General features: G+C 45.9%; 1 protein-coding gene across 2 annotated transcripts; it reads left to right on the top strand.

Annotated features, from left to right (window-relative positions):
* Positions 1-185,051: 185,051 nt before the first annotated feature.
* MAN2C1 (mannosidase alpha class 2C member 1) lies at positions 185,052-1,117,909 on the top strand. Of its 2 annotated transcripts, none has more exons than XM_069624550.1 (26): positions 185,052-185,367; positions 272,063-272,188; positions 296,112-296,235; positions 357,868-357,938; positions 365,188-365,365; positions 368,648-368,837; positions 540,111-540,217; positions 579,186-579,296; positions 579,662-579,754; positions 642,876-642,992; positions 654,909-655,004; positions 686,764-686,909; positions 688,171-688,294; positions 707,829-707,950; positions 722,266-722,351; positions 779,834-780,004; positions 791,085-791,167; positions 795,831-795,925; positions 864,316-864,420; positions 977,681-977,837; positions 977,975-978,118; positions 985,238-985,347; positions 1,053,987-1,054,066; positions 1,067,393-1,067,538; positions 1,074,318-1,074,437; positions 1,116,597-1,116,659. In XM_069624550.1, the coding sequence occupies exons 1-25, from the start codon at positions 185,258-185,260 to the stop codon at positions 1,074,423-1,074,425; spliced, it is 3,000 nt and encodes a 999-aa protein (XP_069480651.1). In that variant the 5' UTR covers positions 185,052-185,257; the 3' UTR covers positions 1,074,426-1,074,437; positions 1,116,597-1,116,659. The 2 variants fall into 2 exon arrangements, with proteins under 2 accessions (XP_069480651.1, XP_069480650.1); XM_069624549.1 differs by having other exon boundaries at positions 185,054-185,367; positions 1,074,318-1,074,421; positions 1,116,597-1,117,909.
* The last annotated feature ends 35,524 nt before the right edge of the window (positions 1,117,910-1,153,433 follow it).

The raw sequence follows: 1,153,433 nt of genomic DNA, 5'->3' as shown, positions 1-1,153,433 counted from the left end.
GCCATTGCAAGGTGCAAGTGTTCTCGCATTTTATGATTAAAGAAGCTAGAGCACTAGTGCCTCCACCTTTTTCCAAGATCTTCAAGCATTTGTCAGATTACGTGATTGAGCTGAGATTTTGGAAAGTGAGAGCCCCCAAAGATTTACTAAGGTGACTGAAAAGTGAAGAAACATTGTAACTGAACCTAATTTACTTGGTGTGGGAAATATGGTGTCAAGCAATGTCATTTACACAGCTCACCCTTTTCAAGTCCCTCTCTCTTGTCTGGAGATATTCCTCCTAAAGCGCCTGTGTTGGAGCTGAAACAGAATCAGCTTTAATTTTGTATTGGTTGTTTTAATTTATTTTGCAATGTTCTGCAGCATGTGCAGGAAGCGCCTGCTGCTGCAAGCAACACTCAATTCATTGCAAGGTACTATAAAATTAAGTTGAAGGGATTTGTTACCAGTTTGCAATTCACATCTATGACTCAAAAGCACCTGTTCAGAAAAGGATTTATCGAGATGTTAGATCAACTAGAGAACACACCTTCTGTTTACAAGGCCTTGGCTGCCTTGCACATTACCAAAACATCTTTTGACGCCACACAAGATTGCTTTGTATGGTGCCAATATGCCTCTACTTCAGCTCTGATCAGTGCATACGACTGATGTATGGGGATGATTAGGCTCAGTCCGACTTAAAGCAATAGGGAGTAAAGTAAATGGACAACATTGAGTTAGTAAATTAAATGGTTTTTATTTTCTAGTATTTAAATAACATGATTGATTATCTTTAGAAGTTAAGAATTTTAATTTCAACAGATTTATGTGTGCATGCATTGGGTCTCATGTAAAAGTAAACGGTTTCTCTATGAAGGTGAAAGCTTTTTCCAATGTTTTCTTTTTCGTGTGTTCAAATGTTGCAGCAAAAAAGTCTCAACAGCGAGGCATTGTCTTGCTGAAACAAAATCTTAAATCGAAATTACATTTGTTGCCCTGTCTGCTTCTGAAGACAGGACGTTTGGAATGCAGTCAAAACAAGTAGGTATTGGCTGCATTCTAAACATTCTGATTGACTAGCAGGTCAATTATCATTTCCATGTGCTAATCATTTCTGTTGAGCTGTCAATTAACTCCCTTCAGATGTTCTTTTAATTCTGTAAAGGAAAGGAGGCTACTTTACATTAGTGCCAGATTATCCAGGACCTGACAAATCTTAGACTCGGAGCAATGATCGCTGATGTTTGTATACATACACATGAATGTGGCTATGAGCATCACTATATTCCAGAAGAACTCAGCAACTAATGTCCCAGTCAATTGTAAAAACTGAAATTCATCAACTTCTGCTACCAAGTATGAGCCTTACTAAGCTTACAAGATTTATAATGGAAGATAATTGTCCAAACGCGGCTCTCGATTTATCTATGCGACCAAGCTCAGAAGCCCAATATCGGTAGTTTTGCCCAGATAAAGTGGAATGAAAGTCTTCTGGAATGGGGCACCTTGTCCAAGTCATCTTTAGCTTTTTGTTAGAAATCCCTTGTTCTGTGTTCCATTCCTTACAAACTGGTTGTTATATGCCTGCATTTCCAGATAGGCACAGAAGCAGTTCTAAAAAATATGCTGACATGCACAAGCTTTCAGGATGGGCTCTGAGGACCATATCCCTTGCAGGCATTCATTCCTTGAGTAAGTAAAATAGTATCCAACTGTCCCCTTGTGTTCCTGTTTTGTCTGCCTAATGCTCGATCAGGAAGCATTTTGTAGCTGTAGTCTTTCCTTTAGGGGCTTTACATGACTGAAAGTTCTTTGTGTTATCAGTAGCGGCAAATCATTTCAAAGGGTGTTACATACTGACATCTTTTAAGCAGGTTGTGCTATATTTGCTGTGTTTAGTTCGGTCACATTGGTTGGATGCCTGATCTGTGTGCTTATTTGCATAAATGATGTTTGTTTTCAAGTGTGTTGACTATTCATACACTTGCACAAAACATTCACGCAATTCACTCTAGGCAAGTAAGAAATGCTGTGCCATGTGCATATGGACGCAGGGAGACCACCAACCAGCCTTCTTCACTCAGAGTGTCAGAGGTACTCTTGTGTGCCCTTCTTACCAGAACAAAACAAATGGATCTGGGTATAAAAGGATTATGGGTCAAAAGATCATTTGTGAATTGGAAGATAAGTAATGTCATTAAACTGGTTGTGTCCATGCAATCTTATATACGTACATAAGACATGAGCTAACCAGTAAAGAGACCTGCTAGAAAACAAGACTTAATAACAAAAGCCCCCTGGAATTGACCATCTTATGGAAAAAGAACACAACAAAATAGGATTCAAATCCACCTCCCAACCCGTTCCACACTACTTCCTGGATATCGTGAGCAAGTGTTTAACATGCTGTTAAAGAATGTTTTCTTTTTGTAGTGTCGCCACCATTGAGTTCGATTTGCTGCCCAGGTATTTTTGCTCCAGAATCTTGCGATATTTGGGGTAAGTCAAGCCTTCTTACTTCACTTACCCGCTCAACTCATTTGTGTTTGGGGCACTGTAAGGCTGCCATTGCAAGGAGATTTTCTCACTTCATCTTTTCCTGTATTTTTGTTTGTAATACACACCACAGTAAGTGGTGTGTTACAGGAGTACTCTGTATCCCCATTTCCCCTTTTTGTCTGGCAACATTTGTGTTTGCCTTTATGATCTCCTAGGTCGGACTAGTGGCAGTGAACTGTTTAGCATCTTTTTATGGCCTTCTTTCATGCACCATCATTATTTACCGCATAATGCCATTTTGAGAAATATATACTCAAAATGGCCATTCCATGTTGTCATGACCTTTGGCCATATTGCTTCTTGCCAGTCCATATAAGTGCATACATTTTTTTCAGGGTCCTGCTCAGGACTACTGGGGAAGTGTGTTGTGTGATTGATGCCCAGTTTGGGAATGTCAAGCCGCAATCCACTCTTCCAGGATGTCTGCTGCTGTGCAGATTAGCGCTAGATGGTGGTCCATGATGAGAGTGTAGGATGGCTGAGAAGGAAAATCGTTAGTTCAATTCATGGTGATTCTGGTTTTATTAGTTGTGACGAAGTTACAGTGCCAGCATCACATCTAGTTCTGGGTCTGCCTGATAGCAGAACTGGCAGTACCAGCTTTGTACAATCCCCAAACCGCCTAAGAGAGCAACTAGTTTGAAACTGACAAGTACCAAAGAAACCAGATATACAGGACTGAATCTTCCAAGATCCATTGGATTTAGAGATCCAAAACCCAGAGCGGATTCTTGAGTATCTTTCAGGGATTCATGAAAACATGCTACATGGAAACTCTAGGACATTCAGAGAGAAACCTTTATCAGCTGGTGTGGATGTTCAAAGTGAAAACCCTTGCTTATGCCAACCTACCCAACCACTGCCTGAGAAGCAGTACATGGGAAGAACTTTTCTTGATACCCTGCAGCTGCAACATTTAAGAAGCAAAATACTGTCTTCCTTTTTTCCATAAGGAAAATGATTTTTGCACAGGTGGGACATTATGAGAGTTTCCTGTCCCTTGAGAAGGCATTTTAACTACTAGCAGCCCACTAAATGAACATCTAGCCAATTGTCCTCCACAGTTTCCTCATCTTTGTTATACCAGTATTCTGCTTGCTGCTTCGGAAACTTTTCTACAGCACAGGGCACCGTGTCTCACCGAGTCATGGTCCCTCAGCTTCCAACCCCACACTGACTTATTGGCACTGGTAAAAATAGCGCATGCCATACTTGTTGCGTCTGTTCTGTATGGGGACAGTGATTCGAAACTTTTGATCACAGAATTTGCCTCTGTGGTCTTGTTGTGGAGCATAAGGTTGACGATTGTGGGTCATGTCAATCCATGACCATCAGGGCCTTAAAGGAGAGGAAGACAAAACTCACCTTAGTTTGGTCGGCTTCTAAATCTTCCACGTCTACTCCTTCCAAAAGGATGTTGTCCAAAGAGAGTAGTCTTAAAGGTGATTCCCCACAGAGACCTAAAACGCTTGAAACTTAATAAGCGCTCAAGATTTTGGAACGCTTCAAGACACACTTCATCATAGTCTTGCGAGAAATCAAAGAAGAGGTGTCGTCACTCTTCATCTTTGGAATTTTCACCTAACAAGAAGAAGGTAACCGTTTCCTCATTAATCTGCTTCTAAAGCAGAGTGGGAAGAGTTCTGACTCCAAATGTTGTAGGTGTTTTTGAAGGCGACTCCTCCCAGCCCCTCGGAAAAGCCAAAGAAGGCTTCTGACCCCATTGCACCTCAGACAGCTGACAAGGAGTCCTAAAAAGGCTACCCCTCGCGTCCTTAAGGGCCCGGGCCTAAAGCCAGAAGAACTTCGGGAGGCGGTGACCTTGTCTGCATCTCGAGAAAAGACAGAGCCTCTGACTCCCTCTTCCTCAACGGTTTTGACGTGGGGCCTTCGACGTCATCGACTTCTACCTCCGACCCTTCGAAGGCTTTTAAGCCCTTAACTAAAAATGTTTTTTTGGTTCTGCATATAGCACGCCAAATGTACTCCTACGTCCTGTCCCCTTTCCTCCATACTGCATGGGCGTCCCTCGCTAGGGACGGGAGACAGAACCGTTTTCACCAGAAAAAAAACCTTCTTCACCTTTAAATTTAGAGCCGCGCGGGAGCATGTGCTCTCCTGACTCTGCCCACCTGTACCACTCCTCAGTCCCCTTTTCCACGTCGACAGGAACAGGCCAATGTCACCAGTGCTCATGGGTTTGGCTTTAGCCTTGTCATACCACGCGCCCTTCCCCGGATACTTTCTTCTGTCTTTCAATCAGGTACTCTGTCCTCTGGCACCACGTTCCTCCCCGGCGCATGTCGACCAACGGGCTTGAGCAGGTGTCCAGCCTGCGAGGGCTCTTCCCTATGTCCAATCCCCACGCTCTTTTCCTCCACTGCCTTGGCCCCGACCACGGCTGGGAGGTTTGTACCGTGTGCGTCGCGCTTACACTTCGGGCTCTGAAGAACAGTTCCCTACTCCAATCGTTAGCTCGGTGCAGGGAACTCTTCGAGAAATCTCCTACAGAGGACTTGAAGGACTTCGTCAGACATAAATCGAGGGCCAAAGGAGGGCTGCTTTTTTCCATCGCAACCCGCAAGGGCGACTCCTTCCCAAACACCCGCCCGAACGGGAGGCAACTTTCAGGTTCTCACATCCGCACTGGTACCGAGGCTATATCAGTTACCGGCCCCCAGGCCGAGGGGTAATTGGATCCTTCCAGAGACAGTGCTGAGGGACCGCAAGGTTGTTTTACTGGGTGTGCACCCGAGGGGCTACGCCCTAATACCAACCAGATGTCCGAGGGGCGCCTGCACGCAGCACTACCGGCGATACTGCCGAGGGCAACACACCTACCAGGCCTCGTCCTGGAGTGCAGAGTAGGTCTCATGCTCCACCGCCAAGAGTCCTGTAGGAGGCCGGGCCCAGTGAGCCAAGCACCACGACGGTCGCGTGCATCTCGACAAGATGGCCGCTTCACCAGACAAAATGGCTGCTTGTCTGATACCGCCCCTTGGAATAGAGCAGGTGGGAGAACGAGTTACAAGGTGGGACTGGTGTCAACCAGGTACGTTGCCTACAGCTTATCCATCAGCATTGCAGGGCAGGTTTACCCCGCAGCCAGCCCGACAGAGTACGCACCGTCACCAGCAGCCTCCCGCTACCCCGTCAACATCACCTGCATCCGCAGCGGCCTGTGAGGACAGGTTCTTTGAAAACTTCCTGACTCGCATAAGATCTCAGAAGGGGGCCATCCTCTGGTATGTGATCAGGGACATGCTCCCTCCGGCCCCTCCGCCTGTGCCTATAGTCATTCCTCCTATGGCTCCAGCGCCGCAGGCCCCTGCTGCCTTTGCCGGCTCTTTCAATTCCGGCTCCCCTGCCTCCCACAGTTCAGGCGGTTCCACACCAGCCTCCACTGCAGCTTCTGGCTGTGGTCTCCACATGCAGCCCTCAGTGCCCAGCACTCCTCCACCTGCTCTGGACCAGTCGGATATGCTGGTGGACACTGATGAGGAAGAAGACCCCGACACAAAGCCATCAGCCAAGGCCATTCACGAACAGCTCGCAAGTTTGGCAGAGTACTTGGGGCTTCCTCAACCAGAGGTCGCACAACTGGAGGCAGGGGTCCTGGCCCTCACTCTATGCCCCAAGGCTAGAACAGGGATCCCTATGCAGAAGGACGTTGTCACCTTGGCCAAAAAGGGGTGGCTTAAGCCCCACTCGGGCCAGCAAGTCAAACGGCGCGTCAACACCAAGTAAAGGCAAATGGAGGGGGGATACACTCTTGCTGTCAGCACACCCTCAACCTCACTTTCGCTGCGGCGTCACTCTACTCAAAGCCTCAGTCGTCCTAGGCCACCTTGTCCTTGCCACTGCTAGACAAGGAGGAGAAGCTCTTTGCGGCTTACGGAACAAAGCTTCATTCCAACGCCTCACTGCACCTTCGTCAATCCAATGCAGATGCCATGCTGGCAGGCGTTAACCAGAGGCTTTGGTGGGGAAATAGCTGACTTCCTTCCAGAACTTCCAGTGCAGAACCAGGCACGTTTCAAGGCGGTATTGGCAGAGGCTAAACTGGTGGCACAAGACATCCACTGTGGCCCAAATCGACACCGCTGGTCGGGCCATATGCATCGCCATGGACACGAGTACTGACTGGCTTCGGGCTACTAAATTCAACCCAGACGTCCAGGAACGCATATTAGACCTTCCATTCGAGGGTGGTGACCTCTTTCACTCCAGGAATGCAGGATATAGGTGGGCACTACGTTAGTAGTTCAATTTCATTTACTCTATTGGTGTAATGTGATTCAAATTAATGTGGTTACTTTGACCTGGAGCTACCAGTCAAAAAAGGTTCTATGGTATAAGGACCTAAAATTTATGAGGAAAATCAAAATAAGGTGAATCCACCCTATTAAACTGGAGCTCTCAGTTGGCCCCTGTCTGGGCTGCACAAGTAGGTAATATGATACTTGTACAGTTTCCAAAATCATTAACTTCCAAAATTAAAGTCGTTGGAATTTTCAGAAAGGAATTGTTTATTCACATTCCTCTATATTGCTTTCATAAAATATTGTTTCATATTCCATGAGGCCAGGCAAACATAATGGTTAATATTTCATGTACATATGCCAATGCATTTCGGTTGATAACCTTCTTCAGGGCTGTACATCATGTGTAAATTCTGTTATGCCCAACATGCACAATCATTGCCAAATTCAATTACAAATAAACAACAGAATGACAGTTAATTCAATTCATGAACAGAAACAGTAAATTACATACCAATAGTGTTAGCATCCATCAATGCGTCCCAATGCGTAGATTTTAAGAAAATAGAAAGCTTAATGTCAGCAAGGTTGTTTAAAATAAATTTGCATGGTATGCAGTCTAAAGCGTTTAGGTAAAAAGGCTGTACCTTTTGTGTCATATATATATATATATATATATATATATATATATATATATATATATATATATATATATATATATATATACACTACCAACGTGTGTGACACACGTACGATCGCAGCTCCTGCCAAGAAGAATAGGAGCTTAAGTAAAAGCGGTAGGGTCTGCAGTAGTATGCTATTCTGCGAAAAGCTGGGGCGCTTACCTTACTCTTCAGTGATGTAGTCCCAGAGTAAGACGCACTCGTGAAAACGCGAGCGCGAATGACTCCGGGAGCATTTATAGGTTGCCATGGAGACGGGGCGAAGCGCTGCAGCGAGGTCGCTGCACGTACGCCTCGGGCCCCACTCATCCGTGTGAACACGGGTGGGCGGGGCTGTCTCCATGGCAGCCACAGTAGCAAAAGGGAATTCTTGTGTCTCGCGCACCGCTCGGGAGAGATGCAAGGTGCAGATAGACGTATGCTCTGTGTTGAAGGTGCCAACCATGACCAATGAAGTTTGCGGAATGATGCTTTCATGAAAGTTACACACCACCACTGCTGCTCGCTCCTGCGGGTAGGCGGGCCGGTGCCGAGTGGGATACTCGAGGCGCCTGACTAAATAAACACAACACCAGTAATAAGTACAAAACTCGATACAGTCTTTAAACTTAACTGTCCACTATGAATGACAGATGATCATAATGTAACATACCCGGTCAAGTGGCACAGCGAGTAGAGCGCTCGCTTTGGCATCCATGCAGAGCCTGTTAACGCAGGTTCGAATCCCGGCGGGGCCAAACTCAGCCTTTCATCCTTCCGAGGTCGATAAATGAGTACCACACACCGTGGGTAATAATAAGCAGCGCTCAGATACCTGAGGGTTCGTAGCGCTATATAAATGCCTAATTATTATTATTATTAATTATTATTGGGATACCTGTGAATGCGGAAGGAAAGGAAATCGTGCAAAATAGGTAGTGCTGACAGGTGTCTAGTAGAACCAAGATCGCAGTGTGAACAGGAATCGGAAAATGTAAATCAAAATTCTACTAATATTATGATGAAGTCCATACAATGAATACTCAAATAGAGAAGTTTGAGCTCAGTAGAGCTTTTCGTACCTTGACAAGTCTATTTCACTGTCCGCTCCAAGGAGTAGCAATTTCGGGTCACTGGGGATCGTCTTGTGTAGCACTCTAGTAAGGATGTCACAGCATTGCCGCCAATAATCGCGGATGTTTGGGCATTCCCACAGTGTGTGAAAGAAAGTTCCTTCTCTTTGGCAGCGTAGGCAGTTGGGTTCCGCTATCTTACCCCAGCGGTATAAGGCTACCCTCGGGTAATAGATTCTACGTAATATTTTTAGCTTTACCAATCGCAGTCTGGTCGATATGGCCACCTCCCGGGGGAACATTAATATCTGAACCCAGTCTTCCGGTAATATCTCCCCAACTTCGGCTTCCCATTTTGTCTTGAGCCGCACCAGCTCCGTTGTAGCGAAGGAGGTGATGACGTTGTACATTACTGTGGTGACTTTAGCCTGAATGCAGTCTGTTATTATATTGCGTTCTATTGGCGTGGTATCTGGCATGTCAGCTAGTGTAGGGAGATGCTGCTGAAGTGTGTGTGTCGGAGCTGTGTGTAATGGTACCTTTCTGTCTCTGGGAGGTTAAAGGATATAGCCAGTTCTTCATAGGATCTGATTGCGCCATTTGTTACGATGTCGCCCACCTTCTCTATACCACACCCCGTCCATACTGGCCATCTCGGTAATTTGGTTACCTCGTAGAGGTTTCCATTATTCCATAATGGTTGGATTGGCGTGACTCTGTCTCCCCATCCCATGAAGGTATGTGATTCTGCCCAAATACGGGGCGTCTGTGCCGCTATGTTTCGGGGGGTCGCTCTGTGCATTGCCTTGTACAGTTCCAGGGGGGGCGATGCCCGTACATGTGGCAGTGTTGGGTCTGCATGCATTGCATCGTTTACTACCGACATCTGACTGGCCCAGTAGTATGTCTGTAGCCTTGGTAGGCCAATTCCACCCTCCCATATTGACCTTTGTAGTGTTCATAGGGCAATTCTCGGGCATCCACCCCCCCATAAGAGCTTTCTGAGTATATTGTCTATGTTCTGGAATTCTTTCACAGGTATGTGTAGGGGGGCGTTTTGGAGCACACACAGGTAGCGGGGAGTGTCAGCATTTTGAACAGTGCGGCTCGGCCTAACAGGGTCAACGGAAGGGTCATCCAGTGCTGCACATCCCCTGTGAATCGCTCCGTAATGGGTTGTAAATTGTTCAGTATGTAATCATCTAGATTCCTCCTGATCTTAATTCCTAGATATTGGAAGTGATCAGGGGCTATTCTGTATGGGCAGGGCTCGGGAACCCCACTACCTAGAGCATTTAGTGCAAATAACGTGGATTTGGACCAGTTTACTTTCAGGCCGCTAAAAGCACCATATTTCTGAAGCAACTGTGTCACCACCGGGCATGTCGTCTTGGGATCCCTCAAATATAGCAATAGGTCGTCTGCATATAATGAGACTCTGCCTTCCCATTCTGAACCCCCCGGGATGCCACTCGATGTGGGTGCCTCTCAGCAACTGGGCCAGTGGTTCCATGGCCAGCGCAAAGAGTAGAGCTGATAGTGGGCAGCCTTGTCGGGTCCCTTTTCCCAATGCAAAGGAGCGTGAGGTCCAGCCGTTCACTCGGACTTCAGCCATTGGTGCCTCATATAGGAGTTGGACCCAGGAGAGAAACTTTTCCTGAAACCCCATTTTTCGCATGATAGCCCATAGAGCCTCCCACCGGATGGAGTCAAACGCCTTTTCAAAATCTATTGCAACTACACCCAGGGGGATGTTGAGGGCCTGGGCCCACTCAATGGCCAAGTGTATTCTTCGTATGTTCATTCGCGTGGATCTGCCTGGCATAAAGCCACATTGGTCCGGGTGGACTAGGGATGTTATGACTTGATGTCGGCATATCGCTAGGAATTTGGCCAGAATCTTGGTTTCACCGTTAATGAGGGAGATGGGCCTATATGAACTGCATTGATCCGGGGGGCTTATTCACTTTGGGTATAACAATTATTGTAGCTTTCCTCAGGTCCGCCGGGAGGCGTCCTGTAGTTCGGGCTTGTTGGAACAGGTTGAGTAAATGGGGAGCTAGGTTGTTACAGCCTATCTTCTTCCAGGTTTCTATAGGAAAGCCGTTCGGTCCAGTGGTCTTCCCAGACTGAAGCTGCATCATGCCATTGCAATTTCTTCTTCCATGATGTCTCCTTATAGACCAGCAATCTGGGTCTCATTGAGAGTCGGGAGGGTGATACCATCTAATATAGAGGTACCAGGGGGAGTTGTAGGTGCCTTATATAGTGTCTCGTAAAACTTTGTGAATTCCTCAGCTATGTCCTGGTCCGTGAGCCAGGGTTCCAAGTTTTGGGACACAATTGCTCTCACATGGCTGTGCCCTTGGTGTCTCCGTTCAAGCCAGGTTAGGACCTTCCCCGCTTTGTCCCCAGTATCATATATTCTGGCTCGCATAGCACTATGTGCCTGCTTGGCATTGTCCAATGCGATGTTTTGAAGTTTCTTTTGGGCTAGCATCAGTGCTCTGTTAGTATCTGGACAGTTGTTGATAAGATGTGTTTCTTCTGCTTGTTTTGCCTCTCTCAGTGATTCCGAATGTATTTTCTTTTGGGCCGTCGTCCAGGAGATGATTTCTCCTCGTAGCACTGGTTTGTATGCCTCCCAGAGTATAGAGGGACTTTCTACTGATCCTTCATTGGTCTCGAAGTACTCTGTAGTGACCTTTTGTATGCGTTCATTCAGCTCAGGGGAACCTAGGTAGTAGTTATTCAATCTCTACACCGGTGGAGGAGCTGGTTTGCACGTCATGAGTGATATGAGTAGAGGGGAGTGATCTGAGATGCCCCGTGGAAGGTATTCGGCTTGCGTTACTGTGTGTGTTAATGTCGCGGGCATGAAGAAATAATCCAAGCGTGATAGCGATGCGTGTACTCCAGAGTGGAAGGAATACCCCTTTTCTTCCGGGTGCAGGTCTCGCCACACATCCTTAATATCAAACGCTTCCGCAAATGTAGCCAGGTTGGTTCGACGGTTAGGGTCTCTGTTACGTAGATGCATACGGTCTTCTACATTGTTCATGATGTCATTGAAATCTCCTCCTAGGACCAAAATATCTGAGGTGTCGCTGGTTAGCAAGGGCGTTACATCGTCCATAAGTCTGGATTGGAGAGCCGGTGGAGCATAGATCGCCATAAGGGATATCGTTTTGTTCCAGAGCGTGCCCGTGGCATATGTGAATCTGCCCCCAGTGTCCTGTATTGTTTTGGTGAGGGTAAGCGGTAGTCTTTTGTGGATCAATATCAATACTCCTCTGGCTCCCATCGTGAAACCAGCTTGTATTGTTTTGCGATAGTTTGAGCGCTTAAATAGTGCGTTGGATGTACCCGCCAGATGGGTCTTTGTTAGGAAGACTATTTCTCCAGCATTGGATCTTTCATGGATTCACATGCTTTGAATATTCCCCGTCGTCAGGCTGGGAATCCCCGGTACATTATATAGACCCTTTCCCGTAGGAAAACTTTTTCGACGCTTATGCGTCCCATCCACCTCGTTTTGTATCATGCGTGCCCGTACCGTCAGGACGTCATGATATAAATACAGGCCCCGCCCCCGCGCTCCCTCAGATTTCAACCGTCTTTCAAAGTAGTGGGATCCTCGTGTTTACTACTAGTGAAAACTAGGTTGTTTTGTCTGTTTCGCTTCGGCGAAGTTCAAATTCTGGAGAATTATGTCTGGAAAGGCGTTATTTCGCCCGTGTGCAACCTGTGGCCTCAAAAAGGTTTATGAAGGAGACGGCCACATGGACTGTATCTACTGTCTCCACCCGCACCACACGGCGGATACATGTGAGATATGCAAGGGTTTCTCCCAAAAAACCCTTAAGGACCGTAAAAGAAGGCTGGTCGACTGGCTTAATGACGGAGCGGGTGCCTACCCGGCTTCGGAAGTTGGCTCCACGGCCTCCAGGTGCAAGTCGGAGCCTCCATCGAAGAAGGTACGGCCAGCAGAAATTCGCGCTGAGGACAAGCATAAGGGGAAACATGCTGGATCCTCCTCATCACATAAAAAGCCCTCCTCCTCCTCATCATCTAAGACGGAGAGGCTAGCGCTGTCAAAATCCTCCTCAGGGGACCGTCCCAGGTCTTCCATGAGTCGAGAAGCTTCAGCCGGGAAGTCGGCATCGAAATCGACGACGAAGTCTAAGGGCTCGACGACGACGACTGGCTCGTCGACCTCGGTGTCATTGACGATGCCTATTACCGTTCAAGCAGCAGCGGTTGGGATTCCTTCGTCGACGGAGACTCAGTCTATGGCTTGGCTGCCTGAGGTCTATGACCCGATCCCCCCTGAGGTCTTACTGCAGCCAGACACGGCCTGCTCGACGGAAGGGGAAGGTGACATGGTTCTGCAGCCATCGGATCTAGGCTTACGGCCTTCCACGTCGACGACGACGGCGACGAGTGCGAGCGGGGGTATGGTACCTATATCATCCACGTTACTGACCCCCCAGACGGTTTTGTCTTTGGATGTGCTTAATACTCTTCAGAAGCTCCTGCAGCGGCTGGATACGCAGTTCCCTCAACCTGGGACGTCATCGTCACTTTTGTCTGTACCTTCCGTCGACGAGCAAATGTGTACGGCTCGCTCGACGGCGAAACACCCACCGGCTCCCCAGGCGGTGAAAGATCGTCCTCGAGCTCAGGAGGAGGGTGAATTGTCGGAGTCCGACTCTATACTGAATGACTCGGGGTCGGACATCTCCCTGTCACCGTCGAGGGACCCAACATGGAATTCGGATGTAGAGTTGGAGTCTACGAGGAGCCAGACACAGCCATCTCCCCCTGATGATGAGAGCCTTCCATGCAATGATGGGAAAAGCTTGTTCCGAATTCGGCTTGATTCCTGAGGAGCAGAAGAAAGACTGTTTCCTTTTTGACCATATGGGTCAAAGGAGAAAATCGGTATTTGCCATCCCAAACCTTGACCACGTGGGGCAAGAAGGTCTCAAAACGATGCGCCATCCGTTCTCTGAGCCAGCCATAAAGGGACGGATCGAGAAAAAGTTTAAAGCTCCGGAGTCCACTCCAAAATGTCTAACATCACAGCCTCTGTCTGACTGGGTGGTGTCGGCGGCAGCGGCAGCGGCTAGGAAGGCCAGGGTCCAGCAAAAATGTTCAATGCCACCGGAAAGCGAGGCTAGGGGGCAGGACGCCTTTGGAAAGAAGGTGCTCTCGGTCGGAGCGACGACAGTAAGAGCAGCCAATTCCTTAGCGATCGTGTCACGATATGATAGGGAAATGTGGCACAAACTAGCCCCTATCCTAGAACACCTGCCAGACGAACACCGGAAAGCAGCTATGTTACTGGTGCGGGATGGCGAAGAGGCCTCGAACCACGCTATTAATATCGCAGTTGACCTAGCAGAGTCTGGTTTCAAACAAATCAACCATGGAGTAGTGCTTCGTCGACAAGCGTGGCTCAAATGTACTACTTTCCGTCCTGAAGTACAGTACAAAGTCCTGGACATGCCATGCGAAGGGGAACACCTGTTTGGCGAAAAGGTTGATGAAGCGCTGAAAGGGATGAAAGAAGACACGGATACTGCTAGGTCCCTCGGCGCCCTTCAAACGGGTAGAAATTTTCGCTCTTTTCGCCCCTTCAGGGGTGCTTCTGGAAACTCCCGCTTTGGAGCCTCGAGGGACCGTGGATTTAACAGGCCCTCGTACTCTTCACAAGGGTTTAGACGAGCGTCCCAGTCGGCACGTAGAAGCAGGGACTATCAGGCCTCCAGGCGGCGAGGCTCAGGTCCGTCGTCAACGAAGAACAAGCAAACCAGCAACCAATGACGGCCTTCGGAACGTCCTGGGGGGTCGAGTCTCTCATCACTTCGACCGTTGGAAATGCATCACCACAGATCGATGAGTCCTAGACACGATTCGCATGGGTCATGCGCTGCAATTCAAAGACAAGCCTCCGCGTCTTCCTCCTTTATTCTCGACACAGCCCCACCTCCGAATCCTACGACAGGAGGCGGCGCTTATGTTGCGAAAAGGGGCGGTAGAGAGAGTTCCTGTGGCACAGGAAGGACAAGGAGTTTATTCCAGGTTCTTTGTTGTCAAAAAGCCAAACGGCAAATGGAGGCCCATTCTCGACCTGAGGGTACTCAACAAGTGGCTAAAGAGCCTAAAATTCAAAATGCTAAAGTTCCAAGAGGTTATCAGGTCGGTGCAACCCATGGATTATCTATCATCACTAGACCTTCAAGATGCTTATTTTCACATCCCAATACGCCCACGACACAGGAGATATTTAAGATTCGTCGTCGGGAGAAAGCATTTTCAGTTCAAGGTCCTCCCGTTCGGGCTCAAGTCCTCCCCCAGGACGTTCACCAAGTGTTTGGCCCCTATAGCGGCCCATTTAAGGAAGGATGGTCATCATGTCTATCCATATCTAGACGACTGGCTGGTCAGAGGTTCATCCAAGGAACAAACACGAGACAGTCTACGAGCCACAATGTCCATCTTACAGGAACTGGGCTTCGCAATAAACTTCAAGAAGTCCTCCGTAGAGCCTTCGAGGACCTTGGTCTTTCTAGGAGCGGAGTTTCATACACACACAAGCCTGGTGAAACCATCCAGCGAAAGAATTCAGAAACTTCAAAACAAGGCGTCGGAATGGAGAGGCGGTACCAAGGTCTCAGTGCGCAAGTACATGTCCCTGCTAGGGACCATGTCGTCCTGCATTCCGTTGATAAACAACTGCCGTCTGTTTATGAGGCCTTGCCAGGAATTTCTAGCGGACCGTTGGGCGCAGAGCAGAGGTCGCTGGTCCGACAGACTGGTCGTCGACGAACAACTAGTTCAAGCACTCGGCTGGTGGAGAGTGTCTACTCATCTAACGAAAGGGATGCCTCTACTGGAACCAGAGTTCCAAAAGACGGTGGTGACGGATGCATCGCTGAGCGGATGGGGAGCTCATCTGGATACGTTACAGGTACAAGGCCAGTGGTCTTTGCAGGAGTCCTCCCTGCATATCAACCTGCTAGAACTGAGAGCAGTGCGATGGGCTCTGAAGTCTTTTCTTCCTCAACTGAGGGACTCAGTGGTGCGTGTCATGACGGACAACACCACTACGATGTTCTACTTGAGGAAACAAGGAGGGACACGTTCCAGGTCCCTATCGACGGAGGCACAGAAAATCTGGCATTGGGCCCTGCAACACAACATGCAAATCTTAGCGTTCCACCTGCCAGGAGTGAGAAACGTGGAAGCCGATGCCCTCAGCAGAGAAATGAACGAAGTTCACGAATGGGTGCTGAACGACCAACAACTCCAGCAAGTATTCAAGGAATGGGGACACCCTTCCATAGACCTGTTTGCAACGAAGAACAACAAAAAATGCCATCAGTACGCAAGCAGATGGCCTCAGCAGGGCTCACTGGGGGATGCGTTCTCATTCCCATGGACGAACAAATTCCTGTACGCATTCCCTCCATTTCCCCTTGTCCGGAGGACGTTGCAATGGATCCTCAGGTACCCATGTCGGGTAATTCTGGTGGCCCCATACTGGGCCAGACAGGTGTGGTTTTCAGACCTACTACACTTAGCGGCGGCGGAACCGATGAGATTCCAGAAGACCCCCGACCTTCTGTCTCGACAGGAGGGTGCCGTTTGGCATCACGACCCGGACAGCCTCAAGTTGACGGCCTGGCTCCTGACTTCGCCGAATTTGGTCGGCTAACGATTCCGGAGGACTGTCGGCGTATCCTGCAAGCGGCAAGAGCACCTTCCACAAACGCCTCATACGCGTACAAATGGAAAAGTTTCTGTCAATGGTGTGAGGATCAACCAGGTTTGGCCCCGCAATCGATTAAGCCGGAACAGCTCCTTCCATACTTGCTGTTCTTAGCTCAAAAGGGCCTGTCGTCAATAAAGGTACACCTAGCAGCCATTTCCAGGTTTACTCGTCGACGGCACTCGGCACCATTGTTCAGCGACCGCCTGATTAAGCACTTCCTTAAAGGCCTCTTTCGGAGTTTCCCTCCAGAGAAGAAATTTCCGCCGGAGTGCAGCCTCAATCTGGTCTTAACGTCTCTTATGAAGCCTCCTTTTGAGCCAATGTCATCATCGTCTCTAAAGTTTCTGTCGTGGAAATTGGCCTTCCTGGTGGCCATCACTTCAGCCCGACGTATTTCAGAAGTTCAGGCTCTAATGGTAGACCCACCATACTTACGATTTTTTAAAAAACCAAGGTAGTCCTAGCCACTAACCCACAGTTCATACCAAAAGCTCCTTCGGTGTTCCATAAACACTCCTCTATTGTGTTGCCTACGTTTTTTCCGGAGCCATGCTCGGGAGCGGAGCGCATGCTACACACATTGGATGTAAAAAGGGCTCTCAAGTTTTATCTTCATCGTACGCAACCGTTCAGAGAAACGAGACAGCTGTTCGTGGCCTATGGTTTGGGGGCTAGAGGAAATGCCATTTCAAAGCAAGGACTATCAAGATGGGTGTCATCTACCATTTCGTACTGCCATTCCAGGGCAGGGAAGCCTCTTCTACGACGGCCAAGAGCTCATTCAACTAGAGCAACGGCATCGTCGACGGCACTGTGGGCCGGAGTCCCTCTAGGGGACATCTGCATGGCGGCTACCTGGGCGGCTACACACACCTTTACCCGCCATTACTGCCTGTCGCAGCAACATGCCGAAGACACCCGGATGGGACAGGCGGTGCTTCGACACCTATTCCAATAAGGTAAGCCCCGGCTGCGGGGTTGCATCCTGTGGAATTTATGACTGTATGTGGTTCGTTTTTCCTATGTTAACTATTACTGATGTATACATGATCATAGGGAACGGCCTTTGCGAAGAAAGTATATGGGTTTGCATGCACGCCTCCTCTTGGGGGTGGTACTGCTATGTAATCTATTCAAAGCATGTGAATCCATGAAAGATCCAATGCTGGAGAAGGGAATAGTTTCTTACCTGTAACTCCATTTCTCCAGCATTGGTATCTTTCATGGATTCACATGCGCCCTCCTGCCTCCCCTGAACATGCAAACCGGTTCCCCCACTACTTTGGGGGCCGAAATCTGAGGGAGCGCGGGGGCGGGGCCTGTATTTATATCATGACGTCCTGACGGTATGTGCACGCATGATACAAAACGAGGTGGATGGGACGCATAAGCGTCGAAAAAGCTTTCCTACGGGAAAGGGTCTATATAATGTACCGGGGATTCCCAGCCTGACGACGGGGAATATTCAAAGCATGTGAATCCATGAAAGATACCAATGCTGGAGAAATGGAGTTACAGGTAAGAAACTATTCCCATCCGGACTATGCCTGTTCAGGAACTGTCTCACCGGCCTCCTTTTCAGGCTGTTTCCTAGGCCATTTACGTTCCAGGTGAGTAGTTTTAAAGTTTTGTTCTTATTTTATTGTAGATTTGCGTTCATGTGTATGGTTCCAACTGGCAATGGAGCCTCCTATAGTGGGGGCGTTGGACGTGTGTGACTCGCAGCAGGGAACAGTAATTGCTAGTCGATTAATCACTGTTTTATGTAATACGTAGTGCTTCATTGAGTATTTCCAACTTGTAAACTTTTGCCAAACTCCCCCCTCCCCATACTTCATCCCCAACCGAAGCATCTGTCGCCCCTTAACAGTTCAAACTTTACTTAGTATATCTAAGCAGTCTAGAGCTCTGTCTATCGTTGTACGTTCATTTCTTGCTAAAAGAGGGGGGCGGGAGGGTTCCAGTCGTCAGCCGTTACTTACTTTCTGCCATGTGAATCTCGTTTTTAGCTGGTTTCATTTCTCTTTCGTGTTTCGTGGTTTCACTTGCCTTTTCTGTTGCCGTTTCCGTCATGCATTTTCTTGTTGTGGCGCATCTTCCTGCCGCTGTGGTGGATTGTTGTCCGGTGGTCTGGATGTGGTCTATTACGTTTGTTTCCAACCTTCTTCTTTCCGTTCCAATCGCCAATGTGCCTTTCTGCCCAATTCCATGCTTCTCTGGGATCCGTAAAGTGTACTGTTGTGCCCTTGTAGTATATTTTGAGTTGAGCAGGGAAAATCAGACCATATTTGATTCCAAGCGATTGGAGGCGGTTTTTAAGTGGATCAAAGGATTGGTGCTCTTTGGACTTCTCTAGTGAAGTCAGGGAAGAAGGAGATTTTCGAGCCGTTATAGGTGATGGACCCTTTCGTTCTTGCCATTTGTAGTATGGCATCCCTGTCTCCATAGTTCAGAAGTCTTGCTATGACTGCACGTGGTGGCGCACCAGGGGTGGTCCTGCCCGTTGGGATGCGGTGGGCTCTTTCGATAGAAAAGAATTTGGAGAAGGATTCAGTATCATATATGTCCAATAGCCATCTTTCAAGGAACAGTTCTATGCATTCTCCCTCTGCTTTTTTGGGAAGGCCTAGGATGCGGACGTTATTGCGCCTTGATCGACCTTCACTTTCGTCCACTCTTCCCTCTAGGGATTTCACTCGTTGTAGCATGCCAGTTATCTGGCGGTTGATACCTTGTAGATTGTCCTCGGTCACCGATATGCGTGCTTCCGCCTCTCCAGTGCGTGCGGTCAGCTCCTGCAAGTCATGTCTCAGCAGGGATACTCCGCTCCAGTGGCATCCATTTTCTTTTCCATTGATGTCCTGGAGCTGGCAATGGCGCCTATCACATCCCTGAGGGAGAAGTCCTCCTCCATGATGTCAGGTTCGGTCGATGCTGACCTCTCTGGTGATCTAGACAGTGGAGTGGTTGCATACTGATCTATCCTGCTTTGGGTGGAGGTTTTTCTAGGCTTGTCCTTCCCCATATTGCGAAGCAAGCCTTGTGTTTTCTTGGGCTCTTGATCAATAGGTGATAATCAGCAGTTATTCTAATTTGGTAGGCCACCACTCTTCGCCCTGTTCACCCAGCGCTCACTGCCTTCATCCACGCAGGGACAAGAACTCGAGCAGTGGAGGTTTGTTAGGCTGCACTTCTCAGGTCGCTATGGGTTGGTAGAAACTGTTGCCGGGGGTCCGTGTCTGCATTTATGCGCCAGTATTTCAGAGCCTGCGCTGGGAAAGCAAACTGATCTCAGTTCAGCTCCTGGGTCGCGGAGCACTCGCACGGCAGTCTCTCGGGGTGTTACTCTACCCCCGGCGGGGGGCCCGCTTGCACTGAGATGGGATCACGGGAACTCCTCTCCCACAGCGCGTTCCAGGCAGGCAGATAGATTTCAGGGCCCACTCCCTCCTCTCCTTACCGGGTCTCGTGGATTCCTCCTCCCGGTGCACACCGCAGGCCGGCAGAGCAGCAGGTAAGCAGCAGGCTGGCGGGCGCTCAACTATGTACGGAGCGCCTGCGTCCGCTCGGGAGGCCGGGGGGGGGCAGGAATTCCGGTGCGGATCCCCACACGTAGCCGGTCCCCCCTCTCCGACAATATGTTGGTCCGCGTAGGGGGTGGGGTGAGGCAGTCCCCTCCCTCTGAAACAGCGACCGTCTCTGCGCAGCCACTCTTCCACGGGTACCAGGATTTGCAGCGTCGCTGGGTTTGCGCTCAGCAGCGCCCGGCGGCCATTTTGGAAACTTCCCAAATGTCGTCACTCCAACTTTTACCAGCTTATTTCTCTGAAACTGGCAGCCGATTTCACACTTGGACCACCGGACATGAGAAACGTTATGTTCCGATACCCGAAAACACCTTTTACTTCACTTAGGCAGTCGTTTTTCTAGCAGGATATTGCAGGATACGGCTGACAGCCTCAGGAGCACCGAGAGCTCACGTCTTCATGCCGCGTCCGTTGGCCACGCCCCCGTCAATGGAATTCTTGAATCTATGCTGTTGAGGAAGTTGAAAAATTCTAAAAGTTTAAATTCCGTGCTTGTCCAAACACCAAAAATATCATTGATGTATCTGATCCATATGGCTAGATCTTTATGCCACATGTGGTTTTGGAGTACGTGTTCAGTCTCAAACTTGTGCATAATGGCATTTGCGTTTGAAGGGGCCATGGTGGCCCCCATTGCTGTGCCTGCAACTTGTAAGTAGTATGAGTTTTTATATTGAAAATATGAATTGTTACCAATGAATTCTAGGAGTGCCATGATGAATTCCTTCTGTGCTGGTATATCTTCTTCTCGTAAAAGTAACCATTCCACTGCCTCTCTGCCCAGATCGTGCGGGATAGAAGTGTAGAGACTCTTGACGTCTATAGTAAAACAGATGATGTTGGAATTGAATGGTATTGCTCTCAAGTGTTGTAGGAAATGTGTTGAATCTTTGATATAGGTGCTAGTTTTTTGGATGAGAGGTTGCAAGAAATAGTCGATGTATTTCCCTAATGGTTCCAAAATGCTATTCATCCCTGCCACTATTGGTCGTCCTGGTGGCTTAAGCAGGTCTTTGTGTACTTTCGGTAGAGTGTAAAAATGTGGTATCCGTGGATGTAAGTTCATTAAGAATTTCTTGGTATTGTGATTGATCCATTTTAGATCTTCCGCTCTCTCTAACAGCTTCTCTAAGTTGCATTTAATCTCCTCCATTGGATCGGTATCAAGTAGGGCATAGGTGTTAATATCATTGATTTGTCTAACACACTCCTGATCATAACCATTGCTGTTTAGTAGCACAAGGCTTCCTCCATTGTCAGCGGATCGAATGCTTATTGATTCGTCCCCATATAGATTCTTAATCAGTTTGAGTTCATGGTGTTTCATATTGTGGTTTCTAGGATGTTTGAATTTGATTTTCTCAAGATCTCTTGTTACCTGTTTTTGAAATATCTCAACTGATGGTACCGATATTGGTGGGTAAAAGTTGTTCTTTTCTCCCCCTAAATTCTTTAAGATCTAGGGTGTCCTTATCGCCAGGATGTTCTTGTTCAAGCTCGCTGAAAACCCCTTTAGTTTCATCTTACGAATTAGCTTGTACTATTCAATTTTGGAGTCAAATAGAGTACTGTCGTAGGTAGGAACAAAGCTAAGGCCCTTCTGTAAAGTCTGTGTTTCTTTGGATGTTAAAACTCTTGAAGACAAATTGATTACTATGTTCTCTTCTGTTGTAATCTCGTGTTTGGTTTTACCTTTTGTTTTTCTTTGCCCCCTTCTTGTTCTCTTCTTCCTTTTTCTAAAAAAAGGGACTCTACTCCTATTTGGTGTTTCTGTCAAGCCTGTTGCTCCCGAGGTACCTGGAGTTGATTCTTCTTCTTGGTTAGTAGCTTCCCTTTCTGTATCCGTCCCTGAACTTGATGTTTCACTAGTATGATTTGTCTTTGGTTTTCTTAAAGGAGGTCCATATTTGTCCATCCAACTGTACACTTCGTCTTTCAAGTAGTCGTACGTATCCCATTTAAACTTTCAAATCTTTTTAGTTTCTAATTCTGTCTTGTACCCAGATAATTGGTTGTTGATGTCTTCTAGGATAGCATCTACTTCTTCTCTATTCAAAGTGGCCACTAGTTCTTTCTCTATCTCCTGAATTTCTTGTCCCTGATCTTTTAGATTGTTGGCCAATTCTTGTATCGTCAGTAGAATAAGATCTAAAGAACACTTATTCAATATTGCCTCCCATCTTTTTTACGAACTCTTTACTTTCCTTGCATAGGGTAGGGCGTAATTGGATCTGTAGGCCCCTTGGCATCCTTTGACTTTTATAGTATCTGCCAAGCGTGATCGCATGTAGTTTGCAGTTGATTTCCTTCTGAATCAGGTATTCCAGTTGTTTTATTTGACGTGTAGTGTCTTCTTTGTTAGTGCTAGTTGTACTAATCCAGTGTCTTTGATGAGACCAAGTATTTTGTCTGCCTCTGCGGCTGTTAAGCCTAATATTTCGGCTCTATTAGTTGTTAAGCCTTCTATATCGGCGAATGACATACTTTACTTTATAGTTTTTTTTAAACTTACATTCAGTGTGCCTCCACCTTGGTTCTGCCGAGACAAAGTTCAAGGAATGCAGGATATAGGTGGGAACTACGTTAGTAGTTCAATTTCATTCACTCTATTGGTGTAATGTGATTCAAATTACTGTGGTTACTTTGACCTGGAGCTACCAGTCGAAAAAGGTCCTATGTCATAAGGACCTAAAATGTATGAGGAAAATGAAAATAAGATGAATCCACCCTATTAAAACTGGTGCTCTCAGTTGGCCCCTGTCTGGGCTGCACAAGTGGGTAATATGATACTTGTATGGTTTCCAAAATCATTAACTTCCAAAATTAAAGTCGTTGGAATTTTCAGAAAGGAATTGTTTATTCACATTCCTCTATATTGCTTTCATAAAATATTATTGTTTCATATTCCATGAGGCCAGGCAAACATAATGGTTAATATTTCATGTACATATGCCAATGCATTTCAGTTGATAACCTTCTTCAGGGCTGTACATTATGTGTAAATTATGTTATGCCCAACATGCACTATCATTGCCAAATTCAATTACAAATAAACAACAGAATGACAGTTAATTCAATTCATGAATAGAAACAGTAAATTACATACCAATAGTGTTAGCATCCATCAATGCGTCCCAATGCGTAGATTTTAAGAAAAAAGAAAGCTTTTTGTCAGCAAGGTTGTTTAAAATAAATTTGCATGGTATGCAGTCTAAAGCGTTTAGGTGAAAAGGCTGTACCTTTTGTGTCATACAAGTCTTCTACCAACGTGTGTGACACATGTACGATCGCAGCTCCTGCCAAGAAGAATAGGAGCTTAAGTAAAAGCGGTAGGGTCTGCAGTAGTATGCTATTCTCACCTTATTTTCATTGACCTCTTTCACTCCACCACCGATGAGGAGCTAGATAAAAAGAAAAACAGTTTGCAAACTGTGAAGTTTTTATCCTTATGAAGGCCACGCCCAAGTTGTACACCCAGTAGCATCAACGCTCCGATAGGTTCTGGGGCTTCCAAGAACGGAGGTCTAGGCAGCCTGACCGTTTTCCAAGTCGACACCGACCCAAACAACAAAAGGGGAGTTGGGGGGGGGGGGATCAAGGGCTTATTTCAGTCCCCCTCCTCCGCAACAGCCTCAGAGGGAAAGAAGGCATGACATGCCCCTTTGGGTCCATGTGTCTCTGGTGGGGGGCAGGCTTGCCCTTCACAAGTTTTGGTGTCAGAAGTTTGCGAACCTCTGGACCTTATCTGTAGTGGCTAAGGGATACTGCCTACTGATTCTGCCCTCTTCCCCCACAGATTGGGATGCAACTCTGTTGGCGAAAATTCGGTCGCTCGTTGAGAGACAGGCAGTGGAAGAAGCCCCAGCCTCCCAGCGAGGCTTGGGCTTCTATTCCATGATTTACACCATACAAAAGAACCAGGCTGGCCTGAGTGTTGTAGGACCTCTCCACACTCAACCTCTCCCTCCCTCTTCAAAAATTCGAGATGGTTATGCCAGCACTTATGGCGGAGACACTGTGCAGGGGAGACTGGATGTACTCCCTGGATCTGAAGGACGCTTATCTACACGTCCCTATTTGGCAGCCTCATTGATCTTTTCTGCGGTTTAGGATCCTGGGCTCCAATTTCCAATGCAAAGTTCTACCCTTTGGCCTCAACTCAGCCCCCAGAGTGTTTACCAGACTAATGAATGCAGTGTCAGCCCTCCTCAGGGCCACCACATCTACCCATACCTGGACGACTGGCTCGTCAGGGCCAGATCTCCGGAGGCAGTGCATCTCACTTTTGCCGCTCTTATGATCACTCTTCATGAGCTGGGATTCTCTATCAACCTCATGAAGTCTCAGCTGCAGCCTACTCAGTTTTCCCCTCGGAGCACAAGATCATGGCCCTCAAGAGGGCCATAAGTCACTTCCTCAGCCGAGAGGTGACCTCGGCCTGGTGGTACCAGCATTTACTGGGGATCATGGCGGCGGTCACAGCTGCACTATGCAGCCTCATAGAATGGGGAGAGTGGCTCCCAGGCGGTGCTGGTCAGCATTCCTCCTTTCCACCCGGACCTCACCTGGTAGTCCAGGGAATGCAACATGCAGATTGATAGGCCACCATCACCACAGATTCCTCCCTGGAAGGCTGGGGAGCTATGCTGGATAACCACAGTGTCCATGGAGCCTGGTCCTTACAGGAGCAGGAATCTGATATCAACTGGCTGGAGCTGAAGGACATGTGGCTAACTCTCAAGGCTTTCTTTCCGCTCATTGGGGGCAAGGTCGTCCTCATCCAGACGGACAACTCCAACAGCATGTATTATGTCAACAAGCAGGGTGGCACCCGGTCCCCTCTGCTGTGCAGCATAGCGGTCAGCATGTGGGATTGGGCCCTGGAGAACAACATCTACCTGACTGCAAACCACCTTCTGGGGGAGTCCATCCCAGAAGCAGACCGGCTCAGCAGACTGGGAGCAGACAATTACGAATGGCGATTGAACAATCAGGTCCTGCTTGGGGTCTTCAGCAGATGGGGGCATCCGCAGGTGGACCTCAGTTCCTCCAAGTGCCAGCAGTTTGCATCCTGGCAGGGGCAGGGCCCCGGCTCCCTGGGTGACGCACTCCAGATACAGTGGAATGGCATGACAGCATATGCATTCCCTCCCACACCCCTGGGTGACCTGCAGAATAAGAGAATCATGTCACCTCTACATCATTCTGATAGCTCTGTGGTGGCTGGCAAGACTGTGGTTCTATGATCTCCTCAGCCTCTCAGACAGGGCACCCATTCGCCTGCCGCTGGGCCCAGCTCCCCTCCTCTTGCAGCAAGGGGGCAGGGTCATCCACCCCGCTCCACAGAAATTAGACCTCGCAGCTTGGTTTCTGAACAGGTCACACTGAAGCATCTGAGCCTGTCGCAGGCCAACCTGAACATCATTCAGGGTGCTAGAAGCAAGGCTACTAGGAGCAAGTACAAGAGTAAATGGTTCTGTCACTGAAGGAGATCGACCCCCTTACCTGCACATTGGACGATGTGCTCTCATTCTCGGCACACCTAGCTCACTCTGGGGTGTCAATCGACACCTGTCGCACCTACCTGGCAGCCATATGAGCCTACAGGAGTTCCAAGGAGGAGGTCTTTTCCTCCTCCAACCCGGTGGTAAGACGACATCTTGTAGGCCTCACCATGCTCTACCTGCCCATTAAGAAGCCACACCCTGTGTGGGACCTCAATGTAGTGTTCGGCGCCCTGGCGCACACACCTTTCAAACCAATGGCATCTGTGGACATCAGATTGGTCACAATTGAAAAAGCCTTGTTGGTTGGTCTCACCTCTGCTCGTAGAGTCAGCGAGATGCAGGCTTTGGTAGCATCAGAACCCTGTACTACTTTTCACAAGGATAAGGTCGTACTGAAAATGCACCCTGTGTTCCTACCTAAGCTAGTCACCGCTTTCCATTTAAACAAGAAGATCGCCTTACCTACGTTTTTGGATGATGCTAGAGGGTCTTGCACTGTCTGGATGTCACAGGTGCTCTGAATACTATGTGGACAGCACCAATAGCTTCTGAAAGTTGGACGCTCCATTTGTCACCTTTGGAGGGGGGGGGGTGTCAGCCAATGCCATGTTATCAGGCATCCAAGGCCTCTATAGCAAGATGGATGGTTTCGGCCATCAAGGAGGCCTCATAAGGGTAGCACAAACCACTTCCAGCTAACATGCACGGCCACGCTGTCAGAGCCAAGGCCACAGCCGTTGCCTTCCAGTGGCAGGTTATCAGCGGGGCGGCCACCTGGGCCACCCCTACGGCTTTCTGTAAGTGCTACTGTTTGGACGACGGCTCTAAATCGGATGCGGCTTTCAGACAGGCAGTTCTAAGGAACTTGTTCACTTAAGGACTGTGTCTTCTCCACCCTGGGGCTACATTCAGTTGTAATTGCCCATGCAGTATGGAGGAAAGGGGACACGGCATAGGAATGATTAATAGTTACTCACCATAATGACTAACGTACTCCTAGTCCATAGTCTCTTTTCCTCCATATGTCCCACCAATTCCCCCCCACCCCATAATACTGGTGTAATTAGGCAATGTTAATATTGTTGACGCGTCAATGGGGACTGTGGAGTGGTGCTGGTGGGTGGGTTCAGGGGAGTGCATTCTCCTGAGGCCACGCCCCCTCTAAATTTAAAGGGGAAGGTGGTTTTTTCTGGTGAAAAGGGTTCTGTCTCACGTTCCTAGCGAGGGCTGGCCATGCAGTATGGAGGAAAGGGCATTATACACTAGGAGTACATTAGTCACTACGGTGAGTAACTGTTACTTTCCTGAGGAGCTTATACCTGAAGACTCCAGATTGGAAGATTTGTCTGCGTGTTTAAAAGAGGCTTGTGGGCTTGACACTTTCCCAGAAGTGGATTTTGCCACCTCAGATCCTGCTGCCCACTCTAGTGGGGCTTATAGGACTGTAATAAATAAGGTTGCATAATACTTGAGATGGGGTTGTCTTGCCAAGGACATTGTGCAGGATGATCTTACTGGCATCATAGACTAGGCACCCACTAAGGAACCTGTTTTACCATTTCACTCAGCCTTGAAAAACAGAATTCTTGAGAACTGGCATTAACCAGATACCATGCCTGCTGTATACAAGGATCTGGTTAAAAAGTATAGACCCTCTTCAATTGACCCGTAATTCCTTTCCAGGCATCCTGCCCCTGAGAGCTTGGTAGGGCGAGCTGCTACCTCTACATCAAAAGAAGCAGTCTACCCTACAATTCCCCATGACGGATGACACTTTTGGGGGAAAAAAAAATTCTGCTGGGAGCATGGCACTCAGAGTCATAAATACTTCTTGTGCTTTAGCATTGAGATGTTGTAGCACAGGCAGCGGAAAATAACCCTGAAGGTGAAATTAGTAGGTTTTCTCAACATCATTCAGGATGGCAAAGGGGCAGCGTGCTAGTATTTACAATCAAGGTTGGATGCATCTTAATGTGTTGGTCGTTCTATGGCGGCCAGCACAGTACAAGACATTCTCCAGCATTGGATCTTTCATAAATTCACATGCTGTGAATATTCCCTGTCATCAGGCTGAGAATCCTTGGTAACATAGAGCAGTTTAAACTGAAACTCTGTTACTTTTGTGCTCGAGTATAGTCATTTTGGCTCATACTGCCCACAGCCAGTAAGAACATCTCCCTTAACTCCTCCCCTGTCGGCCATCTTCAAATTATTTTCTGCATGTTTGTGTTGAGAGTCCTCAAATGTTCCCTCGTCAAATAATCTTCATTAAAATATTTACTTTTTTTACATTTACAATGAAAAATTCTACTTTTTCGACGACTCATTGACCAGTGCTGACCATGATGCTGCAGAGTCTGTAGACCATTACCGCCGCAGGTAATCTTTAACGTTCGTCTGCGTAGTCTGTGCCTACTTCATGGCTGAGTCCCTGTTTAAGGCTTCTTCCTGCTATGGGCTGAAAAATGTCTACATTGAACACCATTGTGACAACTGTCTTCATCCGCATCACGTAATACAGGACTGCAAGATCTGCCTGTCCTTCTCCCAACAAAATGCTGCGTGATAGTCACTAGCGTCTGGTCGTGTGGCTTGAGGATGCTGGTGGGGCATCTGACTCTGCTTCTGTATGGAGCCATGCCTCTCTATGGCAGGTCAAGGCTGCCCAGCGAACCATCTCAGTAAGAGGTCTAGGTTGCATGTAGTCCACGCCAGCAGCAGGAAGAAATACAGGGAGGCTTCTGACGACGAGCCGTAATCGTTGCACATGGACCAGTCATCGCCAAAGTTCAGTGCCCGGGGGGTGTCTAAGGAAAAGAACAGTCATGGCCTTTCCCCCACTCGACTGAATCGACCCAGTCAACCAAATCCACTTCAAAGTCTAGTGGACACTCTTCGTTGTCGATGGTCAAATCTACCCCATCAACGTAGTCAGCGCCAGGTAAGTCCTTGTCGACGCCCAAGTCTGCCTCCTGATCGTCCACCAAAGCCATTGACACCGTTCACGAGTCCTCTGCCGATGAAACTGTCGACTACAAGCAAGCAGGCTACTTTGTCAACGACTGTGGTACACCCATCAACTGCGAAAAATTAATCTTTTTGCATGATTATGACCACTGCCCCATTGATTCCGACAGCCATTTCTGCCATCCCCACCAACACTGTCAGCGCTAGCTGCGTTACCGCGACCATTGTACCAAAACCTCTTAGTGTGGGTGCTCCCAGAGGAGACCATCATAGTGGAGCCAAGCCTCTCTTATTCTGAAGATGTGGAAGAACGGGATGTGGGGGCTATCATGTTGGCTCCCTCTTCCCCACAATACAGGACACCACCTCCTAGGAAGCAGCCTAGTTTTTATTTATAGTTTATTTACACAGTGCTTATATATACACACAGGTGAAATGCTTCAAAGAGGGAAGGGAACTAGGGAACACAGTAATCATTCTTAGGCCTTGAAGATTCCGAATGATCAAAAGAGAAAGAAAACTAGGCCTACCAACATTTCTCTGAGTGTAAGTGCATGAAGTGTTATAGTTGCGACCAAGCTCAGGAAGGGTAGATGAGAAAAGGTGGGGGAGGTGGGGGGGGATTACAGAACAGACAATTAACTGGTCCTGGAACATTTAGGTAATGCATACGTACATACAGGGCAGGGGGGACAAAATGTGTGGTCCAGCAGGGCCCTGGGTTAAGGTGCGTAAGCTGAAAGTGCAGTAATGCTGAAAAAGGTACAGCGGCCCGGAGGCAATTGCAAAACACTGGCGGGGGAGCCTGGGACCTTTTAGGCTCTGGAGGTGAACCAGGCAACCAGTCAGCAAAAACTGAAAACAGGAGGGAGGAGAGAAAGGAGAGGTTAGCAAGGGAGAGAGGGGGGGGAGAGAAAGGGAAGGTCCTGAGGAGTTTTCAAAACTTCAGGTGTTCCGGCTCAAGACTGAGCAAGGCAGGGAGACTGTTCCAGAGGGAGGCACCTTCAGAGGATAAAGATCTATCCCCCAAATCTCTGTTTGTGAAAAGAGGATCACCCGCAGAGAGCTGGAGGCTGGGCAGAGGGCTCTAGAGGGAGAGTATTTAGGAAGAGAGCGGTGTAGATAGTGCAGGCCCCAGAAATCCTTGTGGATTATGCAGAGGATTTTGAACTTGATACTTGCAGCCACGGGGAGCCGGTGGAGGGATTTCAGTACCGGAGAGATGCGGTCCCAGGGCTTGAGGCCAAGGATAAGTCTTGGGGTTCTGTTCTGGATGAGTTGTAGAGGACGGAGAGTAGAAGTAGGAAGATTGAGAAAGAGGCTGTTGCAATAGTACAAGCCTAGATAGAACCAGGGCTCTTGAGGTGATGAGCTTCTGAGGAAAAGTGAGAAAACGTAGAATACCTCTGAGGTGGTGCAGTTGGTAGTTGGACTTTTTGGAGATGTCTGAGATGTGAGAAGAGAAGGAGAAAGTGGAGTCGAAGATGACCCCAAGATTTTTTGCCTCATTGGTAGGCGAGGGCGCAGGACCAAGAGAGGCAGGCCAGTGAGAGAGTGGGAAAGTGGGAGCAGGAGTCCCAATGAGTATGATTTCTGTCTTAATAGCATTCAGGCAGAGATTTTTAGCAGCACACCAAGCCTGAATTGGGGATAGACAATCTGGATAAGCGAGGAGGAGGCCGACGGTCACCTGAAAGAGAGGTGCGTGTCATCCGTGTAACACTGAAAGTTGGAGGTAAAGGTAGAGATCCTGGGGGCCATGTAGATGTTCAAAAACCAGGGGGAAAGGTTAGATCCCTGGGGGAACACCACAAGTAGAGAGGGTGGTAGAGGAGGAAGAAAAGGCTTGAGTTCCAGCTGAGAGGGCTGGTTGGAGAGGCAAGTCAAGAAAGATAGAGAAGAATGAGGATAGAGGGAGAGTTAGTGTCAAGATTTGAGAGCAGGTCTTCACGCGTGTTCAGAAGAGCAGTTTCCGTGCCTCTGGATCCTCTAAGCCAGACTGATGGTCATGAAGACAACCAACAGATTCAATATGGAGGGTAAGTTCAGTGATAGGCAGCTTCTCCAGGAGTTTTCCCAGGAAAGGGGTGATGGAGATCGGGCGATAGTTAATGATGCATAAAGTTTGCCTAGACGGGTTGGCAGAGGGTTTTTTGAGTGGAGGGTACCCAAGAGTGCTTGAGAGGGAACAACTCCAGTGGCGAAAGAGGTTGCAGAGGTCGGCCAAGGACCGAGAGTGTCAATATTGTCCTTGATAGTTTTGGAGAGGCAGGGGTCCACCTTTTTGGAAGGGGCTTGCCTAGACCAGACTTGTCTAGCAACCTCATCAGGTGTGACTGGGAAGGGTAGGGGTGGGGCTGGCCGAAGGGAGCCCAAGAGATGTTGGTGTAGGAGAGGGAGCGGAAGAGAGTGAGAACTGGATGTCCTGGTGGTGAAATGTGCGGCCAGGGCTGAGCAAAGGACCTGGCTGAGTGCAGTAGAAGATGCGGCTGCAGTAGGGTTGGCCAGATTCCTGCAGGCTTTAAAAAGTTTGGCTGTGTTATTAGATGCTGCAGAGATGCAGGCTTGAATGTAGACTCTTTTCTTGGAGCGGATGCAGAGTCTATATTGCCTTTGAAGAAGGCAGCAGGCCAGTTTGTCAGAGGGTGTACCTGAAGATCCCCATTTCTGTTCTGCTGCTCTGCACCTGCATTTAAGGGCAGCCAGATCGGAGTTTTTTGGCAGGCTTCAGTCGGACCCTCATGATAGAGGCAACTAGAATGTCAAGAGTGTTGGTGATGGAACAGTGAAAATTAGAGAGGGCTGTATCAGGATGGGAGTCAGCCGCAGGAGTAGGAAGAGAGTAGGTGGAGGCAAAGGCAGCCACTGACTCTCTTCATGGGTCAGATGACTTTGAAGGCAGGTGGTGGTGTAGGATGTGCCATTGCAATAAGAGAAAAGAGCATCAAGAGAGAAGAGAATGATCAGCCCATGAGAGTGGGATTCTGAGAGGAATAGAGAGTGGGAGGAGTGTGCGTTGGACCAGAGGGTAGAATGGAAAGAGCAAGGGAGTCACACAGGTTGTGGAAAGGTCCTGAGGAGTCCAGAAAGTCAAGATAGATGTTAAGATCCCCCAGAAGGAGGAGATGGGACGAGGAGAGAAGAGGCCAGGTCAGCCCATTCCGAGAGGAAGAGGGTGGACTGGCCCGGCGGCCGATAGAAGGTGGCCAGAGTAAGAAACACTTGTGTATAGGAGCGTTACAAATGCCATATCATATCATATCAAGAGAGGATGCAGGTAAGAGAGCCTGCAGATCAGGCCTCAAAGGAGGAGTAGACCTGAGTGGTGATAATGGAAACAGGGATCCACTCAGGAAAGATCAGTTCTATTCCACCTCCTGGCCTGTTGGGCCTGGGTGCGCAGAGGATCTTGCAGCCTTCTGGTAGAAGTGTGTCAAAACATGTGACAGAGCTGTCCTTAAACCCTGTCTCAGTAAGAGCAAGAACATCAAGGTCCAGCATTTCAAGGAAGTGGCAGATGTCAGAGGAGTGCTTGACAGCAGAGCGAGAGTGTAGTGTGGCAACATGAAGCAGGTTGCCACTTTTGAAGGACTTTCGTGGGGCAGGGGGTGCAGGGGACAGAGGTCCCCCTGTAAGTGGCAAGAGTGCCTGAGAGATAGAGGTAGGGGGAGGCAGAGGAGACCAGTATAACAATGGTGTCAATAAGGAGGGTGCAGGCAAGGGAGCCAGTATGGGAGGGCCTGTAGGGGGCAAGAGGGCTCCAGATGTGGCAGCAGTGGGTGACCAGGGCAGGTTGTCAGTGTAATGAGAGTAGGCAAGGGAGGCTGTACAGTTGAAAGTGACAAGGGGGTGTTGTGAGGGATGTGGTGAGGAAAGTAGGTGGCAAGGAAGCCAAGGTCGGCATAGTTGGCAGGGGACCCTGGGTGGTCATAGAAGTAGGTGGCAAGGGAGCCAGTGAGGAGGAAAAAGACAAGTTGATAAGGCAAGGAAGGAGCCTATTAAGAAAGTAAGAGGTTGGGTTGAGGCCCTTGTACCAAGATGGTACCATTTCGATAGACATTTATGAAGGCCCTGGAGTTGAAAAAGGGGGCCAGAAGGGCCTTTTAGCGGGGGCCACCCATGTGGAGAGTCCATAGGTCGGGAGAAGGAACAACGAAGAGGATGTCAGTGAGAGTCTCTCTGGTGGAAGCACTGACATAGGTGTCGGCGATAGGAAGGCCTGGGTTGGAGGCCAGCATGTTCCTCTTGTGTTTCTTCCAGCCAGACATAGTGAGAGGTGAAGGATAGGAGATGGAGAAGCAATTAGAATAGATGGGGGAGATAGAAAGTGCCACAGTGAGGGGCACAGAGTGTGTTTCACTTAACCAGGTAGTGCAGTTGAGGTACGTGGGAAGAGGTAGGCAAGGAGGGAGCAAGCGCACAGGGAGACACAAACAGGATAGGGAAGAAACAATGGGAGATGACAAGGGTATGGGAACAGATAACAGACCAGACAGATTGGGTAACCTGTTGTCACATCCCCATGGAAAGCAGGATGTGCACACAGCTAAAAACGATTTTAAGCAGCAGCAAAACAATCAGGGTGTGCACAGAGCTAAATTCGAGTTTAAACAGCAGTAAAACAATCACGTTCTCCACCTGGTAAGGCAAGCCTCATAAGACTACCAGTATTGCCACACTTGCCCCAATCCCCTGTCGGGGATGAATTGCTTCCAGTGCAGCCAGCTCCACCACTGCCTCCAAAGAGGGGTGTCACTGGACATTTTATACACCCTGACTATGCTGGTGGTTACATTGCAACAAAGGCTACCAGCACCAACCCTGGTTCTGCCTCAACGGCCTCATGCAGGTGTCCCTGGTCTGCGACCACCTAAGAGGGTTGAACACCAGTTAAGACCCCAGCAACTGTCAGAAACAGGGACAGTCACAGATCCAGACCACCTGGACGATGTGGTGTCAACGCATACATCTGAAACTGACTAGTTTGAAGATTTCATCATGGCCAATGGGGAACCTAATTAGATCCCCTTTAGAGACACCCCCTCGATTGATGGGGGGTGCTTTCCATGCACTCATGTCAGATCGGGCAAAATGTTCAGCCTCACCCGGAGGCGCAGCGCAAGCACAGTGTCTTGTACCAGCGGGGAGAGAGCAGCGAAGGAAATCAGTCATGTCCATTCTGCTCTTGGCGGATGTCTTGGAGGTTGGTCTAGTCACCCTGGCACATCCCCCAATGGCTCCTGCAAAAAAGGACCGTGCTGGTCTCTGCACTCAACCTACACTAGACTCCGTTGTCCCTGCAGCTGCCAGGAAGAGGTCAACTAACCCACCGTCTTCCTGCTCCGGTCATCCGGACAAGGAGGGGAAAATGCCTGGATGCCTTGGGCAAGAAAATCATTACCACTGCAGCCATGGCTATCAGGGCTGCTAACTAACACAATGGCTATTCTCACAAGATATGATCACGAGTTATGGTATAAACTGGGCCCCATCCTAGAGTTTCTGCCTGATGACAAGAAACAAGAGGCAATGGACATTTTCCACCAGGGTGAATTGGCATCAGACCATGCCATCATGGTATCGGTGTATATTGCTGACACCTGGATTCCGCCAGCTTGGTAATGGGGTGGTCCTTCAGAGACAAGGGTGGCTCAAGGCCACAGATTTTCAGCCCAAGTCGTAGACATACCTTTCGACGGCAAAGACCTACTCTGAAAGAAGGTGGATGAGGCGTTGCAATCTATCAGAACAAACGCGGAGACTGCTTGCTCCCTGGGCACGCTGCAGCAAATGCACCAGTCCGTTTGCTCTGGAAAATACAGTTACAGTTAGAGTTACAGTAGAACTTTGCAGGACAACCACTCTGCATACCATTCATGTTCATCGTACAATTAACTGTACTCCTCGGGTGACCAATACAGGAATAAGTCCCAGTTCTACAGATATTCTCAGTGCCGCTGTGGCTTCTCCCAAACCAGGGGCCAGTCCGGCAAGCAACCATGACCAGGCCACGGCCCAGTCCTCCCACTTCAGCACCCCCGTGGGAGGACTGTCACGATTGGTCGAGGAATAGAGAAACATCACATCTGACGAATGGGTGCTATCCCTTCTCCAGCAGGGCCACTCGCTGGAGCTCATACACTTTCCACCCACACACAAGCCATAGAAATTGCTTTAGCACCTTCTACAAGAAGTTTGCGCACTATTAGCAAAAGGGGGTGATGGACAAGGTGCCAAAGGACGAATTGGCTACAGGAGCCTCCTCCTGCTACTTCCTGTTAAGAAAAAAGGTACTGCACAGCACATCAGGGGATTGGAGGACCATATTAGATCTAAGGGTGCTAAACAAATTCCTAAAGGTGCAAATGTTCCGTATGGTGACACTGCAGCAGGTCCTGTTCCAGCTGCAACAAGGAGATTTCTTGGCATCCCTCGACTTCGAGGGTGTTTATTTTCACATCCCTATTTGCCGCTCAGACCAGCACTACCTTCGCTTCGTGGTGGCAAGAGTGCACTATCAATTCAGTGCCCTACACTTTGGCCTGCATTCAGCTCCCTGGGTGTTTACCAAGTGCCTCGCACCACTAGTGGCACACCTATGGTGGAGGGGCATCCATGTATACCCATGCTTAGACTGGTTGGTGAGAGCCCCCTCCCACCCGCTGCCGGGAATTAGCGCTGCGTCCATCATCCGGTGTCTGCAGCAGCTCCGGTTCTCCATAAACTTTGCAAAGTCATCCCTTGTGCCATCAAGACAGGCACTCTACCTTGGAGCAGAAATGGACACTCAAACCTGCATCACCAGGCCCTCGGAAGAGAGGGTGGCAGTGCTTCTTTCTGGCAAAGGTACACTGGCTCTGCAGTGCCCAGACGACCCCAGTTCGCAATTACAAGTTATTGCTGGGATTATGTCATTGTGCATCCCTTTGATTACACATTGCTGGCTGCACATGCCCTTGGTGCAAGAATTCCTGGATGCCCGATGGATACAGGCCTCAGGGTCCTGGGATGATTGCATCATTCTGAGACAATCCTTCAAACATGCTAGTCAGTGAGGGAATATCTGGTGAAGGGTGCCCCATTCAGCCTGCCAAACCATCAGGCCACCATCACGATGCATACACGTTCCTCAATCCACACTTTAAGGAAAGCTCAGGGGTAACATGCTCGCCTTTGAAGCAAAACGACGTGGAGCAACACAGGTTCGATTCCCTGGTCCGCACTTATAAACCTCTGGGTATTAAGCATGTTATAAATAACCAATTAGATTTACGGTGAGCCGACCAATGAGGGGGGCTCCCTCTACGAAAAAATCCTTGACTCCATCAAAACTTAGCTTGACATTGGCAGATAAGGCATCGGAGGAAAGATCAAAAGGGGGCCCTTTGCTGCCCCCATCAGTGGGAAACCATCGGCGGGTCAGCCAGCCAGAATGGTGTCCATGTTGACAGCCATCACTTCTTCATCAAAGGGGGCAGCTTGCCACGACTGTCTTGTCCATGGTCACAACAGCTACTCCTCGAGTGTTGCTGCCCCCAAGGTGTGAGGCAGCTGCTACGTCACCTGCGGAGACCATGGAATGGGGACAGCTCCCTTGGCCACTGCGCCCTAGAAGTCTCTGGAAAGAGGAAGGGGTAAGGCTCCTGCCGACCCTAAGAAGGGGTACAGGCCCATGGGCTGTCCCGGAGAAGCCGGTTCAGATTTATACCAGTTCGGACGAGGGTGAGAATGATCTGCCCGAAGATTATTATTCTGACCACAAAGGGGGCCATGGACCGGTCTCCCCCACCGAGGGAGCCTGGTTCACCACTTTGCCGACGAAGATGCATCAGTCCTGAACCTCCACCACCCGTTCCTTTCACTCAACCGAGGGACATGTCCTTGGAGATATTGACAATGCTGCACACGCTGGTCTCGGAAATCCAGCAGAGACTGCCTCCCACACCGGGCTCTGCACCATCTAGGAACCCTCCAAGACTGCAGCCCGAGAGTCCACCCCGGCGCAAGGCAAAGGACCTACTGCGCCCAATGCGCCAACCGATGCCTCCACCCCCACCTCGGGATTTGATGCCGACTGGGGATCAGACAACGGGCATGGATACGGCAGCTAAGGACACTGACAAGGCAGATGACTTCGTACCAACAGACAGGGAGCTGTTGGGCACGGATTAACCCCCACAGGGCCTTCCCACCGGATGAGGTTGGCTCATTTCACACTATGATGTCCAGGGCCTCTGAGCTGTTTCATCTGATACCTGAGGAGACTAAAGGAAGGTTTCCTTTATCAATGACGTGAGTCCAGACGAAAGACTATAATGTCCGTACCCCTGCTGGGCGATATCTGTGAGGTGGGCTCGGCCCTGATGAAGACTCCGAGCGCTGCCCAAGCGGGATAGGCTTAAGAAGAAATACAGGGTCCTGGACTCAGCCCCCAAGTGCCTGAGGTCCCAGCCTTCACCCAACTCTGTGGTCTCAGCTGCGGGCAGAAAACGATTGGTGAACCAGTCTTCGTCCATGGTGCCCCCGAACCAGGAGGGGAGAAACTGGACGCAATGGGGAAAAGGATCATATACACTGCTGCCAGCACCATTAAAGCAGCTAACGCCCTGGCCATTTTGTCCCTCTATGACCAGGAACTATGGTATAAACTGGGCCCTATATTGGACTTTTTAACTGACGATAAAGTGGAAGCCCTGGCGCTGTTCCCGGAAGGGGAGGTGTCATCGGACCAGGCCACTACAGTGGTAGTGGCCATCGCAGACAGAGATTTCTGGCAAAGGGGCCACAGAGTGTCTCTTTGGTGGCAGGGATAGCTCAAAGCCACCAACTTCAGAACAGACTTTGAGTCCAAAGTGTTGGACATGCCATTTGATGGTGAGAACGTTTTTGGCTAGACCGTCAAGACTCTCTGCAAGTGATCAAGACTGAAACTGTGACAGTACGTTCACTAGGTGCCTGCAGCAACATCGGTCCTCCTTTCGTTCCTCGAGAGGAAAGTCTGGCAGGTCCTCCAAGGGATAAAATCCCCCTTATCGACAAGCTTCCCGCTGCACGACGCAAGAGGCATACAGAGGTCACTCACAGCCATATGGTAGAGCAGGACAGCGTTGGCTCTGGCTGCAGGGCCCCAATACCGAAACAGGCTTGAACCGGTCGTGGACTCAGGCCCCCACTTGTGCAACACAGTGGGAATGCGGCTGGCAAGGTTCATCTGTGCATGTAAGACCATCACTACCCACAGATGGGTGCTGGACGCTCTCGGACATGGGCACACCTTGGAGTTCAAACGCAGGTGTCCTCCTATTGCCCCTGTCGTTCAACAAGAATGGCACGTGGCACAGCTGCTGCAGGAAGTGCATTCCATGTTATAAAAGGCGACGATAGAGCCCGTCCCCCACTGGCTCCGGAGTGTACTCCAGATACTTTCTGGTCTGAAAGAAGAGAGGAGGGTGGAGGCTGATCCTGGACTGGACACGCTGTCATGGTCATGAAGTCAGGGGCACAGGCATACAGGGGCCGCATGCACAGGAGACCTGGGTGGACACTGTCCTGGCGCCTTTGGCGCCATACTCATGAACAAAAGTAAACAAGGACATCCATTTAACACCAAAAAGCTTTTATTATGGACTTAGCACTTCAGATGCATTAACCTTGAACATTCTCTCCATTAAGCAGGATGCATTAACCTTGAACATTCCATCCATTAAGCAGCCCCAAGTGTATTCTTGGGCGTGGCTGCGAACGGATTGCCTTCGCTCGTGCTCACTCTCTAGGAGTGGCAGGGTGTGGCTGGTAAGCCGGCCCTAATGGGCGTTCCCACGATCTCAGCTATATAAGCTGCCCCGATCCTCAAGACAGAAGGTTTGCGTTATTCTGCACTTGCAAGCAGCATAACGCTCGCTGTCGCCTGAGGTGAGACTTAACTTTGAAGATCCTGCTTCCTGGACATCCTGCTTCCTGCCAGCATACTTACCAACTGGGGGAAGCTGTTCTTACCTGTACATCTCTTCGGCGAACCAAGTATTCATCTTTACACTTTCCGGAACGCCGGAATCTTCATCTTGGCACCGCAGCACGACACGCTCCATCGTCGACAGCAGGATCTGCAAGGAAAAATATAAGACAAGGTTAGCCATCGAAAAAAACAGTCAGTTTAAGGTTGAGCTTCGCCATACTTCGTGCTTTTCCCTCCATCTGGCCGCGTCTCACTGAGAGAGGCCGCATTGAGGCCGCATTTCCATCTAAGGGAAGAAAACAGAAGAGGGACATTATTGCGGGCATAAATAGGAGCAACATATAAAGACATTAAACAGAACGAACAGCATCACAACAGCTCAAGAAACATTTACCAATCATGAGGAGAAGCATAGTCGCAGCTGGACTGGAGTAATCCTTATCAGGGATCAGTGAAGGAACTAGATCCCATTCGACGCGCCGTAGCCAGAAGTAACAGGACTGAGAGCTTATCTTCCATAATTCACAGGTGAGCTTTATGGGCCGCGTATGCTCACAGAAACCGTACTTTGGGGTGAAGGGTTCGAGAGGTACAACAATCACAGATTGGCGCACTCACACACACTTATCTCCACGCAGGAACAGTATCACCACATACCACCGCTCACAGCTTTTCTACTGAGGCAGAGGCCTGAAGGGGGTGATTCAAGTTCAGGGAGGCTGCAACCGTGCCCCAACACCTCCGCAGAGACCAGGTGAGCGTAACACACACCTCAACAAGTACTTGAAAGTTTCAGAGGTTCAGGATGGCCAGCTGGAACAAGGCAGCTTCCTGGTGTCACTGGATCTGGAGGACGCCTACTTCCACATCCACCAGAAACACTGCAAATTGCTGCGGATCATGGTACAGGGATGACACAATCAATTCAAGGTGCTCCTCTTTGGACTGAAGTCTGCTGCAAGGGTCTTTACAAAATGTTTGGCTCCAGTGGCGGTGCACCTTTGTCTGGAGGTCATCCACGTCTACACTTATCTGGACGATTGGCTCGTCCTATCCCGCTCCCACGCGTTGGCGAGCGAACACATGACGAGGACTGTCAATCTGCTGATGGATCTGGGACTTTCCATAAATGATCCGAAGTCCTGCTTGGAGCCATCCCAGAAGGCTCTGTTTCTGGGAGCCCGACTCAACACAGTAACGTATCTGGTGTCACCCCCGGAAGAGAGTGTGGTAGCCATCTTGGGGAAAGTACAGCACCTGTCAGTGGCACGGTCGGCTACAGTGCAGGCTGTCAAGTTGCTGCTGGGCATGATGTACTCCTGCATCAACGTTGTCCACCTTTGCAGACTGAAAATGAGACCCCTCCAGTAGTTTCTGGATGCAAGGTGGCTGCAGATCTCAGAATCCTGAACAGACAAGATATCCCTCAACAAGGATTTCCGTCAGGCGATACAGTGGTGGGGCAAGAGCCCTCACCTTTCAGAAGAGGCTCCATCCCAAGTCCCCCCATACCAGGAAACAGTCACCACAGATGCTTCTGGGCCCTCAAGTCATTCCTGCCGTCACTAAATGGCAAGGTGGTGAGGATCTTCACGGACAAGACCACTACCATGTTCTACATCCGGAAGTGAGGCGGGACGCGCCCTACGGCTCTCTCCAACGAGGCCCAGTAGATGTGGCACTGGGCCATTTGTCAGGACATGTTCCTCATGCCTTTGCACCTGGCGAGCCCCAGATTGACCTTCATGAAAGCGACAAACTCCCAAGTAGAGATTCGCCAGCAGGTTGCTGCAACTGAAAAGCATGGTGGATGCTTTCCCGTTCCCACCTTTTCTCTGTTCCCACTCCTGCTACGAATCATCAACACACTCAGTGTGACTGCAGGATGATACTTGTTGCTCTGATGTGGCCGCGACAGATATGGTATCTGGACCTGCTACACCTGTCAACGGCGCCATCCATCAGGCTGCTGCTACTTCCCGACCTTCTCGCCAGAGAAGGAGTGATCCTACACCATGTCCCAGTGTCACGGAAGCTCAGGGCCTGGCTCCTGCAGCCCTAGAATGTGGACATTATTCTTTGCCAATGGATTGCAAGGACATTCTGGCCAAAGCCAGAGCATCTTCCACATTACTGCTACAGCTATAAATGGAAGTGATTCTCTGTATGGTGCTGGGCCAGAAGATCACTCCCCTGCATGTCACATCCCCGCAGCTCCTACCATACCTGCTTTCCTTGACCACTGCTGGACTGGCTCACGCCTCCATCAAGGTGCACTCGGCCGCCACATCCTGTTACACGAGGAAACCGGATAGGCCTTCCCTATGGTTTCTCAGACTCGTCAAGGAGTTCATCAGGGGCCTCTTCAGGACTTTTCCTCCGGTAAAAAGGCTCCGGCTCCAGCTTGGGAACTCAATGTGGAATTGACTAAACTCATGGGGGCACCCTTTGAGCTAATATATCTGGCCCCCTGAAGTTCTTCTCATGGCGATCACCTCGGCCAGGCTGCTCGGGGAGATCGAGGCCCTGTCCTGCAAACAGCCATGCTTATCCTTCCATGCTACAAAGGTGCTATTGCGTACGCACACCCCCTTTATGCCGAAAGTACTGTCGGAGTTCCACTTCAACAAGCATTTGGTGTTGCCTGTCTTCTTCACAAATCCGTCATCGCCATCGGAAAGGGTGTTGCATTCGCTGGACATTGCTCGAATTTTATGTGGCACGCAATAAGAGTTTTCTGAAAACATTTCAGTTGTTCATCAATTTTGGACCTGTGAATCACGGAAAGGCCTTGTCGAATGCTTCCATCTCCAGGTGGCTCTCTGGCTGCATCATTCTCTTCTGGTCCGCCTGAGAGCCCACTCCACCAGAGCCATAGTAACAACAACAGCGTTTCTCTCCCGTGTGCCCCTGCTCGACATATGCAGGGCTGCTACGTACACCTTTACAAGGTTCTACTGTGTCGACAGGGATTCCAGGGAGGAGTCCCGGGTCGGGCAAGCAGTGTCACGCAACCTGTTCACTTGAGGGGAGTCTATTCCAGGGTTGAGTGTTTATTCTGCTGGGCCATGCCACTTCCCTTGGTTTTGTATATGTACTGCTGTGTAATCATTATTCATGAGCATGTGAAACCTTGCCAGACACCATGCTGGAGAAGGTTTAAGTTACTTACCTGTAACTATTGTTCTCCAGTGTGGGTCTGGCATGGGTTCACATGCAAACCCTGCCCCCTTTCCCCTCTGTGGCTTTTCTTGGTTCATACTGCCACTTGACGTGCTTACCAAATCTGAAGATGGCCACCAGGGATGGAGTTTAGGGAGAGGACGGTCATTGGATGGGGTCAGTATGACCCAGAGAACAGTGATTGGTTTAGAGGAGAAATACAGTTTTCAAGCTAAAGTGAAACCGTTTTTTCTTTTACTGAGAATTCCCAGCCTGACGACAGGGAATATTCATGAGCATGTGAATCTATGCCAGATCCATGCTGGAGAACAAGAGTTACAGGCAAATAACTTAAACCTTACCAGTAACTCTGGTTCTCCAGCATTGATATCTTTCATAGATTCACATGCGACCCTCCCTCCTACCCTGCATGGCTCATTCGTTTGGCTCTTACTGCCACTCATGTTTGCTTGCCAAATCTGAAGATGGCTGACAGGGGAGAAGTTAAGGGAGATGTTCCTCTTGGCTATGGGCACTATGACCCAAAACGACTTTGCTAGAGCACAAATGTGACTGAAAGTTTAAGTTTAAACTGCCCTATGTTACCGAGGATTGGCAGCCTAACGACTGGCAATATTAACAGCAGGCAAATCTATGAAAGATATCAATGCTGGAGAACTGGAAGTTACAGGTAATTAACATAGAACATTTCCATGGCTGTGTAAGTTGTGCTTTCCTCTGGATGTGCTGTCGAGGTTGCTAGACATGCCTTTTGATGGATCACACCTTCCTGGCACTAAAGCTGACTAAAGTCTAGAAAAGCTTAATGCTTCTAAAGCAGCTGCTAAAAGGTCTAGGTGTAGCTATTCACCAGCCCCAACAGACTATGTTAACCTCTCAAAGTTGGCGAGTTTGCTCCTGTCTTTTTTTTTTTTTAGGTCAAATTTCCCCAAGAAGTTAAAGACTTCCACGCGGAGCACATGGATGTGGAGGTAGAACTGCCCAGACAGTTAATACCTCTCACCTCTGCTGTAGCCACAACCTCAAAACCTCTTTAGGTCCTCGTCACACAAGACCCTGGTGGGAGGCAGACTAACCCAGCACTACAAAGAGAGGTTAATCATTACTTAGGATGTTTTGGCACTGCAGACAGTGGCCCAGAGTTACTGCCATCCATTTTTTAATGTTCCTCCAGACTGTCCCCTGAGCAAACAATCTCCTTGGGAACCAGACCCGCTCCTCCTGCAGGACATTCAATCCACGCTAGAGAATGTTACTGTACCTATAGTGGAGCATTTTGAGGTTGGAACTCTGCCTATTTTCTGGTTCTCGAGAAACACTGGGGACTGCAACCCATCTTGGTCCTGAAATGCTTCAACAAGTTCCTCAAGAAGGAAGAATTCAAGAATGTCCCTCTTGCAAATCCTCGAGGCCCTTCAGTCCCAGGTTTGGATGGTGTCACTCAATCTTCAGGATGCTTACTTTTATGTGGTTATACATTCCAAGCACAGGAAGTACCTGAGATTCGCCATTGGCAGTTCTCACTTTCAGTTTCCGGTTCTGCCTTTCAGACTCACCTCTGCCCCAAGCGTCTACACCAATTTGATGGCGGTGGTGCCAGCAAATTTAAGTATGGGAGGGATTCACATCTTTCCCTACCTAGATGATCGACTGATGAGCGCTTGTTCTCCTGAACAAGTTCTGGAACATCTCAGCAGCACCTGCCACTCTCTCCACAAACTGGGCTTCTCCAGCATGGGGTCGTAAATGGATTGACATGCTCTTGAATATTTCACAAAGGATGAGTTTATTCAAATAAAATAATATCCATACACTGATACACACCATAAAAAATATACAATAATAAAACATTTAAAATCTTATAGGCGTAAAAACAGTGTGGTTAAAAAGAAACTTTTCACATTAAAAAGTAACCACTCTACTAACACATTTACACCAGAGCTTCCACAATGCTGTTTCTTAGATTAAATCCTTGTTGCAACACGACTCCACCCCGGCCAGGCCGCTGGGACGAAGAAAATGGCGGCTGCGAGTGGAGCCCAGATCAAGTGAAGTCAGGCAGGCTTCACGGAAAACGGATTATCAGCAAAGGCCCCGCAGGACCAGCGATCGGAGCAGCCCCACACCATATCCCGTGGGAGAAATGCAGTGAAAAGTGCCAGCCAAGACCCGCTGTTGACGGCAGCCCAGTGCCCCGCTTGCCGCCATCCGCTACCAGCAAGAGGTGAGTGCCGTAGCCAGTATCCTGAGGCAGAGGTAAGCAGGCAGGGATTATTCTGCAATTCCCCAGCCCATCGGGGAGCCCAGCAGAGCATGTAACGAGCCATGCCCCAAACACTAGGAGGCCCCAGTGGAGGGAGCATCTCACCCTACCCGGCAATTCCAATCGCGGAAGACCCGCACTCTAGCCGGGACTCGGCGGTATCGCCACAGCCGTAGCTTGGCTGCATTAGCCCCCCCAGAGGCCCGAGGTGGTGGGAGAGACCTCTGGGAATCTTCTCTCCGAAGAGCACCGCAGCGGGTTCGCAGGGCCCTCACAAGTGCACGTAATAGTGCAAAATAAAAACAGTTTGGGTTGGAAATAAAGCGCAGGAGGAGAAGAGAAAGCGGGGACACTCAATCCAGCCCACATTTCTACCATAAAGTCAAGAGCACAACAACCAAGCGGGCCCCTCCAAACGCGCAGCCCAACCCACATCATCTGCACTTGCCAAGGGAGTAATAGCCTAAGGACAGAGGGAAATACACAGACAGTCTCTGACTGCTCCTTCTCCCTTTTAGCGTCTGAAGCAGTCACAAAGCACCCCAAGGGGTCAATACATCCTCAAAAGAACCCGTAACACACCACGTCCTAGCCGCTACCTCAGCACCTGTCTCGAAGCCTTTGCGAGATCCTGCACGCAGGCAGGGAGGCCCTGTATGAGCCTAACCCTATCGGCACTCGGGGTGCCCTCTCCAGAGAACGAACACACTTTAATGAGACCCACTGGGGGCCTCCCCAGGGGTAGCGAGATGAAAAGGGGGTGAAGACTCCAAGTGTCATCCTCACACCAAAAGGGCAAAAAGGATCAAGTGGGAAGCTGCACCAGGGAATAAAACCAAGCCTTGCCCCAACGGAAATACACCTGTGAAAGGCAGACTTGTCCTCGTCATTCTTCTCGGAGGGCAGGTCCATTAGCCATAGACTTGGAGAGCCCCCCGAGCCAGGCACGCTTGACTCTTGTGAACTGGTGGTGTAGAGGTGCACTCTAAATAGACAATTCAAAACTGTAATTTAAGTTATTTTGATTCTTAAATAATAATTCAGGTGCTCCCGTTTCGGTCTCGGCCACAAGACCTATATAACAGTGGGATGGTCCACCCTAGAAAAAGGTGGGCTAACGCGGGGCACACTTTTGTCTGACTAACGTCAGTTTGTAATCATTCACTAATTGTCCTCAAGGTTAGTTTGATCGTGATTAGATTAACTTAAGAATGCCACAAAGGACTCACTTAGAATCAGTTTACAAATATATTTTTTCATATATTTTCTCAAAAAGCGTGTTCATTTAACATTGAACTAAAATTGTGTCACTGAATTAAACATACATCATACATTAAACACTTTGCAAATAAACAATTTCAGCCTGTAATTCTGATTATTTGTACAAGGAAAATTGAACTTTCATTTCATTTTCAATGTAAACCAGTGTCTTCTAAATCATATACTTGTACAACGCGTTTCGGGACTAGCCCTTCATCAGGTCCATTTTTAGTTAAATTCTGTGAATAAATAAAATATATCAGTGTCAGTTTGGATTCTATTAACTTCTTATGTGTTTTGGTAAATTAATTTAATTTCGAACAACAATAGACTGACCTGTGACCTGTGTCCTTTCAGTGTCCATTCATTGGAAAAAATTCAAAGGAAAGTAACCGTCTATATGGTAATCCAAAGTTCGACAGTTTGTTGCATTCACACCTGAATAAAATATATGTAATGTATCGTCATTTAATGACTTCATTTTTGTAGAACCGTGAGTGGGACCTAGTCTCACTCCACGGTGAACTCTCCCAGATTTTGAGTAAAGACTTCTGTTTACTCACCGTCTCCACTGTGATTCTGGACTCGGTGATGTTTATTTTGAAAGTGCACTCGTAGTTGGTTGGTTGGTGCTGTCTTGAGTTCTTTTTCAAATAATGCCACTTTTAAATTACTGTCTCTGTGTTATTTCCCATCTGTGGAGAATAATTAGCTATTTTTCCACTTAGTGCCTTATTTAAGTGTCCTCATCTATTGGCGTTACTTTTTCAGTGTGCCTCTAACTGATCGGGCATTCCATTCCATGTGCACTTACATTTTGAGGCTGTTTACCTTCCTCCCGTCCGTGGTAGCACTCGACGTGCTGGCCTAGCGCTTTCCTCTGCTTTACAATCCGGTTTTTGTTCCTGCAGTTAGTGGAGTCGGGTAACCGCTTCCATTCATGCTACAAATCGGGCACGAATGTTCGCTGTCTTTGTTGTTCTTGTCGTAGTTTCCTAGGAAACCGTGATGGTTTCTGGGAAGTAAACACTGTCTTTCATGTCCTATTTCTTACGGGCGCCATCTTAGAGTGATGTTTTTTGTAACAACATTCATTGGGATCGCGGGACTCTTTTTTTTATTATATGGTCGGTGAGGTTTTGTGGTTTCATTTAGCCATATTAAATTTAGATGTTTAGACCATCTCGACCTGAATTTTCAATTTGAGAGTTCCGTGTTGGTATCTGATTCCAGGTACTTAAGTTGCGGTCTTTAGGAATCACATTTCTTTTGTCCTTTAAGTAGGGCATATCTTAGCAAGATGCGTGAAAAGGCATCTTTGTTTTAGAGTCCAATGTGCATTAGCCATACTGATCACGTGTGGTTTCCTTTGGTTAAGGTTGTGGCAAATCAGTGTTCAATCCCAAGACTCATTGTTATGTTCATTATATGAGTACCATTTCTCAGAAGAATTTACCTTGTGACTGTTTGAAGGATGGTAGAATATACCTTATGTTCATTCAAAGGTGGCAGCTCATATCCCAGTCTACGTTCATTCCTGTTGGGTGCATGGAGTGTCATGAACCGCCATTCGCGTCCCTTCTGGACTTCGTGGTCCCTGACCCATAGGGGACTGAACTCAGTAGTACTCCCAACATGGCTGCTGAACACGGAACGCTGTTTGCTAGTCTCTGCGTTGTACGCTCTACGTTCTACAAAGCAGACACACCCCTTCGGCTCTGCGCGTCTCAACGCTACCGCTTGCAGTAGTCGGACGTGTGTTGCCAGAGCTCGTTCAGCACTTACTTTTGATTCCTGGTTCCCGGTCCCCTGAATTCCTCTTCTTTCTTCCTTCCCCTTATCCTTTGCATATCCTGGATTTCCATCGCATTAGGGACTCCGAGTGCGATCCTCATTATTTCCTGGTCATCGTCCCGGACATCTGAGCTTATCCTGGAGCCGGGTCACAAACCACACGCTGGAATCCGAGGACCCACGCACGGGGTTATATAAATCCCGAACAGTGCGAAAGAAGACATCTCCGAAGATCACGAGCAAACAATACAGACAGGTGAGAAGGGGGGAGACTTGTGACAGATTGAGATGCCAACAAATTGATACAGTTACAGAAATGGAGGCCGCAGTTCAAGACCTCATGCGAGGCATGCAGGAGTTAACAACAGAAGTCCAAAATCTTAAAGCCGAAAACGCTGCATTGAAACAGCTTGTCTTGTCACATGACACCGTAACCAAGGAAAGAGTGTTGTTGAGAGGAGTAGTGGATAAATATGATGGCTCTTCAAAGACCCTTTGTGCCTTCCTCGATTCATGTTTAGTGCACTTCACCTTCAAGCCCTACTACTTCTCCACTCCCAGGGCAAAGGTGGGCTTTATGATCTCACATCTCACTGGGAATGCCTTGACCTGGGCAACTCCCTTAGTTAATTCGGGCGACACCCTCCTGGATGACTATGATGGCTTCGTGCAGGCGCTAAAGACTGTTTGATCGTCCAGAGCAGGTTTACAGTGCTCAAGAACGTTTACTGGACTTTCAACAAGGATCCCAGGATATGCTTACCTATGTGACCCGCTTTAAACAACTTGCCAAGGAAGCAGACTGGTCTCCAGAGGCCTGTTTCACCCTCTTTCGAAGAGAATTGAATGAAGTGATAAAGGATGAGCTAGCCATGGTAGCTCGCCCAAGTTTCTTCCAGGCTCTCATGGATCTTTCCTTGCAAATCGACTTTCGTATCCAGGAAAGAAATGCGGAAAAGAAGAAAATTAAATCACCCTTCCAAAAGGCCTCTACAGACCATCCTTCCAGACCTGAGCCTGCAGCTTCTCCGACCACGGACGCAGAACCCATGCAACTTGGGGCCTTCCGCGGACCCATAACCCTGCAAGAAAGGATGCGACGGATTCACACTGGTCTGTGCATGTATTGTGCCTCTGATAAACATCTTGTGAGAGAGTGTCTTATTGCCCCTCCACGGCGTTCGGGAAACGCCAGCTCCCGATCCTAGATGGAGCACAGTTTCGGGAGAGAGATGTTTGTTTCACATCTATTCCATCCTTGAACTCTCCTGGACAGAACAACCTTGTGATTCTGCAGGCCATTCTATCGCCTTCCAAGAAAGAATCTTATCCTATTCTGGCATCAGTGGATTGCAGGGCCATGGTGATATTCATAGATCATGATTGGGTCACTACCCATAACATTCCATATGAAACTCGAGACATCATGCAACCATTAGAGGCTATTGATGGAAGACCCCTCTCTTCAGGACCCATAACCCTTCAAAGCAAAGAGATCCTGCTTTCTATAAACCACCATCAAGGGAGAACCAAATTCGACATCATAAGATCTGCCCGTTACCCAATGGTTCTGGGCATGCCCTGGTTACAGAAGCATAACCCCTACATCAACTGGGCAGCAGGATCCTTGTTTCTTGGTTCAGAACATTGTATTTCCCACTGTTTATCCCTAGATTCCTCGTCAGGAACCTCTGAAGACTCGCAAGCGAACCAGCAAGGTCCACGGACTGTCTCTAATATCATCCAGATTCCCAGGGCCTACCAGGCTTATCCAGATGTATTTTCGATCGCCATAGTTCAAGCTCTTCCCCCTCACAGACCTGAGGACTGCGCCATTGATACTGAACCCTCAGCGGTGATTCCTTTTGGGAGGATGTTCATTCTATCAGAACCTGAGAAAAGAGCCCTCAGAGAATACTTGGATACTAACTTGGAAAATGGTCCCATACAACCATCCAAGTCCCCGGCAGGAGCTTCGTTGTTTTTCGTTCCCAAGAAAGATACCAAGGAGCTTAGGCCCTGTCTAGATTACCGTGGCCTTATTCAATGCACCCTCAAGGACCGCTACCCGTTGCCCCTCATCTCGGATATCTTGGAAGCGGTAAGAGGAGCTGTAGTGTTCACAAAATTAGATCTCAGAGGTGCCTACCATCTCATCCGTATAAAAGAAGGTGATGAATGGAAAACAGCCTTTAGAACACCCTTTGGTCATTTTGAATACTTTGTTATGCCCTTCGGACTTGCCAATGCCCCAGCAGTCTTCCAACGTTTTATGGACCGGGTGTTCTCCGATATGCTGTTCCTCTTCGTCATTGTATATCTGGATGACATAATGATATACTCTAATGAGCATCTGAATCATGAAGAAGATGTTAAGGCAGTTTTACAACGTCTACGTGGACATAAGCTCCTGGCTAAACCCGAGAATGCCTTTTCCATGTGTCTACTGTGCACTATCTTGGATTCGTCCTTAGCCCAAAAGGAATTGGAATGGACGCCTCGAAAGTAGATTCCATTCTATCCTGGCCTGTTCCAACTACTGTAAAACAAATTCAATCCTTCCTGGGGCTTGCTAACTTCTACCGGAAATGTATACCCTCTTTTTCAGAGATTGTACATCCGATCATTACATTGTTAAAAAAAGATACCCCCTTTCACTGGACAGCAGCCCAAGATGAGGCGTTTCAACGGTTAAAGTCGGAGTTCACACAAGCCCCCATCTTAGCCCAACCTGGCATTGATCGACCCTTTCTTGTGGAAACTGATGCCTCCAACTACTCCATCCGGGCGATAACAAGCTAGAATACCCCATCGCCTATCTTTCTCGCACTTTGACTCCTAGCGAAACCCACTATTCTGTTTTAGAAAAAGAATTGTTAGCCATCCGTCAAGCCTTCACAGATCGGCATCATCTACTCCTGGGAGCGAAACACCCTGTTCAGGTCCGCACGGACCATCGGAATCTTCAAGTCCTGCAATCCCTGGAATGTAGGAACAGTCGTCAAGCCCGTTGGGCCTTCTTTTTTGCTCAATACCAGTTTCAAATCCATCATGTTCCTGGAACACACAACATAATAGCCGATGCCTTATCCCGACGTCCTGACTACGAAATCCTTGAAAATCAATCCTTCCCAAAGATGTTTCCCCACACAATATTTGTTGCCCAAGCAATCAACCTCCTGGAGGATATTCGGATTCAAACTCAGTCCTCTGAAACCTGGAAGGAGTTTAATGGTAATAATCGGTGGAATCTCAAAACGAAGGACGGATATTTATTCAAGGACAATTGCCTGGTCATTCCCACTCAGAGACTACAACAATAGATCACAAGCCTATGTCATGATACCCTTCATTCAGGACACTGTGGCATCACCAACACCCTCCATCTAATACAAAGACAGTTTTGGTGGCCGAAGATGACGGATGATGTCCAGCTTTATATCCAAACATGTGTAGTCTGCAATCAAAACAAGCATGATAACAAGAAACCGGCAGGTCTCCTGCTCCAACCAGCACTGCCAACAAGACCTTGGGAATTCATCGCCACAGACTTTATCGTGGAACTACCGCCTTCTAGGGGCCACACAACTATCATGGTTACCATTGATTTGTTCACTCACATGGCTCATTTTACACCTTTATATAAATTGCCATCTTCATCTGAACTTGCCGGAATCTTCCTGGAACACATATTCCGACTCCACGGGCTACCCTCCAAGATCATTTCTGACAGAGGACCCCAGTACATATCCCAGTTCTGGAAACAATTATGTCGTATACTGGTAATCCAACGTGCCTTATCCTCAGGTTATCACCCACAGACCAATGGAGCTACTGAACGCGTAAACCAAACTCTGGAAGAATATCTTTGCTGTTTTTCCACCAAGGTCCAGGACGATTGGTTACTCTTAATACCTGTGGCTGAATTCGCCTACAACAATTCGGATCACTCAGCTATCAAAACCAGTCTCTTCTTCTGTAGTCAAGGATTCTACCCTTCGGTTCTACCATCCATTCTCCCACATCCTACCCCAGTGCCTACGGTTGACTCCTGGATTGAAACCCTTATCAACGTACACAAAGAAGCAAAAGAACACCTAGAAAAGGCCTGAGGAGACGTTAAACATCATGCTGACTCCAAAAGAAGACCAAGGCCTTCATACTCAATAGGTGATGAGGTCTGGTTGTCTTTGAAACTTCTACCTTGACACCTACGACCAAATAAATTGGCTCCCAGGTATTACAGCCCTTTTTCCATAAAGGAAGTCATTAACCCAGTGGCCTTTCGACTACCAGAATCTTGGAAAAGGATCCACCCGGTCTTTCACACTTCTCTGTTGAAACCATACGTCCAGTCCTCTCGAACTGCTCCAAGATCTACCCCTGTGATTGTCAATGATCAGCTAGAATATAAGGTTTCAAGAATATGTGACTCCAGGTACAGACGTGGTCAGCTACAGTATCTGGTCGAGTGGAAAGGGTACCCTCCCAGTGAACGCACCTGGGAACCCGTCTCAAACATGAATGCCCCCAGACTGCTCCGAAGATACCACCTTATACATCCGGGTAAACCCAGAGGAGCTGGGTTTCAGAGGAGGCATGCTGTCATGAACCGCCTTTCACGTCCCTTCTGGACTTCGTGGTCCCTGACCCATAGGGGACTGAACTCAGTAGTACTCCCAACATGGCCGCTAAACGCGGAACGCTGTTTGCCAGTCTCTGCTTTGTACGCTCTACGTTCTACAAAGCAGACACGCCCCCGTGGCTCTGCGCGTCTCAAGGCTACCGCTTGCAGTAGTCGGACGTGTGTTGCCGGAGCTCGTTCAGCGCTTACTTTTGATTCCTGGTTCCCAGTCCCCTGAATTCCTCTTCTTTCTTCCTTCCCCTTATCCTTACCTTTGCATATCCTGGATTTCCATCGCATTCGGGTCTCCGAGTGCGATCCTCATTATTTCCTGGTCATCGTCCCGGACATCTGAGCGTATCCTGGAGCCGGGTCACGAACCACACGCTGGAATCTGAGGACCCACGCACGGGGTTATATAAATCCCAAACAGTGCGAAAGAAGACATCCCCGAAGATCACGAGCAAACAATCCAGACAGGTGAGAAGGGGGGAGACTTGTAACATGGATTTTAGTCAGTCTATCCAAAATAGTTCACGTTGTAGCAACAACTTTGCCATATATCCTCCTAATCTTGGTAGTGTCACATGTTCTAAGATGATAAATCTGATTTGAGCAATAGTGTGTGTTTCCTTTAAGAAGTGCTGTGCTACAGGTGATCGGTCGTTCTTTAATCTAATATTCGATTTATGCTCCGTCCAACGATTCTTGAAATCAGATCAATCAAATCCAGTCTCACAGAAACCGTCTCCGACCTGCAAACGAAGATGGCCAAAGTTGAAGACCGCCTAGAAGCAGTTGAAAGCAATCAGCAGTCGAGCGATATCACAACGATGCAATATGAGGCACGGCTCACGGACTTGGAACAAAAAGAGCGAGACATTGAGGCAAAGCTTGACGACTTAGAAAACCGTGAGCGGCGATCCAACATTCGTATCACCGGCTTGGAGGAAGAGCAAGGGGAAACCACGATGGGTCTCGAAAGTAAGGTCAAAGACCTGATTCTATCCCTCTATAACAAAACCAACCTCCCCAAGCTGGAATTTTGATAGGGCGCACAGAACAGGCAGACCACCAAAGGGGCCCCGGTCAGTTCTTATAAAATGCCACTTCTATGCACAGAGGCAGGACGTACTACAAAAGGCAAGAGAAAAGGACACTATAGAATTTAGGGGCTCAAGAGTGAAACTGTACCAGGACTTGTCTGTGATGACCCTTACTAAAAGGAGGGGATGTCACCCCTTAACAACCTGGCTGCAGGAGAAGGATATCCGGTACCGCTGGGGTCATCCTTTTTCCCTGTCATTCGAACACAGCGGCGAAGAGTTTAGAATCACCTCGGTGGAAGAAGCAGAGCAAGCCCTCCGACACCTCCAAGGCCCCGCTGCGGGCTCTGACTCAGATGCACGCAGGGAACCCTCAGGACCAAATCGCTACCAGGAACCAAAGCCTCCAAGACGAGGAAGAGCACAGTTGAAATGGAAGTATAAGCGCCTAAACACTCCATGAGACAATGAGTTTCAAAAGTTCTCTCTCTGAAACACCCTATCAGAGCACTCTCGAGCTCCCGATTTTTATTCCAGATGGACACACAGCAATGGGAGCAAGTTAAGATCAGTTTGATACCACACCGAGTTATAAGCAGTAACCAATCACGGTGTGCAGTTATAATGTCGACTGCAAAAAGTCGAATGACAAAAATGTAAAAAAAAATGGCCGAATTTTTTTTGTTGAATATGTTATTTTTTATTTTACATGGTTTTTTTTTGCTTTCATGCTTTTCGGGTTTTAAAACAAAAAAAGGGGGTTGGGGGAACTCCCCCATTTCGAACAGAAAATTTAAAAAAAGGACATTCGAAATCTTTTTTTCAGACATTTTTTTTCCACATTTTGGCTTTCGACATTTTGTATTCGACATTATCACTATAATCCACCAATCACTGCATCTAATGCAGGTAACTCCTTCTTTGCATAAGCATTAACAGATTTCATTAACGCCCGGAGAGAGGTTCCACTAGTGTGGCCCTTCTATGTTTAGGGCGTCTCACTTCACCCGGAGGAGATTGCGCCCAAATGCATCTCAGGGGAAGGGGAGGCGGGAGATGGGGGGAGGGAAGGGTCACTCAGCCTCACAATCCGACAGAGCATATTCACTGCTCTAAGCTACATGTATGCACAGCCCTAATCCAACACATTAAAGGGATACTAGATATGGAGAGAAAAAAACCCTCGGCTGGCCTTAAAGGGTGGAGGAGACTCAATCAATCAATGAGGAGCAGGTATGGCCAGTTCCAATAGTATAGTCTTTGGGTCCCTAAATGTAAAAGGCCTCAACTCTCCACAAAAGAGATTCATGTTGGCACAACAATTTGCGCAATCCAAGTTAGACATATTGTTAGTACAAGAAACAAAATACACCCGGGGGGGGAGCGAGATTATTGGGAAAGGGATTGGTGACACAGTGTGGGCCTCTGGTTCCCAAAAGAAGGGTGGTGTAGGAGTACTGGGCCCCAGATCGCACAAATACACAGGGATCAATGTAGATACGTAATGCTTAAAGGGTGGTTAAGGACACGTACCATCACACTGTGCTCTGCATATGCTCCCAACCAGGGCCAGTCCACTTTTTTTGAGCCATTGTTCGACCTTTTAGAGGGCTGGATGGAGGGCACGCTAATTTGTGGGGGGTGATTTTAATGTAGTGGCTGATCGTGACTTGGACTGGCATCCGGTAAGGCGGGGTACCCACCCACCAAACACCCTGCAAGGGAACAGATTCCTAAGCCAGTTGAGGGAACATCACTTAATAGATACATGGCGCACAGCACATCCAGAGGGAAAGCCTTCTCTTTTTTCTCCCCCTCCCCACCAAACCTTCTCAAGCATTGACTACCTCCTACTGGGGGCTGAAAGCGAATGTGAGGTGTGCGGCTCTGAGATAGAAGTAGTGGCCTGGACATATCACGACCTTTGTACATTTGAACTGGACTTGGGTCCTTTACCCAAAACAGATCGAAGATGGGTTTGCAATGACTTTTTGAACCGAGACCCAGTGTTTAAGGAAACGCTCTCCGAAGCCATCACAAATTACTTTGAGACAAATGACGTAGGGGGGATGCCCTTGAACACGGTGTGGGAAGCTGCAAAGGGCACCCTAAGAGGTATCTTAATAGCTGAGGGAGCAGCCAAAAAAAGACATAGACAAGTTAGGGAAAGGGAACTAAGGGCAGACATTTCCTGCCTTGAACGCAACGTTAGGAACTGCCCCAACCACGAGGAAGACACAATGAGTCAAATTAAGGGACTAAGGGCAGAGTTAAAAGATATATGGAATGGTAAGGCCTTAATGCAATTAAAGTACCTTAAGTAGACATTTTTTGAGAAAGGGGACAAGGCTCACACAATGCTGGCAAACCGACTGCGGAAGCAAAGAGCAGACAGAGCCGTATACAAAATTAATGATGAACATGACACCCTCATTACCTCTCCACAAGATATTGTAAACCGCTTTTCGAGATATTACTCGGAACTATACTCAGCGGAAGGCGAAAGCACCTCCTCAGACTTTGAGAAATACATGGCTGCCCTCCCACAGCCACCCATTAGCTATGAACATCTCGACATGCTGAATGCCCCCATTACTACCCTAGAAGTAAAGAGCGGTATTTCCAACCTTAAGGCGGGCTCCACAACAGGGGAGGATGGCTACACACCAGCCTTTTACAAGTCAAATTTCAACTCCCTCTCCCCCTTCCTAACCAAACTCTTCAACTCCATCCTGGAATCAGGGCAGACCCCTAGATCATTTACTGAATCCATAATCATTGTGATCCTGAAAGAAGGCAAGGACCCTCTGAAATGCGCATCATACCGCCCAATCTCCCTCATCAACGTGATTGCGAAGATTTTTTCCAGCATCCTGGCTGCCCGCCTATCAATAGTCCTTCTGCAACAGGTCCACACCGATCAAGTGGGGTATGTGAAAGGAAGGCAAGGGGCCGATAACATAAGGAAACCCTGGATCTTATGGCTACTCTACGAGAAGCCGGTGACAGTCCCACCCTCCTATCAATAGACGCTGAAAAGGCGTTCGACTGCGTGGAGTGGCCGTTCCTACGAGCGGTACTGAAATGGTCAGGACTGGGAATGACATGGATTCAGGGAGCAAAGGCACTGTACCATAGGGCCAGGGCTAAAGTTTCCATCAATGGCACCTCATCAGGACCCTTCTCACTAACACGGGGTACGAGGCAAGGCTGCCCGCTCTCCCCTCTAATATACGCTGTAGTAATTGAACCCTTCGCACAAGCAATTCGGTCCAACCCCCTGATTCATGGCATCCCCAGAGGAGGCAAGGAATACAAATTAGCCATGTTTGCTGATGACATTTTGCTTAACCTCACCCAACCATTAGAATCCATTCCCGCCCTATTCCAGGAAATAACAAGCTATGGTCCTCTCGGGCTCCAAAAAACTATTGCAGTCCCGCTAAAACCAAAATTAGAACCACTGAGAACTGAGACAGCTACAGGCAGACTGGGGCTTTCAGATACAACCCATTCGGTCAAACACTTGGGGGTTAACATCACAGTCGCCCTGTCAGACCTCTTTGAAGCAAAGTATACCCCCTTATGGGCTACTATTCAAGAAGACGTAAACAGATGATCCAAGCTGCCCCTGTCTTGGGCGGCTCGCTTCACCTCTATAAAAATGAATATATTGCCCCATTTTTTGTTCCTGTTCCAATCTCTCCCAATCATTATTCCCAAACAATTCCTGACAGAAGTAAAACACACCTTTTTAAGGTATTTATGGGCCAGGAAAAAGCAGAGAACACCATATTCTACTCTCATCCAGCCCAAGGATCAGGGGGGTATGGGATACCCTGATTTAGAGGAATACTACAGGGCGTCCCAGCTCCGAGTATTACCAGACCACTTGTGGGAAAACCCTGAAAGGCAATGGGTTGCGATGGAGAATGACATCTTCTCACCAGTTACACTAGGGGAATGGTTGTAGGTCCCCTCATCTGCAATGACGAGACAAATAAAAGAGCACCCCGTCTTGAAGGTTCTATGGTCACTGTGGCATCCATCTCAAGCCATGTGGGGTGTCACAACATGGCCCTCCCCCCTCAGTTGCATCTGGTCCCCTCCCATCCAGGATCTCATACACAATGTCCACACTTACCAATCCTGATATGAAGCGGGGCGTATAAGAGCGGGGCAGATGTGGAGGAAAGGATCTTTCATATCCTTAGAGGACTTTAACGAAGCTCTGCAAGGCTCTGAAATTTCCCCCTTGCAATTTCTCAAGCTGAGAAGCGTCTTGAACGATACCTGTTGGGGCGATTTGTTGAAGCGACCCTCTTACCCCATTCCAGCAAATACTGAGTGCTCCCCAGATAATAAAGGGTCTTATTGCACAGATGTACAGGTCCTTGCTCTCTAGGGGTCACCTTAAATGCCCATCGTCTGAAATCAGGTGGGAAATGGAACTGGGACTAGAAAACAAACCGGAGGTCTGGAAGGCAATACATAGAGCGGTTTGGACATCATCAATCTCCATGCAATACAAAAGCCGCTGCTTGTACATACATACAGAACTCTCGCATCCAGAGCCATCCACTCACACAGTTGCCGAGGATTGACCCTGCCTATCTCATGCTCTCTAGCTAAGTACTAAGATAAGCTAGCTTAACTCTTCAACACCACTTTTACCAATTGTACCATCTATCCTCCTATTGCCAACTGTAGTCCTATGTGCTCTTGCATCTGTGCCCTACCCATCCTGGATCATTCATACTCATGAATTAGTACTTGTTGAAACCAATAAATATATGCATCTATGCCTACTGTGCACCTAGATGTATTCAGGCCCCCTATGCAAAATCGATTCTGCCCACTGTTGTATTTTAGGCCCCATGTACTAGTCGAATCTGCCTACTGTTGCTTTTTAGGCCCCCTATGCAAAATTGAATCTGCCTACTGTTGTTTTTTTAGGCCCCATGTACTAGTCGAATCTGCCTACTGTTGCTTTTTAGGCCCCCTACAAAATCAAATCTGCCTCCTGTTGTTTTTTAGGCCCATGCACTAGTCAAATCTGCCTACTATTGTTTCTTAGGCCCCATGTAGTAGTTGAATCTGCCTACTGTTACTTTTTAAGTCCCCTATGCAAAATCGAATCTGCCTACTGTTGTTTCTTAGGCCCCATGTACTATTTGAATCTGCCTACGGTTGTTTTTTAGGCCCCATGTACTAGTCAAATCTGCCTACTGTTGTTTGTAAGGCACCCTGCACACAATGATGCCCATAGCCATCAGTAAGCTCCCCGCCTCTCCTACCACACTGCTCACCCTCCTCAGCATACACTCTGCTCTCTTACCTTTCACTACACTCACACATCCTAATCAAACTCTGCTAAACTCTACCACCACTCCCACTCAACCCATGGCCATGGATACTGCACTACATACACACCCATCATGAGCAGACACTCTTATTGCCCCACCATGCAACACAACTTCCTGAATACTGGAGAAATCGGAAAGACTTAGAGCTCGTACACTGACTGCAAATCACAGCACTCAACTCATTCCCACAGCACTCAGACATATTAGACTAGGCTCCCGCTCTACTCATAAACTCACCCCGCGATTCAAACATGCTAACACATCCAAACAGCCATCCACCAACTACATCAGGCCCCACATCACCACTATGCAAGACACACCAGACAGAACCCACACCACCAAAAAAACTCACACACGCCCTACATCAAATGTGCCCTCATCAGTGTAAGCTCACTCCCAGCACATGCATCTGAGATTATGACCTTATATCCGACAACAACATCGATCTATTAGCCATCACAGAAACTTGGCTACATGAAGCCTCTGGCCCCGCTGTCGCACTTGCACTAGCCCCAGGCTTCTCCATTCTCAGACAAGATAGATTAGCACAACTGGGGGGCGGAGTAGCTCTCATCTACAAAGAGTGTCTCCACCTTCGACTTATCAGTCACCCTTGGACCAGCAACTCTGATCTTCTATCTGCTAAACTGACACTGTCACCAAACAGCACCATCAACATTCACGTACTGTACCGCCCCCAATCCTCCACCTAGACTCTCAGGAACACCTCATCCACATACTCAGCAATAATGTCAAAAGCTCCACTAAGACCCTCCTATTAGGAGACCTCAACTGGGGTTTTTAAGGATGAGAAAGACAAACCGACTGGCACCTTCACCAAGGAACTCAATGACTTAGGTTTCACCCAAAAAGTATTAAATCCCACACACTCAAAAATACAAAAAAGGTAGCAGGCGCCCCTCTCTCGGAAGAACAAGGCATGATAGCCTGTTCAGTGGTTATTAACCACACTGAGAGTTCGCAGCCATCTGCTTTTTGCTCACTGTACCTTTCACAGATGGGAAATATCCATTTGCATATCAGTCTTTGTCCCGCCCACAAGGGCAGTCCAGCACCGAAATGCTATGCCAATTCCTCTCTGAACAAGAGTACCATCAGCAACCCCATACACGTGTTTCAGCCTTTTTGGGCATCATCAGGGAGGTGAAGCTGAGCCTCTCTAAGCACAGTGAGCAGGGAGTCCACGTCTGGTTGCCCCCAGGTAACCTACGGTGACCAACCCCAAGTTCCTTTCAAAAATACAAAAAAGGTAGCAGGCGCCCCTCTCTCGGAAGAACAAGGCATGACACACACTCAAAAGGCTGCATCCTAGATTGGATTGCAGACCATAAATGCCTCGCTACTATCACCTCGAACAGCACCTTACCATGGACCGATCACAATTGCATCGAGTTCACTATACCCATCGCTAGGAGCCACAAAACTCTCACCCCTGCTAGTGCTGCGCAAGTGAGAAGCTCTAAGAAGCTCAACGAGGAAAACTTGCGCCCCTACCTCAACAGCCCCGAACTAGCACCCCCCCTTCACCAACAACCCCAACACCGTAGCAGAAACCTACAAGGCCATTATCACTAATGCCATTAACGAAATAGCACCACTCGAATGGAAAAAAGATAAGAAATCCCTACACTCCAACTCTTAGTTCACTGACAAACTTCAGTCTTTGCGCTCATGTAAAAGAGTAGCCCTGAAAAATTGGCAAACCAACCCCAGTGACAGTGCCAAAAACGAGTTCAACCTAATCCCCTACCAATACAAAGCAGCTGTCACCTCAGCTAAAGCCAACGCCTTCAACACTAGCATCTCTGCACTCTAAATAAATCTTCTCCATTTTCAATGAGCTAATCTCCCCACCCAATACACCTGATGAAATAGTCAAAGACGAAGCATGGTGCGCTAGTATCCAAGCTGCCATGCTACACAAAATTGACCTCCTCCAAAAGAAAATTAAGGACCACTGCAAAGCCCTACCACCGCAAACTGGGTCCACCCTACCAATTCTACTCCTGCCTCAACCAACTCCACCAAACCTGAGTTCTCCTTCAGGGACGTCACTGAACAAGAAGTTATTAACTTACTCAAAAAGCTCAAACCCTCCCACTGCAAAGGGGACATATGCCCACCTAAACTCATAAAGGACTGCGCAGACTGTCTAGCTCAGCTTTTCACAGCTTTCATCAATGCGTCTTTTAAATCAGGCATTATCTCACCCACCCACAAAGAGGCCTGGCTCCGCACACTCCTAAAAAACGACTCTCGACCCTCTACAACCAAACATCTACAGACCGATAACCACAGTGCCATTCTTCCTGAAATTACTGGACAAAGCCGCTCATAGCCAAATGCAACACTTCCTGGAAACCCACTCCATGTTAGGGACCAAGCAATCAGGGTTCCGGAAATGTCAAAGCACTGAAACAGCTCTGGTGGATCTAAAGAACCAGATCACCCAAATTATGGACAAAGGCAAGCTAGCCTTACTGCTTCTCCTAGATCTCTCAGCCACTTTCGATCTGCTTGACCACAAGACTCTCACATCACACCTTACACTCTCTGCTTACTTCTCAAAAGAAGCAGCGCGATGTATCACTTCCTTCCTCGAAGGAAGAGCCATGAAAGTTTTCTCAGACATAGCAAATGCTACACCCACGACAATCAACTGCGGAGTCCCTCAGGGATCTTGCACAGCTCCCACACTATACAACTTGTTCAAAAAGCCCCTCTTCGACAAGCTGGACTCACTTGGCATTGCGTATACTAATTACGCTGATGATACACAAGTACTAATATCCTTCTCAGGCTCATACTACGAAAACGCCAAGGCACTCCATAAAATCTACTCCACAATCCAGCCTTGGATGGCGGTAAATGGCCTCTGCCTCAATGGGGACAAGACAGAAATCATGATACTAGGCCTTAAGAACACCTAACCAGACTTGATAAATTATACGCCAACTTTTCCATTGACGACTCTATTATCCCAGTATCTACAGCCGTTAAGACACTGGGAGTATACCTAGACTTCTCATTAACCATCACCAGACAAGTTTCGCAATCACGTCCTCCTCCGCGCACACCACCAAATTAATTAACGCCATAAAACCATACCTATCCAAACCCAACTGCCTATCAATAGCTAGAGCAACCATTGGAGCCAAACTAGACTATTGCAATGCCTCCTGGCAGGCACATCAGCAAAAAACCTAAACAGGCTACAAGTCACTCAGAACAATGCTCTCCGGGCCACCCTAAGCATCCCTAGAAGAGAGCATATCTCCCAGGCAAGACAATTAGCTCAGTGCCTCCTGGTCAAGGAGTGTATCACCCTCAAAATCCTTACCCTGATTCACAAATGCCTCACTTTCTCTGCACCTTCATACCTATCTGAAACTATCTCCAAATCCTCATCTTCATGCCCCATCAGGACACAATACACCAACCAACTCCACATCCCACGGATCAATAGAGCTAAAGCTGGTGGCCTAGGCTTCCCATACATTGCTGCCAAATCCTGGAATGCATTACCCTCAGACATCAGAGCAGAGCTCTCACTCCTTGCACAGTAAAATGTAACTATACTCGAAACTGTCCTGTAAATATGTACATTATCGCCTTACCTGTAACATTCCTGTACAACCTTGTATATGTAACTGAGATATGTATGTAACAAGCGCCACGATGCCCCTGGGCTGCTGCGCGCTTTACAAATCCGAATAAATAAATGCATAATGCGCGCCTGCTGGTCAGATGGCTCTACACCCCCTTGAGATTGTCAAAAATGTTCCCAGGAGTGTCCCCCAATTGCTGGAGAAGGTGTGGGGAGAGGAGTGATTATTGTCACCAATGGTGGCAATGCCGAGAGGTCCAAACGTGCTGGAAGGAGGTTCTGGGGTGGATTCAGGCCATAGACGCTGTATCCAGGGTACTAACGCCTGTACTGATCCTGTTTGGGGTCTAGGCTGACGATGAAGACTCTTTTGAATCACTAACGCACTTGCCCCGAAACCTGCTCCTAGCTGCGAGAGTGTGTCTTACTGTGAAATGGAAGTCCGCCTCCCTCCCCACAAAAAGGGAATGGCTGATCAAAGCACACACCATTTATGAAATGGAAAGGCTAACGGCAGCAATCCAGGAATCTCGCAAGAACATAGACATGATATGGCTGCCTTTTCTCGAATTTTACAAAGCATACTGGGACTCCGTAAGATCTGCTGTACATTAGGCATAAACTTTAATAGCGTCCTTTCCACTCAAAGACTTTCTCTCCAATGTCGAAAACATGTTACGCGCCTCAGGAGCTATACACTATAGACATAGAGCAGAGCAGTGTTCAATCCTATCATATGTTCATTGATTACAAATACTATTACGTTGAGTGAGGGAGGGGTAGGTAGGAGGGAAGGAAGGGATGGGGGTTTCATGTAGCAAGTTCAGCTTTTTATCTTCTTTACTTTCACACAGAAGCAGTAATCTCAACTTTTTGCTGATTCATACTGTGAAGTTAACATGTATGTCATCAAACTTGTTTAAAAAAACTCAATTAAAACTATTTGAAGGAAAAAAAAGCACCAAGCAACCAGGCATGTTTCAGCATGTAATAGAAAAATAAGGTCCGGTTGACATTGAGTAAATTTAGCTTGTTTCAATAGTGGCATAATTGTCTGCTTTCTGATTTCCTTGTAGCATGGACAGAATAAAACAAAATGCAAAAGGTCTTCAACTACTGCACTACAACATGGGCTAACTGACTTCTGAACATAGCCCTGCCAATTCATAGTGTTTGCTTGCAACATCCGTAAATTAATTAAAACATGCTCTTGTCAGGGTCCAGCGGTCTACTGGGTTGTCACTAAAATTCAAATAGGGCTGCAGAGTATTCAGTTTAGTTATAATGGGATCTTTCCTGTTTGAATCCAGTGACAACCCTATTGATTCTCGTCTTGCTCTAATGAGATGGCAAGAATTCCTTTTATAGATTTTACCCCCCACCCTCCACAACCAGTTCACATGACACAATAGATTTTAAGCATTCAGCTGGTTTAAATTGTCACGGATAAACCTCAACCACAGGATCTTGCTCCAGAAAACTCAGCGCATCAAGGCTCTAATTATTTCTTGGGTTACCAGGGTTCTGGGGTTTCACCAGATGCTAAACCGGTGCATATTTGGGCCCTTGTACCAATCATCAGCAATATGCTTAGAACCAAGGACTGCATAATTCGGGGCAGAGCATGGTAATCCCAACAATTTCTTAAAAAATGTGTTTTCACTGGTCTCAAGCACAGATACATTTTCAAATCCCCACAGTGAGGCACCATAGTTCGTTTCTGGCTTTGTGTGCAGTACACTTCCATGATCAGCCTCGGACTGGCCCACAGGGCAATAGGCCCATGGCCGAACCAAAAACACAAAAGGCTGGTGTGGGCCAGTTTTTTGGGTCAAAATGGGCCACTTTTTTGCCAATTTGGGCCAGTTTGATGTGTTAATTCACTCTCCGGTTATTAGTTTTGACCACTGTTGCTGAATAAATATTCTTTAAAATGCACAATTTGCATCACACTTTATGAAAAATCTCCCCATTGGTGACTATTCAAACAGTGTAACAAAAGGAATGAATAGCCGTTTGCAACTGTGGCCCACTTTTTCATTGGTGCCCGAGACAATTTTATAGCCCAGTCTGACCCTGTCAATGATCATTCCAAGCGGTTGCCCTTGACACATCTTCATAAAGCGTAGTGCACCCCCCAGTGCCTGACTAATTTTGGTACTTTGTCTGTACACGTTTGCCAGTCCATTCCAATTCTCAGTAAAACGAATCCCCAAATACCCCGTGGGATTTCCGAGCCATCACTAAACATGGCATGCATCCTCAACTTTTTCGCTCTCGCAGAGGTGCATTACATAACTGCTGATTTAGTCGTGTTTATTTTTAAGTCTAAGTTTGTCATAAAATCAGTATAACTGTTAATGCATTTCTTAAGGGCATTAGATGTTGGAGCAATGATGACCATGTTGATAGCAGAATATGCTAAAAGCGGAAACGGTTTGTTGGCAACCCGGGGGAAGTCTGCACTTGAATCAAGAATGGCCTTATACAGACCATTAATGTATAAAGTAAATAAAACCGGGGCCACAACACAACCTTGGCAAGCTCCTGATGCCACCTCAAAATATCTGGGGCATTGTCCTTGTTCACCAAAACTGAAACATGCCCTTGTATCCTCATGGACCAATTGCAAGATCCTCAATAGTTCCACTGTGCAGCCCAAGGACCCAGGCACTTTTCACAGTTTTGCTCTGCAGTAATTGGGTCGAAGAAGGCCAAATAAATCTGTTCACCCCCAACAAAAACCGAATTTGCTCCCACCAAATACAGATTAAGGACTTGTTCTCGAGTCCCCAAACCTGGCCTAAAATCATATTGCACATCAGTTAGTACTGCATCAATTAAAATCCATTCTTCAACATACCCCAATAAAATATGACCAACATTTTTAAAAGAATCATCTAAAATTGATATTGGTCTATAGGCTAAAGGGCTCCCGCAATCCCCTTTTTTAAAAATGGGATAAATAATAGCACTTTTCCAAGATTGCGGGAAAACCCTTATTTGAAGAAATTAGTTAAAACTAATTGTCAACGAAGGAGCCCACAGATCCACCTCTCTTTTATAGAGGTCTGTGGATACCGCATCTGGACCTGGCACCTGTTTTTGTGCCTGTTGGTTGATCGCAACCTCTTTACGGCAGCTGCAACAAAAAATCCTGTTCTTGTAGGGCCCTCGTATAAGGAGAAGTGATACACCCATGCTTTAGCTTCAATGTGGTTTTCCCTAAGTGTCTGTGCTCTTTTGCTAGAGGCGCCACCTGCCACAACCTCCCAAAATCTTTTTGAATCTTTAGAGGAAACCGCAATCAGAAGAGCATCCCAGGCTTCATTTTCCAGATTCTTTTTTTCTAGATTTTACAACCTATTTATATTCGGCCTTAGCTTTAATAACCTCTCCCCTGAGTCTGACTGGTTCTTTCAAGACCCTCAAAAGATTCATTTTTGCAGTCCTACAGGCCTCATCAAACCAGCTTGTCTTCCCACTTTGCCTAAATTTAAAGTCATGCTGGAGAAGATTGGTTATGAACCCCACTAAATCCCGAAACGGAATTATAACCTGGTTTGGATGTGTGGTGTGTTTCAAAATTGAGAAAATAGAATACACATTTGATGACATAACTTCCTGTTGAAAGATCTTGAGATCACGTTTTGCCCATTTCAATCTGCGTTTACAGTGGGGATTGACCTCACACAAATCTAACTGAGGGAGGACGGATGGAATCACATGGGAACATTTGCACCTGAGGGGTTTGATGTTATAATCGCCCTACTTTCACTGAGATATTCCTGCCCGTTTACACCATTGCCAATCCTGATGTAGGTATTGGCCTCCCGTTTACCCTCTTCCCAACAACCATTCAGGACTCTAGATCTATCAGATTCTAAATTCAGGGGCACACCAGAATGTCCCAAAGCTGGTTCAATTGAGGAAAAAAGGGACAATGGAGCACATTTGCATGCCTGGCTATTTGTATGGTAGCATCTGGGGTCAAGCTCTGCCACCAGGTAATTCAATGTGGAGGACACTGTCACAATATCGCAGGCACCCTTCACAGTTTTCTTTCATTTGACCAACCCATGAGAGGATGCTATGCGGATTGATTTTTGGACTAACTAGACTAGTATTAATCCAGTGGCCTGTTTTATTTATTATTGAAGCAGTGGTTTCTTCAACCCCTGCTCACCAGAGACGGAATATCAATAATCACTCCAACCAGTGAAGCTGCCGCTGGAGGAAAATCAAACACTACCTGGCTCGCAAAGACATTTAAAATCTCAGAAGGATAGCTCAGGGGCAACGAGCTTGCCTTGGAAGCAAGACGACATGGAGCAACACAGGTTCGATCCCTGGGCCCAATGATAGGTTATCATAAATAACTTGAGTGCAGGGTTACTGTTTTTGTGGTTAGCTGCTCCACCCCATTGCACAGATATACGTCTACCTTGACATTAGAGTGCCTTAACGTGGGTAGATAGGTTGTTCCCTTGTCTGCCCCCTCCATTATCCTGTTGCACCCCTGTAGAGTGGCCTGTTTTCGAGCAACAGAGCCTAGACCAGAATCAACCTGTTTTAATTCAGGGAAATCATTTTTTAGCCCTCTAGTGCGACCATCCAAGATGGCGATCGAAATATTAAATGGCTTTTTGAGCTGGAAAATGACTTCTGTAGCTGGACCAAGTTTCTTATCCAGGACCTCCTCCAGAACCTTCATATCACGTAACGTCCGCACGTGGATGTAAAGAACCACTGCTGTCAGCTGCCACCTCTGTTTCCCTCCTCTTGCTGGTCTTTGTTCAGCGTAAGGAGTCAGCCAATTGATTCATGTTCACATTTGATAAAGAGGCACTTGTGTTGCTATTAGAGGCCAACTCTTGTGGGTTAAATGCTTGCATTGGGGAGAGAATAGATGTATCTACAAGGGAAACAATCCTATCTGTAGAGTTTGAGGCTGCTTCAATGGCCTTCTCAGTGTTTAAAATACATTATTCTAATTTCCCCGCCATCTGTTCCCCGCAATTTTGGCTCCCCCTTTTCACTTCACAATGTTGTTCCAGTCAAACAGTAAAACATATTTTTTTAATTAAAAAAAAAAAAGCCAAAAAGGATATCACTTCCATATTTGAGTGGGTTACAAAAAGAACCAAGCTTCAGACAATACCAACATCAAGGCTATGCTAAACTCAGTTGTGCAAATTACAATTTGCATAAAAAAGTGCAAAGCAACGTATCAAAATATCAAATCCGCATATCATCACTTCATATATAATCAAACCCTTATATCTTAAAATTCATAAAACTTTTCTTTGATTCTTTGCCATTTGAAAAACGGTTCAGTGTCCAGTGTTTCAATGAAGGAGTTGAGAAGGTTTTCCCTTGGGCCGTTCTAAATATAACATTCTAAATAGAAGTTAGCTTGATTTAGGTTAGTCTAGTTTGATTTGGGAGGGAAACACAGAGAAACAGTGGATCGCCTTGGGCACGCCGGACAAGCTTGATGGGCTGCCCTAGTCTGTCCCGCCACCCCCCTGCAATTCCACTGTAACCTAATTGCCACAAACTCGCAAGTTCACTTCACCTGGTTCAGTGATGGGTTGCTCCACTATCCCAAGTAAGCCCAGTTTTCCGGCAAAGTTATTAATAATTGCACTCTTACTTGTATGCCAGCTGCCTCTGTCCACTGCTTGCACTCACCACCCGCAAACGACTTATCCCTCCACTTCATCTCTGTGCAGCGCTCCGTGCATGAATGGAGGTTTTGTAAGGTTTGCACAAGATGCCTCACAGGTAACTCCTCCTCCAGTAAATGGGCAGTGTGGAAAGACTCGGGACCATTGCAAACCACTTATTCCTCCACTTCACCTCTGCGTGGCGCTCCGCCTGTGAATGGAGGTTTTGTAAGGTTTGCACAAGATGCCCCACAGGTAATTCCTCCGCAAGCACATAGACTTGGGACCACTGCAAACCCTTTATCCCTCCACTTCACCACCCCGTCAGGCTGGGAAGCCTCAATATATTAAAGTAGCTTCCCTATAAAGCTAAAAACTGATCATTGCTTCCATAGTATATTGCTGTCACTTTGGGTCGTACTGTCCCAGCCAATGACATTCGTCGTCCTAAGCTCCACCCCTGGTGGCAATCTTCAGATTTTTACCACACGTTTTCATGTTGGGAGTCTTCATGTTTCGCTTCTCGAAATATTGATAACTTTTTTCCTATTTTTATCAGAAATCATCTACAATTCATCCTTTCAGTCACCATTGTGACTGCCGGCGGGGGGACCCGTTGCTTTCCATCGTTGGATCTCCCCACTGTGTGAGGCTGCAGGCCCAATCTTGAGCCGTCTATACACCAACCATGGCGGATACCAGAAGGAAAAGCCTCTTCATGCCCTGCTCGAAATTCTGCCTGAAAAACATCTTTGTTGAAGATCGGCATCTCAAATGCATCTATTGTTTGCAGATGGATGTTCCATCTGCCAGGCCTTCTCTTCAAAGATGTAGAAAGACCGCCATAGAAAGTTAGTGGCGAGGATTTGAAGAGGGGAGGGCCTCTGACTCAGCCTCAAGCACAGTCATGCCTTTACCAAGGTCAGTATGCCCATAGAGCGTAATTCCCTCTGGCAAGAGGTCGAGATACTGAGAGGACACTTTCCGGGGGAAGATACCAAAAAAGGCCAAGAGTAGCACACCAACTTGATTGACAAGCACTGAGACTGCAGAGTCCCCGTCGGATAAACAACAGTTGCCGTTGCCCACCACGCTGACTTGAGTCTACCATCGAGCAGACAGGTACCATCTGCAAGTAAATTGTTGGCACCAACTGCGAATCACAAGGCTTTGTCATCACGGACCTTGTCGTGGGACCCGTCGGCGTCTTCACCTTAGACAACCTCTTCGTCACCATGTGCAACGTCTAGGGAACCGTTGGCGGCTACGCTGTCAGCAACCTCGTCCACTAAAGCTGTTACCCCATTGATGACTTTGTCCACAAAGACTGGAAATCTGTCGACGGCTTCGTCCAGGAAGACAAGTGCCTCGGCCACCACAGTCACCATTGCCACGACGACTACAACCACTCCCAGAGTGGCCCTACGCCTCAGTCAGCGGCAGAACCTGCACCACAGGCCCCAGTGATTGTCTTGTTTCGTAAGGGCGCTAGTTTGGAGAGAGCTGCACCCAGCTCTCCAATTCCTGCAAAGACCCACCAAGGCCACACTGCTCTTCACAATGGCTCTGTTAAATCCACCCAGGGTATCCTCCCTAGTGATCCAGTCTTCCGGTGCTTCTGAAGAGGACCTATCAGGGGGATTCTGCTGTGAGAAAGAAGGCAGTCAGGTTGCACCTGATACCATTATGTCAGTGCCTCAACAAGGGGCTCAACCATCTTGGCCGACTAGCCCTTGGCCTTATAACCCGGTGCGGGCTCCTGCAGCACCAAGAGATGTATCAATGGCCATTTTAACCACTGTCCACACACAATCCAGCAGTATTTTTTGACTGCACTCATACTTGCTCCAACAGGGTGTCCTCCAAGGCCTTTTCGGGGCTGGAAGGGGACACTGGAGCCAATGTCTGTCTGTTCTGCACAGATCTATAATTAAGCAAGTCAAACCTCCCTGCTCAAGACTTTTCAGTAACTCTAATGTGGCTCCGCTATCCATTTCATACAAGATGGCCACTCATTACTTTTGTGTTTGTATGTTTCTCCAGCATGTGGTCTGGTATGGATTCACATGCTCATGAATATTCCCTGTCGTCAGGCTGGCAATCCTCGGTAAAAAGAAAAACAGTTACACTTTCACTTACAAACTGTATTTCTCCTCTAAACCAATCACTGCCCTCTGGGTCATACTGCCCCAATCCAATGACAGCTCTCTCCCTAAACTCCTCCTCGGGCAGCCACCTTCAGAGGCACCACAGGTCTGGGTCCACCGGCAGACAGGGCTCTATCGACATTACCTTCCGCCTCCATTGCCAGCCATCAATCTAGCTCCTCCTCAAAGAAAAAATTCGTCCAACCCAGGTAAGCTGTGGGAGAAGCCAAGAAGGCACGGACGGAGGAGAAGAAGGCCCAGCTGCCCAAGAAGGCCCAGGCAGCACAGGATACGTTTTCGTTGACAATAGAGCTTGTGGCGCCCTACTCTCCCGAAAGCTAAAGGGGCTCACCCTGAGAAGGTTACCCCCACAGCTCTGAAGGTATCCCTCTGAGGCACAAGGCTGCTGTGGTGACTTTAACCAGGTCTTCCGGCACACCAGAGAAAAGGACACCTCCTCAGAACCCAGTTCAGCCCGTCAGGGAGGAAAAAATGCTGGGGCAAGGATCAGTCCCAGGCCGTGGCCCAAGCCAGGGACATTTTGTCAGTGGAAGACAAGGATGACGACACAGGGCCTAGTGTTTTCCGATCACGCCAGTTCCGCAGAGGGATGTGTCTCGACATCCTATCAACCCTCCACACCTTGGTGTTGGAGATCCAGAAGAGTATGCCACAAGGGCCTGTTCCAACGGTCCCTTGGGCCCCAGGCCAACTACTGACGAAGAAAAGGAAGCACCATCCAACGCCCCCATTTCAGTTTACACATCCATATCGGGCCCCCTCTGCCCCAGCAGATACTAGTACAGGGACGGATATGGCCACAACGACAATATTGTTGGAGCGGGCAGCAGGTCCCTGCAGCCTAGGGTGGCCCCACTGGACGAGCTAGGGTCTTTCCATTCCATAATCGCCAGATCCTCCAAGCTGTTCCAGCTTGTGCCCGAAGAAACCAGAAAGGATAGTTTCCTGTACCAGAGGTGTGAGGCCAAGAGGAAGACAATCATGGAGGTGCCCCTCCTGGACGACGTATGGGACGAGGGACTGCCCCTCTTGAAGAACACTTGCACGGCTCCAGCCAAGCAGAATAGGCTGGAGAAGTAGTACCGGGTGCCGGAATCCACACCCAAGTTCCTGAGGCTGCAACCATCGCCAGATTCTGTGGTTTCAGCAGCCGCGAGGAAACTGTCATCCAACCCATCCTCGTCGTCTTCAGTCCCTCCGGACAGTGAGGGTAAGAAGATATTTACACTGCAGCGTTCACCATCAAGGTGGCCAACGCACTGGCGATCCTAGCCAGCTATGACAGGGAGCTGTGGTACAAGCCGGGTCCTATTTTGGAATTCCTCCCAGATGACAAGAGGAGGGAGGCGATCACCCCCTTCCAGTAGGGAGAAGTAGCGTTTGATCATGCCATCAAAGTGCCGACTCGGGGTTCCGACAGATGGGGAATGGTGTCTGCCTTCATCGCCAAGGCTGGATGAAAGCCATGAATTTCCACAAGGAGGTCCAAAGGAAGGTATTGGACATGCCTGTCGATGGAGATAACCTTTTCGGGAAGGTCGTCAACGAGTCCCTACAGGCCATCAAGGCGGTGACGGCCCATTCCCTGGGCACCCTCCACCAGCACTGCTCTTCCTTTCGCTGCTCCAGAGGTAAGTCTGGCCGGTCTTCAAAAGGTTTCTCCTCCCTGTATTGTCAGCCTTCCAGATGCATGACCCAGGAAGCCCAGAGGATGACAGTGTCGCCAGTAGGGCAGGGTGCCGAAGCAAGCCTGAACCGACCAAGAGGTCGAACACCCACCCGTGTACCCCGGTGGGAGGCCGGCTGATGAGGTTCGTCAGTGAGTGAGAAAAGATCACCAGTGACAGCAGATGAGTGCTGGACCCTCTCACCCAAGGACATATCCTGGAATTTCAGCACTGGTGTCCGCGTAACCCTCCGGTGGCCGTCAGGAGCAGCAAGTCCTTCGGCTCTTTGGGGAGATACGGGCCATGCTATGAAAGGGGCAATAAAGCTAGTTCCCCCGCAACCCCGGGGCTCCAGAATCTATTCCGGATACTTCTTGGTAAGAAAGATGATGGGGGCTGAAGGCCCATTCTGGACCTGCAACGTCTGAACAAGTACCTCAAGTCTCAGAAATTCATGATGGTCACGTTGCAGCACGTGCTCGGCCTACTGTAAAGAGGGGATTTCTTGACATCACTGGTCCTGGAGGACGCCTACTTCCATTCACAGGAAACACACAAGGTTTCTACGCTTTGTAGAGTAGGGACAGCACTACCAGTTCAAGGCCCTACCCTTTGGCTTGAAGTCGCCTCCCAGAGTGTTCAGAAAGTGCCTGGCACCAGTGGCGGCCCATCTGCGTCTACAGGGGATTCACGTATACCCGTACCTTGACGACTTGCTCATCTGGGCCCGCTCGCGAGAGCTGGCCATCAGACACACGGAGGCGGCCGTCAAGCTGCTGACGGATCTGGGATTCTGCATCAAAGTCCTGCTTAACACCATCGCACAATGCGCTGTTCCTGGGGGCCAGACTCAATTCAGTGTCCTGCATAGCATCACCTTCAGAGGAGAGGGTAGCGGCCATTCAGGGGAAGGTACAGTGGCTTTTGTCGATTAAGATAGGAACAGTGAGGTCCATCAAGTCATTGCTTGGCATGATGTTGCCCTGCATCTACCTCATCTGGGACTGCAGATTACAGATGCGACCTCTTCAGGAGTACCTGGATGCTTGCTGGTCACCACTGACACTTCTCTGGAAGGCTGGGGAGCCCACACCGGAGGTCTGCACGTCAGAGGAGAAGGATCTCCGTATCTCCATATCAACATCCTGGAGCTACAGGTAGTGTTCTGGGCCCTCAAGTCATTGCTTCCATCTCTGAAGGGCAGGTTGGTGAGGAACTCTATGGGCCACACCACCACAATGTTCTACCTCAGGAGGAAACAAGGGGGCACTCGATCCCCGGCACTCTCCAGGGAAGTGCAGGACTTATGTTGCTGGGCTGTTGGACAAGAAATGTTCTTCATCCCTCTTCACCTAGCTCCTGCCACGAGTGGGAACTTCGACAGGACCAGGTGGACCACATCTTTGCCAAGTGGGGCAGGCCCATGATTGATCTGTTTGCGATGGCAGCAAACTCCAAATGCCAGAGGTTTGCCAGCTGATTCCACCAACGGAAGAGCCTGGAGGGGACACAGTCTCCTTCCCATGGGAAAGGATGTTTCTGTACACGTTTCCTCCGTTGCCACTCCTGCTACGAGTCGTGAATATACTCACACAGTGTCGGGCAGATTTGGTATCCGGCCCTTCTCAGCCTGTCAGCGTCGCCTGCGATCAAGCTATCAGTGGTCCCAGATCTTCTCACCAGAGAAGGAGGGGCAATCATGCATCACGACCCAGGATCGTTCAGCCTGAGGGCTTGGCTCCTGCAGCCCTAGCGTTTGGTGGATATGAGTTGCCTGCAGACTGCAGGGAGGTCCTCGCCAAGGGCAGGGCGTTGTTGACTTTGAAGTGCTACGGTCACAAGTGGAAGCGTTTTGCTACGCGGTCGCAGAAGATTACTCCTCTGGGGGCACGGCCCTGCAAATTCTTCCATAATTGCTATCCTTGGCCAAGGCGGTACTGGTGCACGCCTCGATCAAGGTACATCTGGCGACGATCTCCTGCTACACCTGGTCTCCAGGAAGGTCTTCACTTTGGTCTCATCGACTCGTCAGGGAATTCCTCAAAGGACTTTTTCATTCTTTCCCGCCGGTGGAGGCTCCTGCCCCAGCATGGGAACTCAACGTGGTGCTGACGAGGCTCATGGGGCCCCCCTACAAGCCTATACATCAGGCCCCTCTCATGTCCCTCTCATGGAAAACAGCTTTCTTGGTGGTCATCAGCTCCGCCAAGCGGGTGGGTGAGATACATGCCCTATTCTGCAACAAAGCCATACCTGACTTTCCACGTTTCGAGGGTGGTGCTAGGGACGCACTCCTCTTTCATGCTGAAGTTTCTCGGAATTCCACCTCAACAAACCTTTGATGTGTCCCGTTTGTTTTCCGAAACCTTTGTCACCAGCTGAAAGAGCCCTGTACTCGATGGACAGTGCTAGTGCACTGAAGTTCTACGTGGCACGCACAAAGAGTTTTCGAAAGACTTCACAGCTGTTTGTGAACTTTGGACCTGTGAATCATGGGAAGGCCTTGTCCAAGGCTTCCATCTCAAGGTGGCTCTCCGGCTGCATCATGCACTGTCATCGGTTGGTGAACTGACCACTGCCCGGCCGTCCAAGAGCCCACTCCACCAGAGCAATCGCTGTGACGATGGCGTTCCTAGCTGGTGTGCCCCTGCTGGACATTTGCAAGGCTGCTAATTGGAAGTCCACGCACACCTTCACAAGGTTCTACTGCTTCGAAAGGGATTCCAGTCAGGAGTCTGGAGTCGGCCAAGCAGTGCTATGCTACCTGTTCGCTTGAGGTGAGTCTGTTCCAGAGGTAAGAGTTCATTGCTTCTGTTGAGCCTTGCCACCTCCCGTGTTTGTGTAATGTTGTACTGCTGTGTATTCGTTATTCATGAGCATGTGAATCCATGCCAGACCCCAGAGGACAGTGATTAGGTTAGAAGAGAAATACAGTTTGTAAGTGAAAGTGAAATTGTTTTCCCTTTTACCGAGGATTCCCAGCCTGACGTCCGGGAATATTCATGAGCATGTGAATCCATGCCAGACCCATGCTGGAGAACAATAGTTACACGTAAGTAACTTGTTCCTTATCAAGCTATATGTGCACATTGTTCATTTTGTATTTCAGCGTATGCATTGGTTATGTTATATTTTACATGTCTATATGGTGCAAGCAATATTCTTTGGGCCTCATTACGACCCTGGCGGTAAGTACCGAACATTACCGCCATGGCGTAATTAACGTTTACGCCATGGCCGGATGCCGTAAAATGCGGCTCATTCCGACCCATCGCGCACAAGCATTACGCCATGGCAGTAATGTCAAGAACGCGATGGCGTAAAAGACCCCAAAACGGCCCCTACCGGCATCGTACGCTGCGCAAGGTGCACTACCGCCACCCATCTTAGCGGTCACCGCAATTAGCGGTGACCGCAAATAGCGGTGACCGCAATTAGCGGTCCCCGGAAATAAGCGGAAGCGGAAGTAGCGTCATCGCGGCGGAACGGGAAAGAGCACGGCGGCCATCTTTAAAAACACAATCCATTGCCATCCTCCCCAACCATACCACATCTGACCCTGAGACCCATCCAAACCCATCACACACCCAAATACCTACCTAAAAATGCCCAAAGACGTGAAGAAGGCATGCGATCGGCAGCGCCAGGACGCTTCTCCCGTGAGGAACTAAGCATGCTGGCGGAGACACTCCAGGACAATGCGGCGGTGGTGTTCTCCACCGAAATGACCAGGGCGGCGATTGCAAAAAAAGAAAGCCATATGGGCCATGGTGGCACAGCGGGTCAGCGCGGTGGGGACCGTACCCCGCAACCCACAGCAGTGCAGGAAGCGGTGGGATGACCTGAGGCTCTGCATCCGAAGCATCATCTCCGCCAATCGCAACCTGGCCCAGGCTACCGGGGGAGGATCTGACTCCCCAATAAAACTCCAACCATGGGAGGAAATATGTGCCAGCACACTAGGCATGGAAAGCATCGAAGGTGTAGGAGGGATGGAAAGAGGAGCGCCCACATCAGGCGATGAAGGTAGGTGCCCCAAATCAAGACATGCTATAGTCACTGACGTCCATTAATGTGTAGCACAATGTTGCCCTAGAGTGTAAATGCAACACATCAGCTGGACACTGCCCACCCTAACTGCAGACACCCACATACCTCCATCCGTCATCCACACAGAAAGGAGACAACCTGCATGCCCCTGCCTCAAATGTGCTTCATCTAGTAGCCAGAATCTGGAGAATCATTGCCATTCCAATGTCTGCAGACCCATCAATAACGCTATCCCTCCTTTGCCCCTCCACAAGCTCCGAATCCAACCACGAGGATGAGGGCACCCCTGCCTCAAAAGCAGCCAAGAGGGCCAGGACCACCATGCATAGACCCTCCACCTCAGCTGCAGTGAGGAAGACATCGCAGCAGGCAGAATCATCTGCCAGCACACAGGACGGGCCACCGACAGGCACCCCAGCAGGCAGCATACCAGCACCTGCAGCACCACACGTCCCCACAATCTTGGCCACTGAAGGCACCGTTTCTGCAGGGAGCAGCAGCATAGGGGAAACTGCTGCCATAGCAGCAAGCTCATACACTGACACTGATGAGCCCGGTGTCGGATGCCCCACTGAGCAGCTTCATTCCCCCTGTCTGTCCCGGGGCAGCCCCCATGAGGATCCCACACAGGGGCATCCAGGAGAAGAGGACTGGCCTCCCACCCCATGCCCTGCAGAAAGTCTGCAGGAGGTGAGCAGCCCCTTCGCGACACCATCTGGAATGGGCATGGCCCAGCAGAGTGAACATTCCCTTGAGGAGATTGTTTTATGTCAGCAACAACTGTCCACGCTCCTCAATGAGCATGCTGCGGAATGTGGGGGGGCTAGGGCAGCCATAGAACAATCTACGGAGACCCTAAGGGCCGAAATAGAGCGCAGTACAGAGACCCTGAGGGCTGCAATGGAGTCCACCTCAAGGGACATTTGCGGGGAACTTGCCGCCATGCGCCGTGTGCTCACAGAGCTGTCCCACACCCTTCAGGACATGTGTGCCCGTGAGCAGCCAGGGACATCCTCCGCTGCAAGTTCTGCCCAGAGCAGCCCTGTCCGACGATCAGGACGGAACCTGTGCTCCACAGGCATGGGTGCCCCGGGGGCCGGGAGAGGGGGCATGCAATAGCGTGTGCCCACTGTCACAGGCATCTTTAGCCACTCACAGGGTGTGTGTTGGGGTGTTCAGGGGGGAGGATGGAGGGGGCGTGTTGGGGTGTTCAGGGGGGAGGGGGTGTGTTGGGGTGTTTAAGGGGGAGGGGGGAGGGGGTGTGTTGGGGTGTTCAGAGGGGAAGGGGGAGGGGGTGTTGCACAACAATTTACAATTGAAATACACATTTTCCTTTTTCCCAAATCAAATGTGTGGACAATTTAATTGTATGTGTGCTTTATTGGTGTACAGTCCACAGTGTGCATTTCCCAGAGACACACAGTGCCCCAAGTGCCGTCTCCATGTGATGCACACCAGCTGTGTGTGCTAGACGCATTGGTTGATGATATCTTGACACATTTCACGCCCCTCCTGTGCATCGCCTCCTCCATGAGGTGCGGCCCCATCTGCACCCTCCTCATCCTCATCGTCAGGTGGTTGCATTTCTACGTCAGGGGGCAGGGGCACATTTCATCTGACGCACATATTGTGTAGCATGACACATAATAAACTTAAGAGAGACTAGAGGTAATATTTCCTATGACCGATAGTGAACAGCCCTCTATAAACAGAACTCTTAAACAATACACAATGTTCACTCGGTCCCTTGCTTCCCCAAGTCCATATTTGGTTGAACCTTACTGTATGAGGTTAATAGCCATTAAATTCTCATACTACACCACATTTTATCAAAAAATAGTATTTTATTTTTCATATTTCAACAGTAAAAAACTTTTATTTCTTTTATCTTTTCTTCATCACAGTTCCAATTTTTTAATCTTTTTTAAAAAGGAGTATTTCTGATAGTATGCAAATCACAATATCTGCACCATTACCATGCAATATCGTTGTGTACATTTAATCTCATGTAACAGTTGACCATTTAACAATTAACAAAAATTAATCTCTTAACCTGGATCTACAAGTTGCTCACCCCTATCGTCGAGACAAGCAACCCAGTCCGTAAAAACCTTTCACTTATTCTTCCTAAAAATCATGCTTACTTTCATACCACATCCATACCATACCCGACATGTTTCATTCCTTACACACTTACACACTATTGACAAGGAAATTCTTCAGGGGTAAAATTTACACAACATTCAATTAAATGCACAATCGTATCTGTCTTCTTGTAGACTTAATTTCTTGCGGGGTCAGCTTTCAATGAGATCCCATCGCACTTTTCTATAGGGTCCAACCTTCAAAACGAATACACTGTGGGAAGCAAGTGTGGGATAATCGAAAATTTAGTATTTGAGATAATATCCCGGTCGACATTTATATTATGCACAACCTGCTATGTGTCAATCATCAGCGGAAGGGTGTCATTACTTGGACCATCACCTTCTTTACATCTGTTATATCTTCACACCTCCACCCCTATCTGCAACTAGGTCCTTCAAGACCAAACCCATGCTGTTATCACTTCAGGTCTAATCTTTAACTACGACACTGAGTATTTCACAACTTTATAATCAATTAACCCAATCATGCGGTACAGTTAAGTTGTCCGAGTATGTCTATGAATTTGCTTTACCTTCTACAGGCTGACTTCTTCTTATGTGTCTTCTTGGGGGGTCCCCCTCGATTTACAATCCTCTTCCTAATTAAAGTCTGTCTGATGTTGGGGTGTGCTTGGCTCTCAACTGGATACCACTATCTGCGATCACTGGGAGGCATTCCTATTTAAGACAAAGTCACAGGTGAACCAATTGGCGTAGCCTGGCTTGATGTTTATTCTATTTGTCAATTCATCGTGCTCAAAACTACCCTGCATATCTTTATACTGACCTAGCGTGATTACTTTGTGGATTCCTGTTCTATTTAATAGTTGACTTTGACCATCTTTGCCACCTTCTCATGGCGGTACAGGAGTGCACCACCAGACCTGCTGAGGCAGCGAAACCGTGCCTTCAATAGGCCGAATGCCTGCTCAATGACCACACGGGTACGTGTATGTGCACGGTTGAAGTCCTCCTCGTGCTGGTTCTGTGGGTTCCGGACTGGTGTAAGGAGCCACCTCTTCAGGGGATAGCCTGCATCACCTGTATGTGGGCGAGAATGTATGTGTCAGTCATGACGTCTAATTCAGAACATGATGTGCCACCATGGCTTGCATCCAAATATTACTTTGAACCACTTCTAAATGCACTAATTGATTCACACTATGCGACCCGTATATGCTCATGGCTCTCATGGCCTGTTTTGCATGCCATCAACCAATGTATGCAGAGGGCTCGAGTGCCTTGTGAGTGCCCATCCACTGTTTTCGTTCATGCCATTTGTTTTGGTGGCCTGGCACGTGTCCTGTGATGTCAATGCTCACATCATTGCAACATTGCTGTCGGCCTCATCATGACCCCAGTGAGCAATACTGATGTTAATAGGGACATTTTGGGCGCCCTGCTGCCTGTGTAATGGTGTGTTGATGTTTCTGTCGGTCATGTGCCTCCTTCGTGCGCAGTTATGGTGGACAGGCCTTTCGGTTGATGGTGTTTGTTGACGTGCATGTAGGTGCATTTCGTTGAAATCAATGTGGTCTGAATTGGTACAATGCACTTGCAGATGGTTGTGTCATGGTTGGGACACAACCTCATTCACATGGTAGGGCTGCATACATCAGGTATTGGTTTTACTGGTGTTGGGTGTAGTTTGGGTTGCTTTAGGGTATGATCTGGCTCCGTTGTCTCTGCTACTCACAGCCAGGTGGAGTATGCATCATTCCCCCCCCCTTTCAGCCAGGTGGAGTATGCATCATTCCCCCCCCTTTCAGCCAGGTGGAGTATGCATCATCCCCCCCCCTTTCAGCCAGGTGGAGTATGCATCATCCCCCCCCCCTTTCAGCCAGGTGGAGTATGCATCATCCCCCCCCTTTCAGCCAGGTGGAGTATGCATTGGTACGTTGTTTCTCCTACCCACTTCACATTTCCATGGTCATGACATTAGACTCACAGAGTAGCCAGGATCTTGGACTGCATGTTGCTCCATGTAGCGTGGTATTGTGGAGTTCCTCAGGACCATTGAATCATGGGTTGCTCCGGGGAATCGGGCACAACAATGTGTGATGATCTTGTTGGAGTCACAGACCATTTGCACGTTGATTGAGTGGAATTGTTTCCGGTTGTGGTACGGTACCTCCATGGCACGTGGAACCACCAATTCAACATGGGTGCAGTCGATGGCACCAATGCAACCAGGTATGCCGGCTAGTGCATGGAAACACACTTTGGTGTTTGCAATCTCCTGGGCAGTCCGTGGTAATGAGATGTGGTCGTCTGTGTGCTTGAGGAGGGCATCGAGCACTTGGATAAGCGTACGTGAGAATAATGGTTGTGAAATGCCATGCAAGTGCCCCACTGTGTGCTTGTAGGTGCCTGTGGCCAGGAAGTGGAGTACAGACACTACCTTCAGTAGGGGTGGGATGGCGGTTGGTGTTTCTATCATACTGACGATGTCGTTGTGTGTCATGTCTATTATGGCGGTGATGGTGTCCCGGTCCAAACGGTACAGGGTGTGGATCTGCTCACCAGTGAGGTTGAATGGACTGGCTCTGATGCGTGGGATTGGGGGCTGCCTGCGTGGTGGCACTGGCTGTGCTTGTGGGGCCTGCTGGCCCTGCCTTGCCCTCCTTCTCCTCCTGCGTCTCCTCTGTGCTGCCTGTTGTTGTTGTTGTTGTAGCACTTGCATTGCTATCAGGTCCTCCTGCCCCAACATTGCTAGTCCTATTGGTATCATTGTGGAGTGTGACTGGGTGTGGGAAGGGGTGGGGTGTGCTCTTTTTGTACTTCCTGAGTCTGTATTGCCTCCACCTGTGCTGTTCCTGTGCACCTGTGGCAGCTGGATTCACTTTACATGGCCATTTACGATTGGTTCGCGATGGCGTAATTAGCACCATGGCGGTAAGGAGCTTAACGTGCTGGGTGATGGCGATAGGTGCATGTCCGCTTGGGTCGGCATTCGCGTGCCTTTCCGCCATGCCGGTAATTACGGTGTGGAAGGTCGCGTGCGCGCGTCCTTGGAGCAGTTAGCGGCAGCGTTAACTACGATGCCGCTAATGGCATCGTAGTTAACGGTGACGGTTCAGAATCGGATCTGGCAGAAAATGATGGCGGTAATCATTTACCGCCATCGTTTTTCACTTAGCGCCAGGGTCGTAATGAGGCCATTTGTGTCTAAATGCACGTTTGACCTAGTGTTGGTGTTTCTTTGAGGTGAGTGGATATCTGCTTTGTGTCTGTTGGCAGTGAGGTCACTTGCTCTTGTCATCTTTAATTACATCATTTCTTCTTGTATGTTCTGAGATTAGGCTGATATGGTTGCCTTAGTGCACAGCGTTTCTCACCTTTACAGTATTGGAGTGTGGAGGGGCAGTCGCCATGAATGACGTATTCATCTGTCTCTCTACACCAGTGTCATTGAGCTCGAGCAGCCAGAACGCAGATGCTAAAACGAGCCGGACCCTGGTCCAGGGCCAGTGCCCTCACTTCAGCACCCCAGTGGGAGGCAGGTTGTCGCAGTTTGCCAACGAATGGTGCAACATCTTAACAGACAAAGGGGTGCTCAATAACATCCAACAGGGTCACACCCTGGAATTGCAAGGAAATGCCCTTGTATTTCTCCCATCTCCAGAGAAGGGCAGCAAGGAGGTTTCATGCCATGCAACAAAAAAAGGGCAATAAATCCAGTTCCTCTGTGCCTCCGGGGCTCTGGAGTATACTCCAGCTACTTGATTGTCCGAAACAAGTCAGGAGGATGGAGACCCATTCTGGACTTAAGACACCTTAGCAAATTCCTCCAATCCCAAAAGTTCAGGATTATCACGTTGCAGCATGTGCTCAGCCAGCTGGAAAAAGGAGATTTCCTGGTGACCCTTGACTTAGAGAATGGTTACTTCCCCATCCCCATTCACCGCAAGCACTGGAGGTTCCTGCATTTTGTCATTCAGGGAAGACCTTACCAGTTCAAGGCCCTGCCATTTGGCCTAAAATCGGCCCCAAGAGTGTTGACCAAGTGCTCGGCTCCGGTGACAGCGCAACTTCGGCACAGGGGAATCTACATCTATCCCAACCTAGATGACTGGCTGATCCGATCTTGTTCTCAGACACTGACAGAACAGCACACTGCGGACACCATCCAGGTCCTACCTTCTCTGGGATTCTCGATAAACTATCATCAAAAATCCTGCATACTTCCATCTCAGAATTCAGAATGCATTATTCCTGGGGGCCCGCCTCAACACACTGTTGTGTCTAGTGACACCTTCAGAAGCCAGAAAAAAAGCCATCTTTGGGAAGGTTCAACGGTTATTGGCAGTTCATGTTGCAATAGTCTGATCCATCAAGTCCCTGCTGGGAATGATGTCCTTGTGTATCCATCTGGTGCCTTTTTGCAGACAACAGAGGAGACCCCTTCAGGAGTTCCTGGATTCCAGATGGAAACAAATCATGGGCTCATGGACCGACTAGACCAACCTCAATCCGGCTTTCCTTCAATCCCTACATTGGTGGTCCATATGCCCTCCTCTCTCGCATGGAGCTCCTTTTCAGGCTCCTGCTCATTAGGCCACAGTCACTACCAACACCTCTCTGGAAGGTTGGGGCCCCCACACAGGTCAGCTGAAACGCAGGAGGTCTCAGGCTTCTAGAGGAGGAGGAGGAGTTGCATATCAACATCCTACAACTGTGGGCATTCTTCTGGGCCCTGAAGCCCTTCAAGCCTCTGCTGCAGGGGATGGTGGTCCATCTCTTCACCAACAACACACCACACCACCATGTTTTACATCAGGACCAGGGCGGGACTCGCTCTCCCCCCATCTCGCGGGAGGAGCAGAACCTATGGCACTGGGCTGCAACTCAACATATGTTCCTCATTCTGTTTCACCTGGCAGGCGTTTACAACACCATTTCAGACTCACTCAGCAGGGAACTATGGTGCTGGCACAAGTGGGAGCTCCAACAAACCTAGGTATCTCTTCAGCAAGTGGGATCATCCAGCAGTTCAACCTTTTTGCCACGGCAGCCAACTCCAAATGCTTGCAGTTTACCAGTAGGTATCTTCGAGCAAAGAGTCTAGGAAATGCATTTTTGTTCCCTTCAGAGGGCCTATTCCTGTACGCATTCCAACCAGTTCCCCTGCTGCTACGTGTGATCAATAAACTAAGACAATTACACTGCAGGATGATATTCAATGCACCGCGTGGCTTAGGCAGATCTGGTGCCCAGACCTTCTCCGTCTGTCGGTGGCTCCAAGGAAGAGGGTCAATCCTGCACCACGACCTGAGTCACTGAGCCTCGTGGCCTGGCTCCTGCAAGCCTAGAATTTGGACTCTACTCCATACCTTTGGAATGCAAGAACATTCTGGCCACAGCCAGAGCTCCGTTGATGCTTGCTTGCTATAAGCACAAGTGGAAACGCTTTACAGTGTGATGTCACTCAGAGAGAATTTCTCCACTGCAAGTCACAGCCCCACAGCTTCTACCTTATCTGCTTCTGCTTGCTAAGTTTAGTTTAGTTTATTTATTTGTATAGCGCAGCCTAACCCTGGGTTATCTGGGCGCATTAAGCTTGGAACATAAGTTATACATACAAAGCACAAGGTGAAAAAGTGGTTACAAATGATGAGTATAAATACATTATGAAGTCCAGGTTACCGAGTGGTCATAGCAAAAGTCATATAAAAGTGGTCATAGCAAAAGTCAGCAAAAATGTTACAGATACAGTAATTGGAGCAGGCAGGCTATTCTTAGTCTGGCTACATACATGCCGAGTCTGAGATGCAAAGGATTAACATTGCTGGGTGAAGAGCAAATCCTTCACTTTGGCCCTAAAAAGCCAAAAAGAAGATTCAGCTCTAATGTCTGTTGGGAGTGAGTTCCAGCACTTTGCTGCTAGCACAGGGAAGCTCGCTCCACCAGCTGTTTTCAGGTTAAACTTGGGAATGTTCAGTTGGTGTAAATATGGGGCTTTGGTAGGTCTGGTGGAGCACTGTCTTGAGAATTTGTCAGATAGGTATTGGGGTGCTGTCAGGGATAGGCATTTGTGAGTGATGACAAGGGTAAGCAGTTTAATTCTGTCACGTATTGGAAGCCATCAAGCGTCATTTCTGAAGGTGGAGATGTGGGCGGTACGTGGTAGGTTTAGGGCGCATCTAAGGACGCCGGTCAGGAGAACTTGTAATCTGTTCAGGTTGTGATTAGTGGAGCTGAGAAATAACGTATTACAGTAATCCAGTTTGGACAGATTCAAAGCCCTCGCTAGGGTGAGGCAGCTGTTAGTGTACAAAAATGGTTTGCATGCATTGATAAGTTTATTAGTGTAGGCAGTAGTGAAAACTGTAGAGTTTATTTGCTTTTTGAGCAAGAGAGTGGATTCAAGATAGACACCCAGGGTTTTCACTTCTTTGGTGACGTTTATGATGTTGCATAGTGAATGACTGGTAATGGGGGTCGAGCTTGTTAAGACAGGCCTGGGGCGGGGGGCGTGGCCAACGGAAGAGCAAGGGGGACGTGAGTCCCTGAAGCTCCCGCGGCTGCCGAATACATCCTGGGAATATCCTGGTATTCTGTGGCAAAATCGCATAGGAAATACCTCTGCCGTGAGAGAAGCACATGGGGAATAACTGAGCGAAATATGGGCTTTGAAACTAACCTCCCGAACGAGTAGTAGGTGGCGGAGTGAAACCCGCGTGAGCGAGGAGGGGAATATCCAGGATGGCCGCAAGCTAGGTGATGAGTTTGGTGGGCCGAACACAGTGATGAGGCGCCATCTGGGAACCGAAGCCCATCTAATTGGTGCCGGCTGATGATCGGCACGCCAGTGCCTAAAAACAGACAGCCTGACTGCCGTCTGCTGAGGTGAAGCTCTGTGCTGCGTGGCGGTGCTGCCTCCACTGACTGCGTGGACAGCTGCCTGTGGGTAGTGAAGGGGAGAGTACTCTGGTGCTGTGGCGACCCGGAGCGAGCTCTGCCTGTCTGGGGCAGACGAACACGCACAGTCACCCTGCCCAACCTCTAAACCTGACTGTGGGGGCGCTGATGCCCAGACACCCCCTGGATCGTTCCCAAGACAGCTGCTGCGGACTATTGGGCTTGGAGAATGCTGACCCCACTCCAGACCACCTGCAGCGGAAACTGTTGTGGAACAACAAGTATACCCAACCTGGAATTGGCGTAGACAGGAGTGACAGGTCCTTCTCTGATCCAGGAGTGACAAGCACTGCATGGGGTCTTCTCCGATCCAACCGCAACCCCGCGGGAGCTGGCTGTCTGACCTGCCCGATCTGAAGGAGTGGTGCGGTCTGCGACAGCGTTTTGTAGGTGGAGCCCCACAAAACTGACGAGGCAAGGCACTGGGGTGCATTGTTCTCTGCACCAACCCGCACAGGAGGCTTTAGAACCCTGACATCGGGGCCCAATCTAACGGCCCTGACCGCCTTCACCCGCAAGAATCTACACGGACGTCATCAGATTGTGGTCAGCCGCCCGCCCCACCATGGATCCGCCAGAACCCTGCAAACCCTGATGGACAACATGACCAAAATATGCTGCACAAAGCAGAGGGAAGCAAAACACTTGAAGGATTGAAAGCGCAGAGAAAAGCGGAACTGGTGAGTGCCTATATCATGCACTTGTTGTCCCGTGCCACTAAGGCCCCAGAGACCAAAATCGGAATCCTTCCTGGGAGTGGCTGCCGGATAGGGGCAGTGGCTGAGACGTACCTTCCTCTGCGCTCTCCTCCATGGGAGGGCTGGGACCTTTGTCTGCCACGTCCTCCAAGGTCCACGGCGGGGGGTAAGACCTGTGCTCTCTGGCAGCTGGGAGCATACCTGACACCACACTTGGGTGCTGTGCAGGTGCAGATACCTAGCCGACCTAACTGAAACAACCTGACCTCATCGCTACGAATCCAGGCCAAACGACTGGGCCCCTGAGGTACGTGCACAAGGGGGTACGGGGACTGCGCAGTCACCTCACTGGAAACCGGAGCATGGCACTCTGACTGCTTTTGACTGTGGCCCTCCTCCGAGCCAGAATTAACCTAACAGCAGAAAAGATGAACCAAATGAATGGGATCTACGTGGACTGAGAGAGCGGACAGCTGACAGTGGTAGGTGTGAAATATTGAATCAAGTGCCTGGGCGAGACAGAAAGGCCCCCCTGCACCCACCTCTCTCCACTACTGGCAACCCATAATCACCTTGGGCACACCACACAACTGAGCCCGAATCCACGTGTGCAGGAGGGGCCCCAGACGAAGTGACCATAGATAGCCACACTTTTATGTGCCCCAGTAGCACTGGCCCCTGGAGCCCATTACAAACTGCAAACCCCTATCATTGAGTGGAAACAACAGAATTGTTGCTGCAGTCAGCGCGGAAGATTAATTAACAGTGTGGAAATAGACCCACACTGACGAAAGAACACACGATCACTCCCCTATATCCCCAAACCACAGTACAAACGCGATAACACAAACCGCTGCCAAGCGGAACTAGCATGGGCAAGGACAGAATCAAGAAAACAGGCACCCAATGTAAAATTGATCATTTACCACATCCTCGTCAAACGCACTGCTAAAACAAGTGCACCCAGAAACAATGACTAAACCAGAGAACACACTGTCCCTGAAAGACGCAATGGCTGCAATGGCAGATTCACGCGCCTCTATGGAACAAAAAATGGACGGGATCAGCATGGACGTCTCGCTCCTGCGCCATAACCTACAGAAATTGACATCCTTTACCGGGGAGGCTGAACAGTACATCTCTGGCACAGAGGATGGGTTGAGAAACCTAGAGCAACAACTAAACAGAGTCTCAACACATCTGAAACTGATGGAAGGGAAAGTGGATGAAGGCGAGGGAAGGTCAAGACGGAACAATATCTGTGTCTTGGGACTGCCGGGAAAAAACAGAGGGACCAAGCATGGAGTTACTCCTGGAACAATGGCTTGCAGATATGTTTGATGCAAAGAAATTCTCTATATTCTTCTCGATAGAAAGAGCGCATCAAATGCCCGCAGAACGCCTGATACCTGGTGCCCCACCGCACACCGTAATAGCAACATTTCTGAATTACAAGGACTGGGATGCCTTACTTCAAATGGCACGCGCAAAAGGCACAATAACCTTCAACGGCTCGAGGATCACTGGGGGAAAAGCACAGACCCCAACTTCTTACGATGTCTGCATGAGGAGGGAACCTTTTTCCACATTATATGGGATTGTCCACTGATACAGCAATACTGGCAAGAATGCTCTAATGTGCTCACAAACGTTTTGGGGCGGGTAATACCAAGAGAACCGAAATTGTTATTACTGGGAATTGATAGCGATTGTGAGATGACACGGTATGAAAGAGTGCTCTTTTCAACCACAACCACCTTGATTAAGAGAAACATTACGAAATTATGGGGCTCAGGAGTGGTACTGCAGGTTGGACAATGGATTACGGATGTAGCTGTCTGTATAGCTACGGAACAGAGGGTGTACAGGGCCAGAGGCTGTCCCAGGAAAGCTGCGAAGATCTGTCAAAAATGGGAAGATGCTAATTGAGGTGATGTACTACTGATTGTAATTAATGCAGAGATAAGTATGCAGAAATGTTGCACACAAGGACAAATGCAAATTATATACTGCATAGACGGCACAGATCTAATCCTAGTGGCTATCATCTCAGCCAGGCGAGTTGGGCAAATTCAATTGTCTCATGTAAACTGCTGTACATGTCAATCCATCCTTCCAAGGTGGTTTTGCAGACTCATCCATCTTTTATGCCTATAGTTCCATCAGACTTTCACTTGAACAAACCGTTGGTCTAGTCTTGCCAGTTTTCTTCGCTAACCCATCTTCACCGGCAGAAAGGCATTGCATTCACTGGATGTTTTGCATGCCTTGAAGTACTATGTGGCACACACCACATTGTTACGAAAGACTCCTCGGCTCCCTCTGGTGGCCCATCAGAAGCAGCACGTCCCTCGGCTCTTTGGGAGATACGGGCCATGCTATGAAAGGGGCGATAAAGCTGGTTCCCCAGCAACTCCGGGGCTCCAGAATCTATTCCAGATACTTCTTGGTAAGAAAGAAGATGGGGGCTGAAGGCCCATTCTAGACCTGCAACGTCTGAACAAGTACCTTAAGTCTCAGAAATTCATGATGGTCACGTTGCAGCATGTGCTCGGCCAACTGTAAAGAGGGGATTTCTTGACATCGCTGGTCCTGGAGGACGCCTACTTTCATTCACAGGAAACACACAAGGTTTCTACGCTTCGCAGTGTAGGGACAGCACTTCCAGTTCAAGGCCCTACCCTTCGGCTTGAAGTCGCCTCCCAGAGTGTTCACAAAGGGCCTGGCACCAGTGGCGGCCCATCTGCGTCTACAGGGGATTCACGTATACCCGTACCTTGACGACTTGCTCATCTGGGCCCGGTCGCGAGAGCTGGCCAACAGACACACGGAGGCGGCCGTCAAGCTGCTGACGGATCTGGGATTCTGCATCAAAGTCCTGCTTAACACCATCGCACAATGCGCTGTTCCTGGGGGCCAGACTCAATTCAGTGTCCTGCATAGCATCACCCTCAGAGGAGAGGGAAGCGGCCATTCAGGGGAAGGTACAGTGGCTGTTGCCGATTAAGACAGGAACAGTGAGGTCCATCAAGTCGTTGCTCGGCATGATGTCGTCTTGCATCTACCTCATCTGGCACTGCAGATTACAGATGCGACCTCTTCAGGAGTACCTGGATGCTTGCTGGTCACCACTGACACTTCTCTGGAAGGCTGGGGAGCCCACACCGGAGGTCTGCACGTCAGAGGAGAAGGATCTCTATATCTCCATATCAACATCCTGGAGCTACAGGTAGTGTTCTGGGCCCTCAAGTCATTACTTCCATCTCTGAAGGGCAGGTTGGTGAGGAACTCTATGGGCCACACCACCACAATGTTCTACATCAGGAGGAAACACGGGGGCACTCGATCCCCGGCACTCTCCAGGGAAGTGCAGGACTTATGTTGCTGGGCTGTTGGACAAGAAATGTTCTTCATCCCTCTTCACCTAGCTCCTGCCACGAGTGGGAACTTCGACAGGGCCAGGTGGACCACATCTTTGCCAAGTGGGGCAGGCCCATGATTGATCTGTTTACGATGGCGGCGAACTCCAAATGTGTCATGGGCGCTACTCCCGAGGGGCCAGGACTGGCCCAGCGCCCTCGGAAGCAGACCCGTCTTCCACTACTCCGGACCCAGCAGACCCCTACAGGGGCCCTTTGGACCGTGTCCTGGCGCCTTTGGCGCCAGGCTCATGAAGGGTTTCAGTGCCGGCGCCATAGGCGCCGGGCTCATATTGATAAACAGTGTAATAATGCTTGGGTGGACTTACCTGAGGCAGACCATGCTGCATATTTACCCAGAACAATCCAGTCTGGTTGAAGTCCCCAGCCATCAGGGCTGGGAGGAACTATTCCCTCCATTCAGGAACTCTTTTCTTACCTGGGTGGAACCGGTGGAAGAACACACACTGGAAGCACTTCTCTACTATTTAAACCACGCCCGATGGAAAACATGTGCTTCGCGTTATTCTGCAGCAGCAGCAGGACGCTCACCGAGTCGGCTCCTGCATTCCAGGTCCAGAGTCATCTTCAGCTTCCGCGCAGCAACCTGTGGATGAAGAAAGACACAGAACAATACTTACCAGATCCCGGAATCCAGTCACTGGCAAAACCTGCAAAGAATAAACATAAGGTTAGAAAAGTGCAACTCGCTCGCAGCCGCGCCCGCTTACCTAATCCATCTGTGATTGCAACGGAGCTAACCGCGGCCTTCTCTTCGGCAGCTTCTCTGCACCTGAAAGGCAAAGGACATAATTAAAAAGGGGTTCGGGTGAAGGCAGTCGCATTCATCTTAACTTACCAGTTTTTGCACGCGCAGAAGCGGCCGCATCAACTGCAGCATCCCGGCACCTGAAAACTAGAAAAAGGACATTATTAGAGGTGCCATTAAAAGCGGCCAACGATCATTATACTTACGTGCATCGGCACGTGCGGTGGCAACGGATATAAAGCCCGCAGCATCCCGGCACCTGAAAACTAGAAAAAGGACATTATTAGAGGTGCCATTAAAAGCAGCCAACGAACATTATACTTACGTGCATCGCACGTGCAGCGGCAACGCAAAACTACGCCCACAGCATCCCGAGGCCTGAAACAAAGGAAAAGGGACATTATTGAGGTGCCCATCTTTTAAAGCCTAAAGACTACAGTATACTTACAGGCATCCGCTCGTGCAGTAACGGCGGCATCGCTCTTCGGCATCCCAGCACAAGTGCCACAACTAAGGCCGCAAAAGACTTGAGCCTCAACACTGAACTCATCCAGTGACGTAACTGGAATCCACGCACCCCTGCACCAGACGCAGGATGGAGAGCTCAGCATTTATACGCCTAAGGTGAGAGCTCGCCGAGACAAGTAGAAAGCTAGGCTGTGGGAGAAACTGGCGATTGGTGGGAGAAGGAATCCCATCAAACAGTGATTAACCCTTTTTCTTCCACCTGCAGAAAACTTACCCTGCAAGTCAGACATTCGATAAGAGGAAGCCCAGTCCTGAGAGTCGTCCGAGCGCTACGCTTCTCAATTGAAGAAACGATAGCAGCCCAGCCGGGATCAGCGCCTCCGTGGGAATCAGGTGAGCGTTACAGAACGCGAAGCCCACCAATAACCTCCTACCCAGGCGCTATGGAAACTTCCGACACAGACCAACTGGCCCAGTTATTAGGGGAATTAAGAGCTGAAGTTCATGCTGCCCGCCAGGAAACGAATGCCCTTAGGAGGGAATTGATAATATCAAAAGAACGAACTGATGATCTCGCCAGACAGTTATTACAGACACAAGCGGGGCAAACCCCGCTACCTAATTCAGGAGGGAGCTATATCCCAGCGGCTTCAGCCAATCCTGTTCAAATCAACCTACCCGGAAATGTGCCCTTGGCACCGCCTGAACGCTTCTCTGGTGACCCTAAAAGGTTTGCGGTGTTTATAAATCAATGCCGATTGCACTTTCTTTGTAGACCTGCAGCCTTTCCGACTGACCAGACTAAGGTAGCCTTTGTGCTTTCGTATCTTAGCGGCAGTGCCGCTGATTGGTCGATCCCTCTGGTTACACAGGATGACCCGATCCTTTGTGATTTCCCGACCTTCCAGGCAAATATGGAAATACTTTTTGCAAGGCATTCCCAGGGGCAGGCCCTGGACAACGAACTCCTTTCCCTACGACAGGGCATTCAAGATCTTTTGGCCTACATTGCATCATTCAATAGGCTAATCGTGGAAACCAGATGGCCTGAGGACAAAAGAATCACGCTTTTTCACAGGGGTTTGCGTGGCGAACTCAAAGACGTCCTTGCCCAGGTAGTGAATCCTCCTCAGGATTGTTCAGAGTACATTGATTTGGTGGTCCAATTGGATCACAGACTACAAAACAGAAAGGCGGATCGATCCAGGTTTGAAACACGAGTGTTCCCTAAGCCTCAAAGTCACACCAAAGGAGTTGAAGCCGTCGAACCTATGCAAATTGGGGTTGTAAAGGGTCCCCTAACCCAGAAAGAACGCGACAGGAGACGACAAATGCAACTATGTCTCTATTGTGGAAATTCAGGACATTTTCTTCGAGATTGCCCGGTGAAACCACCTAAGAAGACAGTGGGAGCTTCTGATAAGAGTTCTGAAAAGCCTGAGCCGGGAAACGACCTCGCCCGACAAGTGTAGAGGTCCGCTTGCCGAGCGTAAAAACCAGTTCTTTGACCTCGCACTTCATAATGCCAATGGTCCTCGTAAACCCAGAGCAACCGGATCGTTTGCATGCAATTAAGGCATACATTGATAGCGGAGCAGTTGGAAATTATGTGGACCGCGAATTGGCTTCCAGGATGAACTTACCTCTTTGTCCAAAGGTGGTTAAAGACGTCATTACCACGGTGGATGGGACGGAAATCGCCTTCGGACCAGTGACCCATACCACTACTGAAGTGACGATACTAGGCCAAGACGGGCATCAGGAGGTAATTGTGTTCGACGTGATCAAGGCTCCTCAATTCCAAGTAATTCTAGGGATTCCTTGGTTGGAGAAACACAATCTTCAGATTGATTGGCGAGCAAAGACGATAAAGTTCCCAGAGTGCACACCAACTTGTTATCCACGACCCAACATTGGCCTAGTGTCAGTAACGGCTGACGGTACACAATTACCTCTAGAGTATCAAGAGTTCCAAGATGTTTTTCAAAAGGAACAGGCTAACACCTTGCCACCCCACAGATCATACGATTGTCAGATAGATTTGCTACCCGGTGCAACTCCCCCTTGCAGTAGGATTTACGCCCTTACCGAGCCTGAGAACCTTCATCTGCGACAGTATTTAGACCAGTACCTGGCCAATGGCTTTATCCGTCCGTGGAAGTCCCCTGCATCCTCGGCTCTGTTCTTCGTACCAAAAAAAGAAGGTGACCTCAGAACCTGTATAGATTATCGTGCTCTGAACCAGATAACAGTAAAAAACCGGTACCCCTTACCTCTGATCCCGGAACTCCTTGACCAGGTAAAAAACGCCTGTATTTATACTGAGCTTGATCTCCGGGGAGCTTATCACTTGGTACGGGTCAAGGAAGGAGAGGAATGGAAGACGGCCTTTCGCACTAAGTATGGGCTATTTGAATACCAAGTGATGCCCTTTGGACTATGCAATGCACCGGCCGCCTTCCAATATTTTATGAATGATGTCCTCAGAGAACTCATTGATGTCTGCGTTGTCGTCTACATAGATGACATTCTTGTGTACTCATCTTCAGAAGCTGACCATCGAAATCATGTTAGGGCGGTCCTTGAAAAACTTTGCCAACATAAACTTTTTGCCAAGCTCGAAAAATGTGTTTTTCATGTCACTGAGGTCGAATTTTTGGTATTTATTCTGACACCCAAAGGAGTCCACATGGACTCGAGAAAAGTAGACGCTATCCTCAAATGGCCGTCTCCTACTTCCGTGAAAGGCGTTCAAAGCATGCTAGGCTTTGCCAATTTTTACCGTAGATTTATTCCAGAGTTTTCACGAGTGGTACAACCCATCACCGCCCTCTTAAGAAAAAATAAACGCTTTGAATGGTCCGCAGAAGCAGAACAAGCCTTCCAAGAGCTAAAGGCTAAATTCACCTCGGCGCCAATACTGAAACACCCACGCCCGGACCTCCCTTACATCGTTGAAACCGACGCCTCCAGCTTAGCAATGGGAGCAGTCCTATCACAAAGAGATCCAGAGACTAACCAACTGCATCCTGTGGCATTCTGGTCTCGGAGGTTCTCGGCGCCTGAGATCAACTACACCATCACAGACAAAGAGCTTCTAGCGATTAAATCAGCCTTTAAGCCATGGCGGCATTATCTCCTCGGGGCCAGACACACCGTCACAGTGATCACCGATCATCGAAATCTATTCTGCAGTATCTGAAAACCACCAAGGCTCAATCCTCCAGACAGCTTCGCTGGGCTCTATTCTTTGCTGAATTTGACTTCGTGATCACTTATCGCCCCGGCAACAAGAACGGCAAAGCGGATGCTCTTTCCCGAATTGGAATGGGAGATAACGTTGCCAATCCAGAACCTGTACCAATAATTCCTGAACAAAGGATCGTGGGTCTGATTTCTTCACAATCCATTGAGGATATTGAAGAAAAAACTAAACAACTTGTAACCTCACCAGACTTACTGAACTGGTTACAAAAAGGAAAAGATTTCACCGTAAACAATGACTTGCCTTATTTCCAAAGACGATTGTTCCTACCACACGCCGATTTACAAAGACAGGTAATCTCCTGCTATCATGATTCATTAATTGAGGGTCACCCTGGCATTGCCAAAACCACAGAAAAGGTGAAGAGACACTTCTGGTGGCCTTCGTGGAGAAAAGACATAAAGGAATTCGTGATGTCGTGCGGTGTGTGCGCTCAAAACAAGGGTCAGAAGAAGAGGCCGGCTGGTCTTCTGCAACCATTAGACATCCCACCGTGTCCCTGGCATACCCTTTCCATGGACTTCATCACAGACTTACCCTCCTGTTCTGGGTACAACACCATTCTTGTTATTGTGGACCTGTTTTCTAAAATGGCCCACTTCATTCCGCTAAAAGGCTTACCTTCAGCATCAGTCCTAGCCAAAGTATTTCTTGAAAACATCGTCCGGCTACACAGCTTCCCGTCAGTACTAATCTCAGATAGGGGGAGCCAGTTTATTTCCCACTTTTGGCGTAGCTGTTGTCGATTAGCTCAAATCGATGTAAGACTTTCGACCAGCCATCATCCCCAGACCGATGGGCAAACCGAGAGAACAAACCAGACTCTCGAGCAATATTTACGATGCATGCTACAACAGTCGGAGAGTAACTGGAAGGACATCCTTTGGATAGCTGAATATGCTTACAACAATTCAGTTCATTCGGGTACCGGGAAGAGTCCCTTCTACATCTTGTATGGGATTCATCCTCGAACCTCCAACCTTGATCCACCTCAAGATCTTGGAACACCCGCCGTGGATCAATTGCACACCGTTATTACCCAAGCTTTTAAGGAAGCGACTGCACATCTACAACAAGCTAAAGAGAGGTACAAAAAAGGAGCAGATCAACACCGAAGCAAAGCCCCTCAATACCAGGTTGGGGATCAAGTCTGGCTGTCCACCAAACATTTATCGCTTAAAGGACCTCGCACCTTCAACTGCAAATACCTGGGACCATATCCAATTACGGCCATAATTAATCCAGTGGCCGTTAAATTAGAATTGCCAACCCATATGAGAATACATCCTGTATTTCACGTATCTCTTTTGAAACCCATGCAACCTGGAACCAGATTGACCAATCCTCCAGAGCCCATTCAAGTGAATGGGGAGCCCGAATTTGAAGTAAAAGACATTTTGGACTCTAAAATCATCAGATCGAAGCTATTCTACCTAATCGACTGGAAAGGCTACGGACCTCAGGAAAGGTCATGGGAACCCTATGACCACGTCCATGCTCCTCGTCTAGTTCAGAAATTTCACCGAACCTTTCCCGATAAACCAAAACCCCCGGGGAGGACAAGTTTGGGAGGGGCCTTGAGGGGGGGGTGCTGTCATGGGTGCTACTCCCGAGGGGCCAGGACTGGCCCAGCGCCCTCGGAAGCAGACCCGTCTTCCACTACTCCGGACCCAGCAGACCCCTACAGGGGCCCTTTGGACCGTGTCCTGGCGCCTTTGGCGCCAGGCTCATGAAGGGTTTCAGTCCCGGCGCCATAGGCGCCGGGCTCATATTGATAAACAGTGTAATAATGCTTGGGTGGACTTACCTGAGGCAGACCATGCTGCATATTTACCCAGAACAATCCAGTCTGGTTGAAGTCCCCAGCCATCAGGGCTGGGAGGAACTATTCCCTCCATTCAGGAACTCTTTTCTTACCTGGGTGGAACCGGTGGAAGAACACACACTGGAAGCACTTCTCTGCTATTTAAACCACGCCCGATGGAAAACACGTGCTTCGCGTTATTCTGCAGCTGCAGCAGGACGCTCACCGAGTCGGCTCCTGCATTCCAGGTTCAGAGTCATCTTCAGCTTCCGCGCAGCAACCTGTGGATGAAGAAAGACACAGAGCAATACTTACCAGATCCCGGAATCCAGTCACCGGCAAAACCTGCAAAGAATAAACATAAGGTTAGAAAAGTGCAACTCGCTCGCAGCCGCGCCCGCTTACCTGATCCATCCGTGATTCCAACGGAGCTAACCGCGGCCTTCTCTTCGGCAGCTTCTCTGCACCTGAAAGGCAAAGGACATAATTAAAAAGGGGTTCGGGTGAAGGCAGTCGCATTCATCTTAACTTACCAGTTTTTGCACGCGCAGAAGCGGCCGCATCAACCGCAGCATCCCGGCACCTGAAAACTAGAAAAAGGACATTATTAGAGGTGCCATTAAAAGCGGCCAACGATCATTATACTTACGTGCATCGGCACGTGCAGTGGCAACGGATATAAAGCCCGCAGCATCCCGGCACCTGAAAACTAGAAAAAGGACATTATTAGAGGTGCCATTAAAAACAGCCAACGATCATTATACTTACGTGCATCGGCACGTGCAGCGGCAACGGAAAACTACGCCCACAGCATCCCGAGGCCTGAAACAAAGGAAAAGGGACATTATTGAGGTGCCCATCTTTTAAAGCCTAAAGACTACAGTATACTTACAGGCATCCGCTCGTGCAGGAACGGCGGCATCGCTCTTCGGCATCCCAGCACCAGTGCCACAACTAAGGCCGCAAAAGACTTGAGCCTCAACACTGAACTCATCCAGTGACGTAACTGGAATCCACGCACCCCTGCATCAGACGCAGGATGGAGAGCTCAGCATTTATACGCCTAAGGTGAGAGCTCGCCGAGACAAGTAGAAAGCTAGGCTGTGGGAGAAACTGGTGATTGGTGAGAGAAGGAATCCCATCAAACGGTGATTAACCCTTTTTCTTCCACCTGCAGAAAACTTACCCTGCAAGTCAGACATTCGATAAGAGGAAGCCCAGTCCTGAGAGTCGTCCGAGCTCTACGCTTCTCAATTGAAGAAACGATAGCAGCCCAGCCGGGATCAGCGCCTCCGTGGGAATCAGGTGAGCGTTACAAAATGCCAGAGGTTTGCCAGCTGATTCCACCAACGGAAGAGCCTGGGGGGGGACACAGTCTCCTTCCCATGGGAAAGGATGTTTCTGTACACTTTTCCTCCGTTGCCACTCCTGCTACGAGTCGTGAATATACTCACACAGTGTCAGGCAGATTTGGTATCCAGCCCTTCTCAGCCTGTCAGCGTCGCCTGCGATCAAGCTATCAGTGGTCCCAGATCTTCTCACCAGAGAAGGAGGGGCAATCATGCATAACGACCCAGCATCGTTAAGCCTGAGGGCTTGGCTCCTGCAGCCCTAGCGTTTGGTAGATATGAGTTGCCTGCAGACTGCAGGGAGGTCCTTGCCAAGGGCAGGGCGTTGTTGACTTTGAAGTGCTACGGTCACAGTGGAAGCGTTTTGCTACGCGGTCGCAGAAGATTACCCCTCTGAGGGGCACGGCCCTGCAAATTCTTCCATAATTGCTATCCTTGGCCAAGGCGGTACTGGCGCACGCCTCGATCAAGGTACATCTGGCGACGATCTCCTGCTACACCTGGTCTCCAGGAAGGTCTTCACTTTGGTCTCATCGACTCATCAGGGAATTCCTCAAAGGACTTTTTCGTTCTTTCCCGCCGGTGGAGGCTCCTGTCCCAGCATGGGAACTCAACATGGTGCTGACGAGGCTCATGGGGCCCCCCTTCAAGCCTATACATCAGGCCCCTCTCATGTCCCTCTCATGGAAAACAGCTTTCTTGGTGGTCATCAGCTCCGCCAAGAGGGTGGGTGAGATACATGCCCTATCCTGCAAGCAGCCATACCTGACTTTCCACGATTCGAGGGTGGTGCTAGGGACGCACTCCTCTTTCATGCTGAAGTTTGTCGGAATTCCACCTCAACGAACCTTTGATGTGTCCCGTTTGTTTTCCGAAACCTTTGTCACCAGCAGAAAGAGCCCTGTACTCGCTGGACAGTGCTAGTGCACTGAAGTTCTACGTGGCACGCACAAAGAGTTTTCGAAAGACTTCACAGCTGGTTGTGAACTTTGGTCCTGTGAACCATGGGAAGGCCTTGTCCAAGGCTTCCATCTGAAGGTGGCTCTCCAGCTGCATCATGCACTGTCATCGGTTGGCGAACTGACCACTGCCCGGCCGTCCAAGTGCCCACTCCACCAGAGCAATCGCTGTGACGATGGCGTTCCTAGCTGGTGTGCCCCTGCTGGACATCTGCAAGGCTGCTAATTGGAAGTCCACGCACACCTTCACAAGGTTCTACTGCTTCGACAGGGATTCCAGTGAGGAGTCTGGAGTCGGCCAAGCAGTGCTATGCCACCTGTTCGCTTGAGGTGAGTCTGTTCCACAGGTAAGAGTTAATTGCTTCTGTTGAGCCTTGCCACCTCCCGTGTTTGTGTAATGTTGTACTGCTGTGTATTCGTTATTCATGAGCATGTGAATCCATGCCAGACCCCAGAGGACAGTGATTGGGTTAGAAGAGAAATACAGTTTGTAAGTGAATGTGAAATTGTTTTTCCTTTTACTGAGGATTCCCAGCCTGACGTCCGGGAATATTCATGAGCATGTGAATCCATGCCAGACCCATGCTGGAGAACAATAGTTACAGGTAAGTAACTTGTTCCTTATCAAGCTATATGTGCACATTGTTCATTTTGTATTTCAACTAATGCATTGGTTATGTTATATTCTACATGTCCATATGGTGCAAGAAATATTCTTTGTGTCTAAATGCACGTTTGACCTAGTGTTGGTGTTTCTTTGAGGTGAGTGGATATCTGCTTTGTGTTTGTTGGCAGTGAGGTCGCTTGCTCTTGTCATCTTTAGTTACATCATTTCTTCTTGTATGTTCTGAGATTAGGCTGATATGGTTGCCTTAGTGCACAGCGTTTCTCACCTTTACAGTATTGGGGTGTGGAGGGGCAGTCGCCATGAATGACGTATTCATCTGTCTCTCTACACCAGTGTCATTGAGCTCGAGCAGTCAGAATGCAGATGCTAAAACGAGCCGGACCCTGGTCCAGGGCCAGTGCCCTCACTTCAGCACCCCAGTGGGAGGCAGGTTGTCGCAGTTTGCCAACAAATGGTGCAACATCTTAACAGACAAAGGGGTGCTCAATAACATCCAACAGGGTCACACCCTGGAATTGCAAGGAAATGCCCTTGTATTTCTCCCATCTCCAGAGAAGGGCAGCAAGGAGGTTTCATGCCATGCAACAAAAAAAGTGCAATAAATCCAGTTCCTCTGTGCCTCCGGGGCTCTGGGGTATACTCCAGCTACTTGATTGTCCGAAACAAGTCAGGAGGATGGAGACCCATTCTGGATTTAAGACACCTCAGCAAATTCCTCCAATCCCAAAAGTTCAGGATTGTCACGTTGCAGCATGTGCTCAGCCAGCTGGAAAAAGGAGATTTCCTGGTGACCCTTGACTTAGAGAATGCTTACTTCCCCATCCCCATTCATCGCAAGCACTGGAGGTTCCTGCATTTTGTCATTCAGGGAAGACCTTACCAGTTCAAGGCCCTGCCATTTGGCCTAAAATCGGCCCCAATAGTGTTGACCAAGTGCTTGATTCCGGTGACAGCGCAACTTCGGCACAGGGGAATCTACATCTATCCCGACCTAGATGACTGGCTGATCCGATCTTGTTCTCAGACACTGACAGAACAGCACACCGCGGACACCATCCAGGTCCTACCTTCTTTGGGATTCTCGATAAACTATCCAAAAAATCCTGCATACTTCCATCTCAGAATTCAGAATGCATTATTCCTGGGGGCCCGCCTCAACACACTGTTGTGTCTAGCGACACCTTCAGAAGCCAGAAAAAAAGCCATCTTTGGGAAGGTTCAACGGTTATAGGCCGTTCATGTTGCAATAGTCTGATCTATCAAGTCCCTGCTGGGAATGATGTCCTTGTATTTCCATCTGGTGCCTTTTTTGCAGACAACAGAGGAGACCCCTTCAGGAGATCCTGGATTCCAGATGGAAACAAATCATGGGCTCATGGACCGACTAGACCAACCTCAATCCGGCTTTCCTTCAATCCCTACATTGGTGGTCCATTCGCCCTCCTCTCTCGCATGGAGCTCCTTTTCAGGCACCTGCTCATTAGGCCACATCACTACCAACACCTCTCTGGAAGGTTGGGGCCCCCATACAGGTCAGCTGAAACGCCAGAGGTCTCAGGCTTCTAGAGGAGGAGGAGGAGTTGCATATCAACATCCTACAACTGTGGGCATTCTTCTGGGCCCTGAAGTCCTTCAAGCCTCTGCTGCAGGGGATGGTGATCCATCTCTTCACCAACAACACACCACACCACCATGTTTTACATCAGGACCAGGGCGGGACTCGCTCTCCCCCCATCTCGCGGGAGGTGCAGAACCTATGGCACTGGGCTGCAACTCAACATATGTTCCTCATTCTGTTTCACCTGGCAGGCGTTTACAACACCATTTCAGACTCACTCAGCAGGGAACTATGGTGCTGGCACAAGTGGGAGCTCCAACAAACCTAGGTATTTCTTCAGCAAGTGGGGCCATCAAGCAGTTCAACCTTTTTGCCACGGCAGCCAACTCCAAATGCTTGAGGTTTACCAGTAGGTATCCTCGAGCCAAGAGTCTAGGAAATGCATTTTCGTTCCCTTCGGAGGGCCTACTCCTGTACGCATTCCAACCAATTCCCCTGCTGCTACGTGTGATCAATAAACTAAGACAATTACACTGCAGGATGATATTCATTGCACCGCGTGGCCTAGGCAGATCTGGTGCCCAGACCTTCTCCGTCTGTCGGTGGCTCCAAGGAAGAGGGTCAATCCTGCACCACGACCTTAGTCACTGAGCCTCGTGGCCTGGCTCCTGCAACCCTAGAATTTGGACTCTACTCCATACCTTTGGAATGCAAGAACATTCTGGCCACAGACAGAGCTCCGTTGATGCTGGCTTGCTATAAGCACAAGTGGAAACGCTTTACAGTGTGATGCCACTCAGAGAGAATTTCTCCACTGCGAGTCACAGCCCCACAGCTTCTACCTTATCTGCTCCTGCTTGCTAAGTTTAGTTTAGTTTATTTATTTGTATAGCGCAACCTAACCCTGGGTTATCTGGGCGCATTAAGCTTGGAACATAAGATATACATACAAAGCACAAGGTGAAAAAGTGGTTACAAATGATGAGTATAAATATATTATGAAGTCCAGGTTACCGAGTGTTCATAGCAAAAGTCAGCAAAAATGTTACAGATACAGTAATTGGAGCAGGCAGGCTATTCTTAGTCTGGCTACATAGATGCCGAGTCTGAGATGCAAAGGATTAACATTGCTGGGTGAAGAGCAAATCCTTCACTTTGGCCCTAAAAAGCCAAAAGGAAGATTCAGCTCTAATGTCTGTTGGGAGCAAGTTCCAGCACTTTGCTGCTAGCACAGGGAAGCTCGCTCCACCAGCTGTTTTCAGGTTAAACTTGGGAATGTTCAGTTGGTGTAAATATGGGGCTTTGGTAGGTCTGGTGGAGCACTGTCTTGAGAATTTGTCAGATATGTATTGGGGTGCTGTCAGGGATAGGCATTTGTGAGTGATGACAAGGGTAAGTAGTTTAATTCTGTCACGTATTGGAAGCCATTAAGCATCATTTCTGAAGGTGGAGATGTGGGTGGTATGTGGTAGGTTTAGGGCGCATCTAAGGGCGCCGGTCAGGAGAACTTGTAATCTGTTCAGGTTGTGATTAGTGGAGCTGAGAAATAACGTATTACAGTAATCCAGTTTGGACAGATTCAAAGCCCTCGCTAGGTTGAGGCAGCTGTTAGTGGACAAAAAGGGTTTGCATGCATTGATAAGTTTATTAGTGTAGGCAGTAGTGAAAACTGTAGAGTTTATTTGCTTTTTGAGCAAGAGAGTGGAGTCGAGATAGACACCCAGGGTTTTGACTTCTTTGGTGACTTTTATGATGTTGCTGTCAATAGTGAATGACTGGTAACGGGGGTCAAGCTTGTTAAGACAGGCCTGGGGCGGGGGCGTGGCCAACGGAAGAGCAAGGGGGACGTGAGTCTCTGAAGCTCCCGCGGCTGCCGAATACATCCTGGGAATATCCTGGTATTCTGTGCCAAAATCGCATAGGAAATACCTCTGCCGTGAGAGAACCACATGGGGAATAACTGAGCGAAATATGGGCTTTGAAACTAACCTTCTGAACGAGTAGTAGGTGGTGGAGTGAAAGCCGCGTGAGCGAGGAGGGGAATATCCAAGATGGCCACAAGTTAGGTGATGAGTTTAGCGGGCCGAATACAGTGATGAGGCGCCATCTGGAAACCGAAGCCTAACCGAAGCTCATCTAATTGGTGCCGGCTGCTGATCGGCACGCCAATGCCTAAAAACAGACAGCCTGACTGCATTCTGCTGAGGTGAACATCGGTGCTGCGTGGCGGTGCTGCCTCCACTGACTGCGCGGACAGCTGCCCGTGGGTAGTGAAGGGGAGAGTACTCTGGTGCTTTGGCGACCCGGAGCGAGCTCTGCCTGTCTGGGGCAGATGAACACGCATAGTCACCCTGCCCAGCCTCTAAACCTGACTGTGGGGGCGCCGATGCCCAGACACCCCCTGGATCGTTCCCAAGACAGCTGCTGCGGACTATCGGGCTTGGAGAATGCTGACCCCGCTCCAGACCACCTGCAGCGGAAACTGTTGTGGAACAACAAGTATACCCAACCTGGAATTGGCGTAGACAGGAGTGACAGGTCCTTCTCCTATCCAGGAGTGACAAGCACTGTATGGGGTCTTCTCCGATCCAACTGCAACCCCGCGGGAGCTGGCTGTCTGACCTGCCCGATCTGAAGAAGTGGTGTGGTCTGCGACAGCGTTTCGTAGGTGGAGCCCCACAAAACTGACCAGGCAGGGCACTGGGGTGCATTGTTCTCTGCACCAACCCACACAGGAGGCTTTAGAACCCTGACATCGAGGCCCTGACCGCCTTCACCCGCAAGAATCTACACGGACGTCATGAGATTGTGGTCAGCCGCCCGCCCCACCATGGATCTGCCAGAACCCTGCAAACCCTGATGGGCAACATGACCAAAACATGCTGCACAAAGCAGAGGGGAAGCAAAACACTTGAAGGATTGAAAGTGCAGAGAAAAGCAGAACTGGTGAGTGCCTATATCATGCACTTATTGTCCCCGTGCCACTAAGGCCCCAGAGACCAAAATCGGAATCCTGCCTGGGAGTGGCTGCCGGATAGGGGCAGTGTCTGAGACGTTCCTTCCTCCCCGCTCTCCTCCATGGGAGGGCTGGGACCTTTGTCTGCCACGTCCTCCAAGGTCCACGGCGGGGGGTAAGACCAGTGCTCTCTGGCAGCTGGGAGCATACCTGACACCACACTTGGTTGCTGTGCAGGTGCAGATACCTAGCCGACCTAACTGAAACAACCTGACCTCATTGCTACTAATCCAGGCCAAACGACTGGGCCCCTGAGGTACGTGCACAAGGGGGTACGGGGACTGCGCAGTCACCTCACTGGACACCGGAGCATGGCGCTCTGACTGCTTTTGACTGTGGCCCTACTCCGAGCCAGAATGAACCTAAGAGCAGAAAAGATTAACCAAATGAATGGGATCTACGTGGACTGAGAGAGCGGACAGCTGACAGTGGTAGGTGTGAAATATTGAATCAAGTGCCTGGGCGAGACAGAAAGGCCCCCCTGCACCCACCTCTCTCCACTACTAACAACCCATAATCACCTTGGGCACACCACACAACTGAGCCCAAATCCACGTGTGCAGGAGGGGCCCCAGCCGAAGTGACCATAGATAGCAACACTGATATGTGCCCCAGTAGCACTGGCCTCTGGAGCCCATTACAAACTGCAAACCCCTATCATTGAGTGGAAACAACAGAATTGTTGCTGCAGTCAGCGCAGAAGATTAATTAACAGTGTGGAAATAGACCCACACTGACGGAAGAACACACAATCCCTCCCCTATATCCCCAAACCACAGTACAAAAGCGATAACACAAACCGCTGCCAACCGGAACTAGCAGGGGCAAGGACAGAATCAAGAAAACAGGCACCCAATGTAAAATTGATCATTTACCACATCCTCATCAAACGCACTGCTAAAACAAGTGCACCCAGAAACAATGACAGAACCAGAGAACACACTGTCCCTGAAAGACGCAATGGCTGCAATGGCAGATTTACGCGCCTCTATGGAACAAAAAATCAGCATGGACGTCTCGCTCCTGCGCCATAACCTACAGAAATTGACATCCTGTACCGGGGAGGCGGAACAGTACATCTCTGGCACAGAGGATGGGTTGATAAACCTAGAGCAACAACTAAACCGAATCTCAACACATCTGAAACTGATGGAAGGGAAAGTGGATGAAGGCGAGGGAAGGTCAAGACAGAACAATATCTGTGTCTTGGGACTGCCGGAAAAAACAGAGGGACCAAGCATGGAGTTACTCCTGGACCAATGGCTTGCAGATATGTTTGATGCAAAGAAATTCTCTAAATTCTTCTCGATAGAAAGAGCGCATCAAATGCCCGCAGGACGCCCGATACCTGGTGCCCCACCGCACACCGTAATAGCAACATTTCTGAATTACAAGGACTGGTATGCCTTACTTCAAATGGCACGCGCAAAAGGCACAATAACCTTCAACGGCTCGAGAATCGCATTTTTTCCGGACTACACCAGAGAAGTGCAGAAAGCGAGGCGGTCGTTTGACCAACTTAAAAAACACCTATACTCGCTCAATGTAAAATACAGTGTGGTGTCTCCGGGACAGCTGAAGATCTACCATATAGGCACGACAGTCCACTTTACGGATCCGAAGGAAGCATGGCAATGGGTGGAGCAACACATTGAAGGAGACTGGAGTACGGCTCGGAACAATGGCTGTCCTAACCCTAGAGAATTGCCGGAGCGAAGACCCCCCGTTGGACTACCACCGGGACAAGACCAAGACCCACCGGCATAAACGGTAGAAGAACAACATGAAATTGAACCATATGTTCCAACTACCATGCGACTCGTGGGAAAGAACGTTCTCTCACAGGGGAAATAGATAAATTAAGGCAAGGACAAGCATGGATGAATACAAAAGAAAGATGGCCGGCTTGTACGGCAGTCACCCACGCCCCCACCAAGATTTGTTGTGGGAGTTGTAATTGTGTGCTTTTCGACCAGGAGTAAGTTTGGTTAACTCAGGGTCGATGTTCGGGCGACAGATACTTCGATATGGGGTGGAGTATGGGGTGGGGGGTGGGTGTAGCAAGAAAGTTGGGTTAGATTTTTGGCTAAGTTGTTGTTTAAAGATGTTATTGTTGAGTTGGAATGACCCATGGGATATGGTCAGTCAGATAGAGACCTGTGTGCCTTCTTGTAGAAGTCCTCCCAAACACACATTATGTCAGAGCTGTAATACCACAATGACAATCACACTACATGCCAGAACACACCCCTGAATCAACTACGCTCGGACTGAGCTTGCCCATTATAAAAGAGCGCACTCTCAAATTCTTGACATGGAATGTCAATGGGCTAAGTAACTGCCTCAAAAGGCGATTAGTCACACAATTCCTAAACAAACATACACCAAACTTTGAATTTCTTACCGAAACCCACTTAGCAGGTACAACCTGTAATCTATTCAAGCGTACCAATTATTGCACTGCACTACATGCAGGTTTCACTATGGGCTCAAGAGGTGTACTCATACTAATGCATAAGGCCTTACCTTTAACCCTCACTAAAATAATCCGGGACACAAGTGGCAGATTTGTGTACGCTGCAGGAACATTATGGAACCAAACAATCACTTTACTAGCAATCTACTCACCCCCCACTTTGCTGACAGCTCTGCTAGAGGACATTGCGCCACTGATTGCCAATGACACGTTGGATACGCTAGTCCTGGGTGGAGATTTCAGTGAAGTGATGAGTGTTGAGATGGATCGTACACACCTACGAGGAAGTAACCCCAGAATTCACACTAAGCTGGCCACCTTTGCCACCGCAATGGGACTGAGGGATGTGTGGCGCAACATGCAGCCTGATGCTAGAGAATACTCATACCACTCTGGGGTACATGCCTCGTTATCCAGACTCAACTACTTTTTCCTACCCACAACGACCATTTATAGGGTGATAGTAGCAAAACTCCTCCTGAGAGGCATATCGGACCACTCCCCCCTATTAATGGAGCTAGAGACCTCGGGACCACTGCCCCCAATGACATGGCGCCTTAATAGCTACTACCTGGGTTCCCCAGAGCTTATAGAATGTATACAAACTGTAACCAAATCATATTTTGAGATGAATGAGGGATCAGTGGATAGCCCACAGATGCTGTGGAAAGCATACAAGCCAGTGCTCCGTGGGGAAATTCTCTCCTGGATCGCGGCTACCAAAAAGAAATATGCAGAGAAACTGGTGTCAGCTGAATTAAAAGTCAAACAGGGGGAAGAGGCCCATATAACCCAAGACCAACCCGAGACAAATAGGTCACTTCTCGTGGCACAAAAACAGCTACAGAATATAGCATTAGATAACGCCAAACAAGCTCACAGAGCAATGTGAGCTAGGATTTATGAAATTGGGGACAGAGCAGGTAAAATTCTGGCATGGCTTGAGCGTAGAGACGAGGGACATAGTCAGATAAGGATGATTGAACAAACAAACGAACGGGAACTCACTGTTTACAGATAAAGAGATTGCAAAGCAATTCACAACATACTATACTGAACTGTATGGGCCCCCCAACAACCCAGTAGATACCTCCATATCAGATAGGATATCCCTACCATCCCTGAATGCCAAACACAAATGCCTCCTGGAAAGAGATATTATGGAAGATGAACTGATTATAGCAATGTCGCAACTCCAATTGGGTAAAACCCCGGGCCTGAATGGCTTCCCAATTGAAATCTGGAAGAACAAAGGTCCAAGCGAACTGGCCCCACATTTGCTGAAGATGTATAAGCACTCGAAAGAGCAGGGCCAGCTAACGGCTGACCTAAGAAAAGCTACCATAATAGTAATCCCCAAAGCAGGCAAACCACTGGAGCAATGTAGCTCATATAGACTAATCTCCCTCATAAATAGCGAAACGAAGCTACTAGCCAAAATATTAGCCATTAGACTGCAAGGAGTTATAACATCACTGGTGCATCCAGACCAATGTGGGTTCATGCCGGGCAGGTCAACACACATGAATTTGCAGAGATTGCATCTAGCACTTCAAAGATCGTAGGAATCCTAACACCCCCTAGAACTTTTACCAATAGACTTTGAGAAAGCGTTTGATTCAGTGTACTGGGAGGCCCTCTGGGAAATAATGCGCAGAATGGGCTTTGGTGTAGAGTTCATGGGCTGGGTGCAACTGCTTTAAAGCTCCCCAGAGGCGGAAACGAAGGTCAATGGTTGGCCGTCCCCAACTTTCAAACTGGGCAAGGGTACAAGACAAGGCTGTCCCCTGTCGGTGCTGCTCTTTGCACTAGCAATTGAGCCACTGGCGAGGCTACTGAGAGAATCACAGACCTGGAGGAGCTTCCAGGGGTCAGCGGATTGGGAGGACAAGGTTTCCCTCTATGCAGACGACCTGTTGATATACCTGCGAGACCCAATCAGCTCCTGCCCCATAGTAACAGATCTGCTGCAACAATATGGTGCCTTCAGTGGTCTAAAGGTGAATTGGACCGAATCTGTACTATTTCGAGTTAAAGGGGGCGACAATGTAATCCCAGAGAATTGCCCATGCAAAATTGAAATAACACATTTTCGATACCTGTGGATACTGATTACCAAAGACCCAAATGAATATATAGATAGAAACCTGCATCCGATTGTGGAAAGATTTAAAGAAGATGTACACCACTGGTCTTCCTTGCTGCTGACCCTCTTGGGAAAAGCAGCATTGTTTAAAATGATGGCATTACTCCGCTTCTTATATATTCTTCAGAATGCCCCGCTGCATGTCCCATCGAAAACGTTCTGCAAAATTGATTGCATACTTAGGAAACTATTATGGGGAGGCGGAAAACCGAGGACAGCGCTGGGTACGCTCCAAAGATTGATTTGGGAGGGAGGTATTGGACTGCCCCGCCTACAGACCTATTACTAGGCGAGCTAGATGGCAACGGTGAACTATATGCTCCATGGGGACCAAACAGTACCACACATAAGGGTCGAGTTGGACTTGAGACATAGGCTAAACCCAATGAAAGGGCTCTATCGGGCAGCAGGTGCGATAGCCCCCTGTACAATAGCGGCACAGACCACACTACTTTTGGCAGAAGTACATAAATTCATAGACTGGGATAAGAAGGTAACTCCAGTCGAACCACTATGGGATAATAGGAACTTATCTGAGGTGAACAAGTTAACAAGATGGCCATGCTGGGTAGCGAAGGGAATAACAACAGTGGGTGATGTGATTGATGAGGGGAAATTATTGACTTTTGACAATATGCGGGAAAAGTTTAACCTCCCGGAAAATGAAAGATATCAACACACACAGCTAAAGCATGCAATACATAAACATCTTCCAGTGATATCTAACATGCCAGATTGTACTCCCATAGAGAGAAACGTGGTAGTAGAGAGAATAAATAACAACATTACCTCTACAATGTACGGTATTATAACCTCCTTTGCTTCCCCGAAACTGATAGGTCTGAAATCCAAATGGGAGAAAGAGGTGGGGGATATTTTACCAGAGGACTTGGTCGATGTACCCACGCGAAACGGCCATCTCATCCAGACTCTGACTTATTCAGCTTAAGATATTACACAGAGTGTACTACCCGAGGGTGGCGCTCTATCACTGGGGGAAAAGCACAGACCCCAACTGCTTACGATCTCTGCATGAGGAGGGAACCTTTTTCCACATTTTATGGGATTGTCCACTGATACAGCAATACTGGCAAGAATGCTCTAATGTGCTCACAAACGTTTTGGGGCGGGTAATACCAAGAAATTGTTATTACTGGGAATTGATAGCGATTGTGAGATGACACGGTATGAAAGAGTGCTCTTTTCAACCACAACCACCTTGATTAAGAGAAACATTACGAAATTATGGGGCTCAGGAGTAGTACCGCAGGTTGGACAATGGATTGCGGATGTAGCTGTCTGTATAGCTACGGAACAGAGGGTGTACAGGGCCAGAGGCTGTCCCAGGAAAGCTGCGAAGATCTGTCAAAAATGGGAAGATGCTAATTGAGGTGATGTACTACTGATTGTAATTAATGCAGAGATAAGTATGCAGAAATGTTGCACACAAGGACAAATGCAAATTATATACTGCATAGACGGCACAGATCTAATCCTAGTGGCTATCATCTCAGCCAGGCGAGTTGGGCAAATTCAAGTGTCTCATGTAAACTGCTGTACATGTCAATCCATCCTTCCAAGGTGGTTTTGCAGACTCATCCATCTTTTATGCCTAAAGTTCCATCAGACTCTCACTTGAACAAACCGTTGGTCTAGTCTTGCCAGTTTTCTTCGCTAACCCATCTTCACTGGCAGAAAGGCATTGCGTTCACTGGATGTTTTGCATGCCTTGAAGTACTATGTGGCACACACCAAATCGTTACGAAAGACTCCTCAGCTCTTCATTGCTTTCAGACCTATTGGACATGGGAAGGACCAATCTAAGGCTTCCATCTCCTTGTGGCTCTCTGGATGTATCACATATTGCCATTGTCTGGCTAACAGACCGCTACCAGGCCAGCTGAGAGCCCATTCCAGCAGAGCCATCTCAGCAACTACAGCGTTCCTCTCTGGGTTCCTTTGCTCAACATCTGCAGGGCTGCTACGTGGAGGTCTACCCACAGCTTCACAAGATTCTACTGTTTCGACAGGATTCCGGGTCGGCCAAGCAGTGCTTTGCTGCCTGTTTGCATGAGGTGAGTCTGTTCCAGGGGTAAGTGTATTGCTTCTGTGGAGCCTTGCCACCTCCTGTGGTTGTGTATGTGTACTGCTGTGTAATCGTATTCATGAGCATGTGAATACATGCAAGATCCATGCTTATATGGATTCACATGCAAACCTCCCCTTCTTACCCTCTTTGGCTCTTCTTGGTTCTTACTGCCACTGCACATGCGTGGCCAAATCTCAAGATGCCCACCAGCGGTGGGGCTTAGGAGGACGATTGTCATTGCCTGGGGCAGTATGACCCAATGTGACAGCAAAAGGTTACCAAAGCGACAAGCAGTTTGTAGCTTTAAAGCAAAACTGCTTTAATTTCACCAAGGAGTCCCAGCCTTGCGACAGGGAATATTCATGAGCATGTGAATCCATGTAAGACCCATGCTGGAGAACCGGACTTACAGTAAGTAACTTTTTGCTTTTCTCCTGCATATTCCTCATCTTGATAGATATCCCCTTAACATGTATTACACTTATGTGCATACCAATGTAAAAGACAGAATTCTACAGTTTCTGTAAACTATTTAATAATGGTATTGATCACAGCCAATGCGTGTTTCGACCCTCAGTCGTTCTCAAGGCTGTTTCTATACATTGCAGCATAAAGGAAAGTGAATTCATATTTATTTGAAATAACATTGTCACAGACAAAAGAAACTGTATGCAATGTGGATTAAAATAACACAGTGTGCATAACATGATAAATGTTACATACCCATAATTTATTAGTGTCAGAAGGAAGGGCCAAGGATAAAACAAACCAGAAAATAGAAATCAATTACATGCAATCAATCAAACAGAATTGTGTATATATCTCATATTTGAACCAGTTAGAGTTGGAACATGAAGTGCATCAAGTCACTACATCTTGGATGTTGTTCTTAAAATCTATTGGTTATCATATCCTTAAAATTATCCGCATGGTACCCCATAAATGATCAGCCAGACCATATATTTGTGAGATGTGCCTATATGATTATTGTACCAGCTCCAGTCCGTTCATAAGGTGATTGATTGCTTATTAGTTAAGGTGTCTACACCTAAGAAATAAACGTGCTGAAGTGGCTATTGCATTCATTAACGTGCCTAGTTATCATGTGTCCAATAATCAAATTAGAAAACGTAACTTCTTCTGTAAGTTGGTATCTAGCAGTATAATACAGAGTCGTGTTAGAACCTCCACTAAATTGTACTGGGGTCCTCTCAAGTACATCAGGGGAATCACTTACCCCTATTGAAGCCTGTGCTTCGAAATTAACATATGAAAATTAATCTTAAATTAGCCCTGAAATCGTGATGGTTGCAATATTGGCATACTAGAATGTACATGTACATACGGGTTGTTTGTGACCCGGGCTTACCTAGGTATCTCGCTCAATTCGTGCTAGCTCCATGAATTTACATACAAGTAATCCTCTTGGTGATTACTTGCTTGTATTCTCACAGAGACTTCACTACTTAGTCCTAACAAGATTACATTTGCAATATTGGTATTTTAGAACATAAATGCGGGTAGCTTTTGAGACCCGGCCTTGCCAAAAGATCTAGTTCTGCTCCTTCTGTCTTTAGAGAATAAGTTCTGATTTGTTTTAGTGTTTTAGATGGCCGCCTGAAGTGGAACTCCGTAATCCTGTGATTAAAATCCTCACTGCTTGACCTGGTGTGCCGCCTGCCCCGCTCCCCCCCATCGTCGGTGGCACACCAGGTCAAGCAGGGAGAGCCGTGGTGGAGGAGCCTGAGGCACAGAACGTACGTGCCCTAAGTACGACAGGGCCTCCCACAGCCACCCAAGACAAGGATTCCCCAGCGCCCAATACACCCACACGGGGGCCGCCCATTACGCAGCCTTCCCAGCACTGTTCCGCGGAGGCTGCGGCCCCGGCGCAAATCTCCCCGGTCAGACCCAGCCCCCAACACCACCCCCGAGCACCAGAACACCCAAAACGGAATCCGGGCTGCCCTCCACTGGGAGACACCTGGGGACCGCAAACTGAACCTGCAACACCATACCAACATTTGGAGGAAACATGGAAATGGGTTGCATACACTCTGGACTGCACTGAGCGAGGAGCTGCACCGAGACACGTAGCACGCTGTAAAACCAACGCCCCCAGGCAAGCCCGCAGGGCCCTCAGGCCGAAACTCCAAACAATTGGCGCAGCTACGCGGGAGCGGGCCCAGCATACAAACCACTTAGCTGGGCCAAACAGAAGAGTTGCACGGGCATCGGGATTCACGCCAAGCATCCCTGAGCCAGAATTGTTGAGTTACTGGGGGTTGTACCTGGGGGAACCAGAGGAAGGACAAGAAAAGAATGACAATGTTTTTATTGTTATCAGCCAAGCGTAGATTGGCAATTTAGTGGAAATGTCCCAAAGGTCCCAGCTGATGCATTAAGATGGGTGGCGGCAGAACAGTGTATTGTGCAGGAGTTGGGGAGGAAGGAGGGGACTATGGACACAGGGCTTGCATGCAACATCTTAGTGCATGATTGATTTACAAGCATCCCCAGATGACCTTCCTCTATGAGGCAGGACAGCGCCCAGCCCTGGGTCGGCCTAAGTACTGTTTGAGGGACGGATTGTTACTTGATCATGACCGGCACTTCCGACAGTGCACAAACATGAAGGGGAGCATAGGACTAAGCATGCAGGGACAGGACTGGAATGGGGAGGGGCCATCAGTGGGGTGCTGTTTTGTTGTTGCTCTTGTTCTATGTTTTGGAAACTCAAACAGATTTAAAAAAAAAAAAAAGAACAAGAGACAGTACGGGTCACCTGGCGCTACCTATTAACCTCCCAATCTGGATGCCTGGGTTAGGGAGGTGGGGAAGACCGGGGACGTTGAGAGAGGGATGACCCTAGCCCATAATTCAACAATAGCCACTTAGCCCTGAGACCTACCCGAGAATCCCTGGCCTAAAGTAATTGTAAAGTCCCTATAAACACCCTTGCACTTAACATTTGAGTCAGTATGGTTCTTTGTGGAGGGCCACCCGTCACACTGTGAACCACAACGCTCTATCGCCTTTGAGTAAAGCCTGGGCTGCTCTACCATGACTACGCCCTGGAGCACCTGGTGAGCTTCAGGGAATCACTAGTAGTACCAGAGTCAGGAAGATATACTGGAGGTCTCAGATCACAGGACCTTAAGGAAAAACTCCCTAATACCCCCATATCACTAACAATAGTTCAATTATTTTACTCCCTTTTCTGTGCAAGTCTGCATCTTCAAATCTTTCCTCCGTGTCTCTGTACAGTGTGTTCTGCCTGGGTGAATGTTACAGAGAGTGTGTTGGCAAGCTCACTACTCAATCTTTAAATTCCGTTGCTGCTTCCAGATCTGTAACGAAGTCTGGTTCCCTTTTCATACCATACTGCACATTGATCTGCTGCAGCTCCTCACACTATTAAACTGAAACTTGTTGACCTGCCAGTGTCAATTCAGGATAAAAACAGATTTGACTGCTGTCATAATGCAGGCTTCTGGCTACCCTAGCTGCCCTCAGTATGGCATCCTGATTGTGGCAATTTAGAATCTGGGTGATTATGGGTTTAGGATTAGCTCCTAGTGTAGGGGTCTTGTTCCAAACTCTCTGTGAGCCTATTCAACTATGACTACTTTGGGCAGTTCTAGTTCTGGGAATAGTTACAGGGTTAGATTCTAAACAAACCTTGTCAGTTGCAATGCAGCTCCGGACTCTAAGATCTCAAGAATTAGGAAGTTGTTGCGCTGTGACATCCCCTCTTGGTCTTCAAGTCAGGCTATCGCAGATTTAAGTTCATTTTAGAATGGAGACAGTCTCTTCCACTTTTGTTGTAGTGTCTTCCAGGGACTGTAGTCTATTTTCTAACTCCTTTGTTCTGTTCACTATTCAGTCCAGTCTTTGCTGAAAGAGGTCTTTTTTTGCAGCCACTGCATCAATCCTATTTGACATCTCTTCATACATCTTGGTCTTAGCATGCAGGACCTTGGGAAGCTCTGACGCCTCAGAGCAGGCTGCATTATTTGTGCTCATTTCTCTGCATGTGTTGATTTCATCTTGGGATGCTGTAGTATAATTTAGCGTGTTTTGGAGTGCAGCGCCACTGCATGGGATCACAGTATTGCTGTAATGTGGTACAGAAAGCCATGTGTTGCCAGGGTATCATTTGGACAGGTATATGAAGACAGGATATTTATGTTAAAGCACACCATTTTTTTTTCTCTCACCTGAAATGCCTCAATTACAGGAGAAACATTAGATAATTAATTAACTTGATTAACAAATACTAACATGATTTTAACTCCTTAACATTATAATGTGTTCTCCATGTGCAAAATGAGGCAGGCTAAGATTCATTTTAAACGTGTGTTCAGATTTTTTTTTTCTCTCTCTCTTTGCTCTGTTCACGGTCTTTGCAGGAAGAAAAATTCGAATAGCAGGAAATCAGTTAGATACACTTGCTTACTGTAAAAGTGAGCCATTGTTGAGGAACGAGGGTAGACTATTGTGTTTTTTGATTGGTGACACATCACCTTAGGGGCTGTAACAGATGTTTCTTGAAGCAGCTCGGGGAGAAGGAGAGGGAGAAGACATTTTGCGGAGTTGCAGTGAGGTCGCCTTCGTTCTGCTGCAGTGAGGAGCTGGACCACTGACCTTCAGAGACTGGGGTTTCCTAGTCACTTGGCACCGGCTTGAGAACTGCATGTTCTCGCTGGGAGCTTTAAAGAAAGAAAATAAAAGAGCCCTGGGTCACTGCTCAAAGATGACAAGCCAGGAGACTTTGCGTGCTGAAAAGCAACAAATAGCTGGTAAATATACAAATGGAGTAAGATTGCTGTGACTGCCGGACGAATGATCTACTATTAGACAGGCAGTGTAGCGATAGGGATTTCTCCTGTGTTTAAATGCTACTTTATAATGTTGCCATCTAAATGACAGTTCTTTTTATTGTTGCAAAGATAAAGTGAAATGCCTTGTATTTTTGCACTTGTTTCGCTTCTGTTAATTCTAGAAAAGACTGCCTCGCAAAGCTGGTAATGTATTATTTTGAAATTAAACTGCTATAAATCACAGCCTGTGTAAAGGTTTCTTTTTTTTGCTTCTGTCTTTCCCTCGTGCATTTAGCCCATATCACATAATAAAAGGGGAGGTTATTAGGTAATATATGTGCCAAACTTCCTATGCAGATGAAGTAATGTTATGAGCAATTATAAATAGCTGTGTGCGTGATTCCTCTCAGGGTATGTGTGTGTGGCTTCTGAGTGGAATATAATGCAATAGTCTGCTGAGCGTATATGAATCAGCAGAGAGAGGCCTATGGAAACATAGTCTCACTAATGTAAATAAATTAGTGATAATACCACATGTTATTGTGAATACTCCATGGAAACATAATTTCACTAATGTAATTACATTAGTGATAATACCACAGGGGTTGGTGAATGCTATATGTGAAAATTGTGGTATCCATAAAATGTAGGCCCAAGGTCTCTCTAGTGATCACACGAACAGACCAAGCAAGAAAAAGGGGGTTTTGTATATTGGGGACCACCAGTAGAACAGAAACTCATGCTCATCACTATACCACAATGAAATGTATACCAACCAAATGTATCTGTGTAGTGAAATAATGCATGGCCACTATACCATTATAATACCAAACCCAATCTAAATGCAAGGAGTGATTATTGCTAAATTATTTTTGTTTTTGGACGTAAGAAAATACCGCTGGGCCCTAAATCTACACAAAATACCCTACATATTTATGGTGCGTTGCAGGCCGGGAAAGTGATCATAGAGCACCTACTTGGCGTGGCAAGTGTGTCTCACACTGCCATCTGTACATTAAAGGGAACCTATTTCATAATAGCAGTGTGTCACTAAAAAGGAATTTCAGAATGTCTCAAATGGAAGCCACATTCCCAGAGCTAGTGCAATATTTAGAGGCAAAATTATTTGCACATGGGACCTGGTCATCGAATAGTACCTCAGAATGGCATGATCGCATTCATGGTGAGGTGCAGAAAGAAAAACTAGACAATATTTTTGCAGAAGGCAGCATAATTCAGGTCTGCCTTCTAAGGTTATTAAATGCAGCTGATAAACATGCAGAGAAAGATTTTTTGATACGTCTATGCGCCAAGATCTGGTTTATTTTGAATAGGTCCCTGCGAATGCAGGAAAATGATACCCAGCTAATTAACAGGTTAAAGACTGACTTAGATGGGGCAAGTAAGAAAGCGGAAATGTTAAGAGCAGAATTAGAAGGATGTCAGAAATATATGCAGTTAAAGTGCAGAGATTTTGATATTCAATTGTCCAAAAGCAAGAAACAGTTTGAAGACAGTGAACAAGAATTGGTACACTTAAAAGCATTGGTGGACCACATTAGACAAGATAAAGATGAGATGATTTCAGAAATGCAAATTTTACAAAAAGAACATTTTGAAAAAGAAAGTGATCTCCAAAATGCAGAACAAGAAATGGTTAAAATGCTTCAAGAAAGAGACAAGAGAAATAAAGAATTTAATAAATGCCAAACGCAAATGTGCAACATGCAGGAGGTAATTAATAAAATGGTTGATGAAAACAACTATTTGCAAAACGAAGCAGACAGGCTCCTTAAAAAGTGTAAGGAATTGGAACAGCAAATGTGCATTCCCAGGTCCCAGGAGAGGTGGCAGGGCACCACATTCAATGGAGTTGAGGTGAATTCTATTTCTACCCAAAGAGCTAGTGCCCCAGTGACTGGGCCGGTGACTGAACTTGGTTACAGCGCCCTTGGGGGATTTGATACTCCCATTGGGGGCCGCCACCAATCCCATACACCTGGAACCAGGGTTGAGTCACCAAGTAGTGTAATTGCATGCATTGCAACAAGTAACCCCATAAAGATAATGAAATCCATTAAAGCGCTGATCAAACCATTTAAAAAGGGAGGGGAATGCTGCATAGAGGATCACTTAGAAGCGGTTCATGACATTTTTAAAGCCCTCCAGATACCTAAGGAACAGTACAGGCAGTATTTTCATTTAACTTTAGATGCTCCGACAGCCAGTATCATAAGAGGATTGAATGAACAGCAGAATATGACATGGGCAGAGTTTGAAAAAGAGATTAGGCGTCATTTTTCTCCTTTCCAGTCATTGCAGGAGGCAAAGAAAGTCGCTTACACAATCACTGCTGGGCCTTATACAATCCCCTCGCCAGTTTTTACAATACTTAAAAAGAGCATTTTCTCGCTTCGATGTATCTTTTGACCCCAAATCCAATGGGTTTAAAACTGCCTACTTCTATGGGCTACAGAAAGACATCATATCCCAATTCGTCCGTGAATTTGACCGTGACAAGTCCCTTGAATGGATTGTACACCAAAGCACAAAACTATATGAAGTGCTCTATTGTCAGGGTAGAGAAAGTGATAAAATGAAAGACACTAGACCTAAATCTAAAGAACCCTCAGCAACAGTGGTGGAAATCAGGTCAGCCAAAATGTCCCTTGAGTCTGCTCAAAGTCCAAGTAAAAATAATTTGGCACCTGAACAAAGGGGTAATCAACAAAAGTCATCACACCCTTCACCAATGTTTCAATCACATGATCGTAGTAATAGGGAGAGCTACATCAGCCCCAGGTACTTAGGAGATAGGCCCCGGGCAGGCTATCGACCTGATATGTCAGGTAAGAACAATAACCAGAGACAAAATCAGAATCAAAGAAATGATGGTCCTTATCAGACATTGGGGACACAAAGCAGATTTGATCCCAATACCATGATATATGGTAATTAGGATAGACCCAGATATGTGGATCGATTTTCTGATAATGGGATTCAACATAGAGGCCAGTACCCACAACATGAGAGACAGGACATGAGGCAGAACATAAACTACACTCCACGTCAGTACAATGATTCCCCACCAGGGGACTACAACCAAAGGATGGGTGCACCCTACTCCCCTCCACAAAAGAATCAAGAGTTCAGGAACCGTCCCAATATAAACCATTCCCCTGAGAGGTATCAGAATAGATCCAATCAGGGAGAAAACAACCAATATCGATCTAGGCCTCAGAGAAAGGATTCTAGAGAAATGGAAAGATTCCAGTGTCTTGAAGCCCAAGTGAAAATGTTAGCTGAGCAAATAGGAAAGCTCTGAACAGCACAAAAACAGTCATCAAAGGAGGGGGCAGAAGGCCATAGCCGTGACCGGGGGGCTTCTGAAAAGTGACTAAGTACTTATGATACCTGCAGTGCCAAAAAGACAGTTTGCTCTGATGTCATTTTGCATAATGACTCTGAGATGCCTAATGATTTAAAAGTGAAAATTCCAGTAAATGAACATGTAACAGAAAATGCAAATACTTCTAAAAGAGAGGTACGGTTTAACCTAGAACTAAATCAAACATTGGAGATTTGTACAAATGAAATAGGAGAAGGGAGATCCCCGCAGAATCAGGTCACAGTGAAGGAAAGTCAAGGTCCAGTGCATAATTTTAATGGGGAGGAGGTGCCTGTTATAGGCGTCACCGAGGTTGACATAAAGATAGGTAAACACAGAATGAAACAGGAGGTATTGATCACATCCATTTGTGAAATTATTTTTTTGATGGGAACAGATTGCCTGAAAAGATTATCTCCTCTCATAAATGGGGTGAATGGAGTACTGTGGTCCTTAACCAAAAAACATTGAGACCTAAAAAACTTAAATCACAAAACAGCAATATAATGAATAAATAAATGAATTTGCCAAAACAAATGATGCAGTGGAGGTATATCTCCAGAATAGTTGCATACCTAGTGTCACTGTTATATTAATGTGTCAAGATAAAATACAGAGTGAAGATGAGAAACAATCTGTACAGATATACTTGGACCCAAGGAAAAGATGGCAAACTGCCATAGATGAGCACACATTACGCTTTTATTTAAAAGAGAAAACATGCAAACAGAATATTGCTCCTAAAGCAGATTCAGAAAAACACATCACCACTCTTGCTGAAATACACATGGAAGATGAGTGACCATGGGTTCACATTGGTATAAATGACTATTCTCAAACAACAAAAGCCACTTTAGCACTTGAACAGGAAAGGAGTTTCATTAATGAGAAATTATTGCAAAAAATAATGGAGAGGGAGGAGATCCCAAAATTTAGAATTAAAAACCAATATGTCTCTGGTTTGGACAGTCCAGACTTTGAAAACCGAATTGCAGGAAGATGAATGCTAAAAATTAGCATTGGGCAGAAAACAATTTACCATAATGTATGGATAGTGAGTGGAACACAAAATGACTTTTACATGGGCAATGATATCATGCACAGAATGTGTATGGTGTTAAATTTCCTTAATCAAAAGATATGGTTACGCCTAGGTGGGCCGGCCCCTGAATTTGAAGACAAAAGAAGGGCTTATCATTGCGCACAGCTGGTCCCATATGCAATTGAATTACAACTGAGGAAGGATACTATTATCCCTGCATTCACCAAACAGGTTGCAATAACACTGAAATGCAAAAATGGACAGCGGTTGAAAGATTCTGAAGCATTTGTCTGCTTGAATGAATCCATAAAACAGCAAGGCCTGGATTATGAATACATTCCAACGGTAGATATTGGTGAAGGGTCTGTAAAAATTATGGTGAATAATAAAGGTTGTCAAGATATTCATTTAGAGGAAAACTCCCCATTAGGGATGGCCATACAAAAATCACATTATACTGCAGATCTGAATAACATGGTGATTGGAAATATACCTGAAAAGTATGTAGATGCCAAGGGTGAGTTGCCAGAACACCTGAATTCCCAGCCCAAAGGAATATTTAAAATTAATTATGTGTATCCTTATGATTCAAATGAGACAGTGTGCTGTCATCAAGAGGAGTGCATAACATTTAACTTAAATGAAAATGAAATAGAAAATCAGCCCATTAAAGTGGAAGCTGATATGCCAAAACATTTAAAAGTGGCGGCTTTACAGAGAGACACAGCCACACAGTTAGAGGAAAGCGCCGAGACTCCCCTTCCAGAACAGTTTCCAGAATTCTCCAAAATGGTAGAAGAGTAGATTTTATCAGTGGATGCATGTGACAACGATGAGGATAGAAATGAACTGAGGAAGATATTTATGGAGTTTAAAGATGTATTTGCAAAAGATGCTTATGATTGCGGCCTAACTAATTTACATGTGGCCACGCTACCAGAGGGGTGTAGCAGAAGCCCAGTATTTGTGCGCCAGTATAGATTACCATTGGCATGTTTAGAGTCATTGGCAGAGATTATTAAAAATTTGGAGTCGCAGGGAATCATCGGGCCCATTCAATAATAAACAAACAAACAAACAATAGCACATCCAACACACCTATTTTAGGTGTGTTAAAGCCAAATGGTCAATGGCGGCTATGTACAGATTTGAGGGAGTTAAATAAAAGATTGCCAGTATCCAGATGGCCACTGCCATTCATTGTTCAGGGCCTAGCTCAGGTACATGGTTCAAAAGTGTTTACCACGTTAGATCTCACCTCTGGATATTGGTGCGTGCCATTGGCAGAGTAGATACAAAATTTATTAATTTATTTTCATTTTCATTTGATAAGACTCAATACGCATGGGTTAGAGTTCCATTTGGGTATGTCAATAGTGGGAGTGAATTTGGAATATTTTTGAGAAAGGCCATGCCTGATGCAGCGGAAAGAGGTACCATAGTTTATGTGGATGATGTACTGATAAAAAATTAAAGCTTGAAAAACCATTTTGATGAAATAAGACATGGTCTTGGCCAATTGCAGAAAGCAGGCGCCAAAGTATCTTTACAAAAGGCATTGTGCAAGAAAAGGGTGAATTTTCGAGACCATGAAGGCACTGAACATGGATTAAACCCACAAAAGAAGAAAGTAGAGGCTATACAAAAACTAAAAGACCCTAAAAATGTGAAAGGGGTAAAAAGTTTATTAGGAATGACGAAGCTCATTGAAAATTGTGCTGAAATTACTCAACCATTAACTAAGCTGTTAAAGCTGAATACACCCTGGAAATGGGAAAAAGAGCAGTCTGAGGCAAAAGCTAAATTAAAGGAATGTCTTGGAAAGGCACCATGTTTAGCATATCCCATAAAGGATAGGGATTTCTTTATAGAAATAGGTTTCTCTGAACAGTGTATGTCAGCAGTGCTATCACAAAAACATGATTTGAACCACAAAACCATTGCCTATGCAAGTAAGGCGTTTTCCCAAGTTGAAATTAAATTCAGTGAATGTGAAAAGGCCCTTTTGACCACTGTGTGGGTGCTACAGCATTTCCGCCCCATTGTTCAGGGAGAAAAGGTAATTATTGAGACCAATCATCAACCATTGCAGTTTTTAGAGAGTAAAAGAATCAGGTCAGGTAACCTAGCAGAGTCCAGAATCACTTCATGGACGCTAGCATTACAAGGTTTTCCTGTAGAAGTGAGATATGGCCAAAATAAAAAAAAACCCAGTTGCTCAAGGTTTAGCAGATTTACATGACTGTGCAGCTGAACAAGTATCAAACGAAATGGAAGTGGAACCTAATTTACAGGAATTTGAACAATCACCACACAAAGCTTTTGATGAAAAGACATGCAAGGATTTGCCAACTGTATATGTTGATGGTTGTGCTTTTCACATTGAAAATGACAGTAATAAACAATTAGTGTCAGGAATAGGAAATGTTTGGTTGAAATGTGAAGGCGTCCCCAGTATAGGGATGAGAATTGGAGCTAGGAGCAGTCAAGTAGCGGAATTGGCAGCCATTTATAAAGCAATTGCTACTGCAGTTGATAATAAATTCAGTGAAATTGTCCTTGTGACTGATTCTGACTATGCATGAAATAGCTTTGTGGAATATTTACCTGGCTGGAAAGCGAGAGGCATGATTACATACAACAAAAAGCCACTTAAACATGGAAAAATGATACAAGCCATAGACAAATTGGTGTCAGAGAATGACTTAACAATATACTGGAGGAAAATTCGTGGGCATTTAAAAACTCCAGGAGAGGATAAGGTGGGGAATGATAAGGCAGATCACCTGGCTAAAATTGGGGCTGTGATGGGAGAATTACTACCTATTGAACATTTGCTTGGTGAAATACAAATTGATGCAGTAACACGTTCTAAAGCACCAAAGGAGATAGATCAGCCAGTGGTACAGTGGAGTTATGATATACCATACCAAGATCTGATTGAGGCACAAAAGGATGATCGAATTTTGGGAATCTATTATAATCACTTGATAGATCCTGAACAAAACCCTTTAACAGAAAATGATTGTATGGGAAAAGAAGAGTTGAAGGTGCTATTAAAGAATAAAAAACGAATTAGACTACAGGATGGACTCATGATTAGAGGGTCAATAACAGGACAGATACAGTGGGTGGTACCCCTTTCATTAAGAGTGCTAATGATGCAATAACTGCAGGCCACAGAGGTTCACAAAAAACATTGGAAATACTGAAAGATTATGCTTACTGGCCACATATGTCCCAAGATGTGGAATTATATACTAGAGGATGTCTAGTATGTGCACATTTTAAACCTGCTTCACCAATGAATAGAGCTCCATTAATGAAAAGAGGCTTAACTCTTCCATGGTCAGATTTGCAAATAGACTATTTAGGGCCTGTAAAGAGGTCGAGCAGGGGGAACCGTTATATTTTGAGTGTGGTATGTTTGATGTCGAAATGGATTGAGTGTATTCCTGTACCAGATTGTAGTGCGCAAACAGCAGCTACATTACTGGTGAATCATGTGTTTTCAAGGTTTGGATTACCACAAAGAATCGAATCAGACAGAGGAAGTCATTTTACAAGTGCTCTAATGAGTAAGGTATGGCAGATACTGGGTGGGAAATGAAAATTACATATTGCATATCGGGCGGCTTCCTCAGGGGGAGCTGAAAGCTGTAATAGATCTGTTGTGGACATATTAAAGAAATTTGTAGCAGAAGCAGGTTCCAGCTGGGATTTACGTTTACCTTTGGTTTTAATGGCAATCAGATCAACTCCTGCCAAAGCAACAGGTGTTAGCCCCCATGAGGTTTTGACAGGTAGGAAAATGGTGTTACAACACCTGCTATACAGAACACATGAGCAGACACTTGTGAGCGCATCCACAGTTCATGAATACATTGATGAACTGAGGAAGCATTTACAACATGCATTTGCTTTTGTACAGCGAAATCTAGAAAGAGCTGCTGACAGTGCAAAGTCATATTATGATAAAAAGACATCAGTGAAAGAATATTGTGTGGGCGATCAGGTATATAAATTTCATTTTGGAAAAGGTAAACAGAAAAATTCAAAATTTCTAGCAGCCTGGCAGGGGCCATTTCGAAATTATAGATAAGATCTCTCCCGTAGTGTACAAAATTTTGAAGACTGAAGGTGAAACAGCAACAGAACAGTTTGTTCATGTAAATCAAATTAAACCCTGGCACCCCAGACACGAGATTAGAAGACTTGAGCGTGTAGAAACAGATAAAGCCCCTTAAATACATAAAAAGAGATACATGGGTCTATTCATAGAACAATGACAGAAAGGTAAAAGTAGACGTGATTATGATAATAGAATGTATATTTAAATATATATATGTGTATATATAAAAGAAAAAAAAAACGATATGTGGTGATCATTGAAAGAGGGTTGAAGCTGGTATTATTCTACACAGTTAATATTGGAAATGATCAATGCTGTATGTATGTTTGTTTTTCTTTAACATGTACTTAATTTCAGAAGGCGAGAGAAAAAGGGCGAAATGGTTTGCAAAGCATGTTTTATTTTTGGCAAAAGGGTGAGGTTAGTATTGTCATGATGCCTACCCGCGGAGCACCAGGCCAGGCCCAGCACCCCCGGAAGCAGGCATCATGCCCTCGGGTAAAAGCCCAGCGGCCCCTTATAGGGGCTCTTTGGACTCAGTCCTGGCGCCTTTGGCGCCAGGCTCATGTTGGACATCAGTCCTGGCGCCATAGGCGCCAGGCTCATAAAGGGAGGTGTTTTGTGCACTTACCTGATGCAGACCATGCTGCACGCTTCAGGCCTCCCTGAGACCTGAAAGGGACTATTTTTTCATAGGGACTATTTTTTTCACTCAGGCGTGGCCAGGGAAGGATACATACCTAGTTGGGGAAGGATACATACCTGGGACTTCTTTGGAGGCTATTTAAGCCACGCCCAGACAGAAGCTCATGCTTCGCGTTGTTCTGCTTCCTGCAGCTTAACCCTCACCGTGTCTGCTCCTGCTCCTGGACTCCAGCCACGCCCGCCTCGAACCTGGAAGACCTGCAAGGAAGGAAGAGAAGATAAAGGTGAAAACCAAGGACTATTTCAAACTTCTTACCTGCATCCGGAATCTTCTCACCAGCATCCCTGAAGAAAGACTTCCATTTAAAAGCATCGCGTTGCTCGCTGCAGCGCCACGCTTCACTCACCTGTCCTCGAGACATCTCCCGGCTCCATCGCGGCTGTCAGCATCGGACGCCACATCTCTGCACGTAGGGGAGAGAGGAAGAAACAAAAGGTGAGCAGAAGGAACACAGAAGGAAAGCCTGATTAACAGCCATAATACTTACCGGCTTTTCTTCCACATTTCGGGTCGGCGCCGCCCAGTTGGCAGGTACCGTACCCCGGCCCCTATGGGGAAAGGACAAGAGACAGTTCTGGGGAATGATAAGGACATTTAGAGGGATCGCCCTCATCACTACTCACCTCGGCAGTTTAACCCCTCGACGCATCGCCTTCATTCTGCACCTGAAATAAAGGACAGATCACAGGTTAGAAAGACAACATAAAGGGGGCCTCACTTGAACTTTGAACTTTCATACTTACGGCGCATCGCTCAGGAAAGTCAAGTGGATTTTGCCAGCGCCATTCTGAAAACCAGTGAAGTAACTGGACGAACACGCGCCCCTGCACCAGAAGCAGGATGGAGAGTTCATCCTTCCAAACCATAAGGTGAGCTTAAACCGGGGTTTGGAGGAAGTTAGAGAGGAACAAAGGGGGAAGGGGGAAAGGGGTGAGCTAGCACACTATTCTGCAGACTGTTAATCCCCTTTCTCATCCGCAGAAGGATATTTCTACGGGCCAGGCAAGCACGATTTGGAGGTCCTGTCCAATCGGTGTTCCGGGTCCTGCGCATCACGCTAGAAGAGGCCACAGCAATCCAGACTAGACCAGCGCCCCCGTGGGAACCAGGTGAGCGTTACAGAACGCAAAGCCTTCCTACAAATTCCCACCCAGGCGCTATGGAAACTTCCGAAACTGACCAGTTGGCCCAATTACTGGGGGAATTACGGGCCGAAGTACACGCCGCTCATCAAGAGGCTAGTGCCCTCAGGAGGGAAGTGATTGTAATAAAGGATAGAGCTGATGACCTGGCTAGACAGCTTTTGCAAGGTCAAGCTGGACAAACTCCTTTACCCGGTTCCGGGGGGAACCCCGCTCCTGTGGTTTCCAGTAACCCGGTACAGATTAATCTACCTGGAAACATGCCGCTGGCCCCACCTGAACGCTTTGCTGGGGACCCCAAACGATTCGCTGTATTCATGAATCAGTGTTGTTTGCACTTCCTATGCAGACCTGGGGCCTTCCCTAATGATCAGAGCAAGGTAGCCTTTGTGTTGTCATATCTCAGCGGCTGTGCTGCCGATTGGTCAGTCCCACTGATAACTCAAGATGACCCAATTCTTCGTGATTTTCAAGGATTTCAAACAAGCATGCAAAGGTTATTTGCTCAACACTCCCAGGGACAGGCTCTGGATGACGAACTTCTATCTCTGCGACAGGGCAATCAAGACCTTCTATCCTACATTGCAACCTTCAATAGACTAATTGTGGAAACTGGTTGGCCAGAGGATAAAAGAATCACGTTATTCTATCGAGGTCTACGCGGAGAACTTAAAGATGTCCTGGCACAAGTTGTAAATCTGCCCCAAGAATGCACTGAATATATAGACTTAGTGGTCCAATTGGATCACAGGCTGCAAAACAGAAAAGCAGATCGGTCCAAGTTTGAAACCCGGGTGTTGGCCAAGACCCACGCTAACCCCAAGGGGGCTGATGCCTCGGAGCCTATGCAAATCGGAGGTGTTAAAGGACCCCTAACTCAAAAAGAACGGGAAAGAAGACGACAGATGCAATTATGCCTTTATTGTGGGTCCTCTGTACACTTTCTACGAGATTGCCCGGTTAAGCCGCCCAAGAAGGTGGTAGGAGCCGCTGATAAAATCCATGGAAACTCTGTATCGGGAAACGACCACGCCTGGCAAGCGTAGGGGTCCGCTTGCCGAGCTTGAAAACTAACTCTCAGACCTCGCATTTCATTGTGCCAATGGTCCTCGTAGATCCGGAACAGCTTAAACAGTTGCATGCTATAAAGGCATACATCGATAGCGGGGCTATAGGAAACTATGTGGATCGAGAATTGGTCTCTAGGATAAACCTCCCTCTGCGTCCTAAAACCAACAAAGATGTCATCACAACAGTAGATGGAACCGAAATTGCCTCTGGACCGGTAACACATTCCACAGCTGAGGTGACACTTGTAGGTCCGGATGGCCATCGGGAGGCAGTTGTGTTTGATGTAATCAAGGCTCCACAGTTTCATCTTATTCTCGGAATCCCTTGGTTAGAGACACATAATCCTCGAATTGATTGGCGAGCGAAGAGAATAACCTTCCCGGATTGTGCACAAACCTGCTACCCAGAAAATCCAAAGATTAATCTAGCATCAGTAACCTCTGTCCCCTTGCAACTACCTCCAGAGTACCAAGACTTTCAGGACGTCTTCCAAAAGGAACAGGCCAACACGTTACCTCCCCACAGATCGTACGATTGCCAAATCGATCTGGTGCCCGGTGCACAACCCCCTTGTAGCAGGATTTACGCCCTTACTGAACCAGAGAATCTGCATTTGAGACAATATTTAGATCAATACCTCGCCAATGGTTTCATTCGCCCGTCAAAGTCCCCGGCATCCTCAGCTTTGTTCTTCGTGCCTAAAAAAGAAGGCGACCTTAGAACTTGTATCGATTACCGCGCATTGAACCAGATAACTGTTAAAAATCATTACCCTCTGCCTCTGATCCCTGAACTCCTTGACCAGGTGAAGGACGCTTGCGTATACACCAAGTTTGATCTCCGGGGGGCTTATTATCTGGTACGAGTAAAAGAAGGCGACGAATGGAAAACGGCCTTCCGTACAAAATATGGACTATTCGAATACCAGGTAATGCCTTTCGGGTTGTGCAACACACCTGCAGCCTTCCAATTCTTCATGAACGATGTCCTTCGGGAACTCATCGATGTCTGTGTTGTCGTGTATATCGATGACATTCTTGTGTACTCCTCTTCGGAATCTGATCACAGATTGCATGTCAGGGCCGTCCTAGAGAAACTGCGCCAGCACAAACTGTTTGCCAAGCTGGAAAAATGTGTTTTCCATACCACCGAGGTTGAGTTTTTCGGATTCATCCTGACACCTAAAGGGGTCCGAATGGATTCACGGAAAGTGGATGCCATCCTCAAATGGCCATCACCTAGTTCGGTGAAAGGTGTCCAAAGCATGCTTGGTTTTGCCAACTTTTATCGCAGGTTTATCCCGGAGTTTTCATGTGTGGTGCAATCCATCACTGCACTCTTGCGAAAAAATAAACGTTTTGAATGGACCGAGGAAGCCGAACAGGCCTTTCAGGAGTTGAAAGCTAAGTTCACGTCCGCACCTATTTTGAAGCACCCGCGTCCCGATCTCCCATATATAGTCGAAACCGACGCGTCCAGCTTAGCCATGGGAGCTGTCCTGTCTCAGAGAGACCCTGAAACCAACCAACTGCACCCCGTAGCATTTTGGTCCAGAAAGTTCTCGCCGCCGGAGATAAATTATGCGATCACTGATAAGGAACTATTAGCCATTAAGTCCGCCTTCAAGGCTTGGCGGCATTATCTCCTCGGTGCCCGGCATACCATCACCGTGATCACTGATCACCGAAATTTACAATATTTAAAAACTGCCAAGGCTCAATCGTCTCGACAGCTCCGATGGGCTTTGTTCTTTGCTGAGTTCGATTTTGTAATCACCTACCGCCCCGGCTATAAGAATGGTAAGGCGGACGCTCTATCCCGAATTGGAATGGAAGAAATAGACACAAACTCAGAACCTGTGCCGAAAATTCCCGAACAAAGAATTTTGGGGATAACCACTTTACAAACCCTTGAAGACATTCAAGCACGAGTGAAACAATTCCTGGACTCTTCAGCCTTGCAGGATTGGATCAAAAGGGGTCTAACTTTTCAGTCAAGGATGGCTTACCTTACTTCCAAGGACGCTTATTTTTGCCAGAAAAGGAATTGCAAGAACTGGTTATTTCCCGTCATCATGATACCCTGATGGAAGGACATCCTGGCATTGCCAAAACAGAGGAAAAGGTTAAACGACAATTCTGGTGGCCTTCCTTGCGAAAGGATATTAAATCTTTCGTGATCTCCTGTGGAGTTTGTGCCCAAAACAAAGGTCAAAAGACAAGACCGCCGGTCTTCTTCAGCCCTTAGACATTCCACCAGCACCTTGGCACACCCTGTCACTAGATTTTATCACAGACCTGCCCTCTTGTAATGGTTACAATACTATTCTGGTCGTGGTGGATTTATTTTTCAAAATGGCCCACTTTATTCCATTGAAAGGATTACCTTCAGCCTTTGTTCTTGCCAAAGAATTCCTCAAAAATATCATCCGTTTGCATGGATTCCCGTCCATACTAGTCTCCGATCGGGGAAGCCAGTTTATTTCTCATTTTTGGAAAAAGTGTTGTCAACTGGCACAAATTGACGTAAGACTCTCGACCAGCCACCACCCACAGACCGATGGTCAGACGGAGAGAACGAACCAGACCCTTGAACAATATCTACGATGTATGTTGCACCAATCGGAGGGTAATTGGAAGGACATTTTATGGGTGGCAGAATATGCATACAATAACTCGATACACTCTGGAACTGGTCAGAGCCCCTTTTATACCCTATATGGACATCACCCTCGTACTTCAGACTTGGACTCGCCTCTGAGCCTTGAAATGCCCGCAGTGGACCATTTGCATTCTACGATTACTCAAGCCTTCAAGGATGCAACTGCACATTTGCAACATGCGAAAGGGAAATACAAAAAGAATGCGGATCTGCATCGAAGAGAGGCGCCTCCATACCAAATAGGGGATCAAGTATGGTTGGCTACCAAACACCTATCACTCAAGGGGCCTCGAACTTTTAATCCAAGGTATTTAGGCCCTTACTCGATCAAAGCTATAATCAACCCAGTGGCAGTCAAGCTCGATCTACCAGCTAACATGCGGATTCACCCGGTTTTTCATGTGTCACTTTTGAAACCAGTGCACCCAGGAACCAGATTAACAAAGCCACCAGAACCGATTCAGATAGATGGGGAGCCTGAATTCGAGGTGAAGAACATTTTGGATTCTAAGATCTCAAAATCAAAACTTTTCTATCTAATTGATTGGAAAGGGTACGGGCCTCAGGAAAGGTCTTGGGAACCCAGTGCTCACGTACATGCACCTCGGCTGGTAAAAAGGTTCCATCGGAATTTCCCAAACAAACCGAAACCTCCAGAAGGAACGACCTTGGGAGGGGCCTTGGGTGGGAGTGCTGTCATGATGCCTACCCCCGGAGCACCAGGCCAGGCCCAGCACCCCTGGAAGCAGGCATCATGCCCTCGGGTAAAAGCCCAGCGGCCTCTTATAGGGGCTCTTAGGACTCAGTCCTGGCACCTTTGGCGCCAGGCTCATGTTGGACATCAGTCCTGCCGCCACAGGCGCCAGGCTCATAAAGGGAGGTGTTTTGTGCACTTACCTGATGCAGACCATGCTGCACGCTTCAGGCCTCCCTGAGACCTGAAAGGGACTATTTTTTCATAGGGACTATTTTTTCACTTGGGCGTGGCCAGGGAAGGATACATACTAGTTGGGGAAGGATACATACCTGGGACTTCTTTGGAGGCTATTTAAGCCACGCCCAGACAGCAGTTCATGCTTCGCGTTGTTCTGCTTCCTGCAGCTTAACGCTCACCGTGTCTGCTCCTGCTCCTGGACTCCAGCCACGCCCGCCTCGAACCTGGAAGACCTGCAAGGAAGGAAGAGAAGAGAAAGGTGAAAACCAAGGACTATTTCAAACTTCTTACCTGCATCCGGAATCTTCTCGCCAGCATCCCTGAAGAAAGACTTCCATTTAAAAGCATTGCGTTGCTCGCTGCAGCGCCACGCTTCACTCACCTGTCCTCAAGACATCTCCCGGCTCCATCGCGGCTGTCAGCATCGGACGCCACATCTCTGCACCTAGGGGAGAGAGGAAGAAACAAAAGGTGAGCAGAAGGAACACAGAAGGAAAGCCTGATTAACAGCCATAATACTTACCGGCTTTTCTTCCACATTTCGGGTCGGCGCCGCCCCGTTGGCAGGTACCGTACCCCGGCCCCTATGGGGAAAGGACAAGAGACATTTCTGGGGAATGATAAGGACATTTAGAGGGATCGCCCTCATCACTACTCACCTCGGCAGTTTAACCCCTCGACGCATCGCCTTCATTCTGCACCTGAAATAAAGGACAGATCAAAGGTTAGAAAGACAACATAAAGGGGGCCTCACTTGAACTTTGAACTTTCATACTTACGGCGCATCGCTCAGGAAAGTCAAGTGGATTTTGCCAGCGCCATTCTGAAAACCAGAGAAGTAACTGGACGAACACGCGCCCCTGCACCAGAAGCAGGATGTAGACTTCATCCTTCCAAACCATAAGGTGAGCTTAAACCGGGGTTTGGAGGAAGTTAGAGAGGAACGAAGGGGGAAGGGCGGAAGGGGGGAGCTAGCACACTATTCTGCAGACTGTTAATCCCCTTTCTCATCTGCAGAAGGATTTTCCTACGGGCCAGGCAAGCACGATTTGGAGGTCCTGTCCAATCGGTGTTCCGGGTCCTGCGCATTACGCTAGAAGAGGCCACAGCAATCCAGACTAGACCAGCGCCCCCGTGGGAACCAGGTGAGCGTTACAAGTATTATGCTATGTACTTAATTTGTTTCTTTTCTATTTGATTTAGACTATTGATTAACACATTTTGGTTTGGAGGTCACGGGACCAGAGGACACGGGAGATGATGGAGTCCTGGAGTCCACGCGGATGGATTCTGGAAAAGCCCCGGAAGGGGGTGAAGGCCAAGGCTACAAAGCAAGCAGCATTGATGATGACGCCAACAATATGGATAGTTATGATGACATTCGGAGGGAACTTCAAAACTGTAGAAGCACAGGTTGTTATTGAGCCTGGACCAGCATCTGGTATTGCAGTAGAAGAAGCACCAGGATTCATCATGAGTGATAGAAGGATGATCTTCCAGAACATTTACATACCATTGAATCCTGATACTCTGATAGAAAAACATTTTAACAATACTGGAATTAAAGCTGAGCAGACTAAAGAGTGGCTGGAACTAAGAAAAGAGGACGCTAAGCAGTCAATAAGAGATATGTTAATGCAATTGGAGAAAACATTTGTGAATTCAGCAGACATTAAGAAGAGGAGAGGAAAAAGAGGAGCAGTGATGCTTGCAGTCTCATTGGTAATGTCTATAATTGGAGCCATAATAGGTACCACGATGTCAACAGCCAATGCCATTTCAGTAGGGACGCTGAGTACTAAAGCACAACAATTGAGCGTTGACCTGGAGATAATACAAAAAACCTTAGATGGAATTAGAGGGGGATTAGATGAACAAGTAAGGTTCATAAATGAAACTGCAATCATATTGAATGAACAAGCGGATGTAATGCAACTTGTGACTAAATTGATTATTAAGCATGACAGAACACTGAGTGAAATCTTGAATATAATGAGTCCTGTTGATAGACTGTTAACTAATTACATGAGATAAGTTCAAACTGCAATTTTACAACTGATTCAAGTACATATACCATTGTACTTCGTTTCACAGGATATTATTCATCAAATGATAGAAAGGTTGACCAGGAGGGAGATTGATGTGGTACAGGTAAACATTACATTTGAAATGGGTAATGCAATGCCATTATATGTGGACTTGGAAAGATTGGAAATAGGGTTTTTACTATGTATCCGTATGTAGCCCCTGAACTCATTTATCAAACCAAGTGGGTACACAATGTGGGATTTTGGCAAGAGGACAAATTTATTAAGATTAAGACTCCAGAAGTGGTGGCATTTCAGTCATGGGAGCCTGAGGTTTACTTGATACCAAATTTGGAAACTTGTGTGAAATTTAAAGAACAAAATTATATGTGCCGAGGTAAACCGTTTATTCCTGATGCTACAGACGCTATTTGTGGTTTGAAATCCGACCCAAGTATATCAGAAGGATGTGACGTAATTATTAGCAATATGGGGGGTGAAGAATTAGCACAAGCTAAGATGGTCAAAGGTAAATGGTTGGTCAGCACCTGTATAAAAAACTTTATAGTAGTTCATTTGAATCATGGAACATTTGTGGTCAAACAGGTGAAATATAATGTATTTTACTTACAGGTTCCAAAGGACACAATTGTGTCGATTGGAGTTTTAACACTATTTCATGTTACGAATGAGATTTGGGAAAGCCAAGTAGAAAATATTGAATTTTTTCAAAGGGATGCATTTCCAATAGACCCGGATGTGGAGTTCTTATTGAATCATAAAGAGAAGCATGTGGTGAAGATGAATCTGAGAAAGAATAATATTACAATTAGTATACTGGGTATAATAGAAGTGGAAAGGTTTAATTTGGGAACCTGGAGGGAACGCTCTATAGTGGGTTTAGCTGTCCTGGTGCTAATAATGGGAGGATGGTTGATTGTTTTGTCAGTGAAAATGAAGATGTTGCTCATGTTAGTAGATACAACGGGGAGAGAAAGATATCCCGATATGCATACATTTTAAAAGAAGAAAGGGAGCAAGTTGGGTTTCTTCCAATTGTGGCTTGGACCATGGCCAAATTCTCAGAAAAAGGAGGGTATGTAGTATAATTTAGCGTGTTTTGGAGTGCAGCGCAACTGCATGGGATCACAGTATGGCTGTAATGTGGTACAGCAAGCCATGTGTTGCCAGGGTAACATATGGACAGGTATATGAAGACAGGATATTTATGTTAAAGCACACCATTTTTCTCAATACTTAGTTTAAAAGCACACCATTTTTTTTTCTCTCACCTGAAATGCCTCAATTACAGGAGAAACATTAGATACTTAATTAATTAACTTGATTAACAAATACTAACACAATTTTAACTCCTTAACATTATAATGTGTTCTCCATGTGCAAAATGAGGCAGGCTGAGATTCATTTTAAACGTGTGTTCAGATTTTTTTTTTCTCTCTCTCTTTGCTCTGTTCACGGTCTTTGCAGGAAGAAAAATTTGAATAGCAGGAAATCAGTTAGATACAGTTGCTTACTGTAAAAGTGAGCCATTGTTGAGGAACGAGGGTAGACTATTGTGTATTTTGATTGGTGACATGTCACCTTAGGGGCTGTAACAGATGTTTCTTGAAGCAGCTCGGGGAGAAGGAGAGGGAGAAGACATTTTGCGGGGTTGCAGTGAGGTCGCCTTCGTTCTGCTGCTGTGAGGAGCTGGACCACTGACCTTCAGAGACTGGGGTTTTCTAGTCACTTGGCGCCGGCTTGAAAACTGCATGTTCTCGCTGGGTGCTTTAAAGAAAGAAAAAAAAGAGCCCTGGGTCACTGCTCAAAGACGACAAGCCAGGAGACTTTGCGTGCTGAAAAGCTACAAATAGCTGGTAAATATACAAATGGAGTGAGATTGCTGTGACTGCCGGACGAATTATCTACTATTAGACAGGCAGTGTAGCGATAGGGAATTCTCCTGTGTTTAAATGCCACTTTATAATGTTGCCATCTAAATGACTGTTCTTTTTATTGTTGCAAAGATAAAATGAAATGCCTTGTATTTTTGCACTTGTTTCGCTTCTATTTATTCTAGAAAAGACTGCCTCTCAAAGCTGGTAATGTATTATTTTTAAATGAAACTGTTATAAATCACAGCCTGTGTAAAGGTTTCTTTTTTTTGCTTCTGTCTTTCTCTGGTGCATTTAGCCCATATCACATAATAAAAGGGGAGGTTATTAGGTAATATATGTGCCAAACTTCCTATGCAGATGAAGTAATGTTATGAGCAATTATAAATAGCTGTGTGCGTGATTCCACTCAGGGTATGTGTGTGTGGCTTCTGAGTGGAATGTAATGCAATAGTCTGCTGAGTGTATATGAATCAGCAGAGAGAGATCTATGGAAACATAGTCTCACTAATGTAAATAAATTAGTGATAATACCACATGTTATTGTGAATACTCCATGGAAACATAGTCTCACTAATGTAAATAAATTAGTGATAATACCACAGGGGTTGGTGAATGCTATATGTGAAAATTGTGGTATCCATAAAATGTAGGCCCAAGGTCTCTCTAGTGATCACACGAACAGACCAAGCAAGAACAAGGGTTTTTTGTATATTGGGGACCACCAGTAGAACAGAAAATCATGCTCATCACTATACCACAACGAAAGGTATACCAACCAAATGTATCTGTGTACTGAAATAATACATAGCCACTATACCATGATAATACCAAACCCAATCTAAATGCAAGGAGTGATTATTGCTAAATTATTTTTGTTTTTGGCGGTAAGAAAATAAAACTGGGCCCTAAATCTACACAAAATACCCTACATCAGCCAACCGTGTCTCAGAAATTTCTCTTGCGTTCTGCGCTGATATTTCTGGTTTTTTTCTTGATATGTGTACAGAAGCAGTCCTGCTTTTTGATTTTGGTGCTTAGTTTGTTCAAAAATCTATTGGGTCAACAATTTTCCTAGCTGTTTAGAGCCGAGGCATCGGAGCTCCCACAAACTGCTATCAGCGCTACTGCATCACATGACTCCATGCTTTCAGTATGTTCTTTTTTCCAAACTAATTATGGGCCTGCGACTCCTGACAAGCAAACAGCTACTAGCCTGGTGAAGGAGCTAGACTACCTTTCCCCTTCACACCCACACATCCTCTCTTACACCCAACCTCAAAACCCACTGTATTCAAAGATTTCATTATAGAAAGGAAAAATGGGTTTTGCCAAGTGCCCCCACCTGATACAAAGAAGTTGATGCACTTACTATACAAAATATAAATAAAACATGTCTTGATGCTCTATAGTGTGCTGCTGAGACTCGGCCTCATTACAAGCTTGGTGATGCAGGAAAAAAGTGGTGGTTATTTCGTTACCACCACTTTGCTTGGCGGTAATGGAATGATCACAATTTTTTCCCACACTGCCAAATTATTGGCTTCGGTGGACTTACTGCCAACGGTATAACTGTGTGGTATAACCGTGCAGTAAATCCACCGATTTTTCAGAGGAAAAGTGTCGGATTCACCTCCAGCTTGTTGCTGGAGGTAAAACCTCTACTTTTACTCTAAACATCTGTGGATTTACCGTGCGGTAATACAGCTGATGTTAAAACTCACCAAAAATCCCCATGGAGTCCAACGGACTCCAAAAATGGCCAATTACACCACCCTACCGCCACTTGCAATCCTGTGGTAACCCCCTTGGGACCAAGTGGCAGTAACAGTAAAAGTTGTTGGCAACAATTCAGCGTAATTACCACCAAATGACTGCCAAACTTGAAATGAGGCCCTCTGTGCCTGCTACTTGACCATTGTTAAAAACGAGTTGAAGAATTATTCCTGTAATGCATTCATTGTTGACTGTAATACATAGCTATAGTTCTTTTTTTCTAAAGCACAACCTGTGTAGCATGTTTACGTTTGTTTGTGGAATATATTGATCACGTGCAAGCAAAGTTGAAGTGCACATGATTAAGCTTGAGTGGCACAATGGTTCAGACAATAGCTCAGTGAGTCAGTGGGTACGCACGTGTTTCAGAGATCTGGGCTGCTATGCTAAATCACAGTTCCAAACCCTGATCTGAGGTTAATAATCTTGAGCATTTACACTTTGCTCATAGTAACACCTAGAACACTACTGTGTAACTAAACAACATACCTGAACCAGAAAATGCTAGTTATAAAAAACAGCATAGCGTCTGTCTGGTGCGAGTCTTCAGCTCAGTCCCTCCAAACACAGGTTGTAAAAAACTAAGCAGCCACACCCAAAGAAGATTATCATGTGTTACCAAATTCAAGACAGCAGAGCCAAGTTGTCATAGCTTTACCACCCCACATTACTCTGATGCTGGACAAATCATTTTATCTCACTGTCTATTTGGTATTGGTATTCTTGTACATGTACACTTCACTTTAAACGTTCGCATAACGCTGTTCTATACAGATTTTTTTAAAAAATATTGCTGTGTTGGTGTATAATTAGAATTGTTCTTTTACAATGCGCTTAATACCAGTGAGTGCTTTCTAAGCACGGGATTGGTACTCGAACCTGTGTTACTTTGCCTTGTCCTGCTTCCAAGACAAACACGTTGCCCCTAGGCTATCCTTCCTCCCCAATGATGTAGTGTCTACTTTTTATTAACTAAACTGGTCTATATTGCTAGCGAAGAAAGGAGCTTTTTCAAACTAAAATTCATTTAATAGAGGGCTTTAAGTGGGATGAAAAATCAAGGGCCGGGGCTCTAACAAGGGGCATCGCCTACTTGGTGGTCATAACCTAAAGAATTATGTGCCTGGCCTACGGCAGGCAACATGTGACTTAGGCACTTGCTGTCTGCTCCAAACAATAAATCACGAGACTCTCAAAATATATATTTTGGGTCACTCAGCATGGTCTCAGGTGGTTATATTTACATCTATCCTGCAAAGTGTAAAAATCTCTCACTCTGGTTTGGTTTGCAAATAAATCACTGTCTCGGTCAGTATAAACAATTCAACTTATTCTGTAAACAAATCGCCTGTGAGATAGGGGGCAGCAATGGACAAGTGATGATGAATCCAGATGTAAAGACTGGATCCAGGGGATGATACCTTTTAGCAGCAAGAGGGAAAGTTTATTTTGTTAACCAGCAATCTATGGATGATTATACGTCAATTTGGGGCCCTTTGAATGATCTGTTTATTTGATGTCTGCATGAACTAATTACTGCTGTGTTTGCTAAAACATGGTTCCATTTGTCTCTCTGTGTTGCCTGCGCATTATCCACCTCGTTCCTCTCACCTTATTGTGTGTACTGTGAAGAATTCTATGGATCCCTCACTGAAACTCTGCCTAAAGTCTTCTCGTAGGTGGCCAGGGAAGGGTGGACGCTTCCTGACCTTGTGGGTGGTGTACTGCGGGAGGATCACCTGGGAGGAGACAGGGCCCAGGGTGGTGAGGAGATTCCATGGGATGAGACACAATATTTGTCCTCTGAAAGGAGGAACCTTTCTAAGTTACCAAAATAGGTAATGGCTTATTGCCGTTATAATGGTTCTGACCCACATGTAAGATCTGGGATTTTGGGTGCAAGTATCATACAATCTGAACAAGCCTTACCAATGGAAAGACCTTTCAGGGTATTTCAAGCTAAACACCCTCCTTACTGAAAAAGGTATAATGTGAAGGAATCTGGAAATGTTGCCTTGAATAAATTGTCTTCCTCTGTAACATCAAATTCTATAGGTTCAATTTTAAAAGACTTTAAGGGAAGCAATGCTATCCTTAAAGTCAAGCAAATACCTAAAAGAATTAACTTTGTTATTGGGGACTACAAGTCCCATAATCCCATGAGTACTGGGATGAGGAAGACGGATGAAGAGGCATGCTGTGGCAGTAGTCAGGCAATTAAGCATAACATCCCACACCTAAAGGAACCTAGGAGGCTTAAACGGCGCCCTCAGGTGCAGGCAAGGAGAGGCAGCTGGAACTGTGGTTGGAGTGAGTGTTGTAGTAGCATAGGCAGAAGGAAGAAGACACAGAGCTGGCAGATCAAGAAGAAGTGGGCGAACCCGAGGGATGCTGGAACGCGACTGCAGCAGATTACACATGCTTGTTCTGAGAGGGTCAAGGTTTCCCAAACTCTGAAATGCAGACGCTGCGCAGCGGAAGATGTGCAGGGAGGCTGTCTTTCCGCATGCAAGCCTGATTGCCATGATTGCTGTGCAGGAGCCGTGTTGGAGACCGAAGCAAGGAGCTGTGGGCGAGTCACGTGTCTCGGGAGCGAGAGGGGCATCCAAAATCGAATGGCTGGACCGAAGACACCTTCAGCGAGGAAGGGTGTGGGTTCCTGAGAAGCCAGAAGCCAGAAGCAGTAGAAGTTGTGCCTGAAGACATTGAAGTTGGGCAATCCAAAGAACAAGGTCGCAAAAGCCGGTGAGTCAAAGCTGGTGTTCTGACTCCTTGCGCAAGCATTGCTGGCAACAGTATCAAGTCCAAATATTCACTTGCGTATAGGTTAAAGCAAGCTGAAGTATTTGTTGAACTCATTTGCATGTGATCAAGTAATTCACATTTCACTTGCGTGAAGAGCCAAAGTTACAGAGACCATTGTTAAATCCTTAAAGCTCATAAACTTTATTGAGAGTTGGTTGCATCTCTTCCATTGTGCAGAACAAATTTTGCAAAAGACATTGTTGAACCTCTAACCTTTGTGAAAACCATTAAGTGGTCGCTTGTGCCTAATTTTGATTTCTAAAGGAATACTGAATTCTAACTCTTTATTCCCACGTACAATTACAACTCATATAAGAAGTTGAATGATTAAATATTGTATCCTTGCATACGCGGTTGAAGAGAAAAAAGCAAGCATTGCCCAAGCCAAGTCTTTCCCTATAGACACTGAGAGCAGCCTCAGAGCCAGAACACACTTTTATCAATACTGTGAGGCCAATAAAAGTTCTATCTTGCGTAAGACATCCATGTGCAAGCATTGCCTGAAGCTAAGAAAGTGGCACCAAGGCTTTTGGGTAATTGCTTGGCTAACTGTTTGCAGGAAAAGTAAAGGCAAAGGTGGGGAAGGGGCACGTGCTTCTTATAAGGATTGTTGACTTTGACACAACCTATATTGCCAAAGACTGTGGGAGAGAAGTGGGTCCAAAAGGCAAACTTGGGTTGTTACTGTAGCAGACAGACAGGCGAGGCAGAGAGGCTGCCCCTTTTGAAGAGAGTCATTCAGAGGAAGAGTGGAGAACAAGAGGGGGGGCTCCAACCACATATACATTTCTTGGCATCATGTTACTGTTAGAATGCCCATGGTATTTAGTTAATCCAATTATCAAGTTTCAAGTGCTTCTAATAGTAAGCCAAAGTATCCTAATACAGAAAAAGATTTTACTGCTGAGTCAATCCGATGTCTCAAGTTACTGCTTTAATGTATTAGCAGGTATTTTGTTGAATTTTTGGTTTTTTCTCTTTATATATTATAATCAACAACATCAGTGGTACGAAAGTAGGTACAGTACAGAGAGTAACATCCAATTGCAAAATCATTGGTGGGTTAGTACTGTCTGTGTGCTGAAAAAGTAATATCATAAACGTAAAACTGTAGATCAAAAGTATGAACACATGAAAAAACAGCAAAAGAAAAACATGAATTGCCTTACAATTTAAACCATCAACCAATTATTTTGCAATTGGATGTTACTCTCTGTACTGTATTGAAGCAATGTGGGGGTGTGAGGGAGAGTAAACAGGGTATGGCTCTTACTCTAAACTAGTTTTAACACAAAAATAGGGCAAACACCACTGTGAGAAAGTTGGTTATAGCTCATCAAAATGTTAAGATGGGTATCACGTGAGTGAAGCGTACCTGAAGACTTGGAGGAAGGTCTTGACGTAGCAGCCAGACTGACGACTATCTTCCGATGAGTAAATGTCGCGGGGAACCGGCCTCTCCGCCACCCAAGATTGAAACAGGGTGGAAGATGGACCGACTCCCAACGCCACGGGACGCACTCTCCTGATTTGCGTGGTGTCAGGACAGTGCAAGCACAGACAGGAGAGGCAGATGTCGAATGTCCTTAGACTGTAGAGTCCGAAGTTGGTGGTAGAGCCAGACACCCGCAACCACCGGAGAAACAAGGACAGCAGGCAGGTGGAAGGTCCGACTGGGAAGCAGCTGGTAGACTCAAAATCCAAAAGGAAACAGGTAACAGCTCAGGCAGGGTGTGGGAACCAGACCCAGGAACTGGACAGTGAAACCAACCCCAGGAACCAGACTGGGAGATAATCCAGGAGCAGGACTGGGAAACCAACCCAGGAACAGGACTGGGAAACCAACCCAGGAACAGGACTGGGAAAGGACAGAGCACGGGAACCAAGGGGAGAAACGAAACTGAACCCCAAAGATGGAACCCCCGGGACCCAAAAGGACCTCCAACACCCCAAGGAGAGAAGGACCAGAGCCAAAGCAGGGGCAGGAACCCTAGAAAGGATTCAGGCAGGAGCGGGAGAAAGAGCAGGGCTGGAACAGGCAAGCAACAAAAACGAGCGAAGAACACGATCAGGGCGTAACCGCGTTGAGACGCGACTTGCCCCTGATCGAGGCTCGTTTTATAGGATGGCCGGCACCCGAGAGGCTTGAAACGCAAGCCGTCTCGTGACTGGGTGCCGGCACATCCAAAGCGAGGCTCGGAACGCAAGCTCTCGCCGTGGAGAGGGCCCAATCTACTGCGCATGCGCGGAACCGAGACCGTGGTCTCCCGCGCATGCGCAGAGGACTCCCGACGGGAACCCCAGAAGCTCTCCCCATGGCGGATCCCCGCAAGCGAAAGCGCGGGTAGATCCGCCAAGAGGGAGGAGAGCGAGCAGGTGCAGAGGACCCCGGTCTCCAGGTAAGTGGCGTGACACTATGACCCCTCCCAGGAAGACCCGGGGCCCCAGGCTTCCAAGGGAACTTCTCGTAAAAAGCACGCACAAGATGAGGTGCGTGTACATGCTGTTGTGGTTCCCAAGTGCGATCACAAGCTGAGTATCCCTTCCAATCCACTAAAAAGTGTAGCACCCCTCTACGATAGCGGGCATCACAGATCTCCTGAACCTCAAATTCGGGGACACCCTGAACCATAACTGGGGCCGGGCGAAGAGGGGAACGACCAAAGGTGTCATTGACGTGAGGTTTCAAAAGGGAGACATGAAAGACTGGGTGAATATGCCAAGAACGTGGGAGCTCAAGGCGAAAAGCCACGGAGGACAGGCGCTTGGTTATCTTAAATGGGCCAAAATATCGTGGAGCCAGCTTAACCGGCAAATTGTGAAGTGGCAAATTCTTAGATGATAACCAAACCTTATCCCCCACCTGGAGATCTGGTTCCTGTAACGCTCACCTGATTCCCACGGAGGCGCGGGTCTTGGCAGGAAGCTGTCTGTGACTCGAAAAGTGATGTGCAGGACTCGATTGGCTTCTGGGGTCGAACCTCTTTGCACCGTGTGTCGGACTCGAAGAGTGAGGTTTCTGCAGGTGAAAAAATATGGGGGTTAATGGTCTGGGTAGTTGAATGTCCCTCTCTCCCTCTCTCTTCCCAGCTTTTCGTAGAGCCCCCAGGTCAACGTGCCCACCTTATATAGGTGAATGCTGGGCTCTCCATCTGCGTCTGGTGCAGGGTGCCGTTGCCAGTTCCTTCACTGGTGAAACATAGGCCTCTTAAATTCAGAGGATGGTCACCGTCGTTGTCTGCACGAGCGGTGAGTTTCTGGACACCTTTTGTCTTTATAGTCTTTAAATGCGTGGCACGTTTATATGCAGACTCTAAATAATGCTTTTCCCTTATGTACTGCAGGGCTCTTGAGATGGAAGATGAAGTAAAGCGCCTGGAAGTTTGTAAGTATGGCAAGCGCTCTAATTGTCTCTTTCCTTGCAGCTTAGTTCGTGTTTAAGAGACGCCGGAGTATTTGCAGGCGTTTTATTGCGACGAGCGGGATGGACGTAAGTAAATACCTGCTTAATGTCTTTTCTTTTGCCTTTCAGATGTTGGTTTGCAGCGCCGGAGTCCGCGGAATGCCAGTAAGTTGTTAGCTATGCTTTGTCTTTACAGGCGGCGATGCAGAACGAAGAAATCCGGAATCCACAGCGTGCCGGTAAGTATGGCAATACTTTTGCCTTTGCAGGTGGAGATGCGGCGTGACGAAGCGGCCGCAGCCGATGGATCAGGTGAGTAAGTGCTGCGTGTAAAGTTCGCCTTGCTAACCTGTTGTTTCTGTTCTTTGCAGGTGCTGATGATGTCTGGATACTGAAATGGTAAGTAGGATTCTTGCAGGTCCAGGATCAGAAGAAGAAAAGCCGGAGCAGACTCGGTGAGCGTTCTGCTGCAGATGCAGAATAACGCGAAGCACGCTTCATCTATCGGGTGTGGTTTAAATAGCCTTGGGGTGATGAGGCGTCTTCTTCCACGGCCCCGCCTAGGTAAGAAAAGAGTTCCAGTTTCCAGAAGAGTTCCAGTACTGTATCCAGGGAGTGGAGCTGCCCCACCCAGGTAAGAAAGTAGTCCCTGTTCTTAGATAGCTTCTAAGTGACTGGTAAGTAAGCAGCATGGTCTGCTGCAGGTAAGTCCACCCAAGCATCCTTACACCTATTATGAGCCCGGCGCTTCCAGTGCCGGGACCAATGGTTTTGATGAGCCTGGTGCCATCGGCGCCAGGACAAGGTCCAAAAGGTCCCAGTGGGGACCGGCTGGTGCCTAGGATTAGGGTTAGGGGCCTGCTTCCAAGGACGTTGGGCTGGTCCTGGCTCCTTGGAAGCAGTGATCATGACAGTACCCCCCCTCAAGGCCCCTCCTAAGCGTGTCTTCTCCGGGGGTTTCGGCTTGTCGGGGTGATTCAGATGGAATTTTTTGACCAGACGAGGTGCGTGGACGTATTCTGAAGGTTCCCAAGACCTTTCCTGGGGGCCGTAACCTTTCCAATCAACCAGATAATATAACTTAGATTTGGAGATTTTGGAGTCTAGGATGTTCTTTACTTCGAATTCAAGTTCTCCATCTACTAAAACCGGTTCTGGGAGTTCAGTCAATCGGGTTTCTGGTTGCACAGGTTTTAATAAAGAAACATGGAATACTGGGTGTATTTTCATATGCGTAGGTAACTCCAATTTGACAGCCACCGGATTAATTATGGCAGATATGAGATAGGGTCCAAGGTATCTTGGGATGAAGGTGCGGGGTCCCTTTAGAGGCAGGTGCTTAGTGGATAGCCAGACTTGATCTCCTACAGCGTAATGAGGAGCCTCTTTACGGTGTCGATCTGCTCCTCTTTTGAATTGAGCTTTAGCTCTTTGCAGATGGGCCGAGGCTTCCTTAAAAGCACGGGTGATCTCTGAGTGCAAGTGATCCACAGCAGGTGCTTCGACTTCTTGGGGAGGATCCAGGTTAGAGGTTCTAGGATGGTGTCCGTATAGTAAGAAGAAGGGAGTCTTCCCTGTTCCAGAATGAATCGAATTATTGTAAGCGTATTCAGCGATCCAAAGAATATCCTTCCAGGGGTTTTCAGTTTGTTGGAGCATGCAATGTAGATATTGCTCTAGAGTTTGATTTGTCCTTTCGGTTTGTCCGTCAGTTTGGGGATGGTGACTAGTTGAAAGTCTTACATCAATTTGGGCTAGACGACAGCAACTGCGCCAGAAGTGAGAGATGAATTGACTTCCCCTATCGGAGACTAAAACCGAGGGAAAACCGTGTAGCCGAACGATGTTTTCTAAGAATTCTCGGGCCAATACTGAGGCTGATGGTAGACCCTTTAGGGGAATGAAGTGAGCCATCTTGGAGAATAGGTCCACGACTACTAAAATGGTAGTATACCCCGAGCATGGAGGTAAGTCCGTGATGAAATCCATGGACAGGGTATGCCATGGACAGGGAGGGATGTCTAGTGGCTGTAGTAGGCCGGCTGGTTTTTCCTTCTGACTTTTATTCTGGGCACACACACCGCAGGAGATTACAAAGTCTCTAATATCCTTTTTCCATGACGGCCACCAGAAATGTCTTTTAATCTTTTCCATGGTTTTGGTAATGCCAGGGTGACCCTCCATTAGAGAGTCGTGATAACAGGAGATTACTTGTTTTTGTATTTTCTCACAGGGTAAATGCAATCGTCCTCGGAAATATGGTAGGTCTTGATCCACTGAAAATTCTTTCCCCTTTAATTGCCAATCTTGTAAATCGCCCGGAGTTAGGAGTGATTTAACCATGGTCTTGATGTCTTCAAAAGATTGAGCGCTGACCAAACCCAAAATTCTTTGTTCTGGAATTATGGGTATTGGTTCTGGATTGGTCAAGTGTTCATCTACCCCCATCCGGGAGAGGGCATCTGCTTTTCCGTTCTTACTGCCTGGTCGATAAGTAATTATAAAGTCAAATTCGGCTAGAAACAGAGCCCAGCGAAGCTGTCTGGAAGATTGAGCTTTGGCTGTCTTTAGATATTGTAAATTGCGGTGGTCAGTCATTACGGTGACTGTGTGTCTGGCTCCTAGAAGGTAATGCCGCCAGGCTTTAAAGGCCGATCTGATGGCCAAAAGTTCCTTGTCTGTAATTGAATAGTTGATCTCGGGAGGCGAAAACTTGCGGGACCAAAAGGCAACAGGATGTAGTTGGTGTGTGACCGGATCTCTTTGTGATAACACTGCCCCCATAGCAAGACTAGAAGCATCCGTTTCCACGATGTAAGGAAGTTCTGGGCGAGGATGTTTTAAAATAGGTGCAGAAATGAATTTAGCTTTTAAGTCTTGAAAAGCTTGTTCTGCTTCAGAAGACCACTCAAAACGTTTGTTCTTTTTCAACAGAGCGGTGATGGGCTGGACTATCCGAGAAAATTCAGGAATGAATCTGCGGTAAAAGTTAGCGAATCCTAACATGCTTTGAACTCCTTTTACAGAGGTTGGTGATGGCCACTTGATAATTGCATCAACTTTCTTTGAATCCATATGGACTCCGTTAGGCGACAATATGAATCCCAGGAACTCGACTTCCGTTACGTTGAAAACGCATTTCTCAAGCTTAGCAAAAAGATTATGTTGACGCAATCTTTCGAGAACCTTTTTAACGTGTCTTTGATGTTCTTCTTCAGATGATGAATAGACGAGGATGTCGTCAATGTAGACAACAACACACACGTCTATGAGTTCTCTAAGGACATTGTTCATAAAATATTGGAAAGCAGCAGGAGCATTACACAGTCCAAAGGGCATCACTTGATATTCGAATAGCCCGTACTTGGTGCGGAAGGCCGTTTTCCATTCATCGCCCTCTTTTATCCGTAGCAAGTGGTAGGCTCCTCTGAGATCCAGCTTTGTGTATATACATGCATCTTTGACTTGGTCCAGGAGTTCAGGGATCAAAGGTAACGGGTATCTGTTTTTAACGGTGATCTGATTCAGGGCGCGGTAATCTATGCAAGTCCTAAGGTCTCCTTCCTTTTTCGGAACGAAGAACAAAGCCGATGAAGCTGGAGATTTTGAAGGACGGATAAACCCGTTAGCTAGGTATTGGTCCAGGTACTGTCTGAGATGAAGGTTCTCTGGCTCGGTGAGGGCATAAATCCTGCTGCAAGGAGGAGTTGTTCCAGGTATCAGATCTATTTGACAGTCGTAAGACCTATGAGGAGGCAGGGTGTTAGCTTGATCCTTCCGGAAGACGTCTTGGAATTCCTGGTATTCGGGAGGTAATTTGGGAACCTCCTCAGAAGAGATTGCCGCCAGTGAAACATCAGACCGAGGATAACAAGTGGTAAAACACTCTGGAAACTGAACCGTCTTTGCTCGCCAATCGATCTGAGGATTGTGCTTCTCTAACCAAGGGATTCCCAGAATGATCTGGAACTGAGGGGCCTTGATTACATCGAACACGATTCTCTCCCGGTGTCCATCTTGACTCACTAGCGTCACTTCTTGGGTGGCATGCGTCACTGGTCTGGAGGCTATCTCCGTGCCATCCACAGTAGTGATGACGTCTTTTACTGCCTTAGGGACAAGGGGTAGATTCATCCTTGATACCATTTCACGGTCCACATAGTTACCGATTGCTCCGCTGTCAATGTAAGCTTCAATTGCATGCAAATGATCCGGACGTTCAGGACTAATGAGGACCATGGGTATCACGAAATGCGAGGTCACGGGACAGATCTTAACGCTCGGCAAGAGGACCTCTACTCTTGTCGGGCGAGGTCGTTTCCCTGCTCTGACTTTGTGGTACAGGTATCCGCGGCTCCTACAGTCTTCTTAGCTGGTTTCACTGGACAGTCCCGAAGAAAGTGTCCTGAATTTCCGCAATAGAGGCATAATTGCAGCTGCCTTCTTCTTTCCCGCTCTTTCTGGGTTAAAGGTCCTTTCATGCCCCCTATTTGCATGGGTTCCACAGTGTCAGCTCCCTTATTCGAGGTCTGTGGTTTAGAAAACACTCGGGTATCAAATCTGGAACGATCTGCCTTCCTGTTCTGTAGTCTATGGTCTAATTGGACAACTAAGTCAATATAATCAGAACATTCTTGTGGAGGATTCACAACTTGCGCTAACACATCCTTGAGCTCTCCACGCAGGCCTCTATAGAAAAGCGTTATTCTCTTGTCCTCGGGCCATTGTGTTTCCACTATGAGTCTATTGAAGGAGGCTATATAAGTCAAGAGGTCTTGATTACCCTGTCGTAATGAGAGAAGTTCATTGTCCAAGGCCTGCCCTTGTGCATGTCTTGCGAACAGTTTCTCCATGCTGGACTGGAAGGCCTGAAAATCATATAAAACCGGATCATCCTGGGTGACTAACGGGATCGACCAATCTGCAGCGCTGCCACTGAGATAAGAAAGCACGAAAGCCACCTTGGTCTGGTCTGTTGGGAATGCAGCTGGTCGACTTAAGAAGTGTAGGCGGCACTGGTTGATGAACACTGCGAATTTCTTTGGATCACCAGAAAGCGTTCGGGCGGAGCCAAGGGCACATTACCGGGCAGATTGATTTGCACTGGATTTGAAGCTGATGCAGAAGGATAACTCCCTCCTGGAACAGGCAAAGGTGTCTGTCCTGCCTGCGTTTGTAACAACTGCCTAGCCAGGTCCTCTGTTCGCTCCTTGGAAATTATCAGTTCTCTTCTTAGAGAGTTCGTTTCCTGACGAGCTGCATGTACTTCTGCTCTTAATTCCCCGAGCAACTGGGCTAGTCGATCAGTGTCTGAGGTTTCCATTGCGCCTGGGTAGGAGTTTTGTGGTGGTGGGCTTCGCGTTCTGTAACGCTCACCTGATTCCCACGGAGGCGCGGGTCTTGGCAGGAAGCTGTCTGTGACTCGAAAAGTGATGTGCAGGACTCGATTAGCTTCTGGGGTCGAACCTCTTCGCACCGTGTGTCGGACTCGAAGAGTGAGATTTCTGCAGGTGAAAGAATATGGGGGTTAATGGTCTGGGTAGTTGAATGTCCCTCTTTCCCTCTCTCTTCCCAGCTTTTCGTAGAGCCCCCAGGTCAACGTGCTCACCTTATATAGGTGAATGCTGGGCTCTCCATCTGCGTCTGGTGCAGGGTGCCGTTGCCAGTTCCTTCACTGGTGAAACATAGGCCTCTTGAATTCAGAGGATGGTCACCGTCGTTGTCTGCACGAGCGGTGAGTTTCTGGACACCTTTTGTCTTTATAGTCTTTAAATGCGTGGCACGTTTATATGCAGACTCTAAATAATGCTTTTCCCTTATGTACTGCAGGGCTCTTGAGATGGAAGATGAAGTAAAGCGCCTGGAAGTTTGTAAGTATGGCAAGCGCTCTAATTGTCTCTTTCCTTGCAGCTTAGTTCGTGTTTAAGAGACGCCGGAGTATTTGCAGGCATTTTATTGCGACGAGCGGGATGGACGTAAGTAAATACCTGCTTAATTTCTTTTCTTTTGCCTTTCAGATGTTGGTTTGCAGCGCCGGAGTCCGCGGAATGCCAGTAAGTTGTTAACGATGCTTTGTCTTTACAGGCGGCGATGCAGAACGAAGAAATCCGGAATCCACAGTGTGCCGGTAAGTATGGCAATACTTTTGCCTTTGCAGGTGGAGATGCGGCGTGACGAAGCGGCCGCAGCCGATGGATCAGGTGAGTAAGTGCTGCGTGTAAAGTTCGCCTTGCTAACCTGTTGTTTCTGTTCTTTGCAGGTGCTGATGATGTCTGGATACTGAAATGGTAAGTAGGATTCTTGCAGGTCCAGGATCAGAAGAAGAAAAGCCGGAGCAGACTCGGTGAGCGTTCTGCTGCAGATGCAGAATAACGCGAAGCACGCTTCATCTATCGGGTGTGGTTTAAATAGCCTTGGGGTGATGAGGCGTCTTCTTCCACGGCCCCGCCTAGGTAAGAAAAGAGTTCCAGTTTCCAGAAGAGTTCCAGTACTGTATCCAGGGAGTGGAGCTGCCCCACCCAGGTAAGAAAGTAGTCCCTGTTCTTAGATAGCTTCTAAGTGACTGGTAAGTAAGCAGCATGGTCTGCTGCAGGTAAATCCACCCAAGCATCCTTAGACCTATTATGAGCCCGGCGCTTCCAGTGCCGGGACCAATGGTTTTGATGAGCCTGGTGCCACCGGCGCCAGGACAAGGTCCAAAAGGTCCCAGTGGGGACTGGCTGGTGCCTAGGATTAGGGTTAGGGGCCTGCTTCCAAGGACGTTGGGCTGGTCCTGGCTCCTTGGAAGCAGTGATCATGACAGTACCCCCCCGCAAGGCCCCTCCTAAGCGTGTCTTCTCCGGGGGTTTCGGCTTGTCGGGGTGATTCAGATGGAATTTTTTGACCAGACGAGGTGCGTGGACGTATTCTGAAGGTTCCCAAGACCTTTCCTGGGGGCCGTAACCTTTCCAATCAACCAGATAATATAACTTAGATTTGGAGATTTTGGAGTCTAGGATGTTCTTTACTTCGAATTCAAGTTCTCCATCTACTAAAACCGGTTCTGGGAGTTCAGTCAATCGGGTTTCTGGTTGCACAGGTTTTAATAAAGAAACATGGAATACTGGGTGTATTTTCATATGCGTAGGTAACTCCAATTTGACAGCCACCGGATTAATTATGGCAGATATGAGATAGGGTCCAAGGTATCTTGGGATGAAGGTGCGGGGTCCCTTTAGAGGCAGGTGCTTAGTGGATAGCCAGACTTGATCTCCTACAGCGTAATGAGGAGCCTCTTTACGGTGTCGATCTGCTCCTCTTTTGAATTGAGCTTTAGCTCTTTGCAGATGGGCCGAGGCTTCCTTAAAAGCACGGGTGATCTCTGAGTGCAAGTGATCCACAGCAGGTGCTTCGACTTCTTGGGGAGGATCCAGGTTAGAGGTTCTAGGATGGTGTCCGTATAGTAAGAAGAAGGGAGCCTTCCCTGTTCCAGAATGAATCGAATTATTGTAAGCGTATTCAGCGATCCAAAGAATATCCTTCCAGGGGTTTTCAGTTTGTTGGAGCATGCAACGTAGATATTGCTCTAGAGTTTGATTTGTCCTTTCGGTTTGTCCGTCAGTTTGGGGATGGTGACTAGTTGAAAGTCTTACATCAATTTGGGCTAGACGACAGCAACTGCGCTAGAAGTGAGAGATGAATTGACTTTCCCTATCGGAGACTAAAACCGAGGGAAAACCGTGTAGCCAAACGATGTTTTCTAAGAATTCTCGGGCCAATACTGAGGCTGATGGTAGACCCTTTAGGGGAATGAAGTGAGCCATCTTGGAGAATAGGTCCACGACTACTAAAATGGTAGTATACCCCGAGCATGGAGGTAAGTCCGTGATGAAATCCATGGATAGGGTATGCCATGGACAGGGAGGGATGTTTAGTGGCTGTAGTAGGCCGGCTGGTTTTTCCTTCTGACTTTTATTCTGGGCACACACACCGCAGGAGATTACAAAGTCTCTAATATCCTTTTTCCATGACGGCCACCAGAAATGTCTATTAATCTTTTCCATGGTTTTGGTAATGCCAGGGTGACCCTCCATTAGAGAGTCGTGATAACAGGAGATTACTTGTTTTTGTATTTTCTCACAGGGTAAATGCAATCGTCCTCGGAAATATGGTAGGTCTTGATCCACTGAAAATTCTTTCCCCTTTAATTGCCAATCTTGTAAATCGCCCGGAGTTAGGAGTGATTTAACCATGGTCTTGATGTCTTCAAAAGATTGAGCGCTGACCAAACCCAAAATTCTTTGTTCTGGAATTATGGGTATTGGTTCTGGATTGGTCAAGTGTTCATCTACCCCCATCCGGGAGAGGGCATTTGCTTTTCCGTTCTTACTGCCTGGTCGATAAGTAATTATAAAGTCAAATTCGGCTAGAAACAGAGCCCAGCGAAGCTGTCTGGAAGATTGAGCTTTGGCTGTCTTTAGATATTGTAAATTGCGGTGGTCAGTCATTACGGTGACTGTGTGTCTGGCTCCTAGAAGGTAATGCCGCCAGGCTTTAAAGGCCGATCTGATGGCCAAAAGTTCTTGTCTGTAATTGAATAGTTGATCTCGGGAGGCGAAAACTTGCGGGACCAAAAGGCAACAGGATGTAGTTGGTGTGTGACCGGATCTCTTTGTGATAACACTGCCCCCATAGCAAGACTAGAAGCATCCGTTTCCATGATGTAAGGAAGTTCTGGGCGAGGATGTTTTAAAATAGGTGCAGAAATGAATTTAGCTTTTAAGTCTTGAAAAGCTTGTTCTGCTTCAGAAGACCACTCAAAACGTTTGTTCTTTTTCAACAGAGCGGTGATGGGCTGGACTATCCGAGAAAATTCAGGAATGAATCTGCGGTAAAAGTTAGCGAATCCTAACATGCTTTGAACTCCTTTTACAGAGGTTGGTGATGGCCACTTGATAATTGCATCAACTTTCTTTGAATCCATATGGACTCTGTTAGGCGACAATATGAATCCCAGGAACTCGACTTCCGTTACGTTGAAAACGCATTTCTCAAGCTTAGCAAAAAGATTATGTTGACGCAATCTTTCGAGAACCTTTTTAACATGTCTTTGATGTTCTTCTTCAGATGATGAATAGACGAGGATGTCGTCAATGTAGACAACAACACACACGTCTATGAGTTCTCTAAGGACATCGTTCATAAAATATTGGAAAGCAGCAGGAGCATTACACAGTCCAAAGGGCATCACTTGATATTCGAATAGCCCGTACTTGGTGCGGAAGGCCGTTTTCCATTCATCACCCTCTTTTATCCGTAGCAAGTGGTAGGCTCCTCTGAGATCCAGCTTTGTGTATATACATGCATCTTTGACTTGGTCCAGGAGTTCAGGGATCAAAGGTAACGGGTATCTGTTTTTAACGGTGATCTGATTCAGGGCGCGGTAATCTATGCAAGTCCTAAGGTCTCCTTCCTTTTTCGGAACGAAGAACAAAGCCGATGAAGCTGGAGATTTTGAAGGACGGATAAACCCGTTAGCTAGGTATTGGTCCAGGTACTGTCTGAGATGAAGGTTCTCTGGCTCGGTGAGGGCATAAATCCTGCTGCAAGGAGGTGTTGTTCCAGGTATCAGATCTATTTGACAGTCGTAAGACCTATGAGGAGGCAGGGTGTAAGCTTGATCCTTCCGGAAGACGTCTTGGAATTCCTGGTATTCGGGAGGTAATTTGGGAACCTCCTCAGAAGAGATTGCCGCCAGTGAAACATCAGACCGAGGATAACAAGTGGTAAAACACTCTGGAAACTGAACCGTCTTTGCTCGCCAATCGATCTGAGGATTGTGCTTCTCTAACCAAGGGATTCCCAGAATGATCTGGAACTGAGGGGCCTTGATTACATCGAACACGATTCTCTCCCGGTGTCCATCTTGACTCACTAGCGTCACTTCTTGGGTGGCATGCGTTACTGGTCCGGAGGCTATCTCCGTGCCATCCACAGTAGTGATGACGTCTTTTACTGCCTTAGGGACAAGGGGTAGATTCATCCTTGATACCATTTCACGGTCCACATAGTTACCGATTGCTCCGCTGTCAATGTAAGCTTCAATTGCATGCAAATGATCCGGACGTTCAGGACTAATGAGGACCATGGGTATCACGAAATGCGAGGTCCCGGGACAGATCTTAACGCTCGGCAAGAGGACCTCTACTCTTGTCGGGCGAGGTCGTTTCCCTGCTCTGACTTTGTGGTACAGGTATCCGCGGCTCCTACAGTCTTCTTAGCTGGTTTCACTGGACAGTCCCGAAGAAAGTGTCCTGAATTTCCTCAATAGAGGCATAATTGCAGCTGCCTTCTTCTTTCCCGCTCTTTCTGGGTTAAAGGTCCTTTCATGCCCCCTATTTGCATGGGTTCCACAGTGTCAGCTCCCTTATTCGAGGTCTGTGGTTTAGAAAACACTCGGGTATCAAATCTGGAACAATCTGCCTTCCTGTTCTGTAGTCTATGGTCTAATTGGACAACTAAGTCAATATAATCAGAACATTCTTGTGGAGGATTCACAACTTGCGCTAACACATCCTTGAGCTCTCCACGCAGGCCTCTATAGAAAAGCGTTATTCTCTTGTCCTCGGGCCATTGTGTTTCCACTATGAGTCTATTGAAGGAGGCTATATAAGTCAAGAGGTCTTGATTACCCTGTCGTAATGAGAGAAGTTCATTGTCCAAGGCCTGCCCTTGTGCATGTCTTGCGAACAGTTTCTCCATGCTGGACTGGAAGGCCTGAAAATCATATAAAACCGGATCATCCTGGGTGACTAACGGGATCGACCAATCTGCAGCGCTGCCACTGAGATAAGAAAGCACGAAAGCCACCTTGGTCTGGTCTGTTGGGAATGCAGCTGGTCGACATAAGAAGTGTAGGCGGCACTGGTTGATGAACACTGCGAATTTCTTTGGATCACCAGAAAAGCGTTCGGGCGGAGCCAAGGGCACATTACCGGGCAGATTGATTTGCACTGGATTTGAAGCTGATGCAGAAGGATAACTCCCTCCTGGAACGGGCAAAGGTGTCTGTCCTGCCTGCGTTTGTAACAACTGCCTAGCAAGGTCCTCTCTTCGCTCCTTGGAAATTATCAGTTCTCTTCTTAGAGAGTTTGTTTCCTGGCGAGCTGCATGTACTTCTGCTCTTAATTCCCCGAGCAACTGGGCTAGTCGATCAGTCTCTGAGGTTTCCATTGCGCCTGGGTAGGAGTTTTGTGGTGGTGGGCTTCGCGTTCTGTAACGCTCACCTGATTCCCACGGAGGCGCGGGTCTTGGCAGGAAGCTGTCTGTGACTCGAAAAGTGATGTGCAGGACTCGATTAGCTTCTGGGGTCGAACCTCTTCGCACCGTGTGTCGGACTTGAAGAGTGAGGTTTCTGCAGGTGAAAGAATATGGGGGTTAATGGTCTGGGTAGTTGAATGTCCCTCTCTCCCTCTCTCTTCCCAGCTTTTCGTAGAGCCCCCAGGTCAACGTGCTCACCTTATATAGGTGAATGCTGGGCTCTCCATCTGCGTCTGGTGCAGGGTGCCGTTGCCAGTTCCTTCACTGGTGAAACATAGGCCTCTTGAATTCAGAGGATGGTCACCGTCGTTGTCTGCACGAGCGGTGAGTTTCTGGACACCTTTTGTCTTTATAGTCTTTAAATGCGTGGCACGTTTATATGCAGACTCTAAATAATGCTTTTCCCTTATGTACTGCAGGGCTCTTGAGATGGAAGATGAAGTAAAGCGCCTGGAAGTTTGTAAGTATGGCAAGCGCTCTAATTGTCTCTTTCCTTGCAGCTTAGTTCGTGTTTAAGAGACGCCGGAGTATTTGCAGGCGTTTTATTGCGACGAGCGGGATGGACGTAAGTAAATACCTGCTTAATGTCTTTTCTTTTGCCTTTCAGATGTTGGTTTGCAGCGCCGGAGTCCGCGGAATGCCAGTAAGTTGTTAACGATGCTTTGTCTTTACAGGCGGCGATGCAGAACGAAGAAATCCGGAATCCACAGCGTGCCGGTAAGTATGGCAATACTTTTGCCTTTGCAGGTGGAGATGCGGCGTGACGAAGCGGCTGCAGCCGATGGATCAGGTGAGTAAGTGCTGCGTCTAAAGTTCGCCTTGCTAACCTGTTGTTTCTGTTCTTTGCAGGTGCTGATGATGTCTGGATACTGAAATGGTAAGTAGGATTCTTGCAGGTCCAGGATCAGAAGAAGAAAAGCCGGAGCAGACTCGGTGAGCGTTCTGCTGCAGATGCAGAATAACGCGAAGCACGCTTCATCTATCGGGTGTGGTTTAAATAGCCTTGGGGTGATGAGGCGTCTTCTTCCACGGCCCCGCCTAGGTAAGAAAAGAGTTCCAGTTTCCAGAAGAGTTCCAGTACTGTATCCAGGGAGTGGAGCTGCCCCACCCAGGTAAGAAAGTAGTCCCTGTTCTTAGATAGCTTCTAAGTGACTGGTAAGTAAGCAGCATGGTCTGCTGCAGGTAAGTCCACCCAAGCATCCTTACACCTATTATGAGCCCGGCGCTTCCAGTGCCGGGACCAATGGTTTTGATGAGCCTGGTGCCACCGGCGCCAGGACAAGGTCCAAAAGGTCCCAGTGGGGACCGGCTGGTGCCTAGGATTAGGGTTAGGGGCCTGCTTCCAAGGACGTTGGGCTGGTCCTGGCTCCTTGGAAGCAGTGATCATGACAGTACCCCCCCGCAAGGCCCCTCCTAAGCGTGTCTTCTCCGGGGGTTTCGGCTTGTCGGGGTGATTCAGATGGAATTTTTTGACCAGACGAGGTGCGTGGACGTATTCTGAAGGTTCCCAAGACCTTTCCTGGGGGCCGTAACCTTTCCAATCAACCAGATAATATAACTTAGATTTGGAGATTTTGGAGTCTAGGATGTTCTTTACTTCGAATTCAAGTTCTCCATCTACTAAAACCGGTTCTGGGAGTTCAGTCAATCGGGTTTCTGGTTGCACAGGTTTTAATAAAGAAACATGGAATACTGGGTGTATTTTCATATGCGTAGGTAACTCCAATTTGACAGCCACCGGATTAATTATGGCAGATATGAGATAGGGTCCAAGGTATCTTGGGATGAAGGTGCGGGGTCCCTTTAGAGGCAGGTGCTTAGTGGATAGCCAGACTTGATCTCCTACAGCGTAATGAGGAGCCTCTTTACGGTGTCGATCTGCTCCTCTTTTGAATTGAGCTTTAGCTCTTTGCAGATGGGCCGAGGCTTCCTTAAAAGCACGGGTGATCTCTGAGTGCAAGTGATCCACAGCAGGTGCTTCGACTTCTTGGGGAGGATCCAGGTTAGAGGTTCTAGGATGGTGTCCGTATAGTAAGAAGAAGGGAGTCTTCCCTGTTCCAGAATGAATCGAATTATTGTAAGCGTATTCAGCGATCCAAAGAATATCCTTCCAGGGGTTTTCAGTTTGTTGGAGCATGCAACGTAGATATTGCTCTAGAGTTTGATTTGTCCTTTCGGTTTGTCCGTCAGTTTGGGGATGGTGACTAGTTGAAAGTCTTACATCAATTTGGGCTAGACGACAGCAACTGCGCCAGAAGTGAGAGATGAATTGACTTCCCCTATCGGAGACTAAAACCGAGGGAAAACCGTGTAGCCGAACAATGTTTTCTAAGAATTCTCGGGCCAATACTGAGGCTGATGGTAGACCCTTTAGGGGAATGAAGTGAGCCATCTTGGAGAATAGGTCCACGACTACTAAAATGGTAGTATACCCCGAGCATGGAGGTAAGTCCGTGATGAAATCCATGGACAGGGTATGCCATGGACAGGGAGGGATGTCTAGTGTCTGTAGTAGGCCGGCTGGTTTTTCCTTCTGACTTTTATTCTGGGCACACACACCGCAGGAGATTACAAAGTCTCTAATATCCTTTTTCCATGACGGCCACCAGAAATGTCTTTTAATCTTTTCCATGGTTTTGGTAATGCCAGGGTGACCCTCCATTAGAGAGTCGTGATAACAGGAGATTACTTGTTTTTGTATTTTCTCACAGGGTAAATGCAATCATCCTCGGAAATATGGTAGGTCTTGATCCACTGAAAATTCTTTCCCCTTTAATTGCCAATCTTGTAAATCGCCCGGAGTTAGGAGTGATTTAACCATGGTCTTGATGTCTTCAAAAGATTGAGCGCTGACCAAACCCAAAATTCTTTGTTCTGGAATTATGGGTATTGGTTCTGGATTGGTCAAGTGTTCATCTACCCCCATCCGGGAGAGGGCATCTGCTTTTCCGTTCTTACTGCCTGGTCGATAAGTAATTATAAAGTCAAATTCGGCTAGAAACAGAGCCCAGCGAAGCTGTCTGGAAGATTGAGCTTTGGCTGTCTTTAGATATTGTAAATTGCGGTGGTCAGTCATTACGGTGACTGTGTGTCTGGCTCCTAGAAGGTAATGCCGCCAGGCTTTAAAGGCCGATCTGATGGCCAAAAGTTCCTTGTCTGTAATTGAATAGTTGATCTCGGGAGGCGAAAACTTGCGGGACCAAAAGGCAACAGGATGTAGTTGGTGTGTGACCAGATCTCTTTGTGATAACACTGCCCCCATAGCAAGACTAGAAGCATCCGTTTCCACGATGTAAGGAAGTTCTGGGCGAGGATGTTTTAAAATAGGTGCAGAAATGAATTTAGCTTTTAAGTCTTGAAAAGCTTGTTCTGCTTCAGAAGACCACTCAAAACGTTTGTTCTTTTTCAACAGAGCGGTGATGGGCTGGACTATCCGAGAAAATTCAGGAATGAATCTGCGGTAAAAGTTAGCGAATCCTAACATGCTTTGAACTCCTTTTACAGAGGTTGGTGATGGCCACTTGATAATTGCATCAACTTTCTTTGAATCCATATGGACTCCGTTAGGCGACAATATGAATCCCAGGAACTCGACTTCCGTTACGTTGAAAACGCATTTCTCAAGCTTAGCAAAAAGATTATGTTGACGCAATCTTTCGAGAACCTTTTTAACGTGTCTTTGATGTTCTTCTTCAGATGATGAATAGACGAGGATGTCGTCAATGTAGACAACAACACACACGTCTATGAGTTCTCTAAGGCCATCGTTCATAAAATATTGGAAAGCAGCAGGAGCATTACACAGTCCAAAGGGCATCACTTGATATTCGAATAGCCCGTACTTGGTGCGGAAGGCCGTTTTCCATTCATCGCCCTCTTTTATCCGTAGCAAGTGGTAGGCTCCTCTGAGATCCAGCTTTGTGTATATACATGCATCTTTGACTTGGTCCAGGAGTTCAGGGATCAAAGGTAACGGGTATCTGTTTTTAACGGTGATCTGATTCAGGGCGCGGTAATCTATGCAAGTCCTAAGGTCTCCTTCCTTTTTCGGAACGAAGAACAAAGCCGATGAAGCTGGAGATTTTGAAGGACGGATAAACCCGTTAGCTAGGTATTGGTCCAGGTACTGTCTGAGATGAAGGTTCTCTGGCTCGGTGAGGGCATAAATCCTGCTGCAAGGAGGAGTTGTTCCAGGTATCAGATCTATTTGACAGTCGTAAGACCTATGAGGAGGCAGGGTGTTAGCTTGATCCTTCCGGAAGACGTCTTGGAATTCCTGGTATTCGGGAGGTAATTTGGGAACCTCCTCAGAAGAGATTGCCGCCAGTGAAACATCAGACCGAGGATAACAAGTGGTAAAACACTCTGGAAACTGAACCGTCTTTGCTCGCCAATCGATCTGAGGATTGTGCTTCTCTAACCAAGGGATTCCCAGAATGATCTGGAACTGAGGGGCCTTGATTACATCGAACACGATTCTCTCCCGGTGTCCATCTTGACTCACTAGCGTCACTTCTTGGGTGGCATGCGTTACTGGTCCGGAGGCTATCTCCGTGCCATCCACAGTAGTGATGACGTCTTTTACTGCCTTAGGGACAAGGGGTAGATTCATCCTTGATACCATTTCACGGTCCACATAGTTACCGATTGCTCCGCTGTCAATGTAAGCTTCAATTGCATGCAAATGATCCGGACGTTCAGGACTAATGAGGACCATGGGTATCACGAAATGCGAGGTCACGGGACAGATCTTAACGCTCGGCAAGAGGACCTCTACTCTTGTCGGGCGAGGTTGTTTCCCTGCTCTGACTTTGTGGTACAGGTATCCGCGGCTCCTACAGTCTTCTTAGCTGGTTTCACTGGACAGTCCCGAAGAAAGTGTCCTGAATTTCCTCAATAGAGGCATAATTGCAGCTGCCTTCTTCTTTCCCGCTCTTTCTGGGTTAAAGGTCCTTTCATGCCCCCTATTTGCATGGGTTCCACAGTGTCAGCTCCCTTATTCGAGGTCTGTGGTTTAGAAAACACTCGGGTATCAAATCTGGAACGATCTGCCTTCCTGTTCTGTAGTCTATGGTCTAATTGGACAACTAAGTCAATATAATCAGAACATTCTTGTGGAGGATTCACAACTTGCGCTAACACATCCTTGAGCTCTCCACGCAGGCCTCTATAGAAAAGCGTTATTCTCTTGTCCTCGGGCCATTGTGTTTCCACTATGAGTCTATTGAAGGAGGCTATATAAGTCAAGAGGTCTTGATTACCCTGTCGTAATGAGAGAAGTTCATTGTCCAAGGCCTGCCCTTGTGCATGTCTTGCGAACAGTTTCTCCATGCTGGACTGGAAGGCCTGAAAATCATATAAAACCGGATCATCCTGGGTGACTAACGGGATCGACCAATCTGCAGCGCTGCCACTGAGATAAGAAAGCACGAAAGCCACCTTGGTCTGGTCTGTTGGGAATGCAGCTGGTCGACATAAGAAGTGTAGGCGGCACTGGTTGATGAACACTGCGAATTACTTTGGATCACCAGAAAAGCGTTCGGGCGGAGCCAAGGGCACATTACCGGGCAGATTGATTTGCACTGGATTTGAAGCTGATGCAGAAGGATAACTCCCTCCTGGAACGGGCAAAGGTGTCTGTCCTGCCTGCGTTTGTAACAACTGCCTAGCAAGGTCCTCTCTTCGCTCCTTGGAAATGATCAGTTCTCTTCTTAGAGAGTTCGTTTCCTGGCGAGCTGCATGTACTTCTGCTCTTAATTCCCCGAGCAACTGGGCTAGTCGATCAGTCTCTGAGGTTTCCATTGCGCCTGGGTAGGAGTTTTGTGGTGGTGGGATTCGCGTTCTGTAACGCTCACCTGATTCCCACGGAGGCGCGGGTCTTGGCAGGAAGCTGTCTGTGACTCGAAAAGTGATGTGCAGGACTCGATTAGCTTCTGGGGTCGAACCTCTTCGCACCGTGTGTCGGACTTGAAGAGTGAGGTTTCTGCAGGTGAAAGAATATGGGGGTTAATGGTCTGGGTAGTTGAATGTCCCTCTCTCCCTCTCTCTTCCCAGCTTTTCGTAGAGCCCCCAGGTCAACGTGCTCACCTTATATAGGTGAATGCTGGGCTCTCCATCTGCGTCTGGTGCAGGGTGCCGTTGCCAGTTCCTTCACTGGTGAAACATAGGCCTCTTGAATTCAGAGGATGGTCACCGTCGTTGTCTGCACGAGCGGTGAGTTTCTGGACACCTTTTGTCTTTATAGTCTTTAAATGCGTGGCACGTTTATATGCAGACTCTAAATAATGCTTTTCCCTTATGTACTGCAGGGCTCTTGAGATGGAAGATGAAGTAAAGCGCCTGGAAGTTTGTAAGTATGGCAAGCGCTCTAATTGTCTCTTTCCTTGCAGCTTAGTTCGTGTTTAAGAGACGCCGGAGTATTTGCAGGCGTTTTATTGCGACGAGCGGGATGGACGTAAGTAAATACCTGCTTAATGTCTTTTCTTTTGCCTTTCAGATGTTGGTTTGCAGCGCCGGAGTCCGCGGAATGCCAGTAAGTTGTTAACAATGCTTTGTCTTTACAGGCGGCGATGCAGAACGAAGAAATCCGGAATCCACAGCGTGCCGGTAAGTATGGCAATACTTTTGCCTTTGCAGGTGGAGATGCGGCGTGACGAAGTGGCCGCAGCCGATGGATCAGGTGAGTAAGTGCTGCGTCTAAAGTTCGCCTTGCTAACCTGTTGTTTCTGTTCTTTGCAGGTGCTGATGATGTCTGGATACTGAAATGGTAAGTAGGAGATTCTTGCAGGTCCAGGATCAGAAGAAGAAAAGCCGGAGCAGACTCGGTGAGCGTTCTGCTGCAGATGCAGAATAACGCGAAGCACGCTTCATCTATCGGGTGTGGTTTAAATAGCCTTGGGGTGATGAGGCGTCTTCTTCCACGGCCCCGCCTAGGTAAGAAAAGAGTTCCAGTTTCCAGAAGAGTTCCAGTACTGTATCCAGGGAGTGGAGCTGCCCCACCCAGGTAAGAAAGTAGTCCCTGTTCTTAGATAGCTTCTAAGTGACTGGTAAGTAAGCAGCATGGTCTGCTGCAGGTAAGTCCACCCAAGCATCCTTACACCTATTATGAGCCCGGCGCTTCCAGTGCCGGGACCAATGGTTTTGATGAGCCTGGTGCCACCGGCGCCAGGACAAGGTCCAAAAGGTCCCAGTGGGGACCGGCTGGTGCCTAGGATTAGGGTTAGGGGCCTGCTTCCAAGGACGTTGGGCTGGTCCTGGCTCCTTGGAAGCAGTGATCATGACAGTACCCCCCCTCAAGGCCCCTCCTAAGCGTGTCTTCTCCGGGGGTTTCGGCTTGTCGGGGTGATTCAGATGGAATTTTTTGACCAGACGAGGTGCGTGGACGTATTCTGAAGGTTCCCAAGACCTTTCCTGGGGGCCGTAACCTTTCCAATCAACCAGATAATATAACTTAGATTTGGAGATTTTGGAGTCTAGGATGTTCTTTACTTCGAATTCAAGTTCTCCATCTACTAAAACCGGTTCTGGGAGTTCAGTCAATCGGGTTTCTGGTTGCACAGGTTTTAATAAAGAAACATGGAATACTGGGTGTATTTTCATATGCGTAGGTAACTCCAATTTGACAGCCACCGGATTAATTATGGCAGATATGAGATAGGGTCCAAGGTATCTTGGGATGAAGGTGCGGGGTCCCTTTAGAGGCAGGTGCTTAGTGGATAGCCAGACTTGATCTCCTACAGCGTAATGAGGAGCCTCTTTACGGTGTCGATCTGCTCCTCTTTTGAATTGAGCTTTAGCTCTTTGCAGATGGGCCGAGGCTTCCTTAAAAGCACGGGTGATCTCTGAGTGCAAGTGATCCACAGCAGGTGCTTCGACTTCTTGGGGAGGATCCAGGTTAGAGGTTCTAGGATGGTGTCCGTATAGTAAGAAGAAGGGAGTCTTCCCTGTTCCAGAATGAATCGAATTACTGTAAGCGTATTCAGCGATCCAAAGAATATCCTTCCAGGGGTTTTCAGTTTGTTGGAGCATGCAACGTAGATATTGCTCTAGAGTTTGATTTGTCCTTTCGGTTTGTCCGTCAGTTTGGGGATGGTGACTAGTTGAAAGTCTTACATCAATTTCGGCTAGACGACAGCAACTGCGCCAGAAGTGAGAGATGAATTGACTTCCCCTATCGGAGACTAAAACCGAGGGAAAACCGTGTAGCCGAACGATGTTTTCTAAGAATTCTCGGGCCAATACTGAGGCTGATGGTAGACCCTTTAGGGGAATGAAGTGAGCCATCTTGGAGAATAGGTCCACGACTACTAAAATGGTAGTATACCCCGAGCATGGAGGTAAGTCCGTGATGAAATCCATGAACAGGGTATGCCATGGACAGGGAGGGATGTCTAGTGGCTGTAGTAGGCCGGCTGGTTTTTCCTTCTGACTTTTATTCTGGGCACACACACCGCAGGAGATTACAAAGTCTCTAATATCCTTTTTCCATGACGGCCACCAGAAATGTCTTTTAATCTTTTCCATGGTTTTGGTAATGCCAGGGTGACCCTCCATTAGAGAGTCGTGATAACAGGAGATTACTTGTTTTTGTATTTTCTCACAGGGTAAATGCAATCGTCCTCGGAAATATGGTAGGTCTTGATCCACTGAAAATTCTTTCCCCTTTAATTGCCAATCTTGTAAATCGCCCGGAGTTAGGAGTGATTTAACCATGGTCTTGATGTCTTCAAAAGATTGAGCGCTGACCAAACCCAAAATTCTTTGTTCTGGAATTATGGGTATTGGTTCTGGATTGGTCAAGTGTTCATCTACCCCCATCCGGGAGAGGGCATCTGCTTTTCCGTTCTTACTGCCTGGTCGATAAGTAATTATAAAGTCAAATTCGGCTAGAAACAGAGCCCAGCGAAGCTGTCTGGAAGATTGAGCTTTGGCTGTCTTTAGATATTGTAAATTGCGGTGGTCAGTCATTACGGTGACTGTGTGTCTGGCTCCTAGAAGGTAATGCCGCCAGGCTTTAAAGGCCGATCTGATGGCCAAAAGTTCCTTGTCTGTAATTGAATAGTTGATCTCGGGAGGCGAAAACTTGCGGGACCAAAAGGCAACAGGATGTAGTTGGTGTGTGACCGGATCTCTTTGTGATAACACTGCCCCCATAGCAAGACTAGAAGCATCCGTTTCCACGATGTAAGGAAGTTCTGGGCGAGGATGTTTTAAAATAGGTGCAGAAATGAATTTAGCTTTTAAGTCTTGAAAAGCTTGTTCTGCTTCAGAAGACCACTCAAAACGTTTGTTCTTTTTCAACAGAGCGGTGATGGGCTGGACTATCCGAGAAAATTCAGGAATGAATCTGCGGTAAAAGTTAGCGAATCCTAACATGCTTTGAACTCCTTTTACAGAGGTTGGTGATGGCCACTTGATAATTGCATCAACTTTCTTTGAATCCATATGGACTCCGTTAGGCGACAATATGAATCCCAGGAACTCGACTTCCGTTACGTTGAAAACGCATTTCTCAAGCTTAGCAAAAAGATTATGTTGACGCAATCTTTCGAGAACCTTTTTAACGTGTCTTTGATGTTCTTCTTCAGATGATGAATAGACGAGGATGTCGTCAATGTAGACAACAACACACACGTCTATGAGTTCTCTAAGGACATCGTTCATAAAATATTGGAAAGCAGCAGGAGCATTACACAGTCCAAAGGGCATCACTTGATATTCGAATAGCCCGTACTTGGTGTGGAAGGCCGTTTTCCATTCATCGCCCTCTTTTATCCGTAGCAAGTGGTAGGCTCCTCTGAGATCCAGCTTTGTGTATATACATGCATCTTTGACTTGGTCCAGGAGTTCAGGGATCAAAGGTAACGGGTATCTGTTTTTAACGGTGATCTGATTCAGGGCGCAGTAATCTATGCAAGTCCTAAGGTCTCCTTCCTTTTTCGGAACGAAGAACAAAGCCGATGAAGCTGGAGATTTTGAAGGACGGATAAACCCGTTAGCTAGGTATTGGTCCAGGTACTGTCTGAGATGAAGGTTCTCTGGCTCGGTGAGGGCATAAATCCTGCTGCAAGGAGGAGTTGTTCCAGGTATCAGATCTATTTGACAGTCGTAAGACCTATGAGGAGGCAGGGTGTTAGCTTGATCCTTCCGGAAGACGTCTTGGAATTCCTGGTATTCGGGAGGTAATTTGGGAACCTCCTCAGAAGAGATTGCCGCCAGTGAAACATCAGACCGAGGTTAACAAGTGGTAAAACACACTGGAAACTGAACCGTCTTTGCTCGCCAATCGATCTGAGGATTGTGCTTCTCTAACCAAGGGATTCCCAGAATGATCTGGAACTGAGGGGCCTTGATTACATCGAACACGATTCTCTCCCGGTGTCCATCTTGACTCACTAGCGTCACTTCTTGGGTGGCATGCGTTACTGGTCCGGAGGCTATCTCCGTGACATCCACAGTAGTGATGACGTCTTTTACTGCCTTAGGGACAAGGGGTAGATTCATCCTTGATACCATTTCACGGTCCACATAGTTACCGATTGCTCCGCTGTCAATGTAAGCTTCAATTGCATGCAAATGATCCGGACGTTCATGACTAATGAGGACCATGGGTATCACGAAATGCGAGGTCACGGGACAGATCTTAACGCTCGGCAAGAGGACCTCTACTCTTGTCGGGCGAGGTCGTTTCCCTGCTCTGACTTTGTGGTACAGGTATCCGCGGCTCCTACAGTCTTCTTAGCTGGTTTCACTGGACAGTCCCGAAGAAAGTGTCCTGAATTTCCGCAATAGAGGCATAATTGCAGCTGCCTTCTTCTTTCCCGCTCTTTCTGGGTTAAAGGTCCTTTCATGCCCCCTATTTGCATGGGTTCCACAGTGTCAGCTCCCTTATTCGAGGTCTGTGGTTTAGAAAACACTCCGGTATCAAATCTGGAACGATCTGCCTTCCTGTTCTGTAGTCTATGGTCTAATTGGACAACTAAGTCAATATAATCAGAACATTCTTGTGGAGGATTCACAACTTGCGCTAACACATCCTTGAGCTCTCCACGCAGGCCTCTATAGAAAAGCGTTATTCTCTTGTCCTCGGGCCATTGTGTTTCCACTATGAGTCTATTGAAGGAGGCTATATAAGTCAAGAGGTCTTGATTACCCTGTCGTAATGAAAGAAGTTCATTGTCCAAGGCCTGCCCTTGTGCATGTCTTGCGAACAGTTTCTCCATGCTGGACTGGAAGGCCTGAAAATCATATAAAACCGGATCATCCTGGGTGACTAACGGGATCGACCAATCTGCAGCGCTGCCACTGAGATAAGAAAGCACGAAAGCCACCTTGGTCTGGTCTGTTGGGAATGCAGCTGGTCGACATAAGAAGTGTAGGCGGCACTGGTTGATGAACACTGCGAATTTCTTTGGATCACCAGAAAAGCGTTCGGGCGAAGCCAAGGGCACATTACCGGGCAGATTGATTTGCACTGGATTTGAAGCTGATGCAGAAGGATAACTCCCGCCTGGAACGGGCAAAGGTGTCTGTCCTGCCTGCGTTTGTAACAACTGCCTAGCAAGGTCCTCTGTTCGCTCCTTGGAAATTATCAGTTCTCTTCTTAGAGAGTTCGTTTCCTGACGAGCTGCATGTACTTCTGCTCTTAATTCCCCGAGCAACTGGGCTAGTCGATCAGTGTCTGAGGTTTCCATTGCGCCTGGGTAGGAGTTTTGTGGTGGTGGGCTTCGCGTTCTGTAACGCTCACCTGATTCCCACGGAGGCGCGGGTCTTGGCAGGAAGCTGTCTGTGACTCGAAAAGTGATGTGCAGGACTCGATTAGCTTCTGGGGTCGAACCTCTTCGCACCGTGTGTCGGACTCGAAGAGTGAGGTTTCTGCAGGTGAAAGAATATGGGGGTTAATGGTCTGGGTAGTTGAATGTCCCTCTCTCCCTCTCTCTTCCCAGCTTTTCGTAGAGCCCCCAGGTCAACGTGCTCACCTTATATAGGTGAATGCTGGGCTCTCCATCTGCGTCTGGTGCAGGGTGCTGTTGCCAGTTCCTTCACTGGTGAAACATAGGCCTCTTGTCTTTATAGTCTTTAAAAGCGTGGCACGTTTATATGCAGACTCTAAATAATGATTTTCCCTTATGTACTGCAGGGCTCTTGAGATGGAAGATGAAGTAAAGCGCCTGGAAGTTTGTAAGTATGGCAAGCGCTCTAATTGTCTCTTTCCTTGCAGCTTAGTTCGTGTTTAAGAGACGCCGGAGTATTTGCAGGCGTTTTATTGCGAGGAGCGGGATGGACGTAAGTAAATACCTGCTTAATGTCTTTTCTTTTGCCTTTCAGATGTTGGTTTGCAGCGCCGGAGTCCGCGGAATGCCAGTAAGTTGTTAACGATGCTTTGTCTTTACATGCGGCGATGCAGAACGAAGAAATCCGGAATCCACAGCGTGCCGGTAAGTATGGCAATACTTTTGCCTTTGCAGGTGGAGATGCGGCGTGACGAAGCGGCCGCAGCCGATGGATCAGGTGAGTAAGTGCTGCGTGTAAAGTTCGCCTTGCTAACCTGTTGTTTCTGTTCTTTGCAGGTGCTGATGATGTCTGGATACTGAAATGGTAAGTAGGATTCTTGCAGGTCCAGGATCAGAAGAAGAAAAGCCGGAGCAGACTCGGTGAGCGTTCTGCTGCAGATGCAGAATAACGCGAAGCACGCTTCATCTATCGGGTGTGGTTTAAGTAGCCTTGGGGTGATGAGGCGTCTTCTTCCACGGCCCCGCCTAGGTAAGAAAAGAGTTCCAGTTTCCAGAAGAGTTTCTGTACTGTATCCAGGGAGTGGAGCTGCCCCACCCAGGTAAGAAAGTAGTCCCTGTTCTTAGATAGCTTCTAAGTGACTGGTAAGTAAGCAGCATGGTCTGCTGCAGGTAAGTCCACCCAAGCATCCTTACACCTATTATGAGCCCGGCGCTTCCAGTGCCGGGACCAATGGTTTTGATGAGCCTGGTGCCACCGGCGCCAGGACAAGGTCCAAAAGGTCCCAGTGGGGACCGGCTGGTGCCTAGGATTAGGGTTAGGGGCCTGCTTCCAAGGACGTTGGGCTGGTCCTGGCTCTTTGGAAGCAGTGATCATGACAGTACCCCCCCTCAAGGCCCCTCCTAAGTGTGTCTTCTCCGGGGGTTTCGACTTGTCGGGGTGATTCAGATGGAATTTTTTGACCAGACGAGGTGCGTGGACGTATTCTGAAGGTTCCCAAGACCTTTCCTGGGGGCCGTAACCTTTCCAATCAACCAGATAATATAACTTAGATTTGGAGATTTTGGAGTCTAGGATGTTCTTTACTTCGAATTCAAGTTCTCCATCTACTAAAACCGGTTCTGGGAGTTCAGTCAATCGGGTTTCTGGTTGCACAGGTTTTAATAAAGAAACATGGAATACTGGGTGTATTTTCATATGCGTAGGTAACTCCAATTTGACAGACACCGGATTAATCATGGCAGATATGAGATAGGGTCCAAGGTATCTTGGGATGAAGGTGCGGGGTCCCTTTAGAGGCAGGTGCTTAGTGGATAGCCAGACTTGATCTCCTACAGCGTAATGAGGAGCCTCTTTACGGTGTCGATCTGCTCCTCTTTTGAATTGAGCTTTAGCTCTTTGCAGATGGGCCGAGGCTTCCTTAAAAGCACGGGTGATCTCTGAGTGCAAGTGATCCACAGCAGGTGCTTCGACTTCTTGGGGAGGATCCAGGTTAGAGGTTCTAGGATGGTGTCCGTATAGTAAGAAGAAGGGGGTCTTCCCTGTTCCAGAATGAATCGAATTATTGTAAGCGTATTCAGCGATCCAAAGAATATCCTTCCAGGGGTTTTCAGTTTGTTGGAGCATGCAACGTAGATATTGCTCTAGAGTTTGATTTGTCCTTTCGGTTTGTCCGTCAGTTTGGGGATGGTGACTAGTTGAAAGTCTTACATCAATTTGGGCTAGATGACAGCAACTGCGCCAGAAGTGAGAGATGAATTGACTTCCCCTATCGGAGACTAAAACCGAGGGAAAACCGTGTAGCCGAACGATGTTTTCTAAGAATTCTCGGGCCAATACTGAGGCTGATGGTAGACCCTTTAGGGGAATGAAGTGAGCCATCTTGGAGAATAGGTCCACGACTACTAAAATGGTAGTATACCCCGAGCATGGAGGTAAGTCCGTGATGAAATCCATGGACAGGGTATGCCATGGACAGGGAGGGATGTCTAGTGGCTGTAGTAGGCCGGCTGGTTTTTCCTTCTGACTTTTATTCTGGGCACACACACCGCAGGAGATTACAAAGTCTCTAATATCCTTTTTCCATGACGGCCACCAGAAATGTCTTTTAATCTTTTCCATGGTTTTGGTAATGCCAGGGTGACCCTCCATTAGAGAGTCGTGATAACAGGAGATTACTTGTTTTTGTATTTTCTCACAGGGTAAATGCAATCGTCCTCGGAAATATGGTAGGTCTTGATCCACTGAAAATTCTTTCCCCTTTAATTGCCAATCTTGTAAATCGCCCGGAGTTAGGAGTGATTTAACCATGGTCTTGATGTCTTCAAAAGATTGAGCGCTGACCAAACCCAAAATTCTTTGTTCTGGAATTATGGGTATTGGTTCTGGATTGGTCAAGTGTTCATCTACCCCCATCCGGGAGAGGGCATCTGCTTTTCCGTTCTTACTGCCTGGTCGATAAGTAATTATAAAGTCAAATTCGGCTAGAAACAGAGCCCAGCGAAGCTGTCTGGAAGATTGAGCTTTGGCTGTCTTTAGATATTGTAAATTGCGGTGGTCAGTCATTACGGTGACTGTGTGTCTGGCTCCTAGAAGGTAATGCCGCCAGGCTTTAAAGGCCGATCTGATGGCCAAAAGTTCCTTGTCTGTAATTGAATAGTTGATCTCGGGAGGCGAAAACTTGCGGGACCAAAAGGCAACAGGATGTAGTTGGTGTGTGACCGGATCTCTTTGTGATAACACTGCCCCCATAGCAAGACTAGAAGCATCCGTTTCCACGATGTAAGGAAGTTCTGGGCGAGGATGTTTTAAAATAGGTGCAGAAATGAATTTAGCTTTTAAGTCTTGAAAAGCTTGTTCTGCTTCAGAAGACCACTCAAAACGTTTGTTCTTTTTCAACAGAGCGGTGATGGGCTGGACTATCCGAGAAAATTCAGGAATGAATCTGCGGTAAAAGTTAGCGAATCCTAACATGCTTTGAACTCCTTTTACAGAGGTTGGTGATGGCCACTTGATAATTGCATCAACTTTCTTTGAATCCATATGGACTCCGTTAGGCGACAATATGAATCCCAGGAACTCGACTTCCGTTACGTTGAAAACGCATTTCTCAAGCTTAGCAAAAAGATTATGTTGACGCAATCTTTCGAGAACCTTTTTAACGTGTCTTTGATGTTCTTCTTCAGATGATGAATAGACGAGGATGTCGTCAATGTAGACAACAACACACACGTCTATGAGTTCTCTAAGGACATCGTTCATAAAATATTGGAAAGCAGCAGGAGCATTACACAGTCCAAAGGGCATCACTTGATATTCGAATAGCCCGTACTTGGTGTGGAAGGCCGTTTTCCATTCATCGCCCTCTTTTATCCGTAGCAAGTGGTAGGCTCCTCTGAGATCCAGCTTTGTGTATATACATGCATCTTTGACTTGGTCCAGGAGTTCAGGGATCAAAGGTAACGGGTATCTGTTTTTAACGGTGATCTGATTCAGGGCGCGGTAATCTATGCAAGTCCTAAGGTCTCCTTCCTTTTTCGGAACGAAGAACAAAGCCGATGAAGCTGGAGATTTTGAAGGACGGATAAACCCGTTAGCTAGGTATTGGTCCAGGTACTGTCTGAGATGAAGGTTCTCTGGCTCGGTGAGGGCATAAATCCTGCTGCAAGGAGGAGTTGTTCCAGGTATCAGATCTATTTGACAGTCGTAAGACCTATGAGGAGGCAGGGTGTTAGCTTGATCCTTCCGGAAGACGTCTTGGAATTCCTGGTATTCGGGAGGTAATTTGGGAACCTCCTCAGAAGAGATTGCTGCCAGTGAAACATCAGACCGAGGATAACAAGTGGTAAAACACTCTGGAAACTGAACCGTCTTTGCTCGCCAATCGATCTGAGGATTGTGCTTCTCTAACCAAGGGATTCCCAGAATGATCTGGAACTGAGGGGCCTTGATTACATCGAACACGATTCTCTCCCGGTGTCCATCTTGACTCACTAGTGTCACTTCTTGGGTGGCATGCGTTACTGGTCCGGAGGCTATCTCCGTGCCATCCACAGTAGTGATGACGTCTTTTACTGCCTTAGGGACAAGGGGTAGATTCATCCTTGATACCATTTCACGGTCCACATAGTTACCGATTGCTCCGCTGTCAATGTAAGCTTCAATTGCATGCAAATGATCCGGACGTTCAGGACTAATGAGGACCATGGGTATCACGAAATGCGAGGTCACGGGACAGATCTTAACGCTCGGCAAGAGGACCTCTACTCTTGTCGGGCGAGGTCGTTTCCCTGCTCTGACTTTGTGGTACAGGTATCCGCGGCTCCTGCAGTCTTCTTAGCTGGTTTCACTGGACAGTCCCGAAGAAAGTGTCCTGAATTTCTGCAATAGAGGCATAATTGCAGCTGCCTTCTTCTTTCCCGCTCTTTCTGGGTTAAAGGTCCTTTCATGCCCCCTATTTGCATGGGTTGCACAGTGTCAGCTCCCTTATTCGAGGTCTGTGGTTTAGAAAACACTCGGGTATCAAATCTGGAACGATCTGCCTTCCTGTTCTGTAGTCTATGGTCTAATTGGACAACTAAGTCAATATAATCAGAACATTCTTGTGGAGGATTCACAACTTGCGCTAACACATCCTTGGGCTCTCCAAGCAGGCCTCTATAGAAAAGCGTTATTCTCTTGTCCTCGGGCCATTGTGTTTCCACTATGAGTCTATTGAAGGAGGCTATATAAGTCAAGAGGTCTTGATTACCCTGTCGTAATGAGAGAAGTTCATTGTCCAAGGCCTGCCCTTGTGCATGTCTTGCGAACAGTTTCTCCATGCTGGACTGGAAGGCCTGAAAATCATATAAAACCGGATCATCCTGGGTGACTAACGGGATCGACCAATCTGCAGCGCTGCCACTGAGATAAGAAAGCACGAAAGCCACCTTGGTCTGGTCTGTTGGGAATGCAGCTGGTCGACATAAGAAGTGTAGGCGGCACTGGTTGATGAACACTGCGAATTTCTTTGGATCACCAGAAAAGCGTTCGGGCGAAGCCAAGGGCACATTACCGGGCAGATTGATTTGCACTGGATTTGAAGCTGATGCAGAAGGATAACTCCCTCCTGGAACGGGCAAAGGTGTCTGTCCTGCCTGCGTTTGTAACAACTGCCTAGCAAGGTCCTCTGTTCGCTCCTTGAAAATTATCAGTTCTCTTCTTAGAGAGTTCGTTTCCTGACGAGCTGCATGTACTTCTGCTCTTAATTCCCCGAGCAACTGGGCTAGTTGATCAGTGTCTGAGGTTTCCATTGCGCCTGGGTAGGAGTTTTGTGGTGGTGGGCTTCGCGTTCTGTAACGCTCACCTGATTCCCACGGAGGCGCGGGTCTTGCAGGAAGCTGTCTGTGACTCGAAAAGTAATGTGCAGGACTCGATTAGCTTCTGGGGTCGAACCTCTTCGCACCGTGTGTCGGACTCGAAGAGTGAGGTTTCTGCAGGTGAAAGAATATGGGGGTTAATGGTCTGGGTAGTTGAATGTCCCTCTCTCCCTCTCTCTTTCCAGCTTTTCGTAGAGCCCCCAGGTCAACGTGCTCACCTTATATAGGTGAATGCTGGGCTCTCCATCTGCGTCTGGTGCAGGGTGCCGTTGCCAGGTCCTTCACTGGTGAAACATAGGCCTCTTGAATTCAGAGGATGGTCACCGTCGTTGTCTGCACGAGCGGTGAGTTTCTGGACACCTTTTGTCTTTATAGTCTTTAAATGCGTGGCACGTTTATATGCAGACTCTAAATAATGCTTTTCCCTTATGTACTGCAGGGCTCTTGAGATGGAAGATGAAGTAAAGCGCCTGGAAGTTTGTAAGTATGGCAAGCGCTCTAATTGTCTCTTTCCTTGCAGCTTAGTTCGTGTTTAAGAGACGGCGGAGTATTTGCAGGCGTTTTATTGCGACGAGCGGGATGGACGTAAGTAAATACCTGCTTAATGTCTTTTCTTTTGCCTTTCAGATGTTGGTTTGCAGCGCCGGAGTCCGCGGAATGCTAGTAAGTTGTTAACGATGCTTTGTCTTTACAGGCGGCGATGCAGAACGAAGAAATCCGGAATCCACAGCGTGCCGGTAAGTATGGCAATACTTTTGCCTTTGCAGGTGGAGATGCGGCGTGACGAAGCGGCCGCAGCCGATGGATCAGGTGAGTAAGTGCTGCGTGTAAAGTTCGCCTTGCTAACCTGTTGTTTCTGTTCTTTGCAGGTGCTGATGATGTCTGGATACTGAAATGGTAAGTAGGATTCTTGCAGGTCCAGGATCAGAAGAAGAAAAGCCGGAGCAGACTCGGTGAGCGTTCTGCTGCAGATGCAGAATAACGCGAAGCACGCTTCATCTATCGGGTGTGGTTTAAATAGCCTTGGGGTGATGAGGCGTCTTCTTCCACGGCCCCGCCTAGGTAAGAAAAGAGTTCCAGTTTCCAGAAGAGTTCCAGTACTGTATCCAGGGAGTGGAGCTGCCCCACCCAGGTAAGAAAGTAGTCCCTGTTCTTAGATAGCTTCTAAGTGACTGGTAAGTAAGCAGCATGGTCTGCTGCAGGTAAGTCCACCCAAGCATCCTTACACCTATTATGAGCCCGGCGCTTCCAGTGCCGGGACCAATGGTTTTGATGAGCCTGGTGCCACCGGCGCCAGGACAAGGTCCAAAAGGTCCCAGTGGGGACCGGCTGGTGCCTAGGATTAGGGTTAGGGGCCTGCTTCCAAGGACGTTGGGCTGGTCCTGGCTCCTTGGAAGCAGTGATCATGACAGTTCCACACATCGCCCTCTGTCAGCCTGAACCTTCATACGATTCCTTGTCAACTCCAAAGTCTCACGTGCCACTTCATGCAGCCTCTGAATGGAAGACACCAGGTCATCAGCAGATGGAACCGTGCTAGTGGGTACAGGATGGAAGGGCATCAGTTTCAGGTGCTGGCCAGAAGAACAGTAGAACGGACTGATTCCCGTAGAGGAATGGATGGAATTATTGTACGAAACTTCAGCAAAGTCCAGACACGCCTTCCAGTTGGACTGAGTAGCGTTGGCAAAGCAGCGAAGATACCCCTCTAAAGTCTGATTAGTCCGTTCGGTGAGGTAGTTGGTCTGTGGATGATAACCAGAGCTCATAGCCCTGTGAATGCCAAGATGGCCACATACCCTACTCCAGAAAGAAGACACAAACTGAGATCCCCGGTCAGAAATAATCTTTTCAGGAAGGCCATGTAACCGATATACTTCATGCAGGAAGGCTGATGCCATCTGAGAAGCCGTGGGTATCTTGCTAAAGGGAATGAAACTTCGTAAAGCAGTCAATTACAACCATTATGCATGTACATCCGTCGGAGGGAAATAAGTCTACAATAAAGTCTGTGGCAATGGTGTGCCACGGGTACGGCGACAGTTCCGTAGGAAGAAGCAATCCTAGAGGTTTTCTTCTCGGTACCTTCGTCTGTGCGCAGACGGGGCAACTCTCCACATACTTCTTGACAGAACTGGCCCACCCCGGCCACCAAAATTGTCGAGACACTAGTTCTTGCGTAGCCTTGATTCCTCGATGTCCCCCAATCAAAGAGTCATGAAAACCATGTAGTATGCCATCACGGATAGGCCCCACCGGAATGTACAACCTCTTCTGGAAAAACAGCAAACCGTCTCGTTCAGACACCGATGATTGCTGCAGAAGGTTCGTTCGTTCAGGATCCATTTGGGTGGCATCAAAAATGGATTGCAGGTGAGGAGACAATGCCAACAAGAAATGGTGTGGGGAAATCAATGGGGAACTCACACCAACCTCTCTCTCCAACTTCTCCAGAGACCGAGATAAAGCATCTGCCTTCAGATTGGCGGTACCAGGGATGTAGGTAACATGGAACTGAAACGGAGAAAAAAAGAAAGCCCATCTAGCCTGGCGAGGCGTACGGCACTGTAAGGAACGTAAATACTGCAAATTCCGGTGATCTGTACGGACCTCTACAGAAAAGCGTGCCCCGAGCAGGAGATGTCTCCATTCTTCAAAAGCCATCTTAATGGCCAGCAATTCCTGCTCAATAACCGCATAGTTCCTTTCACTGGAATAGGCTACTGGATGTTCAACAGAGGTCTTAGGATCACACTGCAGAAGGACCGCTCCAATGGCGAAATCGGAGGCGTCTGCCTCCACAATATAGGGTAATTCGTCCTGAGGGTGACGCAGAATTGGGGCGGTGGTAAAAGCCGTCTTCAAGGTGGTGAAGGCTTGTGAAGCAAGAGAATCCCACTTGAAAACAGTCTTGCTGCTGGTCAACCTGGTAAGTGGCGCTGTAGTTTGGGAAAAGTGGGGAATAAAGCGCCTATAAAAGTTGGAAAAACCCAAAAAGCGCTGCAGAGACTTTACATCATGTGGCTGCTTCCAATCTAGGACGGCTTGAACCTTCTTGGGATCCATCTCAATACCAGTATGATTGATCACATATCCCAGGAATTCGATGCTGTGTTGATGAAAAGAACATTTCTCCGCCTTGGCAAACAACTGGTTAGAGGATAAACGGTGAAGGACTTCACGAACGTGTTTCACATGTTCCTCAAGAGATTTGGAGAAAATCAAAATATCCAAGTAGATCCAAACCGAAATTCCTATTAAATCGCTGAAGATGTTATCCATGAATCTCTGGAAGACAGCTGGGGCATTACACAGGCCGAAAGGCATCACCCTGTACTCAAAGTGTCCAAAGGGGGTCTTAAACGCGGTTTTCCATTCGTCCCCATCCTTAATGCGGACCAAATGGTAGGCTCCGCGTAAGTCAAGCTTAGTGAAGATCCGAGCAGTGTGGAGAGTTTCCAAGATACTACGAATCAAAGGTAAGGGATAGCGGTCCTTTATCGTTAAATCGTTCAGTTGACGATAGTCTACGCAGGGTCTTAAAGCTCCTTCCTTTTTCTTTACAAAAAATAATGGGAAGCCCGCAGGTGACTTCGAAGGGGCTATATATCCCTTACTTAAACAATCCGACAAGTAGTCTTGTAGCACTTGCCTCTCATCCTGGGTTAAGGCATACAGTCTTCCATGAGGAATTTCTACGTCTGGCAACAAATCAATAGAACAATCAAAAGAGCGATGTGGGGGCAATAGTATATTTCCTGGTTCTGAGAACACATGTCCAAAAGCGGCATATTCTTGTGAAACTTGAGATATGGAACAAAGATTTGGACTTCTGCCAAAGGGAGTTGAAGATACAAGAGTCTGGGTTGGCAGGTTACAATTCTGGGAACAGAAGGTGGAAGAGAAGGATAAGGTACGAGTTCCCCAGTTGATGACTGGATTGTGGCATTGCAACCATGGTAATCCCAAAACCAACTTGTAGATGGGAGACTTGATCACGTCCAAGGCCAAAGTCTCCAGGTGATCAGCAATCCTCAGTACCAGCCGCACGGTATGAAGACGGACGGGTCCAGAGGACAGAGGGGAGCCATCGATGACCTCAACCGGTAGGGCTGTTTGTTTAGAGAGCAGAGGTATTCCGTTGATGTTGGCAAACGATTCGTCGATATAATTACCAGAAGCTCCACTATCCAGCAATCCGTAAACTTCCAGAGTCTTATCAGGCAAAGATATCCTGATCTTGAAGGTCAATAAGACAGCTGGTTGCATGGGGTGAGAAGTGAAACAAGACGCGGAAAGGCCTGAGAAAGAAGTAGGACCTGTTGCTGCCCTTCCATTACACAACAGGTCTCCTAGTTTTCCGCCTTCTTTTTCTGAGGGCGTAGGGGGCATGTACCCAAATAATGCCCAGCCGCTCCACAATAAAGACATAGGCGCAGGGTTCTTCTTCTTCTCCTTTCTTCTTCAGACAAAGGACCTCTCATGGCCCCTAATTGCATAGGTTCAGAGCCACACTCCGGAGAACCAAAGGATCCGACTGGTACGTTAGGCATTTTGGAATGAAACTTCTCAGACCGACGTCTCTCTGCCCTCCGCTCCGATAGCCTCTGGTCTATCCAGAGCACTTGTTCGATAAGACGTTGGAGGGTCTCGGGCTCGGGAATATGAAGTAACTCGTCCTTGTATTCATCTCTCAATCCTCGACGAAACAAGGTACTTTGCGTGACTTCTGGTCACTGAGAGTCGGTCGCCAGTTGGCGGAAGCGGCTTATGTAAGTTATTATGTCAGCACTTCCTTGTCTCATGTCCATCAACTGGTTCTGGGCTACGGAAGCCAGGTTTGGTGACTGAAACACCTCCAAGAAAGCCTTTTCAAAACCCATGAAATCATTCAAAATTGGACTATTGGTGGCCACCAATGGAGTGGCCCAAGCGAGAGCGTTTCCAGATAGATTCCCCAGGATATATCCAATCTTGGCCTTGTCGCTGGTGAAATGAGATGGTCTAAAGAGAAAATGAACCCAGCAATGATTGCAGAATTCTGCTACACGTCGGGGGTCTCCATCGAACTTGATCGGAGTTGTGTGTGCCAGTGAACTTTCTCCCTGCGAAGCACTCATAGCCCCCTGAGATACCATTTGACGTAAAGTCTGGTTTTCCTGACGTAATGCCGTCATCTCTGCTCGAAGAGCTTGAAGCTCATTCCGGATGTCTTGACCATCCTCCATCTCCAAATCTGAAGGCAGGCATCTCAATCTGTTAAGATGGGTATCACGTGAGTGAATCGTACCTGAAGACTTGGAGGAAGGTCTTGACGTGGCAGCCAGACTGACGACTATCTTCCGATGAGTAAATGACGCGGGGAACCGGCCTCACCGCCACCCAAGATCGAAACAGGGTGGAAGATGGACTGACTCCCAACGCCACGGGACGCACTCTCCTGATTTGCGTGGCGTCAGGACAGTGCATGCACTGACAGGAGAGGCAGATGTCGAATGTCCTTAGACTGTAGAGTCCGAAGTTGGTGGTAGAGCCAGACACCCGCAACCACCGGAGAAACAAGGACGGCAGGCAGGTGGAAGGTCCGACTGGGAAGCAGCTGGTAGACTCAAAATCCAAAAGGAAACAGGTAACAGCTCAGGCAGAGTGTGGGAACCAGACCCAGGAACTGGACAGTGAAACCAACCCCAGGAACCGGACTGGGAGATAATCCAGGAGCAGGACTGGGAAACCAACCCAGGAACAGGACTGGGAAACCAACCCAGGAACAGGACTGGGAAAGGACAGAGCACGGGAACCCAGGGGAGAAACGAAACTGAACCCCAAAGATGGAACCCCCGGGACCCAAAAGGACCTCCAACACCCCAAGGAGAGAAGGACCAGAGCCAAAGCAGGGGCAGGAACCCTAGAAAGGATTCAGGCAGGAGCGGGAGAAAGAGCAGGGCCGGAACAGGCAAGCAACAAAAACGAGCGAAGAACACGATCAGGGCATAACCGCGTTGAGACGCGACTTGCCCCTGATCGAGGCTCGTTTTATAGGATGGCCGGCACCCGAGAGGCTTGAAACGCAAGCCGTCTCGTTACTGGGTGCCGGCACATCCAAATCGAGGCTCGGAACGCAAACTCTCGCCGTGGAGAGGGCCCAATCTACTGCGCATGCGCGGAACCGAGACCGTGGTCTCCCGCGCATAAGCAGAGGACTCCCGACGGGAACCCCAGAAGCTCTCCCCATGGCAGATCCCCGCAAGCGAAAGTGCGGGTAGATCCGCCAAAAGGGAGGAGAGCGAGCAGGTGCAGAGGACCCCGGTCTCCAGGTAAGTGGCGTGACACAAAAATCCAGAGGCCTATGTGGACCAGAACCAATGTACTAGAACCCAGAGGGAGGGTGCATGTACAAACAAGGCTGTGGTGGAAAGACAGTATAGGGATAGAGTGAATATCTAACAATCCCTGCCTAAGTGCAATGCCTCCACTAGGTTACGGTGCTGAGCCGCTTACAGAGGATAGAAAAAGAGGTAAACTAACCACTTCTAATTAAGTAATGCTTTCAGCCTTGTTGGTCCTATTCCACTCTCTTCCACTATGTGTAGGGGAAGTACTCAATGGTCACTTAAAATGGTACACCAATGGTCAACTGGAGAGGAATCTAGTGGGGTATCTACTAGTTTATTAGCCACGAGTTTGTCTATCTGGCCATGGTGGACTCAGGTCTAAAAACGACACAGACACAATGTCAAACAATGTTCAACATAACATTAAACGAAGAAGACACCAAGTCCCATAATCTGTCATGGAGTAGTGTAGATATGACAGGTAATGGGTAGTTCGTAAGCATACCTTTTACCAACTACCCATTACTAATGAAAAGCATTGTGGTGGGCAATAACTTTGATGCTCTTCTGAGAAAATTGAAAGTCTGTATTTCTCCAGGAAGAAGAACTCTGTTATTGGAACTTTGGTTAACAAGAATTTACCTTGCCACATGAATCTCAAGAACTGAATCAAGATTTTGCTATCTATGTGGATGGTCTTCTTTTTGTTTTGATGACCAGTGGAGCTGAAGTAACTTTGAATCCTGGGGAAGGGAGTTATTTCTGAGCCCCAGAACTTATGGTCTCAGACTCAGTTTGATTAGGATGTACTGTTTTGGCAACTTTAACTGACATTCATATAATAAACACCTCCTTCCCTAATTCCTCCTCCACCTCTGGCACCCTGCAGGGCTACATTCTTTCACCTTAGCTCTTTAAGATCTACTTTACTCTGCTGGCATGCCTTATTTCCTCCTTCTTCCCCAACTTCCAGTGCTATGCTGATGACACACAACTCTTCCGCAAAGTTCTTACAGACGCCCTTGAACCCTCAGCCATCCATACCAGTTGTACTTCTAATGATCTCTGCCTCAATGTCTGCAAAGCAGGGATACTCCCAATTTGGCACCAGACTTCTTCCCTTCACTCTGGCCTTCTTCCATGGGCTCTCCCCCTGCTCCCTCTTCGGAAGCTAGAAACCTCTGAGTCATCTTCGAGTCCTCCCTATCCTTCCTTCCTCCCTCATACTGAGGACATTGCCAAGAAGTGCCACTTTCAGCTTTTCCTTCTGAAAGGAATTCTACCTTTCCTCACCTTCCCCCAGAGACTCAATGTTACCCGGGCTCTTGACTACTGCAATAGCCTCCTCCTTAATCTACCTTTGTCCACTCTGCGACCCCTTCAGCTAATCCAGAATAGGGAAGCAAGACGTATCTTTGGCCCAAGCCCAGGGACCACATCTCTCCTGCCCTTCACTGGCTCCCGATCATAACATGGATTGAATTCAAATCCCTCTGCATCATCCACAAGGCTGTCTGGGGCTGGGGACCACTCTATCTGACCAAATACTCCCCCTCTAGACACCTGCGTTCCTATGGCACCAACTCCTTGCGTGTGAAGCAGTTTGCTCAACAGAGAGCAGAGTGGTTGACTTTCCTCAGCAGGCTCCCTTCTTTGGAATAGCCTCCCTCTTCGTCTCGAGCAGTACCTCCTTAAGTTCCGGAAAAGCTTTAAGACCTTCCTCTTTACCTCCTCCTTCCCTCTCCCTCTCCCCTGCTAATCGCACAGTAGCTTGACTGGTGTGCAAGGCCCTTATGCATCCTCTGGGCCCTGTTCTCCCACACCTTATCATACCAGCTGCTGTCTATCTTCTGCGCTTGCTTCGGCTCACCCTCCACCACTGGAGGCTGCGCTTATTTCTCCATAGCACTTCACCTGCTGCTCTCCATGAGCAACACAGCACCTATCCCATACCCCTCTCCACACGTTCTAAACACTCACAAGGCATAGTAGGTTTGTCTTCCCCTCCCCCATTGTCTCTTCTTATTTTGTGGCACTTAATTATTTAACATTGTTGTAATTACACTGTCTTATCATCCCCTGTCCCTTCCCTGTTGCACTGTGGGCAGTTTGAAACAGTATTTGCTTCCTGTATAAGTGCATAACAGGTGAACAATAGATAAATAAGATAAATATTGAATCGGCGCAAAATTGAAATGATGATTGTGTTTAAAGACACACTTAAACATTTGTCTCATATCAAGACACAACGAGTATGTTATTTTATGTGTATGGTGATTGATATTTGTGAATAGCACATCTGCCGTAGTGACCGAGTACATCCATCAACCACAATAAGCCGTGGGAGTTGCAGCTTTAACCGCTTATATGTTGACAGTGTTAGGGAGAATTCTCAGAAATGTGCTTATTTCTGTTCACCTTAGAGACCCCGAGCAACTTTGCTGGATTTTGAGGACTTGCTTTTTTGCCCCTGGAGAGAGTGTGAGCCTTTTTCCCACTCTCTCAGGTAGTTTGATGTGTGTTTTACTCTTGTGTTCTTTGGTTACAGAGTTTTAGGTAACCCCATAGGCATCATCTTTTTATTGTTGTGTCACACAGCACCTTTAGTGCCATGGCACCTGGGTGTCCTTTGGTCTCCCCAAGGTTTAAATACCTTCTCTGGGATGAACTACTGTTCTCCAGAGAAGGTAAAGTTAAATTGACTTTACCAGTCTTTTTAAATTCAAGACCCAGCACAAACTATCTTCCTATAGAGTGTTGGAGGGGTTACTTAGTATCCCATATGTCTAAACACTCTTGTAGCTGTCAAAAGCTACCCTTTCCTATTGAAATGGCTGGTGGCAGTGGTTTTATGACGAACTACTATGATTTTTCCCGACCGCGAACACCGGTACCTAAAAATCGGGGCTGCCATGTTTTTCAATATGGCGCCCGAGACCCCTCTGTAAAAACAGAATCTGGTCATCTTTTTTCCCTGTTTCTTTGTGGAAAGGTCCTTCTGGTGTTTAACTCTGTGCGCCAAACCAGGTTTGGTCCCTTTGTTTGTGAGCCTTTGGCGGGCTTCAGAACTGAAGTCCGCCCACGGCGTCTAAGTGTCTGGGGTGGGCAGGAAGTGAGGGAGGTGCCCGGAACTCCCTGTGGTTGGTCTCCTAGGGGACCCAAATGCACTCTGGTGTGATTGCCTGGCTGACTGTCCGGCAAGGACAGCCACCCTGCTGGGTGAGCGACAGTTAGGCTGGAATGAATGGGAGAAAACTTAATAAAAGGCGAGTCTCCAGGACTGGAAGGCAGAGTCGACCACTGGAACAAAAGAACCAAAGAGGAGCTGGAAGAGGACGGCTGCTGCAACCACTGGACCGTTGGTTTGCCCAGTGAAGCCCTGCTGCAACCCCGAATTGCCAGATATCCAATCGACAGAGAAGCTCCTTCAAGAATGGCTTCTTCCTTTGAGTTGGTGGGGCCAATCAACTCAGCAAACGCCTGGATACCATTCTCGGAGCTGGTTAAGGTTAACCAGGGAGAAGGACACCAGTTTGTGTTTGGAAGCCACAGCTACTTGAGCTGAAGGGACGCCATTTTGTTTGCTCCGACGACGATACCAGTGCAGTGCAGGAGTCCCCTAACGTCCTCCCTCTTGTCCCTACGACTGAGGCTCAGGAACAGAGAGATCTGCAGGAACTGCCAGGAACCAACGTCTTCAGCTACATCTTTTTGCTCACTTTAAGGTACTGTGATATGATATGATAGGTTATTTATAACGCGCTTAATACCCAGAGGTTAGTAAGCGCAGACCTGGGGATCGAACCTGTGTTGCTTTGTGTCATCCTGCTTCCAAGGCAAACACGTTACCGCTGGGCTATCCTCCCGTGCCATCCAGTTGAGAGATCTTAACTCTTGCGCTGAACGTTCGTGAAACTTTCCCAAACTGCAGGCCTAATCCGCTTGTGACCCAGCATATATTTCTTTATCATCTGAACTACTTCTAAAAACGTTTACAAAGACTTCTCCATTTGTACCAGAACTGTGCTGTCTTATCCAAGAACACTAGACTATTGACTTTGGCCTGGCCTATTGAATTGAACTGACCCTCCTGGTACATTGATCCTTTGCATTATCTAAAAGAAGTGTTTTCTAACCCTTTGTACAAACCTATGCTTTTTTTAATTCCTATTTAAAAAGTACTGAAGTGCCATTTGGCTCCTTTTTTGGGGGAGCTCAAACTGTCTTTATAACTTAGAATTTGATACTGTAGTATATTGGTGTTTATTATTGAGTTGATTTCTACTAGTGAAGGTTTTCTAAATGACTGTGTAAATAAATGTTGAAGTATTTTTACCAAGAACCCTTGAGTGTAAGTGTCTACTTGAACCACTGTGATTGTGATCATTCTGTGTAACTTCTTTTACTGCTCACATTCCCTCTTGAGATAAGCCTGGCTGCTCAGCTCGCTACCAAAAGTGTGTGGTACAGACTTACACCCAAGGTTGGTTTCTACTTACACATGTAGTCCTAATTGTGTGTGGTGTTCCCAGAGGGTACCTACTTCAATTCTGCCTAATAGACAGCATGGGGACCAGCTGTGGGTGGTGGCAACAGTGGGCGGGAATCTGCCATCCTGACTTGTTATGGGCGTGTTAGAAACTATTTGAGTCCTGGCACTTATTATTCTTTTTACAAATTGAGCACTGTTTGTGGGTATGGTGATATATGGCACTTAGCACTTTTGGTTTTTGGAAACTGTTATATTTATGTTATTTAAAGATTCACAATAAACACTTTTTAGAAATAAAAAAAGAAAACAGAGGAGGATAAACAGCACCAATGTGGACTGGCCCAGATTTAGGATTTGCAGGGCCCTGGGTGACAAAACATTGTGGGCCCTTCTCATTCTCATATGTAGGGACATCAGTGACATCACAGAAAATGATGTCACAGAAAGAGTCTGACATGCAAGGGGACCAGTGCGAAGTTACATTAAAAGACATGGCCAGGAATACATCAAGAAACAAACTCTTTGTAATGTCAAATATGTGAATGGTCACTGGGATAATTATATATTTATTTCATTTGTAAAGCGCACGTACAACCCAGAGCCATTGAGGCACTGTTGCAGGTACAAGTCAAGGAGGCACACTTAGTCATAAAATAAAGTATTAGTAGCAAAGACAAGAAGCATAGGTAAAATTACATTGAGACATAGGATGTATATATATATATAGTGGAATATCATGAGTGAGGCTTTTTTGGACTACTAGACAGGGTGACCTAGACCACTTCTGTGGGTAGGACATGAGTGCTGCTAATACGTCCCTCGGTCTCTCCCCTGGGGCGCCGGTTCTTCTCGGACCCATCCTATCGACTCTGTCTATCCCAATGTTCTCTGATTCTTGTGCTTCGATTATATCTCTGATCACCTCATGTATCGCAGTCTTGAGGTCTTTGTCCGTCACCGATTCGGGCACATACTTAATGCAGATGTTGGATCTGCGGGAACGGTTCTCCTGATCTTCGCATTGAATTTCCAGGTTATGAGTGAGCCGAATCAGGTGTTCTTGTGTTTCACTGTTCTGTTTTGCTTCCTCTTCTATGTTTTGTACGATCCTCTCTACGGTGTCCGTCCTTTCCTCCAGCTTGGCCACATCTATTTTCAATTCTTGTACCGCCTGCTTCATCTCGTTCCTCATTGTGGCGAATTGGTCCTGGACTGTGGACATAAACTTGCCCTGGAGCTCCGTGAACCAGGCCCTCATATCGTCCTTTGTCGGGGGGAGAGCACTCTGGTTTGAGAGGTTCGTGTCAATAGAGGGTTCTTCTCCTGGCCTGTCTTTTGGGACTGCCGGAGCGTCCGAGGACCACAATTTTGGAAAACTTGTGTCCTGTTTGTGGGATTGCGGTGTGGGTTGAGAGGGGCCCCCTTTCCCCTTTGCTCGTGACATCTTCCTTGTTTGTGGGGGTGGCTGGTGGCAGTGGTGGAAGGGCTATGTTTAGTCCACCACAAGTCTGCTGGACCTGTCCCTTTTTATCGTGCTCCTGCCGCCGGGGGCTCTGTGGCCTTATACTGTGCGTGGGTCTTTTTGTATCAAGGGGAGTGTTGTTGCCACTCCTATGTCCTCCTTGGGTGTGGGGGTGCCCTGAGTTATACTGGGGTCTTATTCCCCCTCCTGTAGGTCCCCCAACTGCTTTATGTGCTTTATATTATTAGGCAGAGATGGGGGGGGGCCCTCCACTGTTCTTGGGCCAGCGCCTTGTTTGATTACCCCCGCCTGTTCGTGGCCTTATGTGCCGGGGAGATTAAAACAGGGGGGGGCGCTTCTGCGGGTGCGCTCACCTCTGTTTCCTGATCTCCTCTTCTGCACCAGCGATGCCTGCCGTGCCGTGTCTGCGAGTGCACGTATGGTGCCTCGTCCTCCTCTCGTCCTTCTCCCCCGAAGTGCCGGGCCCTGTTTGCCTTGCAGCTGCTGGCCCTCCTGCTTGTGGTGGTATCCCTTTGTCGTGAGTCCGCTGCCCATCTCCCCCTGTCTGCGTTGTGCCTCCCGCCGGCCCTGTCACGGGGGGAGGGCCGCTCGCGCCCCGCGCGGATGATGTTCAGGTGCTCCTGCGGCCGCTCTGCTTCCAGCACTGTAGCTCCGTGTTGGTGCGCAATTTCTTCTTGGTGCAGGACCGGCTCCCGTTTCTCTTCTCCACTAAGTCGGCTGTAGGCGGTTCTCCCCCCGGGACTCCGCTCGGTCGAGGCTCCGCCACTGCACGGTCTCCTCCGCTCGGCTGCCAAGTTCTCCCTCGGTGGGGGAGGGGTGGTCGCTTCTCTCAGCGGCTAACTTCACTGGGGGGGTGTTGTTGGGGCAATCTCAGATCGCCACCATGTCCCCTGTCTCTCGGGTGTTGCGGCGATGGGTCCTGTACATGAACCGTCGGAAATGCGCGTTTGATGTGCTTTTTTGTTTAGGCCCGGCGGGAGCGCGATCTAGACGCGACCTCCACTGCCGGCAGCCATCTTGGAACTGATATGCTCCTAATTTAAAAGTTACATATGAGGATTATTTTGACTGTTACATGAATGTCCAAGCAATGCTTTTGTTTTCAAAAGAACGGATGAACAACATGCATCAAGGGAGGCAAATACAGATACTTTGAAATGTAATGTTGCCATAAATTGTTAGTGTTGCACCGACTTGTGCTTGAAGATAGATTTGTATGTTTTATTTTGTCCGCCAAATGGACTTCTGTGAAGCTAAAATTGGCCTTGTGTATATTGTTTTGGGCATGCAATGGCGAATCACTTCCCTGACCAGTTGTAATTTTCAAGGGTACTGTCTGTTTCATAAGTCGTGGCTGGCGGTAGGTAAAAAAGAGCTGTTCGGCTAGCGGGGTAAAGTTAGAGAAGAGGTGTGACTTCGACCGGGGAAGGGCGTATTGAGGCCAAAGGGGAGCTGTGCTTGGACTGACAGGCGAAATTGCATACTGTGTGAGGCTGAGGCGAAGAGTTGTAGAGAGGGCGTGAATGAGGGAGGAAGGAAAGGCCAGGAAAATCATCTGTCCTCGAACGTATGCCACGGAACCGAAGAGGCTGGAATACGGGGCTTGAGGAGGACCGGTGTGATAGTGCCCTGGGAGATATGCAGATTACAGACCCACTACTGTACTGCTGCATTCAGAAGATATGCAGATTACAGGCCCACTATATGCAGATTACACCCACTACTATACTGCTTCATACAGGCCCACTACTATACTGCTTCATTCAGAAGATATGCAGATTACAGGCCCGCTACTGTACTGCTTCACTCAAGACATGCAGATTACAGGCCCACTATATGCAGATTACATGCCCGCTACTGTACTGCTGTATTCAGAAGATATGCAGATTAGCAGACTGATTTAGGATAGGGTTTGGGGGAAAACACCTGCATTTTCTTCCCTCCATTTGAGACCTTACATCATTATGTACCGTTCTTTTTTCCACAGCCATCGGAATCACAGGAAGTGTTATTGCCAACCAATAAAAGTGGTATGTTTTATTCTTCGTTTCTGTGGTGCGAACCAGATGTGTTTCCAGAAATTGTAACCTGGACGCACTCTCTCAATCTTCGCATATTTAGGTTAAACCACCCCATAAAAACCACCTCTTTGATCCGGAGGGTTCACACGTATAATACTGTATTCCCCCCAACCCCTTTTGTAAATCAATAAATAAATGGATGTCTGCTCCTATGTGTTGGCATCTGATCCACACTTGCGCTCCACCATCAGAGTGGTATAAAAACAATGTTACAGTGCTACACATCAGCACACATTTTTAGCTGTTAAGAAGATACTTAAGAAGATACTTTGCGCCAGTCAAACTTCACAGGTGGCTGCAAGGATGGGCAAGAGTAATCAAAGGCATTCTCCGGCGTGATGGATTACAGGGGACGTTTTATAAGGTTGGTGGTAAGAAACCACCAGCGCCATTCCCTTATGGGATTACTAGTATGACTCAACTTTTAAAGCGATCTTTCTTTTTGCATATGTTTAGGCATTTGGCATTTATGGGCCACCTAGTGGGCTGGTAACAATCCCATCAGTGCCAAATGCCTAAGCATATGCATAATAAAGGGAGCACCCAGAAGCAAGACAAAGGAGAACATGCTAAAGTGCTGCCAGCAGCCCAGTGCAGGACGCTCTGTGCGGCGTGCAATGGGATTAATTGTAATGTAAACAAGCCCAATTACACCCACACAGACTGTCCAACAAGCGGACAAAAACCACGACAAGTGACCTCCAAATATTCAAAAACAAGCCCAAAATCGCTTATAATAAGCGGACCTGTCAACACTCCCGGGGAGTCTTGCCTAGTGGGCGTGGCCGTGCTGCGAGAGGAAGAGGCTGCGTGAGCCAGTGTCGGGGACCGGGGAGGAGTGACTTTGTACCGAGTGGGCGTGGCCGAGCGGAGAGAGGAAGTGGCAGTGTCAAGGACCGGGGAGGTGTGAACGTGTGCCAAGTGGGCGTGGCGGAACTGAGAGAGGAAGAGGCTGCGTGAGCCTGTGTCGGGGACCGGGGAGTAGTGACTTTGTACCGAGTGGGCGTGGCAGAGCGGAGAGCGGAAGTGGCAGTGTCAAGGACCGGGGAGGAGTGAACGTGTGCCAAGTGGGCGTGGCGGAACTGAGAGAGGAAGAGGCTGCGTGAGCCTGTGTCGTGGACCGGGGAGGAGTGACTTTGTACCGAGTGGGCGTGGCCGAGCGGAGAGAGGAAGTGGCAGTGTCAAGGACCGGGGAGGAGTGAACGTGTGCCAAGTGGGCGTGGCCGAGCTGAGAGAGGAGGAGGCTGTGTGATCCAATGACAGGGACCGGGGAGGAGTGAACTTGTGCCGAGTGGGCGTGGCCGAGCTGAGAGGAAGCGGCTGTGTGAGCCAGTCATCACAGAAGAGCGGTGTCAAGGCGGTGGGAGATAAGGAAGTAAGCCCCGGGTTTGGGTTCAGCGGCCAGGCAGGCGGCATGGAGGGTTCCCCGGCTCCTTTGGTTCTGAAGAACCGTCGCACCACCCTAGAAAGAGTGGAAAAGTTCATATCAGAAACGTACTGGACGGACTGCAACCTGCGGGGCAGGTGAGACTCCGATTCAGGGAGGGGGACAATGTAAGAAGAGTCGAAACGTACAATGAATGGTGCATGAGTTGCGGTCAGGGATTGAGTGTAGGACGACGTCTGTGGAAGAGGAAAAACAGTGTAGGACGACGTCTGTGGAAGAGGAAAAATAGAGCGTCGTAAGAGGTACGAAAAGCGAGGGGTGAGCCACAGGCAAGGTAACTGCTCCTGGGAGGAGATTGGTTGCAAGTGGAGCAAAGTCCGAACTAGCCGTTATGGGAGGCGTAACCAAAGGTGATCATCTGAAGAGGTGGCAATGGAATAGGGGGCACGCGCATCCTGCATTGATATTGAGTATCATGAATGAAACTCAAAACAAGGGTAGTTGCAAGGATATTTACTGCCCTCGGTGAAAGGTCATTCTCCTGTCACCATCCCGCCAGATCATGACCATCCTTCTCCAAATGGGTCGGCCCACCCGCCAGACCATGACCATCCTGCTCCAAATGTGTCTCACGTCGTATTGTGCTTGGCCAGGCTACACATACCATATGCTAGACAGTGACATGCCTCATGTTTTTAATTACCTTGTTATAACACTATCAAATTGTTTCCCACTCTTTACATGCAACATCTCTCACACTCGAGCAGGTTCAGAAATAACAAAGGTGCGGGTGCCCCTCTACCAAGAAGGAACAGAGCACAATAACTGGGTAGGTTTCCACTCGGGTGTGTATAAAACAACTTTTTAGCTCACTCTGTAAGAGGAGAAATCCCCATTTGTATATCTGTCTGATCTCACCCAGCACGCAGTTTCTAATGGTACTATTATTGGCAGGAGAATTGCCTAGAGTTTTGGTGCCAGACTGTCCTTGTGGGTGGAACCAAACTGATATGCAAATAAATATTTCTCCTCTGTCAAGCGTGTTGTGAGGTAAAATGTGGTTGTGTGACCTCCTCAGTGGAAATAATTTCGTAGAACAGGTTGTTGGAACCATGCAAGTTCTCTGTGGATAGAGGGTCTCCCGCACTTTTGTAAAGTTCTGAAATAACTCAAAGGAAATTAGAGACCATGATCATATCGGGCAGGATAATAATCAACCAACCAGGCATGCTGTCTCCACAAAGCCTACACACAGTTACTCTCAATATCTGATTTTTAGTCTGATGCAATCTGGCTATGCGTAGTGGCTGACTTGAAAAGTGACGCAAATAGCTGCAGAGTATTTTAAAATATCCATTATTGGCAGTATTAACCTTTTTACCTCTGCTAACAGTGTGGTCTTCTGATTGTCTACTATGATGGTCTCGGGTATGGGACCTATACCCAGAGCATTGCAGCAACTGTCACAATAGTGATTGCCCTTGTCACGCCTCACTTTTAATTCCTTGATGTGGTTGCTAACCATCACAAATTTGACAGGAACTCCCTTGAAGGGCTACAGGACTTCCAGTCTGTTGTGGACAAGAGGTTATGGCATGTAGCACAGTTAATACACCCTAATGCAAAGCAATATATTTCTGGTATGGTAAAACATCTGGCCAAGTTACTTTAAAGGGGAAGTGCGCACAAACATTTTATTGTCCCGAGCGCTCTGGCATGTATTTTTAAGCGTACTGTAATGGACCATAACATTTTTTCCTATGCAGCTTACCTTAGTTTCCCTCACTTTTACACATGCAAAATCAATGGGTTGGGCGCTGCCATCTTGTGCTAATCTTATCCAATGAACCATTGCATTAACTGCAAGGTTGCTCGCAGCAAGAATACAGATCTCCCGCATCTGAAGCTGACATCACTATGCTCCACCTAGTTTCATGACGTTAGGGGGCAGCGTAGCCACACACGTCCAATCATCACCCACGCCATAACGTCACTTAATGCAGAGCCAGGAAGATAAATGCACACATCCTCTCACAGCACGTCCCAAATCGGATTTGAAAACAATACTTTTAAAGAAAACATCATTAGTCTGCAATGTTGCAATTGCTTTTATTTATCAAAGAACGCTCCCAAAACCACTTTAAGTCCACGAAATGAACGATATGTTTTTGCAATAAAAGTTATAGCTAGCGAACATTGCATGTTTTAAATGTTTTTGATTACGTCCTCATGATCCGCTGATTGCGATCCACATCCTGTTGTTGTGTGTTTGTTAAGTTACACCAGCAGAAATTTCAAATGATGCACATGGTGTTCCTTTTGGGAGAAGATGTGGATTTGACGCACTTTCAATCGCAAGGCTTTGGCATCAGCTTTTTGCTACACCATAAACAATGACCGGTTGCTCCTTGTCGCTGGTACCGCCAAAGGGCATATCGATCCCTGTCTGTCGTCCCACACAACGGTAATGCAGAAAGCTCAGTTTAGGCGTATCTGCCATTGTTGATTGAAGAATTCATCCCACGGTAGCTGGAAACTATGGCAGTCGCAGAACCGTACAATATATCTGTGTAGATAACAGAATAAAAATATATTTTAGTAGCCGTTCTTTATCCGACATCCATTTACCCTGTAATTCTGCACCGGATGACACCTAATCATGAATACAAACCACACATAATGAACACACCGCGAGTTACGCACTTGTTTTTTAAAATATGGCGCAGTATAAGTATAATTCAACATAGCACGTTGTGAAATTAATCAAGTCACACTGACGTGTCTTGTCGGGTCCGTTTTATTATTGTGGCACTTTCACAAAATCGAAACCTACCCGTCTCCGACTTGAATCGCTGAAAACAAGCTTCTATTGTTATTTGGCATTGAACGAAAGTCAGCAATCGGTAGGCTAGAAGGACAAGGTGTCGAATACCCACAAAAATAATAACATTTACTATATTGAAAGTGGACATTGGAACATTTAGTTTCAATTTATGCAAACTGTTGTTCGGAGCAGACACTCTGCGTTACACCATGAGAATGAACTCCCAAACATAATGCAAGTTCAACGATACATAATATTTTAGCGATTAAAAACAGCATTTGTGCAAAGAATAACGAATTCCCCCAGGTCTGGCCCACCAGTTGTCGTAAGGTGCTGATGACCTCTCGTGCTCCAGGATCCCATCCTCAAAATTGTTTTCGTGACTTTCTGAACTTCTGGGAGTTCTCTGTTTTGTGATGGTCGTCTTAAATCGGCGGATTGCTATTTTCTTAAGTTGGATGAAAGAGCCTTGGCAATCCAGGCCCACTGTTGTTTCATAGGAGTGGGGGCTGGGCTTTTTCCTTGCTTCCGGGAAATGTAATTTGTAGGTCGTGTACAGCGTTTTTTTCCATTTTTGGCAAGGGACCTCTTTGGAGTCTCCCCAAATCCACTATTTTCGTCAAATGGCACATTTGCAGGTCAATGAATTGTTCAATATGCATACAGCACAAATGCCATTTTTAATCGCTAAAATATTATGTATAGTTGAACTTGCATTATGTTTGGGAGTTCATTCTCATGGTGTAATGCAGAGTGTCTGCTTCGAACAACAGTTCGCATAAATTGAAACTAAATGTTCCAATGTCCACTTTCAATATAGTAAATGTTATCATTTATGTGGGTATTCGACACCTTGTCCTTCTAGCCTACCGATTGCTGACTTTCGTTCAATGCAAATAACAATAGAAGCTTGTTTTCAGTGATTCAAGTCAGAGACGGGTAGGTTTCGATTTTGTGAAAGTGCCACAATAATAAAACGGACCCAACAAGACACGTCAGTGTGACTTGATTAATTTCATCCATTCCCACGAGCATCAGCCTACGACTCGACCATCACTGCATGAAGAAATTAGCCCAGCGGACTAGGGATGTAACGGTATACCGTTAAAGATACCGTGAACCACTTAATTGAACAATAATAACCGTCACATTGTTTATACCGTTTATACCGTTAAGTGTGCTTTTCAATCTGATTTGGAAAGGCTGCAGTAAGCAAGTGCTGCACAGTTTTGGTCTTGCACTGTTGGATGTGCCATCTGCCAAGAAGTTTCAGTTGGAGCAGTTCTTAATGCCATTCCATAAACCACACGTGCCTGACACAAAATCAATATGTTAGCAATAGGAAGAATAGATACAGTGTCAAGAAGGAAAAGGGTTTACTTTGGGTTGGCGGCTTTGGGGTTTATATATTTATAATGGATAATGTTCTCTAAACATATGACAATGGGGGATTTCCCTGGTTCTATCATTAAATTTACATATAATAAGTCACACTGCGAAATTCACTAATCTCTGTGGGTATTCCCTGCTGCCATACCAAAGGGTAACATGTCTGTGATTACTTAACACCTTTTGGCCCGAGCCTAAATTACCACTTAAGAAAAGCAATTCAGTTTGCTTTGCCAGTCGCCACAGGGCCCCCCCCCCTCCTCCTCTCCACACGTGTGTTTGTGTTTGGTGGAAGCAAGGGGTGGCATTTCAGTGGAAAGTATGTTGAAAACCCCAATTCTGTCCCTGGGTGTCTGGTTTTGTTTGTGATGATAAATCTGACAATTTATGACCTTTTAGAAAATATTTGTTAAGGTTAGTCAACTCCACCTGCTATACCGTGATAACCATGATATACCGTCATTTGGCAAGAAGGTTATCGTACCGTCATAAAACTAATACCGTGACACCCCTACAGCGGACCCAGGTGGAATTCGAAATACGCCTGAAAAATAAACAAATTGTTGGCTGGCATTCACCAATGCAGCGCGATCATGAATACTGTCTTACCGATCACTAGTGCGGATTATGACCCTATATGTGATGTCATTCATGATTTTGTGGCCTCTCAAAAGGCAAAAACATTAATTCTGGAGTCTCAACATTCTCGAACAGCAGACACCTTTGCTGATATTTTTTTAATTTGGTACAATTAAACCTTGTTAAATGCTGCAAGCTATCTCTTGGCTTCTTTCCTGAGAGGGTTGTATTCATTATGTAGTGAGCTTAACAGGAGATAGCCTTCAATCGCACGCTGCCTACTATAATTCCTGCATGTGCGTTCATACTATGTATCGCACCTGAGGCAGCCCTGTCTACGTTCATGTGAGACAAGTGACATTGCGTGCCCATACCAAGTAAGTTGCGTTCATGCTCCGACTAGGCCCTGTGCAAATTGGCCGTGTGAGTGCATAGGGTAAGCGATGAGGAACATTAGACACTTTTTCAGAGTCGTTCCCCAACTTTCTAGTGTGGCCCTGAGAAGTGGGTAGCCTTGTGCTCAACATTGTGCACAATCACGCCAGTGAAGCAAAAAGTGGTTCTTCTTCAGAAGGCAATAGCAAGCCAGGAATGGTCCTGGGGGGATGAAGAATTGGTTCCCACTATTCGATTAGGATGTGCCCTTGGCGGCAGATCAGATTTCAAAAGGTGAGAATAGCTGGTGAGCGCTGTTTAACCCAGCCAACATTGAATTCCTTTATGGGATATCCGTGGGTCAAAGGTATCGGTTGTGCCAGCCCGAAACCATCAAGTAATGCAAGGTCTTGATCCATGTAGTGAAATGGAGCCATGGGGTAGATTTTATGTCTGCAAGGACATGTATTTTTACCCCTTTCAATTACCCTTTCATCACACTTATTGTCGACGTGATGCACCGCCACCTCGTACATTTATACAACAGATACCTTGTATTAATTACTTATCGTGTCTGCTACAGGGAGGATGTTGGGACATTTTTTTTTTTATCATTTTACTCGAGCTCTTCGCTCCTCTACCTCCAACACCCTCAGGGTCAGTCCCTTCTCCAAGCAATGAGTTGGTGGTTGATCTTACTTCAGCTGGGGCCTCCCTCTGGAACAACCTCCCTGCCTCTATCATATCATTTCAGTAATACCATGGATAGTAGACCCTATCCGTTGTCCTGTGATGCTCAGCAAGAAATCACATAGTGTAATGAACTGGATAATACATTTTTCTGATACTCATATAATGGGCACGGTATAAACCTATAAATTGTAATCTGGATAACAGTCATTCTAGGGGAGTTGGATCTTGGGGTGTAATATTCAATTACAGTTGCTTTTCGGTTCACAGAGTAGGGGAAGCAATTACTTCAACTTAGTTTTGGATAACAGTTACACTCAAGGTAAGTAAAACCGATATTACAATCTAGTGAAAGGCAGGTGTAACCTACTCGTTGACTCTTTTTATGTCTGTCTAAAACAGACCATGCAAAGCAAAACCCAGTGTTACACCATATGAATGACCCAAAGTTGTCGGCAAAACCTAAGGCAGGCTTTATCTTCACAGGCTAACAGCATGTCAGGGGAAGCAAAACCCAGTTATACAATTATTCTTACAGGAATAATGAAATCAAAACATTACTTTTATGGAAGAGGCACAACCAATTCATAGGTGAGCAAAATAACCTTATATATACTTTCAAGAATAGCATAACATTTCAAAGGTAACTAAACTTGTATATACTTAGCAGAAAGGTGGGAGCATGATTTCATATGATGTGAGGACAGTTTGAATCCTCTAGTCAAGTCTTGGTGGGACTTTCACGTCATTTGAATTGTTCAACAAATTACTCCCACCTGCCATTAATGGTAACTTTGTCCGTGTATCTCTCATTTCGCCGAGGTGTTTGAAAAAATAATACATTACCATAGCAAAGCGTTCTGGAAGTTATGGGGTTGACACAGGTAAGGCGATTTATCATTGATATGAAAATCTTACCCACCATAGGCCATCAACGCCATTGCCATGCACTGCATGTGTGGATGTGGTTTGGGCCTAGCAGAGGGTTTGACAGACACCAAGCCTCAGTGTACCTTTGACTGATGGCAAATATCCATTTGCATATCAGTATTTCTGCCACCCAAATCGGCAGTGCAGCAGCGATGTGCTAGGGCAATTCTAAAATGTAGCACCAATAGCAACAACAGACTTGTGTCTTATCGATTGAGGACCAGTAATATACACGAAGGGAAGGTAAAAGATATACATTAATGAATAATACACCCAATTAAATCTGCATAATTAAATAGAAAGAAACCATCAAGTACTCAAAACAAAAAAGGTCCGAAGAGGTTACAGCTGTACCGGGGGCTAGAGAAACATCAGTCGCGGGAGGGACATACAATTTGGGGAGACTCCAAAGAGGTCCCTTGCCAAAAATGGAAAAAAAACGCTGTACACAACCTACAAATTACATTTCCCGGAAGCAAGGAAAAAGCCCAGCCCCCACTCCTATGAAACAACAGTGGGCCTGGATTGCCAAGGCTCTTTCATCCAACTTAAGAAAATAGCAATCCGCCGACTTAAGACGACCATCACAAAACAGAGAACTCCCAGAAGTTCAGAAAGTCACAAACAATTTTGAGGATGGGATCCTGGAACACGAGAGGTCATCAGCACCTTACGACAACTGGCGGGCCAGACCTGGGGGAATTCGATATTCTTTGCCTGAAGGAAACCTCACTGGTCGAAACACCCACACTCGACGGCTACATCCTAGAAATCTCTCCTGCCCAGTAAGGGTTAAAGGGGCGTCCATAGTCAGGCCTTCTATCCACCGTCCGCTCAGGAAGCGGCATCAACTCTAAGAGACCCTCACTGCGACTTCTTCCCAGCTTGCAATATTGTTAAACTGGGAACACCTTAACATGCAATCAGGAAAAAAGGCTCACATTCCGATAGTTATTATCAACACTTATTGGAACCTGCAAGCCATCACAAATAGAAACTTTTTACTGCTGATGGAACAAACAATTGATGAGGCCTACGTTGAGCAACAAGTGTCGCACATAATCATCTGTGGCGACCTAAATGCGACGTGCAACAACTCCACCATCACTGGTGAAAAGACAAAGTCCGCTTCAGAGGAGCGTGGGGACCTCTGGCTAGAACTAATAGACTCCAGGCACTTTTCTAACATCGACCAGTCATTCCAACAACCAAATCGTATCCCAACGTGGGAAAGAGACAAAACATCAGCAAAAATCGACTACATTTTTATATCGCGTGCAATGCTGCCGCTAATAACCTCGTTTGAGGTGAAGAAGACAAAACCTAGTGATCACAATTTCTTGACAACAACGTGGGCATCTTCGTCATTTCGGAAACCAGTGGCCACGGCACAAATTGAAAGTAACAGCCATGGAAATTGACTTCGACTGAGTGCAAGGATTATTGAGGATCTAACGAGAACATACAGAAAGCTGCCTGAAGCCAAGGGAAAGACGAAAAATCCTCTAACAATTAACTACCAACCGCTGCTCACAGTATATAATGTTGCAGCGAAGAAGCCAAACCACCCATCACACCTGAAAAAACACAACTTTGACAAAACATTGGTGGATAAGAGACTCGTGCTACGACAAATCAAGAGATTGGCATGGCATCTAAATTCAACTCAAAGATCTACAGAACAATGCTTCACGAAACAAAGAAATATAAGTCCTGGCTTAAAGACTACCGCATAAGACTCTACCAACAGGGCTCAGAAGCTGTGCTAAAGCAGGTGAGTGGCCATAACTCCTGCGAATTTTGGACACGGATTAGATCTACAGAAACTGAAACTGAAGGAGCCCTTACAAATAGTATGGGCGAAGCCACCTAGGTGAACTGCTTTAAAATGTTAATCCATTCACCACCTTGTACCTCTTCTTTACTGAAAGGCGACTGCACCTTTTGTAAGACCTATCCAACAGCGACAACACCAAAGAAGTCATACGCAATTTAAAAACATCAAGAGCACAAATATCGACTTAAAGAACCACCCGGTCGAGTGGGCAAATTTCATCATTCTGATATTCAAAAGGTGCAAGGACTCGAAGTCCATTCCGTCATCATGGACATCATCGGTGGTAGTCCCCATCTTCAAGAAAGGTAACAAAGAGGACCCTAGAAACTACAGCCCGATTGCATTACTTGATGCAATCTGGAAGATATTCGGCTCATTACTACTTTCAAGGTTCCAAACGTGGGCCAAGTCTTCGCCAAGTGCCGACCCTTTTCAAGCGGGTTTTAAGAAAAACCTTGGTCACTCGGTCAACATTGTGCTCCTCTGCAAAATCACAGAGCAAAATCACAGAGGGTAGACATAGGGTTTTCCTTGCGTTCATCGATCTGGCGCAAGCTTTTGATCAGGTTGATCGAGAGAGACTATGGACCAAATTTTCAGCTTGGAACTGTCCCCAGGCGATTCTTGACCTGATAAGAGCTCTACACTCTGACACTAAAATGAGTCCATCTAAATCAACAGGGCTGGTTATCGGAAGAAACTCCGACCACAAGAGGCGTCAAACAAGGTTGTCCCTTGGCTCTGGCACTTTTCATTGCATACCTTGGAGACTATAAAGAAACAAAAGCAAGTGTCAGGCTATTTCCACCAAAAATCGGACAACTGCTAGTTTTCCGACTGCTGTACACAAACGATATGATTCTCCTAGACCACACAGCAATCGGTTTGCAAAGACAACTTGACAACCTTTCAGAGTACATACGTCTGAACAACTTGGAAATAAACAAGGAGAAAACAAAGGTCATGCTACTAGAAAAATCAAGTAAGCAAAAGGAAAATCTAAGGTGGTACCTTGAGGGCTCTCAGATTGGGGAAAGTCCATGAATTGAAGTACCTAGAAGTCACGCTAGACAGTTCTAGATCTGAAAACAGAATGCAGCGAGCCCTGTGGGGAAAAAACACAGAAACGTACATCTGAAACCCGAGCGGTGGACAAAAAATGTGCCCGCATTTCCATCCTACCAGCAATAAAGTTCTACAGAGCAAAGTTTGTCCCGTCACTAAATATGGAGCAGATGGGATGCCAAACATCCCCAAAGATACATGGCCGAAACTAGAAGGCTACTTCTGGCGAACGGTACTAAATTTACCAAAGTCTACTCTCATATCATCCATCAGACGGGAGCTAAGTCTACTCTCGTTGAATGCCTCGATCGAGTTTAGTAGCATGCTGCTCTTCAGGAATTCTGATGCCGGAAAGCCCTGCGATGTAAAACTTGATAAATAATAAGATGGAAGGAGGGCGTTGTAAAATGCTGACTAAATGGGCAAATGAAAAGAAGATCCAGCTGGCATCGATCCAATGCACTGAAGACCGGATTTACAACCCGCAAAGGATTAAAAGGAAGATGGAAGAGCGCAACTGTATCGGTACCCAAGAACTTGCAGAGAAAAGCAAACTGACTAGCTTTTTTGTAGTCGGAGGCAGATGACTAAACGAGACCCAGGTATTTATCAAGAAATTTCCAAACAAAGTGCTCAGACACATTTTCTTGAGAGCTCGTCTTAATCTTCTGGCTATGAACGAAATCAGGGCTGTAAGAGATCTTTCCAACTCTAATATATGCAGACTCTGCAAAGACCATACGCAGATCGAGACTATAAAACATTTACTCTTGTCTTGTCCAGAAACTCAACCACTGAGAAATGTATATCTAAAGCCATTAACCTCGCCATTTCTGTTATGCGAGGAAGATCTTTGGTGTGCCCGTCTGATCAGCGGTGAGAAGACCACATGGACAATTGCGGCTTCAAAAATTCTTCAAAACGCATTGGGAAAAATCGAGAAATGCAATACTTCACCATAATACAAGACCTCTCGTTACACTTACAGAGAATGATTGACGTCTACCACTCGTGTTCCTTTGTCACTTGGCGCTATTGAAGACGTAAAGATTAAAGAACGCACAATATCTTTCTTGTAAAAATCAATAGTTGTTTCAAACAAGTAAATAAATAAAATACTTTTTATAGCATTGAAATTGAGTGTAATAGCATTCGATTGTTTATGTACAATGTACAAACATTGGGGAACATATCAAAAATGTTATTGTGAGCAGATTATGAAGACAGCAACAAATCATTTTAAATATGGAAGTCAACCTTTCAACAAGTTCAGTTTTAGGTGGACAATGCTTATTTGCAATGTATTGTGGCATTGTATGTGTCCTAGGAACAAAGTAGGGACCGATTCCATGAGTATGCATGGCCAACACATTCAATGTCAAATCTTTCACAAATTCAAATTCCATTTCCTGGTATATTGGCTTGGCCACCCATTGTTTGCCTCGTTTTGTTCAGGCCATGAGGTAACGAAGCATCCTGAAGTTTCCTGCAATTTTCGCTTGTTCCCTCCCAAAGTTCTCGTTGTGCGCAAGTACAGCTTGTCTTGTTCTGGCCTCCATACCGTCTATGCCGAAATGCAACATTTTGGGTCTGTACTTTAGGCAAATATTATGGAACACCTCCAAATCTCCGGTATGACAGAATTATTTGAGTCCCTTTAGGTCTCTTGAACGCGTTTTATCGTACACAATCTTCTCAAGTGCTTTGTGTGGAGGGGAACATGGCACCAACCACTTCTTCTTGCGTTCCTGCTCCTTCCAAAAAGGTCCATGTGCACATTCGTGAAAATATTGGTTTTCTGTCCATGAGTGTACGTTAGAACATTGGTGCATCACTGAACTCCATTTCTCAAGTAGAATTTCTACAGATCCATCACAAGTTTTGGAGCTCCACCAAAGATGGTTGCTGATAGACTGACACCACTTTAAAATGTTTTCTGAACCCTTTTTTTACCAGTAGCTGTAATTTTCTTATGAACTGATTTGATAACGTGCCATGAATCAAATTGATGTCGAATGTGTGGAAACCGCTCTCCCATGGCCTTGGCTATTGAAACATGCATGTCAGTGGTTATCAGTTCTATTTGCATTCCCCCGGAATGAAGATGTTCGACGGATTTGATGAAACCATGTTTCTCCATGGCCACAGAAGATGTACGTTTTTACACATGCATGATCTCTGAACTCACCATTTTTTTTACTTTCCATGTCTTGAATGTGGTATGTGCAGTGCTTTGTGAAAAATCCAGGACTGTCACACTGTCCGTCGCCAGCTAGCCTGAAACGTTTGCCACAGAATGTACTTTCGATTGACATCTGTTCAATTTTCCAGGCTTGACTAATAGCGGGTAATAAGAATTCCCTTTGATATTTGTAGTACTGGATTTTAGCAAGGAGCTCAACTCCCACAAACTGACAAACTGGAAAACTTTCTGAAAGTCGACCCGCTGAAAAGTAAAGCTGCTGAACATAGTAGATTTCCAGCAGGCACTTTGCCCAGCATCAGTTGAGCGGACCATGAAAATGTAGAATGGAGGTGGACATGGCTGGCTCGGATTTTCAGGTTAGTGTCTTGTAATACACGAGACACATTCACCAATGGCTCCCCGCATATGTTCCCCCTCAATGTATGGACACATTTCAGCATCTGTACAATCTCTAGCAGGCAACTGTCGAATACAATGTATTTTTACTCCTTTAATAGCAATCGTCCGGCATGAATGTGTTTTGTGACTCAACTGTGGTGGACAAATCGCCCATAGTAGGCAAACTAAAGTCGAGAACTTTAGCAAGTTCCTTGGTCAATTGGGTTGAAGCTTCAGTCTCTGTTAGTTCAGGTTGTGATATTTGCACATGAATTGGAGAAACAGTTAACATAAAATGTTTCTTGGGTGGAAAATCTTTAGAGGGTGTAGATTGTGTCAAGTGGTCTGCAAGGAATTGCAATGCATCTTCATTGTATTCAGTTTCATCTTGTCGAGTTGTCACATGGTAGCAAAGGTCCATGGAAACTTTGTACGGTTAGCCGTTGAGATTCCATTGAGTTTCCGGCCACTGGACATGAGCATCACAAGTCTGCTTATTGTCTGGACCACACTGTGCCCCAAATAGTAGTTGCTCCATTGTGAAATCTGTTTGGCAAGCGACATGTTTGTTGTCTGAGACTTTATACTTCTCTACCTTCTGGGCCTCTAAGAGATGTATAGAAAAACATGCTCAATATATAACTCACATACAGCAGATACCATTTTAAAAACAAAAACATTATATGAATAATACATCAGCCTAAAAATGTCTACAAAACAAACGTTTGTTCTTTACCCTTGTTTTCTAATTTTTCTTCAAAACCGTGGGCTTCTCTTTGCCCACCATAGCATCAAGCTGAAAAAAACTGCGTTTTATATGGTTTAAATCAAGCAAATTTCATTTCCACGCAAACAAACATATGTACATATATACAAACACAGATGACTTGAAAACATTACAACATAAAAATGTATTCCAAATGCAATGTGGTGTCCAATGCTATTCAATATTAGGTTATGTTCACCTCTGGTCCATGTTCCTCCTCTTCTAATTCCACACCTTGGGTACATTCCTTGAATAGAATATTCACAAAAAAAAGAAAATGTCAATCGTACTGGATATTAAAATCTTTCATCGCACAGAGCACTTAATCTCAAAGTAGTATGAAATGATTAAGAAGCCTATACTATAAGGTTTGTTGTCGCAACACTAAGAACATTCGTATGAACATACCCTCGCAAGCAGTGTACGTCATTTAGTCATAAAATACATTTAAGATTTCACCTGATAACCTTCCGAGATGACACATGTAATTGATCTGAGATCACTGTGCAAAACATACTGTTTGTAATGTCGCCCTCAAAAGATTTTTAATATATTCTACATTAGGGAGGAAGTGTAACGTTCGAACCGATATCAGAAAAGTTTGGAACGCTGCACGGTTACATGCATTTCAGTCTCAAATAATATCCTTTGTAGGATTTACTTTCATTCTTGCAAGGGAACTGTAAGTATGCATACCTCATACTCTAGACCTGTTGCAAAGGAGGAAGTGATTGTAGTCAGACTCAGCAAACTCCACCCCGACTACACTTCCATAGTGATGGATGGCACCCCTATCACCATATCCCATAAAGTCAAAACACTAGAGTTCACCTCGACTCCAGTCTCAATATGAATAACCACATCAGCGCGCTCGCCTCATCCACGGCATATACAGCCAAACTCATTACACTAAGCAGGCCTCTCTTTTCAGCGGAAAACTGCCTGACACTCGCCAGAGCCCTGATCCTAACAAAGATAGACTACTGCAATGTTCTACTATTAGGAACCTCAAAAAGAAATATAAATAAACTTCAACTCCTCCAAAACAAAGCCCTTAGAGCAGCACAGGGCATCAACAGAAGAGAGCATAGTTCCCACCATAGAAGAGAGGCTCACTGGTTTTCAGTACACGCGAGAATTCTCCTCAAAACTCTCACCATCACCCATAAATGCATCTCTGACAATGCCCCTATCTATCTCAGTCTCAGCATTTCTCTCAAAAATATAACCAGAACACTCAGGTCCAGTGCCAATACAGACCTCCATATCCCACGCTTCACAACTTCAAGAGCAGGTAATGCCAGCTTCCCCATAGCAGCCCCCCGTGTTTGGAACTCACTTCCTACCCACCTCAGTAACGAAGCTCCCTTCCCTAAATTCAAGAAACAACTAAAAACCTGGCTGTTTAACAAATACTAACAGCACTAGAGGTGCATAGCGTGTGCCCTCCATTTTGAATACCGCCAAATCCGCATTTTCCTTGTGCTACTCTTTGTGGAACCCAATGTGCCCCATCTATACCCTGTAACGGATCAATATTCCCAAGACTAATGCAAATCGCTCAAGACGTCTTTGCTGTATGTAACTGCTCAAAAGCCCTAAGATATATGTAACTGCTGAGATGTCCTTGATGTATGTAACCTACGCCGGTTTAGTTTCACAAGATGGAGGCTAATTGCCCAATATGATTATTATGTATGTAACTACTTGAGACTCCTAAGATTTATGTAACTGTTAAGATGCCTAAGATGTATGTAACCTATGCCGTGACACCTAAGGGTTCGGGCGTGTAATCAAATGCAATAAATAAATACAAATATAGTTGAAGTTCCAGCATCCCCCTATAACACAGTTTAATACGAATGAAAACGGTGAAATGAAACTGAGACAATGAGATGCAGACAATGGTACAAATAGAGTCACCCATACATGCCACTTGGTGTAAATAACCGATGGCACATATTAACATTTTCCTTTTTTTTTTTATTTTTTTTATTCCAAGCATAACACATTCTCGTAAAGGACAATTACAATAAAATTATTTGATGGGCGAGTGAGCTTGATGTTGACTCCGGAAAAGTAATTGATGCAGAATCTTGCGCCTTCATTTTCAGTACATTGTCATAAAGTAGTACAAGGGAAAAGTTAAAGTTGTATTAGATATGTGGGCAGATCCAACGCCCGAAAATATCACTTTGTGCTTGTCTGTATGGTTCACCATTGCGATATAGGACGTGTCATTGGTTTGGTCACTTGTGAGGGTCTGTGCTTCCATCACTGTGCTCTACGAAAAAAAGGGACATGTCATGCAACAGATCACAAAAGACATTGGGCCTCATTCCGAGTCTGGCGCTAACCAATGGCGCTATTAGCGCCTTGGTCGGCGCCGGACCCGTACCGGCACCGCCCTGGTGGAATGGGAAATTACCGCCTTATTCCGAGTTGACCAGGGCAGTAATTTCCCATTCCCCAGGGCTCTTCCCCATTCCCAAATGAGCCCTCATAGGGCTCAATGGGAATGGGGAAATTGCAAATAACGGTGACCGTACTTTACGGTCACCGTTATTGGCTTAAAAGCCCCTTTGCGCCCTCGTCCCTAACGTTAAGGACGAGGGCGCAAAGGGAACTCGGAATGTGGCGGTAAGGGATTACCGGCACCGGTCTCGTTAACTGTGACCGGTATCCCTTACCGCCATACTCGGAATGAGGCCCATTATGCGACTTTTAAAGGGCCCTATGGCATGGTTTACTAATGGCCATAATTCCTTGATTCATTAGAGGCTCCAGAAAGCGGGGACAGATGTAGTATAGTAAAAATTCAATAGAATATGGTTACTATGGAAACTTTAGTAAGACAAATTTTAAGTAAATATACACCGAAAGCTCTAGTCATTCATGAAGTTACCTTTTCAATACACTGCCCTAATTAAATCGAGAGATGATAGAGAATACTTATTTATGCAGACCATTGTCCTAAATACTAACAAACATAACTAATTAAAGGAGAGTTCCGGGACTTTTTTTTTATTGTCCCTACGGTTCGGCCATGTGTTTTTAAGCATAACTCGGTAGATCGTGGAAAACTTTCCTATGGACCTTACCCGACTTTTCGTCCATTAACGCACTCGAAATCAGCCGCCATTTTATGATAATCCTATCACTTGCCGCATCGCCCTGGCTCACCTGCTTTTGCGGCACTAAATCAAATCCCCCGCCCCCGAGGCTGACATCAGCAGACGCGTACCGCCCATTTCCCAACGCCAAAGCACGTTTCGTGTCAACAATCGCTGCGCCTCAGCTAATGAAGTGTCGCTATGGAAACGGCAGGACGCCTCTTTCCTCAATAAGTATAAACACACCGTTTCACAACACACAGCAGCAGATTTTCGATTCCATTACTCTCGCTGTGTTACTTTGAGTATTCTGTGACTCGTTTCTGTGCTCTGGTCAAATACCTTCGTTGATTGTAGCCCGTGTGAACAGATACCAGTACCACCGCTATAAATTATTTTACTTTCTTTACCACACAATGGCTACAATAATGCCGTATATGTACGAGCCCGAGTACACCGAGGAAGAACTACTGGAAAGGCAAGCACGCGAAAACGATGGGGATTCGGACGGCAGTTGGGAGGACCAGTCAACGGATGAAGAGCCTGGACCATGTCGCATGGACGGCGTCTCCACCTGGTGCACGTGCAATCGTTGCGAGCTAATGCCAACTGAGGAGGAGAACTGCTGCTGCCGTGAAAATTCCGGGTGCTTGGCCTACATTTCGGAAGGCGAGCCAAGTCCGCAATGCATCACCGAGCTGCCAGAGTTCAGGGAAGCCTGCCTCTCACGGACAGTGTTGAGGATGATGATGGTGCTTATGCACGAACTTTGCGGCACTGTTCGTCCGCGTAATCCGAGTAACGAGTAAGTATACTCTGGTTGTGATGTCAGTGATGCCACTACTATTTCATGGTCGTCTCCCACATATAAAACTACATCTACATATCATTCGAATGCATGTAAATTGGTTCCATGTTGTGCATTTTCTAGATAGAATTTTTTTCAAAGCAGAATGACATTTTTGTACCTGAATCGACAGTGATAAGAAAGTTGTCATTTTAATACAGTTTGCATCTTTCATTTTCACAGGTGGTACAGGCTGGTGGCCTATCGTTGCTTCACTTGGTGGCTTCACGGGAGGCTCGGACACCGCGTTCGGAGAGTAATACCTGCCTGTGCGGTACTTGCCATTAGACAACATTTCCCCAGCGACAGTGGACAATACCGCGGCTTTTCCCGGGATGTGCTGCAACCGCAACTTTACAATGTGTAATGTTTATTATTTATGTTCAATTGAAATTAAGATCTAAAATAAAACCCAACATATATTTTAACAATGGTTGTTTTGATTTTTTAAATGAATCTAGTGTGTCTCCATTGAATAGTCTTCCTGTGCCTTGTCTTGTCACACCACATGTCTCCGGCCAGCATCCTCCCTCACGCTGGCCGCCCACCTTCAATCCACATAACCGTTGAACCCATATGCAGCAGACATACATATGTTATTTTGCGGGTTGGCATCAAGCCTCCCGGCCTTGCCTCCTCCCCCAAAAATACTTACCACACCACTTTGTTCAGGGTCTCCAGGGTGAACTGCACCCATATATTCTCCTGGGAGGCTGAGGTATTTATAAACTCACCCCCCTGCCTTCCATGTACTAGATCCTGCAGCCTGCCTCTTACATGCAGTTAGATGGCCTCTCCTTGGTGAGGCCCTACGGCAAACGAGTCTTGTCTGCACGACCACCGCCCGCACCGGGGTACTTGCGCTGGCAAGTGGAGCTGTCAGGGAGCGATAAAGGCCAAGAGGTGCCAAAGACCATGTACACTTCAAAGTGGTCTATAGAGCATGGGTTGTTGTTCCCATGTCTACCGCCAGACCCCGTGTCTCCTGCCAAGCATCTCCCCTCACGCTGGACGGCCCCCTGCAATCCACATAAGTGTGTCTCCATTCACGAGTCTTCCTGTGTCTTGTCTGCACGACCACCGCCCCAATCCACCCCCCGCCCTATCAAAGGCAGTTCGCACCGGGGTACTTGTGCTGGCAAGTGGAGCTGTCAGGGAGCGATAAAGGCCAAGAGGTGCCAAAGACCATGTACACTTCAAAGTGGTCTATAGAGCATGGGTTGTTGTTCCCATGTCTACCGCCAGACCCCGTGTCTCCTGCCAAGCATCTCCCCTCACGCGGGACGCCCCCCTGCAAACCGCATAATGCCACGACATATACACGTCATTCATTCACAAACACACCCCTGTTTCGAATTCTTTATAACCCACTTCATATTTCTAATGAGAACTTCTTTGCGCTTTGCTAGTCAACCCGTGAAGGTGCTGGTTGTCTGCTCTTCGTCTCTGTGAACTTCCGTGACCACTTTGAGCAAACTCATCAGTTTGCAACCTGTGAACTGCTCCCTGTTCTACGACAAGAAACTACTCTGATCCCTGTATCTAACTGTTTGCTCGTCAAGGTAAGGCCATGTACCATACTCATTTTGCGTCCAATTTCTTTTCGTTCAAGACAGTACATGCAAGGAACTAGTCACATGTTCTGAGTTTAGTGAAATTATTTTTGTATTTTTTTAAAGTTATTCAAATACTTATCCGCATGTGAATAACGTGTATAGTTCCAAGAACCAAAACATACCTTGCATTGAACCTTTTATGTATTTAATTTTTTAACACAATGGTATTCATAGAGAATTGTTGATCTTTACTTTTCAGAACTTTCCACAATGCCTGCCTGTTCCATTGGCGGTTGTCCTTCGAAGACCCATAATAAATTTGAAGGTACTATAATGCATGTTTTCCCTAAGACAATAGATCAGATAAGAGAATGGGTCCGATATTGCGGATATCCACCCTCTGAGCTTGAAAGTAGAGTCCTAGAAGTCTTTGCGGACAAGAGGGGTGATCGATACCGCATCTGCAGCAGACACTTTACCTCTGACATGTACTCCACATCATTGCTAATAAAGAAGAACACACCGCGAGCGAGGCGAAAATTGCTCTCAACCGCTATTCCCACTCTATTCGTCCACATCCCTCCACTGGTGAGTCAAGTTTACGTATTTATCTCTCGGCCTTGCGGTAGTGTGTAGCATTAGCTAACAATAATTTCCCCATTTATGTATCCACTCAATATGAAGGCGGAAGATTCTCCATCCGTGTCGTTATTGCAGTCATCAGCCACTTCAAGCGCCTATCTGGTAATCTTACTTGGCTATTCTGCCACTGACTTGTTTTAGGCATGTAAATCAATAGTTTTAATTTATCGTGTAATTATTTTACCTAATGGTACACCCTTGTACTCGTCCTCTAGTCTTTGCTTTCAGTTATAATTATTGTTATCCAAAATAATTCAAGTACTGTCTTTCAGGGAGATGCTGAGGAGTCCAACGTATTGACGACTACCGTTGATGTCACTCAGATGCTCGAGGTACGTTTCAGGACAGTTCCATCGATGGAGATCATCAGATCTTGCATTCTTGTAGCGTGATTGTTACACACAATGTTTCTATCGTTTTTAGCCATTGATATGTCCTTCTGTCGTCGCCCTCCTATGTGTCTTCTTTTTTCAATATTGTGTTCATTACTAATGAAAGTCCTATGTTTCAGGGAGTCGATGGAGCATTAGTCCAAGAAGAAGGGGGAGCGTGCAGTTACGGGTCGGCGCAACAGCTTGCAGAAGTGTGCACCGCAGTCACATCGTCCCTTGATGTTCTTATGCATTTCGAGGTATGGATACTGACAGCTCGATCAAGCGAGATCATATGACTTGATTACATCCGCTATACTTCCTTCTTTATTAACGCAAGTACTATGTTTCAGGGAGATGACGGAGCTTCTTCTACAAGAACATCACCCCTAGTAGTTGATGCAGATTTCTGGGTGGTGACACTTCCAACGATCGAGCAAATCGAATCATATTTAGATATCCATTATTTATTTTAGACAACTGATCATTTGTGCAGGTCTATTTAGATGAGCCGTTGACGCCTGCACAAACTTTGTTCTTTTTATCAAAATAGAAAACCATACTAATGCAATTACTGTGTTTCAGGGAGTCACTGAAGCATCATCTTCAATAATATCATCAATGGAAGTCTATGAGGAGCCCGAGGTATGGATCTTGACAGTTCCATCTAACTAGATCAACAATGCGTGAATAATTGTCGTTTGAATGTTCTACACAAAGCGTTCATTCGTGTTTTGCTATTGAGATGTACGTGGGTATTGGTCCCCAAGTACATTTTGTGTTTTCGATATTATTATACATATTAATGAAAGTTCTATGTTTCAGGGAGTCGATGGAGCGTCAGTGCGTGATGGATGTGCTTATCAGGAAAACATAGTCGTTGCAGCGCAAGAGGAAGTGGAGACATATACACACGAGTCGGAGCAACAGCGTCCTGATGTTGAAGTTCGAGGCAAGAAAGTTTCAAAGAAAAGAAAGCAAAAGAAGGTTAGTGTCCTGGTCACTATATTATGTTGTTTTTCACTGTTAATAGTTCAATACTGTAAATTGTGTTTAAACTGAACACCCCTTTTCCAATCTGTCCTCTAGTTGCGAGTGGGTGTACGAACTAGATCTACACAGACAGTGAAGCGAACGAGAGATGTTGCTTGTCAAACCTTTTGGCAGGGACTTGAGACTGGAGAAGCATCGTGCCAATGGGAAGAATATGAAGTGATTGACAACGGAGCTATACCACCACCAGCCATTGATAGGGAATGTCCTCCTGGTAGTTCGGATGCAGTCGGAGATCAATTCACAGAATCCACACCCGCAAAAACTAAGACCGCGAGAAAGTTGAAGAAATTGTTTTATTCACCCATCGCCGGAGAAGGAACAGATGTTGCAATGGAAGAGAATGAAGTAGGCGACAATGAAACACCATCAATATCACTGAACATAGCGGAAGACGATATCAGAGATTCTACCTTTCATGTGAGTGACATGTCCTCAACGTTACAGGCCGAACCAGCTGGGATGCAGAGTGACAGTATAAGGAAAGAGGCCAAATTCATTGTATTCGATAGTTGTTTGATTGATATTATTATTCGGATGAAATGTGGGCATTTGGTTGGTGGGGAAGTATGTGGGGAGCCATTGATTAATGTGACTCGTGCAATTCGAGGCACTAACCTTAAAATACATGCCACCTGTACAAAATATCATCCTTTCACATGGTCTGCACAACCTATGCTGGGACAACTGCCAGCAGGCAATCTACTTTGTGCAGCGGCTGCACTTTTTAGTGGTTCAAGTTTTAAAAAATTAGAGTCGTTCTTTCAGTTTGTGGGAATCCATTTCATTGCGAAAACTCAGTTCTACAAATACCAAACCGATTATCTATTTCCAGCCATTAGCGAAGCTTGGAGAATGGAAAAAATGTCTATTGATAGTACATTCGCGGGCAAACGGTTCAGGCTAGCCGGTGATGGACAGTGCGACAGCCCAGGATTTTCAGCCAAGTACTGCACCTACCACTTTCAGGACATGGAAAGTAAGAAAATTGTGAGTTCGGTGGTCGTGCAGGTGTCACAAAGTACATCCTCAGTGGCCATGGAGAAAGTTGGCTTTGTAGCATCATTGCAAGAACTACAATCGCGGGGAATGGTGATCGACCTGATAGCCACGGACAGACACGTTTCAATTGCCAAGACAATGAGAGAACAGTACAAAAATATAAATCACCAATTTGACGTTTGGCATCTTGCAAAATCAATCAATAAAAAATTGTCGGCTGCAGGTAAAAAAAAAGAATTGCAAGGTATTTCACAGTGGTCCAAGTCAATCAGCAACCATCTTTGGTGGAGCTCAAAAACATGTGGAGGGTCGTTGGAAATTCTACTGGAAAAATGGCGGTCAGTAATGCCACACTGTACAAATGTTCACCGATGGAACACGAACCAACATTTCCACAATTGTGAACATGGCCATTTGTCCACAGAGGAGGCACGGAAGAAGAAGTGGTTGATTCCTTCATCACCCACTCACAAAGCCATTGAAAAGATTGTATTTGATAAAACTATAACAAAAGCTTTGAGTGGACTCACGGAATTCTGCCACACAGGAGATTTGGAGGTGTTCCACAATATGTGCCTAAAGTACAGGCCAAAACGATTGCATTTTGGCATGGAGGGCATGATAAATCGGACTCTTTTAGCGGTCTTGGCACATAACCATAATGTTGGCCGTCAACAAAGTAGGACGACCGGAACTTTAGGGACGCTTCGCTACAATAAGGCCTTCACTAAAAGAAGTAAACAATGGGTGATCAAACCAGTGTTTGAGGATATGCAATATGAGTTTATTGAGAAACTTATTGTTGACGTCCTAGATAGGCACATAAATGGAGCGGTGAACGAACCTGTGCAGGGGACAACTGCATTGCCACCCAACATTGCATCTGTTCCATGTCCACCTAAAGAAGAACTCATTGAGAAATACACATCACGGTTTAAATGATTGTAATTTGATTGTCTGTTCTCTCAAGTCTCCTCATGTCGCAGGCCCATTGAATATGTGTATCTATGTATTGTGTAAATAAAAGTGATTGCTCAGTGTACATGCAATGTGTCTCTCCACCCTTGCCCCTCCCTTCACCGTGCAGTAGTGCGAACCACCCGGGTGTCACCTGTGACTTTGCTCTGGAGTCTCCTCATGTCGCAGGCCCATTGAATATGTGTATCTATGTATTGTGTAAATAAAAGTGATTGCTCAGTGTACATGCAATGTGTCTCTCCACCCTTGCCCCTCCCTTCACCGTGCAGTAGTGCGAACCACCCGGGTGTCACCTGTGACTTTGCTCTGGAGTCTCCTCATGTCGCAGGCCCATTGAATATGTGTATCTATGTATTGTGTAAATAAAAGTGATTGCTCAGTGTACATGCAATGTGTCTCTCCACCCTTGTTCATTTGCGCATTAAATTAAACCAAACAGTAATATAAATCATTTTTCAATAAATATAGAATCTCTCCGTATTTATGGTTCTGTGTGGCTGCAAAGCACGCAGACAAAATGCAAAGATGGAGTGTAAATTTCAAGTCCTGTGAGAATGCCTTACACTGAATGTAGCTAACTTGGAATGTGTGCTCGTTCGAAGTGAAGGTCAGCTGCTTTGATTTTTTCTCGGGTGCCAGAATGGCCCACGACTCAGAATAAGGTTCTATTGTATTTTGACCTTGACAGGCCTGGACCACGTAAGAAACGATAATGAATATAATTTCAGAAACGAAAGCCATTTCATGTTCGTTCATTAGAAGAAATAACGTCGGCATAGAAGGAGTGGTATTTCGGGGCTGCCCTACGCACAGACGCAATGGAAAATGCAAATATAATGTAAGTAACTCTTTAGATGAGTTTATACCGCAATTTAATTACTATACAGTTGCTTTAAAGACGGGTTAAGTTGTACTTGTTCGTTCTATGTGGCATGTTGTTTTGTACCGCGCACTATCTTGGGGAGAACCGTCTACTTGGCCCCCTTCCCGCCCCTACCTGCAAGGCTAAAAACCTCGGGGTCATCTTCGACTCCACACTCTCCTTCTCTCCTCATATATCTGACGTCTCTAAGAAGTCACACTACCAGCTGCACCTCCTCAGAGGTATTCTTCCCTTCCTCTCCTTCCCCCAGAAGCTCACTGTCTCCCGAGTCCTGGTTCTCTCTAGGCTGGACTACTGTAACAGCCTCTATCTTAATCTGCCTGCCTCCACTCTCCGCCCTCTGCAACTTATCCAGAACAGAACTGCGAGACTTGTCCTTGGCCTCAAGCGGGCCCTTTTTATTTATTATTTATTATTTATTATTTTATTACGCTACTTACCTTGTACTGCACTTCCCCCCCACCTCCTCTCCTTGCACTATCTCCTTTTCCCCTTACCTCTGCACTTGCGCGATCTGAATGACACCTGGCCTAGTAGGATCGTTTGTCTGTCTTCCCCTTGTTCCCCTCCCTCCCTGCCTCGTCGCGCCTTGAAACACTTGTGTATAGGCGCGTTACAAATACCATATCATATCATATCATACTTTTACGGAAGCACCTCAAAACCTTTGCTTCTGCTTTCTCTCTCCCTCTCCCCTGCTACAACTGGTCCACTGTCTGCGATCTCGGTCCTGGGCCCTTCCACTCTCCACCTGCACTCCCTGTCAACCCCTGCACTGGGGGACTGTCTCAGTATCCTACAGCCCCCCTTGACGTATAAAACCCAGTTGCACTGTCCTAGCTATGAAATAATTTCCAGACCTAATATATAAAATGAATAATTTTAATAAAGATCTGATGGTGAGACTAATTTCCTTTTTTTTATGTTTTTCAAATAGATACATCGTCCATTATTGTCTGTGTCACGAGTACCAGACACCGGCGGATGGGTTTTTTAACCGCCAGTTGCTTCTCCGCGTGAACAACGTTAGCACCCTGACCATTTTGTGGGACGATCGCCAAGTACAAGTATGCCCTTACGCGGTACTAACGGCTAGATGCAACATACAGACCGTTGTGGTGCCCTAGTGCCTCGTTGTTGGAATAGCCATGCGATTATCAGTGCGACCGAAGAGCTTATTTTATCGTAAACCAACACCATGTCTACTGCACACGAACATCGCTTGCCTCAAGACGAAATATTTTGGATCGAGAGCAAATAAAAATTCATTTATCTAAGACCCTGTGTACAGCAAAGGAACATCGTGTGCCTCGAAACGAACTTTTCGGAACGTGAACAAATAAAAATGCAAATCGCTGAATATTCTCAAAACATTTGATGTCCAATAAATGTACTTTGCCAAATGTACAATCTTGCCGTTTGCTTTTAAACCACTGTTTCATATTCCGAATTGTGGCGCTGTATTGTGAGATGATCTAAGACCCTGTGTACAGCAAAGGAACATCGTGTGCCTCGAAACGAACTTTTCGGAACGTGAACAAATAAAAATGCAAATCGCTGAATATTCTCAAAACATTTGATGTCAAATAAATTTACTTTACCAAATTTACAATCTTGCGGTTTAATTTAAAAGTACAGTTTCATATTCCCAATTGTGGCGCGCTGTGTTGTTTGAGCTCATCTGTGTTGATTTCCTGGTTCTGTGTGGAGTCGCGTATAAGACGCCTGGGCGCGTTTGCCTACGCAGCTCAGTCACGTCACGGATAGAGGCGGGGAATATGAATGTTTTGATCAAGTCTGTTTCAGGGGCGGGGGATTTGATTTAGTGCCGCAAAAGCAGGTGAGCCAGGGCGATGCGGCAAGTGATAGGATTATCATAAAATGGCGGCTGATTTCGAGTGCGTTAATGGACGAAAAGTCGGGTAAGGTCCATAGGAAAGTTTTCCACGATCTACCGAGTTATGCTTAAAAACACATGGCCGAACCGTAGGGACAATAAAAAAAGAGTCCCGGAACTCTCCTTTAATCATCCAGGACTCACCTGAGGCAGCGTATGCATTAATTGAGTCGGAATTGCATTCGGGAGCAATTTACGAAGAATTCTGGGTCGACACTTCTTTGTGTACTTCGGTTGTTCGTACATTTTGTCAGTAAAGTGCAGATGTGGAATCGATTTGGCCCTCACGTCGTTAAAGACAGCCTGTGCTCTACTTTCAATCTCGTCCACCGGATAACTGCAATTTTTAATCTATCTTCTTATTAAATCAATATCCTTTGGGAATGTATGCAGGACTGTGCCCAGTCCTTTGGCATGCGTCACAGAAGGGCAACCGAAAACGATACAAGCAGGCCTTCTTGAAAAGTCTGTAAGAGCTGTATAAAAAAAAAAAAATACTGTATGTATATGATTGATGGAATTATATCACAGCTTACTATGGAATTATTTGTTTTAGTCAAAGAACGAAAACCTGTGTAACCTAGTCGAATGAACACGGCCATAACCTTCTTACAGAATTGATTGGTATACCGTAAATCGTAACGTGTTACTCGTCCGTTGAATGTACATTCAAGCATCAAAAGGAAACATGCTTGCAAACATGGACCACAAAAGATTCCATTCTATCCCAATGCACAGTGATGCAATGTGCTATTTATCGAGATCAAAATACTTGAAACATTAGACAATGGTGAAGTCTTTGAGATAAATGAACATTACAATACTGGGTACATTAGGTGGAAATAGATAGAAACTTTGAGATCAGCGAACGATGAATAGAGAGAAGTAAATAGGTGACCTACCCTTATCTGGAGGAACGAATGAGCCGATTCAGCAACCAGGGGAGCAAGTAGCTGGGGAACAGGTAGCACAATGACGAGATACCTTGCAGATCTCAGAGATGTTCTTCTGTTAAATGTCAAGGTGTTTATAAAAGATTAGAAAAGTGGGTGTGAATGTGTGACGTGTTTGTTGTAGGGTCTTGAAGTTGGGAGTCTGGAGACACTGGGTCTGGGGAGGCCATGAGAACAATGGTCACCATGCAGAAGATCCCTTTTGAAGTGTAAATGGTGTTTGGCACCTTGAGCGTTCCCACTCTTCTAGCCACCTTTGCGTGCACATGGCCAAAGGTGCAAAATGTCATTGATAGTGGAGGGGGATGGATTGACATGAGGCGAGCGCAAAAGGCCTGGAACTCTGCTCAAGGGAGACACATTTATGTATATTGCGGGGCCGGGTCTTGAAGAAGGGAGTCTGGAGAAACTGGGTCTGGGGAGGCAATGAGAACAACGGTCACCGTGCAGAAGATCCCTTTTGAAGTGTACATGGTGTTTGGCACTTTGGCCGTTTTCACCCACCCAGTACCGGAGTGCGGTATAATGGAGGGAGGATGGATTGTTGCGGATGAGGTGAGCGTAAAAGCGCACCAACCATTCTTTCATGTCCCTCATAAACGAGTGAGCGTGTTCTTGATGCACTGAAAAATTGAAACCACTATTCGTATAGGCTCATATGTATTTTATTTAGTTTGGTGATGTTGATGGTTAAAAAAAAACTACAAATTGAATACTTGAGGTTGCAGCACAGTGTGTGAAAATCTGTCACTGGGGAATTTGGGGTGGATGGCTCCAACGACACAAACTCGTCGAACGCGGAATCCAAGCCTCCCATAAAGCCACCATGCAAATAAATGGTAGGCCACCAGCCTGTACCACCTGTGGAAGAGAAATATACATACTGTAATTGAATGAACCTGATAAGTGTACAACCCTTACTTGAAAATGAATTCTGAATTCTATGGCATAGTTGGCCGTACAAAAGTAACTTCATGGATAAATTAACTTGGGCTTTGAAGTTTCGACACATTATAAAAGTGAACACCCATTCAATCCATAACGGTTTGGACCACAGAGAAATATTGTTTCTTAGTTGAAAGTGAAAGACACGTAAGCGATGAACACTCTTATTTCCAAAAAGCAAGAGAAATATATTCAATTTGCTGACTACATTCATTTGTCAGTAATCGATCAAAGTTATGACAATGTAGGAAACAAACATGAAATATTAGTCATCTCAGTAGTCAAAATGACATCACATCTAGAGTACGCTTACTTGTTACTTGGATTGCAAGGTCGAACTGTTGCGCGAAGTTCGTGTTTAAGCACCAATATAATCCTCAACAGAGACTTTGCGAGGCAGGATGCCTTGAAGTCATGCAACTCGGTAACGCATAGCGGTTGTACGTCTCCTTCTGATATGTAGACCAAGCATCCAGAGTTTTCTTGGCAGCAGCATTTCTCCAACTTGGTTGGCATGACCTTGCAACGATTGCAGGTACAACAGATTGTCTTTCATGTGACTAGGCTCAGGTTCATGCTCCGATGTTTCATCTTCCCAACTATCGTTTGATTCCCCATCGTTTCCGCATCTTTTATCTTTCAATTACTTGCTCATCGGAATACTCAAGCTCGTATTGGTAGGGCTGTATTGTTGCCATTATACGACACACCTTTAAATAAAACACAAGTAACAATTGAAATCAATAGTTACGCTAGTTTTACTAGTATAAGTATCTGTTTGCAGGGGCTTAGCAGAGCAGAGCAGAAACAAGTCACATGAGATCCCAAAAAAATAAAGTGAAACGTTTGAAAAAGCAACTCTGATGTTCTCTGATGAGAAGCAGTCTGTTTATACTTATTGAGGAAAGAGCTGTCCTGCCATTTCCATGGAGACACCTCAATGGTTTGTGCACAGAGAACCTTGACACGAGACGTGCATTGGTGTTGTGAAATGGGCCGTACGTGTCAAGTGATGTCAGCTTTGGGGCGGGTGATCTGTATTCTTGCCACGATCACCCTTGAAGTTAATGCGATGGCTCAACGGATAAGATTAGCACAAGATGGTCACACCCAGCTCTTTGTTTTTGCATGTGTAAAAGTGAGGGAAATTAAGGTAAGAAGCATAGGATTTTTTTTACGATCAATTACAGTATGCTTAAAAATACATGCCAGAACGCTCCGGACAATAACATTTTTGAGCGCACTTCCCCCTTTAAGTTTTAGCTGCAATAATTGCATTAAACATCAGGTTTTGGGCAACTCTTAAACATTGTTGTATACAGAGGTCCCCCTTTTTAGAGAATCTTTAATATCTGTTGCATCAAACAAATGACAATGCCAGTGTTGCACCACTTTATGATGTTTGTAAGGTAAGTGTTCACATCACCTATAAGTACAAGGGGCACTGCGTACCAGTCACATTACGTTACGGTTTATGTTTTTATGAATTCTTTCTTCTATCTAACTGCCAGCTACTGACTGCACAATCTTCTGAATTTCTAGCAGCCCTTTCTCATTTGCATCGCTGTGCTGCAATTGGGAGAGTACTATATTTAGGCAAAGTATGCATGCAGTACCCTCTGACTACAGGTATCGGAAACCCAGCCTCTGGAAAAAACTTGTACTACACAGTTTTGGTAGCGTGTTGAGCAGCCTGGCTTATCTCAAGAGGGGTCAATGTGCGCTGTAGTGGAGTTACACAGAGATTTACAGTTACACAGATTCAAATAAACTCTTAGACTCAAGGTTCCTTGAAATAAACAATTATTAATTTATGTATCAGTCAGTTAGAATAGGCCTTCAGAAGGGAGCAATATAACAGTAACACTCAAATACACTTCATGAAATACACACTCTTAATATCTCTAAATCAGTAGATGGCCTTTTGGGATGGCCCACAGACACTACCTACACCCTCAGGTGACTTCAATTGCTAGGGTGCTGGGGAAATTAATATATCACTGTTGCATTTAGAATCATATAGTAATAAGTCGAAGGTAAAGATTATTTAGAACAAACAAGAGACCACAAATATTCTTAATCGGGCAAATACTTTCAGATCCCCCAATAAGAGTCATTCAGTGGAAGAGGCTAAGCCAAAGTCAAAGTGTGAGCTGAATCACTTCTTCGTACGTAGAAAGTCTTTGCACAATGTTTTATAACACTTTGAAGGAAAAACAAGAATTAAATGTAGGGCCACAAGCTGATTAGACTTGTGAGTAGTAGAAGATGCAACCAACTCTACAGTAAGAGGTAAGTTCTCTCAGACTTTGTACAGTACCTTTTAAAATGAAGAAAAGATGCAGCAGATGACTCCTGTTCCTGTGCAGCTCTGCAGATCTCACTGTTCCTAGGACTCAGTCGTGGGGACAAGAGGGAGGACGTCGAGGGGACTCCTGCACTGGGATGGTCAAAACTCGGAACCGGCAAACTTCACTTTCAGTGGCTGTTCAGTGTTTCAGCTCCTGGCATCTACCGTAAATGGCAACACTGTGGTTCCTGGCTGTCGAGATGGACTTTCCTTGCTTCTGGGGTCCCGCACTCTGTTGAGGGGGCTCAGACTCAGTCAGTCCTGCTTCCTGGGAGTCCTGAGGATCTTCCTGGAGCTCTTGGCCAGCTTAAAAGCATACACACAATCTGGTGTTCCTCTCCCTGGCTATACGGTTTCCAGCAGCAACTCTTTGTAAATTTAACCAGCCCTGAGATGGATGTCCAGGTGGCTTACTTTAGAAGTTGATTGGTCCCACCAACTCAAAGGGAGAAGTCGTCCTTGCAGGGGCTTCTCTGTCGATGCGAACTTGGCGTTTCGGTACTGCATCAGGGCTTCACCGGGCAAACCAACGGTCCAGGAGTTGCAGCAGGCGTCCTCTTGAAGTTCTTCTTCGGTTCCTTCATCCAGTGGTCGACTCCGCCTTCCAAGCCAAAAGCCTTGCCTTTTATTCAGTTCTCTCCCATTTGTTCCAGCCTAGCTGTCAATCACCCAGCAGGGTGGTTGTCCTTGCCGGACCGTCAGCTGGCCAAACACCACAGAGTGCATTTGGGTCTCCTAGGAGACGAGTTTTGGGCACCTCCATCACTTCCTGCCTACCCCAGACACCCTGGAGCCAGAGGCGGGCTTCACTCGTGAATCCCACCAAAGGCAAAGCGAACAATGGGACCAAACCTGGTTTGGCGCGCAGAGTACATCTCAAGAAGGACCTTGCCACAAAGAAATGCCGAAAAAAGAAGACCTGGCCCATTTTGAAATGCACACCATGGTAGTTAAAACAAACCCACTGCCACCAGCCATTCAGTGAGGAAAGGGTAACATAAAAATGTTACATGAGAAGCTAGACAAAGGGGATACTAGGTAACCCCTCCAGCACCCTATTGTAAGATAGTGTGTGGTGCGTCTAGAAAGTTACACATGTAAGTATAGTCAATTTCACTTTACTGCCTGGGAAACAGTAGTTTATCTCAGAGAAGGTAGTTAAACTTTTGAGAAATCTGAAATACTTCCCTCTGCCACTGCACTGAAGGTGCTGTGTGACACAATGTAAAAGATGATGCCTATGGAGTTTGTCAGACTCCACAACCAAAAGAAACGGTGTACAAAATCACATTAAAATACATGAGAGAGTGGGAAAAAGGGTCTCACTCTCTCCAGATTAAAAACATCAAGTCCTCAAAATCCAGCAAAGTTGCATGAGGTCTCTAAGGTGGAAGGAATTAGCACATTGCTGAGAATTCTCCCTAACAATTATAAAAAACATCTGCCAGACTTAAAATCAGGCCTTAAGTATATCATTAGTTAAATTACTAAACGGACACAGCACTAGCGGTACACATTTATCTCACAAAAAATGCAGCATATGCAGTGGCAGTTCAAACTTTACTCACATACAGGAGAGGTACAGTATATGCTGAAGCAGAGCATCCTTCTCTAATCCTGAGCAGGTGCAACCTAGATGGTAGCAGTGCATGTTTCCCTCGCACACACAATGCAGGGCAGGCACAGTGCAAGCTTCCATTTTCTGCATAAGAGGTACAGCACAGGCTTCCCGTGCATACGCAGAATTGGTAGAGAACAGCAGCAGTGCACAATCTCCTCAACCACTAAATAGGTGGAGGACAGGCAGCAACCATGCAGTCTTTTAGTACTTTAGAACAGGTGACAGGTACAGAATGAACAGTACCAGCATAGGTCCTCGTAAACAAAACCGGTTTACATGTAGCATGGACAGCAGCAGAGCATGTTTCCCTTCGCATTTTGAAAAGCGTACAGCATGGGGAGCAGAATGTATAAGACCTTGTGGATGGGGCTTCACAACGTGTGTCCAGATACCTAGCAGAGGTTTGTGGGCCCATCAAAGACTCCCCACCGCAAAAACAAAACACTTGGCCATGGGGCAAAGTATACTGTTATTATCCAACACAGACAGGGATAATGCAGGACAAATAATTCTCCAGCATTCTCACCTTCTGAGCCTGTGTCACACATGGTTTTATTCACAGGTTAAGTTACAAAAATCAGGTCCACCCCAACAACCTATGTGGTATCCTCATAGGTCAGTTTGGGCTAACTCTGTATATAAACACTATAGCGTAGTCTGTTTATTGGTCCCCCATATCGGGTAGCTCTGCCTGAGACTACCCCTAAAAGTTACAAACTACACTGTTGCAGGGTCGCAGGAAGACCATTGGACCGTGCAACATTTGATACCACCTCACAAATGGAGCTTCTGGATTGTCTACAGTGAGTCTTCCCAGTCCTGGGACTCTTTCTGGTCACAGAGCTCAGTGTATCTTTTCAAGGTGATGGGAAGGAATATGGAGGACTGTGTGTTCTATATTGTTGCCACTGGTCCTAGCCGCAGAGAGTGCCTGCAGGTTTCAGTTTTGGTGGGCAACACTTGTATCATCCCACTCTCTCGCTGGGAACAGCTTCTCTTCCCACCACAAGTAAATTAGCTTTGTCCTGTTCTGCTGGGTCTGCAAAGTGAAGCCCCTCTGTCTGTAATTATGAGGATTTTGTTCTGAATTCTTGCAGGTGGCTTGCTGCCTTGGGAACCAGGAATTTAACACCGGCCTTGTCCTTGGCTGTGAATGTCGGCTTCGCGAACACCAGCTCGGCGCCTCGTGCTGCAGGGATCATTTCTCCCCTTCCATGTATCTGAGGCCTATCTTTCCAACCTGATTCACTTAGTCACCCTATACTGTTCCCTATGTGTCTTCATGGCTTCGTATGGTTAGTTGCCATAAAGAAAATGTAAGCTTGGTCCATTTATGTTTTGAACCTTGCAGTTTTGCTTTGCGAAAGAGAGGAAAGGTTCTTAGCATTATGCAAATGTATCCGTCCTCTACCTACAGGAGTTATAAGCATGTGTTCATGTCTAAAAGCAATAAACAAATGCATGTCTGTGTAGCTTCATGAATGGATGCATATTCGCTTCATGGCTATTGTGGCTATGTCGTGATGTTTCTAATGATGTCATCGATACCTGGCTTTGTTGTCAGTCAATCTGGTCCATTGATGAGACCTGTCTCCTGGAAACCATCAACTGGATACGGTTTGAATGGCTGTCTGAGAGAATATCTCTTGTATCTTTGGCGCAGTCGGTGAATGGCCAAACAGTGAGTTACACATTTCATTCTTCATTCTGCGGGTTGATAGTTGCATAGGGGACATAAGGGCCTTTCCCGGGACCCTCTCTTCAATCCTCCCTCTGTATGACTTGTCGACCACACATTCAGCTTCAGGAGCCAGATCTTTTTCGCTCCCCCTAGGTGTCCATAGAATCTCTCATGATCATCCATTCTCCATGTCCCGTAACTGCAGTCTCCTCCAGGGTTGCACCAAACCCATTTACCCCAGTAGTCTTTGGTGTTGCAGGGATACTTGAACAATACTCCAGCCGGAAACCGAGGACAGTCTGTTATTTTGGCCCTCGGTGTATCTCAAGCATTTATTATCTTGTCATCGTCTACTAACACTTTCATCCCTATACTCTTGTCAGTCATCTTTTGGCATTGTCTGATGCATATTCTGATAACACAGAAAGTCAGTAGTACTAGTGCTGCTAATACCTTCAGTCCGTTGGCCATCCATGTTGGTACCCATGAGAAAATATATGCCGGAAAACCTTCTTTTCCTGCACCGTTCGTTTCTGTCAAACACCCTACGAACCACACCAAGAGAGAGAGTGCTATCACACCCAAGACCTACAAGCCACCAACAGCTACAACACCATGTACCCATGCTCCTATGCCTCCAAAACGTAGAACGGCAACTTCGTTCCTTCACCGATGGCGGTTGCCATGGCGGCGAGTGAAGCCGTTCATTGCAGGCAACTAAGGGCGACTGACGCAAACGTCAACGAGTCACGTGATTCTACGGCACTCCATGGCGCTTCATTCAAGAAAATAGTCTGCCTCTAATGACGCCGCAGTGCTTCTGATTAGGGCATTTGGACTCATATACTTGTTTCTGCTTTTGTCTCTTAGTGATCTTCGACCCGGCTTTGTTACTTGGATTCTGCATACTGCCTTCTCCATGGTCCTGCTACGTGCCCACTTGTTACGACCTTGTTTCTCCACACAGACTGTTTACTCTTAACGTTTTGGATCTTACCTGCCTGCTCGTTACTGACTCTGGACCGCCACACGATATCCCTTGCCTGAAGTCTGGTCTTTGTTCCTTGCCCGCCTGCTACTGGACTGGTTTTTGCTACCTGGACTGCCTGCCTCTCCTTGCTCTGTTTTGAAACCGCTCTTCCCACGCACGGATTCCTTTCCAACGACGCTCATTGTATTTCAAGTATTTCTGGGATTGTGAACTTTCGTGTAACATTCTGGACTAGAGACGCTGTCCTGTATTATTGCTACTACACTAGGCGTCCTCATGCCGTCGGGATAGGTGGTTCTTCCTGGATTTCTACAGCTATGTTGTTGAACTCTGTTGAAACAACTGTCTTGCTCTCCAAGTGGATTCAGTCCCAGCAAGACTGGTATTGGTTTTTGTGGTATGCTGATACTGGCCCCTCCATTAATTCTTTAGCTTATAGTGGGTTTATCTTCCAATTAGATACCATCATTGGGCATACTTCAGGACATCTACCATCTAACCACTACCGTACCAACCCTCTTCCAAGAGCACGCCTCTTCCATAGAGGTGGGTCTGGTTTTGAGTTTTCTGTTTGGGTAATTCAAAATCATATTACTGAAAGTGTTAACATTGTTCTTGTTTTCCACAGCTGGCGTGTCGTGGGTTTGTGTCCTGTCTTCCAGCTACTTGATACTTCTGCTTGTCTAAGTTTGCACAACAAAAGGTTACATTTGTTGGAAGAATGTGTCAGCGACTGTGTTCCGGGTCCGTAGTCAGTCTGGCTATTCTACGGTATGGTGGTCTTGATCCTTGACAGAATCAGAAGCCTACTATTATGGAAACAGCTCATTATCGCCCTCGACAAATTGATGCAATTGGTATCTGAATTGTGTGCTGACATGACCGCCGTGCATGATGCCACGCATCGTCGCATTGATGCCCTGCAGGCTACACAGCCTACTGGGATCCAGACCACTTCCCCTGTGTCCTCGGGTTCCGGTTATTCCTTTCTACGACAAGATCCAGTGGCAGTCCTCATGTCAACGCAATCTCCGTTGGCCGCACCAGAGAGATACAATGGGGACCCTAATAATTCAGAACCTTTATCAATCAGTGCCGGCTGCATTTCTTGTGCCGCCTGCTTCATTCTCAGATTCTACCACGAAAGCCACCTTAGTTTGATCCTATCTGGGCGGTACAGCTGCAGCCTAGGCTAATCCTTTGTTAGAGGAGAATAGCTTCATGTTATACCACAGTGACGCTTTGATAACGGAACTTGTTCATGTATTTGATACCAGATACAAAACCCCGGCCACCGACCTGGAACTGCTTAACCTCCAACAGGGAAATGCCCCGTTATTGACGTATCTGGCCAGATTTAACCATTGGTGGCTGAAACAAAGTGGCCTAAGGACAAAATAAATGCTATTTTCTACAAAGGTTTGTCATACTCTTTGAAGGCCACCTTGGCCACGGTTCCGGTATTACCCACAGCGTTTCCAGCACTCCTTGATCTAGTCTTGCAAATTTATGCTAGAAGGGCAGAAAGGAAAGGAGAAAGAAGGCCGGTGTTTCCTGCTTCTCCGCGCCTCAAGATAGGTGGAGTTACAGATCCCGAACCCATGCAAATAATGGCGGTATGGAGTCCTCTATCTCCAGACGAACGTCATAAGCGAAGAAAAAACATCCTGTGTTTTTACTGCGTGTCCTCTGAACATTACATCAGATCATGTCCCAAGAAACCAAGCAGACCACAGGGAAACACCAAAACTCAACATTAGACAAGGTCCATTTGTCAAGTTCAATGCCAAAGGACCTCAGTCTGTCTGGTGGTTTTTTGCCATTCACGATTACCATGACATTCTCCTTCCTGTCAGGGAAACCTGGAATGGATACGGAGAAGACAGTGGAATTGCCCATGGTTTTGGAATGTGGTCACACCGAGACTATCGTCTTTGATATTATTGCTGCTCCACAGTATAAGGTAATTCTCGGCCTACCGTGGCTGTCTATGCACAATCCGTACATCGTCTGGTAAAAACAAGACATCTGTTTTCTTTCTGATTTCTGTGAATCTTATTGCTTTGACAGAGGGAAATGCCAAACGGACGGGCCTTGTCGTCCTCTACTTGAAGCCACTCACGACACCCTGTCCGTAATTGGTTCAATCACCGCAACGCACCTACCTGAGGAATATGTCAAGAATCAAGACGTGATCGACAAAGGTAGCGCAGAACAACTGCTGCCACATAGGCACATTGTCCTATTGACTTGGTCCCCGGTGCTCCGATTCCTAACGGACGTATATACTCATTTACACCCAAAGAGAACACAGTGCTGAAGGAGTACATTGAGAACGCCTTGCGCACTGGGTTTATTCACTCATGTCGGTCTCCGGCACGTCTCTGTTGTTTTTTGTGCCTAAAAAGAAGGGGACCTGAGACCCTGTATTGACTACAGGGCCCTGAATGCCATCACTATCCGGAACCAGTATCCGGTTCCATTGATATCTGTCCTACTGGATCAGTTGGGTACCTCAGCCTTGTTTACGAAGTTAAACTTACGTGGAGCATATAACCTAGTTCGTATTCGCAAGGGTGACGAATGAAAAACTGCATTCAAAACCAGATTCTGTTTGTATGAATATTGGTAATGCCGTTTGGACTCTGCAATGCTCCAGCCACGTTCCAAAACCTAATCAATTATGTTTTTCATGATCTGCTGTATCGCTATGTGGTGGTATATCTTGACCACCTATACTCGCCCTATCACCAGCAACACGTTTAGCATGTTTCCTCTGTTTTGCAACAATTGCGTGAGAACCTCCTCTATGCTAAGCTAGAAAAATGTATCTTGTCACACTACAGAGGTGGAATTTCTTGATTACGATTTGACCAATAAGGGTGTAGGATTAAACAACTGAGGTATTTTTCGAGAGTGGCATCCGCCCTCTCGGTTTGTCCATCCGTTTGAGGATGGTACCCACTTGAATAGCGTTCATTGATACCGAATGAGGCTGTAAGCGATCTCCAGAAATGGGAGGTTGATTGTGTGCCTCTATCCGACACCACGATAGAAGGAAGACTAAAAAAGAGAAACGCATGCTTCAAAAATAGATCAGCCAAGACCGCGCAGTGGGGCGTCCATGGCATGGTACAAAGAGGGCCATCTTCGTAAAATAGTCGATCACGACCCAAATGGTGGCTGTACCGATGATAGGCCTACTATGAGGTCCATGGACAACATTGTCCAAGGATGCTGAGGTACCGGCAGTGGGCATAGAAGACCAACGGGTTTAGACGGACTGGATTTACATTGGGCACATATAGTACAAGCCGCAGTATAATCTACACTGTCCCGATTCATCGTGGGCCACCAACACCAACGGCGCAGGAGGTACAGCGTCTTCCTTCTCCCATGATGGGCCGAGAACACCGAATCATGGCACCACTGCAATGCCATATGACAAGACCTGGAATCGGGGATGTAGAGCCTACCTTGAATGTAGGGCAACAAATTAACGATGACCAGATTATATTCACTGATTTCCGTAGGTTTACCCTGTACCCATTCCTGAAGGGCAGTTTTGAGGGACGGTTGGGGAGTACAACCGCAAACAACTTGATGTGGCAAAAGAAGAGCGTCACCAGATTCGGTAGCAGGGAGTACCATGGAGACGAGGGAGAGCATCAGCTTTGGAGTGCTGAAGTCCGGGGCAATATGTGATCGTGAACCCAAACCATTGAGAAAAACTTATGACAACGGGCATGCCTGGAAGTGGAGCATTTCACTTACCTCGTGGCAAGCAGATTGCAATGGTCTATATACACCTGAATAGGATGTGAATCACCCATCAAATGGTGTCTCCATTCCCTGAAGGCGTCATGTATTGCCAACATTTCTCTGTCAGTGACAGTGTAATTCCTCTCAAAAGAAGATAACTTCCGTGAATAATAGGCGACTGGATGTAAAACGCCTGTATCTTTACACTGTTGAGACAAAATAGCTCCTATGTCAATACCTGACGCATCTGCCTCCACATGGAATGGACATGCCGGGTCAGGGTGTTGTAATATGGGAGCAGAAGTAAAGGCAGACTGGAGGGCTTTGAAGGAAAATGGAATCCATCTACTTTGATATCCTTCTGGGGTACTACCAGGGCTGGTGTGTTCAGGTGCACCAGTGAGCACGCCCCCGCCCCAGTCGGATGGTAGTTTCACTTATGCTTTTGAACTGCAGGCCCAACAGTGGTTCATCAATACTGTTGTTCCAACCTTCATACCTGGACGATTTACTGTCTGCTTACATTCCTTGTTTTCTCCAACCTGTACTGGACTATCGTTCTGGAATCTTAATACTGCTCCTTTAATTAGTATAATGGGCATGGGCCCAACTTTGTTCTCCACCCAGGTTAGTAACTTTGCACTTGCTTCCCATTCTTTCAGGCATTTGTTGTTTTCCTCTTGTGGTATTAGAACTGGAACTGTTAGGAGCGCATGTGCTTTGCTCCTCACCACTCCTTCTTTCCACCCGTCAGCTGTGTATGCTTTTCCATACACCAACATCTGTGGTCTTTCGCTGCACCCTGGTTCTCCTCCTATCTCCACTGGTCCTCTTTTGAGACATGGTAACTCTTTTTGCATCACTACCCTTGTTTTTCTCTTTTGTGGACCTTCCGTTAAGTATTCTATGACCTCATCTTTCTTCCAGTTATCCATAATTTCCTGAGTCGTTTTATAGTTATCTTCACATGGGAACGTCTTCTTGGACATCCATTTTAAGGTAGCTCTTTTCCCTTGAAATCTTCCTCTTGTGGTGCACAACAATAAATGTATGAGGCATTGTGCCCTTGCTTCTGGGATTTCAGTTGCCACAAACGTTCTGGAGGCACTTGTGACATAGGGGTTGAGCGAGCAGACATAACTGCTCTCTCCAGTGGTTTGTTTACCTACTTTGGTCATGTGCTTATACCAGATGTGGTTTATAGTCATAATGTCGAAACAAAAATGTCGACAAACAAAAATGTCGGAAAAAAAATTTTGAAAACAATAATGTCGACATCCTATACTTATAATGTAAAAAGTCATTTTTTCGAAAAAAAAAGTCGACAAAAAAATGTCCCTTAAAACTATCAACACCTCACCCAACACCCCCCCACGCCCCCACCACCACCCTCCCACCCCTCATACTCAACACATTCTAATTATATATTTATTTATTTATTTTTTCAATAAATAACCAAAAAGAGCATCATTTACTATTGGGGGGGGTCCCCCCCAACCCCCCTCACCCAACACCCCCCTGCCACCCCCCCCACACACCTCCCCCCCACCACCCTCTCACTCCTCATACTCAACACATTCTAATTATATATTTATTTATTTATTTGTTCAATAAATAACCAAAAAGAGTATCATTTACTATTGGGGGGGGGGTCCCCGCCAACCCCCTCTCACCCAAGACCCCCTGCCAGCCCCCCACCCCTCATACTCAACACATCTTAGTTATATATATATTTATTTATTTATTCTTACAATAAATACAAAATTTCGGAAAAATATCGAAAAAATGTCGACATTGTTTGTCGACATTATTTTTTTCGACATTTATTTTTCGAAATTTTGACTGTCGACATTATGACTGCCCACCACCAGATGTTATTAGATACCCGGGTCATCAGTTAGATGTTAATCAACCTGACTTAAATCTAAGTCTGCTCTGTGTCTACTTCTCTTTACTGGTTTGGCAATGCTTATCACCCAACCTGATATGGTGGCCATGCCTGCCTGGATTGGGGTTAGAGCAGTCCAGGAAACACTTAAAGGGAGCGAGCGAGCGTCAGAAGCAGTGAGGGACAAGACAGTGTCCAGGAAACAGTGTCCAGGAAACAGAAGCCAAGAGGTCAAAAAGGCTGGATGAATTTGAGGGGAGCAGGAAACCAGAATCTGCTTGCCAGGCGAGTATAATGTTTAAAGAGCGCTGACTGACAGTTTAACACGGGAGGAAAGGTCACGTGATGCATCACGTGAACGAAGAGAGCTGCGCTTGCTGGGGACTGTAGTCTGCGGCGAATGCCGGAGCGGTTGCTGCCCCAAATGCCATGGCAGACGCCACAGACCTTGCTGCCTGGTGCCCAAGGAGCAGGAATCTCTCAGGAGCGGGCAGGACATGATAGTTACGTTAGTAGGGGTCACAGCTTGTGCATCTAAAAAAATAATCTTCGGATGAGGATGAGGGTAAAGAGTAGAGGCAACACAAGGCACAAAATATCACAATTGCACTTTTAATAATACTTCTCATCGAAAACATGTGGACATGCTGTCCTCCCTCTCCTCCACCCCCACCTTCAAACTTGCTCTAGCTTGCCAGCCTCCCTTGGCTCTCCTACCCCCAAAGCCCCACACTTTCCTCCTTCCTAGACACAATATCGGATGAGGTCTCTAAAGTTGTCTGCTCCATGAAGGTTTCATCCAAACAGGGGCACCCCTGCTCTTCTAGAACCATTAAGGAGAACATCTCCACCCTCGCACCAGATTGCTGATTTATGCAACCACTCCCTTGCCTCCGTCTCTTTCCCTCTTTCCCTTTTATGGCCACTTGCCCAGGATCACAGGAGCGGCACGCTCAAGTGGAGGGAGCAAGGGGCACCATGGTTCGCGCACGTCCCTTTGGGACGTTCATACATGGGGGGCCAGACTGGACTCAGTCCTGCGCCTTTGGCGCCAGGCTCATGGAAAAAACATAAACAAGACACTTTTATTTTGGGCAGGTGTGATTGAAACAGAAGCAGGACTCTTATTATGGGTAGGAATACTTTCAAGAACTTCCACTTGTGTGTAACCAGTCTGGGTGTGGCCTTCTAGCTGCAGCTGCACGTGCAACTTCAAGGAGTGGCAGGGTGTGGCAAGCAGTGTGTCCTGAGCTAGTGGGCGCGGCCTTAAAAGCCCAGCTATAAAAGCCAGCCCAACCCCAAGGCACACGCTTTGCGTTACTCCGCATTTGCATGCAGCGTGACGCTCACCGCCGCCTGGGTTAACTAACACTCATGGGAATCCAGTCTCCTGTTCCTACGCTTACCTCCTGAAGTCAACTTGCACCTGCATCCATCTCCGGTGAGACTGGCATCCATTCTCCATCTTCCGGATCGCAGGGCTTCAGCTCTGGGCACGACATCTTCTTCATCTCCGGCATGCAGAACTCAAGCTCCAGGCGCCACAGCACGATATCTTCTTCATCTCTGGCATGCAGAACTCCAACGCTGGACTCTGCAGCACAACATCTTCTTCTTCCAAGAGGGCGGACCCTGTAAAAGGACAAAAGACAAGGTTAGACATACAAACCTGCAGTCTAAAAGCTGCGATTGCAAAATACTTTGTGCTTGCTCTAAAAAGCACACTTACCAGCTGCCCGACCGCTGCGGAATCCTCCGCTCCCCATCTGGAGCCATTTTGGGCTCTGTTGCTGTGCAGGACTGCAATCGCACCTATGTGGGGAGAAAGATAGACATTGTTACAGAGCTGACCAGAGGCTGAGAACAAGACAATATCAATACTTCATGACAAACAGAAAACAGAAAGACACTTACCAGAAAGGCGTGGAATCGTTGCAGCTGGACTGGACACCACGTATAAAGGACCAGTGAAGGAACTCGGTCCTCATTCTACATGCGCCCCTACCAGAAGTAGCAGGACAGATAGTTCACCCTAAATAATCCACAGGTGAGCCTCCTTAATGGGACAATGCATGCTCACCATACTATGGGAGGAAGGTGTTCAGAGGGAATTCGCTCGCAGGCCAGTAAACTTGCGTCCTCTCATATCTATGCAGGAACAGGGATCCAACTCATCGCAGCAGCCCACAGACTATTTGCCGTGGGAGGAAGCAGATCAGGGGGTCCTACATCCTGGGAGGGCTACAACCATGCCACAGCGCCCCAGCAGAGACCAGGTGAGCGTAACAGAACATGAAGCCACTACGAATCTCTGCCTGGGCGTTATGGATACCTCTGAGACTGACCTATTGGCCCAACTTTTGGGTGACTTACGGGCCGAAGTTCATGCTTCCAGACAGGAAACTAATGCCTTACGAAGGGACCTTATTGTGAACCGAGAGCGCACTTTTGGTTTGGAAAGACATTTACTCCAGGCACAAGCTGGCCAGGTTCCATTGCCGGGACCTACTCCCACACCACAACAATCGCCACCAATCCAGGTGGTTCTTCCAGGAGCAGTTCCTCTGGCCCCACCTGAACATTTCACTGCTGACCCCAACAAGTACGCCATATTTATGAACCAATGCCGCTTAAATTTTTGTGCAGACCTGGGGCCTTTCCCAATGACCAAGCCAGAGTGGCATTCATACTCTCCTATTTGGGAGGCAGTGCAATAGACTGGTCTATACCCTTTGGTAAATCAAGATGATCCTTTGCTTCGAGACCTAGGGGGTTCCCAGCATGAATTTGAGAAATTGTTTGCACCACACACTCAAGGACAGGCCTTGGACAACGAATTACTATCACTAAGACAGGGAAATCAGGATTTGTTAACCTACATTGTATCCTTCAATCGTCTTATAGCTCAAACAAATTGGCCAGAAGGGAAGAGGACCATGCTCTTTTATCGTGGATTGCGTGGCGAACACAAGGACGTTTTAACTCAGTTGGTAAATCCCCCAGAGGGCTGTGCTGAATACATCAACCTATCTGTACAACTCGATCACAGGCTGCAGGTTCGAAAGATGGATCGAACTAGGGCGGAAGGGTGATCGGTCTATGTGCGGCCTCGTGATAATCCACACAAAGCACACGAACAGGCCGAACCCATGCAGCTTGGGGGACTACGGAGTCCTCTAACCAAAGCAGGGTGAGACAAAAGGAGACAACAACAACTCTGCTTGTATTGTGGAAAAGCAGGCCATTTTCTTCGAGAATGCCCGATGAAACCACCCAGGAAAATAGTTGAGCAACCGAAAAAGACGAAGAAGGAGAACAAGACTCAGAAAACTCCAATGCCCGGCAAGCATAGGGGTCCACTTGTCGAGTGGTAAAAAGGAACCTGTAGAGACCTCATATCTAGTTATTCCAGTGTGGTTGGTAAACCACAAACGACCATCAAAAATACATGCTTTGGAAGCATACATTGACAGTGGAGCTGTGGGTAGCTACATCGACCAAGATCTGGCTATCCGAATAGGCCTTCCTCTCCGGCAAAAGCTGAAATCGGAAAACGTCACAGCAGTAGATGGATCTCAACTTTCATCTGGCCCACTTACACATTACACTGAAAAAGTCAAGCTCTTATGTCAGGACAGCCACCAAGAGGACATTACCTTCGATCTCATTTGAGTTCCTCAGTTCCAGATGATATTAGGAATGCCTTGGTTGGAGGCCCATAACCCTAAGATTGACTGGCAGAAACGAGTTCTGACCTTTCCCCAAGACTGTCTTGACGCCTGTTATGCTCGACGGCCCACCATCCCAAAGACTAAGAAAGGAACCATACTGGGTCTCACTGGCTCCTTGTCACCTGAATACCTAGAATATCAGGACGTCTTTCAAAAGGAACAAGCAAATGTCCTTCCTCCACACAGGTCCTACGACTGCCAAATTGATCTCGTACCCGGAGCCCAGATACCCTGCAGTCGGATTTATGCTGTAACTGAGCAGGAAAACCAACACCTAAAGTCTTACCTAGACCAGTACATAGCCAATGGCTTCATCCATCCATCTAAATCCCCTGCCTCCTCAGCGCTCTTTTTCGTGCCTAAAAAATAAAAGGGGGACTTAAGAACGTGCATTGATTATAGGGCACTAAACCAGATCACAGTGAAGAATAGATGCCTATTAGTTACCACTTATCCCAGAACTCTTGGATCAGGTAAACACTCAGATCTACACCAAACCGGACTTACGAGGGGCCTACCACCTTGTAAGGGTCAAAGAAGGAGACGAGTGGAATGCAGCGTTCCGTACTAAATATGGTCTCTATGAATACCAGGTGATGCCCTTTGGGTTATGTAATGCCCCTGCGGCATTCCAGTTCTTTATGAACGACGTGCTCCGTGAATTACTGGACGTGTGTGCACTTGTCTATATTGATGACATTCTCATCTATTCAACTTCCAAAAAAAGAGCATATTGGTCATGTTCAGGCAGTGTTAGAAAAGCTTCAGCAACGTCGACTATTTTCCAAGTTGGAGAAGTGTTTTTTCCATGTAACAGAGGTCAAATTTCTTGGCTTTATTCTCACACCACGAGGCGGTCGCATGGATACACACAAAGTAGACGCTATCTTCCAATGGCCCTCACCGACGTCTACAAAAGGAGTACAAAGTGTGCTTGGATTCGCCAACTTCTATCGTCGGTTCATACACAGATTCTCTCAGATCGTCCATCCTATTACCTCTCTGCTATGAAAAAACAAACAATTCTGCTGGTCTCCAGAGGCTGAGGAAGCCTTTCAGAAACTAAAATGAGCGTTTACCACAGCACCCGCTCTACGACACCCGCAACCAGATTTTCCGTATGTGGTTGAAACTGATGCCTCTAACATAGCAATGGGAGCTGTATTGTCGCAACGGAACCCGGAAACCGGACAATTGCACCCTGTGGCATTCTGGTCCAGTAAGTTTTCTCCTCCCGAATTGACCTATGCAATCACTGACAAAGAATTGCTAGCGATCAAGGCAGCGTTCAAAGCATGGAGACATTATCTTCTCGGAGCCAGACATACAGATACTGTCATCACGGATCATCTGCAACCAACAATACTTAGTCTGCTAAAGCGCAATCATCGCGCCTACTTCGTTGGGCCCTCTTCTTTGCTGAATACAACTTCGTCATTACCTATAGACCAGGAGTTCGTAATGGGAAAGCGGATGCCCTCTCCCGCATGAGCGAGGAAAAGGAAGCTTTCACTACACCGGACCCTGTAGCTATCATTCCTTAAGAGTGGATCCACACTATGATTGTCGCGGCAACCTGTCTGGATGATCTACATTCCAACGTGCGATGCCAGATGAATCAATCTGCCCTACAGGAATGGCTTCAAAAAGGAGACCGATACACCATGAAAGACGATCTACCCTACTTCCAAGGACGACTGTATATTTAGGAGAAGAAAATACAAAACCAGATCATCGCCAACTATCATGATTCCTTGGTGCAAGGTGAAAGCAAGCGTCCCCAAAAGGCATTACCCTCCCCACAATGAGAGGCAGTAAAGGACACACCACAGGAGGAAATGAGACCAAGACCAAGTGCGGGTAAATGCAAAAGGCTTTTTATCTAGTCAAATAGGGCATGCAAAGGACTCTGGAAGCTCCAAGAGCGCTCTGTATGACAATAGCAAAGACAGTCTTATTTATTATAAAACCATGTCATGAATCCTACAGCGTGGTGCCAATGTGGGGTGGATGGGTCAGCTGGGCTCATCGGGGTGGGGCTGCCAGGCCAGGCGCCGTCAGTGTCGTTGATGGATGGCTGCCCTAACATTCTGCCCTTGTGGCCACGCACAAACAAAAACTCATCAGTTAGACAATTCCAGTTGTCCTGCAAATCCTACAATATGTTACTCTAAGAAATAATAAGATACCGGAGGAACAACATGCAATGCAGAGCTTCACCAATATATCAGTGCACTGTTACTTTTGACCTGTTGACCGGGTATCATAAAACTGTGGTGTTTGGTCTGAGGGCACGAGGTGAGCTGCCCTGTCATTCTGCTCTTGTTAGATGTAGTGAAGAATTACTTTATAATATGTTAGTACAGAGTTGAATATCTATTCTCCAAGGCCCATTAATTTTGAGTGAGCTAGAGTACTACTGGATCAGTGAAGTTGCACCTTTGGCCCGTTGAGGTGGTGGGGTTTAGGACCAGGTTGTAAATACTTCATTTGGCCGACCATGGCGGCCTCGGATATGGGGGAGGTGAATACTTGAAGCGGGTCCAACGGAATGAGGGGAGGTGAGACCCTGCTGCCCGCGCACCAGCTAGCCCTGGCGGGAGGAGGGGGAGATGGCCTTGTGTGTGTGTGTGAGCAATTCTCTGTGCCTGGGCTGCACACTACACGGAACGAGGAGACGGTTAATAAAGTTGGTAATATTAGAGTCGTTACACATTTCTAATGTCTATACATTCATGTACTATTGCATATACGACTATGAAAGTTTGGCAGCACTTCGTACATCAATGAACATCAGATAACTATATTTTAGCAATCACACACGATAACAGTTGGATAACGCATGCGGTAGCATTAGGTTTGGTGGTGTACTCAGGAGCATAGAAGCAATACGTTCATCGGTGCTAGTACATTTACATTCTTGTTCAAGCATTTAAACGTGACCCACTGTACGACACACACATATTCTCGGTAATGCCTTTTCCGCCTTCCTTTGTAACTAGCAGCATTTGTTAGTTAGCACTGGGGGGGGCTGTATCAAGCTCATTTATTGAGTCTTCTAGGCACATGGTATCTTACACGGGCTGAGGTCATCCTTACTTTACCAATACTTATGAACTTTTATCCCTTCCCCAACACGGGTGTTCATAATTAACATAGCAACCCAATGAATCGTTAGGCTTTGGTGTGTAGTTGACACTTCATTTGGGGAACATCGACAGGGGTTCATACGAGGAGGGCATTAACACCATATATCTTAAATGTTAGGGGTTTAGATGCTGGGTCAGGGCCTGTTCAATTGAGATGGTGTTTGTTATTTTCCAGGCTTGAACCGCTAGTCAGGTCACTTCGGGGACAGTGATGTACTGCGGAAGGGAAATGATAGTGTTTGTTCTGATACTTGTTCGTGTCTGGTTGCTTGTGAGAACGGGCCTTCAGCGGATCTACCATGGAGTGGATGCGCCGGGGGAGGGCATGGTTCCCTGTGCACAGTGAGTGGGGGCCAAGCTGCAGCATTCGCAGGCAGGCTGTCTCGCTGGGGTTCAGGTCGCTATTATCTAAAATGGAGTCCTGATGCTTCCAAAATGGAGTCCATGGTCTGCTACAGTACAACACGATTGGCCCTGAGTGTCGGTCAGCAGTCACCCCGCCACCTGGCCCCTGACGAGCCACGCACCTCACGTAGGTGGGGCATGTCGGGGAGGGGTTCTTATAGACCTATTTATTACCTATCCTCCCATACATTTCCCCCCTTTCGTTAATTAAGTAACGAATACTGTAACTCGCCCAACCTTTGACGCTCTTTTTCATTTGCAACAGCCTCATCCCATGCCGGTGTACCTTTTATTGGCATCCAGGCTCTACACACTCCCCGAAGGCTCTCCCCCCCTCCTAGCATATTCATCTGGTGTACAGGTCATGTGTATAATTCCCTCATTCCACCCATACTTCTGTATACCACTCCCGTTCTTGGGGCTCCTTTATTGGGGTGTGATATAACCTATCTACTATGTCCCCATCATAGTATAATGGCACCATTCTATACTTTGGTTCAGGGTCCTCGCCTGTTTGTACTTGAGCTTCTTGCATGATCTGTGTGACTCCTCTAGTGTTGCCCATTGTCACCATCATCATTGCGCCATTAGGCACTGCATTTGCGCAACATCGAAGACCCAGCTGGCACACGGAAAAAATCAAAAGTAAAAATACCACGACAGGCATCAGCATTTTGACCGTCAGTCCAAGCCATGATGGTACCCGAGAAGAGGTTGTCAAACCAGGTGCTGGCATCTGCTCCGCCTTCGTTTTTCATTCGTTCCCCCAGGTTGCGCACTGCTGCGATAACATGTGACAGTGTACCATTATCTGCGTCTTCAGAAGGTACGAATGTGCAACATGCGCTCCCGATTTATTTTGGCAAACTCCGCCGTCCATCGCCGTTAACAGGTCTAGGACCTACCTGTTCTGCATGGTCATTAACCGCAGGGCTCTTAGCTCCACCTTGATCACGTTAAACCGTTCTACAGTGTTGTTAGCCAGCTGGATCAGCTCCCAGCGTGTGATTTGGAGCCATTTTGCGTTTTCCCGCGCCTGGATGCTGGGAACGAGTGAGGCGAAGAACGTTTCTGCAGAATTGAACAATCGATACTTGTCTGGAATCTGTGCCAATAATTCTGAGGAGGCTTTGGATATGTAGTTGGATGACCTTCGCCGCCTTGATAACACCTCTTGCACATTTTCGGGAGACGGGGCATACGGTTGTGGCTCTTCTGTTGGCTGGGTGTTTGGGCCACGGTGGGCATTTGGCACTCTTTTTTTCCCCCATTGATATGGCTCTCCGAATCACCATCAATACTGAACGTTGCCAAGGAGCATGCGCCCCTCCAGGATTGGGGGAGGTGCAAATACGCCTGTTTGCCGCAGACCCAGTAAGTGCCCATAAGTGCTGCTGTCCCTTTCTTCATGTCTGGGATAGTGAGTGTCCGGTTGCAGTTCTTATTCACACCCATTTAGTTTTTCCCTTCGCCCTGGAAACGCAGATCATATGATATTTCTTTCTGCAGTTTGAACGGCTTTTCTATGGCGGTCACCCAAGTCAGTTTCATGATGTGCTCCTTCCAAACTGGTGTGCACTTTCCTTCGATCCACTGTAGTTTTTCAGCCGCCAGTCCTCGCAGCCCTTATGCTTTGCATGATATTTTTTCATCTTTCCATTTATTGTCCAAAAACAATGTCTCTTTAATCACGAAAAAAGGTTCTTTCAAACATATCACTCCTTTGGCTCTTGAGTAACAGGTTTTCTCATTTTGCAGCATTTCAAAGGAATCTTTGTGTGCCTGAAAGGTGTTCTTAATTCTGCACAAAGTGAGATGAAGGAGACATTGGGCATCTGCAAGAGGCAATTCTTTAGGCAACAGGACTTTAGGTATACCCTAGGCGTGGGGGATCAGGGAACAGACATAACAACTCTCGTTAGTTGTCTGTTTTGCGGTGGAGCTCATGTCTGCATACCATTTGTTTGACTGGTGTGGATGTCTGGGGTCTTGTATTGTGTCTAGACCCAGGCCATAATATTCGTCATATTTTCTCCTCCCCACCTCCCTCTTTCTCCTACTGCTTCTAAGGTAGCTCCTTGCTTCTCGAGCCATATGTGATATTGCCCCCCCCCCTTTCCCCACACCCCCTTTTCCCATTCATCATATAGAGATAGAAACCTCTCTGTCGTTTCTTCATTCTCTTCCTTTCTGCCTATTGGTGGTCTAGTTTCTGCTGTTGGGGTAACTTCTAGTGAGGGCAGTGTGGCAGTAGTATCATACAACCATGATAAGACAGAGGGGTTACGATTGTTTAGACTGTACACATTTTATTCTGAGACATTTGAGAGTGGAGTTGGGTTTATACTTGTGCTGCTGTTGATATTATTTGAGGGCTGTGCATTGGGCGGGATTGTACCATAGCCCCATACAAGCTTGAATCTATTCCATACTAAGTAATCACCCTCTTTGACCACCTTGGTTCCATTTCCCGTGTTGGTTCCATTCCCTCCCCCCCTCATTCATCTCGACAGAGATGAATGAAAGGAACCAGTAAGTAATAAGTCCAAACATCATTGCAAAGAATAAAACAGCACACACAAACAGCCCACACTCATACGAATATCTATGTAAGTTGAATGCATTATTTCCATTTCTAACTACCCTAATGTTATTCGTTGCGGGCTGCCCGTTCGTTGCCATGGTTACTCCTATTTGTTAAAACATAAAAGTGCATTAAGCATACTTAAACAGTTGAACTCTTCATTTTATTATATAATATATATATATAGAGAGAGAGAGAGCAAGAGATATTTCATAATTGCATTTTATCCTTATTTACATTTTCATTTTTATTTTCTATTTGGCACAAACTATTTTCGTCAATGTATATTTTCTTGCTATTCTTTTACTCTGTACCTGTTTTAATATTAATTGTGTTGCTTTTTATTTTACTGTGAGATCTCTGCTGTTGTCTGTGCTTCTTCTTCTCGTTTCTCTCTGACACTATCATATGCTTTACGTACGTCGGTCAACTGCATCCAATATCTCAGGCCCCTTACCTTCACCGCAGTCGGTGTGCAAAATATCACCTCATAAGGGCCATGAAATCTTGGGCATTCCACCTCCGAACGAAACTTCTGACATAAATCATATCTCCTGGCATTAACTGCCCTTGTGGGCTTTGCTCAACAAATGTTACTGTCTCATTCCCTTCTTCTCGAGTAAATGGTGGTGCAAGCTGTCTTCATATCATGCAGGCTGATCTGGTAAGTTTTGTCAGATAGTCATTAAATTCTTCTCCTAGTATTGTGGCACTTTTGTGTGCATCGGAATGTCTCCGAAGTGGAGAGTGTGCTGTGTGCATGCATCTTCCCATCACGATCTCGTGCAGTGACAAATGGTGGTCCTTGCTAGGCTGATTTCTCAGCTCGAACAAGGCCAGAGGCAAACAATGAACCCAGTTCTTTTTAAGGGAAAAACACAATTTTGACAGCCTACCCTTCAGAAGGCTGTTGATCTTCTCAACCATGCCATTGCTTTGTGGATGATAAATCGAGCAAAGCTTATGCTTAATTCCTAACAGAGCTGTTACTTCTTTAAAAAGTTAATTAACAAAATGTGTGCCATTATCCGAGCGAATCACGTCGCAAATTCCCCAGCGCGGGAATACTTCCCTCACTAAGAATTTTGCAGCGCATTTGGCATCGGGTCCTGCACATGGCCCTGCTTCAACCCATCTGGAGAACGGACAAAGGACCACTATCATGTATCGTGCACCATTACACCTTTCTCTCATATCTGCATAATCAATATGCAGTTCTCTGAAGGGCCCCACTGGTTTTGGTATTGTTCCTCGCAGTGTCCTTAGCGTCATTCCTGAATTGTATATTTGACATGTTGTGCATTCCATTGCTAATTTTGATATATGTTCCTGGAGGCCAGGTACAAACCAGTCCTCTTGAATCTCTGCTGCTATGTGTTGTTTAGCATTGTGGGCTGGGAAGTGTAGTTGCTGGAACGCTATTTCTAAGAGTTTGAGTGGCTATACCACCTTTCCGGTGTTATTCTGACGCCACAAAATATCTGTTGCTGATTGGCTACAACCTCTTTTCCCACAGCCCTTTTTTCTTCCTCCCTTGCCCCTTCTCGTAACTCCAGTATTTGTGACACGGGCATGGTATTGTATCCATCTGGGAGCTCTTCCACTACCTGTTGGTGCATTAGGTACTCACCTCTTAGTTCATTCACTAAGTAGGAGGCTTCCTTGGCTGCAACGACTGCTGCTGCGTTTCCCAAAGAGATAACGACCGTACTGGACGTATGGCCCTGCCACTTACTTCACTATGGCTACCATGGTAGGTTCTTTCAATGCCCCAATAAGTTCTTTCAAGAGCTCTGCATGTTGTACTGGTGACCCATCTGCTCTGTTGAACCCTCTCCGTCCCCACCTTGCCAACCCGCCGTGTACTGTAGTGGTCATGTAAGATGAGTCTGTGGAAATAGTGACTGTGCACCCTTTTGCTGCACTTAATGCTTCAATGAGTGCTATAAGCTCTGCTGCTTGGGTTGAGTAATGGGATGGCAGGCGATGCTGTACTATCACTTCGTACTCACCTTCTAATCTCACAACTGCCACCCCCACATGTTTTCCCCCGTGTTTTGGTTTATTGATGCTGACCCATCTATGAAGAAAACTTCCCCTTCCTCCCCCTTGTAAGTAGTACAGTCGTGTTCCTGCATGTCTTCTAATGTGCATGGTTCCGTAATGAATCTTGCTGGATTTACTGTTTTATATCGGACGATGTGCATGTTTGCACTGGACAAAATTATTTCATAAGTAGTGGCTCTTTGTGTTGTCAGTGTGCTTTTTGATCTTTCCAATGTAGCGAATCAGTGTGCTTTTTGATCTTTCCAATGTAGCGAATAGGGAGTGTTCCACAAATAGTGTCACAGAGCACCCCATCACTATTGTCGCACTTTTCTCAATTGCGAACGCTGCAGCTGCGAGAGATTGTTCGCAAGCAAAATGTCCTTGCATTACTGCGTCTAGTGTGCCACTATAGTAAGCAAGTGGCTTGTGCCCCATGGATGTTTTTTGTGTCAGTACTGCTGTCATGAGTATCCCTTTGCAGTGAGAGAACAGGTAAAACTTGCGTTCATAATCCTTGTTCGCGAGCACTGGCGCGCTCAAGATCAATTCCTTGAGAGAGGTAAATGTCACACATTTCTGCTGACCATTGAATTTCTGTGTTCTCTCGTTGGGCCTCTTTGAGTGCCTGCAATAACAGTCTTGTGTATGCTGCGTAATCTAATACCCATGCTCAGCAGTAGTTACACATGCCTAGAAATGTTTGCATATCCTTCACTGTGTTGTGCCGTTTTACTGCTGTAATGGCAGCTACCCTGTCTCATATTATGTTCTTGCCACCTTGTGAGATTAGCTGTCCCAGGTACAACACTTCTCGTTGGCAGTACTGTCATTTTCCTCTGTCGACTTTGTAGCCTTTGTGGGCCAGCAATGTTAAGAGGGCAATAGAATCTTTTCTACATTCTTCCTCATTCTTTGCGCAGATGAGCAAATCATCTACGTATTGAATGATCGTGCTCTCTGCTTTCATGTTCCCTAGATCTTCATGGAGGATGCGGTTAAATATGTTGGGGCTCTCACAGTATCCCTGGGGTAACCTGCAATGTTTGTACCTCTTTCCCCTCAGTGTGAAGGCTGTTAGATACCTGCTCTCCTCTGCCAGTGGGATCGAGAAGAAGGCATTTTTCAAATCAACTACTGTGAAATGTGATACATTCTTGGGGATGCTGTACAATATGGATGCGGGATTGGGGACCAAAGGGAACTCCTTTTGAATGACCTCATTAAGGGGGCGTACGTCTTGGATCATCCTCCATGCCCCACCTTTTGCTTTTTTGATTGGCTAAATGCAAGTGTTGCATGGCGAATTTGATGGTACTATTATTCCTTGAGCCAGTAATGCACTGATTGTCTCTTTTATGCCTTCTGCTTCTCGGGACAAGGGGTACTGCTTTACCCTTGGCAAAATAGCTCCAGGTTTGAGTTTTATTTTAACTGGTGTCAAACCATGCAATAATCCCACATCATGGGGGCCTGTGGTCCACAAGTTGTTGGGCACTAGTTTCATATCATCAAAGAAGGAAGGTGGTGCCCCCACCACTGCCATCAGCTGTACTGGCACCTGCCTCTCTTGTATCATAATGTCACAAGGTATTGCTATTTCCATTATTATCTTACCGTCACTTTCGGAATCTGAGAAAAGGTCTTCATCTGACCGGTCTCGCAATGCAATGTCGGCATTGATGCACAGCACCGTGCGCCACTCACAGCAGCGTATGTGCATTGCAATTATGGCTATTCTTTTAGCTGACATTTGGACTGCATGCAAATCTAGGGACATCACTGTTCCTGGCACGATCTCCGGGCCTGCTATTGGTCGGAAGATGAACTCTGCGGGCACCCGCCATTCTAACTTTTTCAACTCTGGGACTACCCGTGCCAATGTTTTCAGTCCTTGAATAAACACTTCGGGATATACCGGTATGCCACGCCCTTCTGGTGCTGTTGCTCGCGCATGCACCACCAGCATTACGCGCATGGGACAGATCCCTGGGGTTGAACAAACTATCCCTCTCTCTGTGAAGGAGATAGTCATATTAAGCCTACTTAGAAGGTCCCTTCCAAGCAAGTTAATTGGGGACTGTTTGTAAAACAGTAGGGGTGCCCTCACTGCCTTACCCCGCACGGTGACATCTAAATCTTCTGTGTAAGGAACTTCGACAACAGCCCCAGAGAACCCCTGCGTCTCCAATTTACGATTAGATAGCGGAAACCCTCCTTCACGTAAACATAATGTTTCAGCTCCCAAGTCCACCATAAATATGAACTGTTGATTCCCTATCTGCGCCCCTATCAATGGTTCCTCTGCTGCATTGTAGGTCGTAGATAGAACAGGAGACGCAAGTGCTCCCTGTGGGCTGTCCTATGCAGGGTGCCTCATGTTCCCCCCCCCCCCCAGACTAAAGACATTCCCTGATACCACCGCCACTCCGCCATATGGGGCAGGTGCACCGTTAGCAGTCGTGGCAAAGGGGTTCACTTGTGTGTATTGCATATGATTGCGGCTTTTTGGATGCTGTTGTACATTGTGACGATGTTCTCTTCGCTACTCTACATACCCCTGCTGTGGCTCCCCTTGTGCCCTTCCCATGGGTAATCCATAGGGGCTCCCTGGGTGAGGATGACCACATGGTTGATAGTCTTGATATACATTATTTGGTCTGCTTCTGCATTCTCGTGAAATATGTCCCCACCTCCCACAATTCCAATAGTTCCCTTGTCCCCCCCTAGGACCTTGCCTTCCATACCCGCCATTTCCCCCGTATCCTTGAGCGACCCCTGTGCCCATCTCGCCCCCCACGGGGGGCCCACGCTTGCCACTGTGGACCTCCATATTGCTCCTGCCCATTCCACTGTGGCTGCCCGTTGCCTGCCCAATTTGCTGCCATCCTCCCTTGTATCGCTACCAGCCCCGCCTCCTCATCCCTCTCCCTGTCTTGGGGGAGTGCTGCTACAGCTGCAGTGACCTTCAACAGCTTCGTTTGTACTAACTTGGCCTCATCTGCCAACCTTTTTTGGGCAATTTCTTTTTCTCTCTCCTTTATTCTTTTGCAGTGGTGCACTATTATGCTTTGTATTTCTGGCCATCCCTTTGCCTCGATCCCAGCTATTTTGTTGAGTGTTTTCTGTACCTCTTTTGGGAGCCCTCTCTTTATTAAAAAGTAAAATAAAGATGTTGACTGATACCAGGGCGTGCCCGTTTCGGCTCTCCACATCTCCTGCACCCGAAAAATGTAAATCATAGCATCCTCCCCATCATTCATTGTCCACTGCATTACTGACTGTAAATCTGGTGTGTCTGGGAATGTTTCCCTTAGTGCATCCCATACTCTTGCAAGCACCGTGTTAAAGGACGCTCCATCATGGCGGTCACAATCCAATGTTACTCCCGGGAAACCAGCTTTTGCCCACACTCTGTCTGTCTGGTCACCTACTGTCGATACTAGCGGACTTTTAACATCACCTACCGCTAATGGCACTCCCGCAGTATGTTTTTCAAATGCATATATCCGCTTACTCGCCCCCCCCTGATAGCGGGGGCAATGATTTTAACAAATTGGCTTTATCCATCTAGGCCCAGGGTATGTAATTTGGTCTCCCACCTCCCCTATGTATGAATGGGAGTTGTAATCTGCTCTTTGTCGTTCTGCCAGTACTCACCTTCAACCCTTTCTTTCCTAACTTTGCCATTCTTCCCATTCTATTCCTTAACCTTCCTGTCCATTCCTCTTCCACTGTCTGTCCCAGAGGTGTTTCCTCTCCTCTACCTGATCTTCCTCCCATCGCCACACCCAACCTCCCACTTTCCTGTTCTCCGTCCTCAATATCGCACCACAGTTCTTCCATTCCCCTGGTAGCCATTCCCTCTTCGCCTGTGTTTTCCTCCATCTCCGGTGCCCCTAGTTCTATTTATCGAGTTGGCTCTTCCTGAATCCGGAACAGTATTTCCCCTTTCTTCCATCCTTCTTCAGATGACCTGTCAAGTGCCTGTGCTCTAGGTGTTTGTTCAGTTCCAGCTACGCTTGTTCTGCTCACATATATTTTTTATTCTAGATAACTCCTCTCTTGCCATTGTGAGCCTAGAATCTAGGTCCTCTGTTAACTTTTCGATATCTACTGCGGGGGCGCTTACCTGCCCACGCTGTCTGGGGCACTCATATGGTGGCGGTGCAGTTGGTCGTGGGGTGGCTGCGGGGGCTGCGGTGGGCACATATGTGGGATCACTATAACCTTCTGCCGGCACTAGTTTGTTTAGGAGGGGGTACAATCGTGTTACCTCTATTGATCCTTCTTTTCCTGTGTCCTCCTGTCCAATTTCATGAGCTATTAGGGGAGTGTCAACGGTGGAGGGGAGGTTAAGTACTGACTCTTTCCTTTTGAGTGGGGGCACTTCCTCGCATAACCTCCATAAATCTAATATTTCTCTTCTATTATGAAACTGTTTTCCTTTGTATTTCATGAATATACATGTGACTACCATATCTAGGACACTTTTATCAAACAATCCCCCTTCTGGCCATACTTGGGGTAGTCCTTCTCCCTTTAATTCTGTTACCCACTGATCATGGTATTTCTTTATGCATTCTGCATAACCAGGTAGATTTTTACAAATGTGGGCCAGGGGTGTCTCCGCCCCATATTATACTCCCAGTGTTTGCCTTTCTGTACTAATTTGTGCCTATCACTGTGGCTTATAGGTGTGTGTGACTCTTATCTTAATCAATTCTTGGCCATATACAAAAAAGTACTTGCTCACAATGTTATTACCTTCAAATCTTACCGGGTCACACTTACAATGACCATACCACAGAGCCATACAATGTCATCAATTCAACACCATTTCTTTACAACTCATTGAAACCTATGTTGACTTAACATGTGCAGCATGGGACAAACATTTAACATACTTTTAACATACAACACATAACATTTACCCCTCTCCTTGTCTCTTGCCCTGTACTTCTCTCCCTGATAAGTTCCCCTTAACCTAGGTCATCACTTGCCCCTGAACCTTAAAAAAGTTTTTATCTTTTGTTCACCACTGAGGTACCCCGACTGAAGAAGAAGAAAGAAAATAGCAAGTTCTAATGTATACACCGTGTCTCCCTATTCTCACACCTTTATTTTATTCTCCACTGTTCACTTATTCCCAGTACTAGTTAAGATAGCACTATGCAGCGCCGCCTTCTACCCCCTTGCAGAGCTAGGTTCCCGTCCTTATCTTCTCTTAGTTCACCTTTTTTGTCCTAATGGCCATATGCAGAGAAAGTAAAGTAAATACAAGTAGCATTAATAGTTGAAAGTACCCCTTAAATGACCTTGTGTAATCTGGCTCCCTTCTCCTTTTATAATCACTCGCACTTAATACTCACGTGCCCGTCTTGATTCGAGATTCTCCGGACTGGGTCCGTCCAGGCGGCGCTGCCTCACACTCAGTGGCCGCCCCCCTGCTCCGGCGAGTGGTACTAAAGGGTTTTTTTTTGGAACAGGACCCCGTACCCTTTCTCTATTCCGTGCGCACGTCTAAGCGTAACAGTTGCCGTAGGCGGGCAGCTCTTTTGAGCGGGCGCACCGTGCGTCTCCACTGCAACCCGGAATTTCTCGTGCCAGAGAGGATGATGAAGAGAAACATTTTTTTTTAAAAAAAATGTTATCACGCTTTCGGGGTCACCACTGAAAGCAAGCGTCCCCAAAAGGCATTATCCTCCCCACAATGTGAGGCAGTAAAAGACACACCCCAGGAGGGAATGAGACCAAGACCAAGTGCGGGTAAATGTAAAAGGCTTTTTATCTAGTCAAATAGGGCATGCAAAGAACTCTGCAAGCTCTGAGAGCGCGCTGTCTGACAATAGCAAAGAAAGTATTATTTATTACAAAACCATGTCATGAATCCTACACACTATAGGGGGCACATAGTGTTAGGGATTGGGTGGCGTCGACTAACTATAGGCGCAGCAGTGATGAGCAGCTCCAGGATTGGTGGACATCAGCGTGGTGCCAATGTGGGGTGCATGGGTCAGCTGGGCTCATCGGGCTGGGGCTGCCAGGCCAGGCGCGGTCAGTGTGGTTGATAGATGGCTGCCCTAACATTCTGCCCTTGTGGCCATACGCACACAAACACTCATCCGTTAGACGATTCCAGTTGTCCTGTAAATCCTACAATATGTTACTCTAAGAAATAATAAGATACCGCAGGAACATGCAATGCGGAGCTTCACCAATACATCAGTGCACTGTTACTTTTGACCTGTTGACCGGGTGTCATAAAACTGTGGTGTTTGGTCTGAGGGCACGAGGTGAACTGCCCTGTCATTCTGCTCTTGTTAGATGTAGTGAAGAATTACTTTATAATATGTTAGTACAGAGTTGAATATCTATTCTCCAAGGCCCATTAATTTGGAGTGAGCTAGAGTACTACTGGATCAGTGAAGGTGCACCTTTGGCCCCTTGAGGTGGTGGGGTTTAGGACCAGGTTGTAAATACTTCATTTGGCCGACCATGGCAGCCTCGGATATGGGGGAGGTGAATACTTGAAGCGGGTCCAACGGAATGAGGGGCGGTGAGACCGTGCTGCCCGCGCACCAGCTAGCTCTGACGGACCTTGGTGGGAGGAGGGGGAGATGGTCTTGTGTGTGTGTGTGTGTCAGCAATTCTCTGTGCCTGGGCTGCACACTACGCAGAATGAGGAGACGGTTAATAAAGTTGGTAATATTAGAGTCGTTACACATTTCTAATGTCTATACATTCATGTACTATTTCATATATGACTACGAAAGTTTGGCAGCACTTCGTACATCAATGAACATCGGATAACTATATTTTAGCAATCATACACAGTAACAGTTGGATAACACATGAGGTAGCATTAGGTTTGGTGGTGTACTCAGGAGTATAGAAGCAATACGTTCATCGGTGCTAGTACATTTACATTCTTGTTCAAGCATTTAAACGTGACCCACTGTACGACACACACATATTCTCGGTAATGCCTTTTCCGCCTTCCTTTGTACTTTGCAGCATTCGTTAGTTAGCACTGGGGGGGGCTGTATCAAGCTCTTTCATTGAGTCTTCTAGGCACATGATATCTTACACGGGCTGAGGTCATCCTTACTTTACCAATACTTATGAACTTTTATCCCTTCCCCAACACGGGTGTTCATAATTAACATAGCAACCCTATGAATCGTTAGGCTTTGGTGTGTGGTTGACACTTCATTTGGGGAACATCGACAGGGGTTCATACGAGGAGGGCATTAACACCGTATATCTTAAATGTTAGGGGGTTAGATGCTGGGTCAGGGCATGTTCAATTGAGATGGTGTTTGTTATTTTCTAGGCTTGAACCACTAGCCGGGTCACTTCGGGGACAGTGATGTACTGCGGAAGGTAAATGATGCAGTGTTTGTTCTGATACTTGTTCGTGTCTTGTTGCTTGTGAGAACGGGCCTTCAGCGGATCTACCATGGAGTGGATGCGCCAGGGGAGGGCATGGCTCCCTGTGCACAGTGAGTGGGGGCCAAGCTGCAGCATTCGCAGGCAGGCTCTCGCTGGGGTTCAGGTCACTATTATCTAAAATGGAGTCCTGATGCTTCCAAAATGGAGTCCATGGTCTGCTACAGAACAACACAATTGGCCCTGTGTGTCGGTCAGCAGTCACCCCGCCACCTGAGCCCTGGTGACAGGGGGGCCCCTGACGAGCCACGAACCTCACATAGGTGGGGTATGTCGGCATAGGTGGGGCATGTCGGGGAGGGGCTCTTATAGACCTATCCTCCCATACAAAGGACATCCAGGAATAGCAAAAACTCAAGCTAAAATAAAGAAAGACTATTGGTGGCCCACTTGGAGGAAGGACATTATCCACTTCATTGCAACCTGTGATGTCTGTGCTAAACACAAATCTCAAAAGCAAAACCCTGCTGGTTTACTACGTCCATTGATGGTACCGCCAGCACCTTGGCACACTCTGTCCATGGATTTTATTACAGATCTCCCTTCCTGCAACGGTTACAACACCATCTTGGTCATTGTGGATTTGTTCTCCAAAATGGCTCACTTCATTCCTTTGAAAGGGCTCCCCACCGCTTTGGCTCTCGCGACAGTGTTTCTAGAACAGATTGTGCGACTGCACAGGTTCCCATCGGTATTGATATCGGATCTTGGAACCCAATTAGTGTCAGCATTCTGGAGACAGTGTTGTAAAATTGCCAAAATCGACCTTCGGCTATCCACAAATCACCACCCCCAAACCGATGGTCAGACCGAACAAACCAACCAGACCCTAGAGCAATATTTAAGATGCATGTTACAACAATCTGAAGTCTCCTGGAAAGACATCCTCTGGTTGGCGGAGTACGCATACAACAATTCCATTTACACAAGTACAGGGCAAAGTCCGTTTTATACTGTGCACAGGAGACACCCATGGACATATGATTTTGATCCAATCGACACATTAGAAATGCCAGCAATAGCAAACCTGCACAAAACCGTCACCCAGGTTTTTAAAGAAGCAACCAAGCATCTGACCAGAGCCAAGGAGAGACGGAAAAGATTTGCAGATCGACATCGAAGGGAAGCTCCCAGTTAGCAAATCGGAGACAATGTCTGGTTGGCATCAAAGAACATTCCTCTGAAAGGACCAAGAGCTTTTCGCTCCAGATGCTTGGGGGCCCTACACAATCAAGGCCATAATCAATCCTGCCGCCATGAAATTGGAGTTGCCATCCAACATGCGGATTCATCCGGTATTCCACGTTTCATTTCTAAAACCAATGGAACCGGGTACACGTATCAGCATTCCCAGATCCTGAGATGATTGAGGGGGAGCTGGAGTACGAAGTCAAAAGTATCCTAGACTCTAAGGTAGTCCAATCCAAATTATACTACCTCATAGATTGAAAGGGATATGGGCCTCAAGACCGAACCTGGGAACCCAGCGACTATGTTCATGCCTCCCGATTGGTTAGGCAATTCCATCGCAATAACCCCACCAAACCAGGACCAGGAGGAGAACCACCCTTGAGAGGGGCCTTCAGGGGGAGTGCTGTCATGGCCACTTGCCCAGGATCACAGGAAGCGGCACAATCAAGTGGAGGGAGCAAGGGGCACCATGGTTCATGCACGTCCCTTTGGGACGTTTATACATGGGGTGCCTGGCTGAACTCAGTATATAAACAAGACACTTTTATTTTGGGCAGGTGTGCTTCAAACAGAAGCAGGACTCTTTTATTATGGGCAGGAATACTTTCAAGAACTTCCAATTGTGTGTAACCAGTCCGGGTGTGGCCTTCTATCTGCAGCTACACGTACAACTTCAAGGAGTGGCAGGGTGTGGCAAGCTGGATTGAGATAGTGGGCGTGGCCTTAAGAGCCCAGCTATAAAAGCCAGCCCAACCCCAAGGCACATGCTTCGCGTTACTCTGCATTCGTATGTAGCGTGATGCTCACCGCCGCCTGAGTTAACTAACACTTACCTTGGGAATCCAGTCTCCTGTTCCTACGCTTACCTCCTGGAGTCAGCTTACAACTGCATCCATCTCCGCTGAGCCTGGCATCCATTCTCCATCTTCCGGATCGCAGGACTTCCGCTCTGGGCACGACATCTTCATCTCCGGCACGCAGAACTCCAGCTCCAGGCGCCGCATGACGACATCATCTTCATCTCCTGCACGCAGAACTCCAATGCTGGACTCCGCAGCATGACATCTTCTTCTTCCACGAGGGTGGAACCTGTAAAAGGACAAAAGACAAGGTTAGACATACAAACCTGCCTTCTAAAGGCTGCGCCTGCAAAATACTTTGTGCTTGCTCTAAAACACACACTTACCAGCTGCCGGACCGCCACAGAATCCTCCGCTCCCCATCTGCATCCATTTCGGGCACTGTTTCTCTGCTGGACTGCAATCACAACTATGTGGGGAGAAAGATAGACATTGTTACAGAGCTGTCCACAGGCTGAGAACACGACAATATCAATACTTCATGATAAACAGAAAACAGAAAGACACTTACCAGAAAGGCGTGGAATCGTCGCAGCTGGACTGGACACCACGTATAAAGCACCAGTGAAGGAACTAGGTCCTCATTCTACATGTGCCCCTGCCAGAAGTAGCAGGGCGGAGAGTTCACCCTAAATAATCCACAGGTGAGCCTTAATGGGACGATGCATGCTCACCACACTATGGGAGGAAGGTGTTGAGGGAATTCGCTTGCAGGCCAGTAAACTTACGTCCCCTCATATCTACGCAGGAACAGGGTTCCAACTCGTCGCAGCAGCCCACAGACTATTTGCAGCGGGAGGAAGCAGATCGGAGGGTCCTACATCCTGGGAGGGCTGCAACCGTGCCCCAACATCCCTGCAGAGACTAGGTGAGCGTAACATTCCCTCAAGCACTCCGTTGTGCACCCACTCCTAAGAAAGCCATCTGCTGACCCACCCCTACCCGGCTAACTATCGTTCTATTTCCATTACCCCCTTCCTGTGTAAACTCTTGGAGAAGTTGGTCATTCCCCAACTGAACCTTCACACTGAAATTGTTGGTTGCCTCCATGACTGCTCTCCTAAGCATCTGTGAAGACATGCTCATAAATCTTGACTCCAATTCACCCACTGTTCTCATTCTCTTCGATCTTTCCTCTGCCTTTGACAAGGTCAACCCCTCTATCCTCATAAAACGGCTCTGCGACACCCTCGGCATCCTGGGTCGGGCACTGGATTGGCTGACCTCTTTCCTCACTAACTGCCCTTCCCAGCTGCAACTGGACCCTTCTCCTCCACCACCTCACTCTCTACCTGCAGCTTTCCCCAGGGCTCTATCCTTTTCCCTTGGCTCTTCAACATCTATCTCCCCTCTCCTGCTAACCTGATCTCCTCCTTCTCTTTGCATTTCCACTGTTCTCTTTCCTCTCAATGCCCTCTTCAGCTAATCAAGATTAGGGCTGCAAGATTTATTCTTGGCCTCAAGCCCAGGGACCATATCTCTCCAGCCCTAAAATCTCTCCACTGGCTCCCGGTGGCTGCAAGAACCAAATTCAAGACCCTCTGCATCATCCACAAGGTTTTCTGGGGCCTGGGACCACGTTATCTCCAACAGTCTCTCACTAAATACCTCCCTGCTCGAGCCCTCCACTCCTCTAACTCCAATTCTTTGCTTATCAAACGCTTCTCCGAGCAGAGAACGGGAGGCAGGTCTCTCTCCTCGACTGGTGCCTCTCTCTGGAACAGCCTCCCTAACCCTCTCAGACGTGAGCCAGACCTCCTCAAGTTCCGGAAACCCCTCAAAACTCTGCTTTTGCTTTTCTCTAACTCTTTCCCTAACCTGCTAATTACCCAACTGCTGCTGAGACTGAGGGCCCGGTCCTTCATGAATCTCACAAGTTATCAGGGCCTCTACCCAGTCAACACCAGCTCCTACCCCACACTACCCCGCAGCACTGCCCTTCGATGGCCCATGCCTGGTGGCTGTGCATCCCACCAATAGTATTCTTCTGCCCTCCTTCTGGCACTTCCCTCCCAGGCTCCCACCAGCACTCCTTACCCTGCTCCCCCTTCACACATACCCTCCGCCCATCTCCCGCACTTCTCTTTACTGCACTTGCATGTCCAAATGCCACAAAGCCTAGCAGGACCACAATTATATATTTACTGTTGTTACTACTGTTATTTACTCAGTTGTTCCCTTCCCAATTAGTGGCGCTATATGGGTGATTGTCCTTCTTTTTTGTTGACAGGGGTTGGTCCGATATAGGGATGACATAACGTATATCAAGAGACCTCAACTACCCCTTTCTCAATCCGCTTGGTTCAAGTTAACAGGTGTGGTATTACATCTATTTTATTCTAATCGCAAAAATTGGGATTCCAGAACTGGTTGTAACAATGTTTCATAGTACAAATATTATTCATTAACAAAATCTTTAAGAACGCCTAAAAACAATTTGGCATTTCAATATACTTTACTAAGAACACCCAGTGTTCTCTGTGAGGTTAGTACGTGACAGAACAATGACTGTTATGAATCAACAGATATTATATTAGTTTATGCAAATTATTTCAATATAAAGTCTTCAGATGTGTCGACATATGTGCATAGGTTTCGGCCATTTTCAAAAATAAATTAGATGCCATTTCTAGCATCATTGCATGATGTTTTTGGCCATCTTCAGGACAGAGATTATTTTGATTTTTAGGCTGTCGTCTCAAAATTACTACAAATAAAAAGCAGATAATGCAGTGTTAAAAACTTTTAGATGTATGACAACCATGTCTTATTAGTTAAAAACTCTCTTTGATGGCTACCCACACCTGTAGCCTTAAACACTGTAGTCGGAGTGGAACTTCACCCATCTTCCAAAACAATGGATCTTGTTCTTCCATTTGGCTTCGGATTATCCATTTCTGATTTTTCAAGTAGGGTGTATTATTCACCCGATCTATAAATGATTATTTAAAAAGGCATATTTTTCATGTGTTTCATGTTGTTTCTACTTGGCGGTTAAGTTACGTAATCTCCTTTTTCATTGTTGCTCATTTGAGAAGCTTGATAACATTCACTATTACAGACCTGTTTTCATTGGTCTTCTCTGTTCATTTCATATTTTATCACAGTGAACAATCGTGGCCAGTGTTCTGTTTGATATTTTAACAATGTCTTGAATATATTCTCAGATATTTTTCTGTGGATAGGAAAAACATGGGAACGATTCATTGTATATTTTCCACTAGCGCCCTGTCGTTCTCATTTCACCTGATATCTGTGTGAGCATGTTCCATATTATTGAAATCATTTGTTTCGTGCATCCAAAAGATACATTCTGGCATATTATTCAGTGCTACTTTATTTCCTATGTTTGTGCGCATACTGCACATTTACAGGCACCTTTCATATGTGTTGCTGAGAGAACATCCTTTCTGAAAAATCTCCTGGATTTTCCCACGGATGTCCACTTTAGTTTTTCATTGCATGTTTATTGAAGTGATCTTTTTATCAACAGCTTGTGTCTAATGCCGCTCGTACACAAACCGTTGATACCATTGCTATTAAACACACTGTTCCGCTCCTATTGTAGCTCATCTTTCTTTACATCACACCCGCGTGGTTAATTCTTGTGGAGGTTCACTTACATGATCTGAATTCCTCTGTTTACTCGACTCACGTTTGTACTTCACAGGTTCTCCAAGTCCGTGTGAGAGCATCCGTACTTTCAAATGTTCACAACGTGCTTGCACGTGATTGTTTTTTTCCGGGCTTTTGATTTGCTCGTGCGTTCGTCTCTGTTAGTATTTCGCCTCGATGGCGGCCATTCTTTAGAGGACATAGTGTACCAAAGTCACCACAATTAGCCTTGTGGCACGTTGAAACACTATTAAGGTGTATAGGCGCCTAACAAATGCTCAATAAATAAAATTAAAGTAAAGAAAATGCCACGTCTATCGCTACTTCTGTAATGAAGATTGCCTTTTCTGGAAAATTCATTCATCAATTTTTGTCATTTGTCAATAACAAATGGATGCTTGTGTCTTACACAAATAAACCTTAATATCTGTTGAAACCTATACTGCCCTGTGTACTAACTCTACCACTATTAAAACTTGGCATAGAGAAGTGTTCTTACTCCCTCTTTCTTGACTTGTGCTGGCTGGTGTATGACCCCTCTCCCAAATGTCTCTTAAATGTTCCCCTGTGTTTGCCAGGCCTTGGCCTGCTTGTACAGTCCAAACAAGTTTGTTGATTCTCTGTACCAAAGGGGACTCCTTACCCTCTCACTTAAGTGTTCAACGTAGAAAGTTTATTCCTTAAATGCAACTTGGGTTTGTAAGTCCTTCAACTTTGCAACTATATGCTCTTACTCACCCTTCTGGGGCTTTTCGGTTCCTTTTGAAGCAATGTTTTTTCTTGGAACTTTCTGGCTCTAATGCCAGTCTTGGTTTATCGTGATTACCCACCTTCCTTAAATGGCTTGGTCTGAGCCCGGACTGGGCTCTCTAGTCCTTCACACCTTTTTCTTTGGTGGCTCTTCCCGTCCGGGGGGGGTCTTTGTTTCAGATTGACCTTTCCTGAGTGTTTCTATTTTCTTAGGTATCTGATACTCCCTTGTGGGGTCTTGGTTTCCGGTTCACCCCGCCTGTGTGTTTCTATTTTTCTTCGGTCTTTGGTATCCCCTTGCAGAATCTTGGTTTCAGGTTCATCCCTCCCGGGTGTTTCACCATCTTGTTAGTCTTTGGTAGCCCCACATGGGCCCTGTGGCTCTTTAGCCTGTCTCATATTATCCTGGCCCCTTTCTGGAGTGCCTCAGAGCTCCACTCCCCTCCTCCCTCTCCTCTGCCTTAGCCGAATACCTGCTTTTTTTGCAGCATTCTTCGGGGAGGAAGCTGCTGTGGAACTGCAATTCTCTGTTTGTCAGCTCTCTCGCAGTGGTTCTTTAGGCGTCATGGTTTGTGTACGTCAGTGTGCCATGTCTGCACCGATTCCGTCTCTCTCTTCTGCAGACCTAGGCGCCTTAGGCTCTCCGCCCTCCAGGACTCTGCAACGTCCCGAGGGCTCTGAGATTACTACGCCCACCACGTACTCGTCGCGGTCCTGCCTTCAAGCTGGGATGGTGCAGTGCTACAGAGCAACCTTCTACTGTGTGCGGTGTGGGAGGTCTGAAGAAAGGGAAAAGACCGGTTTCTGGAAGTCCTGACTTTCTTTTGTTAAAATAATAAGTGTAAAAGGCCTCACTAGCCCTAATCTATGGATTTCCCTGCATAAACAAACTAAGGTGCTCATCGTCTGTTGTGAAGCACAAAGTAAACATTCTGTCCTCCATCCAAAACTAAGCTGCTCTGTCCCTACTACCAAGACAAAAATAACAAAAGACCAGAAAAAATGACTCCCTTCTCCTGGATAGGCTTCCTAAACCTTACTAGAGAATTGTGGGGTACTTTTTAGCTGTCTCTTGAATTAACTTATTTAGTTCCTCAAGGGAACTTTTCCAAGACTTTGGCTTCCCTAGTTTTTCTATTTGTAGGTTTCTCCTCTTCAGCGTTGTGGGCTTTGGAAAATCTTGTACAATAACTTTCTTAAGTGTCTCTGAAAATCTCTTTCTCTGAGATTACTAGGAATACTGAATCCCATTTTATGTGGTTCTTATCCTCTGCATTTCTGTAGATCTTTAAATCCTTATGAATAAGACATTTAACATCTTGTTCCTTCTTCTCTGCTTCTTTCTCCTTGAGATATTTATTGCAGACCCCAGTAGTTATTCCTATTCTCTTGTCCAGTACTTATATTACTGAGTGAGACAAGTAAGAGGTTTCATGCCACCCACTGGGACGAGTAGGATGAGGGTACTGTAACGAGTCAGGCGGGAAATGACTACTCTGGAGGCAAGTTACTTGGAACTGAAATCAACTTTATTATCCTTATAGTTCCGGAACTGAGGATTAGTGCATAAATAGGAGGTGCATAGGGCCCCATCCACCAAGCGGGCTATCAAGTATTTTCTTTTTGTTCAAGTCCTTTGCCTTGTGCAACACTGTAACCTTTACTTGCAGGGCGAGCTTCCTGATAAGAGTTTCTTCTCTTCCCTGGTCGAACACCCTTCTCAGAGTTACACACGTCCACAAGACTTATGTATAGCGAGACTGGAGCTGGCCGTCTTCCCCTATCATCTGGATTAATGTCTCATTGCTTTTCTTTATGCCCCTTTTAATAGAACGATTGTTCCTGGCTCATAGGCATCAGCTGTGTTCCAACACGCCTATAGCTGTTCAACTGTTAAACGTTGTTTTGTTTAACCAGTATCATTCATTCCTACTGGCTATGCGAGTGTGTAACTAACGTCTCTCTCTCTCTCTCTCTCACCTTCTAGTCCTTGATCGCCTTTGTGTCTACATATACATCCGCTCTGCCTCCGATGAAGATGTCGTCGGCGTCTGGTTCCGGCAACTGACACCTCGATTGTCGGGTCTGCTGCGTCCCTCCCTTTCCTCCGGGAGCCACGTTTAGACAGCTGTTCACGGAGTCCCTTTCGATCACCGGGCAGACTCCTTCCCCACAAAGGTGGGGCCGGTGCAGTGAGAGTCCTCCGCGGCTCGTCTGCTAAGGCCACACAACACGATCAGCTGTTCACCTCGCTACTCATTAGTTCTGCTCACTGGCTGTTCGTAACAGCGGCAGCCACGTTCACAGGTCGGAACCCTCGTCCGTTGGTTCCGAATACGCCTCAACTTAAAGTCTTTCAGGCCTCTGGTGTCAATTAACTTTTAACATCAAAGCTCAACAGGAGCATAACATGTCGCAGGCGAACTTCCTCTGCTAATAAGCCCACTCGTATACGGGCTCGCCTTCTTGGGAGATTCCCTCTTCTTCCTCATCCTCCAGCGGCTGCTCCCGACACCACAACAGGAAACCAAATGAAAAGAAAACAGAGAGCATTCTATCACTAGAGGGAAGTACCTCATAAGACATTTTTTCATTTCTCATTGGAGCTGGGGCATGTCTTTTCCTCATAAACCCTCCCCTAGAATCATGATGACATCACAATGCCATTCAGTATTCACGGCTGAGTTAACAGTTGTCTAATTGGCTCTGGCTTGTGCTCTGATCCTGTTCTTCTTTCCCCACTTCATCACAGGTACTCTTTATCCCAGACTCCCCACCACCCCCAGGTTTCCCCCAGTTCCTGTTGCCTTTCTTTCTACGGATGGGTATCACCGGCCTGTTCGCAGGATTCGGACTTCCTTCGTAGTCAGGACATCCTCTGTTCTCGGTCTGACTCCTTCTGTTTCTTCTCTGCGGTACCAGTGCTCAAGCAGTCTCTGCATTGTTGCCAGACTCAACAGTCCACTTCTCCTAGTTCACGCCACCGCTCTCGACTCGATTTTTCTCTTGCGGTTTTTGTCCTCCTCTCTCTCCCTCTGACTTTCGGCTTCCTCAGTGGTTCTTGCCCACAGCACCTTGTGGTTTACTCCAGACAGAGGATCTGCCGGTCTTTCTCTGCACTCCCGACTTGGTGGTTTGAAACTCCTGGGGTCCTTCTCCTGGACAGTAGTACATCTTCCTTTTTTATGATTGGCTGCTGGGTCCTCTCCAGTGGAGAATTATAGTCCGTTCTCTCTTTTAGTTGATCACTCTTCATTGTTTGTTCGTTCTTCTTCATCACACTAGTGTTGGTTTCCAACCATTGCGTAATCAATATTACTCGCTCGGCATTCTTCTTCACAGTATTTTTATTACATTGTTCATCAGTGTGGATCTTGGGGTCTTATGTCACAATAACAAACAGTGGCTTGGTTTGATGGATGCCTCTGGAGTTCTGATGTTACTGTTGTTCTAGAACACAAATTCTTGTCCCCCAGAGTGGAGCCAATCCCTGTGAGGTCCCACATGCCGCCATCCCTAGGTGGATCATTGCCTCCCTAGCCTCACAAGGAAGGGTTCCTATGTGGGTTTAAGTGACTGAATCCTGTGATTCGTCACATCAGTTTTGCTCTGGATATTCCTCTTCTAGTGGCTGGGTCCCTCCCAGCGGCTGACTCTTTGCCCGCAGGTAAGGTTCTTGGCTGGTTCATAGTCCTCTCTGCAACGAAAACTTCAAATCCATTGGTTCCATGCTTCTGGCAACAAGGTGGGGTCAGCAGCCAAGCCATGCATATTTAAAGGCCCCTGTATCTTATTAATGTGTTCATCCCCCATGTAGACAACAAACATTTGGGACTCTTGGATTAAGGTAAATATTATGGACTTTTCATCTGGTGATTCCATATGCCCCACGTGAGTGAGGGGTCACCTCCAGTGAGATCCTGCTTGCCCGGTTCGAAGGGAATATATTGCGTAGCGGGCTCTCCTTCCTAGTCCCAATGAGGGTGTTTCCCCCCCTCACCCCCCTTGCGGAGAAGGGACAAATTCCCTGGATTCGTAACACTATCCTATATTAAGCCAAGTCCACCTTTGATGAATGGCAGTCATTCTGGATCCACCTACCTCCAGCAGCACTGTATTGGTTTCCCTCGATTGCACAGGCACCCAGGATGAAGAAAGAGGACATCAGCCCACGAGCTGAGAAGCATTTGCACTTCGCCGCTTATCTGTGAAGCAATAAGGAAGAAAAGACTGGTTAGTCAATGTACACCAGAATCATTTATAACTCCCATATGTCAGCCCAAGGCCATAGAGGGTGCACCCTTAGTTTATGCATGTCATAACTGGAAGATGTAGGAAGACTTGCAAGGAGCGGAACCACGCCATGTCACGCAGTACCATTAGTCACATTTGGGGGAAAAAGTGGGTAGAGAGCAGGGAATTGCAAGAAAACCAGCACTGACCCTTTCCACCTCAACATTGCAGGAACCATATACCAGTGCCATCTGAACCAACAATCCCTAAACCCTGGGCAGTTCACACCTGTGTATCCCCCCCCTTTGTGTTGCTTCCGTCTCTGTAAGCCCCAGGAACAAGTAGGTTGGTTACATTGACACATTTTCTCTTTGTTGCAACCACCTAATGGCGCAACAATGCTTTCTAGTATATTTCCCATGTAATGAGTACTAGTGTTGAGGGCGTTGGGGGCATTTGGGGAAGGGTTTCATTTTTCTGGTAAAAGCTCTTGCTGATCTATGATTTGATATGAAGGGTTTCTAGCAAAGTTGCTCTTAAAAACGTATGCGTGGTGGAGGGGAGGGGGCGAAAAACACTTCTCTGTCATCAGGATCACGTAGGACCAGCATAACCATTGCACAATTTTCTTAACCCCGTGCTTTGGATGTTTGGATATGATGGAAGGAGGTAAGTTGGAATGCTTTTTTGACAGAGAAAATGCAGCTGGTTTTTGGATCTGCCCTATTCGCTTCCACCAGAGCCTGTAATTTCATGCAGTTCTGTCTCGCATATTTATACAGGGTCCCACAGAACACAGATGTTTGCTGCTCTGCTTGCATTTTCAGAACTTTCAAGTTGTTTTTAGTAGTACCATGCCATTACCCATGAAGGATGCCATTACCCATGAAGGCCTCAGTCCTGCACCCTAGTCTTTGTCAGCAAACATGAAACCATGGGATTCCAGCTCTACATTGGTTCTCTGCAACTTCCTCTCTTTACCATATGTCTGTCCCTCCATCGCTTTCAGTTTAGACGCCATTGAAATAATGTTATGCTCCAGCCTTTCTAATGAGCTTTGTTTTTTTAAAAAAAATGTTTTATTGGCATGAAATTGCAATGCACAGTTGGATACATGCAAATGAAGAAACAGAGCATAATCAATAACTGATCCGATATTTGTCTGCAATTAAGCCTTTTGGTATATTTGAATACATGACCCAAAGGAAAAAGGGAGGAAGAGAAGAGAAAGAGAGAAACATAGGCGGTGGAGAAGCTAGTTCAAATCTGCCATCTATTCACTCTCTAAACTGAGTGTCACCTCCCCTCCCTAAATTGAACCCCCACTGATGCCCCCTGTTGGGTCACTGGAAGTGTCTGCACCTTAGTTCTCTTTAGTCTATAACTGTGCACCTTTCTCCTTGTGATTGATCCTGGCAGGGCGCCAGTGGTTGTTTGGGTGTGGGGTTGGCTGTGGCCTTTGTTCCTCCATGTTTACCGTTCGTGTAACCTCTTGCCAAGCCTTCACCCATTGGTTCCTTCTTCCTGAGTGGCTTGGGCGGGGTTGTATTTATCGTCAAAGGGGGCCCATTCCATTGCTGAGGTGGAGGTTTGGTCATGTAGGTGCTCTGTTAGTAACTCCATTTCATAGATGTCTTTTGCCTTCAGAGCCCATTGCTTCTCCGAGGGGAGCTTGGCCCTTTTCCAACTGCCTGCCAGGCATGCTCATGCTGCCAGGAGGAGGAAGTGCACCATGTGCGGCAGTCTGGACACCTTCCCTTCATACATCTCTAACCCAAACAAAATCAACCAGGGGTCGAGGGGCCTCTTTATCTCATTAAGGCTTTTATCCATCCCAGGACTTTCTTCCAGTAGCCTTGCACCTTTTTGCAACTCCACCACATGTGCCAGTAATCCACCCTTATGCCGCAGCCTCGCCAGCATCTAGGGTCTGCATCCTTGTACATTTTGGATAACCTCACTGGATCCCATTGCTACCTCCTATAGTAACTTGATTCCATGCATTTTGTATTGGCAGGCTATAGATGTCCTAAGTGCATTTCTACACAGTGTAGACCACCGCCAAGTGTTCATTTCTGTCCCCATATCCTTTTCCCAGCGCCTCTTGAGCATCTCTGTATAATATCCATTGGCTTCCAGTAGAGCCTGGTAAAGTTTTGCAATCAGGCCCTTCGAAGAGGCTGCAGTACCCAGTATACTTTCTGTTGTTGGCTTGCTCTGTAGGGCCTCTTTCCATTCTAGGGACATCAGGGCTCCCCTGAGTTGGAGATATTTGAACACCGAAAGCGTCCCTAACCCCAGCCCCTCTTCCAACTCCTGTATACCTATGAATCCCTTGGCCTTCACACCTGCCCTACTCTTTCCAATCTCGCCTCAAACCAGTCCTGAACTCTTGAGTGTTCTGGGATGTTTTCTCAGATTGGGGGTGCCCATATATGGCTCATTGGGGAAGGCCACGTTGTTACCTCTCTCATTTCTTCTTGTCCCACCATAGGGCCCATAGTGGGCCCAATACACGGTGCTGGTGCTTCACTTTTGGAATTGCTGTACGGGTGGCCCATAGCTACTCCCCTATGGTGACAGGGCAGAGCAGGTAATTTTCTGTTTGCACCCATTGTTTCTGCTCATCCTGCTGTAGGTGCGAGACCAGGGCGTGAAACTGCGCAGCCTTGTAGTATAGGCGGAGGGCCAGAAGTCCCACTCCTCCCTTGACCTTCAGCTGAATCAGCAACTTGTAGGGTACTCTCTGCTTTTGCCCCAGCCAAACCAATTTATTGAGGCTACGTTTGGTTTCGGCGAAGTGGGTATCTGGCATTGTAATTGGCAACGCCTGGTAAAAATATAATAGTTTGGGTAGGAACATCATCTTTTCAGCATTCAGCCTTCCCATCCAGGATACCATAAGGGTAGACTAGCTCTCTAGGTCTTCAAATAACTGGTCCAGCAGAGGGGGATAATTGGTCACGTACAGGTCATCTAGATCTCTGGTTATTCGCACTCCAATGGCACCTATTGCCCGCCTCATCCTTTCTCCAAACCCCACTTTGCAGAGTACGCCAAAAAGAAAGTTCCGCTCTACTCGGTCAAAGGCCTTTTCGGTGTCCAGGCTGAGCAGTGCATATTCCCCCGGGTTAGCCGACACGTGCTCTATGAGGTCTAGGGTCTTTCTGATGGCGTCAGTACCTTGTCCCCCCGCGATAAACCCTACTTGGTCTGGGTGCATCAGCCGTGGAAGCACAGCTTCTAGGCAGGATGCCAGAATTCACGTGAAGATACTTTTATCCGTGTTAAGCAGGGATATAGGGCGGTAGAAGGAGCACCGCGTCGGGTCCCTACCCTCCTTTGGAAGCACTGTTATGAGCACATTGCTAAAGGAGGCTGGGGCAACTCCGGTTTCCAGAATAGAATTATGCAACCTGGTCATTTGCGTCAGTAGGGTGCCTGCAAATTGATTGTAGAATCCTATTGTATACCCATCCTCCCCGGGGGTCTTGCCATTGGGGAGCCGTTTGATCGCAGCAGATACTTCTTCCCTAGTTATGGGGCTCTCCAGGGATTCAATTTCCAGGTCAGTTCGAGTCTACATTTCGCCACGGGTCGTTGAGCTTGCACCTCCACCGCACTGTAGCGGCACTTCCGTGCGGCGCAGATCACAGGGAGTGGGGACCTGGTCGATGCGCCCTTTGTATATCTCTTCGGTGTAGGCAGCCGCACCCATCGGTTCTTCCTCCATTGCCGAGCGTGGTCCTGCAGCCGCAGATCAGGCCGTGAGGGACACAGCGTCTGAATGTATGCCGCACGGCTTTCCAGCTATAGTTTTCTTTCTGGGTCGGCTAATTTGTGTAGGACCCTTTCCGACACGGTTATGTGCTTTCTTGCGCGGCGGGACTGCCTGGGTCAGCTCTTTCATCTCTGGAGGGTCAGGGAAAGTGGGAACTGGAAATCAAGCCGCCATTTTCCCCTAGTTGGCTTTTTAATGCATCAAATTGCTGTTATGATGTCCTTGAGACCATGAGAAACTTAGCCTTCCACTTCTCTCTCCCCAAAGCACTTCGGAGAGTAGCTCTGTGGCCCAAACCTAGCTTTAGGACATCACCCCTGCTTACCACACCTCCTAGAAATCCTATCAAGTCACCCCAAAGTCCAGGCCCTCAACGCGAATCTTCAGTAGGACAGCATTGTCGGAGGTTCATCTCTGCAGCAAACAAAACCACAGCAGGAGTTCCAGGGGAACAGGTAATCCATGTGGCCCCTATTAGGCTACCCTAGCACGTCTGCGAAACAACAATGGGATCCCTCAACACAGGACTATTTATTCACGTTGCGGGCATCAAAACCACCTTGCCCGAGAGCAGGTGGGCAGCACCATATCGGAGAAAGAGGGCCAGGTGTGAAAGTTTGAGCATGCCACATGTACTACTCCTCGGGATCTACTTTGCAGAGGCACATGCCACCTTAGTTTCCTCTACCACATGGACCTCCAATTCCCCTGGGTAAGCCGTTGGGGGCCGCAAACACCAGAGATGAATTTGGAGCAATAGTACGTGGTGGCCAACTTGAGCACTGTTCAACATTAGCCCCATCCACCTCTGGCATGGTAATTATGTTTTTAATAGTGACCTTAATTTTTGCCATTGTCAGAAAAATGTAACCCCCTGACCCAACCTACTTTCTGTGACCCTTCTTGAATGTATTTTATACGCTTGTGAAAGGGATTCCCCCTTTCCCTCCATAAAAGCTTTATTTGAATTCCCAGTCTGTTTTGGGAGGTTCTGCTTTTCACCACAGGCACCTAAAATATGTGAACCAATGTATTCAAGTGCACAATGCAAATGAAACCTATTTTCATTCTGATTTTCGTGTTTGAACAAATATTACTGTTTTACTATAAGATCTACACAGTTTTTGTTGAGGAGCAGTGAGGAAAGTCTTCTTTGATCTTAAAAGGATTTTGGATAATAAACTGTCTTCATTAGTTCACCCACTGTGATTATTACTAGAGGTTGTGGGGGCTTCCTTAGCCACAATTTCCGTTTTTATTCTATTTTTCATCGATTTTAGTTAACGGGGAATTAATATTTCAATTTTCTGGTTGTTAGTAACTTCTTTTTTAAATTCATTGTTTTACATTTGTGTCCGTTTGTGCTGAATGCTTTAACCTCATGGTGGCATTCACCAACAAAGCATATTGGCAGATGTGTTACACAAAGAACCTCATTTTGTGTACATTGGGGATGGCTTAATGATCAAAAACAAAACTGGCGGACCAGTATATATTAATGATACAATTAAACATCTGAGCACATTTAAATGTAACTGACCTTTGAGTAAGATGTTCCTCTATGAAGAGCTGTGCTAGGTGGATCCTCTCTATTTGTAAGAATGAGGTTTAAGAAATCTGAATGGTGCCTGTGGCGAACCACAAGGAGGACTCGGACTATTGTGTGCCATGTTAAGGTTTTTTTAATATAAAATAAAAGGAAAAGGCCTGTCTAGCCCTACTGCTACAAGAGAAGTTCCCTGCATTCCGTCAGTGTCCAAAAATAAATAGTCCTGAGTTGAAATCCTAGAAGCGAGCTGGCCCTAACACTTAGAAGAAAAAAAACAAAAAGGAGGCTGCCAGAGCAATGGCCTCTGTCTTTGGCTTCTGCCTGACCCAATCACTTGTATCTCTTGTGTTTATTTACAAAGTTCATCAGTGTCCAGAAACACAGTTCATAACCACGCTGTAGATTTCAGTTATCAAAAGTTAATATCTTTCATACGGTTTCCTCTTCCTCAGGAAAATGAGGGTTTTCCTCATACCATTTCTACAGATTCAACTTCCTACTTGAGACCCTTCAGGTTCTCTTTCTCTATTACATTTTATGGTTCTCTGACTCTTCAAAGTTCCCTGGTCCTCTGACAGGCTTATTTTCTCAGTCTCGTGGGGCCTCAGCCCATTCTGGTTTACTCGGTTCCTGCAACACTGCTGCCTCTCTCTGCCACTAATGTTACAGTATCAGCGGTCCTCAAGTCCTCTGGCTTTCTTCTAGCCACGGTGTAATCTGATTTTAATAGGGTGTCTGCACCCTCGAATTTAGCAGACCCTCGTAACCTTGCCGGTATTGCAATCTCTTGGTTTCTCGGGGCTCTCCGAAACCCGATGCCCTCGGTTAGGCTTGTTTTCTTTCTGCTGGGGTTTGTCAGGCTGTAACCTCATCAGTTTCCCCAGCCTTGATTATCAAAGTTCCTCTTAATTGTATTCTCTCCTCTGGAGCGTTCGCTTCCTTGCTGTGCTCGTCTTAGCGGCAAATGTACTTCTCGTGCCGAGCTCGGGGACCTGGACTCCCTTTTGCAGTCTGGTTTCAGCGTCGATTACCAATTTCCATTTCCATCACAACTTCCTTGTGGTCGTGCCACCAGATGTGATGGTTGCTGCTTCGTCTCCGTCTTTCTTAACCTTGGCTTCTCCTTCGGTCACAATGCTAGCGTTCCAGCGTTCGGTAATGATTGGCTCACTCTCCATGCCTCTGCGGTCTGCGCGGTCTAGATTGACTCTGCCTGTCCAGGACATCTCATCAAAGGCTCACCTTTACATAGGAGTCCCCCTCCCCCTGCATAGGACTTTCTCCCCAACTCAAGGCTCCTTGTGTTTTTATAGATACGTTATTACAAACAAAAAACATGGTTTCTTTCTTCTTTGACTGTGGAGTTCAGGCAGGATACAGCATTACCTGAAGCCAAAGTGATGGGAGAAATATCGCTGTTGGGTGGCTTTAAAACAGAAGTAAAAACAGTCTTTCCAGTTCCCATACAGGCAAATCATGTATGCTGGACCGGGAGTTCCTTATCGGAATGGGTGTTCTTGTCCCCGAGAGGGGCGTCATTCCCAGTGATGTCCCATTTGCCCAGACCTCTAGGGAGGATCTTGCTTAGCGGGCTCACCTCCCTAGTCTCAAAGGAGGGGGCTCGCGTCTGGGGAGAAGGGACAACTTGTCCAGATTCATATTTTGCCACTAGTTTATTGAGAGAACATATATGTGGTTTATCTAGCTCTTCTTAGCTCTTTTTAGCTTGGATTTCCTCATAGCACTTGCCCTCAAAGAATAGTTGGCAGTTAAGGAGTACTGTTATAAAACCATTCTTAGAATAAACTTTAAATTATTCACTTATTTTTTTCCTGAAACCATTGACAAGTGTTGGACATACAAGAACGTTTCTTAGGGTTGACTTAGTTAGACATATTCCAAAGGCATGGGTTCAGTGAAAAAACTTTGATTTTGGAGAGCAAAATATCTAGATGTATTGAAGGGTCAAACAAGCATGACATAAGCTGAAATGGTTGCCGAATCGGCAACTTTATTTTCATTAACATTAGGTATGCACTTAAGACACAATTATTCTATTTCTGTGGAATGCTGTTTGGAAAAAATTACATTTGGTCATTTAACTTGACAGTTTCTTAGCAGTGAAGCGGAGAAACTAACTTCCTGCCTATTCTACATTGAGGAGTAGAACACTATTCAGAATGTTTTATTTTTTGTAAACTATGTTTTTCGCAGGGTACAGAAGTTTTATCAACCCTTGAAAATCTTTGTAAAATAGATGTAATTTGTCCTGGAAAATCAAGGAAATTAATTCATAATGTGTTGCTGTCCAAGACCAATGTGCCCTGTGCAAATTAGGATTCTCAGACCATCCTTTATTTATTTTTTAACTTGATTTTTATTAACATTTTACCTAAACAAGAACCACTCAATTAGGAAAACAAAATCAAACAAAACTCATAACCCAACTCTCCCCTGAGCATCCTTTTTTAAATATACTCCTGCAAAGTTTCATGTACATACTGTAAGGTACTCATGAGGGCAACAGTAAAGACAGACACAAGTGATCACAGTTCAAGGGTGTTAATTGAAATATAAATGCAGGGTGAAAAAGAAAAAACGCCTAACCTAAATCTAATATAGGAACAAGCCGGTCAGATAGCACAGCAAGTAGGGCGCTTTCTTTACTATCCGTGCAGAGCCTGTTGATGCAGGTATGAATCCCGGCAAGGCCAAACTCAGCCTTTCATCCTTCTGAGGTCGATAAATGAGCACTTGTGTGGGTAATAATAAGCAGCGCCAAGATGCCTGAGGGTTTGTAGCGCTATATAAATGTCAACATTATTAATAATAATTATCGACCATCAAATGAAGAATAAGGCAGTCCTAATGGCGCTGTGTCAAAATAGAAGGGCCTATGATAGGAAAAACCTATTGCCAAATCCTTACAACTAATTACAGAAAGAGTGGTGGATGGCATTTTCAATAAAGAAAGAAGTGTTCAAAAATAATAAGTCAGGATGTGATTGGCAGGGGTCTACCTTCCCCATGTTTTGAACACGGGACATAGTGGATCTCCTGAGCACAGCAGATGCTCGAGCCTTCTCAGCACCAGCCGACAGCTCTGCATCAGCTATCGGGTTGTTCGATGGCCAAGTCTCTTTTGAACAAAAAGTCTCTTGCCTTTGTGGCCTTATGTATCCAACAAACAAACACAAAGTTCTACTTCACGCATACTTTGGGTGACGGCTTCACCCCTGGCTCCCCCTCTGACAGGCAAAGCCCTTCACAATATCGTATTCAACAATTTGACTAAACAGTTCCTTTTCCAATGAATCTTTGGGTGATAAATCTCCACCCCGGATCTCCCTCTTTTGGGCTTGGACCCCTTTCAGGTGTTAGCCTCCCTCCTTTGGGTTCACTGATGGCTCGTCTTACTTTCACAAACCTCAATGTCCTTTTAAACAGTTCTTTGGGCTTTGGCCCCTTTTGTCAGCTTCCCTCTGCCAGGTTCACTCTCACCAACTTTACAACACACTGCTCAATCATCTGTCGGTCAAAGACTTTCTACGGTACTGAGGATTTTACAAGACCCATGCATGACCACTTTGTCCACTTTTCGCCTCTTCTCAAGGGCTTCTGGTTACAGTAGTATTTCTACCATTGTATAATTGCCCAGAGATTCCTGCCTGAGCACCCACATGGTGCTGGCCTCCGCTATTGCTGGTTTTCCCCCCTCTTTTAGCTTTTCAAAGTTCAATTTTGTCCGTTGGCTATTTATTGTTCAACACAGTTCGGTTTCTTATCTGCTCTTCCCTCGACTCACTGGCTGTGATGAATTGCTTGGCTTTCTTCTCCTTCGGGTCAAGGTTGGTACCACAGAGAAGAGACCTGTGTCAGCATAGGAGGGTTTCATACCGTAGACATCTGCTGCAACACACGCTGGCTATTGTCCGTGGACTTATGTTTCTGTCTGCAGAGGCTTCACAGGCCTTGTTCGGAAATGGCAAGGTCACTTCTCTCCTCGTCACCCTCTCGGTATTCGCTGTCTTTTGCCTCTTCTTGAACTGCCATGCTGAGTTGGCTCTCACGTTGTGCGGTCTGCCTTGCTTCTCCTGTGCTCTCGTGCTCCACCTTTTATCCCTGTGGGGAAGGAAAAGGGCCGTCGGGTGTGTGTGATTCTGGTCAATATCCTGACTTTGCCTGACCATTGTATTGGGACATGTCAGGTAAACGACTCTGGTGTTAGTCCGTTGTCTTCCATGTTGTGCGAAAGTGTTCATGTCGGAAAAAGAGGGAGGAGGGGCAGTGTTTTGGAATATCCTACGTGGTTGGCTGGGGAAAAGGTATTGAAAGAAGGTTATACCGCGTCTCGCACGTTGGTCTCCCACTCCCCAAGGACCCCCCATCCAGGTGATCCTCCATCACTGGTCCACCCCCAGGAACTGAATCCAATAGCGATGGCCATGTCCTGGCCACCTGGATGACAGATCCCCAGGGAGTAGCTAGGAAGACACCTTCTGGTTTCTCACAATACCCAGTCCTCGTTAAGTGACATAGCTTGTAAACAGGGTTTCCCCGAAATACTTTCAATTACCCTCTGGTATATGATTATTTCCTAGAACATTTATCTAAATGCCCAGGCATTATTGTACTCGCTTCTGGCTTGTCTTTCAAAGGACCAGGACAGGCAGGGGCAACTCTGCCAGGCAAGCTCTTCCTTTCACACGTCGACAGCATTTTCCTGTGAATTTGTTTCGACTATTTGGTGACTAATTATTTCATTTGCAAACATGGATCTGGCTGTGCAAGTGGCTTTTGTCTTATCAAAGCAGCTATCCATCTTTTCCGTAAACATCCCTTTTAACATTCTAATTCTTAGAGGTTCGGGGCTACCTACCGGATAGAATCTCTTTAATCTTGATGTTTTCGGTTTCAAATTAAAATGCACTTGTATTATGTGCATGTAATCATTTGCAAGCCAAGTTGCTTGCACTACCAAAATGTAATTTTTTATGTTTTTCCTTTAGGGTTTTTAACCCAAGGTTTGCACCTTTTGGACTTTTCTGTTGGCACGACCTAACATCGTCTAAGGCCCTTATGTTTGGAATGTTTCCAGTTCTATCTACAATTTAGTCCATTGGTGACATGACCAGATTCCGAAACATTCAATACTTTAAGGTTAGTGACAGAAGGAAATTTAGTGATCTACTCCCTGTGGAGACAGGGGATACTGTGCGTTAGCATTTGAAGTTTGAGATAATCTTGTGATATCTCACAAGCTTCATATCTTTGTCTCTCTAGATGTAAATTAATTTTCATCTTCAGTCCTGTTTGGGTGGCGGATTCGAAACAAGTATAATTTTCGGCACCATATGTGGACTAACTTAGGTGAATATATATCTCTAGGTTTTCTTTTAATGGCTAGAGGTGGCGAGAATTAGGAGGCTCTTTCATTTCATGTTTTACTCTAACATATGTTTTTGTGTTTTTTCTTATTTGTTTGATTTAATGTGTTTCACCAAGGGTTAAGGCTTCTAACAGACTTCAAGATCTACAATCAAGTCTTTTGAATTGTCTAAAGTTTCACCTGTGAGAACTACTGTGTTATTGTTAAAAGTTTAGCATTAATATTTACAGTATATAGTGCGCCCTGAAGAAGGTGACTACTGGCTCACTTAATTGAGCCAGATAGGTTGATTTCGCCGAAATTGTAATGACATTTGAAGACCATGTATGTACAGTAGGCACTTAGCACTTTTTTGTACTTAGCACTTTATTCCATTGGCAGCAATTTCCTTTTCAACAGCATCTTTATTATTCGAATGAAATTCAAAAATATGAGACAGTGATGCTTTACCTTGATTAATACTGGGTCATGAATTGTGGTAATTAAATTGCGATTGAATGGTTTAATGTATTAGATTTGACAAGTATTTTATACTAACATTAATTCATCTATTTTATTGTTGTTATGTTTATATATTATGCAATTTTATAATGTTTTGTGATGATTATTAAAATATGAAAATATGAATCTGTTATGATTGGGCCACTATTCTTTTCCACCTCTATTCCTATAATTGGGTACTTAAATTAATATAGTACTCTTCCATGTGAACTCTCCCCCCTGGGTTTTTTTTGTCTTATCCAAGCTCTTCCTTTCAGCCTGCCTTCCTGCTCTCAATAACCCTCTCAGAAAATCTGGTTCTATTTTGGGAAAGGCTTCTGCATTCGGTTCCCTCTGGAAAAGACCTCCGTAAGGAGAGTTTCCATTAGCTCCTTCCAATTGGAACCCAAATCTGCTTTTCTTCTGTCAGGCAGGCTCTCCTCCTTTGCTGCTTTCCAAGAAACTTTAGATGTGTTTGACTTTAATTACCCAGCATACTCTATCCGTGTGCTACATTTAATGTGTTAATTCTGGATTGGACAGACAGTGATAGGTGCCCTTCACTCACACCCACTAGAATCCTTCTCTTTTCTTCGTTTCCTAATGTATTTTAACATGTCCTAAGTTGATGTTTTATTCAGTACAGAAAGGCAATTTTGATCTGCTTCTGCACACTGTATACGTATGTTATGTTATTTGGTATTTATATAACGCTCTATATATCATTGGTATGACCTCAAAGCGCTGGTAGGTTGAACGCCCTCGGGGACTGCAGTCCAGGTCAGTAGAGCGAGTAAGTGTTGTAGTGTGCGTGGGTGCACCAGTTATGTGTGCAGCTGATGTAATTGCCTGATGGTAGCTGCATCCTAGCATTGATTGTGGTGGTGATGATATCAGTTGAATGTGTTCAGTCTGGAGGGTGGACACCCTGACTGGATTCTGGCTGCGTTAGGCCTGTAGGACGCTTATGTGTGCAGGTAGGCTAGTTTGTCATAGGATATGGCTGTGTTTTATTAGAGTGATGAGGTGTTCATGGGGTAGTGTTCGTATGTGAGCAGCTAGGCCGAATTTATCCAGGGGTATAGTGCTCTAATTGTGTGATGGTGTAGAGTAGAGAGTAAGCATAGTGATATGATATGATAAAATAGATCATCCACAAAGCCCTTAAGCATAGTGCGCCTCGAAAGCGATAGGTGACAAGGGGGTAATGAGGGAGAACGCAGAGACACTCTCGCAGGCCAAGCGCAGCGTGAATGTGAAGATTAGCTACAGTACTCGGTCTGGAGAACCCAGACCATGCATGTGCTAAGGCACAGAAAGGAGTACATGGGGACTGGAGGGGCTGGGTACATAGCGATATCGCGGGGGGCTGGGGTAGGGGCAGACAGCAGGTATGAAGGGGCAAGAGGTATAGAGAGACATCACGTGACCAGAGGGGCTGCGGGTATACAGGGACATCAGGGGACCAGAGGGGCTGGGCACACAACGACTACAGAGGGATACTAGAGGGGCATGGGTACACTACAATATTTTAGGGGACCAGGTGGGAAGCGGGGGACGCCTAGCGACACTGCGGGGAGCCAAGGGGCTTGCAGACAGTGGCATCATAGTGGACCGGGGGTTTGGGCACAGTGACGAGATGGTCTGGGCAACAGTGAAACGTGGGGACCTAAGGGGTTGTGGGTACGCGCACCCTTGGGCCAGCAGTCCAGGTCAGAAGTGAGTAAGTGTCGTAGGGTGCGTGGGTGCACCAGTTATGTGTGCAGCTAATGTAATTGCCTGATGGAAGCTGCATCCTCGCATTAGGAGTGATGGTGAAGATATCAGTTGAATGTGTGCAGTCTGGCGGGTAGATATCCAGACCTGGTTTTGGCTGCGTTTGCCCTTTAGGACGCTTATGTGTACAGCTAGGCTGGTCTGACATGGGATATAGCTGCGTTTTATTAGAGTGAGGGTTGAGTTTTGGGGGTACGCAGTGTTACACAGTGGATCGGAGGGGATAATGACATCTGTGAGAAACCTGAGGACGTCCTCACAACTCCCCAGGGATCTTCTGTTCAGGTGGCCAGGGAAGGTCCATCGCTTTTGGATCCTGACCCTGGATGTGGACAAGCGAGGGAGGATCACTGAGTGGAGGGTCCTTGGGGGGGGGGGGGGGGTTGGAGAGTGGGTACCTGAAGGTGAGACATGGCACCCCTTCCCTTCCCTTATACTGACCTACCCTCCCTTCCTTAGCCTTTATGGGCTATTGTCAATCTCATGCTATCATCCCCTGTAAAATTCCTTTAAGTACTCAGAAGAAGAGTCAACAAGGAGCAGTGCAATTCCCTGTTGCCAACACCACTTTTGCACTGTGATGAAGAAGAGGAGTCAGGCATATCACAATAATAGGCTTAAATAAGGTCAGGCAATCGAGAATGTCTTGTTTCACCGGCAACTCATTAGAGTATAGAAGGTGGAAGTCAGGAATGCCTTAAAAGCGGTGTGAGAGGTCCAAATGGCAGGTGGTGCAGTAGCAGAATGAGAACAGAACCAAGTGTTTGCCATCTTGAGGAGCGGGATAGCCGAGACGCTAAGGCACCCGCTGAAGATCCCATGAGTCCTACTGAGCGGACTGAGCAGGACCAGGAACTCTTGTGGAGGAAGGCGGTGAGCAGAAGCCGCTGAGGAGCAGAGCCCAGTACAAGGCCGGCATACCTGAAAGGAGGCAGCCAGTGAACCGCCAAATTGCCTCTGTGCAGGGGGAACCCGCAGCGGAGCAGTAGTAGCAACCCGGTAGGCTCTCAAAGAGACTGGGAACTGCGGGGTGATCCGAGGGGCTGTTGAGCCTGTACAAGTTAAAGCAACCCATTTTGAATGCCGAACTTGATAAAAGGGACTTTTGAGCCTTTACAAGTAAAAGTAACACATATTGAATGCTGAAGCTGGATTTTACAAAGGAACTATGAATGGATGAAATATTTAATGTCAGGTTGACTAGGGCGATGCCTACCCTCCCGAACCTTCTCCTCACCTGAGGATTCTGAAGAGCTGTAGCGATGCTCGGGTGCTTGCCTGGAGGAAGTTCTCTTTGGATCCTGGAGCCTTCTTTCTTTAGGTTTCTTTTCTTTCTTGTGGTGTAAGTAAGTTCTGGCTCCCTCAGAGGCCACCTTGGCAGGATTAGGAACCTGTCCTCGGTGATCCCCGAGGAGCCAAACCTCAAACCAGGGAAAAAGCAGTTGGCACAAAAAACCCTGGGTCGCAGAAGCGTGGTCCTTGGTGTTTGGATTGCCAGAAGTACAAGGCCTCCCTGGTTGGTCTCTGGAGGAGCAGTGCCTTCCGGAAGATGTAGTATCCAACACTGATTCGAGGAGCAGTAGCCTCTGGAAGATGTAGCATCCTGTACCGATTCACAGAGCAGTGGATTCTGGAAGATGTAGTATCCAGTACCGAGAGATGGAAACAGGAGTCTTGAATAGATATGGTGCAGAGCAGACCTCACTTTGGGAAAACAGGGCCGAAAGAAGAAAAGAAGAGGATAGGAGAGTAAGCCCCGGAAGAACAGAGGATCCGAGGCGAAAGGAATAGAATCCTTATGCTACAGAAATGGGCGGCAGCGGCAAGGAAAGGAGGTAAGTAAGATACAGGTAAACAGAAAGAAATTAGACAGAATAAGTACAGAAGTTTAGGGAAAGAATAAAAGGTACGCCAAGAGGGTGTGAAAAGACCACATGAGAAAGAGTAAGAAAGAAACTCACCAATAGTGTCTCAACGTCCCAAAACAAGGAAGCGAATGATAGCTGGCTCACCTGGAAAACAAGAAACGAGCCGAACCACTGGCGCCAAGTCACCTGTGCAAAGAGGTACCTTCCCTGAATAGAGCGAGAGAGAACACAGGAGGTACGGGAACAGGAGCAGGGAAAAGGCACAAGGAGGAACAATACAGTGCTAGCACAGCAGCGTTAGAGTGTCAAAATGACGATACAACACATTGTTCTAAGGGGCGTGGTCTGCATATATAGCTGTGGCGGCAATGTTGGGGGAACACTAGAATGCTAAAACAATTCCTGTGATCTAATGTTTACAACTCTGCCAGAGCTTCCAAGGACGGAGTCTGACAGTTAATCATTTATGAATTTAGGAAAACCTTCTTGTAAAAATTCAAATAAAACAAGTAATAAAACAAAAATTGAATGCCGAACTTGATGAAAGGGGCTTCTGGGCACATGCAAATAAAGCTTACATCTATTGAATACTGAATTTTTTTAAAGACATTATTCGGGCTCAATTATTCGGGCTCACACAACATGAAGCTATATATCTTGAATATTGAACAACAGGAAACATGGTTTGAGTGAAACCAAGTGAATGCTGCAATGCTGGAGATATTAAATGACAAGAAAGTTGCTACTTGAAGAAACTACAAAGTGTTAACAACTACAAAAACAGTCTGGGGAAAATCAACTGTACCATGGTTAGAAAACACTTGTGAAGGCATATGAAAATCCTACAATGAAATGAAAGCATTATCTTTTGACTATTGTGTTTGTTTTGGGGGGAAGGTGTGGTTGCGTGACCCGTGATGGGTGGACTGTGCGGTCTGAGAACTGCGCCTAGACCATAATGATTCCTAGTACAAACATCTCCAACACCAAGACTCAGAACACATGTGGTTGCTGGTTACGTAACCTGTGATGGGTGGACCGTGTAGTCTGACAACTGTGCCTAGACCAAAAACCACTAAAGGCTGAAAAGCAGCAAAGAGGTGAATCATTGGTGAAGTTAACCAAAGGAAGGGTCAAATAGATGCCATGAACCTTTGTGAACTGGTAAGCCGAAGAAACAAGTAAACTGTTGAAAGTAAACCTTGGGGAAGAGAACCCTGAGAACAAAACCCGGAATATATTCATACTAGGGGAGGCAATCCCAAGACCACAGTGTTATGTGAACTTTGTTACCTTTGGAACTTGAGGAAGGGAAATTCGAGACCAGCAAGTGAAGTGAACTGTGATATTTGTGAATCTGCAGAAGGTAACCTCAGATCTTGATCATTCCTTATTGCTACAATACTACATTGGAACGGTGTTGATCTTGCGACAGAGAACTTTAGAATAACTTAAATTGCCAATCATTAAACGTTTATTTTGGAACACTTCTATTTGGCTGAAAGCATTTCCCCACTATTTTTCGTTGTAGTTGTGAGAACAGGCATAGGTTTTTGACACAGACAGACTTTTTGTTTTGACTTGTAGTCACAGATTTTCCTTAGATTACTTTAGGCAGGGAAATCCTGCCATAGCATAGGGTTATTTAGGCGTTACACCATCCTGATTATTAATACAGCTTTGTTTAACTATATCTCTGTCTGTGTGATCTCCCTTGATACCATGCCTATATCATATATCACACAGCCAAGGATGTGGAGCAGGATTTCTGGTAGATTCCTGTCCAGCTCAGACTGGATCCCATCAATGCAGTGGTTTCCTTTGTGGACTATTGTCAAGAGCACGCAAAAGGGGACCCCCTATATGAGCATAAAAGCCATTGGCTTGTGGTAATTGACTCTTGGCGAATAAGAAATGGTGTGCTGTTGTACGTATAGAATTAAGGTGGCAAGTGACTTTTTATGGCTGGCTGATTGCTTGCAACTTGAAAATGTGCACCATGGCTATACCCTACAGACAAATTGAGGAAGAATACCAACAAAGCCAGTGGTTTTGTTGCAGGGCTTAAAGGCTTATTCATTTTGACTGCTACAAACGAGACTACATGAAGGTAAAAAAATTCTGACCCATTAATGCCACCACGAAAATCGTATAGCGAGACTGCCTAGGTGAGGAAGCTCACCCAGATACAAGAAAAAGAGGCGTGTCTACCCTCGTCACCATAGGGACTACAAGGGTCTCCCATATGAAAATGAGTTGCAGTGGTAAGTGAGGTTTAAAAGATATAATCTCATCTCTGGTGCAACATTTGCATGTTTCTGTATGACCAGACTAAACAACATCCAATACTGATGCTAAATATTCTACTGCTTTCTCCTAACTTGGAATTTATTGCTCACAGGTTGTTCGGAGCCACGCGTCCTGTTGATTCTCTCTCCTGCTTCATAACCCAAGACAGGATTTGCTATGAGAAGGCCCTTGAACAGACTTTCACATCTTCCCACGTTGGTGACTCGTTTGGGCCTACGTAAGTGTTCCAGCTGAGGATTGAGTTAATTTACAGGGGGATCTTTGGAATCACTCAATCTTTGCAATTGGGGAAGGAGGATATGAGGAGTTTGGAGGCACACATTGTGGGGGTGGAAGTGTTTAAAAATATGGAAAAAGGTGGAGGCTATTGCATGATAAAGATAACAACGTATGTTTAGTAATAGCCAATTGAGCGTCCCTGTTTGAGTATGAAAATCCATCTTTAGGTACACAGTATCTGATGCACATACCTAGTCAAAGCTATCTAGCACTTCCATTGTACTGTTTGTTCAGTTTCTAACATTTCCCCAAGGCTCATTCATTCACTAATGAAAGAGCAGGTAGGTAAAACAATAGACTTATGTATTGGCCATTTATACTGAACTCATGCAGACACATTTGACTGCTTCAAAGTTTGAGTGGTTGATAAAAAGCAGAGATTTACAATACTACATAGGTAGGGTACGAACATGTTCAGTAGGTAAGGCCTAACATGTTTTTTCAAGATCTATCTAAAGTGAGGATATTGACAGTAAATATCTGTTATTTGTGAATAGCGCCAAGCTGCCCCTCTCGGGGTCAACGTGTGCGCTACAAATACACCGGTTATGTTCATTCTTGTTCAAAGGATGGAGCATAGGGTCTTAAAGGACCAGTGTGAACTGAACATCTGGCGACCTCAAAACCGTTCATTTAAAAATCCTGGTCCATAAAATGCAGGGAGTCGGGCTAGTTTATGTTTCTTGTGGGCGGATAAACTGTGCGACTAATTGTCAGATGGGCCTTTGTTATCAGTTGCTGTGCGTTTGAAAGAGTATCATATATGTGTTTTTTCCCACTTTATTGGACTAACGAGCTGAATAACATTTAGCCTAATTTTATTACATTATTATTATTTTTTTTAACCAAAATACTGATAGATGGTAGACGATAGATGGAAGGTTCCCCCACACCCGCCCCCATCCCATTTGGCATTTGCATTATGCACTTTGGCATAGAAAAATTAACGCAGAAAAATGTGATTCGACCAGTTAAAGTCCAACAAATGTCATAGATCCTTGAATGTTAGTTGACAGGAAGCTTGTGAAGCTGTAGTATGGTTATGTGGCTTCAGGTTGAAGATGAGTCATGCAGTCTTGTTCTGAATCGGTAAAAGAGGAGAGAAGATGATCTTCATATAGGGGATTGGAGAGTTAGTCTACAAAGCACAATGGCCATGAGGAGGCATATTCAAAGAGGGTAGAAATGGGGAAATGTTACGTGACTTTTGGAAGTTGAGTTCCAGGCTTTACAGTTGGGCTGCTGTGGGTTTGAAGAGAAAGTCGGTCAGTGAACTTTCTTTCTAAATTCAATGCAGACTTAGAGTGGGAGAGTAGATCATTCACCCAGTGCAAAGGTAACGAGGATGAGTGGTAATAGGAATATGAGAATAATCTCTGTTTTATCACCTTTTGAGCATTAGTTTGTTCCAAATCTTTGTGTTCTTGATAGATTTTAGGCAGCCTGGAACAATGTTGGAGGTTGTGATGTAGCTGCACACATGCATACTTGCTGGGCATTTTCTGCTCAAGTCTGAAACAATTGATGCATCACCAGCAGCTGCTTGTATTAATTGAAATGCAGGAGGGAGAAGCAGGACATCTGAAGGTACTCAACAATAGTTCCCTGGTCAGGGCACACATCCTCTGCCATTTGACGTTGTTGATCTCTGATCCAGTGTCCCTCTTCCATTTTTCGCAGAGTTTAGGTTGTAGCAGAGTTTCGGTCTGAATTTTAGTGTACAGTCTAGCTAGAAGTCCTTTCCTGTTGTTGTTGTGTATTCCCAATTCCATGCATTCATTGGATTCTGGTTCCTCCTGATAGGATGGCCATTGCTGCCTCACATCGGCTCTCATTTGGTAATTTTGTGGTGTCTTTATAGGGTTATCACCCAGTTTATCCTTGAACTCGTTTATGTTGACAAATTTGCCCTTGGGGGGTGGGGAGGTTGAGGTCTCCTAGGTGTATTGTTCTATTTGGGTCCCATGCGGTCCAGATGTCTGCGTCCATAGTGGGAGGAAGGTCTGGGTTATCCCATATTGGGATGTTTCTATTGTATGGTTTGGTGATTTTGGGTCTAATCATTATGCGCCTCTAGTCGTCTAGTGTAGCCCGTAATGGATCAAACGGGGAGGGGTCAGTCTTATGTGAGCTGATTATTGTGGATTTAATATCGTACGGTGCCTCCAGATCGTTGTTCAATTTCGACATGTGAGTATTTGATTTCAGGTGCAAACCATAGACCAGCATAATGTGCCTGTGCGGCCAGGTAATATAGCTCAAAGTCGAGGGCCGCAAGTCCACCTCGGTGGTATGGTTCCGTGGGGGACACCTACCTCACCCTAGCTGATTTACCTCCCCACACGAACCCACCAGCCATGCTACGGAGTGTGAGGACCTGGACGGATGGCTCCTCGGCATGCTCCGTGATTCCTTACAGCCCCAGGGCCTTTATCCCCCTATCGACGCACCGATAATGCTGCAAAAAAAACCCACACAGCTATGAATATCTCGGGCACCTGAAGAGGTTGCAATCCGGCCGTGATACACAACGAAAGCAAAGTTGCAGGCAAATTTCGTCCGCGTCCCGTTTCGGACCTCGCGCCAAAATGGCAGCCGCCATTGGCTTCATGGAAGCAGAGAAGGTACGCAGCACCCATTAAATTCGAGCAGGGTCTAGGCTATGCAGAAAACAGGAGGAGTGGCACAATAAACACCCACATACGCACAATAAACTCTCCGCATACCTGGGACGCCTTAATTAGACGGCGCCGCGGCAGAGCTGAAGTGGTCCGTGGCCCGCAGCCTGTCTCCCCCCTGACACGCATCACAAGACACCGGCCACAACAGACGGAAGCGGTATGGGTGGAAGGCCATAGCGTGGGCTTCAGGGAAGGCCCACTGAACACTGAGTGGACGAATGAACAATCGGATGTGGCTGGTGGGGAGAACGCCCACAGCATAGTGGATATGTGGTGGACCGGGAAGCGAGTGAAGTGGACACTGGTGAGTGCAGCGACCGCAGCGGGAGTACCCACCTTTGAAACAAAGCCTCAAGAAACGCGGTGAACAGGTACCCTCTGGGGCAGCCACGGTTATGACATCCGACTGTTTGTTTAGCAGGCAGACATGGCTAATCAATCACAAAGCATGAACTGATGCACCGAATTTAGCTTTAATCTATGCAGTGACTACACGTTGCACCGGGCACTGACCTCCATTCCCACTAGCCTTTCGTAGTGAGGCTTGATCTCTGCTACACTCTAGAGGCTCAGGATTCTTATGGATATACCCCTTTTATAACGTTATCTTGGCTATGTGCTGATAGAATCATGTGGACTTGCAGGCAAAAGGCACTTACAGAAGGTGCAATGAGAGTCGTGAAGCAAAATGAGCAGCAGGTCCTGATCGCCCGCTGAATACACAGTTGTGAGCTCCAGGTGTAGAGGACATCTGGGGCATTGTGGCTCACTCCCTGGACCAAGAAACAAGAGAGGGCTACATAGCCACGTATAATTGCATAGTGCAGAGGGGCAGTGCCCATCATTGGAAGCAGGCGTCGGGTAAAAGGAGCTTTGTGGGAGAGAGCGGAAGGGATCCAGGCATGAATACGGGACGGCCCAGAAAAGTGAAAGAAGCTCTCGAATGCCATAGAAACTAAGAGCCTTATACCTACCCAACAGAAGAAAGCAACTTGGATCAAGGAGTGAATTACCCTACAAGGCGTAGTACAAAGCGAATACAGTATCTCAGAAGAAGCTGGACCGATAGCATACGCCCAAACAGGAAGAAAGGGATACAGGGCACCACACTCACAGCAACCAATACGAGAGTAAGGCAGCACGTAAAGCTCCGCACCGTGAAGCTGAAAGGGATCCCATACAGCAATAACGCACTAGGTGTAGAAACTATCCACAAAGCATAAAAGCTGGAAGTGCCCACATACAAGACTTGTATGCTTCGCGTCAATTAGTGAGAACTCCAAAGACAGGAGACCTAGAAGGTCCTGCTATATGTAAGCTCCTGGTGTAAACCGAATTTGACTCTTGCGCTTCCTCACCATCAGACATGTCCAAACAAGGACAGAACAGAAAGGCTCGTCCTCTGGAGATATCAAAGCACTCCTGCAAGCCACAGACACCCAAAAGCGCACCCTACAACAGACAACTGCGCAAGTGTATTCTCCTATCCAAGAAGACAAACGGACACAAGAGGACCCACCGCTGCGCAAATCTAACCTGTCGGAGATGCTACAAGAGCTAAAAAGACATTAGAGATAGTGCCTCCGACCTGGCCAAATCAATAGCTGAGCTCAACAAAGGGATCGCAGCAGTGGAAAAGCGGGTGGATGAAGCAGAAACGACACTAGCAGAGCAAGGACATGAACAGGATGCGCTATCTAGAAGAGTCCAGGAACTGGAGCAACAACTAAACTGTATCCAAGACAAACGAGAAGATGCCGAAAATAGATCAAGGCGTAACAATATACAAATTCGGGGCGTGCCCAAATCAATCCCAGATTCAAATCTTCAACGACCAGTAATCAAAATATTTCGACAAATATTGGGGCCCGACGATGAGAGAGACATCATTCTGGACAGAACCCATAGGGTTTACTCCACCTATCAAATCAACAGAAATTTGACCCCAGTTATGTTAACTAGAGTACACCTGTACCAACTAAAAGATGACATCATGAAGGCAGCTCGTAAGGCAGAACCCATCAGATTCCGGATAACAACCATTCAGCTTTATCAAGCCCTGGCGCAAGCCACATTGCAGAAAAGGAAACGACTGCGAGTGGTGACAGACTGGTTGAGGAACAAGTCAACCCAATACCGCTGGATCTTCCCGTTCATACTCCGCTTTAACTTAGAGGGACAGCGGTACACAATCACAAAAGAAGAGCAATTGGATGAACTATTGAGAAACATGGAAGGGAAGGAAAGCGATACCGAAAGGAGGTCCCCAACGGATCACCCTAAAGATTGCGAGGCTCAAGAGAGAGAACGTTTGAAACCAGCGCAATCTCGCCTACGAGGCTATACAAAAGAACATAAGGAGATAAACTCAGAATGATAAATCCATATAAAAGCAAAGTTCTGCCAACAAGCTTTGAATCCTATGTGCCTATTTACATTTGGAAGAAAGAAGCTGAAGGACAGCTCTACTGAGGCAATACTCGAGAAAAAGGCAGATTGATTTTCACTAATGTATCACCCTAATAAGGGTAAGAAGGTGAGCGCAAAGATGCATGACTAGACTGGAGAAAAGAAAGAGTGAGGGGGGGTGCTTGGGGGAAACACGGAACCCTTAGTTCCAGGGAAAGTTAGTTCCTGGTGAACTGTTTAACTGTGTGACAGCTAATCTTATTTGTTGATGTTATAAAGTTTTTGAAAGTTGGGACACGGGAAGGGGGAAGAATCCCATACAAAACACAAAATGCGTAGAGGATAAAGATACATATATGCGGCTCCCAAGAGTTCTAATGGAAAAGGGGAGGATAAATCACATGATACCTGACCCTGAATATGGCTGACTTGACGTTCGTCATGCTTAACGTGCAAGGGCTAAACTCCCCTATTAAAAGAAGTTCCATCATGAGACGGCTGAGAGAGTTACAAGCTTCAATGGTGTGAGTGCAGGAAACTCTCTTGCTCCCAGAAGATGAGCACAGATTGAGACACAGGGCTTTTCCAACACAATTCCTAGCCTCAAGTGGGATGAAGAAGAGAGGGGTGGAAATTCTTATAACTAGAGGAATCCAATTCGAAAAGCAGTTTGTTAAAAGAGACCCGGTAGGGAGATACCGGATCTTGGGGGGAAAGCTAATGAACCGACCAGTGACGTTGGTGGTGATCTATTCCCCCAACGAAACGCAAGATCGGTTCCTTTTGGAGTTGATCCCAAAAATAGCAGAATGGGGGAGAGGTCAAATCCTCATAGGAGGAGATTTCAACTGTGTTATGGACGCCTCAATGGACAAGACTCTCCCAGCAACACCTAGCGATAATCTAAACAGACGAGCCTTGGCTCAGTTTCTTAAAGATCTACAACTAATAGAAACCTGGCCCTTCTTTCATCCTCAAGAAAAAGACTACACTTTTTATTTAGCAGTACATAAAGGATACTCCCGGATCGACATGATCCTAATCTCTGATACAACCATCCCACAGATCACAGGGTTGGAGATTAGAGTGCGATGTGTATCTGATCATGCACCAGTCTCCATGACCATGGAAATGCCACACTCGAAGTCACAAACTTGCAAACCATGGCGACTAAACAAACTGCTATTGAAAGACCTGGCATTGAGAACGGACATTGAACAAGTATTAAGAAATTATTTCACCGAAAATACTACGCCGGGAATCGATTGGGGGATATTATAGGATGCCAGCAAGGCCGTAGTCCGGGGGGAATTTATTGCACACATGGTAAATCTCGTAAGAAGAAAAGGAGAGGCAAGATCTAGAGACAAAAGTGAAGGCTGCAGAAGCACAATATAAAGATAAAAAATCTCCCAAAGCTTGGCGAGAACTCAAACAAGCCAAAGCTGCACTAGAGGCTCACTATGCGGACGAATCCTCACAAATCCTCCTACAAACAAAACAAACGTATTATATAAAAGGGGATGAAGCCAATCGGCTTCTAGCGGACAAACTGAAAAAACACAAGAACCGTAATCGCATTACCCAATTAGCACATGCGGGGGGGGGGGAGATGGCCAAAGGCGAAAAAGAGATAGCAGAGGTCATGCACGCCTTTTATGTTAAGCACCTATCTAGGGATAATTTAAAAAGGGAGACCCAAAAAGAATTCTTGGCACAAGTGGATCTGCCACAGATTACTGATAATGACAGATTCGAGCTGGAAGCACCTGTATCAGAAGAGGGGGTGCAAGGAGTCATTAATACCCTCAAAGGCAACACATCCCCAGGCCCAGATGGCCTGAGTAATGCCTATTATAAAACTTACCAAAACATATTAGTCGGCCCACTAACACACCTATTCAACCATATAAGGGATACTGGCCAGGTCACGAAGGATATGAGACCAGCCACCACAGTCCTTCTCTTAAAACCAAATAGAGACCCAACGGAATGTGCTAGTTATCGCCTCATCTCCTTAAACATTTACTCCACGGTCTTAGCACAAAGCTTAGCCAAAGTCCTCCCTAAAATAATTAACTCCGATCAGGCAGGCTTTATAAGAGGACGCCACACATATGATAACATTCGCAGAGCAATAAATGTCATAGAATGGGCACGAAAAACTGACCAGCCTATGTCCATAATAGCATTGGACGCTTCAAGAGCTTTTGATAGCTTAGGCTGGAGCTTTCTTCAGCTTGTCTTGGGGAGATTTGGATGTGGCCCAATTTTCTCTCGCATGGTAATGGCCAATTTTATATACCCATCGACAAGATTGGGATGCTCTCAGTCAGCTGACCATTAATCATCAATCTGTAAGGGTACTAGACAGGGGTGCCCACTTTCACCGCTAATTTTCGCTATGGCTATGGAGCCGCTAGCACAGGGAATCCGAGCAGAACAGGACATCCTGGGGGTGGACAGTGGGACTGAAGTCACTCAGAAAATTGCATTATATGCAGACGATATCCTTCTCTTCCTGAAAGACACAGAGCAGTCTCTCCCTCACGCAATTACACTGTTAAATAAATTTGCGGAAGTTTCAGGATTCTATATTAATTACACCAAATCTAGCACACTTAATATCACAGAAAACCCAGTGAGGGTGGCAAGATGGGAGGGAACATACCCACTAAAATGGAGTCAGGGACCCATAGCCTATTTAGGCGTAAACCCAACACCTACCTATAGGAAGCTTTATGGGGCAAACATCGCAGGACTGATGACAACATTGAAAGAAGACCTGAAAAGGTGGCATATGCAGGAGATATCCTTGTCAGCACAGATAGCTGCAGTTAAGATTTCTCTGCTTCCTAGATTATTATATATAGTGAGCGCTCTCCCGGTGAAAATCGCCTCGACCCCAACCTCCCCCCCCCCCCAGCAATCCAAAATCTACAAAAGAAAGTTATGGCCTTCATTTGGAAAGGGAAAAAGCCGAGAATCCCCCCAAAAGTTATCTTCCGAACACAAACCATGGGTGGGTTAGGGGTGCCAGAATTGCGGAGATATCTTTAGGCGGCGCAAGTGACACCAATGTTACAATGGTCTCCGAGGGAAAACCAAAACCAATGGGTACACTTAGAAAGAGAAGCAACAAAAACCTTGTTAGAAATATTGGGATTCTTACACTCGAAACATAGAGGAGGGAGAGGCACGCTTCTGGAAACAACGAAAACTACCCTATGATACTGGGATAAGGCCCTGTGGAGCAAAAAGCTAAAATTAGGGGGAGGCTCACTCACACCAATGGCCAACAACCCAGACTTCTCTCCAGGCACACAACCACAATTCTGGTCCCATTGGGAGGGAAGGGAGAGTCTTGCCCTAAGAGGCCTTTACATAGAAGGGGTATCCTTGACATTCGAAGGTTGTAAAGAAAAGTTCTTGATCCCCGAAACGGAACAATATCATTATATTCAGATAAGACATTGGATCACAAACACAAGGGTGAATGAAGGAGCATCCTGACAACCAATAGGGCTGGAACTTACCATGCGGGAAGGAAAACCCGAAAAAGGCATATCACGGATATACTGCCTGCTCTGCGGAGCAGACCTAGAAGAGACACTCGCATGCATAAAAAAATGGGAGGATGAAGTGGGCAAGCATATTCCTATAGAAACGTGGGGACAAATATGGCACAGAGCAGCGAAGAGCTCCAAATGAGCCTCAATCAAAGGGGCAGCATTTAAACTGTGCCTTAGATGGTATGACTCCACAGCGAATACACTCCATCAAGAATAGTAACTCCCCATTGTGTTGGCGGGGCTGCAGAGGAGTAGGATATATGATCCATATGTGGTGGTCTTGCCCACGAGCACAGACCTACTGGAAGGAAATCCTGAGTCATATCAAAGAAATAACGAAGGTACAGATTCCCATGGATCCGGTGGTAATATTGTTGGGGGCGGCAGTTGAGAACATTTGTGCAAACACTGGGAACAACGCCACGCTCATCACCCACATGTTAAGCGCAGCAAGGATCAACTTGGCACATATGTGGAAAAATAAACAAAGCCCAATAGAAGCTATGTGGTGGGTTAAACTGTGGGGAATCGTGGCCTTGGAAAAGGTAACAGCCCTGGCATACGGCTCATATTCGAAATACTTGAAGACATGGATGCCCCTCCGCGAATTCACCAGAGTCGGAGAACAAATGTACTTTAAACCTAGAATATTACGAAAAGTTTCTATAATATGATCAATGAAACCAGGACGAATCTCCTCGAGGACGGGAACCGCAGAGATGCATGGATGGACACGTTTCATAGCAAACTCAACTGCACTTTATTGTTATTATAAAAACAAGCCAGGGGAGGGGGGGGAACTGTATTTTTTAAAACTAGTTTTATTGTTTTTGTTAACAACACTCTAAGCATCACAAACATTGAGGACATTTGCATATGAGTTTACATCATTATGTTCACTTGTGCGTCACAGTCCCCCCCCCTCATTCCCCCTTAACTCAAGCCCCTGCTTCCATGCCACTAGCTTGCGTATCTCCGTGCTTGTCTTCCTCATTAGCCCCCCTCATATCGTCTTCACTAAGATCGGCCTGGGGGGGGTCCCACCATCGTGGCCACCAGTTGCTTCCACGCTATCAGGGGTCCCGCTTCCTCGTCCCCTCTTCTACTGATTGCTTCATACCTAGCTGCCGTTTCTGCATCTGCCCACTTCAGGAGGTCAGCCCCCCACGTCTCTATTCTAGGTCGTTGGGCTGCCTTCCAGCCCATACCGATTCTCCGTTTGGCCAGGATGTAGGCCAGGTCTTTCATCCTACTAATGTGCTTCAGGTTGCGTGGTCTGGCAAAACCCCCAGCATGCATGCCCAAGCTGACTCCACCTCCAGTGTGATCCCTTTTTCGGCTAGGCATAGCTTGAACTCTGTCCAGAATCTACCCACCTCCGGACAAGCCAAAAACATGTGTATCATCCCTGCTTCCACCTCCCCGCAATGTGGGCATTTCTGTATCACTGATCTTCCAAACCTGGCAATTTTGCTGGGGGTCATATATGCCCTATGAGTAACATATAACTGGATCTGCTGTAGCCTCGCGTTACGGGACACCTTCTTGTGATACCTTTGAGCCCTATCCCATTGTCCATCCAGCATAGGTTCTCCCACCTCCTCCTCCCAGTCTCGCCTCAGTTGGAGCAACTCCTTACCCACCCTAGTCATCAATAGTTTGTATATGCGGAATATTTTGTGCCCACCTTCCGAGATATAAATCGTTTCAATGACCATATCGGGTTGCTCCGCTAGCATTACATCAGGCCACCTTTCCCGCACCCGTTTAATAATTCTTGTACCCCGGTATCCCCCATTAGTCTCTAGAAGTCTAGTGCCATACATCTCTGAGGGTCGCAAGGCCCATCGATTCCCAGTATCTACAGATCCCTTTTATCATTTGCAAGTCCTCCCCACATAGCGCCACTAGCGGCACCTACAGGGAGCATGGGGTCGGGTTTCCCACTACCTGCCATGCTTTGTTCCATATTTCCTTGCCCAGCTCCAACAGTCTCGCCCTTCCTTGCAACTTTGATTTAGGTAACCGTACCACCTCTCTTAGAAAAAAGGGGCCTGGCTTCAGCTGTCTCTACTTCAGACAACCACCTGGCCACATACTGGAGCTGTCCCGCCAGGTAGTATAACTCGGTTCGGTAGGTTTATACCCCCTAGTGTTGCACGGGTTTTGTAACTTCCAAAGGGCCACCCTATTCCTTGAGTTATGCTATATAAAGCCCTGGCATAGACTGTGGAGTTTCGCAAAAAAACGTTTGGGGAGCATGTACGGGATGTTCGTAAAATAATGCAGCAGTCTCGGCAGGACCACCATCTTAATCAAAGCTGCCTTACCCATCATGGTCAGGGGAAGCCTGGACCAAAACCTCATGCTATTTTTAATGCCTTCCACTACCCTCTCTGTATTGTGCTCGTGCTCGTGTTCGTCCTCGGCCGTGTGGTATATGTCTATTCCCAAGAATCGGACCGGTATCGGCAAGACCGGTAGGTTCCTATGCGGGGCCCTCCTGTATCTCCCCAAAGGGAACATGCTTGATTTCTTTGGGTTTACCGCTATGCCCGAGAGGGTGGCATGGCGTTCAATCACCTCCAGGACATTTTGTAGGTTTTCTTCTGCGAAGCGCAGGTATAGCAGAATGTCATCGGCGTACAGTGATATGAGGTGTGATCCTCCCTTTGTGGGGATCCCTATCTCCCCATACTGTTCTGAGGCAGATTGCCAGTGGTTCCAGAGCGAGAATGTACAGCATGGGCGACCAGGGGCAGCCCTGTCTAGTGCCCCTACTAAGTTGCCATTTGTCCGAGATTATTGCACCAGTTTTAACCCTGGCGATTGGGGAGCTATATATCATTTTGACCCACCTCGGGTACCCCGGCCCCATCCCATATTCTTTCAGAGCTGCTAGCAACCACGGCCACCTCACAAAGTCAAAGGCCTTAATGGCGTCCAACGAGACTATTACCATTTCGTCGGGGTCCTCCTCTGTCTGTTCGATAATGTGGTGGAGTCTCCTGCGATTGTCGGTTATATTCCTGCCTGGGACGTAGCCTGTTTGATCGGGGTGTATCAGTTTGCCAATAACTCATTTGAGCCTGTTTGCCAGCGTAGCTGTAAGGATTTTGCTGTCTTGATTGAGCATTGATAGGGGTCTGTATGATCCACAATCTGTGCTTGGCTTGCCCGGTTTTAGGAGCGGAATGACAACCGCCTCCCTCAGGGACTCCGGCAGCCTCCCTCGTTCCAGCGCCTCATTTAGCATGGTAAGCAGCGGGGGGAGTATTTCCTGCTTATATGTCTTGTAAAATTCACTTGGGAGGCCGGCTGACCCCGGAGCCTTGCACGTGGATAGGTGCTGAATCACTGTCTCTAATTGGTCTAATGTGATTGGGGCGTACAGGTCCTCCCGCTCCTGTTCATTTAACTTGGGCAATCCTATGTCTTCCAATGTCTCCTGAATCTCCTGACCGATCTCCTCCCCCTCCCCCATATCCTCGTACAGGTGTTTATAGAATCTGAGGAACCCCTCTTTGACACCCTCTTGGGTGTCCCAAGTCTGGCCTTCTTTCCCCTTTAACTCCCTGACCACTAGGCGTGGCGTTTGATTTTTGTATAACCATGCTAGCAGCCTTCCCGGTTTATCTCACCCCGCATGTTGCCTTTCAATATATTTTTTATAGTTTAGTTTACATAGTCTGTCCCAGTGCTCCCTACTAGTCTGTTGTAATAGATCCGCCCGTTCGTCATCCTCCTGTGAGGTGCTCCCCCTCTGCATTATTTCTTCCAGCTCCTTCTCTGTCTCCTGTAGCTCTTGCTCTATGCCCCCTTGGAGCCCTCTGGATTTGAATATGGCTGCACCCCGTACTACCACTTTGAACGCCTCCCATAAGGTTCTTTCTGACTGCACACTCCCTGTATTAATGTCAAAGTACTCAATAATTGCCTCCTTTAAGTCCTCACGAAATCCCGAGTCCTGCAGGGCTTCGGCTCTAAGCTTCCATGTTGGGATTCTCGCTCTAGGCGGCTGATGCCTCCACTCCAAGACCAGGGGGGAGTGGTCCGAAAGCACTCTGACCTTGTATTCTGAACCTATCATTTCTCCTGCTATCTCTGAAGCCATGTAATCCAGTCTCATGTACAGGTTGTGGGGGGGCGCGTAATGTGAGTACTGCCTGTCTCCCTGGTTCAACTGTCTCCAGATATCTTCTAGCCCAAAGTCCCTCAGCAGGGCCTGTAATGTCCTTGCAGCCGGGGTGGGTCTATCTAGTTTATTGTCTGACCTATCCAATTTGGGGTGTAATGTACAGTTGAAATCCCCTCCCCAGATGATGGCACTGCCCAGTAGGGGGCTAAGTTTACCATATAGGGCCCTAAAATAGGCTGCCGTGTCTTGGTTAGGGGCGTATGAGTTTTTGATACTCACTTCCCTGTTTTCTAGCATCCCCCGCATCACTAACCTTCTACCATCTGGGTCTACCGTAGACTGAAGCGGCTGAAATGGTACATGGGGTGCCACCCACGTGACCACCCCCTAGCGTAAGCCGAGTATGTGGCTCCTGTGGTGGTCCCTTTCCACTTTCTCTTGACCACCTCCAGTTTATCCCTAGTAAGGTGGGTTTCCTGTAGTAATGCTATGTCAACTTTCAGCCTTCTCAGGTACATCATTACTTTATTCCTCTTCAGGTAACTATTGAGGCCTCTCACGTTCCACGTTCCAATTCTCAGGCTACCCGTTGCCATGCGTGGTTTGTCCCTCCTCCCCCCCTTCCCGGGTTTCCTCTCCAGTCTAGTTTGACATGAAATTGGGCTCGTACCCCTCCCTTTCCCAACTTAAACTCCCCAACTAACCCCCCCTTCCCTCCTTGCTCAACTATAATACACTGCACACAACCCCTTCCCTCCCCCCTCCCTGCCCCACCCCAACTGGTGCCCAGCTCCATCCCTGGATCTCAGGCTCCCCCCGCGTTTGGTCCTGCCTCGGAATGCCAAGGTCAGGGTCCCGGCAGGGTGTCACCGGTCTACCAGTGACCTAACTAGTCTATTCGTGGGGGTGTGAGGGCTGGTTCCGTTATGCTCCTACACCGTTCACTAAGTTCCCGTGCTCAAAGATCATACGTGTATAGCCCTAGTCGCTCTACTCCAACAGGCTGTGTCCTGTCCTATATTCTAGTCCCAATGTCTGAGACTGCGACACCCTGGGTGCCACGGTCTCCATGCTACTTATCTGCGCCATCTTCCTTCTGGATGCCGGATTCTTGGGGACAGCTATGCATATCCAGCCATTCTGTGGCGTCCTCCGGGGTATCAAAAAACAGTGTTCTATTTTTGTAGAACACTTTCAGTTTTGCAGGGTAGATCAGCATGTATTTGTAGCCCGCTTCTCGCAATCTTCTCTTTACTGCACCAAAGTTCATGCGTCTGCGCTGTACCTGCAGAGTGTAGTCCGGGTATGCTGTTATGTTTGCCGACGCCCTTTGTATCGTTCCTCCCTTCCGGAAATGCTGAAGGATTTTTTCCTGGTCTCGGTAGTTCAGGATCTTGGCAATCACTGGCCTGGGGGCGGGGGGTTCCCCGGTGGTGGCTTCCTTGTCAGGGCCCGATGCGTCCGTTCCACTGCGAAACCCCTGGGTCAGCACTCCTCCAGTTATCTCAGTTATCTCCTGCAGCAGCATTGATTCGATGTACTCTGTGGGGTTGGGTCCCTCAGCTCCCTCGGGCAATCCCACGATACGTATATTGTTCCTCCAGGCGCGTCACTCCGCCTCCTCCGCCCTGCTTTCCAGGTTGCCCATGCGTTGCTCTAGGGCATGAAGCTCAGATTTATGGGATGCACATGCAGCTGTATTCGGGGCCACTTCCTTCTCCAAGTTGCCTGTACGTTCTGCCAGAGCTCTGACGTCTTGCCAGAGGAGATTCACCTCCTCCTGTACAGCCCCGACTTTGAGCTCCAGAGCCGCTTTCAGTTCCACCATGGCCATTCCCAATTTGGTTTCCCAAGCTACTTTCAGGTCTGCAATTGCTGCAAGGATCTCCTGGTCTTTGCTCGTGGTGGCTATACCCACGGTGCGGGGGGGGGGGTTCTCTCCTTGCTCCTAGCTCCCTCCGCCACTGGGGATGTTTTAGCATATTCATCAATCGTGGGTTGTTTGCCTTTTGTTTTAGGCAGTTTGTTGGCCATCCTGATGTTTCTGGGCTTAAGCGTACGAGCTTCGCAGTGTGTGGTCTCTGGCTTCCGTATACCCGGTTGGCAGGGGGACCCCGGCGGGCTATGTTGGGGGTTCTTTTGTACTGCAGAGTCTGCTCCTGGAGTGGATTGTATCCTCCAACGTAATTGTGCACTGACAATTCTCTTGTCCAGGTCTGTGTGCCCCACCTCGTACTGTTCCAGGTCTATGGCTACTCCCCCAAGTGCTTGGGGCCCTCTTGAGTGTCCCTGCAGGCTCAGCGTGTTTCAACCATCGGCCCGGCCATGTCGCAGGTGCAGCCTACTCACGTGGGCAGTATTCTGCGGCGCTCTCCGCAAGGTGCTCCTCACTCCTCCTCTCCTCCCGCCTCATGCATGGGCCAGGGGGTGTCCCATTCTCCCAGCTCCTATATCCTCCACACACGGCCCTCCGTTGTGGGGGCACGTCCCTGCCAGTCTCTCAATGCCTATCAATTTGCACCCGTGCCCGCGGCCTGATTGCCACACATGGGGCCGTTCCGCAGGCCCCCACCGGCGTCCGTATGCTCGGGGGGGCCCAAGGTCTTCGTTTTGGGCCCGAATATGCCTGCACTCCTCGGGCCTTGTGTGCTGCGCCGGAGCACCAATAAATGTTGCTGTCAGGGGTCCACGGGCCCGTGGCTGCTACGGATGCATGTTCGCGGCTTGCTTGGTTGCATCCGCTTCGTCTTAGGTGCCACTCTCGCCCAGGTATATGCGGCACGGCGTGACAGTGTATCCGCAGCCAGCCTCAGCTGGGCAGGCCGCCTACGTATGCAGTTGTTGGCCCCCGGGGGCCGTTCAGCACCCGACTTTCGTCGGGTGCCTCAGGCGTGTGTCGCAAGTCCGCGCTCGGGTGGGGCATGCACCCGTCCGGGCTCTGTGGGTCACGCCGCCCCGTTCAGCGCTCATGTCCTCCAGCCAGGCCACTCTACCGTGGGCAAGCCCGCCAGGTGCCCCAAATGCGTCCGCCTCCTCTTCGGGCCGCTCCACCACCCTCAAGGGTGCCAGTTGTATGTGGTCCGACGCTGGGGCCGCACAAACCCCGATAGGTTTCCCCCCGCCCAGTGCCCACCTCTGTGCTCGCAGGCAGCCGTGTCCCACTGCAGACGGCCTCGGGCGCAATCCAATTCGGGGACCCACGTGGGTGCGTCCACCATTTTCGCCCCCAGGTGCCGTACAACGGTGCTCCGGCAGGCAATGCAGGAGCTCCAGTGCGCTGGTTCTAACGTTCTGGCTCTGTCCTCACTCTGCCAGCGGGCTCCTTTGTTCGATCCTCCCGTCTGCTATTTTGGATCCCTGCTCGAGGGTGCGCGGCCTCAGCAGTGCCCGCAGCGCCGTCCTCTCACTTCGCCCAGGCACCAGAAGTACAAGAAACCTGTGCACCGCATTCATAAACGGGCGCTCCGATTTTCAGGGCATAAATGCGTGCAAGTATGCACTTTTGCTCAGGATCAGATGCCGGATCACAGGAGCTCTCCCAGAGCTCGACTCCTCACATGGCTCTCGTAGCCACGCCCCTGGGGGGGACACTGTTAACTCTTTGATTGTTCATTGTTAATTAATTATTACGCTCAAGAACTCAACGATATAAGTGACTGCATGAAAACTATAAGAAAACAAGACATCAAATGAATTATATTATGCCTTTATATTTCAACATGTTTGTAACCAGAGCTCTTGAGACAAAATCTAAAATAAAGTTTGTTAAAAAAAAAAAATAATGTAAGCAACTTTAGGGTGACCATCATTTTCAGGACTGCAACTCTGTCAATTTGCATTATGGGAAGTTTACTCCATAAGGTGAGTTTGTGCTCCAGGGTGGACAGATAGTTTGCGTGATTATGTTCGAGCAGGAGTTTGTAGGACCTTCCCACCTGTACACCCAAGTACTTGACCTTTGTGCTTGCCCAGTTCATGCCATGTAGTTGCTTGGGTTCCATTGTTTTATCATTTAGGGGAACCGCCTCAGATTTCGTAGCGTTTATTTTATATCCTGATTGTCGGGTGAATTTATCGATCTCTGCCAATATCGGTTGTATATTTTCCTCAGGGCGTTTCAGGTAAATTGAGGTGTCATCGGCATACAGTGAAATAATTTGTGGGGGACCTTTTATGTGTATGCCTCTATGTCCATGGGATTCCCGGATCCTGCTTGCAAGGGGTTCGATCGTCAATGCGAACAGAATTGGGGAGAAGGGGCATCCCTGTCTGGTTCCTCTGGTAAGTCTAAAGGTGCCTGAGTAGTTTTGGTTAGTACGAACTTTGGCTCCAGGTTCAGTGTATAGTAATTTAACAAATTTGCTAAACTGCCCACTTATACCCATGCGTTGCAATACACCAAATAGGAAATTCCCTGAAACGGAATCAAATGCTTTCTCCGCATCTAAAATCATCGCTGCAACCGGGAGTTTAGGGTTTATTTGTGCGATGGTTCTGAATAGTCGCCTTAAGTTTAGGGCCGTTGATCTACCAGGTATAAATTCTGACTGATCGGGATGTACCAGGTCAGGTATGTGCGGCATCAGTCTATTGGCAAGGGTCTTGACACAAATGTTCATATCCGAGTTTATCAAGGATAAAGGCTGGTATGAGGCCATCTCATTTGCAGGTTTCCCAGGCTTGGTGAGCACCGTTATTACGGACTCTGTAAGGGAGGATGGAAGTTTCCCCACTGCGCATGCCGCCTCCCACACTTTTAAGGAGTCTCAGGGCAAGGATATCTTTATAAGACTTGTAGAATTCTATGCCTATGCTGTCTGGGCCCGGGGCTTTACTTGATGCTAGGGAGGCTATGGCGTCTAGAATTTCTTTGACTGTGATTGAGCTGTTTAATTTCGTGCTGGTGGCTTTGTCCAGCGTGGGGAGATTAGTTTGTGATAAGTACTGATGAACCTCCTCCACCGTAACACTATCGTTGTTAGAGTAAAGTGACTGATAATAGTCCATGAACATGGTGTTTATTTCCTTGTGTTTAATGGTCGTCTGACTGTTAGGCTTGGTAATGCCCCCAATGTGTTGAGAATCCGGCTCCTCTTTAATTATCCCAGCTAGAAGTCACCCAGGGCGGTCAGCTTCACCATATCTCTGTGCTTGTACCTTGCTGTTCATGAAACGGGTTTCACGATCTGCCAAGTCACAGAATATTTGTCTGTTACCCTTAATCCCAATAGCGTTCTATCCTGTTTATCACTATTCGTTTTTTGAGATCTCCTGCAATCTCTTTTAGCTCCGCTCTGGTGGTCTTTAAAATTCCAGATGTAGTAGCAATCATAGTGCCTCAGAGCCACACTTTGAATGTCTCGCAGACTGTGGAGTACTTGGGAACAGAGTTTTCATTGTCAGTGAAGAATATCTCATTGTCTATTCTCAGTGTTTCCACAAGGGAATCATCAAGCAGTGTGGATGGGGGCATCCTCCCACGGGGTTCTCAGAGCGATGAGGCTGTCTTGCTGTATTTCAAGCAGTATAGGTGAATGATCAGACCAGGTCCGTGTTAGGATTGTAGATCTGCATCTACTCTCTGTCCAGGTCTTTGATACTAGCCACATGTCTATCCGAGAATGGGCATCATGTACTGTGGAGTAATATGTGAACTCTTTAGTAGTTGGGTGTTCTGCTCTCTAGATGTCTGTTAGCCTATATTGAGATATGATCTGATTCAGTGTGCAAGCTGTCTTCGTTTCATTCCTCTTGTTTGATGCTTGATCTGTCCATGGAGAGATCCAGGATTGTGTTGAAGTCACCTCCCCATATCATGGGAATGTTCGGGATTTGATCTATCAGGGTAGCTATGTTTGCAAACAAATGTGGGTCGCCTGAGTTGGAGCCGTACGTGTTGATGAGGAGGACCGGTCTGTTATTGAGGGTGCCGGAGACGAGAACATATCTGCCCTCGGTCTATATTCGCAGTGCCTACTTTGAAGTCTATACTTTTATTTATGAGTGTTATCACTCCTCTCGATTGCGAAGAGTAGTCGGTGTAGAATCTGTTCTTTCCCCACTTAAGTGCCATCTGCTTGTTTGTCGATTCCCGGACGTGGGTCTCTTGGAGCATCACGAAATTGGGTGCGTATCGGTCTAGGTATGCCCAGATCTTCTTAGTCTTGATGGGATTGTTCAGTCCTCTCACATTCCATGAGATCACTTTGAGTTGAACAACCATTTCGTAGCGTTTGTTCCGTTGTTCATATCAATCCGTGTTGTTGTTGCTCGAATATGCAGGATTCTGTGATGGACTGCATGCCTGTTGCCACAACCTTTACAAACTTCGTAACCCACAAACTTTGGGCTGGTTCCCGCCCAGACTCCTTGAGTTCTTGCATTTCCCAGGTGCATCCCTCCACCCCTCACCATCTTCCCCAACTTGATGTATCCCATTCAAACTTTTGGATAACCCCAGGGGAGGATATGCCTTCTAGTTAGTTCAAGGGGCTTCATGGTTTGTTCGTCTCTCTCCATTACCATGGAATGGCCGGGTGTCCTGTATAAGTGCATCCGTTTTTAATCATTGTCATCCAGGTTATCTTCTTCATTGTTGCGTGGCTTATTAACACCCGGTTGTGGCTGTCCTATAGAAGGGGATATTCTTGTTTCCACATAGGCGAGCACTTGAGTAGGGTCATCGAAGAAATGGGCCTTCCCTTCATGCTGGATTTGTAGTTTGGCAGGGAATATCAATGAATATGGGAATTTCTGAGCCTGAAGGAGTCGTTTCACATTGTCGTAGGACCTTCTCTGTGTTTGTATGCCTGTCGCAAAGTCAGGGTATATATGGATTCTGTTGGATTTAAACTGTAGCATGCCAGTTTCTCTGGCGAGCCAGAGTCCCTGTCGCAATAATTGAAAAGTCTTGCAATTATTGTCCTAGGGGGAGCCCCGGGGCGCGGAGGAGAGCCAAGTGTGCGGCGTGCTCTCTCCACCAGGAACTGTGGTGAGAACCTAGAGGCGGAAAAAAGTGTCTGAAGTTTCTTGGTGAAAGGTTCACTAGGCCCTTTCATTGTTGCCTCCGGGATCCCGACCAACCGGATGTTATTCCTCTGGGACCTTGACTCCAAGTCCTCAATTATTTGCCTTTTTTTTTTTATTTCCGTTTGTATGGTGTTCAGCGTACGGTCGTGGCGTGTGATGGTGACTTCATTCGTGCTAATGCGCCCGTCAGCCTCGCTAATGTGGCCACTCTCCTTTTCAATTTTCGCTTTCAATTTTCTATCGTGCTCACAATATCGTCCAGCTTCACATTTATGGCTAGGAACCCATTCTGCATCGTTTGTAATAAATGGTCATCCCTCAAGTTTTCCTCTTCACCAGATGCTTGTGAGTTGCTGGGCGGTCCCATGAAGGAATCCATTGGGCCCTTTATTTTGTTAGCGCCTTTGGTCATGTTGGGTATTTGAAGGGTTACTTAGGAGTAGGGTGTGTATTTGTTCCTTCCAATGCATCTTGTAGCTTCTCTTCACAGTTCAGTAACTGGTGTATGGTTTCGGCCTGTTGCGGTAGGTACCTGGTACGGGAACTGTTCTTGGTGTTAATCAAGAGTTACCTTGACCCCACCAGTTTTTGGTGTGATGGTGTAATAGAGAGCGGCCCTTCGCTGGGATCAGGGGTACGACCCTTGTGTGGCCACACCAGACCTGGAGTTGTAATGTGATTACACCTCAGAGGAGACTTTGATGAGTTCTTGTAGCCTGTTGTGAGCTCCGAGTGCACGTACCCATGTGGCCAACGTGTCATTGAGAAGTGTAATTATTGCAAGGCACTGCAAGGCCTTGTTTTTTACCCTGCAGGGGTGTAGCCTTATAGCTATGCAGCTGCTCAAGGGATAGTGTCCAGTACCAGAGTTCGATTACCAGGTATAGATTATTGGGTTGCGTAATGGAGGCCTGCTGCCATTAGATGTCGGGTATTTGAATGGTTCTGGTTCGCAATGCATCTACTGAGTGGGTTCCGGGGGGTCCGGCTCTCCGGTATCAAGGGGGTTAACAAGGTCACTTTTCTTACCTCACCATCTCTCCTGGATTCACCAGTATGGAGCTCCCGGTTCTCGGGTGAGAAGGGAGTGTGTTCCCGGGTCATTGCTGTATCCGCTGCTCAATCTCAAGTGGTGTTGAAGCACTCCAAGGGACAAGGGAAAGTCGATCAGACACAGGCAGGTGGAAGGCGAGTGTTCGGGTGCCTTGCCGTAATAGAAACAGCCCACCTTGTGTTCAGTCTCATGAACCTTCCGTATGCATGGGTATGTCGGGAACCCCGCTGTCCTCTGGTTCCACGTGGTGTCGGCAGGGCCAACATTGATATGTCCAAGTCTCCCCGCGGATCGCAAGAAGGATCTACTACACCACCAGTAGTATACGCTTTCACTATCACTGTGTTTCACGTAATATTGTTAGCCATGTTCCTCGGCTCCCTGTAGAACATATTGGGTCGAGTCAGTGTGTGAAATATCGGTTTATATAGTACCACGATTATTTCTGCAGTAGGGTTGTTCATTCACCTATAGTGGGCGTGAGCCTTGGGATGCAGCTCCTCCTCTGCCCTCGCAGTCCCACGCACCGGGGGATGGAGGGGATGACACGGGCCGGCACCATGCTGTAATGGCATCGCGAGTTGTTCAGTGGAAGTGTGGGCCAGTTCCGAGTTGCCAGGAGTATGCAGAGAGGCGTGCCCCGAGCCGAGATGTTTAGCGGCTAAAATCGGGGCCTGCGTGTTGTTAGCAGGCGGATTATGTTAGTGGGGCGCACGCTGTTAGTCTGTTCAGTGTGACGGTGCGCTGGGGTGTTCGCGCTGGTTGCTGGGCGAGCACTCCACTGGTGATCGCCGCCCCGACCACGCACAGTGATCCCCGCAGTCACCTTCCAGAGCTGGGCTAGGTGCCGGATCAGTGCAGCCCGGCATGGTGTTGTTTCAATTCCCTCTGGGGCCGGTGCGGGGCGGCGCGGCCCTCAGTCGCCGCTGTAGATTTCGGCGGGGTGTCAAAGAATGTATCTGTGATGTGCCGGCTGCGATGCCGGATCTGGGTGCTGGTGACCGCCGGTCCAAGGGTCAGCACTCGGCCCCAGCAGGGTCCCAATTTTGGAGGACAGCAGCCTTTGCACGCAGCACTGGATCAGTGTATGCCCCGGTAGCCACGATTCAGTGGCTCCTCCCACCTGCAGGCCGCTCCGACCGTGCGCCCGCGTCTCTCCTCAGCCCCAGCATCCCTGAAGTCCACAGTGGGTATCTTTTCCCCAGCGAGTCGGGCTGTGTGTGTCGTGTAATATCACTGGCACCACCGCACCTCGCGGCTCGGGAATTCACCAGTCTCGGCACGGGGGCTCCGTTTGGATCTGCTAAGATTATAGGTTCTTTTGTAGTCGAATAGCAGGATGTTTTGCCTTCAGGATTTATCCCTTGAATGGAGCTACTTTTCTAGGCGGCCATTGCTGTGGCTGCTCAACAGCGCCCCTTGCAAGGTCGGAAAGTTAGCACATAGAGAGGATATAATCGTTCACAGAAATGTATGTATCTATGTATGCTTCACAGAAAACCCTTTACGTAGCATGGAGCTGTAAACTGTCTGTCATCTATGACACCACACTTGCAGCAGAACTCATGTAAACTGGAGCACATGAAAGGATGTCATTTACTTTCTGTAAAATGCTCACTTATGCACAGTTATTGCTGGGTAGAACCTGAATATGCTTGAAGCAAATACACTTTTATTGTTTATAACCCTATACATGTCTGTTGGTCTCTTAGCTTGTTTGCCATTGCAGTTTCCAGATTTTGGTTTCACATTCTCATTCTGCCAACCTCTGCCGCCTCAGGAATCCCGTCTTCCTACGTGCACAGGTCGGCTCAGTTATCAAAGGCTGCAGGTGGCCCACAGCCTCAAAGCCTGTATTGGGCGTGCCCCTCTGTCTCAGGCACTACTGAGTGTATGTTTAGGTTGGATGGCAAGGATTGCAGGTCTGCAGTCGTATGCAAGGTGCATTGTGTCGTGGAGCTCAAGAAGAATGAGCCCTTTTGCAGGCTTCTCAACAACATCCCCAATAGCCAGATTTTCCGTGAGCTAAGGTTATAGATGTGCAAAGTGGTCAGGAGAAGACTTTATGAAAAAATAATTGACAATTGTGTGTTTGTCGGGATTAGGTAACACACACTCTTGAAAGTATTTGTTCCTAGTTATAGTGGCTATCAAGCGATGGAAGCTTCAGAAAGCCATGTATATCCATGTGAACAACATTTCTAGCTCAAAGCAATGGAGTGTTGAAAATGGTATGAAAGAGGAAGTGCTGGTGATAAACTTGTCATCTTTCAGGAGGGTTTGCTTGCTATTCGATGGCAAAACATCTTACAGCCGTTTACAATTATGCAATGGCTTAGAACTGTTGGCAGCAGACTGATATTGCAGCAAGGAAAATGATAACCACTCCAATATAGCCAGCTGTTTATAATTTGTGCATTTGATTAGGAAGAGATTGGAATGACCTATGCAGGTCCAGTGCAGAATAGAATGTGGCATGTCTTAAAATGGTAATTTTGGGCGGCAAACAACAATCAATTTTGAGACTTATTTTGTGTCCTTATGTTTTGTTCTGGGTCAAGATTTCTAGAAAAGTAGACTACAAGACCCCTAAATGAAATATCACAGACAATACAAAGCTTATCTTCTATCAATCTAGCTGTGGCAGGCTGGCAAACTAATTAGAAGTGTGACCCAGAAACTTGATGCAACTGTTCGGAGTACAACTGAATATTACTTTAGCATCGGTTACGTTTGTATGGCAGTGCCCCTTAGAACTAGATGTTCAAAGAGATTGTTAAAGCCCACATTGAGCTCCCTTCTTCTAGCACCTTATGAAAAGACGGTCTTAATTTGTTTCTACCATTGTTCATTATTCTGTTGCATTTGTGGGTATTCAAGCAAGAAATATTGCCTTGCCTTGGTGGCACGTTAACATATGGATTCAAGCAGTGATGATTGCACATTAACGGTGTCCTTGCATGTGCATTGTGTTTCAGATGGTGGACCTGTTGGTTTAAGGTGGAGCTGAGCCTTCCCAGTGAGTGGACTGGAAAGGAAGTGCATCTTTTGTGGGAGAGTGATGGAGAGGGACTGGTGTGGCGGGATGGACTGCCAGTGCAGGTAAACCGATCTTACTGCTGAAGAGAATTACTCTAATCTACAGATAGGACTACTGCATTGATAAACTATCTGTTTGACTTCTTAGCAGAGTTCATTGCCAAGCACTCTGATATCATTTAATCTCTCAGTGATGAGAATAGATGTAAGCATCCTCCCCTCTTCAGAAAAGCCTATGCCTGTCTAGACCATGTTTGTAAAATGTGGTGTGTTTTCCCTCCAAAAGTACTCCTTTGCCATGCCAAACTGTGTTAGTGCCCTATGTGAGAAACCTTAAGGTGCCTCCCTTGCTAGTCCCCGGTGGTCTGACATCCAGGTGGCCAGGGCACGGCCATCACTATTGGATCCAGTTCCTGGGGTTGGACCAGTGAGGGAGGATCACCTGGATGGGGGGGTCCTCGGGGAGTGGAAGTGGGACAGCGACTGGTGGGACGCGGTATCCCCCTTCTTTCAACACCTTTTCCCCATCCTATCACGTAGGACATTCAGACCCTCTGCCCCCCCTCCTTTTCCGACACAAACACTTTTGCATGACACACCAGAGAACGAACTAACGCCAGGGCAGTTTACCTGACATGTCCCAATACAAGGGTCAGGCAAAGTCAGGAAATTGATCAGAATCGCACACACCTGACTGCCCTTTCGCTTCCCCACAGCGATAAAAGGTTGAGCAAGAGAGACTCTGAGTACGAGCAAGACAGACTGCACAATGAGACAGCTATCCAGGTCTGGCAGTTCAAGAGGAGGAGAAAGGCAGAGAATATCGAGAGGCTGACTAGGAGAGACACAACCTTGCCCTTTTCGATGCAGACCCTCAAAACCTCTGCAGAGGGAATCATAAGACCGAGGACAAAAGCCCAAGTGTGCTGCAAAATATGTCAATGGTACCTGGAACGTGTCGACTCTGATAAGCGGGCGAGTGGGAAACTCCTGCTACCGTGGTACTGGCCTTGACTCCAGTTATGAGGAACTCCAAGCGGTTCATCACAGCCGGTGAGTCAAGGGGAAACCCGATAAGAGCCGGCGCTGTGGTGAATGAAAGATGCAAAGTGACAAATTGAATTAAGATCAAAGAACTGTACAAGTGTTAAGGGGAGAGCAGCTGCAGAAGGAACCGGCACCATGTGTGTGCTAACTCGAGAGACTGTGGTCAATCCTCGTCTGAGTGAAACTACAGAAACCAGATGGCTGGAGGAGAGCCCCCAATTTAGGTCAAACTGATCATACAGGAGGTCAAGCTAAATCCTGTACAGTCGAAACCCTTTGACCTTCGAACTGTGAGAAAGCAAGAGAAGTGAATCCCGCAAACAATTGCTAATGTGAAGATGTCAAGAGTTAACCCGACCGCGGGATGCTGCCGTGATGGGGGCAAGTCTAAAGCCCCAAGAAACAGTGTGGTGAATCCTTCACCCGAGAAAAGCCAGAGTGAACCTGAGCCATCACCCGAGAAATACGTAAGACAGAACTTTGTGTTTGTTAGTTAGTCTTTCGTATGGTAAACCTATCAGGCCTCTTGGGGCCTGATAGGTTTAGCATATGAAAAGCTAACGTCTGTGCGTCTGTCACAGAAAGTCTTTGCGCATGAAAAATAGGGGATCAGGAAACCATACCAACAGCCTTGACATAGAAAGGAATTGTTTTGGGATTTAAGTCCGGAAGAGGGAGATCGCAAGGCTGAAAAGCAATCACCCAGCACCACGAAAAATGGGGGTCACCGCCCAGAAGAGAGGGATCCAGGGGGTGAAGAATCCTCACCCTAAGTGAGGCAGGAAACAAACTTTCATTTTGTTAAAGGAACTTTTGTTTTTGAGATTTATAGATGTCAGACTCTTGAAGTCAAGAGACTTTCAAGAGAAACAAGACTTTGCCATTGGGGCTCCTGATAAGCTGGAACAGAACTGTCAACTCGTGCTGGAGAAGCTAGTGTGTTTGCTGTGCTCCAAGATCCTACCTTACCCCGTGCTCAAAATGTGGGGAAGGAAGATCCAGGCTACCACATCCTAACATATTATTATTTATGAACACTTCTTTCTTTTCTTTAGAACTATCCCACACCTTTTTTGTGTTAGTTGTCACGTTTGGCAATAGGTTTCTTAGTGTAGGTCCTTTTTATTTTTACACAACGCCACTATGACTGCCTTACTTTCATTTGATGCTTGACGCTTGCTCCCATCTTAGATTTAGGATTAGATTAGGCGTTTTTCCAACCTGCATACAGTTTAATAAACACCCTTGAACTGTGATCAGTTGTGTCTGTTTTTACTGTTGCCACCATGCACTCCTTACACCTATAACAAAAATAAAAAAATGCCCAGACTTTTTAAAATCCTCAGGAGATGTCACTCACTGGCATTTAACGTGACAATGCATGTTGACTGGCATATACCATGGTATTGTGGAGCCCGGAGGTGATCTAAGAAACTGCATTTCCCACTTACTCGAACAGTGTTGACTATCCAATATCTTGGCGTCACCCTCCAAACACGCTGTGACAAGCTGTCCTGGCCCAACCCAGGTGTAAAGCCCACAGGGTTTGCAAGACGGAATGCATCTCAATATGGCTTGTGCCTGAACAGTGTTCTCCTGCCTCTCGTGTTAGTTTGTTCTGGCTTACAGCTCCTGGTTTTGTGTACCCCGACCGGATTGGTGGACTTTGCTTCTGATTTGTCTTTACCCAGATCACTGCCTGGTTTGTGCTGTTGCCCACGACTTACAGGGCTGTCGTTGAATTTTCCATGCACCCTGGCTTCTGCTGAGCCACATTCACTGCTTGGTGTTTGAAAGGTACTTTTCCTTGTTTCCTGGTATACAACCACCAGTGTCCTCAACATTGTGACCCTGTATGTTTGCCCCTTTTGAAATGTTGAATTCTGTAGTGCATTTGGAGTCCCATTTTGTTCAGACTTTCTTGAAACCAAATAGAAGAACTCTCATAGCTCCTCAGTTCAAATCTTTGCCTGAACTGTCTGCCTACGATTTTGTATTTTTATGGAAATATAAATACCTTGGAGCTCTCAATCCTTTAGTACTGTGTCCTTTTGCCACCTGGGTCCGGTCCCTGCACACAATGTTCTTGTTTCTTTTCCTTACGAGATTAAGGATCAAATTACCTGGTATATGAACTGTAGTTTTTGTAAGAGGCGGAAAAGGCTTGTGTAGGATCAGGGCTCTGCAGAATCCTCTCCTAAGGCAGGGTGTTGGGAATCCAGCTTGAGTTTGGGGAGTGTTAAGCGTCTGTAATAAATTAGTAATCTTTCTTGTTGTTTTTTTTTTTTACAACCTGTTAGAGAGCTGTGAGGCATCCCTCCAGAGTTTGCCCAACTCTTCCTGCAACGTTTATCTCACTGTCTGTGTGGTGTGGTTGGACAAAAGATCTATCACCCTCCAAGGTACTGTGATGAATCCGGTGGAGTCATCACTGATCTCCCAGCAGTAACCTCCTCTCATGTGGCCAGGGGACTGCAGTCGCTATCTGATCCTGACCCTGGGGGTAGTAAAATGAGGGAGGAGACAGCCTCCGGGTAGATGTCATGACTCCCCCATTTTTCTCTGAGGATTATCTTCTTATACTCTGGACCCTTTTGGCTTATTGTTATTGATCTACACCTCCCACGTTGAAGCATAGGGAAAATCTTTCCCCACATCAAATGGGACAAACCTCCAACCTTGAGGTATCTTGTAGAAATTACAAGACTGCCATCTACAGGTCCAATTTTCAATCATCCAATAATAAGTTATTATTTACAACTATTGCAAATGATTATTTAAGGTCTAAAAATCAGTTACCAACAGTGGACCTCTTGTCTCATAATTCCTTAAGTACTAGGACGAAGATGAGGGAAAGAGTAACCTAGAACAGGAGAAACCAGAAGCCCAGCAAGTGTTCTATTCTTTCCCTGCAAATGTCTGTGCGCAGATAATTTAAAGGACAGAAACAAGGTTCAAGAGTCTACTGTTGGCGAGAAAACGTTTCACCTGTCCCTGAGGCTCAGAAAACAGGAAAGCAGTATTTAGCATGGTGGAGCCGGCGGCTCACCAGCAGAGAAGAGGGGAGACGCTGACAGTGGGTCATGTGCCGAGACTCAAGGAGAGATGAGAAGCCGAACAGGAAACAACCAGGAAGGGAAACCAAGCGGCGTGCCTTCACAGAACGACCACGAACAACCACGAGAACACCAGCAAGAGCCGGTAAGTCAGCCCAAAGGTAGTGGTGGGCACCCTAGGGCGTATCGACAAACGCGCCAAATACCAATAACAGTCACGAGAAGCAGAGAAAGAGAGAAAATGAAAAAGCTAACTGTAAAAAGACAAAGAGAAGTAAAACCCTTATCAGTGTGTGAGTGTGAGCCAGTGCGGCCAAGCGAGCAGGGGGGTGTTTGACTGACGGCATTGCCTGATTGTCCATGGTGTGAGTGGTTGAGGCTCCACTAAAAAGTACTGTTCCCAGCCCTTCTTGTCTATTCCTGTTGAGCGTGTGCCTCTTCAGTGTCCCTATCATGCATTGACTACGTAGTGGCAAACACTTTCTGGGACAGGAGGTGAAGTTGATGGAGGGGGCTGGCGAGAACTGTGCTGCAGGGTCTGCCTCATGCTTTGAAAGCGCTAATTCTATTGTGACAACAGAGAGTGAGATCACAGGGACAACGCCAGGGTTGTCAACCCTGAGAAAAATCCCAGCACTGTTATTAAACACAAGGGAAGTGTCTGGCCTCAAAACAGTGCTTGCCCACTGTAATACTATGTAAGCAAACGTTGAGAACTTGTCACATGGACCGGAGGACCTGTTGGATTGTGCTTACTCAAATTTTCTCTCTCTCATATCGAGGTTGGCTCCGGGAGTTTCATTGGAACTATCAAAGCGGGTCCCGAACATCTGTCCCTCTGTCTGCCTGTCCGGGGGCTCCTCAGGGTCTCATGGAGGAGGTGGTTCTCCACAAATCTACAGGCTAGGTCATGCGTCCTTTTCACTGTGAAGACTCTGGGCTTTCCCCTAATCAATTGGAAGCCAGGCGGTTTTTAATCATTCAGGGCCTGATTCTTCACAATGTTCATCTGCTTTAAAGATTGCTGGCACTTTGCACAGCCACGACAAGCCGTTTCTGCCACCAAGGTATCCCCATTACCAGCCCTCCTGTCATGAGGAGCCCATAATTTATGCTTTTTTTTTTTGTTGCTAGGCCAGAACAATAAATGTTCGCTAAAGCTCTTACGTTCTGTTAAGGTGCAGATTGAAGTGTTTCCGGAGGAGCATGATTCTTTGGGCTTGCGAGATGAAGACCTACATGTGGCCAACTCCTCTTGGAATCTAAAGTCAGTGTCCCTACAAAAGAGGGAAGTAGGTGTAGCCTCGACCAATACGAATTATTCAAAATGGTCCAAAACGTTAAAATCGGATAACAAGCCCAATGGTTTAATTACAGCCTATTTAAAACCCAAAGATAAAACCATTGCTCAAAACATGGGTAATCTCTCAATGCTTTCCACCTATTCAATTGACTCTGTAGAGTGTGAAAGTGATTTGATCTTGGGTGTGGTACATGAAGCAGCGGTTCTGAGTGAGAGTTCATGTGGAAGCTGTGAGAGGGCTAGTTATCACTCGACATCAGGAAGGGTCCATGTCCCAGTGCTGTTAAAAATAACTGGCCCAAGTTTTGTGCTAGCTGTTCCCACTCCCCAGGTTGATTTGGATGTATCTTTCATCTTCAGTACGATGGAAGAACGGAGGCTTAGACCTACGAAGCGGGTTGTTCCATTTATCCTGTTAATTCAAACTCTGTGGGCTCCTAAAGGCCCAATTAGGCGCTATCCTTTAAGATCCCAGTAAAATGGGAGGCTGACAAGGGAATTTCACACTCAAACCATGCACGAACGGGGGAGGACCTAGCTTATTATGAACCAGCGGTTCTGAGTGAGAGTTCATGTGGAAACTGTGAGAGGGCTAGTTATCACTCGACATCAGGAAGGGTCCATGTCCCAGTGCTGTTAAAAATAACTGGCCCAAGTTTTGTGCTAGCTGTTCCCACTCCCCAGGTTGATTTGGATGTATCTTTCATCTTCAGTACGATGGAAGAACGGAGGCTTAGACCTACGAAGCGGGTTGTTCCATTTATCCAGTTAAATCAAACTCTGTGGGCTCCAAAAGGCCCAATTAGGCACTATCCTTTAAGATCCCAGTAAAATGGGAGGCTGACAAGGGAATTTCACACTCAAACCATGCACGAACGGGGGAGGACCTAGCTTATTATGAACCAGCGGTTCTGAGTGACAGTTCATGTGGAAGCTGTGAGAGGGCTAGTTATCACTCGACATCAGGAAGGGTCCATGTCCCAGTGCTGTTAAAAATAACTGGCCCAAGTTTTGTGCTAGCTGTTCCCACTCCCCAGGTTGATTTGGATGTATCTTTCATCTTCAGTACGATGGAAGAACGGAGGCTTAGACCTACGAAGCGGGTTGTTCCATTTATCCAGTTAAATCAAACTCTGTGGGCTCCCAAAGGCCCAATTAGGCGCTATCCTATAAGATCGCAGTAAAATGGGAGGCTGACAAGGGAATTTCACACTCAAACCATGCACAAACGGGGGAGGACCTAGCTTATCTTTCACTTATCGTATGTTTAAGTTAAATGGGGCATACCCACTGTATCGCCAATATATGCTGGCATTTAAGAAATTCCATCATTACATTCATTGACATCAAGAGATATTGCTAGAATATTTTTTGTGGACTTGAGATGAGTGGATGTGGTAAAAGTGGATTTTCACTCACACCTGAATAAGAAATTGGTGATGGCTGAGCCAGAGTGTTTGTGTAACATGGTTTACCTGCTGTTTGCATTCTGTGAAGACGTGTCGCCTGATCTAGAAAGGGAATCGCGAAGTGTGGAACCCGAGTGTATTCCATGTGAACCCATGCTGATTAATTTTAAAGTGGGTACTACCAGTACCACTGGTGCAGGGTCCACTTCTCAGGTTAAACGATCATCATTGTATGACTGGGCACATGTCATCAACTCATTTGAAGAGCATACATAGGGGCTGATGGGTTCTAATTGAAATATAGGCACTAGATTGCTTTCTTGGAACACACATGGGTTTCACCATCTCCGTTATAATGGTGAGATTTGGGATAGGGCCGATCTGATCTGTCTGCAAGAAACTTTTATGTTAGATACCCCGGTTGTGGATAGCTTTGTTGTTCTACATGAGCCAACACAAAAAGGGCATGGCGGGTGTCTCCGGGTTCAAGGGTGGAAAATATTTTCTTGGGGCGTAGTGAAATCTTGGGCATGAAAATCATTTGGTGGGACGGCATAGACTTTGTCTGGAAGTGGCCGATTTGTGTTAAAAGTTTACCACAGTCCTATTTCAACATGTCTGGTGGACTTCCTGTCAGAAATTATTAAATGTATTGAACCCTATTGTGCCTTTTTTTTTAAAGTGGGAGTTGTCATGGGTGACATCAAGTCAGAATGTCTGGATGCTTCCTGGTATAACCAAGGAATTGGTTGGCAATGCTCGCAGAGTGCCAGAGTTAGGGGGAGATTCAAGTCATGAAATAGGCGCATCGCAATTTGCGATTAAATACTACCGATTTGCATTTCATTTGCTTAATTATGTCGCTCTAACTGATGCATGATTTTTAGAACCAATGCTAGGTTACATTTAACTGTAAAGTGGTTCTATTTGGAGCCCGTAGTGCGCAGAACGTGTAGATGAGGACAAGGCACCCCTTTGGGCTGAAACATTGTTTCCATTCATGTACTCAACCCGGACACCAAACGCACGTTGCTGGCAGTAGAAAGCATTCGCAGAGGAACACGCGAGAGCTGCAGTTTTTGTGCACTTCCTGCCCTATTTTGTGGATATGGTAAGTTCGAGGGCAGGCGACAGGCAGGTACGTTTACTGAGGCACCAGCACTGACGTGCTGCTTTTGTAGCTGCTGAGGCGAGGGTCATTGCTCATGCTGTGTGGGGATAGAGAACTCTCTGTGCACAAAGGACTATAATTATGTATTCAGTCCCATGCCGGTTGTGTGCTAATCGCTCTATAGGCTGAGAGTGTTTTACAAGACATGGGAGACAGGGCTCCCGAGCTCACCATACATTGTAGAGCTTTTGTTAAAACTTGCACTGCAGCAGCCCTGTAATGGGTTTGACATTGGAGCATGGAGTTTACTTTATTACATGTTAGCTGAAGCTATGCCACCCCACAATGAGAATTCTTAGGACTAACACATGCCACACAACGGGTGTGTCAAGTGCAGAAATGAAAGCAGGCATAGAGTCTTGAGTAGGTTCTGCCAGCCGTGAGGCAGGCTAATAAAAAGACCCCCACCCATATCTACTCCAAGTAGCCACTGCAGGGCTGGATCCAGAAGACCCAAGAACTCTATAAAAGTGCTTCAGCATATGGCATGACCCTTGTTAAGTCGCTGAACGTGGAGAGCCAAAGTGAGCTTCCTGCCCCAAGGCGGCAACACCATTAATGGGCTAATTGGTGTTGGTCTCCACCTCCTCTCCAGCTTTCTGAAATTCTTGGGCTGTTGCTAAGAGGGCCTGCTCGCCTTCAGGACCCATGAGCAGGACAACAGCATTTAGGGCTCTGCAGCAAACAAAGGCTTCATGGTTACAATTTCTTTTGTTCTTGGCAGGATTTTTATTATGTGTCAATGACTATACAATGTGGCATTTAATGGGACATTTACAAGTGAAAGACCCTCACAGCACCTATTTCCTACCAAATTGGTCCGCTTACAGCACAATTAAAGTGAGTAACGCAATGAAATTCCCCTTTAAAGATACCTTTATATGTTTAACAGCTTGACATGCAACAAAATGTTCGATTTTTAGTGAAATGTTCTTATCAGCAATCCAACATTTGTGCAAACAGTCTCTATACTTGGGTAACTGTACACAGTTTATTTTAGAGTGTGTTTCGCTTTGATTGCATTCTGGGGCTTGTAGTTTTCCATGCAGGATATGGAAAATAAAGCAACAATGATATTCTTTTGGATGTAGATCTTGCTATTCTGATTTACATATTGTCATGTTGCTATCTTAGCACTTGGCCCCTGTATACTCGCCGTCTATGGGATCAACCTTTAAACCCATTTTTCAGCTTCTACTATGGAAGCCACCCAGCACACAGGACAACGTAGGGACATAGGCATCTGTAGCAAAAAGGAATTACTTCCAAACATATGGAAATTGCTTTAACAAGTCATTTGAACTGCTCCTATTTAAGATGGCTGGACACTTTACATGCAGAGGTCATGGAGGCTGACAAGGACAGAGCAAAGTGCATCATCACTATCCTCTGCTATTGTATGTGGTAAGCCCAGGAATGGGCCGGGAACCAAAAGATGCCCTGGAAATAATTTTCAAAGTGGCCCCAAAATGTCAACCTATTAGCTGAAACTATGTGATTTGAGCGATATTGGCGAAGAAAAGGCCATACAAGAATGTTTCAGTTGAATGTTTGGGTTCGAAGATATGTCTGACAACACTTGCATTATGATTCTCAATGAGAACGTTGATAGTGATGCAGTTGCACCTGTTGAGACCACCTTGCCTCATACAGACACCTACACTATTATTCCTCCTATTCCACAAATACAACACAATACTGTGGCCATGATTCATGCAATTCCTGTGCACAGTAAAGCCAACACAATTAAAATACCACCCATGAGTTCCCATTAAATGAGTCTTCACTGCATGATATTAGTAATGCAAGTACAACCTCTACAGCAATGTTTAGCGCTCTTGAAAATCTTTTAACAACGTTGGTTGATTGATGGGTTTGTCTGGAGAGTAAGTTAGACATGCAATCTGTACTTCTCCATAAATCTATTAACAATGGCAGAACAACCTTTAAAGATCAAGAAGTAGATACTGCAGCTTAACCTAAATTTATATCCATTGGAGTGAATACTGGTGAACCTGCTGAGGCTATAAAAAATGTCACAGCAAATGTCGATGTAGTATATAGAAAAGAAACAAAATCGAGAACCAAAAAAGTTCTCACAAGAATGTATGAATGCAAAACGAACCAAATCTAGAAAGAATGCATGTGTTATCTAAGAAGATTGTACTACCTTAATCGATGTAATGCCTAACAAAGGACCTCCTGTAGCTTTTTCTGATCCACCATTGTCTCATGCTCCATCAACCTTAAGTAATGGTAATCGTGAGCTGCCTTCTGAAACTAGTGGTATTCTGGTAGTACCAATTCAGAGTCACTGTGCTATTTCTAACGGATATGACATTAGGAATTATATTCATGAGCTGGTACATACTGATGAGATTCTCCCTGTGAATTAGACCCCTGTTAGTCAAATAAAAAAGAAGACACAGTCCAAAAAGAGATCTAACAAGAAGGTAGGTGAAGCCAATATTGATACAGCAATAATAGATATCTCAAGCCTGTTTGCAGATGAACGTCAGTCATTGCTAGCTCCCCTCCCCATTGTTCCCACACCATTCTCTACTGCTATAGACTCCAGGACTAGTGTAACTATCCCGAGAATCAAAACAAGTAATCTGCATATCGTCACCATGAACAGGAGGTCGTCTTACCATCCCATCAAGCTTCTGGCATCTGTGAACACTTCTCAGAGCATATGCAAAGGAAAAATCAGGCGCCATGAGGTTTTCTTAGCAGTCTTTATTAGATGAGGTTAAAAGGCACTCTGGAAAAGCACTCAGTCATTCTGCCTTTCCCCTGGTTTTATAGTCTTGTGTACAGTTAGCCCACATTAGTCATAATTGGCATCAACACATTATGTCTGTTGTGCAAAACTGATAAGCTTATTTTAGACCCGGCTGGAAACATTTATGACATTTCTCAACTCCTGCCAAAAACAACCTTATCACATCACTGACAATTCTTTATCTACTTTTCGAGGTCCTGCTAAGTCAGTTAGCCCATTATACTGTGGAGAAATAAATAACCACTATTATATGATACCAAATAATGCAGCTGGTCTCTCAAATTGGTCTACATAAAGTACAGTATGCCTTTCTTATTAATAACATAGATAAATGTATCCAAGTTTCCCTTGCCTTGTCTAACTTAATCTGCAATCTTGTCTGCTTTTTCTGCCAAGTTGCAAGTTTGATCTCTCAGACTCAATTATATTACCTCAAGATGCTGCCAAAGACCATCTCATGTGTCAGCCTCCATTGCTTATCAGCATTAGTCAGGGTTTTCACACCTGGCCTTAACACTAGCCACCTTTTTGTGCTTGAGGTTTGCATTTTGAAATATATCTCTGTCTACCACTGTATTGATCATTCAGGGAGCCATTATTTATTTATTTAAGCATTTCTCACTTTGTATCCCGTATTCATAATCTATCTTTATGTACTCGTGATAGGTGTGTGATTTTTAAAGCACCCTTCACTTCCTGGGCCATTTTAACCCAAATAGGAGCAGTGCCATGTGCCTTTTTTACCTTAAATAAAGGCACTATAATCCTGATTTCTGCAATAATGGAACCATTTGAACAGCCGATCAGATTATCTGTACTCAATTGGGGGGGCAGGGTGTTGGCAGCCCTATGCAATATTCGACCACTGTTTAATATAGGACTACTACACCCAGTGTCCACGCTCCCCCATATACAGTGTACCTACGCATCCTTATCTCAGTCACCCTCTCAGTGTGGTGCTTTATCTCAACATGGGAGGTATCATAAAAGACTTTTCCAAAGAATCAACAGTGACTTCAACCATATTGTATTCTCCTAAATTAAGATATATATGCATATGTATGTAATTCTTTTTTGTCAAAGACCATTGCAGATGTTTCATCCTCTTTTAATCTTTGTGTGTACGTATCCCCAAACAATAACTTTTCTCTTATCTGGACCCCACCCCTGTTACCCAATTAAATATAAAATAACATGCACCACAAGTGATTTCAGCCACCACGAGAATTGGGAGAGATCCTTTTTTGAGGGCACCCACCAGCACATGTTCTACTGTTCCTTCCACGTGCAACATTGTATTGTTCATATACACTTTTTCCTTCCTCCCACCCCACAACACTTCCTTGGTCCCTGCCCTTTCCCCATGCACATTTAATTTTGTCCTCATCTTATTTGTCTTCCAACGGCACATCTTCCACCCAATTCATTCATATATATATATATATATATATATATATATATTTAATTTTTTTTTTTAATTGTAACTGACTATTTTTACAAAAACTAAACATCATGGTGTTATCAGTTGGACGAAGATGATTATCACCCCCATCATCTTTTCCTTTCTCTGTTACTTCATGGAACCTAAGTATAAGGTTTGAATTGAGTCCTTTTGATTCGCAGCGAGTGGTGTATCGGATGCTTGCTTTGCCTTCCAGGTCGAGGTTCTGAAGAATTTTTGCCCTTGCTATAATCAGATGTATCTTCTCGTCACTTATCATCCTGTTCCACCAGGCCTCCTCATCAAAAATGTACGCCGCCTGCCAATGATGTTTCAGGTAGACGGTTCTTGATTCATAATAACAGCAAAAGTTAGTGATTGATTGACCTCGGCTCGCCAGAAACTCTTTTGTTTTGAGGACATTCAGTTGTGCTCTGAGAAATGTTGAGTGTCTGGGAACTCCTTCAGGTATTTCAACACATCATCTACTCTTTGTGTAATCATGGGGAGGTTTGTGGTCAGCTTGTAGTTATTTGACGTATCTAGTGAATTGGTCCAATCCCCGATTTTTAGTTTAGTTTTCACTTTGTCTGGGTTGCGATCCAATTCCTCTTGTGAGCAGGTCCAGATTTTCTATTGAGCCAGGCTGTCAATATCTTATTTTTCCTACCCACCATTTCATTGTGGATAATGTCCAGGATTTTCATGCAGGGGTTTCTCCGAATGTTGCCGAAAAGTAACAAGCTGTTTCTATCCACTGCTGCTTTTAGCGAGGGCAGGCTGAGTTCTCTTCTAATTGAGACTGCTGGGGTTGAAGGAGGTAGTTTCAAAACTTTACGCCAGAATAGGCATTCCAGTTTGTTCCAGATCTTGTCTGGATTTGCGGCATCGCTTCTGTTCCATAAGTGATGTTTGGTGTGGCATTTGCTTTATAAAAGTGAATTACTGGCAGTAAAGAGAATTTTCCAAATTTTCTGTCTAAGACCATTGCTTGTGTGGCTAAGGTGGTGGTCTTGGCATAGAGTGTGTCCTGCATTGCGTTTTCAACTGGGCTCCAGTTAATTCTGACTCCCAGGTAGTTAAAGTTTGTTATCATCCCCAGTTTCTGGGTGTCAAGATGCTAATGTAGATGTTCCACCCTTTTAGATGCCTTTTCTGTAATCATGATTTTGGTTCCGTTTGTGTTTATTTCCAGGTCATTTTTTTGTGTATGTCAGTAGGCTGTTTAGTTGGTTCTGTAGACTGATTGCTGTTGATCTAGAAGATTTATATCGTCCGCGGAGCCTTGTGATCTTCTGTTCTATTGTTGCCGGTGTATGGGAGGATAGGTGCAGGAGACCCCTCCCCCCGACAAGTCCCACCTATGTGAGGTTTGTGGCTCGTCGGGGGCCCCCCTGTCACCAGGGCCCAGGTGACGGGGTGACTACTGATCGACACACAGGACAGATCATGCTGTACTGTAACAGAGCATGAACACCATTTTGGAAAGCATTGTCAGTCTAGAAATCTAATTTGAGACCGCAAACGCATTTTGGTGGCCGTGGGCCAACCATCTCATGCACGATACGACAGAATATAGGTTTTCGAGTTTTCCAATGAACAGCCATTTTGATGTAACAAGAATCGCCATTTTGTTTTCTAACCATTGCTCTTTGCTTTCTGTTCCTATTGCTTTGCAGTATATTTTCCGCTTACAATGCTCGACTGCGGAACATTGTTGTCTGTATATAAAAAGGACAAGGCCACAGGGCCGAGAGGATAACAGTTTCGCTGAAACACAAACGTAGGCAGCGCCAGGAAGAATGCCTGGCTCCCTCCTTAATGTAGCCTTCAAGCAGAGCCGCAGGGCATTTAATCATTTCACAGCTGCCAGCCAGTCTCGTTATATGGTAGAATATGTTAGAATAATACCGCTAAAGGCTTGAATTATGCTTTTCTAACGGCCCCCCTTTGCTGAGCCCGCTAAGAGCATGTCGGCTCCCACGACACAAATAGCACCTGATAGATAGCAAGGTCCGGAATGCAACTCCCCCCTGTATGTAGTTCGCTTCCAAGAACAGAAGCGCTGTGTTCTATTCAATAACCGAAAGATGCCTACGCACTCACAAATTGCAAATTGTTACTAGAATAGATGTTTGAAGGTGTCATAGTGGTCGGAGATGTCCATCATCACACCAAGTTCAAAGAAACCCAATGAAGAGGGGTGTTATAAATGTCATAGCTGATTGTTTGATATGCATTTTGTATATATGTAACTGATGTACGTAATTCACTCTCTTGCGTCCCTCGAGGTCTAGAAATACACGTCGCGGGGCGTGAGACCGAGTTGGCCAACTGAGACTTTTGCTTTGCAATAAAACCCTAGCTTTGGGAATACAACCTCGTGTCTGGCGTCTCTATCGTGTGTGGTGACCCGCCTTGTTTCCATAGACGTCAGGGTAACCTAAACGCCCCTTTCAGCATCAGGTCTCCATTTTAGATACTGACGACCTGAATTCCAACGAGACAGCCTGCCTGTGAATGCTGCAGCTTGGCCCCCACTCAGAGAGCCATGCCCTTCCCCTGGCGCCTCCACTCCATGGCAGATCCGCTGAAGGCCCGTTCTCACGAGAAACCAGACACGAACAAGTATCAGAACAAACACTGTATCATTTACGTTCCGCAGTACATCACTGTCCCCGAAGTGACCTGACTCGCGGTTCAAGTCTGGAAAATAACAGAAAATCATCCTAAAGGAACAGGCCTCGACCCTGCATCTAACCCATAACATGGAAAATATATGATGTCAATACCCTCTTTTGTATGAACCCTTGTTGATGTCCAACCACGCTCCAATGTCTGACGGTTTACAAATATTGCTATATTAAATATAAACATCCATATTTAAGAAAGGGATAAAAATTCATAAGTATTGGTAAAGCAAGCATGGCCTCAGCTGATAAACGATACCATGTGTCTAGAAGACTTAATGAAAAGAAATTGATACAGACCGCCTAGGGCTAACAAATGCTGCTAAGTACAAAGGAAGGCAAACGAAGCATTACTGCAAGCATGTGTGTGTGTGTGCATGGAGGGAGACGTTTAAATGTACAAGCCAGAATGAAAATGTTTTATCGCCTCTGAATGTATTGCTTCTATGCTCCCGAGTACGCCACCAAACCTAATACTACCTCATGTGGTGTTCAGCTACTACCGTGTGACATTGCTAAAATATAGTCGTCCGATGTTTAATGATGTATGAAACGCTGCCAAATTATTGTAGACAACTATAAAATAATATACAAATGTATAGACAGTAGAAATGTGTAAACACTTTAATATTACCAAGTGTATTAATCATTTCCTTGTTTTACATAATGTGCAGCCCAAGCACAGAGAATTGCTCACACACACACACCCAAGGCCATCTCTCCTCCCCTCCCACCAAGGCAGGCCAGGACAAGTTGGTGTGCGAGCAGCACAGCCTCACCTCCCCCATTCTGCTGGACCCGCTTCAAGTATTCGCCTCCCCCGCATGTCCCAGACCGCCATGGTCGGCCAAATTAATTATTTACAACCTGGTCCTAAAACCCCACCGCCCCAAGGGGCCAGAGGTACCCCCTCGCTGATCCAGTGGTACTCCGGTTCACCCTAAGTTAATGGGCCTGGAGAACAGATATTCAACCCTGTACTAACACATCATAAAGTAATTCTTCACTACTTCTAACGAGACCAGAATGACAGTGCAGCTCACCCCATGCCCTCAGACCAGACCCCCAGGTTTATGACACCCGGTCAACTGGTCAGAAGTAACAGTGTCTTGATGTATTGGTAGAGCTTCACATTATATGTATTCCTCCTGTGTCTTATTAACCCTTAGAGTAACCTATTGTAGGATTTACAGGACAACCAGAATTATCTAGATGAATGAATGTTGTGCGTGTGGCCACAAGGGCAGAATGTCAGGCACCCGTCCATCAACGACACTGACCGTGCCTGGCCTGGCAGCCCCACCCCGATGAGCCCAGCTGACCTATCCGCCCCACGTTGACACCACGCTGATGTCCACCAACCACGGAGTGGCTCATCACAACTGCACCTATAGTTAGTCGATGCCACCCAATCCCCAAGATAATGTGCCCCCTATAGAGTATAGGTTTCTATGACGTAATTTTGTAATAAATAAGACTGTCTTTGCTATTGTCAGACAGAACGCTCTCGGAGCTTACAGAGTCCTTTGCATGCCCTATTTGATTAGATAAAGAACCTTTTACTTTTACCCACACTTGGTCTTGGCCTCATTCCCTCTTGGGGTGTGTCCGTTACTGCCTCTCATTTCGGGGAGGGTAATGCCTTTTGTCACCCATGTAGGCATTATATAAGGCTGGCGCCAAGGGGCACCCCTGTTTAACCCCTCGGTTGGTTTTTATGGGGCTGGGCAGGTGGCCTGCACCGTTAAGCCTCACTCGCATGGAAGTGTCAGAGTAAAAGATTTTAATGGGGTCTATGAGAGAAGGTGGGCACTTCCACTTCGTTAGTTTTGACCATAGTTTGTTTCTATTTATTCGGTCCAATGCTTGGACTAAATCTATGAAGGCGACAAATATTCTCGGATGCCCATCCATCACCTTAGCCTTTAGGATGCTGATTAACATAATACTGGCCCTTGTTCCTAGGTTCTTAACGAATCCCGATTGAAATGGATCCGCACAACCAACCTCTTTCACCCAGATTTGCAGTTTATCCAGGAGTAGTGAACCCAATACCTTGCCTACCATGACCAGCAAGGCTATTCGGCGATCATTTTTGGGATCACTTTTAACACCTTTTTTAAAGGTCGGGACGATGTTCGCTGATTTCCATGATTCAGGTATACTTTTCTAGACTGAGTTTCTACCAAAAATGTAATAGATCAGATTTTAGTTGAATGTAATCCCATCAGGATTTTTATTTTTTTCAGGATCGAGGCTTTGTCTCTTTCAATATCTCATTCTGGTTGGTGGGGATTTTGATCAAAGCTTGCACCATCTGCCGTGTGCTGGAACAGCTCTGTGAAATGATTTATCCAAGCTTGTTCACTGACACAATTTCGTAGGGTGTTTTCCGTGGTGGATGTAGTTTCTTTAACTATTGACCAGAAATCTTTAGATTGTCTGTTACAGACAGCGCAGAGCATGGTCTCTGAATCCTTTTGGTAGAGTGTTCTTCGAAACATCAATAGCCAGGTTTTGTAGGAGTTTCTTGCTTTCTTTGCCAATGCGTCATTTTGTGATGACGGGCTAGTTTTTTGTATGTCTGATGGCTCGTCTCATGATGTTCCTCCTTTTCCTTAATTCTGGGTTGTAAGTATGAAGATGATGTTTAAATGGATACCTACTCCGAGTTCATTGGTGTATGGTGTGAGCAGTGGGCAGTAATCCAGATCTGGTAGGGTTGGTTCTCTCACCTTTTGCACATGCTACATTTGTATTCCTTTGTAAAAAGGCAGATGGCTTATTTCGTCAGCTGTAACCATGTGCCTTGGGAGCCAATCTCTACTGAGGTCTTCATCATTTGTGGTTTAGCTTTTGTTGCTGACCACAAGGCTACAAACCTATTGTGGTCACTGTGTAGTGTTTTGATCACTTCAAATGAGTCCATGATTGAAAAAAGTTCTTTAGAGGCATGCATGTGGTCTACAGTGCTCCATTGACCTTCTCTTTCCCAGGTCGGCACTGGCGACTGGTTGTTCTTTATTTGGTGCAAGTTACTTAGGTTGCGGGATTCCATAAGGTCAGACCAAACGGTGCCCCTCTTGATGGAGTCTGTTTTGTGTTGATTTTTGATGTTGGTGGTTGTTTTTTGCTGCTGACTCGAGTCCAATCCCGTGTCGGGTCAAATTGCGTTTAGATCCCTACATACTATTATGTGATTAATGGTGTATGATGTGATGGCTTCTGTGGTGATTGAGTCCACAGTACTCAAGAAAACCTTTGGCGATTGAGCTCTGGTATTCCATAAATGTTCATCAGTAGCACTAATTCTGCATCTCCAATGATTTAAGTCGTTTTGAGGTGGTTCCAAGATACTAGGACGGCTGGATAACGATGGAAGAGACCAAGCCTTGTTCTATGCGTAAGGGGCCACCTGAACGGACCGCTTTTAAGAGGCCCTAGTTGGGTCGACCTTTGAGGCCCTTGAGTGCTGGTGATAAACTGATCTCATATCCGTCTAAACATGGAGATGTTGTTATCCAAGTTTCTTGTAGGCATAATCGATCAAATGAACTGAGGTTAATGTCTCCAGCCAGCGTTAAGTGATTGTAGCCTCTTGCGTTCCATGACCCCAGAATTCGTTTTTGTGTTTAATTGATTCCTGGGCTGTCCTCTGTTTTGTGATTATTCAAGGTGTTTACTGATTGCTATTTGCGGGAGTGCTGTGTCAGGGGTGCTGAAATCCATGCCTATCTTTTAATTTCCTTGTCAGCTATACTTTTCAGCCATGCACTTATGTTAGATGCTTGGTCGTTTCTCGGTTTTCCATGGTTTGCCTTTAGTGTACATATTGGACCCTTTGGTATTTGGTTTCAATCTCTGTTGTCTTCCAGGGTGTCTACCTGAGTTGGGGGCTTGGTCGACGACTCCTTTTTGCTTTGATGGTTCGTGCACTTGTCTGTTTCCAGAGCCCGTCTTTTTGCTTCTCCCGAAGTTTTGCTGTGTCGATGTATGGGAGTTTGGTTTTGAGTCTTAGAGCAAGGTTCATGGACTATCAAGGTTGAGGCTGTCCTGGTTCTTTGGTTTGAATATCGGCTCTGGTGAATTACAGGGCGGGCTTTCTCCTTTTTGTCGGAGGTGTAAAGTTCCAGTCCTCTTTCGTCTGCAGTAGTTTCTCGTAAGTCATAACCCATCTTGTGTAATTTCCCAGCGATGTGGAGTAGTGTCCTCTTAATCGTTGGGGTGGTTATGTGCAGGAAGATACTATCTGTGCACCTTCTTTGGGAGAATTCTATGATTTGTATGTCCTCACTGCAAATCGGGCCATCATTCAGAGTATGTTTAAATAGGCTAATTGTGGTTCTTCTGTTCAAAATAAGGCTATCACCTTTGTCTAGTAGTCTTTCCGGCTTTAGGGTCTGAGTAGATCAGCGTTTGTGTGTAAACAATGCTGAGGCTCCTGTGTGTTGATTTGTTAATGTTGGTGTTGATTTTGAAGAATGTAAGGTGTGCTTTCTAGAGCTATCGCTATGCTTTCTCTTTAGTTTGGGAGTATAATCAGAGTGACCTTTTTCTCCAGTAGTTAGTCTTTTGATCTCCGTCGGATCTTAAAGGCTTGAGATTTAGAGTCTTTGTGTGATGCATCCCTTGGGTGTGGCCCAGCATGCCTTTTTGAGTTCAGAAGGCTATAGCCTCTCCCATCTTCAGAGTGGCTCCAGTGCTGCAGTGATTTATTACGTTTGCCTTGGCGAGTTTGGCCAGGTGATGAATCTTTTCCTGTAGGTGCTGGTTGATTCCTTGAATCCACTGGTGATAGTGTCACGTCAATAAAGGATACTTTTCCTTTTCCGGTCCAGTGGGGCCCATAGATCTGATTCCGAGTTCTCAATGGAGTATTGACTAATATCCATAAGATCGATTGTGTTGTCTTGTAGCACTTTCTGTTCTGGTGCTGATTTGACTTGCACGTGTGGCTTTGGGTCGTTGACTACAAGCAGCCTTTGTGTCGATGTGGCGGTTTTCCTTTGATTAAATATCGATGCTGGCCGATTTGCGTTGCCAGCCGCTGTGGTCTTTTTTGTATTGTCTGTTGATTGATTAGGTGTTGTAAGCTTCGCTTTCTTGAGAGCTGGTGGTCGTGAGGCTTTCTTTGTTTCCTGCAGATACTTAGAACATTTTGCTGGTTGGAAAGGTTTTGTCTCTCTTGGTCTATTGGTTGAGTGTTGTTCCCCCGTCGGCAAACAGCCATCTGGCTTCCTTTGCGCAGCTGGCTTCGAGGTGAGTTGGTCTTTGGTCTCGTGGGGAATTGATGAAGCAAGTTGATCTTTCACCCAAGGGTTTATTGATGTTAAATTGCCATTCTCCCAGGGGGAGTCATCTTTTTTCTTTGTTTGAATTTTTTCATGGTCGTTAGTTTGCTTTCCTATAGTTATGGATCTCTTCTTGAACTGATATATAGTGGTTTGCGACAGGGCGATCGATTTGTCATGGCCCTGGGGATCAATTGTCATTGTTCCCTGATCTCTCGTGTTAGCCTTCCAGGCTTCTGCCTCCATGATGTATCCCTCTAGGTGCATCAATTTAGTATGCATAAGCGCTGTCATTGATGTGTGATCTTTGAGAGTCTCATTCAGGGATTCATAAAGTTTCCCAAAAGGGACTAGGGCAATCGTGACCGCTAACATTATTGCAAAGATGTCTGATTTTTTGTTGGGTGAATTTTTCTTTTTTCTATCCTCTGTGAAGTGTCTCTTTTTGATTGCTTCAAATGATGGCGTTAGAGGATAGAAAGGTTGTGGGAAAGTTGAAGGAGAGTTTATGATTGCGGCACCGCCAGGTTTTAACGGGTTCAATTTTGATTGATGTTTTGCCCTCAAAGGGTTTGCAGGTACTGTATCTTGGTAGCCCTTTGGTTTGTTTGTCCCTGGGGTGTCTATTGTAGTGTCACCTGCGTCTTTATTCTGCTTTGTGGGAGTGTGTGGTTGTATCGCCACTGGTTTCTCTACTGGTAGAGTGTTGATTTGAGTCTTGGGTTCAATGTGGATAAAAAGTGGTTGGGGCCCTGGGTCAAGGTGGCCTGAGTCGGCCCCATGTGCTGCCTCGCAGTTTCCAGCGAAGCTCTGTTTAAATTAGAAACTCCCCAGGTCTTGCATTGACCATAGTGCCATGTAACTGGAGTCGAGGTGTGGCCCTGCGGGTCGATTGCGCGGCTTCTCGGGTCAGTATAGAGCTTACCAATGTTTTGGGCTCTATCCCTTCCAAAATTTCAGCGTCCGACAACTCGCTTGGTTGGGTAAGTGAAGCCTTTCCCAATTTGTTGAAGAATTTTCCAATGGAATTGTTATTGAAGTGCTTTGCAGAGATGGATTCCCTGCTTTTGCTGAATTTCTCTGACTTCAATGATGATGTTATTTATTTATTTAATTTTCTCTTTATCGTTGAAGCTTGGACTGCTGACGCTGGTGTTTCACTGATTACGTTCTATTTTTGCCTTTTCTGAGTGCTTTCAGTGTTTTTTTTGTTGTTGATCCAATCGTGTTTATGCTGGTGCTCATTTGAACTTGTGAACTGAAGAGGTTTTCGCTGAATTTATCTGAGGGAACCTTGTGCGAGTCCTTGTCTGCTAGATCTAGGACCGTTGATAGGTTCACCTCAAGTCTCCCATGATGATCTCCCAGCACATCAGCCTCATCCTGATCTGTATCCAGTCCTCTGCCCTCTATTGTATCAATTGTATAATTGTGGTTCAAGTCGTCCAAGTCAAGCTGACGGGTAAGTAAATCTTCCCTGGCTATAACTGGCTGAATTTCTCTTTGAATATCCGATTGCAGATTCCCCTTCTAGAGATTTGACGCTGATGTTGGCTGCAGTTGGTCATTGCCAATGATTTCTCTCCCCTGGGGCAGAGAAGTGTGATGATCTCTCTCCGTATTTGCTCAGCTTGTATTGACCATGGTGTTTAATGGTGGGCATTTTGTTGGGATCAGTTGTGCAGCCCCATTTCCTTCTGCGTGCTCGCGGACAGGGATGTTTTCTGAGGGCCCACACTCTGCCTCGCACTGTTGCGGGCCCGGCGCCTTCAGGCGTTTACCCGTGCAGGTCGCATTCGCTCCTCCCTCTGCCTCCTCCCCATGCCCGGCTGGCAGCAACGCCAACGACGCGGTACAGGTGCGGGTGTCGATTGGGTTTCCTCCACCCCCTGCTCGCGGCGGAGCTCCAGCTGCGTGAGGAAGGGAGGAGATTTAGCAATGGTAAGGAGCTTGTGGGGGAACCACAGCAGGGTAATCGCGGGAGAAAGGCTAAATTCCAGGGTCGCCCTCTTACCTCTTGGTTCATGATCGATTGCCGAAGTGCTCATCGACCTGTTTCGCCATGTAAGCAGGCAGTTCAGGGCAGAGCTCCGTTGTCGGTTTCATGTGGTTGATGTGCTCCGGGTGGTCTTCTATGTAGTGGCCGCTACAGAGGTGTTTTTCTTCTTCAGCTATAGCAGCCAGACTGCACACCTCTGCAGCAGCTCCGTGGGCCGGGTCAGTATTTGAAAGGTCCGCCTCCAAAAACAATTGAGTGTGTAGGAAGACTAGTGGACTGTTTCCAACAGAGAAACGTGGAGTTCCAGACTGCACCGCTCTGCAGCCGCTCCGCTGTTTTCCTTATTCCAAGTCCAAGGAGCTTCTCAGTTTAGTCCATTTATGTTTGTTTTATTTGTCCTTTGGGCTGCTTTGCAGCAAGTTCAAGGGACCCTTAATTCATAGGCCAGTCTTTTTGGATTCACAGTTTTTCGTGAGCAGAGGACTCAAACTCTCAATCTTCTTTATTCACAAAAAATAGTTGTGGGGATGGGCATTCAATTGTTTCTGGGGAACACAAGGATGGGGAGTCTCAGCTGAAAAAGTCTTCAAGGTTTGTTGCAACTGGGTATCTGGCTGGGTCCCTCAAAACCCTTTTTATGATGGGTTTTTTCTCCCTGCTTGCAGGATCAGTTGCTATCAATCACCTGGTGTGCGGGTATCCCCCATCCATCTTTAATATAAAAACTCAACGATTTCCTTGAAGAATAAATGCATTTTTATCATCAGTACTGCCTCCTCAAACCCAAACCTTAGAATAACCATGTCCTTCCTTTAAACATTTCTATCCCGTAAAATAATTGTTTCTGAATTTTCTTTTTCTAATTTAATAGAATAGCTGCTTCTTTCTCCCTTTCCTGCATATCTTGGTGTCACTTATGCTTCATATATACTGGCTGATCCCGGGGTGTGGCTATGACATGAGACCATAAAGCATATACATATTTGCCTTTTCCTTTCAAGGCCGTATTTTTTCATTCACTTTTATTCAAAAATTATATAGTGTACTTATTAAATAACAAAGGAAAAATGTTCTCTGTGGTTGTCATTTTTCACCCCAATAGAGTGTATGCAGTCTCCTCCTTTAGGATAAAATAATAAAAGACAAAACAGACAACATAACAAATTCAAAAAAAATTTCAAACAAAGGATGCGTCTTCTTCAGTCACTCCCCCTTCTTTCTTCTTGGCGTATCTGTAGGCAATGTGGTTGCTTGCTCCCTGTAGAAGCCAGAATAGAGGCAAAGTCATGACAAGCTGGCAAAGCGATCAGTTACTTCCTTAAAGTAGGCCTTTGTTTTTTCTTTCAACATAATGTTGCTGAGGTCATCTCTTGGCATTCTCAGCCCAATAAAATGTAGGCTTGCTTTTTCTGAAAAATAAAAATGTTGGTGCACTTTTAGTTGAATTGTCATAAATGTAGTAACAGGCCTGTGTTAGTCTCTTCTGCTATGCTGAAAATTGTCTCTGTACTTTGAAGTCCTCCTCTTGATGGCGTGGGAACGCTGTCTCTTCTTTCTTTGCTGTATTTATTCTTTTGAGACACAATTAACATTTTCCGTTGCCCTTCCTACACTAATGTTACCTACCCATGTTATTTGGAAACCAGCACTCATCCCTACTAAGTGCATGCGAGTGTGGCATATAGTCATACATTGTTTTGTCTATCCTTAAAGTTTCATGCATTTGCCAAATGTTCATATTTGGCATTCCTTGTCATCTGAACTACAAAAAGGTTACTCCAGCTTCTATCCAAAAGTCTTCTTTATTTTCTTCATTAGATAGGGCCATACTCGCATATATATGCTACTGTGTGCTCACACCTGTTTAAAACCTTCTTGGGAAAAAGTCTAACTATTCAAAAGGACTGTATCCCTTACTACACTTTTTCTGTACTCACCTGGGTCCTGTTACTCCGAATAATTTCACACACTAACTGTGTCTACCGATACTTAGCCTTTCTAACTCTACCTGTTCACTCAGTACTTACTTTTGTCATAATGTTTCTTCCCATAATATCGCTATACTCCACTAAGGCCATATAGACATTTTTCCTCTGCTCCAAAAATTTGTTTTTTCAACTGTAATACATAAAACAACATCTTCATATAAACCTAAACAATGTTCTTGTTACTTATTCTTATATGTTTTTGTGTGCAATTCTACTAAAAGTTCTCTCATATTGTTAGATCAATCTTGGCAATCCATACTTTTTTGGCCTTTAATTAATCACATTTTATTTTCATCATATATACTACTCTGATCAATTTAAACAAGTACCATACATTATGCTCATTGTTTGAAAATATGGAAATCTTATCCACACCTTCCTCCATCACCCTTGTCTCACAATGTTATTCTTTGTTCCTTTATTTGCACCTTCTATCAACGTGTGATTTTTGCTGCTTTAATATTCATTTATTCATCATCATTTATTTTATTTACTTATTTATTTAGTTCACCCCTGCATTGATGTGAATCTTTTGGATTTGAACTTCTTCTTCAGCGCTTTTAATTTTAACTGTTTATTATTATCTTACATTAATTAGTATAAACGCAACTCAAACTCTCATATTTTACATATATATTGTAATCCCTTACATGTATGCACTTGTATTATGGCCCCCTATTCCTTTCAATAGTCCCACGTCATAAGGGCCTGTGGTCCACAGGAGACTTGGCACCTTCTCCAAGTCTTCCTGAAAATATGCTGGGTGTTTCCACATTATTGCCATACACTGTGAGATTTCCCTCTTCTCTATTTTTATTCAGTATGTGATGCTCATAAAAACAGCACTTCATCGTCTTTTGCGTCTTCTCTAAACACACCATCATCAGTAATATCAGTCAACCTATATCCTTCTTCGGGAGCTATCCTCCATGGTCTACCCATGTCATCTGTTCCTTCAAGCATTGCCATTTCCCTTCATACTATGGCTGCTTTTAATTCTAGAGGGATCGTCTGTCCCCCCTCTTTGTCCATAGGTATCTTTGGTCTGAACAAGAATTCGTCAGGTCATCCACAGCACTCTCCTGTGCTTTCATTTGCAATCTCTACCTCCCCCTTGCTCTCCCAATCATCCTGCGTCCCTTTCTCATTCTCCTCCTGCTGACATACTTCCTTGCCTTCTGTTTCAATTTCTATGAAAATAAACTGTGTGTATCTGCTCTTCCTTTTTGTAGTGCACTGAAACCTCTTAGCAAAGCGCTTTTCTTCTTTTCCTCATGTGTGTGTGATTGGACGATGCATACCGTATGCTATGTTCTTTCAAAATGTCCCATTATCACTAATGAAAATGCCTATTCTGTTTAAAATGAAATTAAGAAATCAGGGGTACTCTAATGTGTGCTTAACAGAGAAAGTATCGAACATTAACTCCAAAAAAAACTATCAAGACCCTAAAATGGGAAGACTTTTAAACAGTGATCTAGCGGGACCACCTTCATTCACAAATGCGCAATATCTGGGGGCATCTTCTAGTGTAAAACAGTAAATTCACAATAGGGTTCAATCAATGCTATCTCATAATGTCATATAATTCAATCCATGCTTCTCTAGCACCTGGCTTCAATAAATATTCACTAATGCCATTAAAATTGCTGTTCTCAAAACCTACTCAATTGTCAATTTCTTCAGCTGATGTTTGTCATACGGACCTACAACTGAGCTTCCCTATTCAAAAACATATGCATTACATGTGTGCATCACAAAAAATCTTAAACGCAAACAGCTTTGTGTAAAAAATATGAATATTTAAAAGAATACACAAATAAACCACTACTTGTTCCCAAAAAAACTTACATATACATCAGCTTTGGCCCTACCCATTGCCACTTGTTTCAATCATATCTTCCTGACTTTTTATTAATTTTTCTGTTTTAATGTTAATACACATACATACATTTTTCTAAATTTCCCATGATTTCGCTAGTGTTTTGTAAAAGATATTGTCAACAGCATATTGGTGTTTTTCTGTGCAAAACTGATACATAGTTGCTTTGACTCGGAGGGCTATCTCATGTTTTCAAAATGCACACAGCCTTGGCTTTCTATAACTATTAATCACCTCCTGACTCTGTGTCAGTCCTTTATCTTTAACTTTGAAAAGAAGCCCTTGAAAGAGAAGCTTTCGCTTGCCGTTTTGAAACATAAATCTCACTGTGCATGCCATTGTGTGGCTTTTACCAGCTACGCACTTTCTGCTTTATCTAAAAATTAACACATTTCTTTCTTCTGTTAATTTTAAAGCATGGCATGTACATAACTGTCTTTATTTGTTCAAACAGAAAAGGAAATTACTGTCAGTTTTTGGCCCACACCCCAGCTTATGGAATTTTTTTCAACTATGCACTTTTTTAGCCAGAAGCAAGGCTGCAAAGTCTCCCACTGTTCATGTTAATTAGTCTTCGTTTATGTTATCTGCTTGTCGGATTTTTGTTGTTCAAAGCATTTCAATCTGTGAAAAGCCTTCTGATGGTTAATTTTAAAGCATGGCATGTACAGAACTGTCTTTATTTGTTCAAACGGAGAAGGAAATTACTGTCGGTTTTTGGCCCACACCCCAGCTTCTGGGATTTTTTTTCACCTATGCACTTTTTTAGCCAGAAGCAAGGCTGCAAAGTCTCCCACTGTTCATGTTAATTAGTCTTCGTTCATGTTATCTGCTTGTCGGATTTTTGTTGTTCAAAGCATTTCAATCTGTGAAAAGCCTTCTGATGGTGCGTATATCATTTCTATTTGTCTTTAACCCTTTACTTGATTTCACTCACTTGTTTAAAAGTGTATAGTAGAGTCACTATTGACTGCATATTTTTACCAGATCTTTTAAACAAAACCTCCAAACATCTAAAAACAACAAATATGAGCGTGCCCCATCAATTGCTTGCTCAATCCTGTAATTTTGATAGCCTATCTAGTCTCTTGATTGGCGCCAATCACTTTGCTATGCTCAATCACTGTTGCTCCTCAAATTACTTCACAATCTTTATCACGCTTTAATATATTTACTTCATCAAACAAAACAGACAAACTAGTCGACTTTACACATTCAATAAAAAAAAACACCTGTGATCACCTTTTCTTCTTTGCCTCTAATGAATTACTCTGTAACAGTTTAAATCGTCTCCTTATATGAACCTGTTCATATGTATTTTTAGTATTTATTTATTTGTATTGCACGCCTTGCACTGGGGCATCTGGGCGCATAATTTGAAGATGTAAACACATACAGTGAAAACAGCTTTCCCAAAAGGAAAGAACAAATCTTAACAATGACAATGCAGTTCTTAAGGCAATACATGTTACAGACTAGTACATCGTTACAGCGGTTACTATAGACATTACTAGAGGTATGGGGGTATACTGCAACGTATACTAGAATACAGAAGATACATAGACGTCACAAGTGGAGAGGAAGGCTAGGAATCTGATGTTAACACATTGCTATAATAGGCCAGTGTGGTTAGGTGGATGAGGCAGATGCATCAAGCTCATAGAGCCAGAGTTTAGTTTTGTTCTTAAAGGAGTGGACAGACAGTTTCGTTCCGAGTTTAGTAGGTATTGTGTTCCATAGTTTGGCCGCAAGGACTGGGAAACTAGATCCCCCAGCTGTCTGAAGCTTGTAGCTGGGTATAGTCAGTGTGTGTACATTGGCTGACCTCAAGGGTCTGATGGCTGTGTGCAGCGTGAAGCGATTGGCCAGGTATGCGCCATATTGTTCTGGGCCTTGTATGTTTGAGCAAGGATTTTGAGCGATATTCGATGAGCAACGGGGAGCCAATGTAGATTGCGTCTTGTGTCAGAGATATGTAATCTCCTCGGGAAGTTAAGGGCAGCCCTGTTAGCGTTATTCTGAGTAACTTGTAACTTATCGATGTTTCTTTGGCTAGTCCCTAAATATAGGGCATTAGAATACAAGTTTTTGACATGAGAGTTCTAGCGAGGATAATGCAGTTGTCGGTCGTCAGGAAGGGTCTGCAGGAGGTGATAGGTTTGCGGGTGTAGGCCGAAGCCGATACAACAGCATTCGTTTGTCTGGTAAGAGATAGTGTCGAGTCTAGGTAAATACCAAGTGTTTTTGTATCGTTGGACACTTTGATAATGTTCCCATCAATGGTAAATGATTTGTAGGCAGGGTCTAGTTTAGTGACTTAGATGTGAGAGGCGAGGACAAGTAACTCCGTTTTTTCATCATTAAGGCAGAGCCCATGATGCGCCATCCAAGCCTGGGTGACTGTGTAGACTTCATTGAGTGCTTTAGAGTCAATTACATAGTCGCTTGTGATGGGCATGAGTATCTGGGTGTCGTCAGCATAGTTGGTGTAGGAGACACCCAGATAGTCAAGTATGTCAAAGAGTGGCTTTGTAAACGCATTGTACAGTGTGGGAGATACACAAGATCCTTGTGGAACTCCACACGGGACAGGTGCTGGTTCAGCAGAGGCAGATGGTGAAAAAGCCCTCATGGTTCTGTTACCCAAGAAGGAGCTTATCCAGAATGTGGCAGCGTCTGAGAAATGAGCAGCTATTTTGAGGTGGTGACCGAGAATTTGATGATCTACCAAATCAAAAGCTGCTGAAAGATCAAGAAGTAGTAGGAGTGCCAACTTGCCCTTGTCTTTTAGGTCCTCAATTTGTGTTTTTAAGTCAATCAAGGCGGTTTCTGTCCCATGTCTGGGTCGGAAACCTGATTGCCTAAGGCCCAGTAGTTTATTTGTTTTAAGGTAGTCCTGAATTTGTAAGTGGGTCGCACGATCCAGGATTTTTAGGAAGTATGGCACAGTAGTAATAGGCCTATAATTGGAAGGATTACTCGGGTCAAGGGTGGATTTTTTGATTAATGGGATGACGCAAGAATCCTTGAGGTTGTCCGGAACAATACCAGATTTAAATGAGGCATTTATGAAGGTGGTGATAAAAGGGGCAAGATCATGCACAGCCTCCTTGATGATAGGAGCAGGCAGTTGAGGGTTTGAGCTTCTTGATAATATTTTCCACTTCCCAGAAAGAGAGAGGTGCGAAACTGAACGGTTTGAAGGCGTGTTTAGGAGTGGGGAGGTTGTGAGACGGGGAGTTAAGTGCAGAGTCTGAGAGGTTGTTCCTTTTAGCGTTAATTTTAGCTTGGAGTGTGGACATTTTATCTAATAGTGCCTTTTGGGTGTTAGTACACCAAGCAGTGTCAGGAGTACAATTATCCAGAGGGGCTACAGGAGACTCTAATTCCTTAAGGATCTTAAAGAGTTCCTTTGTGTTTGGTTGTGCTAGCAATATCCGTTTATTATAAACGTCTTTTTTGGCTGCCAGCTAGGCTTCTTTATAAGTAGTGGAGGCATTGGTTAGAATATATTTGTTAACTAGTGATGGTATACTTTTCCAATGTGCCTCAGCCTTTCTTGTTTCTTTGCGTAGGTCTCTGAGATGTGGGGTAAACCAGGTATTGAGGTGGAGGCAAGGTTTTTGTTCACGCAATTTTAGTAGTGCAATGGTGTTAAGGGCTTTTAGCATGGCATGATTATAAGTATCGACTAGAACTGTGGGGTCGTAGCAGGTGGTTGATGCAGTATTGAGCAGAGGGAGAATAAGAGGTAGAAGTTTCTCCGTCGTGATATCCTACTTATTACGAGTGTGGATGGATGGGGCGAGGTTAGGTTTGGGTGTTTAGGGTTGGCGTTAATGGAGAAGATTATTTTGTGATGATCAGACCAAAAGCAGGGGGTAACTGAGATCAGGTTTAGAGTACAGTTCATGTCAGCAACCCAGTCAAGGGTACGTCCGTTATTGTGGGTAGGCTCTTTGATGTGTTGGGTGAAGCCGAAGTCAGAGTGCTTGCTAGGTCAAGGGCTTTAGTATTGTTCACATCTTGGTACTCTAGATTGAAATCGCCAAGTAGAAGGATTTGTGAGTTAGGTTTAGTATTGGTGGCAAGGATGGATGAAATGTCCTCAATGAACGTGGAAATGGGACCTGGAGGACTACAGATAAGGTGCACTGTAACAGTTTGGTTGGGAGAGATGGGTAGTTTGATGGAAAGTAGTTCAGCGAATGGGATCTGGAGGTTGGGGATAGTTCTAAATTCAAGTGAACTCTTGAAGATAAAGGCTAGTCCTCCACCCTTTGTTTGATTAGTATCCCTATCGCATCTGATGATGGAATAGTTGTCGGGGATCGCCAAGCACAAGGTAGGGCCAGCTGCCGCATGCAACCAAGTTTATGTGATGGCAAGGAAGTCTACATTTTCTGTTATGAGCAAATCAGCAATCTCTAGTGCATGTGCGGGGAGGGATCGAGCATCGATGAATGCGCCTTTGACCTTAATGTCCTTGCCGTTGGTGAAGCTGATGGCCAAGTGAGCTGGGGCATTTTTGCTGGAAGCCAGCACAAGGGCTTGGTTGTTGTTAGGCGCTGGTGATTTGATGTTAGTGTCAGGGTACTGTCGATAGGTCAAGTGGTGGAGTCTAGATGCTAATCTCTGGTTTCTGGCCTGGTTGACACATGGTTGGCTTATGTATGTATGTATAATCTGGTTGGTGGCAATTAATGGAGTAGCCTGATGTGTAAACATTAGGCTGTTAGCAAAAGGGAATGATTTTGAGGTGGTCAGGTGGCGTCTGGTACCTAGTCTCAGATTTCTGGCGTGGATGGCAGGGGGACGATTAGATAAGGGGACTTTACTGTTTATAATAGGGGGCTGGTTGAGAGTTGCATGGCAGTGTCTCGAGACAAGCCTCAAGTTTCTAAGGTAGATTGTGCAGGGTTGATTTGGCGTGGGTTTTGATGCAAGGTGTTGCAGCCAAAGGGCCGGTGCATTCAGATAGGGATTAGAGATTGTCATGTTGACAGAAGTCTTTAGGTCGTGCACGTATGGCGTATGAGTAGCTGGTGAGCGTAAATGTTAGTGCTGTGAGGTAAAGGTGCGAGGTGTGCAGGTGTTGTAAGGTGTCCAGAACAGGACCAAAAAAGAGAGTAGGAGGTGCGTTATGGTGAGTAATGTAGGCCAATGGGTGGGCTGCAATATTTATCTGAATGTGATAGGGAGAGGAAGTGCGGAGAAATCAGAGGTCCAGTGCATTTTAACAGACTAAGCAGGTGTTAATTAGATAAATATGCAGTCTATAAACAACCCACGGTTTCGGTGGAGTGGCAAAATTAACTTATCAAAATGTCAAGTTAGCTTAATAGCTGGACGACCACCATGTTCAGTATATGCCAAAATATGCACATCAATTATACACATAGTAACATCAATTATACACTGAGAGAAAGGTGAGTAACACAATCGTTATAGCAGGAAGCAAACGATATGGGAGAATCATCCAGCACAGAGCCTAATGAGAAAGAGATTCGACTAGCTGGCATCACAAAAATAGCGAATATGATATCAAAGAGTGGAATTAAACATATGATCAGCGCGTGTGGGATCAACTGTGCATATATTTAAACGGGCTGAGTGAGCAGGAATGGATCGCGATAATAGCAGATGACAAATAAGCGGGCTAATCTAAATCGGTTAGAAAGCTATGGCACGGTAGTAGAGTGATATACATGTACCACGGATGCAGGAATTTTACTAGGTTTAACGTGGATACAAACAAAGTAGGTCAGAGAGGCAGTGGTTCATGTTAAAATGGCATCTAGGACATAGATAATGAGCACAAATGTTACAAACAAGCCGCCGGAGCGGTTAAGGGCCTCAAGGAGACATGACTCAGATACTGAAATGTCATGACATTAACCTCAGGATAGTAGGCGCTGTATGCTGAAAACATATAGTCAAAAGTATCATGTTGTCATAGTGTCAGAGGAATCTTGCATGATAAGGTGGGTTGCTGGGAGCACCGGCAACCACTAGCACGGTGTGCGTAGGATTTGGCTGAAGCTTTTCGAGCACCTCAGCTCGGGGAGCTCTCACGATTGAAAACGAACAAAGTACCTTATGTGTGGTCCTCGGATGATGGTGAACAGCAGTCATGCAGGGTTTCTGGCTGATGGCTGGGAAGGCTTGGACAGGATGGGACAGGAAAGCAGCCTTCGTTCGGGCCTTACTGCGTAAGGCTGGCTTACGCTTGCCGGCTTGTGATTGGCCCAGATGAATGCTAGGGTGGCCAATGGGGAGAGCCAGCAGCCTGGGTGGGCCCAGACTAGGGAGGCAGAGTGCCTACAAATGCAGTAGCCTAATGACTCCGACTGGAGTGTGAGACAACTTGTTCTGAAACTCCCTTGAGCAGGACTCGTTAGTCGCTATCGCTATCTCGTCACACAATATTTCACGTTACTTTTAAATTACCACAATCCCCTTAATATGTACATAAACATGTTTCATTTCCTGTTGCCATTGTCCCTCATGAAACATACCATAATTCAGAGATGCCAAGTGTGCCATGCTGACGGTCATGGGGAGACGCCCCTGACAGAAATGAGACCATACTACAATTTTGTCACTCACCTCGTCATCTCTTTTCAGGCATCTGCCCATGTCTGTCAGAACACCAACATGAAGCCTGGGTTCTTGTCCCAGAATCTTATGGAAGACTTTAGGGGCCCATCTGTAGGTGCCAAGTGAACAGAGGGTCATCTTCCCATCCCATCAAGCTTCTGTCATCTGTGAACACTTCTCAGAGGCATAGGCAAAGGAAAAATCAGGCGTCCGGGAGGTTTTCACAGCCGTATTTATTTGATGAGGTTATAAGACACTCTGGAAAAGCACTCCAAGTCATTCTGCCTTTCTCCTGCTTTTATAGTCTTGTGTACAGTAAGCCCACATTAGTCATAATTGGCATCAACACATTGTCTTACGGACAAAACTGATAGGCTTATTTTAGACCCGGCTGGATAATTTAAAAAAAAAAAATCTTTATTCATTTTTACATTGTAACAATACAGTAATGTACATTATAATAATTCCAAATCTATTTCTGTCCTTTACCCCTTAAACTTCCCAACTCCTCCCCTTTACTCCCTGTGTATAGTTCTGCTTGATGTCTACATTACAATTTCACATACAGTGTGTCTTGCGTAGCGACTTTGCCCATATCCTGATTAAACATGTTACCGTAAGGGCAATCCATTGTAGGATATCTGTTCCCAATTCCTGTCTTTGTTCCCCCAGCGCCTTTTCCCATACACCTGTTTCTGCTCTTGCCCAATTTTTCAGATCTTCCCACCATCTTACAATACTTGGTTCCTTAGTGCCCTTCCACCTCATGGCTATGCTGTGTTTAGCTAGTAGATATATCAGGTCCTTGATCTTATTCAATGGTTTATTCTTGGCACTTCTCGGCCAAGCATACATGCTTCCGGGGATTGTATATAAAGGTCAATGCCTCCTTGGCCCGCTTTATTTGCCACTCCAGTCCAAAATATCTGTACATTGGGGCATCACCAAAACATATGTATGAAGCCAGCTTCTCTTCCCTGCACCTTGGTAATCCTTGTCTGCTCACCCCCTTGAATTTTGCTATTGCAGCTGGCGTAAGGTATGCCCTTTGTATAATGTAGAGTTGAATTAATTGTAGTCTGGCATTTCTAGAGACCTTTTTGTGATACAGAACTATTTCACGCCATTCATTGTCTCCAAACGTTATGCCCAATTCTATTTCCCATCTCCTCTTGCACCTTAATTCGTCCCTCGAATTGCGATCTATCAGTACCTCGTAGATTCTAGAAATGGCGTGTCCTCCCTCAGATGGGTTTAGCAGTGTGTCTACTTCCACACTCCCTATTGACTCATCTATGATGCTCGGCCAACTACCCCTTATTACACTTATCACAGTCCTATGTAAGAGGAATTGGCCTTTGTGTATACCCGTAACCTCCTGTAGTTCTGCGAATTCCATCAGCCCCTTTTCATTTCCCAGATCCCCTATTGCCGCTCCCCTTGCCCCAGCTGGACACATTTATGACATTTCTCAACTCCTGCCAAAAACAACCTTATCACATCACTGTCAATTCTTTATCTACTTTTCGAGGTTCTGACAATTCATTTAGCGCTTTATACCGTAGAGAAATAAATAACCTCTGTTATATGATGCCAAATAATGCAGCTGGTCCCTCAAATTGGTCTACCTAAAGTACAGTATGCCATCCTTATCAATAACAGATAAATGTGTCCAAGTTTCCCTTGCCTTGTCTAACTTCATCGTCAATCTTGTCTGCTTTTCCTGCCATGTTCCAAGTTTAACCTCCCAGACTCAAAAATCTTACTGCAAGATGCTGTCAAAGACCATCTCATGTGTCGGCCACTGTTGCTAATTAGCATGAGTCAGGTTTTTCCCACATTGCCTCAACACTAGCCACCATTTTGCGCTTGAGGTATCCATTTTGAAATATATCTCTGTCTGCCACTGTATTAATCCTTCAGGGAACCATATTCATAATATATCTTTATATACTCATGATATGTGCCTGGTATTTAAAGCACCCTTCACTTCCTGGGTCATTTAAACCCAAATATGTGCCATGTGCACGTTTCACCTTAAATAAAGGCACTATAATCCTGATGTCTGCAATAATGGAACCATTTGATCCGCCTAACATGTTATCTGTACTCAGTTGAGGGGGTGAGGAGGGGGCTATACAGCCGACAAAAACTGTACAACTGACAAAGTAACCTTAGACCAGGATGGCAACACTGAAGAGATTAGGGCTCTTCAACTACAGACGGTTTCAGTCTCAAACTACTATCCTCCACTTCATCGTACAGCAGTGTTGCGTATATTGCATACCTTCGTGTTATCACAACTGATGATATTAGAATAGTCGTCCAACTAGTTGACACTGCTCTATCAGTTTCCAATAACTGGTTCACAGATTTAGCTATATTAGACTATATCCTACAGTATGAAACTGAGCTGTTTAGATTAGGCTACTCATGTAAAATTGTACATATACCATCAAGAAAAAACATGAATTGCTAATACATGTGTGAACCTCGTAAGGGTGGGTACCGATCATCGAGAGAGAAATCAGACCACACACAAAATGGCCAATGCACAAGGGCTGATCTTCAAAATCGGTCTGTAGCTGTGAGTTGTCCAAATCTTAGCATGGATGATGTGGACATAGGTGACGGCTATTGGCAATGTCTACCTAAGATATTTAAGAACTATTTCTCTGTGATATCTCGTTGACCAAATATCATGTGCTCTTGGAATACAAGAGGTTTTGGACATCTATCTGTAGTGTGTGTTCTGAAAGAACATATAGACCCATTCTACATTATTGCTCTACAAGAAACTTGGTTCGTAGAAGGGTGTGTTTTTGATAATAGGAGTACTCTACATATGGTTGCTACCAAGGGACCACGTGGCCATCCGAAGGGTGGGTTATTGGTGTAAGTGTGACACCCGTGGTGCATCAAGTCACATGGAGTGCTGTACCCCAATAAGATTACTCATTTGCGTTGCGTTATGTATCTCATCAATATCTATGACCCGCCAAAAGGAGTAGCCACTAAATCCAATGTAACTGCTGCTGCAAAAATTCTTGAAAGAATTAATCCAAAAGTTCCTTTGTGGGTAGTAGGAGATTTCAACTCAGTTTGTAATCGGTAGTGATGATCTTTTCAATACATGTGCATCTGCTACACCAAAGACGTCGGCCTGCCACCATCAGGGCAGTGCGTGGACAGTGTAGTTACGGTCTTATCATCTTATTGAGTTGAATGGTCGATGTCCACAAAAGTGATGGGTGGAAGGTTTTGAATGAATCTGTACCACTTTCATTGCTCTAGGCAACCTTCCACGCTACCGTTTTTTAGCCCATCTGCGCCATTGGAAAAGTGGTCCAGCCATATGCAAATTAGTCGGGTACTGCCACCAATGGTAGCGGCCCAGCCCGAACTGCTAGGCCAGGTCCCCTCTGCACGGAAACCCAAGCAACCCCAGACATGTTTGGCCTTGTTGGGCCTCCTCAGTGAGGCGAAGCTTGGTTCCTTATGGCGCAGCGAGCAAGGGACCCACGTCTGGGCATACCCTCTCTCACATAGTGAGACAAACCATAACCCAAAAGTGGTGGGTGGAAGGTTTTGAATGAATCTGTACCACTTTCATTGCTCTAGGCAACCTTACACGCTACCGTTTTTTAGCCCATCTGCGCCATTGCAAAAAGGGTCCAGCCATATGCAAATTAGTCGGGTACTGCCACCAATGGTAGCGGCCCAGCCCAAACTGCTAGGCCAGGTCCCCTCTGCACGGAAACCCAAAAAAACCCAGACATGTTTGGCCTTGTTGGGCCTCCTCAGTGAGGTGAAGCTTGGTTTCCTGTGGTGCAGCGAGCATGGGACCCACGTCTAAGCATACCCTCTTTCACATAGACAAACTATAACCACAAAAGGGTCTATGACCTGGCGACGCGCATAGGGCCTATACATGTGTGAGTGGTCATAATGCGCCACCACCAATTATGTGTTTACTGTTACAGCATTGTTGGCAATGGTGGAGTATTTGGCTGTCTTCACACATGAGTGACCATATGCCGTTGTGTGTTCTAATAAAAATGGATATTTGCTGTGAGGTTGAAGAAGTGTATGCCCTAAACGGCGATCTATATCTGGATGAGAGACAGAATGGCATATCGTGGAATATAGTTAATCTAGATAAAGCTAATGTTATAGTCCAAACCACATGTCCTGCATTTAGCGCACAATTTCCTAGCAGCAACAATAGTGATAGATCAGGCGTGATACAAGCTTTCTTGAGGGTAATAACAAACATTAAAGAAACTACTCGCAGCAGAGGCAATATAAAAATACACATGAACGCTGGAATAAGGCGAATAGACAAATACATCAGAACTATGACATACAAATCAGTGAGGCTTAAAAACTTAGAGTAGAAATTGTAAATATACTCCTGATCCCAATAACAGGGACAGAGATTACCGTAGCCATAAAAGTTGTAAAAAAATAACTATTGTAAGTGGCTGAGAGACCACAAGTGGCTATGTGAGAAAGAAGTTTGGCATAAACTTGCAAGCCACTCGAGATCCGGTAACACCACGTGTATGTGGTCTGTAATCAGAGGGGGTAATAATAAGGGATTGCCTACTAATGGTGTCTCTGAAGAAGACTGGAGAACACACATTGCAAAAACCCTGGGTGCCACCCCACCGGTGGACCCTGAGATGGAATTACCTAATGCTAAATGGGTTTGTAAAGTGACAGTCATCGAGTTAACCCTTATTATAGAGAAACTTTGTGACTCTCGTGCAGCAGGCCCTGATGGCACTTGCAATAGCCTACTAAAAGCCTACACTAAGCCCTGCAACTATTGTGTATATACACATAGGTGAATGTGAAACACTCCCTACTTATTGGACCAAAGGCCACATCCTTCCGGTCCATAAGAAAGTTTGTTGGACCGACCCTGCTAACTATAGGATGCTGACTATGCTCGACATTACGGCAAGAATATTTGCTAAAGTGCTTTTGGTTGAACTTAACCATTGGATACCATTCTGCCCCCTAACCAAATGGGGAAAAATGCCGAAACGATACATCATTTGTTGATCTTGGTATCGTCAGTTGAGCATGCATGGTATAGAAGAAGAAGAAAGATGTCAGTCTATGCAGTATTTATAGATTTTAGCTCTGCATTTGATACCGTGATGGTTGTAGGGCAAACTACTTTCATGGAACATTCCTTCTGGTCTCCTAAAAATGCCCATGCTTATTCATAAAGGAACAAGTACGTTTAGATGGCCAAGGTAAACTGTCGGAATCTCTTCTTACTTGTAGGGGGGTAAAAGAGGGGTGTATTGTCACTGCCACACTGTTTAACATGTATTTAGCTGATCTGGCAAATGTGTTTGAAAATGTAAGTGTACATCCAGTGAAAGTAGGAACACAGCAGCTAAACTGGCTTGGCTGTGCACAGTGACGTCATTTCACCAAAATGCCAGGGGTAGTGGAAGTGATATCACACGACCCTTGACCTCTGATGACATCACAGGAAGTGATGTAATTTGACCCCACCCCAGAGTGACATCACGGGAAGCAATGGAACACAACATTTCACTCCTCGACAAGGAAGTGGCATCACATAGGATTGTTTTCTAAGTACACTCCAAAAAATATGGTTACAATATCACTGTAAAGTGATATACATTTCATACAAGAATGGATCACCATATGTATCGTTATTATCAGTGCATATAGGCCCATATTACCAAATCATTGTGAATGCAAGCAGACGTCAAAGGTCAAGCGATAATGATGTGCTATTATATAGCACTAATGCTTAAGCGCTTCATATAGAATCTACATACAATATCACCCAACCTGTGTTGGTACTGATTTATCAACCGCAGCAGGATGAAAGACTGAGTTGACCTTGCTGGGAGTCGAACCTGCAACCTGGAGATCACACACACACACATTGCAGCAGCCACTGCTCAACCCACTGAGCTATCTTACCGGCTATAGCTATCAGAAAACCAGCCACACCAGAAAGAAAGAGCCACATGCTGCTTGCCAGAGTCCATGAACGTCAATAAAAAAATATATATATATTTTTATAAGGGTAGCTAGGGACCCCTGGCAAACCCTAAATGGCGTAATGCAGATGACCTGCTCCTATTAGACTACACTCCTACAGGACTTCAAACACTGTTAGATGCTGTTGGCATCTATGCTGAAAATGGTCTACGAGTTAACGTCATGGAAACTAAGGTCGTAGCTTTCACAGGTAAACATACAACTTATGGTAATAAATACAAATGGCAGATTAATAACCAAACTGTTCAATGTATCAAATGCTATAAGTCCCTGGGGGTTACAGTGGATCACAATCTAAGTTGGAAGTACCATTGAGATGAAACAAAAAAGAACTGTATGATGATTGTTCGTTCCATAAGCTCTTTTATTGGAAAAATTGGAGGATGTTCTTTGAAGACCATACTGCTGCTGTACACTGCAAGGATTGAACCTGTATTAATGTATGGGGCTGAAGTATGGGGACAACCCCATTAATGAGGTCAGCAAATTTGAAGAAAAAAATCCTAAGGATTTCATTTTGGATGCTGAAATCACTTGCGGTTGATTACTTAAGACTGGAGTTGGGTCTCCTTGGCTTCCCAGTAGTCTTTATTAAAAAAGAAGTAATTTGTTCTGAGAAAATGATACACCTTGAGAATGGTACCATAATTGTCACCTACATTCCAGCCTATACGAGGTTAGATCACTTTGAGCGCTTGGGCATCTTGGAGAAACTGTATATAGTACACAAGGAACAGGTTGTTGGTTTCGCTGTATCCACAAATAGTCCATCATTAAGTGCACTAAAACACTGGCTAAAATATAACTGGAATGATTATAGCTATGAGATTAATCTTATTTGCCTATCAACAAATATTAACAGTAGTCCTTTCATTCAACATAGAATGGCGCGTAGCAACATTCCTGATTATATGTCTGCATACCCAGACAGCCTAATCATTCGACACTACCGAATGCTAAAGTTCAATATCTGTAATGTTCTTGAAATTAAGGGAGCAAGAACTGGACTAGTCAGAGCCGAGCGCTTCTGTAGCGAAAACGTGATAGAATCCCTGGAACATACCTTAACTCACTGTGAGAGCCTAAATAAGTTTGACGTAAATATGTAAAATCATATAGCAGCATGTTCGACAGCACTGATAGCCAGTATTTTATGGTCAAATTTTATCTTAAATGTATTGAGATTTTAGATTAACTTTTTCATAATGAGTTGGGGCGTGGCTACGAGGGCCATGTAGGAGGACGTGATCTGGAGGAGCTCCCGAGATCCTGAAATGATCCGGGCGTAAAAGTGCGCAACGATGGGCCGACGACTGCTGAAAATACACATGTCGGTGTGTGAATGATTGGACCACGCTTGGTGAACTTTTGGAAGGTGTAGGAAGAACGGCAGCCGAGTTCTGTGCGGAAAAGACAAGGAGCGCCGGAGACAAAAGACGACACAAAATAGCCGACCAATGTCCGGAACAAAGGAAGGAGCAGGCCGCACGGTGATTGAGCGAAAGAGGCGTACTGGGTGCGCATTTGTCACTTGTGCAGAATACGGGTCATGTCTAATAGAACGGTGAGGCCGAAGGCGAAGCAGCCCACCCTGGACGACTTCGCTAAGTCATCCCCTGGTTAAGAAAATACCAAGAGCAAGGATAAGTCGCCTGCAGGCAGCATGACGGCAAGGGGCACTAACCAAGAAGTCCTAGCTGCGATTGCAGACTTAAAGGCGGCCTGGGAAGCCAAACTCGAACTAGCCGTCACTGAACTGAAAACGGCACTGGACCTTAAGGTCGGAGAGGTGCAGGAGGAAGTTAATCTACTCCAGCAGGACGTCAGGGCCTTGGCGGAGCGCACAGAGACCCTAGAGAAGGAAGTGAACCCGAATACCGCGGATTGTGCCTCCCATAAGGCCGAATTGCATGCCCTGATACAGAGAGTGGGCAGCTTGGAGAGCAGAGCGGAGGAGGCGGAAGGACGCGCCCGACGAAACAACATCCGCATTGTGGGCCTGCCGGAGGGATTGGAGGGCCACGATCCCACGGAGTTCATTGAGTCCATGCTACTGTAAGAGATACCTGGAGGAGCCCTATCTCAAGGATTTGCGGTGGAACGGGCACATAGAGCTCTAACAAGGAGGCCGCCGCCAGGAAACCCGCCTAGGCCGGTGATAGCCAAAATTCTTAATTACCGGGACCGGCAGAGGATATTGGAACACTTCTGCAAGGGAGGAACGATTATACGAGGAGCGGCAAACATCACGGCCTACCCGGACTATACCCTGTCTGTGCAGCGTAGCCGCATGAACTTTGGGACGGTAAAGCGGAGACTGAGAGAGGCGGGCCACAAATACATGTTGCTGTATCCGGCAAAATTGAAAGTTATACATAAACACAAAACTTTGTTTTTTGAGACCCCGGAGGATGCCATGGGATGGCTCGATGCGCAGGGATGTCCTCAGGAATCTGAAGTTCGGACGGAGAGAGAGCATGAAAGAGATGAGTAATGCACGAGGAGGGTGCCACAAGATGGCGCGGTACGGACCCATGGCACTTGAATATAGTCATTTGTGCAACCTTAGGTAGAGAAGGTAAGACTGTTACACTAGATATTATGAGCACTGTAATTATTATTGAATTAATGGGAGACTTGCAGAGCGGATCTCTTTACCCCACAGTAATCTTAGTTAAGTGGCCATTAGGGCGACTTCACCCTACTGAGCTCTGGGCATTGTTTGGTGCTTGCAGGGCTAGATGTGGGGGTGCCTGAGTTCCGAGAATGGAGCTGGGCAGCAGTTGGGGTGTGTGGAGTGGGGGAAGGGATGGGTGGAGGGTGGGGAGGAAAGTGGGGAATTTGTTGTGTACATAGTTATGGGTAGTTGGAGCTTGTACAAGAAGCTACAAGTAAAGGTGGAGAGCTGTATCTGTATCACGTGGGCAAAGGGGATTCGCTACACGGAGGGGAAGAGGACACTCATGAGCTATGGGGGACCTTAAAATCGTAACATGGAATGTCAGGGGACTCAACAGTTACTTAAAGAGAAACAAAGTCATGATGTACTTGAAAAGACAGAAGATTGATATTGCGTTGTTGCAAGAAACACATCTGACCCGGCAAAAACTGGAACTGGTGGGGAAGAAGTGGAGAGGTACTGTAGTAGGCTCTCCGTATTCTGCCTACGCTAGGGGAGTGCTGGTCTGGGTGGCACCGCACGTTCCGCTCCAATTTACACAAGAGGTGGTGGACACAGAGGGGAGGTTGGTCATATTAAAGGCTCTGTTGGAAAATAGAGAGGTGTGAATTATAAATACGTATGCCCCTAACCAAAATACTGCGGCATAGTTTAGAACCCTGTGTACTCATCTGGGCGCGTGTATGGGAGGAGCGGTTATTTGGGGAGGGGATTTCAACTGCGTGCTCAACCCTAAGGCAGACAGATCCGATGATAAGATAATAGGCCCACCCCAGCAGCCAGGGTATTGCAGACATTACTCGACGACTTCGGGCTGGCAGATGTTTGGAGGCTGAAACACCCTAATGAAACACAGTACTCGCATTACTAAGCCCCGCAACAACTGCATACGAGACTTGATTATTTTTTTACCATGCCAGATGTGGTGATAGAGACCACCCAAATAGACTACAGAGCGAGGGTCCTGTCGGACCACTCGCCTCTGGTTCTGAGCTGGCAGTACTGCCGCCCAAGGGCGCGGATACCGACGTGGCGCCTCCGGGCGGAGGCGCTCCGGGACCCGGTCTTCAGGGAAGATATCAGGGATGCGATCACACAGTACTTTGAGGAAAACACAGGCAGTGTGGACTCAGCGTGCACGCTCTGGGAAGCCTTTAAGGTGGTGTTGCGGGGTGCTGCTATTGCTAAATCAAAAGGCCTACAGGGTGGGGTCCTAACAGAGTTAGAGAAAGCGGAAGTGAAATTGGAACGGGAAAGCAACAGGGCAGGAGGGGATGCGGAACTTGTACTCGAACTACAGCAGCGGTGTGCAGAGCTTTGGGAAAGGCTCTGCAACCTTAACTATAAGAAGTATGTTGAGAGGCAACATGCACGTGGGGATAAAACTGGCCGCCTGTTGGCGTGGTTATATAAGAGCGAAACCCCTAGGCCCCCGATTAGGACGATAACTAGAGAAGACGGGGAGGTAGTTGACACCCAAGAGGGAGTCAACGAGGCATTCTTAGACTATTATAGGACATTATATGAGGACAGAAGAGGGGACAATCGAGAAGAGATGAGAGAAACTCTAAAAGACATGGAATTACCTAAGATTAGTGCTGAAGAAAGGGAGGAGCTGGACGCACCGATTACCTTAGAGGAATTGGAGGAGGTGGTGAAGCAGCTTCCCACCTGTAAGACCCTGGGCGCAGACGGATTCCCTGGTGAGTTTTATAAAACATATAGAGAGGAAGTACCCCCCCCCTATGCTAGAGATGCTCAATGAGTCTTTTGAGATGGGCCGGCTGCCGGAATCGCTTAGAGAAGCGTTAATTGTGCCGCTTCCTAAGCCCAACAAGCCAGGGCATAGCTGCGGCTCCTATAGGCCTTTGTCAATGTTGAACCAGGATAGCAAGATATTGACGGCGGTCCTGGCCAATAGGCTGCGTAGAGTTATTAGCAAACTGATACACCCGGACCAGACAGGTTATGTCCCCAGCAGAAATATAACCCACAACCATAGGCGACTCCACCGGGTGATTGAAGAGGGGAACAGGAGCGAGGGGGAAATGGCGGTTGTGTCCCTAGATGCAGTCAAAGCTTTTGACTCAGTGAGGTGGCCATGGTTGCTGGAGGCCCTGAGGGAATACAGGATGGGGCCTGGCTATGTTAGGTGGGCACAATTACTATACAGTGAACCACTGGCCAGGGTGCGCACAGGATCAGTGATATCCGAGAGATGGCAACTTAGTAGGGGCACCAGACAAGGGTGCCCTTGGTCCCCGATGTTATACATTCTAGCCCTGGAGACCCTGGCAGTGTACCTCAGACAACAATATGACATGATAGGTATTGAGGTAGGGGGAGATAAACATCTAATATCCTTGTATGCTGACGATTTGCTACTATAGCTGAAATATCCTGAGGAAAATCTTCAATATATTCTAGAGGTTATGGAAAGGTATGCAGAACTGTCCGGCATAGCGGTGAACCCCCAAAAATCGAGTATGTTCCCATTGGGGAGCTACAGAGGAGCCCCTCTGGAGCAGTTGCCAGTGTTGTCTGTACCATGGGCGGTTGATTCCTTCCGCTACCTCGGAATAAATGTGTATCACACGGTAGAGGAGGAACACTTGCATAATACCGAGGTGGCTGTGGGAAAAATCCGAACAAGTATGAAGTTTTGGGAGAAGTTGCCGCTGGCGATGATGGGACGGGGGGGCGATGCTCAAAATGGTAGTCCTGCCCAGGCTGTTGCATTTCTTCAGTAATATACCGTACTTGATACCCAAAAAGTTTTTCGTCAAACTGAATAGCATGTGCAGAGACTTCCTATGGCATGGCACTCGAAATAGAGTGGCGCTATGGAAGCTGCAGAACTTCTATGATAGAGGGGGCATTAAGCTGCCAAATTTTGATGCCTATTATGTAGCTGGTCAGTTACAATATGTAACCAAATGGCTTTCTGATGAGGTAACTCCAGAACTTAGGCTGTTTGGACAGGACTGCACTCAGTTTTACCTAAAGGGGATTATCTGGTTGCCTAGACTTGAAATGAAAGAACGCCCGGGTATGATGTTGCTTGGGTGGAAGATGTGGCGTAGAGTATGCCGACTGATGGAGAACCCGTACCCGTGTTCCCCACAAGTGCCGCTAGTGGCCTTAGCAGGGGAAGACAACCAACTAAGAATGATAATCAGGACCTATTGGGAATCGGTCGGGCTGGTCACATTGGGAGATGTATGGCAAGAGGGGATCATTAAGGATTTCGAAGAACTGGGGGAAGAGGCAGGCTTGCACAGAGGCCAATATGTCACGTATCTTAGGCTAGTGCAGATTATTCGTGAAACCTGGCCAGAGACAGTACTGGCGGAGGAGCCAGACGCCATTATGGGGACAATATATGACACATCAGAAGGAGGGCACGAGATCTCTAGATTGTATGAGATGGTGATGACCCGGGTGGGGAAGGATTTGACGCATTTGAGGCTGGACTGGGAAGCGGAGGTGGGGGCACAGATGACCGATACCACAAGAAGGTGTCCAGAAACGCCAGATTGCAACAAATACAGTTCTACATAACGCGTAGAGCCTACACGACCCCGAAGAGAATATCTAAGTTTGTAAATGCAGGAAGACAAGCATGCCCAAAATGTGATAAAGAAGACGCTGATATGACACACATGTTCTGGTCTTGCCCAGAGATTGAAGGTTTTTGGGGGGAAGTGGCACAAAAACTAGCGGATAAAGGGGTCACGCTCAACATAGATACGGCCTGGGCCTGCCTGTTGGGAGGGTTTCCCAGACCATGGAATACTAAACATGTTGGGAAACTGAGGGACCTGGCATATGTGCTTGCAAAAAGGATTGCCATGGGCTGGAAGCAGTGCCACAAGCCACGGGTTGAGGTATGGTGGCGGGATTTGCAAAAATGGGCGGAGGCCGAAACGGTAGTATGGCAGGAGGCATGTAGCAAGTGCGGGGAAGAAGAAGTGGGTAACCTGATGGCATGGAGAGTGTTAATAACAGGACTGTTTGGCACAATAATGGATTCTGCAGCTTCGGAAGGAAGCGATACCCGGCCACACGCAGCAGATACAGAATGAGAAACGCAAACAAGGTCTTGAGGGGGGAGGGATTGGGAGAGCAGTAGTGTGCATTAATTGATGTTCATGTGTCTGTCGCAAATAACGCTGCTAGTTTGGTTTGAATTGTTTATTTGTTTTTAAAATAATTAAAACTTTAAAAAAGAAACTTTTTCATAATGAGTTTATATTTCAATATTGACAGTGGGGATTTAAGAATATTAATTAATGTTTTAAAGTTTATACCAAATTATTTTATATTTTGTAGTTGTTTGAGCTGTTACCTATCGGTGAAATTGTCTTAATAATGTATTGTGTAATACAAAGCCAGTTTTTGGCCATGCGTATATTAAACAAATCAAGGAAATATTGCACATTTTCAGCAAACCCAACCCTTTTCCTATGAGAACATTTGGAAATAAAATACAAAAGAGGCCCAGTGCGCAGAGGCCTACCAGGGAATCACTAGAGTTCCCTGTGGGCCAGCCCATCCCTGGGTAAGCACCACCTCTTAGGTGACGAAGCACAGAATCTGAGAAGACAAATGTAATTGGATTCCTTTGTGTACCGAAAACAATATAGCCGCATCAGGCCCATGGCCATATAAGAAAAAAGCAAGCTGGCACACTGATCGCACAATTGTCGGCCGCAGATTTCTTTTAAAATGTTTTCACAATTTTTAAAACAACCATTTGCTTCTCACTGCATACGTTAATGCCAAAAGTGGCAAACGTTGTAACTATCTTTGTATTCATATTAAAACTGCACACAAACTGCTGAGTCTTTATTGATGTCTTGTTGGGATGAACACCCTTTCCATTGAAAACATTGATAAATATAATTGCTAGCCATTTAGGGTAGATTGCTAATCAACATTTTTTATGTAACAATTTTGGCTAATCAATTTTGCAAAACTCATTTATGCCTGGGGCATTGGTACACTCTGTAATTGACAAATGTGATTGAAAACCTTTAAATGGCAGAATTGAGGGTGATATTCCACCGAAATATACCTGGTCTAGCGGTACCCATCGTTCAACCCCTGTCTACGTGTTTACCTGGGAGTACATGCTAGCCAGCTTTCATGTCTTGAAGGTGACACGCAGTCAGGAGAATGATCACTTGCAGTTGGTGACGTTATTGGTAGGGATTAATTGGGTGGGGCCCATGATACAGCCTTTGGCCCCTATTGAGGTTAGACACAGAGAGCAGGCTATTTTGTGGCGCCACAAAATTGCAGACCGCTTTAATGTCAAAGTAGAACAAGATTTATTGGAGGGAGCTTTTGTTTATATGCCCCCTGACACTTTTGAACCGCATTTTTGAGACTATATTGGACGGTCTAATACCCCCAAGATGTTAAATCAAAATGTCCCAAATTCACGCACACATACAACATAGCTGTGAGTCAAAGAAAATTAAGACAATCAGAAAAGTCAAAAAGCTGGGGCCTGCAGCATTCATATTAATAAGGAAATGAACTTAAACTTATAGACATTGGCCCTCATTACGACCCAGGCGGTAATGGTTTAACGGTGCCGTAAAAGGCGGCAGCGCCGTTAAACCATTACCGCCTGATTACAAGGTCCCTTTGCGGGACCCGTACTTAACGGCTGGTGTAGACCTATGGGGCAAAATGGGAATGGGGAAGGACAAATGGTGAATGGGGAATTACCGCCCCCGCCAACCTTGTGATGGGGGCGGTAATTCCGCCATCCACCATGGCGGAGACCGGCATGGACCATGGTGCTAATAGCACCATGGTCCAACGCCAGGGTCGTAATGAGGGCCATTGACTAAAAAGCCATAGGTATTTACTATTTCAAAAGGATGCAGAGCGCATGTTATCTGCTCAAGCATCCTTTCAATCACAGCCAATATCGGGAGCCATATGGGAATCCTAATTCAGCAACTTGTACTGCTCTCTGGATGTGGTGATGGACCCTGATTTGGCTTCCCATGTCGCACCAGTGTTTCCCACCTCATGGGCAGATTTGGAAATCGATATGGAGTGGATTTTGTGAGCAATTAAGAGGGCGAAAAAGACTAATGCCCCAGGCCCTGTTGGGCTGACGAATTTTACTCTAAAATCTGCTGCGCTGAAATGGGCGGAGGGGCTATTGCAATTGTTCCGTAATGATTTGGTGAGCCATCAGTTTCCGATGATTTGGAAGGAGGCAATAGTCGCGGTGGTCTTCAAAAAGGGAGAGAGCGGATCCTGCAAATTACCGCCCTATCTCCCTTTTGGATGACTCAAAAAAGATATTTTCAAAATTTTTACTGCGGGCTCTGGAACAGTGGGAGGAGGACTCGGGTAAATTTGACATCAACCAACCAGGTTTTAGAAAGGGTACAAGCACATCCCTCAACTGTTTTCGAATCCGCGTGTTGATCAAACAAGGGCTTCAGCCAAATAGTAGTTTGTATGTGGCCTTTTTGGATATTACAAAGGCATTTGACTGTGTAGATTGCTTGAGTCTATGGAGTATGTTAAGGGACTGGGGTTGACCTGATGTAACGCTCACCTGATTCCCGTAGAGGCGCCGGTCTTGACTGGGCGTATACCGTATCTTCAAAGGTGATGTGTAACACATGGCTGGATCTTTGGGCTGGACCTCTGTGCACTGTATGTCTGACTCGAAGGGTAAGATGTCTGCAGATAGAAAATATGGGATTAAGGAACTGGGTTATTGAATGTCTCTCTCTTCTTCCCTTTCTCTTCTCCTGTAGAACCCCAAAGGTTAACGCTCTCACCTTAGGTAAGTGAACGCCGTGCTCTCCATCTGCCTCGGGGCAGGGTGCTGTAACCAGTTTCTTCAGTGGATAAGGGGAGCAGGCCTCTTGACTTCAGAGGACTGCTGTCCGTCGTTTACTGCACGAACGGTAAGTTTCGAGTAATTCTAATGTCTTTAAAGTCTTTAGTAATGATGTTTCTTGTTTTGCAGGGTTCTGGCGATGGCGGATGACGGGCTGAAGTGAGTTGAAGATGGAGCCCGTGTGATCAATAGAAGCGCCTGGAAGCACGTAAGTAAGCGCTTGTTGCCTGCTTCACGATGCGCTCTAATTGTCTTTTTATTTTGCAGGTACAAGTTCGGAGCGGCTGCAGGGTGCCGGAATACCCACTGGGTTAGATGTGGAAAGGAGTAATGGCACGTGAGTATTAAAGTTCCCCAATGTCTTTAAACGCACCTTGTTTTGTCTTTCAGATGCGGGATGCAGCGCCGAAGGCCTCCGGAGCGTGCAAAGAGTTGGTAAGCTTTTGTCTTTCAGATGCCGGAATGCAGTGTGAAGACCTCCGGAGCGCACGAAGAGTAGGTAAGCCTTTGTCTTTCAGATGCCGGAATGCAGCGCAAGGCGTTGGTGACAGCCGATGGGCCAGGTAAGTGAAGAGCTGTCACTGAAGACCGTAATGCTAACCTGTTCTTTCTTGTCTTAATAGGTGTTGCTGAAGACTGGATTCAGGATGGTAAGCCTTTTTCCTTAGGCCCAGGATCAGATGCAGAAGACACGATGAGCGTTCTGCTGCAGAGGATGCAGAATAACGCAAAGCAAGATTCATCCATCGGGTGTGGTTTAAATAGCCTCCTGTAGTGCTTAGGTGTCTCCTTCCACAGCCACGCCTAGGTAAGAAAAGAGTTCCTGCTTTCCAGAAGAGTTCCAGTGTTCTGAATCTAGGGAGTGGCTCCTGCCCCACCCAACAGGAAAAGTAGTTCCAAACGGAAGAGGATCAGAGGCTCAACTGGCAGGCAAGTAAGCAGCATGGTCTGCTGCAGGTAAGTCCACCCAAGCATTATGAGCCCGGCGCTTCCAGCGCTGGGACTGGGCATATTTATGAGCCTGGTGCCACTGGCGCCAGGACTGGGTCCAAAAGGTCCCAATTGGGACTGGTTGGCACTCGGAACCTGGGTTATGGATCTGCTTCCAAGGGAGTTGGGAAAACCCTGACCTTTTGGAAGCAGAGATCATGACAGTACCCCCCCTCAAGGCCCCTCCCAAACCGGGCTTCTCCGGGGGTTTTGGCTTGTCAGGAAATGTTCGGTGAAATCTTTTGATTAGGCGAGGAGCGTGGACATATTCAGCAGGTTCCCAGGATCTCTCTTGGGGGCCGTAGCCTTTCCAGTCAATTAGGTAAAATAGTTTAGATTTGGAGATCTTGGAATCCAGAATGCTTTTGACTTCAAACTCGAGTTCTCCATCAACTAGGATAGGTTTTGGAGATTTAGTTAGTCGGGTTTGAGGTTGCACGGGTTTTAATAGAGAGACGTGGAAGACCGGATGTATCTTCATGTGCGGGGGCAAGTCCAACTTGACCGCTACTGGGTTTACTATGGTAGTGATGGAATAGGGATCAAGGTATCTTGGGTTGAATGTGCGTGGCCCTTTTAGAGGTAGATACTTGGTGGATAACCAGACTTGATCCCCTACTTGATATTGAGGGGCTTCCTTCCGATGTTGATCTGCTCCTTTCTTGTATTGTTCTTTAGCCCTTTGAAGGTGAGAAACAGCTTCCTTAAAGGCTTGGGTGATTGTAGAATGCAGGTAGTCTACTGCTGGTGTTTCAAGATCTTGGAGGGGATCCAACTCCGAGGTTCGAGGGTGACTGCCGTACAAAAGAAAAAACGGGGTTTTCGCCGTTGCGGAATGGACAGTTTTATTGTAGGCATATTCGGCTATCCAAAGGATGTCTTTCCAAGTTTTTTCAGTTTGTTGCAGCATGCAGCGTAAATACTGTTCCAGAGTTTGATTGGTCCTCTCGGTTTGTCCGTCGGTCTGAGGGTGGTGACTGGTCGATAGTCTCACATCAATTTGAGCCGACCGACAGCAACTTCGCCAAAAATGAGAAATAAATTGACTACCTCGATCCGAAATTAGAACCAAAGGAAAACCGTGAAGTCGGACGATGTTTTCGAGAAATTCTCGGGCCAGAGTTGCTGCTGTTGGCAAGCCTTTGAGCGGAATGAAATGCGCCATCTTGGAGAATAAGTCCACGATTACTAGAATCGTATTGTATCCGGAGCATGGAGGTAGATCGGTGATGAAGTCCATAGAAAGCGTATGCCAAGGGCGAGGTGGGATGTCAATAGGGCGTAAGAGGCCTGCTGGTCTTTCCTTTTGACTTTGTTTTGGGCGCATACTCCACAGGACATTATAAAGTCTCTGATATCTTTTTTCCAAGACGGCCACCAGAAATAGCGCTTGATCTTTTCTGAGGTCTTGGCCATACCGGGATGTCCTTCCATTAAAGAATCGTGATAACAAGAGATTACTTTTTTCTGTAAATCTGTGCTGGGTAGGTATAATCGTTCTTGGAAATACAATAAGTTGTCCTTTACTGCAAAGTCCTTTCCCTGCAGATGCCAATTCTGTATGTCTGCTGGAGTTACAAGTTGCCTGGCTTTATCCTTAACTTCCTCTATGGATTCTGTGGCGATTACACCCAGAATTCTTTGTTCGGGAATGATTGGTACAGGTTTAGGGTTGATCAAGTGTTCTTCCACTCCCATCCGAGAAAGGGCATCAGCTTTACCGTTCTTTGTACCAGGTCGATAGGTAATTATGAAGTCAAACTCGGCAAAGAATAATGCCCAACGGAGTTGTCTAGAGGATTGGGCTTTTGCGGTTTTCAAATATTGCAGGTTTCGGTGATCCGTAATCACAGTAACGGTGTGTCGGGCCCCCAGCAGATAATGCCGCCAAGCCTTAAAGGCAGACTTGATAGCCAGAAGTTCCTTGTCAGTAATCGTGTAATTGATTTCAGGAGGTGAGAATTTGCGGGACCAAAATGCCACGGGATGCAACTGATTGGTTACCGGGTCCTTTTGTGATAGAACTGCCCCCATGGCAAGGCTTGAAGCATCAGTTTCCACGATGTAGGGGAGTTCGGGGCGAGGGTGTTTTAAGATTGGTGCAGTGATAAATTTAGTCTTCAAATCCTGGAAAGCTTGTTCCGCCTCGGTAGACCATTCAAAACGTTTGTTTTTCTTTAACAAGGCAGTGATGGGCTGGACTATTCGAGAGAATTCGGGGATAAACCTGCGGTAAAAGTTAGCGAAGCCTAACATGCTTTGCACACCTTTTACGGAGGATGGTGATGGCCATTTGAGAACTGCATCGACCTTCTTTGAATCCATACGCACTCCGCCAGGTGATAATATGAATCCCAAGAATTCAACTTCAGTCACGTTGAAAACACATTTTTCCAACTTAGCGAAAAGTTTGTGTTGACGCAATCTTTCGAGGACCATTTTCACGTGTTTCCGATGTTCAGATTCCGATGAAGAATAAACGAGGATGTCGTCAATGTAAACAACAACACACACATCTATGAGCTCTCTGAGGACATCGTTCATAAAATATTGAAAGGCGGCCGGGGCATTGCAAAGTCCGAAGGGCATGACCTGATATTCAAATAGCCCATACTTGGTGCGGAAGGCCGTCTTCCATTCATCGCCCTCTTTTACTCGTACCAAGTGGTAAGCTCCTCTAAGATCCAGCTTTGTATATATGCATGCTTTTCTGACTTGGTCCAGGAGTTCAGGGATCAAAGGTAACGGATATCTATTCTTAACGGTGATCTGGTTCAGGGAGCGATAATCTATACAAGTTCTAAGGTCTCCTTCCTTTTTTGGAACGAAGAACAAAGCTGAAGAAGCAGGGGACTTGGAAGGACGAATAAACCCATTTGCCAGGTATTGATCCAGGTATTGTCGAAGGTGAAGGTTCTCAGGCTCGGTGAGGGCATAAATTCTACTACAAGGAGGAGTAGATCCAGGTATCAGGTCTATCTGGCAGTCATAAGACCTATGAGGAGGTAGAGAGTTAGCCAGATCCTTCCGGAAAACATCTTGGTATTCTAGGTATTCGGGAGGTAACTGGGGAGTCTCTGAAGAAATTGCTGCCAGTGCAACACCAGGTGGAGGGTGACAAGTAGAGACACATTCTGGAAACTGGACCGTTCTTGCTCGCCAATCGATCAGAGGATTGTGTTTCTCTAACCAAGGTATTCCTAGAATAATCTGAAACTGAGGGGCCTTGATCACATCGAACACGATCTTCTCATGGTGTCCATCTTGACTTACTAGCGTCACCTCTTGAGTGCTATGCGTTACTGGCCCGGAGGCTATCTCCGTACCATCCACCGTAGTAATGACGTCCTTTACAGCCTTGGGACAAAGAGTTAGAATCATCCTCAAAACCATTTCATGATCCACATAATTGCCGATGGCACCGCTGTCGACGTAAGCTTCAATTGCATGTAATCGATCCGGATTATCAGGGCTAATGAGGACCATAGGTATCACGAAATGCGAGGTCACGGAACTGGTTTTCACGCTCGGCAAGAGGACCTCTATTCTTGTCGGGCGAGGTCGTTTCCCTGCTCAGAGTTTGTAACTTTGGTAACTGCAGCTCCTACTGCCTTCTTGGCAGGTTTCACCGGACAGTCTCGAAGAAAGTGCCCTGAGTTTCCGCAATAGAGGCATAATTGCAACTGTTTTCTCCTTTCCCGCTCCTTTTGTGTTAGAGGACCTTTCAGACCCCCTATTTGCATGGGTTCCCCGGAGTCTACTCCTTTGGAAGGAGTTCGCGGTTTGGAAAATACTCGAGCATCAAACTTGGAACGATCGGCCTTCCTGTTCTGCAGTCTGTGATCTATTTGAACGACTAAGTCTATATAGTCCGAACAATCTTGTGGGGGATTCACTACTTGGGCTAACACATCTTTGAGCTCTCCACGTAGACCTCTATAAAACAGCGTAATCCTTTTGTCCTCAGGCCATTGAGTTTCCACTATCAGTCTGTTGAAAGATGCAATATAAGCCAAAAGGTCTTGATTACCTTGTCGCAACGAAAGAAGCTCATTGTCCAAGGCCTGCCCCTGTGAATGTCTTGCGAACAGTTTTTCCATACTGAGCTGAAAAGCTTGAAAATCATGGAGGACCGGATCATCTTGATTTACTAGAGGGATCGACTAGTCTGCCGCATTGCCACTAAGGTACGAAAGCACGAAAGCTACTTTAGCTTGATCAGTTGGAAAGGCTGCTGGCCGGCATAAGAAATGCAACCGGCACTGATTGATAAATACTGCAAACCTCTTTGGGTCACCAGAAAATCGTTCGGGCGGAGCAAGAGGTACATTCCCAGGTAGGTTGATCTGCACTGGATTCATAGAGGATGTAGAAGGAAGATTTCCCCCAGATGCGGGTAACGGGGTCTGTCCGGCTTGTGACTGTAGCAATTGTCTAGCGAGATCATCTGTTCGCTCCTTGGAAATAATCAGTTACCTTCTTAGAGCGTTCGTTTCCTGACGGGCTGCATGCACTTCTGCCCTTAGTTCCCCAAGTAACTGGGCTAGCTGGTCGGTATCCGAGGTTTCCATAGCGCCTGGACAGGAGTTTTGTGGTAGGCTTTGCGTTCTGTAACGCTCACCTGATTCCCGTAGAGGCGCCGGTCTTGACTGGGCGTATACCGTATCTTCAAAGGTGATGTGTAACACACGGCTGGCTCTTTGGGCTGGACCTCTGTGCACTGTATGTCTGACTCGAAGGGTAAGATGTCTGCAGATAGAAAATATGGGATTAAGGAACTGGGTTATTGAATGTCTCTCTTCTTCCCTTTCTCTTCTCCTGTAGAACCCCAAAGGTTAACGCTCTCACCTTAGGTAAGTGAACGCCGTGCTCTCCATCTGCCTCGGGGCAGGGTGCTGTAACCAGTTTCTTCACTGGATAAGGGGAGCAGGCCTCTTGACTTCAGAGGACTGCTGTCCGTCGTTTACTGCACGAACGGTAAATTTCGAGTAATTCTAATGTCTTTAAAGTCTTTAGTAATGATGTTTCTTGTTTTGCAGGGTTCCGGCGATGGCGGATGACGGGCTGAAGTGAGTTGAAGATGGAGCCCGTGTGACGAATAGAAGCGCCTGGAAGCACGTAAGTAAGCGCTTGTTGCCTGCTTCACGATGCGCTCTAACTGTCTTTTTATTTTGCAGGTACAAGTTCGGAGCGGCTGCAGGGTGCCGGAATACCCACTGGGTTAGATGTGGAAAGGAGTAATGGCACGTGAGTATTAAAGTTCCCCAATGTCTTTAAACGCACCTTGTTTTGTCTTTCAGATGCGGGATGCAGCGCCGAAGGCCTCCGGAGCGTGCGAAGAGTTGGTAAGCTTTTGTCTTTCAGATGCCGGAATGCAGTGTGAAGACCTCCGGAGCGCACGAAGAGTAGGTAAGCCTTTGTCTTTCAGATGCCGGAATGCAGCGCGAGGCGTTGGTGACAGCCGATGGACCAGGTAAGTGAAGAGCTGTCACTGAAGACCGTAATGCTAACCTGTTCTTTCTTGTCTTTATAGGTGTTGCTGAAGACTGGATTCAGGATGGTAAGCCTTTTTCCTTAGGCCCAGGTTCAGATGCAGAAGACACGATGAGCGTTCTGCTGCAGAGGATGCAGAATAACGCAAAGCAAGATTCATCCATCGGGTGTGGTTTAAATAGCCTCCTGTAGTGCTTAGGTGTCTCCTTCCACAGCCACGCCTAGGTAAGAAAAGAGTTCCTGCTTTCCAGAAGAGTTCCAGTGTTCTGAATCTAGGGAGTGGCTCCTGCCCCACCCAACAGGAAAAGTAGTTCCAAACAGAAGAGGATCAGAGGCTCAACTGGCAGGCAAGTAAGCAGCATGGTCTGCTGCAGGTAAGTCCACCCAAGCATTATGAGCCCGGCGCTTCCAGCGCTGGGACTGGGCATATTTATGAGCCTGGTGCCACTGGCGCCAGGACTGGGTCCAAAAGGTCCCAATTGGGACTGGTTGGCACTCGGAACCTGGGTTATGGATCTGCTTCCAAGGGAGTTGGGAAAACCCTGACCTTTTGGAAGCAGAGATCATGACACCTGAACACTTGGTCAGTATCCTGGAGCAGCTACATGCAGATATCCGTTTGAAGGTCAGATTGGACCAAAGAGGGAACTATACTGAATGGATTTATGTGGCACGTAGACTTAGACAGGGTTGTGTGCTAGCATCTTTTCTATTCAATTTGTATATTCTGGGAGTAGGAGTTGCTTTAGGTAGTATTACCGCAAATCCACCGAAATTGGTTCTATTAAATTGCAGTATCTCCTATATGCAGAAAATGTTGTTTTATTAGATTATATTGCAGTGGGTTTGCAAATTTCCTTGACACTGTTGTGTGAATATTTCAAGGACCTTGGCTTGTACATTAATGCTCCCAAATTCAAAGTACTGATTATGAATTAGTGTAAGCATTTGTCTGTGAGAGCACATTTCTGTTAGTATAGATCGACGGCCAAAGAAAGGAGGAGGTCGCTGAATTTAAATACTTGGGTGTAGTGTTTAAAGCCAAGAAATCAGTGGCCTTGGCAAATCGGGGCCTTGAACTAAAGGCCATCTTGGCTGCAACCCAACTTTGAGTTTTTGATATAAAATATGGCTAGTTTTCTGTCACCCCAGTGATTCAAATGTACTATCAAATATTGGTTCCCAGATCATTCTATGGGTCAGATGTACGGGAGGAGGGTTTATTGTGGTCGAAAGTGGAATACATTATTTGGAAACGTGTTTTATCCCTCCCCCTGATCATTCGCTTAGCCGCGATCTGACATATTTTGGGCCTTATTTCATTGGAGGCCATGGTGTCTTGGCGAAGAGTGCAGTTACTAAGAAGTATTTTATTATCCCCAGTGGGCACTTTATTTGAACAGTTAATAAGTCTGTTACTCGAGGTGACTGCGTTACTCTGACTCAATGGATCGATGGTTCTCTGACTATTCTTGATTTTAAAGATGTATCATTGTGCGATCTGGAATACACTCCTACGAAGGTTAAAAAGATTAAGAAAATGATTAGCTTTCGAACAGATCTGGTCTAGAATTGTATAACATCTTTGACCATTTTGTGTTGGACATTAAACCTTATAATAGAGTACAGAAATGTTTGATTAGACATCCTGCAAAGAAATGAAGGGATTTTTGGTTACGCTTGATATTAAATGACGAAGGATGGTTTGGGGACCCGTAACAGATTGTCTAATGTGGATCGTTCATGTTGTTACTGTATGGTGTCGAATGTAAACCTTAAACATGTAATAATTGAATGCACTGCACTTTGTGAACATCGTGAAGCAATGTTTTAATGATATTTTAGAAATGGGCCCTTTTTTACTTATGAACATCTGTGGTGGACTCTTCTCTTAGAACCTAGTGAGCAACTCGTGGTTGCAGTGATGAATTTTGTAAAGGACCTTTTTTTGAACTGATTTATCTTTTTGTTAATGCTGATCAATGAATTAAGTTTTTTACTGCAAAAAATATTTTTAGGTAGCTTGTTAATGTTTTACTATATGGCTCTGAGTGTAATGTTTTACTGGATAAAGCTATATCACACAATGATAAAAATAAATAAAATAAAAATAATAAAGTTGATTTAGCTATGATAATTCTACAACAATTAATCGTGAGCTTTTGATATTCTCGCCATTTCTTCTTCAACACTTTTAGTAATACCACAGTACTTCAAGAGTTCCGCATGGTCTACTCACGGCCCAGGCCTATCTACAAAAGTCACTTGCCTTTGTTTACTCTCCAGCCAGGACATTGTGAACCTCCTCCGATTACTGCTACTACAAGTACTTCTGTGGTACAGCTCTGCTTTGTACAATTTATAAAGTCTTTGACTTTCCACAACCTCAGTGTTAACTACTTCTTCTGGGAAAACATGAGACACATTGGTGCTGTTCGTTCCACACTTTTACTTTCCGCATGCAATGCAGGTTTTGTTCCTCGCCTCCCGAAAACCCTCTGTCAGAAGGGTAGCCTTCCTGCCACTCTTGTTCTTCCACTCTGGTTTTAACCAAATGCTGATACTGGGTTTCTCCCACTCCTGCACTTATTTGGCTTAGGCAATGGTTGTTCAGGTCAGTTCTTTCTATTGCTTCTGCTTTTCATTTACACTAGGGTTCATACACAGCTGGTTGCTTAACTTCCCCCTTTTGGCTTTGGCAATATTCGTTCTTTTCAACTAGATTCCCTAGTGCCCTCATTTGGCTTTGGCAATAGTTGTTGGTTTTGGGTTTTTCAAAATATTTCCCTTGGGTGGTGGTGGCAGTTGTTCTGACCTTTATATTCACAATGGTTTAACCAGACACAGTAAGCACGAATGTGCACACAAAAAATACTGCAAACATTTTGAAAAATGTATCTGCTGTCGCCAGCTTGTTTTGAGGCGCGTATAAAAGTAACAAAAAATCCCCACTGTAAAAGACTAGGGTGATACAAATGTATCCACACTGCACTGTAAGATGCAGTGTGCCCTGTTAAAACAGTTGCCCAAACAGGTAAAAAGGAAAAAGGGAAACCTAGTTTCACAGTACTGATAGTCTGAATGACTGATCAATTTCCCCATAACAAAATGGGCAAAATGCCTGGAGAGTGAAGCTGAATGCTTCACTTCCCTGTATAAAGTCAGGACAGGTTCAAAAACAAAACGTTTGGGGGTCCATAAAAAATGGACGGAAGATGTCCTAAAAGAGAAATCTTTCCTAACACCCAGGAACACCCTATTCTACAATGTAATTTCCAATGAATTGGCCAACAGAAAGGTGCAAATCCTAATCTTAACAAGTCCTAAGCCTCTTGGGTAGTAGCATACGCTCTAACACACCCGTTCCAAAGAGTGGCTAACGCAAGAGTTCACATATCCTAGTATAACACACACAAAATAAATCTCTCCTGGGAACGTTCTTTAATGGCATATTCTCAGTCTAGACCCTTACTTCGTCTTCCTATTTTCATGCTGCCTCTTCAGACCTCCCCCACATTTCAGGCATTTTCAGGTTTTTATTTCTCAAGCATCATCCCAGCCTCATAATCCTCTGTAGTACATTTCCCCAGGACCTTGGGTTTCTCTGTGTTCAGTTAAGGTCTCTTTCTGACTTTCGGTTTCTTGGCCCAGATTAGTGTAAAGGGATGGTTTCTCCTTCAGTATGCTAATCGCGAAATGAGCCGAGATGTTGATCTAACAGCCCTTTGCCTTATCTATGTAAACTTTCTATACTCTAACCAGTTAGTGATTCAGACGGATAGAGCATTGTGCCTTACAGACACACTTTGGTTGATTGTCTTTCCATCAATCTCACTGCCTCCTCTCCTTTTTCTGCACTGTCTTTAACTTTCTTCTCCCAACTCCAATCACTGCCTTTCTCTCTTCCCTCCACTCGCCTGCCTCAATGTCTTTCACTTCTTCTGGGTCTCGCCCCCACCCCTGTTACTACTCTTTTCTTCCCCTTGCTACTCTCCCCTACATGCTATTACTCCCTCCTCCACACTACTGGTCCCTCCTCTGCACTTCTACTCCCTCCTCTGCGCTATTACCCTCTCCTCTGTACTACTACTCCCTCCTCTGCACTATTACTACTGCCCCTCTACCCACCTGATACTCAGTCACACTCCTTTCACCAAGTTACATGGACCCCCAAACGTTTTGTTTTTGAACCTGTCCTGACTTTATACAGGGAAGTGAAGCATTCAATTGCCCCGTTCTTCTTAAGTATGCTCACCACACAAATACACACACACAGCAGTACCACTTTCACTCACAGGCCAATGCCTAATTTTCTCCAGAATTCGACTCAGCGCTCCACTGCTCCTTCCTCCCTACTGCTGGTCTCTTGGTGGTCCAACTCTGACCTCACGCAAATAACCCACAGGTTATGGGCAGGTTAAGCCCTGCCCACTTCTTCCGTGTGGGTCTGCCATGGAATAAAACAAGGCCAGACCTGGAAGGCAAATGTTTGTGTCTGTTCTCGGTGGACCAATTTCTGGTGCCCCTAAGCTAAGCTCTATATTGGAGTAGTTTTAGGACCTCCATCTTAGTTCATGCCGGTCTAGGGAGCTAGCTGGCCACAATGTATGCTCGCTTTTGTTCCTCTGAAACACTTGTGCATGTTCCCGATATAAAATATCATATCATAAAAATATCATAGCACTGTGTGGTCCATCTGTCTGCCATGCATGGACGTTGCAGCTTTTTTCACTCTCCGCTGGTCCCTCACGCGCCACTGCGGAATATTGAACATTGCCTTGCGGCTTTTTGGTGGTCGGGTTTTGGTTTCCTCACCACTAATGCTGGGTGCTGGATAATGGTGCTCATTCTGATGATTCTAGCTGGTTTCTTGCTCAGATGTGTCCCTAGAAAACACACAGAACCAATGGCAAGTATGTTGTATAGGGGGGTCTGGCTTTAGACAACAGTTTATTGATTAGATACATGCTGGCTCTCGGGGTGGTGGGGGGGAATTGTGGCCCTCTCAACTGTCACCTCAGGGATAGGACTGGTTCTAGATGTCTTCCTGGTAGGCCTCCCACCCTGGCTGAGAGGCGTTCCATCTCCTTTTGACAAGGCTAGTGAACTGGCCCTTGTCACACAATATTGCTACCCCCCTGCCTTGGGCTTGACTCGGGGTTCCTGCAGACACACTACCTTCTTGTGGGACGTTCCTCTGATTTATTTTCATCCAGAACAGCAGTTGCACGGTCTTCGGGCCATTGGATGCACTCGAGGCTCTCGTTTCCCTCGGTGGATTTTCAGTTCAGCCAATGAGTCAAATTGCTCTCATCTGTTGGGCCTTCATATACATCTTGCAAATTCGCGGTCATCTTTGAATCCTCTGTGGCAGCGTTCAGGAATTGGCGGCTTCCATTGACTGCAGGAAAGTAGCCTTCTTCCTCCAAGCTTGCGTTTGTCCTCTGCTTTCCAAATGTTGCGCTGCTGTGAAAGGGCCTGCTTTGCACATTGCCTGCCAAGCTATTTCTGTAGGTAATCGGCATCTGTTTGTTCCAGACACCTTCCGGATATCAATCTCACCACTCTCGCAGCTGGGTGTATGAGACTTTTGTTCTGCGGGTTTCTCTGGTGTTACCATGGCGAGTGGTTTTGGGAAAGGGATCTACATCCCCCTTGGGATATAATAGTGCCTTTGGGAGACGCACCGGCTAGCAGCCAGACCTCCCCAGTCCCTGCAGCTTGCCCCTTTCACATATCAAGATGGAGTTCCTTCAACTCACTACATGGCTACATTGATATTGCAAATGATTCTATAGCGCATTAACTGTCAGCGAATGAGGTTTGTCAAAGTATGACAGTTTCCCAAACTAAGTATGAACTCCCAGGAACATTGGGTATATGTGCACATCCACATGAAGACGCCTTGCCATCGAAACAACTGACATCATGCCAACTTGCATATTTACTATAGTTTAGAATTTTTGTGACATTTGGCAAAACACAAAATGTCTCCATGTTTAGGACTGGATCGAAGATCTAACCAAATTTTCCTCAATGGAGAACGGGACCTTAATGATGATAGTGGGTGGACATGTATGAGAAGGAACGGGAAAGCTGCTTAGACTTATATTCACGACTACATATTTGAATCCCGCGTCACCCAGAACACTCAGGCCAGGACACCATGATATGTAGCTAATGATAGTGGTACAGAGTTTTTCTTTTGGTGCATTGGACCCTCTGAGTGATTTAAATAGACAGTCTTCTGTGCTTAGCTGAGCTGAGATCTTGTTATTTGAGAATAGCTTAAATGGATGCAGTTTGACCATTTCCCAACTGAAGAGAAAGACTGTGGCTGAGGAGGCCACATATCCACTGGAGCAAAGATGCACATTCTAAATAAGCTCTGCATTTAAAGGGTAGCGCAGCAGAGCCAATACAGGAAGAGAGCCTGGCCAAAGTGAGGATTTAGTGAAAAGTTGAACAAAAACATAAACATCCTCAGACAGACACAGGATCACATTAAAGTGCCATGGAGCACCTTACATCTCAGATCCTTCTTACAATGCCAGAATGGTAAATGCCATTCATTTTTGTGTTACTCTGGTTTACCCTTCTGTTGCCTTGACTGTCCCAGTTGTTTGGAGAGGTGCGTAAACTTGCATTTGTGTTGGCTGTGCTGTACTGGTTATATCTGTGGTATTTCTGTGAGGAACACTTAAATTGCTCATGCCTTTGACATACTTGCTTTGTGCTTATGTGTCTTGCTTTATTTCATCCCAAAAGACTGTGTGCAAGCGCATTGCAGAAGATTTCATTGCTAATTGTGTGTGTGCTGTATTTGTTCTGAATATAAACATTACCGTTCCCCCTGATGTGACTACAAGCAAATGATTTGAAGAGCATTGTATTAATATACAATTTTACATTTTTGTATACTTTTGGATGCAGGGTTTGACGAAAGATGGTGAGAAGACCAGCTATATTCTGACAGACAGTCTGAAGGAAAAGGAAGCTCACAGGTAATTGTGAAGAATTCTACGGATCCCTCACTAAAACCCTGCCTAAAGTCTCCTCCCAGGTGGCATGGGAAAGGCAGACGCTTCCTGATCCTGACCTTGTAGGTGGTGTACTGCAGAGGGTTGGTGGGGGGTCGCCTGGGAGGAGACAAGGCCCAGGGTGGTGAGGAGATTCCGTGGGATGAGACACAGTATCTGTCTTTTGAAAGGAAGAGCCTTTCTGGGTTACCAAAACCAGTAATAGCTTACTGTCATAATGTCCCTGACCTATCTATATATAAGATCTGTGACTGGGTACAAGTATTGTAAAATCTGGGCAAGCCTTACCGACAGAAAGACCCTTCAAGGCAGTGGTCGAAGTGAGTGGGAGCGCTCGGGAGCGGTGTTCCTCTACTTTTTTAAATTACCTTTTACAGCTCCGATACTTTTATTTTAAAAAGAAACCGTTCCGGAACGGTTTCGTTTTAAAATAAAAGTGTAGGAAGAAGTTGAAACTTACACTTTCAGTTTACTGCACTGAACGTTCCCTTAAACAGCAGGTTCAAGTGTTTGGGGGGGTGTATTGTGTGTGGGAGGGGATGTGGTGATGGGGTTTGTGGGGAGTGGGGGCAGGCCAACACGGAACATAGCTCCACTACTCGCTACTTCTTTTCATACACTTCAACCACTGCTTCAAGGTATTTCAGGATAAACACCCTCCTTACTCCCAAATGAATAATGTAATAGGATCTGCCAATATTGCCTCAAGCAAAATGTCTTCCTCTGCAATAACATATTCTAAAGATCAATCTTTAAATGATTATAAGGGAAATAAATATACCCTTAAAATCAAGCTAATACCTTAAAGAACTAACTTTGTTGTTGGGGAATAAAAGTCCCATAATCCCATGAGTACTGAGACGAGTAAGAGGGCTGAAGAGGCATGCTGTAGCAGTAGTTGGGCAATTAATCCTAACAGCCCACACCTGACGGAACCCAGGAGGCATAAAAGGCCCCCTTGGGTGCAGGCAAGGAGAAGGAGCTGGGACTGCGACTGGAGTGCATACAGTAGTAGCAGAGTTTCGGAAAGAAGGCGGCACAGTGCTGGCAAACCAAGCAGAAGTGGGAGAATAAGTGGGACGCCAGAACGTGGATGCAGCAGATTTCACCTGCTTGTTCTGAAAAGGTCTTGTTCCCCCAAACTCTGAGGTGAGGTTGTATATCCGCATGTGAGCCAGATTACCATGGTTGCTGTGCAGGAAACGTGTCGGCGATCGAGAGGAGGAGCTTTGGGTGAATCGCGGGTCTCACGAGCGAGAGGGGCTCCTTAATCGAGTGGCCAGACCGCAGACGCATTCAGAGAGGAAGGGTGTGGGTCCCAAGTGAGCCAAAAGCAGTGGAAGTTGTGAAACACGTGGAACAAGGATTACAGAAGCTGATGAGTCAAACCTGGCATTCGGTCTCCTTGCATGAGCACTGCCGGCAACAGTATCCAGTTTAAATGTTAACTTGCATAAAAGCAGAAGCGAGTAGAAGTTGTTTGTTGAAGTTTCTTTCAAGGGGACCATTGAAAGTAGCACTCATGTATGATCAGAAGTATTTATATTAATAGCGTAGAAGCAAAAGGTGCTGAAGGCCATTGTTAAACCTTTAAGCTATGACAAAGTGGTCACATGTCTCTCAATAAACAGAACGAACGTTACGGAAAGCATTGTTGAACACTTAGGGCTCTATCACAAGTTGGGTGGTATCCCGGCGCTATTTGTGCCAGGATACTGCCCCCTGCTAATGCATTACTGCAACTAGGTCCGGCGCTATTAGCTCAGAGCTGGAGGTGAATGCCCCGGAACATGGGATTGGGTGGAGCAGTAAAAGCGGCGGTAATAGCATTACCCCACTGCATTTTACTGCGCCACCCAATTCGTGATGACCCCCTTAGACCTTGCCAAACTTGAGAAGAAGTGGTTGTGTGTGCCTTATTTTGTTTTCCAAGTGCAGAACTAACTTTACTTCTTTTTTCTTACGAGCAGCCACTGTTTCTAAAAGAAGTTACGTGTTTAAACATTGGAACTGCAGTGGAAGATAGCACAAGCATTGCCCAAGAGTACACCCTTATTGAGATTGAAAACAGCCTTTCTCAAAGCCAGAAAACGGTCTAACAATTACTGTGAGCCAATAGCAGTTTAACCTTGCCTAAGTTACAAGTGTGCAAGCATTAGCTGAAGCCAAGAGAGAGGCAACAAGGCTTCTGGGTAATTAATTGGCTGACAGTTGGCTAAGAGGTGAAGGCTAAGGTGGCGAAGGGAAACCTTGCAGCTTATAAATATTATTGGAAGTTGACACACCTATATTGCCAGAGACTGTTGGAGAAGGAGATAAATGGGTCCAAAAGGCAATCTTGGGTTGTTGTAGTAATGGCAGACGGACAAGAGAGGCAAAGAGGCGGCCCCTTTTGAAGAGAGATATTCAGAGGAAGTGTGCCTTGCCTGTTTGAAGTTGTTGCAGTGTCGTAAAGGGAATCTTGTCAAAACCTGTCTTGAAATTTAAAATACTGAAGCTGTGGTGGTATATCTGGTTGTCCGTAGATGCAAGACTTTAGTAGTCTAAATGAAGTGGAATGCTATGAGGCCAAGAAGAATGTGCTCATGGTAAACTCTAGTAGAAGTGAAGTTGTTGAAGTGGGAGCAGAAGAACTGTGAAGTCATTCCAACAAATGTACTATTGTGAATCCTAATCTGAATAGAAGAATAATTTCTGTTCACCTAGACCTGTGTTTCACTAACATTCTAGAAGTTGTATTTCATTTTGAACTGTGTCAAGTCTTTTTGGATAACTGCAAGTGGTGAAAGAGCATTGTGTATGGGAATAACATGGATGCTACTTTGAGGAAGTAGGAAGTCTTTATTTGACCAAGAAGAAGAACTTTTGTTGTTGTTGGAACTGTGGTTAACAAATCGTTACCTTAATATTGAGTCTTCAAGAACTGAATTAAGACTTTGCTACCTATGCGGATTTCCTTATTTTCTTTTGATGAACATTGAAGCTCAATACACCTTGAATCCTGGGGAGGGGAGTACACCCAGGTTGCTAAAAGGTTATCAAGAAACTGTGACTATCATTGTTGATGTGAAATTAATTGCCATGTATTTTCTTTTGTATTTGATGTTTAGTGGGAAGGCCATATATCCTGTGTTTAGTGTTTCCCTTTAGTTTTAGGCAGGTGCATACTTGTTTCTTGTTGTTTAGTCTCATCCGCGCCATCATGCCCACGGGTTCATTGTTGTGCAGTACAAATGTTTTAAAGTTAAAGTAAAGGTAAATCCTCATCAGAGTAGGGATAGTGCAGCATTTTGATGTCATTTTCATCTTAATAAAATGGCATGTTTTGAACAATCATCAAACAGTTTTCCGCCTCGCATTGCTGACCCTCACATAGATTTTTGGTTATGGCACATTCTTCCTGTGCTGGCCTCCTTCTACCCCTGGTTCTCCCAGTTGGCTGGACTGGGACTTCCATGCTGGACCGTCTCAGGTCCATTTTACTACTGGTTTCCCATTTTACTGCCTTGGCTAGAAAGCTGCTGTCGCGCAGAATGGGTATTGGGACCCCTATAACCCTACCTGTCCTGTTTGCTTGGGCCATCCTGAGAAGCGCCCACTGTCTGCTTCTTTGAGGGACCTTTTTCTGCTGGTTGGCTGCCCCTTTTTGTGTTCAAGCTCCCAGAACCTGCCTAATCTGATCTTCGACATTGCTTTGACTCCTGGCTTGTGATGCCCATTCCAAAGAGCGCTGTTTGTTCTTTGTTTGGGTCATTGGTCAGTGGTTGAAGTCCCCAGGTAAACAGATCCTATAAAAGGGCCTTGCAAAAGAAGATATTGTACTCGCTGGGTTGTTTCGCGATTTTCTGAGCTGTCCTTTTTTTTTTTTTAACCACCTTTCTGAGTACTTACCTCTGAGCTCTGGGTTGTTGGGCTATTCGTAATACTTAGACTCAGTGGTCTCTATGGTCTGTGGCCAAAACGTTATGCAGGTCCCCTTCCACTGTGTTGTGCCATTCACTTGCAGTGGCAATAATTCTGCTTTCTCTTATCTCTGGGGCTGGTGAGTCTTAAATCTGGCACCAGATCTTTTCAGGAAGGTCTCCTTGGGCTCCCCTGGGCTTGGTTGCTGTCCTTCGCACACCTGTCTGTTAGAACTGGAATTACCTTCCCTTTTCCCTATAACCATGGCTGTGCCTACTGACTTTGTCCAGTTAATTCCTATGGGAAACATTTGGACTTGCTTGAAACTCTCCCGAAGTGAGTTAGAATGTTCTTCCCTGTCTCTGGACATTAGTCCTGTGTCCCATGCCCCCGGTCCATGGAGTTCTATGCCAACGACCAGCATTTTAACAAGTACAACTGATATTATTTGTATTTTTAAAGTCTTACATTCTAGATGTGTGCATTAAAAATGCCTGGTTACAATGCTTAACTGCAAAATACTACTATCTATTTTTGTGTTTTGCACTTTGGTGGTCTCTGGCTGTCTATTTAAAAGTATTAACATCTTTCCTCCCTCTAGGCCCTACACTTACTATGGTATGCAATTATAGCTTTATGTTACTATGTACTAGATGTTTAGGAATTCCTCTGCTGTGTTCTGTGATGGCATGTGGGATCCTGATCAGGACTATCTTAATGTGTGTTTTTGTTGCCTAGGGTTCCCTTTACTTCCCACTCCTTAGCACTATGGTGTGCCTGCCACCAGGTTGTGGGGAACATGGGTAGTTTAGGATATGGTTGGATCTTAACTGACCATTTACTACTTTTATCCATACATTGTGCTTTACTAGGTGTTATGTTTTAAACTTATATATATGTGATTTATTAATAGTATATTTTTCAGTATACAAGTTATTTTATATTCTTTTGGGTATCCGTATGGAATAACTGTACTTCACCACCAGTATTTGTCCCTCTCTGGAGTTAGGCCAGAATTCTCTCCCACAGCTTCCATTTTGGAAAGTCTGATCTTTCTTTTTTGTGACGAAAAACTGTTCTACCTTTAGTTTAGATGGTAACATAGCCCACAATAGAGGGTTGTGCAAAAATCTTACTAACACAGGTAATCACAAGTCAAGTTTATGTTTGAAATTTTCCATAAAATATTACAAGAAAAACAATTAAACAATATCTTAATCTGAAATTAAACTTTGCAATTCATTAATGAACAACTTTTCAAATAATATTCATTTTAAGCAAACCATTATATATTGCAGAAAATTAACAGTCTTTGGAAATGCCATTTTAAAGTGCATTGTTCAGAACAACAGCACTCGCAGAAACAAACTCTCTGGTTAAAAACACATAATTATAACCTTAATCTCATTTCCAATTTTAATTTCATTGTAGATTTAAAAACCTTTCTTGGGGATCTTTCCCACAAAACTACATATATTTAGAAAGAACCAAAATAAATAAAGAAATGAACTTAAAGACAACAAAGGATAACAATGTGTCTTATAAACAGCTTAGGATAAATGTATCATAGGAATATATGGTATCTTAAAATTGTATCAACATTTACTTCTTCTGTAGCAGGCTTCGTTGATAAAACTAGCTAATGCAAATATGACTTCATTGTGGGCTGTATTTTCGTCACAATCCAAATGCTTCTTTTTAATTATCTTATTGAGTACTTATTAAAAATTGGCACCTGCCATCTTTTCCTGATATCTAAATATCTTAGGCTTGTAAGTATAAAATGCATGTCTGACTCGATTGATGTAATAAAGGACAACATTTCTAACTTGCTGTTAAACAACCAGATGTAAATTCTGCATTCAGGAATACATTTTGTCTACACGTAATCTACATGGATCTTTTCTGTGCAAGGAAGATATTGTTTAAATATGGTTCTGCAGAGATAGAATCTTTGTAAAGTCAGATAACTAGCAAATCTAACTTAACGATACGAGCAGGCAATCTGAACATTGAAGCACAGATTTCCTGGCCTAATTCTCCCTATGACATTATTGTATTTGTAACATATGCTCTTTCTTGAAGGTTTTGGAGACCTATCTTTTCTGGAAGACCTTTCATGTCTCTGAGCCAGTTCCATGTTTAATTTGATTTACGTGGGTGTAACCAGTAAAATAATGGCTTAAAACAGATTACAAAATTGATAGGTTTCAATCCTAATTCAAAGATTAGAGAGATCTTTGGTTTACTCTGTGAGAGCCCAAAAAATATTTTAAACACTTGTTAAAATATCAGTGTTTGGCGTTGCCCATATTTCACTTGTGAGAGAACTTCCTAAGAACATTACTTCTACTGTTGGTACATTCTAAAACACTTACAAACTGCCTGTTGGCTTAGTCAGCCGTTGTTCTGCATACTTTAAAGACTCCTAGCCATTGAGACTTGTGACTCTTAAGAGCAATAGGCCTCATCTCTTCTAGCAAGGGAAACCCTTTTAAAATGTAGAACCTTATAATTCAAAGGAAATGTTTTAACTTATTTATTTTTATATATGTTGTCTACTTGGTTTAATATTTACTTTGTCCTTTTCCTTCATTTACTTTGCTACTAAAAGTAAAGTTTTAGTGCTGTCTAGCCAGAGCACTTCAAAAGTGAATGTCCAGTTATTAGTAGTGTATGTTTACTGAATTACTTACCTGTGATTTTTGATTGATACGAGTTGTCTATGTACTAAATGAGTGTGTTATTATACATTCTGTTTAACTCTGTTACCGAGAGTGCTCTGTGCGCTTAACTGAAGCCTTCACCACTCTGACACTCTCTTAAGTCAAAGCCTTACTGCACAGGCACACTACCTTGGTAGAGTTTGACCAAGACATTGGTGTATTTCCCTGTTCACCAGAATAGGGTGGCCTCTCATAATCTGTCCACGGTGCTGATTCTGAAAATGTATCGTAACGTTATCCCTTTGTCAGTTATGGATGTGTAATCATAAGCACTTTATGCGTTTTGATGGCATATTTTCGAATGTGGTATTTCAAGAATATAATTCCCTCCTGCCGCAGGTTTGTTTTTAATGATTGTCTGTGATCATACATTTTTGGTGTGATGCTCTTCAGCCTTGTCATGGATTGATGCCAGCGAACTAAAGTCCTCTAGTAAAAAATGATAGACTTATACAGTGTGAAAATGAAGACTGTTTTTTAGCAGAAGCTGGTCAAACTTTAACAAAAGCAAACAAGTGTTATGTGTATTAATACATGGTCATTGCATTAACACTGTCTGTTTTTGTTTCTGACTGTTACCACAGTTTTACGCTCTATGTAGAGATGGCCTGCAATGGGCTCTTTGGTGCTGGGAAGGGAAGCATGATCGCACCACCTGACCCCAACCGGATGTTCACCCTGCAGAGAGCCGAGCTGGTGGTCTTTAACCGTGAAGTGCATGAACTACTGCTGGATTTTGAGATAATGCTGGACATGGCCAAGGTCTGGACCTCCCACACCCCCATGTGCCTTCTTGTGTCTCCTTTGCATCATCATAGGTGTTCACCATCTGTCTGTCTCAGGTGTATCTTCGTACTGATGGTTCCTGGTGTCTTTGTGTTTTGACCCATTATATAATCGCACTATTGCTCCTTGTGTCTTCCTCGTTGTGCTCTGTGTTCCCTCCACAAGATCAGGCTTCTCCAAGCCACTCCCTAAAAGACTTCCTAGGAACCCAACGGGGTAGTCTGGTTGGTCTGTCGCTTCTCTTCTGATGGTCAATTCCTCAGCTTCCCCTCACCTGGCTCTTCTCACAGCCCCCACCTCCTTGTCTCTCTCCACACTCCATCCACTGGTGGTACTGTTCGCTCCTGTTTCTCCTATCTTCCTCCTCAAACTGCTCTGTCCCCTCTGTGTACTCTGCTTTCTTGTCTTCTCTCCCTCTTCCCCTCTTTCCGGCCTCTTCCCCCCTCTTTCCCCCTCCCCATTTCCCCCTCTTCTAATTTCAACACTACCCCTGCCTCTATCCATCTCTACCCTCCTGACTTTGTATGTCCCTCTCTTGATCACCCCATTGTCGCTCTCTTGATCCCCGACTTGTGTACACACAACTATCAAAACTACCCATCCTCCCCTTTCTACTCTCAGCCTTTAAACAAGTCTCTCGCTCATTCACTCACCTACAATTCTCTGACGGCACTTCAGTAGCCTCTTCCAACTCCTTCTCCCCTTTCCACACCCTCTTCTCTGGTCTCTTTGCCCTGCCCCCTCAACTCTCAACCTCAGCTGAACACATTTCATCATCTACTGAAATTACTGGCTGTTTATAGCCCAACCATCCCTGCTCAGGAGTTCCCTGTGGCTTCCTTGGCTCTTTAAGTCTGCTGCCTCGTTGGCCAATCTCAACCCAAGATACTCCCCTGGGGGCTGGCACGTCCCCTGGAAGCCTTTTAGAAACCTTTTTAGCCATGTCCCCTTTTCAGACTCCATTTTCCTGCAGGCAGCCATTTGCTCAGATAGGTTGTTTGCCCTAGAGTTCTCTTCTGGGTGAAGCTCTGGGTATACAGGGTTTGAGTAGTATTTCTGGGTGTCCCACGTTCACCTGCAGTTTCTTTCCAGTTCTTTGATTACTGCCCTACAGCTCCCTGGTAGTTCATATGTGGTTCTTAGGATGGATGTTTGGTGTCTCCTTCAGTTTTGGGATTTGAAACTCTAGTTGATTTCCATTTCTGCATCAGAATCAAATTCCTCCATCTCCAGGCTGGGTTTTGTCGTGTGCACCCATGTGTAATCTGGTCATGGTAGTTCTGGTTCCCCTTGAGCTGGTTATTTTTCCCTGGGCCTGTGATTCCTGTCAGACTTCCAAGGGCAGGGGTGTTTGCTGCAGTTCATGTGATCTGCCCTGGACACAGGCTGATGGGTATTGTGCCTGGAACAATGGCCTCCATAGATTTGCATATATTCGGGCAGTCTGAGGGACTAGGAACTGCAGTCTCTCTTAATCCCTCACCTCTCTTGACAGGGTCCCAGTCATGATCATATCACAGTGCTCCGTTGTCTCAAATTTTTGTCATTCTTGGTCTTGTCTTCTCCAATCTTAAAGACTGTTCTTCATTCCTGATCGTGTCTTCTGCATCATGTAACTAAACCTTCATGCCTGTGCCATCATCTGGCCGACCATTATTATGTGTGTCCTCGTTTGTCTTTTCTCTCAATCTTAAGGTACCCAGTAATTTCATTGCACAATATTCAACACATACATTTTTAGTGCATAATATTAATTGACAATACTCTTCTTCTCTTCTCTTGTGTCTGCTACAATGTTGAAACCTGTATGGCTTATTATGTAGTGTCCTATCCAAGATTCCCTAACTTTGTAACTCCCATAACAGCATGGGATTTTGCTGCCAGTAGGTAGAATTTTGCGCTACTTGGAATAAGGCATTGGCTTTGCAACACTAATTACACAGGCCTTGCAAATTCTTAGAAATCCCACTAGACCTGCTGGGCGAGTTTCTTAGTTTACATACTCGTGCTAAGAGAAATACACTCGCCCCATGGTGATGGTGACAAAATATTTACCAGTGCTTTATGTAAAACGTACCTGTCACTCTAAGCATACTTAGTATTTGGCGCAATGTTTCCATCCAAAGGCTAGCCGCTCAGTTATTGCAAACAAAGTTTACATGCAGTAAATGTCAAATAAAAGTTTAAAACATCCCTGTACTCACCAGCAAGGACGAGTGCCATGTAAATGCACTCTTGTGCCTGGGACTATGGCACTGGAACTCGCATTGGCACTCTTCCCCAATGCGAGTGGACTCGTAGATTATGCAAGCCCTGCTGCGTGTACGTCACCGGATATATGATAAATATGATAAATACTGCCCACGGTCCATTTATAGGCTGGCAGAAAGCACAATTCAACCCCTGCATGTCCTGATGTTGTTGTATTATGAACTGTAAACTGCAATTATTGTCCTTCCTAGAGCAGTAGTAGAATGTTCCTTGACTGGGGTTAAAGGCGGATAGTTGACTGGTGCATGAGCTTAGTCATTTCTATGAAGTCAACTTTGTCTGGATGAGGTCTAGTTTGTGTGCAACTCCCTTCCAGTGTGATCTGCATTCGATACATGTAAGATTGCAACTCCCATAGCAGGTGAGGGTTTAGATACTTGATTTGCAACCCTTCTTTTTTTTCTGTACTAAATGCGGTGATCACACTTTCTAGAGTGTATACCCTGCAGTGTAGATCTCCATCCTGCTTAGGATGTCTTCAAGTATTGATTACTTCCTCCTACTTTTATCTTATCCATCTAATTGGCTTCCCTTTTGTGTGAAATGTTGTGTTGAATTACCTACGTTGAATGTTTGATATTTGTGTTCAGTGTTCGTCTGTGTGTATAACTTGTATTGACTGTTATTCTGTAAAGTTTAACAATGTTATCTTCAGTGTGACTGAGAGGCCACAGGAAGATAATTGAGCATGAAATAGAGGAGTCTGGCTGTGTGTCGGTTGGCATTTAACACACCTTCTGTTTGAACTTCTGGGATCTTTTTTGCGTTGGCTGCTGCTGAAGCCAGTTCTATGTCCACGCAAAGTTGGAAGTTGATGTTCCCTTCAGGGCCCTCTACTGCATTCGAGTTGTTCCTCCCAATGTTCAAGTCACTGTTTGGATTCTGTGTCCTTTTTCACTCTCCCTTCTCCTGTTGTGAGATTATTTTTCCCAGTGTGTGTCAGCAGTTATTCATGATTGGTTCTTGCTCTTCCCTTTCTTCCCCCAGCATCTTGGCGAGGACAACCAGCGCAGCTTCCAGGCCCTCTACACGGCCAATGAGATGGTGAACCTCTGCAAAGCCTCTGACCCCTCCACTTATCCAGCAGCCCACAAGCTTGCCTCTGACTTCTTCAGCCAAAAGAATGGAGACAGCCAGCATGTCATCCATGCTATGGGGCACTGCCACATCGATACTGGTAAGACAAAGAGAAGTGTTGAGATGGAGACCAACTGGCCTCTGTGGTCTCACATAAATCTCATAATTGACAAATGGACCTGGATGCCGGCTGTTACTCTGCTGCTATATTTCTTTTATCTCGAGGATAGTTGTTAGGCTAACTTTGGAAACGTGATTTTGTTTGGATTTTCTCATGTTTACTGTGACAAACGGAACATATACTTTTGTTTGAAAATTGCAGGTATTTTTATTGTTTGCTTTGATGGCCATCACTCGTGCGAAAGGGGGCTTTGATGCAGAGTGTGATCGATCGTGCAGAGATAATCAACTCAATGTTGTTCATACTCTGTATATAAATGCTGCAATGGCCCTCTGCTAGTTGGAGTTTGTTATCAAGCCTCTAAGGTCTAGACAACAACTCTTTGAGAGAACGTGTTACATGTGCCAGAGCCATTTAGATAACAAACTGAATAATTTTGTGGTCTGAGTGCTTACAAAATGGCGGAAGTCTCTCTCCATAGCGTCTCTCATAATCTTCCACCAAGTTTCTGGCATCTCTGGGAACCAGGACATTTTTCACAAGCAGCAAAAAATCTAGCAAAGTGAAAATTAAGCACAAGTGCGTGTGCCACTTCACCTGCAGCATGGCTTCACCTTCCTCATTCTGCACCATCAATCTTCTTCTCCTTAGTCCTTCTACTCTGTGTCAGGGCCATGCGGTAATATTTGTCATTGTAAGAGAGGCGGCTAGGACGATTGTTCTTTTGGAGGAAGGGCTAAGGATTACAAGAGCCACTTGGGTGAGTAACTTGTTCTTAGACCTACATCTAATTATTTGTCATCCCTTCTTATGGGAGAGATGCTCCTAGGAAAGGGAGGTGCCCATACAATCACTATTTCAATTTCAGCTGAGCAGGTTCTTGAGTATTCAGTGTGTGGCGTTTACAATCACATAAAGTATGTCCCACTTTGCTGTCTTCCACATGATCTTCACTGGCACATGCTGTTTAAACGCCACAGCCTCCGTTAAGGTACGAACTGCGTGAGGATGCATGCTCTATAGATGAGGAAGATCACCCTGATAGAGGTTTCAATATGCAGGACAGCACCCAGTGAGCAGCATGCGCTTTTGCACTGACTTTTCTGTGGTAGGAGCCCTCTTTGATTTCCGCGGTTTGGACAGACCACGTGCAAACATTTTCTGTCTTTCTTTCATCCTTCGTGGCTGACCCAATAAATGCAGATGAGCAATGCTATCTCTCATTATTTACAGAGCTACTAAACGGCAACATCTCTGATAGCACGTGCTTTATAAAGGCACATTATTTGTTTAATTGTGTTTGATGATGTAGAACATGTATGTACTTGTGAACAGCACAGTATTGTATTTATTGCCACGGTTGGCAGAGGGGACAGTTTTCTTGACTGACTTGAAGCTTTGTGTCCAAGGAGTCATTGGCTGTCCATGCGCTCAGCCCACTAATTGAATGCAGTTTGTGGACAGATGTACGATTTCATCAGTTTTATTTATTCATACTACATTCTCATTTGTTAGACATTTTGCATTCAGAATCCACCGAACTAGGTTTGTAGGTCACCTCTTCATGTAATTTTTCATTGCTTTTGTTTCTTTCTGTGGTCTGGGAAGCCTGCTTCATGGCCCTGTGTCGGCATTCATGCCTTTTTATGAGTGACTTCCAGCGATGCTGCCTCTCACATGCTCTCCATAGTTGTAATGCCTTGTCTTTGTCTCCTGTTCCTGGTGCCTTCCTTCCTACCATTTGTTGGGTAGATTTGCCTTCTTGGTTAAAATTTGCCCCACTTTGTGAGTCCACCAGCATTTTTGCTGTACTATTGGATTTTAATACTTTTTAATGGAGTTATGCTTTCCTCTATATTTTCTAGCATCTACATTTTATTATTGAAGCACAATGCACTTTCTGTGCAGTGCTGTTGAAAGCTTCTTGAGCTTTCCTTTTCTATTCTACCTGTGTTAACACATGTTACCAAGACAGGGGCGGGGGGGGACACACTTGTATCCCTCCTGTATTTTATTTGGTGAGATCAGCAAACCCCCACCTTATGTGGAGTGCTTAGGGGAAACATTGTCTCCATTTTCTTACTGTTCCATTAACTTTTAGATACCATTTAAAGTTCGTCTGACAGACTGGTGGCAGTGTACCTTTTTGCACAACTTTTTGTGGACTTTTACCAGAAACTGTCTTTGCAGCCCCGGTAGGGGACACAGGTGCCATCATTTGCCTAAAATGTTGGCTGTACTTTTGTAAGCCCTGTTCATGATGACTTGTGGTTTCTTGAGCCTTCTTCTACCTGCTTGGGTGAGGGAGGTGTTGATGGATCTTTTGTCTTTGGCGGGCTTCACGGCTCTCTGAGTGCCTGAAAGGACAGGAAGTAGAGGAGGTGACCGAAACTCCCAGCCACCCCACAGATTTGCATGAAAGGCTTGAATGGTGATTGGTGTGCTCAACCAGTTTTCTTGCATAAAAGGCGAGGGTCCTGGAGCTGAACCTGAGTCGACCACAGGAAGGAAGATCCGAAGAGGAACTCCTAGAAGTACATCCCAGAAATTTCCAAGCAACCGCCAGAACTGTTGCATGACCGCTGAAGAGCCTACCCCGAATTGAGAGCGACAGGGAAGATCTCTTGAAGACAACTTCCTCACTTGGAGTGGTGGGTTTAATCAGTCTCAAGACCACCTGCATTTCGCGCCATCCCACGATGAGCTGTGACCCTCCTGATTTTTATTCATTCATGAACACCACACAGTTACATCAATAGTACATCATGTAGACATGTTTCATACCATTTTACTGTGGGCCTGCTAATCACATACCCCGCCGGCATACAGCACATGTGGTTTTCTATGATTCCTCAACAGATACAACCTTGCCCTTTAACTTCCCCATCCCCTATCCCAACTTGTATGGCTTAGTCTACTTCCCCAGGTTTAGCGCTTCCCAGTCCGTCTTCTCAAGGGCAGTCCTTTGCCTTCAGTTCCTTTTGTTCAACACACATGAACATTTTTGAGTAACATAGGTTTGTGGAAGCAATTTTCCCTGTCTTTTTACGTGTTAATGAAAGGGCTTCCATACTGCCAAAAACTTCAGATACCGTCCTGCTTTCAGGGCACATATATTTTCTCCATAGCCAGCACACCCCAGATCTTAACCCACAACCATGCGATTATTGGGCCCTCCACCGTTTTCCACCCTTGCACTAACGTCATCAGCGCTGCCATCAGTAAATGTGTGATGAAGGAGGCGTTGTGCCCGGTTGCTGCATATTGCCCTTCCACTTCTGCCCACAATAAAACCACCTTGGCTGAAACTGGCAGTTGCACCCCTGTGAGCTCCTTTGTGTCCCAGGATCTCTTTCCAATAGTTTACTGCTTTCGGGCATGTCCACCACATGTGGTATAGATCCCCCCCCCCCTCCCTCTGGGAATATTTTACATTTATTCTATGTAGACGATCGGGGGACATTTGATAGCAGTGCTTTTAGATATTTTTTACGTTGCCTCCAAATCTGTTCCCACTCCTCTTCCGTGATTGGTTCACCAAAATTCTTCTCCCAGTTTTCTTTGTACGAGAGCTTGTCTCCCATTTGCGCATTGTCCAACAACCTATATAGTCTTGCTATCCCTCTAGTTGTTGCACCTTCCTGCATGGTCAATTTTAGCCCCACCGGAGCCCTTGTGCCTGCTTCCTTCACCTTCTTTTAGGCAATTCAATGTCTAATTTGCATATATTTGTATCTTTCCTGCTCCCCTATGCCAAATTTCTGTTTACATTCTTCAAACAGAAGGGGTAATCCTCCCTAAAACATTTATTTTAGGTTAATAGTTTCTGCTCCCGTCCACGCCTCCCAGAATTTCTTTTGTAGGCCTGGGGTGAAGTCTGCATTATGTGCCATTGGGGAAAAGGGGCCTAGTTCACACTGTATTTTCTTCCTTCTGAGTTCCTAATCCCAACCCTGCAGGGTCACCTTAGTAGCTTTCAGCAATGGACCCTCTGCTCCCCAGTCCCTTCTGCTGAGGCCATGGAACGCTCTCAGTGGAATAGATGTGACCGCTTGTTCTATCCCGCACCAGCCTTTTGGTGTAGCTTGCCCTGCCAATTTCAACATCGGTGCTATGTGTGCCGCTAGGATATATCTCTCTACATCTGGTACCCCCAGACCACCGAGGGGTGTTGGGCGCATCGGGATTTTCTTTTGTATCCTCAGCTTTTTACACTGCCATACAAAGGTGAATATTGCAGTCTGTAGTTCCTTAATTATTTGGGGTAATACGTCTATGGGGAGGGAACCTACCAGATAAAGCAATCGGGGAAGCAGGGTCATTTTGACTTCCGCAATTCGTGCAAACCAAGAGAGCTCTTGGGCGTCCCATCTACGCATATCGTCCTGTAATTGCTTCCAAAGGGGTCTTATATTTGCTCCATACAGCCCTCTAACTTCCTTCGTTAATTTTATCCCCAGGTATTCTATATTCTTCTCTTCCCAGATTAAGGGGAATGAATTGCCCAGATTTGTTATAACTTCTCGCTCCTCCGTTAGGTTTAGCGCCTTGGATTTTGAGTAGTTTATGATGAAACCCGATATTATAGCGAACTCTTGGAACGTTTCCGTCACTCTAGGTAGTGAATCCTTAGTGTATTTCAAAAATAACAATGTCGTCCGTGTACATCACGATTTTGTGTATTACCTCCCCACATGTCGCCCCCAGAATCTCCTGATCTTGTCTGACCACCACTGCTAAGCGCTCCATAGCTGTAGCAAAAATTTGAGGAGATGGGGGGGGGCAAACCTGATGCGTGCCTCTCCGTATTTTAATCTTTGCTGAGCTCTGCCCATTAACCAGAAAGTTTGTTGTTGAAATTTGAAAGTCTGCTAGAACCATCCTAGTGAAAACGGGGCCAAATCCAAATCTCTCCAGAACGAACCGCAAATATCCCCAATCTAAGCTATCAAAAGCCTGTCTTGCATCTAACGCTGCAACCGAGAATTGCTGTCCCATTCTTGTCCCCAGATCAATTATATCTATGGCGCGTCTTACATTGTCCTGCGTGTGTCTCCACGCTATAAAAACTGCCTTGTCCTCATGTATTATCCCCAGTAGTACCTTAATTAATCTTGCTACTAGGACCTTAGCCTAACTCTTGGTGTCACTATTTAACAGCGCAATGGGGCGGTAGGTGGCACAGTCTGTGGGCTCTTTCCCTGGTTTAAGTATCAATATCGTGGTGGATTTCCCCATTTTCTCTGTAATCCTACCGCTCTCCATGATGACGTTAGTCATGTTAATGGTGCTAGCAATGGTGTTCTAAAGGTTTTGTAGTGCCCATTACCTAACCCGTCTGGTCCTAGAGTTTTATTGGTCGGTAAGGCCGTTATTGCGTCACTAACCTCTTGTGCTGTTATCAGGCCATTCAGTGTGTCCCTACCTTCCTCTGTAACTTGGGGAAAAGACATTGTTGCCCTTCATGGAATCTTTCCATTATTGCCAATTTCCCCTCATCCGCCGTACATGGTTACCCTTGTTCGTTTTTAAGTTGGGATATGAAGTTACGGTATCTTTGTTTCCTTAGTTTTGCAGTTAAGAATCGGTTGGCTTTCCGACCCTGTGTGTGGTATGTTTTCTTTGTGTTTAATAGTGTCTGTGCTACGCGATCTGCAACATGCGCTTCCAACTGGGGGTCTAACTTTCCGTAGGGCTCTCAGTGATTTTTGTGTCTGGCAAGATTTATGTTGCTTCTCTGCTTCCTTTACCTCCCCCTCCAGTTTCTTAGTGATGAGACCTCTTTATCTGATATATGCTGCAGATTACGATATAGATTCCCCCCGGACTACCGCTTTCCCCACGTCCCACACAATCCTCCAGTCTGTCTCCCCATTATCATTGTCTTTGAAATAGTTGTTTATTATTTCCTCCATATGTTCTCTTAATTCTTTGTCCCGTAGTATAATTTCCCTCAGTCTCCAATGATTTAGCTTCTTCCCCCTGTCATTGCCCACTTCAATTTGTATTATCACTGGGGCGTGGTGAGAAAAGTATTTAACCCCTATTTCTACTTGTTTCACTTACAGGATCAGTGAAGCTGAAACTAAGATATCAATCCTTGAGTGTACCGCCGAGTAGTGTGTATATTCCCTGTCGTTCATGAAAGAATCTCCATCTTTCAATTACCCCTAGGTCCCTGAAGAATTTCCCCAATGCCTGCCTGTTCTTCCCATCCACTGAGGAGGGCGGGAGTGTTTTATCTAATGTGGGGTCCATAACACAGTTAAAATCTTCACTAATCACCACCTGCCTTCACACCACCCTCCCAATTTCAGTCATATCTCCCTTCGGTAAGTATCTTGCAATTCAAAAAGTCACCCCAGGATTGAAAACAGTGTTTCGCTGGTGAATTTAACCCCTGGGTTACAATCATTACCTCAGCCATCCGATATATCTGCGGGACCGTATACCATTAGCTTAAGGCCTCTGCTCTGTACCCCTTTCATGACCATCCAAGCCCTAAGCCATACCCCTACCTCCAGCACTCTAAACCATGTCTCAACCCCTTCCCAACTCCCACCCCTAACCTCAAGTTCTCTCCACCCTCTATCCCTGCCCCAACTCTCCCTTTTCCCTTTACCCCAAAATGGGCAGGCTTCTCCCGAACCCCCAACTGGTGTCCCAGCAGGGCGTTGGGCCTTGTACAATCCCGGGAATCCCCTGAGCCGGGATATTTCGATACCCTGAAAAGGATTCCAAGATGTGACGCCCTCCCTCCTCCGTTCAGGCTCTCGCTTTACCTTGCTTATTGTATTTATGGCCCTCCTCCCTCTCTCCGGTCCACATTTTATTAGCCTCCCTCCCTGGATTTACTTCAAACATCTAATACCAACACAATTATCATTTCTTGTATGGGCCTGTCAATTTTACTTCCCTTCCAGGCCTCATTCTCTTGTCCGTCGACCATTCCCATGGTCTGGCCACTTCTTTTGAGGTGCTTTGTTTTGGACCTTGTTCCTCTCGATTCCGGTCCCCTTCCATCTGCAATAGAGAGAGTCCCTCCTCACACGTGGTAATTCGTTGCTGTTTACCTTCCCATGTAAAAAGCAGCCCAATGGGAATGTCCATTTGTAAGCTATGTGTTTAGCCATTAGGGCCTTTGTGATCGGCTGCATCAGTCTTCTCTTATGTAATGTTGATAGTGCTAAATCCTGGTATAACTGGATTCGGCTTAATTTGATTGTCAAGTCAGGTAGCGTTCAGTATTTCCTCCTTCAAGGTGTACGAGGTCAGTGCTATTAGCATGTCTCGGGGCCTTGTCCCAGGCTCTCTCCTCTTAGGGCTAATTCGGTGCACTCTATCAGCACCTCTTTGGGTTGGGTTCCATTCAAGAGGCTGCTAAAACAATGCTGCATAGCGTCTTTTAGGTTGTTGTCCATGACTGATTCGGCCAGTCCCTTGACCCTGATATTGGACCTGCAGGATCTGTTTTCAAGGTCCTCTGCCTGAATTTCTAGGTTATGTGTTGCTCTGGTTACCTGTTCCGATGCTGCTCTGTTTCACCTCCTCAGACATGTCAGATAGGCCATTCTTAACCACATCCACTATGTTGCCCAGTTCATTGACCTCTCTTCTGACCTCTTGGAGTGATGATTTGAGCTCTTCCTTCATTTTTCCAAATTGGTCTTGGAAGGAATCCATCATCCTGTTTTCCATTCCCTTCAAACAGTCCAGCAGCTCCTCTTTATCTAATGCCATCTTGGGTGGTGTTTCTGTGTCACCTTTTCCCCTGTCTCCTTTACTGGTTCGGGTATTTGAGTGTCCCCCTGCTGTTGCTGCCTCCAGCACCTTTCCAGTTATCCCACTTGCAGTCTTGTTGACCCTTTTGCTCTTGCTGGGGTGCTTCTGAGCTTAGTCTCTGGCATCAGGGGACTATCTGGACATCCCCCACATGCTCTGCCAACTACTATGTGCTCAGGAGGGGGAGGGACCACCGCTCAATTGCCTCCCACTTGTAGTTTGCCAGTTATGCCGCTAATGTATGTTCTCTGTCCGCTGTCAATCCTTATCCTCTTTTCAGACCAGATGCCAACTAATTCATCACCCTAGAGCGTGTGACCTCGGTATCTTGTCTTTCTTTTCCTAGGCCGCTTCTTCCGTGGGTGACCAGGTTTCTCCTTCACCAGAGGGAGGTGGGGTGTTCTTCAGCCTTTTTCTCCCTGAGTTGCCTTCCCCCTTTCGAATGGATTGTGTCCTCCCACGTGTTCCTCATCTTAGACATATCCTTACCTTCAGCTTTGCTGCTTTGGAATTTTTTTCTCTCTCCACCAGAGGGCGGTGCACTCGAGGCGACAGCATCAATGTCCCTCAGCGGCATCCGTCGAGTGCCAATGTCATCCACCGTATAAATGCCTCGAGCGCGCCCGTTGGCCTCAGTTCCAGTTTTCCGTTAGCTTCGCTTCGGATCGATATAAACAGCGCTTCAGTTCGAACAATTATCTTGTCTTCATCTAACCCTTCATCACCGAAAACTGGGTTTAAAAATGCCAGAAATGTGGGAGAAAGATGTCGCTGACTGACCCTCATGGAAATTGCCTCTGGTGCCTCCGTTCCGAACATCGTATTGATGACTGTGGTTCTTGTCAGTCAATGACCCATAAGGCCTTTGTCAAGGGTCACGCAGGTTCCTGGCTCAGGAGTGGAAATAACCAACCACCCTCGCAATGATCTAGATGCCTGCAAGTCAGTGCTTACACAGGCAATCGCGACCAGAGCAGGGAAAGAGGGTTAGGGTCTCGTTGATTGGATAGGAAGGGGGAATTAGGGTAACCGGGAAAAGGGTTAGGTAGAGGTAATGGACAGGACTGGGGAGATTGGGAAGGGTTATGATTGTTGCACACGTTTTATCTTCTGCTCCTCAAGGCAGCTTCCATGGAGCCTTTTGGTAGGCTCGCAACATTACGACTTAATGCCCCCACACAGTTCTGACAATTATGTTACAATTCAAATATCACTGGGCATCAAATACAAGTTGTCAGTTAGCTTGTCACTGACACTAACTAAGATCTACACATGCACACTTAGCTTTTCAATTGTCCAAGTCTGGTAACAGGTCCTTAACGTCCCCGGTCGGGAATGTCAGTCTCTGGTGCCGTCTTGGAGATGGTACAGGCAGGCTTCATGCTACAAGGAAAGAACACAGTGTTATTTGCCTGTATTGTAATATCATACAGTCATTCTCTCACCACACAACACATGTGCATTCACACAAACAGTTTCAATGGTGTGTGGCACTGCACACTCTCCTCACTAAATGGCCCCCAAGACTAGCTTTCCCAAGGTGCCAGCACGAGTGTCGCCGCGCGTGGCTTGCAACTCTTAAACTTTCCCTTTGTTCCGCGGTTCCGGAGATATGCTCCCCGTGACACGCGGCATGCGACTTTACTCGTGTTCCCCAGAAAGTTGCTTGGAATGCGGCTACTTATCTCTAAATGCAGGTGCAGGGGCGAGTGGTATGGGCAGGTGACAGTGCCTCCTGCCCTTCCTGAGCTCCCACTGCAATGCTTCCCGTGTCGTTAGAATTAGCCTCCCCGCTCCCTCTGCAGCGCCTCCCCAACTTATCTTGCAATCGGCGAGGGGCCGGATCTTTGATCTGGTGGTGCCGAGCCCCTCGGGTGAAGTTTTCGCCTGAGCTGCTCTGCGTGCGTCGTCCTCCGTTGCGTTCTCGAGCACAAGCCCCTTGCTTGGAAGCTTGCGCATGCGCGATGACTCGCGCCATACCCAATCTGCTTCCTGATTGGATGCCCGTGTTCCCAGCATGCTGGGTAATGTAGTTTTTTAGCGCTTGATGCCCACAGAGAGGACAGAGTAGCCTCCGATAAGGCAGTATACTCTTCTTAATAGTTTTCAAGGACTTTAAAGTGTTTTTAAAAGGAACACAACATACAGTACCCACACACCCACCTGTCATGGTATTGTCTGTATGTTTTCCCTGCAAGTTTGGTCCTTTCTTGGGACTGCCCCTGACATTCTTAAAAGAACGAAGAGGTAAACTGGCGGTGGGGGAGGAATCCTTGAAGTTTTCTTCGAGAGGGAGGAAAGACTCGGCTGAGTCGTCAGCAAAAGTCACAAAAAGTCTAGGTCGAGGAGTAGATCTAGGAAGTCCTCTTCTTCTTCCTCTAAAAAGGCGAAGAAAAGACAACATCAATCTCCCTCTTCCTCGATGTCATCGGAGGAAGTTATAACATGTCCGACAAGACATGACTCCCCTAAAAAGTGGGAAGCTTTCAGAGCATCTATGTTAAAAAAAATTTGAGAACGTGGCCCAAACCCCTTCAAAAATGTCTGATGAAGACCATGCCCCTACGCACACAAAAAGTGACAGGGGAAGATCCAAGACGAGGGAATCCGACAAAACATTGTCGAGGGTGTCATCCAGGGAATCTTCCCAAACACCTCATAAGAAAAACCTACCAGTGCATAAATCAGAGGTAGAACATAAGAAAATTGCGTCAGACCCTCATATGTCATCAAAGTCCTCGTCTAGAAGGTCCTCAAAGCCTCTATCGAAGGCGGTCGAGCACAAGGTGTCGATGACCCAACCTAAAAAGGTTACGTCGAGTGCACAATCAATGGTATCGAAGGCTTTTTCGACGGTGTCGATGTCTCGACAACTCCTTTGACGATTCATTCGAAGGCATCGACAACAACCTCGACAACATTGAAGGTAGTGGCTACAACATCGACGCCATCAATGCTTTTGTTGACGTCGAAGCACATTACAATGGTAAAATCGACACCAATGTTAAAACCTATACCACCTGAAAAGGTGTTCACCCAGAAAGAAGACATGATTTTTTTAGGACCATGTCATCTATATATACGAAGGAGTCATCAGCAGAAGAAGAAGAGGTTCCACCTGCTGGTGTTAAATTTGGTACAAGACAAGTTCCTGAGGAATTAGTTGATCCTCAGTCTAAAATGCAAAATCTAGGAGTGCTTGCAGTCAGCAGTGGTCTGGATACCTCTCCAGAATACGAATTTGAAAAACCTGACCCAGCAGAACATGCTGATGCAGGTTATAAAAAATTAATGAAAAGGGTTACAGAGTTCATGGGAAGGGGTAGAAATTCACCTCTCTATCAGGATGATGACATGACTGATATCCTGTCAGGAGGACCTCAGCCAGACCCCATACTTCCATTTCATATAGCTTTACAAAGGAAGGTTAATACTGCATGGGAAAAACCTGAAACTATTCCGGCAGTAAATAAGAAATATGTGTCAAAATATAGACCGTCTTTCTGATCCAGAATATTTAAGTAAGCACCCATCTCCAGAAAGTCTGGTAGTTCAAGTAGCTACATCGACTAGGAATGCTGCATATCCTACAATTCCTCCTGATAGGGATGATAAAAAGATTGATGCATGGTCTAAAAAGATTTTTACATCAGGGAGCATGGCTCTAAAATCCACAAATATATCTTGTACCCTTGCGAGATTTACATATACCCTGTGGGGCTGCATGTCAGCGGCAGCTCAACACATCCCGGAAGGTGCGGAACACGATGGGTTCCTATCCATAGTAAGGGATGGAAAGGAGGCTTCGGGGGAATGCCTTCAAGCAGGTTTTGACACAGCTGACAGTATCAGTAGGTCCATGGTGTCTAGCGCAGTGCTACGCAGATTTGCATGGCTAAGAAAGTCAGGTTTTGCACTGGATGAATCCAGACTTCTTAAAATGCCATTTGACGGCTCGAGGTTGTTTGGCAGCAAGGCGGATGAAAGTTTGGAGAAGCTGCAGACCTCCAAGGCAGCGGCAAAATCACTTAGTGCTGCTATAAGACAACCTCAACAACGCCCCTACCCAGGCTCATCTTCCTGGAGGGGTCATCCCTTGTGATTTTACTCCTCATTTGGGAAAGGAAGGGGACCAGGCCAGTCAGAGAGGACAAAGGAAATTTCCTCGGAGGCGAGGAAGCGGTGCTAGATCTGCCGCAGCAGCGGCATCTGTCCCTTCAGCCGCTGCTGCCGCAAAACCACTCTGAGGTTTTGATCCACAAGACCCCAGTGGGAGGCAGGATCTCACAGCATCTGGAGGAATGGCGGGGCATTACCTCAAATGCTTGGGCACTGGAAACAGTATCCCAAGGTTACTGCCTTCCTTTTCAAAAGAAACCTCAATCACCCGTCGGGATACAACTCTGCCAAAAATCCAGATCCGCTCCTGTTTCAGGAAGTTTTAATCCTGCTACAGAAAGGTGCAATAGAACGTGTGCCTGTAGCGGAAAGGAACAAGGGTTGGTATTCCCCATATTTCCTCATACCAAAGAAGGATGGAGGATTGAGACCCATCTTGGATTTGAGAAGCTTAAACAAGTTCCTCTGGAAGGACAAGTTCAAGATTGTCACACTTTCTCAGATCCTTCAGGCTCTCCAACTCCAAGACTGGTTGGTATCATTGGACCTTCAGGATGCTTACTTTCATGTACCAATACATCTCAAGCACAGGGAGTACCTGAGGTTTGCGATTGGCAATTCTCACTATCAGTTTCGAGTTCTGCCATTCGGGTTGACCTCTGCCCCGAGAGTTTTCACCAAGTTGATGGCGGTGGTGGTAGCGAGTCTCAGGAGAGGGGGGATTCACGTCTACCCATACCTGGACGATTGGATGATCAGGGCACATTCTCCGGAACAGGCCCAGGAACATTTGCCCAAGACATGCCACTTCCTTCGCAAACTAGGGTTTTCTCTGAATTTAAAAAAGTAAAATATGATACCATCACAAACTCCAATTTATCAGAGCAGTCCTGGATACTTGTTCAGGCAAAACCTCGCCTCCCGAAGAGAGAGCGCACCACATTCTGCAGATTGTAATAAAGTTCCAGAATGCCCAGTATCTACCGGCCTTCGATTTTCTGAGGTTGCTCGGTCTCAGGGCATCCTGCATTTTTCTGGTGCCAGAAGCCAGATTGAGGATGAAATCCCTTCAATGGGCCCGCAGAACGCAATGGTCCCAATTTTCAGGGGAAATGTCAGATCTTTTACAAGTTCCAACCAGGGTAGTACAGGACCTACAATGGTGGGCTTGCAAGGAACATATCCTCAGGGGAGAATCTTTTTGGCAACCATGGCCGGAGATAACCGTAGTAATGGACGCCTCACTCACTGGGTGGGGAGCTCACACCAACGAGTTGACAATCAGCGGTCGTTGGTCTCCATCCGAGTCCAAACTACACATCAACCTATTAGAGCTGAGGGCAATCGGACTAGTGCTGAAGGCCTTCTTGCCCTCTGTAAGGGAAAAGAATGTCCTGATAATGACGGACAACACAGTGGCCATGTACTACCTCAACAAGAGAGGAGGAGTAGGGTCACTACCACTGTGCAGAGAAGCAATGCAGCTCTGGCTCTGGGCAATACAAGAAGGGATCTCTCTGTCGGCAATTCACCTAGCCGGAGAGCAAAACACAGTGGCGGTCGCTCTGAGCAGGCAGAGCATATTCTCCCACGAGTGGGTACTAGCTCAGGAAGTCCATCAAGAAACCTTCGCCCTTTGGGGAACCCCACAAGTGGATCTGTTCGCGACCTTCGTCAACAGGAAGTGCGAACTGTAATGCTTAAGGGAATTTCCCCCGAGAGGAGCTCTAGGGGATGCATTCGTAGTGGATTGGGAGTTTCTACTTCTGTATGCGTTCCCTCCAGTCCCTGTGATCCCTCAGGTAATCAGGAGGTTGAGAAAGCTCAGGAAAACCAAGATCCTAATTGCCCCGGATTGGGCCAGTACAACGTGGTACCTGGACCTTCTGGACTTGTCCATCTGCCCAATACGTCTTCCAAGAAGAGAAGATCTTCTCTCGTAAGAGGAAGGTCACGTTCTCCATCCAGAGATCAACACACTCAACCTTCATGCATGGCTTCTGAGAGGTTGAGATACAAGGATTGGGACCTTCCGGATGACGTCATGGAGATCTTACTTTCGGCCAGAAGGCCAGCAACTAAATTTCTGTATCGGTGTCGTTGGAACAATTTCAGTAACTGGTGCAGAGATAAGAACGTGGACCCATTTCAGTGTAATATTCCTACAATATTATCTTTTCTGTTACATTTGGCTAATCTGGGGCTCCAGGTTAGTACGATTAAAGGATACTTAGCAGCGCTATCCATTTTTAAGCGCTCGTCAGAGGAGGAATCTTACTTTAAGATACCTTTAATAACCCAATTGGCTTCTTACTCTAAAAATAATACTTCTAATTGCAATGACAGCCCGCAGGGTAAGTGAGTTGCAGGCACTTTCTAGTGGTCCTCCTCACACCACCTTTTATAAAGAGAAAGTTGTCCTTAGGGTCAAACCTTCTTCTTTTTTGCCAAAAATCGTCTCAGATTTTCACCTGTCACACAAAATAATACTACCTACTTTCTACCCTACTCCTCACACAAGTAAGGAAGAGGAACGGCTACATAGATTAGATCCTAGAAGAGCTCTTAGCTTCTGTATTTCAAGATTGGCAAAAATACGCAGTGTGACCAACTTTTTGTGGGATACACTGGCCATAAATTGGGACTAGCTGTAACCAAGCAAACATTATCTAGATGGATAATCTTAGCTATAACTGAATGTTATAGATTGGCTGGGAAAGATCCCCCGGATGGGTTGAGAGCTCATTCAACCAGGGGCATGGCAACTTCAGCAGCACTTGAAAGGGGTGTCCCTGTACAAGATATTTGTGCAGCAGCCACATCATCCATGTACACTTTCATACAACATTATGCTCTAGACTCAACTGCCTCTCAAGGAGGTCTATTTGCTAAATCAGTACTTCATTCTGTACATGACTAAATACATTTCTGTACTCCCACCTCCAATACAAAACTGCTTTGGGAGTCTATCTAAGATGAGGAATACGTGGGAGGACACAATCCATTCGAAGAACAAGTTACTTACCAACTGTAACCTTCTTTCGATTGGATGTTCCTCCCACGTATTCCTCATCGACCCTCCCAGCCTACCCCACAGTACAGTTTACGTGGTTTACACTCCAAGTTCTTTAAGACTTGGGTCAAAAGAGGCACGCCTTTAACTACAATCCATTGGCTATAATATACGAAAAAACAGAACTGAGGCCAGCGAGCGCACAAAGCATTTATACGGCGGATGACGTCGGCGCTCGACGGATGCCGCTGAGGGACATAGACACCGCCGCCTTCCGTGGAGCGCCCTCTGGTGGAGAGTGAAAAGATTTCTGAAGCAGCAAAGCTGAAGGTAAGGATATATCTAAGATGAGGAATACGTGGGAGGAACATCCAATCGAAAGAACGTTACAGTTGGTAAGTAACTTGTTCTTCTAAAACATCTGTGTGCTTGGTTTCCCCTTTCACTCCACCGGATCTACTGTTGCTCGCCTGCCAGCATGTGTAGCCTTTTCAGCGCTTCACTCCACCCTTCACCCTACCCTTCACCCTGAACACTGTCTCCTGGTTTCAGGGGGTGCGCTTCCTTGAGTTTATTCTCTCCTCCTTATGGCAGGCGCTTTTGTTACCGCTTCTTTGTCTCCTTTCTGGTGCCCCCTCTTCCCCTCTCCTTTCCTGTGGTATCTTCCCCCACTCTCCCCCCCCACCTCACTGTGTGCTCTTAATTTGTGTCTCGCGCTGTGTACCTTTGTCCTGAGGGTCCTGCTCCTTCAGGCCGTAAGCGGCTCTATTCCGCCTTCTTCCGGTTGCTGCTGAGTTGGGGGAGACTGCTCTTGCTACCGTATTGGGGGGAGACTGCTCTACACTTGGTAGACCCACTTTCGGCATGTGTGGGCTTCTCGCTCTGCTTTCAGTGTTGCGTGTTATCCGGACGGACTGTAGTCTGTCGTATCCCGTGCCTCCTGCTCAACCTCTCGCTTATGCATTGTAAGAGGGAGGGGGGCACCCTGCGTGTTCCTCCTGAATTTGCTTCTTTTGTCTCCCCCCTCTTGCGTGTTTGTGCTCCTTGTCCCCCACAGTCCTGGTTTTGGGTGCTGTTTTGTGTTAGTTTGGTTTAGAGGCTTAGTAATCTGGTGTTGCGGCTACTATTCATCCCTTAATGAATTACATTGACATATGCTTCCCCTGGTCTGTCTGCGGTCTTGCTGATCACACGTGTGTTGTGGTCCACTGACCCGTGCTTTATTTTCTCCTCTCTGCATGTGTCATGCTTCCCCTTTGTATGTCCTTCGGCGGTGCTGGCTCTAGGGCAGTTAACCTCTGAACGGGTGCTTCCTTTGCCGCGTTCCAACTGTGAGGGCTTCCTCTCTGTCTGTGCGACTTCGCCCTGTGTTGTGCTCTGCCCCACCGTGTCTATGTGGTTCTGATGGTCCGGCAGACCTGGCACTCACTGCTTCTCCTACACCGCTTCCCCACTCGACGTTGCGCTGCTGTGCCTTTCCTCCAGCTCCCCTGTTTCCACTTTCCCGGCTCCTTCCCGGGCTTACTTGACGTGTGTTGGGGCTTGTTGCTGCTTCCCAGTTGATCTTTGTGCTGTGGGACCGACACCGACGTGTTGTTTCTCCGCTCTTTTTGCTACTTGGCTTTCGACCGTTTCACGTTGAGTGCCTTGGCCGTCTCTCCCCCAAAAAGCCGCTGCTGCACTAGCTTGGTCCACCACCTATGTTTACGGCTCCTCTGCTAGCCAGGGCTCATTGTGTTGTCGGTGGAGCGTAGAAGTTTCTTTTCCCACCTCTGCTTCGTTGGCAGGTTCTTGCAGATCTCCTCTGCCTCTCTCCCGTCCTGGGTCTGTTAGCGGGGCCCATTTCGTCGTTCACTCGGCATTGAGCTTCGTTTTCTGGGCTGCTGCAGAGACACGTTTCGGCCGAATTCCGTTCTTTCACTCCTGCCGTTCGGTCCTCCTTCTCTGTGGGTCTCTGAGGCTGGGAGGGTGTGTTTTTTGCTACTTTCTGGTAGTTTATGTCGCCTTATTTTCTCCCGCCTGGACAAAGCTCAGGAGTGTACACCTTCACAGAACGGCAGCCATCTTGGGGGGGGGGGGGGGCGCCAAATGATAATAATAGTTTTAATTCAAGAGTAATGTGTTAGAGAGGGTGTGTCTTTGTAGGGGGCCATGTAGGCATGTATATAATATAGGTGTTGTTTATGTACCACTTCTTCATTTCAGGAAGTTTAAACCTTGCTAAAAGATCCAGAAAGACATCGCACAAAGGCCCCTTCAGCTGTAGTCTGATTATTACTGGACGAGGGCTGAGCACATGTTGAAAGACCCATGAATGTTGCGAGGACCCGCCAGGAGTTGTTCCATAACTCTAAAGAAGCAGACAATGCTTTGTTAGAAACATATTAGTATTGCAGTGGCCTCATGTCACTTGGTGCAAAGGACTAGTCCGGGCTCAAGACATCTGACAAAGTGGCATGGTCTACCAGGTTGTTTCAGCCTTGACAGTTAGGTTTTTGAGCGACCAATCTTCAACCTTGTAGAAGCCTAAATAGTGACTAGAAGAATGATTGATCTAAGCTGCTGCTTCAGGCTTCTTGTCCTAGATAGCAAATGATGGATAATCATTTCCTTTATTCAGTTCTCTGTAAACCTAGCCATCAGTATTCCTGGTTGAATTCATGAGTGTTTAGGGCTTTATTTGCCTTTTCTTTACAGTGTGATGAATCTGATGGTGCCATCACTTCTTTCAAGAGGTGGCCTCTCCTCATGTGGCCAGGGGACGGCAGCCCCTACCTGGCCACATACATACATGCAGCAGTTTTTGTTTTGAGTCTCCCGGGTTCCCCGGCTCGAGGGAGCCCGGGAGACTCAAAACCAAAGTAACCGCATGTATAAATACAACGCGATTGTATTTTATACATGCAACGGCTTTTGTTTTTATATTTAAAAATATAATAAAATATTAACAGTAAAAGCACATACCAGGCAGCAGCCTTCATTCTCTGCTCTCTGCGTCTCACTAATGAAGCAAAAGCCGCTGCTGTATTAAAAGTTACCAGCAGGTGGCTTTTGTTTAATTAGTGCTGCAAAGGCAGAGATTAACTCAAGCACATGAGGCTCGTCCATTTCACAAAATGGACACCTCCTAGTGCTTGATTTTAAAGGTGTTTAAACATTATTTGTGAAACATTTTACATAGGAACTTTATTTAAAAAGATGTTTATTCTTTTTCTTGTATTATTGCCCATCTTTTAAGCCCATAAAATTTTTGAGCGCACTATTCTTTTAAGAACCTTCAGGCGATATGCCAGAAAATTGTGGCATTTCCTCCCTCCTTCGAAGTATGCAGATCCAAGGTTTGTTCGGCCCTGTCACTCAACTGCTTATTAAGCTAACATTAGTCTTAATAAGAGCACTTTAAAAAAAATAATAATAATTCTTCTCATTTGGATGTTGCATCAGGTATTTTTCCAACATTTTAACTAAAGAACCCAAGGACTGCAGCTCCCTAGCCCGGGTCTTCCTCTTTGTGCTAAAAAGACTCATTAAGACCCGCTGTATAACACATTTGAATGCTTCCCACACCATATCATTGTTGACATCGCTGTTCCTTTTGACTTCAATAAACCCTTTTGACCTCCTGTAACAGTAAGTGTACCCCACCATCTTCAAGAATGGAAGTATTCATTTTCCAGGAATAAGTCCTCCTGGACCAATAATCTAGAGATAAACTCAACCTGATCAGTGCATGGCCCGAGATGAGTATTGTAAGGGTGCAAAAGTACAAGTCTGACACAGTGGTGGCATGCTTGTTAGCAAATACTTGTATTATCAAAAATAAAGAAAAGAAAAAGCCTATCTTGCCCTATCTCTGAGGGGTTGCCATACCTCAACCAAAATATTAAGATGTCTGTCAGGATGTTTTTGTCAAATGAAATGTCCACTGTTCTGTGTCCAAACCTATTTCCATCCCTTACACTTAAACTAACTAAAGAACATTGGAAGTCTTCTTAATCCAGAAGGAGGCCTCTTTCATTCTGTATTCTGACGTTAATGTTCAGTTCTGATTTCAAAATACGATCCTCAACTTGCAAATACAATTCTCAAATGTAAAGGAGGCGTCCCTCTCCCTTTGTTACTTTCTTCCACTCTCAAACATGCAATCTCCAGTCTGGTGCTCCACACAGGCAGACTTGTCTATTGAACTTGGTATTCCAAAAAGTACTTCTTCCTTTTACTATGGGTCCTTGACCCCTTTTGTTTAACTTCCTCAGTTAACTTTCTTTGGTCCATGAGTACCAGGTCCCTCTGAGTTGTCTTGGGGTTCTCCCCGACTTGCTTTGCGAACTCTTCCACCTTATGGGTCTCAGACTCCTGTATAATCTGTCAGGCTCGCCCAACTTCTTTCAGGCTTCAGTCCATTGATTGTATGTGCCTCTGGCTTTGTGTGGATCATTGACCCTTGTACTCCGCTTTGGTGGGGCTCCCCAACTTCACATGGGACCCCGACTTCACATGGGACCCCGACCATAGTATACTGCTTTTGCGATTTCTTTACTTCTGCTCCACTCAATATATAGCTCAACAGACCTGATGTACTTACCGCCAGGTACTGTTTCATCCACTTTTTTCAGTTAATTCACTGTTTCTTTGTTTTCATATGGGTCCCAGACCCTAGTATATTGATATTGCAGTTTCTCTGTTCCTAACTGGTTCAGTGACCACATAAACAGACCTAGTATACTCTCTTCCAGGAGCTATTCCATATGGGGTGCTTTATCAGTTTTGCTCTCACTTTCACAGTTCGATGATTATCACCTTTGTATATCACTTTTTGTGTCCCAGCATACTGGAATACATCTGTTCAACTTATTTCTTCTCCTCCGCTTCCCACCAGCCGGCGTGACCTTTGTGGTGGTCTCCGGTCTGTCCTGTGAGCCGAGTGTGGCTTCTTCTGTGTTTCTGCTTTCGGCGATCTGTCTTTGGCGGTTCCGCATCGGTAAGCTATCCCTCTCGTAGCCAGCTGTGTCCTTCATTCGTTCTGGTATTGCTGTTTGGGTTTTTGTTCTCGCTGTTCGCGTCCGCACTGGTAAGCTTTCTCTCGTGTACCCTGCTGCAGTCTCCCGCCCACTTTAGCTTTGCCGTTCTAGTTTCAGCGTTCCTCAATGGGAAGCTTCCTTTTGCGTACCCAACTGCGCATCCTCTGCCCGCTTTTGCTTCTCCGGTCGGGATTCTGCTTCCCATGACACTGGCCAGGCTCCTGCTCCATGGAATCCTCCAAGGTACTCTTTCCTCTCTAGCAGCGTCTTATTCCCTACTTCAAGAACTGGCGTTCGGTTCCTCGTTCTTTCAGGGCTGGCATGCTGTGACTGCCTTGTTCTCAGTGTGCAGTCTGAGGGGTCAGAAATGTGAGGAGGACAACTTTGTAAAAGATTTTTAACTGTTGCCATTATATTAAATAAACCAAGTTAAATAAATGCCTCACTATCCCTATCTTAATGTGGATTTCCCTGCCTATAGTAAACTAAAAAGTAGAACACTCCTGACAACTCCTTCACACAACAAATGGTGGGGTCAGAATAGATTGCGTCAAGTTTGACATCAACAAACAGTCTGGTCAGAATAGCTTTCTTCAAGAATATGTAATGTTTTCCAATAGTACCCCTCTTTAGCACTTGCTCCTTCAACTACCTGGCGTAACCTTTCTTTCCCCAGGTCTCTTTGGGGCCATTGCCTCTTGCCCTGAGGGTCTACTCGCCTGCCCGTCTACTAAAACAAACGAGTGGTTCAAGGATAACTTTCTCAGCAGATTACACACAACTTCAATGGCCTTCTTCAACATAAGCAGGGTTAAAAGCTTTCAAGGGACAGCATATTGATGCCCCTTCTGCATTAATACTGAAAATAATTTTCAGGATCAAATCTTCTCCTGCTTCTATCTTGGCTGTAAGAGAAGTGTAAAGAACCCAGGGGCACACCTATATTGGATAAAGATGGAGGCTATTTATTAATCAAGAATTATCAGAATATGAAGTATTTAAGAGTTGTTTGTGGTGCGGGGGAAATAGACTCAATCTTGGCATCTAGGTTGAATACATAGAGACCAAGAGTGGTTGTTCCCAAAGATTCAGGAACTCCCATCCCCTGCACACTATCTGTTATCTGGAAATACAGATCAATAACTTGCCAAGGTAGTAGACAAATGATACCGATAGTTTGAAAACATTTTACAATTAGTTATTAAGACAGTAAGTCAGTATGGTTAAATAACCATCTCACAGGCAAAGTTTTATCCCAAAAAATGTTTACGTTTTTATTGTACATAGTACAGCCCAATGCGTTTCGAGTTTTTCACTCTTCTTCAGGGTCAATAGCATAATTCCTCAAGTTTTGTATTGCTCTCCCCCGAAAAGTGCACGGAACAACCATAAATCACCAATGCAGTTATAGAGCAAATACTTTGAACCATAAACAGACAGATACAATAACTCACAGCCACGCACTCTTAGAAGATAATCAGCTCTTTACGGCTATTTATTCAAAACTTACAAGTACATAGAAATAACTCATAAAAATAATAAGGATATAGATCACAAAAGAAGTAAAAAAGAAATGCATCATCGTGAGCGTAACAGAATTCCTCATCTCGTCCAGAAGCGGCTGGAAGACCCCGGGAACAGCTAGGTCGAGAGCACCACAGCTCACAGGAAGGCCGTACGTAAGTGTCCTTCTCCGGCTGAAGTCTCACCTGACCACCTCCGGGCTTCCGCATATATACACACTCCACAAAGGGGAGTTAATTCTCCAACATTTTGGAAATTGCACTTGCGCAGTTGAGGAACAGCTGTCGGTTGCCAGCTGGGTCAATCGAGAGCTCCCCCCAAGAGGCGCAGGGCCACCCTTCTCTAAAAACACGCTCCACGGAGAACAGTAGCAAGCCATAACAACGTTAGCTTTCCCAGCAGAAATGGCCTTGACCGCATATCAGGTTTGGAAAAGCATGTTTGTCTCAGCACTGTGAATCTAACACTCAGCAAAATGTGTGCAGCGTTTCACTGCGGTATGAAGTAAATATCCAACATGGCTCCGAGCGCTCCCAGAATGCATTGCGCACACGCGCCATTTTGGATCAAGCCTAAATCAAGCATAACAAGTTTCTACAAAGACAAAGAAATATGAACATCTTAGAATATTGAATCAAGTGATCTATTACGTATATAGATCACAGTTATTCAACTTAGTTAAATATTTGTACAGTCAAACAAAAGATCTTTCATTTAGCAATCAACAATTCAAATTTTGAAATCTAGTGGGTCCTTTGAGAGCAGGAAATCGTCCTTAATAAACCAGACCTATTGGTAGTTCAGTCAATCAAAATGACTCATTAAGCAATCTGTAATCTATTTAGACCTTGAAACGAAGATTATATTCCAATGATAGAGGTTATAGTTGTTTGAGAGAGAATTATAACCATTATTAGATAAGTAATAGAACATTGTGGACTGATAATGAGCAATTCAACAAATAGTGTAGCATAAGGGTAAGGGCAAAACTTACCACCATAGGTAAGATGATTTAAAAGAATAAAGTAGGAAGAAGTAGTAGTAGATCAAGTATCCTAGTTCCAGAGGCCGTCCAAAATATTCCTTATAGCAAGAAACAAGCTAAAGTAAGAAGCCTATGAGGTAAGGATGAGCTACCAAGCTTACAAAATTCTGAAGATGCAACCAAAAAAAATATAAGGGAAAAGTCTTACATGTAGGTATAAGGGTGTTCCACTACACTTAGAATGGAGAGCAATATACTCCACAGTTGAGGGATCCAATTTCAAGACAGCGCAAGAATAATGTTCAATAGTGGCAAAGCGGTTGAAATAAAGGTCAACTGAAGAATCAGGAAAAGGAAAAATAGGTAAATAGTCTCCCGAAGGAGAAAGTCACGTCATATAGACCAGGAGAGCAGCTAAGTAACTTACTTTAGAGCAAAGGTCTGGATACTCAATGTTACCATAGTGGATCGCATCCACAGTAAGAGGATGCGGCACCACTATGGGAACCCTTATAAAATACTGTCTGCGCGATGACACGTAAGCGTGCTTATGCGCTGACTTTGAAAAAGACTCTAGTGCTCATATAAAGAGACTAATCATTGAATAAATAATGAAAAAGGAAATTATAGTATTAAAGAATTAAACAAAGGAAAATGTCTATAAGGACGTCCAGCACCAATAAGTCAACGTTATGGCTAGAAGCGCAAAAGAGTAGTCCAATGTCGTTCGAGCCAGTAGTCAAGGAAAAATGAGTCCGATGAGTTATATTTAAGGAGGTAAGCATACATAGTAAATATTTCCTGTTCCAATCTGGATGCCCACTGTAATCCTGCTTGGAGTACATTTAACAAGTAAAATGTTCAAGTGAAGTCACTTATAGTCTGCATGTTGACATAACATCAGAAAATAATGGAGTACAGTTCAGGTGAAATGTGAGCAATCTAGCCGAACGACATTTGACTACTCTTTTGCGCTTCTAGCCATAACGTTGACTTATTGGTGCTGGACGTCCTTATAGATATTGTCCTTTCTTTAATTCTTTAATACTATAATTTCCTTTTTCAACCACAATTTTTTTAACCACAGTTCAGTATTGATAGCATTGCATAGTCTGCCTGTCACTCGCTAGCGAGTGTTCCCACCTGCTCTGAAGTCGCGGCCTGCTCCGGAGCGCCCCAGAGTCACTCGTATGGCTAAGGCTCACAGGGTAAGTCGCTTCCTGGTGCTCCTCTTTGCGTTCGTAGGACTGCTGCAATTGTGGCTCCCTCCGACCAGACCCACCTTCTCCCTTTGGTGGCCGCCTCACCAACAATGGTTTGGAGTCGTCCTGACTCCCGAGAGTCTCCGGTGCAACACTGCCACCTCAGACCTCTCAACTGCTTGTACTACACCTGCCTTCCGCTGCCAGGGCTCTTCATGGTGTAGTCTTCTAGGGGTAAGCGTTTCTTACACACGCTTCCTGCTGCGTGACTTTGGCAGTTTAGGATGATAGAGGCACAGACCCTTTCAGGACTCACAGTGGTCCTGGGGTCTTCCAACTTCTCTACTCCTCTCTCCTGCAGCATACACAGCCTGTGCTTCTTCTTCTCAAACGGCAACTGCTTCTGCTTCTTCTCCTTCTCTGTTTCTACTGCCTGCACCTCAGGGGGGCTTTTATGCTTCCCATTTCGCTGAGGTGTAGGTCGTTCCTTTCAATTAGTTGACCACTTCTACATCTGGATTCCTCTGTATCCCTCTTCCTCGTCTCAGAACTGAGTGAATTATGAGACTGGAAGTCCCAAATGAGTTTGTTTTCTGTACTCTTTCCACTTTACAATAAGCCATCAATATACTAGGATCTCAGGGAAAGTTAAATAAGGGATTTTCCCCTTCCTCTAGACCTGTTCCTCCCTCATTTGATCCTTCCACAGATCACCACCCGAAGGTCAAGATCAGGAAGCGTCTGCCTTTCCCTGGCTACATGAGGAAGGTCCCAGGCCGATGTCGTGCAGGGAATCACTACAGATTTATCACATACCCTTCCCCTAATGCCACTAGGTTTTTTAGCCTCTATCAGGTATCTGGAAAGGAAATCAACATTACCTTGTCCTTTTCCTTTCAGATGCACCACAGAAAAACTATAAGGCTGTAAATCTAAAAACCAGCGCATGGCTCTAGCATTGGTATCTTTTCTCGAACTTGACCGCTTCAGGGGGTCATGATCAGTAATTAATCTGAACTTTCTACCTGTGAGATATTTCAGGGGCGTTCTAGCCCATTTAATGGCAAGTGCTTCTAGTTACAGTGTTGCATAGTTCTTTTCCCTAGCAAACAATTTCCTACTGATATAAAGAATTGGGTGTTCTAGACCATCATGGCTTTGAGATAATACTGCCCCAAGACCAGTATGTGAGGCATCAGTTTGTAAGATAAATGGTCTATTAAAATCTGCCACCTTTAGAACTGGGTCTTGACAAAGTATGCATTTCAACTGGTCAAAACAACTTTGATGTTCGGGACCCCACCTCAATTTCTGTGGTTCTGTATTTTTTAAGCTTGTATGTAAGAGGAACTGAAATGGAAGAAATGTTTGATGTAAACCAGCGATAGTAACCTACAAGGCCTAGAAAAGCTTGCACCTCATTCTTGATTTTTGGGGGAGGTGTTTCCATTACTGCTTTTACTTTATCAGACACAGGTTGGACCAATCCATTCCCCACCAAGAACCCCAAATACTTCACTGCCGATCTGGCCAGATACTTTCTTTTGGGTTCGCTGTTAGGCAGGCTCTTCTTAAGTCTCTGATAACGTGGCCTATATGTGACATATGTTCAGGCCAAGTTTTATTATGTATAATGATATTGTCAATATAGGTTCTTCAGAATGACGAAAGGGGTCTTAAACCCTGATCCATAGGTCTCTGAAAGGTGGCCGGGGCACCATGCAGCCCCAATGGTAGGCCTTACATTGGAATAATCCCAGAGGTGTAGGAAAGGCAGTCTTGAGCTTGTCTCCTAGATTAACAGGTATCTGCCAAACCCCTTTTTGTCAGGTCAATGGTGGAGAGAAACACAGCATCTCCAGGTTTAGCAGTCAGATCGCCCACCCGGGCATTGGATAGCTATCAAACTGGGATACCTCATTGACCTTTCTAAAGTCGATACAAAATCTCCAAGAATTGTCTGGTTTGGCAACTAACACAATAGGAGAGGACCAGGGACTTTGTGAAGGTTCAATGATGTCAGCTTTTAACATAGCCTCTATTTCTTCTTGGATTATTTGTCTACTACTTTCTGGTATACTCCCTTTACTCTCCCTGGTTCAGCTTTAAAGTCATCAGGGAATTGCAGTAAGATATCTTGTAAGTCTTGTTTTTGAGTCTGGGATAAATCCGGAGAGATTAGCTAATTGGACTCGCCATCCTCTGACTACAAGCTGGTTAATATGAGTGAAGTGTTTCATTATGGGTCTTCTTTCCATTCCTTAAGTAAATTAACATGATCTATATGTGTCTTAATTTTCCAATCTGGTTGAGAGACTTTATAATTATATGTTTCCATGTGTGCTAAGATTTCATATGGTCCATGCCATATGGATAACTTCTTATTTTCTGAGGATGGGAGAAGGACTAACACCTTTTGGCCTATAGAAAAATACCCAAGTACCGCTTTATTATAACACTCCTTTGGATGTTGTTGGTGTCAGTGCCTGTACGTGGGTTCACCTCTGGAGGCTTGGAAAGTCTCTTCTTTGTGGGTTCAGGCTTTGTGCGTTTCTTAGAGGTGCGCGTCTTGTGGAGGTAAGGACGGGTTTCCTCCGACGTCACTCTGTCGAATAGTCAGTTGGGGGCTCAGCCCCGGTGAGGCAATAACTCAGGAAGCATTAATTCCCAGGGAGGCTCTGAGTGACTGCTGTTCAACAATCCAGGCAGAAGACAGGATTCCCAGGGAGGATAAGAGCGGTCTGGAGGCAACGCGGTAAGTTAAAGAATCCGGAAGCCCAGGAAGGAGTAGCAGCGGTACAGAGGCAACCGCTGCAGGACTGCAAGGAATCGGCGTAGGCCGAACACTCCAGGAATGGTGGAGAGAAGGGTGGAACTGCAGGGCAGAGGTTCCGAAGGTAAGCAAACAAACAGAGGGAAAGCAGCGTCTGAAGAACTCAGAAACTATGGAGCTTTGAGACATGCTGTACCGCAGGGCGGGATGCTTATCAAGCTATTGAGGAATTCCCAGTAGCTAGACCGCAGATCGGATACAGCGTCTGCCATGTTGGAGGGCTTGTAAGGCCGACGTGGTACGGTGCCGTAGAGACAAGGAAGACCAGAGGGGACAGAACCGAGGTTTCATGACAGTATACCTCCTCCGAAACCTCGAACCCCCAGGCTTGCCAGGATGTAACCGATGGAACTGTGGTCCCAATCTAGGGGCGTTGATGTTGGAGACAGGCTCCCAGGTACGATCACTAGATGGGTATCCCTTCCATTCCACCAAATACTGTAAACGTCCTCTCCTGTATCTAGAATCACAGATCCTGGAGACCTCATATTCCACCTGGCCTTGGACGAGACGAGGAGGAGGTCGAGGAGTGTTCTTGGTGGTTTGATGGTAGGGTTTCAACAAGGATGTATGGAAGACGGGATGAATCTTGTTCCAAGCGGTGGGTAGACGTAGTTGGTAGGCCACAGCATTGATCATTTTGGATATCTTGAAGGGTTCATAGTATCGGAGTGCTAGCTTGTTTGGTCTTAGATGCCTGGGTAAATATCAGGAGGATGACCAAACCTTTTCCCCCACGGCATATGAAGGGGTATGACGTCTCTTGGCATCTGCATGTTTCTTCACATCTCTCCTGGCCATGGTTAGGTGATTCTTGACATCCTGATGCATTGACACTAGTTGCGCAGTCCAAGAATCTACAGACGGAACAGGACTTGTCGAGGGTAACACAGGGGGAAGCACTGATGGGTAGAAACCCTTGTTACAGAAGAAGGGGCTTGTCTTTATCGCTGAATGCTCAGAGTTGTTGTAGGCAAATTAAGCAACCGGGATCAAAACAGACCAATCGTCCTGCACCCTGGAGGCAAAGCATCGTAGATATTGTTCGAGGGTTTGGTTAACCCTTTCGCTGATGCCATTAGTCTGAGGATGGTATCCCGATGATAAGGCAGGTTGGATTCCTAGTGACTTACAGAGATGTTTCCGAAATCTCGAGACTTACTGGGGCCCACGGTCTGACATAATCTTAGAGGGAAGTCCATGCAATTGAAAAATGTGGGTCACAAATATGCCAGCCATTTCTGGCGCAGAAGGCAATTTGAAGTAAAGTGGGCCATATGAGAGAAGAGGTCTATGGTGATCATTATGGCTGTGTATCCTCTGGAGGGAGGCAGGTCTACTATAAAATCTGTGGCTATGGTTTCCCAGGGCCGGGATGGTAGATCTGGCTGGAGGAGCAATCCTGCTGGGTTTCTGCTGTCGGTCTTGTTTTGATTACAGGTGGTACATGCCTGGATATATGTTTGAACGTCCTTGATCATCTTTGGCCACCAGAAGCTCCTTTGAATAGAAAGAAGGGTACACCTGACTCTGCGGTGTCCAGAATGGAAGGTGTCATGGCATAGGTGTATTATTCGTTCCCTCAATGGCTGGGTTGGAACCACTAGTTGTAAGCCCCGCAAAAGGAACCCGTCTCTGGATTTTAGGTCCCATGGGTTGTTTTCCTGGAATTCCTTCCAAAGGTCTGAGGTTGTGTCTTGGTCTTGATAGTATCCAGAAGACTATTAGCTTGGGCAATGAATACAGTGCTAGGGAACATCCTGGGAAGATTGTGTGTTTCTTGTGGCGGATAATCTGGACGTCTGGATAGAGCATCGGCTATAACATTTGAGGTTCCTGGAATATGCTGGATATGGAACTGATATTGAGCAAAGAAGAAGGCCCATCACGCTTGTCGGCTGTTTCTGCATTCCATAGACTGAAGGACCTGTAGGTTTCTATGGTCTGTTCGTACCAACACAGGGTGAGTGGCACTCGGGAGGAGATGACGCCATTCCTTAAAAGCTTGGCGGATGGCAAGTAGTTCTTTCTCCAGGACTGAATAATGAGTCTCGCAGGGAAGCAGGGTCCGGGACAGATAAGCTATGGGATGTAACTGACAATAGTCGGCTTCTTGTTTTAGAACTGCTGCAATAGCATATTCCGAAGCGGCTGCTTCCACTAAGAAGGGTCTTGTAGTATCTAGTTGGATCATAATGGGTCCCTGTGTGAACTTCTCCTTCAGAGTTTGGAAGGCAGCTTCTTGTAAGGAAGTCCACTGAAAAGGAGAGTTTTGTCTTGAGTAAGGACACAATCGGTTGAACAATAGAGGAGAATGAGGGTATGAATTTTCTGTAGAAATTTGCAAGGCCCAGGAAGGATTGAATCTGTTTAACTGAACACGGGACTGGCCAGGAGGTGATGGCTTCAACCTTGGCTGGATCCATTGCTACCCCTTGAGGGTTCAAGACAAAACCGTGGAAACATGAAATATGCACTTTTCTGGTTTGGCTAACAATCGATGTTCCCTTAGTCTTTGTAATACCGAAGAGACATGTTCTTGATGCAGGACTGGATCGTTTGAATACACCAGAATGTCATCCAAATACACAATGACGAAAAGAAACAGCATATCAGAAAAACCCTATCCATAAAACGTTGGAAGATGGCTGGGGCATTGGCGAGGCCGAAGGGCATAACTACGTATTCAAAATGTCCAAAGGGTGTTCGAAAGACAGTTTTCCATTCATCGCCTTCTCTTATTCGGACTACGTGATAGGCTCTTTTTAAGTCTAGCTTGGTGAATATCACAGCACCCCGAAGTGCCTCGAGTATGTCTGATATAAGCGGTAAGGGTTACCTGTCTTTCCGGGTACATTGATTCAGCCCTCTGTAGTAGAGACAGGGTCATAGTTCCTTAGTGTCTTTTTTGGGTATGAAGAACAAATAAGCTCCTGCTGGGGACTTAGATGGACGGATGGTTCCGTTAGCAAGATTGGTGTCCAAGTAGTCTCGTAAGGCCCTTTTTTCCGGTTCAGATAGAATAAACATCCTGCCAAAGGGAATGATCGCGTTCTCCTCAGTAGCGATGGCACAGTCTTCAGGTCTGTGAGGAGGCATAGATTTTAAAATGGCAGGGGAAAAGAAATCCGAGAACTGACAATAGGCTTCTGGCACCTGATTAATAGTGAATACGGGAAGGGGATAGTTTGATCTTCCGCTTTCCATGGATTCAGTTGGTCGTATTTTTTGTGAGAGGCAATGTGATAAATAGAATTCAAATCCTAGAAACAATGATCCGGCAGCCCAGTTGATGTAGGGGTTATGTTTTTTTAGCCATGGCATGCCCAAGACCATTGGATAGTGAGCAGCCTTTATAATGTCGAATTGTAGACTTTCCTGATGGTTGTGGATTGAGAGCAGGATTTCCATGGTTTGTTGGGTAATAGGTCCAGAAGGTAGAGGGGAGCCATTGATTCCTTCGACTGCCTGTATGATATCCTTGGGTTCTCTTGGGAATTTATGCTGAGGTGCCCACTCAACATCCATAAAGATACCCATCGCTCCACAATCCACCAATGCCAGGACTGAATGTGATACTCTGGTGGGGGGAGTTAGGGTTACCTGAAGAACCACCAAAGTACATCTCAATGAAGGATCCAGGGATTGAAGGGCGGAGCGGTCTTTGGCCTCCCAAAGCTGGGCTCCGTTCAGGATCGGGAGCTGGCATTTCCCGAACGCCTAGGTGGAGCTATAGGGCAATTCCTCACGAAGTGCTTGTCTGAAGCACAATAAATGCGTAGACCGCTGTCAAATCTGCGATTTCTTTCTTGAGAGGTCAAAGGGCCTCTCATAGCCCCCAGTTGCATTGGTTCTGGCTCGGCAGAAGGGGACTCTCTGCAGACAGGAGCGAATGATGATGGTTTCGGAAGAGAGCTTTGTGATCTTCTTTTCAGCCTTTCTCTCCTGTATTAGGAAATCGATCTGCAGAGATAAATCCAAAAGAGCCTGGAAGGATCCTGGGCGGGCTATCCTAGCTACCTCATCCTTCACCTCTTCATTCAGGCCACGAGGGAACAGGGTAAAGCATGCCTCTGGAGACCAGTCAGCTTCTTTTGCGAGCTGCTTAAAGCGGGTGACATAAGACAGCATGTCCTGAGTACCTTGTTGGAACTCCAGCAACCTCTCTTGAGCGGAATAAACCTGGTCTGGGCAGTCAAACATTTCCTTGAAGGCTGAAATGAACCTATCTTGTCCAATAATGCATCCCCTGCGGATACCAGAGGAGTAGCCCAGGCTAGGGTATTTCCGTTAAGATGGGATATGACAAAACCCAGCTTAGCCCTGGGAGTGGAGAAATAATATGGTTTGAATGTGAAATTCACCAGACAAGAATCCTGTTCCGAAGGAGCGGAGCGTCTTAGGGGTGCCATCCTATTTGTCCACAATGCCACCCACCGAGGTGCTTTCCTGATAGGCTGAGTCCCGGGATAAAACCAGTTGTTTAAGGGCTGCATTTTCCGCCTTAAGGTTCTGGACCTCTGTGGATAATTCCTGCATTCCTTGTAAAAGACCCTGCACAGTAGGATTCATCTCAGGCTTTCTGTTAAATAGTAGGCATCTCAAACTGTCAGTACCTTTACGTGGGCTCACCTGTGGAGGCTTGGAAAGTCTCTTCTTTGTGGGTTCAGGCTTCCTGCGTTTCTTAGAGGTGCGGGTCTCATGGAGGTAAGGACAGGTTTCCTCCGAAGCCACTCTGTCGAGTAGTCAGTTGGGGGCTCAGCCCTGGTGAAGCAATAACTCAGGGAGCATTAATTCCCAGGGAGGCTCTGAGTGACTGCAGTTCAACAATCCAGGGAGAAGATAGGATTCCCAGGAAGGATAGGAGCGGTCTGGAGGCAACCGCAGTAAGTTCAAGGATTCGGAAGCCCAAGAAGGAGTAGCAGTGGTCCCGAGGCAACCACGGCAGGACTGCAAGGAATCAGCAGAGGCTGAACACTCCAGGAAGGGTGGAGAGAAGGATGGAACTGCAGGGCAGAGGTTCCGAAGGTAAGCAAACAGAAACACAGGGAAAGCGGCATCCGAAGAACTCAAGTTACAGAGCGTTGAGATGCGCTGTACCGCAGGGCGGGGCGCTTATCAAGCTATTGAGGAATTCCCAGAAGCTAGACCGCAGATCTGATACGGCGTCTGCCATGTTGGAGGGCTTGTAAGGCTTCTAACCGCCTCCATATGTTCTTTCAACCTCTGAGCTGTCTGGGATAATATTACAGGTATGCAATAATTTGGTTACTCACAGTTGCAGTCTTTGGCAGGTGCAGTTCCGTAGTTGACGAGTAGAATAAGGAGTTGATTGGAATACTTCCCCTAAAGCATGCAGAGCCCAGTAAATGGGCTCTGTGAACCCCAGGTAAACCCTGCGAGGAACAAAACTCAATGTCTTACAATCCGAAAAAAGGCTCGAAGTTCCAGATGGATTGATGTTGGGGGGCTGTTGCTGGATTGTAGAGGAGTGGATATTGAAGCAATAGCTGATTTTAATGGCAAGCTGTCAGCTGTTCCAAATAAGCGTGTGAAGGAAACCGCTGAGTTCCTGTTACTCACCGCTCCATAAACAGGTCAGGAAGATGGATAGATGACCTTGGAGACGATGTGTACAGGAATCGATATTCAGCCTCCAATTCCAGCTCCCCTGAGTACAAGAGTCAGGCTTCCTCATTGAGGGGCTCTTCTTTACAACGTACCTCTCTGCTGTTTCGATTGGAACAGGCAGAGGTGTCAGTTGAATAAAAGAGCAGGGAGAACATGCACCGCCAATACCAATTCTGCAAAGGAATACAAAGATATTAAACAGTGCTGAGGGGAACAAATAAGCAATCAAGCAACAGTATTGGACAGAAAATACCTAGGCAAGGATTGGAGTGGAGCTTTCCCCGGGATGGACCTACAAGTAAAGAATTAAACCCAATCGGTGAAAATAGTCTAGTGGACTCTTCCTATAGAGTTTTTAGCCAAAAAACAACACACCTGAATTGTGGGACTCTCAAGGGTTAACGATTTCCAGGATTGGAGAAAACGACAGGATAAAATAATAAACGGGTAAGTTAGTACAGGGAAGTAAACCCGGGCGGCACAAGGGTCGCGCTAGAGCCGGGTTGGTCAGGATCAGGAAAGCGTCAATATGCACAATAAGTTCACTGAGTGTTGTAATCCAATGAATGTCCCAAAATCCAGTAGAGAGAAATACCAACAGAGTAGTAGGAAAATGAGGTACAATAGTCAAAGATGGCACTGGCAGAATTAGAAATAAACAAACACAGCAGGTTACCTGAAACACACACTTTCCAGACGAGGATTGGAGCAACTGAGGTGTTCGGAGTAGCCGCTGGCAGATGAGCTGCAAAGGCAGCAGGAGCGGGGAAGAACAATCCAAATAGCGTTCCGCATCGAATACCAGGAGATCACGACAATGATCTGGAAGGAGAGAAGGCAGTCCAGGAGCAGTCCGGGTCGATACCGTAGTGGTCTGTAAGAAGTGCCAATAGGGTACAAGGCGAAACAATCCAAAGGTCAGGCGTGCGTTGGAACCAGGAGATCAAGTCGGGATTTCGTGACAAGGGTTTCAAGAAGGAAAACAGACGTAACCGCAAATAGTAAGAAACACTAATTAGCAGCAACAAGCCCTGTGGAAGACAGTAGTTTTAAAACCGTATGGGGGTGTGTCTTGTTGTACGTCCTTCACGTACGAGACGTGTCAGCTGACACGGGTTCTGCCATAGCTTGTACAGGCACCATGGCAACCTGTATCTGTTCCACAAAGGAGCCTGTGAATGAGTCGTACTCTGCAGGGAAGCGTTTCTCTGTCGAAGTGTAACAGCATCCTCCCCCAAAGACAGCGGCAACTCCCTGACAGAATGAAAACCTTTCAAAAGATCAGGGCAATGCAAGTTGGACAAAGGTTCCCAGGTACGATCCTCAGGCCCAAAACCCTTCCAATCCACCAGATGGAACACCGTACCCCTAGAGACTTTGCAGTTCAGGATGCGTGAGACCTCGTACTCCTCTTCGCCGTCCACCAAAATCGGTGAAGGACGCGTCGGTAGATGAGTAGACCAGACAAAAGGTTTGATCAGGGAGACATGAAAGACCGGGTGAATGCGCCACGAAAGTGGCAGTGTCAACTTGACCACCGCAGGGTTAATAACATCAGAAATTGTATAGGGCCCCACGAATTTAGGCAGAAGAGAGCCTTTACCAGCAATCCGTAAGTTACAGGATGACAACCACACCTTCATGCCAATCCGATAGACCGATGCCTCTGAACGATGAACATCCGCGTATTTCTTTACACGGTCTTGAGCCCGAAGCAAATGACAGCGAACATCCCGATGAATCTGGTCCAGGTTTCTTACGCGATCTCTTGCGGCCAGGTTAGAATCCGGCAAGGTCGGATCAAGTGGGAGTGCCCTAGGGTGGCAACCATACAGGGCAAAGAAGGGAGACACCCCCGTGGACGTATGCATAGAATTATTGTATGCAAACTCGGCATAAGGCAATGAAGTGAACCATGACTGTTGAAACTTGAGACATAAGCAACGTAGGAACTGTTCGATAGTAGCATTGGTTCTTTCAGTCTGCCCATCAGTCTGAGGATGGTATGCCGAGGAATATCTATCCTCAATGCCTAGGGAAGCCGTAAGAGCCTTCCAAAATCATGAGGTAAATTGCGTCCCACGGTTGGAAACAATGACAGATAGCAACCCAAAGAAATGAAACACGTTCGTCATGAACAATCTAGCCAGTCCAGGAGCCGACGGCAAAACGGAACAAGGAATGAACAAAGCATATTTTGTGAAATAGTCCGCAATCACCCAAATGGTGTTGTGTCCCTGAATGTCAGGCAAGTCAACAATGAAATCCATCGACACCATCTGCCAAGGTTTGTATGGGATTGGTAGAGGGTGTAACAAACCCACAGGTTTGGCTCTGGAGGTCTTACATTGGGTGCAAATGGCACAGGTTAGGATGTAATCCTTTACGTCACGTGCCATGGAAGGCCAACAAGCCCAACGATGTAATGCCTCAAGGGTTTTCTGACTTCCTGGATGTGCTGAAACCAGAGAATCATGGGACCACTGGAGTGCCAAGGCCTGGCCCGGTGGAACAAAGACGCGCCCTTGGATGAATGGCAAATCTTGAACTAGTTCCAGGTTGAAATCAGCAATTTCCGTTGGATGGGTTGAGACCCAATCAATGATGATTGAACGTAAAGACGGTTGAACAGAACATCCACAGACTACTCTGTTCAGTAGGTGAGGTAATGCTTCAGTTCGCTGGAACTGGTTCCCCGCATGGAGGCGGAAGAGAGTGTCGGCTGACGCTTGGGCCTTAGCAGGACGGTAGGTAATAACAAACTGATACTGCGAAAAAAATAAGTGCCACCACGCCTGCCTGGCAGTAAGACATTTCATTGATTTAAAGGTTAACAGACTTCTGTGATCCGAGTATACTGTTACAGGATGTTTTTCCCCCAGGAGGTGATGTCTCCATTCCAGAAAAGCGTCTCTGATGGCTAGGAGTTCATGTTCCATAATGGGATAATTCTTCTCGTAAGGTGTCAACTTGCGAGAGAAGTAGGCAACGGGATGTATGTCGCCTGAATGGGGACAATGTTGAGACAGCACCAACTGCACAACCCGAGGCATCGGCCTCCACAAAGAACAGGAGATCCGGATCGGGATGTTTGAGGACAGGAGCGGAAGTGAACGCGGCTTTTAGCTGGTCAAAAGCCTTTTGGGTTTCAGCTGACCATACATATGGCACCTTGGCACTGGTCAGGGAGGTAAGAGGCTCAGAAATCTCCAAAAAGCCGTTGATAAAACGCCTATAAAAATTTGCGAAACCCAGAAATGATTGTAGAGATTTGACAGTTTTGGGCACTGGTCATTCCAAAATTGCGGTGATTTTAGATTGGCTCATACGAACCCCGTTGCTAGTAAGATCGTAACCCAAGAATTCCACCTCTGAGTCGTGACAAATGCATTTTTCGGCTTTTACAAACAAATTGTGATCCCTCAGACGTTAGAGCACCGTTTTGACATGTAGTAAATGGTCCGTCTGATTTTGCGAATAGATCAGAATATCATCCAGGTAAACTACCACGTACTGATCAAGGATGTCATGGAATATGTCGTTCATACATGCCTGGAAGGTGGCTGGGGTGTTACAGAGCCCAAAGGGCATCACCAACTACTCAAATAGACCGTAACGTGTCTTAAACGCAGTTTTCCACTCATCCCCTCTTCTCATGCGGATTAAATTGTAGGCCCCTCTGAGATCGAGATTAGTGAATATTTTTGAGAATCCCAACTGATCAAGGAGAATAGAGACCAGGGGAAGGGGGTACTGTTTTTTTATGGTAGCTGCATTCAAGGTGTGATAGTCAATACAGGGACGTAAATACCCTTCTTTCTTTGGAACAAAAAAGAGCGGGGACGCAACTGCGGATTTTGAAGGACGAATAAACCCCATTGCAAGAGCTTTATCTATGTACTCTTTGAGTACTGCATCTTCCTTGAGAGTGAGTACACCCTTCCAGCAGGTATCTTTATCCCTGGTATCAAGTCTATCGGACAATCATAGGCCCGATGTGGAGGTAGAGTTTATGCCATCCCTTTGGCAAATACGGCCCAATATTCTGCATAGTGAGAGGGAACCGTGGACGCAGTGTTGTTTCATATGGCTCTAATATGCATGGTAGAGGATACCAGTGCCCTGGCAGGGCTACCCTGGCTGATTCCAAGCAATGAAGTGCATTGGGTATTGCAAACGTTGGAAGGGAACTGGATCTGATATGTCGACCAAAGAATGACAGGGTTGTGGAACTGCAGCCATGGGATACCCAGGATGACTTTATAGGCCGGAGCTTTGATAATATTGAATGATATCACTTCTGTATGGCCTTCATCAGTGCTCATATGCAATGGAACCGTCTGATGGGTTACCATTCCGGAGACAAGTATCAAACTGTCCACCGCATTAACAGTTTCAGGTATGGTTTTGCAAATTAGCGGTATGCCTGACATAGAGGCAAAGCATTGGTCAACATAGTTACCGGTTGCTCGCGAATCTATAACTACCATTGCCTGAAACGAACCACCATGGTCCAAAGAAAACATAACAGGAATGCGGACCAGCTGAACCTGATTCTGTATCTGAGAGTCCAAAGGTGGTCCTCCCGACGCAGGGACTCCATCTACTGTCGGGATTTGGCGTTTTCCGCCTTTCTCTTAGATTTTTGGGGACATTCGGGCAGCAAATGATCAGAGGCCCCACAATACATGCAAAGATTGTGCGATCTGCGGTATTCTCTTTAAGCAGGCGTGAGTGGACCCCTAACCACACCGATCTGCATTGGTTCTGGCGCTGGAAGCGTCGAGGATGATGCCTCCGCAGGGGCTGAGGCTAATAGGGCAGGTTTCTTCTCTCCATGCCTTTCAGCTTTACGGTTATCGATCTGAAGGACTAAATCAAGCATTTCCCCGAATGCTGTAGGAACCACTGGGACAGTGGAGTGAATGTCCTTTAGTTCGTCCGAGAGACCTTGATAGAAGACTGCAGTCTTCTTTTCTTCTGGCAAATCTGTTTCTGCTGCCAGCTGATTAAAGCAAGCCAAATAAACCCATAGAGAATTGTTCCCTTGTCGATGCTTCAACAGTTCCAAGTTGGTAGCTTGAGTATTTGTTACGCTCACCTGGCTCCCACAGGGGCGTCGATCTGAACTGGACAGCTGCGGTCTCCACCAATGTGACGCGTAGTGCCGAGATGACAGACTGGACTGCCCCACCTAGCTTCGTTTGCTTGGCCCGTAGGAGTATTCTTCTGCAAATGGAGAAAGGGAATTAACCACCCGTGGAGTTGAGTGTTAACCCCCACCCCTGCTGTTCTCCCCACTGATCACCTTTAATGTCCCCTCTTATAGTCTCACCTGATGGTTTGGAAAGATGAGCTCTCCATCCTGCATTGAGCGCAGGGGCGCGTAGATAACTAGTTGCTTCACTGGTTCGAAGTAATTGGTGAGTTCCAGAACAATATTGACTGTGAGATTTCCAGCGAGATGCCGTAAGTATATAGTTCGTAAGAGTACAAATGTCTGACTTTCACTCTTGTCCGATTCCTTGCAGGTTGCAGCTTGACCCTAGCCAAGAGTTCCTCGTGGCAACCGGTAACATTCAGGTAAGGATTTGTATTATCCAACACAGTTCGATAAAATAATGTCAGTATGTAACTTGCTTTCTCCCTTATTCAGGTGCTGAGAGAAATTATGAAGTCTCGGGGAATAATGCCTCCGGCGGTAAAATTAGGTAAGTCTACTGTGGTGAGAAGGATTCCCCTTGTGTGTCCCTTTGTTTCACCTTGCTGTCCTTTTGTTCCCCTTAGGGGCCGGTGTACGGCGAAGATGCGGTGGAGGCTGAGCCGACCCGTGAAGAGGAATAGTACCCTCGGCGGTAAAATCAGGTAAGTCTATGGGGGGTAACTAATATTGCCTCTGTTTATTCCCTTGGCTCACCTTGCTGTTCTTGTGTTCCCCTTAGGTGCCGGAGTGCGGCGGGAACGTACAGAAGGATGCGGTGGATAGTGAAGATGCTGCAAAGGCTGGTGAGTTCAGCGCGGCACTGCAGCAGGCGAGGCGACGCGTATAAAATAACTTCTTTCTTCCAGATCAAAAGCGCGGTGGATCGGGAATTCAGGTAAGGATCAAAGGTATTGCTCTTGTTCTAACCTTTTCTCCTTTCTCCCTCTTTCTAGGAGCTCCAGACTCGAGGCGGGCGTGGAAGAAGACTGGATGCAGACTTGCAGGCACAGTGAGCGTTACGCTGCTGGATGCAGAATAACGCGAAGCGTGTGCTGCTCTTCGGGCGTGGTTTGAATAGCCTCCAAAGTAGTCCCAGGGAAGTATTCCTCCTCGACCCCACCCGAGCAAAAAATAGTCCCTAGGTAAAGTAGTCCCTTCCAAGCCTCTTGTGGCTTGGAGCTCTTGCAGCATGGTCTGCATCAGGTAAGTTTGCAGCATGGTTTGCATCAGGTAAGTTTTAATCTATGAGCCTGGCGCCTATGGCGCAGGACTGACTCTCCATATGAGCCTGGCGCCATAGACACCAGGACTGCACCCAAATAGCCCCTAGCAGGGGTTATTGGGCTTGCTTGGAATAACTTGATGCCTGCTTCCGGGGTTGCTGGACTTGATCTGGATCCCCTGGGGTAGGCATCATGACAGCAGTATAACGTGTATCAAATACTTTACTCATCATAGCTAAAAGGGCATCACAATTGTAGAGAACATGACTATTTGATTCTAACCATGGATTTGCCCAGGCGGCAGCGGTGCCACCCAAATGTGACAAAACAAAAGCCGCCTTAGTCGTGGAAGGAGGGAATGAAGCAGGACGACACAAGAAGTGCAGCTTGCATTGATTAATCAAGGTCCAGTATTGTTTAGGATCACCCAGGAAGCGTTCAGGAGGAGCCAGAGGAAACTGGGTGGTAAGCATGATAGGGTTTGATTCCTGCGTGGGAGCTGGAAATACGAACCCCGAAGCTGTAGCACCATTGCCCAATACCTATGAGGCTGGGGTAGTTACCAAGGCCTGGATAGCATCCATACATTGACGTAATGCCTCTTGTGCATTGGTCAAGCCGGTTTGCAGATCCGTAACCATTTGCACGATCTGATTCAAAGCATCACTGGCCTCCGTGGACATTGTTAAGGCTGCTAATTCTGTTACTCACTGCTCCGTAAACAGGTCAGGAAGATGGATAGATGACATTGGAGACGATATGTGTACAGGAATCGATATTCAGCCTCCAATTCCAGCTCCCACGAGTACAAGACTCAGGCTTCCTCAGCGAGGGGCTCTTCTTTACAAAGTACATCTCTGCTGTTTCGATTGGAACAGACAGAGGTGTCAGTTGAATAAAAGAACGGGGAGAACACGCACCGCCAATACCAATGCTGCAAAGGAATACAAAGATATTAAACAGTGCTGAGGGGAACAAATAAGCAATCAAGCAACCGTATTGGACAGAAAATACCTAGGCAAGGATTGGAGTGGAGCTTTCCCCGGGATGGACCTACAAGTAAAGAATTAAACCCAATGAGTGAAAATAGTCTAGTGGACTCTTCCTATAGAGTTTTTAGCCAAAAAACAACAGACCTGAATTGTGGGACTCAAGAGTTAACGATTTCCAGGATTAGAGAAAGCGACAGCAAAAAATAATAAACTGGTAAGTTAGTACAGGGAAGTAAACCCGGGCGGCATGAGGGTCGCCCTAGAGCCGGGTTGGTGCAGGATCAGGAAAGCGTCAATATGCACAATAAGTTCACTGAGTGTAATCCAATGAATGTCCCAAAATCCAGTAGAGATTAATACCAACAGAGCAGTAGGTAAATGAGGTACAATAGTCAAAGATGGCGCTGGCAGAATTAGCAATAAACAAACATAGCAGGTTACCTGAAACACACACTTTCCAGACGAGGATTGGAGCAACTGAGGTGTTCCGAGTAGCCGCTGGCGGATGAGCTGCAAATGCAGCAGGAGCGGGGAAGAACAATCCAAATGGCGTTCCGCGTCGAATACCAGGAGATCACGACAATGATATGGAAGGAGAGAAGGCAGTCCAGGAGCAGTCCGGGTCGATACTGTAGCGGTCTGTAAGAAGTGCCAATAGGGTAGAAGGCGAAACAATCCAAAGGTCAGGCGTGGGTCGGAACCAGGAGATCAAGTCAGGATTTCGTGACAAGGGTTTCACGAAGGAAAACGGACGTAACCGCAAATAGTAAGAAACACTAATTAGCAGCAGTAAGCCCTCTGGAAGACTGCAGTTTTAAACCCTTATGGGGGGCGTGTCTTGTTGTATGTCCTTCACGTACGAGATGTCAGCTGACACGGGTTCCGCCATAGCTTGTACAGGCATCATGGCAACCTGTATCTGCTCCACAAAGGAGCCTGTGAATGAGTCGTACTCCGCAGCGAAGCCTTTCTCTGCCGAAGTGTAACAGATCCGAACACGGCACACTGCAGAATTCCAGGCAGTGAAAAGCTGCTGAGAGAGCAGCACAAATGAAGCCGCAGAGATCCACAAGCAGCAGCGGCTGTAGAAAACAGGACGGTGGTCTGCTGCCAAGACAGCATTACAAGGAAGCCGCAAGAATACAAGTGGCGTACTAAGAAGCTGAGAGCAATAGAACGAGCAAAGTGGAGATAGGTAAGTGGCCGTGCGAAGCGGCCAGTAAAAAGGGGGGAAAAAAATGTATAAAAAGCAAACGCGAGGAGAACCAAGCGCGGATAAAAGAAAAAAGGAGGAACTGAAAAGGAGCAGAAGAGAGGAAAGAAACAGGAAACGCAAGCAACACAGTGTAAGAAAGGTTAAGAAAGGGAGGTAGTAGTATGAAAGAAAGGATGGCAGAGGTGGAAAGGTAAAAAGGAACTCTAAAAGAATTAGCGAAATAGTAGCAGTGCTGAGGCACAACAAGCTAACTGCACTACAGAGGGAAACGGAAGCGACGCACCTACCCGTTCGTAGTGCTGAAAGATATAGAACTGGGAAGTTGCATGTTGCCATTTTAAAAAAGACTAGACCACTCCAAAGGAAGTACTGATATGGAACCAGGGAGGCGCCATCTTGCTTTCCATTACAAATAACATGGTTGGTGCTTCCTCCATCTCCTCCATAGCAATCCTGAGGGAATCCTAACTGATAAGAGAATAGTGGCTCTTTCTCTTTCTTCCCAAGTTTTCCGCAGAATGTGCAATACATCCCTAGGTTTTCTTCCATACACTAAATCAAAGGGGGCCACTCCTGTGGAAGATCGGGGTGTTTTCCGAATGGCAAACAAAGCCCAAGGTATAATTATAACCCAGTTTTTTCTGTCTGCCTCGACTACTTTCTTCAAAATATGTTTCAAAGTCTAATTAAATCTCTCAACTAGTCAGTCAGTTTTGGGATGATGAATGGAAGTTCTCAGGGTCTTAATCTGCATAATTTCCTTATCCTCAGTCATATGTTTTCTCATAAAGGTACACCCCTGATCAATCAAAATTTCATTGCAGAATCCAGTCCGGGAGAAAACGAGGGGTACGTTTTTCAAGATTTGCTCGAATGTATTTTTCCGCAGGGGAAAGGCATCCGGCATCAGGGTATCTGGTGGCATAATCTAATATCACCAATATATATTTGTTACAGAACTTCAATGTTTCTAGTGGACCCACTATATCCATTCCTATTCTAGAAAAGGGAACATCAATAATGGCTAAGGGTTGTAAAGGAGCCGGAGGGGGCATTTGGTTGTTAGTTTTCTGACATAAAACACAGCTATTTATCAAATTCTTTGTCAGCGTACATTCCAGGCCAATTAAATCTATTTATAATTTGGACTTGAGTTTTTGCTGTCCCCAAATGTCCTCCTTTTAAATGAGCATGACCCATTTCCAGTGCAATGTTGTTATGACTCTGTGGAATTACAAATTGAGTTCTAGGAGTAGTCGAAGGATCTATATCCCCGCTACATAACAACCCAGTTTTAAGAAAGAAAAAAGGAGTATTGCTTTATCTCCCTTCTTCTTCATTAGCTACTTGATTAAATATTTCTGCCAATAAGGGATCATTGCGTTGAGCAAATGCTAGTTCAGGAATAACTAATCTTCAGTGTCTTGAGATAGGGATGACACTGGCTTAAGGTCTGCCTCACCATAACCTTGAGCCCCTCTACTGGTTGAGCTACTAGTTTTAACTTCTATGGGCTATGCAAACATTGCTCTCTCTAAAATACACTGGGCGATCATCTTGCTGGCTTTAATTTGGTATGCCATTTTTCCATTATTTTGTATTAACACTTTAACACCTCCTCTATTGCCCGGATCAATCACTCCCACCAATACATCTAAGCTATAACGCCAATCCAGACCTGACTTGGAGCCAAGGCGAACATAAGTACCCTTTGGAGGGATCAGAAACAAATCTGTATGGAACCAGAGCCCATTCTCCTGGTCGAACTAACTCCCCAGTACTACTGTACATATCGATTTCTCAGTAGATATCATAGTAGAAGAAGCCCTTTTGCTGAGTTTTTCAAATTTAGGGGTTCCCAATTTGTATCAATTGATGCCAATCCCACTCTTAGCACCATATGTGAGGGGTCAGAAATGTGAGGCGGACTACTTTGTAAAGGATTTTTAACTGTTGCCATTTTATTAAACAGACCAAGGTAAATAAACACCTCATTATCCCTATCATTATAAGGATTTCGCTGCCTATAGTAAACTAAATGGGAACACTCTAACCAAGGGATAGCTACCCCTCACATTGATACAACAATCAACACAAAAAGGTATGATATGGCAACTCAGTCCCACAAATGTAGACAACATATAAATTGGTTCATAGAGTAATCAATGTCTCTTGTCATGGACTGGACGAATTCCACTTCCCCAGAGCAGAAAGTGTTCTTCACAGTTCAAAGCAAAACCAAGGAAATCCAGCTTTAGCACAAAGTTCTGTTGTTTCAATCCGGTAACTTGCCAAAGTCATAAGCTCTCACTCCTGGAATAAAATCTCCCCCACAGTATCTTGAAATGAAAAGTTGCAAGCTCACACACCTCCTGGAATGAGAACTCCTTCACGTCTTGGGCAACAACAAATGGCGAGGTCAGAATAGATTGCTTCAAGAATATCTAGTGCTTTCCAATAGTACCCCTCCTTACCACATGCTCCTTTTATTATCTGGCATAACCTTTTACCAGGTCTCTTCGGGCCAATTAGCTCTTGCCCTACGTGTCTACCCACCTGCCCCTCTACCAAAACATAACTTTCTCAGCAGATTACAAACCACCTCATCAGCATTCTTCATCATAAGCAGGTTGACAGCTTTCAAGGGATAGAACATTCACATCCCTTCTGCATTAATACCGGAAATAATGTTCAGGATCAAATCTTCTCCTGCTTCTACCTTGGCTGTAGTGTGAATCTACATTAACCACAATGATAGGTATCCCTGAACCTGAATGACAACCTTTGCAACTTTGGAGCCTCTCACTATTCCCCTCGTGTGTTTGGCAACCTTTATTGGACTGGTGTTACCAGGTTCTCAAGGTCCCTTTGCTTGGGCGCTGCTGGTATATCTGGGTTTCTAACATGTCCGCCCCACCAGGTTGTGGATATTTGCTCAGACTGGCACTTTCGCTCCTGGCCCTTGTTTGATTCAATGTCAGCCTGTTAGGCAGGTCTGCAACAGGTCAGTATTAATAAGATTCATTAATTTGCCTTTTTAAAGTTAAAGTTGCGAGGGTTCGGTATTCACAAGCGTTTTTTGCTGGCCTTTGTAACTGTTCAGTTTTTGTAATGCGTATTAGCTTATCTTGGTATGTTAACCACAGTTCAGTATTGATAGCATTGCTTAATCTGCCTGTCACTCGCTCGCGAGTGAGCCTGCCTGCTTTGAAATCGCGGCCTGCACCAGACTGCCCCGGAGTCACTGGTGTGACTTATAATCACTAGCTAAGTCAGTTCCTGGTGCTCCTCTCCGCTTTTGCAGGACTGCTGCATTTGTGGCTCCCTCCGACTAGGCGCACCTTCTCCGTTTGGTCGCCGCCGCCTCAGCCTTATTGGTTTGGAGTCATCCTGACTCCCGCAAGTCTTCGGTGCAACCCTGCCACTTGACACCACTCGACTGCTCGTATTACGCTTGCCTTCCGCTGCAACAGCTCTGCACAACGTAGTCTTCTGGGGTAAGTGTTTCTTCCACATGCTTCCTGCTGCGCAATCTCTGCAGTTTAGGATGATGGAGGCACAGACCCTCCCTGGACTCAGTATGGTCCTGGCATCTTCCAGCTTCTCGACTCCTCTCTCCTGCAGCATACACGGCCCTGCTTCTGCTTCTTCTCCTTCTCTCTTTCTACTGCCTACACCAGGGGGCCTTCTCACTCTCCCTCGGATGTAGGTCATTCCGGTCAATTAGCTGACCACTTCTACATCTTGATTCCTCTGTATCCCTCTTCCTCTCAGTACTGAGGGAATTATGGGGCTGGAAGTCCCAAATGAGTTTGTTTTCTTTACTCTTTCCACTTCATAATAAGCCATCAATAAACTAGGATCTTGGGAAAGTGAAATAAGGGATTTTCCCCTTCCTCTTGGCCTGTTTCCTCCCTAATGTGACCTTCTTGCATACCACCCCCTGCCACACGACCAGAGTCAGGATCACGAAGCGTCTGCCTTTCCCTGGCAACATGAGGAAAGTCCCAGGCCGAGGTCTTGGGGGAATCACTACAGACTCCTCACAAGTCCTTCCTCACTTTTTATCGTTGTTCCAGTCTGTAATAAACTGTACTGGGTGTGTTGGTTCTGCGGTTGGCCTCTGCCTGCTTAATTGATCTTCCTCGTGTCAGTTACTATAGGCCCTCCACCTGGGTGGGCTCCACTCTTCATCTCAGTGTTATTCATTTGCCTGGGATCCTCTATTCTAGAAAGATGCATAGAGGTATTGGAAAGTACGGGACCCTGAATGGGGTTTTCTTTTTTATTTTATTTTTTATTAAAAAAAAGAGGAAGATGGAAATAAAGGTGATAAATACTGAATTCATCCTCGTTGATCTTCACTGGCCCCATGGAGGGATTCCCTCCTCATGAGATGCACCCACTGAGAACCACCCCCGGTGGGACTATAGTTAGTGGCCTGGCCTCAGGGGAAGGGGCTTCCCCCATTAAAGCAATGCAGAGACCCTGGGATTCTTCACAGTATACTCTCAGTCTCAAAAATTGAAAGTAATTCTGAGTAACAGCACCAGCCGTCAAGATGTTATCAATCAGAGAGTACACATAGTGTGCTCCGGAATGGAAACTGAATTCCCTCCCAGGAGAGGGCTCCAGTCTCCAAATATCCAACAGATTGAATTCTGTCATTAAAGATGTAAGGGTTTCTCTATTCCCTTTCCTTTCCCCTCAAACCACTCCATTATTTTGATCCAGCAGAGGATGTAGTACCTCATTGGAATCCCCACCTAATATTATATCTTGAACACCAATATATTGCAAATGCTGGCCAAGTTCACAGATCAAATGATTATCACCAACTGTGGGTGCATAAATGCTGCACAACACTAGGGTCGAGTCCTGGAATTTCTGGACTACTGACACCATCCTCCTTTCCTTATCCTTATTGAAGAGATGACCAAACCTTGTATGTTTTTCCTTATCAAAAGCATCACCGACCGTGTGAATTCGATGTATAAGATGAATGTATTACTTGACCTAGCCACCCCACGCACATTTTCTCAGCTTCTGAAGTAATCAGGTGACTTTCCTATGAAAGCGCAATATCAGCACTCAAATACTTTAATGTAACAACACTTTGAAACACTTGTGTATAGGCGTGTTATAAATGCCATATCGTAACATCTTTTTCTCTTTATAGGATTATTAACCCCATTCACGTTCGAAGAGACTATGGACAGACTATATCTAGGGTTTGAGGACCCATTCATTATGATATCCCCTCTGGAAGTACCACTAATCTGTACTATCAGTCTGGGAGATAAATACAACTCAAAGATCAAAACCAAAATAACTTGGGCTTGACCTAAAGTTATTGTGGGGGTTGAGGGCGGGATTCTTGACCAGACCACCACCGAGCTTAGTAGGGTAAGGGAGAGCTAGAACAAGAACTTTACGCCCCATGCAACTGTATGGCGGAAGGAGGAGGAAGGAATAGGTTTGTAAATTCCTCCACCCCTCCCCTTACACTGATTTTTCCAGTAACCACTTCAGGTTCCTGAATCCGCTGGGACCACTTCTCTGCTGTGTCTGTGCGAGGCAGAGCCAGGGGCTGTGGGTGCAGAGATCACTTTCTGTGTTGGGATTTTGGTATTGGGTCAAGCTAGTACACAGTTCCACACGAAGGCTATGCGGTTCTGAAGACTGTACAGTCGACACCCCTGGTGCTATATGACACAGATCTCTGTGACAGGCGACCTCGGGAGGCCTCATGGACACAAAGAAGAAAGGATTTGGCGGATGTCACCACAGTCTGGTGACAGGTGAGCTTTGTATTGAAAACAAAGGAGCAGGCCCTGCATGGCTTCTCTTCATTCAGGAAGGTTGAAACTGCAGGAGCAGACATCTTATTGCACCAGCTGAAGTTCCACAACGTTTCAAGGATTCACTCGGAATGGCGACTGCTGTAGCAAGATGGCGCAGGAGATCACTGGTCAGTCCACAGGTTCGTCCAGGGACACTTCCGAAGACTCAGCAGGCACTGAGCCTCCCCAGGGATCGGGACAGGTTGTTCCCACCAGTTTACGGGTTTAAACACAGACAAGGGCCATCTTGAGATCAGAACAGAGCTTCTCCTGCACTTGGCTGGAGGTCATGCTGGTCAGGTGCAGCGGTCGTCCTCGGGTTTTCAGCAGGCTTCAGTTCTTTGTAGGGGTCTTAGCCTATCAAATGGCAGCAGGAGTCCTTCTTTTATCCAGGATTTGGACTTCAGTCACCACCAGGTCCACAAATGGTAAGGATGTGCACCATTCAAACTATCAGGGGCTGTCCAGTCATTCTGGCTGCACATTCTGCCCAGCAACAGACACACTGTGGATTAGGTCCAGACAGACCCTGCCCCTCACATCTGGGCACACACAGAGACTGCAACTTTTCCCGGGAAAGCAGAGGCTTTGCCCGGGAGGGGCTTTCCATGTATGACCATGCCAGACCCGAAAGGGTAGGAAGAAGGGCAAAGTACAAAACGGCCAAAGGACAGGCAAAACTTCTGGTGCTGATAGAGTATATGGTACTCTCTGTGGCATTATGCAGTAAAGTGCATGAGTAAAACGTTAAGTATGATAGAAAAATATCTGCTGCCTCCAGCCCATCCTGGACACATTGTAACTCTAACCACAAAGTTACAAAAGAAAATGTTATGAGGATACAAAGTATCCTAACTGCACTTCTCTTTCAGGTGATGTGTGCAGCTTTCAAAAATGCACTAATGAAGACATAGTCTTTCAGTGCTGATTGTCTTAGGGACTGACTAGTTTCCCTCTAAGAGTGAGCAAAAAGCAAGAGAAGTATAGCTGAAGGCCTTGCCTCCAAAAGTTCAGGCCAGGAAGCAAACACTAACACAAAAGTAGGGTTTCCTATTGAAAAAGTCTGTGAGGAAAGCAGCAAAAAGGAAATCCTTCCCAAAAGCGATTCTCTGTCCTTTTGGGCTGACTGCTGTTTTGGAGTTTAGTGGATGCGCTGTACCTATGGTAAACTTAATTTACATGCTAGTCTCCCTGTTTTGGCTGCATGACAGCCAATTTGTGGGGCCCCATTTCCTCTTTCTCATTTCAATTGGTGTACACTAAGGACCACAGGATGGAACTCTGGCGCCTACTTGGCTCATGAGACACAAGGGTGGGGATGGGTTGCTGACTTTGGACAATCTCCCCACATTGCTTCCAGGGCCAGCATTGCAGAGCAGCTAGCAGTCCCTAACCATGAGGGATTCACAGAGACCATTGCATAGCCTCTCAACTGTGACCTTGTCACAATACCCTAGCCCATCGCAGACTACAAGCCCCCAACAAGCTTTTACTGCTGCACTCGGCCATCCGCTGACAACGACCCCCAGCCATACCTATCCAACGCCCCCACAAAGCTCCATAAAACATGTGGCTAACACCAAGTTCCCTCTTCCTCAGACTGACAACAAATCACTGCGTCACGTACCCTAGTAGACCCCAACCACCAGGCACCCTCAGGAGACTGAGCTGTCACTGCATCACCTTTTGGATCTCTCTCGGCGTCTTAGGGTTGTCCCGCTAGTGTAACATGATACATTAGAAACTAAAAAATGATGTAGACGTATACCATTCATGGGAAAAGCGTAGAACGTCCTTATTTCCTGAAAGAGGTGCAGAGGCTCTCGCAGCCATCCCAAAAGGCATTGACTTTTCAAAACCATTTTGAGCACATCTGGGGTTATGTGTTGTGAGTAATCCCATGTTTCTTTGCCGCTTTGACCACGCTCGGACACAAGTGTTTCAGAGCGCGACAAGGCAAGGGATGGGAACAAGGGAGAGTAAAAACAACAATCTTAATAGGCCCAGTGACATTGAGAACGTGCAAGTGCATGTCAGAGGAAGAAGGGGAAAGTGCATGGGAAGGGGAGGAGGAAAAGTGCTGAGCAAGGATAAAAAATGAAAAACATAAATAAATACATAAATAAGAGCAACAAGCAGTGGTAGTGCAGCCAGTAAGTGGCAAGTGCTAGGTACAATGCAGCAGACAGGGTGTGCCAGATATCTGCAGAAGAACAGGTGGGGGGAGACTGTAGGGTAACAGATACAGGCCCTAGATACAAGTAGTTGTCAGGAGGCAGTGTGGGTGGGTGGCAGGGTGAGAGGGTACCTGGGCCCGAGAGTCAGAGGTTGACCCGGAGCATGATGCCGAGATAGAACAGATCAGCAGGGGAGAGGAGGAGAGAAGGCAGAGGCAAAGAGGAAGGTCTTGAGGTGCTTCCAGAACCGGAGATTTTTCTCCTCAGGTTTAAGAGTGGCAGTGATGCTGTTCCAGAGGGGGGCCCCAGTCGAAGACCGAGATCTACCCCCAGCTTGTTTCATAGAAAAACAACTGACCCTGAGGGAGTTGGAGGGGAAGGAATGAAAAGCTCGGGAGGGAAGGCATTTACGGAAGGACAGCTGAAGGTATTTTGGGCCCAGGCCCCAGAAAGCCTTGTGGACAATGCAAAGGGTCTTGAAGTTGATCCTTGCAGCCACTGGGAGCCAATGGAAGTGAACTGGAGGCTCTCACCCCTTTAAGACGAGGTAGCAATACCCTTGAGATGGATGGGGGTGCAGAAGTTGCTCAAACATCAATAATCTAAACGACTTGGGTAGTTGGCAAAAGGATAACTGTTTTAATATCAATTATCTAAAACAGGGAGTACAACGGACATCTCAGCGTAAGATCTCTCAATACACCTTTAAAAAAAGCATTCTTTTATAGCAAAAAATCGTCATTGATGACGTTAACCTATGTATTACTAACGTCATCCTACGTGGCAAACTACAAAAACCTAGTGGCAAATGTGATAGGCTCTTAAGGAACCTCTAAGTATACAATCTATACTCGTCTATAAGAGTGAAGAAAAGGGATAGGTTTCTTAACATCAGGTGGGGCAACTAAGCCCACCCCTTAAACAAGTCACTATAAACGTCACTAAATACATAACGTCCCATTGGCTTCACAAACTATAGGACCCTTAATCATGCGGCCCCCTACAATGGGTTGGCACTATAACCTCCGTCAGTACTTTTCCACCTACGTTTAGCAGCACGCAGGCTGGCCTTCCAGGTGCTGGTGAGCTAGTCTTTAACCATAGCTTCCCACCAATTAGCATATTCATCCATCATCACCTCAGTGCTCTGCTGTCAATTGAGGCTTTGAACTTGTCCTTGGGAGTGTTCTTTTGCTCTGGAGAATTCAGGGGAGTGAAGACACGCTCTGCCCTCTTGAGTAGGTGTGACCATCGTGTTTGTCCACCTTATCCTTCCACGTGACTGTAGACCACAAAATGGAGCCCTTGTGTATTTAAAATGCTACCTCTGCCATCTTCCTTGTTTTTGCCCATGTCTTCTGAACAAGAGTTTTGTGCTTTCACACGATTTGTATCCAATGTCTGCTCACCCCAGCCTGATAAGACCTTGCCTTCTTGGCTCATCCAGTCTTGCCTTTCTGAAATTTGCTTCTGTAATTCAATTGCTTTTTTAACTGCGACATACTGGAAACGAGGCCTTCCTTCTCTGGTCCAGCTCTGCTATAATGCGTAGTGGAAACATCCATTCTTTACTCCCTTCTGTGTGTGTATATATATATATAGCCTCAAGACTACTTTGTCTGCTTACATTTCGTTGCATATGCACACATGTAAAATAACTTGATATCTTCATCGTTTTAACAGCATAAGTTTCTTCATTTTGATCCCAAGATGTTACTTAACTTTTATACTTTCTTGATGCCTTATAGAATATCTGCATTCTATTGTCTCTGCATCTCTTCCATGTACGTCAGCTTGACTCTGTATGACGTCACCATTCTTCTCTTCCATTTATTGGTCCTGCTTCTTCCGGGATTTCATTCAAATGGTCATCATGCTTTCTCAATGGGAACCTTGCTTTTAGGAGTCTCCTTGGTATCAGTATTTTCACTGGTACCGCACGTGTCTCACACTCTGGTTCCAAACATATAGGCAATATGGGCGAGGTGGTTGCGGTAGGGGTACTTAACTCCTTTTCTACAGAGAGATTTCCTGGCTGGAGAGATACGATCTCAGGGCTTTGAGGCCAAGGACAAGTCTTGCAGTCCTGTTCTGGATGAGTTGCAAAGGGCGAAGAGTAGAAGCAGGTAGATTTAGAAAGAGGCTGTTGCAATAGTCCAACCTAGAGAGAACCAGGGCTCGGAAGACGGTGAGCTTCTGGGGGAAAGAAGAAACTTAGTGTACCTCTGAGGAGGTGCAGTAGGAAGTTAGACTTTTTTGAGACATCAGAGATGTGGGCAGAGAAGGACAGCATGGAGTCAAAGATGACCCCGAGGTTCTTACCCGCACAGGTGGGGGCAGGAGGAGGGCCAAGTGAAGCCGGCCAAAGAGTGACAGGAGAGGAGGGTGAAGGTGTGCCGATGAGGAGGATCTCTGTCTTGCTGGCATTCAGGCAGAGATCATTGACGGCAGAAGCGTTGCTGGGGGGGCTGAGGGGGCTTTAGCCCCACGTCTTTTGGTTGTAGCCCCAGATAGAATCTCAGGGGTTACAACCAAAAAGGCTAGCTAGCCCCCAGTCCCAAAATTAGCATAGCCCCGGATCCTTTCCAGACCTAGCAACACTCCTGGGCGGCACACCAATCCTGAATAGCAGATAGGCAGTCGGAGATGAGAGAAGAAGAGGTAGCCGAGGGCAGCCTGAAAATGAGTTCAGTGTCCTCCGCATAGCACTGGAAATTGGAGCAGAAAATGGCAATGCGGTGGGCAAGAGTTGCCAGGTATTGGTTGAAAAGCCAGGGTGAGAGGTAAGACCCCTGGGGAACACGGGAGGTATGCCTTGGGTTTGCATGCATAAGTATATGCACTTCATTTAAATTGTAGTGTCTGATTACATTCTTTGTATAGATTTTAGGACCACCCCGTTGTTCTTTATTTATTAGTGCATTTTTCTGCACAAACAATATAAGTGAGTAGCTCCCTCTCTGAGCTATGTAAGCACATCTTGTTCTGAATTTCTTCACTCTCGTTTTTTGCCTGTCTATGGATTCCATAGCCTCTTGATTCACTGTCTGCTGCTGGTGATGCGGCTCGGCCTCTGTGCCCACTCACCAATCTATTGTGGAGTTGAAAGTGGGTAATCAAGGATTTGACGAAAGATGTTTTCTAATATAATTTTAGGAGAAAGAGGAAATACTAGAAAGCAAAACCAAAGAAGACCTCTATAAGGAACATAAAAATTGTCGAGGAAGCCCAGCCCACAGATTATTTTATCCCACCCTGACCCTTGCCATTTGTGAGATGCTAATCAGATTTATAATGGGGGTGGAACAAAACTACAAGGTCCATAATGCAAAGCGAAAAAAAATCGAGACGGGGTGAGCATCCCATGAATGACATGGGGCAGGTAGCCCGGTATGGACCTGCGGATGGGTGTAAGAAGTAACCCACTAGTCAGTTAATCACGGCCATCTGCGGTAACTAGAAAATAAGCAGAGGCCAATATGAGAGCATTTCTCCTTTAATATATGTCCCTCCACAGCACATTATGACATCAGACTGGTTTCCGATCCCTCAAACCACGTGCTGCAGTGCCCTGGCAACAGCCTCTTCTGGTCGCTGCTCTTCAGACAGGTCAGTGGTGCTTTTCCATCTGCTGTTTCTCTCCTATGTTCTCATTCTGCTGGCTGTAGCCCATTTCATCTCACATTTGGGCGTCTTTAGCTTTCCTTGCTTTTCACGGGTACAGTACTAGCCTCATCAGTTTGTCCAGGTTTGCTCTTCTGCTGGTCAATTACTAAGATTACAGACTTTGAAATCGCACACATTCTTTCTTCCCGGCTGTCCAATGCCGTCCGTGTCCTCTTTACGCTCTGCGCCCACTATTGCCTCCTTCCTCTCTTCTTTCAAAGTTCAGCTATGGCCCACTGTTAAAAATGTAGCATCCTGTTTATACCTTTTTGTTTGTCATATGTGTTGTTACTGTTCGTTTAATTTTTCTGTACAGCACTTTGGAGAAAGCGATTCATAAGTTAAAATAAATAAATTATGGCATTTAAACATAACATAAACATGTAATAATGGTGTCAGCACCGGTTGTCCTCCCGGATAAAAAAGAATACATATATAGATTACATTTGTAGAATACCTTTAAAATTAGTTTTACACATTCCTCAAATGTCAGTGATTTCCAATATAATATTGGCCATAATCCATCATCATATTGTCTAGGTTTGAAGGATGGTTACGATTAGTCCATGCAAATTGCTCGATTGATGTCTGAACCCACAACATAATAGCAATCGCATGCTTGCATGATGTGTCACATGCCTTTTTAGAAGGCAAAACTGCTGCTTCTTATTGAAAAGCATTGGGAATGACAATAGTCTGGGCTTTTGTGAGGCACTGCGGTAGTGCTATTAACTGACCATTGAAAGTAGCAGGTGCAAAATGGTGTGAGTACCTGGGCATCTGATGGCAGTGCCTGGCAAATGCCTAATACTTAGACACAAGCCAAAAATGTTGGCTTTTCCAATGCTTGTTTCAGGCAGGAATTCAGTGAAGGACAAGCATAGTGCTAATACATTGAGTGGCTGAAGGCAGACCTGGTTTAAAAATGTTTTATTACATCAGTTTACAGCTCCAATTAAGTCATTAACTCTCAGACGACTGCTTTGAAAAAACACTGGCGGGCACTTCAAAGGCAAAGTTTAATGGTAAGGCTTGATTAAAGCGAGCTGAAAGAGTTCCCGTGAGGTGGTGTTTTGGGCCGAGAGGGGCAAGAACTGGGTGGGAATGACCATAGGGATTAGCATGGCAATGGGCAGTCAACGGGTGAGAAAATAACCAAACAACCCCTACAAGCTTTGTGTCCCTTCTCATCTCATACGCCATTTCTTCCTAGCTGTCCTCTAATGCAATATTTTCGGCTTATAGGTGGCTTTGCCACCTAATAGCCCAAACAAAAAATGAAATGGAAGTGGACAAGAGTTTCTGGTTGGTAAAAACTCCTAAGACAAAACACGTGATTTAGCTGGTTACATGTCTTTTTTTGTTTTTTGTTGTTGAAATATTTTATATTGAATGCACATATCTCGAATATGTTATCTTGAACTTTTATAGTGAATGCACTTTTTTTTTTGGGGTGTGAGTTCCCTCCCAAACCCCCGTTTCCAACCCCTAACAACCCACCAACCGTTTCCCAAAAATATTTAACCCTTTACCGCACTCCTAAATACATTCACTATAAAGGTTTTCAAGATAAAATATTCGAGATATGGGCATTCAATATAAAGGATTCGATATAAACACTGTATACCGATTTAGCCACTGCATTTTTATTATTGATGCAGGCACTGGGCTGTTATTCCTAATTTGAATTTTGCATACCCTCATTGCAAATTGATTTGCTGCATAATGCTGAGATACATTTGTTTTGTTGGTGAATATTTTGTTGAGACGTAGTACTGGTAGTTTGACTTTAATAAATCTGAAATCCACTTTAACTCAGTTAAGGCAGAATTCCTGTTTTGGGTACTCCAGGACCATTTCTTTAGATCCCTTCAACTTTTTCCTTTTGTGCGTTATGTTTTGGATCATTGACTTCTCTTTGGTGGCCAGAGGGACTTCTTATATTCCTCTGCCGTTAAGACCATTCTTTATAGTGTATGGTATGGGGTCGCCCCTAATATACCCGGTATCGTGGGTCTGTCTCAGGTGCCCTATTTTTGCCTTATGGTGGTTTTATCCCACTACATAAGTTTAAAGGAGTCAGTTAGTGGCAGCTATGTTTTAGTTATGACTTCACCAGGGGTGCAAGCCATTGTACCCCAATATATTTTTTAAATCTTGCTCTGCCATTTTGTGTTTCAGGGCTTTATTTGTTCAGGGTGACAAGGAAGTAGCCTTAAAGGGGCCGCTCTTACCATGTGGGCTCTTTGTGAGATCACAATGGCCGCCTCCATATTGGTCCTAATTGATTTAGGCCAGTATAGGCTCCTGGACTATCACTCCTGGACTATCGCTATTCCTGGAAGGGTGGTTAAGACTAAGCACCTCTTCACTTTGCCCCAGCCGCTTTTAGTGATTGGCCTCTTGCCAGCTCCATTGTGCAAGGGTGTTTAGGCTCTGTCCATCCCCTATTGCACTCTCTAGCTTTCCTGTAACTTGGAAGTGGCGGGGCTGCCAACCACGTTAAGGAGTTTTCCTGGACATCCCTCTGTTTTTGACATTTTTGAAGCCCTCAGTTGGCAATACCAACTGGTTTGGGCATGTTTTGGTTTGAGGTTTTTTTCCACTAAAGGTCCAGCCGGGGTTCCATGAAGACTCATGGTGAATCCCCACTGCTGGGTTGAGCCATCCACTCTGCAACTACTTTGTTGGCTGTTTACTGCTGAATCCCGCCTTTTCCTTAGGATCATCTGCTTGGCTGTGGTTTGTTGCTGGGATCCAGATGGGTGCTGAGACTTAAATATTCCACCAGATCATGAGCTTGGGAAGTCCAAGGGTGACTCCAGCCATTGTCCCTTTCATTGGACCGTTTGCTGCTGTGCTACTTTCATCTTTTGTCCATGAAGTTGCTGGGAGCAGTTTTCATGGGGTCCTACGTCTTCCTGGCATTCTCCTTGCTGAAATCTGCAGGTTTCAGGGTCTAGGTACTGGGAAGAGCCTTTATTCCTTTTCCTGATCGCTAGGATCGTTGTTGGCTCAAGGCACAAGTCCCTAGCAAAAGATTCCTAAAAATCAGACCTATGGAAAAGAGGCATTTACTCATGGACTGGACTGTTTGGGATTGTTGGCACGGTTTTGGCTGAAACTACAAATTTGGGTCCTGGGTTGGTCGATTTATTTGAGATACCCTCAAGTGTCCCCCTGGTCTGTGATAGAGATTGCTTGGAGGCAAGTCTTTACCGCAATTGCTCTGGAGTTCTATTGTGGATCCACCTGTTCTGCTAATTCTTCATCTGTGGCTCTGGGTCCTTCTTGCAACCTCTGGAACACTTCCTTGGGGGTCTCTTCTGGGGTTGCTCATGGCAGATTCTTCACCTGTAGGGTAGATCAGACTCGCCTCCCTTAAAGGGGATGACCCCTTAAACTCTGCCATTTAAGGCAAATGGAACTGGTGGCATACTCTGGAACACTCCTAAAAATGGACGCGGGGGTATTTAACTGAGCCTGAATCTTTTTCCTGGGTCCATAAGGGGTCCAGTGAGCTCTGAACCAAGTTTTATATCATGAGTATTTACCAGTGATTTTTTTTTTTAATTCATTTGCAAAGTCATGTAATGAATTTTATACTATGGTGAATCTGTGGTTAACATTATAACTACTACTAGTGATACTGTAACTATTTTCCTGTGAAATGTATACATTGGGTAACTGTTTCTAGCTATGCTTTACAGTTGTTATGCACCATAGCATTACTTTTTACCATGTGTCCTAGAGGGTATAAAATAATGTGTTATAGGCCTTAGGGATTTTTAAGATATTTGTACTGCTGGTTAAATTTTACGTCTACCTTTTTATTCCATACCCTATCATATGTGTTAAGTGCTGACCATCAGGTATAAGGCCTTCCAGAAATAGGGGGTTGGGTTGTGTCGTTAGGACGCTGTACATCGTTGTGCAGGCCAATAGGGTACTGACCCGCTTGGTGGTAGTTTGGTTCCCTGGTTCTTCTTGTCCCGTGTTATTTTATGTTGGGTGCTCGCATCTGGCAGTGAGCCCAAATATAGGCACTGGGGTTAGGAGTGTCCTTTTTATAGACATTGTTTTAGTAATATGATTGCTATCTTTTTAATACTGCTTATTATTACCCAAGTAATTATGTGAAGTGATGGTTTTAGATGTGTACCTTTAGTAAAGTATATATTTCTCAGTATATCCATGTACTGTATTTTCTGTAGATAAGTGTGTTGGCTAATTGTACCGTTTGTGTTGGTCTACTACCCCTACCTGAGGCTTAAGTCTTGTCGCTCTGTCCACAGTAGCTGCCTTAAAAGAGGCTAGGCTTCCCTTTCTTGACATGTGTTGCCATTCCCCCGGGGTTAGTGGTTTTGGCACCCTCAACAGAGGACGGTGCAAAAGCTGTCTTGGCACTCTCTTCGGGTTATGCCCCAGTACTGACAAATCAAGAGCTATTACATTCATTGAATATTTTCTATATGGGTTATCGTTTAACAACCAGGTTTTGTGCCAAAAAGATTGAGTTACTGTTAGGGAGATTTTCCTTTTTGCAAACCTTCCCCTTCCTAGGAGCCATCAAGTACATTTTGGAATTTTAATTTACTTTTAAGATGAATGAGATTTCTCAACCTCACTCCCTTGCTGCAGTCCTTTTTGTTCTGGTAGATTGCGTCCCCTTCGTTTTGGAATACCAGTACTGGGAGACTTCAATACAATAGGTACAGAGTACAATAGGATCTATGTTTGGTTTAGGGTAGCACCCATCACCCTAAATGACCCTTTTCCCTGTCGTTTTGGGTGCTGTCACAAGTTTCTCCCCTTCTCACCTGTTTCTCCTTAATTGCGACCTTCTTGGAAGTGGCTTCCTTTTTTCATACTGTCCGAGATTTGTATAGGCCTGAGCGCGGGTCTTCGGATTCCAGCGTGAATTCTTGTTGCCTTCCGCTAGGAAGTGCTCAGAATCAAGGACGTGGAACCAGGAGGGAGATAATCCAGGCTTGGAAGACACCGAAGCGCTGTAGGACCAAGCACAAGATTATTCCAGGAATGGACCACGGAAGGGGAAAAGGAAGGGGACGAGCGAGTACCAGGAATAGGAAGGAGGAAAACAAAGGAATCAAAGGGAGCATGGAGCGGACTCCGATAACACACGTCTAACTACTCCAAGCAGTAGTGTTGAGATGTGCGGCGCCGCGGGGGCGTGGCTCTTTTCTAGGAAGTCGAGTGTAACGCGGAAGGGCTGGTGTGCAGTGTTTCGGAACTGTCAGCCATGTTGGTAGAATCACGGAGTTCATGCCGCGGTGCATCATGGACCATGAAGTCCAGAATGGACGAATTCGGCGGTTCATGACAGTATGCCTCCTCCTAAGCCCTGCACCTCCGGGTTTGCCTGGGTGGATCCGATGATATCTTTGTATTAAATGGGGGGCATTCATGTTTGAGGCAGGTTCCCAGGTGCGCTTGCTGGGAGGATATCCTTTCCATTCAACCAGATACTGGAGTTGACCTTGTCTGTATCTGGAATCACATATCCTGGAGACCTCGAATTCAAGTTGATTATTGATGATTACTGGAGTGGGTCTTGGAGCAGTTCGGGTGGATTGTACAAATGGTTTTAACAAGGAAGTGTGGAAGACTGGATGAATCCTTTTCCACAACTCTGGAAGTTGGAGTTGGTAGGCCAATGGATTAATGATTTCCTTTATGGAGAAGGGCCCATAATAGTTGGGGGCCAGTTTATTTGGTCGCAGATGTCGAGGAAGAAGTTTTGAAGACAGCCAAACCTTGTCACCCACTACGTAAGAAGGGCTTGGTCTCCTTTTGGTGTCTGCATATCGTTTGACATCTTTTCTGGCCTTTTCCAGTCGTTCCTTGGCGTCTTTGTGTAAGTTGACCAGTGTTTCGATCCAGGAATCGACCGCAGGAACTGGGGTAGGATGAGGAAGAACGGATGGTAGAACTGAAGGATGAAATCCCTGGCTACAAAAGGACTGGTCTTGATAGCTGAATGATCCGAATTGTTGTAAGCAAATTCAGCTACAGGAATCAAAAGTGACCAATCATCCTGGACTTTGGTGGTGAAACAGCGAAGGTACTGCTCTAGGGTCTGGTTGACTCGTTCAGTTGCTCCATTGGTTTGTGGATGATATCCTGAGGACAACGCGCGCTGGATTCCCAATATTTGACATAGTTGTTTTCAAAACTGGGATATGTATTGGGGTCCTCTGTCAGAGATGATTTTGGAAGGTAGTCCATGGAGCCTAAATATATGTTCCAGGAAAATCCCAGCCAATTCAGATGAGGATGGTAGCTTGAACAAGGGTGTAAAGTGAGCCATATGTGTAAACAAATCAATGGTAACCATTATGGTCGTGTATCCTCTGGATGGGGGCAATTCCACAATAAAATCTGTGGCAATGATTTCCCAAGGTCGTGTTGGCATTGCTGGTTGGTGTAAGAGACCTGCTGGTCTTCTGTTATCATGTTTATTCTGGTTGCAAACTGCACAGGATTGGACATAGGTTCTTATGTCGTCTTTCATCCTTGGCCACCAGAACTGCCTCTGTAAAAGATGGAGGGTGGTGGTGATGCCTCGATGTCCTGAATGGAGGGTATCATGGCATAGATTTGTAATCTTATGTCTGAGTTCTTGTCTGGGTATTGCCAGCCGTGTTTCCTTTTAAGAGATATCCGTCCTTCAGCAGGAGGTTCCTTTGTTTGTTCCCCTAGTATTCCTTCCAGAATTCGGAAAAAGGTGTCTTTGCACGAATGTCCTCTAGGAGAGAAATAGCTTGAGCTACAAACACGGTGTTGGGAAACATCTTGGGAAAGGTCCGTGCTTCGAGGGGCTCATAATCAGGAAGTCTGGACAAGTCATCAGCTATGATGTTATGTGTTCCAGGAAAGTGGAGTATTTGAAATTGATATTGGGCAAAAAAGAAGGCCCAACGGGCCTGACGGCTGTTTCTGCACTCCAGGGATTGTAGCACTTGTAAATTTCGATGGTCTGTATGAACTTGTACTGGGTTTTAGCACCCAAAAGAAAATGACGCCAGTCGGTGAAGGCTTGTCGGATGGCTAACAACTCCTTTTCCAGGACGGAATAATGTGCCTCACTGGGAGTCAAGGTGCGGGATAAATATGCAATAGGATGCTCCATCTTGTCCTCAAGTTCTTGTTCTAAGACTGCTCCAATGGCATAGTCGGATGCGTCTGTCTCTACCAAGAAGGGTCGATCTATATCAGGTTGAGCTAGGATTGGAGCTTGAGTGAATTCCTGTTTCAGTTGTTGAAAGGTCGTTTCTTGAGCCGAGCACCATTGAAATGGAGTGTCCTTCTTTAAGAGTGTTACAATGGGATGTACAATGTCAGAAAACGCAGGTATACATTTTCTGTAGAAATTAGCAAGTCCCAGGAAGGATTGAATCTGTTTCACAGTAGTGGGAGCAGGCCAAGACAGGATGGAATAGACCTTAGAAGTATCCATTCCGATACCTTTGGAACTAAGTACGAATCCAAGATAATGAACGGTCGATTAATGGAAAAGGCATTTTTCAGGTTTGGCCAGGAGCTTGTGTTCACGTAGGCGTTGTAGAACTGCCTTTACATGTTCTTGATGGGCCTGAGGTTCCTTGGAGTAAATTAGTATATTGTCCAGATATACAATGACAAAAAGCAACAGCATGTTAGAAAAAACCCGATCCATGAAGCGCTGAAATACTGCAGGGGCATTGGCGAGACCAAAGAGCATTACCAGATACTCAAAGTGGCCAAAGGGAGTTCTGAAGGCTGTTTTCCACTCATCTCCTTCCCTTATGCGAATGAGATGGTAAGCACCCCTGAGATTAAGTTTAGTGAAAATGATAGCACCCCTCACTGCCTCCAGAATGTCAGAAATAAGTGGTAATGGATAGCAGTCCTTGAATGTGCATTGGTTGAGGCCACGGTAATCCAGACAAGGTCGAAGTTCCTTGGTATCTTTTTTAGGAACGAAGAAGAGGGAAGCACCGGCTGGGGATTTGGAAGGTCGAATAGTACCGTTTGTCAAATTGGTATCCAGATATTCTCGGAGAGCTTTCTTTTCTGGTTCAGACAAAATGAACATTCTTCCGAAGGGAATCGCCGCAGATGGTTCTGTATCAATGGCACAATCCTCGGGTCTCTGAGGTGGGAGAGCTTGAACAATGGCTGTTGAAAACACATCTGGGTATGTTTGGTATGCCTGAGGAATTTGGATAATGTTGGAGACAGTTACGGATGGTTGTTTGAGTTCCTGGAAGTCCGCTGAAGGACTTGGCAATGTGGCAAGAGATAAACAATGGGACATGCAATGTTCTGAACCGAGAAACAAGGACCCAGCTGCCCAATTAGCCAAGGCATGCCTAAAACCATGAGGTAGTGAGCAGACTTAATGATGTCACATTTAAGTATTTCCTGATAGTTGTTTATTGAAAGTAGTAATTCCTTGTTTTGGTGAGTTATGGGTCCAGAAGACAAGGGTCTGCCATCAATGGCTTCAACAGGTTGTACTATCTCTTTGGTTTCTCGAGGAATGTGATGGTTGACAACCCAATCATGGTCTATGAAAATGCCCATGGCACCGCAGTCCACTAAGGCCAGGATGGGGTAGGATTCTCTCTTGGAAGGGGACACGAATGTCTGTAGAATCAAGAGTGTTCTGTCCTGGAGATTTCAAGGAAGGAATAGATGAGGAGCAGACATCTTTCTCCCAAAGCTGTGCTCCGCTTAGGATCGGGAGCTGGCGTTTCCCGAACGCTGAGGTGGCGCTATAGGACATTCTCCTACAAGGTGTTTATCAGAGGCACAATACACGCACAGTCCTGTATTAATCCGACGGATCCTTTCTTGGGGAGAAATAGGTCCTCAGAAGGCGCCTAGTTGCATGGGTTCTGGATCTGATGGTTGCGAAGCAGTTGTTTCTTCTGGGCAGGGATAACCTGTGGCTGTCTTTGGGGATTTTGACTTGGACTTCCTTCTTTCTGCTTTTCTTTCATGGATCCGGAAATCAATCTGTAGGGAGAGGTCCATGAGAGCTTGGAAGGAACTTGAGCGAGCTACTCCAGCTAATTCATCCTTTACCTCATCATTTAAAACTCTTCGAAAGAGGGTAAAGCTGCCTTCTTGGGACCAATCGGCTTGTTTTACTAGCTGTTTAAAGCGAGTCACATAAGTGAGCATATCCTGAGTTCCTTGTTGGAATTCAAGCAGTCTTTCCTGTGCACTATAAACAAGTTCTGGGCGATCAAACAGGCCTTAAGGGCTTCCACACACCCATCGTAATCATCCAGGAGAGCATGACCCGCATTGACTAAGGGATTTGCCCAGGTTAAGGCATTGCCCGTGAGATGAGATATCATGAATCCAAACTTTGCTCGTGGGGTGGAAAAATAGTAAGGTTTGAAGTTGAAATGTACTAAACAAGAATCAAAGAAGGCACGTAGGGTTTTTGATGATCCGTCGTATTTGTACACTTCTTCCCCTAACGGGACACTTTCTTTGGCTGCAGAGTAACGAGATAAGACTAACTGCGTTAATGCCGCATTCTCAGCCTTGAGGTTTTGGACTTCAGTGGTTAATTTGTGCATACCTCTCATGAGGTCCTGAACTATGGCTTCCATATCTGCCCTTGTATCAGGTTTGAGGCGTCTCAATCTGTCACAAGGTTCTCCCCATCTCACCTGTTTCTCCTTACTTGCGACCTTCTTGGAAGTGGCTTCATTCTTTCGTACTGTCCGAGACTCGTATAGGCCTGGGCGCGGGTCTTCGGATTCCAGGGTGAGTTCTTGTTGCCTTCCGCTAGGAAGCGTTCAGAATCCAGGACGTGGAACCAGGAGGGAGATGGTCCAGGCTCGGAAGGCACCGAAGCGCCGTAGGACCAAGCACAAGATTAATCCAGGAATGGACCATTGAAGGGGAAAAGGAAGGGGACGAGCGAGTACCAGGAATAGGAAGGAGGAAAACAAAGGAATCAAAGGGAGCTTGGAGCGGACTCCGATAACACACGTCTAACTACTCCACGCAGTAGCATTGAGACGCGCGGCGCCGCTGGGGCGTGGCTCTTTTCTAGGAAGTCGAGCATAACGCGGAAGGGCTGGTGTGCAGTGTTTCGGAACTGTCGGCCATGTTGGTAGAATCACAGAGTTAATACCGCGGTGCATCATGGACCATGAAGTCCAGAATGGACGAATTTGGCGGTTCATGACAGGTGCACTGTTGTAACTCATTTGCGTACCAGTACAGTGGATGTCATCCTATTGTTTGTGACCTGTGTACTTTTACATCTTTCATGGAGTGTTGTGGGGACACTCTGTGTCCCCCTTTCTTTTCCTTATGTAAACATTTTTGTATTCTTACATCCCATCCCCTTTCCTCCATACTGCATGGGGTCCCTTCCAAGGGACGGAGACAGAACCTTTTTCACCAGAAAAACCTTCTTCCCCTTTAAATCTCCAGCCTGCGAGGGGCGGTGTCCAGCCTGCGAGGGGTGGTGTCCAGCCTGCGTGGGGCTCTTCCCTACTTCTGACCCCCACGCTCTTTGCCTTCACTGCCTTGGCCCTGACCACGGCTGGCAAGGTTGTACCGCGTGCGACGCACTGACTCCACGCGCACTGAAGAATAGGCTAGCTAGGTGGAGGGAGCTCTTCGAAGGATCGCATCCAGAGGACTTGAAAAACTTTGTCAAGCAGAGATCGAGGCCCAAAGGAGTGCCGCTGATTTTCCATCGCACCCCGTAAGGGCGACTCCTTTCTGAGCACACGCCCAAGCGGGAGGAACCTCTTGGGTTCTAGTACCAGCACACGCACCAAGTCTAGTCCAACTACCGGCCTTACGGCCGAGGGGTCGTCAGTTCCTTCCAGAATCAGTGCTGAGGGACCGCAAGGTTCTTTTACCGGGTGTACCCCTGAGGGGCAACGCCCTAGTACTGGCTCAATGTCTGAGGGGGCGCCAGCAGGCACCACTAAAGGAGAAAATGCAGAGGGCAACACGCCTTCTAGGCCTGGACCTGAGGTGCAGGGATGGCCTCATGCTCCACAACCAAGAGTCCTGGAGGAGGCCGGGCCCAGGGAGCCATGCACCACAACTTTGGCATGCAGCTCGACAAAATGGCTGCCGCGCCAGAAAACATGTCCGATGCCACTCCTAGGAACAGAGCAGGCGGGTTAACGAGTTTCAAGGTGGGACTGGTGTCAACCAGGTACGTGGCCTACAGTTTATCCATCAGCAGCGCAGGGCAGGTTTCCCCTGCTACCTAGACAGAGTGCGCTCCGGCCCCAGCAGCCCCCAGCCACTCCGTCAAGATCTCCTACCTCCTCTTCTGCCTCCGAAGACAGGTTCTTCGAAAGATTCCCAGATGGGGGCCATCCTACGGGATGCTGTAAGGGACTTGCTCCCTGCGGTCACTCCACCGGCACCCATAGTCATTCTTCCTATGGCTCCGGTGCCACAGGCCCCAGTGCAGCCGCAGCCCCTGCTGCCCTGCTGGCTCCTTCTCTTCCGGCTTCCCTGCCTTCGCAGCAGCCTCCGGCTCCGGTCTTCACGCCACAGCTCACGGTGCCCAGGACTCTGCCACCCGCTCCGGACCAGCCGGACACTCTGGTGGACACAGATGAGGAGGAGGACCCTGACACGCTGTCGTCAGCGAAGACCTTCCACGACAGGCTTGCAGGTTTGGCAGAATATTTGGGCCTTCCTCAACATGAGGTCGAGTAGCCCAAGGAGCGGGTCTTGGCAGAAGTCCTCACCCTATGTCCCCCTACCAAAACGGGTATCCCGATGCAGAAGATCATCGTGGCTCTGGCCAAGAAGGGGTGGCTCAATCAACACTTGGCCCAACCTGTCAATCGGAAACTTGATGCCAAGTATAGACAGATGAAAGGGGATACACTCTTGCTCTCAACGCACCCCAGCCGCATTCTTTGGTGATCACTGCAGCGTCACTCTACACTAAGCCTCAGTCGTCCTTGGCTACCGCATCCTTTGCACTGCTAGGCAAGGAGGAGAAGATCTTGGAGGCGTACAGGAAGAAGCTGTACTGCGTCAGGCCAATGCGGTTGCTTTGCTGGCCGCCGCTAACCAGAGATTGTGGCAGGAAATAGCAGACTTCCTCCCAGAGCTTCTGGTGCAGAGCCAGGGACGCTTCAAGGCGGGTCTAGGAGAATCCAGGCTGGTAGCGCAGGACATCATGGAGTCCACAGTGGCCCACATCGATACCTCTTGCCCCGACATCCAGGATCGCATTTTGGACCTTCCGTTCAAGGGTAGTGACCTCTTCCACTCTACCACAGACGAGGAATTAGATAAAAAGAACAGTTCGCAGACTGCCAAGTCTTCATCTATCCTGACGAAGGCCACGGGCAAGGCGTACACTGAGTGGCATCAACGCTCCGACAAGGGGTGGGCATTTGGGGGGTTCCGGGAATTCCAGGAACGGAGGTCGAGACAACCTGACCACTCACTGAGTCAGCACCAGGCAAGCAACAAAAAGCGAGGGGGGAGCAAGGGCTGCTTCCAGTCCCCCTCCTCAGCAGCAGCCTCAGATGGAAACAAGGCATGACGCGTCCCTTCGGGTCCATGTGTCTCCAATGGGTGGCAGGCTTGCCTCTCACATGCATTTCTGGCGCCAGAACTTCACAGACCTCTGGATCCTCTCTGTAGTATCCAAAGGATACAGCCTAGCGATACCTCCCTCTCCTCCCTCCTTTCCTCCTCTCCCACAGATTGGGACAGCAACTCTGTTGGTGGAGATCCGGTCGCTCGTCGAGAGCCAAGCAGTGGAAGAAATACCAGCCTCCTAGAGAGGTTTAGGCTTCTATTCCAGGATTTTTCGCCATACAAAAAAAGAACGAGGCTGGCCTGAGAGTTGTGTTGGACCTATCCACCCTCAACCTCTCCCTCCCTCTTCAGAATTCCAAGATGGTTACGCCAGTACTCATTGCGGAGACACTAGACAGGCGAAACTGGATGTGCTCCCTTGTTCTGAAGGACGCCTACCTACACGTCCCGATTTGGCAACCTCATCGCTCCTTCCTACGCTTCAGGATCATGGGCCATCATTTCCAGTACAAGGTGCTCCCCTTTGGCCTCAACTCAGGCCCAGGGTATTTACCAGACTCGTGAATGCAGTAGCAGCCCTCCTCAGGGCGTACCTGGACGACTGGCTCGTCAGGGCGAGTTCCCCAGAGGGGGGTTACCCATAATTCCTCTGCGCTTATGAACATTCTCCAAGTCCTATGGTTCACTAGCAACCTCAAGAAGTCTCAGCTGCAGCCCATGCAGAACCTCACCTTCCTGGACCTCATCTGGGGTACGAGCTCCGAGAAGTTATTTCCCTCGGCAGACAAGATTACGGGCCACAAGAGGGCCACTATGCACTTCCTTACCAGAGCAGTGACCTCGGCCTGGTGGTACCAACACCTACTGGGTATCATGGCAGCAGTCCTCCTGGCCATGCCACATACGAGGCTCCGGATGCAGAGATTACAGCTGCACTTCACAGCCTCATGGAATCAGGAGAAGGGCTCCCAAGCAGAGCTAGTCAGCATACCACCTTCTCTCCACTGGGATCTCACGTGGTGGTCTAGGGACTGCAACCTGCGGGCGGGCAGGTCTTTCCGGCAACCTCTTTGCAGGTGGTCATCACTACTGACTCCTCCCGAGGGGGCTGGGGAGCCACGCTGGACAGCTACACCTTCCACCGAGTCTGGACCCGGCAGGTGCAGGAGTCATATCAACTGGCTGGAGCTCAGGGCCATTTGGTTAGCCCTCAGAGCTTTCCTTCTGCTCATTGAGGGCAAGACCGTCCATATCCAGACAGACTACTCCACTAGCATATTCTATGTCAACAAGCATGGGGGTACCAGGTCCCCTCTGCTGTACAGCCTAGCGGTCGGTCAGCATGTGGGAATGGGCCCTGGAAAAACATCATCTACCTCACGGGCGTACACCTCACGAGGGAGGCCAACTTGTAAGCAGACAGGCTAAGCAGGCTGGGAATAGACCATTACAAATGGCAATTGAACGACAGGTGCTGCAGGTGGTCTTCAACACATGGGGACATACTCGGGTGGATCTATTTGCCTCCAGGAAGAACAGGAAGTGCCTTCAGTTCAAGTCCTGGTAGGGGCTGGGCCCCAGCTCCCTGGGAGACACATTGCAGATTCAATGGGAGGGCATGCCAACATATGCCTTTCCTCCCACACCCCTTATCCCCAGGGAACTCCACAAGATGGAGAAAGCTTGTCACCTCAGCATCATGATATGATATGGCATTTGTAACGCGCCTATACACAAATGTTTCAAGGCGCGACGAGGCAAGGGAGGGGGAACAGAGGGAAGACAGACAACGATCCTTCTAGGCCAGGTGACATTCAAATCACGCAAGTGCATGGGAAGGGGAAGGAGGGAAGTGCGGGGGCAAGGGGCAGTGAACAGTGCATGGGATACAAAAAAAATAACAAGAGTAAAAGTACGGCCAGCAGGTCGCCAGTGCAAGGGTAAGTGGAGACATCAGGTGTCAAGTGCTGGTAGTGGGACTGTAGGGATACAGAAACAGTCCCCAAGTGTGGGGGTTGCCAGGAAGGTAGTGCAGCAATGCGACTGGTGGGGGGGGGGACTTGGGCCCAAGATCAGAGGGTGGCCAGGTAACCAGCGCAGTTTCAACATCAGCCAGGAAGTCAGCAGGGGAGAGGAAGAGAAAAAGCAGAAGCAAAGAGAAAGGTTTTGAGGTGCTTCCGGAATCGGAGATGATTCTCCTCAAGTTTCAGGGTGGCTGGGAGGCTGTTCCAGGGGGAGGCCCCAGCCGAAGAAAGAGATCTACCACCAACTCGTTGCTTGGCGAAGCGACTAACCCTGAGGGAGTTGGAGGCAGATGAGCGAAGAGCTCGAGAAGGAAGATAATTAGGAAGAGAGAGTTGAAGGTATTGAAGCCCCAGGCCCCAGAAGGCCTTATGGACAATGCAGAGGGTTTTGAACTTAATCATTGCAGCCACTGGGAGCCAGTCCATAGATTTCAGTTCTGGAGAGATACGATCCCTGGGCTTGAGGCCAAGGACAAGTCTCGCAGTCCTGTTTTGGATGAGTTGCAGAGGGTGGAGAGTAGACGCAGGCAGATTTAGAAAGAGGCTGTTGCAATAGTCCAGTCTAGATAGAAGCAGAGCTCTGGAGACAGTGAGCTTCTGAGGGAAGCAGAGGAAAGGAATAATACCTCCTGAGGAGGTGCAACTGGTAGTGTGACTTCTTAGAGACATCAGAGATGTGAGGAGAGAAGGAGAATGTGGAGTCAAAGATGACCCCAAGGTTTTTAGCCTCACAGGTGGGAACAGGACGAGGGCCAAGAGAGGCCGGCCAGAGTGTGACAGGAAAGGAGGGAGTGGGTGTGCCGATGAGGAAAATCTCGGTCTTACTGGCATAAGGCAGAGATCATTGGCCGCACACCACTCCTGGATGGCAGACAGTCTGAGATGAGAGAGGGAGAAGAGGTGGCAGACGGTAGCCTGAAAATTAGCTGTGTGTCATCTGCATAGCACTGGAAGTTGGGGCAGAGCGCGGCAATGCAGTGGGAAAGAAGTGCCAGGTATTGCTTGAACAACTAGGGAAAGAGGTTAGACCCCTGTGGAACACCACAGATAGAGATAGAGATAGAGATAGAGATAGAGGAAGGACCCAAGCTGAACCTGGGAGGGTTGATCAGAGAGGAAAGAAGTCAGCCACGCCAGGACCTGACCGGTGATCCCCAAGTTGTCACAGGGACGGTTGAGCAGGATGGCATGGTTGACCGTATCAAAGGCAGAGGAGATATCAAGTAAGATGAGGACGCAGGGGGTGTTGGAATCAAGGTTGGAGAGCAGGTCTTCATGGATGTTCAGGAGAGCAGTTTCCGTGCTTCTGGCAGCTCTGAAGCCAGACTGATGATCATGGTGTCAACCAACAGATTCAAGGTGAAGGTTGAGCTGGGAGCCAGCTTTTCCAAGAGTATGCCCAGGAAAGGAGTGATGGAGATTGGGCGATAGTTAGCCGGGCAGGATGGGTCGGCAGAGGGTTTCTTAAGAAAAGGATGCCCAAGGGAGTGCTTCAGGGTGGAAGGGAAGACTCCAGTGGCGAAGGAGTGGTTGCAGAAGTTGGCCACGGCAGGAGCCAGGGAGTCAATGTGGTCCTTGATGGTTTTGGAGGAACAGGGATGAACCCTGTTTCGCCAAGACTTTCGTAGATCGGACTTGTCTAGAAACCTTGTCTGGGGAAAACAGGGGAAAGACAGAGAAGGAGGGGAGGAGAGGTGGCCGAAGAAGGGCCAGAGGAAGAGCAGGGAGTAGAAGGAGAAAGGGGAGAGGAGGAGAGAGAGGACAGGATGTCCTGAGTTTTAGAGATAAAATGAGAAGCCAGTGCCGTGCAGAGGGCCTGGGAAGGGACAGGAGGGGTAGAGAGGTAGAGAGGTAGAGACTGCGGCAGGATTGGCCAGTACCTTGCAGATTTAAAGAGTTCAGCCGGGTTGTTAGATGCCGCAGAGACGCGGACTTGCATGTAAGCTCTCTTCTTGGTGCGGACAGGGATCCGGTATTGCCTTTGGAGCAGGCTGCAGGCCAGTTTGTCAGAGGATGTACATGAAGCACGCCATTTCCTCTCAGCCACCCTGCACTTGCGTTTAAGGGTGACGAGGTCTGAGTCGTACCAGGAGTTGCACTTGGCTTTGGGCTTCAGGCGGATCCTCATGACAGGGGCAAGAACATCAAGAGTATCAGATATAGCAGAGTGGAGCATGGAAAGGGCTGTGTCAGAGTGTCAGTCAGCCAAAGGGGGGTGGGGGGGGGGTTGAGATAGTGGCAGCGAAAGCCTCACCTGACACGCGCTTCATGGGTCAGATGACAGAGAAGGTGGGTGGCAGTGATGGAGTTGGCTTGGCCTGAGGGGTAGAGAGGGTGAGCTGGGAGGAAAGGAGAAAGTGATCACTCCAGGAGAGAGGAGTGGTGAAAAGGATAGAAAGGGGAAGGTCTGAGGAGATCAGAACATCCAAAGTGTGCCCTGCAGAGTGAGTCGGGCCAGAGGAGAGAATAGAGAGTGAGAGAGAGTCGCAAAGGTCGCAAAAGAGTCCAGAGGAAGGACGGGAAGCATCCAGGTGGATGTTGAAGTCTCCAAGAAGGAGGAGTTGAGTTGTCGAGACTAGGAGGGAAGAGGAGAGGTCCGCCCACTCAGAGGAAGGAGATCATCTGACCAGGTGGCCGGCAGGTAGTAGCCACAGTAAGGGAATGGCTAGGAGAGGGAGACAGACTGCAGATGAGGCATTCGAAAGAGGAGTAGGCCTGCGTAGGAATGAGAGAGGCAGGAATCCACTCGGGGAAGATCATGGTTACACCTCCTCCGGAACAGTTGGATCTGGGCGCATAGAGGATCTTGTAGCTGTCAGGGAGGAGAGTGTCAAAGCTTGTGACAGAGATGGCTGTGAACCATGTCTCGGTGAGACCGAGGACATCAAGGTCAGGTTCCTCCAGAAGGCGGCAGGAGTGTTTGACAGCTGAGCGAGAGTTAAGAGTGGCAATATGGAGAAGGTTGCCGTCCTTGAAAGACTCCAGAGGAGGGGTACAAATCAAGAGGTACGCCTTGCGGAGGTGTAGAAGAAGCCTGAGGAGGGACAGAAAAGGAAGGAGCAGAGGGCAAGGTAGCCAAGGAGGAGGCAGCAGGGGGAGACGAGAAAGCCGTGGAGGAGGAGAGGGGACAGCAGGAGAAAAAAGGAAATTGATGAGGCAAGGGGAGCGTCTATCGAAGAGGAGAAGATTGGCCTGAGGGCCTTGGACCAAGACGGTACCATTCACATAAACATTAATGATGACCTCAGAGGAGTGGAAGGAGGCCAGGATGGCCACCCACCGGGTGCCACCATTCATGGGATAAGAAGAGAAAGGAGAGAGCACAGAGACCATATGTAGGGTTCATAGGTCAGGTGAGGGAACGACAAAGAGGATGTCAGTGAAAGTTTGCCTGGAGGATATCTTGATAGCTCCTTGGTGGCCAGCGAGACTGTGGTTCTCCGAACTGCTCAGCCTCATGGACAAGCCACCCATTCACCTTCCACTGAGCCTGGCACCTCTTGTCCCAGCCGTAGGGCAGGGTTCTCCACCCCACGCCTCAGAAGTTAGCCCTTGCAGCAAGGTTCCTGAGCAGATCACCCTCAAGCACATGAACCTCTCACGGGCTAACCTGGAGATCATTCAGTGCGCCAGGAGCAAGGCTACCAGGAGCCAATATAAAAGCAAATGGAGCAGGTTCTGTCACTGGGCGTACTCGTGCATGCCCGATGACAAGCTCTCCTTTTCGGCGCACCTTGCCCACTCAGGCATTCAGGTGGACACATGTTGCACCTATCTGGCAGCCATAGGGGGCCTACAGAAATTCAGAGGCTGAGGTTTTCTCCTCCTCCAACCCGATTGTCAAAAAACATCTGGCGGGATTGTCCAGGCTTTACCCGCCAATCAAGAGGCCACACCCCATGTGGGACCTCAACTTGGTGTTGGACGCACAAACCATTTGACCATCAGGCTGGTCACCATCAAGACTGCTTTGCTGGTGGGACTTATTTGCGCTCTCAGAATTAGCGAGATCCAGGCTCTGGTGGCCTCAGAACCTTACAGCACTTTCCACAGGGATAAGGTGGTCCAGCGGACTTACCCAGTGTTCCTACCTAAGGTACCCTCCACCTTTCACCTAAACGAGGAAATAGTCTTACCTATGTTCTTCGCCGACCCCCAAGGACGAGGCTCAGAGACTTGCACTGTCTGGATGTCGGACGCACTCTGAATTCTATCTGGATAGGATCACTTCTTGTCACCTTTGGGGGCTCCGGACCCAGGTATCAAGCATCCAAGGCTTCTTTTGCACGGCGGATGGTTGCAGCCATCAAAGAGTCCTATGAGGGGCAGCACAAGCCACTGCCAACCAACATGCGCACTCACGCGGTCAGAGCCAAGGCCACGGCCATCGCCTTCCAGCGGCAGGTTCCGCGACAATTCATAAGCAGAGCGGCTACCTGGACCACCTCTTTGGCTTTCTGTAAGCACTACTGTTTGGACGCTGGCTCTAAATCAGACGCGGCCTTCGGGCAGGTGGTTCGAAGGGACTTATTTGCTTAAGGAGGGTCTCCTCTCCGCCCTGGGGCTACATTCAGTTGTAATCGCCCATGCAGTTTGTAGCAAAGGGGACAGGACTTAAGAGTAATTATGAGTTACTCACCATAGTGACTAACGTACAGTATCCTTTCCTCCATACGTCCCACCAGCCTCCCCCCTAATAATACTGGTGTCATTAGGCAATGTTAAATATTGTCGATGCGTAAATGGAGACTGAGGAGTGGCACCGGTGGGTGGGGTCAGAGTAGCGCATTCTCTTAGGGCTGCACCCCCACGCGCCTCTAAATTTAGAGGGGAAGATGGTTTTTCTGGTGAAAAAGGTTCTGTCTCCCATCCCTTGGAAGGGACGCCTATGCAGTATGGAGGAAAGGGGACTAAGTCACTACGGTTAGGAACTCATAATTTACTTACCATGCTCTGTCTGAATAGGCTGGCAGCAGTTGTTCTTCTTTAGCGATTTTTGCAAAAGCAACATCGCACACTTCCTTTTGTAGCTGAAATAATGTGCTTAATAGGACCTTATACTCAAAATGTCTGCTCCTCGTGTTCCAAGTCCGGTGAAGGATGGTAAGCCCTTTTCTGGCCATATTTCTGCCTTTCTATGTGGCATCTCCTTTCTTCATGCACCTACGGAAGGTTTCTCTTGGAAAACCATGGAGGGTGGCCATTGTGTACCACCCAGCAGGAAGTGGGCAGAGGGGCCTGTCTGCCCCTAATCCATATTCCTCCAGGGGTATGGCTGTTGCTGGGCAGATTCTTGGAGGCTGCCTGTCCACTGTTGGACAAACACCTCCAAGTTTGAATGTTGCAAAGTCCCTTATTGGAGAGCGTGGGTAACCCCCCAGCCTGATTTCTGGATATAAGGCGAGGAGCTGGACACAGGAATGGAGTCGACCACTGGAATCCACAGTGATCCAAAGAAAAAGACAGAGGGATGCCGGAGGACTGCTGCCCAGCTAGCATTGTTTCAGCCAACATGCTTGCCTTACAAACCTCAACCTTCTGCTCGACATGGGAGACCTTTGCAAGGTGCCTCCCTTCCTTTGACTAGTATGACAAACCAGGCAACTGTTCTGCTCACCATCCCAGGGCTGTGGGATCTTGCATCTTTAGAATTTGCCTGCAACACTCGTTATGTGGTTTGCTTTTCTGCAAGTACATCTTCCCAGCATGAGTGCTGGAAACTTGGTGGACAATCTAGTACTTTGCTGCAAGCCTGAAATCTAACTGTGCCACCAACAATTGCAACCGGACCATATCGCCTATAGCGCGATAGCCTGATTTAGATTGCAAGGGAACTGAACGAGATGAGGCAGGCAATTTAACAACCTTAATTTATAAGCTATGACCCTGTGTTTTGTATCGCTAAGCTTGCATTTCTTGCAATTTTGGACCCATATGGTGCTGCCCATTAAGGCTTCCATTGCCCTTACTGCCATGCTGCTTCAATATTTACACTTAAAATTGAGGATTGCAGCTCTGTTAAAAGCATGTACTAGTTTGGTCTTAGCATCTTGCGGTCCCCATGACTTTATGAGCTGTGGAATGGATCCTCAGACACTTGTATTGAGCAGTGCTCCCCAAGGCCTCCTCTTTCACACCGACACTCAAATTGATTAGTTCTGCAATCCTGGTCGTGGATGTGGTCATATTATTTTATTTATTTATTGTGCATTTAAAAGGCACTTAAACATACAGTAAATTGCATTTCAAAGTGCCCACAGGGCAACAGGGAGGGAATATGGGAGTGAAAAGCATATATAAAAATGACATAGAGAGCCAGTCCTACTAGGCCTTGTGAGCATTCAGAGCGTGCAAGTGCAGAGAGAGGAGTATGGGCAGATAAGTGCTAGGAATAACAGGGAGGTAAGTGATAGGGAGTAAGTTGCAAGCTGTTAAGTGACTGGCAGAGAACATTTGGTAAGTGGTCAACTGCCAATAAATAAGTGCAGCCCTGTGATAGCACAGACCAGTGGGTGCCTAAGGCAAGTTCTGGGAATGGGCAGAGGCTGAAAGCAATCGGGTGTGTGAGGCCAAGAACCAGGTGGACACATACAAGCTCTGGGCACCAATCTCAGCGACTGTGGGATTTAGCAAAGGAGGGAGTGGGGGAAGGAGGAGGTGAAAAGGAAAGTCTTGAGTAGCTTCCGGATTTTGAGGAGATCCGCTCAAGACGAAGAGGAGGGGGGAGGCTGTTCCATAAGAGTGAGCCACCCGAGGAAAGAGATTGCATCAGCTCGCTGTTTAGCAAATCGCTTGACATGCAGAGAGTTCGTGCCGGAGGAACGTCAAGATAAAGGGGAGAGACATATGGGGCCTCCTCAGGACATACCTACTGAATGCGGAAGAGATACAAGAAGAATGAAGGAACCACAGCAAAGACTAATTAGCCCCCTACTCCCTTCCTCTCTCCTCCCCCCTTCCTCCGCTCCCATACCCTGTACCTAACTGACCAGAGGCAACTTATGCCCCTGCCATACGCAATGGACTTACTTTTACAATGACACTGTGATGTTCTCTATGATGTAACATGCTATGCCAGTATTTTTTTTTCTATTTTTTTTTTTCAAATAGATATTTTATTTATCAGTCAAAAAAAACCCAATAAACAATAGGCATCGGTATTGGCACAAGCTTAAATGGCACAATTCATTGTAATGTTAAGATAATCATATAATGATCACGTATTTCATTCATGGTGTTTGACCATGGAACTGGGAGTAGCAAATAAGAGCTGTGTCGGGAAGGATACGTCGGCTTGCGGTTCAGTCCAGCCAACGGGAGGTGTTTTTTTTTTTTTTGCGTGAGGGCTGGATAGCGATCTGCATAATCCATAAATGGGGCCCAATTGTTTCGGAAGGGATTGAGATTGCCCATGCAGAGTGCAGTGATCCTTTCCACTATGACGATGTCCCAACACTTTGCCCACCATAACGGGATAGAGGGACCCTCAGGGTGCTTCCAGAGGCGGGCGAGGGCTACCTTGGCTGCTGTTAACAAGTGTGTGCACAGACGGGCTGCGTTCCCTGACAACGGTAGATGCCCATCTCCCATGTCCCCCAGCAGAATGATTCCGGGGTCCCATGGGATACTGGGACCCGTGATTGCCTGCACATGGTTCAGCACCCCTTTCCAGTAGTGTGCTGCTTTACCCTTATTATGAAAGGAGGAATCCCGGTAGAACACAAATTCAAACTGGTTGATGGTGTCTACTCTGTCTATATCCGGGTAGATGAAGATCAGTATTGAATTAGAGACAAAGCTATAAAAACAGGTGCTAGAGTTTAGGCCTCTTCAAGGGAGGGAATGGACCAGACAAATCTAAGAAATAAACATCCTTTTTAATAATAAATCTTCAATGTTAAAACAACTAATTAAATTCACAGGTCCACAAAACGAAGGACTTACACTCAATAAAAAAAAAGACTTTACAATCAATATAAAACAAGGAATACGTAACAGGCAAAAATGCTAGCTAGAACAGGTTCAAAGGAAAACACAGGGTACATATAACACAAATAGTAATGTACCAAACTCCATTTGTGGACCTGTGAATTTAATTAGTTGTTTTAACATTGAAGATTTATTATTAAAAAGGATGTTTAAAGGATGAAGAGGCCTAAACTCTAGCACCTGTTTTTATAGCTTTGTCTCCAATTAGATACTAGTGTGCTGCTTTAGGGCATTCCCATAGGAGATGGAATAGCGACCCCTCCCGCGGGCAGCCTCTCCAGCAGTTCGGTGATGGGCTTGCGTCCGCTTTGTGCAGCTGGGCTGGTGTAATATAGTACCTGAAGCACACCTTGTATCCCCCTTCCCTGTTGGTAACACACTGGGTGATTTTATGAAGTCTTGACCATATTTTACTCCATGTCTCCGGCTCCAGGGGGCGCCCCAGGTCCCTCTCCCAGTGCAACATATATCTTTCTTTCGACTCTGGGCTCGTCTTTTCCAAGAGTTTGTAGAGGGCGGATATCTTACCCCTTGGGGGGGGGGGGGAGGATGTCGGTGTGAGTTCTAGAGGCGTTAAGGCCCTGGAGCCGTGTTCTTTAACGCTGTGTTGAGAAATCCAGTGGCAAATCTGTGCATAGTGGAACCTCTCCTCCTCGGGGATATTGACCCTCGCTTTGCAGTTCTCGAATGAAAGTGGTTGGCCCTCCTCCAGGAAGTCTGAAATTCTGTGTAGGCTGCCCTCTTTCCACCTAGTGAAGCTGCGGTTGCAAAGGCCAGGGGAGAAACCTGGGTTATCCCAGATTGGGGTCAGTGGGCCCAGTGAGCTTTTTGTTCCACATTTTCCAGCTGCAGCTCTCCAGCTGTCTACTGTGTTGCATGTTGCTGATAGCGGGTTCAGGGTAGGTGATGATCTCTAGGATTGGATATGTGGCAGGTCGGGCAGGGGTGACTTGCACCATGCTTCTTCAAGTTGCAGCCAACATGGGCGATTTGCGGCACGTGTCCAAGAGAAGGCGTGTGCGAGCTGGGCCGCACGCCGGTATCTGGAGATGTCCAGGACACCCAGTCCTCCCAGCTGTCGACTCTGAGTCATAATTTTCTTTCTAATACGAGGCCAAACCACCCTCCCCCCCACCCCCCCCCCGATGAATTTCATGACTGCGAGGAGGTCCTTTTCCGGGTTATGGGTCGGTAGTGCGTGGCAATGGTATAACACTCTGGGGAGTAAATTCATTTTCACCGCTGCCGCCCGACCCAGCCAGGAAATCTCCTGTTTGTTCCACCGTCAGGTCTGTTCGGAGCGCTTTGAATAGTTGTGGGAAATTATGTTTTGTAGATCAGAGCGCTATCTTTGGGAATTTGGACCTCCAGGTATTCGAGTGTGGCATTTGCCCATTGGATCGGAAGGTCGGGGCACAGAATATCTCTCCGTCGCTTTGGAAGGTTGATCGGCAAGGCTGAAGACTTATCGTAGTTCACTCTGAACCCAGAGATTGCCCCCAAAAGACTCCAGTTTTTCAAGCAGGGGTTGCAGTGATGTATCTGGGTCAGTGATGGTTAAAAGGACATCTGCGTAGAGTGCCACTTTGTGCTCTATCCTGCCCACCGTGAGCCTCTTGATGTTTGGGTTAAGGCGGATCCTCTCGGCAAATGGTTCCATAGACAAGGCGAACACCAAGGGTGACAACGGGCATCTCTGGCGGGTCCCTCTGGAGATGGGGATGGGCGTTGATTTCCTCCTGTTGACTCAGAGTTGTGTGGACGGGGACGCATAATTTGCCATTATCCAGGATATGAAATTATGGCCCAGCCCCATGCTTGTCAGGGTGCTCCGGATGTAGTCCCAGTTTACGAGATCAAACGCTTTATGTGCCTCGAGGGATATTATTAGCAGCGGGGTCTTCATCTTATTCGCGGACTCGGCCATATTTAGTGTACGCCTAATATTATCGTGCGTCCCTCTGCCCGGGATAAAGCCTGTTTGGTCATTGTGTATTAACTCTGGGAGAAATCGGCCCAGCCTGGATGCTAGTACCTTGGAGTAGATCTTCCACTCGGTATTCATCAGTGCTATAGGCCTGTTTGAGGCCGCCTGTTCGGGGTCCTTTCCCGGTTTCTGGAGTAGATTGGTAGTTGACTCGGCCATGGAATTTGTTACCTTTTTGGTGGATAGGAAGGAGTTGAATGTTAGTGTTAGTTGCAGGATTAAGATGTGTGCGAATGTTTTGTAGAACTTAGATGTCAGCCCATCCGGGCCTGGGGCAGTGTTTTTTAGAGATTTTATGGCCTCAAGGATTTCCTCTGCGGAGATCGGAGCTTCTAGGGAGTCGAGGGGGGCTGTGATCTCCGGGGCGCGAAATGACGCTAGATAATGTTGCTGCCGATATCTATCTTCTGGAGATGAGGGTGGCCCCTGCATGAGAGACTTATGGTGGTTTGCCAGGGTTTCTATTATGTCTGGAGTGGTGAATCTGCTTTTCCCATCCGGCCCTTTGAGGCGTATGATATTGTTTCTACTGTGTCTTTTGTAGTTTGTATGCTAGTAACCAGTTTGCCTTATTACTGTTATGATAATAAAATTGCTTTGTGTATGCCAGGACCTTTGCGGTGCGGTCAGCCCAATGCATTTCCAGGGCCCTTCTAGCTCCCTGTCCTCCTTTCTGGAGAATTGGGTCTTTAATTATTTTTCTAGAGCCGAGACTTTGGATTCCAGAGTTTGTGTGTAAAGTTTGGAGATTCTGGCCTGCTCAGCAGCTGCGCTAATAAATACCCCTCTTATTACGGGCTTCATGGCTTCCCACAGTAGTCCTATTGTGACTTCGGGGTTCTGACTTTCTTTGAAGTAATTGATTAGTGCGTCTTCGGCTTCTCCCCTAATCACTTGATCTAATAGAAGACTATCAATCAGCTTCCAGAATCTGGAAGGTGGGTCGGGGCCCCTCAGAATCGAGAGGTCCACCGATACTGGTGCGTGATCGGATACCATGCGTGTGTGTATTCCAATGTTGCTAAAGCAGGGGAATAGAGTGCTGGTGGCTAGTAAAAGATCAATGCGGGAGTGCCCTCATGTGCGTTTGAGTAGTGTGTATATTCGCGGGTTTCGGGGTTTGCTACCCTCCATATATCTACTGTGCCCGATTCTCTTAGCAACCTAGCCAAGGCCAGTCCGCGAGTAATATCAAGGTTGGATGGGGGCAATGATTTATCCCTTATGGGATCTGGGACTGTGTTAAAGCCCCCCCCCCCCCCCCCGACTAGGAGGTATCCTGTGGTGAAGGTTAGCAGTGGCGGGAGTAGCTCAAGAATGAATTTATCCTGATTTGTGTTAGGGGCGTATATCCCCACGATTGTAATCGGTTGCTCCGCAATGTGCCCGCGTATGAGGAGATATCTGCTCGCGGGATCCTTTTTGACCGTGGGGCTGACACGCCCTTTTTTTTCGCCACTGGAGGCGAAGAAGCTCTGTTTGAAGCGTTTGAATTTGATTCGGAGCTCGTCAGCTGGCAGGAGGTGGGTCTCCTGGAGGATTACCACATCTCCTTTTTTTTTTTTTTTTTAACAACTTTATTTATTTCGGTTACATCATTATCCTCGCATTTAATATGCATGCAGCCTGCTCTGTACCCACTCCCCTCGGCCCCACCCCTCCCCTCCTTTAGTTCGTGGTGTCCTGGTGGGTAGAGGACCCATCAGGGCTCTGAGGGCCCAGAAAGTTCGCTACCAGGCGGGATTGAAATGTTAGGGCTGGGAAGCGGGAGTGGTAGTCCAGTACTGGGGCCCAACAGTCGGTGAAGCTGTGGAGGGCCTCTTCCCTCGCTGCTGTGACCTTCTCCGCCACCAGGATCTCCCAGACCTTTATCCACCAAAGGGCCAGCAGCGGGCCCTCCCGGGCTTTCCACTTCCTTACCACCGTGATTTTGGCAGCTAGCAGTAGATGCGTGAGCAGTTTGGCTGATCAGCCCGCTCTGGGATAACTGTCCGGGCTCGCCACCCCGAGCAGGATGACCTCCGGGTCCATCGGGAGTCTGCGCTAAGTGATGTCTTCCGCGATCTGCAGGACTTCCCTCCAGAAGGTCTGTACTGTCGGGCACCGCCAGCACATGTGGAAAAAGGATCCTCGTTATCCGCATCGTCTCCAGCAGCTCGGGTCAATGTCAGCGTTACAGTGATGCAGGCGGACTGGCAAGTAGTACCAGCGAGCAGGAGCTTCAAGGCGCATTCTGGATGTCGAGTTGATCCTGGACCATATCTCCACCCATGTTTGATCTTCTGTGGGATGTCCCAAGTCCATTTCCCATCCGGACATGTATGGCGGTCTGACTTTTAGCATGTCCTCTTGGAGGAGTCGGTACAGTTTAGTGATCTGACCTCGGCCTGTGCTTTCTTCCGTTGCCAGTTCAAGAGGATGGAGGTCCCGGGTGGCTCCCCGACGGACCACGGGCTGCGAGATCCAGTGTCGGAGTTGGATGTATGTAAACCTCTCTCCTTCTGTTAGTTGAAAGCGAGCTTTGCATTCCTCGAAGCTAAGTGGGTTGTTGATTTCGTAGAGTTGGGAGAGGGTTCGGAGGCCACCTTTGGTCCATCGGTGGAAACGGGCCACCTCCATTCCTGGTCTGAAGTCAGGGGTCCCGATGACCGGGGATAGTGGGCTCGGGGGCCTGGGTATCTTCCTCCTCCGACAGGCCCAAGCCCATGCCTCGAGAGTCGCTTTGGTGGCTGCTAGCATCTGCGGTCCCTGGCTTCGGTTTGGTCCCGGGGTGTGTAGCAGGGAATGTAGTCGTGGCCGACATCTGGATTGCTCCAGGCAGGACCATTTTGGGGGTGTCTCCGGGTTCATCCAGGCCGCCGTGGTCGCCAACTGGGCCGCCAGGAAGTAGTTCATCAGGTTGAGGAGACAAAGCCGCCCCATTTCGCGGCCCCTGTCATGACCCTCATAGGTATCCTGGCTCTGCGTCCCTTCCACACAAACTTTGCTAGCTTCCTTTGTAGCTGTTCCAAAGCCTGCTGTGGGGGGGGGGGCCGGGAGAGCAGTGCACAGGTACAGCAGCCTAGGGAGAAGGTTCATTTTGCACGCTGTGAACCGACCTAATAGCGAGATCTCTTGATTGTCCCATCTTCGGAGGTCTTCTTCCAATTCCTTGAATAAGGGGGGACAGTTGACGTTGTATTGTTGTTTCGGATCTGCTGTGAGGCGGATACCCAGGTAAACTGTTGAGGAGGAGCTCCATGTTAGCGGGCAGAGAGCCTAGAGGTTGGCTACGAGGGGGGTGCTCAGGTTGATGCTTAGTGCCTCTGATTTGGCATAGTTCACCTGGAATCCAGCCACTCCTTCAAACGCCTCTAGCTCAGCTAGGGTTGCGGGCAGGGAGGATTGGCAGTTGGTAATGGAGATCAGCACATCATCAGCGTATAGGGAGATCTTGAATTGTTCGCCGTTTATATCTAGACCAGTGATGTTCTCGTTAGCTTGTGTGCGTTGGGCGAATGGCTCCATGACCATGGCAAAGATTAGCGGGGAGAGCGGACAGCCTTGCTCGTCCCGCACAAAAGCTGGATCAGAGGTGAGGTCTTCTGATTTAGGCGGATTGATGTCCTCGGGGCTTTATAATTATTCGCAAGCACCGTTTTCTGGAATATTGGGTCAATCCGAAATGCCTCCATGGTGAGGCGCATGAAGTTCCAGTCCACCTTGTCGAATGCTGGCGTCTAAGATCAGAACAGCCATGCCCTGGTGTTCTTGGGTCGCAATTTCGATGAGATTCAGCGCTCGGCGGATTTTGTCTGAGGTGCTTCTCCCTCTAATGAACCCCGCCTGGTCCTGGTCTATGATAGATGGGAGGATTTGCGCCAATCTGTTGGCTAGAACCTTTGAGTATGTGTTAGCGTCCACGTTGAGCAGAGGTATCGGTCTATATGATGAGCACTCCTTTGGATCCTTGCCGGGTTTCAAAAACAGGATTGTGGTGGATTCTTACATAGAGGGTGTGATAGACCCCGAATCCCGACAGGAGTTAAATAGCTCTGTCATTGGGTGTAGCAGCATGGAGCGAAAGAGTTTGTAAAACTTTAGTGGGAATCCGTCTGGGCCGGAGGCCCTGGGTTTCAGATTTTTGATTACTTCCTCCACCTCTTTGGATGTGATCGGGGCTTCCAGGGCTTCTCTATGTGCTTCCGAGATGTGTGGGAGCCTGGCGTCTGCTATGTATTGCTCCTGGAGAGACTGTGGGTGGGGGGCTGCGGTCAGGATGTTAGTTAGATGGGTAGCCGCCACCTGTAGTTATGTCCCGTCTCCATATGCAGTGCTGCCTTTCGGGTCCCTCAGTGCGACGATGTGGTTCCGTCAGCGGGTTTTGGCAAGTTTGTTCACCAGGTATTTGTTAGCTTTATTACCGTTTGCGTAGTAGCTTTGTTTTGTCTGGATCAGGGTCTGGGCTGTGTCCTCGGCGTAGTGGGCCTCCAGCTTTGTGCGAGCCAGTCTGGCCATCTTGGCGGCCTTGGGGGACCATTTCTTTTCTAGAGCTTTATCTGCCTCCTTCTTGTCCTTCTCCAGTTGGTTTCTGAGCATGGTTCGCCTCCTCGTATAAGCGGCCGCCTGTGCTATTAATTCCCCTCTGATTACGGCCTTCATGGCTTCCCATCTTGTTGCTGTAGAGGTGAGGTCGGGAGAGTTTTCTTTGAAGTAGTTGCTGATCGCCTTGGCTATGGCATCCCGCACCGCCATATCATGCAGCATTGGTTCATATAGGGACCATTTACGACGTTCAGGGGGCTCCGGGTCAAAGACCCTTGCAGTGTGGAGGATTAGGACGTGGTCTGACATTGCCTTTGCGCCTATTTCTACGTCGTCCGTGAACTGCAGGAGCTGTGGCCTGGCCAGAATGAGGTCAATTCGAGATGAGGAGCGGTGGACGTGGGAGAAGAAAGAGTAGTCCACGGTGTCCGGATGGAGAACCCTCCATGTGTCCACCACGTCTAGTGTTTTGAACAAGTGTCAGAGGCCCAAATCCAATCTGAAGTCCCTGCTGGATGGGGGGTCTGACCTGTCTAGAGAGGGGTTGGGAACCCCATTGAAGTCCCCGCCTAGGACCACCAGGCCTTCGAGGAAGGGGAGAAGGGCGGTTTCCAGGGTAGCGTAGAAGGCCTCCTGGCCGTCGTTTGGTGCATAGATAGCAATCAGCGTGTGAAGCTGGCCGTAGAGGTCCCCCTTGGTCGCCACAAACCTGCCATCTGGGCTGCATAGAGTCTCCTTCTCTTGAAAGGGGATACCTTTTGCTAGCAAAATCGCAGTGCCGCCTTTTCTGTTGGGGCCGGCGGCCAGGTATTGTATTATTGGGAATGCTCGGGATTGTAGCCTAGCAAAGTCCTCCGTCACGAGGTGGGTCTCTTGGAGGAAGCCCACCGAGGTATGAAGGTCCTGGAGGCAACAAAGGATGGACTTATGCTTTGTGGGGGAGTTCAGGCCTCTGAGGTTTAGTGGGACAAAGCAGAGTTTGGTGTGCGTTGGGGTGGGGACCAGCGGGGCGTCGTTAGGATTCAGGTGAGTGGTGGGTGATCCTGCGCTCAGGGGGATCTCTCAGGGGACCGATGACAGTGTGATTCAGCTGTAACCAAGTTTTAACTGTGTCCAACTTAGGGCCAACCGGGCCTTGGTAACCATGGGGGCTGGGGTGGACCCAGCCCAACTAAAGGAAAGGAAGGAACAAAGGGAAACCAAACTGGCCCTGGCGGGCCTCGGGCTGAAGTGACTGTCCATCCACTCGGCAGGGGCGTTGCGTGGGACGCCCGGGAACCAAGAGTGCAGATTCCGGCCCGGAGAACTGAAGATGCGTTACTGGTCGTGTGCTGCGGTTGTTTTCCCTCCCCTTGGAACTTTCATCCAGCGGCTATCCTGGGGCTTTGGTTTTGAGCTGTGGGGTTTGTCTTTCGGAGAGGTGGTTGTGTCCTCCTCTGGTGTCGAGGGCTCGCACCCCATGATGTTGCCTGCTTCCTCCAGGGCATGGATTACCCTCATTTGGCCTTCCCAGGTGAACTGCAGCGAGGCTGGGAAAAGCCGGCGATATTTGAATTTTCTGTTCCTGCAGAAAGGCCGTTAGAGGTTGGAGGGCTCTCCGCCTTTGGACTGTGGGGGGGATAGGTCCTGGAACAGCTGTATGGGGGATCCCTGGAATGTCAAGTCACCTTGAGAGCGGCTTGCTGTCATGATATGATATGGTATGATATGATATGGCATTTGTAACGCGCCTATACACAAGTGTTTCATGATCTCCTGTTTCGTCGAAAAGAAGTGAACTCTGGTGATCACTTCAGGATTGGCCGCTGAGGGAGAGTTTCTGCGGCTTCGTAGTCTAGGAGTGCGGTCAAGCAGCAGGAGTGACTTATCGCAGTCTGGGAGAAGAGTTTCAAAAAGGTTTCCGATGTAGGTAGGAAGAGCTTGGTTCTGGATCGAGGCAGGGACCCCTTTGATACAGATATTGTTTCTGCGGGCCCTGTTTTCCAAGTCCTCCTGTTTGCGTTGTGTGGTTTCTGCGTTGTCCTCTAGGGATTGGATTTTCGTTGCAGCTCTGCATTCTGTGCTGAGTGTTCCAGGACCTGATCTTCTGTGTCTCCGACCCTATGTTCCACCTCCTCAACGCGAGTGTCCAGGCTTTCTATCTTGGTTGAGACTTCAGCCATGCAGTTGCAGAATTCCGTTTTGATGTCTGCGAGGAGGCCCTGAATGTCTTCTTTTGTCCCCCATTGTCCCTGGGTCCTCGTTGGTGAGGAAGGCTGGGTTGGAGGGGGGTCCAGTGGTTTAGATTTGTCCCTCAAGTGGAGCAAGTTGACTATGCCAGCGGACTTCGGGCCCTTCTGCCTGGACATACTGGCGCCTAGATTGTTGTCGCCTCTGTGGGATGTGTTCGCAGGCTATGTCGAGAGGGATGGGGTGGTGTCAGCTGCGGGCCCCTTTTTGCTTCGACTGGATATGTAGGGTCTTTCTGGTCGTCCCTCAGGGAGGGAAGCTCTGCCTGGGCAGGCCCCATCGGGCTGCTAGCTTCTTGTCCCTCTGGCCTCCTTGTTGGTGCGGGGGTGGACTACCCAAGTGATTTCTTTAGCAGTGCCCATGGCGGCCAGGGTATGCTGGTTCCAGGCGTGCGGATGGGGTAGGGTTGTCTTTATGTCCTTGTGGCTCTCTGATGCTGTGTCTATGTGGGTGGGGGGGGCCCTCCAGGGCAGTCTGGCGGATCCACTGCAGGCCGAGGTGGAGAGTGTTGAATGTTGGCGGGGGTAAGAGGGTGTTAGCTCTGGGCCTCTCAAGGTCGTTGTTCACCTCCAGGGGACTGCCCTAGACCAGGAGCTGCAATGCTGCGGTGAGCTGGATGGGGCCCAACTGGGATTGTGCTGGTTAATGTGCGGGCTGCCAATCCCCTCCAGGGCCAGCTCCAAGGATCATCAATGGAGAGTGCTTTCAGGGTTGCAGGCAGGTCTTATCTCCCCTTGTCGCATCCGGGGGTGCGCGCTGCCTCGGCCGCCCGGGCTGACTCTCAGCGGGAGGAGCGGGATGGAGCGGGAGTCTAGGTCGCCTCTCTTCCGCCATCCAACTGTGCCGCCATGCTGTGCGGGCCCACAGAGTAGGGTGAGTGGGCCCGGCGTCTCCCGCGTAGCACCGCCGGCGGGCGGAGGGTCACGCCCCTCTCCCGATTCTCCGGGGCGGCTGCCACGGGACTCTGCAGCTCCCCGGCAGTGTGTTGGCGGGGGGGCGGGGGCCTCCTTCACCTCCCCTGGCTCCAAGTTCACGCGGGGGGGGGCCCAGAACTGGGTCTGTTCCGCGGGACCTCCTACCTCCTCGTGGTCCGCGGAGCCGCCGCCTCAGGATCTCGGGGCTATGCTGTGCCCCCCAAGCCGAATGCCTGGCGACGACTGGGTTCCCCAGCAGTTGGCAGGCGGGCGCGGGATTCGAAACTGTGCTCTGTTGGGGTCGGGTAGGATAAACGTCTCCACCACATCTCCTTTTAACGCTGCCAGCCTATTCTCCACCGATTTGCGCTTCCTTGGCGAGTTAAGACCTCGGACGTTCCAGGTCAGAATACGGACATCTCTAACGTTGTCCGGGCCTGTTAACTATTAGGGGGGCGATTGATTTTGTGCTCATAGTGTTGTGCAGCAGTAGGGGAGCCTTTGAGGGGTTCCCATTTGCGTGCAGTAGAGTGCTGCAGCTACCGATATCTGCGCGTGAAACTGTAACCGTTAACTGGGGTCCCTTGGGATCTAAACTATTCCCGGGCCCTTTAACTCCCCTCTTTGCCCCCCCCAAAAAAACTGCTCGAATGAGACCATAAAGCTCATTCGCGGGGTTACTAGTCAGCCCCGTCGTCAGTAGCCACGTCCCGCGGAGGTGGATAGTATCTGCAGGGCCGCAACATCATGGGCTCAGGGCTGGTGTAGATGAAGTTGATGTGGGATCGTGTACAGCCACGTGTAAGTGGGTACCCCTGTGGGGGTGCCAGACCCCTACCCCCTCCCACTTTGCCCCCTGGCACTAACCTTTCGTGTTCATTTCGGGCGAATTGCAGGGACTCATCGATTAGTTCGGGTCTTGTTGCCTCTGGGAGCCCCGAGGCCTGCGGCGCCTGCCGGCACGTGACCAGTGGCTAGATGTTGGTGAGCTGGGTAGTGATTGAGAACGTGTAGCAGGCTCAGAGTCCTCGTCGGCGAGTCCCTTTCCCAGAAATCGTTCCGCCTCCTTAGGATTACGGATTTGCCTGCAAGTCCCTTCCCATTCAAAGCGGAGGGCTGTTGGATGGCCCCAGCAATATTGTATTTTCCTTTCTTGCAGCCATTCCGTTGCGGAGGACCCTCCGTTTCTGGAGGGTTATGCTTGCGAGGTCTTGATACACCGCGATGTTGGCGCCTCTGAAGGTGATCTGCTTCAAGGATCTGGCCTCCCTCATTATCTCCTCCTTGACCCTGAAGAAGTGGATTCGGGCGAGAACGTCCAGCGGAGAGGATGATGCTTGTCTTGGCGCTGTGCGGTGGACTCTGTGGATTTCTAGAGGGGCACTGTCCAGTAATGTTGTTATGAATCTGAACAGGTCTTTGGTGAAGCCTTCGAGTTCTGCGTTAGTGATTGTGGTAGGGATTCCGCGAATGCGGATGTTGTTGCGCCGGGATCGGTTTCCTCTATCCTCTTGTTTGCTTTCGAGTGAGTCGCATCTAGCTTCCAGGGCCACTATTCTATTTAGGCCGCAATCCAGCTCAAATGTGTTATCGCACAGGCCATTCTCCACTTCCTCAGTGTGTTTTTCTACCCCCTCCACTATTCTGTCCAGTGAGGCAATCTTTTTGGTGACTTCTTCTGTGCCCTTTTGGATCTCTTTGGTGAGAGCTAGTAGAAGATCTTTTAGGTCTGTTTTGGTGGCAAAATGGTCAGTCTGCACCTGTTCTGATGTGCAAGTGCCACCGGCCGCTGCGCCTCCAGCCGGGTCGGGTTTTCCTGCTTTATTTTGGCACGTGTTGGTCATCATTGTTGTAATGTTCACATGTTTTGCCGCTTTGCCACTTTTTGTCAAAGCTCTGCCGGTTGGGAGGTGTAGGTGCAGATGCTATGGCTACTCCATCTGATTGCGGTTCCTGGGCACTTCCGCGGACAGGGGGTGGAGCTCGGCCTGTTGTGCCCTGTGACGGGGGGGGGGGGGAAGTAGTATGCGCCTCTGTATTGCTATGAGGTTTGGACTGGAGTGGGAACTACTGCTTGCACCGGAACAGCGCAATTTGCGCTTTAGGGTGACCCACTCAATGTCCTGTTGTGCTCCGGTGCGTGTTGAGACGCACTTGGGCTACAGTTCCCTTTTTGCCAAATCGGAGCGTCCCCGCCCAGCCCACCCGGGGAATCCCTCGGGGTGCTGCGCTTGGTGCCTGCGCCAGGGTGCCGGGGGGATTTTTGACCTCTCTCCCTGATCCGTCGCCGCCCCCAGGGTCACGGGGGGGGTGACGCGTATGTTGTCGGCCCTCATGAAGGGGCTTGGGTGCAGGCTGACTGTTTGACTTCTCCCGGTGCGGTATGTGACGCGCGGTCGGGCGCCGCAGTTGAAACTGGCTGGGTGATGAAAGGAGGGGGACACGGAGCAGAGCCCCGTTCCCCCGGAGCGCCGCCTTGATGCGCCTGGCCCCGATTCCATGGGGCAGCGGCAAACGTTGCTGAGAGGTCTCCGCTCACCAGCCTCCCGGAGACGCGGTCGCAGAGCTTCTTGGTCCTGTCAGCCCGCTGGGCGCATTCCCAAGGCCGCGTGCAAGGCTCACGATACGGCATCACTCGGTGATGGCAATTTCAAGCCCCTGCAGCGGCCCGTGGCTATCTGGAGCTGGCGGTGATGGACTGGGACCGTGGGCCACGCTAAGCATAGCGGCCCCTCCCCCTCCATGGTTGCAGTGGGTCCGGGCGCCTGCCTGCCATTTTAGCCTTCCTCCCGCTTGGAAGCCCAGAGCCCGGACAGCCCCGGGGACGTTTCGTATTGCCACCGACCCGGCTCACCGGAGGCAGGAAGTATTCATGCTTCTGCCGTGATGAGCGTCAGCTTCAAGGTGGCTTCAATCCGCAGGATTTTGCTCCGACGACTGGGCTGACCAGGAGCTCTCATGGAGCCATGCCGCACTGTCGGCTCCCGGCCACGCCCCCCGCTATGCCAGTATTAAATAAAGATTTTTTTTTAAATTTTTTTTAAAGATAAAGGGGAGTGTATTTAGTGAGAGCGAGTTTTAGTAAGCGTGGTCTCCAGTCCACAACAGCCTTGTGGATGATGCAGAGGGTTTTGAATTTAATCCTTGCAGCAACCGGGAGCCAGTGGAGCGTTTTAGGGCTGGAGAGATGCGGTCCCTGGGTTTGAGGCCAAGGATAAGTCTTGCAGCCCTATTCTGGCTTAGCTGGAGGGGACGTAGAGAGGAAGAGGGTAGATTAAGGAAGAGGTTATTGCAGTAGTCAAGCCTAGAGAGTACAAGAGCTCTAGAGACAATTCCTTACATAAGCTAAAATGGTGCCCTACGGTATAAGAGATGACTTCATTCTAGCTTGTAAAATGGTGTTGTCCATGTAGAGTAGGACAGACCGGCCACACAACCCTAGAAATTCCAAAATCAGATTTACTAGATGTGTATTTAAAAAGGTGTGGACCATTAACACATCATGTGTCGCACAGCGTTTGACTTCACATTTTTGTGTGTGTATTGAGAGCAATCAAAGATCCAAACTTTACACCCAAGGATTGCCTTTTTTAGCTTCACACATTTCAGAGGGATCAGAAACAATCTAATGCTGTGCTCCGTAGTGCCAGTTTCCTCTGTAAATCTTGCCTCGGCAGGATCTAGTATGATTACCCACCCAGTCATGTATGCTATTCAGCAGGGTGGTTTTAGTGCATAGTTTTAAAATAGCATATTGCAATGAAATGGAGTGGTAATTCTGGTACAGAGTTGTGGCTTTGTGACTATTAACGGGGACAATCTGGGTACATTTTCAAGAAGTGAAGAGCATAAATTCAGGTATACTGCCTCCTTGAAAGATGGACAAAAACACAGCACTTTCTGTATCAAAGCACATGTTCTTAATATATGATTTTAAAGCAGTACACAATGTCCTAATCATTGTGGCATCAGCCAGTGGTGCATCAATTTTATTTTCTCAGTCACCATTACCAAAGTCTGTTTTGTGGTAATCCCTGACGAGCTGAGGGCCTTCACCTTGAAGCAACCCCCAACCTCCTTATTGCTTTGTTGAATGGGCATTCCAGTAATGTCGGTTGATTACAATCAGGACCCAGTCACTGAAATCCTGCATAAGTTGCTGACCCCATTCACTCTCCGGATTCCTGTCCACAACTGTATAATGTTCTCGGTTGTACACCAGGCTCTGTTGAGAGAAGGGGGAAATGGATAAAATAAAAAAAAGATTGTCTGGTTTGCTGTCTTCTCTCTCTTTCTGCAATGGAATCTGAAACCATATAAGATAACATTCCTCCATGACTTTATTTCCTATTCTTCCCTCTACCTCCTTACTCCTCTCCTACCGGTCTAGCCCCTACTTACAGCCTCGCTTCACAGAGTGTTCTCTGAATTCGTTTTACACATCAAGGTGGATTGGTCTTGATTCCAAGACAGTGTATGCTTTAGCACTAAAATATCTATCTTTTCTGAGAATTTACACAAGAAATAAGAATAGAATGAAATCAAACTGTAGCATGTATGGCATTATGTAGTCTTACGAAGTGGGGGAATTCAACTTTGTACAAATAATCACTTTAATGGCGTTCAGATGTACATCGTCACATAGACCTCCGCCTCGCAGCACATCAGAGCATTCCGTGGTTGCTACGCATGCTCTTGCAAGCAACTCCAGTGAGGATGGCACACAGTTATGCTATCTGGTCCTCTTTTTCAGAAGCCCACGCTCATGCGCTCTATTCCCTGTAGCTTTCGCCTCTACCGTACATCTAATCTTCGCGTCTTTGAATGCAGCTGTCTTGCCTATTAACATATGCTGCCTGAACCCCCTGGGAGTCAAGGTTCGCTGATCAGTGCTACTTAGTTGCAGTGAACTAGCACATCTTCATGTAAGACTGATCTCCAGGTTAAACCAGCCTTGCTTCTCTTCAGAATTTACAGTTCCATGGGAAACGGCTTGTCAGAATGCTTTATCCTCTGTAAGAATATTGCATATGAATAGAATGCATTTAAGCAATGTTCATAAACACAAAAAATACATTCCGGGCGTGGCTTGAAGTGCTGGCAATGCAGTCGCTTCTCTGAGAGCCTCCGTGTGGAGCCCAGGGAATACCTTATTTAGCACCAATAATTGAGCTGACGCTGCAGTAAAATCCATTGGCACTAAAAGTGGAATGGACAAGGAGCATCTGGAACAAGCGGTGCCGAAATCCCCTTTGCAGAGTAGAAATTACTGAGTGTAGCGGGAGCACCCTGTGGAGATGCCACGCATGATGGCGCCGGCCCCAATGGATAAGGAGTAAAAGCGGAATAGGATAAATAGAGGGCAAAACGTCTGAAGCCCAAAAGTATGACCCCTTTTTGTTCATATATATATATTTTCAGTAAAAAAACGTTGTTAAAGGGACGTTATGGTTCCAAGTAAAACCGAAAAACCCCTGAAATTCGCCAGGTATAGTAAGCTATGCAACCATAACTCGCGCCACCACCGTGCATTGCTAAGACTAACACCCAGGTCATCAAAGATGACATCACAAATGTCATTGATTACATCACTGATGACATTGCATGTCTAACTCTCTGTTTTTTCTTTTAGTGATATACAGTAATAGTTAGGAACAAAGAAATCAGAAAGTACTATATTTGTAGACTTATATTTCAAATGTGTCCTTACAATAATTCACTTAGGGTCCACTCACAGCATATGAAATATATACATAAGAAAAATACACACTTAAAAGATAGCAATGCTTTCTGTGTATGAAGATAATCAGTAAGGTTATCTTATTGTTCTGTTGTTTTTTTATTACTGTACTTTCTCTGGATGTGTTCATATTCGTATTTGTACTACTTTTTTAAGGTGCATTCACATCATGTGATATTTGTACGTAGGAAAGTACTAGGTTTGAAGCAGAGCAATCTTTTCAGTGCATAAAGATAATAATTTAGGTTGTGAACACTTTCTGCTTCTACTGCTGATTTTTTTGCGTACTTCACTTTCTCTATACATATTCATATTTGTATGTGTTGTTGTGTCATTCTGTTTTGTATGTAGTAATGAAATGATGTAGTCAGTGGTTTTATTAGCTACTTATTACATGTTGCACAGTACAGAAAACTGTAATAAGAAAGCATTTATTATTTCACTATTCAACATGGGAAAATTCTGAATATTGCACTTCCATCATGTATGCTGCACACAATCCTCATATTTATACATGAGTAGCTTAGTATATTTTCAGAACTTCATAATAGAATGCTATTTATATCAATGCATTGTCTAATGCACTACATAGTTCAAGATATCTATTCCAATGATCCTTAACACTTTTTCTGTCAACATTATAATAAGAATCCCTTGTACAGAGTTTTTATAAAAAGTAAATACACATGTGATGTCTTCAGTGATGTCATCAATGTCATTTGTGATGTCATCTTTGATGTCCTGGGTGTTAGTCTTAGCAATGCACGGTGGTGGCGCGAGTTATGGTTTCATAACTTACCATAACTGGCGAATTTCAGGTTTTTTTCGGTTTTACTTGGAACCATAACGTCCCTTTAACAAAGTTTTTTTTACTAAATTTCATAGGTTTTTAGTAGCGCAACTTAACCAAAATGTCCCTTTATCAAAGTTTATTTTCCTGAATACACATAGACATAGTGTGAATTTGATAGATGTTTACTAGGATTCCCTTACTTTATATACATATAACATTCTGAACCCCCTGCTAGTGATTTTGATGTCCGCGGACTGTGCGAATGTCCGCGGACCGACGTGGACAACATCAACACTACCCAAAAATTCAGGGGTATCTTATTTGTATTTTATTTATTTGTATAGCGCACCAGGCCCGAGGGCAACCGGGTGCATCTTAGATTGTTCTATCATGCTATATAAACACTGAAAAAGTTCAAAAAGCAGCACAAAAACACGTTATATGTAATAATAAATAATAAATAAGAAATTGAACCTATATATGTAACACATCAAGCATCCATTTAAATAAAATGGACTATACTACAACAAAAAAGATATGCCTCCAACATAATTACCTGACAGAAACTGCATAGCTAAGAGCAACAGCAGACCTACACAACAGTAAGAACACAACTTACCAGAAACTATTAAGTAAACTTCATTTTTCTTATATATTTCTAAACTTTCTGTATTTGGTACACTAAAAGTAATATATTATTTTTTTACACAGAAATATCCAGTACTTTGGAATGGCTTGAGGAAAATTTCCCATGTGAGGAAATGTCTGAAGACAGTTATATTAATGGTAGACACTTCTTTATATAAGCAAATTAAAACATGTTATTAAACGCAACATGTTGCCAGGCTTCACCGCGTGGAGGACCGCCCTTCCACCCCACTATTTACTTGTATATACTTTATCGAACTTTCACTTGTTTATATTCCCTATGCCAGTAAGCGGTCCGCCTGCTCCAGTAGTCCACATCGACACATAGTGTACCTATATTTGTATGTATGTATATAACCACGCTGTACCTGTATTTATGTATATATTCTCGCTGTTGTAACTAGGTTTCGCATATACATGTAACTGCTGCGGCCTGTTACCTGAGGGTATGATCGAGCATTATAAATAATAAAACAAACAAACAATAACCATTACTTTATGTGTACTTAACATATATATTTTTGTTTAACAGACCATACAAACATTGAAAATAATACACCAAAAGAGACATTAGAAAATACTGTGCAGCGCATGGAACAAAAAATGGACATGCTTATGGAAAATTTCAATCTTTTGAAACATTTTGTGGAGGGCCACATAAAAGAAAAATTAAATATCATTGTCCCACATGCACCTGTTCCCCCTCTGCTTATCCCAGTCAACTATCCCCAAACCCTCAACACCAAGAAAAATGTTTTGATGAGACATCCATCCCTTCATCCCGTCCCATCCATCCTCTCCAAACCCCTAATTCCCCTGTGTTTGTGTCAGTTTCTGCTTCTCCGTCTCTTTCATAAATTGTATATCTGTATATTATTTAAAAAATGTGTGTTTTAATTTAGTCCTTTGTATCTTATTTTTTTTTAAAAAGGCAGTTAAGGTGTCCGCGAACAGCGCGGGTGCCCGGAATGTCCGCAATTAACCAAAATCGAGGTGTCCTAAAGACACTATACATGTCCGTACTGTCCGCAAGCAACATGGAACTGTTCTTAGAACACATTCGGTGTCCGGAATGTTTGCAATTAACCCAAATGGAGGTGTTCTAAGGACACTTTGCCTGTCTGTACTATCTGTAGAACATCTACGCACATGCGCACCACACCCATAAGTCCTACCAACATCGCTCCTCTCCGTAACTGTCTGTTTTCGGAGATCTTCTTCAATTGACACCAGTGAAAGGTGAACCTATTTTTAAAACCTTAGGATACAAACTCTGCCGTAAAACTGTTGGCAGCATAGGAAACGTTAACCTTTGGCAACATTTCCAATACAGAGAATTAAAAGAAAACATGCGCCAGTCTGCAGACCTCACCTACGTCAACATTTTAAAAAGTATTAGAGTTGGGGTACTAGCTCAAGAAGCACAAGCAATATTAAAAACCTGGCACATCCATGCACTTTATGGCCATAACTCGTGTGCTACTGATGTCATGGAACAATTAGCACACAAAAATGTCACTTGTATGTCCTTGATGCCAACTCTTGCAAGCTGTTCCAAGTTCAATGAAACAATGTTGAAAAAAGAAATGCAACCAATAATTGAAATTTGCTCCACAGACAAACTGGACGTACATGGTATGACACTACCCATGTGTCAACAAGGCACAACAAGATTAAATGCCTCAGAAAACTCTATCTCCAACACAGCTGGTTTGGGGAAAATATTAAAATTATCTTTAAACTGTAGAGTGATGCTTAAACGTAACCTTGACATGGAGCAAGGGCTAGTTAATGGAGCACTTGGTACAGTTGTTGGCTTTCAAACATACCCACCTGACAACATTCATTTTGTCAATATTCTCTTTGACAAACTATCCGAAGTAAAAAGAATAGGACGCTCAACAGCTCGATTCCTTCTTTTCAAAGACATGTATGTACGCAGAGAGCAATTTTCTCTAACTCTAGCATACACAGTCACCATTCACAAATCACAAGGTCTTACCCTAGATAAAGCATTGATAGATATTGGGAACACAGTCTTTAAAGAAGGCATGAGCTACGTAACACTATCACGCTTACGTACACTTGACGGTCTATTTTTAATCAACTATGATGCAAGTAAAGTAAACGCTGATATTCCTTGCATTTTAGAATACAATAGACTACGTTCACTGTACACCCCCATCTAAAAACCTGTTCTGTTCCACAAAAAGCAAAACGTTATAAAAGAAAACTACTTCAAACAGAAATGCATCAGGATCTCACTGCAAATCCCCCAAAGAGAGTAAAAGAAGCTAATACTTCATCAATTACTACAACCAAAGAAGAATGTACTACTCAAAGTAACTCATATACTTCTTCAAAGAAGCAACACACACTCCAAAGTAATGACTTGCACACAGAACTATCTGGTCCATTCAAATTTTCAAATGTAACTGGTGTAAATTGCTACGCAAATGTAGCAATAAATATTCTATTTCAATTGCCACCAATTATTGACAACATTTACTTACACAATACAGACCAATTGTGTTTGCAAATGTTAGCCCTTCATAGAAATGCAACCAACAATCCTGACAACAGTTAGTGTTCATGGAATAAGACCAGAATTGGACTATTGTGCTGGAATGGTGAAATTCACTATAAACTCACAAGAAGATCCACAATAATTTCTAATGTACTTACTGCAAGTACTGGAAAACAAAAATATATCTATAAATGATATCTTCCAGATTTCATACATGTTATGCTAACAGTACTTATATAGCGCACCGTCACCAACGGAATTGGTCCCCAGGCGCTCTGGAGGATCTGTAAATGAGAAGGTGGGATGGGTTAGTAAGGTGAAGAAGGGCGTAGGATAGTGCGAGGAGTGGTGTACTGTTGGCAGCTTCAACTCGGTAGACACCGGGTGCTGAGCTTTGGTGCGAGTATTGGATCGGTGTCAGTCCGCGTGTGCTGTTGGTGCGGCTTATGTGTTGTTGCAGTGTGGTGAGGTGCGTGCAACTGGCTGTGTTAGAGATAGTTGTGTGAGTTATTTTTAAAGTATGCAGAGAGCTAGAGTGTATATTGGTTAGTGGGTTATGTGACATTTAACATACAAGCATTCACAGTTCTATTTAAGTGTCGCACTTGCTGACCTACACAATTCAGTCTGAGTGTGGCACTCACCAACCCTAACAATACCATCCAGATACCACACAGGCCAATGTTCATAATTCTATGAAATTGCGGGACATGCCAACATTCTCAATTCCTTCTAAGTGTAGTGCTTGGCATTCTTCACAATTCGTGCAGGTGTGGTACATGCTAACATTCACAATCCTGTCTAGATACGGCACAGGCTAGGTTGAGAATTCCATCTATGTGTGCACATGTTAAGAATTCTCTAAGTGTGGTGCATGCTAACAAACGTGATCCCACTAGATGCAACGCAGGATAATCTACACAATTCCCTCCAGGTGTGGTACTAGCAGACATTGGTAAGTAAGTTGGTATGTATTGCAGGGCAACATTTACAGTCCATTAGCATTGGTTGCAAGTCTTTCTAAGTATGCATTATGTAAATCTATGGCAGTCTATGCTATGGAAAGGTGAGGTAGAGTGGCAGGGGTTTTCTGGAATAGAGTAATCGCTCTACGCCCCACCCATGCCACACTCGAAGTTTTTTGTTGGTGTCTGCCGACTCCTGGCTTCATTGGCTTCCCCTGCTGACAACAGCAGACACGTCCTGGAGCCGCTTCAGTTGGAGCCGCCCTTTGCCTCGGGGCCCTTAGCCGCAGGGGCTGCCGGGCAGAGGGCTGCCTGGGTCAGGTGCAGGATATGGAGGGGTAGGCCAATCAGGGCCAGGGGGAGGGAGTAGGTGGTGGGACCGGGGAGAGGGAGGCTCAAGCGACAATCACGGACCACGAGGCTGGCACTGGGTGAAATTGTGAAAATAATTAAAAACCTGGAGCTGGGGCACACATGAATGCTTACCTGAGGCCAGTGGTCTAAAATACATGTGGAAACATACATGCACTCTCTGCAACAATGTGGCACAGGAACAAATCCCTAATGAACGCTTCCTGTATGCATCAATACTTAACTGTGAATCCGTGCCATTTCAGCAACTTGTACAAAATGCAAACCATGGCAGATTATGTACTACCTGCAATTCAGATAATCGCTCCACCTTACAAATACAAACACATAGTAAATACGTAATACTAATGCTTTTATGTTACAATGCAGATGGTACCAAAAACAACTGCAAGCTGACAGGATTCACACATGGTCAAGTATCACTTGGTAAGAAAACTTTCACAACAATAGGTATAATCTACCATGCAGGAGCCACAACCAATGCAGGTCACTACACTGCATATATAAAAAAGAATTGTGGATGGTTCGAATGTAATGATAATACCATTACTCTAAAGCAGAGATTACCAGTAAATCTTATAAACACTTATTTAATGTTCTTAAACCCAAATTTAATAACTAATCTGTGCATAAACATTAATAAAACTTCAATTAGAAAACTATAAACAGTTACAATATGCCAACAGGTATCTAACTGCCTCAAAATTCTGCAACAACCAAACAGATAAATCAACACCACTAAATTATTAGAAGAAATAAACAGTTAGAATACGCCAACAGGTATCTACCTGCCCCAAAATTCTGCAACAACCAAACAGATAAATCAACACCACTAAATTATAAGAAGAAATAAACAGTTAGAATACGCCAACAGGTATCTAACTGCCCCAATATTTTGCAAAAACCAAACAGATAAATCAATACCACTAAATTATAAAAAGAAATAAACAGTTAGAATACACCAACATGTACTTAACTACCCCAGGAATCTGCAACAACCCAACAGGTATATTAGCAAAGTTAAGAATATAAATAAAAACTATATCAGTTACTATTCGACAACAGGTATCTGACAATCCAGAACAACCAACAGATAGAACATTAGCCAGAAACAACAAGTAAACACTAAAAACAAAGAACAAAATGTACTGTACCATAACAAAAAAAGTTTTTTTTAATCCAACATGGATTTTTTTTTTCTCCACAGACCCAATGATTTAAGCAACAAACACAGAAACTGAGCAAATTGCACAGCACACTGGTTTGTAAACTACTAAATATGAGGGTCAAAATAAAGCAGAAATTTCTATTATGCAATGTAATAAGTCTTTATAAACTACCTACACTAACAGGATCTTTTCTTTTATCATAGAAATTGAAAAAGAATATCTGCTCCAGTTACCCATGTCATGAAAAAAATATATTCAATTACAAAAAATCAAACAGTAAGTATATTACAAAATAAATACAACTCATTAATACTGCTCCATAACAACCATTGAAGCAAACATCTAACCATGCACCACAATACAAAATGTTTACTTCCATGGATATGTTATACTGCAGTGCTTGTTACCAAACTCTACAATCTTAATGACATGACGTAGCCAAAACATCACATACAAACTATACAAATCAAACACAACACAAACTGTAGATTTGAAAATATTTGATAGATGTTTGATTCTATGGGTGTGATCTATGGGTGTGATATGCTGCGGTGGTTGGTCCCATAGAATCAAACATTTTAACTCTGCTATATGGGCAGGTATACAGGATATTAATTACAATCAACGCAGTACTAACAACCCAAAACCATTATCATACTAAAGTAAAATAGCCAGAAGCACATCAGTGATGTCATCAATGACATTTGTGATGTCACATTTGATGTTCTGGGTGTTAGTGTTAGCAGTGCACAGTGGTGGGGGGAGTTATGGTTGCTTAGCCTACCATAACTGGTGAATTTCAGGGGGTTTTCGGTTTTCCTTCGAACCATAATGTCCTGTTTATAAAGTTTTTTTTGTGAATTTCACATGTTTTTAGTAGGGCAACTTAACCATAACGTCCCTTTAACAAAGTTCTTTTATTGAATATACACTTTCAGCATGTGAATTTGGGAGATATGTACTAAAATTCCCTTACTTTATACACATGTAACATAGAACATACTGAACCCCCTCCCTAATGATATTTCAAGGGCACGAACTGAGCGCCTGTCTGCGGACGGGCGCGGATGAGGTCAACTCTACCCAATCAGTCAAGGGGTATCTGAAATTGTTCTATTATGCCATATGAAAAATGCACAAGTTTAAAAAGGCGCACACAAACACATTATAAGTAGTAATAAGTAACCATTCGAACCTACACGTCTCACACATTACCCATTCAGTTAATTATCATGTAGAATAAAATGGATTATACCATAACAAAAAAAGATATGCCTCCAACGTAATTACCTCACAGAAACTGTACAGCTAGGAGCGACAGTAGACGAACATAACACAACGAAGACAAATTACAAAAAAGGAGTGAGTGAACTTCATTTTTCTTATATGTGTGTATACTTTTTGTATGAGCCGCAGAACAAATAATGTATTTCGGTTGTTTTGATACAGAAATGTGGGGTACTTTGGAGTGGCTGGAGGAGAATTTTCCGCATGGCGAAATGTCGGAAGATAGCGATAATAATGGTACACACTTCTCTGCATAAGCAAATTAATAGTCAGTATCTTATGGGCATTTAACATATATATATATATATATATATATGTATGTATTTTTTATAGAACAGTTAAAAAACGAAGAAAGTCCACCAAAGGACACAGTGGAAGACACCCTGAAACGAATAGAAGGCAAAGTGGACATGCTAAAGGAGAATTCTAATGAGCTAAAGCAATTTGTGGAGGAATTCGTGAAAGGAAAAATCAGATATCACTGTCCCACCTGTACCTGTCCCCCTTCTCCGTTTCCTAGTGAACTATCCCCAAACCCTCAAGAACAAAATAAACGTTTTGACAAAACTTCCATCCCTTCATCCCCTCACACGCAGCCTGTGCAAAACCCTAAATCCCCTATATTTGTTTCAGGGTCTGCTTCCCCCTCTCTTTCTCTTGATTGATGTTTATGTGGTTAATAAAAAAAATGTTCTGCCTGTCCGTAATCAATTAAATATGGATATTCTAAAGACAATCCACCTACCCGTACCATTCACAACCAAGATGGAACTGTTGTTGGAACACACCAGCTGTCCAAGATGTCCGTAAATCAACAGTATGGGGGCATCCTAAGGACATTATACCTCTCCGTACTGTTCACAACCAATATGAAACTGTTCTTAGAACACACCAGGTGTCCGGGATGTAAAAATGAACAAAATGGGAGTGTCCTAAGGACAGTATATCTGTCTGTACCGTCCGCAGCCAAGATGCAACTGTCCGTAGAACAGGCGCGGTGGCCGGCATGTCCGTAGTCAAACAAAATGGAGGTGACCTAAGGACACTGTACCTGGCCGTACAGTCAGCAGAACATCTACCCACATGCGCACCATACCCATAAGTCTTGCCAATAGCACGCCTGTCCGCAACTGTCCGTCTCACTTGTGTCACACTTTTAATTAGATCCAGGACCCGAACACTGTCCGTAGAACACCCGTGCGCATGAGCACGACCGTTACTCTGCATTTGGTGTCCTGCGGGCACTCATTTCCTTTGCGGATGTGTTCACGCCGTCATCATGTGACCGCACCCACGCTGAGCGTGTATCCTAATTTGCGCACCTTGTCCGCTTCCGCAACATTTCAAAAGATCTTATGTAGACATTACAAATTATTTTACAATACAAAATCACCATTTCACATGTCCCATACAATGGCCCTAGCGTTCTACATATAGTTTAGAACTGTTTCAATGCTTTTGAGTGATCAATATGATCACAAGGCGCACCCCTGCACCCCTATAAAAGGCCACACCCCCAAGCTCATCTTCATTGTACTTCTGGCTATAGCAGATTGAGTTTTGCTGCCTTTACTGCTGTAGCGAAGATTATCTGACCAACCCTAATGGCATCCATGGCTGCTGTTGCTTCATCAGCCTCCGCACCACCCCCAAACCCTCCACCGCCACCACCTCCCCAAGGGCCTGCAGAGGGAAATTTGCATGAGGATGTGGAGAGCGAGGAAGAAGAGGAGGAAGAGAATGAGGTGGACAAACTCCATACTACCAGCACTCGCCGGGAGTCATGGGTGTTGCGGTTGTTTACTGTTTTTGGAAACGTACCAAAAGCACATGCGAACCAGGTCATGTGTAACCATTGCAAATTGGTGCTGAGTCGCGGGAGACCCGGTGTGTACAGCTTTCGTACGACAACCATGAAGCGACACCTAACTTCGTTCCACAGTGCGGACATTCACAAGGTGGTACCATGTGATGAAAGTAGTAGGTTGAGTTCCTCCGCAGCATCCTCCGTGTCCGATCCTCTCACCACAAGAGACACTCCTGTGGGAGAGCACATCCCTCCAGCTGCCTCACAGGCCATTTGCGATGCTGTTGACCCTTACCTTTCGAGGGTCACAATACTCTGTATGTACTGCGACTCAGTAATCTGCAGGTGGGGGAGTCTTCGAAGTGCTTTCGAGACTACGGTCACGGAGCACCAGAAGAACTGCTACCTACCTAAGTAAGGCCCACCCTACATCTTTCTCTCTCCACCTGCCCTTTCTTATCCCTGTGGTTGGTGTCCCTTCCTTACCCTCCTTTACCCTCCTTTCCTAGTGTGTCGTGTGTAAAACAAATCAACAAAAATATAAAACAAAAATTTAAAAAAGGCTCTTTTCAGAGCCGCCTTTCTCAGTTTAACAATGGAACTATCAAGTTTCCGGTGTAGGCCCCGTGCATTTTTCAAAAAGTCAGCGGACAGTAGTTGGACGCACAAAATTGGAGGGTGCAAGCGTAGCAAAACCAATGCACTTTTCGCTGGGAGTAAGTGGTGGCTCTGAAAAGAGACTTTTGGTGGTGGTGTGTGTGTTTGAAAAACTGTGGATTCGAAAACATGTAATGCAAAATAGGTGACTATGAATCCAAAAATGGTCGCAATGCATTTTGTACATTTCGAAGAAAAATCTGATTGCCAACATATGTGAGATGGACTCCATCTCTGCAAAAAATGAATGTGGTGCAAAACAAAATGTTTTCATTGTGGAAAGAGGACATGCCAACATCTCTTAGAAAGGCACAAACAGCCTTATTGACATTGCACCTCGTTTTCTCCATTTGTGGACCAAATGAAGAAAAACGCTGCCACATTTGTCTTTGTGCAATACGTGAAAAAATTACTTGGCAATTTGGAAACATGTCCATGACCTTTGCAAGTCCTTCCTTCATTGCAAATTGCAAAGAAATTCCAGAGACATGCCCTAAACTGTTTCCTCCACAATTAATGATAATTATATCAGGAAGACGCTCTGTCTGTAAAGTAGCACAGAGGTACCAAGTCCAGCCACTTCATTCCACGCACTGCATGCCAGTGCACTTACACATGAGAAAATCCAAGATCTGCAGATATACCGCAATGTTCAGCATGCACCTTCAACCAATGTATCCATGAGTCTCCCAAAATCCAGATAATCTGTTTTCGAGCACACAGAGCCATAGCTGTCTGGTCTCCTCTCCGGAAAAAGACGTTCTCACTAAATCTCTCCGTTCACAACACACCCACTGACCAATCCCTACCTTCACTCATTCTCATTTGCATGCGTCACGTAGAGGATCTGAGTGTGACAACTGTACATTTAAATAGTATTCCCCTTTTCCCCTTTAAGGTGGGCTCTGAAAAGAGCCATTTTTTTTTTGCAGATGCCTGACAGACACCAGTTATTTTGTATTTGATTATTTTTTTTCTTCATACTTTACTCCTACAATCATCACAGAACCTTCTCCAAAGCAACCCTTACATTCCAAAAGAACATTTACCAAAAAAGATAAAGAAACACCATCTGCTTCAAAATAAGCCGCATTACTGGAAACAATGTTCTCGTGGCTGCAGAAAAATATACCAGCTCGTAACATGAAAGCATGCATGCCGCGATTGATGGTACACTTCCCAATACTTTGATCAGGACAAAAAACAGAACTGTTGTCCCATTTTGCTCTAGGGAGTAAGCCAGAAAAAAATACTTTCACAGTTGGAAAGATGTTAATGACTGCTTGCACCAAATGTTCCAAATCTTCCAACAAAGTAGGTGAACTCACGTAGCCCAAATGGCAAGCACCATAGTGCAAAACTACCACATGGGGACTAGTCATCCTACACATATCTCTGCAAACTTGGAGAATTGCTGCTACATTGCAATCAGTCGCAGTGCTCCACACCACCTCCACTCCTCTGACATCGAAATTGTTTGCCACATGCCTACTTTCAGAATAGTGCTGTAAACCATGGACAAAAATATCTGAGCACCAACACCCTGACTGTCTCCACCTCTGCCATCTTCACTACACACACTTTCGACACAAATCAACAATGTCATCATCTGATTGGCTGATGCCTACAGTCCCCTTTCCATGCTAGACTTGCTGTAGAACCCTGTATGTGGCACGCCCTACCCGTGGACAAGCCCGGTGTCCGTGCGGCACGTAACTCTTAGCCAGTCCTTCTACCCTTTCCACATCACTCGCGAATCCATTCCCTCATTGGACACAACTAAGCAGTCACATAACCATCCACCAATCACATCCAAGACCTCTACATCTAACTCCGTCATCAGAGTTCTGCACTTCAAATGTGCTATTGATCACTTTGAATACAAGTCGCATATCATAGCAAAGCATCTACTTCAAAAACTACTGTGCAAGTGTTGCAGATTTCTATTTACAGCTCCATGCATACGCACATGCATGAGTACAAAGTACAGGTATGCATATTTTATTCAGAGAACATGTACAACTCTTATGATTCCATTTAAACAAATAAATGCCACTACATCTGCATAGCCAATACATACCAACGCTCCCACTTTAAGTGCAAGACTTCTGATTTTTCTTTGAGAAATCGCACTACTTCTTACTGTCTCCCGCATAACCTATACATACGTACCAACCCTCCCGATTTAAGCGCGAAACTCGATTTTCCATTAGAAAATGTCACATTTTTTTTCTGTCTTCCGCCTAAATTAATGCTACTTCCAATGCGATCGTATGAGAAAAATAAACGTTCCCGATTGCTGTGGTGACATCTGCCTCTGAGGTACTCCCGATTTTTCCCATTCCTACTTATAATATGAAAGTATTCAAATTTTTCCCATCTACTATAATGACCTATCACTTCCAAACCCCTCTGCTATGGACAATACAGCTTAAGAAAAACAAGGGAATTTCATGAACTGAAAATTGTACTCATTTGTGAAGCAGGTTCAACTCACATACTGCAAATAACATATAAATGCTGCACATAGTGAAATGAAATGCACACATACACTGTGTTGAGATATCAAACGAGAATACTCTGACGAAAGATGCAAAATGAAAGTGTACATTAACATCACTGCTTTAAACACACAAAGTTACTAACTTCTTCCTTTTACAATTGCAGTGAAGACTACTCTCCTGAAAATCAACGCAATCTACACTGCAAACAACATATCCGAAGAAACCTGGTCATTCCACAAAAAAAAGTAAGTACTACCTTTATATTCTTACTGTTTCTCAAAGAGACTGTGTGCGTTATTTATGTAATTTGCGCACCAAAAAAAACATTGATTTCTGAACTATTGGCACAGAAATCCCTGTGTTTTTGGAACACAAATAACATACAGAAGCCTTAGAATGTTAGTACTACAAAACAAATAGCTGTTTTAATTTTATACCATTACGTTTACCATTAATGCTTCTCCTCACCAGTAGCTCACTTTCTACTCTCATCTGAAGCACAGTAGTAATATACAAACAGAAAAATAGCCTTCCCAACTCATTGTAAATGCCCAATGCACATTCAGACACCACCACAAACAGCTTTCCCATCAAACTCATACACGCATGCACACATACATTGTAAAATAGACCAAACTATGCCTTCTTTTTTTTTCAACAGACCCCAAAAAATGCCTACCAAAAACCAAGTCCATAGAAAGGAACGCAGAAATAGAGCAAATGAAAATAAGTGTCAAAAGTAAGCATCCATCTATAGCAGAGTTTGTACAGAACGTTGAAACAAAACAGCTAATACAGTCATTTAGGGAAACAAAGGAAGCTTCAACTACAGAAATTTTTCGCTCCTCTCAAAATGTGGCACGAAACAGAAAATGCTTTACAAGAATTCGGCTACCGGTACTGCTAATAATGCTCCTATAAATCCTGATATACTAGCAAGAACCCATAGTAAAAAAAGTATTCTAGAAAAAATGTTCCGCCACAGAATCCTTCAGAATCTTATAAGAAGAGGAGCAAAATCATCCTCAACCCTTAAAACCTTTCGTAGAAAATGAATCCTACAAGCTCTCGTAGACAGTGCAATCCTTCTCAAAAGGAAGTTATTTATTTTAGTGTTAAATAGAATGAAACCACTAACAAAACTAAATACTAAACTACAAAAGAAACTTCTCAATAAACGGAATGTCAACAAAAATAACTTCTTAAATATTTGTGGCGGTGAATGGAGTCACACAACGACCACAGAACCATATTTTTATGAAGAAGCATACAAACAAAATCAAACAAACACAATTGCCATCAATAGCAGTGGACGAGGGTATGAAAAAAATCAATAATACCATCATGGAACAAGAAACACTGCTTACAAAAGTATCCCCTGAAAACTCAGAATTACCTCTCCATTTGACTGAACCAGACCGTCCAGTATACAAATGGCCGTGCACGTCAATGTGTAACATTCCTAACAAATCTTTCAAATCTTTACGTCAGTTCCTCAATCAGTATGTGAAAGCTAAAGACAAAATCAAAATGAAAGTGCTGCAAAATATGGATACCTGTCCAGTGCGCAAATACACAGGACTACAAGGACATTCATTAGCCTGCATTTCAGGACCTATTTGCAAAAGCACCTTCCATGATATCAAAAGGATATCAACACATCATTCAAATGTAAGACATCTAATGTATAAACTGTACTATGCTAAAAGCCCAGCTTTAGAATTAGCCAATTTAAATAACACTCTTCTGCATGGTACACCCAAATACCTACAAGAAGAAATCGACCGTATCCAGTAAAATATTTTGGAAGTGAAAACCACTTACAAAATGCAATATTTTTAGAACAGACTAGCAACAATTCTGCACATAGCAACCATCTATTACACACATACAAAAAAGAAATACTAAAATTTAAAAGTACATCGGCTGAAGTACCAAACCATGTGTGTGTGTGTGTGTTGCCGCAGAACGTTTTACAAAAGGAACACAAAAACTATAGACGTAACATATTGTCAGGTTGACATATCCTTATATACTCTGGGTCAGGTGTTACATACATACATTGGTCAGGTGTTGTATACATTGACATTACATTCATTGACATATTTTCACATACATTGGGTCAGGTGTGACACATATATAGTATGGAAGGGTTTGAGTGAGTTATGATGGGTTTTTATTTTGAAACAGACAATTTGGCCTTAACCTTAATTGCAGACTATGGAAAATGCCCCAAGCCAAGATGGAAGTTCTCAGCCTAAATTCTGATTGGATGGTGATTGTTTATAGAGAGGACAGTAAACATTCGAAACTGCCTTTCATCATCGTAGCCCAGCTGAGAGGACGTGTGCTAAGCTGCTCCTGATTAACTTGATCAGGGGCTTCAAGTTTCAAGCGGTGGAGCAGCTTCTTTGAGAAAATAACAGGAATTGAGTTTGGAGTTGTTTGGGACACAGGACAGGAGTGCGAAAATTCCGTTTTCCTGAGAGAAGAACTTGTTCAAAACTCTTTCAAGAGATAAGTGCCTTTAAATTATTTCAAAGTGGAAGATTACTTTAGTGCTAAACTCGCTTTCTACAAATTTTTTGTAAAAAGGTTAAATTGTGTTTAAAGGTTCAAGAGCGCGAACACGATCTCCTTATGAACGCATAAACTGAAGCGCGAGCACATGTTTTCATAAGCTACGTGTCTTTTCAAAGCTAGCGCGTGTTCGAGTCGTTAATAAGCTTCAGCGCGCGTGTGTGTTAGCGCGAGTGTGAACGTTGAGCTACATGGAACTAACCGAGTGTGCGTGAGAATATTGTTACGTGGATTCTACTGCGCGTGTGCGAGAACATTGCTACGTGAACTAACCGCGGGTGCGCGAGTATATTGCTACTTGGATTCTACTGTGCGTGTGCAAGAACATTGCTACGTGAACTAACCGCGTGTGCGCGAGCATATTGCTACGTGGATTCTACTGCGCATGTGCGAGAACATTGCTACGTGAACTAACCGCGTGTGCGCGAATATTTTGCTACGTCGATTCTACTGCGCGTGTGCGAGAACATTGCTATGTGAAACTAAAGCGCGTGTGCGTGTTTTTTCTACGTAGGAATTTAGCGCGTGTGCATGTTTTCCGTGTCTTGGATTAATAGCGCGTGTGCGTGTTTTTTGCGACTTGGATTTTAGCGCTTGTGCGTGAATTTCGCCACGGGAATTTTTCAACGCAAGTTTCAAGCTCTTCGTTTTTTTGAAGACTATCTTTACATTAAAAAAAAAGAAGAAACTACAAATTTGGTTTTCATTGGAACTTCCTTTACTTCATAGAAAACTTTAAGACTTTGTTTAAGTAAATAGAAGAATAAGAAGTTACAGTAAAAGACTTCTAATGCATTCAAGGACCTAACAAAGAAGGCGGAATGATCATTGAGTTTCATGGAAACTAGTAAGGAAGTCTATTCTACTAAATCACTTCTCTGGGCATTTTGAAGAGAAGTACCAGGTATGGTCTTTACAACTTTTTAGTAAAGGATATAGTATTTTAAGGTCAGTGACTCAATGAGAAATTGAGGTGTTTTTATATGCTTATGTTTCAACTACAGGTGATGAACCAGCTAGTCGATAGCTTCCAGCCTGGAGTCTAATTTGTCCCTTTCCCCCTTTCCCCTTGAAGTGTGGCAAACTGAGCAGTAATTTGTCCAGAGCTCTGAGTGCTACATTTTAGGTGGATTGTCAGGGGTTCAGCAGCTTCCGCAGACGCAAGACCAGAATCTCAGCCTGACAGTATGAAAAGCCTATACAATTAGTCTGCCTGAGCTGTTATGAACCCCGACGAGACAACCATGGAGGCGTTGGGAGAAATGGTTCGAGAAATACGTGAACAGTTACGGGTAGCTCATCAGGAATATTCAAATCTTAGTCTAAGAATGGATGAGTTAAACTTAAAGGTAACTCAAAGGCTAGATTTAGAAGTTAGAAGAGAAGTTGAAGTTTCGGGGGGTGCTGGGTCTCCTCCTGAGTTGGTGAGAGTGTGCGAAGAACAAGAACCTAGACTTCCAAGAAGAGTGGAGGGGTGGGGGGTTTAGGAACTTTAGTTATGCCTGTTCCTTTGGCCGCCCCCGAGCACTTTTTGGGAGATTCTAAAAAGTTTCAAATATTCCAGACAGTGTGAATTGCATTTCTTAAGTCGCCCTGAGTTATTCCCCACGGATGCTTCAAAGGTAACATTTACTTTATCCTATTTATCTGGAGAAGCTTCTGCGTGGGGAAGTCTTTTGGTGACTCAAGAGTTCGGCGTTGAATAATTATTCTCTTTTCCTGGCCGAATTTAAGAAAATGTTTGATTAGAGAAAGGTATCTTTAGAGGTTGATGGAGAACTACTGGAGCTTCGTCAGGGAGGGAAGGAGTTGATTTCTTATATCACCCAATTTAGATCTCTAATTCTTGAGAGTAGGTGGCCAGAGGAAAAAAGGGCTTCTTTATTTTATAGAGGCTTAAAGGATGAATTAAAAGATGCTCTGGCTGCAGTTTTGGATCGTCCAACTACTTTAGATGCTCTCATTGATTTAGTTGTTCAGTTAGATTTTCGTCTAACTGAAAGACGTCTAGAGCGTAGGCACTCTCAGGGAGATGTAAGGTTTCAGGGAAGGATGGAGAGGTCTAAGGTTGAGATGGTGAACAGAGAAGTGAAGTCAAAAGGGAATGATCAGCTGAGTCGGGTGAGGGGTCCATTGTCCAAAGAAGAGAAGGCTAGAAGAAGGGAGAATATTTTATGTCTATACTGCGGTAGGAGTGGCCATTTTCTTGGAAACTGTCCTTTTACTCCCAAGAAGATCTTCAGTTCTTCAGGCAGAATGCAACAAGTGGCTAACACTATACAGACGGCTGTTCCTCACATAACTTTGAACGTATCCTTGATGTTTGAAAAAGTAATTTTAGGTTCTGGTCCAATTAAAATTGATTCGGGGGCTACGGGAAATTGTATGGGCAGGGGATTGGCAAAGACTCTAGGTGTACCCTTGGTGGCAAAGAAGGAAGTGGAGCAGGTCAGAGCAGTTGACGGGACATATCTTTCTTCAGGTGCGATCACTCATACTACAGTGTTACTTGTGATGGAGTTGACTGGAGGTCATAAGGAAAATATATCTTTTGAGTTAATTGATGCTCCAATCTTGAAACTTATTTTGGGTATGCCCTGGCTTACTCTTCATAATCCTAGAATAGATTGGGGTGCAAGAATTGTAGCCTTAGAATCAACCTTTTGTCAGGAACATTGTTTCTCAGGAAAAGGTCCTGAAGAGGAAGAAAGAGTTGTGAATTCAGTTTCATCTTTATTTGCGGAAAGAGGGGCAATAGGTTTTGAAATTGGAGCAGTGTTGGGTGAACTTCCTACTTGTTATGAAATGATATGATAAGGCATTTGTAACGCGCCTATACACAAGTGTTTCAGGATTTTTGGGATGTATTCGATGAAAAGGAAGCTGGAGAGTTGCCTCCTCATAGGTCCTTTGATTGCAAGATTGATTTTGAGCCTGGAGCTATTTTACCTAGCAGTAGGGTTTATGCTTTAACTGAAAAAGAGAATGATTATTTGAAAGAATATTCAAAGGAAAATTTGGCTAAGGGATTTATCCGGCACTCTCAATCACCGGCAGCTTCGCCATTGTTCTTTGTGCCTAAATCAGATGGTTCCCTTAGAACTTGTATAGACTATAGGGCAGTAAATAGAGTGACTGTGAAAAATCGGTATCCTCTCCTTCTCATCTCAGAAATGTTAAATCAGATCCAAGGTGCCATCATTTTTTCGAAGTTGGGTTTACGTGGAGCTTACCATCTTGTACGAGTCCAAGAGGGAGATGAGTGGAAAACGGCATTTAAGACCAGATTTGGACTAGGAGTACCAAGTGATGCCTTTTGGTCTCTGCAATGCCCCAGCGGCTTTTCAATTTTTTATCGATGAGGTTCTTAGGGAATATCTTGATATCTTTGTTATCGTTTATATTGACGATATTTTGATTTTTTTTCTCAGAATTTAGAGAAACATAAAATTCATGTTCGACAGGTCTTAAGGAAATTAAGAGAGAATAATCTTTATGCTAAATTGGAGAAGAGTCAGTTCCATACTGATTCAGTTGAATTTTTAGGTTTTGTGATCACCCCAAGTGGTTTGGAAAGGAATCCCAAAAAGGTGCAGGCGGATCGAGATTGGCCAACTCCAACTACGGTGAAGGAGATCCAGAGTTTTTTGGGATTTGCACATTTTTACCGAAGATTCATTGAGGGCTTCTCCAGTTTAGTAGCTCCAATTACTTGGCTTTTGAAGAAAGGAGTTCCGTTTATTTGGGAGGCTAAGGCTGATGAGGCTTTCCAGATTTTGAAGGAGAGATTTGTTACCAGTCTGATCTTGATTCAACCAGACCATTTTTTGTTGAGGCGGATGCTTCCAGTGTGGCAATGGGAGCAGTGTTGTCACAGAGACATAATGTGACAGGGCAATTACATACGGTGGCCTATTTTTCTGAGAGGTTTTCACCAGCGGAGGAAAATTACACCATTTCAGACCGAGAGCTTCTTGCTATTAAAGCTGCGTTTGAGGAATGGCGACATTTCCTTAAAGGAGCACGTCACACTGTGACGGTATTAACTGACCATCGAAATTTCCTTTTTCTGAAGACAGCAAGAACTTTGACGCCTCGTCAACTCAGGTGGTCATTATTTTTTGCAGATTACGATTTTGTAGTGACCTTTAAACCAGGAAATCAAAATAAAAAGGCAGCCGCTTTGTCACGGCAGTTTCCAGAAAGTGAAGTGAAGTCGGTCAGTGAGCCAATTCCGTTAATCGCTCCAGAACGTTTTGTTCTTGCTGGTATTGAAATAGAGAGTGAACTTTTGAAGAAGGTACGGGAATGCTTCACTGAGACGCAACTAGAAAATTGCACTCGTTTGGATCCAGCTCGCAAGATTAAAGATAGTTTGCCTTATCTTGATAACAGACTCTATTTACCATCTGTAGAACTTAGAGAAAAGATTTTGAAGGAGTGTCACAAATCTGTTTTGGCAGGACATCCTGGGTATCGCAAGACTTTGGAGTTGGTCAGAAGAAATTTTTGGTGGGATAAGAATCGACAAGATACTTAATTTTGTTAAGACCTGTGAGGTTTGTGCAAGATCAAAGAACCTCGTCGGAAAGCCTTCTGGGTTATTGGAACCATTACCTATTCCACCGCATCCTTGGTACTCAGTGTCCTTGGACTTCATCACGGATCTTCCGCAAGATAAAGGGTGTACATCGGTGTTGGTTGTAGTTGATTTGCTCACTAAAGAAGCACATTTTATTCCGATTGAGGGAGAGGTTACCGCCAATAGTTTAGCTCACAGTTTCTTGCAAGAAGTTGTTAGGCTACATGGAATTCCCAGTCAGGTCATCTCGGACAGAGAGTCTCAATTTATTTCCAAATTCTGGAAGGCATTTTGTAAGAGGTTGGGAGTTGAGGTATGTCTATCATCAGGTTACCATCCTGAAACTAATGGTCAGGTGGAAAGGATAAATCAAGAGTTGGAGAAGTATTTGAGGTGCTATCTGCAGGCAGGTGAAGAGTGGGTAGATTTGTTGTGGGTTGCAGAATTCGCATATAACAACTGTAGTAAAGATTCCAAGTCTATGTCCCCTTTTTATTTTGGGGCGAGGTTTTCATCCTCGTTTCTTAAGTATTGAGGTAAATAGTGATTCAGGAAACCCTGAGATGGAAAAAAGACTAGAAGTTATGAAAAGAAACTTGGAGAAGGCTAAAGGGGTGTTGGTGGAAAGTAAGCAAAAATACAAAAGGTTTGCTGATCTTAAAAAGAAGACAAGTCCTCAGTATAGTAAGGGAGATTTGGTGTGGTTATCAACAAGTTTTTGAGAATTAAAGGAAGAAATAACTTTTGCCCTCGTTTTGTAGGACCAATTGTTGTGAGAGGAAAGTTGCAGTATCTTATTGATTGAGAGGGTTTTGGACCGGAGGAGCGCACTTGGGAAGAAGCAAGTGATGTGCATGCTCCTCGATTCCATAAGAAATTTCCTTTTAAAAGTGGCCCAGGGACTGTCTCTAGGAGGGGGGTACTGTCAGGTTGACAGATCCTTATATACTCTGGGTCAGCTGTTACATACATACATTGGTCAGGTGTTGCATACATTGACATTACATACATTGACGTATTTTCACATAAATTGGGTCAGGTGTGACCCATATATAGTATGGAAGGGTTTGGGTGGGTTATGATGGGTTTTTATTTTGAAACCGACAATTTGGCCTTAACCTTAATTGCAGACGATGGAAAATGCCCCAAGCCAAGATGGAAGTTCTCAGCCTAAGTTCTGATTGGCTGGTGATTGTTTATAGAGAGGACAGTGAACATTCTAAATTGCCTTTCATCGTCGTAGCCCAGCTGAGAGGACTTGTGCTGCTAAGCTGCTCCTGCTTAACTTGATCAGGGGCTTCAAGTTTCAAGCGGTCAAGCGGCTTCTTTGAGAAAATAACAGGAATTGAGTTTGGAGTTGTTTGGGACACAGGGCAGGAGTGTGAAAATTCCATTTTCTTGAGAGAAGAACTTATTCAAGACTCTTTCAAGAGATAAGTGCCTTTAAATTATTTCAAAGTGGAAGATTACTTTAGTGCTAAACTCGCTTTCTTCTAATTTTTTGTAAAAAGGTTAAATTGTGTTTAAAGGTTCAAGAGCGCGAACACGATCTCCTTACGAACACATAAACTGAAGCGCGAGCGCATGATTTCATAAGCTACGTGTCTTTTCAAAGCTAGCACGTGTTCGAGTCGTTAATAAGAAGCTTCAGCGCGTGTGTGTGAGCACAAGCGTGAACTTTGAGCTACGTGGAACTAACCGCGTGTGCGCGAGAATATTGTTACGTGGATTCTACTGCGCGTGTGCGAGAACATTGCTACATGAATTAACCGCGCGTGCGCGAGTATATTGCTACGAGGATTCTACTGCGCATGTGCGAGAACATTGCTATGTGAACTAACCGCGTGTGTGTGTTTTTTCTACCTGGGACTTTAGCGCGTGTGCGTGTTTTCCGCGTCTTGGATTAATAGCACGTGTGCGTGTTTTTTGCGACTTGGATTTTAGCGCTTGTGCGTGAATTTCGCCACGTGAATTTTTCATCGCAAGTTTCAAGCTCTTCATTTTTTTTAAAGACTATCTTTACATAAAAAAAAAGAAGAAACTACGAATTTGGTTTTCATTGGAACTTCCTTTACTTCATAGAAAACTTTAAAACTTTGTTTAAGTAAATAGAAGAATAAGAAGTTACAGGAAAAGACTTCTAATGCATTCAAGGACCTAACAAAGAAGGCGGAATGATCATTGAGTTTCATGGAAACTAGTAAGGAAGTCTATTCTACTAAATCACTTCTCTGGGCATTTTGAACAGAAGTACCAGGTATGGTCTTTACAACTTTTTAGTAAAAGATATAGTATTTTAAGGTCAGTGACTCAATGAGAAATTGAGGTGTTTTTATATGCTTATGTTTCAACTACAGGTGATGAACCAGCTAGTCGATAGCTTCCAGCCTGGAGTTTAATTTGTCCCTTTCCCCCTTTCCCCTTGAAGTGTGGCAAACTGAGCAGTAATTTGTCCAGAGCTCTGAGTGCTACATTTTAGGTGGATTGTCGGGGGTTCAGCAGCTTCCGCAGACGCAAGACCAGAATCTCAGCCTGACACATACATAATAGAAGACAATGAAGATTCCAAATGGTTTGAATTAGCTCTCTACCTTTTAGCAAAAAACAAATATCAAATAAGTGAACCCCTAATATGTTGCAGTTACGGTACTACAAAACTGGACAGCAACCAAACTCCTTCACGTGCTATCACAAGTAATTTGGAATTATTCCCACTACCAAAACCCCTGCAACAACTCAATTTGTATGAGAGCATCATAATTCAAACAGTTCACCCATTTCAAGCAATAATACGCCTTCAACGAAAAACAGCAAAATTACCTCCCTCTGAATTGGTGAAAGGCATTCGTGGCAAAGTAGTTTATTTGCCATTAGATCTGACAGAAAATGTGCACACTCTAGGAGTGCAACGTCCAATAGAGCATTATTTAATTGTCTTAATAAATGGTGTACCAACAAAAGACAAATGAATTTGGCAACAACTCGTGGACTTACATAAAGTTAGACAAGCCTTGCAATTTCTGAAAGACAATAATGCGTACTACAAAGAAATAAATATTGAAGAAAGCTTAAGGGAAACAACTGAAATATTTCAAGAGTCATCAGAAACTGGTCAATTTGAACTTCTGGATCCTGCTGCAGTATCCACTCTTTTGGACCATTACACAATTCATCCATTGCACTCTAATGAGAGCATAGATGATGAAATAGAAACTTACCAAATGCGACAAACCAAAGGGTCACCAATGAGCATATGGGAAAAAAGTATAGAAGCACGTGCTTTTTCACTGCTATTTCCTACTGGCAAAGGAGGAAGATACAATGATAGAACAACTCAGATAACGGCATCAGAATACCGCTCGTTATGAATGTATTCTGAAGATCCCAGATTTAGACAATATGTGGAATACATATTCCACCCACTCTTTGAAAGTGAACTAGCAACCCTATGTTACGGAGTTGCACACATATTGAAATCTGGAACCCACATTCAAAATATGTCAGCTACTCAATTAATACAAAAAATTGCAAGAAAAAGATGAGGTTTTACAATCGAGTATAACAAATCTGTTTGCAAACATGCGTGGTACGAAAGAATACTGGTTCCGACGTCACGGAGATGTACGTTGTATGATCAGAAACCTTGGACCACCCACTTGGTTTGTTACATTAAGTTCTGCAGAATATGCATGGGAAGATTTACATGATTTCCTATGCATATCAAACAACAACAAAACCAACATAGATATACTAACACCTGGAGAACTTTGCTCTCTAGATCCTGTTAATGTTTCAAGATATTTCCACCATTGTTTCATTGCTGTGCTACACTTTATTTGTAATAAAACTGTTCCTCCCCTCGGAAGTGCAACACTTCATTTGGAGAAAAGAATACCAAGCCAGAGGAGCACCACATATCCGCATGCTTTTGTCGATCAAAGGTGCACCTAAATTTGGTGAGGACAGTGATGCCACTGTTTTGCAGTTCATCCAAAAATATTTCACTTGTAAAATCCCTTCACAAAGGACACATAGTGACCTTCATGGACAGATTGTACAATTTCAAAGACACAAATGTGGCAAATATTGTTGTCGCAAATACAAAAGCAAAGGTAAATACTACACCAATTGCCGCTTTGGTTTCCCTAGACCAGTTACAGAAACTGGTGAAGTGAACAACTTCATGTCTTCAGTTCGACATAGTGTTAAAGGTAAATCACTTAAGAACACGTATTACATAAAAAGAACAGAACAATCAAAATATATCAATGATTACAATGCAATCATTGCCCTCTTATGGAATGCAAACATAGATGTGCAGTACATTGCAGACAAATCCACTGCAGTTGCACAATATGTTACAGCCTACTTAACAAAAGCAGACAAAACAAAGCTTCAAGACCTCTGGAATGACCTATCATCAGACAAAACACTATCTCAAAAATTATACAGCCTAGGCATAAAAATGCTCTCCCATAGAGAATGTGGCATCCATGAAGCTGCAGATCGTTTAACCAGTACTGCTTTGTATGGAAAATCTGACAATATAGTATGGCTAAGTCTTGGTCCTGCTAAATCTAGAAAAAGAGTTCTCAAGTCATATGAGGACATAGAAACAATTGCCAGATATGATCCCAACAGCCAAGACATTTTTAAAAAACAATTTACTAGACACATACTACCCGAACAGGAGTACCACTTTGGAAACCATGTGTTTATACCACATAGTCCAAAACTTTGCATACAAAAATAATATAAAACCTGATGAAAGCAAAGGTAGATATAGAGTGACAGATTGTGAAGGCAGCTTAGTGAAAATTACCAAACGAAGCTTAATCATGTAAAATTGTCATTAAAAACTCCTCAACAGAAAGAACTATATCACATGTCCCTGCTACAACTTTTTAAACCATGGAGAAAAGAGGAAGAGATACTAGATAACAATGACTGCTATGAAGACGCTTTCAAAGTAAATGAAAGCGCTATCACTGATGTGAACTTTACGCAGTACAAAATAATGTTGCACAATGAACAGCAACACGAAGAAGAACTCCAGGCTCAACTTCCGACAGTAGTCAACCTTCTGTAACAGGAAGTCAAGAACCACTAGGACAGCCACTAATAGCAAATGAGGCAGAATTAGCTATGACAGAAGTGGAAAACATCATGTGTCACTATGAAGAAGATATAGAAGACTTAACTGTATTACAATCAAAACTTAACAAAGATCAGCGCACCATTTTTGAAGAAGTAACAAAAGAAATTGCACATGATGCACAACATGAAAATAAAGAATGTACCTGCCAAAATTACAAACCTATACTGCTGTACGTCAGTGGTGAAGCCGGTTCAGGGAAAACATTCTTAATCAAAATCATCAGCAAGTTGACAAACAGCAAACTGTCAGCTGTTGTAACTGCCCCCACAGGTTTAGCTGCCTACAACATAGGCGGTGTGACTTTACACCGATTACTACTCCTTCCAGTAGAATACCAAAACAAATTAGACTATTACAAACTTTCTGCAGAAGCTGCAATGGAACTACGCAGAGTATTAAAACAAATGAAAATGCTACTAATAGATGAAGTGAGCATGGTCTCCAACCTAATGTTGGCTTTGATTCACCTCAGATTGCAAGAAGTACTTAAAACAAACTACGAAGAACTCTTTGCAGGGCAACACATTATCGTTTTCGGAGATCTTCTACAATTGACAAGTGAAAGGTGAACCTATTTTTAAAACCTTAGGACACAAACTCTGCCGTAAAACTGTTGGCAGCATAGAAAATGTCAACCTTCGGCAACTTTTACAATACAGAGAATTAACAGAAAACATGCGTCAATCTGCAGACCTCACTTATGCAACATTTTAAAAAGTATTAGAATTGGTGTACTATCTCAAGAAGCACAAGCAATATTGAAAAACCGGCACATTCATGCACTTTATGGTGATAACGCATGTGCTACTGATGTTATGGAACAGTTAGCACACAAAAATGTCAATTGTATGGCCTTAATGCCAACTCTTGCAAGCTGTTTCAAATTCAATGAAGCAATGTTAAAAAAAAGAAATGCAACCAATAATTGAAATTTGCTCCACAGACAAACTGGACGTACATGGTATGACACTACCCATGTGTCAACAAGACACAACAAGACTAAATACCTTAGAAAATTCAATCTCCAACACAGCTGGGTTGGAAACATTTTTAAAATTATCCTTCAATTGTAGAGTAATGCTTAAACGTAACCTTGACGTGGAGCAAGGGCTAGTAAATGGGGCACTGGGTACAGTTGTTGGCTTTCAAGCATACCCACGTGACAACAACATTAACTTTGTCAATATTCACTTTGACAAACTTTCAGAAGTAAAAAGGATAGGGCGCTCAACAGCTCGATTCCTTTTTTTCAAAGACATGTATGTACATAGAGAACAATTTTTTCCAACTCTTGCATATGCAGTCACCATTCATAAATCCCAAGGTCTTACCCTAGACAAAGCATTGATAGATATAGGAAACACAGTCTTTAAAGATGGCATGAGCTACGTAGCATTATCACGCTTACGTACACTTGACAGTCTATTTCTAATCAACTTTGATGCAAGTAAAGTAATTTTAGAATACAATAGACTGCGATCACTGTACACCCCCCATCTGAAATCATATCCTGTTCCAGAAAAAGGAAAACGTTGTAAAAGAAAACTAATTCAAACAGAAATGCAACAAAATCTGACTGCAAATCCTTCAAAGAAAACAAAAGAAGATAATACTTCATCAATTACCACAAGCAAAGAAGAACCTATTAGGGAAAGTAAATCAGGTACATCTTCAAAGAAGGATCAGAAACTCCGAAAAAAATCACTCGGAGACAGAACTATCTAGACCATTCAAATTTTCAAATGAAACTGGTGTAAGGTGCTACGCAAATGTAGCAATGAATATTCTATTTCAATTGCCACCATTTGTTAACAACATTTACTTACACAGTACAGACCAGTTGTGTTTGCAAATGTTAGTCCTTCATAGAAACGCAACAAACAATCCTGACAACACGTATAGTGTTCACGGAATAAGACAAGAATTGGACTACAGTGCTGGAATGGTGAGATTCACTATAAACTCGCAAGAAGATCCACAAGAATTTCTAATGTACTTACTACAAGTACTCGAAAACAAAAACATACCTATAAATGAAATCTTCCAGATTTCATACATGTGGAAACATACATGCACTCTCTGTAACAATGTGACACAGGAACAAATCCCAAATGAACGATTTGTGTATGTATCCATAACTAATTGTGAATCCATTCCATTTCAGCAACTTCTACAAAATGCAAACCATGGCTGATTATGTACTATCTGCAATTCAGATAATCGCTCCACCTTACTGATACAAACACATAGTAACTACGTAATAGTAATGCGTCTACGTTACAATGCAGATGGTACCAAAAACAACTGCAAGCTGACTGGATTCAAACACGGTCAAGTGTCACTTGGTAAGAAAACCTTCACAACAATAGGTATAATCTACCACGCAGGAGCCACAACCAATGCAGGTCACTACACTGCATATATTATAAAGAAATGTGGATGGTTCGAATGTAATGATTGTAGCATTACTTTAAAGCAGAGATTACCAGCAAATCTTACAAACGCGTATTTAAACTTCTTAAAGCCAAAATTTAATAACTAATGTGTACTTCAATATTAACAAAAATTCAAGTAAGAGAGTATAAACAGTTAGAATACGCCAACAGGTATCGAACTGTCCAAGATTGTATAACAACAACACAGATACATGAATACCACAGATTCGTAATAAAAAATGCACATTTAGAATACGCCAACAGGTATCTAACTGTTTAAAAAATCTGCACCAAGCCAACATACATAACATTAATCAGAAACAACAAGTGAACACTCAAAGAAAACAAAGAAATAGTTTCTAGCATAGCAAAGAAAGGTTTTTTTTAATCCTACAAGGATTTTTTTCCCCCAGACCCAATGATTTCAAAAACAAACACAGAAACTAAGCAAAATACACAGTACACTGGTTTGTAAAGTAAATATGAGGGTAAAAAAACTAAAATGTCTGTTATACAATGTAACAAGTCTTTATAAAATACAAACTCTAACATGATCTTTTCTTTTATCACAGAAATAGAAAAAGGATATTTCCTCCAAGTACTAAAGTCATGTGAGAAATATATTGAATCTCAACGAAGTAAACAGTAAGTATAATTTCACACATTGCATACATATTCAAATCTATACGTCCGATCTGTGGCAGTAATATGGTGCAGTGGCTGTAGGCAGGGCCTAGAGTCTTGGATGAATAATCTACAACCTACACCCTGTGGCCATGCAACCAAGACTATAGGTCCTACCCACAACCATCGCAGCATATGAAAACCATGGTGGCTTATAACTTCACTGATTATAACTTTGTTCTTGGGTACATGGCCTTCGGCCATGCATCCAAGACTCTAGGCCCTCCCCACAACTACCTGATCGATGTTCAATGCTCTGTGATGTGCTGCGGTGGAAGTAGCCAGGGCCTAGAGTCTTGGGTGTATGGCCATAGATAATAGAATCTATAGGCGTGCAGTATATGAAACACATGTTGGCTTATAACTTCAGTGCACAACCACCTGATCGATGTTCGATACTACGGGTGTATCTATAGCTGTGATATGCTGCGGTGGTTGTGGGCAGGGCCTAGAGTCTTGGTTGTATGGCCGTAGATATTTGAATGTATGGGTGTACAGTATATAAACCCATGGTGCCTTATAACTACAGTGCTTATAAGTTTGCTCTTGGGTGCATGGCCTTTGGCCATGCACCCAAGACTCTACGTACTGCCCACAACCACCACAGCATATCACAACCATTGTGACTTATAACTGCTGTACGTATAAATTTGATCTCTAGGCCCTCCCCACAACCACCTGATCGATATGCAATACTACGGGTGTATTTATTGCTGTGATATGTTGCAGTGGTTGTGGCCAGGGCCTAGAGAAAGAGTTCTAAGGACACGTGTGGTGTTAGCGAATATTAAAAATGAGTACATAGTTAAAATTTTTGTTTCTATGGGTGTGCTCCTGACTTATACGGCGCCATGGGTGTGATATGCTGCGGTGGTTGTGGCCATGCACCCAAGACTCTAGGCCCTGGCCACAACCACCGCAGCATATCACACCCATGGCGCCGTATAAGTCAGGAGCACACCCATAGAAACAAAAATGTTAACTACGGCATGTACTCCTTTTTAATATTCTCTAACACCACGCGTGTCCTTAGAACACTTTCACGTTGCCTGCACACAGCACGGACGGAAGTACTATCCTTATGAGAGCCCTCATTTTGAGTAATTACAAACATCCCGGACAGGGCGGGCATGGCGAAATACAGCATTAGCACCTGCCGCCTAAACAAATACAGTATTTCACCCATCTCTTACTCTCTGAACCTCCCCAAGCACTCTGACACACCAAAACAGTTTCCAGAACAGCATTTTGGCTCTGGTTGCCGCCGCGCTGTCTGCGGATCCAAGATGTCGGGCGCATCCAAACAATCTGACGCACATCACGCCTCACTCCAGCCAATCGGGGGACACGTCGCGTGTCCGCAGCCATGACGCCAGCCCCTTCGCCAATCGGTATCTTGTCCGCGGAGCGAACAGGGAAGTGTGACCGCAGAGCGGACATATATATCACTAATATTTTTAAACATACTTTTTGGTCGTTTTAAAGAGAACTACTGGACGGATTGGAACCAAATTTACAAAAGCACGGTTTCGGGACCAAGGTTCTCCTCCTGCCGCAAATTTGGTTAAAATCCGTCCAGCGGTTTGGCCTGTAGGCGTGGGCAAGGTTTTTCCCCCATTCACTCTATGGGAAAAACAGATGTTTTGGGACCACCCCCAGAGTGGTATCGGGATGCTAAGAGAAGCTGAGTGGGGCACTGTAGAGGATTAAAGTCAGAACGTCTCTCCGGGTGAAGATTCCGACATGGCGCACTTGGAGGGGAAAAGGCCTGGAACATAACCAACAGAAGCGTCCACATCTAAAGGTAAGGAGGAGGACATACCAGGAACGGGATTGCAACACCCCCTCCCCAAGCCAAGGTGGAATACAAGTCCCCTTCACCCCCAGTGCAGGCAAAGCTACAGAGCCACTTGCCCAGGGAATACTTGAGACCCAAGCACAGCCCTGCTTATGCTACGCCAGCAGGCTACTAAGCAAAGTAACACAAGAAAACACTGGGAGGTAGAGGGAAAACTTGGAGTCACAGGCAAACCCTCGCGTAAAGGGTGCAACCCTTGAAATATACAAACTGGCCCGTGAATCACAAAATACCACTCTCTTAGAATGGATAGGGGATACTAGCCCATGTACTCGTCTGTCAATATATTGGTCAATAATGCAAAATACCAGAGTTAGAAAATCTAAAACCATTACATATTTTAATTTGAAATTTCATACACATATTTCATATAAATTGAATACACCAGTAACTTGGAGAATACTCTCATTGGATAAATCAATAGAGTACTAAATACAAAGAAAACAAGGACATAAACAGAAAAAATCACCCCACAATAATGATGCAACGTAATTCCACAAATGCAACCCATAAATGGGCGCCTAGGTGATCGAGTGGCTTATACACAGTGATAATACGTGATCAAAATTCACTTACTAACTATTCCACTAATCACCATTCGTACCATACACTCTCATGCATAAAATATGCTTCATTCATCCACATACACACAAATCAGACATTATTAAAAAACACACCCAACATGTTTCTTTCCTCCAACAAGTTATTCCGGGAAATTCATCAGGGGCAGACTAAAAAAACAGAATCATTGCATATTAACAGTAATTAGTTTCTGTTAAACTTGAAAATTCTCTTCAAAGTCCAGGTACTTTGATAAACTGCACATCCAATCTTTGTATTTGGGGAGTTACACGTGGAAGACTTCACGGGATGGTATCCCCAAAATATGAGGCAAGTTACCCACACCACATCGAAGTAGTCGTCGTTGAAAGATGCGACGTTAGTAATACATATCAGCCTCTCCGGATAATATATACTGGTTCCAGCAGATGGTGCCGAGAATGTCCTCCAAAGGGAATTGTGAACCCAATGACGGTGTTGGGTAGCCAGCTCTCACACTAAGCAAAGTAATCCAGATGGCAAAGTGAAGTTTAACCAAACTTAATGCTGAGGGAGGACACCGATGCAGCACAGTGAGAGCGGGAAAGGTCTGAGATCCATCCAGCGGTTATCCCACACAGAGGTAGGGGAGGAGAGGGACATAGCTGAATTGTAGCCAGAAACACAGCCAGATCCAGCAACTAACATAAAGAGATAAAGCCTCTGCCCGAGCTGAAGCTGTACACTCACCCCTTCCACCCCGACACACGAGTGAAGAGGTGTGACTGTCATGATCCCAGCACAGAAATCCAGATCCCATTTAGAAATAATTGAGAGGTAGGGAACTTCATTTTTATCCGTGGGTCAACAGTTGCTTCAATCAAGCCTGTTGCAAGAGGCATTTGCCTCACTCTTTTAGCATTGTACCCATAGGCTCATTACACTTACATTATCTTCCCTATCTTCAACATTACCGCCGTTAATCTCATAAGGTAACTCAGTGTATTCTACACCTGTAGCAGAGGGAGCTACTTAAGCCCCACCTCTGCCGAAGCTCTTGCTTCGCGTCTTCTCCGCTGACAGCAGGTAACGCTTCCAGCGATTTCCTGACAGAACCTGTCAACAGAAGAAAACGTGTCAAAGATATTAGTTCCATAGCAAAATCAACAGAATAGCAAAAAAACTGTAAAGACTCACTGAACCGAAGGTTTCCAGGAATTTTCCTCAGTTTGCAGTCATATTCGAAGTCCCCACAATTCCTGTCAGAAACTGTCACAGCCGCAGTATTTTTTTCCCTCAGCAGCCTTTGTCCGTGATCGCAGTGTATTCCTCCAAAAGTTTCCACAGCAGTTCTCCACATCATCTGAAGGTATTTTCTTCCACAGTTTCTCCAAAGACCTACAAAACAAAGGCATTTCATGAATGAATGAATTTGTTAAAAGAAAAGAAAGAAGTTTCATATGTGCTTACCTGAAGTCTCAGCAAGGCTTTTCTATGCTTATTTTTACCGCGCTTGTTTTTGAAGGCAGCTATTACTCTGTTTCTTTTGACGGACTGACGTAATTTAATTGTCCTTAACAAACAAGTATAGCTGCAGCCTTACCACAGCCTAAGCCCTTGTTAGGGAACCACGAACCTGCAATGGATAAAAGGAAATCCTAGCAATAGAGATCTCTCCAACGTAGGACCATTTCTAATTTGATGAACTACAAACAATTATTATTCGCACCAAGAGACTTTCCCTTGATACTTTAAAAGAAGCTTTGGACCCTATACTGATAAAAGGCTTCCAACACCATTACTCCCTCAGAATAAGTCACCTACCCAACGCGCCTCTGTAGAATACAGGATGGAGAGCTCCACAAAACAAGAGCACAGGTGAGAAGGGAGGGTCATTTTCAAAGTACACTGTATCACAGTTATCAGTTTGTGAATGGGGATTACAATAGTGGTTTCGTTGTTTCCACAAAACTAGTGCCCAGATCCACAGGTCCTCGGCTGAAAAGGCACTACGCTCCCGCAGAGACTTGAGGTAAGCGTTACAGTGACCACTGTGCCCCACAACCCTCCTTCTCGGTTCTCCATAATCCCCTGTGCCGAGAGGCTGGACTCTGAGGCATGCTGATTGCCTCCGGCTGGCAAACGCAGGTTGGGGGCACAGTCCTCTTCAACTGGGCAAAGCATACAGACCGCAAGCAAGATGGCTAAACACCAAAAGTCGCAGAAAACCGCAGATATAGCCACCCTGCTACAGCCACATGACAATGGGAAGAAACCAGAAGGGGGTCGCTCCCTGATTCAGTCGCCCGCAAGGGTTGGCAGACGTGATTGCGCACATACATATATACACATTATGCAGTTTGCATGTCTAGAGTGGTTAGCTTCAGTAAGCCTGACTGGGCTGACTGTAACAGTCTGTGTGGCTTCCAGCGATCGTCTGGAGCCACATAGACCGTGCAGGCCCCTGCTTCACACCTTGAGAAAGACCATAGGCCGAAACATGTGTTGGCAATTTAGACATGTATGTGCACAATCGGGTCTGCCAAACCATGGCAAACATCGTAACTAAACCAACAAACCATTAAATCGACCAATCTCAAGCCTACAACGTTGCCTGAATTATTGGGGACCAAACACAGGGTATTATTCATACCAGCTGGCAACCTCCTTATCCAGGTCCACGGTAACCAGGGTTCCATAACCCAACTTCCACATCCTTTACCTCTGGGACTTCAGGAGCTCTGTCCCACTGGAACCCCAACTACAGGCAGCAGAAACCAAACCAGAACAACAGAGAGAAACCCAGATCAGCACAGTGATCCACAGTTGCTTTAAGCTCCTAAATTTCTAGATCACTTCTAATAGACATTAAATCCGAATTTCAAAACTGTATGTCACAGATTGCCCCTAGGGTGAACAGTCTAGACAAGCGGATGGAGGAGTTGTAACACAGGGTCAGTGAGGCAGAAGATCATTCCTTGGATCAAACAACGCAACATACAGAGCTGCACAGGAAAGTCCAGAGTTTGGAAGAGAAAAATCACGCCATAACGCTCAAGCACAAAGATATTGAAAACTGGGCTCGGAGGAACAATGCAAGAACCCGAGGGGTTCCCGCCTCGATCACGGATCAAGCTTTACAGGAATATGTGAGCAATCTGTTCCAGTCTATCCTCCCGGAATGTGATAAAGCAATGCTGCTATTAGACCAAACCCACAGGATATGCTGTCACAGAGAGGCCTCTACAGAATACCTCCCCCGGACGTGATTACTCGCATCCACTTCTTCTCCACTAAACAAGAACTTGGGGCTGCATACCGCCTAGCGGGCAAACAAACCTTTCGAGGAGCACCGATACAGATCTACCAAGACCTGGCAGTGGCAACAGTACAGAGGCGCAGATCGCTGAGCCTTCCTTCAGGACAGGACCAGATGCCGCTGGCTCTTTCCCGCAATCCTCCAATTCACTTATGAAGACATGACACAGACTATTGGCACGTTGCAAGAAGCTGAGAGCATCTTAACAAGGGGCCCTTCAACCACGGATGAAGACCTTACAGCACTTTCGCCTACAAGGGGAAGAGATGGAGACCCCAAGCAAAAACGTAACGCCTGGGTGAGGGAAGCGAGGGGTCGAAAACTAGGAAGCTCTCCTCAACAGACATAACTTATACCTGCAGTCCTTCCCACAGACTCCCCATCCGTTGGCAGAAGTGAAACACCAAACGCGGCTCCCTACAACAAGACACCCAAGGATCCCAGGCTCCACATGTCGTTTTTCTTCAAGAAACTCACCTGATTGAGTCAGACTTCCCACCGCGTCGCTGCAGAGCTTTCCCGAACCAATACCCTATGTCATGATTCCTGCCCCTCATGTCCCCAGCCCTCCAAGATGTCAGGCTGGAGCCAGGCCACAATCACCTACATGGCCCTCAAGGGCCTCTCCATCCCTCCAAAGACCCACTTGGAGTCAGACCTGGCGCTTGTGGCACCAGACTCACTCACTCCCATAGGATAACATTGGGGAATTGGACTTGTAGTGCATTGATAGGGACAAGATGGATGCCCCCACATATTTCGGTACCCAGAACTGCATGTGCAGTCTAGTCTTTTGGGTGTGGTTCAGCCCAGAGACACCTGGGATATCCAGAGACTATTTAAGTCACGCCCAGGCTGAGAAACATGCTTTGTGTTTTCTGCACCTGCAGCGTAACACTCACCGTGTTCGGATCGGTTTCCAGTAGGCCTGCATTTTTCTTCTGCGCTCAACTCCTACAAGAACACCGTTAGGAACAGCCTTACCTTGCGGCGCTTCTGCCCATCATTCATCGCTCCTTCTGTTCTGCGGGCATCTTCGGCGGTGTCATTTCCATCCCGGCACGCCGCTGCATTAGAAAAAGGGAAAAGAACAGAAAAAAGGCATTAGTAAGCATTGAGCAAATCTTCGCTTATTTTTAAAGACTGTACGAGCTTCAAACGCTCACCTGAATCCAGGTGCTCTGGGGGAACTCTGTCTCCGGAACTTCTCATCCATCTGCAAGAAGGAAAAGACACACCAGGTTAGCGTGAAAACATCTAGAGGCGCCGCTTACTCACTGCATTTCTTCTTCATAACCGGCATCCACTCTGAAAACGTTGCGGCACCTAAAAGACACAGAAAAAGAACAATACAAATACGAAAGGGTTGCATCGCGCATTGCGCTCTCACTCACCTTCAGCGCTACTTATCTCAGTAGCACGTCGCCATCCCCGGACGCCGGCCATCATCTAAGGAAGGAAAGGAACGAAGTTAGAGAACTGTTCAAAAGGCTCATTATACTTACCTGTCGGACTCTTGCCAGTGAAGTAACTAGGCAGCAACGAGCCCGCATCAATCAACGTGCCCCTGCGCTGAAAGCAGGATGGAGAGCACACTTTCCAAGAAAACAAGATGAGCTGTGGATCAAAGGGAAGGGTTGGACCCCGAGGAAGAAGGGGTTCAAGCACACAGAGACAATAGGGAGTTAAACTCTACCAATCTTGTGTTTCAGGCACAGTCTCCAGTCGAGTAGACTCCAGGGAAGGGTTCGCGGTCGTAAGAGGTCAGAACAGGCTGAGTGACGTCCCCGTGGATACCAGGTGAGCGTTACACCTGACAACTGGTGACTCTAAAAAGGGTATACGGCAATCCCACTGCGAGAGGAGTCCCATTCACAGAACTGGAAGTACTACACGCTCCCATGGGGAGATACATATGTGTCCAAGGTAAGCTGTTTTTTGGCCTTTTATACACCCTGGTCTCAGTATATCCCCCCAATGATAGACATGAGTCCTTCCTAGGAGACTTGTAGTCCAATCTACTACCTTTCCTTGAGGGGCAAGTGGTTATAGGGGGAGACTTCAACGGAGTCCCTGACCCCCACGCTTATCCCACCAACTAGCTCTGAGAGACTTTAAAATTGGCCTCTGCCTGCTTCATCTTTTCAAATCTCTGGGGGTGGTAGACTCATGGAGGATCCTACACCCGGGGACGAAAGATTTCTCCTTTTCTCACATGTGCACCACACCTTTTCTCGCATTGACCTGCTACTAACTAGTCCCCAACTTATGCCTTACACTGAAGAGGTGTCTATTGGAACTAAGGTGATCTCGGACCGCTCACCAGTGATCCTCACGGCCCGAATCCACAAACCTTCGAAACTCTAGGTAGGGAGGCTTCTGTGATATGAGATGGACAGGGAAACCCTGGAATCAGTGATTACCTTAGAGGAGGTTGAGTCAATAATTAAATCCTTAAACCCTAGAGCCCCATTTCTCCCCCAAGTTCTATAAACTCTTCAGGATACTCCTCACAGGTCCTATCACTGAACTCTTTAATTCTTTCGAGGAGACCGGCTTTACAACCCCCCTCTGCAGGAATCCACAACCATTCTATTATTAAAACCCAGTAAAGACCAGGAAGAATGTGCATCGTACAGGCTGATTTCCTTGCTCAATATTGATGCAAATAGGCTATCAAATGATCTCCCCAAGACGGTTGATACTGACCAAACAGGCTTTATATTGGGAAGGCGCACCGGGGACAATATACGAAGGGCCCTCAATTTAGTATAAATTGCAAGTCAGAATACTGCAAGCTAGCCTTACTAACATTGGATGCAACTAAGGCCTTTGACAGGGTAGATTTGGCTTTTATGCGTCTGGCCTCGAAGCATTTCATTTTGGCCCACTATTCTGTAAAATGCTTTTAGCAAACTATAGTTCCCCAGGAACAGTTCAATGGGTGAATAAGAAATTCTCAGGCCCCATAACGCTCTCATGCAGAACTCAACAGGGGTGCCTGCTTTCCCCTGTTGATTTTCACCCTCATGATGGAAGCCCTTGCTCAACAAATCTGTAAGAACACCTCCATTACAGGGATGGCAGTAAAGGTTGTCCACTATAAAATATCTCTATGCAGACGATATAATGCTCTCTCTTCCCAACTGTCATTCTTCCTTACTGAAGGCCGTTAACTGTGCTAAGTCAGGAGCCCGGGGGGTTGGACTAACTGCAGAATAGAGAAATTTTCTTCAAATTGCATGTCCATTGGAATGGAGCACCAAATCAATGAAATACCTAGGGGTCGAAATAGTAGCAAACCCAAAATACCTATTTGTGGCTAATTTCACCTGTCGCTTTGTTGACCTCGAAACCGATCTCAAGAGGTGGACAACTCAAGAAATCTCACGGGGAGGATCACAGCGTGTAAAATTAATCTGCTTCCCAGATTTTTGCATCTTTGCTCGGCATTACTTGTGGAAATCCACCTGAAATCACTCATCCAATTACAAAGACAGATCTCCCGATTTGTCTGGAAGGGGGCAGGGGAGAATCGCACATAGCAAAGAAGGTGATGACAGGTGACGCCCAATGGGTTGGGATGGGAGTCCCTAATCTCTGTAACTACTATGTGGCAGCACAATTGTCAAATATGCTGGCTTGGTGCACTCCATAAACCCCCCCAAAATGGGTGACCATCGAACAGTCTAGGCATTATCCCCCTCTCAGCCACATATTGCAAATTCAGCAAGTAGAAGCTGGACGTACCTTCTCTCTTCCACCAAAACCACTTTGAAAATTTGGCATTGGCCATTAGGGACCCCCAAGGGAATAAGCTCTCTCACCAGTCTTTCTCAATCCAGACTTTACCCTAGTTTTAACCTCGGCTAATTTTAGGAACTGGTTCCGGGAGGGTTGCACAAGGTCTCACAACTTTGGAGAATGCAAAGACAGGTTCACCCTGCAAGAGATTCTTGCACACACATCCGTCACTGGATTACCCATCCCGCTTATCAAGCAAGAGGCCCCACGTGATCTTAACACCCTAAAACTTAAGCTGCAGGTGGCCCATCAAGGAGGAGACATCTCGAGGTTATATAAACTACTGCAAGAGGATATGTTGTCCATCCAACTAAATACATGGCACTCTGGGAGGCCGATCTGGGTCATCCCATAGAAGACCAAACATGGGTGGATATTTGGTGCAGGAACAATACTGCCTCCAGATGCGTGAATAATGAGGAAGGTGCCCTAAAACTAATATACCAGTGGTAATCCCCCCCACCCCAGTGCGCCTGCACCACTTTCAGAAGTCGCTGGATCCTGTCTGCTGGAGGAAATATGGTGTGTGCGGTTCCTACTTTCACATGTGGTCAGACTGCCCAGTGGCGCGATCCTTCTGGGAGACAGTAATTAAAGCAATTGAGGCCATTACCCATGTAGCCCTACCTTCGGAACCAGATATGATACTGCTAGGGACACCACTCCCAGAGATTTACCCTAAAACGACAGCTAGAGCTAAGCTAATCACTCAACTCCTCTTAGCTGCAGAAATCACACTTGCCCGCAGGTGGAAATCGCAAGAAGGACCGCTGCTACAGCTCTGGTGAGTTAAGATTTGGGACATCCTGGTAGCAGAAAAGGTCACAGCAGCTAAGGAGGAACCCTCCACCGCTTCACCAATATCTGAGCACCAATTTTGGACTATGAGCAAGACTACCCAGCCCAGACCTATCAACCACAGATGGCGAAACTCTTCCTAAAGACAGCCTAGCACTCGCACCCCCCTGCATCCCAAGACAGTAACCAAACTTTCCCACACAGGGATGTAGTCTGGGAGAGCAGAACTGGACGAGAGAGGATGAAAAGAGAGGGCCAAGCTGCTAGCTGCCAGATAACAATTGTGCTGCCATGTTCCAATACAGTATTACTGATGCATACTGCAACCGTTTAAATAAAGTTATTAAAAGAAAATGAATTCCCACCAATCATTCTCCAACTTGCCCCACAAAGATCTCGAGTCTTGTTCATCAGCAAATTAGTAAACTAAGGCCTAAAATGGACCACTGCCGAATCTAGTACCTGCTTGCTTCAGTTCTCAGTATGAAAGGCAGTTCGGTGGGGAGACCCGCACACTCCACTTAGCGTTGACAGCGAAATAGCAAGACACTGGAGTGCTAGAGGTGTCACACAGTGGGGTCAGTTGTATTTGGACCAACACTTTATAACATGGGAGGATATTAAAGATACACTGGGAAACACGCACACACACAAACAGCAATACCATAAGGTTGCAGCCGTTACACAACAAATCCACCCAACATTCCCAGAGGAGCCATAAGTCAATATGGCACTAGGCTATATGTTCACAGGAGGTACTCAGAAGGACACTGCCTCTATGCTGTACAAAACTATAATACAGACGCGCCCTGCGGTGAACCACACAGCTAGAGGGAGATGGGAACAAGACCTGGGGCAACTGATAGATGATCAAGAATGGTCTCAGATTTGTGCACTGACTAAAGGGATATCATGCAACTCTAGGTTCAGATTGATGCACTATTTTATAGTGCATAGGATACACTACACACCATCGAAGCTTAAGCAAATGTACCCCACAATGAATGGCGCTTGCCCAAGGTTTAATTCTGAAAATGCTGATACATTCCACATGCTGTGGGAATGCACCAAATTGGGACATTATTGGTCTGAGGTATGCGGGGCTCTAGACAAGATGGCAGACCAACCAGTGAAATGGACACCACGGATGTGCATGTTGGGTGCAGAAGGGAAACTAAACCCGACGTGGCGGAAATTATTGAATTTAAGTCTGCTCATAGCCAAAAGGGCCATACTAATGAGATGGAAGGATGCACAAACCCCTACGTTAGAGGACTGGAACAGAGACATGGTGTGGATCAACGACACTGAAGAACTATATATTGACTCGGTCACACCACAATGTAGACCCAGAAACATATGGTTACGATATAAGCAATATCTGGCCGAACTCAGAGAACCAGAGACCCAGAGCTCAGAGGATAATTGAACTGTATATGCAAGATGTCTGTTTAATTGAAAGTTGCCTATTTATGTACAAAACCTGTGAGCAATTACAAATAAATAATAATAAAAAAAAAAGAAAGGCAGTTCGGAACCCTCAACAGCATTCCACTGTTCCTCATTAGAGAACAAAGCACCAATCAGTTTCCGAGTTCTCCTCCATCTTGGATAGTGCTCACTTGATTCTCCCAAGGAGAAATAGCTTAGAAAAACAAGGAAAAACACATGTATTCTCATTCACTCTCTGTCTTACCACCCCCCAACTCCTTCAGTAATGTCTCCTATTAAAGCAACCTCCCGTACAAAATATACAACCCTGGCCTGACCTATAACTCTTAAAGTAATCATTGCCAGCATCGGTTTTGTGGTAATTCCTTCCCAGCTGAGGGCTTTCACTTTGGAGCGAACCCTAACATCCACATCACCTGTTGCATTCCAGTAAACTCTGTTGATTACCCAACAAAATCAAAACTTCAAAATCCTCAATAATGTACCCTTGTGCTTTCTCATTTGAGATCATTTGTCAGCATTTTATTTTTCAAACTAAGCAAAGTATGTGTGGCAGGCTGATCCTCCCTAAACCAACTATTTAGCGAATTATTCAAATGCCCCCCCATGCCCTGTTCTATTTCCTCTTTCCATTCTGAAAGGGATGCTATTTAAAGCTAGTTTTCAACTGCCTCCTTCTCTGGACATCATGTAATTCTTGCATGTTAGGGAGAATCTTCTGCAACCTGCCGGTGAGGAATGTGGAACAGCATGTCGTCCAAAAGCAAAGACAAGACTCCCCAATGGGACATCCTCCTGTGGGGCTCCCAGCCATCCTAGCCTTGTGGCTTCCCTATACCCTTGATTTTTTTCCAGCCAGAAATCAGTAACACCTACTGTCTCTAATTCTAGCTGTTGGTTAGGGGGCTAAAGACAAAAACGTATCAAGTTGGCTCTCTCCATGCCTTCCTAAGGGCACCATAACCTTTCCCCAGATATCAAATGGTGGTGTTAGGATTGTGCCAGACTTCAACAACCTGCCCTTTACTCTTCCCCCAAACGCTCCCTCTCTTTCTCCTGTCATACTGCCTCTCCTCCTCCTCTGTCCCTCCAGTCTTCATGCTCTTTTGCTCCTTCCTTGATCACCTTTCTTCCTCCCCCTCTCGTTATCTGTCACTACTCTACTTGCCTCTCACTACACCCCTCATCTCTCACTACACCCCTCATCTTTCCTCTCACTAAGCCCCATGCATTATAGTCCACACATTTCCTTTGCCTTGTTTTACGTATATCTTCTGTGCCTTTGCACGATATAAGGACATGATGTAACGATTGTGTCTTACAGTCATCACATAAATTGCACTTGCTGAGGCTGAGAGCCCCTCTTGTGCAGACTGAACCTCACCAGAGTCTAATTCTTAGAAATTCCCTCATAAATTTAGAGTCAGGAATTAGGACAGATTATTTGGTAGATAGTGCTTCGGTTTATCGAAAGCTGAGAGGGATTTGTGTATTTTGGGGTCCCAAATGAAAAGAATATACCAGAAATGTTGCAAATCCTCCATCCTCCCGACTGTTAAATATTATATTGGCAAAATGATACCACCTTTACTTTTTTTTATAAATGCCTTTAAAAAAAACAGATAAAACATTACAAATTATCGTCTCTTCCCTCCTTAATATGTCCATATATCCCTCGGCTATCCAGGCCTTAACATCGTTTGCTCGCGGGCCGCGTTCAAGCCTTCATCCACTAGGGCCTTCTTTGATGCATTGTCACAGTTTATGTTCTTGTTTTAGATATTACATCAGCAGTTTTTTTAGCAGGCTCAAAAAGCGAATTAGGGCGTAGTTCAGTTGCTTCTCCCGGCTATCAAACAAGGCTTGCCACCAGGCATCCGCACTTGGCGTTTTGATATTTCATAAACTGTGGCCCCAATGTCAAGGATCTCTCCCTTGCAATAGAGTGTCAAGGTTTCTTCCATCTGATTGCAAAATCTACACTCTGCATTAAAGTCTTCTGTTGTGCGTAACTCTCTTGACCACTCTCTTGTTTTAAAATCATTTAGTTGAAAATGTATAAACGGGGCTCTGCTGCCATTATCTGGGTACAATTCAATATGATTCTGCAGAGTATTTAGGTTTCTGGCTTCACTCGGGACCTCTTTCATTAGGTTGTTGGACGACCTTGAGGCCCCAGTCAGGATCCAATCCAAGCGCCAGACTTTATTTTTTGCAACACTTGGATTGTCGTGTAAGGTTTTTAGATCAATGTCATAAAAATCCAGAATTTCCTCTGACCGTTTGTTCCATAGAGACAGTAGACTCCCGGGATTTCCCTTGCTTGGATTGTGAATATTTCAAATTGCAAGGCCACTTTCTTCATGGTCACCTTTCGAAAGAGACTCAACAGGTTCCAGCTGACTCGTGCGTTGATTGATATTAAGTTTAGCTCGTATCTGCTACATGCAGTTGATGTTCCCTTTGGTAATTGCAAAACTCTTACCCAGAATATGTTTTCTAAAGTGGACCAGATGTCCAAAGAGCATCCGAGAGCATTTTCTGCGCCAAAAACAAAGGCCAGCACTACCTTTTGGCAGTACAAATTCCTTACAGGTTTTATGGAGAATTTTCCGTACTTCTTGTGTAGTATGCTTGCTTGACATGCAAATTGCCGGCATTTAGTTTTGGCTACCTGTTCCCAGGGACTGTCATTCAGATTTGTGTTAATTTGCATGCCCAACTATGTTTGTTATGTTACTTAGGCACTCTTTCCCCAGGTGCCATTTAGGTTTTTTCTCTTTTGATGTTTTCAGGTTTTGCAGCGTTAGTACCTCGCACTTCTTTTTGTTAATTTGTAGACCATTAGCTCTCACATATTATTCCACGGCATCCATCTTTCTCTGCAGACATATTGGTGTGACATCTAATAATATTAGCTCGTCTGCATATAACATCCAGCTTATTGGGGCTCTGTGTATTCTTGGAGAGAATGATCGTACACTGTCGATTGCTCCTCCAATATCCGATAAAAATAAATTGAATATTATAGCAGCCAATTGGCAACCCTGTTTAACCCCACAGAAGGTGTTTATTGCTTCAGACAGGGTGCCTTTTTGATCTAGGTGAACTTTGATGCTTGTGCCAGTGTGGAGCTCTCTGATGGCCACTATCAGATCTTCCGGACATTCCTACGTCTTCAGTTTATCCCATAATAGCTCTCTGTCTATGCTATCGAAGGCGTGTGAGAAGTCTATCAGTGCAAGGTGGTACACCTTGGTTCCTGTTCTTATGGCTTCCATTTTAAGGAGATTTATCAGAAGGAGATTCAAGGCGCATCCTACTCCCTTGACAAAACCAGTCTGTCGTGGGTCAAGATGTTTTGAGTCGGCTGCCCATTTCACAAGTTGTTGTAACAGGGTCGCTGTAACGCTCACCTGATTCCCACTGAGGCGCCGACCCGTTCTGGACTGCTACAACTTCTTCCACGGTAAAGCGGAGTGCTTGGAAGATGGACTGGACTGGACCCCCAAACCTCGTCTGTCTGGCCCGTAGAATAATCCTTCTTAATTTCTGTATGGAAGAGCTCTCCATCCTGCTTCTGACGCAGGGGCGCGTAGATTTCCAGTTACTTCACTGGATCTCGGATTTGGCGAGGGTTCGATGTCTGCTTGCCTTTACCAAAATGCTGCCGTAAGTATATAGTTCAAAAGATCAAGTCTTATTTGTCCCTTGGCCTTTGTTTAATTTTCAGGGACTAGGTGAGGAATCCGTGTGGAGGAATGGATTCGCCGAGGTAAGCTCAGATGAGTACTTTTAATGAAGGTGTGCCGTAGTGGTTTGCTCCGACACCTTAATGAGTGTCTTATTTCCCCATAGGGGCCGGGGTACGGAAAAGCCAGAAAAGCCGCTATGACCCGAAAATGGAACTGAGGTCCCAACAAAATTCAGGTAAGACTTAAGGTGAGTAATCTGTCCTTTTGCAATTAGTTTGTTGCTCACCTTGTTTTGTCCTTTTTCGCCGTAGGTCTTGAACGCGACCGATGTCGCCTATGGGCGCTGAAAAGGTTGCCGGCGCCACGTGAAGGTAAGTGGAAGCGGTGCGGCAGCGAGCGATGAGATGCGTTTCTAACCCTTGACTTTCTTTTGCAGGATCGACGGAGTGAAGAATCCGGATGCTGGATGAAGGTAGGTAATGTCCTAATGCTTGCCTTTCTCTCCTTGCAGGTGTTCCAGGTGCTGGCGGGCGTGGAAGGAGCCAGGATGCAGGAGCCGACTCGGTGAGCGACTGCTGCAGATGCAGAATAACGTGAAGCACGTGTGGCCATCCGGGCATGGTTTAAATAGCCTTGGAAGAGCTTCAGGTGAGTGTTCTTCCACTGGCCCCACCCGAGTAAGAAAAGAGTTCCTGAAAGAAAATAGTTCCTCCCCAGCCTTAGTTGGCTTGGAGCTTCAGACAGCATGGTCTGCCTCGGGTGAGTTTGCAGCATGGTCTGCCTCAGGTGAGTTCACCCAAGCATTACCATATGTTCTGCCATGATGAGCCTGGCGCCTATGGCTCCAGGACAGATGCCTTTTATGAGCCTGGCGCCAAAGGCGCCAGGACAAGGTCCAAAGAGCCACTATAGGGGTTTGCTGGGTCCTGCTTGGTGAGTATGAAGTCTGCTTCTGGGGACGCTGGGCCTGACCTGGCTCCTCGGGAGCAGGCATCATGACAGCCGCGTACACTTTACCCAGCACATCTAGAAGCGCGATCAGTTAATAGTCCCTCGGATCAGCACGGTTCCCTTTCTTGAAGACTGGAATAATTATTGCGCATTTCCATGATTCAGGGCTTTTGCAGTTGGCGGTTATTCTTTTAAACAGCGCGTGGCATAGTTCTGCCCACATCTCCGGACTTTCTTTGATTGTGTAATTTGTTAAGCCATCAGGTCCTGGCGCTCTGGAGGAGCTGGCTTTTTTTATTACCTCCTCGATGTCACTTTTTTCAAAATCTAGCTTCCAGTTTTCAAGGATGGGTGATGGACTCTCTACTGCGGTTCTTCTTTTGCTGTACAGTTTCGAGAAGTGTTTAACCCACTCAGCTTCAGTAATTACATTTGTCAATAGTGCCATTTGCGCGGCTCCTTCGTAATTAATTATCTTCCAGAATTCCCAGGAATTTTTGTTTTGCAGTTTTTCCATTATTAATTCTGAATCGTTTTTCAGCATGGCTGCTTTATCTGTTCGGAGCCTATTTTTGTTTACATTCTCTTTTCGCAAATTGGTAACTATTGGAATCTGTTTTTGGTATATGTCTTATTTGCGCTCTCAATTCTCTCTTCCTTTTTCTCACCTCTAAATCGGATTTATGTTTTGCAACAAAGCCGCAGGATTTAGAGCCCTGTTGTTTCTCCTTGAAAGCCGATGGAGATGGGTATATTCAGTTTCTTTTTGCTCCTCCACATATGTGGTTATTTTGTGTTTAACATCCATCTTCTTTAGTTTCAATCTGACCCTATTTGATTCAATCGTAACCGGAAAATTCCATATTGAGGTTTTGGATCCATTAACTGTGGCAAGTGACAGGATGACCAAGTCATGATCACTATAGTTCATTGGGTGCACCACAAGTGAGATCGAGTTTTGATGTATTTTCTCACTAACGTCGAAGATCGTTGAGTGCCCCTAGACCAGGTTGCTTTAGCTGGAATGTCACCTGCTAGATTTCCATTCATCAACACGAGGTTTCTTGACTCCATCTCTAACGCCCATTGGCTGGCGAGTTGTGTTTTGTTGGAGTTATTTGGTTTAAAATCGTTGTTTACTGTTAGACAGTACATATTCAGATCTCCACAAATCACAATATCAGCGACAGCATCTGCCACTAACCAATCGTCTATGACTGTTGTAACTTGATCTATGTATCCGCTGCCACATGTTGGCTTATGATTCCAGTATAAATTCAGGATGTATATTTTTCTATTTCCTATGTTCTTCTGTGTAATTATGGTTGACTGAATATAGGGAGATACATTTTGGTGTTAAGGATTTGGTATCCAGAGTTTTTTTTGGCTAGGGTTATAAGGCCTGCCATGGGCCTACCTGTCAGGATTCGTCCATGGAAGCTGTGGAGCTCATGGCGTCTCCAATAATAGTATACTTCGGTCTAGTCCTCACCCAACATGGCGTCGCTGGGCTATAAGACGCAACCACGCCCCCTTTCCGGCGCGTTGTATCTGTGTTTCCTTCAGACTCTTCAACGCTGCGAGCTACGGATCGTCCTTCCACAGTTCTTCTTAGAGTTCCCCGCTAAGCCCTTGACTTCCCTTCATTCCGTTCACTCGGTCCTTCATATCTTGTATTCTATCCCTTCTCGCCTGTGTTCCAGTTTCTGCCTTCCCCTGTTATTTTCTTCCTGTCCTGTCCGCTAGTTTCGCACTTACCCGGTGTTTGCAGCGGTATTGTTTCTGTTTTCCTTCCTCGACCGCGGTACTGTTTTTCCCTTTTCATTTCGCAGCGCCGCGGCACTCCCGTCTTGTTTGCGGTCGCGGAGCTGTTTATTTTGGCGTCCGCGATCACGACTTGGGTACCTTCACTCTCTGGGTGCTGCCAGAGCTCTCGGTAAGTGGGAACTGTTCTATATATATATATTCCCTTCTTCATTCTCCCATCGAAGTCCAAGCTTCCTTATACGGTTATTCCGCATCTACACCGGAAGTTGCACAGAAAAGACTCTGAATTCTCTACAGTCTTTGACTATCCATCTCAAGGAAGAAATACATCCTACCAGGGTTTTTTGTGCCTTTTTGGCTTTTTCCCTGCCATTGGAGGTTTGGCTCCTCGGGGTTCCCCTTGGGCAGGTGTTCCTTCCCTGTCAGGGTGGCCTCTGAGGGAGCCAGGCCTTATTTACGCGATAAGAAGAAGAAGACATCCCAAAGACAGTTGCCTGCCGAAGACAAGAAAGCTAGGAGAAGACCCACCACAGAAACCAAGGACAACATCTCAGAAGGGTCAGGTGAGGAGGAGGTTGGGAAAGGAGGTTACTCACCTGGTGAATGTGACAGAATACAACGCCAAAAGTCCCCCATGGCGTCCTTGGAGCAGTATCAGGAGTTGGTGGTGGCGATGCAGAACCTTACGGTTGAAGTACAGGCATTGAAAGCAGAGAATGTAGCTTTAAGACAGCAGGTAGTCCTGCACAGAGATGACCGGGGAGATCTACCCCCTATGGCCCTGTCGTTTGGGAAGTATGATGGGCATCCTGGAGGTCTCAAGGAGTTCTTGGATGCCTGCCAGGTGTATTTCGCATTCCGTCCCTATGCCTACCAGACAGCCCGGGCCAGAGTGGGATTCATCATAGCTAACCTGATTGGTAACGCCCTGGCTTGGGCCACTCCGTTGGTCACAAATAATGACCTTGCGCTACAGGATTACGACCGCTTCACACAACTGTTCAAGGAGAGATTTGATCGCCCGGAGGTCCTGTACACTTCTTTTGAGGCCATTTTGGATGTGATACAGGGCACTACAGATGTCCAAACCTACTTATCCCGTTTTATCCGGCTTGCCACAAAGGCAGACTGGCCGGACTCTGCCAAACAGACTATATTCCGAAGAGGTCTTCATGAGGATATCAAGGACGAGCTGGCTCGGATTGCTCGCCCGTCGTCTTTTCAGGAACTCACTACTATAGCCTTACAGATTGAATTCCGTCTTAACGAACGACGAAAGGAAAGGAGAAGACCTCGTCAACTGACTACCCCACCTCTTTTCCAACCTTCCCGAGAAAACACCGAAAGGGATGAACCCATGCAGATCGGAACAACCAGGGGGCCTTTAACTCCAGAAGAACGAAGAAGACGTCGCGAAGCAGGACTGTGTATGTACTGTGGCTCTTCTAAGCATCTACTTCGCAACTGTCCAGAAGTACCACCTCGTCGAAAGGAAAACTCCAGCCCCCGAACCTATGCAAGGGAGGTGTCGGCGATACCAGCTACAGCCCTTGCTTCATTACAAGACCAATAACAGGGGGCGAAGACAATAGACTCATGGTATTCAAGGTCCAACTCTGGATAACGAGTCCTGAGCCCATCGAGGTGTTGGCCATGCTGGACTGCGGGGCCGCAGGGAATTTTATGGACATAGACTGGGCCAGGAAGAACAAGGTGCCCGAGCGCCTCAAGAACAAACCTATTCCAGTGGAAGGAGTGGACGGTACTCCTCTGTCCTCAGGGCCCATAGTCAAGGAGTCCGTTCCCTTACGGATGAAGATGGAACAGCATACCGAAGACATGGTATTTGATATGATTAAGGCGGCACACTTTCCGTTGGTCATCGGAATTCCCTGGCTTCGAAGGCACAACCCTTCAATTGACTGGTACACTAACAAGGTATGTTTTGATTCGGATTATTGTCAAGTACATTGCATGGAGGTCCCTAACCTCCAGATTGGAGTAGAAGTGTTAAGCAATCCAATAAAGAAGACAGTATCTTCTATCCCACTCCAGTACCAGGAATACTCTGAAGTCTTCAAGGATATACTGCCAAGAGTACTTCCTCCCCACAGGTCGGAAGATTGCGCCATCAACATCGAGCCTTCCTCTCAAGTTCCGTTTGGTCGGATGTACCCTTTGTCTTTGCCTGAAAAGAAGGCTTTAAGAGATTACTTAGACGCTCACCTCCAGAACGGCCTTATCCAAGAATCCAGGTCATCTTGCGGAGCTTCACTGTTCTTTATACCAAAAAAGGACTCAGCAGAACTCAGACCCTGCATAGATTACCGGGGGCTTAATCAGGTAACGGTTAGAGACCGCTACCCCATGCCCTTGATAAGGGACGTGCTGGAAGCAGTTCAAGGAGCCCAATTCTATACCAAATTGGATCTCAGAGGAGCCTATCATCTCTTGAGGATCCGTAAGGGTGATGAGTGGAAGACTGCCTTTCGGACACCTTTAGGTCTCTTCGAATATAGGGTGATGCCGTTCGGGCTTGTAAACGCTCCCGCCATATTCCAGCGGTTTATGGACAGGATGTTTTCAGACTTATTGTTTGTGTCAGTAGTGGTTTACTTGGATGATATTTTGGTGTACTCACGCAGCCTTCCAGAACACAGGGATCAGGTCAAGGAGGTATTATTCCGTTTACAGGCCAACCACCTATTAGTCAAGCCCGAGAAGTGTACTTTTGAAGCCAGGTCAGTATCTTATCTGGGCTTTATTCTCTCTGCAGCAGGAGTACAGATGGACTCAAGTAAGATACGTGCTATCCAAGACTGGAAAGAACCCCAAAATGTCAAGGAGATACAGAGATTCCTAGGGTTGGCGAACTTTTATAGACAATTCATTCCAAATTTTTCCCAGCTAGTACAACCCATCACTCATTTGCTTAAGAAGGGCGTCAAGTTTTCATTTGATCAAGACCAGAGGGAGGCCTTCAGGCGTTTAAAGGAACATTTCTCTACAGCCCCTATTCTAGTCCAGCCAGATCAGAACCGACCCTTTGTCCTTGAGACCGATGCCTCAGCTGGAGCAGTAGGAGCAGTGCTGTTACAAGAGGCAGAGGACGGACTGGAACATCCAGTTGCCTACTATTCAAAGACGTTGTCTAGCAGTGAGCAGAACTACTCAGTCCTCGAAAAGGAACTGTTGGCCATGAAGCTGGCATGTCAAGAATGGCGCCATCTGCTGCAAGGGGCAAACCATAAGTTCCTTATTCGCACTGACCACAGGAATTTAAAGGTACTCCAACAAATGGAATGCACCAATTCCCGCCATGCCCGCTGGGCATATTATTTCTTACAGTTCGATTTTATTCTTACCTACATACCTGGTACCGAAAATCATGTTGCCGATGCCCTATCCCGAAGCCAAGGAGAAGAACCCACCAAGATCCAGGGTCATGAATTACTGCTTTCTAAGGCACAGAGTGTCCACCGTGATCCCTTTCTTGCATGAACTTATGGAGCAATATAAGGAGGAAGAAGCACTGCCTCGGTCAGTCATTCAAGACCCAAACGGTTTGTACTACCTAGGGAAGGCTCTCTATATCCCTTCTAAGACCCTGCAGAGCCAGATACTCAAGTGGTGCCATGACTCTCAGTTGTCGGGTCATCCTGGCATACGCAAGACACGGGATCTCATATGTCGACAATTTTGGTGGCCCACTCTCCGCAAGGACGTAGACAAATACGTCTCTTCGTGCCCGGTGTGTGCCAGTAGCAAAAATCCTACAGGGAGGCAGATGGGCTTGCTACAACAGCCAAAAGTACCAGGAAGGGCTTGGGAACATATCTCCACAGACTTTATCGTGGAGCTACCCTTCTCAAAGGGAATGAATACCATCATGGTAACTATCGATTCCTTCAGCAAACTGGCACATTTTTCAGCCTTATCCCATCTACCATCGGCTCCAGAGATGGCAGCAGTATTCCTAAGGGACATTGTCAGACTACATGGCCTGCCTAGGACTATAGTCTCGGACAGAGGATCCCAATACACCTCTAGATTCTGGACCACCTTATGCCAACAGCTAGGCATCGACAGAGCGTTGTCATCAGGTTACCATCCGCAGAGCAATGGTCAGACCGAGAGGCTAAACTCTACTCTTGAACAGTACCTTCGATGTTTTTGCTCTAATAAGCAAGAAGATTGGGTTTCCTTTCTCCCTCAGGCGGAATTCGCCTATAACAATGCTCTTCATACATCCATCAAAATGAGCCCATTCCTCTGTACTTACGGGTACCATCCTAACCCCTTGCCATGGTTAGGTTTACCTTCCACCAGGACACCTGCTATTGATAGCTTGTTGGTGGAACTCCTAGAAGTTCAGAAGACTGCCAAAAGGGCCCTGGAGTCCAGCAGACAGATGCACAAGAAATGGGCAGACCGGAGGAGAGGTAGTAATCCGGCCTGGAAGCCCAACCAGTTAGTCTGGTTGTCCACAAGGTTTTTGCCAAAATGGGTCCATGCTGGCAAATTTGCACCACGATACATAGGGCCTTTCTCCATTCTCGCTCAGATTAATCCCGGTGGCTTACAGACTTAAACTACCGGACAGACTCCGAAGGGTGCATCCAGTCTTCCATACCTCTTTGCTCAAAGAATACCAGACGGACCCGTATGCACGAAGACTGTCTAACAAGAAACCTTTACACCCACCTGTTCAAGAGGAGTATGAGGTGGCTTATCTGGTGGACTCACGATACCGTAAGGGAAGACTTCAATATCTGGTACACTGGAGGGGTTATCCTCCGGAAGAGAGAACGTGGGAACCTAGAGGTCATCTCCATGCTCCTAGGCTCATTCAACGTTTCCACCGGCTCCACCCGGGGAAACCCGGAGGGCCCCCGAAGGGAAAGGGGTATACTGTCAGGATTCGTCCATGGAAGCTGTGGAGCTCATGGCGTCTCCAATAATAGTATACTTCGGTCTAGTCCTCACCCAACATGGCGTCGCTGGGCTATAAGACGCAACCACGCCCCCTTTCCGGCGCGTTGTATCTGTGTTTCCTTCAGACTCTTCAACGCTGCGAGCTACGGATCGTCCTTCCACAGTTCTTCTTAGAGTTCCCCGCTAAGCCCTTGACTTCCCTTCATTCCGTTCACTCGGTCCTTCATATCTTGTATTCTATCCCTTCTCGCCTGTGTTCCAGTTTCTGCCTTCCCCTGTTATTTTCTTCCTGTCCTGTCCGCTAGTTTCGCACTTACCCGGTGTTTGCAGCGGTATTGTTTCTGTTTTCCTTCCTCGACCGCGGTACTGTTTTTCCCTTTTCATTTCGCAGCGCCGCGGCACTCCCGTCTTGTTTGCGGTCGCGGAGCTGTTTATTTTGGCGTCCGCGATCACGACTTGGGTACCTTCACTCTCTGGGTGCTGCCAGAGCTCTCGGTAAGTGGGAACTGTTCTATATATATATATTCCCTTCTTCATTCTCCCATCGAAGTCCAAGCTTCCTTATACGGTTATTCCGCATCTACACCGGAAGTTGCACAGAAAAGACTCCGAATTCTCTACAGTCTTTGACTATCCATCTCAAGGAAGAAATGCATCCTACCAGGGTTTTTTGTGCCTTTTTGGCTTTTTCCCTGCCATTGGAGGTTTGGCTCCTCGGGGTTCCCCTTGGGCAGGTGTTCTTTCCCTGTCAAGGTGGCCTCTGAGGGAGCCAGGCCTTATTTACGCGATAAGAAGAAGAAGACATCCCAAAGACAGTTGCCTGCCGAAGACAAGAAAGCTAGGAGAAGACCCACCACAGAAACCAAGGACAACATCTCAGAAGGGTCAGGTGAGGAGGAGGTTGGGAAAGGAGGTTACTCACCCGGTGAATGTGACACTACCTATTGCTTGTTTAATTGCTGGATTGAATGCAATCTCATAATCTCCGGAAATAGGGCAGGTGTCTAGCCAAGTCTCTTGAAGACAAACGACATCCAACCCTGGAAAACAACTCTCTTGAAACAAGTGCGCAAATCCTCTAGTGTTCCAAGAACCGAACTTGACCATTGAGGTCGAAATCTCTGGTTGGCATTAGCTTTGAGTTGTTTTGTTCAGGGCTTTTGCAAGCCACCCCAGTTGTCCGAAGATTCCTTTTCGATGTTTCTTGCTTCCCCTGAACTGTTTTTCTTATAGGAGGCTTGATTACTAGCAAATGTGATTTGGATTTGTTCCACCAAGTTGCTTTGAGCATATTCCACATTTTTTAAATCACAGTGGCTATCTAGGCTCTGGTTTCTATAATGCCGGGGAACCTCTCGCGTTTTCTCGGGGCTCTGCGCCTCATTAATTTTCTTGCATAACGGCAAGGGTGGCTGAGATTCTGTAGTTTTATAAGACTGTTTGTTGCGTTTGTCTTCATTGGTTAATTCCAGAATATCAAAGCAAAGCGACATCAGCTCAGGCGTTGCATCTAGAATACTATTAGTTATCATTTTTGATTTCAGATGTAATATCAAATGGTCGTTCTGGCCTTCCTGTGGAAATTCCACTGTTTGGATGTCGTACCATTGTATCGTTCTAAGGCACGGGACGCAATGGAGTAGGCGTAAGACATTATTGCGGTTCATAATCAGGTCGTCCTGACTTTCTATTCTTTCCATCTTCACTTTATAGATGGAGGCAGGGATTTTACAGCCTATCTGGTCATTTTGGTGTAGTGCTCTTCCCTTGGATTCTCGAGGCATTTGTTTTGTAACAAGAGCTTTGCTCATTAATGGACCATTCCCATTGCTCTTGTTTAGTACAAATTTTCGAACTTCGGGATAGTCCTCTCGATTTTCATTCCTACATTCTAATTGAGGAATGCTTTTGGTTATTTTTATCGGTCGGCGTTCTCTATCCTCATTTTTCATAAGCAGTTTTTCACGTCTTTCTTTCAAAGTGAGGAAGATCGGACTTGCCTCCACATGCAAGTCTTCATCGATCTTTGTGATCTTGGGGATCAATGCACAGGTTCTTTGCGGAAGTGGAGCGGTGAGAGGCGTCATTGGAATTATGGTTTTTGGTTCGAGACTCGTTTTGTCTTTCTCTTGGGGTGGATCGTTCTGGCTTAGCGATGGCCCAGATAGTCTCAGATTCCGTTGGTTCCGATTCATCAGCGTCCTCATAGGTTGACAGGTTCAGCAATTCATTCATTTGTTCAACATCCTTGTTTGGTTCCTCAGTTTTTTGTTCTGAGAGCTCGCCCATCGTCACCTTTTCTAAGATCCTTTTATTCTGACTTGGTTTATCTGTTCTTATATTTTGATTTACAGTAACATTTACTGTCTTTATATTGCATAAGAACTTTCTGGAATTGTTGCCACGTCGAAAGTTCTTGGTGCATTGGTTTTTGGACTTTTTATCTTGTGGTGGTTTTTTGGCTTGATTTGTGTGTATTCCAGTCAACTGATTAGGATTTCCCTTAAAGATCGCAAAGATGTTGTTGTTCCTTTCTTCCTCAGTGTCAAGGTTCCCGGAGTCACTACCTTGCTGACTTCCACATTTCTTAGTATCAGATGAGGTAGTTGGTATTTGTGGATCGAGAAAGGCCAGATTAAGTGTCGATCTCGAATTTTTTCTAGGATGTTTTGAAAGCAAGGCGTGTTTTGTTGTGCGTGTAAGCGAGAACTTACTGAGGTGGCTTTCAACGGGATATCAGATACTTCAGTTTTCTTTAGCTCTTCCAGTCTTTTTTCCTCTTGTTATTTCCTGCTGTGTAGATTCATCTTTGGTTAGATCTATGGGGGGTGGTATTGTAACGATCTCCTCTTGGCTTCTATCTATGTTACAAGCTAGTGGTTCCAGTGGAGATTCAACTGTGTTCGAATTAGACTCCAGGGTTTTTTTTTTTTAAATTATTTTTATTCAAACAAAACAACAATACAACAAAACATATATAAAAACTTTCAACAACATAACCACTGCACTCCCCCCCCCCCTTATGAGCCTATTTGTTCCTCGCCCTCTGTATCTGTTCCGTGTGTCAGGGCTTCGCTGCTTCCGGATTCTGCTGGGGCCAATACTGCTCCAAACATTTCAGCTATCAGCAGTTTCCATGCCATGAGGGAGCCCATTTCCTCATTCCCCCCCCGTGCTACTAGCCTCTTGCCACACAACTGTTTCAGCCTCCGCCCATTTTTGTAGGTCCTTCCACCACACCTCCACCCGCGGCCTGTGACACTCCTTCCATCCCATGGCGATCCTACGTTTCGCGAGCACGTATGCCAGATCTTTCAATTTCCCAACATGTTTGCATTTCCGCGCTCTGGGATACCCCCCCAGCAGGCAGGCCCAGGCCGAGTCTATTATGAGCGTGACCCCCTTCTCCGCTAGCTTCTGTGCAACCTCCCCCCAATAGACTTCAATTACCGGGCACGCCCAGAACATGTGTATCATGTCTGCGTTCTCTTCGTCACACTTGGGGCAAGCCTGGCGCCCCACATTTCTGAACCTTGATATTCTCCGAGGGGTCATGTACGCCCTGTGCGTTATGTACAACTGCAGTTGTTTAAACCTGGCATTTCTCGACACCTTCTTGTGATATCCCAAAGCCCGTTCCCACATCCCATCCTCCATCGGGGCTCCCATCTCTGTTTCCCATTCTGATCTCAAATGCACCAGATCCCTCCCGATCTTAGTCATCAACATCTCGTACAACCTGGACACCTCATGCCCACCCTCTGATGTATCGTATATCACCTCGACAGCGGTGTCCGGCTCCTCCGCCAAAATGGCTTCAGGCCACCTACTCCTAATCTCCTGTACTACCCTGTGATAAGTGACATATTGGCCACCGTGCAGTCCTGACGTTGTCCCAAGTTCCCCAAACTCCGCAATAGCCCCTTCCTGCCAGATGTCTCCCAAGGTGACTAGACCCACCGACTCCCAATAAGTCCTAATGATTACCCTCAGTTGCCTGTCCCCCTTCGTCAGCGCGACCAGCGGTATCTGCGGGACACACGGGAAAGGGTCTCCCATCATGCGGCAGGCTCGGCGCCACATGTTCCATCCCACCAACAGCATTTTAGGGCGCTCGCTCATATCCGAGCTAGCCACCCAGATCATTTCCCGCAAGTAAAAAGGAGCACAGTCCCTCCCGAACAACCTGTGTTCAGGGGTCTCCTCATCAGAGAGCCACCTAGCCACATACTGCAGTTGTGCCGATACATAATACGCCTCGAAATTAGGCAGTTTAATACCGCCTTTCTCATAGAAGTTCTGCAGCTTCCATAATGCAACTCTGTGTCGGGTACCATGCCACAAAAAGTCTCTGCACATACTGTGCAGCTTAACAAAAAACTTCCTAGGGATCATATAAGGGATATTGTTGAAATAATGCAAAAGTCGGGGCAGGACCACCATTTTAAGCATAGCCCCTCGACCCATCATCGCTAGGGGCAACCTTCCCCAAAACCTCATGCATTTCCCAATTTTTTCTATAGCGATTTCAGTGTTGTGCTTGTGTTCTTCTTCAATAGAGTGATACACGTCTATCCCCAAGTAGCGGAATGAACCTGTCGCCCACGGAATCTGCAACACAGGTAACCTCTCTACAGGCTTTCCCACGTACCTCCCCAGCGGGAATAGACAAGATTTTTGAGGGTTCACCGCTATACCGGACAGCTTGGCATACCGCTCCATCACCTCCAACACATACTGAAGATTCTCTTCCGGGTACCTTAGATACAATAACAGGTCATCTGCGTACAAGGATATGAGATGCCTCTCCCCTCCTACCTCGATGCCGATCGGCTCATATTGTTGCCTGAGGTATATTGCTAGGGGCTCCAGGGCCAGAATGTATAACATCGGGGACAATGGGCACCCTTGTCTAGTGCCTCTGCCCAGCTGCCATCTCTCCGACACCACTGCACCCGTACGGACCCTGGCTAGCGGTTCGCTATATAGCATTCCAGCCCATTTAACATAGCCTGGCCCCATGCCATACCCACGCAGGGCCGCCAGCAACCACGGCCATTTAACAGAATCAAACGCTTTGACTGCGTCCAATGCCACAATCGCCATTTCACTGTCCTGACTGCACCCCCATTCAACCACTCGGTGGAGTCGTCTATGGTTGTGAGTGATGTTCCTACTCGGGACATAGCCCGTCTGGTCTGGGTGAATCAGCTTACCGATCACTCTCCGCATTCTGTTGGCCAAAACAGCTGTCAGGATCTTACTGTCCTGATTCAACATTGACAGGGGCCTGTAGGAGCCACAGCTATGTCCCGGTTTATTAGGTTTGGGGAGCGGTATAATAATCGCCTCCCTAAGCGACTCCGGCAACCGTCCTACTTCAAACGCCTCGTTGAGCATTTCTAGCATGGGTGGGAGCACCTCCTCCTCATACATTTTATAGAATTCGCTAGGGAACCCATCCTCCCCCGGAGCCTTGCTGGTGGGCAACTGCCGCACCGTCTCTTTCAGTTCCTCAAGCATGATCGGTGCATCGAGCTCCTCCCTCTCCTCGTCACTCACCTTGGGCAGGCCTATGTCCTCCAGTACCTCATCAATCTCCTCTTGGCTGCTCCCCCCATCATCCTCATATAAAGCAGTATAATATTCCGCAAATGCCCTGTTTACTCCTTCTTGAGTGTCCACCGTCTCGCCCTCCTCACCGGTTACAGTTCGAATCGGGGACCTGGGGGCTTCACTCTTATATAGCCATGCTAGGAGCCGGCCCGTTTTATCTCCTCCCGCGTGTTGCCTTTCTATGTATTTTTTGTAGTTTAAGTTACTGAGCCTGTCCCAGTGTTCCGCGCACTTCCGCTGTAATCTGAATGTCTCCTCCGTATCTGCCCCACCTCCCTCCAGCTCTTTCTCCAGTTCAATCTCAGCCGCCTGTAGTTCAGCCAGAACCCCACCCAGCAACCCCTTTGACTTCGCAATGGCAACCCCCCGCATCACCACCTTAAAGGCCTCCCATAGAGTGCCCGCCGACTGCACACTGCCAGTATTTATTTCGAAGTAAGCAATGATCTCATCTCTTAGATCCTCCCTGAAAACGGGGTCTTTGAGCGCCTCTGCCCGGAGGCGCCACGTCGGTATTTGCGCCCTGGGGGGGCAATACTGCCACCCCAGGACCAGGGGCGAGTGATCCGAGAGAACCCTCGCTTTGTATTCTAAATGAGTACTCTCAGCAACCACGTCCGGGGTGGCAAAGATATAATCAAGCCTCGTGTGTAGCTTATGCGGGGCCGAGTAGTGCGAGTACTGCCTCCCCTCAGGGTGTTTCACTCTCCACACATCTGCCAAGCCAAAGTCTGCTAGCAACCTCTGCAAAACCCTGGCTGCTGGGCTGGGCCTGGCCGCCCCCCCATCCGACCTGTCTACTCCTGGATTCAAGACACAATTAAAGTCCCCTCCCCAAATCACCCCAGCCCCCACACCCACACTCAGCTTGGTACACAGTGTCCTAAAGTATGCCGCCGTGTTTTGGTTAGGAGCGTAGGTATTTACTTAGACTCCAGGGTTGAGCTCACCTGAGCACGCGTTTTCTTGTTCAGGGAGGGCAGCCCCTGGGGATCCAGGTAGGCGCAATTGTTTCCCTCACTGGCAGTCTCCGTTGGAGTTTTCCTTGTTTTTAGTAGGTTGAGTGCTTCTTTTGTGATTTCCGCCAGCAGCTTCTTTTCCAGTACATTAGTTTTTCTTTGATCCAGGAGAGTGTTTAGTGAAGCCTCAATTCTTTTATTAGAGTCTCGCTGTACCTGATTAGTTATTGTAGTTTCCATGTCCAGGCCTACCAATTTTGAGTTGATCATTGCGACCAGTGTGGACAGATCTCTGAGGTTCCCATCCACTTGCTCATATAGCTTTAAAAACGGAGCTATTGATATGTTAAGAGAAGACATCACTATAGGTTGGATATCTTTCATTATACATCCTACTAGTTCAGAGCAAAGCTCCTTGTTCCCATGTTGTGAGATTAGATGAATTCGGGATTTAGGGCACCTTGGTTTGGTGTACTGTTGCTCTGAAGAGGAAGAATCGGACGATGTAGACAAAGAGGTGGGCGATTTTCTCGCATCAAAGGCGTCTCTATGCCTTAAAGGAGGTATTGTAGTTCTCGTTGTCTGGTAGGATGTTTTTGTGCCTTTTCTCTGAGAGCACGGCAGAGTAGGAGATGTGCTGTGATCGATACGCCTTCGTTTCCCGTAGGCATTTTTCCATTTCGATAGAGACGACGTTCCCAGGGTCTCCTGCATTACATATCTACTATGTTTTCAATGGCCTCCTTGACACTAGGATCTTGCATCGTAGGGTCTACTTTGTCTTTAATTGTGGAACGTCGAGATTTGTTAATTAACGAGATGTCGTTTAGAATTTTGTTGACGACCTCCAGTGAGTTTCTTCTATTAGATCCCGTAGTAGTAGGCTCGTTACTACAGAGATTCTCCATTGTGGCGTGACGAGCTTGAAGGAATACTTCGTCATCGTTAGATGTACCAAACCATTCAGCACTGAGTCCCTGTTTTGGCTTTAAACGTAGAGACTCTTCTCCGCTTGCCGGAAGGCTCTTCATGATAGTTGGGGACGAGCCAGCTACTTTCGTGATCGTGCTTTTCTCGATCGCCTCCATCTCGGTAACCTGTGGCATAGAGCCGCTTTCATCGAGGGCCAAAAACCGCCCCACTCCAACTTCCAGTGTCAACCTGCAGGGGGGTCCACTTGTACCTAATCCGACATCGCAAGCATCATGGATGACGTGCGTACAAGGTAGGTCTCTTTCCGGGGCTCTTTCAGTGTTTGCGAGAGCGGGACATAAGGCCGCTGGACAACTCACCATCCGGTTTTCAGCCGCATTTTGCGATTGTATAGAGCTCTGCAAGTTAATGTTAGTATCATCATCTGCTTTAGAGTGTCTTCTTCTGTTTTGCAACTGGTCTGGGTCTAGTCTATATTCAGGACCAGAAGCGGGTGATAAACTGTTTCTCTCCCCCGTGCAGTCACAATCAGACTTGCAGTCAGACTTACAATCAGTCTTGCTCAGCTGCCGCCGTGTGGGTTTGCAAGAGGCAGCTAACGAATTCCAACGGCGCAGCTGTAGTCTTGTTTGTGGATGTATCTGTTTTTCTACGTGTAAGCGGCCAGATGGCACCATTTTAGTACAAGCCAGTTGGTCCGCATTTGATTTTCCATTTGTTTCTTGCATTTCAGACATCCCCTTGCTAGGGGCAAATACTCAAGGAGTGTTCAGATGTGTGTTCCAGTCTGGTCTGGTCGTGTCTGTTCACGGTGCGATCCCAGCTCCAAAGCACAAGGGGATAAGAGATTAAGGGATCAAGCCCCTGCAGTCTCCCGTAATCACCCAGGCCCCGCTGTTAGGCTATTGGACTCTAACGCTATGCTCGGGTTTCACAGGTTTGATGATATCCGAGTTTAGCTTAAGGCGCTAATCGGCTCACCTTATTTACCCAGAGCAGTGGGTACGTCCAGACTCCAGTCTCCGCCCTGTATGAGGTTGCTCGACAGTCAGCTATCAGTTATCAGCCTCGCGATTAGCGCTTACACGCTTGCACGTCTTGATCACGGCAGATCACTTTTCGTCCACTTTCCGCTCCTTTACTTTTTGGCTACGACACAAACCCCCAATAACACTCCATTGATTGGGAGAGATTGGGAGAGACTAGAGGGTATTTTGTGGAGAAGAGTTTTGAATCTCCCCAATTGAGTACCTATTGCAAGCCTGAAATATGAGCTAGGCTTGCACTCGTTAAGAGCACACCTAGAATGGAAGTGGCTTTATCTGTATAGGCGGATTCTGGTTCCCCCTTCCCTCTCTCCATACAAAGAGGTCTTGTCCGCCCTACGAGGCCAAAAGAACTTGTACTTGAATAATCTGGAAAGGGTCTGTGTTAACATCTTAGCAGAATCATAAAGTCTCAAAGAAATTCTGATTCAGAATCCCTTGAAAATGAAAGAACAAATGAAAAGGATGGACTGGATTAGAACCATTGTAATGATGAGAAAAGCCAAAATATGCTCCTCAATGACCCTCGCAGATAAACCCAGAAACTCATTACCAACTTATTTGAAGAAATTCCCAGACTCCACCTTAGAGAAGAATTTCTACGCTTCCGTCTAAATCTATTGCCCACCTTGAATAACTGAGACCCTATGATTAACTTATGAAAAGGCAATGAATAATAAGTTTGTTTGCTATATTGTTTTTTTTTCTCTTTCTGCTTTTAATCTGATTTTGAATTCATTTTTTTTTATTTTTTTAACTGTGTACCATTTATATTTTATGCATGATTTGAGATATTGGTTTCATGATGTCTTCGTATAAATAATGATTTGTGAAAAGTCGAATTATATGTTTTGACTGTATCACAATAAAAAAATAAATGTGTGTATTTTATAACTTCTCATTTGTGTGATAGTCTTAATCCAGTCTGTTCGGGATACGTCTGACTTAACTTCCTCTGGGTTATCTACCAAGTTAGGTATGCTGCGGTCACATTGCCCCAGAACGTACATTACTTGTTTATTGAGTTGTATTAGATAGCTATTTTGACCATTGGTGAGTTCACAAAGAACATTCCTGTATGGGGAGTCTTTGGTGGAGATTTGTATGCATCTCAATAGGGTTAATATTTTCCAACAAAGGCTCATTCTTAAGGATGCCAGCACTAATTCATATCTGAGGCTACGCATAGGATAGCTCAAAGGGCTATGTAAGACTTGCTTCCATATTTTTCCTCCGACTCTGTTCCAATTTGTCATTTGTGAATCAGGAATCGTTTAAAAGCCATATAGCACTAATGGAACAACCTTTGCTTTGTAGTAGTTTAGCAAAGGGATTATTGAAAATGTACAGTAGGTCAAAAATATTTTCTTCATCTGTGCTATTAATAGCATAAGTTTATGTTCTATATCTTCCTCTCGTGAGGCCCTTGACTGAGCTGATTTTGGTATTGCGTAGTTCTCCAACTGCCATTTATAATTGCAATTGCGGGTTCCATGATTTTTGATTATTAGAATTTGAAATTTAGCAGGATTAATCAATAAATAATTTTTTCATGCATACATTTCAAATCCATTTAATAGTTGTTGCAGACCTTTTCGGTGTGTAATCTAGCAGGACAATGTCATCTGCGTATTGTGAGAAACGTGAAGGTGTCTCCCTATCTAGTCCCTGGGGATCTGTCATCCAGGTGGCCAGGACACTGCCATTGCAGTTTGGGTCCAGTTCCTGTGGGTGGACCAGTGCTGGAGAATCACCTGGATGGGGGGGGGGTTGAGGGGAGTGGGAGTGTGACACTGATGGGTGAGACACAGTATCCACCTTCTTTAAACACATTTTCCCCATTCTACAATGTAGGATATTCCAAAACACTGCCCCCCATTTTCCGATAAGAACAATTTCGCACAACACGAAAGACAACAGACTAAGACCAGAGCCGTAAACCTGACATGTCCCAATACAAGGGTCAGGCAATTGATCAGAATCACACACCTGACTGCCCTTTGCCTTCCCCACAGGGATAAAAGGTGGAGCACAAGAGCACAGGACGAGCAAGGCAGAACGCACGACTTGAGAGCTAACTCAGCATGGCAGTTCAAGAGGAGGAGAAAGGTGGCACGAGTTGAGAGGATACCAAGAGGAGAAGTGACCTTGTCCTTATCGACAGAGACCCGTGGAGCCTCAAGAGAAGAAATTGTAAGATCATGAAGATCTTACAGATGTCAACGGTACCGAAGCGCCTCCTCTGCTGACAGCCGAGCCGGGGAGAGATGCATGGCCCAATGGTACCGGCCTTGACTCTACAGACAAGAAAGCAAAGCAGTTCATCACAGCCGATGAGTCGACGGGATAGCCGATAAAGAAACCGAACTGTGTTGAACGAAAGTAGCAAGCAGCTAATTGAACTTTGGATAAACAAAGAACTGTTGATAAAAGAAAAGGGGAAAGCCAGCATAGTAGAATCAAACACCACATGGGTGTTCACTCGAGAAATGCTAGGTGCTTACCCTGCTATTGAACTACAGTTAGCAGAAGGCTTGGGAGAAAGGCGAGAAGAGGGGTCAAGGTGGTCATACTGGGGACTTGTCAAATCCCCCATACAGTCGAAAGTCTTTGTCCGACAGATAATTGTGAAGCGAAGGGAAACAAATCCTGCTTGGTGAAAAGACATTCAGACTCGTGAGTCAAGAGTCTAAACTTCCATGAGCAGTGTGTTGACCGGGTGGAAAGTATGGTAGAGGGAGAAGCCGAAAGAAAAGCCATTGTGAACCTAAAGGAGGGAGGCTGGGAGTTGAAAAGGGGTCTGAACCCGGAACGGGGAGATCCAGGGGTGGAAAATCACCACCCAAAGTTCGATGAGATAGAATTGAGTTGTCGCAACGACTGTGAGAGGTCTGTGCCCAGAAAAAAGGGGGACCCAGGGGTGAGACCGTAACCCAAAGCCATACATGGAACAGAACTTTGTGTTTGTTTGTTGAAAATATCGGCCCTTCAAGACAGACTTTTTTTTAAAAAGAGACTTAACCATCGAAGATCCTGATAGCTGGAACGGAACTATCGGCTCGTTCTGGAAAAGCTCGAGTGTGTGCTTTGCTCAGGAGATGCACCTTGTCCCGTGCTGAAAACGTGGGGAAGGGAGATCACTGGCAATTACATCCTGACTTTTTTTTTAGTATATGCCTTTTACGTTGATAAGACGCCACAAGGACTGCCTTATTTTTCATTTGATGGTCAAAGCTTGCTTCCATCTTAGATTTAGGTTTAGGTTAGGAGTTTTTCCTACCTGCATATTGTTTAAATAAACACCCTTGAATCGTGATCACTTGTGTCTGTCTTTACTGTTGTCATCATGAGTTCTTTACAGTATGCAATCCACTGGAGAGATTGGGAACCAACTTTTGGACTTCCTAAGGAATGACGGGCTAACACATCATTGAGATCTGCCAGATAGAGGTTAAAGAGACAGGCAGCTAAAATGCATCCCTGCCTCACGCCTCTATCTGTAGCTATCTCGACAGATAAGTCGCCTTGAGCGTTTAATCTTATATGTGTAGTGGTGTCTTGATATAGGCTCATTAGGATTGCCAGGTGACTTTTAGGGATCTCCCACTTATCAAGTTTTGCCCATAATTGATTTATCTTAATGGTATCAAAAGCTCTTGATAGATCTAACCATGATCCATATAACGTATGTCTTTTTGTGATTGGCTTGAGATCACTGACATTATGACTCCATTAAGAGAGGTGGAAAGTCCCTTGCAAAACCCAGTTTGGAATTTGCTTAATATCTTTGCACAGCCAATCCATTCTAGTAGATTTCTCAAAACCGCAGAAGCGAATATCTTTCCGTCCACATCCAAGAAGGCGATTAGGAGATAATTTGCTGGGTCTACCCGATCACCCTTCTTATGTATAGGAATGATAACTGCACTCTTCCAGGACTCCAGGAGTTTCTGAATTCTTTGATATTCTTTAAAGACTGCGGTTAAAATGGTTGATCATAATTCAATGTTTGTTTTGAGAATTGAGTTTGTTAAACCATTGGGGCCAGGAGCTCTTGAAGCAGAAAATTCTTGATCAATTCTGTAATTAGGTCTTTATCAAAGAATATATTCTACTCTTCTTTGGGATTTATAAATATAAAGTTTTCTATTTGTCGCTAGAAGATCTCTCTAAAGTAAGTATACCAGCTGTCATTGGTGATAACATTACTTTGAATTTGAGTTTGGGTTTGTTGCAAGTTATTTATAATTTTCCCAAAACTGCCTCTATTTTTGGAAACTAGGGTATTTAACATTATTTCTCCATCCCTTTGAAGACGCAGGCGTCTATGACCTCTTGACCAATTTGTGTAGTTGTTTATAAGAGCGTTCTCGTCTGTGTTCCTGTTTAAGTGGGACATTTTAGTGTGTTTTTCAATTAAGAATGGCTTTTCTCAGGTCTTTCTTCTTTTGCCATGATATTTCATCAAAAACATAGATGCGTTTTTAGGGCCATCTGGCCTAATTGAGCTTGGCTGATCTATTTCCCACAAAAAAATTTAAAAAGTGTTTGGGTTGCTGATTTTATTTACACATTTCTTCGCATTTTGCATAGTCTTTTTCTAGTTTATTTAGAATTTTACCATTATGTTTGAATTTCTTGAATCTGTTTTTAGTATTACTTATTAGTAAGTTTGTCTTATACTTCATATCTCCCTCCTAGTTCCTTACACACCCCATATATATATTTAATTAAATTTGACTGAATTTCAACCAAGAAAACGATCAACAAAATGTGGTCAAAGGTAAAAGGTGAAATGTTTTTCGAACAAGTAGGCTAATATGTTTTTTTATGGTCACTAGAACCGCCTCTTAGGATGTTAAAATGTGTACAGCAATTAAACGGGTCAGTGGAGAGGAAGAGAGAGGGCAGAATGGAATGACTTTTCCCGCTTGACCACATTGAAAGTACTGGCACATTACCTTTGATATTACCATTAACCATTTTCAAATCCCAATTCTGTAGGAACTTTAACCATTTTTTCCCATTTATTGAGGGTTATTTGTATGCAATAGACTCACCATTCCAATTTAAAGTTATACATTGAGGATTCAGGTCACCCAGTATCAAAATGCCTGCTCCCACATATTGGTCTTTTACCTTCAAAGTAAGTAAGAGTAAGGCATATAGTGAGTCCAGGAAGTCGATTAGGTTTGAATTTGAGGAGTTCTAGTACATATTTATGACAATAATACCTGCAGGATAACTTTCAGAGCTAAACGAGATCTTTGCTGCAAGAATACTCAAGCGCCCAGTAGGAATCATTTCTAAAGATTTAATCTTGGCAGTACTTACTGATGTCATTGGACTACCGGCAGGTCTGCTAAGGTTTGCTCTTATGGCTGATTCCTCTATGGTGCTAAAACCCTCTTATTACGCGTTGGAACAGCCAAGTTTCATGAAAAAGCATTAGATCATAGTGGTTGAATATTTCATCTCTCTCAGATTTCAACCTGAAGGATCCAGAATCCTGCGTATTCCAACCTAAGATCCTGAGCTCACTCACTCCTAAAGTAATTCTTTATTTTCCTTCATTTTCTCATATACAAAGCTCATTATTTCTGGTTCCATTTCCCACATCACATTGTAGCTAGCAAATTCTCATTTTTGTCTATACACGAGAGGCTCAATTTCAGCTCTTTTCTCGAAGGGGTGTAATTTTTAGAGGATTTGTTTAATCTCTCTTGCTTTTTTCTCCTAATTCAGTCTGTGGGGTTTCATGATTAATAATAGGAGTGCTGGAAACATCTCCAAGCCCACAATCTTTGTTTCCCCCATGGTATTTTCAGCACTATAGAAATGGGTGCGTGGCCTGATCGCTTTATCGTGTGACACTCAATATGAGTGATATTACCGAAGTGTGGCATTGAGACCCATGCATAGTCTATACGTGAAAAAGAGCGATGAACATGAGAGAAAAAGTGTATCCCTTGTCAGACCCACAGAGTCGGCCAGAGATCAACTAACGACAAATAGGCAAATGTTTGCTTGAGCGTGATAGAAGGCATAGCGTGTAACTATACTACGATCCTGAATGTGGTCCCACGCAATATTGAAATCTCCAAGAAGTATTAGTTCGCCTACCCTAAAAGATTCCAGATGTATTAAAGTCAATTTTCAAAAAACCCGCTTGGGCTACATTGGGAGCATATGTTGAAGCGACGGTGAGTGTCAAAATGCCCACCACCAGGATTGCAAATATATAGCGGCCCTCTTTATCAGCCTTAGTACGTACCACCGTAATTTGGGGACCCGACCGGAGTACTATAAGTACACCGGCCACCTTCCCTGCTGCATTCGCTTGCAAGATAACCAGGTAATGTCCAAACGCAATTCATGTCTGTCTGTCGCTTGGATATGAGTCTCTTGAAGCGCCACCAAGTCCAGTTGCCAAGAAGGCTTCTAGCTTTCTACGTTTTAAGAGGGTATTAAAGCCCCATATATTGATCATTAGGCATTTGAATTAAATTGACGTAGATGGGACCCAAAGAATGCTAATGAATATCTGGACCTGCACCTACATTATGTAAGGTAGGCATGGTATCAAAAGTACGACAGACGCATTAAAGTATAGTTCAAGGGTGTTTATTGAACTTTGCATGGGTTGGAAAAAAAACCTATCTAAACCTAATTCTAATGATGGAAGCAAGCTACCACCATCAAATAAAAGAAAACACTGTCCTAGTCAAGTCCAGTCAAATAAAAAATAGCCTATACTAAGAAACCTATTGCCAAACCCTATTCTAAAGAACAAAAGGGGCGTGGGATGTTGCAATGTGTAAAAATAGTGTGTAACAAACAAAAAAGGGCAGGTAACGTAGTAGTTCAGGATTGCTGAACTGTAACTACGCCTTCCCCACGTTTCAGCAACCGACAAGGCGGAACAATATAGCACCTGGAGCACACGCTGACTTCTTTGGCATGAGGAGGCAATCTCTAAGGCACACCATACCTTTCAGCATAGCGTCCTTTTTGTATCGTATCAAGTCTCTCTGTGGTCTTGGTCCATATATAACAATTTAAACCATTTTACATTCTCTTCTCTTGGTCTCCCTCAACTGGGGTCAGACCTCTTTCTTCTTCTCAATGGAATCTCCCTCAATCTGCCTTGGATTCCCCTTTTTCTTAGAATACTCAATAGATCCCCCTCTGCCTGGATCAGACCATGTGTTTCAAAGAATGCTTCACACAACTTCTCTTCTTATCTCCAAGAGTGGAGATCTCCTTGCTGAAGTCCGAAAATGATTGCCTAATCTCAGATGTAAACGATGAGAATTGCAGTTGAAAAGAGGCTGCACATTTTTCCTGAAAGTCCTGAAAGCTTTTTGCAAAGTCCTCCTTAGACACAGCCATTTCTGGACACTCACTGCATGGCTCCAATGGAACAGTACTTACTAATGTTTCTTTGAATGGGGGTGTCTCTGGCTCTTTTGCCCACAGTTTCTGCAATGGGTTAAGTGACATTTGGTGAGCCAGAATGAGCTCAGCCCTGGGTATGTTTCTTTCTTCCTCTCGGCATATGCATGGTTTGCATGGGGGGCGCGCTATCTCCTTTATTGCTGCTGATGGTTCTGTTTCAAAAGCTGTCTCAATTGAAAGAACTTGAGGAGATCCCTTCCTCCTGTCCTTATCCGCATTGCAGGGCCTACCGGGCCTTCAGCTGTGATCGGGGGAGGAAGCTGTGTCTCTACAGATCGTGACCCATGCAATTGCTTTATATAGGTGGGTAGGCGGAGACATACCTGCTAATATCCAAAGCCCTACAAATCACTTTTGCATGGAAAACATTCCGTAGCTCCGACCTCCCTCTGGGCCATGCCCCACTGAGCGAAGCGAACCAATGCAACCAGCTTATTTTGTTACACAGTGGTCCCCGCAATCACGTGCCACTGTCTCCAGCTGCTCCTCGCCACCACCCAATACCGTGCAGTCTGTACAATCTCCTACGAGGCAACTGACCGGCTATACAGCGGCTCCGCCCCACAGCCGAAAAGGCTGCTTTCCAAACATGGGCAACACTGCCCCTATTAAAGCAAAGGGGAACGTCCCTGTTACTTCTGCAACTCCTCTACCACATTCCAGCTCGCTGTGGAATCACTCCCAGCCAGCAGTCAGGGAGATGCCAAGGATTAGGAGTTCTGATCCGAAATTGCTGCTGTTTAGAGTAGGAGCACACCCACGCACATCTTTAACGTGCGGCGGCCATCTTGGAATCCATGTAAAGTTTTAAAGGAAAATGCAATAAAAGGGTGTGGGTGTGCAAGAGAATGAGAAGGAAGGATAATAGAGCAATAGAGTAATAGCAAATAACCATAGCTGGGAAATGGAAAGCTAGGCTCCTGACTTGCTTTTTACAAGACTTCTGATTGGAGCAAAAGTTAGGGAACTTTCCATTAAGATTGCATCATGGATTAAATTCAAATCCCTCTGTATCTTCCACAAGGCTCCCTGGGGTCGGGGATCAAACTATCTGCAACTATCTTACTAAATATTCCCCCTCTAGACCCTTACGCTCCTCTGGCACCAACTCTTTGTGCGTAAAGCGTTTCGCTAAACAGAGGGCAGGACGTCAATCTCTTTCCTCAGCTGGCTCCCTTCTTTGGAACAGCCTCCCCCTCCCTCTTCATCTTGAGCAGGACTTTCTTAAATTCGGGAAGCTCCTCAAGACTTTCCTCTTTACCTCTGCCTTCCCCTCTGCTAATCTCACAGTTGCTTGTTTGGTGTTCAGGGCCCTTATGCATCTTTGGGGCCCTGACCTTGCACACCGAATCCCCCCCAGCTTCTATGTATCCTCTGCACTTGTCTCGGCTCACCCTCCACCCTGGAGGCTCGCACTTACATTGCACTTTACTTGTTGCTCACCCTTGAGCATCACAGCACTTATCCAATTCTCCCTCTGTTCTACACTTCCACGTTCTGAACACTCACAAAGCATAGTAGGTTTGCCCCCCCCCCCACTGTATTTCATATTTTTATGTATTTCAACCGTTTCCACATCCCCTTGTCCCCTCCCTGTTGCCCTGTGGGTGCTTTGACACAGTATTTACTTCCTGTATAAGCCAAGCAAACAATAAATAAATATATTTGGCAATACCCTTTGCTATGCCAATCAGATATTCTCAGTTTAAAACTCCCATTCCCTCTCCCTCTCTTTTTTAAATTAAAAATAGGCATACACATCAGTGGCTGGAAAACTGAGCGTAAATGATGCTGCATGCCTGTCATTGTGCTACAGAAGGAAGCCCATTATGTAACAAACGCACATAACTTGAAAGGTTCTGCTCAAACGTGTTTTCCCTGAGGGTACCATGGTATTTGCTGCACGTAATGGAAATGCGCCATCCAGAAAGCCTAGGGGCAGTCTTTGAACCACGGAAGCCCACACTAGATTCAGAGGGAAGGGAGAGAGACCCCAAGAGATCAGGCCCTGAAGTCACTGTAAGAGGAAGAGGGAGGGAAGAGACTCCATGAGGTCAGGCTCTGGCACCAGTGTGAAGGTGTGGGAGGGAGCGGGTAGAGGCAGACCCAAAGAGGTGAAGCTCCACTACCACCACGGTGGCACACTTCTCCCCCACTGCGCTGTTTGCCTCAGTCCTCCTTAGACTACATCCAGGTTTTTTTATTTGCCCTCATGGCGACATCTTATTGATTGTGCCAAGCCAGTATGTCCTCGAGGGGGTGGTTGCGTTCAGAAGACAATTCCCCGTCCTTTCATTTCTGGTGCTGCTTCCTCCGATACTTCTCGGTCAGCTGCGGTTCCAGGGATTACAGGCCGCTCGCAGAGCACCAGAGAGAAACAAATCAATCTTTTGACTGCTAGTGATGGAGCACTCATCAGGTCAGGGCACTCTGAGCATCAGCACGGCCTTGGGAGCAGCAGGAAACTGAATACCAGCCCTCCAGGAGGCTACACGCACAAGAGGCATGAAACCCAGGTGCCCAGCATAAAATAGGACTAATGGCGGATAAACACTTCATCTTCCTCCCTTCCTAGGAAATAAAAGAAGGCCTTGGGAACCGAATGCCAACCGTTCACGAGGCCTAGTAGACAACAGGCTGCTGTGCAATTAACTTAACCATCATGAGGCCCAACACACAAGCTTTAAGGCCCCCTTGAGCATCTGTCAGTGAGGCCTGGCACACGGCATGCCGCAACGTACTGTATATCACCGCAGAGAGGCCAAACAGGGTCATCCTGTTCGCTCAAGCATGGCCTTGTTGGCATGATGGGCAAACATCTTTGGGAATACAAACACATGGGGGGGATTAGAGAGAAGCACATCCTAAACTCAGCCATCTATGGGAAGGGAGACCTATGTAAACTCACACTCAAACACATGTATTGTATTCTTAAAAAATGATTTAACATGGCCATGTACGTTGCCAGGTAGCCGCACTCCCTACCCATTTTATGGGTTGGGGATGGGCAGAGTGTGTGAAAAAGCGCTCTATCGTGCATATACAAGACCTCAAAGTAATCTAGTTTGGTGTCACTCCATTTATGCAAAGCCAAGTGGTTTCGAATGGCAGGATGTAGGCGGAAAAAAGAACATGCTGGATTTATTTAAAGAAATTGGTCATTAACAATGTACACAAAGAAATCTGAATATATCCTGGGCGCAACCTTTCAGTGCACATTTTCAGTTGCAGAGATGCCAACTGACCCATGTCCACAGAGTTGACCTCATCCAGTCCTGTCTTTTCTAGGAACAGCGCCCTTCCTCCTTCTGCGATTTGTACATTTGTAAGCCTTGCAGAATATATTGTGGCCAAAACGTCACGGCTTGATTACGGTATATGGGGAGAGGGGGCCAGTTGGCAAATCCCTCAACTGCCCCTGCCCTCCCCCCACCCCCACCTCATCCCATGAAGTTGACACGAAAAATAACTTTCCTTAGTTAAAGCAAGAGAAAAATAAACGTGTAATATATCGGCCAATAAACTTTAATACAAACCAAATGCACCCCTATAAGGAAACTATTATGTATGAGGCCGGGGGCAGACGATACAGTGAAGGGGGTGGATTTGCTCGGCCCATAGGGACAAACGCTTACTCCCAAAACAGGTGTCCAAACACAGGCATAACCTAAAATATAATCTCTTCACTGTGGCTGAAAAGCATTAATGACCGCATTGCAATTTGGATGATTTTAGCCACTTGCAGTAATGGTGATTTGGTTTGGCGGTAACAGTATCGCACCATCTAATTTACTGTTTGTGTTACTTGCCATTCTGGATACAAATCCTTTCACGAGGGGGAAGTATTACCACTGCTGCAACAATTAATCCCATTGTGGCTGTAGGTCAGGGATCTGCAACCTTTGGCTGCCCAGATGTTGTGGACCACAACTCCCATTAGCCCGAGCCAGCAAAGTCAAGGTGAGGGATCATGGGAGCTGTAATGGCAAATATTTGGAGAGCTGCAGGTTGCAGACCCCTGATGCAGGTAGTGCCGCCATTCACAAGCAGACAGATCTTTGGTGTCTGGTCGACATAACCCATAATCAAGAGGTGCTGTAAAATTCAGAATAATGCTACACACACAAAAAGTGGCCTTTAAAGGCGCTATTTGGTGGGGGGATACCAAGATGGCCGCCGGCGTGTGCGGACGTATCTCACAGTCCTCCACCTGGGCCTGCCACAGCAAGCCTCTGGGCTGTCACCAAACAGTGATCCTGTGCTATTCCGCATGAAAGACACTTCAAGGAACTGAAGCCTACGCAGCTGAGTCCATCGGGCACCTGCATATTAACTGCGAAAGCACCCAACACCCAATTCGAACGGGGCGGCTAGAGACAATAATTTCCCCTCTCGAAACGCAGATGGCCCTTCTTGGACCCAACAAGCGGCGGAACCCGAGAAAGGAGGAGAGGACCCCGGAGAGGAGCCTGCAGCAGAGGAAGAACAAAGTGACCCTCCTGTGGGGCACCGTAACCAGGCTGCAGGGAATAGCGCAAGCATGTCGGTGTCGGTAAAAGAAAACTCCAGCCGGACCAGAGAGGGCACCCACCTGCACCGGAGCGCATACGGCTGTGAGTGGAAAAAGGTGCTGGTGGCAGCGCATACGCTGTTGAGTGGAAAAAGGCCCTGGGGCCCCCAACAGCACACACAACAGAAGTAAAGGGGAAATAATGCTCGCCCCACCCCTCAGCAAGGCACCTATCAAACGAATTGAGGAAGCCCCCCACCCCCTTCCTCGTTTCGGAAGGCCCAGCGAAGCGCCCGGATAGCCGGAGCTGCTGGGTCTGACTCGAGCTCCAAGGGAGGGGCACCACCCAGAGCAGAGGAAATATTTGCAGCAGTCAGGATCTGCTGAATGAATAAATAAAGCAAGGTGCTAGGAATGACGAACGGGCTCCTCAGGACCGGAACGGTGAACTAGAGGAGGCAGAGGGGCATAATATAAAAGAATAGAACACATGAGGGCAGAAGAGAAATACCATCCTCCCCCTCCACTTAACAAGAGCAACGCAACCTCAGCCTTTCTCCCCATATAAGAGGGCGAAAACGAGGAATACTACCCAAGGCCACAAGGACATAACAGAAATCGCATAAACAAACCCCAGAAACAGGAAGACACAGGCAGGAACCCCGCCGGAGGCCAGGATCTTGCAGGCAAATATAGCACAACCCCTTCAACAGAGACCCTGAGTGTACTCTAGCCCACAGAAGCACAGCGTATGAAGGAGCAGAACCCATTATGGCAAAGGAGGAAAAGGAGACAATTTAAAGGGGCAAACTTAATAAGGTAACCTGGGAGAACCCATACGATCTCCAACGCCAGAAAGCTCTACATCACCATTAGGAAGAGACCAGCTGGGAGAGACACCGGGAGGGGCCTACTGATGCCAGCAACCAGAGGGAAGACCGTCCCAGCCAAAGGTAAATGATCTGTGGACCCACAGGGAGGATAGCTGGAGAAGTGCTGGTGACAGAGAACAGACACCCCCTCGACAGCGAGACCAAAGACCCCACCACAGAGGGAAATAGGAGAACTTGAATCAACGACTATGGCACTGAATAAGGAAGACCTGCAGGAGTGCGTCAAGGGAATGGAGGACAGAATGGTGACCTCCTTTCAAACACAATTTGCCAAAATGAAAGAGAACCTCCAAAACTCCCTACAGGAAGCAAGAAAAGAAATCGATGACCTAGGTTCAAGAGTGAACACTACAGAAAGTGGCCTCTCGGAAATGATGGAAGAAGTAAGGCAGAATAGCGAACTCCTTGAGCAAGTGGCGAGAGCTACACATAACCTTGAACTTCAGGCAGCAGACTTGGAAAATCGCTCACACAGATCAAACAAAAGGGTTAAAGGACTAAGCGAAAGCACGCCGGATGCAGACTTGAAAGAAATTATGCAGCAATGCTTTTGAAGTCTCCTGACGGGGATGTCGCCCAAGGAAGTGGGAATAGAACGCATCCATAGAGTGGGACCCAAAAGACAAGACTCTGATCAAAGCCAAGAGACGTGCTAGTGGCATTAACGTTGTATACTATAAAGGAAGCTATACTCCGTGCAGCTAGGGTTTACCCAGGAGTGACCATCAACAGGCTCCAAATCTAGATATTCCAGGATCAAGCACTCACCACCCTTCAGGAGAGAAGGGCAATGTACCCAGTAACTAGAGTGCTAGCAGATAAGAACATTCCCTATGACATTCCCATTTGGGCTCCTCTTCACTTGGGAAGGGAGACAACACAGGGATACGACGTCTGAGGAGGGACTGTCCGTAATGAACCTGGGGCTTGAAGAAGGAAATCAAACGCAGACAAACAATCCTCAGCGCTCGAATGAGGCTGGTAGACCACCTTGGGAATGGTCCGGAACAAGACGGAGGGGCAGCAGAGATCCTAAACTATGGGGGCCTCTAAGCACAACGGGAGATCCACGCCCCAAGGTTGGGCAACGATAGCGAATGTTACCATCTTGGCAGTATATTAAAAGCGCTATAACACAGCAGCGAAGGAGAAAAGAACACAAACAACAAATCTAAACAAGGTCTGTCAAGTAGGACGGGATCGCCGAGTCTAATGGCTCAGGAGGAGAGAAGAGAACTCTGGAAGATATCCTGGAATCCAAATCCGGGTTTAATTCAGCTTGGCAGGGAGACTCCCCAGGAGGGTATACGGACCAAAACCCTAGATTGGTATCTAGGAGTTTGTAAGAACCATGGGTCCGACTGGGGCAGAGAAGGGGGAATGTTTTTGGAGGATTATGGGGAGTGAGGGAGTTGGAGGGGGAGTTTTGTTCATTTTTATTTCTGTACTTTGTGTGGTGTGCTGGCACAGTAAAACACTTAGAATGGGACACAAGCAGGACATAGCTTCTAACGAGGATATTATACCAATTCAGGGCATAAACCAACGGTTTGAGCAAAGAGACTCGGGGAATCTATGGTAATGGCTGAAATACAGATAACCACATTAAACGTCCAAGATCTGAACTCCTCAACAAAACGCTGCTCGATATTCAGGAGACTTGTAGAACTCCAAACATCTATAGTGTTCCTACAGGAGACACATCTCCTTCCCAAGGACTAAGGAAGAATGACACATAGAGCCTCCCCTAAACAATACTTTGCCTCCAGTGGCACGAAAACAAAAGGGGTGGCAATCTTGATAGGGGCCAATAGCATTCAGCCAGCAGTTTATTTATGGATACCCAGAAGGTAGATATTTGGTCCTTAGAGGAACAATTGGGAATCAAACATAAACGTTTCAACTAGAAGCAAGACAGCTTCCTGAAAGTCCTGCTCCAAAGAATAGGTAGCTGGTATAAGGTGCGAGTGGTTATCGGGGGTGAGTTCAACTGCTTGATGGACCACACGCTAGATAAAACACCCCCCAAACCCACAGATAAAAGGAAACGACAGGCTTTGGGAAGGTTATTTCATGAGCTGAGAGTAATAGATGCCTGGAGATTCTTTCACGGCGTTCGGCGGTACATAAAGGATACTCGAGAATAGACATGCTACTAGTCTCAGCAACCTTAATCCCCCAGGTGCTGAAAATAGACAAAGGAGTCAAATACTTTACAGACCATGCTCCAGTAACTAGAAATAACAGAGGGGCAATCCAAAACACACAGGACTTGGAGACTAAATGAGATGACCCTGGGGGATATCTCCCTTAGAGCCCACATGGAGAAAACAATTGCCAACTACTTCAAGGAAAATGACACAGGGGAAACAGACTGGCAGGTAATATGGGGTGCAGGGAAAGCAGTCATTTGCAGCAAATTTGTATCCCAAGCCGCAGCTTATTTAAAGAGAGAAGACTATTGTGGACAAAACTGGAAGGGGAACTCAAAATCGCTGAAACGCAACACAAAAAACTACAATCACGGTAAACATTACAAACACTTAGATGGATAAGAGCACAACTGGAAGCAAATGAGGTGGATCGCTCCGCACAAACCTTAATAAATACCAAATAAACGTACTATACCCAAGGGGGCAAAGCTAATTGCCTACTGGCAGCTAAGCTACGAAAACCAAAAGCCTGGAATTATATTGCCGAACATAGGGATGAAGGAGGCATATTGCACATGGGGGAGGGAGACAAAGTGAACATCATGGAGGCCTTCCACGCAGCCCTACTTAAACAGGAAGGATTGGACCTGGATCTCCAGACAAACTATATGAAGGGGGTATAGCTTCCACACATATCTATTGAAGGAAAAGAAAGCCTAGAGAAACCTATCATGGCACAAGAAATTAATGATGCAATGTCATCCTTGCCGGGAACAAAACACTGGGTCCAGATGGCTTTGGGAATGTGTCCTATAAAACCTTTAGGTCACAATTACTTAATCCCTTAACATGCCTATTTAATGCGATCAGAAGCCAGGGAATAGTCACAGACGATATGGGGAAATCTACCACGGTTCTTATCCTTAAACCAGGGAATGATCCCACAGAATGTGCCAACTACCACCCTAACTCGTTATTAAATAGTGATGCAAAAATATACGCCACGGTCCTGGCCAGGCGATTTATGGCCATCCTGCCTTGGATAATTCATGAGGATCAAGCCGGGTTCATCACTGGGAGACATACACAAAAATAACATAAGGAGAGCAATAGATATTATAGAACTGGGAAGCAGAACGAAACAAAAATTATCTATAGCTGCACTGGACGCGCATAGAGCCTTTGATAGCCTGGACTGGGGGTACTTGTGGATAGTCCTAGAAACATTTGGGTGTGTCCCGGAGTTCACAAGAAGGATACTGGCAAACTTCCAAATACAAGCAACGATATTCCTACTTAATGGGCAATATACAGCACAGGTTAAAATCCTAAGGGGTATAATGCAAGGTTGTCTGCTGTCTCCCCTAATATTTGCCATCACTATGGAGCTTCTGGCAATCAAAATCAGGCAGAACCCAGGGATCAAGGGAGTTAAAACAGGAGAGGAAGAACACAAAATGGCATTATATGCAGATGACATACTGTTATTCTTAAAGACCGTGGAGGTCACGCTGCCCAGAGTCATGGAGAACTTACAGGAATGTGTGGCGGTCTCAGGATTCGCCATAAATTATACTAAATCCGAGGTCCTCAATATAACTGAAGACTGGGCTGAAATATCAAAACTTAGCAAGACGTACCCACTGATCTGAGGACAAAAGTAAAGAGTACTTGGGGATAAGCCTTACTAGAGACTATGGGGGCCTCTATGGGGCGAACATAACCTCCCTGTGGAAGAGCTTGGTGGAGGATCTCCGCAGGTGGGACAAACAGGAACTCTCCTGGTTCTCCCGAATCACAGCGGTCAAGATGAGGACACTATCTTGACTGCTGTATGTAGTGAGCTCACTTCCTATAGAAATACCAGCAAGCATGATTAAAAGCTTGCAGTCTGAAAAAATATCCTTCATATGGCATAGGAAAAAAACAGGGATACATAGATCAGTACTAACACACCCAACATTGGTGGGAGGGTTAGGAGTCCCATATGTAAAATGATATATGATGGTGGCATAAATTGCGCCCATGCTACAGTGGGCGTCCAGTATGATACAAAGGGGCTGGGCTTGAATCATACAGGGACCCACACATATCCCTCTGCGAATGATGCTAGCCATGGGAACTGCAGCCCGAAGAGTGGGAGGACAGATTCTGGAGGCCACCAAAATGTCCCTAAAAGTCTGGGATAAGGCATTACAATGAAAGTGAATTCCCCTGGGGAATGTCACCCATACTCCCATGTTTTTTATTGCTGACTTTACCTCCAGATGAAAAGCGATATTCTGGAAAGCGTGGGGATCTAAAAATAAAACCTGACTTTGGGGGATTTTTTCTGCAACAAGAATCCATTGACCTTTGAGGCGTGAAAACACAAGTTTGGCGTGGGGGTAAAAGAACGATATAGATATATACAAATTAGGCACTGGATCTCCAAGAAACTGGTAAGAGAGGCGGGAAGTAGAACACAAGTAGGACTGGAAATAACCCTTGGAAAAGGCCTGACAACAAGAGGTATTTCAAAAATATATAGACTACTGGACAGGACAGAACCAGGAAACCAGCTCCCCTTCATGGCTACATGGGAAAAGGACTGTGGGGCTCCTATATCGGAGGAATAATGGGGGCATATATGGGAACGGGCACACCAAACATCGAATTTCACCGCAATAAAAGGAACTGCATACAAGATCGGCTATAGATGGTATCTAACACACCTATGTGGGATGAACCCAATTTACTCGGCCCAATGCTGGAGACAATGTGGGGAGATAGGAGACCTATTTCACATGTGGTGGACATGCCCCAAAGCCCAGTCCTTCTAGAATGTATCCTGAGCCACATAAAAGGGATCATGGGGATGCAATTACCTAACTCGCCAACCGCAATTCTACTGGGGGCACAAGTGGAAGAAATCTATGCAGCAAGTGGGGTCACAGCTACCTTATTACACTTCTGCTAATGGCAGCTCGAATGACACTAGCGCATGGATGGAAGACAGTGGAAGGACTAGTAGTAGCCTGCTGGTGGGTTAAAATATGGGGGGTCCCTGCCGTGGAAAAAGTGTTTGCACTCAGAACGGGGAAATACCAGAAATTCCTGACAGTCTGGCTCCCCTTCAATGAATACACCAAAGATGAACATTATTTCCACAAACCGATCTTACTCAAAACAATACATGTGATATGAATATTGAAGGGAATAGTAACAGAAGCCACCTTGGAAATGCAAAAGGTACAATAATGCTCCGCAAACTGTGTTCAACTCACACACGTTGGGCAGTTGGAGGGATGGGGGGGTAACTGTTAACTGTTAGTATTGTTTATGTTGTCAGAGCTGTAAAAAACATTCTCAAATCACAAAGACTATGCATACAGATCAATGTGAACAGCAGAGTTATGAACATTGTAAAAGATTGTATTAACCCAATATGAGTGGGAACAAAGTTATGTAACTGCAAAATGTAGACTTGAGAAAGAAATAAAAACTTAATAATAAAAAATGTGTTATTTGGTGAAAGATGCTGCAATAGCCAAACAATCATCATCCAAGAAAAGACACAGAATCCTTTATTGCTGATGATGCAGGTATATGTAAAGAGAACAGATGCTGAGAAAGGGGGTACAGGGATCACACAACCAAGGCCCAGATCATACAAAGCGGAATTTTAAGATGAAAATTGTCACATTCTAGATGTAAAGGTTAGGAAGTATCCCCGCTCTGTTCACGAGGGGACAGCGTTGGTCTGCACTGAAGTACACAAATAATCAGTGCCAGTGAAGTCACTCTTGCGGTCTGTAAAGCGCAGTTGACATAATCATTCTAATTAGATTATCATAGCAAAACCAAACCAGGAAGGAACCTTCTGCGGAGGCCTGGATGAGAGACCCTTGTCTTAACCAGCCCCTCTGCCCCCAGTCACCGCCTGAGACTACACTCACCTTTTGAAACGCCAGGGTAGGGCCAGCTGGCGAGACGCGCTGCCGGTTCCGTTCCACCTTAGCCCATGAAGCGGCCGGCAGCGGTGCTTCCTCCTTCGTCTGCTCCACATCAACATTCGGGCTCTCTATCGCCATTTCCTTACCCTCCCTATTTGAGGAGTCTCTGCATCATAGATGAACACACTCGATTGGCATCTGTTCATGCGTCTTGTTCTCTTTTGTTGCTGCAGATTTGGCTCGGGTCAAGGAGAAGGTTCAGGTCAATGAGGTTAAAAAGGACAAGAAATCAAAAGTGAGCGAGAACAGTGAGGAGTAGGAGAGAAGATTTCAATAGTGGCATATTCTGTTTCCATCATTTGCATGGTGTACAGATGTCTTGCTGCTTCCTGGCATACCTGCGTGCATTTCTGAGAAGAACCCTTCCTTTTATGCCACTTTTAAAACAGGCCCTTTTTTAAAGTTAAGATGTTTTGCTTACCATCTACCCCGAAAGAGGAGACGTGGGTGTGCCCGTTCTGTTCAATATGAACGCTTGTAGCCAGAGAAGAACATCCCTGCAACTTGAGCAGAGTATCTAAAGTGAAATATTCTTTATATCACAGAAGTTCATCGGCGTAGGCTGATCTACGACTAGTATGCTAATTGGGGGTTTATCACCAACTTTTTTGTGCTATGCGACCTAGTGTATTTATATATAGGTCAGTGTCGCAAAAACTCGGGAGGACATTATTTGTGCCTCAAAATGCTTTAGATCATGTTTGTTCACTTACAAGATAATACCTATCACTAAATGAATAATATTGTTAAAGGTGGCACAGGTGAAGCCAAGATATCGTCACATTCGAGGTGGCCCGCAGTCTTAATGTATATTTTATTTAGTGATCATTATTATCTTGTTGTAAGTGAACAAACGTGATCGAAAGCATTTTGAGGCACAAATAATGTGCAATGAGGCACCAGGCAATAAGCCATTTCAAGTAGATATTGCACCTGGTTTACTATTTGTTTAATTTTATCTTTAACCAAGGTTGATATCCCAAAGTATGCTAATGCTTTTTCTTTGTTTGTTACATGTTCTTTTCTTCCTGTCCAAAAAACGGTTATAACATTACAAATTTTGAATTTACTGAATTTTACCATGCATAATTTTTGTTTGTTAATTTCACCTAACTAGCCCGGATTTGAGAAAGGCAAGAGGTTCTGCCGAAACACGTGTCATTCAAGGGCAAAAGCGTTATTTCTTAATGAATGCACAGGATTGTTTGAAAGATTAAAACAAATCCTTTTTTTCACGTATCTTGTTGTGGCGCAAGTTTTTTTGTGTGGAGGACTTTCACTTTCGAAACTGATCCATGACTAGCCACTGCAAAAGGGAGAATGCTACATGTAAAAATGTGTGAAGAGAAATTAAAGATTGGGAAAGGGAAATTAACAATAGGAATGGATATTCCTGGAAAGGACGAGAGACTGTTATGTAGATGGTTTTTTGGTATTACCCAACTTGATCGCAAAAATGTGAACGGATGGTGGATCTGACCGAATTCGGTCACTACCATTAGTTCTAATTTGTGCATTACATTTGAATCAGAAAATACCAAACATTATTATTATGAAGAACAGGCTTTGCGGGAGTGTCCCCCACTGCCCTTGTTCGGTATCTTCGGCTTCAGGAGTTGCAGGGGTGTCCCCTACATCGTTAACATTGGTGGCAGGGGACACAAATTGCTCGGTCCCCCGTTTTTAATTAACTGTCAAAACGGGGCACGGGGAAGTTACACTGGGGGCAGTCCACCTGCGAACAAAAGGTTCACAGGCAGACGACCCATATCTGGTTTTTCTGCATTGTGTTGAGACATCCATTATAAAAGCAAGGGCATTTGGTGAAGGATGTGAGGCTTTTAACTTTTGATGTTCTTAATTTTGTAACATTTTATCTTTTCTCATAGATGCATTTCTGAGGATTGTATGCTGTCAGAATACCCATCTCGCATGGGTGTCTTGTGAACTGCTTTGAGTGCAGAAGCATAACTGGGTCCTTTGCCTGTCTTTTTTTAGCGTGGCTTTGGCCATATGAAGAGACCATTCGAAAGTGTGCTCGCAGCTGGGTTACAGCAGTACGCCTGATGGAGAAAGACCCAACCTTTATCTTCACATGCTCTCAGGTATGATGCCTCTACCTTCTTACTGTTAGCCTTTTTTTACCCTTACTGCTGCGTTTCCTCCATGAGCAGGAGAGAAGTGGTGTGTTTTGATAAAAGCAAGGTGCTGGGAGAGTGTGACGGCTGTTGCACAAAGGTGGAGAACGCGCTTCTGTTTCCATTTTGCTCAAAAGTGAAATTGGATGCATTTCCATTTGGCGGTTTGGCTTTGGCAGGATTGACGTGGATGACCCGGCCGCATTGGAGTGATCGCATGCCACATGCTCGTAAGTCTGCTCCACTGCCCTCATCACAGACTCACTTGTACCTGTTTTTTAGTTTCCTCTGCATCGCCTAGTGTTGCTTTCTTCCAGATGCCTTAACCTCTTGTCAGGTACAACCTCTAACCCTGACAACTGTTTTCTCATTTTGGGTTGTGAATGCGCCCTTGCTTTAACCTTTGCAACCTCTTGAATACCTCGTACCTGCTGCCTTCTCCATATTCTCATTACCCCATCATCTCAAATACCTTTAGTTGCTTGACGTACACTGTGACTGTTGCCTCCCCCAACATGCCTTTGCCTGTTCTCAAGTATCCTCATTGAAGCCTTCTCCCAGGTATGATAATTCGCCGGCTTTAAGTGAGTTCAGGCATGAGCCCAAGCACCCTCTGTACCATCTGCTATCAGGTGCACGTGCATGCTGTCAGTAAACAAACAAAATATAGAAAAACACTGGAGAACATGGTTCGAGTTCAAGGCATGTCTGGGTATTTGCAGCTTTCCAGTTGCATGCCTGGAAAATAGGAACTGCGCCAGTTGTGAAATAATGATGAAAGTTTGACGTGGCTGTTTTTGTTCCAAATAAATGAAGAGCTTGATCCATCTGATGCTTGGCAACTGCTGCCTTGTCGGCTATACTGGGAGGGGCATGAATGAACACAAACATTTTGTCAAAATACTCTTTTTAAATATATTTGACCTGCCCATTTAAGAGACATGCTAAGTGCATCTGCCATTTCATCATCTGCTCAATTTCCTTAAATACTGGAACAATATTCAGTGTCAACTATATATTAGCTGGATTGCTGCATATTTATATGCCCAGGTAAGTCACCTTTTTAATCGATTTACCCCTGTACTCTGGGCAGTTCAAATACTTGCACCTGTCCTTGAATAATCTATACCAAGAAAATAACCAAAAGGATTGTGCTAAAATGACCAAAGAGTAAATGACTGTCATCTGCATAGACTGTTTGTTAGGGCAAAATTCAATTTTTGAGCATTCTGACGAACCTAGTTAGGTTCTCCATAACCTGTAAACTTTTTCCCTCTTCATTTATGTCTGACCTTTTTTGGTGGTCAGAGAGACTCCGGTAGAAGTCCATTTGCCATTACAACCCTTTTGGAATACCTGGTCCTGGTTTGCCTATAAAACACCTAGATTCTTAAGCATCCCATGTTTGCCCAAAGTGATTGTCACACTACGTTGGGCTTGAGGGAGTGTGGGGGAAGTTGGGGTAGGCTGGTGACATTTGTAATTTAGATTTTTGTCCACGACTTATAGGCTTTTATGTTAATTAAATCAAAGAGGGTGTAAACCTTTGTAACATTACATTTTTTAATGTTATTTTTAAAAAGTATAGATAATGAGCAGATAGATCAGAAGGGGGTGGAGAGTCTTTGGCAATATGTTCAAACTTGTCGGTCTGTGGGGTTCAAGACCACTCCATCATAAATGTATTTTCTCTTACTATTGTTCACTGTGCAAGTTAAATGGATTCTATCCCGGCTATCACAGCTGCTGTCCACAACGTCAAGACCTGCAGGCTGATATTCTGCATTAGCCCTTAACTTTTAGTTGCCTTTGGCTACACTGGGCACACATGTCAGAAGCTCAGTTCTGTTATGGCCTAGTTTTTAATATCTGTGAATTCATTTGTTCAGATGGATTTCTAGAATCTGGCCTGGTGGACAGATTTGAGGAGGCTACCCCTAGGTATGACGAACAGGGAGCTCTGAAAGGTTAGCCAAAACCCAATCAAGGTGCATGGATGAGCAGTCAAGGCTTGGTCTCAGGAAGGTGTCGGAGAGGGTCAGGGGCCCTCAATGAGTCCACAGACTATGGCACACAATAATTAAATTTAGACTGTCCAGTATGAAAATACAATATTTGTTATAGGCATTGACACACATATATACACCAGATAACTTAATCAGCAAAGCAGGGTTTTGGTTGGCATCTGTAGTCACCGTTTAAAAAAAGTTATTGGGTAAACTATTTAAGGGAACACAGGGTATTATGTATTTTCAAGGTGACATTTTGATCTGCACGAAAAATTCGATTGAGCACAAAGTGAAGTTGGTGCAAGCTTTGAACCAGTTAAAAGGTTGTGTGTGGTATGGCAGTAAAACTACAAAAATGCAAATTATATCAAAAGCAAGTGGAATACCTAAGAGACACATTGTCCAACCAGGGGATCAGCCCTGAATAATCACTAGTGAAAAGCAATATCATGGCTACTGACCAATCCAACAAGCAGGCTTTGTTGCCATTATTGGGTGCGTGTGAATTTTACACAAACTTCATGTGACTTTGAGTCACTTGTGGAGCCAACAAGGGAACTAATGAGGAAAGGGACACAATTTGAATGGAAGGAACGACAGCAAGTGGCCTTCGAGAAAGCTAAGGAATGCATTTTAAGAGCTCCAGCAATCAAGCCATTTGAAACAAAACAGAACGCCATTATCACAGTAGATGCCAGTGATAAGGGCCTTGGAACTGTACCAGTGGAGTAACATTGCTGAAAATGTTGAGGTGGACATGACATCTAAGTGAAAGGGGCCCCAGCCAAATTAATGGGGAAAAATGGTGTGCCACAAAAGTTGTGGGGAAAAAAACCCGTGTACCCCCACCCCCGTACAATTACGCCCATAAGCTGTACTAACACAAGAGGATGGAAAAGGAGGTGAAGTGACAATCCATTTTGCTTAGAGGACTCTTATGGAAACAGAGAGAGGCCATTCAGTAATAGTAAAGGAAGCTTTAGCATGTGGTTGGGGTGTGCAACATTATAGGCAATTCATTTGGGGAACTCCTTTCTTACTGCGTACTGATCATAAGCTACTTCTTAAAATATTGAAAGATGGGGGTGCAGAGAAAACATCTATCAGGTTGTTCAGATTAGCATCAAGACTAATTGAATATAATTGCAGATTTGAGTTTAGTGAAGGGTAGCACAACAAAGTTGCAAATTGCTTGTGAAGAATGCCAATTCTAGAGGCAGAATGTTAAGAGTGCCATAGATGATGCAATACCAATTGCAGCGGTGTGTGTATTAGCAGGGATCGCAATAACAAAAGACTCTAGGCTGAATCCTCACATGAATGATGAGACCGTTCAAGAGGAGTGCAAGTATGTAGTTGATGGTTGGACTATGCCAAAAAACCAAAGCATGAATGTCAGACCATTCTGGATGATTTGTGAAGAACTTTCTACGGAAGATGGAATGTTGTGGAAGGGAGAATACCACTGAGGGATGTTAGAGGGGCCATCAATGCCAAAGCGCATATGGTCTCTCAGGCATGACCGGTGAAGGTTGGCACCCAAACATGTGTCCTCATAAAGTACAAAAATAAAGATAACACACTCCGTCAGGGAATGAGACCAAGAGATGAGTTGTAAGGATAACCAACTTTATATAAAACAAAGTGTCCAAGCAAAGATCTCTGCTGCCCGAGAGCGCTCTGCCAAAAGTTACACGGGTAGCACATTATAAGAAACAAATTTGTCATCAGTGACATCATTATGTTAGGAACCAAAATCACAGTGCTGATTGGAGGGGCCGTATGGCACAGCCTGCTGTATAGGGGATGCCAGGCTGCAATTGGCGGCTGCTTCCCAGTCGATCTGGTGGCACGTGGGTCAGCTGGGCTCATCTCCACAGTGAAGGTCAGGACAAATGTGACACATGTCTAACTATCTAAACTAAACAATAGGAACTGATTATGTAAGAATAATGGCAAACATAAAATACTTGCACGAATGGGGGGTACTTATAAAAAAAAAAAAGGGGGTTAACATATTGGCATTCCAATCTCTACATTCAGGGCTTCATTGATACCGGGGTTCCGCTCCCAGGTGACTCCCCCTGGGTTTGATCTACTATTTATGTTCCCTGATGCCTCATGATATGAATAGACATGTGGGATTTAGAGAGGATAGACTCCTGCACAGGTTTAAATGTATTGTGGGTGTTCTGGAATGGTCAGTGGGAGGGGGTCAGATGTGTGTCAACATGAAAGAGACTGGAGGGTCGGGGACTAGTGGGCCCTGGCCTGGTGGGGTGGGGGTTGAGAGGGCATGGCCAGTTTTGTGGAGATGGATGGGTACTTGTGCGCTTGGGCTTTCTCCGATCTCACGCTCTGCAGAGAGCGCATTCTGTGGAAGTGATACTAAACAATTGCAACAATAAATGGCTGGAATTCCGTGAGAACAAGACTTGCGCGAAACTGGCAGGGGGTGGTGATGTCTTGGGCTCTTTGTGCGAGGTGCTGGAGCTGGGAGAGCTGAGTTTACAGTGGGATGATTTTTGGGCCTAGTAAAAAGATGGCGTCTGGTCTAATACAAAAGGATGTCCGTTCTTGGGGCTGTAAGCTGTATTAATCATATAGGTCTCTGTTATATCCTAAGGAGGCATGCCATGGACTGGGTGTTTCTCCCTCCTTGGCCTACACGTGATCTATTTACCACGGGAAAACCTAGGGGAGTGGGATAGGACCGTCTCCTTCCCAACACAGGCACCAAAAGACTGGTCGGGGAGAATTATTGGTGGCTAGTTATGGACGGGGAAGTAGATCGGGATGTCAAAGAGTGCAGTCGGTGCAATGAGAGTGACAATATACATATTTATTAAATATCTTTTTATTAAGTTTTCAACCAGATTGTACAATACTCAGAGCAAACATCTATTCGAGGGGCAAGCCCTCTTTGTCCGGAAAGAGACATCTCAACATGTCCAGGTAGGACTCTGATTCCCCCCCCTCCACTGGACCTCTCCCCTGAAATAGGTACGGGTACATCTCTGGCAACTAAGTGACAGGAAACTGGTCTCTATATTTGATCTCCGGTCCAACGGGCCATAAGTAAGCCCCTAACACCTCGTCAGTCAATAAGGCGTACTTCTCCCAGCCTCAGTATGTAACGGCCGGATTGGGCCTTAGCTCTGTATTTTCGTCATCCCCCTCCTTTACTTGAACATATTACGGAATTGCAGCCATTCTGTTTCCACTGCAACACTACTTCCATGGAGTGCCGCCAAATGTTTCTCCATTAGGTATATATCTTTAGCTGTACTGACCCATTCCTGGACCGTGGGGAGGTATTGTGTTTTCCAGTGTCTGGCTCTACGGGCTCGCGCTGCCAACAGGAGGAAGTGGACCAGTGCGAGGGCGCCCGCCTATTCTCATCATCCCTCTCTAGCCCACAACAATGCCCCGTACAGGCATGGGATGAGGCCTCTCATGTCCGTATACCCATTGAGTACCCTCTCCACCGGCATAAGTTCCCTCTGGACATACTCTTTCCACCTCTCTGGCATGACTATCCCTTTAAGCCTTAAGTATAGGAGGACTGACAGCTTGCCTATTCCCAATGCTTCCTCCAGGTTCTGGATGGTTAGGAATGCCCCTTTCTGGACTAGTTGGCCCACTCGTGCTAAGCCTGCATCGAACCATGTCTGGTAGTGTTCTACCTCTGGTAATTCATCCCTGACAGGTGGCGCCCAAATGTGGCTCATCAGGGAAGGCCATGTGTTAATCTCTGTCCCTCTTTTCCCTGAAGCCATGACCTCACAGTAAACCCCCAAAATTGGGTGTTCTCGAATACATCTTGGGAGGCGCTTTCGCGGGACCCAGCACCACTCCCCAACTATTGCCGGAGCCAGATGTTGATTTTCTACGTAAACCCATTGTTTATCTGGGTCCTCTCTGAGGTGCGGGACCATTACCCTGAACTGTGCTGCCCTGTAATACCTCATCAGGTCTGGGAGACCTACTCCCCCTTTGTCCCTGGGAAGGATGAGTGTTTCATAGCACACCCTAGGTTTCCGAACCTGCCAGAGAAACCGTACAATGCAGCGCTTCACTTCCTTCAAATGATCGATGAGCGCACTGGTTGGGAGCATCTGGAATAAATATAGGACCCTCGGGAGGAGGTACATCTTAATTGCGTTTAGGCGCCCCATTCATAACAGTTGCCCCTTCCCCCACATCACCATTTCGGAAAACAATCTTTCGAAGAGGGGTGGGTAGTTAGCCTGGTTCAGATCTTGGTCTGGGCGTACCAGATTTACCCCCAAATACCTTTATCCCTCTAGCTGGATCTGCAGTCCAAAGGGCCTAAATTTGTCCACTTTTCTGACCCTCTCTGGGGCGAATGCGAACACCTCCGATTTGCCAGTGTTCACCTTAAATCCTGAGAAACTCCTGTATTCCCTGATCACTTCCAAGGCTGCAGGAATGGATTGGGATGGGTGCTTCAAATGGAGCATTAGGTCGTCTGCATATAGACCAAGCTTGAATTCTCTATCCCCCCCAACCTTGATACCCTCGACCTGCCGGGCCCTCAAGTATTCAGCTAATATTTCCATGGTTAGGGTGAAGAGAAGGGGCGACAAAGGGCACCCCTGCCGCGTGCCCCTCGCCAGTGGGAACAATCGGGATAAATGCCCATTGACAGTAACTCTGGCCGAGGGGCCCTCATAGAGGGTCCGGATGCCCCTCCAGAATTCCTCCCCAAAGCTGAATTTCTTAAGTACCCCATTTAGGAAGGCCCAGTCCACCCGGTCAAAGGCCTTTTCCGCATCAATGGCCACCAACACTGGATTACCCTCCTCTCCCGCTGCCTTCCTCATAAGATGAAGAGTCATGGAGGGTGTCTGCCCCCTGCCTCCCTCGGATAAACCCCACTTGATCGGAGTGGATAAGCCTTGGCATAAGGTTCTCCATCCTCGTGGCCAGTACCCTGGGGAACAGCTTAGCGTCCACATTGAGCAGAGATATGGGTCGGTATGACCTACAACCCTCTGGGTCTTACCTGTCTTTGGGATAACAGTGATCAATGCCCTCCCAAAAGATGGGGGGGGTGGGCCCTTCCCTGAAGTCAAAATATTGGTGAACAGCGCAGCCAGGTACCGAGCCAAGGATCCGGTGAAGGTCCTGTAGAACCCTGCCGTATATTCATCTTCGCCCGGGGCTTTTCCTAGTTTAAGGCTAGATATCACGCCCAGGACTTCCTCCTGTGTTATGGGCCTGTCCAGGGCCAGGCTATCGCTTCGGGAGTGGGACACCCGCCAGGTATTCGCCCATCCGCTCCTCATCTAAGATTCCTTCTCTACTATACATTTTCTCATAGAACGCTGCGAAGCCCCCTGCAACTTCACCCCCAGTGGTCCTCTTCTGCCTGTCCTCCCCTTGAATCTCGGACACCAACCTGTCCGTTCTCTGGGCCCTGAGTCGTGCAGTCAGCATGGCGTCCGCCTTATCCCCCTTCTCATAATATTTCTGCTTTAGGTACTGTAGACTGGCCAGGACCCTTCCCATCTCGCTACACCAAGGTCTTCTTCCCTCTGCCCATCGTCCTTGCCCTCTGCCTTTTCCAAACGTCCGAGATCCCTCTTAAGGTTCTCGGCCTAGAGCATTCTAATCCTCTTTTACTGAGCCCCCTCCCTAATGAGGAGGCCCCACCGGGGTGCCTTTGCGGCGTCCCAGACCATCCCTCTCTCAACGTCCCCCATGTCATTGAGCTGGAAAAATTCTTCAATGGCCTCACGCATCTCACCCACACAGACCACGTCCCTGAGGAGGAGATCATTACACTGCCAGAGGTGTTCCCTAGGTTTCAAACTCAACAGGGTTATCCTAAGCTCTACTAGGTCATGGTCGGACCAACTATTCGGGAAGTGTGCACAGGACTCCACCCTACTTAGGTGTCGTCGGTCTAGGAAGAGGTAGTCAATTTGTGTGCTGGACCTATGGACCAGGGAATAAAAAGTATATACCCCCTTTCAGTCGGGTGCAAATCCCTCCAAACATCCACCAGCCCCTGGTCCCATGTGTAGTCAGCAAAGCCTCTGTTTGCTGCATCTCCACTACTCCCTGCCGGGATACACTCCCCACCATGGTCCATTGCTCTGTCCGCCTGCGTATTAAAGTCCCCTCTTCAATGAGGAGGCCTTCCGCCCTGTCCAAGATTTCCCTCATGGCCTCTCTCTAAAATTGCATCTGGCCTACGTTCGGACAGTAGACCGACACCAGGGTTATTCTTGTATTATCCAGGGACCCAGAAACCACGAGCGCCCTCCCATCAGGCTGAACCCAGACCACCGGTTCCAGGAGCCTAAACTTATGACTCAATATAATCCCTACCTCACCTTGCTCAACTGGTCCCGAGGCCCAAAATATGTCTTTCCTCATCGCGGACCGTACGGGTCTCCTGTACCATTCGTGTGTCCAAGTTGTCATTCTTCAATTCCCTCCCCAGAAGAGTGTTTCGGAGGGGAGTTGAGACCATTTACATTCAGGGAGCCCATCTTGATGACCTCAACCCGGCCAGTAATATTGGAAGATGACATTTAGAGTCGGTCCATCATTGCCCCTTTCTAGTTTTCCAGGATCGCTCTCCTGGGTAACGGTACTTGTATTCACCCCCTTCTTCCTCCCTTCTACCCCCCTGAAAAGTATATTTTCAGAGATGCACACCTTGAGGTGTGCTGCTAAGGTCTGGTGCTCTGCTCCTCTGTCGAGCTCCTAGCTCTTCGCCTGTTACGCTCACCTGGACCCCACAGGGGTGTCGATCGTACCCGGACAGCTACGGTCTCCTTCAACGTGATGCGTAGTGCAGAGATGACTGTCTGGACTGGCCCACCTAGTCTTGTCTGCTGGACCCGAAGAAGTATTTTCCTGCAAGTGGAGACAGGGATTAACCACCTGTGGGTTTTAGTGATGGCCTCCCAACTGTTCTCGCTCTCCCCCACTAATCACCTCCGATATCCCCTTAGTAACCTCACCTTATGTTCGTAAAAGATGAGCTCTCCATCCTGCGTGTCTTGCAGGGGCGCGTAGATACCAGTTACTTCACTGGTTTGAAGGCGTTGGGAGAGTTCCGGTAAGTATTGACTCTGAAGTCCCTGGCGGGATTGGTAAGTATCAAGTTCAAAGAGTTCAATGTGCCCGATGTTCACTCTTGTACCCTTCCTTCCTTAAATTGCAACTGAGTTCGTGAGAAGGTCTCATAGCTGCTGCTGGCGTTCAGGTAAGAGTCTGTGTTACCCAACGCTGTCCGGTAACTATTGCATGCGTTAACGTGTTGTTTTTCTTCCTCTTTACAGATGCGGCATAAGAAAATGTGGAGAGTTATGGAATAATACCTCCGGTGGTAAGTCTATGGTGGTAAGAGGTTGTATTTGTTGATTCCCTTGGCTCACCTTGTTTTTTCTTGTGTCCCCTAGGTGCCGGATTACAGCGAAGAAATGATGGAGACAGTGCCAGATCGAAAGATGCTGTGAGAACTGGTGAGTATGGCGCCGTGCTGGAGCTGGCGAAGTGACGCGTGCAGGACTGATGTACTTTCCAGGTCCGGAGATGAAATGGTTCCGGAATTAGGTGAGGAATTTGAAATAAGTTTGTTTTCTAACCTTGTCCTTTTCTTCTTCTTTATTCTAGGAGCTCCGGATTCGAGGCGGGCGTGGCAGAAGACTGGATGCTGGCTGCAGGCACGCGGGCGTGGCAGAAGACTGGATGCTGGCTGCCGGCACGGTGAGCGTCACGCTGCTGGATGCAGAATAACGCGAAGCATGTGCTGCTGTTCTGGTGTGGTTTAAATAGCCTGCAAAGTAGTTCCAGGTAAGAAGTTCCCTAGAGCCACGCCCGAGTAAAAAATAGTCCCTGTAACAAAATAGTCCCATCCAGGCCTCATGTAGGCTTGGACTCTTTTGCAGCATGGTCTGCATCAGGTAAGTAAAGTCTATGAGCATGGCGCCTACGGTGCCAAGACTGATTTCTATGATGAGCCTGGCACCTAAGGCGCCAGGACTGAACCCAGACAGCACCTAGCCGGGGCTGCTGAGGTTTAAACAAATGTTTGGATGCCTGCTCCTGGAGCTGAGGGCCTTGGTCTTGATGCCCGGGGGTAGGCATCATGACATCGCCTCCCCCTGTCAGGAGTGTTGCCTTTTGGGTTTCCCCCTTCCGTTGAGCAAATGTTCCCAACTTAGTTATTCGTTTCCCCTCTCCTCATGAGGGGAGGGGGGTGTTCAGCTTCTTGAATTTTCTGCCTCCACGTATCTTCTTATTGACAGCTTGAGGGCCTACCGGTCCTCGGTGCTGGTCCCGGGGCTCGGCTTCCATCGTATCCCCCCCTTCCTCGTTTTTGATGACCCGTAGGACTTGAAGGGCCTCTTTTCCTGTGGTCACTCTGTAGTCCACTTCTCCTCTTTCAAAGGTCAGCGCAAAGGGATGGGACCAACAGTACCTAATGTCCTTCTCAGAGAGCCATTGTGTGAGGTGCCGACATTCTCTCCGGCGGGCCAATGTCAGGGCCGATAAGTGTTGAAAAATCTTGATGTTGTCTACCTCGTAGAGGAACTTAACCAGACGTTTTGCCTTGTCAAGCACTTCTATTTCCTCTCTGTAACGAAGGAAGCGTACCACTATGGACCTTGGGCCTCTGCCTCCCCCTCTTCCACCTCTGTGCGCTCTTTCCAACTGCACCTCTTTGCCTCCTTCGAGTGCGAACAGTTGATTAATCAGGCCCTGCACCTTCCGTCCAACTTCCGCTGCCGATTCCCCCTTCTGTTCGCTCACTCCGAGGATCCGCAGATTGTTGCATCCCTCCCTGTTTTTGAGATCATCCAGTTTCAACTGCATTTCCTCCTCCAGATCTGTCAAGCGTGCTTCGTATTTCATGTCTAGAATATCCGTCTGGAGGTCGTTGTTCTCGATCCCCTCTATCTTGTCCTCTATTTTATCAACTCTGCCTCTGAGATCGCTGATGAAGGCCTGTATATCTATCCTTATGGCCCTGATCTCCTGGAAAATACCTTTCAGGTCCCCCTGGGTCAGGGCTGGTGGAGGGGCAGAGGTATCTCCTCCTGAGGCCATGTCGCGGGTGGTCAGGAGGGGCCTCCACGTTCTGCACACTGGGGCCTCCGGAAGCACTGGAGGGACTGAATCCCAGTGTGTGCCCTCTCTCTTTCTTGGTGGTCCTGTTTCTGGAATCTTCAGTGTGGTGCCGGGGTGCGCTAAATGGGCGTGATTCTCCTTCTCCCAAGCTCAATCTGGCTCTATCGTCGGCAAGAGCTGGGAGAACCGGGCCTCCTGTTCCTCTGTGATCCAGGCAGCGCGGGGGGGGGTCACAGCTTAGCCTCCGGTGTCCGACCCTCTGTGACCTGGATGCTCTCTGGGAACAGGGGGGCCTCCCCACACCGGTCGCCCTTTGTATGACCTCACGCGTCCATTCAGGTACGCGCCCCCTGACAGTCTCTAGAGTGACAATATTTTCATTACTAGAATACCACCTTTGGTGTCTCCCAAGCTGCAAACAGAACTATGATCAAGGATTGCCATGGATATAATAGGACCATTTCATGGATAAAAAGCAGAAAAGAGAAATGCGTGGGTCTTGTTAGATTATTACAGTCAGTGACATGAAGTGCGATATGTTGGGGACGTTAGTACTGAGCAGTTATACAATGTTTACAGGAAATATTTATAAAGGAAGGAATCTTGAAGGAAATTGTCATAGACAAATGGGACACTATGTGTCCACTAAAATATTCATGAATGAGAAAGGAATTAAACACATTACTACACCATCATACCATCCACAAGCTAATGGCTTATTGGAAAGGTACAACAGAGTAGTGAAAAATATGATTCAAAGTCAAGGTTGGATCTTGATGAGGAATTGAGCAAGATGTTGTATGCATACAGGACGAGGAAGCACCCCAATACGGCAAAATCTCCATTTAAGGTAATGAAGGAAAGATGTTGTAGAGATACCAGGTTTCTGGTTTTAATGGAAGACTTGCTAAGGAGTGGTGAGAGTGTAAGTGTGGACTTTAATAAAGTTGACAGGACGACAGAGAAAAGAAAGGGTATGACAGGAAAAATGGAACGGCATATGTTGGTATTAAGGAAGGTCATGCTGTTAAAATAAAGTTACCCCATACAGTGTATACATTTGGTTCTTTTTTTTATTTGTATTATCGGCTGTTCTTAACCAACTTTATACAATAAAATGAAGAAAGCAAATTACTTAACTATTCCTTAAAATCATTGTATACATTTCACATAAACAATCAATTTAATTTCTTATTAAAAATAACATATCCAAGTAACAGAAAGAAGATGCATACAAAAAATGGTTTATAGTGAAAAGGTCGAAAACAAAAATGTAGAAAAAAAATTGTTGAAAAAAAAATGTCGACTTTTTTTTTTTCTTTGTTTCTTTTAATGGGGGGTTCACCCCCAGCCACCCGCTTTATTTTTTATAGCTAAACCCAAAAAACCATACAAATAAAAAAAACATTCGATTTATTTTTTATTTTTTTTAATTTTTTTTTTTCTACATTTTTTTTCGACTTTTTTGTTTTCGACTTTTTGCAGTCGACATTATAACTGCACACCCAAAAAATACTTCAAACAAATACATATACTAAAAGAGAAAGCAATTACATTTCTCAGACCCGAGGGAAATGAGAGAATGTGTCCTGCTATTAACTTAGGAACATCATGGAGTACTTCAAACTACCACCTTTGTTTTACTATGCCAGACTCATGCAGCATTTTAATTACTGCTATGGTGACAACGGTTTCTTCCCCACTTGAAATTCAAGTGAAAAAGCTCTCAGGAGCCAACACAGCCAAATTATATATGAATTTGCCCAACAAGAATGTCCGCTGTTCTTTTAAAGCCCGACAATTCATAAGAATGGGTTCCCTGGTATGTAATATATTTGAATTCTTGCACAAATCACAACCCGTTGTGCCACCAACCTCTTTCGATCAGATCTGACGTATCTCGCCTGTGTGCAATAGATTATAATTGGTTATTTATAACGCGCTTAATACTCGGAGGTTTCTAAGCGCAGACCCGGGGATTGAATCTGTGTTGCTCTGCGTTGTCTTGCTTCCAAGGAGAGCGCGTTGCCCTTCAACAATCTATAGCGCAGAAATTGGGATGACCAATAACCATTTGGAATTATTAAAATAATATTTAGGGAGTAGTCCCATAGGTTTGTCCAATGGTAACAAGCTCTTGCATAACCATGGTTTTATCCAATCGTCCGTAAATAGGAATTTATTTACCTCGTTTGGATGGTCAACAAAGTCTTCTATGGTCATCTCAATTCTGCTTAAGGCTAGATCAACTCTTTTATACTTGGCCACTGACTCTATGGTAGCAGACTTCATAATGGGAGCCAGATCTTCATACATTTAGTTCTAAGTTTACTAAACCAAATAAAGTTGTTAGAATAAAGTTGTTAGTTACAAGAACCAGTGTCTTGTTGAGTCAATGGTGTAGTTTGAGTAGGTTGGCAAAGGTGAGAGTGCAATGAGGGTCATAGAATGTAATCGTGATTGGAGGGGATATGTTGTGTTTAGCTTCACAGCATCTATTGATGCAGATAGATTCTAGAATGGAAAAGGGATTGAGGGCTGGTTGAGGGAGGACGACGACTCTGGCTGCAAAGCTTTAACTTAGTCTTATACTTATGAAGAAAAAAAGTACAGGGAAAATGGACCTGCGGTTGTGGGGGTCATCATTTGATAAGGGAAGACGAGGATACAATAGGTAACATGCCTGGTGACCTGTTCTTTACTGACCCTTGCACTCCTGACGGGTGCCTTTTATAGTACGGCTAGGGGTGGACTGAGAAGTAAAACGTACTTTGACAATCTTTTCCAAATTGGCTCCACATTACAACACACAGGTGAAAGTAGAAGGATCCCACCCCCTATTAGTAATGTTTGGGTGGTTTTCGCCACAAAGAAAACTTAGAAAATATGTGTCCAAACGATGAATTGCAAAGCATATTTGCCCAGATATAGAGGTTAAGAAGTACCATAATAGAAAAAGTATCACCCGTTTATTCAAAGTGAGGGAAAACCTAGTGGAAGTTTTATAACACATTCTTTTGTCCAAAGAGCTGTGGGAGATGAGGAGAGGGATTGAAGGGAGCAGATGTAGTGGGACATAGGGAAGAGAAGCAGAACTCCAATGTAAGACTGCTCAGGAAAGTTGGAGTGGGTTATGAAGTGCATTTGTGGTTTAGATTATAGAGCAAGAAACTTTACATGTGGTGTTTGTTAATCTGAGTGAAAGGCAGAGTGTTGGGAAAGATTTTCCTTTTGCCCATGTCCCTCCATAGACTTCAGTGGAAACCTACAACTTGCTGCTGTTTTGAACCTGTTCTGATCTTTAGAGGCAAGTAAAGCCTTTTTCATCATTTGCCTTGCTAAACTAATCTGTTTTGAGGGCACTGATCAGTCCTTATGGCTATCAGTACCAGAGAACTCTGTTCTCCATTGGGAAATTCTCTGTTTATTTCACACTGAACTCCTCACCTTACAGTGAGGTGCGGTTCGGGATACTTTGTGTACCTTTTACTTTGTCTGGTAACTTTGTGGTTACTTTATGATGTGCCCTAGATGGGCTGGTGGTAGTAGATCATTTTCTATTGTTTCTTTTAATTCTCATTTGCACGTTTGCATTTTAACATTCAGTGCCTTTTTATATGTGTTCTCAAATGGCAGTGCCACGAGATCTTCCCCTGTCTTTTGGCCATTTTCGATTATGGCCTTCTTCCTGCCGACTAAGGGCTGTATTTGCCATATATTGTAAGCCCTTTTGGCATGGAGGCAGTAAGGGCTGGGACAGATAGATGTGAAATGGAATGCAAGTGGGGCTGGAAGAGAAGAGAAGACCAATCGGAACCAGACTTACCCAAAGCCCTCTGCAATGCCAAGGCTCTGAGGCTCTCACAGACCCCCAATCTCAGCAAAGTGAACGGTCCAACAAGAGGTGATGAGCAAGAACGACTTAATGGAACATGCGAGGACTGCTCCATAAGATCTGCAGGAACGAATCACAAAGACGTCTTTCACTGGCATCACGACAGTCAATGAGAGACCTATGACATTGCGCTGTGAAGTTCTTGGGCACTGAGCTAGCTTTTCTAGATGCCGGTTTTCAAAGGTGAGCTCCATCTTCTGATGAGACCTGAGCAGGAGTGAAGAAACATCAGTCAAGGTTAACTCTTGTGGTGCCTTGAATGAGCACTGATGCCTGTGGAGTCATTGGTCTGCATGCAAATGTTGGCGGATTCCTTACACATAGGATGTGGCACCAAATTAACCCATAGGCCTCCCATGAGGCACGTTTTGACTAAGTACCTATTTTAACTACATTTGGTATCAACTTCTCCAACCTACTTGTAAAAGGTAGGAACATTGTATTGACTACAGAACTAGGCTGTGTACCTGTTCCATTAGGCAACTTTCCTTTTTGCGCTTTGGACCTCTGCAGTACCTAACTGGAACAGAGTGTATTTGAGGCACAAAAAACCTGAGGCTAAGGTCTTCACTGGGGCACATACGGGTCTTGTCCCTGTTGAGACTTGTTAGGGCTCAATTTAATTTTTGGGGTTCTTCTTCTGCACTCTGTGGGTCTCCTAAATCTTTTTCGCTGACTTACATGGCTTTTTACTCTTTCTGTGGTGAAGAGGCCTACTACAGAAGTCTCCCCGCCACTGAATCACTTTTTCTTGTTTTGCTCCCTTTCTAGTCCATATGCCTAGTGTGACAGGGGTGCCTGGGAGTAGGCTAGTGGCAGCAATGCTTTTGTTTTGGTTACACCAAGGTTGTAGACCTTTTTTGCTGCTTTAGTATCCCAATTAATCCATATGCTAGCCCTTGGGGTTGTAATGAATTTTTAAGTCCTGCTCTCAGCCCTTTTGTTGTGTGGCTTTTTGTAGACTGTTTGGACCAGGAGGCATGGCCAGAATGAGTGTTTTTTTGACGTAGGTGTGTCCTGGACCCACAAAGACGCACTCAGATTTGGTTTGGACCAGTCCAAATTGGTTTTAAAGTCCCAGATATCCCAACGTCTACATCCTTTGTGGAAATGCTTGTTTTTTAGTGGCTGCCCAAATTGTCTGGCTCTCAAACCTTTGTGCGATAAATGGAGTGCGATTGGTGGGCTGGCTTAGTCCAGCCCCTGAACGAATATGTAGCGGTTGGAGACCCTTTTCATTCCTTAGCACCATTTCTGAGCTCGCCTGAAGACTGCTGCTAAAGGTCCTGATGTGGCAATGCATGGGTGCCTCTCGTCTTTTGAGCTTGTGCGTTTTCCTTCCTGGACTGTTGAAACCCCCTGCTGGTCTCCTCCTTTCTTTTTTCCAGTCTGCCTTACTGGTGCGATTGGCTGTCCTTGATGAGCTGTTCCTCGCCTGTAGTTGCTCTGCCGGTGGTAACATTCTGCTGTACCAAATAACTAAAGGATGGATCTCTCCTTGCTGTATTGGAATTCTAAGTGGCTGGTAACGGCTTCACCTTGGCTCTGTTTGAAAAGGGCAGTACCCTAGCCTTGTATAGAGGGGATGGCAACCTAGGGTGGGAGGCCTACCAGGGAGAAATCCAGATCCAGTCCTTCACTTGAGGAGGATGGTGGCAGTTGAGAGGGCCCTAATTCCTGCCCCCCTTGTCGCCGCCTGTTTATGTGCAGTAAGTCGTTGTCTCACACCATGCCTCCTGAACAAGATGCTTGCTTAATTCTTTCCATCTTTCGTAGAGTCAACATACCAGACCCCTGGCAATTTAAGAAATGCAAGATTCACTGATGCAGGCCTCTTCAGGACACTTCACAGGATGGGGGGGAAGGCAAGTGCCAGCGACGGCCACCACACACAGACGACAGCAGGCGTTCTTCCAGTCACCGTTGAAGAAGATTCTCTAGGACAGGATCCCATGAGGTTGGGACTGTGAAGCTCACAGTGAATGTGACCACCAAAGCTCCATGTGCAATCACGATACGGCAAAGCTTCTGCCGAGGTAGCCCACAAGAGAGTTGGTCAGTTCACTGATTGGTCCAGGGACACTTCTGAAGGCTCAGGACAGCTGGATCCTCAAGAAGGCATTGAGACTAGTTGGTCCCACTTGTACAAGGGCTGAAGCACCGGTCAGAGTTTTTTTGGAGATCGGCTAATCCAACAGGGCTTCACCGGGTCAGACACAGGAAGGGATGCCAGTCCTCCAATTCTTCAGATCTTCAATTGGCTGTTCATCTAGGAGGGATTCTTGGCTCCAATGCTGATCTGCAGAAATGGCTGCATGAGTCCTCTTCATATCCAAAATCCAAGCCCACTGGTAAAGATCTGCATCATTCAAACAGCCAGTAGTTGTCCAATCAGAGGAAACTATTGGTTTCACTCTTTTGCCACTCCTAGTCTCTCTGGCGCTGCAGATGTGGAATGGACTAGACCATCTCACCCGCTTCCTGGGCCACACCACAGAAAGACAGCACTAGCCCGCGAAAGCAGCAGCCAGGTTTAGCAGCAATAACGGTAAATGCTAATGTGCACACCAAAAAGAATGCAAAAATTGTAAAACTGTATCTGCTGCCACCAGTTTGTTTTTAGGCACATATACAAGTAACCAAAAATCCCCAGTGTAAAAAGCTAGGATGATAAAAAAAAGTATCCTCATTGCACTGCATCGCAACATGCTGTGTGCAAAGTTAAAAAGATAGAAAAAAGGTAAACGATAAAAGGGAAACATTTCCCAGTACTGATAGTTTAAAGGACCGATCAGTTTCCCCATAACAAATGGGCAATAGGCAGGGGGAGTGAAACTGAAGGCTTTACTTCCCCACAGAAAGTCAAAACCGGTCACAAAACAAAGCAAGAAGATTGGGGGTCCATAGATACTATAGAGGGAAAGTTGCCAAAAGAGAAATCTTTCCTGACAGTGGAGGCAAGACCTTGGGAGTAGGAGACATCAGAGGGACAGAGGAGGAGGAAGAGAGTAGAGGTTGGTGGAGTTTATGGAGGAGAGTAGTAAGAGGAGAATAGCCAATGAGTGAGAAAGCAATACATGGGCATAATAGAAAGAAGACATAGTTGGACAGAGTGTCTGTAAGACACAATCCCATACCCCCTTGAACACTGACCACTGGACCGAGTAGGGACAGTTCAGGAAGTCTGAGGGTGTTTTAGGTAGAAAAGGCATACCGTCTCACTTCTATTTCAAGTGCGATCTTAGACAGTAGGAGTAACTCATTAGTATCTAAAAACTGGGAATAGAGACCCCTGGGTTAGAGAGGGGGTACTTTTTAAGGAGAGGGGTGGGGAGAGGGAGCGAGAGGGAGAGATATTATGAAGGGGTTCCGCACTCTAGGTAATATTTATATGGTTTTTCTGGGAGAATTTTCCCATGATCCGGACTTTAAAAACTGCACCTTTCTGGAGGGTTATGTTTGATGGCAAATACCTCCCACCTAAATATGGCCTTGTTTAAGTTGTGGCAAAATACAGTGAGTACCTTAGATTGTGACTTTATGAAATTAGGCATGGGCTCTAGAAATTGGCCAGGGAACAAAGGGCTGTCTGAATGGTTTAAATGATGTGCCATTTAGGACTATTAAGTGTCTATTGATTTTACTGATTGATAAAGGAGTGTATATCACAAAATTTTATGGAGGTAATTGTAGGGTAAGGGTTTGTAAGTAATTTAAATGAGATAAAGTGTTTGTTATATACCATGTACTAGCAAAAAGTACCAGTACTCTACACAGGTTCTGTAGACGGACATGATGGCACTCATCAATTGTTGAAAATCAGTGATTCTGTACGTCGCTGTTCTGAATCGCTTATCACTTGATGGGCCTTGAACTCTGAAGTAAATCGGACTGAGAATGGGCACGTGTGACTGGCCGACATACCCGGGAGCAGACATGGAGGGGGGGGGCTAGAGTTGACATGCTGCAGCATACTGGATCCTTCTGTGCACTCTCCTCACCTGTCGCCTCACCTTGGTGTAGTGCAGTGTGTTGCGCTGAAAATATCTTGGAAACGGTGCGTCCTAGGGCCTTGAAAGGTGGGTTTTGAGTGCAGAACCTTTGGGTTGTGTTCCTTGTATCGAGACACTTAAAATGAGCTTTGTCCGGTCCTTCTACGACCACATTGATGGTTCGCAGATTTCAGGCAACCATCTCATGTGTGAAGGGGCTGAAATCCGGGGAAAGGAGTGGGGTGTCCAAATGTCATGTAACCATTTATGTCCACAGGGTCCTAACAGGTAATTTTGCAAATTTTGGTGCAGATTGTTGGAACAGTGTGGATTTGTATAAGGAACAAACAGCTTTTCTGCTTCATATAATAGATAATTTATGAATTTGAGATTTTTATTGAAATGGATATGTTAGAGTAGATTTCCTTTTTGTGTGACATTATCGCCACCTGTGAGTCCCTCAGCACATTTTTCTGGACTCTTATCTAATTCTCCTGCGTGAGTGGGAACCTTTTTCTACACTAGACCATTCACTCAGGTTCTCCAGCATTGGATCTTTCATGGATTCACATGCTTAGAATATTCCCCGTCGTCAGACTGGGACCCCTCGGTACACCTATATAGCCTTTTCCAATAGGAAAACTTCCGACACTTTTGTGTCCTATCTACGTCCTTTTAGGACCCACCTACGCATGCTCCGCAGGCCTTCCCAGTATGAGGCCCGCCCCCGCGGCTCCCCTTCAGATTTCAACCGTCTCCAAAGTAGTGGGATCTCCTCGCGTTGTCTTACTATTTTGTACAAGGTTGCATTACTGGAATTTGAGTACAGAAAATGTCATCTGTTTCAGGAAAAGCGCTGTGCCGCCCATTCGCGACGTGCGGCTTGAAAAAAGTTTACGAGGGGGACGGACATATGGATTGTATATATTGCCTCCACCCTCATCATTCGGCGGATAACTGCGACATATGCAAAGGGTTTTCTCAAAAAACCCTAAAAGACCGCAGTCGACGACTGGTGGCATGGCTGAATGATGGAGTGGGGGCATACCCCCCTTCGGAGGTAGGCTCCACACAATCGGCGAAAACATCACGCCACGCTACCTCGTCGGAACCACCGGCGAAGAAATCTCGACCGACCGAAAAAGAGTAGTCTGGAAGTCACTCAACGAGAGACTCCTCGTCAAAGAAATCATCTTCATCAAAAAAGCATGAAAAAGAAAGGAAATCCTCCTCGGGCGATCATCATAGATCGACCACGAGTCGAGAGTCGAGTAAAAGCAAGCAAAGTGTGGAAAAGGTGGGACCGGCAAAACCACCTGCTAACTCACCGTCGTCGACGGCGGCCCAGTCATCGGCCTCCATCCTGCCACTTACGCAGGTGGCATCCACCGCACCGACAACGACGTCGACGATGGCCTCGTCGACGGGGGTTCTACAGGAGGCCTGGAGGCCTGAAATTTTTGATCCGATCCCCCCGGATACTTTACTACAAGAACAGGCTGTGTTGCTGTCCTCGGAGGACGAGAATGAGAGAATAGCCGGCCCAGCAGACCTAGGGCTACGAGTGGCCGACAAGTCGTCGACGAGGGGATCCGTTATACCGGTATCTGCCCCTCTTCTCAATCCTCAATCTGTTTTGTCGTTGGAAATTCTGTCCACGCTTCAGTCGCTGTTACAGTCGTTGGACCAGAGACTATCTCAGGCAAACCTACCACAGGCACCCGTCGACGAGCCGGGCCCGTCCCGTCAACCGACGCACCTACGCACGCCAATCTCAGCGCTAGCACAAGAGGAAGGTGAGCTGCCAGATTCGGAGTCAGACAGAGGAGCCATGTTGGATGTCTCATCATCCCCCTCCAGGGATCCAACCTGGGAGTCAGAGGTGGACTTGGAAACCCCTAGAAGCCCAGCTCACCCGTCCCCTCCGGACGACATTGCGTCATTCCAGTCTATGATGGAGAAGGCATGCAAAGAATTTGGTTTGTCCCAGGAAGAACAGAAAAAGGACTGTTTTTTGTTCGACCACATGGGAAAGAGAAGGAGGTCTGTGTTCTCGATACCAATACTAGACCATGTATGGAAAGAGGGGTTGCAGACAATGCGTCACCCGTTTTCAGAACCGGCAGTGAAAGGACGCCTGGAAAAAAAGTTTAAGGCTCCAGAGTCTACCCCCAAGTGTTTATCCTCCCAACCAACGCCAGACTCGGTGGTGTCGGCGGCAGCGGCGAGGAAGGCAAAGGCCCAGCACAAGTGCGCGGCGACTCCTGAGAACGAAGCGAGACGCCAAGATGCCTTTGGCAGAAAAGTGCTATCCGTGGGAGCGACCACAGTAAAGGCCGCAAACTCTCTGGAAATTGTTGCCAGATACGATAGGGAGATGTGGCACAGGCTAGCTCCGTTGCTTGATCATCTTCCGGAAGAGCATAGGAAGGCAGCGATGTTACTCGTCCGAGAAGGTGAGGAAGCCTCAAATCACGCAATAAACATTGCGGTGGACCTCGCGGAGTCAGGCTTCAAGCAAGTCAATAATGGGGTCGTATTACGTCGACAGTCATGGCTTAAGTGTACCTGCTTCAAGCAAGTCAATAATGGGGTCGTATTACGTCGACAGTCATGGCTTAAGTGTACCTGCTTCAGACCAGAAGTACAATACAAAGTTTTAGATATGCCCTTTGAGGGAGACCTTCTTTTCGGTGAGAAGGTGGACGAAGCCCTAAAGGGAATGAAAGAGGACTCAGACACGGCACGTTCTTTGGGTGCCCTCCAGAGTGGCAGAAACTACAAGTCTTTTCGTCCCTTTAGAGGGGCTTCAGGTAATTCAAGATTCTCTGCATCTGGAAACAGATCCTTTGGCAGATCAGCTTACCCCTCCCAGGGATACAGACGTGCCTCCCAAACGGCAAACCGTCGCCGGAACTTCCAGACTTCCAGGAAAAGACCATCATATCCGTCGTCGTCGAGAGACAAGCAAAATAAAGATCAGCAGTGACATACAACACACCGTTCTGGGGGGAAGAGTTTCAGCATATGTTGACGAATGGGAACGAATAACGACGGATCAATGGGTGCTGGATACTATAAGAAACGGACACTCTCTACAATTCAAACGCAGCCCTCCGCAAATTCCACCTGCGTTCACCGCTCATTCCCATCTGAAGATACTGCAACAAGAGGTAACACTCATGTTAGCAAAGGGCGTGATAGAATTAGTTCCAACATCACAGAGAGGTCAAGGAGTCTACTCAAGATATTTCGTCGTAAAAAAGCCGAACGGCAAATGGCGTCCCATTTTAGACTTACGCGATCTCAACAAGTCTTTAAAGAGCCTGAAATTCAAGATGCTCACTCTGCAGGAAGTGATCCGCGATGTTCAAGAGGGGGATTTTCTAGAGTCCCTGGATTTACAGGACGCGTATTTCCATAGTCCAATGTGTCGGAAACACAGAAAATTCCTAAGATTTGTAATAGGGCGGACTCGCTACCAATTCACGGTTCTTCCTTTTGGGCTCAAGACCTCCCCCAGAATGTTCACGAAATGCCTGGCTCCTGTAGCGGCCTGGCTAAGGAAGCAAGGCCACCACGTATACCCATACCTCGATGACTGGCTGGTAAGGGGATCCTCCCCGGCGTCGACCAACACAAGTTTACAAGCCACCATGCAGCTTCTACAACAGCTGGGATTCGCCATAAACTTTGAAAAATCCTCTCTGCAGCCATCGAGATCGCTGGTATTCCTGGGGGCACAGTTCGAGACCCAGTTAGGACTAGTCAAACCTTCTCTCGACAGAACCTCAAGACTCAATCAACAAGCATGCCGACTACGGCGAAACACCAAGATCTCAGTGAGAAAATACGTTTCGGTCCTAGGGGCCATGGCATCCTGCATCCATCTGGTGGAAAACTGTCGCCTATTCATGAGGCCAGTCCAGGAATTCCTCGCGGACCGATGGACGCAGGCTCAAGGATCGTGGTCAGACAAGATAACCATCGACGACGACAAGCTGCTTCGGACCCTTCAGTGGTGGCAGAGTTTCCACAATCTGAACAACGGCGTACCCCGACAGGAGCCGGAGTTTCAGCGAACCATAGTCACGGATGCGTCCCTAACCGGATGGGGAGCTCACATGGGTGCTCTCCAAACGCAAGGTCGCTGGTCTCCAACGGAGTCACTCCTACACATAAACGTGTTAGAGCTCAGAGCAGTACGATGGGCCTTGAAGGCATTCCTACCACACATCAGGGGCTCGCGAGTACGAATACTGACCGACAATACAACGGCCATGTTTTATCTGAGGAAACAAGGACGGACGCGATCAAGAACTCTTTCCATAGGAGCCCAGAAAACATGGCATTGGGCATTAAAGCACGAAATTTCCATCGTGGCTCACCACCTTCCAGGAGTGAAGAACTCCCAAGCAGACTCCCTCCGCAGAAGCATGGCCCAGATACACGAGTGGGAAATAGACACAGTTCACTTGATGAAAGTGTTCGAGAAATGGGGTCACCCCCCTCTGGACGCCTTCGCGACCAAAGACAACACGAAATGCGAGCAATTCGCAAGCAGATGGCCTCAAGAGGGCTCCAGGGGGGAGGCATTCTCCTTCCCATGGACGGACATGTTCCTCTATGCTTTTCCCCCGTTCCCCCTCATACGGAGGACAATACAGTGGATACGCAGATACAATTGCCGGGTAATTCTAGTGACACCATACTGGCCAAGGCAACCGTGGTTCTCCGACCTGCTTCACCTGTCGCTGGAACATCCCATAGGGTTTCCCAAAGCCCCGAACCTACTATCCAGGGAAAAAGGCACGGTGTGGCATCACGACCCGGACAGTCTCAACCTTACAGCCTGGCTCCTGACTTTTCGGAGTTCGGTGCCTTAGACGTTTCGGAGGATTGTCAAAAGATTCTGCAAGCGGCTAGAGCCCCTTCTACAAACAAATCCTACTCCTATAAGTGGCGGAGGTTCTGTGAATGGTGTAGGGGACAACAGGGCCTACTACCGTTGTCGGTGACGCCGGAACAAGTCCTACCTTACCTGCTCCTCTTAGCGGAGAGGGGATTATCCTTCACGTCGATAAAGGTGCACCTGGCGGCCATCTCGAGGTTCACAAGGAAAAGGCAGTCGTCTCCTGTATTAAGCGACAGACTTGTAAAACACTTCATGAGGGGTTTATTTCGAGCTTTTCCCCCGGAAAAACGTTTCCCCCCGACTTGGAGTCTCAACACAGTGTTGGCAGGCTTAATGAAACCGCCTTTTGAGCTTATGGCCACGTCCGACATAAAATTCATTTCGTGGAAGTTGGCATTCTTGATTGCTATCACATCAGCTAGAAGAATCTCGGAACTGCAAGCGCTGGTCGTAGACCCGCCATACCTAAGATTCTTTAAGGACAAAGTAGTCCTGGCAACTAATCCTATGTTCGTCCCAAAAGTTCCGACAGTGTATCACAAACACTCGTCCATTGTTCTCCCTACTTTCTTCGCCACACCATCATCGGCAGCAGAAAAAGCTCTTCATACCCTGGACGTTAAGAGGGCTCTGAAATTTTACCTACATCGTACACAGGAATTCAGGTCTACTAGACAACTGTTCGTCGCGTATGGTCCGTCGACAAGAGGAAAAGCAATCTCTAAACAAGGATTGGCTCGATGGGTCTCATCGACGATTGCGTTTTGTCACTCTAAGCCCGGAAGGCCACTGCAAGAACATCCTAGAGCCCATTCTACAAGATCGATGTCCTCCTCAACAGCTTTATGGGCAGGAATTCCGTTGACGGACATATGCCAAGCTGCGGCATGGTCAGTGCCCCACACGTTTACCCGCCACTACTGCCTTGTCAGGCAGCATGCGGACGAGGTGCAGATGGGAAGAGCTGTCCTGCGCCATCTGTTTCAGTAAGGTAAGCTCCACGCTGTGGAGAATATGTTGTCTACCTTTTAATGACAGTTTATTTTATGTGGGTTAGGTTATTTCAGGTAACTTATTCCTACTGTACATATGCATTATGTAGTATGTTGAGGATATATTACATTACATTCTCACCGCCGTCTCAAGTGTTACTGCTATACAATCTATTCTAAGCATGTGAATCCATGAAAGATCCAATGCTGGAGAAGGGAATAGTTTCTTACCTGTAACTCCATTTCTCCAGCATTGGTATCTTTCATGGATTCACATGCGCCCGCCAACCTCCCCGGAATGTAATGTATTTGATTGGTAAGTCTAACCCTTCCTACTTTGGAGGGGCCGAAATCTGAAGGGGAGCCTCGGGGGCGGGCCTCTTATACTGGGACGGCCTGCGGAGCATGCGTAGGCGGGTCCTAAAAGGACGTAGATAGGACACAAAAGTGTCGGAAGTTTTCCTATTGGAAAAGGCTATATAGGTGTACCGAGGGGTCCCAGTCTGACGACGGGGAATATTCTAAGCATGTGAATCCATGAAAGATACCAATGCTGGAGAAATGGAGTTACAGGTAAGAAACTATTCCCTTCTCTGGAGTGATATTCATGTTTCCTTCTATCTTCTTCTTCACACTACTTATATTGTGGAAGTCTGACAGGCAGGTATTGTTCTTTTGTGTCTTGGTACTTTTTAAGGTATGAGGGTGGTGGTTTACCTTACATAAGTACATGTTAGTACTCTCTGGTAGAGGGGAAGAAAGGATGGGTTTTGGGAAAGAAGGAATTTGTGAGATAGGGAGAGACATACCGTGTTCTCTTGGTATAGTCGTCCCATGTCCCATAAGGGGATGCCCGCCCATGTGATCCACAACCTGTGGACCCTCCCCAGCCCCAAGGGGGAATATTGGACTTTGGCTGCACCGCCCTGTGCCCATGAAGAGGGTCTCTCCCTAGGAGAGAAGGGACGACATCTGAAGATTTGTCACACATCCCATGAACAGCTGACACCTTCCTGGGCTGCAAACTCCCAATATCCTGAGACCTGTGCCATTTTGCCATTTTGCAGTGCAACGTCTTGCAAATCGCGGTTTCGTCTGCATCCTTCTGGGCCTGTCGTGACTCTCTTCCGCTCCTAGATGTCCCCTCAACTGAGTCATGGACCGAGAAACCGACAACCGTCGGTGACCCGATGCATGTGAAGGACTTTAATGCACCAGTGCGGCAAAAGATCCACTGCTGGACGTCCCACTGCTCGAGTGCATCCGTCTGTTTCCTCCAAAGTTCCTTCAGCCACCCAGGCCCAGAAATCGAAACCAGGGACAGCTGTTGCCTCACCTTAGGGACCAGCCTGCTGCATCAAGTCCTTCATTGCAAAGGTCCTGTCCCGAGCCTAGGTACTTGATAAGCAAAATGTTACTCACCTGCACGACCTGAAAAAACCTTCATAGACTCTGCTCTGTCTGCTATTTACCTACTTCTTTCCTCCTCAACCCTTGGTCACTGGACTCCTGTGCCCCTTTTGACTCTGTGAGCCTCACTTAGAATAGGGATAGACTTTTAGAGATTGATTAAGCAGGGGTTAAGTGAAGTTGCAGAGTTGATCTGATGTTTGCTATTAAGTATCAATACTTTCACTTTGTGTAGCTTTACATTTGATTTAAAGTGTGCTACCTTTTATTCTACTGTGATATTAATGGGTGAATAGTACTTACCTTACTTTTACAAACCTAGTGTATTTAAAATAAATCCCTATTTTTATATAACTTGTAGTGTCAGTATTTCTTTGAAATTAGTGTATGCTCCAAGTACTTTGTGCCTCACTAGATCGCTTCTCGGTCCTAGACTAATCCTGGCTGCTCTGCCATTGCTACCAAACCTTGGGTGATACAGGCCTAAACTGTCACTTAAGGTAGGCTTTTCCAAGTTCTGTCAAAGACAGCAAAACTCCCTAACAGATATATTTATATGAACGATTTGAAAGGTTTTTGAACTAAACACATGAATAATAATAAAAAACACATTTCTTTTATTACGGTCTAACAAAAAAAGAACTTGCCACAGCAATCTGGTTTCCGCCCAGGCCACGGCACTTAGACCTGAAAAACCATATGGATGATTTCAGGGACTCAGCCAAACCAGCTCTCCTTCTGCTCCTTGGCCTATCGGCAGCTTTTGAATTGGTGGACCATAACACTCTTTGCCACCATCTCTCCTCTGCGGCTACTTCTCCCCATCAGCCGTAACCTGGATTACCTCCTTTCTCCAGGAAAGAGTCATGAGGGTCTTCTCCACTGAAGCCTGCGCTCACCCAAGCACCATCAATTGTGGAGTCCCACAAGGATCTTGAATCTCTCCGACCCTGTAAAGCCTTTTCACGAGGCCTCTCTTCAACATCTTGGATGCGCTAGGCATTTCCTACACAAATTATGCCGATGATACGCAGGTCCTCATCCCCCTCGCTGGCAATTATGCTAATCGGTTCACCGGCCATACTAAAAACGTTCAACAAACAGTACAGCTCTTTTGTGGTTGACGGCACCAAAATCCCTGTCTCCCCAGCGGTCAAAACCCTGGGGGTCTACTTAGATTCCAACCTATCTATGGTCAGGTAGGTAAAAGCTATCGGCGGCAGTTTACCACTCCAAACTACTCAACGCTGCAAGACCCTTCCTCTCGGAGCAGAACTGCCTCACTATAGCAAGAGCAATAATTGGGTCCAGGCTAGATTATTGTAATGCTCTCCTAGCTGACACCTCTGTGAAAAACATCTGTAAACTACAGACAGTTCAAAACAATGCCCTTAGGGCCACCACCGGCATCTCCAGAAGGGAACATATCTCTGAAACCGGGAAACTAGTTCACTGGCTTCCCATTTGAGAGCGTATCCTCTTCAAGATCTTGCCCTTACGCACAAGTGTGTCCACAATACTGTCTCTTGATACTTATCTCAGTGATTCGATAAACCCAGTGTAGTCCGGCCCACCAGGACAGCCTATGCCAATCGCCTCACCATTCCCAAGACCCTAAGGACTCGTGCAGGGGGCTCTAGCTTTCCAGTCGTGGCAGCTACCCACTGGAACTCTCTCCCTTGCCATCCCATCTCAGAAACCTGGACTCACACTTTGCCTTCAGGAAATCGCTAAAAACATTACTGTTTATATAGCTAGCCTATACTGTTGGTTCCTACTATCTGTACCATGAAGCTATTGTTTCCACCAATGTAACTCATAAATCTTCGATTATGTACTCTTGTAACACGCATGCTACACGCTTGTTGTTATCCAGAGCAAAGAATATCAATGTAACCTTAAGTAACCTTCATGAAACGGCGCCTTGATGCCTTTGGGGTGTTAGTGCGCTATACAAATAAAATAATGTAAAGCAATAAACTGGGCACAACAAGTTGAACAAATGGTTTATTGCTTGTAGGGATAAGCTGGGTAGTAGAGACCCCCAACCATCTGCACAAGTAGACTGACTCCTCAAAGAATAACATTCTAACACAAAGCTCAGGATTGCTCTGATGTCATCAATAGCTAGGATTCCATCAGTAGAACAAGGAATGGGAATCAGATAACACATTAACATATAATAGAAAAGACATCAACATAACACTCCCTTATCTGAACACCAAATTTCTATTTACACAAAACAATTTATAATACATGTAATTCGAACGATGACATTATATAGAGGAAAAAGGCGTCTGTTTGCTCAGCAATTTTACCTCCTCACCTTCGCAACCCTTGACAGGCTCCAGACCTGTCCACTCTCCAATTTCACAGAACGGTCAAAAACTTGTACAACCTTAACCAGATCCGAATACAACGGATCACCCTTTTTCTTTATAACAGCTTTCCTTATTCTATCTAGATCGCCCACTTCAACTATAGTCTTCTTTCTTGGAAATTTTTCATTAACTTTCTCAGCACACTTCCTCTTTCGTTCATCCATATTCCTTTTCACTTCATCCACCACCTCATCCTTTCTCTGGCCCGGCCTAACCAAGCTGGGGATAACATTGTGTTACTCCTCCGTCCTCTCATTAATTCAAATGGACTCACTCTTGTTTCGGCATTAGGAGCCATCCGCAACGCATACATTTGTTCCTTTACCGCAACTTTCCTGTCCAACCCACACGCATTGGCATTCCTAATACCCTCCATTATACAGCGGTTGACTCTCTCGATCATACCATTGGCTTGAGGGTAATACAATGCAGTCTTTTTATGCTTGATTCCACATCTGTACATGTAATCTTGAAAGAAACCTCCAGTAAACTGTGGACCGTTGTCCGTCAACACACTCCTTGGCAAGCCCTCTCTCTCAAATACCTCTTCCAGAAATGCTACAATAGATTGACCCGTGACTTCTCTCAATATTTTAAACTCCGTCCACCTTGAAAACATATCTACTATGGCCAACACAAACCTACCACGACCTCTGCCCATATCCACTGGGCCTAAGATATCCATGGCAAGGTCTTGCCACACACCCTTAGGACCTTCAACTCCTTTCACAGGTTGCACTACAGCAGATATGCTCTTCCCTGACTTTATGCAGTCTACACATCCTCCCACTGTTTTCTCAATCTCGCGGTCCATACCCGGCCACCAATAATCAGCCTTAATTACTCCCTTGGTTTTTATACGTACCAATATGGACTTGATGCGCAATAGCAATTTGTTTTTTTCTAAAACATACTCGAACAACAAGCTTATCCCATCGATATATTAGACCATTCTTCACAGATAATTCCTCTCTCACCTCCCACAAAGCCCGCTCTTCTCCAGATAACAATCTTTGCTCTGGCCAACCATCCTTGATAAAATTGGCTATCCGCCTCCACATTTCATCAGACAACAATGCTTCAACCCATTCTTCTTTGTGAAGTACACCTTCCACCGTAGCAAATACCATACTTTCAACTTCAACAGACTCCTTCTCATCTTCCTCATCACTAATCCTTACTCTAGATGCATGATCGGCCTGCAGATTGTCCTTACCGGCTACCACTTCAATGTTAAACTTGTGACATTGCAATCTTGTCACCCAACAGGCAACTCTCCTTGAAACTTTGTCCAACCCTTTGCTTTCAAATATAGCCTTCAGTGGCTTGTGGTCTGTTCTTAACACAAATTCCTGACCCCACACAAAGTTTTTCACTTTTTCAATACCCCAATGGCATGCCAAAGCCTCTTTTTCCAAAACCGAGTAGTTCAATTCAGGACCTCTCAACATGCGCGAGGCATGTAACACCACGGATTCTGCACCATCCATTCCCACTTGCGACATAACCACTCCAATACCAGTTTCACTCGCATCAACAGACAAGATTGTCCTTTTTTTAGTATCATACATGGCTAAGGGTTTTGCCATATCAATCTCAGACTTAATCTCAACAAATTCCTTTTCACACTCTGCATTCCAAACAAATTCCACTCTTTTTCTCAACAATGCTCTCAGCAAGGTAACCTTATCCGCATATTTTTCAATGAAACGCTGGTAAAACTCTATTGTCCCCAAAAATGAACGTAACTCTGCCTTATTCTTTGGAGACTCCATTCTTTTAATTCCATCTACCAACACTTTTTTGGGCCTTAAACCTTCCTCCGATATTTCGTGTCCTAAATACTCTACTACCTCTACTACTTGAGTAGAAAAGACACATTTCTCACTTCGTAAGGTAATACCTCGTGTTCTGAAAATTTCTAAAACCTTATTGAGTTTCCTTTTTAAATCTTCTTCAGTACTGACACAAACCAACACATCATCCTGGAAGCACCAAACATTGTTAATACCTTTGAATAATCCATCCATGACTTTTTGGAAAACTGATGAAGCTGATATTAATCCGAAAGGCATGCGCCGAAACTGGTAAATGCCTTCGTATGTGATAAAAGCCGTCAGTTTTCGTGACTCGGCATCAAGGTTAATCTGAAGATAGGCGCTCGCCATATCCAATTTGGCAAAGTATTTGGCATTTCCTATCCTAGACAGAAGTTCTCCCATATTTGGAAGGGGATGGCGGTCAGCAACCACACATCGATTCAATTCTCTTAGATCTATGCATACTCTCAAATCCCCACCGGACTTTTTCACAACAACCACGGGGGAAATCCATTCAACCGCCTTCGCTGGTTCAATAATGCCAGCTTTCTCCAGTTTCTCCAACTCCACTCTCACAGCATCACGCAATGACATCGGTAACGGTCTAAGTTTTGCTGCCACGGGCCTGGAACCCTCCTTCAGCACAATTTTGTGAATCATCCCTTTCAAACACCCAACGCTATTATTAAACACATCTGGATACTTGGCAATGAAACTTTTAGAACTATCATCCAAACTACAGTCCATGGATAGTTTTTTCTACATTTAACACTTGTTCTTTACTATTGGGATCTAATTTAATACATAGACCCTTTTTGTTCTCTCCATCCCAACAGCGTCTCACCCTTCTTGGTGATATATATTTTTCTGCACGTAACCCTGTCTTTAAATTTAAAAGTTGCAGGACGACATCCTACCACATCGATCCTACTGCCACTATAGGCCCCAGGTGTCTTGTCTGACGGGCTTAAATCGTCCATCCTACCTCCCAGCAAATTTTCATACACCACGTTTGACATCAAAGTGATTTTGGAACATGAGTCCGCTAGCATTTTAACTTGGCAACCATTCACTTCCACCCAAGCTGAAGGATGCTCGCATTCATCCATTCCGGAACATTGAACCATATTCACAGTAACAATTTCATTTTCTGAACCTTCATATTCATCTGAGGATGGCCCATCTGGCTCCTCAACCAACGTACCGCTCCTCCCAGCACCGACACTGTAATTGGCACAACAATTTGCAAAATGTCCTCATCTTTTACAGATGTTACATATAGCTCTTCTTCCAGGGCAGATCGGAGAATTAGATAGGTGGCGGGCACTCCCACACCTAAAACACAGGCGCTCCTTTCTCCTTTTTCCTACTTGTACATTTTCTTCTTGCACAGAATTATTTGCTATTTGGTTACCATTACCACCCTTGCTTTGATACATGTCAGTCGATTTGGCCGTTTTGCCCTTCTTTTTCTTTTGGTCTTTTACGGTTTCTATCCTCTTGTCACCTACTTTCAAGACCTCCACCTGTTGGACAGCTTTGGATTCTTTCACAGCAAGTTTTGCCACACGTTTCAAAGTATGCTCAATTCTTTTTGCAATCCCAATTACTTCATCTAAGCAAGGGTCATCTTTTAGCCACACTTCCTCTCTGATCCTGTCATTGGCACAATGTAACATGAACTGATCTCTAATATGTTCATCCAGACTTACACCAAATTTGCAGTTCAGCGATAAATGCCTAAGCGCAGTGATGTATTCCTCTACAGTTTCACCCTCATGCTGAGATCTCATACCAAAGTGATAGCGTTCCAACACAGTACTTAGCTTTAGTTCAAAATGTTTATCCAGTTTTGCCAATGCTGCATCAGAGTCATTCATACCTTCCTCAACATCCAGTTCGTTCAATTCAGGTAAAGTTTCAAAAATTCGCTGCCCCTCATACCCCAGAAGATGCATAAGCATAGCCAACTTTCTTTCTACTGACATGCCATTGCCACATGTGGCTTTCACATAATGGAGAAAACCTTTTTTCCAGGGCCCCAATTTAATTCTCGGGGGGCCCGGGGTCGGTAAAAACATCTGGGGACCCGGGATTCCGGATACAGCAATGGTGCCAATCCAAGTCTGTAGTGCGCTCCGAAATCAGCTACCAATCCACCAAAAGCGAAAAACAGAATGTCACTCACTTGCCACCTGCAGCCAACGTTTCAAAATATAAGCGCTCACCTCCTGTAAAAACACTGCTCTCCTCTTAACAATTCCACCATGTGATATCAAAACCAAACATGCGCAATATTGCTTGCAGGTCTCCAGAAGGTAAGCTCAGAGAAGGTTCAGCGCACTTTCCCTTCAGTCCAACGTCGTAGGCCAGGTCGGGGGGGGGGCAGCTCCTCACCCGTAGGCCTGGCGGTTGGAGGTCTCAGTCCGGCTCCAGCTCCTCAGCTCCGGATAACTACTCCCACTCCAGCTGCTGCTTTCCTCTTGCAGTACATCCCATCCTCGTTGCCAATGTAAAGCAATAAACTGGGCACAACAAGTTGAACAAATGGTTTATTGCTTGTAGGGATAAGCTGGGTAGTAGAGACCCCCAACCATCTGCACAGGTAGACTGACTCCTCAAAGAATAACATTCTAACACAAAGCTCAGGATTGCTCTGATGTCATCAATAGCTAGGATTCCATCAATAGAACAAGGAATGGGAATCAGATAACACATTAACATATAATAGAAAAGACATCAACATAACAAATACAAATAAAAATAAATAAATATGAAGACCAATGACATGCAATGGAATGGTGACAGATGTGTTCACAATGCTTTTATGATCTTTGTTGTGAAAAGTGCTGCTGTCCCATCCTTGCTGGTACAGATGTCCCTTAAGAATGGTGGAAATGCTAACATGCGCTATGGTGATAAACCTGTCCTTAACCGAAAAGATATATATGGGTGCAGCGGCAATCCTGAAACAGTGCTCAATTCACGACTTGATTCATCTCCTCTAGACTTATTTGGAATGTAACCTGGGCCCATAGGGGAAGGGGGTAGTGCGCGTTATCACGAGTTAGACCCCTAGCTGACGTGTTCTGCAGTAGACCTGAAACCCCATAATAGTGGTTTTGGGGTCTGAGCTCTGAACCCTGGAGGGGGCACACTTCAAGGGTCTGTGGAGCACAGTCTGGGTGATGCAAAATCTTACAAGCTGCTTATCTTGACCTTTTGTACCAGATTCCCCTGCTGCCTTTTACACACGTTATTTTCTCTGTACAGGAGTAATTTATCGATCCCATGTCTATCTTTGCTGTACCGGTCTCCACTTGCTCATAGGTCTTTTTCATCATTCCTATAAACTGAATTGTTTAGCATGCTTTTTGTATTACTGCATGGATTTGTCATGCTTCACAAGGTTCTACTAGTAGATTTGGTATTGTTGTATGGGGGAAAATTAACCTTTATCTTGATCCCAATCTGGTTCTATTTTCTGGCATCCTCCCTTGGATCAATCTCTACCAAGCTGCTAAATATTGGCATAAGTGGATGAATGGGCCATTGGCAAAGTTCTACCATGCCAGCATCTATTACTGCCAAAGCTGAGCTTTCTTAACTGCTTTTCAGCTCTGCAAACCCATCCATGCCCAGCTCCTGATAACTAAGCCGATCAATCCCCATGCCTAACATTGGCAATTTCAATTCCTGCCCATGCCAGTATCTGCATGTTTGCTTCCTATTTAGCCCCCTCCTGCCTGTGTTTTCTTTGATCCATTATTACTCCTTCTGCCCATCGTCCTTGTGCCTGATTCTCGCTATACCGCTTGTGTTTCAATACTTGGTGCTAGCTTCTTCTCAACTTCCCATTCAGGCTACCTTGCACTATATTCCCCGCTGCCTGTTCATAGCTCTCCCCATTGTGAGAAACCAGAAGGTGTCTCACCCACTAGTCCCCAGAGATCTGTCATCCAGGTGGCCAGGACACAGCCATCGCTTTTGGATCCATTTCCCGGTGGTGGACCAGTGCGGGAGGATCACCTGGGAGAGGGGTCTTGTGGGAGTGGGACACCGGATGGTGAGATGCGGTATCCCCTTTCCTGTAACACCTCTACCCCATCCTACCAGGGAGGATATTTAGGAACTCTACACTCCAACCCCCTTTACAACACTAACACTTTCACATGGACAGCCCACTATGAGAGAAAACAGACTTAACACCAGAGCAGTATACCTGAGGTGTCCCAATACAATGGTCAGGAAATTATTGACCATCACACACACCTGACTTCTGAGCGAGGCAAAGTACACGAGGAATCAGCAGTTTTGAGATGGCTGCTGAAAGAGAGAAGAAAGACAGCAAAACAGAAGGGGATCACAAGGAGGGCAGTTCCCTTGACCTTTTTGACAAGGAACCGTTACTGTCCAGAAACCTTGAGAATGGAAAGCGTAAGACCAGGAAACCAGGATGAAGAATCCTGCATTGTGTGTCGGAGATACCCGGGCCCCTCTCGCGGTAATCAAGCCGGGGAGAAGCACCAGCCACTGTGCTACAGTCTTTGGCTCCAAGAACAAAGCAGCATCAGTGAAATCAACACAGCCGGTGAGACCAATACAAGACCAGCCTGTGTTGAAGCAAAGGTTGCAAGCGGCAACATTGTATGGCGAGCACTGGAACAAACATTGTTTAAACGAGTGTGATAAGAGACGCAAGTAAAGTTGAACTGCTGATGAGTGATTGAACTTTAAAAGCAAGATACAATACCTTTGGCAGAGTGGTCTGTCACTGCGTGGGTGCTCAATCGAAGGTCTCTATACGGTATCCAGCTGCGAAGTGGCGAAAGTGAGAAAAAGGTTATATCAAGAAGAGAACAAGTAATTGTGAATCAAAGTGGTCCTGCGACGGGTCAAGCAAAATCCCACGCACATGCGAAAGTCTTTGATTTTTTTTGAGTAGAGAAAGTTTGAAAAAGTAGATAAATTTGTTCCGAGCCCGGCGGAGGGAGACCAATTGAATGTTTTGTGTTACAGTGAGTCTGAGCCCGGCGGAGGGGGATCCGGGTTGAACAGTAAATCAACCGAGAAGTTGTATATGTGAAATCCTAAGAAGAAAGGAACTTTAATGTGTGTCGTGTTGTATCAGGCTCTCTCTGAAATAAGCGACTTTGGCACAGAAGGCCCTGATGAGGTTTTGAACTGCATCCTTGTGCAAGAGAAGCAAGAGAATGTGCAGCTCGAGTGTGCCGCCTTGTTCCGTGCTGAAAACGTGGGGAAGGGAAGCCAACAGCTTCAATATCCTGACATATAATTTCTTGAACATTTCTTTTGCATAACATGGTTTCCCACACTATTTGTATTTAGAATTAACGATTGGCAATAGGTTTATTAGTATAGGCCCTTTTATTTTGACAGACTCGACTAGGACTGTGCTATTATTTGATGGTCGTAGCTTGCTCCCATCTTTAGATTTAGGATTAGACAGGCGTTTTTCAAACCCAATTGAAGTTCAATAAACACCCATGACCTGTATCACTTGTCTGTCTTACTGTTTTATACTATGCCTTCCTTATACCATGCATTGCCCGCTGGATCTGGGAACCTTCGCTTCTCTTTAGTAGGATTTCACGTCCCTTTGTTTCTCAATGTCTTTTCAAACAGTTCATAGTGGACATCCCTCAGCCAGGTTTACGTCTGTTAAAACTCTGTTTCTTGGGACCTTAGACTTTGCCCATCTTGGGATTTGTTTCAATGGTTTCTTCTCACTATGAGATTCACTTCCCTTTCTTTCACCTAATTTGTAGATCAAAGTCTTTCGATTGTACAGGGATTTTGCTTGACACTCAGTATGACCACATTTACCTATTTCGCTGTCTCTCCTATGGCCTGCAGGTATCTGTAGTTTCTCTCAGATGGGGATCGACCAGAGTCTCTTGAGTTAGCACCATCATGGTGCTGGTTTCCCTCTGCAGCTGGTCTCCCCTTAACACTCCACAGTTCCTCGAACTTGATTCAAAACTTGCCACTTTGCAATTATCTGTTAACACAGCCCATCTTTTTATCGGCTCTCCCCTCGACTCACCGGCAATGATGAACCGCTTGGCTTTCCTCTTCATTGGAGCCTGGGCCGGTACCACGGTCGCAGGACCTTCCCTCGCTCCTGCTTATCGTCATGTTTGCCCTGTGTACCGTTCACATCTGCTGCAAGTCACTTGTGCTATTGTTTGCGGTCTTAGGCTATTTTTTCCTCAAAGGTTCTGCGGGTCTGGGACAAAAAGGGCCAGGTCGCTTCTCTCCTTGCCACTCTTATTTATTTATATTTATATAGCGCGCAAGCAGCCCAGGGGCATTGAGGCGCTGTTACTTGCAATAACTTAGTTACATGGTACATATGATAGCGATTGTTGACACATTATGAATAGTACAAGAAATCATACTGTTACAAATATTGCATTTGGTCGTATATTACAACATATATGATAGGTATTCGTGCTGATGTGTCGGTTCTTATGTGAAGAGGGTAGTTTTGAGTGTTTTGCGGAAGGTGGTGAGGGAGTCCTCGCCACGGATAGTGGGAGGTAGGGCATTCCAGTGGGTGGGCGCGAGATAGGGGAAGCTGGATCCACCCGCTTTTACTCTTTTTACTAGTGACACAGAGAGCATGTACTCTCTCGATCCCTGCCGTCTTTCTCCTTGGTTTGAACTGCCGCACCTGATTAGCCATCTCGCCATGCTGTCCGCCCTGCTCGCCTTGCTTGTATTGTGCTCTTTTGCTCCACATTTTATCCCTATGGGGAAAAGAAAGGGCCGTTGTGTGTGTGATTCTGGTTAATTGCCCGACTCTCCCTGTCCCTTGTGTCAGGACATGTCGGGTAAACAGTTTCATTATAAGTCTGTTGTCTGTCACAATGTGAGGAAGTGTTCAGGGTGGAAAAGGAGGGTGTTAGAGTTCCTGAGTATCCTACAGAGCAGGATGGAGAAAAGGTATTGTAGGATTGTCCTGCGGGATATGATGGCAAAAGTTTACGAAATGGTCGAGAATGACCGGGATGGAGAACAGAATATGGGGATTGTGGGAATCGTAGTGTTCTGTAAATGCAGTATACTGGGGTTTCGGGAAAGAATCACTATAGGGACGTGAAGAAGAATGGGAAGGGCAATGATCGGGTGTATTCAGGTAGAGAACAGACAAACCGGGATTCTGGGATGGATAATCTTCAGGTGTAAGCCGGTTGGAAATTTTAAGGGATTGTTTCTGTACAGAGGGTTCATTGGATCTAAGAAGAACAGATTTAATGGCAGGAGGTGAGGCAAATGTGTTATAGCCTATAAAGGCCTCAAAGATATAATTTGCCGCTCCTTCTTCCTCAGCATAGTACCACGTCTCACCTGGAGCATTCTCCTGAGCATAACCCCAGGTTCCCCTATCCAGGTGATCCTCCTTCGCCCGTCCACCCCCAGGGTTGGCATCTGAGAGTGCCAGCCCTCCCCTGGCCACCTGAATAAGGGTTTCCCGAGGTCTACTTGGGAGAAAACCCTCAGGTTTCTCACACTTTGCTCTGGTAGCCTATGCCGAACTGATTTTATTTTCATTTATTTGCATTTGTAAAGCACCTAAGCCCATGGGCATCAATGCACTGTTGTGAACCTGTTACATGATACATATACTGGCAGAGACGGAGATAGCGTAAATTGGAGAAAAGGGGATATTAACAAAACATGGGAAGGGAGGGTGAGATTAAAAACAGAGGAGGGACTTGATGCTTCTACAGTCCATGGTTTTTCTGGACAAAGTGGGTAAAGAGGTAGGTTTTTAATGTTTCTCCGAACGCCCAGTGTGAGCTCTCTGCTCGTAGCACGGGTGGGAGGGAGTTCCATTGGGACGCAGCTACAGAAGGGAAGCTCGCCCCTCCTCCTCGGGCACGCTTGTCTTTCGGTGGGATAATCCGGGGGGCGTAGGGTGCATTGACCAGTCTGGTAGGATTGGCCTTAACGATTTTTGAGCCAGATAGGCCGGTGCTGTGTTATGCAGGAATTTGTGGGTGATGGTGAGGATTTTGAAATTGATCCTTTCTTTTATCGGGAGCCAATGCGCCTTTTTTCTTGCTGCAGATATGTGGTCTTTTTTGTTTTTTGGATGTGTAGAGTGCAGACTGTAATGCATTGTTCTGAATTATCTGCATTTTGCAGATGTTTTTAATGTCCACCTTTGCTCATTGTCATGCTTGCTTAGAACTCTATCCTGTGCCTTATTCGGCTAACCTCTCTTGCCTTATCCTGCCACCCTTATTTCTATGCATGGGTCCATTTCAGCCAACCCCCAAAACACCTTAACATTGCTTCCATTTCTATGCCCACTGTTCTCGGTACCCTCACTCCTGTCTGAGGCTCTCATAACCTAAGACGTCCTTCCTTTCCCCAGGCACAGCAGTTCGAGTGGGTCAAGAGCTGGTATCCTGGTCTTTATTCGCAGATCAAGGACTGCGTCAGACGAGGGCAGTTTGTGCCAGTCGGTGGCACCTGGGTAGAAATGGTAAGGAATCCTTATTCTGTGCTGCATGTCATTGTTCTGTTTTTTATTGTCTGCAGCTTTCTTACCTTTGCAATCTTGTGCTACTGTGTGCATACCTCAATTTCCATCTGTCTCTTCCACTGTCCCCTTTCTTTTTAGTTAGTGCCATTTATTTCTCTATAGTACTTCAAACAAGTTTTGTTAACACACCCGATTCTAATGTAATTTAACATTTTGCTTTCTACCTAACCTCTCTGCATCCCATGTTCCTAGCTTCATCTGTGCTTTTTTACCTGGTCTCTCTGCAAGGACTGCTTTCCTTTGTGCCTGTATAAAACACCTCTTGGGTAGAAACTTTTGATCAAAAGGTTCTGTTTTTATTCAAGGACGGGAACCTGCCCAGTGGCGAGGCAATGGTGCGGCAGTTTCTGCAGGGTCAGCTCTTTTTCCAGAAGGAATTCGGGTTTATGTGCACAGAGGTAAGGCATCTCTTAGTGACTCTCTATATTGGCTCTCTAATGACTCTCAATAGTGTGATTATGGGAAGGAATGTACGGCTATCCCTGTAGAAGTGTACAGCTGGATTTTCTCTTTGCCCCAGTTGTTCTTTTCTTTAAAAAACATGTATGTTTCATCTGCTCATATATTCCCTTTTTCCAAGAGTCTTCCTCTATTTTTCTGCTGCAGATCTTCAACAGCACTTTTAAATAAGGTGCTTCATCCACTCTCTGCCTCTGCCCTAGTTCCATCCATCCTGAACCCTCCCCCACCCCCCCATTAACTTTTTATTGGGCTTTAATTGGCAGTAACCCAGAATGAATAACAAAATCATGCATAACAATAGAGAAGAATCAACTAATGCAGAATGAGCAAATGATGTCAAATTATTTAAAGTACTACACAATTCGATTATAAAGTCTTCCAAAGGAAGAAAACATAAGAAAAAAATGAGTGAAAAGGAGAGAAAGGTAATTGGTGCACTGAGAGCCCAATTATGAAAAATGAGATACATATACTCCTATGTCCCGTCCTCATTCCTCAGTCCCTTTGGGATGTCATCCCTACGGAGATGGGACTTGAAGCACTCTATCCAGCAGATCATAATAAAGCATGCCAAGAATGCATTGGGCGGAAACGCCTGCATGCAGGCCCTTCCTCATGTGCTCATCTGCTGCCAATGGCCAGTTCCTTTCTTCATGCGGTCGGGTAAGGATCAGTAGGGTTCAGCTCACGTTCTCATTGACACACCAAAATATTTGTTCTTTTTTCAGCACCCCCCACTCTCTGGTTCCTTTTTCCTGCAAGTCCTGTTCCTGAGATAACATTTACTCCTAGTTTTGCCGTAAGAAATTTGTAGTGGCAGATCCCCAGCACTTGTGTCTGGCATGCCTAGGCCCAGATCACGAGTGTCCACTGTGTGCTCTTTGTGATGTGCTTTCTCCGGTCACTCGCGTCCTGTCATGGTGTGGCTCTTATCCAACGTCCCATCCCTCAAAGGTTCCAGGATTTTGTAAGCGGTAAGGCATAGCTACCAGCTCCCAGCAAGGGTGACATTTCCAGCTCTGCCAGGGGATCACCTGTAGGCTCATAGACTGGGTTGGGCAGATGACCAAAAGCATCTCAAGAGGCCTTGGTAGGGAGATTTATCATTTGTATGTTTCCTCCCCTCTCCTAGTGAGACCCCCAGCACTTTTTGCTGGACTTCTGGACCTTTTTCTTTCAACCCTGAATGAGTGGAGCCTTTTACCACTCATTCATTCTTGTGGGATCTGTCTTTTTGGAACTCTATTCTTTGTATTCTACCTGTACTATGGAGTCTGTCTACTCCATATATCTTAAAGGCATCTGTGTTTTTACTACTGCAGCAAACAGCTCCTTATGGGCAATGTTGCTGGGGACCCTCGGGGTCCTCCTTTAAGATTATTTTTCTATATCCTCAAGTAACTACCGTACTTAGATCCTTAGTATCTCTCCCAAAACTCTACAGTCTAAGAAATTAGCACACACCACCTTCAGTGGAGCGCCAAAGGGATACCTAGTATCCCCCTTCTCTCTGCTCCTATGACATTTTTAGTCACATAGACAATCTCCTAGTTATGGCTGGTGGCAGTGGACAGGTTCTACCAACTATTGTGTAGTTTGAATACCGGTTTGCAGGCTATGTCCATAGCCTCAGTAGTGCACAATAGGGGCACCCAAGTACCAATTTGGCGGCCTCCCTTCGTTTTTCGCCATTACTAGCATGGTTGTTCTTTGTTAGCCCTTCCTCTACCATTCTGGGAGGGGGAGGTCAGTGTGTATGTTTTGCATTTGGCGGGAGCCCTTGGGTGTCCCCGCTTACGCTCCAGAGGTTCTGGGCAGGCAGGAAGTGGGGGAGAAGTTTTCCACCACCCTGTCCTTTGTCTGCCAGAGTGCCTGAGTAGGACCAGCTCCCACAGGGGGTTGGCTGACCTGATTGGACAGCCAAATGCCCCTTGCTGTAAAATGCTGAGAGATTGGAGAGGAGTGTGTGCTGGAACTATATAAAAGGTGATGCTTCTGGAGTGAAAAGCAAGTCAACCACTGGAAGCTGAAGTAACCGAAGAAGATGAACAGAGATGCCTGCAGACCCTTTGCAACACTGTGAAGCGACCACTGCTGTCCTGACCCTGTTTTCTGTGCGGCAGAGGAGCTCCAAAGAGGACGACGAAGAGGGACTTTGAATTGAGCCATCTCCCGAGGTCCTTGGAGTTTCCAGAGCTGCAGAACCCCAATGCCATGAGACCTGCGGCCCATTTCGAGTGCATCGTCGTGGAAAGGCTGAATCAGTCCACCTCTTTACCGAGCCATAAAGACACTCCAGAGATCCGATCCAACTCACCCAGACTCCCTCATCAGAGCGTGGTACTGCAGGAAGCAAAGAAGATTGACCAGGCCATCTGGGCCCTTTGTTGGTCCTGCCGGAAAGTCGCCAAAACCACAGAGTGAACCAAGAAGTTGCTGAAAGTCGTGCCCCAGGTCCTCCCTCGAGACTGCTGCTGAGAGACCCCGTCCATTGTCCTGCCTTCAGTCATCCGACCAAGGAATCCAGAGGTCTTGTCCAGAGCTGCAACATCGCAGGGCATCCAGCACAAACATTTTCTCTGAACCGAAGGTACTGTGGGGAAAAAGGTATTGCTTAACCGAGTCCAAGAAGTCGCTCCAGAGCGTTGCAGTGCACCTAGAGGTGTCCAGGGTCACCCCCTCTTACCTCTGATTCAAGCCACTGCTTGTGTCCCTTCATTGAGTCCTTTAATAGGTCTCCCTTATTAGTTAACTTGCTGCTTCTATGACACTAGAGACTGGAAGAAATCCGCAGGAACTCTTCATATTCTGCTGCTTGTAAAGACTGAACCCTCTGCAAACTGCATTTAGCTAGGGTTGCGTTATGGGACTTAAAAGACTTACTGGTCAAATAAACCCTCTCTAGAACCTTGAACCAAGCTAATGTTACACTGACTAACAATTTTCCTCCCTTTAAGTGACTTTAGTAGTTATCCACATATAGCGAAATGCAGTCCTCCCTTCCCCTGGGCCACGCAAACCCTGTCTGAAGCAGGTCCATCCTGACATATTCTGCCAAAGGTTCGATAGCAAGTAGGAACAAGAGCGGGGACAGTGGCCCCCCGCCTCGTTCCCCGTTGAAGCGGGATGCCTTCTGACATGTACCCATTAACCTTGACCCTGACTCGGGGGGTCCACATACAACAACTTAACCCATCCCATAAATCTGTCCATGAAGCCCAGTCTGCCCATGACCTCCCATAAGAACCCCCACCTGAACTAGTCGAAGGCTTTTTCAAAGTCGAGAGCCCTAATGGCATGCAGACCCTCCAGCTCCTGTGTCTTGGCCAGCGCGTGATGTACCCTCCTAATATTCATCCTGGTGGCTGTGCCGGGAAGACCACATTTTGGTGGCACTGACTTCAGCTACATGCATCAGGGAAATGAAGGAGCTTCGCTGCAAGCATTCCTTCTTACAGTTCTTCAAAGAGAAGGTGGTGCAAGGCACGCAGCCTTCTCTGCCTAAGATAATGACAGAGTTGCACCACAATCAGCGGATCTCTAGGGGATTCTTTTCTTAACAACTGAGCTCAGATTAGGAGGAAGAACAACTGCATGATCTGACTCATGTACTTCAGCAGTAGATATTAGGGAAGCAGGACATCTAAATTGATCAATAATTGTGCTAGAAAGAATGTGCTTCTAGCTATGTATGTGACAGGACCAGGTATTTTGTGACTGGACCAGCTATTTGATGAATCTGTGTAGTGTGACGATTCACAAGGTATCATCACTGCCCTTTCCCATGAGGCTAGACTGCTACCCAATAATGCGGGAGGACCTCGTGGGGAGGGACCCCACCCCCCCCTCTGGGGACAACGATGATCACCTAGGGTATAGCCTGTTGAGTAAAGTCACACCCCAACATTCCCTAGCTCCCCCTCCATTATAAGCCACTTCCTTGAGAGCAGACCAATGACTTATTCTAATAAATGGGATACAGCCAAAGCAGAAAGTATTAGGACGAAGAAGAGCACAGAAGACATGAGGACGACTGACTGTGCTAGTACTGGTATGAGGTGTCCCCAAAGAGGCATGAAAATCAAGCTGTCATAAGAAACAAAGGATTTTCACAATCTGCCAGGGTGGGATTGGCAACAATGTATAAGAACAGACGATGGACTAAAGATTTTGTCAAGCCCAGCAGGAGTAGGCAACAGGTGTGGAAACCATCCGCAGGAGTTTCAAATCCTGTCTGCAGACCGCCAAAGAGCAGAGGACGCTGAGGAAGTTCTTTGTGGGTCCAGCTAGAGCAGACCCAAGCTCGAAGCAAGAAAGGAGAGTCGAGCAGTGCACCAGAGAGCAGAGCCGCAGCAGTGCTGCAGAAGTAGAGGAGAGAAGTGCAAAGAGCCGACGAGATGGACCCCAGACCTGGGAAGCCCTGGTGTCATACCAAAGTCCCAAAGAAGGTAACACGAGGTAGGAGGGACCCAGAGGTGACACAGGAGTGGTAGAGAGGCAGGCTCAAGTGGTTCTCCTCTGGCCCAGTACCAAGAAGCAAACTATTGGGAACGGTGAACCAAGCATCCGAGGAGAACTTCCTCATCACAGTGGCAGCGATAAGACCACTGACCACCAGAGACGGGTCGGGTACCCTTGCAAGAGTTAGCCAAGCATCTGAGGAGAACCTCATTTATGCAGTGGCAGTAATAAGACCACTGACCAGCAGAGATGCGTCTGGGACTCCAACACAACTGAATCAAGCCTCCAAGGAGAACCTCCTCATTGTAGTGGCAGCAATAAGCCTACTGACCATGAGAGAAGGGTTTGGGACGCTAACACAAGCAAACTGAGCATCCGAGGAGATCATCTTTGTCTTAGTGCAGCAATAAACTCACTGACCACAAAAGAATGGTCTGGGACCCCAACATCAGATGAGCATCCCAGGAAGGTATCCTCGTCCCAGTGGCAGGGAGAAGTCCACTGAAACCCAGAGAAAGATTTGGGACTTTGCTAATAAAGAGAGAGAATGGCAAAATAAATATCAAGTTGAAAGACACAGAAAAAAACTCTCAAACACCAGGAGAAGGGAGTCATTCTCCTGGTGAAGAAATTGAAACTCTTTTGAACATACTCGAGACGCCAGGGGAAGGGAGCCTTTCCCCCTGGCTTTGTTGTGAACTATATTGGAGTGTGTGGACCAATACCATGAGATGGGAGTCATTCTCCTGATCCTGAAGGTGGAGTAGGATAGAGGTTTTGCTGGAGCCACCAGCCAGGGGAAGGGAGTCATTCCCCCTTGCATACTTTTTTCATGCAATGGACATTTTGGGAACATTAACCGAATACCAGGAGAAGAGAGCCACTCTCCCTGAGAAGGAACTTTCTGTTGCATTATTCTTTAGTTGTAGTGTAAGGGATAGCAGTAGGTTGTGACACCGGACGGTGGAGTTTGATTTTGACTGACATTCTGACAGATCCTTTAGTATTAGTTTGAGGCATGGAACCCCCTCTTAGAAGATGGGCATAGGGAGGATTTCTTTTTACTATAATGACAAGTTTATAGCAACCACTATGCCACCTTTGTGCCCACTTCCTTCTTCGGCAACCTTACAGTAGTGGGTAAATCTTTGTAGCTTTTGCCTAATCTTTCTGCCTTTACTGGTTGCTTTTTATGTTCCTTATCCCGAGTAGGTCCCATCTATGTTAGATCACTGTTTGCATTTCTGTACATTGAAGGACTTCTAAATGCCCATACCTTTTTGAAATCAGAAGATGAAGATGCAGATGGAGGTGTGGGGGGGTCTGCAATGCTGACCTTTCATTTACATGCACCCGGATACCATTGGTATATTGTTAATGATCAGGTAACATGATAAAGCAATAAAGCAAATGATTTCCTAATTTTTCAAAAATGTGCCAGTTCTGCCTCCCTGTAATGTAGATGTAGGGAAAGGCCTCGAAACAAATTTGTGAAAAGATTACATTTCAGGAACATCCTTACAGGCATTTTCTTGCAATGCCATTGACCTATTTAAATTGTAAATAATGTGCAATCAATCTCAAGTGTGTTACTCTCAATACCTAGCTGGTATTAGGCACTTCTGCCATTTTACATTGAATGAAATGAGAGTAAGCCAATAGATTAGGAAGGGCCATTTTGAGTCTTATGTAAGCCACCCCTATAGTCCTTGGAGGAACAGAAGCTTCCCCTTTATGGCTTATCAGCACCTAAAATGGTCCTGAGACGTTCTTCAGACTCAGTACAGAACACCTCCCCTGAATAGTTACCTGCCCGACTTCCTTTCATTATGAGAAAAAAAAACAGAAGAAGTAGAGCAATGGGAAATTGAGGGTAAAAGTAACCCTAATCTGTTGTGATGTCCGTCTCAAGGCTACTAGCCACAGCAAGTCTCCCTTCTAAAGAGTAAGCTTGTATGCCTGAGCCATTGAACGTGCTAGCACTTTTTAGCCTGGTACCATAAAGCCCACACACACTACTATACTGTTTTAGGCAGATACTGTTCATCCATTTAAAAATGTCTATCCTCATAGCTGATGGGATAAGGAGCATCAGTCGGGCATATAAAAATCCCTGGGTATGTGTTATTTCTTTTGTTGAAGTCATCAAAGAGGGATGGGAAACAATCAAAGAGGGAGGGCACTCAGTGTTGCCAATTTTGCAGGTTTACTCCTTCTCCCAAGAGGGAATTCCATCTTAGTTCTATGGGGGCAAGTAAACCTGTCCCTCAGAAGCTTTCAAAACTTGATGCTGAGCATTTTCTTTTTCAAACATCTTTTTGTTGTTTTACATGTTAAACTCCACCCCCCCCCCCCACTCACTCTTTCTCCATTCCTTTTCCCAGGGCTCTGACATTTCCTTTTCTTGCTTGCTTACTCCCCCGGAGGTCAGCTAGTTTACATGCAAAAGTTTCTTTGCGGGCACCACTGGGCCCTGCATTCGCCTTTTGGGAAGGCTAATGTCTCGCCCCATTCCATTGACAATTCCCCCAAGTAATTGTTCGATGCATATGTGGCTCATTCCAGTGCCACCAATCCCATACCTTCTGCAGCCATTCTTGTTCTGTTGAGATTGTCGGTCCCTTCCATCTTTGTGCTATGAGGGTCATTGCGGCTAGTGTGAATATTACCTTTGCCTTTTCCCGACCCCTCCCCATCTCTCCTGTGTCTTGCAGTCCTAACAGGACCAGCTTGGGGTGTTTGCCCGCCCCCTCTTGGAATGCTTGCGCCTGCAACACCTCCCCACAGAAGGGCTGAATCCCCTTTGTTCGCTTTGGCGTAGTATTTCTGCCTTACGAAAGGCATTGCACCTTCTGCCTTTTTGGTTCTTAGAACCCCCAACTGCCTTACTGCACATCTGTATGCCTTCAGCGCTTTACTAGTGGAGGCCTCTCCCGCCATTTGTCATGCTTCCTCGACCTCTGAGTCTCCAGGGCCCTCATTTGCTTATCCCTTCTTGCATTCTGTACTATGAGTCCCCCCCCCTCATCGTGGCTTTGAACGCGTCCCACTGTGTACTCTTGCTCGTGTCTGTGCTGTTATTAAGCTCAAAGAAGGCTTTGATCTTGTCCCCTATTTCCTCCCGGATCACGTGGTCCCTCAGTAACTCCCCCGGGATCTTCTATTTCCAGACACCCGGCCTTCACCCATCGAGGCCCATTTTCATTTTCACCATCTTATTGTCCGCTATCCCAAGGGGACCTGCCTCCACCTCTTCCACCCTTCCCACCAGGCTCGCCGATACCCATATGTAGTCAATCCTTGACTGAGTTCCAGGGATCCCCGATAGGAACGTGTGGCCCTCCTTCGGCCCCTGCAGTGCCCTCCAAATGTTCCTCATACCCGCTCCCTCAAATCTCTCCCTCAGCTGGGGCGAGGCTACTGACCCCCCTTCCACGCCACCCTGAGTTGTCCTATCTCCGCGCCTATTCCAGTCCATGTTGAGGTCCCCCATTAGGATTATGTGTCCCTTCGTGAATCCCTCCAATGTCCCCAGGAGGTGCCTTAAGAATTGTACTTGGCCCGTGTTTGGCGCATGTACTGATGCTATGGTGTAGGCTGCTCCCATACATTCTCCTCTAACCACTATGTATCTCCCACCTTTGTCTCTAAGTGTGTCCGATACTCTAAAGTCCATGCTGTTCTTAAAGGCCAGTGCTACCCATTCATAGGGCCTGACGCTAGGAACATCTGGGAGAAGCCCCTGAGTTTGAGTTGCCCATGGTCAATTTGTGAGTTTCCTGTAGGGTCAGACATCGGGTCCTTCTGCCTTTTGTAAATCTTTCTAATTTTTTCCGTTTGGGGGGTGTATTAAGTCCTCTCACATTATGTGTCATCCATTTGAACCTGCTGATTTGTGCACTTTGCTCTTCTTCCCTATCTCATGCTTTTTTCCCCTTATCCTATTATGTTCATGTGTTCCTTCTTCCTTATTCCGTATTCCCTGCCCCTTGACTCCTCTTCCTCCTTATCTTCTTTCTCTGGATGACTTCCTCTCCCTCCCGCTGTTCCCACTGCCTCCCCATTCAACCCCCCTGCTTTTTGCCTACATCTCCTCTTCCCTCCTCCCTGCGCCCCTCCCCATCCCTGGCCCCAACTGCGGGGTGAACCTAACTCCCCCCTTCTGCTTTGAGCCCCTCCTCCCTCTCCCCTGGATTCTCCCACCCTTAGTGGGTCCAGCATGTTTCTACTCCCTGGTCCCTTAGGCACTAATCATCCTATTTGTCCACCACCCCCATTTTGTTTGTGTTGTGGGAATTGCTTCACCTGTATCATCCCTTGTCGCCCCCCTGCTTCCTCTGCCACAACACCGCCTTTCGGGCACGGCCCTCTCAGCGTCACCCTCCTCCTGCGCCTTTCTCCTGCTGTCGACCACTCCCATGGTCTGGGCCTTGCTCTGGCCTCCGGTGGGATGGGTCTGTCGCCCCCCCCCCCCCTGGTCATTGGCCAAGTCCAGGTGCATTATGTCCCCCGCTTCCTGGGGGAGGTCACCCGTTTTTGGACTCCATCCCATTCGAACATTAAACTTAATGGGAAGGTCCATTTGTACTTAATGCTTTTCTTGGTCAATTTCTTCACTATCGGGCTCAAATGCCTCTGTTTAAGTAGCGTACTATTCGTCTGGTCCTGAAACAGTGATATCTGTTGTCCCTTGTTTAACACTGGCTCCTGTTGTCTGGCGGCCCTCAGGACCGCTTATTTTTGGCCGTATCTTTTAAACGCTGCTAGGACGTCCCGAGGTCTAGCATTGGGTGCCTTGTTCTGGCAGCCCGCTCTGTGGATCCGGTCCTGTTCGATTGCCTCTGGGCCTATTCCTCCGAGTAGCTCTGCAAAGATGCGTTTCCCCCTTCAGCTCCCTGTCCATTACCGTTTCCGGCAACATTTTTATTCAGATGTTGACTCTACGTGATCTATTCTCTTGATCCTCCAGCTGTAGCTCCAAATTCTGTGTTGATGCATTTAAATGTTCTATGGCCTCGCTGTTCGCTGTCTTTTCTTTATCCACCTCTTGCAGGCCTCTTTTGACCAGGTCTGTTTGTTCCCCTAGTTGACCCATCTCGTTCCTTATTTCTTCTAATGCCGAATTTAAGTTGGCCCTCATCAATTGAAACTGATCTTGGAAGGTTTTGGTTAGGGTCGCCTGCAGGAATTGCATCTCTCCTCTGAAGTCCTTTTTCATCATCTGTGCAATGTTGTCTTCTATTTCGGGTTCCTTCCGTTCTTCGTATGCTCGTTGCAGCCTTTACTCGACTCCCTAGCCTCTAAGGTGGGCCACATTGTGGGGAAGGTACCCAGAGTATCACCTATGGATGGGTCTGCTTTTGCTGTTCTGCCCTTTGCCTTCAAAGTCATTTATAGCTGTCGACTCTACCCCCTCCTTCGTGCGTTTCCTTGTAGTCTCAACTGCCTTTAGTTCACTCCTACTGGTCGGGGGCCTTCTGCTACCTGTGCGATGTGGCTTTTGTGCCCTTCCTTTTGGTGGCCAGCCTCTCTTTGCTCGCCTTGGATCGCCGCCCCCTAGCTGGGTTTCCCCTGGCTTCTCCCGGTTCGCTGGGTCCTCCCAGAGTCCTTCTTGTTGTGTCCTGCTCCCCAAGTAGCCAGGGATCTGTCCCCCCTGTATTACTGGATGCTTTCTCCTACTGTAGTTGTAGTCCCTTTAGCGTGTCCTGCTTAAGTAGCCCCAGGGTCTTTGGGGGTTTATTTGTTTCTTACCCCTTTCTGTGGGTTTCCCCCTATAGCGCTGGAAAGCTTGCGCTCTTCTCTCCCTCACCATTGCACTTTAAAACCAACTCCAGGGCCTGCCGGGTTCGTGTCTATGGTCCAGGGGTCTATTCAACTTGTATTTCCTTTCCTCTCCCACCTGCGAGTGTGTGCCTACTTTCCAGCCACTCCTTGAGTGTTCTTAGGCCCCGGACAGATGGCCGCCCTGGACACTGTTGGGCGATCGGAGCAACGCTTCCTCCCGCTACTCCTCCGTTGCTGCTTGCCCCCTGCTTTGCCACGCTGGGCTGCTCCTTACTTGTAAGTGCCTTGGGCCACTCCGGTTCCGGGGGCTTGTCCTCTTTCCCGGGCCCGCTGGCACTCCGGCTTCCTCAATGGGAGTCCCACTGTGGTTTGTTGCACTGTTTCCCTGGTCCTCTTACATGCTGGTCCGTCCGGTGCTCCTCCTGCTCACCTCTCCGGGGATGCCGGGTGCAGCTCCCTGCTTGCCAGTCCTCCTGGCATGGGCTCCCCTTCTCGGGCTTGCCTTTGCGGTGCCCAGTTCACACTCCGGGCCGCGTTGTCCGTGTAACTCCTCGATGTCATCCCTCGCGGCCCACCTGCACCAGTTTTATTCCCTGTTCTCTGCGGGGTCCCACTGCGGGTTCCTTCGTCGGAGGGACGGTCACTGGTGCTGTCGCGCCTTCCTCCCTTCAGCAGGGTGCCCTTCCTCGCCACTGCGGATATGATATGATGGGTTATTTATAACGCGCTTAATACCCAGAGGTTTCTAAGCGCGGACCCAGGAATCGAACCTGTGTTGCTCCGCGTGGTCTTGCTTACAAGGCGAGCACGTTGCCCCTGAGCTATCCTCACGAGACAGAGGATAAAATCAGTGAGGGCGCTCCTCCGCTTGTCGCTCATAGCTCGCCTCTCAACCTTCCGGTGCTTCCCGCTGCCTCTCCGGGGTACTATCTCTCTGTGGGGGGTAGCCTTACTCCCTTCAGCCGTGTGCCCCTCTCTGCCTCTCCACAGCCACGCTGGGGTTGGTGGGTATGCTCCTCCTTCCCATCGGCGCACCACTTGTGGCTCGCCCCTCAGCCTCGCCACTTTCTGGAGTTTTCTACTGCCTCTCCGCTCTCCGGGGTATCTCCTTCTCGCATCGCCATGCCTCCAGCCAGTGAGGGTGGTGGATCCGCCAATTGAAACTTTGCTGGGGCCTGGGAGCAGCCGTCGACACGTCTACCTTGTGTCGGCGCCCATCTTGGAATCATGCTGAGGGTTTTTAGCATGCTTAGTCCCTTTCCAAGTTGTGAGGTTTCACGGGCTGTCCCCTATCTAAACCTTATTCTCATGGTGTTCTCTTGTCACAGAGCCTGTGCTAAACTTGATCATCAGTGTACTTCCTAGGTACGAGAGGCCTGTTTTTTTTTGTTGGTTTTTTTTGTGTGCGCGTGCAATGAACAAGATGTAACCTTTGTGTTTGTGGCCTTTCCTGGTTACCAGTGTCATATCAAACTGTGATCAGTATAGGCCACGCCTAGGAGAAGAACTTTTGTTTCGTGGTCTTCCCGGAACACAGACCTTCATTTGCCAGAGTGTACCAGTGGACCTCCGTCAAAAGTAATCCATGGAAGGAAAAAGTAATCCAAAAAAGGAGCGTACACCAAGCAAAAAGTAACACAAATGTATTGGGCCCAAACTGCTGGGAAGTACGGTTCAGACAGCCCAGTGGAACTGAAATGAATGAAGTGAGCTATCAAAGCCCACAAAAGCTGATGGGTGGGGCTACGTCAGTCCCCTATATCCAGATATATTTTGAATGATCCTAATTGGGTAATACAGTTTTTGGCTACAGTTACATTAACACCCCTGGTGACGTCACAAACCTTCCCACACCAATCCTCAATTACATGATTGTGCTGAACAGTCAAAAAACATTAGTTTGCCATTGGTTGGTAATGTCCAATATTCAAAATAGCTTGAGATGGCATGGGGCAATCCGTAAACATAGAGCCGGACCAATGGTGTGCCCCGCAGACCTCAGCAGGGACACTGTACAATGTTGCACCCATGGGACAATGAAACCTCCCTCTGCTGATTAGCCCTGTGCCCCGAAACCCCAATTCCAATGCGCTGGCCCCCAAGCTCCCTTCTCATGCCTTGCTGCCAAGTGTGGTCTGAAAAAACTATGCCACACCGTGGCTGGAGTTTACTTAACAGTATCTAATTTCAATTTTTCTGCCAATTCTCCTCGTGCACCCATGTACCTCGCTCATTGGCCACAAAAGTATCTTTTAAAATGTCTTCGCTGTGGCTGCGTTCCCTGGGAACCTTTAGCCATGCAAAACATCAGCCCACTGTTTCTGCTGAATGTTCAAGAAATAGATTCTGCTTGTAACACAAGCGCATGGAGCTCTTTTCTTATGAGCTGTCTGTGAAAAATGTTTCCTTAACGTGGGCTTACAAAAATGGCTTTTCTACTGTTCACATATTGCTCAAAGAGAACCCCCATACCCTAAGCCCCCTACAATATCTTGCACCCCCACTGTGTGCCTGCTCCAAACTGCTACCCCATACGGCCCCCACTGTGTCACCTTATGCAAGCCGCGCTGTGTTCAATGGCGCTCCCACCCCCAGTGTCACCCACCACCTTGCAACTGACACATGCAACCCCCCACCCCCCAGGCAGCATTGGATCTGGACCTTTACAACATTCCCCCCTATGATTGATCGACACATTTTGGGCTAGCAGCTCTTTGCTCTTTTCCTTCGGTATCCACAAACTTGTCACCCTCCGCAAACTCTCCCTTTGAGGCTCATACTCCTCCGGTGAGCAACCTATTATCATACACGCTTCCCCATCAGCTGAACAGTCTACCCATAAAGCCTCATAGTTGTCTATATCCAAGGGTGGCATTGGAAGCATTCCCGGTGCCCATATTCAGGCCTTTCCGTTTGCGTCTGTGTGTGGTGTACGCGGTGTGTGCTTTTCCATGCCCCGTCAGCATTCACGGGCATCATATATTTCCCCCTCCCCGTTTTCCCTTCCAAATTGTTAATCCTAACTGACATGCACAACAGGTGATGAGCATCAGAACGAGTATTGGCACAGAGTTCTTAAAATGTTTGTCAACCACATGGGAACCCAGGTAAATAGATTAGGCAATTGTAATACTTCAGATTGGGTGATTTGCAGCCACTTTGCATTGGCTGCTGTTTGGACACCTGGAAGCAATAGGGACACAAAAAAGTTGATACTTTATTAAACAGTTGATATTCCGGTGGAATAGCAGCTGGTCTGTCTGATGACTTTTGGGACCAATAATTACTGTCCCTAGGAATTCTCTTCAAATTAAAGGATTGTGCTGGTCGTGTATGCACCCCCCCCTGCTCAATGCTTTATTAATGTGCAAATCGGTATTCAATAGTGCATGATGATGGTTGAACAGAATTAGTTATGAGCGGGGCACCACCAGGGCAGGGCTGGGCAGGGTGACGAGGGAACACGTGTCTCCCCAATCTGGAGGGAGCTGGGCCTATGCCTGGGTTCTGCATGTGCACCATTCATCCAAAATGATTGCAGTCCTGCTCTTCAGCACTTCAATCCTCATCACCTTCGTGCATCCGGTAATAGTCCCCAAATATATCAAACCTGTGGATCTGAAACACAAGATAAAGTGTGCAAGTCCTTTAGGTGCAAATGCTGTTTTTTCTCGTCGATCCACATTAAAGCATGAACATGTTTGTTCCAAATTGTGAGATAGCTCGTATTCATTTTTCTCACTACATCTTCGTCAACCCTTCCAATCCTTCTGCCCTACATTGTAACATTCCCCCATCCCAGGCCCGCCATGGAAGACCGAGCCATCAATTTGCATCAAGGGTCTTGTATGGCACCATGGAATACTGTGCCCTGTCTGATTGTGACATTTAATCTGCTCTGGGTTGTGAACAGTTGCTCCCCCCTTCTCGTCCCGTCTGTCACATATTCTAATATGTGTTTTGTGGCTTCTTTTATCGCCATTCTCGTGAGTTGCATATGATTGTCGGCATATACCTTCTCCCCCTCATTTATCCATTGGACAATAACTGATTTCCCCTTAAATGAGTATCTTTCTGAAACAATGACATATGCCTCAGACATCCCCTTTCATCTGCTGACACTTTTTGGAGAAAGACCTTGGGGGCCCCTCTAACATGTGGATTGAGAGAGCACACACATGTGTCTTTGGCCCTCACTACCCCACCCGTTTCATTTCGTCATACCATACATTGCCAGATGCAGTGCTATGACTGCCCCTAATACCATCTTCAAACATTTCAGAATTAAGTACATCTTGTTTGGTGCATACTCCTTCAGTATTACTCGTAATAGGAGCACACTATCCCCTTTCTGCTAAAAACCAAATAAACATAAACCAAAAAACACTACACTACAACAACATAGCTTATATAGTGTCCTTGCTCCTCCTGCAATTTCCACGTGGCGTAACTCCTCCGGCCCACTCCCAGGTTTGCTAAACAGGTGAAAGGAAGAGAAAAAAGTCCAGGACATTTGGGTAATACTTCCCATCAGCTGGCCCCCCCCCTATATTCTGCGAGTGGAGTGGAAGTCTTTTCCCGGCGGCCGTCTGAAAGATGGATCCATGGGTGCCTCTCTGCTACCTTCACCGCTGTTGTAGTATAGTACGTCACAGTGAAGGGGCCTGTGAAACCTGGTTCTTTCCAGGACGTTGTGAAATTCCTGATGAGAACTTTTTCACCTGGATAAAGGGGAGGCTGTGCTGCGAATGTCTCTTCTTTTTGTGCAGTTGAAGTATCTGTGCTTGATGCCAGGGTCAGCAGGCCTGCCTTGACATGGTCGCACCTGACGTGATATATAGGTGAGAGATTTTGTGAACTTACTCATATATACTTTAAACTCATCACCAAGGAGTTGGGCAGATCTGTTAGTGTCCGAAATTGTATGGGCAGGAGTGAGAGGTATATGCATTCTTCTGCCAGTGACAACTTGGTGCAGAGTCAAATGATGATCTGCAACAGGAGAGTTGGCAGTGCAAGTAAAGCGAGCGGAAGACAATTGAGCCAATTCTTGCCAAGTGTTGCTGACGGCTTGGCCATGTTCTCTTTAAACAGTCCTTTGAGTCTCTCAATAAGTGAGTTGGCTTGGATAGGGTACGCTGAGCACAGCTTGTGCTTGATGCATAGGAAGGATGTTACCTCCTTAAATAGACCGTTGGCAAAGTGTTGTCCGTTGTTGGACCTCAACACATCACATACCCCCACCTTGCGAATACTTCACGGACCAAAAATTTGGCAGCAGATTTTGCATCATTTTGAGCACATGGACCAGCCTCAAGCCAATGTTAAAAAGTACATGCAATGACGATCATGTACCTATAAGAGCTACACCGATCCTGGATATCGACATAGTCAACATGCAAATGCCTGAAGGGCCCCTTCGGGCATGGGAATGTTGCCTTAATAGTTTTAAGAGTGTGCCCTGCTATATGTTTTTAGAAAGTGACACAATTGTTTAAAAACTCAGTTACCAATTCTTGTAGGCTTGGCATGATACACTGTTCGTTAATCTCTGCAGCTACGTGCTCTTTTGACACATGTGCTGGGTAATTCAGCTGATCCAGGCCTGTTTGGAGAAGGTTCTGGGGCATTACTGGTTTCCCTGTACTGTTCTGTCTCCACACCAAATCTGTAGGTGACACTGAGCAGCCCCTCTTCTCCTGTTCTTGTTGGGGTACACCCCCCTGCAACTCAATCACTTGGACAACGGGCAATGTGTTGAATGGCTTTGTGAGTGTAGGGTGCTGTCTTTACAACAATGCGATCAAAGGTATTTGATCCCCTTTAGAAGGCTTGAACCGTGTTGTGTGTAACAGTAAATATGCTGCTTCTTTTGCTGCAGCGCCAGCCCTAACATTGCCATGTGAAATTAAATCTGTGCCGTTAGTGTGGCCGGTGCATTCTATTATTGCCAATTGTGCTGGGAGGGGCAGTACCTCTATTAACCAGACAATAACTCTGCATGTTGTACGGGGAGCCATCGCTCCTCCTGAACCCCTCCTTTCCCAGTGGACCAATGCCGAATGCACTGTGGTTGTGAAATAGGCTGAATCTGAAAAATATTGACTGCTTGACCTTCCGACATGTTAATGGCCGTTATCAGGGCTGTTAGTTCAGCTACCTGTCCAGAATAGTGTAGTCGCAATCTCATCTGAGCCCATACCTGAAATCCTCCTCCATGGTAACAAACCACTGCTGCACCCTTGTGTCGATTACCCATGCTCAAATCTATCGTTGATGACCCATCAATGACGAACATTTCTCCTCCTATGAGCTCTTCCTGCATCTGGAGTTCGCCCCATTTGTCCATGTATGAGGCACAGTCATGCACATAGTCCCCTATCTCTGCCAGTTGTGCTATGAATGTTTCTGGGTTGATAACCAGACACCTCACTACCTCAGTTGCTGGATTGGCCAAAATTACCCGTTCCCTGACGCCCTGATTTGTCAATGTGGAATTCGATTTTTCCAGTATCGTAAAAAGTGAATGCTCCACATAGAGCATAACTGCAAAGCCTGTTGTTACCATTGCTGACTTCTCAATGGCAAATGCTGCTCTGGCGAGTGCCTGTTCACATGGGAAGTGGCCTTGTATTACTGGGTCTAGGAGAACACTTAACGTAGGCCAGGGCCTTGTGTCCCTGTGACTTCTTTTGAGTGAGGCCAGCCGTCATCACTGTGCCATCAGAATGTGAAAACAAAAATAATATTTTCATTATAATTTGGGGTTGCTAACACTGGTGTGTGTGTTAACGCTTGCTTCAATTCAGCAAATGACTCCTTCATCTCAGATGTCCATTTTATGGGTCCTTTTACCTTCTGAGTGGCTTCATAAATGTGGCATAATCGAAGACCCAGGCCCTACAATAGTTGCACAGGCCTAAGAACTGCTGCATCTACTTGACCGTGCGTCGCTGTGGTATGCTGTGTATCACTTCTGCTCTCGCTGGAGTTATCTTCCTGCTGTCTACTGATACTATCTGTCCTAGGTACACTACTTCTTTCTGGCAGTACTGCAATTTCTCCTTATCTACCTTGTAGCCCTTCTCTGCTAGTAATGTCAGATGTGTAACTGAATCTTTCCTGCAATGGTCCTCTGTTGTGCTGCACACTAGGAGGTTGTCCACTGAAGTCTGGCACCTCAACATGCACGTGTCCCAATAGAGAGAATAAAGTAAACACCCCACTTGGGAATGAGACCAAGGGAACCCAAATTTATATCAAATGTATATAAAATAAATGCAAGCAAAGAACTCTGCTGCCCGAGAGCGCTCTACTAATCGATACATGGGCAGCACATTAAAAGGACACCACTTGTCATAGATGACGTCATACATAAGAGACAATCTAACACACATGATTGGCTAGGCACATATAATTCTCCCAGCTCCAATGGGGATGCCTGGGCTCCGTTGGTTACTGTTCCTCCATCAGTCACAGTACACGTGGTCAGCTGGGCTCATCCTTGCAGGGTGGAGGTTGGGCGAAGTTCACAGAGATGATGTAAGGCCATCTGACTAAGCTAAATAACAGATCTTGGCATGCAGGGAATAATGACTGGCATGAATTATCACATCAAAAAGGCGCTGTTGGTGTGAAATAGGTGCATTCTAACCTGTGTTTTTATGGGCGCATGGGTTAGGGGTTGTTCCTTCAGGTGCCTTATCAGAAGGGGCAATCTCTGATTTGTGGTCTCTGGGGTCTCACGTTTTCAAACACATTGGGAATAGATGTTAGTGTTACAAGAATATATAACCACTCTGGATTAGGTATATGGTGGGTAATTTGAAGGTGGTCCAGGGGAAGGGTCTGGTGACCAGGTGCATTCAAAGGGAATAGGGGGCAAGGGTTCAATGGGCTGTGGCATGGCGGGGAGGGGGTTGAGACGGCATGAGACAGTCAACAGAGATGGATGGGGCGCTGGGGCTGGAGCAGGCCTTGGTCTCACGTTCTAGGATGAGCGCATTTTGTCATTACTCAATGCTCGCTAATAGCAACAAATAATGGCTGCGTTTCGGTGAGAACAGAAGTCGCGCTGAGCTGGCAGAGGGTGGAGGTTGTGGGGCTGGCTGTGTGCGGCGCTGGGAGAGGGATAGTAGTGGACATGTCGGCAGAGGGCCTAGAAAAATAAGGCGTTTGGAAAGACACAAAATGGAGTACAGTCTACAAGCCTTAACATGGCGTTTATGCACTTCTATCCAAAATGGAAGATGCAAATAAGTACAAGGGGGGTGGAGATGTCTCCCCTCTTAGCTCACACAACATTTACCTGGTACGCAAATGGTGCAGGGGGGCGAGATATGCCCTCTCTCCTCCAACATTCCCCCCTTTCGTTACTTCTAATGTAACAAATACTTATTTGCATCCCTTCTACGTTCCTCTACCACTCTTACTGCTTCATCCCAAGCTGGGGAACCCTTTATTGGTATCCATGCTCGGCAGACATTTCTTAGGCTCCCCCCGACCCGCCAAGCATATTCTTCAGGAGTACCAGACATGTATATACAATCTCCATCCCCATCTAAATCCACCCAGACTTCCCTGTGATTGTCCAGATCTTGTGGCTCTTTTGTGGTTGCGTGATAAAGGTTGTCAATTATGTCACCAGTATTGTATATGGCCACCAATGCGCAATTTGGGCTCATTGCTCTCCCCATTTTGTACTTGTGCATCCTTAGTGCTGTGAGATCCTCTGTCAGTCCATTTCTGGCTGCCAATAGTCACCATCATCATTGCACTATTAGGAATTGTTTTGGCACAACATCGGATCCCTAACTGGCACACCCAAAAGATCAGCAAGAGGAAAAGGATGATGGGGATCAGCATCTTCATCACAGTCCCAAGCCAAGATGGAACACACTCGAATGCAGAGGTGAACCAGTCTGTTGGTTGCACACCACCTTCTTTTTTTATCTGTACTCCTAGTTCATGCACTGCTTTTGTGACATGTGAGAGCGTCCCATTCTCAGCATCAGATGAAGGTATGAACGTGCAACATGCACTCCCGATTTTTCAGCAAACCCCTCCTTGCATGGCTGTGAGCAGGTCAAGCACATACCTATTCTGCATTGTCATTAGTCTCAGTGCTCTTAACTCCACCTTGATGATATTGAACCCCTCTTCAGTGTCATTTGCCAGTTGTATGAGTTCCCAGCGCACGATTTGAAGCCATTTGGCATTTGCGCGGGCCTGGATACTGTGGATCAGTGATACAAAGAATGTCTCTGCTGAATTGAACAGTTTGTAATCTGCGGGAATCTGCGCCAGTAGATCAGAAGAGTCTTTAGAGATGTAGTTGGATGCTCTCTTTTTTCGTGACACTTGTTCTTGTAACTTATTTTCTATCAGTACGTTCACAAGGGGTGATATTCCATCATCCTGGTGGAGTACTTGTGATAGTTCATGTTGCATCGTGTCCCCTACTATATGTTTCTCAGGGACCACCAGCAGTGCAGAGTGTAGTGTTGCCAGAGCACAGTTGGCATTTCATGCAGGCGGGAGGTGTAGGTATGCCTGTTTGCCGCACACTCAGTATTGATCCATTAGAGCTGCAGTTCCTTTTTTCAGATCAGCAATAACAAGAGTCCTGTTGCAATATGTATTACAACCCATGGGTACATCTCCTTTTGCATGGAAGCAAAGTTCATATTTTTGTTCATGGTTTATCTGTATTGGCTTCTCCAGGGCGGTGACCCACGTTGGTTTGGAAACATGTTCAGTCTAAATTTGTGCACACTTGTCATTCCTCCATTTCAGTCTGTTGTCGGACAAGCCACGCAGCCCTTCTGCCTTGCACATGAATGTTGACTGCTGCCATTTGTTTTCTGCGAATCTTGTTCCTTCTATTGCCAGAAAAGGTTCTTTGAAACATTTTGCAGGTGGCATTCCTTTTTTACAAATTCTGAAGTCTGGTGGGAGGAGCTTCATGCGTATTGTGTGTGCCTGGAAAGGGCCCTTTATCCCACAGAGTGCAAGATGAATTAGAACTTGTGCTTGCACAATGGGAGTTTCTTGAGGTACTAAAACCTTAGGCATCCCTGATGTATGAGGTATCAGGGAGCAGACGTAACAACTACCGTTTGTTGCCTGTCGCCCCGTGGCACTCATGTCAGAGTACCATTTATTAGATTGTCCTGTATGGCGAATGTCTTCCATTTTATCCAGACCCAACCCATTGTATGCATCATATTTATATTGCCTCGTTTGCCTTTTGTTTTTACTATTTTGTTTCCGGGTATTTTTCCAACCTAAAGTCCTTTTGCACAATTTGTTTGAGGTACACAATGTTTTTTGTGCATTGAACGATACGGGACGGTAAAAGGGGAATAATTTCAATATTACCATTCCACTAGGGTCAGTGGTTTGTTGCCAGTAAGGAGTATTTGACGTGTCATGAGGAGTAGCTGTAGGGAACATATTATACATTGGGGCCAGCCATGAGGTAGTTACACTTTTTGGTTGTGAGGTAGGCTGTGAAAGCGTGACTGGTTGTTCTAAGGCATCGTCTTCATAAAATACATTCATGGTGTCTGTTTCTGAAGTACTTTCAGTTGTATTTCTAGCAACATGGGAGAGAATTGTGTTATTCCACTGTGATGGAACACTCAGACCCAGTGTTCTGATTAACCAAGAATAGTCTTTGACTAAAAAAAAATAATAATAAAAGAAACTGGAATCAAGTGTCCTTATTCAGTTCAAAAGCAATTTAGAATCAGGCTTCTTCAAGGAATATGGCAAGAATCTAGGTCCAGTCCTTATAGGCCCAGCGGAATGGAGCAGCTTCTCCTTTCTGTTGCAGAATCGAGTTGGAAAAGAAGTAGTAGTATCCGTCAGTCCTTTCTCTTTGTCGGTGTTATATAGGTGCTGGAGCCTCATTGACCAATCGGGGCCCTTCATCGAGCGTACTCTTGAAAAGCCCCGCCCTCTTAGTTCGTGGATGGCGGCCGCCATAATGGAACCCGCACTGGTGACTCAGGAAGGAGGCTGCCTTTTTCTCCTTCAGGCCACAGAGTTATTTGTAAGTTAGGGTAGCTTTTACCGGACCCTTTACCTTTAATGAGTATTTCTGTTTTAATCTGTTTTAATGACCGTTGTTCGAGAGGTCGCTTGTAAGGAGTCCTTTCCTTGCCTAGGGTTCCGGTAACATTACTGCATCCTGGCCGGTTAAGCCCCGCCTTTCTTCTTGGTTGTGGCATGGTGAGAAATCCATTCCCCGCTCCTGTTGCTGTAATGGTGGTTACGATGTAGAGTGTAGCCCTTTTATTTCCGTAGTCTTGTTGCATTCTGGTCGATTGTTACCGCTCCCAATGGTTGAGTATGTGACACTCGTCGGCAACTGCTTTGCCGTACTATGTGGGTCCCTGCCCCACCAAGGGCTACCCCCTCCGCCAGGTTGTCACATCCACATTAAATGTATTCTGTCCCATAACACGTGTCCCCCTTCTTGAATTAGTTCCCCCCCCAAACCCTCCTGGCTTTTATCTCTTATAATAAAAGACACTCCCCAAAAGATCATTAATCGTAACATCACAAAACTGAATGCTATTGTTACAAAATAGAGCCCACATTCATAACTATAGGCCCTTGTTGCACTTATTCTACTCCTATTACTATCTAGCTGAGGTATTCCATTTGTTAACAGCAGTGTTTCCACCATTGTATTACCTGCAGAAACAAAACAAAAACGGGGTCGGGGATTAATGAACTGACCAAAAAAAAAAAGAATGGAAAAAGTCACACCAAAAAGAAGGTGAACATTTTGTATTTTCTATTTACATCCACTACTCTTTTTTTTATATACATACTTTAAATATCACTTCTTACAGTGCTGTTTGGTACGTTCAAAATGTTGCTATTTACTGCACTGCCATATCCCTTTCATTTTCCTGTAGTGTTTATATTACTACGCTGTCGTGGGTCTTCCTTACATCTGACAGGTGCACTCAATATTTAAGCCCTTTTACATTTACTGCTAAGGGAGTACAGTAGATCACTTCATATGGCCGATGGAACCTTGGTGAGTTCCATCGTCGTACAAAACTGCGAACATATACTAGTTCACCGGGCAAGAGTGGTTTTGTGGGGCTATCAGGAGCTGCAGTTGTATCTGTTTCGTGAAAGGCGGTGCTATTTGTTTGGTAATGCATCACACTGCCCGTGTTAATTGAGTGAGGTATTCTTTAAATTCCTCTCCTAGAACTGTTGCTATTCGATGTGCATCTGACATTCGCCTTACTGGTGACCGTGGAGTTTGCATTCGCTTACCTGTCACAATTTCATGGGCAGACAGGTGGTGGTCGTTACTGGGCTGTGTGCATAGCTGGAAGAGGGCCAAAGGAAAGCAATAGACACAGTTCTTTTTCAATGTGTGACATAGTTTTGACAATCTACATTTAAGGAGGCCGTTGATTTTTTTCTACCACACCGTTAGCTTGCAGGTGATAAATTGTGCACATTTTGTGTTTTATTCCTAATAATGTTGTCACTTCTTTAAAAAGATCATTTACAAAATGTGTTCCGTTGTCAGAGCTTATGACATCACATATTCCCCACCGCTGGAACACTTCCCTCACCAGGAATTTTGCTGCGCATTTCGCGTCTGGGTGGGCACATGTTCCTGCTTCCACCCAGCGTTAAAAAGGACAGACCACCACAATCAAGTATCTTGCTCCATTACATCTTTCTCCCATGTCTGCATAATAAATGTGCTGCTCACTAAATGGTCCCACTGGACGCGGCAATGTGCCAATTATGGTTCTGAGTGTCATCCCTGAGTTAAATGTTTGGCAGGTAGTACATTCAATAGACATTTTAATGAGATATTCCTGGAGGTTTGGTACAAACCAATCTTCCTGGATAACCGCAGCGATGTGTTCTTTAGAGGTGTGGGGAGGGAAATGCAATTGTTGAAATGCCATCATCAATAATTCTACAGGCATTACTACTTTTTCTGTGCTATCTTGTCTCCATAGGATATCAGTAGGCGATTGGGTGCACCTTCTTTTTGTCCATAATTCTTGCTCTTGTGGCAGTGCTCTTTTTTGGATTTCAATTATTTGTGCCATGGTAAGACATTGTATCCTTCCTCTGTTGGTTCTTGTGCTTTCTCTTTTAAGACACATTCTGTCGTTAGTTGGTTGTGGAAATATGCAGCTTGTTTTGCTGCGGCGTCCGCCACTGCGTTCCCAAGTGATATTTTGTCATTGTTATTTGTGGGTGCTTGTTGGCACTTCAATAATACTACTACTGAGGGCTCTGCTAGCGCTGTAATCAATTCGTTAATTAATGCTGCAAGTTGTACCTGGGACCCATCTGCTCTCCTGGACCCCTCCTCCAACGCGATAGACCAGCATGTACCGTAGTGGTTACATATGGTGAGTGCGAATATATTCTTACCGCGCATCCCTTTGCTGCATGTAGTGCTTCTATCAGGGCAATTAGCTCTGCTGCTTGGGCAGAGGAGTGCATTGGTAATCGTTTTTGTGCAAGTATTTCATATTCTCCATCCTCCAACCGTACTACTGCAGCCCTGACATGCTTTTCACCTGTCTCTGGGCATATTGATGCTGACCTGCCCGCAAAGTATAATTCTCCATCCTTTAGTGAATTTTCTCTTGCTTTAGGGATGTCGTCCCATTCCCCTTCATAGGTGGCACAGTCATGTTCCTGCATGTCTTGTACTGTGCAGGGCTCTGTAATGAATGTTGCTGGGTTTACTGTCTTACAACGTAACACGTGGACATTTGGGTTGGAGATGATAATCTCGTATGCTGATGCTCTTTGGGTTGCGAGTGTGTATTTTGATCATTCAAGAATGGCAAACAGAGTGCTCAACATACAATGTGACGGTGCAGCCCATTACAATCGTTGCACTCTTCCCTAATGCAAACGCTGCTGCTGCGAGAGATTGTTTGCATGCAAAATGTCCTTGCATTACTGAATCAAGTGTACTGCTGTAGTATGCTAGGGGCTTGTGTCCTAACAATGTTTTTTGTGTCTGCACTGTGGTCATGGGTGTCTGTGAACATGTGGATGCGGAGGCCTGGGCTGAATTAAGTGCTGGCCGCGAGGCTGAAGTAAATGCTGGCCACGAGGCGGACGTCAGCCGTGAGGCAGAGGCTGACACCAGCCGCGAGGCAAAGGCTGAATTACATGCCGACCGCGAGACGGAACGGCTGCTAAGTGGAACCTCCGACGAGGCTGAAAAACAAACGGAACACCCGAAGAGCGAACACATATGGGAGGGGGTTGAGGAGGCAGTAACTGATAAACAAAACCTCAGGGAAATTAACCAGCGTCTCTGGCGTCCATTTATTAACAACAAAGAACATACAGGAACGGACGCTGAGCAAAACCACATATTGAATGATCGTACTCTGTACTTCAATATTGCCATGGTCTTCATGGAGTATTCTGTTAAAAATGCTTGTGCTTTCCCAGTACCCCTGGGGCAAGCTGCGGTGTTCATATCTTCTCCCGCTATCTTGAAAGCAGTGAGCTTTTGGGACTCTGAGTCGAGGGGTACAGAGAAAAAAGCCTTTTTTAGATAGACTACTGTAAAGTGGATGGCTTCTTTTTGGGATACTGCACAAAATGGGCACCGGATTTGGAACAAGAGGGAACTCTTTTTGGACAATATCATTAAGGGGTCAGAGGTCCTGGATCATACACCACACCCCTCCTGATGCTTTTTTTTTCTTTCAAATTTAGTTTTATTTGGTTTCAAACAAAGAAAGTATACAACGTACATTTGGGATTTGGGTCGAACTACAAGCAGGCAATAATTCTCTCCCCCTCCCTCAATAGACACATAAGCAACAGAATTAACTTCTACCCACCTTTTCCCCTCCATCCTTCCCCCGGACAGAATTTCTTCATTTGGTCTTCACAGTATCATGCATTTGCATTCGTGCCATATGAAAACAACTTTTCAAAATATACCATACAGTCGCCCAAACAGAACGGCTTAGTGTTAGCAATAAGTTATCTCATGGGTTGCTGGGCTCGCACTTTGTGTCGAGTTTAGAGTATGTTACTATCCCTCATTTCTCCCATTGTCCTCTTGCGCTGGGCTCCTTGCAGGATTGTGGACATGGGTATTCGGGAAGTCATTCCACAGCACTTCATGTTGAGCAGCTCTCTCATGTAGGGCTGCCGTAATCCTTTCCATTGTGTATATATTTGTAGCCACCCCGATCCACTCTTTCTTACCAGGGAGTTGTTCCCCCTTCCACCTGATCACCAAACCGGCACGTGCGGCAAGCAGTAAAGGGGCAACAACACAGCTTGCTCTTGTCACCTCATCACTGCATTCATCAAAACCAAACAATATGAGGAGAGGTGTCAAATCCCGGGAGACCCCATCGATCTGTCTGATCCAACCCAGAACTCAGTCCAATATACCTGAACTCAGGGACATTCCCACCACATGTGCCAGTAATTGGCTGTTTCCCCAGATTGGCGCCAGCACAGGGGGCTGATAGTCTGAAACATCTTTGACAATCTGTAGGAATCATATTGCCATCTGTGTAATAACTTAAGGGCATGCAATTTGTATTGTGCAGCAATCGATACCTGTGAAGGACCTTTACATATCTTTGCCCATGTGTGTTCATCCAGTCCTTTGCCGAAATCCAGCTCCCACCTGTGTTTGAGCTTGGCATTTGATCTCCTCCCATTATCTAATAGTGCCCTGTACATGATCGTAATAAGGCCCTTGGTTTCAGTCACTGTATGAAGCAGTTTTTCAAATGGTGCGAGTTCTCTTTGTATTTTCGGCCGCCAGTCTTTTCTTGAGAATACACCCTTAAACCGCAGATAAAGGAAAACTGGGATTGGGCTTATATTCAGCGCCTCTTCCAGTTCTGGGATTGTAAGAAAGACCTGTCTTTGCCACAACTGTACACCCTCTCCAGGCCCGCGTCAAGCCAAGATTGATATCGTGGGTGGTCGGGAATCTCCTCACGAACCCCCGGTACCCATATGTGGCTCAGGGGTGACGGCCACATGGTGACCCCTTTAATGTCCGCCCCTTCTTTCCATATGTCCCATATTGTCCCAAGTATCGTGTGGTCTCGGAGTCTCCATAGGAGTTTAACCCTGGGGACACATAGCCATTCTGAGAGAGTGGCGGGGCCAGATTGTGGTTATCAAGATGGACCCATTGCAGGTCCTGTCTCCCCCGTAAATGAGGAATCAATACTCGTAATTGGGACTGCTTGAAGTATAATTTACCACCTTTATCTTTGGGCATTGTGAGTACCTCATATGGTATTCTCACCTTCTTCCCCTGCCAGAGGAAACGCAGGATGGCACCCTTTACTTCCCGGAAGAATACTTCAGGGATTTTCAAAGGGAGAACTTGGAATGGGTACAGGAATCGCGGGAGGCACACCATTTTAATTGCGTTCAGCCGCCCCATCCAGGAGATTGTGAGCGCCGGCCATTTCGCCGGGTCTGCCTGGAACGAGGCGAGAATGCGAGGGAAGTTTGCTTTATATATATGCCCTATGTTCCTCGTTAGATTAATTAATTAATTTATTTTATTTTTGCGTTTTTAAAGCGCTCACACAGCCCACAGGCATTGAGGCGCTGTTACAGGAATTGGTTGTTCTTTAGTTGCATAATTTATTAGTTAGTTTTTTGTCTTAGTTGCGTATTTATATCGCACTTAAATACCCAGAGGTTTCTAAGTGTGGACCCGGGGATCGAACCTGTGTTGCTTCGTGACGTCTTGCTTCCAAGGCGAGCACGTTGCAGCTGAGCTATCCTCCCGGGATATAAAGTTGATCCCCCTAACACTAGACCCAGCTGAGAGAATTCACTGGAGGATTCAAGGGAGGATTTGTGTAGCGGAAAGAGTATGGGTTTGGACCTATTGATTTTGAAGCCCGATAGTGTCCCATAACTCTCTATCAGTTGTATTGCTCTCGGTATTGAGGACATGAGGTTTTTAACATGGAGGAAGATGTCGTCAGCATAGAGGGCTAGTTTATATTATTTTCTATCTACTTTCAGACCTTCGACCAGACTGTCAGCTCTAAGTGTTTGGGCAAGGGGCTCGAGGGAAATCGCGAACAGTATTGCAGAGAGAGGGCAGCCCTGCCTTGTGCCTCTCCCCAGATTGAACAATCTAGAGTATTCGGAAATTGACCATGACAGATGCTTGGGGGTGATGTGTATACAGCCCTGACTCCTTTTCTAAATGTGGGGCCAAGTCCCACTTTACATAGAACCGCTTCCAAGAAGCCCCATTCTACCCTGTCGAACGCTTTCTCAGCGTCAATGGACAATAGCGATGGGTCGCTCGCCATTCTCTCTGCTTCGTATATTAGGTAAAGGGTCTTAGGTGTTGTGTCGGCCCCTTGTCGCCCTAGAATAAATCCAGCCTGATCGGGATGTACCAAACGGGGCATATGGATCTCTAGCCTAGCTGCTAACACGCGGGTATAGATTTTCGCGTCCATATTAAGGAGGTAGATGGGGGCAGTATGATCCACATTGCTTAGAATCCTTGCCCTCCTTGGGGATTACAGTAATTAACGCTTGTGAGAATGATTCTGGGGCTAAGCCGGATTGTAGAATATCGTTGAACAGCTCCATTATAAAGGGGAGGAGGGGCTTTGCCCATAGATAATCTCTTAATCGCTCTCTCTATCTCGTCAGAAGTTATAGGAGACTCAAGTGACTCCATCTTGTCTCGGGGGAGCTTCGGCATGTCTATAGCCTCCATATATCGGGCAATATCTAATTCTCCCTGCCTAGCTTCAGATCAGTAAAGATGCTCATAAAAGTCTGCAAACATATCTGGGTTGTTCTTAGAGTTCGTTGACTGGGGATTACTACCCCCCTCAATAGCCGCAACCCATCTCTCTGCATGCTGCCCCCGCAACCTAGCTGCCAGGAGCGCATCACCCTTGTCACCCTTTTCTTAGTGTTTTTGCTTGAGAAATTGAAGCTTGCGTATGACTAACCCCTCTAGTCGTCAGAGTTCCTCCCTTTTTTGTACCGCTTCTGCAATTCTCTTTTCTCCCTTCTCTGGAAGTTTGCGCTGAAAGGTCTAGCTGTGTAATCTCCCGCCTCAGTCTATTTTCAATCAGGGTCCTCTGTTTTTTTGGCAGCCCCTTGTTAGGGAGAATTCTCATTCTATGGCTAATTTCCCTTACATATAGAGTCCCCCAGCAGCTTTGCTGGATTTGAAGGGTTTGTTTTTTCTCCTGCTAAGAGTGTGACCCTTTTTCCCACTCTTAGGCATGTTTGCTATGTGTGTTCTAGGCTATTTTTCTTGTGTTCAATGTCTATGGGGTTTATCTCATCTTCATAGGAACCATCTTTTTACACATGTGTTACACATCACTCTCAGTGCAGTGACACAGGGGTGTCGTAGCGACCCCCAAACAGACTCCATACCCTGAGACTGACTACTGTCTCCCAGGGCATGGAAAGTCCCCATTGACTTTACTAATCAATTTTTATGAACTAAACCAGTACAAACCATCTTACTATGGAGGTACTGGGAAGGGTTAATAGTTTTTCCCTGGTGTTCATTTTCGAGGGGGTACCGTACAGTCCCTCTCTCAAATGTTTCTTGCTGGTGGCAGTGGTTACTAGCAAAAATATTCGACTGCAAATATTTCTCTATGGGATTTTCCCATTGTTCGAGGCTACCACATTTTCTGACAGCCTCTAACATACCGCCGGTTTATTTTATTATTAACTTTACTCCGGTAGGTTTTATTTGCCAGAACTTTGATATAAATTCTTTCTCGTGTCTTTCTCTAAACTCCTAACCCAGGTCGGGGATCCTTTGTTTGTCCTTTTGGTGGGCTTCTGCCAAGAAGCCCTTCTTTCGGCGCCGCTGAGTCTGGGGTGGGTCCACTGTGTGGGAGGGGGAGTAGGACCCCTGGACAGGGTTGCCCAAGCAACCCATATCGCACTCTGCCCTGATAAGCCTCCAGCCGGAGGGTCTCCCGCCAGGATGACCACTCCACTGTGTGAGTGACAGCTAAGCTGTATGAATGGGGATCTTTTTGCATAAAAGCAGGGTCCTGAGGACTGGAAGAGCAAGACGTCACCACTGGAACTGCAGAACCGAAGAGGAGAGAAGCCAAAGACCTCTGCAACGACTGAACCACCGGTGAAGCCATGCTGCAGCGTCTCACCACTTTTCTCCACACGACGAGAGGAGATCTTCATCTGAAAGAGCCTTCTTCCCTTGATCTGGTGGGGCCAACCAGTTTGCCAATCGCCCTCCCGGACCTGCCTTGGTCGAATCTCCAGTGCCCTCCACTTGGAGGCCGAATAGCCAGGCAGCCATCCACCCGGACCGCGATTTAAAGGAGCGTACCTTTTATTTAGTTTGGCAGCACCGCGACTGGTTTCATCCCTGGGTAGTGCAGTAACTCGAACCTTCCTCCACGACAAGAGCCTCTCTTCCTCTGCTGGAGCCCCCGAACTGCAGGAACTACCAAGAACAACCGCCACCGCAGGAGCCTCTTCTTCATTTTAAGGTACTTTGTTCCGCCAGGCCTCCCTTTTTGTGTGGTAGCGCTAAAGGTGTTTTAAATCCTTTACCTACCTGTTGGGTTGGCTGCCTATATTGTCTAACATTGTCTTTCACCTTCTGCATCCACCTTTTCGAATCGTTAACCAAAGACTTGACTGCGACTACAAGATCATTTTTGCTCCTGGGCTCTTTGCCCTGTACCACTGACTCTGGCATAGGCCTATTGACTCTGGCTGAATTTGTTAGAACTGCCTTCTCTAGATTGCTTCACAACTAGAACTGTGTTGGTGCACCTAATTCTTATAACCACCTTTTCCTTCCCACTTTTAAAACTTGTGAAGTGCCATTTTGCTCGGTTTTCATTTAAGTATTCTTTATGCTAAAGTACTGCCTTGCCTAAACTTGTTCACAAACTTATGGAAGTGTTACTAGGGTGCTTAAGAATATTTCTGGATACCTTGTGCTTTCCCTCCCTTGTGAGAAATTGAGAGTGCCATTTGTGTTTGGTTTTCACTGTGCCGTTTTGCTCAGTTTTCACTCTTGCTCAAACTTGTCTACAATTTAACTAGGGAGTTGTGTATACTTTTCTTGACTGATTTTAACTTGCTTTATTAACTGTGATTAATGTGTTGAACTAGAAGTGTGTAAAATAAATATATATATTCTTTTTAATACAAAGCTTTGGTCAGTGTTTCCTTGTACCATAGTGCTATAGTCCTATTGTGTAAACCCTGAATACTGCTCATCTCCCTCTTGAGATAAGTCTGACTGCTTAGCCACAGCTGCCAACTAAATCTTTGTTGTACAGACTGATACCAAAAGGGATTTATTGCTCATACCTGTAGTCTTAATCTTCTGTAGTGCTCCCTAAGGGAACCGCACAGGATTCTGCCTAACACCCCTTCTTTAATCAAAATACCTCTCCATGTTGCCTTCCCTGCCTCCCACACTATATTCTTGGACACCTCCCCTGTATTGTTCGTTTTAAAGTATTCCGTGATATCATCTTCTAATTGCTCTCGAAAGACAGGGTCCTTCAAGAGCGTTTCATTACAGCACCATTTTGAACTTTTCTGCAGAAGCGCAAGGAGACACATCGGTGGTGACTGTCATGGTCTGACTATGAGATTAGGGTAATCTCTGAGGTGGCTGCGGCATCGCACAAGCCAGCTGTAAAATATATGTAATCTATTCTGCTGAACGTGGTGCAGAGTAGAAAGTGTATCCTGTTTGAGCGGGATGGAGGGAACGCCAGATATCCCGCAACCCATACAACTCCATCATGTTAGTCACCTCGGTGCGGCCGCCCTCCGGGGCATGTTTGCCTACGGGTTGCCAGCTTGTCTATCGAGTGTAGGGTCTGCCCGCATGTTGAAGTCCCCACCCAAAATTACTTGTCCTGCAGCCTCGAGCATAATCTTCGGAACCATGCGTTGAAGGAAGCGGGATTGCCCAGTATTGGGGGCATATAGAGAATCAAAGGTGAGAGTGGTGTTAGGCCTTCTGCCCACTAGTACAATGACCCTCCCCTCTACATCAGACCAAACCTTTGTGACCTCGAAGTTGAGCCCCTTCTTCACTTCTTCACTAGAATGCCCACGCCTGCTTTTCGTAGGGGACCAGAACCCCAATATTCAGATCCCACCTTGGACTGCAGAACTTTAATCTCCTCACCCCGTGTGTATTTAGTTTCCTGAAGTTTCCTGAAGGAAAAGCACATTGAGTGTGCTAGCCCTGAGCAATCCGGATCTATTAGTTGTACTACCTATCACTGTGGTCATGTCTGTAATCTAATCGCTCGCCTGGAGGCCTCAATAAACCTTGTTTCGCTGTATGTGTTATAATTTTGCATGCATCAGTGTGGATACCTGTCCCCCTCCCACCCCTTCCCCCCTCCCACCCACCCCATGCAGCATGGGTGAGGTCACCTAGTCAGTCTCGGACCATCAGTGAGGACCGTGCAACTCACGGTCCCAGAACATAACACCTTATTCAACATTGAGCCCCCGTTCCCCCCCCGCACACTTTTTGCCCTACCGCATAGGTGGCCCTTTGTATCATACCCTTCGTTTTGAGGCCCATATGGGCCAGTTGCGTGCAGCAAAGAATATTCAGTCAATCCAGGTCTCTATCTCAGCGGAGTCAGATTCTGGTGGTGAGGAGATTAATGTTCCATTTCCGGAGAAGCATTCACCCTCAAACTTTCTAAATCCTGGGATCCGTCTCCATCTCGGTCCTTTAATGCGCCATTCTCTTTCAGCCGCTCTTCCTCCTTCCCGGTTCGCTCCATCTCCCTGATCACCTAGGAGCTCTGTCGTGCAATTGTGGATATCTCTCTGATGTCAACTTGATCGTGCTACCTTCCCATTCAAATGTGAGCGAAAACGAATAACCCCAACACTAACATACCCCTTTTTCCTTTTACCATTTAGTGAGTGGGATGCACTTTCTTCGCATAGCGAGAGTCAGAGAGGACAGGTCTTGGTAGATCACAACCGTTGCTGTATCTAGGGAAATGTGCGGGCTGCGTCTAGCCTTCCCTAGGACCCTAGCTTTGTCTGCATGATTATGGAATCGTGCCAAAACTGTCTTTGGACCATTTGCAGCTCTGTGTGTGCATGCGATCTATTTTCGGCTCATCTATGGAGTTATCCTCAAACAAGAGTTTCATGAGCGAGTGGAGGGTTCTTTTCAGGTCTACTTTGATTTCCCCTTCTCTTTCCAGGACACCAAAGATATGTATATTATTGCGTCGCTCTCGGTTCTCTAAATCATCAACTTTCAGGTGGAACTCTTCTTCGATGTCCGCGATCCTTTGGTCCTTTTGGGAATTCCAGTGTGCCAAGGGAGGTCTGGTTGTTCTCAAATTCCTCCAGTCTCTCCTCCATTTTATCAATTTGCTGGGTTATTTTATCCACCCTTCCACCTATGTCTACCCTCATGCTCTTCATTTCGTTCAGTAGATCCGCTACGTCAGACTTGGTTGCGGCGCTTCTGCTCCTAATGTTGACATTGTGGGGTCCGGGTGGGAGCCGCAGTGGCACGGTGGGGAAAGAATTTGTACTGAGCAAGTTTTCCTTTAATGTCCATAAGCTCTCAACTGGGGGAGTCTGAAGAGGGAGTATTCAGCCCATTCTGTCACTTCTTTGTATCTCGTGCGACTCGGGTAGTCATTTTGAATCTTCTGTCAAGGAAGAGGGCACACGCCCCAACTATGGGGGCCCAGCCTTCTCAGCCGTAGTTTGGGCAGAACCCGCCGGGAGGGTCGCTCTCCATATGTCTGTTGCGCTCAAAGAGAAAGTTGTGGAGCACCAGGGTTTATTCGGCCCTCTCAGTGATGTACCGTGAGATGTGAGCAAAATGCGCCTTCCAGTGGTCTGTGGAACGTAGCTCTGAAGGAACCTGGTACAAGTTGGTGTACAGACTTAATTCCAAGGAGGGCATACGCCCTGTGTAACAGGAGCCCAACCCTCTAGTTATGGGTCGTGACTGGGGTCGAACTGGAGCTGTGCTGGTATTAGGGGCCGACCTCTAGCCCTCCAGAGCAGTGTCACTCTAAATTGACAGCACTGCGACCTCCTTGATGGCTGTGTGGCTCTGTTAGTATTTTACGTGGGGGGTGCGGCCTCCGCGGGGGCCGGGCAGTCGTAACCAGGCAATGTTGATAGATTTTAGGGAACCATCAATGATGCCAGGGGATTGTTTGCTGTTGTTACCTGTAATGCCACTGGCTCACACAATGGCCTTCGGTTGCCTGGGTCCCTTTACTGCAAGTTCCGTCTCAGTAATATAAGCGGCACTGTAGGGCCTTGGGGTCCGCTCCGCCAGATCCTCTATGGATTCAGGTGTTTTCAGAATGGTTCCAGGAGTAGGGGTCTCAAAACAGCAGATGCGTGGTATGTAATGAGACGACCCACTCCCCCTGGATCACTGCTCGAGCACAGCCCTTCTCACCTCGTCGGTCGTATACTGGTGATGCTTCTTTTCTTATGTTGCACCAGCACTTGTCAGCGGATGAGATGCAGGTCAGTTAGTGCTAGTAGAGTTATAGGCAGTCGCGTGGTAAAAGGGACTGCAGTGAATGGCTCATGCTACTCCTGTTTGTCCAGGGCGGTCGAGCTAGGATGTGCATAGAGAAAGCCCTACGTAGCGTGTCCACTTGAAAGGGCTATTGGGGATCCTTCACACAGGTCGTATGGATGGTGAGCGCACACATTAGCCATGTCGGACAGTGCAGAGAGTATCCGTGAATCCAACTTCATTGTCTGTATCACACCTGCACCCGTCGCTGCTCGAGCAAGTTCCGGGTTACTATGTGCTGCGTATCAGCCCTCAGAGCTTTGCAGCAACGTTTCGATCCAGGTTGGGTTATTGTATAGGTCAACCCGTCTGAAAACAGCAACCGTCCTGCCTCATAGGGTTCCAGAAAAGGGGAAAGGCTCTGGAGGATTGAGGGTTGCGGCGCCGGTGAGGAAGTAAGAGGCCTATCCGTTGTCCGTAGTGCAGGGGGTAGGCTCTGGCTGGCAACTCCGACAGTCTTCTACTCGTGGGGGCACGATCCGTGGAGCACTTCGTCTGCTTTTAAGAGGTATCGTGGTCGGGAGGCACCGATCGCTGCAGCTGGCGGCAGGGAGGACGTACTTCCCTGTGACTCAGGGAGGCAAAGGAGCGTTTGCGGGCTTACTTTCCATGAATCCGTGTTTTACAGGTTTCCACCGTCCGTAGCTACCAGGACCGGGAGGGGTCGAGCACTTCTAAACGTCACGGGCCGGGGCCTTCTGCCAAATATATGTATACAGACGCTGAGTTTTCCGTATTGAAGCAAATTCAGTCATCACGCTTCATAGAGTGCAATGCGGTGAGAGGCGCACTGGCATCTACGTGGGCCTCAGGCCTGTTGCGCACCCACGGTCAGCAGAAGTTCACCTTGGGATATCTCAGTCAAATCTCGACCGATTTGTGTCGGATTTCTTCCCTGGATGTCGTGGACACCTTCAGCAACACAGATCGCTTCAGTTGTTCGATGGGGGGGTCCCGTGGTGGCAGCTAAATCCACTTCGCTGGGACTGCTTGACGGAGCTCACATGAAGAGGATGCTCATCTGTGCGCCCCCTGGTGGCCAGAACTCCTGTTGGCTTTTTAATCTGATAAATCGCAGTATTACACTGGGAGTTAGAGGAGACAATGATACCCTGCTCTAGTAAGGCATGTATTGTATCTCATATCCCTTCCTCTGCTTCTCTTTATGAGGGATACTGTTTCACTCTTGGGAGGACAGTGCCTGGTTTTAGTTTTATTCTCACACTGGTGTCACTTCTCTCAGTAACCCTATATCATGGGGGTTCGTGGTCCACAAATATGGCGGCACATGCTGTAGGTCTGTGTCATAAAAAGATGTCAGCGCACTGACAGCAGCCATGAGGGGACTTGCCACCTGTCAGTTCTGTATCATAATATCACATGGCATACAAATTTCCAGTATAATTTCCCCATCAGTGTCGTCGTCAGTGAACAGCACTTCGTCCGTTAATTCTCTCAGTGGGATATTTGGGTCTATACACAATACTGTCCTCCACTCGCACCCGTGTATCTAATCATGTTGCCACAATGCGTTTTGCTGACACCTGCACTCCCTGTAAGTCGAGCGAAATCACAGTGCCCGGTACTATTTCAGGCGTGGCCAAAGGGCGAAAAATAAAATCAGAAGGTACCTTCCACTCTTTTTGCATTAACTGTGGCACTGCTCGAGCCAACACCTCCATCCCATAAACAAACATGTCAGCATTTGTGGGTATTCCTCGCACTGTGGTCACGTCTGCCAGTGTCTGTATGAGCAACATAACTCAAAGGGCACACATCCCTGGGTTGGAACACACTATCCCTCTCTCTGTAAACTCGATGGTCCTGTTAAGCGTGCTCAGTAGGGCTCGACCCAGTAAGTTTATGGGTGACTCCTCATGATACAACAGGGGCACTCATACCATTTTACCCTCTATTCGGACATCCGATTCTTCTGTATATGGAACCGTGACCATTGCCCCAGAGAAACCTTGCGTCGGGAGATTTTTGCCAGACAGCGGAAAGTTGCCTTCACGTAAACATGATTTTTCCGCCCTTGAGTCCACCATAAAGATTAACTGTTTATTTCCTATCTCCGCCCCCACCAGTGGTTCCTCATTTGGTCGTGAGGTAGTTGATAGTACAGGACACGCAAGAGCTCTCTGTGGGCTGTCCTAGTTGGGGTGGGTGTCAGTCCCAGGGCAAGTGAAAGGTTGTCAGTAAGCATGCACGTTCCTCGGAACGGAGAGGGTGCACCATTAGCACAAGTAGCAAATCTGTTTGTATGCGTGTGTGCCACTTGACTCTGCTGTGTTGGATGGCGTTACATGCGGTGTGGGGGGAGTCTGAATGTACTGTACCCGGACGGGGGCCTGGTGTTGGGCTGTTCATCACTTTCGTAATTTCCTATAGGTAGACCATAAGGGCTGACCGGGTTTGGGTGTCTGTACTGTTGTTCATTGCCAAATCTCTGATTATTCTGATAATTCCCCATGGCCCTGCTCCGACATTCCCTTGCAAAATTACCCCACCTCCCAAATGACCCAACACTGTCCCGGAGCACCCCCCTCGATCCTTGTCCACCATATCCTCCTCCCACTCCCCGCTGTCCTCTGTACGCACCTCTTCCTCTACCGGGCCTTCCTTGCCACTGGGGTCCCGAATAACTTTCTTCTCCGCCCCACTGTTCCTATCCATTATCTGCCCATGCTGCAGCCATCCTAGCTTGTATCGCCACAGACGCCTCCCTTTCTTCTCTTGGCTGCTCTGGGGTCGGCGTTGCTGTAACTGCCGCAACCTTCACTAGCTTGCTCTGTACCAACTTTGCCTCCACGCCCAATCTTCGCTGTGCCGTTTCTTTTCCCTTTCTTTTATCCTCCTGCAATGGAGTACTATGAGGCTTTGTATTTCTGGCCAGCCCTGGACTTCTACCCCAAGCTATTTTATCAAGCAACCTTCTGTACGTCCTTTGGGAGGCCTCTTTTGATAATGAAGTAAAATAGGGAGGTGAATTGGTCCCAAGATGTGCCCGTCTCCGCCCGCCACATCTCCTGCGCCCGAAAAATAAATTGTGCAGCATCTTCATCGTCCCCCATAGTGCATTGCATTATCGAGTGTAAATCGGGGGTATCAGAGAAGGTTCTCCATATGCATCCCATACCTGTGCTCGTACATTATTGAAGGACGCAATATCATGCATTTCGTTCCCCAAGGATAATCCCGGGAACCCCGCCTTCACCCACACTGAGTCTGCCTGATCACCTACTGCTGTTACTAAAAGGCTTTTAACATCTCCAATGGCTAGTGCGACCCCGCTGTATTCTTTTCAAATGCATAAATCCATTTTCCTGCATCCCCCAGAAAGTGGTGGGATGAGCCTTGAGGAGATTGTTTTTGTCCATTAGCGCCCAGGGTACATAATGGGGCCTTCCCGCTCCCTTATAAATGAGTGGCATAGGGTGGTACTCCGCGAATTTAATATCTGGACAGGGATCCATAATCGTCGTGATTACAATCAGACAGGGTTCATGGCGGGAATGGGCACAAATATTAATTTGACTCTCAATGCTATAAAAGCTCAATGTCAGGAGACTAGACAGCAGGTTTTTTTTTTGCGTTTATTGTTTTAAAACGAGCTTTTGACTCAGTCGCCTTTTGTTGATGAAAAAGCTCAAACGAGATAATTGTCCATCAGCATTATACAACATAATTCATTCCTTACACCATGCAACATCTGTTCGAATCCAAATCACTCTAGATGGCCTTTTGTCAGAAAAAATCCCCACATTTCGGGGCTTAAAACAGGGATGCTCACTAGCTTCGGCCGTCTTCAATTATTATATACATGATGTTAAAGATCAACTATCAAGGGTCACCTCAGACTCTTCTAAATTGCATAACCAGCGAATACAATCGCTTATGTACGCTGATGATTTGGTCCTAATTTTGAGGACCCAGGTTGGGTTACAACGTCTATTTGACAAGTTTCAAGAATATGTACATCTCAACAAACTATTAATGAACCCTACTAAAACCCAAATCGTACAATATTCACCTAAACGTACAGGGACTCTGTCATTTGTCTGGACCATTCGTCTCATTCTCATTGGTATTGTATCAAATGATTGCTACTTGGGAATGATTTTTGAAGGGCGGTTGGGAGCACAGGGCCAGCTGGAACGGGTGGAGACCAAGTTAAACTCAACCATATCTCAAGGCTGCAGTATTATGCATAAATATGGCAAGTTCTCGATCCTGCCTGCGTGGCATTTCTGGACCAAAAAAATCGTGCCTGTGCTCTCTCTTCAGGAAATGTCTGTTGTCCACCAATGAAAACGTTTTCCTTAAAACTCTCTCGCAGTATTTGTTTTCAGATAAACATTGCAGGTTCACTAATAATTGGTTGGACAAAGTGTACTGTATACTGGTTAATTCTGATATAACCATCAACCTGCTGTTGTTTAATCCTGACAAAGCTAAATCAAAGATATTCCGGACTGACTGGATTAACACCTGTGAGTGTTGTTTAACGTTTCGTGACGGTGACATGGTACGTTTTCCACCGAAAAAGAAAGGCACTCTGCCACCATATTTGATATGTTCTCCCTCACCCAAATACCGTCATGGTATAATTCAGTTCCGCTTTAACTTGTGGGCCACTCTTGACATAAAGGCAAGGCACCGTCTTGTGAGTGTTGAACAAAATGTATGTCGTTTTTGTAATGACGACACTATTGCTGAGACCCTTGTCCACTTGATCATGGAGTGTACCCCGTTAAGATCTAAAAGAGAGTCTGCCTTCACAAGACATTGTGATTATCTGGGAAATATATCTCAACCTGAATGTTGGGCAGTATTGATGGGGTGTAATAACATGGCAATAAAAATTGCAGCTGTTAATTTCCTACTCAGCCTTAATATGGAAGAAAATGTGAAATCAAAATCACCATAGCTGAGCATGTCCACCTAGGCTTGGAGGTAACTGATTATTTCTTCTTACAGTCTACATCCTGTATTTGCACAATATAGGTATGTGAAGTTATTGCTTCTTTTCTATCATGATTTGAGAATTTTTTCTGTATTGTATGTGTTACCTTTAGTTGTAGTAATGATGTCGAGAGATATGTTAAAAGTCAAATGAATTGTCAGTTGAATCTTCTTTTAATGTTAATTAAGTAATCAAGTAATTCGTTTTAAAGAAATGTTTTGAAATAATTGATTCATGATATGTTTTGTATCTATTTTGAAAGGTTGATTGAATTCAACCATATCAAATAATAATAAAAAAAAAAAGAAAATGAGTGGCATCTGTAATTTCACCTCACCTTTTCCTTACTTTCACCGCTTTCTTTTTAGACAATGCCATCATCCCAAGCCTGTTCCTTAACCGCCCTTCCCATGCTGCTTCTTCTGTTACCCGTGGGGTAGCCCAATGTACTTGTGGTAGTGGCACCCCTTTCGTGGCCCCTCCTTCGTCCTCATCCAAATCATTCCAACATTCTTCGTCCCTCTTGAAGCCACAGTATCATAGCTCACGCTGTCTGCCTCCCCCTCTCTTTCTACTCGCACCGCTTTAATTGGTGTACTGTCTATCCTAAAGAGAAAGTCCCCAGATTTCTACTGGTCTTCTGTTAATAGGGGCGGGCTTTCTCCCAGCGGTGGTTCTGGTGGTTGCGCTTGCTCTTGTCATTTACAGAGGCGTTTCACATAATGCTCGCAAGTGGGCCAATTCAGCGTGATTAGACGTTAATACCCTTTCTAGATCTCTAGTTGTCGGGCCCATGGGGGTAGAGGATGTTGTCAGTTGGGCATAAGGAGGGGGCTGGGCCACAGCTGGGGTTGTGGGCGCACTACCCCTCGGCACATATACTAGGTCCGCATACCCCTCTGCGGGTCGCGTTAACAATGGATATAACCTTTTGGGCTCTTTATTCTCCTTCTCACCCTCTCCCTTATCAAACTTTTCCCCAGTTGCACCCCCATCTTTCTCCTTCCTCCACAGAACAGGTGCTTCCTCAAACATATTCCACAGGTCTAATACTTCCCTTCTGTTTTGGAGTTTCTTCCCCTTGTATAAGTGTGTAGCAACATGATCAGGTATCCCCTTATCAAAGGATCCCTCTTCTGGCCGGACACAAGTCGTTCCCTCCCCCTTTAATTCTGTTACCCACTTGTTGTGATATTTTCTGATCTTCTCCTGATACAAGGGAATATGGGACAAGGGAGTCTCTATCCCCATGTTTGGACAATTACTTCCTTCTAACTCCTTTCTGATATGTTCTTCACCCCTCTTTAGTACTGTTTTCTTTGTTACACACATACAACATAAACCATGGACGTTGTAAACAAAACACAATCAGCAAATTTGCCAACAATACAAAACATTAAACGAAAAGTCCACCCCTTTTCCCCTATCCACAATCCCTTTACCCCCTTACACACTTTCTCCATTCACATCACCATTGCCCCTCCAGGGCCTTCCTACACAATACAAAAAAACACTAAAAGAAATAATATCCTAAAACAACAACTCCTTTTTACTATTGAGCATACTCCTTATGTGAGGCTCCTACTTTATTCTCTTTTTCTCATTATATCTCTGCACTGGTCGAGACAGTGCAATCCGGCGCCGGCATCTACACCTTTTCAGAGCTAGGTTCCCATATCTCTTCTTCTCTTCAACTTATATCTCCATATAAAAAAACAATGGCCATAACAGAAAAATACAAATTCTCATCCACTCATCTCAATCACTCATACTTTACCAATGTGTTTTCTTTTCCATTATTACTATATCCCCTCTATTCCCTTATTTGTTTCTCGCTTGCAATTAGTACTCACGTGCCAGTGTTCTTCCAAGAGCCTCTGTTGGCAGTGTATCCCGAGAGCGCGGTCCCGGGGGCAGGCCTTGCCCAGCAACGGCGAGCAGTTGGGTATTTGCAAAGCGGGTACCCACAGGACGTGCTCAGGAGCGTACCCTTTGTAGAACTCTGCCAACCGTCGGTAGCGATGGCCCTCCACGGGTAGCCCCGGATCTCGCTGCAGGTATGGAAGTATCTGGAGGACTATCACGCAGTGAGGGGGTGGAGACGGTATGAGTCGGTCAGCAGAGATGGATGGATGGGGGCTGGGGCTGGAGCAGGCCTTCGTCTCACGTTCTAGGATGAACGCATTTTGTCAGTACTCGATACTCGCTAATGGCAACAATGAATGGCTATGTTTCCGTGAGAACAGAAGTCCCGCTGAGCTGTCAGAGGGTGGAGGTGGGGGGGCTGGCTGAGCGCAGCACTTGGAGAGGGAGAGTGGACTTGTCGGCAGAGGGGCAGAGGGCCTAGAAAAAGATGGCGTTTGGAAAGACACAAAATGGAGTACAGACTACAAGCCTTTACATGGTGTTTATGCACTTCTATCCAAAATGGGAGATGCAAATAAGTATAAGAGGGGTGGAGATGTCTTCCCCCCTTAGCTCACACAACATTTACCTGGTGCGGGAATGGTGCAGGGGGGGCTAGATATACCGCCTCTCCCCCAAAACCACATACTGGATGACTGTGCTGTGCATTTGCAAGTTGCTTAGGTCCATCTGGATCACACTATTGAATGCGCTAGGCAGCTTGCAATACCCTTGTGGTAAACAAGTATGTTGAAACCTTGTCTCACGATAAGTGAACACAGTGAGATACTGTGACTCTGGATGCAGTGGGAGGCAAAAATGCATTCTTCAAATCGACTGTAAAACATGTCACTTCTGTGGGTATGTTACATAATATTCTAGCTGGATTTGGTACGAGTGGAAACTCTGCCTTCACTATGTTGTTCAAGGGGCAGAGATCTTGACTACATCTCCACGCTCCACCTTTCGATTTCTTGACAGGGTAGATAGCCGTGTTACATGGGGATTCTGACCTGACCTGTTATGCCCTGTCGCCAGAGTACGAGGAGTGTGTCATATATACCCATGTCTGCCTCACGTGATGGTGGGTATTGTTTAACCTGGGGCAACAATGCCCCACTTTCAATTTTAGGCATACCCCAGTGTATATTTGTGCTTGGGCCTGTAAGGCGTTCTTTGGTACTGTTGTCTGCTGCTGTGCATTTATCTGTGGTGTCAGGGCAATTGGGGGCCCTACAGGTTGCATTGTCTTTGTGAAGGGTGTCTGCAACTGTGGTGATGGCAGTTGTTCTTGGAGTAGCTGCATCTTTAATTGTGTAGGCTGCCCCTGTGGCTGCATGGGTGGAACAAATACCTCTGCACCCCCTTGGGTATACTGCTGCTGTTGTCCATGTAGACATGTACATGCATAGGTGCCCCTCTGCCCACATATAAAGCATGGTCCTCCAAATCTGGGACCCGCTCCATCATATCCAAACCTTCCCTCTCTGTGCGTATTCTCTGCTCTGTTGGTAATATCCTGTCTTTCGGTAATACCCCCACGTTGCTGGTAATATCCCTGTTGCTAATACACACCCTGTTGGGGATACCCTCACTGCTGTTGGAACCCCCCCCCCCCCCCTTGCTGTGGGTGTAATCCTCCCTGTAGCATGACCCCCGTGGCAATTTCATTTGCAATCAGTTTTGCCTCTCCCTTAATTGCACTGTCTGCCATGTCCTTCTCTCTTTCTCATTTCCTCTTACAAAAGGGTACTACCGTGGCCTGTATTTCTTTTTTTTAACCCTTTATTTCTTGTTTTCAACAAAAAATAGCAAATGCAACAATAATTACAGTTTAGGTCATTGGACTATAAACAACACTATAGTTTAAAATAGAATTCAAAGAAAACCGTGAACAGTAGCCCTACAATCTACGTAATGATGCAGACCCAACCTAAAACACAACCATGACCAATGATCTGACATCCACAAACAACTAAGACAACACAAAATAAAATTCATAACCGACATAAACACCCCCCCCCCCCAACTCGCCCATTAGTCTCGAAAGCAAATCTACTCCATTCCACAGTTTCAATCCAGGATCACCCATAAAGTTCAGTGAAACTTCCCCACAGATCATCATAATATGCTTCCTTGTGTTGTTTGTAATACATAGTCTTCTCTAACCTTGATAGAACTTGCACATCTAAAATCCATTCCTCTACCGTTGGTTTCTTCCTTGTCTTCCAGACATTTAAAATCTGTTTAGTCGCCACCAACAAAACTGTATTAATCCAACACGATGTTGCCCAACTAATATTATGACCACTTTTTGGTAGCTGCAGAATGACTGCTAAGGGATTGCGTGGATAAGTAATGTTCCAGATTTGGTTGATCCTATCAACAACATCTCTCCAAAAAGTCACTACTCTTTCACAGCTCCACAACATATGAAGCAAGCTACCATTCACCTTCCCACAACCCCAACAACAGTCACCATCAATCATCCCCAAAGCACACATACGCAACGGGGTCCAATAGATTCTGCCTAATATTCTCTGAGTATAGTATAGCGTAGTTGAAAATCTGTCTTAGCATTTACCGGGACTTTCCAGGGCTTTCCCCACTCTACATGTGTTAATTCTCTACCCTACTCCCCCTACCATGATTAACCGTAATTTCTCCCATGAATCCAACCATTTCGCATCTGGTTGCATAATTTTCAAAATACTTGACAGTTTCTGTGACCCCCCTGGTCAGTACTTTAAAGACCTCTGGTTTCTGCAAGAGTGGTGCATCCATCATCTGCCTCCTTTCAGAGATCAAATCTACCAATTCACTCTATCTTCTTAACTCCCTATTTTGTAGCCCAAACTTCTCTACTAGACTCTCAAAGGGTACCACTTCTCCATCACTCCAAACATCACCAATCGTTAAGATGCCTCTTCTAATCCAACTCCTCCAATTCAATACTTTATTACTGATCTGTAGACCTGGATTATGCCAAAGAGAGGCCTCTTTATAAATAAATAATCCTTGCCCACTTCCCACAATCAATGAAGTCAATGCATCCTTTGTCGCCAAAACTGTTTTTAAATTCTGCACCTTCCTAGGTAGCTTCCCAAAAGAATAGACACTTAATGTCATATGGCGAAAACTTCTGCATCTCAATTTGCACCCACCATGGCACCTGGTTCTGATCCCCGCTAGAGTAGCTAGACACATTTTTCAACAGAAAGCCGTTGCTATAATTCCTTAGTATCGGGTACCCAAAACCTCCATCTTTAACGCTCCGGACCATAATGTGCCGAGGAAATCTGGCCCTTTTCCCTACTCCCTACTCCCCATAAAAAATCTTGAAACAGCCTATCTATACGCCCAAGAGCCCTCTTTGTGAAGAGTAGGGGCAACGATTGAATAATATACAAGATCTTTGGCAATAGAAGCATTTTAATTGCATTAGCTTTAGCCCAAATGGTTAAAGTAATACGCCCCCATTTTATAATATCCTTTTGGAGGACCTTGATGATTCTATCTAAATTATAATTGACTATCTCTTTAACATCCCGAAAAATGTGAATACCTAAGTACTTTACGCACGCATTCTCCCATTTACTGTTCCAACCTAACAATTGCTCACGTCCCAGTGAATTTATTATCTGAAATACTACTGTTTTTCCCCAATTGATCCGGTAACCTGATAACCTATTTACTTCTTCAAAAATACTTCTCAATAGATTACCCCCCTCGACAGGATTATTCAAAATAACCACCACATCATCCGCATAGGCCAACGTCTTAATTTCTCCATCTCCCACACATAGACCTTTAACTCCCCCATGTTGTCGAATGTATGCTAACAAAGGCTCTAAAACTAGATTAAACAACAAGACAGACCAGGGACAGCCTTGTCGTGTGCCCCTATATAATGGGAATGATACTGAAAACCCCTCATTCACCCAAACCTTAGCCGTTATGTCAGTTTGTAGCGCCTTAATAGGCTTAATAAACAAAGGCCCGTGTAGTTCTAGAATCTCCAGTTTACCCTATCAAATTCTCCGACAGCGTTCTAATATTTTCATAACCATATTGCTGTTTCATAAATCCTGTCTGAGATTGCTCTATCAACCCTCCCATATATTTTATATATTTTCCCAGTCTTATAGTTAGGATCTTAGTAAAGATTTTTATGTCAACGTTGAGCAGGGAAATAGGCCGGTAATTACAGCACTTAGCTGCATCTTTACCAAGTTTCGGAATTACTGTGATGATAGCTTCCTTCGTTGATGTACGCAACTTCCCCTCCCTTAGAATACGATTATACAAACTACACAGTACCGGCGCCAACACTTCATCATACTCTTGATAAAACTCTACTGTTAAACCGTCAATTCCCAGAGATTTCCCCTTTGTCAGTCCCCCAATTACTGACGCAACCTCCAGGTTGGTATTTGGGGCTTCCATAAAATGTCTACCTTCCTCGGAGATCGAGGGGAGAGCAATTTTCTCAAAAAAACTATCCAGTTCATCCACTCGTGGAGCAAGATCTTCAGTATACAAATCAGCATAGAACAAACGGAAACATTCACCTATTTTGTCCTTCTTAACTACCATATTTCCTAGATCATTAACAATTTTATGAACATACAACCTTTCTGAATAACTCATCAGTCTATTTGCCAATAGTTTACCCCCATGGTCCCCTTCTTCCCAATATTTCTGGTTCACGTAATACATTCCCCTCTCAAGCTGCGAATTCAACTCACACTTCAAGATTTCTTTGACACCCACTATCTTGACTCTTACACTGTCCTCTTTAGACAACGCATATTGTCTTCGTATATCCCCTAGTTCTTTCTCAAGTTCCTCTAATCGAGTTTCTCCTACTCTTCGCACCCTACCAGTCCAGTTCATCAGTTCTCCTCTAACAGAAGCCATAAAGGAATCCCACACCACCATACTATCTGCCGTTCCATTATTCTCCTTAAAGTAATCAAGTATAAACTTTCTTAATGCTTGACAGGCACCTTCATTTTTTAACACAAAGGATTTCAGTCTCCATCTACAAATTCCTCGTCTCTCTGGGATTAAGGTCAACCTAGTCAGTACCACTGACTGGTCCAAAAGATGTCGTTCCCCTATACTCGCCTCCAGTACTGTCTCAACCAGTCTATCCGACACTAATATATAATCGAGCCTAGAATATGAATTATGCACTGGTGATTAAAATTAAAATTCCCTATCCCTCCATTGCAGATTCCTCCAAACATCAACCAAATCATATACTTCCATAAACTCCCGGAATTCTTTACTTGATTTATGCCCCGTAAAATTACATGTTGAGGATCTATCCAACTTAGGATCTATCACACAATTCAAGTCACCCCCTAGGATGACCATTTCACCTCCCATATCACACAGCATTGCTTTCAGTGAATCAAAGAAGTTTCCCCCCCTCCCACACATGGACCATATATAGACCTGATTGTTCGTACTTCAGGTCAGTCAGTCTGATACGCCCCTCATTATCCATACTTACTTTTTAAATACTTGCACTGAAACCTTTCCTCAACAGAATCCCTACCTCCCTAGAATTAAGAGTAGCAATTCAGTAATACATTTGTATATTTTGCATTAGTCAGAAGGTCCCCAGTACCATCCGCCAAGTGTGTTTCCTGCAGGAAAGCCACATCAATTTTCTCTCGCCAAAGTTAGGGCAATACCTTCTTTCTCTTTCGCTGACAATTTAGCCCTTTCAGATTCCCGGTGCACACTGAAAACGGGCCCATCACAATTAAAAAATAAACTTCACCAGCGTGCATTCACTTGAGTTACCTTCAATCATCCACTGATATTCATCCATCCGTACAACACCTCCAGTCCCCTTCATATTTGAACTCTGCTACTAGAAAGAAACCCTGAACATATACCATGGAGTAGCACAATACAAGTACTCCCCCTCCACACACAGACAACAGAAGACAACACGTAAACACAGAATAAGAGCATTGATTGAACAAAATCCAATATAGCATGGATTTCACCAAAATATTATTATATACACAGCCAATCCAATCCTAACCATTCTCCCAGAATCCGTACCTAACTCCATATTATTATTGCAGATCTTCCTCTTTCTCACAATGTTTTCATGGCCATCTCCTAGTCCGCACCAGATTTCATAACTAAGCAATCCCTAGTTTAAAACCAGTGTATATTGAATTATAAGACTACTCTTTCTGCTATAATTTGATCGAATCACCACAACCCAAAACAGATCCACCCAACGGGATACTTCACAGTTCACCAACCTATACGATACATCACATTTCCTGTCTCCCTCCCTTACTAGCCCAATTCTTCCTCTACTTTGAATCGTAATACCTCCTATGTCCCTCAAAACCCAGCACAGTACATCACCCAAAAGCCAGCAGTCTGAATTTAACCCACACTACCCTTCGTCATGCTCGAAGAAAGGAAAATAATTTTTACATAAATAATGCAAGCATACACCTCCAAAAGTCATCAGCCTAATCCCCTATGATTAGAACCTATCGCCCCTCCAACCATAACCAGTAACCATGCGCATGCCTTTCCTTAGTTTACAACTGCATTCCCACAAATCTGCATTATGCAGTATACAAGAAAATATCTGCCCTTATCATAGTAAAGTCCGCTCATGCTTTGAAAAAAAAATTGACATAGCAGGACTAGTGTATCTGGCCTCAACCTCCATTCAGATTCACAGGCACAGATCTCAATAATACTCAGACTAAAATCATCCCTCCATATTCCCAACCCATCAATTAATTCAGAGTGCAACAGCAACACTTCCATTTCTTGGACCAGATGCATCTACATCCACAAATGAGGATGAAAGTACTTTCATTTTACCCCTGCATTTCCACACCAATGTTCAGATTGCATTTCAAACAGTGCATTATGCACTAGACGCGTGGTGTCATATCTTGCCCACTTGACCGACTACAGTATCGTTTGCACATCAATATGCAGGATATGTCTCCAAAACCATTCCATTTATCATATCCAAAAAGAAAATTCAATGTTAAAAGCCAAAGGGTGCCGTAGTCAGGAGACTATTGCAGTTTTATTATCCACTTCCTTTGTGGCAACGAACGAAGCCTCAGAACTCCAAATCCATATTTTGTTATCTGTGCACTGGCCCAGCACCGGTAAGAATCACGGTGCACAACTAGCATCGCCCCACAGACACGTGTACTGCTATAGTGCCTGGGGTGTTTTCGAAAGTGGATTATGTGGAGGCAAAATAATGATCATAACGTAACAAGGATCCGGATTGCATAGTCAGGAGAGCCAGGAGCAAGGCTGTAGACGTGAAGGCACATTTGGTTGGAATAAGTAGAGCAAGAGGAAAATGTCATGTGTAGGATTTGCATTAGGGAACCAGAATTCCCCTTCCCTCCTGAAACACAGTTCACTGCCTTGGCGCCATCTCTGTCACCTCGCCACAGGCTCCATCTGCCAAGCGAGATAGCACATAATCAGAAGGCTTCCGGATGCTCCTTCCTCATACAATGTGCAAACATGCGTACAAACGTAATGAACTCATGCACGCAGCCCGACTCACCAACAGGTTCTTTCCTCTGGTCCCCCAGGCCTCCGTCACCTCAGCCACGAGATGGCAATCAAACAATAACACGTTTGAAGTAACAGTATTTTTAAACTGCAAAGCCCAAAATTGACTTTGTAAAAAACAAACAAGCAAATAACCAAAATTAAAATAAACAAAGAACAAATATTAGTTTCTGTACAAACCAGAACAAAGTCAAGTCAGAAAGACATTTCATCTTTTTTCTTTTTGGTTTGTTTTTGAGAGGTAGCTTCCATAGGCTCCACATCCAAATCAGACAAAGCCTCTGCGCTCCTATGATCAGCAAATTAATGAAGCGGACCCTCCACAATCGCACACAAAAATTGCTGGGTAAATCATGTAATATTTGAGTTTCTTGAGCCTTGCTTTCTCCTTTGCCATGCCAAAATACTTTCTCTTTTCCATGATATCCCTGCTCAAGTCTGCAAATATCATAATCGTGTTCCCTCCCCATGCCAAATCACCAATTTCAGATCTCTGGTTGGGAATCTTAAAAATGTAACAATAAAATGTTTGGGACGCTGACCCAAGGCTGGCTTCTGGCGCCCAAAGACCTATGTGCCCTCTCAATGTCGAATGGTATTTTAGTGTCCAAGTGTAACATGGAAACAAGTGCCTTTTCGAGGAAGGAGACCGGGTTCCCTCTCTCTACATTTTATGGAAATCCAGCTATCCCTATGTTATTTCTCCTCGAGAAATGTTTTTGCTCAGACAGCTTGAGTAGTAATTTCTCATTATGGATTTCTAATTGCCTTACTTATGTTTTATCATCAACTGAGCTGAGATGATCCTCAACAGCAACCACCATGGTATAGTGCTCCAGATACCTCTCCTGCATTTATCAGCTTTTCTTTAATGTCCGCAATATCCTGTGTCACTTTTGTGAGCAGGTCCAGTAGCTTATAATCCCTCTTTTCCTCCTCACTCGTTTGTCTCTTAGCAGGCTGGGTAGTTTCAGCAGAATCCGGACTCTCAGCCATCATTAGGATAAGTATTCAGCAGGTACAGGAGCTCAGCACCTCCCTTTACCTCAATCCCTACCACCTATTCTAGGGATGTCTACACACTTGAGGGGTGTCCACGGATCTGTATGTGGTAGAATATTGGCATGTTCACGTCCCATGATTGTCGTGTCTCTAATGTCCACATTTCCTGTATCTGTTGTATATATTCTGCAGGGTTCTTGTCTGGTTTCATGTGTTATGCCAAATCGCTGCCATGTCTGATGTATCTGGGTATATGGTCCTTGATACTTTCCACATGTGTGTGCAGCAGTTAAAGGGTGCACCATATTGTATGTTACTACTCAATTCTACCTCATTATAACCTGTCTGCTCCCATATTTTGTCCTCCCCTTTCTCTCAATATGGCTGTGAATGGGCTCTTCAATTGCAAGAGGAACCCCTGGTGTCTCTTTCTCGCAAGTATATATCCACTTGCCGGCTCCCGCTGCGATGGATGGCAAGCTATACATTCAATTATGTCTGTCCCAACTGCAATCGGTGCTCGTGTGGGATCATCCGGAGGCGGAACTCCTGGGAGTATTGGTGGGGCCCTTGCAGCGAGAATATATGCCGGCGAAACTCTTGTGGTACCCACTAGGCAATGTGGGGACGTCAGTGGTTTTTGAAGCAGTAAGAGAAACGTGGAGGAAATATGTGGGTGGCAGGGGGGGTTAAGGGCCGCTATGAGAACCACCTCTCATGGGGGGCTGATCATAAACTCCGCCAGGCAATTGGGAGGGTAGGGATACGAAGGCTACGGGAGAAGGGATGCGAAATGGTGGGGGACTTTTTTGAAGGAGGGCAACTCCTTACCTGGAACGAGTGGTGTGAGAAGTTTGGCTTGCCACGGGGAGTTTTTCTGGCATACGGGGCGGTGGTTCGGAGGATGGCAGAGTTATGGGAGGGGATACCTGAGGATACCTGAGGAGCCAGAATCATGCCCGGTTCTCTGAGTGTTACTCGATCGGGCTGGGGGAAGAGGACGTATCTCGCAGATATATAAGGCCCTCGGAGAGAGACCAATAGAAAGAGAGCTGAAAGTTAAGGAGAAGTGGGAAGCGGACATGGGGCGCCAGATCTCGAGTGAGGAGTGGGAGAGGGTTTGGGACCTGGTTCGGAAATCCTCGAGGAACGCCCGTTTTCAGTTGGTCCAATTTAACATTCTGCATAGGGTATATATTACCCCAGTGGCGCTTAAGGCGATGAGTGGAGAACATTCGGGTGATTGCCCCAGATGTGGGTCAGGGGATGCGGGGTTCTGGCATATGGTCTGGGAATGTGGGGTGATAATATACTGGGATGAGGTCCTTAAGGGAATAAATGAGCTACTGGGAGCCAACCTGGAGAGAAACCCGGAGACCTGTGTGTGGGGGAATCTACCGGGGGGAAACGTAACAAAGTATGGAACAGAATGGGTCAGTTTCTACTTATACTGGCGAAAAGCCGATTCGTGATTGCGTGGAAGTCCCCCCTGGGTCCAACAACTCAGCTCTGGAGGAAGGATGTCCGAAGATGGGGCTTAGCCGAGTTGGCAGTTTTGCAGAATTTGAAGGTGGAGGAGGATGCGGGGGAGGTAACGGTTCACTGGTCCCAATTGTTGAACGACCTTGCAAAAGACAATGATCTGAGCCCTCGTGAGATGACGTATCTGGAGGAGATGCGATAATAAGGGAGAAGTGGATTTTGGGGGAGCGGTTTGTAGATGGGCTGACTCTAACCTCAATGAACTATCAAGATTTGTGCTGGGCTGCTGTGGCTAAAGAAAACCGGAGATTAGCTTCGGGAGTGGGAGTGGGGAGGGGGGGGGAGTTTGACAGGGGGTAGGGGTTGGGTGGTTGGGTGTGTTTGGACGATCTAGTGATGACCTGATTTTTGAGGGTGGGAAGGGGGTTATAGCCGAGGGACTGTTGTATTGAACTGTCAATTAAACATTTTTGTAAGAAGGGATGTTAAGGGGGAGGGGAAGTTGGACCTGTTTATGGCTGATGTGTTTATCAAAGAGGCAAATAAAAAGTGTTTTAAAAAAAATCTTATGTCTGTCCATGCTCTGCCATGATACATACTGCGCTCCTTTCCTGCCTTTCTCCAATGGGGGCAACTGTGTTCATGGCGCGGGCGCAGCCCCACCATTTGCACTGCTAGCTGCAACCATCCTTCCTATTCTGTTTCAGAGGGTCCGGGACCTGTCCCTCCTGCTCCCCCAATCTGTCTCCCTTTCTTTCTCTCCCACTCTTTCCTTAGTCTTCTCATCTCTTTCCTTCTCTCTATCTTTGTCCCATTGCTCGTCGCCTCATTTCTCCCCCTGCCTGGCCCTGCTCCTCCGTCCTCATCGTTATCCTATGAGACCACTTCAGACCCTGCAGGGCTCTCCTCCTCCTCTTCCGGGGTCTCTTAATCTAATTTAAACATTATTTTCACAGACATCCAGCCACCTGGTGTTCCCGCCACCCGTTGCTCCTTCTCCTGGACCGCCTTCTCTATCACACTTTCGGCTGCTTTGAACACAGTTTCCAGCTGCTGCTGTGCACTTTTTTCTATGTCCGCTAAGTACCTCTTACTGGCGGCTGTTCCCTCTATAGTATTAGTTACTCTAGTCTCTGGCTTTCCCTTTCCTGTTTCTGCTTTGGCCCTACTTGGGGACACCCTTCGTGGGTTTGTGTACCCTGCTGCAGGCTTCAGCGTTGGGTATAGTCCATAAGGAGGGGGAGGTGTGGTGGGCGGCACCCCCGTGTCACTACCTTTCCTGAACCCTTTTGCAGGTTCCTCTAGACTAATATATTTTGCCTGCTCTTTAATTTGACGCTTTTATATGTCGGCAACAAATATGGTGTCACCATCGAACATTCCTTCACCCGGCAATTCTCGAAAGCACTGGCCAGCGGTGTCCTGCACTCACTGGAAGTGCTATTTTAAAATTGTATTGTAATACTGGGGCAATTTATTACATAAGTAGTCCAGGGGCGTGTCATTCCTTTAAACACCATCCTCCACCCAATGGTTCACGTGTCAGATTCAGCTGTAACCGGCTGTATATCGGTAATGTCCAATTCCACCTCCCCTTCCTCCTCACCTGTTTCTTCGGGAGAGATTCCGTGTTGATGGGGTCTTTTGTCGATCCTCTTCTTTTTCGTGCAGAGAAACGGTCTTCCGCGGTAGGAAGCCACCCTGATCCCCTGAAAAAACAGGGAAGCTGGGGACCACCCTCCGCAGAAACCAAACGAAGAGGAAAAAAGCCAAAGCTTAAAAAAAACCTCTTCTCGCGATGTGAAGCACTGGTGTGTGGTAAGGTAAGATGTTCCGGGACCACGAGGATCAAAGGCGTGGAACAGGTTGGATCAAGCCTCAGGTTAACAGTCCGAAGAGAGTAGCTGACAAACGGAACCAGAACTGCAGCGAGGAAATCTCCAGTGAACAAGGTAAGTACCAGGAAGATGTCGATAGCGATCCAAGGAGCGGAAACGCTAACAGCAGCAGAAGAAAACTCCAGAGGAAAAGGTAAGAACCTGGAGGAAGCCGGTAGCGATCCGAGGGGCGCAGCCGCTACCAGAGAAAAAACAAAAGGGCAAAAAGAAACAGAGGAGAGGGAAAGAATACTAAGAGGGAGAAACAAGAAAAAAGGAAAACAGGCGGGACGAAAGTCGCCTAAAGAGATCACTGAAGGCGGAAATCAGCGAGGAAGCTTAGCTCCAAAAAGCAGAGAGTGGGGAACCAGGAAGCAGGATACTAAGCGGAGCACAGCAACAACAGGTAGCAAAGTTGCAACGCACCGAACCGGAAACAGGGGCGGGACTAAATAGAGGAGGAGACAGGACAAGAGACTAGAGCGATAACCAGGAAGCAAAAGGTAGAATAGAACATTCTAATGGCGGTGCCAGCACCAGCCCTTCCAAAGCCGCCAATCACGCCTGCGTTTCGGCGGGGGTGTTACATCACGCCGACTCAATTAAAACAGTCAAGGGGATGTTCCCTCCCCTTATCCTTGTGCAATTTAGCTTCCCTCCTAATTTTTTATATATAAAAACCCAATCACAATTTGTTACTTACACAAATCCCAAATATTTAACAACCCCTACCCAATAACCCCCCTATGCACCCACTCAACACTCCCTTCCTCTCATACACTCACACATCCCATTCACATCAATCACTCCTAAACACATTCAATGGCCCTCTCCACTCGCCTGCCCACTTATTTTTTATTTTGCGCCTTGAAACACATTGTGTATATGCCCATTCTACATACCCCCTATAAATAAACTACACTTAACGGCCTTCTTCACTGGCCCACACAAGTCTACCTGCTACTCTATTCTTAACATACAATTACCTGGCCCCTCCTCCTCTGGCCCCTAAACTTCTTCAACAATCCACTAAACCCGGTTATTTACAGCAACACCCTTGCACCAGCCCTTCCACCTCAGCCAACACAATATAGCACAATATTTCTAATCTACTGTGCGCGCTCCACACCAATAAATCAGCGCTTACCTTCTCCCAATCCCCATAAAGAATGACGTAACTATACAATCGCCTGCACTATGCACTACTCCCATCTAATCAATGTCTGCCACCACCTACACACTGCTCTGTTCTACTACAGATGTGCCCATCATACATCATCTCCCTATCGTAGGGGTGGAACCAATATCTATGACTTCTATGGCTGATCGTCCCCACTCCCATAGGATGTGTACTATACACCATAAAAAACCCTGCTGCGTGCACAGCGTTGCACGTTCATCCAAGGGTACACTCACATGCTCTAGAGACCCTCTAAGCGCTCAACCTTCCCCCACGCCCTGCACCGCAACCTTAGCGCGGGCAGCACTTGGGTCCAGGCAGACCTTTGCAAACTCAGCATCTGCTGGGCCTCTTCGTTAGAGCACTTTGAAATGGTCTCAGTCTGCCCACCTCACTCTCCCAGGAGTGCAGCAAGACTACTTTCAGCTCACAGTGAGAACTGAGGATCTTGCTGGGGCCTCTACAATGTACCAGGGGACCTGCGTCAAAAGTAATCCATGGGGAATAAAAAGTAATCCAAAAAGGAGCGTACACCAAGCAAGAAGTAACACAAATGTATTGGACCCAAACAGCTGGGTTCAGACAGCCCGGTGGAACTGCACTGAATGAAGTGAGCTGTTGATGCCGCCCATGCGGCTAAACATTTTATACCTGATTTGCCAAATGATCATACAACATTTTAGTTACATTTTTAAGGCAGGTCACAAAAGCTGATTGGTGGGACTATGTCAGTTCTATGAGAAACCAAAGGGTGTCTCACCCGCTAGTCACCGGGGATCTCTCTCAGGTGGCCAGAGCATGGCCATCTGCTTTGGATCCAGACACTGGGGGTGGATCAGTGCGGGAGGATCACCTGGGTGAGGGGTCTTCTGGGAGTAGGAGTGGGACACCTGATGGCGAGATGCGGTATCCCCCCTGTAACACCTTCTCCCCATCCTACTAGGGAGGATACCTGGGAACATTTTGCCCGCGCCCCCACCCCCGGACCCCTCCTTTCTTGCACAAACACTTTCACACAGACAGCCCACTCTGGGAGAAAACAGACTCGTACCCGAGCAATGCACCCAACATGTACCACTACTATGGTCAGGCAAAGTCAGGCAATTACTTGACAACTAGCATCTGACTTCCATTAAGCTTCCCCACATGGATAAAAGACAGAGCACGAGAGCACACTCTGAGCGAGACAAAGCACACGAAGTAGCAGTGTTTTCCAGGCAGCAGCTGCGTCAGAGGAGAAATACAGGAGACCGAGAAGGGAAATCGAGGAGGGAAAGTGTTACTCTCCAGAGGACTTCAAAGCCATTTGCATGAAACAAGGAAATACGACTGAAGAATCCTGCATTGTGTGCCAAAGATACCTGGGGCCCTCCTACAGGACTGACCGAGTCAGGGAGGAGCAGCAGCCGCAATGGTATCGTCCTTGGCTCCAGGATCAAAGACATCAACACAGCTGGTGAGTTGGGGAAACTGATGCCAGACCAGATTCTGTTGAAGCAAAGGTTGCAAGCGGCAACATTGTATACAGAGAGATGAACCTTGGCGCGTGTGATGAGACACTAGTAAAGCTTAATTGTCAATGACTGTTTGTTGTGAATTGTTGCCGTAAAGCCCCAGACAACAGTGTTTTCTGGCACCGCGAAGGTGCTAGTCTGGGTTTAAGCCACCGAGAAGTGGCGGGAATTGTGAAGCAGGAGAATCGAATTGGTCATGCAAGGGTCTATGGCAAAACACTTTGCACAATCGAAAGTCTTCGATTCAATGAGAATAAAGGAAAAGTAATAGTGTGTGTGGCCCGAGCCCGACTGAGGGAAAGCAACGGCGAAAGTGTTTAAAAGGGGGTCCAAGCCCGACTGAGGGAGACCCGTTGTAAACTGAAATGGGGGTCCAAGCCCGACTGAGGGAGACCTGAGGTGAACAGTACATCTAAAGACTTTGTGAAGGAGGACATTCTGAAGAGAACTGTGATGTTTTGTTTGTCACTCCAGACATTCTGAGACTTTCAAAGGAAAAGAGACTTTGGCACAGAAGGCACGGATATTTGTATCCTGAACTGCATCCTGGTGCTGGAGAAGCTAGAGTCTGTGCTAAGCTTGAGTGTGTGCCACCTTGCCCCGTGCTAAAAACGTGGGGAAGGGAAACTAATTATCCAGCTGTCCTGACATATTGTTTTTTGAACACTTTTTTTTGCATACAACATTTTCCCACACTATTTGTATTTAGAAGTAAGGAATGGCAATAGGTTTATTATTTTCCAGCATGGGGTCTGGCATGGATTCACATGCTCATGAATATTCCCCGTCAGGCTGGGAATCCTCAGTAAAGAAAAGAAACAGTTTCAGTTTAGTTTCTTAACTGTCTTTCTACTAGTAACCAATCACTGGTCTCTGGGTCATACTGCCCCCAGCCAATGACTGCCCTCTACCTAAGCCCCTCCTCTGGCAGCCATCTTCAGATTTTTACCGCACGTCCAAGTGTTGGGAGTCCTCATGCTTTAGCTCTCGAGCTTTTACTGCGTTTTGCGTTTTTTCGAAGAGTTTACTCTTATATTTTCGGTCAATCGAGTCTGAAGCTCCACCGATTCTACTTCCGATCAACGGGGACCTGTTTTCAGAAATTTTCTATGCCCCTCAAGGGTATCTTTTCGTCTAGTTTCTACTTATCTGAGCATTCCAAAAGATCTTTGAGGCCCGGGCCATGTCCCCGCGTGATCATGGCCCGGGACAAAGGAAGCATGATGCCTGTTGGACCCAAGCTGTTCAGGAGCTGCCCTGGATGCGGGCTACAGAACGTCTTTAAGGAGGATGAGCACTCTCGGTGCCTCTAGTGCCTTCACGACTACAAATCATACGTGGAGAAGGACTGTGCGTTTCGTAAGAACATGTCCGAACGGACAATGAGGGATCGTCATACTCGACTCACCAACTGGCTGGAGGGGAAGAGCCCAGCAGCAGGTGAGAAGAAGTCTAAGCGGTCTTCTAAGACCTTTGAGGGCGCTTCGGCGACGGGGGCCCAACAGAAGGCAAAGCACTGCGAGTCCGTGGGCACCGGGAGCGCCGAGGGGTCGGGCTCTTTGGCTGCCAAGCAGGGCGTGATGTCACCGACGCCATCAACCACGAGCCAACGCTCTGGCTCGGGGAAGAGGAAGCCGGAGAACCCGGGTAAGCTTCGGGAGATGTCCCGGTCGATCCTGATGGAGACAGCCGAGGGGGAGCGAGGCGGTGACCATCCCCCCAAAGTGAAGGCCTCGGGCGTGCCCAAAGTCGCGAAGGCCCTGATTCACACGGCTAAGGCCTCGATCAAGGGAGTTGTGGTGGCCCTGGTGAAGCCTGCGGAGGCTATCCCAGTGGAGACGACTTGCAGGCCTAGAGATTCCCTACCATCACGGAGGGAATCCTCTTTTCAACCTATCGATAAGACCCCCATGAAACCCCGGGCGGAGAAAGAGGGGGGGGGCATGGTAGACATTACGGACACAGATACCACCTCTGAAGATGAGCTGGCTGGCGTCGCAAAGATCCTGGACAAGAAGTTGAAGGAGGTCCGGTCCTACGGGAGGGATCCCGACGAGGTGGACGAAGAAAGCGACGGCGGTGCCGACGAGGGACCGCGGACCGGGGAGGAGATGGAGGATCCTACTCCACAACCGTCGTGCCCGTCGCAACCGGTGCCTATGCCACAAGACAACTCGGGAACGATCTTGATGGCTATCCAGGCCTTGTGTACGGAGATCAGGACAAGGTTGCCCTTACCCCCAAGGGACGATCCAGCGGAGCCTGGACCGGCAGGAAGCCCACCGAGCAAGTGGAGGCGAACCCATCCCCCTCCTCCTTTCCAGCCTTCACAGCCTTCGCCCCCTTCCCCTCCTCTGAGGGATGAGACGGGAACAGAGATGGCGACAACGGGGACGGATGACGACGGTGGTGATGACAGAATGGACCTTCCATCACCACCCGCCCGGACCTCCCCTCCCGACAAAATCGGCTCCTTCCATGCCATGATCGCCAGGGAATCTGAGCTTTTCCAACTCTGCCCCGAAGAACAGAAGAAGAAAGGTTTCCTCTACCAACGGCGGGAGACCAAGAGGAAGACTGTCCTCTCAGTCCCGTTACTTGACAATATCTGGGACAAGGGGCTGGCGCTCCTGAAGAACCCGTCTACGGCGCCTGCTAAGAGAGACCGGTACGAGAAGAAGTACCGGGTCCCGGACCCCGCCCCCATGTGCCTCAGGGCACAACCATCCCCGGATTCAGTGGTCTCCGCAGCGGCCAAGAAGAAAGCAACGGGGGCGACGGCTTCAACTTCCCCACCCGACGGTGAGGGAAAGAAACTGGATGCCATGGGACAACGGGTCATCTCGTCCGCGGCAATGACTATTAAAGCGGTCAACGCCTTCGCGATTGTGGCTTGCTACGACAGGGAGCTGTGGTTCAAGATCACTCCCCTGCTGGACTTCCTCCCGGACAAGAGGGCTGAGGCCCTGCTAATCCTACAGGAAGATGAGGTGGCTTCGACCACGCCATTACGGTGGCCACGGACATCGCTGACACCGGCTTTCGCCAGATGGGCAACAGCGTTTGCCTTTGTCGGCGCGGCTGGCTCAAGGCCACTGACTTCTGCCAGGACGTGCAGACCAGGGTTCTGGACATGTCCTTCAATGGGAACAACCTGTTCGGCAAGACAGTGGACTAGTCACTGCAGGCCATCAAGGCAGACACCGAGACGGCTCGGGCCTTGGGTGTTCTTCAACGACGACAGCCGTCCTTTCGAAACTCCGGAGACAAGCAAGGTGCCTCCAAAGTATTCGGCGGCGGTTCCTCCTCGTACCGCCAAGCGGCCTGCTCCTCGTCTCAGAAAGCCTACAGAGGACGCGGCAAGACTGGAGGATTGCGGCGGCAAGACCGCGGTGAGAGGCCAGTAGGCAGAATTCATCAGCGTGTGGAGCACCCCGGTGAGAGGCCAGTAGGCAGAATTCATCAGCGTGTGGGAGTCCATCTCCACCGACCGTTGGGTGCTAGATGCCCTGGCCCTCGGGCACACCCTGGAATTTCAGAGAAGGTGCCCCTGTATTCCACCCGTGGCCAGGAAGGAAAACCACGTCCCACAACTGCTTCTGGAGGTACGAGCGATGCTAAGAAAGGGAGCCATAGAACTCGTCCCAAAAAGGCTCTGGGGCTCCGGAGTGTACTCGCAGTACTTCCTCGTCCAGAAGAAGACCGGCGGTTGGCGACCCATACGGGACCTTCGTCGTCTAAACAAGTACATCAAGTCTCAGAAATTCCGGATGGTCACCCTCCAGCACGTGCTGGGACAGCTGGAGGAAGGTGATTTCCTATTGTCGCTGGACTTGGAGGATGCCTACTTCCACATCCCCATTCTAAAGGGTAATTGCAAATTCCTACGATTTGTGGTCCAGAGGCGGCACTATCAGTTCAATGCCCTCCCCTTCGGATTGAAGTCGGCGCCCAGGGTATTCACCAAATGCCTGGCACCAGTGGCGGCGCGGCTGCACCTGCAGGCGATCCAAGTCTACCCCTATCTGGACGAATGGCTCTTCCGAGCAAAGTCAAGAGAGCTGGCTGTCGATCACACAGCGAAGACCGTCCAACTGCTCACGGATCTGGGATTCTCGATCAACTTCGCAAAATCCCACTTGGTACCGTCGCAAGTTGCCCTGTTCCTGGAAGCCAGACTCGACACAGTGGCGCGATTGGCTTCACCGTCGGAGGAAAGGATGAAGGCCATCCTGGGCAAGGTACATTGGCTGTTGACCATGGACGTGGCCAGTGTGAGGTCCATCAAGTCCCTACTCGGCATGATGTCATCGTCCATCTACCTCGTGCGCCTATGCAGGCTTGCGGATGCGACCACTGCAGGAGTTCCTCGACGCCCGTTGGATGTAAGCGGCGGGTAGTTTCGAGGACAGGATCTCACTCAACAAGACTTTCCACCAAGCGATCCGGTGGTGGGGCACCCGCGTGCATTTAGCGGGGGGCATGGACTTCAAGACCCCGGCACATCAGGAAATGGTGACTACGGACGCCTCCCTGGAGGGATGGGGAGCGCACACCGGAGATCTCCACGCAAGAGGCCTTTGGCTCCCGGAGGAGAGGTCACTGCACATCAATGTCCTGGAGCTCCGAGCCGTGTTCTGGGCCCTCAGGTCGGTCGTTCCATCCCTCAAGAGCAAGGTGATGAGGATCTTCACCGACAACACCACCACGATGTTCTACATCTGGAAGCAGGGGGCACCAGATCCCCAGCCCTATCCAAGGAAGCACAGGATCTGTGGCATTGCCGGGGGCATGGGCAATGCCTTCTCATTCCCCTGGGACGGCCTGTTCCTGTATGCGTTCCCACTGTTGCCGTTGCTACTGCGACTCATCAGTCAACTCAGACGGTCCCGGTACAGGATGATCCTCGTTGCACCGGCGTGGCTGAGGCATATTTGGATCCCGGACCTTCTGGACATGTCTGTGTCCCCCCCAGTCAAACTGCCGACGGATGCGGATCTCCTCGCCAGAGAAGGCGGCGCCATCCTCCACCACGAGTTTGGAGAGTACGATATCCCGGCGGACTGCAAGTGCTATGGACACAAATGGAAGAGGTTCTCTGTCTGGTGCCATGCACAGAAGATTAACCCTCTGTGGATTACGGCCCCTCAAGTGCTGCCGTACTTGCTATCGCTGGCCAAGGCGGGGCTGGCTCATGCCTCCATCAAGATCCATCTGGCGGCTATCTCCCGCTACACCAGAACTCCGGGGCGCTCATCTCTATGGTCCCATCGCCTGGTGAAGGAGTTCATGAAAGGACTGTTCCGATCGTTCCCACCGGTGAAGGCCCTGGCCCTGGCGTGGGAGCTCAATGTGGTGCTGAGCAGGCTCATGGAGCGGCCATTCCAGCCGTGTGCATTCGGCACCGTTGAAATTCCTGTCGTGGAAGACAGCGTTACTTGTGGCCATCACCTCCGCACGGCGAGTGGGAGAGATCCGGGCCCTCTCCTGTAAACCTCCATACCTGACATTCCACGAGATGAGGGTGGTGCTGAGGACGCACCCCTCCTTCATGCCCAAGGTGCCGTTGGACTTCCATCTCAGCGAGCCCTTGGTGTTACTTGTTTTGTTCCCGTCGCCTTTGTTACCGGCCGAGAGGACTTTGCACTCGCTGGATGTAGCTAGAGTGCTGAAGGTCTAAGTGGACCGCACAAAGAGCCTTCGGAAGACATCACAACTGTTTGTGAACTTTGGACCTGTGAACCAAGGGAAGGCCCTCTTGAAGGCTTCCATTTCCAGATGGCTCTCCGGCTGCATCATGCACTGTCACCGGTTGGCAAACCGACCGTTGCCCGGCCGTCCGAGAGCCCATTCGACCAGAGCGATCGCTGCTACCACACAGTTCCTGTCTGGTGTGCCCCTGCGTGGAGGTCGACGCACACCTTCACAAGATTCTACTGCGTCGACCGGGATTCCAGGGAGGAGTCCAGGGTCGGCCAGGCAGTGCTGCGCAACCTGTTCGACTGAAGGTGGGCCTGGTGAGGCGGTAAGAGTTGCTTAATGTTGAGCCTTGCCACCTCCTGTGGTTGTACATGTGTGTACTGCTATGTATTGTTGTATTCATGAGCATGTTAATCCATGCCAGACCCCATGCTGGAGAAGGAACAAGTTACTTACCTGTAACTGTTGTTCTCCAGCATGGGTCTGGCATGGATTCACATACGAAACCTCCCTCCTACCCCTGTGAGGGGTTTAGGTAGAGGGAAGTCATTGGCTGGGGGCAGTATGACCCAGAGACCAGTGATTGGTTACTAGTAGAAAGGCAGTTAGAAACAAAACTGAAACTGACTTTTTTTTCTTTACCGAGGAATATTCATGAGCATGTGAATCCATGCCAGACCCGTGCTGGAGAACAACAGTTACAGGTAACTTTTATTTTGACAAGACTCCACTAGGACTGTTATTTTTACTTTAATGGTTGTAGCTTGCTCCCATCCTTAGATTTAGGGTTAGATAGGTGTTCATCCAACCCATTGAAGTTCAATAAACACCCTTGACCTCTGATCACTTGTGTCTGTCATCACTGTTTGATACCATGCCTTCCTTACATTTCCCTATATCCAGATATGTTGAATGACCCTAATTGGGTAATACAATTTTTGGCCACGGTTACATTAACACCCCTCATGAAAGCTTCCCACAATGCCCCTCAACTACGTGATTGTGCTGAACAGTCAAACATTTGTTTGCCATTGGTTGGCAATGTTCAATATACAAAATAGCTTGAGGATGGCAAGGGGCAAGCAGTTCACACCGAGCCGGACCAATGGTGTGCCCCACGGGCATCAGCAAGGACACTGTACAATGTTGCATCCATGGGACACCGAAACCTCCCTCGGCTGATTGGCTCCCCGTCCCGATAGCCCCAATCCTAGTGCTCTGGCCCCCCAGCTCCCTTCTCACGCCCTGTTGAAAAGTGTGGTCTGAAAAACTATACCATAATATGATTTATGTGCCAATTCTCCTCATGCACCCAGGTGCCTAGCTTGTTAGCCTAGAACGTATCTTTTAGAATAACTTTGCTGTGGCTGCGTTCTCCTGGGAACCTTTAGCCATGCAACATTTCAACACACTGTTTCTGCTGAATGTTCAAGAAATACATTCTGCTTGTCACACAAGCGCATGCAGCTATTTTCTTATGAGCTGTCTGCGAGAAATGCTTCCTTAACGTGCGCCTACAAAAATGTCTTCTCCACTGTTCACATATTGCTCAAAGAAAACCCCCATACCTTATGCCCCCCCTACAACATCTTGCACCCCCACTGTTTGCCTACTCCACTCAACTACCCCGTACTGTCCCCAAAACACCTACCCCTTCTTGTGTTCCACCCTGGGACTTCTCACGCTGTGCCTGCTTCTGTGTCACCTTATGCAATCAGCAGCACGTTCAATGATCCCCCACACCCAGGTTTCACACCACGTTACTTGCGCAACTGGTACGTGAGCCCCCCATTGGCAGCGTTGAATATGGACCTATACAACATTAGTAACACTGAAGCAACACTTTGAGCCCGCTTCTTCTTGCCATCTCAAAGTTGAACCTGTTTAAATACTGTGGCAGCTAAGTAATGTTGGCCTTATTTCATTGTTGGTTTCTTTTTCTTCTCTCAACTCTGCTGTTACAGTTCTGGTTGCCAGACACCTTTGGATACTCTGCTCAGCTCCCACAGGTAATGAGTGGCTGTGGGATTCGACGATTCCTCACGCAGAAGCTGAGCTGGAGCCTGGTGAATACCTTTCCAGTGAGTATCACCCTGTAGTGTTTAACCCCATATTAGAACAGAAGGGATTCACAATGATATAAAAAATTACATCATGTGGGACATTGACGGGGGTGGTCATATCTTCCCACATCCACTGAATTTCAAGGGTTTTGATGCGTAAAATCTGATCTGATAATCTGAGCTCTCACTAAAGTTTTATAGATATACATGAAACTGTTTCCTTTCTTCGCTGAAACTTTGCACTGAGTTGAGTCTTGCGCTCAATACAGTTGTCAATTAATTCGTCTCACTTCTGCATAAGCAGCGTGTCAGTTTAAATATTTTCTTTGCGTAGCAGCGGGTTCAAAATGAGGCGCTCTCCATGAGTATGATACTCTCTATTTAGTTATTAGCGTCTAGACACAGGGAATATCATCCGATAACTTTGCATAAATGTGGACAAATGAACAATTGTCGCTGATAAAGATTCAGCTTTCCCAAAGTCTATTAATGTGCAAGCAGTGTTAATCAATTCTAGCTTACAATAACAGTCTGTAAAATATCACACAGCCCTCCCACTGTCGAGTAAGCTGCAGTCTCCTTGTTGAGCATGGTTTTCACGGATCCCAATTGTATAATTTCCTCCATTTGAGGAATTCTTTCTGAGGCCTAATTACGCACAGTTTACAGGAACTGGTTCAGGCACCTTCAAATCAGTTGACGAAAGGCACATTTAGAATGCTGACAACATTCCAACTGCTTGAAGCATCCAGCCAATCACTCCCCAGTATTCTCTTCTCCATGTTGGTCTGGTAAGGAATCTCCATTCTGCACATAGTCTGTTCAGGAAAACTAAAGCAAGCCAAGCCCTTTCTTTCCTTCCACCAACTTCCCCAATCTACTGCGCTCTATATCTATGCTGTAGTGATAGCATTTAATACTTTCTTCCTGTATCTCTCCCACCTTTCCTATGGAATGATGTTAGATGTATGCAGGACCCAAACTAAGGCACCCCACACCTTCTACAACTTCAGAATCCCAGCCCTAGCCTGTTCCAAGTCTCCGATAGTCTTTTAGGTGTCCCAAAAGATTTCAGAGGAAAGAGGTGAATAGTCCAGGAGGGCTGAACAGCTAGTGCAGCTAAAGTACTCAAGTTAATTAGAGCAGGGCAACTGGAAAATGCAAATTAGGGACTTCAGGATCTTAACTAGCATTTTAGTGAGAAAAGGAGCAACTACCACCTCTGAGGTTCACATGGATGACACATAGAAGTACTGACTCGGACCCCACCGTCCTGGGCCAGCCACGGAGAGTGCCAAGGTAAGCAGGACTTTGTGCACAAGGGGGAAGGGCAGTTCAAGAGACATAAGTGAACTAAGACCAGTGAGCCCATAGATAGTTAAGAACAGACCTAGGCGACAGTAAATCGCTGGGAAAGATGTGTCCCACCGTTGTTGTCACTGTGCAGGGTCGTCTGGTTGCACATTTGAGGGAGATCACTGCTGGATGTCTCTAGATTCCACTCGAGACCTCAGACTGTAGGGACACACACCTACACTGAGATATTCACAGATGCACATCTTGCACTGTCGCCAACTGGAGTCCAAAGGCACTTTGCGGTCGAACTTGGGTCTTCCAGCATGCCTGTCTCCTCATGGAGAGCAGCACAGCAGATATCCACTGTCCCAGCAGAGCCCCAAGGATGCCCACGAAGAGCTCCACCGAATTGGACAGCCGGAAGTCCTTGCAACAATGGATCCACGCCTTGCAGAGGAAATGCAAAGATGTGCACACCGATGACCAAACACAGAAGATGTACCTGATGCAGGGCAGATGAGTGTTTGGTCCCATCAGTCTTGGGGAGAAAGATGTCTTCCCTGTCGATTAGGTCGTTGACAATTGCAACTCAGCCGCTTTGGCTCAGCCAATGCTGGTTCCTGTAGCAGTCCCTTGGTCATCTTCTTGTGATCTCTACAGTTTCAGTGGTCGAGTTGATTCCTGAGTTCAACTTGTCTCGTTCTATCCAGAAAATGGGCTGGAGGCCACTCCAGCTCTCCAGTAAGGACAGTTTGTAACATTCAAACATGGATGTGGCTGTCCATTAGTGAACAGCCAGTCTCCAAGAGTATGCCCAGCAACATCCAAGCCACTGTAGGAATGTGGATTGGGGGCAGACGGCCACCTCCCCACTTCCTGCCAGGACAACACAAAGGAGAGCTTTTCCAGACTTCTTCCAAGATGCCCGTTAATGCAGGTTCTTGAAGAGCGCCGCATGTCAACACGGGCGCTCCAATGGAGAAAGCGAACATAGCAATTTATCGCCAAGAAAGCGTTCATATCCAGGAAGTCACATAAAGGACAATGGGCCTCATCACGAGTCTGGCGTTAACCCTTAAATGCGGCGGTAGCTATTATTTAAGGGTCCGCCAGATCATGGCCTTGGCGTATTTCCCCCCAGCTGTGAACTGGGGGGAAATCTGCGGCAAATTTGCCGATTTTCAGCGCTATTACTGCCGGCGGGAAATCCGGTAATGGCGCAAATTTTCCCCATTGGGCCGAATGGGGAATGAGGAATTCCCGAATGGGCCCAATGGGGAATGCGCACTAACCGTTCCGCCAAACCCGTGATCCGGCACTAATAGCGCCAGGGAGTTTGGCTGTAGGGCTAATAGCGTCGGCGGTAATAGTGCCGGCGTTACCGCCCAACTCGTGATGAGGCCCATTATATGCTAAAAAAGAATATTTCAAATAAATCGGAGAAAGAAAAAGGGTCAGCAGAGAAGCAGAGCACCACACGTTCAGCATAAGTGGTGTTCAAAGTAGAAGAGATGTTACATGAGCTTCAGAGCGGTTTTCTTGACTCAATAGTTTTTTAGTCCATCTGCAAAGCAAACAGGAATAAACTGTATCAGAAAAATGTAACAGAGTTATCAGAAACATTTTACAGAAGAGAACACAAGAGAGTGAGGAAGTTCTAAAAGTAAAAAAGAGAATTCAAAGAAAATATTTAATTGTTGAAGCTCTAGATCAGCCTTCCAGAGAGAAAGGAAGGCAATCGGGTAATGAGAAGAACATAATAGTACTGGGAGTTAAGGGTGCTTCAGGGATGAATAGCCAAAACTTGAATCTGTTTAGTTTAGTTTATTATTTGTTTAGCGCCGCCTGGCCCTGGGGCATCCAGGTGCTTGGCATGGTTACAAAGTAGCCAAGAAATTGCATGGTAAGTAGGTAAACAATACAAGTTGTCACGACATTATGAAGTAGTTGCTGATAATATACACAGTTATCATATATTTACAAGGTTAGAGTTTGTGCAGGATAAGCAGGCATTGATTACAGTAAATACAATGATAAGTTGGCGTTCTAGGCTTCTTTAGCCATTATCCAGGTTTTGACACTGTGTCTGAATCTATGAAAGGAGAGTTCGGATCTGAGATTGGTTGGTAGAGAGTTGCACAGTTTAGTGGCAAGCACAAGGAAGCTTGTGCCGCCTGCTTTTTGGAGCTTGAATCTCGGGATGGTTAGGCAGTGTGATTGGGCTGATCTAGTTGGACGGGACGGGATGGGGTCTGGTGTGTGAAGTTGTCCGAGAGGTATCTAGGCGCTTGGTACGATAAACATTTGTGAGTAAGGGAGAGTGTTTTGTATTCGATCCTCTGAGGTATAGATAGCCATTGACAAGATTGTCTGGCGTCCGAGACGTGTTCATGTTTGGGTATGTTCAAAGCTGCTCTTAGTGCGTTGTTCTGGATAACTTGCAGCTTAATAATGTTCTTTTGGCTGGTACCCAAGTAGAGGGCGTTGCAGTAGTCGACTTTAGAGAGTACCAGTGCTCTAGCTAGGGTGATGCAGTTGGGGTTCGAGAGGTATGGCCTACTGGCGTTGATGAGCTTACATGCGTCAGTGTGAGGGAGGATTCAAGGTAGATCCCAAGAGTGTTAACGCTGTTGGAGATGGTGATGTTGTTGCCGTCAATGGTGAAGGTCTGTTGTATGTTGCTTTATAGATTCTGCCTGAGGTGGAGCGACATAGTCTCCCAATGCCGAGAGAAGACCAGAGGAAGAAAGTTCCGAGTGAAGATCTGATCATTTGTTTTGTTGTCCAATTCCCCTTCCTGCCCCCCCCCCCCACCCCCCTGAGCCCTCTAAGCTGACTAGTCACAAGTGAGTTTCAATCTTCTCTGGCTGGACAGTAAGGGAGGGTTAGTGGGCTCCTCTTCAAATCCTGCAGGTCCGAAGGCTGGACCTCACAGAGCTGAGGTGACATTCTGGCCCTTAGCATTAGGAGTCTGGTGTAATTGTGGTGACACAGTGGAAGGAACCGCTATGTGAAGGCAGGCTCCAGGACAAGCTGGTTGATGGTGAACAGGCCTGTGTGATCTCCCCACTGAGTAGGAGTGCCAGTGTATGTTTCAAGGCGGCAGACGTGCAGCTAAGATGGTCGTGGTCTGAGACACAGGCGTGGTGAGGAGAGCGCCTCAGGAAAGACTGCTGGGTGGTGTAATCAATGCTGGGTGGCTTACATGGTTGGAGTGTGTCAAGGAGAGGAATTTCAGCTATTATATTTGGAGTGGCATCCTAGAGCAGCTTGCCTGGCTGGTGACAACACAGGCTGGGCCTTTTGTGGTTGCAACAACGGAAATCACAGAGGAATAACCCAACTGGTGAGCGAACAGATAGAGGGCCGCGCACACAGTAATCTGGACCCAGGGAGGCCCAGTGGGTCGATCGATGGTGGAAGGCCAGCAAAGGTTGGACCCATGTATGGGAGTCAAGAGCAAACCTTCTAAAAATGAAAGTGCCATCGACTGGAGAGGGGTCGGAAGCGGGCCCGCCTGAGGAGGCAGTGACTTTGGGGCTGCTGCTCGCAGCAATCCAATACTCTAAGAATTCACTTGAGGGGAAGGTGCAGGCGGTGACGGTGGAGCTGTCCATCGTAAGGTTGGATATGAATAAAATGGGGAGAGAGTATCCAAAGCGGAAAGAAAGGTGGGAGATGAGGAAGACTGTGTCACGACCCTACAAGCAATGAATAATGAGTTAGCAGCTACTACGAGGGCGTTGGAGGTGAAGGTGGAAGAAACAAAAGGCCGCTCTCAACTGAGTAATATTAGGATCCTGGGAATTGCTGAAGGGGTGGAAGGCCCCAGAATGGAGCTATACCTGGAGCAGCTCTTCACTGATGTACTGAAGGTCAGGAGTCTGTCAATGTTAATCACGTTTGAGAGGGCGCACAGGATCCCGGGAATAGAGCCTCCAGTGGGTGCCCCACTGAGAGCTATTGTGGCAAAGCTACTCAACTACAGGGACCGCAACGCGAACCTCCAAGATTTGCATAGATCCTCGGTCTATAAGGTAGGTGGTATGCAAATTCTGGTCTTCCCGGACTTCACCCAACAAGTGCAGGAACAGTGCAAATCTTATGACTCGGTGAGAAGGAGGCTACGGGATCTTGGTCTGATTTATATGATGATCTTTCCTGCAAAATAGAGTTGTGGCAGATGGGCGCTCACACTTCTTTCAATGCTCTAATGAAGTACGGGACTAGCTGTACTCCGAATATGGAGACTGAGTTGGATCCCAACGTGGGAGAGGGAGTGGGTTGAGACATGGAAGGGGTTACGCACCTCGTAGTACAGGGGGTCCTTTGATAAAGAGAAGGGCTAGCAAGGTGTGTGTGTGTGTGTGTGTCTTCAGATGGTACGTTGGAACTGAGGAACAAACTGATACCTCGGAACCCCGAACAGGGTTTCAGAAGCAAACAATTTTAGCATAGAGGGTAAGGGGTGTGCAGAATTGTAGAACTGTGGCTGAGGGACATAGATGTGCTGTGGGTCTGTCCGATCTTTGTCGCTCATGGGCTTGGTGTCCGCTGATAAGTGTGTTATGCTGGTAAGGGAACTTGATGGTGAGGGCGACTTTAAAATTGGTCAAGGGGCGATGGGCGAGCAGGGAAACGGATAGTGGGAAATGTAAATTACATGGCTGAGAATTTGACAGGGGGGAGGAGGGGTTTGAACAGGGGGGTAATGAGCAGCCCATCTTAGTGTTCCACCTTCACTCGTGTTGCTGGCCATTGAAGTCGGGGATGGAGGTAGAGGGGAGGACAGCAGTTTGAGGGGGTTTCAGTTCAGTGTGGTTTTAAGGGAGGGGAGGGAGATGGGAATGCGTTCAGTGTTGGGGGTTGCAGGTGTGGGGAGGGGGTGAGGCAAGGGGTTTGGGGGGGAACCGGCTTTTGGTTTATATGGTGTTTGGGACAGAGGGTGTGGGTTGGGTGGAGGGCACGCTATATATGGTGGCATTACTGTTTTTGGGTGCACATGCCATGTAGCTGGTGGTATCGCTTGGATATTGGGGCTGGGGTGGCGGGCCTTTACGGACACAGAGTATGTGGGATGGCTGCACTGAAGATACTTCATTAGAATGTAACAGGGCTGAAAAACGTTAAGATGGGTAAGATCCGATCGTATCTCAATAGGGATAAAGTGGATGTGACTGTTCTCCAGGAAACCCGTTTGGACTCGCCAGGGATGCAGGCGCTTCGGGCATGGAAAGGAACAGTGATTGGTACGGGTTTCATTCTAGAGGGGTGCTCTTGTGGGTTAGGGACCCTGCAATGCTAAAGATCTCCCAAACCATGGTGGATAAGGAGTGGCGATACATGGCCATTTTAGGGGAGATGCTGGGAACTATGGTATTTCTTCTTGGGACTTGCGTCCCCAATGTAGCTCAGGGTGAATTATTTCAGGACATGCAGAGCCTGTTAGTCCAACACATGAATGAGTGAGTGGACTCTCTGGCTAGGTGGTTTAGACTGTGTGCTGGATTGTGCCCTGGATATGGCCAGTAGGACGGTTAGGCAGATGAGTATAGCGACTAGGGCTCTGGTGCGAGTGGTGGAGGACTTATGCCTCAGAGACGTCTGGCGTGTGTTGCATGGGGACTAGCATAGCTTTTCGTATTTTTCCTCTGTTCGCGTTTCTTATTCATGCATCGGTTATGCCTTTGTAGGTGTGGAGAAATTTGACTTGGTCAGAGCGGTGGAATACCTGGATAGGACATTGTTGGACCACTCGCCCATACTCGTGGAGCTAAGTAGGAGGGTTGTCTGTCCGCTTATACCCAAGTGGAAGTTTGATAATAGGATGCTGGAGGACACTGCATTCCGGTCTTCTTTCGGTGACATATCCGACAGTTCTTGGAGGATAACTGGGGCACTACCTTGAGCAGATATACTGAATGGGAGACATTGCAAGTTTTTATTTGGGGAATATGTATCTCTGCAGGTGTGGGGGTGGGTATGGTGCCTACCCAGGAGGTTAAGGGTCTAGAAATGAAGGTGGCAAGCTTGGAGCAGGAACTGGCAAGGGGATTGGTACCGTTCAGTGTATTGGCGGATGCAAAGTGTGACTTACAAGTGGCAAGAGTGTGGTTGGATGCGCCAAGAAATGCCGGGTATGACTCCTGACAGCATGCCGGCGGTGATGAGGCAGGTAAGTTGTTGCCTTGGTTAGTCAGGAATGAAGGAAGACAACGATCATGCAAAGGAGTGCGAGGCTCAGACGGAGAGTTAGCCACAGAAAAGGAAGGGACGTGTGCCTAATTTTGGGACTTTTATGCTTCTCTGTATGATGAGGAGGGGTTTTATGCCCGGTTTGCAAATCGGTGGCTGCTACATGGTGGCTTGGACGGGGCTGTGGACGTACATGAAGTGGAAAGGCTGGTCAACAGTCTGACTAGGGGTAAGACTCCAGGGATAGATGGGATCTCAGTTGGAGGTGTACAAGGAGTATGCTGAGATACTGGCGCCCAAAATGCTGGAAGTGTTTATGGAAGCTAAAGAGAGAGGCAAATTCCCTTATTCAATGTTGGAGGCACTGGAGATGACTCTGCACAAGGACGGTAGAGACCCTAAAGAATATGAGTCATATCGTCCTTTATCTATGATCAATGTGGACGTGAAGATCTTGTGTAAATTGCTGGTGGGCTGGTTGTCACAGCTCATGAAGGGTCTTGTCCATTTGGATCAGACCCGATTTATTCAGGGACGATCCATAATGCATAACCTGATGCAGCTTCTCTTGCTCCTGGACAAGTACCAACAGTCTGAGGAGAGGTTGGCAGTGATTAGTCTGGACTCCTATAAAGCTTTTGACTCGGTTTCATGTGAATTTCAGTGGATAATGTTGTAGAGAATAGATCTGGGGTCCACTTCTTGGAGTGAGTGAAATTGTTATAAGGGGGCTTGACCTCCTCTCTGCGGTGCGAAGGGTAAAAAGACAGGGGTGTCTGCTTTCCCCTCTATTTGCTTTGGATATTGAGCCCCTGGGTAGGGTGTATCGGAGTACACATGGGGATACCAGCCTGTTACTGGGAGGGATCAGACACTGCATCTTTATGTACACAGATGATGTACTACTGTACGTACGTAGATCCGAGTTGAATCTGCATTAGACTATGGCCATGGTTGAAGAGTTCGGGAGGCTGTCACGATTGGTGGTTAACAAGGCTAAATCTGTTATTTATGTGCTGTCTCCCAACACAGGAAGGGACCTGGCACACTTTGGGAAGGAGCTCCCAGCAGAAGGTTTCAAATACTTGGGGACAATGTTAAGTGCTGACTGGGACTATATATATTGCCAGAATGGGTGGACGTTAGTAAGCTCTTTTGAGAAGATGATAATGCTACCCAGACTGTTGTATGTGTACAAATAATGCCTATGGTCCTGACAGCTGCTAGTTTTCGGTGGCTTCATGGAACCCTATGCAGATTTTTATGGATGGGGGGCCCAGATGATTGCGTTGGGATCTTTACAGCTGCAGGCTGGCAGAGGAGATATTGGAGTGCCGAATTTCAGGTCATATTATTAGGTATCAATATTACAACACATGGTTGATTGGTTTGATCAGCCGCACGAGGATCCAGTCACTGACTGGATCATGAAGGAGTCAGACCCGCGACTGGTGCTACAACTGCTGGGCGGGTCGGGATAGAGACCAGAGGAGCCTTGTGGCACCTGTGAGCACTGTTATTAGAGTATGGTGGCAGGCCACTAAAAGCGTAGGGCAGAAGTTTCTGTTTTTGTCAGCCATACCACTGAGTTGTAGTAGATTGAGAAACCAAACTTTAGCGACGTTGAGAGGTGAGATATGGCGACTGGGACGGGGAGGTTTGCTTGTCGAAGACAAGGCCATCACCTGTGCTGAATTTAGGACTGCTCATCCCTCAGTTTGACTTAATTTTCTTGAATTTTCTAATTCGAAGGCCCGAGTGAGGGACGCCTGGATGGCTTTCCCTGAGAAACCACATACACATGGGATGAATGCAGCCCAGCTGCAGCTGGCTAAAGGGTGGGGGGGTAGGGAACGTCTCTGAGCTATATGCAGTGGATAGAGGTGAATGTGGTACTACTGCAGGAGAGCTAAGACTCAAGTGGGAAGTAGATATAGGAGAGCAGTTCAGGCGCAGAGGTGAATAGGGTCCTTGAACACACGAAGAAGGTCTCTAGGAACGTTTGGTTTCAGTGGATTCAATTCAGGATGGTGCGGCAGGCTTATTTTTACTCTGGTCCAAGTGGTTAAAATGGTTCCTGTGGTGGACCCGATCTGCTGGAGATGTAGGAGGGAAGTTGGGACATATTTACACATGTGGTGGGGATGTGATCAGGTGAAACGCTTTTGGGAAGCAGTCAGCTCGGAATTGTCCCAGCTGGTGTCGGTGAGAGTGCAACTCTCCATCAAACTCTGCTTACTGGGGCTGCTGGCCAGAGGGAAGGGTAGAAGGGCTAAAATGGTGGCTAATGTCTTAGCATGGGCTCTGTTACTTTGAGAGGCGGGTGCACACTATGGCATGGAAGGCGCAGTGTGGACCCAGGATAGGGGATTGGCTCGGCGCAATGAATGCACAGGTGGGTGAGGATTGAAATGGATTTATACGACTAGGTGATCGCAACGGATGGAGGGGACTCGAGATATACATTGTGGCACGAGGTATGGGACAAGCTGGGGGCAAACTCGAATTTGAGGCGTCATAGATAAATGGGATGAGTTGGACACCTTCACATGGAGGCTGGATGGAAGGGTTGGTATGGGGGTCATTTCGGGGAGGAAGACGTTAACATGGGACTGTTTATTGTAACCTCTGTAATTAATGTTAATGAGTATGGTTCAGGATGGAGTATCACTGTGAATTTTAACTGTGTAACCAGCTGTACCTGCATGACAGGTGTTTCAAAAATGATAAAGGGTTTAAAAAAAGAAGAAAAAAAGGAGATGGCGGCTCTTGTGCCTGTAGGCCTAGAGACTAACCAGTGAACACAAAATAAAATTGCAAAAGGGACCATAGGGGTCCCTGGCCACACACCACCTAAGGCGGGGAGTACTGTCATAGGAAAGCTTAGCATGGGGAGAGGTCTCGCCACACTGGAACCTTAGGAAAAGGGTCCAGTGTCCCCACAACAAAAGTAAACGCAGGATGGAGTGATATAAAAAAAAGTCCCACTCGCCCTCAAGGCCTTTGAAAACATTGAGTGAGTCCCACAGTATTGCTGGGATGTTCAAGGAAGAGCTGTAAAGATTTACAAAAGAGAAAATCTCCCCAACATTGGTAAACAGTGAGGAGACAGAGAATCTGCATGAGTGGGAGAGCGAGGGGTGGGGAAAGGAAGGTCAGAGGGAAACCATATGAGTAGGCAGAGGAGAAGACGGAAGTTGCCATGGGGGAAGCCATCAATAGATGGAGGATGCTACCTGATAACAAAGTGTTGAGGTGGTGCAGGTCAAGCACAAGGATCATGGGAGAGGAAAGGAATAAGAGAAGGTCACTCAAGTACGAATGTGTCTCAGGATGTTGAGAAGTAACATTTTGAGTTGCAAGGTTGTAGAAACAGTGGCCCGTCTGAAGGAGGTGGTGCGAGCCCTATAGAGGTCCCTGTACAAGCCCTAGGGAGGCTGCCTGTCTTTCTGTGATTTGTGGCCTTAGTTTAAGGCCAGCGCCCACTACAAAATAGACCATCCAGCTGTAGTTCAATGTGTGACCCAGAAGGAGGAGACGGCCTCCCCACCATACCCTACTTGTAAAAGACCAATCCCAGGGATACCAGAGGCATAGGTTTATGGACTGAGCCAGCAAGATTGCGAAACCTATTTTTCTGGTCACATGTCGGGAAGGACTGGGGCCTGGTTTTAACAAAAACAGAAAAAGTTTTTCTTTGGATGTTTCTTGGACCTTCCTGAGAGACACTTATGGATGTTTTTGGCACGTGTATCCTAACCCCGCTTGAACTTTTTATGCACATTATTGGCCTTAAGGAACACTGCTTTAGTTTGTCCTACTAACCCTAATAAGGACCTTTTGGGGAAACCCATTCCCCGTCTGGCTCATACCCGGTTGTTGCATGATTTGTGGCACTCCTGTGTGTTTCACTGTATGCATTTCATGTCGAAACAACAACATGTCATCGATAAATGCAACAAAAAAGGAACTGCCATCATTTGTAACTGTAGTAGACCTATCTGCCTGATAGGGGTACGTGTAGAATTAAAATCTACTCGTCAGTCAAACTCCCACAGCAGGTAGGTTTGTAGTACGTTAACACCTGTAAAGGTGGGATCTGCTCTACAGTGCTTCCACGCACGCTGAGCTATGTCATCCAATAACAGTTATTGGGATCTCTGCCACACAACATTGAGCATTGAATGCCGGCAAAAGGACTGTGTGTTACTTCTGCCTGTGCACAGATTTGTGTGTAACCTTTTTTGCGAACAAACAGGACTGACTTGCCTTTTGTGCAGCTGAGTTTGAAAAGAATTAGAACAATTGAGTTATGTTATGGTAATATCTAGTGCTACAAACTTCAAAATGTCTGGTAGCAAGTGTTATATAAGACAGCAAATTATTATGTATTGCGTCTTCTGTTTCAGTTCCTTCTGACCGGTTTCTTGTTTCTGATTTCAGCACCATACCTTCTTTTGGGAGGGCATTGACGGCTCTCGTGTACTTACACATTTTCCTCCTGGGAACTCCTATGAAATGAAGGTTCAGGTAGAGGAGGTAAGAAAGTTATCATTTTTATCGTTGGAAGGAAATGTATTTTCAATCAGTAGGCGAGAGTAGTGGGGTTTGGTGTCCACTTGAAGTTTGCCGAGTTCTAGTCCTTAAAGCAGGCACCTGTGTGGTCCACCTTGGAAATAAAGGAACAAAGGCATGTGACTGCACCTCTTCTGGATGGAGATATACCAGATATTAACTGATGTATAGCTATCCAGGCAGGTGGTCTTGAGGATGTCTTCCTGTTGCTTGAAAAGATGACAAATTCAGTTCACTTGCGTTCTACTGGTGTGACTGTGCACACCAGAATGGCTGTCGCAGTATTCATATGCAAGCTACCCCATCAAAGAGAACTTCAGTTTTCACAGTTTCAATAGATTCTCTTATGCATGTGATCTAATGAGAATAATGCTGCCACCAAATAGCTTCTTAGCAAAAGATTGGAGCTGTGAGTTATTTCTTCAGTATTTCACAATAACAAAAACATATACACAGGTTTCTTCACACTCAGCAGAGTGTGGGCCGGGAGAATTCACTGTCAAAGTGACAAAAGCACACCATGTTGTGGGTTGTAGTAGGCTGATTTTAATAAAGTGAGACAAAAATGCAACTCTTTCACTGCTGCAGCCATTTTTCCACACAACAATTAATATTAATTCAGGAAAAAAACATGCATGTTGTGTTCTTAGCACTGAAAACGAAGTGGGAAGGATGTGGCATACACATTTCTAGTGCATGGAGTTATATTTCTTATTTCCCAAATATTAATAACTCAGATGTTCAGTTCAATGCATTACAATATGTATTTGCACCTTTTAAAACATTGGAAATACTGTATTTCTAATTGATCGGCTAGATAGAAGTCAGATCTAACAGAAATGGTCAACTTGGCACAAGAAAAAATAAAATATAGCATTGGAGAGATTTTTCCACAGCCTTCTGATGAGAGGTGTGAAGAGACCTATCCTGCATGGAAAACAAGATGTTCTTTACCTAGTTGCACCAACGTTAGCTATTCTCACTTGGTGCAACTTCGCAGAGCAGGCAGGCTCCACTCTTAGGAGGGGTTGGCCTGGTTTTTAAGTTCAATTAATATCCAGACACATTCACAATAAAATACACCACGCATAATAATTTGCCCACCTGAAGATGATCCTGAGGGATTAAAAAATGTGCATATGGTGGTGTATGTATATATATTTCTGATGCTTGTGGATCTGCTTAGAATCACATGCTTTGCATAGGCCGACATCTAGTGGTTGTTGCAGAGTATTTCCTGACTTGTTCGCGAAATCGAAAAGGGACATCGACAGGGCGTGTCCGTAATACTATCCCTATGTGACATTCACTGTACCCATGGTCCTTCTCAGGTCGAGGTCCTCACATTGTTTTTTTCCCCGCCATTAGTGTTGGTCGTATTTCGTGGAATTCCTCGCTATAGTGACTATTAGTCTTGTAGCTAACCTTTTAGTTATTCTATAGCTTTCTATCCTTACTGCTACCTCAATGCTCTTTACCGTCAACTTCAACGGTGCTCGAAGTTCCGAGCCATCCAGGGTTGACGCTCCTTCTCGAGGACCATCCTTCACCCTTCGGCCTACACAGTAGACAGAGTGGGGGGACTAACACATTACATTTGTACTTGGACAATGTCTCCATTCACTTGTGGTAAAAATGCAAGTTCAGTGTGGTGAAAAGGCACGAACCTACAAGCTGTGGGAGTAGCGCTCTGAACGGGGAGGGTGCTTCCTTGATATCCATACAGTAATGTGAAATAGGCTGGAGAATGCCCTAAATAACAGTGTCTCACTGTAAAGAAACATAGATAATAAAGATGGGTCACAGGTAAGTATATAAAATGTAGCATTAGGCTGAGGGCATGGCAAATAGGCCTCAAAGTATGCTTTTTCAGAAATGTGTGCTTGTTTCATTAATTTGCTAGAAGCCGCAGTAGTTGATAGCACATTGCAAATCCCATGATCACAGGATCTCACAGTAGGAAGCAAACAATGTTACTTTCGAGGTCATAAACCAGAGCTCATGAGTCCTAAGGGGAATCCAAACGTGGACCCCATGATCACTATTCTTAGAGAGGCACAGCTCCACCTTACTGATGAGGTCCAACCAGACCGAAACACGTGTCTGGGGTTGCTGTTGGTACTCTTGTTCAGAGGAGAATTGCCTAGCATTTCGATGCCAGGGCAGGACAAAACGGATATGTTTTGGATAGTTCTCCACTGTGAAAGATAGTGAGCTAAAGACTCTGGGTAAGGCTTTCGTAACCAGGACTAATGTCTGGCAGAGGGACTCCCAGGACCCCCATCGTTATTTGCATAGCTTCAACAGGTCACAGTGAGACCAAGTGGAGGAACAGGTTAATGGAGTAACAGAACCTTTATGGTCACTAATTCTTAAGACTCTAGTTGAGGGCAAGCAAACAGCTAATGCCATTAAGAATTCCTTCGATTCAGCAGACACTGCAGGAAAGGTGGTGGCTGAGAGGTATGCTTATTAAACGACGCTGAGAACCTCTGGTTTTAAACCTGAGACAAAAGCTACCCTTATTAATATGGCCATTTAAGATAATGTTATATTTGGAATGGCTGTAGATGAAGCGCTCAAAATAGCAAAGAAAGAGCACAAGACTCTTGAGTTTAGGGCAGATTGCCAATAAACCATTTATACAACAAGGTGCTTATGTCGGGTCTAGTCTGTCCAGGGGGATGCCCAGGGTTGTGCACAGAGTGGTGGGGTGCTTTTTCCATAGGCAGTGGTAATTTTCTGGGGATCTTTACCTTGATTGTTGGGGGGAAGCTTTCCCTAGCCATAATGGAGGAGAGAGCTATGATTAGTGATTGGCTGAGTTTGGAACCCAGGAGATATGAGGCCATTGTTTTAAAACTGCCTTTCATTGAACTCAATAAGCGAGAAGCTCCAGTTTGAAGGAGCCGTGCAGTTTCTCAGGCCTAGGCAGTAATTTAATGTTTGTGAACAGGGAAGCAAGAACAACGCGTTGCCGAGATTCTACATGGGACATAAAGCGCTTCATTCTAATTGAGGGAAACGCTTTGGTGAACTTTAGTAATGTTGATGAATCACACGTATTTGTTAATAGACTGACTTCTGAACTACTTGAGTAATTTCCTTAGAAAGGACTAGTTCAAGCGGCACGATACCGTCTTTAAATGCCTTCATTGCCCTACAGAGTAGTTCAGTGACGCAGCTCACGATAGATGCTCCTTCTGCTTTCTGTGCATGCGTGAAAGTGTCATTCAGTGGTAGTGGCGCAGAGTCTCTGAACGCTAGGTCAGGAGAACGAGGTACATTGGCAACAAAGCAGTGAACTGTTTGGGCACATGCATCCTGGAAGGTAACAATTCCAATAAGTATACTCAAGCACAAGGTATCTGGAATTCCCAAGGACATTATTCAAGAATAACAATCTAGAAAATAATTGTTAAGGTAGAATACTTTTTTGGGTGCAAAGAAGAGGAGAAACTGGTATAAAGTGACCCTGGGGGAAGCCATGGAATAGGGAATCTGTTTTTAGTAAGCTTGAAGTTTAACTTGTCAATTTTCTTGTCCCTGCAGATCCTCCATGCTGTCAAGAGGTTTCAGAGGTCTGGTTTTTGTTTTGTTTTATCCACTTCCCCTTTTCCACAGGGGTGTGTCTGGTTCAGCTGTAGATCTGATCAACTGAAACCGAGACGCTCTTGTGGGTCTTCAGGGTTCAGCGGCTCCTACGGATCAGGTCTACTGGACCGGACAGCTTATAACATCTGTCACAATTTTCGTGGCCAAGGGTACTCGAGGACATCACAGTACGCATATTCCATAGATGCTAAGTAAGATTATCTTATCAATGATAAATCTTCCTGACCTGTGTCAACCCCAGAACCTTTTGCTTTGACTAGGTTACTATTTTACCTTGTCCCTACATGAAGGCAAATCTTTTTCCACTCTTACCTAGTCTTTTACTCTATTTATGGGTGACTTGTTTGTCTCTCCATAGTGTATGGTTGAGGTTATAGTTTCCTACTACTTTTGGGCTTAGGCTGGGTTGCCCCTATGGGCTCCCTTCTTAATTTCTTTCATGTACTTGGGTGAACTACAGTTCCCTGTAAGGAAAGAGGGATTTCCACCCCCCTTTACATTTTATATAGTGAGCCAGCACACCCCACCTTATGTGGAGTGCTGGGGGATACAATGTATACCCTTTCTTACTTACCTGGTAACATTTAGTAACAATTGTGAGTTTTACATGACTGGTGGCACCTTTTTGACTTTTAATCTTTATCACTCGCAGTCTGTTAATTCAGCCTTGGTAATGCACAGAAGGGACACCATATTTCTTAAATGGTGGGCTCCTTCTTCTTTGACCATTTTTTGTGTGCTTGCTGTTTCTGAGGTCTTCATCTGTCATTCTAGGTGGAAACAACCTTAGTGGCTGCTTTATCTTTGGTGGGAATCCTGTGGATTCCCGGCCCAAGCTTCAGAGTGTCTGGAAAAGCAGGAAGCGAGGGAGGAGCCCAAAACTCTGCAGCCCTTTTGTCTTCCCCCTTGTTTGAAAGGGAACAACTCCCAGTTGAGGGCTGGCTGTCCTGTCTGGACAGCCAGACTGCCCCATGCTGTAAAATGCGGGGAGAGAATGCAGAAAATGTGCTGTAGTTCCTGATAATTACTCAGAACTTGGAAGCTGCTGACAAGTCGACCACTGGAACCAAATCCAATGAGGAAGAGGAAGAAAACACGGCTAAGATGATTTCCAGCGAACGGAGATCCTGTTGTGTAACCAGAGCCTGCTGTTACCCTTCCTTCCAAGTGACCTGGGCACTCAAACGACGACACTGACCCCGAGCCTGGTCAGATCCACTAGACTTAAGACCTGCATTCTGAGCCATCCCACGTCGTGCTGCGACCTTGCAGGGCTGCAATACCCTGTGGCCTTGAGCCATTGTGCGGTACGCAGTCTTCCGAATTCTGAATTGAGCGGAAACTTTGGTGGCATCCAGCTGGAACTCCAGAGAGACGATTTGAGTCCTAAATGTCCCCTCATCAGAGTGCTGTACCTCGCAAACGATAAGAATTAAACCAGCGATATTCAGTCTGCTTCTGGCTCGTGAAAAGGGTGCCAAAACCACAGGGCCGCTTCCAGCTGTGAAGAAACTCTTGCCTGGAGCCTCCTCTGCTATCTTTGCTTCAAAATCCCTTCCTGAGTCCTGCCTTCCGTCTCCATGAGAAAGAGGAATTCATCAACTGCGTTTTTGGCTGAAGATCCTGAAGTCTTCCTGCTGCAACTCTTCTTCTGTGCTGAGGTACTAGGTTGGCTGGGGTATTTACTTACCTTAAGCCTTTGTGATTCCTGTAAGGCTTTTGGGATGTTTTCTGTGATTGTGAGTCATCTCATCCAGTTTGTTAGGCAATGTTTGAATGCAGTACCCCCTGGGAACACTACAAACAACTATGACTGCAGGTATAGGCAACCCAACCTTTGGTATACGCTTGTACTAAACAGTTTTGGTAGCGTGTTGAGCAGCCAGGCTTATCTCAAGAGGGGAAATGTGAGCTGTAGTGGAGTTACACAAAGATTCACAGTTACAGCTATTCAAATAAACTCTTACACTCAAGGTTTCTCGCATAAACAATTATTAATTTATTTATCAGTCAGTTACTGTCAGGCTTGAACTAGATGGATGTCCGCAGAATCTGCTGAACCCCACTTAATCCCCCAGAAATGTCATCCATTAAACTGAATTTAGAGAAGCAGCTAAAATGGATACACCTCTAAGGGAAAAGAGGGAAAATGGGATAAAATAATAAAGTTGCCAGGCTCTGTGCGTAACTGGTTTCCTCAACCAGTCAAATAAAAAAAAATTCACTATAACTTTCTACTGACCTTAAAGACGTGACTTAACTCAAAACATCCTTAATATACTTAAATATAACACTATACCTGGCTATCCTCAACTGAGTGCCCTGAGGATATTTACTTATCTGCAAACGGGAATAAGAACTTCTGCTGCTTTCTTCCTCCATTGAACTGAAATTAAGTTGAAGCAGAACAGTTCCAAGATTGCTTCCTTAATGTCTAATCTTTTAAAGAAATTTGCAGAGTTTTCAATGTCAATGAGTTTTGCCTTTTTTCTTTTTAAAGTTTTGCTTCTTAGAGAGAGTCACCTGAACATGTGCACTGAAACAGATTGTCTTTTTAGATAAGGCTAAGGGAATCTGGATGGTGCGTTATGAGCTTTTTCTGTGACGTGAATCACGTCTGTGTTAGTTCACTCTGAACGCGGAAGGCTTTTTCCAAATAAACGAACAATCTGTGCTTCTTCACGCCAGTGAGGTTTAACAAACAAATCTCCTTACCGCGCACGCGCCATGTAATTAAAACAACCGCGCATGTGTTAGTTACGTAAGCTTGTAGTGGCTTTATACGGCGCATGCACTGGGGTTTGTAATGGAAACAGATACGCGCACGCGCATGCGTATCAACACCCACACAGATCTCTGCAGTTTCGTGACGAGTATTCACGGAGACCCACGTAGGTGTATATTTATGTCTATTCTCACAGTTTGAATAGCATTCAGAAATTAATTAAATAGTGTTGTTTACAGTTCACAAGCCCGTGCGCACTCCAGATAAACGTTGAGACTTACGATGTACTTCCCTATCCATTAACATTTGCGCAGTTAATGGGAGATGAACTTTCCGACGCTTAAGCCCCACGTCGGAGTTTCTCAATAAGAAAATCTCCTCAAATACATTGGCGGCCGCCAAACACACGCTCGTATAGAAAACATCCCGCTCTCTCTCTCTCTCTCTCTCTCTCTCAGAATTAAAAGTGCATGTTCAACTTCAGGAACTTTTTCAGGCACACCTTTTAGTTCATGATATCCTTTTGTTTTCTACTCTCTCCAGAATTAAGCTGTTAATTGTCTTAGCTTTTCCAATTAAATCTATTTATTAATAAATATAACCATACTATGTTAGTCAATGACAAATCCATAGAAAACTTAAAAGTTCACTTAGCTCTTGTCTCCAGTTCAGGTAACTTTACTCAAAATTGATTCCAGGTTCTTCCCTGCTTCAGATTTCTTGAAATGTACTCCTAACAACTTTAATTTAAAGTTTCTCCACACAGCTCATAAACATAGGTCCTCTCAGTTGAGTTGCCGACAATGAAAAGCAGTTTAGAATGTTCTCTACCTGCCTTTCATTCATTTCATCCAATTAAAAGGCTTGTAAATTGTGCTGAGAGTCACCATCTTGACTTGGGAAACTCTCATTACTCTGAATTATAAAGTTAGGGCCAAACACATAAATTGATAAACACTCTCAATACTAAAATAACATTCTTCTATTAATTAAATAAAACCTGATAGCGACCTGACAGTTATAAAGCCTTCTTTAGAAGGGAGCAATGCAATAGTAACACTCAAATATACTTCAATACTGTACACTTTGAGTTTTTGAATCAGTCAAGACCCTTTTTGGATGGCCCACAGACACATCCTACACCCACAGGTGACTTCAGTAACAAGGGTGCTGGGAGCATTAATATCTTACTGTTGGCATTCAGAATACTCTTTTTAAAAGTTAGAAAAAGCCAAAGGTCATTAGAACACAAAAGACCACAAATATTTTTAAGCAGTTTAGATACTTTTAGAGTTCACTAGAAGTCATTCAATTCAATAGGCTAAGCTAAAGTCAATGGGCAAAAATATTGGATAGGATAAAGCACTTCTAGTAAATAAATGAAAAAGTATTTACACAAGTTCTTAGGAGTCTTTGATGAAAAGAAGAATCAAATGTAGGGCCACAAGCTGATTAGACTTGTGAGTTGTGGAAGATACAAGCACTTCTATAGTAAGAGGTACGTTCTCTTAGACTTGTTTTCCAGTACCTTGGTAAAGAAGAAAAGATACAGCTAATGACTTCTGTTCCTGTGCAGTTCTGCAGATCTCGCTGTTCCTGGACCTCAGTCGTGGGGACAAGAGGGAGGATGTCGGGGGACTCCTGCAATGCACTGGGACTGTCAAAACCTGCAACCGGCAAACTTCACTTTCAGTGGCTGTTTCGTGTTTCAGCTACCGCAAATAGCAAGAAAGCGGTTCCTGGCTGTCAAGGTGGACTGTCCTTGCTTCTGGGGTTCCGCACTCTGCTGAGGGGGCTCAGGCTTGGTCAATCCTGTTTTGTGGGAGTCCAGAGGATCTTCCAAAAGCTTTAGGCCAGCTGAAAAGTAACACACACAATCGTGTCCCTCTGCCTAGCTTTACGGTTTCCTGCAGCAACTCGGAGGAAATTCAACAAGCCCTGAGATGGGTGTCCAGGTGGCTTACTTTGGAGTTGATTGGTCCCACCAACTCAAAGGGAGAAGTTGTCCTTGCAAGGGCTTCTCTATCGATGCAAACTTGACGTTTCGGCACTGCTGCAGGGCTTCACCGGGCAAACCAATGGTCCAGAAGTTGCAGCAGGCGTCCTCTTCAAGCTCTTCTTCGGTTTCTTCGTCCAGTGGTCGACTCTGCCTTCCAAGCCAAAAGGCTCAGCTTTTATTCAGTTCTCTCCCATTCATTCCAGCCTAGCTGTCACTCACCCAGCAGGGTGGCTGTCCTTCCCGGACAGTCAGCCAGCCGATCACGACAGAGTGCATTTGGTTCTCCTAGGAGACTAAGCACAGGGAGTTTTGGGCACCTCCCTCACTTCCTACCTACCCCAGACACTCTGGAGCCAGAGGCGGGTTTCACTCCTGAAGCCTGCCAAAGGCAAAATGAACAATGAGACCAAACCTGGTTTGGCACGCAGAGAAAATCTCTAGAAGGACCTTTCCACAAAGACATGGTGAAAAAAGACGACCAGGGACCATTATGTCAAAGATGGCTCTGCGCCATTTTGAAAAAGATGGCTCCCGCGGTTAGCGTTACCAGAGCTGTGAACAGCTGCAGTAAATGCAAACCATGGTAGTTTGGAACAAAACCACTGCCACCAGCCATTATGTGAGGAAAGGGTAACATAAAAATGTTACATGAGCCTTTAGACACATGGGATACTAAGTAACCCCTCCAGCACTCTATTGTAAGATAGGGTGTGCTGGGTCTAGCAAGTACAATGATAAGTAAAGTCAATTTCACTTTACTGCTCTGGGAAACAGTAGTTCATCCCAGAGAAGGTTTTTAAACCTTGGGAAATCTAAAAGACTTCCCTGTGCCACTGCACTGAAGGTGCTGTGTGACACAATGTAAAAGATGATGCCTATGGAGTTTGTCAGACTCCATAACCAAAAGAATACAGAGGTAAAATTCACATTAAAATACATGGGCATGGGGGGGGGGGTGGAAGGGTCACACTCTCTCCAGGTTAAAAAAATCAAGTCCAAAGTTGCTGGGGTTCTCTACGACGGAGAGATTTGGCACATTTTTGAGAATTCTCCCTAACAGTTCACCCAGGCCCACTGCTGGAATCCTTCTAGGGTGTCTTCTCAGAAGTCCTTGGACCCTCACTCACTTTAAAGTGAGCTACTTACTTGTTTGAACAGTTTTCAACAGGAGCTCTGACTTTGCCAGCAACAGAACTCTATCTCACCCTGCCTACAGCTGGCACCTAGACCACTAGGGTCCCTCTTCTGCCTCTGAGACAACTCCTGCATTAGACTAGGGAAGGACTGGATAACAAAAGGATTCTGTCTTGAATTGCATAACAAGAGTGACTTACCTGTGAAAGAAGTTGGTTGGTAACTGTAACTCTGAGTGTAAGCAGTTACAAAAGCTCTTACTTACCTTAAATGTATGTGGTGCCATTCTGAAAAGTATATATAAGGTTATTTTACTCACCTGTGAATTGTTTATCCCTTTTTCCCAAAAGTAATGCTGTTGCCTTCACTAACTAATTTTCAGAGAATAGGTATATAGTTCCCAACTGTGTCTTGCTTCCCCTAACTTGCTGTATAGCCTGTTTAAAAAAGAAGAAAAAGACAAAGTGCAATAAAAATACATGTAATATGTATCATTGCAAACGCAATCATTTCGGCAAATTGTCCGCAAACAGCTGTATTGTAGCTTCTAAGAACATATACGCAGCTGCTGCTACCTCTCTACCTGGCAAAGAGAGCGTTGCCTCGTTTGTCGACCTACAATTCGATTTAAGACTGGTATTAAAAATGTTTGCCTAGGTTCATAAAAATAAATGGACAGAAAAACAAAAAATTGACCATCTCATAAGATAAAATCACATCGTGGGAGAAGCAAATAGTTGAATCTGGGTCTTTGTAGTTTTTACTGTGACCCTTAATCAATGACAGAAAACGACTAGTCCTCAGGTGAAGCAAGACGTTCCTTATACGCCTACGGTGGAACCAATGCATATAATCAGCATTTCTCCAGCATGGGGTCTGGCATGGATTCACATGCTCATGAATATTCCCTGTCAGGCTGGGAATCCTCGGTAAAGAAAAAATCAGTATCAGTTTCGTTTCTGATCTGTCTTTCCTAGTAGTAACCAATCACTGATCTCTGCATCATACTGACCACAGCCAATGACTGCCCTCTACCTAAGCCCCGCCTCTGGCAGCCATCTTCAGATTTGTACTGCACGTTCAAGTGTTGGGAGTCCTCGTGCTTAGCTCTCGAGCTTTTACTGTGTGTTTCGCGCTTTTTCAGGTGAATTTTCACATTTTTTCGGTTAATCGAGCCTCAAGCTCCACTGTTTCTACTCCCGTTAACGGCTATCCGTGGCGGGATTTTCCTACGCCCCTCAAGGGTGAAGATTTCGTCGAATCAACTTCTTGGAGGATTCCAGAAGATTTGCGGCCTACTTCGAGATGGCCCAGGATGCGAGTTTGTCGCCCGGACCCAAGCTGTTTCGCAGCTGCCCTGGATGCGGGCTGCAGAATGTGTTTATCGGATCCTAGGCCTCAGGATGGCTCGGCAGCCATTTTGTCTGCCATCCAGTCCTTATGTTCTGAGATAAGGACGAGATTCCCACGGCCCAGGCCGGAGGACCCGCAACCTGGCCCGTCGGGAAGTCCTCAGAACAAGCGACGGAGGACCCAACCCTCTCCTCCGCTCACCCCCCGTAAGGCCTACAGTTCCCTCCTCATCCTCCCACGAGTCGGGAGATGACGGTGCGTTGGGCTCGACGACGGGTTCTGAGGGCGACGGCAACGACGATGGAACGGGTCTCCCGTCTCCCGTCACGCGGGCCTCGCCGCCCGACGAGATTGGCTCATTCCACGCCATGATCGCCAGGGCGTCCGAATTGTTCCAGCTCTGCCCGGAGGAGCAGAGAAAGGAAGGTTTCCTCTATCAGCGCCGGGAGGCCAAGAGGATGACGGTCATCGCGGTGCCCCTAATCGATGACATCTGGGAGGCGGGCCTGTCGGTCCTCAAAAACCCCTCCACGGCACCAGCCAAACGGGACCGGTACGAGAAGAAGTACCGGGTTCCCGAAACCGCTCCCCTGTGCCTGAGAGCCCAGCCAACGCCAGACTCGGTCGTCTCTGCGGCGGCGAAGAAGAAAGCGGCGGGGTCAGGAGCCTTGATGTCGAATTCCCCGCCGGACGGCGAGGGAAAGAAGTTGGACGCCATGGGGCGGCGGGTCATTTCGTCGACGACGATCAAAGCGGCCAATGCCCTGGCGATCGTGGCCCGTTACGACAGGGAGCTCTGGTTTAAGCTGGCCCCCATATTGGACTTCCTGCCGGACGACAAGAGGTCAGAGGCCCTGGAAATACTGCAAGAGGGCGAGGTGGCGTCGGACCACGCCATAACGGTGGCAACCGATATTGCCGATACCGGGTTCCGCCAGCTGGGCAACGGTGTTTGCCTACGACGGGGTTGGCTCCGGGGTAGCCAACCAGGGGGTCCAGACCAGGGTATTGGACATGCCGTTCGACGGCAGCAACCTGTTCGGGAAGTCAGTGGACAAGTCCTTCCAAGCCATAAAAACGGACACGGAGACGGCCCGCGCCCTAGGAGCCCTTCAGCAACGACGGCCCTTTCGGAGCTCCGGAGGCAGACAGGGTGCCTCCAGGGGATCCAGCGGTGGCTCGTCGTCCTACCGCCAGGCGGCACGTTCCTCGTCTCAGGAGGCCTATAGGGGTCGCGGCAAGCAGGGAGCGGCTAGCCGCCGTCGGCAAGGTGGCCAGGGCAGCAAGGCCTCCACCTCCAAGCAGGACTGAACCGGCCGTGGTCTCGGGCCCCCACCGAAGCACCCCGGTGGGATGCCGGCTGACGAATTTCGTCGGCATGTGGAAGTCCATCTCTACCGACCGTTGGGTGCTGGATACCCTGGCAAGAGGACACTCTATCGAATTCCTGAGGAAGTGCCCTCACGTTCCTCCTGTGGCCAGGAAGGAAAATCACGTCCCGCAACTGCTGTTGGAAGTACGGGCGATGCTCAGGAAAGGCGCCATCGAGCTTGTCCCGAAGAGGCTCCGGGGTGTACTCAAGGTACTTCCTCGTCAGTAAGAAGACTGGCGGCTGGTGCCCCATCCTGGACCTTCGTCGCTTGAACAAATACATCAGATCACAAAAGTTCAGGATGGTCACCCTCCAGCACGTACTGGGACAGCTGGAGGAGGGCGACTTTCTATCGTCGTTGGACCTGGAGGATGCTTACTTCCACGTTCCCATCCTCAAAAGTCACCGAAAGTTCCTCAGGTTCGTCGTCCAGGGACGCCACTACCAATTCAGAGCACTGCCGTTCGGATTGAAGTCGGCCCCCAGGGTCTTTACCAAGTGCCTAGCACCAATGGCGGCGCGGCTGCGCCTACAGGGGATTCACGTCTACCCCTACCTGGACGACTGGCTCATCCGCTCAAGGACGAGGGAACTCGCCATCGAACACACTGCGAGGACCGTCCAGCTACTCACAAACCTGGGATTCGCCATAAACTACCCGAAGTCCCACCTGGTGCCGTCGCAGGTGGCCCTGTTTCTGGGAGCGAAGCTCGATACAGTGAGGCGCCTGGCGGCCCCGTCGGAAGAACGGACGAAGACCATTCTAGGCAAAGTGCAGCGCCTGCTAGCCACGGACGTGGCCAGGGTGAGGTCCATCAAGTCCCTCTTGGGGATGATGTCCTCTTGCATCTACCTGGTGCGCCTCTGCAGACTACGGATGCGCCCTCTTCAAGAATTTCTCGACGCCTGTTGGATACAGACGACGGGCACCTTCGAAGACAGGGTCCCCCTCAACGAGGTGTTCCGACGGGCGATTCAGTGGTGGGGCGTTAGAGCGCACCTCACGGCGGGCAAGGACTTTCAGACGCCGGCGTACCAGGAGACGGTGACGACGGACGCCTCCCTGGAAGGTTGGGGCGCCCACACCGGAGATCTCCACGCAAGAGGCCTATGGCTCCCGGAGGAGAGGCCCCTGCACATCAACGTCCTGGAACTCTGAGCCGTGTTCTGGGCTCTCAAATCGCTTCTCCCCTCGCTCAAGGGCAAGGTGGTCCGGATCTTCACGGACAACACCACGACAATGTTTTACATACGGAAGCAGGGAGGCACCAGATCCCCAGCCCTATCCAAGGAGGCACTGGATCTGTGGCACTGGGCGGTCGCCCAGGGGATGTTCTTGGTTCCCTTCCACCTGGCAGGAGAAAGCAACACCATCGCCGACTCGCTCAGCAGGGAGCTGCGCGCGTGTCACAAGTGGGAACTGCGCCAGGATCAGGTGGATCAACTCTTTCGACGATAGGACAAACCCCAAATCGACCTGTTCGCAACAGCGACGAACTCGAAGTGCAAGAGGTTCGCCAGCAGGTTTCCCCAGCCGAGAAGCATGGGCGATGCGTTCTCGTTCCCCTGGGACGGTCTATACCTGTATAAGTTCCCTCCGTTGCCGTTGCTGCTTCGACTCCTCAACCAGCTCAAGAGGTCCCGGTGCAGGATGATCCTCGTCGCACCGGCGTGGCCGAGGCAGATCTGGTTCCCGGACCTTCTGGACTTGTCAACGTCCCCTCCCATCAAGCTGTCGGCGGACGCGGACCTTCTCTCCAGAGAAGGAGGCGCCATCTTCCACCACGACCCGGCGTCGCTGAACCTGCAGGCTTGGCTCCTGCAGCGCTAGAGTTTGGAGGCTACGATATACCGGCCGATTGCAGAGAGGTTCTTGCAAAGGCCAGGGCGTCCTCGACTCTCAAATGCTACTGTCATAAGTGGAAGAGGTTCTCTATCTGGTGCCGTGCACAGAAGATCAACCCCCTACGGATTACGGCCCCTCAAGTGCTGCCGTATCTTCTATCGCTGGCAAAGGCTGGGCTAGCCCATGCCTCCATTAAGATTCATCTGGCGGCGATCTCCAGATATACCAGAACCATAGGACGGACGTCCCTGTGGTCCCATCGACTGGTAAAAGAGTTTATGAAAGGACTGTTCCGGTCGTTCCCACGAAGAGTTTCCGGAGGACATCACAGCTGTTTGTGAACTTTGGACCTGTGAATCAAGGGAAGGCTCTCTCGAAGTCTTCTATTTCCAGATGGCTCTCCGGCTGCATCATGCACTGTCACCGGTTGGCTAACCGACCGCTTCCAGGCCGTCCGAGAGCCCATTCGACCAGAGCGATCGCTGCTACTACGGCGTTCTTATCTGGTGTGCCCCTGCTGGACATCTGCAGGGCTGCTACGTGGAGGTCGACGCACACCTTCACGAGATTCTACTGCGTCGATCGGGATTCCAGGGAGGAGTCCAGGGTCGGCCAAGCAGTGCTGCGCAACCTGTTTGCTTAAGGTGAGCCTGGTGAGGAGGTAAGAGATGCTTAATGTTGAGTTTTTTGTATTGCTTAATGTTGAGCCTTTTACCACCTCCCGTGGTTGTGCATGTGTGTACTGCTATTTAATCTTATATTCATGAGCATGTGAATCCATGCCAGACCCCATGCTGGAGAAGGAACAAGTTACTTACCTGTGTTGTTCTCCAGCATGGGTCTGGCATGGATTCACATGCGAACCCTCCCGCCTACCCCTCTGCGGCTCTTCACTTGGTCATACTGCCACTTCACGTGCTACCAAATCTGAAGATGGCTGCCAGAGGCAGGGCTTAGGTAGAGGGCAGTCATTGGCTGTGGTCAGTATGACGCAGAGATCAGTGATTGGTTACTACTAGGAAAGACAGATCAGAAACGAAACTGATACTGATTTTTTCTTTACCGAGGATTCCCAGCCTGACGACGGGGAATATTCATGAGCATGTGAATCCATGTCAGACCCATGCTGGAGAACAACAGTTACAGGTAAGTAACTTGTTCCTTAGCACACTGCAACCAGAATCGTTGTACTTGAAGATCTCAATGCGGCCACTCAGATCCCTTTGATAGTCCATATATTTTTTCTGCACCATTGTAACATCGGCTCTAGAACTGCTTGCTGGAGCAGCATACACATCAAACAAGTCAAGACTCCCAAATATGTTTCCCGGTTTATTCAACTAATTAATATTCCTACAGTTATCCAAAGATATAAGTTCTTGTAGGATCTCATGTGTTAAATGAGTCTCGGTTTGGGACCATATTCTCATCCAGAACAGGGGTAATAAGATCAACTATGTGATCCATGCTTAATTCTTGGTGAAGCAAATAAGTTGAGGTGTTCTTAACAGCCCCCAAAATAATCTGCAAGAAGCTATTTTCTTTGGCCTGAATCGATTGGATGAAGGACAAGCCCCACACCTCTGGGCCATAAATACATGACGCAACAGGCTTAACCCATGTAAATATCAAGTGTAGGCTTAATGGTCAATCCACCTATCTCGAGGTCAAATCTGTGTAGCGCACCACATGCCTGGTTACATTTTTGCGTTGCCTTAGAGATGTGGTCAATCCAATTTGCCATATTATTGAAGGTCACCCCTGAATAAGTACAATTTTTAACCCAGCCGAGTTTGTCCAGAAGCAAAAATGGGGGGTTGTTGTTTGGTCTCCCTGCCGACGCACATATCTTGAGATTTCTTTGTTTACTGACGGATCTCTGCTTTCCATGTATTTAACGTAGGCATGGACAACCCTCTGTAATGGTAGCAAGGTTTGAGCCAACAAAACTGCATCATCGGCATAATACAAGCCAGTAATATTTCTCCCCCTAACTCTAGGTGTTTCCTTTGTGGCTTAATTTAATTAATTTGCCAAATTGCAGACACAGAGGTTGAACAATAAAGGGGCCAGGACGGCTGTCCTGAGGCTGTCATGTGCTGGAGGGTGGTCTAGCATGTGATTTTGGAGAAACACCTGTGAGTTCTATTATCTGCTGTTGGTTTTGCAAGCCACTGTAATAACATTTTTCAAAAATCATTGATGCTACTCTAGTGTGCGACAGTTTGCGGCGCACTGCAGCCCTTGGCAGTCTACCACTGTTTTGGCAGAAACTTTTTTCCGCATGATTTAGCGAAGCAATCATCTATTTCATATGTTCCACTACTACAGTATAAGTGACAGAAGTACAGTTCTCATAAGGACGGCAGGGCAGGCTGCTCTATTTATTATTTGGTGGAGTGGCTGAGGGTGGGGAGTCTGACTAAGGCAGCCCCTTGAGTCGGTAGGCCGTGCCTCATGCACTCCACCTGACTTCATTTTGAGAATCTGGCTCTCAAAGGCTTAGTTACTGCTGTTTTGAACATGTCTGGTTTTGGGCATTTGAACGCCTGAACTTTGAAAACTTAGAAAATTGAAGTAGTTTTAAGATTTGTTTATACATTTTTAATATTCATTTGCCTTTACTGATTGGGTATTTTCTGGGGGTGCTACAAGTTGTATCATTTTATTTTTATTTCTGAAATAATGGTGAAACGCAAAGTGAAAGATGATCAGTCATTCAACAGGAATGTTAAAAAGATTAAGAACACACTGAATACTCAGTGGAAAAATAAATAATGATAAAGGGCCACAGCCTACACTTGATGTTCATTTGAAACTGATAGCAGGTAAAATTGAGGAACGCATTTTGGTTACAGAGAGGGCAATCGAGGCAGCCTTACATTTTGGGGCAGAAATGGCTAGTGTTTTGTCTGGTACCACCATTGTGCTCTTATTTACAAATACTGTTCTCCAGGAATTATCATCCCTGGAGGACACAGAAGGAATTGTAGAGAAGGTGCATGTTACACCCTTAGTAGTGAGTGCACTCACCCCTATAGGTTGTCGTTGGGGGCTGATTGCGCAGGAGAAGTGGAACCTAGAGGAGGAAGATTTTGTTGTACCCTCAATACGTCTATTTATTTATGCATGTATTTCAGCGCACTAAATCCTGAGGCACCTAGGCGCTAGTTACAGAAAGTGCATAGTTCAATAGATAAGTCCAGGAACACACATAAGGGTTACAGACTAGGAAAGCCTCTCTTCATTTTTCGGGGGGGGGGCTACATTTGGCGCTCAGACAAGCATATGAGACAAAATAGATGTGTGCCTAACCTCACATCTGTATATGTAAACTCTTCCTCTGTGTGTAGTGACATCAAGCTTCTAGAAGACATTTTGGATAGGAAGCTTTGTGCCCTAATAGATGGCATACACTTACTGAAAACCTCATTTATGACCTCCTTTGTGATCATGGAGGATATTTAAGGGCTTAGTAGAGTTAAAACAGGCTATTCCGGGGCTTGCTAACACCACTAACGTTCAGACTGCAATCATTGGGAAGCAGCAGACAACTAGGGGGAATGTTGGAAGGAATCTATCAAATCTAATGCAAAACCCCTCTGTCACAGCGGATTTATGCCCACTTAGCATGGTTCAGTTGTCAACTAGGCTAGAGCCAACCTTGAATAGCATAAAGACATGGTTGTTGGGTAAGCAGGCAGTTATTGACCTTTCACCAGCCACAGCCCCTCTAGTTGGTGCTATTGTTGACATTCCAGTACTTGTGGGTGAGCAAAAAGAATCTACTGTTTCCTTAATTAAGAAGTCAAGACATTGGATTAATACCCAGTTGGTATGCCCTAAAATCAATTCCAGGTCTATTTTAATGGCCAGGAGAGTGCCATGGCTTAGCTGCATGGCCAAAGCTGTGAAGCGGGATTGTATGCTTGTTACAATGGCCTCTCTGGCACTATTAAATTACCTGGTTACTGCACTAAACTCTACTGTTAGTAAAATGAACTCTCTGAACTCTAAGGCACAGGAACGAGCCACCGGAGAGAGGTGTGGTTATAACTTCCAATCCTTTTGAAGTCCTCTCTAGTATTGTGGAACTGGACTGACTGGAGACCTCCCCACTTGATGACTCAACCCAAACTTCACTGGCGCCTAACATTGGGGGGCACCACCTGCAACAAAAAACAAGCACTCTAATTGCTGCACATACTGTGTCTATCCGGTATTAACCCAACTCTTTTTTCAAAAATGCTGAATGCGTGTTTTGTGTGCATCCGGCATGGTTAAAAGAAAAAAGCCCATAATATTGAACAAGGGGAGCGAGGGTGTCCCCCGCTACCCTAGTTTGGTATTATGGGCTGGAGGGTTGCGGGGGTGTCCCCCGCACACATTAAATGTATAGCGGGGACAAACAACCAAAATCCCAAAAGCTTGAGTTACAAAAGCCAAACAAGGGGGCTTTGCAGTTTTGTAATTTAAGCTTTTGGCATTCTGTATTACAGCGTAGATCCGGTCTATCCTTAGTTGGAATATAGAGGGGGCTAGATCTAAATTCAGGGATCACGATATACTGATGTTTGTGAAGCAATATGATGTCATCTTATTACAGGAAACATGGGTCATTGAGGAGTTATCGTTGGATGTGTTTGTGTCTTTTCAGTCCCTGAATGCAAGAATAAAAGAGGGCGTTGCTAGGGGGCCGTAACTATACTGAGAAAGGTGTGTTTGAATTATAATATCAAAGCAACCACTTACAATGGTCCCCGATCCAAAGTGGCAATTTGCTGATCATGAATTTTTATATAAGCCCCCATATTTCTGAATTTAATAGACTAGGGGCATTGAAAGATCTAGAGAAGGGAACATACTTGAAAAGCTCGATCGGCACTCAGTGTTAGTGATGGGGGGTGAGTTTAATATCAAGTTGGGAAATGGGCCTCCTGGGGTCCTTTATGATGAATCTGAGGATGCTGCATATGGGGTTACGCACCATCAGATGCTGGACCCACGTGTTTGTGCCAAGGGACTACAAGTTAGATTGTGGCTTTTAGAATGTGGTTTGCGCTCCCTGAAGGGGCGTGTTCCACCAGATGTCCATGGGGGGCACCCACATTCAGAAATACCCAGGCGCCATCAACCATTGATTATTTCTGTATGCGTGCCCAACATTGGCACCAGATAGAATAATTTAAGGTTATAAAAGAACTGTGCCGTGACCATTTTACAATTAGTTTGTGCGTGCCCAGCAGACTTTGGTTACTCTTCCTCATTTAGAATTAGGTGAGGTGAATCCACATTATAGGAAAATAATTAAATGGGCCAAGCGTGAATCTGTGACTTCATCAGGAATTGGTGTCTTCTAACCTGTACTTAATTCTCTAAATTTTGGATGACGCCATGCCCCCAGAATTTGTGGTTGAAACATTTAGAGAATTTATGGGGTCACTATCTAATAAATTCCAGCGCAATTTTACATGTAAAAGTGTGGGGAGAAGAGCTGGTTTAATGATGAATGTAAAACACTGAAAGGGAAAACTGCTTGAGGTTTTGAGGGCATCAGAGAGCCTGAGGGGGGATATTATCAGTGCCAGAGCAAGCTGCATAGAAAGCAGCTGTAGAGAATAGGATAGAGTCTTTGGAAAAACAGGTGTGCGAGGATTTACTTATAGCTGTCTCTTTCAGTGACTCAAAAGGTTTTTGGGAATTTCTTGCACTGGGACCTCCTTATAGAAGAGTGCAAAACCTAGATGAAATGTATGTGGAGGCGAAGGCCTGGGTGGACCATTTTTCATTCTTATACAGGGGTCCTGTAGCCCCTATTATCTCTTTGGAATGTGCTGCATCAGTCTGTCTCAGTGAAGGAAGTTGAGGATGCGATTGTTCAGCAAGCATGCAATCGTGCCGCAGCTCGTCCGGATTTCTATAAGGTAGCAGTGGATTTATGGGCTCCCCTGTTGACAATTTGTTTTAATGCTTTTTTGAAAACTAAGAACTTTCCGCCCTCTTGGAAAAGTGCTATTATTTATCCGATCTTTAAGAAAGGTGACTGCAAAAGTCTGCTGTCTTGCAGACCAATATCCCTCCTGGACGCATCATTATAAATCTTTGGCCGTATAGTATTGGGGCGCATTGAGGAATGGATTTTATCTAACTTGGTGCTCTTTGATATTCAATATCGCTTTGGACCCGGTGTGGGGACTTGTGATCAAGCCTTGAATTTATATCTGGTGGTGGCAGAGTCTGTGTTTGGAAATGGTGGACCAATGTATTTGGCATTTAGGGACCTAAGCACCGCTTTTGATAAGGTGAACAGAGATAAGCTCTGGACAGTGCTTGGGTCCATGGGTTGTCCCATTGGAATTTTGAGGGTTCTGCAATTGATTCATGGAGGCATGCAGGCATGTGTTCACTTTGGGGAGGAGAGCAAGGCCAGTGTACTAGATTTCTGTTGATGGTAACACAGGTGTTCGACAGGGTTGCCTCCTGGCCATAGTTGTTTTTACCCTTTATGTAAATGGTCTATATGAAGCTCTTGTAGATTCAAACAGAGATGATCTGCAAGTGGGCAATAAGGCCTTTGCTCTGTTAGCTTACGTGGACGGCATGGTTCTCATCACTCGCAAACCCCAATGCTTTGCAGAGATTGATAAACGTGTACACAGATTTCATGACAAATTTGGATCTGAAAGTTAATACAACAAAGTCAGCTGTCATGGCATGTGCATCGGGGTGAAAGAAGAAAATCCAAATGCATAAGATACTTAGTAATGGGTCTGTAATCCCGAGGGTGTATGAGTTCGATTACTTGGGAATTCGTTTTTCGTCAACATGGAAGGGTGATGCACCTTGCTTAGCACCCAGGTTTGCTGTTAGGGGAGTTTTCCTAAAGTCCTGCTGGCAGTAAGACTTTAGTAAGCCATCACATTGGTTTGTAGATCCCAACTCTTAGTATCAGTCTGTACTAGCTCAGGACCTTGGTAGTGTGGCAGAGCAGCCAGGCTTATCTTAAGAGGAGGATGTGAGACGGGCACAACAACGTATATTTATGTAAAAGATATATATATATATATATATATATATATATATTTATTATATTTACACCAGAATCTCTTTACATACTTCAGACGTAATGGTAGAACACTTAGGAATACTAGATAATACACTTCAAAGGTCACTTTCACTTTTCTGTTGGTTCACAGTTACATTTGTAGAAAAGTTATAAAGGGAAAAGACAAGGTTATCGTATTATCGGTAATTTCGCACTCATGCGGTTTTCAACAGGTTATACTGTAATGCATTTACTCTGCAAACACATATAGAAAAGTCACTTAAAGGGAGGAAAATAAGTGGTTAGTGAAACATGAGCGGAGTTCAAGGTTCTAGAGATGGTTTCTTCGCCTGGCAAGTCTTTTAAGTCCAAAAACGCATCCCTAGCTAAAGGCAGTTTCGGATAGGGCTTGAAGTCTTGACGAACAGCAAATAATGAAGAGATCCTGTAGATGTGTTCCAGTGTCAAAGGTTATTGAAGCAGCAAGTTAGCAACTAACAAAGGAGACCTATAAACGGACTCGAAAAGGGGACACAAGCAGTGGCTTGGGTCAGAGGTAAGAGGGGGTTGCCCTGGACGCCGCTACGTGCACTCCAACGCTCTGGAGCGACTTCTTGAAATCAGGTAAGCAATACCTTTTTCCACACAGTACCTTGAGTTTGAAGAAAGTGTTTGTGTTGGCTCCTCCGCGATGTGGCAGCATTGGACCCGACCTCTAGTTTCCTTGGTCTGGTGATGAAAGGCAGGACAATGGACAGTGTCTTCCAACAGCAGTCTCAAGAGGGGGCTGTGGCACGACTTTCAGCAACTTCTTGGTTCTTTCTGCGGTTTTGGCGCCTTTCAGCAGCACCAACACAGGACACGGATCGCCTGGTCAATCTTCTACATTTCTGCAGTCCTGCACTCTGGTGAGGGGGGTCTGTGTGAGTTGGATCGGGTCTCTGGAGTGTCCTTACGGGCTCAGCACAGATTTGGACGGATTCGGCTTTTCCACAACGATACACTCAAAATGGGCAGCAGGTCTCCTGGTATTGCTGTACTGCAGCTCTGGAAACTCCTAGGACCTCGGGAGATGGCTTGTTTCAAAGTTCGTCTTGGGACTGGTTTTCGCCACCAGCCAAAGGGAAGGAGAGGCTTCTTCAGAGCACCTCTGTCACATAGAAAACTGGTTCAGGACAGCAGTGGTCGCTTCACGGTTTTTCAAACGGTCTACAGGCGTCTCTGGTTGTCTTCTTCTTCGGGTACTTCTGTTTCCTGTGGTTGACTTGCTTAACACTCCAAAGCCTCACCTTTTATACAGTTCCAGCACACACTCCTCTGCAATCTCTCTCAGCAGAAAGGGGTGTTTGGCTTTCCAATCAGGTCAGCCAGACCCCCTGGGGGAATTGGTCCTATTCAGGCACTCTGGCAGACAAAGGACAGGGGTGTGGAGGACTCCTCCCCCACTTCCTGCCTGCCCAGACACTCTGGAGCCTATTCAGGGATACCTACTGGTTCCCACCAAAGGCAAAACACACACACACACACAGACCTCCCCCGTCCAGAATGGTAGAAGAAGGGCTAACAAAGAACAGCCATACTAGTCATGGCAAAAAAAGAAGGGAGGCCCCAAGTTGGTACTTGGGTGCCCCTATTGTGCACTACCGAATAGTTGGTAGAACACGTCTACTGCCACCAGCCATAGCTAGGTTATTGTCTATGTGACTTTAAAGTCACAGGAGCAGAGATGAGGGGGATACCATGTATCCCTTTAGCACTCCACTGAAGGTGATGTGTGCCAATCTCTCAAACTATAGAGTTTTGGGAGAGATACTAAATATCTCTCTATCCATAAGAATTGTATTTAACTTAAGGATATAGGAAAACTACTCTTAAAGGAGGACCCTAAAGGTCCCCAGCAACACTGCCCATAAGGAGCTGTGTGCTGCAATAGTAAAACACAGATGCCGCTTAAGAGCTATGGAGCAGACAGACTCCATTGCAATCTGGAGCTCCGGGGGTGCCTGTATCCATGGATATGATCTGAGCTGATCCTTGTCTGGGCTGCTGTTGGAGCGTACTGTGTGCCAGATAGCGATGGCCTGTGCAATGTGGCACCTGTCAGGTACAGCCTGCCTTAAGGGGAGGAAGAACCTTGCGTCCCGCAACGGATGGAGCCTTGGTGGGGCTGGGTTCTGCGACGCCCGGGCCTGCAGACCTCTCAGAGCAGCGGGGCACCATTCTGGTGTCCTAGACTGGTGAGGAGGAGGAGGAGGAGGAGCCCTGCACCCTGACATGGAGTGTCTGCAGAGCAGAGAGCAGCAGAGGGAGGACCCCCTTGGATGCTGTGAGTGGACTGCAGAGGAGGCAGCACTACGGCCCCAGGGGCACTGCTTTGACTGTGGGGTGAGGAGGGTGGGGCCCTTCCCTCCCTCCCCGCCTAATTCCTCCGACTTGCCCTTGCCATGGTTGTAGTGGATCAGTTGGCTGTCGGTGTCAACATTCGGAAAGCCTGGGCAATCCATGAGGGTGGCTACGTCTGTGTGTGAGGTGGTGGAGATCGGCAAGTGAAGGGCAGGTTGAGGAGCGGGAGGCCACCCCACACTATGGAAGCCCCCAGACCACATTTGCAGACTGTGAACCTCCAAAAATAGCTGCATTTGGTCATGGTGCACAGCTGGCCAAGTTTTCAGGCGTGTGAGGCCCAGCATCTCCCCCATGTGAAAGTACCATATTGAAGCCACTCTATAGGGGCCACAGGCGAGGGAACTAAGAACTGCACTGTAGACATAGAGCTCGACAGAACACACTGCACTAGGTCCCACAATGCCTCGAATCAGGATAGACCTGCAGATGTTCTGTCTCGGGTTCATTTCTTCCATCTAAAGGAGCGCATAATTGCGGCAGCCAGACCTGTGTTCACCATCATCTTTCCAACATGTCTCTCTCTTGGAACCACGACCTGGCAGTAACGGCCCTAATGAAACCTAAAGCTCTGCGCCCATTATCTGAGTGGCTGCGCGCAAAGGAAATACCATATTGGTGGAGCTTTCCCACTGCCCTCCACTTCACCCACCAGGGAAGGCGTTGGCTGGTGCGGTCCCTGTCGGAGGTGGAGAGTCTGTTGAATTCGGAGGGGCATTGAGGGGGTGATCCGGGGGGATGGGGGGGGGTTCCAGATGGGGAAGCAGTACCAGCCTCCTCACAAAAATGGTGCAAGGTGGGTAGGGGGAGGCGTTTGAGGGGTCCGATCAGGAAGACCTGAAGGTTAAGTGGATCCATGAGTGGTTAGTTATGTCCCTGTGGCATACATGAGTCAAAATGTAGTCATAGGCACTCCTCTGCGAGAATGGAGCTCACACACTCCACCTCACTGATGATGCCCAACAAGGCCACATGGGCGGGACAAAGACTGATATGCAAATAGATATTTCCCATCTGTGAAAGGTACAGAGAGCTAAAGTGTGGCTGCGGACTCTCAAGTGGGTACCTTCCTAAAGAACAGGTCAATTTGGCCGTGTTCATTCTCGCAGAGGGGCGCCTGCGACTACATTTTGATTATTTCAAGGGCCTTGGGTCTAGTCACTCTACATTTCCCAGGGTCATCCAGACGTGGACCCCTTGCTCACTGTCCCCAGAGAGGCACAGCTCCACCTGACTGATGGTGCCCAACAAGGCTGAAACACGCTTATGAGGTTGCTGTTGGTACTCTTGTTCAGAAGGGAATTGCCATAGCATTTCGGTGCTGGACTGCCCATGTGGGCGGGACAAAGACTGATCTGCAAATGGTTGTTTCCCATTGGTGAAAGATACGGTGAGCTAAAGTGTGGCTGCGGACTCTCGAGTGGGTACCTTCCCAAGGAATAGGACAATGGGCCATGTTCGTTCTCGCAGTGTGGTGCCTATGACTATATTTTGATTATTAGCAGGACAGCAGCATATACCAGAGCCAGAAAGTTAATCCGCGAGGGGCTAGAAAAGGAGATTGCACAGGTCGAGCTGGAGCACAAGAAATCGGGCTTCCGCAAAGCAATGCAGGCTCTGAGGATGGCATGGAAACAGCTGCAAGTGCATCTGGCAGACAGAACGGCTTAGGCAATATTCAAAACTAGGCAGTTTTATTACGCCAAGGGGAATCGGGCTAACCGGCTGCTGGTAGCCAAGCTGCGCAAACTCCAATCCCGGAACTCGGTTCAGGCCTTACGCAATAAAAATGGGGTATTACAGCGGCATGAGCCCGCCAAAACGAACATCCTTGAAGCACACTTCTTGGCAGTATTTAAGGGGGAGCTCCCGCTGGAGGAGGCCCAAGCCCGCTATCTGAGGAACGCCCACCTGCCCCGCCTCTCCCTAGCGGATCAAGAGGCCATTGAGGCAACTATATCATCGGGAGAGGTAGAATGGGCTATAAAATCTTTGAGAAATAAGGCCCCAGGTCCTGACTGTTTGACGGCCCCTTTTTACTAATGTCTTAGTGCCCCCGCTGGTGAGGTTATTCAATTCCTTCAGGACCTCCTATAGGGTTACCCTGTCTATGCGGGCCTCAACGACCGCCTTACTCCTTAAACCAGGAAAGTACCCATCCGTCTGCAATTCATATCGCCCTATCGCACTCACCAATGTGGACTCAAAGCTCTATTAACAAATACTGGCCCGTCGTATGATGGAGGTTCTACCTGGGCTCATAGATGGGGATCAGACGCGATTCATCACAGGGCGGGGGGCACAGTTTAACGTGAGACGTGTGTTGGTTTTGCTGGAGGTGGGAAAGAGGTTGAACCTAGATCTGGGGCTCATCACGCTGGATGCCCACAAAGCTTTCGATAGAGTGGACTCTGGTTACTTGAGGAGAGTCCTGGAAATCTTTGGGTTTGGACCGGGGTTCATTTGTTGGGTTATGGCGATCTATCGGCACCAATCCACATGCCTCCGCATGAATGGGGTATTATTGTCCTGTCTAACCATCACCAGTGGTACGAGACAGGGCTGCCCACTATCCCTGTTAATCTTCACCTTATGCATGGAGCCACTAGCGAACTGCATTAGGACTAACGAAAAAATTGAGGGGGTGAGGGTGGGTGGTGCAGACTATAAAGTGTACCTCTATACGGACGACGTCCTGCTTACCTTGAGCAACTCCGTCTCTTCTCTGGTGGCAGCGCTGGAGGAGCTGGACCGGGCCTCAGGCTTTCAAGTGAACTATGGCAAGTTGCATGGTCTGGATGTGTCTCTCGGGTCCCAGGAGAAAGTGGCTATAGAAGATCTGGCCCCTATACAATGGACCCGGGACGCTATCCGTACCTGGGTGTTGGTATACCGAGCAAGCCATCTGATGTATATCGTGTCAACTTCCCCCCGCTGTTCTTGGAACTGGCCGGGGATTTGTGGAGGTGGGGTCACCAAGAGATTTCCTGCTTTGGTGGCATCGCGGCAGTCAAAATTAACCTGATCCCACGTCTGCTCTAGCTAAGCTCGGCGGTGAGAGTCCCGGATTCAACCCTTCGTTCACTTCAGGGGAAGATTCTCGGCTTCATTTGGGGGAACAAGTTGGCTAGGATATCCAAGAGGGTCTTGCTAAAGCCAGCGAGGGTGGAGGGCTTGGGGGTCCCAGATGTTTCACCATAATCTTGCAGCGCAGCTCCCACACGCCTTCACCTGTGGAGCGCACACCTCAGCGCCAAAATTGAAACTAATCGAACAGGCTCAATCAGCAGTCGATCTGTCTCAGTTACCTTACATAGAGGGGAGATATCTGTGGCAGGAATTTGGCTTTTCTCTGCTACCAAAAGCACTCTATTACAAAGGAAAGGCTCTTGGCAGATGGGGAATTTATAGGGGATTGGGGCCCTTTTTGCCCGTGTGGAACAACCCAGGTTTCCTACCGGGATGCAGTGGAGGAGGGGGGAGTCTTCAATAAATGGGTGGAGGGACGACTGAAATGCTTACAGCAGCTTTATAAAGACAATAGGCTGCTGACATTCGAAAAGTGCAAGCTTACTTTTGACCTACAAGAGTCAGAGCATTTCAGATACACGCAGCTGAGGCACTGGGCCTCCCACCCAAATCCGAGGAAGGGTGCTGTTAGGTCTCCCTCTGCCCTTGAACTGACATTGCGGGAGGGCACTACAGAGGGGTGGGCCTCAAAGTTATATAACCTCCTGGATACGGGATATCCTGTTACGCACTTGCCATATATGGTTAAATGGGAAGACTACTTGGGAAACCCCATTGAGGATGAGGCATAGCTGAGAATATGTGGTTGGATGCTGATGTCCTCCCGTTGTGTCACAGACAGGGAATGCACCTATAGGTTTTGCTACAGATGGTATCGCACCCTGGAGAAGGGTGGGGCCCCTACAACCCTCCTTTTTTTTAACCTTAAAAACCCATTTTTATTAAACTAAAACCTTTACCATCTAAAAAAATGCATTAGATGCTTTTTTTTTTTAGATGCTTTTTTTAGATGTTTTGGCTGTCGATGCTTTGGTTGTCAATGCAATGGCTGGATACCGTCTTGAGTTACCATTGCCTTGGGATTTGACCAGATGCCAAGCCAATGTAATAACGGGGCCGGATACCATTGATCTGCCAAATATTTTATTCCAAGCTCAGCATGCACAGTGGTAGGGAGATGTATCATTATTGTGCTTCATCCCCTCACCTAGTGAGACCCTCTGCACTTTTTGCTGGCCTTCTGGACATTTTTCTTTTAATCCTGAATGAGTGGAGCTTTTTTCCACTCATTCATTCTTTTTTTTTTCAGACAACTTTTATTTAAATTAACATGTTGTGAGTACAGAAAGCAGCTTTACATTGGGTACAGTACAGTATGAACACTTTTGGGGAGCAGCCCCTTGAACTACATGTTTGCTGACTAACAGTGTGGCACAAGCATGAGTTAGCTGTGTCCGGAACTGGCTGCCCCCCCACCCCTCCACCTGAGTCTGGAACCCCTGCCAACATGACAATTTATCAACAGACTGTATTAATACCACAGCTGACAGAGGTCAATAAGGGATGATAGTTCCAGCAATCCAGTCCCTGCCTCCAAGGGCAAGGTGGGATCACAGAGGTACAAAATGACACATCACTGGGGTCCTGACAGCCATTGCAGGATATCTCTCGGCATAGTCAATGAACGGGCCCACACCGAAACATACTTTGGGTAAAGCCCTTCGTATAATGCAGTGATTTTGTCTGCCACTAGTATGTCCCAGGCCTTGACCCACCACATTTGAGCCACTGGGCCCTCAGCCGTCTTCCAGGTGCGGGCAATTCCCAGCTTCGCTGCCAGAAGGAGATAGTCAATTAAGGTCACCAATGGCCCAGTAAGGGGGAATGCCCCACCACCTGTGTCCCCTAAAATCACCACCCGTGGGTCCATGGGGAGGGCCAATCCCAAGATCTCTTTTATTCTAGCCAGCACCTCCTTCCAGTAAAGGCCCTCCTTGGGGCATGACCACACCATGTGAAACAGGGAACCCACTGATTCGCAGCCCTGCAAACAGGTAGCAGGGTAACCACTGTGGTATCCGGTCATTGCATTGACAACCAAAGCATTGGCAGCCAAACCATCTAAAAAAAGCATCTAAAAGAAAAGCATCTAATGCATTTTTTTTTTAGATGTTTAAGGGTTTAGTTTAATAAAAATGGGGTTTTAAGGTTAAAAAGGGGTTGGGGGGACACCCCCAATAAAAAAAAATGCATTAGATGCTGTTTTTTAGATGTTTTTTTCAGATGGTATGGCATTAGATGCTTTGGCTGTCGATGGAATGACTATAAACCCTCAAGACCACATCCAGGTCCTCGTTCGGAGAGAAGCTTGGACATAACGTCCAATGGCTAAAGTTAATTAATTGTTGTTTGACCCAGCTGCACATTCCTAGCATCTTTCCACTGGCTGATTTGCTGAGCTAAGGTGGAAGGAATGCTCACAAAAATGTTTGTTTTCTGGTTCTTGTGAGACAGGCATGGTATCAAGAGATGACACTGACAAGTGAAACTCAGTTTGAAAACCTTTATTCTCAATGGTCAGTATGGTAGAACGCCTAATTTGCCCTAACGCTAAGGTGGGCATGTGCTCTATCGAAAAGCAAAACTAAAAGAAAGTCTAAGTCTGTCAGTACAAAGAAATATACTGTCTGTGTCAAAACCTATGCTTGTCCGCACTTTTATAGGTAACAGGGTGTATGGGGTTTGGCCAACTTAATAGTGTTCAAAGCAAAGTTAATGAGACAATGTAACTCTTCTGTATCTCCCTTCACCAAGTTTAAGGCATTAGGGAGCATAAAGTTCTGAGAATTTCTCGATGTTCACTGGGCAAAAAAGTTCGTTAGGCTTCTTCGGGTTACGTTTTCTTGAACCCAAAAGCCTTCTAGTTCACTTTTCCTTAATGGGACTTTCAGGCTTCCCTCGCCCAGACTTGGACCCCTTTTCTAATTTCACAGTGGCTTCTTTAAAACAAAAGTTCTCATAGAACACAAATGTTCAGTTCTCCAAGACTGGTCCATTTGCTTTCGGTGTCCCTTCCCCATTTTCAATCAAGTTCCTTTTTCCTTTCAACGGGGCCCGCTAGTTGTGGCGCAACTGTCAGACCGCAGAGTCTACACATTACAAATCGCGCAATCGGGTGCCTTCAATTGTAAGGATACCTTCTTTTCATGGTAGTGGGGTCTCTGCACTCTTTGTGGGGTCTCTGCGGCCAACTTGGATCACTCTCCCGCCTGGTGGCCACCCCAATGCTTCTCATATACTCTTTTCCTTGATTAGTCTCTTTTACTTAGGCTTGGGGGACTTTGCTCCCACTTCGTTTTTCATTCAAAGCTCCCCTTTTTGAGGATCTCTGTTTTGCTCACACTTCTGACATTCACACAACTCCTGTGTTTGCAGGAGCTTCTTTCCTCCATACAGTCTTTCGACACACGACCACTCTGCGACTGTTTCACAGCATTGTTCTCTTCACTGTTTGTCAGTTTCGCCCGACGCGTCTCCCGTCTTGCGTGTCCGGGCTGCTACGCTGTATTTCATTCACTTTGCAAGCACACACCAGGCCACCGCTGTGATCAAACTCACTGGTTGTGCTTTTTCCACGTTTAGTATCCATGTCTTTACCGTCGGAGGTCAAGGTCTCACCACCTACCACTCGGACACTCCTGGGCTCCTGTCCTGGCCCAGGAGAATGATCATACAACACAGCAAACGGCAAGGGGAATCAGCATACCTCCCAGCTCCCTTCCATGGACCCTTTTAACCTGCTCGAGATACAGTTCTTTAGCCATGCCGGTTCAGAGTATTTCTTTATCCAGACTCTGTGTCTCAGCTTTCTGACATCTCCCATCTGGTCTGGGGAGGCCACGGCTCCTCAGCTCTCCTCCCAACTTGCTCTCCTCTCTGAAAGAGTATGCCCTTTTTATATTCTCCTGAGTGGTTAACAGGCTTCAGGTGAGGCTGCTTGATTTCCCTTGCCTGATCTTGTTACCAGGACATGTCCATTGAGTATGTCCTCCAGTTCCAGGGTGTGTACAGTTCAACTCCCTTAGATTGCTATTTGTTTACAGTTTTGCTTCCTGCTGAAACCAGTCGAGCTTGTAATGGCAGTCCGGATCGCGATTCGGACTCCTGTTCCTTTTCCATGGCCAGGTGCTGCAATCGTGATTTCAGTCTGCAATGGCCAAGGCCTGACCCAATTTACTCTGTCCATGTCTGTCTTGTTTGTCACCTTCAGAGGATTGTTAGTGACCCTGATAACAGGCTGGGAATAAGGGAGAGCTCTTGGGTGTTCCTGTGTGTACAATGTCCACAGTGGGCTTGTAGTGGGTAGGGTCACCCACCGACATGTTTCCTCTGACCCTACCTCCCAAGCATATCTATGGGATGCTCCCACATGATCTTCTGCTGATGAATGGCCCCTGGTCACCAAACCTGAGCAGGCATCTTTGTAAATGCAGCCTCCAGCATGATACATTTTATTTGCTTCGTAGTTGTATTTGAACCCCGTAATGAATTATTGCAGTGGGTTCTTTTGATAACGTTTTGTTTATACATTTGTTGACATGTTAAGATTCCATATTAAATGACAGTTTCATTTAATATGTGATGATGATATTTATTTGTCACCAATTGGAACTAATACTAGTGATTCTGGGAACATTCCTGTTAACCCATGGAGTGTGTTTTATCTCTCTGGTGAAAGCTGTTTGCTTTTTATAGGCATTCTTCTGTGCGTAAAAATGCAGCCGACTGTAGATGGCTATTTTGTGCTTTTTTTAATACTTTTTTCATTCATGCTTGTAAAGTTTATGGACTCATGGATATTGCTGTTATTATTGTACTAGAGACCCCATAAACTGTTGACGTGCTGCCACTTTAACATTGTCTGGTTTAGCTTCCTTCCTGACAGTGCCATCTGCTCTGTTGTTCCCAATTCCTGGCCATCACTCTTAGTGCTGTCCTGTCTGTTTTGATCAAGCCCTGTAGGGACTCTTTGATTGTCGCCACCCACTCAATGATGTACAAGGATAGTTGATCTCTCCCTCTTGTCTCACTCCTGCTCTCGCCTTCCTTTATCATTCACCCTGTCAACCCCCCTCCTTTCTTTCTTCCCCCTCCTCCTCTGCTTGACCTAACCGCAACTCCTGTCTAAATATCTTTCCTAGATGCTAAGGACACTGAAGAATAATCGTGACAAAGGACGGGTGAACCACAGTGCTGCTCTGTTTGGGTTTGGAGATGGCGGAGGAGGTCCCACAGAGAAGATGCTCGACAGAATGAAGAGAATGCAGGACACTGACGGACTCCCCAGGTAATACTTCAACTCTGTGCTGCCTTGTTTATCACACCTTTTAATATGTCTCACATGTTATAAGTGAGTCATCCCTGCTTTTCCACCTTTTCATACTTTTCCTGCTTGCTCATGGCCTATTCCATATCCCACCCAGCGATGCTGCTCTACCTATACTCCACCTCCCACATTTTCACACTTTTCATCCCTCCACTTGTCATTCAGTGGCCCTTACTTCTATCCTATATCCTCTTCATACAGCACCCCCACATCCTCAAACAAGCCGCCTCCCAAACACACCTTAAACACAGTCCATGTTTTTTTTTGCACCTCCTTGTGCAGTGCCATCCTCCTCATGGCCTATCATAGAAGCCTTTATTTAATCCACCTTTTCTGTCCTGCGTCATCTTTCCCCTTCCAGCCTCCCTCCTTATTTTGTGTCCTACCCTTCCAAAAATAGAGGACTTGATTCTACTTTCTTTTACCATATGTCATACGCTACCCTACTCTCACCCTTCTTTCACTTCCGTCCTCACTTCCTTCGGTTTACTTTCCTTGCAACTCTTTTTTTATACAGTGTCCTCCACCTATGTCATGTCTCATACAGTGCCATTCTGTTTCAAGTCTACACCCTCTCGCCAGTCTTTACCCTAGCCCTCTTTTTCCATTCCTCCGCGTTTGTGCCATACCCATGTCACCACCATTGTGTCTTATTGCATGTTTCTTACTCGTAGACCTCTCATATACCCTAACCCCGCTCTCCTTATACAGTTTGTCCTCTCCATTTTGTCAATACCTTGCTCTCTGCATACAGTGACCTCTATGTGCTGCCCTTCCTCGCTTCCTAGAGTACCCATTGGCTGTCCTATTACCCCCTTGCCTTTACCTTGTGTTTTATTCCTCTTGCAGTACCTTCTTTCCATCATATCCCTTTGTGTTAATTATTTTGCAATGCCTTCTCTCTCATGTCATACCCATCTGTTCTTAGACAGGGACTTCCCTTCACTCTAACCCTGTTTTTCCTAATAAAGTATCCTCTCTCCTATCTGATACCATCTTTTCTCACTCAGTCCCTCTTTACGCAGAGCTCCCTTCTGGATTTCATAGTGTTGCCACCAACAGTATGTTCTTCAATGCCCCCACCTGGTGTGTCCTCCCTCTTGTCCTATCTATTTAACAGTGTGTTCTTCCTCCCGCCTCACTCCCAAGGCCTTCATTTGTGCTTAATAATCTCTTTGGTGCTAGGCTTCTCTGCTCACATGGTCCCTGTTTCTCTCCCCAGATTGCGCCCCTCAACACCTGATCTGTTCTTCTTAGAGCTGGAGAAAGATGTGTCACAGTTCTGTACCTGGATAGGGGAACTCTTTCTGGAGCTGCATAACGGCACATATACAACCCAGGCTCAGGTACCCTCGTTGTAAAAGTTTGAGAGAATGCAACACGTAGCATGCATGATATTAAGGTGCGCTTTTTGAGTGAGCTTTGGGATTATGGAAGTAGCCAAGGGTACAAAGGGTCCAGTATCAGAAATGGAAATGGTTAAAAAGGGTATTCTAGGGAGATCCATTGTGCAGGGATCCTGGTTCAACTGCAGCCTTTGTTTTAGAGTGGTCAGCTGTTATGATGGATTTTCAGAATCAGCAATGTGGACAGATTCGGATAGGCCACCCTATTCTGGTGAACAGGGAAAGAAACTAATGTGCAGCCAAACTTTATCTGGGTAGTGTGACTGAATAGCAAGGCTTAGACTGGAGAGAGTGCGAGAGTGGTGAAGGGTTCAGTTAAGCATGGTGGGAAATTAAAGCGTGTCTCACTTGCTAGTCCCCGGGGATCTCTTTCTCAAGTGGCCAGGACATGGCTCTCGCCTTTGGATCCAGTTCCTGGGGGTGGACCAGTGTGGGAGGATCACCTGGGCGGGGGATCTTTGGGGAGTGGGGGTGAGACAACCGATGGTAAGACCCCTCTTTCCCATGCCCATACCCCCATCCTATTTTTTAGGATTCTCCAACATCTCAACTCCCCCTGGGCACCTTTCTACACGAACACTGGGTCGAGGAAGAGGACAACTGAGAGTAAAGAGGCTAACCCTTACATATCTCATTGGACATGTCTCGTTAATCAGGTCAGGCACTTGACTGTAATCACATACATCTGATATCCATTAGCTCCCCCCACATGGATAAAAGGTGGATCATAGAAACACACTCTGAGCAAGGTGAGACACGAGAAGGAGCAGATCTTCTGGGGCGAAGGTGAACCAACTGGAGCAGGATGACTGATTGAGGGACTAGAGCAAGGGATAGGAAGACCCTGAAGATCCCTGCAGGAGGTTGTTGCCTCCAGGAAACAATGAAGGATACGTGGAGAAAGCCAAATCCCAGACGAGGAGAAGCCTGCGTTGTCTCAAGGACGGTAGTGACCGTCCCAGATGGACGACAGAGTTGGGGAGGCGAGGCCAAGCCTGTGTTATCAACCTTGACTCGTGAATCAAAGCCGCAGAGAAAAGAAAGGAATGCACACAACCGGTGAGTTAGTGAAAGACATGAAAGGCCGGTTTGTGTCAAGGATAGATTGAAGCAGCAACAGTGTATCTTGCAATTGAAGGTTGTGTGCGTGCTGATGAGACGATGTTAGGCAAGATTGTATGCAGTACCCTTTGGGTGCACTACAACAACCCTGACCTCCTGCCAATAGGAACCCAACCTTTGGTAAGAGTCTGTACTACACAGGTTGGTAGCGTGATTGAGCAGCCAGGCTTATCTCAAGAGGGGTCAATGTGAGCAGTAGGGGAGTTACACAGAGATTCACAGTGACAAATATTTGAATAAACGTACACACAAGGTTTCTTGATTAAACAATTATTAATTTATTTAACAGTCAGTTTGAGTAAGCCTTCTCCAGAAGGGCAATATAATAGTAACACTCAAATACACTCCATAAAACATACTCATAAAGTTTCTAAATCAGTAAGTCCCCTTTTGGTATGGCACACAGATACTTCCTACACCATCAGGTGACTTACATTTCTAGGACACTGTGGACATTAATATATCACTGTTGCATTTAGAACCAGACTTAAGAGCATGTCAAAGAAAATGGTTATTAGAACAAAACAAGAGAGCTCACAAATATTCAGAAGCAGGTAAGTACTTTTGAAACCCCCCAAAGCAAAGTTAGTCAACCCCTTCCTGGAAGGAAGACCAAACACAAAGGCAGAGGGACGAAGAATCATTCAAGGAGCCCGTGAGCTGAAGCACTTCTCAGAGGTAGGTAAAAGTCTTCACAATGTTCTAGAAGTCTTTGTAGAAAAGACGAAATCAAAGTAGGGCCACAAGCTGATTAGGCTTGTGAGGTAAAGAAGCTGTTAGCAACTTCACTTCAGCAACCAAGACAAGTCTCAACTGAGAACAAGTGAGGCTACACAAGAGGTAACTTCTCTTAGACTGTACAGTACCTTTGGTTAGAAGAATAACGGTTCTAGCTGGCTTCTGTTCCTGTGCAGCTCTGCAGAACCTATGTTCCTGGGCCTCAGTCGTGGGGACAAGAGGGAGGACGTCTGGAGGACTCCCGTACTCCAATGGGACGCTCGGCGACAGAAAAGGACCAACTTCTATTCAGCGGCATTTTGCGGTTTTAGCTCCTCGCGTCTCAGCAAATGGCACCACCACGGACTCTTGGCTGTTGAGATGGGCTTTCCTCGCATCTGGGGGGCAGCACTCTGTTGAGGTGGCTCAGGCTCGGTCAGTCCTGCTTCCTGGGTGTCCAGAGGATCTTCCTGGAGCTCTTGGCCAACTTAAAAGCAACGCACACAAACTGTTTTCCTCTCCCTGGCTCTTCGATTTCCAGCAGCAACTGCAGTGAAAATGCAACCAGCTTCGAGAGGATGTCCAGGTGGCTTACTTTGGAGTTGATTGGTCCCACCAACTCAAGGGGAGAAGTCATCCTTGCAGGGCTTCTCTAGTCAAGGCGAATTCGGAGCTTCAGCACAGCAGTAGGGCTTCACTGGGCAAACCAATGGTCCAGGAGTTGCAGCAGGCATCTCTTCCAAGTCCTTCTTCGGATTCCTTCATCCAGTGGTCGACTCTGCCTTCCAAGCCAAAAAGCCTTGCCTTTTATGCAGGTTTCACCCATTCATTCCAGCCTAGCTGTCAGTCACCCAGCAGGGTGGCTGTCCTTGCCGGACAGCCAGCCGGCAAATCACCTAAGAGTGCATTCTTGTCTACTAGGAGAATAAGCACAGGGAGTTTCGGGCACCTCCCTTGCGTCCTGCCCCCTCCAGACACCCTGGAGCCAGAGGCGGGCTTCACTCGAACAAAGGGACCAAACCTGGTTTGGTGTGCAGAGTAAATCTCAAGAAGGACCTTCCCACAAAGAAATGACAAAAAAAGACGACCGGGACATATTGGCAAAAGTGGTAAAAGCACACCACGGTAGTTAAAAGTAAACCACTGCCACCAGTCATTCATCGAGGAAAGGGTAACATCAAATTGTTACTTGAGAAGCTAGACAAAGGGGATACTAAGTAACCCCTTCAGCACCCTATTGTAAGATAGTGTATGCTGGGTCTAGAAGGTTACAAATGTAATTAAAGTCAATTGCACTTTACTGCTCTTGGAAACAGTAGTTTATCCAAGAGAAGGTATTACTCCTTGCTCTCCAACGTGGGGATAAGAGCTGACTCAGCCACCTTCATCTTTTATGTTATAACACTGACTTTCCTTTGCATACATATTCCCATTTACACACTTTTGTATAAGAGATAGGGCATGCATTAGGTTTTGTTAGTATAGGCCATTTTGATTTGACATAGACTGACCAAGGCAGTGTTTTATTATTTGATGGTAGAGACTACTCCCATCATAGCTCTAGGGCAAAGTAGGTGTTTTTCCAAACCCCGAGAATTAAAGATTTAGAAAATTGTAACTCTTGTGTCAGTGTCATACTTGTGATACCATGCCTCCCTTACAAGCACACACAGCACTCTTAACACAAGAAAGGGAAAATGTACAAAAGTACAATTATTTATTAAGGCTGTAAATTCTTAACACTTAAAACCCACAGATGTGTATTACACTAAGCAAACATTACTATTATGTATACATTCACTTGTGGGTTGTTTTGGCTACAGAGCATTACCACTTTACTTTAGAACAAAGTTAAAGCAATATTAGCAGCAGTAGTGTAGCAAAGCAAGTGACTAAAAGAACAAGGTCAGAAAAACCAAATTATAGCACTAATGTCTAGGAAAGAAAGGTGTTAGAAATGCCATACACAGATTTATAAAATAAGGCACTACACCTTATAAAACGTCCTTACCTAGCTGGAAAAGATGGGGGCTAGTGCCCCAGAGGCACAGGCCCCAATGCAGTTATTTTCAGGAGTCTAAGAGGTTTTAAAACAGTCTGAATAAGTGTTGGCAAAGCCAACAGGCAGTTTGTAAGTGTTTCAAAGGTGTAGAACAGTTGTAGGAAAGTTCCTGGGAGACCCTCTCATGTGCCAGCCACCTAGTGGGAGGCTCAGGGGAGGATCCTTAACCAGAACTCCACTGATCGCGGTCAGACAAAGGAGAAGTAGAGCAAGGACTAGGTAGAGCAAGGACTTTATGCCCGTTAGTCCCTATGGTGGTAGGAGGGAGGGGTAGGTATGTTTACTCACTCCTTGTACTCCTATTCACTGAGGTAACACGTTTGCAGCTCCTAAAATTGCTGGGCCCTTCTGCTTTGTGTCTTGCTTCCGGTGATGGAGGTCTAGGGGTCATGGATTCAGAGCTCACTTTCGGCATCAGGATTGGGGTCTGGCTAGTGGACAGTTTCGTGCTCTGGCAAGATGGTTCCTGGCAACGCAAAGCTGGACGACCCTGGAACGATGAAGAAAGGACCAACATGTTGTTGACGTCGGAGGACACCCAGGACATGATGCAGGGGAATTCAGCAATGGCTACTTTGAAGAAATAGTGGAAGACGACCCTTGTGGTGGAAACAAGCTGGAGCTGTAAGGCCCCTCTTCATGTAGCGCTGCACCTGCAAGGGGAGGCCTCTTATTTCACTAGTCAGTATAGTCCCAAGTCTGAGCTTGGGGCAGCGACTGGTGGAGTGAGGCAGCCCACAAGGAAGCAGATCAGCCCACAGGTTGGTTCTGGGGCACTTCGGAAGGCTTCTGAGGGCAGCATCCTCAAGCATGGGTCTTTCCCACTGGTCTAGGGATGATCAAAGCACTGATGATGGCCATCTGGAGAGCGACAAAGGAGCAGAGCTTATTCTGGATGGTTGAAGACAACAATGCTGGATGGCGGCAGCGATGAGTTCTGGGTCTTCAGTAGGATGCACCCATTTGTAGGGATTCTTGCCCCAATGATGATCTGTTGAATAGCTGCAAATGTCCGACTTTTATCAACAATTCGAGCTGAGTGGCCCCCAAGCCCACCAATGGTAAGTATCTACATGATTCAAAATGGCAGCAACAGATAAATATCGGCATGCCTGTGGACTGGGACTAGATAGTGGCAGCTTGGACATCCAGTCACAAACACACACTACTGATTTGCATCGGGAGCTTTCCCTGGAGGACGGTGTGACGAATCAACTGTATTCATCCTTTCTCCCTTAGGGGAAGCTAACCCTGTTAAGGCTAGGGTGGGCAAAGACTCCCACCACCAAGAGGAACTCCCTATAAATAGAACATTACCTGCCTACATGGGAATTGGAAAGCATTTGGCTACTTCTGTTTTCAATACATCGGATTTTAATCCGCCCAGTAGTGACATCCCCTCAATCTTTTTGGTTTCAGGTAATGTTGGATCTCGCCTGAATTCCTCAGTCAAAAAGGACAGACACATCCCTTTGGTTTCTGGGGACCAACTTAAAACCAAGAGAAACCTTCCATCGTGGTGAAAGAACCTTACGCAGGGGTGAGCCACTGACGTAAGATACGTCCGCTGGTGGCAGAGCACTGTGGTGACGCAGAGCCAACGGCAGCCTGAGAGCAAGAGAACACCCAAGGAGAATGCTGGAAGCCCGGTGCAGCGAGCAGTGGAGCAACTGCTGCTGGGACAGAGACGTCCCGTTTGGTGGCTTGACCACGAAGAGGAAGTTGTAGTGGGTTCAGGGCCCGCTAAACAACACAGAGACCAGTCAAACCTAGAGGAAGAAAACCTCCTGTCTGCCGACGTGTACAGAGCCTACGGAAGTGAACAGAAGCTGAGAGCGAGTCAGCGATATACTTGAGAAAACAGAGGAGAGAAGGCAAAGTCGCCATATCCCGAAGCTAAGCCCTGTGAACCAGCCCAGCTCAATAGAAGGTACTGAGGTGGTTCAGGAGAGGGGGGGGGAGCAACAGGGACTGAACAAACTGTATACAACGAGTTACAAGACCGGTTATGGGAGCCTGAGAAACCCAAAGTATAGGTCTTGGGGAGAGACCTTGATATTTATCCAATATAAAGCTTTGAGAAGCAGACTGCACCCTTTGAGAGATACTGAGAGACTATTTAATTTAAATGTGAAAGCTGCTTATGAGAGCTTGAGAAGAGCTGAAGTACAAACCTTGCTAGAGAACAAACTAGTATTACCTATAGGCATCCAGGAAGGCCAGGACTACTCTTTCAGAAACAGTAAGAAAGTGAATCAAAGTAAGCGTTTGTCATGACTGGCTTGCTGAGATCCGCAGGAGCTGATGCTGATTCCACAGACCCTCCATCCTCAACCCTATATTCTCAGCTGAGTCGAGAACCACAGGAAAGGCAAAGGGGTAGTAGATAAAATAACAAAATCAGACACTGCAGACTCCCGACCTTCTGGCCCGTCTCTGGTATCTGTACAAATATATCTGATTACATTTAGACTGTGTAAAACATGTGAGCTATAACTATGCCTTTGAATTCTGTGACAAGACAGGAGGCTCATATTATGCATTTCAATCTTTACTCTGAAACCACAGCAGCAAAGAAAAAACTTTTAACAACAAAAAAAGTTGTAACGAACAGAACTAAGAGTTCAGTGTTAATGTAAGGGAGCTCCCCAATCCATCATGGAGGACAGGCCGTGCCCTGCAGGAGACCAATGAGCAGGGACCCTTCCTTATAGAAGTCCATTTCTCTAATCCCAACTCCTCTTTCTTTGCTGCTGATGCCACAGCTAAGTCACACCTTATTGTGTTTCCTTAGAAATGCTGGTTGTGGGGCAGCTGTATAATTGGGTTGCCAATGTTGTGTTATATATTTCACAGTTCGATTTGGTGGAAAATAGAGTTCATGGCTTCTATTGTGATTTTGCTTTAGTTTCACGGGCGTGAGTCTTGTCCTGTATAATTATTATTATTATTACTAGTACATGGTACTTTATATGGCCACATTTGGACGGGGGCTGTCCGCAAGTTATCAGTTCATTAATGATTTTTTGTTTGAATGTTGATGGAATTTCATTTTTTCTTTTCTTATTGGGGAAATGTAATTGTAAAAGCCTGCGGGTAGCGGCACTTTCCTTTGTTCTTTTATTGCTGTTTATGGCCTCGCTCGCGCGTTGGGTGAAGCTTTGCTTCATTCCACCGACGCGCGAGTGTCTGCCTGTCAGGCATTTCTTTCTTTCCTAATGCACGCGAGTCCGTTGGGACTGGCGTTCCGTGAAGGGCTTTCTTTGTTATGTTGACGCGCGGTCTGTGAAGAAGCTTCGCTTCAGACCTTCCGCGCGTCACAATGGTGTCAAATGTTTCATGTAAGGGTGTTTTGTGTACGTTTTAAATGCTACGCTGCTCGCATACAGCGCTTACCAAATGTTTTCATTCAAAGGGTGATTTAGGGCCTCATAAATGCTTAAGCTGCTTGCGTGCAGCAAGATATAAACGTTTTCATTTAAACTTTGATTGTCTTCATAACTGCTTACGCTGCTCGTGTACAGTGTCACTAATGTTATTTTCAGTCAATAGGTGATTTGGGGCCTCATAAATGCTGACAATGCCCGCATACAGCGAGACACAAATGTTTTCATTTAGGCTGTGATTTATGTCTTCATAACTGCTTACGCTGCTGGCGTACAGCGTGTCACGAATGTTTTCAGTTCAAAGGGAATTTTAGGTTAAGGATTGATTCATATCCTTATAAAGGCTTACGCTACTCGCGTACAGTTGCTGGCACAGCTTCAGCAAGGCATGTTCCTCTAGCAAGCTTACCATCCTTGCAGTGCTGCTTCCCATTCACCCTGCTAGGGTGTGCAGTAATTTATAGCCGGCTCGGCTGTGCCTTTCCCAGGGCGCGGATTAAGCCCAGAGGCAGATTACCTCAATGACAAGAGCTGCAAGTTCCCATGCACAAGGACATGGGTTTGCTTCCCGCCATGCCCAGAATACACTTATATATATAGGTTTATTTTTGTATATGTATTTACATGTCTATATATGTATATATTTTAAAAGGGATTAAGAAATTTGGATTTTGTTTTAAATTGGTATTTTTTCCGCTTAGGCACCATATCCTGCTTGGTTTCAGGCTCTGCCTGCATTGTAACACGGGGTTACCCCTCGTGTTCTGCTGGGTACCACACCCTGCTCCGGTGAGCAGTTGAGATGCTCTTGCTCAGTGTATTCCTCCCTTGAAGTTGGCAGCTTTGTTTAGATGCTGCATATGGCAGATGTCATTATATTTCCTGTAAGTGTGCCAGAGCCTGCTCGGTTTCCAGCTCTTCCTGGGTTCTAATGCTAGGCTATCCCCTCGTGTTCTGCTGGTTACCACCCTGCTAGGGTGAGCAGTTTGAGATACACTTGCTCAGTGTATTTCTCGCTTAAAATTGACAATTTTGTCTGTTTACTACATATGGCATTGATGATTACCTTCTCGGTTTGTGGGCCATAGTTGGCTCGGTGGCAGGTTTTCCCTGCGTTTCTTCTGCGAGGTGAACCCCTCGTATACTGCTGGTTCCACACCCTGCTAGGGTGAGCAGTAGAGGTACACTGGCGCAGTGTACTCTTTGCTAAACAATAGGTTTAGGTGATGCCTGGAACACATTTTGCGTTTTCAAAATGGTCAGTAAGCCAGATAGCTCAGTAGATAACGGCTTCTATAAGTGCGGGGGTCGGACCCCTGCGAGGGCGTAACCCCTCTTCCTTGGATACTTTCTATTATTTTATATATTTTATTTATTTATTAAGTACTTTAAAGAAAAGAGTGTGTGGATAGTTGTAAACAGACCCATGTTGGGGGTTGTACTGTCCTCTCTAGCCATCACTCTGGTGTTAACCTTCGTCTTTTAATAAAAATTCAGTCGCCCTTTACATTACTTGGTTTCAGGACAACTCGGTCCTTTCCTTAGGTTTTGCTTTTCCCGATATCAATTGCTCCACCCAATACCTGTGCTGATTAAGCTGCAGTATGTCTCTCAACATGAGGAAGAAAAAGATGATGCTTTATGCCTCTATTGAGGTCTGCAGAGCTTGAGGCTCTCTTTAGTGGGGATGTGTTTTCCCTTACTATTTGTCCCATTTTGACATTCGTTATACTTTTGGACTATGGGTGGAGACAAGGTCGGCTCAAGGGTAACTGTTCAGTTGTGTTCCATCACAAGTTGAGCAACCATGTTCTACTTGGATGGAGTGTTTGGAAACACTTGATGGTATCAGATGGACGTGTTGCCAAATAATAACTTTTGGGTGCCTGCCCCATGGGGGTTCTTCCTCCCAAAGCTTGGCCTGTTGTTCAGCTAACCGTCTAACGGTGTTACAATCTATCCTCTGTTCAAGGAGTACAAGCAGGCTTCCGTACCCTCAGGAGTGTTTTTTAACCTCTTTTGTCTAAATCAGTCTTTCATCCTGCTGAGATCGATAAGTGAACACCTCACACCTTTCGTAGTAGTGATGAGCACCACTCGTATACCTGAGGGTTTGTAGTACTATATAGGTGCTATTTGGCCAAGGACAATGGGCTTAATTCTTCCTTCTCCCGATTCCCTTAGTGGCCAGTCAACCTCACACGAATTCAGAGACTCAGACCTCAGGGTTTGAGGGGACAGTGGTCCCAGATTTTCTTTCACAACCTTTCATTTACGGGGCATTGATAATTATCTCAGAGCCCGCCATCCTTGGGGGAGATTGCATCATGATATACACCTCTTGGGGTAACTCCCGATGGTTTCTGGTTTTTCCTTTTTACAGGAGTTCTGGCGCGTGACCAGTGCAGACTCGCACTGAGCATTCCCCTCCCATCAGTCACTTTCCTTTGCGCTAATTCCTGGTGGTCCTCAGGGTAGCCTTCTTCTGGGTTGCAAGGTTTTTTTCCTTAGATAAGTGAGTGAGGGTTCTCCTCCTTTGGGTAAGGCTCTATATCCCTTGGTGGGACAGAGGGGTCTGGGAGTGATACTAATCTCTCATCCAAGTTATTACGACCCTCTATCACAAGGCATTCCAGTGTCTCATTACCTATCAGAACGTGTCTGTCAGTGCGATTCCCAGAGGGCTGGGATATATATTTAGTTAATGACTTGATTCTCCTAGTCACCTGCATGGCAGGTGGACCTTTGGGTTTTCACAAGAGTTTGTTTTACAATAAGGTGCCAGCTCAGGGTGCTGTGAGCTTCAAGGTTCTTCAAATTGGCTGAAATAGAGGTTAGACCTCTGCTGGTGTGCAACTTCAGTTTAACTGTTTAGTGATCGGTTCTTACAGTTTACAGTCTTGCTAAGACTCTGGAATTTAGGGGTCCTCCTTCGGTTAGTTTTGATCCTCTAAGGGATTTATCAACCATGGAGGAGGGAACAAGGTTCAAGCACCAGGCATTTCTACAAGGTATCACTATAATGGTAACGATTGGGTGTAAGATACATTTTTCTCCTTGCCAAGTTTGGCTCTTAAGGGTCAGGTTTGTAAATATCTGCCTTTTGTCAGGGTAGCAGAGTCCTTCTTCAAGAGCTTGTGAGGTCTGAAGGTCTCCGTTTTGGCAGTTTGACAGGTTTAGCTTTTCAGGTGGTGCCCCTCTCTTCCATTCTGCTTCTGCCCCCAGAAGACATCCTTCCTTGGTATACACATATGTCGGAAGACAATTGGGTGTTAAGTCTATTGCTTTTCAGCTCCGCTCAGGATGGGTCGTCCTATTACAGATTAATAAAGTGACCTTTTACTCCCATTTTACCTTTTATGAAGATTTGTCTTTCCCACTTGGTTCCCTAGTGTAGTTATGCGACATGCCCTGTTTCTAATGCTATATCTTCCTTTAACGCATGGGATGGAACCTACAAAACTTTCACCCCTATGGGGTACTTTCTTTATCTCCAGGAGAGCTAGGTGCTTATTTTCTTTAGGTTGCTATCTTGGTTCCCAAAGATGGTAGGAAATGAAGTGTTTTAAATGTTTGATTGGACAACAGAGGCGTTTATTGTTCCGAGGGTTTTTTTTTCCTAACCTATTAGTATAGGAACACTTTGTTCAATGTCTTCCCCCTCTTTTAACCAGTTGGTTTTGGTGGCCTGTAAGGAACGCTGGAATTGGCACATCTTCCTGTTGTTTTTTCTTGCAGTGGATTTGGCTATGCCTTATAAGACAGTTATTCGGGCAGCCTAGTCTTGGGCAATTCTCTTGCGGTCAGCTGGTTGATTTAATGAAAGCATTTAAACATTTTCTTTCATATTATTTATTCTATTATTTTATTATATTGTCTCTATTGTATTGATCATGTTGTACTGATGGGATTCAAGGGCTTCAAACTTGCATAATATGAGCCTCCTGTCTTGTCATAGAATGGCTAATCCCCCCACACTAAGGTGAGATGGGGGTTTAGATTCCATTAAAGACAAGGAAGCGATTATTAAATTGATATGATATGACAGTTATGACACTCATGTACACAGGTGTTTCAAGAGAGAACATTCTTTGGTTTGTTGTGCTTCCCACCCACCCACCCTTCTTGCTTGTTCTTATAGCCATGAGAGGAGGTTTGGATCAGGAGTGTAGCTCGCAATTACAAGTTATGGAGTGCGTGGTACGAGAGCTTCGCTGGATTTACCTTCATCGATTATCATCTGATCTGTGCAGTCGACGTCTGGTTCAAGACAGCTAAAGAAAGAGGAGTTGGGATCAGAGAAATGGATTTATATAAGGAGGGGTCCCTGCTCAGGGGTCTCTTGCAGGGCATGACCTGTCCTCCATGATGGATTGGGGAGCTCCCTTACATTGACATTGAACTCTTTTAGTTCTGTTCTTTACAACTTTTTTTGTTTGTAAAAGTTTTTTCTTTGCTGCTGTGGTTTCAGAGTAAAGATTGAAATGCATAATAATCGCCTCCTTGTCTTTAATAGAATCTAAACCCCCATCTCGCATTAGTGTGGGGGATTAGCCATTGTTACCGGATTACCTGTTTTGCCTCTGCTGTTTGCCTAGAGACGTGTAAATGCTGGTTTGCAGATTTCTTTAAGCAGTTGCAACTTCTGGATTTATTTGAAGAAGTGGCAATCACTCTGCTGTTCTCAAAACAATGTTCTGCTTGACCAAATTGTTTAATCTAAATCATCTTTTCTTTTTTAAGTCTTTTACTTTTTTCTGCCAACAAGTGCTGCATGTACTGTAAATCTGTTGCCTGTCTTTCTTACTTTGAAAGAAGGTTAGAGGAATGTCAAGGGTTAGAGTCTGGCATGGTATTACTGAAGGCTCCTAAAGTGCAAACACTAAACAAAGTCTTTAAATTTGTGCATCCCTTACCAGATGCGTAGTCCTTTTTCAGTGTTCACAAAACACATCGGGAGCAAACGAAAGTGACGAACAAATGTCTCGACAGGCCAAATGCTCTGGGAACAGACCTCAATGGTATCCCAGCATTGCACCGGCACCATAATGCGCCTCCAGGTACCGGGCACTCAATAGAAATCGCGTGCACACGACTCGCGCTGCGCTGATTCTCTTCTGAAAGAGAGATCCAACACTTCCTTCTGTGTCTATAAAAAGGCACGCATGCCCTTGTTCACTCTCACGCAGTACAAAAAAAGACCACGCTGGTCTCCTTATTGGTTTAGAATTAACCGCGCCTCCCGAAAAAAACCTTCTACAGCCAAACGAGCCGCACACATTAAAACAAATTACTGAAACACTTGCGCTGCTCCTTTCAACTGCCCGCGCATACACCGAACCAATGCTGAGGAAAAGATTCCACGACGTGCTTACACAGAGTAGCTTGACGCGCACCAAACTTTTGAAAAATAACTTATTTACAATTAACAAGGGAAAGCACAGTTCAGCTGGAATCCTCAGCAAGGTTCCCCTTGATTTACATATATTTCGTGTCCATTAGGCTATGCAGTATGAACTATTCATTGTTCTAGCACACTCTTTAAACAGTAATAACTCTCAAATTGCAACGCTCCCACCTGTGGACTTCTAATGTACTGTACCTCACTGCAACTGATGTCATCTTACTTTTTAGATGGTAATTCTGAACTCTGGATTGGGCCTTAATTAAGGGACTATAAATTACACAACCTGTCAGAAAATCACTATGGATGAAAGGCAGTTATAGAATTCAAGCAAAGTACCCCAGGCTATTGTTCTCTCCACCAATCCGATCAAGCCAGTCCTCCACCATCTTAACTTGGGTACCCAATCATACTTAGCATAGTAAATAAATTAGATGAATAAAATAAGTCCCCTTTAACTCCTGACACCCTTCCTTAATGAAAAACAACCTCCTACTCTGTGAATCACAACAGGCCACTGGCCAGACCTGACCGCGTTTAGGTTGGTTGCGGGAACCTGAGAAACCGGAGTCTAATCCTTGGGAGAGGTCACCCAAATTATTATGCATAACACATCAAGAGGGTCAAGAACCACCTATCAGGGACAGTGTGAAACATAACAAATCTGAAGCATTTAGAGTGAGAAAGAGCAGACAAAAAGAACAGTGTGAAAAGAGGGTGTAAAAGGGGTGCAAGAAAGATCGCGATCCCCAATGCAATTAAACGTTTGAGATATATACTACAAAAATTAAGAGACTTTTTTTCTTTTATTGACTTTAACAACTTTTCGGAACTACAAGAAACTTTGTCCTAGAGAAGTAACCCTGAGAAGAAGCCCAGTGAGTCTGGCTAAAAAGGGAAGTTATCAGAAGCTGAACATTCTGGTCTTTATAGCTGATAAGTTAAGGTTGGACAGAGCCCATTTTCTTTGGACTTTGGAAAACGGATGAGCACCCTTAGTTTTGTTAGGTAGGGAATATTCCCTTTAGTAATAGGGAAAGTTAAGCATCATTATTTTATCTATATAAATAAAAATGTAAATGTTTGTTTGTTCAAAATCTTAAATCTCCGAAAGTTGTTCACCGATTGCTTTGAAATTTGGACACAACGTTGCATTCGAATAGGCGTGTGTGTTTATATACCTACTATACATAGATGTCACAACTGTGACAGGTAAAAACATGCTTTTTCTGAAAAACAGCGCCATCTGTTGGACGTAAAAGCAACACATGCTAAACTAAATATTTTACTAAAAAGCAGCACCATCTGTGGGATGTAAAAGCAACACACGCTATACTGAATATTTTACGATTCCATTTTAATGTTTCCGATTTAGAATGGCTCAAATACGTGCTGAGGAAGCAGCAGAGCGATGTGCAGCCAGACTTCAGGATGCACGGTTGCGAGCAAGGCGATCACGTTCTGCAGCTTCAGATCTGCTTTGTTCTCAACAGAATTAACGCGACAGGCTGAGAATGGCTGAAAGACGTCAATGAGAAACAGCAGGTCAGCGTCAAACACGACTCCGTGTTCAGCAATCACGCGATTACAATCGCCTTGCATTCCGGTAAAACCCAGCTGATGATTATAGTTTGAGCCGGCATGTTCTCATCAGCACCATGACTGAAGTGTGTCCTTATTGCAAGGCTCTGAATTGATATATATAATATGATATGGCATTTATAACGCGCCTATACACAATTGTTTCAAGGCGCGACAAAGCAAGGAAGAGGGAACAAGGGAGGACAGACAACGATCTTACTAGGCCAGGTGTCATTCAAATCGCGCAAGTACAGGGAAGGAGGGAGAGGGAAAGTGCGTGGGGGAGAGGCGAGGGGAAAGTGCAGTACATGGGATAGTAGAAATAAATAAGATAATAAAACGGCCAGTTGGTGGCAAATGCGAGGTAAGTGCAGACATAAGTGCTGGTAGGGGGGCTGTATAGACACAGAAAACAGTCCCAGGGGTTGCCAAGGAGGCAGTGCAGGTGTGCAACTGGCGGGGCCTGGGCTCAAGATCAGAAAGGGTGACCAGGTAACCAGTGCAGTTTCAGCCAGAAATTCAGCAGAGGAGAGAGGGAGAGAAAGCAGAGGCAAAGAGGAAGGTTTTGAGGTGCTTCCGGAACCGGAGATGGTTCTCCTCAAGTTTCAGGGAGCCAGGAAGGCTGTTCCAGAGGGAGGCCCCTGCTGAAGAGAGAGCTCTACCACCAACTCGTTGCTTGGAGAAGCGACTGACCCTGAGGGAGTTAGAGGCGGATGAGCGAAGAGGTCGAGAAGGAAGATATTTGGGAAGAGAGAGTTGAAGGTAATGCGGCCCCAGGCCGCAGAGGCCTTGTGGACAATGCAGAGGGTTTTGAACTTAATCCTTGCAGCCACTGGGAGCTAGTGCAGAGATTTCAGACCTGGAGAGATACGATCCCTGGGCTTGAGGCCAAGGAGAAGTCTGGCAGTCCTGTTCTGGATAAATTGAAGAGGGCGTAGAGTAGAGGCAGGCAGATTAAGATAGAGGCTGTTACAATAGTCCAGCCTAGAGGGAACCAGGGCTCTGGAGACGGTGAGCTGCTGGGGAAGGAGAGGAAAGAAAGAATACCTCTGAGGAGGTGCAACTGGTAGTGTGACTTCTTGGAGACATCAGAGATGTGAGGAGAGAAGGAGAGTGTGGAATCGAAGATGACCCTGAGGTTTTTAGCCTTGCAGGTGGGAGCAGGAAGAGGGCCAAGAGAGGCCGGCCAGAGAACAGCATGGAAGGAGGGAGTGGGTGTGCCGATGAGTAGAATCTCAGTCTTACTGGCATTAATGCAGAGGTCATTGGCGGCACACCATTCCTGGATAGCAGATAGACAGTCAGAGATGAGGGAAGGAGAGGAGGAGGCCGAGGGAAGCCTGAAAATGAGCTGGGTATCATCCGCATAGCACTGGAAATGTGGGCAGAGAGCGGCGATGCGGTGGGCAAGGAGTGCCAGGTATTGGTTGAACAGCCAGGAAGAGAGGTTAGATCCCTGGGGGACACCACAGGTAGAGAAAAAGGTAAGGACCCAAGTTGGACATGGGAGGGTCGGTCAGAAAGGAAAGAAGTCAGCCAAGCCAGGGCCCCAGGTTATCATGGAGACGGTTGAGCAGGATGGCATGGTTGACAGTGTCAAAGGCAGAAGAGAGATCGAGCAACTTGAGGACACAAGGGGTGTTAGAATCAAGGTTGGAGAGCAGGTTTTCACAGATGTTCAGGAGAGCAGTTTGCGTGCTTCTGGCAGCTCTGAAGCCAGACTGATGGTCAGGAAGACAACCAACAGCTTCGGTGTGGAGATTAAGCTGGGAGATGGCCAGTTTCTCCAGGAGCTGGCCCAGGAATGGAGTAATGGAGATTGGGCGATAGTTAGCAGAGCCATGGGCAGGAGGGGTCGGCAGAGGGTTTCTTAAGAAGAGGGTGCACAAGGGAGTACTTCAGGGGGGATGGGAAGACTCCGGTGGCGAAGGAGTGATTGCAGAAATCAGCCAGGCAGGAGCCATGGAGTCGATGTGGTCCTTGATAGTTTTGGAGGAACAGGGGTAGACCTGTTGTGACGAGACTTTCATAGATCAGACTTGTCTAGAAACCTCGTCTGCGTAGAAAATGGGGAAAGGAAGAGAAGGAGGGAAGAAGGGGCTGCTGCAGAAGGGCCAGAGGAAGAGCAGGAAGTAGAGGAAAGGCGGGAATAGGTGGAGAGTGAGGAAAAGATGTCCAGAGTTTTAGAGATGAAATGAGAGGCCAGTGCTGTGCAGAGGGCCTGGGAAGGGGCAGGGGAGGTAGACACTGCGGCAGGATTTGCCAGTTCCTTGCAGATTTTAAAGAGTTCTGCCGAGTTGTTAGATGCCGCAGAGACACAGGCTTGGATATGAGCTCTCTTCTTGGTTTGGAAAGAGAGCCGGTATTGCCTTTGCAGCAGGCGGCAGGCCAGTCTGTCAGAGGATGTGCATGAAGCACGCCATTTCCTCTCTGCCACCCTACAATTACGTTTTAGGGTGACATGATCTGAGTTGTACCAGGAGTTGCACTTGGCTTTGGGCTTCAGGCGGATTCTCATGACAGGGGCAAGGATATCAAGAGTCTAGGAGTTTGCAGAGTGGAGCATGGGGAGGGCTGTGTCAGGGTGGGAGTCAGCTAAAGGGGGAGGAGGGTGAGAAGGTGCTGGCGAAAGCCTCAGCTGACAAGTGCTTCATGGGTCGGATGACCGAGAAGGTAGGTGGCAGGGATGGAGGTGGTTTGGCCTGAGGGGTAGGGAGGGTGAGGTGGGAGGATAGGAGACAGTGATCACACCAGGAGAGAGGCGTGGAGAGAGGATCAGAGAGGGGGAAGGCCTGAGGATATCTGAACATCCAGAGTATGCCCTGCAGAGTGAGTCGGGCCAGAGGGGAGAATAGTGAGTGTGAGAGAGAGTCGCAGAGGTTGCGAAAGAGTACAGAAGAAGGACAGGAGGTATCCAGATGAATGTTGAAATCTCCAAGAAGGAGGAGTTGAGTGGTTGAGGACAGGAGTGAGGAGGAGAGGACAGTCCACTCAGAGAGGAAGGAGGAGATCTGACCAGGTGGCCGATAGATAGTAGCCATGGTAAGGGAATGGCTAGGCGAGAGAGAGAGCCTGCAGACCAGGCATTCAAAAGAGGAATAGGACTGCGTAGGAGTGACAGAGGCAGGAATCCACTCAGAGAAGATCAGGGCAACACCCCCTCCAGAGCGGTTGGACATGGGCGCGGAGAGGATCTTGTAGCCGTCGGGTAGGAGCGTGTCAAAGCTGGTGACAGAGCTGGCTGTGACAATTTAATGGAGAAACGAAAGGAATGTGCTGTGCCGCCGGGAAAATTAAACTGCCTCAACTTGGAGAACCGCCAGAGCCATTAAAAACGTTGCTTGCCGGATATACCGCCGAATCAAAGCATTTCCTATCTAACATCAGGAAATACAACTCATGCTTCCAAATGACGCCGTTCGGTGCAGAAATCGTAACAGCTCAATTCATGCCAACTTGCGTTTGCAATCACCATCAACAAAGCTCAAGGCCAATCGTTAGAATTGTGCGGTTTAGATCTAGACACGGATTGCTTCTCACATGGACAATTATATGTTGCGTGTTCTACAGTCGGCAAACCAGACAATGGAACAACAAAAATATTGTATACCCACAAGCATTGTGAAATTAAACATATTAGAAATGTGTGCTTTCTCTTTTCTTTCTTTTCCATTTAACCATACTGAGCCACAGCAACGCGTGGCCGGGGACAGCTCGTTTTTCAATAAAATCCTTAAACGTGCTCTGTGCATCAAACACCTTCTGGTTCGCCACAAAGGGCAGACCATATATGGCAAATCCGGCTCTGAGAGGGCAGGAAAAAGGGCAAGCTACAACATTGTCAAAGGACATGCGAAAATCTCATGACAGACATTTCAAAGTATATGGTACTCTTAAAGGTGGTAAAATGCAAACATGTATGAGCCAATTAAAAGAAACATGATGAAAAGTATCCGCTTCCAGAGGCCCGTCTTGACCACATCATGCAACTAACCATAAAGTTACGGGGACACAAAGTATTCCTACCGCACCTCATTGTAAGTGCAGTGTAAAATAAATGGACAATTTTACAATGGTGTACAGAGTTCTCCTGCCTTGATGGGTATGGGGAGAACTGATCAGTGCCCCCAAAACAAATGAGCTTAGCAAGTCAAGTGAAGGAAAAAGGCTTCACTTGCCTCCAAAGTTCAGGACAGTACAGGTTCAAAACAGCAAAACCTTGGGGGATTCCGCAGATGCCTATAGACAGAAAGTGGCAAAAATAATCTTTTCTAACACCAACCTACCTAATTAATTCTTCAAAGACATCAAGGATTTTTCCTGAAGCCTGTGTTATTGTCCTTAAAGCCAACCCAAAATGTGGAGGAAGCAAGTTCGGGCATTTGCTGTTTTCATTTCATTAGTTAATTGTAGGGTCTTATTGGTATGGAGTTCTGTAGAACTGCAGTCTTTCTGGCGGTATCCCTTTTAGGCAGAAATTGCTTGATTAAGGCAGAAATTACTTAATTTAAAAGTAGACATTTTACTCCTGGCTTTAGATTGTGATGTATCTGTGTTGATTTTCTTTCCTTTGGGAGCATTTCAAAGCAAGCTGTTAAAAAAAAAAAGTCTAGGTCAGATATCTTTACTCCTTCAGAGACCTTGGCAACTGATTAGTTGGCTCCCTCAGAGAAATTAAGGGCTAACCTATTGCTGTCCACATCCTAATGGAAACAGATTCCTTTCCCTGAAAACAGAAAAGGACCCTTTGGCCTTTCAAATCATATAGGGAAGTAGTCTGCGCACCCCCCAGCTTTGACGTTGATGTCTAGTCTTGCACAGGTGAATAACAAATTGATCTCCCCATGTCCATGTAATATAAGCCACACGCTATTTGCTTCCACACAGAAATTGGAGAAGGACATTTGAACTCTGCCTGCCAGCTCCTGCAGCCAGGGATACACCTTACTTTTTGTACACAGACATCTGGATAAAATCTACAGCTGTCCACAGAGAAATTATTGAAAATACTGGTTGACCCCTTTTGAGAAATCAGAGATTCACAAATTGGGATCAATTTCAACTCATTGGTGAATTACATTAAGAAATTGTAGGCCAACTTTGGTCCTCCCATATATAATGATCATACTGAGATCTTAAATGTTTTCTATGAAATGATTTAAAAACTGCAATATTTGTTTTTGTTTGCACTGGATCCTGCAGATTAAGAAAGGGAATCGGGAATGCGAGCAGATCCTCCATGACATTGAAATAATCAGCTGCTTTGCTCTGTCTCAGCAAGCCACGTTCCAGTATCCTTCCATCAAACTCACGCAACTCTGGAGGTAAACATAATTTCGGTCTATGATATTGGGTGCAATTGAGCAGAGCTGCCATGCCCCCTAGTCCTTATTTTATTAATACTGTTATTAGTTATCTTGCTGTGAACCTGCTTCCACTGCACATGGTTCCTCTGTCTGACGCAACACCTGCAACCATATAAGAATTGATAGAGAAAAGGTGAGAGCACCAGGAACATCTGGGTACCGCGCTGAACTGGTCCAAATCGAAATGTTACGTTAAGCAGCCAGTTGCAGTAATTAGATGGGGCAGTGCTCATGTGCCCCAAGTGAGGGATCAGAGAGTTCTTGTTGGAATCCCGCTATATTGACGCTGCGTATACAGTTTGTCAAAAATTCTGTTGTTAATGAGAATTGCTTGGTCACAATTGGTGAATAAAGAGCACTCTTGCTCTAGTGTTGTGCCAATTGTGACATGTGAATTTAGTGGCATATACATAAGCATTAATTCAGATAAGTAGATCAACATTGACATGGGTACATCATTCTGTTAAAAACAGTGGTATTATAGCATTTTAAACATTTGTAAACAAAAATATAGATTTGAGTTTATCAAGATAGTAATTCATTGCACGTTTTTAGGAAAAGCCCACAAAGTTGCAGCAAATCATATTGAACCAAGGAAAAGAGGAAGAAAAGAAGATACGTTGTGATTAGTATCACTGTTTGGTTTCGCTCATGAGTGTCGTATCATATCATATGAGTAGTGAGGATGATGCCTAAAGATGTTCTTGGTATAATGCACTGATTAGTGCTTCTGTGGAGAGAAGGAAAAAAGTAGGGGGGCTAGGGGGAAATTTTGAAAGCCAGCGTTAGATTATGCTGTTTCCTAATCAGGACTGAAACCTAAGATATTACGTGAATTGAAAGTATTTTATAATTTTTGAACTCACCAGGTGTTATGTGGTGCTTATGACATACAGGTCCTGAGGTGGTCGTTTTAGGGGTGGTGGTGTGTGTGTCTAGAGGTGAGAATGCCTAAGTAAAAAGGCCCACTGGGATGTGGTTCCAGAATGCTGCTGCGCAAGTCTGGGAGGGGCATATGTTTTCAAAGCTGAAAGGGTAATGGGTGTGCAGGGTGGCACATCAGATAACTCGATCCCTGCAGTATTTGCATAGAGGTAGTAGTTGAGAGCCAAGGTTATGGCAAAGCAAGGTTGGGGGATGGGGGTGCTGAACGCTGGTCCACACCCAATGAATCTTAGAGTTGTATCCAAGGTGAAGTGGCAAAGGTGCGCCTGAAAGCGGTGCAGTGCATTACTGTGCTGACGAGATATACTTAGGGCGGGTGGTTCAGTCCATTTTTATAATTGAAGAGATATTACAAAAGAAATGTTATTATTTGGAAGTAATCCTGTTTGCCTAATTGCTCACCCGCACGGCAAATGCCGGCGTGCTGAAGGGTATGGCGCGGATGCGTTGGTAGAAAGCATCACTATTGACGGTTTGAATCCCTCAGTGCGGTGGTCTGGAGAGCGAGGCATAAGGCAAAATGTAAGATGTAGTAAGGCCTAACATTCCCTATGCTAAGGGGGGATTTCCCTATCTAAAGAAAACTAAGGATAGCCTGTGTCAGGATGTCCAAATAAAGTATCTGTCTGTGTCCAAAACCTATACTTGCCCTCATAACTAACTGTATACAAAGTGTAGGGATGTCAGCATCAAAAGAATAGTCTTCAAAATAAAGTTCAGAGCTCCGTCCAGCTCTTGGCGTAGGATCAGCTTCCCCTTCCCCAAGTTCAAATAGTTCACAAAATACTGGGGTTCCCTTCCCCAAGAGTTCAAATCATCCAGCTTTCACAACATTTCTTTGGGACAATTCCCAGCTCCTTTAAGATCAATTCCGTTTACCAGTTCACTTAGACAGTTCTGTTTCTTAACTTCAATTTCCCACATAAGGCTGTTACAAAACATAAACTTCTTTAAACATACTTTCATTGACCTCCTCCACGTAGGGCACTCGGCCTAGGCGCAGTTGTTGGTCCACACGATCCGACTATTTCAGGTCACACAACCGATACCCCCTTTTTACTGTTTGCATCAACAATTTCCCACTGTTTCCATCTGACAGTGCTGTTTAGTTGATTTCCCAATGTCGCACTCTTCAAACACTGTCCTGTGACTTGCTTAACCATCATGTACCTCGTTATACTTTTCTGTACTCCTCTTGCTCTTGCCAACACAGTTTTCCTCTTAGCCTGCAATTCCTGGGCCCCTCTTGGATTTGGGCCAATATTCAGTTTCTCATTTTCATACTCTTCTTGGTATTCTCTTGCCTTTGTCAATATTTTTTTCATAAAATGCATTTTTTTATTTCTGTCTCATGTAATACTTTGCTTTCACTAATTTGCGAGTATTTAATTTGCTTGTCACCGTGTGCGGCATTCAAAAGTGCTTTCAATCAGTTTCAGTTCACTCAGTATCTTAAAAGTACTTGCTCTGGCATTCAAAAGTGCCTTTAATCCCTTTCAATTTGTTCAGCATTAGTAAACGACTTTGTTATGCATTACTGGAGCCCCCCTGTATGAGTGTGTGTCTGTTTTACACTCACTGGTCGCATACGGCAGCATCCTTCTTCCTGTTGTTCTTTGCAACGCGCTTCTCCAGGCTTCTACGGCTTCCCAGCTCCCCCAGACTCTGCATCTCCCTTGCGGCCTCCACCGAGCGCACTGCTCGCTCTCCTGGCTTCCTGCGGTGCAGGTTGGGGTCAATGGGAGTTCCACAGCATTTGCTAAGCAGACCCGCTCTGGCAGGTAACGGGATCTTCGGACCATTGCACGGCTCCAGCATCCCTTTCTCCTGCACAACACTGCTCCAGTCACCTGGGTCTCCAGCCTCCTGTCCTCCAGCCCGTTCGTCTTCTCTGAAAATGGCAGGGATTTTTATATTCAAATTCATCAGGTGTGTTAAGTGACCCCAGGTGTGGGTCCTTGAGTTCTCTTGCTTGACTATGGAGACCTCCATTAGGCAGACATGCCTGGTTGTTCACTGGTATGCCTCATAGCCCTCTTCCTCGTTTCAGTACCAGAGCAGTGTTTGGAACTGTCTTATTTAATAAAAGGAGCATTCATACCTCTGTGTTATCTCTGATATGTGTGTAAAATGAGGATGTGTCCTAGGTGGTCTCTTCCTCGTCCCAGTATGAAGGTGTTGTTTCTAGGAGACTGTTTGGAAGGAGGAAAGAATATCCCACAAAGGCTTTAGGGATAGAGTGCTCATTGTGAAAAGGGAAAGGGGGATACTATGTTTCACCTAATGACATCCTCTGGCCATGTTCCCTCCACCCAGGTGATCCTTCCTCGCATTTCATCCCCAGGGTCGGGATCCAAGAGTGATGGCCTTTCCCTGGCCACCTGAGAGGAAGATGGGGACACCCTTAGGTTTGTCACACCTCCCCCTGGCCCTTCGGTCCTATAGAATTCTAAAAAGCGGAGCCACTCCATATCAACATGTGCATGGGACTCTAACAAAGCCATCTCGTACATCACGTGTGCTTTTTTTAACCATTCAATTTTTGTTGGGAGGAAACTTCTCTTCCAGAAAATCATCAGACAAACTTGTGCGGCCCAGAACAGATTCCTTGGTATGTGCGTTAACAGTGCATATAGTTTCCAACCCAAATAAAATCAACAGGTTTTTTTTCTCTCTTTGTATCACATCTACAGCTTTTACCCACCATAGGACTGCCTTCCAATAGTGCATCACGAAAGGGCAACCCCGCCACATGTGCCAGTAATCACAAACTGTGCTACAATTCCTCCAACAATAGGGGCTTACTCAAGGATACATTCTGGAGAGGCTGTGGGGGGTAAGGTGCCATATAAATAGTAATCTGCAGTTGTGCATCTTATATTGAACAGCTATTGTGGAAGACCACACCGCTCTAAATTGATTCACACACACCTGCATCTTCTTGCAGCCCTAGATCTGTCATCCAATATGTCTGTGTGCTAGGTGTGGTTAGGTGGCCTCTCTCTAAAAGGGAGGTGTAGAATTTGGAGTTCAGCCCCTTGTATCTGTGGTAGGAATGAAGTGTTTGTTCAAAAGGTGTCAATGGACGTTGCAATCGCATGCCCCATTGTTGATCTAGCGGTACGCCTTTTAGTTGCAAATATGTCAGTAGTGTTTGTACATGCAAGGCCTGCTCTAGCTCCTTTTTTGTTAGGAGTACACCTTTGTCCCACATTTGTCCTGCTCTTGCTAATCCAGACTTGTAATATGATTGAAAACAGTTAGGGTCCACCATCAAGTCTCTGATGGGGGGGGCCCAGATGCAGCTAAAAGGTGACAGCCATGTTGTGATGCCATTCATGTCCTTGGTTCTCTGCCGCAGGGACCAGAGTACCGAGAGAACTGGGTGTGATTGTATTCTGCGTGGCGGGCCCCTTAATGGAACCCATAACCATTCTCCTAGGTTTACTGGGGAGATTGTGAGGCTCTGAAATATTCATAGATATCTGGATAGCCCATGCCTCCCTTATCTTTTGGCAATATATTGTTATACGTGACTCGTGGCTTTTTCCTGCCCACAAGAAGGATAAAAGCATATGCTTTATTTCGCCATGAAAGGGGGCCTATTGCGACTGGTAGGAATTGAAACAAAAAGAGCAGCCTTGGCAGTATGTTCGTTTTTATGGTCACAAACCTCGCTGTGACCATTTTTGCAAATCTCCAATTTTTTGGTATTGGGAATATTTAACAATGTTATTATGTGCCTCCAGACCAAGGTAGTATTCTAAGTAAATTCCAAGTGTCTTCCCTTTATTTAAAACAGATGTTACATTCCTCAATGACAAAGTTAGAGTAACATGGTTTGACGTAGGATTTGAGATGTTAGTTTTCAACAACAACAAAATAAAAATACCAACTTTTCTTTCCCACTTGTGTGTGCGGAAAGATTCTTCTTTTTGCTGGATTCCCCTATACACATCAGTGGGACATTCTACTTTTTGCTATTGTGTTGAACCTTTCCTGACTTCTGGAGGTAAGTGAAGCCTTTTTGTTCCACTTACCTTGCTGGGCACATCTGTTTAGGGGCACTGATCAGCCTCTATGGCTATCAATGCAGGAGAACTCTGTTCTCCATAGTAACGTTCTCTGTTTATTTTTCCTGCACAAATCACTGTATGTGAAGTGTGGTAGGAGCTGGAAGTAGTGTATAATTGTGTAGTGTTCTCTTTTTTTATAGTGTTATACACTTTTGCATTTTACCGCTTAATGCCAATTATAGTGCCATATACCTTAAAATGGTGGCACCACAAGATTTTCACATGTCCTTTGGCCCTCTTTTCTTTTGACCTTCCTGCCGTGAGTGGGCAAATTTTCCATATATAATAATCCCTTTCCCCTGGAAAGCGACACCTTTCGCGAGCAAAGTTGTTGTCTAAGTGTGTGGCCGGATGTTGGGAGCTTGGTCTGTCTGGCATCAGTCCACATCCATGCCAGGTGTCTATTGCTTGGCAGATGCAGCAGCCGGAGGCTGTCCATGATTGGACAACCCCAGCCAGTTTGAATGGTGCAGATCCTTGCTGTTGGTGGGCTTGGGGCAACTGCAGTCCAGATCCTGGATAAAAGGGGAACGCCTGTAGCTGTTCTTCAGACACGTACAAAGGAGAGTATCCCACCAAACACCCAACTGGTTGTTGGATGATCATCAGCAGTCCTTTCTTGACTTGCCTGGCGAAGCCCTGCCCCTCTACAGATCTCCTGACGACCTTCACTGGGGCTTTGACCCCTAGACTGGTGACTGCAAACAGTCCCAACCTCTGCTCAAAGATCCAGGTGCTGGAAGGACTTGGAACAGTCCCAGAACTATGCCGTCAGCTAGCCAGATGCATATGGTCTGCTGCAATGGTCAGCATCACGAGTTGAGCATTGGGACTTCATAGATCCTCTGCTTATGGAACAAGAAGCATTTCCCAAAAGTTGCAGCTCTCCATTGCGAAGAAGGGCCTTGCAGGACAAGTTACTTTGTTTCTGGCATGAGGGTCACCTTCTACCATTGTCTTTAAGTGGCCATCACTGTTCGCCGCCTGCATCGTGTCCTGGAAGTCATCTGAGGTTGTTGCAAGAGTGGTGGCCCTGAGGTCGGTGTGTTCTGGTTGTCCATCTGTCCAGAATCTGGAACTGCTTAATAGTTGGACCCAAGAACCCGATGCCTGAAGTGACCGCTGCACCCATGATGACTGAGCTTCCGCCAACAGAACCAAGGCACGAATTCAGAAGACCGAGCAATTTCAGGAATTCCTATGGTGGTCCCTGAGTGAATTGTAGTACAGGGGGTGAGTAAACCTACTTCACCAGTATGGGGTCTTGCATGGATTCATATGCTCATGAATATTCCCCTTCGTCAGGCTGGGAATCTGCAGTAAAATTAAAGCAGTTTAGCTTTAAGCTAAAAACTGCTCTCTCGGTGTCACTTTGGGTCATACAGTGCCCCAGCCAATGACACTCTTCCTCCTAAGCGCCACCCCTGGTGGCCATTTTCAGATTTGGTTGCGCATGTAAAGTGGCAGTATGAACCAAGAAGACCCAGAGAGGGGAAGGAGGGAGGGTTTGAATGTGAATCCATGCAAGACCCATGCTGGAGAACAAGAGTTACAGGTAAGTAACTTGTTCCTCCTCTAGCATGGGGTCTTGCATAAATTCACATGCTCGTGAATACGATTGCACAGAAGTACATATACACAACCCTGGGAGGTGGCAAGGCTCACAAAAGCAATACACTTACCCCTGGAACAGATTTACCTCAAACAAACGGTGCTGTGAAGGCATCATGAAGCAAGAAACAGACAACAGACTTAAAGTTCAAACAAAAGATATTTCTTAACTTAAATGTCAGGATGGATGATGGCCTAACTTGCCTTATGTTAAGGTGGGATTTCCCTACCTAAACAAAGCTACGGAAAGTCTGAATCAAAGAGTTAAACTTAATAGTCCATCTGTGTCCAAAACCTATTATTGCCCTCACAACTAGAACAAACAAATGTGTAGAGATGTCAAAGTCAAAATAAACAGTGTTCATCTTAATGTTCTGAGCTTCTTCCAGCTCACAGCTCCCCTTCCCCAAGCACAAGAAAGTTGCATAAGAAAAGAGTCTTGAAGTTTACCTTTCTCCAGTTCAAAAGGCAATTTAGTTCAGAATCACTCGTGGGGTTCCCTTCCACAAGTTTCAAGAACCACAATCCAAACAAAAGGAGTTCTTCAGACTCCAATACCAAGACAATCCATATAAACTTGCCAAGGCTATGGGTTCCCTTCCCTAAGACGTCAATGTTGTACAGGTTCCTTGGTACTTGCTCCTTTACTTGATTTCCTTGATTGGTTTCTGGGTTGATGGGGTGTTCTTGGGCTCCTCTGGTTTCTCCTTAGCTTCCTTGTGGATCTGCCACCATGTGTTACACCCCTTTTGAAATGGTAGCCTCGTCACACTGTATTCACTTGTCACTGTTTGCTGTTTAGCTTTCCTTCAGCTTTTAATGTATTCAATTTCAAAGTTCAAGTTTGTTTGTTGTACAGCAATTATTCGGTTTTGTTAATATGCAGTTCCAATTTTTATGTAGTCTTACATTGTTTAATTATATTCACAACTATGCTGCTGTTATTGCTGCTGTTATTCTTACAGGATTTTTAGGGTAATTTTTATATTTGTTGTCGGGGTTCGGACTAAAAAAAAGAATTTATTTTTAATTATGCCAAATTTAGATATTTTTATAAAGGCTAAAGTGACTTTTTAAAATGCAAATGTTTTTTATGGCCGTGTTGCCGAAATAAAACAATGACAACAACATATATTCCGATTTAAGCTTTGAATTCATTTGTTGTACCCCATGCATTCAGTATTCAAAGCTTACTGGTATGCTTCAATGTAAAAGTTTGGTATTTAATATGCATTGGCTTTCTTTAAGTTGCCCTTTATTTCGGTATTCAATATTCATTGGATTTGATAAATTCTGTTTAAGGTGCACAAAAACGTCAATGACATGTTAACTTGTTCAAAAGAAGGGCTTTGTCTTGTTCTGAGACTTTCAAAAACATGCCTGTTTCTTTAACAAGACATGCAACCACTCTGCTACATTGTATACGTCTCTGCTCTTGCAGTTACAGTAATACTGTGTTTCTCTATCAGATAAACTCACTGGTTCAGTGTGAAGTCTTTTCCCATGTTGCACTGCCCACAAACTCTGCGGCTTCCTTCTCTGAGTTTTTTCTGTGCCCCTCAGACACTCTCGCGCTCTTGCAGCACCACGGGAGAATGAACAGTCTTGCAGATAGAATGAAGGACGACCCCTCATTTGGTCTCCTTCCTTCGCCTCGCCTCTGTGCTACGGGGCTCCTGCTTCACACTTGCCCGGACTGTCAGCTGCTTTGGTCCCCGGGCGGCTTCTATAGCTGCAGCACGGCTCACCAAAGCTTCCATCAGCGTCTCACCTCTCACATTCCAATACACGGCTCTTGTATACACCTGAGTGGTGTAAAGGGGTTGCAGGTGTGAGTTCTTTTCCTTAATTGTCTGACTATAGTTATGGCTTATTAGCAAGGCATGGCTGGTCTTTACAATGTTAGTCCTCTGAGGCCCTCTCCCTCGTCTCAGTACCAAAGTGGTGCATGTTAGTGTGCATCATTTCTAGTTGCCTCTTCCTCATCCCAGTACTGTCAAGAGTCATGTGTGGAAAAATGAGGGGTGCTGGCTTATAATAGCCCATTAAGCTTGGGGGGGAAGGGTTAGGTTTGTCATCAATCGAAAAATGGGGGTCTCATGCCTCGCCCAAGGGTTTCCCAATCCTCAAGGACCTTCCACTCAGGTGATCGTCCCTCAATTCTCCACCCCCAAGGTCAAGATCCAGGAGCGATGGCTGTTCCCTGGCCACCTGTGCAGAGGATCCAAGGGGAGTAGGAGTGAGAATACCTTCAGGTTTCTCACGGTGCGCAGCACTGCTTGGCCGACCTGGGACTCCTCCCTGCAATCCCTGTCAGTGTAGTAGAATCTTGTGAAGGTGTTGGTAGACCTCCACTTAGCAGCCCTGCAGATGTCGGGCAGAGGGACGCCAGGGAGAAATGCTGTAGTTGCCGATATGGCTCTCGTGGAATGCGTTCTTGTCCAGCCTGGAAGCGGTCTGTTGGCCATGTCCCACAGGTCCAAAATCGATGAAAAGTTGAGAAGTCCTCCGAAGTTCTTTGCACATGCGACATAGAACTTCAGGGCATGCACAACGTCCAGTGAATGCAATGACCTTTCAGCAGGCGAAGAAGAATTTGCAAAGAAAACTAGTAGAAGCAAAGGCTCTTTAGATGAAAGTCCAATGGAACCTTTGGCATGAAGGAAGGATGAGCTTACAGAACCACCTTAGCTGAGTGGAAGAACTAATATGGAGGCTTATAGGATAGAGCATGCATCTCCCCCACCCACCTGGCCGAGGCGATTGCCACCAAGAAGGCAGTCTTCCATGACAGAAACTTCATGGATGCCTGATGCATAGGTTCAAACGGAGACCCCATACGTTTTGACAGCACCACATTCAGCTCCCACGCAAGACAAGGAGCCTTCACCGGAGGAAATGTTCTGAAGAGACCCTTGAGGAACTCCTTAACGGGCCTGTGCGACCACAAGGAGAGCTTGCCTGGAGCCCGGGTATGGCAGCCAGGTGGACCTTGATAGAGGCATACGCAAGGCCAGTGACAGCAGGTATGGTGGAAGCTGCGGGGCCATCGGGTCTAGCAGAGAAATCTTCTGTGGCCGGCACCACACTGCAAAACGATTCCACGTTTGCCTGTAGCAAGCAAGCGTAGAAGGAGCCATGGCTTTGGCCAGAATCTTCTTGCATTCCAAAGGCAGCGAGTAGTGACCAAATTATAGGGCTCTCGAAGCCAGGCCATGAGGTTCAGAGACGCTGTGTCGTGGTGCAGGATTGATCCTCCATCTCTGGATAGAAGGTCTGAAAGTGGAGGTAGTTTGATGGCTGAAACTACGACCGACGGAGGTCCGAGTATCAGATCTGCCTGGGCCACGTCACTTCAATTAGGATCATCTTGCAGTGGCTACGTCTGAGTGTAATGTTTACACGTAGCCACAGCGGAATCCGTGGGAAGGCATACAGGAGGAGGCCCTCCCAAGGCAATGAGAAGGAGTCCCCCAGACTCCTTGGCTGAGGATAACTGCTGGCAAACTTTTGACACTTGGTGTTGGTAGCTGTCGCAAAGAGGTTGATCTAAGGGAGAGGCCACTCGTTGAAGAAACTAGACACTTCTGCTTGCTGAAGCTCCCGTTCATGGTAGGACTGCAGCTCCCTGCTGAGAGAGTCCACATTGGTGTTCTGGACACCTGCCAGGTGAAATGGGACGAGAAACATACGTTGAGCAATGGCCCAGCGCCTGTCCTATCCTATCCTAGTGACTGTGATTGAGTTAGTTTACTTACCTGAACTTTACTTACCTTTTTGGCTTTTTGATCATAACCACCAGCATTGTCCAAATATGTTAATAAAACTACCTGTTAAGTATAACTTTGGAACTGGGTACATTTGGGCACATGGCCCCAAACCATCTTGGGGTTGGAATCATTAAGTGTTAGGGCAGCTATTATGTGGTTATTTTAAGTGTCTTTACTCTATTACATGCATCATCTGAGTACTTACCTATGTTTCACTGGTTATAGAATTAAAAGCTTTCTCACTTGTAACAGTAAATGTGTATTTATGTTTTATAATGTGTGACAATATTTGACTAGAGGTTTCACTTGCTTAGCGTGTAAACTAAAGGCCTAATACATCATTGTAAATGTGTGTACTTACCTGTCTACCTGGAATTATTGGTGTTGTCCTTTATCAACTCATTGTAGCCCTAGACCACTCTCACAACCCTCCTGAGTCTAAGCCATGCCGCTGTGCTACTTTACCTTGATTGGGTTTGGCTAGTTTAATGAATCCTGCAGAGGCATCACTGATTCCCCAGTGGTAATCTCCTCCAGCATGGCCAGGGAAAGGCAGCTGCTACCTAATCCTGACATGGGGGTGGTGTCAGGATGGAGGATCATGGGGGAGGAGATGAATACCAGTGGGAAGTGATGGCTCCAACGGGAGACGCAGTATTCTCCCCCTTTGTGTGAGGAGGAAACCCTAATAGAGTCTTTGATGAAACATCTGATGTTTTTTCGTGATTGTATTTTAAATACAACTGTTCAACAAAGTGACTTAAAATCAGTTGACACCTACTGGAACTCAAGTCCCAGAAAGCCTCAAGTACTGACACAAGGAAGCGGAGCAGGAGTTCATGTGGAGGAAATGTGACGCTAAGAGTAATGTGCAGTCTAGTTGGTACCAACCTAGTCAACTTCGCGGGACATTTAAATCCTCAGATCACACGTGGAAGGGAGAACGAAGAAGGATAGAGAAGGAAGGCTGCAGAGTGCACGCAGCAGGAAGCATGACTGGTGGAAGAGTAAAACCCAGAAAGGATCGCGGGGAGACCGAGAGATGCTCACCAGAAGCAGGTTGGCTGCATTTGGAACCGGAGGAGAGGAACTCCGGAAGAGAGAAAGCTGACGGTGCGCAGCAGGGCTGCGAGAGGAGATGCAGCCCTGCAAATCTGCGCAGGTCTTGGTTGCGAAGGACAGGAGAGCCGACACAGGGATATATTTTTTTTAATATATTTATTGGATGTTTATAAGGCGCATATACAGAAAATGGTGTTTCAAGGCGCCACAAGACAAAAAAAGTGGGGGGACAGGGGAGAAAAGTAAAATAACGGTCCTTCTAGGCCTTGTATCATTCGGAACGTGCAAGTGTAGTAACAATAAGTGCAGGGAGGGGTGGTGGGGGGGGAGGAGTACTGGTCGGTGGATCAGGGATAATGGTAAGGTGGAAGGGAAGAGCGTGGGAGACAAACAAGTGCAGGGGGCTAGTAGGAGGGGAAGAGGAGGGCCCCTGGGGCTAGTCAAATGCTAAAGGGAGACCAGGTTGGAGAGTGCCTGCGGATGTAGGGCGGCAGAGGGGAGGGGCACATGCTGAGTGTGAGGATGGGGTGGACCAGGCTAGGTAGGGAAACGCACCCCACCTGGCTGGTCAGGGAACCTACAGAAGGGGATGCTGGGTTCTCGCAAGCACATCTCAGCAGCCACATGGTGAACTGGTGAGTCAACCTTGCCGTGAAGGGGGACCCGGGACGTTGCGAACATGCTTAACATTTTTAAAGTAATTTTGAATACCAACCAAATGGAACTGAAAGGAAAAGGCGAACATGGTGCAGTTCTCCTAACATGAGATGTCAGTACGGAGAAATCTGGAACAAACATTGGCAAGAGCCAAAATACAGTGGGCCTCATTTTGAGTCCGGCGGTAGCCGTGCCAGTAAACCTGTAGTGAATTACCAGCTCCGGACTTGCCGGAATTACCGGGGCATTACAGCCCCGGTGGTCCGGTAAATACGCGCCGGCAGTTCTGTTAATCCCCATTCCTGTGGAGTCCCATAGTACTCCACGGGAATGGGGACCATAGAAACACTGGCACCATGTCGTGGTGATGCCGGTGTTTCCGTGCATCTCTGCGTGCGGGTGCCGTTCTGCCCGCCAGGTCAGACCTAGCAGGCGGGACAGCACCCGCCCACAGAACACGTAGTTTGCCAGTCTGGAAAACTGTGCTGGTACGGTTTACCGGCACCGTTAATTCCAAACCAGCAAACTTGTAATTAGGGCCAATGTTGTGCAATTCTCCTGACCTGAAATGTCACTTAGGGGTAACTTGGAACAAGCATTGCCAAGAGAGATTGAAAGAAGGGTTGACAGACAGAACTTGAACAAACCCTCAAATATGGGTTGTCTGTATGGGGGGAAATTGGCACAAGTAATAAATGAAGTTAACAAAGTTGTGTCGCTGAAGGCGTACAATTGTGTGAAACTTAAAGAGAAAGAGATACCTGGCAGGAGAGTACACCAGGGGATCTATGCGAGTCAAAAGAGGGATATTCCTGGTGGCAGTAGAGTAAACCAGGATATTAAGGGTTTTCAGTTGAGGACTTTCCTGGCAGGAGTGTGTACCAGGAAACTCACTTTGAATTGGTGTGTTAAAGGAAGATGTGGTCATATTAAGTTCTTGTTTCAATTAAACATTTTGTCAACCTGAGGCTTTGAAAATACTTGCATGTTGCCATACTTGAATCAGCATTGTGGAAAAGACATTTTGTTTTGCTATCCTGAAAAGTAGTATAGACATTCCTTTGCCATATTCCAACCAGTGTTATGGACGGGACATTTGTCTTGCCAACCTGAGAAGAGTATTAGGTAACAGAGAAATGTATTATATTTTTAAGAAACTGATCTTGACATGGAGTATTGTGAACAATTTACCTGAACTAATCCAGGGGAAGGGAGCCACCCCTTGGATACAAGGATTGTTTTGGTTGAAGCTACATGTTTGAGTTGTTGCACTTTTCTGCTGAGTTGAACTTTGAAACAGTTACCTTGCACCTTTTAATTGTGTATGTTAGTGTGAGGGTCCGATTGAGTTTGGACACAAGGTCATCCTGCTTTAGTTTTAGTTTCATAGGAAAGGACATTCACGTTAGGATAGGGAATGTTTAGCCTTTATCTAAACCCCTTTCTGTTAATAAAATGGCTAATGTTGAAAATATTACAACTTTGTGTGTCCTCCTCTCATTTCTGACCCCTCACACTAGACTGCAGTGTCTTGACTGTTGACCGTTATAGGTTGGCCTCCTAAAATCCACCCCCAGGGTTGTTTTTGGAAATCCATATTAACACTATCCTACGGTATTCCGAAACTGAGCTAACTGTATTATAAAAGTGTTGTTGTTTTTATCAGAGCGCACCAAAGTGGATGTCTATGTAATAGTAGTTAATGTTTTAGTTTACCTACCTGCGGTTTTTCATTGCTAAGAGTTTTCTAAGGCTTAAATAAATGTATTTTTATACTTTCTGCATAACTGTGTGTGCTTAAGTGAACCCTTCCGCTCTTACACTTGGGAAGTATAAGCCTTGCCGCTCAGAGACACTACCCAGATAGTTTGGCTAGAAGTTAGTGTCTATACCTATTCATCAGAATAGGGTGGCCACTCAGAATCTGTCCACAGGGCTGGGTCTGAAAATCCATCTTAACAAGTACTAAAGTTGGCCTGTGCCTGAACCTACTCTAATTCAGGAGAGTGGGGAAGGCTGTGCATCAGTCTGTTTCACTGTTTGCATGTCTAAAGCAACTGCTGTGTGTTTCTGTAGCACCCTCTTAAACTTGCCATTCTATATCGCTCTCTTTATTTTCCATCCTCCCACTTTCCCTTTTCTATAATTTCAGGTTACTTCTCCTAAATCAGTTCCATGACGTGGTTCCTGGAAGCTGTATTCGGCTGGTGGTTGAAGACGCCCTGCAGTACTATGAAGGTGAGGAAAGATAGACTCTACTTCATTCAGGGGATAGGGAGGAGGAAACATGGTGAATGCAAGGAGTGTGTGTATGTAGCCTTAATATTTCTGCAACTACATAGCAAGCATTCTTGGCCTGCTCTGTTAAAACAGATATTAAACTCACTTTAATTGTAAACCAGAGTTACCCCCTAGTTAATTTCACAGGGAGCTGGTTTTGTTGTTCTTCAAGTACAGAAAGCTACACTAATCCTTGCATCCTTTTCAGTTGCATAGTGTGCATCTTGGATGTCTAAATGGCTATGTAAGGAGCAGCCATAGCTCCTTTATTACAGAAAAAGTAGCAAGTTGCATGAAGCAGCATGGACTGTACCGCTTACATTGGGAGAAGCATTAATGTCTCATTAGCTACTCTACGATTGATGAGTCACCCTTTGTAAGTTATCATGTAAACTGCCTTAGTTATTTGTTGGATTAAAGTCCCACTACTGAGTGGCTTTACCCTACTTGCACGGAGTAAAGACATGGCAGTCTGTGACAAGGTAACATTAGAGGTTCTGTGCGCAGGCGTATTCACATATGCCCCCGGTTAATACTTTGAAGCCTGCTATATGATTACTCTCGTCCCAGCCCATTTACTGAGGAAAGGGGGGACATAAGAGATCTGTACTTTATGGTTGGTCATTTTAACAGTTAGTCTCCCTTAAAAGGCAAGTTTTAATATCAATTAATTATATTAATATTATTTCCAAACCATTTATTTTGCCAGCAAGCTAAAGACACCAAATAACACATATTTTCACAATACACCTCATCTCATAGGCCGCATGCAGCCTATTGATTTTGAACGCAACCTCTTTAATGCAGGAAGAAAACTGTTTTAATTAATGTTTTAACATTCACATTTATATGTGAAACAAAAACCAACTCGTTTTGGAGACAGGTGTCTTCCTACAGGTGAACGGTATGTATGCAGGGAACATCTTAATAATTAGTTTGTAGAAGTCTTATTGCCAAAATATCACCATTATTTCCCAAGCCTTTATCATATGCAGTGTTAGGGAGATTTTCTTTTTGTAAATCGTTCCCTCTCCGTACTGAGCCTCCCGGCACTACTGCTGGACTGTTTTTTTTCTTCATTGATTTTGAAGGAGAGTGAGACTTTCTTAGCTCGCTCACTCATGTCTCCCCATCACTGTTTTGGGGACACTGGGCCCTCTTCTTAGGGTTCAAGTGAGCAGAGATCTCTTCCCTGTGTGTAGTGTAGAGCGTGAGAAGGAGTCAGATACATTGAGGATATTCTGAATTATCCTTAATGAAATTATAGAAATAAAGCTTATCTTTCCCTTTTTCTAGAGAGAATACCCTGCCTATCTAAAGGAACTAAAGGTGCTGGTCAGTTCTTGGGAAGTTCAAAGTAAAAATGTGCTTGGTCTAAACTTACTCTACCTGACCCTACCACTATATATAACATAATGAAATAGGCCATGAGAATGTCTTTCTTGCCCTGGTCTTTTCTTCTCTTCTGATAGTCTCTTATACTGGAAAGTGGTGCAAGGGTGCAGCCTAAGAGGCAACCTTCGGCGAGTTGAAGAGATTAGATACTTGTTACTGTTTTGACTTTTAATGGTGTAAAGGGCTGCGGTTTTATGGTGTTGGCACTGAGGCTGCCCAGTGTTAATGAGAACTTGTTAAAAAAAGAAAACTCCTGGTAAATCTCTGCACCCTTAAGTTTAATAAAGATGAAAAGAACAGAATCAAATTTGAAGCTCAGTTGCTCTTCAAATAAATGTTTTTGCACTTGTCAGTGTACTGTTGCTGCACTTTGTTTTTGGATTGAATTACAGTTACACAATTATTTGCAATTTGAAAATATATACTTTGCGTCCATTTACGTTTCCTTTAAGTATTCAGATGCATGTTGCATCACATGTTTGAGTTGTAGCAGGAAGTTGCTTCAAAGTTCAAATAATAGAAATTAATATATATGCCCTTTGATATTTGTTGCTTTACATATATTGTTGCCAAGAATTGTTTAGGAATTGTATTGGTGCCCTCGACACGTATTTCTCCAGACGGAGTAATCTGGTTCCTCAGGAGGGTATTTTTAGAAAAAGCGGAAGCTGTTTGTTTGTTTGTTTGTTTGTTTGTTTGTTGTTTGCTGTGAAAATAAATACACCGTATTAGTTCTAATTTTTGTGTTGGTTAAAGTTAAGTTGAGTAAAGTAAATATGAGAAAGAAAGAGGCACATTTGTCATTATGTAACTTGATTGAGTGTCTCAAGGATAAAAGATAGGGGCAATTAGTACTCACAATTTTAGTTTGCAATGCTCATTCATATTAGGTATGGGTAACCTTTACTCTTTGTGTTGACTCTAGTCCAATAAGAAGTTTTAGTCACTCTTACTGCAGTGTCTACCCTCATTTCTTGTTCTATTGGGTCAAAAAAATTAAATGAATAAAAAATAAGAAGCCTTGATGTTGCTTGAATAAATGCTCACGTTGCTAGGCTTCTACATTATGTGGCCTTACCTTAATAGGTGTTGTAAAGCCAAGTCTTTGCTGCTTGGAGATGCGTGGATGGCCTGATTACCATGCTCGTATGTTTTGTGTGGTCAAGATGGTCGTTATTAATAGCAGCGCGATGACATCACAGCGCCGTAATGTCATCACGCATTTATAGCGTGATGTGATGACGTCATCGCGTACGACGCCATCTTGGAATGGGGCTGTGGTTTGTAAAATGGCTGAATTATTTATTTTTCTTTTTTTTAAAAACTTTTTTCTTTAAAAGAAATAAAAGGGTTATATTGATCCTTGTGACACTGAGAAAAAAGGAAAATGTAAGATATAGGAGAGGATGAGGACTTGTACAGATCCAGGTACATAATTAATTTTATAGTTGTAAATAAGTTATTTTGAATGCACAGTGTAAATAACCTGAAAAAGCTTGGTTAGAGTGCTGAAAGTTGATGTGAATATGTGTGCTAATAAAGAAGATAAGGGCTAAGTATTGATAGATTCTGATGGAAGGAATCTTGGGTGAAATCATTACATACAGTGGTGGAAATTATTGAAAAATAAGAAAGCTAGATGCTTATTAGTCAAATGACAATTCTTTGGATACAGTTTAGATATAATGGGATAGTTTGTTATCAGAGTTTAAACCGACATGGCAGCAGTCTGTTAGGCATATCCATTTGGCTTCACATTGGCACAATAGCTTTTTTCTGTTGCCACCTCTTGCCGGTCTAGCTATTTTTTCTATCCCACCTCTCATACAGGTTTCTCCTTGGTACAGATATTTCTTAACATAATTTTCATGTGTAGTCGCTTTGATCAACCCTTGTAGCTCTTCCGAAATACTCTGCAGTTTTGTGCTTTCTGTGGTATTATACTTACAATGTATTTCCTTCAAATATGTTCTTGCATTCTTGCTAAGCTCGTACACTCTTTACATTCTTTTCATTCAGGCTTTCCTAATTTGGGTTGGTCTTGGTCCCTTTTTAGGCCTTCCTTGTCATGGATTCTGTCATGTATTCTTTCTGAGGTTGTCTCTTCTTTTATCTTGTTCACTTGATAATCTTATTTCATGTCTCTCATTATGTGACTCTATTGGGCTTTCTCCAGTCTTCAACTCTGAAGGCATAGGGTATCTTCCTTTCATCCCAGGGGACTTGTTTCCAGTACGTTTGTTCCCCAGCCGGGATGGTTAGATCCCTCTTTTATAGGTTTTTCATGTCTCTTGTTAACTGATCTTCCCAGTGACAACTCGTCCTTGGGATTGGGACAAGTTTCTATCTTCATATAATACCAGTCTTCCTCGACCAGGTTATTAGTTACTTGCTTTTTCTGGTTGTCACCCTTCCAATTATACAGTCTTAGGTTTGATGTCTCGTCTTTACAACTGGGATGTGTTTCTTCATACATATGATGCCCCAGCGGCCACCCGCATCTCCGGGTTTCCCCCGGTACTTCTCTGTATGCAGGGGAAGGTTGCAGGGTTTGGTTCTTGCTTGGGCAATGCTCTTCGTTATCTGGCTTCTCGCTCTTCACTCGCGCCGGCGTCCTGTTCTGGGCTTCTCATTCACATCGATATGTTTAGACCAGTAGTAAACATAAGGCCACAAAAATAAGCTATCCTATTATTACTGCCTGGTCTGAAGAGGGAAAAGGGTACCTTTTTAACGTGTATGTATGTATAACTTGGTGCAAAAACATATTTCAAACAAAACATTTCGGTTTTACAGCTAAAACATATTTTTACTCGCTACATAAATACTCCCACTGGCAATGACTCGCTTTTTTACTCCCTAAAAAAAACTCTTACACTTATAATTCATATAAAATTATATATTTATCACATATACACCAGAATCACTCTAAGTACTTTAGAATTTTACACTAGAAAACTTTGGAATACTTGAGAATGCACTTCAAATTACACTTTCACTTTCGTGTTTGTACATGGCTACCTTTCTAGCAACGTTAGAAAGGGAAAAGACAATGTTATCGTATTATCGGTTATTACGCGCACCTGCGGTTTCTAACAGTTTATACAGTAATACATTTACTCTGCAAACACATATATTAAAGTTACTTTAATGGAGGAAAATGGTTAGTTAAGGTAACATTAGCTTGGTTCAAGGTTCTAGATAGGGTTTCTTTGCACAGCAAGTCCTTTAAGTCCAGAAAAGCAACCCTTGCTACACGCAGTTCGGATAGGGCTCAAAGTCTTGAAAGCAGCAGAATACGAAGAGTTCCAGAGGATTTCTTCCGGTCTCTAGTGTTCTAGGAGCAGCCAGTTAACAACTAACAAGGGAAACATGTAAAAGGATTCGATGAAGGAACACAAGAAGCAGCTTGAGTCGGAGGTAAGAGGGGTTGACCCTGAACACCTCTAGGTGCACTCCAACACTCTGGAGCGACTGCTTGTAATCATGTAAGCAATACCTTTTTGCCCACAGTAACTTAGGTCTGAAGAACATTTTTGTGCTGGATGCTCCGCTATGTTGCAGCTCTGGATCCGACCTCTGTATTCCTTGTTATGATTACTGAAAGCAGAACAATGGGCGGGATCTCTCAGCAGCAGTCTCGAGGGAGGACCTGGGGCACGACTTTCAGCAACTTCTTGGTTCACTCTGCGGTTTTGGCGCCTTTTCTGCAGCATCAACAAAGGATACGGATCGTCTGGTCAATCTTTTTCGCTTCCTGCGATCCTAGACTCTGGAAAAGGGGGTCTGTATGAGCTGAATCACATCTCTGGAGTGTCCTTATGGGTTCTGAAAAGATTTGGACGGATTCAGCCTTTTCACAATAATGCACTCTAAATGGGCAGTAGGTCTCCTGGTGTTGGGGTTACGCAGCTCTGGAAACTCCTAAGACCTTGGGAGATAGCTCCATTCAAAGTTCGTCTTGGGACTGGTTGTTCCCACTAGCCAAAGTGAAGAAGGAGTCCACTTCGGAGCTACTGACGCATAGAAAACGTGGTCATAACAGCAGTGGTTGCTTCACAGTGTTGAAAAGGGTCTGCAGGCGTCTCTAGTCGTCTTCTTCTTTGGTTACTTCAGCTTCCAGTGGCCGACTTACTTTTCGCTCCAGAAGCCTCACCCTTTATACAATTCCAGCACACACTCCTCTACAATCAAATTACTCATGTTCTTTTGGAAGAATTATTCTTTATTTTTCTGTAGCATTTTACAGAATGGGGTGTTTGGCTGTCCAATCAGGACAGCCAGACCCTGTGGGAGCTGGTCCTATTCAGGCACTCTGGCAGACAAAGGACAGGGGGGTGGACGACTCCTCCCCCACTTCCTGCCTGCCTAGATAACTCTGGAGCCTAGGCAAGGATACCCAAGGGTTCCTGCCAAAGGCAAAACACACACACTGACCTCCCCCCTCCCAGAATGGTAGAAGAAGGGCTAACAAAGGACAACCATGCTAGTAATGGTGAAAAAAGAAGGGAGTTGGTACTTGGGTGCCCCATTGTGCACTGGACATAGCCTGCAGTATAAAAATTACACAACAGTTGGTAGAACACGCCCACTGCCACCAGCCATAAATAGGAGATTGTCCATGTGCCTAAAAAGTCATAGGAGTAGAGAGAAGCGGAATACTAGGTATCCCTTTGGCACGCCACTGAAGGTGGTGTGTGCCAATCTCTCAGACTATAGAGTTTTGGGAGAGATACGAAGTATCGCTCTATCCTTCCTTAAGAACTGTAGTTACTTGAGGATATAGAAAATGAATCTTAAGAGGACCCTAAGGGTCACCAGCAACACTGCCCATAACAAGCTGTGTGCTGCAGTAGTAAAAATACACATGCCTTTAAGAGCTATGGAGCAGACAAACTCCATAGTACAGGTGCACTACAAAGAATAGAGTTCCAAAAGACATAGCCCACACTAATGAATGGTTGTAAAAAGGCTCCACTGATTCAGGATTTAAAGAAAAAGGTCCAGAAGTCCAGCAAAAAGTGCTGGGGGCTCATTAGGAGAGGGGATGAGGCATAACACTAATACATCTCCCTAACATGATTTAACTTCACTTCTTTAACCTCCCAATCCATTCATCTGTTTAGGGGGAATGTTGAGGGAAATAGTTACGAACTACTGTGCCCCTATGACTGACAGATCCCTGGAAGGGAAAAGATAATACTCTCCTTAGACCTTTAGGTCCATGACCCACCTGATCTAGTCACCTATTTGAGCCGAAGACAGAAGAAAGGGCTCAGAATCTTACCGCTCTTCCCCTGTAACCAATTTTTGCCAATCCTATTACAATTCGGAGGGGAGGACTAGTCAGGTATTTGAGTTATGAAGTCTCAAGAACCACCCCAGGGGACCTATCCCGTGAGACCAGGACCCAAGAAAAAATCTTCAGAACCTTAACTTGGAGTATGATTGTGTCAAGGGCTAAGCCTCATGTGAAAATAGCAACCTCCCAATTCCATAACCTCCTGGGAAATTCATTATCCCTGAGTAGGGAGTATGTACAGGTTGGCAACTCTATCTCCCACCTTGAAAACCCGGGAACTCCCACGTCTAGAGATCGGAGATATCAATAGATCTAAACTTAGCAGACCAGATTTGGACGCATATTCGTAGGCAATGGAAATGTACCATCTGTTAAAACCCCATTGCCTACCATAGAACAGAGGTGCTTCTCCTGTCTAGACTTTGGGCACTGCACAAGACATTGCCCCTTGAATATCTTACCTCCATGGTTATGAACATTGGAGGAAGAAGACACTATGGGTGATCGAAGTCCCAATAAGATCAGGGAAACGCAAGGGAAGATTCCTAACCCACTTTTCATCAACATCCATAGTGCAGGGACTGCCACCCTAAATCTAGAAAACAAAGTCCAAGCATACCCCCTTAAAAGGGCGATCACAGAAAAAGAACAAAAACACCTGCCTGTTCAACGGGAGTGACCTCTATAGGGTGCCTGACACGATTCTAGGAGAAAAGATCTGAGCGAATCTAGATAGTGGAAGTAAGCAATCAGATCAGAGTTACTTCCTCTGGGTTGGGAAAAGTAAAAAAAAGAAAGAGTGGGTGTTTCCATGGACGTATAGAAAACCCCCCCCCCAGACCATCATTGGAGAAGAAATATGGCTGAAAGTAACAGTAATCCCCAACCTGCCAACAGAATTGGTAATAGGCAGTAACCTCCTACACTTCCACCAGTGGATGACACAAATTGTAGATATACAAAATTAATGTTCTCACCCCAATTAGAACATTTCCCTAAAAACACCAAAGACCCCAACACTTTCCTTAGATGGGGAAGCAATCCTCATAAGGGGAAAGGTATGTGACGAATCAGAGGATGTGATCCATTCTCCCATGGGGAGACCTTTCCCATGGGACCAGTGCGGTACATCCACAGTAAAATAGTCAAAGTGGAAACGATAAGACATCTATTACTTTGTCTTGCCCAGGCACGTCCTCTAAGAGAGCTATTCATTTGGGCCACCTCTTTAAAGACGCTCGGACCCTAGAAAAAGAGTTCTGGTGTAACCAACTGATGAGCGGCCAAAGTAAAAGACTCTTGATCGCAGTTGGGCAATTCTTTCAGAGTATTGGTCTAGAACCTGCAGGAGTTAACTAAAAAACTGTGGAAACCGGAAAAGATCAGCAAATGACTATAGTAGGATGAGTCGGGAGAATTTGATGATTCGATTAAGTAATAAACCTCCATCGTTATCGAACATTTTTAAAGGAACTTGAACACAGGAAAATAAAAAAAATTCAAACCTGTCTTGCAAGAATTGTTAACAACAATTGAGTCAAGTTAAATAAAAATAAAAAAACATAATATTCCTCACATGTGATCATATTACAGTTTGCACTCACCCAGACACATCAAATATTGCAATTTTCATCTCTGTGTGACATGAGATGTGTGTGCTAGAGATTTTTGTCTGTTGCGCACTGATACTTTTTTTTACACAAAAATTCCATTCCCAGCTCAGAAGAACAGGCTCGCTGGCACAAACATTAGGATATTTGAATCGCTAATGTGCGGTGTTTCTGTGTGAAAACATCCACATTCACCGAATGTACATGAGGAAATAAACATAAAAAATATTGTTTTACATTTTGCTGATAGAGCTTTCCACCCTGACATGAAGTCTCTAAGGCCTTCAAAAATTCAAAAAGCTTATTAGGTTCCAAGCAAAAATGTGATTCGATATGTAATTTACAAAAAGCAGGTTTTTGTTTTGTACTTTATAAAATATTAAATGGTATCTCAAATACCTCTGCCTAGTAATACCAAATCCTCTGTGGAAGGTGCTGAACCTCACTGTCCCCATCAAGGTGCTCTGCTCCCAGGGATTTACAAAACTACTGGGTTCAGGTCACCCCAAAGGGAAAGGGGAGTGAAGTAGATGAAATAAAAAACTACACAGGTTCTTGGCTCTCTTCTTACTGGAAGACCTGTAGAGGAAATAACATGCCTATCAATTCTCCTTGCTAGTTCTACTGTAAATATTCCTTATTCGTGTCCCAATCTCTTGAGACATACCTGTGCAGCCTCAGCTATTGGCTTGAGGAGATGTCCATAGTATTAGAACAACTGTAGTGGATCTTCAACAGTGTTCCTCAAATCAACCTTCCTTCTTTCCTCCTACGCTATAGTTCGATTTACCTTTCTATATATACAGTTTATGAATCATCATACAATTTCTTAACCCTAGCTTAGAGTCTCTAGTGTAGTTCCTCTTCCAAGACAACTTTCTTGGTTTACAATTTCTGGTGTTGGGTAAGTATTTTCCTCAGGTTAAAAGTGTATGTATCCAAAGTATCCATTGCCTTCTCTTCTTTGTGTGTGTGGTCCTCGATGCTGGTTGCTTCTTTTTCAGTAGTGTAGTACACGCCTCTTGTTCCCTAATTGCGCTGCACTAGCACCGTTGGAATGCTCCTTGTCTGTGCAGAAGACCTTGATGCAAATTTGGGAACACGTCAACCATGCGCCACCTACTAACTACAAGCACTCGACTCACTCACTCCTATCCAAGTGCCGCCTACCGTGGTGACACGCTCGCACCTTCTTGCCTCCTATAACCACCACACCCACTGGTAAACGCGTAGGCTGCCTGGTTTGTACGCAAGTCACCATGTCTGGGTCAGGCAAACTCACTTGTGAATGCCTCAACCGCTGTGGACCACGCTAATGCTGTCACTCGCTGCGTGTGACGCTCTGTGCCACCTCTTCCTCTGGTTTTAGTAAGAACCGTATAACTGTATACACCAGCTTCCTAAGTACCTAAATATTTTATACATGCATTTACAACCGATTCCTGTGATTCATATCTCCTAAGCATGAGTTAATCTCACAAGACTAAATGAATGTCTCTTAATAATTGCTGGGGTCTCACCAATTTAGTTGAATGCTCAGTTTGGTCAATTCCTGACACCACTCAGCTCCTATTAGATAATGTCTTCCTGATTTCATCTACTTAAAGCCCTCTTCTGGCTGGAGCACTTTTAAAACACATCCTGTTCCTTTACCATAGGGAATGCAGGGAAATTTATAATTCTTGAGGATTCCAAATGCTTATTCAAGGGTTCCAATTCCTCCATCTTCTAATTCTCTCCTCCATCTTGATTTGAGAATGTCTCTAATGTTTGCATTCTTCAGTTAAGGAAAAGTATGATCACATACTCTGAATCTCCCAACTCTCATACATCACCTCTTCTTGTGTTTAGTAAAACAGCTCCCAATTCTATGCACCTCTGCTGCCTGCCTGTAAACACTGACTGTACCCCCTCTGCATTGCCCTGACCTCGGGCCAGGCATATCCGGATTCCTCCTGTGAAACCTAGCCACTAAACATGGGGCATGAATATCTACGCTATAACGCCATAACTGCCCTCAATGCATTTTCTCATCACCCATAATCTATCCTCCAATTCAGGGCAGAGCTTCCCACCCCCCCCCCTTAACTCCAATCGTAAGAAGTGTGGATAATATCCTTGATTACAGAAAAATTGGGACATCTTGGTGGAGTCCTTGGCAGTATTGTTATAACAAAATTCTGCTACCCAGAGTCGATCCACTCATCTCTCTCCTGCTCTGAAATAACACCTTTATATATTTCTCAAGTTCCGGATTTACCCTTCCCATTTGTCTGTTAGTTTGTGACAGATAAGCAATGACAATTTCCCCTTAATTAATAGCTCATTACAAAAAGCCTTAAAAAATGTGGATATGAACTGTGACACCTCCTGTCGGAAATTACTTGCGATAGTAACCCGTGTAACTGAACAACTACCTGCAAAAATACTCTTAGCCAGACTGCTAGCCGTTACTCGCCCCTTAATGGGAATGAAGTGCCTAGTGTGATGAATCTGGCGATTTCATCACTCCTTTCTCTGAGAAAAGTCTCTCCTCTTGTGGCCAGGGAAAGGCAGAAGCTATCTGATCGCAACCCTAGGGGTGGCTATCTGAGTGAGGACCACATGGGGGAGAAGACCCTCATGGGGTGGATCGACATCGCCGGATGAGACATGGTATCTCCCGTTAACAGTGACTATTTCCGCACATGCTCTAAGCACAATTCTGCCTCCCCATTTAAAACTCCTAGTATGTTTTAGCCTATAATTAGGAACCCTATACAGTGATTGGGAGGAAAGGACACCCATGCACCCCTGAAAGGCCGAAACTAATGAGATCCGAAACTACTAAAATGTACTCATGTGATGTCCTCTCCTCTAAGTAGACTAGTCATAGTTCTGTACAGAAGGCTCAATCTAATCAATCAGCTAACAAATCGTTTTTCTCATGACAGTACTGAGACGAGAAAGAGGCATGGAGTAGGGAAGATCGCCAAGACCGGCAAACCAACGCCACGGTCTAGTCACTGGAAGTTGCTGGCCAATGCCGTGAAGTTTAAAACTACCAGAGCTGATAGCAATGAGAGAGTGTGTTAGAGTCTGAGACTGTTGGCAACCGATGCAAACGCTGACAAAGACACCAGAACTGGTGACCAAGAGCTGCCCAGAGTGAGAGAAATCGGAGTGAAGATGCACCGGTTTACATAACGTACACCTAGTCAGTGAACTGAATGAGAAGCCAAAGAGGATACCCGAGGCCCATCGGAGACACCCGGTACGCACAGGGAGACGGACTGAGTTACTGGGGTGCCTAACAATGAATGCCACGTCACGTTGAGCATGCGAGAGAAAGCCATTGAAAAAAGTAAAAACAATGATCTAAATAAGAACATTGTTAAAGACGGGTTGGTAACCCAATATTGCAAAGGAGCGAATTATGTGTATATGAACATTGTTGAAAGTGAGACGGAAACCCAAAACTGTAAAGGAACTATTATATACATCGACAGAGTTGAAAAGGGGCCGGAGACCCAACTCTTGGAAAGGGGAGACAAAGTAAATATGAAGAAATCTATTGTAACGTGGATGACAGAAGTAGTTGTTAGGAAAGATTTCCCTTTGATGCAATTTTCCCTCCATTTATGGACCCACCCAAAATGTTTACTTTCATTTGGCTAACCTAACCTGACTTTTCCAGCGGAGCACAGCCTTCAGCTGCGCTTCTGTGGGCTTTTGCTCATCTGTTATGGGGAAACGGACACGTCCTTCAGACTGTCAGTATTGGGAAACTATGATTCCCTTAGTCTTTCACTATGTTGCCAAGTACCTTACAGTACCGCGCATAGGGGTCCTCTTGTTTTATGGCCCTACATAGCCTCTAAGGATATTTTGGTGATTGTAAAAGTGTGCCTAGGACAAACTGTGGCAGCAGTTTATTTTCTAAAGTATTTTTACTTCTTTTTCATGAACCACATCACGTTTAACGCATTTGGCTCAAGACTGTGACCAGTGCAGCAAATGGCTGTGCCACAAAGTCCTTTTTCTGTCCTTTGGCCATTTTGTCCCTTTGCTTTCCCCCAGCAGACCCAGGAATTCCTTATTTGGGCATGCAGCCTCCAGCGAAAATCATTACTTTGGCGGGTTCCTGCATGTCACGTGTGCTAGTGCCTAGGAAGAGGATTGGGACTGTCTGGTCCCAATTCACATTACTGGTGCCAGTATGTCTAGTATGCCTGAATGACTGGGACCACCGTAGACCGGGATAGGTCCACGTCTGGCGTGCATGCTGTCAGGCTGAGAGGATTCCTGTGTCCGCGGAAGCTGCTGAACCCCGAACAATCCCCCTGAAATGTAATTCTCAGAGCTAAATTAAACTCGGCTCTGTTAACTACACCCCTTAGGGAAAGGGGGAAGTTGATAACATAAAAACACCAGGTTGATGGCGTCAAGACTAGCCGATGCTGAACCTGCAGTAAATACATAAACAGACACAAATCCTCACATTACTTACTTAACCACGTGGTGTATAAAGACTTTAAATCCATAACTTAAGTATAAAGAATCATACCTGGTTCTTCTCCTAATATTTCTTAGAACAGACTGCAGAAGTTGCTGAAAATCTTTCTACCTCTTTACTTGAGTCTCTTGAAATCAGCAACAACTTCGTTTTTTTTATCACTGTGGAAAGCCTTGACCTTTGCTTTTTAAAACTGAATATAGTCCCAGTAAAGATTGTCTTAAATGAATTCTGTTCTTCCTTATTTTCTTTTGAGTTCAAAACAAGTTCACCCTGTGACTGAGTACGTGGATTCTTGAAGAACGCGCGCACAAAAAAACACATGCGCTGAAGATCACTCACGCAGAAGCACACACGTGCTGAAGATTCCACGCGCTGAAAACCACACGTGCTGAAGAGCGTCCGCACTAGAAAACACACGTGCTGGAGATCCCGCGAGCCAAAGAACACACGCACTGAAAATTCCTCGTGCAGATGTCACACACGCTGAGAAACACTCGCGCTGAAGAATACCCGCGCTTGAAAACACATGCGCTGGAAAACACACGCACTGTAGGTCCCGCGCACTGAAGAACTCACGCACTGGAAATTCCGTAGCACTTTCTGACGCGCGCACGTGCTGAAGAAAACTTGTAGCAGTAGAAGAGCTTATGCACGCGTAGGAGTTTAACCGTGCGCCTAAGGTAACAAGTCACACGTGTTACGAACGATGCGTTCACTAGTCAAACCTCGCGCTTACTTTAAAAACGAACGCCAAAGTTTGCGCACTCAATTAAACAGTTACAATTCACAGCACACATTTTACATTTTCTCACTTGAAATGTCTACCGTGATTAGTCTGGCTTGTCCAGAACGTTCCTCTGATCCACTAAACTAGGGTGGCCTCCTAAACTTCTGCCCACAAGGTCTGAGTGTAGAAATCCATATTAACAGTAGTGAATGAAGAAAGAGAAAGCCCTGGCAGGTTAGTGCACTAGGCAAACGGAGTCTGAGACTCATACCCAGGAGTGGGAGAAAAGGAGCAATGTGATATCCTGGCAGGAGAAAGCAAGGTGATATCCAAGCAGGAGAGTAAACCAGGAGTGAGAAGTGAAGTGATATCCAAGCAGGAGAGTAAACCAGGAGTGAGAAGTGAAGTGATATCCTGGCAAGGCAGCAAACCAGGAGTGAGAGGAGAAGTAAAGTGATATCCTGGCAGTAAACCAGGAGTGCGTAGGCAAATAAACTTGAAGTTGTGCAACTAAAAGGGAAGACTCATACCCCTTTTTAAGGATTTAAGAGAATGTCACAAATACCCTGGCAGGAGAGTAAACCAGGGGTAGAAAGTGGACAAAGTGTAACATTGTAAAGAAACCGCATGCTTAAAGGAAATTCAAGGGAAGATTCATGGCCTTGTGAATACTGCCAAAATGTGGGAAAGAGACACTTTGAACTGCCAGAAGGCGACTAGGGGAAAGGAGGCCCCTTTCCTGGTGGATCCCTGTATTTCGTTTATGGTCTCCACTTTAAACCTTTTATGTTTAACTTTTGAAGCAAGCTACGGGTATATAGCTTACTAGTGCCTCCCTGTACACATTATATTAAATTTAGAGTGTACGGGTCAGATAATGATTTTTGCACACAGGACGGAGGACCCTCTTTTATTTAACATCCTGACACAGATCTTTCTTAGTTTTGTTGAGGCAAGGAAACCCCTCTTAGGATTAAGGATAGACAGGATTTTCCCCAACCCTTCTTAATATTTTCTGGAAAAAAGACTATAGCAATCAACAAACATGCCAGAGTCTTAATCTTGACCCCTTACATCAGCCTTAGATAAATGATCAACCACTACCAAAATGAAGGTGCAACCCTGGTCCATGGACAGATGCACAATAAAATATAATTACACTGTGTACAAAGGTCGTCGAGGGATAGGCAGTGGATTTGATAGTCTGGCAGGCTTACTATTCTCCCCTTTTGCATGTGCACAAACATCACAGGTTTTTACAAAATTCAAACATCTGTTCCCATTCCATCCAACCAGAAATGGTGACCTACTAATTCTAATGTCTTATGGCAGGCTGGATGGCACACCAATTTGGACCCATGAAACTCACTGTTTTCTCTTGAAATTGTTCTGGTAATAAGTATAACCTTGAATCCACAATCGGAACCCCTTCCTGAATCTGACGTTTCCTGAAGTGACGCTGAATGTTGACTGGCCCAGTCCAACATCTGCTCCAATGTTAAATCTTGCTTCACTTCTTGTAAATAGTAAATCTTTTCTGCACAGGTGAGGGATACAAAATGTTATTATGGGATCAATGGTTTCACTGTTTCCTCCTCCAATATCGGACTTCCTGGAAACTGACGGGAAGGTACGCCACCTTCCCATTTTGCCGCCCAGGCTTAAAAGTTATTTCAAAAATCTATTTCGGAGAAGAACAAGGACCAACATGATTGACATGGTGTTAATGGCCTTGCTAATTTCCGAATTAACAAATTAAGAGGGTCCGTCCAAACAGTTATAGTGTGCCGAACCCCCATCAAGTAATGTCTCCATTCCTGGAAAGCAACCTTAAAGGATAGTTCCGGGACTTTTTTTTTATTGTCCCTACGGTTCGGCCATGTGTTTTTAAGCATAAATCGGTAGATCGTAGAAAACTTTCCTATGGACCTTACCCGACTTTTCGTCCATTAACGCACTCGAAATCAGCCGCCATTTTCTGATAATCCTATCATTTCCCCCCATCGACCTGGCTCACCTGCTTTTGCGGCACTAAATCAAATCCCCCGCCCCTGAGCCTGACATCAGCAGACGCGTACCGCCCATTTCCCAACGCCAAAGCACGTTTCGTGTCAACAATCGCTGCGCCTCAGCTAATGAAGTGTCGCCATGGAAATGGCAGGACGTCTCTTTCCTCAATAAGTATAAACACACCGTTTCACAACACACAGCAGCAGATTTTCGATTCCATTACTCTCTCTGTGTTACTTTGAGTATTCTGTGACTCCTTTCTGTGCTCTGGTCAGCTACCTTCGCCGCTTCTAGGCCTTGTGAACACCTGTACCATCTCTGTAAATTATTTTACTTTCTTTACCACACAATGGCTACAATAATGCCGTATATGTACGAGCCCGAGTACACCGAGGAAGAACTACTGGAAAGGCAAGCACGCGAAAACGATGGGGATTCGGACGGCAGTTGGGAGGACCAGTCAACGGATGAAGAGCCTGGACCTGGACGGTGCGAGCTAATGCCAACTGAGGAGGAGAACTGCTGCTGCCGTGAAAATTCTGGGTGCTTGGCCTACATTTCAGAAGGCGAGCCAAGTCCGCAATGCATCACCGAGCTGCCAGAGTTCAGGGAAGCCTGCCTCTCACGGACCGTGTTGAGGATGATGATGGTGCTTATGCACGAACTTCGCGGCACTGTTCGTCCTCGCAATCCGAGTAACGAGTAAGTATACTCTGGTTGTGATGTCAGTGATGCCACTACTATTTCATGGTCGTCTCCCACATATAAAATTACATCTACATATCATTCGAATGCATGTAAATTGGTTCCATATTGTGCATTTTCATTTTTTTCAAAGCAGAATGACATTTTTTACCTGAATCGACAGTGATAAGAAAGTTTTGTCATTTTAATACAGTTTGCATCTTTCATTTTCACAGGTGGTACAGGCTGGTGGCCTATCGTTGCTTCACTTGGTGGCTTCACGGGAGGCTCGGACACCGCGTTCGGAGAGTAATACCTGCCTGTGCGGTACTTGCCATTAGACATTTCCCCAGCGACAGTGGACAATACCGCGGATTTTCCCTGGATGTGCTGCAACCGCAACTTTACAATGTGTAATGTTTATTATTTATGTTCAATTGAAATTAAGATCTAAAATAAAACCCAACATATATTTTAACAATGGTTGTTTTGATTTTTTAAATGAATCTAGTGTGTCTCCATTGAATAGTCTTCCTGTGCCTTGTCTTGTCACACCACATGTCTCCGGCCAGCATCCTCCCTCACGCTGGCCGCCCACCTTCAATCCACATAACCGTTGAACCCATATGCAGCAGACATACATATGTTATTTTGCGGGTTGGCATCAAGCCTCCCGGCCTTGCCTCCTCCCCCAAAAATACCTACCACACCACTTTGTTCAAGCGTTGGCAATAAAAGGCCGTTGGATTTTATTGATACAAAACATGGTTATAGGTAAATAATCAATATGGTTGATCATAATAAATCATCCTTTTGGGCACCGGGTACAGAGATGACCCCCTCTGGTCCGTGCCGCCTTGCCACCACAGGCCAGCCTGCTGCTGACTAACTGCCTAGGCATCCAGGGTCTCCAGGGTGAACTGCACCCATTTATTCTCCTGGGAGGGTGAGGTATTTATAAACTCACCCCCCTGCCTTCCATGTACTAGATCCTGCAGCCTGCCTCTTACATGCAGTTAGATGGCCTCTCCTTGGTGAGGCCCTGCGGCAAACGAGTCTTGTCTGCACGACCACCGCCCCAATCCACCCCCCGCCCTATCAAAGGCAGTTCGCACCGGGGTACTTGCGCTGGCAAGTGGAGCTGTCAGGGAGCGATAAAGGCCAAGAGGTGCCAAAGACCATGTACACTTCAAAGTGGTCTATAGAGCATGGGTTGTTGTTCCCATGTCTACCTCCAGACCCCGTGTCTCCTGCCAAGCATCCCCCCTCACGCTGGACGCCCCCCTGCAATCCACATAAGTGTGTCTCCATTCACAAGTCTTCCTGTGTCTTGTTTGCACGACCACCGCCCCAATCCACCCCCCGCCCTATCAAAGGCAGTTCGCACCGGGGTGCTTGCGCTGGCAAGTGGAGCTGTCAGGGAGCGATAAAGGCCAAGAGGTGCCAAAGACCATGTACACTTCAAAGTGGTCTATAGAGCATGGGTTGTTGTTCCCATGTCTACCTCCAGACCCCGTGTCTCCTGCCAAGCATCCCCCCTCACGCTGGACGGCCCCCTGCAAACCGCATAATGCCACGACATATACACGTCATTCATTCACAAACACACCCCTGTTTCGAATTCTTTATAACCCACTTCATATTTCTAATGAGAACTTCTTTGCGCTTTGCTAGTCAACCCGTGAAGGTGCTGGTTATCTGCTCTTCGTCTCTGTGAACTTCCGTGACCACTTCGAGGAAACTTGTCAGTTTGCAACCTGTGAACTGCTCCCTGTTCTACAAGAAACTACTCTGATCCCTGCATCTAACTGTTTGTTCGTCAAGGTAAGGCCATGTACCATAATCATTTTGCGTCCAATTTCTTTTCGTTCAAGACAGTACATGCAAGGAACTAGTCACATGTTCTGAGTTTAGTCAAATTATTTTTCTATTTTTTTAAAGTTATTCAAATACTTATCCGCATGTGAATAACGTGTATAGTTCCAAGAACCAAAACGAACCTTGCATTGAACCCTTTATGTGTCATTTAATTTTTTAACACATTGGTATTCATATAGAATTGTTGATCTTTACTTTTCAGAACTTTCCACAATGCCTGCCTGTTCCATTGGCGGTTGCCCTTCGAAGACCCATAAAAAATCTGAAGGTACTACAATGCATGTTTTCCCTAAGACAATAGATCAGATAAGAGAATGGGTCCGATATTGCGGATATCCACCGTCTGAGCTTGAAAGTAGAGTCCTAGAAGTCTTTGCGGACAAGAGGGGTGATCGATACCGCATCTGCAGCAGGCACTTTAGCTCAGACATGTACTCCACATCATTGCTAATAAAGAAGAACACACCTCGAGCGAAGCGAAAATTGCTCTCAACCGCTATTCCCACTCTATTCGTCCACATCCCTCCACTGGTGAGTCAAGTTTACGTATTTATCTCTCGGCCTTGCGGTAGTGTGTAGCATTAGCTAACAATAATTTCCCCATTTATGTATCCACTCAATATGAAGGCGGAAGATTCTCCATCCGTGTCGTTATTGCAGTCATCAGCCACTTTAAGCGCCTATCGGGTAATCTTACTTGGCTATTCTGCCACTGACTTGTTTTAGGCATGTAAATCAATAGTTTTAATTTATCGTGTAATTATTTGACCTAATGGTACACCCTTGTACTCGTCCTCTAGTCTTTGTTTTCAGTTATAATTATTGTTATCCAAAATAATGCAAGTACTGTCTTTCAGGGAGATGCTGAGGAGTCCAACGTATTGACGACAACCGTTGATGTCACTCAGATGCTCGAGGTACGTTTCCGGACAGTTCCATCGATGGAGATCATCAGATCTTGCATTCTTGTAGCGTGATTGTTACACACAATGTTTCTTTCGTTTTTAGCCATTGATATGTCCTTCTGTCGTCGCCCTCCTATGTGTCTTCTTTTTTCAATATTGTGTTCATTACTAATGAAAGTCCTATGTTTCAGGGAGTCGATGGAGCATTAGTCCAAGAAGAAGGGGGAGCATGCAGTTACGGGTCGGCGCAACAGCTTGCAGAAGTGTGCACCGCAGTTACATCGTCCCTTGATGTTCTTATGCATTTCGAGGTATGGATACTGACAGTTCGATCAAGCGAAATCATATGACGTGATTACATCCGCTATACTTCCTTCTTTATTAACGCAAGTACTATGTTTCAGGGAGATGACGGAGCTTCTTCTACAAGAACATCACCCCTAGTAGTTGATGCAGATCTCTGGGTGGTGACACTTCCAACGATCGAGCAAATCGAATCATATTTAGATATCCATTATTTATTTTAGACAACTGATCATTTGTGCAGGTCTATTTAGATGAGCCGTTGACGCCTGCACAAAGTTTGTTCTTTTTAACAAAATAGAAAACCATACTAATGCAATTACTGTGTTTCAGGGAGTTACTGAAGCATCATCTACAATAATATCATCAATGGAAGTCTATGTGGAGCCCGAGGTATGGATCTTGACAGTTCCATCTAACTAGATCAACAATGCGTGAATAATTGTCGTTTGAATGTTCTACACAAAGCGTTCATTCGTGTTTTGCTATTGAGATGTACGTGGGTATTGGTCCCCAAGTACATTTTGTGTTTTCAATATTATTATACATACTAATGAAAGTTCTATGTTTCAGGGAGTCGATGGAGCGTCAGCGCGTGATGGATGTGCTTATCATGAAAATATAGTCGTTGCAGCGCAAGAGGAAGTGGAGACATGCACACACGAGTCGGAGCAACAGCGTCCTGATGTTGAAGTTCGAGGCAAGAAAGTTTCAAAGAAAAGAAAGCAAAAGAAGGTTAGTGTCCTGGTCACTATATTATGTTGTTTTTCACTGTTAATAGTTCAATACTGTAAGTTGTGTTTAAACTGAACATCCCTTTTCCAATCTGTCCTCTAGTTGCGAGTGGGTGTACGAACCAGATCTACACAGACAGTGAAGCGAACGAGAGATGTTGCTTGTCAAACCTTTTGGCAGGGACTTGAGACTGGAGATGCATCGTGCCAATGGGAAGAATATGAAGTGATTGACAACGGAGCTATACCACCACCAGCCATTGATAGTGAATGTCCTCCTGGTAGTTCGGATGCAGTCGGAGATCAATTCACAGAATCCACACCCGTAAAAACTAAGACCGCGAGAAAGTTGAAGAAATTGTTTTATTCACCCATCGCCGGAGAAGGAACAGATGTTGCAATGGAAGAGAATGAAGTGGACGACAATGAAACACCATCAATATCACTGAACATAGCGGAAGACGATATCAGAGATTCTACCTTTCATGTGAGTGACATGTCCTCAACGTTACAGGCCGAACCAGCTGGGGTGCAGAGTGACAGCATAAGGAAAGAGGCCAAATTCATTGTATTCGATAGCTGTTTGATTGATATTATTATTCGGATGAAATGTGGGCATTCGGTTGGTGGGGAAGTATGTGGGGAGCCATTGATTAATGTGACTCGTGCAATTCGAGGCACTAACCTTAAAATACATGCCACCTGTACAAAATATCATCCTTTCTCATGGTCTGCACAACCCATGCTGGGGCAACTGCCAGCAGGCAATCTACTTTGTGCAGCGGCTGCACTTTTTAGTGGTTCAAGTTTTAAAAAGTTAGTCTTTCTTTCAGTTTGTGGGAATCCATTTCATTGCGAAAACTCAGTTCTACAAATACCAAACCGATTATCTATTTCCAGCCATTAGCGAAGCTTGGAGAATGGAAAAAATGTCTATTGATAGTACATTCGCGGGCAAACGGTTCAGGCTAGCCGGTGATGGACAGTGCGACAGCCCAGGATTTTCAGCCAAGTACTGCACCTACCACTTTCAGGACATGGAAAGTAAGAAAATTGTGAGTTCGGTGGTCGTGCAGGTGTCACAAAGTACATCCTCAGTGGCCATGGAGAAAGTTGGCTTTGTAGCATCATTGCAAGAACTACAATCGCGGGGAATGGTGATCGACCTGATAGCCACGGACAGACACGTTTCAATTGCCAAGACAATGAGAGAAGAGTACAAAAATATAAATCACCAATTTGACGTTTGGCATCTTGCAAAAACAATCAATAAAAAAATGTCGGCTGCAGGTAAAAAAAAAGATATGCAAGGTATTTCACAGTGGTCCAAGTCAATCAGCAACCATCTTTGGTGGAGCTCAAAAACATGTGGAGGGTCGTTGGAAATTCTACTGGAAAAATGGCGGTCAGTAATGCTACACTGTAGCAACGTTCACCGCTGGACCACAAACCAACATTTCCACAATTGTGAACATGGCCATTTGTCCACAGAGGAGGCACGGAAGAAGAAGTGGTTGATTCCTTCATCACCCACTCACAAAGCCATTGAAAAAATTGTATTTGATAAAACTATAACAAGAGATTTGAGGGGACTCACGGAATTCTGCCACACAGGAGATTTGGAGGTGTTCCACAATATGTGCCTAAAGTACAGACCAAAACGATTGCATTTTGGCATGGAGGGCATGATAAATCGGACTCTTCTAGCGGTCTTGGCACATAACCATAATGTTGGCCGTCAACAAAGTAGGACGACCGGAACTTTAGGGACGCTTCGCTACAATAAGGCCTTCACTAAAAGAAGTAAACAATGGGTGATCAAACCAGTGTTTGAGGATATGCAATATGAGTTTATTGAGAGACTTATTGTTGATGTCCTAGATAGGCACATACATGGAGTTGTGAACGAACCTGTGCAGGGGACAACTGCATTGCCACCCAACATTGCCTCTGTTCCATGTCCACCTAAAGCAGAGCTCATTGAGAAATACACATCACGGTTTAAATGATTGTAATTTGATTGTCTGTTCTCTCGAGTCTCCTCATGTCGCAGGCCCATTTAATATGTGTAGCTATGTATTGTGTAAATAAAAGTGATTGCTCAGTGTACATGCAATGTGTCTCTCCACCCTTGTTCATTTGCGCATTAAATTAAACCAAACAGTAATATAAATCATTTTTCAAAAAATATAGAATGTCTCCGTATTTATGGTTCGCTGGGGCTGCAAATGCACGCAGCCAAAATGCAAAGATGGAGTGTAAATTTCAAGTCCTGTGAGATGGCCTTACACTGAATGTAGCTAACTAGGAATGTGTGCTCGTTCAAAGTGAAGGTCAGCTGCTTTGATTTTTTGCTCGGGTGCCGGAATGGCCCACGACTCAGTATAAGGTTCTATTGTTATTTGACCTTGACAGGCCGGGACCATCCCGAAAGACTTCTTTTTGGGGGTGTGGGGCAATAACGTAAGAAACGATAATGAATATAATTTCAGAAATGAAAGTCATTTAATGTTCCTTCATTAGAAGAAATAACGTCGGCATAGAAGGAGTGGTATTTCGGGGCTGCCCTACGCACAGACACAATGGAAAATGCAAATATAATGTAAGTAACTCTTTAGATGAGTTTATACAGCAATTTAATTACTATACAGTAGCTTTAAAGACGGGTTAAGTTGTACTTGTTCGTTCTATGTGGCATATTGTTTTGTACCGCGCACTATCTTGAGGAGAACCATCTCCTTTTACGGAAGCACCTCAAAACCTTCCTCTTTGCTTCTGCTTTCTCTCTCCCTCTCCCCTGCTACAACTGGTCCACTGTCTGCGACCTCGGTCCTGGGCCCTTCCACTCTCCACCTGCACTGCCTCCCTGTCAACCCCTGCACTGGGGGACTGTCTCAGTATCCTACAGCCCCCCCTTGACGTATAATACCCAGTTGCACTGTCCTAGCTATGAAATAATTTCCCGACCTAATATATAAAATGAATAATTTTAATAAAGATCTGATGGTGAGACTAATTTCATTTTTTATGTTTTTAAAACAGGTACATCCTTCATTATTGTATGTGTCACGAGTACCAGACACCGGCGGATGGCTTTTACAACCGCCAGTTGCTTCTCCGCGTGAACAACGTTACCACCCTGACCATTTTATGGGACGATCGCCAAGTACAAGTATGCCCTTACGCGGTACTAACGGCTAGATGCAACATACAGACCGTTGTGGTGGCCTAGTGCCTCGTTGTTGGAACAGCCATGCGATTATCAGTGCGACCGAAGAGCTTATTTTATCGTAAACCAACACCCTGTGTACTGCACACGAACATCGCTTGCCTCAAGACGAACTATTTTGGATCGAGAGCAAAGAAAAATGCAAATCGCTGAATATTCTCTAAACATTTGATGTCCAATAAATGTACTTTGCCAAATGTACAATCTTGCCGTTTGCTTTTAAACCACAGTTTCATATTCCGAATTGTGGCGCTGTATTGTGAGATGATCTAAGACCCTGTGTACAGCAAAGGAACATCGCGTGCCTCAAAACGAACTTTTTGGAACATGAGCAAATAAAAATGAAAATCGCTGAATATTCTCTAAACATTTGAGGTCAAATAAATGTACTTTACCAAATTTATAATCTTGCTGTTTGATTTAAAAGTACAGTTTCATATTCCGATTTGTGGCGCGCTGTGTTGTGAGCTGATCTGTGTTGGTTTCCGGGTTCTGTGTGGAGTCGCGTAGAAGACGCCTGGGCGCCTTTGCCTACGCAGCACAGTCACGCCACGGATAGAGGCGGGGAATATGAATGTTTTGATAGTCTGTTTCAGGGGCGGGGGATTTGATTTAGTGCCGCAAAAGCAGGTGAGCCAGGTCGATGGGGGGAAATGATAGGATTATCAGAAAATGGCGGCTGATTTCGAGTGCGTTAATGGACGAAAAGTCGGGTAAGGTCCGTAGGAAAGTTTTCTACGATCTACCGATTTATGCTTAAAAACACATGGCCGAACCGTAGGGACAATAAAAAAAAAGTCCCGGAACTATCCTTTAATAGCCAGAAGCTCACTGTCTGTGATAGTGTAATTCATCTCGACCGGCAAAGGTTTCTTAGAACAGAAGGTTACTGGGTGCAGTTGTCCGGTTTCCGTGTGTCTCAAAGTGTACTGTTCCACCGCTAAATTCGAGGCATCAGCTTCTGCAAGAAACGTCTGACTTTACATGTGGATAGGACAAAAAACAAAACCTTTCTTTAGCAAACAAAATGCAGACTCTGCGTCGTCTGTCCAACAAAATGTCACCCCTTCTTCAATAACCGTGTAATGGGTGCTACCTTTAAAGAAAATTCTTTAATGAATCTCTGGTAGAAATTTGCAAATTCTAGGAAACTCTGTACACTCTTGACATCCCACACTACTTGAATCTTTTGAGTGTCTATCTCTTATACCCTGGGCAATATTACGAACCCCAAAATCGCCACCACAAAAGTGAGGAGAAATTGGCTCTTTTCTAACTTGGTGAACGAATAGATGTTCCTGAAGTCTTAGCAGTACTCTTCTTACATGTTACAGATGGTGTTCTATATTAGTTGAGCAGATCAAAATGTCATCAATTTAGACAATTATAAACACAAAACATTCTCTGAGGACTTCATTAATAAAAAACTGAAAGTCTGCTTAGGCATTAAACAATCCGAAGTATCCGAAGATACTGGACAGACCAAATTTGGTACGGAAAGCCGTCTTCCATTCATCCCCTTACATACTCTAATTAAATGATATGCCCATCTTAAATCTAATTTAGTAAAAATGGTGGCACCCTGCATTTGATCTAACATTACTGATATTAAGGGGATTGGATAGCGATTCTTGATGGTAACCTGTTTAGTAGCCGGCAATCAATACAAATCCTTAAACAGCCATCTTTCTTAGGAACTAAGAATAATGGGGATGCGGCTGGTGACTGAGAACGGCAAATGAAACCCTTCTCTACACTTTCTCATAAGTACTCCTTAAAGTGGCCTTTCTCCTTTTCTTTTTACGGTGTAAATTCTACCACACAGTATTGGTACCCCTGCTTCTAGCTCTTTCTTGGAGTCTTAAGCTCTATGAGCGGGGACTTCCCCTGCCTCCACCTGATCAACAACATCCCAGAACTCCTGATAACCGCTCAGCAAAATCCCAATTCACTGCCCCAATGGTGTGAGATACTACCTAATTTCACTTTATTTCGATAAAAAGGAATTTACCATAAAAGCCAACATATACATAACAAAACCAATGTGCAGAATAATTTTGCATATAAACAAAAGATACATATTCGGCATGTTATTAAGCGCTAACTAGCAGTACATATTTTTTTAAAATAACTATAGCCAACATCAATCCAGACTAAGGTGCTCCCATGCGTACAATGTATGTTTGTATCTACTACGGGTGAAACATCCATAGAGAAACAAGTAGTTGTAACTCTAGGGCCGGGCAATAGGTCTTCAGCCCGTCGGGTAATGTGGACAGTTGGATATGTCATAAAACACAATTTTTGTTCTTATAAAAGAAGATTGCTCTGTTTTGTTCTTCTGGACCAGGCCCGAATCAAAAGCCAACCTGTTGTGAAAGTAGCCAAGGGAACTTTAGCACACAAGCAGATCCCAAGGGCCCGAGCCACAGTTGTGACCTGGAACTGACGAAAAAGATGCTTTAATGACATATTTCTATGGTCCTTATACATGGGACAAAGAAACAGGAAGTGAATTCTATCTTCCCTGACCTCTGGGCAAAAAGGACAATCTGAACTCACGTTGGCATTCCATTTTAATTTGACGGACGTCAAAGGTAAAATGCTAAAGCAAGCTTTAGGAAAAAGCGAACGCATTTCCTTAGGATTCATAATTTAAAGTAAACTGCAATGATGGATCTAATCTCCCTGCTATTTCCTTCATACTATCCACCTGAAGGGCATGCTGGACTTTGGTTTTTGAGGTTGCGTCAATAGTTATGGGGTGGGCCCAGAGCTCTTCAAGGTTCAGTAGGAGCAACTCAGTCTTTACGTGCGTCACCCATGGGAGTGATAATCCACCCTCCTGGGCCATTGCATCTTTTAGGGCTATCCAATATTTTATAAGGTTTGTATTTTTCCACAGTCTAATTCAATACAGACGCGGCTTCACTCTTTATATTTGTTTAATAGACTGTAAATCCACTTCCAAGAGGAGCTGGAAAGTCGGGCCCTTGTTGGAAGCCCCAATATATTTATAAAGAAAACTGTTCTCTCCCACAGATAGATGTGCAACATTAGTCCACCCCCATAGTTCAGCGCCATAAAGAGCAGCTTGTCCAGCCTGAGCCTTATATGCCTCTAAAGCCACACAAACAGCACCACCCCCATGGGATTCTGCAAAATTGGCTATTTAGCCAAAGTCAGCTCCGCCTTTTTGGATTCTTCACCCCAGGAACAGTCTTCATGCACTCTTATACCCAGGTAGTCATACTTTTTTACATGTTCAATCCTTGACACATTTAGGGCCAGATCAAGCTTCAGACGCTTTTTCCCCCGGACACCATTGAAAACCATGACCTTGGTTTTATCAATATTTATTGTCGGGTCATTTCTGTCACAAAAACTAGAAACATTCTTCTGCTGGCGCTCAAGTCCCCCGGTGACAGAGACAGAAGTATGGCATCATCGGCAAACATCAAAACTGGGATTTTATCATGAGGTAGTGTAGGGACATCCGTAGGCAGAAACAGAAGCTCGCAGATAACACCATTTATAAATAAACAAAACAGAATAGGGGCCAAAACACATCCAAGACGAACTCCTATCTCGATACTCACTTTACTAGATAATGCCCCACCCATGACAAAGCGCACCCTGGCCCCGTTCACGTGGTATTGTAACATAATGGCTCTTAGGAGGGGTGGGGGAATACCCAATTTTGATAAAATGGTTCACAATCTAGCCCTAGGGACGGTGTAAAAGGCTGTCCTGAGGTCAATGAAGACAGAGTAAAAACCCATTTTCTTTCATTTGACATATTTGTCGCATAGACTGATCTACAGGTCCCCTTTGAAACCCTGCCTGGAGGTGGTACAAAGTACCAGTCTCAGCAACCCATGTTTCTAAGTGGACCAACAACGTTTTCTCATACATTTTCCCCCCAGCATCAAGAAGGGAGAGAGGCCTATAATTGGCTGCATGGTGTCTATCCCCCTTCTTGAAAACTGGGACATTGATTGCCTCGGTCCAGGACATTGGTACTCGTCCGGCACATAAGACTTCATTAAAAAGTTTGGTCAAATAGGGAACCCATATTAAGGGTTACTCCTACATCTGAATTTTCTGAAACCACAGGACTGTCTACCTCTGACCTCCCCAAGCAGTTGTTGACGCAGAAGGTTTAACTGAATACCACTGCCCTTCCTTCCCAATCTATCAATGGATTATGCAGCGTAAGCCAAGGCATCCCTAGTATAAGTAACATTTGGGGTGCATCAATTGATTCTAATATTAATTACTCGTGGTGTGCACCTGCTTCCCCCAACCATAATGGAAGCGTCTCATGAGTGATTGCTCCCAGAGAGAGTTGGGTCCCATCTACTGCCCTCAGTTTGCCTTGGCTTTCCTCGGCTATTAAAGGAATTCCCAACGATTTGGCCAACCCCCAATCCATGAAGTTCCCGGTGGCTGCTGCATCAATCTTTGCTGGCCCTGATTCCTTTAAATTGCTATCCGCAAATAAGGATACATGTACCGTAATGTGAGGAATAGCTGCCTGAATGGAGTTCACCGCCTGCTGAGATCTGAGGGTTGAAACCTGCGAGGAGTTCTTGCATTTTCCTCAGATAGACAAAAAGGGCCGATTACACAAAGCAATCAAACTGGGACCTGTAGTCGCCTTCTAGGTGCAGGGATCAGATAGATTCAGTTTATTTATTTGCTTTTTGTATTCTTGTTTTATTCTGTGCTCCTTTTAAATATTATTTGTCTGATCCTTGAGGCTCAAGTTTTTATTTGCATTAATTTAAGTACCCCTTACATTTTCCCAGGTTTCTCTATGAGGATTTGAACCCGGGTCCTCCATAGGCTCTATGGTGTTTAGAACATCCTGGACTTCTCCTGGCAATGTTGAAGGAAAAGACTAGCGCCTTTCCTCTTGCATTCTGCAGTGTCTACCTGCCGTCTTCTCTCATCGACTTCCATCCCTCAAGAGTGGAGCATGCTGCCACCCTGGCTCTGGATATACCAGCGCAGGCACCCCAAGAGGTGGATACCCATCCTTTCCTCCACACTTCGTGAGCTGCGCCAATGCTGCTGCCATTCCGCTCCAGTGGGTAGCATTACTACCACCATCGGGCAGTTCTGGGTAAGGTTCTTGAGTGGATCGCGGTACCACAATTCACCACACTACTCTTCTGTGTGTCTGGTGTGCAATGCTGCTTGCTCTTTTTTCATTAATATAGTTCACTTCTCTTTTCCCGGTACCACGCTACACTAGCGCCATCAGAATGCTCCTCGTCCGCGCAGACGACCTGATGCAAATTCGGGAACAAGTCACCCCAGCGACTATTAACACACGCTCAACTTGTTCACTCCTCATCCAAGCGCCGCCCACTGTGGTTACACGCTCGCACCCTCTCAACTCTGTAAGGAAGGCATGGTATCAAACAGTGAAGACAGACGCACGTGATCGCAGTTCAAGGGTGTTATTGAACTTTAATGGGTTGTTAGAATGTAAACCTAAATTTAAAGATGGGGGCAAGCTACGACCATCAAATAATAATAACGCAGTTGTGGTGGAGTCTGTCAAAATAAAAGGGCCTATACTAATAAACCTATTACCAATCCTTACTTCTAAATACAAAATGGTGTGGGATAACAATGTATGCAAAAGGAAAGTGTTCAAGAAATGATATGTTGGGATAGTTGAGTAGTTGGCTTCCCTTCCCCACGGTTTCAGCACGGCGCAAGGTGGCACGTGCAGGCTTTGCACACACTCTGGCTTCTTGGCCACAAGATAATAGTTCAACACATAGGCATCAGGTTCTTCCGCCAAAGTCTCTCTCGCAATGACAGTCTCTTATTGCAGAGGGCCTGATGTAACAAACAAAACACAAAAGTTAATTTACTTTGTCTGGGTTTTCACTTTCACAAGTTCAAGGCTGGTCTTCCTCCTTCGAGCTGGGACCACGGGTCCCCCTTGTCCGGGCTCAGACCCCTTTTCTTCAATGTTCACAATTTGGGCTCCCTCGTTCGGCTCCGACCATGCATCCCCCTCGTCCGGACTCAGATCCCTTTTGTTACCAGAATTGGACTTTCAAATGTGGCATGGGTTTTGCTTAAACCTTCGCAGGACCACTTTGATTCACTTCACACAATTTACACTTAACATCAATCTTCTACTTTTGTTTCTTTTGTCAGGATATCGCACAGAAACTTTAGACTGAGCACATTCACAGTGCCGGACCACTCTTTCAACTGTGTTGTATCTTTCCTTCTAATGTTCAAATATTCACCAGCAATTTAGCTTCTCTCACGTCTTCCATCACGCGCATTTAACAATGTTCATTCTAGTGCTTGTTTTACAATGTTGCCTTTTGCAACCTTGACTTCAACACAGACCGGTCTGGCATCAGTCTCCCCAACTCACCGGATGTGTTGTTCTCTGTCGCTTCTTTGTTCTTGGAGCCAAGGATGATACCACAGCGTCTGCTGCTCCTTTCCTCCTTGGTCAGTTACGCGGGAGGACCCTCGGTATCTCTGACACGTAATGCAGGATTCTTCAGCCTGGTTTCCTGCTCTTACGTTTTCTGCCTTGAAGGTTTCCAGAAAGTAACGTCTTCCTGTCAAAAAGGTCATCTGTGTTGCCCCTCTCACGAACCTCTCGTGCCTGCCCGTCTTTCTCCCCTCGTTGAGCTGCTGACTCGAAACTGCTGTACCTTTTGTGTGGTTTGCCTCGCTCAGAGGGTGCTCTCATGCTCCGCCTTTTATCCATGTGGGGAAGTGTAATGGAAGTCAGGTGTGAGTGATTGTCGATAATTGTCTGACCTCGCCGTACCATAGTATTGGACATGTCAGGTACATGGCTCAGGTATGAGTCTGTTTTCACCCAGAGCGGGCTGTCTGTGTAAAAGTGTTCATGCAGGAAAAGGGGAGAGAATTGGTTTCAGTTTCTAAATATCCCATCTGGTAGGATGGGGAAAATGTGTTACAGGGAAGAGCGGGATAACGCGTTTCACCATCCGGTGTCCCACTCCCCGAGGACCCCTCACCCAGATGATCCTCCCATGCTGTTCCACCCCCAGGGTCTGGATTCAAAGGCAAAGGCCATGCCCTGGCCACCTGAGAAAGATCTGTGGGGACTAGCGGGTGAGACACCTTCTGGTTTCTCACACCTCCTACAACCGCGACAGGCGCAAGTTTCCTGATTCGCATGTGACTCACCATGACTGGGTCAGATGAACTCAGCACAAATGCCTTAACCACTGAGGACCATGCTAATGCTGTCACCAGCTGCACAAGATGCTCAGTGCCACCTCTTCTTCTCGCTTTAGTAAGAACAGTATAACTGAGGCTTGTGGATCTGCTTAGAATCAGATGCTTTGCATAGGTAGACATTGTGGTTGGTGCAGAGTATTACATTACTTATTTTTCGAAATTGAAAAGGGACGTGCACTGTATCCATGGTACTTCACGCGTCAAGGTCCTCAGATTGTTTGGTCGCATTTCACAGAGTTCCACATTCGGAGTTCATTGCTTGACTCCAAGACTTATCAATCATTAGCTAAAATACCTTGTGATTTCTCACCTTTGGAAAGTTTGCTCATCACTACCTACTCAACTCATCCGGTGAATCTCAACAAGACCTTCTCACCATCCGAATATCCGGGAGCCTTGCCAGCAGCCTACCTTCAGGCTTTGGCCAAGACAGTAGGGAGATTGGGGGGAAAACATTTTTAAAACCCCTTAGAGAATGCCTCCATTCATATTCCCCATTAATCGTAATTGTAGCATATGGCTGTCTTCCAGCGCTTATGAGGGAGAAAACTCCTTCCAAATGGTGTCAGTCTTGCAACCAAACGTTTCCCTGAAAGGATACACACCGCGTGTGTAACCATTGTCTCCCTCGTGACCACCAGGAAACTAGATGCTGATCCTGTATGCTTTTTTGGCCAAAAACCCTTAAAGACCGACGGTCGAAGCACCTGGCAGCCTACACAATGCAAGCTGAGGCATCATTGGCATGCCCTGCCGGCTCAAAGGAATCTGAGGCAGAGCAAGACAGTCCCAGCATCATAAGTGATGGCGGGGAGACAACCGACCGGGAAACAGAAGATTCCCGGACACCCGTCCCCAGCTCCAGAAGGGAGGCGTCCTGTACTGCTTTGGAGGGTTCGTCTGGCAACAAGGGCAAACCTAGTAAACATACGGCAGGGTCAGTAGCGATGCAGGCAACACCAACACATATCAAGCATAAACACACACCCTTTCCATATATTCCAGCACACCCGTCGAAAAGTGGTAAATCGGTTGCAGAACCTGACCTTTCAGCAGACAGCTTGGAGCCTCACAAAACCACTGTGCCCGGTGCTCAAGCTTCAGGGCACGTTCCTAAATGCAAACACACGCCGAGCAAGAGCGGTTCTGCACCTAACATTTCATTACACTCATCAAACCTAGAAGAAAGAACACCTGTGGGAGACGAGTGTTTATCGTGACTCCAACCAAACATCTATCATCGTCTCTCTAGCTCAGTCATACTCCATTCAAAACATTCTACCTGCAGGAACATTTCTGTGCTTAATGGTTTAATGTACAAAAAATAAATGTTCTTATTATATACAATGTTTGAAAACTCAATAGCACCAAATAACAGTCTCCAGTTCCCTCTTAGTAGACTATTTATCACACAAATGAGTGATGGGGTTAGTAAAAGGGTATCAGGTAATATTATCCACATATATATGGTCGCCGTAAATTTCGCCGGGAAAAGGTTGTGGCGATATATATATATGGGGACAGGGGCAAAAAAGTTTGGGGGTTGCGGGGGTGTCCCCCGCATGTTCCATGCAATAATGTCGCCACAAAAAACAGCCATTTTCCGGGGATATTTTTGCATGGCGAGATTTTTGTGGTGACATTATTACATGGAACCAGTAAAAGTGACTAATACAAGCTCAAAACAGAGATATGACTCATGACTAACAGTACTTCTTACAATTAATTCACTTTTCTTAGTACACAGACGGACGTCGGTCTGGACTTCCTCTGTCCATGTACACTAGTCACACTCTACTTCAGTGTTTTCTTCTGGCCAAAAGAAATTGGCAACCACATAACAGTCTATACTAACTCTCAGATTTCATGTGTTAAGTCTCAGACCTGCATATATTTCCTTTAATGCACTGTGTATTGTACAAACAAAACGGTGTCGACAGATGTGTGTTTCGGTGTCTTATGGGGATGGGGGTTTCTGTTTTCACCACCCCTCAATTTGACTGGGCCTTAATCAGGACGAACAGCAGTTGACTGCCTGTGATGAAACTACAATATATATGGCACGGGTAGACCCTGCTCTTCTCAAATATTTACACCTGCAGGTAAGAAAACAAATATAACAATCTACCATCGGTCACAAACTAGTCACTCTCAAAAAACGTTTCCTTCAATCAAAGCATCCCATTTCACAAACTTACTTGGGACTCTTAATAGCTCTCCCTGTTCAATGTAGCCAATGCTGTTTTGTATGTTTTATTCATGGCACTCGGATTCCCTTGTCAATGGGTGAATCTGAAAAGAAAACATGCTTGCTTACTCCATTTTGCTCTCTGAAATATGGGGACTAGGAATTACTACCTCTGTCCTTAAATATCTGGATGTGTTACCTTATCCAGACAGTGACTTCCCGGTCACGGAAAGATCTGGGGCTTCTTCTTGAAGATGAACTTCACACAGCCGGTCACTTGTTAATGATGTTTCTGTTGAAACAAACTTAACCTTTCTTATTCTCCTGCTGGTCAGGGATGATCTAAACCCTACCATCTGACTCCTATCTGGAAAATAAGTGACCCACGGCAAAAATGTTAATTATTTGCCCTAATTTGTACATGCCTCCCCTGTGTGTATATTTATTAGATGTGCATTGCTACTCTCAGTCTGCCTGTACATACTGTTCGGGAGCGTCAGGTCAGTGCATGGAGCCACCAACTGAATGGGTTATGCATTTAGCTTTAAATTTATCCAGTGTGTACAGGCAGACTGAGAGTAGCAATGCACATCTAGACAGTCAGCCAACAAACTTTCATTTGCCGTGGAGCCTTCAAGTTAAACATATATTACAAATAGGGAATAAAACCACAATTACTACGCAGGGGGCAAGTAATTTACCACAGTTAATACGAAAAAAATACAATCAATTTACATTTAGAAACTGAGAGGAGAGAGGCCTGCTTGCAGCCTCATTTAGAACAATCGCCAAATCTATGAGAGTTAACTCTGTGGCAACTTCCTTAGTATACAGTTGCACAGAGGGTAGCCCTGCTTGCAGCCTCGAGGACGGGAAATATGACCATGGTACTTATTTAGGCCTTGGGATCGATTATTTTTTCCTTAACAACCAAGCACTATGGATATAACGGGCAGACCCGAATACCACAAATGGGTCTGTGCTCTCCTGCAAGAATATCATTGCTGCTTCTCTGTTCCTAATTCCAGCTGCCCTGAGTGAAGGCCTCAGGTATATACACCTGAAGGGTTTTGATTTACAACATAACATGTAGTATAGTCTCGTTTGCCATCCCACTCATCGGGCACTGATCAACAGTTGGCGAGTTCCATGAAAGTGTAAAGGCGGCCACTGGGATGGTGCCTAATTTTACTCGCAGGTATAACAACCTTTCATATGGTGGCAAAATTCTGTCAAAATAGGACTTAGGGCGAGGGTGGCTAACCTCAAGATATGCCGCCCTAATTTAAGTTTCATAGCATCGCGCACCAATTGATCACGGGCACCTTTGACTAATGTGTCTTTAATTCTTTTCTTTGTACCCAGCGGCTGGCATTCGGGGTTATGTGGCGAAGCCAGGCTATTGATTTCCCGCCATGAGGTGGATCAGTGCGCCTCTGGGTTTTTCCAACCCTTTCTGGTTCCAAACTCTTAGCCATAGAAGAACAGGTCTAAGCTTGAACTGCACAGCCACACGATTAACATTAAATTCTGAGAGTCCTAAGGCGGAGGGAGCGCTCTTTGGTAATGAAACCAATTTCTTTTAGAAAGGTATGCTCACTTTTTATAAGGTTGTCTACGTTGGCATATCCCCATAATTCCACCCCATAGAGTGCTGATGGAAATGCCTGCTTTTCGTATAGATTAAAAGCAGGAGAAATTGCACCTCCCCCATGTTTAGCATGGAAGAACTTGATTGACCCAGTACATTTCTCCAAGGTAGTGACTGAGCGACTCACCTGCTCAACCCAACTTCCCGTCTCTTGAAATCTCACCCCAAGGTACTCAAAGAATGTAACTTGGGCGAGCAGTACTCCGTCCACCTTGAGCACCAATGGTGTGTGTTTTGTAAAACAAGGCCTAAAACCAGAACTTTGGACTTGTGTATATTCAATTCCAATTGTAGCTCTTTAAATTTAGACATAAAGATAGCCAAGGATTTCTCCAGACTTTTGCGGGGGGGGGGGGTACCCACCAGCACTGCGTCATCTGCATAAAATAGTTGTGTATTTATTTGAAGCCTTTTCGGGGCAGTCCTGGCACCCATTCAACAGAGCGTCAATTATTTCTTGGATCTACAAATTGAATACTAGGGGAGCAAGGGCACAACTTTGCCTTACTCCCCTGTTGACCGCAAAGGCCATTGTGTTTTCACCCCCTCCCCCAGTCGGACTGAAGCACTATTTCCACAGTATAACCGACTAATGATGCTGATCAGAATGGGAGAGGCTATATGTAATTTGATAAGGCTCCACAGTTTTTCCTCGAGAGACTGAGTCAAAAGCCGTCTTTAGGTCTAGAAACGCTGCATACAATTTTATTATTTTTAGGCCTATGTATTTCTGGATTAACATATACAGAATGGGGCGTTGGTCAAGAGTGATGTTATTTCTTATAACACCAGCCTGTAGGTCAGCAATTACATTATTATTGTCCACCAAGTGTTGAAGGTGCGCGTGGATAACCTTCCCGAAGAGTTTTCCTGTGCTATCCAATAAGGATATTGGGCGATAATTTGCCAGGAGGTTCCTTTCACCTTTCTTATACAAAGGAATTATCACTGCCTTATGCCGCGACTCTGGGATTAAACCCTTCCTAATGATGCAGTTAAAAACCTTACACAAAACCGGTGCCCAGATACCTACCTCGTCCCTGAACAAATCTGCTGGGTTCCGTTCTGGGCCTGCTGCTTTGCCACGTTTCTGGGAGTTTATGGCAAGTTCAACTTCACCTATAGTAATGCATAATTGGTCGATGGGAAGGGCTACAATACCAGGGGGGATACTGGGCTACAGAGTCCTGGACACTGTACAGATTCGAGAAGTGCTGCCGGCAGTCCTATGCATTAATGCAGCAATCAAATGTGTGGTCACCTTTAAATTCCTTCTCGGTGACCAATTGCCAAAATAGTACATTATTTTTGGTTTGTAAGGCGTCGGCCAGCAATCGCCATTTGTCTAAGACACATTTTCTTTTTTTCCAGGACTACTTTTTATAGTCCAAACGAGCCTGACGTAGTATCAATTTGTCGACCCCCTCTGTGGCTGCCACGCAGTCTACTATCTTCCTTTTGGCTACTCGGCACTCCTTATCATAGCCCTAATTTTTATGGATTGTCTTCTCCTTTACCTTCCCCACCAGGACACAGATATGTGGAAGTAACGTTTTGTTTTAACTTTCTGTAGGACTCAAGAGTGGCCGAGTCATTGGCCTCATTATCACAAATGGCCTCGAATTTACTGATAATAGATGCATACATTGCAGGTTTGGACTCCTTTTCTAATACTTTTACCCATTTGACTGATTTAATGGCATGACCAACAATATTCAGTACTTTGCTCTGTTTTGTGCTTTGGAAGCTATGAAGGGGATCCTTCTAGCCTTAAGGCACATTACTAAAGGTAAATGATTGCTCTCTATTCTGACCTGTACTTCGAAATCGGTGATCCTTGCCCGATCTGCTGCTGAGGTCAAGATGTAGTCTGAGTGATGACCCATTATGGCCGTTAACTGTTTTTTTAGCTGTCTGGTCTTTTGGGGCTCGTCCATTAAACGCTCTTAGATTGTGATTAAATGATATGCAAGCCGATTCTATTGCGTGATGGTGAGTTTGTGCTGGTGCTGCGGCCAATACATACAGGATAGCCCAGGCCGTGTCCTGGTCCTCCCACATTTCCTCCAGTGTATCCAGAGGTTCAATCTGGAAATTAAGATCACCAACCACCAAGGCCACCTTTTCTGTTCTTTCGCTCGCATACCTCGGATCTAAGGAGTCCTTGAGGCGGGTGAAAGTCTCCATACCATGTGACTTGTAGGGCCTATTGTATATATTAAAGAGATCAATAGCTTCCCCTTCCCCAGTTACAATAGATAGAAACTGGAGGTCTTGGGAGCCTGTTTCACGCTCCACTACCCTCCATCCTAACTTTACATCGAGCCAAACTAGCAACCCACCACTAGGTCTGCCCTTCACTTTTTTTGAGGCAGGTACCGAGTAAGATTGATACCCTTGGAAAGAGATGGGTTCGATAGCCCATGTCTCCTGGAGTGCTATTACATTCAATCCGCGTATAAACAAGCACCAGGATGTATCGACCATCATTCTATTCAGGCCAGCAATGTTCCTTGACAGTATCCTTGTTACCCCTCCCTCTTCCTTGTTACAATAGTTCACTATGCCCAGTCAGTCGACATCTTCTAGGTCGCCAGTGTAATTATGCTGGGGTGCAATACATTCCTTTGTTGCGCTATTTGGGCCTTCACCACGTTGACTGTTAGGGAGAATTCTCAGAAAAGTGCTAATTCCTCTCTACCTTAGAGACCCCTAGCTCTTTTGCTCGACTTTAGGACTTTTCATTTCTAACCTGGGGAGAGTGAAAACCTTTTTCCCACTCTCTCATGTATTTTTTCTCATGTATTTTTTCTGTGATTTAAACTCTGTTTCTTTTGACTTTGGAGTCTGACAAACTCCATAGGCATCATCTTTACATTCTGACACAAAGTACCTTCAGTGCAGTGACAGAGGAAAGTCTCTTAGATTCCCCAAAGGTTTAAATACCTTCTCTTGGTGAAACTATTGTTTCCAAGAGCAGTGAAGCGAAATTTACTTTACTTACATTTTGTAACTTTCTAGACCCAGCACACACTATTTTACCATAGGGTGCCTGAAGGGTTACTTAGTATCCCGTTTGTCTAGTTTCTAATGTAGCATTTTTATGTTACCCTTTCTACAATTAATGGCTGGTGGCAGGGGTTTACTTTTTACTACCATTGTGTGTTTTTACCGTGGGCTGCGTTCGCAGCTCCAGTAAGGCACCCATGGGTGCCCCATTTTGTCAAAATGGCCTGGTATTCTTTTTTCGTCATTTCTTGCTGGAAAGGTCCTTCTTGACATTTACTCTGCGCACCAAACCAGGTTTGGTCCCTTTGCCTTTGGCAGGATTCACGAGTGAAACCCACCTCTGGCTCCAGTATGTCTGGCAGGTTCATGAAGTGAGGGAGGTGCCTGTGCTTAATCCCGTTGGTTACAGGAATGCACCCAAAGGTGATTGGCCGGCTGGCTATCCAGCAAGGACAGCCACCCTGCTGTGTGATTGACAGCTAGGCTGGAAGGAATGGGAGAAACCTGCATAAAAGGCAAGGTTTTTTGGCTTGGAAGGCAGAGTCGACCACTGGACAAAGGAATCCAAAGGAAAATTTGGAAGAGACGCCTGCTGCAACTCCTGGACCGTTGGTTTGCCCGGTGAAGCTCTGCTGCTGTGCTGAAGCACCGAATTTGTTTCGACTTGAGAAGCCCTGCAAGGATGACTTCTCGCCTTGGGTTGGTGGGACCAATCAACCCCAAAGTGAACTCGTTTGGACATCCTCTCTGTGCTGGCTGTACTTCCACTGCTGCTGGAACCGAAGTGCCAGGGAGAGGAACACCAGATCGAGTGCATCGCTTTCAAGTCGGACCCGAGCGCCGGGAAGAACCTCCGGACTTCCCTGAAGCAGGACTGACAAAGCCTGAGCCACCTCAAGAGAGTGCTGGACCCCAGATGTGAGGAAAGTTGAAGTCGTATCCAAGAACCGCAGTGGTGCTATTTGCTGTCAGACGCAAGAATCTGAATCCGTGAAGTGCTGCTGAATTGAAGTTTGCCAATTGCTGCCGCTGACCTTTCCATTGTGTTGCAGGAGTCCCCAGAAGTCCTCCCTCTTGTCCCAACGACTGAAGCACTGGAACAACAGGATCTGCAGAGCCACACAGGAACAGAAGCCAGCTGGAACCATTTCTTCTAACCAAAGGTACTGTAACCCTAAAAGGACTTACTGCTTGTTGTGTAGCCTTACTTGTTCTCAGTTGAGACTTGTCTTGGTTGCCCTTGCAGAGTGGCTGCTTACAGCTTTGCCCCTCATAAGCCCCCCAGCTTGTGGCCCTTTAAGTGAATCTTATTTCTACAAACATTTCTAAAAACATTGTGCAAGACTTTTACTTACCTCCAAAGAAGATCTTCAGCTCCCCTAGACTGTGTGCAACTAACATCGATTGTCCTTGCTCCCTGAGAGACTCTTCTACCTCTGACCTTGTGCTTTTTCCTTTCCCCCAAGAAAGGATTAATTTACTTTGCACTGGAGGGTTTTAAAAGTGCTTACCAGTTTATTAATTATTTGTTAACCTTTGTTGTATTCCCCTATCTAACCCTTTTCACCCAAACTCAGTATTGCTCTAAATGTACCAGGGATAAATCAATGTCCACAGAGTCCTAGCTATTTAAGTCACCTGAGGGTGTAGGAAGTGTCTGTGTGCCATCCCCAATGGTTATCTTCTGATTTAGAGGAATCAAGTGTGTTTTGAAGTGTATTATAATTGTTACATATATTGCTCCCTTCTGAAGAAGGCTTCTAGAACTGTTAAATACATGAATAATTGTTTAATCAAGAAAACTTTAGAGTAAGTGTTTATTTGAATAACTGTCACTGTGAAACTCTGTTACAACCCTACTGCTTACATTGAGCCCTCTTGAGATAAGCCTGGCTGCTCAGCCACACTACCAACCTGTGTAGTACATATTTATACCAAAGGTTGGGTTCCTATTGCCAGGAGGTCAGGTTGCTGTAGTCTTCCAAAGGATACTGTCAGGCTTTCTCAAATCTGATGTTGTCCCCGGAAGCTGCTGAACCCCCGCAGTCCCCTTTGGATGCTAACCTCTTAACTGGTATCAAACAGTTCAGTTGAGAGCACCCCCAAGGGAAAGGGGGAAAATGGGACAAAATAATAAACTTCAGGTTTTGCTCAGCTTCTTTATCTGTCAACCTGTTGGTGAAAATAACAACAAATTCACTTTAGTCACTAACCTTTGAATTCCTTGGCTCTGACTTCTCGTTATAATATTAAGTAAATAAACACGCCACCATACCTGATTATCCTCTGTGAATAACTTAGAGGACGTGTGTGTGAATTCAAATGAAGAAAACAGAAAAATAGAGTCTCAGATGCTCTTACTAATTTCTTCAATTCGGTTGTGAAAAAGCTGCTAATCTCTCTCAGTTTAATGAGTTAATCTTCAAGCAGTTCCAATGTCATTTACCCAAACAACCCGCTGGAAATATTATACATGTAGTTTGTATTGATGATTTCTAGCTGCTTCAATACCAATTCCAAAAATGACACTCTGGCTATTCAAGTTAAAATGGTTTGTTTCCTGAATATATAAAAGTGTTCATTAATTGGATCTTTTGCTGGCAAAGATGATCGCTCATAAAAGAAGCGTTCTTTTAACCAGAATATGCGCATGCGTGAAGATATTGTTTACTCCTTCTAAAATGGAAGCGCACAAAAACAAGGAAATGAGTTCAAAAATGAAACTGGCATGGGCGCATGCGTAAATGAATAGTATTCCACTCTTCTTAATATGAAGTGTTCAAACAGGAAGGAGAAAGTCCTCAGTTCCGGACACTAATCCTTGAAGAGGCAGCCCAGTGATGATCACGCGCCAGGTTAGAATGTTAGTAAATTAAACATAACGCTTCAGAGTCGCGTGGCTACCACACTGTCACTTGCGCAGACAGTGTAAGATTTCTAACGCTAGTCCGACGCTAATAAAAGCACTGTTACCGAAAAAGGGTACAATACTCAATATTTTATACGGCCGAAAAAACACACGACGCTAAAATGATAAACAGACCTCCACACTCCAACTAGCCAATTGCAAAAAATGTGACGCAGTTCAGTAAATTTAAATACAGTTCTAGAAGTTCAAAAATAGATTCATGAAAGAACGAAATGAACTACTATTTTAACAAAAACTAATAAAAACAGGAACAAGTTAATTAATGGAATTAATATTTAACTCCTGCTTGAAAATCACAAAGATCCATAAAAGATAATGAATTCACTTAGCTTGCTTCTTTCTTTCACCGGAACGTTTTCTAAGTTTCTTCTTAAATCTCCAACACTTTCCAGAACCAAAATAACTAATTTTAGGCACAAGGGCCTAACTAAAGTTTTCTAAATCTTAAGAGCTTCAAACATAGGACCTTCCAGCTGGGCTTCTGACAATGAAAGGCGGTTTAGAATGTTCCAACAATGCCTTTCTGTTACTTCTGACCAATCACTGATCCTTTTGGAAGTCTCCATTTTGACTTGGGAAGCTCTCCACACTCTGCACAGAAAGTTAAGGCCCAAACCATACTTTATGTTAATCATATCCTCATTCTACCACATTCAACCAAATCCCACGAAACCTGACAGTACCCCCCCCTTAATGCCCTGTCCCAGGGCCAACTTTAGAAGGATACTTTCTATGAAATTTTGAGACTAATTGTGGTGCATGCACATTCACCTCGTCTTCCCATGTACGTTCCTCAGGTCCGAAACCTTCCCAGTCTATTAAATATTGTAGTTTCCCTCTTACCCTCCTGGAATCTACAATTCTTTTCACCACAAACTCTTCGGATGAATTCTCTAACTGAACTGGTGAAGGTGGATGTACAACTCTAGTCCCCGGAATCACAGGTTTTAATAGACTAATGTGAAAAGTTGGATGTATTTTCAAGGAAGTAGGTAGTTTTAACCGTACTGACACTGGATTGATTATCTTTTCTACTTTAAATGGACCTACAAAACGTGGAGTAAATTTGTTTTTGCCCTTAATTCTCAAATGTCTCGTCGAAAGCCAAACCAAGTCACCAACCTTATATTTAGGACCCAACCTCCTTTTTTGATCTGCAAATCTTTTGTACTTCTGTTTACTATCGAAAAGTACCCTTTTTGCTCTTTCCAAATTTTTTCTCATAGTTTTTAATCGAACCTCAACTCCAGGATTTTCTGACTCTTCAGTAATTTCAAAACTTAAAAACCGTGGGTGAAAACCTCTTCCAAGATAAAATGGAGACATGTTAGTTGAATCTTTAGCACAATTATTATAAGCAAATTCGGCAAGCCAAATCAAATCCACCCATTCTTCCCCTGCCTGTAGATAACACCTCAAATACTTCTCCAGTTCTTGATTTACTCTTTCTACTTGTCCATTGGTCTCGGGATGATAACCTGATGATAAACTGACTTCCACACCCAAATCCTTACAAAAAACCCTCCAAAATCTAGAAATAAATTGAGGACCTCTATCTGAGATAATTTGATTAGGCAGACCATGCAGTCTAACTATTTCTCGCAAAAAGACTTTGGCCAAATTGTCTGCAGTAACCTCTCCCTCCATTGGAACAAAGTGAGCCTCTTTTGACAAGAGGTCCACCACAACTAGAATAGATGTACAACCCTTGTCACAAAGAAGATCTGTAATGAAGTCCAGGGAAATTGTATGCCAAGGACGAGGTGGAATAGGCAACGGCTCCAACAACCCGACTGGTTTTCCGGTTTGACTCTTCATTTGAGCGCAAATAGCACAAGTTTTTACAAAATTTAAGATGTCCTGACGCATTTTTTCACACCAGAAGCTCCTCCTGACCAATTCTAGCGTCTTTCTAAAACCTGGGTGTCCGGACAGCATAGATTCATGACAGTCTCTTATTACTCTCTCTCTCAATTCCAAAATAGGTAAGTAAAGTTTATTTTCAAAGAACGGCAATCCTTTCTCAATTTTTCGAACCGGATCCTTTCGGACCCATTCCTCCATTTGTGCAATTGACATGGACTTTCGAACTTCTTCCTCAACATCCTCAATTTTCTGTATTCCGGCAGAAATAAAACAGCATGGATCGATAATGGATATCATCTCCTTTTCTGATTCCATCTCACTTCCAGGAAATTGACGTGATAAAGCATCAGCCTTTCCATTAAGCCTACCTGGCTTAAATGTCACTACAAAATCGTAATCAGCAAAGAACAATGACCATCTTAACTGCCTTGGTGTGAGAGTCTTGGCTGATTTCAGAAAAAGCAAATTTGTATGGTCTGTTAACACAGTCACTGTATGTCTTGCTCCTTTTAAAAAATGCCTCCACTCTTCAAAAGCAAACTTGATTGCCAATAATTCTCGATCTGAGATCGTATAATTTTGTTCTGCCATAGAGAATTTTTTAGAATAGTAAGCCACTGGATGAAGTTGTCCGGTCTCTCGATGTCTCTGAGAAAGAACAGCCCCCATGGCAAGATTCGATGCATCCGCTTCTACATAAAAAGGCTGAGATGGATCTGGATGAATTAAAATAGGGGCCGAACTGAACCTTTTCTTTAATTCTTGAAATGCCTCCTCTGCCTCTGTCGACCACACAAATTTGGCACCTTTCTTTAAAAGTTTTGTTATGGGAGTAATCAATCGAGAAAATCCTTCAATAAATCTTCTATAAAAATTCGCAAAACCTAAAAAGCTTTGAATTTCTTTTACTTTCGTTGGTGTTGGCCAATCCGTGATGGCTTGAACTTTGTTCGGATTCATCTCCAATCCCTTGGGAGAAACAATGTATCCTAAAAATTCCACTGAATTAGTATGAAACTGAGATTTTTCTAATTTAGCAAACAAATGATTCTCTTTGAGTCTTTGTAGAACCTTTCCCACATGAATTTTATGCGACTCTAAATCCTGAGAATAAATCAAAATATCATCAATGTATACTACTACGAATATATCTAAAAAATCTCTTAAAATTTCATCCATAAAGAATTGAAAGGCAGCTGGAGCATTGCATAAACCAAAAGGCATCACCAAGTACTCATAAAGCCCAAATCGGGTTTTGAATGCCGTCTTCCACTCATCACCCTCCTGGACTCTCACCAGATGATAGGCACCACGTAAATCTAGTTTGGAAAAAATTGTGGCTCCCTGGACCTGATTCAAGATTTCCGAAATTAGAGGGAGAGGATACTTGTTTTTGATTGTAATTCTATTCACAGCTCTATAATCAATGCATGTTCTGAGAGACCCATCTGGCTTTGGTACAAAAAATAATGGAGATGCGGCTGGAGATTGAGAATGACGAATAAAACCTTTAGCCAAATTTTCTGCAAGGTACTCTTTAAGATAATCATTCTCCTTTTCAGTTAATGCATACACTCGACTACTTGGTAAAACCGCCCCGGGCTCCAAATCAATTTTACAGTCAAAACTCCTATGTGGAGGTAATTCTCCTGCCTCCTTTTCATCAAACACCTCCTTGTACCCTTGATAACACTCCGGAAGATGTCCTAACACCGCTCCTATATTATGTCCTGTAATACCTGCATCAGTCAGAAAAGAGGAAACTAAACCTTGTGTTTCTTCCCTCCCAGGATTACCTTTCAAAAGGCAATTTTCTAAACAGAAACTAGACTGTAATTCTACCACTCGTCTACTCCAATCAATGTGAGGATTATGCAAGGTTAGCCATGGCATGCCTAAAATTATTTTCAAAATTGGTGTATCAATTAAATCAAATGAGATTTCTTCTCTATGACCTCCAAGTAATTCCATAACCAAGACACCAGTTTCATGAGTTATAGGACCTGATGAAAGAGAAGTTCCATCTACAGCCCGAACTTGTTCCACAACTTCCTTCCTCACTAGTGGTATTCCCAATGCCTTAGCTACTCCCCAATCCATAAAGTTCCCGGTGGCTCCTGAATCAATCACTACCGGTCCATACCCTTTCTTTTCCTCCTTCAAATACAAGGATACATTTACAGTTATATGTGGAACCGCTGACTGAACTGTATTTGCAACCTGCTGTGCTTTTCCTCCGGCTGATGAAAATTTTTTGGGTGTAAAGGGACAATTTCCTAAAAAATGACCGCCCCTACCACAATATAAACACAAATTATTCTCACGCCTCCTAGTTTTTTCCTCTTTTGATAAAGGACCTTTTATTCTAATTTGTTGATCATTCACCCTTGGTTTCACTTCTTTACTACCCACCTCAAGCTTTGAACGCTCTCCCCTAATGACTGACCTCACCTCCCCCTGAGTACAACGACGCCTTTCTGCTTTCCTTTCACTTATACGATAGTCCAACTGAACTACTAAATCAATCAATTCCTCACAAGAAGAAGGGCGTTGGACTACACTGGACAAGGCATCCTTCAACTCCTCCTTGAGGCCTCTATAAAAAAGAGAAGACCTCTTCTCTGCTGGCCACTGGGATTCTAAAACCAAAGACCTAAACTGTGTGATATATGTAACCAAGTCTCTGTTTCCTTGACGCAAATCTAATAATTCACCATCAATTTCTAAGGACATTTGTCTTTTATCAAACATTTTCTTAAATTCTTCCATAAAAAGAGAAACATTTTTTAAAGATAAACTCTTCTGCCTGACGAATAAACCTGCCCAAGTAGAAGCCTCTCCAGATAAATAAGACATCATAAAAGTAACTTTGGAAGCATCAGAAGGAAATAGTTCGGGCCTACTAAGAAAGTGCAACTCACATTGGGTTACAAATGTCTGAAATTTACTTGAATCTCCGTAGTAACGCTCTGGAGCTGCCAAAGGTACTGGCATAACTAATGCCCTAAAACCTCCCTCTGCCCCATCACCTCTACCCACACCTCTCTCCTCACCAACCCTTACCAATTCCGGGGGAAATTCTTCTCTCCCAATTCCCTGCGTCTGTGCCATCTTTTCACTTAACTCATCTACTCGTTGTCCTAATTTTTTATTCTCTTGATATGCCACCTTTAATTCTTCCTGTAATTCCCTCACTAAAACACTTAACGCTTCCATTGAGAACTCGGGGTTCATGACAGCTTAGGAGGACTATTTTTCTGGCCTTTCATACTGTCAGGCTTTCTCAAATCTGATGTTGTCCCCGGAAGCTGCTGAACCCCCGCAGTCCCCTTTGGATGCTAACCTCTTAACTGGTATCAAACAGTTCAGTTGAGAGCACCCCCAAGGGAAAGGGGGAAAATGGGACAAAATAATAAACTTCAGGTTTTGCTCAGCTTCTTTATCTGTCAACCTGTTGGTGAAAATAACAACAAATTCACTTTAGTCACTAACCTTTGAATTCCTTGGCTCTGACTTCTCGTTATAATATTAAGTAAATAAACACGCCACCATACCTGATTATCCTCTGTGAATAACTTGGAGGACGTGTGTGTGAATTCAAATGAAGAAAACAGAAAAATAGAGTCTCAGATGCTCTTACTAATTTCTTCAATTCGGTTGTGGAAAAGCTGCTAATCTCTCTCAGTTTAATGAGTTAATCTTCAAGCAGTTCCAATGTCATTTACCCAAACAACCCGCTGGAAATATTATACATGTAGTTTGTATTGATGATTTCTAGCTGCTTCAATACCAATTCCAAAAATGACACTCTGGCTATTCAAGTTAAAATGGTTTGTTTCCTGAATATATAAAAGTGTTCATTAATTGGATCTTTTGCTGGCAAAGATGATCGCTCATAAAAGAAGCGTTCTTTTAACCAGAATATGCGCATGCGTGAAGATATTGTTTACTCCTTCTAAAATGGAAGCGCACAAAAACAAGGAAATGAGTTCAAAAATGAAACTGGCATGGGCGCATGCGTAAATGAATAGTATTCCACTCTTCTTAATATGAAGTGTTCAAACAGGAAGGAGAAAGTCCTCAGTTCCGGACACTAATCCTTGAAGAGGCAGCCCAGTGATGATCACGCGCCAGGTTAGAATGTTAGTAAATTAAACATAACGCTTCAGAGTCGCGTGGCTACCACACTGTCACTTGCGCAGACAGTGTAAGATTTCTAACGCTAGTCCGACGCTAATAAAAGCACTGTTACCGAAAAAGGGTACAATACTCAATATTTTATACGGCCGAAAAAACACACGACGCTAAAATGATAAACAGACCTCCACACTCCAACTAGCCAATTGCAAAAAATGTGACGCAGTTCAGTAAATTTAAATACAGTTCTAGAAGTTCAAAAATAGATTCATGAAAGAACGAAATGAACTACTATTTTAACAAAAACTAATAAAAACAGGAACAAGTTAATTAATGGAATTAATATTTAACTCCTGCTTGAAAATCACAAAGATCCATAAAAGATAATGAATTCACTTAGCTTGCTTCTTTCTTTCACCGGAACGTTTTCTAAGTTTCTTCTTAAATCTCCAACACTTTCCAGAACCAAAATAACTAATTTTAGGCACAAGGGCCTAACTAAAGTTTTCTAAATCTTAAGAGCTTCAAACATAGGACCTTCCAGCTGGGCTTCTGACAATGAAAGGCGGTTTAGAATGTTCCAACAATGCCTTTCTGTTACTTCTGACCAATCACTGATCCTTTTGGAAGTCTCCATTTTGACTTGGGAAGCTCTCCACACTCTGCACAGAAAGTTAAGGCCCAAACCATACTTTATGTTAATCATATCCTCATTCTACCACATTCAACCAAATCCCACGAAACCTGACAGATACTGCACACAATCTTGCCTAACATTGACCAACTACTCTGTTGGGTGCATTGTTGCTTGCACAAAGGTGTTGCAAAAACTCAGGCGATCTTAAGACAATCTTGGATTTATTTGTGGGGTATGCCCTCCGGTCAATACTTAGTAGGCCCTCCACCAGGTCCCAGGATCGTAGATAAATCTCCCAACGAGAATTCAGGATACCACCTCTGCTGCATTCTGTTATATCACCATGAATAACCAAAAAACATCCCTTTTTATGCCGAATCCAGTGTGTGCATTTATTTTTTATGCTCTCAGGCTCCTCATAGGTTCTAGGGGCTTGTCTGGGTGCGTTGATCATCAAACAGAGGGGCGGTTGTCCCTTTCCTGGTTCTACATCCCAGCACCATTTGATATAGGAGGTGGGGATTTCCTTAGAGCAATTAGGTTCAGAACGGTCAGTGGAGGAGCGCCCCATGTTGTGTGTGCCTGTTGGGATTGTCAAAACTCCTGTGCTCCCCTAACTGGTTGTGCAGCCCCCCCCCCCGTAGATTAATTGGAGTCCTTTCCTTGCTGGGCACTTTACTCATATGCATGTCTTGTTGCTTATTAGGGTGCCCCTTTAAGTCCTCAATCTGCCCCCTAACCCCACAACTACAACCCATCCTGGGGACGGTCATATTTCCCAATTCTGCCAATTTAAGTTTAATTTCCCTAATTTCCCCATACAAACCATTCAGCTATTTTTCCATCTTTCCTGCTAATGTCTTTCCCAGTTCTGCTGCAATCTCCTCATTTGCTGTTTTTAGTTTACATAACCCCTGTGTCATGTTACATGTTGCCCCTGCACTAGTGGACTCAGTCTCGGTACCCACTGAGCACTGCCTGTGCCCCAATTAAATGATCCTACCAGGCTGTGCCAGCTTCAGTTCCCCTTTTAGGTGGATCATTTCTTTCCCCTTAACCTCTTGCTTAGGTTCTGAGACCCCCTTTACTCCTCTACTTTTCTAAAAAATACTTGCCGCCGGGGGAGACTTCACGGGTGGGGATGTTAAACAAGAGAGGAGCTCAAAGTGGTTTGCTAATGTATTGAGTAAACTCCTCCTGAATCATTCCCAGATGAGCGTTGGGTTTCTCAACCCGAATGTTGGCTACTTGGGTGAGGGCCCATCTTTTGTGGTGGAACCAGTCACAGTAGGGTCAATAATCTCATATATTTCAATGATGTCCTCCCTCTACTCCAGTGGGTAGGGTATTCGTTTTTAATGGGGAAAGAGTAATTTTTGCCCCCTTCTTGACCTTGCACTTGTGAAACTTCAAAGGGGGCTAACAGATCCTCTTTCGCCTCCAACCGTCTTGTTAAGCCTACAGGTTTCAATTTCAGAGTTGGGTCTATTTCGCAAAAGACTATCAAATCTGCGTTCTCTGACATAACCGCACAATTAGAGTTCACGATTTTGGAGACCTTTTCAGGTGCCTGCGATATCTGAGACACCCCTTAGCCCTTAGTATTTCATTTCTCCTTACTTTTTACACATTCTGCAACCTCTATGGGTCTCATTACGAGTCCGGCGGTAACCGAGCTGGAAAAACCGGCAGGTTACCGCCGGACTTGTATTACCATTCCGCCTCCATGATTCCCGGAATTACGACCCCGGTGACCCGGGAATTCCGGAGGCGGAATTGTGTAAGTCCCCATTGCCATGGAGTCCCATAGGACTCCATGGGGATGGGGACAATGGAAACACTGGTTCGGTCTATGACGGAGCCGGTGTTTCCATTTCCACCTGCAGGCGGGTGGTGTTAAACCCGCCAGGTCAGACCTGGTGGGAGTGACACCTCCCGCCTACAGGACTCTTAATCAGCCGGTCCAGAAAGAACAGTGATGGCGGTTTTATCACCACCGTTCCTTCCGAAACGGCAGGGTCGTAATGAGGCCCTATGTCTTCAATGTCATGCAAAAAGCCCTTGATCTCGGAAATCGGGTGGTTAACCTCAGTGATTGGTTGTAACATTTTTGAGATTTTGTTTCTGGTTGCACCCTAAGGTTAAGGCACCTCTGCTTTCCTCTTGACCATTCTGTCAAGGAGTTACAAGGATTAAAGTCAATCAGGGTTAGTTATATAGTGATACCGCTATGCATAACTACCATACAAGGCCGTACTGAACTAAACTGTGCAAAACTAGGCAGAGCTGTACAAGGCTAACAGTGGAAATTGCTATGCAAACGGCACGGTCACTAGGCAAAGGTTATTATGGATGCTAGACAGTTTTCTATGCAGACAACTATTATGCAGCCCATAAAAGGTATTGTGCAAACTAACTAAATGACGTTAAGGTAAAAGTGCATAGTCTGAAGAAATACAATTAAAACAACTTGGACCGTAGGACTGTTTTTAAACAAAGCAATTAAAAACGCTCGTTTATACTAATTCATAAATTCTAAGATATATAAAATGTAATATAATATGGTTTTTGCAGCAAGGTACGCCAGCCAGCCAGCAATTAATAAGGCCTGTTGTAAAAAGATATTTGCAAGGTCTTGGAGGCGGCATCTGAGTGGCATGAATAAAACATACAAAACAGCATGCTGTTCGTCCTGACGAAGGCCTAGTCAAATTGAGGGGTGGTGAAGATAGAAACCCTGCCCCCCATAACAGGCCCCTAGAAGAGTTTGAAACACAAGTCTGTCGATACTGTTTTGTTTGTACAATACACAGTACATTAAAGGAAATATGTGCAGGTCTGAGATGGAGACGTGACATCTGAGAGTTAGTATAGACTGTTGTGGTTGGCGATAGTATTGGCCAGAAGAAAACTCTGAAGTAGAGTGTGAATAGTGTACATGGGCATAGGAAAGGCAAGTACAGACCAACGTCTGTGTAATAAGAAAAGTGAATTCATTGTTAGAAGTACTGTTTGTCATGAGTGTAATATCTCTGTTTAGAGCTTTTATGAGTCACTTTTACTAACCCCATCACTATTTTTTGTGATAAATAGTCCACTGGATAATGGACTGGAGACTGTTATTTGGTGCTATTGAGTTTTCTAAACATTTTACAAAATATGTATTTTTTTGTACATTAAACCATTGAGCACAGGAATGGTCCTGCAGGTAGAATGGTTTGAATGAAGTGTGACTGAGCTAGAGAGATGATCATAGATGTTTGGTTGGGGTCACAATAAATACTTGTCTCCCAAAGGTATTCTTTCTTCTAGATTTTGATCCCGGTAGAGGGAGACACTTGTCCGGGCCCCACCTTTTTTTAGGGTATGCCTCAAACCTGCCATCTCAACCACCAAAACAGTCTTTTTCGGTGCATCTTGACACACCAAGGTCAGTATACACAGGAGCCACCTCCCCATTGTTAGAGGCGCTTCTGAAGAAAACACTCACACGCCAACAGGAGGATATCGGTTTTCCTCTCCAGGATACCCCATGTAGTTGTCCCTGGACTAGAGCTAAATTTGAGAGTACCATGAACAAAATGGCATAGTTTCTGGTTTTTTAAATATCCTATCAAACACAAGCACATTTCTCCAGAAGAAGGGGAGCCACCATCTAAGACTCGTAGGTTACAGCAGACTGACCCTTCCCAGGAGTCTGTTATCGAACTAGATGTAGACAAAGATGTGGAAGCCTTTTTAGATGACGACCCTAGCACAGACTCTCTGATGACCTAGATGATTATACAGTCCCCTCTCCCAACATCACACTGGGCCCTGTTTCAACATCACCTATTCATGAACTGCTGCTCCATAATGACCTTCTTAAAAAGGCAGCTGATTTTTTTAAAGATACACGCAAGAGTCAGAAGAAGACACTGACTTCATTGATGACATCCTCAATGAGAAAAAACAAATCGGTCAGTACATTTCATCGATACAGTCCGTTAGGAAACGTCTCCTAGCCTCCCTTTCTACACCTGCGTAAACTAGAGCAGTTAACCTGCGCATAGAAAAGCACTTTAAACCTGCGCACACAGATCCACTCTTCTTTAAAGGACACTTGAAACCTGATTTGCTTGTGGTAACTACCACCCGCAAAAGAACTGGCACGCTGCTAGCCACCTGAGAGGTGCAGCCAGACAAGGAGTGCAGAAACATATATGCTCTGAGGAAAAAAGTATTTCCAACAATACAACCCTTTTGGTTAGCTTCAATAGGGCCCAATGGGATCAGGTAGAAAAGCAGGTTAGTGGGGTGCCAGAACATTTACACTTGCAAATCCTGAAGACTTTAACTGAGGGCAAGCAGACTACAAATGCTATTATCAAGAACTCGTTTGACACAGCTGATACATCAGGAAGAGTAGTGGCTGAGGGAACCCTTATCAAACGCCACACGTGGCTCCAGAATTCAGGATTCAAACCTGAAACACAAGTCACGCTTATCAACATGCCGATGGAGAACAATGCTCTGTTTGGAAAGACAGTGGACGATTTGAGAGATGGCTAAAAAGTAGCATGAGACCCTGAAAACGTTAGTACAAATTGCTAATAAGCCTTTCATGCACAGGTTTCTACAGCAATCAACACACTTTTTTGTGTGCAAGAATATGCAAGAACATCAGCCCAGACCAGCTATTCATCAGTGGCGACCAGCTCATGCAACGTCAATCAAGGACAACCGCCAGCCTCTCAGTCCTCCTTTCAGAGGCAATTTAGGCGATGATGTAGTAGGGGTAGATGCCAAGCCTCCAGAGGTACGGCTACCCCCACCAAGCAGTGACTTGGTGCTCGACGTCCCCTCCCATTCCACCTCTGTAGGAGGTCGCATTTCTCAATGTATCCATGTATGGGAGGGGAAAACAGACAAATGGGTGCTAACAACTGTCATAGACTGATATTGCGTAGAGTTTCTGGAAATACCTTGCGATTATCCACCAAGACACAAGAACATATCTTTGGAACTTCAGCATATCCTCCAAGCTGAGGTAGAAGTTCTTCTGGAAAAGGGGGCCATAGTACTCGTCCCTCCATCAGAGTTAAACAAGGATATTTATTCTGTGTACTTCCTTGTTCCAAAAAAAGCCAAGACTAAATGTCCAGTGCTGGATCTAAGACCTGCAATCACATATGTCAAACCTCAGTGGCCTTATGGGGCGGCCCCTTCCTCGCTTTGAAGCTAAGGAGGGGTTATCCCCGTTACTGCACGGATGGGAGACACTCCACAGTCCTGGATGCCGTGTGTTTTCTTAGTTTTAAATATCTCATAACACACTAAGAAAACATACGGCATCCACATTATTTTTTAAAAACTGTGCTACTGTAAGTCCTTGAAAGTATTGCACTCTAAAGGTCAAGTTGTCATGAGACCCACATGAAAAGAGCTTCTATCTCTGGCTGAGGAGCTGCGAATAAATGGAGAGTTGCAAATCCAGCTTGCACGTGCGAGGCAAACTAAAATAACCTTTAGTTTTTTTTATATATATGTGTATATATATATATATAATGTCCCAATATGGTTTAAAGATGTTCTATGTTCCCGCTACTCTCTGAGAGGCAGTTATTTTGCTTTTGCCTTTTGCTGAACTGCATTCTGGTATTTGTATTCTCCCAGTCTGTCATGGCTAGTCTTCAAATCCAACGCGGAAGCTGCTGAACCCCACAGACCCACCAAAGCGTAGCATTCTCAACTAACTATAAAATCAGTTGAGCCTGTGACACCCCGGGGGGAAAGGGGAATTGGAGAAAATAACAAACTCGGACACTGGAACTTGGATTTCCTTCAGGAGGACAGTAGCTGCATGGATGAGAGATTCACAAGTCTAACCAAATTAATATGCACATATTTACATTTCTAATTACTATTATCTTTCTCACATTGACTAAGGTTACCTGAAAATCCTCAGCTACTGCCTAGAGGATATAACCCTTGTTTTTTCAAATTGTTTTTTTTCATTAGAGATTAGCTTCATACAAGGGAAAAATACACTAATAGTTCAAAATGTGTTTTTATTCTCTTTTGAATTAGTGTGCACCCTTTAATTCTAAATGAGAAACTTTTCAAGTTTTTGGCCTTACTAGATACTCAGTTGGTGCTGAGAGTTCATCAGTGGCCTTACTAGAGACTCAATTGGTGCAAAGAGTTTATCTGTGGTCTTAAACAACTGTAGTTAGGAATAGAGCAGCTGAAATTCAAAATATGGAAATGTCTTTCTTCTTTCCATAGATTGAAACTAAATTGTCTTTCAGAAACTTGTTCATTCAACTGGAGCCCAATGAACCATCAAACAATTCTGAATAAGCGTTATTCCTCTCAGGCTGATAACATATGCTTTCTTTTTGTAGCTCGCCAGAGAAGGAATTCACCTTTTTATTTACAATGAATGCCTTGGTTGTATGCCTCCCATGGTTTGTATTTTACTTTGAATTGCTGCTTTACATTCAGAAGATTCCATTTGATACTCCTTTCCTGAAATGACTTCTACAATTGCAGAGTCTCTAGAGTGTAGAGTTTTAAAATGGTTTCTTTGAATATAAATAGTTCATCAAGAGTCTTTTATAATACACAGTCGCCGCGCACTCGCACTCCAAACTGGGAAGGAGTTAATCACTAGCAGTTCGTTTGTCATACGCGGAGATCACGCTACAGAAATATGACAGGAAACAAGCGTATGGCGGAAAAAGTCAATAAAACGCATGCCGCTTACCTTGTCTTCAAAAAGCAATAGCCCGGAAGAGACTTGCACGTTTTCACCTCAGAAAACTCATCTGACAAACTCCCTGGGGCTGGACTCTTCTCAGCTCTGGCTCCGGCGCACGCAATTCAGGAAACGTAACTTCACAGAAGTGGAAGCGGATGTTACGAATTCCCTGAAGAGGTAAGCAATCGTATGAGAAAAGACACTCGATTCACTCGGAAAACAAACGTGCACAGTAACATGCACATGCAGTCAAAAGTTATGTTAACCCCTTACATACTAGGTTCTTCTGTCCAAAGTAAAAAAATTACTTCTAGCAAGGATTATTATTTAAACTAGCTAGGAAACAAACATAATCCACAAAAATGAATTGTTCTTAGTTCTGGTTCTTCACTTTCATGTTGCTGAATTTATCCTTCTGTTCAAAGAAATGAAGTCTTCCTTCCAGAGATCTGAGATGATAAAAAATCAAATTACTTTTGAGTCCAGATTTCTTCACAAAAGACTCTAGGCCTAAAATGCTCAGGAGAACACAGAAAACATGACTTGCTCATAAGAAAATTCAATGAAAGGCAGTTTAGAATGTTCAGACAAACCTTTGTTCTCCCCTCACCCAATCATGTCTCCTGCTCCTTTCCACCATCTTGGCTTGGGCTCCCAACTGCATCCTGAGAAGTTAAAGTTAAGGCCTAACCAAATCCAGAAAAGAACTTAGCTACAAATTAAATGTTATAGTAAATAAACCCCCAAAAGAGAAAATGAAGCACATAACAAATAAAAGATAAGAACTTATTTTCTCAGGGACCTGCGGAGACCTGACACAGTCAAGATGGGGGGAAATAATGCCACACTCTTTTTCCTAACATAGTTCTATACGGATTTATGTATTTGAATGACAATATGGCTTGTGTACTTTTCAAGTTATCTTTGCAACTTTGTGTCGCCTCTATTTCTGACCCCTCTCAGCTCCCACCAGTTTTGTTGAATGCTCAGTTGGCTTAGTACCTGACACCAATCCGCTCCTATTAGATGATTTCTTCTACTTAAGGCCTCTTCTGACTGGAGCTCTTTCAAAAAACATCCTGTTCATTTACTTTAGAATACTTCATTCCAAATGCTTATTCAAGGGTTTCAATTCCTCCAGCTTCTAATTCTCGCCTCCATGTTGGTTTGGGAAGGTCGATGATGTCTGCATACTTCAATTAAGGAAAAAGATGATTACACACTCTGAATCTCCCAACTCCCCTACACCACCTTCTTGTGTTGAGTAAAGCACCTGCCAACCCTATGCATCTCTGCTACCTGCCAGTGAACCCTGACTGTAACATAACGTCTGGTATCATATAATGTTAGTTCCTTTGCATCTGAGAGCTGGGCCATTTATGACTCCTGAGAATGCTGGTTGTCCTAGTGCAGGTTCTTTGAAGTACAGAGCTGGCAGGGCCATTTGTGATTTAGTCCCATCCCCTTGAGCGATGCCAGGATTTGGCGGCCCCTTGTATCAGACCCCAGATCTCCCATGGTGGATGTTGAGATGGATTTCTAGACTCTGGTCTGGTGACCTATTTTAGAAGGCCACGATAGCTATAGTGAACAGGGAACTCTAAGAGATTAGCTAAAACCCAATCAAGGGAGCAATGGAGAGAAGCCAAGGCTAGTCTCGGGAGAGTAGGAGGGGGGTTGTGGGTCCTCAATGAGTCCACGCAGTGTAACACACAATAATTCAATTTAGACAGGAATGTATAAAAATACAAATTTTTATTCTAGATTTTTATTCTAGGCCGTTATACAAACAAACATATGAAACTAGGAGGCGATATTGCACAATACTCAATAATAAACATTTATGCATTAACCATAGGTTCTTAAAATGCAGTCAAATGATTTAATCAACACAGGAGGAAAGTACATTAACGCAGTAAAGATGGAACCAAGTCACAAATGAATTTGCCTAACTTCCGCAGTCTAATCCCTAAGACGAAGGGGGCTTGTGCAGAGGTGCAGCCAGGATTGCCTAACAGGTGGGGTCTGAAGCTAATATAGTTGGACCCATCGCAGTGACATTAACATCTGTAAATGCCCACACAGTGCTGCTGAATGGGCATTTACAGATTTTGGGTGGGCCTTGCCTGCTCAGGCCCTACTCTGTCTACTCCTCTGGCCATGTGCCCAAAATTCACAGAAGCCACAATGCTTCTCCCCAGAATGTAGTCTCTGTAGGTAGTTCTAATTTTACTTGTGTTGGTGATAGTTCGAAAAAGGTATTCAACAAGGTTACTAAGTAGGTAAGTTGTGTTCTTATCTTTCAGAAAATGCTAACCAGGTTTGATGACCAAAAGGCAGTGGAATGGAAGATTGGGATACAAAGGGACTGGTCCCCAATGTTATACTATGGAGGGTGGGGGGCGAGGGGACAAGTGCCTTGTGTTTACTTACCTCCCTGACACAGATTTTCCCAGATCACTTGATGGGTCGACTGGGGGTCTCTAGAGGTTGGATTTCCCATTGCTGGTCCCAGTGAAAGGTGTCTACGTGCTACAGGTACAAGGATTCTTCCAGTCGGGTCCAGATGCAAGATGCAATCCCAGGCGATGAAGAAATGCAGGATTCACCAATGCAGTCCTTTATCAGGACATCTCACAGGACGGGGGGAGGTGAGTTCCAGCAACGGCCACTGGACACAGATGACAGTAAGCGTCCTTCCAGTTGCGGTTGTAGAAGCTTCACTAGTACAGGATCCCTTGATGCTCGGATGCTGAAATTTGTAAGGAAGGTGACTTGTACCACAACCTAGCGATCACCAAATTTCCAGGTACAACCGCAGACCAGGTTAAAAAATGAAACAAAAAAGATTGGGGGTCCCTAGGAACTATTGAGGAAAAGTTACCAAAGAGAAATCTTTCCTAACAATAACTGCTTGTGATACTAAAGTAGTGTGTAATCCAGTTGCACAACTGTGAGCTGCATGTATGTACACTGATGTTTTTACGTACCTTTCAATATTTAGTGGGTGCCTTATTGTAATATTGTAAGTTAGTGTTATTTCTATAACTTAACTGTATGGATTTTCTACGTATCAATTCTGCTAAGTGTTAATTGCACTACACAACAGTGCCCCCTTCCTCCTTACTTCAGCCTTGCTGCTTAGTCAACACTTCTTAAGAGAGTGGCTTTGCTCAATTGGGGCTATGCAAGCCTTGGTAACCCTAGCTTTGCTTTTCTTTTCTAAGTCCTTCCATAGTTAGTAACTTTGAAAAACCCTCCTAGCAGGTCATTGATTATATTAGTTTCCATACACGCCAGAATCTTTGTGATGGGACTGCTCATTTTATTTGTTGCATTAGTTTTGTATATTACAGCTCTGTACCCTTAAAACAGGATTATCACTGTCTGCCTTTAAAACCTAATGAAATATTTCACCTCGAATTACTTAACTTTGGCTTCCACCTCCTTATCATCCAGTAGACTAATTTCGATAACATACAGGTTCCTTAACTGTTTTGGTTTGCAGTTCTCAAATTGATGTAATGGTTGGAGAATGTATTTTGTATCTGCTTGTTCTCTACTGCAAACAAAGGAACAATAATGCACTAACGAATGACCAGAGTGGCACATAACCACAGAGCAGTCCGTATAATATGAAATACATACATTTTATGAATGTTGGCCCTGGTGCTCTCACAAATGTTGCTTTCAGGTAGAGTCATGCGACTTCATTTCTTATTCTTGTGTATATTTTTTCTCAACAGACATTCGTCGTGAAGGCGCTGAGCTTCTAAGTGTGGCACTGCAGTCTCTTCTAAGTAGTTCACCTTCAATTGACACAGCACTGCATCAAGGCTTTGCTGCTTTGAACACTCTTCCCTGGGAGCGAACCGAAGTGGTCTCCCTGGATGGATCGGGAGGAGAGAAGAGCCTAGGTATGAGCAGTTGTAGTTGGTGCCCTCCATGCATTCACTTGTCATCTTGTGCTAAATCTGCACATCTGAGCTCTCATGTCTTCCCCCTTGCACTGCCTTGGTGTATTAACCGAAGTTAAGAATTGTGGCATGAAGTCTTCCAAGGCAGACCAATGAGGGAAAACAGTGCACTAAGGATTTATTTTTCTCTCTTATCCCAGCTGTCGGTGCCCTCATCCATTTGCCCTCTCTATCCTCAGCAGTCCCTCGTCGCTCTCTGCCCTCATGTGTCATTGTCTCACCAAAACAGCAGTTCCTCCCCCTTCTTCCTTCCACTCTCCTCGCACAACCTCCTCTACAACCACCACCACATCTGCTGTCTATAGCTCCAGCATTCCTGCTGTTCCTCTTCAGTAGTATCACAGAATCATTTCCTTTGGCTCAATTTCCAGGGTCCACACAGATCAACCTACTTAGTTTACCTATTTTTTGCTTTGCATTCCTAACTGTAGTATGACCAGAGGAGTTTCCTCCAGAAGGTCTGAGCTGGCTCATAGGCACATTAAATACTTTTGAATATCACATATTAAGGGAAAGTCCACACAGATCTGAAAAACAACATACTTTATAATAAAGGTTCTAAGTAACTACAAATATACAAATATGTTCGGGTAAGTAGCATATTAAAGTAATTTGTCTGAATATTTTAACACGAATAGTGATCTGACAGGAACTTGGAATGTTTACACGAGTCCAGAATGACTTTTAGTGAGGCTCTTGTTCCTCATAAACACAATAGCCCTCAAGGACCAAATGTTAATTCCAAGTAGATCACTTTGAGCAGCAGCAGGAATGGTCACAGTTGACATCTGTATAGGCAATGTCAGCAAATGAGGACCCTGACTCCAGGAGAATGTACCAATGAGCCCAGCTGGGGTTCGAGGGACCCTGTGAAGATGTGCAGGTGAAGGAATGGCTATTGTGAGAAGGAAGAGCCTTTGATGGAGACTTTTAAGGCAATTTTTGTACAACCCTCTCTGGAGGGATCTGCAACTACTAACCTTAATGGTGGGGCTAACACACCTGAAAAGGGGAAATCAAAACTATATTAACAGCTAGGTGATGATGGCAGAGCCACACACCCAGGTAACTCCCAGGTAGGGGTAGCAGGCTGACACAAAGGTAACATTAGCCTACACGCTTATGTATAGAAAATACACCACATTAATATACTGAACAATATATACATTTAGATCTCTATCAGGTCAAAGTAGTACTTGGATAATAATACACAGCATTAAAATATATAAAGTATATTAAAGAAATAGTAACGTCTCTTAAAGGACTCTCGTAACCTACATATTTGTGTGTACAAAACCCAGTATTAAGAAATATGTAGTATATTCTAAAAAAAACAGTACATGTATTCAGGACTTCCGGACTTTACTCACCATACTGCCTTTTATGTGGGTCTCAAATAGACACCCACCATGAAATAAGAGTGGAGGCAGAACAAGGGACCCACACAACCTTAACAAAGCAGGTAAAATAATCTCTGCCTGCAAATTTCAACCCAGTGTCCCTATGGACAGGAACTACCCCTTGCTGCTCAGGACCTAATGCATATAGGCAAGAGGTAGGCGAAAAGGAAACTAGACATTTAAACCTACCAGGAACATATTCCGGAAGGTCCCTAAGACCAACACTGACACACCACATTAACGCAGCCCCCCTCGGACATAGTATTAAACTAATGCAAATGCACATATACAAATGCACTTGCGAACATGCATGTCAGGCTAGAGGGTGGAAAATAGTTTTTACTCCCAGCACAATGCCTCCAAAAATGCATTTTAATAACAATTACCAGTGCAATTTACTCCAGCAAAAATAGTGGCACAGGTACAATCATTCACATTAATATTTGTTTTTAAAAAGAGCTCATTTTCAAAAATACATTAAAAATCCCTATATTACTAACAATTAAGTTGGCCTATAACTCCCTCCCTTCTAGATACATGGAAAATGTCCAGGGGCATGTAAGCCCCAAAGCCACTTTAGTAGAGTTCCAGGGCAGGTAGAAAGTTCCATAGATGTTAATGGGACAAAGTCAATTGGCCATCTGCTTGTATGGGGGTAATTCTGTTCTTACTCACAGGGAAGACCAGAGAAGACCCCAATCAAGAGATCCAGAGGTCAGTTGCAGAACCAGAAGCCCCAGGAGAATTTTCAGGAAAGCAGTATCACCCCCACTGTAAGTCAATAGGAAATGTGTTTGAGACTTGCCCCCAAAGAATCTCGACCCCCTGTCCAAAGGGGCAAGTATCCGGAATAATCCCCCACCCCAGGACCCAAGGGTAAGTACTGACGGGAGTTTTTTCTGCAAACCTCTCCAGCACAGCAAAAAAACAGGGCAAGTACAGGCTTCTTTCCTAGTTGTGGTTTACAGGATTTGGTGCCCATGGCCTTGAACGCTGAGCGATCAATGACATTTGCAGCCAAGGAAAAGAACAAATGTCCTCCCCATGACCAGGGATAAAGAATATGGCAAGGAAGACTCTTTGAAGATGGAGGACCCTATGAAGATGGATCCCGGTGGCCCGGTGGAGAACAAAGTGTGGCAGCCCAATATGTGTGTTAAGGAGATTTATCTTTTTTCAAAACTTGCTCTGTCTTGAGCGTTCCAGCACTACTGCTAGACTTCCTGGGATTTTTTCATTGACTTTGAAGATGAGTGAGACTTTTTTCCCTCACTCATCTCCTGTATTTAATGTTGTTCTGGATCCTTCTTGCAAGGTTACAGTGTGGAGAGACCTCTCTTGGCCCTCATGCTTTCCTAAGGCAGCACCTCCCCGCCTTATGTGGGGGTGCTGCAAGGGACCCATATGGTCCCTCTTGCTATGTTGTATTGAATTCACTTGGAAGTCCCTACATTCCCTGCAGTCCCTACATTCAGCAGTGTGCTCATCTCCTTTTTATGTATTTTACTGTTGGCAGCACAAGCAGTGTTAGAGTAGATTTCCTTTTTGAGTGTAATTCCCTCTACCTGTGAGTTCCCCAGCACTTGTTGCTGGGCTCATGGTTTTTGTCTGATTCTCCCGAGCGAGTGAGAACCTTTTTCCACACTCAGTCATTCTTCCACTATGTACTTGTTATGTCTTTTTATCTCTTTTTGATGCTTTTTCATGGAGTTAAGCTTTTCTCCCTGTTTTCTGGCATCTACCTTTTACTATTGCAGCGCAAAGCACTTTAAGGGTTCCATAACTAATGCAAATAAGAGCAGAGACAATGGACATCCCTGCCTAGTCCCGCAGGTCAGGGGAATCAGGCTAGAAAGAGAGCCATTAACCCTATGGAGTGTTTTCGGGGACTTATAGTTGGCTAGAACCATATTTTGAAAGGCTGGGCCGAAGCGAAACGCTTCTAGGGTGAGACGCATAAAGGCCCAGACGACTTTGTCGAACGCTTTGGTAGCGTCCAGGGCCATTAGTGCCAGTTTCCCTGAATCTTGCGAGGCTACATCGATTAAGTCCAAAGCTCTCTGGATATTATCCCCTGCAGCTCTATTCTTAACAACGTCAGTTTGATCGGGGTGAATTATGTCAGGCAATATGTGTGACAAGCGATTAGTGAAGATTTTGGAATAAATGTTAGCATCTATGTTTAATAAGTCAATCGGCTTGTAGGAAGCGGCATCCCTGGGATCCCTCCCCGGTTTAGTTAAGAGAATGGTAATTGACTCCTTCATGGAGTGGGTATGGTGCCTTATTCCCTGAAGGAGTTAAAGAGTGCGACCATAGGGGGAACATGTTTGGGCCGAAAGATCTTGTGAAATTTGGTGGAGTATCCATCATGGCCCGGGGCTCGGGATTTAAGGGACTTAATGGCGGCCTCCACCTCTTCACCTGAAATTGGAGCGTCCAGACTGTCCCGGATCGGGTCATCTAATTGGGCAAGTGCCGCCTTCCGCAAATATTCTTTTTGCTCAATGTAGTCCCGTGATGGCTCAGCCATCCCCTGTACCAGGTGGGCCGCTGCTAGTTGTTGCTTCTCTTGCTCCTCATACTGCACCACACCGTGATGATCTCACAGCCCAATGATTGTTTTGCTCCTCTTTGTCTTAGCTAGTTTTGCCACCAGCAATTTATTCGCTTTATTGTTCCTGGTGTAGTAAAATTGCTTCGCTTTAGCCAAAAGATGTGCCGTATGTTCGGCATACTGGGCCTCTAGCTTCTTCCGAGCGATACGGATGGCACGTTGAGTTTTTGGAGACCAGCCTTTTCGCTTGTGGATCTCCTCTGCCTCCTGGAGTTCCTTCTCAAGAGCCAGGCGGGCCTGTCGTTTACGCCTATGGAAAACTGCTCCCTGCGTAATCAGTTCCCCCCGGATCACAGCTTTCATGGCATCCCAGGTGTTCTCCGGGGAGGTGTCCTAGCTTGGGTTCTCCCTAAAGAAATTCTTGATTTTTGTGGCAATTGTGTCTCTCAGCGGCATATCATTAAGCATTGGGTCATACAGAGTCCATCTGCGTTGTGGGTTAGGGGTTGGCTCATACGCTTCAATCTCCAGGGTCACCGGAGAATGGTTGGATAGGATCCTAGAGCCAATGGACACCCCGTCAGCAGAGGCCAGGATTAGTGGGGATGTTAGAAGAAGGTTGATCCTCGAAAAGATCCTATGTACATGAGAGTAAAAGGAGAAGTCCCTCTCAGTAGGATGGAGAACTCACCACGAGTCCACCACCTCCAGAGTCCTAAACAAACAAAGCCAAGCGCAAGAGAGAAATCCCTGGGGGAGGGAGGATGCGATCTGTCTTTCGCAGGGTCCGGGACCCCATTGAAGTCCCCTTCGATTACAATTTGGCCCTCCAAGAAGGGGGAGGGGGAAGGGCAGTGCCCATAGACTCGTAGAAGGCCACTTGTCCATCATTGGGGGGTACACAGAGATGAATGAGTATAGTTGTCCCAGCAACAGGCATTTGACTGCCATATATCGGCCCTCGGGGCATAGTTTTGTTTCCAAAATCTGAGGATTCAGCCCTCTTGCAAAGAGGACCGTGGTTCCCCCCGCCCCCTCTCTTGGTGCCACCAGAGGCCAAGAATTGAAGTGGGAAATATTTGGAGCGTAGCCGCCCAAAGTCTGCCGGTACTAGGTGAGTCTCTTGTAGTAGGGCCATTGCGGCATCCTCATCTTGCAGCCTCTGCAGAATGGATTTGCGCTTAGCTGGGGAGTTCAATCTTCTAATGTTGAAAGAAACGAATTTCAGAGTTCGGTGCTTCGGGGTAGGATCAGGGGCCACCGTGATATCTGGCTGGGGGGGATTGGGGAGGGTACAGATCAGCCAACATATTGGGTTGTTAGCAGCTGCACACCACCCTGCCATTGTCGGAACTTTAACCGGTAGGGGGGCCGACATTTTAGGTTCGGCACTTCCCCATGCCAAACGTGCGCCCCCAGCCAACCGGGCTAGGGCAAGCAATAAGCACTGTGTTTCATTCCAAGGACCCATAGATGGCAAGTACCTTGGCAATGGGCATGAACCGTGGGAATCCCACCACAAATAACTGTAGTTCTATGTTTCGGAGCCGGCGAGTCGTTACTGAAAAGGCGTATGAACTCAGGGGAAGAAGGAATGCTGAACTCCACTATCTGAGGCGGGCGCCGGCCAAGGAGATGCAACCATGCGACCAGGCATTCAACGTCCCAGACTCAGGCGCCTCTTCAGGTACATTTTCTCTGCCGCGGGTCACCTCCTCCTCCTATTCCTCCACACCCTTGACCAGGACGCCTACCTTAGACTCGGTGGAGAGGCGGATATCTCGCCCTCTGTGCCCTCTGGGGCGGGTTTCGCAGAACCCCCAGGGGAGGTCTGGTGTAAGATCTTTTCTGCATCTTCGAGGTGATTAATTCTTTGGAGGGTGCCATTATAAGGGAACTGCAGTGCCGTTGGAAACAGCCATCTATATCGAATTTGATGGTCCTGGAGGAAGAGAGTTAGAGGACGGAAGGATCTTCTTTTCTGTACCGTGAGGAGGGAGAGATCCTGGAATATCTGGAGGGGGAACCCTGAAAGGACAGCTCTTCCCGGGACCAGCTTATCTCTGAGATGGCCTCTTTCGTACTATAGAAGTGCACCCTTGTTATTACGTCTGGGGGTGGAGTCTGAGTCTACCCCCTGCTGTGGGCGCAACCTATGGGTGCAGTTCAGAAGCAACTGAGGCTTGTCCAGCTTTGGTAGCAAGGATTGGAAGAAGTCCCCCACATATTCGGCCAGGTCTTTGTCCGGGACTAAGGATGGAATGCCCCGTATCCGCAGGTTATTGCGCCAAGCCCTATCTCACATTTGTCCTGAAGAATTCTAATTGAGCGTTGGATCTCACCTAGGGCCGTTGAATGGTTTTGAGAGCGGCCCTTGACCTCCCCAAGCCTCTGTTCTGCCTCTGTGACCCTTTGGTTGGTTTGCTCCAGTTTCGTCATGAGCTCGGTCATGTATGACCTAAATTCTGCTTTGATGTCCGCCATAAAGGCTTGAATGTCCTCTTTGGTGGCCAGGGACCCATTGACATCTGGGGCATTTTGTGGTGTGAGCTTAGGAGGATCAAGCTTCTTATCTCCGTCAGCTGACCGCAGTATCGTGGCAATGTCTGGGTTCTTAGCAATTTTCAGCTGCTTGGACATTGTATCCACAGTTTAGTAGGGCGCAGAGTTTATTGGTCTCCAAGGCAGAGGGATGCATATGAAGCTGATGGCCAGACCCCTTTTTCTGTGCTTAGCCATGTGGGAACCGGTGGGAGCCTCAATTTCTGTTATCCGTTATTGCAAGCTTTACCGGCTACAGTGCGGCGCAGGTGAATGAATGGGGGGGTCCCCTTTTTCTTGATTTGCCGCGTGTGGTCAGGGTCCCCAAGGAGACCGTAGGCCACCTGGGAGTCCCGCAGGTGCCGAAGGAGAGCGTTCCCCAGATGGGGATTGGGGGGGGCAAACCTCCAGGCCCCCCAGGCCAGACAGAATGAGTGTTGCTGCTGGCCGTGTAGAGCCTGTGGGGGCCTCACCCCGTTGAGCTGGTGGATTTAACCTATGGCAACTGACATGGTTGGTTAGCCAAAGTGCTGCGGAGCTCCAGGAGTGAGGTTAGGTGAGCGTAGATGAAGGCCCCCAGGGAGCACCAGGGCGGTCCAGACACAGGTCGCTGGTGGCAGTGCAGGGCCTATGACTGCCTTATGGGTCGTGTGAGTCAAGTTCCCAGTTGTGGCCCGCCTAGGGTTCGCGTGGGTGAGACGGGTTGCCAGGTTCAACAGGTGGGCGGGGAGAGAAGGGGAGTGAATCCTTTGTGGGCCGGGGAGCCCCAGGCACTGGATAGATGCTTCAGCGTAGACCGCGCCGGGTGGGGGGGAACCGGGTACTCTGGGCCTGCACTCACCAAAAGGCCCTCACTGCCTCAGGTAGCCTCCGTGGACACAGGTGTGCAGGTCGTCCCTCTGTTGCTTTGTTTTATGGCTGTCTGAACTCTCCCTTGGGCATTGGCGGGCCCCAAGGGGTTGGTGCGTCTCTCCAGGGGGCGGCACTCTGTTGTGGGCCGGGGTGCCCCCGGAAGTGGCTAGAGGCCCAAGCATGGTCCGGAGCAGGAGGGGGGCAAGATAGGGCAATCAAGGCCCGCACTCACCGGGAGGCCCCCGTCACCCCAAGAGGCCCCCGGGGGCACCGTTGTGCTGTTATTCCTCCTGATGCCTTATTCGCAGGCCTGGTGGCGTTTGTTCTCCCTCTAAGGCCATAAGGGGTCTCGGAGTGCTCCAAAGCAGGCTTTCGGGCGCCGAGGCGATGCCGCTGCCAGGAGATGGTATCCCCCCCCTCCAGGGGGGAGAGCAGCAGTCCGTGGCGCCTCTCGGGGGGGGGGGGCAGGTGGCCAAGGCCCCCACTGTCCATCCATTCATCTATCCAAAGTCTGTGAAAAGTTGAAAAATCCATCCCAAAAAGATTAATCCTGGTTTTTCCTGGACTTTCCTTCATTGTGGATCTATTGGATTATTATAGATACATCCAAAATGAAGGAAAAATCCAGGAAAAAATCCAAGTTGCAGAGTGAAATCCATCCATCCCGAAATCTGTGATCGAGAATAAATCCATCCAAATTTGAGAAATCCATAATCCAATACATTCCAAAAGAGTAGAAAAAGATGCTGGAGAACCCCCACATCCAGAGAGAAATCCATCCATGGAAAGAGTGTGATGTGGTGCAAAATCCACCAGAAAATGAAGAAAACTAAAAAGTTGCAGAGAGTGAAAAAACGTGAAAAAAATCCAATATGCCAAAAATCTATCCAAAGTTTTTGTGCGGGGCGAAAATCCAACCAGAAACCAGGAATCCAAGGTCCAACGAATAAAAAAGTATGAGAAAACAGAAAAACAGAATGAAATCTTTCCAAAAAAAAGATTAAAGAGAAGAAAAATCAATCCATCTGGACCTGAGGAACGCAGAGGAAACAATGATTTTAAAAATGTTGGAGAGCAGTAACAGGAAATGGAAAAATTAGAAAAATACTCTAGTGGTCAAGCAATGGATCTGCATTGCTTTTAATCGATCCAGTTGTGGAAAATGGGAACTGCCGTTTAAAAATTAAATTATATTACAAAATAGTATTACATTCAAGATTGAGGATTACTTTTGTTATATATCTAGTTGCATTGGCAAATAAAATGTTTCGGTATTATTTCAGCACTGAAATTGTCATCTCTATTATTTACTGCAATCTTATCACTGGATACCCAATCTTTGAAGCTGAGTGAGAGAAGCAGTGTAGAAGCCAAGACAGATTTCTGTGGTAGCTATAAGACAGACAGAAGAGGCAAAGAGGCTGCCCTTTCTTATAGCATAGGATAGAAGAGTGCCTTGCCTACCTGTAGAGTTCAAAGAGTCTTGTCTAATTTGCCTAATAAATTCTTAAAGTATCAAGTTGCAGCAGAACTAGTAGAACTGTTGTCTATAATTTTGTCAGAACACTTTATGTGGAATGTAGTTGAAGCAGTAGTAGACTGTGAAGCAAGGGAGCCCGCTTTCACAGTACCATTTGCAGAAGGGAAATGTCAAGGAGAAAGCAACCCCCTTTGAAGAAGCATCCTGACCAGTTATATTAAAGACGCTGTAGAGGTTACAAAAGAAGAGCTGTTGTTGAAGCAGAAGTGGTACTTTTGTTTTGTACTTTGACAATTCTATCCTGGAAGGAGGTTTTTCCAGGATTGCCATTGGTGCTGTTTTCTTTTCTTTGTAGAACTTGAAAGGGGAACTTTTCAGCAAACGAAGAAGGAACTGTTACCAGTGTATTTTGGTTTGAGTGAACATTTGTTTCTTTGGAACTGATTTAAGACTTTACTTTTCGTTGGGAGCAATTGACTTTGGACATTCCTGGGGAACGAGGACTGCCCAGGACAAGTGGCAGTTACCCAAGTCATTGGTTATTTGGTCATCTTTTATTTATGATGTTTATGCTCTGTTTTGACTGTTTTGGTGTTTAGTGTGAGGGCCAGTTTTGTGTATGCTATGAGATGTTCCCTTAGATTCAAGACTAGGTAGGGAATCCCCTGGTAGAGTAGGTTTAGTTAGGTTTTCTTTGCATTTTCTGTTTAAAATAAAATGTCATATACTGAGAAAAAATTACATGCAGTTGTTTGCCTCGCATTACTGACCTCGAACAGTAATTACTTAAAGAACGAAATTGGAATTAAAAACAGAAAAGCTATACAAGATACTTTTTCTTACTTCAGTGTTACATTTTTTGAAGACATAAACTGAACGTAAGACAACTGGGCTTCCAGAGAACCTTGTAGTTATTTGTAACATCAATAATTTATTGCAAACGGTGAGAATGTCCGGTCTGTGCTGAAAGTTAAGAGCCACAGATAGACATTCCCATAGGGGTTAGTGGCGTTGAGCAACCTCTGCAGAACTGAAAAACGGGCACCTGACAATACTTTGTTGATTCATTGTATTTTTGTATGTAAATTATGAAAATTTAAATGTTTATGTACATTTTGTTACTTTTTTATTTAAAATGTGTGTATTTAATTTTTAATAGAACTTTTGTACAAGAATTGTGTGTGTGTATATTATCGAATGTATTTATAATTATATATAATTATATAGTATTTTTGTATTACAAAATGTTTATACTTTGTTTTAAGATATATTAACAGTGTACATTTAATTTATTTTTTAATAATGTTACATTGTATACAATGAATAGTTTGTTTGCTTGTAGTGTTTATTATTTTATGGTTACATTTCATGCTTTTAAGTTTGTCGGTGATTTAAGGTTACTATGTTTTTTGTTTTTAATATACATTTTTAAAATGTATTTATAAATGTACACCTGGTTCACACCACTCTGTATACACGCAACCTTGTACACCATGCCTATAAATGTGCCTATTGAAATTTCACACAAACAACGCAACAATGTCTTATTCTCACCTAAACTATATAAATTCACTGTCCAAAACACTGCACTGGTCACCTCCACTCGAGTGATTATTTTTTTAAACTGCATATGCATTACACCTTGTTCTGTCAATACAGCCTTGTAAAAGACCCATGTTTCATCGAAGCGCGTGTCGGCTGAGTATATTAATAAATCACCAACAAATATAAAGCAACAAGACTGCTACAATTATTTGTCAAACCTGTATACAATTATACAAAGCATCAATACTTCAATGAACCAGCGCCCGGGTGATACCGGTTCTTCAACCCAAATTTACTTTGAAAAAATGTATGTGAACTCTACTATTCTTTGATGGTAAATCACTTTTAGTCCATTTATGTTTTGAAACTTGTCAATCCTCTGCCCCAATCTGTGTTCAGGAAGATGTAATCAGCATTATCTGGGTTGGTCACTGCCTCAAGCAAGAGTCTTAGAAACATGGAGGAACACAAACATGTTATTGTTTTATCCCAATTTCTCTTTTTGGTTCGAAGTTGGCTGAAAATGGTGCTTCGTATGGTGTTCTGAAAAGTATATTTGTGTACTCATGAAAAGTTATTTTTAAACAAGGTTCTCACTGCGATTGAAATACAGTATAGAACAGTTTTCGCCTCTGTTTATTGCAGCTCTTGTGACGGTGCCAAGCATGGGCTACACAATACTGAAGACCTTTGATACACCTTTGAACCCTGTAACAGTTATCCAACAGGTGAGTATTTGTTGAATGCACCTCTCTGTCCTTCCTTGTTTTGGACCAGTTAGTTCTGTAATCTGTTTCCTGGTCCACAATTTGATTGTATGACAACCGTACAATGCTCTATGCACCTGCTTTCCTCTAAAATATTGTTCTGATGGCTAATCAAGCCAGTCTCCCATAGGTTTGCATTTTCTCTCTGGGCTTCCGATTTGAGCATTAACCACATACAATGTTGCACTTCTTGATCCGGTTTGGGAGAATAAGCATTTCCCCCAGATCATGTCTTGTGGCCGTTCAGTGTCTTTTTGGAGGAAGTTATATTCCGTGTAGACGCTGGCATTTGGTGTGAATGGTGTTACCTTTGGTGTAAAAGATGTCCCCTCAATTTGGGAATTTTTTAATGCACACAAAAAGCAGTGTCTGAATACTAAAGTGTTAATTTGTTACTAGGTGGTTGTTCTCCCTTGTGGAAAGCAATGTCATTCTTGTGTATGGTCTATGTAGAAATGTCATGGCTCATGAAGATTCTTTTAAATGCTATATCCTCCTGCATTCCATTGCCCCCTTAAGTACTCCCTTGTGCGCCTACTCCTGAAAGAAACATCCTCAGACCCTACTTGCCCTACCAGTTACTGCCCTATTTCCATCACTCTTTCCTGGGGAAGCTGTTTGAGAAACTGGCCTTGCCCCAACTCAACTCACACACTGAACTTGTTGGTGACCTCCATGATGATCAATCTGGATTCCGAGCATCCAGAGGCACGGACACTGCTTTTATGAACAACCGTGAAGAACTGCTTGCATCTCTGGACTCCAACTCCCCTGTTGTCCTTATCCATCTCGATCTCTCCTCTGCCTTTGACACAGTCAAACACTCCATCCTCATAGAAAGGCTCCACAATACCCTTGGTATCTCAGAACGGGCACTGGACTGGCTGACCTCTTTCCTCACTAACCTCTCTTCCCAAGCCATCCTGGGCACCTTCTCCTCTCACCCTTCCCTCTCCACTTGTGGTGTCCCCCAGGGCTCTATACTCTACCCCTGGCTCTTTAACATCTACCTTGCTCTCCTTACCGTTTCCTTCTCCTCCAATTTAGTGTTACGCAGATGACACACAGCTCTTTTTCAAACTCCCTGCTGACCCTCTTGACCCTACATCATCCCTGACTGCCTATCTTCCATACAGTAATGTTGCACCTACAACAATCTCTGCCTCAACGCCTGTAAAACTGAGATCCTTCCCATCTGGAACCCTGCTCCCTCCTTCTTCCCTCACTCTGGCCTTCCTCCTTGGGCTCTCCCCCTCTGCCTTCAACTGAAGCCAGAAACCTAGGAGCCATCTTCGACTCCTCTCTCTCCTTCCTCCCTCACACACGGGACATTGCCAGGAAGTCCCACTTTCAGCTCTTCCTTCTCAAAGGAATTTTACCTTTTCTCACTTTGCCTCAAAGGCTCAGTGTGACTCAAGCCTTGGTTCCCTCTAGACTTGACAACTGCAATAGCCTCCTCCTGGATCTACCATCTTAAACTCTGCGACCACTCCAGCTAATCCAGAATCGGGCAGCAAGACTTATCCTTGGCCTTTAGCCCAGGGACTGCATCTCTACTGCACTAAAAAGTCTTCACTGGCTCCCGGTTGCTGCATGGATAAAATTCAAATCCCTCAGTATTATCCACGAGGCTGTCTGGGCCCGGGCACCACACTGTTAGACCTAATGGCAACCACCAGAAACGGTTTAATAACACCCTAACCGCCTTAAAAAAAGAAAAGAGGAGAAAGGAGGACAGACGGAGAAAAAATCCCTCCCAAGAAAATAAGGACATTTGGAAAGAGAGTGAAAACACATACAAAAAAATCATATGTGACACAAAAAGAAATTTCTACAATGAGCAAATAAATAAAGCCAGTAACGCCACAAGCAAATTGTTCTCAATACTAAAATCAATAGAAAAACCTAAGGCATTAGCTCCACCCTTTACTCCATCTAAGGTGGACTGTGACGATGTACAATCAGCCTTTACTGCCAGTCAACAAAGCCAGGATTCTGCTTCGGGAGGCCCAAAAACAGCCATCAGATAAAATAGATCACTCAGTAGGAGCATCGATCACATGCCAACAGGAACCTTTCCAATTTAAAAATGTCACCACAGAAGAAATACTGAGAACCCTAAATTCCATGAGACCCACCACATGTGCAGAAAATGACATTCCCCCAAAACTGATCTTGGAAAACGGCAACATCTTCCCTCCACTCTTATCTAAAATGGTGAACGCATCCTTCCGTGATGGACATGTCCCAGAAAGCATACATTCGGTCACTTTCACGCCTTTAGCAAAGAAATCGGACTCAGATCAAAGAGACCCCGGCAATCTGAGACTGATAACAAATTGCAATTAGTTGCTAAAAGTACTTGACAGGATAGCAACTGTCCAACTTCAAGCGTACGTGGAATCCAATAATGTACTACATGGTCGACAATCCAGATTTCACACAGCTCATAATACTGAGACTGCAATGTTGAACCTGCAGTCACACATGCTAAGCATCGTGGAAAAAGGGAACACTGGTCGCCTCATGCTGCTAGACCTTAGCGCAGCCTTCGATCTCTTAGACCATAATCAACTCAAATCGGCTCTAGCGAAGGTCGCTAATTGCTCTCCTAAAGCAATTAGCTGGCTAGACTCCTTCCTGTCAGACAGAAAATCCAGGGTTCATTAGGGTAACAATTTTTCATTCACGAAGACAATTGGCTGCTGCGCGCCTCAAGGAGCCAGCCTGTCTCCACTACTCTTTAATCTGTACATAAGACTCTTATGTCTGGTCCTTGACAAATTGGGTGCCTTTTTCATCAACTATGCAGACGACACTCAGCTGGCGGGCACTACGAACAGGATAGCGCAATGGTGGAAGAAGTCTACAAATCCATTGAGAACTGGATAAATAACAACTGGATATGTCTAAATGCAAATAAGACAGAGCCAATGGTTTTTCGGTCCAAGCCATGCCAGAGCCAAACTTAACAGCTCATATCAATCCTTCTGCATAAACAACATCCAAATCAAAGTGGTAGACAGAGTAAAAGCATTAGGGATGTATATGGATTCGTCCATGAGTGCCGAAGCCCATGTTCTCCAATTAAATAAGAACTGCGCATACCACCTTCGTCTCCTCAAATCAATCCCCCCTACCTGAGTGAAGACAATTGTTCAACAATAGCCAGAGCCACCATCCTATCAAGGCTGGATTATGGCAATGCCCTCACGCCGGGAGCAAATAAGGGTCATATCGCTAAATGCAACACTATCCAAAATAATGGGGTAAGGATTATAAAAAAGAAATCCAAAAAGGAACACATAAGCAAGCATAGAAGGAATCTACACTGGTTAGCTGTTAAGGAAAGAATTGCTGTTAAGACTATGACGCTGAGACACAGATGCATGCATGGGACTGCCCAGTCCTAACTGAAAAGCAAATTGGTCACAAATGTTCCAAAACGGCACTCAGATCGGACTCAAAAGGACAAATCGAAATTGCCAGATTCAAAAAGGCTAAAGGACTCGGAAAAGCCTTCCATATTAAAGCAGCCATGATGTGAAACAACATCTCTTTAAGACTAGAACAGAAATACACAAGTTTCCAGAAAAAACTCAAGACGCATTTGTTCAAGTGACAAACCAGTCCGAGGAAACTGATAACCCCAATGACTTACTGAGCGCCTTGTCCTGTGATTGTGTTTTGTCCCTACGTCTTCATGCCAGCGCCCTGATGCTTGCGAGCTGCTGGTGCTATATAAATAAATAAATAAATAACTTTATCTCACTAAATACTCTCCCTCTAGAGCACTACATTCCTCTGGCAGAAACTATGTGTATAAAGTGTTTTGCTAAACAGAGAATAGGTGGTCGTTCACTATCCTTAGTGGGCTACCTCCTATGGAATAGCCTCCCTCTCCGTCTGCACAAAGAGCAGGATCTTCTAAAATTCCGGAAGCTCCTTCAGACTTTCCTCTTTTCCTCCGCCTTCCCTTCTTCTCTCCTCTGATAATCCCACAGTTGCTGCGATCAGTGTCCTGGGCCCTTATGTATCCTCGGGGCCCCGACCTCCCACACCAATTCTACCCAGCTCCTGTCTATCCACAGCACTTGCATCTGCACACCCTCTGCTCTGGAGGTACGCACGTATACCTCCCATGGCCCCAATCCGTGTAGCACTCCACATTCCTAGCACTTCATCTGTGGCTCACCCATGACCTCGGACTCCCCCGCACTTACCCCTGCTTCCCTCTTCCTTGCTGCACTTGCACGTTTTGAATACCTACAAGGCATAGTAGGTTTGTCCTTCTGCCTTTTCCCCCTCTGCTCTTAAATATTGTGTTTTTAATGTTTTCCCACCCTTGCTCCCTCCCTGCCCTTTGGGCGCTTTGGAACATTATTTGTTATTTTATAAGCACCTAACAAGCAAATAAATCATGGGAAGATGGCCTTTTCTCTACTTCTTTGGTCTCTACTTGTGCTCTATGGGTATACGTTGGGGAATGCAGCGATTGCGGCCACCTAAAATGTATGTGTATAAGATTCATAAAGATCCCGTACAGATGACAGCAAGCAAAGTATCTTCTACATTTGTATTCTTTTCTTTCCCTGAAATATCCTCCTGTTCTGCATTTTTCTAGGCTGACTATTCTGTTGTCATGGAGAATGGGATCCTCCGAATTAATGTCGACCCGACTGGCCGCCTGACATCCCTTCGCTTGCTGCCCTCTAATAGGTAATGGGAAAGGCTTGTAGCACTGCACCTACAGAAGTTCCCAAAAGAGCACACACAATAATAATTTGGATTCTTATACGGCACTTCATGCTGGATTCCTCCATCTTTTAAGTGCTGCAATAATAGTGTTATTATCAAATGTAATTAAATCAAGAGGATACAGCATGGACTGCATGTGGGAAATGCATGAAGCATATGTGTAAATAAGTCTGATCTACTGATGCTGCTCTGGCAATTGGGGCGTTGCAATTTGCATTTCTACACCACTGATAATCCCATTGTCCTATTGTAAATCTATCCCCTTTATGATCAACGTTTGGGAAAATATCCTTGCATGAAATGTAACATCTACTCCAACCCAACCCACAAAGGAAATGGTGCCACAAGGTAATGGACTTTATTGGCCCCAATAACAGACATACTCTGCAACAGAGTTCCTAAATAGCTCACCCTGCTAAAAACCATCTCAGCCAATTGATTGGAAAAAGATAACTAACAATCTGCACTCGAACTATGTTACTCCAAAATGTAATCTGCAAAGATGCAATGTCTTATTTCTCAGAATATGTTGATATCAATAAATACTCCTACAAGCTGTCAAGACATGTAAAGTCACAGAAAGGAATAATTAGCCCTCTTATTTATGTATGTTATGGATATGGAGCAAGTCATGATTTTCTGTCAGAAGAAAAAAGCACTGTAAAAATACCATCTCATTTGATCCCGAATAAACAGTGTCCACTGACCCCTTGGATGAAGGCCAACAACAAACTCAAGCTATCTGTCAGGCTGAGAGGTCCTGTGTCCGCGGAAGCTGCTGAACCCCCGACAATCCCCCTGAAATGTAATTCTCAGAACTAGGTTTCAATTCAGCTCTGCAAACTACACCCCAAAGGGAAAGGGGGAAGTGGATAACAAAACAACACCAGGCTGACTGCGTCAAGGCTAACCAAAGCTGAACCTGCAGAGGATATAAGAAAAGCAGATACAAATCCTTTTATTACTTACTCAACCTTAAGAGTGGAAAGACTTTAAATCCTTAACTAATAAGTAAGAATCATACCTGGTTCTTCTCTTGAAATTTCTTAGAGAAGCTTGTAAAGAAGCTGAAAATCTCTCTTACTTGAGACTCTTGAAATTCACAGCAACTTCTTAATTTGAGCAATCCTGGAAGGTTTTGCTCTTTACCTTTTTTCCAAAATTCACTAGTTGTCCAGTTAAATAGTCTTTATTTTTTTCTTTCTTTTTCTTTCAAACTTTTCTTTTGTTTTCAAACTTTTTACAATTCAATAAAGTTTGTGAATTCTTGAAGAAACACGTGCAAAACACACACGCGGATAATCTCAATACAGAAGATTTGCACGTTAAAAACTTCCTGCGTTGAAGAACACGCGCACTGTAAGGAAAGTCCACGCGCAAAAAAAACAAACGCGCTTGTAAAAACAAGCGAAGCAGAATTCACGCGCAAACGGAATCACGCGCAGATAACACACGCACTTGTAAACTCCCCGCTGATGAATTTCCGCGCCTATTCACACGCGCCTTATAACCCACGCGCAAAAGAGTTCACACGCGGTCGAGTACACGCATTAAAACACACGCGCAGGAAACCACACGCGCAATTGAGTTCTCGCGCTGAAGCACACGCGCTTGAAAACACACGCGCTATAGAGTTCTCACGCGGCAAACAGATCCTCGCGCTTGGAAGCACACGCGCTAAGAAAACACACGCGCTATAGAGTTCTCATGCGGCAAACAGATCCTCGCGCTTGGAAGCACACGCGCTAAGAAAACACACGCGCTATAGAGTTCTCACGCGGCAAACAGATCCTCGCGCTTGGAAGCACACGCGATAAGAAAACACACGCGCTATAGAATTCTCACGCGGAAAGCCGATTCTCGCGCTAGGAATTACACGCGCTGGAAAACACACACGCTATAGAGTTCTAACGCGGCAAGCTGATTCTCGCACTACGAATCACACGCGCTGGAAAACACTCGCTCGCGCAAAAGTTCAAAAAATATAAATTCAAAGGTTACATTTTACGAGTTCTCACTTAAATGTCATTAAGATAAACAGAGCTGCAGTTTAAAACAAAGTCACTTATCTCCAGCACAATTTCTTAAAGATCTTCAGAGTTTCCTGTCTTCAAAACGAATTCCTGACAGCTGATAGCTTCTCCTGAAACCCCCAAGAAAGTAGCCGCTCAACTGCTAACGCCTGAAGGATAAAATCCACCAGGCCCAAGTCTAAAGCAGGAGCAGCCACTAAACACGTCCTCTCAGCTGGGGTTTAGATGATGAAAGGCAAAGAGTGACAGTTTAGAATGTTCATTGTTGTTCAGAGTGTTTTCCAACCAATCAGAGCTGTCACTGTGAAACTCCATTTTGCCTTGGGTCAGAACCAGGATTCTGAATCAGGAAGTTAAGGCCAAACCAACTACAATAGAAAACTTCCCACCCACACAAGGCTAATCTAAAAAGGATAATAAAAGAGAAATAATGGGAAAGAAACTTGAATAAGGGAAAATAGTCTGAATAGGGGAAGGAAACCTGACACTATCCCTTTTTTGTTCCACTGCACCAGGGAGATTTCTCCCATGTTTGTCAGTAGTTGAAATGCCGTTCAATCTGCCAAAGATCTTTCATCCGCCCCAGGGCAAGCTTGGGCCAACTGCAAATTCCCTAGGGCTTAATTAAGAAAGGCCCAAAAAAGATCCATTTAAGAAGTCTTCCCTAATGTCGGGAGTAATGCCAGTTTATTTTGATGAACCTGGCATTGAACAACCTAGATCATGAAATACCATTGCCCCCTTTTCTCGGCTCCCCCATCTGGAGAGATTCTTGGAGGAGTAAGTGCCAGTGTCAACCTTTCATAGAGGCAAATGATCTAGCATAGCGGTGTCCACCTGGCTCTCCGATCTATGACATTTGTATTGGTGCTAGAGGAAGGTGCTTTTGACACCAGAAAACTGGACATAGGAAAACATGCATAACAGTAGCAAGTTCATCATTAGGTGCTCTTCATTTTGAGGAATTGGTTGCACTAACGTAGAGGTATTCAAACTGCGCCCCCATTAACCCAGGGGCACAGATAAACAGCCTGACATTTTTAAAAAATTATTTTTTTAAGGGAGGGAAGAAGGTGGATATACATCTAATTTTGGGGTGTGGAGCGCAGTGAGTCCTATGCCCCAACTTTGTGTGTCAGCATTAGGGGCCCCCAAATGGGCAGGCATTCCAGAGGTTACATGTATGTCCCAGAGAGCATGGCAATCTGAATAATGACGGTCTGGAGGGTTTTGTTTAATTATTTCCAGCCATCAAACTTAAAGTTTTGCTGAGTAAAATACACGCTTGTGTGCACCGGATAAATAATGCGTTGTTCCTGCATTCACCGGTTGCCCATCCAAGAATAATGAATTATCGGTCTTGCGCCAGGCACTTCCATATTTATTGGCTCCCAGGAGTGCATGGGAGTAGACCAAATACCTGCATCCCTATCTGAATTAGGTATTCATTATGTTTTTGTGGTGTTTTATACAACGCTTGGAATGGAAAGGAAGGGGTTGAGGTAAGAGGGGACATAAAGGGGACAAGAAAGACATGAAAGTAAGGGAACAAAAACATTCCCACCGGGTCAGCAAACTGCATTCCTGAAGGTCCAAGTGCATCGTTGGAAGTAGCTGGAAACCCATGGCAATAGGTACACATCAATCACAGCAGGCCCAGAGGATTCATGCAGTAGTGACTAGAGTGGGCAGGGGAAGAGTCAAAGGCGTTTTAGACAGATTATGTGAGTCCCCCCGGGTAGCTTGTGGATTTAATCCAGGAATTAAAGGGCCTGGTGGAGAGTCACACTCTTGGGTGTACATGCAAGTACGCACACTCGCAAGTGCATCCTGTAAAAACACAAATGCATGCACATCTTGCAGTTTATTTTTACATGCAAAAAGGTGCGTATGAAAAGAAGTACAACAATTACTTTTATCAATCAGACCCAATGTGTTCATTTTGTGGCGTGAATACAAGTTGTAGTGTTGTGGCAGCTCAGGTCATTGGTATTCAAAAAAAGAGCCTGAAAAACGTATTGCAATGGCACAGCATTTGGAGATGGGTTCCCAACTTCTTTTTCTCAGGGCTGAACTTGCCATGCTCAAAGACCAGTAAAAAATACCATGCCTGCCCCTGTGCCCCCCCAGCACCTCGCATACACACATAATTATGTTGTTTGTATGAGTGTGTTAGGCACTGTGGTGCCAAGGGGACGCAGAAGGCATCTTTTTACTAGACATCTATCATAGATGTCCAGTAGAAAATGCCATGCCTTTCCACCATCCCCCCTGCAAATTACCCCCCCCCCCCCCGATTGGTTTGTCGGGCTCCCCCGCTGTGCTTTGTTGCTATGGCCTATCTGGGAAAAATATTTTTGCCTCTCCAGTTTAAGAAGTCACCAGCCGCCATTGGCCCTGGGACTGTGCTGGGAGCGGGGTAGGGGGAGCACAGGTACTGTGGTGGGGGCAGGATGGTGGGGCCATGGCATAGTAGTGGGAACAGGGTGGGGAGAGCCCATGGTCTGTGGTGGCGTGTAGAGATCCCAGGGACTGGGCTAGGAGTGGGATGACGGATCCCAAAGACTATGATAGGGGCAGGTGAGGGGAGCCCAGGCACTATAATGAGAGTAGGGTGCAGTGACAGCGCGCAATAGTTCATAGCCATTTGGACATACTGTCCATTTGGCATTTTTGGGGTGACCCTGCCCACATTTTTCTAATGCCACAATTGTTTGAAGACCACTGCACTAAGGTAATGATCAACCAATGTATAGAGGATCCCCATGCATTAACATGTACATGGCGGAGTGGAGAAGTAGAAGGAAGTCCAGAACCAGGCCAGGAGTGGATGGGGAGGAAGAAGTGGTGCTGGTAGTCCTGATGGCTAGAAGATAGTAGGCTGCTTAGTAATAGTGTATAACGCCCAGTGAAGATCACAAGCCCCAAAGGGAGGTTGCAGGGTTGTCCAGGAGGGGTTTTAGGCAGAATTATATGCAGTACCCTTTGGGAACACCACACACAATTAAGACTACAAGTGACAGTACAAATTCACCTTTGGTACAAGCCTGTACTAGACAGTAAAAGTGGGAGCGTGGCTGAGCAGCCAGACTTATCTCGAGAGCAAGTGAGCAGTATCAAATAGTTACACAAAGGACAGCAATTACTATGATTCAAACAAGTAAAAGCAGTTGCAAAATCAGGTTACCAATACACCACACCACTCCCAATAGATTCTGGACAAGTTTAAACTCAAAATGAAGTAAGCACTTCAGCAATTTAAAAAGGGAGGGAAAATCAAAGTTAGGCAGAAATTGAGCTGCACCAAAAGGTAAGTAAGCAGGGCAATCTAGAAAGAGGAACTACAGTGATGGAATCAAATCAAATAGGCTTAGAGCCAAAGTCAATAGGACAAAACACTTCAGAGTAGTTCGCGGTTAAGTCTTTGCCAAGAGTTTCCGACGAAGTTGGTCGGCAGAAAAGTTAGTTTAAAGAGTAGACAAGGACAAGCCTTCGGATTGGCGAAAGGTTTCACACACCTTCACCGCGGCTGGACTTAACGAACAACCGGATTTGCACAGTACCTTTAAATGGAGAAGCTGTAGCTGAGGCGGACGTTCCTGGCAGTTCCTGCAGGCTCACGGTTCCTGAAGCGACTGTCGGACTGACATGAAGTAGGAAGACTGGAGGGTCCTGCACTGCCCAGGGAAGAAACCAGCAGCATAGCCAAGCAACGAATAAAAGGTGCGCTCCTTAAAACCCAAGCAGGGTACGACCTTCCTGGCTATCCGGCCCACTGTAGCTCTGTACAGCGAATTCGACCAGAGGAAGGAGTCCTGGCTTGCAGTTTGGACAAACTGGTTGGTCCCACCAGCTCAGGGGAAGAAGATTCCGGGAGGATCTTGTCTGTCGTTGGAGTTTGAGGATTCGGACCTGCAGCAGGGCTTCACCTGGTGGTTCAGTCATTGTAGGGGTCCTCTTCCGTCAGCTCCTCATCGGTTCTTTCGTTCCAGTGGCGACTCTGCCTTTCCAGACCGAGAGACCTGCTTTTTATGCAGTTTTCCCCCATTCACACAGCCTGGCTGTCAATCACACAGCAGGGTGGCTGTCTGGCCGGACAGTCACCTAGCCAATCAAACAGGAGGGCGACTTGGGTTACCAAGGGAACCCATGGCCGTGGTCCTGAAACCCCTCTCTCACATCCTGCCTACCCAGACTTCCAGGCGCCTAAGGAGGGCTTCTGTGTAGAAGCTCGTGAAGAGACGGTGAACAAAGGAACCAAACCTGGTTTGGCACGCAGAGAAAAACACGAGAGAGACATTTTCAAAAAGAAATGGCGAATAAACCCAGCCGGAACTGTATAAAAACTTACATGGTCTAGTGGGTTTAAGTTCGAGGCTACCAAGATAGCCTAAAACAATACCCAGGTTATTTAAGATAACCACGGTAGGAAAAATAGGGTAGTTACCACTGCCACCAGCCAAGTCTTGATGAAAAGGTAGCAAAACAATGCTCCAAGAGAAACAGACAAAAGGGATAGTATTAACCCTTTCCAGTACTCCATGTAAGATGGTTTATACTGGGTCTGTGGATTTAAAAAGACTAATAAAGTCAATGGCAACTTTACATGTTCTGGGAGACGGTAGTCAGTCCCAGAAAATAGAGTCTGAGTTGGGAAGTCTAAAAGACAACCTTGTGTCACTGCACTGAAGCTGCTGTGAAACGCACAGTAAAAAGATGATGCCTGTGGAGTAGGTGAGGCTCCACAGTCTATGAACACAAAAATGTTAAACACACACAGCAAAGCACATGTAAGAATGGGAAAAAAGGGCTCACACACTTACCAGGTGAAATAAATAAATCCTAGAAATCCAGCAAAGGTGCTGAGGGACTCAGTAGGTAAGGGAAATTAGCCATTCCTGAGAATTCTCCCTAACAAGTGGTGGCCCTTGTGAGAATGCAAGCAAACGTCCCCTTTCTTCAGAACCCATCTGCCCGTCCACCCAGCTGAGGCCACCCCAATCAAACAGTGATTGTGAAGGAGCAACACTCAGCCATGAGGCCATCAGCCAGCCAGCCAGTCAGCACTGGCATTGAGCATGATGCTGGGGCTAATGGGAGGGTGTAGTGCTGTTGTAGGGTGCCTGCAGGTTTCTGGCGAATCATTCTGCCATGATGGAATGGCGATTACAGCTGATGGAGTGATCCAGAAGCTGCGTTGTCTTGTGGGACATACTACTGATTATTTGTCCCTACAAGTCATTATTCCGAAGCATCAACTAGATCCTTTTGTTCTCCTATGCATGCTTACGAGCTTAGCACATATTTGTACTCTTATCTAGAGCAATTCGCACCGATGCCACCTCTCTAGGGATAACAGTTTAACAGTTTGTACTTCCTGGTCTTGTTTAATATTATGTTCCCATTCCACTTTTATCTTTTGTGATGGGGCATTGGAGTCCTCAGTTGTCTCCTGCATCATCAGTTACTCCTTTACTCTTGACTTTGTCTCATGTTACCCAATGCCCATCTTTGCTGCTCACTGCAGTTCTGGAAGTACACGGTTCCATGTCATTTCATCACAGGATATTTTTTCGCTGGGTTTTTTACCGCGATTTTATTTTAAAAAAAACCCATTGAATGTTTTTACATTATTTTTGGGGGGGTTTCCCCCGAACCCCCCCATTTACTTTAATTTGTATTTATTCCCAAACACCCACACCCCATGGCTATAATTTACTAACCCCCCCCAAAAAATTGTGATGGGTTTTTTAGAAATAAAATGTGCGGTAAAAAACCCAGTGAAAAAACATCCCACAATGATAGGACGTCGCACCCCCCGACTATGGCCCCCTACCGAGTAATACAAAATATCCCATATACTTTGTCCACAAATAATGAGATGAGACAGAGACCTTTTCTGAACTTTTGAAAAACATAATTTTATTGGTGAGCATTTGTCACTTCAATTTCCGCTCTTGCGAGCACGGTACCCTGGTATCCGATTGCCAATTCAGTCACTCCCATTTAGTCAATGGAGCGAACAAGGCCACTGCATCGGTCGTCCCAACCGTCCCTAGTGGTATCAGTGCCTGTCTCCTCCATCTTGGCTGGTGAAGCCAGCGGTTATAGCTTGCGGAAAGACCGTAGCGTGCCTCCTTCTCTAGGACCACCCTTGGCATCGTCTGTAATCGTTGCTAAATGTAGTCCTTAATTTACCCCCATTTCTAGAACTACAGCTTGAGAGGGGAGGATGGCTGCTGATGCCTGGGCTGGAAGAGAGACCTGGCCCTTTCAGCCCACGCTATTTATGTGCCTCTCCAGGCTAGGCCATTTGCAGCCGGGCCATAGGGGGGTACGCACTGGGGGAGGAGAGTCCACCGAGGGGGTGGCCAGAGGGGCGGCCCGATATGCCAACTGCCCCATGCGTGGGCTGGTGCTTCATCTGCTGAGCAAAGGATTGGCAGAGCAAGCACAGGGCTGGATGAACACCTGTAAGCACAAGGAAAGAAAGAAATTGTCCGGAAATGTTTGTGTTACTCATTACGGCTGGGAGTGCTACGTGCAACACTTGTTTCTTTTCCTGTGGACGCGCTGCTGAAATTGGGCTTCTACACCTTTGAGGACTTGCGCTTTAAAACACCCGGGCTAACGCAAAACATAGGTGTGTCTTGGTGTGTTCCGGTGTGGTATGGTAGGCAGGGGTCCTACTGGTAACTGTGCAATGACGTTGGCTCCTGTGGAAAAAGTGCTCCCTAGACCCTCAATGCACACTACTGGAAAGTAAGTGAAAGTGAAACTCTTTGCAAGCTATTTGGAACTGTACTTGGAACTGCATAAGGAAAGAAAAAACAGTGTGTGGCTGACCGCGGGTTAGTGTGGCTGTGGGGGGGTTGAAGTGCTAGTGTGAAGACCTTCTGTCTCAGTACCTAACACCCATCACCTCATAACCCACTGTATCTAAACAATTATACTATTGTTATCAAAGTGCTATTGAAAATGGTAACTGTTAAACTGAAGGGAAAAAACCCTTAAGAGAAGGAAGCAGAGGAAGATAACTTTTTATCTGCACGTTTAAAAAAAACACGACTCTTACGCATTTTCGTCCTACCACGTTGGGTGCACGTCTACCTGTCATTGTCTGACTCGCTGCATTTAGAAAAGCCATCCTGATTGGTACTAATTTGCCCTTAGATTGTGCCCTTCTTCCGTCATTCCAAAGCCCTGCGCATGAACCTCAATCAAAACGCGAGCAGCCAAACGTGTGGCCGTGGCTGCACAAGACCTAGAGGAGAGCAGTGAGTGGGGGGACTAGAGATAAACTCTGCCATGCCAGTCTACACAGCCTTCTCCTCCGATTCCTTGCTTCAAACTGAAACGGGTGTAATGGTCAGTGCCTCATCACTAACAGGATGCTTGTCCCTTATTGTTGCCCCTAAATTTAACTCTGTCTGCAAGTCGAGAGCATGCCCGCAACATACTGTGGCTCTGAAAAACGTGGCTGGGGACAGTAAATCAGCACAAAAAATCTGATTTGTATCCAATCCTCAGCAATCGTGTATCTTGCGACCCTTCTGTAATTCCCATTAATTTGACTGCGACAGGGGAAACTGCCACAGACACTAATACAGACATTAACACGGCTACTGACTTCTGTACAGATTTCACAAACAAGCTCATGGCCTCACTTCCCTGCTTAGGTCCAAAAATAATTGAAACTGTATTAAGGGCCCTAATTACTCCTAGTACTGGACTGGGGTTCAACATCTCTACAGTAATAGCACGTTTATCAGCACAAGGTAGCCCGCCGCTCAATCTTCTACTACTAATACTAAGTCCAGTGGTAAACCCTGTTAATCCTGGTGACAAGGTTGGGAGATCCCAGGAGATTCTGTTCCTACCAGCTGTGACCACTGGCGCTGGAGTAGTTACTCCGAGGATAGAAGCTGCAACTACTGCTGCGCAAACAACTAGATGATCTGAAACGAGAGCTGCATCAACGCTCTCTTGTCAGGATCTTGCTGATTACCTGGAATCCTCAGCTGTTGGGGACCTCCAAGCGGAGGGGACCCCTGGAAGCATTAGATCTTGCAGCTGAGAGCAACGTGAGCAGCTCACCAACTGCTATGTTTAATATACTGGAGACCTTATTGGAACACTTGAACTCCAAATGTGACAATATGGCTGCAAGCCTAGAAAAGGCCTGCAGCCAATCTGAAAGAACAATGGTTTGTGTACAAAAGCTAACCAATGCAGTCTGCGCCTTAGCTAAGTCGCAGGACAAAATCAATGCAAATGAGGTTGGAGAGGCGCTAACGAAACAGCTAAATGTGGCCTCTGGTGCACAAAATATAGTTGTGTATAGGCCTGATCTGAATTCTACAGACTGGTACCAACGCAAGAAGAAGAAAACCTTTAAGCAAGCCATAATGTACGAAGAACTCTCGGGTAATGAAGAGAAGCAACACTAACGTAGCCTTTGATTTATCAGGCATAACAAATCAGCGCCCCTCGGCATTGACGGGCAAGATTGCACAAAGATCACAGGGCGCATTGAAAAAATATCTGGTCTGTCTAATTGCGCCACTCTAGCTTTGACATTATTTGAGCACATGCCTGCGAACAACGTTGGAGATGACACTCTCAACTCTAAATGCCACCAAAGTGTCAAGCAAGTAAGCCGCCGTAAATTAAAACAGCCAATTGCTCCCACTCGGTTAAACACAGTAATGCAACAATGTGGTATTGCAGGCCCACAGAAGGATAAAGAACAAGATAGGAATACTGCAGAAGAAACGACGTATAAGCTGGAGGGTCTGTTCGTGGCTCAACACTCTGACACCATGATAGTGGTGGGACGCACCACAAACTGTCTCAGTAGAGACAGAGCTAATTAACATCTCGCTGAAGGAAGTGCTGGTAGTTCCCAAGCCACTTGCCAAATCATCGGCTATCCAAATCCAGAGCATTTTTTGTGACGCCAAGAGCTCTTATATTAATCGATCCCGAGTATTAGAGCGGTTTCATTCTGTGGTCCCACTTTGATTTATCACCAGCAGTGATATACGTATTGTGGACATACGTCAGAACTCTCCCAGTGTTAAAAATGCTACATCAATTGTTTTCTTCTGTGCTGACCTTATTCAGTCTCATCTTGCTCTGCATAAATTGGGATAGGAGTGTACATCCGTTGAGGTGGACGGCCGCCCGGGGCATAAGTATGATGGTAAAAAGACTGAGCCAGGGGTAACGAGTAGCCGTAGTTCCTCATCACTGAGAGGTCACTCTACTCTCCCTGGCAGATGCCCAAATCAATTGCCGACTACTGATGAGCAGGGTGATGAGTTTCACTGGCCATGGCTGGCTAACAGCCACCCTCCTAGTCGTGATCCCAACTGTTATTCACTACCGCGCAACTGGAACACGCAAGGAAACTCTCATATCTTTGAAGAAGATGGTCTGTTGGCCCACAATGACAGATTTGACATCATTGCATTACAGGAAACCTGGCTCACGACTCCTATAGTATTTGATGGCTGGAACACTCTCTCCTGCACAGGCACACAGGGCCCAAGATGCTGCCAGAAAGGGGGGTTGGTATTAGGAGGCTGTACTGCCTGAGTTTAAGGAAGTTTTCGTTGGCAGAATTTCCTTTTCTCAAGCCAACCGGCTCTCGACTAAGAAAGATCTTCTAATTGTCAATATATACGATCCTCCCTACAAAGGGTGCTGTGCGTTAGTTACTAAGGCAGTTAAGGCAATAATTAGTAAATTGAGAGAAAGTTTACATATAGTCATCTGTTTAACGTGAGAATACTGCAATTAGAACCATCCGAGTTGTATGACCCGGTCGGAATCTCCTCTTCGGCCGTTTCTGGCCGACTAGATATGTTTTGTACATGGGGCTCTAGTTGGGCTAGTCTGCTCTACTCCTGTAATTTTATGGTTCCTACCCGTCTGATATTCCACCAAAATACACACAAATTGGGAAAGTAACCAGTAGCATAAAAGACTATACTTTTGTTTCTAACTCATTTAATTTCATCATTGATATGTGCGTATGCAAAAGGTATGAAAGTTATCATTCCCCTATAGTGGCTAGTTTGAATCTTGCAACTACGATCTTGGAGCTTACTCACCCTAGGCAAGTGATGATTAATCCTTCATTGAACCGTATTTCCTGGCATGAAGGGAACCTAAGGAAGGCTTCTGTCGTGGCCCAGGCCAGTTTGGATACATACTCAAGGGCCTAGGGCTCTCCCCGAAACAATCTCGCTGATGTAGCTGAGATAACAGCCATCAGTCACTTTGAAATGTGTTTGAAAAACATTAAGGGCTGTTCGGTAGTGGTCCCCAAAACTTATAATGGGATCGGTATCGGCCCATACAAGAAACACCAGCATACGCCTGACAAAGGAAACAAAGACAAAAAAGTGCCCTGGGTTATGACCTGCAAGTTCCAGCTCACTGGCAGTTAGAGCCAGTTGCTCATGCCATAGAGGTAAAAGCCATTAAAAAGTCCGATGTTTTAAGGAATAGTCTACATGGCATCTACATGGCGTCTCCTGGAACACTCATTGCAAAATAATGATCCGGAACAGTTTGGAAGATAATTAATGGTGCTAGTTCTTCCTGGCAACACGTGGCAAACCTGTGTGGCGCAACACTTTGGAGGGGGTGTGCTGAGTAACATTCCCGCCCATGTAATAAATTCTAAAAGGTCTTACACAAGAAACATGACATACATGGCATTATAACGGCCTGTAAGTCCTCTCAAAACCCAGGCCAGATGGGATATGCAGCTCCTTAATCAAGACTGACCCAGCTGTCTGAGCAAGGGCCCTGAACTGGCTCTTTCGCTGGATTAGTGTGTTACAAACCATCCTGGCAGGAGGGTATAATTGTTCCAGTCTTGAGGAAAGGTGAGCAAAAAACGGAAAAGTGTCCCGACAGGTTCGCTAAACATACATATAACTTAAATATATAGTAGTCTCCCCAATACCAAGGGCATAGCTCGAAGAGACTATCGCTTACTCAACTCGAGTTACTTAGAGAGTCCTGACATGGACTTCCTATATATCTGAAGAAGCTCCTTGGTATGTGTTTATTATTAACATGCCCACCTAAATCTTCATTGTGGTCTTTTGAGATCTTACGAATCCACAGATTCTCATATCTGTTTAAGAATTTTACAAAAATATCTTTTTTATTATTTCTCACAGGCAAGGTCTGTAAATTACCAAGCACAATTGACTCAAAAAAAATTCCAAAACAAGCACAATATATACAAATGGAGCAAACAAGTATCCATAGTAATATACACAGTTTTTCATACAAAATCAGAATTCAATTATTCAAAACATTTGAAAGGGGTTCAAAAATCAAACAAATCCACACAATGTGAATGTTGAACACAATTAGCCCCCTCTTGAAGGTTGAAACCATCAACAGCTAAATTTTAAATTCTCAGTTCAGCTGGGGGCATTTCCAGTTGCTAAATCCACACAATGTGAAATGTTGAACACAATTAGCCCCCTCTTGGAGGTTGAAACCATCTACAGCTAAATTTTAAATTCTTAGTTCAGATGGGAACATTTCCAATTACTGACTAAACTCGGGGTGAAGAAAGGTGAGCATACAGATCCAAAAAACTATTGCTTTCTGGCGATGTTAGACATTCCAGCAAAAATCTTTGCTCGAGTTCTGTTATCAGAGATTGGGACTGCCGGAGGCACGAAATATTATACCATCAAACCCAACTGGCTTTCGTAAGGGCTCCAAAACGACTGTCAATTGTCTTGCCTTGAATACCATCATACAGCAGGCATGGCTCGTACGCAAAACAACAATTCACGCTGCATTCATTGATTTTAGCCCAGTGTTTGATACAGTTGAATGGAGCAAGAATCTGGAATAAACTGTGTGCAGGTGGTATACCTCCAAATCTGCTAAAAAGTATAATCTACCTGCATGATTGCACCTGGGTGAAGATTTGCACGGATCAGGCAGGCAGGAGCACTGATTGGATTGTAGCATCTAAAGGGCTCAAACAGGGGTGCATATTGGCACCCATGTTGTTTAATTTATATCTATCAGACCTAGGCAATGAGATTGCTAACTATTCTGCGAACCCACCAAAACTGAGTGATAGATAAGTGCACTGGTTGGATTACGCTGATGACCTCCTCCTCCTAGATTCCACACCTTGGGGTTTGCAGGCGTCATTGAATAAACAAGCACATTACGCTAAATGCAATTCTCCTGTCATAAACATCGACAAAACAAAAATGATGGTCTTTTTCGCCCTAAATGTGGGAAGGTGAAAAGGTTCACTTGGTTGTTGGAGGGTGTTTCAGTCGTAGTAGTCTCGGTTTTCAAACATTGTGGCATTCACTTGGATGTAGAACTATAGGTGAATCGGCATTTAGAAAACAAACAATTGAAATCCGCAACAATAGCTGGAGCCATTGGTTCTGTCGCAGATAAGGGTGGCAGCTTTTCCCTTAAAGCTATTCTACAACTCTTATCAGGCAACGATTATACCTGTTGTCCTATATGGGGCAGAGACTTGGGCTTTGTTCTTTAAGGAAATTAGCAAATTGGAGGCAACTACTTTAAAGAGAATGCTAAGGCTACCCCCTCGAACGTCCATTGAAATGCTTTACCAGGAATTTAATGTATCACCCATCTATGTGAAATTACAGATGAGCTGTTTAACTTTGCTCTGGAAGGTATATAATGCCCCAGCTGACTCTCTCTTGGGCTTATTACACGCGGTAATACTAACCAGAGCAGATTTCATGCCAAATAGCAGAGTAATGAAAATGTGGTCCACTGCAAAAAGGTGACTTGAGATGGCACCAGGCAAAGTGCTTACCTGGCCATTTGGGAAATACAAAAAGCATATGAAGAACATCCTGTTGGCACAGTGCCATGGGTCACTATTGGTCAATATGGCAACTTTATGGAATATATCTTGGCTCGAGACAAAATACCAAAGTATATTCCCAGCTTTTTATGAAACGTCTTGGTGTGGGATTATCTAAAAGTTAAATTTAACACCGAAAAGATGAATTAAATAGTCAGGGCCTGGTTTAATACACAACGGAACTGTAGGCAATGCCGTCTGTGTGGGGATGTATGTGTGAAGTCAGCTAGACAGCTCCTAATGTTCTGTGAGGCTCTTCAGTCTGTACGGGAGGTCGCACTAAGAGGTGCTGGAATATAGGTGACGAGACCGGCAGAAGACTTATGGCATATGTTCATGAGTGGTAATCAGGACACATGCATCCACTATTTTATAATTGGGTGAAAATTGGTTCTATTTTAGCAGGTTTATTATTATTTTTTTAACTCTATCATTTTAACGAGATACAATATTGGCATATTCATAACATTCACAGAATACACTTCAACTACTACATTTTTAGTGTCAACTCATCTAATTATTACACTAACCATAACACTTTATAATCTTATCAACTATAATTCAGTTCAATTTATTGGTACAGCACTTTAGCAGAGATTACCAAAATAGACACCACATACACAACAAACACAAACAACAAGATATAGTTTCTTATTATTTCTCCATCCTTCACGTCAACCATTTACTATAAAGATACTTGCCTCGACCATACAGTTCATCAAATGGTCCCCATATTTCGGAATATTTGCCCTCTTGTTCCTGTTTCTTTAGCATAACTCTCTCATAACTAGCCAGGATTCACAAACCAGATAACCAACCTTCCACATCTGGCTTTCTCCTCGATTTTCATACCCTCAGAAATTGCTTAGCAGCCACCATCAATACTCTGCTAATCCACCCACTATGTTCTCGAGATACCATACACCTCCCAGTGTTTGAGAGCAGAATTGTTGAGAATGACGACCTTGGTAATTCTACTCCCAGTATTATATCCAGCCTGTTCAAAACCTTGCTCCAAAATCCTGTGTGTAATAGGGCACCCCCTTTTTGGCCACAACCCCAGCATGAGTCACAATTAGCCATACATAAGTTAACCATCCGTGCCGGGGAACAGTATAGCCGACACAAAATCCTTTGACGGATATATCGTAAGTTCAAATCCATTTTAGAATTTGTGCTTATTTTTATCACGTTATCCCAATCTTTTTTAGTTACGTCCTTGCCCAGTTCCTTCACCCATGCCTGTCGCAGGTTTTCCCATGAAGTCACACATGAACACTCCATTGGCATCAACTTCAGATCAGTGGAAACCATATATGGAGAAGAGTGAAATATATTACAGGCTTTCGGCCTCCCTTTCATAGGGCTGTTTATCATTTCCTGTCTTTTTGTGAGAAGAGATTCCAGTTCTATAGAACGACCCTGCTCTCTCTTCCCTAGACCAAATTTTGTTTTCAGCGTGCCAAAAGGGACGATTTGTCCATCTTTCCACACATCCTGCACCCTTAAAATACCTCTCTTTAACCAACTCTGCCAGCATAAGGTCTTGTTTCCAATCGCTAGCCCCAAATTGTGCCATAATGATGCCTCATGATGAATCCATATATTTTCTCCTCAATTGGTCATAAAAGATCTCAATGCATCTCCAGTTGTTTCTATTGTAGGCAATTTAGCAACCAGATTAGGCATTTCCCCATTGTATATACAACTTGCAAGGAGTATGGCAGAAATTTCTCTTTCACTATAATCATCCACAATGGCATACAATTATTTGTTTCATTAAAGTATAATGCTGATTTCTTTAGTACAAACTCCCTGCAGTAATCCTTCAAATGTGGATACCCAAAGCCCCCCCTCACGCACTGGCCACATCAGAACATACAATGGAATTCTAGGTCTCTTGCCTTCACCCCAAAGGAAATTCTGAAAAAATGTTCTCGGCGCGTCTAATAACCTGCTTCGTGAACTTAAGCGGAATAGATTGAATGATGTAAAGAACTTTGGGCAAAAGCACCATTTGTATTGCATTGACTTTAGCCCAAATATTAAGCATTAAACGATCCCATTTTAACACATCCTTCCGAATTACCTCAACTATTCTGGCTACATTAAATTCCACCATTCTCTTCAAATCTCGAACTAGATGGACCCCCAAATACTTCACACTTTCCGTAGACCACTGACAATTCCATGAACTCAAGTCACTGCGTGGATGAGTAACATCCAATGGAAAAACCACTGATTTCTCCCAATTGTTCTTATGACTTGACAGGCAACCCACCTCCTCAAACATACTCTTAAGCTTATCCCCACCCTCCTGTGGGTTAGCCAATATTATGTCAGGCTGAGAGGTCCTGTGTCCGCGGAAGCTGCTGAACCCCCGACAATCCCCCTGAAATGTAATTCTCAGAACTAGGTTTCAATTCAGCTCTGCAAACTACACCCCAAAGGGAAAGGGGGAAGTGGATAACAAAACAACACCAGGCTGACTGCGTCAAGGCTAACCAAAGCTGAACCTGGTTCTTCTCTTGAAATTTCTTAGAGAAGCTTGTAAAGAAGCTGAAAATCTCTCTTACTTGAGACTCTTGAAATTCACAGCAACTTCTTAATTTGAGCAAACCTGGAAGGTTTTGCTCTTTGCCTTTTTTCCAAAATTCACTAGTTGTCCAGTTAAATAGTCTTTATTTTTTCTTTCTTTTTCCTTCAAACTTTTCTTTTGTTTTCAAACTTTTTACAATTCAATAAAGTTTGTGAATTCTTGAAGAAACACGTGCAAAACACACATGCGGATAATCTCAATACAGAAGATTTGCACGTTAAAATCTTCCTGCGTTGAAGAATACGCGCACTGTAAGGAAAGTCCACGCGCAAAAAAAACACACGCGCTTGTAAAAACACGCGAAGCAGAATTCACGCGCAAACGGAATCACGCGCAGATAACACACGCACTTGTAAACTCCCCGCAGATGAATTTCCGCACTTATTCACACGCGCCTTATAACCCACGCGCAAAAGAGTTCACACGCGGTCGAGTACACGCGTTAAAGCACACGCGCAGGAAACCACACGCGCTATTGAGTTCTCACGCGGCAAACAGATCCTCGCGCTTGGAAGCACACGCGCTAAGAAAACACACGCGCAATAGAGTTCTTACGCGGCAAACAGATCCTCGCGCTTGGATGCACACGCGTTAAGAAAACACACGCGCTATAGAGTTCTCACGCGGCCAGCCGATCCTCGCGCTTGGAAGCACACGCGCTAAGAAAACACACGCGCTATAGAGGTCTCACCCGGAAAGCCAATTCTCGTGTTAGGAATTACACGCGCTGGAAAACACACGCGCTATAGAGTTCTAACGCGGCGAGCCGATTCTCGCGCTACGAATCACACGCGCTGGAAAACACTCGCTCGCGCAAAAGTTCAAAAAATATAAATTCAAAGGTTACATTTTACGAGTTCTCACTTAAATGTCATTAAGATAAACAGAGCTGCAGTTTAAAACAAAGTCACTTATCTCCAGCACAATTTCTTAAAGATCTTCAGAGTTTCCTGTCTTCAAAACAAATTCCTGACAGCTGATAGCTTCTCCTGAAACCCCCAAGAAAGTAGCCGCTCAACTGCTAACGCCTGAAGGATAAAATCCACCAGGCCCAAGACTAAAGCAGGAGCAGCCACTAAACACATCCTCTCAGCTGGGGTTTAGATGATGAAAGGCAAAGAGTGACAGTTTAGAATGTTCATTGTTGTTCAGCAGTGTTTTCCAACCAATCAGAGCTGTCACTGTGAAACTCCATTTTGCCTTGGGTCAGAACCAGGATTCTGAATCAGGAAGTTAAGGCCAAACCAACTCCAATAGAAAACTTCCCACCCACACAAGGCTAATCTAAAAAGGATAATAAAAGAGAAATAATGGGAAAGAAACTTGAATAAGGGAAAATAGTCTGAATAGGGGAAGGAAACCTGACATATTATCGTCATATCATCTGCATAACATAGTACTTAAAGTTTCCTATCCCCCCCACTCTAAGTCCTCGTAGTCCTTGTTCCTGTCTGATATAAGCTATCAAGGGCTCCAATGCCAGATTAAAGAGGAGAGGCGGTAACGGACACCCCTGTCTGGTACCCCTAGTCAACGGAAAAGAAGCAGAGAGCTCTCCATTTACCCATATTCTTGGACTGATTGAGGAGTGTGAAGCTTTAATAGTTCTCAGAAAGGCATTTCCAAAGCCCATTTTCTTAAGCGTGAAAGAAAGCCCAAATTGACTTTATCATACGCTTTCTCAGCATCCATAAAAATGAATAGAATATTCCATACTTCACCTTTTGGGAGCCCAGTTAAATCTATAATAGTTTTAATATGATCGTAGCCATGCCTCCCACGAATAAACCCATCCTGGGAATGCTCAATCAGTTCACCAATGCACATGTCCAGCCGATTGGTCAGTATCCTGGTAAATATTTTTGCATCCACTTTAAGCAATGATATTGGCCTGTAATTCTCACATTTAGTATGATCCCTACCTGGTTTTGGGATTACTGAAATACACGCCACCCACATTGTTGGGCACATAACCCCCTCTGCCATAAAATGATTATATAGGCTACATAGCAATGGTGCTAATTCAGGCCCAACAGCTCTGTAGAACTCAACTCGTAGCCCAACCAGGCCCATGGATTTACCTACATTAAGTTGATCAATAGTTCTCCTCCATGATCGGCTGATCAATCTTTATTGGGTTTCAGGATACAATGATGTATAAAAGTTTCTAAAACATTCACATATATCTTCCCTTCTCACCTTCGATATTCCATGCTCCTTCACTATTTTTTAAACATATGCCTTATCAATTAAACCTTTCAATTTGTTGGCAAGTAATCTTACCACCCTTATCTCCCGGTTCCCAGTATTTCTGCTTTATATAGAACAGGCCTTTCTCACTCTGCATATCCATTTCACTCTTCAGGGATTCCCATGCCCTATCCATCTCCACCTTATCCACACTACTTGACACTTGAAATTTCTTCTGTAGCTCGCCTAACCTACTCTCCAGAAGTTTTATTATGAGGAAAATGAATGTGTAATTGTAATGTTTTGGCTTTGATATGTAACATTTTAGAAGTTGGCTTGTCCAACTGTATAAAATAAAAAAAGTAAAAAAGAAGTGACTCCTTTTCTGGGCAGCTGCACCCATGCTCTCAAAGTGGGTTAAACAGTAGCCTATCTAGTTTGGCAAACAATAGTGGTCCAAGAGATGGAGTACGAGAATGTGGGATACACAGCGAAAACCTGGCACAATTCTAGAGAGGGGAAAGCCACACCAAGAAAGGGCTGTAGTTTCATATCGTGGCTACAGCCTCAGACATGCCAACCCTCCCGATTTCGGTGTGAAGACTCCCGATTTTGAACTGAAAAATATTGCAAAATATTGCTATTTTTCACGTTCTCCCACCTAAAATAATTCTAGCCCTAATGCATGCCTGTGGGGAAATTAATTTCTCCCAAATTCTCTCTTGAAATCTCCATCGTGGGTGCCTCAGAATGTTGGCATGTATGCAGCCTGTAAATGGTAGGGTCAGCAGGGGGCCTAGGAGAAGACAGCCAGAGGAAACCTATTCCAAAAACATCCAGTAGAGCAACCCGAAACCTGATATGCCAGCCATTCACTGACAGCAGATTAGTAGTATCTACTCGAAGGCTGTAAGGATGTTGGACCACCCGAAAACGGCACAGTCCAGTCTTGTTGGTGCATGAAGAAGGAAGCCATGTTTATGGTGGGACAAAATCTAGGCGTAACTCACAGCGATGTCCAGGACCAGACCTCTGCATGAGACCTCCAAGCTCGAAGGACATCCCAATCTTGGGATCAATAGAAAGAGGGAGGGCAAGAGGGCGGGGGTGGAGGAGGGGTGGAGAAGGCCGAGGCCGGGTTGTGTGAAACAGCGGCAGAGCAAAGAGAGGTCCAATATCTTCTTTCATCACCATACCTCACAATGGTAGAACATTCAGAATACCAACTAGAAAACCTTGCCTGGGCACAAGCTCAAACAACTTTCGAATAGAAGGCTACCCTTCTTGCCCAGACAGACCAGGTTGGGGAGGAAAAGGAGGCTTTGGACAGTCATCGACTCTGACCTAATATCCTCAGAAGGTTTCAACCAAGCGGTTTTGCCCCAAAGCACTGGGGTTCCCAGAGGTTACCATCTCATATCCCCAGTCAAACGTAGACATTATGATGCTTGGACGTCGTTTTATAGTGCTCCTGCTGGTTGTGCCTGGCATACCCAAAGAAATACTCCTTGAGACAGAGACTCGTCTTTCTTTTTCACCAATGTCTCATGGAGATACAGAAGCTGGATGGGGAGAGCAGATTACATCCTTGTAAGTCAGTTAAAGGGTTCGGAGAAGTGAGGGGCTTGGGAGAAAGGGTTTAGGTATGTGGTTGTCTCAACCTGGTGCAGGAGGCTCGCTAAAACAAACCTTTGAACCGGTCCTGCCCAGGTATGTGAATTAGGAGTTGGGGGTGGCAATATGTTGTTGACATAGGCATCATGAGAATGTTGTGGCATCTTCTGTTTTTTCATGTGCTACCATAGACAATCATTAATTGTATAGCTTTGTAATCCACTTTTCTAGAAAAATGTGCTGTTTTTTTATTTTTAAAGAATAATTCTCAGTGAGAACCTCCCTAATACTTCCTACTTCACTTAGTGCTCGCTTGCAAAGGTTGGTCGCTCACAGTAATTTGTGGGCAATGTTAGCCCCCTTCCACTAAAATTATTTATCGTTTGGCAACTTGACTTGTTTACAGTGGCAGTGTCCCTCATGCACCTCACTGGTCACACACAGTGGGGGCTGGTATATTTGGGGGCCTGGTGCTGCCTCCATGGGTTATATGCTAGGTGGAAGATGTAAGGTTTGATTCAGAAACCTACTTACATCTTTTACCTAATGCAGTACACTACAGTGGCAGCATGATCATTATGTGCAATTGTGCATGTGTTGTCTAGGCTGGCCTGGGAACCTTAGGTGCAGTCTTCTTCGAGGAGTTGGGTGGGGAGAGTGAGAGCGGCCCAGCAGGGATTGCAGAGGGGCCCCCACATTTTGTGTAATACCACTGCCATCACGGGTCCCTCTAATACGGGGTGCAGATTATTTGAAGGTGAATTTCAACTACATTTTTCATAGACTTGTTTTGTGTTCCTACTGGTTTGCTGCAACTTCTACTATGGCTTCTCGTACATCAAATGAACTTTGGATTCCTTCAGTTGGTTCACCTTTGGTCCTCCATCATTTTGTTTCCTGCCGAATCTGCCCCAGTGGGGTAAAACAGACTTACCTTAATTTTCCCGTTGCAAGCAACTGACATTCTGACTTTGTCCCATTGATTTCTGGTCATATTTTTACTTACCCCTGAACACTCCTAATGTGACTTGGGGTGACTGCCCATGGACACTTTTCTTGGGCCCTTTACGGATTCAGAGAGTTTTAACCTCAGACTTGTAATTTGAAATATATTTTTAAAGCTTTGCTATGCTCTCTAGGTGACTGTGTAGCTATGTTTCCTGGCAGTGAATTGCATTGGTAAATGTCTAAAATGTATCCTAATGTCTGTGTGTAGAATTTATTTCCACTGCGTAGCCCTGTTTTTGTTGTTGTGTATTGTGACAAATCCCTGAATGTCGTCACTTCTTCCCTAGGGGTTTCCCCTCCCCATGAGGCCAGGGAGGTGAGGCTGCTACCAGGTAGGCCCCCTGGGGTTGGTACTCAGTGGGCGGGTCTCATGGGGAGGGAAGTCCCCTATGGGATAAGTGAGGACCTGGGGAGAACATTGTGTCTCCATAGCCCACCTAACCCTGACACATCCTCCTTACCCCTCTTCCATCAACACTTTCCCTAGTGTTCTTATATGTTTTTGCCATACCACCAATATCGGAACTACTGGGACGAGGAATAGTGTGGACCCCTCAAGGGACATGTGTATCCCTTAACTACTGAGACGAGGAAGAGACCAATTGACTCACTGGAAGACCTCAAGATCAGTTCTGGGACAAGGAAGAAGTGCAGAAGCATAGAGGGCACACCTGAGAACGTGAATAACAGTCTAGTTTTTCCCGAAACCTGATTGGGTAGAACCCATTCAAAACTGAAGTTGGAAACCAGGAAGGCCAGAGAAGCCCTCCCTGGAGGGAACTGCGGGATGGGAATAAGACCAGAGAACAGAGGAAATCGTTGCTGGGGACGCTGCCCTGTAGGCAGAGCTGTCCCTATCCAGTCCGCTGCGGAGAGACCAACCGGAGCTGTAGAGAAGCAGGCGTCCTGGCACAAGAAGAAGCTGGAACATGCAGTTGACAGGTGACGCGCAGCCTGAGAGGAACCAAATGCTGCAGAACCGCCGCAGCGCACCGGAAAGCAGCAGGTGCTGCTAGAGGACCTGAAATGACACAGAAGAAAGCCAGTGACCAACCAGAGAACGCTGGCAAACCCCTTTCAGGAGCCTGGGTTGTCGGGATGGTTGGTGGGCTTTCAGAAGGGCTGACAAGTGTCCAAACACGGGTCAGCGACTGGCACCCTTTTATGAAGAGTAACCTGTCATCTTCAGAGTCACAGTACCTGGCAGGATAGTGAACCTGGTCTGCAGCACCAAAAGGGGAGAACCCCACGGGTCTGGTACCTGCACCCTTTTATGAAGAGCGATGTAAGTCATCTTCATAGTCACTGTACCTGGCCGAATAGTGAACCAGGACTACTGCACAAAGACAAGAGAAATACACAGGTCTGGGATGTGCACTCCTAAGACTGGGAGCTCATGGGAACTGGGAACATTTGAAGTGCAAACCAAGCCAGGGGAAGGGAGGCATTCCCCCTGGTAATATTTAATTATGAATGCAAATGGGGAAAGGAAACTAGGGTATTGGAGGGAGGAAACTGCATGCTTAAGTCAGAGAAGGGCTTGGGGGAAGGGAGTCAGTCCACCCAGCCTTTCTGAACCGTGAAGCCAATAGACATCAGGACAAGGAAGCAATTCCTCCTGGTGATTTACCCCGTGAAGCCTAGGAAGTCGAGGAATATTGTGTATCGTCAAGCCAATCAGAAGAAGGCCCAGGGAAGGGAGCCATTCCCCTGGCAATGTGGAGACATTGAGAACCAAATGGTCAATAAGGAATGATGTTTGAGTCAGAACTTTTTCTTTCAAATAGGAACTGAAACCTTACAGCACCACAAGCTGGAACTGAGAAGGGAGTCCTCACAGGCGAAATTCCCCCTGCGATTGGAACTGTGGCTCATTGTCCAGAAGAAAGGGGGTCATGCTTCGGGACCAGGAAGGCCCACTACCTTGTTCTTCTTTTTTTTTTATTTGCTCAGACATTATGACCAATTCTTCAGTTCTTTAGTAGAGGCAGGGAAACCTCTCTTAGAGTTAGTGTGAGATAGGTTTCCTCTTTATTTTTGCCTGAATAAAAGTATTTGCCATCCAATCCCACCATTATGTCAAACTCGTACTTCTGAACCCTTAAAGTGTGCATTTGGATTATTTTATCAAGATGCCCTGGAGGGTCAGAATTAATGTGGAGTGTTTGTGTTGACCTTAGGGATTTTTAGACTGTTTAGACTGTTCTCTTGTGGGTTAAGATATCTGCTTGCATTTTCTCCATACTCCTTACCTCTACATGTTGGTTGCTGACCACCTAGTCTTACAACTCCCATAACCGGGTGGGCTTTGTCTTTAGGACCAGTGATTGAAGTGAGTGGAAACGGTCGGGAGCAGTGTTCCACTACTTTTATTTTTTTTACTGTTAACAGCTCTGCTACTTTTTGCATCTATTTTCACCATTCCTGAATTGTTTGTGAAGTTCAAGCGCACGTCTCCATTTTACCACTGGATATCAGTTACAACTAAACTGAAATCTGTTTCAACTCAATTAGCTGTCAACCAGCATGACTGCAACCCTTAAAAAATGTGTTGCACATTGCTCCTTTCTTTTCCTACTCTGTCCCCCGCCGGAGTCAAAGTTCCACTACTTCTTTGGTACACTTCTATCACTGTTTAGGACACTGTACTAATGTGTGCAGGCCCAAGTGGATTGTATCTGCTTTATTAGGCTGTCTGATTCCCTTGTTTTCTTCCTGTCGCCCACCCTATGGTCAATTTGGTTTTGGGTGCCTATCTGTAATAGTGGGTGCACATTAAGGTATTGCGGTGAGGAGTGTCCTTCAAGATTTTTACTGTTTTTATAATATAGAGTGTATTATGCACACATTTGTTATTTGATGTGATGGAGATCAGTAAGTGTAACACTATAAAGCTATACTTTTCGGTATATTAGTGTGGTGTATTTTCTAGAGATAAGTATTTGGATAAATTCTACCTTTCTGTTAGGTCCAAGTAAACTAATCCGGCAGAGACTGCTAACCCCACTAACTCCACCAGAATGCCTAACCTGTGACCGCACAAATCTATCTTACAGGTGCAACACCCAGAAGGGAAAGGGGAAGTGGATAAAATTACAAATGACCAGTAACCTACTCACTCTGGGAATACTGGACACATGAAATGGATCTGCAAGTAAATGAACATAGAAATTTGGTTAAAATATACCAGACGCTTGATCTCCTGCTCTTCATGTAATCTCTCGTCCCATTCATTGAGAGATTCTGCTTGACGGCTCAAGGCTATTTCCTGCATTGGGCTTATTTTATTTCCCCCAGCTAAATCTTTTTTGTGCTGACTTCAGTAAGCACTAAGTAACCTCTTCTATGCCTTTACTTGATGCTACATATTTTACTTTTGTTTCCTTTTGCTGCCCTTTTCAATCATAAATAATTCCTATTCATATTGTCATGACTTGAGACAATATATGTTTATGCTCACTTACCTCCTTGTTTGACTGTTGATAAGGCGTTATGTAGTGAGAGAAGAGCAATAGTACCAAGCGAGACCAGACTCCCCCATCCGCCCCTTCCAATGGTTCTATAGTTATTTATAGAACGAAAAAAAGGGCATCTCGGACACCAGGAACATGAGGGAAAAGCAGAGGCCAGAAAAACCCTCAGGCACAGACCGGAGATGAAGCAGTAGATGTTTGAAGGCTTCTTGAGCAGCTCGAGTGTGTAGCACAAACCGGAGATAAGGCAGTTGTTGTACGATGGCACCTTGAACTGCTTGAACGGCCAACATGGACTGAAGATGAAGCAGCTGAGAAATCCAAGGTTCCAGAGTAGCAGGAAGAATTTAGAATGCAAGGACAAAGGAGCCAAGGGACTAGAAGGTCCACACGAGAACAAGTACCGTCGCTAAAATACCTGAGTTGAGATGCAGAGGGTTTCTTCAGGTCTTACAGATATTTACTGAATTAGTATCCCTAAATACTACTTAAGACTATTATTTCTCTTTCCTGCTAGAGTTTCTGGTTTATTTTCAGCTTCTCTGTGTACCGGGAGGGGTTATTTGAATTAATTTAATTTGTATTCCTCATAGATAATTATTCCAGCCGAAATGCACACTGACGATATAGGATTGCCTCAATACGAAATGCACGCATTTTACGCAGTAGGGTGCTTTTCTCCAATGCTCATCATGAGTCTGTTCCACAGATGCCTTGCTCTTCACACCATGCGTCACTTTCCATTAATTTAACTCCGGTAGGTACAGTTTTATCTGTGCACATACAAACAGTCCACTCCTCCCACAACCCGGGCCATCGCTGCAGACTATTACGGTCGTGTGCAATGAAATGTCTGCACTCTAGCCGCGCCTATACAATTGGTGCATGCACACTGCTTAAATCATGCTAATATGCATATCTGCAGAGATTGAGCATGTGCGTACCATATTTCATGCCTGTAAGACACTTGACTCAATATAATGTAATGTACTTCGAAAATATCTTCAGTCTGACATAACATGATTTTCCAATAGCAGTTAACCTTAACTGTAAGCTATGTAACTATTTATCTCAAATACTAATAACTAATATAAAAATCAGTTTACTTCTTCCTAAGGGTATCTTCAGCAGCTACAGTCACACGCTCAGTCTTTTCTGCTCCAGGTTCTCTGAAATTATCTTAAAGTTGGGGCCAAATTACTCAGCTTCAAGGAACTGTGACCTGCTTGCTCAACTTCTAGAATGAAAGGGAGTTTAGAATCTTTCTGTGCATTCCATCCTATTTCAGTGGTGGGCTCCTGGCTAATCAGTGATGAATTGACTCCACTCCATCTTGGAATGGGATCTGTTCACCTTCCTGGATGCATCTTTGTTAAAGAAAGAATAGAAATATATACCCAATCACTCTGGTTTCCCTGAGCCCACACTCCAGCAAGCTCATTAATCCTTTCACGCCCTAAAACCTTCTGTAGCCTTTGGATAAGAAACATTCTCCCACCTTGAGAATGACCTGCACCCTCATTCTAATGCATTTTCCTCAAGGGGACCTGACACTTTGTTCAGCCTCCTACCACCATCTGAGAGTTGAGCCTTGTTGCCCTGTCCACGTTACCTACATTTAAGATGGGTATGGTTTACATTTCTTGTCCAATGTGTTAGTCCCCGTAAGGTCACTGGTTGTAGATCCCTCCTCGGTGGTTTGTTTAAATATTGCCGTAATGTCTGTCTCCTTATCGCTGCCAGCATCTCTGTACAAAGCAAACTACAAAATTGAAGTATTTATTTAGGGTAGCTAAGCCTGTAGCACAATCCCGAACACTGGAAATGTGAGGGTGAGGAGAGGCACACCTCACTTCTGCTCTTCCCTGAACTGAGTTCACGGAGCTGGCAAAAGAGAAGTGCAGATGGGTGGTGCTGTGGATCAACAGAACACACAGCTAGTCGGAATGGAAAGTTCAACATATATATTAACTTTGTTAGGATGAGAGCGAGCAATGTGTATAGAGTGTAAGGGAATCAGGCTATACATAAGGGTCACTACACAAAAAGGTGTTCGGCTGGGTCCTCTCAGTGTCTCAACAACTATATTTTGGCATATGGACCTCCTCCTCTGGCAGCCATCTTCAGATTTTTACTGCATGCTTCAGTTTGTTGTTTTTATGGAAAAAGTTCTATTTTTGTTTTGAAGAAGCCTGTGTGCTTTTTTTTCATCTGCCGACAGCGCGGATCCATTGTCGGTGAAGTTCTGCGCCCTTCAAGAGCGAAGAACGTTGAAGATTCTACAAGGCCTTTGGGCCTACTTCGCAGCCTCCGACAATGACAGAGGAGAAGGAGGGAATGTCTCTCTTCAGCCCCTGCACCAAATGTGGACTACAGAAAGTGTTTGTGGGGGACAAGCACCTGCAATGCCTCTACTGCCTGCACCCAGACCACAAAGAAAACAACAAAGGACAGGCGTAGTAGGCTGGTAATATAAATATGATGCAGCGGGGCAAGGGCGCAGTGTTTTGCCTGCTGTGGGATCCCTCCTCGGTCTTGTCTTGCTGCCATTGCTGGAGGCCACGCCCCCTTGGACTAATAACACTGGCCCCGACCCCGCAGCGGTGAAGCCCGTGGTGGGGCAAGGGCGCAGTGTTTTGCCTGCTGTGGGATTCCTTCTGGGTCTTTTCTTGCTGCCATTGCCGGAGACCACGCCCCCTTGGATTAATAACGCCAGCCCCGACCCCGCAGCGGTGAAGCCCGCGGCGGGGCAAGGGCGCGGTGTTTGCCGCCGCAGGTGTTCAACGTTCGTGGTGGGAGGCCTTTTCTGAGCGAGCCGCCGGATGGGTGGGGAGAAAGTAAGTGCAGGGGAGTGCTTACTTTTATGACTGTGCCTTAAGGAGTGAAAGGTCCGGAACAGTTATTGCGATTTGAGGTCCTGGCTCAGGGGGATCCGCCATGCGCTTACTAAAGTCGTTAAGGTCCTATAAGGGCCATGCTGAACTTAAGAAACCTTCTCCCATCTTGCCTTTCACCCCGCTCCTGTGTTGCTCGGAGCCCGCCCCCATTAGTACTGAGCAGACATCCGCGTGCAAAATTTTGGTTATTAAGAGACAGAGCCACCAAGGAGGAACAACCGGAGCTAAGGCCCTTACTGCGGACTCCTCGTTCATCGACACTGACTTTGCTTATGGGGAAGTGACTTCTTCTAGCCACCCCACTACTCTTTTGTCAAAAATAGAAGTCCAGCAAGCCCTTCAAGATCCAAGGGACAGTAAAATCGATCTGGAAGGTCTTTGTGATGGAGTTGATGGAGGGGCTGGTGGATTATCAAGTTCTGGTGGTCAGGGAGGCCTGTATTACCTACATGCGGGAGGAGGGGGCACAGCAACTAAGGTGGTAACCAAGGAGCCATCTACAACCGTAGGACATACTACGGGTGGACGGCTGAGTTTGGGAGACCTCTCGAATATAGCCCCAAGTAAGGGTGGCCTGCTAGTCTGTCCACTCCCCGTTGCAGTGGAGCTCCGGCCCTTACTTTGACATCCTGCCTACCATTCCCGCTTCCTGCATTTGGTGAACCATGCCCGGGGATGGAGGGGCAACCGGTCCGGCACTCAGTCAACCATCCAGCCTACCCCTTGGCACTTCCCCTGGCATCTCTTCTGGTGCGTTTTGTCCAGAACTCACACATGCTTTGGATGTTGCTGAGGATTCCGATCCTAACCCTGGCTCTGGAATGGTTGTGGGTTCATCCAGTTCCTCTTCTGCCCCTGTTCTCACAGAGGATGGACAGTCTATCGATGGTTCCATGCATAACCATCCCCTCTCGTAGCCCTTATAGTGAGCAAGGGTCTTTATCTAGTTCAGTAGCTAGCTCCTATCTCCACCTCTCCCCACTTAGGGCTATCAATCGACAACGTTGTGGAATTAGCATTGACGTTGGAACAGCTACTGACCCCCCAGCCGAGGGTGTCTTTACACCTAGGGGGGCCGGCTGCAATTGTAATCAAGTGTTGGTGGAGCTAGCAGCTATTAGAACTTTGCTCTCATCCCTTATAGAATCTCAGGGGTGGGTTATGAGGGAAGGGGTGCCTCCTGAGTGGAAGCGCCCCCAAGTTAGCACGATCCTCCCCGCAATGGGAGACAATAATGGACACTCCCGCAATGGGAATAAGGCCAAGACAGAGTGCGGGTGAGCGTAAGTGGGAGTTTATCAAAAGAATATGGCATGCAAAGAACTCTGCAACCTCCGAGAGCGCTCTGCCTGACACTCGCAAAGGCAGGCGTATTTCTAATACAAAAAACGTCATCAGAACCTACACACTATAGGGGGCACAAGTTAATTGGGATTGGGTGGCGTCGACTAACTATAGGTGTCGCTGCAGCGTGGTTGGTCCGGGTGGGAGGACGTCACTGGTCAGCCTCGTGGGTTGGGTTGGGCCTGGCAGGCCGGCTTGAGGTCATCCGGGCGGTGTTGGTACGCTGGGGCAGCCTGTGACAAAGATGAATACCTTCCCTGACTTGGGTGCCCTAGATCATGCACATTGCAGTTACTTAAAACCCCATATCTAACTTCTACAGTAAATCTTTCAATCAATGAAATACAACACAGGAGGAATGCACCTTGTGAGGGGTCTGGTGGTCATCTATTGGATTTACCGGTGTTCTGACGTCTGGTATTTCAGGTCGAGGGGCTGGGCTCCGGGGGCTTGGGCCGGGTGGTACATGTTTTATTACTACGTTAGAGGCTACTATGAAGGGGGGCTCTGTGTCTTGTCCCATTGTCGGGGGTAGTGTTTGTGCGGGGTCAGACTTCTTGGGGTGGTCTGGGGGATTGTGGGATTTACGAGAGGGTGCTGGTAGATCAGTGGATTCAAACGTGAGTTTATTACCGTGCTGTAAATAACACCGGTGGCGGCCGGTGGCCTTGGATGCGGTGTTGGGGCCTCTGACTCTCTGAAGCGGTTCCAGCTTGGTCGGGGGAGGTGGGGGAGCACGGCACAGGCCTTAGCTTTTTTCTATTTGGCAGGCTTCGTGGGGTGGGAGGGAGAATGGCCTTGCATACATTCACAAAAGGTATTTTCCTCGTGTGTTGTTTAATTTTGAATACAGAAACTTTTATATCATTTGTCTTCTTTAAACTACGGTGCCATACATATATACTTCGAGTTCATAATATATTCAGTCTGAGTACCTTTTCGTTACCTAACATTATATTCACTACAGGGTTTGATTATTTTATGTACATTAGACGTTACATGAGGTAGTTCTAGGTTATGGACTACAGAGATTGATACTCGCCGCTACGGGTAACTAAGTTCAGGTTTCTACATAAAACTGAAAGAACACTTATACAGATAAAGGTTATACGTTTCGTCGACATCTTTCTCTGTGGTTATAGCAGCATTAATCCAGACATGGGGTGACATCATATAAACGTTACATCTTTATGGTTAATTAACAGTTTACAGAATCTGTTTAAAAAGAGGTAGTTCATTAATACCAATACTTGAATTATTTTCTACTTTCTTCAGATAGTGATGCTACAGCTTCTTCCCCGTCGCCCCGGCCTCGCGGACCAGGTCATGCGGGGTGCAGTATTACATTGTGAACAACGAAATGTTACAGTGTTAGCATCTCGGGTTAGCTCATACCCGGCTTTCTCATGGGAACGCGCTCGCAGCGGATCTACCATGGTGCTGCGGCGGCAGGGATGCTTGGAAAGCCCTCCAAAGGTGGGGGCCGCGCTACAGTGTGCTAAACTCACGCCATCTTTGCTGGGCACGATGGCTTCTAGGCCTGTCTAAACTTTAGTGTGTGTGTGTGTGTGTGTGTGTGTGTGTGTATGATGGATACGTGGGGGCAATGTCATCGGCGGGCGAGCCCTCCTCCACCTGGGCCCGGGTGGCATGAGGGGATGCCCAGCGAGCCATGGTCCTCACCTGGGGAGAATAATGCAGGGGAGGGGGGCCTTCAAGGCCTGTCCTCCCCTACATTTCCCCCCTTTCGTTACTAAAGTAACGAATTCTTCAGGTCTTCCAACCTTCTGCACTCTTGTTCCTCTATTACTGCGTCATCCCATGCAGGTGTTCCCTTGATGGGCATCCATGCCCTGCACACCCCCCTTAAGCTCTCCCCTCTTCTAGCATATTCGTCTGGTGTGCACGTTAAATATATACAGTCACCGCTTTCCTCCAAATCTACCCAGACCTCTGTATACCATTCTAATTCCACGTCTCGGGGTTCCTTGATAGTAGTATGCCATAGTTTGTCTACTATGTACTTGTCACGGTACATAGGCACTAACCGGTACTGGGGGGTGTTGTCTGTTCCTGTCTGCACATATACTTCTTGTGTTGCCCTCATTGCACCACCAGAGTTGCCCATTGTCACCATCATCATTGCGCCGTTAGGGACCGCATTTGCACAACATCGGAGGCCCACCTGGCACAGGCAGAACGCCACGAGGAGGAACACCACAGCCGGTACCAGAAATTTCATCGTCATTCCAAGCCACGAGGGAACCCAGGAGAAGATATTGTCGAACCACGTGCTGGCTTCTGCTCCACCTTCCATCTTCATCTTCTCTCCCAGATTGTGTACTGCTTCGATCACGTGGGATAAGGAACCATTTTCCGCGTCTTCAGAAGGTACGAAAGTGCAGCAGGCACTTCCTATCTTTCGGCAAACACCTCCGTCCATCGCTGTCAGTAGGTCCAGAACATACCTGTTCTGCATGGTCATCAGGCGTAGAGCTCGCAGTTCTACTTTTATTATGTTGAACCCTTCTTCAGTGTCATTGGCTAACTGAATCAGTTCCCACCGTGTTATCTGGAGCCATTTTGCATTTGCCCTTGCTTGGACACTTGAAATCAGCGAGGCAAAGAACGTTTCTACGGAGCTGAACAGTCGGTACCTGTCTGGGATCTGTGCCAATAAATCGGACGAAGCTTGAGATATGTAATTTGATGCCCGTCTGTTCCGTGATAGCTCTTCTCCCTTCCCTCCGGAGGACAGGACATAGAGGTGTGATTTTGCAGTGGGAGGAACCGCACCCTGGTGCATGTTCCCTGGCGTCCTTTTATTTTCGTCAACGTGGCTTTCTGGAATCACCATTAGGGCCGAGTGCAGAGTGGCCATCGAGCAGCTGCCGCTCCATGCCTGGGGAAGGTGCAAGTAGGCCTGGTTCCCACATACCCAGTATGTGTCCATTAATGCGGCTGTTCCTTTTCTCATGTCTGGGATGGTGAGAGTTTTGTTGCAGTTTTTGTTCGTCCCTATTGCCACTTTCCCTTCTCCCTTAAAACATAGTTCGTTCTGGATCTCACTTTGTAGCTTGAAGGGTTTCTCCATTGCTGTTACCCATGTCAGTTTGGAAATGTGCTCCTTCCATACTGGTTGCACGTTTCTTCTATCCATCGCATTCTGGCTGGTTGGACACCTCTCAGTGCTTCCGCTTTGCACAGTACTTCTTCATCTTTCCATTTGTTTTCAGAAAAGAGTGTCCCTTGTATCGCAAAAAATGGTTCTTTGAGACATACCACTCCAGCTGCTTTTGGGTAACACGTTTTCTCCGTCTGTATAATCTTGAAAGTGACGTCGTGTGCCTGGAAGGTGTTCTTTATTCGGCATAGCGTGAGATGAAGGAGACACTGGGCATCTACAATGGGCAATTCTCTGGGCAGCAACACTTTAGGTGTGCCTGATGCATGGGGGATGAGCGAGCAGACATAACAGCTCTCATTTGTCGTTTGTTTGGCTGTGGCACTCATATCAGCATACCATTTATTTGCTTGGTGGGGGTGCCGAGGGTCTTCCATTTTGTCTAAGCCTAACCCATAATACTCATCATACCCCCTCCTGCTTGTCTCTCTTCTCCGCCTACTATCCTTGCTTCTCCTACGTCTGCTTTTGGTAAATGAAAAAATGGGCCCCCCTTTCTCCTTCCCACCCCCCTTGTCAAACTTCTGATATGTTTCCTTATGTTCTGTCATAGTTATAACATTCCCATCTTCCTCAATAAACAACAAATCACTTCCTTCTAACGGGGTGGGGAGGGTAGTGGGGCTGCTATATAGTTCAGGTGTGGACATTGTGTTGTTTTCCATTTCTGTTTGTATACCTCTTGAGTTTGACAGGGCGACAGTTGGTGGTTCAGTGTAGTAACCCCATACAAAGTGTGATCCATCCCATACTAAAAAATCACCTTCTTTAATATTTACACTTGTAGTTGTATTGCTCCCAGGAGCTCGGGTGATGTTACTCCCCCCTCCCCCCTCGGTCATCTCGATAGAGATGAACGCTATAAACCAATATGTCACCAGGCAAAATATTGATAGGAAAAATATAATAACACAAATTGACAATCCGCATTCGTATGAATATGTAAGTCTATCTATCAACATTTCTCTAATTCTAACAAATCTGTTAGTTGCAGGCTGCCCATTAGATGCCATGGTAATTCCTGTTTGAGATACAAAAGTGCATTAAGTACAGGCATGTAAACATTTCCAACGTTATTAACCATTTTTCTTTTTTTTTTTTCTGTTCATAAAGCATGGACGTGGGTAGGGGAAGGGTTTGTTTTCACAGACAAGGGTATTTGCAATCAATACGTTTAGATCATTGTATAATATATATAAAAACTTCTTCAACAGAAAGAAAAATTTCAAAAAATGAGAGAACAAAAACATTCAAAATAAAAAGGAAAATTTTTTTTTTTCTTTCTTTGTACGAATGCCATGTCATCAGTTGCATTCATTGTCAATCGCTGCACGTACACAAAATCACCTTCACTCATTCTCCATAACACCACTGTCCGCTGTTGCCTGTGCCTCGTCCTGCACCTCACCTTCCACGGCGCTATAGGCTCTGCGCACGTCTGTCAAGTGCACCCAGTATCTTAGGCCCTTCACCTTTACTGCTGTGGGCGTGCAAAACACTACCTCATAAGGGCCATGGAAACGTGGCGCATTCCACCTTCGCACAAAACTTCTGACATATATAAAGTCACCTGGCATTAGCTGTAATTGTGTGTCAGGCAGTGTTACTGGTTCTGTTGTATTCCCCTCCTCTCTTGTAGAGGGGGGGGCGAGTTGCTTCGCTATTATGCGCGCTGCCCGTGTCAGTTTTTTCAAGTACTCTGTGAACTCCTCTCCCAATATCGCTGCACTTCTGTGTGCATCAGAACGTTCACGGAGAGGCGAATGCGTTGTGTGCATTCTCCTTCCCGTGACGATCTCATGCGGGGACAAATGGTGGTCTTTACTTGGCTGATTGCGCAATTCGAACAGGGCCAAAGGTAGGCAGTACATCCAGGTCTTTCTAAGGGAAAAACACAGTTTTGACAATCTGCTTTTTAACAGGCCGTTCATCTTTTCCACTACGCCATTACTTTGAGGATGATAAATCGAGCATAATTTGTGCTTTATTCCCAATAACGTAGTCACTTCTTTGAATAGTTCATTAACAAAATGTGTGCCGTTGTCTGAGCGAATGACTTCGCAAATTCCCCAGCGCGGGAATACTTCCCTTACTAGGAACTTTGCGGCGCTCTTGGCATCAGGGCGTGCACAGGGACCTGCCTCCACCCACCTCGAAAAGGGACATACAACCACAATCATGTAGCGTGCCCCATTGCATCTTTCTCCCATGTCTACATAATCGATGTGGAGCTCTCTGAATGGGCCATTTGGTTTTGGTATCGTACCTCTCAGTGTGCGCAATGTCATACCTGAGTTGTAAATTTGACATGTCGTGCATTCCAATGTTAGCCTTGTGATGTGTTCCTGGAGGCAAGGTGCAAATCAATCTTCTTGTATCTCCGCCATTATGTGTTGTTTTGCGTTATGTGCGGGGAAGTGTAGTTGTTGAAATGCTATTTCTAACAATGTGACTGGCATCACAGCTTTTCCTGAACTTTGTTGTCGCCACAATAAATCTGTCGGCGATTTGCTGCATCCCCTCTTAGTCCACAGCAATTTTTCTTCTGCACTAGCTCCCTCTTGCAGCTCTATTATTTCTTGTGTGGGCATCATGTTGTATCCTGTGGGGACCTCTTGGCTTGTTGTGTGGTGCAACAAGTACTCTCCTACCTCACCTTTCTGAAAATATGAAGCTTCTTTGGCGGCGGCGTCTGCTGCCGCGTTCCCCAAAGATATAAGATCTGTATTTGTAGTGTGGGCTTGGCATTTTACGATGGCCACTGCCGTGGGGTCTTGCAGGGCCTCAATCAGTTCTTTCAATAATTCTGCATGCTGAACAGGTGTTCCATCTGCTCGTCGAAACCCTCTCCGCCCCCACCGTGCCAGCCCTCCGTGTACTGTTGTTGTCATGTATGCCGAGTCTGTATATATTGTCACTGCGCACCCCTTAGCTGCATGCAACGCTTCTATTAGTGCTATTAGTTCAGCTGCTTGGGCTGAATAGTGTGATGGGAGGCGGTATTGCACTAGTGTTTCATATTCACCTTCCTCCAATCGTACCACTGCCATACCCACATGTTTCTCTCCTGTCTCCATGTCTATTGAGGCCGACCCGTCCACGAAATACACCTCTCCCTCCTTTAGGGCAGTCTCAAAAACCACCTGGTCCTGACCTTCGTCACCTGTGTATGTTGCACAGTTGTGGTTCTGCATGTCTTCTATGGTGCACGCCTCTGTGATGAATGTGGCTGGGTTCACTGTTTTGCATCTTACTATATGGATGTTTGCACTGGACAATATTATTTCATATGCTGTGGCGCGTTGTGTTGTTAATGTGCTCTTTGATCGCTCTAATATTGCAAAGAGTGAGTGTTCCACAAATAGTGTCACAGGACAGCCCATTACTATCGTGGCACTTTTTTCAATAGCGAACGCGGCTGCAGCTAGTGATTGCTCGCACGCGAAATGACCTTGCATTACTGCATCTAGAGTGCCACTATAGTAAGCCAGTGGCTTGTGGCCTAACGATGTCTTTTGTGTCAGCACTGCTGTCATCAGTGTTCCCTTGCAGTGCGAAAATAAGAAAAATTCGCGCCCATAATCTGCATTTGCCAGTACTGGAGCGCTTGATATCAGCTCTTTCAGTGAGTTAAATGATGTGTTCATTTCTTTTGTCCATTCTATGTGTTTGTTTTCCTGCTGGGCTTCTTTAAGTGCCTGTAATAAGGGCCTTGTGTATGCTGCATAATCCAATACCCATGCTCGGCAGTAGTTGCACATACCCAGGAATTTTTGCATCTCTTTTACTGTTTTGGGCTCCCCAACTGCTCTAATCGCCTGTGCCCTGTCTGGTATGATCCGCTTGCCATCCTTCGATATCAGCTGTCCCAAATATAGGACCTCTGTCAGGCAGTATTGTAACTTCCCCTTGTCCACCTTGTACCCTTTATTGGCCAATAATATCAGGAGTGCTATTGAGTCCTTTCTACACTCTTCCTCAGTTTGTGCACAAACCAATAAATCATCAACGTACTCAATCACCGTGCTTTCTACAGACAAATTCCCTAGATCTTCATGTAGTATCCTGTTGAATATGCTTGGGCTCTCGCAATATCCTTGTGGTAATCTGCAATGCTCGAACCTCCTCCCTCCTAGTGTAAACGCTGTTAAGTACCTGCTCTCTTCTGCTAAGGGAATCGAGAAAAATGCGTTTTTCAAGTCAATGACCGTGAAGTGGGACGCCGTTTTTGGAATATTGCATAGTATTGTCGCCGGGTTCGGCACTAGAGGGAACTCCTTCTGAATCACATCATTGAGTGGGCGTAAATCTTGTATCATCCTCCAGGAACCTCCCTTCGCCTTTTTAATCGGGTAAATGCATGTGTTACATGGGGAGTTGGAGGGCACTATTATTCCTTGCGCTAGCAGTGCATCTATTGTCTCTCTGATCCCTTCTTCTGCTTCGCGTGACAATGGATATTGTTTTACCCGTGGTAGAATTGCTCCCTGTTTCAATTTTATTACCACAGGCTGAACCCCATGTAGTAGCCCCACATCGTGGGGGCCATTTGTCCATATGTTAGTTGGTACTACCCTCATGCCGTCATCAAAAAATGCATGTGGTGCTCCTACTACTGCCATTAATTCAACTGGAGTTTCTCTGGCTGTTACTACAATGTCGCACGGCATTGCTAGTTCCATCACTATTTCGCCATCAGTCCCAGTGTCAGAAAATAGCTCCTCGTCTGACAGCTCCCTCAGTGGGATATTTGCATTTGTACACAGTACTGTCCACCACTCACATCCGTCCATGTCAATGCCAATCACACATATTCTGTTTGCTGACACGTGTACTGCGTGTAAATCCAACGATAACACTGACCCGGGAGCTGTGTCGGGGCTCACTATGGGGCGGAAAAGGAATTCGGCTGGGATTCTCCAATCCATCCTTTTTAGTTCTGGTACTATGAGAGCCAATGTTCTCATGCCCTCAATAAACATCTCCTCATTTCTTGGTACCCCTCTAATCTCTTGCATGATTGTGTGGCCCTGTATTACTGCCATTATGCGGAGGGGACATATGCCAGGTGTTGAACATACTATACCACTTTCTGTGAATGATATTGTCATATTTAGTTTGCTTAAGAGATCCCTCCCCAGCAAATTAATGGGAGAACGTTCATAGTACAGTAAGGGTGCTTTCACTGTTTTACCCCCCACTGTCACATCCAATGCTTCTGTGTAAGGAACTTCAATTACAGCCCCAGAGAACCCCTGCGTCTCTAACGTTTTATTAGATAACGGGAACCGGCCCTCTTTAATACATGATTTCTCCGCTCCCGAATCCACCATGAATATGAATTGCTTGTCTCCTATCTGCGCTCCTATCAATGGTTCCTCTGATGCATTGTGGGTCGTAGATAGTACTGGACACGCAAGTGCTCTCTGTGGGCTGTCCTATGCGGGGTGTCGCATTGCCCCCCCTTGATCAAAAATGTTCCCCGAAACTACTGACACGCCGCTATAAGGTGCGGGGGCAGGCGCTCCATTAGCTACTGTGGCGAAAGTGTTACCTGGCGTGTATTGTATATTGTCATTATTCTGTGGGTGGTTTTGTGTTCTGTACTGATGTCCGTGTAGTTGTGCGTTACTTCTTTGTCCTGCATTTTCTGGTTGTTGGTATTGTCCCATGGGGAGGCCGTATGGGCTTCCTGGGTGGGGGTGACCGTACTGCTCTGTCTCCTGGAACCCGTTGTTTTGTCTGCTCCTGCACTCCCTTGAGTAATGCCCCCATCTCCCACAATTCCAGCAGCTCCCCTGTGGACCTCTGGGACCCTGCCACCCATTTCCTCCCATTCCTCCATACCCTTGTCCTCCTCTTCGGCCCCTGTACCCACCTCTTCCCCCTCGTGGGGCCCACTCTTGCCACGGTAGACCTCCGTTCTGCTCTTGTTCGTTCCACTGTCGCTGGCCTTGTCCGGTCCAATTAGCTGCTATTCTCCCTTGTATTGCTATCTGCCCCTCCTCCCCTTCTTCTCCCTCCCTCATGAGTGGGAGCCCGGCTACCGCAGCTGCAACCTTCACTAACTTTTGATTGTACCAACTTCGCTTCATCTGCCAACCTTTTCTGTGCTACTTCCTTCTCTCTTTCTTTTATTCTTTTGCAATGGTGCACTATTATGCTTTTAATCTCTGGCCACCCCTTCGCCTCAACACCTGCTATTTTGTCAAGTGCCTTCTGCACCTCTTTTGGGAGCCCTCTCTTGATGATAAAGTAAAACAGAGACGTTGACTGATGCCAGGGCGTGCCCGTTTCCGCTCTCCACATCTCCTGCACCCGGAGAATGTAATCCATAGCATCTTCCCCGTCATTCATTGTACATTGCATTACTGACTGTAAGTCAGGGGTATCTGGGAACGTCTCCCGCAGTGCGTCCCACACCCTTGCTCGCACGGTATTAAAGGAAGCCCCGTCATGGCGGTCGCAATCCAACGTCACGCCCGGGAAACCAGCCTTAGCCCATACTCTGTCCGCTTGATCTCCTACCGCGGATACTAGCAGGCTTTTCACATCTCCTACTGCCAACGGTATGCCGGCGGTATGTTTCTCAAATGCATATATCCACTTGCTCGCCCCTCCTGACAACGGGGGCAATAATTTCATTAAATTAGCCTTGTCCATCTGGGCCCAGGGTATATAGTTTGGTCTCCCTCCCCCTCTGTGTATCAGCGGAAGTTGTAACTTCCCTTTTGGAGTTGCACCCTCCTCGACTTTAGTCGCTGCTGACTCCAATGACGCCATCTTCCCCACTCTATTTCTTAGTCGTCCCATCCATTCATCATCTATAGTCCCTAGCGAGCATGCACCGTCCACCTCCTCGCTTTCCCCTCCTACTGCCATACTCAACCTATCACTCTCATCCATCCCTCCTCTAACATCACATAGCAAGTCCTCTCTGATCCCTCTCTCTCGTGATGCATCGCCAATGCTCCCTTCTACTGCTCCTACCTCTATTATTCGTGTCGGCTCTTCCTCAATTCTGAACAGTATTTCCCCCTTTTTCCATCCCTCCTCAATTTGTCTACTTTCGCTTGACGCTCTAGACGTGCGTCCTGATCGTGTAGGGGCGCATGCTGTGCGCTCACATATGTCTTTTATTCTTGATAGTTCATCCCTTGCCACAGAGAGCCTCCATTCTAAGTCACTCGTTAGCTTTTCTATATCCACTCTCTGTGTGCTTCCCTGGGCACGCTCTCTAGTGCTTTCGTACGGTGGGGGGGCTGTCGGTCGTTGTGGTGTAACAGTTGTGGGGGGAGGCACATAAGTAGGATCACTATATCCTGCTGCGGGGGCTGGCTTGTTCAATATTGGGTACAAACTAATCACCTCCGTTGGTTGTTCTGTATTCGACTGGTCCTTTTCCCCTCTTGGAATCATGAGTGGGTTGTCTGTTGTGGACGGCAGATCGACATTTGGTGCCGGATCTTTGGGTGGGGGTACTTCCTCAAACAGTCTCCAGAGGTCTAATATCTCCTTCCTGTTTTGCCATTGTTTTCCCTTATACTTGAGGCGAATGCATGTTCGAACCATATCAAGAACGCTTTTGTCAAAAGACCCTCCCTCGGGCCAAATCTGGGGCAATCCCTCCCCTTTCAATTCTGTTACCCATTGATCGTGATATTTATTTATTCGTTCAGCGTACCCCGGTAGGTTCTTACAAATATGTGACAAGGGAGTTTCTGCCCCCATATTCTAAGTCACTAGCAACGACCGTGTCCACCTCCTTTACTTTTAGTTAGGTGTAGATATATGTATGTATACCTTTATGGCACAGACAAGAGCGGGCGTCTCAATGATGTCACCCAAATTTATTCACTGCACAAATCCTTTCTTACTCACCACAACTCATCTCCTTCCCATTCCCATACACTCTCATGTGATTTCACTTACAACCAAGCAACTACTAGTTATGGCCAACACTCTCTGGCACTCCCTCGCGGTCAACCGTTCGTCTCCAATACTCACACGGTGCGCGCACCCCTCACACTACTTTCCCACTCACACCTCGTTCTTTTCCTCCCTTTCCTCCCTGGCCAGCTGTCCCTGTTTTTCTGCTAAAGTTACTGTGTTCACGTCTGTACGTGCCACTACTGAATCCCCACTCCTACAAATCTGCTCCCTATTTTATAGTTCTTCTACAAGTATATTTATCTTGTACCCTTTTCGCTTTCACCCCTTACCCCGTGGAATGTAAACAAAAGAAATAGAAAGAGTAGCAATCACTAAAAATATTCCCGGTGTCTCCCTTTGCCAGACACCAATAACTTATTTTTTACTTCTTCATATATTCCCAGTACTAGTTTAGATAGCACTATGCGGCGCCGCCTTCCACCCCCTTTCGGAGCTAGGTTCCTGTCACTTCTACTTCTTCACTTACTTCTTACTCCTAATGGCCATATGCAAAGAAAAGATAAGGAAAGCTTTAAGACCCGTCTTTAATAGACACCCGTGATTCCCTCCTCTACCTGTCCACGTTTTCTTGTTCACAAGTTCCCTTCCCTCTCCCTTTATGATCGCTCGCACTCGGTACTCACGTGCCCGTCTTGAACCGATAGTCTCCGAAACTGGGTCCGTCCAGGCGGTGCTGCCTTTCTGCTCAACAGTCAGCCCCGGCTCCGGCGAGCGGTACTCAAAGGGGATTTTGCAACCGGGATCCCGTACCCCTTCTGGTTTGAGTGCGCACTTCTAAGCGTACCGGTCGCCGTTGGCGGGTAGCTTCCCGGAGCCGGCTCACCGTGCGTTTCCCTTTCTGACCGGAGATTCTCGTGCCAAAAGGGGGTCGTTAAAAGGAGTTCAGGAACAATAAATTTGGAAATATCACGCTATCGGGGTCACCACTGAGTGGAAGCGCCCCCAAGTTAGCACGATCCTCCCCGCAATGGGAGACAATAATGGACACTCCCGCAATGGGAATAAGGCCAAGACAGAGTGCGGGTGAGCGTAAGTGGGAGTTTATCAAAAGAATATGGCATGCAAAGAACTCTGCAACCTCCGAGAGCGCTCTGCCTGACACTCGCAAAGGCAGGCGTATTTCTAATACAAAAAACGTCATCAGAACCTACACACTATAGGGGGCACAAGTTAATTGGGATTGGGTGGCGTCGACTAACTATAGGTGTCGCTGCAGCGTGGTTGGTCCGGGTGGGAGGACGTCACTGGTCAGCCTCGTGGGTTGGGTTGGGCCTGGCAGGCCGGCTTGAGGTCATCCGGGCGGTGTTGGTACGCTGGGGCAGCCTGTGACAAAGATGAATACCTTCCCTGACTTGGGTGCCCTAGATCATGCACATTGCAGTTACTTAAAACCCCATATCTAACTTCTACAGTAAATCTTTCAATCAATGAAATACAACACAGGAGGAATGCACCTTGTGAGGGGTCTGGTGGTCATCTATTGGATTTACCGGTGTTCTGACGTCTGGTATTTCAGGTCGAGGGGCTGGGCTCCGGGGGCTTGGGCCGGGTGGTACATGTTTTATTACTACGTTAGAGGCTACTATGAAGGGGGGCTCTGTGTCTTGTCCCATTGTCGGGGGTAGTGTTTGTGCGGGGTCAGACTTCTTGGGGTGGTCTGGGGGATTGTGGGATTTACGAGAGGGTGCTGGTAGATCAGTGGATTCAAACGTGAGTTTATTACCGTGCTGTAAATAACACCGGTGGCGGCCGGTGGCCTTGGATGCGGTGTTGGGGCCTCTGACTCTCTGAAGCGGTTCCAGCTTGGTCGGGGGAGGTGGGGGAGCACGGCACAGGCCTTAGCTTTTTTCTATTTGGCAGGCTTCGTGGGGTGGGAGGGAGAATGGCCTTGCATACATTCACAAAAGGTATTTTCCTCGTGTGTTGTTTAATTTTGAATACAGAAACTTTTATATCATTTGTCTTCTTTAAACTACGGTGCCATACATATATACTTCGAGTTCATAATATATTCAGTCTGAGTACCTTTTCGTTACCTAACATTATATTCACTACAGGGTTTGATTATTTTATGTACATTAGACGTTACATGAGGTAGTTCTAGGTTATGGACTACAGAGATTGATACTCGCCGCTACGGGTAACTAAGAAAACATATACGAGTTCAGGTTTCTACATAAAACTGAAAGAACACTTATACAGATAAAGGTTATACGTTTCGTCGACATCTTTCTCTGTGGTTATAGCAGCATTAATCCAGACATGGGGTGACATCATATAAACGTTACATCTTTATGGTTAATTCACAGTTTACAGAATCTGTTTAAAAAGAGGTAGTTCATTAATACCAATACTTGAATTATTTTCTACTTTCTTCAGATAGTGATGCTACAGCTTCTTCCCCGTCGCCCCGGCCTCGCGGACCAGGTCATGCGGGGTGCAGTATTACATTGTGAACAACGAAATGTTACAGTGTTAGCATCTCGGGTTAGCTCATACCCGGCTTTCTCATGGGAACGCGCTCGCAGCGGATCTATCATGGTGCTGCGGCGGCAGGGATGCTTGGAAAGCCCTCCAAAGGTGGGGGCCGCGCTACAGTGTGCTAAACTCACGCCATCTTTGCTGGGCACGATGGCTTCTAGGCCTGTCTAAACTTTAGTGTGTGTGTGTGTGTGTGTGTGTGTGTGTGTGTGTGTGTGTGTGTGTATGATGGATACGTGGGGGCAATGTCATCGGCGGGCGAGCCCTCCTCCACCTGGGCCCGGGTGGCATGAGGGGATGCCCAGCGAGCCATGGTCCTCACCTCGGGAGAATAATGCAGGGGAGGGGGGCCTTCAAGGCCTGTCCTCCCCTACACTCCGACTACTCTAAATATGTGTAAGGGCCCCTCCGATCCTCCACGGGTATATCATGTGGAACAGGCTACCCAGAGCCCTGTAACTGTAGTTCCTACAATGACCTGCCTTAGCTTGGGGCTGGGGAACGCGGGACCAGCAATTGTCATCAACTCCAGTGCAAGGAGTGCTAAATTTAGAGAGCTTTATAGGGTGCCCAACCCCAAGGCAAAGTCTATCCCCTCGCGGGTTTATGCACCACAAAGAGAGGGCCCACAATGTCCCAACCCAGGGAAAAAGAGTGTATGGTCCACGGGGTAGTGGGGTTTCCTCCCAGCCCCTACCTCAATGTCAGCCCAGACATGTTATGGTGTACCTCCATGGGGTTCCCAAACTGGCGAGGGATGTGCACGAATCAAAGGACGCCCTGTGAAATAAAACCTTACACTGGCTACGGTCCACAAAAGGTTGTGCTTCAGTGTATAGGGAATCCATGGTGGGATGTGATAGAGTGCCAAGTGGGGGTAATCAGTTCTGTGATACTGTGGAATTGGCCTTTAGGGACTGGAGAGTGGCAAACAAAGTCCTGGGACAACGTTCGGGGGCTGGCAGGACGCATATGAGTGGGATCTTAATCAGTCCACATCCCTATATAGGGTCTGGGTGTACCTGGCGGCCAATTATGAGGTCATCTCCATTGTCTGGCGCTAACCTTATCCCTTTGGGTCGAGATCGGACAAGCGCCTTGGTGGAGAGGCCAACGTAAAGGGACAATTTGGGACAGAATCAGGGATCTAATGAACTGTGGAGTTATTGTTTCTGTTTGAGAGTAGTGATTGTAATTGCTTATATGTGATGTTTTAGCATTTTTTTGTGTTTGATGGATTTTTGGAATCCGAATAAACTTGTTTGACTGACTGACTGATAAATATGATATGGCATTTATGACGCGCCTATACACAAGTGTTTCAAGGCGCGACGAGGCAAGGGGGGAACAAAGGGATGACAGACAACGATCCTACTAGGCCAGGTGTCATTCAGATCACGCAAGTGCATGGGAGGAAAGGGGAAAAGTGCGAGGGGGAAAGGAGAGGGGAAAGTGCAGTACAAGGGCTAGTAGAATAAATAACATTAATAAAACAGCCAGATGGTGGCAAGTGCAAGGTAAGTGCAGACATAAGTGCTGGTAGGGGGACTGTAGGGAGACGGAAACAGTCCCTGGGTGCAGGGTTGCCAGGGAAGGCAGTACGGGTGTGCAACTGGCGGTGCATGCGCCCGAATCAGACAGGGTAGGCAGGTAGTTTTGACCAGTGCAGATTCAGCCAGGAATTTAGCAGGGGAGAGAGGGAGAGAAAGCAGAAGCAAAGAGGAAGGTTTTGAGGTGCTTACGGAACCGGAGATGGTTCTCCTCAAGTTTCAGGCAGGCAGGAAGGCAGTTCCAGAGGGAGAACCCTGCCGAAGAGAGAGATCTACCACCAACTCTTTGCTTAGAGAAGCGACTGACACTGAGGGAGTTGGAGGCAGATGAGCGAAGAGCTCGAGAAGGAAGTTATTTGGGAAGAGAGTTGAAGGTAATTCGGCCCCAGCCCCATTAGGCCTTGTGGACAATGCAGAGGGTTTTGAACTTAATCCACGCAGCCACTGGGAGCCAGTGCAGAGATTTCAGTCCTGGAGAGATACGATCCCTGGGCTTGAGGCAAAGGACAAGTCTCGCAGTCCTGTTCTGGATAAGTTGCAAAGGGCGGAGAGTAGAGGCAGGCAGATTTAGATAGAGGCTGTTACAATAGTCCAGCCTAGAGAGAACCAGGGCTCTGGAGACGGTGGGAAGGAGAAGAAAGGAAGAATACCTCTGAGGAGGTGCAGCTGGTAGTGTGACTTCTTAGAGACGTCAGAGATGTGAGGAGAGAAGGATAGTGTGGAGTCGAAGATAACCTCAAGATTTTTTGCCTTGCAGGTGGGAACAGGAAGTGGCCAAGAGAGGCCGGCCAGAGGGCTGCAGGGAAGGAGGGAGTGGGCGTGCCGATGGGTAGAATCTCAGTCTTACTGGCATTAAGGCAGAGGTCATTTGCGGCACACCAATCCTGGATAGCAGACAGACAGTCAGAGATGGGGGAAGGGGAGGAGGAGGCCGAGTGTAGCCTGAAAATGAGCTGTGTATCATCCGCATAGCACTGAAAGTTGGGGCAGAGAGCGGCAATGCGGTGGACAAGGAGTGCCAGGTACAGGTTGAACAGTCAGGGAGAGAGGTTAGATCCCTGGGGGACACCACAGGTAGAGAAAAAGATATCGGAGTTGAAGGACCCAAGTTGGACCTGGGAGGGTCGGTCAGAGAGGAAAGAAGTCAGCGACAACAGAGCCTTACCGGTGATACCTGGGTTATCACGGAGACCAATGAGCAGGATGGCATGGTTGACAGTGTCAAAGGCAGAAGAGAGATCAAGCAAGATGAGGACGCAAGCGGTATTGGAGTCAAGGTTGGAGAGCAGGTCTTCGCGGATGTTCAGGAGAGCAGTTTCCGTGCTTTTGGCAGCTCTGAAGCCAGACTGAAGACAACCAGCAGATTTGGTGTGAAGATTTAGCTGGGAGATGGCCAATTTCTCCAGGAGCTTGCCCAGGAAGGGATTGATGGAGATTGGGTGATAGTTAGCTGGGCAGGAGGGGTTGGCAGAGGGTTTTGTAAGGAGAGGGTGCACAAGGGAGTGCTTCAGGGGGGAAGGGAAGACTCCAATGGCGAAGGAGTGATTGCAAAAATCATCCAGAGCAGGAGCCAAGGAGTCGATGTGGTCCTTGATAGATTTGGAGGAACAGGGGTGAACCTGTTTCGATGAGACTTTCATACATCGGACTTGTGTAGAAACCTTGTCTGTAGAGAAAAGGGAAAAGGCAGAGAAGGAGGGCGGACGGGTGGCTGAAGAAGGGCCTGAGGATGAGCAAGGAGTAGAGGGAGGCAGATGATAGGAGGAGAGTGAGGACAGGATGTCCTGAGTTTTCCAAATGAAGTGAGAGGCCACTGCCATGCAGATGGCCTGGGAAGGGACAGGAGAGGTAGAGGCTGCAGCAGGATTGGCCAGTTCCTTGCAGATTTTAAAGAGTTCAGTCGGGTTGTTAGATGCCGCAGAGATGCAGGCTTGGATATGAGCTCTCTTCTTGGTGAGGACAGAGCCGGTATTGCCTTTGCAGCAGGTGGCAGGCCAGTTTGTCAGAGGATGAGCAAGAAGCACGCCATTTCCTCTCGACCACCCTGCACTTGCGTTTTAGGGTGACGAGGTCTGAGTCATACCAGGAGTTACACTTGGCTTTGGGCTTCAGGGGGATTCTCATGACAGGGGCAAGTATATCAAGAGTATCAGATATAGAAGAGTGGAGCGTGGAAAGGGCTGTGTCAGGGTCAGCCAAAGGAGGAGGGGGGTGAAAAGGTGGCGGCAAAAGCCTCAACTGACACTCGCTTCATGGGTCGGATGACCGAGAATGAGGGTGGCAGTGATGGAGGTGGCTTGACCTGAGGGGTAGGGAGGGTGAGGTGGGAGGATAGGAGAAAGTGATCACTCCAGGAGAGAGGAGTGGAGAGAGGGACAGAGAGGGGAAGGACTGAGGAGATCAGAACATCGAGAGTGTGCCCTGCCGAGTGGGTGGGGCCAGAGGAGAGAATGGTGAGTGAGAGAGAGTCGCAGAGGTCATGAAAGAGTCCAGAGGGGGGGCAGGAGGCATCCAGGTGGATGTTGAAGTCTCCAAGAAGGAGGAGTTGAGTAGTTGAGGCCAGGAGAGATAAGGAGAGGTCCGCCCACTCAAAGAGGAAGGAAGAAATCTGTCTAGTTGGCTGATAGGTAGTAGCCACAGTAAGGGAATGGCTAGGGGAGAGGGAGAGCCTGCAGACGAAGCATTCAAAAGAAGAGTAGGTCTGCGTAGGAGTGACAGAGGTAGGAATCTACTCAGGGAAGATAAGGGCTACACCCCCACCAGAGTGGTTAGGCCTGGGCGCGGAGAGGATCTCGTAGCCGTCCAGAAGGAGCATGTCAAAGCTGGTGACAGAGCTGGCCGTGAACCAAGTCTCAGTGAGATAGCATAGCTTAACGCCAAGGCCTCTGACTCGTGCTCCAGGCAGGGCCATGCCTCACCCTTGACCATCCGGTCCGAGTAGCGGTCTTCTAAGTCCTTTGAGGGCGCCTCATTCGTGGGGGCCCAAGATAAGGCCAAGAGCCGCACGTCGTGAGTCCACTGGGTTCGCTGCAGAAGCAGGTCCCAAAGTGGATAGGGCGCGATCGACATCACTTCCACCTCCATTGCCAGCCGGCAATCAAGCTCCTCTTCGAAAGAGGAAGTCATTTTCCCCAGTTAAACTATGTGAGAAATTCGAGAAGCCGCGGACATAGGAGAAGAAGGCTGAACAACCCAAACAGGCTCAACATGCCCAGACTAAGACATCGTTGGTGGCTCAGTGGATGACTACTATAGCCCCCACGGCTCAGCAGGTGTCCCTAACCCCAAGGTGTGACACCACCGCGGTGACTTTGCCAAAGTTTGCAGGCACGCCAGAAGGGGGAAACCGGCTCAGGCCCGGTTCAAGACCCTCCGGGGAGAAAAAAGTGGGGGAGACGAGGAGGCCCCGAAACAGCCCTCCCAGGCCATCGGCCAAACCAAGGGGGTCTCATCCACAGACGAAGAATACCAGGAGTCTTTACATACAGTCCACGTGGACGTTGAGGAGGACGACTGCAACGACTGCACAGGGCCTAGTTTTCCTGTTTGCCGTCTCAGCTGAGGGACATTTCCTTGGATATTCTGTCGGCTCTGCACACCTTGGTGTCAGAGATCCAGATGAGGATGCCTCTGGCTGCGGTACCTGTGGTCCCCCAGGTCCGCGATCAGCCTCCAGCAAAGAAGAGGAAGCGTCATCCCACGCCCCCATTTCAACCTCGAAGGATACGGCCAGGTTCACAGATTATGACGAGGATATTGTCGCAGCGGATGGTGAATCTCCACATTTGGATGCTCCACGTAGGGTGTCCCCACCGGATGAGGTGGGATCTTTCTACTCCATGATCTCCAGAGCCTCCGAGCTATTCCAGCTGGTGTCAGAGGAAACCAATAAGGAACGCATCTTGTACCAGAGGTGCGAGGCCAAGAGGAAAAGGATCATGTCGGTGCCCCTTCTGGACGATATTTGGGAAGAGGGCCTGGCCCTCATGAAGAACCCTTGCATGGCTCCAGCCAAATGGGATAGGCTGGAGAAGAAATATAGGGTGCCGGACTCCGCACCCAAGTGCCTGAGGTCACAGCCATCGCTGGATTCGGTGGTATCGGGGGCCGCGAGGAAACGGTCAGCCAACCCGTCCTCGTCGTCTTCGGTCCCTCCGGACAGCGCAGGGAAAAGGATGGATGCCATGGGAAAGATGGTGATTTACACCACAGCGTCCACTATCAAGGTGGCCAACGCACTGGCGATCCTGGCCAGGTATGACAGGGAGTTGTGGTACAAGCTGGGACCGATTCTGTAGTTCTGCCTCGACGATAATAAGATGGCGGCAATCGCCCTCTTCCAGGAAGGGGAAGTGGCGTTTAATAATGCCATCGTAGTGCCATTGGAAGTCGCCGACATGGGGTTCTGGCAAATGGGGAACAGTGTCTGCCTACGTCACCAAGGTTGGATGAAAGCCACCAATTTCCATCAGGAAGTCCAAGCGAAGGTGCTGGACATGCCCTTTGACGGTGAGAATCTATTTGGGAAGGTCGTCGACGAGTCCCTCCAGGCCATCAAAACTGATACAAGATGGCCTGTTCCCTGGGCACTCTCCAGCAGCACCGAAAGCAGAGGAAAGTCGAGCAAGTCTTCAAAAGGTTTCTCCACATCGTACTGTCAGCCTTTCAGATCCACAACTCAGGAAGCCTACAGAGGCTATTCCCAGGCTTACGGTAGCGGGGGGCAGCTCCACCGTCGCCCTCAGGGCAGGACACCGGCGCCGAAGCAAGCCTGAACCGACCGGGATGTTGGGCCCCACTTGTGCTCCCCGGTGGGAGGCCAGCTGACGAGGTTAGTCAGCGAGTGAAGAAAGATCACCAACAGATGGGTGCTGAACACTCTTGCCCAAGGACACACCCTGGAGTTTCAACGCAGGTATCTGCGGATCCCTCTGGTTACCCATCAGGAGCAGCACATCCCTCAGCTCCTGAAAGAGGTACGGGCCATCCTGCAAAAAGGGGTGATGGAGCTCGTTCCGCAATGGTTCCTGGGCCCCAGAGTCTATTCCAGATACTTTCTGGTCAGAAAGAAGACAGGGCGCTGGAAGCCCATACTAGAGTTACGATGTCTGAACAAATACTTAATGTCCCAAAAATTCAGGATGGTTATGTTGCAACACATGCATGGCAAACTGGAAATATGAGACTTCTTGACGTCGTTGGACCAGGAGGACGCCTACTTCCACATCCCCATTCACAAGAAACATCGAAAGTTTCTATGTTTCGTGGTGCAGGGACAGCACTACTAGTTCAAGGCCCTACCTTTCGGCTTGAAGACGGCCCCCAGAGTGTTCACGAAATGCCTGGCACCAGTCGCGGCCCATCTACGTATATAGGGCATACAAGTATACCTGTACCTGGACGACTGGCTGATTCGCACTCGCTCACAGGAGCTGGCCGACGGACACACAGAAGTGACCATCTGGCTACTAACAGATCTGGAATTCTGTCAACTATCCAGAGTCCTGCTTAACACCATCACAGAATGCACTGTTCCTAGACTCCAGACTCAATACAGTGTCTTGCCTGGCTGCCGTTGCCCTCAGAGGAGATGATCGCAACCATTCTAGGAAAGTTGCATCGGCTATCGTCGACGTAGACGTCCAAGGTGCGGGCCATCAAGTCATTACTGGGCATGATGTCGTCCTGCATCTGCCTCGTCAGGCTTTGCCAGTTGCAAATGCGACCCCTTAAGGAATTCCTAGATGCCCGCTGGATACAGGTGTCCGTAAGCATCATGGACAAGATCTTTCTCAACAACGAGTTCCGTTGGGCGATAGTATGGTGGGGCATCCACTCGAAGATCGCCCAAGACACAGGATTTCAAAGCCTGCCATACCAGGAAATGGTCACCATGGACGCCTCCCCAGAGGGATGGGGAGCGCCCACCGGATGTCTGTACACCAGAGGCCTGTGGCTGCTGGAGGAAAAGGATCTTCATATCAACATCCTGGAGCTATGAGCAGTGTTCTTGGCCCTCAAGTCGTTCCTACCATCTCTGAAAGGCAAGGTGGTCAGGATCTTTATAGACAACACCACCACCATGTGGCTCCTGCCACCATAGAGTTTGGAGGATATGAGTTGCCTGCGGACTACAGGGAGGGCCTCGCCAGGTCGTCATCAACTTTGAAGTGCCATGGTCGCAAGTGGAAGCGCTTCGCTACGTGGTGCCGGTCTCAGAAGATTAACCCTCTATGGGTCATGGCCCTGCAGATCCTTCCATAATTGCTATCCTTGGTCAAGGCCGGGCTGGCGCACGCCTCTTTCGAAGTATATCTGACTTCTATCTCCCGCTACACCAGGTCTCCAGGAAGATCTTCACTTTGGTCCCACCGACTCGTTAAGGAGTGTCTCAAGGACTTTTCCGATCTTTCCCGCCGGTGAAGGCTCCTGCCCCAGCATGGGAACTCAACGTGGTTCGTGCCTATGCACAGGCCCCACTGAAGTTCCTCTCGTGGAAAACTACTTTCTTTGTGGTCATCACCTCTGCCAGGAGGGTAGGTGAAATCCAGGCCCTGTCCTGCAAGCAACCATACCTGACTTGCCACAAATCGAGGGTGGTGCTGCGTACACACCCCTTTTTCTTGCTTAAGATTCCGTCGGAATTCCACCTCACGAGCCTTTGGTATTACCTGTTTTTTTCCCCAAACCTTTGTCACCGGGTTGAAAGGGCCTTGCATTGCTGGACGTTGCTCGTGCCCTCAAGTTCTACTCGACACCCACAAAGAGTTTTCGGAAGACTTCACAACTGTCATCGGTTGGCAAACTGACTGTTGCTTGGCCGTCCGAGAGCCCACTCCACCAGAGCGATCACTGCGACGATGGCGTTCCTGTCTGGTGTACCCCTGCTGAACATCTGCAGGGCTGCTACGTGGAGGTCCAGTCACACCTTCACGAAGTTCTACTGCGTCGACAGGGATTCCAGGGACGGGTCCAGAGTCGGCCAAGCAGTGCTACGCAACCTGTTCGCTTGAGGTGAGTCTGTTCCAGAGGTAAGAGTTAATTGCTTCTGTTGAGCCTTGCCACCTCCTGTGGTTGTGTAATGGTGTACTGCTATGTATTCGTTATTCATGAGCATGTGAATCCATGCCAGACCCCATGCTGGAGAAGGTTTAAGTTACTTTACTGTAACTGTTGTTCTCCAGCATGGGTCTGGCATGGATTCACATGCAAAGCTTCCCTCTGACCCCTCTGCTGCTCTTCTTGGTCATAATGCCACTTAACGTGCTTATAGGGCCTTAGGGAGAGGACATTGGATGGAGGCCCTATGAACCAGAGGACAGTGATTGGTTTAGAGGAGAAATACAGTTTATAAGTGAAAGTGAAACAGTTTTTTCTTTTACTGAAGATTATCAGCCTGATGACAGGAAATATTCACTAGCATGTGAATCCATGCCAGACCCATGCTGGAGAACCATATTTACAGGTAAGTAACTTAAACTTTAGGGATATAGTGGCCTGCTCGCTTCTTGGCATTGTCTTGTCCTAGGGATGGCGGTCATTAGCGTTACTAGCTTTAGATCTCTGGTAAGAGGTATTTCCCCCTGCCATGGGTATTTTTCAGGCCTAGATATTATGAATATCTTTGATGCAGGTTGCACTCCTTGACAATTGTTACTACCTTCCTTGGCAATTGTTACTACCTTGCAGTCCTTCTACCAGCAAGTATTTCCTCACCCTTTTTTATGGTTATTAACATCTTCAGTTTCCTTCTCTGGAGTTACTGAAGAGGAATTTGGGGTCTCTGGGAGCCACATGAAGGTACATGGTCAGTGATGCAACCCCTGACGTGATATGTGAAGGATAATCCAAGTCCACCAAGCAGACCTTATATTGGTTGCGTCCAGAGCTCCACAGCTACCCTGTGATGAAACCTTAACGTTTTTGACTTCTTGGTGATGTATAGAAGGAAGAGAGAGGTACCCCCACGGTACAGGTCAAGGGTGGGGGATGTCGGGTGTCTTGAAAAAAGTTATTTCAAAGTGGGGATATATTTGTAAAAGATAGTAGGTGTTCCACAACTCTAATGCTCTCTCCAAACGCTCTCTGCAAGTTTGGTTTTTGAACTTGAGTGTGGGAGTCGCAAAGGCCTGCACTACAAAGTCAGAGCGATCAAGAGATTGAGCGCAGATAAGAAATGGGGCACAATCGTTCAGCGCTTTGGCGGCTTTGATGAGAGGGAGCAGTCAATGGCATCACTGTGAGCCGGGACAGGGTACTGCTCAGCTCTCATGTCTCTTTACTGAACCCAAAATATCAGCAAGTGCCTTTGAGCACTCAGCCCGTGCATCACCATTAAGGAAACTATGAAAGATCCTGGGCAATTGGGGGTTACACTGCACATGAACCTAGTGTGGAACACAGGAACAGGAGGAGGGACCACAAAGCGTTAGCCAATCGTATGGTAGAGTTAACAAGAAAAGAGCCCAGGTAATTCTGGACCTGGTTTATGGGTTTGTATGTTGTAAAAGGTTATAAAAGAGACAGAAGCGTATAGGCACGGAGGGAGTTGGTATGGTGTTCCAGATAATAGGAAGACCTAGAAAAAGCTAGTGGCTGAGGCATTTGGACTAGTCCATGTGATCTATTAGTCCTTAAGGAGGTTTGTGCAAAAAGCCTGCTGTTGGCTTCAGCCCAGACCCTGTAAAGAGGCACACACCCTTGAGAATGTGTTAGTTAGCCTGGTTTGGGCCACATCCTCAGACACTGGAGAATCATTATGTTGTCAACAATAAACCCAGAGTTTGGGATAGGCTCATCCTTGCAGAGGAGAACCAAGTGCCTGTGGTGGGCTCATGACTACAGAGGAAACTGAAAAGCCTGTAGTAGGCTTTTGCTTAAGAGGGTGACTTTTGGTCGAAATAACTTCATTCACAAAGGCAAACAAGGTGAGAGGTGGAGAAGTCTTGTTGGTAAGCTGGTGAAGGTATTTACTTGGGCAAAAGGGTCAGATGTAAGGTCTTGCCACAATAGGAATATAGTGGATAAAGGTCTACAGAACCCCAGAGAGTGGACTGCCTTCTGGGGCTCCTGCAAGGCTGTAAAAGATAGGTGTAGGGGTGGTTTAAATAACAGTTTGTGTTAAACCACAGCCTGTTGGCGGTTTAGATTGCAAAGCCAAGGATGCACCATTATTCAGTTACTCCTTTATTTTTGAAAGGCATTGAAACATTATGCTTATATCTATATGTTAAGTGATCCTTTGCTTCTCTCCCTTGACATCAGGCTGTGACAGTGCTTTCAAGCCAAGAGTTGCCTTTCTCTGGTTTCGGGCAAAGGGGTCTGTAAGGTCTACCTCCCATATCATTTACTGGTGTAGATGGTGAAATGGTCTAGGTTTTCTCAACATCTGCCCTCCTAGTCAGCACCTTTTCTTTGTTTCTTCTCTCCAATTTGTAGTCCTTCCCTCCCTGCTCTGAGAACTACTGCAGATCCCTTGGTGGTTTATTTTGTATTCTTGGTCTTCACTTTGCGCATGTTTATTGATTTCCCCTTTCAGGAGTTTTCCCCCTCTTCTTATTAGGCTTTTTTAGTTGCCACTTTTTACATACCTATAAGTAATTCGTAAAAATTGAAGTCAGGTGGAGGCTGAAACCTGGCATTGAGGCTCTACAGAATGAGATCGGCTCGGTCTGGCTATTCAGGATTGGGCTCTGAGGCTCAGCTGTGCGGTAAGGGATTTTGTTCTTGAAGCGGGAGTTAGCACAAGAAGTAATACTGCCTTTGCACATGGTGACATTGAACTTGGCAACAGCAAACGTGGTTTCTGAACTCATCTTTTTATGAGAGGTAATGTACGTATCACAGATCACCAAGGTGTAATGTGACTGGGAAACTAGGCTGCTCGTCTCTGAATGTGACATACATATGTGGGAAGATTTGGACATTATCCCTTTGCTGATGTAATGAAACAACATTGGTTAGGAGAGAAAGAGAGGCTCTTGGCAATCCCTCCCGGTCGCAGGCAGGTATGCCTTGTCCCCATAGCACCACCAAGGTCAAAAGGTGCTTTGGCAGTGGTTGAGGTGAGCGAGAGCAGTGCTCCTCTATTTTTTAAATAAAGTTTTACTGTTCCTATACTTTTATTTTTAAAAACCGTTCCAGAATGGTATGGTTTTAAAATGAAAGTGTAGGAAGAAGTTGAATCGTGCACTTCAGTGCACTGCACTGAACGTTGCCATAAGCAGCAGGTGCATTTGTTTAGGGATTTGTATTGCGCGTGGGAGGGGGTGGCAATGGGGTTTGTGGCAAGCAGGGACAGGCCAGCAGGGATCCTAGTTCCATTAATTCTTTTCGTACACTTTGACCACTGGGCATTGGTCAAATGTGACTTGGTTACCTGGGCTGAGTTCCCTGTGCAGTGCAGGTGGGCTGGCCACCAAGCAGGATTAGAGTTGGATATCTCGCACACACAGCAGTAGACGTTTGGGTTCTGTTATCAAAGCCAAAACGCAAGAAGTACTGCTATTGTCAGTGTAGGTTGCATTTGATCATTTTCCACACCGTCCATAGCATTAACAATACACAACAAAGAGGGTTTGAAGATCTTAGTATTTGGCTTGAAAACAAGGCTTAGGACGTTGTTAGGACAGTTCTTCTGAAGTCCAACTGGACTTAGTAAAACCATTCAACTGAGACAGTACAAGACTCCACTCTTAGTATAAGGCTGTACCACCTGAGTTTATGGTAGCGTAGACAGAGCAGCCAGGCTTATCTTAGGAGGGAGAGGGGGCTGTACAGTCAGTACAAAGACATTGTATCATACATATGGTTCAAAGAAACACTGACACACTATGTATTGTGAAAATAAAGGGTTTATTTTCTATACAAGCAGACCAAGAGATTATTGGGTAAGTACTATCATAAAGCATATAAACGCATTATAAAAACAAAACACTATGCTGTAAATACACAGATCAAAGCACAGACCGTATTTAGAACACCTAACAGTATTTCTATGTAAGTGAGACCTTTGTATGCACATTCATTATAGGGCACTCTTATTCTTGGCGAATAAAACCATAAGTTACTTTCACATTACTTTACAGTAATACAAGGGTAGTAGACCCTGTCAGTTATGCAGTGACGCTCAACAAGAAAATCACATAGTCAACCAACTTGCAAATATATTTTTCTGGCTAGTGGAACACAGATTCAAGGAACAGTATTTATCTCTACTACTTTTGTGATAACACAGTTATACTAGGTGAGTAAGACCTTTTTGGTGTAATATGCACTAATTTTGGATGCACCAGGCAAACCAAGGCCAGCCACACTTAAAGGAAACCTTTTCAGGAAAGGCACACATCTATTTTAGGCAGGTAAAACCTAATGCTGTAATCTACTATTACAGTTGATTTTTAAGATTAGTGGAACACAGACTGAGATAAGTAATAACTCTTTAACTTGTTTTAGGTTGGCACACAGCTAACACAAGTGAAGTAAAACATATACTTTTTAAAGGGGCTATCGGCAACTTAAAGGTAAGTATAACCTTATGCAGACTTATACTAGACAGGCTAACAGCAAGCCAGGGGAAGCAATACCCAATTGGGTACACGCATACATTTATCCTAACGGGAATAGTAAAGTGAAACCAACAGCATTGCTTTTGGGGAAGAGGCACAGCCAATTCGCAGGTGAGTAACTTGACATTATATATACTTTTCAGAATAGTGCAACACACATTCAAGGTAAGTAAGAACATTTGTATCTATGCACCCTCAGAGTTACAGTTACCAACCAAATTATTTTATAAGTAAAGTTTGAACACTTGTTATCCTTTTCTTATCCAGTCCTTCCCTTATTCTATAGCATCAGTTCATTCAGATGTAGTAGAGGGACCCTAGGGGTCTAGGTGCCAGCTGTGGGCTGGGTGAGATAGGGTTCAGGTGCAGGGAATGTCTAAGTACCAGACAAAGACTGTTCAAACAAGTAAGTATTTCACTTTAAAGTTAGTTCTGAGGGTCCAGGGAGTTCAGCGAAGACACTCTAGGAGGATTCCGCAGTGGGTCTGGGTGAACTGGATGAGTGGCCTCCCAATCACAGAAAACACCCGAAAGCAATACAAAAATCACAAAGGTTTACAGTAGGTAAAATACCCCAGCCAACTGTGAGAAACCAGAAGGTGTCTCACCTGCTAGTCCCCGGGGATCTGTCATCATAGGTGGCCAGACAGCTCACTGTGAGAGAAAACGGACTAACACTCAAACCGTATGCCTGACATGTCCCAACGCAAGGGTTAGGCAGAGTCGGGCAATTATTGATAATTACACACACCTGACTTCCATCACACTTCCTCACATGGATAAAAGGCAGAGCACGAAAGCATACTCTGAGCAAGGCAAAACACATGAGGAAGCAGCAGTTCCGAGATGGCAGTTTAATGCAAGAAGAAAGACAGTAAGACCAGTGCGGGTTGCAAGGTGGGAAGTGCCCTTGACCTTTTCGGAAAAGAATCGCCACTTTCAAGAGTCCTCGAGAATAAGAAACATAAGACCGGGAATTAAAGCTGAAGAAAGGTGCAGTGTTTGTCAAAGGTACATGGGACCCACCCGCATCGATAGCCAAGGAGGGGACAAGTGATTGCAGCCGTGGTACTGTCCTTGCCTCCTACAAAAAAGCAGCGCCAGTAAAGTCAGGACAGCCGGTGAGTCGGGGAGACAGATAGCAGACCGGGCTGTGTTAGAACCAAGGTTGCGAGCAGCAACATTGTATGAGAAGAATCTGCAAAGAAGAGTGTGAGGCGTATGTGATGAATGACGCAAACATAATTGAATATCCAAGGAGTGACTGAACATTTGAAACCAAGATAGATACCATATACAGAGTGGTCCGGCACCACACGGGTGCTCATTCAAAGGTCTCTGTTAGGTATCCACTGTGAAATCGAAGTGGTCCTGCAATGGGTCAAGCTAAACCCTGTGCACATTTGAAATTCTTCGATAGCTAATACGAACTGCAAATGGTTCGAGCCTGGCTTAGGGAGACTAATTGCGTAAAAGAGATCTGAGCCCGGCTGAGGGAATTGGGGGTGAACCGTGAGTCACCCGAGAGAAGATATTCTAGAAGCATTGGGGAAGAGAATCTGAGCCCAGCTGAGGAGGATCTGGGGTGAAGTGACTCACCTGACTTGAGTATTTGTAAAGGAACTTTTCGTTGTACATCAGGCCCTCCGAGTCAAGAGACTCTGATAACGTAATAGACGGGCACAGAAGGCCCTGATGTTGGTAATGGAACTGTGCCCATTGTGTAATGGTAATGGCATGAGCCAGAGAAGCCCGAGTGTGTGCTCTGCTTGAGTGAACTCCCTTGCCCTGTGCTGAAAACGTGGTGAAGGGAGGCCAAAGGCCCAATCATCCTGATTTATCATTTTGTGAACACTTATTTCTTTTTCATGAACTTTACCCAACATTATTTGTAAATGAGTGGTAAGGGAGGGCAATAGTTATTTTTTTTTTGTATAGGCCCTTTTTATTTTGACGAGACTCCACTAGGACTGCGTTATTATTATTTGGTCGTAGCTTGCTCCCATGTGCAATTTTAGGGTTAGATAGGCGTTTATCACACCTTTGTCAAAGTTCAATAAAGACCCTTAAACTGTGGTCCTTTGTGTCTGTCTTACCTTGATACCATGTCTTCCTTACACAACACAGTACCTCAGTACAGAAGAAGAGTTGCAGCAGGAAGACTTCAGGATCTGCAGCCAAAAAACCCGGTCGATGGATTCATTTGTCAAGAAGACAGGACTTTAGAAGGACCTTTGCAGCAGGGATCACAGGAGAAGGCTCCAGGCAAGAGTTTCCTTGCGGCTGGATGCATCTCTGTGAATTTGGTGCCTTTTCAGGAGCACAGAAGAAGATAGAATATCGCTGGTTGGATTCTCGTCATTTGCAAGGTCCAGCACTGATGAGGGGACTTTATGGACCCGAATCGCGCCTTTGGGGATCCAGCTTGATGCCCACGAAGTGTCCGGGAGATTCGGAATTTGGAAGACTGTGCACCGCACAATGGCTGGAGTTCCCAGGGTATTGCAGCCCGCAAGGTTGCAGCACGACGTGAGATATGATATGATATATGGCATTTATAACGTGCTGTCAGGTACTGTCAGGTTGGAGTGACATATTCTTTACATACAGTATCATATACTCACTTACATTGGGTCAGGGGAGACACATATAGTATAGAAAGGTTTTAGGAAGTTATTATGGGTTATATTTTTTATACAGCCAATTTTGCCCTTAACCTTCATTGCAGTCTATGGAGATTGCCCCAAGCCAAGATGGAGGTTCTCAGTCTAAATTCTGATTGGCTGGAGATTGTTTATAGGGAGGACAATGAACATTCTAAACTGCCTTTCATCGTCCTTGCCCAGCTGAGAGGTCGTGTGCCTTGTTGCTCCTGCTTAACTTTGTCAAGTGTGACAAGTTTCTAGCGGTTGAGCGGAAGATCTGAAAGTATAACAGGAGTCATGTTTGGAGTTTGGTGGAGACACAGGACAGGAGTCAGAAACTTCCATTTATTCTGAGAAAAGAAGTTTTCAAGTCTTATTCAAGATAAGTGACTTTCCAGATTTGTTGAACTTGTAAAAAGGTTATATTTATCTAAGGGACTGAAATCAAATCTGTATCTAAAAAGATTGAAGCGCGTATGTTTGTTTTTATCGCTACATGTCAAATCAAACTAGCGCGAGAGTTTTTGTCCGTTACTTTTCGCCCGCGCGTGTGTCTCTGCGCGTGAGAGTTAAGCGCGAGCGTGTACTTTGGACTCGCGTTTACTGGTCGTTTACGCAAGGGTTTTTTCCGCGTGATAATATAAGCGCGTGTGTAATTTTGCCAGTGTACGTATTTATTCGTAAGTTGGACATTAGCGCGAGTGCGTTTTACCCACGAATTGAGTCGTCAGCGCGTATGCGTGTTTCCCGCGACTTGGAGGAAAGCGCTTGTAATTTTTACCGCGTCTTGGATTTCAGCGCGAGTGCGTTTTACCCGCGAATTGAATCGTCAGCGCGTGTGCGTGTTTCCCGCGACTTGGAGGAAAGCGTGTGAAATTTATATCACGTCTTGGACTTTAGCGCAAGTGCGTTTTTACGCGTGTGCGTATTTCCCGCGAATTGGAGAAAAAGCACGTGATGTTTTTCTTCCCGCGGTTTCTGGCTTTCCACATGAAGATTCCAGCGCAAGTTAAATTCATTCCTGAGAAAAAGACTGTCTACAAAGAAAATATTAAAAACAAATACAAGAACTTTAAAGAACTTCATAAATCTTACTTGAAGACCTTGTTCAAGAATCTTTGATTTGAGCAGACTAACTACAAAGTTCATTTACATTCATGGACCTACTGAGAAGGCTGAATTATCTATAAGATTCTGGTCCACAAGTAAGGAAGTCTTGTCTGCTTTTCACTTGTCTGGGCATTCTGAAGAGAAGAACCAGGTATGGTTTTTAAACTATTTTGATTAAGGATTTAGAGTTTAAGGTTAGTATGAGGTATATTGCATGTTTATGTTTTAACTACAGGTGAAGAACCATCGAGTTGATAGCTTCCAGCCTGGTGTTTGTTTCTTTGTCCATTCCCCCTTTCCCCTGAAAGTGAGGTAAACTGAGCAGTTATATTTATGTCAGCTCAGAGTGCCACATTTTGGGTGGATTGTCGGGGGTTCAGCAGCTTCTGCAGACACCAGGTTCTCAGCATGACAGTATGAAAGGCCAATAAAAAAAAAAGTGTCTGCCCGAGCTGTTATGAACCCTGATGAGACAACCATGGAGGCATTGGGAGTAATGGTTAGGGAAATGAGAGAAGAGTTACGGGTGGCTCATCAAGAGTATTCAAGTCTTTGACAAAGAATGGATGAGTTAAATTTAAAGGTAACACAAATACAAGAAAGAGAAGGTGAAGTTTCGGAAGGTGAAGGAAACCCACCGGAGTTGGTAAGAGTAGGAGAAGAACAAGAACCTAGGCTTCCCAGGGGGGCAGAGAGAGGTTTAGGAACTTTAGTTATGCCTGTTCCTTTGGCAGCCCCAGAACGTTTCTTAGGAGATTCTAGAAAGTTTCAAATCTTTCAGACTCAGTGTGAATTGCATTTTCTAAGTCGTCCAGAGTTGTTTTCCACAGATGCTTCAAAGGTAACATTCATCTTATCATATTTATCTGGAGAAGCTTCTGCGTGGGGAAGTCTTTTGGTGAGTCAAAAGAATTTGGCTTTGAATAATTATTCCCTTTTCCAGACCGAATTCAAGAAAATGTTTGATAAGAGACAGTTATCTTTAGAGGTTGATGGAGAATTACTGGAACTGCGCCAGGGAGGAAAGGAGTTGATTTCTTATATCACTCAATTTAGAACTTTAATTTTAGAAAGTAAATGGCTAGAGGAGAAGAGGGCTTCCTTATTTTATAGGGGCTTAAAGGATGAGTTAAAAGATGCTCTGGCTGGAGTTTTGGAGCGACCAAATACTTTAGATGCCTTAATTGATTTGGTGGTACAGTTGGATTTTCGTTTAACAGAAAGACGTTCTGAGCGTAGACGTACTCAGGGAGAGGTTAGGTTTCCGGGAAGAATGGAGAGGCCTAAAGTTGAGGTGGTGAACAGAGAAGTGAAGTCAAAGATAATTGACCAGCAGAGCCGGGTGAGAGGTCCATTGTCCAAGGAAGAGAAGGCAAGAAGAAGGGAGAATAATTTGTGCTTATACTGTGGTAGGAGTGGTCATTTTCTTGAAACCTGTCCTTTTACCCCCAAGAAGATCTCCAAATCTTCAGGCAGAGTACAACAAGTGGCAAACACAATACAGACAGCGGTTCCTCACATAACGGTGAACGTATCCTTGATGTTTGAAAAGGTATTTTTAGGTTCTGGGCCAATTATTATTGATTCAGGAGCTACGGGTAATTTTATGGATAGAGGATTGGCTAAAACTCTAGGTATTCCTATTGTTGCTAAGAAAGAAATGGAGCAGGTCAGAGCAGTTGATGGAACATCTTTCTTCAGGTCCAATCACTCATAATACAGAGTTACTTGAGATGGAGATGACTGGAGGTCATAAAGAAAATATCTCTTTTGAGTTAATTGACGCTCCAATCTTGAAAATTATTTTGGGTATGCCCTGACTTACACTTCATAATCCCAGAATTGATTGGAGTGCAAGACTTGTATCCTTAGAATCAACCTTTTGTCAGAAACATTGTCTTTCAGGAAAATCTTTTGAAGAGAAAGAAAAAGTTGTGAATTCCGTTTCATTCTCGCTTGCAGAAAGAGGGGCAATAGGTTTTGACATTGGAGCAGTAGTGGGTGAACTTCCAACTTGTTATCAGGATTTTTGGGATGTTTTTGATGAAAAGGAAGCTGGTGAGTTGCCTCCTCATAGGCCTTTTGACTGCAAGATAGAGTTGGAGCCTGGAGCTATTTTACCAAGCAGTAGGGTTTATGCCTTAACTGAGAAAGAGAATGATTATTTGAAAGAATATTTAAAGGAACATCTGGCTAAGGGATTTATTCGGCACTCTCAATCGCCGGCAGCCTCACCATTGTTCTTTGTGCCTAAAGCTGATGGTTTTCTCAGAACTTGTATAGATTACAGGGCAGTAAATAGAATGACAGTGAAAAATCGGTATCCTCTCCCTCTCATTTCAGAAATGTTAAATCAAATCCAAGGTGCAACCATATTTTCTAAGTTGGATTTACATGGAGCTTATCATCTTGTAAGGGTCCAAGAGGGGGATGAGTGGAAGACGACATTTAAAACCAGATTTGGCCTCTACGAGTACCAAGTAATGCCTTTTGGTCTTTGCAATGCCCCAGCGGCTTTTCAATTTTTTATCGATGAGGTTCTTCGGGAATTTCTTGATGTTTTTGTTATCGTCTATATTGACGACCTTTTGATTTTTTCACAGAATTTGGAGAAACACAAAATTCACGTTCGACAGGTCTTGAGGAAATTGAGAGAGAATAATCTTTTCGCTAAATTGGAGAAGAGTCAGTTCCATACGGATTCGGTAGAATTTTTAGGATTTGTGATTACTCCTTGTGGTCTGGAAATGAATCCAAAAAAGGTGGAAGCCGTTCGTGATTGGCCTACTCCAACTAAGGTGAAGGAGATCCAGAGCTTTTTGGGATTTGCCAATTTTTACCGAAGATTCATTGAAGGCTTTTCCAGTTTAGTAGCTCCAATTACTCGACTTTTAAGAAAAAGAGTTCCATTTGTGTGGGAAGCTAAGGCTGATGAGGCTTTTCATATTTTGAAGGAGAAATTCATTACCTCTCCTATTTTGATTCATCCTCATACTTCCAAACCATTTTTTGTAGAGGCTGATGCTTCCAATGTGGTAATGGGAGCAGTGTTGTCTGAGAGGCATAATGTTACAGGACAATTGCATCCAGTGGCTTACTTTTCTAAGAGATTTTCACCTGCAGAGGAAAATTAAACCATTTCAGACCGAGAGCTTCTTGCTATCAAAGCAGCATTTGAAGAATGGCGACATTTTTTAAAAGGAGCACGTCACACTGTGACTGTATTAACTGACCACCGAAATGTACTCTTTTTGAAGACAGCAAAAACTCTGACACCTCGACAACTTAGGTGGTCATTATTTTTTGCGGATTATGACTTTATAGTTACTTTTAAGCCAGGTAATCAAAATAAAAAGGCAGATGCTCTGTCACGGCAGTTTCCAGAAAGTGAGGTTAAGTCGGTTTGTGAGGCTCTTCCATTGATCGCTCCAGAACGTTTTTTTCTTGCTGGGGTTGAAAAGGAGAACGAAATCTTCAAGAAAGTAAGGGAATCCTTTTCTGAGACACAACTTGAAGATTGGGTTTGTTTGGATCCAGCTCGCAAAATTAAAGAAGGTTTACCTTATTTAGATGACAGACTCTACTTACCATCAATACAACTTAGAGAAAAAATGTTGAAGGAGTGTCACGAATCAGTCTTGGCAGGACATCCAGGGTATCGGAAGACTCTCGAGTTCATCAGAAGACATTTTTGGTGGGAACGAATTCGACAAGATACCCTCAATTTTGTTAAGACCTGTAAAATTTGTGCTAGATCTAAGAATCTCATCGTAAAGCCTTCTGGGTTATTGGAGCCGTTACCAGTTCCACCGCGGCCTTGGTACTCAATGTCTTTAGATTTCATCACGGATCTTCCACAAGATAAAGGTTGTACTTCGGTATTGGTTGTGGTTGATTTACTCACCAAAGAAGCACATTTCATTCCAATGAAGGGAGAGGTTACCGCTGATAGTTTAGCTCATAGTTTCTTGCAAGAAGTGGTAAGATTACATGGAATTCCCAGTCAGGTCATCTCAGATAGAGGTTCTCAATTTATTTCTAAGTTTTGGAGAGCTTTTGTAAGAGATTGGGAGTGGATGTATGTTTATCATCAGGTTACCATCCAGAAACCAATGGGCAGGTAGAAAGGATAAATCAGGAGTTGGAAAAATATTTGAGGTGTTATCTGCAGACAGGTGAAGAGTGGGTAGATTTGTTGTGGGTTGCAGCATTCGCAAATAACAACTGTAGTAAGGATGCCACCTCTATGTCTCTGTTTTATTTGGGACGAGGTTTTCATCCTCGTTTTCTTAGTATTGAGATTAATAATGATTCTAGAAACCCATAAGTCGAAAGGAGACTAGAAGTTATGAAAAGAAATTTGGAAAAGGCAAAAGGGGTGTTGGTGGAGAGTAAACAAAAATACAAAGAGTTTGCTGACCGTAAAAGGAAGATTAGTCCTCAATATAGTGAGGGAGATTTGGTGTGGTTATCAACCAAGTTTTTGAGCATTAAAGGAAGAAATAAGTTTTGTCCTCGTTTCGTAGGACCGTTTGTTGTTGAAAAGGTGATTAATCCAGTGGCTGTTCGTCTTAAATTACCGAGTCATATGAAAACTCATCCAACTTTCCATGTTAGTTTATTAAAACCTGTGGTTAAAGGAACTAGATTAACACCTACTCCTTCGGCAGTTGTGATTGAGGAAGATGCTTCCGAAGAATTTCTGGTTAAAAGAATTCTGGACTCTAGAAGAGTAAGAGGAAAGCTACAGTATCTCATTGATTGGGAGGGCTTTGGTCCTGAAGAGCGCACTTGGGAGAAAGCTAGTGATGTACATGCTCCTCGTTTGGTAGAAAGATTCCATAAAAAATTTCCATTGAAGAGTGGCCCAGGGACTGGGCGTTAGGAGGGGGGGTACTGTCAGGTACTGTCAGGTTGGAGTGACATATTCTTTGCATACAGTATCATATACTCACTTACATTGGGTCAGGGGAGACACATATTTAGTATAGAAAGGTTTTAGGAAGTTATTATGGGTTATATTTTTTATACAGCCAATTTTGCCCTTAACCTTCATTGCAGTCTATGGAGATTGCCCCAAGCCAAGATGGAGGGTCTCAGTCTAAATTCTGATTGGCTGGAGATTGTTTATAGGGAGGACAATGAACATTCTAAACTGCCTTTCATCGTCCTTGCCCAGCTGAGAGGTCGTGTGCCTTGTTGCTCCTGCTTAACTTTGTCAAGGGTGACAAGTTTCTAGCGGTTGAGCGGAAGATCTGAAAGTATAACAGGAGTCATGTTTGGAGTTTGGTGGAGACACAGGACAGGAGTCAGAAACTTCCATTTATTCTGAGAAAAGAAGTTTTCAAGTCTTATTCAAGATAAGTGACTTTCCAGATTTGTTGAACTTGTAAAAAGGTTTTATTTATCTAAGGGACTGAAATCAAATCTGTATCTAAAAAGATTGAAGCGCGTACGTTTGTTTTTATCGCTACATGTCAAATCAAACTAGCGCCAGAGTTTTTGTCCGTTACTTTTCGCCGGCGCGTGTGTCTCTGCGCGTGAGAGTGAAGCGCGAGCGTGTACTTTGGACTCGCGTTTACTGTTCGTTTACGCAAGGGTTTTTTCCGCGTGATAATATAAGCGCGTGTGTATGTTGCGCGTGTACGTATTTATTCGTAAGTTGGACATTAGCGCGAGTGCGTTTTACCCGCGAATTGAGTCGTCAGCGCGTGTGCGTGTTTCCCCCGACTTGGAGGAAAGCGTGTGAAATTTATATCGCGTCTTGGACTTTAGTGCAAGTGCGTTTTTACGCGTGTGCGTATTTCCCGCGAATTGGAGAAAAAGCGCGTGATTTTTTTCTTCCCGCGGTTTCTGGCTTTCCACGTGAAGATTCCAGCGCAAGTTAAATTCATTCCTGAGAAAAAGACTCTCTACAAAGAAAATATTAAAAAGAAATACAAGAACTTTAAAGAACTTCATAAATCTTATTTGAAGACCTTGTTCAAGAATCTTTGATTTGAGCAGACTAACTACAAAGTTAATTTACATTCATGGACCTACTGAGAAGGCTGAATTATCTATAAGATTCTGGTCCACAAGTAAGGAAGTCTTGTCTGCTTTTCACTTCTCTGGGCATTCTGAAGAGAAGAACCAGGTATGGTTTTTAAACTATTTTGATTAAGGATTTAGAGTTTAAGGTTAGTATAGTAACCCATGAGTAATGAGGTATATTGCATGTTTATGTTTTAACTACAGGTGAAGAACCATCGAGTTGATAGCTTCCAGCCTGGTGTTTGTTTCTTTGTTCCTTCCCCCTTTCCCCTGAAAGTGAGGTAAACTGAACAGTTATATTTATGTCAGCTCAGAGTGCCACATTTTGGGTGGATTGTCGGGGGTTCAGCAGCTTCTGCAGACACCAGGTTCTCAGCATGAACTGTGCCTATACACAAGTGTTTTAAGATGCGACGAGGCAAGGGGGGGGGCAGAGGGAAGACAGAGACAATGATCTTACTAGGACAGGTGACATTGGATGGCTCAAAATGCAGGTCTTGAATCTCACCAGCCCTTGGGTAGGAGTCGTGTTCGGGACTCCCAGGTCGATTGGAAGGAAGGGCTACAGCAGGCTCCGGTTACACAGCAGGCATTCCGATCACTGGAAATCGCCTCACCTGCGGTTTCTTCATCTTCCTCTTCCGTTTTCATTCCAGTGGTCGAATTCCTCTTCAGCTTCCAGGATCAGTCTTTTATGCAGCAACCCAGCCAATCGAACCGCCTTGAAACATTCAAACTTGGGGGGTGGGGGGTTGGCAGTCCTTCCAGGACAGCCAGCCTTCCAGATTGAACTGGATTCACACAGTCGGGCTGGATGACAAAGGGCTGCAGAGTTTTGAACTCCTCCCTCACTTCATGCTTTCACGCACACTGTAGAAGGTGAGCGGGGAATCCACAGGATTCCCGCCGAAGATAAAGTTAACACGAAGAAATTTCCCACCCTGGATGTCAGGAGAAGGAACAGGAAACGACAAGGAACGCGGAAAGGCGAAAACAGAAGAAGCAGGCAATTTTAGTAAAATGAGCACCCCAGGGTGCCTTTACCGGGGCTGTGGAAACAGCCTGCGGTAAAGGTGCACCGAATTAATAAAAAGGTTCACTGCTACCAGCCATTAAAGGTAAGTTTGTCCTTGTAGCATAAATGTTACATTTAAAATGAGAAAGGGGATACTCAGTATCTCCCCAGCACTCCACATAAGGTGGGGGCTGTTGGTCTCACGTAATTAAATGTAAAAGGGATCCAAAGATCCTTTGTACCCTTGGGAACTGTAGTTCTCGCAAGGTTAGCCAGAGAAAGTTAAAAGGGGAGCCACTAGGGCAACCCAGCAACAATAGGCACTTATTGCCAAAAAGTTGTCAAACATTTAAAGGACACTATGGACTGTCTAAAAATAACACCCATAAAAAGAGTAAAAGATTCTGCGAGTGTGGAAAAAGGTTCCCACTCACAATATATAAGGAAAAATAATCTACCAGTCCAGCAAAAAGTTCTGGGGTTGACACAGGTCAGGAAGACGGCTTATCCCAGAACTGCATTTTTGTTGATTTTGTTTGGTGGGTTGCATTTTTTACCATGATAGCATTGTAGAGTGTTTATTTGTTCCTTTTATGACGTTGATTAGACTGGGGTCTGAGCATGCACTGTCTGCTTTGCTGTGCGTGTTTCTGTTGATCCAAGGGCATGCCCTTGGTGCTGGTTTTCCAAGCTGTGCTAGTCTCTCAGTGAAACATTTGTAAACCTAACTCCATGCTTTTCATTTTAGGGAAGCTATTCCAGAAGGTTGCCATGGGAACCAGTTTGTGATCTTCGATGATGTTCCCCTTTACTGGGATGCCTGGGATGTGATGGACTATCATCTGGAAACAAGGTAGGAAAGATTGGCATAGTAAGTTGCCATTCTAATATGCCCCTGTGTGCAGTATCCCTTCTTGGTGTAGAAACAATGTATTGTAGTTATGGTTTATGTAAAGGGCTTAATGCAGCACATGATATGTTTGTAGTACTGCATAGCAAAAGAATACTGGATGGGGGACTGAAAAGATAGGTGAGAAAGATAGTAGAAACCAAATGCTGTAAGCAAGAAGTACATGTTTGCTGCTTGTCTCAAATTTGGCAGGTTTGAAGCTATGGGCACTGGCAGCGAGTGCCAAAGGAACAAGCCTTGGTGGCAAAGGGATATACTGACAGTAGGCTGGAGGACATCGGCTGGAGTCCAGGAAGTTATTTGAAACCAAATGTAGACGCCTCATTGGATTGTATAGTGTAACTAATTAGACCGCTGCTATCACACCTGACCATAGATGGATTTGTGGGAGAAAAAAAGTATCTTAGATGGACTTTAGAGCACAGGGGGTATGGCCCATCATTGTTAGTCAAATAGTCAAAAAATCGCCCGTGATGTGTGTGGTAGTTCAGATAGTCCCTTTTGGTCTTGTGAAGCTTTGGTAGCCCACTAGTCTTTTAGCTGGCCTTTTGGTGTCCTGACTTATTTTTGTCAACAGCGAGACAGTTTACACGTGTCACTGAAGACTGTAACTGAATTTTAAGTGTGCTACCTTGGTAGCCGATATGTATTCTAGGGCAGGGTAATGTCAAAGAATCCCATTTGGTCCCTGGAAGAGTTTTCCCACCAAGCAAAGTGTTATAGGCTGGGGCAGCGCTTTTCCTTGCTAAGGATGCACTGCTGCAAAGCTGTTCGACAGCACAGATGTTTGCACCCTGCCCTGTTACCTAGAAATTGTCTTTGTGGTCCTTCCTCATGTTACACAGTGGGAATGGCCATCTTTAGCCATTGTATGTTTGTTCTCAAGAGACATACATTATTAAATGAAGTCAAGTTTTAGATTAGTGAGGGTCTGCCAGGCACCTTAATCACCATGAAGCGCTTTGAAACACATTATGTATAGGCGCTATATAAATAAACTATCATATCCTTTTGTGTACCCATGAAGCAGGAAGGAGGCTGCCATATGTTTGAAAGGTGCATGTTGTCAGGATGCAGGTATGGGGGCCAGAAAAATAATTCTTAGTTTCACACAGTTCTTCTAAGTGGCTGGTGGTGAATGTTAGTTATGATTTTTGGTGACTATTTGAAAAAAGTATGCTCTGTGTGGGGCTGCTGTCCCTATTTTGCATTCTTTCCCTTTACCATAGGATACCAGATACCTTGCAGATGTGTTGTGGGAGTCAAGCTTGCACCAGCACAAAGTGACTGGTGAGCATCTGCATGGCATGATTTACTTGGGCATGCGCTGCTGAAGGTTTTTTAAGAGTGCTTTTGGTTTGTGAGGCCACAGCTCTTCACCTCTCCTGCTGGGGATTTTGTTATCTCCCTGGAAAACATTTTCAGGACCGCTGCTTGGCTTTGGAGAAAGCTGATGATGTAAGATGGGGACAGAGAGAATATGCCCCTGGCTCTGGGAGGGGCTGCTTTCCTCACATTTAGCAACTCCCCCTCTTCAGCCTGAGGATAGTGTTCTACAGTTCAAAGCCTTAGAAAAGAGTGTCTCTGTTAAGAAGCAGTTTATTTTTTTTCAACAAAATGTTTTTATTCAATTGTCACTGCAATACAGAGTAGGCATTATACTCCTGTCTCTTCTGGTTTTACATGTTGTCGATAAGGGTACATTCAGTGAATATTATTACACAATGCATATTGGTATTCAAAGTGGTCTCCCCATCCGCATATTTCCCAACCATCTGCATTAATCCCTTGCCATTCATCTGAGTATCTTTCCCTCTTTGGTCAGCATCGTCACAGCAAAGAATATCACCTAAGCACCAGAGGTACCTTATCCGAGTACTCTATAAATTGCATCCATATATTTCTATACCTCTTATTTTACCGTGCTTAATGCAGTGATCTTTTTCGCTACTAAAATATTCCCGATTTCTATCCACGAGATCTGCATAATCTGACCTTTTTGGATTCTTCCAGTTACAGGCAATAGTGATCTTTGCCGCTACCAAGAGGTGAAACATCAGTGCCGCTAGGTACCCTGACATGGGAAAGGATCCCTCCCCCGTGTCTCCCAGTAGTATCGCGCAGGGATCTAACAGCAATTGAACACCTGTAATCTCTTTAATTTGTGGCAAAACCCCCTTCCAAAAATGCTGTACTTTAGCACAAGTCCACAACATATGTATCAAATGAGCCCGCCTCTGTGCAGCCTCTCCAAAAATTGGGGGAGGGTTAGGGTACGCCACATTCAATGTATGCAGCCTCTGTGGAGGCCTGTACCACCCATAGCACATTTTTTTTTCCCCACTTTATTTTTATTGAAGTTTTTAGCATAGAAAAAACAATAACATCAAATGGCATATAACAAAAACATCCAAAGAATCCAACCTCCAACTATCCCCCCCTTGGCCCTCCCACCCCCCCCCCTTAACCCCTGATAAACTAGGCCTCCGACAGTCCATGGTGCTAGTGGCAGAGAGTAGGGACAAGAGATATACGCAGCAATATATTTGGGCCCTGAAGATGGCGGAGTCCCTTCAACCACCCAAGCCTGCTTTCGCGGGTGAAGGCTTCAGCAGTCCCACCCCGGTGACCAGATACAAAAAATAAATAAATAAATAAAAACCACTAAAGAAATAATAATTTCAAGGCTTCACAGTCCACACTGAGTATAACCACAGTCCATTCCTGCAGAAAGGATGACATAGAATCATTGACAATGGCAGAAAGTTTCTCATACTCAAAGATGGCAATTAACTTGGTAAGCTATTCTGTTTTGGAGGGCGCTAGGGAACTCTTCTGCGCCAGAGCCAATCTCCCGGCCCTTAGCATGGCCCCCATCACCCTCGAAAAGGAACCCACCTCTTTATCAGGTAAGGGAGTGCCCAGAAGAACCTCAAGCGGATGCAGGGATGGACATATTCCCAGGATGCCTTTTATCCAACTGAGCACTTCCGTCCAGTAGACCCGTATAACCAGGCACTCCCACCACATATGAAACCATGTACCTTTATTGGGGCACAGTCTGGGACACCACAGGGACACTTCTACGAACATCTTCGAAAGAGCAACCGGAACACGATGCCAGGAGTGCAAAACCTTAAAGTTATGCTCCATTGCCGCCGTATATAGCCCCCACGTTTCGACGCCTCATGCATTAGCCCCAGGGTCTTCCTCACATTATCTGTTCCCTGTCGCTCGGAGACGAATCCGACTTGATCACCATGCACCAGGGAGGGAAGGAACTTAGATAGCCTATTCGCCAAGAGCTTAGCTAAAAGCTTAACATCCACGTTAAGAAGGGAAATGGGTCTATACCATTGACACTGCGCGGGAGCTTTCCCATCTTTTGGTAGCACTACAATGAGCGCCGACATCATGGAAGGGGGCAGCGAACCAGATTCCAAAGCCGAGTTAAACACCTTAGCCAGAAACGGGGCTACCAAGGCACAAAATGTCTTATAACACCAGACAGAGAAACCATTGTCTCCCGGGGCTGTACCACTCTTGAAGGCGGAGATAGTATCTGCCACCTCCTGGGGGGAAATCCGGAGCTCCAACGCACCAACACGCTCATCCGAGAGTCAAGGAATATGCAGTAAATCTAAAAAGTGGTCCACATCAGCCCCTTCCCCAGAATATTCCGACGAGTATAAGACCCTCGCAATACCGCCCAAATTCTGCTGCTATCATATCGTCTTGCAGAACCCCTTCCTGATCCACAATACGATTCACCCTCCTACTGTTTCGAAGCTCCCTTAAGCGCCATGCCAGGATCTTATCCGCCTTTTCCCCCCCGCTCCATATACCGCTGTTTCAAAAATGCTAACTTCCGTTCGATTTGTCCCACGAGCAGGGCAGACAATTCAGCTTTAAGCTTCTGGAGTGCTTCCCATTTTCCCGGGGCCATCTGGGACTTCAGCTTTCCTCCCGGCTGAATGGCAGCTATTTGCTCCCTCAATTTAAACTCCTCCCTGCCCCTCTCTTTCTTTCTCCTTGCACCCATCTCTATGAGTTTGCCCATAACCGTGGCTTTAAATGCATCCCACACACATAGGGCATCCACCTCCCCTGTGTCGTTAAGAAGGAAGTATTCATTAATTAAACCCAAAAGAGACTCCTTAAACCCCTTACCCAAAAGCAAAAAATCGTTACATATCCACCAGGCCCTAGTCGGAGTCTGCGGGGAACCCCTAGCGAGACCCAACCAAGATCGTGGTCGGACCACGGAACAACCTCCACACCAAAATTCGAGACACCATCCTGAAGCGTTGAATCCACTAGGACGAGATCTATCCTAGAAAATGCCCCATGCACCGCAGAGTAAAAAGTGAAGAGCGGATCGCGGTTCCCTTCAACGGAATGCACATCCGCCAAGCCCAATCCTTCATTAGTTTGTCGAAATGAATCCGCCATTTTCCTCTGAACCCGCTGGTCGGGGCAGGGGGAAAGCGACTTCCTGTCCTTGTCTGGCCAAAGGACCATGTTAAAGTCTCCACCCACAATCGGAGCACCCTCCGCAAAAAAAACCCGAATGGACTCCCCCTCCCCTTCCCAAAAACAATCCTGCGCCTCAGTTGGGGCATAGACCCCTACCAGGATGATCATCCTACCTTTCACTGTCCCCTTAACCATAATGTAGCACCCTTCCGGATCAGACCTATGAGCTTTTGGAATAAAGAGAGCCTTGGGGGAAACCAACAACACCACTCCCCGCTTCTTCGACACATACGAGGAATGGAACATATATTGAATAGCTTTAGCTCGATAGGGTGGCTCTTCCCCCTAACCCAGTGAGATTCCTGCACAAAAAGGAAGTGCAAATGAAGCCTAGTAAATTCTCTCGTCACCAGGCACCAAAGAAACTGTCTCACCCGCTTCCAAACCACACCAGAGTACCCACACCTCCAGCTCATATGCACCAAAGGAGATCAAACAAGGGCCTATATACCCCCTACTTCTCAGAGACCCCAACAACACAAAACCCACACCCAGAACTAGGAAAACGGCAACTAAACCCCCCCTCACCTCCCGAAACCACCCCAACACCCCCAACTCCCTCCCACCCACCCCCATCAACCCCTCTCCGAGCGCCTGGACAGACTGCGACATCTCCACGCCACGCTACCAGGCCACCAGAGATCGCCTCTCCCTGGGCGCTTCCCACATCATACAAAGAAAGAACATTTTGAGCCCCCCATCCCCAGTCAAAAACAAGCTCCCAACACCACCACCTGTATATGTCACCACCCTGCTCCCAAGACCCCATCATGGACCTGAGACAAAACAAAGAACCCAACACACAGGAGATCAGCCAAGATCAAACAGGGCCGGACAAGTGACCTTATAAAACCGAACAGCAACCAGCCCACCAATCTCCACCAATAACATCAAGGCGCCGGCTGCTGCGGTGACGGAGGTGCCACTCTCCTGAATTTCCTATGCCCCATTACACGTCGCCTGCCCGAAAAATTCCATTGGGCCAGGCCTGTCTCTATCTGGCCCCTTCTCCCCCTGCACATTGTCTTTAGAAGGGGGGTCTCCCAAGAGTTCACAAGAGACTCGATGAATGTCAGTTTCTGAGGAAAGAGAGTATTTGTAGCCATCTAGTTCAAAGGCAAGGGAGAACAGGTGGCCCCACCTATAACGCACTCCCTTGGACTGCAACCACCTCGTTAGGGGTTCGCAAAGGCGCCGTCGGGCGAGGGTGAGCGCCGAAAGATCCTGAAAAATCTTAATTTGCGCACCTTTCCAGTCAATAGGACCCTTCTGACGAGCTAAATCCAGAATCTTGGCTTTTTCAGCAAAGTAATGAAACTTCACAAGAAGTTCACACGCCCGCCCTCCCACCCTGTGGACCCTATCAATTGTGGGTTCACTAGTGTTTTCACCACCAAAGAGGCTACTTACAATTGCCTTGACCCCTTTCACAATGTCCACTTGAGACTCCCCCTCCATTTCTGGCATACCAAAAAACCTTAGATTAGAGCGTTGCTCCCTATTTTCCAAGTCATCCAACTTGAGGATGACTTTCTCCTTCCATTTCTCCAGATCTGCCAACCTCATGTCAAATTGCGTCTCAAAGAGGTCAGCCGAGGTTTGGTTGGCCTCAAGGGCCTGGACACGGTCCTCTACGGCGTCCACCTTCTTGTCAAGTGAGTCTAGGCGTTTATTAACATCCGCTCTAAAGCCTCGTATCTCCTCCAGCAGGGCTGCCATGCCGTGGCTCACAGACAGAGCCTCTGAAGCTTCCAATTGAACCCCAGCCTGCATGGCGGCCTCTTCCGCTTCCACTCTGCGATATTTTTGTAGGGCCTGCGCCCAGTCCATTCAAATGGGCCCACGAGTACACCCCAGACAAGCTAACAAGAGACCTCCTGGGAAATGACGCTCAGGCCCTCAACTTGGTCCGGGGGGCCTCTCTCCTCCACCATGGTACAGCTCGACTTACAGCCCACAAGCAGACTACTGCCCCGGCCACGCAGACCACCCACCCTCTACAACTCCAGTAGAGGGGAGAAAAGCCTGTCACACCACCTTCATCCTTCTCGGCTGACTGGAAATAGAAATGTATATGCTCCAACCTAGAGCCACAGCACAAGCAATACCATGCACAAAGGAGAGTGCCTCTGGGGGGTCGCAGCGCACTAGGAAATCAGGCACTGTGTGCTTGTAAGTAGGGAAGAGTGTTTTTCAGAAGGTCTACTGCCGGCATTATGACAGGCTATGCAAATGTCTTTGTCTTTCAAGTCTCTATCCTTCAGGTCTATTGGCAGCCCCCCTGCAGGCCAATAGACGGCAGCACAAAGCCAGCTAGCAGGAGGGTAGGCCGCACAGCCCCCGGAGACGGGCTCTCAAAACATGATCCCGGGTCTAGCAGCAGTCTAGCCCTGATGGGGGGGGGGGAACAGGACGCCCACCACAAAGCCTCCACCGGCCCCCTACACCGGCCCCACTCACCGCCTCATCCCGGGCCGCGCCGAGTCTCCAGGCTGCCCCCTCTGCTCCATCAGGGCTCCACCACAGCACCCTGGGGCCTCTTTCAGTCGCCCTCGAGGAAAGACTCCCCGCCCCGCTGGGCTCTCACTCCAGAAGGGCACACTGGACCAGGCCTCACACCCAAACCCGGCGGCCCACCTGAGGGTCCACTGCTCTTACTCCCAGAGAGGGCGGGGGAGAAAGCTGCCACCCGAGTCCAACAGCAGCCCCGGCTGCAGCCGCGCGATGATCGCCTGCCTCTCCGCCGTGCCCGGCAAGCGGATCCTTTAATCACCAAAGACTGTTTCGGGGGAGGGCACCCACCAACCCCTACGGCACCGCTCTAGTCCCGCAGTCTGGACCGAAGAGGGTGCCTCCCAGGCTGCACCTCCCCCACTGCAGGGCCGGATCCTCCCGCCCAGGGCGACAGCGGGGCACCAAGCTCCGCACTCCCAGGGCCGCGGAACTCCGGACCACTCCCCACCGACTCTCCTGGTTCAGCTTCCTTGCCAGGGGGTTGAAAACAGGTTCCGACGGGGTTTGGGGGCTCAATTCCCGCAGTTTCAGCGCCCCAGGACGGAGACCGGCCGAGAGACGTTAACTCATCTCGGCGCCCCCTGGCGGCTCCCCTATAGCACATTTTTACTGCACTTTCTTTTTTAGGCGTACATTTAGAGGAACCATGCGTACCAGCCCAAATCCTATTCAAGGCCTCATGTGTCCTGTTCCAACTCAATCATGTACGATGTGTGCTCCTGCGGATTATACCTATCCAGTAACCTATATAATGTTGACACTTAGCCCTTTGTATTCCAGAGCAGTACGTTAGCTCAAGTGCAGTTAGCTCCCGCGTCTCCCTGATTTTAGTCTGTGCATGAGAAGCCTAGTGACACAATTGTACATAGGGAAACCTTTCAGTCACCCGACATGGAACGTAGTTTTACAGTCCATAAAGGTTAGCGGTCTGTGTACAGCTGATTAAGGTGGGACATTCCCCCATCTACCCGTCTCCAAAAGCTTTCTTTGTTCCTACTGGGCTGAAAGTCGAGGTCATCATGGGAAACTCTTCCGTATGACTAGCTATTTGCAAAAAAAGGAATCTGGGAAAGGGGAGATAGAGAGAACACTTGTTTCATTTGCTTCCATTTCTGGTTCCGACCCACCCCCTCTTCCAGGTCAGCAACATGTGATATCTGCACTGCCAAGTTATGTCTGTGGACGTAAGGGACCATAAGGCCCCCACTCCCCACCCCCTCACCCCACACCCCCTCACCCAAACAAAATTTAATTGGGATACACTTTTTTTTCTTCCCCCATATAAATACAAGTATCTTTGCTTGGAGCGCCCACAAAGTGTAATCAGGTATTTTGATTGGTAGTGCCAAGCACTGGTATAGCAGGCTAGGGTTTAAGTTAATTTTGATTGCCATTATTCTGCCAAACCAGGACATTTCTCGCGTAGCCCGTTGCAAAGAACTGGCGCGTATAGTGCTTGTGGATCATTCTGCATTCATCTTCCTTCAGAAGATGTGTTCCTTGCAAGCACCCAATCATTGGAGAGGTTCATTACTATACCCAAAACCAACCTCCTCTTCATGGGGGAGTTCAGTCCCTGCACATTCCACATGACTAATCGAATCTCGCCCGTTATCCCGTCTTTAGTCAGGTCGAGGATGTCTTATGACAATATACCCTTAAGCAAAACGTTACACTGGAGCTTGAGATTCTTTGTAGTGCTCACATATCTTTGAAGTTAACGTAATGCAATGACTTTTCAATTTCAAACATCCCATCCCCAGTCCCCCATCATGACTATCCAAACTCGTTAACATAACCAAATATAGGATTTGACATATTTGCGTACTTCCGCATTCGAGAAGATGTGAGGCTCAAAAGTAACCTATAATTGCCCTCTTAATGTCTGTCGATGTGTAATGCAAACATTACCGAGCTTCCTGCCTGTAGGTGAAGCTGCCGGAATCACTTCAAAATTGCATTCCCCTTTCTGTCTTTCCCAGCTAGGCATCTGGGTCTTCTGTCCCTGACAACTTGTGTCCATGTAGTCGAGGGAGTGGACACTCTCACCCCATGCCCAACCACTCCCCCACCTGAGGAGTCCTCCCCCTCTGGGTGCAGTAATCGCTCCCCCTCCTTCATGGACTTTATAGACCCAGTTCTTCCCATTAAGAATGAACAGCAGCGCTGTAGGAAATCCCCATCCATAGGAGATCCTCTTCCCACAGAGCCACTCAGTCATAGGTCGTAGAGCCATCCTCTTCATCAGAGTTGTTGCTGCCAGCAAAGGGCAGCTCTCGTTGTACGCTCAGTATCAAGTAGTGGTCTCTAGTCAAGACGTCTGGAGGCTCATCTCTATGCGGCTGTGACCTGGATAGAGTGCTATGAGTCCAGTCTAACTCCATTTCCATATCATCAGAAGCTTTACGCAAATGTCAGTAAAGACCCTTCACAAAGTCTGAGAGAACCTCCTCAGTGACTGTTAGGGAGATGTATCATTATTGTGCTTCATCCCCACTCCTAGTGAGACCCCCCATCACTTGTTGCTGGACTTCTGGACCTTTTTCTTATAATCCAGAATGAGTGGAGCCTTTTTCCACTCATTCATTCTGGTGGGGTCTTGTTAGGGTTGGCTCCTGTGCTTGCATGTATGCTGTGCCAGGATTGATGTCATCATTAGAATGCAGGTTGTGAGTGTGAGGTTAGAATGTTTAGAGGTGAATTGGTTCTAACCCAGGCAGTTACAAGATGTGAGCCTGGGTGGGTGGAGCCAGTGGGTACTTGTCCCTTTCCTCTTTATCTCCTAATGACTTGATGACATCTGATCCTGTAACCTAAGAAGATAATAAAGTAACCGCTAAGAGTACCTGGCCTGAGTATCTTGAGTGTTTCTTGGAGTGAACCCTATGACCAAGAGCCGGTCATAACAATTGGCGACGAGGATGGGATCCAAGGTATGGTGAAGGGAGGACCTTGGAGTGGACATCAAGTGAAGCAAAAGGAGATACAGGTACCTGTGTGATGTCATGTGAGAGAGGAGAAGAGACACTGCTGCGGGGGGTGCAGGCAAGAGGACAAGTGAATGAAAGGAGAGAGGGAGAGCCCACTGCCCCCCATAGACTGTTTGTGCCCACCACCCAGGGCTGTTTGAGCCAGTCTACCAGGGCTGGAAGGGACAGCCTGTCAGAGGAGACCCCTGGGAAGAAGGGAGAGTGCCCTGCTGGAGTCCAGGAGTCATTAGAGGCTGCCCAAGAGTCTGGTGAATTGAAAAGCACCCAGGGCTGTGTAAGGCAGCCACCCAGGGCTGAATAAGGCAGCTTGTCCCAAGGGTTCGCTGGGACGTGAGTTTCCTTCCAGTGCCAAGCGGGATCAGGAGCGGCTGACAGGAAAGGCCCACAAGGACTTGGGATGAGGGGCCTGCCTGGGACACAGGAAGAAAGGCCCCGGGAAGAATTGTCAGACAGCCTGTTCCAGTAGTCACCCTGGCACATGAGGGGGCATGAGTGCCTAAGGGTTGCCTAAGTCTGCTTGAGTACCCAAAGTTGATTAAAACATGGAGTTATGGGGTTCAGCGATCCGCTGACAGCAAAAGCGGTGTTGCTGCTGTGGAGCTCTAGGGATTGCCTCTGCTGTGGTGACGTCATCATGGGGCTCTCACTGTCAGTCATGTGTGACGAAGGAAAACTGTGCGGATCAATGTGTTTGTTGGGCCGTTGGGGCAGGAGAGATCCGTGAGAGAGATCCGTGATGTGCGTAGGCCAGAGGGTGACTTATGACGTCACCAACGCTGCAGGAGGTGATGGCGATCAGTCGGAATGCTGATTTCCCCTGCATTCGCGCCTGGAATTATGCTGGGCCTCGTTATGTTAGTGTGGGTATTACGCGACGTGGAAAGTCCGGAAGAAATAATAAGTGGCATTTGAGTAAAGGACCTGTGTAAACGCTGTAACGTCACCAGGAAGTTGTAAAGGAAGTGAATAGGAGATCGGGTTTGTTTTCCGCATTGATCTCGAGAACCTTCGAATAAGGCACCCTCCTGCGTGTTGTATGGGTTGACCCATGTGCAAGATCCACAATGTTTTGTTATTCACCGGGCGCCTTAGGTGATTTGAGCGTATTAAGATGATTACCATGAAGCGGCAACAAGTTCATCTGTGGCGGCAAGGAGATCATCTGACATGGCATTTGCCTCTGTTTTTGAGATGCCGCAGTTATGATAAAGAAAAGGGTAAAAGCGAGCCGAAGTGACTGGGCTTAGCAAGTTGCTCCATCCCAAGTAAGTGTTGTTGTGCCTTCAATTCTTCCAGAAGGCTAAGTGTTTCCACATGAGTTTAAATGGACGCTATGCTGATTTGGTCTGGAACTGTGCCTGTAAAATTGTTTTTTCTTCAAATGATCGGTTTTGTTAGTAAAGTGTCGGGTATGATTATTTACTGTGTGTAGAAGAAATTTCAGGATGGAATGAGCAATTATTGGGTGCTGGTAGTGACTGGAAAGCATTGCTTTGCCTGAGGAGTGAATCATTCAGTGATGCGTATTAGTCACTATGATAGATTAACTGAGAATTTGAGCTGTATTGAAGGTTATTATTGTGATGCATTTTATGTTAGACGTAACAACTTTGAGGCATTCTAGGTTTTAGTGTTGCTCTTCATGACAACATGGACTTTTAGGTTTCATGTAAAGTCAGTTACCACACTTGTGTTGCGACAGTGGTTGTGTGTCAGTGGCATATATGAGGTTGATTGAGGTGCACAATCGAAGTGGTGTTGATCCTATTATGCTTAGTATAACGTTTTGAGGCATTTCAGCATTAGAGTTGCCTGTGGGCTAAATGGACTTTTAGGAAATGTTATTCCAATGCGACCTGCAATATACATATACAATGTGAAGGTATTTGTCAATGCAATGCGTAGTATAACAATTTTGAGGCATTGCAGTGGCATATATTGTTGTGTGTTATTGATGTTCAACTCAAGATTTCTGCTAGAGCGACTGCAGCGCTGACTAGCAGTTTTACATTCTATGTACGGGTTTGACTGTATTTGATGTTGTGGTGTATGTTTTGACTTGAGTGGGAGTGTGGTACATGACCTGTAGTTGGTCAAGGAACCCTGCGGGGTTTGTAAGAGATTATAGCTGTAATGCATGACCAAGAAGTGGTCAAGGAACTTGTTGGAGTTCTGATGGGTGAATTGGTTAGTGACTCTGCCGAGTTCAGAGGTATCTAGTAGGAGACTGGTACCAGAAGCTTTGCGGGGCTTTGATGTTTTGGTAAATTGTGTCTCTGCGGAGTTCATTTTGAAGCTTAGTGTAGCTTTAATGTGTTTTGGGTGTGGTTCTGCGGAACCCAGAGGCACCTAGCGGGGGATTAGTGCCTGAAGCTATGTGAAGCTTATATGTTGTTTTGGTGACCTTATGGAGTTGTTAGGGTCCAGGGATTTCACTTGAAATTCTGAAGATGCAGGTGATATTGTATCTGGTGTTTTTCTTTATGAATTTAGATGGTTTCTGAGATTGCTATTGAGCTCTTCTTGGTCAATCTCAGAACCCTGGCAACGTTTCATCTTCAGCTGTGTTCACTTTGGGGGTTTTGAATTGTTCAGAAGGGCTCAAATGTCAGGCCAACATTTGCAGCTGGGTCTTGTTGTGTTTGTTTTAGTGACAGCTAGTTGCCTTTAATTATGGTGTGATTGGGTGAGTGAGTGACGATTTGGTGTGGCTGTGTTTACTTGAATTTCTGAATGGGTCTAACAGCGGTATGAGTTGTAAGTGAGGTTCTCTGTTGACCCGGGTAGATTGTTGGGTTGTTAGTAAGTGTCTTGTGTTGTTACGACAGTACCTGGTTTTTCCCGGATTTGGGAGTTAGTGCTCGGAAGTGGCAGTTCGAGGTTTCTTTGTGGCAGGAAGGAACGGAAGGAGTTGTGTGTTTGGTTGGCTTTTTCTAGTGTTTGTAGTGGTTGCCAAGGTGGGCGGTTAGTGCTCGAAAGTGGCAGTTCGAGGTTCCTCGTGGCAGGTGGGAACAGAAGGTGAATTGTGTTGCTTTGATTGGTTAGGAGTGTTACTTGTGGTGGCTGGGCCTGTCGTAGGATGTTAGTTAAGCCTGCTGGTTTCGATTTCCCGGTGGTAAGTGGAACATGGTTGGAGCGAGGAAGTCATGTGCAGAGTGTGGTAGTGGGTTTGTCTTTATGCAACAGGAGGAGGTGTTAGGGTTGGCTTCCTTCTGGTGAGTTTGACATATGTTTGTTTGTTGTAGGAAAGGAGTTGTTAGGGTTGGCTCCTCTGCTTGCATGTATGCTGTGCCAGGATTGATGTCATCATTAGAATGCAGGTTGTGAGTGTGAGGTTAGAATGTTTAGAGGTGAATTGGTTCTAACCCAGGCAGTTACAAGATGTGAGCCTGGGTGGTGGGAGCCAGTGGGTACTTGTCCCTTTCCTCTTTATCTCCTAATGACTTGATGACATCTGATCCTGTAACCTAAGAAGATAATAAAGTAACCGCTAAGAGTACCTGGCCTGAGTATCTTGACTGTTTCTTGGAGTGAACCCTATGACCAAGAGCCGGTCATAACAGGTCTGTCTTTTTGGAACTCTATTCATTGTTTTCTACCTGTACTATGGAGTCTGCTCCATAGCTCTTAAAGGCATATGTATTTTACTACTGCAGCACAAAGCTCCTTATGGGCAGTGTTGCTGGGAACCCTTAGGCTCCTCCTTTAAGATTCATTTTCTGTATCCTAAAGTAAATACAGTTCTTAAGGATAGACAGATACTTACTATCTCTCCGAAATCTCTATAGTCTGAGAGATTGCCACACACCACCTTCAGTGGAGTGCCAAAGGGGTACTTAGTATCCCCCTTCTCTCTGCTCCTGTGTTTTTAGTCACATAGACAATCACCTAGCTATGGCTGGTGGTAGTGTACATGTTCCACAAACTATTGTGTATTTTGTATATTGCAGGCTATGTCCAGTACAATAGGGGCACCCAAGTACCAACTTGGGGCCTCCCTTCTTTTTTTGCCATTACTAGCATGATATGATATGACCGGTTATTTATAACGCGCTTAATACCCAGAGGTTTCTAAGTGCGGACCCGGGGATCGAACCTGTGGTGCTTCGTGTCGTCTTGCTTCCAAGGCGAGCACGTTGCTCCTGAGCTATCCTGCCATGGTTGTTCTTTGTTAGCCCTTCTACCATTCTGGGAGGGCGAGGTCTGTGTGTGTGTTTTGCCTTTGGCGGGGACCAGTAGGTATCCCTGCTTAGGCCTATTGTAAACAAAAGGGCTCCTGGAAAAGACCCTGCTCTACCCAGGTGGGTGAACGTATTATACACAAATGAGCAAGGACATAGAACCCATAACACTCACTTCTATTGTCAATTAACACATGATGACAATAATCGCTGTTTTGCAAATTTAATATATACAAAGCATTTCTAATTAATGGATGGTCACAGGAAACTTACAGAATTACATATCACATCTATACAAGATAAAAATCAGTGCTTCCCTGTAAGTGATTTCAATCCGGCACACACCCAAGTCCCGCCCAGCGTGTAGTGCACAACTGAAACCCTTATTTATTTTTATCTATAAATTCAATATTCTGAACGATGTACCACTCGTATCACACCCTTCTCCTGAGACCCCCCCCCCCCCGGTCACACTGAACCAGGAATCAGGCTAGTTTCCAAAGGTAAATATTTATTTATGTATTTAGAATTTTAATCACAAGATATTTTAATAGGTAAACAACAATCACCAATGGGGTGACAGAACACTGAATAGTATCTTTAATACACTAGGAGTCAAATAATGAGCACAAAAACAAATGCAACACAGAAAATAATACTTTTGAATTGGTTTTGTATAGATGGCACTATGGTTAGTGGTTCCCCCTGCAACACCCCTCAACCCCCCAATAGGCAGTGCAGAGAGATGGGAGGAGAGAGCAGGTATTCAGGAATAGCACAAATCAAACAGAATATCAGTCCCACCTTCCCCCTTCAAACACAAGAGAAAAACTGAATTGACTTTTCAGCTGTCGGGATGGCTTTGAATTAGTCTTTGGAATTGACTGAGCAAAAACACCAAATGTGGTCAAAAATGCTTAAATTGTTATAAATTCATATGGGAGCTGCTTTGAACAGTTGCAAACAAGCACACGCAATGATTTAGTCAGAAGAAAACATTTGAAATCTTAAAGCACAAGTTGGATACCAATTAAAGCCATTTCATACGTGTAAAATTTCTCAGAATGTAAAATCGCTGCAAACTTTTCCTTGCGCGATATTCGCGATAACGGGAGAATCGCACTGTTTTGCAATGTGGTTTGGGTTCTATGGATAGCTACGGATGTTAGGTACAAGTAGGAGTTTAAATTGCGATCATAAAAACTGAGGCGTTATAGAGGTTTTAGTGAAGGTCGTTTTTACAAAATAGACGCGAGAATGGGAAACAGAAATTCGGGTTTAGAAATGACAGGTAGGTTTTCTTATGCTATATTAAGGACTACAAAAAGGAGAATGCCACACCGGAAGGTCATTCACGGCCGATCATAACAATTAATGTGTGATACTCTAGTTTCCGTTTGGTTTGGGAATTACTTTTCTCAATCAATCAATAAGAAGTTAGGGTTTAGGGACACATATGAGAGAAGAGTCTGCGCAAATATAGTTCTAGCAATACGATGGTTCTGAATTACAGATGGGATGGGTTTGAAATTTGGATCATACAATGCAGATATATTAGGGTCAGTTTTCTTCCTATAAATACTCACAAAATAAGTTATTAAATTGGACCGTCAGTTCTGGTCATGGATTGGGATCTGGTCTAGGAAGAACAGCACATCAGGCACAGGATTGGATCAGCTAGGCCGGTCACTGGATTTGCACAGGATCTGTCCTTCTTATTTGTGGCTATTTCAATCAGCTGGATAGCGAGTTCCTCAGGCAAGCCTAGTGGTGGCAAACCAGAGAGTTTCAGGATACTAGTTCAAAAGGCCTTCTCACCCCACAGCGTGTCACTGGGTGGTGAGAATAAGTTTGAGGATTTGGAACTTGCTGAAATCAATAGTTCTCTACTGCTGGCAAGAGTCTTGGCATCTGGATCTGGAAGGATGTTAAAGGCTGGATGTAGAATGCTGGATCAGAGTGCTTCGCCGGAATCAGGAAAGTGGGTGAATCAGTGAGTCCCTATGTGTTGTCAGCTGTCTCTATTTATGCTTTAAAATGACATCACAAAGTGGGTGTATGGGCCGGCTTAGCTAAGCTTGCCCCAGTGAGCTGGGATTGGATCAAAAATTAATCTCCGCCTTGCCTTTGAGTGATTGGATCAAGGCCGGATGATGTCACATTTTATGGTTTGCTTAACAGTTCTCAGAGACCTCCCTTTAGCTACTGGTCACAAAATCGGATTTTATACTAACTACATATTTCTGCATTGGTCATCTTTACACAAATCACACACAAAGGTTCCATATTTTATGTAGCATCTGTACCTCAAAATCCAGTGGCTGCGGGATCTTGTTTCAACTTTCTACAGAATTTTGTCCTTTTCGCTATGAACACAATTTCCAAATTTTATGCACATTTCCACAAATGTGTGTGTTTAACATAGGCATGTTTGTGTAACTTTTCACAATTCTAGGATTAATACATTTCATATGAAACCACATATATTGCCATTCCTGTCCAGAACATGTCACACAGTTCTGCTGCCTCTTAAAACGTGCAGCCATAATTTAGATTAACAACTCTGTCCTTGGTATATTTTTCACCACTTGAATCGCAAGTTATGGGTCTTTAAAAATTGTGCTTTGTTCATGTTTAACAGCAGATGGTCGCTTGGCTCCACCCCTTTTTCTCTCCTGGGAGTCCAGTAGCATCCCCCTCCTTGGGGAAGTTCATTCCAGGAGCCATTTACAACCTTCTCACACCGCCGTTTCCTAGGCTGAAGGGCCTGCTATTGTTCATTCTCTTTCTATAAACAAAAGTCTGGGGGAACCCACAATTAGGAACCTGCCCGTGAGTTTCAGCTGAGAGGATATCCCTCCCCCTGGGAAAAACCTGTTTGTCCACTTCCAAAGGGTAACCGCTCAGCCAAGCTAAATTTATTGTTAATTAAAAATCCAGGAAACCCCAAACTTGTTGCATCAAACATAATTACATTACTTTCTTAGCTTTACTTTGTGGGATAAAAAGCAACTGAGATCTGTATTCTTTTTTTAGCCACAATCCTTTTTATGTTTGCTAATCCTGCAGACTTTTTAGTTTAGATCACTTTAAAGTTTCATCAGTAACTCATCTGACAGCTGTCATTCAGGTAGCCCAAGGTACTGTACCCAGGTTTTGGCAGGGGTTGTCAGTTTACAGACTATCCAGTTTGTCTGATGAATGCTTTGCTCTTCACATTAGGACTTTGTATGTTCGCAATGCTTCCTTAGATTACATGAATTTTAGCGCCAAGCAAGATTTTGAATGTTGAGAAGTGTTGTGTTATAGGCATTTTTGGAGTTTTTAGCAACAAAGCAAATGTCATTTGTAGGCAGATTATGGGGTTTCACTTGCAAAGTGCTGCTTCTCTCTCTGCACTCTGGTTTCTGGTTATGATGCCCACATTTTCTGCAGGGTGTGCTCTATTCCACCACACATCCACCATGGGTGGTTGGTTGTGCATCCATCTTTTTGTGGGCTTAAGAACGCAGTTTTTGTAGGTTTTTGGCACGCACAAGGGTTTTGCCGCCATTGTTGCAGTTTCTTTCACCATGAGTATAAGAGTGATACCGCATAGCACAGCAAAGTGGGTCAATACATCCCACATCCCCAAAGTAATTACTTTGGAATGCGATTTACAGCAAATACATTCTCTATGGTTTTACAAAGATGAACATGAGAAAACAAATGTGCATTTGTGATGTCGAGTGCTATTGGCACAAAATTAGACAGTGCATATATACAACACTGAGATAGAAAATCGTATCTTCAACACGACTGTGTTTCGGCATAGTAGAGCTTGATTGGTGTAGCTGCTGTTCGGTCAGCCTTCATCAGGACGGGGTAACTTTATATTAGAAGTGTCCTGTGCTTCGTAATGGGTTGAATCCACGGAATGGAGGTTAACTGTCTGGACGTCCATGTTGTCAGACAAAAAGATTCAATAATCTCTCACCCGAAGCATACAGACACTGGCCACACAGTGCTACGCAAGGAATTGGATTGCCAGCTTCCAAGCCCCTTAAGTGACGATCTTCACGTGACGTTGCCTTGATCCTCTTTACCATTATGTCGATGCTACAATGAACTGACTTATCCAGCTGACTGGGTACATGGATTGGACCCTCACTAGATTATTGACCATCCATTAATTAGAAATGCTTTGTATATATTAAATTTGCAAAACAGCGATTATTGTCATCATGTGGTAATTGACAATAGAAGTGAGTGGTATGGGTTCTATGTCCTTGCTCATTTGTGTATATTACATCCCTGCTTAGGCTCCAGAGTGTGTGGGCAGGCAGGAAGTGGGGGTGGGGGAGTCTTCCACCCACCTGTCCTTTGTCTGCCAGAGTGCCTAAATAGGTCCAGCTCCCACAGGGGGTTAGGCTGTCCTGATTGGACAGCCAAACACCCCTTTCTTCATAACAACATTTTATTGGATTTTTCAAAGCAATACAACAATCACAACAGTGCATTAATTATGAGTTGCTATACAGTAGAGTGTCTCTCGGGGTGTTTTATAGTTTGATGAGGCTGTTGATGGGCTTGTCGCCATTATCCATGGTCCAATCTGTTCATGAGTGGGTGTGAACCTTGTCTTTGATGTGTTTTGAGTGAGGTTCGGTGTTAAATAAAGCGGGCTGCATTGGAGCCATCTGGTGAGTGGGGGTCTCTTGGTGAGGGCTGGGAATTTAGCCGCGTAGTCCATAAATGGGTCCCATATGTTCAGGGTTCTGTTCATGGAGCCTGCTCGTATTGCCGTGATTTTTTCGGCCACTGCAATGTCCCAACATTTGGACCACTTTCATCTTTCCACAGTCGGGCCATTGTGATTTTTGCAGCAAGGAGTAAGTGGGTGCATAGACGGGGTATTAGACCTGAGATCGGGAACGCTCCGTCTCCCGTTTCGCCCAGTAGGACAATTCCTGGGTCCCAAGGTATGGAGAGACCAGAGATTTCTTTGATGTGTAAAATTTCTCTCCAATATGTCTCTGCTTTTGGGCAGGTCCATACCATGTGGAACAATGAGCCGGCGACCGGGCAACCACGCCAGCAGGTACAGGGATGTTCAGGTTGGCTTTATGGATTTGGGCTGGTGTGATGTAGTATCTAAAGCAAAGTTTGTATCCCCCCTCTCTGTTCGTGATGCACTGCGAGCTTTTGTGCAATCTGGCCCATATTTTCCCCCACTCTTCCATCTCTATTTCTCTCCCCAGGTCTTTTTCCCATTCTAGCGTATATCTTTCTTTTTTCCCGGTTTCTGTCCTGTCTAGGAGACGATAGATAATCGAGGTCCTACCCCTTCTGGTTGGTGTTGTCAAGGAGAGCTCCAGCGTTGTTAGTTTTCTGGAGCATTTTTCTCTGGTTATCCTGTGGGACATCCAGTGTCAAATTTGGGCATAGCAGAATCTTTCCCGTTCTCCAACTCCGAATTTTATCTTGCATCTCTCGAACGAGATGGGGGAGCCCTCCTCTAAAAAATCGCTAGTTTTACCCAGTCCACCCTCTATCCATGATTGAAAGCCGTGCAGGGGCTTTCCGGTGAGAAGTCAGGATTATTCCAGATGGGGGACAGGGGTCCTAAGGCGCCTCGTATGCCCCACCTCCGAACTGCAGCTTTCCAGCAATGGACCGTTACAGTCGTGGCGGAGAGGGGACCGCTATTTGCCTGTGGCTTTGTGGAAGGTGTGGGAGATCAGATAGTGGGACCGGACACCATAATTCTTCAATTTGTATCCCTTTCGGGGAATCTGTTTCTTGCACCCAGGAAAATGCGTGTGAAAGTTGGGCGGCTAGGGTGTATCTGGCCATGTCGGGTACTCCCAGCCCTCCCTGTGTTTTCCCCCTCAGCATAATTCTTTTGGTAATTCGGGGTCCCCCCACTCCAGACAAATTCTTGTATTTTCTTTTGTAGTGCTTTTATTGCTGGGGCCGCAATATGAATTGGGAGTGCTGTGCAGCGGTACAACCATCTGGGAATTAGATTCATTTTGATGGCGGTAATTCATCCGAACCACGAAATTTCATGCTGTTTCCACCTTTTAAGGTCGTTTTGCAGATCCCGGATTAGTTGTGGGATGTTGCTCGAGGACAGCCGCAATGGGTCTTTTGTGATTTGGACCCCAAGATATTCAATTGCGCCTTTAGACCATGGGCTTGGTGATAGGGGGGCTAGAGAATCTCTTTCTTGTGTAGAGAGATTGATGGCTAAAGCTGAGGATTTGGCCAGGTTCACCTTAAAATCTGATAGGGCACCGAATTCTCTAATTTATTCCCATAGCGCTCCCAGGGACATTGCTAAGTTTGGTGCTGTGATTAACACATCGTCTGCGTATAGCGCGATTTTATATTCTTGGCCTCCCATCGTTATTCCCTTTATATCCTTATTCTGCCTAATTCTGGCAGCAAAAGGCTCCATGGGCAAGGCAAAAACCAGGGGTGAGAGTGGGCAACCCTGTCTAGTGCCCCTGGATATGTGTATATCACCCGACCTAGTGCCATTGACACGAAATTGTGTTGTGGGGACTTGATAATTAGCCATCATCCAGGTTGTGAAATTGGGGCCAAAGTGTTCAAGAACCACTTGTATGTACCCCCAGTCTACCCGGTCGAAGGCTTTGTGGGCATCTAATGAGATCACGGCCATCCCTATCTTCATTTTGTGGGCGCTGTCAATTATGTTTATTGTCCGCCTGATATTGTCCCTCTTCCCGGGATAAATCCTGTATGGTCTCGGTCAATTAAAAACGGGAGAGCCTCCCCCAGCCTCCTAGCTAGTACTTTGGCAAAGATCTTGCCATCGTTGTTCAGGAGTGATATTGGGCGGTAAGAGTCAGGTAATTCGGGATCCTTTCCAGATTTATGTATCAGGACTGTGATCAACTCGGCCATGGATCTCGTGACTGATCCTGCGGATAGGAAGGAGTTAAATAAAGCGGCCATCTGGGGTGCTAAAATTCTGGCATATTTTTTATAAAGGTTTGCAGAGAGGACATCTGGTCCAGGAGTGGTAGATTTGAGGGATTTGATGGTTTCGATAATTTCTTCAATGTTGATGGGTGCTTCCAGGGATTCCGTCTGGGTTGGGCTTTGGGGGGGTATGGCACTCAGGTATTCTGGCAGCTTGTCTAAAACTGTAGGGTCTCCGGACATTATAGATTTATGATGCCTCACCAGTTCATTGATTTTATCTATCTCTGTGTAGTGCACCTTCCCATCTTCTCCCCGTAGTTTGAGAATGTTGTTACGGGCATAGATCTTTTTCAACTGCTGCGCTAGTACTTTATTTGCTTTGTTCCCTTTGCTATAATAGAATTGTTTTGTATATGCTAGTGATTTGGCTGTTCGGTCGGCGCAGTGCATTTCTAGCGCTATTTTAGCCTTTCTCAGAGATCTCTCTGCTTTTCTGGTGTAGCGCCTTTTCAGTTCAGCTTCTAGTTGGGTCACTTCTTTTTCTAATTTAGTTGCTGCTATGTTTGATATTCTTCTCTGTTCCGCTCCTGCACTAATCAGTGTGCCTCTGACTACCGCTTTCATTGCGTCCCAGATGACATTGGTTGGGGAAGTCTCTGTAGTGTTTTCTTTGAAGTAGTTGGATATTGTGGTTTCCACTTCTATTCTGATGCTTTCGTCTAGTAATAGGGAGTCGTTTAATTTCCAATGCCTCCGAACAGGGTTTCTCTGGCCTGATATGGCTAGATTTACGGAAACTGGAGAGTGGTCAGAAATCATGCAGGTGTGAATTTCTGCGTTGTTTAAGCATGGGAACAACACACCGAAAAGTAGGATAAAGTCTATTCTTGAGTAACCTTTGTGAACATTGGAAAAATGCGTTTAATCTCGTGAGTTGTCGTTAAGTAGCCTCCAGGCATTGACGGTCTCTGTTGTTCTGAACAATTTCGCTAGGGATAAGACTTGTGTGAAGTCTGCATTTGTGGGGGGGGGGGGAGGGGGAGTCTTGTCCAGTTGCGGGTTTGGCATAGAGTTAAAATCCCCACCGATGATCAGATGACCTTCGCGAAAAGCTGTGATGGTTGGAATGAGGTCCGCGATGGAGTTGCTTTGGGATGTGTTGGGACTATAGATTGTGACGATTGTGATAGGAAGTTCTTCGAAGAAGCCTTTAAGTAGAAGAAAGCGGCCCTCTGGATCTCTTCTTATTGTGATCTTTGATAGTGGGACTTTGTCGCTTAACAGTATCGCTACTCCTCTTTTCTTCTTCCCTGCTGTGGCGAAATAGGTTTTCTTATATCTATTGAATCTTATGCAGTGTTCGTCGTCTTGTAGCAGGTGAGTTTCCTGAAGGAGCACAATGTCTCTGGATTATTGGTTCAGTCGGTGTTCCACTGATCTGCGCTTTCTTGGTGAGTTCATGCCCTGGACATTCCAGGATAGGATTCTTATCTCGCTTGTGTCAGCCATCAGCTAATTTTGTGGTTCGTCCCCCACCTGGATCTGTGAGATTGGTGAGCGGACTCTGCCGCTATGTTGGAGTGGTATATTTCTTGTTGTTGTGTGTTGTAACGCTGTTCGAAAGGACGTAACTTGAAGTGGTTGAGGTACTAAACTTTAGGTTTTTCCTTTTATAACCACTTCCCCCCCCTTCCCCACTCCCACGTTGAACTGGTAGGAGAAACGTCATCCTACTGCCACAGGGAAACTGGTGGCACCAATGCGCTTGCTGTTGGCCAACTGGGCCGCCGAAATGTAGTTTGGTGGAGCTCAATTAGTGCTCCCGCTTTGTTGGAGTCTCTGAGTGTGATTTTCTCTCTCATGGATTGCCTTGTTATCGATCATGAGGAGCAGCTGCTTGAGGACTGGTAGTGTTCTCTGGGGCCATCAAAGGGTACTCAGCCCATTTTGCTGTCTTTCTTAGGGGGACCGCGGAGTCTGCACCGTCTGCTGGCTTTTGTCCATTCTTCGCCAAGTCCTGGTATAGTGATCTTGTAGATTCCTGGAAGGTGATTTGGCGCATTTGCCTTGCTTCACGCATTATGTCCTCCTTTATTTGAAAGAAATGTTTCCTCGCCAGGACATCTGGGGGGAACTTGGATGTTCTCCTTGGGATTGTTTTGTGCACCCGATCTAACTCTAAGGGTGAGTTATCCGAGAGGTTAATTATGAATCGAAAGAGGTCGGATACATAAGCTTTCAAGTCTGCATCTGGGATCGAGGATGGAATCCCCCAAATGCGAATGTTGTTCCTTCGTGATCGGTTTTCGGAGTCCTCTTGTTTTGCTTCCAAGATGTTGCATCTTGCCTCAATACTCATTTTCAAATCTTTGGTCAAATACCTTGGATTCTAGTTCTGCAGTTCGATGTTCTACTTCCCCTATTCTTTTGTCCAAGGAGTTGATTTTCTTAGCGACTTCTTCAGTGCTTTTTTGTATTTCCCTAGTGAGTGCCAACAATAGGTCTTGAAGATCAGCTTTAGTGGCCACTTGTGATGGGTTGAGCTCTGGCGACACTGAGGTGGGTATATTATTCTTCTTGGGGTCCTCCTGTGGATCCATCTTTCTAGATCTTTCGTGGCTGAGTTAGACATGAGGGTGGCAATGTCTGTCTGTTTGGTCGTCTTGCCGCTTTTAGACATTTTGCCTCTGGTAGGGCAATGTGGCCTTGCTATTATCTAGATGTTTCTGCTTCTACTTCGAGCGCTGGGTTGCTCGGGGATTGATGTTGGTCTTCCACGCTCTCACTTTTGCCCGTGCCAGCTGGGCAGTGCACAGTATGCTCCTAGGTGACTCTTGAGTGTAGTGGTGGGGTGGTTGCGTTATGAGAAGACTTTGTTGTCTTAGGGTCAGGGTCAAACAGGATCTGATGGCAATAGATACTTGGTATTGGGGTGTATTTGTTTGCGGATATCGACTGCGGGACCCTGAGTGAGCCAGTGCATGTAATCTTCCCTCCCGACTCCTCACCTCCTATCACTTGAGCTGTTGTGGGTCTTGAAGAGTGCTGAGCGATTCCACTGTTCCAGGGGATCTCCCTGGGTTTGGGTTTCGTGGCTGTGGTTGTCTCTGCGCTCGCTTTGTGAGTGATTGGTCGGGTGAGTGGGTCGTTTCGCCAGATTGCCTCTCTGATGATGCGGTATGGGTGTACCTTGCTTCGATTTGTGAGTGCCTCTATGTGCAGGGCTCGCTCTGGCAGTGCCCGGTGCCGCTGAGGCGTGCGCTTCGCTCTCAGCCCCGGAACAATATTCCACAGGGGTCCAGAAGCCTGCCCTCCTTCGTTAGGTAGGAGGGGTCTGCTGAGGGTCCGAGGCTGTGAGGCTCCCGGCGAGCCCTTGCTCGTCACTCTGCTGGTCCCCCCCCTGCGTCCCCGGGGGTCGGAGATTGGCTCAGCGGCTCCCGATGGGCAGCGGCGGGACCGCGGCTCACTGTCACCTCCGCGGCTCCGGGCATCCGACTCCACACTCCTCAGTAGTTCCTGGGGCAAGCTGCTAGCCGCTCAGTGCAGAAGGTGAGCCGCTTGTTACATCCACAAGGCTGTGATATTTGCTGTTGTGCCGGATAGAGAGTTCCCAAGCATTCAGCGGCTCTAGTAGCGTTGTAGCACGCTCGTTATATTTTCTTATTGCGGCTCCTCCGTGCTGTGAAGCATGGCGGCCATCTTGGAGTCGGGAGGGTTCCGCATTTTAAGGAAGTCGAAAACCTGGTAAATCGACCTCGGTGTGGGGGCCCCCCCTCGAGCGATCCGTGCAGGGGAGCATCCGATATCATCTCTTTAATTTATGGCCTTTAACGGGGCTTCAGAGCGGCGGTATTCGGTGCGGCGCATTGGGCCAGACAGGAGCTCTCAAGAAGCAATGCTGTCCGCAGCGGCTCCGAGCCACGCACCCAAACACCCCTTTCTGTAAAATGCAGAGAGAGATTGCAGAGGAATGTGTGCTGGAACTGTATAAAAGGTGAGGCTTCTGGAGTGCAAAGCAAGTCGACTATAGGAAACAGAAGTGATCGAAGAAGACTACTACCAGAGACGCCTGCAGACCCTTTGCAAGACTGTGAAGCGACCACTGCTGTCTTCACCCTGTTTTCTATGTGACAGAGGAGCTCCGCAGAGGACTCCTCCTTCCCTTTGGCTGGTGGGAACGACCAGTCCCAAAACAAACTTTGAAACAAGCCATCTCCCGAGGTCCTAAGAGCTTCCAGAGCTGTGGAACCCAAATACCAGGACCTGCTTCCCATCTCGAGTGCATTGTTGTGGAAAGGCTGAATCCGTCCAAATCGTTGCTGAAGCCATAAGGATGCTCCAGAAATCTGATCCAACTCACCCAGACCCCCTCACCAGTGTGTGGGACTGCAGGAAGAGAAGAAGATTGATCGGGCAACCCATGTCCTTTGTTGGTGCTGCTGAAAAGGCGCCAATCCACAGAGTGAACCAAGAAGTTGCTAAAAGTCATGCTACAGGTCCGCCCTCGAGACTGCTGCTGAGACACCGTCCATTGTCCTGCCTTTCTTCACCAGACCAAGGAATCCGGAGGTTGGGTCTAGCGCTGCCACATTTCGTAAGAGCCAACACAAACACTTTCTTCAAACTCAAGGTATTGTGGGGAAAACGGTATTGCTTACCTGATTCCAAGAGGTTTCTCCAAAGCGTTGGGAGTGCACATAGAGGTGTCCAGGGCAACCCCCTCTTACCTCTGACCAAGCTGCTGCTTGTGTCTCCTTATTGAGTCTGTTTTTAGGTCGCCTTTGTTAGTTACTAACTTGCTGCTTCAATAAGTTTAGACACTGGAAGAAATCTGCAGGAACTGTTCATTATTCGCTGTTTGTCAAGACTTCAAGCCGTCTCCGGCTGCCTTTAGATAGGGTTGCATTTTTTGGACTAAAGACTTTCCAGGCGAAGAAACTGTCTCTAGAATCTTGAACTAAGGTCATGTTGCACTAACCACTTATTTTCCTCCCTTTAAGTGACTTTCCTATATATGTTTGCAGTGTAAATGCATTACTGCATTACCTGTTGAAAACTGCATGAGTGTGCAATTACTGAAATACGATAACCTTGTCTTTTCCCTCTAACGTTGCTACAAATGTAACCACGAACAAGCGCAAAAGTGAAAGTGCCCTTTGAAGTGTATAATCTAGTATTCCTAAATGTTCTACTGTAAACGTCTGAAGTATTTCAAGTGATTCTGGTGTAAATAAAATAAATATAAATCTTTCATATAAGTGTACGTGCTTATTTGTTGTGCCTGTCTAGCTAAGATTCAGAGTACTTACCTACAGCTCACATCTTCCTCTTAAAATAAGCCTGACTGCTCTGCCACACTACCAAGGTCCTAAGCTTGTACCTACTAATACTAAGAGTTGGGGATCAACAAATCACTGGGCTAGCTTACTGCCAGTAGGACTTTTAACAGGGATCATAGCTGCGGCGTGGCTCGGCAGCCATGCTGTGAGGGCATTTACTCAGAGAGCTCCCGATGAACCGTAACTATCCTGGCCTGAAATGGTGGTCCCAGCTTGCAGGGGCCCACAAACAACATTGCCTTAGGCATCGCAGAGTGGCTAGCACAATCGCGTGCAGATGCACTGCTGACAGTTTATGCTGCGGCAGAGACCAAGGCGGCAAAGTTTGGAGCCCTGCCAGAGACACAAAGAATAAAATGGCCACCGAGATACACAGACGTGAGTAAATAATATGGCATCGGAGGTCGGAGTGGCTTGATCAAACATTGAATCGCAGTGGGCGGCATGCCTGGTTCTCCCAGTGGCCCGATCTGAGCAGTGAAGCAAGTGGCGGTGCAAGAATCTCAACAGGACCCGCAGTGGACTGGACAAGAGCCAAAGCGGAAAGGACTGCCCGTTTCCACTGTGGTCTGCCCGAGTCGGAAAGCAGAATAACTAAGGAAGCCGCTGCAGGGTAAAGAACCCAGAGTCTGAATGGTAGTGGAGGTTCTGAGCACCGGCTCCACCGGAGAGCATTTCTAAGCACACCCACAGCAGGAGGAGGAGCAGTAGCAGCGAGACGTAAGCGTTATTCCAGTAGCATATGCTATTATTCAGCCTTCAATGTGGTCCGTTTGTTATGGATAAGGTCTCTGCGAAGAAGGATTACTGATGCAAGCACATCAGACCCGAGGGACTTGACTCTGTGGACTGGTTGCCGGCTCCACTGAAGGCCGGCCCAACAAAGAAACATTCAGCCAGTGCGGGCCTAGTTCACTCAGAGGTCTGAGCGGGGCAAGGAAGGCAAGCAGAAAAGCAGAAATCTCAGTGGAGTAGGACTGCCTGTTTTCTCTGCGGTCCGCTCGCGTTGGAAGGATAAGACATGAATGAAACTGTTACAGTGTAAAGGGCCCCCACATCTGAGAGGACAGGTTGCGCCAGGGACCGGATCCCCCCTACAATCCACCCTCAGCACATTCAAAACGGAAATACTGCTGCGAGACGCAAGCGGCATCTTTCCACATTTTTTATTTTTTTTAAATTTTTTAATTTGGTTTATTACAAACCTTTAAAAAGACAAAAAAGCACATCATCATTACACATCTCACATTCCGTCCTGACAACAAGGATAGTTTTTTTTTTAAACGGTTTTTCCAAGTGCAACACTCGTTAATTAAGTCAATCCATCACCAATTTAGATCACAGACATGGCTTTCCGGGAGAAGATGGCTTCTAAGAAAAAAGTCAAGGCTATAGTAAGCCTTCTGTCACTTTCATCAAAAAGTACCTGCCACCAGTCCTCTAGACTTAATGATGGGCGTGCATTGCTGAATTACCCCAGATGATTACATCTTTCACCAGATAAGGCTGGGCACGTCATTATTAGATGTTTAAGTGATTCTTCCGATTCGTTACACAGTCTGCATAATTCCAACATGGTAACATCGTTCACCCATAGGTTTGAGCGTTCTCTCGTCTGAAAAGCATTTAGACGAAATTTCATGTAGATTTTCCTTCGGTGTGTATCCGGAAATTTCACTAAATAGTTTTGGATTTCATTAACACTTTTCAGAGGAGGCACATTTTTCATTATGCGATGTTTTTGACATTGCTCACTCGTTAAAATCCAATCTTGTCTCCACAACTTTAACTTAACGTGGTTAGGATTTGTCTGCAGTGTGTGTGTGTCAGTGCCCAATTCCATCAGGATCTCCTTAGAACGCTCTACCCAGATAGAAAAAACAGACACTATCATCGTTTGATTCGCCAGGTTCAGAATCTCAAATTGGGGGTTTTGGGAAGATAGTGTTATTTTTCGATACAGATTAAGCGTAGACCAACAGACTCTTGCATTGAGTGATATCAGACTGAGCTCATGTCTGATGCAGGCTGTCGGTGTACCCCATGGAAGAGATAAGACACGTGACCAAAGCATTTTTTCCAAATGGTTCCATAAACCAGCTGAGCACCCAAGAGCACACTCTGTTCCATATAGAAGAGCAGTTACAGCTTTCTGTTTATAGAACGCTAACACCGGTAGAAGCGAAAATTTACCATATTTTTTATTGAGCCAAGCCGCTTGAATTGACAGTTTCTTGCATTTCATTTTGATGTTATTAACCCATGGTGCATCGTTTATGTTCGAATTAAACACAGTACCCAAATATTTAATTTGCGATTTAGTGGTTAACATTTTGTCACACAGGTGCCATCGAAATTTTTGTCGGGTTTGTGCATGGGACCCTTGTAGCTTTTGCAATACTATGATCTCGGATTTAGTAGTGTTAATAACCAAGTCATTATTTTTCACATATTTTTGAAGGGCATTCAAACTGCGTTGTAAGCCAATCGGCGTTGAATCAACCAAAATGAGATCGTCTGCATAAATCATATGGCCAATATGACAACCGTTGATTTTCGGGGGAAATGAGGCGGCTTCCTTCAGAGTTTGATCCACATCCGACAAAAAAAAGATTGAAAATGATTGCTGCCAGAGGGCAGCCCTGTTTTACCCCACAGAATGTCTGAATGGCCTCAGACAGCCTACCAGTTTTATCCAGCCTAATACGTATGTTTGTATTGGTATGTAGATCTTTAATGGCAAGAAGTAAGCTGGCAGGACAGTTCGATTCGGACATCTTTTCCCATAGTAATTTGTGATTAATACTATCAAAAGCGTGGGATAAATCAATGGATGCGATGTACATTTTTCCACCAACTTGGAAGTTGTTCATTTTCAACAAATTAATTAACAAAAGGTTAAGGCTACAGCCAACACCTTTGATGAACCCGGTTTGTCGGATGTCTGTATGATTGCTAGATAATGACCATCTCCGTAGATCTCGCTGTAAAAAGGTTGCATAAATCTTTCCCAAGACATCAAGTAAGGTAATGGGTCGATAATGTCTAGGATCTAACCGATTGCCTTTTTTAAAGATTGGCACAATAATGGCACTTTTCCAAGTGGTTGGTGTTGTAGCAGTAAGAGCAATCTTGGTAAAGAGATCATAGCAAAAGTCGGTCCATTCCACAGGATTTTGTTTCAAGGTGAAATTGGTCAGACCATAGGGCCCAGGGGCTCGAGATGAACTTAATTTAGTAATGGTCTCCAAGATGTCAGATTTCTCAAATTTTAGATCCCAACGATTCAACTCTGGCACTGAGGATCTTTCAGTATCGCCTTTGGAACTATAAAGTAATGTATAATGATTAATCCAGCTTTCCTCTGATACCATATTTTCTTGTAGGGCATCTCGAGGAGCACTAAGATTATTTACAAGGTTCCAAAAGTCTCGGGTGTTTTTATTTGCCAGTTTTTACATCATGGCTTCCGCATCAAGTTGGAGCAGATGAGCTCTATGCTGTTTTAACCAGTTTTTGTATGATTGCTTTATTTTTTTCCTTTGCAAAATGGACATACTGGTCGAATCTTTTGGACATCGTCGAATCTCCATTCTCATTCGGCGTTTACGTTTCAAAATGTTCAAATCAAAGACATGGGATCGTTGAAACGTTTGACTTCTTGGTCCCTTGTTGGTCTCTTTAAACTGTGTTAGTAAATACCGATATTCAATTTGATTCGGTTCTCTTAAGAACGCTTGATTTATGTTCTTAACCTCTTTATTTTCTAAACGCAGACGGATCCTATTGGATTCAACAGAAATATCATGTCCCCAATAAGCAACTGGCTTATCATATGCAGCAATGAACAATTTCAATAAATTATGATCCCTTTCTTTTTTTCCACCACCTGAAGTGACTGCACTCTAGCATGAAGGTCATCAGACACATAAAAATAGTCAAGATTAGATTTTTGAGTCATCCTTTTCCAAGTAGGTTTCGCAGGGATGTCTCCAGTGGTACATCCATTAAGCATCGACATTCCTCGCGCAGACATCTCTGCAACCCACAACAAGACATCATTTTGGGTAGTGATAATCGCATCTGATGTCCTTGTCTGTGCTTTTAGGCAATCGATATTTAAATCACTGCACAAAACAATTTTGGGAGACAATTCATTTTCATAGATGGTATCAAGAAGGATTGAAATTTGATCAATAAACATATTTGCACTAGTCGCTTGGTGTTGCCAATACACATTAATGATTGATATTATGTCCGCGGAACATTTTGCTGTGTTCTCTAATCGAACCGATACAAATTGAAGATATGGTGTTATATTTCTACTCTCTTTGATTTGATACCCAGAGCTTTTCCTTATCATAGTGAGTAGACCAGCCATAGGTCTACCTCGTTTGTTCTGGATCGCAGGATTTAAGGCCACTTCGAACTCGTCACATAGCGGAAACTCTGATAACCATGTCTCCTGGATACACACAAAGTCCAATCCCATAAGCCAGGAGTGTGAAAACAAGTGGCTAAACCCACGGAAGTTCCATGATGCTAGTGTCAGAAAAGTTCGGTTTCCAGGCTTTAGGCATTAGCTTTGTTGATTATTAGCCAAGGATTTGGCAATCCAATCCCAATCATTCGACTGTGTTGGTCCGACTCCAATGACATCCATAACGTTGTTGTTATTAGCAGCAGATCCGACACAAGAAAAGGTTATTTGAATTTGTTCACTCATCAAGGGTGCATTTGTTGTCTTAGGGGGCAGTCCATCATCAACATTAAGGCTCTTCGAAGGGTCGATTGCAATCCCCGTGAGGTGGGTTGACCCAAGACCATCAAGGCACCCAACAGCATGCTTAGATTGCAATTGGGAATCAGATTGAATTGTCCTTGAAAGGAAACAATCTTTCTGAACAGACAGATTGATTTCTTGTGGAATTTGGTCTTCTCGAATATCAAAGCCCATTGATAAAAGAACAGCAGCAGAGTCCAAAAGGATGTTACGTATGATCCCAGAATCGATATGCAAACGGACAATATCATTTTGTGGTTCTTTATAGAATTCCACAGTTCTAATGTCCCCTGTTTCAATTGTCCGAAGATTAGGTACATAATGGAATAAACGAAGAACGTTGTTCCGATTTAGTGGAAGACCATCATTATTGGACGCTATACGTTCCAAAATCAGTTGGTATTTAGAAATCGGCTTTTTAAAAAAAATGGCAGTTTAGATTGATTCTTCAAAGAAGACGCTTGTGTTAAGGCGTGCTCATTTGTTAGAGCTCTTGAAAAATGATCCTTCCTGTTTTCACTTTCTTGTTTGTTAACAGACATAGTATCAAGGGGAGTAGTTGTAAAACTCCCTATCTGATTAGGCACATCATTGGCGGTTGAGTCCTTCAGTTTGCCATGTTCGTACATTGATAGGTTTTTCCATCTTTCTCCCAGAGTAAGAACCCTCGAGCTTTCAGGTTTCGGATTACCAACGAGTTGTAATTCTTTCGTGGGCACAATGACGCACAGTCTTGAATTCTGCATGGGTTCAGGTAAGACGATGTTAGAAAGAGAAGTTCCAGCCAAGTTAACATGATTTGTGTCATTTGAACCTTTTGTTTGAATTTCTGTCACAATTTCAGAGTCATCATTATGATCATGTGTTGAAAGATCTAACAGTTCTACATCAAATTCAGGTAATTTAGTCACAGGTTTATCGGAGATGACACAAGCTACAGACTTTACAGGCTCAACCAAGTTATCATTTTGTTCTTTGTTGATTGTGGCAGGATTGAGGGTGAAGCTTATAGCTTTTAAATTTTGCAAGAACTTGCGAGAACCATTCATAGCACGAGGTTTCTTCTTAGTTACATTCTTTGATTTTTTTTTGCTGGTTCACTTTCACACTCTGATGTTTAACATCCAATTTAATCTTGGTGTTAAATATATCAAACAAAGCCTCTTGTTCATCGGAGATAGCAACGGGCTCTGTAGTTACGTTGTCTACCAATGCCTCCTGGATAACAACCATTTCGGCAACCTCTAATGCTACGTTAGAGGTTGTAGGCTCCTGAATATCTTGGTTTGCACCATTATCATGTTGCTTAAGACTTTGTAAAGCAGAAGAAAAGGAATAAACTTTACTTACTGGTACAACACTTCCCATAACACAGTCCTTAACACTAACGGGTAAATCAATGGGCTGTGTTTTATTCGCTAGATCTGAAACTTCCACAACACAGACTTTGCCAGCGGCTGGTAGAAGAGTGAGATCTGGGGTCAATAGATCGCTGGGTGCTAATGGAGAGATAGTAATTACTTCAGGAACATTTGGTCGGCCACTCGGAGAAGTACAAGGCCTTGTAAATGGTGCTTCAACACTAGGAATTGAGGCAGGTTTCAAACTTTGTCGTTGTAGGATACTTAGCACCTGTTTGGCGACTTCAGAAAGTAATTTCTTGTCATCAGCATCTTTTAACCATTGGTCGTTCGTGTTTGTTAAACTGCTGTCCATTTTATCTGACATTTTACCTAACAACTGAGTGGACGAGATGCTTGCATGTTCAATTGCACACATTTTTGTAATCAAAAGTGCAACTAACATTGTCAAATCTTTCACACCATCTTGAACCTGCTCATATAGTTTCACAAACGGTGAAAGTGTTATAGACATAGAAGACATCAGGATCGGTAAAAGTTCTTTTGAAGTTTTTTTCCTCATCTGAGCATAATCTGGTTCACAAGGAATTCGAGCTGCTGTTTTATAATAAGTTCTTCGAACTTTAGGAAATGCACGTTCCATGATTGATGATTCAGAGGATTCATCATCAGAAGAGCAGTCTGTTGTCTGACTCTCAACATTCTCAGTATTTTGTTGGAATGGTTGATATATTGCCATTTTTGCTTACACCATTAGGCTGATAAGACTGATCCTTAAAGAGAGAGGAATCAGGAGTGTTTGCAGACTTGCTATTAAAAAGTCTAGGTCTCGATTGTGAACAATGTATTTCTGAAGATCTACTGACTTCAATCCTTCTTTGTTTAATGGAGCCAGAAAAACAATTACTATCAGACTCGAACATGATTCTGCCTTGACCATTACTTATATTTGAAGCTTGTGTTGACTCAACAGGTCGGGTCTTATTATGTTTAAGACTAGCACGAGCAATGTTGATTTGTTCTAAATCAACCAAAAGTTTGTTAACAATTTCGATAGAATTCCGCCTATTGGGAGGATCAGGTAACGAAGAAGAAAGTGGAACAGAATCCATTACAAAACCACACTCACCAGAGCAGTGATTAAATTCCTCACAAGGCGCGTCTGAAACAGGCACTGGCTCCAAAATGCTATGACACGAAGAATGAGCTTGCAATTTCTCGGTCGCTATGCGAGCCAAAACATCCAACCTAGGAACAGCAAACACAGCAGGAAGTCTAACGGGAACAATATTAGACCCATAGTCTTTCACAGCCTTCATATGCATTTTTATCTCTTTTGCTAAGTCGCTGTCATGTGATAATAGATTCAATTCATCAGCAAGAGCAATTGGGCAAGGGGTGTTCAAGTCCAAAACACCCGCTCCCACCCCTAACCCACTGGAAGAAAATGCGTCTGCGTTATATTGCGTATCAATAGGCTCTTCAAAATCCTCTTCCTCTACAGAGCTGAATTGACTTACTTGACTTGCTTCAATCACACGAGGCAACTGGAGAGTGAGCGGTAAATGATGTTGAACGTTCCTCTCGTTCTCCCGACGTTGTAAACGTGTGGATGGATAAGACAAGGTCCTTATTTTCCGACGGGTACCTTCTGTAAGAGCAGGCACCGGAGGTTTAGAGAGCAAGTCGTTAACCAGAGACACAGGCTTCATTTTAACGCCTAACGCACTACAGCCAAACAGCAAAACAGAGGCTCCTCGCCCTTGCTCCTAAGGGCTTACGCCGCAAGGGTGGTTCGCAACTCAATTTGAGGTCGCTGTTCTCTCACGTGATCAGTCACGTGACTTGCCTCAGGACCGCCTCCTCCAGGAAGCGGCAGCAGCGTCCAGCAAGAGATGCAGCTTGCAGTGCTGGCACGGTAAAACGAAGCAAATTAAAAGTCCAAGCTTTCCAGGCAGAAGGAAACACCTTCTTTCCACATTTATAAGCGAACATCCAGCTTCCAGTGCGGTCTGCCCGTACGTATAAAAGCCTGCGTGTAAGGAAGGATTGCTAATACACACATTGAGGAACAAAGGATCTGACTCAGCAGATTTTTGCTGTCTCCCACCGTGGTCCGGCCAATAAGAAACATTCGGATACAAGCATCATTACTGCCGTGGACGCCAGAATATTAGTGCTGCACCCTAAGACATTTGTAGAATCTGTCAAGCTGCGAGCGACAGAGCTGCATCAAAAAGACAGCCAATTGTAGCAGCTACACAAGGTGGAGCACTCGCCGGATTGTTCAGAGGCCTCAGCGAGTCGTGGGGAGGCCGGGAGGCACATAGGAAGGAGCCTAACTGATCAGCCAGGGGCAGGACGGCTAATCCAGCTATCCTAAGGACTAAAGAGTCTAAAATGGTATAAACAAAGTGGGGTAGAGCCCTGAGCCTACCTTCTGGTGTGCATTCTGTGCGCTTGATGCTGGTTTTAGCATTAAGAAATACAACCTTAAGAAAGGCATATTTAAAGGGATCAGAGGCAGCAAATGGCCCCTGGCTATTACCTACAGGAAAATTTGATTGGGCTCCGGCCACTTGCGGTGCAAGGAAGCTGCTACACATGAAAGCAGAAGACACAGAATCACTCTCTACAATAGCCAACAAAAACGATAATGCAGAGCTCTAGCTGGAGTCATCTGACACAGCCCAGCCTCAGCACCAGAAGGAGAGGGAGCGCAACTTGCCCCCCGGCCTGCTTAGGAGCCATTACCTGGAAGGAGCCATTACCTGGAGGTGACACGAAAGGGCTTTGTGGAGCCAGGCACCAGGAGTATATCGGTAACCCTAAGCATTGACTGGTAACAACAGCAAGACTGACGCTCTCAGTGAATAGGAGTAACCCAGGAGAGCTGTATGGGGAGGACGCAAAACCATGTGAATGCGAAGCGAGGAAGGAAATATTGGCACGTTGGGACCAGACAGAAAGAGGCTTCCTTGCCTTTGGCATAATCATAATAATCAAACGATTGAGACTCACCATCCGTATTTTGAGTGCCAGCCAGTGAGAGAGCCGCCTGGACGACATGACCTCAGCATGCGGAATCGAGACACCTAGTGGGGGTGGGCAACAGTGGTGATAACCCTCACCCAACTAATTATCAACTAAGGGAAGGCCTGCACGTATAGGGCAACACATGGAGAACAGATGTAACGCTCACCTGAATCCCTCGGATGCGCAGGTCTGGGCTGGGGGTTCTCAGAGTCTTCTAGGGTCACGCGCAGGCCTCGAATGCCACCCTGGAAAGGCCCTCTCCTCACTGAGATCTTGATCTGAAGGGTGAGGTGTCTGCAATTAGGAGAGCAAGGGGTTAATAGGATATATAAGCCTGACTGGGCAAGCTGACTCCCCTTCCTGGTTCTCCCCAAGTAGTTCGTAGGCTAAATGTGCTCACCTTATATAGGTGAAAGCGGAGCTCTCCATCCTGCGTCTGTGCAGGGGCGCCGAAGCCAGTTACTTCACTGGTTAATTGTCCAGCCTCTTGGTTGCAGAGGATGAAGATTTGGAGCTAGGCCGTCGTTAGCAGCACGAACGGCGGTTGCTTGAATATGGAGGTCCAGAGAGCGATGGAATGGCGAAGGTATTGCAGGCAAGTAAGTAGAAAATGTCAATTCGAAGTTTAAAGCACTTCTTAATGTCTCTTTTCCTGCTTGCAGAAGCAGCTGGGTAGAAAAATAGATGTCGAGGAATGCGCCGAGGAGTGAGAAAGATGAGAGCTGCCCAAAACATGTGCGTATGGATGGAGTTTTGTATTTCTTAATGATGTCCTTTTGTTTTGCAGATGCGAGTAGCAGCGTCGGCGGAGGCGAGAAGAATGCAGCGCAGGTAGGGAAGGTTTCACGATGGTTACTAACCAATGTCCTTGCTTCCACAGGGTGCCGAAAAAATGGAAAGCTGCAGCCCGTGGCTTGAGATGCACCGATGGATTGGGTAAGTGCTGCGCTGGTTTTTATCTCGTGCCAACCTGGTGTTCTTTTCCCTTCTCAGATGCTGCAGAAGACGAAGATGGTATTTCAGAAGGTAAGATTACGGATTTCTCTTCCCTAGATGCAGAAGTTGAAGATTCTCTGGAGCTGACACGGTGAGCGTCCTGCTGCTATTGCAGAATAACGCGAAGCACGTTGCTCTGATCGGGCGTGGTTTAAATAGTCCTACTGGAGTGCTTAGTTGTCTCCTTCCACAGCAGCCTCGCCCAAGTAAAAAGTCCCAGCTTCCAGAATAGTTCCAGTATCCAGTCCCAGGGAGTGGTGCTGGCCACACCCAGAAGGTAAAGTAGTTCCAGCCATGGATGGATGAGGATTTCATCCTGCAGGTGAGTGAGCAGCATGGTCTGCAGCCGGTAGGTCCACCCAAGCACCATTCCTTACATCATGAGCCCGGCACGTCCTGTGCCGGGACTGGGTCCTCTTATGAGCCTGGCGCCACTGGCGCCAGGACAAGGTCCATAAGGCCCCTATGGGAGCCGATGGGTGCCTGAAAATGAAGTTGTGACCCAGCTTCCGAGGCAGTTGGGCTAAATCTGACTCCTTGGAGGCTGCGGTCATGACAACAGATCAATAACAAAGGAGATTGGCCAAGGCATCCAAGACTCAGAAAGGTAAAACCTGACAGCCCACTATGGACACCTTTGCCAAGACTGTTAATCCAGCAGAAAATGATGGCTCAGGGAACTTGCCCCCACAAGAAGCATCGACATACACAAATGGAGACCGATAGGCACTGGAGGCCATTGAGGCGCTGAAGATTGCACTAGAGTCTAAAATGGATGCCATTAGCCTGGACGCCAACCTCCTGCAGCAAGATGTTCGGTCACTGGCAGAACGCACATGGGTGCTTGAGAAAGAAGTGGCGATGCATGCAAGCAGTCCTAAAGATTCAGGAGAATTGCCTAGCATTTCGGTGCTGGACTGCCCCTGGGCAGGACAAAGACTGATATGCGGGGACATTTCTTCTCTGTGAAAAGAACAGTGAGCTAAAGACTTGTTGAGACTCTCCCAGGGGCCATCCACCCAAGAACAAGTCAATGGGCTGTGTTCGTGCTGGTAGAGAGTTTTCCAGACCCCCCCCCTTGTTTTGCAGTCCTAAAGATACTCCAGTGACATCCAAATCTTACAGCAGCAAGTGCAGAACCTGGAAGGAAGAGCGGAGGATGCAGAAGGGCGAGCCAGACGTAATAACTTATGCATAATTGGACTTCCGGAAGGCGAAGAACTCATTAATCCCACTAATTTTATTGAAAACATGCTGCTCCTGGAAATTGGTCTTGGCAATCTTACTCAGGACTTCACGGTGGAGAGGGCACACAGATCTCTGGCAAGAAGACCACCACCGGGGGCCTCACCGCGACTAATAATAGCCTGCATCCTGAATTATAAGGGCAGTGAAAAAATCCTGGAACACTTCGGGAAGGGGGGCACGATACAAAAGGCGTCTGCGAATATCACAGCATATCCAGATTACACGCTACAGGTGCAACGACAAAGAATGAACTTTACGGCGGTCAAAAAGAGACTACGTGAAGGAAACTTCAAGTATATGCTATTATATCCAGCAAAGCTGAAAGTGATACACAAGGGCAGGAGTGTCTTTTTTTGGTAATCTGGATGAGGCGCATAAATGGATGGATACTGAAAATGAATCGACCGAAGCGAAAGACCCGTCCTCCACAAGAGATAACACTGACTGAGGAAGACACGTTAGAGTGGACCAGAAGTAATCAGCCAAAGACATCTGACTATGCGAGACATCATTTCATTGACACATACAGGCATTATTGTTGTGTGTATTGCGGGAGCTTACAGTGGGACCCATTAGGGGGGCACACTGTGGAGGGACATCCTACGTATATGTGGACTGGTCCACGGATATCGTTTTTGGAGTATCCACCTGCTGCACTTCTAGCCGATCACACACTGAGGCAGAAGTTAGAAGCGGGAATGCCTGAGCATGATGTATTGAGCTGGGCAATTGTTTGGGGGGTGGGGGAGGGAAGACAGTTGGGGTTTTTAAGGGGAAGTTAGCCTATAGAACCATGCATGTGATGTTTACTATACACACCGGACTGTCAAGACAAGCTAGATTGGTAATCTGGGATGGGGGACCTTAAAATAGTCTCTTGGAATGTAAGAGTGCTCAATAGTTTAATACGAAATAGGGTCATGCAATTTTTAAGGGGCCAGAAAATAGATATTGCACTCATCTAAGAAACGCATTTAACCATGGACAGACAAGCTACATTGGCAAGAAAATGGTGTGGGTGGACCCTGGGCTCATCATACTTTGCATTTGCCAGAGGAGTTCTGATATGGGTGGCGCCGTCAGTCCTGTTCAAAGTACTGAAGACCTATAAAGACGCAGAAGGCAGAATGGCGTATGCACCGAACCAGGGAACAGTTGACTACTTTAGGTCACTGTAACCGCAACTAGCCAAGTATAGTGATGGCACGCTGATATGTGGCAGTGACTTTAATTGCACTCTGAATCCCAAGTTGGATAGGTCTTGATGACAAGATGGTGCACCCTACCGCAGCGGCCAAAGTCTTGAATGCAATACAGCAAGCATTTATGTTGTCGGATGTATGGAGAGCCTTACACCCACAAGCTTGGGGAAATATTCACACTACACTGCCCTAAACAATTTATATGCCAGATTAGATTATTTCTTTCCCTGGGGAGGAGACGGCGGAATATAAAGCACAAGTATTGTTGGATCATGCACCTCTATTGGTCACATGGTAGGGACCCCCCACCCCTACGACAGCACGCATCCCAAAGTGGAAAGTGAGAAGTGAATCTCTTAAAGATGCAATATTTAGGGATCGCTTAAGTGAGAGGGTCAGACTATTTTGAGAATAATACGGGTAGTGTACGTTCAGCTGGCATATTGTGGGAAGCATTTATTTATTTATTTAAATTTATATAGCGCGCAAGCAGCCCAGGGGCATTGAGGCGCTGTTACTTGCAATAACTTAGTTACATGGTACATATGATAGCGATTGTTGACACATTATGAATAGTACAAGAAATCATACTATTGTTACAAATATTGCATTTGGTCGTATATTGCAAACATAAGTGATAGGTATTCGTGCTGATGTGTCGGTCCTTATGTGAAGAGGGTAGTTTTCAGTGTTTTGCGGAAGGTGGTGAGGGAGTCAAAGTGATGATTAGAGGGACAGCAATGGCCACAGCCAGGGGTATACAATCTACAATAGAGAGGGACTTGAGCAGAGCGGAAGCCAAACTAGAGGTCTTGGGCGGCATGGAAGACACAACCACCGAACGGGCTCGAAAAGAAGCCCGGCTACAGCAGGAATGTATCGATCCCTGGGTTAGACTATGTAATTTAAGCTATATCAAATATATAGAAAAGCATCATTCAGGAGGAGATACGCCAGGACGGTTGCTGGCTTGGCTTTATAAGAGTGCGTTTAAGAGGGACTTGATACGGGAGGTTAAAGGGAACAATAGAAATACCTGTACGACGCAATAAGATATTAATAAATGTTTTTATGATTACTACAAGGAGCTTTATTCAGAGACATCGACAATACAGCAGGCAGAGATTGACGAGGCGATGGAAGAGATAGAACTCCCCAAACTAGAAGCAGAAGCAGTGAGCAGGCTGGAAGCACCTATAACGGCAGAAGGACCGGAATCCACCATAAAGGGATTGCCAACTGGGAAAGCTCCTGGAGCAGATGGGTTACCAAGTGAATTCTACAAAGTGTTCATTACAGATATGGTACCCCCGCTGTTGAAAATGCTCAATGAAGTGTTGAAAACAGGCATGTTGCCAGCGTCAATAAGGGAATCTATAATTGTCCCATTGCTGAAGCCCAACAAGCCTTAAGACGACTGTGGTTCATATAGGCCCCTATCGTTGCTTAATCAAGATGGGAAGATACTCGCAGCACTACTGGCCAATAGGCTCAAGCCAGACCTATCAAAATGTATCCACCCGGACCAGTCTGGATATGTTCCAAATAGAAATATTGCATGTAACATCAGGGGGTTGCATCATATCATAGATTACACTAAGGATAGTACGGATCAATATGCGGTAGCTTCACTGGATGCAGTTAAAACATTCCGTTCGGTCAGGTGACCATGGCTGCTAGCAGCGCTGAAGGGCTTTGGTATGGGACCTACATACATAATGAGGGCGCAGCTTCTCCACGGGAGTCCGATGGCCAGGGTTAAGACCGGTGGGTGCATTTCGGACCAATAGCAGTTAAATAAAGGTACCAGGCGAAGTTGCATGCAAAGGTGTATACTGTTTGGCTGGTTTCTCTTGCGCAACTGACCTCCCAAGGACTTGTGGATACGTGTCTGCTGACTTTTGGTACAAATATTCAGCCTTTGAAAATGACTGTTTCTGCCTTCAACGTGACTCTTGTTCTATTTGACTCTGCATTGAACTGAAGTTCTACGAACATTTATATTTACCTTTTGTTTGTTCATAGGTTGCTCCGCCCCCATTACCCAGCAGGCAACTTACCTAAGGGTACACGCGCATAGCGCGCGCGCACGTGAAGTTGCATGCAAAGGTATATGCTGTTCGCTGCACGCTAGCATACTGCCTTGGTTGTAAATATCACATCATAGTTTCATAGTCTGGCGTCCTGACGCCACTTTGTACCACAGTTTTGGCGTGGGTTAATGTTGTCTGTGTGAGAGCTAGGATCAACGCAAATAATAATATTTTATAAGATTTCACCCACCACTGGAAAGACTATGCCTCCATCTCACACCCATAAACCCTTTCATTTTTCGACACTCTCTATAAGAGGTTGAAAACATCATCACCAAACCCAAACCCTCCAATTGCCAGGTTGACACGTGCTCAGCCCCTATCAAGGAGGCTTACCATGATTTAGCACCTTTCATCACTGCCTTCATAAACTCATCTTTCAACACAGGCACTGTACCAGACAACCTCAAGGATGCGTGGGTCATCCCCCTACTAAAATAAAACGTCCTTAGACCCGAGCACACCTACGAACTACAGGCCTATCACCACTGTTCCCTTTTTACTTAAAATCTTGGACCGTGCTGCCTACCTGTAGATCCAGGATTATCTAGAATCCAATAAACTCCTCGGCTGTAGACCATCTGGATTCTGACCCAAGCACGGAACAGAAACAGCCCTAATCTATTTAAAATGCTAAATTCAGGACCTTAAAGATAACGGCAAGCTGGCCATCCTACTATTCTTAGACTTACCGGCAGCATTTGATCTGGTCAATCATGACATTCTCTACCATCATCTTAAATCTGCAGCCCACTTTTCCGACAACGCTACCACATTGATCAGATCCTTCTTGGCCAACAGATCTGAGGGTCTCCTCCCCAACGGCCTCCCCAGAACCCTTCCCAGTCCCATGTGGGGTCCCTTAAGGATCCTACATTTCACCTACACTCTACAATGTGTTCACGAAACCACTCTTCGATATTCTCGACTATTTGGGTATCACCTACACTAACTACGCAGATGACACCCAAATACTCATCCCTGTCACTACAATCGACCATTGTAATGCGCTCGATCTTGGAACCAGTCAACGGAACATTAATAAGTTACAGGTTACTCAAACAATCCTATTAGGGCACCATTAAATATCCCAAGGAACCAGCGTATCTCGGACACCAGAGCAGCCTTCACTGGCTTTCGGTCTCCTAAAGAATCTCTTTTAAAACTCTAGCGAATGCGCACAAATGCTTGGCCAATCCGGCTCGTAAATATTTAGCGACCCGCTTTACACCTCACACCGCATCTCGCCCACTTAGAGCAGCCCAAGTCAACTGTCTTTCACTTTCAAGATGCAAACTTCAGAAAGCTGGGGGTGACAGCTTCCCCGTCCTCGCCACCAAACTGTGGATTTCGCTACCTAACCCACTCAGAATCTGAATCCTCCTTCCAATCCTTCAAGAGTAAAGCCGAACTGTGGCTCTCAGAGCAGGCCTCTTAGCATCAACTTGCCACTAAACTTACCTTGATTATACAACTTACACTGCATATTCTCTGCCTGGCTTGGCTAGGCCTTGATGTTTTGTCTAATACATTGTAAATATATTGTAATTTTCCTGTAAATCTTTGATTTGTATATCGCCTCATGTCTGATGTATTCTATGATTTTGGAACTTGTGAGAAATGCACCCAGATGCCTTCAGGTCAGGGGCACTAATAAATAAAATACAAATATCATTACCAGCAAGAAAAAATGTACTGGGCTTTGTAGGGTATTTTGTGGAGATTTGGGGCCTGACGGTATTTTCTCACCGCCGAAATATAACTTAGCAATAATCACTCCTTGTATTCAGATTGGGCCATGTACAACAATAATACAGTGAACATGCATTATTTCAGCACCCAGGCATGCATATTTGGTATGCGTGGGTGGTAGGCGCGGTTGGTGGTATTTTGGTGAGCATAATTCCCTTGTTTTATTTGTGGCCCCAATGTCCAAAATCCCTTATCTTTGCTTAGATTTTTCGTGTGATCACTAGAGAGACCTCAGACCTACATTTTAGGAATACCACATTTTTCAGTGATAGTGTTGGTGTGCCACCATGGGCGAACTCACTGACTTATTTACGACAGAGAGCTATATATGGTAGTCTTGTGGTAATTTCCACTACCTTATATACGGTAGGGAGCTATGTTCAGAGAGTCTCTCTTCCCGTTGGCTCATGTACCTCCAACAAGCTATGCTACAGTCACTCACAATTATTCATACTGATTCTGACATGCACACATCTGTCTTAAAATGACCATTGCACTGTTTAAAAATCTCCCCACATCATCGGCATTGTAATGGTAAATAGTAAATAAACCACCCGTCTGTTTTCAAATATTTTTCTGTATTATAAAAGTTGCATTTAAACACGATCTCACTCTTTACAGAAATAAATAAAATGGTACAGTTAAAGCATTGTCTATGACACACTGCAAAGAGAGTGGCGGAGAACAGAACTCAAATTGCAACATTAGCATTTGATTAAGGCATGCACAGGAATCCTACACTGACTGCATATTACCGTACACACTCAGCTCCCACACTTCTCATTACCTTATCTTTTTAGTTGTTCTCTTTGGCTGTTCTCTTTGTGAATGTGGCTCCCTTGAAGATTAACTCCAGCAAAAAGGAACGCTTGCCTTCTCAAACCGGGGTCATTGCCTGGAATTCTCAGCTTTTGCAGATAGGAACGCCTCAGCCAGTGGAAAGGTCCTTCTTTCAGCTCTCCCCAATCTCGACTGCCAAATCTTGACTGTAGCAGGACGCAGGGATCTGCATTCAGTCATGAGTCCCACAGCCAGGTCTTCTCCCCAGTAGTGCAGAAAAATGTCTGCCCGTCTTTTTCCCCGATACTGCCCACTAAAACTTTCATCTCAGCCCTCTGTATGACGAGTCCCAATGAAATCCATCATCTCTCATCCTCCTACTCTCAACAATAGCTTCGCTTATACATTTGCAATTGTTGCAAATCTGACTTCCTTCTTCCTGCAGTTACTGTGCACAAAAACACGGAGAAGCAGGCAGAGAAGAGAAGAAAAAAATCTGCACACACATTTAAATGGCTTTCAGAGTATGCCTAATTCTGCAGTGGAGAACACATTTTATTAGTGGGTTATGTTAAATAAGGTTTTATTAGTCAGGTTAATGGTTAATAGGTTAGCTGTTAATTTTCAAATGTGTCTCTCGCACCATAGGCATTTCAGGTGAAAAATAGTGTGCATTTTTAAATGAGCACGTGTGCTTTTAACTGTAAAAATAGATTTGCATCTTATATGTTAAAATCGTTTTTGACTGAATAGCCTGTCTTTCCTTGTTAATCTGGTAACCCATATAGCAATGCACCGCACCCTTGTGGTGGTGCTGCGAAAAAAAAATTGCTACCTGTGCAGTAGTGCTGTACTCTGTGCTGTTTGCTACCTGTGCAGTAGTGCTGTACTCTGTACTGTAACACGCCAAATATCCTTACATATACCCTCCTTTTGTTTTTAGAACTTGGCTATAATCCAAGCCAATTCCTAAAAACAACTTGTTCTTTTTTTTTTTACAATATAGCAATCCAACAAAATGAATATTCATGTGCATCAATGAAAATTTGCAATCAACATTTCATCTGAGTCCATCAGTTCATAAAATGTTCCACATTTGCCTTCTCAGTGGAAGTGGCATTACTTTAAGTTTAAATTTTCCAAGTCAATTAAAAACAACGAAATAAAACAACTAACTAAAACAAATAATTAATATAACAAATTAAAATAAATAATTAAAATAATAAATACGTGGAACTTCATATGCCGGAACTTTTGTTTTGTCTCTTTTGGTATGTCCCGACCAGCGATGTTATTCGGTTCATTTGAGTACTCTTTCATCTTGGCAATCTTGAATCCACAGTAGTCATCTCTTTTGGCATTCCGGTTATTTTGTCTTCACCTCCACCTGGAGGCAGGCATCTTTTGGTCTTCATCCAGGGGACTCCAGGACTCCATCGTCTCCCGTGGCCTCTGATCCCGGAACCTCCGACCAAATAATGTTAATTGTCTAAATCAAAATAGAAAATAAACAGATTAAGTACATAGCACAAAACTAACTTCATCCTTTTGCCAAAAATAAAACATGCTTGGTAAAAATATTTCATTTTTTTTTTCTGAAATTAAACACAAGTTAAAAGAAAACAAGCAGATATTCAATATTTAACACACTTTCTCTCTGCACACCAACCATGAGCTTCCATTACATGTGCATTTATTTATTTATTTATTTATTTATATTTATTTTATATTATATTTTACATATACTACAGTGTTTATGTGCCATCATAACAATCAACCTTTTAACTTCTTTGTCACTGCCTCCTGATTGTACCCATTTATTTTCTCTTTTTGTGTTCAAGGGATTTTATCTGTTTCTACATGCTCAAGCCGCCTGATCTCATGTCTGGGATGGCATGGTTTGATTTGATTTACATGGACAAACTGCTCTATTGCTGTTTCACCTTCATTTTTCAAAATTTTATATACTACAGGAGAGACCTTATCTATAATCCGAAATTGCCCCTGCCAGGCTGCTAGAAATTTAGAATTTTTCTGTTTACTTTTTCCAAAATGAAACTTGTACACCTGATCCCCTACACTGTATTCCTTTGCTGATGTCTTTTTATCATAATATGACTTTGCACTGTCAGCAGCTCTTTCCAGATTTCTCTGCACAAAAGCAAATGCATGTTGCAAATGCCTCCTCAGTTCATCAATATATTCATGAACTGTGGATGCACTCACTAGAGTTTGCTCATGTGTTCTGTATAGTAGGTGTTGTGGTAACACCATTTTCCTACCTGTCAAGACCTCATGAGGGCTAACACCTGTTGCTTTGGCAGGAGTCGATCTGATTGCCATCAAAACCAATGGTAAACGCAAATCCCAGCTGGAACCTGCTTCTGCCACAAATTTCTTTAAAATATCCACAACAGACCTATTGCTTCTTTCAACTGTACCTGAAGACGCCGCCCGATATGCGATATGTAGTTTCCTTTTCACACCTAGTATTTGCCATACTTTACTCATTAGAGTACTTGTGAAATGACTTCCTCTGTCTGACTCAATTCTTTGTGGCAATCCAAACCTTGAGAACACATGGTTCACCAGCAATGTGGCTGCTGTTTGCGCACTACAATCTGGTGCAGGAATGCATTCAATCCACTTTGACATCAAACATACCACACTCAAAATATAACGGTGTCCCCTGCTCGACCTTTTTAAAGGACCTACATAGTCTATTTGCAAATCTGACCATGGAAGAGTTAGGCCTCTTCATCAATGGTGCTCTATGCATTGGTGAAGCAGGTTTAAATTGGGCGCATACTAGACATCCTCTAGTATATAATTCCACATCTTGGGACATATGTGGCCAGTAAGCATAATCTTTTAGTATTTCTAATGTTTTTTGTGAACCTCTATGGCCTGCAGTTATGGCATCATGTGCATGGTATAGCATTAGTCCTCTGAATGAAAGGGGTACTACCCACTGTATTTGCCCTGTTATGGACTCTCTAATCATGAGCCCATCCTGTAATCTAATTCGTGTTTTGTTCTTTAATAACACCCTCAACTCTTCTTTTCCCATACAATCTTTTTCTGTTAAAGGATTTTGTTCAGGATCTATCAAATGATTATAATAGATTCCCAAATTTTGATCATTCTTTTGTGCCTCAATCAAATCTTGGTCTGGCGTGTCATGACTCCACTGCACCACCGGTTGATCTACCTCCTTTGGTGCTTTAGAACGTGTCACTGCATCAATTTGTATTTCACCCATTAAATAATCAATATGTAGCAATTCTCCCATCACAGCCCCAATCTTAGCCAGATGGTCTGCCTTATCATTTCCCTCCTTATCCTCTCCAGGTGTTTTTAAATGCCCACAAATTTTTCTCCAGTGTATTGTTAAATTATTTTCTGACACCAATTTGTCTATGGCTCGTATCATTTTTCCATGTTTAAGTGGCTTTTTGTTGTATGTAACCATGCCTCTTGCTTTCCAACCAGGCAAATACTCCACAAAGCTATTCCGTGCATAGTCAGAATCAGTCACCAGGACAATTTCACTGAACTTTTTATCAACTGCAGTAGCAATTGCTTTATAGATGGCTGCCAATTCCGCCATCTGACTGCTCCTATCCCCAATCCTCATCCCTATACTGGGGACGCTTTCACATTTCAACCAGACATTTCCTATTCCTGCCACTAACTGTTTATTACTGTCATTTTCAATGTGAAAAGCACATCCATCCACATATACAGTTGGCAAATCCTTGCATGTTTTTTCATCAAAAGCTTTGTGTGGTGATTGTTCAAATTCCTGTAAACTATTTTCCACTTCCATTTCATTTGGTATTTGTTCAGCTGCACAGTCATGTAAGTCAGCTAACCCTTGAGCAATTGGGCTCTTTTTATTTTGTCCATATCTCACTTCTACGGGAAAACCTTGTAATGCCAGCGTCCATGAAGTGATTCTGGATTGCGCTAGATTGCCTGATCTAATTCTTTTACTCTCTAAAAATTGCAAAGGTTGATGATTTGTATCAATAATCACCTTTTCTCCCTGAACAATGGGGCGGAAATGTTGTAGCGCCCACACAGTGGTTAATAGGGCCTTTTCACATTCATTAAATTTCATTTCAACTTGGGAAAATGCCTTACTTGCATATGCGATGGTTTTGTGATTCAAATCGTGTTTTTGTGATAATACTGCTGACATACAATGTTCAGAAAAACCTATTTCTATAAAGAAATCCCTGTCCTTTATGGGGTATGCTAAACATGGTGCCTTTACAAGACATTCCTTCAATCTAGCCACTGCATCAGACTGCTCTCTTTCCCATCTCCAGGGAGTATCTAGTTTAAGCAGTTTAGTCAATGGTTGAGTGATTTCTGCATAATTCTCAATGAACTTTCTGTTATAGCCTGTCATCCCTAATAAACTGTTTACTCCTTTCACATGTTTAGGATCTTTTAATCTTTGTATGGCCTCTATTTTCTTCCTTTGTGGATTTAGCCCACGTTCAGTCACTTCATGCCCTAGAAAGTTCACTTTTTTCTTGCACCATTGTGCTTTTTGCAAAGATACTTTGGCGCCTGCTTTCTGCAATTGGCCAAGTACATGTCTTATTTCATCAAAATGGCTTTTCAGGCTTTCATTTTTTATCAGGACATCATCCACATAAACTATTGTTCCTCTTTCCGCTGCATCCGGCATGGCCTTTCTCAAAAATATGCCAAATTCACTCCCTCTATTGATGTACCCGAACGGAGCTCTAAGCCAGGCATATTGAGTCCTGTCAAATGTAAAGGAAAATAAGTGTTGTATCTCCTCTGCCAATGGCACACACCAATATCCAGATGTGAGATCTAACGTGGTAAATACATTTGAACCATGTATCTGAGCTAGGCCCTGATCAATGAATGGTAGTGGCCATCTAGATACTGGTACTCTTTTATTTAACTCTCTTAAGTCTGCACACAGCCGCCATTGACCATTTGGCTTTAACACACCTAAAATAGGCGTATTGGATGTGCTATGAATGGGCCTGATTATTCCCCGTGATTCCAAATTTTTAATAATCTCTGCCAATGATTCTAAACATGCCAGCGGTAGTCTATACTGGCGTACAAACACTGGATTTCTGCTACAACCTTCTGGTAGTGTGGTCACATGTAAATCAGTTAAACCACAATCATAAGCATCTTTTGCAAATACATCCTTAAACTCCATAAATATTTCCCTCAGGTCGTCTCTATCCTTATCGCTGTCACATGCATCCGCTAAGGAGATCTGCTCTTCTACCATTCTGGAAAATTCTGGAAACTCTTCTGGTAAAGGAATCTCAGCGCTTTCCTCTAACTGTGTGGCTGTGTCTTTTTGTAGAGCTGCCACTTTTAAATATTTTGGCATATCAGCTTCCACTTCAATGGGCTGATTTCCTGTTTCATTTTCATTTAAATTAAATATTATGCAATCCTCTTGATGGCAGCACACTGTCTCATTTGAATCATAAGGATACACAGAATGAATTTTAAATATTCCTTTGGGCTGAGAGTCCAGGTGTTCTGGCAACTCGCCCTTGGCATCTACATATTTTTCAGGAATATTCCCAATCACCATGTTATTTAAATCTGCCGTATAATGTGATTTTTGTATGGCCATTCCTAATGGGGAGTTTTCCTCTAAATGAATATCCTGACAACCTTTATTATTTACCATGATTTTTACAGATCCCTCACCAATGTCTACCAATGGAATGTATTCATAATCCAGGCCTTGCTGTTTTATGGATTCATTCAGGCATACAAATGCATCAGAGCCTTTCATCTGCTGCCCATTTTTGCATTTCAGTGTTATTGCAAACTGTTTTGTAAATGCAGGAATAATAGTATCTTTCCTTATTTGTAATTCGATGGCATAAGGAACCAGTTGTGCACAATGATAAGCCCTTCTTTTGTCTTCAAATTCAGGTGCCGGACCACCTAGGCGTGACCATATTTTTTGATTAAGGAAATCTAACACCATACACATTCTGTGCATGATGTCATTGCCCATGTAAAATTCATTTTGTGCTCCACTCACTATCCATACATTATGGTAAATTGTTTCCTGCCCAATGCTAATTTTAAGCATGCATCTGCCTGCAATACGGTTTTCAAAGTCTGGACTGTCCAACCCAGAAACATATTGGTTTTTAATCCTAAATTTCGGGATTTCTTCCCTCTCCATAATTTTTTGCAACAATTTCTCATTAATGAAACTCCTTTCATGTTCAAGTGCTAAAGTGGCTTTTATTGTTTTAAGATAATCATTTATACCAACATGAACCCATGGTTGCTCATCTTCCATGTGTATTTCTGCCAGAGTGGTAATGTGTTTTTCTGAATCTGTTTTAGGAGCAATATTCTGTTTGCATGTTTTCTCTTTTAAATAGAAACGTAATGTGTGCTCATCTATGGCAGTCTGCCAATCTTTCCTTGGGTCCAAGTATATTTGTACAGGTAGTTTTTCATTGTCGCTCTGCATTTTGTCTTGACACATTAATATAACAGTGACACTAGGTATGCAGCTATTCTGGAGATATACCTCCACAGCATCATTTGTTTTGGCAACGGTGTGCCATTCATTTATATTGCTGTTTTGTTATTTTAGTTTCTTAGGCCTCAATGGTTTTTTGGTTAAGGTCCACAGCACTCCATTCACCCCATCTATGAGAGGAGACAATCTTTTCAGGCAATCTGTCCCCATCAGAAATGGAATTTCACAAATAGATGTGAGCAATACCTCTTGTTTCATTCTGTGCTTTCCTATTTTTATGTCAACCTCAGTTACACCTATGATGGGCACCTCCTCCCCATTAAAGTTATGCACTGGGCCTTGATTTGCCTTCACTGTGATCTGACTCTGTGGAGGCCTCCCTTCATTGATACTCTTTACCAGCTCCTTGGACATAATTGTGGCCTGTGCGCCAGTGTCAATCATAGCGAAGGTGTGGCATTTTTCTTCTACAGTGATGGGTGCATAATATCTGTCCTCAACTTCCTCTAATACACATAAGAAATGTGAATTCTTACTGATTTCAGGGCTCACCTTTCTCAGGTCTTTTTGACTTTTGGCTAAGCACATTGGTAAATGAAAAGACATTTTTCCCTCCTTTTTACCCATTTCTGTGCGAGATATTTTATTCATTTCTCCATGTTCAGAGGTTTTTTGGAGTGTGGCCACTGTTCGCCCATCCATCTGGGTAACATCAGAGACCACCTTACAACCTTCCAACTGAACATGTGTAACAACATCATTCAGCAATTTGTCATTTTTTAATTCCGTGCATTTGTGATCATTTAGTGTAATACCAGCCCTTTCAGCCTCTTCAAAAATATGTGGCTCAAAGAATTCTTCAGGTGATTGACTTGTACCCTCCTTGTGAGTATTTCCCTTTTCTGTCTGTGTTTGGTCATTGTTTTGCTTGCCCAGGGAAGGAGCTATGGCATCCCCACTTACTCCCTGTTCACTGGTATTCCCCATGCATGAGTCATTTTTCTTAAATCTGTTCCTTTGTTCTTTTGGAATTCCTAATGTTTCTTTTTCATTTGTGCAAATCTTTACTGTTTTATTTAGCTCTAAGTTAAACCGTACCTCTTTTTTAGAAGTATTTGCACTTTCTATCACAATTTCATTTACTGGTACTTTCATTTTTAATCCATTAGGCATCTCAGAGTTGTTATGCAAAATTATATCAGAGCAATCTGTCATTTTGGCACTGCGATTATCATGAGTACTTAGTCACTTTTCGGAAGCCCCCCGGTCATTGCTATGGCCATCAGCCCCCTCTTTGGAAGGTTGTTTTTGCGCTGTATAGAGCTTTCCTATTTGCTCAGCTAACATTTTCACTTGGGCCTCAAGGCACTGGAACCTTTCCATCTCTCTAGGATCCTCTTTCTGTGGCCTAGGTCGATATTGGTTGTTTTCCCCCTGATTGGATCTATTCTGATACCTCTCAGGTGATTGATGTCGGTTGGGATGGTTTCTGAACTCTTGATTCATTTGTGGAGGGGGGCGGGTTGCACCCATCCTTTGATTATAGTCCCCTGGTGGGGAATCATTGTACTGGCGTGGATTGTAGTTCACGTTTTGCCTCATGTCCTGTCTCTCAGATTGTGGGTACTGGCCCCTATGTTGATTTCCATTATCAGTAAATCGATCCACATATCGGGGCCTATCCTGATTACCATATATCATGGTGCTGGGATCAAATCTGCTCTGTGTCCCCAATGACTGGTAGGGACCATCATTTCTTTGCTCATGATTTTGTCTCTGGTTATTGTTCATACCTGCCATATCAGGCCGATATCCTACCCGGGGTCTATCCCCTAAATATCTAGGGCTGATGTAGCTCTCTCTATTACTAGGATCATGTGTTTGGAACATTGGTACAGGAAATGGCGATCTTTGTTGATTACCCCTTTGTTCAGGGGTCACATTATGTTTACCTTGGCTTTGAGCAGACTCAAGGGACATTTTGGCTGACCTGATTTCCATTACTGTGGCTGAGGGTTCTTTAGATTTAGGCCTGGTATCTTTCATTTTATCACTTTCTCTACCCTGACAATAGAGTACCTCATTTAGCTTTGTGCTTTGATGTACAATCCATTCAAGGGACTTGTCATGGTCAAATTCACGGACCAATTGGGATATGATGTCTTTCTGTAGCCCATAGAAGTATGCAGTTTTAAACTCATTGGAATTTGAGTCAAAAGATACATCAAAGCGAGAGAATGCTCTTTTTAAGTCTTGTAAAAATTGGCGAGGGGATGTATTAGGTCCAGCAGTAATTGTGTACGCGACTTTCTTTGCCTCCTGCAATGACTGAAAAGGAGAAAAATGACGCCTAATTTCTTTTTCAAACTCCAGCCATGTCATATTCTGCTGTTCATTTAATCCCCTTATGATGCTGGCCGTCGGGGCATCTAAAGTTAAATGAAAATATTGTCTGTACTGTTCCCTAGGTATCTGGAGTGCTTTAAAAATGTCATGTACCGCTTCTAAGTGATCCTCAATGCAGCATTCACCTCCCTTTTTAAATGGTTTGATCAGGGCTTTAATGGATTTCATTATTTTTATGGGGCTACTTGTTGCAATGCATGGAATTGCACTATTTTGTGAGTCAATCCTGTTTTCAGGTGTATGAGATTGGTGACTGCCCCCAATGGGAGTATCAAATCCCCCAAGGGCGCTGCAACCAAGTTCAGTCACCGGCCCAGTCACTGGGGCACTAGCTCTTTGGGCAGAGCTAGAATTCACCTCCACTCCATTGAATGTGGTACCCTGCCGCCTCTCCTGGAACCTGGGAATGCACATTTGCTGTTCTAAGTCCTTACACTTTTTAAGGAGTCTGTTGGCTTCATCATGCAAATAATTATTTTCATCACTCATTTTATTAATCACCTCCTGCATTTCGCACATTTGCATTTGGCATTCATTGAACTCTTTATTTCTCTTGTCTCTTTCTTGGATCATTTTAATCATTTCTTGTTCTGCACTCTGGAGATCACCTTCTTTTTCACAATGTTCTTTTTGTAAAATCTGCATTTCTGAAACAACCTCATCTTTATCCTGCCTAATGTGATCCACTAAGGCTTTTAAGTGTGCCAATTCTTGCTCACTATCTTCAAATTATTTCTTGCTTTTGGATAACTGAGTATCAAAGTCTCTGCATTTTAATTGCATGTCTTTTTGGCATACATCCAATTCTGCTCTCAACATTTCCTGATTTTTACTTGCCCCCTCTAATTCAGTCTTTAACCTGTTAATTAGCTGAGTATCATTCTCTTGCATTCGCAGGGATTTGTTTAAAATAAACCATATTTTGCCGCATAGCCGTATTAAACAGTCTTTCTCTGCACTTTTATCGGCTGCATTCAATAATCTTGTAAGACAGACCTGAATTATGCTGCCTTCTGCAAAAATATTGTCTAGTTTTTCTTTCTGCACCTCACCCTGAATGCGGTTACTCCATTCTAACGTGCTATTCGAAGACCAATTCCCATGTGCAAATAACTTTGCCTCTAAATATTGCACTAGATCTGAGAATGTGGTTTCCCTTTGTGACATTCTGAAATTCGTTTTTAGTGGCACACTGCTATTATAAAATGGGTTCCCTTTAATGTGCAAATGGCAGTGTGAGACACGCTTGCCACGCCCAGTAGGTACTCTAGGATCACTTTCCCGGCCTGCAACGCACCATAAATATGTAGGGTATTTTGTGGAGATTTGGGGCCTGACGGTATTTTCTTACCGCCGAAATATAACTTAGCAATAATCACTCCTTGTATTCAGATTGGGCCATGTACAACAATAATACAGTGAACATGCATTATTTCAGCACCCAGGCATGCATATTTGGTATGCGTGGGTGGTAGGCGCGGTTGGTGGTATTTTGGTGAGCATAATTCCCTTGTTTTATTTGTGGCCCCAATGTCCAAAATCCCTTATCTTTGCTTAGATTTTTCGTGTGATCACTAGAGAGACCTCAGACCTACATTTTAGGAATACCACATTTTTCAGTGATAGTGTTGGTGTGCCACCATGGGCGAACTCACTGACTTATTTACGACAGAGAGCTATATATGGTAGTCTTGTGGTAATTTCCACTACCTTATATACGGTAGGGAGCTATGTTCAGAGAGTCTCTCTTCCCGTTGGCTCATGTACCTCCAACAAGCTATGCTACAGTCACTCACAATTATTCATACTGATTCTGACATGCACACATCTGTCTTAAAATGACCATTGCACTGTTTAAAAATCTCCCCACATCATCGGCATTGTAATGGTAAATAGTAAATACACCACCCGTCTGTTTTCAAATATTTTTCTGTATTATAAAAGTTGCATTTAAACACGATCTCACTCTTTACAGAAATAAATAAAATGGTACAGTTAAAGCATTGTCTATGACACACTGCAAAGAGAGTGGCGGAGAACAGAACTCAAATTGCAACATTAGCATTTGATTAAGGCATGCACAGGAATCCTACACTGACTGCATATTACCGTACACACTCAGCTCCCACACTTCTCATTACCTTATCTTTTTAGTTGTTCTCTTTGGCTGTTCTCTTTGTGAATGTGGCTCCCTTGAAGATTAACTCCAGCAAAAAAGGAACGCTTGCCTTCTCAAACCGGGGTCATTGCCTGGAATTCTCAGCTTTTGCAGATAGGAACGCCTCAGCCAGTGGAAAGGTCCTTCTTTCAGCTCTCCCCAATCTTGACTGCCAAATCTTGACTGTAGCAGGACGCAGGGATCTGCATTCAGTCGGGAGTCCCACAGCCAGGTCTTCTCCCCAGTAGTGCAGAAAAATGTCTGCCCGTCTTTTTCCCCGATACTGCCCACTAAAACTTTCATCTCAGCCCTCTGTATGACGTGTCCCAATGAAATCCATCATCTCTCATCCTCCTACTCTCAACAATAGCTTCGCTTATACATTTGCAATTGTTGCAAATCTGACTTCCTTCTTCCTGCAGTTACTGTGCACAAAAACACGGAGAAGCAGGCAGAGAAGAGAAGAAAAAAATCTGCACACACATTTAAATGGCTTTCAGAGTATGCCTAATTCTGCAGTGGAGAACACATTTTATTAGTGGGTTATGTTAAATAAGGTTTTATTAGTCGGGTTAATGGTTAATAGGTTAGCTGTTAATTTTCAAATGTGTCTCTCGCACCATAGGCATTTCAGGTGAAAAATAGTGTGCATTTTTAAATGAGCACGTGTGCTTTTAACTGTAAAAATAGATTTGCATCTTATATGTTAAAATCGTTTTTGACTGAATAGCCTGTCTTTCCTTGTTAATCTGGTAACCCATATAGCAATGCACTGCACCCTTGTGGTGGTGCTGCGAAAAAAAAATTGCTACCTCTGCAGTAGTGCTGTACTCTGTGCTGTTTGCTACCTGTGCAGTAGTGCTGTACTCTGTACTGTAACACGCCAAATATCCTTACAGCTTTCTTCATTCATGTTGGACAAAAAGAATTTGGGAGGTGATATTCAAGGCATTTGCCTGCCGTGCCCTATGGAAATTGGGGCCCAGGAGGCTGCAATCAGGTATGTACCAACTCGTTTTTCTATGCCACGTAAAGAATCTGTGACCAATTCCTCCCTCACAGACACGCAACTCATGTCTGGTGTGGATTCTGTAGCTGCACTTGCTTGTAGTCACCCTGCTGTTATTAATCTTCTCAACCAACCAGACATGAGTGGTGTGCCGTGTTCTGGTCCTGTAACTCAGCCTCCCATTTCGGTCGTAACTAACGAGGTAATTTGTGTTTCAGACACAATATGTGCTACAGTATAGGAGGTTGGAGGAGATTGCTGATGGTAATAATTCAATTGGCATGCCGGCATGCTTTTCTCCAATCGCCAAACAGCCGCTGCCTATCATGGTATTTCGGGTCAATCTCCCACCTTGTTTGATCAAACCAAGCCTGCTTCCATTAAATCTTTATCCTATGCTCACCCGACTCCCCAAAGGCCACATGCTCACTTTGAACACCCTGCGGCTCCACTTGGTCACCCCCATCCCTAGACACTCATGCACCCTTATTAGAAATCACCTTGAATGCAATGAATTCCACGATTATGTCACTTATGAAACTATTTGAAAAGTTAGATGAGAAATTGTTGTGGCAATCTACTCAAATTGACAACATTGTTACGTGGATGAATAACTATGTTGAAAAACAAGAAATCATACAGAAGCGTTAAGCGACTACTGCTGACGCTTCTAGCTCTATGAATCCACCTTCTAGTGAGACGGGTCTCTCAAAACACACATCCTTACCCAAGTGTTTTACCCAAGTTTCCAGCAATAATTTATCCTCTACTACATGGTGACAGGGCGAGTCAAGATGAGGGTTCAGCAGAAACACCTCAAATTGTGCCTGTGCACAACAAAGAAGCTGGTCCCACAAAGGTCATAGGTGTCACAAATGTGTCTAATGATAAGCCCTCCTCTATTCCATCGACAGTTTTCAAGATGTTTTATGGCAAGGCAGACTTGAAAGCTCATGGAGGCGGCGGTGAGTTAAAGAAATGAAAAATGTCAAAAATCCTCCGCTACATGTAAAATCTAGCGTGAAGCATTTCATTAAATGCGTAATAAATCCTCCATCTCGCTCAAGCAATACCGTAATTAACAAATATAAACCTTTGGCACAAAGAAAGCAAAATACAACCTCTGAGTGACTACCCTCCCTTGAATGCTTTAATATATGCCATGGCTAGTGTGGGTGCAAGCGCAGGAGCGAGACATATGTACACACCCACGCCTGCAGCTGCAACAAATCAAACGGCACCTATGAACAAATTAGATGCTCCACTGACTAAGGATTTGTATCCAGTCAATCACATGTTACCTCAAATTAGGGCGGAGATACAGAAATCAATACAAGATTTTCTGTTGACCAAATAAAATGTTATGCCCATGTCCCCATCTTCTCTCAACACTCCTGATATCCAGAACCGTGTAGCGTTAACTATTGCCCCGCCTTGTGCTATGCCTGCTCATAACCCTATTGGCAAGAGTCAGGATAGAATCCCTTTCACAAATCAACTAAAGCAGAACCAAGTTGAAAATCGGACTGGCAAACAACACAATGATTACTAGAATTATCATCGGTTTATATTAAAATGCCGTCCGGCTCCCTTTCCCGCCTATGATCTAAATAGATCCAGTGTCCTTGCAATCTTTGATGAGATTAGTAGCCTGCAGGATCTCACTTTTACGGACATTGCCCAGATAGAATTCTTAAGCAATGATGATCTGACTGTGGTGAGACTATAGCTAACCTCTAATCTGATAAGAAATGTTCTCTGGCAGGCTCAAATGGAGTTCTTATCGCTGGTTGTTCTGGCCATTGATCCAACTACATTCAGTGATGACCAGTCCAATCGACAGCGGCTAGGGCCAAACCGAGTGCGCTTCGGAACTATGTAAAATCTTATGATCCAAAGCAAAATCTGGGTAAAGTTGGCCTATATCAAGCATTTAAGAATGGAATGTCTACCCTGTAACTAGCTCCAATAGATGAAAGAAAGGTGGTGTCACTTGCAAGCTGGAACACTTGTGGCTCTTCACATTTGTTTTGACCTAGTGCAAGTGTCATTGCCTCCTTTGATATTGTGGCTTTACAGGAGACGTGGCTCACAGAACAACCAGTTTGGGATAACTAATATATAATTTTGCATGTAGCTAAATTGAATGGAAAAGGTCGTCCTTCAGGCCTTATGGTAGCTTTGGCGAGTGACAAGGGTTTCGAAGTTTATCCTTGGATGGTGCCTAATTTCTATTTGCAAATGGTAAAAATTAAATATCAAGGAGGGATGATTGCTTTAATAAATATTTATCGCAATCCAATAGCCATTTCCGATGAGACATTTTTTGGCAATCTTGAACAACTTCTGGACATCGTCTCCGACGCGCTGGAGATCACAAACCTTGTACTAGTTGGAAACTTGAATCTACAACGTTTCTTGTGAAGCAGAATAAATTCTACAAGCCAAGGGTGGTTATCGCTCATGCACAATCAACATCACTTTATGCTTAATGGCGTGATTGCAGGTGACATTCCACCTAAGAGTACATGGCGGCATGCCAGAAGTGAGTCCATCATTGATTACATCTTCACGGATGGACTCACTTTTGGTCAAGCCATTTAATTTGAGATTGTTAGGCAGCATTACAGTTACCATCTTTGAAGTGGGTTTATGAGCCAAACTCTCCAAAATGTGAGAGTAAATACTATCGTCCCACTCTTAACATCAAGAACTCAAGGACATGGGTCCGTTGAAACAAACAATCGATAATGCTTTTGAATAAGAACATCATCCGACAAGCATCAAGTTTAACTTGGGAGGGCGAACCATACACCTCTATTTTACAGCTTTTTAAACTGAAGTCTCCCTTTACAACACATAGACATCTTCAGCCAAAACATGCTTTTGATCCCGACGTCCAGTTAAGAAAATCTGAAATGTGAAAACAAATTAAATTAGCCTTGTTTCTTCCTGTGACGTCTCAAACAAAAGTGATCTGAACCTTAAAATGTAGATATAGTAATTGGCTTTGTTCCCACAAAGCATATCTGCTTCAATCTGATGCTGAAAATATGCTGCAGGCGGTATACTCCAAAAATACCGGGCAGATCTGGTCTTTATTAAATTAAGCCACCCAATAGTGTCTTCGAACACAAATGGGAGCCTACTACTCAAAAGTGTATGAATTGCGAGAGGGTTACTTAAACTCAAAAGCCAAGGTTAAAACCAACTACATAGAACTTCAAATTCTAGAAGAAGATAGTCACTATTACATCACCAGGTCTAGTAGCTCCAGGACCCGATGGCCTGAACAATATGATGCTTAAGCACCATCCCCATTTATGCACAAGAATCCTTTTTAACATCTTTCAGCAAGTCTTGGCGTCCAATACCATTCCTGAATCATGGTGCAGCTCCGTGATCGTGCTGATTTTTAAGAAGGGCAATTGGTCATCTTCTACCAACTATTGGCCGGTCGCCCTTATTAATGTCCCGGGACAAATGTTCTCTCGGTTAATATTACGAGACCTTAACCAATGGACTTCACAGACTTTTCAGAGAGACCCGTTTCAAACTGGTTTCATCACAGGCATGGGAACTGATATTAGCCTGCTAACAATAAAAGCTATAATTTCCTATCATGACTCAAAGAAACAACCATTGTATTTCGCTTTTATTGACTTGAGAGCAGCTTTTGATTCTTTGTCGAGAGAGTTGCTGTTCGACAAGCTGATTCGTGCTGGTTGTCCCTCTTATCTTGTTAGTCTGATTGAGGCGCTTCATAGCTATACCAAAGTACAAGTCAGGGTGAACCTGGAGGGGAGGTTTTCCCCATACGTCGAGACCAGAGACGTTTTTATGGGAGGGCAAAAGGGGCACTTGCCCAGGGCCCCCACCTTGGAAGGGGCCCCCATAGGGCTGCCTGATCTAAAGAAGTAAGATTCCATTGTTCGCCAGTCTTAAATAGCACACGTCAGGATATTTTATGGGATGCTGCTGAGGCTCTAAACCTATTGCCTTTCTGTTTTGTCAAGTACATTCTGCCTTGATCAATTCATCATGTATTGCTTTTTGTGTTCACTGTGGTTTGTTTGTTTATTTATTTGTAATACGCACCAGACCCAGGAAGAGCAACAAGAATACTCTCAACTTAAAGTTACATAGGTAATATACCACTTAATGTGGTTACATAGGTAATATACAACAAGTAATATACAACAGTTTACAGCTAATAATACAATAGGCAGGTGTGCGTAGATATGTACATAAACATGGAGAAAGCAAAGTGAGGTTGCACAGTTAAAAAATCTAAAAATAAAGCTTTTTAAAATCTATGTGCAGTTAGATCTAGCAGGTGATGTAGTGAATAAATAGAAAGGTTAGTCCTAGGCAAGTAAGTGATCTCGATCTTACGCCATATAATGGTATAATGTCTAGTGGTCTTTATTTCTAGTGGTATACATAGTTTGGTTGTTCCTTACGGCACAACTATGCAGCATTCTTTCCTTCCTGTCGGAATTTTGTTGATCATATGCAATAGGCAAAGGTGAATTGCATATTGATAAAGTTGAGTGCCACAATGGTTTAGAAGTTAGCTCAGTGTGTGAAGTACCAATGGCAGAGATATGTGTTCATATGCAAAATTAGAATATCACATTCCAGCAAGGCTGGCTGAGCCTTTCCTATGTCTGAAGTTTATAAACCTGCCTGCAGATGTACTTGGTTTTGCAGAAAAACATCTGCTATTATCAGCAATGTACCTGCACCAGATAGGGGTTGCTATAAAAACAAACATATCATCCGTATGATGAAGGTTTAGAAATTGGTTTGTTCAACTGGGGTGTTGTAAAACCTAGGCAATCGCCTCCAACAATGGCATAAACTGTTATCCAAATTCAAGACTATGCAACAAAAGTGTTCATGCTTGTATCCTGGATTTGCCAGCAGACAAAACAGTGATCCTGGTCAAATCATCTAATATATGTTACATTACTGTGCTGTCTTCTGTGAGGTTTGCCTTTTTGCATGCTGCTGGTATTGTTTAGCCCATTACTTGATCTTTCTTCTTATATAGGCCATTTGGGTGGAAGGGCTTTTATGATATGATATTTTATTTATATCGCGCTCATACACAAATGTTTCCGAGCGCGACCAAGCAAAGGGAGTGGAACAAGGGAGAACAAAATAAACAACGATATTACTAGGCCCAGTGACATTAAGAACCGGCAAGTACATGGACAAGGGAAAAAGGGGGCAAGTGCGTTGAAGGGGGAGAAGTGGAAAGGGCGTAACAGAGGAGAGAACAGAATAAATAATAAGTGCATTAAATAAATAAATAAAGGCAGTGAAAAGTGGTAGTGCAGCCGGCAAGTGCAAGATTAATCAGTTAGTGTATATCTGATGAGTGCAGAAGATGAGTGGTGGACTGTATGGGTTCAGATACAGAATCCCAGTGCAAGGGGTGGCCCTGAGGGTGTGCCGTAGGTAGGCAGGGTGAGCAGGTACTTGGGCCCGAAGGACAGTGTGTGTCTAGGTGCATGGTGCTGAGACTGAAAACAGATCAGCAGGGGAGAAGAGGGGCAATGGCAGAAGCGAAGAGGAAGGTCTTGAGGTGCTTCTGGAACCGGATATGGTTCTCCTCAAGTTTCAGGGTGGCCCAGAGGCCGTTCCAAAGGGAGGCCCCAGCCGAAGACACAGATCTGCCCACAGCCGCCAATAGAAGAGAGCTGACCAGATGTTGCAGGCCTCAGGCAAGCATATTGTATGGTCTGCTTGTTTGACACAAGAAACGGTTTGCTTTTTGGTAAAAGTCAAAGGTTTTTTATGCACATTTATAAATGAAAATGTCACAAGCCATTGTTTTGGAAGTATTTAAAGGTTTAAAATACAAAAGACAAACCCAGGATACATTTGTTAAATCACATCGATTGGTATGCTGATACTTATATACTTCCCTTGATGATGGAGAAAATAAAGCTAGAATCATTCCCATTTTGCACAAGACCCTTCTATAATATTTTGTTTAAAAATGGTCATGTTTGGTAATCTGTTGGTCTTCAAATGCTACTTGGTTATCATTCTGGTTAGAGCAAGAATGAAGAGGGTAAGGGGACTTAAAGGGAGTAAACTTATTGTGCTGTGAGACAGCATATCAACCTATAGGTTGTGAGTGTGAGGGGTGGGTGGTGCGACCTGTATTCTTGATCCCTTAATTCCTTTGGTCTGGTGGAGGGGGGCCCCAAAAATGTCTGTGCCCAGTGCCCCAAAAGTGCTTAAGATGGCCCTGGTCGAGACACTAAGGGGGCTGAGGCAGGGATGTATCCTTGGCCCTCTCCAACTTCTTTATATTAAACCCTCTGCATTGTCCACAAGGCTTTCTGTGGCCTGGGACCGAAATACCTTCAACTATCGCTCCGTAAATACCTCCCTTCTCGAGCCCTTTGCTCCTCTACGTATAATTCCCTCGGGGTTGGCGTTTTTCAAAGAAATGTGCTGGGGGCAGATCTCTGTCCTCGGCTGGGGTCTCCCTCTGGAACAGCCTCCCGGCCACCCTGAAACTTGAGGAGAACCATCTCCGGTTCCGGAAGCACCTCAGGACCTTCCTCTTCGCTTCTGCCTTTGCCCCCCCCCTCTTCCCTGCTGATCGGTTTCTCTCGGCACTGTGCACCTGGCCACCCTCTGTCCTTCGGTCCTAGGTACCTGCGCATCCTGCCTCCCCCTGCACTGCCTCTGGCCGCCCTTGGCACTGGGATCTGTATCTGTACCCATACAGTCCCCCACTCTTCTTCTGCACTTATCAGATATACCCTATCTGACTAATCATGCACTTGCCACGTGTCTGGCTGCACTACCTTTTTGTCTGCACTTATTTATTTATCCCACTTATTATTTATTCTGTTCTCTCCTCTGTCCGCACTTTCCACTTCTCCCCCTCCACGCACTTTCCCCCTCTTCCCTTTTCCATGCACATGCACATTCTTAATGTCACTGGGCCTAGTAAGATCGTATTTTGTTGTCCTTGTTCCCCTCCCTTTGCTTGGTCGCGCTCTGAAACACGTGTATGAGCGCGATATACATTATCATATCATATCATTTCTGACATTCAGGGAGCCTTTACATGAATTTTGTCTGATGGTCCAAAATTGGACTCCAAGGTAATCTCTGCATTATTATATGCAGATGACTTGGTTTTCATTTCAAAAACGCCTCTGGGCCTACAACGCCTGTCAGATGCATTGGCAATTTATGTGCAGTCCAATCTGCTTACAATTAATCTCGATAAATCGAAAACTATGATTTGCAATGGACACCTCAAATGCGTGACTGCAAGATTCAAATAGACGCTGCAGGGACAAGACCTCAAGTGTATTCAACAGTACACATATTTGGGGGTTTCCTTTGCAGATCGTGAAGATGACAGGGTTTATCTTGAGTGTCTGGAATCCAAACTAGCCATGTCTATCTCTCAAGCCTTCATCATTCAAAGTAGATACGGGAAGATTTCATTGTCACCAACATTGGTGTTTTTATCAACAAAAAGTTACTCCGATACTACTGTATGGTTCTGCGACGAAGAGGGTTATATGTGAAGTAGTCTGGAATAGGCTTGTGAGTAAATTTTGGAAGCGTTTGTTAAGGCTACCCAACTGTGTACCTGTCGTATGGATCAGGTATGAGTTGGGGTTAATATCATTGTATGCTAGATACCTTTGGCAGATAATAGCATTATTTAGAAAGTGCATCATGGCCAATGAATCAAACCAAGTCATAAGCATCCTGGCCAGACACGTTTTCTACTCTGAAGACAACTTTGTGCGAAAATGGAAATCTGTGGTAGTGTGTGCGTTGGCTGATGCTGAGGTTTCCTTTGATGCTTTACTTCAGAATCCGACTAAAGTGTGAAGACCAAAGTTTTTCAGCTACATTGGATTAAGACAAAAGGAAAATGTTTGGGCTATCGTGATTTTAAGAATAATCCCTTTCTACATAAGAGATTCAGCACGTTAGGACCTTACTTCCAAAGATCTTCTTCTTTATCGCATTGTTCAGATTTTATGCGATTAAGATCTAACTTGTGGCTAACCAAGGACATTCAAGTAAAATGAAAATGTATCCAGCCACATGAAAATAACTGTTGATTCTGCCAATGTACAGATCAGCCAGAAATCGTGTACCACTTATTGATTGATTGTAAAGATTTGATTGCGAACCACAAACAATATCTGAAAATTCCTGTTCAAGGATATAGAAATGTATCGCCGGAATTGCTATGGCAATATTCAGCGGAAGCATAACCTCTCTCAGACTTGGGACAGTTAGATTTTTGAATGCCTTGAAACTTGAGGATTGAGTCTAAACAACTGAATTAGGAGTATATACTTCTAGTTACACAAGTACTGTATGTAACATGTTCAACCTTCTAAAAATCTGAAGCTTAAGTTTGATTAGTGGAACTGTGGGAATGTTTTATTCGCCACTTGGACCCCCGTTACTTTTGAAAGTGAGCAGAGAGACATGGCAAACTGTGGGACGCTTTCTGGATATAGATTTGCCGTATTCCACCCAAGTACCATTAGTGTTGTTAAAATGCGAAGATTAGCAATTTAGATTGAAGATAAAGAAATACTGGGAACCATTGGTTGTGGCGACGGTGGGCGACCTACTGCAGGAGGGTAAATTGAAGGATTTTGTCACACTCGCCTCTGAAACAGGCATACAACGCCGGACAGTATATCACAAATGCGGCACTACTTCAGAGGGTGCAGAGTAGATGGCCTGTCCCAAACGGGATATTACAAGAGGATGAGAGCATAGAAACACTGTATGACATTTCAGAAGGGGGACACAAGGTGTCATGGCTATATGAGCTGTTAATGTCACAACTAGAGGATATGATGGCGCAAACCAAGCGCAGATGGGAGGCAAACTTGCATGAGCAACTGACGGCAGCATCCTGGGGCAGAGCTCTAATATACCATAAAAAGGTTTCTAGGAACGCAAAGCTCCAGCTGATCCAACTGTGTCACCCATAGGGGGTACCTGACGGTGGGGAAAATTGCCAAGTTTAGCAATAAGGCGGAGCAGGTTTGTCCAAAATGTGGAACGATTGATGCAGATTTACTACACATGTTTTGGGCACGTACAGAGATGAAGCACTTTTGGGAGGAGATAGCTTGGGCCTTGGCCACGACGGGTATGATATTAGACTTAAGTTCCCCAGCAGCTTGCATGTTGGGTATTTTCGCAAGCCCGAAGCAGGCAAGACATGTCAGCAAATTAAAGGATCTAGCATACATATTGGCGAAACGTAGAATCCCCATGGGATGGAAAGCTCACAAGGGACCAGAGATGGGTCTATTGTGGATGGACCTTCAGGAATGGCCCAGTGCGGAAACCGCAGTGTGGCAGGAGGCGGTACGTAGTGGCCAAGATGAACAGAGTGCATCCCTAGATTCCTGGAAGCAATTGGTACAAGACTTGTTGGTGCCAAGGCATGATGCAGCCGGGGAGGGGGAGTCTATCCTGTGATGTGAAGGTTTATACCAATGTGTAGTTTGTGACGGGCGGTTGAATAGGATGCGCTACAAGGCGTGGGATAGGCTGGAGTTGGGGAGGGGCAGTTGGGGAGGTAGGTAGACGGACACTATTGATGCACAAGGTTATGGGTCATTGATTGATGTTTGTAAGTTACACTGTTGTTTAAAAATCAACAAACATTATTTTGAAAAAATGTAAAACAAGGATCATAGCTGTGATGCCCCTGATTTGTACGTTATTCCTCCTGGAGCACTTATCTGAGGCTTTGCTGCGTTTTTCTAGCACCTTTTCTCGGCACCCCCATTCGCTAATTTCGTAAGTTTGTTTGCAGATAGTTTTCTCCATCTCGCAGACTCAGCTTTCCACTTCATCCATTCACTTATCCAGCGCCCTAATCTTCTGGGACAGTTCAGCCGTGATGTTCATTATTTCTTTTTTTTTTCAGACAGGAGCAGCTGAAGATCTGTTTTAGTGGCCGCTTGAGCATGCAAACCCTGGGGAGCCTTTTGGTACATGTACTATAGCCGCAATCGTTTGATTTACTGGGCTTATCTGGAGGTTGGAGCATTGTCGCTATGCCCCCTGTTTATGATCCTTGCGGCCAGCACTTTCATACAAGTCAATTGACCCCTCTTCCCCCCAGTCTTATACACTGCTCATCTGGGGATCCTCCAGGGATGGATGGTTTCCCGCTCCCGGCTTCAGTTACTCAGTTCGTCAAGGCTTCAGTGTGCAGGTGCCATCTTGGCTCTGCATCGGTTGTGCATTAATCCCCTCTTATCACAGCCTCCATTGATAATACGGGGTCCGGAGCAGTTATACCAGTTCTCCCCACTTAGCGACACCATCCGCTGCAATGCCCGGTTGAATTTGTGCCATGGAGGGGTGCTTTTCCGTTCTCACATACCTCTTTGTTGCAGAGGCACTTACAGAGCCATCTTTACTGATGGTGCTCCAGGCCCCACCACATTAAAGAGCAGTTTTACAGGTGATTGTGGTTAGAGCTGTGAGTGTGGGTTAGGTGTAGGAAAGACGAAGAAAATGAACCTGTTGTAGGAAAGTGAAACAATATCCAGAAAATGGGGGAGGGGGTGATAGAGAGCCAGATGGCTATTTTCTAGCAGATTTCCCATCCCGGAAAAGTGAAAATGCTGTACAAAAAGTAACGTGGGAGACTGACGGATGTTGCTGAGGGAGAATAGGACCAGGTGAACAACCCAGACATGCAGGAGCGGCTGTTTCTCGAAACCTGCCACCTGGACTCCAAAGCCAGCTATGACTGTGTAGAGCAGCAGTGAGGTGAGCTGGTGTGCAAGCGGCAAAGGCGGACCCGAGGGTGAGGAGCTGGCAGCGGCTGCCTTTGCGACTGGTAAGCTGAGTGGTGATACTGTGTGACTCCGAAAAGAGGCAGCAGCAATACTCTATGTTCCCAAACCCAATGGTAGACCCCACGAAACAACTTGGTACGTGTGGAGGACAGCTGGCACTTTGTGGCTGTGCCATTTTTACTGGAGGTTGGGATGCCGGGCATGCCACTACATATGCTGAAAAGATTGCCAGGTGCACGGCCAAATATGTGATTGGCAGGAAAAAAATTACTGAAATGGGGTTTTATAACATGAACTTTGTTGTGTGTTTAGTTGCATCATAGCGCCAAATGATTGGTCGCTGTCCCGAAAAGACGTCCCTCAACAGTGGGCTCAGTGAAGGAGCTGATCAGGGACACTTATTACCCCAGAAAGGCAAATGCTTCACAGAGGTTGGAAGCCATCCAGAAAGGGGGACACAATTAAGCACAGTCACTCTCCTGCCATACCTGCAGACTGCTAATTGGCTGCAAAGACTCAAAAAAACATGAGTTAACGCAGTGAACAAACCTGGGGCATGCTTAGATGGCTGCTCTCTTGGCAAAGCAGTGAAAAAACTGGGTGACTGGGAAGCCGTAATATGTTAGATCAACATTCAGACACTGATCCAGATATTACAAGCACGTGATACCCAGAACTAACGCCACCCTCTGGATCCAGAATCCAGCAGCCTGATGAGACAACAGCACAGGATGGATACAGCTGCACAGCTACAGGCGATATTCCATGAAATTAAGACCTTTAAACCAAGGTACTCTGGAAACAAACGCAACAGTCCAAGACTTTATGAAAGAGATAAAGGACATAAAAAGCTGCATTAATACTGAATTGGAGAGAATTACTGAAAACGAGCAGCACAACGGAAGATAATGATACACTGTCCAGGGAAATTGAAGTGGCCATTAAATCAATTTAACAACTGAATTAAAACATTGATGACCAAGAAAATAGCTCCAGATGGAACAATGTTAATATAGTTGGGGTTCCGGAGAATATGGAGGGCACTGACCTGGAGGGCTTCCTTTACAAGATACTACAGCCCAGCGTTGATATCCCTAATGTTAGAGAACACTTAATGGAATGGGCTCCGGAGCTCCTATTCCCAAACCCAGTAGTGGAGTGAGGCCTTGGATTATCATAGCGTGTTTCTTACATTTCTAGCATAAGGTGTCAGTCTTGAGGGTCTTCAGATCAAAAGGCCCGATAGTGCAGGATGGAATGACGATATGGCTGTTAAATGATTTCTCGATCGAAGTCTGTAAACAACACAAGGCGGCTCATTACAAGAATGACAGTGCAGCGAAAAACTGGCAGTAATGTAATTACTACCACTTTTCTGGTACTGCCATATGAGTATGGCCCTGGAGTGGGGGATTTATCTCCAGCTTCATGCTGGAAATCCTCCCAATGTCCGCTGAAATAATTTGGCAAAATCAGCAGAATGACCACAGTCGTAATTCCTCCGAACAAGCTCCATAGAGTCCAATGGACTCTGATAAAATGGGGATTAACTCAGCCACCACCACTTGCAATCTGGCAATAATTGTGCTCTACCAAATGGTGCTAACAGTAATTCAGTTGGGCGGTATTCCGGCAGATTTACTGCCGGAATACCACCCAACTCGTAATGAGAAGCAAGGAATTTAATTCATTGTTTGTGGCTCTCAAGAACACAGAATATGTATACTGCCCCAGATTACCAGCAATATGATACTCATTCAACATTCCAGGCGCAATATGGCGATTCTTGCAACAACGCAACATTGTGCAAACAGGTAAGCCACCAGATACGATGGGCATTTCAGGGTCGACTGTGGCAATGCCACTCTTGAGAAGCCAAGGAAGGATTCGGAACCCCTAGCAAAGTGCACTGGACCTGGTCATACCACAGAAAAAAGATCTAGGAAAACCTGATTCTTACCCTGAGACTCTGTAACTGAAGCGTATTGCTTTAAAGTGGAAGTTGAGTGACAGGAATTATGACGCCACAGGCTGCTGGCATGAACTAAATATAACAAGACCAAGTCTGAAAATTAAGGTCACTACTACTTGATGAATAAACTATAGAGAAGGTTATTTCATGGGTACTCCTAAACCTGTGCACTTGATATATACATTACTGTGCAATAGGAGACTGGCCCATAGTAGACAGATCCCGTCTACACTTTACGTTCATTTAGGCACTCTCCGGGGAAGAGAGTAACGCACGTTGGTAATGAAAGGATAACTCTTTTTTTTTTTTAATATCTTTTTATTTATTTTTCACCACAAAAACATCACGCAATGCACCTCAACATGGTGCTGAAAAACAAACCTGATATTAACACCCCCACCATCCACCTCCCTTCCCCCCCCTCTGCGAGTCCCACAATCACAACTTCAATCCACTAGTCTATAACTGTCGCATCTTCTTCACTATCTGGGGTGCCGGTAGCTTCGGGTTCCTCCGGCCCTGAAGCAGTTAACGATTCTACTAGGTGTACCCAAGACGTTAGCGTCCCAACTTCTTCATCGCCTCCTCTGCATACCGCTTCCCGCCAAACCACTGTTTCCACATCCACCCATTACAGTAAATTCCCGCCACCAGGCCTCCGCACTACGTCTGTTGCTTGCTTTCCATCCCATAGCTATCCTGCGCTTTGCTAATATATAAGCTAGATCTTAAAATGTACTCAAATGTTTGTTTGCGTGATCTAGGGAATCCGCCCATCATACATGGCCACAGAGAGTCCACTATCAATCTGATCCCTTTGTCCGCCAGTAGGCTAGGAACTTCTCCCCAATACTTTACTATTTCCGGGCACGCCCAAAATATATGTATCATCCCAGCATCTACTGCACCGCATTTCGGGCAATGTTGTGTGGTTGCATTTGCGAACTTGCCAAATTTCATAGGGGTCATGTATGCCTTGTGGGTGATATACAGTTGTATCTGTTGTAGCCTCACATTTCTCGATACTTTCTTATATCATCTCTGCATCCTCGCCCACAATCCATCTCCTGTCGTCTCTCCACGTTCCTCTTCCCAGTCCTGTCTCAACTGAGTCACTTCTTTCCCTACCTTGGACATCATTATCTCATATATCCTGGTGATCTCATGACCACCCTCTGACACTGCCTGGAATGTTTCAATAGCGGCATCTGGTTGTTGAGACAGCTCTGTGTCCGACCATGTCCTCCTCATTAATACCATGAGCCTGGCATATGTAATATACTGCCCACCATGCAAACCAGTATCTTCTCTCAGTGCCTCAAATTCGATCCTTTCTCCCTCCTGCCATATATCCCCCATGGTCGTCGCCCCCACTGGTTCCCAGTGTGCTCTAATAGTTCTCCTCAGTTGTTCATCTACACCTTTCAGTGTCACTAGGGGGACTTGTGGTGAGCACGGAGATGGTCACCCCATCATTTTACAGGCCCTATGCCAGATCTTCCTTCCCAGAACTAACAACGCTGGTCTCCTATGCTTCGAGGGGTGAGTCACCCAGATCCACTTGTTTAAAAAATAAGGTGCACATTCCTCTCTCAACAATCTGGATTCCAAAGTGGTATCCTCGGATAGCCATCTTGCTATTTACTGAAGCTGGCCTGCCAGGTAGTATACATCAAAATGGGTAGTCTGATCCCTGCTTGATCATGCAGTTCTGCAATTTCCACAGGGCTATCCTATTTTTAGTGTTGTACCAGATGAACGCCCTACATATGCTATGCACCCTGGTAAAGAACCTTTTTGGTATCATATATGGGACATTAGCAAAGTTATGCAGCAGCCTGGGCAATTCTATCATCTTTACCAATGCCACTCTTCCCATCATGGTCAGGAGTAATCTTGCACAAAATTGTATACTGCGCTCGTTCCCTTTCCCTGCTCTTTCTGTATTATTCATATGTTCATCCTTTACTTTATGATATATATCTACCCCCAGGTATCTGAAGGTGTCTGTTTCCCATCATATCTGCAGCACCGGTAACTTATGTTTCATTACCCCCACGTATCTGCATCTTAATGCCTGATATTATTGCATATTGTTCTAGTACTTCTAGAATGAACTGCATGTTTTCTTCGGGGTATTTCAGATATAGTAATATGTCATCAGCATACAGCAATATTAAGTGCTGACCCCCTTTCGTGGTAATCACTATCTCATTGTAGTGGTGCCTCAGGTATATCGCCAGTGGTTCCAGCGCTAGTATGAACAGCATCGGTGTAACGCTCACCTGATTCCCGTAGAGGCGCCGGTCTTGACTGGGCGTATACCGTATCTTCAAAGGTGATGTGTACCACACGGCTGGCTCTTTGGGCTGGACCTCTGTGCACTGTATGTCTGGCTCGAAGGGTAAGATGTCTGCAGATAGAAAATGTGGGATTAATGAACTGGGTTATTGAATGTCTCTCTCTTCTTCCCTTTCTCTTCTCCTGTAGAACCCCAAAGGTTAACGCTCTCACCTTAGGTAAGTGAACGCCGTGCTCTCCATCTGCCTCGAGGCAGGGTGCTGTAACCAGTTTCTTCACTGGATAAGGGGAGCAGGCCTCTTGACTTCAGAGGACTGCTGTCCGTCGTTTACTGCACGAACGGTAAGTTTCGAGTAATTCTAATGTCTTTAAAGTCTTTAGTAATGATGTCTCTTGTTTTGCAGGGTTCCGGCGATGGCGGATGGCGGGCTGAAGTGAGTTGAAGATGGAGCCCGTGTGATGAATAGAAGCGCCTGGAAGCACGTAAGTAAGCGCTTGTTGCCTGCTTCACGATGCGCTCTAACTGTCTTTTTATTTTGCAGGTACAAGTTCGGGGCGGCTGCAGGGTGCCGGAATACCCACTGGGTTAGATGTGGAAAGGAGTAATGGCACCTGAGTATTAAAGTTCCCCAATGTCTTTAAACGCACCTTGTTTTGTCTTTCAGATGCGGGATGCAGAGCCGAAGGCCTCCGGAGCGTGCGAAGAGTTGGTAAGCTTTTGTCTTTCAGATGCCGGAATGCAGTGTGAAGACCTCCGGAGCGCACGAAGAGTAGGTAAGCCTTTGTCTTTCAGATGCCGGAATGCAGCGCGAGGCGTTGGTGACAGCCGATGGACCAGGTAAGTGAAGAGCTGTCACTGAAGACCGTAATGCTAACCTGTTCTTTCTTGTCTTTATAGGTGTTGCTGAAGACTGGATTCAGAATGGTAAGCCTTTTTCCTTAGGCCCAGGATCAGATGCAGACGACACGATGAGCGTTCTGCTGCTGAGGATGCAGAATAACGCAAAGCAAGAATCATCCATCGGGTGTGGTTTAAATAGCCTCCTGTAGTGCTTAGGTGTCTCCTTCCACAGCCACGCCTAGGTAAGAAAAGAGTTCCAGTGTTCTGAATCTAGGGAGTGGCTCCTGCCCCACCCAACAGGAAAAGTAGTTCCAAACAGAAGAGGATCAGAGACTCAACTGGCAGGCAAGTAAGCAGCATGGTCTGCTGCAGGTAAGTCCACCCAAGCATTATGAGCCCGGCGCTTCCAGCGCTGGGACTCGGCATATTTATGAGCCTGGTGCCACTGGCGCCAGGACTGGGTCCAAAAGGTCCCAATTGGGACTGGTTGGCACTCGGAACCTGGGTTATGGATCTGCTTCCAAGGGAGTTGGGAAAACCCTGACCTTTTGGAAGCAGAGATCATGACAATCGGGGACCAGGGGCATCTCTGTGTTGATTTCAAAATACTCTATAATGGACATCCTCAAGTCTTCTCTAAATATGGTATCTTTCAGCGTTTCAGCTTGAAGCTTCCACGTCAAGATCCTCTGCCTGGGTGGGGAGACCTGCCGCGTTACGATCAGCGGTGCGTGGTCCGACAGCACTGCCGCTTTAAACTCGGCGCCCCTTATTGCCTCTATCAAGGTGCCTGCCACAAACACGTAATCCAGCCTAGTATGCAAGTCATGCGGGGCCAAATAGTGCGAGTACCCCTTGTGTCGTGGGTGAAGCCTTCTCCATATGTCTATCAACTGAAAGTCTCGTATGAGTGTTTCGAGGGGATTGGGTCCTCCGATGTATTCCATATCTATGACATGTAATCACCACAGCTGTGCTGCTTCGAAAACTTTTTCCTGCGTCGATGACGTCTATGCGCTGTCGTCGAGGACCTCCTCCAACGTCATCCGATGTGATAAGTAGGACGCACGACGCCCGTAGCCTCAGTTCCGTTTTTTCCGCGAACGTGTTGCTTCGTGAATCTCGGTTAACGCCTCGACTCTTTGGAGTTCTGTTCTTCTCGGTTCTTCGAACCTGTTCGTTTTTGTGAAAATCCTTCATGTGAAGATGTCTTCTACTTCGTCTTCGACCCCGCGTCCGGGCTTCAGGAAGTGCGGGGAGTGTGGGTCCAAGATGTCGGTGACGGACTCGCACAACGCCTGCCTCTGGTGCCTCGGGGAGGCCCACGACACGGATGAATGTATCGACTGCCAGCCGCTCACATCCAAAGCCTTAGCGAACGTAAGAAGAAGTTGTCGGTAGGTCGGGTGTCCAAGCCCCGGAAGTCAAAGTCTGCGGGGCTTTCGACGGATGATTCGAGGGGTGACTCTCTGCGTCATCGTCGGAAGTCTCGTGGGTCTCCTTCTAGGAGTCGGTCTCGCCACTCCTCAGCCTCTTCGAGGCATTCTCGGAAGCGCCGACCCCGGTCGTCTTCCAGGTCCTCTTCGGAGGACTCTGCCCGGCACGTCGCTTACCCCACCAGCCGTGCGACGCTGGAGGAATGGGCTTCCTTCGGGAAGAAAATGCTGGCGATTCTTGAGTCGCAGGGTACTAAGCCATCCGCGCCCCCGAGTGGGGTCGGTCGTGAGAGGTCGAGAGACACCGCTCGCAAGAGTGGTCGGCACGAGTCACAGGAGAGGTCCCGTTCGGACAAGGAGACTCGTTCTCGACGTACCCATTCCAGGTCCCGGTCCTCGAAGCGTTCGAGACCGTGTGCACCTGTAGGTCTTCGAGGAAGACATCGACGTCTGAGGCGTCGAGGGCGTCGACAGGCTTTCTCGAGGCTTCGGCTCCGAGGAAGTCGTCGACGCTCAGGTCGTCGAAGGACACGCTCGGAGCTCCGGCTTCGAGGGCTGTGTCGGCACCGCCGATGCTGGCGGCGCTGCATCTGACGTCGATGCCGATTTCCTCGACGCCGATCCTCTCGCCGCCGATGCCTGATTCGCTCGACGCCTTTCGTGTCAGAGGTATCCCGTGGCACGGGGGAACCCCCTAGGAAGGCTCTGGTTAAGAGCAAGCACTCTCGGGTGCCTTCTTTTCGCCACCTGGAATATATTTCAGAGACGGATGAGGATTCTGATGGCCTGGTTCCTAGTCAGGTTCCAGATGAAATTGTCTCGGGCCATAGTCAGTTTGACGATTTGAGGCAGTCACTGCATGATGCCAGTGGACTGGACACCTCTCCGGAGGTGGAGTTTTGTAGGCCTGAGCCTGGCTCTCATGCCGATTCCTCGTACCAGCGCCTTATGGCTAGGGTTTCTGAGTACTTGGGATGGTCTGCTCCCCCAGGGGAGTTTGTGCAGGATGATCTAACGGACATCCTTGATGTTGGTCCCCCAACTGACCCGGTACTGCCGTTCCATATGGCTTTACAGAGAAGGGTGGCGGCGGCTTGGACTGCTCCGGAGAGTCTCCCGGCGGTGGGCAGATCCTTGTCGCGAAAATACCGTCCAGCCAGTAGCGACCCCTGCTACTTGACCAGGCACCCCACTCGGGAGAGTTTGGTGGTGCAGGCGGCCACGGCCCCGGCAAAGCAGGCGTCGTACCCTACCATCCCTCCTGTTAGGGACGACAAACGTTTTGATGGCTGGGCGAAGAAAGTGTTTTCTTCTGGTGGTATGTCTCGTTTCACACACACTCTGTGGAACTGTGTTGCGTTAGCGGCTGAACATATTCCCGAAGGGGACGAACGGGATGGTTTCCTTGCTATGGTCCAGGATGGTAAGGATGCCATGTGTGAGTCCGTTCAGTCGGGTTTGGACTTAGCTGAATGCGTCAGTAGGTCCATGGCGGCGAGCACCGTGATACGCAGGTTTGCGTGGTTGCGGAAGTCGGGGTTTGCTCCTGATGTGCAGTCCCGGCTCCTCAACATGCCCTTTGACGGTGAACACCTTTTTGGCAGCAAGGCTGACGAGAGCCTTGAGAGGATGCAGACCTCAAAAGCTGCAGCGAAGTCGTTGGGCGCTGCAGTTCGCCAACCTCTGCCTTTTCGTCCTAGGGGACAGCAGTGGAGGGGTGGTTCCTTTCGCTATTACTCCTCCTTCAGTAAAGCGAGAGGTGCTGGCAGTCAAAGAGGCCAATGCAGGGGGTATCAGAGGTGGACGACAGGGTACCCGTGGTGCCAAGGCCGCTCGGGCAGTTGCCTCTTTGCCCTCAGGTAACGCCGCAGCCGCTCCAACTCAGTCATGAGGCCATGTCCCATGGTTCGCCGGTTGGGGGAAGGCTAGCGCAGCATCTTGTAGAGTGGCAAGCCATTACTTCAGATGTGTGGGTTCTGGAGATCATAACCCACGGCTACTGTCTTCCCTTTCGGCACAGGTCTCGCGACAATCCACCGGGGAACCTCTTTGCAGAGTCCGGATCCGCTCCTTGCACAGGAAATTCAAGCCCTGCTGGAGAAAGGCGCCATAGAACTGGTGCCTGTAGCGGAGAGGAACAAGGGATGGTATTACCCTTATTTTTTGATTTCGAAGAAAGACGGGGGATTGAGACCCATCATGGACTTGCACGTTTTGAACAAACTCCTCAGGGAAGGACAAGTTCAAGATGGTTACTCTCTCTCTTTAAGCGCTCGTCTGAAGAGTGTTCTTACTTTAAAATCCCTTTAATTTCACAGTTTCTGAAAGGGCTCACTAATGTGTTCCCTCCGTCACCTTTCCTGGTGCCAGGTTGGGATTTGAACCTTGTTCTTAAGTTTCTTATGGGTGCTCCGTTTGAGCCTTTACATTCTTGCCCTTTGAGGCTGTTAACTCTGAAAACTGTGTTTTTAGTTGCGGTTACTTCCGCTCGCAGAGTGAGTGAGTTACAGGCACTTTCAGTTAAGCCACCCTTCACTGTATTTCACAAGGACAAGGTTGTCCTTAGAGTTCGTCCTTCTTTTCTTCCGAAGGTAGTGACGGAATTTCATTTGGCCCAGAAGGTTGTTCTTCCGGCATTCTATCCTCCTCCGCATCCTGGTAAGGAAGAGGAGAGGCTCCATAGGCTTGATCCTAGGAGAGCTTTAAGCTTTTATGTTTCACGCATGTCCCGGGTCAGAGTGGACGATCAACTCTTTATTGGTTACGCTGGAAAGCGTTTGGGGCAAGCTGTGACGAAACAGACTTGTCTCGCTGGAATTTTTTGGCCATCTCGGTGTGTTACCGCTTGGCGGGTAAGGACCCACCGGCTGGCTTGTGGGCCCATTCTACCAGGGGTAGGGCTGCATCTACTGCCCTGCAGAGGGCAGCCACCTGGGCTTCAGTACATACATTTGTACGTCACTATTCCCTCGATTCCATCCGAGGACAGGATCTGGCCTTTGACAAGGCGGTCCTTTGCTCTGCTATTTGATTGGCTATTCTAAAATTTGATTCTAACTTCTTTCCCTCCTCCTTGCTCTGGTACTGCTTTGGGAGTCTGTCATAGATATGGAATACGTCGGAGGACCCAATCCCCTCGAGGAACAAGTTACTTTCTTACCTGGTAACGTTCTTTCGATGGGATGGTCCGACGACGTATTCATATCGCTCCCGCCCTGCCTTCCCCGCTGCAGAATTTCTTTTGCGATTGCAGCTTACGTTCCGCAAGGCTTTGTGTCTGACTGGCAGTTGACTAATGTCACACGTTCTGGGGGAAAAAAACTACAACTGAGGGTACGGGCGTCGTGCGTCCTACTTATCACATCGGATGACGTCGGATGTTGGAGGAGGTCCTCGACGACGGCGCATCAACGTTATCGACACAGGACGCAGACGCCGAAAAAAGTTTCCGAAGCAGCACAGCTGTGTTGATTACATGTCATAGATATGGAATACGTCGTTGGTCCATCCCATCGAAAGAACCTTACCAGGTAAGAAAGTAACTTGTTCGTCTAAGGCTTTCGCTGCAGGGTTCGGTCTTGTCATCTTGCTGTCCGACCTATCAACCCTGGGGTCCAATGTACAATTAAAATCCCCACCCATTATTACTGTTCCATCCGTGTATGGGCTGATCTTGCTATACAGGTTCCTAAAGTACACAAGGGTATTGTTATTCGGGGCATAAATGTTAATGATGTTCACTTCCTTATTCCCCACTAACGCCTTCAGCCGCACCATCCTACCATCTATTTCCACCTCCTGTTGTAGTAATTTGAAAGGGACGTGAGGTGCTGTCCATGTGAGAACCCCTCTAGCATACATCGAATACGTAGCTCCCACCATGGTCCCCTTCCATTTCTTCTTAATCACTTCCAGAATATCCTTGGTCAAGTGGGTTTCTTGTAGCAGTGCTATATCTATTTTTTGCCTTCTCATGTACATCATAATCTTATTTCGTTTGATATAGCTATTTAAGCCCCGCACATTCCAGGTCAATATTTTTAGATCACCCATATCAGCCGTACCCAACTCCTTCCATCATCACCCCCCTTCCCCTTCCGACTGAGCTGTGACTGTGGACTCTTCACCTCCCCCCATTGCAACTCCTCCCACACTCTCCCCCCCCAACCCTCCAACTACCCTTAAACTGAACTCCCCCCTATCTACCCTCCCTCTAACCCAAACCCAGCTCCATCCCTGGATCTCAGGCTCCCCCGCATCTCTGCCCCTACCCGGCTAGTGCTAGCGTAAGGGTCGCAGCAGGTGAAGGCATGATCAACTGTCCTCCAGCAATTACAATACCCCCATTACCACAATATTGCTCGTGCGGTCGAAGTCGGTGATGTCTCAGACGGTCTATTTCCATGTGTCTCACTTAAAATTAACCTTTAGTCCCAACTTCACGGGCCCACCACCCTCTTTGAAGGGAATGCCACCTCACTTATCCTTTGCAGCTGTTGTTCGGTCTTCTGTACCTTCTGGGCAGTTCACTCTGTCCATCCATGCGGCAGCATCCTCCTGGGATTCAAAAACGAGGGCCTTGTCCTTGTAGAAGACCTTCAGCTTCGCTGGGTAGAGCAGTCTGTGCTTCAGACCGGAGTCTCGTAGCCTCCTTTTCACTGCTACATATCTTAAGCGCTACCTTTGCACCAGGAACATATAGTCTGGGTACGCCGTAATAGTCGCTGAAGCCCTGCTGATCTTTCCACCCTTCCGAAAATGATCAAGGATCTTCTCCATGTCTTTATAACTCAGAATTTTGGCTATGATCGGCCGTGGTGGAGCACCAGGTGGAGGCCTCCTCGCCTGGGCCCGGTGCACCCTTTCCACCGCGAACTCCTGGGAGAGTGCCCCTGCAGGGATCTCTTGCAATAAAATATTCTCTATGTAGTTCGTAGGGTCGGGATTATCTTCTCCTTCAGGAAGTCCCACGATACGGATGTTATTTCTTCTAGCTCTTCCCTCTGCCTCCTCTGCTTGGCTTTCCAAATTGTTAACCTTTTGTTGTAAGGTATGGATCTATTTGGCATTTGCTGTGCAGGTCTCTGTATTTGCATTCACTTCTGCCTCCAGTGTTCCTGTGCGTTCTGCTAAGGCTCTGATGTCTTGCCCTAGGAGGTTGACGTCCACGCTGACTGCATCGATCTTGGTTTCTAGGGAGGTCTTCAATTCTCCTAATTTGGATTCCCATGCTGTTTAGCTTGGCAATGGCATCCAAGATCTTCCCCAGCCTCTCCTGTTCCAATGGGCTCACCCCTCCCCCTGTCTGGTTTGGTCTGGTGAAAATGTCCAGTGAAGATTGTGTCACCTTCGATTTGGCCGCCTTGTTCGACATTGCTTGGCCTCAGGCCCCTCCGGCACTCTTCCCCGTTAGTGTCTCTGGTTATTTGTTGCTTCAGCAGGGTCTTTCTGAGTGCTTGTTCTGGTAGAACCGGATGTAGCGTGTTGACACCACCTTTCCACTAGTCCCCTGGTCCTTACGGGCTTATGACTTCAATGCCTTTGTTGCCTGCAGTCATATTGGGCGTTCTCAGACCCTACTTCTTCATGTCATGTGTTACGGCGCCACATATGACGTCAATATTAATAGTGGTAGTAGTGACACAGGCCTTCAGGTGCTTAACCAAATGTTACCAGCCTCAGAATGTCAGTTTTATTGTTCCCTTGGCCATTATTTTGCTATGTGTGTGCGCCCATGCGCCGCCTGCACCTCTGGCGCACCACCTCCTTGGTCACACATGACCTTCTCAGCCCCACTGCATTTGTAAAGTCCAGGTGTTTCCGTGGAACTGTCTCACTTGGCTCAGTCTCACGATCCGGTTACAAAGGCTCCTATCACTGTCAGCGTACACTGCACACGTTACCCAGTGTTTATGTATATTATGCACCTGGATCGGTGCTTCACATATGCTGAGCACAATAGTCATATGAGTGGCGTCTTGTCCGTACCTAGTTATCTGATGTGGGTCTCCACTCGCCTCAGTTTGTTTCTGGGCCCAATCGTGTTGGGCTGCAAGGCGTTGTAGCTTCACGATAACGAGTAGACAAACTGGGGCTGCAGCGGGGCTCCACTCTCCTGCCCTTTGGTCTGCGTCTTGCCTTGCAGGTCTCTGCTCTGTAGTTTGTGCCCTCGGGCCGTACCTTTGTTCTGTTACCAGGAATCCTACTGTCTCGTAGTACACAGGCTATCTGGCCCCTCCTGCTCGTGGGCCACACAATCGAAAGTGAAACAATGTCACACTCTGCCTGAGTGCTCAGCCTGTAACAACGTTGTCTTGCTCCGCTCCACCCAAGCGCTATGCCCTTCCTCTGGGCTTTTCTCTTGCCACAATGTGTCCGTTTACTGTAATCCTGGGCTATGATAGCCGTCCAGCTGTTTTTCCTCTGGTCTTCACGGAACGACCTCACACTCTGCCTCTAGCCGGGGACACCCGCTGCCCTTGTCAACTCCCGTGCCTAGGGGGTCTAGCAGTTCGCCGTCCTGCCCACTTACATTTCGAGGAATACGTGGACTTTGGTCTGTCACGGACGCGGTCCTTCGATTGCATTGCAGAACGCCGTCCCCAGCTTGCGTATTAGAGCCGCGGCGGGGATCTCACATTTCGCTCCCTCTCCAGCGCTCTCCTGCGTCGAAGCTGGGAGGTCGGACCTCTGTCCTCGGTCCCTTTGTTCTCACTGGTTGGCCATTTTGCATTGTATTTTCCCCAATCACTGCGACCACCGTTTCTTCCCAAACTATGGAATCCTTACGTTCTGTGAGCTCAAGACTTTGTGTGGGCGCTCTGCATATTCATGTGCATGCACATATATGTCCTTCGTTAAGGGCACCTCCATGTGCACCATTGATGCGGATCTATACAGGATCAGTCGGAGCTCCCCCAGAGACGGGTCTCATCACATGGCCCTGTAGCCACGCCCCCCCAATGAAAGGATAACTCAAGTGTGAAAATCCCCCATACCCACCACCACAACCCACAGGAGACCCTATTGTGGATTGAGTTGATGAGCAATGGATGGCTCAGTGCTAGGATCAGGAACCGCCAATTTCATTCACACAGGCTTTAGTTGATTCTTCTTGCGAGCCTACTATGGGCTTGCAGTGTTTGATTTGAATGTCAAGTTGACTTTGATGTTTTTGTTTTATTTGAATGAGGCAACTGTGCTTCTAATAGGGTCAAACCAATGCTTCCAAAAATTGGGTGCTATACGATAGCAGTGGTGGCATAATACACTGAGTAGTAATGCAGCAGAAGGCCAGAGGCACACAATCAGAAACACTCACATTGAGACCAAAAGCCACAGGGGTGGAGGATTAGCTTGTGATCTTGAGAAAATGTCCAATATCGCATTGATGCACTTCAATACTCGGGGTTTGAATAGCTTGAAAAAGAGGCATAGGATGCTAAACTAATTAGGAGATAAGGCAGTTGATATAGCCTTAATTCAGGAAAGAAACTTAACTATAAAAGAATCCAAGATTATACAGAGGCTGGGTGGGGAAAGCATTCCATAGCCCATATCAGTGTAAATGCAATGTCTCCATATTAGTACATAAAAAACTATCTCTCTCAGTCAAATCCAGGATAGCTGACCCAGATGGGAGAAATATGATGGTCCATGGCATCTTATTTCATCAACATTACATTAATAAACATCTACTTCCTCATAGAGGATAACCCAGGATTCTTTTTCCAGACCTTTCCCACCTTAGCTACATATATGAACCAAATTACTTTTGTAGGAGGGGACTTTAACATAACTTTTTCTGGAGCCCTTGATAGACACTGTGATATCCCAATGCCCACAAACTTTCAAAAAGCTTTTGCATTACATACTCATGTCAGAAATCTGCTTTATTGATGTATGGCGTAGCAAGACTATGCTGTCTTCTCCCATTGACACCATAGCTATGCGTGATTCGAAGTTTAACTCACTGTAACATACATATCACAGTAGAATGTGAAACCCTTAAGATCACATTGTCTGACCTTGCTTCCGTGGTCCTAACAATTACAGTATCCATACAATAGGGCTGAATAACTTCCAACCCTGGGTGAGCTCGCTCTTTCTCCCCTCGACGGGTTTCAATTCATTTCCATTAGTAATTTATATTTCTTCGTTAAATAATCCACCATTTTTGTTATAATATTTCCAATATTTCAATTGTTTATTTATTCCTAACCAATCAGTGTTTCAAAATTATTGCCAATGCATTTCAGACATCCGTCCATCATCAGGGCTATCAACACTTTTTGTTATCAATCAATGATATTCACAACACCATGACCCATTGATTCACCCAAACGTGAAATCGTAAAGTAAATGCATGCACATACCAGGTTAGAGTTGTGTTCCATCATGGCGTTCACATCAATATAACAAGTCAAAAAAATACAAAAACATCCATTATAGATCATTGTTAAACTTCATTTCACAATATAGTATCATAATATACCAAACGCTTTCTACCTGTTTGGTTTTTCGTCCCCAGACTGTATGTTCACCTCCGTTGCCAGTATCCTTATCTAGCGCGTATCATCTGAAACAGATATTTATACATATATGTCTAACTTTCTGTGGTCCCCCTCCTTCAGTATTCCCACTCAACCTCCTCTTCCGCTATGCTTACCTCTACTCTCCTCTCCTGCTCTCCGTACGCGACAGCTATTCAAAAAGAGCTGCCGCCACTCGTAACAACATTTATCAACACTTCTCATTCCCGCGCATGCGCATTACTATGCGCGATGCTGTAATGTGTTTCACTGATCTCCTCCGCGCATGCGTAAATGTGTCTTTACAACACTTCAGAAATATTATACATATGCCTATCCCTGGGATCAATATGTACTTACCAATAAGATTGAGTTCACTGTTAGGCAGCGATTAGCTGCCTTACGTCCCACAGGGAAAAATACCCCCGCGGGACGTACTGTGGACTCCAACATTAGACACATTATTACAACTTGCACCATTAATAAGTAGTGTAAAGCTACCTTAAATTCCACAAGGCATAATTTCCACCATTTTATCAGTCACGATTCTTCTATACTTTTCACACATATTTTTCATCATAGAAAACACATAAAATTCAACTCCTCATTAATGCCCCCTGGTCTCAGGGAGTCAAGCCGGTTGATCCAAAACGATTCTCGTTGATTCAATCTTCTTCCCAGATCCTCATGTGCATTGTTCTGTCTAATAGTCTCCAAGACTTGAATCCTCATCTGGTTGATGTTATGCTTCATTATATTCCAATGTCTGGCTACTGCCGAATTGGGATTGTTATTTCGAATACACGATCTATGTTCGTTCCATCTCAACTTTCCTGGTCTCTTAGATTGTCCAACATAGTAGATTCCACACGGGCACTTAATACTGTATACTATATTCGAAGTGTCACATGTTGCGTATCCTTTAAGTTTTATTTTTTCACCTGTACGAGGGTGATCAACTGTATCCCCTTTTATTATGAAGTTACAGTTACTGCAATGCAAGCAGGGATAAGTTCCTTTTCTCAATATATCCATTGCTCTCTTTTCAGGCCTCGTTTTTACCAATCTATCTCTCAAGTTTGCACTCGTCTTATACGCGAAGGTTGGTAATTCCCTGAATAAGTGTTCAACTCGCATATCATTGGTCAATGTGCTCCAGTTCTTCTTAATTACACTCTTTATCTTGTTGCTTTGTACTGAGTAACATGACACATATACAATATTTGGTTCCTTCTTCTCTCTCCTTGTACCACTCACTGTGGATTCCATCACTCGTTCTTTAGCAGATTCTATCTCCGCTGTTTTGTACCCTCTTGCTTCAAACCTCCTCCCCATGTTCTCAATTTCTACCGCACATGTTCTTGAGTCATTAACAATCCTTTTTACTCTCATCATTTGACTGAAGGGCAAATTTCTGATTAGACTCGGTTGGTGAAACCTTAGTCGATGAAGTAAATTATTTCGATCTGTTTCTTTTCTGTAGATGCCGGTCAGAAAATCATTGTTGTGAATGCGTATTTCTACATCTAGGAAGTGAATCCGTGTTCTTGAGGTTTCTTTTGTAAATTGTATACGTTGGTCAATGTTGTTGAGATAGGTGAAAAAATCATTAAAAGATTCTTCTGAGCCATTCCATATTCCAAAGATGTCATCTATAAATCTGACCCACATTGTTACATAATTTCTCCATACCGCATGATCAAGTACATATTCCTTTTCAAATTTGTGCATGAAAGTATTTGCATATGTGGGAGCCATTGAGGCCCCCATCGCTGTCCCGGATTTTTGAATAAAGAATGTGTTCCTATATTGAAAATATGAATTTTCAGATATAAACTGTAATAATACCAAAATGAATTCCTTCATAGCTTTCAAGTCACCTTCCTGGAGGAGTAACCATTCTATTGCTTCTAGACCCAGGTTATGTGGAATAGAAGTGTAAAGGCTCTTCACGTCAATTGTAAACATAATCGAAGTTTCTGTAAATACATTTTTCTCCAATATTTCCAAAAAATGATTAGTGTCTTTGATGTAGGTATCTGTCTTTTGTATCAATGGTTGTAAAAACTGGTCAATGTATTGACCCAATGGCTGTAGTACACTGTCTACTCCAGAGACTATCGGTCTACCTGGTGTTTTTGTGAGACTTTATGTATTTTAGGTAGCGTGTAGAAGTTCGGTATTCTTGGATATTTATTCGTGAGAAAAGATCGTGTTTTGGCACTTATCCATTCTAATTCCTCTGCTTTCCCCAGAAGTTCTTCTAAATTCTTCATTATCTCAATAGTTGGGTCATTATCTAGCTCAGAATATACATCCGTGTTTCTGAGCTGATTCATACATTCGTCATGATAATCTTGACTGTTCATTATTACAAGTGCTCCTCCTTTGTCTGCTGGGCGTATAGTTATCTTGTCATCTCCGTATAAATCTTTCAATAACTTAAACTCATTCGGTTTCAAATTTCCATATCCCTTCCGTTTAAATGACACTTTCTTAAGATCTTTGAGTACTTGTCAATGAAAAATATCAATAGATGGTACATTTATGGATGGCATAAAATTACTTTTTTTTCTGAACTCCTGTAGTTCCTCTGGGTCTTGTTCTTTCAGTTGTGATGTATCGAGTTCATCAAAAAACACTTTTAATTTTAATTTTCTCACCAATTTGAATAAGTCAATCTTAGTCTCAAATAAAGTTGTGCTATGCGTTGGTACATAACTGAGCCCTTTTTGAAGTAACATTTCTTCACTTTTGGTTAGTATTCTGGACGATATGTTCACAACTAACTTTTCTTCTGTCTCGCTCCCCGGGTCTCTACTCTTTGACTTCCTTTTTCTCTTCCCTCGTCTCGTTCTCTTTCTTCTGTCTCTCGTCCTAAAAAAGGTCGGGCTGCTCTAGATGCTCTTGCAGATGTGGTAGGTTCTGCTTGTTGTTCTATTATCCTCCTTCCTTCAACTGTACTTTGTTTCACTCTAGAATCTTCAGAATCCGTGCTGGAGGTATTGTCTGTACTCCCCTGGTGTTGTTTCTTTTGGAATGGGGTTTGATATTTGTCCATCCAAGTGTAAACTTCTCCGTTCAAATAGTCATAAGTGTCCCGTCGAAATTTCCTCACTTTTTTGGATTCAATTTCACTTTTGTATGATTCAAGTTTATGGTTGATGTCAACCAATATTGCTCCTAATTCTTCTTTACCAATCACTGTACCCAATTCTTTTTCTATTTCCTCTATTTCTTCGTTTAGAGTTTTGACATTTTTGGTAAGCTCTTGAATAGTTAAAAGAATCAAGTCTAGCGAACACTTATTCAAAATCGCTTCCCATTTGCGCACAAATTCTTTATCTTCCTTACATAACGTTGGTCTTAAATTAATTCTTAGTCCCCTAGGGATTCTCTGGTTTTTAAAGTAGCGTCCTAAAGTAATTGCATGAAGCTTTCTGTTAATTTCCTTACGGATTAAATATTCCAGTTGTTTTATTCTTCTTGTAGGATCAGGATCATTAGTTTTTGTTTTCCATGCTGAATCACTGATTTGTGTCAGGATTGCCTCGGCTTCTGCCGATGTGAAACCTAAGGTTTCTGCTCTTACATTTGTAAGTTGTTCAATATCTTCAAAGGACATATTAACGCGTGCCTCCACCCAATTAGTGTGCCACTGGAAACAAATATACAATTAGGGGATAGGGTGGGCACTGCTTTGTTGCTACTTGTTCACTTTTCTGCAATCAATTGTGGGGGCTCACCCTTGAACCTAGGCACTAGGTTCTGAAACAATATCCATACAATAGGGCTGAATAACTTCCAACCCTGGGTGAACTCGCTCTTTCTCCCCTCGACGGGTTTCAATTCATTTCCATTAGTAATTTATATTTCTTCGTTAAATAATCCACCATTTTTGTTATAATATTTCCAATATTTCAATTGTTTATTTATTCCTAACCAATCAGTGTTTCAAAATTATTGCCAATGCATTTCGGACATCCGTCCATCATCAGGGCTATCAACACTTTTTGTTATCAATCAATGATATTCACAACACCATGACCCATTGGTTCACCCAAACGTGAAATCGTAAAGTAAATGCATGCACATACCAGGTTAGAGTTGTGTTCCATCATGGCGTTCACATCAATATAACAAGTCAAAAAAATACAAAAACATCCATTATAGATCATTGTTAAACTTCATTTCACAATATAGTATCATAATATACCAAACGCTTTCTACCTGTTTGGTTTTTCGTCCCCAGAGTGTATGTTCACCTCTGTTGCCAGTATCCTTATCTAGCGCGTATCATCTGAAACAGATATTTATACATATATGTCTATCCCCTAATCCTAACAATTACAGTCCCATATGTAACCCTCTACCACCGTAGAGACTTAATGTAGCCATGTTTAACTACACCGACTTTGTAGACCAACAGGGGGAATAAAGAACTTCTGGATCAATAACCTGAAATAGGAATGTAATGTCCATAGATGCTCAGACACATTTCAAGCCTACCTTATAGGCCAGTGCATCTCGCAATGGGCCCACAAGATTACCCTGTGGCGTCCAGATGAAAAAAGATTATTGACCAAACTTGAACAGCTTGAAAATTAGCACAGGGCTACTAGAGATACCTTACCTCTCCTTAGACTGCAAAAGATCAGAAGACAATTGAAAAGGATTACCACTTCAAGAGCATAACATTATTTCTTGGCATGTGTGTAAACCGCCTTGGAGGAGGGGGAGATGGGCCTTTAGGGATGATGGTTCTTTCTGAAATGCCAGCAGTGTGCCTGGGCCATAGATAAGATTCAGAGGAAAGACTGGATCGTAGTAGTTAATGATATAGACATTAACAGGATATTTGTGGATTTTTATGCTGAGCTATACGCAACCTCCCACCCCTCAAATAGAAGGAAGCCACATTTCTGCAATCTTGGATAGCATAGACTTGCCATGTTTCTTAAATAAAGACCTCATGAGGTTGATTTCCCTGTTTACAGTAGCATTTATTAGCAAGGCCATCTTTAGACTGGCGAAGGGTAAAGCAACGGCACCAGATGATCTCTGATACACTTCTATAAAAAAAAACTATTAGAAGACATCGTGCCCACACTTGTGATGCAAATTGCATAAGGCAGCTATTGGAGACCATGACAGAAACTGATATTGTCGTGTTCCACAAACCCGGAGGGGATCACAAACAATGTGGCTCATACAGACCAATTTCTCTTGTAAAGACAGACGCGAAAATACTGGCTTAGTGTCTGGTGGGATCATCTAGATAGTCTGTTGCCTAAGTTGATCCATGAAGATCATAAAGCTTTTATATTTCACAGACACTTGTTTGATAATCTACACAGACTACGAAATATGTGTAGAAATGTGATCTAATATTTTCCCTCGATGCCGGAAAGGCCTTTGATATAGTCAGATGTGACTACATGTTCGCTCTACTGGATAAATTCAGCATCCCAGGATATTTTCTTAACATATTATCATACCGTCAACCTAGGGCACCGGTTGTGACCAATGGCCGCACGTCACCCTCCGTCCCGCTTTACAGTAGGACATGAAGAGGATGTCCACTATCCCCATTATTGTATGCTGTGGAAATTGAACCCCTTGCATCCAAATTCAGAACAGATACAATATTAGTGGTTGTCTCAGTGTTGGGGACGGAACATTCCATATTACTCCATGTAGATGATGTATCGTTATTTATTGGACATAGAGTGGATACATTCAAAGTAATGCCACAATACTGTGGATCCATTCAAATTGCACATCCAGGCCATAAAATATTTATGGCTATCAATTGGTGCTGATATTAGCAGATGGATTCAGGAAAACTATTCGCCTATAGTGTCCACAGTGAATGCTAATGTGGAAAAAGGGAAAGCTCTCCCTCTCTCCATAAGTTGTGTTACCGCAGTGAAAATGAATCTGCTTCCTAAGCTGATATACCTTGCACAGATGATGCCTATCCCTTCACCACTGGTAATCATTACAGATCTAGAGAAAAATATAGGACGATTCATATGGTGCTGTAGGGTGCAAAGCATACTTACTGGCAACGCAATTATACTGGGCCAAGAGATTAAATCAGTTGGAAAAGGAAACAATGAAATACCATGTGCCCATTTATGCCACAGGAAATAATAGCCTTGCTGCCATCTTGTATCCTTTGAAATATCCCATTGTGGTAATGACACTTAAACACTTAAAAACGTTGGCATCAATCATTAAACGTCACGGCACTCAGCTGCGTCTCACTATGGCTTAACATCAAGGCAACCCTGATGCTGAATAGAAACCGAGTGATATAATTCCGACAAGAGAATCAATGTCAAAATATTCCAATTTCAGACCTGTTTGAGGACTTCACCCCAAGACCCCTTTTTGCAGGTGAGCGAGCTAATGGGGTTGGTAGTGTGGCTGTCATATAGACACTATCATCTCTGATGAAACACATAATATGGAACAATCGATACATGAGCAGGACATTTTCAGAGATATGCAGCATTTTGCCAAGATCAGGAACTTTAATGCTCTCTATATACCAGACAATATGTATCGAAACCTCACACTGGCTTCTACATGGTGGGAAGACCCAGATTTAACAATAGGCTCTGAAGATATTTATTTGTACTTTACGCAGTTAAACCAAGTTTCATATAATCTCAAAAACAGAGAAACCCAATACAAAATAATGCATGCATTTATTACATGCCAAAATATACTCCTTATGTCTAGCTAAGGGTGATAACTTCTGGATGGAACGTGCCAATAAAGGTGCACTGCAACATATGTGTTGGTCCTGCCTAAAACTTCAACCTTTCTTCAGATCAATATTTACCACCATGGAGGAAGATTAGGGGTAGAGCTCTGGAATTGGTACCATACCCATACCCATGCTTTTTGGGAAAAATGTTGAAACCTGCCATGAAGCAACACTAAAAAATTATGCACATGCGTGTTATGCTATTTACTGCACACAAAACTATTGTGATTAATTGGAACCCCAGGCTCCCCCTACAGCTCAAGACTGGAAGGAACGCCTACGCCTTTCCAAGGCTTTTGAGCATGAATGAAGAAGCTGCAAATTCCAACTCCATCTCCTCCCATCTGCCTCCCGGCACATTGGGTCTGTGATCTATTTGAGGAATACATTTGAGATAGGAAAAAAAGGAATTCCAGCCATGCTATAACAGAAGCAGCAAAAACACGGGTGGTGAAGACAATACAAATGTGGACAATAAGTGGTGATGTATTCAGCAACTCTAGAAACAGTGTGGTAATCTACCAGGGGTCGTGATACTAGGGAAATCAAACTTGCAACAGGTGTACGTATTTTGCCTTGTGGGACAGATTGTTGCTAGAACAATGACTAGACTCAGGCTAAGAATAGCCACAAAGGAGTCGATGAACCTTCCTGATTGTAGGATCAGACCGAGAAGCTGGATGCACGGTGCATGCTATGTACAACTGTCGTACTTTGCCATATGGATAACTAGAACAAAATTAAAACTTGACCCAACAATGGTTGCATACAAATAGCCCATCCTGAGACTGTAACCTCAGGACCAACATAGATATGTTGAGAGCTTGAAACATGACACAGATATGACCCACATGAAATGTAATCTTACCTCAGATTGATGGTTATGGAAAGAAATCCAGAAAATGGAGCAACGGCCGTATGTTACTGTAATACATGTTTTGCCTTATAGGAACAATTCACATAGCAATTAATTTCTAATAAAATAGGAGCCATTAAAGGGCGTGCTGTCGCGCAACAAGATGGCCGCCTAAGAGTGGAGCTCCTCTACGGCGTATTATCCTTCTAAAATGATATCCTGTATCTGCCTTCATCCGCGCTACTGGACCAGCGGATTCGACCATTGTACCTATCCTGCACCCACCGGAAGAAACAACCGGCGAAATCAGACCCGGCGTGCCCAGATACGAACGGGGTGGCAGGCGGGGGTCCTTGGGCTGCTCCTCAACTCCGGAGTAACCTACGTGAGGGCCGCGGTTCTGGGTGCAGCGTGGGCCCTGCAGTGGGCGGGTCCGGCCCCGCGGGCGGAATGGTCTCCCTGTACCGGGACTGCCTCAAACGCCACCCGATAGGAAACAACATTCGCTCATCGAGGACGGTGTCCTGTCTGGTAGGAGAAGTGCCTTGAGACCTAAGCTGCATGCGCCCTGCCCCGTCCTCCCGCTTGAATCACCCGTATTCTCCTACACGGCCCTGGGCGGCCCTGGTCGGCGGAACCCCCACTGATCTCGAACACCGCCATAAAGAAGGGGGGGGCGAAACGGAAAGTATACGAGCCGCCACAGACGCTCATCCAGTGGCCGGCCTGTGAGCGGGGCAGGTGGTACGGGCCTGCTGCGGACCGGACCCGCGGACAAATGTGGAAAGCAGAGAGGGACACTGAACAACCCTGCTAGGTATCTGCGCGTGGGCCCCCAAAGGCAAGCTCCTGCTGAATCAGAAGCAGTCCGTCCCACGGCGATCGTCCCTCGCACAGTGCCTTCCTCGGGCCTGTGGCCCCGAGCTCGACAGCGCCCTAGTATCATATCGCGGCCCCGAGACCATCTGCTACAGCAGGCCCAATCACAGTCCGAGGCGAACCATCTCCCAGTGGCCATCTACGATCCTCACTACAACGGATATTGATATTGGGACACCCGTGTGATGCCTGGAAAAAACGCACTCAAGGGCAATAAGACCGGGTCTGATGGATTCTTTTGTGAACTTACAAGCAACCACACAGGCCTCGGCCCTTCGACAACATCTGACCCCCCCGACACGGAAGACTTCAAGTTCGACCATCTTTTGACGACTGTTCAGAACGGATTCCTGGTGATAAATGTCAAGCTGGACGATATTGTCTCCACGATAGGCTCCCTTAAAGCCAGGGTAGATAAGGAAAGTGCCAGAATCACTGATGCCGAAAACAGAATAAGGGCATACGAAGACTCGACCCATCAAAACACTCAAGACATAGCTGTCTTGAAAAGCAAAATGAATAAACTCTGTGATAAGTGTGATGATTTGGAGTCGAGGTCGAGAAGGAACAATATACGCATTGTCGGCTTAGCAGAATCCCTTTGCAAAGGCCCGATGGAGACCCAAATCGAAGCCCTTTTGAGGTCCCTCCTAGGTGCTGACTCCTTCTCTTCACAATTTTTGGTCGAACAAGCACATCCCACCCTGGCTCCACCGCCCAAACCGGGCCCCCCCGCACGATAGTGGCAAAGCTTCTAAATTACAGAGACGCAGTTCTGAGGCTGGCAAGGGAGAAGGGCCCTTTGAGACACGGCAACAACAACATACACATATATCCGGATTTCTCTGCGGGAGTCCAAACCCAGCGACATTCCTACGAATCCATCAAACGACAGCTGCGGGTGAGACAGGTTCCATATGCGCTGATGTTTCCAGCAAAGCTACGGATACAACATGGCGGACGTGCGCACTTCTTTGATACTCCGGCAGCTGCGTTGGCCTATGTGGAATCTGCTATTCCCCTACCTCCTGGTAGGAACGAACCTGATCAAAATCTCCTTCAGCAGCCGGTATAGTAATCTACACGGCATATTGTCCGACCGCAGCTATGAACCACCTTCTACCTACAATGAATCGTCTACCCTTGTTTCACCAAGGACAGGCAGGATTGTTCTTTTACTTGTGCTTCTTATTACTCTTCAACATTCAAGGACAGTCGGATGAGACGCGCTTGGCTACGAAGGCGGTGTTGCAGCACTCGCCCCACTCCATGAGTGAAACCACAGGGTTTTAAATGGGGTTCATCATCAAGTTGGGCCAGATGGTGTGGGTGGGGGTGGGAACCGGGAATTTGGGTTTGTTTAACCGGCCAGAGGTATGGTCGAAAGCCCCAGTTGAGCAAGTTGCAAAACAGTTTATTGTTGTGTTTAATGTTAAAAATGCAGTCACAAGTCATGCGCCGATTCCCCCAATTCGTCATCCTGCTCTCCCAAGATTGTCTTTACACCTATTGACATGGCACATAAACCCCACACTTCCAGCGGGTTGTCGCTTAAGCTGCTAACTTGGAACATCCGGGGTCTGAACAATAGAGCAAAATCCAGTAAGGTGGGGGCATACATCAACGGGCACCGTCCGCATGTGGTAATGCTTCAGGAGACCCATGCTCTCCGAGAGACTAACGAGAAGAACTTGAAGCAATGGGGTAACAATAGGTATTACACTGAATATTCGTCACAGAGCAGGGGTGTCCTCACACTAATACATCCATCGCTGGGGTTCGTCCCCGAAAAAAGTAAATCCGACCAGTTGGGTAGATATGTGGTGGTATGGGGCACAGTGGCTGGGGAAAGATGGGTGCTGGTCAACTCCTATGGTCCAAACACAGACGACCCCGAATTTTATGCCCATCTCCTCACCGAAATCGACACGACAACTGACACATGGGTGTTGTGGGGTGGAGACTTTAATACTATCCTAGATGTGCTATTGAACAGGTCCTCCAGTCGACAAAGGTCACTCACCAGATCCGCTAATACCATCCTTCAGGCCCCACAGGACAGGGCGCTGACCGATGCCTGGAGAGAGGTACACCCCACAGACCGTCAATACACTTTCTATTCATCAGCCCATGATTCTGAATCCAGGATTGACTACTGGTTTATATTCGCTCTCCTGCTGAGCTCTGTGGTGGGCTGTGACATCCTCCCCCGCACGTTTTCTGATCATTCCCCAGTCACGGTTGAGATATCGCTCCAGAATATTAAACGTCCATCCCCGCGCTGGAGAATGCCTCCAAACATCCTGAAGGACCCCAATGTGGTTGAATTGTTGCAAACTGAGATGGAGGAGTTATTTCTGCTGAACACGGGGTCGGTGGGGGATTGGGCTATGGTGTGGGAAACGTTTAAGGTCTGGGTGAAGGGTAATCTTATGTCAAAAACCACTGGTCTCCTAAAAAGTGTCAGATCCTACCTTAGTAAGACCGAAGCACACCTGAAAACTCTTGAAAACAACTATAGTGTAACACATGACAAGAACATATTGGCTGATATTAATGCACACCTCCTTCGATGTAATGAGCTAGCAATTCAAGAACTACAATACATGTCCACTCCGACCAGGGCCCGCAGATACGGTGAAGGAAATAGAGCAGGACACCACTTGGCACGCATATTACGAAACAAACACAATCATGCCCCCAACGCAAGTATAATGACAGACAGTGGCGATCCCGTGCACACAGAGGAAGAAATCAATGCCGAATTTACTAAATATTACACCAACCTATACGCAAATCATGATACACAGAGTCTTGTAGACATTGCAACATACTTGAACGAGATAGATCTCCCTACCCTCTCACCTGAGGACAATGTTGTCCTTGAACAAGAAATAACCAAGGAGGAAATCGCTGAGGCAATTAAAGCACTGGCAGCTGGAAAAACCCCAGGCCCCGATGGCCTAAGCTCGGACCTCTATAAAACATACACAACAATACTATCCCCTATTCTAACTCATGTATGGGAGGAAGCCTTGAGCTCCGGCTCCCTCCCAGATTCAATAACTGACGCAATCATAACGGTCCTATTGAAGCTTAGACGGCCGGCCCATGACCGATCGTCCTAACGTCCACTCTCCCTAATAAATACAGACGCCAAGATATATGCGAAAGTGCTCGCAAATAGACTTCTCCCTAAAATGACTTCCCTAATACACCCTGATCAATGTGGCTTCATCCCAACGAGATCCACTGCCCTGAACCTGCGTAGACTGTTTGGAATTATGGCCCAGATGAAGCCTGAAGCGCAGGCAGTGGCCGTCTCGTTGGACGCCGAGAAGGCATTTGACTCCGTCTCATGGGCATACATGTTCGAGGTCCTCAAAAAATTCGGCTTTGGCCCGTACTTCACACACTGCGTCAGGCTGCTCTACACCTCTCCCAAGGCTAGGGTCCTAACAAACCGCACCCTCTCTACCCACTTTACCTTGCATCGGGGCACCAGACAGGGTTGCCCCTTCTCCCCCATCCTGTTCGCACTCACTATCGAACCAATGGCGGCTGCAAGCAGAAGAGAACAAGAATTGAGGGGCATCAAGTTGGCCGGCAGCTACCAATCTATCTCATTATATGCAGACGATGCTCTGTTGTATATACGTAAACCGGCAAAACAACTTGGAACCCATTTTGGCAGTAATACAGGACTTCACTCTTCATTCAGGGTACAAAATCAACACAGCCAAATCTGAAATCTTCCCATTGACACAGTCCACCCCCTGCCCTTCACGCACACACGGTCTGCGATGGTCCCCGGATTACATCAGATATCTGGGGATCCTTGTATCTAGAGACAAACAGTCACTATATATAGATAATTACGAATCCACCTTACAGACGATCCACACCAAACTCCAGATCTGGACCAAGTTGCCCATATCACTGGCTGGTCGGATAGCAGTGCTCAAAATGGTGATCCTCCCCAAACTCCTATATATCTTTAATAACGTCCCGCTATGGCCAGGCAGACCCTTTTTTGAAGACCTGCGGTCCCTGTCAACCACCTTCATTTGGAATGGTGGGGCTAACAGGCTCTAATGGGAAAAACTGGTGGAACCCTACAACACGGGTGGCTTCGCTGCGCCCGATTATGAGCTGTACTATCTTGTGTCTCAGGCTCATTATGCCAAATACTGGCAGAACCCCACAACAGAAGCACCTCATGTCCCCATTGAACGGCACTCGGTCCGCCCAACGGACTTGCAATCTATTATTTTTGCGACATCTTATAAAGACTGTACATTTGACCCAGTAGCTTGCACGATCGCAGCCTGGGCTGCAATTGGCAAGCGCCTCCACATCGATATTCCCTATGACTCCCAAGCTCCATTGCGGAACTTTCCAGGCATTGCCCCCTCGTTTGACCCTGGTATACAGAAAGCCTGGATCCCGAACTATGACATTACAATGAAGGCTATGTTCCCCAATGGAAGCTTTGTCACCCCCGAAGACTTCGCTGACACAGTGGGGAGGGGCCAACTTGTCACGTTACAATACCATCGTATGAAAGCGGCGTTCAAGAAACGCTGGCCATCATTCCCAGCTGAGCCGCCCGAGCACCCTTGCTACCAGGCACTTCACTCACAGCCTCCTATAGGCGTCTCCATACTGTACAACATAGTCCAATCACATACGAAGTCCTCCAATAATATAAAGTCCACCTGGGAAGAGGACATGGGCACAACAATAGAGGAAGGAACATGGTCCAGGTACGGCCTCCTTACTAATAAGGTCTCCCTCAATGCGGGGCTCAGACTCATACAATTCAAAATGCTCAATAAACTTCACTACACCCCTGTTAAGATGGCTAAAATCAAGGTGTCCACAAACACGAACTGTCCCAATTGCAATAACCCTCTAGCTGACTCATACCATATGTACTGGGCCTGCCCTGAAATAATGGGATTCTAGAAGACAGTAGCAAATATACTGGAAGACATTACGCAAATTCCCGCACAACTTACCCCCAAAAAATATCTGTTTGGCGACATCGGAAAATTCCCAGGAAAAACTAGGAGGCTATTCAACGTCGCATGTGTGGTGGCTAAAAAATGTATTTTGCTAAAATGGAAGAGTCCCCACACCCCCTGTGCAGAACAATTCTTAAAATCACTGGCATACGTGCACAAATGTGAAGAAACGTACATAGGTCTGGTCCCCTCTCCGTGCAGACCTAAAGACATTTGGTCAGCGTTCAGGACTTACCTTCGCACCACCCCACCTAACTCGGAAGAGGATGATACCGACTGAAATGTGTGCCTTAACTCCGGCAACAAATGTTTAATATCATAAACTGTGATGTTGTTTATATAGGTATATGTATGGGAGAAAATCAAAGTGTATAACATGTATATCCATTACCACAGAGTGGTTTGTGCGTGTGTATTGTGAATTGCAACCGAAAAATAAAGTTTAAAAAAAAAAAAAGAAAATAGGAGCCATTAATTTAAGATAGGCATTTTCGGAAATGCCAAAGGTGAATGCTGGGTGCAGGGTTTTAGATAGATCGGGCAAATATGCTCCATTTCTAAGCTGGCAGTTTTGTTAATGAAAAAAACAAAATTACTTGCTTACAATTAGGGTCAGAATGTAATTTTGGGGGATTTTGCAGTGTCATTTTACAGACCCTTCAGGTTTTTGTTTTTTCGTTCTCTTATTTTTAGGACTGCTGACCTTTTTATGCTGACAGGTGGGCTTCTACTGAAGGCCCCTTGTCACTGCAAACCTTTTTTTGTATATGGCCCTATGGTAGTCCATATGGCTCATAAAACAGGGTGCTTTTTAAGTACTCGATGTTTGGCAAAGGGTTATTTAATCATTCTACATTGGTTTTGGGAAGTATGCTTAGTGGCAGCTGTGATAGAATGTTTGGATTCATCAGGGTTGCAAGGCGTTTAACCTACTCAGCCCATAGCATTGTTTGGAAGAGGGTCCGACTTGGCAGCCTCACAGCAAAAGGCTACTCTCTGCTTTATAACACCATAATAATGGCTGCAGTGCTTTCCTGCTTGGGACGCATGGTGCTTTTATTGTATGAACATTTTGAAATGTTTATTCTGTACCCAGAGTACCATCTGGATGGAAAGGGACTGAGGAGGGTGGAGGAGAAGGGTTATCTGATGTGAAAGTGGAGAGGAAGTTAGAGGTAAATAGACCCAATATCAACTGCGACGAAGGATGGAGTAAAGCTACAGCGGGAGATAATCTGGCAATACCTGCAGAGGTTGGAGGGAGAACACATAAGTCTACCCAGCTGAAAGACTATGGATGTTCCAATTGACCAGGTCGGTCCAGGGCAGAGTTCAGAGACGGGAGGAGGTATGAGATTGTGCAACCTCATCATGAGTCAGGGAAATTACAGCAGGGCCTGTCAGGATCAGAGTGTCCTTGGGACCTAGAACCTTGAGAAGGGAGGTGACCAGAAGGCAGCGAGAACCCTGAGCCCAATCCCTTTATGCTAGAGATGCAGATGCTCGGGGAGAAGCTGCATAGCTTCCTCCATGTTCATGATGGAGAATGTGTCACAGGTGGCAAAGAGAATACTCAGTCTTTGAAACAGTGCGAGGCTTTTAATTCAACTGATGTGGGCCTTAGCAGTGTCCCTCTCTCTCTGATCTCCTGTGGGATTTCCTCCCTAACCCAGGTATCTGTAACCCCCTGTTAGTGCTACTGAATGGTACCCCCTACTGTTTAATTATTAGCTTTGACTATGGATGGTTCCCCAAGTCATAACTATCTAAAGTCCCTCAGGGTCTGTCTAACTCTCCCAACGCTATCTACTTGTTAGTGTTCTAATAGAGGTTTGGGATAGTGACTTGCAATTACTCTGTTGGGTTTGTCTAAATTCACTAATGCCCAATGTTGCCACCTCCTCGTCCTCTTTCTCCCCCTTCAATCCTCCCTTCTTTTTTTTTTAAACACTCTTTATTGGCATTTCATTATAACAGTTCCACAACTTCCCCCACCCTCCTTTACCCCCCAATACCAATCCCTCCCAATACATGAACATCTGTAATCAAACAATCCAACCGATTCCCAATCCCGCCCCCCACTCCCCTCAGCGCTTCCCAGTGTCTCATCTACTTCCTTTTGTCTCCATTGGTCACAGCACAGCAGGCTTCAGTGTCCATTGTTCGTTGAGGGCTAGGCCTGTCCAGTTTCCGCTCACACCGCCAGGCTCCCTCCTCCCCCCTGTCCCTCTCATATTCCCCTTCCTGTGTCTGCCTTTTCACGGTGGACGTAAATCATTGTCTTTCGCCAGATCATTTAACACTTGGGACCAATGGACAGTCACCACATCCCGGTCTTCTCCCGTCTCCCAATTCTGCAGCACCGTTAGCTCAGCTAACCCCCACCTCCGTGCATCCTTCCACCAATAAATTGATCATCGGGCCATGGGGCCATTACCACGCTATTGCCATTCAGCGCTTAGCCAATATGAGCAGAAAGTGGCCCATTCTGTTCCATACCTTATTTCGCTTTCCCCCTGGGAGCTTCCCCCAAAAGCAGGTCTCCGGACATCGCTCCAGGGTGGTTCCCAGTACCTCATTCAATCCTTTAAGCACCTCGTCCCAGTATTCTACTATAACCGCACATTCCCACACCATATGCCAGAATCCTGCCCGCTCGGAACCGCATCTAGGACATTCACCCAACCGATCCCCCGTCATCGCCCTAAGTGCCAAAGGGGTGACACATACCCTATGCAAAATTTTAAATTGGACCAGCTGGAAGCGGGCATTCCTCGAAGACTTCCGGACCAAGTTCCAAACCTGCCCCCATTCTTCATCTGATATAGACCGTCCCATATCGGCTTCCCACTTCTCCTTAACCTTCATCTCTCCCTCTGCCGACCCCTCCCCCAGAGCCTTACATATCCGCGAAATACGCGCCCTACCCCCCCATCTGGTCAAGTAGCACTCAAAGAACTGGACATGGCTCCGGCTTTTCAGGAATTACTTCCCATAGCTCTGCCATCCTGCGAACCACCGCCCCATATGCCAGAAAGACTCCCTGTGGCAGATCAAACTTATCACAACACTCCTTGCAGGTAAAGTGCTTCCCACCCTCAAAAAGGTCCCCCACCTTCTCACATCCCTTCTCCCTTAACCTCCGTATCCCCACCCTCCCAATCGCCTGGCAGAGCTTCTGGTCGCCCCCCCATGGGAGACTACCCTCGTAGCGGCCCCTCACCCCCTCATCACCCACGTACTTCCTCCATGTCTCCCTTACCACCTCGAAAACCACTGATGTCCCCGTAGCCCCCAACGGATGCCACAGGAGCTCTACCGCCCTACGATCTGGCTGCAGGGGCCCTACCAATACCTTACGAAGCTCTGCCCCCGGTTGATCCCACACCAATACTGACTGTAGCTGTGCCGCCACAAAGTATTTTTCATAATTCGGGAGACCCAACCCCCCCCCCCCCTCGTTCAAGTTCTCCGCAGCGTTTGTAAGGACACCCTTCTCCTTCCTGTACCCCACAGCAGTTCCCTAATCTTAACATCCAGCATTTTAAAGAACACTTTCTTTGCCACATACGGTATATTCGTGAAAAAGTAAAGCAAATGTGGAAGGGTCACCATTTTACATAATGCCACCCTCTGCGTCAATGAAAGGGGTAAAACCTTCCAAAATTGGATGGAGTCACCTATTTTGGACAATGCCCTCCCTGTGTTATGCACAAACGTGTCCACCACTTCATGAAACACCTGTACCCCTAAGTATCGAAATGACCCCTTCTCCCATCGTATCCCCAAGTCTGGCAGTTCCTCCAACGGACATTCCCGTAGCCCCCCCAACGGGAACAAGACCGACTTCTCCTTGTTTATACGGAACCCTGACATGTACCTAAAGTTCCGTAGTACTTCCAAAAGGTCTGGAAGATATATTTTAGGGTCCCATGCACATAACGAGTCGTCCGCATAGAGGGACACTATGTGTTTCTGTCCTCCCACCTCGATTCCAGCCTCCGCCAGTTCCTTCCGCAAGAATGCCGCCAGAGGTTCTAAGGCCAACGCAAACAGAATTGGAGAGGCCGCACACCCCTGCCTTGTCCCCCTTCCCAACTCCCACGTCCCCGACACCCAATTATTAGTTCTCACCATCGCTAGCGGTTTAGTGTACAACAAAGCCAACCACCTACAAATATTCTCCCCAAACCCAAATTCCCGCAGCACCCGAAACAACCATTTCCATTCTAGGGAATCAAACGCCTTCATAGCGTCAAATGACGCTATCGCCATGTCCCGCCTTTGGAGCTTCACCTGATCCATCACATGATGCAACCGGGAGATGTTACCCGATGTACTCCTGCCCCCTATAAACCGACATTGTTCAGGATGTATCAAGCTCTGCGCCACCGTCGCCAGCCTAGCGGCCAGAATCTTCCCCAGGATTTTCCCATCTACGTTCAATAACGAGATGGGCCGATATGCCGCACAGTCCCTCGGATCCTTCTCCTCTTTTAGGATCACCGTTATAACCGGCTTCCTCAGTGATTCTGGGAGGCACCCCCCCTGGAATGCCTCCTCGTAAACCTTCTGAAGTTGCAGAATCAGGTGGTCAGCAAACGCAGCATAAAACTCCACCGGGAGTCCATCGCTACCCGGCGCTGTACCCCTCCTCATTGTGCAGATCGCCCAACGGATGTCCTCTTCTCCTATCGGGGCCTCTAGTTCCTCCCGACGATCCTCCCCCAGTCTCGGCAGCCGCAGCACCTCCATGAGATCTTCCACCTTCACGTCTACATACCCCCCTCAGTCGCGTATAACCCCTTTATAATAGGTTACAAAAGCTTCATTAATCTCTTTCTGGGTCCCAACTACCTCCCCCGTACTAGATTGAAGCTGGGTTATGACTCGAGTTGGACTTTCCCTGCTGATTAACCAAGCCAGGAGTTCACCCGCCTTATCCCCCTCCCCATGGAGTTTAACATCCCGCCTGTTGTTACCAAAGTCTGCAAGTTCCGACAGGGTCCTCTGATGGAGCTCCAGCGCCCGCGCCAGAGCCTCCCCCACCTTTACGCCCCCCGCCGCCTCTCTATCCAGTTCCGCAACCCGAGCCTCTGTCCGCTGCAGCGTCTCTAGGAGCCGTTTACGCATCCCTACTGTCATGGCCAAGCATTTCCCTCTCATAGTCCCCTTGAAGGCCTCCCATAGCACTCCCCTAGTCTCCACCGTGCCCTCATTCAGCTCAAAGTACGACCTGATCTCCTCTCTGAGCTCCGTTACAAACACCCCATCCCGCAACGCCCCCCTCTGCATCCACCATAACCGCCGCTGGGGATCCACGCTGGGCCCACACAGCGTCATCACCAAAGGGGAGTGATCCGATAGGATGCGTCCGAGGTACATCATCTCTCCAAAATAGTGACAGTACTCTCTTTCCGTTACCATATAATCTAGGCGCGAGTACGAACCGTGCACACTCGAGTGGTAGGAGTATCCTCTCTCTTTGTCATGACCACCAGCCCTGCAAAATTTGCCACCATCAATTCCATAGCCCATGCACGTACATTTGCCCCACAGCGCACCAGTTGGGTTCATCATTTATTAAGGCCCCACCATTGCACAACTTAGGAAACCAGGGAATAAGCCCAGCTGGACCCAAGCATGGGGTAACAGGCGCCAGGTACATTATGGAACTTAGGAGAGGCCATCCAACATGGAGGAAATGCAGCCCAAACACAGTTGGAGGCTGCAGTCTAGTTTCCTGGGTGTGGCTGCTATATAAGCCACACCCAAGCTTGATTCCAAGCTTCGCGTTAATCTGCCAGCAGGCAGCAGAAGCCTCACCGTGGACCTGTAACTTCAACAGCCCCTGCTATCAGCCTTGAGGAGCTCCATCGTATTCCTGAAGTTTTGGTTTCATCTCTAGCATATCTGAGGCTCCGTCAACCCTACCTGTTTCTCGCTTGTCCCGCGTCAGCCCGGCTGCTTCATTCTTCAGTTCCATCATCGGCCACGGCTCTTCACAGCACGCCGCGTCTCCGGGTCCTCGTCAGATGAACCCCGCGACGCATCTACAGCTCAGCTATCTATTCCGTGACCCTCCGCAAGCCGTCAGCTGTTATGGTTGCCCGCAGCCACGTTCCAAGGTGCAGTTAACCGGAACCCTGTAAAACAAAAGGGAAAAGGACAGTAAGTTACGAAAGTACGAACAGATATTAGCATTAAGAACCTTTTTATGAATGTGCTAACTAAAAGGCAAGATAAAAGCACCAAGATGAGCATTTAGCTCACAAGAACGTAACTGTGCATATAAGATTGTGAAAAGGACAAAAAGCTGATCAGCAGAGACTTCATCTGGCAAGTCAGCAAGCAAGTCAAATAGTACAACAAAGACTCACCCACGGCGCAGCATTATCCAAGCTACAGCAGGTCTGGGCAGGACTCGTCAGTGAAGTAACTGGTGGGAGCGAACTAGAGCGCCCCTGCTAAGAAGGAAAGCAGGATGGGGAGAGCTAATCTTCTTAATACATAAGGTGAGCACACGCATACATAGAGGGGTGGTGGTCACGGAGGGGTTAAGGAACACAAGGTTGGGGGTTACAACTTCCACTAGGCCTATTTTCTCTCACCACCACTCGTCTTGTTGTTGTTTCCCTTCAGATGCAGACGCACTAAAGAATAAGGAAGAGAGGGCCGCAAGCTGAGGTTCCTGATACTCCCGCAGAGCCAAGGTGAGCGTGACAGAATGCGAAGACAGCTTTGAAAATCTCTGCCTGAGTATTATGGAGCCATGCGATACAGACCAGTTAGTGCAGTTGTTAGGGGAATTACGGGCTGAAGTCCATGCCACCCGGCAAGAAACAAATGCCTTGCGGCGAGAATTGGTTGTTAATAGGGACCGTACAGAGGATTTGGCGCGACAATTGTTGCAGAATCAGGCTGGACAGGCACCATTACCAGGCAGCCAGCCCTCAGTTACTCCATCAGTTGCCCCAGTGCAGGTAGTTCTTCCTGGGTCGGTCCCGCTTGCTCCACCAGAACGATTTACTGGTGACCCTAATAAATTTGCCGTTTTTATGAATCAGTGCGGCTACATTTCCTGTGTCGACCAGGGGCTTTTCCAAACGAACAGTCAAGAGTGCCTTTGTTTTGTCGTACCTGGGGGGGGGGGAAGTGCAGCAGATTGGTCCATTCCCTTGGTAAATAGGGATGACCCATTGTTACGTAATTTTGCGGGCTTCCAGCGGGAGTTGGAGAAATTATTTTCTCAACACACTAAGGGCCAGACCTTGGATAATGAGCTTCTATCATTGCGACAGGGGAGTCAGGACCTCCTAACATATATAGCCATGTTGAACAGGCTAGTGGCCGAAACCAATTGGCCCGAAGAAAAAAGGACCACCCTCTTCCATCGGGCGTTACGGGGAGAGCCAAAGGACGTTCTTGCACAAGTCGTCAACCTCCCCGAGGTTTGTGCAAAGTTCATTGATCTCGTGGTGAGGCTCGACTATAGACTGCAAGATCGGAAGACCGATCGAGCTCGGTCAGAAAGTAGAACCGTATTTGTGTGTACTCAAGAACCCCAACCTCGTCAACCAGAGAACCAGCACAAGCCCATGCAAATCGGCAGGGGTTCGGGGCCCGTTAACTAAGGCAGAACGGGAGAAAAGACGGCAACAACAGCTATGTCTGTATTGTGGCAAGGCGGGACATTTCCTGCGGGACTGCCCGGTGAAACCACCTAGGCGAACGCTTGGAGTGTTGGAAACCAGAGAATTCACACCTGACTCGGAAAACTCCAACGCCCGGCAGACGTAGAGGTCCGTTTGTCGAGCCAAGAGAAGGGTCTACAAACCTCTCATCTCGTCATCCCAGTGATCTTGGTTAGCCGACAACAGCCCTCTCACTTGCATGCCCTTGAGGCGTATATTGATAGTGGGGCAATCGGTAACTACATAGATCAAGGCCTAGTGGGCCGCATTGGTCTTCTTACCCATCCAAAGACTATACAGGAAAAAGTGACGGCAGTGGATGGTACCCAACTCTCCTCTGGGCCAGTAACTCATCACACGGAAGTCGTTACACTCCTTTGCCAGGGTGGCCATAGTGAAGACATCGCCTTTGACCTGATAAGCGCTCCCCAGTTTCGTATGATTCTGGCTATTCCATGGTTGGAGGCCCATAACCCGCTAATCGATTGGCGAGCAAGGATGTTAACCTTCTCTAAGGAGTGTACTCGTTCCTGTTACAAAAACCTGGAATCACGAGAAGAATCAAGACAAGAAGTCCCTAGAAGAAGTGGAGTACTTGGTCTTCTAGGCGCTTTGCCATCAGCATATGCTGATTATCAAGATGTTTTTCAGAAGGAGCAGGCAAACACACTACCGCCGCACTGGGCATATGACTGTAAGATAGACCTTATTCCCGATGCCCAAGTTCCATGCAGTCGTATCTACGCCTTGACAGAACAAGAAAATAGCCACTTGAAGGCATACCTAAAGCAGTATTTAGCAAATGGCTTTATTCGACCCTCCAAGTCTCCTGCAGCCTCGCCTCTGTTCTTCTGCATCGATTACCGCCTACTAAACCAGATAACCATCAAGAATCTGTACCCCTTACCACTCATTCCAGAGCTACTGGATCAGGTGAAAGATGTACGAATCTTCACCAAGTTAGACATATGAGGAGCATATCACCTGGTACGGGTCAAAAGTGGGGATGAGTGGAATACGGCCTTCCGGACAAAATATGGCTTATATGAGTACCAGGTAATGCCTTTCGGGCTCTGCAATGCCCCGGCCGCCTTTCAAAATTTTATGAACGACGTGCTGAGGGACCTTCTGGACGTTTGTGTCGTGGTTTATATCGACGACATCCTGGTGTATTCTACCACTGAACAGGAACATGTCAACCATGTGCGGGCAGTTCTTGATGGGCTCAGAAGTCACCAACTCTATGCAAAGCTCAAAGTGTTCTTTCCATGTGTACGAAGTGGAGTTTTTAGGATTTATCCTGACCTCGCAAGGGATCAAAATGGACAACAGAAAAGTGGAAGCAATCTTGAACTGGCTATCCCCCACCTCGATCAAGGGAATTCAGAGCTTCTTAGGCTTTGCAAATTTTTATCGCCGTTTTATACCAGACTTTTCTCATATTGTTCATCCAATCACTTCTCCTGCTACGAAAGAATAAGTGCTTCGATTGGCCCGTAGGGGCGGAAACTGCCTTCCAAGTCTTAAAGTCAAAATTCATCTTGGCACCAATCTTACGCCACCCAAGGTAAACTATACTACCTTGTGGAATGGAAGGGTTACGGTCCGCAAGATGCATCCTGGGAGCCTAGCGAACATGTACATGCTCCCCGGCTGGTTGCTAGATTCCATCGCACACATCCAGGGAAACCCGGGCCCGGTATTTCCAATCTGAAGAGGCCTTGGGGAGGGTGAGGGGGGAGAGTACTGTCACGACCACCAGCCCTGCAAAACTTGCCACCATCAATTCCATAGCCCATGCACGTACATTTGCCCCACAGCGCACCAGTTGGGTTCATCATTTATTAAGGCCCCACCATTGCACAAATAAGAAACCAGAGAATAAGCCCAGCTGGACCCAAGCATGGGGTAACTGGCGCCAGGTACATTATGGAACTTAGGAGAGGCCATCCAACATGGAGGAAATGCAGCCCAAACACTGTTGGAGGCTGCAGTCTAGTTTTCTGGGTGTGGCTGCTATATAAGCCACACCCAAGCTTGATTCCACGCTTCGCGTTAATCTGCCAGCAGGCAGCAGAAGCCTCACCGTGGACCTGTAACTTCAACAGCCGCTGCTATCAGCCTTGAGGAGCTACATCGTATTCCTGAAGTTTTGGTTTCATCTCTAGCATATCTGAGGCTCCGTCAACCCTACCTGCTTCTCGCTTGTCCCGCATCGGCCCGGCTGCTTCATTCTTCAGTTCCATCATCGGCCGCGGCTCTTCAAAGCACGCAGCGTCTCTGGGTCCTCGTCAGCTGTCCCCGCGACGCATCTACAGCTCAGCCATCTATTCCACGACCCTCCGCAAGCCGTCAGCTGTTACGGTCGCCCGCAGCCACGTTCCAAGGTACAGTTAACCGGAACCCTGTAAAACAAAAGGCAAAAGGACAGTAAGTTACGAAAGTACGAACGGATATTAGCATGAAGAACCTTTTTATGAATGCGCTAACTAAACGGCATGATAAAAGCACCAAGATGAGCATTGAGCACACAAGAACGTAACTGTGCATATAAGATAGTGAAAAGGACAAAAAGCTGATCAGCAGAGACTTCATCTGGCAAGTCAGCAAGCAAGTCAAATAGTACAACAAAGACTCGCCCACGGCGCAGCATTATCCGAGCTACAGCAGGTCTGGGCAGGACTCAAGTAACTGGTGGGAGCGAACTAGAGCGCCCCTGCTAAGAAGGAAAGCAGGATGGAGAGCTAATCTTCTTAATACATAAGGTGAGCACACGCATACATAGAGGGGTGGTGGTCACAAAGGGGTTAAGGAACACAAGGGTGGGGGTTACAATTTCCACTAGGCCTATTTTCACTCACCACCACTTGTCTTCTTGTTGTTTCCCTTCCGATGCAGACGGACTAAAGAATAAGCAAGAGAGGGCCGCAAACTGAGGTTCCTGATACTCCCGCAGAGCCAAGGTGAGCGTGACACTCCTCCCCATGTTTCTCCTGCCACACTTCCACCAAGTCCAATTCCCCCATTACCTTCCATAACGACCCCACCATATGTTTCTTAGGCCCCCCCCTCTAGTTCCCCACCCATCCAACCGCTCATCCAAGTGGCAATTAAAATCTCCCCCCCACAGTATCATTTCCCCTCTATAAGCCCCCATCATGCGCAACACCGAAGGGAAATACTCTTTATCATCCACATTAGGTGCATACGAGTTAACCAAGCATATTGACCGGTTTTCCCACAAGCAGTGAGCAAGGACCGTTCTACCCTCCCCATCCTTCATCACCCACCCCACCCCACCTTCAATGGCGCCCCCCCTTGCCACCCAAATCAGAACACCCCTCGCCTGGGTTGAGTACGCCGTACCAGTTATCTGCCCTCCCCACAGCTTCTCCAACCTCCCCAACAACTCTGCATTTGCATGTGTCTCCTGCAGTAGGGCCACTTGTATTCCTTGCCTTTTCAAAAACTCCCCCACCCTCTTCCTCTTCTGATAGTGCCCCAGTCCTCGGACATTCCATGTCCCAATTTTTAAACTCCCTAGCTTACCCATCCGATACACTGAAGCTTTCTCCCACGTTGGTCCTTCTCCTGTTCAGCCCCCCATCCTCCGTATCCACTTCTCTCTCCACCTTCCCACACCTCTCTCCCCTGCTGTACTAAACATCATTCCCCCTAATCTTATCCAACTTGCCCCCCTCCCGCATTGGACCCCAACTTGGTGCCATCACCCCAGATCCCCCCCCTTCCTTCGCCCTCCCGCCTCCTCTCCCCCCCACCCTCCTCCCTATGCCCTGCATAACCCCTCCCCCCCGAACTCCTCTTCCCCTCCTCCTTCCTCCTCCATAACTACAGACCCACTGGACTACTCAGCCCCCCTTCCTCACCTCCCTTGGGGTTGGTAGTCAGTAGCATCGCTTAAATTAAGGGCTTCACCACCTGCCCCCTGCAGCCCCACCAATGTGTTCCCCCCCCCCTTCTTCTCCTATGCCTCCTCAATGCCAAAAAGCCAATTTCTGCTGGGTTTTCCACCACTGATGCCTCGCTGGGCATTACCCACACTCTTCCGCCTCCTCACCCACCCTCATCTTAGGACTCCCCGACAGCGGCTCCCCTGATGTTGCCCCGCATCCAGCCAGTCCCATGCCTCTCTCGGACACGTAAAGAACCACGATTCCCCCCCACCCCCCGACAACACTTTCAACTTAGCCGGGAAAAACATCATGTATTTTAAATTGAGTTCCCTTAGTCGGCTTCGTACTGTATCAAAGGATCTCCTCTGACGCTGCACCTCAAGCGTGAAGTCCGGGAAGATCCTCAACTTCGTGCCACCAATCACATAGTGGCCCCGTCTGCGACCATCCTGCAGAATGGTATCCCGATCCCGGAAGTTCATAATTTTAGCCATCAGAACTCTCGGCGGCGCACCCGGTGGTGGGGGCCTCCCTGAGACCCTATGCGCCCTTTCCACAGTGAAGAGATTAGAAAGGCCTTTAATCCCCAGGACTTTCAGTATCGGGTTCTTCACAAAAAGCTCTGCACTAGGACCCTCCTCTCTCTCCGGAACGCCGACCAGACAGATGTTACAATGCATGGAGCGCCCCTCAGCATCTTCTGCTCTAACCTCCAGTGTCCGGGTAGCCCCTACCAGGCCCGCCACCTGATTCTTCAACTTCTGGATATCATCCTCCACCGTACTGACCCTTTGCTCCACCTCTGTGACCCTCTCGGACACTTTGCGGAGGTCCGCCCTCACCAAAGAGACATCCACTCCCACCTCTTTGATGCGCTCTTGGAGGGTATCCCTGGAGACTTGTATCACCTCCATTAGCGCATCTAGGGTCACCACATATCTGTCCTCCCGTGGGGGCCTCTCCTGTCGATCTGAACCCTCCTGTCTCCGTGCATTTTCCTTAGTCTCCGTATATTTTTCCATCCACTGCTGACTCTTGCCCATTTTAAAGCAACTCTTATTATTCCGCCCCCAGGCGTGAGTTCTACAATTTGTCCTCTGCCCCTCCTCCCGTGCCCAAAATCTCTTATCTCGCCTGTGTCTCTCAGCAGGGCCCTCCCTCCTCGCAACAGACATCTCAGTACACCACATCCCCCACACCAGCCTTATTCTTCAGCCAAGGATCCGTGGCCCCCACATCTCCTCTCTTCAACACATTCGCCAGTTCCAGAGGAGCGCCCCGCCCCCAGATCCCCCCTTTTGCCCACCGTGTCCAGTGCTCTTCAACAGGAGCTGATCGCTTCCCACTGGCTGCTCCGCCACCTCAGCCCCCAGGGGTCACTCCCCTCTTCTGTGCAGTCGGTGAGCAGACTGCGCCACGCCGCTTCCAAAACATCGTTTTCACTACTCTGGGTCACTGCCGTGTCCCCCACCTGTCATACACCCCGGGAGAAGACAGGCAGACCCCAAGGGCCCTCCAATAAGGGGAATCAAGATCTACACCACCTGCCCTCCACCTCAGTGGTTTCTACCCCTGGCTCCTCCACAGTTCCCGGAGGCACACTTCAACCGCTCACGCGGGGGCCACCCCTCCACACTGCCCCCCCACTGGCAAAGAAAAAGTCTGGGCCAAGTACTATGCGAAGCTTCTAGCCGCCCCGGAATGGGCCACCCCCACGGGGCTCCGCAGTGCTCCTTCTAACCAGGACGCAGCCCCACCTACCACCACTCCAGCAGCCACGTCTGCAGGGCTGCGATCTAGGCTCTGGCACCTCAGCCCCAGCTGTCCTTCTCACGATGCAGCTCTCACAGTCCACTCCCGGCAGGTATTCCCCCCGCCGCAGCGCACACAAGCCGCTCCGCTCCCTCTGCTGCGTCCTCTCTCGCCAGCATCCACGCGGGCCGCTCTGCGCCGCTCTCTACAAGGCTGAGCCCAGTTCACCCCAGCGGGTTGTACCGCTGATGTCCATGCAAGCCAGTTCGTCTCGCGAGGCAGCATTCAATCCAGCTCCCCCGTCGGGGCTACCTCCACGCCCGCCGCTGCCCCCGCTTCGCCTGGGGTCGCAGTGTATGTCTTCCGGCTGCAGGCTCCCAATGGTCCTCCTCCTTCCCACCGAGCCGTCGGGATTTTCGCCGGACACCAAGGAGAAGCGCCTCTCTCCGCACCCTTTCCGAGTACACCATCCACTGCCCCTGCACCTCAGTCTTCCTTCCCAGCTGTCTATGCACCGTCCATGGGAGTTTACATGCAGGATTTTGTTTTGCCCGGATTTCTGCGGCTGCACGGGAGCTCCAGGGATTCACCTGCACATCAGTCTGCAGTTAGCCACGCCCCCCAATCCTCCCTTCTTTTGGTGTTCCTCTCCCCCTACTTCTTGCATCCAGCCTTTGATGTTACTACTCCTTCCACAACACTTCACTATTCCTCCCTGCTTTCCCCCTCTCACTACTGCTCTCCTCCTCCCACTACTGCCCTCCTCCCCTCACTACATAAACATCTGCCTTTCACCAAGTAGCATTCAATTCACATTCACTCCTTACACTAGTTTCTTTTCACTAGGCATTGTGGCGTGCTGGAGTAAAACGTCAGACAAAAAGGTGGCATGTTTACAACAATATGTAATGAAATAATAATGAAAAAGGCCCATCTTCCTCTTTCTCTAAAGGGTTTTCCCTACCTAACTAAAGAACTTGGGTGCTTGTTGGCCGTCATTGTCAACTCCAAATGTCCGTCCTCTGTCCAAACTAACCTACTCTAGCCCTACCACTAACAAAAAGACAATAACATAAAACGGCTCAAGGAGAATGCTTCCCTTCTCCTGGTGCAATGGGACCAGCCCTGGGGGTGCATGTCTATTAGTCTCTGATAATAGTTCAAGTTCTGCACTTGTAGAGAATACCAGGAGAATGACTCCCTTCTCTTGGTTCCGCAGTTCAACAACTGCTATCTCCTCCTGGTCGATTTGGTCAGCCTCCAACCTGCTATTTAGTAACCTTTAGTCTTAGTTTCTAATTCATCAATATAGATGAAAGAACCATGAGAATGACTCCCTTCTACTGGCTCAGTTGGTTCAGCCGGTTCGGCTGTTGGCTAACTTTGAATAGTTTCCTGCATGTTTTTTTTAGCAACCTTTGTACTTCTTCCCAGACTTCTCTTTGTGTTTAAAAGTCAAACACTCCTGCTGTTTCCAACATAGTTATTTCCTGTCTTTCTTTCCCCTCCTCCTGTCGATGAAAACAAGGGAAACTGTTCCCGTAATGTCCTTGGTTTCTCCTAATACTTTCGCACAGGAGATTATTCTTGTGGTACACTCTAGCCTGAATGTCTCTTTTGATGATAAAGTATTGACGGAGATTACTCCTGATATGTTCTTCTCTTTCAGTTTCTTTGCCACAACTGAGACGTGGAAGATCACTAATGATAGGGCACTTTGAAACACAATTTACTTCCTGTATGAGCGCCTTACAAATGCACAATAAATAAATAAAATAAAATGTAATTTTCACATTGGATACGTCTGTCCCAACTATGGAGAGGAGGGAAGATTACTCCCAAGGCTGACCTTCCTTTCAATAGTCATGATACAATTACCGAGACGAAGGAGATCACTGCAGATGTCTTTTTCCCATTCGGTACTTCTGAGACAGTTACTGAGAGAGGGCGTTTTCCCCTGATGCGTTCTTCCTATTCAATACTCTTAGGACAGTTACTGAGATGAGGGAGATTACTCCCAATGTCTTCTTTAGCTCCAGAACCCTTCCCCAATCCCCTACCGGCTCTCCATTGACTCCTGTTACCTCTTCTTTGTTGGAGCCAGGTCGCCGGTTCTTCTCGGGTGTTGGGTCGATGCGTCCCCATGATACGTTCTCTGCTTCTCTTTCTGCTCCCCGCTGCCGTGCCTTGGCTCCGCAGGGACCCGGCCAGATGGTATCAGCGCTGTTAATGGACTGCTCGGTCCTCCTCCCCGAGGTCACGTCACTGTTGGTCGGTTTCCGGCTTCCAGTTAGGCCTGCTCTGGGTCGGCCTGCCAAAAACTCCTGCAATCTGCTGTCGGCATCCTGCCGCCTGGAGGTTCTCTTCCCCGACGTAGTTTCTTGAACCCAGGCTTCAACTTCCATGGTCAGCCAGGGTTCACACCTTCTTCGCTTCGCATTGGGTCCTTTCTCCATCTTTATTCTATTCAGCTGGTTCTTCCCCAGTGGAGTGTCAGTCCTTTGTTAGTGTCCATTGGGTATTCTTCATGGCTCCTTGAGGCCACCTCTTCCCAGTACCTCCTGGACTAGCCAAAGGAGAAGTTTGTAGAACTCCATCAATCTTCTTCACAGTACTCCTGGAAGATTGCATTTTAGTCTTCCTGTTCTGGGTGGTATCAATATTTACATTAAGAAAGAAAGGGGTATTATAATAGCATACAGTAGTGCTTTCAGAATGTATTATTGTATTAATGTTTTATTATTATTGTATTATTAATATTGATTTCATAGATTCAAGGGCAAGAGGGTTACTGAGTTCCATCACGGAATGAGGGTCCTTGTCCCTAATAGGGGAGTCTCTCCCTGTGAGGTCCCGCTTTCCGCCACCCCTAGGGACAATGATGCATAGTGGGCTAGCCTTGCAGGAAAGGGCTCACCCTGGGGAGAAGTGACATGATCCCATGAATCGTCACAGCATACAAACATTCACACTACAGAACCACTTTTACTCCAAAATCAATACTGCATCTCCTCCAACAATCTTTGCCACAAACTGCCTCTTTCCTTCCTCCTGTAGATATATTGGTCCACCTCCACCTCCACTACTGATCTGACCCGGAAAGCCCATATCTCCTGCTTCCTGTCCCCTGCTTAAATTTCACTGCTAGCTTTTAGGGCCAATCCGGAATAGTCTTCTCCTCCAATGTGTATTGTGCATGGGGAAGTGTTAAAAAGTGAACAAAGCCCTGGCCACAGTCTTTGCGTAGGCTTGCCACTTAATGATCATGTTGGCAATCAAAGTTCAGTGTCCCAGTTTGGGGTACGTTCTCAGGGATCATTATGCTAAGTTTGAGAAAAGGTGTTTCTCTTTTCCCCTTCTCTGTTCCTGGTGGGTTTGGGAATCTGTAGTTGGTAGTGTGGCTGAGCCGGTGTGCTTGGTTGGTTTGCAACACATGTTTGTTTGCTGTTCGGGTGCCTGGCTGCAGCAGTTCTTTCTCTCGGGTTGAACTGCTGCTGCAGTTGGGCCTTTGGTGGGTGGTGGCAGCTCTGCTCCATCCTTCTTCGTCAGTCGGAGCATGGAGTGCTGAAGCTGGTTCTTTCATCAGGCATTTTCTGTTTTTCATTGTTCTTGTATCAATGTTTTCTGTAAATAAAGACAAATGAAGACACGCCTTTCTGTCTCTCATGCCTGCATTTATCCTCAGTAGTAGGGCTGCAATCATCCTCAGTGGTAAGGTTGCTTCTGAGTTCTTCCCTGCATCTCCTCACGTTCCTGTAGAAGGGTTCTTCGTCCCTTCTTAGTAGGTCAAGGACTTGTATTACTTGTCATACTCCTTCCTCCCAGATCCAGTCCCCATACGCACGCACTTACACCACAGATGAAAGTCTTGGGAGGATAGCTCAGGGGCAAAGTGCTTGCTTTGGAAGCAGACTACACAGCAACACAGGTTCGATCCCCGGGTCCGCACTTCAGGTTATTTATAACGCGCTTAATACCCAATCATATCATATTACAACAAAGAATGGCAGCGCACACATGCAAGCACCGCTTACAACAAATCAAGGCCACGCACACATACACACCCACACCATACCTGAGGCAGCACAGCAAGCTTAAACTGCCCCCCTCCCTCCCAATTATCTGCTGCACAGCTGTTGCAGACTCGGGCTGGTGTTATGACTCAACAATGTCCGGCTTCACAATAGACCACATCTAGCTAGATCAGATTATGATTGACACCAGCAGATATTTTATTATGGTAATAAATGCCTTGGTATTTAAACATGCCATAACTGTTTGAATACTACTGTGCGATCCAACCAGTAAAAGATAAGAAATGGTGGATAAATGTATTCTTACTTAGAGAATATTGACTTAATACGAAGTAGGCAACCTAACCGAGATTACTGTGAGGCTCAGCCACAGAGTAACTTGTCTTCTAATAACCAAGAAATGAAACCTACACTTTACTCATAGCATTGTTTAAGAAGATATGACACCATACATGTGTTAACCGGTGTTTACTTATTTTTATCTTCACATTGCAGAAAACCCATAGCATCACTTCTTAAACCACTGCAAATAGCTTGTACTGGAGGCCTACGGGGTAGCGTGAAATTCACAGTAGAAATCAGTAAGAACAGCATCATTCACCAAGAGTTAATCCTAGATGCTGGGTGCCCCTTTCTGAGATGTCAGACTGAGGTAAGTACTAGTATTTTCTGTAGCCCTTTATTTCCTTCTACCTACTGTAGCATTGGATGAAGGATATTCTCGAAGGTGCATCAGCTCCTCATTTGATCCTCCAAATATGAAGTGGCTCTTTTTTGTTTCTCTTGTAGGTAGAGTGGAATGAGGCCCACAAGTTTCTAAAGGTGGAATTTCCGGCAAAGGTCCGGAGTGCCAATGCTACTTATGAGATCCAGTTTGGGCACTTGCAGAGGCCCACACACTTTAACACCTCCTGGGACTGGGCACGGTTTGAGGTGAGTTGATGGCAGGATCAGACGATATGGTGAAACTAAGAGCAAATGATGGTGTAGTTCCCTTCCTCAGATTTACCTATGTTTATGAAGTTTGTGGAATTGTGCGTTTTAGAAATGAGAAGAGATTGAGGGTGTTGCATAAAGTGGTTATTTTGTGTGTTTGGAGTGTGACTTTGGGAATATTTCACTCTGTTGATGTGTGCATTAAATGTGAGGCGTGTTTTGACTAAGAAGATAAACGTGGTGTCTTTGCAAGAATGGTTGCCTCTACATGCCAGTCTTATGCCCCTCATTGTTGTAATCATAAAGGTAGGCTTTGTGACAGGACTGGGACTACTGCAGAGGAAGGCCAAATGTTTCTCCTCAAGGGCGATCATGTTTTACGAGATTTTGATGTGCAGTGGGAGTTCATTACAACTCTTTGAACCTACTTTACTTTATTAATTTTATATAGCACCTCTACTGACCCGGAAGCTTAAGGGCGCTAGACATCGAGGACAGAATACAGACACTAGGAGCCGTACAACGACAAAATATGAGCGCAGAGTTAACAACCAGAGAGGTGTTTAATTAAACAGAAGGGTTTTTAATCCCTTTCTGAAGACCATGGTGGAGGTAATTTCTCTCAGTTTGTGGGGCAAACCGTTCCAGGATGCTCCAGTTTTCACCTGTGATAGCCTGCAGGCGGGAACTTTTAGTAGTGACTGATTGTTAGATCTTCGATTGTAATTTTTTTTTTTAAACAATTTTTATTATATATTCAAATAAACAAAACAAAACACCAACCAAACACGCAGTGCAAGCAACAATACAATTCCGCTTTATTTAACACACAATATTTATCACTGCTCCCCATGTCCCACCCTTCTCCATAAGCCTATTGTTCTTCTCGCTCTATATCCGCACCACGTGGTGGGGTCACATTTCCGGTGGATTCTGTCAAATCTTGTGTTAATCCAAACAGTTCCGCCACCATCAATTTCCATGCCATCAGGGTTCCCACCTCTTCCCCTCCCCCTATATTACTTGCTTCCTGCCATACCATGGTCTCTGCCTCCGCCCATTTCTGCAACTCTTTCCACCACATCTCCACCCGTGTCCTGTGACAAGCCTTCCATCCCATGGCAATTCTCCTTTTTGCGAGCACATATGCTAGATCCTTCAATTTGTTAACATGCTTAAGTTTCTGCGATCTGGGGAACCCTCCCACTAAGCCCAAACTGAGTCTATGACAATAGTAACCCCCTTTGCCGCCAGTTTTCCCGCTACCTCGCTCCAGAAGCGCTCAATCACCGGGCAGGACCAGTACATATGTACCATATCAGCCTTTTCCTCATCACATTTGAGGCATGCCTGTCTGCTAGCGTTTTCAAACCTCGATATCCTCAGGGGTGTCATATATGCCCTATGCGTGATATATAGTTATATCTGTTTTAATCTGGCGTTTCTCAACACCTTTTTATGGTATCCCAGGGCACGTTCCCACATCCCATCCTCCATCGGGGCTCCCACCTCCGCTTCCCAGTCTAATCTTAATTGCGTTGGTTCCTTCCCAACCCTGGACATCAGCATTTCATACAATCTAGAAATCTCGTGCCCTCCTTCCGTTATCGTTATATCATATATCATGTCTATGGTAGCATCAGGCTCTCCTACCAGTACTGTCTCAGACCAAGTTTTTTTAATTTTCTGCACCATTTTATAATATGTAATATATTGACCCACATGTAGCCCCACTTCCTCTTCTAACTCTTCAAGATTTGTGATAGCCCCTTCCCGCCAGACATCTCCCATAGTTACCAACCCCACCGACTCCCATTGGCCCCTAATTGTCCTTCGTAGCTGCTCCTCTCTCCTAGTCAATGCCACTAGCTGTATCTGCGGGGAGCATGGGGCTGGGTTTTCCATCATCTGGCACGCTCGGCGCCAGATCCTCCACCCGAGCGTCATCAACATAGGACGCGCTTTCATTTCTGTCTTAGGCAGCCAGATCATTTCTTTTAAATAATATGGGGCACAATCTGTTTTAAACAACCTAGACTCAGGTGTCACTTCGTCCGAGAGCCATTTTGCAACATATTTCAACTCGCTAGCTACATAATAGACCTCATAGTTAGGTAGTTTTATTCCCCCTTTTTCAAAGAAGTTCTGCAACTTACATAGCGCCACCCTATTCCTGGTACCCTGCCACAAGAAGTCTCTGCATAGGCTATTCAATCTGATAAAAAACTTCTTGGGTATTAGATACAGAATATTTCCAAAATAATGTATGAGCCTGGGCAAGACCACCATTTTGAGCATTGCACTTCGCCCCATCATTGCTAGAGGGAGCTTTACCCAAAATGTCATGCTCTTTTCGATTTTTCTTATGGCTACCTCGGTATTATGCCTATGCTCTTCTTCTACTGTATGATACACATCTATCCCAAGGTTCCGAAAAGTATCAACAGCCCAAGGAGCCTGCAGCACCGGCACTCGCTCAGTAGTGAGCCCTTTATAGTTACCCAATGGGAAAATATTAGATTTCTGTGGGTTCACCGCTATGCCGGACAGCCTCGCGTACCTATCCATGACCTCCTAGACATACTGGAGATGCTCTTCTGGGTATCTCAGGTACAACAGCAGATAGTCCGCATATAAGGAGATCAAATGTCGCTCCCCACCCATTTCAATACCTATCATATCGTACTGTTGTCTGAGGTATATCGCCAAAGACTCTAAAGCTAATATGTACAGCATAGGGGACCATGGGCACCCTTGTCTGGTGCCCCTGCCTAGTTGCCATCTTTCTGAAATCACAGCTCCTGTTTTGACCCTGGCCAACGTCTCGCTATATAGCATCTTTGCCCACCTTATGTATCCAGGCCCCATACCATAGCCCGCCAAGGCTGCCAGCAGCCATGGCCACTTGACAGAATCAAAAGCCTTCACAGCGTCTAAGGACACTATCGCCATTTCGCCCTCATTCCTGCACCCCCATTCAACAACCCGATGGAGTCGCCTATGGTTATGAGTTATGTTCCTGTTCGGGACATAACCTGTCTGGTCTGGGTGTATTAGTTTGCCAATGAGACTACGCAGTCTGCTTGCCAGGACAGCTGTCAGTATCTTGCTGTCCTGGTTCAGCATTGAGAGCGGCCTATAAGAGCCACAACTGTGTCCCGGTTTATTATGTTTGGGAAGTGGTATTATAATCGCTTCTCTAAGTGACTCCGGCACCCGTCCCTTCTCAAATGCTTCATTTAGCATGTCCAGCATCGGGGGGAGCACTTCTGCCTTATACACTTTATAAAACTCGCTTGGAAACCCACCTGCCCCCGGGGTCTTGCTAGTAGGTAGCTGCCTCACCACTTCTTCTAGTTCCTCCATGGTAATCGGTGCATCCAGTTCCTCTCTTTCTTCAATGCTTATTGTTGGTAGACCTATGTCGTCTAGTGTCTCTCTTATTTCTCCACAACTGCTTCCCTCCACATCCCTATATAGGTCCCTGTAGTAATTTGCAAACTCCAGATTAACTTCCTCTTGAGTGTCAACTACACTGCCATCTTCTCTTGTTATTGTCCTGATGGTGGGCCTGGGGATCTCGCTCTTGTACAACCATGCCAAGAGCCTTCCTGTTTTATCACCTCCCGCATGCTCTCTTTCTACATATTTCTTATAGTTAAGGTTAGACAGTCTGTCCCATAGCTCCGCGCATGTCTGTTGCCATTTAAGTATCAACTCCACGTCTATCCCAATATCATCTCTTCCCTTCAGCGCCTTTTCCAATTCCCTTTCTGCATTATGTAGATCAGCCAGGATTCCCGCTTGCAGGCCTTAAGATTTCGCTATGGCTACGCCCCGCAACACCACCTTAAAAGCTTCCCATAGCGTGCTCGCTGAGTCCACGCTGCCCGTATTCACCTCAAAGTAATTTATAATCTCCTCCCTTATATCTTCCCTAAAAAGGGGGTCTTTGAGTGCCTCCGCCCGGAGGCGCCACGTCGGTATCCTCGCTCTTGGGGGGCGGTATTGCCAGCCAACTACCAGGGGCGAGTGGTCCGACAGGACCCGCGCCTTATATTCTGCTTGCACTACCTCTACCGCAGTTTCAGACCTGACGAAGACATAGTCTAGCCTCATATGCAGCTGCTGTGGGGCAGAATAATGAGAGTACTGCCTTTCATGGGGATGTTTTACTCTCCACACGTCCACCAAATCGAAGTCGTCTAGCAGTGTCTGTAACGCTTTTGCTGCTGGGGCAGGTCTATCGAACATCCGGTCTGATCTGTCTATTATAGGGCTTAATACACATTTGAAATCGCCTCCCCAAATCACAGCGCTTCCCATACACATGCTAAGATTAGTACTCAGGGCTCTGAAATATGTCGCTGTGTTCTGATTGGGGGCATAAGTGTTCACAATGCATACCTCCTTATTCTCCACCAGTCCCCTAAACGTAACCATCCTCACTTCTGCTTCCGCAGTTTCCTGCAACTTGTAAAATGGAACATGCGGCGCCACCCAGATAAGCACGCCTCTGGTATATGCAGAATATGTCGAGCCCGCTACAACACCTTTCCACTTCTTCACAACTGTTCCCAGCTTTTCCCGCGTCAAGTGAGTCTCCTGTAGCAGCGCAATATCTATCGTTTGTCTACGCAAGTATAACATCACTTTGTTCCTTTTTAAATAACTATTGAGGCCTCTGACGTTCCATGTAATTATATTAAGGTCCCCCATGGCATGTTAGAATTCCCGTTCCCCCCTGCCAGTGCAGACCAGTTCCTCTTTCCATTTCTGACTATATAGGCTCGTTTCCTGATACCAACTACCCATAACTACAAACACCCCACACAGCCCTCCCTCCCTCCCTCCCTCCCTCCCGTCACCCTTCCCTTCCCCAACTTCCCAAACTCCCCTCTCTCATCCCCTCGCTCCCCCAACATCACCCCCACTCAACTGTTGCCCAGCTCCATCCCTGGATCTCAGGCTCCCCCGCATCTAGCTCTTTCTGGCTCGCGCCTGTACTCGAAGCTCCGCAGGGTGAGGTCGTCCTAGTGACCAACCTACTACAACTACAATTATTACTCGGGGGGAGTAGGGTGCTTGTGTCCTGCCGCTCCTGTATGTAACAGTTAATTACACATTGCTACACAATCTGCGCATATATGCGCACTACTATATTCCAGTCTCTTAAATCAACAATGTCAAGGGTATCCCAGCAGAGTGTAAACTTTGCTCAGTCGCCTCCCTTAATTTTAAACACTATCAATGGCCCCACTGGGATACTCGCTCTGCATCCCCTCAATATATTTGCAATGTCCCCATCACTTATCCGGTTCCACTCGAGCTGGTTCCGCATCTTGTTCCGGGCAGCCTTGAAGGTCCAGCCATGTCGTTGCTTCTTCCGGGGTGTCAAAGAAGTGCATCTTGCCCTTGTGCTGCACTTTCAATTTTGCAGGTTACAGAAGCATGTATTTTATTCCCGCTATGCGTAGTCTCCTCTTGACTGCAACATAGCTGTACCGTTGCCTCTGGACTAGCATTGTATAGTCAGGATACGCTGTAATAGTACATGAAGCCCTTTCAATCGTTCCTCCTTTGCGAAAGTACTCTAATATCTTCTCGCAATCTTTATAATTCAATATTTTCGCAATTATCGCCCGGGGGGGTGCCCCAGGCTTAGGTCTCCTTATAAGGGCTCTGTGCGCACGCTCCACTGCGAATCCTTGCGAAAGTCTTTCAGCCCCTATTTCTTGTAACAGTAGGTTCTCAACGTAGTATGTAGGGTCTTGGCCTTCCTCCCCCTCCGGCAGGCCGACCATGCAGATGTTGTTCCTCCTTGCTCTCCCTTCCGCCTCTTCCGCCCGATTCTCCAGGTTAGCTACCTGTTGCTTCAGCGCGTGAACCTCCTTTGCATTGCTGCTACTAGTGTCCGTGTTGGTTTTCACCTCACTCTCCAAGCTGCTCGTTCTCTCTGCCAATGCCCTAACATCCTGTCTCAGCAAGGCGATGTCGATGCCCACTGCGTCTATCTTGGCCTCCAGGGAAGTGCGCAAGTCCGCCATCGCTAACCCCCATGAAACTTTTAGTTCCGTGATAGCCGCCAAAATCTGGTGGTTTTCGGTCATTGCGGTGCTCTCCATCGGTGCTGCCACGCCCTTGAGTGCTGTGGTCGCAGGAGACAGCTGCGTCTTGGCAAATGCTTCCATAGTGGACTGTTTATTCTTACTCTTGGTCGTGGCCCCTCGTCCCGTCATCTTGTAGCCGCAGTTATGTGTCTGAGGTTGCTTAGTCTCTGACGTGTCGGCTCTGCACTTCTGTTTTGATGCGAACCCAGTGCTGCGCCACAGGTCTGAGGAAGTTGTCCAGAAGAGCTTCCGTTTGCCGGGCTATTCCTGGAGTGGGTTGTGCTCTCCCACGTATTGACTCATCTTATTGATGGCAGAGATCATTCTTTCCTTTGCCTTAGGCACCTGACTTCTGGGCTCTTTGCACATTGTGCACTGTTGGATATGTCTTCAGCAATCTTCCTTGCATACTACCATATGCCGTGCTTCTCTGTAATGCCCTTTGCACTTAGGCTCTATGTCTTCTTCGGGGTGACCTGCTGATTCTTCAGCTTCCCAGCAAACCCTCAGCTCCCAGGATTGCACCCCCCTTAGCCTCTATGGTGTGCAGAACCATCCCCATTAATTATATGCCCAGCGGCATATAAAGTGTCTTTCAATGGCTGTTATTGTGGGGTGCTCAGTTCCATCACCCGGCTGCTTGCAAAGGAAAAAAAAGCAGACACATAGGAGCAGGCCACCCGTTTTCTCCCATGTAGCTCCATGGATATGTTTCGATCAGTGCTTTCAGCACGGCAGTGCAACAGAATGTAGCTCTAACATTATTACTTTGTGTTCTGAAGCAGAACTGTAAGGTAAAAGTACATCTTTTAATTTGCATGATATACTCTGTACATAGAAATATTGATAACCACAAGATATTCGTTTTATGTGTGACTAATAAAAAAGTGTGCACCCGTGACAATTTTTGATAGAATTAAGGCAGAGCCATTGAAAAGTTTAAATCTTGTTGGAGATCCCAATGGTTTAGTGATTTCCCTTTCTTTCTTTTCATTCCTTCCTGCAGGTGTGGGGTCATCGCTGGATGGATCTGTCAGAGCATGGTTTTGGCGTGGCATTGCTCAATGACTGCAAATATGGCTGCTCGGTGCGTGGGAATGTCATGAGCCTTTCACTGTGAGTCACGCTGGCATTAAGGGGATGGGGTTGAGGATGGGGGAATAGATCTATGCATGGGAATATTATGAAGCTTTTATTCCTTGACATTGAGTTAGTCCCCAGCATGGGACTTATGAAAGTGCTGGATGTTTGGAAGACTAATCCCCCATTAGGGTGTGGATGTTGGAGCAGATTAGGGTGTGGATGTTGGAGCCGGTTTCGATATATGGTTGATGAGATGAGGGTTTACTATTGAGTGCAATTGAAATAACATTCCACTGTCAAGATCCAGAAGAAATTCTCCAAAGCTGCTGACCCCGCAGACGCTCTAGAGCATCTAACACACAGCCCCTACTTAATACAGGCTATGTATTCTTCACTTCCAATGGGACAAAATAATAAACCAGAATCTCGCATCTGACTTCTCTTGGAAACGAGACCTGCAACAAGATAGTACATGAAATTACTTAACTTATTCATAAACCTTCACAATACTGTTCTCCTCCCACCTAACTAAATTCTAAATATACCTGAAAACCTCTGCTAATTGTCAAGATGTATTGAATTATCTATGCTGTAGGTTCTCCAACTAAGAGGTTACTGTTAGATTCTATTTACACAAAATGTTTTCTTTTTTTAAACTTCTTGCCTGTTCAGTTGCAGTTCACAAGTTTAGTACATGCTTTTTTCTCGTTTTTTCCTTTAAAATGTCAGTTCCCACTGTGACTAATTTACCCCCAACTAATATCTTTCTTACTTTGCTACTAATTAAATAGTTTACAAAACGGCTGTATTTCTCTGCAGAAGACGGTTCACTTCTTTAAAGGATTTCTTTTCTGTATCGCGTGCGAGCCGTGTTCATTAATTTCTAGTCCCTCCTTTATGTTGCACATGCACCGTACTTTGTGCAGCTCTTGCACAAACACTGGAGAACAAAGGCTCCAGTCTCGTGCCTGTGATGCTTCTGATGACACCCCCCGCTGTCTCCCCCTACTCCTGTATTTCAAACACCAACTGGTTACGCTGCTCTACCTCACCGTGAAGCTGTGCAGTGAATGAACCGAAGCTTGTTTCTCTTGCTAACCACGTCATTCTCCCTCGCAGGACTCGAGCTCTAGGTAGCTTACAAGCGTTAAGTTCACCGCTCCACTTGTGCTCTAGTAATTCTGTTTTTAAGCTCTTTGCTAGTTGGAAGAGTTCTTGAAACTATTTACAGTCTGTTAAATGTGAAATATCTAAAAACTTGTCTTCACCTTAGATTTTAGTTCTGGATTGCAGTTTTCACTAAGAACACTTTATTCAGTCTACAAACAAATGGAAACAGCCCACCAGTTGAGAGGAACATGTCTCTCTTTGATATTTCTGGAGTCTTCTCTGAGGGTACAAACAGGAGCCTGGCAATTAATCTCCTGCCTCGTGGATATCTTCTAATGAAAGACAGTTTAGAATCCTCTCAGGAACCTCATCCCATGGAACCTTCACCTCTCTCCACCACCTTGACCTTGGGCAAACAGCCACTTCCTGAAACAGAGGTGGTAAAAAAAACACTACAAAATAAATAACATACTTACCCCTCCCACTACCCTCTTACTAAACTAAGCTCACCAGTTGTCTATCCTATTCCTGCCAATCATGTAAGTACCCCCTCCCATTATGGGCCTGTCCCTGGGCCTGATTTTGGGCATTTCTACGCTAAAATTGTGCAATCAGTTATGGGGCATTAACTACATTAGCAAATTACCAGGACTTTTTCTCAGGACCCCATTTTTTTCCAATCCATTAAATATTGCACCCGTCAATCCAAAATTGCTTGCACCTCAAATTCTTGCTCATTTTCTGCAATTATTGGAGGCAGATTTTTCTTCAATTTATTTCTTTTTACGCAGGGTTTAGATGGATCTTTAAATGAGAAGGGCATTTCAATCGTATTGACACTGGGGATAGTACCTTCTCTATTTCAAAAGGGCCTAAGAAACATGGACTGAATTTATTTCTCCCTTTTAGCTTAATATGACGTGATGACAACCCCAGTGTATATCTCCTGCCTTATAAATCGGAGCTGGTCTGCAAGATTGATCAGACAACATTTGATAGGAAATCTTACTCAGTTGCAAAGCTAACACTGCCTTTTCTAAGTTATCTCTCATAATCTGTTTCAGTTTTTGCACCCTGACCAATCTGGTCTGTTACGCTTTCCTGTACACCTAATGTAGCCCAAAGCATCTTGAGGTGTGGCTTTGAAAAGGATTGCTTCCATGATCCACCTGTACGTTGTAGCCCTGATCTTCCGGAGTGGATTCCTGCCTCTGTCATTCCTATGCAGACCTACTCCTCTTTCGAATGTCTTGTCTTCAGGCTTTCTTTCTCTCTCCTGGCCACTCTCTCACTGTGGCTATTATCTTTTGGCCATGTGGTCAAATCATCCCCTTCCTCTCTGAGTGGGCGGACCTCTTCTCCTGGCCTCGACCACCCAACTCCTCCTTCTTGGTGACCTAAATTTCCATCTGAATGCTCTCTGCTCCTCCACTGGACTCTTTCGCGACCTCTGCGATTCTCTCTCTTTCTAGTCTACCCTCTGGCTTGACTCACTCTGCAGGACACACGCTGGATGTTTTGATCTCCTTTGACCTCCCCCTCTCCATCCCTCTGACCACTCCTCTGTCGTGGAGTGATCACGCCCTCTTTTCCTCCCATCTCTCCCTGTATACCCCCCAGGCCAAGCCAACTGCAACACTGCCACCTACCTTCTGGGTCATCCGACCCATGAAGCGTGTGTCAGTTGAGGCTTTCGCTGACACTTTCTCTCCCCCTCCCCCTCCTCTGGCTGACTCTCACCCTGTCACAGCCCTTTCCATGCTCTACTCGTCTATCTCTGATACTCTGGATATTCTTGCCTTTGTCATGAGGATCCGCTTGAAGCCCAAAGCCAAGTGCAACTCTTGGTATGATTTCGACCTAGCTACCCTTAAACGAGAGTGTAGGGTGGCTGAGAGGGAATGGCGGGCTTCATGTGCATCCTCTGACAAACTGGCGTGCTCCAACAGCTCCTTGTCCAAACTAAGAAGAGAGCCCACATCCAAGCCCGCGTCTCTGCAGCATCTAACAACTCGGCCAAACTCTTTAAAATATGCAAGGAGCTGGCCAGCCCTGTTGCAGTCTCTACTTCTCCTTTTGCCTCCCAGGCCAGGCCTTCCTGAAGCCACACCCGCCCCCTCGCTCTTTGTCTCCCTCCCTCTTTCTCTTCCTTTCCTCTTTTCTCCCCTGGCAAGTTTTCTAGACCAGTCCGATCTATGAAAGTCTCGTAAGTCTCGTCAAAACAGGTTCTTCCCTGTTCGTCTAAAACCATCAAGGACCACATTGACACCCTTGCTCCTGCTCTGCTGACTTCTGTAACCACTCCTTCACCTCTAGAGCCTTCCCCTCCCCTCTGAAGCACTCTCATGTGCACCCTCTTCCCAAGAAACCCACAGCAGACCCGTCATAACTATCACGCGATCTCCATCTCTCCTTTCCTGGGCAAACTCCTGGAAAGGCTGGCCATCTCCCAGCTTAATCTTCACACCAACTCTGTTGGTTGTCTCCATGACCATAAGTCCGCCTATAGAGCTGCCAGAAGCACAGAAACTGCTCTCTTGAACATCTGTGAAGAACTGCTCTCCAACCTTGACTCGAACATCCCTTCTGTCCTCATCCTACTTGATCTCTCTTCTGCCTTTGACACGGTCAACCATGCCACCCTGCTCAACCGTCTCTGTCATAACGTGGGTATCACCGATCAGTCCCTGGCCTGACTGACCTCTTTCCTCTCTGATCGACCCTCCCAGGTCCAACTTGGGTCCTTCCTTTCCTCTATCTCACTCTCCATCTGTGGTGTTCCCCAGGGGGTCTTACCTCTCTCCCTGGCGGTTCAACTAATACCTGGCACCCCTTGCCCACTGCATTGCCGCTCTCTGCTCCAACTTCCAGTGCTATGCTGATGACACTCAGCTCATCATCAGGCTACCCTCTGCCACCTCTTCTCCTTCTCTCATCTCCGACTGTCTGTCTGCTATCCAGGAGCGGTGTGCCTCCAATGATCTCTGCCTTGATGCCAGTTAGACAGCGATTCTCCTTATTCAGCACTCTTGCACCCTCCTTTCCTGTTAATCTCTGGCCGGCCTCTCCCCTAGCCCTATTCCTGCTGCCACCTGTGAGGCTAAGAAACTCTGGGTCATCTTCGACTCCACACTTTCCTTCTCTCCTCACATCTCTGACATCTCTAAGAAGTCAAACTACCAACTGCACCTCCTCAGATGTATTCTTCCTTTCCTCTCCTTTCCCCATAAGCTTACTGTCTCTAGAGGTCTGGCTCTCTCCAGGCTGCAACAGCCTTTTTCTATACCTGCCTGCTTCCACTCTCCGCCCTCTGCAACTCATCCAGAACAGGACTGCGAGACTTGTCCTTGGCCTCAAGCCCTGGGATCGTACCTCTCCTGCCCTGAAATCTCTTCATTGGCTCCCAGTGGCTACAAGGATCAAATTCAAAACCCTTTGCATTTTTCACAAGGCTTTCTGGGGCCTGGGTCCAAAGTACCTTCAACTATCCCTCCGTAAATACCTTCCCACTCGAGCACTTTGCTCCTCCTCCTCCAACTTCCTGAAGGTCAGTTGCTTCTCCAAGTAACGAGTTGGTGGTAGATCTTTCCTCGGCTGGGGCCTCCCTCTGGAACAGCCTCCCTGCCACTCTGAAACTTAAGGATAACCATCTACGGTTCCAAAAGCACCTCAAAACCTTCCTCTTTGCTTCTGTCTTCGATCCCCCTCTCCTCTGTTGATCTGTCTGCTTCGGTACCGTGCACCTGGTCTACCCTCTGATTTCGGGCCCAGGTTCCTGCCCACCAAGCCTCACACCCGCACTGCCTCCTGGCAACCCTTGCACTTGGGTCTGTATCTGTTACCCTACAGTCCCCTTACCTGCACTTATCAGACACCCCTTGTCTGCGTTCTAAACTTGCACTTGCCACCTTGCTGGCTGCGCTACCATTTGTTGTTGTTTTTATCCCTTGCTCAGCACTTTCCATTTCTCCCCTCTCCCTTGCACTTACCCCCTTCCCTCTCCCTTGCACTTGCGCATTCTCAATATCACTGGGCCTAGTAAGATTGCTGTTTTTGTCCTCCCTTGTTCCCCTCCCTTGCCTCGTTGCGCTCTGAAACACTTGTGTATGAGCACTATACAAATAAAATATCATATCATAACCCTATCAGAACGTCTTTTTACTTTCTGTAACTAGCGCCTTGATACCTGAGCGTTTGGTCTGGTGCTATAAATATAAAATAAAATAAAACACTAGAAATTGGCAAAGCCCAGAAAGCTTTGGATTTCTTTAACACAAGTAGGAGCTGGCTGATCTCTGACAGCTTGCACATTACGTGCGTCCATCTCCAAACCTTGAGTGAAATCCCAAATTCCAAAAATTCTACCATCTTGGTTTGAAACTGGCTTTTCTCCAAATTAGCAAACAAATGATTTTCATGCAGCCATTGCAAAACCAGTTTAACATACCCTTTATGTTCTTCGGCATTTTGTTAGTAAATTAAAATATCGATGTATACCACCACAGACATCTAGAAACTCTCTAAAACCTCTTTAATGAAGAATTGAAAAGCTTCCAGAGCATTGCACAATCCAAAAGGCATCACTTGATACTCATAAAGGTCATAAAGAGTCCTAAATGCTTTTTTCCACTCGTCTCCTGTTCTTACCTGATAAGCCCCACTCTGATCTAACTTGGTGAAGATCGTCGCTCCTTTGATCTGATCAAACATGATGGATATTAACGGAAGAGGATGTCTATTCTTGATTGTAAACGTATTTGATGCTCGATAATCCATACAGGTACGAAGTGTTCCTTCTTTATGAGTACAAAAAACAGTGGTGATGCTGCTAGTAATTGCGAATGTCGGATGAACCCATTGGCCACATTTTCTTCTAAATGCTCTTTCAAATATGTATTCTCTTTTTCGTTTAAGGGATACATTCTACTACATGGAATAACTGCTCGGGCACTAATTCTATTTTGTATTCATGTGCTCCGTGCAGACGTAATTCTCCTGTGTCATTCTCATTAAAAACATCTCTGAATTCCAGATAGCAGCTTGGCAGTTACCCAACCAGCGCTCCAATAGAATGATTTTCGCCAATCCCACCGGAAAGACTTACTCCAATTCCTTTGGGTGACTAAAGATCTTTTTGAGAATTTAGCCGTAAACAGTTTTCAATGTAGAACGTGAAACTGAATGTCAGTCCTTTTTCCCCCCAGTAAATTCTAGGATTATGCTGAGTTAGCCATGGCATACCCAAAATAATCTTCAACTGAGGCACATCTATTAACGCGAACACTATTGTTTGCCGGTGTTCCCTTCCAATCTTTAATCCCAGAGGAACTGTCTCATGTGTGATTGGCCCCGTTGACAGCTGTGTTCCATCCACTGCCCTGACCTGCTCAACCTGTTCCTTCCACCTGACTGAGATCCCAAGAGCCTTAGCAAACTCCAAATCCAAAATATTACCTCTAGCTCCAGAATCCAGCATAGCTGGTCCCTCACAAATCAACGCCTTATCATAAAATAAGGATACTTTTAATGTTATATGCAAAACCACTGTCTGAAGTGTATTCACAACCTGCTGACTCCTATTCTGTGATGCAGTGAACCTTTTAGGACAACGTGGGAAATTTTCCACAAAATGCCCTTCTTTGCCGCATTAGAGACACAAATTGTTATTTCTCCTCTTTTCCTTTTCTTCAATACTCAATGGGGGGCGGGGGGAGTTTTTAATGGAGGCCCCGACATTCTATTTTCATGAGAAACCATCTCTCCCTTAGGGCAGTAATATTTCGACCACTGTCTTGGCACAGGTACATTCCTTTGTCATTCTCTGTTAACCCAGTCTTTCTACCAGCTTAAAATCTAATTGCATAACCAGGTCAATGAGCCCTTCACATGAGACCGGCCTGTCCACAACCAAGGCCAATGCACCCTTCCACTAATCTCTCAAACCCTGGTAGAAAAGAGAGGATCTCTTTTCCTCAGGCCAACCACTCTCTAGCACCAGGGTCTTAAACTGTGTAACATAACTACCTAAATCTCTCAACCCCTGTTTCAGATCTAAAAGCTCTCCATCACCTCCCTGGGTGATCTGTCACTGATCGAACATGTGTCTAAACTCTGTTTGAAAACGTGCTAAATCCCCTAAAATAGGACTTTTCTGAGCCACTAAAGGCACTGATCAAGCAGCTGCGTGCCCAGACAGGTAAAACAATGTTGAAGCCACCTTACCAGCATATGTTGAAAATGCTTCGGGTCGACATACTATTTGGAATCATTTTGAATCCCTGCTATAGCACAATAGAATGGTCTACTCCTATACAAACCATTTTAAACTCCACTTCTTCCCAGCAACTTGTATTCTGTCCACTAGTTCCTGCAATTTCCACTTTAGGGTGAAGCTCAGGGGACTCGGGTGAAAGGGGTGGTTCTGTCAAAGATTGTCCGTTAATCTGCAAACTCAACTCCTCTACCTCCTGACTAAGGATCTTATTTTCTCTTGCGACTCCCCACCTCCTCCCTTAATTCTATTAACTGGACCCCTGTTCGGAAAGATTTCTCTTTAGCCAACTTTTCCTCCATACTCCATGGACCCTCAAACTTTTTGCTTTAGTTTTTGAACCTGTTGTGGCGAACCAGAAGAAGGACTCGGATGATTGTGACTCATGATTCAAGGATTGTATTCAAGTAAAAAGATCCAAACGCCCAACTTGCCCTATTTCTGTGCGGGAACCTCCCTACTCAGCAAAACAAAAACAAAGCATAGAGTCCAAAAGGAAGTCCTTTAATCTGAATCCTCTCCGACTAACTGGCCCTACCACTTTAGAAAACACTGAATTAAAAGGGAAAGGGACACTTTGTACACTTGGCCTCAGCAAGGCTAGTATGTGGCCCAGTTTAGACTTGACTTGTTCTCAGTCTTCAAGTGTCCTTTTCCACAGCAGGATATTCTCCCCATCCTTGATACTACTAGTTAAGGATTTCATTCTCTCCTGGTTATTAACAAAACATAATTATTGAAGCAAACAATCCAATTCATCGAGGTTTGCTGAGAAAATAAAATGTTTCTGTCTTTTCTTCCTTCAAAGCACTGGGACTCCCCAAAGTCCCACAATCCTCAGAACGTTTGCTTTCTTTTACACAAAGCATTTCTATATACAGGTATAGGGCGGTGGTCCACTCCGGGTTGTTCAAAGTTGAAAATGTCTCCCTGGCTTTCTTTGTCTTACTGCAAAAGTGTGTATATTCCTTTTCTTTCCCCTTTCTATGGTGTTTGCTCATTCAGGTTTCTCAGGCTCTCCTAGCCTAGCTTCCTAGCCGTTAGTCACAGTGCTGATACTTCTCTGTACCCCTTTCATAGGTTTTCTTTTTTACTCTGGGGTTTCTCTGGCACCCGCAACCTGAAAAGCTTTTCCAGTGGTTTTTCACAGTATTTGTCTTTATCTTGCTCCTCCTCTTATAAGTGTTTGCACACTCGGGTAGGTTAGGCTCTTGTAACCTGTATAGTTTCCTCAGTCAATAATTACCTTCCAATCATTATTTACAATGTTCGTGCCTTGTAGTGGTAGGTTTTTTGTTGGGATTCTCAGGCTTCCGAAACCTCGTTGGCTTTCCCTGTGGCTACTCATCTCTGCAACCACAGTCCAACGTGCACAGACCTCGGGGATCCGAGCTCCCTCATGCCGTCTGGTCTCAGGAACCGTTGCCAGCCTTCCTGGCCACCACAGCTCCTTCGTGGGCGCGCTACCAGATGGGACAGGGCGTTAACACTGCAGAGTCTCGCCTCAGCACAGCAGTTTACCTGCCTCCATAGGAATTCCCTCCTGCTTTACAATGCATTCTCTCTTTATACACATTACATGGACAGCTGAAACGGTGTCCTTCTTCATTGCCCAGGGCATTCAGGCTGTGTTCAGCATTGCCTGCAGCCAACAGACGTAAATCTAATTTAATATGGAATTTGTATAGCGCTTTTCTCATTGGTATGGCCTCAAAGCCCAGTCAGTAGGTGAATGCCCCTGGAGGACCGAGGTCAGAGGTATGAGAGATTGGATAGGGAAATTTAGAATGCCTGTCTGCATTTTAACAAGTATGCGGTAGGTAGGGGTGGCTAAGTCCCTGCTTGCTACCCATGTGAAATCCAGTTGTTGTGGGAGATATAAAAGTGTTTTCCATGTCCGTATCTGCAGACAAGGTGGTTTGGATTAAGAGTTCCACTCTGGAATGGGTGTCCTTGTCCCCAAGAGGGGAGTCACTCCCAGTGAGGTCCCACTTGCCCAGACCCCTATGGAGGGTCTTGCGTAGAACGCTCACCTCCCTAGCCTCTAAGGGGGTGGCTCCCCTCTGGGGAAAAGGGATGAATTGTCCAGATTTGTCACACTGTCCTGACTTCTTACAGGGAAGTAAAGCCTTCAGCTTCACATCCCTGGCCTTCTGCTCAGACTATCAGTACTGGAAAACTGTTTCCCTTTTGTCTTTTTACCTTTTTGGTAACTTTTTGACAGTGGACACACCATTTTACAATGCAGTGGGGATACATTTGTATCACTCTTGTCTATTACTCTTGGATTTTTGGTTAATTTTTTATATTCCTAAAGACAAGCTGGTGGCAGCAGATGCCTTTTTACCATTTTTGCTTTATTTTTAGTGTGCACATTCACATTTACTGTGTCTGGGTACTAAACGTGGCTAGTGCCCTAAAATGTCCTGCCACAAAAAAAAATTCTTTTCCTTTGGCCATATTGTTGTTTGGCCTTCTCAGGTCAGGAAATTCCTTATATGGTGTTAGGAAGAATTCTCTGTTTAGGCTGAATTTCCTAACCTAGTGAGTCCCCCAGCAGCTTTGCTGGATTGTTGGGGTTTATTTTTTTCTCCTGCCAAGAGTGAGACTCTTTTACCCTCACTCTTGGACATGACTTGAGAGTGTTTCTGTGACTTGCTATGTGCTTATGGGCTAGGGGGTAATTTTCCCAATAGGCCATCATTGGTTTTTGAATGTGTGTTACACAGCACCCTCAGTGCAGTAGCACAGGGGTGTCCTAGAGACCCCCAAACATAGACTCCACACCCTGGGACTGACTACTGTCTCCCTGGGTCTGTAAAGTTACCATTGACTTTACTAGTCTTAACTTAGGAACTTAACCAGTACAAACCATCTTACTGTGGAAGTACTGGTAGGGGCAATTAGATTGCCCCTGGGTCTGTTGTCGAGGGGGTACTGTCCCGTCCCCCCTCGCCGAGTTCTGGCTGGTGGCAGTGGATACCACGGAAATATTCCACCAGAATATTTCCCAATGGGATTTCCCATTGTTTTTAATGCACCACTTTTTGGTGCAATGTTAAAGATACCGCTGGGTTATTTATTTAATATAAATTCACCGGTTGGGATTTTTTGCCAGAACTCGCCGCCAAAATGGCGTCTAGGTTCACTTCAGTAACCCTGAACCCGAGTCGAGCCTTTGTTCCACTTTTGGCGGGCTTCTGCACGGAAGCCCTCCAAAGTGGTGCCATTCTGTCTGGGTACCACAGGGAGTGTGGGAGGGGGTTTAGGCACCCTGGACTGAGTTGCCTTGCCAACTCATGTCGCACTCTAGTGTGATTGGCCCAAGTGGTGAGCCACCCCGCTCACCACTTAGCATGTTTGAGTGACAGCTAGGCTGTATGAATGGGGGTTTGCTGCATAAAAGCAGGGTTTTTGGGACTGGTTCTTCAGAAGTCGCCACAGGACCTAAGAAGCCGAAGAGGGAGAAGCCGAGCCGACCTGCCAAGACGACACCACCGGTGAAGCCCTGCAGAACCGTCTCACCACTTTTCCCGACGACAGAGGAGATCTCCCGCCGGAGAGTCTTCTTCCCTTAACTGGTGGGGACAACCAGTTGCTGCCTTCTTTTTTTCGCCGTCCCGAAGCATCTTATGGCCGCCTTGCCTGTGCCAAGTACCCTGGCAACCGGGATACCACTTTTTACCTCAACCGCGAAAGAGGGGTAAAAATCCTTTGTGACCGGAAAACTCCACGGCTGGTCTCTTCCCTGGTAGTGCAACGATCTGCAGCTTTCCTCCACGTCGGGATCACCTCTTCCCCTGGACGATGCCGCGACTTACACCCACTACCAGGAACAACTACCACCGCTGGAGGATCCTTTCCACTTTTAAAGGTACTGTGTTCCGCCCGGCCTCCCTTGCCACCGATTGTACGGGGTAGATTTAGCCCTCGGCTCTCGAACCTGGGTAGGTCTGGGACACCCTAACTAAACTTTCCAGAATCGTAGTAAAACCTTTTTCTCTCACCTGCAAAGACTGATGACATTGTGTGATCTTGGGCATATTTTTCGCCTGGCTCCCTCTAAAGCGGGCCCCGAACTAATTCTCCTTGTTCCACCATTGACTGTCTTTGCTAACCTTATGTGAAAAGTGTTTTACCTTACTGCTCTCTTTATTTCTGCCTTTTCCCTCCCTTTTGGTAATACTTGTTGGAGTGTCATCTAACGTTAAGCGCTCACCTCTGTTTGGAAATAAGTGGGGTTAACTTAGAATTGTCCAACAAATGATTAGGGATGTACATATGAGTAATAGTAACTGTGTTTGACTTTCTTATCTTTTGTATTGTGCTAATGTAATTTATGAGTGTACCTTTAATAAATAAGTCTATACTTTTACACCTAGCTCTGGTCAGTGTTTGCTTGTGCTACTGTGCCTCTGTACCTATTATGTATCCTCTGTATACTGCCTAACTCTTCTTGAGGGAAGTCTGACTGCTCAGCCACAGCTACCACAGTGAATCTGTGTGGTACAGACTGCTACCAAGTGGGTTTACTGCCAACACCTGTAGACTTAAATCTTTTGCAGTGGTCCCAGAGGGAACTGCACAGGTTTCTGCCTAACACTGGTGTACAGCGGTGGGATCGGTATTGAGTATACACTTTAGAGTACTTTTGAGATACCTTAGTGCAACTAACCACAAAGCTTAAGCACAAGAAAGAAAAAGTCATTTTTAACCTGTCTACTATGGAAAGTTATAGTCAAGAGTCCCTTGCTACAAAAACTGCTGATTGTCTAAGACTTCTCTGTAAGCATAAGAATCTCATGACTAAAGGAAAGAAAATAGAGCTAATAGAAAGGTTGTTAGAAAACCAAAGGCTGGAGGATGGTCCAGAGGAACCTATCACTCCAGCAAATGTAGAAAGCAGCAATGATATTGATATGGCACAAAGTATTGATGATCCTGGGTCAGAACCAGAAGAAGAGGTTGAAACTGTTGTAGATAGTCCCTCTAGGCCTCTGTCTGCTCTACCAGCTGTACCTACTGGACCTTTGCCAGGTCCCACATTTAGCCCTCAATACTTTGAACTAGAGAAAATGAAACTTGAATTAGAGTACAAGAAACTTAATGCTCAAACTGACAAAGAACTGAGGCTAAGGGAAATGGAGCTCAAGTATGAGCTAGAAATGAAGAAATTGTCTGTTGAGAATGCTTCTCTCTTTGGCTCCTCTAGAAGTTCCAGTCCTAAAAGACCCCGGATCCCTAAGGAATTGATTGGTATGTATGAGCCTAAGTTGGCTTGTTGGATTGGTTGTCTATGTTTGAGTATAATCATGGGCTCCAGAACATCACAGGTAATGAGTTACTCACCTGGTTGTTCTCTAGGCTTCCCCCTGTTGCAACTGATGTGGTAATGGAGTTGGGGGAGGAGGATAGGAAAGAGTATGAATGTGTGAAACTAGCTTTGATAGCTAGGTTTGGGAGGACCCCTTCCCAGTATCTTAAGAGGTTTAGGAGCCTCAAAAAGCATGATGGTACCCCTTGGGCCTCCTGGGTGTGTGAAGGGCTGAAAAACTTAGAGGGATGGATTAAGGGTTACAAGGTGAACACTTATGAAGGAATGAGAAATCTGGTCATGATGGAGTCAATTTATGATGCCTGCTCTCCTGAGCTCAGACAGCATTTGGCTGATTCACAGGAATTAGATCCTAGGAAGCTAGCTAAGGCTGCTGACTTGTGGGTTGCCTACAGGGCTACTCACAAGGATTCTGGGGTAACTCAGAAGAAGGATGAGGGAAGACAGCCTAAGAAAGACTCCAAAGAGAATTCTAATAATCCTAATTCCAAAGAGGGCCCCAAACAAAACCATAAGGGTAAGCCACCTGGGAAACCACAGCAGAGTAGTATACCTTCTGGTGCTAAACCAGAAGGAGGTCAGAACAAGCCTCCCTTCCAAAGGACCTTTGGGGCCTGTTATGTTTGTAAGGCTACTGACCATGTGAAAGGAGATCCCAGATGTAAGGGTAAACCTTCAGGGGTCCAACATGTCTCCTTAGCCTTCGCTCCAGAGGAGGAAGTCACTATGGCAAGTGGAAACTTTCTACTACTGGCTGATGAACCCACTGGAGTCTCAGCCAGTGTTTCTTTAGTCTCTCTGGGGTTGTGGGAACAACAAAATTTAGATGTGTATAATTCTATCCCAGATAATACTAAAGAGTATTATAAGGACAGTGTCCACGTGAATGGTCAGGAGACTCCTGCCATCAGGGACACTGGGGCCAGCATAACTGTGGTGGATGAATCATTTTTCAAGGCAGAGGATGTTGCTAAGGCACCCAAATGCCTCACCAAGTTAGCTGGAGGGCCTGTGCAGATGTGTCCCCAGTTACCAGTTCTCATCCAGTGTAATGATATGGCTGTGAAGATACCTGTCAGTATACAATGTGAAGTGCCAGGAAGAGTTCTGCTAGGAAATGACCTGAAAGCTCTGGGAGTTGTGTCACATACCTCCAGACCTCCTAGTAAAAGGTTACAGGAGCTCACCACATCTGCAAGAGAGAAAACCCTGCGAGGTTTATCTCAGGAGATGATGACAGAAATCACTCCTCTCCCACTGGAACAACTTACTGCAGTAACTACCAGATCAGGAGCAAAGGGGCCACCCAAGACTCCTAGGAAAAAGCCTACAGCAAGCACTCCAGTGCTTCCAACAAGGACTTCCCCGAGGTTGTCCAAAGTTACACCTGTAACTCCACCTCCAGCTGAGGCTGAGAGGGAGGTACAACCCTGTTTGGTTGAAATAGACTCTGAAGAAGAGCTAGTAGGAGGCCCGGAACTTATTGGAGACCTGGACCCGGCTGACCATCCTGAGCTGCAGTCTTTACTGGCAGAAGGTGGACCCAGCAGGACAGCTTTTCGTAAGGGACAAAGAGAATGTCCAACTCTGGAGGGCCTTCGCCAACAGGCAGCTTCTCAGGCTGATGGGCAAGAGCCTGGGAAGTATAGGTTACACTGGGAAGATGGCCTCTTCTACAGTGAACCAACTGAATCTGAACCTGGAGCCTACCAACGCCTGGTAGTGCCCCAAGAGAACAGACAACAGTTCTTGCAACTAGCCCACGAGATTCCTTTGGCTGGTCACTTGAGTTTCAAGAAGACCAAGGAAAGGCTCTCTCTCTACTTTTATTGGCCAAAGATGGGGGCTGAAGTAGATAGATATTGCAGGAGCTGCCATACCTGCCAGACTTCTGGTAAGGTTGGTTCCAAGAATGTGGCACCTTTAGTGCCTCTCTCAGTTGTGGGAGTCCCATTTGAGAGGGTAGGGATTGACATTGTTGGTCCCCTTGATCCCCCAACCTCCTCAGGCAACAGGTTTATCCTTGTTGTAGTAGACCATGCTACTAGGTACCCTGAGGCAATTCCTATGAGGACTGTTACAGCTCAGGCTGTGGCTAAGGCCCTCCTTGGTATCTTTACCAGGGTTGGGTTTCCTAAGGAGGTGATCTCTGACAGGGGGACACATTTTATGTCCAACTACATGAAGGCCATGTGGAAAACCTGCGGAGTCACCTACAAGTTCTCAACCGCCTACCACCCTCAGACAAACGGGTTGGTAGAAATATTTAACAGAACCATGAAGAGCATGATAGGTGCCTTAGAAGAACCCCTTAAGAAGAAGTGGGACCTTCTACTGCCATGCCTTCTATTTGCTTATAGGGAAGTCCCTCAGGAGGGAGTGGGTTATTCTCCCTTTGAACTTCTCTATGGCCATCCCGTCAGAGGCCCCTTGGCCCTGATTAAGGAGGGGTTGGAGAGTGCTCCTTCCCCCAAGCCAGTCAGAGTGACTGACTATGTGATAGGTCTCCGAAGGAGAATGTCACACATGATGGCAGAAGCAAGTGACAACTTGAAAGCTGGCCAAGCTCTGATCAAACATTGGCATGATCAGAAGGCTAACATGGTTGAGTTTACTCAAAACCAGCTAGTTCTAGTTATGCTTCCAACAAGGCAGAGGGCCTTGCAAGACAAATGGATGGGACCCTTCAAGGTTGTGGGAAAACTTGGAGAGGTCAACTATCTGGTGGATCTGGGCAAACCCAGGGAAGCTCCCAGAGTCTTCCACACCAACCGCCTCAAAGCCTATGTCTCTAGACCAGAAGTAGGAGCATTGCTTCTAGCTTCATCAGAAGAGGAGGAGGAGAGTGAAGCTCTACCTGACCTCCTGAGAGGCTTACCTTTGGACGAAAAGGTTGAAGGAGTTAATCTCTCTTCAGATCTGACCCCTGAGCAACAGGAGGAGTGCAAAGCTATGTTAAATCAGTTTGCCCCCCTGTTCTCACTTTCACCAGGCTTGACCCCTTGGGGACAGCATGAGATACTCACTGGTGACTGCCTGCCAGTCAAAAGCAGGGGATATAGAATGTCAGAACATGTCAGAACCCACATCAAAGGGGAGGTCAAGAAGATGCTTGATCTCGGGGTAATAGAGCCCTCTACTAGTCCATGGTCTAGCCCAGTAGTGTTAGTACCAAAGGCAGGATCCAAAGAGTTGAGATTCTGTGTGGACTATAGAGCTCTTAATGCAGTCACCAAGACTGATGCCCACCCTTTGCCAAGGACAGATGAGTTGGTGGATAAACTTGGTGCAGCCAAGTACCTCAGCACACTGGACCTTACGTCAGGCTACTGGCAAATAGCCCTGACAGACCATGCCAAGGAGAAAACTGCATTTTCTACCCCAGTTGGCCTATACCAATTCAAGGTTATGCCTTTTGGACTGAAAAATGCACCTGCAACATTCCAGAGGATGGTGAACCAAGTTCTAGCTGGGATGGAGGACTTCTGCATGGCATACTTGGATGACATTGCAGTCTTCAGCCACTCCTGGGAAGAACATGTGACCCACTTAGGACATGTTTTGCAGGCTCTTGAGCAGGCCAATCTGACCATAAAGGCAAGCAAGTGCCAAATTGGTCAGAGTAAAGTGGTCTACCTTGGACATGAGGTAGGAGGTGGAGAAATAAGGCCTTTGCTCAGCAAGATTGAAGTTGTGCAAAATTGGACAACACCTACTACTCAGACCCAGGTGAGAGCCTTCTTAGGCCTCACTGGGTACTACAGGAATTTCATTGAGAACTATGGGACCATAGCTTCTCCCCTGGATGTGATCTCCTCTCCAAAATTCCCTAAGAAGGTCAAATGGAATGAGGAATGCAATCAGGCCTTTGAAAACCTGGAGCGAGCTCTCTGCCAAGCTCCAGTACTCAGAGCTCCTGACTACCACCAAACTTTCATTGTACAAACTGATGCTTCCAATGTAGGTATAGGTGCAGTTCTTAGCCAACTGGATGAGAAGGGTAGGGAACACCCCATTTGCTTCATCAGTAGAAAACTGAAGGATCCTGAAACAAGGTGGGCAACAATCGAAAGAGAATGCTTTGCTATTGTGTGGGCACTGAAGAAGTTTAGGCCATACTTGTATGGTTCTACTTTTGTCATTCAGACTGACCACCAACCCTTGAGATGGTTAATGCAAATGAAAGGGGAAAATCCAAAACTATTGAGATGGTCAATCTGCCTCCAAGGGTTTGATTTCACCATTGAGCACAGGTCAGGGTGTCACCATCCAAATGCTGATGGACTCTCTAGGATGTATGTCATCGACTAGAGGTATGAGGTTCATCCAGGAGTGGATTAAATCCTCCTGTCCCTTAGTCTGGGGGGGGGGGGGCGAGTGTTAGGAAGAATTCTCTGTTTAGGCTGAATTTCCTAACCTAGTGAGTCCCCCAGCAGCTTTGCTGGATTTTTGGGGTTTATTTTTTTCTCCTGCCAAGAGTGAGACTCTTTTACCCTCACTCTTGGACATGACTTGAGAGTGTTTCTGTGACTTGCTATGTGCTTATGGGCTAGGGGGTAATTTTCCCCATAGGCCATCATTGGTTTTTGAATGTGTGTTACACAGCACCCTCAGTGCAGTAGCACAGGGGTGTCCTAGAGACCCCCAAACATAGACTCCACACCCTGGGACTGATTACTGTCTCCCTGGGTCTGTAAAGTTACCATTGACTTTACTAGTCTTAACTTAGGAACTTAACCAGTACAAACCATCTTACTGTGGAAGTACTGGTAGGGGCAATTAGATTGCCCCTGGGTCTGTTGTCGAGGGGGTACTGTCCCGTCCCCCCTCGCCGAGTTCTGGCTGGTGGCAGTGGATACCACGGAAATATTCCACCAGAATATTTCCCAATGGGATTTCCCATTGTTTTTAATGCACCACTTTTTGGTGCAATGTTAAAGATACCGCCGGGTTATTTATTTAATATAAATTCACCGGTTGGGATTTTTTGCCAGAACTCGCCGCCAAAATGGCGTCTAGGTTCACTTCAGTAACCCTGAACCCGAGTCGAGCCTTTGTTCCACTTTTGGCGGGCTTCTGCACAGAAGCCCTCCAAAGTGGTGCCATTCTGTCTGGGTACCACAGGGGGTGTGGGAGGGGGTTTAGGCACCCTGGACTGAGTTGCCTTGCCAACTCATGTCGCACTCTAGTGTGATTGGCCCAAGTGGTGAGCCACCCCGCTCACCACTTAGCATGTTTGAGTGACAGCTAGGCTGTATGAATGGGGGTTTGCTGCATAAAAGCAGGGTTTTTGGGACTGGTTCTTCAGAAGTCGCCACAGGACCTAAGAAGCCGAAGAGGGAGAAGCCGAGCCGACCTGCCAAGACGACACCACCGGTGAAGCACTGCAGAACCGTCTCACCACTTTTCCCGACGACAGAGGAGATCTCCCGCCGGAGAGTCTTCTTCCCTTAACTGGTGGGGACAACCAGTTGCTGCCTTCTTTTCACCATCCCGAAGCATCTCGTGGCCGCCTAGCCTGTGCCAAGTACCCTGGCAACCGGGATACCACTTTTTACCTCAACCGCGAAAGAGGGGTAAAAATCCTTTGTGACCAGAAAACTCCACGGCTGGTCTCTTCCCTGGTAGTGCAACGATCTGCAGCTTTCCTCCACGTCGGGATCACCTCTTCCCCTGGACGACGCCGCGACTTACACCCACTACCAGGAACAACTACCACCGCTGGAGGATCCTTTCCACTTTTAAAGGTACTGTGTTCCGCCCAGCCTCCCTTGCCACCGATTGTACGGGGTAGATTTAGCCCTCGGCTCTCGAACCTGGGTAGGTCTGGGACACCCTAACTAAACTTTCCAGAACCGTAGTAAAACCTTTTAATCTCACCTGCAAAGACTGATGACATTGTGTGATCTTGGGCATATTTTTCGCCTGGCTCCCTCTAAAGCGGGCCCCGAACTAATTCTCCTTGTTCCACCATTGACTGTCTTTGCTAACCTTATGTGAAAAGTGTTTTACCTTACTGCTCTCTTTATTTCTGCCTTTTCCCTCCCTTTTGGTAATACTTGTTGGAGTGTCATCTAACGTTAAGCGCTCACCTCTGTTTGGAAATAAGTGGGGTTAACTTAGAATTGTCCAACAAATGATTAGGGATGTACATATGAGTAATAGTAACTGTGTTTGACTTTATCTTTTCTATTGTGCTAGTGTAATTTATGAGTGTACCTTTAATAAATAAGTCTATACTTTTACACCTAGCTCTGGTCAGTGTTTGCTTGTGCTACTGTGCCTCTGTACCTATTATGTATCCTCTGTATACTGCCTAACTCTTCTTGAGGGAAGTCTGACTGCTCAGCCACAGCTACCACAGTGAATCTGTGTGGTACAGACTGCTACCAAGTGGGTTTACTGCCAACACCTGTAGACTTAAATCTTTTGCAGTGGTCCCAGAGGGAACTGCACAGGTTTCTGCCTAGCATATGGTCATATATTCGCCCAGGAAATCTGCTGCTTTTGCAGGCTACTGCTGACCTGGTGTGTGTGGACCCAGAATGTGGTTGGGACTGTCTGGTCCTACTTCACAACTGAGGCACCTGAACGTCTAGGTGTGGCGCATGAGTGCAACCCACTGTGGTCCCTGATTGGACCACTGCTGGCTGTTTGAATGGTGCATATGCTTAACATTGGTGGGCTTGGACTTGCCTCCAGCCAGGATTTAGGATAAGAAGAGGACTCCTGCAGCCATTTCTTCAGATCTGCGTTGGAGCCAAGTATCCTGTGTAGATCCCTAGACGACTCCCGAAGATGCCCAGCATCCCTTCCTCCGTGGAGCCCTGCTTTTCTGCCTGCGCTGAGCCTTCAGAACTATTCCTGGACCAACCAGTGGACTTCCAACTCTGCAGTGGTCTACCTCAGTAGAATCATCGCCATTCTGTGTTCGTCGCCGGAACTTTGGTGGTCGAAAGCTTATGACAGAAGTCTCCTTCCTGCCTAGTTTCAGCTTCCTAGCTTCAAGAGGTCCTGCTCTGGAAGGTCTTCTTCGACCGTAACTCGGGAGATGGCTTTCATCATCGCTGTGCGCTGACCGTCAGTTTATGTCACTTCCCTGTGTCCTGTGAGGTGTCCAAAAGAGTCCTGCATCAGTGAATCCGTGTTGCCTTCTTCGCCAGGGGTTGCATTCTGCACCAGCAGTCTACTGGAGAAATCCTCAGACCTGCAACCAGTAGACATCCTGCACCGGAATAAACAGTGGGAAAACGTACCTCAAGTGACCTGCAGTCGACCCATCTAGTCACCTGGGAAAATCACAGTCCGGCGATAAATAATTCCAAAACATTCACCTACCTCCCTCTGTTCTCCTTAGAAAAACTTTAGTTACTCCATCTAAAGCGATTAGATGGTTACTCCATCTAATCGCTTTCTGATTGTTGGATCCAAAAGCTGGTATCTAAAAGATAGGAATATAATTTGACTGACCTGTAACGTTGTTGAATATTCTCTGGAACATTTCACCACGCCTGTTGCTATATCAGTTCCGTTCCTAAGAAGCTTTGTGACTTTTGAGCACAAGGCCGCATAGATCAAAAGAACTGGACTTCTAAAGTTATGGTATAATTCTTGTGAACGGGTTTCATTCTACTGCATCACTACTTACCTTCTTTGTGTTAAATAAGTTATTGATTGCGTTCCTGAGAACCGAAAGGTGACTGTATTTATGTTTGATAATTGAGTATCGTGTGATATTATGTAAGGTAGAATTTCCATCCTGTTTATAATTCTCCCCACTTAGCAAGTCCCCCAGCACTTTTTGCTGGACTATTGTATTTTTGTCCTACTCTTTTGAGTGAGTGGGAACCCTTTTTCCTCACTCACTCTTTCCTGTGACTCTGCGAACCCTTTATGGTTTCCCTTGATGCATTCTGCATTCCTCCATCTTTTTACGGCATTTGTATTTTACTATTGCAGCACACTCCTCCTGTGCAGTGTTGCTGGAAGCTACTTGAGCTTCCCTCTTTGGTTTTATTTTATTTTCCTGTGCTAACTTAGTTACCATGATAGGGGGATACTTTTTATCCTAGCTGTTCTTTTCTGCTGTGAGATCAGCAGAATTCTGTGTTTGTCGCTGGAACTTTGGTAGTCGCCAGCTCGTGCCACAAGTCGTCTTCCTGCCAAGGTTCAGCTTCCAGCTTCAAGGGATCCTCCCCTGCAAGATCTTCTTCGACCCGGATTGGAGGGCCTGGGGGGACTGCCATTGTCGCTGTGCGGTGACCATCAGTGGAAGTCGCTTCCCTGTGTCCTAGGAGGTGTCCAGAAGAGCCCTGCATCAGTGAATCCTGCTCGCCTTCCTTCTTCGCCAGAGGTTGCATTCTGCACCAGGTCCCATACATCATAGGGATTGGACTTATGAAGTTAGGGTATAATTCTTCTGTACTTGTTTTATCCTACTGCATCACTACTTACCTTCTTTGTGTTGAATAAGTTATTGATTGCATTCCGGGGGAACCTAAAGGTGACTATATAGATGTTTGATAGTTGAGTATTGTGTGATATTACTACCTGCTTATTTTGTTTCTTAGTGCTTGTTGTGGGCTTATACTAAATGCAGTATTTTTGTACTTAAATATCTAAACTGAATTATTGTGTGCTTCCCTCGGTGGACTCATTTTGGACTCCTGACCCCACTCACTTTCACCATAGTCAGAGGGCACAGGGGATCTTCAATGGACAAAGAAAGAAGCAGGCCCTGCATCACTTCAGTTGATGTAGGAAGGCCGAAAAAGTAGGAACCTGCGTCTTGTAGTACAAGCTGGAGATCCTCCAAATTTCAAGGATGCACTCGGAATGGCAACATCGAGTTAGCTCAGGCGAGAGCTGGTCAGTCCACTGGTTGGTCCAGGGAAACTTTTGAAGGCCCTGATTCTCGAGTAGGGGTTGAGACTGTTTTTTTCCAGAGGCATTACTAGCGGGTGGCTGAAGGGGCTATAGCCCCGGGTCTTTTCGTTGTAGCCCTGGATAGAAACTCAGGGGCAACAACCAAAAGGCTAGCTAGCCCTGAGTCATGACAGTCCCGACAATAGCGTAGCCCCAGATCTTTTCCAGAACTAGCAACATCCTTGGTTGTTTCTAATGGTTCAGGGGTCAAAGCACTGACAAGGTTGTTTTTGCGATCAGGCAGAGCAGCAGGGCTTCACTAGAGTTGGTGGTGGCCAGCTGCAGGAATCGTCGTCTTCTGGTCCTCAGTAGCTCTTGCTCGTAGGAGTCTTGGTTCCAACGTTGATCTCTTCAATAGCATCAGGAGTAGTCCTCTTATCTAAGATCTGGACTAGAAGCTCGCCCAGGTCCACCACTGTTAAGGATTTGTACCATTCAAACTGGCAATGGATATCCAATCATGGATAGCCACTGGACATACAATGTGCCCAATAATAGACATTCAGGCACCAGGATGTGAACTGGGATCAGATAGCCCAACGCCAGTGGATCAGATAGCCCAACGCCCAACCTCTGGCCAGACACACAGACCGTCCCTTAGCCTGTGAGAGCAGCAGATTCCCCAGGAAAGGGCATTTCAAATTTGTATTTATTGTGTTTATATAGCGCTTTAATCCAAAGCGCTTTACATTTTAACAAGATACATAGAAATGTATAACGGTGGAAGCAATTTACAAAACATGAATCAAACCAATAAAGCAGTAAGTAGAGCAATTAACCTGTGTGGGTAAGTGAGGGAAGGAGGGGGGTGAGGAAGGGAAAGGAGGAGGGAAACAGAAAGGGCATTAGGGTGAAGATGTAAGGAGGGAGAGGTAAGGGTAAGGGGAAAAGAGGGGGTAGGGAGAGGTGAGGAGGGGAGATGTGAGGGAGGGGAGAGAGAAATGAGAAGGGGTAAAGGGTATCGGGGTGGGGAATGGAGAAAGAGAGATTTCAAGGAAGACGGAAGGAGGAAAAGGTGGGGATGGAGCGGATAGAGAGAGGTAGGGAGTTCCGGTGCAGGGGGGTTAGGAGCTGAAAGGAGCAGAAACGGGAGGAGGCACATGGGGAAGGGGGGATGGTGAGAAGGAAGAGATCAGCAGAGGCAATTCCACCCCTCAGATGACACGAAGAAGGCCAAAGAAATATATGGCTAAAGGACATGCGGAAATCTCATGAGACAGCCATCTTAGAGTGTTAGTTATTCATAGTAGCCATTTGTGGTAAATGCAAAGCTCCCTGATTAAAAAGTTAAAAACAAAGTGCTAAAGCATCGATTGCCAAGGGGGCGTGGCCTGGCACCGAGGACGATGGCCACCTGATTCCACTGATCCGTCCCACCTCAGCTAATTAACAGCATTTTCCCTTCTTAGCGGCTCCTTTTCTCTTCTTACCTGCATCTCCGGACTGTCATTTGTTCGAGGCGGCTTCCAGCCTGAGGTTGGCTGCCCCTGCGTGTGTTTTTCTGAACGCTCCACCGACCGCCTTAGCTGAGAGCTTGATGCTCCCAACAACGGCCGCCTCTCTCATGAGGTAACATCCGGCGTTGGTTGGGAAGCGACAGGCTGGCTCGGGCCTAGTCGGCCCCCTTTTCCAACTCATCAGCGCCACTGCATGCGGCCTTACGAACATTACAGCGGCATTGAAATTTAAACAACTGATCAAAGCGAAGTTATTTTTTCAATGCAAGTTTTTATGGACATTTCTGCTCTTCTATTTGACTCCTTTTCACTTCTGAATGCTGCCTTGTGCATTTCTTGTTGCGCACTTTCTCATAAGTATACCTCTCCTACTGTAAAATAAAATCCTGAAGTATAGAGGCAAAAGCTGTTCCTATATTTGGTCATTTTTGAATATTTTAGTTATTTTGGGAAGGGCTATTTGATGCCGCTGATATTTATATGCTGTCCTGTGCGTGGGATGGTGCGCATACTTCTACAAGGATACCATACTGATTTAATTACCAGCTTGACTTATTCTGACTAAGTTGGCTTTGCCTGGCATGTTGTGGTAATTTTTATGGCCACTATCTCTTATTCTTGAATTTCAACATTGCTCTGTGCCTTTTGGTGCCCTTTTCTTTTTACCTTGGTCACTTACCTTATTATCAGATACCATGGCCACTGGTAAGGGAAATCAAAAAATGTCAACTATCAATAAGGAATCAACCCCTTTCTCGGTCAATCTTAAAAGGCCAAAAAGTGACTCGCCTCCAACACTCTCCCCTGCTGACTATGCCATTGAGACTATCTTACAGGAAATAAGAGCATTAAAACCCTTCATTGAAACCACTAATCAGAAGTTACAGCAATTGGATGACAGATGGAAGGCGTTTGAAGATAGAATGGATGAAGTGGAGAGGAGGGTTGGCTGCGTCAGGGATGTTTCTCCAAGGGTTGTGCTGCTAGAAAAAACTGTTAGAGACCTCCAAAAACACAATGAGGAGTTGGAAAATAGGAGCAGGCGCAACAATCTGCACATCTCCGGCTTGCCAAAGGGGTGTGAAGGGTCTGACCCCATTGCTTTTCTTCAGAAGATGCTGCCTGCTCTGCTTCACCTACCACTAGATTCATCATTTTAACATTCAGCGCGCCCATTGCATTGGTCCTGTAAGAAATCCTACATCCTCACACCACCCTCCTCGTACACTCATATTCTATTTACTTGAATATACTCAGCTTCAACTCATAATCTCGAAGGTCAAGGAGAAGAACTATCTCAGTTGGCATGGAAGCTTCATATTTCACAAGGTGTGGCAAAGATTACAGCCAAACGCAGAAAATAATTTGTGTCTTTCCGTCCTGCTTTGAAACAGCATAATGTGCAATATGGACTATATCATCCCAACTCCTTGAAAGTTACGCATGAGGGGCGAACCGCTATTTTTGATGATCCTGTCGACCTAAAGTCCTTTATTCGCTCCATCAAAACGGAAGGCATGGACACGTCGCTTCCCTTGAATTCCTCCTGCTCCTCTTCTGGAACCTGATGCTCTCTGCATTTGGTCATTCATTTATACACATTCTATTTTATGCTGTTACTAATTTTTGTGCTATAGTATTGGTGGGTTGGACGCAGTTGTGGCTTCCTTCTCCTGTTGTGGGTCGTCATTTTCTTTTTTGACAGCTCCGTAGATGTCACATACTCCTGTTGCCTTTTTCCTATTTTATTTTCCCCCCATCCCAGCCTGATAATTTTTAGTCCTGTATGTTTTTCATGCATTTTTCGGGCAAGTTCAGGTATCTTTTCCTCATTTTGTTTTTCAAAGAAGGCTATCTATGGTCAGACTTCCCCTTCCTATCCCTCCATCATCTTGTGTCTTCCTTATATGTTTGGTCCCTTTGCTTTCTTGATTATACATTATTGATTTAGTTTGTTAAAGTACTGCACACATTATTCTGGTTTGCTCATTTTCCTTGTTGCTTATTGCTCCATATGCTGTTCCTACCGCCTTTAATGTTCCGCCATGGTTTTTAAATGCGTATTTTGGAACATCAAGGGATGTAATAATCCAATTAAGAGACACAAGATCATCTCCCACCTCAACAAACTCAAGACATCTCTGGGTTATATACAGGAGACTCACCTCTCAATTGTAGAAGCCCTGAAGCTCCAGTCCTTTTGTATCAAGGATGTTATTGCTGGTCCTGCAGTGGGTAAGAAAAATGGTGTCGCTATACTTCTTAGCAAAAAACTGTCATTTAAAATGTTAGGTCAAGATGCTGACTCTAATGGGCGATGGGTATGGGTCAAATCTTTGATTGGTTCTGACTATGTTTCCATAATACACATCTATGGACCCCCACCCTACCTGACCCGGATTTCTGGATTTCCATCAAGTAAATTATTCTTAACTCAGGTTTCACCAATCTTATCTTATGTGGCGATGTCATTCGGGTAATGGATCCCTTTTTAGGTAGGAAATCTAAGTGTATATTCAAAAGCTCCAAGACCCATAAATCCTTTACGCAGTGTCTTGCTGAAACTGGGCTTGTTGTAACTTGGAGACTCTTTCATCCGACTCAGTTAGAATATACCTTTCACTCACCTACCCTTGACACACTCTCATGGCTGGATTATATTTTTTTATCTAAATCTCTCACTGGTACCATTATTGATTCTACTATTTCTAATATAATTTTTGATCATACCCCAGTTAACACCTCCTTTAATTTCTCAGATGGATATTCAATAATTGCCTCCTGCTGGATCAGCAATTTATCCAGTCCTTTCAGTCATTTCAACAACAATACTTTGATGAAAATCTTGATTGTGACACTTCAGTGGTCAATAACTGGGATGCCTTTAAGGCTGCACTCAGGGGTCATATTATTGCCTACTCTAGTAGGAAAAAGAAGCAGCATAAAAACATCTTGATGATTTATATCTCCAGCTATCCAACGCCGAAAAACAATTCTAGCAGGCCTCCTCTGAAACAAATCTCCGCTCAGTCCTGGCCTTGGGCTTTCAAATTAATAATGAGCGTACTGAGATGTCTTCTGGGACTCTATTAAAATACAAAACCAAGATTTACCAGACCTCAAACAAAGCTGCAAATCACTTGCCTCTTGCCTTAAAACCAAGAAGGAAAAACATATATCTCATACATTAAATACAAACATGGCAGCACCATCCTTATACACCCTAATGACATTCTTAATTGTTTCAAGCAAGACTTCTACACCCTTGAGACCACAATATCTCCTACTAACATTGACTCCTTTCTTAGTAATATGAATAGACATTCATAACCCCAGACTGATCTTACTCATTTGAATGATGATATCACGCTTCATGAAATCACTCATGCCATTAAGGGGCTGGGGAAAGGGAAGGCCCCCGTCCCGGATGTTTTTTCTATTGAATTTTTTAATAATGTTGCCTGCTCCCTCACCCCTAGACTCAAATCGTTTTACTCCTACTTTGCCTCCCAGAAATCCTCTTCTGGCTCCTTTTCCGAGGCTTAACTCATCCTATTCCCCAACGCTGATAAAGATCCTGCTCTTCCCAGTAATTAGAGTAATTTCCCTCATTAATGTTGAAAGCAAGATCTTTGCTACGGTTCTTGCCTACAAAATTGAATCTTCTCTACCTGCTCTGTTTAAACCCGATCAAGTTGGCTATGTTAAGGGCAGGAACATATCCCCAAACGCAAGATGACTGCTTGACACTCTGCACGTTGTTTGAAAGGATAAAAAAGATAAACAGTGCTATGCTGCTATTGCGCTTAATGCTGAGAAAGCCTTAGATCGGGTCAACTAGGATTTGATGTTCCAATCTTTCCGATAGTATGGCTCTGGTGAACATTTTATCTCCCTTATTAAACTTCTTTATTCGTGCCCCAGATCGTCTGTTGGTATAAATGGACAATCCTCTTCCTTCTTTCCTTTATGAAGAGGAACTAGACACGGCTGTCCCTTGTCTCCTATTCTCTACATTCTTTCTCTAGAGCCTTTGTTAGAACTCATAAGATCTGATAGGAACATCCCTGGTATTTCTTGTGGAAAATCCAGCATTAAAATCGCTGCATAACATGATTTAGATTTATTTGGGTTGAAATGGTGTAATGATTCAATTAAATACTTAGATTCTTGGTTTTGCTTCCTCAGTGAGTGATACCGTTAAGGTCAACATGCAGTCAATGATCAACAGACTTAAAGATTTAACTTGGATGTTGTCACCTCTCTACTTATCCTGGTGGGGTTGGCTCGACACCATTAAAATGATACTGTCCTCCATTGTTTAATATCATTTGCAAATACTCCCAGTTCCTTTGCCTCCCTCATTTCTGTCAATTCAACCCTCCTCAATTTCTTATGGGAATCAGGGAAGTGTAAAAGAATTGCAGTCTACAAGTTAAAAGCCCCATATGATCAAGGGGGGGGGGGTTTAGGTACCCGGACTTTAGTTTAGTTTATTTCCTTATATAGCGCGCTGAACCCAGAGGTATCTAGGCGCTTAACTTGGTGGACAACATTGTTACAGTCCTGGCATTTAGATTACATGAACATGCAGTGTTGTAACATATATACAAATATGGATACAGATTTTTAATTTACAGGATTGGCTGTTTAGTTAACACTTGTCAGAGGAAAAAACAGTCAAATGCAGTTGAATATATATACAACATGGATAATATGCTGAGAGTTTAATTGTTGGGGGATCAGTGAAAAGAGCCATCATTTGACTTTGCATCGGAAGGCTGGAAAGGATGGTTCATCTCTTAGATCGGGGGCAACGTATTCCAGGTCTTGGTTGCCAACACTGGAAACTGGAGCCACCTGAATTTTGCATCTTAAACTTAGGGATGTTGAGGCAGTGAGGGCAAGTAGTTCTGGTTGGTCTGGTGGAGATTTTTCTGGTGAATTTATCAGCCAGATATTTGGGGGCCGTGTTGGAGAGGCATTTGTGTGTGATCATAAGTGTTCTGAAGGTAATTCTGTCTTGTATGGCTAGCCATTTGATATTGTGTCTGGCTTGAGAGATGTGGTTAGTCTGTGGTATTTTTAGTGCCACTCTAAGGGCATTATTTTGCCGTACTTGGAGCTTGTGAAGATTTTGTTTGCTGGTGCCTAAGTAAAGGGTGTTAAAATAGTCCAGTTTGGAGAGTTTAAGACCTCTAGCCAACATGATACAGCTGGTGGTAGATAACAAAGGTCTACATGTATTTATTAATTTGGAAGTAAAGGCCGTTAACAACGCAGTTGGGTTTACTTGTCTCGTGAGGGAGAGGGTGGAATCGAGGTAGACTCCAAGAGTTTTAGCATCCTTGAACACTGTAATGGTATTGCCATCAATATTAAAAGAAGTGTATTGAGGATCTAGCTAGTTAAGGCATTGCCTTGAACAGATGAGTAGCAGCTCGGTTTTGTCATCATTGAGAGAGACCGTGCTTGGCCATCCAATCTTGGATTTTGCTGTATATTTCATTTAAGTGGGTGGAATCGTTCTCATAAGATCCCGAGAGAGTGATGAGTTTGTGTATCGTCCGCATAATTTCTATAAGGGACATTCATGACATCTAGGTGGTCGAACAACAACTTTGTAAATATGTTATACAAAGTTGGTGATACGCATGAGCCTTGTGGGACGCCACATGTAATTGGAGAGGGAGCTGCTTCAGCTAAAGCTGAAAAGACCCCATGGATCTATCAGAGAGGAACAAATGGATCCAATCGGCTGCTTTCGGTGAGAATGAGGCTGAAGTGATTATGTGGGTTGTTAGAATACTGTGGTCCACCAAATCAAAAGCAGCTGACAAGTCAAGTAGTAGGAGCAGGGCTGGGTTACCATTGTCTTTGGCTTCATACGTCTGTATTTTTAAATCCAAGAGGGCCGTATCTGTGCCATGTGTTGACCTGAATCCTGATTTTAAGCTTTATCATTCTGCATTTCTTCTCAAACAATCCCGCTGCTGGTTTGCCCCTCCTGAATCCTCTAATACTCCCTCAGTGCGAGTTTGAAAAACAATTGGCACATCCATGTGACTTTGCTGATCATACCTATGTTTTTAGCCACTTCTCGTGGCATTTTTGGACCCCATCAAGGCCTCTATCTCCGCTCTAATACTATTTCTCTTCCCCCTCAGGAAAACCCCATCCAAGGACCTTTCTCCGTTTTTATGGCACAACAAATCTATTACTATTAATGATCGAGCTCTATATCGCAAATCCTGGTTAAATAAAGGCATCCGATTTATTCATCATATTGTTAATGGTCCCTCCATTCTTTCTTTCCAACAGCTTAGAGACGTATTTTCCATACCTATTTCGGATTTCAACTTTTATAATAATCTTGTCAACGTGTGCTTAGATGCACTCCAGCATTCCGCTAACATAATCCTCAATCCTGATGCCTCTAGACTTCTGCTTTTGACCCTGGTTTCCGATATTAAAGCTTCCAAATTCTAAAATGTATTGACAAACGTGGACAAGTGGCTGGTGCGCCCAAAATGGGAACATGATCTTGGGTGTGTCCTAAGTGACCATACCTGGTCTCTGTTGTACACTAGAATCAGGGGCATCTCTGCTTCTGCCAACATTACACAACATCTGTACTTCTTTATTCATAGAGCCTTCATTACTCCTCTGAAATTATCCAAATCTAAGGCCAGTGCAGATAGTAAGTGTTGGTCGTGTGGTGGTGCCCCTGCTTCTTACAAACATATGTTTTTTGACTGTCCTTTTGTATTCAAGTTTTGGCGGGAGGTATGGAGATTTCTCAAGCTAGTCTTTACTGTTAATGTCCCACTAACATTTATGAATGTTTTCCTGGGGTAGCCTGGCTGTCAATTATATTAATTTACATGCTGCTGCCAAGCTATATGATTTCTTCTTTGCTCTTGCTCACTCATCACTACTAATTGGAAATACTCGCAAAATATATCTATCAGAGGTTGGTGGAACAACATCTACCATGTGCTAAGAATTGAACTCTGTATGGCTACATACCTTGATGCTATACCCAAGTATAATACCAAATGGGCCCATTTCATTTGTTATCTAGATTAATTCAGTATGTCATCTCATGGTAAGTGAACTGTTTAAATTCTATCGGCTGCAGTGTTTGGTGCTTTTACTGTACCTTTTATATCGGATTATCAAATTTCATGAATTAATGATTCCATGTACTATTTTGTTGTATGTCCCTTCCATACTCTGCTCCCCACTGTTCTCTTGTTGGTCCACCTGTCTGTTCCCCCCGTATGTCTTCTACTCTTGAACGCGTTTTGGCTTGCAGATTTTGGTACACATGTATTTTCCTCACGAATTAGTTCAATGACTTCAATAATTTTTGCCATTAGGGTATTGTCTGTTTTACCTAGTTACCTTTGTTCCTATTTTGCTCATTATTACTTCTATTGCTCATTACTGTCTGAATTGTTTATGCTATTTATTGTCCTTAACTTCTTATAATCTCAATAAAGATTATTAAACAAAAAACATTGATTGCCAGTAGCAAATCCTGGACACATTGTATTTGTTACCTAAAAGTTACAAACAAAAAGGATATCCAGGTATAAAGTATCGTAACTATTTCTGCGATGTGTGCATTTGTAAAAATACAAGAAATCCATGAAGTCTTCCGGCCCGATAGTCGTATGGACTGATCATTTCCCCCATAAAAATAAGCACAAAGTAAGGGCAGTAAAGCAGAAGGCTTTACCTACCTCCAAGAAGTCGGCTCAGGATTGAAAACAAAGCAAAAAGAAAGGTTGTCTGATAAAAGTCTATGGGAGGGAAGCACAGCAAGACATAAAGACATTCTTTCGTAGCAGTGGAGCTAGTATCAGTAAGTCAATAAAAGTGTATTTGGAATAAGATTCCATTACACTGTATAATAAAACACATACACCTTTTCATAAACACATAGGCATAGTATTATATATAGTTAATCGATTTCATAAAGTTACCATTTCTATATATCATTTCATAAAAACTTGTGAAAATATATAATTGCTGCTTTTTGAGGACAATTATTGTCCTAGAGTTCTTTCAACAGTGTCTCTTATTTGTAATGCTCAAGCCTAACAATTACCTGGAAATTACAGGTGTATCATCCATGAAAAATAATATATGAATAATACATGAATACAATTGTATGCCCTAAAGAGAGGGGTTTAAGAAGTGGATATAATGTTCTATTTAGGCTGGACAAAAGAATACATGTTGTAATCTATTTTCTTTCAATGCAGTGCAGATTAGAAAAGTGTAATGTGGTATTATTACCTGTGATCACTTTGCACAAGCCCCATTAACAGAAGTGCATTAAAACTGCCTCCAGTAATTAATACTGTGTTTTTGTTGAACTTGGACCACAACAACTAACCAGGAATTTAATTAGCCAAGAGATTAGCTTATATCTGGTTTTGTGATTTTAATGAATTCTCTCATCTCTGTGCATACCAAGTCTCAGTCAAAAGCTACGTTTAAGGCAGTTGAGAACAAACATTGCCATTGTACAAACATTGTTTAATGTGAGTTAACCAAGTTATTGACAGAGCTTTTGTTTCCCTACCCAGAATATGGCTCAATATTAATTTAGTTACAACTTTTAGTTGTCCAGACTATTAGAGGTTCCAATCTAAATGTGTCCTCTGAAAAAAGCATTTCTAATGGATTCCTTTCTGCCACTGATTCCTGATTTATGATATCCCTATCCCAGTGCAGCTGTTCTCCGGAAACCTTACTGCTGCCAGGAGGTGCAGCACAGCCCTGCATCGGTTCTGTCCAATGCCTGTACACACCCCACGTCAGATATGATGTCAGGCCAGCATGTAAAGCGGCTCAGCGCCCCATGACATCAGTTCCTTTTTTCTATCCACTCTGTTCGCTAATCCACTCTGTTCGCTAATCCGGAACATGCTTGTCAAGCTTCTTCTTTTTTTAAACGCCATGCAAACTCCAATCTAGGTCTCGGGGTTCAAGCCGTGTGTGGATTCCGGCCAGCAGATGCCGGTCTCGGATCCACACTGGATATGCTAGTACTGCTTCGGTAATGTCTTAGGTGTATGACATCTATGACGTGGCGGGTGGCCAGATCCCTTTTGGGCTTCAACTCATGGGCTCTAGCGAGGCGAAAGGCATTCCGGAAGAATTATTTGGGGGGATGTACTGAACCTGGCAAAGGACCTAGACACTTCCCCTTAGTTGGGTTTCTTACCAGCATCCACCCCAGGTAAGCTTCAGACCACCTTCCAGTGCCTGATGGCTAAGGTGGCCGATAGTCTGGGGCTCTCTGTTCTGTCCATGCCCAGAGTTTAATACAAACTTTGTGACATTCTGGATGATGCCCCAAAGGAGGAGAAATGCTTCTTCCCTTCAATGTGGTGGTGGAGTCCCCGTTATGAGAAGTGTGGGAAAAACCTGCATCTGTTTTGGAAGTCGACAAGGGCCTGGTGAGGAAGCACCATCCTGCTCAGACGGACCCAGCTTTCCTTTCCGCCCACGCTTCACCTGAAAGCCTGGTGGTTCAGGGCACGACAATGAGCCTGAAGACCTCTACCTTTCTGTCACTTACACCGAAAACTGAGAGTAAGAGGTTTGACACGTGGGGCAAGAAGGTGTTTGCGTCAGGCAGTCTAGCATTGCGGGCCGTGAACACCTCAGGTCTTCCATCTGAAACTAAGCAGCCTGAACCTTTAATGCTTGGCGGCTGAGATACAAGGAGTGGGAGTTGTCGTACAACGTCCTCGATGAGCTCCTTTCAGCTTGGAGGCCAGCTAAAAAATCCATTTATGCCTACAGGTGCCGTACATTTTCTATGTGGTGCCAGGAGAGGGACGGGGATTCTTTAAACTGTGCTCTGTGCTGGGTGTTCTGCTTTGCTTGGCCCAAGCTGGTCTGGAGATTGGCAGTGTATGGGTTACCTCGCTGCTGTTTCTCTGTTCAAGAGGTCCCCAAACAGGGCTAATTTTTCACATCCCCACTGCCATGCAGTTCTTGAGGGGTTGTGTAGCCAGTTTCCTCCCTGCCAGTTTGTGGTTCTGGCGTGGGATTTGAATTTAGTTTTAACATTTCTTCTGGGCCCTCCGTTTGAGCCCCTTCATTCCGGTTCTCTTAGATTGGTCAACCGTAAGGTGATTTTTCTGGTTGCCATCAGTTCTGCGAGATGGGTGAGTGAGCTCCAGGCATTGTATGCTTTACCTCCCTTTTTTTTCTCCAAAGAGAAGGTGACATTGAGAGTGAGGCCCTCCTTTTTGCCAAAGGTGGTCTTGGATTTCCATCTCACTCAGAAGATCCATCTTCCTGTATTTTTCCCCTCCTCCTTTACCCTTTCAAGGCATAGGAACGATTCCATCAGCTGGACAAGGCACAGAACCCTGAAGTTCTACGTGTCTCGTCTTTTCTTATGTTACGCTGGTGCTCGTCCTGGCAGGACTCAGACCAAACAGACCCTGTTCAGGTGGATCATTCTCTATATCAGAATGCTACGATCTGGCTGGGAATTATGTGCCTGAGAGTCTGAGAGCTCATTCTACCAGAGGAGTGTCTGCCTAGTCTGCCCTGCTAACGAGAGTTCTTGTCCTGGACATTTGCCATGCAGCTACATGGGCATCACTACACAAGTTCGCTAAGCATTACTGCTTAGTTCCGCTTGTGGGCCAGGATGCCTATTTTGCTAGGGCAATTCTCCAGAGTTTTATGGTTTATGTGGTGTCCTTGCTTCCTCCCTCCTCCAGATTTACATACTGCTTTGGGACTCTATTATAGATGAGTTATTCGTTGCATGAAGGAATCTATTAAAATAAATGACTTGCCTCTCAGTACTGTCCTTTCTGATGGATGTTCCTGCCATGCATTCCTTCGCTCTCCCTACTTGCCCCTCTTGCAGGAAGCTAGTACACCATCCCTCAGCTTCAGAGTGCTAGGGAGACAGGGTGGAACTGGGGTAATTGTGCGCTGCACCGCTATATATGCTGGCCCAGTGTCATATCCGGTGTGGGAGCGTGTAGAGGCGCCAGACGGAACCAACACAGAGCTGCACTTCGGCCCGGGCAGCGGAATGGTTTCTGGGTAAACAGCTTCACTGGGATAGGGATATCCTAGATGAGGAATCTGTGGCGAGAACATCCATCAGAAAGAACATTACTGAGATGTAAGTAATTTGTTAATCTAGTTATTTATGAACTGCATAGTTAGGTACAGAACAAGTGTACCTAACTATGCAGTTCATACATAACTACATATAGATATTCTTAAAAAGGAATTGTCCTGAACATATAAAGGTGAACTATTAGAGAATTCTGAAATCTTTGCTCCATATATGTCATGCTGAGAACCTGGTGTCTGCAGAAGCTGCTGAACCCCCGACAATCCACCCAAAATGTGGCACTCTGAGCTGACATATATATAACTGCTCAGTTCACCTCACTTTCAGGGGAAAGGGGGAAGGGACAAAGAAACAAACACCAGGCTGGAAGCTATAAACTCGCTGGTTCTTCACCTGTAGTTAAAACATAAACATGCAATACACCTCATTACTCATGGGTTACTATACTAACCTTAAACTCTATATCCTTTACCAAAATAGTTTAAAAAACATACCTGGTACTTCTCTTCAGAATGCCCAGAGAAGTGATAAGCAGACAAGACTTCCTTACTTGTGGACCAGAATCTTATAGATCATTCAGCCTTCTCAGTAGGTCCATGAATGTAATTTAACTTTGTAGATAGTCTGCACAACCCTAAGATTCTTGAACAAGGTCTTCAAATAAGTTTAAGGAAGTTCTTGTATTTGTTTTTAATATTTTCTTTGTAGAGTGTCTTTTACTCAGGAACGAATTTAACTTGCGATGGAATCTTCACGTGGAAAGCCAGCACACGCGCTAAAATCCAAAACCGCGAGAAAAAATCACACACGCTTTTCTCCAAGTCGCGGGAAATTCGCACACGCGCTGACAATGCAAATCGCGGGAAAAAACACACGCGCTTTTCTCCAAGTCGCGGGAAATACGCACACACGCTGACAATCCAATTCGCGGGTAAAACGCACTTGCGCTAAAGTCCAAGACGCGATAAAAAATTACACGCGCTTTTCTCCAAGTCGCGGTAAATACGCACACGCGCTGACAATCCAATTCGCGGGTAAAACGCACTTGCGCTAAAGTCCAAGACGCGATTAAAAATTACACGCGCTAAAGTCCAACTCACGAAATAATACGCACACGCGGGAAAAAGCACACGCGCTTTATTTTATCACGCAGATAAAACCCTCGATTAAATGAACAGTAAACGCGAGTCCAAAGTTCACGCTCACGCTTCACTCTCACGCGCAGAGACACACGCGCGGGCTCAAAGTAACGGGAAAAAACTCACGCGCTAGTTTGAATTGTCGCGTAGCGATAAAAACAAACGTACGCGCTTCAATCTTTTTAGATACAGATTTGCGATTTCAATCCCTTAAATATAACCTTTTTACAAAGTTCAACAAAACTGGAAAGTCACTTATCTTGTGATTGAGACTTGAAAACTTCTTTACTCAGAAAATTGGAAGTTTCTGACTCCTGTCCTGTGTCTCCACCAAACTCCAAACACGACTCCTGTTATACTTTCAGTTTTTCCGCTCAAGTGCTAGAAACTTGTCACCCTTGACAAAGTTAAGCAGGAGCTACAAAGCACACGACCTCTCAGCTGGGCAAGGACGATGAAAGGCAGTTTAGAATGTTCATTGTCCTCCCTATAAACAATCTCCAGCCAATTAGAATTTAGACTGAGAACCTCCATCTTGGCTTGGGACAATTTCCATAGACTGATTCCTAAAACCTTTCTATACTAAAAATGTGTCTCCCCTGACCCAATGTAAATGAGTATATGATACTGTATGTAAAGAATATGTCACTCCAACCTGACAGTACCTGACAGTACCCCCCCTCCTAATGCCCAGTCCCTGGGCCACTCTTCAATGGACATTTTTTATGGAATCTTTCAACCAAACGAGGAGCATGCACATCACTTGCTTTCTCCCAAGTGCGCTCTTCAGGACCAAAGCCCTCCCAATCAATGAGATACTGTAGCTTTCCTCTTACTCTTCTAGAGTCCAGAATTCTCTTAACCAGAAATTCTTTGGAAGCATCTTCCTCAATCACAACTGCCGAAGGAGTAGGTGTTGATCTAGTTCCTTTAACCACAGGTTTTAATAAACTAACATGGAAAGTTGGATGAGTTTTCATATGACTGGGTAATTTAAGACGAACAGCCACTGGATTAATCACCTTTTCAACAACAAACAGTCCTACGAAACGAGGACAAAACTTATTTCTTCCTTTAATTCTCAAAAATTTGGTTGATAACCACACCAAATCTCCCTCACTATATTGAGGACTAATCTTTCTTTTACGGTCAGCAAACCCTTTGTATTTTTGTTTACTCTCCACCAACACCCCTTTTGCCTTTTCCAAATTTCTTTTCATAACTTCTAGTCTCCTTTCCACTTCTGGGTTTCCTGAATCATTATTCATCTCAATACTAAGAAAACGAGGATGAAAACCTCGTCCCAAATAAAACGGAGACATAGAGGTGGCATCCTTACTACAGTTGTTATATACGAATTCTGCAACCCACAACAAATCTACCCACTCTTCACCAGTCTGCAGATAACACCACAAATATTTTTCCAACTCCTGATTTATCCTTTCTACCTGCCCATTGGTTTCTGGATGGTAACCTGATAATAAACATACCTCCACTCCCAATCTCTTACAAAAAGCTCTCCAAAACTTAGAAATAAATTGAGAACCTCTATCTGAGATGACCTGACTGGGAATTCCATGTAATCTTACCACTTCTTGCAAGAAACTGTGAGCTAAACTATCAACGGTAACCTCTCCCTTCATTGGAATGAAATGTGCTTCTTTAGTGAGTAAATCAACTACAACCAATACCGAAGTACACCCTTTATCTTGTGGAAGATCCGTGATGAAATCTAAAGACACTGAGTACCAAGGCCGCGGTGGAACTGGTAACGGCTCCAATAACCCGGAAGGCTTTCCGATGAGATTCTTAGATCTAGCACAAATTTCACAGGTCTTAACAAAATTGAGGGTATCTTGTCGAATTTGTTCCCACCAAAAATTTCTTCTGATCAACTCAGAGTCTTCCGATACCCTGGATGTCCTGCCAAGACTGATTTGTGACACTCCTTCAACATTTTTTCTCTAAGTTCAATTGATGGTAAATAGAGTCTGTCATCTAAATAAGGTAAACCATCTTTAATTTTGCGAGCTGGATCCAAACGAACCCAATCTTCAAGTTGTGTCTCAGAAATGGATTCCCGTACTTTCTTGAAGATTTCGTTCTCCTTTTCAACCCCAGCAAGAACAAAACGTTCTGGAGCGATCAATGGAAGAGGCTCACAGAACGACTTAACCTCACTTTCTGGGAACTGCCGTGACAGAGCATCTGCCTTTTTATTTTGATTACCTGGCTTAAAAGTAACTATAAAGTCATAATCCGCAAAAAATAATGACCACCTAAGTTGTCGAGGTGTCAGAGTTTTTGCTGTCTTCAAAAAAAGTAAATTTCGGTGGTCAGTTAATACAGTCACAGTGTGACGTGCTCCTTTTAAAAAATGTCGCCATTCTTCAAATGCTGCTTTGATAGCAAGAAGCTCTCGGTCTGAAATGGTGTAATTTTCCTCCGCAGGTGAAAATCTCTTAGAAAAGTAGGCCACTGGATGCAATTGTCCTGTAACATTATGCCTCTGAGACAACACTGCTCCCATTGCCACATTGGAAGCATCAGCTTCTACAAAAAATGGTTTGGAAGTATCAGGGTGAATCAAGATAGGAGAGGTAATGAATTTCTCCTTCAAAATTTGAAAAGCCTCATCAGCCTTAGCTTCCCAAACAAATGGAACTCCTTTTCTTAAAAGTCGAGTAATTGGAGCTACTAAACTGGAGAAGTCTTCGGTAAAAATTGGCAAATCCCAAAAAGCTCTGGATCTCCTTCACCTTAGTTGGAGTAGGCCAATCACGAACCGCTTCCACCTTTTTTGGATTCATTTCCAGGCCACAAGGAGTGATCACAAATCCTAAAAATTCTACCGAATCCCTATGGAACTGACTCTTCTCCAATTTAGCGTAAAGATTATTCTCTCTCAATTTCCCTAAGACCTGTCGAACGTGAATTTCGAGGGGATTGGGTCCTCCGACGTATTCCATATCTATGACATATAATCACCACAGCTGTGCTGCTTCGGAAACTTTTTTCTGCGTCCTGCGTCGATGACGTGTTGCTTCGTGAATCTTGGTTAACGCCTCGACTCTTTGGAGTTCTGTTCTTCGAACCTGTTCGTTTTGTGAAAATCCTTCATGTGAAGATGTCTAATACTTCGTCTTCGACCCCGCGTCCGGGTTTCAAGAAGTGCGGGGAGTGTGGGTCCAAGATGTCGGTGACGGACTCGCACGACGCCTGCCTCTGGTGCCTCGGGGAGGCCCACGACACGGATGACTGTATCGACTGCCAGTCGCTCACGTCCAAAGCCTTACGCGAACGTAAGAAGAAGTTGTCGGTAGGTCGGGTGTCCAAGCCCCGGAAGTCGAAGTCTGCAGGGCTTTCGACGGATGATTCGAGGGGTGACTCTCCGCGTCATCGTCGGAAGTCTCGTGGGTCTCCTTCTAGGAGTCGGTCTCGCCACTCCTCAGCCTCTTCGAGGCATTCTTGGAAGCGCCGACACCGGTCGTCTTCCAGGTCCTCTTCGGAGGACTTTGCCTGGCACGTCGCTTACCCCACCAGCTGTGCGACGCCGGAGGAATGGGCTTCCTTCGGGAAGAAAATGCTGGCGATTCTTGAGTCGCAGGGTACTAAGCCGTCCGCGCCACCGAGTGGGGTCGGTCGTGAGAGGTCGAGAGACTCCGCTCGCAAGAGTGGTCGGCACGAGTCACGGGAGAAGTCCCGTTCGGACAAGGAGACTCGTTCTCGACGTACCCGTTCCAGGTCCCGGTCCTTGACGCATTCGAGACCGTGTGCACCTGTGAGGTCTTCGAGGAAGACATCGACGTCTGAGGCATCGAGGGCGTCGACAGGCTTTCTCGAGGCTCCGAGGAAGTCGTCGAAGGACACGCTCGGGGCTCTGGCTTCGAGGGCTGTGTCGACGCCGATTTGCTCGACACCATCGACGTCTTTCCTGTCGGAGGTACCCCGTGGCATGGGGGAACCCCCTAGGAAGGCTCTGGTTAAGAGCAAGCACTCTCGGGTGTGGAATACATTTCAGAGGCGGATGAGGATTCTGATGGCCTGGTTCCTAGTCAGGTTCCAGATGAAATTGTCTCGGGCCATAGTCAGTTTGACGATTTGAGGCAGTCACTGCATGATGCCAGTGGACTGGACACCTCTCTGGAGGTGGAGTTTTGTAGGCCTGAGCCTGGCTCTCATGCCGATTCCTCGTACCGGCGCCTTATGGCTAGGGTTTCTGAGTACTGAGATGATCTAACGGACATCCTTGATGTTGGTCCCCCAACTGATCCGGTACTGCCGTTCCATATGGCTTTACAGAGGAGGGTGGCGGCGGCTTGGACTGCTCCGGAGAGTCTCCCGGCGGTGGGCAGATCCTTGTCGCGAAAAAACCGTCCAGCCAGTAGCGACCCCTGCTACTTGACCAGGCACCCCACTCCGGAGAGTTTGGTGGTGCAGGCAGCCACAGCCCCGGCAAAGCAGGCGTCGTACCCTACCATCCCTCCTGATAGGGACGACAAACGTTTTGATGGCTGGGCGAAAAAAGTGTTTTCTTCTGGTGGTATGGCGCTTCAGGCGGCCAACTCCATTTGTGCCTTGACTTGTTTCACACACACTCTGTGGAACTGTGTTGCGTTAGCGGCTGAACATATTCCCGAAGGGGACGAACGGGATGGTTTCCTTGCTATGGTCCAGGATGGTAAGGATGCCATGTGTGAGTCCGTTCAGTCGGGTTTGGACTTAGCTGAATGCGTCAGTAGGTCCATGGCGGCGAGCACCGTGATACGCAGGTTTGCGTGGTTCCTCAACATGCCCTTTGACGGTGAACACCTTTTTGGCAGCAAGGCTGACGAGAGCCTTGAGAGGTTGCAGACCTCAAAAGCTGCAGCAAAGTCGTTGGGCGCTGCAGTTCGCCAACCTCCGCCTTTTCGTCCTAGGGGACAGCAGTGGATGGGTGGTTCCTTTCGCTATTACTCGTCCTTCAGTAAAGCGAGAGAAGCTGGCAGTCAAAGAGGCCAACGCAGGGGTACCAGAGGTGGACGACAGGGTACCCGTGGTGCCAAGGCCGCTCGGGCAGTTGCCTCTTTGCCCTCAGGTAACGCCGCAGCTGCTCCCACTCAGTCATGAGGCCATGTCCCATGGTTCGCCGGTTGGGGGAAGGCTGGCGCAGCATCTTGTAGAGTGGCAAGCCATTACTTCAGATGTGTGGGTTCTGGAGATCATAACCCACGGCTACTGTCTTCCCTTTCGGCACAGGCCTCGCGACAATCCACCGGGGAACCTCTCTTTGCAGAGTCCGGATCCGCTCTTTGCGCAGGAAATTCAAGCCCTGCTGGAGAAAGGCGCCATAGAACTGGTGCCTGTAGCGGAGAGGAACAAGGGATGGTATTCCCCTTATTTTTTGATTTCGAAGAAAGACGGGGGATTGAGACCCATCATGGACTTGCGCGGTTTGAACAAACTCCTCAGGAAGGACAAGTTCAAGATGGTTACTCTCTCTCAAGTCCTTCAGGCCCTTCAGCTTCAGGACTGGTTGGTGTCACTCGACCTCAAGGATGATAACTTCCATGTGCCGATCCATGCCAAGCACAAGAAGTACCTGAGGTTCGCGGTTGGCGACTCGCACTTTCAGTTTCGGGTCCTGCCGTTCGGATTGACCTCCGCCCCGAGGGTTTTCACCAAGCTCATGGTGGTGGTGGCAGCGCATCTCAGGCAAGGGGGGATTCACGTCTACCCCTACCTGGACGATTGGTTGATCAGGGGGAACTCTCCCGAGCAAGTCCTGGATCATCTGTCCGTCACCTGCCAATCCCTTCACAGGCTGGGCTTCTCCCTCAATTTAAAGAAGTCCCATTTGACGCCAACACAGCGGCTCCAGTACATCGGAGCAGTGCTCGACACTTCCCTGGGGCAGTGTTTTCCTCCCCAGGTGAGGGCTCTTCACATTCAGCAGATGGTGCACAAGTTTCAGCATGTCCAGACGCTCCCAGCGTTCGAGTTCTTGAACCTCATGGCATCCTGCATTCTTCTGGTGCCAGAGGCTCGCCTGCGGATGAGATCTTTGCAGTGGGCACTCAAGACGCAATGGTCGCAGTCCTCGGCAGGATGTCGGACCCGGTTCAGGTGCTGCCCTCGGTCGCTCCGGGACCTTCTGTGGTGGGCCGTCAAAGGCAACTTGATGAAGGGAGCTCCATTTTGGCTTCCCTGGCCGGAGGTGACGATCGTGACGGATGCATCCCTCACGGGATGGGGAGCTCATGCCAACGGGCTGACAGTCAGCGGTCGTTGGTCTCCGTCGGAGTCCAGACTCCATATCAATCTGTTGGAACTGAGGGCTGTCAGGCTAGCCCTGAAGGCTTTTCTGCCGACTGTGCGAGGAAAGAGTGTCCTGATCCTGACGGACAACACAGTGGCCATGCACTACCTCAACAAAACGGGGGGGCAGGGTCACTTCCTCTGTGCAGGGAGGCAATGCAGCTCGAGTTCTGGGCCATCCAGCAGGAAGTTTCGATCTCGGCAGTTCATCTGGCCGGAGACGAAAACGTGACGGCGGACGCTCTGAGCAGGCAGAGCGCGATCTCTCACAAGTGGGAGTTGGCTCAGGAGATTCTCCTGGAGATCTTCGCCCTTTGGGGGACCCCTCAAGTGGATCTCTTCGCCTCCAGTGTCAACCGGAAGTGCAAAAGGTTTTGCTCGCTGGAATTTCCTCCAAAAGGAGCCTTAGGAGACGCGTTTGTGGTGGAGTGGTCATTCCCGCTGCTGTACGCGTTTCCTCCAGTCCCCGTCATCCCGCAAGTGCTGCTGAGGTTACGGAAGTTCGGTTCCCGGATGATCCTCATTGCTCCGGCGTGGGCTCGGAGGACGTGGTACCCGGACCTTCTCGACTTGTCCATCTGCCCTCCACGTCGTCTTCCCTACCGAGACGATCTGCTCTCACGGGAGGGGGGTCAGGTTCTCCATCCAGAGGTCAGATCCCTCAACCTTCACGCTTGGCTTCTGAAAGGTTGAGGTATAAGGATTGGGACCTCCCTGAAGACGTGATGGAGGTGTTGCTTTCGGCCCGAAGGCCAGCAACAAAGTCTCTGTACCGTTGCCGTTGGCGTAAGTTCTGCGACTGGTGCAGAGTTCAGAATGTGGATCCTTTTGCATGTGACATCCCCATGGTTCTGTCCTTTTTACTTTCTTTGGCCCACAGGGGCTTGCAAGTGGGTACCATTAAAGGTTACCTGGCGGCGCTGTCCATCTTTAAGTGCTCGTCTGAAGAGTGTTCTTACTTTAAAATCCCTTTAATTTCACAGTTTCTGAAAGGGCTCACTAATGTGTTCCCTCCGTCACCTTTCCTGGTGCCCGGTTGGGATTCAAACCTTGTTCTTAAGTTTCTTATGGGTGCTCCGTTTGAGCCTTTACATTCTTGCCCTTTGAGGCTGTTAACTCTGAAAACTGTGTTTTTAGTTGCGGTTTCTTCCGTTCGCAGAGTGAGTGAGCTACAGGCACTTTCAGTTAAGCCACTATTCACTGTATTTCACAAGGACAGGGTTGTCCTTAGAGTTCGTCCTTCTTTTCTTCCGAAGGTAGTGACGGAATTTCATTTGGCCCAGAAGGTTGTTCTTCCGGCATTCTCTCCTCCTCCGCATCCTGGTAAGGAAGAGGAGAGGCTCCATAGGCTTGATCCTAGGAGAGCTTTAAGCTTTTATGTTTCACGCATGTCCCGGGTCAGAGTGGACGATCAACTCTTTATTGGTTAAGCTGGAAAGCATTTGGGGCAAGCTGTGACGAAACAGACTTTGTCTCGCTGGATTATTTTAGCCATCTCGGAGTGTTACCGCTTGGCGGGTAAGGACCCAGCGGCTGGCTTGCGGGCCCATTCTACCAGGGGTATGGCTGCATCTACTGCCCTGCAGAGGGGTGTTCCTATTCGCAACATCTGTGATGCAGCCACCTGGGCTTCAGTACATACATTTGTACGTCACTATTCCCTCGATTCCATCCGAGGACAGGATCTGGCCTTTGGCAAGGCGGTCCTTTGCTCTGCTATTTGATTGGCTATTCTAAATTTTGATTCTAAATTCTTTCCCTCATCCTTGCTCTGGTACTGCTTTGGGAGTCTGTCATAGATATGGAATACGTCGGAGGACCCAATCCCCTCGAAGAACAAGTTACTTTCTTACCTGGTAACGTTCTTTCGATGGGATGGTCCGACGACGTATTCCATATCGCTCCCGCCCTGCCTTCCCCGCTGCAGAATCTCTTTTGCGATTGCAGCTTACGCTCCGCAAGGCTTTGTGTCTGACTGGCAGTTGACTAATGTCACACGTTCGGGGGGAAAAAACTACAACTGAGGCTACGGGCGTCGTGCGTCCTACTTATCACATCGGATGACGTCGGAGGAGGTCCTCGACGACGGCGCATCGACGTCATCGAAGCAGGACGCAGACGCCAAAAAAAGTTTCCGAAGCAGCACAGCTGTGGTGATTACATGTCATAGATATGGAATACGTCGTCGGACCATCCCATCGAAAGAACGTTACCAGGTAAGAAAGTAACTTGTTCTTTGTGCGTCTCCAAATTCTGGGAAAAAATCAAAATGTCGTCAATATAGAGGATAACAAAAACATCAAGAAATTCCCGAAGAACTTCATCGATAAAAAATTGAAAAGCTGCTGGGGCATTGCAAAGACCGAAAGGCATCACTTGGTACTCGTACAAGCCAAATCTGGTTTTAAATGCCGTCTTCCACTCATCCCCCTCTTGGACCCTTACAAGATGATAAGCTCCACGTAAATCCAACTTAGAAAATATGGTAGCACCTTGGATTTGATTTAACATTTCTGAAATGAGAGGGAGAGGATACCGATTTTTCACTGTCATTCTATTTACTGCTCTGTAATCTATACAAGTTCTGAGAGAACCATCAGCTTTAGACACAAAGAACAATGGTGAGGCTGCCGGTGATTGAGGGTGCCGAATAAATCCCTTAGCCAAATTTTCCTTTAAATATTCTTTCAAATAATCATTCTCTTTTTCAGTCAAGGCATAAACCCTACTGCTTGGTAAAATAGCTCCAGGCTCCAACTCTATCTTGCAGTCAAAAGGTCTATGAGGAGGCAACTCTCCAGCTTCCTTTTCATCAAAAACATTCCAAAAATCCTGATAACAAGTTGGAAGTTCACCCACAACTGCTCCAATGTCAAAACCTATTGCCCCTCTTTCTGCAAGCGAGAATGAAACGGAATTCACAACTTTTTCTTTCTCTTCAAAAGATTTTCCTGAAAGACAATGTTCCTGACAAAAGGTTGGTTCTAAGGATACAATTCTTGCACTCCAATCAATTCTGGGATTATGAAGTGTAAGCCAGGGCATACCCAAAATAATTTTCAAGATTGGCGCATCAATTAACTCAAAAGAGATATTTTCTTTATGACCTCCAGTCATCTCCATCTCAAGTAACTCTGTATTATGAGTGATTGGACCTGAAGAAAGAGATGTCCCATCAACTGCTCTGACCTGCTCCATTTCTTTCTTAGCAACTATAGGAACACCTAGAGTTTTTGCCAATCCTCTATCCATAAAATTACCCGTAGCTCCTGAATCAATAATAATTGGCCCAGAACCTAAAAATACCTTTTCGAACATCAAAGATACGTTCAGTTATGTGTGGAACCGCTGTCTGTATTGTGTAAGCCACTTGTTGTACTCTGCCTGAAGATTTGGAGATCTTCTTGGGGGTAAAAGGACAGGTTTCAAGAAAATGACCACTCCTACCACAGTATAAGCACAAATTATTCTCCCTTCTTCTTGCCTTCTCTTCCTTGGACAACGGACCTCTCACCCAGCTCTGCTGGTCAATTATCTTTGACTTCACTTCTCTGTTCACCACCTCAACTTTAGGCCTCTCCATTCTTCCCGGAAACCTAACCTCTCCCTGAGTACGTCTATGCTCTAAACGTCTTTCTGTTAAACGAAAATCCAACTGAACCACCAAATCAATTAAGGCATCTAAAGTATTTGGTCGCTCCAAAACTCCAGCCACAGCATCTTTTAACTCATCCTTTAAGCCCCTATAACATAAGGAAGCCCTCTTCTCCTCTGGCCATTTACTTTCTAAAATTAAAGTTCTAAATTGAGTGATATAAGAAATCAACTCCTTTCCTCCCTGGCGCAGTTCCAGTAATTCTCCATCAACCTCTAAAGATAACTGTCTCTTATCAAACATTTTCTTGAATTCGGTCTGGAAAAGGGAATAATTATTCAAAGCCAAATTCTTTTGACTCACCAAAAGACTTCCCCACGCAGAAGCTTCTCCAGATAAATATGATAAGATGAATGTTACCTTTGAAGCATCTGTGGAAAACAACTCTGGACGACTTAAAAAATGCAATTCACACTGAGTCTGAAAAATTTGAAACTTTCTAGAATCTCCTAAGAAACGTTCGGGAGCGGCCAAAGGAACAGGCATAACTAAAGTTCCTAAACCTCCCTCTGCCCCTCTGGGAAGCCTAGGTTCTTGTTCTTCTCCTACTCTCACCAACTCAGGTGGGTTTCCTGCACCTTCCGAAACTTCAACTTCTCTTTCTTTTATTTGGGTTACCTTTAAATTTAACTCATCCATTCTTTGACAAAGACTTGAATACTCCTGATGAGCCACCCGTAACTCTTCTCTCATTTCCCTAACCATTACTCCCAATGCCTCCATGGTTGTCTCGTCGGGGTTCATAACAGCTTGGGCAGACACTTTTTTTTGTTTTATTGGCCTTTCATACTGTCATGCTGAGAACCTGGTGTCTGCAGAAGCTGCTGAACCCCCGACAATCCACCCAAAATGTGGCACTCTGAGCTGACATATATATAACTGCTCAGTTTACCTCACTTTCAGGGGAAAGGGGGAAGGTACAAAGAAACAAACACCAGGCTGGAAGCTATCAACTCGCTGGTTCTTCACCTGTAGTTAAAACATAAACATGCAATACACCTCATTACTCATGGGTTACTATACTAACCTTAAACTCTATATCCTTTACCAAAATAGTTTAAAAACCATACCTGGTACTTCTCTTCAGAATGCCCAGAGAAGTGATAAGCAGACAAGACTTCCTTACTTGTGGACCAGAATCTTATAGATCATTCAGACTTCTCAGTAGGTCCATGAATGTAATTTAACTTTGTAGTTAGTCTGCTCAACCCTAAGATTCTTGAACAAGGTCTTCAAATAAGTTTAAGGAAGTTCTTTTTAAGTTCTTGTATTTGTTTTTAATATTTTCTTTGTAGAGTGTCTTTTACTCAGGAACGAATTTAACTTGCGATGGAATCTTCACGTGGAAAGCCAGCACACGCGCTAAAATCCAAAACCGCGAGAAAAAATCACACGCGCTTTTCTCCAAGTCGCGGGTAATTCGCACACGCGCTGACAATCCAAATCGCGGGAAAAAACACACGCACTTTTCTCCAAGTCGCGGGAAATACGCACACGCGCTGACAATCCAATTCGCGGGTAAAACGCACTCGCGCTAAAGTCCAAGACGCGATAAAAAATTACACGCGCTTTTCTCCAAGTCGCGGTAAATACGCACACGCGTTGACAATCCAATTCGCGGGTAAAACGCACTCGTGCTAAAGTCCAAGACGCGATAAAAATTACACGCGCTAAAGTCCAACTCACGAAATAATACGCACACGCGCAAAAAACCAAATCGCGGGAAAAAGCACACACGCTTTATTTTATCACGCAGATAAAACCCTCGCGTAAACGAACAGTAAACGCGAGTCCAAAGTTCACGCTCGCGCTTCACTCTCACGCGCAGAGACACACGTGTGGGCTCAAAGTAACGGGAAAAAACTCACGCGCTAGTTTCAATTGTCACGTAGCGATAAAAACAAACGTACGCGCTTCAATCTTTTTAGATACAGATTTGCGATTTCAATCCCTTAAATAAATATAACCTTTTTACAAAGTTCAACAAAACTGGAAAGTCACTTATCTTGTGATTGAGACTTGAAAACTTCTTTACTCAGAAAATTGGAAGTTTCTGACTCCTGTCCTGTGTCTCCACCAAACTCCAAACATGACTCCTGTTATACTTTCAGATTTTCCGCTCAACTGCTAGAAACTTGTCACCCTTGACAAAGTTAAGCAGAAGCTACAAGGCACACAACCTCTCAGCTGGGCAAGGACGATGAAAGGCAGTTTAGAATGTTCATTGTCCTCCCTATAAACAATCTCCAGCCAATTAGAATTTAGACTGAGAACCTCCATCTTGGCTTGGGGCAATTTCCATAGACTGCAATGAAGGTTAAGGGCAAAATTGGCTGTTTAAAAATATAACCCATAATAACTTCCTAAAACCTTTCTATACTAAAAATGTGTCTCCCCTGACCCAATGTAAATGAGTATATGATAGTGTATGTAAAGAATATGTCACTCCAACCTGACAGTACCTGACAGTATAGCACAATAGCTTTTGCCTTGAGCATGTACAATGTATATTCTTAGTAACATGAAGATTGTGCCTCATAAGCTTTTGCAAATCATACTATTCTCCTTAAAGCCTACAGAATCCTAGATGTTTATTGCTCTACATGAGAATTCCCACTGAAAATAGGGGTGAATGTTATACCCAGATAGTCGGAGACATTTACTGTTGTTGGGATGGAAATAAGTATATCCCACCCCCCTCTGGGCTTTCAGGTGAGGCGAACACCATATGAGCTGATGTAGTGTATAAGGGGGGAGTAAACCACACTATTAAGCACCAGGTAGAAGTACTGTGGTGCCAACAGATGCGCAGCTCTAGAAAACACATAGCACATGACTCCATATAGGCCTAAAAGGAATATACTTGCAGGATCGTGCTGTTCATGAACCCAGCTCACTAGGCCCAATCTCTTTAAGACAGAATGAATACGAAGAGTCCAGTTCCCACGGAAGTCCACTTCCCCTTCGTCCCTCCAGTGTTGCGAATATTTAGTATCTTCCAAAGGAAAGTGCCCTGCAAGAGCGTGAGACAACACCAGGCTCTGCGTTGCGTCCATTCATCTCCACTAAACTGTCAGTAGGTCACTAACCTCCACCCAGCCAGTCCGGGGCCAGCCTCCCACCACTGACCCGACCACCACACCTGTGCATCCCCTGATAAGCAAACGACCCCCTGTCCCAACACAAATCAAGTATCTGTAGAAGATCTAAGCATGCGTAGCTGTATTTCTTCAAGCATGAAAACACTGAGGGAGGGATAAATTAAAGATCAAAACCCCGGTTGGAGACCTTGAGTGTGGGAACTGCGGTATCAATGAAGCCCTGAACGTGTGGGTCAGCGTGACTGTATTTCATCCTCCCTTCCCACGTGTTTCAACCATAGGTTTTTCTCAAGGTATGAATATTGGCACGTCCTGTCCTGTATAGGTCTTGTCAATTGATGTGGTGTAGCTGGGTAGCTTCCGTGCCTGGCGGGGCGGCAAATGTAGGTCTGCTGTGATCACAGCGATCGTCTTGCTTGCAATCGCTGTCAGCACAGCAGACCTACATTCGCCAATATTCACACGGCAATATTCATGCATTAAGAAAAACCTATGGTTGAAACACGTGTCGGCACTCTAAGCATGTCATAAACTGTTCTCAGAGATGTATGTCACCCATGTGACAATTATTCTTGACATAACGTGCAACCGATCATATGGAATAATAAATCCAACCAATCTCTAAGCACAAAACTGTGTCACTTGTCATTGAAGATTCAACATTGAGTACCTAAATAGTAACTGGTTAATACCAGATCCAGCGCCACTGTAAAACCAGGTTCCAACCCCAAACTCGTGCAATCCTTAAACCAAGGACTGCAGGAGCTCTGTCCCACTGGAACCCCATTCACAAGCAGCAGGAAATATAACCACAGGTAAAAATACCACAAAAAATAAATTCTCAGAGATCCACAGTTCCTTCAAGCTCCGACCCCTCAACCTAAATTTAAAAAATCTATCTTGTCAAAGTCTTTCTAAAAGTAATTGAAGCTGTGGCAATAGTCCAAATACCTGGAATTAAAGAGGTATATCTGGTTGTCGGTAGATGCTACGTTGCAGCTGTTGAAGCCAAGGTGAAATACTGTGGGACAAGCGGTATCTGTTCTCGTGGTAACGCAAGTAGAAGAATCATTGTTGAAGTAGAAGTAGCAGTATTAAGAAGGCATCCTGAAAAACATACCCTTTGGAATATCAAAACTATAATTCAAGAAGTCCTAATTGTTAATCAAGAACTGTGTAACATGAACAGTATGGACATTACATTTTTCTTTGAACTGTGGTGAATCTACCTATGGGAATGTTAAAGCATTGTGGCCAGGATTACCATTGTGGCCATTTTTCCTAGAAGTGAAAAGTGGATGTAATTACCCCAAAAGTGGAGATTTGTTACCATTGCAACCTTTTGTTGTCTTAACTAAGTTAAGCCATTTTCTTTATAGGATTGAACAATGTTCATGAAGTGACTTTAAATCCTGGGGAAGGGAGATCAGCCAGGACATTAGAAGGTCCTTGAGGAAATTGCATATTATTCATGTCATGTTGAATTTGCATAGCGTTTATGTGTTTGTTGTTTAGTGTGCGGGCCAGTTATCCTCTGTTAACGTGTTCCCTTAGCTTTTAGAATAGGCATAGCATTCCTCAACAGAGTAGGGGAAGTGAGGCATTTTGACATATTTTCTTTTAAAATAAAATGCCATATTTTGAAAGAGCTTCAAACAGTGCCCCGCCTCGCATTACTGACTCCTCAAAGTAAATACCTTAAAAATCGTAACTTCCAGTCTACCCACTTAATATGTGGCTCCCCCATCAAATGAAGAAATAGTGGAGGGCTGTTAAACAGCAATGATCACTCCACAGACATTTCTTGAGTTGAAGGTTTATTCTCGTAAACAGGTTCAATCAGGAGAAACGGCCCCCAGCAATGGCCCACAATGTCCACCTCTGTCCTTCCCCTTCAACTCCTTCTCCTAGAATCTAGAACCCTTGCTGGGAAATAACAAGGAGGGTTCCTTTGTAACTAGGAAACATAATGCAGGAAGAATGTCAGCAATAGATGAATAGTGAGGACTGAGTAGGCACAGAGCACCTCCTAACACCTCCCTTCCTTTTCCAAAAATAAAACAAGAAGCAAACAAAAACGCAAAACCAAAAAACAAAAACAACAACAAAAAACACTAATGAAACATTACAACAACTGAAGAGCAATATAAATGAATGGATATAACCGCTAGTCAAAATGAAAATATCTCATAAGGTAGTCATTTTAACTCACATTGGGTCTTTAACATTCCTGCACAATGCTATCCTCTCTTTGTTCCAGATACCACCTCCTTTGACTAGAACAGAAGATCCTAAATCTTTTACAACCTGTTTGGGTTGTGAAAATAATGAAGCACCTTTGCGTACTTTGGTGGGTAATTTAATCTTAATCCAGTCACCTTCCTCCAGTTTAAACTCTCTACAGGCATTCTTTTGGTCATACTGCTCTTGGATTTGAGACCAGATTCAAATATTCTCCCTCTCACACTTTCCAAATCTACTCTCACCAATTTGGATTTTCCCATCCAACCAGGACACATGAGAGAGTTAGGCTTCCTTCCTCTTAGCACCTCGAACAGGGACACCCCCGTTACACTATGCGGAGCCAGCCTGTACTGAAATGTCCTCCCCATTATAGACCTTATCCAATCACCTCCAGTGGCCACAGCAATTCTGATGGCATCCATGAGGGTACGGCTGAAACATTCTACACTCCCATTGGTTTGGGGATGATACAATGAGATATTCACTTGTTCTATTCCGTGGCTGCACAAAAACTCTTTGAACTCCCTGGACACCAATTGAGATCCATTGTCCGACAAACACTTCCTGTGGAATCCTTCTCTCCAAAACAATTGCTCTAAATATTTAATGATGCCACTACTGGAAATATCTTTGAGTATAAATACTTCAGGCCATTTTGAGAGTAAATCCATGACAACCAAAACATAAGTATCTCTCCCACCTCTGATATTAAAAGGACCTAACAAATTCAAGGCAACTTCATCCCACGGAACCATAGGTGACTTCCTCACAGTCATAAGTCCCTTGTTCCCTTCAATGCAATCACTACAGCCATTGGGCCTCATTACGACCCTGGCGCTAAGTGAAAAACGATGGCGGTAAATGGTTACCGCCATCGTTTTCCGCCAGGTCCGATCATGACCCGTGACCGTTAACTACGATGCCATTAGCGGCATCGTAGTTAACGCTGCCGCTAACTGCGCTAAGGGTGCGCGCACGCGACCGGCCACACCGTACTTAGCGCCATGGCGGAAAGGTACGCAAATGCCGACCCAAGCGGACATGCACCTAACGCCATCACCCAGCCCGTTAAGTACCTTACTGCCATGGTGCTAATTACACCATCGCGAACCAACCGTAAAGGGCCATGTAAAGTGAATGCAGCTGCCACAGGTGCACAGAAACAGCACAGGTGAAGGCAATACAGACTCAGGAAGTACAAAAAGAGCACACCACACCCAGTCACACTCCACAATGATACCAATACGACTAGCAATGTTGGGGCTGGAGGACCTGATAGCAATGCATGTGCTACAACAGCAACAACAACAGGCAGCACAGAGGAGACGCAGGAGGAGAAGGAGGGCAAGGCAGGCCCAGCAAGCCCCACCAGCACAGCCAGTGCCACCACGCAGGCAGCCCCCAATCCCACGCATCAGAGCCAATCCATTCAACCTCACTGCTGAGCAGATCCACACCCTGTACCGTTTGGACCGGGACACCATCACCGCCATCGTAGACATGATACACAACGACATCGTCAGCATGATAGAAACTCCAACCGCCACCCCCCCTACTGAAGGTAGTGTCTGTACTCCACTTCCTGGCCACAGGCACCTACCAGCACACAGTGGGGCACTTGCATGGCATTTCACAACCATTATTCTCACGAACACTCATCCAAGTGCTCGATGCCCTCCTCAAGCACACAGACGACCACATCTCATTACCACGGACTGCCCAGGACATTGCAAACACCAAAGTGGGTTTCCATGCACTAGCCGGCATACCCGGTTGCATTGGTGCCATCGACTGCACCCATGTGGAATTGGTGGTTCCACGTGCCATGGAGGTACCGTACCGCAACCGGAAACAGTTCCACTCAATCAACGTGCAAATGGTCTGTGACTCCAACAAGATCATCACACATTGTTGTGCCCGATTCCCCGGATCAACCCATGATTCTATGGTCCTGAGGAATTCCACAATACCACGCTACATGGAGCGACATGCAGGCCCAAGATCCCGGCTACTCGGTGAGTCCAATGTCATGGAAGTGGGCAGGTGAATGACGTACCAATGCATACTCCACCTGGCTGAAAGGGGGGGGGGGGGGGGGGAATGATGCATACTCCACCTGGCTGGAAGGGGGGGGATGATGCATACTCCACCTGGCTGAAAGGGGGGGGGGGAGATGATGCATACTCCACCTGGCTGAAAGGGGGGGGAATGATGCATACTCCACCTGTCTGAAAGGGGGGGGGGGGGGAATGATGCATACTCCACCTGGCTGAAAGGGGGGGGATGATGTATACTCCACCTGGCTGAAAGGGGGGGGAAATGATGCATACTCCACCTGGCTGAAAGGGGGGGGGGAATGATGCATACTCCACCTGGCTGAAAGGGGGGGGGGATGATGCATACTCCACCTGGCTGAAAGGGGGGGGGATGATGCATACTCCACCTGGCTGATAGGGGGGGGAATGATGCATACTCCACCTGGCTGTGAGTAACACAGAGAACGGAGACAGAGGATGGGCACTCACAATGCACTCAACCCCTCTGCATACATTGGGTGATGGCATGCAAAACAGGCCATGGGAGCCATGAGCATATACTGGTTGCATTGTGTGAATCAATGAGTGCATGTAGAAGTGAGCCAAACTAACAGTTGGATGCAAGCCATGTTGGCACATCATGTTCTTGATCAGACGACATGACTGACACATACATTCTCGCCTACATACAGGTGATGCAGGCTATCCCCTGAAGAGGTGGCTCCTTAATCCAGTCCGTAACCCACAGGACCAGCACGAGGAGGACTTCAACCGTGCACATACACGTACTCGTGTGGTCATAGAGCAGACATTCGGCCTATTGAAGGCACGGTTCCGAAGCCTCAGCAGGTCTGGTGGGGCACTCCTGTACCACCATGAGAAGGTGGCAAAGATCGTCATGGCATGTGTCATGCTACACAATATGTGGGTCAGACGGAATGTGCCCCTGCCCCCTGACGCAGAACTGCAACCACCAGACGATGAGGATGAGGAGGGTGCAGATGGGGCGGCACTCCATGGAGGAGGCGATGCACAGGAGGGGCGTGCAATGCGCCAAAGTATCATCGACCCCTGCTTCTAGCACACACGGCTGGTGTGAATCACATGGAGACTGCACTTGGGGCACTGTGTGTCTCTGGGACATGCACACTGTGGACTGTACACCAATAAAGCACACATACGCAATGAAAATGTCCACACATTTCATTTTGGGAAAGAAAAAAGTGTATTTAAACTATGAAACGTCGTGACACACCTCCTCCCCCCTCCCCCCTGCACACCCCAACACACCCCCTCCCCCCTCCACACCCCAACACACCCCCTCCCCCCTCCCCCCTGCACACCCCAACACACCCCCTCCCACCTCCCCCCTGCACACCCCAACACACCCCCTCCCCCCTGCACACCCCAACACACCCCATGTAGGTGTCAACAGATGCCTGTGACAGTGGGCACAGGCTGTTACAAGCCCCCTCTCCCGGCCCCCGGGGCACCCCTGGCTGTGGAGCGCAGGTTACGTCCGGAACGTCAGACGGGGCTGCTCTGTGCAGAACTGGCAGTGGAGGATGTCCCTGCCTGCCCCCGTGCATGCACGTCCTGTAGGGTGTGGGTGAGCTCAGTGAGCGCATGACGCAAGCCGGCAAGTTCAGCACAGATGTCCCTGGACATGGCCTGCATGGCATCCCTCAGGGTGGCAGTGCTCTGCGCAACTTCGGCCCTTAGGGTCTCCGTGGCCTTTTCAATGGTTGCCGTAGCCCCCACACATTCCGCGGCATGCTCAGCCAGCATCGTGGACAGTTGTTGCTGCCGTTCTGTGATGTCCTCGAGGGACTGCTGCCCCTGCTAGACCATGGCCAGTGCTGGTGGTGTGATGGAGGGGCTGCTCCCCTCCTGTGGACTGAGGACTGGGCATGGGGTAGAAGGCCACTCCTCTACCTCTGTGTGCCCCTGTGTGTGATCCTCATGGGGGCTGGCGTCTGACAAACAGGGGGAATGTAGTAGGTCAGTGGGGCTTCTGACTTCGTGCTCCTCAATGTCTGAGTCTGAACATGCAGCTATTGCAGCTGTCTCACCCATGTTGCTGCTGGCCGCTGACCCGGTGCCTTCTGTGGCAGGCAATTTTGGTAGAGGTGGAGCAGCTGCTGCTGGCCTGCTGACTACAGGGGTGCTTGCCAGTGGGACGTCCGGTATGCTTGCAGTGGGTCCTGCTTGTTGTGGGGTCTGCCTCAATGCAGCTGAGGTCGAGGGAGCGGGGACGGTATAATTGGCCTTCTTGGCTCTCTTCGTCGCAGGGGTGTCCTGGTCCTCGGGGTGTGAATCTGTGCCTGTGGTGGAGCAAAGGAGGGAGGGCGTTATTGATGGGTCTGCGGACTTTGGAATGACAATGATAGACATTATTCTGGTCAGTAGATGAGGCAGATTTCAGGCAGGGCCATGCAGGTTGTCTCCTTTTAGTGTGGAATGTGGATGCAGGTATGCGGGTGCCAGCAGTGTATACAGGGTGGTACTCGCATGTGGCTATGGGCAGTGTGAAAATGTGTTGCATTTACACTCTAGGGCAACCTTGTGCTGCACATGAATGGACTGCAGTGACTATGGCATGTCTTGTTTGAGGCACCTACCTTCATCGCCTGATGTCGGAGCTCCCCTTTCCATCCCTCCGACGCCTTCAATGGCTTCCATGCCAATCGTGGTTGCACAAATCTCCTCCCACGGTTGGAGTTTTAGTGGGGATTCCGACCCTCCACCGGTACCCATTGCAAGGTTGCGGTTCGGAGAGATGACCGCTCTGACCCGTATGCGGAGGTCGTCCCAGCGCTTCCTGCACTGCTGTGGGGTGCGGGGTACGGTCCCCACCGCGCTGACGCGCTCGGCCACCAGGGCCCAGATGGCCTTCTTTTTCCCTATTGCTGTCCTGGTCATTTCAGGGGAAAAAACGACAGCTGCGTTGTCTTGCAGGGTCTCCGCAAGCATGCAGAGTTCCTCCCGGCTGAATCTTTCCTGGCGCTGGCGGTCACATGCCTTCTTAACAGCTTTAGGCATTTTTGGGTAGTTGGATGGGTAGGTGATTGGTTGGGACAGGTGTCAGGGTTGGATCTGGTGTTGTTCGGTAGGATGGCAATGGATTGTGTTTTTAAAGATGGCCGACGTGCTGTTTCCCGTTCCGGCGCGATGACGCTATTTCCGGTCCTGCTTTTTACGGCCACCGCAAATTACGGTGGCCGCTAATTACGGTGGCCGCTACTTACGGTGGCGGAAGTGCACCTTGCTCGCTTTACGATACCGGTAGGGGCCTTTTCCGCCATGGCGTTATTTGCATTACCGCCATGGCGTAATGCTCGTGCATGATGGGTCGTAATGTGGCGCTCTTTACGCCATCGGCCCACGGCGTAAACGCTCATTACGCAATGGCAGTAATGACGGAAGATTACCGCCTGGGGTCGTAATGAGGCCCAATGACTAGTTCCTCTGTGTCTCTGTCCACACCAGGCCACCAGAACTCTGACCTAACCAACCCTTTGGTTCTGGCCAGCCCCAAATGCCCAACGTGAGCTAGATCTATTATTAACTTCCTCATCTTGAGAGGTAGCACCATCTGATGACCCCTATGCAAATACCCTTTATCAATCCAGAGTTCTTCTTTAACCTTGGCAAAACCTCCTAAATCACCAAGAGAACTCCTCATTTTACCTTCCATTACCAAAGTCAACACTCTTTGATATAGATCATCCTCGGAACATGTATTGTCCCATTCATTTTTCTTTACCGATTCATAAACCTGAAATATTTCAACACCCTTCTCACAACTCAGAAAACTTTCCTCGGTCAAAGTTTCTCTCAGTACCGATCTGGATAGGGCATCAGCGACAACATTGGTTTCACCACTGATGTGAAGCATGTCAAATTGTAATCCCTGTAACGAAGTCACCCACTTCATGATGCGCCTGGAAACACCCTACAGGCCGCCCTTGGTAAATATCCCTATTAAGGGCTTATGGTCTGTGCACAATATGAAGTTCCTACCCCACAGATACCTTTTGATTTTTTCCACCCCCCAGACACAAGCCAATGCTTCCTTTTCTAGAACCGAGTATCTGTTCTCAGGTCCTTTGAGCGAACTAGATGGAAATGCAATGATATGCCGACCTTCCTGATCTTCCTGCATTAAGACCATTCCAATACCATAGTCACTGGCATCCACAAACAGTAATGAGCGTTTACCTTCTTCAAACGTTCTCAAAATAGGTGCATTGACAATGGCATCCTTAATCCTACGGAACTCCTCCTCACATGCATCATTCCACTCAAATGTAACACCTTTCCGAGTCAACATCCTCATATTTCTTGACATATTTGACAGACCTCTAATAAACTTGCCATAAAATTCAACTAAGCCAAGAAACAACAACACATCTGCTTTAGATTTAGGTGCTTCCATTCTACAAATGGCTTCTATGGCCTTTTCTTTGGGTTTGACACCTTCCCCCGTGATTTCATGACCCAGATATTCAACTTTATCAGCTTTAAATATACATTTCTCTAGAGATACCGTAAGGCCTGCTTCTTTAAATATGTTTAACACTCTCTCTAGCCTCTTATCATGTTCTATTTCATCCTTTCCAGAAACGAGCACATCATCCTGGTAGCACATGACATCCCTCTCACCTCCTAATAACCTGTACATTATGGTCTGAAACACACTCGCTGCCGAAATCAATCCAAACGGCATGCGTACGCATCTGAAAAGACCATTCGGAGTGATGTATGCTGTAAGCTCTCTGGAGTCAGGATGTAGCTCTACTTGATGGTATGCAGACTTTAGATCAATAAGAGAGAACACCCTGGAACCAGACACACCTGCCAATAAATCATCTATCCTAGGTAATGGGAATCTATCAGCTACTACCATTTTATTGAGATGTCTGAGATCAATGCATATCCTTAAAGATCCATTACTCTTTTTCACTATTACTATGGGGCTGACCCACTCTGAGGAATCAATCTTCTCTATCACCCCTTCACCTTCCATTCTTTTCAATTCACTTTACACATCTTCCCTAAGGGCCAATGGAATGGTGCGCAACTTGGCAATCTTCGGAATAGCCTCTCTTCTCAGCCTAATCTTATGCACAAACCCTTTCAAGCACCCTAACTTGTGATTTGTGGCATCAGGTTGCACTCCCACATGGCCTTTTACAGTACTAGGAACAGAATTTCCTCTCTCGACAATCAACACCTGATCTGGGTGACTTGCTTCAAGCCGTATTTTCAGTTCTGCCTGATCACTCCAGGACAGAAGTTCTCCACCTCTATTGGCCACATGGACAGTCCCTGTTGACTTCCTGTCCTTGAATTGCAACTCGGCTTCAAAACATCCTATTATTTCTATAGGCACATATCCATAAGCATTCGCTCTCACAGTGTTTTCCCACAATGTACAACATCCAAACTTCTCTCTCCACACCTGCACACTTATCAACGTATAATCCGCTCCACTGTCCATGAGCATTGATACAGGCACACCTCCAATTAACACTGTTGCATATGGTTTCTTTATCTTGACTCTTCCATCAATGACATGGACTGAAAAAACCACTTCCCTACCAGCATCATCAACTGAGTCATAATCATGCTCCACATTGACCTCATGTACTTGACCTGAGGTGGCATTGAAATTTCTACAACATCTGGCCAAATGTCCCCTAACCCAACAATCATAACATACAATGTGTGTTGCATAACACTCTTTGTCAGATCCTATGTCAGACAAACTCCCACATCTGAAACACCTCCTTGTTGGAGCAAACCTAGGGTAACCAGGGTCTCTGCCACCCCTAAATACATTAGTTTCATTGGGCAGTCCTTTGGTCACCTTCATGGATGACCACTGTTGACCCCATACCCTGGTGGTGGGACCTTGACGACCCTCAGGTCTTCTTTGCCAAGAACGACGTGAAGTCCCTGCTGCATTTCTCTGCACCACCTTAGAAACTTTCTGTATTGCAGCCTCATTGTCATCTGTCTTGGGTCTATCAATGGATAGATTGTCTAGTTGAAGAACTTTTATACATTTATCTGTATGTTCTATCATCTTCGCAATTTCAATTGCCCTGTCAAGAGAAGGGTTCCTTTCCCTTCCACAATTCCTTTCTGATATTGTCATTCGAACATTTTATCATCAATTGATCCCTTACGTGCTCATCCCGACAGTGGTCAAATCTGCACTTAATAGCTAAACCCTTAAGAGCAGTTATAAACTCTTCAGTACTCTCCCCACTCTTCTGGGCCCTTGTGGCAAACTTGTACCTTTCCAGTATTATGTTTTCCTCAATACAATATTCCTCAAATGGACCCCCATCAGAAATATCCGCAGGTTCTGGGAGTTTTTTTTTTAACACCTCTTGCCCTGCAGCACCCAAACAATGAAAAAGTAGTGCCTCTTTGCGCTCGTTGGAGAAGTTAGGCCCAAATGCTGCCAAGACATATTTACAAAAACCCTCCTTCCATTCCAACCAACGCACTCTAGGTTCACCTGGTGTTGGTAGGAAAAATACTGGGGCAGGTATATTAGCCATGTTCCAATCCGGGCCATACTATCTCAAAATCACATGCAAATACCTTCTTCCTAGTGTCAGAGCTTTTCAACTTGCAACCAACGGGGAACGGACGCAACTGCAAGGTATAAGTGTCACACAGTCATCTATGAAGTTGAAAATTAGCATGTAAAACAAAGTTCTGCGATCATTCAATGCTCACATATTCATGTCAGGCACAATCCTCGTAATCCTTAGATGCCCGCTTTCAAAATCCAAAAGGGTCTCACTCCCCGCACCAACACTCCGCTCTGGTTTGAGTGACTCAATAGTATGCGACCTCCAACCTCTTTTGAAGCGCTTTCTGTGTCTCCATGCACCAGGAGAGGTCCAGGCTAGTAATGAAGCGTTGCTGTCTGCCGGGGGCCGTCTCTCTGGCCAATCCTCGTCAACAATGTTAAACAGCAATGATCACTCCACAGACATTTCTTGAGTTGAAGGTTTATTCTTTTAAACAGGTTCAATCAGGAGAAACGGCCCCCAGCAATGGACCACAATGTCCACCTCTGTCCTTCCCCTTCAACTCCTTCTCCTAGAATCTAGAACCCTTGCTGAGAAATAACAAGGAGGTTTCCTTTGTAACTAGGAAACATAATGCAGGAAGAATGTCAGCAATAGATGAATAGTGAGGAATGAGTAGGCACAGAGCACCTCCTAACAAGGGCAAAGTACGTTGGCAATTTTTTTGGTCAACTGTTTCTTTTCATCTTACTTATTGCAGTACCTTGTGTTTGTGATCTGGTTTAATTTTCTCCTTTTTTCTCTTACTATTCCACTGGAGAGTACAAGGGGGGAGAGGGCACACACTTTTGTTTGCTCTCTGCACTGCTTCCCCATGAGCCTGTGCCCTTTTTGCTCGGTGACGCCAGGCAGTCTGGGCCACTTGTTGAGAAGTGTTTGCTGTCCGCACCACTTCCGTGTGAACCTGTGTCCCTGTTGCTAGGTGATGCCTTGCAATGTGCGTATGCTGTAGAGTGTGATTCGGGTGACGTTGGGATGACGTAGTTGACCACCTCCTTAATTTGACTTCCTGTGACTTCACACTGTACCACCAGACCATGATTCCCTCCTGACAAGCCTGGATGGAGGATGGCCTGCTGAGAGTCCAGCGTTCTGCTTTTTTCTCCTGGCTTTGTTTGGTAGGTGGCTGTGCTTTGGGCCAGGTCTGTCACTGTTATTTCTTCTTGGCATGGCTCACTTTAGCTCCTCATCACTAGTATTTGAATCCAGGTGCAGGTGCAGGTGTAGGTTTGTTATTAATTTAATAAGTCCATAACTGGACATTTCCATCTCCAGGCATCTCCCTTCTAAATACCGCCCCTTCTGCTGCAGGAATCCCTCCCTATACATTCCACCCGCATCAACCTTCCAAATGGTGTGATGGTGTTCTGAATACACAGCAAACTTCCACATTTGAGTCATAGCTAATTCTGGTCCTAATGTAGTATGGAACTATATATATATATGTGAACTAAAAGTAATGTCATCCTGATGGCATGATTGTAATCATTGAAAGCTGTAGCGGGTAACAGGCGCTTAGGGTACAGAAGGAGGTGGTTGTTAAGCTCACCTGGTCTCTGCAGGGACGTTGGGGCACGGTTGGAGCCCTCCCTGGATTCGGCTCCCCTGGATCGGTTCTCTCCCCCAGCTGCTGCCAAGTACACTGCTCTGGATGCTGGTACTGCACCTGCGAGAACAGGAGAGGCAATGAGAAGGGTATGGAGTTATCGTGACTCACCACTGACCTTTTGTGCCAAAATGAGGTGAGTAAGTGTTTACCCATATAGGCTCACCTGATATATTGTTAGGGCGAGCTCTCCGTCCTGCTTCTCATCAGCAGGGGCGCTTCAAGATGACCCAGTTGCTTCACTGGTCCATGGATGTGGCGGCCCAGGCCGGCTGTGACCGAACCACTTTGAAGGTAGGAGTTTTTAGTGATGATTATTGTTCTTATTAGTTATTAATGTCTTGTCACATGATTTAAGTTTGTATCCTTAATAATGTCTCTTTCTCCCTTATAGATGCTGGAGGCCCAGCGGAGCCGCTGTACCAGTGGAGGGCCCAAAGTGTTCCCAAGAAGATAAGTTGGAGTCTTAAGGTAAGCGCTAGATGAAATGGCGCGCGATCTTAGCAAATGTCCTTATTAAGTTTCTAACCTTATTTGTTCTTTTCCTCCTGCAGGTGTAGTCTGGCGGCGCTTGGAGAAGGGTTGCGGTGCATGGCCCTGTCGGCGGGTGAAGGACACCTGCATCTGTGAGGAAGCTGACCGTGTAGAACTCCAGAATTAGTATCTGAGCTGCGGATCAGGTAAGTCGCGCTGCCGGTAGTTGTATTCCAAGAACCAGGTAAGTGCTCTCTGGTCGATCGCGGATGGAGTCACTGCAAGCAGGTAAGAGACGCTTCAGCAATGATTCTGCTGGTTCTGATGGAGAAAACAGAAAACAGGTAAATTTCGCCTACGCGATGGTTTTGCTGGATCAACAGGTAAGATGCTTCTCTGCGATGGTTTTGCTGGAAAACAGGTAAGATGCTTCTCCGTGATGGTTTTGCTGTAAAGCGGGTAAAATGCTTCTGCGTGATGGTTTTGCTGGAAAACAAGTAAAATGCTTCTCAGGCGGCGGTGAGCGTTACGCTGCTTGAGCAGAATAACGCGGAGCGTTGACCTGCGGGCGGGGCAGGCTTTAATAGCCTGGTCCCGGCCACGCCCCCCTTGCTCTGCTAGATGGTTCCACCCTGCCACTCCCAGATGATGCTGCACGTGCAGCTTCATGTACTCCTATGGCCACGTCCGGCCCAGATGCACGTGGAGGCTTAATATGAGATGGAATAACACGTGCCCAAGGAAAAAAGTGTGCAGAGAACACTTTCTTATGAGCCTGGCGCCAAAGGCGCCAGAACTGAGTCCAACTGGACCCTTTAGGGGGTGTGAACTGTGGTTCCTGCCCAGTGGCCATGACAGTGGTGTGGATTTTAAGAAAGGAGGACAGGGTGAAGTTAGGAAGTGAAGGTGGCGCATAATTCGGAGACGGTGGGAACATCAGTAGGTGGGGAAGAGAAGAACATTCTATTATGTACATGAGATAGGAAGGTTCTGAGAGACCAGATTGTGGCACTAGGCAGGACAAGATGGTTGGAAGAGTGGGTAAGAGAGACAAGTGGAGAAGCATCTGGAGGGGTATATTGTGAAAAGACCTCAAGAGATGTCTCTACAGTTCTTCCTGCCGGTTACTCTTGCTGATAAATAGGGACAGTGAGCCTTTAGGTAAGGGGTCTAGATAACCTGTGAGTAGATGGTCAGAAGAGATTTTTGGGAAATCCTAAAGACCACAACTCTCAAAGAAATGAGAATGGGTGATGGAAAGAACAGTAAGAATTGGCAAGGATATTGAAGAGGCTGGGAGGGTAGAGCGTCTGGGGTGGGGAGGGAGGGCGTAGTGGTAGTGTTTGCAGAGCAAAGAGAGCTTGTTAAGGTCAATGAGAAGGCCTAGCCTGATATTTTTGTATTTTTAGGAAACTCTCCTTTCTAATTCCACTCTTTCCAACTGCTTTGACTGGATGTCCGTGGTGGATGACCGTCTCCTCAGTGCTCCCTTCCTCCTTGTAGTTATTATTTCCAACATCCTCCTACTCACATCACCGCCTTTCTTTTCTCGTTCATGGCTTATATTTGGACTTGGTCACGTCGGATGGATGGCAGTATTCATAGTAAAAGTTGGATTGGTTGTGTTGTTAAGATTCCAGGCTTTCTGATGTGTGCTTCACTCCACCCTCAGCCTTGTGGAGATGTGGGCTGAGTGTAAGGCTGGCCACCATCTTGGATCCACCTTTTTGTACTCTGGGCAGTGGGATTGTTTCTCCTGAGCTATCCTGAGTGCCACATGTAGCAGTGCTCCTTGGTGGAATGAAATACATACAGCTTAGTGTGTGGTACCTTGTGGCTGTGGCAGTAGTGTCCGTATCAAGTTGGTGAATGCACAGTTTGGCGTTTCTTTTGAACTAGTGTTCTCATGCGCATATTTTATATGTAAGTTCATTGTTGTTGGTAGAGACTTCTCTGCACTCTTGGCTCCTGAGGCTGGAAGAGTTCCCTCGTGTCTCTGTGGCACATGGAGATCTAATTTAGATTAAAAGGTTTATTTTGCAGTGCTGCAGCTCCTGGCAGCCGTTCCTCACTCCTCTTGTCCCAGCTTCCTTTTCCCCTCCTCCCTCCCACCCACCACGCTACCATTGAATTGCAGGCCCTTTCTTAGGCCACCTTGCTAGGCAACTGATGCCGTGCAAGCCCCCTGCAGCGAAGGCCCAAAAGCAAAGGGAAGCTCCTTCAGAAGTAGCTCCAGATGGTGTCTGCCGGTATCAGCCAGGGAAGCAAGAAGCCTGCAGCCGTCAACCTCCTTCAACTGCTAAAGTAAGTGTGGTTGGTCGGGGGTTAGCAATCACTGCACCCCACTAAACTGACCCACCCCTGTAATTACTATTATCACACTACCCATAAGCATCTCAGTGAACTCTATTGTTTAGCCATCTCTCACAATTCTCTAGGAAACTCACACTATGCTTTTTGCATTGCTGTTGTGTTCAAAACTAGGCCTTTTCCCTCTTCCGGGAGGGTTGATTCTGGGTGTTTCTCACAGTGCGCATATTCAACCTAAATGCCTTTTGATCTGCTCTGTCTCTGCACACCATACTATTGATTACTGTTGGGGCTATTGATTGGTGCTGGAGCCACTGGGATCCCCACCCCCAAGCCCCCTGTCTGTTGATGTCTGTTGTCCCCCCCCGACTTCCGTCTATGCTGTTCCTGCGTTCCCCTGTGGTGTGTTACCTGCTTGTGCCTCCTTCTGTGGGAACCCCTCCCCCTCCAGTGTTTCCTGTGTTGCACAGCCCTGGGCTGTGCTTCCTTTCCTCCCTCACTCTCCCCTCCTCACACCCTCTATGGTGCTCTCAATCTCTCCAATCATCTGAAACTGCTATTCTATCTCCTATCCTGTCCCTCTCAATACGTCTGGAAGTAAAAGGTTCAAGCGACATATCCTGGTCTCCAACTCAGGCCTTCCTATCGCTGATACCTACATCATTGCTTCCTCCAGACATACTCTCACAACATTCTCTTTGTCGTTCCCTCTCCAGACCTATGGACCACTCATATTGTCTCTGTTCTCGCTCCTTTCTCCTCCTCTCCCAATAATGGTGGCACCCAGTGGGAGGTCCTCTTGGCCCCCTTTCAATCCTCCAAGACCATCATCAATGTCTATCTAAATGGTACCGTCATGTTCCAGGGCTCTCAGCCCAATCTCCTTCTTCTTGATAGATGTTTCCCGCATCTTATCAACTTCTTCCCTTCTCCTGACACTCCTTCTAACATCTCTCTGGCTCCTCTGCTACCTCCTTCCTCCTCCACTGCCTCTCTTGCACCCACCGTCTCCTCCGATCTGGCCCCTATGCCACCTCAGTCTACTGCCTCTGCCCACTCTTGGGCCTTTTTACCGCCTCTGCTGAGTGTCCCTCATTCCTGTACCCCACCCCGGAAGTCTTTCAAATGTGGCAACCTTCTCCACGTAGCTATTCTCGCTCGGCTGTCTAACACTCTTCTGACATCTGCCATCTCCTCGAAGACCTTGACCTGGATGTCCTCGCTCTCACCGAGACATGGTTCACAGTCAGCTCAGTCACAAGTTTTCACACTCTCCTCCCAGAGGGCTACAAGATCCTGTCTGAGTCCAGAACCAACTGGCCCGGAGGTGGAGTGGCTCTGATCTTTCCGAAGTGGGTCCCTGCTTCTGTCATTTCTATGCAGGCCTATTGCTCCTTTGAATGCCTAGTCTGCAGGCTCTCTAATTCTCCTGGCCTCTCTCTGACTGTGGCCACCATCTACAGGCCACCTGGCCATGTCACCCTTTTTCTCTCAGAATGGGCTGACCTCTTTTCTCTCCTTGCCTCAACCTCTCATCTCCTCCTCCTCGGTCACCTCAACATCCACCTGGATGTTTCTAATCCCTTCTCTGGGCTCTTATGCAACCTTTGTGATTCTCTCTCCCTTTCCATTCTACCCTCTGGTCCGACTCAATTTGCCGAACACACCTTGGATTTCTCATCTCCTCAGACATCCCCCTCTCTAACCCTATCACCACTCCTCTCTCTTGGACTGACCACTTTCTGCTCTCCTCTCACGCGAAACCTATTGCTCCTCAAGCAAAGCCTACCCCAACACTGCCACCTTCCTTCTCGGTCATTCAGCCCATGAAGCTAGTGACACTGGACGACATTGCCTCTACTTTCTCTGCTCCTCCTACTCCTGCGGCTGACTCACACTCTGACACAGCCCTCTCTAACCTGCATCTTTCTATCTGCAATATTCTGGCCAGCCTTGCCCCTGTCATGTGAATCCGTCTGAAGCCTACCTCCAAGTGCAACACTTGGTACGACTCCAACCTCGCTGCCCTGAAACACAAGTGCATGGTAGCTGCTCCAAAGGCAATACAGGCTCTCTGTACTCTCCAAGAAGAGGGTCTATAACCAAGCCCGCGTTTCTGCAGCCTCTAAAAACATGGCCAAACTCTTTAAAATCTGCAAGGAACTGGCAATCCTACTGCAGTCTCCACCTCTCCTGTTTCCTCCCAGGCTTTCTGTACGGTTATGGCCGATCATTTCACCTCTAAAACTCGAGACATCCTGTCCTCGCTTTCCTCTTCCTCTTCCTCTCCCTCTCTCAGGCCTCCTTTGGCTTCCTCTCCCTTTCTTCTTCCTGTTTTCCTCCTTCCCTCTGACACCTGACGATGTCTCTAGACAAGTCCAATCTATGAAAGTGTTGTCCAAACAGGTGCTCCCCTGCTTTACCAGAACCATAAAGGAACACATTGCCACGCTCGCTCCAGCCTTGGCCGATTTCTGCAATCACTCTTTCGCTACTTTATCTTTCCCCTCTCTCCTTCAGCCCTCCCTTATGCACCACCTCCTAAAAAAGCCTTCTGATGATCCTACATATCCAGAAAACGATTGCTCTATTTCTATCAACCCTTTCCTGGGCAAACTCCTGGAAAAGCTGGCCATCTCCCAGCTTAATCTCCACACTGAATCTGTTGGTTGTCTCCATGACCATTAGTCTGGCTTCAGAACAGCCAGTGGCATGGAAACTGCTCTCCTGAAAACCTGTGAAGATCTGCTCTGTAATCTCGACTCCAGCTCTCCCTCTGTCCTCATCCTCCTTGACCTCTGCTTTCGACATAGTCAATCACCCCACCCTGATCAACCGACTCTGCGTGAACCTGGGCATCACGGACCAGGCCCTGGCATGGCTGACATCTGTCCTCCTGGACCGTCCCTCCCAGGTGCAACTTGTGTCCTTTCTCTCCACCACCTCTCTCTCCACATGTAGTGTCCCCCAGGGCTCTATCCTCTCACCCTGGCTCTACAATGTCTATCTGGCCCTTTTGGCCAACCTGATCTCCACCTTCTCTTCTAACTTTCAGTGTTATGCAGATGACACTCGGCTCTCTTTAAGACTTCCCTCAGCCTCCTCTCCTCCCTTGCTCATTCCTGACTGTCTATCCACGATTCAGTATTGGTGCACCGCCAACGATCTTTGCCTTAATGTCAGTAAGACTGAGATCCTTCTCATTGGGACCCCTGCTCTCGCTTTCCCTCTCACTCTGGCCGCCCTCCTTTGGCCCTCTACCCTCGCCTTCCTGTGAGGCAAAAAACCTTGTTGTCATCTTCAACGCCACTCTCTCCTTCTCACATCACAGACCTTGCCAAAAAGGCCCACTTCCAGCTGCACCTCCTCAGAGGTATTCGACCTTTTATTACTTTCCCCCAGAAGCTCACTGTCTCCAGAGCCCTGGTTCTCTCCAGACTAGAAAATGCAACAGCCTCTTTCTTAATCTGCCCACCTCTACTCTTCTGCCCATGCAACTAATCCAGAACAGGACTGCAAGACTTATCCTTGGCCTCAAGACCAGGGACCTTATCTCTCCAGCCCGAAAATCTCTCCACTGACTCCTGGTGGCTGCAAGGATCAAGTTTAAGACCCTCTGCATCATCCACAAGGCTTCCTGGGGCTGGGGGCCTGCACTATATCCAACGATCTCTTCAGAAATACCTTCCTTCTAGAGCCCTTTGCTCAGCTACCTCCAACTCTGAGGGTTAGACGCTTCTCTAGGCAGGGAGTAGGAGGTAGTTCTCTCTCCTCTTCACGTGCATCCCTCTGGAACGGCCTCCCTGCCCCTCTCAGACTTGTCGGACCACATGAAGTTCCAGAAGCAGCTCAAGACCCTTGTTTTCTCTTCTACCTTCTCTCTCTCGCTCTCTTGCTAACTTACCGGGCTGCTGCACCTACTGGTTGCTTGGTTCCGTCAGAGTCTCTCTGAGTACCAGGCTCCTCCACAACCAGTTTTCCTTTGCACTGCCTCCTGGCCTACCACACACTTAGGGGCTGTAACTGTAACCCTCTAAAGCCCCCCTACCTCCTTAAACCTACCCAGAGCTGCTCTGCCCTGGCTGCACTTACTCAGAGGCATGCTGCCCTGATCGCACATCCCTCCTATCCTCTCCCTTGCACTTCCCCCTGCACTTCTCATTGTCGCATTTGCATGATGCGAATGACACAAGGCCTAGTAGGATCTTTTGTCTTGTCCTCCCTATGTCTTACCTCCCTTTTCTTGTAGCGCCTATAAACACTTGTGTACAGGCGCGTTATCAATGCCATATCATATCACTCATCTATTACACAAGGTGGATGTTTCTTAACAGTAAATGGCAAAATATTTGTACAAACCTGGCACAGGTTCTCAGTGCTTTGTTTCTGGCATAAGGGGTTTGAAGTAAATGGTGAGGCAATGTGACAGACCCCTGGCAGACATATGGTGCATGGTGGGGTGAGCCAGTGGCAGGGGAATTTCACAACAGGATCCCCTGAATCTAATATTGTATAGATGTTAGTGGGCTATGGTCCTTAGGGCCACACCACCCTGAGAGCCAGGTAGGGAGGGGATTCGTCACACGGCCATAATTTAAAAAAAAATACATTTTTAAACGCATTTTGAGAACCCTGAATGACAGTCACTAATAAACCATGGATAATGTATTTTATTTATTTGCATGTGTACAAGAAACATTGTTTTCTTTAATGTTGCCAAGCTTTCCCCCTTAATAGTGTTATCACAGGAAAATAAAACATCTGTATAGGTATATCACTGTAATGAGTATTGTGTTTTGTCGGACTTCATTCTTGAACATGAGCAGAACATAGTGATGTGTGATCATTAATGAAAGGGATGGCTGAGTGCCCCCTATATGGGAGGTATATGTTTATACATGTTTATAAAAGAGTGTCACTCCATGACGCTGAATTGTTCACTAGCTAATGTGCAAATATTCTCCCAGGCTGAGAGCACCAAAGCTGCCTGATGCGACATCAGACATTGGACACCACCAGTTCACCTACGCAGTGATGCCTCATGCTGGTGAGTTTTGTGGACTATGCATGGTTTGTGGGTGTTTTTTTGTTGGAGAGAGAGAAGCAAAAACAGAGGTCAGTTTTTTATTGATGTGCATAAGCTATGTGGAGCAATGGGATATCTGTCAATAAGGGACAATGTCTCTATCAATAAAATGTTCTTTCCCATTTTAAGGTACTATGTTTTGCTGGTATTGGCAGTGTGGGGGGATTTTAGAAGCAGCACTGTGTGGGAGTTCTGAGAGCAGTCAGCCTAATCAATGAGCAGGGGCTTTTCACACATAGGGCCTCATTACAAGTTTGGTGGTATCTCAGCGATAAATCCGCCACCAAACAGAATTACTGTTACCATCACTTGGTCTGGCGATAATTCCACCGGATTACAAGTTGTGGTAGACGGTGTTAGTCCCCATTAATTGGAGTCCTAGGGATTTCAGCGGTATTACCGCTGGTGGTAATTCTGCCAGTTTGCCTGGATTTGGGTTGTGAGGTGGAGGAATTACCTCTAGCTTCTTGGTGGACGTTTTTCCTCCACCTTACCCCCACACCCGTAGTTGGGCGGTGCGGTAATGCAGCAGTATATGGTATTAGCGCAGATTATTTACTGCACTGCCCATAATGAGGCCCATAGTCTTGCCCAAGTCCCTCTAGGTAGTGTAGCTGATTAGTACCGTATTGTTTGGAGAAGAGGTTTGATATGTAGGTAGTGCTAACAACAGTTAGTCAAGTAATAGTGATCCACACATGAGTATACAAATACACTGTTTAGTATGATTTAACAGACATGCAGGTCAGCATTATGGATACTAACCACTACAAAACACGTATTTACATTTCTGAGGCTTGTGGAGCTGCTTAGAATCACATGCTTTGCATAGGCTGACATCTAGTGGCAGCTGCAGAGTATTGCACATGAGGTTTTCGAAGTTCGAAAAGGGACGTTGACAGGGCGTGTTTGTAACTCTATCCTAGTGTGACGTCGACTTTAGTTTAGTTTAGTTTTGTTTAGTTTATTATTTGATAATGCGCACCAAACCCGAGGGTAGCCGGGTGCAGCAGGTACAAGGTTACTTAAGCTTAGGTTACATACATAGGATGAAAATCAAACCAATACAATACATACAAGTCAGTACAAGCAGTTGGAGTGAAGAGCTAGCATATTACAGTATTACAAGAATGTACAAGGTAAGAAGGGAGAAAGCAGCATCAGCCTTGTCTTAGACTAGGGTACAAGGGTATCATAGCTGTAGGGTGCCGCGTGAGTTAATTGTCGTTGGACCAGAGCCAGTTTTTTACCTTCCATCTGAAGTTAGAGTAGGGTAGGCTAGCTCTCAGTGCAGTGGGCAGTGCGTTCCAGGCCTGGGCAGCTCTGACAGGGAAGCTTGCTCCACCCGCTTTAGATCGTCTAAATCTAGGCGTTTCGAGCAAGAAGTGGTTGGTAGCCCTAGTGTGGTGGCTAGAGGTTTTTCTGGTCTGTCTAGCCGAAATATAAGGGGTGCTGCGTGGTTGAGCCCTTTGAGGGTGAGCGACAGTGTCTTGAGCAGGATTCTGTCGCTGATTTTAAGCCAGTGGTGGTCTTTTCTGATGTTGGAAATGTGTGCTCTACGGGGTATGTCAAGGGCTGCTCTGAGAGCGTTATTTTGAAGGATTTGCATTTTATTTATAATGGATTTGTTGGCACCTGCATAGAGGGCGTTGCAATAGTCCAGCTTGGACATTACTAATGCGTTGGCTAGCAAGATGCAGTTGGTTTTAGAGAGGTAAGGTCTACAGGTCCTGATTAATTTACAGGTGTACGCTGTGGAGGATGCCAGGGTGTTAACTTGTTTGTTTAGGGATAGGCTAGAATCGAGGTAGAAGCCTAGAGTTTTTACCTCAGTAGCCACCTTAATTGTGTTACCATCTATGTTGAAATTGCGATAGTTGGGACTCAGTTTTTTTAGGTTGGAGTCGGAGCCCAGGATCAATAACTCAGTTTTGTCGTCATTTAGGCAGAGGCCGTGGGAGGCCATCCATGCCTGAATGAGGAGGTAAATTTTGTTTACTAAAGCTGTGTCTTCGACAAAGTTGCCTGATAGTGGTATGAGGATCTGCGTATCGTCCGCATAATTAGTGTAAGTTACCCCTAATCTGTCAAGTTTGTCGAAGAGAGGCTTAGTAAAGATATTATACATTGTCGGGGAGACACATGAGCCTTGTGGGACACCACAAGTGATCTGGATTGGGTCCGCTGCCGCTACAGGGGAGAATACTCTCATCGTCCGGTTAGCTAGGAAGGATTGTATCCATGCTATAGCTTCACTTGAGAAATGGGCGGCCGACGCTAAGTGGTTGCATAATACTGCATGATCCACCAGGTCAAAAGCAGCTGATAGGTCAGGGAGGAGGAGCATAGCTGTACTACCTTTATCCTTCAACTCGTCGATTTGTGACTTGAGGTCGATAAGGGCCGTTTCAGTACCGTGCAGAGGTCTGAAGCCAGATTGCCGTGAGCCTAATAGTTGGTGTGTCTCCAAATAATTTTGGATTTGGAGGTAGGCTACTCTGTCTATAATTTTAAGGAGAAATGGGACTGTAGTAATGGGCCTGTAGTTAGTGGGGATTGCTGGGTCAAGTGTCTGTTTTTTGAGTAAGGGCAGTACCCAGGATTCTTTAAGGTTAGTAGGTACCGTATTCGTATTGAAGGAGGCGTTGATAAGTTTCGAGATAACAGGTGCTAGATCTCTGGCTGCATCCTTGAGGATTTGCGCAGGGCAGCTGTCGCCTTGGCAGTTGGACGGTTTAAGGGAGAGAATGACCTTTTCAGTTTCTAATATAGAAATATTAGTAAACCTGAAGGGTTTACCGTTGCTTTGGGTGGATGTGCTGGGTATCTCTTTCAATGGGGTGGTATGAGTTCCGCTAGGGATCAGGGACGCTTTTTTCTTAGCAATTTTCGATTGAAGGGTAGTGATTTTATTTGCTAAGGCGTTTTGGATGCTAGTGCACCAAGATTTGTCCTTGGGGACATTGTCTGTAGGGGCTATTGGGTTTTCCAGTTCCCGGAGAATGGTGAAGAGCTCTTTGGAGTTCGAGTTGGCTTTATTGATTCTATCATTGAATGATTCTTTTTTAGTTTGGATTATGTCCTTCTTGTATTTTTTGGCAAAGTTGGCAAGTGTAGTTTTGTTGTCAGCAGAGGGAGTGTGCCTCCAAATATCTTGGATTTTGCGTATTTGGATACGCATTTCTTTGAGGTGGGGGGTGAACCAGGAGTTAAGGTGGGTTTCACGTTTACTTTTATGGAATTTTATAGGGGAAATCAGGTCTAGGGCTTTGGCCATGGAGTTGTTAAATGATTCAACTAACTCGCTAGGGTTGGGTTCATTGGAGCTGTTTGTGAGATCTGGTAGGAGAAGTGGGAGTAGTTTTTCAGCTGTGATTTCTTTTTTGCTTCTCGTTGGCAAGGGGGGTGCTATTTTATTCTTGTTAGGTTTGGGAGGATCGATGCTGGCTGTAAAGCATATCGGATAGTGGTCTGTCCATATTTGAGGTAAGACACCAGAGATGGTGATGTCGCAGTTGTAGTTGGCTATCCAGTCTAGTGTGCGTCCTTTTGTGTGTGTAGGAGTTAGGATATTTTGGGTAATGCCGTGGTTGACTAGAATGGATTGGATAGACTGGGCTTGTTTATCTTCAGCGTCGTTAAAGCCCAGGTTAAAGTCACCTAGTAAAAGAAGCTGAGTGGAGTCTTTAATACTGTTGGGGAGGAGGCTGGAAAGGTCTTCCTCAAAGTTGCCTAGTGGGCCTGGTGGTCTGTATATCAGAAGTATCGTTAGAGTGCTATTATTAGAGATAGGTATTTTAGCTGAGAGAAGTTTGCACGATGTAATTGTTGGATGTGGGATGAGTCTAGCAGCTAGCTGTGTTTTGGTTATGATGGCCAGGCCGCCTCCTCTAGAGTTAGGTCGGTTGACTCTTAGGATGTTGTAGTCGTCTGGTATGGCAGTCATGAGGGAGCCATGCATCGTGGAGCCAGGTTTCAGAAACTGCAAGGATATATAGGTTGTCCATAGCCAGTATATCGGCTATTTCAGTATTATGTGCTATAAGGGACCTAGCATTAATAAGGGCTCCTGATAATGTAGGAGTTGTAGTATTGTCTTTGGCAGAACTGGGGGTAGGGCGGATAGGTCTCCTCTGTTTGTAGTATGGGACATCATGTGGTTTCCTCTGTTTGTAGTATGGGACAACATGTGGTTCAGGACGATGTAACTTCGCTGAGTCTAGGAGGTTAAGATTAATGGCAGTGGAGGTACTTGTGGGTACTAACGGGCTGGTTCTTTTATTTTTGATGTCGTAGAGTCGTGGCAGCCTAGCTCTGAGTCGCAAGTTTCTCCCTTGCAGGTTACAAGGTATGGGGTTGGTGAGGGCCATTGTTATGGTGATGGTTAGAAGAGTCCAGACTAGGGAACTGCATGTGAGTGATAAACAAGTCTTAGTGGCGCGCATGTTGTGAACGTGGCAGGATGGCGCCTGTGTTAGGCAAGCCCGGTGGGGACTAGTGCGTGGTTTTGCTATTGCAAATGCACCTGGATTGGGCAGTCCTGTTAGTGTCTATGGGGCAGACATCCTATGGTCTAACGCCTAGCGTTGAGGGTCCTAATCATGGCTAAAGATGTATACATACTACAGCCTAGCACCTAAAATTGAGAGTCCTTTTCGTGACTAGAAATGCAAGCACCCTATAACATGGCACCTGGAATTGATGTAAAACATAGGGCACAACATAAGTTTAAAGTGGTCTGGAAGCGGCCGAAAGGCACAACACAATTTAAAAATGTAAAGTGGTCTAGAAGCGACCATGAGGCACAACACAATTTAAAGTGGTCTGGACGCGACCATAAGGCACAACACAATTTAAAGTGGCCTGGAAGCGACCGTAAGGCACAACACAATTTAAGGTGGTCTGGAAGCGACCGTAAGGCACAACACAATTTAAGGTGGTCTGGAAGCGACCGTAAGGCACGACACAATTTAAAGTGGTCTGGAAATGACCATGAGGCACTACACAATTAAAAATAGACTAGGAATGACCTTAAGGGCCGGCACATTATAAAATGGTCTGAAGTGACCGTAGGCACACCAAGATTTAACGTGGTCAGGTGCGACCATAGGGACAGCACTTAGTAGTTTAGGCACCATGCATGCGGAATGCAGGGGAAGGGTGAGGAGGAAGGCAGGACCATTATACCCATATAGTAATGGAGCGACTGACAAATCTTGATGTGTATAAAGGCTCAACCCATAGCAAGCAGAAGGTACGAATAGTGGTAATTCGAAGGCTAGTCTTGGAATGTATTAAGCTTAAGCAAAGCGAATAGACTGCTTGACCAATTTTGCATTAACACATATGATGGCAGATAGTGGCATATGTAGGCAGGCAAATGTATGGGCCAAGTATGCAGTAAGGATACAGTGTATAGGAGACCGGGAGTTGTGCAGTGAGTGTCATTGATCAAGCGCAGCAATGCAGGACTGTCTGATTGTGGCAGGCGGTATGCTGCGCATTGCCTGATGTCGGAGACAGGGCAGTTGGATTGTAGGCTTAGTGGGAGCCCCGCGGAAGGCGAGCCGTGCAGAAAAGGGTCGTAATGCAACTGCCGCTCGGGAAGTGGTGCTGAAAAGTTTGTAAAACTAAGTTGATATGTGTGTGCTTACCAGGATGAGGTGCCAGGTCGTGCCGGGCGGCTGAGTGTACACTCACCGTTGGCCTCAGACGCTATGAGGCGGTAGTGAGTGGTCCAGAGGTAGCGGGTCCTCCGTGCTGGTGCTCACCTGTGTGGGCCAGGGGGATTGGCAGAGGCAGAGTCGGCACGAACCGGCACAAACAGGTGTTGGCCTTACCTCCCGTGGGCCTTAGAGCGTGTGGGCCGGCTTCGCCTGCCGGTAGCCAGTGGGTGAAGAGATGGGCCCAGTGGCCAATCAGATGGCTGCAAATGGCTCAGTTAGGCAGAGGGGCAACAAAACGGGCGGCCATCTTAGAGTTATCAGGTACCTTGTGTACCTTAATAGTGGCAGGGACTTCTTTAAGCAATCTGGCGATCCTCGTGCAGAAAATGGGCATTACGGTGCTGAATTGCAGATGATGCAGTGTGCAGGCTGCAAAAGCGCTTTTTCCAAAAAGCGAAGCGTGAGGGCGACGTCGCATACCATAATCAGCTGATGGTGAAAGTAAATAAGGTGGCTGACTTTGTATGTCCGCTGCTCCTGCAGGGACTCGCTCTGGAGCTCCTGCTCCTCCGGAGGGTGGTGGGGAATGCTGGTTGGGCACAAACAGGTGTTGGCCTTACCACCCGTGGGCCTTAGAGCATGTGGGCCGGCTTCGCCTGCCGGTAGCCAGTGGGTGAAGAGATGGGCCCAGTGGCCAATCAGATGGCTGCAAATGGCTCAGTTAGGCAGAGGGGCTTCGGGCAACAAAATGGGCGGCCATCTTAGAGTTATCAGGTACCTCGTGTACCTTAATGGTGGCAGGGACTTCTTTAAGCAATCTGGCGATCCTTGTGCAGAAAATGGGCATTACGGTGCTGGATTGGATTGGATTAACCATGATCCATCACGCGTCAAGGTCCCTCAGATTATTTTTTTCCACCATCGTGGTCAGTTGTGTTAATCACGAAGTCCTGTAGCAAAGCTGCTTCTAAATTAATATTCCTCTTTTACTTTACTGATTACCGCTTGACGCAACATCTTGACGGAAGACTGAAGAGCCGAGCAGACGTTTGTTCCGGTGACGGGCTTAGTCCTAGACCTGGGGAAAGTGGGGGGACTGATCTTTCACATAGAGAATGCATACCTCCATTCCCTGCTTCTACTACTTTTGTCTGGCTGCCCTTTATTTCACTTTGAGATATGGAGCATACTCCATTTAAATTCTGCCCAAATTGGAATCGTAAATTCCTGTGGAAAGACACCCATAGAGTGTGCAATCACTGCCTGCCCTGTGATCACCTACAGACCTGTTATGCATCTTGTTAACTGTTTGGACCTAAGACTCTTAAAGAGCGTCGAACAAAGCAGTGGGTGGCACATGCCATGATGGCAGAGTCAGAGACTGCCGCCGGTCTCTTTGAATCATATCCGGAAGGCCAGGACAGCAAAGGCTCTGGTTGGTAACCCGAAGACACCTCGAGGGAACCATCAGGTTCCCATGCGTCAGTCTCCAACCCCGAAAGGCAGTTAAAGCACACTGCTATGGGGAAGGCCTCTGGTGACTGCAACACCCATGCACGCCTCCACCCAAGCACATACCTCAAGGCTGCTCCTCGAGGGAAAAGTCGAAGGGAAGGCTGCATGCTGGCGGCAGGCGCATCGCGGCCTACTGAACCACTGCCGAAACAGCCCGCTGCTGTTCTGCTTTAGTGTTTACCACAAGGCAACAAGGAAAAACTACTGGCAATGGGCATGCAAAAACCACATTCGACGGATGACTCAGACACGCTGAAACAACTGTCGAAAAAAACAAAAAAAACACTTTGACAGAAAAGCACCATAAAAAGACACATGGCCACAAAACACACTCCTGACGCTGCAGGATACCTAGAACCCCATTTCCCCTCTTTCTAAATCCTTACAAAGAAGAGACCAAGAGAGGACCTTTGGCCTACTAGAGGCTATTGTTTTTCCTTTGCCAGATACCCCTAGGACAGGCACTTGTACCAAGGAAAGATTTGAGGAGACTATGGGCAAGGTTTCATCCTTTGTTTCATCCTTTGTAGTCTTCATGAATAAATATCCCATTCAGCAAAATACCTTAGACCTCGAAGAGATACAACCATTCGAGTCTCATCGCCCACTCCCACACCTACCCTTACTTCTGTTGGCGAGTTTCTCCAATCACCACGCTACCGGGAAAGGTCTTCAGAAAATGTTCTTATACTACTACAAGAAATTGAAACACTTCTAGACGAGGGGGGCAATAAAGCTGGTGCCATCTCCATAGGCGGATCAAGGTATTTATTCACATACTTCCTTGTTCCAAAGAAAGATCTAACAATGCAGCCAGTGCTGCTATAACTGTGCCCTGCAAACACATATGTCAACCCTCAAAAATTCAGGATGACTACGTTATAGGAGGTAATCCCCCTACTAAGACAAGAGTATTACATGGCAACATTAGACATGAAAGAAGCATACTTTTCTATTTCAATTTTGCCAGTCACAAAAAATACCTCTGATTCAAAGTGGGGACAAGCACTACCAATTGAAAGTGCTACCATTCGGCATAGCCCCAACCCCCAGGGTATTCAGCAAGGTCTTAACAGTAGTAGCAGCCCACTTACAAAGGTAGTTCATTCAAGTGTATCCTTAATTGGACGATTGGTTAATAACAGGAAACTTCTCAAAGCTGCCTTCAAAACACCCAACGGACAGTCGATTTGCTCTGCCAATTAGGCTTCTCCATAAACAGGAAGAAATAAAGTCTAGTGCGCAGGCAAATAAAACAATTCCCAGGGGCACTAATCAAGACAAACGCCGGACTAGTCTTTCTCTCCAACGAGAGAGTCCAAAACATGCTGTTTCAAACGCCCCAGTATATGTATCTGGTCGTCAAGTAACGGTGCGAAAAGCAATGCGCCTTCTAGGAATGATGGCTTCCAGCATTTATCTAATGCCAGGCGCCCAACTGCGCATGCATCCAATGCAAGGGTGGTTAGCAAAACAATGGTTACAAGCAAGCAGGATGTGGGACGATCTAGTGGTGGTTTCGCAACATGTAGTTCCATTGCTACAATGGTGGACCAAAGACAGTCTGTTAAAGGGAACACCTTTCAACACACCAGCAATCAAGGCCACTTTCACAACAGAAGTGTCCCTAACAGGGTGGGGAGCTCATTTTCTCCATCAAATTGCGCACACGGTGTGGACACAGACATTAACCAAGAAACATATCAACTTTCTAGAACTACTAGCAGTCTTCGAAGCAGTCCAAGCATTCAAGACTCAGTTAGTACACAAGAGAGTCCTCATCCTGACGGACGGCACCCGAGCCATGTTTTATATAAACAAACAGGGAGAGAGGGACACATTCTACGGGGCTGCCCAAACTAGCCCAAAACATCTGGCTGTGGGCTCTAAAACACATGTTTCTCCTAGCACATGCTCCAGGGGAACTCAATTCACTGGCAGATGTACTAAGCAGAAGTGTGGTACTACCCTCAGAACATGATTGGCAACTAAACACAGACATGCTACACAACATCTTCACAAACTGTGGGTTCCCAGAAATAGACCTATCCTCTACTCAGATGAACACACAATGCCTAGATTATGCGTCCAGGTTTCCCCAGAGAGGTTCCAAGGGGAACGCACTACTAATGAATAGGTCAGAGAGATTTTCCTACACCTTTCCCCCAACACCTCTTCTCAACAAGATAGTCCACATGCTACACTGGGAACAAGTGACACTTATCCTAGTAGCTACATGTCAGCACGACAAACATGGTTCTCACACCTGTAGGTGATGTCCCTGTGTCCTCCCATGAAACTACTTTGTCCAGCCAAAATGCTAACACAGGATCAAGGGACGACACTCCACCCATGCCCTCAGACATTGAATTTAGCAGCCTGGCTCCTGAGGTCATAGAATTTGGTCACCTGAATCTAGACCAAAGGTACATGTAAATATTTAGGACGCAAACCTAACACACAGCATTGCTATTTTTCTCTTTTAAATAACTTTTATTTATTACCAACTCATCAAGAGGACAAACATCACAGCTTTTAAGAACAGTACAATATGACAATCCCAAAGGCAGCTTAGAGTCACCCCCAATTCGCTGAGAACCCATTGTTACATTCAGGGATCGGATACGCCGCAGTCCGGCTCACAGCAGAGAAAATTGCTGCAGCATGGGGGGCTTAACCACCACCGCTGGATATTTCTCAGCAAAGTCAATAAACGGGGCCCACACAGAAACATACTTTGCATAGCGATCCTCGTACAGTGCTGTGATTATGTCTGCCACCAGTATGTCCCAACCCCTTACCCACCACATTTGTGCCAGCGGACCCTCAGTTGTCTTCCAAGGCCTGGCAATGACCAATTCTGCTGCTAACAGAAGATGGCCCATCAGCGTGGCCAGTGAGCCGCATAGTGGCAAAGCCCCCCCCACACCCTCCTCGTGCACCCTCCCAAATTACCACTTGTGGGTCTGCAGGAAGGTCCAACCCCTTATCTTTGCCAGCACTTCCTTCCAGTAGAGACCCACCTTCGGGCATACTCACCCCATGTGAAACAGGGTGCCCACGTCCCTGCAGCCCCACCAGCAGGCGGCCGAGTAACTTCCATTCATTTGGTGTAACCTCTCAGGGGTAAGGTACCATCTGTAACATAATTTATAAGAGTATTCCCTGTCTGTGACACACTTGGAAGATTTGAGCATACTCTCCATTTGTGCAGCCACTCTTCGTCATCTATGGGGCCCCCCCAATCCTCCTCCCATTTAGCCATACATGGAAGGCGCATCACAGGGTCACCTGTGTCCAGCAGCTTGTACAACCTAGATACCCCACCCTTGTGTATCTTCTTGCAGTGTCAGCTCTAAGGCCGACCAAGTTCTCGTCGCATCCTCCCTCGTGTGCGAGTGACAGGCCCAGTGCCTCAGTTTTGTTTATCTAAAGCATTATGACTCTGTATATTGAAGGCAACTTTGCAATCTTCGAAGGACAAAGGTCTTTTATCTTTATACAATTGCTGTAAGCGTGCCAGCCCACCCTCTCTCCATTTAGGAAACTCCCCGCTATCACACCCAGGGTGCAAACCAGGGTTATTCCACAGAGGTGTGAGAGGTCCCAGCCCCCTCCCAATACCTAATTTACAAAGTGCCCTCCCCATGTAATACAGCGTGCACTTAGTTGTTGCGAGCAGCGAACCGCCCCCCTATTGGCCCAGCAATCTCCCCTCCGCATAAAGAAGACCCGCCAGGTCCACCAGTGACTGTGGCCACCTGTTCCAATAAGTTTCCATTTTGGGGATGAGGTCTGTCTGTTCCACGTGAAAACGTGCGAGATCTGAGCGGCCAAATTGTAGCGGAACACATCTGGGACCCCCAGTCCTCCAACCCTTACCAGCTTCTGTAATATCTTTTTAGCTATTCGGGCCCTTTTGTTCCCCCAGATGAAACCCAGTTTATTCCCTTGCAGAGTGCGGAGGTCAGCATCTAGGACCCTGACTGCCAGGGTACGGCATTGCTATTTTAACAAATGGAAGTATTTTGTGTAATGGTGCAAAGCACGTTCACTCTGCTCACTGTCAAATATAGTTCACTATCTACCATATCTATTAGACTCAGGCTTAGTCTTTAGCTCACTGAAATTACACCTAGCTGCTCTCTCAGCAAACACTACTCCACAGAGAAAAGTCTTGTGGTGAAAAGTGCCAGTAGTTAAAGCCTTCATGGAAGGTGTTAAGAAATGATACCCTCCAATTTCTAATCTTACTCCCGGCTGGCACTTAAAAATTGTACTTACAAGGCTCATGGGTGCTCCCTTCGAGCATATGCACAAATCCAGTCTTAAACATCTCACATAGAAGACAGCTTTTCTTATAGCTGTTCCATCTATCAGAAGGGTCAGTGAACTGCACGCTGTCAGTACAAGACCCCTTTGTTATTATCCACAAGGACAAGGTAGTACTACGTACTCACCCACGGTTTGCACCACAATGTATATCTACATTTAATTTAAACCAGTCCATAGAGCTTCCTGCATTTTTTTTTAACACCCCACAAACTCAACAGAAAAGAGCTTTCATACACTGGATCTACAAAGAACTGTCATGTACTACCTACAAAAGACTAAAGCTATCAGAAAAACAGACAATTTTTTTGTATCCATAGCCACAGGAAGAGAAGGTGACCCGATCTCTAAATCAGCAATTTGAAAATGTATTGTCAATTGCATACAACTTTGCTATTCTCTTACTAAGAGAACACTGCCATTGAAGCCTAGAGCACAATCAACTCGAGGCACAGGGGCAACTCTAGCTTTCATAGCAAATGTGCCCTTAGATGCCATTTGCAAAGCTGCCACTTGGAGTTCAGTTCACGCTTTCACCCAGCATTACCCAGCATTACTGTCTAGACACTCGTTCCAAGGGTGATACACAGGTGGGACAAACAGTGTTAAAACATCTATTTACAGTGCTACCTTCAAACAACCCAACTCCTGCTCCAAGTACTGCTCCCTAATCTATTCAAAGCATGTGATTCTAAGCAGATCCACAAGCCTAGGCAGGCATACAATACTTACCATAATCTTATTTGTTATGCTTGTATCTGCTTAGAATCCCATGCGCCCACCCTTCCTCCACTATTGGAGTTTTTGGGAAAACGTAGATCTGTTACACCTTATGGTATCTGACCTACATTCCACGCTCACGCCTTACCCTCCCTTATTATCAGAAACAAATAATCTGAGGGACCTCGACGCTTGAGCGATCATGGGTACAGTCGACATCACACTAGGAATAGCGTTACAAACACGCCCTGTCAACGTCCCTTTTCGAACTTTGTAAACTTCATGTGCAATAATTCACAGCTACCACTAGATGTCAGCCCATGCAAAGCATGTGAATCTAAGCAGATACAAGCATCAGAAATACGATTACGGTAAGTAATATATGCCATCTGAATATGCAATCTCAATGAGAGACTGCGCACCACTTAATAATAATGTTCAGAAATGCAATGCTGGCAAAGCAAAACTGACAAATAAGGTGGAAGAAGAAATTGGTAAAACCGATATTATGCACCCTGCCCTATAACTATTGACTGGGTGACTTCTAAAGTCCAGTGAGGACAGGATGATTATGGAAGACACAGAACTAGTTGATTCCACCAGAGCAGAGATGTACTGGTTAAGGTCTTCCCTGGTCCCAGGAGATAAAGCAGTGGATCTCTGGTCTTTTGCTTCTGCAGCAGTACTTTAGGACTTAAGTGCTGGTGTTCTCGTCTTTTCATTCTGGTCACCAGTTTGCAGAGACCTGAATGGATTCCAAACCATAGCTTGTTATCCAAAATCCAGGCTGGTCTTTACTTCTGCTCTCCAATTGGAAGGATCTGCACCATTCTGTATGGCAGTGGCTGTCCGTTCCTAGACCGGAAGCTACCCCACATAAGATGGGAGAAATCTGGATTGTGTTCAGTCAGTCCCAATCACAGTGTGAAGCAGTTCAAGCCACTAAAAACAGAATGTGTTAGTTGAGTGTTTGCTGTTTGCTTTGGAATGTTTTTCATGTCTTTTTGTAGGCGCTGTCTGTTATTCCTTGCTCTTAGTTGGGTGCTTCTTTTAGGCTCATTCCAAGACGCTGGCGTGATTCAGAGTGCATACAACATGAACATTCCACTTCACATCACTCCAAGTGCTTCAAAAGAGCCATTAAGTTGGAGTGCCTTCTCCGTGCTGTCTCCAGCTGTTATCCTAGAGACCATTAAAAAGGTAAGTGTTCTTCAAATTTTGTGCTCACATGAATGTGATATCTTGTGCTAAATTCCTTCATGCAGCTACTCCAGTGAGGTGAGTGTTTCTAAAAATACTGCATGCTAAGGCTCAATAAGCAAGGCTCATCACAGACATTTCATTTTCCATTTCTTTATTGTGTTTCCGTTTGATATAAAACCTTTCACAAATACATAAATTAGGCAAAAGTTAATTCAAACCAAAAAAGTTAAAAGTGAAAAATTCACTCTGATTATTACTAAAACTCACACAAAGCAAATCTTGTTAATGTTCACTCATGAGGAAGAAAAAAGTGCTTTAGTTAGTGCAGGTACACTAGTAGAACGTTCATACATCAATGGGTTTTCCCCTAAAAAAAAAACATCGAAAACATAGGGGATTGGGGGGGGAATATAAGGGGTGGGGGTTTCATACATTGGTGTAAAGAGAGATTGACTCTGGAGCTTCCATGAACCTATAATGAATGGGTTGGCTGTGAGATACTTTGTAAAAAATTAAGTATCTCACAGCAGAATCAAGTTGTCTCTCTTCTATATGGAGGGAGTAGCAATATATCAAAAAGTAATACAATAAGCCTCAAGATGCAATATCCATGAATATTGGTCTCTAGAAAAAGACCATAAGTTTGAGGCAACTATAAATCTACAAAGGAAAATATACAGAGTGAACCCAGAGTCTGATTTCTTTTACAAGTAACTGTAAATATCCAAAAATGAAAACATTGACTGTTTCTTCCTGGTAGAGATCTTGACATCCAAGGGTGATAACCGATAAACTGGAAATCTGCAGGCAAAGAGAATAGAATAATAAGATTCCAAATGGTAATAGTTTGGATTAGTGTTGGATTTAGACAGTTACGATTTCAAGGGCATGCTTTTATCTGTTTGAGTATTTTGTAGGGTTTTGAGAAAGACAATGTTAGAAAATTGACAGTGCCCAAAAAAACATTGCGCTTTGGAGGAAAAAATAAAAAATCTAAATTCAAATATGTAATATGATTGCCACCATAGTATGCTGGAGACTGTGCCATATGTCCAGCAGAGGCTTTGACCTCTCAAGATGGCTCTCCTATGGCCTTCTGGTATCTTTAGTTTCATCAATATGGGATAAACGAGGGTGTCTCAAAACAGCACCCATGGGTACCGGTCCCCTGTGCATCTGGTTTTCCTTCAACAATTTTACAGTTCTTTGAACTTCCTTCACTATGCCACTTTGCGACTTTCATTTGACACAGCCCAGTTCGTATTGGTTTTCTCTTCGACTCACCGGCTGTGATGAACCGCTTGGCATTCCCTGGTATCTGGAGTCCGGGCCGGTACCACGGTAGCAGGAGTCTCCCTCGCTCTGGCTTATTGGCGAAGGCATGCCCCATGTACTGTTGATATCTGCTGCAAGGCTGTTTAGCTATTGGTCTTCTTTGAAGGTTTTGCGGGTTTGGGTTGTAAAGGGCAAGGTCGTTTCTCTCCTGGCACCATCTCCAGTCTCACTGCCTTTCTCCTTCTCTTAAGCTGCCGGACTCGATTAGCTCTCTTGTCGTGCGGTCTGCCTTGCTCGTACTGTGCTCCAGTGCTCCACATTTTATCCCTGTGGGGAAGGGAAAGGGCCATCCAGTGTGCGTGATTCTGATCAGTTGCCTGACACTTGCATTGGGAGATGTCAGGTAAACGGCTCTGGTGTTAGTCCATTCTCTTGCGTGTTGTGCAAAAGTGTTTGTGTCAGAAAGGGGCGGGGACAGTGTTTTTGAATGTCCTACGTGGTAGGATGGGGAAAAGGTGTTGAAAGAAAGGGGATACTGCGTCTCCCCCGTCGGTGTCCCACCCCCAGGAACTGGATCCAATAGCGATGGCCGGGTCCTGGCCACCTGGATGACTAGCTAGAGAGACACCTTCAGGTTTCTTCGGTAGAGGCCTGTGCCGCCGCCGCATTCGCTCCTTCCCCTCGCCTCCCGCTGGCTGCCATGGAAAGGGAAGAGGGGCTCCGTACGGAGGTGATGGTCTGTTTATTCCCTTGTAGAATTATCACAATGACTCACCCGTTATAAAAGTGACTGTATGCCTGTTGTGTTGTCACAAGCCCTGGGATCAGACACACGGCAGCAACCGGCAGCGTTGAACGCACTGAAGCGTTTAAATGGCGAATCGTAACTGAAGCTGACAACAAGTCCTTTAATTGAAACACCTGATTTCAGGACATTAAGAAGGTCGGAAAATACATCCCCCCCCCCCCCCACGGGCATTATATTGATAATGGAGGCTATATTTGTTTAAACTCAACTATACTTGTTTACGCCCTGAAGGCAGCCCAGGTAGGGTTGAAACACGTGTTGGCGTGGTGTTTTTTTGTTCATGGAATATTAAAAATTATCTGTCAAATCCATATATTTGTAAACTTGTATTAGTCAGTAGGATGGAACTCATGAACATCTAATATACACGACAAGTGTCACTATAGATCCCAGTTAGACACTGGTTGGTAGCGCAAACAGTTAGGTATTTCCAAATCTACTGTTACCTTTCTTGAAAGGGTTTCCGAGAAATTACCCTTCTGTCCTAACTGCTGACGCATACCTTATACTCACCTATCAATAACATAGGAACCCAATGACCTATTGTCTTTGCGCGCACCTCCTAGCATAGGATAATTTCTCAGACAAATGTTGTGTTGTTAGCCTCCATTTTATTTACTCATGTATACATGTATCTGCGACATCAACACTTTTGTGATGTATGAGCGTGGTATATTAAATTCTTATGTTGGTTGTATTGATTTATAATTTGTTTGTTGTTCCTGAAATTCAATGTGATCTACTGTACATAAGTGATATGGTTTTCTCTGAAAATATGTATATTATATCTATTCCACCAAGTCAGTATGCGTTGTAAACTAGTTTGTGAAGTATCAGTCAGTATTGTTTAATCATCTAGGAATAAACTTGTTGTTAGTACAAGGGTTGGGTTTGCAAATAAATACTAACTTGTTTGTAGATGTGTTGTGATAAATTGGGTTGTGTCCTATTGGTGTGAATCCCCCGAGTTCATTAGTCTCCTAGCTTATTTACACATAAATTGTTAAACTATCCTTTAGTCTTATATCTTATTACAGAGGTATATTATCCACAATGTATGATTTTTCCAACAGTGTGTTCTTAGTCACCTTTTACCAAAACCAGGAGAACATTGTTACTATTTGATTAGCCTGTTAAGTTAAGAAATAAACACCTATTTTTAGCGAACATTCATATGCGTGTCTCCAATAACGTTGACAAAATGTATTTAATGTTCAGTGTTTAAAACCTGTCGTGTGTTGTTCACCATCAATAGCCAATCTCTTTATGGGCTTCTTTGAAAAACACATGTCAAACATGATATACAGTATGAGAAGCATATTAGAATTTGGTACAGGTCCATAGATTATATTTTTATGATTTGGTCAGGAGCAACGGTGGATCTGAAAGAACTTTTAGAGTATCTCAATCTTTGTAGAGGAAGATAATTTACATAATCAAATATTTAGAAAATCCCCTGAAGTTATTTCAACAGCATGTATCAAGCTCTCATAGACATAATCATGTTCACAATATTGCTGTAGGTGAATTCATTATAGCAAGAAATAATTGTAGTAGAGAAACGGAATTTAAGGCAGAATGCAACATAATGATGAACAGATTGAAACAAAGAGGATACTTCAATGCAGTGATGAACAAAGCATACGATGAGGCCAAAAATAGGAATGGAGCAGAGACACCTAGGGATAAGTAAAAAAAAAACACAATTGGACATGATTACAGGAGATTTAGAACTACATACTTCAATGAGAGTATACATCTAACACGGATATTAAGGAAACATCGCCATCTAGTAATAATGGATGAAGATCTTTAAAAATACATTGTCATGAAGCCCAAGATCACATATACCAGGCCTCCCTCATTATGCAGACAATTATGTCCCAGTATCATGGAAGTGAACAATGAAAATAGAAATTAAAATTGGTTACATGTTTAAGGCTTTTATAAGTTTGGTTCATGCTTAATTTGCAAGTATGCATTTAACAATGTGAAAAATCTGTGTACGAAAAAGGGACAAACAGTTCAGATAAAAAAAATTAATTAATAGTAGAAACAAATATGTTTATGCAATTCAATGTGTTTGTTAAAAAATTGATAGAGGCAGCACAATCAGAGAGTTGAGAATTTGAATAAGAAAACATATGGGGAGGATTGGCGGCTAAGATGAAAAACTACCACTGGCACTTCACTGGAAGAAAGAACACAAAGAAATAAGAAAAGAATGTATCAGATATATGGGACTCTCGTATTGGAAGTGATTTTGAGAGGTGGAAACCAGGAACAGCAGCTAAGAAGGCAAGAGTCTAGAATACTTTGTAGACTAAGAACAACACAGACTGGTTTAAATATTGAACATGAAATTAATGTTTTCTCATAAACTCATGGTTGAATATGTGGACTTTGTCAGATCATGAAAAACTAAAAATGTTTATTGGAGATATGAATAACAATGTAAAAAAGGGCTTATTTGTAAATGTGATTCACTAACCATAAATATTTTCTCCTGGTGTTGTGAAGGGCAACTCACATATACCAATTTGGGTATCTCAGGACAGCAATAAAAGATTGCTCAAGACTGAGAAAATACTTGATGTGAAAAATCTTGGAGACCTGGTGGGAATTCTCTATTTAATAGTTAACTACTAGTTATAGTTTGTTGCTTCGTAGTGAAGTACTAGTTTTCTCTGGAAAAATAAAAGAAGAATTAGAGCCTAATGAGTTGAGGTTATTTGTCGTGGTGCACAAGTTCTTAGTGGGCGAGTCAATGAAGGGAGCGGTGGATTATTGTGTGCACAGGTTAAAAGAAATGACTGACAAGCATGTGCAGTATTCTGCAGTGGAGGCCCGTTTCAAAGTTAACTGCGTTGGTACTGGAACGTGGAGGATGCACTGATGAAGTAAGTGGGGTGAGACAAGCAGCGCAGTGCACGTTACCCTGTGGATGTTATGGGATGTGCAGGAGCTTGTTTTGATAGTGCATGATCCCAAGTGATTCTGACACTATTCTCTACAGCAAAAGAAAGGTATTTTACTTTTAGTACAACTATTATTTTGTTTTTGTCTTAGGGAGAACAGAATATTTTGAAGATGTCATGTTTAAACCATATTCTCAAGGAGAGAACTGTTATATTCAAATTGAATCCAACATACTTAGGTAATGAAGAGTAGTAGTTGTCAGGCCCAAGTTGGAGAAATCCTCTGGATGTTGCGTCTGCAACTAATTAGACAGCTAAGTCCGAAACACCCCTAATGGAAAACAGTAAGTGGCCAAACTCCACAATACACAGATTCTTCACCAAATGTTATCGGAATCTGTAGCAGGGTTAGGAAAATTGGGAAAGGAAACAATTCAGGATACTGACTTACACCACATAAGCTTTATAACCCTGGACTTCACCACCAACTTGTTCCCTTTGTTTTTTCCTGATTAAACTTTATTTCCTTGCTAAAGTGGGTGCTTTACCAGTCTTCTACCCCATCCTCTCTACCTGACCACCACCACTGCCCCCAGTGACGTCTAATAATGCACTTTTGAATTTTTAATTAGTACTCCTCTTTAGTTTGAAGCATTTGCCCCCTTAGGTTAATGTAGCCTTTGTAAATTACCGGTTCTGTTATATACATTTTGTTTCTGTTTGAGCCCTGGTATATGAACTACATTTTTACACCTTCATAAAGTTGTTTCCTACTTGTTCATATCTGTATACTATTGCAGATGCTCCCTTCATGGGAAAAGTAATTTCCTATTGCAATAGACATCCCTGTTCTTTAAATATATACAAATACCAAAACACATTTTTATAGGTGATGTGAGCTCTGGCAGAGCCAGTATGGCAATGGAAGTATTGAGTTTATGGTTTGCAATTCTTTGTGTCTTTCATCGTTGGCAAGGCATCAAGTGTTTTATCACGAAATGCCCCTAAAATCTAAAGGGGTGATCTCTGCTTCCCATGAGAGGAGTATCCTGAAAAGTACTAATGCAAGAACGAGTTGCATTGTAATTGAAGAAAGAATTCTTGGGCACTTTTAAAGTCCTCAAGACTGTGTGTGAACTAACAGCGAATGGGAGATTGGCTATATACTTAAGCAAGTTTGTACTGTAGCACTTTTATTTTGTTAGTTCACTGAAAGTTTGTTACTATATTGCAGTAAATGCCTGATAATTTTATCTTGTAAAATTAACTTGTTAAAAGGTCACATTTTGGTTATTGCACAGTTTTTTTAATCTTTGGCTTTGATATTGGATTCTGCCATTGTGTTACTATTTTCCTTTTCTTTTCCTCAACAAAGTGCTGTCTCGATATTATGGGTGGGGACACATTACAGCAATCTCCACAGCAGCCCTGTTGCTTATGTATTTCACACAGACACAATTAACAGACGTTGTGCACAGGTTGTGAAATTCCTTTGAGGTTATTGTGGAATAAAGAAATGTAATGTGCTAGTAGAGTATTTAAATGGAATGACTTGTAAAAGAGATGTTGGGTACATTGAAAGATGTTTTACAGTGAACAGGGTTTTAAAGCAGGGTGGTCTAAACATCTCAAGAAAGGAGTTTCAGGCGTTTGAGTCTATTCAACCATGAACTGTCAGTATTGATAGTGTGGTACGTGTGGTTTTTAAATGTTTGTGTTTTTGATTTTGAAAATTTCATTAGTTAATAATTAATAGCTATGTTTCTGTTTGTCAGTCAGAGGAACGATCTGATGCATTGGTGATCAGAATGTATGAATCTCACGGTAGCACTGTAGACACCTGGCTGCACACATCCCTTCCTATAAAAGAAGTGAGCATGTAAGTATAAAGTGTGGTAAGTCTATTGAGCAATATTCAGAGCAAAATAATATAGATGCACCATTTCATGGCTTTAGTAAAGGCTTAGCTATGTTTTCCTCATGCTGCTTGTGTTATGTGCTGTGAATGCTGTTTGTTATGGCTTGAAGTATTGCAATGTGTTAAGTAATTTGTATAATATTACAGCCCATAGTTGTTGTAATTGAAAAAGTAAAAGGTGTGATTTCTTGTGTAGTACTAAATCTAGTTTGAGCTGGGTAGTATGTGTGAGTGATGTCAGTAATAAGTTAATTATTTTGGAGATTGTTTTTGTACGTTGTAAGTTGGTTCCCATTGGTTATGTTTAATATGAATTTAGGGATAATTGTTCTAGTGCCTTTAATGAACCTAACTTCTACAAGTGTCGGTCCAGTCTTAGTCTGGCCAATGATGATCACATAGTGAAAGGAGTGTTGTGGTACTTTTAGAGAGCAGGAACTTTGGTGTATATGTAACTAGTGCTCCTAAAGGAGAGGGTTGCGAAAAACAATTTGAACAAAATTTCGATGAGTTTTTTCTTAAAAACTCCTGCAGCAAAACACCCTTCATAAAAACCGGTGTCAGCAAAATGACATGGAACCCAAGAAAGAAGTGGTGAATTGGAGTCTTTGTGGGGCATCCAGTGGGAGACTGTATTGCATAAATATAAGGGAATTGTGTTTGTCTCAGGCAGACAATCTTTAAGTGAAATGTTGCTTTCTTAGACAGCGCAGTGGGGTACATTTTTGGGCATGTGTGCAAACGCTAGATTTATTTACTATGGTAGTTTGATGTGCATTTCAGTTTCTGGGGGCCTGCAACATTTTACTTGTTTGAAATTAATTCAAAGGTAAAGACAAAAATGTAATTGTAACATAGCATAACAGCTATTCTTTGAAGAATTGTCTACAGAGCACCAACGTAAGGTGTGTTCCTTCTGTTTTCTGAACATATTATTATTTTCTAAAAATGGACAGTGGTGCCCACATTAGGAAGTAATTAGTTATCATTGACATGTAAAAACACTATCTTCCGCATTGATAGGCCTGTATAACTTTTAAAGCAATTATTATGGGATTCAAGTGTTGCTGCAGTTAAAGGTTTTGGTTGCTTATGAGTATGTAATTAGTATGGAACAAGGTAGCACTGGCAGTCATCATTACTAATATGATGTGGCCGAACTGTGAGAAGCCATGATTGTTTGTATTTAATCCTATAAAACCAGACGTTTCTGCAGCTGTGATGGAAACCCTTGTTTGGGACATTGGCATTCCCAATAACGGGTGAAAAGTGACATCTTATATGTAAAGTTGAGGCTTTGCTATGCCTGTGGAGGGGAGGGACTGTCATCTGGGTCTCTAGTTAACAGGCAATGTCTAATTATTTCTGGTGGAGTTATCTGCCATGGGAGGGGACAGTGTATGAGAAGAAGATGGAATTGCACAAGTAAAATATGTGGCGCTGCTGACCCACCAGCCAATGTTATAGGATGTTCTGATATGAAGTGTGTTCATAATGTGAATGATATTAGAGTTAGCTTGGTTTGCTTCAGCTATGGAAAGGTTGCTGTGTATTATGTAAGTGTCCTGGATGTCACCACTAAATCCATGTGGGAGAATGGCCAGGAAGCAGTCCCTGAGGACTGCAAACACATTTGTCCCATGGCACAGGAACTCTCCCTGCGAGGTCCACTGGGAACTCTTGCTACAGATGCAGTCCTGATATGATATAAAAATATTTCAGGTTGCTGATGATTGGAGTTCTTTATATGTTGTAATTTGTGGCAATGGGGTGGAGTTAGAGTAGGCAAAGGAGAGGTGTAGGTTGCGAGAGGGGTTATACCATCTTGATTTCTGATAGGATTCTATATACTTCAGGGGCCTCTTTATCTCTGTATGATGTAAACATGCAATTTTCACTGCAGTCGTTTTCGCTGTTTTATTTTTTAAAACATGTGATGTGTGTTTGGGGTAGCAGGTGGAGGGAGGCAGGGGTGCGATAGAAGGGGGTCGAGGAGGAACCCCCTTTGAAAAGAAATCTGTGGCAAACAACTGCAGTGTGAACTGCATGGTTGAAATGCCATCGGGTAAAGCAGCCATGGCGAAAACACATTGAACCTTTTATCTCTTGTAGACAAGGCACTCTGGGAATGATGTTAGAAGGCAATGTTTCCATGTTACAGTAGCCTGGATATCGCTCATACTGCTGATGTGATCTGTTAAACCTAAGGGAACTGCCATGATTGAAGAATGTAATATAGGTAAGGTAATTATCCAGCTTACATTTTCTTTGGCGATACTTGTGTACATGCAGGTGATGAGAACACAATATCATCTCTGAATTTGTTGCCCTCTATTCACCCAGTCCACCCTCCCCACCATCAGAATGTAATGGCCTGGTTGAGTCAACTCTACTGCAAACACTAATCTTCATTAATCAGTGGACAAGGCCATCCTAGCAGCAGATAATACCTGTGCCTTTCTTTTCTCAAAACCGACAAGGGCAAAAGCAACCTTGTGTCTAGATAGTGAAGATCAATCTTGATTTCTATACACTGATCCATTCTCTCTCATTCTTTCGTTTGTTCCAGTATCATCCCTAACCTCCTCACAAAAATGGATCGTCTTTGTATTATATTTCTCCACCTCTCCCACCAAGAAATTCCTATCCTCCAGAAGAGGTTCAAGCGCAATCTGCTCCGGTTTCTCACTAACTGGTACACATCTGGATAAGACATCAGTTTCACCATTTAGACATCGGTGTTTGAAAGTAATTACAAAATCATACTCCCCTGAAAAACCAGGACCACTGTAACTGTCTTGGCATTAAGGTCTTTGCAGAGCGCAAAAAGGTAAACTTTCTATGGTCAGTCAGCACTGTGACCTTGTGTCTTGCTCCGAGTAGGTAGTGTCTCCACTCCAGGAAAGCGGCCTTGATCAATACAAGTCAGTGATCCAAAATTGTGTCGTTCCTCTCCGCAGAATTACATGTCTTAGAAAAATAAGCCACTGGATGTAATTGACCAGTTGTTGAGTGTTGGGAAAGTACAGCTTCCATTGCCACATTAGAAGCATCTGCTTCCACAAAAAACGGTTCCTCAACATTAGGTTGTAACATGACCAGACCTGTAGTAAATGTATGCTTTAGGATTTGGAAGGCTTCCTCTGCCTTAGTGGACCAACTGAATTTGACACCTTTCTTCAGCAGTCTGGTAATTGGAGTTACCACCTGAGAAAATCCTTGTATGAGCTGCCAACAGAAGTTTGCAAATCTCCCAAAACTCTGTATCTCTTTCACACCTTCGGGAGTAGGCCATTCTATGACAGCTAGAATCTTGCATTTATCCATCTCCAAGCCCACCGGGAGATCACAAATCCTAGGAATTCTACTCTAGAGGTATGAAACCGACTCTTTTCAAGTTCAAACAACTGGTTTTCTGTTAGTTTCAATAATAAATTGCAAACATGCTCTTCATGTTGAATGTGGTCTTTAGAAAAAAATCAAAATATTGATCTAAACTACTACAAAGATATCAAGAAACTCCTGCAGCACCTCATTGATGAAATATTGAAAGGCTGCCGGTGCATTGCAGAGACCAAACAGCATTGCTTGATATTTGAACAATCAAAACCTTGTTCTGAACACCGTCTTCAACTCGTCTCCTTCACACATTCTTACCAGGTGATAAGCCACTGAGAGGTCTAACTTAGTGAAGATGTTTGCTCCTTGTATTCTATCCCACATTACAGAAATTAGCAGCAGAGGATAGCGATTCTTAACTGTAATCTTGTTTCTCCAGCATTGGATCTTTCATAGATTCAGACTTACCAGACTGGTAATCCTCTGTGATTTAAATAATACATTATTTAAAAAAAAATATATATACATTATTTCCATAGAAATATGAGTGTATATAGCCCATTATGGTCTACGAGCCATTCACTTGTGTAGTCCCTCCACCTCACTTTGGTCCTTTGTGGCCCTAAACAATGAGGTGGCAGGGTTTAAGCTTCGCCCCAGTCAGCCATCTTCAGATTTTTCACCGCAGTCTAACAGACATAGGGAATCCTCCAGCTCTCTGAGCTTTTCGAAGTCTTTCTCTTGTTAGATATATGTTTTATCTCAAAATATATCTTTTTGCGATCTCCTGATCAAGCTCTTTGTGCTGCGTGTTTCTGGGCTCTGAAAACATTTTTTATCACCTACAATTCGTAGAGTGAAATCCTCCTCAAAACATGGCTGAACTTCCAACTGCCAAAAAGCCTTCCCTGTTCAGGGACTGCACGAGGTGCTTGAAGAAACTGGTCTACATGAAGGATCCTCATGAGCAATGCATCTACTGCCTGTATCCCCATGAAATCAATAAATATGATATTTGCAGGACTTTCTCCAACAAAACCCTGCAGGACAGACACAGAAGACTTCTTTTACATTTAGAAGCCAAAGGTCTATCTTCCGACGAAGAATCTGCGAAGACAGCTCCTGTACATTCTAGTAAACCATCTGAGAGGCAAACTTCAAAGAGAAGGGCCTCTTCAGTGGAAAGGAGTGTCTCTCCCTCTCATAAAAGTAAGAGGAAGGTGGAAATACCCCGGTTGGGATATGGGGATCACAAGAAATGGCATCCTGAGGAAAAAACCACCCTCAAAGATAAGGAGGCATTTAAAAAAAACCTGGGGGGGGGCAATCGTCAACGGATAAGCCGTCTACGCACAGCTATAGCGATAGAGGCCCATCCATGACCAAGTCGTCGACGAAACCCATATCGTCCACGACGATGACACTTCTGTCAGGGTCCGGCTTGACGGAATTCCACAGGAGCTGATGCTGGCCCACCAGACCCTCACCAGGAGTTCACCTCTCAACCCTAAAGTAAAAGCTGAGCTGAGAACCCCACGAAAGGGAAAGGGGAATTGGAGAAAACAACAAATGAGACACTGCTGCCCTGCAACCTTCTGGTAGGCTCTGGTATCTGTAGTAAACAAATACACTTGGTTACTTATGCATAGTATAATTATCTTTTTTAAATCGTTTTCTAACATACACTAACTTCTTTTCCTCTAAAACCTCTGTTTAGACTTAGAGGTTATTTATTTATATTGAATATTCTGAAAACTGTTGTGATGCTCAATATATGTTGCCACTAAGCCATTCAAGTCTCTTTAGAACTCTAAAGTAGATGACTCTTGCAAACAATTGACAGATTAAGATATTCTTCAATACTGTTCTTTTCATTTCACTCTGTAAAGTGTGAGTAAAAATATTTTAAAGGAATGTAGTCTTTTCTTGAAGTAAAGAATTCTCAATAGCATGAAAGTTATATGAAAATGAAAACTCTAAAACTCTCTTGAACGCTGCTCCTTCTGCATATGAGTTTTTCTATTTACACGCGTGTATAAAAGTCACGTACGCGCTCACCACACTCACGCGATAAAATGTGACGCCACAAAGACATGAAAAACTGTTCTCGCACCCAAAAAAGTTGCACACACTGTTCATGGACGCGCTCTTTCGAAAAACGCACGTGCACGATTTGCACGCACCGCTACTAAACATGAAACCTGTGCACGCGCTAAAAACAAACTCGTGCAACGCTCATATGGACTCGCGCTCTATCGCTCACCGAGCACACGTAAACACGCAACGTTACTGATGTGAAACTTGTACACGCGCTGAAAAGAAAATTGCGCTCAGTTCAAATGGACTTGCGCTCTATCGTTCACCGAGCACACGTAAAACATGCAACGTTACTAACGTGAAAAATTGTTCACGCGTTAAAAATAATCTTGCGCACTATTCATTTGGACATGAGTACTATCGCTCTCCATACCCGCGTGCTCCCAATAACGACATTGCTGTAGACGCGAAGACTCGCGCACACGTTAAACAGTTTTGAAATTTCTTTCACGCAGATAACCACATTAAAGCTTGCGCGCGCAGTCTTTACATTTCTTTTCTTATAGTCTTAAAACTGTATAAGTCTTTTCTCATTTAACTTTAAAGAACTTTTAACACTTTAAATCCCTTAGAAAAATGGACATTCTTTGTGAAAGTCTTTTAACTTTAAAAAGGAACAATCCTACCTGATGTCTTCTAGTTCTCTCAGGCACAGCAATCGATTTCCTTACTTCTTTAGTAAATCTTCTGAACTCTGAAAGGCCTTACTTAAGGAGCTTAACAAATGTACAACCAGCCACTGAATTAGTATGGATGAAAGGCAGTTTAGAATCTTGCTCACCTCCCAAGAATCCAACCCATTATCCTTTCCACCAATCAGACAAACCAAACATATCATTGTTCCTTAAACCAATCAGATTAAGTTTCTTTCCCTCCATCTTGACTTGGGCAACCACAATGTTTATTCTATGTACATACCCTTCCTAGTTACTAAACTATCTACACCAGCCAGCCCTGACAACTTCAAACCTTGTCATCGACGACCAAATCATCATCGTCAAAATCGGCTTCCACGAAGCAGTCGTCGACGAAGGAGTCCCATCACTCGTCCACGAACCTCTCGTCCACGAAGATCCCATCGACGGATAAACATAGTCAATCGTCGATGAAGTCATCGTCCACGGAGCCACCGTCGACTAAGCGTACAACGACGCCGTTGATGACACTGTCAATTCCTTCGTCAATGGAGATAACAAAACCCAAAAACACCTGCTGCAGATGCCACTGTTACACCATCCAATGAAAAAACAGTCCTCAGAGACTCATGAACCAATAGGAGCACAACTATCTCCTTTAAGAGAGATGGCAGAACTCCCAGACATCATTCTTCAGGAGGAGTTTTCAGACACAGAATTTGTTGGTGAGCAACGTTTTCTCACCCCCAAGGAACACAGTCCTCCCTGGCAAAAAAATACAGAGGAACCTGCCGATCCTTACGATCCAATACTCATGGAGTCGATGCAAAGGTTCATTGACGAATTCAACAGACGTCAAATGGAAAAGAATAAGTCATCCTTACCGAAAGAGTTAACACCTCCACAGAGGAACATCTCGTCTCTACATAGCACATCTAGAGAGTCTCCTTCCAGGAGCAGGCCACATAAAAGGGCACGTTCACCTGAGCCTCCTTGCAGATCCAGGAGCAGGACGCTCAGTGCTTCACCGACAAGGATGCCATCTCCAAGATCATCGCCTAGGCCAAGATCACCTGTTCGAGATCCTACAATTGTACCTTCAACCGCATCGCTCTCAGACTGGCAAGAGGATCCTTTCAGGGATTTTTCAGACCCAGAGGAAGGGGAGATTACACCTGAGCCTGACGCTCATAGCGAATGAGACGATTACATAGTTGAAAAACCTAAAAAGAAAGATTCTCCAGGAGATTCTTCACCGCCGGACGATTTGGTATCTTTTCATACCATTATTGGCAAAGCTGCAGACCTATTCAAGTTACAAGTCACATCAGAAGAGAAAAAGTCAGTACTTTATGAGCACAGGGACAAACGTAGGACAGTCACTACCATCCCGCTTCTTGATACTATATGGGACTCTGGATCTAAGATTTTGGCTACACCTTTATCCACTCCTGCTCTGGTTTCAAGACCTGAAAAGAAATACAAAGCCTCTGGCACAGTGCTGCTTTGTCTAAGGGGACATACTAAGCCAGATTCTGTCATCACGGTGGCAGCCAGAAAAAGGTTGTCCAATCTGGCATCGCCCTTATCAGCACCTCCCGACAAGGAAGCCGTAGGTTAGAGGCCATGAGCAGGAAGGTATCCTTGTCAGCCTCTCACCATCAGAGCGGGCAATGTACTAGCCATGACAGCGCGTTTTGACCGCAAGCTATGGCTACGTATGTCTAAACTAACCAAACATTTACAAGCACATCTCCAGGAAGAAGCCAGAACAATCCTAGCAGGCGGGGAATCTACCTCAAATCATATGATTGACGCAGCAGTGGATGTGGCAGAATCAGCTTTCAGGCAAATGGCTCACAGTACTGTACTGAGGAGACAAGCCTGGATGAAAGTTACAAACTTCAGACCAGAGGTCCAAGCGCAAATATTGGACATGCCCTTCGATAGGCAAGACTTATTTGGTAAGAAGATCGATGACCACCACAAAGGAATAAAGATGAACACAGACACAGCTCAAGCCATCATTTCGCTTAAAGACCAGGACAAAGACCATAGATCTGTTTGTCCTTTTCGAGGCTGCTCATCCTCCAAATTTAGAGGCTTTAATCGTCCGTCCCTATGGCCAAAAAACGCAGGGACACACCTTCCAGGACAACAGATACCATCAATCCTCTAGCAGGTACTCCCAGAGGGGAATGCGTGGCTCTACCCAGGGCAAGACCTAGAGCAAGCAACATTGGCAGATCATGTCTTTCCCCTCAACGTCACACCCCGGTGGGGGGGAGAGTAAACCGATTTCTCCAACGTTGGCAGTCAATAACATTGGACAAGTGGGTGATACAGGTGATCCGCGAGGGTCACATCATATCATTTCTGGATCAACCTCCATTCTTTGCTCCTATCCCTCACAAGGTACATTTTTAAAGACATGTAATGTCCAAAATTCACAAACTGCTTCAAAAAGCAGCTATCGAACCAGTGCAAGACTAACAGAAGGGAAGAGGCTTCTACTCCCATTTCTTTCTGATCAAAAAGAAAAACGATCAGTGGAGACCTATACTCGATCTAAGACCGCTCAACAAGTTCATCAAGCGCATCAAATTCAAGATGATATCCCTGCAAAGCGTCTTACCTTGGCTAAAACGGCACAACTTCTTGTACACTTTAGATTTGGAAGACACCTACTTCCACATTCCCATTCACCCTGCCCACAGGCAGTTCCTGAGGTTCGCAATAGGGGAGTTACACTTCCAATTCCGTGTTCTCCCTTTCGGCCTAAAGTCAGCACCAAGAGTTTTTACAAAGTGTCTAGCACCTGTAGCGGCAAAACTCAGAAGGACAGAAACGGAAGTCTTCCCATATTTGGATGACTGGTTGATAAGAGCAAGCTCATACAAACTCACACGCTTGGCAGTTTCGAGAACAATAAACCTCTTAAAAGGGTTAGGTTTTTCAATAAACAAAACAAAATCTTGCCTAGTTCCCAGCAAGACAGTTCTCTTCCTGGGTGCGGACTTAGACAACAGCATTCCCAGTGCAAGGCCATCGGCAGACAGAATAGCAACTATTCTCCACTTGACCTCATGGTTCCTAGACAGAGTGGCAACCACGGTACGCTCTTTCAAATCTCTCTTGGGCATGATGTCCTCATGTATATTTCTCATACCAAATTACAGACTTTGCATGAGACCAATGCAGGAGGCCCTGGACCACTAATGGAAACAAGCACTCGGATCATGGGAGGATACCGTCCCACTACCGGAGGCACTTCGATGGTGGAATACACCTGAAAACCTGTTACAGGGAATGCCATTTCAGGCATCAACATCTACCCTTCTCCTCAGGACAGATGCATCTCTGTCGGGCTGGGGGGCTCACCTAGAGGACCTCTAAACCAAGGGCACGTGGTCCGCCCAGGAATCTCAACTGCACATCAATGTGCTAGAGCTCAGGGCAATACGGTGGGCACTGAAAGCCTTCCTCCTGGTATTATACGGGCAGGTGGTGACCATCCAGACAGACAATACAACCTCCATGCATTACACGAACAAACAAGGAGGCACCAAGTCAGAGATCTTGTCACAAGAAGCTCAACTGCTATGGGCATGGGCTTTGAACCACAGAGTTCAAATCAAAGCGGGACATCTTCCGGGAGTGAACAATGTCCTAGCGGACAAACTAAGCAGAGAGTTCACGACATATCACGAGTGGGAACTAAACGAAAAAGAAGTCCAACGAATATTTTCTGAATGGGGTCATCCACAGATCGACCTCTTTGCCACCAAAGCCAACAAGAAATTCCACAAATTTGCCTTCAGGTACCCAGAGCATCGGTCAATAGGAGATGCATTCTCAGTGGATTGGACAGGAGGGAAATTCCTTTATGCTTTTTCCCCCATCCCTCTCATAGTGATAGTGCTACGCAGACTGAAGGAACAGAATTGTTCTATGATCCTGATAGCGTCAGATTGGGCCTGGCAGATCTGGTACTCAACCCTACAACGCCTCTCCCGTTGGCCCCCGATTCATCTCAAAGCTCATCGGGAGATTTTGACACAAAAGAACCGCAAGGTCCTCCACCACAACCCAGCAAGCCTATCTCTCAAGGCCTAGTTCCTGAGCAGCGAAAGCTAATGAATCTGGATCCCCCTGCAGATTGCTGGGATATTATCAAGATGTCTAGGGCTCCTTCTACTAGGATCACCTATATCCGGAAATGGACTCGTTTCTCCAAGTGGTGCGAAACATCATCAGTGGACCCACTCACAGCATCGGTCGAACAAGTGCTACCTTACTTATTGTACTTGGCCAAAGTAGGACTCTCTATATCCTCTATCAAGGTTCATCTATCGGCCATAGCGGCTGTTAAGACGGATTTCTGAACTCTGTCCTGGCGGCGCAGAAGTTCAGAAGGCCAACCTAATTACTTGGAACAGGGTAACCTCTGGACAAGCCAGACCAATCAGGGTAGCGATCGCGGCGGTCAAGATTAGGTCTCCAGAGGGGTGAGGGTGACTGAAAGCCCGCAATGAGCACACAAAGCAAGAACACTTACAAACTACTCCAAACAGGTGTTATATTAAAAATATATACACATTTATTCCAAGGCCTTTAAAACAATGACCGTAGCGAGAAATCACAATACAACTCTAGTAAACCAACACATACCATACCAATACAATATATATACAAATACAACAAGTCTCAAGCGTTAGATGCACGAAATGTGTAGTCCACCTAAAAGGGAAGGAAAACAGGCAGTGCGAAATAATGCCTTCAGAGGCACCTAACTAAAAGGAAGTCTGAGCCCTACGAAGAGTGGAGCCTTGTGCTCAAAAGTACCTGCACACGCTGGTGCCAACAGGCAAAAAGGAGAGTCTCTTCGAGGGAAATCAGGCAGTTCAGTTTAGTGCACAAATGAAGAACAGATTTCCGCGACTCAAGCGCAGCCTCCACTGTGGGCAGAAGCAGAGCGCGAGTACGGAAAGGCGTGCTGTTTTGACACAGCGGGGAAAAGCTATGGGCTCCTGCAGGAGGGCGACCAGTTCCTAGCTATGCTACTCACCGGTCACCGATGCAAGCAGACCCAGGCTTCTCCGCGTCAGTTTCAGTCGCTGGCAGGTTCAGGAGAGCAGGGGACGTCTCGTTGTCGTGTTGATTCTGCAGCAGCAGAATTGAGTTGAAGATGTCCCAAACAAAGTAAACCCGCACAGATTGTTACCACAGCAGGGCAACGGAGCGGCCGTGTGTATCTGAGCCAAATGTACACTACTCACTTCAGACCTGGGAACGCCAAGTGTACGAATCGTGTGAGAGTGACAAGGACTCGAAATACTACACAACCTGGCGGCGGTTACAGAGCAAGACTCCTGTGTAGGCTGGTCAGTCTGCTGGATGGCCCAGAGACGCTTCCGAAGGCTTACGAGCAGGAGATGGCGAAGATGCCGAGAATAGCTGTCCCCGCTATTCCAAGGGTCGAAGTACCAGTACAGGCCTTCTGGTTCGATCAAAGGTAAAAAGGGTTTCACAAGGCGACAGCAGTGCAGAGGAGCAGTCCTTCAGCGGGTCACCAGCGATTCCTCGGTTCAGCCTCTTGGTTGCAGGATACTTGGCTCCTGTATTCCTTCGTTCGTGAGAACTCAGGAGATCGACATGGTAGGGGTGTTTCCAGCCCCCTCTTATCCACGGTTTCCTTCGCGCCAAAACGGAGGGGACCCAATGGGAGATCCGCTCATCAACACTCACACCATACGTGGACCTATCACGGACCACGGTGGTCCCAGGCATTCACACCACCCTAGACTCTCTGGCACCCAGGATGTGTATTGGGACCAGACATCCCAGTCCACATCCTGGAGGCACACACCAGGCATGTAGAAGCCCGTGAAAGCATCCGTGTTTCGCGGGAAAGTACATGCCCAAATAAGGAAGGCCCCAGGTCGGCTTGACCTGGGGAAGGTGAAGGGAGCAAGAGGGTCAGCGGACAGGACAAAGGAGCCTCGTGGTCTGGCCATTTTGGGAGCCAAGCCACCATTTTGGGCTAAGCGCGAGAAACGCGCTTAAAACGCCAAAAGGAGCTCAAAACACAAGAAACGATCGCTGCCACCATTCCCGTCCGTGAATCACTTGCACCGATCATTTACAATCCTAAAAGAGTATCTAGGGCCTGTAGAAGGCTAGAGACCCAAGAGAGCAGTAACTTAGCTTACAGTGCCCTCTTGTGTCATGTTGCACAAAAGCCACAACATGATAAAAGAAACTACGGAAAACAGCGTTTCCCGGTACTGACTGTCTTAGGGGCATGTCAGTTTCCCCTTAAGAAAGGAGCGAAAGCCCAGAGGAGTGCGGCAGAAGGCTGCACTTCTCTGGCAAAGTCGAGAACAAGGTGAAAAACAACAGCAAAAAGTTTAGGGGTTGCCACATGGAAGGAAAATTACCTACAATTACGAAATCTTTCCTAACAGCGGCATTTTCGACGAATCCAGATAAAGAGTCATTGCTCACTCAACCAGCTGTTAAGATTTTCCTGAAAGGGTTGATGCGTACATACCCACCTACGCCAACATGGATCCCATCCTGGAACCTAAACATGGTACTGACATTTCTAATGGAACCACCCTACGAGCCTATTCATAGATGTGACATAAAATTTGTATCTTGGGAAACGGCTTTCTTGATAGCCATCACATCTGCCAGGAGGATCAGTGAGTTGCAAGCTTTATCATTAGAACCTCCATTTACCTTGTTCCATAAAGACTGCATCATTCTGAGAACTCATCCAAAATTCCTTCCTAAGGTTTTCTCAGAGATGACTCTCACGGAGCGCATTGTCCTCCCAACTTTCTTCCAGATTCACACCTCTGATGCAGAAAGAACTTTGTATTCACTAGATGTGGCAAGGGTTCTAAGGTTTTACTTACAGAGAACTAAGGAGTTCTGCTTCTCCAACAGATTGCTCATTGCTTTCTCTGACAGCACTAAAGGTCAGCATATTTCAAAGCAAAGTTTGGCACGTTGGGTTTCTCTATTCATCACCCACTGTCACCGGTCTAAAGGTGACCCCCCTCACCAGGCCTCCTTCGGCTCACTCCACCAGAGTGAGAGCAGCTTCAGTGGCGTTTCACGCAGATGTAGCATTGAAGGACATTTGCAGAGCCGCTACCTGGAGCACTCTGCACACATTCGCCAAGCATTACTGCCTGACAGAAGATACCAACAAAGAATTTGCAGTTGGCCAGGCAGTGCTCCGCCACCTCTTTGCATAAGGTAGGATCAGCCTTTCCTCCCGCCTTTCCCTGGGTATGTAACCTTTGTGTTGCTGTATGGCAAAGGCTCGCAGAAGCTTTTTTTTCTGCATATCTATGTATATATGATGTGGGCATGTTTTACCTGCTTGGTATTCTATTCAAGCATCTGAATCCATGAAAGATCCAATGCTGGAGAAGTCTTAGTTACTTACCTGTAACTGTATTTCTCCAGCATTGGTATCTTTCATAGATTCACATGCACCCACCCGCCTCCCCTATAGGCTGCTCCTACGCTCAGCATCCATCATACTGTAGTCTCTATGGTTCAAAATCTGAAGATGGCTGACTGGGGCAGAGCTTAAACCCTGCCACCTCATTGGTTAGGGCCATAAAGAACCAAAGTGAGGTGGAGGGACTACACAAGTGAATGGCTCATAGACCATAATGGGCTATCTACACTCATATTTCTATGAAAATAATGTATATATATTTTTTTTAATTAATAATTATTTAAATCACTGAGGATTCCCAGTCTGACGACAGGGAATATTCAAGCATCTGAATCTATGAAAGATACAAATTCTGGAGAAATACAGTTACAGGTAAGTAACTAAGACTTAGTGCTCAGTAGGCTATGCAAGTGCGTTAGGTCTTATCTTTCTTTGGGTCAAAAAATATTGGTGAAGCTGCTGGTGACTGTGAATACCTAATAAAACCTTTGGCCAAGTTCTCATCGAGATACTTCTTGAGATGTTCATTTTCCTTTTTTCAGTCGGTGCATAAATTCTGCTGCATGGTATCTGCGCCTCAAGCTCAATCTTACAACCGAACAGACGATGCAAAGGCAGCTCACTTGCCTCCTGCTCATCGAACACGTCCTGAAAGTCTGAGTAACACTCTAGTCATTATCCCATCACTGCCCCAATTGAATGTTTAAACTGAACACCTCCTGCCAAACAAGTCCCTATCTTAGTTCCTATTCTCTCAGAAGAACCTAGTACTTCTTCCATCAGACATTCCTTACACAAAACTCAGAATTGAATTCTACTGTTCTCCATCCCCAATCTATTTTAGGATTATGTAATGTTAGCCAGGGCATTCCTAAAATGAGTTGTAGCTGAGGAACATCAATCAATTCAAACACCAACTCCTCCCTGTGTACTCCTGCTATTACCACTCCAATGGATTGGATCTCATGAGTAATTGCACCAAAGGACAACTGAGTTCCGTCCACTGATCTCACCTGTTCTACCAGAATCCTGCATAAAATGTCCTGACGCCCCTGAATCGATCATAGCTGGCCCTGCACATCGCAACTTGCCATCCCAAAACAAAGATACATACAAGGTCATGTGAGGTACTGCTGCTTGTAACATATTTGCTACCTATTGACCTCTAGCTACAAAGGGAGGTACTCTTCTGGGTGTTCGAGGACATCTTCCCACATAATGACCACTGTCTCCACAGTACAGACACGTGTTTTCTCTTCTCCTTTTCCTCTTTAGTGGCCAGTGCTCTTAACTGCCACGTTTGTTAAGAAGGTCTAGCCCCCTTTTCACCTGCTACCTCCTGCTTAACCCTCTCACTCTCAACCCAGATTCTCCCTTCAGGAAAGTTTTTTGTACGCTCTGACTTCCTTTCCTGTAACCTTCCATCTATCTGCATCACTACAAAAATTAAATCTTCACAACCTGATGGTCTGTCAGTAATTACCACCAGGGCATCCTTTAATTCCTCCCTTAGTCCTCTATAAAAGAGACATACCTGCTTTTCTTCTGGCCAACTACTTTCAAGAACTAGTGCTCATAATTGTGTACTATAAGTGATCAAATCCCTGCTCCCTTGCCTCAATTCTATCAACGCCCTGTCAACACTTTGAGACAATAAGTGACGATCAACCATCCTACCCACTCTGCCTTAAACAGCTGAAAACTCAAACTCTGAACCTCCAAGCGGACGCGTCCCCTGACAAATAAGACAATATAATTGCCACCTTAGTAGTCTGTCGAGAATGCCTCCTGTCTGCAAAGGAAATGCAATTCACATTGCATCCAAATAGTTCTAAATGTTCACTGTTCTCTGCCAAAACGATCTGGAGGGGCCAAGGGAGTAGCTAGAAACCAAGAACCTCCTCTACTCTGGACCTGACTAACTACCTCTTGCTTCCTAGAAGGTCCCGCTGCTGATTCAGGGAGTATCCCTGGGGGCCATTGTCCAAATTCATCTCGAAAGACACATGCTCCCTGGGGTTCTGAGCCACAGCTACCATAAAGCTAAGATCCTCCAATCAAGAACTCAAGACTACATTTTCTCTAAAGGACGCCTTCAACTCCTCCCTCATTTCTCCCAACATCTTTCCCAACTCACTCATAGTGGGCTCCTGGTTCGGGTCCATCACCAACCAAGGCAGGAATTACATTCATGGCCCTTTCATCCTGTAAGGTCCCAGTTTACCTGGCCAACAGAGATTGAAGATATACCCTGTAACCCCTCCAGGACTGTGCAGACTCGGGATCTTGGAATCAACTTCAGACTGAACAACCCCAAGGGGAATTTGGGCCAAAATAAAAAGTCCAGACTTCAGGTTCGACCCACAGACTCTATACACTGAGGGAACCCATGGGCTCTTGCTCTTAAGAAATTTCTCTCTAGGAGCGGCTAAATCTGAAATACAAACACACCTTTAATGTCTATCCTTGCTTCCTTTAAACTAAACTCTCTACCCTCCCTGACCTCACTTTACCTAGTTGCCTTTGCCACCAGCTTGAAGGCAGAGATTAATTCCCACAATGTCTCTTGGGGAATTGTACCAACTTGCTGCTTTCAGGGATAACAAAATCGTTCTTCCCTTAATTCTGTCCAGGCAGCAGACGACTGATGATTGATTTATAGTAAATGAAAGCTATGTCTTAAATTCACCTGAAACACTCAGTGTGTGTATAACTCCTTTTGAAGTGGTCCTTTTCGCATTTCTGAGCTTCCCGTGCACTGTATTCTTTAATTGGATTTCGTAACCAACTGCACTGTTAACTGCATTGGTCACTGGGCTCCTCCTCTTGTAATCTAGTTTTCGTTCACTGTGCTCCCGCGCAATAATCTTTACATATTCTCACTGCGCTCCTGCACTTGCACTCCAAATCCTTTCACCGCGCCCCACGCTATGTGTCTTTTTATCGTCTCACCGGCTCACTGCGCTCTGTGCCGTTACCAAGAACCCGCTAGTTGCAAAGCGCTGACGTTGTGCGCAGCCTCATGATGCCGGGTCCTTTTCTTTCTTCCTTCTGCTAGCAAGTGGGTAGTATAAACAATATTTACAATGCTGCTGAACCCATACTTGTGTTTTTCTGAACATTCACTGCTAGAATGTTTTCCAATTACAGCCTCTTAAATTCACATTACACTTATCTTATATCTTTAGTTGAACATTTTCTTCTTTCTGGCTTCTGTTTGACCTCTACAGGAACAGCTTTCTCTGTGACCTTCCTTGTTGGTTTCCAGGGTTGAAAGGCAGTTTAGAACCATGGTGAGGATTTCAAATAGTCACAGGTTTCCCCGTAGCCAAACACTGCTGAGTTAATTCCTCACCATCTTGGAATGGGATGATTCCATTATCCTAAGGTTAAGACAAAAGAGCCTCCCAAACAACCACAGACATTCAATGCACAGTCCCTCTCCTCTCTTGACACAAGCACCCCACCTTGAGCACTGTTCTCTTATATCTAGGCTGAGACCTGACACATAGTCAGTTATGACATACCCCACATACATTTATCATTCATGAATAACTCTGTTTATTATTCAGGGCATGTGACAGAAACCCATTAACCCAGATGGTGATTGTGCAAGGCTTTCGATAAACACTTCAAGGTAAGGGGAGGGAGGGAGAGAAATAAATAAGCACTCTTTTGAACCGGCAGTAAATCTTTATCCTCCCATATTCTCTGTCATCCCATACTATTTTCCCTGCATTCCTTCACGTAATCCTATTTTTGACTGCCATCTCAAGTCATATAGCCTTCAGCATACATTCTTCTCTAAGCCGGATCTGTGGCTCAGTGGACCAATGCATCCCCTACAGAGGTCTGTGTTTTACCTCATGGTCACAGGTTTGAATTCTGGCAGGTCCACTCAGCCTTTTACCCTTCGAAGGTCGATACAAATGAGTACCATTAAGTTGGGTAACAATAAACATCTGTTATTCGCACCAAGGGGATAAAAATGTGCTTTACAAATATACCTGTTATGTTAATTATTTCCCTGAAAGCCCATAAACCATCAGCACTCAATTTAACCCTCCATGTAACCAGACCTTTCAGGTCATCAAAAAACAAGACTGCATGCTCCCAGGGAAATTACACTTTGTATTATTATTAGCATGGTATTTATTCAGCGCGGACCTAGGTTCGCGAAGCAATGGAGCCCTTTACAGAGGTATACAACAGTACAGATTCATAATGGAGCACTTTACAGAGGTATACAGCAGTACAGATGCATAACCAGCACAGATATACAGCAGGGTGAGGATACAGAGGGGCACAGAGAATGGGTACAGCTTTACCGTGTGGCAGGGAGGAGAGGGTGGGTGGCGTCTAGCGAGTCAGGTGGCGCAAGGGGCGATGTGATGGCCTAGGTGTTGAGGCAGAGAGATTCCTTGAAGAGGTGGGTCTGGAGTTCTTTTCTGAATTGTAGGAGTGCGCGGGTGAGTTTTTGCATCGACGAACCCAATCAGGCCTTAAAAATCTAACAAATGGCTTTCCATTCCGTTCTCGCCTTCAGCCCTTTGCAATGTTATCACAACTGCCCATATGCGGAACGCTTCCTACCCCCTTTCATGACCTTGGTCATCCAGCTCTCCAAATCAATTCCTGCAAATCCAGTGACTCTGTGGCCTACTAAAATGCCAGTAGGTGAAACGTGCATTCTGTGATGTCTCCATGTACCCACAATGCACCCATATTTTCCAGTGTCCTAAATGTGCCTGCAATCTAAACCATTGTTGAATTCCCACATGTTTTTTTCCCTTCAACAAACTCCTCTATCGCATGCATAAAGCTCCCCCCTACATACTCTAAGCACTACAAATTGTACATTGCACAATACATTGTATCCATGCTACTGATACTCATGTTGCTGCCTACTGTGACTCTAAATTGTATCCAACTAAAACACAAAGTAACACTCATTTCATTTCTTCTAACTACATTGACACCTATTTAGTTGCAACATCACATCTAACCCAACTGCACCATGGCCTAGTACAATTTACATAGTGCAAGCCTCTTTCTTGAGGTAGACGTTTTAGGTCCCAACACAACGTTCCCTGCTTTAGTTCATATATTAACTACAAAATTAATTTCTCGTTCCTTGATAGAACCCTCTCTGGGGACTCAAACCTTACAGACATCCTGCATGCTCTTTCCACTTCAAGCATATTCCTCTGGCGTACAAGACAAAAAACAACCACCAACCATTTTTCCCACAACGTATCCAACACTCCACATAATCATCTAGATCAAGTGGAGGACATCAAAACAACGCCTGTAGGCCCAATCAACCCTGACTCAGTCTGTGTGCCTTTATTGTTTGAGCTGGAAGTGGCACTACCTGTGGACAGAGTGACCAACATAATAGCAGCTGTTTGAGGTAACTTAGCAGACCAGCATCTTAAAAGTACTTGGCAGGAACAGAATAGGACAAGCAGAAAATCGAAGAGTGGCATCAGTATCTTCACAGTCAGACTCATCCATGATGGAACCAAAGTGTGAATCGAACCAAGTGTTATCTTTGATTCCAGCCTTTCTCTCCATGGCCTCACACAGATTATACAAGGCATTGATTGTATTTGATAGGGTCCTATTTTCCGAAGAGTTAGGTGGAACGTTTGTGCAGCATGAAACCCCTACCTTTTGGCACACCCAACTTCCATTGCGATAAGAAGGTGTAGGGTGTACCGATTCTGAAGTGTCATTAGGTGCAGGACCCTCATCACCTCGTGTATGGCATTAAAGGCAGTCTCTGAATGATTTACCAGTTAAATGAGTTCCTACTAGGTGATACCGAGCCATTTAGCGTTGACAATGGCTTGGACATCCCAGAGCCAGGAGAGAGGCGAAGACCATCTACGTCCTACTAGGTAGCATCTTTAATGCCTATAAAGAAGCCAATTAAAGGTAGTTGCTGCGGTTAGATCTTCTCAAAGGTTCAGCCATTTTCTGTCCAACAGTTTCAAGTCCAGGTCACTCAGCGAAGGAGGGGGACACAGGGTGCACAAAAGTGGCTTGGGGCGGCACATTAGAAACTACCAGATGGGCTTTGGGGACAACCAGGACTGGGGAGTACAAGGTAGAAATGCTGCACATGCCCTTCCAGGCCGGTGGGAGTTGAAGGTAAGCTAGGGTTCCACAGACCCAGTAGTCAAGGATGACAGAGGTCCCACAGGCCATGTCGGCAACACGCAAAGGTCTGGTACAGTTACTATTAGTCCCGACTGGTATGGTGCCACCGCCCATAAAACACAAGGAAAAATGTGTAAGTTACTGCATCTTATCCGGTCTTTCTTGTGGCTTCAGCCATGTCAATTTCTTTACATATACATTCCATATCTCGGAACATTCCTCATTATTGTTCTCCACTTGTTGTTCAGTAAACTTTCCTCTTCCTTCCGCTTTACAGCTCTTTACCCCCTGCTCCCATCCATTGTGTATGAAACCAAAACCATCTAATTTCAACTGTCTTCGCAGGCTACATGTTATGTCTTTGTGCTACTTTTTCTCTTTTTCCAAAACATGCAGGAATTTCCATCGGTTGGTGTTAGGACTGATTTTCTATACTCTGGCCTGGTGGACAGATGTATAGAAGGCCAACCTATATTGTGACGGGGACAACTCTGGGGAGCTGTATCCAAACCAGTTTGTCTAGGCTAAGTTTTTTAGCGGTGGTGAGTTTGTAAGGGGTCCACAATGAAGTCACACAATGGGAGTCACAGATTACACTTAAACAGGATGTATAAAAATGCAGTTATTATTTATTGGCCAAAACACCCTATGAAAAAGGACTACTAGCAAGTAGGGTTATCACACAACACTAATAAACATAGATACATATAGACATTTGCTTGTTATAGGGCAGAATACAGATCACAACTCATGCAAAGGAAAGGTTGGGTGATGATTATGCACTCAAGGTCCACAAAGAATGACCCCTAACTAAAATTGTCCAGCCCTACGTTGTCTGGGGCCTTTTTGCCAATAGTTCAGGTAAAAGTACCACAGAATCTTTGAAGCAGGAAAACATGCTGGTAGGGCCGCTCGGGTCCAGTGAAGGGTTCTTATGGTTAGGGTACAAGCTAAACTAACTACCAAAAGTAGCCCCAAGTTTCAGAGGTCTTGCGCAAGCAAGTAATGGCAAAGCCAAAATTGTTATAATAAAGGTTTATTAAAAGCCCGTTGACTTATAATGGGAGTATAGGGGTAGGGAAGAAGCTCTGTAAATTATCTCCTGTACTCGGATTCTTCCCCAGACTTGGCCGGACACAGAAAGAGGGTCAGAGGTTGCTTTTCCCGCCAAAAGTCACAGTACTCTATTCACAGGGGTTGCAGGTTCTAGCTGATCACTGGTTGGTGTCTTCCACTGTTGCAAGGACTCTCGATGGAAGATTTCAGCAAAACTCCATGCGGGACCCCTCTCAAGGATGGACTCATGTCAGGTAAGGGATTTCGGATGGTGGTCACCGCAGCACAGCAACGCAAAGGGAATGATCAGCCGCGGTCACACTTTACCTCTTACCTTGGGTCCCCTCGATGCTAGGAGGCTGACATTGTGTAGAGGTCAGTCTCGTAGGGCATGCTGACGATCCCCTAAATTCCAGGTTGAAACTCACAACGGTGATGCCAGAATCACAGTAGCCCAAAATCGAAGCTGGTCAGCCACAGGACGGTTCTGGGGCACTCCAGAAGGCTCTCTTTTGCAGGGCACCAAGCAGACAACAGGAATGGATGTTCCCTCCACTCCAAGGGTCACGGCTCCTTTGCAGGACTTCTAAAGATCACAAGCAAGACAGGGCTCTTCCCGGACAATAGCAGAAGTTGGTTGCCAGGCCTCCTTCAGTCAGGTCTTGGGTTTCTTCGCGGGTCTCACAGCTGGATATGATTCTTGGTTCCTTCAGGTTTCTCCAGGATATCTGAAGAATGGTTCCAGGGGTCCTCATCTTATCCTAAAAACCAGGTAAGAGCCGAAACTCCCACTAGCCGATAGCAGGACTAGCCCACACACCCCTCCCCCCCAGCAGTGGTCCAATCAGGACCACTGGCAGGAACACTTGTGCATATGACTCGGACACACTGAAACCAGTTTTTGGATTGGGACCAGACCGTCCCAGCCCACATCCTGCCAGAAAACACACACAGCCCTCCAGTAACCCACCAAAAGCTTCTGCTTTCCCAGGCACTGGAAGTCCTTAAGATGATTTTCCTGGCCTCCCAGGCTAGGAAGAAGGCTAAAGAACAAGATGGCAAAAGGACAAGCTAAAGATCTCATGGCACGGCCATGTTAGTAGCCACATGCGATAAGGCTAACATGAAAAGTCCTCATAAGTGGGAAAAAGTCACTGCTGCCACCATCTTGTCCTTTTAGCTCACCTAGAGTAACCAAAAATACTGTGAGTGTTCGTCTAGGGCAAAACAAAAAGTGCACCCCATTGTACTGCAGTGTAAGCAGCTTTGCACAATGATAAGTTACCACAAGTGATACAAAGTAACCAAAAGTAGTAACACAGTACCACGACTAAGGGAAACAAGATCTCCCAGTATTGACAGCCTGAAGGGCATGTCAGTTTTCCCATGATACGAGTAAAAGCCAGTGCAGTGAAGCTTAAGGCTTCACTGTACTGCAAAAAGGTACAGGTCAAGATTCAAAAATAAAAACAAGAAGTTTGGGCGTTCCATAAAGATGCAAGGAAAGGTGCAGTAAAGGGAAATCTTTCCTAACCATTGCTATGGTGGTAGTTGGAACTCCTTGTCTCTGATATAAGCCCCTCACTCTGCACAAAGATAGGTGCACCACACATTGTACTATCTGTGGTGACAACTCGCCAGGAATAAATACTCCGGAATGCCAGAAGCATGGGGGATGAGTGACCAGATATAACCAGTCTTATGCCTTTTCTCTCCCCCCCCTCTTCATGTGCCTATACCACAAATTGTCTGGTGCAAAGCCATGCACATTCTCCACACTGTCCAAACCCACCACTTCATTTACAATTTCATTTGGGTCAGTATCTCTTTTTGTTCGGGGTTTTAACATTTCATGAGATCCTAGAACACTAGCAGACATATTATTAATTGTTACATCAGTATCCATCATTGCACCTAAACAGGGAGAAGTAGAAAAAAGCGAAACAACAACCAAACATACATCCTAACACCCATACCTTTTGACCTATTTCTTCAATATTTACACATGAAACTGTGTCTGTTTGTCCATTCAAATGCCCTAGCTGGAAAGCGCCCCGGTTTCTCTGGGAATACTTAACTTAGTATTTGTTTTCACCGACTATACCCATTAGAGTCTTGCTCATGCGAAGGATGGAGAAGCGCTGGCAACTTTCCTCACGTCGGTAAGGTGTACCCAGTGTTTATTTCCTTCCACCCTCAGAGCGCTCAGGGTGGCATAGACAATGATATGCGGCCCATGAAAGCGGCTTTCACTCCAGTGCCGGACAAACTAACAGACATACATGCTGTCTCCAGGGAAGAACAGTGGCTGTGGTAGAACTCCAGAATCTTGATTGATGCCCTCTGTTGCAGCCAGCTGTTGGTGTAAGGAAGCAACCTGTGAAGATATAATTCTGATAGCTCGGGTTAAGTCCCTAAGGTAAGCCCTAAACTCCTGTGCGTGTAGGTGAGAGTGGTGTATGTATCCTTCTCCCTGTCGCTATCTCGTGGGGCGATAAGTGATCTTCCTTCCCCGGCTGAGTCCTTAAATAAATTTGTGCCAGGGGAAGGCAAAACAACCATGACAATTTAAGTTCACAACACAGTTTAGACAACCTATTCTTTTAACAGTCCATTAATTAATTCCATGGATCTGTTGGCCTGTGGGTGATACACCAAACACAACCTGTGCTTTATGTCCAATAAAGTACTCTCTACAAAAAGTTCATTAAAAAAGTGAGTTCCATCGTCAGACCTCAAGACTTTGCATATACCTCCACATGGGAATACTTCCTGCACCAAGAATTTCACTGCTGGTTTAGCATCGGGGTGTGTACAGGGTCTAGCCTCAAACCATTGGGAGAATGGACAAATGACAACAATGAGATAACAAACATTTCTGCACCTGCTTATCGTCTCCAAATAGTCGATGTGGAGCTCTCTGAAGGGCCCTGAAGGTCCAGGCAAAGTGCTGTTTAAAGTCTTTATGGTATTTCCAGTGTTGAACTGGTGACATGTGTCACAGTTCGATATGAACTTACTTACCTGTTCCTGCAAGTTAGGGATGAAACCATCCTCCTGGAGGTACGCTTCTATTTGTCGCCAATACATGTGCAAAGGGTAATGCAGCTTCTCCAGAGCTCCCCGCCAAATCACACACTCCAGTGTAATGTCTAATGGTACCTTGAGGCAAAAGATTCCTTTCCCATGGCTGTACTGGTGCCTGTGCTGGCACAACTGACCGTGGCACATAGTATACTGTCTCCTGCTTGCAAGTAACATCTTAAGTACTTTTCCAACTCTTGATTAACACGTTCCACTTGACCATTAGTCTCGGGATGATATCCAGATGTTAATTTAACTTCCACACCAAGACTTCTACAAAAGGCCCTCCAAAATTTTGAAATAAACTGAGAACCTCTATCGGAAATCACATGACTAGGTAAACCATGCAGCCGAACAATGCCTTGAGAAAAATGCCGTGCCAAACTTTCTGCAGTAACTTCCCCTTTAATTGGAATAAAATGACTTTCTTTAGTAAGTAAATCAACAACAACCAAAATTGTAGAACAACCCTGATCCTTAGGGAGATCAACTATAAAATCCATAGAAATAGTATGCCACGGATGCGGCGGAATTGGAAGAGGTTCTAATAAACCCATTGGTTTACCCACATGTGACTTGGCTCTAATACAAGTCTCACAAGTCTTAACAAAGTTTAAAATGTCACTTCTCATTGTATCCCACCAAAATTCCCTCCTGACCAACTCTAAAGTTTTTCTAAACCCTGGATGACCTGAGAGTTTTGATTCATGACAATCAATCAAAATTCTTTCACGGAGCTTCTCTGAAGGAAGATATAATCTAGTGTCGAAATATGGTAAACCATTTTTAATTTTGCTCACTGGGTCCTGTCTCACCCATTCATCCATTTGTTCAGAAGTCATACAGTCTGGAATTTCTTTAGAAAAACTTCCTTCATCAAAAACTCCCGCCACAATAAAATGTTCAGAGGAAATCACAGGTTGTTGATCAATCTCCTTCAATTGTTCACTACCAGGAAACTGACGAGACAAAGCATCTGCCTTTCCATTTTGACTTCCAGGTTTAAAAGTAATTACAAAATCATAATCTGAAAAGAATAATGACCATCTTAATTGTCTGGGTGTTAAAGTTTTAGCTGATTTTAAAAATAAAAGATTTCGGTGATCAGTCAAAACTGTCACAGTGTGTCTAGCTCCATTTAAATAATGGCGCCATTCCTCAAAGGCTGCCTTGATCGCTAAAAGCTCACGATCCATGATGGTATAATTGATTTCAGCTGAAGAAAATTTTTTGGAAAAATAAGCAACTGGATGCAATTGTCCAGTGTTTTCATGCCTTTGAGATAAAACCGCTCCCATAGCCAGATTGGAGGCGTCTGCCTCAACAAAAAAAGGCTTAGAAGGATCAGGATGTAAAAGCACAGGTCCTGTAATGAAACGATCTTTCAAAACCTGAAAAGCCTCTTCAGCTTCTTCACTCCAAATGAATTTTACTCCTTTCTTAAGAAGTTTAGTAATAGGAGTAATGATTTGAGAGAATCCTTCGATAAATCTCCTATAAAAATGGCAAAGCCCAAAAAACTCTGCACCTCCTTAACTTTAGTCGGAGATGGCCAGTCTTTGACAGCCTTAATCTTCTTTAAATCCATCTCCAACCCACCAGGAGTAATCACAAAACCAAGGAATTCAACTGAAGAAGTATGAAATTGGCTTTTTTCCAATTTTGCAAATAAATGGTTTTCTCTCAATTTTTGTAGGACCAATTTTACATGACTTTGATGTTGTTTCAAATCTTGTGAATAAATCAAAATATCATCGATGTAGACTACAACAAAAATGTCCAGAAACTCACGTAGAACTTCATTAATAAAAAACTGAAATGAAGCTGGGGCATTACATAATCCGAAAGGCATCACTAAATATTCAAATAATCCATACTTAGTCTTGAAAGCTGTCTTCCATTCATCTCCCTCTTTTACTCTAACAAGATGATACGAACCTCTCAAATCCAATTTAGAAAATATTTCAGCTCCTTGTATCTGATCTAACATAACTGAAATTAAAGGAAGTGGATATCTGTTTTTGATGGTTACCTTATTTAGAGCTCTATAATCAATACAAGTCCTCAATGATCCCTCTTTTTTAGGCACAAAAAATAAAGGATATGCCACCGGGGACTTGGAATGTCTTATGAAACCCTTTGCTAAATTTTCAGTTAAATACTCCTTAAGGTAATCGTTTTCCTTTTCAGTAAGTGCATAAACCCTGCTACAAGGTAAAGTGGCTCCTGGTTCAAGTTCTATCTTACAATCAAATGGTCTATGAGGAGGAAGACCACCTGCCACTACCTCATCAAAGACATCACTGAATTCTTTGTAGCAATCAGTTAACTCTTCCATAACAGCTCCAATAGTATGAGAGTGAAAAAGAGCTCCAACCTCTCCTAAGAACCTTGCACCCTTAACATCATCAATCTGAGTATCTTCAAGGGATTTACCTTCAAAACAATGTTCCTTACAAAAATTGGAATTTAATTCAATCACCCTTCTGCCCCAATCAATCAAAGGATTATGATGTGTAAGCCAGGGCATGCCAAAAATAATCTTCAATTGTGGAGCATCGATAATCTCAAAAATCAACTCCTCTCCATGGTTCCCTGCCATAATCATTAGTAAGGGAGAAGTTTCATGTGTGATTGGTCCTGAAGTTAATTCTGATCCATCCACTGAACTAACCTGCTCAGATAAAACCTTCTTCACTAAGGGAATACCTAAACTCTTTGCTACTCCCCAATCCATAACATTCCCAGTTGCTCCTGAATCAATAATCACAGGACCACTACCCACCAATTTCTTTTCAAAAATCAAGGATACATTAATTGTTATGTGAGGAACTGCCGCCTGAAGAGTATTGGCTACTTGATGATTCTTGCCGTCAGGATTTTGTACTTTCTTTGGAGTGTAAGGGCAGTTCCCAAGAAAATGTCCACTCCTTCCGCAATAAAGACAGAGATTATTTTTTCTTCGCCTATCTCTTTCCTCCTTAGAAAGAGGTCCTCTAATTCTTCCTGAACTTTCTGAATTTTTTGACCTAAAATCTCTATTTACAAACTCCAGCCTAGGTCTATCAAATCTAGCATTAGATTTATTCTCTTGTTTATTGTCTCCCCTCCTGCGCTCCAATCTTCTTTCATAGAGGCGAAAATCTAACTGTACAACTAAATCCATCAAGGCGTCACAAGAAGTTGGTCTATTTACCACCACAGACAAGGCGTCTTTCAATTCATCCCTTAAACCTCTGTAAAAAAGGGATGCTCTCTTCTCTTCTGGCCAGTTACTTTCAACAACTAGAGTCTTAAATTGGGTAATATAACTTACTAACGATTCCCCTGTTTTAACTCAAGCAGTTCACCATCAACTTGTAAGGATTCCTAACGTTTATCAAATAACTTACTGAACTGCTCCTTAAATAATTTAAAATCATACAAAGCTAAATCTTTTTGTTTAACCAACACTCCTGCCCAACTAGCAGCCTCCCCTGAAAGATAAGATATCATAAATGTTACCTTTGACATATCAGAAGAAAACACTTCCGGCCTACTTAAAAAATGTAATTCACATTGAGTGAAAAATGTTTGAAATCTTTTAGCCTCACCAGAAAAACGTTCAGGTGGTGCCAGAGGCACCGGTAAAATTAAAGACTTTAAACCTCCAATTGCTCCTAACCCAGAATCTCCTCTCTGTCTAGAACCTTCCCTTTCCAGAACTGGAGGTTCCAAAATCTGTTCTTCTCTCCTACCTACCAACCTTTCTTCTGACATTTCCTGAATATGTGTTACCTTAATATTTAACTCCTCAATCTTTTTATTTAAAAGGACATTCTCATTTATAGAAACCCTTAATTCTTCCCTCAACTCCTTAATCATATCCCCCAAGGCTTCCATAATTATTCTGGGAAGTGGTCTCAGCAGCTCAGGCGAAGTTAACTACTTGGGCCTTTCATTCTGTCAGGCTGGTAATATCCACATCCAACGCAGGAGCTGCTGAGTCCCACGATCCCACTAAGATGTCTAGCTCACAACTAAGCTGAACAGCTGAGTTCTAGACACCCCTGGAGGAAAGGGGGAAAAGTGGATAAAATAACAAATCAGACACTGGATCTTCTATCTTCATCCGGTCTCTGCATGAATGAAAATTGTTAAGCAATAAATAATATTATAAAACTAAACAACTATTATTTTATGAATATCAACAATCCTACCTGAATACCCTCTGCAAAAAGCCCAGAGGATGATAATTATTTCTATATATTTCTTTTAGTTTTGAAATAACTCCAACTCTTTTACCCTAAAAGCTAACTTTGGTGGTCATGTTTCATAACTGTGCTGCTGAAAACCAATGAACTGAATGTCATTACAAGTGACTAAACTGATGGAGGTTCCTTGTGGAAATAAATGAACTTGAAGAAAAGAAAATGTGTTTCCAAACAATGTCACTAAAACTGTGAACACAAACTCCAGAATGTCTCAAGAAGATGAGTCTTTTGAATGAAGCACACTTGAAAAAATAGTTGAAAACACAGAAATAATCTTTTGTTTTCCTTAAAATTATACTATTTCCTTAATCAGTTCATTCCATTTCATTTACCTCTCTTTATGGAAATAGTTCAACAACCAAAGGAAATACCATTTAATGTTGAGTGCAGTTTTAAAGTAAAGTTATTCCTCAAAAACGTCTTTGCATGTAAGGAGATGCATTTGGAAGATTCCTCATATAATATGGTAAACAAGTCTTATATATTTTCCTCTTTGTTAAAAATACCTTGGCTCAAAAATAAATATCCTTCTTGGTGCTGCTTTTAAAAAACAAGGTTGCCTGTGCAGTCATTAACTTTAATAGCCTTTAAATATCATGTTTTCATGACTTAATCTCTGATGAATGAGATTGCCATGTAAAAACACTGGCTTCACAACACAACGTCTTTTAATCCTTGCACTTCAGAGGAGAAAATAACAGAAGATAAGGCTAACTTTGGCAGTTCATTTAGATTAATTACATAAAAAGTACTTAGCTTATTTTTTGCTTTAGAAGACCTCTCAGCATTTTCTTCCACAGGGAAAATTAATTTCTTTAGAGTAGATGTAACTTGAATGAGTTGTTTCTTTTTCTTTTAGTGTTGAAGATATTTTCTTAAGAGTTTTCCAAGGCCCAAAACATAGGAGATAAACAGACACATGACCAGCTCAGGAAACTAAACTAATGAAAGGCAGTTTAGAATGTTGGGAGTCACACCATTGTCATCCTGCCACCCAATCAGAACTCCTGCCTCTGCCCTCCATCTTGGCTTGGGGTATCTGCAGTACTCTGAATATGGAAGTTAAGGCCCAACCATTTTAACAGTGAAAGGACTATATTTAGTTTTTAAACCTAACAATGAAATAAGCAAAGAACATAAGGATAATAATTCTTTAATTACCACCTATTTACTATGGAACCTGACAGTATACGATGTGAGTGTGTGTTGCTGATCAGCGCAGTGACCCTAAGTCAGTTGATCAATTCGTAAGCAATCCTATATGCAAGTCCTTATTCAATATAGATTCCAAATATGTACCATATAGATAATTATATTTATTGGCAAGATGGAATATATCAACAGCCGACACATGTTTCGACCAACCCGTCGTCCTCAAGGCTGTATACATCCCAAATAATAAAAAAGTGAAAGTTTCAGAACTAGAGAGAATTACACCATGAAAAATTCCCCATTACATTCATTATGTCATGCACAGGTATCATTACCATAATATCAAACCGTTATTATTACATAACATGTTGTAAATCAGGCAGGACGAGGAGGTACAGAAAGATAAGACAAAGATGCAATGGTCAGTTCCTGAGATAATTGCAACTTACATTACTTAGCCTAATACATTACATCTGCTGCCCCTGTGATTCATTAGTACGGCATAAGTAACTAGTGTTCACATAGAATGATGAAATACAAAGTTAGTTTAAAACTCTAGCACATGTGAATTGCCAGTTTCATCAAAAGGGGGTTGTACTAGCCCTTGTGTATTCTTCAACGATTTCTTAAGATCCGTTAATTTGGAAAATAAATGTTTTGCATATTACTAATACCGTCAGCTAAGCACCACCCAGGTGTTTTACCACATACAGCTGCCCAAGAACCAGTGAAAAAGTAATGACTCACCGATTCGAGCAATAACCGAATTCTAAATCAGAAAAACAAAATTAAAAGTACAACTGTGTGAGTTGCTGAAAGTCCTTAAGGCAAATAATATTGACCTTGTGTATGATAAGAAAATAGATAAACCCTTACCCTGGTGTAGTATGGGCTAAACACGTCACCAGTTTATTTGATTAAGGCAACAAATGTAATATGTTAATCCACACTTGATAATGTATCGCAGATGGGGAGCAGGTGCAAGTGGATCTAGGTCACCTGGCCTAAGCCCCGCCCACCTGATGCCTTCCTGCCTGCCGCTCTTTTTCACCACTTAGCAAGCCCTGCCCATCTGGTGCCTTCCTGCTTCCCACTCCTTTTCACCACTTAGCAAGCCACGCCCACCTGGTGCCTTCCTGCTTGCCGCTCTGTTTCCCTACTTAAGGAGCCCTCCAGCTTCTTTTCCTTTGCAGATGGGAGCAGGTGCAAGTGGATCTAGGTCACCTGGCCTAAGCCCCACTAACCTGGTACCTTCCTGCCTGCTGCTCTTTTTCACCACTTAGCAAGCCCTGCCCACCTGGTGCCTTCTTTCACCATCACTGTCTTGTGGCCAATGCTGGATTTGACTTTTATGGACTTCATTCATTCACGGTGCGTCACTCTTTCTCAACTCTCATGCTGGACTTCCTTTGCATCTTGTACTCATGGTGGCCCTGAATCATGCTGTTCCCATCTTCATCTTGTATCCAGGCTTGCAACATTATGTGTTACTACTGACTTCTGCAATTGTATTCGCTCTCCACTCTTGCTTCTCCACTCTTTTTGACTGCTTACTCTCTTTTCTCTCCTCCCTTTTCCTATCTCCTCCCCTTACTTTCTTCTATGCACTTACTCTATCAGAATTATCCCTGGACCTAATATGATCGCATCCTCGTCTGTTTCCTCCACCCTCCCATTAGTGTTTTTTTCCTCCCCACCACCCCTCCAGCACTATCTGAAATGTCGTCAGGCCTAGTATGATAGTCGCTTGTTTTGTTCCTCCCCTCCCTTTCTGCACCCCTCTCCCTCACCTTTTGTTTTTCTCCGGCTCTACCAGAAATGTCAAAAGGCCTAGTACGTTAGTCGCCTGTCTGTTTCCATTTCCTTCCCACTCCCCCCTCCCTTCCTTATCTATGTCTTAGCTCTTGCACTATCTGAAATGTCGTCAGGCCGAGTACGATAGTTAATTTCACATCCTTACTGTTCACTACTCTCGAACCTCGACTCCAACACTCCTTGTGTTCTCATTCTGCTCGATCTCTCTTCTGCATTTTTGACACGGTCAACCATGCCATCCTGCTCAACCGTCTCCGTGATAACCTGGGTATCAGTGGTCAGGCTCTGGCGTGGCTGACCTCTTTCCTTTCCAATCGACCCTCCCAGGTCCAACTGGGGTCCTTCCTCTCTGACATCTTTTTCTCTACATGTGGTGTCCCACAGGGATCTAATCTCTCTCCCTGGCTGTTCAACCAGTATCTGGCACTCCTTGCCCACCGCATCGCCACTCTCTGCGCTAGCTTTCAGTGCTATGCGGACGATACCCAGCTCATTTTCAGGCTACCCTCGGCCTCCTCCTCTCCTTCCCTCATCTCCGACTGTCTGTCTGCTATCCAGGAATGCTGTGCCGCCAATGACCTCTGCCTTAATGCCAGTAAGACTGAGATTCTACTCATCGGCACACCCACTCCCTCCTTCCCTGCAGTGCTCTGGCCAGCCTCTCTTGGCCCGCTTCCTGCTCCTACTTGCAAGGCAAAAAACCTCGGGGTCATCTTCGACTCAACACTCTCCTTCTCTCCTCATATATCTGACGTCTCTAAGAAGTCACACTACCAGCTGCACCTCCTCAGAGGTATTCTTCCCTTCCTCTCCTTCCCCCAGAAGCTCACGGTCTCCAGAGCCCTGGTTCTCTCGAAGCTGGACTACTGTAACAGCCTCTATCTTAATCTGCCTGCCTCCACTCTCCACCCTCTGCAACTCATCCAGAACAGGACTGCGAGACTTGTCCTTGGCCTCAAGCCCAGGGACCATATCTCTCCAGGACTGAAATCTCTACACTGGCTCCCAGTGGCTGCGAGGATTAAGTTCAAAACCCTCTGCATTGTCCACAAGGCCTTCTGGGGCCTGGGGCCTAAATAACTTCAACTCTTTCTTCCTAAATATCTTCCTTCCCGAGCCCTCCGCTCATCTGTCTCCAACTCCCTCAGGGTGAGCCGCTTCTCGAAGCAACGAGCTGGGGGTAGATCTCTCTCTGTGGCAGGGGCCTCTCTCTGGAACAGCCTTCCTGCCTCCCTGAAACTTGAGGAGAACCATCTTCGGTTCCGGAAGCACCTCAAAACCTTCCTCTTTGCTTCTGCTTTCTCTCCCCTGCTAAATTCTTCACTGAAACTGCACTGAACCTGCACCTGGGCCACTCTCACCGACCTCGGTCCTTGGCCCAGCCACTCTCCACTTGCACTGCCTCCCTGGCAACCCCTGCACTGCGGGACTGTCTCTGCATCCCTACAGCTCCCCCTCCTAGCACTTGTCTGCACTTACCCTGCACTTGCCACCACCTTGGCCCTACTTATTTATTATTTATTTATTTTATTCTACTTACCCTGGTCAGCACTCACCCCCTCCCGCCCTCCCCTTCCACTTTTTCCCTTCCCCCTACCCCTGCACTTGCGCGATCTGAATGACACCTGGCCTAGTAGGATCGTTGTCTGTCTTCCCCTTGTTCCCCCATCCCTGCCTCGTCGCGCCTTGAAACACTTGTGTATAGGCGCGTTACAAATGCCATATCATAACACTATCATATCATAGCCTGTAAGAATGTGGTTGTATTTTCCCTTGTTCCCTCCCTTGCCTTGAAGTGCTTTGAAACACATCACATTGTGTATAGGCCCTATATAAATAAACGATCATATCATATCATATATCATATATCTGTAAGAATTCTAAGCATCTATTTGGAAAAAAATCAACCTTGCGTACACCATCTCATATCCAGATAATAGGTTAAACAAACTCACCAAACGGTTCTAATCCTTATATAATTCCGCAGCTTGTCCTAAAAAAGAATCTATCTTATTTCACGTTGAAGTCAGTATTCCCAACAAAGTGTCACTGTAAATTGAAATCCAATCCATGAATCAAATAGCCTAGAAAAATGTAAGCAAGCTCATCCAAGCTGAATCCCGTAATATTATTAAAATGATCTTACCTAAAGTGTGGTCAAATCCCTCTTGCTCAAAGGTAGATATTTCCAAACACACTTCTTATAACGTTCCCATTTCATATGTTTTATATTCAATTGACAAAAAAATTATGGCGCTATCCTGAATGGCAGCTGCATTGTCTGTAAAAGCCAGGTGCCAATACCTAAAACAAGCACAAAAGAGGCTTGGCAAACTCTAAGTAACCTGAAGTACAAAGCGGTTGTAAAATGTGCTGGTATGCCTCCTTACCAATTGGAATCAAGTGAAAAACGGGCTAGATCCTGCGTTCTCTCCCGCAACGCGCATCCGGCGCCATGTTAGAAACCTATTTAAATCATAAACCATGCGTGTGACATCATACACGTGGCAATCATAATAAATAGACATAATAATAAAACGTCATCCGCAAACCCAAATAATAATGTTTGTGCTGCCCAGCTTACTTGCGCAGTCATGGTGCTGCATGAAACCCTGAAATAACTAAATTGTGAAAAATAGGCACAGAAATACAGACCTACAGCATTTGGGCAAACGTCCTGTGATGGCCTCCTATAATTATAAACATGGCATCTGACGTCACACGTGACGTATGATGTCACGCGCAATCGAGAAATGAACGTCATGAAAGAACCAATATGATCATGGTTGTGTTAACCAACTTAATAGTGCAATCTTATTGCTGGGAGAATTCTAAAATACCTGATCACATGGCGGAAAACGGGCACAGAATTATAGTACCGTGCCAGGTGGGCAACATAGTTGTTATAACCTCTCTTGTTGATGAAATATAGTTAAAAGCCACAAACCTGAGTAGACCAGTCACTCCTCATCAGATAACGAAATACAGTAAAGTGCCAGATTGGAGCTGGTCCAGACAATAATTATCATACTACAGGTCTAATACCCGAAATGGTCTACCGTTAATAGTCCACACAAACTGGTTCCCTGTTAGGACCATGGATTAAGGCACCATAAATTGCAATGTCAGACAGTCCCCTCCCAAATAGAGTATCCCATTTTAGGAGATTACTCCTTGATGAATTAGAAAATATCAGTGACTGCCAAAATTTCAATAATACCTATTCCACCAATATTGGGGAAATTAAATTGTTGAACATTCCCAGGAGGGCGTGGAATTCTGTAAGGAAACAGTGACTCCCAGTACTATAGTTAGAACTGTTAGCTGGAAATTGGATAATTGGAATAATCCAAATGTAGCACCCACCCAATAGGGGTATGCATGTATATGTCACTGAAATATGGCATTTCATTTGTGCATAGGGTGTAACAAGATTATTGCTGGAATTAACATCATAGAAACACGTTCATCTCGTGCTCGGAATTGAGCCCTACTTGACCACACCGTAGATTGATTATGAGTTTAGACTCAATCTGCATTAACCTGAGCTGAAGGTCGCCTCCCCTTTTGCCTAAATTGGCTTTTTTTTAAACCAGCAAGTTGAATATTTTTCACGTCATCCATTTGATGGAATTCCTGCCAGTGCATTGCTAATGACAGCCTGTGATCCTGTTTATTAAGACTGGAGATGTGTTCTCTAATTCTAGTACGAAGCTACCTAATGGTGCTGCCTACGTACACCTTCAAACAAACACAGACAATTGCATAGACCACAAATTTGGTCCGGCAATTGATAAAGTCCTTAATCGTGATTTTGATGCCTTGCTGACTGACAAATTCTTGACTATCCGGATGTGCAAACCTGCACATGGTACAGGTCCCACATTTGAAAAACCCTTTGGTGGGGTTCAGCCAATCCATGCCTTTTGGGCTAGTATTAGTCAATAAAGAAGGACAAAGTTTATTTTCGAAAGTCGGTGCTTTAGTATAGATGAAAGTAGGTCTTTCATTGAGAAAGGGCAAAATAGCCCTGTCCAATCGTAAGATACCCAGTGTTCGAGTACTATCCTATATAACACATTGGCATCTCTAGTGTATCGAGTAATGAGATCAACACTCTTCCTTTGATGAGATGCTACTTTATCCTTCTTAGTTGGTTTGAGCATATCTATTCTTGGTTTGAGCATATTATTCTTCTAGCCATGATCGAATTGATGTCTGGTGTATCAGGATACATAGCTCTTTAAGCTGCCCACACGTTTGCCCTGCAATTATTAAAGGGTGCACCATCATGGTCATTTGTGTCTCGCTGTACCCCTGGATATCCCTCTTTCCTCCAAATTTCATCTGCCTACTTTCCTATAAGGACGGTGAGCACCTTTTTCATCTCTCACGGCCAACATAATGCCTGCAGTCTATTTTTCCAATGCATAAATCCACTTCCCCGCCCCTGCAGTGAGCGAGGGTAGTGACTTCATACCAGTCCATATGCTTGCAAGGGACATATTGTGCTCTCCCCATCCCTTTCTGTACTAATGGAAACTGTCTTCTCTGTACCTTTGTTGGGGTTTTACCTGTTATCCCTTTGCACTTCATCACTACTACACGACCACCACAGCGCGTCCTAAGACACCATGGTGTCATTTCCCTAACAGTTGCCTCAGGTGCTGAGGCACCCTGAAGTCCTTGTTCTCATCTGATTCCCATTCCTCTTCCTCCACTACATTCCTTACTCCTTCTGACTGCACCAAATCGTAGCCCATGCTAACACAGTGCACTGATTCTGGGACTAATGTCTCTAGTTCCCCTTCTAAGGACACTTTAAGGTCTGTTATAACCGCATTATCTACTTTAAAGAGGAGTTGTTCTGACTTCCACTGATCCAATCCTATTCCTGCTGCCTGCCTGTCGCCTTCTCCCTGCTTCTCTCTTCCTTGATGTCTTATTTGCGCTAACCTTCCCTCCACCTGCTGCAGTGCTTCCTCTAAGCTTCTGCATGCTTGGCTCTCCACTTCCATTCTTAATTTTTCTTCTATCCTAGCCGCTGGAGGAAATGTTTGTTTCCTCCTCACATCTATTAGGGTGGAGTATCGAGATGATGGAGGCAAATACTGGGATTAGTACATCATGCAGCCAGTGATAAGAGAAAGCACCCATATGGTGGCAGGGTCGTAGGTGTCTCTGAACCCTCCTGTATCTGCCCTACTTTGGCAACATTAGCTTCCGGGTCATTTCCGGACTCCTCGAAAATCCACCACTATTCCAATATTCTCTGCCTTTGTTCTAATTTCGTACCCTTATACCTTGTTAATAAGAAGGTATACATATTCTCCAACATCCCTGCATCATGTGTTTCTTTTTCGGGCCAAGATCTAAACATTATACCCTTAGTTTCTTTTACCCATTGTCTATGGTATTTAAATCTTTTCCTTGTATCTTGGAAGCGACTGGCACAGATGATCAAGTGGAGTCTCCATGCGCCCTTATAATCCTTTAGCTAATCAAAAAACAAAAATCTAAAGACAAAGCTGAACCTGCGGCACGTCAAAACTAATGCAAGAAATTCCCTACCAAAAGCTACTTATTTCCCTCAAAATTCTTAAAAAACCTTTAAAAAATCACTTGCCTCTTCCACACTCACACCACAAAAAAACTTGTCACTAATCCACATTAAGCATTCTTACACAGAAGGCAGCATATTATCAATAATAAAACACAATACCATAGTTATTTATCAACTAATCTCCGCTGCTTGAGCACTGAAGAAGTGTGGTGTTTTCCACTAAAACACCACTCTTCCCTCTCTAGGACAGCATTTTTGACTACAACAGTCTTTTCCTGGCTACAGGAAGGTCTCTTCTCTCTACTTTAACTGCCAAAAATAATCAAGAACAAAAAGGACTTACAACATGGAACCATCCTACCATCATACCCATAAGTCAAAATCTCTCACTTTTATTCAATTTCAATTAACTTCCTGACTCCAAAAATAACTCAACAACCCCTCTTCCTGACTCCACAACCCTCTTGTACAATCCCACAAGTTTAAAAATAACGTTTTCCCACTCTCCCTAATTGGTTTTCTCACAAGAATGCACTCATGTGAAATAGACGTCCTCCAAAGCTTTCTGAAGCAGTGCCTTTCAAAGAATCTGCCCGATTGGACTGCGGCACCTCCAGACGAGTTAGCAGACCAGTCTTCAATTAAACTGGTGCCTTCAGGCCATTTCTGTCTTTGCACAGAAACTGATCACTCCCCAGATAAGAGCCGCAGTCAGTCAAGTGTGCAAAAGGGCAACCAACCACAGAAAAACCTGGAAATCACGTCAGCCGGTCACCAAATATAAGGTAGTGACTCAAAGATTCCAATGTGAAAGAACGGCTTCCACAAAGAAATTAATGCACTTTGTCAGAAAACCATTTTATTTCATACTAATGATCGAGAGGGGCTGTCGGTTCCTTGGAGCTGAAAACTAACACGATTATCTCCGAATGACAAGAAGGTTTCTTATAGACACAGTTTGACAATTTACATAATCACAAATAGTTTGTTACAAAGTCATTCTCTAACCATTAGAGTTAACCAATGGAGGATTGGCTAACTCTAATACAAAGTAATTTAATACCCCTAGCTTTAAAACTTCATTGGATGCATTCACAAAGTACAACTCCTTTGACATGTGATCTTCTTTCATAGTTATGATGTACTCCACATAATACATTTATAATTCATGAATATCTAAGTTTATAATTCCGACCCTGTGACAGAAGCCTATTAACGCAGATGGTGATTGTGCAAGGCTTTCCATAAACACTTGAAGGCAAGGGGAGGTAGAGAAATAAAGAAGCACCCCTGTGAAGCAGCAGTAAATCCTTATTATCCTAGATGATAATAAGTCATTTATAACACACCTGTACACAAGTGTTTCTAGGTGTGACAAGGGAGAGAAGACAGAGGAAGGACAAAACAAACAATCTTACTAGGCCTTGTGTCATTCAGATTGTGCAAGTGCGATAACGCAAAGTGCTGGGGGGCAGGGAATGCTCTGGTGTCCCATACTATTTTCCCTGCATCCCTCCATGTAATCCTATTTGCGAATGCCATCTCAAGTCATATAGCCTTCTGCATACATTCTACTTATTTCGCTGAAAGCCCATAAACCATCTGCTCATCTGCTCTCAATGTAACCCTCCATGTAACCGGACCTTTCTGGTCATCAAAAAACAAGCCTTCGTGCTCCCAGTGAAATTACACTTTGCATCTAGGAACCCAATCTGGCCATAAAAACGGAACAAATGTTTTTCCATTCCATTCTCACATTCAGCCCTTTGAGATGTTACCACAACTGCCCATATGCAGTTCGCTTTCTACCCCCTTCCATGACCTCAGTCATCCAGCTCCACAAACCAGGCAAAAAATCCATTCCTGTGAGTCCAGGGTCTCTGCGGTCTACTAATACACCAAGCAGATGAAACCTGCATTCTGTGACATCTCCATGTAACCACAATAAACCCATATTTCCCAGTGCTCTAAATGGATCTACAATCTAAACTATTGTTGAATTCCCATGTTTGTTTCCCCTTCAATGAGCTCTTCTATCGCATGCATAAAGCTCCCCAGTACATACTTATCTGCGCTACAAATTGTACATTGCCCAATACATTGTATCCATGCTACTGATGTTGCTGCCTACTGTGACTCTAAAATGTATCCAAGCAAAACCAAAAGTAACACTCATTTCAGTTCTTCCAACTACATTGAACATATATTTAGTTGCAACATCGCATCTAACCCATCCGCACTATGACATAGTCAAATGTATGTAGTGTGAACCTCTTTGCCATGTTAGGACCTGAATCGTCTACCGCAACAACCGTATTAGGTAGGTGTGCTCATGACTAACAAGCAGGTTCCCAATACCCTGTTTTCCACCTGCTGCATAGGCCTTGGGTGGCTATAGGCTCTTGACCAGAACCATATGTAACAGCCGAAGTTGGTAATGTAGTGTGGCAATTGGATGTATCTGATATGGGTACAATTGGAACTTTTCAGAATGAAACTTATAGTACACTAGCAAAAAGTACCCGTTCTGCGAACGGACATGACAACACTTTCATCAATTGTTGGAAATCAATTATCATGATTGAGTCAATAATGGACCTCTTAAATGATTTATGGAGATTTGCCAATTGTCCATGCACTAATGTGAATGTAGGCATTTCCAGGGGCCTTTGCATTACGGATTAATGTAAATGAGTCTGGAGTGATGAATCCAAGATTTTTAGCTGACACCGCATTTGATACTCCAGAGGAACAGTATGTAGAGGAGTTACCGCCGCAGAGACCTGGTATGGTGATGTAGGTGAAGATTCACCTACAGAATAATTGTGCAGTGGATGTTATGGCTGATGTTAGGTGTAATGAAATGAACCTTTAAGGATTCCATTTGCCTTCAAAAAGAAAAGGTTTATTTTGTTAAGGTGTCTGGAAGTTGGTAGGGTCTAAAGCTAGAAAAATCTAGTGATGTCCATGGTTTAAACCACGAAGATTATAAGTACCTTCGTGGTGGTCTCTGTTGTGATATGCACACATGACTTGGAAGAAGAGAAGTCTAAGAGGCTAGATGGCCGACCACTAATAACACATGGGAGATGGAGGCATGAGTTAGTAGTATTTCCTATGGATCTGCTGGAAAGTGGGAACCAGGTCACATAGAGGAATGTTAATATTTTTCTGTTGACATTTCTGTTGTTCAAAGTAGTAGTTAGGTGGAGTTTGAGCAAATATTTTGGTGTTGTCAATGTGCAAATCCTTATCGATGCATTTTGGGAAAACTACACAATTATTAGTCATACTGTTTGTACAATCAGAGTCTTGCAAACATTCAATGGCAGTGGTGCAAGGCGCTCCTATGTTTTAGCTTTTACTCTTCACATATTTATTTGCCCCTTTTCCCTGCTGGTTTTGATGAAAGGCACATTGTCCTTTTCCTTCACACACCTTGGTGCAGTGGGATGGTAGTAGATCTTGAAAGGGAATTGAGTAGTAAGACGGCATGTCCTGTTACCTTCCCAGAAGCAGTAGTGGCCACTAGCCTTCCATCTACCCACTGTCTGTGGATGAATATCTACTCCTAGAATAATTATGGTGATTGACACTAGAGACTTGTAACCTGTTCCTGTATTTGATGTAAAGGTGTCTCCCTGACGCACTGAATGTGGAGCATGCTCAAAGTCCAAGCTCCTGGATGCACTCCAAGTACATGCAAATGTAGTCCACAGCGTGGGCTACTGAACAGTGTGTTGCAGTCAGAAGGGTGATACATGGCCCCTCTTCCTCTTACTTAATTTAACTTTTTTCTTCCAGAGGCATACAGTACAATTGTAGTGTTCAGTGCATATTGTTTAACAAATAAAGCTGCATCCCTTTGTACTGCTGATAGGAGGCTGCTTTTGAGGCTGATAATTTGTTTAAGAAGATAGTACAAGTGTTGCCATTTAACAAATATATTGGAAATGTAAACCAAAATAGTAACAGGACAGAAAAGGCTATTGTATTCACTAGGGTAATTCTTACTCACATCAATGTGTAATTGCATATAATTTCATCCATATGATTATTTTTTTACTTTAACCACATATAAATTGAAAGTCATTCTTTGATTATTTGCGAAATGTATTGCCCTCAAAAGTCTCGACATTAATGAACAAATATGAAAAAGGGCTTACATGTGTTTTATCTTATTAGTAGTAATGTTCTTTCTAGGGAATCACATCTGAAGCCCATACCCTCTCGCATAATGGAAGATGTATACTGAAAAGTTCCATGATTAGCATACATTGTTAATACATGTACCATGAACAAAGTCCAAATATATAGTGCTTTATTTAGATGAAGATATATTTGAAGATCAAATAAAACAAATTGTACGCGAATGTAGAGTTCATTATGGTGTTAGTATTATGTTAATTGTTATGATGTGGCATGATTTGTCAGTTCTGTATTGTAGCCTGCTCATTTTGTTTATTAATGTTATAAAAGAACGTTTTGCAGCAAAGGTTCTTCAAAGAACCCAAAATACCAACTTTTGGTCCTAGAAATGCATAATAGTGGTTTCAACATTCAATAAAGCACATTTGAATTGGGATATTCTCGTTTTAATAGATTAGTTTAAAAAAACAGTTTTCATTCAAACTATGAATTCACATAGTGATGTAGACACTATTTAAACTTCCTATAATTTAATGAGAGGTTTTCATCCTGAGAGGTGGTTCTGGGATGAGATTGTTGTTTTCTTCCTCGGTGGGTGTCTGGTAGTAGTCTTTATACATGCTTTCAGTGTATTTCGGCCAGCTGCCCTGGCCCACCACATTTGTGGACCTGTTTTTGTTCACATCATAAAGTCTCTGCCAGCTGTTGGATTAATTGGTTAGGTCAATCGAGGTTTCTTTACTATGGACCTCAATGTCCACTTCTACCTTTTTTTCTAGTTGAAATCCTCCACTGATATTTCCCCTTCTTCATTCTTGTCTTGACTTCTCCCACTTTCTCTTGGTGTGTTTGTATATATTCTCCAAGGCTCTCTGTCCACCTTCCTGCTTTGTGACGCCCTTCTCTAAATCTTGGTTATTCATCTCCTTATTCCTAGTTGAACGCACGTTGTAATTGTGCATGGGTAAACTTATGCAGTCAGTGTAGTTGTAGGAGGGGTTCCAAACTGTAAAATCAGTTTCTTTAAATTAGCCATACAGTATCCTGATATTTTGAGGACAATTATGTATGAATAAATGTGTTGCATAATTCAATGTTTTATCAGTGTTGATGTTTGCTGGTGTTCAATTGAAGCAAGACTGCTTAGTTTAAATTAAGTAATCTATTTTTGTGTTGGTAATGTAGATTGTCTTGTTGTGCCAGGTTTCCTTCCTTTGTAAATTGGGTCATGAACCACCCCTCCTCCCCCCAGGAAGGATAATTCTCAAAAAAGGATTGGGCTTGCAGGATTAAGACTACAAATGTTAGTATGGTGAGTTACTCATTGTTTGTTTCGCTTGCTCCTCAGGTGTGATCTACTTGAACATCCAGATCCTAGCAAACATCTACTCATGGAGGGGCATCGTGTGAGGATTTCCTTTACACCTTTCCAGATCATGTCTTTATTCATTGTGCTGAAGCAATGAACCCTGCTCCCAAAACTGCCTGCACCTCCATATTAAGGAGGCATCATTGATTCTAAAGGTTGTTTGGATGTACCATGCTCGATACCGTCCCCCATGGAAGTCGTGTGATATGAGAAGGAAGACTGAAGCGACAAGAGCCTTACAGTTTCCAGCCTATTGTATTTGCAAGACCCTAAACCAAAATAGGATCACCTTCAATGGAAGGTATATTAATCCTGGCAAGGCTACCGTACCTCGAGTCCCAGTTCTAGGATAGTACTTAATCCTATTGTGTGGTGGCATAGGCCCATCTTGGTCATGAGACTGGACGACCATTTTCGAATGGGATGGTGTTGTTTACCTTACATTATATGGAAGGAGAGCCCAGATGAGAGGAATATGGGGGTAGCTATAAAAGGGGACCTTTGTCAGTCGCATAATGTTATTAATATTAAATAAGGGTATCACATTTTTGTACAGTGGGATTGGGATGGGGTTTGTAGAAAATGCATAATTGGTATCATGTATTTGAGATTCAGGTGGTAATATGATGTGGGGCTTTCATTATGAAATGAGAATTATTAGTAATTTCTTCTTACCTTTTCAAGGGAGGGGGAGGTGTTTTATCATATTGTGCTGCAGAAAGAGAAGTTGTAGTCTTAAGTGTCAGAGCAAGCAGTGGATATCTTGAGTCCTGTTAATGTATGTATTGGTTTTGGCTACTGAAATGTAAACTCATAAATGTGGTATATTATTGAGTTACAGACTCAGTTATTAATGTGTTTGTTGACTACTGGTTATGTGTTAGGGTTATGAGTCAATGATACATGGCTCTGTTGTGGATGACATGAGATGTAGGTTTGTGTTTTTGAATGTTGATTGGCAGCGTTTGAGTGATTTGTGGATACATAATGACTTTGGACTTCAATGTAGTCAGGCATATTTAAATTGTAATTGTATACTTGAAAGTATGTGCTTTCAATTACATGATGAGATGTGTTATTTTGATAGCATGTGAAACCCACTAAGTGCACATGCTAGAAAGCACAGTTCAACAACGATGTAGATATAAGTTGACAGTAAAATATTCTGTCCCAGGAAAGATAAAGTTGTGTATTTCAGTGTGTCTCTATATCCTTTTAAATCAATTGTAATTGATTACTTCCTCTTGTAGAGTCATTATGTTCGAAAATAAAATCTACCACATAGGGGTAAACGGGGTCTGTGTGCTGGCTTTGTTTGTGGCCAATGGTTTTCATGTAACCCTATATATGGAGCTCCAATACGTGTTCACTTTGAATGGCATCACTGGTGTTGATGTGTGCAATGTTTCTCCTGAACAAGTTTGGCTTCCAGTGTAGAGAGGTTTGTAGCAAGGTCCTGTTTGACATGTAGCAACTTACTTCGTTAATATGGTGTTTCTTCTGAGTTGCTGAATGCCATACCATCACTTGGAGAATGTGCTATTGGTATGTATACAGAAGGTTGGTAAAGGAAAGCTCTTCTGTGTAATAATAATTCAACCAGCACCATGAGTATGAAAAAGGTACTAGTGACCACATTGTACAAAATAGTGATGTGAGAACTTCACCATGGATTTGTAATTCGGGTCACATGGCCCTATAGGACTAGTTATCATGGTGTCTGGAGCAGTATAAATAGTTCCCAGTTGTCACAGGTTGTGGTTGGAATAAAGTGCAGCAGGATGTTATTTGTGTCATACTCTACAAACCCCAAATGAATGGTGCAGCTGAGTAAATATGCATTATAACATGTGGGTGACACATGTGAGCTATGTAGTTGGAGAGCTGTATAGATGGTACAGTATTGGTCCCTTCCCCTATGGAGGATTCCAGTGTAGAAAGCACCAGTATATACACATGTCCATTCCCTGATAGAGGATTTCAGTATAGTAGGTGCATCATAGCAAGTACAGTATAAGGCCCAATCCCAATGGAGGATCCCAGTATAGAAAGCACCAGTTTAATTCACTTCCCCCCATGGAGGATTCTGTTAATGTACTTTCCCCTAGGAGGATCCCAGTATAGCAGAGGCTAGTACGTGGGCCTTCCCCTATACAGGATTGCAGCAGTGGAAATGTAGTGGAGCATAAACAGTCACAAATGAGGCCCATCGAGTAGGTCCACATGCTCCTGCTTCTTTTGGGGGTTCAGGAAACCACAGCAACCACCCCTTGCATGGATAACAAGGCTATGGTGGTTCTGTGGTCATTCATCAACCGTCTTTTTTTCTGTGGGCTATTTCCTTAAAAAAAAACTCATTGAAATTTTAAGGGGGTTCCCCCAACTCCTCCTCCCCTATTAATTTCACACTATTACCTACCCGCCCTACCCATATATATATATTGAAACAAAAGTAAACAAATACCGCAGAGTCTTGTTTTCTTAGAAGCTGCACTCCCATCCAATTTCGAAATCCAATAGCATCCAGCATTAGTTGCCCAACGAGGAATTCAATCATAGAGAACCAACAGCAGTAAACTGCACAGCAAAGGTTTGCATTGAGTTCAGCTTTTTTAAGAAATATAGCAGTAAAAAGTGGCTTCACAGTAGCAAAGGAGTCTAACTGATGCGTTTCGCCACACTCCTGTGGCTTGCTCACAGTAACTCCGCCCTGTTGTGGGAGCTCATTTAACCCATGACACTACAACGGACATGGAAAAGGTGCTTCTAGAGATGCTATGTTTGCATTCGGCCATCTTTGAAAGTGCAAAAAGAATAACTTGCAAAGTGCAAGTATATCACAGTATCAACATAAGAGAGATTCGTTCCAACAATGGTAAGTTTCACGGAAAGATATCTAATATATTCAATCTAAATTCTGTAAAAATATTATAATTATTTATAAAATCCAAGTTTCAATGTTGCCAGCATAATTTATCGAGCAATAGAAGAATTATAATAATCAGCCTAGTGATGCTGTATGTGCTAGAATCAAATTTGCATAGCCACATAGACGTAAGTAAAATTACATTTTCTAAATCCATATGTGAGACCATAAGACTGAGATATAGGTGCTTGGTTATGGTATGGCATTATGCAGTTCTATGTAAGTAAAACCATTGTTAAAGTGCTAGTGCGTAGTGCAAAACATTCATAGCAGCATGGTTAGATGACCAGAGTATTACATCTCCATCATCAATTAAAGTGCAAGTGTCTTATTTTTAATAAAACAGGTATTTCTACATAGCATACCATTACCCCAGCTATCTTTTCATGTCATTTATCACTAGTCACCAAGTGATGGTGTTATGTTATAAGGTCTCGCACTGGATATATAATTTGAAGAAATAAAATTACCATATTTATTATAGGGAAAGTATCTCTATGATCTTAGAAATTGAAATTATTGATGAAAAGTTAATGAAAATTAAGTAAATATTCATTACCACCATACAAAAATAAATATTTCAATCTAAAACTCGAATATTCTTATGTAGCCACAGTCGGATCTCCATGTTTCAACAAGTATTGGCTGATGTAGCAAACAACATGAAAGTGCATCTCAAATTGAATATACAATTATTCCCTATGTATGTGAGTGTCATCTAAAGATTTTTTTTTAAATAAAATTGAATTCAACCCACAGAAACCACATCAGAAAGAAGGGCAGGAAATCAGGAACAATTTTAGGAAAAAGAAGCCGTCAACAAGCAAATTTAGGGGGAAAAAAAAGTAAATAATTGTAAATAAAAGTCTGAGACAGAGCATCCCTTATTCCAATGGATTGCAGAGACCAGGCTATGCAAAGAGTAAAGGTACATAAAGAAAGCAACGGGTGGGAATTGGAATAACCAAATTACACAATTTATGTTCCCAAAAAGGTGTACAACTCCTCATCCACATTGTGGCCCATCGGGTTTTTGCTCTCAAAGTCTATGATGTACTTAGTCTCCTCCTGTCGTAGCAGTTTCTCATTATCGCCACCTCTAGGGCCTCTGGTAATTTCATAGACACCAAAAAACTTCAGAGTACTTGGATCACCATCATGGAACTCTGTGAAGTGTTTTGCCATGGGATATGAATGGTCCTTGTTGACGATAGCTCTGATATGTTGTAAAATGCGTATTTTTAATTTGCACTTAGTGCTGCCAACATACCATTTCAGGCATGGGCACTTCAGGACATATACCACAAATTCAGACTCGCAGGTAATTCTGCTTAAGATTTGTATTTGTGTCAGCAAGATGGGGTGGGTGTAACTGCTGCAATTGAACGCATATTTGCATGCTTTACATTTGCAGCACTTGAAAAAGCCTTTTCGTCCCCCTGAGAGCCAATTAATGCCTGCTGATATATGTTTAGAAGCCATATAGCTTTGAACCACTAAGTCTTTTATGGACAAACTTTTTCGGAAACTTATATCTGGCCGTGCTTTAAGCATACTGCCTAAGTCTTTGTCCACCTTAAGAACTTTCCAATACTTAGTGATAATATTTCTCATGGTGGATGAATGGCTCCCAAAAGTCGATATTAGTCTGGTAGTATCTTTTTCTGTAGTGTCCCGGGAATCAGACTGAGATGTCATCAATAGGTTTTGTCTGTTCATATCCCGAACTTTCAAATAGGATCTTTCAATTACCTGTTTGGGATATTTCTGTTTTAGGAAATTCTGAGCCGTGGTTTTACTTGCTAGATCAAAGTCTTTCACATCACTGCAGTTCCTTCTGATACAAATAAATTCTCCATAGGGAATGCTCCATAAAAGGCTTTTATGGTGTGCGCTGTTTGCGTGGAGTGGGATGTTAGCTCCAGTTATCTTTCGATGAAGTTCACACCCGATTTTTTGATCCATAATTTTAACTTTCACATCCAAAAAGACGATTGACTGTTCACTATGTTGTTCGGTGAATTGTAGGTTCAGTTTATTGACGTTAATATACCCTTGCCCACACCCCTATATATTTTTCGATGCGTCTTTTTTGAGAAAATAAAATCAGAAAAAATGATTGAATAAACGTTATAACGGCTATGGCACCCATTTGGAAATGGTGTATGGTGTATGCCCAGATTTGATGGTAATACTTTAAATGCCAATTAACTGATTCATATCCAATAGTATTGTTAACCTGCTTCTTTCCAAATGGCAGTATATCACTTTACAGATATGGACAGCCCACAGTCATGTTCCAATTGCATATGTGGTTTTACATAGTAGCAAGATACAAAGAAAGCCTTATGGGAAAACCTAGGACAGCGAGATAAAAGCTCCTACTTTCAAGAAATAAACATGTGCTATGGTCACTTACTTTTAGTCCTTAGTTGACAAAGGTTGGTTGCTTGTCTCCGACAGTATCTGCCCTAGCATTAGGATGTAGGATGTTCTGAACCTCATGCATTGAACACTGTAAGGAACTTGTGGTGGCAACAGTAAAGACAGACACAAGTGATCACAGTTCCAAGGCTGTTTATTAAACTGTATGCAGAATGGAAAAACGCCTAATCCAAACCTAAATCTAAGATGGGAGCAAGCATCGACCATCAAATGAAAATAAGGCAGTCCTAGTGGCGTGGTCAAATAAAGAAAAACCTATTGCCGATCCTTACAACTAATGCAATAAGGGTGTGGGATATGTCGGGGAGCGGTAGCCTGGGTCTCCCTTCCCCGCATTTTGAGCACGGGATAAGGTGGGACTACTGAGCACAGCACACTTCTCAAGCTTTCTCCAGCACAAGACGGCAGTTCCAGGTTTAACTTCTCAGAAGCCTCGACAGCCAAGTCTCTTCAACAAAAATCTCTTGCTTTCGAGGGTCAGTAAAATAACAAACAAATGGAAGTTACTTTTCAGTTTGTATTTGGGATGATGATTCTTCACCCCTGTGCCCCCCCCTTTCTGGGCACAGACCCCTCTCAATTTTCATCCTCTCTCCACTGGGTTCAGTATGGCTTTCCTCATTGACGAATCTCAGTATCTTTTTAAACAGCTCCAGTGGACATCCCTCTGCTGGGTTCACCTTTGTCAACACACTGTTCCTTGGGACTTAAGACTTTGCCCACTTCTCGTCAGCCTCCCTCCGCCAGGTTCACTCTAGCCAACTTGACATTTGCATTTGCTTTCAATTTCTGCAGGAGTCACTTCCCTTGCTTTCTCATGCCGCGGGATTCACTTTCCTTGCTTCCCATGCAGTTCTTGGGTCAAGGGCTTTCGATTGTACAGGGATTTTGCTAGATCTCCTGTATGACCACTTTGACCTGTTCTGGGGGCTCTCCTACGGCCTTCTGGTATCTGTAGTTTTTTGCATGGACACTCAGCCCTACCTATTACCTACAGAACTGGCCAATTCACCAGCTACTTGTGCAGACTACACCACCCACACCTACTACCACACATGCCCAGCGTACTGTGCACTTTTGTTTGAGAACTGCTCGCCCTTCACCACTTAAATCATACCACTACACTCGAGATGGAGGGTCCACAGGTCGCTGCAGAACGCTTACCGCATCCCGCCTCACAGATATGGCCTCAACACCTAAACCGCTTCAAGTACATTCAGAAACTTCCAACTCAGCATCCGCATTTTACCTATATGCACATACTATGCCAAAGCACACAAGCTACCAAGGATCCTAAATCCCCCACTGCACACAATCCCACTCAACCATTCACAAACTAGAAGAACAAAATCAACTCAATTGCGCAAACAATACTTAGGTGCCCCATGCTGGCTTCAGCCGCTGTAACTATATGCCCAAAATCTATCTTGCATCAAAACAAAATAATAGAACCTACTTCTGACGCAATGCACATAACCTACCAGCCCACGGTTCACCTCCAAGGATACATTGCAGCACTTTCTCCTCGGAATAGGGATCCTGCTTACACGGGGTCGCTAGTGTCAACTACAGGCAATGTTCGTTTGCTTGCGTGCGTTGCAGTGGCAATGAAACCGGGAAGCGAGCTGCGTGTTCCACACAGTCAGAGTGATGCTGCAGGTACTTTCTTGCCCCCACAACGTCCCAGCAAGCCGCCTGCATCCCAGACCTTTCCACACAGCTCAGGAACGCACCAGCTAACGGCCACACTTGCTAGCCTCCACCCACAATACAAAGCGACACTTCCTCTAAACTCAACGTGTTGCTGCCCGGAAACACTCCTTAACCCTTTGCTCACCACTACAAAGGTATGCTTCTGTCCGAAGTATCCCGCATTCAATGCAATGCACGTAACACCTCCACAGTCTTCTACCTGCCCAAGTTCCCATGACTGCAACATGGCCAGTATGCCTAATACCACAATGTTATTTGACCACAACAACGTTATTGCAACAAAACCCATGGACTGGTTTACATTATTCATCATGCATTCTGAGAATTCACCTCATGAACTAAGTGTTAGGCAGAATCACCTGCAGTACCCTTGGGGACCACTACAGGCAATTAGGACTACAAGTGTAAGCACAATTTCACCTTTGGTACAAGGCGGTACTACACAGTAAAGTGGTAGCGATGGCTGAGCAGCCAGACTTATCTCAAGAGTTTAAGTGAGTAGTAGAACAAGTTACACAAAGGACCAACCAATACAGTGATTCAAGCAAACACTTACTCAAGGTTTCTTGGTAAAAGAAAATACCTTTATTTACTCAGTCAGTTATAAAACATTACTCTAGCAGAAGCAGCTCAATATCACACACTAATACACCACAAAAATCCAACCGGTAAGTAAATGAACAAGTTTAGCTCCAAAATGAAGTGGGAGCAAAATGGCACTTCAGATACTTAATAAAGGAGGGAAAAGACAAGGTTATAGGAATAGACAGCCCAAATACATTCTTAGGCAGGGCAAAGGGTTTCAGTTAAATACAACCAGCAATTCTTCTCAATAGGCCTGGGCCAAAGTCAATGGTTCAGAGTCTTAGGATAACACAGTTCTGGTATATAACGGTTAAGTCTTTGCCACAGATTTTTAAAGGATTCGGCTATGTGAAAAGTTTGACGAATGTTTAGGGAAGGACAAGCCTTCGTAGTTGAGGAAAGTTTCACGTACTTTCTCGATGGCCAAAAAGATTTCCGACCGCGTTTGCACAGTACCTTGTCAATGAAGAAAGCTGTAGATGAGGCAGTTGTTCCTGGCAGTTCGAGCAGATCTTGCTGTTCCTGAGCTTCAGTCGTGTGGACAAGGAGGAGGGCGTCGGGAGGTTCCTGCAATGCCCAGGGAAGAGGCCAAAAGCTGTAGCAAGACGTTGGTTTAAGGTGTGAGTGCCTTAAAGTCCATGAGCTGGTTTCCTTCCCTCGTTATCCGGTTTTCAACAGCACTCTGATGAAAATTCGACCAGAATAGGACGGTGTCCAGATGGCTTGCGAGTTGGCTGTTCCCACCAAACTCAAGGGAAGAAGTTAACCTTGAAGGGCTTCTGTGTTGTCGGAGTTTCAGGCAATTCAGACCTGCAGCAGGGCTTCACTGGTCGTCCAGGAGTTGCAGCAGTCCTCTTCCTTCCTCTCCTCTTTGGTTCTTTCGTTCCAGTGGTCGACTTTGCTTTCCAAGTCCCAGAGACCTGCTTTTAAACAGTTTTCCCCCATTCATTCCAGCCTGGCTATCACTCACACAGCAGGGTGGCTGTCCTTGCCGGACAGCCAGCCAGCCAGCCAATCACGGCAGAGTGCATTCAGGTCTCCTAGGAGACTAAGCACAGGGAGTTTTGGGCACCTCCCTCACATCCTGTCCACCCCAGACACTCAGGCGCCAGAGGAGGGCTTCAGGGACCAAACCTGGTTTGGCACACAGAGACAAACACAAGAAGGACCTTTCCTAAAAGAAATGGCGAAAAAAGATGACCAGAGTCGCCACAGAGTCGTTTTACAGATAGGTCTTGGCCGCCATATTGAAAAACATGGCTGACCCGATTTTTAGCTACCGTTGTTAGCGGTCGGGAAAAATCATGGCAGTTTGATCTAAACCACTGCCACCAGCCATTTAAAGTAGGAAAGGGTAACATTTTACTGTAACATTAGTGTTTTGACTCAGGAAGCAAGGCAACCCCTCCAGCACTCTATAGGAAGATAGTGTGTGCTGGGTCAGTAAATTTAAAGAGACTAGTAAAGTCAATTTAACTGTACATGCTCTGGGAGACGGTAGCCAGTCCCAGAGAAGGTATTTAAACCTTGGGAAGTCTGAAAGACAACCCTGTGCCACTGCACTGAAGGTGCTGTGACACACAGAACAAGATGATGCCTATGGAGTTGTTTTAAAACTCCATAACCAAAGAACAGAAAAGTGAAACACACATCCAAATACATGAAAGAGTGGGGGAAAAAAAGGCTCACACTCTTTCCAGGTAAAACATCAAATCCTAGCAAATCCAGCAAAGTTGTTGGGGGTCTCAAAAGGTAAGGGAAATTAGCACATATTGAGAATTCTCCCTAACACTCGTCCCCCCCAGACTAAGGGACAGGAGGATTTAATTCACTCCTAGATTAATCTCCTTACTCCAGTCGGTCAAACATCCTGGAGGGACCATCAGCATTTTGGTGGTGACACCCTGACCTGTGTTCAATGGTGATATCAAACCCTTGCAGGCTGACTGACCATCTCAGTAATTTTGGGGTTTCCCCTTTCATTTGCATCAACCATCTCAAGGGTTGGTGGTCAGTCTGAATCACAAAAGTAGATCCATACAAGTATGGCCTAAACTTCTTCAGTGACCACACAATAGCAAGCATTCACGCTCACTGGTTGCCCACCTTGTTTCTGGTTCCTTCAGCTTCCTGCTGATGAAGCAAATGGGTGCTCCCTACCTTTCTCATCAGGTTGACTAAGGACTGCACCTATACCTGTATTTGAAGCATCTGTCTGCACAATGAAGGTTTGTTTATAGGCAGGAGCTCTTAGGACTGGAACTTGACAAAGGGCTTTCTTTAGGCCTTCAAATGCTTGAGTGCACTCCTCATTCCACCTGACCTTTTTTGGGAACTTGGGAGAGGGGATCACATTCAAGGGAGAAGCTATGGTCCCATAGTTCTCTCTGAAGTTCCTATAGTACCCAGTGGGGCCTAGGAAGGCTCTCACTTGGGTTTGAGTAGTAGGGGTGGCCCAGTTTTTTATAGCTTGTACCTTGCTAGGAAATGGCCTGATTTCACCTCCTCCTACCTCATGTCCAAGGTAGACCACTTTACTCTGACCAATTTGACATTTACTAGCCTTTATGGTCTAATGGGCCTGCTCAAGAGCCTGCAAAACATATCCTAAGTGGTCAACATGTTCTTTCCAAGTAGGGCTGAACACTGCAATGTCATCCAAATATGCCATGCAGAGGTCCTCCATCCAATTCAGAACATTATTAACCATCCATTGGAATGTAGCAGGTGCATTCTTTAGTCCAAAAGGCATTACCTTAAACTGGTAGAGGCCTGCTGGGGTTGAGAATGCAGTTTTCCCCTTGACATGGTATGTCAGGGCTATTTGCCAATAGCCTGAAGTGAGGTCAAATGTACTGAGGTACTTTGCTGAACCAAGTTTATCCACCAGTTCATCTGTCCTTGGTAAAGGGTGGGCATCAGTCTTGGTGACTGCATTAAAAGCTCTATAGTCCACACAGAATCTCAACTCCTTGGATCCTGCCTTTGGTACTAGAACAACTGGACTAGACCATGGACTGGTAGAGGGCCCTATTACCCCGAGATCAAGCATCTTGTTGACCTCCTCCTTTATGTGGGATCTTACATGATCTGACATCCTGTAACCTATGTTTTTGACAGGTAAACAGTCACCAGTTTGAATATCATGCTGGCCCCAAGGAGTCAAGCCTGGTGATAGTGAAAACAGGGAGGCAAACTGATTTAACAGAAACTTGCACTCCTCCTGTTGTTCAGGTGTCAAATTAGAAGAGAGATTAACTCCTTCTATTTTCTCATCTAAAGGCTGGCCTTTGAGTAGGTCAGGTAGAGGTTCGCTCTACTCCTCCTCTTGGGCTGAAGCTAGAAGCAAAGCTCCCACTTCTGGTCTTGAGACATAAGCCTTTAAACGGTTGGTGTGAAAGACTCTGGGAGCCTCCTCAGGATTGCCTAAGTCCACCAGATAGTTGACCTCACCAAGTTTACCCACAACCTTGAAGGGTCCTATCCTCTTGTCCTGTAAGGCCCTCTGCCTTGTAGGTACCATAACTAAACCTTGCTGGTCTTGAGTAAACTCAACCATGTTGGCATTCTGGTCATGCCAATGTTTGACCAGAGCCTGACCTGCTTTTAAGTTATCAGATGCTTCTGCCATCATGTGTGACATTCTCCTCCGGAGACCTATCACATAGTCAGTGACTCTTACTGGCTTGGGGGAAGGAGCACTCTCCAACCCCTCCTTAATTAGGGCCTCTAACTGGATGGCCATAAAGAAGTTCAAAGGGACTAATTCCAACTCCCTCCTGAAGGACTTCTCTATCTGCAAATAGAAAGCATGTCAGTAGAACGTCCCACTTTCTCCTAAGGGGTTCCTCTAAAGCACCTATCATGCTCTTCATTGTACGGTTGAACCTCTCTACCAATCCATTTGTTGGAGGATGGTAGGCAGTTTAGAGCTTGTAAGTTACTCCACAGTTTTTCCACATAGCCTGCATGTAGTGGGACATAAAATTGTATCCCCTGTCAGAGATAACTTCCTTAGGAAAACCTACTCCGGTAAAAATACTAAGTAGGGCCTTAGCAACAGCCTGAGCTGTAACAGTTCAGGATACCTAGTAGCATGGTCTACTACAACCAGGATAAACTTGTTTCCTGAAGATGTGGGAGGGCCTAAGGGACCAACAATGTTGATTTCTACCCTCTCAAAAGGAACTCCCACCACTGGGAGAGCCACCAACGGTGCCACATTCTTGGCTCCACGCTTGCCAGAGGTTTGGCAAGTGTGACAGCTCCTGCAGAATTTATCTACATCAGACCCCAACTTAGGCCAGTAGAAATATAAAGAAAGCCTTTCCTTGGTCTTCTTAAAACCTAAGTGACCAGCTAAAGGTATCTCATGGGCTAACTGTAGGAACTGAAGTCTGCTTTCAAGAGGTACTACACGTCTTCTGTAGTCCCCTGGGATAGACTCAGTAGTTTCACTGTAGAAGAGGCCATCTTCCCAGTATAACCTATGCTTTCCTGGCTCTTGCCCATCCAGCTGGGAAGCTGCCTGTTGGCGAAGACATTCAAGAGTAGGACACTCTCTTTGACCTCTGCTGAAGTCTGCCCTACATGGTCTGCAGGATCCAGAACTCCAACAGGAGCAAGGTCCTCTTCCAGCTCTGATTCCTCAGCAGCTGATCCAACCACACAAGGTTGTTCCAAACACTCAGCCTCAGCTGGTGTAGGGGTCACAGGTGTGACTTTGGACAGTCCTCTCGGGGATGTCCTGGCTGGTTTCTTCCTGGAGGTTTTAGGTTGCCCCTTGTCGTCGTCCTTCTTAGAAATTGCAGTCAGTTAGTCCTGTGGACTGGGAGTTATAGTTTCCTCCTATAATCTCCTCTGGAGAGCCCCTTAAGGTACTCTCTCTGGCCTTCCTAGTCTGCTCCTGTTTCCTTTTGCTGGGAGGCCTGGGGGTGCTTGATAAAACTCCAAGAGTTTTTAAGTCATTCCCCAACAGGACTCTCCCAGGTACTTCACTCTGCACAATTACAGGTATCTTGACAGTCATATCATTACACTGGATGAGAGCTGATAACTGTGGAAGCATTTGGACAGGGCCGCCAGCAAGTTTAGTTAGGAATGTGGGTGCCTTAGCAACATACTTTTCCTTGACAAATGATTCATCAACTACAGTTATGCTGGCCCCAGTGTCTCTAATGGCAGAGGTCTCCTGACCATTCACAAGAACACTGTCTTCGTAATACTCTTTAGTATTGTCTGGAATTGAATTATACACATCTAAATTCTGCTGTTCTCATAGACCGAGGGATACTAAAGAAACACTGACTGAGACTTTCATGGGTTCCTCAGCCAGTAAGTGAAAGTTTCCACTTGTCATTGGTACTTTATCCACTGGGGAGAAGGCTAAGGAGACAGTGTGGACCCCTGAAGCTTTACCCTTACATCTGGGATCCCCTTTCATATGGTCAGTTGACCCACAAGCATAACATTTACCAAATGTCTTTATGAATGGGGGTTTGTTCTGACCTTCTTCTGGTTTGTCACGAGGGGGTACACTGATTTGGTTTCCCTTAGAGCTTACCCTTGTTATGTTTGTGGCCCTCTTTTGGAGTGGAAGTATTTGAATTCTCTTTGGTATCTTTCTTGTGCTGCTTCCCTCATCCTTCTTCTGAGTTACCCCAGAATCCTTGTGAGTAGCCTTTTGGCAACCCACAAGTCAGCAGCCCTTGCTAACTGCTTTGGATCAATTTCCTTAGAGTCAGCCAATTGCTGTCACAGCTCAGGAGAGCAGGCATCATAAATACATTCCAACATAAACAGATTTCTCATACCTTCATAAGTGTTCACTCTGTAACCCTTAACCCATCTAAGTTATTCAAACATTCAGTCACCCAGGTAGCCCAAGAGGTACCATCATGCTTTTTGAGGGTTCTAAACCTCTTAAGATACTGAGAAGGGGTTTTCCCAAATCTAGCTATCAAAGCTAGCTTCACAGTTTCATACTCCTTTCTGTCTATATCCCCCAACTCCATTACCACATCAGTTACAACAGGGGGTAGCCTATAAAAAAAAGCCAAGGTAACAACTGAATCCCTGTAATGTCTTGAATCCCATGGTTATATTCATGAATCCCATGGTTATATTCAAAAGCAGCCAACTAATCCAAAATATCAAGCTTAACTTCATACATACTTACTGCATCTTTGGGCATGAAAGGCCTCTTAGGACTGGAAGACCTAGAGGACTCTGGGAGAGAACCAGTTTCAAGAGACAACTTTTTCATTTCAAGGGCATGATTCAATTCCATTTCTCTTAGTCTGACCTCTTGATGATTTGTTTCAGTTTGCGCTTGGATTCTTTTAAATTCTAACTCCAGTCTCATCTTTTCAAGTGAGACAAATTCAGGACATAGGTTTGGACCTGATGGGGTCCCTGTGGTAAAAGGTTTAGGCCTATGACCAGGTAGAGGTAAGACGGGGCCTACATTCTGAGACTCCTCTGCTTCATCTAACTCATCCACAATATTAGAGCTGGGCTCTGACATATTATCATCCTCATCAACATTTTCCACTTTTGCTGCTGGTGTGAGGGTTTCAGACCCACTCCTCTCTTTGGTATTCTAACAACTTTTCTATCAATTCAACCTTTTTGCCTTTTACAGTGAGATTCCTAGCTTTACACATATCTCTCAATTGATCAACAGTTAAAGTAACTAGGGTCTCCTGTATGTAGCTTTCCACATCAGTCATGATATAACAATTGCTTTACTAGTGTTGCTTTGCCTTGGGAGGATTATTTGAACAAAAGTAAAAGTAGCACTCTAAATGTAACAAGTATACATTATCCTCACCGCTGTACACCAGTGTTAGGCAGAGTCACCTGCAGTACCCTTGGGGACCACTACATGCAATTAGGACTACAAGTGTAAGCACAATTTCGCCTTTGGTACAAGCCTGTACTACACAGTAAAGTGGTAGCAATGGATGAGCAGCCAGACTTATCTGAAGAGTTTAAGTGAGCAGTAGAATAAGTTACACAAGGGACCAACCAATACAGGGATTCAAGGAAACACTTAGTCAAGGTTTTTTGGTAAAAGAATATGATGGGGTCCCTGTGGTCAAAGGTTGAGGCCTATGAGCAGGTAGAGGTAAGACAGGCCCTACATTCTGAGACTCCTCTGCGTCATCGAACTCATCCACAATATTAGAGCTGGGCTCTGACATATTATCATCCTCATCAACATTTTACACATTTGCTGCTGGTGTGGAGGTTTCAGACCCACTCCTGAGACTTTGCTATTCTAACAATACATTTATTTACTCAGTCAGTTATAAAACATTACTCTAGCATAAGCAGCTCAATATCGCACACTAATACACCACAAAAATCCAACCGGTAAGTAAATGAACAAGTTTAGCTCCAAAATGAAGTGGGAGCAAAATGGCACTTCAGATACTTAATAAAGGAGGGAAAAGACAAGGTTATAAGAATAGACAGCCCAAATACATTCTTAGGCAGGGAAAAGGGTTTCAGTTAAATGCAACCAGCAATTCTTCTCAATAGGCCTGGGCCGAAGTCAATGGTTCAGTCTTTTGTATAGGATAGCACAGTTCTGGTATATAACGGTTGAGTCTTTGCCACAGATTTAGTTTGACGAATGTTTAGGGAAGGACAAGCCTTTGTAGTTCAGAAAAGTTTCACGCACTTTCTCGATGGCCGAAAAGATTTCCGGACCGCGTTTGCACAGTACCTTGTCAATGAAGAAAGCTGTAGCTGAGGCAGTTGTTCCTGGCAGTTCGATGAGATCTCACTGTTCCTGAGCTTCAGTCGTGGGGACAAGAAGGACGACATCTGGAGGTTGCTGCACTACCCAGGGAAAAGGCCAAAAGCTGTAGCAAGACTTCGGTTTAAGGTGCGAGTGCCTTAAAGTCCACAAGCTGGTTTCCTTCCCTCTTGCTATCCGGTTTTCAACAGCACTCTGATGAAAATTCGACCAGAATAGGACGGTGTCCAGGTGGCTTGCGAGTTGGTTGTTCCCACCAAACTCAAGGGAAGAAGTTAACCTTGAAGGGCTTCTCTGTCGTCGGAGTTTCAGGCGATTCGGACCTGCAGCAGGGCTTCACTGGTCGTCCAGGAGTTGCAGCAGTCCTCTTCCTTCCTCTCCTCTTCGGTTCTTTCGTTCCAGTGGTCGACTTTGCTTTCCAAGTCCCAGAGACCTGCTTTTAAACAGTTTTCCCCCATTCATTCCAGCCTGGCTGTCACTCACACAGCAGGGTGGCTGTCCTTGCCGGACAGCCAGCCAGCCAATCACGCCAGAGTGCATTCAGGTCTCCTAGGAGACTAAGCACAGGGAGTTTCGGGCACCTCCCTCACATCCTGTCCACCCCAGACACTCAGGCGCCAGAGGAGGGTTTCAGCACTGAAGCCCGCCAAAGGCCAACAAACAAAGGGACCAAACCTGGCTTGGCGCGCAGAGACAAACACAAAAAGTACCTTGAACCTTTCCTAAAAGAAATGGTGAAAAAAGATGACCAGAGTCTGTTTTTACAGATAGGTCTTGGCTGCCATATTGAAAAACATGGCTGACCCGATTTTTAGCTACCGTTGTTAGCGGTCGGGAAAAATCATGGTAGTTTGATCTAAACCACTGCCACCAGCCATTTAAAGTAGGAAAGGGTAACATTTTACTGTAACATTAGTGTTTTGACTCGGGAAGCTAGGCAACCCCTCCAGCACTCTATAGGAAGATAGTGTGTGCTGGGTCAGTAAATTTAAAGAGACTAGTAAAGTCAATTTAACTTTACATGCTCTGGGAGACGGTAGTCAGTCCCAGAGAAGGTATTTAAATCTTGGTAAGTCTGAAAGACAACCCTGTGCTGCTGCACTGAAGGTGCTGTGTGACACACAGAAAAGGATGATGCCTATAGAGTTGTTTTAAAACTCCATAACCAAAGAACACAAAAGTAAAACATACATCAAAATGCATGAAAGAGTGGGAAAAAAGGCTCACACACTTTCCAGGTAAAACATAAAATTCTAGAAATCCAGCAAAGTTGCTGGGGGTCTCAAAAGGTAAGGGGCATTAGCACATATTGAGAATTCTCCCTAACACTAAGTAAGCTTATCCCTGACGGTAATGCATCTTGCCCTACACTCACTGCGCCTAGCCCTCAACTCAATCAGGCATAGCCCTACATTGAAGGTGCCTAGCCCTGATTTAATTTTGCCTAACCCTAACTTTATTGTGCCTAGCCCTGATTTGCCTATGCCTAGCCCTAACATGATTGTGCCTAGCCCTGATTTGCATATGCCTATCCCTAACATGATTCTGCCTAGCCCTGATTTGCCCATGCCTAGCCCTAAACTGACTATGCCTAGCCCTGATTTGCCTATGCCTAGCCCCAACTTGATTGTGCCTAGCCCTAACTTGATTGTGCCAAGCCCTAAATTGATTGTGCCTACCCCTAAATTGATTGTGCCTAGCCCTGAATTGATTGTGCCTAGCCCTGATCTGACCAAGCCTGGCCCTAAACTATCTGTGCCTAGCCCTAAACCCATTATGACCAGTTCCAAACTGATAGTGCCCAGCCCTGAATTAACCCTGCCTAGCCCTGAATTTATCTTGCCTAGCTTTAAATTGATAGGGCCCAGCCCTGAATTAACCATGCCTAGCTATGAATTGATAGGGCCTAGCCCATAATTGGTTATGCAACCCAAACCCAGCAGATGGGACCAAAACCTACTACGCCGCTGAGCCTAAACTGATACCCAGCCATACCAACATCACTCCAACGCTTAGCAATCCCACCGTGCCCAATGATGCATTGAGCCACACCACCCTACCCCCATCACACAACACCCTAAAAGCTACCACCGTCAGCGAAACTACCATCAAGGCCGGTCTCATAAACGCTAGATCACTCCTAGCACATGCCCTCGACATATCTGACCTCATAACTACCAACCACCTTGACCTCCTAGCGGTCACAGAAACCTGGCTGCACCCTGCAGCAGGCCCTGCACTCTCATTAGCCATACCAAAAGTATTCACAATCTACAGAAAAGATAGAACCACCACCAAAGGAGGTGGAGTTGCCTTGATCGCTAAATCTGACCTTTCCATCAGAGAAACGCATGAGCAAACTTTCACTTCTGGGGAACTTCTCTCAAACTATCCTACCCCAATACCACAGCTACCACCATGCACATAATATACCGACCACCTGCACCATTACAAACCTTTGACGAGGACATAACTCTACTACTCTCAAAAAACACTAAACCATCTACTCGAATCATCATCCTAGGTGTCTGACCATCTAGATCCCAATGCCACGTCCATTCTAAACACAAATTCGGCTCTCAGACTTACTCAACGTATTGAACAAGCTACCCATGACAAAGGCTCCATCCTAGACTGGCTTGCTGACCTAAATGTATCAACCAGCATTGTAGCTAATTCCCCTTGGTCCTGGTCAGACCATAACATCATCACATTCACTATCCCTAGACAAACCCAACACAAAACTGTTCCACACTTAACCCCAGCTACCCTTGCAAGAAACACGCGCAACATCAAACGCTCTAACCTTCTCCCTCTATTAGGCCCCATCAATGAAGGTACCTACTCCCATCCTAACCCGTCAGCCATGGTAGATCTCTACAACACCACGATCCTCAAAGCCATTGACAAAATTGCCCCAATCAAACTCAGCAAACCAAAACAGACAGCTAACTTGAACTCCTGGTTCACACCTGACCTCAAGAATCTTAGGTCGATTAAACGCACAGTTGAATCAACTTGGAAAGCCTCACCATCAAAAAACAGGGATTTATTCATCTCCTCCGCCCAAAAATACCAACAAGCAATACTGCTAGCTAAAAACGCTACATACAATGAGCGCATAGCAAACGCCAAATCGAGCCGTAATGAATTATTCACCATCCTGAGGGAGCTTCCCACCCGCCCACCTGATACCTGTCAGAAAGATGAAACCTGGTGTGCTGACATACAGCATGCACTTCCTTGACAAAACAGCTATGCTCAAAAACAAAATCACAAACAAAAAAAAGACAAGTTAACACTGCCAGCCATTAACACCGACCCACCGATCATGAGAGAGCTTTCAACCCCTCCTTTCGAATTTAGGCCAGTCTCCACCACTGAGGTAATCAAAATCATCTCCATCCTCAAACCGTCAAGGTGTCAAGGCGATATATGCCCTGCCCCTATCATAAAAGACTGTTACAGAGTTCCCCCATTCATCACTTCTCTCATCAACAATTCTTTCTCACAAGGCACATTCCCTAAGAATCTGAAAGAAGCTTGGGTCCTCCCGCTTCTAAAAAAACATCCCTTGACCCCAGCATCCCTACTAATTACCGTCCCATCACAACGGTACCCTTCCTCTTAAAAATCATTGAGTGCGCTGCCTACCTCCAGATCCAGGAACACCTGGAAAATAGCAATCTCCTGGGCCTACACCAATCTGGTTTCCGACCCAGACACAGGACAAAAACAGCACTCCTCGACCTAAAGAACCAAATGGACACCATAATTGACAACGGAAATCTAGCCAAACTACTGCTCTTAGACCTCTCTGCAGCATTTGACTTAGTAAATCATACAATACTATGCCACCACCTGGACAGTGCTGCACACTTCTCACCCAATGCCATTTCTTGGATAAAATCATTCCTCTCCAAGCGTACCATGAGAGTTTTCTGAAATCTAGCTAACGCCACCCTTGCTCCAGTTCCATGCGGGGTCCCTCAAGGATCTTGCATGTCACCAACGCTTTACAACATATTCACCAAGCTGCTATTCGAATGCCTTGATGAATGTGGAATATCCTATACAAATTATGCGGACGATATGCAAATTCTAATCCACCTAACTGGAGGCTACAACACTGACTCCTCAATCCTCAACGGCATTTACCAGATGATCCAATCCTGGATGGCCCAACATGAACTTTGTCTAAATGACGACAACATGGAGCTACTCCTGGTAGGCACCCAAACACACCTCAAAAAACTTGACCCCAAATACAAACACTTCATAATAGATGGAAATACCATTGCCGTCTCGAAACATTGGGTGGTGCATACTTGGATTCTTCCTTAACCTGCTCAAGACAGGTTAACTCCATAATCTCCTCAACTGCATACACTGCCAAACTCAGTAATGCCTGCAGACCCTACTTATCTAACCTTAGCAAGAGCCCTAATTCTGTCGAAACACGACTATTGTAATATCCTGCTGGCCGGCACTGTGATTACCAGCATTAAAAAACTACAGGTCACTCAAAACAACGCCCTACGAGCAGCACTAAACATACCAAGAAGAGAACACATCTCTGAAATCAGACGCAAAGTGCGCTGGCTACCGGTTCAGGACCGGATCAAATTCAAAACAATGGCAACCACCCACAAATGCCTCATTAACATAGCTCCTAAATATCTTAGCAACCTGTAAACTCCAACCCAAAACATCAAGACCACACGTTCCGCTTCAGCCTTCCTTCTCTCTGTTCCGAAATTCAAAAGAACAAAGGCTAGGGCACGTGACAGCTAAAGGTTGGAACACCCTACCACTAACCATTACATGTGGTGCCGGTTCCCTCTGCAGCTGGTTTTCCATCACCACTTTATAGTTCTTTGAACTCTGCCCAATATGCCACTTTTGCGAGTTTCATTTAACACAGTTCGGTTCTTACCACCTTTTCCTTCGTCTCACCGGCTGTGATGAACCGCTTGCCTTTCCTTGTATCTAGAGTCAAGGCCGGTACCACGGTAGCAGGAGTTTCCCTTGCTTCTGTTTCTCAGCGTAGGCACTCTCTGTGTACCGTCTACAACTGCTGCAACACATTTGGGCTATTGCCCTTGGTCTTATGATTCCTTCTGCAGAGGTTTCACGGGTCTTTGTCGAAAAGGGCAAGGTCGTGTCACTCCTTGTAAGCCTTTCCATATTCGCCACCTTCCTCCTCCTCCTCCTTGAACTGCTGTGGTAGGTTAGCAGTCTCGTCGTGCTGTCTGCCTTGCTCGTACTGTGCTCTCTTGCTCCACCATTTATCCCTGTGGTTAAGGGAAAGGGCCGTCAGGTGTGTGTAATGCTTGGTCAATTGCCTGACTTTGCCTGACCTTTGTATTGGAACATGTCAGGTAAACGGCTTGGTGTTAGTCCGTTCTCTTGCGTATTGTGTAAAAGTGTTTGTGTCGGAAAAGGGGGGGGCAGTGTTTTGAATGTCCTAAATGGTAGGATGGAGGAAAGGTGCTCCAAGAAGGATGATACTGCATCTCACCCATCAGTGTCCCACTCCCAGAGGACCCCCCCATCCAGGTGCTCCTCCGTCACTGGTCCACTCCCAGGAACTGGATCCAATAGCGATGGCTGTGTCCTGGCCACCTGGATGACAGATCCCCAGGGACTAGCTAGTGAGACACCTTCAGGTTTCTCACAACGCCCTCATTCAGAGTTCAAATAAGCCTTTGTTCAACAACACCACCCTTTTATCTTCAACACGAAGCTTGTGATACAAACTGGCTGAAAGATTGATCCCCCTGTTAGATGCAGCACCAGGAAATGCTCAAGAATAGGAACTAAATGTGTGCTCCAGTTTGGAACTTAAAGTTGCTAACAAGCATAGACCACGAAAATACAAAAGGCTTCTTTATACAGCACATTTATATTAATGGCTATAGTCTATTTGTTGCTTTCAGGTACAGATCAACATAAAATAAGTGACAGAATTCTGCTTTATTGCAGCTCAGCATGTGATCCTGCGAACATTCAGGGCTCTTAAAGTGAAGCAACCCCAGCATCTGGCCTAACAGTGATGGAGCCCCTCTGAAACCAGGATTACTCCTTTCACTCACACTTTCCCTGATCTACATCATATGAACCCCCAAGGAACAAAAAAAAAACAATCTGCAGAAATTCTACATGAACATTTTATTGGCTTGCCGTCCCCAACCCAGTCGGTCTTGGGTCTCCTATAAACAAACAATGAACCATGTAAGTTGTGTGTGTGCAAGAAGCTGAAGTTTTAGTAATAGACAAGGTACCCAATAACTACCAAGGAATGGGTGGGAGAAAATTCATGCAACACCCCAAGGTTGACTTTGGAAGAGTCTGCTAAGTGCACCAAGAATCACCATTTCCGAAAACCAAGTGGGAATATTTAAAGTAAGACTTGCCAGCTGAACATCACAGAATAATTCATAATAACAACCACAAAACACACCCAGTTTAGGAAGGTGATGGGATGCTTCCAGGTGTGTGCATTGGCTCAATATAAACACGGCTATGCTAGCATCTTCCACCAGAGTGCCAGCCTAGCTGTGCAGGAGATCTGGGTATACAGACAAGAAAGGTCAGCTATAGCACACAGAAAAGACAATTAGAAACACTGTTCCCTAGGCCCCTCCAGAGCAAAGCAAGGGTACACTCAGATTTTTCAAGAGTGGGATAATGGATTACGCACAGAAATACGCCCTAACATACAAACAGCAGTACTCTTGTTCCCAGGGACACTCAGAGCATGACCAACAAGCATCCAGTGTCTGCCCTGCTTTGCCAACCATGCAGGCAAGTCCAGCTTGAAGAATGGCTGCAGTAGGTTTTATTGAAGGACATTGCACACAGGCAATACATCCACCTGAACCTGCTGTTGTCTGTGTCTAGACCAGATTTACCATTATGGCCGTCAAAGCACAAGACATTGTATAGTTCATGAGTACCACCCTCGAGGGACCTTAATCACAGAGGTGCACCATAAGCATTGAGCAGGTGAACATGAGCCTGGCAACACCAACACATCTTTACCAAACCTTTGTTTGACAAGTTGGATAGACTGAGTGTCATCTACACTAACTACGCAGATGACACTCAGATCCTCATCCCCCTTTCGGGTAACTTCTTGGAAGACTCAGCTTTGGTAAACAAGATATATCTCCTCATTCAGGCATGGATGGCATCCCATGGCCTCTGTCTGAATGACGACAAAAAGGAGATTCTGATCCTCGGCACAGAGAGAGCGATTAAAAAACTTGACCCGAACTATGCCTCGTTTAACATTGACAACAATGTCATCAAAGTGATGCCTGCAGTCAAAACCCTTGGTCTATCTGGACTCAGCACTCACTTTTAAGAAACAAATTAACTCGCTAGCTTCATCCACAGCCTATACTTGTAAACTGATCCGGGCATGTAGACCATTCCTAACAGAGGCTAGCTGTATTACCTTAGCTAATGCACTTATCATATCCAGATTGAGCTATTGTAATGCCCTATATGCGGGATCTAACAAGTATTTCCTTAAACTCCAAACACTCCAAAATAACGCTCTTAGAGTAGCCTTAAACATTCCTAACAGAGCCCATGTCTCTACCCCCAGAAGGAATATCCACTGGCTAAAAATTAAAGACCGGATCACCCTCAAAACTCTTTCGCTCACGTCCAAATGCCTCAACGATATAGCTCCTCCCTATCTAGAAAATAGAATCAACAAGAGAATCTCAAACCGCCCCACAAGAATGACTAACGCTTATACCTTGATGGTGCCTAGATATAAAAAGAGTACAGCTGGCAGCGCTAGCTTTCCAGTTATAGCTGCCCAAACCTGGAACAAACTCCCCTCAGAACATAGAAAGGACCAACCCTACCTAAGTTTCAGGTGCAAGGTTCTTTCATGGATACGATCTAATGACATCTAATGTGATCACCCTCTTTTACTAGAACCACTTGTCCTGAGTGACACCTCCCGACTATGTCCTTTGTTAACTTGACCCCCCATAGGGACCTCCGACTACCACTGCTAGTATCTAGGAATTTCACTGGACCCTACCGGGACTACAAAAGTGTGGTTGATTTTTACTTAGCTCTTTATGCTTCCGACACCTGGCATTAACTGTATAAGTATATTCAGACTGTAATGCTGCTGGACTGTCCTACTGCCTGTTTTGCTTGTCACTGAAACTAAGTTCTCAATTATCCTTGTAATGTTTGCGCCCGGCTACCTGCGGGTTTGGTTTTGCGCTATATTAAATAAACAAACAAACAAACAAATATAGTCAATAAAGGGAATCTGTGATGTGAGAGGAGCGTTCATAGGAGACCACCAGTCTTAATTCAGGTCAGAAATAACTGTGGTGGAAGAAATGTATTGCAACTCATTACCCACACACAGGCACTGGACTCCATCCAGAGGAAGTGCTATGATGCAACCAGCAAAATATATTAAACTTTCTTCAGAGGCAGCAGAGAATCACTGTGCAAGAGTAAGGAGTGTACAAACTGTACTTGCAAGTACATATTTGTCAAGCGGTTGGAACATGACAAGTTAAAGGTTTGAATTTGAAGATATTCACATGAAGAATTAAAGTTATGAGTGAAACCCCTCTGTGTTGGTTCTGGAAGACTTTTTAGATGCATAAGAGTAATCATACTGGACATGAATGTGGACTAGGCAGATATTGGTGGACATTCAGCCTATATGGTAGGAGAGTGGCAGGGGGTAAACTTTAATCTGGGACATTGGAAAGACTATGAAGTAAATCCACCTCTAGTCTAATAATGTATGGGAGTTTAGAACACACACCAACCAGCAATAAATATGCTAGTCTACGTGCAAGAGTCAAGAGGGTTGTCTCATAGCTTCTTTCTGATAGCCGATTCCAGCATCCAAGAAATTCCTCCCATGGAACGCCTTCCACAGAAGGGAATTCATTAGTTATGATTGGATGGGACTGGAGAATCTGTAAAAGCAGCATTCAATGTCAGAAAAGCAACCCACATTGCAGGTTCTGTGCCTTCCTACAACTTGCAGAATAGTGCCTCCAAGGCACTACTCTCCACAAATACTCTTAAGAGCATCTTCTGTTCATAATCCCTCCTCAGCACTCATCTCTTTCAACGGATTTCCTTCCCAGCCCCCATGGCACGCCCCTTACGTGAAATCCCCACCACATTCGTAGCTGCCTCCATGAATGTTCTTCAGGCCAATAAGGGAAGCTCTCAAACCTGGTTTTAAATGGTCTTCTAGTCAAAACACTAAACTATACATGCAAACAGTCACTATCACTCGCCCTTCCCAGTTTCCTTTTTACCTCGCAGACTATGATCAGGCTGCCCCCCTAGGTAGAAGTCACATTTCACCTGTACACGCACAAGGTTTCATGCTTTAAGACTGCTGAAGCAAGCTTCTCCAGCATTGGGTCTTGCATGTATTCACATGCTCTTGAATATTCCCTGTCATCAGGCTGGGAATCCTCGGTAAAAAGAAAGCAGTTTTGCTGTAGACTGAAAACCTCTTGTCCCCGCTATAACTAATCCAGGTCCTTTGGGTCATACTGCCCCCAGCCAATGGCATTCGTCCTCCTATGCGCCACATCTGGTGGCCATCTTCAGATTTCACCACACGTTTCAAGTGTTGGGAGTCCTTGTGCTTCGCTCCTTGAAATTCATGGATTTGTGTCTGTTTTTCATCCAACTCTTCTTCGTCAACTGTTACGCGGTACTAGCGGTAGCGGGGACCGCCTGTCGGCGAAGATTGTCTTTTCTTTGTTGGATCTTCTCTCCGTGACTTCAGCATGCCCAGACTTAGGCCTATACTTTCTCCTAAATGATATCTGATCTGGCGAACAAGAGTCTCTTCAGGGCCTGTGAGTCCTGTGGCCTGGAGTATATTTTCGTCGAGTATCGGCACCTCAAGTGCCTCTATTGTCTTCACCCAGATCACGACACGGACGGATGCAACCTCTAACGTGGATTCTTGTCAAAGACCACAAAGCATCGCTACCGGAGGTTAGTGGCTTAGATCGAGCAGGAGGAGGCCTCTGACGCGGCCGCTGGGTGCAGTTGTGCCTCATTCAGGACCAGCATGTCCCTTGAGCGTACTCCCTCTCGAAAGAAGAGGTCAAGGTCCTTTGAGGATGCTGCTTTGGGGGAGATCCAAAAGAAAGCGAAACACCACACTCTGTCTGCTGCTTCGAAGGTTGCCGTGGCTGTGGCACCAAGTTCTGGAAGGGGTCGGTCTCTGTCAACAGCCTGCCAGCTGGTGGGTTCCTTCCATCTGTGAGAATGCTCTTGACTCATTCTAAGCACAAGTCTTAAAAGAACAGGCCTTCTGGGGGCCTGTCAGCAGCCCCACCATCTTTGTTGCCATTAGCGCCACAGGCCCTGTAAACGACAACCCCATCCACTAGGACCCCTTCGCCGATGGCATCTTCGACTAAAACCAAGACCACTGCACCGTCGGCGATCACTTTGTCAGCAAGCTCCTCGACGACGACCCCGTAGACAAAATCAGCTCTTACCTCGTCGACTAAAAGTTCGGCAGCGACTGTTGTTTCAACCTTGATGACGACTACTCCGAGAGTTACTTTGCCTCCGTTAGCGGTACCGACCACAACCTTGTTATTGGTGGCACACATTCTTCAGATTCCCATCGTCGACTTCTTCCTGATGGACTTGGGTAGAGTGAGGGATTTGTTACCACCGTCGGATGTCCTGCCCAAGCCAGCCAAGGTGTCTTCTCCGGCACCTGTGGGATCACCAAGGATATCTCCTCACATCTACACCAGCTTTGACAACGAGCTTCCGGAGGACTTCTCCTTAGACCATGGGGGGCAATGCCCCATGTCTCAGGAGGGGATCACTGTATCATGAACGGTACCAGCCGTTGGACCCGCCAAGGGGTTTCAGCCTGACCCCTACCCCGGCTGCACCGTGTGTACCCCCTCCTGCACCAAAGGATATGTCTCTGGATATTCTGACCACCCTGCATACTTTGGTGGTGGAGATTCAGCAACAGCCTGCTGCTCCTGTGCCTGTCCGGCTGAAGTCCTCCCAGGCCACCAGCCAGACATCCTCGCAGGCCACCTCAGCATCAGCCGACACCGCCCGTAGGGTGCCTGTTGCATCTCAATCTAGGCTAGGGGCCTTGCCCCCTGTGAAAGTGGAGCCAGTGTGCACAGACACTGACACTGATACCACACCTACTCACACTGATGATTATGAGGATTTTGTTCATACTGATAGGGAACCACTGGATGCTGACGAGCCTGCCAGGGCTTCACCGCCAGACAGGATTGGCTCCTTCCACGCCATCATCACAAAGGCACCCAAACTCTTCAGTCTGGTGCCAGAAGAGAAGAAGGAAGAAGGGTTCCTTTTTCAACTGAGGGAGTCCTCAAGGAAGACGGTTGTGTTGGTCCCGTTGTTGGGTGACATTTGAAAGGACAGATTGGGGACAGATTGGCCATCATAAAGGTGGCAAATACCACACCATCGAAGCGGGACAGGCTGGAGAAGTACAGATTCTGCTCCGCAGTGTCTCGGGTCTCAGCCTTCTCCGGACTCGGTGGTGTCTGCCGCAGCCAGGGAACGATCTTCCAGTCCCTCTGGACGAGGAAGGCAAAAAGCTGGATACGGCTGGCAAGCACATCATTTATACCGCAGCTTCTACCATCAAGGCCACCAACACCCTGGTGCTGTCTCGATACGACGGAGCTTTGGTGCAAGCACAGGCCCATCCTGGATTTCCTCCCATATGACAAGAAGGCCAAAGGCTTCGGATCATGCCATTACAGTTGCGCTTGACATCATGGACTCGGTATTCCCCCAGACAGGGAGCAGTGTGGCACTCTGATGCCAGGGTTGTCTGAAGGCCACAAATTTTCATGCAGACCAAGGTTGTGGACATGCCCTATGATGGAGACAACCTGTTTGGGAAGGCAGTAGATGATACTCTCCAGGCCATCAAGACTGACACGGAGACAGCACACACTCTGGAGACCCTGCAGCAAAGGAGGTCATCCTTTCGTTCCTAGAGGGGAAGAGTTTCCAGGTCCTCAAAGGGGTATACTACTCCCTATTGTCAGCCCTCCCGCTCCACCACCGAGGTAGCCTACAGGGGCCGCTCCCAGGCCTGCAGCGGTGGAGGCCAACATCATTGTCGTCCGCAGTCCAGGACACAGATGCCCAAGCAGCCCTGAGCCGGCCGGTGACCCCTGCCCTCACTTTCGCACCCCAGTGCAAGGCAGACTATCAAACTTTGTCAATCAGTGGAGAAAGCTCACCATGGACAAATAAGTGCTGGACGTTCTTCAACAAGGGCACGCTTTGGAATTCCAAGACAGGTGCCCGCTCATTCCCCTGGTCACATGTCAAAAAGTTCACATGACCCAACTGCTGCAGGAGGTTCAGGCCATGTTAAGGAAAGGGGCAATAGAACCAGTCCCTCAGCGCCTCGGGTCTCCGGAGTGTACTCCAGATAATTTCTAGTTAGGAAGAAGCCAGGAGGGTGGCGGCCTATCCTCGATTTAGGATGACTAAACAAGTACCCAACGTCACAGATGTTCAGGATGCTCAATCTGCAGCACATGCTCGACCAGCTGGAGGAAGGGGATTTTCTGGCAACTCTCGACCTGGACGACGCCTATTTCCACATCCCCATTCATCACGAGCACTCGCAGTTCCTGAGTTTTGTGGTCCAGGGGCTGCACTACTAATTCAAGGCCCTACCCTTCAGCCTAAAATCCGCTCCAAGGGTATTCACAAAATGCTTTGCTGCGGTATCGACGCACCTATGCCGCAAGGGGATACACGTCTACCCTTATCGGGACCATTGGCTTGTTCATCTCCACTCTCACAGGCTAGTGACCCAGCACGTGGAGGGGACAATACAACTTCTGACGTCACTCGGATTCTCCATCAATTATCCGAAGTTGTGCGTGGTGCCATCGCAGAACGCACTGTTTCTGGGCACCATGCTCTAATGACCCCCTCGGGGGAGAGGATGAAGGCCATCCTAGGGATAGTTCAGCAACTGCCGACAGCGCCTATCCCTACAGTCCGGTCCATCAAATCCCTGTTGGGCATGATGTCGTCCTGCATCTATCTGGTCCCCTTTTGCAGACTCCAGATGCAGCCTCTCCATGAGTTCCTAGGCAGCAGGTCACTTGGCACTTGGATGGACAGGATCGCCCTCAATCAGGCATTCCTGCAAGCTCTACAGTTGTGGGCGATGTGTCCGCATCTCACTCAAGGAGCTCCCTTTCGTATTCCCCCATACCAGGCAACGGTCACCACTGATGCCTCCCAAGAGGGTTGGGGAGCCCACAAAGGACAGTCTCACACCAGAGGCCTCTGGCTCTCGCAGGAGGAGGACTTGCACATAAACGTCCTGGAGCTCTGGGCGGTCTTCTTGGCCCTTAAGTCTTCCAGCTTCAGCTACAGGGGAAGGGGGCACAGATCTTCACAGACACTACCACCACCATGTTTTACATCCGGAAACAGGGCGGGACGTGCTCCCCCGCTCTCTCCCTGGAAGCCCATTCCTTGTGTTGCTGGGCCATTCATCGGGCTATGTTCATCATCCCCTTTCACCTGGCAGGCACCAATAACACCATTGCAGACTCGGTCACCAGGGAGCTGCGATCCTGCCACGAGTAGGAATTTTAGAAAGAAAATGCAAGAGAGTGGGACAGGTAGGGAAGGTCTAGAGGAAGCAGTGTATTTGTCAATTCCCAACAGACACCCACTTATGGTAATCTGTGTAATTATGTAAAGAATGTGGGCACTGGAAACCATAATGCCAAAACCGACTACCTCAACAGACTGCCTAGACATTTCCTACACCCCCAGTTTCCTTTATTGCCCAATAGAACATTCAAAGGACGAGCAACATCATTGCTCCACTAATTCCACATGATCCATCTGCTCCTTATGTACAATGTTATGTCAGCATTAGAAATGTGACAAGTCTAGCAGACATAAGAGCTTTGTGATCAACTCCATAAGCTTTAGATTTTGGGCATGTTCTATGTTCAAAAGAAGGAAGAAATGTGGTTTGTATTTGAGGTCAGCCTATCGTTCCACCCTGTTTCTCACCTTTGTCTGTCACATTGGGTCCTATCTCTCAACACCATGCTTTTGTATTCAGAAGTCGTAAAAAAAATGTATTGCGTTCAACACTCATCGCAACCACAAAACTAGTTTCAGCTACTATAGATACACAAGGAAATAAGTCACATAAAACAATAAATATGCAAATAACATTCACTACATAAACGTTCTAGCAACCAGCAACCTTTTTCTTAAGGAACATGTAAAGGAAGCATACACTGTCTTAATCTAGAGTTTCTTTGCAATACCTAGAGAGAGAAGCATACTGTACTAAAATGCCACTATGTTTATGTTCCAAGCAAGTACTAAATCTATTGATTTTATACAAGTGAAAATGTGCACATTTGGCAACCACATCCACCTGTGGGGCAAAGGGCAAATGATTGTCAAATAAGACACCCAGATTCCTAAACGTGCCCATGGGGGTTAGAGGGAACCCCCAAGATGACTGGGCCACTGGAAAGGGCGGTGGGCCAACATAGGGCTGACAAGGAGCAAGACCATTGTCATATCACCATTAAGGCACAAGCAGGTTCCCTGCTGCACCATACACAGACATCCCTCAATCCTACAGGGCATCATAACCTCACCCATTTAGATCGACCAGGATCTGTCTGTCATCAGCATATAGTTGACACTCAAGTCCACAGTGCTCAACTAGCTGGAATCTAGGATACATATAAACATTAAAAATAAGAGAGGACAGGGAGGAGAACTGCAATACACTGCATGGCATCATACTGCTGAGTGAGATGAACTCGCACATGTAAAGTCTCTGCTGCTAACCTTCAAGTACGAGTCAATCCAGGCAAGGCTGCCCCTTTAATATTTATTAAAGATTTAGGCACTGCAGTAAGATACTGTGATGAAGGGTAAGGAAAGCTAGAATCGCAATGGGCTGGAAAGCGGCCCATAGGCCCAGGGTGGAGATATGGTGGGCGGACCTCTTGAGATGGGCGGATGCAGAAATGGCGGTATCGTTCGAAGCTGCCACCAGGGGGGGGAGAGGAGGAAGTGGGCCCCCTAATAGCCTGGAGGCAGCTAGTGACCTCTATGGCAAACCCCCACCAGGTCAACCATGAAACAGAAGACTCAGATGAGTCAACAAGCACAGAGATTCCTGAAGATGCTCATGTGGATGATGCGGTTGAGACGGCTCGAGTTTGTGGGGAGGGAGGGGGGAGGATGGAAAATGACACTGTATTGTGATGTTTTGATATTGATTATGTCCTAAAAAGTTGTAATGTTTGGTGTGTTTGTTTTAAAATAATTAAAAAAAAGGGTAAGGAAAGCTGCTGAAAAACCTAAAAGGATAAGAGCAGCTGGGCCTCATCTCCTTAAGATCTAGGTTTTTCTCAAATCAGTAATGAAGTTTTCTCAGTGCTGCGAATTGAGCGAAACCAGACTGGGAATCAAATGTACTTTTCTCCAGATACTTAAACAATTGTGCTATAGCCTCCCCTTTCATGGCTTTACTCACAAAGGGGAGGTTAGAAATTATTCTTAAATTAGCAGCATACAGATTTGTCTTTTTTTTTAAGTGAGTAATTACCTCTTCGTTCAGCTGCCTAGGAAATGATCTGTGGCAAACAGAGGCATTAATTATATTAGAAAGATCTTTCAACTCTTGAACACTCTACTACATCTGCTTCAGATACAAATTCAGCAGAGGCAAAATCTGAAGATGGTTGAACTAGAACTGACACTAAAACAGCATTCGTTCTACGTTGAGCAGAAGGTACATCCTACAGTGTGCTGATCTTTGACACAAAAAGAGGCCAACTCATCAAAAGGTGCCTGAGAAGGAGCGATGTGTCGATTTCCTCTAGTGAAATTGACAATTTACAGTACATTTTAAACAGTTCAGCACTATTAGATTGAGCTGCTGAAATTATTCCTGTGAAATAATATTTATTGGACTGCTGAACATCTTTTTTGTAGACCGAAAACTGTTTGCACTCTTGTTTTTTCCGCTAAAGAGAGTGATAATGCCAACATCTTTCTAAACGTGGCCCATTTCTTTTTAATTCATCCAATTCGGTGTTAAACCAATGCTTATATAAATGCCCTTAAACTTTAGTGTGATGCAACTTTTGGTGCAAATTAAGACACTTTAAAAAGTTAGTATTAAAAAAAAAAAGTGATTAACTCAACTAGATGATTGACATACATTTCAATTGGGCGAGTGGTATAGAGTGTGTCTGTGTCTGAGGGTATAATAGAATGATGTTTACTACCAGAAAAAGAATAATAATTAACATTTTGGCTATTTAATGCCACTTTAACATTCCGTCCAATGGCGCATGAAAATGTAATCCATGTATTGTTCGATCAGAACAGTGGAACAATAGATTAGTCATCAAGCAGAATATTCAAATATAGAACCAAATCTAAAAGATGTGGAGCTGAATGTGTATGGCCTGAAGAATGTTTCTTTAAATAAATCATCAAAATCCTGGACCACAACAACATCCTTACAGTTCAGATGAACAATAAAATCCCCTTGTTAGGCAGAGTTATCAGTTTTACGCTAAATCCTCTCTCCTAGTGAGACCCCCAGCACTTTTTGCTGGACTTCTTGACCTTTTTCTTGTTTTCTTGAATGAGAGAGCCTTTTTCCCCCTCATTCACTCTTATTTGCTCTAACCATGGGAACTCTGTTCTTTGTTTTACATTATTTTATGGAGTCTTGCTTTCCTCCATATCTCTTAAAGGCATCTGTGTTTCGCTTTTGCAGCACACAGCACCCTATTTGCAGTGTTGCTGGCGACCCTTTGGGTTCTCCTTTATATTCTTTCATTTTACCTAGGAACTATTATTCTTAAGGAAAGATGGATACTTTTTATCCTTCCTAAAACTTTAACTTATGAGAGATCAGCACACTCCACCTTATGTAGAGTGCTGAGGGAGTACATAGTATCCCCTTTCTCTCTGCTCCTGTAACCTTTTGGTTACAGTGACAACCCTATAGTTATGGCTGGTGGCAGTGGACGTGTTCTACCAACCTTTGTGCAAGTTTCCATCACAAGGCTGTATTCACAGCTACGGTTATGCACCAAAGAGTCACCTAAGTTCTAATATGGTGGCTACTTTCTTTTTTCACCATTTCTTCTGTGGTTGTCCTTTGTTAGCCCTTCTTCTACCATCCTAAGAAGGGGAGGTCTGAATCTGAGTTTTGCCTTTGGCAGGAACACTTTGTGTGCTCGCCTAGGCTCCAGTGTGTCTGTGAGGACAGGAAGCAGGGGAAGAGTTAGAAACTCCCCTGTCCTTTGTCTGCTGATGCTGATTCGTGATTGGACAGCCACCCACCCCTTTCTGTAAACTGCAGGGAGAGTTTGCAGGAGAATCAATCGGAAATCCTGATAAAAGGTGAGGTTCCCAAGGCAGAAGGCAAGTCGACCACTAGAACAGAAGATTTGAAGCAGAAGACGACCAGAGATGCCAGAAGACCATTCCAGTAATTGAAGAGACCACTACTGTCCTGACCCTGTTTTCTAATTGACAGGGGAGCTCCGATGAGGAGATCTTCTTCCCTTTGGCTGGTAGGACCAATTAGCCATATGATGAGTTGCAGAACAAGCCATCCACGGGCGTGCTGTGACCTTCCAGGGCTGCAAACTGCCAATAGCCGGGGACCTCCGACCCAATTGCAGTGCATCGTCTTCCTGTGGACGAATCCTCCCAGAACTTTGATGAGCTCCGGTTGGACCTCCAGAGACATGGTCCCACTCCTCAAAGTCCCCTCACTAGTGTGCAAGCTTGAAGAATCGAGGCAGATCGACTGGGCGGTAACCGTTCACTGTTGAAGCTTGGAAAAAGGTACCAAAACCTCAGACTGACATCAGAAACCGAAGAATTCCTTGCTAGGGGTCCTTTCTCATGACTGCTGCAACATCCCTTCCAGAGTCCATCCTTTAGTTACCAGACCGAGGAAACGGGAGATTGGATCCATCGCAGCTGCATCGGAAAGAGTCCAGCTGCATTTTATTCAATACTCCTAAGGTACTCTGGGGCTCAAGGTAGTACTTACCTCAAGCCAAATTGTCGTGCCTGTGTGACTGGAGTGCGATACTAGGTGTGTGGGTGGCCATCCATACCCATTGCCCAGGCCTAACAGCTTGTGCACCCATAGGGGGTCCTTTCCAAAGTCCCTATTAAACTTTTTTGTTCCACTAAAAGCATTCTATTTAAAAGTAACTAAGTATCCTTTGCCTTTTCTCCTGCTACTGCTGCTGCTGCATAAGACGTTGCACCCCTCCTCAACTGACTATGAAGAACTCTTAACTAGTTAGGGATTGGACTGCTAAAGCATTAGAATCATTAAAAAGTATTACTAAGAAGTAGCTTGCTGTTGCTAGTGCTGAATAACCCTTTTATCTTACAACAAAACAATATCCGATGTGACTTTACAAATGAATTAAACTATCATTTAACTGTGCTAATTGTTGGTGCAAACCACTACTATTGAAGCAGAGGGACTGTCATTGTATTGTGCTTATTGCTGGCGCAACCCACGACTATTGAAGCAGTCACCTGAAAAAGTGTTGCTTATGTTTACTTACCTTACCTTGTGTATATAAAATAAATGTATATTTTACTGTAACTTCAAGTGTGTAAGAGTTTCTTTGGGCTAATGCATTGACAGGGTTTGTTGACTTACCACCAGCTCACACCCTCATAAGATGAGCCTGGCTGCTCTGCCATTATACCAAACCTTTGGATAGTACAGCCTTATACTAAGAGTTGGGGCCTATTTACCAAGGGATAGTTTTATAGAATCTCACCTGCTGGTAGACTTTAGGCAAACTCCATTAACACCCCTAGAAGAATATCTTTTGCTAAAAGTTTGTAATAATTCACAAAGAGCTTGAAAGTGAAATTAAAAACAGGCAATTGGTGGACAATAAAGTACAGTCATTAGCACAGAAAAGCCTATGCCTGCTGTCACTTTTAATGTCAAATGAATAGAAAACCGTAGTCGACACCATTGACCTTCTGCACCTGCAAACCTCCTGGGACTAGATCTGCTGCATAAAATGTGATGCCCTGCAAATGGTATTTATGTAGCGGTACCTGCACGCAGGGAACAGTACATTTTGGCTGTGTTGCAGGCCTATCTGCTCTGAAGGCTATACCATGGAACAGTCCTCCCTCATTGCAGCATGGACTGCTGGACCCTATTCCTTCCTAATTATGGTTCTATCAAGCAAATTATGTTGGCTGGGCAAGAAAGCCATTTGCACCCCGGGGTTTCTTCTGGGGTGCGAATGGCTTTCACAATTTTTCATCAGGAGACCCTTGCTGCTAGCGCAGCCGATCGCCCAATGAAAAATGGGGTAAAAAATGAAGAAGCCGCCGTCTTATAGAAAAGGGACTAAGTCAGTTTTTCAATTCTATCGCGGCAGCCAGACAAGAGCTCCGGGATTGGAGTGCAATGCTGTGGTCCCGCAGGTAACTGGAGGGCTCTCTTTTGTCTCACTGCAAAGAAAGAAAGGGGAAAAAGCACCACCCGGGGCAGGGCTTCAGGTGGCTGATAGTCAATATTTGTTTGTCTTTACCTATAACTCCTTGCAGTACACCTTCACAAGTATAACTCGAGAGTTTGTAGAGAGCCCAATGGTATTTTCCCAGAGTCTAAAGAGAGATCTAGACTCTCTTGTGTGTAAAGCCCTTACCCCCAGGTTCCTCGTCTGAACCTCTCCTATGCCCACCAGAAGCAGCTAAAGTATGGTCTAAAAAGGAAACTGTTGTCAAGAGCCCCAGATTTAGCCCCAACCCCAGTAACCAGAAACCCTTAACTCGATACTCTGATGCATGTAATGGTATTGATTTAAGAGTTCGGACTCAGTTGCCAGGTAGCAAGCACAACCCTGTTGCTAATTATAGCTCAGCTCTCGATACTGGCGCGACAGGTCTGCCATCCTGTCTGTGGCAACTATTGTATTGTTAGTAGAGAAGGCAGAAACACTGGTCTTAGTACATCGAGTCCCCTTCGCAATACGCAATGACGTTACTGTTTAACTCCTGAAGGGGAGGACCCAGCTTATTTCTGATTTCCGTTAGAGTAAATATGAGACACAATAGTTTCTGCTGTTAATATGACTATGGGGGGTCATTACAAGGTTGCTGGTCCGGTAGCAACGATGCCGGTAAGCTTCTGCCCCCTTGTTACTGGACCGGCAAACTACGAGTTCTGCGAGCGGGTGCCTTTCTGTCCGCCAGGTCTGACCTGGCGGGTGGAAAGGCACCCGCTCGCAGACCTTGACGGATGCACCGACACCATTCATGAATGGTGCCGTTGCATCCAACCTCGCTATTCCCATTGCGTCCAATTGGACTCGAATGGGAATGGGGAGAAATATTTGTCGGTGCCCGGCAATGAGGAATTATCGGGACCGCGGGGGCTGTAATGTCCCGGTAAGTCCCCATTGCTGGGTGCTGGAAAGAAAATTACTCTGGGGACAATTACTCAGGGGACAGCCGTGCCGTTTTTACCAGCACGGCTACCGCCAGACTCATAATGAGGCCCTATATCTCTTTGTTCTATCATGACCCCAGTTTCACTACTCCCTAAACCCTCTCATGGTGAAATAATATGATTGTCTAAAGATTGCAGAACACCTTTTAACGCCCATCCTTGGATTTGAAAGACGTTCTATTGCGAAACCTTGATATTTATGTAGATGGGTCTTGTTTTAGAGACCAACATGGACAGCTCACATCCGATATTCCATTTGCATACAGTATGAAGTATTAGAAGCTTGTCGCTTTCCCAGTGCCTGATTCACCGAGGTTGCGGAGCATCCTGATTTTATATGTGCTTGTAATTTACCAAAGGATATGTCTGCCACCATTAATACAGACTCCACTTATGCCAATGGGGTCACCCATGATTTTGGCTTTTTGTAGAAGCAGCCAAGTCTCCTACCTTCAGCTGGTAGGACTTCTTGAACCTTTGTTGCCTTCTTCTATAGTAAAATGTAAAGCTTGTCTCTGATGTTGCTCAAGGAAATTCCCTAGCTGACCACACAACCAAATCTGCGACCTTAAGGCCCTTTGGTACCTATTATTGTCCTGTTTTTTATAGCAGCCGTTCAGTCCCAGATTACTACACTATCTAACCTGGCTATATTGTATTGGAGGACTTACCTCCTGAACAAAAGAATGCATACTGATCTCTCAAAGGATGAAAGTTGTACAATACTGTATGGTGCCATTCCGATGGTCGCCTGGAAGAGCCTAGAGCACAGTTACC

Source organism: Ambystoma mexicanum, chromosome 11 (genome assembly GCF_040938575.1).
Source record: "Ambystoma mexicanum isolate Mex_15411 chromosome 11, UKY_AmexF1_1, whole genome shotgun sequence".
Classification (NCBI taxonomy): domain Eukaryota; kingdom Metazoa; phylum Chordata; class Amphibia; order Caudata; family Ambystomatidae; genus Ambystoma; species Ambystoma mexicanum.
This window is presented reverse-complemented; position numbering and strand designations above follow the sequence as displayed.

What these genes read in the sequence shown, in the direction of transcription:
- MAN2C1 (XM_069624549.1), top strand. Translation starts at nt 185,258, where the DNA reads ATGGAGGGTTCCCCGGCTCCTTTGGTTCTGAAGAACCGTCGCACCACC. An exon ending in CATATACAACCCAGGCTCAG is followed by an intron (nt 688,295 to 707,828) that starts GTACCCTCGTTG and finishes TGGATCCTGCAG; the next exon opens with ATTAAGAAAGGGAATCGGGA. An exon ending in CGCCCTGCAGTACTATGAAG is followed by an intron (nt 722,352 to 779,833) that starts GTGAGGAAAGAT and finishes TTTTCTCAACAG; the next exon opens with ACATTCGTCGTGAAGGCGCT.